The 851,792-nt window shown below is 50.2% G+C and overlaps 2 protein-coding genes across 2 annotated transcripts; one reads left to right on the top strand and one right to left on the bottom strand.

The window, feature by feature from the left end:
- Window positions 1-187,269: 187,269 nt before the first annotated feature.
- Window positions 187,270-258,943, top strand: LOC147729474 (uncharacterized). Its single transcript, XM_086958434.1, has 3 exons — window positions 187,270-187,336; window positions 224,993-226,245; window positions 258,735-258,943. Exons 2-3 carry the CDS (start codon window positions 225,007-225,009, stop codon window positions 258,891-258,893), a joined length of 1,398 nt encoding a protein of 465 aa, XP_086814560.1. The 5' UTR covers window positions 187,270-187,336; window positions 224,993-225,006; the 3' UTR covers window positions 258,894-258,943.
- A 29,402-nt stretch (window positions 258,944-288,345) lies between these two features.
- Window positions 288,346-763,515, bottom strand: SLC4A3 (solute carrier family 4 member 3). The gene is made up of 23 exons (XM_086958435.1): window positions 763,328-763,515; window positions 750,701-750,866; window positions 711,654-711,807; window positions 689,298-689,563; window positions 679,425-679,546; window positions 664,792-664,976; window positions 580,593-580,744; window positions 537,956-538,136; window positions 526,318-526,453; window positions 493,471-493,654; window positions 490,684-490,783; window positions 421,058-421,242; window positions 414,831-415,047; window positions 389,118-389,342; window positions 374,375-374,523; window positions 364,554-364,748; window positions 353,373-353,579; window positions 348,714-348,803; window positions 344,059-344,225; window positions 298,488-298,741; window positions 294,862-295,031; window positions 294,223-294,396; window positions 288,346-288,468 (listed from the first exon to the last, which is right to left on the bottom strand). The coding sequence occupies exons 2-23, from the start codon at window positions 750,755-750,757 to the stop codon at window positions 288,391-288,393; spliced, it is 3,648 nt and encodes a 1,215-aa protein (XP_086814561.1). The 5' UTR covers window positions 750,758-750,866; window positions 763,328-763,515; the 3' UTR covers window positions 288,346-288,390.
- Window positions 763,516-851,792: the final 88,277 nt, after the last annotated feature.

An 851,792-nucleotide genomic window follows, 5' to 3' on the forward strand; every position in this document is an offset into this window, starting at 1 on the left:
TTATGGCTTGAACGATGCGTCAAAGAGACAAAAGGTGGCCCTGGGTTTGCGAACACTTGGATGAAACATCATATGTTTACTGAGGTTCCGTGATTCTGAAACCGTTCAATAAAGGTTGTCGTATCAAGACGATTTTGGTATCAGCGGACCACAAATGACGAGTGCGGTAATGTACGAGTGTTTTCGTTATAATTGATCAATCGAAACACTGTGTATTTAGGGATTTCGTTCGAACCTACGGGTTCCATTTTGTGTACGGCAGCCATTTTGTGGTTGCCGTCACATAGGCCGATGACTGCGGCCGAGCGAATCTTTGGGACACGTACACCTTTAGCTGACTTTTGTGTGACCTGAACGAGCTGACTCCCCTGCCCGAGGATGACCTCATTGAGCCAGTTCCTTGTTAGGCAGCTGGTCAGATAGAGGGTTTAAAGTAGTGGGCGCTACCAAACAAGGAGCCAAAACAAAGGGAGTAGAAATCTTAACTGACAGAAGATTTGCTATCAGTAATCCACGTACCAAATCAGACTCACTAGGGAGGTGGGCCATCACTCAGATTCAACTCCCTAATAACATTTCTTTCACTCTCTGCTCACTATATGGGAGCAATGCTGATGATCCTGGGGTCATTAATCAAGTTTCCAGTGAATTAGCACACTGGCCCACCCCGATAGTGCTATGTGGGGACTTTAACATACACCTACCTGGCAATTGGGATGCTAACACAACCTGGAGATACAAAGGAAGGAAACCCCAAGTCTTTTATGCCCTAACTAAGCTCATACAGACTCACGGACTGATAGATAGCAGGGCGAGTAAAAACCCTTCACTACCTGGGTACACCTTTTACTCGGCCCGCATCAAGTATTGGTTAGATTGGACTACTTTTTTGTTTCTGCATCATTGGCTACCAGTTTTACTATAGATATTGCACCCCATTTTATGTCCGATCATAACCTTCTTATTCTTACCATAAGGGAGCTTGGGCAATCTAGAGAGGCTTCCAGGTGGAGCTTTGAGAAAGCTTTATTGTACGACCCTAGTTATATTACCCACATGCAAGGATGGATTCAGGAGTTCCTGAGGATAAATATTGGTTCCGCTTCCCAAATGACAGTCTGGGACACCTTAAAAGCAGGGATCAGAGGCGAGACCCTTAGGTTCTCCGTCCCAAAAAATAGAGCGGAAAAAAATCAGGTCAAAGATCTCCAAGAAAAATTAAGAAGAATAGAAATAAAGCTAACCCAAGTAACCCATGCAGGGCTAGATTGTCAGCCAGTCCAGCAAGAAACAATTCTGGCCAGGGCGGAAATAGGGGCGGTGTTTACGGGAAAAATCGTGGCTAAGTGGGTAGCGGCAAGGGATAAGACTTACAAGTGCAGCAACAGCATTGGACATCATTTAGCTGTTAGGACGAGACAACAAACTACCTCCAGTGAAATCCACAAAATCAGACTTTCTTCAGGCACAGAGGTTACTGATCCTAGTTGCATTCGGCATGAGTCCAGAAGTTCCATGCTAAGCTATATAAGGAAGAAAGTTGCTTCATGGCCGATGTTCTAGATAGAGAGATCCTTGAATATCTCAGTGAGATCGAACTAAGCCAGCTTAGCTTAGAAGATAGCGAACTATTAGACCTTACCCCTACATGGGAAGAAATCCTGGATGCCCTCAATAGCCTTCCTGATGGGAAGGCTTCTGTCCTTGATGGCAACCCCGTTGAATTTTTTTAAATCTTTGCCAACCAAATCCAGGTCATATTCACAGAGGTAATTACATCCATCTTCAGCGGAGTCTCTTCCCCAGCCTCCTGGTCCAGTGCTAGAATCTCTATTTTCCCCAAAAAGGACAAATCTCCACTAGACATGAGTTCTTACAGACCAATAACTCTTATCAACTGCGATTCCAAAAAAAATTTCCAAGGTATTAGCCTCCAGAATATCCCAAGTAGTGGAACTCCTTGTCTCAAAATGGCAACATGGTTTTATACCCAAGAAAGGGACCACCGAATATGTCAGGAGAGTTATTACTCTGTTTGATGCTGCCCAAGTAGCCGGAGACCCGATGTCACTTATATTACTCGATGCCAGAAAGGCCTTTGACCGGGTCTCATGGCGATTCCTTTGGAGGGTAATGGAAAGTATGGGGTTCGGGGGCAGGTTCATGCAGGCGACGCAAGCACTCTATCACAATCCAACTGCTAGTGTCACCATAAATGGACAACTGACGGAAAATCTCATGAGGCACCAGGCAGGGCTGCCCCTGCTCCCCGTTACTGTTCGCTCTCTACATAGATCCCCTTATCAAGCAAATGGAGAAAAATCATAACATTTCTCCAGTAATATATTTCCAAAAAGCTGTAAAATCTTGGCTTACGCTGAAGATCTCGCCATTACTACATAAATTCAGGAGATTATCTGGGTATGCCCTAAATAAGAACAAAATGCAGATACTAGTAAACAACAAAATCACCTGGACTGACGCCAGAGTGGTACCAAAGGCCAAATACCTAGGCTACTGGTTTCACCTAGACTGGAGGAAATAGTCACAGTTAATCTGGCTCCCCTTGCTGTCCAGACAAAGACTCATTCGATGTGAAATGTGCTCCTTACTAACACCACCGGACACGTCCTCCTGTATTCCTCTTAAGATTTAAATATAAAATCAGGCATTTTCCCTCTTCGGCCTTTTATAATTTTAGGATTATTTGGGATCTTTAATTGACCCTCAATAACAGTAACTTATTCATTTCTTATACAGATCCTTTGCCCCATCCTCCACGCGCCACTGTCCTGATGAAGACCCTCTATCAAGGTCAAAACCACGCCTGCATCTACTTGGGTCGAAACGTTGACACTCCCTCCTATGTTCAGCCTATTCCCAGACATATCATTTGTGATGCATGATTATTTAATTGATTGATGAATTGCTTTCCATTGTGTTTACCGATTATGATTTCTGGTGTACTTAGATCCAATTGATTTGTATCATAATCCCTATGCCTTCACTATCCCATCACTACCCTTCCCTGTCCTACCCTCTAGGGGCATTGTATGTGATTAATTGTTTATCCATTTTACGAATAATTTTACAGGACACGTTGTCATTAAAAACAATGTTGCTATAATTTTCCTTGTATTCATTCAAGTGATTTCGATTGATTAACTTTCTGGGACCACTTTGTTTGCATCGTCCAGACAAAGAAGGCATTAAAACAAATTGATAATGTACATCTAATGCTGGTCGGCAGGTGTAACGTCATCAAAATGACTTATTTCCCCAAGTTACTTTATTTTTTTTCGCTGTATTCCCCTTGAGTTCGGTAAAAAAGACTAACTTAAATTCCAACAAATCTTCACCCAATTTATCTGGGCATACGCTCAGCCCAGACGTGCACTAAAACATCTCACGTTTCCAAAAGACTGAGGGGTGTGGGCTTTTCCTAACATCACCTTATACTATTGGGCGGCAGTCCTTCAATACAGTTCAGTTCTACTAAGAGAACCCACTTCTGGAGCTGAACCGTCTCTACCATCACCCTTCCGGTCCTTGCTAGGGGAACAATACTGGGGCTTTTTAGTCCGAGAAACAGCCTACGGATATTACAATTGCGTTAAATTTAAGACGCTAATGAACTCTTATAAAGTTTTTCACCATGTCCGGAGAATCCTTGGAATTAGTAGTTATAACTTTTACTCCCCTATAACCAATAACAACAGCTTACCTGCTATATTTAGTTCAGCCTACCTGTCTAAATGGCACAGAGCAGGGATAATAAAATTAGGGGATCTTATAACAACTAGGGGGATTGAATCCTTTTCGACCTTACAGACCAGATTTAAACTAAAAAGTCAAGACCTATTTAAATACATGGCCATTTATGACTACCTTTCCAGGAAAGTGGGAGGAGCCAACGGATTTGCTGAGGTTGAGCTCATGAATACTCTCCGGAATATCACCACTGCTCGCATTGGAAGTATTTATCAAATACTAAATAAGGAAACCCCAGACGATTTAGAATCTATTGCTACTAAATGGCATACCAAACTTGATTCCCCTCAAAGTGTTTTTTACAACTCCCTACGGCTATCACAACAAATCCTAATTTCTGCCAAACTACAAGCACAACATTTTAAAACTATATTTTTTCTTTATATGCCACCTAGTAAAATCATCAAATGGGGATCTGGGAGAGGAACATTATGCCCACGCTGCTCTGAGGTAGGGGCGGACTCTATACATATATTTGCAACATGTCCAACTATTGACTCCACCCTACTCAGAATACAGAACTTACTTCGTGAAATAACAAATCAATCAATCCTCCTAAATCCTACGACCATTCTTTTGGGAACACAATCTGACTCTTTAAGAGTAAAGGAGGAAGGGTTGATTTTTATTGCAATGGCAGTGTGGAGGATATGTGTTTCCTCCGGATGGCTAGATTCTGAGTCTCCCTCCTACGCACAATGGTTGGCTAGATTAGTTGCTACATACCATCTAGAAAAATCTGTATATGCCAAGAAAGGACGAAGGAAAAGGAGAACGGGGCTTGAAGTTTGGGGGGCATTCTCCAAATGGATTGATCAACAAGGGCAAGGGGACCAAGAGACATAGTAGGGTCACTAGAAACCTACAATACCTTTTTTAGGTATATTCTTTTGTCACTATATTTTCTATCCCTGTCCTCTGTTTATGCTTTTTTGTACCTGTGCCACTGGCTTTTATTGGCTGTGAAAGGTGGGAGGAGGGTGGGGGGGGATCTTGAATTCTCTTTCTTTTGTTTCTTTGTGCAGCCCTGATCCTACTCGACCTCTCTGCAGCCTTTAACACCGTCTCCCAACGCACACTCACCGCCAGACTCCACAATACTGGCATACAGGACTGCCCTCAACTGGATCCCCTCCTTCCTCACCAGGAGAACCCAAAGAATCAGACTTCCACCCTATCTCTCCGAACCCACGGAAATCAACTGCGAAGTACCCCAAGGATCATCGCCCAGCCCCACACTCTTCAACATCTACATGGCCCCCCTCGTCGCTATTGTCAGACAGCATGGACTCCGCATAGTATCTTATGCTGACGACACCCAGCAAATCTACTCCCTCGCAGGACCCCATCACCACCAGACTCAACTTCCAGGAAGGAATGAAAGACATTGCAACCTGGATGAGCAGCAGCTGCCTGAAGCTCAACTCGGAGAAGACAGAGGTCCTCGTCCTCTGACCCTCCCCCTCTGCATTGGACAACTCCTAGTGGCCCACCGCCCTCGGCAGCCCCTCCACCCCCACGGACCACACCCGAAACATAATTATCATACTCAACTTCTCCCTCTCTATGACCCAACAGGTCAACGCCGTCGCCTCCACCTGCTTCAACACCCTCTGCATCCTCCAAAAGACCTTCAAATGGATCCCCCCCGAATCAAGGAAGACCGTCACAGACGCACTCTTAACCAGCAGACTGGACTACGGAAACGCCCTCTATGCCGGGATCAACAATTCTTTGCTCTGCAAACTCCAAACCATACAGAATACCGAAGCCAGACTCGTCCTCGGCAACCCTCGACACGAAAACATCACCTGTGTAACCTCTACTGGGTCCCCGTCGAGAAAAGAGTAACTTTCAAGATACTCACCCATGCCTACAAATTCCTCCACAAGACTGGACCGCAATATCACAACAACAGAATCTCCTTCCACGTACCCAAGAGGAACCTCCGGTCCGCTGACCGCACCCTCGCCGAACCCCCGCATATCCGCAGAGCAAGAAAGGGGGGAAGAAACTTCGACAACATCACGGCCAAGACCTGGAACAAGCTGCCGATCAACATCAGACACGCCCCCACCCTGCACAGCTTCAGGAAGACCCTCAAGAGATGGCTCTTCGACTGACCGGAGTAGCCCCCCGAACCCCCAGCATCTTGAGACCCTCACAGGTGAATAGCGCTTTTAAAATTCCCTGATTGATTGATTGATTGGTTGATTGATTGATTGAACAGACAGCTGTGCTGCTGAAAAAACTGCCACTGCTGGAATGCTACTTTGCTGATCTCCTGCCTTGCTGTGCTGCCTGCTATTTCCCTGCCTGGGTGAGAAGGACTGGGCCTGCATCACTTGAACCCAGAGTGACTTCAAGGTCTAGCTGGCTTGCCTCCCGATCTGAAGTCAGAGTGACATAAAAGACTTCCAACCCACCTGCTTTGGCATCTGGACTCTGTAATCTGAGTCTATGCTACCAAGTGGTGCCACCCCAGTCCTGGACCCTTGAAATTGGGCATAAGGTGTTTTTCCAGTGGCAGCGACACATCCTCTGCTGAGCACTGCATCCCTGAGCAGAACTGATGCATCGCCTTTAGAACCGCTACAGTGAAACGCTTTTCTCTGCATAAGGTCCTCACATGCCCGTTGACGGCCGCGTCTACGATGACACCAATACTCTGCATTGCAGTTTCCCCACTCATTGGAGCTGACGCATCCTCTCGACTGCAATGCATCCTCGACACTGGTATCCACATCGCAAGCTCTGATGACAGGATCCTAAACAGTGACGCATCAGGATCTTGTACCACAGACTCGCCGCATCTCGCAACTGGTGAATCACTGATGCCGCGTGGCACATTTTCAACCTGAATCCACGCAAGACTCCGCAGCCTTGGATTAAGGTGCTTTTGTTTACGGGCCTAAATGGGCCCTAGTAGCTGACCAGTGCTCCATTGCGGTCAGCCTGTACTTTTGGCTTTGTCCCGGTCCGGTGCGACCAGATATCCCATTTTAGTTCTTTATGCTTCTTAGCACTATTTTTACTTTAAACCTTTAAAAATCAATATCTCAAATTCTACTGATGGGATTTTTGTTGTTTTTCTCTTATTTTATTTATCAAATCGAAGTCTATTTTTCTAACATGATGTGAAATCTTTTTGTTTGGTGTTTCCACTGTTTTACTGTCTGAAGTGTTACACAAATACTTTACACATTGCCTCCTAGTTAAGCCTGACTGCTTGTGCCAAGCTACCAGGGGGTGAGCACCGGTTAATTTGGCTTTGCTTGTGCCTTACCCTGACCAGGACTGTGGGTGCTGTTTACCAGGGCTCCCCCTCAGTCAACCAGTAAGCCAATTTCTTACGACTCGTATCTCCACTCCAATCTACCCACTCCATCCACCCTCTCACACTCAAATCTACCACAATCTCTCCCACTCCACTCCAATCCACCTCTCTCTGCTCCAATCTCCAATTCTTCTGATTGTTTCCACTCCACTCCATTCTACTCCACGCTAATCTACACCACTCCACTCTACCCTAATCTACCCCACTCCACTCCAATCCACCCACTCCAATTCACTCAATCTACTCTACTCTACTCCACTCTACCACACTGCACACCAATCTACCACAGTCCATCCTACCTCAATCTACCACACTCCACTCTACCTCAATCTACCCTACTCCACTCTACCTCAATCTACCCTACTCCACTCTACCTCAATCTACCCTACTCCACTCTACCTCAATCTACCACACTCCATCCTACCTCAATCTACCAGACTCCACTCTACCACAATCTACCACACTCCACTCTACCTCAATCTACCACACTCCACTCTACCTCAATCTACCACACTCCACTCTACCTCAATCTACCACACTCCACTCTACCTCAATGCACCCTACTCCACTCTACCTCAATCTACCCTACTCCACTCTACCACAATATACCACACTCCACTCTACCTCAATCTACCACACTCCACTCTACCTCAATCTACCCTACTCCACTCTACCTCAATCTACCACACTCCACTCTACCTCAATATACCCTACTCCACTCTACCTCAATCTACCACACTCCACTGTACCACAATCTACCACACTCCACTCTACCTCAATCTACCACACTCCACTGTACCACAATCTCCCCTACTCCACTCTCCCTCAATCTACCCTACTCCACTCTACCTCAATCTACCACACTCCATCCTACCTCAATCTACCAGACTCCACTCTACCTCAATCTACCACACTCCACTCTACCTCAATTTACCACACTCCACTCTACCTCAATCTACACTACTCCACTCTACCTCAATCTACCACACACCACTCTACCTCAATATACCCTACTCCACTCTACCTCAATCTACCACACTCCACTGTACCACAATCTACCACACTCCACTCTACCTCAATCTACCACACTCCACTGTACCACAATCTCCCCTACTCCACTCTACCACAATCTACCCTACTCCACTCTACCTCAATCTACCCTACTCCACTCTACCTCAATCTACCACACTCCATCCTACCTCAATCTACCAGACTCCACTCTACCTCAATCTACCCTACTCCACTCTACCTCAATCTACCACACTCCACTCTACCACAATCTACCACACTCCATTCTACTGCACTCTAGTCTACTACACTCCACTCCAATCAAACCCTCTCCACCCTAATCCACTCCAATCTACCCCACCCCACGCCACTGACTTTTAGCCATGCTGAACAGCAGCACACGTCTACAACATGGCTAAAAACACATTGCCAGAGACAATAGCTCTCACATAGGCTAGACCTATTGTCTTCGTCAATGCCTGTTTTTATAGACATGGGGAGATTAAGTGATTCGCCCAGAATCACAGGATGTTCAGCTGACCCCGGGGCTTGAAAAAATCAGCTGCTCTGTGCGTTAAAACACCCGTCTCACATTATGTGATGTCCAGGCAGTTTAAGGCAAGAAATGGAAGCCCCCACCCCACCCCGTGCACCGAGCACCCCAGGCTCGACCCCTGCCTCATCGGAAGCACCGGCATCCCTGAGTGCGCCCTGGCCCTCCCGCTCCCTGCCACCTCTGCTGCTCCCCCCTCCCCCCCCCCCCCCCCCGCCCCCCGCTCCCCCTTCTCCCACCACAAGTCGGTGCCCCGGCCATGCAACTGCACTTATTTGTGCTCCCCTCCCCCATCCCAACTCTCCCCTCTTCTGAGTGCAATAACCTGATTATCAGACGCTCTGCAGCTGCCCTGACAGAAGGTGGGGGCCCTGCGCCCCCCAGGACTAGACACTCTAACCCTCGTTAGGAGGCAATCTTCCAATTTCTGCCAACGAGGACAGATGGCCGGAAGTGAACTGGTGACGTGTTCAATAGTGATTATCACAAACACGGGCTCCTGGGGGGGGGGGGGGGGGGGGGGGGGGGGGGGCTACAGGTCAAACCTATACTTAAAAGATCCAACTTCACATCTCTGTCAGTCCCTCCGCCCCCATCCCACGTGCAGGGCTCGAGGCTCCTGCATTCAGACGTCACCTGTCAGTCACCACCCATGGGTGCCTCGAGGCTGAACGGCGTTCACACTCCTCAATATTGTTCGTAGTTCATTAAAACACAAAATAATAATAATAAAAAAAAATACACATTCAGATTCCAGGCCCTACTGCGAAATTAAAAGCAACTGCCTGACCTAGACATAAGGCAGGCTTAGGTCGCCTGGTGACGTCACTCTTCCAAACTATCAACTGAACATGGATTGTGTCTCAGGAGGCTGCACCATCAACAGAGTGAACCCCAGGTGACAAGAAAACCGCCCTGCACCATCAACAGTGTGAACACCACGTGACAAGACAACTGCCCTGCATCATCAACAGTGTGGACCCCACGTGACAAGACAACTGCCCTGCATCATCAACAGTGTGAACCCCACTTTACAAGACAACTGCCATGTACCATCAACAGTGCGAACCCCACGCGACAAGAAAACTGCCCTTCGCCATCAACAGTTTCAAACCCACGTGACAAGAAAACTGCCCTGCACCATCAACAGAGTGAACCCCAGGTGACAAGAAAACCGCCCTGCACCATCAACAGTGTGAACACCACGTGACAAGAAAACCGCCCTGCACCATCAACAGTGTGAACACCACGTGACAAGAAAACCGCCCTGCACCATCAACAGTGTGAACACCACGTGACAAGAAAACCGCCCTGCACCATCAACAGTGTGAACACCACGTGACAAGAAAACTGCCCTGAACAATCAACAGTGTGAACCCCATGTGACAAGAAAACTGCCCTGCACCATTAACAGTGCAACCCCACGTGAAAAGAGACTGCATTGCACCAGCAACAGTGCAAACTCCACGTGACAAGAAAACCGCCCTGCACCATTAACAGTTTGAAACCCACGTGACAAGAAAATTGCCCTGTACCATCAACAGTGTGAACCCCATGTGACAAGAAAACTGCCCTGCATCATCAACATTGCAAACCCCACGTGACAAGAAAACTGCACTGCACCATCAACAGTGCAAACCCCATGTGACAAGAAACTGCACTGCACCATCAACAGTGCAAACCCCATGTAACAAGAAAACTGCCCTGCACCATCAACAGTTTAAAACCCACGTGACAAGAAAACTGCCTTGCTCCATCAACACTGTGAACCACACATGAAAAGAAAACTGCCCTGCTCCATCAACAGTGTGAACCCCACATGACAAGAAAACTGTACTGCACCATCAACAGCGAGAACCCCAAGTGACAAGAAAACTGCCCTGCACCATCAACAGTGCAAACCCTATGTGACAAGAAATTGCACTGCAGCATCAACAGTGCAAACCCAACATGACAAGAAAACTGCCCTGCACCATCAACAATGTGAAAACCATGTGACAAGAAAACTGCACTGCATCACCAACAGTGGAAACCCCACGTGACAAGAACCATTGCACTGCACGATCTACAGTGAGAACTCCATGTGACAAGAAAACTGCACTGCAACATCAACAGTGTGAACCCACGAGAAAAGACCCACTGCATGGCGCCATCCACACTGGGAACTCATGTGACAAGACCCACTGCACTGCACCATCTACACTGGGAATCCACGTGACAAAAGGCACTGCACTGCGCCATCCACAGTGAGAACCCACTTGACAAGCAGCACTGCATGTAGACAACTGCCCTCCACCATCAACAGTGAGAACCCCAAGTGACAGGAAAACTGCCCTGCACCATCAACAGTGAGAACCCCAAGTGACAGGAAAACTGCGCTGCACCATCAACAGTGTGAAACCCACATGATATGAAAACTGCACTGCACCATCAACAATGTGAAACCCACACGATAAGAAAACTGCACTACAACATCAACAGTGAGAACCCCAAGTGACAGGAAAACTGCGCTGCACCATCAACAGTGTGAAACCTACGTGACAAGACAACTGCACTACACCATCAACAATGGAAACCCATGTGATAAGAAAAAAACTGCACTGCCCATCAACAGTGTGAACCCCACATGACAAGAAAACTGCACTACACCATCAACAATGGAAACCCATGTGATAAGAAAAAAACTGCACTGCCCATCAACAGTGTGAACCCCAAGTGACAAGAAAACTGCACTGCACCATCAACAGTGAGTACCCCAAGTGACAGGAAAACTGCGCTGCACCATCAACAGTGTGAAACCTACGTGACAAGACAACTGCCCTGCACCATCAACAGTGTGAACCCCACATGACAAGAAAACTGCACTGCACCATCAACAATGGAAACCCATGTGATAAGAAAAAAACTGCACTGCCCATCAACAGTGTGAACCCCAAGTGACAAGAAAACTGCACTGCACCATCAACAGTGAGTACCCCAAGTGACAGGAAAACTGCGCTGCACCATCAACCGTGTGAAACCTACGTGACAAGACAACTGCCCTGCACCATCAACAGTGTGAACCCCACATGACAAGAAAACTGCACTGCACCATCAACAATGGAAACCCATATGATAAGAAAAAAACTGCACTGCACCATCAACAATGTGAAACCCACACGATAAGAAAACTGCACTACAACATCAACAGTGAGAACCCCAAGTGACAGGAAAACTGCGCTGCACCATCAACAGTGTGAAACCTACGTGACAAGACAACTGCCCTGCACCATCAACAGTGTGAACCCCACATGACAAGAAAACTGCACTACACCATCAACAATGGAAACCCATGTGATAAGAAAAAAACTGCACTGCCCATCAACAGTGTGAACCCCAAGTGACAAGAAAACTGCACTGCACCATCAACAGTGAGTCCCCCAAGTGACAGGAAAACTGCGCTGCACCATCAACAGTGTGAAACCTACGTGACAAGACAACTGCCCTGCACCATCAACAGTGTGAACCCCACCTGACAAGAAAACTGCACTGCACCATCAACAATGGAAACCCATGTGATAAGAAAAAAACTGCACTGCACCATCAACAATGTGAAACCCACACGATTAGAAAACTGCACTACAACATCAACAGTGAGAACCCCAAGTGACAGGAAAACTGCGCTGCACCATCAACAGTGTGAAACCTACGTGACAAGACAACTGCCCTGCACCATCAACAGTGTGAACCCCACATGACAAGAAAACTGCACTGCACCATCAACAATGGAAACCCATGTGATAAGAAAAAAACTGCACTGCCCATCAACAGTGTGAACCCCAAGTGATAACAAAACTGCACTACCCCATCAACAGTGGAAACCCCACGTGACAAGAACCACTGCCCTGCACCATCAAAAGTGGAAAACCCAGTGAGAAGAAAACTGCACTGCCCCATCAACAGTGTGAACCCCACATGACAAGAGAACTGCCCTGCACCATCCACAGTGAGAACCCCACATGACAAGAAAACTGCACTGCACCTCTGGTTTATTGGCCGAATGCTTCCCTTCTTGACTTGCCCACTCTTTAGCTCAACCACATGGAGGAATGGTCCAAGATTCCTTGTGCGAGGTGGCTTGCTCCATTAATGTGGTCCTCGTCTAGGCATACGTCAGTAGATAGTCTAGTCCTAAAAAGCTCTTGTGTGCCCGCAGTTGTAAATATATTGTTTTTGCTGTGGGTTATGGGCACACCATTGGCTCGTTAATCCTAGGGCCCATAGGAAGCCTGGTAAGGGGCTGTGCATACCTCAGGTCACCCCTCTGGTCTCGCTGTAGCCACTGGGGTAATTGAAGCAGGGCAGAGCTTATTGCTGACATGGCATCTATCTGTAGTTTAGGTGGGAGGTAAATGACGCCTCATGGGAACAGTCCAGCCCAAGCTGCCAATCTGAGTCCTCCCTGGAACGGAAGCAAGCATCCTGGGAACGGTTTTGGGGTAACAACCCTCATCAGCCAGGGTAGCTTGAACCCAGTGGCACAGCGAGCATGGGACCCAGGTCTGGGCATACCCATTCCACTGGGTGTAAAATAGAATGGCCTGGGAAGCAAAAATAATGTTGGATTTAGGCCCTGGTCTCTGCACTGGGGTGAATGTTTGACATTGTTCAACATTCTGTCCGTCAATTGTTCTTTTTGCATTTGTCACCCCGAGAGGGAAGGCTATGACCACACATGGGTCCCGTGCTCTCCATGCCACTGGAATCAAGCTAGCCTGGCTGATGAGGGGGTGAAGTCCCGAAACCGGTCCCAGAATGCTTGTTTCCAGTCCAGGTAGGAACTAGCTTGGCAGTTCCGGCTGGACTGTTCCCATGAGGCACAGGGTCAAGACTGATTTGCATATGGCTGGGTACAAACTGGAATGGCATGGTGAGCAAAAAATGATGGATTTAGGCCCAGGTCTCAGTACTGGGATGAATGTATGACATTGTTCAACATTCTGTCCATCAATTGTTTCTTTTCTTTTGTCGCTCCAAGTGGGAAGGGCATGCCCAGACCTGGGTCCCTTGCTCAGTGTGCCTCTGGAGTCAAACTAGCCTGGCTGATGAGTGGTGAAACTGGTCCTCGGAAGCTTGTTTCCAGTGTAGTGCAGACCTGGCTTGGCAGTTCGGTCTGGACTGTTCCCATGAGGCACAGGGTCACACTGATTTGCATATAGCTGGGTCTGATCTTGGGTGGTGAAGTGAGCTAAAGAACGATGATGCATTCAACCCAGATCTATGACTGGGGGTGAGTGTTTGAAAGGTTTCAGTGCTCCGTCCATCATCCCCTTTGGTTTTTCTTTGTTCGCCCTAAGTTGGCAGGGTATGCCCAGACGTGGGTCCCTTGCTCACTTTGCCACTGGAATCAAGCTAGCCTGGCTGATGAGGAGTGATTCTCCAAAACCGGTCCTAGGATGCTTGTTTCCAGTCCAGGGAGGACCTGGCTTGGCAGTTCGGGCTGGACTGTTCCCATTGGGCGAAGGGTCAAGACTGATTTGCATATGGCTGGGTCCAAACTGGAATGGCATGGTAAGCAAAAAAAACTGATGCATTTAGGCCCAGATCTACACAGTTTGTTTATTCCACAGGTCCAGCTCTAGCAGTGATTTTAGGCAGGCCCCAGACTGGTCCCAGACCTGTTCCAGATTGGTTCAGCCTTGGCCTTTGGCTGACAGAGTCAGCAAAAAGGGGGGGCAGCTGTGAGTCCCCAATCAGCGAAAACTGAAAACAAGGGCACAAAACAGCTGGAGACTTCCCCAGTTACCTACCTCTCAACCATCTGGGGTAACCCTTCCAGGGAAGAATGAAGGGCAGAGGTTTCCCCCTTCGCCATACAGGGACCTTTGTTTTCTCCCCTCCACACCCTCGTGTCTAGCCAGCTATGAAGGAGCCCAGGAAGGCAAGGGACTAGGGCTGTCAAGGGCTGCCTCTAACCTCTATCTTCATAAGGACCTCTCCAGTGCAGAGCATCAAGGTGGCTTCCTCAGTGGCCATGGTTACATGCAGCGCACGCACTGCACGCACACACCATTGCAGTCACGTCAAGCGAGTTTGTGGGGCCGCAAACCAGGCCCACATGTCAGTATGCTTCACTTTTTAATGGGTTAATTTCTTGAATAAACAGGGCAGACCTGCTTAAAGAAAACTGAGGCACGAGCCCTGCACACACGACTGTCACGTGTGCTGAGGCAAATGTCAAAAACAAAAATAAACTGGTTATGGGGTACTCTACGCAGGGGCGCACGCACCTTTTCCTTCACAACAGTATTCTAACATTCGAGAATAACAACAATAAAGCGCTTTCGGCCTCACATTCGAAGCGCTATATAATTAACAATACAATGCCAAACAGCGCGTCTGCTTAGACAGACACTTAAGTCACAGACTGAAATAGGAAACGAATCATTGGGTTTTTAATGGTCTCACTTTCTGGAAGCGGCGGGGCTTTCTTGGGTCAGGGGTGCGGGCAGAGCCCCCTCCCTGCCCTCAGATAGAAATCACCAGTGCCAGAAAGGGGAAATAAAGAGTAGAAAAGGGTTTCAGCCGTGCCCCCTCTTCCTAAATTACACCAGAAAGGAGAAGTGAAAGGCACTCTCTGGCCCAACATGCCCACAGCTGGGTTCCTGGTGCAGCTGCTGAGGGCTCTAGGCGCCTGTACCACTTCCCCCCTCCCCACCCCCTGAAGTTTGACTTGCTCCATTGGTGGCGCCTGTGGGCCGCCTGTCCAAGGAAACCCTGAACCAGTGCGTCTTCCGGTACAGAGCCACCCATGGCTTCTGTGGGAGCCTCGAACACAGACAGCGGATAGCAGTGCAGTTCACCACCTGACCTCCAGGGGGTGCTACAGAGCCACTGATGGCATGTGTGGGAGCCTCGGACACAGGCAGATAGATGCCAGCGGTGCAGTTCACCCCCTGACCTCCAGGGGGTGCTACAGAGCCACCCATGGCTTCTGTGGGAGCCTCGAACACAGACAGAGGATAGCAGTGCAGTTCACCACCTGACCACCAGGGGGTGGTACAGAGCCACTGATGGCATATTGGGTGCCTCGGACACAGACAGCTAGCAGCAGTGCAGTTCACCACCTGACCTCCAGGGGTGGGACAGAGACACCGATGGCTTCTATGGGAGCCTCGAACACAGACAGCTGATAGCAGTGCAGTTCACCCCTGACCTCCAGGGGGTGCTACAGAGCCACTGATGGCTTCTGTGGGCGCCTCGGACACAGGCAGATAGATGCCAGCAGTGCAGTTCACCCCTGACCTCCAGGGGGTGGTACAGAGCCACCCATGGCATATGTGGGTGCCTCGGACACATGCAGATAGATGCCAGCAGTGCAGTTCACCCCTGACCTCCAGGGGGTGCTACAGAGCCACCGATGGCATATGTGGGTGCCTCGGACACAGGCAGATAGATGCCAGCAGTGCAGTTCACCCCTGACCTCTAGGGGGTGCTACAGAGCCACCGATGGCATATGTGGGAGCCTCGAACACAGACAGATAGATGCCAGCAGTGCAGTTCACCCTTGACCTCCAGGGGGTGCTACAGAGCCACCGATGGCATATGTGGGTGCCTCGGACACAGGCAGATAGATGCCAGCAGTGCAGTTCACCCCTGACCTCCAGGGGGTGCTACAGAGCCACCGATGCCTTCTGTGGGAGCCTCGGACACAGACAGCTGGCAGCAGTGCAGTTCACCCCCTGACCTCCAGGAGGCGGTACAGAGTCACCTAAGGCTTCTGTGGGAGCCACGAACACAGACAGCTGGCAACAGTGCAGTTCACCTCCTGGCCTCCAGGGGGTGGTACAGAGCCACTGATGGCTTCTGTGGGCGCCTCGGACACAGACACGGCTGGCAGCAGTGCAATTCACCACCTCAACTCCAGGAGGCGGTACAGAGTCACCTAAAGCTTCTGTGAACACAGACAGCTGGCAGCTGTGCAGCTGTGCAGTTCACCACCTGACCTCTAGGGGGTGGTACAGAGCCACTGATGGCTTCTGTGGGCACCTCGGACACAGACAGCTAGCAGCAGTGCAGTTCACCACGTGACCTCCAGGGGGTGGTGCAGAGCCACTGATGGCATGTGTGGGAGCCTCGGACACAGACAGTGGCAGCACTGCAGTTGACCACATGACCTCCAGGGGGTGGTACAGAGTCACCAATGGCTTCTGTGGGCGCCTCGGACACAGGCAGCAGATACCAGTGCAGTTCACCCCTGACCTCTAGGGGGTGGTACAGAGCCACCGATGGCTTCTGTTGAGCCTCAGACACAGACAGCTGGCAGCAGTGCAGTTCACCCCTGACCTCACGGGGTGGTACAGAGCCACTGATGGCATGTGTGGGTGCCTCGGACACAGGCAGATAGATGCCAGCAGTGCAGTTCACCCCCTGACCTCCGGGGGTGGTACAGAATCAATTATGGCTTCTGTGGGCGCCTCGGACACAGACAGCTGAGAGCAGTGCAGTTCACCCCCTGACCTCCAGGGGTGGGACAGAGACACCGATGGCTTCTATGGGAGCCTCGAACACAGACAGCTGATAGCAGTGCAGTTCACCACCTGACCTCCATAGGAGGCTGCTATTACAATAGAAAGATGGCCCCAGTAGAACAGATAGACCAGCAGGGAAGCAGGGAAAAGGACCACTAAGAAAGGAAACTATGACCTGCCTGGTAAATGGATAGAGGAAATACATCTGTTTTTGGCAAAGCAGGAACAGAGAAAATAGACAATAACGAATCCTTATTTAATGCATAGATGCACTTAATTCGGTGTTTTGCTGTTGATAGAGCCTAGATTATTCCATTCATAGGGCCTGGAATTAATTAAAATTCCTGGTCTTTGAATTCCAAATCAAGGTGCCAGTCCATGTTTCGGTGTGTACCTCACAAGAATCTCAAACCTTCTTCAGCGCACAAAATAGAGGTAACAATAAAACCAGAGGGGAGAATACCTGGAAAGGTCCTCAGGGGGACCAAAGGGAATTAAACAAAATCAGTATGTAATGGGCTATATGGAGCATAAAAAAGCAACGTACATGAATAGTATAGGAGACGTACTAAGACAAAGAGACATTATATAAGAATCCATGAGTCAAGAAAATAAATCATGCAAGGATAGTAAGTTAATGTAGTAAGAGGAACAAATAAAAGAAGAAGATGCCAGAAGCTGATAAAATCACCATTACCACAGCGAGGGAAGGTACCTGGGCCACTGAGGACACGAAGCAGCAGGGTGATTCCTCTGATAGGACAGTGGTGATGATGATATGGAACATGAGAGACGCAGACGTAACAGACCCAAGGCTGTGTTTAAGGTCAATAATTGTGAGGTGTTGCTCATAGTTGACACTGGTTCTAAATACACCTCTGTGCCCAACTATGTATTCACACATTTGTGGGGAGAGACAGTGTTAAAACCCAAGGCCATTACACCCAAAGGTCATCAAGGTGAGACAATTAACATTGTAGGGTTTATGGAATCCAAAATAGAGTATGTGCAAATGTCTGTGCTTGGAGAAGTTTGTGTGTCTGAAGATGGGCCTGCTGTTTTAGGTTGGGCTCATCAATTCGATTTACATTTAATCATTAATCCCAGGCCCCATGCAAGTAATGGTTGTGGAGGAAGAAGCTTTAATGATATTTTGGACTCTATGAAGCATGTTTTTGATGACAAGTTGGGCATGATCTAAGGTTATGTGCACAAGATAATGCTGAAAAAGGTGCAATTCCAGTGCAACATAAACTCAGAAGAGTCCCTGTCATTGTCAAGGAATAAGTGAAAGAATTGCTAGAGGACATGTTACGTGAAGGGATCATCGAAACAGTAGAGGCGAAGTAGTGTGGCTCACTGGTTAGAGGCGGCAGACCCGAGAGCAGAGGACAGCCCGGGACCAGGGTTCGATTCCCGGCGCGGCAGGTTTCTGGACCAGGGTCAGCGGACTCGATAATTCTCTCGCCCCGGTGCCCACTCTGATCAGCGATCGCACTCGGCAACTCTGGGCATTAGCTTGCCTCATCTTCACTAACGGCCCCACCAGACCGCCGGGGATGCCTGGTCTCACCCTGGAGATACCCATTAAGGGACCATCTCTCAGGGAAGCCAGGAAGGGTTTCGCAGCGGTCGAAGCGCCTTGGGACCCTACGGGTAAGTAGTGCGCTATATAAATGCCTATACATACATACATACAGGCTTCTAATTGGGTTACGCCATAGGTCATAACGCTCAAATCTGATGGCTGCTTGAGGTTCTGTGTGGATTTAAGGTCACTCAATCAGAACATTATAGCTGACACCTATCCTCTACCGAATATCAACAAACTTGTACTGATGTTAAAAGGAAGAAGATTATTTTCCAAGTTAGTCCTCAAAATTGCATACCACCAGAAAAAGCTCTACCCAGACTCAATGCCTCTAACAGCCTTTATTACTCTAGCGGGATCTTTTCAATTTGCACGCATGCCATGTGGGCTCTCTTTTGCGGCAAGCATGTTTCAACGTATGATTTCCGTAATATTTAGAGGCATGGATCATGTTATCTACTTTCAGAACAATATCTTAGTCTTTGGCGAGACAGTCCAAGAACACAACTCGATGTTAAAGCAGACCCTACAGAGAAATGCAGATGTGGGGATTACTTTACGTACAGAAAAAGTTTCCGTTCTCACAGAAAGTGTAGAATATTTGGGTTACACACACAGACAGCAAACTATGGCTGCTGCCGAACAGCGACACATTATTGCCCTCCTGCTGCGGAACCAATCTTTAGCAGGGGAAGGCAGGACAATAGGTTTCCTGTCACAGGGTGGTGTGACCACCTCTCAGACAGGTCTTGGTGCACTGGGACAAGGTGGGGTGCTTGCCAGCGCCACTAGACTGCTTGAAGGGCACAGTTGGTGCCCTCCTTGCATACTCCAGTTGAAACCAGTTCAGGGAGCCGTCGGCTCCCGCTCTGGCTTGAAGCTAGACAAATGACATAGAAGTATCCCCCTGACTAACTAGCCAATCATGTGGGAGGGACCCTTGAACCGTCCCAACCCTTTCCTTAGGGTACGTAAGGGCTTACCTGTGGGTGGGTCCCTAGATTTGTCGTGTGACAAGATTCAGATCCGAAACCACTTCAACTTCAACCGTCTGGGCACTCTGGACTTCGCTGTGGGAACTGAGACTGCAACTCGGAAGACTCCTGCTGCTCCTGGTCTCGTTGTCCTGTCAGTCTTCTGCTTCGTCAGTGCCTGTGCTCCATGCAAGTTCTTCTCAAGACCTGTGGACATCCAAGACACCCGAAGGAATCTCCCTTGAAGTGAAGGAGTCTCTTCCCTTCGTCTGCAGGCACCACAACAAAGCGGACCGGTCTGCTGTTCCTGAGCTCTTACGGACTCTGAAAGGTTCAGCAACACAGGTGGTGGTATTGCAACTCCCTCGAGGCCTGCCCTGTCTTCACAGCAGATCCCTCATACAAATATATTGGATTTAAGGTGGAACAAAAAGTTATAAATCACTGCTCACCGCAATGAGGACCAAAACCCAAAACCTCATACATGGCTTTAAACTACTAAAAAAGAAACTAAGTTGACCATCCCACGGCAACCTGCTATCTGTCATGCTCGCTCAGTTAATGGCAACAGTAACCCACGGCACAGAAATAATGAGGGGTCGTGAAATTCCAGCCTTGAAGAAGATACAAACAAAGGTTTACAAAAACGTCTTCCACATCCAGCAAAGTGCATCACCTACCCAAGTGTGCCTTAAATTCGGACTACCAATCCAAATATTCAGGAGTAAAAGTGCATTTATCAACCTATGTTGGAGGCTGCGCGCATCTGAAATCAGATCCATTGAACATTTGTGCTGGAAAGAAATAGATCATCAAAAAGCAAACAACATTCACGGATCCTGGGGCTGCGATCTGAACGAGGCGATAGAGGACCTACGCGCTGAAGACATTTGGAACGCCAGCTTTGGGAAAAAGGCCTTCAACAAAGTAATCAATTCTACAGTAAAACTCCTGTCAACTCAACAGATGAGAATACTTTATTACAAAGATGTCACGCCAGGACGGGGATCAGCTCATATGGCACAAGGAAGCCTCAAGCATATTTATCAGCTTATTTCGCTTTAACCTTAAAATATCAATCTATGAGACTGTATTTCAGCATGTGGGAAACAAAGGACCTCACCCCTCATGGAAAGAACAAAGGCAAAACCGAGACTGCAGACTGTGTGGCTACAAATATGAATCACTTCAAAATATTTTCTGCGCATGCCCAAAGTTACTAAAAGAAAGGAACATTTTATTAAAAGAAATATTTAACTAGATCAACATTCGAACAAGTAGAGAAGCAGTAATATCCTGGCTTGGTGGGCCCTTAATCCCCCTAGTCTGCAGGGGGTAGAACTTTTAAATCTGTATTTAAAGGAAATTGGACAAAATCCTATGGAGTCCCAAACAGATTCTTAGAATTACTGGAACTAAACAAAAAACTTGTAAAGAAAATAAGCTATTTTATATATGGGTTTTTGTAATGACATTGTTTTTTCAATTTTCAATGAATTTTTTAAATTGCACTTTAGACGTTGAACAAAGACTACCTGATTTAAAATTCTATCAAAATTTTTTACTAGTGCTGCAAATGTTGCTGGGTGTAATGTTTTTTTTCAAAGACCGAACACTTAAATAAATAAACTAAAACACAGCAAGTTTAAGCCAGCATCCCTCGTTGGAACCGCTGGAGCAGTACCCCTGTGCACTGCATTGACTTTCCATTGCCAAGGCTTGTTGACTCTCTTCATCAGAGATATTCAGGCTTCAAGAAGCTCCAGCTTCAAGCATCTCCTGCAGCCCGGATCTTCGCCTGCTTTGCATCCTCTGTACCGTGGGCCGTATCCTTTGGTGAGCTGCTTGAGGTCCTCTTGCGACTCCTGTGCCTTCGGGCCATGGGTCCTCTTGAGCATGGGTCATGGGACCTCTTTGGTTCTAGTGGGCTCTCCGCCTTGCATCGAGCCTGTTCTGACTTACCTGCTTGTGGTGAGTCACTTGTACCTTGATGGTCTTAACACTGCACTTTTTGCGACTACTCTGGTGGTTGCCGTTGCCAAGGCTTGTTGGTGCCCTGCCAGACAGTGACCCCTTGGCTCGTGACATCCGACATGGGACAGCTTGTGAATGGCTCCTGGTCTTTCTCTGCGTGGTCTGATCCTCACAGCTGCAACTTCAAGGGCACAGTAAACTCTCCTGCATCTCTGGAATCGGTGGGCATTGGTCTTCCGTGCCTCCTGGTCCCTCTTGACTGGCATAGACTCTGTCCCCTCTGCTTACAGGTACCTCTCATCCTGAACCCACCTTTGGGTTCCACCGGGCACTTTCACCTTTTTCACTGTCGGCATCTTGCTGAAGTCCTCCAGTGGGTTTGACTGTAGTTTCCGACTCCACTTCACACCTCTGCACCCGGCTTCCCTGGTGTAGATATCCGGGCTCCCAGGGTATCCACAGGTGAGGTGACTCTCCAACCTTCCATCTTCAACAGGGTTTCTTCAGGGTCCTTCTTCTTTAAAACCGAAACCACGACTTACCCATTGACTTGCATTGAGCACGCGGTCGTGTTCCTACTCTGCACACGGCCTCCGTCGGGTTCCTGGCTACTTACCTTGTGTGGTTCCTTGGGTCCCCAACTCTTCAACATCTTCTGGGTCCAGTCCCGACTTAAGTCGTGGTTCGCAGTCCATTATTTTAGTATCTAGTTTGGTCTTTCCCCGGAGGCCACAGTGTATTTGTGCTACTTACGTGTTCTAATATCAAAGTATTGTGTGTTCTTTCTTTCCTACACTGTGAAGGAGAAACTGTTAAGTCTGGCTCTGAAGGAAAAGTCACTGCCAGCTTGGGGGGGCTACTTTTAAAAACAGGTCCGTCAGATATTTCCAGGGAGACAGCTGACAGGCAGTGGGAGCTGGGAAAAAGAATGGGAGAACTGAGGTGGCTGGGGCTAATGTGCAACTAAGATTTCCAGTCATCCTCAAGGTCATGAGGCAAAACAAAATTTAAAATTTCCTGGCCGCTGAGAAAGTAGAAGAAATGAATGAGCTAGGAAACGAGATAGCAACCCTCCGTCAGAGCGGAGCTCGAATAAGCTATTTTAAGGCCTAAACATAAGAACGGGGGGGGGGGGGGGGGTCCCAGGGAAGAGCACATGTGGGGGGAGCATGGGGAAAAAAGCAAAAACGAATTCTAGTCCTCAAGTCAGGGTAGAAGGGTAGCACCAAATAGGAGTCGCAACTGGAAAAGAGAACACAAAAAACACGGGGGCATATTATCAAGAGCAGCGTTAAAATTACAGCCTGTTTAGAGGCAGAAAACTGCAGCTAAAGCGGCGATATTGGGCTTGATAATACGCCCTGGAGAATTCCAATAGAAGCCCAGGTTCACACCAGAACATAGACTTCTATTGGAATTCACAAGGGCATATTATCAAGCCCATTATCACCGCTTTAGCAGCAGTTTCCTGCCGCTAAACCGGCGATAATTTTTATCGCAGTCCTTGATAATAGGCCCTGAAGTGATGAGTATAAGAGATAAAAGTGATCTAAAAAAGAAAAGGGGTCTCGAGATTCTTTGTTGGAATGTTAATGGGCGGCGGGTAAAGAAAAGGCAGCGTTTGACACTGCAGCACTTGAAGAAACACAAAGCACAACTAATCATGTTACAAGAAACCCACTCAACAATGCAGGAATGTAGAGAGTTATTGTTAAAGCAAAAGTGGGTGGAGCGTGTTGTAGTCACTAATCAGCCACAATGTACTAAAGGTACAGCCCTGATATGTAAAACGCGACCTGGAGTCGGGCTGACAAGGTACAGAGCGGATGAGGGAGGCCGCTGGATTAAAGCCGAGATCAATATACACCAAAGTCTGTACCATGGCCGAAGATCGACAACACCTCTCATTTGGCGAACCTTTTATCCAGCCTGGTAGATTTAAATGCACCTATTATCTTAGCAGGGGGTCTTCAGCATTCATTTAGACAACAACCTTGATAGATCCTCAGTACGGATTCAGATGAACTCTCCAAAGATTAGAGGTTAATTAGCGGAAATATGGTGGAAAAGGATAACCTATGCAATGCTTTTTGTAACGTAAATGGGGACTGCAGGGACTACACTTACCATAGTAAAAAGAACAGCCACTATTCCAGAATAGATTACTTTTTATGGACAGGAGGGAGGTGGAGAAAGTGGCATGGATGGACCATCTCCCCATTCACCTCTCAGACCAGGCAGCTCTGCTGGTAAAAGTGGAATTGGCAGATTCAAAAGGAGGTGGACATTCAACAGCAGGATCTTACTAAGAGAAGGGATAGTGGCTAAGTTCGCTCTGGGAAGAGAGGAGGTCTTCTCTTGAAATATGACATCAGCTCCCCCGCATATAAATTGGGGTGTGGATAAGGCTGGGTCTAGGGGTATTCTCAAAAGTCTATCGATCAACCGGGCCAGGTGAGAAACAGTGGAATTCTCTGGACTGGAGGAAGATATGGTGAAAGTAGAAAAGCTATTAAAAATGGACGTATTGAGCAAAGAGGAGAGAATGGGGAAAGAGGCAACACTGGAGGAATTACACATAAAATTTAGAGTAAAGTCAGAAGAGAAGGTGTCGCAGCAGTGGGAAGTTAGCAGAGCCAGGGGTATAGTGAATGGTGAATGATGTGGGAGACTGCTGGCATGGAAAGCAAGGCTGGAAAGGAAACAGAACTATATTAAGAAGATCACAGAGAGTATGGTGGAAGAGAGCTCCAAGATCAAACAAGCCTTTAAAGAGTATTTACAGGATTTATACACAGAAGACCTCTTAACAAAGAATGCAGACATAGAGGCAAGGTTACAAGGGAAACACCTCCCTAAGCCATCACGTGAATAACAACAGTTTCTGTCTCAGGAAATAACAGGTAGGGAAATTCTGGCAGCAATTAAAAAAGCAAAAAGAGGAAAGGCTGCTGGCCTCGAAATGATTCCTTGTGAGTTTTATACTGTAAATTCTGATGGGATTACTCCAATTTGGGTCAAACTATTTAACTCTATATTAGTCAAAGGTAAACCCATCCCGGAATCATTGAACGAAGAAGTAATAGTTCTAATCCCAAAGCGGGGTGCCAATCGTATTGTGGAATTTTAATACACGAGCTGAACATCATCTGCGCCAGCTTGTCACCCACGTACAAGATGCACGACAGCCATTTTAGGTATCATGGTATCCCTGTCCACGATCGATCGCCAGCGTGCTCCCCTGACCCTGCGAGCATCCTCCGCGCACCCTGGCTTTCCCCCCCCTCCCTCACATGGGCAAGTCATAAACCTTCTTCTTCTGCATGACTCTGTCCTTGGGAGTCACGCTCGCGCCTGACCAACACTTCCTTTCCTTTTATGAATACCCCTCTGTTGGTAAACTCTCCCTCCACGCTTGATTGTCCACGCGGCATGAATACCTCTCCTTTGATGACCCCTTCCCCCGAGTCCGATTGTCCACACAGGTCCGAGGCCATCGCCTAGCCGGGAGATACAGTTTACTGCCCCTTATTGTATGGAGTCGCTCCTCTTCAAAGGGCCCACTATTGATCCTGGCCTCCCCACCCCCTGGGATACGATCAGGCGCACACATCCTAAGAATCGGCGGAACACTCAGCTGCGTGATAGCCCCCTCTTATTATCAGCAGAGTGAGGACCTCTATTGTGGATACATGTGGGGATGGGTCTGACACGAGGATTACGGGGATGTCTTTTTGTGAGTTCACAGAGTTTTTTTTATGCAATAAAGAATGCTCACACGTCATAAACCAGGGTATAAGAGGCCAGACCTCAGAGAGGCTGTTAGAGCACCTCGAGACGATACCTTGTTGTCTGATCTGATGTGTTCTGATCCGTCGGAATAAAAACTTCTGTTTCCTGCCTTCCAGTCTCCAGCGCCTGCCTCTTTGTTTGGTAACTAGAGTGGTATAGAGGCGGTTAACGCCGGGCAATCTTGAAACAGGCCATCAGCCCTACCCTTTTTCTACAATTGGCGTCCCAAAGCGTGGGGCCCATCAGCGACACGTTGATCCAGTGGGAAAGGTCCCGACAACAGAGTGAACGACTGCAACGATCGGGAGAGCTCCTGTCCGATAGACCCTCGTCTGACAGCCGATCATCCGAACTTCACTAGTTCTGAACAGACCTCTCTCGAGTGATCTACGGTCCTGACTGGGAACCATCAGGAGTGCCGCGAACATCACGAAGAATAGAGGACGATCGGGCGCTGGATTCGGAAGACAGGAAACTGTCCATGCGGTCCGGGTAAGGTTGTGTAAACGCGACAAAATTACGAAATGATTGTTTGATTTGGATAATACTAGTATTACTCTTTTGTTGGTTCTTCTGGAGATTCACCGTCTGCAAACGGAGAAACAACAGGCTCTCCCTTTGCAAGCAGTGAAGGATAGGTAACGCAGACTTTTGTCCCCGTTGTAATCCATCGTACCTATCTTCCTCCCCCACTGTTTTCCCGAACTGTTGTTCGCGGATTGTTGTCTGGAGATTCTCTGTCTGCAAACAGGGAAGAACAAGGTCTCTCTTTGCAGGTAGAGAAAAAGTAGGTAACGCAAACTTTTAACCCGTCGTACCTACTTATTCTCCCCACTGATTGTTTGATTGACCGTACATTAAGTGTTCGGTATTGGTTCTTTTGAGGTATTCACCGCCTGCAAACAACGAAGAATAGAAATATTCTGTCTAGTCTTTGCGCGCAGGGGACAGCGCGGGGACACGCCGTCGGCGTCACCATGCGCTCTACAAATCTCCCTATTATTAGTGATAAGATAGGTAGTGCAGACCTTTGTCCCCGTTGTAACCCGTCATGCCTATCTTCTCCCCACTGATTGATAGCCTGTTTAGCCCGGACCGCTTATTAGAGATGAACCATCCAGCTCCAATGGAGGGCACCCCTAATAAGGACATGTTCACTAAGCATGGACTAGTCACTATAGCTTATAACAAGTTATGGCATAAATATACAAAGAAGAACCCCGAAAGTCAGTGGCCACTGATAGGTTCCTTTGATGATCATAAAATAAAAACATTAGAAATAGCGCTCCAGAAAAATAAGACTACGCCCACTATGCTCGATAGTATCGGCATGTGGCGCAAAGAAACGGAACAACGAAGAAAAAGAGAAGAAGCAAAAATAGGGAAAGAATTACGAAAGGCAGCCCACCTAGCCGCTAAGCAACTAGAAGAAGAAATAAAAGAAAGACAGAAAGCTACACAAAAACAAGAATCAGGGTTGACAGGTCAATGTCCTGTTAGGACCCCCTCTACGCTCTACCCTGAATTGCCCTCCAAACAACGGGCGAACGATGAGTTACTGCTAGGTCCCCGAATCATCTACATGCCCCCTCCGTATGCCCCCTGCCAACAACACCTGCAAGCCCTGAGTGCGAACGAGAGCGACCTTAGCGCTAGTGCACCAGCCCTCACGGCCTCCGCACCAGCCACATCAGCAACACCGCCAGACGACCCCGAGGCTAGCAAGCAACCACCAGCCAGACCAAATAGGTTGAGTAAAGATGAGCGGGATGGGATTGACAAAATAGCAAAGACACTAGTAGAACGGAAGGAGAGCGAAGAATACACAATGAACATGTATAATTCACATGCCGACAGCCACAGACGGCATTTCATTTTACGATTCAGCTACCACACCCTGAACGCATATGAGGATAGGTATCAGAGTAAGGGCCCCGCTAAACTGACAGCGCTATATAGAAAGATTGATGTTGGAGATGGGACTGAACGTGATGCGACGGACCTCTTCATGCAAATGCTTGAGGTCTTCCGCCACCTCACGGAACAGAAACCAGAAGTCAAGGTTACAGTCCCTGAAACAACCGAGTCCTCAGTAGAAGTAGCCAACACTATGATGCCCATCAGAGAGGCGGCCCCTTACTGGGTTCCGCCACGTGGTCAGGGAACAAACGACGATATTAACCATGCAGATGCAAAGAGGAGGGTTGTGTACAATTGGGTTTACCAACCATGGGACCGACAAGATATCTTAACCTTTAGACAAACTCTGCCCGATTTAAGAAAGAACCCGACAGCATTCTATACCGAATTAGGCACAGCCTTGGGTTCGACGATAATGACTTTAGCGGACATTGACTTGTTTTTCGGGTTATGCCTGCCAGCTGACGTGTGGAAGCAAATCCGGAAGGCTGACCACACGGATCTGTTCGGACATACCTGGAATCAACTCAGTGAGCTAGATAGACAGCGCGAGCCCGGAAGGAAACCAGTAAAGGACATATTAGAACTCCCAGACAAATTAGTTCAGAAGTTAAAGACACTGATCCCAGAGAAAAAGGTAGATTGGTCAGTAGTCACGGCCTGTCGTCAGAAACCCCAGGAAGATGTATCAGAATACTTCTCCCGATTCGAGACAGTGTTCTCCGACTACAGTGGCCAAGACATGACCACCGCAACCGGACAACACCTGTTTGTGCAAAATTATGTAAAGGGTCTATCGCAAGAGGTCTCCCAAAAGCTGCAGACGAGTGAGAGTAGTTGGGGGGCCTCCAAACCCCCAGCTATCCTTCAGATGGCTCAGTATTACGAGCACCAGAAGAATGAGAGTGATAGGGCATCCGAGAAAAAGAAGAAAGATTTGAAAGAGAGGGTGATGATAGCCCAGATACAAGGTATAGCGGTCGGACGGGAACCCCACAGGGGGAACTACCAATCGTCCACCCCTAGAAATCCACCTCCCAAAGACCACACCCGACACCCCACATTGGACGTAGAGACATTAGCGGGGACCAGTGTGCCTTCTGCAAAGGATTCGGTTATTGGAAATCCCAGTGTCCGGTTCTGTTAGAGATGAACAGAAATAGGGACCCCAAGGACGTAGCGGGTGGGCCGAGAAATAGGGGACAAGGACGAGGGTACACCAACGACACCAACAATGACAGACCAGGGAGATCGAACACATTTGACCATCCCCGACAGAACCAGTATCAACTATCCGATGGTGAGAATGCCCCCGATTTTGCATAGGACTGCCAGGGGCAAGGGAGGGATCCAGTCGAGCTCTGTGTTGACCAGCAAGGTCCTTACGTCACTGCTAAGGTCCTGGGTACAGAATCTCCATTTTTGGTAGACACTGGGGCGACACGTAGTGTGTTATCGAAACGACTGATTCCAAGGGCACCCTTGTCTGGCTCACACATTACATCGATAGGTTTCGATGGGACGCCCTCCACTAACCCCCTGTCCGTACCTATCTCCTTTGACCTAGATAACAACACCACTGCCACAACATTTTTGCTCTCCTCCAACTCCCCTGACGCCATTATGGGCATTGATTTGCTGAAACATTTTCGAGCTACTATCAGGTGTTCCCCAGATGGAGTCCGAGTCATCCTGCACGACAACCCGAGCGTGCCTAAATCTTGCCCAACACGACACATGTACTCCCTGACTGACTGTGATCTGTCCTTGCTCGACGCCCTGCCCCCGTACCTATGGGCCAAAAATGACTCTGATGTGGGACGAATGATGATTGACCCCATTCATATAACTGTAAGACAGGACGCCATGCTCCCGAAACTCCCACAGTATCGGATATCGCCCGAGGGCGAGAAGGCACTGGTAGCGATCATTCAGTCTCTGGTAGATGCAGGAGTGGTCGAAGAAGTGGTTAGCAATGTCTGCAACAGCCCTATCCTACCCATTGTTAAGAAGCAAGGCGAGGGAGATGAGAAAGCATACCGCTTCATCATCGACCTGCGAGAGATTAACAAAGTGGTTGTACCCCAATACCCCGTAGTCTCAGACATCACCACCATTCTGACCCTCATCCCGTCCACTACCACCACCTTCACTGTTATTGATCTCAAAAATGCGTTTTTCTCTATCCCCATCCATCCAGACAGCCGTTATCTCTTCGGCTTCACCCTAAAATCCCGCTCGTACCGATTTTGTAGAGCTCCCCAGGGGTACACTGAAAGTCCCAGCATTTACAGCCAGGCCCTCAAAAGACAGCTGGACGCCGTCCAGCTACCAGATGGAGTGGTGTTGATCCAATATGTCGATGATATCCTTTTGGCGGCTGACACCACCCCACTTGCAATCACAGCCACTGTCCAACTCCTACACTTTCTCGCAGAAAATGGCCACAAAGTCTCCAAAAAGAAATTACAGTTCTGCCAGCCACAAGTGACATACCTAGGACATCTCCTGTCCAAAGAAGGGAGGAAACTTACGCCCGATCGAATCCAAACCATCCTAGACACCCCAATCCCAAAAACACAAAAGCAAGTCCGCTCTTTGGTTGGCCTTACCTCTTTTTGAAGAAAATGGTTACCAAATTTCAGCCTCATTGTAAAACCTCTACTTGCCTTGCTGACCAAAGATGCCCCCTTCCCGCTTCATTGGACCCCTGAGTGTCAAGCATCCTTTAAGGAGTTACGGGATGCCCTTTGCTCGGCCCCCGTCCTGGGAACACCGGATTACTCCAAGCCCTTTTCCCTCTTCACCCACGAAAGGGAGGGGTGTGCATTGTCTGTCCTAACACAGTCTATCGGTCCTAAGCAGCGCCCTTGTGCCTACTTCTCTGCCACTCTTGACCCTGTAGCCAGAGCTTTGCCTGCCTGCCTTCGAGCAGTAGCTGCCGCTGCTGTCTCTATCCGTCAGAGCGAGGGAATCGTACTTTCAAACTCCCTCACCATGTTAGTACCCCATGCGGTCGACACCCTTTTGAACCAAACCAAGACTCAACACCTGACTAGCGCACGACTGACAGGGTACGAATTGACGCTACTTGCACCCCACATCACACTAAAGAGATGCACGACTTTGAATCCTGCCACACTGTTGCCCCTGCCTGGAAATTACCCCGACGTGCCTCCCATACACGACTGTGTGACCCTCACGGACGAACAGACTAGGAGTAGAGTTGACCTCCGAGGCACTGCTTTTACAGACCCTGATGGAGAGCTATGGGTAGACGGCTCATGCATCAAACTCCCAGATGGCTCCACTTCAGCTGCCTATGCGGTAACGACAGCCCGAACAGTAGTTGAGACAGCCCGCATCACACAACGATCTGCACAGGCGGCAGAGCTGATAGCCCTCACACGAGCATGCATCATAGCAACAGGAACCACCGCGAACATATACACAGACAGCCAGTATGCCTTCCGGGTGGTTCACCATTTTGGGCTCCTGTGGAGGGAAAGGGGATTCCTGACGTCCCACGGCACACCCATCCTTCACGGAGATCTGGTTTCTACTTTGATTGAAGCAGTTCTCCTCTCGAAACGATTAGCGGTGATCAAATGCCAGGCACACAAGAAGGTGACAGACTTAGTCGGACAAGGGAACGCACTGGCCGACATCACTGCACGAACCACAGCTGAGAATAAGACGGTGACACGCATGTATGTGACCAGGTCACAAGCAGAGAAATGGACTGACGCTAGGGAAATGATTAGAGACATCCAGTCGGCCAGCACCCCTCACGAACTGACCGAGTGGGCACGGGTGGGTTTGAAGGACGATGAGGGCTGCTGGCGGACAAAAGATGCAAACAGATGGCTGCTGCCTGACTCATACCTGATCCCGATACTGACTATGGCACATTCCCCCGCACACATAGGATCTGCACCCATGATCGAACTCATTTCCAAAGTCTGGTACAATGACAAAATCCCCGACTCAGCCAAACGCCTGGTCCAGCAGTGCCTTATCTGTTTACAACACAACCCCGGGAAAGGAACTGTGGTGCCCCGGGAAGGGTTTGGGATCCCCGATCACCCCTTTGAGGTCCTCCAGATGGATTACATCCAGCTAGAGCGATGCCAAGGCTTGAAGTATGTACTAGTCATTGTATGTGCCTTCAGCAAATGGGTAGAGGCCTATCCAACCCGTGACAACACTGCCATGACTACTGCCAAAGTACTACTGAAAGAGTTTTTCCCTCGCTATGGCCTTTGTCGAATTTTATGGAGCGACAATGGCCCCCACTTCATAGCTGAGGTTATCCAACTAATCTTGAAAGGGTTGGGGGTGAAGCAGAGATTTCATGCAGTCTTCCACCCCCAATCCGCCGGTTTGGTGGAGCGACATAATGCCACATTGAAGCTGAAACTGTCAAAAATAGTGGCCACCACTGGACTTAAGTGGCCAGATGCCCTCCCACTGGCATTGCTATCGATGCGCTCCACTCCCACCAAACACCATTTGACCCCCTACGAGGTTGTATTCGGGCGACCGATGAACCTCTGGACTGCCCCCAAACCGACCTCCATTCATGACGTCCCGGACGTCCTACTGTCTGATTATTTGGGCAAGTTAACTAAAACGTTGTCTGTCATTCATCAACAGGTGCAGCAGGCCATCCCCGATGCTTCCAGGGGCCCAGGCCACGACATCCAACCGGGTGACTACGTATTAGTCCGGAACTTTCAACGGGCCAAGAGTCTGGAACCCCGGTGGACGGGCCCCTGGCAAGTACTGATCACCACCCGGACGGTGCTTCGAGTGGAGGGGAAGAGGCACTGGCTGCATGCGCACCACTGCAGGAAGGTCTCCCCGACCCTGGCCACGACAGAAAACGTCAACACCCAAGAAGAGCTCCTGAACAAAGACCGGCCAGCATTGAACTGTTATCCCGATAACGAGGCACTTGAACTTGCAAAATTCCCTGATCCCACTGTGCCATCCAGAGAAGGGTATTTCCTGCGTCGAAAGGAGGGAGCTTCGGCTAAGTAGACCACGGACTAAGTTAAGTCTCAGAACGGTGACCTAAGCACAACTAAGGGTTACCCGGAGAGAAGCTAAACGAAGTCTGTGGTTTTGCCCATTACCGAGCACCTTGAAGATGATGGAAGCGCCAGATAAGAAAATGATGGAAGCAACCGGAAATACCCACTATAGAAACCCAAAGACTGACAATTTGCACAAATCAAAGACAATCGCCCTCTTCATTGTCTTCCTCTTCTGCCTCCTCCTCATGACCTCCTTCTGGATTCTGGAGGAAAGCACACCCGCTCATCAGGCATTGCTGCCCACTGCACAACCGACCCCCATGAAAGAGCATCACCTGATCTCCCTGTCGCTTCAGCTCCGAGAAAGGCGCAGGGAATTCTGGAACAATTCCTTCGTGCAACTGTTGCACCAACACAACCTTGCTGCAAATGCCACGAACTGCTGGATCTGCGGGTTGCTCCCGCATGCCACTGGACACTCCATCCCCTTCATCCCTTCTCCTTTCTCAGTTCACGGCTCCTGCCTCGCCTGACTGATCCTCATGCAAGAGAGCCACAAGGACAACGCCTCTTCCGGCCAGACAGTATCACACTTCTACTATGGGTTTTGGCTGAACAAAACCGAAAGGACCTCTGCTCTCCTGTGTCCTGTGCCCTCGGGTGCCGCCTTCCTTATGAACATCCCAGCCAAAGAACGTGTTGAAGTGCAAGTGCGCCACAATCCATCTAGACCCACCTTCTCTCATCTGCAGAAACAGACTGCCGCCACTCTGACTGTGGCCCTGTCCGTTATCAATGTCACAGGTCTTGTGTGCCTCGAAGGCCGGGGAACGCAGCTGGTGGGTCACAGTTCTTGCCGCATCACCAGAACATTGGACTCAGTTGATCCCCCTTCCTTTGTTGCTTCTCCAAATATGTACTTTGTTTGTGGCACCAAAGCTTACACCTGGCTCCCGAAAGGTTGGAAGGGTACCTGCTACATCTCCTTCGTTCTCCCTCCCACATATGTAGCCCCTGCTAACCATCACCGGCAGAGGCGCGCAAATGACATTGGACAAGCCGACTCCACTGGAGCACAGTTCCTGGATGCAGCAAAGAGACTTGTTCCTCTGTGGGGCCCAATGGCCAACAGTCGCGCTATCCGACACCTGACCCAGGCAGTAGAAACAACGATCAACATCACGGCTGGCATCCTCGCTAACAACACGGCTGAACTTCAGGCGGTCCGCCTTGTGGCCCTTCAAAACCGCCTTGTTCTAGATGTGGTTCTAGCCGATCGAGGAGGAGCATGCCGCATCATCGGATCTAGCTGTTGCACCTACGTGCCAGATAACTCGCCCTCAGTCTACAAAGCAATTGAACACCTCCACAGACTTTCCTCGGAGGTTCACCAAGAACAAGAAGGATGGTCGCTTGGGAGCTGGTTCTGGGACACTTTGAAGGACTGGGGTTGGAGGTTGTTTACCTTTTTATTGATACCGATTGTGATACTATGTGTGTGTTACTTAAGTATCCAATGCCTGCCATCCTTGTGTGCACTCGTTACTAACTGTATGTGCTCAAAGACTTTGGACTTCAGAAATGAGCGCATGAGTCCCCTCTATGAAGTAGAAATACGTGGCCTTATGGGGATAAATCCGAACTGACAAGTTGGCGAGACATGTTAAAAGGGAGGACTGTGGAATTTTAATACACGAGCTGAACATCATCTGCGCCAGCTTGTCACCCACGTACAAGATGCACGACAGCCATTTTAGGTATCATGGTCTCCCTGTCCACGATCGATCGCCAGCGTGCTCCCCTGACCCTGCGAGCATCCTCCGCGCACCCTGGCTTTCCCCCCCCTCCCTCACATGGGCAAGTCATAAACCTTCTTCTTCTGCATGACTCTGTCCTTGGGAGTCACGCTCGCGCCTGACCAACACTTCCTTTCCTTTTATGAATACCCCTCTGTTGGTAACCTCTCCCTCCGCTCTTGATTGTCCACGCGGCATGAATACCTCTCCTTTGATGAGACCTTCCCCCGAGTCCGATTGTCCACACAGGTCCGAGGCCATCGCCTAGCCGGGAGATACAGTTTACTGCCCCCTATTGTATGGAGTCGCTCCTCTTCAAAGGGCCCACTATTGATCCTGGCCTCCCCACCCCCTGGGATACGATCAGGCGCACACATCCTAAGAATCGGCGGAACACTCAGCTGCGTGATAGCCCCCTCTTATTATCAGCAGGGTGAGGACCTCTATTGTGGATACATGTGGGGGTGGGTCTGACACGAGGATTACGGGGATGTCTTTTTGTGAGTTCACAGAGTTTTTTTTAAGCAATAAAGAATGCTCACACGTCATAAACCAGGGTATAAGAGGCCAGACCTCAGAGAGGCTGTTAGAGCACCTCGAGACGATACCTTGTTGTCTGATCTGATGTGTTCTGATCTGTCGGAATAAAAACTTCTGTTTCCTGCCTTCCAGTCTCCAGCGCCTGCCTCTTTGTTTGGTAACTAGAGTGGTATAGAGGCGGTTAACGCCGGGCAATCTTGAAACAGGCCATCAGCCCTACCCTTTTTCTACAGTATTGCCCAATTTAATTACTCAATAGTGAATATAAAGTCTTTACCAGTATCTTGGCAGCACATTTAAATAAAGTAGTGGGACACCTAATACATGAGGACCAAAAAGGTTTCTTGCCAGAGAGAAACCTGGGAGAGCTGTTCCACTTGCTGATTGGCTCGATAGACCTAGCTATAACTTCGGGCACCCTGATAGCGGTCATTACCCTGGACGCATCCAAAGCGTTTGATCACGTTGATTGGAAGTATCATACGGCAGTTTTAGATCATTTTGGCATGAGTAAGTCTTTGTTAACTACATTAGGAAAGATTTATTATACTCCCACTGCTCGGGTTTTAGTGACCGACTCTGTCAGCCCCAGTGAAACTAGAAACGGGGACCAGGCAGGGGTGTCCTCTCTCTCCCACTCTCTTCGACCTTTATATTGAGCCACTTGCTCAAAGCTTAAGATTGAACTTGGAAATGAAGGCTTTCGAGGTGGAGTCCTTTTCAAGAAAGATAGCATTATATTCTGACGACTTGATGGTCTTCACTTCAGACGCACACTCGACTTTAACACGACTCTGGCACAGGCAAGGACTTTCGTGGAGCTCTCAGGATATACGATTAATAAGGATAAAACAGAAGTTATGGTGTGGAATCACTCAGCAGGAATTTGTAAGCGTTACAGAGATGAGGCATCTGGGGCTAAAAAGAATTAAAGATACTGGGGAAACTGCTGCAGCTACATTTGAAAAAGTGAGTCAGGAGATAGGAAATTGTTGAAGAGATGGCGGAACCTACCGTTATCTATGTATGGGCGGATCAATTTGGTAAAGATGTTCATCCTACCTATCTCGAACCCTCGGGGCTTGACCACTGCGCTCTGTAGCTGTGGTACATACCCTACTATTAATTTTGTTTACAAACTAAATACACCATTGCTCAAACTAATTAACCCTCTTAGTTTGAAGTGTTTTCCAATTTGAAAAAAAAACATTGCTTGAAAATTCATATTTACTTTGCAATGATTCTTTGAGAAAGTAAAACATCTGAATACATCAAAGCGTAATCTTCCAATAATCATAAATGCATTTAAACAAACAATATATCAATGCAATTGTCTTCTCCAGTTGTCTGTTCCTGGCTCAATGCATTTCGGGCCGAGGATTGGCCCTTCATCAGGAGCCTATTGAATCTTACAAGAACCAGCGTCTGGGAGAGCAACCTCCGAAGCTCAGCCGTGGTGTGTAAACACAAAAGCGTCCCTTGATTTCTAATCTTGTTTGCAACACAAACAACTCCAAGATGAATCTGTATATAAAGACCAAACGCTTATTCAATCTTGTACCCCAACGTTTTCTCCAGTTCGTTCCGACTTGTCGGCAATAGTGTTCATCCTTCCTAAAGTCACTTTTCTGTTTGACAATATCCCCCTAAACTTTGATGAAAAGGGCATTCAAGCCCTGCAGGGGGAAATTACATCTATCATGTGGGGCAACAAAGGTATACGTCTCTCTTGGAAGAAATTAAGGAGAAAGGCTGGAGCAAAGGGGTTGGGGCTTCCAGACTTCCAACTCTATTGCTGGGCCTTTCAGCTCAAGAATAATAGAATGTTACTTTTCAGCCCAGACAAGACCTTAATTGGCGCCATGTACAGAGCAAAGCTATCGGATCTGCCCCAGAAGGGCTTTGCCTATAAGTTTGGGACGCCAAAATACTTTAAGAAGGTCAGACTAACATGTCTTCAAGCAGCAGCAAAAATCTGGTTTGAGGTTAGATCGCTTTTGGGAAGTGCATATGACAGTAAGTTGTCTCCCATATGGGACTCTCCTGGTTATCCGGAGTGCATGCTGGATACCATTTTGGACCCCGTTAAACAGTGTGGGATTAGTAGATGGGAGCAGCTGTTAGACGAGGGGAGGCATCCAACCTGGGAATACTGGAGTAACCGGACTGAGGGGAGAATCTCTGGACTCAAACTCTATCAAGTGAACTCGTGGCTGAAGAGCCAAGATTGGATAGGAATGCAACCAGGTCAAATGGAAATGGACCGCAAAGGCCGCCGGTCTAAGAAAAAGGTAGTGGCGCAGTGGTACAAAAATTTACGTACAGCGACCAATGAGAGCTCCATTTTCGGTATGAGATGGAGACTTTCTGGACGTTGAGCTGGAAGAATCATGCAAGTATTGTTTTCTACCCTCTACTCGATTGTTAAGCCTGCTGCTTGAAGGAAGAGCCACTTCTTTACTCTTTAAAGAATATACTGGACTCCGGAAAGTCTGGCAAAAATAAGGGGTAATGGCGACCCTAAATGTAAACGTTGTGGAAGCAACGAGTCAGACGACATGCGCATGTTCGCCATGTGTGAATAATGGTGTTTTCAATGAGAGTACATAGTTCATATTCCCAGTAGACAATGAAAAATGAAGTTCCACAGATATATTGGTCCAATCTTGAGTCGAGTAGTATATGACAAGTTAGCTATTGCTCGCGCGTACTGTAGTGTGGCCTCGGTTGGTTAAGAGGTAATAAGGTTCCGTGTGGCACCACCTGATAATGACACCCTGACTCAAGATCGGGTCAATGTATCTGTGGAACTTCATTTTTCATTGTCTACTGGGAATATGAACTGTGTACTCTCATTGAAAACACCATTATTCATATGAGGGATATGTTTAGCCTGTGCTGAGTTCGAGCTGACAATTTGTTTTGCCACTACTTACATCATTATATTGCGCTTGATCCTATTGAATGTTTTGGATCCTTGCTATCTACTTTGATTCCGGAGTCTTATGGATACAGTTACAATCGAATGACTAGGGGACAAATGTGCCGTGATACTTCATTTCTTTTAGCCTTGAAAAAGAGTACTTATTAATAGTACGGACGAAACACGTGTTGGCTGTCTTTTTATCAACTGCAAATTTTATGGATCTTCCAATAAAGAATATGATGATATGACCATGAATTCTATCTATTAATCTGTTCTGTCCTGATATTGCAAGCTATAGATTATATTCAGTTCTAATACTGTTATGACTATATAGCCTATTAGTCTTATATGTACAGTTATTCTAGGATTGTGCTCTCTTCGACCTCTTCTTTCTGGTTGTACACTTGTCAATCTTTTGTTTGACATTTTGATCCCTCTTGGTAGTGGGGGATAGTGGTCTATGTAGCACTCCGTCTTTAACAACTAAAAGATTGTGTTGATTTTTCCAGCATTGTTGTCCATCATACTATTATCAGTGTATGTGCGTTTTTTTCCAATTTTGGATACACCACTACCGATCCCTCTATGCACTAACTTCAGAACTGTCTCGAACCTACCTTCTCTGTCCGAAATCCTGGAAAGATGTGTACTTCCTCAACTGACCCAACACTTGGACATCAACCTTCTAGATCCCCATCAATCGGGCTTCAGAAAAGGCTGCAGCACTGAAACCGCAATCCTCAATGTCATACACGATCTAAACAAGTCACTTGACTCGGACCAATGCTGCCTTCTCATCCTCCTCTACCTTTCGGCTGCAGTTGATCACAAACTTCTCATCAAGGTTCTACAAGAAGGGGCTGGTATCGAAGAGACAGTCCTCCATTGATTCTCGTTCTTTCTCCACAACCGCTCACAAAGAATAAAAATAAAAAACTTTGAGTCCGACCTCCCACCTATTAACAGGGGTGTTCCATAAGGGTCAGTGCTCTCCCCTCAGCTTTTCAACATTTACATTGAACCCCTTACCACTCTACTCAGGAAATCCAACATCCCTTTCCACCTGTATGCTGATGACACGCAGTTATAGCTGGGAAACCACCTCCATTGATGACATCCAGAGACTCAACGCCACGCTCAGAGAGGTACAACATTGGCTCTCAAGTAACCACCTAAAACTCAATCAAGAGAAAACAGAAATACTCCTCATCTCCAACAAAGAAGAAAACCCCCAAATTGCAGAATGGCTCAAAGCTATTGACGTCCTCATTAGCAACCTCACCCTGGCGTATTCGATAAAATCTCTAGGTATCACCCTAGACCCGAAACTGGACATGAACAAACACATTACAAGATCCTCTAAAAGTGCCTTCCTCAATTTGAAATTACTGCACAAAATAATACGCTTCCTCCCGCCCAAGGACCTTCAACAAGCCATCCAAGTACTGGTGCTCTCCAGACTCGAATATGGGATAGCAGCCCTAACTGGTACAGCAAAATCCCACCTCGCCCCCTTAAAACAACCTTTAATGCAGCAAGCAGAATTGTCACCGGAACTCGGAAATTCAAACACATCTCGCCTGCACTCAGTGAACTTAAATGGCTCCCAATTGAGATGCTAGCCAGCTTCAGCCTGCGTCACGCACAAAGCCCTGCATACAGGCAAAGAGGAATACCTGGCTGCCAAACTCAAAAGGGCCAGCCAGTCCAGGAACCTTAAGAGCTCCAACACTCTGCTACTCATCCCGCTGAAAACACGCAAGCAAAAAACGGCGGCCAGGTCGTTTGCTGGAAACACCCCCAAAATCTGGAACTCCAGCCCCCCACATCAGAATGATCCCCTTGTTTCCAAAATTTAAAAAAACTGCTCAAAGTCCTCTTCCTCGACTGCTCACTAGCGAACTGATAGAAGCCAAGGAAGTACCTTAGCCGGCACTCCGTCTAACTTTAATTCTGTGCCAGTGACACTGACTCTGATCAAGAAAACTCATCGGATTCTCGTTGTGTTGGGCCTGCACCCTCAGTGTTCCTTCTGTTCGATCACTCCTTTGTTCGATCCATACCCGGCGCAAACCCTTATGTTCTACTATAATCTCTGTTTTGCCTATTTGCATATAAGTTACTTGCTGTGAAGCGTTCTGATACTCTCGGGTCCAGCTAGCGCTATACAAAACTCCTAAAATAAATAAATAAAATAAATAAATAGAGAGCTTTCTAAGGTTGTCTAAGACCACTAAAGTCGCCATAAGGGTGTCTGGATTGGTGCAGGGTGCTACACTTACATAAGTGAGCACCATGTACTAAGACAGCCTCCTACAGATGTCTAGTTTGCATCTCTTCAGATTATTGAACTATTCTGTGAAGTCAGCTCCTCTGGTTCTGATGTTGTTAATGTCTATCCCATTCCAAGTTGGTGCCTGAACTGGTCTTACTGGCGGGCATAATCCTCTGTGGAATCGTAGTCTTTATTTTCGATTGGGTTGGCCACGATACCGTTGGCTCATCAGCGGGCAGGGCAGCTTGGATTAGTCACTGCTGCCTGCCCTTGGATCGCCCGTAAGTTAACCCACCACCTTGGCATACTCCTTGTTTGAAATAAACCTCCAGCAAACCATTATCCATCAAACTTGTCTTGTGTAATTATGTTTTGCAGCGCATGCTGTGTTCATCTTGCAGGGGTTGCCTATATCAGCACTATGCAGTGAGATTACAAGAACAGGAGAGGAACGCGTGAACAGCAGAATGACAAATGTCGGGAATTAACCTTGTATCTCAAGGAGACATCTATTGACTCATGACAGGACATCAGATTGATCGTGAATACGTTACAGCAGCAGAAAGAACCCACATTACTATGCATGAGCACAAAGAGGGCGACGAGGAAGGAAGATGTCTGTGCCTTCTGGAAACAGGAGAGTGCAGCTGCTTAAACCCCCCCTAACTCCACCCTTCAGGGGTACCCCCTGACCCCGCCCTTTAGAGGTACCCCCTGACCATGCCCCTCAGAGGTACCCCTTCGCCCCACCCCCAGTGCAGGCAGGCTCTGATGTCTGCAGGACATGGTATGCAGAGAGGGTGAGGGGGGAAAAGAAGGATTGAAGCACCCCCAGACCCCGCCCTTCAGGGGTACCCCTTGGCCCCGTCCCCAGTGCAGGCAGGCTCTGATGTTGGCGGGACATGGCCTCAAAAGAGGGTGAGGGGGCAGAAAGGATTAAAACAGCCCTTCACACTTCCCTGTAGGTGTCCCCTGTGAGAAGTTTGCCTGGTATATGCTGTCCACTAATTAAAGTGGGCACCTTGTACCAATCCAAACAACCCTTATTGGGGATTAGGTCAAAGACAACCTTTAAAGAAAGCTATCCTTGTGGTAGCTGTGGGGAGCAGCCGTCAGGCTAAGTCTCGAAAAAATGTAAAGCAGCCTGTTTTACCAGATCAGAACCTCCTGAATGATCAAAAATGAAAGGAGAACCACAGAAGTGTTATATAAAATATATAAAATATATGTATTTATTACTAAACAGTCTCTACTAACCTCTTAATGAGACCCTTGACCTTGCCAGGTAAGTCGCTGCCCCCCCGCTGCAGCTCCACCTGCCTTTGCCTTCGGTTGCCCGTTTTGCCTTCTCCACACCCGTGCCCGATGTTGTCCCTGCTCGCCCCCCTCGCCGCTCCCGTCGCCGCATCCTCTGCGGCCCGCCCCCCTCCGTGCCCATTTGCTGCCCCCTGCCACCCACCTCCCGCCTCCCAGCTGCTCCTCCCTCCCACCTCCCCTTAAATGGTGGCCGGAGGCGCGCCTAAGGCAAGCCCGTCTGCGCCCGTCCATGCCTGGACCGTGCGCAGCGCCAGCACCCCTGGCGCCCATACCAGCCTTAAAGACCGCCTCCGATACAACTCCAACACCCTCAATGCTGTCAACCCAGGACGGACTCTCACCTGCTCCAGGGCCGCCCCGGAGGGCACCCATATTCTCTTCGCCTGCCAGAACTGAAGCTTCTCCTGCATCAAAGATGCCAAAGCACCCGCCACAACAGAATGTAACCAGCTCCAATGCATCCTGATCAACACCCCCTCCGCACGCAAATACGCCGTCGAGCTCTGGCACCTACTCGACACCGCATCACCAGACGTCGCTTTCCTGACCGAGACCTGGATGAACAAAGCCTCCTCTCCGGACATCGCCATAGCCATCACCGATGGATACAAGATCACCCGCAGAGACTGCACCAACGGAGTTGGAGGATCGCCATCGTCTACAAGAAGACCATCAGTGTCTCTTCAAACACAGACGTCACTCTCAGCACCACCGAATACATGCACTTCCAGATCCACACTGACCCCAAGACCACTCTCAGAGGCACCCTCGTCTTCAGACCACCCGGACCCCGACCACAATTCTGCGACGCCATCACCGACTTCATCAGCACGCACACACTGACCTCCACCGACTACATCCTCCTTGGAGACCTGAACTTCCATCTGGAGAACAACGACAGCAAGTCCTCCACCCTGATAGACAACTTCGCCAACCTCGGACTGGAACAGCTCGTCACGACGGCGACCCACATCGCCGGACACACGCTCGATACCATCTTCTCCTCAAGCCCCCACGTCTCCTTCAGCCAGACCAAACCCACCTGGACTGACCACCACTGCATCCACTTCACCCATCGGAAACCCATCGCACATCACCGCACCATACAGATCCCCTGTTTCTTGTGTGGCAAAATCACCAAATCACAACTACAGACAAAGCTCGCACTCAACCCACCGACCAACCCCTCCAACCCCGACGATGGTGCGCACACCCTCAGGTGATGGATGGACGAATGGGCCACCAACATAGCCCCGCTGAAAAAGCAAACCCTCAAAGACACCAGCAAGAGAGCCAAATGGTTCACCCCGGAACTCCTAGCGTCAAAGCGCACCTGCCGGAAGGTGGAGAAGATGTGGCACAGCGGGAAGTCGCCGGGCAGCCGCGCAGCCCACAAAGACGCCATCCGCAACCACCACCACCTCATCAGGACCGCCAAGAGGACCTCCTTCAAAGACCACCTTGACAACAATGCACACAACAGCAAAGAGCTCTTCAACGTCATGAAGGAACTCTCCAACCCCAGCTCCAATGCCAACGACATCCCGCCGCCACAAGCCCTGTATGACTCCCTCGCCACCTTCTTCCACCGCAAGATTGCAGACATCCACAACAGCTTCAACCCCCGGATGACCCTAACAGGCTCCAACACGCCGGACTCACCACACCCCACCAACCACGACCCCCTGACAACCTGGGCCAACGTGAGCATTGTTGACACAATCAAGACCATGGGCACAATCCACTCCAGCTCGCCGTCTGACCCTCTTCCACACCACATGTTTAACAAAGCCGGCAGCTCCATCGCACCCCACCTGCCCAACATCATCAACCTCTCCTTTGAAACCGCGACCTTCCCTGAGAGCTGGAAACACGCCGATATAAATGCCCTACTGGAAAAACCCAAGGCGGACCCAAGTGAAGTAAAAAAATTCCGGCCCATCTTCCTGCTTCCGTTCCCAGCTAAGGTCATCGAGAAGATAGTCAACATCCAGCTCACCCGCTACCTCGAAGACAACAGCATCCTGGACAACTCCCAGTCAGGATTCCGCAGTAACCACAGCACCGAGACCGCCCTCATCGCCGCCACAGACGACATCAGGATCCTACTGGACAACGGCGAGACGGCGGCCCTCATCCTTCTGGACCTCACCGCGGCCTTCGACACCGCCTGCCACCGCACACTACGCACACGACTCCATGACGCAGGGATCCAAGACAAGGACCTGGACTGGACCTCCTCCTTCCTCTGTGGCAGAACCCAGAGAGTCTGCCTCCCCCCGTTCCGATCCGAAGCCTCCGAGATCATTTGCGATGTCCCACAAGGATCCTCCCTCAGCCCGACGCTGTTCAATGTCTACATGGCGCCTCTCACACGCATCGCCCGACATCACGACCTCAACATAATCTCCTACGTCGATGACATGCAACTGATCCTCTCCCTCACCAAGGACCCCCTCACCACCAAATCCAACCTCCACCAGGGAATGAAAGCCGTCGCCGACTGGATGGAGGATAGCCACCTTAAGCTGAACAAAGACAAGACGGAGATCCTCATCCTCGGGCCCAATCCCTCAGCTTGGGACGACTCCTGGTGGCCCACATTGCTGGGGACACCCCCCGCACCTACCAACCACGCAAGCAACCTGGGAGTCATCCTCGACTCGAAACTCATCATGCCCAAACAAGTCAACGCTGTCTCCTCCACCTGCTTCAACACCCTCCGTATGCTCTGCAAGATCTACAGATGGATCCCGACAGACACAAGGAAAACAGTCACCCAGGCCCTAGTCAGCAGCAGACTCGACTACGGAAACACTCTCTACGCCGAAGCCCCGACCAAGCTCACCAACAGACTGCAAAGAATCCAGAATGCCTCTGCCCGCCTGATCCTCGACGTCCCACGCCGTGACCACATCACCCCCCACCTTAGGAACCTGCACTGGCTCCACGTCGACAAAAGAATCTCCTTCAAGCTCCTGATCCACGCACACAAGGCACTCCACAAGACCGGCCCAGCCTATCTCAACAGTCGACTCTCCTTCTATGTACCCAACAAGAATCTCTGCTCTGCAGACCTCTCCCTGGCCACCGTCCCAAGCATCCGTAGAACCACAGCCGGAGGCAGATCCTTCTCCCACCGCTCCGCCAGGACCTAGAACACCCTCCCCCTCAACCGACGACAAACCGAAGACCTTGTAACCTTCAAGAGAAAACTCAAGACCTGGCTGTTCGACCAGTAGCAACAGCACCCCCCCCTCTCCCCACCCTCAGGGCCTTGAAACCCATGCGGGTAAGTAGTGCACTTTACACATTTTTTGATTGATTGATTGATTGATTGATTGAAGGCACACAATACTTTTCCAATAGACCGACAGTAAATAGCACAAAACACCATATACTAAAAAAATGGTATACCAACAATGACTTCACTAGACACAGTGCCTAGAGCATGTAGAATCACTGGGACCCCAAGGGACCACCCGAAAGAATGACACAGGGAGCCCACGGCAGACGGGTGGGAAAGTCGCGGTTGGAAAATTACAGTTTAATGACACTTCGGAGAGGACTTCAAGCAAAACCCTTTGGAACATAGAAGGTCCTAAGGACAGCACCCCACTTTTTTGCTAATGTCTCACTGTTTTTGACTTACACTGACTGGGATCCTGCTATTCAGGACCCCGGTCTATCTGCGTTCTCCTCTAAATTGATTGCATGTACTTTAGGTACACTCCAGATTGGATATTGGGGTACCCTTATCAGTCCCTAGTATATGATACACTGTGCACCCAGGGCATAGGTACCCCAGAGGCCACTCAGGGGCTGCAGTATGTATTATGCCACCCCTGGGAGACCTTTCAAAATGACACCACATGTCTGCTACTGCAGCCTGTGTAAGGTTGTGCATGCCCCCCTTACTTAGATATAGGTTACCTATATCTATTCTAAGTAACCCCTATGGCAGGCCTTTTCAATCCTGAAGGCAGGGTGCTTGGTTTTGTATGAGAGGATGCCCCTGCATGAGCAGAGCCCCTCTGCAGCATTTGGAACCTATTCTCCGGGGTTGTCTGTGATGCAGCCAACCATATATATTTAAGTGCATTACAACCTAACGGTAAATGCTAACTTTAAAATGGCTGCTTAGAAACATGTTGTATTTGGTGTCAAACACCTCGGAATCATACCTCCCCACCAGCAACTGGTGGGGGAGGTATGATTACACCCTTCTAGAGGGACTTATGTGAAACACCAGTACACCCATTACCAGCTTTTTCAACCTGGGCATCACAAAATGGATGCTGCCTGCCACAGACACGCTTCTGCCCTCCTGCTGCTGAGCCAAGCTCAAGCAGAAGAAGGCCTGACAATAGGTTTCCTGTCACAAAGAGGTGTAACCACCTCCCAAACAGGTTTTAGTGTATCGGGCTGGGTGGGTGCACTCTGAGAGTGCAGGAAAGTCTGCACTGGGGGCACATTTGGTGTCCCCGTGCATAGTCCAGCTCGAACCGGTTGCAGGAGCCATTTGCTCTGCTCTGGCATGAAACTGGACAAAGGACATGGGTGTAGCCACCGCTCTGTACTGACCCTCCCATACATGGGTCCCCAGAGTTTGTCCAACCCCTTTCGTGGCTATAAAGTAGGAACCGTGACTACAGGACTTTAGATATTACCTGAACTAAACTCTGCAAGCAGAAACCACATACTTCGATGTGCCCTGACTCTCCATTGCTTGGAGAGTCCCCAGGACTTGCTGGTCCTCAACGTAACTTGTTTCCTCCTCCTGTGTGGGCTGAAGTTGCTAAGGCTTGTTGGTGTTCAATCCGGACACCCCCAGCACTTGACATCATTCATGGGAAAACTCACCTCTGGACTTTGGTCATCATCGACGTCTCCTGGTCCCCGTGGCTCCAGAGTCAAGCTTCACCTCTTCTCACCTGAAGCACCCGACATCAGTGGGCATTCATCTACCAAGCCACTGGCCACCCTGAAGGGACCCAGACTCTGTCCCCTCTGCTTTCAGGTTCTTCTCACCTCGGATCCAGGCTTGGATTCCACCGGACACTTTTCATCTTACCCTCAGCAGCACTACTTTGCATCATGCCATTGAAAACAATGAGGGTTTCCCACGCCAATTGACCCCTATGCACCCGGCTCCACTGGGATAGGTAACATGGGTACCTCGGTACTCGCAAGGGTGCTGGCCTTAGAACCTTCTTTGTTCCAGTCCAGAGGGTTTGATTGAAGTCCTCTCCAAAGTGTCCTTAAACTGTAATTTCCCAACTGCGACTTTCCCATCAAATTGCACGGAGCTCGCGCCTGTGTTCTCACACTGCACCCGTCCTCCGTGGGTCCCTGTGTCACTACTTTGGGTGGTTCCTTGGGGTCCCAGTGATTCTACGTGCTCTAGACACTGTTTCTAGTGAAGTCGTTGTTGTTATACCATTTTTTTAGTTTATGGTTTGGTGTCCACCTGGAGTCCGCTGTGTATGCCTCCCTTGCTGGAGTTTCCCCCAGCAGCAGGAGGTCAGACTCGTGTCTGTGGCAGCAGCATCCATTTTGTGATGCTGAGGCTCTGTTTAACTTTAACCGGGTAAAGCAGTAACTACATGTCTTTTCCCTCTAGAAGGGTGGAATGCTACCCCCGCCACCAGAACTGGCGGGGGGGGGTAGTATTCCAAAGTGTTTGACACCTTACACAACATGTTTTGATAAAGCCAAACCAAAGGTAGCATTAACCGTGAGGATTATAATGCACTTAAGAGTATATGGTATGGCTATATCATAGACCAGCTATAAGGAGATGGTTCTGAAAGCTGCAGAGGGGCTCAGCTCATGTTAGGGCACCCTCTCACATAAAACCAAGCACTCTGCATTCAGGATTGTCAAGGCCTGCCTGCCTTATAGGTGTATATGTGTCTATAAATATGGGTAGATATAGGTATACTATAACTAAGTAAGGGGTGATTATACCACCTTACCCAAGCTGAGTGATCAGCCTGTGGTGTCAGTTTGGATGGCCAGCCAGGGGTGGCATAATACATGCTGCAGCCCCTGGTAGGCCTTGGATGCGCCTATGCCCTGGGTACCTGTGGTACACTAAACAGGGGCTCACAAATGTGACCCAATTCCCAATTAGGTATGCACCTAAAGTACATGGTATCAATTTAGAGAGAGAACAGCTGGGCTGTGGATCTGATTAGCAGGGCCACAGCCAGTCTAAAGTCAAAAAAACAGAAAATCACAGCAAAAAGTGGGGGTTACATAGGAAGCAAACCCTTGTCTCCTACATAACCCCCCCCCCCAACGTAGGGACATTCAACTAACCTTGACCAGGTGAGTCTTCATGTTCTAAGTGGAAATATCTGGAGAGTCCATCTGCATTGCCATGGTCAGTTCCAGGTCTATGTTCCACTGTAAAGTCCATCCCCTGTAGGGAAATGGATCACCTGAGCAGTTTGGGGTTTTCACCCTTCATCTGATTTAGCCACAAGAGGGGCTTATGGTCTGTCTGAATCTTGAAGTGAGTATCAAGCATGTATGGCCTCAGCTTCTTCAGGGCCCAAACCGCAGCAAAGGCCTCCCTCTCAATAGCTGACCAACGTTTCTCTCTAGGGGTCAGCCTTCTGCTAATAAAAGCTACTGGCTGGTCTTGACCATCTTTATTCAGTTGTGAAAGAACAGCTCCCACACCCAACTCAGAAGCATCTGTTTGGACAATGAATTCCTTGGAGTAGTCACATGGCCTGCTTCAGGTCATCAAATGCCTTTTGACAGCCTACTGTCCACTGAACTGTCTTTGGCATTTTCTTGGAAGTTAAGTCATTAAGAGGAGTCACAATGGACCCATAACGTTTGACAAACTTCCTGTAGTACCCAGTCAGGCCCAAGAAAGCTCTGACCTGTTTCTGGGTGGTTGGAGGAGCCCAGTCCTTTGTGGTCTGGATCTTGCTCTCCAATGGTTGAACCTGACCTCCACCTACCAGGTGGCCCAGGTACACAACCTTGCTCTACCCTATCTGGCACTTGGTAGCCTTGATAGTGAGGCCTGCCTTTTGCATAGCCTGCAAAACATTCTTCAGGTGGATTAGGTGATCTTCCCAAGTGGAGCTAAAGACAGCAATACCATCTAGATAAGCTACACAGTAGTCATCCAGACCTGGGAGGACTTGGTTCACCAACCTTTGGAATGTGCCAGGTGCATTCTTCAAGACAAAGGGCATTACCACAAATTGGTAATGACCTCCAGGGGTTGATAATGCTGTTTTGGCTTTTGCATCTTCAGCTAGTCTGATCTGCCAGTAGCCAGCTGTCAAGTCAAATGTACTCAAAAACTTGGCAGAAGTCAATCTGTCAATGAGTCCATCTGCCCTTGGTATGGGGTGGGCATCTGTCCTAGTGACAGCATTGAGGCCTCTGTAATCCACGCAAAACCTCATCTCTCTCTTTCCATCTTTTGTGTGAGGTTTTGGCACTAGAACTACAGGACTGGCCCAAGGGCTCTCTGAGGGTTCAATGACTCCCAACTTCAACATCTTTTGGACCTCTGTACTGATACAGTCCCTGACATGATCAGGTTGCCTGTAGATTTTACTCTTGGCAGGCAGACTGTCCCCAGTGTCCACGTCATGAGTGCACCAGGCGGTCTGACTTGGAGTCAGAGAAAACATATGTCTGTAGGACGGTAGAACCTGTCTGCAGTCCTGTTCCCAGCAGCCTCAGCAGCAGCTTGCTGTCTGAGGGGTTCAAGAGAAGGGCTGTGTAACTGTGCCTGCCTCAGATCTGCCCTGGAAGGTCCCCCTGTCCCAAGAAACTCAACATGATCAGGCTCAAGCTCTCTAGGACAGTTCCTTCTTGGGTCTCATTATCAACGTCCTCAAAATGCTGATCCTCACTCTGAGGCAAGGGGGAACGCACTGCCTTGACCCCACTGCTCCTTCTCTTGGTAGGCAACTGGCCCATAGTTTCAGGAGCCAGGGCCTGTTCAGTTTTGCACCTTTTGGCCTGTGACCTGGTCACAACAAGGACATGTGCTGATATACCTAGTATTTCTGCATGAGTCCTATACTCCACTTCAGACCAGACTGAAGATTACAGGTCATTCTAGGAGAGTTGTGGCTCAATGGTTAGAGCGTACAGAATAAGGGGTCCCAGTGAAGGTATCACAAGTACACAAACAAAGCACTTTATATCACACAATATTAAAAAATCACAAACTAATGATTCAGCACACTGTTGTTTATTCACAATGTGCTTGTTCACATTTCTTACAGCAAATTCATAAACAAAATTATTATAGTGCCCCAGGAAAAGGAAGGGTGAGGGACAGTGATTGGGTAGGGAAGGAATGTGCGAGGTAAGTTATTTGTGACAAAAATATCAATATATGGCTATTGAACAATCAATACAGCTGGCTTCAGAGCCCTGAGCCAGTACAATGGACGAGCTGTTAATGCTCAACGTTTAAATAGAAACCATAGTAGCGATGCTACTAATTAATAAGTGAAATGATGGTCGCATCATTATCGTTGCATCCCCTTATTCTGTACCGTAAAGCACCCAGGTCCCTAGTGACTCTATTGGGTAAAACCCCCCTTATTTAATGTCCTGAGCAGGTGCACACCTGCCAGGTTTGAGTAACGCTGGATTAAATCAAGCCATACCATGGTGGAGAACGAATTATTATCCTATACAGAGGATTATATCAATGGACTGATACAGGACCGGGCTAACCAATGTCTTTCAAACACAGTCCCTAACATTGATGTCACCCTAAACGACAAGATCTCACAACTAGAAAGGCTAGAGAAAAAATTAATTAGAACTCGCCTACATGGACATTTATTAACTAGATACCTCCAAGAAAATATTATCCCCGTGGGTTTACAAATTAAAATTGAACCCGCGATAACTGTTGATGTTCCAAAATTCAAGGAGGGATTTCGTTTCGTGGACAATAATTGCTCCCGGCACTGGATGGAGCTGGGTGTGGAGACAGCGGCTGAAAAGGTACAGGTTTTGACCAAAGAGATTGCAGACCTAGGAGCTGAGATCAGTGGGGACGGCACGCTGGTCAATGCCAAAACTGCTTTAGAATCACTGGATGCCACTCTGAAAGACTTTGACATCACAACTCAAACTAAAAAGTTAGAGAAATTGGCTAAGGATTTACGTAACTTTAACAAAAAAAACGTATACCCATATTTACAGCCAGACTATTACAAACAAGATAATCAAGGTCGTTTCGCGAACCGGGGACGGGGCGGTTACAGAGGACGAAGAAATTTTACTACCTTTTCGGACTCATCCTACAGTTCTGGGAGTGAATCAGATCAGGAAGAATCAGGCCCCTCTTACAACTACCAATGCCAGAACTTCAACTACCAACAACCTCCTTTTTAGGCCAGGGCCAGGGCCAATGGAGACCACCAAGAGGCCGAGGCAACTGGGGGAGGGGGCAACAACGAGGCCAACAGTCCAACACTGCGAACTTTCCGACCAGAGAATCACAGGGAAATCTCCACAAGGAGGAAGGTCTACCGTTGGTGAATAATCTGCCAGCCAGTCAGACCTTGGCCAATAATCAAATGACAACAACCAGCACTAATGTGAGGACTGTACCCAACCCTGTCTCGAATATCTCAAAGTACCAACTCACAGATGATGAGAAAAAAGTATTGAGTAGGGGTCTGGAGAACAGTGAGTGACAAGGAGGGCAGTGGGAAGCAAGGAGGGCAGTGGGAAGCAAGGAGGGCAGTGAGTGACAAGGAGGGCAGTGGGAAGCAAGGAGGGCAGTGGGAAGCAAGGAGGGCAGTGAGTGACAAGGAGGGCAGTAGGAAGCAAGGAGGGCAGTGAGTGACAAGGAGGGCAGTGAGTGACAAGGAGGGCAGTAGGAAGCAAGGAGGGCAGTGAGTGACAAGGCAGGCAGTGGGGGTCCAGGAGGGCAGTGAGTGACAAGGCGGGCAGTGGGGGTCAAGGAGGACAGTGAGTGACAAGGCAGGCAGTGGGGGTCCAGGAGGGCAGTGAGTGACAAGGCGGGCAGTGGGGGTCAAGGAGGGCAGTGAGTGACAAGGAGGACAGTGAGTGACAAGGAGGTCAGTGGGGGTCCAGGAGGGCAGTGAGTGACAAGGAGGGCAGTGAGTGACAAGGCAGACAGTGAGTGACAAGGAGGACAGTGGGAGGCAAGGAGGGCAGTGAGTGACAAGTTGGGCAGTGGGGTCAAGGAGGGCAGTGACTGACAAGGAGGGCAGCGGGAAGCAAGGAGGGCAGTGAGCGACGAGGAGGGCGGTAGGAAGCAAGGAGGGCAGTGAGTGACAAGGAGGGCAGTGAGTGACAAGGCGGGCAGTGGGGGTCCAGGAGGGCAGTGAGTGACAAGGAGGACAGTGGGAGGCAAGAAGGGCAGTGAGTGATAAGGCGGGCAGTGGGGGTCAAGGAGGGCAGTGAGTGACAAGGAGGACAGTGGGAGGCAAGGAGGACAGTGGGAGGCAAGGAGGACAGTGAGTGAGAAGGTGGGCAGTGGGGGTCAAGGAGGGCAGTGAGTGCCAAGAAGGGCAGTGGGGGTCCAGGAGGGCAGTGAGTGACAAGGAGGGCAGTGGGGGTCCAGGAGGGCAGTGAGTGACATGGAGGGCAGTGGGTGTCCAGGAGGGCAGTGAGTGACAAGGAGGGCAGTGAGTGACAAGGCGGGCAGTGAGTGACAAGGAGGACAGTGGGAGGCAAGGAGGGCAGTGGGAAGCAAGGAGGGCAGTGAGTGACAAGGAGGGCAGTGGGAAGCAAGGAGGGCAGTGGGAAGCAAGGAGGGCAGTGAGTGACAAGGAGGGCAGTAGGAAGCAAGGAGGGCAGTGAGTGACAAGGAGGGCAGTGAGTGACAAGGAGGGCAGTAGGAAGCAAGGAGGGCAGTGAGTGACAAGGCAGGCAGTGGGGGTCCAGGAGGGCAGTGAGTGACAAGGCGGGCAGTGGGGGTCAAGGAGGACAGTGAGTGACAAGGCAGGCAGTGGGGGTCCAGGAGGGCAGTGAGTGACAAGGCGGGCAGTGGGGGTCAAGGAGGGCAGTGAGTGACAAGGAGGACAGTGAGTGACAAGGAGGTCAGTGGGGGTCCAGGAGGGCAGTGAGTGACAAGGAGGGCAGTGAGTGACAAGGCAGACAGTGAGTGACAAGGAGGACAGTGGGAGGCAAGGAGGGCAGTGAGTGACAAGTTGGGCAGTGGGGTCAAGGAGGGCAGTGACTGACAAGGAGGGCAGCGGGAAGCAAGGAGGGCAGTGAGCGACGAGGAGGGCGGTAGGAAGCAAGGAGGGCAGTGAGTGACAAGGAGGGCAGTGAGTGACAAGGCGGGCAGTGGGGGTCCAGGAGGGCAGTGAGTGACAAGGAGGACAGTGGGAGGCAAGAAGGGCAGTGAGTGATAAGGCGGGCAGTGGGGGTCAAGGAGGGCAGTGAGTGACAAGGAGGACAGTGGGAGGCAAGGAGGACAGTGGGAGGCAAGGAGGACAGTGAGTGAGAAGGTGGGCAGTGGGGGTCAAGGAGGGCAGTGAGTGCCAAGAAGGGCAGTGGGGGTCCAGGAGGGCAGTGAGTGACAAGGAGGGCAGTGGGGGTCCAGGAGGGCAGTGAGTGACATGGAGGGCAGTGGGTGTCCAGGAGGGCAGTGAGTGACAAGGAGGGCAGTGAGTGACAAGGCGGGCAGTGAGTGACAAGGAGGACAGTGGGAGGCAAGGAGGGCAGTGAGTGACAAGGCGGGCAGTGGGGGTCAAAGAGGGCAGTGGGAAGCAAGGAGGGCTGTGGGAAGCAAGGAGGGCAGTGAGTGACAAGGCAGGCAGTGGGGGTCCAGGAGGGCAGTGAGTGACAAGGCGGGCAGTGGGGGTCAAGGAGGGCAGTGAGTGACAAGGAGGGCAGTGAGTGACAAGGAGGGCAGTGGGGGTCCAGGAGGGCAGTGAGTGACAAGGAGGGCAGTGGGGGTCCAGGAGGGCAGTGAGTGACAAGGAGGGTAGTGGGGGTCCAGGAGGGCAGTGAGTGACAAGGAGGGCAGTGAGTGACAAGGCGGGCAGCGAGTGACAAGGAGGACAGTGGGAGGCAAGGAGGGCAGTGAGTGACAAGGCGGGCAGTGGGGGTCAAGGAGGGCAGTGGGAAGCAAGGAGGGCAGTGGGAAGCAAGGAGGGCTGTGGGAAGCAAGGAGGGCAGTGAGTGACAAGGAGGCAGTGGGGGTCCAGGAGGGCAGTGAGTGACAAGGCGGGCAGTGGGGGTCAAGGAGAGCAGTGGGAAGCAAGGAGGGCTGTGGGAAGCAAGGAGGGCAGTGAGTGACAAGGCAGGCAGTGGGGGTCCAGGAGGGCAGTGAGTGACAAGGCGGGCAGTGGGGGTCAAGGAGGGCAGTGAGTGACAAGGAGGGCAGTGAGTGACAAGGAGGGCAGTGAGTGACAAGGAGGGCAGTGGGGGTCCAGGAGGGCAGTGAGTGACAAGAAGGGCAGTGGGGGTCCAGGAGGGCAGTGAGTGACAAGGAGGGTAGTGGGGGTCCAGGAGGGCAGTGAGTGACAAGGAGGGCAGTGAGTGACAAGGCGAGCAGCGAGTGACAAGGAGGACAGTGGGAGGCAAGGAGGGCACTGAGTGACAAGGCGGGCAGTGGGGGTCAAGGAGGGCAGTGGGAAGCAAGGAGGGCAGTGGGAAGCAAGGAGGGCAGTGAGTGACAAGGCAGGCAGTGGGGGTCCAGGAGGGCAGTGAGTGACAAGGCGGGCAGTGGGGGTCAAGGAGGACAGTGAGTGACAAGGCAGGCAGTGGGGGTCCAGGAGGGCAGTGAGTGACAAGGCGGGCAGTGGGGGTCAAGGAGGGCAGTGAGTGACAAGGAGGACAGTGAGTGACAAGGAGGTCAGTGGGGGTCCAGGAGGGCAGTGAGTGACAAGGAGGGCAGTGAGTGACAAGGCAGACAGTGAGTGACAAGGAGGACAGTGGGAGGCAAGGAGGGCAGTGAGTGACAAGTTGGGCAGTGGGGTCAAGGAGGGCAGTGACTGACAAGGAGGGCAGCGGGAAGCAAGGAGGGCAGTGAGCGACGAGGAGGGCGGTAGGAAGCAAGGAGGGCAGTGAGTGACAAGGAGGGCAGTGAGTGACAAGGCGGGCAGTGGGGGTCCAGGAGGGCAGTGAGTGACAAGGAGGACAGTGGGAGGCAAGAAGGGCAGTGAGTGATAAGGCGGGCAGTGGGGGTCAAGGAGGGCAGTGAGTGACAAGGAGGACAGTGGGAGGCAAGGAGGACAGTGGGAGGCAAGGAGGACAGTGAGTGAGAAGGTGGGCAGTGGGGGTCAAGGAGGGCAGTGAGTGCCAAGAAGGGCAGTGGGGGTCCAGGAGGGCAGTGAGTGACAAGGAGGGCAGTGGGGGTCCAGGAGGGCAGTGAGTGACATGGAGGGCAGTGGGTGTCCAGGAGGGCAGTGAGTGACAAGGAGGGCAGTGAGTGACAAGGCGGGCAGTGAGTGACAAGGAGGACAGTGGGAGGCAAGGAGGGCAGTGAGTGACAAGGCGGGCAGTGGGGGTCAAAGAGGGCAGTGGGAAGCAAGGAGGGCTGTGGGAAGCAAGGAGGGCAGTGAGTGACAAGGCAGGCAGTGGGGGTCCAGGAGGGCAGTGAGTGACAAGGCGGGCAGTGGGGGTCAAGGAGGGCAGTGAGTGACAAGGAGGGCAGTGAGTGACAAGGAGGGCAGTGGGGGTCCAGGAGGGCAGTGAGTGACAAGGAGGGCAGTGGGGGTCCAGGAGGGCAGTGAGTGACAAGGAGGGTAGTGGGGGTCCAGGAGGGCAGTGAGTGACAAGGAGGGCAGTGAGTGACAAGGCGGGCAGCGAGTGACAAGGAGGACAGTGGGAGGCAAGGAGGGCAGTGAGTGACAAGGCGGGCAGTGGGGGTCAAGGAGGGCAGTGGGAAGCAAGGAGGGCAGTGGGAAGCAAGGAGGGCTGTGGGAAGCAAGGAGGGCAGTGAGTGACAAGGAGGCAGTGGGGGTCCAGGAGGGCAGTGAGTGACAAGGCGGGCAGTGGGGGTCAAGGAGAGCAGTGGGAAGCAAGGAGGGCTGTGGGAAGCAAGGAGGGCAGTGAGTGACAAGGCAGGCAGTGGGGGTCCAGGAGGGCAGTGAGTGACAAGGCGGGCAGTGGGGGTCAAGGAGGGCAGTGAGTGACAAGGAGGGCAGTGAGTGACAAGGAGGGCAGTGAGTGACAAGGAGGGCAGTGGGGGTCCAGGAGGGCAGTGAGTGACAAGAAGGGCAGTGGGGGTCCAGGAGGGCAGTGAGTGACAAGGAGGGTAGTGGGGGTCCAGGAGGGCAGTGAGTGACAAGGAGGGCAGTGAGTGACAAGGCGAGCAGCGAGTGACAAGGAGGACAGTGGGAGGCAAGGAGGGCACTGAGTGACAAGGCGGGCAGTGGGGGTCAAGGAGGGCAGTGGGAAGCAAGGAGGGCAGTGGGAAGCAAGGAGGGCAGTGAGTGACAAGGCAGGCAGTGGGGGTCCAGGAGGGCAGTGAGTGACAAGGCGGGCAGTGGGGGTCAAGGAGGGCAGTGAGTGACAAGGAGGACAGTGAGTGACAAGGAGGTCAGTGGGGGTCCAGGAGGGCAGTGAGTGACAAGGAGGGCAGTGAGTGACAAGGCAGACAGTGAGTGACAAGGAGGACAGTGGGAGGCAAGGAGGGCAGTGAGTGACAAGTTGGGCAGTGGGGTCAAGGAGGGCAGTGACTGACAAGGAGGGCAGCGGGAAGCAAGGAGGGCAGTGAGCGACGAGGAGGGCGGTAGGAAGCAAGGAGGGCAGTGAGTGACAAGGAGGGCAGTGAGTGACAAGGCGGGCAGTGGGGGTCCAGGAGGGCAGTGAGTGACAAGGAGGACAGTGGGAGGCAAGAAGGGCAGTGAGTGATAAGGCGGGCAGTGGGGGTCAAGGAGGGCAGTGAGTGACAAGGAGGACAGTGGGAGGCAAGGAGGACAGTGGGAGGCAAGGAGGACAGTGAGTGAGAAGGTGGGCAGTGGGGGTCAAGGAGGGCAGTGAGTGCCAAGAAGGGCAGTGGGGGTCCAGGAGGGCAGTGAGTGACAAGGAGGGCAGTGGGGGTCCAGGAGGGCAGTGAGTGACATGGAGGGCAGTGGGTGTCCAGGAGGGCAGTGAGTGACAAGGAGGGCAGTGAGTGACAAGGCGGGCAGTGAGTGACAAGGAGGACAGTGGGAGGCAAGGAGGGCAGTGAGTGACAAGGCGGGCAGTGGGGGTCAAAGAGGGCAGTGGGAAGCAAGGAGGGCTGTGGGAAGCAAGGAGGGCAGTGAGTGACAAGGCAGGCAGTGGGGGTCCAGGAGGGCAGTGAGTGACAAGGCGGGCAGTGGGGGTCAAGGAGGGCAGTGAGTGACAAGGAGGGCAGTGAGTGACAAGGAGGGCAGTGGGGGTCCAGGAGGGCAGTGAGTGACAAGGAGGGCAGTGGGGGTCCAGGAGGGCAGTGAGTGACAAGGAGGGTAGTGGGGGTCCAGGAGGGCAGTGAGTGACAAGGAGGGCAGTGAGTGACAAGGCGGGCAGCGAGTGACAAGGAGGACAGTGGGAGGCAAGGAGGGCAGTGAGTGACAAGGCGGGCAGTGGGGGTCAAGGAGGGCAGTGGGAAGCAAGGAGGGCAGTGGGAAGCAAGGAGGGCTGTGGGAAGCAAGGAGGGCAGTGAGTGACAAGGAGGCAGTGGGGGTCCAGGAGGGCAGTGAGTGACAAGGCGGGCAGTGGGGGTCAAGGAGAGCAGTGGGAAGCAAGGAGGGCTGTGGGAAGCAAGGAGGGCAGTGAGTGACAAGGCAGGCAGTGGGGGTCCAGGAGGGCAGTGAGTGACAAGGCGGGCAGTGGGGGTCAAGGAGGGCAGTGAGTGACAAGGAGGGCAGTGAGTGACAAGGAGGGCAGTGAGTGACAAGGAGGGCAGTGGGGGTCCAGGAGGGCAGTGAGTGACAAGAAGGGCAGTGGGGGTCCAGGAGGGCAGTGAGTGACAAGGAGGGTAGTGGGGGTCCAGGAGGGCAGTGAGTGACAAGGAGGGCAGTGAGTGACAAGGCGAGCAGCGAGTGACAAGGAGGACAGTGGGAGGCAAGGAGGGCACTGAGTGACAAGGCGGGCAGTGGGGGTCAAGGAGGGCAGTGGGAAGCAAGGAGGGCAGTGGGAAGCAAGGAGGGCAGTGAGTGACAAGGCAGGCAGTGGGGGTCCAGGAGGGCAGTGAGTGACAAGGCGGGCAGTGGGGGTCAAGGAGGGCAGTGAGTGACAAGGAGGACAGTGAGTGACAAGGAGGTCAGTGGGGGTCCAGGAGGGCAGTGAGTGACAAGGAGGGCAGTGAGTGACAAGGCAGACAGTGAGTGACAAGGAGGACAGTGGGAGGCAAGGAGGGCAGTGAGTGACAAGTTAGGCAGTGGGGTCAAGGAGGGCAGTGACTGACAAGGAGGGCAGCGGGAAGCAAGGAGGGCAGTGAGCGACGAGGAGGGCGGTAGGAAGCAAGGAGGGCAGTGAGTGACAAGGAGGGCAGTGAGTGACAAGGCGGGCAGTGGGGGTCCAGGAGGGCAGTGAGTGACAAGGAGGACAGTGGGAGGCAAGAAGGGCAGTGAGTGATAAGGCGGGCAGTGGGGGTCAAGGAGGGCAGTGAGTGACAAGGAGGACAGTGGGAGGCAAGGAGGACAGTGGGAGGCAAGGAGGACAGTGAGTGAGAAGGTGGGCAGTGGGGGTCAAGGAGGGCAGTGAGTGCCAAGAAGGGCAGTGGGGGTCCAGGAGGGCAGTGAGTGACAAGGAGGGCAGTGGGGGTCCAGGAGGGCAGTGAGTGACAAGGAGGGCAGTGGGTGTCCAGGAGGGCAGTGAGTGACAAGGAGGGCAGTGAGTGACAAGGCAGGCAGCGAGTGACAAGGAGGACAGTGGGAGGCAAGGAGGGCAGTGAGTGACAAGGCGGGCAGTGGGGGTCAAGGAGGGCAGTGGGAAGCAAGGAGGGCTGTGGGAAGCAAGGAGGGCAAGGGAAGCAAGGAAGGCAGTGAGTGACAAGGCGGGCAGAGGGGGTCCAGGAGGGCAGTGAGTGACAAGGCGGGCAGTGGGGGCCAAGGAGGACAGTGAGTGACAAGGAGGGCAGTGGGGGTCCAGGAGGGCAGTGAGTGACAAGGAGGGCAGTAAGTGACAAGGCAGGCAGTGAGTGACAAGGAGGACAGTGGGAGGCAAGGAGGGCAGTGAGTGACAAGGTGGGCAGTGGGGGCAAGGAGGGCAGTGAGTGACAAGGAGGGCAGTGGGAAGCAAGGGGGGCAGTGAGCTGCCGTGGCCCTCCTTACCGAGAACTTTCATCCTAGCCTGCTGGCGCTGCCGCGGCCCGACCTTGCAGACCCCTAAGCTCGAGGATTGTGAGCTCCCTCTTGCCGCCCCTGTACCAGACCGGTACCAAGACTGTCCCGCTACCCCTTTTCCTACAGAGACTAGAATTGGGAGGATCCTCGTGTCCTGCCCCCACTGTATCGTTGATAACCTTGCCTCAAGAACCTTATATAAAGTGTGTAGATCTCATCCTTGTGTGGTGTCCATCTGTGGGGGGGAAGTTACTTGTCTGTACGATCGCCGGAGACGGCCCTCACCGGAGGCCTCTCCCCCTGTACTCGGCCGACCCTCCGGGTCCCCGTCTAACATTGGTGGCCAGCGGCGCGATCCGAACCAACGCATAATCGTACAGAGAGTAACTCACCCCACGACACAACCACAATGTCAACAAAAGAGAGCGGAACCACGGATAAACTCCAGATGGAAAAACTAGAAGAATACAACTACAGAGAACTAAAACAATTCTGCATAGAACTAGGCATTGCTACCACAGGACTGAGCACGAAAGAGGACTTCAAAAACGCCCTGGAATCATGGGCAGAGACGGGTACGGCCGTACCCCAAAACCAAAGCCTCGAGGCACCCGAAACGAGCACCACACCGACGGAGGAAAGAAGATCGGGTCTCTCCTCAGAGGAGGTCCGAGAACGGGAAAAAAGCAGGCTCCATGAATTGGAACTGGCTCGACTTCGTTTAGATGGAGAACTTAAATTGGCGGAACAAAAAATAACGTTGGAACACTTGCGGCTCCGAGAAGAGCGATAAGAGAAACAAAGACAGAGAGATTTAGAAGAGAAAAAGCTAGCCTACGAACATGAGCGCAACCTAAAAGAACTAGAGATCCGGAAACAGAACAAAGATCTCGGGGTCCCCGAGCGCCCGAACACTCCTGCCACTACAGACCCCAAGGTCCACATCCCCAAGGATGTCGTCGGAGAGTATTACCGGAACGATGATATCCAGCAATGGTTCAAAGCCTACGAGGTAGCCATGACCTCCCACCGGATTCCCCGGAGCGACTGGGGAGCCGGGTTATGGGGGAGGTTTGTCAACGAAGGGCGAGACGCCCTGCTGCAAATCCCGGACCATCAGATGACATCCTACGACCACATGAAAGCCGCCCTCCTCACTCGATACGGACTCACGCCCGAGATGTACCGCCAGCGGTTCCGCGACTGCAAGCGGATCCCGGGTACGACCTGGGTGGAGTACGTGAACTTCTTTAGCCGAGCCTTCGAGGGGTGGATCAAGGGCAGCAAGATGACCACTTACGAGCAACTCTTCGACCTTATTGTGTGGGAGCACCTTTCTAACAACTGCTTCGTCGAGCTCAGGCAGCACCTCCTCGACAGTAAACTGACTGAACCTCGGCAACTCGCCGCCGAAGCTGACCGATGGGAAAGCACCCGAGTTGCCCGAAACGGGCCCAGCGAACAGAACAGAGCCGCCCAAGGACCCCATCGCCCCCGAGGGGGAGGAGGAGGCCAGGGTCGGACCAGAGACACCGTCCCGGTGGCTCCCGCCAGCAACGCCCCGACCCCGGCCGGCAGGGGAAACCTCCCGATGCGTCCAGGTTTCCGAGCCAACGTTACTTGTCACCGATGCCAGTGACCCGGCCACTACGCCAATGACCCCAACTGCCCGAAGAACCAGAACCCTATGCCCCGCCAGGTCGCTGCCGCCGCCCTGGGGGAAGAGCAAACCCAAGAAGACACTGAAGAGTACGAGCCCGACCAGCCCGAGTGGGAACCAGCCGCCATGTCCCTGGTCTGCCTAGGGGAAAGAGACATGATCCCGCGGGCCCCCCTGCCCGCCAACACGCAGAAATACAGCCAGTGGGTCAACATTAATGGGCGCCGGGCTGAAGCCCTCCGCGACACCGGGGCCAGTGTGACCGCAGTCCGCTGTCATCTGGTGACCCCGGACCAGATCTTGCCAAACATCCTTTGCCCCGTACGGTCGGCCGACAACTCAGAAAGCCTGTGTCGGATGGCCTGCGTCCCCTTCGAGTGGGGAGGAGTGTCCGGAATGCTGAAAGTAACTGTCCGCGATGATGCACCCGTGGACTGCCTCCTGGGGAACGACCTCGAAAGTTCCCCCTGGGCAGCCGTCGAAAGAAGAGAGCACCTGGGGATGTTGGGCCTCCCTGAATGGGCCTGCGTAACGACCCGGTCCATGGCCGCCCGCGCCATCCCCAGTCCCGAAGAACGCGAATGGCCAGAGCCTCTTCCCCTGATCGTCCCAGAGGGAGCCACCCTAGAAGCCAGTCCTCCAGAACAAGACGAAGAAGGACTCGATCGGCTCCGGGACCTTCCCGAACTGGCCCAGTGGCGTCAAGAGGGTGGCCCCACCCAGGAACAATTCCGACAAGAGCAGAGGACATGTCCCTCCCTCGAGGGACTCCGGCAGCAAGCCCTCGCCCAGAGCGCAGGAGACACCTCAGGGGCCCACTGGATTTATTGGGACAATGACCTGCTCTACAGTGAGCAAAGGATTGCTGAGCTGGGGGCCAGCCGAGTGCTGGTGGTACCCCTCCGCTTCAGAGACTTCCTCTTGAACTTGGCACACGATGTGCCTCTCGCCAGACACCTGGGGCAAGACAAAACGTACAGCCGCCTGGTGACCCACTTCTACTGGCCCAAAATGCGAAATGATGTCTCCAACCACTGCCGGACCTGCCCCACCTGCCAGGCCAGCGGGAAGAGCGGCCGAAAGACCAAAGCACCCTTGCAACCCTTTCCCGTCGTCACCACCCCGTTCGAACGGGTGGGAATAGACATTGTGGGGCCCCTGGACCCCCGAACGGCACAAGGGCACCGGTTCATCCTGGTCCTGGTGGACCACGCCACCCGCTATCCCGAGGCCATTCCTCTTCGGACTGTGACAGCGCCCGTGGTAGGCCGAGCCCTGATGGGAATCTTCTCTCGGGTGGGCTTCCCCCGGGAAGTCGTTAGCGACAGGGGCACGAACTTTATCTCGAAGTACATGAAGTCTCTCTGGCAACAATGCGGGGTCACCTACAAATTCACGACCCCCTATCACCCGCAAGGAAATGGACTGGTCGAGCGGTTTAACCGCACTATCAAGGGAATGATCATGGGCCTAGAAGAACCCCTACGTCGCCAATGGGACGTGCTGCTCCCGTGCCTCCTGTTCGCCTATCGAGAAGTCCCCCAGAAATCCCTAGGCTTCAGCCCATTTGAGCTCCTGTACGGACACCTCGTCCGGGGTCCCCTCAGCCTGGTCAAGGAAGGATGGGAGATGGCCCCCCAGAAGACTCCTCCAGATATATATAAGTATCTCCTGACCCTTCGCAACCAGACCCGGCGATTCAGGGAGCTCGCCAAAGCCAACCTTGAAGCCAGCCAGGAGGACATGAAGAAATGGTATGATCAGCATGCCTCCTCCATCGAGTTTGAGCCGGGACAACAAGTCTGGGTGATGTCTCCGGTCGAACCCTGTGCCCTACAGGACAAATGGACAGGACCCTTCAAGGTGATAGAGCGCAAGGGTCCCGTCACCTACCTAATCGACATGGAGTCCTCCCGGAACCCCCTACGGGTCCTCCACGCCAACCGACTCAAACCCCACTTCGTACGCTCGGAACTCAGCCTCCTGATGGCTACCGATAGTGGGACAGAGGAAGACTCCGAGCCCCTCCCTGACCTACTGAGGACCCGTGAACAAGATGGCTCAGTGGAAGGGGTCAGACTCTCCGATGCCCTGTCCCCGGAGCAACGCCAAGACTGTCGAGCTCTCCTGCTACAATTTGCAAACCTGTTTTCCCTCACCCCCGGGGTCACCCCCTGGTGCCTTCACGACGTGGACACCGGGGATAGTCCACCTATTTGACACAGGGCGTACCGGGTGCCAGATCGGGTACGCGCCTGCATCCAGAACGAAGTCACCAAAATGCTGGCTCTGGGAGTGATCGAGCCATCTGACAGCCCCTGGGCCAGCCCAGTCGTACTGGTCCCCAAGTCTGCCGCCCCGGGCGTTGCCCCCGAGCTCCGGTTCTGTGTGGACTATCGGGGCCTGAACGCCGTTACCAGAGCCGACGCTCACCCCATCCCCCGGGCGGATGAGCTGATTGACCGCATGGGGGCAGCCCGCTACCTGAGCATCTTCGATCTAACAGCGGGCTACTGGCAAATCGGCCTCACCCCCGGGGCCCAAGAACGATCCGCCTTCTCTACCCCAAATGGCCACTACCACTTCAAGGTGATGCCATTCGGCATGAAAAACGCTCCAGCTACCTTCCAGAGACTAGTGAACCAGGTACTGGCGGGCCTCGAAGAATTCAGCGCCGCCTACATGGCCGATATTGCTGTGTACAGTCGCCACTGGGCAGACCACCTCCACCACCTCCGGGAAGTCCTGCACGCCCTCCGGCAGGCCGGCCTCACCATCAAAGCCAGCAAATGCCAGATCGGCCAGGGGTCTGTGACCTACCTCGGACACCAAGTGGGGAGCGGTCTGGTGGCCCCCCTTCAGCTCAAGATCGCTGCCATCCAGGCCTGGCAACCCCCTACCACCCAAACTGAAGTCCGGGCCTTCCTGGGGCTCACTGGGTATTACCGGCGGTTTGTGAAGGACTATGGCAGCATTGTGGGGCCCCTCACAGAACTCACATCCAAGAAAAACCCCAAAATAATCCACTGGACTCCAGACTGTCAAGCCGCCTTCGAGAAGTTGAAGACCGCCATGTGCACCGCCCCCGTGCTCCAGGCCCCCGACTACAGCCGGGAGTTCATAGTACAGACGGACGCCTCAGATCATGGCGTTGGGGCAGTCCTCTCTCAACTCAACGCCGCAGGAGTCGATCAGCCAGTGGCCTTCATCAGCCGAAGCCTGCTGGCCCGAGAACAGCGCTGGAGCACCATCGAGCGGGAGGCCTTCGCCGTGGTATGGGCCCTCAAGAAACTCCGGCCCTACCTCTTCGGTACCCATTTCCGGGTACAGACAGACCACCGACCCCTGCAATAGCTGATGCAAATGCGGGGGGAAAACCCAAAACTGTTGCGATGGTCCATCTCCTTGCAGGGGATGGACTTCACTGTGGAGCATCGTCCCGGCCAGGACCACGCCAACGCGGACGGCCTGTCACGCTTTTTCCGCCTCGGCGAGGAGAGTACCCAAGAAGATGGGTGACTCTCCCTGCCTTCAGCTGGGGGGGACGCATGTTGGACAGGCCTCGTGGAAGGCCCGCTCCCTCCCCGCATGACGGGGGCCAGACCCCTGCTCTCCCTGTATTCCCGACAAGAACCATCCCGGCAACCCACCGAGGCAACCCGCAACCCGTCCCCAACGGGGCTCCGGCTCCCGAACACCCCAGTATCGGCTGACCCGGGCCCCCGTCAGCACCATTGCCCCGGCCCAGCCGCCATCTTTGGACACTGCATCACAAGGCCGCGTGGCCTCGGCTCGACCCCAACCCTGGGCCTGGCCAGGCCCCGACATCGAGGCACCACCATCCACCCAGGAGGTGAAGAGACCACTTGGCAGGTCAATGGGAGAAGGAGTGTCAATGGCTCTCCTCCGCCAGGTGTCGATCGCCCCCGGCCTCCCCGGGCGCTGGCTCCACCCCCCTGCTGGGTGTTTGGACTCCCTCATCCCGGACCTCCCGACCTCCAAGTGCGAGGGTCCGGACATCAAAGGAGGCCAGACCTATAACTGGGGCAGCTCCAGAGCAGGAAGCCAGTTGTATCCTGGAGTCGAGAGACACCGAGAAGAACTCATCCTTGATGGACTGCTGGCGCTGCCGCAGCCATGCCTTGTGAACCCATCTCTGAAGCCTGCTGGCGCTGCCGCGGCCCACTGCAACGTGCACCTTCGTCTTGGCCTGCTGGCGCTGCCGCGGCCCCTCTGCAACGTGCATCTTCGTCTCGGCCTGCTGGCGCTGCCACGGCCCATCCGTGTGAACCATCGCCTTGGCCTGCTGGCACTGCCGCGGCCCCTCTGCAACGTGAACCATCCTCCTAGCCTGCTGGCGCTGCCGCGGCCCTCCTCGTTGTAAAGCATTCGTCCTGGCCTGCTGGCGCTGCCGCGGCCCTCCTTGCCGAGAACTTTCATCCTAGCCTGCTGGCGCTGCCGCGGCCCTCCTTACCGAGAACTTTCATCCTAGCCTGCTGGCGCTGCCGCAGCCCGACCTTGAAGACCCCTAAGCTCGAGGATTGTGATCTCCCTCTTGCCGCCCCTGTACCAGACCGGTACCAAGACTGTCCCGCTACCCCTTTTCCTACAGAGACTAGAATTGGGAGGATCCTCGTGTCCTGCCCCCACTGTATCGTTGATAACCTTGCCTCAAGAACCTTATATAAAGTGTGTAGACCTCATCCTTGTGTGGTGTCCATCTGTGGGGGGGAAGTTACTTGTCTGTACGATCGCCGGAGACGGCCCTCACCGGAGGCCTCTCCCCCTGTACTCGGCCGACCCTCCGGGTCCCCGTCTAACAGCGGGCAGTGGGGGTCCAGGAGGGCAGTGAGTGACAAGGCGGGCAGTGGGGGTCAAGAAGGGCAGTGAGCGACAAGGAGGACAGTGGGGGTCCAGGAGGGCAGTGAGTGACAAGGAGGGCAGTGGGGGTCCAGGAGGGCAGTGAGTGACAAGGAGGGTAGTGGGTGTCCAGGAGGGCAGTGAGTGACAAGGAGGGCAGTGAGTGACAAGGCAGGCAGTGAGTGACAAGGAGGACAGTGGGAGGCAAGGAAGGCAGTGAGTGACAAGGTGGGCAGTGGGGGTCAAGGAGGGCAGTGAGTGACAAGGAGGGAAGTGGGAAGCAAGGAGGGCAGTGGGAAGCAAGGAGGGCCGTGAGTGACAAGGCGGGCAGTGGGGGTCCAGGAGGGCAGTGAGTGACAAGGCGGGCAGTGGGGGTCAAGGAGGGCTGTGAGTGACAAGGAGGACAGTGAGTGACAAGGAGGGCAGTGGGGGTCCAGGAGGGCAGTGAGTGACAAGGAGGGCAGTGAGTGACAAGGCAGGCAGTGAGTGACAAGGAGGACAGTGGGAGGCAAGGAGGGCAGTGAGTGACAAGGTGGGCAGTGGGGGTCAAGGAGGGCAGTGAGTGACAAGGAGGGCAGTGGGAAGCAAGGATGGCAGTGGGAAGCAAGGAGGGCAGTTAGTGACAAGGCGGGCAGTGGGGGTCCAGGAGGGCAGTGAGTGACAAGGCGGGCAGTGGGGGTCAAGGAGGGCAGTGAGTGACAAGGAGGACAGTGGGAGGCAAGAAGGGCAGTGAGTGACAAGGTGGGCAGTGGGGGTCAAGGAGGGCAGTGAGTGACAAGGAGGACAGTGAGTGACAAGGAGGGCAGTGGGGGTCCAGGAGGGCAGTGAGTGACAAGGAGGGCAGTGAGTGACAAGGCAGGCAGTGAGTGACAAGGAGGACAGTGGGAGGCAAGGAGGGCAGTGAGTGACAAGGTGGGTAGTGGGGGTCAAGGAGGGCAGTGAGTGACAAGGAGGGAAGTGGGAAGCAAGGAGGGCAGTGAGTGACAAGGAGGGCAGTAGGAAGCAAGGAGGGCAGTGAGTGACAAGAAGGGCCGTGAGTGACAAGGCGGGCAGTGGGGGTCCAGGAGGGCAGTGAGTGACAAGGAGGACAGTGGGGGGCAAGAAGGGCAGTGAGTGATAAGGCGGGCAGTGGGGGTCAAGGAGGGCAGTGAGTGACAAGGAGGACAGTGGGAGGCAAGGAGGACAGTGGGAGGCAAGGAGGACAGTGAGTGACAAGGTGGGCAGTGGGGGTCAAGGAGGGCAGTGAGTGACAAGGAGGGCAGTGAGTGACAAGGAGGGCAGTGGGGGTCCAGGAGGGCAGTGAGTGACAAGGAGGGCAGTGGGGGTCTAGGAGGGCAGTGAGTGACAAGGAGGGCAGTGAGTGACAAGGCGGGCAGCGAGTGACAAGGAGGACAGTGAGAGGCAAGGAGGGCAGTGAGTGACAAGGCTGGCAGTGGGGGTCAAGTAGGGCAGTGAGTGACAAGGAGGACAGTGGGAGGCAAGGAGGGCAGTGAGTGACAAGGCTGGCAGTGGGAAGCAAGGAGGGCAGTGGGAAGCAAGGAGGGCAGTGGGGGTCATGGAGGGTAGTGAGTGACAAGGCGGGCAGTGGAGGTCAAGGAGGGCAGTGAGTGAAAAGGTGGGCAGTGGGGATCAAGGAGGGCAGTGAGTCGCAGGGGGACAGAGGAGGCAGGAGAGTAGGAAACACGAAGGAAGCGGGGGCAGCTGTCGGAGGCGCCAAGGGGAGCAGCGGTATCTGGATGACCAGTGAGAGAGCTCAGGGCAGGAGGGACAGAGGAAGAACATGAGGGACAGTGAGGGGCCTGGGGCAGGGCGGGACAGTGTGTGCAGGCCCAGCAGCAGAGGTCTGCAGGAAAGCACCTAACATGGACCTGCCCCAGGGGTACAAGGAGGGGGGTGGGAGAAGAGCCCCAGAGAAACGCAGGGTAGAACCAGTGACCATCTATCCACAGAGAGTCCCTCTCAGGCAGAACCGGACTGGCCGTAGCGGGCACCGGGCAATCCCCCGGTGCGCCGCATGGGTGGGGGCCGGTTTTGGGCCCCTGGGGGCTGTTTTTGTTACAGGGCCGTTTTAGCAAGAAAATCGGCCCTGTAACAAAATCGGCCTAAAACCGGCAAAGAGCTCGGCGGCACCTCCAACCCCCAGCCCCCCTGAGTGTGGAGGGGGGACCGGCCAAGCACTTTGCCAGGGCCTGTTGTGTTTCCCAGTCGGCCCTTTTCCCAGGGGAGGGGGCAGGCCCCAAGCTTCAAGGGGCCCCCTCAGCACAGTACTCGGGCCCCCTGCCCCTTCGGCTACCTTGCAGGGGGCCCTCTCAACTTTCCTTGCTTCGCTCCAGCATCGCTTCTTTTCACTGTGCACAGACCATCATGTGACACGTTTGCTTATAATCACTAAAGATAAAAAGATGAGCGTCTGGGGCCCCTGGATGCTGCCTCGCCTGCTCCCCCTTTCACCGGTGCCCTGGACACACAGTGCGCACCTCCAAAGGGAGCCCTGTTAGAAACGCGTCTTGAACCCTAAGGCGGTCCTGTGCTGCCACCTGCAGGCAGAGGTAGGAAGTGAGGAGTGAAAATCAAGCAACATGTGTGCCCCTATAGAGAGGGCTGAGCAGCGCCACCTGCTGGCATTAAACCAAAGTACAGACCTCTTAGAGATGGATACAACTGACCCAAAGGTGCACATTTACTGGCGACACTGCTGGAAATGAAATTACAAATATATTCCGGGACTCCATAAATTGGGGCTCAAGGTGTGGCATTGGGAAAGGGGTGGAACTTGAAATGCAAAGTTCGACAGTCAATGCATACATCTATCTTTTTGTAAACTGTTGTAAAGAAATTGGCACCAAGGACAAATGTGACAGTAGATCTATTCTATATTACTTAAATGATTACAAGAGGCTTCATTTGAACATTTCTTATGGGGTTAAGACACCTGCTGCAGAGGTCTTTTGTGGGGATAATAATAGTGGTAAGATAACTCTGGAGGTTAACACAGTTCTGGGAGAGTTCTGTGTTTTGACCAGTCACAGTTTTGAGTTATAAAGCCGCATAGAGGGTCAATGTGCCTGCTGCAAAGCACCTTGTGTAAAATGTAGATCACAGGTTTGTATTTTATGTAGATGCATAAGTGAGCTACTGCTTTTGAAACGGAGATCACTTTGTTACTCAGTTTAGGAGTCCTAACTGTACTACTACTAATCTGAGAAAAATCCTAACTTTAAGGGGCAGATTTACAAGCCCCTTGCGCCACGTTTATGCCGCCTTGCGTGACGCAACTACGGCGTATACGTGGGGCATCCCTGCGAGGCATTTACAACGTGACGCATCTAGGGAGATGTGTCACGTTATAAAGCCCAGCGCCACAATCGGGGCATTCCCACGCAGGGTGGGCGTTCCAGCACCTGTGCACCTCGCAAAAGTGCCTGCGTGAAATCTACAAGATTTCACGCAGGCACTTCAGTGACGATGCTACGTCAATTCCTTACGCCTGCTTAAAGCAGGCGTAAGGACTGACGCAGCATGTTAAGTATTGGGCGGCCCTGAGCATTGCTGGAGTTGCGTTGCGCTTGCAAAGCGACTCCAGCGATGCACCGCCCTTACGTCACGATATGCGTCACACATCTGCTTACCCTTGCCCCATGGCGCGCCGCATTGTAAATGCGGCGCATCTGCTGGGACGCAAGGGTAGTTTTGCGTGACGCATTTGTTCTGGCGCATCTCTGCTGATATGCAGAGATGCGCCAGAACTCGTAAATATGTCCTAATGTCTTTTGGTATTCACAGAGGCATTTAGGAGTCCTAAAGTTAGGACTCCTAACTTCTGTGAATACCGACATGAGTAAGTGCCTTCTGCGAATACCAAAATGGTAGTAAGTTTAGTATTTTGTCTTACGTTAGTTCTGTGAATCGGGCCCCTGGTCTTTGCTTTGGTTTGCTTAGTGGCACACACCATCAAGATTTCAGTCTCCAATTAAGAAATAACGGATTTAATTCTTAAAACAGAATATAATGATCTCATTTGTAACATAACCCAGGTTTAGCCATCTAACCCAAGAGGGCTCCATATATGGACTCAGTGCTCTGGCTTGAGCACTTGTCACTTTATACCTCAGGGCTTACATTTATTAAATATTCACTTCTGATGTAAGGATATCATTTTTAGTTTTGCAAAGAAAAAACAAACAGAAACATATTTCATGTAAAACAATATTCTTGAAGCCCTTGTCTCCCCAGGCGAACTCTATCTTTGATAATATGCAATTGTGGTTCGTTGCAAATGCTGTGTTGTGCCTTTGAAACACATTTCTTACCATCCTTACATTTTAAGAATAAAGCCTATTTATACATCATAGCTTGTGGTTCCTGTGTATTCTGGTGCATTCATCTTTTAATATGCTGGAGGGCTGTCTTGTGACTTGTTGACAGGACTCCACTTGTTCTCAAGCGACCCTGGTCTGATACAAGCAGTGTTTTGTGTGGCGAGGGCCTTCATTCAGTGTCTCACAGGCAGTACAGTACAGTGTCTCACAGAGAGTACAGAGTCTCACAGAGAGAACAGTGTCTCACAGGTGGACAGTGCAGAGTCTCACAGACAGTGCAGTGTCTCACAGGCAGTACAGTGTCTCACAGACAGTTCAGTGTCTCACAGACAGTTCAGTGTCTCACAGACGGACAGTACAGTGTCTCACAGACAGTTCAGTATCTGTGATCCTCATTGTAACTGATGCAGAGAAACGTGCAGCCCCTCCAAGCCTTGCTGCACAGCTGCCAGCCCCACTGGGCTTGACACAGAGTGGTGCAAAGCCCTGTGAAGCTCGCCGCACAGCTACTCAGAACAGAAGCCAGACAACACGGAGCCTGACAGAAAAACAGCCCAGTGTCTCACAGACAGTACAGTGTCTCACAGATAGTACAGTGACTTACAGACAGTACAGAGTTTCACAGACTGTACAGTGCCTCACACTCTGTCTCCGACCAGTCTGGAGTGGGTGACACCTGGGATTTGTGCATTCCCCCTAGACATCCACACACAATGGGAGCTTAGGAGTGACTTGATAAGCCACCCTGGGCAGATGGGAGGGAGGAGCGTTCCCCAGCATCACTTACACCTGAATAGGCCGTGACCTGTCCCCACGCAATGGGCTAAATACACCCCTGTAGTATGTCTGGAGCCTTGGCAGGAAGAGTGGACCTCTGTGCACTTCAAAGATGTCTTTGAAGTCTCCCCCTATTCAAAGGTCCAACTCGCTATACGTACTCGACCTCTGACACCATGACCTCAGTACCCTTCTGGACCTGTAGCTTCTCTGCCAGGAAGGAGGATTGCTGTGCTGTGCTGTGCTGCTAAAGGCCTGCACTCTGCTGGACTCTTGCTTTGCTGTGCTGACCTGCTGACCTCTTGCTTGGGTGAGATGGACTGGACCTGCACCTCTCTTGAACCCAGAACCCAGAGTGACTCCAAGGTCTAGTTGGCCCGCCTCCTGATCTGAAGTCTCAGGGACATAACCGACTTCCAATCACCCAGCTTCTGCACCTAGACTCAGCCCCAGTCTTGGACCCATGAAAGTGGGTCCAAGGTGCTCTGCCTTCTCATCGGAACCAATGCAAATAAACTTGAAGCCCCTCAAAGCCTTGCCGCACTGCTGACAGCCTCGCAGGACTGGACACCGAGCAGCGTGAAACCCCGCGACTCCTCGACACACAGCCAATCAGAACTGACAACATGTGAGGCCAAGCACTATACAGTCTTGTTGCACAACCTATCGGAACGGTCGCCGGACGACACAAAGCCTCGCAAAGCAAAGTCACGCAGACTGCACACCATGATTTGAGGAACTGTGTTCATTGAGCCCAAGTGGGTCCGTGCAGGCAGCCTGCGCTCAATCACGGTCGGCTTGAACTTGTGGCTTTGTCCCAACCCGGCACAAACAGATAACCACAGTCGGTGCTCTGCGGTTTGGAGTTCTGGACTTTATTAAGGTCCAGAGGTGTCAGGGACAACACCCGAAGACCCCTGAGTTCTACCTGTCTCGGTGCACAAATAAACAGAAACACGGGCTTCTCGATGGTGGCGTCAATGACCAAAGGTTTATTACTGCAGGGACACAGAAGTCACAGAAACTACACACGGGCAGATTCTAGGAGCCTGTTCGATTTGCACTAAGTGAGTTGCTCCTTAAATAACAAGTTTTTTAGCTGTGGGCAACATTCTTCACATACTAGTACATTTCTTAAACTTTGTATCCTAAACAATAAATATTTGGCGTCAAACAGGAATCGTTAATGAATTTCTGATGTCAAACATTACGAATGAGGGGTTCCCACTGTTCGATCATAATCCCATGTCATCTTCTCATTCAAGAGCCGGGCCGCCTCATCGTAAATTTCGTTACCTCCCCCTAATAAAGGCCCAGAAGGAAAGGAGCAGAGCCAGGTGTAGAAGATAGAAAAACAGGATAAGAGATGTTTGTGGGTCGTAAATGGGCAAGGCTGCCGACTTCGGCCACCTAATCATGATCAGGCCAACGAGCACGAGAACCAGTATAGCAGGACTGGCCTCAGGCAGAGGAGGCAGCTTTTGCCGAGTCATGCGGCCACAGCGTTTCTGACTTAAGGTGCACGTGTCATTAACAGGGTGAATCGCCGGCTAACGCCTACGTGTCCTTTAAGCGAAATGAATTGATCAGAGGTCACTGTTTGTTCATTGACTATGTGAGGGCAAGAATACAAGATGGATACCATATTCTAAAATGGATGCCATCGGCGTACCGGAAATGTGCTCATAACAAGAGTGCTCTTGCTCGTAGCATAGCGAAAACACCAGGATATACTATATGGATCATTTACGGTTCACTGGTACCGAAATTATGGGTTTACGACGATGTCGAAAACACGGGTTCGAATCGTCACGGAACCTCAGACCCTCCTTTTGCCCTTACATAGGCAATTACTCACTCTATGTCAGAGTCTATCTCGATGTTCATTAGGTCAGTGATATGTTGCTGTAGCATTATTCTTTCTCGCACCTTATCTCCCAACACAGGCGGTTTCCTTAAACAGGTTGCAGCACAGAGGCTACACAAGGCAGGACCACACTGGATAACAAGACAGCACGAGAATAGGAACACTAAGACAATACCAACGACCATCAGAACCTTCCATCCCCACGCTGATAGTAGAGTCCCAAGCCATTCCATTAACGACCAATTTCCCTTGTCTACATGAATAGAGTCGGAAATCTTGTGTAGCTTAGAGATCGCTTCGTACACTGTCGGAGCATTATTGGGGATATAAACACAGCAGCTCGATTGGATCATTCTGCATACCCCACCTCGATCTGCAAGTATTACATCAAGAACCATACGGTTCTGTAATGTCATGAAACGATCCGCCTGGAGCTCAGCTGTTAAATTACTAAGGGCACCAGCAGTTTCTGTAATAGTAGACTCAACTACCCGTGTTAGCTGACGTAGATTTCTACTATTGGCCATAGGAACCCAGAATGGAAGGAAACCTTTGAAGAAGTCTCCGGCTTCCTGACCAGCGGTGTCTTCTTTGCTGAAAACACCTCTTACTACTCTGGTTTTGTGATAGTTTGGGGCAGCGGTGTATGTCGGAGGCAACAGTTGAGCAATATAGCATGAACCTGAAAAGTCAGCAGGCAACCATGTATATGCCCTATCTTGACAGATGAAGTAGGACCCTTAGCAGTTAGGAAGGCAGGGGAAGAGTTTGATGGATACACGTAAGTTTCAACACAGTCACTCTTCCCTAGCCGAGCTCTTGGATTTCTCCCATTACCTTGCAAGCAGAATTGACCTCGGTGAGGTACGACCCAAACTGGAGTGGAGCTCTTACGCTTGTTTTCACCCAAACTAATGCTATACTCCGTAGCATTCCAACTCAGATAAACTCGTAGCTCATCTCTAGGGATAAATGGGGAGTTATTGACGTCTTTAATCATGTCAGTTATTCCCTTTAGCAAAGCTTTATTAGCGGAGTTATACTTGGTGGAACGTGGAGGACGCGGGGGATAGGTCTCGAGGGCATAGACAAATACAGTCTGGAAGGCCCGACATGATCCATTATAGCTAAAAGGCAAGACCAGGTAGGGAATGCCTTTATCCATAGTGTGTGGTATCAAACCACACACCCAGCAGTCCATTGTGTTAACTACCAGTTGGTGTTGGTGCAAGAGCTGTACAAAAGTGTTATTTATGAATTCTGAGCGTCGAGCTTGCTCATGTTCAGGGAACGGATGAAAGGAATGAAAAGAAACAACAGTAGGAGAAACAAGATCAGGGGAAGGTACTGTAGTCGTGATCGGTGCAAAAATTAAATGTATACCAAAGGCAATTCCACCCACCAACGTTATTAAAATAATCAAAAACGTAATTGCACATTGCATCAGAAAACATTTGTTATGTAGAATTTTGCATAATCTATTTCTGCGAACATAAATTACATTCTCTCGGTGCAGCCCAGGAAGCTCCATCTTCTACAACCGCTTGTGACCACTGATGATATGTACGTAGTTGAAAATGCCTCTATCAACCCTGGGAGTTCCCAGAACTAACAGAAAGACCGACCTTGTGTCTGGCCCCCGCAGATTCAACTAGGCACAAAGCCACAACCCTACGGCGACCCAGACGGCAAGGTAATAGAAATAACAGAAATAAACAGGGGAATACAAAATATTCAGTAAACTTCCTGGCTGGTGGCAATGTAATAGATCAAATGTGAAAAATGGGCAGTTTCCTGCTTTATTTGTCCTTAGAATGAGAACGGAGGTTGTATCTCAGTTTTCCTGGCGTTGTTTGATCCGGGAATAGTCTGTTTTCAGCAGGAGTAACAATGTTCGAGTTCGCAGAGAGCAAATGTTCGTTTGATGCAGTGTTCTGGTCAGTGATCAAAGAAGCAGCTTCAGGGGGGGAGTCAGAGTTCGGTGAATCAGTTGTCAGTTCTGCATCACTGAAAGGAACATATCTAGGAACAGGTTCTGTATCAGATGCACCAATGCCTTGTCTAACCCAGTTGTCATAAGGGAGTGGAATGGGTACACGCTTAGTGTGAGTAGCGTGAACACAATTTTTCCGGCCAGCCACACGTACAGCAGTCCTTGTCGCCAAGAGCACTTGAAAGGGGCCCACAAATTTCGGTTGGAGGTTCCTGGTCCGTCCGAAATTTCGGATGACGATGAAGTCACCGGGTTTCAGTTGGTGACCTGGACTTTCCGGAGGCTTTGGCAATGCATCGAAAACCTGTTGGTGAATGAGACTCAATTTAGCAGTCAAGTCAAAAAGGTAATCAATTAACATTGGATACTCTAGTTGCTTAAACTCCCGTGGTCTCGGTACCCCCCAGACATTGGCAGGGCGACCGAACACAATCTCATATGGGCTAAGCCCTACTCGAGAATGCACAGTCGCTCTAGTGGATAACAAGGCCAGCGGTAGTGCATCTGGCCAGGACAAACCCGTGGAGGCTTGGATCTTAGCAAGTTTCAGTTTAAGAGTACCATTGTACCCTTCAACTAAACCTGCTGACTGGGGGTGGTTCGCACTGTGAAATTTTTGTTTTATCCCTAAGCCTGCACATACACTCTGCATAACTTTCCCTACGAATTCACTCCCATTGTCTGACCATACAATCCGTGGCATGCCATATCTAGGGAAGTATTCCTTTAGAAGGATTTTAGCAGTGGACAAGGCAGTGTTATCTTTTAGTGGATATGCTTCAATCCACCTTGAAAAAGCACAGACTACCACTAGGACATATTTAAGGTTGTTACATCGATCCATGTGGATGAAATCCAACTGAATCACTTCGAAGGGGCAAGAAGGAGGAGCGAAGTGTCCAGCAGGTGTGGGAGTTCCCTTACCAGGATTATGCATCAGGCATATCATGCAGTTTCTAACCACTCTTTCTGCACATTTACTGATTCCATCATTCTTCCAGACTGGGGCCTACATCTTACAAATCCCTTTAGAACTGATGTGCGCTGCTCCATGCGCCATCGTTACCACCGCAAGCACATACGCATCAGGCAACATCCAATGCTGATGTTCCGACAAGTCAATCCAACATCCACTCGAATCCAATTTACCCGTTTTCTCTTTCCATGCAATCTTTTCCTCTTCAGTCGCTTCTTCCTGAATTGCTTTCACACTTTCCACTGTGTCCTCACACATTCCCGATTCAGCAACCCATCTCGCAGACGTTGCAACATACATCCCACTCATTGTATTCCTAGCTGTCTGTTTAGCTATCTCATCAGCAAAAGCATTTCCACGACCAACATCATCCGTAACCGCTCGATGAGCACTGCACTTCACATTCGCAACTTCAGTTGGTAAGGTTAGAGATTCCAACAAGTCATTGACTAGCTGACCATGCTGGATCTTAGTCCCATGGGACGTAATAAAACCTCTTTCCTTCCACAGTCGACCAAAACTATGCGCTACGCCGAACGCATACTGACTATCTGTGAACACATTCACTCTCTTTCCCTTTGCTAAGACACACGCTCTAGTCAATGCAATTAATTCTGCAGCTTGGGCAGAATTCTGACTCACTCTTGCAGTCTCCACAATCGTACTCAAAGTCGTTACTGCGTAGGCAGCCGTCACATCACCATTCTCCAATTTAAAACAAGACCCGTCAACATATAACGTGCCATCTGGATCTGGTAACGGAGTGTCCTTAAGATCAATCCGTCCTTTTGTCTCCTCCTCGGTTCTAAAACAACAGTCATGGGGTTCAGAATCACTCGACTCCTGGCTAGCCGGCAACAGTGTTGCTGGATTCAGTACATTGCATCTTTTAATCTGAATATGACTCGCTAGCAGTGTCAGCTCATAGCCTGATAATCTAGCACTGGTGAGGTGCTGTGTCTTCGTTCGGTTCATGAGTGTATCCACAGCATGTGGAACCATGACCACCAGCATATTGTTCATGACCAAACCAGCAGATTGTCGAATGGACACTGCAGCTGCTGCTGTAGCTCTCAAGCAACTTGGCAACGCTCTGGCTACCGGGTCTAATGTTGATGAAAAATACGCACAAGGACGTTGTTTATCACCAAATCGTTGCGTCAAAACACTCAACGCACAACCTTCTCTCTCATGAACATAGAGTGTAAATGGCTTACTGTAGTCAGGTGTACCCAACACCGGAGCTGAACACAGTGCATTTCGTAACTCAGAAAAGCTCTTTTGACATTCGGCAGACCATGGCACCGGACTCGGAACACCTTTTCCAGTCAGGGCCACCAATGGTTTTGCCAAGAGAGAAAATTTTGGGATCCATTGCCTGCAGTATGAAGTAATACCTAAAAACGCGCGCATTTCTCTCTGTGTGCTAGGAACATTCATCTGCGTAATTGCTTTTATTCTCTCTGGGGTCAACCTTCTTCCCTCCTTTGACAAGAGATGACCTAGGTAGGTCACTTCTTGGCAACAATATTGCAGTTTGGAAGGTGACACCTTGTGATGTAAATTCGACAAATGATGCAGTAGGGAAATTGTAGCTGTTTTGCAAATTTCCTTGTCATCAGCAGCCACTAGAAGGTCATCCACATACTGCACCAAAGCAGAACCAGTAGGAAGTACAAAAGAATCTAACTGACTTTTCAATGCCTGTAAATGGATGGGCTTTCACAATAGCCTTGTGGAGCGCGTTTAAACCTGAAGCTTCGACCTCCTAGAGAGAAGCCGAAAATATCTCTGCTTTCCTCGGCTATCGGAATGCTGAAGAAGGCATTTTTCAAGTCAATCACTGAAAACCATGTGGCTGTAGCAGGAATCAACGTCAACAATGCAGTAATGTCTGGAACCACAGGAAACTGCGGAATCACAATTTTGTTAACCTCTCTAAGGTCAATTACAAATCTGTAGACTGGAGGTTTTGAAGGATCAGTGCGTTTTAGAATCGGCAGGACAGGACTGTTACAGACATTCCCTCTAGTTTCTTCTATTACGTCTTTCTGGATCAAATCTTGCACTATCAATAAAAGCGCACGTTCGCCTTCGCTAGAGATCTTATATTGTGGGATTCGTGGGAATTTGACATTTGCTTTCAAAGTTACTACGTAAAGAGGAATTTCCAAAAGACCTACATCGTTAGGACCAGTCGCCCAAAGAGTATCAGGGAGAGAACGCAGCTCCAGTGTGAGCACATCCATTGACAAGTACATCGGGGAGATGACTCTCTTACCCAACATAAGCTGTACTCCTGACGGAGAACAGTACAGTGTCGCATACAGGCGTTTTAACAAGTCTAAACCAAGCAGATTTTCATTGCAACCGGTCGTCAAAATCAGGGGTGCTTTTAATTGACGAGGCCCCACAGAAATAGACAAAGGACCAGAAACAGGGTTGTGAACAGGGGCGCCTGAAAAACCTACTGAAAGATTTGTTAAGCCAGACAAAGGTGCGCCAGGGAGTTTCGCATGTATGATAGAACTTTTTGCTGCACCAGTATCCAACAGAAACGGTTTGACTACACCTGATGTAGCTACTGCGACATAAGGCCCACTCTGATCTACTGGAACTGATACTACTCCCTCTCTTTGTCCATGGCTGTCCTAGTACTCATTTTGTTGAAATTCCTCACTAACTTCACAGTAGTCTTCAACGTGATACTGTTGAGATCTAGCTGGCTGTACAGATTGTCCGTTTCGCTGATCAAAATAATTAGAAGGACGATCGTTAGTCTGCGGAGGCATAGCACCTCGTCCTCGACCTCTAGAGGTTTGTGTAAAACCACCACGACCTCTCTGAGCTGGAGCACTATTATTTTGTGCTAGTACTGGACACTCATTCTTATAATGACCTTCCTTTTTGCAATAAGCACACTGATTCCACTGGTACTGCGGTCTCTGAGAACCGTAATCGGTCCTCTGATATGGCCCTTGCTGTGAGTTTGTCTGATTCGTGCGAGGCGGATAGGCTTGCTGTAAAAGGACTTTAGTTTTTAAATCTTTTGTTTTCTTTTCTGACTTTTCTTTCTCTTCTTTATCCCTATTTTCATAGTACTGAGCAGTTGCAAGTATTTGCGCAGTCGTAGAGACAGCCCATGCACTTTCAGAATCTTTTAATTTATTACTAAGCTCTGGTAACAAATTGTGCACAAATTTATCAACAAATAATCTTTGGCCTCCCTCCGTGCTCATATCCTGACCACTGTGATCCACAAAAGTTTCTTCAAATCTAGTGAAGAAGTCGGAGACGCTTTCGTCTTTCTTCTGCTTGCATGCGGACAATTTGTCCCAATTAACGCGCAATGCTGGCATCAAAGTTTTCATTAAATCAATTATCCTACCAGGCAAATTAGCAATTAGAGGTTCGGGCTTAGAACCACCAATTTGTTGACCATCTGCCGCTACTATAGCTGCCCAATCACCACCTAGGGCAACTTGATGATTTTCATTACGAATTTTAGCCCAAATAGGTTGCGGCACTACATTGCCAAATAGCATGTCAATGTCTGCTAAATTCATTACGCAAGCTTGAACTGTCTGAGTCAGCTCTTTATAATATCCGGCGGGATTTTTACGCGGATCTGGCAAGGCCTGTTTTACTGCTAACACTTCAGCTCATTTCCACGGAATGTGTATCCACACTCTCTGGAATTGGGCTGGAGCGGCTAGAATACCATTCACTGCATCAGCTTGAACGGCTTCGCGCCCTATTGGCGGAACTTCTCTCATAGGATATTGACGACCTTGTTTTGTGCTACGTTTCTATAAGTCCCTTGGTGAATGGAGGGAAGGATCAAACCTATAGCCTAAGATCAGTTCCATCGCTTCTTTTACATCTTGGCCTACTATCATACCTGCAGCAAATTTTTGTTGAACATGAATTAATTAATCCGGAACTGATTCAGAGTCGTCCTCCTCCCACTCGTCACGCAAAAGGGAGCACATTACATCGAACGCATAGCGCTGTGTCGGTTCATTCCATTGCATAAATGTATCTAATACATCTTGTACATCATACCTTCCAACTTTCGAAATCCACCTAAGGGCTGTAGAATCTAATATTCCTCGTTCTTCAACACTAGGAAGCTGACTACGTCTCTGAACAGATTCAGAGGCAGGACTCCTAATTAGAGTTTTGTAAAAAGGAGATAGAATATTAGAGACAGATTCAGTGATTCTCCGACGAACAGAAAGCGGAGTCATATAGCTTGCAGAAGTTTTGAGTAGAGTAGAAGTTGGAACAGAAGAAACAGCAAGAGTAGGGGTAGCAGGCAAAGTAACTTGCGAAACAACAGGTATAAGCGGTGCAGGCATAGGCAGAGGAGCGGGCAACCCTGAAAGAGGGGGTGCCGGAGGAATATTGTTAACCACAGGGAGTGCAGGGGCTTGATTCAGGGGAGCAGGAGCAGGCATACCAGGCTGTCCAGCAGCCGGTAACAAAACATTTGGCAAAGGTGGAGCTGTAGCACCCTATGCATACGGTGGAGGTGACCTCAACAAGTAAGACAACAGGGGATCCTTTTCAGGGTCCTCTACTGGCTTAGCAGCACTCGAGGGCAAGGCAGGGTAGCACTTGTCTATCGATAAATTACGTTCTCTATCGGCTATCTCTATCGCTTTCTCAGTTTCATTGAGTTGCAGCTGCCTAGCAGACTGTAATAAGGTCAACTCTTGCTCTTTTTGCTCTCTCTTCAATTTTTTAATTTCTCTTTGTTTAGATTCTTTTCGCCAACAACGGAAAGAATCAAACATTGCCGGCCGGGCTTTCTTCTTAAACAGTTTTATTTCCAAATTATCGAGAATTTCGGGTTCAAAACTACCATGTAGTGGCCAACTAAGGACACCATCCTTCTCCGTGTAACGGACCCACACCTCATTATAAGATATAGGACCCACACCGTGCTTGCAATAAAGTTCATAAAGAGGAGTTCCAATCGGAGGAACCGGACATGAGTCCTCCAACCGGGAATCCCTGTTGCAACCAAAACATGAAAACATACAGTTTTTCCGACTTACCATTTTATAAACCGGAACACAGAACAAACACAAACAAAGGTGCGCACTCGAACTTAGAACTTAGGCCTACCAAATGAACAAATGTATCGATACCCAACAAACCAAAGATTATCGTAACGAGAACAACCAATAATAATCTTACGAAACCAAATCAGACCAGAGAACTAAAAGGATTATCTAAACAGGAGCAACCAATTGATAAATCCTTACGAAGTAACCAAACAACTAGCAACCACTTAATACTTAACTGAGGCACTGAAGACGTCACCAAGGAGAAACCCGTCACGTCTCGCCGTACTAAGGTCTGCACCTCGGGTCCAAGACAGGGCGACAGTCAAGGCAGCGGACCTCTGCAGCCGTCCGAACGGGAACCCTCGTGGAAGAGAATGTCGGGCCACTTTTGCGATATACCGGGATCGATGAAGTGGGGCGCCTCCCTCTGGAATCTTCACACAAAGCTTCTCGAACTCTTCAGGCTTTTGGACCGGTACCGAATGACGTCGCCCCACGTTGGGCGCCAATTGGAGTTCTGGACTTTATTAAGGTCCAGAGGTGTCAGGGACAACACCCGAAGACCCCTGAGTTCTACCTGTCTCGGTGCACAAATAAACAGAAACACGGGCTTCTCGATGGTGGCGTCAATGACCAAAGGTTTATTACTGCAGGGACACAGAAGTCACAGAAACTACACACGGGCAGATTCTAGGAGCCTGTTCGATTTGCACTAAGTGAGTTGCTCCTTAAATACAAGTTTTTTAGCTGTGGGCAACATTCTTCACATACTAGTACATTTCTTAAACTTTGTATCCTAAACAATAAATATTTGGCGTCAAACAGGAATCGTCAATGAATTTCTGATGTCAAACATTACGAATGAGGGGTTCCCACTGTTCGATCATAATCCCATGTCATCTTCTCATTCAAGAGCCGGACCGCCTCATCGTAAATTTCGTTACCTCCCCCTAATAAAGGCCCAGAAGGAAAGGAGCAGAGCCAGGTGTAGAAGATAGAAAAACAGGATAAGAGATGTTTGTGGGTCGTACATGGGCAAGGCTGCCGACTTCGGCCACCTAATCATGATCAGGCCAACGAGCACGAGAACCAGTATAGCAGGACTGGCCTCAGGCAGAGGAGGCAGCTTTTGCCGAGTCATGCGGCCACAGCGTTTCTGACTTAAGGTGCACGTGTCATTAACAGGGTGAATCGCCGGCTAAAGCCTACGTGTCCTTTAAGCGAAATGAATTGATCAGAGGTCACTGTTTGTTCATTGACTATGTGAGGGCAAGAATACAAGATGGATGCCATATTCTAAAATGGATGCCATCGGCGTACCGGAAATGTGCTCATAACAAGAGTGCTCTTGCTCGTAGCATAGCGAAAACACCAGGATATACTATATGGATCATTTACGGTTCACTGGTACAGAAATTATGGGTTTACGACGATGTCGAAAACACGGGTTCGAATCGTCACGGAACCTCAGGTTTATGAGATATTTTCACCCAAATCTTTAAATTGCATATCTCAGGATCTACTGATTGGAATTTTGTTGTTTTGGTTTTGTTCTATTTATTAGATTAAACTCTGTGTTTCTAACCTGGTGTGGTATCTTTTTGTATGGTGTTTTTACTGTTTTACTGTTTGAAGTGTTGCCCAAATACTTTACACATTGCATCTAAGTTAAGCATGACTGCTCTGTGCCATCCTACCAGAGGTTAATTGAGGGTTTGCCTGACACTAACCCTGACTAGGATTGTGGCTGCTGTTTGACTACGGTTCACACCCCAGTCAACCAACAACCCAGTTTCTACCAGATGCAAAACAAGACGTCCACTGGTTGGTGTTTGACCTTCATCTCTGCCACCTCGTGCATCTTTTTTCCACCACCACACACTCCCTGCCCTTTATCTCGCTCCTGCTCCTTTTTTCATCTTTGATTTCTCTCGTTGTCACCGTCTTTCTTTTCCTTCTTCTTTGTGTGTTTTATGCGGTTTATGACAGAACCACACATTGCTAAACCATGCGGTCTCTATTGTGTTCCTGCGGTCTCTGTTTTGCTCTTGCAGTCTCTGTTGTGCTCCTGCTGTCTCTGTTGTGCTCCTGCTTTGCTCTTCCTGTCTCTGCAATGCTCCTGCAATCTCTGCTATGATCCTGTAGACTCTGCTACGCTCCGGCAGTCTCTTCTGTGTTCCTGAAGTCTCTTCTGTGCTCCTGCAGTCTCTGCTTTTCTCCTGCAGTCTCTTCTGTGCTCCTGCAATCTCTGCTATGATCCTGCTGACTCTGCTACACTCCTGCAGTCTCTACTGTGCTCGTGCTGGCCCTACTGTGCTCCTGCTTTGCTCCTGCAGTCTCTTCTAAGATCTTGTAGACTCTGCTATGCTCTTGCAGTCTCTGCTGTGCTCCTGTTTTGTTCTTGCTATCTCTGCTATGCTCCCACAGTCTCTGCTATGCTTCTGCAGACTCTGCTGTGCTCCAGCAGTCTCTGTTATGCTCATGCAGTCTCTGCTGTGCTCCTGCAGTCTCTTCTGTACTATGTTCCAGTAGTTTGTGCTCTGCTTCTCTAGTATTTGCTGTGCGCTTGTGGCCTCTGTTGTGCTCCTGTGTTCTGATCTACTAGTTTGTGCACTGCTTCCCTAGTCCTTTCTTTGCTCTTGCTGTCTCTTCTGTGTGCCTGTTGTCTCTGTTGTACTCTGTAGTTTGTTTTCTGCTTCTTTAGTCTTACTGAGCCCCTGAAGTCTCTTCTGTGCTCCTGCCATCTTTGCTGTGATCTTGCAGTCTCTGCTGTGCTCCTGCAGTCTCTGATGTGCTCCTTCTGCCTCTGCTGTGCTCCTTCTGTCTCTGCTTTGCTCCTTCTGTCTCTGCTGTGCTCCTGCAATCTCTGCTGTGCTCCTGCAGTCTATTCTGTGCTCCTGTAGTCTCTGCTGTGCTCCTGCTGTTTCAGCTTTGCTCCTGTAGTCTCTGCTGTACTCCTTCTGTCTCTGCTGTGCTCCTGCAGTCTCTGCTGTGCTCCTGCAGTCCCTGCTGTGCTCCTGCTGTCTCTGTTGTGCTCCTGCAGTCTCTGCTGAGCTCCTGCTGTCTCTGCTGTGCTCCTGCAGACTCTGCTGTGCTCCTGCAGTCTGTGCAGTGCTACTTCTGTCTCTGCTGTGCTCCTGTGGCCTCTGCTGTGCCCCTGCAGTCTCTGCTGTGCTCCTGTGATCTCTGCTGTGCTCCTTCTGTCTGCAGTCTCTGCTGTGCTCCTGCGGTCTTTGCTGTGCTCCTTCTGTCTCTGCTGTGCTCCTTCTGTCTCTGCTGTGCTCCTGCAGTCTCTGCTGTGCTCCTGCAGTCTATGCTGTGCTCCTGCAGTCTCTGCTGTACTCCTGTAGTCTTTGCTGCCCTCACAGTCTCTGCAGTGCCCCTGCAGTCTCTGTTGTGCTCCTGTAGTCGTTGCTGTCCTCACAGTCTATGCTGTGCTCTTGTAGCCTCTGCTGTGCTCCTGCAGTCCCTGCTGTTCTCCTGCAGTCTCTGCTGTGCTCCTGCAGTCCCTGCTGTTCTCCTGCAGTCCCTGCTGTGCTCTTGCAGTCTTTGATGTGCTCCTGCAGTCTCTGCTGTTCCCCTGCAGTCTTTGCTGTCCTCACAGTCTTTGCTATGCTCCTGGAGTATCTGCTGTGCTCCTGCTGTTTCAGCTTTGCTCCTGCAGTCCGTGATGTGCTCCTGCAGTCTCTGCTGTGCTCCTTCTGTCTCTGTTGTGCTCCTTCTGTCTCTGCTGTGCTCCTGCAGTCTCTGCTGTGCTCCTGCAGTCTTTGCTGCCCTCACAGTCTTTGCAATGCTCGTGCAGTCCCTGCTGTGCTCCTGCAGCCTCTGCTGTGCTCCTTCTGTCTCTGCTGTGCTCCTTCCGCCTTTCCTGTGCTCCTGCGGTTTCAGCTTTGCTCCTGCAGTCCCTGCTGTGCTCCTTCTGTCTCTGCTGTGCTCCTACAGTCTCTGCAGTGCCCCTGTAGTCTATGCTGTGCTCCTGCAGTCTCTTCTGTGCTCCTGCGGTCTCTGTTGTGCTCCTTCTGTCTCTGCTGTGCTCCTGCAGTCTCTGCTGTGCTCCTGCAGTCCATGCTGTGCTCCTGCAGTCTCTGCAGTGCCCCTGCAGTCCCGGCTGTGCTTCTGCAGTCTCTGCTGTGCTCCTTCTGTCTCTGCTGTGCCCCTTCTGTCTCTGCAGTGCCCCTGCAGTCTATGCTGTGCTCCTGCAGTCTCTGCTGTGCTCCTGCTGTTTCAGCTTTGCTCCTGCAGTCCCTGCTGTGCTCCTGCAGTCTCTGCTGTGCTCCTTCTGTCTCTGCTGTGCTCCTGCAGTCCCTGCTGTGCTCCTGCGATCTCTGCTGTGCTCCTGAAGTCTCTGCTGTGCTCCTGCAGTCCCTGCTGTGCTCCTGCGGTCTCTGCTGTGCTCCTTCGGTCTCTGCTGTGCTCCTTCTGTCTCTGCTGTGCTCCTGCGGTCTCTGCTGTGCGCCTTCTGTCTCTGCTGTGCTCCTGTAGCCTCTGCTGTGCTCCTGCTGTCTCTGCTGTGCTCCTGTAGCATCTGCTGTGCTCCTGTAGCCTCTTCTGTGCTCCTGCAGTCTCTGCTGTGCTCCTGTAGCCTCTGCTGTGCTCCTGCAGTCTGTGCTGTGCTCCTGCAGTCTCTGATGTGCTCCTGTAGCCTCTGCTGTGCTCCTGCAGTCTCTGATGTGCTCCTGCTGTATCTGCTGTGCTCCTGTAGCCTCTGCTGTGCTCCTACAGTCTCTGCCGTGCCCCTGCTGTCTCTGCTGTGCTCCTGTAGCCTCTGCTGTGCTCCTGTAGTCTCTGCTGTGCTCCTGTAGCCTCTGCTGTGCTCCTGCAGTCTGGGATGTGCTCCTGCAGTCTCTGTTGTGCTCCTGTAGCCTCTGATGTGCTCCTGCAGTCTCTTCTGTACTCTTGCAGTCCTTGCTGTGCTCCTGCTGTCTCTGCCGTGCTCCTGCAGTCTCTACTGAGCTCCTGCAGTCTCTGCTGTGCTCCTGCTGTCTCTGCTATGCTCCTGCTGTATCTGCTGTGCTCCTGCAGTCTGTGCTGTGCTTCTGCAGTCTCTGCTGTGCTCCTGCTGTCTGTGCTGTGCTCCTGCTGTATCTGCTGTGCTCCTGCAGTCTGTGCTGTGCTCCTGCTGTCTCTGCTGTGCTCCTGCAGTCTCTGCTGTGCTCCAGCAGTCTCTGCTGTGCTCCTGTTGTCTCTGCTGTGCTCCTGCAGTCTGTGCTGTGCTCCTGCAGTCTCTGATGTGCTCCTGTAGCCTCTGCTGTGCTCCTGCAGTCTCTGATGTGCTCCTGCAGTCTCTGCTGTGCTCCTGCAGTCTCTGCTGTGCTCCTGTAGCCTCTTCTGTGCTCCTGCAGTCTGTGCTGTGCTCCTGCAGTCTCTGATGTGCTCCTGTAGCCTCTGCTGTGCTCCTGCAGTCTCTGATGTGCTCCTGCTGTATCTGCTGTGCTCCTGTAGCCTCTGCTGTGCTCCTGCAGTCTCTGCCGTGCCCCTGCTGTCTCTGCTGTGCTCCTGTAGCCTCTGCTGTGCTCCTGCAGTCTGGGGTGTGCTCCTGCAGTCTCTGTTGTGCTCCTGTAGCCTCTGATGTGCTCCTGCAGTCTCTGCTGTGCTCTTGCAGTCCTTGCTGTGCTCCTGCTGTCTCTGCCGTGCTCCTGCAGTCTCTGCTGTGCTCCAGCAGTCTCTGCTGTGCTCCTGTTGTCTCTGCTGTGCTCCTGCTGTATCTGCTGTGCCCCTGCAGTCTGTGCTGTGCTCCTGCAGTCTGTGCTGTGCTCCTGCTGCCTCTGCTGTGCTCCAGCAGTCTCTGCTGTGCTCCTGCTGTCTCTGCTGTGCTCCTGCTGTCTCTGCTGTGCTCCTGCTGTATCTGCTGTGCTCCTGCAGTCTATGCTGTGCTCCTGTAGTCTCTGCTGTGCTCCTGCTGTCTCTGCTGTGCTCCTGCTGTCTCTGCTGTGCTCCCCCTGTCTCTGCTGTGCTCCTGCAGTCTTTGCTGTGCTCCCGCTGTATCTGCTGTGCTCCTGCAGTCTCTGCTGCGCTCCTGCTGTCTCTGCTGTGCTCCTGCAGTCTCTGCTGTGCTCCTGCAGTCTCTGCTGTGCTCCTGCTGTCTTTGCTGTGCTCCTTCTGTCTCTGCTGTGCTCCCCTGTCAGGCAGGGACACACCTAAAGCTGTTGCTACTGAATCCCAACAGTGACAGGAGCTAAAATCAGACAAGAAATGTTTTTTATCATCAACACATGATGCAACCAGGAAGAAAGGAGTGGGATGACATGATGAGCAGCTCTGGGGGCGTGGCTTTAACACATCACCTACGTCATCACGAGGAGACTCGTGGAGAGAGAGAAGTGGGAGGGGCGACGGGGGAGCCATGGATCTGAAGCGGGAAACAAGGTGGCGGCAGAGGATGAGAGGGAGAGACACAGAGAGAGAAGAGTGTGAGGGACTCAGAGGAAAACCAGAAAACACCCAGAGCTCAGGGGCAGGAGGGGAAGGCGCCCCAAAACTCCCCGCCTACTTTAAGGGGTGCATTCTGGTATTTGTAGTTTACATTTTTTAATGATAGTTACAAAACTTCAAGCACCAGCATGAAAAGTAAAGAGGAATGGGTGAGCTGCTCAAACTACAGGTGGGTTCTCTTGAAGTAAGCGCCCCAGTGAGAAGGGGTAAAAGAGGGTGATGGGGCACCCGAGAGGGACATGTGGGGGCAGGAGGGAGGCTGAGGGAGGGAGGGAACTGGAGAGTGATGGAAGGATAAAGTGCGATTCGCACAGTACCGCCCAGGAAGGTGTCCTGGTGCTGAGGAGGTGCGAGTCTGGCCACACCGAAGGTCTAGGGATTCGAGAAGTGGGGAGGCGGCTCCGTTGTGCAGCGGACGGTCGTTCCACGCTGCCGGAGCGATGTAGGAGGCCTGACCGCTGGGGCTTGTTTTCCGTATCCATGGGATTTGTGCAAATAGGAGTCCAGACAAGCAGATGTGATCGTCGAGGTATGCTGTGCTGGTGTTGTGTAGTGCCTTGAAGGTGTGGGCGAGGAGCTTGAATTGTGCTCATTTGTGGAGCTCCCCCAGGTGTGGCGTGATATGAGAGCGGCGTGGGAGGTTGAGAGTGAGTCTGGCTGCCGAGTTCTGGGTGGTCCGCATCCTTCTGGGGAGTTTTTGCTGATCCCGGGACAGAGAGTGTTCCCGCAGTCATGCTTGCTTGTGGCCAGGGTGTGCGTGACTGTTCTCTGGGTGCTGATTGGGACACATTTGAGAATCTTCAAGGTATGGAAGCATGCGGCTGTGACGGTGCTGCATTCACAAGTTCACTTTTTTGAAAGACATTGAGTTTTTTCCTTCGTTGTTGCAAATTTCAGGCCGACTTTGACTTGGCAACAGCCCTTTACAGGCGCAGCTGTCTAAATACATCTGAACTAGGAATGCCTTCTGCCCTTTGCTTACCATTGACATTGTGGGTTGTAACTCGCATTTTCTGCCTTTCTATTTGCTGGCTTTATTTACTTTAGGCTATCCAGGGTGAGTTTTTTCCTCCCGTTGCCCAAATTTGTTTAATGTATTATTCCACGAACTTGCTTTCTGTAATAGGCCTTTATATTTTAAATATTGTTCTTATCTTTTCACAATTACTGTAACTTCAAAGACAGCGGTCAAATGTCAAGCTCTCTCTTCCAGGGAGCTTGGTGTTTATGTTTCTTTCTGTGACCACAAAGAGAGAGAATTTATGTGACAATCCTGCTGAGTATCCGTGTAAGAGGAGAGGGTAGGATGTTTTTGTTTTCTAGAACACAACAAAGGAAATGAGATGAGCTGATGATTCTGAATATATAAGAATTAACACAAATGAAGCGCATTCTTTTGGAGTTCGGAAGAGTGGAGGAAACAAATATTTCAATACTTTCAAAATGTTTAAAAACATGACATTTGTACACATTATTGTTTGAGTTCAGTAAAACTGTATCTCAATGCAAATGTAATCGTCACTTCAATTGAAAATTGGCGGTGAGAAGTTAGCCTGGCATGTGATGTCCACACGTTCTAGTGGCACCTTGCACCAGTCTAATCGACCCTTATTGATGGTGGTTGTAAAGTCAACCTTACAGACAAGCTATCCTAGTGGTAGCATGGATAAAGCAGTCTTAGGCTAAAACTTCAGAGAGCATGTGAATCCAGCTGTTTTACCATATATAATCCCTTGAGTACCAAATGAAAGGACACCACACAAGGTATATATCAAATATATATGTATTTAATCTAAACACAACCCCTCTGCACTCTTTATGAGGTCAGAGATAAAAATACAATACTAGTCACACAATTAATTTACGATAAGTTGCACAGTATACGTTATGCCCTAGGGGCTTCACAAACCATATAATAAAATAGTGGTATAAGAACCACGACAGAAACAGAGAGTAGGCCTAGGGCCTGTGGAATCGCTAGGACTACACTAAACAACCAAAGGTTAAGAAGTAGGAGGCCCACGGGAGACGCGTGCAGTGTCTAAACACAGAGCAAGTTGCCATTGACTTTCTATGGGAAACGTAAAAGTTACAAATATACAATTTAAACACACTTCCGGATGGACTAGGATAGAACCCTTTTAAACTAGGACACTTCGAGAGTCAAGAGCCACGGGAGCACCGGAGTACTCGTGTTACCTCACCCAAGGAAGCAGGGTACATAGGTGTCTTTCTGTGGCGGGTTTCGTTGTCGTTTGCTATGGAGAGCTGCAAAGAAGTGCTGCAGGCAACCAGAGGAAAAGTGTCCGGGTGGATCCAAGGGTGGATCGGAGAGCTGAAGAACCTGAAAGCAGAATAGACAGAGTCTGGGTCACTAGCCAGTGACCAGGAAGGAACCAGGCGATGTTGGGTGATTTCAGTAGAAGAAGTCAAACTTGTCTCTTCAGCCACGAGGTCCAGGAGGCGTCAAAGATGACCAGGCACTGGATTACAGCTGTCCCACAACGGATCTAAGTGACTGCAGTGTCGGTATCTGGATTGGACACAACAAGCCTTGGCAATTGCAACCCACGCAGGATGTTGAGATTGGCTCTGTTGCAGACCAGCAAGGTCTGTGGTGCTTCTCCTTTGCAGGGAAGCTGGAGCAAGCCTGGAGCAACGACGAAAATGAGTTTGTTTCAAAATGGAGTCTTCAGGGGGCTCAATAGCCAACGGGCAGGGAACCAGGAAGGCGCAGTGAGCTCAAATGCAAAAGCAAGGCCCACGGGACACTCGCAGAGTGTGGGGGCCTGGGCTTCTGTGCAAAGGGTATTCAGGGCTGCAGCTTCTCGTACCCAATGCATGACTTACTGAGGCTTCAGGAAAGGAGTGCAGGTAGCAAAATGCAGGGTATCCAGGAGTTCCGGTCCCACGTCTCTCGTGTCCGCCATGGGTCTCAGCTTTGCTGTGGATGTGTGTCGGCATCAGAGAAGTCTGGAAGTCCATGTCCTGTGTCGCTGATTCTTCGGGATCTGACGGGAGCCTTTAAAATGCAAACCGGTAAAGCTGCTGTTGGTGCCTGTTTGCACAGGGTGGTCACTCCTGGACCACAAGGGAGATGTCTTCCATCTGCCAGTCAGAATGGAACGTCGAAGGTCCAGGATATGTCCTTCAAAGATTCGTCCAGGTAATCTAAAGTCCTGGTGACACAACTCCTATACTTATACTAAGGATGGGGGCTGGACTACCTGCTAGGTCCCTCCTATGGGTGGACCTGGGAAGGGGGTGGTTACACCGCTTTCCCCTTTGTCCAGTTTCACCCCAGAGCTGGGGCTGAGTGTCCCAGCAACCGGTTTCAACTGGGCTATGCATGGAGCACCTTGTGTGCCCCAGGCAGTGTCTGGAAAGCATTCACAGAATGCAGCCCTCCCTGCCCCAATACACTACAAGTCTGTCTAGGGAGGTGGTGGCACCTCCCTGGACAGGAAACCTATTGTCCAGGCCTCCCATGCTGGAGTTTCATCCAGCAGCAGGAGGTCAGACTCGTGTCTGTGGCAGCAGCATCCATTTTGTGAGGCTGATGCTCTGTTTAACTTTAACCGGGTAAACCAGTAACTACATGTCTTCTCCCTCGAGAAGGGTGGAATGCGAGGGGGGTAGTATTCCAAAGTGTTTGACACCTTACACAACGTGTTTTGATAAAGCCAAACCAAAGTTAGCATTAACAGCAAGGATTATAATGCACTTAAGAGTATATGGTATGGCTATATCATAGAACAGCTATAAGGAGATGGTTCCGAAATCTGCAGAGGGGCTCAGCTCATGCCAGAGCACCATCTCACATAAAACCAAGTACTGTGCCTTCAGGATTGTCAAGGCCTGCCAAAGGAGTAACTGATAGGTGTATATGTGTCTATATGTATAGGTAGATATAGGTATACTATATCTAAGTAAGGGGTGCTTACACCACCTTATCCAGGGTGTGTGAACAGACCTGTGGTGTTAGTTTGGAAGGCAAACCAGGGGGGGCACAAAACATGCTGCAGCCCCTGGTAGGCCTAAGTTGCATCTATGCCCTGGGTACCTATGGTACACTATACAGGGGCTCACAAGGGTGACCCAGTAACCAGTCTAGTATGTACAAAAAGTACATTGAGTCCATTTTATAGAGAAAGCAGATAGTCTGTGGCCCTGAATAGCAGGGTCCCAGGCCAACTAAGTCGAAAACCAGCAAAACACCAGGAAAAAAGTGGGGGTAACCATATAGTCAGATATACACCTTCCCACATGTGCTACCACACATTGCATACGCCACACTACACCACTCAAGACCTTCCAACTCACTCGGTGCCACCGTGTGACACGCGATATCAGCTTGCATCACACGGGAAAACACGCTCATTTTCCGAGGCTTTGAACTGCTGCTGTGGCCCCCGCCTTAGCAAGATTTTTTGATTCGGAAGGAAGGGGCTTGGGGGCAGGGTGGGGGCAAAAGTGCCTCTCGGGTACTTCTCAGCACGGGTACCCCGCCCCTCCAAAGACCTGCCCTGTTAGACGGGGACCTGGATGGTCGGCCGAGTACAGGGGGAGAGGCCTCTGGGGAGGACCGTCTCCGGCGATCGTACAGACAAGTAACTTCCCCCCCACAAATGGACACCACACAGGGATGCGATCTGCACACTTTATATAAGATTCTTGAGGCAAGGTTATCAACGATACAGTGGGGGCAGGACACGAGGATCCTCCCAATTCTAGTCTCTGTAGGGTAAGTGGTAGCGGGACAGTCTTAGTACCGGTCCGGTACAAGGGCGACCAAAGGGAGCTCACAATCCTCGAGCTCAGGGATCAAAGATGTCGGGCCGCGGCAGCGCCAGCAGGCTAGGATGACAGTTCTCGGCAAGGAGGGCCGCGGCAGCGCCAGCAGGCTAGGATGATGGTTCTCGATAAGGAGGGCCGCGGCAGCGCCAGCAGGCTACGATGATGACTTCTTTGCAGATGGGCCGTGGCAGCGCCAGCAGGCAAGAGCGATAGTTCACAAGGATGGGCCGCGGCAGCGCCAGCAGGTCCGGACGAAGATGCACGTTGCAGAGGGCCGCGGCAGCGCCAGCAGGCTTCGGAGGTGGTTCACAAGGCAAGGCTGCGGCAGCGCCAGCAGTCCGTCAGGGATGAGTTCTTCAAGGTGTCTCTCGACTCCAGGATACAACTGCCTTCCTGCTCTGGAGCTGCCCCAGTTATAGGTCTGGCCTCCTTTGATGTCCGGACCCTCGCGCTTGGAGGTCGGGAGGCCCGGGATGAGGGAGTCCAGACACCCAGCAGGGGGGTGGAGCCAGTGCCCGGGGAGGCCGGGGGCGATCGGCACCTGGCGGGGGAAAGCCATCGACACTCCTTTCTCCCATTGACCTGCCAAGTGGTCTCTTCACCTCCTGGGTGGATGGTGGTGCCTCGATGTCGGGGCCTGGCCAGGCCCAGGGTTGGGGTCGAGCTGAGGCCACGCGGCCTCGTGGTGTAGTGTCCAAGATGGCGGCTGGGCCGGGCAATGGTGCTGATAGAGGCCCGGGTCAGCCGATACTGGGGTGTTCAGGAGCAGGCGTCCCGTTGGGGACGGGTTACGGGTTGCTTCGGTGGGTTGCCGGGATGGTTCTTTCTGGGGACACAGGGAGAGCCGGCGTCCGGGCCTTATCATGCGGGGAGGGAGCGGGCTTTCCACGAGGCCTGTCCAACATGCGTCCCCCCCAGCTGAAGGCAGGGAGAGTCACCCATCCTCTTGGGTACTCTCCTCACCGAGGCGGAAAAAGCGTGACAGGCCGTCTGCGTTGGCGTGGTCCTGGCCAGGACGATGCTCCACCGTGAAGTCCATCCCCTGCAGGGAGATGGACCATCGCAACAGTTTTGGGTTCTCCCCCCGCATCTGCATCAGCCATTGCAGGGGTCGGTGGTCTGTCTGTACCCTGAAATGGGTACCGAAGAGGTAGGGCCGGAGTTTCTTGAGGGCCCATACCACTGCGAAGGCCTCTCGCTCGATGGTGCTCCAGCGCTGTTCTCGAGCCAGCAGGCGTCGGCTGATGAAGGCCCCTGGCTGATCGACTCCCTCGGCGTTGAGTTGAGAGAGGACTGTCCCAACGCCGTGATCTGAGGCATCCGTCTGGACTATGAATTCCCGGCTGTAGTCGGGGTCCTGGAGCACGGGGGCGGTGCACATGGCGGCCTTCAACTTCTCGAAGGCCGCTTGACAGTTCGGAGTCCAGTTGACCGTTTTGGGGTTTTTCTTGGATGTGAGTTCTGTGAGGGGCCCCGCAATGCTGCCTTAGTCCTTTACAAACCGCCGGTAGTATCCGGTGAGCCCCAGGAAGGCTCGGACCTCGGTTTGGGTGACAGGTGGTTGCCAGGACTGGATGGCAGCGATCTTGAGCTGAACGGGGGCCACCAGACCGCTCCCCACTTGGTGCCCGAGGTAGGTCACGGACCCCTGGCCAATCTGGCATTTGCTGGCTTTGATGGTGAGGCCGGCCTGCTGGAGGGCATGCAGGACTTCTCGGAGGTGGTGAAGGTGGTCTGCCCAGTGGCGACTGTAGACAGCAATATCGTCCAGGTAGGCGGCGCTGAATTCTTCGAGGCTCGCCAGTACCTGGTTCACGAGCCGTTGGAAGGTAGCTGGAGCGTTTTTCAGGCCGAATGGCATCACCTTGAAGTGGTAGTGGCCATCCGGGGTAGAGAAGGCGGATCGTTCTTGGGCCCTGGGGGTGAGGCCGATTTGCCAGTAGCCCGCTGTTAGATCGAAGATGCTCAGGTAGCGGGTGTAGGAAGGTACATCCTGACTATGGTTGCCCCCAACTTTTTGCCCTGTGTTTTAGCTGGTTTTGGACATAGTCGACCTGGGACCCTGCCAATCAGGACCCCAGGCCTACTGCTCTCTCTTTAAAATGGATTCCATGTACCCTAGGTGCATTTACCAATTGGTACTGGGCCACCTTATCAGACCCCGTAACGCAGGGCAGAGGTGTACCCAGGGCCGCCAGGGACTGCAGCATGTATTATGCCACCCCTGGCTGGCCTCCTAAATTTGACACAACTGGCTGCATGACAGCTGGGGCGAAGTCGTGTAATCACCCTTTGCTTTAGATATAGTAGTCCTATATCTAACCACAATGGACACCCGAGTTCCTATCAGTCACTCCTATGGCAGGCCTTGACAATCCTGAAGGCAGAGTGCGTGGGCTCGTGTGAACTGTGCTCTGGCCCGAGCCGAGCCCGGTTGCAGCTTGCGGACAAAGAACCCAATGGCTGTTCCATGATAACGCGTGCCATATCGGTAACTTCGGTGTCGCGTTATCAAGACATGTCGAGTAAGGTGTCATACGAATCGGGGTGCTGCCCTCTCACCAACCCTGGCGATGAGGTTAGCATTCCACCCTTCTAGAGGGACACGACATGTACGTAACTGTGAACCCCGGTTAAAGTTAACGAAAGCCTCAGCTCCACAAAATGGATGCTGCCACCACAGACACGAGTCTGACCTCCTGCTGCTGGGAGTCCTTCCAGCGAGGAGCGCTTGGACAAAGGGTTTCCTGTCGAGGGCGGTGTTCGCACCGTCCCAGACAGGGTTTGTGTATTCTGGGTAGGTAGGGCTTTTGCGAGAAGGTGACTGCGGAGTGGCACCCCGGTGCTCACTACGCATCTGCCGGTTAGAACCAGTTCCAGGGGCGACAGCCCTGGCCTGGGGAAAGTCCGGCAGGGGAGAGGGGTGTAACTACCCCCCTTCCTGGTCCCACCCTTAGGGCAGGACCTAGTCATGTTCCCACCCCTTTCTTTAGAATAAAGGCCGGAGCGGGGACCCTTCAAAATTAGATCATCTTTGAATCAAGAATACTTTCTACGAAAGGACTTCAAGACTCTTCTCAAGATTTCTCCCTTGTGACTAAGGAGTAGTCACCCTGCATCAGCGGGCACCATCTAAGAACTCTGCGGTTTGCTGCAAGTCCTTCCTCAAGGAATCCGACGGCCCAGCTCGACGAGAACCGGCTTCCCTGGCACCTCTGACCTCTACCCACGTCATCAGCTCAGCTGTGACCTGTGGGTGCGACGAGACCTCGAGGGACCGGCCATCATCAGAACCTGCACGCTCTTAACCAGCACGACCATCGAGATAACTCTCTGGTGAGTGCTCTGGGGTCCGAGAAGCCCCGACCCTGAGCCGCTCCAGCACCGAAGTGCAGTCTCCCAGCATCTCCACGATCTGCGTGGGGCCCTTCTGCTCGCTGCTCAGCACGTTGTCTGGTCACTAGCCGCTGGCTTGTGCCCTTCTTTGACGACATCCGAGAATCATCACTGCTGGTCTGGTTGCTCCAGACTGGCCCTTGCTTCCATCTTTGCAAGAAGCATCCCGGACCCTTCTGGTCCACTCAAGACGCCATCTTAGGCCCACCACGTGGCCCTGAGACCTGCCAAGGCTTGTTGCCCCATCCTGGGCCCAGCGACGCCGACAGCATCATCCTTCGTGGGACAGCTCGCACCTCCACCGTGGTCGCCGACAACGCCTCCTGGTCCGTGAGACTGCAGAGCCTAGCGTTGCCCACTCACCTAGTCGAGGTGACGGCCAACCGGTGCCTTCCTGGTACCCTCTAACTACTGGCTAGTAGTACGAACTTGGTCCCCTCTGCTTTCAGGTTTTCATCACTCCCCGATCCAGGCTTGGATCTCTACGAACTATTCTTCACTGGTCGCCGGCCAGCAACTCCTTTTCTTCCGGCTCCTGGCTCGTCAGCGAAGACCCCGACGCCTGTAAGACTTGTGCAGCCGCAGCCCTCGTGGCTAGGTAACTCGGCATTTCGGTGCCTGCATAGCCTCCTTACTCTAGGGTCCCGAGTCCCTCGCTTCCGACTTGCCTTAACCTTTCCGTGTCCTCGGACACTTGTCTTAAACTGTGCACTTGAAGTATTTGCTAAAGAGATTTGGTTTGTGCTTAGTACCCTGTCCTCATAAAGAGTACAGGGCTGTTGTGATTCTTAATAAATATACTGTTTATTTTCATAACACTTGTGTGGTGTCCTTTCACTGGGTGTTCAAGGGGTACATGTGTGGTAAACAGCTGGCTTAACGCGCCCTCTCGAGTCTTTAGCCTTAGACTGCTCGTATCCACGCTACTAGGATAGCTGGTCTATAGGTTGACTTACAACCAAACACCATAAGGGTCGTTGGAACGATACATAGCGGTCGCTAGAATAGCGAACGTTGCATATCGGGCCAACTTCTCACATTGGTGAGCAGCGGGTGGGATTTGAGCTTGCTGTTGTTTTACCACACGTATCCTAAGAATATCTTGTTGAAAGATCGCACAAGTACTGTTAGTACATATAACTAAAGCTTAGAATACTCTGAGTTCTACTGAACCAGCTGTTGTAGCTCCTCAAGGCTTAGCACACCTTGGCTACAACTCTTAGCAAGGGAAAAGTAGGTAAACACATAGTGTAGGTAGGTGCATCACTTACACCACACTAGAAACAGTATGTCGGACAAAGGTGGAAACTCCGGGTCTCCCCTTGTGTCAGTTGACCCTCCACAGGTCATCCCGTCAAGATATACTGCGCTTAACTTCCATGAGTTACGACAAGTATGTACCTCTAGGAAAATTAAGCAAGGGGCTAACCCCACCACCTCCTTTCTGATTGGTCTCCTGGAGACTTATGATGCCAGAAAGGCTGAGAAGCTTCTTAGCCCTTCTAATCCAGAAGGAGGCATGCCTCCCCTCGAGGGAACCCGGGACGATCCTGACCTCATTCTCCTCGCAACTGAGAACGAAGATGGGGAGGAGGATGAGGATGAGGATCTCTCTGGGGATGAGGCAGATAAGGGACAGGTAGAAGTCGTCAGACTAACACGGTCCAACTTAAGCAAACACGATAGTGGTACTGGGGGACCCCCGGCGCTACTGTCAGGTGCGCTTAACATTGGGAATGGACGAGTTAGGTCTCTATCAAGAGGCTCTAACAGATCCTTTCGAACCAATGGCTCTCACAACTCTTCTCAAAGAGGGATGACGTCCCCTCAGAGGAGAGTGTACGAAGCTAAGGAAAGGGCGGCTAATCTGCGGATCGAAAGGGAAGAACTTGCCCTGGCCAAAGAGAAGCTTGCCTTTGCTAGAGAGCAACAGTTAAGTGGGGTAGTCCCCACTGGTGGCAGCAATGTACCTAGTAATAGGGAAAAGAGTTTCGATACGAAACACCTTGGGAAGATAGTGCCCCCCTTTAAACAAGGGGACGACATCCACAAATGGATTACTGCTTTGGGGAGGGCCTGCACTGTGTAGGGTGTTCCCCAGAGTCAGTGGGCAGCTATCTTGTGGCTCTCCTTTGAAGGAAAAGGAAGAGACAAGCTCCTCACCACAAGGGTGGAGGATGCTAACAACTACCAAGTCTTGAAGAATACACTCGTTGAAGGGTTCGGCCTAACCACTGAGCAGTACAGGGTGCTGTTCAGGGATACCCAGAAAACGCAGTCTCAAGATTGGTCTGATTTTGTCGATTGTGCCACTAAGGCTTTTGAGGGCTGGTTGCTGGGCAGTAAGGTTACTGATTTTAAAGGATTGTATAATCTGATTATGAGGGAGCAAATCTTAAATAATTGTCAGAACCAGCTATTACATCAGCACCTGGTAGACTCTGAGTTGACCTCTCCACAGGAATTGGGTAAGAGGGCAGACAAATGGGTCAGAACCAGGGTTAGGCCTAAAAACCAGGGTGGTGACCAGAAAAAGGAATCGACCAAGCCTCAAGAGAAGGGTGGGGATAAATCCACAGAGAAGACTTCCCAAGGGCCCCAAAACTCCAACAAGGGTGGTGGGTCCCAGAACACTCCTTCCGAACAGAAGAAACCTTATTGCCATACCTGTAAACAGGTGGGCCATTACAAAAGTGATGCCAAGTGCCCTAAAAATAGCAATAAGGAAAACATACCCCCAAGTAATACTCCTAGACCTCCTGTTACCACTAGTGGTAATCCCCCAGGTGGTGGGAGTGCCCCCAAGAATGTGGTGGGCATTACTTTGGGCAATCAGGAGGACTATGGCTTAGCCAGGTTCCCTGACCACACTCTTGTCTGTGAGACTGGCATGGGGTTTGCCAACTTCACTACTGGGCCCCACATTTTGGGCAAGTATAGGCAAGAAGTTTTAGTGAATGGTCAGAAAGTTGAGGCATTCAGAGACACCGGGGCCAGCCTCACCATGGTGAGTGACCATCTGGTCCCCTCTGCTCAACTGACCCCTGGTTTTACTTATCAGGTGACAGACATTCATGGACTGAAGAGAAGGCATCCCATGGCAGTAGTCAAGCTCAGCTGGGGTAATATCACAGGGCCCATGAGAGTGGCAGTGACAGATAACCTACCTGTAGATTGCTTACTGGGGAATGACCTGGAACTCTCAGCATGGGCTGAGGTGGAGCAAGAAACTCATTCCAGAATGATAGGCCTATCCAGACAGGTTAATGGGGCAGTAATAGCTACAGCCCCAGTCCAAGCACCATTCCTCCCTGAAAAGGTTGGAAGAGCAGTGGTAGCCACTGCCCAGGCTCAGACAGACTTTACCGAACAGGCTAGGAGGGCTGTGACAGTCACAGCCCAAACCCAAACTGAGTGCCCTCCTGAAAAGGTTGGCAAGGCTGAAATGGTCTCAGCCTCTACTCAGACAGATAGTGAGGTTGTGAAGCCTGAAACAATGGATCACTCCACTCAAACAGAGAGCATTGAGGAGGGAGAAGAGTCTTCCCCTTCCCAGACACTAGGTGAGAGCCAGCCTCCTCCGGGAACTGACTCTACCCCTGTTGAAGGAACTGCCCCAGAGGTAGTCAGGCCTAGCCTGGCAGAGCCCCTGATGGCAGTGGACCCTTCCCAGGTGGGACCCAGTCTGGAGCAGGTAACCTGCACCTCTCTACCCTGCCTCAGTCAGCCCAGGGCTGAAGAGGACAGGGAGGCCAGTGGTGGACCCAAAAGGGCCCCCTGTCCAAAAGAACTCCTTAATCAACAGATTAGGATCACTGAAGCTGGTAAACCTAGCCAAGTGAAAATAGAACAGACTCCTGAGGGATCCCCCTTAAAAGTAGTTAGGGAACTCCCACAGCGGGACACTGTTGGGCACAGCCAAACATGGGGCCTAAAAACCCCAGACCTGACCTGTCCCTCCAGTAAGCCAAACAGAGGGACTCAGCCTCCAGCTTTAGGTAGCCAGAGGCTGACCCTGAGAGCTCAGTGCATCTCAGCTAAAGAAAGGAAGGCACGCATGATGGATGGTGATTGGAGGAAGTTGAGCCCAAAGGTAGAGGAGCCTCACTTCAGTACTCCATCCCAGCATCAGCCTTCTTCTTTCCCAAGACACACCAGAGACAGAGATTCCCTATGGTGGAGACCCTCAAATACCCTTAGGGTGAGGGGTTGCCTAGTGGACCATGACACAGGGGGAAACCAAGCCAGAGCTGGTCCTTCCTTATATGGCCACTTAGGTAATAGAGGCTTACCTGGACAAGGATAGCCTTATCTCCTTTCGTTGGGGGGGGGGTTGTGTAGGAAGGTACATCCTGACTATGGTTGCCCCCAACTTTTTTCCCTGTGTTTTAGCTGGTTTTGGACATAGTCGACCTGGGACCCTGCCAATCAGGACCCCAGGCCTACTGCTCTCTCTTTAAAATGGATTCCATGTACCCTAGGTGCATTTACCAATTGGTACTGGGCCACCTTATCAGACCCCGTAACGCAGGGCAGAGGTGTACCCAGGGCCGCCAGGGACTGCAGCATGTATTATGCCACCCCTGGCTGGCCTCCTAAATTTGACACAACTGGCTGCATGACAGCTGGGGCGAAGTCGTGTAATCACCCTTTGCTTTAGATATAGTAGTCCTATATCTAACCACAATGGACACCCGAGTTCCTATCAGTCACTCCTATGGCAGGCCTTGACAATCCTGAAGGCAGAGTGCGTGGGCTCGTGTGAACTGTGCTCTGGCCCGAGCCGAGCCCGGTTGCAGCTTGCGGACAAAGAACCCAATGGCTGTTCCATGATAACGCGTGCCATATCGGTAACTTCGGTGTCGCGTTATCAAGACATGTCGAGTAAGGTGTCATACGAATCGGGGTGCTGCCCTCTCACCAACCCTGGCGATGAGGTTAGCATTCCACCCTTCTAGAGGGACACGACATGTACGTAACTGTGAACCCCGGTTAAAGTTAACGAAAGCCTCAGCTCCACAAAATGGATGCTGCCACCACAGACACGAGTCTCACCTCCTGCTGCTGGGAGTCCTTCCAGCGAGGAGCGCTTGGACAAAGGGTTTCCTGTCGAGGGCGGTGTTCGCACCGTCCCAGACAGGGTTTGTGTATTCTGGGTAGGTAGGGCTTTTGCGAGAAGGTGACTGCGGAGTGGCACCCCGGTGCTCACTACGCATCTGCCGGTTAGAACCAGTTCCAGGGGCGACAGCCCTGGCCTGGGGAAAGTCCGGCAGGGGAGAGGGGTGTAACTACCCCCCTTCCTGGTCCCACCCTTAGGGCAGGACCTAGTCATGTTCCCACCCCTTTCTTTAGAATAAAGGCCGGAGCGGGGACCCTTCAAAATTAGATCATCTTTGAATCAAGAATACTTTCTACGAAAGGACTTCAAGACTCTTCTCAAGATTTCTCCCTTGTGACTAAGGAGTAGTCACCCTGCATCAGCGGGCACCATCTAAGAACTCTGCGGTTTGCTGCAAGTCCTTCCTCAAGGAATCCGACGGCCCAGCTCGACGAGAACCGGCTTCCCTGGCACCTCTGACCTCTACCCACGTCATCAGCTCAGCTGTGACCTGTGGGTGCGACGAGACCTCGAGGGACCGGCCATCATCAGAACCTGCACGCTCTTAACCAGCACGACCATCGAGATAACTCTCTGGTGAGTGCTCTGGGGTCCGAGAAGCCCCGACCCTGAGCCGCTCCAGCACCGAAGTGCAGTCTCCCAGCATCTCCACGATCTGCGTGGGGCCCTTCTGCTCGCTGCTCAGCACGTTGTCTGGTCACTAGCCGCTGGCTTGTGCCCTTCTTTGACGACATCCGAGAATCATCACTGCTGGTCTGGTTGCTCCAGACTGGCCCTTGCTTCCATCTTTGCAAGAAGCATCCCGGACCCTCCTGGTCCACTCAAGACGCCATCTTAGGCCCACCACGTGGCCCTGAGACCTGCCAAGGCTTGTTGCCCCATCCTGGGCCCAGCGACGCCGACAGCATCATCCTTCGTGGGACAGCTCGCACCTCCACTGTGGTCGCCGACAACGCCTCCTGGTCCGTGAGACTGCAGAGCCTAGCGTTGCCCACTCACCTAGTCGAGGTGACGGCCAACCGGTGCCTTCCTGGTACCCTCTAACTACTGGCTAGTAGTACGAACTTGGTCCCCTCTGCTTTCAGGTTTTCATCACTCCCCGATCCAGGCTTGGATCTCTACGAACTATTCTTCACTGGTCGCCGGCCAGCAACTCCTTTTCTTCCGGCTCCTGGCTCGTCAGCGAAGACCCCGACGCCTGTAAGACTTGTGCAGCCGCAGCCCTCGTGGCTAGGTAACTCGGCATTTCGGTGCCTGCATAGCCTCCTTACTCTAGGGTCCCGAGTCCCTCGCTTCCGACTTGCCTTAACCTTTCCGTGTCCTCGGACACTTGTCTTAAACTGTGCACTTGAAGTATTTGCTAAAGAGATTTGGTTTGTGCTTAGTACCCTGTCCTCATAAAGAGTACAGGGCTGTTGTGATTCTTAATAAATATACTGTTTATTTTCATAACACTTGTGTGGTGTCCTTTCACTGGGTGTTCAAGGGGTACATGTGTGGTAAACAGCTGGCTTAACGCGCCCTCTCGAGTCTTTAGCCTTAGACTGCTCGTATCCACGCTACTAGGATAGCTGGTCTATAGGTTGACTTACAACCAAACACCATAAGGGTCGTTGGAACGATACATAGCGGTCGCTAGAATAGCGAACGTTGCATATCGGGCCAACTTCTCACAGCGGGCAGCCCCCATGCGGTCAACCAGCTCATCCGCCCGGGGGATGGGGTGAGCGTCGGTTCTGGTAACAGCGTTCAGACCCCGATAGTCTACACAGAACCGGAGCTCGGGGGCAACACCCGGGGCGGCAGCCTTGGGGACCAGTACGACTGGGCTGGCCCAGGGGCTGTCGGATGGCTCGATCACTCCGAGAGCCAGCATTTTGGTGACTTCGTTCTGGATGCAGGCGCGCACCCGATCAGGCACTCGGTACGCCCTGTGTCGAATGGGGGGACTATCCCCAGTGTCCACGTCGTGAAGGCACCAGGGGGTGACCCCGGGGGTGAGGGAGAACAGGTTTGCAAATTGTAGCAGGAGAGCTCGACAGTCTTGGCGCTGCTCTGGGGACAAGGCATCGGAGAGTCTGACCCCTTCCACTGAGCCATCTTTTTCACGTGTCCTCAGTAGGTCAGGGAGGGGCTCAGAGTCTTCTTCCGCCCCATTATCTGTTGCCATCAGCAGGCTGAGCTCCGAGCGTACGAAGTGGGGTTTGAGTCTGTTGGCGTGGAGGACTCGTAGGGGGTTCCGGGAGGACTCCATGTCTATTAGGTAGGTGACAGGGCGCTTGCGCTCTATCACCTTGAAGGGTCCTGTCCACTTGTCCTGTAGGGCACAGGGTTCGACTGGAGACATCATCCAGACTTGTTGGCCTGGTTCGAACTCGATGGAGGAGGCATGCTGATCGTACCACTTGTTCATGTCCTCCTGACTGGCCTCAAGGTTGGCTTTGGCGAGTTCCCTGAATCGCCGGGTCTGGTTGCGGAGGGTCAGGAGATATTTATATACAACTGGAGGAGTCTTCTGGGGGGCCATCTCCCATCCTTCCTTGACCAGGCTGAGGGGGCCCCGGACGGGGTGTCCGTACAGGAGCTCAAAGGGACTGAAGCCGAGGGATTTCTGGGGAACTTCTCGATAGGCGAAGAGGAGGCACGGGAGCAGCACGCCCCATTGGCGACGTAAGGGTTCTTCTAGGCCCATGATCATTCCCTTGAGAGTGCGGTTAAACCGCTCGACCAGTCCATTTCCTTGTGGGTGATACGGGGTCGTGAACCGGTAGGTGACCCCGCACTGTTGCCAGAGAGACCTCATGTACTTCGAGATAAAGTTCGTGCCCCTGTCGCTGACGACTTCCCGGGGGAAGCCCACTCGAGAGAAGATCCCCATCAGGGCTCGGCCTACCACGGGTGCTGTCACGGTCCGAAGAGGAATGGCCTCGGGATAGCGGGTGGCGTGGTCCACCAGGACTAGGATGAATCGGTGCCCCTGTGCCGTTCGGGGGTCTAGGGGCCCCACAATGTCTATTCCCACCCGTTCGAACGGGGTGGTGACGACGGGAAAGGGTTGTAAGGGTGCTTTGATCTTTCGGCCGCTCTTCCCGCTGGCCTGGCAGGTGGGGCAGGCCCGACAGTGGTTGGAGACATCATTTCACATTTTGGGCCAGTAGAAGTGAGTTACCAGGCGGTTGTACGTTTTGTCTTGCCCCAGGTGCCCAGCCAGGGGGACATCGTGTGCCAAGTTCAAAAGGAAGTCTCTGAAGCGGAGGGGCACCACCAGCACCCGACTGGCCCCCAGCTCAGCAATTCTTTGCTCACTGTAGAGCAGGTCATTGTCCCAATAAATCCAGTGGGCCCCCGAGGTGTCTCCTGCGCTTTGGGCGAGGGCTTGCTGTCGGAGTCCCTCGAGGGAGGGACAGGCCTTCTGCTCTTGTCGGAATTGTTCCTGGGTGGGACCACCCTCTTGACGCCACTGGGCCAGTTCGGGAAGGTCCTGGAGTTGAACGGGCCTTTCTTCGTTCTGCTCTGGGTGATTGGCGCTTAGGGCGGCTCCCTCCGGGACGATCGGGGGAGGAGGTTCTGGCCATTCGGGTTCTTCGGGAGTGGAGATGGCGCGAGCGCCCATGGACCGGGTCGTTATGCAGGCCCATTCAGGGAGGCCCAACATCCCCAGGTGCTCTCTTCTTTCGATGGCTGCCCAGGGGGAACTTTGGAGGTCGTTCCCCAGGAGGCAGTCCACGGGTGCATCATCGCGGACAGTCACCTTCAGCATTCCGGACACTCCTCCCCACTCGAAGGGGACGCAGGCCATCCGACACAGGCTTTCTGAGTTGTCGGCTGACCGGACGGGGCAAAGGACGTTCGGCAAGATCTGATCCGGGGTCACCAGATGACAGCGGACTGCCGTCACACTGGCCCCGGTGTCGCGTAGGGCCTCAGCCCGGCGCCCATTAATGTTGACCCAGTGGCTATATTTCTGCGTGTTGGCGGGTAGGGGGGCCCGCGGGATCATGTCTCTTTCCCCTAGGCAGACCAGGGACATGGCAGCTGGTTCCCACTCGGGCTGGTCGGCCTCGTACTCTTCAGAATCTTCTGGGGTTTGCTCTTCCCCCAGGGCGGCGGCAGCGACCTGGCGGGGCATAGGGTTCTGGTTCTTCGGGCAATTAGGATCATTGGCGTAGTGTCCGGGTCGCTGGCATCGGTGGCAAGTAACGTTGGCATCGGGGGTTTCCCCTGCCGGCCGGGGGCGGGGCGTTGCTGGCGGGAGCCGTCGGGACGGCCTCTCTGCCCCGGCCCTGGCCTCCTCCTCCCCCTCGGGGGCAATGGGGTCCTTGGTTGGTTCTGTTCGGTTCGCTGGGCCCGTTGCGGGCATCTCGGGTGCTTTCCCATCAGTCAGCTTCGGCGGCAAGTTGCGGCGGTTCAGTCAGTTTACTGTCGAGGAGGTGCTGCCTGAGCTCGACGAAGCAATTGTTGGAGAGGTGCTCCCACACAATAAGGTCAAAGAGTTGCTCGTGAGTGGTCACCTTGCTGCCCTTGATCCACCCCTCGAATGCTCTGCTGAAAAAGTTCACGTACTCCACCCAAGTTGTACCCGGGATCCGTTTGCAGTCGCGGAACCGCTGGCGGTACATCTCGGGCGTGAGTCCGTATCGAGTGAGGAGGGCGGCTTTCATGTGGTCGTAGGAGGTCATTTGATGATCCGGTAGTTGTAGCAGGGCGTCTCGCCCTTCGTTGACAAACCTCCCCCATAACCCGGCTCCCCAGTCGCTTCGGGGAATCCGGTGGGAGGTCATGGCTACCTCATAGGCTTTGAACCATTGCTGGATATCGTCGTTCCGGTAATACTCTCTGACGACATCCTTGGGGATGTGGACTTTAGGGTCTGTAGTGGCAGGAGTGTTCGGACGCTCGGGAACCCCGAGATCTTTATTCTGTTTCTGAAGCTCTATTTCTTTTAAGTTTCGCTCATGTTCGTAGGCTAGTTTTTTCTCTTCCAACTCTCTCTGTCTTTGTTTTTCTTCCCGCTCCTCCCGGAGCCGTAAGTGTTCCAATGTTATTTTTTGTTCCGCCAATTTCAGTTCTCCATCCAACCGAAGTCGAGCCAGCTCCAATTCATGGAGCCTGCTTTTTTCCCGTTCTCGGATCTCCTCTGGGGAGAGACCCGATCTTCTTCCTTCCGTCGGAGTGGTGTTCGTTTCCGGTGCCTCGAGGCTTTGGGTTTGGGGTACGGCCGTACCCGTCTCTGCCCAAGATTCTAGGGCCTTTTTGAAGTCTTCTTTCGTGCTCAGTCCTGTGGTAGCAATGCCTAGTTCCATGCAGAATTGCTTTAGTTCTCTGTGGTTATACTCTTCTAGTTTCTCCATCTGGAATTTTTCTGTGGTTCCGCTTTCTTTTGTTGTCATTGTGGTTGTGTCGTGGGGTGAGTTACTCTCTGTACGATTATGCGTTGGTTCGGATCGCGCCGCTGGCCACCAATGTTAGACGGGGACCTGGAGGGTCGGCCGAGTACAGGGGGAGAGGCCTCCGGGGAGGACCGTCTCCGGCGATCGTACAGACAAGTAACTTCCCCCCCACAAATGGACACCACACAGGGATGCGATCTGCACACTTTATATAAGATTCTTGAGGCAAGGTTATCAATGATACAGTGGGGGCAGGACACGAGGATCCTCCCAATTCTAGTCTCTGTAGGGTAAGGGGTAGCGGGACAGTCTTAGTACCGGTCCGGTACAAGGGCGGCCAAAGGGAGCTCACAATCCTCGAGCTCAGGGATCAAAGATGTCGGGCCGCGGCAGCGCCAGCAGGCTAGGATGACAGTTCTCGGCAAGGAGGGCCGCGGCAGCGCCAGCAGGCTAGGATGATGGTTCTCGATAAGGAGGGCCGCGGCAGCGCCAGCAGGCTACGATGATGACTTCTTTGCAGAGGGGCCGCGGCAGCGCCAGCAGGCAAGAGCGATAGTTCACAAGGATGGGCCGCGGCAGCGCCAGCAGGTCCGGACGAAGATGCACATTGCAGAGGGCCGCGGCAGCGCCAGCAGGCTTTGGAGGTGGTTCACAAGGCAAGGCTGCGGCAGCGCCAGCAGTCCGTCAGGGATGAGTTCTTCAAGGTGTCTCTCGACTCCAGGATACAACTGCCTTCCTGCTCTGGAGCTGCCCCAGTTATAGGTCTGGCCTCCTTTGATGTCCGGACCCTCGCGCTTGGAGGTCGGGAGGTCCGGGATGAGGGAGTCCAGACACCCAGCAGGGGGGTGGAGCCAGCGCCCGGGGAGGCCGGGGGCGATCGGCACCTGGCGGGGGAGAGCCATCGACACTCCTTTCTCCCATTGACCTGCCAAGTGGTCTCTTCACCTCCTGGGTGGATGGTGGTGCCTCGATGTCGGGGCCTGGCCAAGCCCAGGGTTGGGGTCGAGCTGAGGCCACGCGGCCTCGTGGTGTAGTGTCCAAGATGGCGGCTGGGCCGGGCAATGGTGCTGATAGAGGCCCGGGTCAGCCGATACTGGGGTGCTCAGGAGCAGGCGTCCCGTTGGGGACGGGTTACGGGTTGCTTCGGTGGGTTGCCGGGATGGTTCTTTCTGGGGACACAGGGAGAGCCGGCGTCCGGGCCTTATCATGCGGGGAGGGAGCGGGCCTTCCACGAGGCCTGTCCAACATGCCCCCTCCTCATACAGTGAGATTTTTGTTCAGATTAGCAGGTATGCTAATCCACTCTTTGCCCTTGCACTCCATGCCACGCTCCTCCATTCTACAACACCCCACTCCACACTATAGCATGCCACTCCACCCTATTCCCCTCCTCTCTAAGACACTCTAAGCCATGTGATTTCAAGGCACTCCAATCTACGTCACTCACCCTACGCCACAACATGACACTCCACTCTATCGGGCACATGCATCACTCCTTTTTGCATTCGCTAACGGTGCAATTCGGCAAAAACGGCCCTTTGCGAATGGAAAATTGAATTTTGGGATGCATCAATGTTAAACTCCATTTCACAAATTTAGGAATCGCAATAGTGTTTGCAATTTCTACGTTTTTTCGCAAAAATAAGGAATCGCAATTTTAGTACCAAAAAGTGCATGCATGAAAAATCGCAATTTGCGATTTTTGTAGAAATCGCAAATTGCAATTCTTATTTTTAGAAGAGGTCTGAGCTGGTGGTATTTTTTTTACAGTGCATCAGGTGAAAGTGATCAGAAAGGCATATAAGGGGAACACCAATGCATCTTGCATCCCTTCACTATGGCTGCAGTCATTGTATTTGACGTAGGATGAGGTTGAGAGCCGCTAGGAGGAGAAGGGTGATTAGTGAAAGAATCTTTAGATTGCGCATAACTTTATTAGGGCAGACTGAGCCAGAGATATATGACAAATATAGGCTCAATGGTGATTCTATTTTAGAGTTGATTGCAGATTTGGACCCAATTTTGCTGAGGCAGACACGTAGGACCCAAGCCATTCCTACCCATGTTCAGGTTCTTTGTTCACTCCTCCTTCTGGCCTCTGGGTCTTTCCATGGTGTCGTTGCCATTGCTGGTGGGGTCTCCCAGAGTTCATTGTCTAGGTTTTTTAATAATTTTCTAGATGCAATGTTGCTTAGGATAAGGCATTACATTAGTTTCCCTACAACTGTGCAGGAATTGCTTCAAACCAAGTTGGACTTCTACAACTTGGCACATTTCCCACTTGTCATAGGCTGCATAGATGGCACACATATTCCTATTTGTCCTCCTTCTGACAATGAGTACATTTTCCGCTATAGGAAATGTTACCATTCCCTCAACATCCAAGCTATATGTAACTCCAAAACTATCGTCACAGATCTAGTTGCTAGCTTCCCTGGGAGTGCCCAGGATTCCTACATTTTTAGACACAGTGCTATACATGGTAGACTGCTGCCTGGAGAATTTGGTGATCTTGGGTCCAGAGTAGTCTCTCGAGCCGCGATCGAATCAGCAGGGCTCACGGTAGCAGGGGAGCCGCGCCAGCATCAGCAGGGCTCGGTGATCTTCTTCTTCTTGGTTGCAAAGGAGCCGCAAACGAATCAGCAGGGCTCAAGTTCTCAAGGTAGCAGGGGAGCCGCCACAGCGTCAGCAGGGCTCGGTGATCTTCTCGGTTACAGAGGAGCCGCGACAGCGTCAGCAGGGCTCAGATGGTTCTTCGGCTAGTAGGAGAGCCGCGACCAATCAGCAGGGCTCGGGGGTCTCTTCTGTTGCAAAGGAGGAGCCGCCACCAGGTCAGCAGGGCTCTCGTAGTCCAGGATACAACTGCCTGATCATTCCAGAGCCGCCCTTGATATAGGACTCCCTTCCTTTAATGTCCGGAGTCCTAGCAGGCAGAGGTCTTAGCACCTGGGGGCTGGTTGTTGGGGGTTCCGCCTCGGCGGCTCCTGTCATCCTTTCAAATTGGGTCTGGAGGGATCCCAGACACTCAGCAGGCCTGGAGCCAGCCCTCAGGGATGCCGGAAGGGTGATCGAAACTCATCTCTCGAGGGGAGGTGGAAGGTGTGACCAAGCTATTCCTCCCTCTCTCGCTCACAGGGAGCACTCTACCCCCTGGCTGGGGATGGCGCCGTCGGCCGAGGTCGGGCTGGGGCCAGGGCGGCCATTTAGGTGCAGGGACATGGGCCTCGGATGCCAGGAAAATGGGGGGCGAGGACAGAAAGCCCAGGGTCGGGGATGTGTATCATGGCGGGAAGGGTCGGGTGGTTCAGGGTCTTGGGAAGCTGTCTGGTTCAGGGGTGACCACGCCACGAGGCTGGGTCCAACACACGTCCCCCCAGCTGAAGGTCAGGGAGAACTACCGATCCTATAGGGGATTATCCTTGCTGAGGCGGAAGAACCTGGAGAGGCCGTCAGCGTTGGAGTGGTCGGTACCAGGGCAGTGTTCTACTGTGAAGTCCATCCCCTGGAGGGAGATTGACCATCGCAGCAGTTTGGGGTTCTCCCCTCCCATCTGCATGAGCCACCGTAAGGGTCGATGATCTGTCTGCACTCGGAAGTGGGTTCCGAATAGGTAGGGTGGGAGTTTCTTGAGGGCCCAGACTACTGCGAACGCTTCTCGTTCGATGGTACTCCATCTCTGTTCTCGGGGCAGTAGCCTTCTGCTGATAAATGCTACGGGCTGATCTATGCCTTCCTCATTGAGCTGGGACAGTACGGCCCCGATGCCATGTTCGGAGGCGTCGGTCTGGACCACATACTCTTTGGAGTGGTCCGGGGCTCGGAGTATGGGGGCAGTACACATTGCGGTTTTCAAGGCGTTGAACGCCTTTTGGCAGGAGGGGGTCCAGTGCATGCGCTTGGGCTGCCTCTTGGATGTCAATTTTTTGAGGGGACCCACTATGCTGCCGTAGTTTTTTATGAACCTCCAGTAGTAGCCGGTGAGGCCCAGTAAGGCTCGGACCTCGTTTTGGGTGGTAGGTGGTTCCCAGGCCAAGATGGCGTCGATCTTCGGTTGGAGTGGGGCGACCTGCCCGCTTCCGACCTGGTGGCCTAGGTAGGTCACTGACCCCTGCCCAATCTGGCACTTGCTGGCTTTCACCGTCAAGCCCACCCGGCGCAGGGCTAGCAGCACCCTCCGGAGGTGCCGGAGGTGGTCACTCCATTGGGAAGTGAACACCGCAATATCGTCCAGATATGCGGCGCTGAACTCTTCCAGCCCAGCCAGGACTCGGTTCACCAGTCTCTGAAAGGTGGCCGGGGCGTTTTTCATCCCGAACGGCATCACTCGGAAGCGATAGTGCCCGTCCGGGGTGGAGAAGGCGGACCGCTCCTTGGCTCCCTCTGTGAGCGCAATTTGCCAGTAGCCGCAGGTCAGGTCAAAGGTACTCAGGTAGCGAGCAGACCCCAGGCGGTCAATGAGCTCGTCCGCACGGGGAATGTGGTGGGCGTCTGCTCGGGTGACTGCGTTGAGCCCCCGGTAGTCCATGCAGAACCAAAGTTCGGGGACAGCTCCAGGGGCCGCGGCTTTCGAGACCAGCACCACTGGGCTGGCCCAGGGGCTGTCGGAGGGCTCGACCACTCCTAGGGCGAGCATTTTCGAGACTTCGGCCTGGATGCAGGTCCGGACTCGGTCAGGCACTCGGTAGGCTCGGTGTCGCACCGGCGGGCTGTCTCCGGTGTCCACATCGTGGACACACCAGTCAGTGATTCTGGGGACTAGGGAGGCCAAATCTGAGACCTGCCCCAAGAGCTGGCGGCAGTCCTCACGCTGCTGAGGAGTGAGGGAGGAAGAGAGGTTCACTCCGTCTACGGAGCCATCTTTCTCTTTGGCACAAAGGAGATCCGGGAGAGGCTCCGTTTCCTCTTCCGCTCCATCGTCGGTGGCCAAGAGCAAGCTCAACTCCGTCCGCATGAAGTGAGGCTTGAGGCGGTTCATGTGGAGGACCCGAAGGGGGTTCCGAGGGGACTGGACGACCACTAAGTAGGTCACTTGGCTCTTCCTCTCCACAACCTTAAAGGGGCCTGTCCATTTGTCTTGGAGGGCGCAGGGTTTCACCGGGGACATCACCCAGACCTGCTGGCCCGGTTGAAGCTCGCCCAGAGTGGCATTCTGGTCATACCAGCGCTTCATTTCCTCCTGACTTGCTTCGAGGTTGGCTTCAGCCAGCGCTCGGAATTTCCGTGTCTGGTTTCGGAGGGTGAGAATGTAGCGGAACACATCGGGGGGAGGTTCCCGGGGGGCTGCTTCCCATTCCTCTTTGACCAGGCTAAGGGGCCCCCGAACGGGATGCCCGTACAGCACCTCAAATGGGCTAAACCCCAGGGACTTCTGGGGGACCTCTCGGTACGCGAACAGGAGGCAGGGAAGGAGGACATCCCATTCGCGCCGGAGGGGTTCTTCTAGGCCCATGATCATCCCCTTCAAGGTTCGGTTAAACCGTTCCACTAGGCCATTGCCCTGGGGATGATACGGGGTGGTGAATTTGTAGGACACTAGTTTAGGAAGAAAGGGGCCCCTGCCTAATTGGATGAACCCTGGCAAGGAAACAGCATATGGGGGTAAGGACAGAACAAAAGTGCACCGGGTTATGTGCCTGGTAGGAAAAAGGGAAGGAAAACTAACTCACTAATGACTGGAAACAGTCTAGTGTTAATTATTTATGATATTTTATTTTTATAACATCTTTTTTTCTTAGCAATTGTTTTTCTTAATTCATTATAAGTACAAATTATTATAGGTAAAAAAGACAATACATGTGCAAATGGTGAGATAATAAACAATTAAATTGATTGTAAAAAAATACAGAAGTGCATTCCTTTTCAACGCGTTTCGGCGTGAGCCTTCTTCAGGAAGTCTGTATTCATGCACCAATATCTTAAATTAAGAAACAAAGATTACATGTCATTAGTCTGATATATCGTTTTCATACCTCACATAATTTTCAAGTACATTTCATTTGATGATGTGTTTGCTGTGAATGGATCTCTCTAGTAACACCCTTTGGTGACAGCTGAACTAAACCCAGAATTCCCTGTGTATGCACGCATATTAAAAATTGACATACATAATCATATAATTTATATACATAAGGTCAAAGATTATCAACAAATTCTCAAATTGAATTCTTTAAAACTCTAAGTGCTATGTACATTATATACATTCTATTAGTGTGTAATTGTAAGCATTCTGGACTCTATATACATTTATATACATTTTGTTTATGTATATTACTACCTCATAGTACAGAAACATTGAACTAATGATTTAAGTTCATTGATGAATACATCCTCTAGTACATATTTGACTAATTTTTACAGAGTGGCTGTATCATCTTGGATGGAAGGGGTAGGAGTGAGAGGCAGGTGAGCCCTAATGGGAAGAGAGGAGAGTGAAAATGCGGATAAGCGTGGGGTATATATGATCGTATGGACCGGACAATTGGGGACCAATAATACTGAAGATGAATGGCATGAGGTGGTCAGAACCATGTTCCATGTCTTAATATGGGGCACCTCTGATAACAGCACAGAAAGAGACTACCTTTTGTCTAGGTCTGGAGTTCAAAGACAAGAAAGTATGTAACTCATGTTATACCTCCTGGTGGATGAAGCACGAGCAGTAGCTTGTATACTGGAGTATAATATGGAAATCAGTCCACCTGCTGGTTTGTAGTTGTCGGGTAAGTATTCTATATGACAGATGTAACAAAACGAATACCGTAATTAGATTAGGAAGGGATACACTACTAAAGGCTAAATCTACTGATGATAAAATAATATACCTGACAATGGTCTATGGATGTGTAGACGATAAGTCCTCCTATGTTCACTGATTATATTGATTGATTAGCGTGATATTCGCTCCACTTGAAAAGACTAAAGGGCCAGGAAAAAACAAAAACTGATGTTTAATGTATCAACTATAGGAGTGAACTTAATAAAGGTTTAGACTGTTCATGCCGAGTATCTTACCTATCATAAGGTATATGGTATCATCATTCAGAAGACGCTGATATTATAAGGGTAGGATGTCAACCCTCATGGATCCAGTGGGGACTCCATCTGCAAATGATTGTAGAGTGTCAGCTTAAGTAAGTATACTGACAAACCAAAGACACTTCGCTGACCTCTATCTAAATATACAATGAACCGATACTGTGGGCCAGGTATACTTCTGTATCTTAACTTATTCTTTAGAAACTCATTGTGTAGCTACATGCTGTTATTATACTGGTAGGCTGTATAATCCCTGTTGAGAGGTGAGTCCTCATATTTATCTATATATAATGCCCTGGATAACAGTAATCTGGTATTCCTTCGAGGCTAAAAAGATATATGCTGCCTAAGACCGAAGGCATGAGCCTCTATGATCCAAGGGCGCTGGTTACATTCTGACTGCTACGAGCAAGAAGCTTGTGCACACGGCTACATAAGCGGGTGCATACACAAGGGGGAGCGCTTACCTATAATTTTCAAAAGCCGTCTGTCGCCCGTTCGTCTGTCAGCAGGGTCCGCCATTGGGAGTAATTGCGGAATGCCGTTCTTTTAAAGTTTGGCGGTATTGCGCACGGCCACAAAGCTCGCGAGAGGATGAGCCAGCCGAGTGTTGGAGCAAGTAGGAACGCCGTGATGGATGGGACTAACTGGAGCGCCATTTTAAGTTGGTTAACTGATCTTATTAAGAGAGCTAATGTATGCTGTTCAAAAATGAAAAACTGAGGAATGATAAAATACCGCGCATGGACAATAATCTAATGGACCTGATATTATTGTGGTTTTGTTATATTGCGATTTGGGAAAAATTTACAACATGCCGATTTTTTTCCATAATATGGTGAAAGCCTTTTATGTGTATTTATCAAACCAAAATACCGCGGTAGCTGTGGATATATTAGCGTTATGGTGTGCAAATGGATACGAGCTCGTGCACGACCTGCAAGGCCTAGTATGTGTGTGTGTGATGTGTGGTATATCTTACTGCCCTGGCTGCCATCTTGGATTGGGAATGAATTACTGTGGAGTTACAGCATCCTAAAATTATTGGTTTTGTGTGACATGAGATCTGGTATGTGTGTGAAGTGGATATGTACGAACTGGGGTATCCTGTATATATAAAGGTCTATCATGAAAATAAGATTTGTAGCATGACATTGAGGTTGACCCAAAGATTGGTGGGGGGCCGAAAATAGTCTCTATTGTGACTCACATGTGTGGGAATCTTGAAAGATGAGAAAGGGGAAATATCATAGGTTCTCTGTAGTCAATATGCATTAGGAATGACACTCATCATTAATAACATGAACATGGTATGTATACACAGTCAAAGACCTAGTTTTTCATATGCTTCATCAATTTCCATTACAAAATGGCCTGTTCCCAAGGTATCTCAGCGTTTAATCCTGTCACTGCTGTTCCCAACACAAAAATCCAATAGACTTCTCTAAGTTTTCTTATTTTATCTGTGTCTATGCCTGTTTTAGGATGTATTCTTTCAAGGATGTACCAAGACATTTGGTCTGGTTCATGATTCTGTGTTAGGTAGTGGGAAACCATGGGAGCTGTGAGTTTTTGTGTCCTAATTGCCGACCTGTGTTCTGTGAGTCTTACATGCAACGCTCGACCTGTTTGTCCCACATAGCCTTTAAGACAGGGACAAATAACTAAGTAGATCACGTTGGAGGTCTTGCAATTATTCAGATCTGTCGGTTTGATTAGTTGTTTGTTGAAGGTCAGAGTTGGGCCTTGTAGTACTGTTGCACAAGATTTACAGTTTGAACATTTAAAGGTACCAGTAACTGGAAGTGTATTCACTATTGATTGTTGTCTACTGGGAGTACCTTGTGCCATACGGGAACGTACTATATGATCTTTTAAAGACTTGTTCCTTTTATAAGCGAACATTGGTTTTGCTAGCTGATTTTCTTTTGGTATGTTCACATTTAATATGGGCCAGTGGGCGCAAACAGTCTGTCGAATACGTTCATTCAGCACTGAGTGTTTAGTGATAAACACCAAGCTGGGGTTAATTTTCTCTTTACTTGGTGCCAATAATAGTTGTCGATCATAGAAGCGGGCCCGCCTATATGAATCGCGAACTATTTTGTTTGGGTACCCTCTTGACAGGAATTTAGACTTCATGATTATAGATTTATTATCATAGTCTGATAGATTTGTACAGTTACGTCGTAACCGGAGGAATTCACCAAACGGAACACTGTTCTTCTGTATGGTGGGATGAGAACTGTCGTAATGCAGTAATGTATTTCTTGCGGTGGGCTTAACAAATAAGTCCACTGCCAGAAGCCCATCCTGATGTTTTATGAGGACATCCAGATATTCAACCTGTGACCGATCTGTGTGATGGGTGAACTTGATATTATTATCACACAGATTTATCCACTGAAAGAATTGATCTAGGTTATCCTCATTGTCTGCCCAAATGAAAAATACATCATCTATGTATCGTGACCAGGAGGTCACAGATTCATAGAATGGTGCAATTTCATTAAAGATGAATTGATTTTCAAAGAGAGACATGTAAATGTTGGCAATTGTCGGAGCGCATGAAGCCCCCATGCTAACTCCTTGCTGTTGCTTGTACAGGTTGCCATTGAATTAGAAAATGTTGTCTTTAAGAACAATCTTGAGACATTCTAGGACGAATACTGTTGGACATGGGACGTTGTATTTTTGTATGAACCAATGGGTTGCTTCCAACGCTCCCATGATGGGGATATTACTGTATAGCGCTTCTATATCCATAGTCACTAACAGTTGCGAGGTGTTACAGAATTGTGTGTCTTCCACTAGGTTGATGATATGTCTAGTGTCTTGTACATATCCCGGGATGCAAGATATGTGAGGGCACAGAATAGCATCAACGTATTTCGCCAAAGGCTCTGTGACTGAGTCTATGGTGGTCACTATAGGTCTCAACGGAGGATCAAGACTATTCTTGTGGATCTTTGGAATTCCATAAATGCTTGCTAGTTTGGGGTTCGTAACATTTAGGAATTCCCATTCCTTTTTACATATTTCTTCATCTTTGAGGGCTTTATCTGTAATTTTTTTGATTTTATTCTTTGTCTGGGTTGTGGTATCTCTAGATATCTGGGCATAGAAGCGGGTATCGCTTAACATGTCTTCCATTTTAGATACATAACTAGGAGTGTCGTAAACTACGATTCCTCCTCCCTTGTCACATGCTTTGACTGTGATATCCTTATCTTCCTTGATATTGTTTAGGGCTTTGTGCTCTGCCACAGTTAAATTGAAAGGTGTTTTGGGAGTATGGCTGGTGATATTCATGAATTTGTCATAGATGATTCGTTCAAAGATGGCAACTTGAGGAGGTAGTTGATCTATATTAGGGGTAAAGGTAGATTTAGTTCGTAATCCTGACCGATTTAGCACCTCAGATGATTCTTCTTGTCCCAGGAAAAACATTTTAAGTCTGATCTTGCGAAAAAAGGACTGTAAGTCTCTGAATAAATCAAACTTTTTCAGACCAGAATGTGGTGCAAATGTTAATCCTTTAGACAAAACAGCAATGGCCAGCATGGTGAGTTTCTTGGCACTCAGATTGAAAATAGGGAGTTGATCTAGTTTCTCCAGTACCGGTTGTTTCTCGTTTCCAGATACTGATTGTATACCATAGGTTGATGTGCTGGGAATTGGCTGTAATCTGGTATCGGGGCACTCTGAAATCGAGGTTGATAGTGTGGTCTCCAATTGCCCCGTCTCATGTGGCGATTGCCTAAAAAGGGGGTCTATTTTGATATCTGGTGTTAGGTCTACCTTGTTGATACGAGTCTTCATAATATGCCCCATCTCCATCAGACCCTGATGATTCTGAAAATGTGTTGACTCTTTTGCCATATCTTGGCTGTTTGTTACCCCAATTATCTGCTTGTCCCTCCGAGTTGGCAAAGTATTGATCAGCTAAATAAGGATAGGTGGTCTCTTTTCTAAAAAAGTGAATGTCCTTTTGTAATTTTTCTGTTTTTCTTTTGATCAAATAATCGGAGTAAGAGTTCACATCTTTTTCTATCTCCTCAAGCTTTTTCTTCACATCTTCAACTATGCCTGAACTTTTGATTTTTTCTTCCAGGTCTGCTATTTCTTTGGCTAGTTCATGTAGAATGCCTTTAGATGTTTCAACAATTAGCATCATGTAGTCCCTGGAACAGCGGTTGGATATCAATGCCCAGCGTTCCAAAAACTCTTTGATATGTACAAAAAGGCCTGGTATATTGCGTACCCTAAGGCCTTGTGGGATGACGCCTGCTTTCAGATACTGGAGCATGAAATGTCCATGTTGTTCTATTCGTTTGAGTTTTTTTCTGAGTCCTAATAAAGTGTTTATATCGTCATTTTTGTTTTGACTTGTAATGGTGGAGTCACTGAAGGAAACTGTACTACCAACCATGTTTGCGAATTGTTCGTCTGAAAAACCAAACGTGGGTAGTTTGGCCATGATGATTAGGATAATTGCGCAGAAATTTAGTAAGAAAACACAATGGATGTACAACAAGGAAGGGGTTTAAAATGGGAACCTGAGCTTAGACACCGACCACACCCAGGTGAACATGAAAAGATCCACTCAATTTAATTATATGTTATTTTACCAGTCCTATAGGATCAGAAGGTTATAATGAAAAAAAGACCCATCAAGGACAGGCCTTGAGTATACTACTTCAGGAAGAAAGGGGCCCCTGCCTAATTGGATGAACCCTGGCAAGGAAACAGCATATGGGGGTAAGGACAGAACAAAAGTGCACCGGGTTATGTGCCTGGTAGGAAAAAGGGAAGGAAAACTAACTCACTAATGACTGGAAACACTCTAGTGTTAATTATTTATGATATTTTATTTTTATAACATCTTTTTTTCTTAGCAATTGTTTTTCTTAATTCATTATAAGTACAAATTATTATAGGTAAAAAAGACAATACATGTGCAAATGGTGAGATAATAAACAATTAAATTGATTGTAAAAAAATACAGAAGTGCATTCCTTTTCAACGCGTTTCGGCGTGAGCCTTCTTCAGGAAGTCTGTATTCATGCACCAATATCTTAAATTAAGAAACAAAGATTACATGTCATTAGTCTGATATATCGTTTTCATACCTCACATAATTTTCAAGTACATTTCATTTGATGATGTGTTTGCTGTGAATGGATCTCTCTAGTAACACCCTTTGGTGACAACTGAACTAAACCCAGAATTCCCTGTGTATGCACGCATATTAAAAATTGACATACATAATCATATAACTTATATACATAAGGTCAAAGATTATCAACAAATTCTCAAATTGAATTCTTTAAAACTCTAAGTGCTATGTACATTATATACATTCTATTAGTGTGTAATTGTAAGCATTGTGGACTCTATATACATTTATATACATTTTGTTTATGTATATTACTACCTCATAGTACAGAAACATTGAACTAATGATTTAAGTTCATTGATGAATACATCCTATAGTACATATTTGACTAATTTTTACAGAGTGGCTGTATCATCTTGGATGGAAGGGGTAGGAGTGAGAGGCAGGTGAGCCCTAATGGGAAGAGAGGAGAGTGAAAATGCGGATAAGCGTGGGGTATATATGATCGTATGGACCGGACAATTGGGGACCAATAATACTGAAGATGAATGGCATGAGGTGGTCAGAACCATGTTCCATGTCTTAATATGGGGCACCTCTGATAACAGCACAGAAAGAGACTACCTTTTGTCTAGGTCTGGAGTTCAAAGACAAGAAAGTATGTAACTCATGTTATACCTCCTGGTGGATGAAGCACGAGCGGTAGCTTGTATACTGGAGTATAATTTGGAAATCAGTCCACCTGCTGGTTTGTAGTTGTCGGGTAAGTAGGACACTCCACATTGTTGCCACAGGGACATCATATACTTTGAGATGAAGTTTGTTCCGCGATCACTCACGACCTCGCGGGGAAGCCTACTCGGGAGAAAATCCCCATCAGTGCCCGGCCCAACACGGGGGCCGTCACGGTGCAGAAGGGAATGGCTTCGGGGTACCTGGTGGCATGGTCCACCAGGACTAGGATGAATCGGCAGGTTCTGGGGTCCAGGGGTCCATACTATGTCGATCCCGACCCGCTCAAAGGGGGTACTGACGACCGGGAGGGTTTGGAGGGGAGCCTTGCGCGCGCCCCCACTCTTTCCTCTGGCCTGGCACTTGGGGCAGGACTTGCAGTGGGTCTCTACATTTGTTCGCATTTTGGGCCAATAAAAGTGAGTGACTAGGTGATCGTAGGTCTTATCTTGGCCCAAGTGTCCCGCCAAGGGGACATCGTGGGCCAGACCCAGGAGGAAGTCTCGGAAGCGTAGGGGTACCACGAGCACCCGGCCCGATCATAGCTCCGCAGACTTCTGCTCACTGTACAGGAGGCCATTCTCCCAGTATAAGGAATGAGTTCCAGTCTGGTGGCCCACAGCTTGGGCCGCGGCCTATCGCCGGGGTCCAACCAGGGACGGGCAAGTGGCTTCCTCCCGGCAGAACTCTTCTTGGGAGGGGCCTCCCTCGTGACTCCACTGCGCCAACTCGGGCAGATCATCTAACTCAGAGAGCTGTGAGGCCTCGGGATGCAAGGTCTTGTTGTCGGTGACTGGCTCTCCTCCTGGGGAGAGGCCGGTGGGCTCAGCTCGGTCTTCCCTATCTTCTTCCACAGGGAGGTGGTTGGGAGGCCCGGCATCGACCGCCCCGATGGGGGGTAGTCGGGCGGACATGGAGCGGGTGGTGGCGCACACCCACTCGGGTAGGCCCATCATGCCCAGGTGTGTCTTGCGTTCTACTTGTCTCCACGGGGAACTTTCCAGGTCGTTGCCCAGGAGATAGTCTACGGGTTGGGAGGCCCTGACAGCGACTCGTAACTCTCCTGTCACTCTCCCCCGTTTGAACGGTACTAGGGCCTTCTTGCATAGACTCTCAGTGTTGTCAGCGGACAATACGGGGCATAGGACATTCGGAATGATCTGGTCCTCCCTGACTAGGTGACTGAGGATACCTGTGATACTTGCCCCGGTGTCGCGAAGAACCTCTACCCGGTGGCCTTTCACCATCACTAGTTGTCTGTACTTATTGGTGTTATTGGGTAGGGGGGCCCCGGGGATCATCTCTCGGTCTCCTAGGGAGACTAGGGCCATGGCGGCGGGTTCCCACTCTTCGGTGTCCTCCATCTCCTCCCCTAGAGCTACATTTGCTACCTGTCTGGTTGGGGGAGGTGCTGCAGAGGGTCGCGGGGCCATGGGACAAAGGGGGTCACCGGCGTAATGCCCGGTTTGTTCGCATCGGTAACAGGAAATAGTGACCCGGTGGCCACGGTTGCCCGGAAGAGCAGGATTGGCTGGGGCGGTGGCTGGTACGGTCTGGGTTTGGCCTCTGGGGGGACTACGCTGGGGTCCTGACTGGGAATCCCTCTGTCTACCTTGGTTCCCCCCACCCCTCTGGCGGGGAGATCCCTGACTGTTTCTGGGGGAGTCTACTACGGGGCCCCGGGGGACCCGGGTATTTACCCAGCGATCCGCCTCCACGGCCAGCTTCCTCGGGTCGGCAAGCTTGCTGTCAAGCAGATGCTGGCGGAGTTCCACAAAACAGTTCACGGACAGATGTTCCCAGAGCATGAGGTCAGTTAGCTCTTCCATGGTGGTCACTTTGCTGCCCTTGACCCACCCGTCGAATGCTCTGCTAAAAAAGTTTACGTACTCCACCCAGGTAGTACCAGGAATCTTTTTGCAGTCACGGAACCGCTGGCGGTACATTTCTGGAGTGAGGCCGTATCTCGTCAGGAGGGCCTCCTTCATGTGGCTGTAGGAAGTCTGCAAAGAGGATGGTAGGTCGAGCAGGGTGTCTCTCCCCTCGCTCAGGAATCGGCCCCACAGCCCAGCTCCCCAATCTTTCTGCGGAACTCGGTGGGAGGTCATGGCGACTTCGTAGGCTTTAAACCATTGCTGGATATCATCGTTCTTATAGTATTCTCTCACCACATCTTTGGGGATGTGGACCTTTGGTTCTATCGGGGGGACTGCTTCCCGGCACCCCAAGGCGCGATTCTCTTCACTCCGGGCCTTGAGCTCGATCTCCTTCAGGCCGCGCTTGTGCTCCAGCTGCAGTCTCTTGTCTTCATGTTCTCGTTGGAGCTTCTTTTCCTCCAGCTCTCCTTGGACTCGTAGTTGTTCCACCACTAGTCTCTTTTCTGCTAGCTTCAGTTCACATTCAATTTTGAGTTTGGCCAATTCAAGTTCATGATTGCGGGTCCTTTCTCTGTCCGCTAGTTCCCCGGGGGAGAGGCCCCTATTCGGGATGCTGCTCCATACTGGAGTGCTGCTGCCTCCTCTTGGGTTGAGTTCGGGGTCGATCGGCTGTTCTGTTCCTCCTCCCGACGGGGGAAGGTTTTCTTCGGACTCGACCCAAGTTTGTAGAGCTTTCTGCATATCTTCTTTCGTATTCAGGCCTGTGGTAGTGATTCCTCGTTCCTTGCAAAATTCCTTCAGTTCTCTGTGCGTGTAATCTTGTAACCGTTCCGGAAGGAACGTGGTGCTTGCATCAGTTTCAGTGGCACCCTTGGTATTTTTCTCTGCCATCTCTGTTCGGTAATGCGTCAGCTGCTTACTGTACGGTTTCAAGATTCACGACTCGGATCCCGTCACTTGCCACCAATTAGATGATCGATCTCAGGAGGGGACAGATTTCGCACCTGACCCCCCTGGGACCCACCTCTCTTAGGAATACAGCCGAGCACTGGCGGAAGACCCTCGGGATGAGGATCTCGAATCTAGAATCGTACGTGCTGCGCTAGCACCACTTCAACAGAGAGACACCACACTGGAGGTTTTAAGAGAACGTATTCTTTATCTCTTCAAATAAAAATGGATCTTTATGATCCGCAGATTTTCAAGTACAGGCGAGCCGGGGCTCGAAGAGTCTTGGTAGGGATAGGGTAGCGGGACAGTCTTAGAGTTCAAGGTATCCGACGCACAGCTCTCAATCCTCGAGCTGGGGGATACTGGATGATCTTGGGTCCAGCCGGACCAGAGTAGTCTCTCGAGCCGCGTTCGAATCAGCAGGGCTCGAGCAAGGAGGTCGTTGTCTTACGGTGTGGGGGAGCCGCGAAGGAATCAGCAGGGCTCAAGTTCTCAAGGTAGCAGGGGAGCCGCGACAGCGTCAGCAGGGCTTGGTGATCTTCTCGGTTACAGAGGAGCTGCGACAGCGTCAGCAAGGCTCAGATGGTTCTTCGGATAGTAGGAGAGCCGCGACGAATCAGCAGGGCTCAGGTGTCTCTTCTGTTGCAAAGGAGGAGCCGCGACCAGGTCAGCAGGGCTCTCGTAGTCCAGGATACAACTGCCTGATCGTTCCAGAGCTACCCTTGATATAGGACTCCCTTCCTTTGATGTCCGGAGTCTTCGCAGGCGGAGGTCTTAGCACCTGGGGGCTGGTTGTTGGGGGTTCCGCCTCAGCGGCTCCTTTCATCCTTTCAAGTTGGGTCTGGAGGGATCCCAGACACTCAGCAGGCCTGGAGTCAGCCCTCAGGGAGGCTGGATGGGTGATCCAAACTCATCTCTTTAGGGGAGGTGGAAGGTGTGACCAAGCTACTCCTCCCTCTCTCGCTCACAGGGAGCACTCTACCCCCTGGCTGGGGATGGCGCCGTCGGCCGAGGTGGGGCTGGGGCCGGGGCGGCCATTTTAGGTGCAGAGACATGGGCCTCGGCCTCGGATGCCAGGAAAATGGGGGGCGAGGACAGGAGGCCCAGGGTCGGGATGTGTATCATGGCGGGAAGGGTCGGGTGGTTCAGGGTCTTGGAAAGCTGTCTGGTTCAGGGGTGACCACGCCACGGGGCCGGGTCCAACAATTCCAAACTACCCCGCTCCAATCTACCACACTCCACTCAAAGTTAACCCACTCCATTCCAATCTAACCCACTCCACCCCTTTAATATACCCACCCCAATTGACCCTACTCACCCCTTCTCAAACTACCCCACCCAAACTACATCTACTCCAATCTACCCTACTCTACCTCAATATTTCCCACACCACCCCGACCCCACTGTAATCTACCCCACTCCAATCCAATTTACCCAACTCCACTCCAGTGACCCCTCTCCAAACTACTCCACTCCAATCTACCCCTCTCCATTCCAGTCCGCCCATCTAAACCCCACTCCAGTTCCACCCACTCCTCTCCACTCATCCCTAATCTATCTCCCTTCACTTCAATCTTTTTTCCACTCCAATCTAACCCACTCCATTTGACCCCAATGTACCCAACTCCAATCTACCCACTCCAATCCACCCTATCTAACCCACTCCACTCTACCTCACCCTACCACACTCTACTTGACTCCAATCTATCACATACCACCCAAATCTACTCCACGCCAGTCCAAACTAACCCACTCCACCCCACTCCAATCTACTTTACCCACTTTAGTCTACCCCACCCTTACCCAATCTACCCCACTCCACTTTACCACAGCGCATGCCAATCTACCACATGTAACACTATGCAACTCCACCCCAATCTACCCCACTCCACACTACACCACTATCTATCTCACTCCAATCCAATCTACCCTGCCATAACCCACCCAGGCCATCCCATTACAATCTGCACCCCTCCATCCTAATCTACCCCACTCATTCCAATCTACTCCTCTGCACTCCTATCTACATTACTCCACCCCAATGTATCCCACTTTAATCTTCCCCACTCCATTCCTGTCTACCCCAATCCACCACACTCCTCTTTCCTACAATCTACCCCACTCCACTCCAATCTACCTAAATATATCTTGCTCCACCTTATCCCGATCTACCCCACTGCAATCTAGCCCACTCGTATCTACCCCACTCCACCCCAATCTACTACTCTACATCCCAACCTGCCCCAATTCAATCTACCTCATCCCCACCCCAATCTACCCACATTAATCCCACTTTACTCTACACAATTCTACCCTACTCCAATCTACTCCATTCAACTGTAATCTACCCAGCCCATCCCAATCTACCCACTCCAATCTACCATAATCCACTGCACTCCTCTTTCCTACCACCTGCCCCACTCCACCCAATCTACTCCTCTTCATTCCAATATACCCCAATTCAATCTACCCCACCCCTACTCCAACCTACCCCATTATATCCCAATCCACTCTACCCCATTTTACCCAACCCCATCCCAATCTATCCACACCACTCCAATCTACCCCACTCCCCCATTCCATGCCAATCTGTCCCACTCCAAACTACCTCAGTCTACCACCACTCCATTCAATTGTGCCCTACTATCATGCACCCAATATACCCAACACCATCTATCCCACTCCACTCCACAGCAATCTACCCCAATCCACTGTTCCCCCAATCTAGCCTACTCTACTCCAATCAACCCCAATATATGCTACTCCACCAAGGCTGTTTTTTTTATTAGAGAGGAGGAGTGAAACCCCCACCCTCCCCACCATGAGATGAACAGCTGGGAACAATAAAAAATAAATAGAACAGATGCATTATCATGGAGGAGGAGTGGTAGGCACTGATGTTGGTCGGCCCTTTTAGGACGGACAAACAGACATGAGCACTGAAGCTGTCTCCAGCCTAAGCTGTGTTGGAGACAGCAGGCACAGGCTCCCGGTCTCACTGGGAGCGCAAATCAAACACGCCCAGGCCAATCCCAGTGCTTCTCTCATGCTGCCTGCAGCATTAGGGCACTGTCTGGATTGGCCGTAGAGGAGTCTGGGAACCTCAGCATGTGCTACAGTGGAGCCAGAAGAGTGTTGAGTTGGCCGGCAGCTGGTACATTTTTTTTTGTGTTGGTCTTGTCCACACCAAAGCGCTGCCCCTTCCACGCTGTTTCCCCTTGCTGCTCCACCCCCGTGCTGCCCACCACCTTTCCCTGACACCGGCTGCGACTGCATTCAACTCTTCCCCAATCTACCCCACTCCTATCGACACCACTCCAATCTACCCCTCTCCAATCTACCGCAATCTGCTCCACTCCAATCTACCTCACTCCTTCCCAAACTATCCCACTTCAATCTACCAAGCTAATTTATTGAACTCTCCCACTCCAGTCTACCCTTCTTCACTCTACTCCAATCTACCCCACTCCACTCTACTGCAACCTAACCCACTCCACACTATTTCAATCCACCCCACTACAATGCACCCAAATCTACCTCACTCCAATATACTCACTCAACTCTCACTCCCCTCTATGCCATCCAACCCTACTCCACTCTATCCCGAATGATCCCACCCCCCTCAACGTCACAGGCGTTTAGCTATGCCCAGGCCAATCCAGTGCTTCTCCCATGCTGCCTGTAGCAATAGGGCACTGTCTGGATTGGCCGTAGAAGAGTCTGGGAACCTCAGCATGTGCTACAGTGGAGCCATAAGAGTGTTGAGTTGGCGGGTGTTAGAGGGGGGAGGTCGCTGGGGAACAGGGGTAAGTACTCCTGGCCTCCTTGGGACCCCTCTCTCCTGGAACATTACCGAGCACTAGAGTCAGGCCTCCCTGAAGGGAGGATTACGCACCTATGGTCATGCACACCGAGACGCCAGCACACTACAAAGGGACACCACACCAGTAGGGTGTAGACAAGTGAATTCTGTATATAGGACTTTGCCGTAGTTCAGGTAGGTTACACCCAGGGGTCAGGGATTAGGTTCCTTTGTGGGATGGTCGGGTCTTCTTGGGAGGGATAAGTAGGAGGTCTGGGTTTCTCTCGAAATATTCACAGCCTTGCTTGAACAGTCTCTAGTCCGGCTCTCAATCCTCGAGCCTCGGGGGGATATTGGGAGGACCACTGCGGGTCCAGTTCAGGAGCTGGGCTCACACCCCGAGGTCGGGGGATGGCTCGTGGTCACGAGCCGATGTTGAAATTTTGCTGGGCTGAAGCTCGGCTCCGGCGTCACTTATGAGTAGGTAGGAATGCTGTGTTGCGCACCGGCGGGTGCGTGTCCGTAGGGTGAATTGTCCTCGCCTTGTACTCCTTCAACTTCGATGGGTCCCAGCGGATGCATGTCCTAGCCTGAGGCGTGTTCTCACGGCTGCCGGAGTACAGGGCGTACTCTGGATACGGTAATCTTCCAACTTCGATGGGCACCAGTGGGTACGTGTCCCACCCGCGAGGCATACTCTTACGGCTACCGGAGTATGGGGCGTATCAGCCAGCGCGGGTCTTTGGGCAAAGCGTACTCGGGATGGCAGGAGTACGGGCGGACAGTGCGGGAAGCGTGGCATATCCTGGAGCACAGTGAGTCTCCTAGCGCTTCCAGGTTCGTGGCGTTCAGTTCCAGCCGCGGGCGCACTCGGGCATGCGGCGGGTCCTCCGGCACCTCTGAGTACGCAGCGTACAGTGGCGGCGTGCAAGGCGTACCCTGTTGCGCAATGGTCCTCTGCGCTTCCAGGTACGTGGCGTGCAGTTACAGTGGCCCTGCATGGCTCGAGCCGCGACTCGGTCAGCAGGGCTCGAGTCGGGGGCAACGACTCATCCTCACGGGGGACGAGAGCCGCGACTTCGTCTGCAGGGCCCCAAGGGGTCTAGTCAGCGTCCCATAGGTTCAGGGGAGCCGCGATCGGATCAGCTGGGCTCGGTGAGTTCTTCGCGGGAGTGCGACGTCCTTCTTCTCTCGGATGGGCCGTGGCACACAACCCCCTCCTCTGGTTCCAGGATCTAACTACCTGCCCCCCTCTCCAGGTCGCAGTTCTATATCTTTCTCCCCTCTCCCCAGTTTCGGCCCCTCCCAGTTGGTCCCGGGGGGCCTGGGCTGACTATCGTGGTCTCTGTCCTTCTGGCACTCATCCCCTTTGAAGTCGGGAGGAGGGGCTTGTGCGCTGTTCGGCAGGGATCGGGGCCAGGCCAGGCCGAAGGTGCCATCGAAACTCCTCCGCCCCCTTTGACTGCGAAAGGGTCCGTTCCCCGCAGCTGGCTAGGGGATGATGGGGCTCTGGTTTCTCTGGTGCTCTGGGGGGTGGGGTGCTGGCTGGCCTTGGCTACTGTCGTCGGACCTGGGCCCTGGGCTTCCTGCTGTGTGGGAGATTGGTGGGAGCTACGCTGGGGAGGCTACTAGTGTTCAGGGAGCAGGGGGGATGTATAGAGGACAGCAGTGTTGTCAGATTTGTTAAGCTTTCTATAGCCCAAAGCCAACCAAAAAGTAGCCTAAAGTAGCCCAATATTGCTACTTCAAGGAAGGAGGATCAGGGACGGCGTCAAGCGGGCGGTGAATGCATTGGGATTGATGTTGCAGTAGGCTGCCAAGTAAATTTTTTTGTAATTAAGCGCTTTAACATACTACGTTGCTGGAGCTCTGTATTTATATTTATAATCTGGCAACTAGCACAAACCAAAGTTTTACCGCACAACTGTGAAAAATATAGCACAATTGTGCATGATCTAGCCCAATCTGACAATACTGCCCGCACCAGTTGATTCCTCTTAGAACTCACGACGGAGCCATGCCCATAGCACCACAGTCATTCTCCACAGCCTCACGCTGGACTGACATACGCCAGGCCAGCCCACTCCGCTTACGGAAAAGGACAGCAATGCTACATGGCCCAGATTTTCATTGTAGTGATCAGCTGGCAACCAGTCTGGCTGTTACTATGCCACACAGTGTTGCCAGATTTTTTAGGCATTCTCTAGCCCAAAGCTAACCAAAAAGTAGCCCGAAGTAGCCCAAAATTGCTACTTTAAGGAAGAAGGGGCAGGGACAGCATCAAGCAGGCGATGAATGCATTGGAATTGATGTTGCAGTAGGCTGCCAAGTAAATCTTTGTCTAGTAAAGCGCTTTAACATACTACTTTGCTGGAGCGCTGTATATCTATTTATAATCTGGCAACTAGCACAAACCAAAATGTTACCGCACAACAGGAAAAAAATATAGCCCAATTGTTTGTGATTTAGCCCAATCTGGCAACACTGGAGGACAGGGGACAGGGTTACCCTGGTGGGGGCCTCGCACAGGTGATGGGGGGGGGGGGGGGCTCAGGATGTACGAAGGGCCGCGCCAAGGAGGACGGGTCTAACAGCGGGCAGCTGGTAAGTTTTTTTTTTTTTCTGTTGGTCTTGTCCACACCAAAGCGCTGCCCCCTCCACGCTGTTTCCCCTTGCTGCTCCACCCCCGTGCTGCCCACCACCTTTCCCTGACACCGGCTGCGACTGCATTCCACTCTTCCCCAATCTACCCCACTCCTATCGACACCACTCCAATCTACCCCTCTCCAATCTACCGCAATCTGCTCCACTCCAGTCTACCCCTCTCCAAACTACCTCTCTCCAATGTACCCCTCTCCAATCTACCCCAATCTACTCCCTTCCAATCTACCCCTCTCCAAACTACCTCTCTCCAATGTACCCCTCTCCAATCTACCCCAATCTACTCCCTTCCAATCTACCCCTCTCCAAACTACCTCTCTCCAACCTACCCCAATCTACTCCCTTCCAATCTACCCTTCTCCAAACTACCTCTCTCCAATCTACTCCACTCCAATCTACCCCTCTCCAAACTACCTCTCTCCAATCTACTCCAATCTACTCCCTTCCAATCTACCCCTCTCCAAACTACCTCTCTCCAATCTACTCCACTCCAATCTACCCCTCTCCAAACTACCTCTCTCCAATCTACTCCACTCCAATCTACCCCTCTCCAAACTACCTCTCTCCAATCTACTCCAATCTACTCCCTTCCAATCTACCCCTCTCCAAACTACCTCTCTCCAATCTACTCCACTGCAATCTACCCCTCTCCAAACTACCTCTCTCCAATCTACTCCACTCCAATCTACCCCACTCCTTCCCAAACTTTCCCACTTGAATCTACCGAGCTAATTTATCGAACTCTCCTACTTCAGTCTACCCCACTCCACTCTACTCCAATCCACCCCACTACAATGCACCCAAATCTACCTCACTCCAATTTACTCACGCTACTCTCACTCCCCTCTATGCCATCCAACCCTACTTCACTCTATCCCGAATGATCCCACTCAACGTCACTGGCGTTTAGCTATGCTGCACAGTAGTCACACTGGTACACATAACGGCTAAAACACATTCCAAATAGAATAGCTTTTACGTAGGCAAGGTTTATTGGTTTTGGCACTGCTTGTTAATAAAGAGGGGTGGGAGCCATTTGTTGAATCTGAAGAGCCTGTAATGAAGCGCGGGTGCGGTACCCTGCTTCAGCTGGGTAAAGATCACACGCACACACCTGAAACAGGTGATATTCACACGGATGAGACAATAACAGACCACAGAGGAACATTTGATTCACCTTTTCAGAAACCGGCTCCAAAGGGCCACAATAGACCCCACAACCAAACTTTAAAACGTGCAGCGGCTCCGACCCCCTGCCCCTTACATGCTCAATGTACAGGAGACCACATCCCGTCATTCAGAAACACATGTGCTTAAAGATGCAAGCATGTGCAATGCAATAGGTCTCGCATTACCACGAGTTTAAGTTAGTAGCATTGTAAATGACGATGCGTTTTATTTATGTTTTAAAAACGAAAACACAAATAAAAGGGATTGAAATTTGCAATGTCAATAGCTTAAACTCGCGTAGTAAATGTAAGACCGATTGCATTGCAAATGCTATTGCTTTTTTTGACCACCAGATGGCAGACACAGCACACACACAACCAACCATTCTGTTCCTAGGTTAAAACGAATGCAAGTGGGATCTGTGCAAAACGCTGTCTTTTGTGCTCACGACCATCGTCCTTTGGAGCCGGACCCTCCCTCCGGCGGCGGTGATACCCGAGGGGCGTGCCACGCGCCTTCCTGCAGGCTCTGCAGACGGACATGCGATGCACATACATGAACTCACATAGAAGCCAGCCTACAGTCCGCGCTATATAAAAACGCATAAAATAAATAAAAGACCATAAACCATCACAGGTGCAACAATTCTGCCTGGCACGTTTCACTACAATAACAAGAACAGCTTTGAGGAAAGAGAGAGTCTGTATTCCGTTACTTTATACGTATGACTTTGAGGCTGAATCCTGTTTTCAAAGTTTCAAAATTCCATTCAAATGACAGAGTTACTCCTACATTCTGTGTGTTATTCCAATTGTCATCATTAATTAGTAGACCCGGCATCAGAAGCTACTGAGGCTTAAATTTGGATCCTTTGCCACACACGGCACCCCCTGTGAAGATATCTTACGCCACAGGAGATTCAACTCCAAATTTAAGCCTCAGTAACTTCTGATGCCGGCTGTACTAATTAATAATGACAATTGGAATAACACACAGAATGTATACATTAATTTGGAATCGCCTTGAGAAAGCCCCGGCACCACTCGCCATATAGGGCGAAACACGTGTCGGCTGTCAATGTTCGAATCTGCTCTAATAAAGCCTTTTTTCTAAACTGGAGTAACTCTGTCATTTGAATGGAATTTTGAATCTTTGAAAACAGGATTCAGCCTCAAAGTAATACATATAAAGTAATGGAATACACACTCTCTCTTTCCTCAAAACTGTAAAAATGTTAAAGCTCGAAAGGTCCAGAGCTTTGGGTGTGTTTCCTTTGCTCTCATAACATTTCGTGAAGACAGATATAGCTCTGGAATCCTGGACCCTTTGCTCTCCACTAGTCAATAACAAGAACAGCGTTTGTCAGGGCCTCCCACTTCCGAAGTGCACACAGGGGTGTGTACTAGGTTATGGTATTTATATTTAATACAGCGCTCAACTCTCGGCGCTGTAACTAGCTCAAGTACCAATGAAGGGGGGAAAGGGTTATCAAAATAGATGGGCTTTAAGTCGTTTCCTGAATTTATAGTAGTTTGTTCAAGTTCGAGCTGCAACAAACAGCATGGCTTGTGTTCAGCTGGCATTGCCGGGTCTCTGCAGCCCTTGGTGAGGGCAGTGCCAGGTGTTTATAGATGGCAGCTTCAAGGCTGCACCCTTGCAGCTGGGCACAGTGGGCTGGAGACAGGTCCACGGGTACGGCGAGCAGTAGTAAAAATAAACACACAACATGTGAATGTAACACCTTATTCGGGTCCCCCTGTGTGTGACTCGGTGTTTGTGTCCCACGAGAGGCTCCTGCTCGCAGGCAGAGCGTGTGACACACAGCATGAGTCTTCAACCACACGTGAGCTCGTACGAACACAAGCTGGCGTCAACGTGGACCATTCCCTTCAAAAACACCGGCTCCAGCCCCAGACATGTCATAGAGAGGGGGCTTCACAAATGCTCACGCTAAGAACAAGTTCGCTTGGTATTTGGATTAAATCTAATACGGTAAAATGAATACATACCATCTTCAGTTTCGCTGCTCTCACGCGCATCTTCTCTCAGAAACCAAAAGCAACACTGAATAAAAAGATGAAACCCCCAACTCCCAACCACTCCACACGGCGAGGGCTGACGTATGGCGAGGCGCGTGACCCCCCCCCCCCCTCCTAGAAACAAAGCACCCCCGGGGGGAGAAACATAGGAAGATCTTGACTTCGACATGGCCTACCATTAATAGCGCATTGTTAGACGGACCGGGAGGGTCGGCCGAGTATAAGGGGAGAGGTCTCCAGGGAGAGCCGTCTCCAGCGATCGTACAGACAAGTAACTTCCCCCCCACAGACGGACACCACACAAGGATAAGGTTAAACGATACTTTATCAGCAATTCTTGGAGTACGGTCAAATGATACAAGGAGGTCTGGACTCAGGGGTCCCCTCGGTTCGGGTCTCTGGTGGGGAAAAGGGGTAGCGGGACAGTCTTGTTACCAATTGGGTGGATGGATAGCTCTCAATCCTCGAGCTCGGCGTTCTAGATGGTCGGGCCGCGGCGGAGCCAGCTGGTCCCGAGATGGTTGAAGGTAGCGACGGTCCGCGGCGGAGCCAGCAGGTCCCGATGAAGATGGTGGTACAAACGGTCCGCGGCCACGCCAGCAGGTCCCGACGACGATGAAGGTTTACGAAGGTTGCGGCAGCGCCAGCAGGCAGGACGATAGTTCACAAGGTAGGGCTACGGCAGCGCCAGTAGTCCGTCAAGGATGAGTTCTTCTCTGCGTCTCTCGACTCCAGGATACAACTGCCTTCCTGCTCTGGAGCTGCCTCAGTTATAGGGCTGTGGCCCTTTGATGTCCGGACCCTCGCACCTGGAGGTCGGGGGGTCCAGGATGAGGGAGTTCAGACACCCAGCAGGGGGGTGGAGCCAGCGCCCGGGGAGGCTGGGGGCGAGCGGTACCTGGCGGGGGAGAGCCATCGACACCTCTTTCTCCCATTGACCTGCCAAGTAGTCCGCTCACCTCCTGTGTGGATGGTGGTGCCGGGATGTCTGAGGCCTGGCCAGGCCCAGGGTTAGGGTCGATCGGAGGCCACGCGGCCTCGTGGTGCATTGTCCAAGATGGCGCCCAGGTCGGGCGCGTGGGCCAGTAGTGGATCGGGCCCAAGAGGTCGAGATGTTCAGAGGCAGGGGTCCCGGAGGGGACGGAGAACGTGAAGTGGTGGTGTGTAACACTTGAGGGACCGGGCTCGGGCCTGGTCGGGCAGAGGGGGAGCGGGCCCTTCATGCGGCCTGTCCAACATGCGTCCCCCCCAGCTGAAGGCGGGGAGAGTCACCCATCCTCTTGGGGACTCTCCTCGTCGAGGCGGAAAAAGCGTGACAGGCCGTCCGCGTTGGCGTGGTCTTGTCCAGGTCGATGTTCCACAGTGAAGTCCATCCCCTGTAGGGAGATGGACCAACGTAGTAGTTTTGGGTTCTCCCCCCGCATCTGCATCAGCCACTGCAGGGGTCGATGGTCGGTCTGTACCCGAAAGTGTGTGCCAAAAAGATAGGGCCGGAGCTTTTTGAGGGCCCATACCACGGCGAAGGCCTCCCTCTCGATGGTGCTCCAGCGTTGCTCTCGAGGCAGGAGTCGCCTGCTGATGAAGGCCACTGGCTGATCAAGGCCTTCGGGGTTCAATTGAGACAGGACCGCCCCAATGCCGTGGTCGGAGGCATCCGTCTGGACGACGAATTCCCGGCTGTAGTCGGGGGCCTGGAGCACAGGGGCGGAGCACATGGCGGTCTTCAGTTGTTCGAAGGCTGTTTGACAGTCTGGGGTCCAGTTGACCTTCTTCGGTTGATTTTTGGACATGAGTTCTGTGAGGGGCCCCACTATGCTACCATAGTCCTTCACGAACCGTCGGTAATAGCCCGTGAGTCCCAGAAAGGCGCGTACCTCGGTCTGGGTGATAGGGGGCTGCCAGGACTGGATGGCGGCGATCTTGAGCTGCAGAGGGGCCACCAGGCCGCTTCCCACCTGGTGTCCGAGGTAGGTCACGGACCCCTGACCAATCTGGCATTTGCTGGCCTTGATCGTGAGGCCAGCTCGCTGGAGGGCCTGTAGCACCTCTCGGAGGTGGTGGAGGTGGTCGGACCAGTGGTGGCTGTATACAGCGATGTCGTCTAGGTAGGCGACACTGAATCCTTCGAGTCCGGCCAAGACCTGATTAACGAGTCGCTGAAACGTTGCTGGGGCATTCTTCATGCCGAAGGGCATGACTTTGAAATGATAATGGCCGTCAGGAGTGGAAAACGCAGATCGTTCTTGGGCCCGGGATGTGAGGCCGATTTGCCAGTAGCCCGCCGTCAGGTCGAAAATGCTGAGGTAGCGGGCAGCTCCCATGCGGTCGATTAGTTCATCTGCCCGGGGGATGGGATGTGCGTCTGTCCTGGTGACCGCATTCAAGCCCCGGTAGTCGACGCAGAACCGGAGTTCCGGTGTGGTGCCGGGGGTGGCTGCTTTGGGGACCAGGACTACTGGGCTGGCCCAGGGGCTGTCTGAGGGCTCAATGACCCCGAGCGTGAGCATCTTGGTTACTTCTTCTTGAATGCAGGCCCGTACCCGATCTGGTACGCGGTAGGCCCGGTGGCGGATAGGGGGGCTGTCCCCCGTGTCCACGTCGTGCACACACCAGGAGGTGACACCTGGGGTGAGGGAGAACAGGCTGGCGAACTGCAGCAGGAGGTCTCGACATTCTTGGCGTTGTTCCAGGGTGAGAGCTTCCGAGAGTCGGACCCCGTCCACGGAGCCGTCTTTCTCCCGAGTCCGTAGGAGGTCAGGGAGGGGTTCGGAGTCTTCCTCGGCTCCATTGTCTGTGGCCATCAGGAGGCTGAGTTCTGAACGCACGAAATGGGGTTTCAGTCTATTAGCGTGGAGGACCCGGAGGGGGTTCCGTGAAGATTCCATGTCGATGAGATAGGTGACAGGGCTCTTGCGCTCAACTACTTTGAAAGGCCCCGTCCACTTGTCTTGCAGGGCGCATGGTTCGGTGGGGGACATCACCCCTACTTGTTGGCCAGGTTCAAATTCGATGGAGGAGGCATTTTGGTCATACCACTTTTTCATGTCCTCTTGACTGGCCTCCAAGTTTGCTTTTGCCAGCTCTCTGAACCGTCGGGTCTGGTTTCGGAGGGTTAGGAGGTATTTGAAGACATCTGGAGGGTTCTTTAGAGGGGGCATTTCCCAGCCTTCCTTGACTAGGCTGAGCGGCCCCCGTACGGGGTGTCCATACAACAGTTCAAACGGGCTGAAGCCGAGGGACTTCTGGGGGACTTCTCGATATGCGAAGAGGAGGCACGGCAGTAGCACATCCCACTGGCGACGGAGGGGCTCTTCCAACCCCCCAATCATCCCTTTGAGCGTGCGGTTGAACCGCTCAACGAGTCCGTTTCCTTGAGGGTGATAGGGGGTCGTGAATCGGTAGGTGACCCCACACTGTTGCCAGAGGGACTTCATATATTTTGAAATAAAGTTCGTGCCTCTGTCGCTGACGACTTCTCGGGGGAAGCCCACACGGGAGAAGATCCCCATCAGGGCCCGGCCGACTACCGGGGCTGTCACAGTTCGCAGGGGAACAGCCTCGGGGTAGCGGGTGGCGTGGTCTACCAGTACCAGGATGAACCGATGTCCTTGTGCTTCGCGGGGGTCCAGGGGCCCCACAATGTCTATCCCGACCCTCTCGAACGGGGTGGTGACCACTGGAAATGGTTGCAGGGGGGCTTTTAGTTTGCGGCCGCTCTTCCCACTGGCTTGGCACGTGGGGCAAGATCGTCAATGCTGGAGTACATCATTCCTCATTTTAGGCCAGAAGAAGTGGGTCACTAGGCGGCTGTAAGTTTTATCCTGACCCAGGTGTCCAGCCAGGGGGACATCGTGGGCCAGATTTAGCAAGAAGTCTCTAAAACGGAGGGGCACTACTAGTACTCGACTGGCCCCCAACTCCGCGATCCTTTGTTCACTGTATAGCAGATCATTGTCCCAATAGACCCAATGTGTTCCGGAGGTATCCCCTGCGTTCTGGGCGAGGGCTTGTTGGCGGAGTCCCTCGAGGGAGGGACAGGTCTTCTGCTCTTGGCGAAACTGCTCCTGTGTGGGCCCCCCCTCTTGATGCCACTGGTCGAGGCCCGAGAGGCCCGGAGGTTGAGCTGGTTCTGGGGGGACGGCACGGTCGGCGTCTTCGACTGGAGCGACCGGGGGAGGAGGCGCCGGCCATTCAGGTTCCTCGGGTCGGAGATTGGCACGGGCGGCCATGGACCGGGTGGTGACGCACGCCCAGTCCGGGATGCCTAACATCCCTTAGGTGTTCTCTTCGTTCTACGGCTGCCCACGGAGAGCTTTCAAGGTCATTCCCCAGGAGGCAGTCTACGGGGGCATCATCTCGGACCGTCACCTTCAACATGCCGGAGACCCCTCCCCATTCGAAGGGGACGCAGGCCATCCGACACAGACTCTCCGAGTTATCGGCTGAACGGACAGGGCAGAGAATATTTGGTAGGAACTGTTCTGGGGTCACCAGGTGACAGCGGACGGCTGTTACACTGGCCCCGGTGTCACGGAGGGCTTCGGCCCGGCGTCCATTGATGCTCACCCATTGGCTGTATTTCCGGGTGTTAGCGGGTAGGGGGACCCGCGGGACCATGTCTTTCCCCCCTAAGCAAGCTAGAGCCATGGCGGCTGGCTCCCATTCTTGATGTTCTTGCTCATATTCTTCTTGTTCCTCGGAGATCTGTTCTTCCCCCATGGCCGCGGCAGCCACCTGGCGGGGTCTCGGGCTCTGGTTCTGTGGGCAATTTGGGTCGTTTGCGTAGTGGCCGACTCGCTGGCATCAGTGACACGTGACATTGGCCCTATATCCCGGTCGGGCCGGGGTGCTGCCCCGGTTGGCCGGGGGAGTGGTGTTGGCAGCGGGGGCGGCCGGAGTGCTGTCTTTTCCTCTTCCTTGGCGGACGGTGCTGACCGTGGTGGTTTCGGTTCTGTTCATAGGACCCATTTCGGCCCACTCTGGTGATTTCCCACCGGTCAGCTTCGGCTGCGAGCTGCCGTGGATCAGTCAATTTGCTGTCGAGGAGGTGCTGCCGGAGTTCGATGAAGCAATTGTTTGACAGATGCTCCCACACCATGAGATTGAAGAGCTGTTCGTAAGTTGTGACATTGCTTCCTTTGATCCAACCCTCGAAGGCTCTGCTGAAATAGTTAACGTACTCCACCCAAGTTGTACCCGGGATGCGGGTGCAGTCTCTGAACCTCTGATGGTACATCTCGGGTGTGAGCCCATAGCGGGTGAGGAGGGCCGCTTTCATGTGGTCATAGGAGGTCATCAGATGGTCCGGGAGCTGTAGCAGGGCATCGCGGCCCTCATTGAGGAATCTCCCCCATAGACCGGCTCCCCAGTCGCTTCGATCGATCCGGTGGGAGGTCATGGCTATTTCGTAGGCCTTGAACCATTGTTGGATGTCGTCCTCTCGGAAGTATTCTCGAACGACATCCTTGGGGATGTGTACCTTCTTATCTGTTGCTCCCGGGGTGCGGGGTTGCTCGATCGCCCCTGATTCCTTGTTCTGCTTGCGTAAGTCTATCTCAGCTAATTTGCGCTCATGTTCATATGCCAGTCTTTTTTCCTCGAGCTCTCTTTGTCTCTGTTTTTCCTCTCTTTCTTCTCGGAGCTTCAGATGTTCTAAGTTCAGTTTCTGTTCGGCCAACTTGAGTTCACCCTCCATTTTGAGCCGGGTCATTTCTAGCTCATGTAGTCTTGTTCTTTCTCGTTCCTGGATCTCGTCTTGCGAGAGACCCGTTCTTCGCTCCTCGGGAGCCGCGGTGTCTACTGCTGCGATATTTTGGTCCGGGGGTCTGACGGCCCCGGTTTCTGCCCAGGACTCCAGGGCCTGTTTGAAATCATCTTTGGTACTTAGACCGGTGGTAGCGATACCTAGATCGATGCAGAATTGTTTTAATTCACGATGGCAGTATTCTCCCAATTTCTCCATCTGAAATTTCTCGGTGGATCCGCTTTCTTTGGTTGTCATCGTGATTTCGTCGTGGGGTGAGCTACTCTCTGTACGATTATGCGGTGATTCGGATCGCGCCGCTGGCCACCAATGTTAGACGGACCGGGAGGGTCGGCCGAGTATAAGGGGAGAGGTCTCCAGGGAGAGCCGTCTCCAGCGATCGTACAGACAAGTAACTTCCCCCCCACAGACGGACACCACACAAGGATAAGGTTAAACGATACTTTATCAGCAATTCTTGGAGTACGGTCAAATGATACAAGGAGGTCTGGACTCAGGGGTCCCCTCGGTTCGGGTCTCTGGTGGGGAAAAGGGGTAGCGGGACAGTCTTGTTACCAATTGGGTGGATGGATAGCTCTCAATCCTCGAGCTTGGCGTTCTAGATGGTCGGGCCGCGGCGGAGCCAGCTGGTCCCGAGATGGTTGAAGGTAGCGACGGTCCGCGGCGGAGCCAGCAGGTCCCGATGAAGATGGTGGTACAAACGGTCCGCGGCCACGCCAGCAGGTCCCAACGACGATGAAGGTTTACGAAGGTTGCGGCAGCGCCAGCAGGCAGGACGATAGTTCACAAGGTAGGGCTACGGCAGCGCCAGTAGTCCGTCAAGGATGAGTTCTTCTCTGCGTCTCTCGACTCCAGGATACAACTGCCTTCCTGCTCTGGAGCTGCCTCAGTTATAGGGCTGTGGCCCTTTGATGTCCGGACCCTCGCACCTGGAGGTCGGGGGGTCCAGGATGAGGGAGTTCAGACACCCAGCAGGGGGGTGGAGCCAGCGCCCGGGGAGGCTGGGGGCGAGCGGTACCTGGCGGGGGAGAGCCATCGACACCTCTTTCTCCCATTGACCTGCCAAGTAGTCCGCTCACCTCCTGTGTGGATGGTGGTGCCGGGATGTCTGAGGCCTGGCCAGGCCCAGGGTTAGGGTCGATCGGAGGCCACGCGGCCTCGTGGTGCATTGTCCAAGATGGCGCCCAGGTCGGGCGCGTGGGCCAGTAGTGGATCGGGCCCAAGAGGTCGAGATGTTCAGAGGCAGGGGTCCCGGAGGGGACGGAGAACGTGAAGTGGTGGTGTGTAACACTTGAGGGACCGGGCTCGGGCCTGGTCGGGCAGAGGGGGAGCGGGCCCTTCATGCGGCCTGTCCAACACGCATGGAGGCAGGGATCAAACAGCGAAGCTGGAGGGGCTGGGGCACGGAACAGGCCCCCGTGAGAACAGCGTCTGCTCAGCACATGTAATTCACATTGAATTTATTGTACAGTTAAATACATTTTTTACAAACCTGCATCCCATGTCGTATTTTCAAAACAACAGTTTCAACAAAATGTGAGCCACTGTTAAAAACACGTTAAAAATGAAATAAAATAAAGACCCCGTACTCCCAGGGGAGTTAATTAGAGGCTTGGATAGAAAAAGTGCAGACAGCCTGTTGTTCCTACTCACGACAGAAAGAGATCGGATCATAGCCCGATGCTGACAACAGGACAAAGTGCTGAGGGTGCAAGGGAACGCGCAAAGTGCAGGACAACCTTTGAGGCTCTACAGGGCTTGTAATGGTTCTCAGGCTGTTCCACGTGGGATTCAATTTCAAACAGACGTTGATCGGCTTCCTGTGGACATGAGCTTAGCAACAGGGCGGGAGGCACAGTCCTCACAAGTCAGATACTCCGCAGCAGAGCAGATAAAGTAGCAGAAAACAAGGGGGCATATTACCAAGCAATAGCGATAATTATCGCTATTGCTTGGTTAGAGACAAACATTTACCGCAGCGCTGCAGCGATTTTTACCGCAAATAAACCTTGGTATTACCAAGGTTTAACGCAAATGCGGTAAAAATCGCCGCAAAGCATGAATATCGCTGAAAAGTCAGCGATATTCATGCATTAGCGAGCTAATGCTCTTAGCCATGTTATCCACCTCCCATTGGATAACATGGCTAAGAACTGCTCAGGGCAGGTGTTAGCTTTTGGAGATATTCCCGCTTAGCGCAAATATCTCCAAAAGTTGGTAATAGGAGATAGCGATGTTAGCGACTGTTTTCAGTCTCTAACATCTTGGCACGCCCACTTTGCATCTCATTAGTGATAAATATCACTGATATGCAAAGTGGGGCCCAAGATGGTCGTTATCTCCTACTAGCTGTCGCTAACTGGTGTTAGCGGCAGCTAGGTAATAGGGAGATAATTTTATCTCCGCTTTCTTGGCTTTTAAAGACAAAAAAGCGGAGATAAACCCCCTTGATAATATGCCCCACAAGGTGCCAGGGGGTGCAAGGAAAAGTGCAAAGTGCAAGAACAGCATTTTAGCCTCTGCAAAGATTCTGATAAATGTCATACATGTTCCGCCTAAGATCCAACAGAAGAAACGTACTGAGTGCAGGACCGCAGAGGGGTGACCCGGCCCCAATCTGCATCAAGCGTCTTCCTTCATCGAGTGATAGTTGCATAAGGTCTTGCGGTAAACTCAAGCAAATGCATTCATTTAAAAATCATTCAATGCTTGGAAGCGACTAATTGTTCTGGATAAAAATAGCTTCTATGGGGCTAGGTCTAGGGTGACCAACTGGCATTGGTGCAAATTCAGGACGGTGAGTGTAAAAATTCAGGACAAAGGGTCAAAATTCAGGACAAAACTTCAGGACAATAGGTACGTTTTACAGACACATCAGAGGCCAAGCAATAGTATATAAGTAAGCCCAGCCATTTCCAAACATATTCAACCATTTGCAAACCTATCCATCATGTATCCATCCATCTATCATTTCACTCATCCATCCCCTCATCCATCCTTTCACTCATCCTCCATTATCCATCCATCCATCCACCCACCCTTTCACCCTATCCATCTGTACACTTATCCATCCACTCTTCATCCCATCCATCCATTCACTCATCCATTCAGCCATTTACCTTTTAACCAATCCAGCCATCCTTTCACTTACTAATCCTTCCACCCATCCACTCTTTTAGTCATCCATCCATCCTCCCTTTCTCTCTCCATCGACCCTTTCACTTAGTCTTCCTTCCATCCATCCATCCACCCACGCATCCATCCATCTACTTATCCACTCATGAATCCATCCATTGCCCCTATCACTCATCCATCTATCATTTCACTCATTCACACATCTATTCATCCTTTTGTCCATCTACCCTCCCTTTCACTCACTCATCCATCCTTACACCCACCCTTTCACTCATATGTCCATTCATTCACCCTTGCACTTATCAATCCATTAATCCATCCATCATTTCACTCACCCACCTACCCCCCACCATCCACCCACCCACCATCCAATCCACTGATCCATCCTTTCACCCACCCACCATCCACCCACCCACTCATCCATCCATCCTTTCACCCACCCACTCATCATCCATCCATCCTTTCACCCACCCACTTATCCATCCATCCATCCTTTCACCCACCCATCATCCATCCATCCATCTGTCCTTCCCCTCATCATCCATCCATCCTTTTCCCTCATCATCCATACATCCTTTTCCCTCATCATCCATACATCCTTTCCCCTCATCATCCATACATCCCTTCCCCTCATCATCCATCCATCCTTCCCCTCATCATCCATCCATCCTTTCACCCACCCCCTCATCATCCATCCATTCCCTCATCATCCATCCATCCATCCTTTCACCCACCCCCTCATCATCCATCCATCCACCCTTCCCCTCATCATCCATCCTTTCACCCACCCCCTCATCATCCATCCATCCATCCCCTCATCATCCATCCATCCTTCCCCTCATCATCCCCTCATCATCCACCCTTTCCCATCATCCATCCATCCTTTCCCATCATCCATCCATCCTTCCCCTCATCCATCCTTCCTTTCATCCATCCTTCCCCTCACCCATCCATCCATCCCATCCATTTATCCTGCCCCTCATCCATCCATCCTTCCCCTCCATCCATCATCCTTCCCCTCATCCATCCTTCCTGTCATCCATCCTTCCCCTCACCCATCCATCCATCCCATCCATTTATCCTTCCCCTCATCCATCCATCCTTCCCCTCATCCATCTTTCCCCTCATCAATCATCCAGCTACTCTTCCACCCATACATCCAGCTATTTACATTTTCTCTCCATCCTTCCCCTCACTCATCAATCCATCTATCCTCTCTCATTATCCATTTATTCAATCTTTCATTCGTCCATTCACCCTGTCACTAATTCATCCAGCCATTCACACATCCCTTCACTTACTTACTCGCCCACCTTTCCATATTAATTTTGAGCTGAGCCTTTCTGAGAAGAGGCCCAACAAGAACTTCACCCTCGCTGCAGGGGCCGTTCCAGGACTGGGACAGAAGCCACCCAGGGCGGAGACAGGATCCACCACAGGGGGGGACAAGAGCCATCACAGGCGGGGGGTGGACTGGAGCCACAACATGGGGGACAGGAGCTATCACAGGCGGGGGGTGGACTGGAGCCACAACATGGGGGGCAGGAGCAGGAGTCATCACAGGAGAGGGAACGTGATCCACCAGGGTGGGCACAGGGGTGGGCATGCAGTATTCTAGTATCATCTTGGGCTTCTCGCACCCTCCTGCACAAGACAACGAGAAGACAGGCTCTCTGTCCAAAATGCCATCCCCCACTGTGATGTACAGTACTTACAGGAGATACTCTAAGAGAACTGATTGAACTGATTGTCCTCCATACTCTGTTAATCAGTGTGGGTGCGATTGTGCCATTTCTTTATTGTATTACATTATGCATGTTTGAAGAACCGAGGTTTGCTTACAATTTAGTGACAGTAATTAAGCTCGGTGAAGAGAAGCAGGTGCTGCCTCGGTGTAATCAGGGGGGTAATCTGGCCGAGTCTCGGATGTTTGGGGCCCTGGGTAGAAATGGAATGTGCGAGCCCCCCTCTAAATAGCAGAGACATGACACATTCAGGGCTGTTTGCATGTGAATGGATGCCCCCTGCTCCTGAACCTGCAGCCCCTCCCTCTGTCACCTTCAAGCACCTCTTAACAGCTCATCAAGGGCTGGAGGTGTGAGGGTTGCCATCCCGCTGTGCCTCTACAGTGCTGCTGGGGGTCTGAGCTTTCATACAGCATCGGAGTCAAGAAGGGAGGTGGGGGCAAGCTGTGCCCGGTTAAAATTACGGACAAATGGCGTCCGTTAAAGAATCCTTCACGGACAACGGACAGACAGCCAAAATTACGGACTGTCCGTGAAATTTACGGACAGTTGGTCACCCTATATGGGGCACTCGATCCAGAGCGGGTGTTTTTTTCGAGCACAGGGCGAGGGTCCCACAACATGGCGCTCCAAGCCCGGTCTGTGGCCCGTTAGAGCGTGGGGAATGATTGATCTGTTTAAAGGGCATGGTGTACCGATGTTTAGTTAAGTTAAGGAAAGAGAGAAGACCCCAGGGAACAGGGTACTAAAGACAATGAAAGTCAATGGAAAATCCCTGGAAAGACTGCTTCACTATTTAGCTAAAGTTACTACCTTCTATTTGTATCCCGTTCATCCAACACACATTGTTCAGAAGATACGTCCAGTTAAAGTTTCCACACTAGAATGTAACGTTTACAATCTTTTATTTAAATGATAGGATGAACAAATATCCTTCACAGGTCAGTTTAAAGTTTCAGAAAAAGGTTCCTGAAAGCATATCTAATAAAACAACAATTTAAAAAACATTGCACATTTCACTTCATGACATTTGAACAAAATTGTCCACAAAATCTCATAAAACTATAGGCACAGTAAAATAAATACATTTGCAAAATCCTGATCATTGAATCAAAACACATTACATTTATCTACAAAAATCCCCTTCAAATGGTAGCTTTAGATGTTTATGCTACACCATTGCCTGATCCAATCGCCTTCTAACTTTTAAATCTGGGAATCACAGTATCAAGAATTCATGAATATCTGATTTTCCCTAGGCTCCACTTGGATTCTATATTGAACCAAATGCGTCGACGCGTTTCGGTATTGACCACCTGGATGCGGGAACACCTTCTTCAGGACAAAGCGGTTGTTTATTGGGGTCACCGTCTTCCAAAATTAGGAACACGTCTGTATGCATAGAAAGATACATTTCAATTAATCTTTATCTTTAGCCTCTATCTCATCATTTTTACAAAACCTTCCCTCTATTGCGTATGAACACACCTACTTTACAGATATTGTGTGACATCTATATTGAGCAATTCATTCGGCCTACTACACATGGTTTCGATGAACTCATATATATGTAGTGGTTCTGATTAGCCCTTGGGACTTGCCCTTCTTTACATAGTGTACATGGGGGAGCTTTCCCATCCCTCCGTTACATTTTAGTGGTCACTTTGGGTGTAAACCATTCATTCAACAAACCATTCTCACAGTTTAGCCATACTGACCTCTGGATAGGAGTGTCAAGAATGTTATTTTGGCACCATAGTATGATCCTTCTTTCTATGCCTACTGGTTTTCTAGTTCGATGGGAACCTAGGTATAAGAGTAAAATACGTTTTTTTTGTTGGTTTTTTCCCTATGTTTACTGTGTCCTTTCCTTCCTTCTATTATAGTGTAATTGCATACCTTTGGATTGTTTGAACAGGTCGGGCAGTATTTATCTTATGGCCTTTCTTGTTCTTCACTGATTCCATTCCATTATAGATGTCTGGTCCTGGAATCTGCTCGAGATGTTAATCATAAGGTGTCACTATTCCCCCTGCCTTTATCCATCACAAATTACTCATCCCACTGCCTCGGATCTTACCTTTTCAAGTTAAAACATCTGTTTCAACGAGGGATAGAAGTGAACTTGAACTCGCTCCACTCTGGTATGTCCCACTTTTTGTGAACCGGATATGTTCTGTGGGTCAATAATATTCACAACATTAAGGGTGGCCTTCCCTCCTTTTTAGTATCACTAACCCTCTATTTTCAACCTGTTTATTCTCGACCCACCCTATTTATTAAATTTCGTCGAGTTGAATTTCCTCTGGTTTTTAATTTGTACATTCTACCCTGGGCTTATGGAGTTGCGCCCCCCTCCTCTTTTATTGCAGTCAACAATGTGTATTATTATTATTTATTATTATTATTTATATTCTTATAAAGCGCCAGACTAGACCCCTGAAGGGGTATCTCCGCGCTATTGCTGCAAACCGAAAAAGTTCTGATTAAATTGCATATCCAAAATAAAGGTGGAAGGCTACAGGGCGTTATTTACTGGGGAACAGGTAGGTTTTTAGAATTTTTCGGAAAGTCAGGTGACTGGAGAGAGATCTTAATTCCGGGGGCAGAGAATTCCAGAGTATTGGTCCGGCATGGGCTAATGCCCGGCCGCCTTGTCTGGTCTTGTTTACTCTGGGTACTTGCAGTAACTGCTGATGAGTAGAGCGCAAGAGGTGCCCTGGAATGTAGGGCTGGAAGATTTTGGTCATGTATTTTGGGCCCTCCCCTATCCTACTCTTATGGATGGTACATAACGTTTTAAACTGGACTCGTTTCTTCACTGGAAGCCAGTGGAGTCTCATCAGCAGGGGACAGGAAGGTGTCCTTGGAGGGGCATTCAGGATAATCTTTGCAGCTGTATTTTGGATTACCTGCAGTTTGTTGAGTTGCTCCTCGTTAGCTCCAAGGAGCAAACCGTTGCAGTAATCAACCCTGCTGATGACAAGAGCCTGTACAAGCGTCTTTCTGTGATGGTCAGGTATGTAGGGGAAGACACGTCTTAGCATACCAATAGCCCGAAAGCAGTTTCCAGCAACTTGATTGACATGGGCTTTAAAGGTAAGTTGCTGATCAAAAAGCACTCCCAAGTTCCTGACTGTGCTCTTTGGAATGGGGACAGGGCCCAGCTCTAAGGGCCACCAGTCAGATGCCCAGTGTGTCGCCGCTTGCCCAAAACACATGACCTCCGTCTTCCCTACATTACACTGCAGACAGTTAGATGACATCCACTCTGCAATGGCTCTCATGCCATCTGCAAAAGATCTTTTTATTGCAGGTGTAAGGGTTTTGAAGGGAAAAAGGAGTTGGGTGTCGTCGGCGTACGACACTGGGGTGAAGCCGAAAGATCTTGCTAAGTTGGCCACATACACATTGAAGAGTGTAGGACTCAGGCACGAGCCTTGTGGCACTCCCTTGTTGAGCTCCCTAAGAGTGGATTTATGGGAGCCCAGCCTAACTTCTTGATAACGACCAGTCAGAAAGCTCCTCATCCATGCCAGAGCCTCTTCCTCTACACCCACCTTGCCTAGGCGGTTGAGGAGCACCGTGTGAGACACCGTATCAAAAGCGGCGGAAAGGTCCAACAGCACGTTACAACTTTTAAATGCCAACTCTATCAGTGCTAGTGTTACGTCGCACTGGTTCCCGCCCCTTACATATTGCGTCTTTTTACTCGGACCATGCTGTTTCTTACACCGGGTGGGCTGTACCGCCTCCCTCCCGATGTATCCTGAGGTCTCCCTACTTGTTCCCATCTCCAGGCTGCTAGTCCCCATGTGGGCTGTCTTTGTCTAGCCTACGCCCGGCTTTCCTAACATCGCTATTTCCTGCCCTCATTCCAGGACACTTACCTCTTGTATCGTGGGTTCTCGCTTCTGCTTCGTTTTCTCGGTTTTGAATGCTATTCACGGAGGTCCTCCTTTTATTTAGTTGTTACATGGTCCTCATTGCTTTCAGCTGTTTATTCGTCCCTTGCACACGCGTCTAGGGAGCTCTTGCCTGAGTCTTTTTGGTCGACATCTTAGAACGGAGCGGTTGCTATGTTTTTATCTCAATAGTTCTCTTTTTATATACTTTCTAGTATTCTAGTTATTCCCTTTTTACTATCTGGGTCATTGTTTCTGATTTGGATTTATATCTAGAAGTATGGCTACAACGTCCCCTGATTTTACATATCATGTTTGTGTTTGAGGCAGTGGCAGTACCTCGGCACAACGCTCGAGAAGGGCGAGCAGATTGCGAGGGCTCTCCTCTGCTTGCAATTACCATCGAATGCATTTGTATTGATTGGAACTGATTTGCTTTTAAAAACTGAAATTTTAAATACTCTTACATTTATTGTGTTCATATTATCTGCTCATTTTAAATCCTACCGCTATTTGACTGTCACTGACTGTGCTCCCCTAAGCCCCGTTCCACCGCGGCTTCACGTGCCGTTTGCTGTGGGGGGCTAGGTCGGCCGCCATCTTTGGTGTGGGTTGGACCCTGCCGGACCTGAGTTAGCGGTCCAGCGGAGGTTGGGGCTTCTGTCTACAATTAGCCATGCCCTTCAGGACGCGCAGCGGCCACGCCCAGCGGGCGCGCCGTCTGCGCGCCGAAGGCGCGCCAAAGGAGGGCCCGTCTGTGCCCGTCCGTGTCCCGGACGTGGCCAGCGCCAGCCCCCCTGCTGCTGCTTCTCCATCCACTGATCGGTCCCGTGTCTCCTACTCCCGTGAGTATCTTACACTCTCCGTGATCTTAAGTCAGGCTGCAAAAAACTTGAAAGACGTTGGAGACAAGCCTATCTCCCTGAGGCTAAGAAAGAACTGAGGATGGCACAAAAGAGGTACTACGCAGCGATTAAATCGGCAAAAAGTCTATACTACGACGGGCGTATAACCAAGGCTAATAACAATAGCAGGGAAATCTTTGCTGTTGTTAAAAGCTTTATTTCTCCCCGTGCCGCTCAACCTCTTTTAACCTCTTCGGTAAAATGGTGTGAAGAACTCTCTGTGTTTTTCGTGGACAAAATTGAAAAAATCCAAGACGATTTGCTCACTGTCTGCAATAATTTCCCATCCTCAATGACTATCCCTTCCCCCATTATGCCTGTCCCTACGGATCAGTTTGCCCTTTTCACTCCAGTGGATAAAACAGATATTGTCAAAATTCTTGCTACTTTACAGTCAGGATCCCCCGCTGACCCTTGCCCTGCCAGAGTCCTTGCGGGCCTGGCTAATACAGTTGGCCAAGAGGTGACACATATTGTCAACCTCTCCTTTTCCACTGCCACTGTCCCGGCATGTTGGAAGCAGGCCAAACTGCTACCACTCCTTAAAAAAAATGGCTTAGACCCGAAGGCCCCCGCTAATTTCCGGCCCATATCATTGCTGCCGGCCCTGGCAAAAATATGTGAAAAAGTCACATTCACACAGCTGGATAAATTTGTTGAAAGCTCTCAGGCTCTTCACCCAGCGCAATCAGGCTTTAGAGCTGCCTTCAGCACAGAGACGGCTTTAGTTGAGGTTTCTGAGGCTATCCGGGAATGTCTGGACGGAGGTGGCAGAGCGGCTCTGATTTTATTGGACCTCTCTGCCGCCTTCGATACGGTTCCTCACTCCCTCTTACTTACCAGACTAGCGGCCATATGCATAACCGGCTCCGCTCTTGGCTGGCTGACATCCTTTTTAGACAACAGGTCCCAGCAAGTGTGGATGCCGCCTTTTTCCTCTTCTCCCAAAAAACTTTCAACTGGTGTCCCACAGGGCTCTACCCTCAGCCCCCTGCTTTTTAATATATATATGACCCCCCTCATTTATCTTGTAGAACAGCTAGGAGCCAAAATTATGGCCTATGCCGATGATACACAGCTTTTGTTCACATGGTCCAAAAACAACTCGGACACGTCGAGAGCTCAATTCTGTTTATCATCGGTTTTTCGCTGGCTGGCTTGTGCCCAACTTAAATGCAATGAGAGTAAATCTGAAATCTTGCTGTATGGTTCCTTTCCCGATAACTTTAGTGACTGTCTCTGGCCCACCGACCTTCCATGCCCCAAATCCATCGGTGGACCTGCAAAAAATCTAGGAGTCTGGTTTAGTAACAACCTCAGATTTGAGGACCATCTGAAAAAACTTACTGGAATTTGTTTTTCCACACTCAAAACCCTGCGCAGATTTCTCCCTTTGCTTCCGAGAGAGGCCAAGGAGACGGTCATTCGGGCTCTTATATTATCCAGACTGGATTATGCGAATGCCCTTTTCTGCGGACTCCCGGCCTATCTGATCCATCGCCTCCAAGTTATCCAAAATGCTGCGGTCCGGCTGTTGTTCAATATACCCAGAAGTTCTAGTGTCCGCAAACCTCTTAGAACTCTCCACTGGCTCCCAGTTGCTCAAAGGATTCTATTCAAGGTCCTCGTGCTAGCATACCGAGCAGTCCATCAAACGGGTCCAACCTATTTGAGGAAGAGATTCTCCCTTTATGTCCCCAACCGCCATCTCAGGTCAATCAATCTCCACCAAATGAATGTGCCAAGGTTTAAATATAGCAGGCTCGGCGGCCAATCCATCTCTGTCAGAGCGGCAAGAGCTTGGAATACTCTTCCTCTCCATTTGAGAACATCCTCATCCATTATGGCGTTTAGGAAAGGCCTAAAAACCCACTTCTTTAATATCACTGCCTAACGGATGTTTCTCCAATCTGGATATATGTGATCTGCTCCCCCTCCCTCGCGCCAGGATACTATTTTTTAGTAACAGAGCGCGCTACAAAAGCCTCTATAATAATCATAAGTCTCCCTCCGATTGGTATCTGTCACTTTGGCCGCCATATTAGAATGGGGACATACCCCCATTCGTGAAGTATGTATCTGTTCCCCTAATCGTGGATGATATAAACAGCTTATACACATTCAGGGCAACTTAATTCAATAATGATTATTTCATATCCTTCTCGTGTCCTTCACAACCTGCCACCCACTCCTTACGTTTATATCGGGCCAGTAGTATTGTTCTAATTTTTTAAACATCATATCTGTCTCTCTTAGCATACATCGTCACCTGTACCCCTAGCACAGTGGTATTGTTATGTTTTTTTGATCTAATTCCAAATAATCGATCCTAGACATTCTTTGTACTCCTTTTCTCTACACTTCCCTCTCTTGGCCAGCTAGATAAGCGTTTCCCAGTTCTCCCTCATATTCAACCCACATTTAATGGTGTTAAATTTAATCATGTACCACTGTTCTTGTTGCTTCCGTCTCTTTTTGCTGTCTCCCATTCTGATCTGTTCCTTTACTTTTTCCAGGACCACCCACCATATGTCTTTCTCACTGTGTTCTTTTTCTTTCCAATGATTTACTAATGGTGCATTTTCTTTTATTTGTCTTGATGGCCGACTTGTGTTCCCTTATTCTTAACCTCAACTCTCTGCCTGTTTTTCCAATGTACCCCATGCCGCAGGGGCACAGGATCAAGTACACAACATTTTTGCTTCTACAGTTATTCAGCGTGTTTATGCTGTGTCTAACCGAGTTGAGAACAACTTCTTTAGTTACTAAGCATGAATCACGTGCTCTGCATGTGCCACACTTGTGGCTACCAACTGCTCTTTCACCTGTTATGGTTCTTTGATTTTCCACTATGTCTTCTCTGTAGAGGTTAGGTGTTTAGCTATACTAAAGTCCTCAGTACGGCGGCAGTGCGGTCAGCGTCTTGTGCAGAGGGGGTCAGGGTACCAAGCTCCGCTCGGCTGCCTCCCCTCTAGCTGCTTGGCTTGTCTTTCAATGCTCAGTTCTGCGGCGGTTCTGAATGTTATCAGGCAGCAGCTAAATTGGGCCTCCTCGCCGGAAAAGCTTGCTAACACCGCTTGTCTGCAGGTCCGAATGTGTTTCTTATTGAAGAGTGGTCTGAGAAGGGTCCGACGTCCCCATTTTAGAATCCTGCATATGGTTCGCAGGTTCACTCTGTCCTCCTCTCCCTCCCTGCAGAGGCGGCAGTTTGCTGGCTTCGGAAGGCGTAGCCACAGTGGCATATAGTATGCGGAAGGTACTATGCCTAGGCGTAGGTTCAAGAGCTTGTCTTTGATGGTTCTAGAGAAGCAAGTGTGGAGATAAGCTTGAGGTGACGCTTTGCTGTAGGACTGTATGGTGAACCAGCCATGAGTCAGAGCAGCTTTGTCCTGTATGAGTGATTCCTTTTTAACAGTGTTGTTTACTATTTTTTAGGTCTTGTCCTATTCCATTCTGCAAGGACATGGGTCACATAGTTTAACATGCTTTTTTCGTGCCTTCTGCTCCTCTGATTGAACTTGTTTTTCTTGCCTTCTGCTCCCCTGATTTCGCTTGTTTTCTTGCCTCTGCCCCCCTGATTGTACTTGTTTTCTTGCCTTCTGCTCCCCCGATTGCCCTCGTTTTCTTGCCTTCTGCTTCCCTGATTGTAACTAGATTTTTCTTTCCTTTGGCTTCCCCACTCCATCCATCCATCCCCCCACTCCATCCATCCATCCCCCCACTCCATCCATCAATCCCCCCACTCCATCCATCAATCCCCCCCACTCCATCCATCAATCCATCCATCCCACTCCATCCATCCATCCCCCACTCCATCCATCCATCCCACTCCATCCATCCACCCCCCACTCCATCCATCCACCCCCCCACTCCATCCATCAATCCATCCATCCCACTCCATCCATCCATCCCCCACTCCATCCATCCATCCCACTCCATCCATCCACCCCCCACTCCATCCATCCATCCATCCATCCATCCATTCACCTAACTCCATCCATGCATCCCCTCCACTCCATCCATCCATCTCACTCCATCCATCCATCTATCCATCCATCCCCCCCACTACATCCATCTCACTCCATCCATCCATCCCCCCACTCCATCCATCCATCCATCCCCCCACTCCATCCATCCATCCATCCACCCCCCCACTCCATCCCTCCATCCATCCACCCCCCCACTCCATCCCTCCACTCCATCCATCCATCCCCCCACTCCTTCCATCCATCCCCCCACTCCATCCATCCATCCCCCCACTCCATCCATCCCTTGCCCGCCCCACACTCCATCCCTCGCCCACACTCCATCCGTCGCCCACACCCCAACCCTTGCCCTGTCGCCCTGCCTCTATCTCTCACCCTGCCTCTATCTCTCGCCCTCCCTCTATCTATCTATCGCCCTCACTATCCATCGCATCACCACAGCATCACTCAGGGGCACCACAGCATCACTATGTGCTACCAGAGCATCACTGGACGCCACAGCATCACTCGTCGCTGCCACAACATCATTCAGAGCCACCACAGCATCAATCTGTGCAACCATTCAACAACAACTGGTTTAAATGTATTCTCTCAATGTTTCAAACTTTATTAAAAATGTCACAAAAAATGTTAATATTTCACTTCTGTTCCTGTATTTTCATCAGAATAAAATACACTAAACATAATCTTCCAAAAAGTTATTGGCAAAAGTGTAAGCTATTGCCATTATAAATTACAATAACTTTTATTTAAGTATTAATTATTGAAAAAAATACAACCCATTGTTATTTTCATTATTAATACATCTAAGTCATGTAAATACAACACATATTACATTACAAATGCTATGGGTGACACGTTTGCAAAAGTTAACACTATTGGCATTGTGAATGACAAAGTTATTAATTTCGCTATTTTCAAAACAAAAAAATAAATACAAAATTTGTCATTTACAATGCTAATACCTCTAACTTTACTAATGCGAGACCTATTGCATTGCAAATGCTTGTTTAAGCTTGCGAAGGTCCCTGATAGCTCCCAAAGGTGCTGCAGCCCCAGATCATCAAGTGAGCTCTCTATGTAGCATTGGGCTGGGCATGTCCTCTTGGCTTGCAGCTCTTTCCACAAGCAGGCATTTACCGGATCTGGCAGCCCCCTTTTGATGTTGTACCAGCTTCTGATGAACGCTCCTTTACGGGCGAGCTCTTGTCTTTGTATCCCAAACTCCAGCCTCAGTTGAGCGGGGGATGTATATCCTGGTAACCCATAAATCCTTTGGATTGCTCTTGCTACAGCGCCATCACGTGTTTCAACGTCCCTCCCCCTCACGGGTTCTCTTCTGTAAGTGAGACGCAGTGTAAGTTTCGCCTGGATCACTCTAGTTAAGGGAAGAACATTTGGGCCAGAGATATTATTTTTAGGTTTCTTAATGCCACAGCCGTTATTATTCCCCTTTTTTATGGCCTTGCCTTGTGCTTTGTAGTTTCCTTTGTTATCGATAACTCCCAGATATTGATAGTTTTCGTCTGCTTCCAGTTTGCATGATGCCAGATGATGCCAGATGATGCCAGATGCCAGCGGTGATTTGACTTTATTTTGCGAATGTTCACGCTCATGATTTTTGTTTTTTGTTAGTTGATGCTGAGTTTGTTCTCCTCCCAGTAACGAGATGTAATGTCGAGCAGGCGCTGTAGACCTACTGGTGTCCTGCTAATAACCCCCTCCGTCATCCGCGTAGAGTAAGTTAGATAACGGAGGCCCCCAGCTTAGGAGTATGTGAGTTGCTTCTATTGAGAGTGGCGACTGCTCCACCATGAAGAGATTCAGGCGTTTTGGGCAAGAACGCAGCCTTGTTTCAGTCCAGAGGTTGTTGGGATCTTCTTCGGGTGTCCCCTGCACCCAGTTTTACTTGCACCCGGGTGCTGATGTGTAAAAGGATGAACTGTTTTAGAAGTAGCGATGGAATATTCTGCCTTTTTAGTTTTTGCCACAATAAGTTTCTGTTTCTAGGGTCGAACGCTGAGCTGCAGTCAATAAAACACAGACGCAGGGTCTGGTTTGTAACAAGTGCAGCATTGAGATGTGGGTGGTAGTCCCCGTATTCTTGAAGACGCCTCTTTGGTTCAGCGGGATTGCCGAAATTTCCGCAGCCCAGGACGTTAGTTCTTGTAGGAGTAATCCTGCATAATATTTGGCTTCATTATCCAATAATGCTATTGCTTTTTTTGTAAATAGGTGAAATGATCGCGCCCCTCCATGATGATTGTATCGGCGATGTTTGCAGGATTGTTTCGAAAGTTGGTTTTGGAGCTGAGGCCCAGTATTCTGGGTCTTGTTTGAACAATATAGGCAGAATCCCCTCTGGTCCTGGGGCTCCCTCGCGTCTACCTTTGGAAATTCTTTTAGAAATTTGGGCGGTCGTGATTGTAAAGAGCTCTTCCAGTATTATATTGGAATCCATTTGAGATGTTGATACTTCCAATTCGGGCGAGAGGTTGTTTATACAGGGCTGGGTTCCTCGATCTTTGTTGAAATGGGTTTGAAGGAAGATTGTCCATGTCTCTTCTGTAACGTGCGCGTTGATGCCTTGGTTCAACGGATTGGCAAGAGTGTTGACCTTTTGCGAAAAGTGCGAGCTGTTATTATTTTTGATGTCATGCAAAAGTTTAGCCCAGAGGGCCTCGTCAGATTCTTTTTTGCGGCGGCAGGTTAGTTTTTTGCGATTAGCTTTGAATTGCCTCAATTCTTGCAAGGCCGTGGGTTCTAGGCCGCCTATCTTCAGTCTCCGAAGCACGCGGTTTATCGGAGCCTTGAGCTTTTTCAGTTGTGTATTATTTCCAGTGTTGGAGCAGGGGCGTTAGATTTGAGGGTCAACTGATCTCTTGTTTAGACGGTTTCCCTTTTTTAACCCTTATTTATTTCCTAGGTTTCTTGTGAATGCCTCCCAGCTTCCTATTCTGTCAGGCTCTGCTGCTTGTGTTTCTTCAAGAAGTTGCTTCGCGAAGGAGAGGAGGCCGCCGGGTCCCTGTCTTCCATTGTATTCTTTTCTCATTAGATGTAGATTCCAGGCAATGTGCGTTGACCGACAATGCTTGGGGTGTGGATGATACTTCTGTTGTAACTTCCTGTGGTAGATGATCGCTGTACTCTGAGGTTCCGATATGGTAGTCCATTACTTTTGGGACCATACAGCGGGAGGTCAATGTATAGTCTGTTGTTGTGCTTACAGCTGCATTATGAATGTTGCTGTCTGTGGGAGGTCTGGTCTCCTGGAAGTCTTCCACTTAGTGCTGGAAAACCCAGCTGCTCCAGGGTCGCTAAGAGCCTCTGAGCTATTTTTGTGTGTCTTCCACCTGAGTTGTCTTGTGTTGCTGCATCCCATGTGCACGGGTCCTCCTCCGTGTGAGTGTCTTCAGCTGGGCTCCTGAACATGTTTAAATTGAGGTCCCCAGTGAGGGTCAAGCTGTTGGTTTGCTCTTCCGTTAGAATGTTCAGTAGTTCTCCTTCAGCGGCTAGCAGCCTTTAATGTTGTCGCGCGGGTGTAAGTAGAGGTTCATAAGTTTTATCTGCTCATTTTTATTCACCCCAGTCAGGTGATTCTAAGCCCTTGCATGGCACGTGGGGTGCTAAATTGTGAGTCATTGACTCCCTTGCATAAATACCCCTTATACAGCTGTAAGTGACAAGGCCTCCCTTACTACGGCCACATTTGGCGTTCTCTATAGCTGGGAGGAAGTGCACCTTGAATCCCTGCAGTGCTGTTGGTGATTCGCACCAAGTTTCTTGGAGTGAGACTATATCAACATTTTGGAGGTAAGATTGTAGTTCCGGGTCCAGAGCCGTATCTCCCATGCCGTTGATGTTCCAGGAGCAAAGTTTCAGGATTCTTTTGATTCAGGTGCAGTGAGCTTAGTATGTCATGGATTTTGGCATTTAGTGTGTGTGGTCCTAGATAACCAGCTCCACTCTTGTGGGACTGTACTTTTGCTTCTATTTGTCTTGTGTGTCCACTGGTCTCTGGAATCTTTGCTCGCGGGACTTTTGCTACGGGTTCCTCGCAGCACTGAGTATGAACGTACACTCGGTTGAACCTGCCCAGATTATTATTTTTTTTTTTTAAATGGCAGTTAAGGTTCCGGTTATCTTGGTTTGGTGAAGGGCCGTAGCTTAATGCCCCAGGCATTGAGTTTAGTATGTTCTTTTAGAGCTTTATCAGCTTGGCCTGGTGTGGCCCACACTGTTTTAGTTGCTTCCACTCGCGGTTAGTCTGGAGATGCAACAAATTCAATTGACTCCAGGTCGTTGGTTTTTAGTTTCTTCAAACTGCTAATGGACCTTAGTAGGCGTAAGATGTTTCCCCTATTTAATATGTCGACCCGTCCCTTTGAATTGTACTCGGGATGAAACACAATTGTCGTAGGGCCCAGATGCGCTGTTTGATCGCTGATGTGCCCTGTTTAGCTATTAATTCATCCGCTGACTCCGTGGATTCGCTTGATGTTGTTATTGCCGGACCGTGTGGGCACTTTTCACATGCCCGATCTGTCTTGGTATGTGTGATAAGTTGGCCTGGCATATGCTGTCCACTATTCTAGTGGGCACCTTGTACCAGTCCAAACGACCACTTATTGATGGTAGGTTTAAAGACAACCTTATAGAAAGCTATCCTAATGGCAGCTGTGGAGAGCAGCCTTCAGGCGAAGTCTTGAAGGAATGTAAAGCAGCTTGTTTTATGAGTCTATAATCCCATGAATGACCAAATGAAAGGAGAACCAAACCAAGTATATACATAAAATATATGTATTTATGCTACTAAACACATTGCTCTAGTCTCTTTATGAGGCTAGAGGCAAAAGTACATTCAGTAAACTTATTTAGCACACAGTAAATATACGTTGAACCATAGGGACGTACCAAACCATATACTAAGAAAGTGGTATAAGAACCATGACTAACATAGACACAAGGCCTAGAGCCTTTAGAACCGCTGGGGCCACCAGGAACCACCCAAGGAAGTGACACAGGGGACCCACGGGGGACGCGTGCAGTGTCTAAACACAGCCGCAAATCACGATTAAATTCTATGGGGAAAGTAGCAGTTGGAAAATTACAGATAAAGGACACTTAGAAAAGGACTTGGAGCAAACCCCTTCAGAACTAGGCAGTTTTAGAGTCAACACCCACGGGAGCAACGGAGTACTGGAGTTACCTCACCCAGGGAAGACGGGTGCATAGGTGTCTTTTCGTGTCGGGTTTCGTCGTGGTTTTCAATGGTGAGCTGCGAGAAAGTGCTGCAGGCGACCAAGTCGAAAGTGTCCGGATGGATCCAAGCCTGGATCGGAGTCGAGAAGAACCTGAAAGCATGGACACTACACGTCTCTCCACACACATAGAAACCAGTCAGAGCTGCCTGTACACTACATTTATATGCCTTTTCACACAGAGAAAGCAGCCACAGCCGCCTGCACTACACGTCTCTCCACACACAGAAAGCAGCCACAGATGCAGGTGGACACTACACATCTCTCCACACAAACAGACACACCATCAATAAGGGTTGTTTGGACTGGTGCAAGGTGCCCACTAGAATAGTGGACAGCATATGCCAGGCCAACTTCTCACATTGGTGTGCATTGTGTGGGAGTCCAGCGTGCCATTGTTTTACAAGATAATCTCAAGTGATTGATCATTTGAAAACCACTAAAGGTACCAGAGGTACATATAATACAAGCTTAAATACAGTAAGTTCTACTGAACTTAGAGTTGTGTGTCAAGGGCCCAGCCCACCCTTTCTACAACTAAAGAGAGTTTGGTAGGTAAACAACTAGATTAGGTAGTGCCTACACCACACCTCACTAGTTAAGTCTTCAAAGCCAGGAACCAGTGGACAGATGTCAGTATGTTATAGACATCCAAGTATGACACATTCCTTTTTTAGAACTAAGGGCTCTGTGTACTGTGAGGAAATTGAAAACGAGCAAAAATGCCACCACCCAACACCTCGGAGAAGTGTTACTGCTGGACGACCATAGGAAGGTTACGGAGCCTGAAAGGGTAGGCAGTGGGGTGGGAACAGCAGGAGAAGACGGTCCCAGTGCTCCAAACCACCAGGACTCAGACTCTGATGTTGACCAGGCAGGTGACAATGACCTAGACCTGGACAATCCAGCTCCTTCTGGAGATGAAGAAGGCCCAAGTGGCCCTCTCTTTGCCCCACCAGGACGAGTTGGGGTGTGCCTAGAAGGCCAAGATCACCTTCAGATGAATCTAACCATTCTGACACAGCTGTAGGGACCTCTGTCTCTTTTCATAGGAGGGGCACCTCCCAGGAGAAGAGAGAGAACCAGTTGAGGTTTGAAGAAGCTCAGCTGAGGATAAGGAATCAAAGAGTAGCCTTAGAAAGGGAGTCCCTAGAGCTTGAAAGAGCTATAAAAAGATGGGACTAGAGTCCCATGGTGGCAGCAACTACCCTAGTAGTAGGGAAAGGTCGTATGACCATAGAAACTTAAACAAGATTGTCCTTCCCTACCAGAGTGAGGATGACATCCACAAATGGATAACTGCACTGGAAAGGGCCTGCATAGTACAGAAGGTCTCCCAGGAGCAGTGGGCAGCAATAGTGTGGCTCTCCTTTGCAGACAAAGGTAGAGACAAGCTCCCCACTGTAAGAGAAGAGGATGCTGATGATTACAAAGTCCCGAAGAGTGCTCTGATAGATGGGCTTACCTAACCACTGAGCAGTATAAAATACAGTTCAGAGACACCCAAAAGACTCAGACTCAGGACTGGGTTGACTTTGTTGATTGTGCTACTAAGGCTCTAGTTTGCTGGTTACTGGGCAGTAAAGTGTGTGATTATACAGGACTGTATAATTTGATTATGAAGGAGCAGATCCTTAATAACTGTCAGAATCAGCTGTTGCATCAGCACCTGGTTGACTCTGATCTGACCTCTCCCCAAGAATTGGGAAAGAAGGCAGATAGATGGGTCAGAACCAGGGTAAAGCAGAAGGTACAGAACCACAGTGGTGACCAGAAGAAGCAAGATCCTAATAAGGGTTGGGAGAAGGGTAAAGACCAGAAGTCTTCACAAGGCCCTCAAAAAGCTTCTATAGAGCGGGATTCCCAATCTTCCACAAAGAAAGGCCAAAAGAAACCATGGTGCAAAATCTGTAAACAGAACAGCCATTAGACTAGTGATTGCAGTAGAAATAAAGAATCAACTCCAGCCACCATTGCCCCTAAGGCAACTGTTCCCCCTAGTTCAGCTTCAGGTAGTGGTACTCAGCAGAAGGGTGTAGTAGTGTTAACCCTGGGATCTGAGGTGGACTCTGGCCTGGTCAGAGTTCTAACTCAGGCTGTACTAGTCTATGATGGAGGCCTCTCCTCTCCTTTGGAGGTTCAGGTTCTAGCGCCGGGACACCCCTTCGGGGGTAGCTGTGCGCTCTACAAACTACATAAAATAAAAAATAAAAAATAAATGGATAAGTCCTACTTTGTGAGTCCCAGTAACGTGGGTAAATAGAGACAACAGCCTTTGATAAATAGAAAAGAGGCTTTGGCCTACAGGGACACAGGGGTAAGTGTCACGATGGTGACACAAGACCTTGTGGACCCTGGACAGATCATACTTGGTGAACTTTACTGTGAGAAGTTAGCCTGGCATATGATGTCCACTGGTTCTAGTGAGCGATTCAGAAAAGGGGGTGGTGATGAACAGAGTGTCTGAATTAAGCAGACCACTCTTACCCAGTCCAAAGATCAGGGCTTGATCCATCACCGTTATTTATCTCACTGCACCATCCCAGCTCAGAACCTGGCTATATGCAAATCAGTCTGTCCCTGGCCCAGTGCATCATGGGAACAGGGCAGACTAAACTACCAAGCCAATTCTTCACCAGAAAGGAGACAAGCTACCGGGGACCGGTTTCTGGCATTTCAGCCGTCTTCGGCCCGGCTTGCTTGAATCCTGATGGTGCAGTGAGAAAGGGACTCATGTCTGAGTATACCCTGCCACACCTATAGTGGCCAAAATCGATTCAGAAAAGGGGGTGGTGATGAACAGAGTGTCTGAATTAGGCAGACCACTTTTACCCAGTCCAAAGATCAGGGCTTGATCCATCACCGTTATTTATCTCACTGCACCATCCCAGCTCAGAACCTGGCTATATGCAAATCAGTCTGTCCCTGGCCCAGTGCATCATGGGAACAGGGCAGACTAAACTACCAAGCCAATTCTTCACCAGAAAGGAGACAAGCTACCGGGGACCGGTTTCTGGCATTTCAGCCGTCTTCGGCCCGGCTTGCTTGAATCCTGATGGTGCAGTGAGAAAGGGACTCATGTCTGAGTATACCCTGCCACACCTATAGTGGCCAAAATCGATTCAGAAAAGGGGGTGGTGATGAACAGAGTGTCTGAATTAAGCAGACCACTCTTACCCAGTCCAAAGATCAGGGCTTGATCCATCACCGTTATTTATCTCACTGCACCATCCCAGCTCAGAACCTGGCTATATGCAAATCAGTCTGTCCCTGGCCCAGTGCATCATGGGAACAGGGCAGACTAAACTACCAAGCCAATTCTTCACCAGAAAGGAGACAAGCTACCGGGGACCAGTTTCTGGCATTTCAGCCGTCTTCGGCCCGGCTTGCTTGAATCCTGATGGTGCAGTGAGAAAGGGACTCATGTCTGAGTATACCCTGCCACACCTATAGTGGCCAAAATCGATTCAGAAAAGGGGGTGGTGATGAACAGAGTGTCTGAATTAAACAGACCACTCTTACCCAGTCCAAAGATCAGGGCTTGATCCATCACCATTATTTATCTCACTGCACCATCCCAGCTCAGAACCTGGCTATATGCAAATCAGTCTGTCCCTGGCCCAGTGCATCATGGGAACAGGGCAGACTAAACTACCAAGCCAATTCTTCACCAGAAAGGAGACAAGCTACCGGGGACCGGTTTCTGGCATTTCAGCCGTCTTCGGCCCGGCTTGCTTGAATCCTGATGGTGCAGTGAGAAAGGGACTCATGTCTGAGTATACCCTGCCACACCTATAGTGGCCAAAATCGATTCAGAAAAGGGGGTGGTGATGAACAGAGTGTCTGAATTAAGCAGACCACTCTTACCCAGTCCAAAGATCAGGGCTTGATCCATCACCGTTATTTATCTCACTGCACCATCCCAGCTCAGAACCTGGCTATATGCAAATCAGTCTGTCCCTGGCCCAGTGCATCATGGGAACAGGGCAGACTAAACTACCAAGCCAATTCTTCACCAGAAAGGAGACAAGCTACCGGGGACCGGTTTCTGGCATTTCAGCCGTCTTCGGCCCGGCTTGCTTGAATCCTGATGGTGCAGTGAGAAAGGGACTCATGTCTGAGTATACCCTGCCACACCTATAGTGGCCAAAATCGATTCGGAAAAGGGGGTGGTGATGAACAGAGTGTCTGAATTAAGCAGACCACTCTTACCCAGTCCAAAGATCAGGGCTTGATCCATCACCGTTATTTATCTCACTGCACCATCCCAGCTCAGAACCTGGCTATATGCAAATCAGTCTGTCCCTGGCCCAGTGCATCATGGGAACAGGGCAGACTAAACTACCAAGCCAATTCTTCACCAGAAAGGAGACAAGCTACCGGGGACCGGTTTCTGGCATTTCAGCCGTCTTCGGCCCGGCTTGCTTGAATCCTGATGGTGCAGTGAGAAAGGGACTCATGTCTGAGTATACCCTGCCACACCTATAGTGGCCAAAATCGATTCAGAAAAGGGGGTGGTGATGAACAGAGTGTCTGAATTAAGCAGACCACTCTTACCCAGTCCAAAGATCAGGGCTTGATCCATCACCGTTATTTATCTCACTGCACCATCCCAGCTCAGAACCTGGCTATATGCAAATCAGTCTGTCCCTGGCCCAGTGCATCATGGGAACAGGGCAGACTAAACTACCAAGCCAATTCTTCACCAGAAAGGAGACAAGCTACCGGGGACCGGTTTCTGGCATTTCAGCCATCTTCGGCCCGGCTTGCTTGAATCCTGATGGTGCAGTGAGAAAGGGACTCATGTCTGAGTATACCCTGCCACACCTATAGTGGCCAAAATCGATTCCACTGGTTCTAGTGAGCACAGTGTACCAGTCTAAACGACCCTTATTGATGGTGGTTGTAAAGTCAACCTTATAGACAAGCTAGCCTAGTGGTAGCATGGAACTGCAGTCATCAGGCTAAGACTTCAGAGAGCATATTAAGCAAGTTGTTTTATCAATTATAATCCCTTGAGTACCAAACGAAAGGACACCACACAAGGTATATATCAAATATATATGTATTTATTCTAAACACAACCCCTCTGCACTCTTTATGAGGTCAGAGGTAAAAGTACATTACAAGTTGCTTAATTAGCATACGATAAGTTGCACAGTATACATTTTGCCCTAGGGGCCTCACAAACCATATACTAAAATAATGGTATAAGAACAACGTGAGAATTAGAAAGCAGGCCTGGGGCCTGTGGAATCGCTGGGGCTACTCTAAACAACCAAAGGTTAGGAAGCAGGAGGCCCAGGGGAGACGCGAGCAGTGTCTAAACACAGCAACGGGTTACCATTGACTTTCTATGGGAAACGAACAAGTTACAATTTTACAGTTTAAAGATACTTCCGGATGGACTACGATGAGACCCTTTTAGACTTAGACACTAGGACGGCCACTACCCTCGAGACTACCAGAGTACTCTTGTTACCTCACCCACGGAAGCCGGGTGCATAGGTGTCTTTTGATGTCGGGTTTCGTCGTCGATTTCAATGGAGAGCTGCAAAGAAGTGCTGCAGGCGTCTATAGGAAAAGTGTCCAGGTAGATCCAAGGGTGGATCGAAGATCTGAAGCACCTGAAAGCAGAAGGGACAGAGGCTGGGTCACTTGCCAGTGACCAGGATGGCGATAGAAAGCTGCCAGCCGCTTTTGGGTGATTTCAGGTAAAAAGGTGAAGTTTGTCTCTTCAGCCACGAGGTCCAGGAGGTGTCGATGACAACCAGGAGCGGGATTCAAGCTGTCCCATTAAGGATCTAGTTGACTGCCGTGTCGGTATTCAGATTGGGCCCAACAAGCCTTGGCCAATGCAGCCCATGCAGGATGTTAAGATTGGGTTGGTTGCAGACCAGCAAGGTCTGTGGCGCTTCTCCTTTGCAGGGAAGCTGGAGCAAGCCTGGAGCAACCAGGAAAGCAAGTTAGATTCAAAATGGAGTCTTCCAGGGGCTTACCAGCCAACAGACTACAAACCGGAAAGACGCGTTAAGCTGAAATGCAAAAGCAGGGCCCACGGGACACACGTGGAGTGTGGGCCTCTGAGCTTCAGTGCAAATGGTGCTCGGGTCTGGGGCTTTGAGCATCCCAATGCACAACTTTGAGTTACCTCGTTAAGTGAATGCAGCTTGCAAAATGCAGGACGTCTCTTGTGTCCGCCATGTGTCTCAGCTTTGGTGTGAGTGACGGTCGTGGTCAGAGATGTCTGGAAGTCTGTGTCCTGTGTCACAGATTCTTTGGGATCCGGTGGGAGCCTCGAAAATGCAGACTGGCAAAGTTGCTGTTGGTGCCTGTTTGAACAGGGTGGTCACTTCTTGACCATAAGGGAGATGTCTTCGGGCTTCCAGTCGAAATGGAATGTCGAAGGTCCTGGATTTATGTTTCAGAGTTTGGTCCAGGGTAATCTAAAGTCCTAGGGACTGGGATCCTATACTTATACTAGGTTTAGGGGCTGGACTACCTTTAAGGTCCCTCCTATGGGTGGACCTGAGAAGGGGGTCGTTACACCCCTTTTCCTTTGTCCAGTTTCACGCCAGAGCTGGAGCAGAGTGCCCCAGCAACCGGTTTGAACTGGGAAATGCAAGGAGCACCTAGTATGCCCCAGGCAGTGTCTTAAAAGCATTTACTGAATGCAGCCCTCCCTGCCCCATTACACAAAAGCCTGTCTGGGGAGGTGCCAGCAACTCCTTGGACAGGAAACCTATTGTCCAGGCCTCCCCTGCCGGAGTTTCGTCCAGCAGCAGGAGGGCAGACTCATGTCTGTGGCAGCAGCATCCATTTTGTGAGGCTGTTTAACTTTAACCGGGTTTACCAGTAACTACATGTCTTCTCCTGTGGAATTTGACTAAAAAGCTCTCTTTTTCTCTGGTGTCCCATCATGCACCCTATCCACTCTGACATCGACCAGGCAAGCCGATCCTCCTACTTCAAGCACAAACCCCGTTGTACCCCCTCTTGCCTGCTCTCTTTTCGTAAAGCTGACACATGCCAAGAATAATGTCCAACTACCATGTAACCTACGGGTTTCCGTCCCGTTCGATGTTTTTTCTTTAGACCAGAACAGAGTCAGTCGGATGGGTGACTCGGAAAAACCCCCCTCCCTAACTCTGTCACCGAACGAGCAGCTCTCGCTCGTCAATGATTTCCTAGTTTGCGAGGACAGCCACGGGTTAGGTTAACAACCAAGGGGAGACATAATCAAGCACACGAGACTGCCACGAAGAAGAATAGTTTACTGCAGCCCATTCTTCCTTTTCCCCGCTGCACACACATACCATTGTGAAACATCACCACCCTTGTGTACGAAGTAAAGAACGCACAATGCCTCGTCCTCTTTACCTTTCCGACAGAAATGACCCTGTAACAATGCCTCGATTCTCTGTCCTCAGATACCAGCGACTCTGTAACTTGCCACCACAATCGCCCCGATGCAATATGTTTGTTTATGTGTAAATGCTATTCAGGTTATTCTTTAAACGAGAACAAGTATGCTATGTCTTCTGTATGATTACATCGTGAAATGATTGAATCAAGTCTAAGGGAAACTCCTTCTTTTTGATTGTACTCGTACTGTATATAAGTGCTGTTATGTTTCAAGTAAAGGAGACTACTCCTGAACCCGCTTGGTGAAGGAGCTCTCCCTTAACTCGAGTTCTGGAATAAAACCCTTTCAACTCGAACACCACGGACTCTGCTCCTCATTTTCTGCTCCTTATTTTATGCATTACCATTTTCTTGGGTAATTATAGAAATTCTGAACGGCGTAAATAACTAGCTTTTTATTTACCACATTAATTGGCGCCTGAACAGGGACGCTCCCTCTTCCCTACGCGCCGGCGATGTAAGTCAGGTCCTTGTCCCTTCCATACTTTTGACGGGCTTCAAGTGCACAACAGCGGGGTGTTCCCGCTAACTCCCTCGAGACGAGGAGGAGGCAGACTGCGACTGATCATCCACACAAGGCGGTGAAGAAGACAGCGGAGCGTCCCAACCCAGAGCCTGACCAGTGACAGTGCCGAGTCTGAGGTCTTTGGAGCCCCGAATTCCTGCGCAAGCGTCAAGAGTCCGATGACCAGGTCTTCAAGTTTTGCTTCTTGGTGAGTACCACTGAGATAGTATAAAGACGGGTTCCATTTTTGGAAAACGGTAAAGACGTGTTTCATTCGTGAAACCGGTATGGTTGCACTATATTCTAGTGTATAAAGTGTTCGTTTTGTTTTTTGTATATTCCAAGTCTTTTAAATCATAATTTGTTGAGTTCAAGAATGCCTCTATTTTCCAAATTACGTACGATTGGCACCAAAAAGAATCTGTTAGAAAAACCAGTTAAAGTTCCACCTAGAGACACTCCTGGATATTTTATGTACAACAAGCATGGATTGAGTGCCATATTGTTTTTAGACCTTTGGGTAGAATATACCGAGAAATTAGAGATGGCGTATAGGTGGCCTGCCACAGGTACATGGGATATAGAATGCATTATGAGAGTGGAGGAAGAGTTATGGAAAAGAAAGGCGAGGCCCTCACAGACAGAAGCCATTGAGTTATGGCGTAAGGAAGCGCATAGGAGGGCCCAGAAAGAACTAGGGAAAGTCGAGAAAAGTAAGAGAATGTCGGAGCAGGCTAAAGAAAAGCAATTACAGGAAGAACTTGAGAAAGTCTTAGCTGAACAAGTAGAGAGAGAGAGAAATGCCCTTGTTACTGGTATTTATCCCGTTTTGTCTGAAGAAATTGTAGTAGAACATCCCAAGTCCCCAGTGAAAGTAATTCCCACTGCTCCCGAAAATTTCCTTCCTGCCTATCTGTCCGAACCACCCCCCGCTTATGTAAACATGCCTAGAACACGCCCGTCCATACGTGCTCCTGAACTAGTAGCCGGTGGTTCTACCTCTGATTTAGCAGTATCCGGGAACAGGGCTGAGGATAAAGACGATGTCCAGCCTCTTGAGTGTCCTTACGACCCCGAACCCGGTAATGGCCCAATGGCCACAATATCAGAGAGATTAAGACTAGCCGTGGGTCAACTCCAAAAGGTCCCCGATATAACGAAGCATTTGGATAGAGTTTACGAATTCATACGGACAGGTGAAGGTCCGGATACTCTGGTCCAGGTCATGAAAAACAGAAAAGTTCCCATCAGAGGACTGCTCCTGCGGTTCATCATAAATTGTCTGATCCGGGAACTAGACCCGGGTAATGGAAACGTAGACTCTGAGTTAATAGATCTTAGCGATCAGATACACCGAGGAGCACACGATCTGGGACATCAGATCGACAAAATAACTAAAAGACTGGTTAAGAAAATTGTCACTATTCACTCTGAGAAAGTCACACAGGAGGACGACTCAGAGGAAGATGATAGTCCGACACTAGATAGAATGAATTTCCGGGGTGTAGCGTGACATTGTCCTGGCTCCAAGTGGCGAACCCCACGAATGTTGCAGAAAATCAAAAGATTAGATCCTTCTTCGGAAGATCTTTTTCAGTCCACAGAAAGAGCCCTAGACGAATGGATGGACAATGAGCCTCCCATTAAACAGCAAGAAAAAGAATTGGCCCGGTCTGCCACCCATTGGATATCACAGCATCGGGTGTATGGCCCAGATATAGTAGCGCAAATGTTTTTGGCTCTCCCCCGAGCAGAACAACGACTAGCAGGTATTTATATGGTCCAACACTTGGCTACCTTATATGAGAATAACTCCCACCGACCAGACAAGCTATACAAATTGTTACAAGAAGTAGTGACAGATAAATGGAGGTCTCGGGGACCGGAATTGATCAACATCATTCTGGACCTGCGCCTCTGTTTCCTGCAACTTACTTTAGCCTCATCAGATCATGAACCTTACGGTATAGGCCAATATCCTTTACGAGAAGTCCACCCCATACCCCAGCCAGATGGTACACTGCAACGAGTACATGTGTATACTCCCCTAACCAAGTTAGAAATAATGGAAATGAAAAAGATGGTGCCCTCTCACGAAAAAGATCCCGGAGGATTTCATAGGGAGTTGAAAGACATCCTCCAAATGGGTAGTTTTACATATCCAGATATCATAATACTCCTTAAAATAATTCTACCTACAGGCGTGTTTGACAAATCGAAGGAAAAATATTGGGAAGTGGGTGATAAAAAGATCACGTGGACTGCCCTAGAACAAGAAGAGACAGCCAGAAAACCAGGTGAAGGTTTAGGTGAGCGCATAAGAGAACTGCCCAGTCTCCTCATACAGGTCTTGCCTCTGTTGTTGACAACGAAAAAGGAAGATTGGGATGCCATTTCTGCCTGTAAACAAAAACCAGACGAGGATACAGGTGATTACTACACCAGATTAGAGAAGTGTTTCTCTATAAATAGTGGTCTCGCACATAGCAGCGAGGCATATCCTCATCTTTTTGTGTCCAAATTGGTGGACAACGCCTTACCCTCCATCAGGAATAGAGTGTTGAAAGTTGAGAGTACCTGGCAAGCAAATAGTCCTTCACAAATGTTACAGATGTTACAGTACCACCAAAACAGAATAAGGGAAGAACAGGAACAGGAAAAGAAGAGGGTAAAAGACACAAAAATGAAGGCACTGGTTGCACAGACGGCACCAGTAAATACGGGCCTCAAAGGTAATGTAGGGGCCAATAGAGGTACCTGTAACTACTGCAAACAGCAGGGCCATTTTGTGAAAGAATGTCCAGTTCTGAAACACAACATAGCGACAGGAAAGACGAAAGAACGCCCACACACTCCTAGACCAGGTAACACTCAGCAGCCTCAAACCATTACGCCGCCACAGGTTCAGAAACCCGCTACTGCTGCCACACAAATGTACCAGTACGCCCAATCAGATTATCCCGAGTTTGAACCGTGTGCATGAGACAGCCTTGAGAGAGAAAGTGACTTGCCCCTTATTCCAATTCCAGTAGATCAGAAAGGTCCATATGTACAAGCCCACTTACTGGGACAAGACAGAAAATTCCTCATAGACACGGGGGCGAGTAGGACTACCATAAGTCATAAGGAAGTCCCAGAGGTTCCTCTCTCTGGCTCACATAATATATCTCTGGGCTTTTCAGGAAAACCGATCATAAACAAAGTATCTGAACAAGTCTCTTTAGGAGTGGGTCCTCTGACACGTACTACTGATTTGGTCCTTACAGAAACGTGCCCAGAGAATTTACTAGGTATCAAGACACTCTGAGAAATAGGAGCCGTAATATGCTGTTCACCGGAAGGAGTAAAATTGTTCCTACGAGATTTCAAAGGACATTTCACAGTCAAAGAATTCGACCCCAGACTAAAAGACATCCCGCAACATTTATGGGCAAAAACTTGACTGATGTCGGTTACATGGACATCACCCCACATCAAGTCACGCTCAAGGAAGGTGTAGTCTTACCCCGTATACGACAATACAAGATTCCACCCGAGGCTGAACAAGCCTTACTGAAAATAATCCAAGAACTCATAGAGCATGGTGTGGTGATCGAGACTGATTCGAATGTTTGCAATTCTCCAGTTCTTCCGGTCCTCAAAAGGACTGACCCTCGGGCACCCCTGGTCTACCGACTGCTGGTTGATCTCAGAGAACTGAACAAATGTGTGATCCCACAATATCCGGTGGTCCCAGATATTTCTTCACTATTAACTGCCATAGATCCCGAAGCTGCATTTTTCACAGTCATCGACTTGAAGAATGCGTTTTTCAGCATTCCAATACATCCCGACAGTCAGTATCTGTTCGGATTCAGTTTAAAAGGACGAAGCTTCAGGTTCACTAGAGCTCCTCAAGGCTATACAGAAAGTCCAAGCATCTACAGCCAAGCACTAAAAAGACAACTTGACAGTATCAATATGCCTGCCAACACAGCGTTGATACAGTACGTAGACGACATCCTCGTCACTGCAAGGACAGAACCAGAATGTGAAAAAGCATCTCTCACAGTCCTACATTTCCTGACAGACAAAGGTCACAAGGTGTCTCCCTCAAAATTACAGTTCTGCGCACAGCAAGTAGCTTACTTAGGACATTTGCTGTCAAAAGAGGGTAGGCAACTAACACAAGAACGAATCCAACTGATTTCGACAATTTCACAGCCAAAGTCAAAGAAAGAAGTTTGTGCATTCATTGGTCTCACTTCATATTGCAGACAATGGATCCCTCAGTATGCCCACATAGTCAAGCCACTCATACAGTTAACCACAGTGGAAGCAGCCACCCATACAACTCTCCCTTGGACATTGGAACACTCCCAAGCATTTGAAGCTCTGAAACTAGCTCTGTGTCAAGTACCAGTTCTGGCCACCCCGAACTATAGCAAACCTTTTACCCTGTTCGTGACAGAACGTGACGGAACAGCACTATCCGTCCTCACCCAAGACCAAGCAGGAAGAAACAGACCCTGTGCTTATTTTTCTAGCACATTGGACCCCGTAGCACAAGCTTTGCCTGCATGCCTGAAATCCGTTGCGGCTACAGCCCTGGCCATAAGACAAAGTGACCCAATAGTGTTAGGACATCCCCTGATAGTACAAGTACCACATGCTGTGGAAGTCCTTCTGAACAGAACGCAGACACAACACCTGACTGTAGCAAGACTGACAGGATACGAACTAACGCTCTTTCAGCCACACATAGAGATCAGACGATGCAACGTGCTGAATCCCGCTACCCTTTTGCCCTCAAGCTCAGATGACATGACACACCATGACTGTGTGAAAATGATCGACGTAGTGACAAAACCAAGACAGGACCTAACAGATTTTGCACTCCCAGATCCTGATGTAACACTCTATGTGGATGGGTCGTGCATGAGAACAAGTGCTGGCGAGTTAGTAGCAGCCTATGCAGTAACAACGGACTGTAAAGTTATAGAGACCCAAAGAATTGACATTCTGTCAGCTCAAGCAGCAGAGCTCATCGCTCTGACACAGGCCTGCATATGGGCAAAACAATTGAAAGTGAACATCTATACCGATTCCCAATACGCATTCGGTGTAGTTCACAATTTTGGAGTGTTGTGGCAGGAACGAGGTTTCCTTACCTCACATGGGGCCAAAATACAACATGGTCCCCTGATTCAAGCCCTACTAGATGCCATACACCTACCTACAGCCATAGCTATTCTGAAATGCAAAGCACATACCAAAGCTACAGACACCATATCCAAAGGAAATGACTTAGCGGACCGAACTGCTAAACAGACAGCCCAGAGTCCAGTGAACACATCAGACTCTCAGGTACTAACACAGACTGTCACTATGGTAGTGAGAGACCCCTTGAAAGATGTGCTAGACATACAGACACATGCCTCAGATGAAATAAAGAAATGGACTGAACAAGGAGGGGTCCAGACAGATGAAGGTTGGATGACTTAAGACCGAACAGTGTGGTTTCTCCCTGATTCCATGGTACAAGTCATAATTGACACGGCCCATAGCCCAGCCCACCTAGGCGAGAAAGGTATGCTGGACAGTTTACGGAATATCTGGTTTAACAAACATCTGAGATCTACAGCCAAACAAAAAGTAAAAACTTGCATGATATGTTGCCAATTTAATCCTGGTAAAGGTGTATCAGTAGAACAAGGTGGATTCCAGCCTCCTGATCATCCCTTCGAAGTCCTCCAAATGGATTATATCCAGATGGACAGATGTAGAGGGTACAAATATGTACTAGTGGTAGTATGTACACTGACACGATGGACTGAAGCATATCCCGTCCCAGACTATGGTGCCCAGACAACAGCTAAACAATTAGTGAGATAATTCTTCCCCAGATACGGGTTACTAAGGGTCATTTATTCAGACAATGGACAGCCTTTCTCCTCCAAATTGATGGAGGCTGTTTCTCTTTTATTGGGATATTCCTGGAGATTTCATTGTGTCGGACACCCTCAAGCAGCCGGCCTAGTCGAACGGCACAACCAGACCTTGAAAACAAAACTAGCCAAAGTATGTGCAGAAAAAGGGATAGACTGGGTCACTGCCCTCCCGGTCGTTCTCTTTTATATGCGAATGGTGGCACATTCCCGGACGGGACTGTCCCCTTTCGAAATAACATTCGGGAGACCTCCTAACATCTGGGGTGTCCCTTCTCCTAGAAAACTGACTGACATTGATTCTAATATGCTGACAGATTACCTGGCTTCCTTGATGTCTGCACTCCAATCTTGTCGTTCACAGGTTACAGCAGCATTTCCAGACCTCACCACGCCTGGAGAACACGCAATCAGGCCCGGGGACTGGATCCTGGTCAGAAAGTTCGATCGTACCAGCCCCCTGGAGAAGAGATGGACAGCTCCTAAACTGGTCCTCCTGACCACGAGGACCGCCGTCAAAGTGGAAGGACGCAAAGGATGGCTCCACGCTAGCCCCTGTCGGAAGTTTTTTGGACCTACACCCACAGACACTGTACCTTGTTCAACAGCTACAAACGCCACGGATATAATTTCACCAATTCCAGAACTCACTCCTCAACAGGAATACCGATTGCGGCTGCGATCCCACCAAAAACAGACTAAAGACATTGCACCTGATCATAACGCACCGGTGGCTAATTAAGCCCAGGAACAAGCTCTTGGTGAAGCGGCTGCTGGGAGACGTTTTGATCTCGTGTCCAGAGACATCTTGATATTGAATCCATAGACATGATGAGGAGAAATGACGCAGTGCGTCAATGGAAAAAGACTAATTATGTAAAATTACTGCATAGCAGGTTCTCGATTTTTCTGTTCACAATGTTACTTGTTTGCTGTGTAGCAGCCTGTCTGGGATGGATCCTATGTACAGTTTTCCCTCCACATTCTTCCACGTTTGTAAAGAATGCCACTATGCATTCCCATGTAGATCTTCCCCCACACCTCAAGGACAGAAGAAAGGAATTTATAAATGATACATTCATTTCCACCCTCCATAAACACCAGCTCATAGTCAACAAGACAAACTGCTGGGTTTGTGGCTTGATGCCACATTCCGTACATAAGGGAATGCCCTTTTTCTCCCTCCCGTTTGGTTATTCAGGATCCACCTATGCCTTAGCCATGATATTCTCTGCCTCCGTCAGAAACATTCCCCCGACCAAATTGAAAAACGAAAGTAATTGGAACGAAGTAAAGACCAAAATAGTAAAGGCTGTTTCTAAAATGGTGGATCTCACTGTTACCTAGGGGAGGGCCGAAGATCACGAAAATATCAGTTACTCTCAGTTCCATGACATTGCTTCAGGGAAATGTTTTCCGTCGATCAAAGACGGACAGATCAAGGAGGTTGGGTAGTACCGCAAAACGGCCGGTTTTGCATAAGGGGGAAAGGAAAAGGGGAAGTAATGGGGAACAGCGAGTGTGATAGGACATACACACTGCCCGCTCCCGATTTTCCGACCATAGTAACTGCCCCAAACACCTATTTCATTTGTGGACCCCATGCACGCACCTGGTTGCCCCAAGGCTGGTCTGCAAAGTGCTATATCGCATTCCTATTACCACCGACTTACACAGCCCTCGCCAATTACCACCTGATTGACCCTCTGACCCAAGTTAGAAGACAACGAAGGGGGGGTCATAGATGCAGAAGATACTACAGGACAAGAAGTAGGAGACTTCTTTAAAGGTTTTCTCCCTTTCTAGGGACCTATGGCAAATAGTCGCCACATCCGGCAACTAACCCGTGTAGTTCAGGCCGCCATAGACGAAACAACTGGCGCCTTAAATAACATTACAGCTGAGGTTGCTGCAGACAGGCTCATGACACTACAGCACCGTATAGTTTTAGATGTCCTGCTAGCCGACCGTGGTGGTGTGTGTAAGGTAATAGGGTCCAGTTGTTGTGTATTTATTCCAGACAACGCCCCATCAGTTTATTCTGCCATCTCCCGCCTTCATGTTCTTTCCGACAAATTGGATATGGACACCGGCACCTGGTCCCTGACCGGCTGGTTTTGGGACCTCCTGTCCACCTGGGGGTGGAAGACACTAACAGTCCTGGGCCTCGTTTTGGCCACTATCTTCACCTGTTGCCTCTGTGTCCAGTGTGGCCCCGCCCTTTGTGGACTGTGTGCCACTTCCTGTACTCCTCGTCCACGAAACAGAGGAAAGAAAAATGAAATGATCATGTTACAGGAACAAGTATACGATCTGATGAACATAGAAATTGATTAAAAATTTCTGTAATAGGGTTTCTATGAGACAAGGAGGGAATGTGGAATTTGACTAAAAAGCTCTCTTTTTCTCTGGTGTCCCATCATGCACCCTATCCACCCTGACATCGACCAGGCAAGCCGATCCTCCTAATTCAAGCACAAACCCCGTTGTACCCCCTCTTGTCTGCTCTCTTTTCGTAAAGCTGACACATGCCAAGAATAATGTCCAACTACCATGTAACCTACGGGTTTCCATCCCGTTCGATGTTTTTTCTTTAGACCAGAACAGAGTCAGTCGGATGGGTGACTCGGAAAAACCCCCCTCCCTAACTCTGTCACCGAACGAGCAGCTCTCGCTCGTCAATGATTTCCTAGTTTGCGAGGACAGCCACGGGTTGGGTTAACAACCAAGGGGAGACATAATCAAGCACACGAGACTGCCACGAAGAAGAATTGTTTACTGCAGCCCATTCTTCCTTTTCCCCGCTGCACACACATACCATTGTGAAACATCACCACCCTTGTGTACGAAGTAAAGAACGCACAATGCCTCGTCCTCTTTACCTTTCCGACAGAAATGACCCTGTAACAATGCCTCGATTCTCTGTCCTCAGATACCAGCGACTCTGTAACTTGCCACCACAATCGCCCCGATGCAATATGTTTGTTTATGTGTAAATGATATTCAGGTCATTCTTTAAACGAGAACAAGTATGCTATGTCTTCTGTATGATTACATCGTGAAATTATTGAATCAAGTCTAAGGGAAACTCCTTCTTTTTGATTGTACTCGTACTGTATATAAGTACTGTTATGTTTCAAGTAAAGTAGACTACTCCTGAACCCGCTTGGTGTAGGAGCTCTCCCTTAACTCGAGTTCTGGAATAAAACCCTTTCAACTCGAAGACCACGGACTCTGCTCCTCATTTTATGCATTACCATTTTCTTGGGTAATTATAGAAATTCCGAACGGCGTAAATAACTAGCTTTTTATTTACCACATTAATTGGCGCCTGAACAGGGACGCTCCCTCTTCCCTACGCGCCGGCGATGTAAGTCGGGTCCTTGTCCCTTCCATACTTTCGACGGACTTCAAGTGCACAACAGCGGGGTGTTCCCGCTAACTCCCTCGAGACGAGGAGGAGGCAGATTGCGACTGATCATCCACACGAGGCGGTGAAGAAGATAGCGGAGCGTCCCAACCCAGAGCCTGACCAGTGAGAGTGCCGAGTCCGAGGTCTTTGGAGCCCCGAATTCCTGCGCAAGCGTCAAGAGTCCGATGACCAGGTCTTCAAGTTTTGCTTCTTGGTGAATACCACTGAGATAGTATAAAGACGGGTTCCATTTTTGGAAAACGGTAAAGGCGTGTTTCATTCGTGAAACCGGTATGGTTGCACTATATTCTAGTGTATAAAGTGTTCGTTTTGTTTTTTGTATATTCCAAGTCTTTTAAATCATAATTTGTTGAGTTCAAGAATGCCTCTATTTTCCAAATTACGTACGATTGGCACCAAAAAGAATCTGTTAGAAAAACCAGTTAAAGTTCCACCTAGAGACACTCCTGGATATTTTATGTACAACAAGCATGGATTGAGTGCCATATTGTTTTTAGACCTTTGGGTAGAATATACCGAGAAATTAGAGATGGCGTATAGGTGGCCTGCCACAGGTACATGGGATATAGAATGCATTATGAGAGTGGAGGAAGAGTTATGGAAAAGAAAGGCGAGGCCCTCACAGACAGAAGCCATTGCGTTATGGCGTAAGGAAGCGCATAGGAGGGCAAAGAAAGAACTAGGGAAAGTCGAGAAAAGTAAGAGAATGTCGGAGCAGGCTAAAGAAAAGCAATTACAGGAAGAAGGTGAGAAAGTCTTAGCTGAACAAGTAGAGAGAGAGAGAAATGCCCTTGTTACTGGTATTTATCCCGTTCTGTCTGAAGAAATTGTAGAAGAACATCCCAAGTCCCCAGTGAAAGTGGTTCTGAAAGCTGCAGAGGGGCTGAGCTCATGCTAGGGCACCCTCTCACATAAAACCAAGCACTCTACCTACAGGATTGTCGAGGTCTGTCTTAGTATATGTGTCTATATAAGTATATAGATATAGGTATACCTTGTCTATGTAAGGGGTGATTACACCATCTTACCCAGGCTGTGTGAAAAGATCTGTGGTGCCAGTTTGGAGGGCCAGCCAGGGGTAGCACAATACATGCTGCAGCCCCTGGTAGTCCTAGGGTGCACCTATGCCCTGGGTACCTAGGGTACACTATACAGGGGCTCACAAGGGTGACCCAGTAACCAATCTGGTATGTACCTAAAGTACATGGTATCAATTTAGAGAGAGAACAGCTGGGCTGTGGGCCTGATTAGCACTAAAGTCGAAAAACCAGAGATTCACAGCAAAAAGTGGGGGTAACCATAGGAAGCAGACCCTACTCTCCTACAAAACCTCTCCCCCCCCCCAACGCAGGGACATTAAACTAACCTTGACCGGTTGAGTCTTCATATTCTAACTGGAAATATCTGGAGAGTCCATCTGCATTGGCATGGTTACTCCCAGGTCTGTGTTCCACTGTATAGTCCATCCCCTCAAAGGAAATGGACCACCTGAGCAATTTGAGATTGTCACCCTTCATCTGTTCTAGCCACAAGAGGGGCTTATGGTCTGCCTGAACTTTGAAGTGAGCCCCAAACAAGTATGGCCTCAGCTTCTTCAGGGCCCAAACCACAGCAAAGGCCTCCCTCTCAAAAGCTGACCAACGTTTCTCTCTAGGGGTCAGCCGTCTGCTAATAAAAGCTACTGGCTGGTCTTGACCATCTTTATTCAATTGTGAAAGCACAGCCCCCACTCCCAACTCAGAAGTATCTGTTTTAACAATGAATCCTTTGGAGTATTCTGGACTTTGCAGAATTGGTGCAGTGCACATGGCCTGCTTCAGGTCATCAAATGCATTTTGACAGCTGACTGTCCACTGAACTTTCTTCGGCATTTTCTTGGAAGTTAAGTCATTAAGGGGTGTCACAATGGAACCATACCCCTTGACAAATTTCCTGTAATACCCAGTCAGGCCCAAGAAAGCTCTGACCGGAGTCTGGGTGGTTGGAGCAGCCCAGTCCATTATGGTCTGGATTTTGGTCTGCAATGGTTGAACCTGGCCTCCACCTACAAGGTGGCCCAGGTATACAACCTGACTCTGCCCTATCTGGCACTTGGTAGCCTTGATAGTTAGGCCTGCTTTTTGCAGGGCCTCCAAAACATTTTTCAGGTGGATCATGTGATCCTCCCAGGTGGAGCTAAAGACTGCAATATCATCTAGATAAGCTGCACAGTAGTCATCCAGGCCTGAGGGGACTTGGTTCACCAACCTTTGGAATGTAGCAGGTGCATTTTTCAGACCAAAGGGCATTACCACCAATTGGTAATATCCACCAGGGGTTGAAAATACTGTCTTTGGCTTTGCATTATCAGTTAGTCTGATCTGCCAGTAGCCAGCTGTCTCGCCAAATGTACTCAAAAACGTAGCAGATGCCACTCTGTCTATGAGCTCATCTGCCCTGGATATTGGGTGGGCATCTGTCCTAGTGATAGCATTGAGACGCCTATAGTCAACACACAACCTCCTCTCTCTTAGCATCTTGGGTGTGAGGTTTAGGTACCATCACTACTGGACTGGCCCAAGGGCTCTCTGAGGGCTTAATGACTTCCAATTCCAACATCTTTTGTACCTCTGTCCTGATACAGTCCCTGGAATGATCAGGGTGCCTGTAAATCATATTTTTAACAGGCAAACTGTCCCCAGTGTCGACTTCATGAGTGCACCAGGTAGCATGACTTGGAGTCAGTGAAAACATATGTCTGTAGGACTGTAGAACTTGTCTGCAGTCCTTCTGCTGTTGGTCAGTGAGGCTGCCTGCCAAGTCTACACCATCAACTGACCCATCATCAGGGTTCTCAGAGAGCAGGTCTGGAAGAGGGTCGCTCTCTTCCTCCTGTCCTTCATCAGTAGCCATGAGCAAGCCCTTGTCTGCCCTGTCAACATATGGTTTCAATCTGCTGACATGAAGCCCCCCGTGGGGGCTCCTGGGAGTTCCAAGATCAACCAAATAGGTGACTTCTCCCTTCTGTTCAACAATAGTGTGGGGTCCACTGCACTTGTCCTGGAGGGCTGCTGGGGATACCCACAATTTCTGTCCTGGCTGGTAAACAGTCAGCGCAGCCTTTTGGTCATGCCAGGCCTTCTGTAATTCCTGGCTTTCCTCAAGGTTTTTAGTTGCCTTTTTCATATACTCAGCCATCCTGGATCGGAGACCAAGTACATAGTCCACTATGTCCTGTTTAGGGGGTTTGAGAGGTAACTCCCAACCAACCTTTACCAGACACAATGGTCCTCTTACAGAATGCCCAAACAGAAGTTCAAAAGGGCTGTAGCCAACCCCTTGCGAGGAACCTCCCTGTATGCACATACGTAGGATGTCTCATCTATGCCTAAGCTTTTCTTGGAGACCCTTAATCATACCATTTAAAGTTTTGTTGAATCTTTCAACTAAACCATTGCATTGTGGCTGATAGGGTGTGGTAAATTTGTAGTTCACTCCACACTCCTTCCACATTGCAGTCAAGTAGCTAGACATACAGACATAAAGTGTGCACCTCTGTCAGATACGACCTCCTTAGGGAAATCCACTCTTGAAAACACTCCCAAGTGTGCTCTTGCCCCAGCAGGTGCTGTGTCCTGAGGGGAATAGCTTCAGGGTACCTAGTGGCATGGTCCACCACCACTAGGATAAACCTGTGCCCTTTTGTTGTCTGAGGATCCATTTGTTCAACAATGTCAATCCCCACCCTCTCAAAGGGAAACCCCACCACAGTAGTGGTATCAGGGGGGTCTTTGTGGTGCCACCTGCCTTACCACTGGATTGACAGATGACACAGGAGCGACAAAACTCCTTTGTATCTTCAGACATGTGGGGCCAATGAAAGTGAGGGACAATTCTGTCCCAAGTCTTATTTTGGCACAGGTGTCCTGCTAAAGGAATATCATGGGCTAGTGTCAATAGGAAGCCCCTGAATTTCTCAGGTATAACCAACCTCCTGGCTGCACCAGGCTTGGGGTCTCTACTCTCAGAATACAGGAATCCATCATCCCAATAAATCTTATGGGTGCCACTAGCATTCCCAGCAGCCTCAGCAGCAGCTTGCTGTCTGAGGGGTTCAAGAGAAGGGCAGCTCGGCTGCTCCTGACTCAGATCTGCCCTGGAGGGCCCCCTGTCCCCAAGAACTCAACATGATCAGGCTCAAGCTCCTCTGGGAGAGTTCCTTCTTCAGGAGCACAATCATCTCCCCAAAGAGACTGATCATCACTCAGAGTCAGGGGGGAAATCACTGCCTTAACCCTACTGCTCCTTTTCTTGGAAGGCACCTGGTCCATTATTCCAGAATCCAGGGCCTGTTCAGTTTTAGACGTTCCGACCTGTGACCTAGTCACAGCAAACACATATGCAGAGATTCCTAACATTTCTGCATGGGTCCTAAACTCCACTTCAGACCAGGTTGAAGTCTCTAAATCATTGCCAGGAAAGCATTCTACAGGGAGGTCTGCACTTACCACAACCATCTTGAGGCCAGTTACCCCTCTCTAGGGGAAATTAACAACTGCCAGGGCATAACTGGTCCTGACATTGCTAGCATTGGTCACTTACTAAATATAGGAGAGTAGGGTCTGCTTCCTTTTACTATTTATTTTATTATCACAGTTCAACGAAAAAGACTTGAAAACACAGCCAAATTCACAAAAATTACATACAGCAAATCAAAGATTTAACATCCTACAGTCGTAAATTCAGAGAAAACTCCCCATATAGATTCTCCTAATTTTCGTATTCTAATGCCTTTTATTGAATACAGACTTATTTCTAAATTTGCTAAATTAAACATTTGAATACGCCTCAGTGCCACAGTCATTGCAACAAATACAAAATACCGCTGTCTGTAAAAAGCATTTCCCATATTGACCCCTTGCCCAACCCCTAAGAGCATTAAAGCTGGTGTAATAACAAATGGTGCTTTGAACATCTTTTTGTGAGAGGGGGCCCTAGCATGAGCTGAGCCACTCTGCAGCTTTCGGAACCATCTCCTTATAGCGGTTCTATGATATAGCCTTACCATACACTCTTAAGTGCATTATAATCCTCGCGGTTAATGCTAACTTTGGTTTGGCTTTATCAAAACATCTTGTGTAAGGTGTCAAACACTTTAGAATACTACCACCCCCTCCCCCCCTCTCTCCCCCCACTAGTTCTGGCGGCGGGGGTAGCATTTCACCCTTCCAGAGGGAGAAGACATGTAGTTACTGGTAAACCTGTTAAAGTTAAAAATAGCCTCAGCATCACAAAATGGATGTGTCTGCCACCTATCAGACCTACTCTCACAGAACTGATGATGGTTCAGTAGAGGGTGTAGCCTTGGCAGGCAGCCTCACTGACCAGCAGCAAACTGAATGCAGACAGGTGCTTAATCAGTTTTGACATATGTTCTCTCTGACTCCAAGTCAGACCACCCGGTGCACGCATGAAGTGGACACTGGGGACAGTCTGCCTGTTAAGCATAAGATTTGCAGGCAACCTGATCATGTCAGGGACTGTATCAGGACTGAAGTCCAGAAAAATTTGTATTTGGGAGTTATTGAACCCTCAGATATCCCTTGGGCTAGTCCAGTGGTCTTGGTACCAACAACTCACTCCCAGGGTGGTAAGAGAGAGATGAGGTTTTGCGTAGACTACAGGGGTCTCAATGCAGTCACTAGGACTGATGCCCATCCAATCCCAAGAGCAGATGAGCTCATAGATACTTTGGCCTCAGCCAAATTTCTGGGCACATTTGATCTTACAGCTGACTACTGGCAGATCAGACTAGCTGGTGAGGCAAAGCCAAAGACAGCATTTTCAACCTCTGGTGGACATTACCAATTTATAGTGATGCCCTTTGGTTTGAAGAATGCTCCTGCCACATTTTAAAGGTTGATGAATAAAGTCCTCACAGGCCTGGGCGACTACTGTGCAGATTATCTAGATGATATTGCTGTCTTTAGCTCCACCTGGGAGGATCACCTGGTCCGCCTGATGAATGTTCTGGAGGCCCTGCAGAAAGCAGGCCTAACTATCAAGACTACCAAGTGCCAGATAGGGCAGAGCAAGGTTGTATACCTGGGCCACCTTGTAGGTGGAGGCCAGGTTCAACATTACAGAGCAACATCCAGACCATCAGGGAATGGGTTGCTCCAACTACCCAGACACAGGTCAGAGCTTTCTTGGGCCTGACTGGGTACTACGGAAGATTTGTCAAGGGGTATGGTTCCATTGTGACTCCCCTGAAAGACTTAACTTCTAAAAGAATGCCTAAGAAAGTTCAGTGGACAGTTAGCTGTCAAAAGGCATTCGATGAAGTAAAGCAGGCCATGTGCACTGCACCTATTCTCAAGAGTCCAGACTACTCCAAAACTTTCATTGTCCAAACAGATGCGTCTGAGTTGGGTGTGGGGGATGGTCTATCTCAACTGAATATTGATGATCATGACCTGCCCATTGCTTTTATAAGTAGAAGGCTGACCCCTACAGAGAAACGTTGGTCAGCTACTGAGAGGGTGGGTTTTGCTGTGGTTTGGGCCCTGACGAAGCTGAGGCCATACTTGTTTGGCACTCACTTCACAATTCAGACAGATCATAAGCCCCTCTTATGGCTAAAACAGATGAAGGGTGAAACCCCCAAACTTTAAAGGTGGTCCATTTTCCTACAGGGGATGGACAATACAGTGGATCACAGACGTGGCAGTAACCATGCCAATGCAGTTGGACCCTCCAAATGTTTCCACCTAGAACATGAAGACTCAACTGGTCATGGTTAGTTTAATGTCCCAGCGTTTGGGAGGGAGGGTTGTGTAGGAGAGTAGGGTCTGCTTCCTATGGTCACCCCACTTTTTGCTGGTGTTTCACTGTTTCTGGACTCTAGTCTGGCTGAGGCCCTGCTATTCAGGAACCCGGCCTAGCTGCTTCCTCTCTAAAATGACTGAATGTACTTTTGCCTTTAGCCTCATAAAGAGTGCAGAGGGGTTGTGTTTAGAATAAATACATATATTTTATATATATACCTGGTGTGGTTCTCCTTTCATTTGGTCATTATATGAGATTATAGACTGGTAAAACAAGCTGCTTTAAATTCCTTCAAGACTTAGCCTGAAGGCTGCTCTCCACAGCTACCACTAGGATAGCTTTTAAATAAGGTTGTCTTTAAACCTACCATCAATAGGGGTCATTTGGACTGGTGCAAGGTGCCCACTAGAATAGTGGACAGCATATGCCAGGCCAACTTCTTACACTCCTGCTTTGAGAAATCTCACCGGGAGGTGATATGGAGTAAGATTTTTCTCGGCCACGCTCCCCAACTTAATGTTGGCAAGCGAGGAAAAAAACTCTGCCTCGCTTGGCGGAGCGGAGTTGTTCGGAACACCGTGCGCTGCGGGGAGCTTGAAGTGGAAAAAATTCTGCAAACTCCATTAGCGGGCGGAGTTTAACGTCAAGGGCTAGCAGTGTGCACAGGCGGCTGTGGCTGGTTTCTGTGTGTGAAGAGGTCTGTAGTGCACAGGAGGCTATGGTTGGTATTTGTGTGTCTGTGGAGAGTTGTGTAGTGCACAGGTGGCTCTGAATTTTGTGTGTGTGTGGAGAGAGGTGTAGTACACAGGTGGCTGTGGCTGGTGTCTGTGTGTGCGTATCGACGTGTAGTGTACAGGCGTCTGTCTGTGATTTTTTTATGTGTGTGGAGAAAGAAGTAGTACACGGGCAGATGTAGTTGTGTTTTTGTGTGTGTGAAGTGGTGTGTAGTTCACCACAGGCTGCTGTGGCTGGTTTCTCTGTGTGAAGAATGAATGAATGAATGAATGTGAAACTATTAAAGCGCGAACTTAGCCCAAGGGCATCAAGGTGCTGAGAGCAGACATCATGCAGGCAAAACCGATTCTCACTCAAGCCGATCCTCGGGGGAACAGCCATGTCTTGAGGGCTTTACGGAACAGTGAGTGTTCCTGTTGCCCGGAGAGAGAGTTCGGAAGAGAATTCCAAGCACCTGCAGCAGCAAATGATAAGGCCCTTCCGCCCCATCTCATCTTTTTAACCCAAGGAACAACAAGAAACTCTTTGTGTCAGACCGCAGATTTCTGGAGGGCACATACTGTTTAAAAATGGTCTTTAAACCCAAAGGGCCCCGGCCATAGTATGCGTGATGGGTAAGGCAAAGAGTTTTGAACATGATTCTACGATCCACCGGGAGCCAGTGTAGTGCCCTAAGGGAGGACGAGACCGAATGACGTTTCGGAATGTCCATCACCAACCTGGCAGCAGCATTTTGCACCAGTTGTGAACGACGCAGCTGGCCTATATTGATGCCTAAATAGAGGGCGTTACAGTAGTCCAGTCTGGACAGTATTAAAGCAACCACCACTTTTTTCCGAGCTTCCAGAGAGAGGAACCATGAGATTTTCCTTATGATCCGGATAAGCCCGAAGCAGGTGGCCACTGTCCTGGAAACCTGCAGATTCACCACAACTCCCAGATTCTTCCCATGTGATACCGGGGCACGGCAGGCACCAAGGACATCGGGCCACCACTCCAGCGACCAGATGTTAGGACTGTCTCCAAAGACCAAAATGTCTGTCTTCCCTCCGTTCAGTTTAAGATAGTTTTGCACCATCCAGGAAGAGACAGCTAACATACAGTTTTTAAAGTTCTGCGCAGAATCCCTAACATTATGCGTAATAGACACCATAATTTGGGTGTCGTACGCATAGGACAGAACTTCCTGTCCAAAGGACTTCACTACCCCTGCCAGTGGGGCCACATAAATATTAAATAAAGTGGTGCTCAGGGAGGAGCCCTGAGGAACCCCACAGACTAAGGGGGAGGACTCCGAGTGGAAGCTTCCCAATGTAACTGTTTGGGACCGCTCCTCCAGGAAAGAGGTAAGGAGATCCAGAGCCAAACCCCCAACCCCTATCTCCCTGAGACGCTCCACCAGTCTCTGGGGAGGCAGGGTATCGAATTCTGCAGTGAGATCAAGTCGGATCAGGAGCGTGGTATAACCTGCATCCACCTGCACTCGGATGTTATCCACCACTGCAGTAAGGGCTGTCTCGGTACTATGAAACCTTCTAAAGCCATGTTGTGAACTCTCCAAAATCTCGTTTTCCCTCAGATAGGCACTCAGGTGAGAATTCAGATGAGCTTCGAGGATTTTTGCTGGGACAGGCAGAAGGGAGATGGGGCGGAAGTTTTTCATGTTTGACGGGTCTAGCGAAGGCTTTTTCAAGAGAGGCCTAACCACAGCCGCCTTCCAACTCAGGGGGTACTGGCCCTGTGAGATGGCTAGGCTCAGGACCACAGTCAGGTGGGGAATAAAAGTCCCCTTGGCTACTTTCAGGACCTTGAGGGGACAGGGGTCCAGGGGCGACCCCGACTTAACTCCCTCAAGTAGTTTCTCAACTAGTTCTAAAGTGAGAATTGGAAAGGCAGAGAGATTTGCTGAAGTCACCTTTCTTGGGCCGTCACCAGCAGAGATTGCTAAAAAACCTTGAGGCCTCTTGTTCGTGTTTAACCCGTTAACCGCGGCGGTAATTCCGCCGCGGTGCGGGCGTTTCCGTGCGCGGGTGGGGCGCCGTCGGCCGATCGTTGACGGCAGCACTCTGCAGGTAGTGCTGCCGTCGGCCAGTGGCCGACGGCAGCAAGGAAAGGGTTAAGGCCTCCAGCTGAACATAAATGTCCGATATCTTGGAGCAGAAAAAGGGGGCTAGCCTGTCGCCAAAGCACCTGGGATGGCTCCGCCGCCTCAGGGACCGTGGGTGCGGCTAGCCTGTCGCCAAAGCACCTGGGATGGCTCCGCTGCCTCGGGAACCGTGGGTGCGGCTAGCCTGTCGCCAAAGCACCTGGGATGGCTCCGCCGCCTCAGGGACCGTGGGTGCGGCTAGCCTGTCGCCAAAGCACCTGGGATGGCTCCGCCGCCTCAGGGACCGTGGGTGCGGCTAGCCTGTCGCCAAAGCACCTGGGATGGCTCCGCCGCCTCAGGGACCGTGGGTGCGGCTAGCCTGTCGCCAAAGCACCTGGGATGGCTCCGCCGCCTCAGGGACCGTGGGTGCGGCTAGCCTGTCGCCAAAGCACCTGGGATGGGTCCGCCGCCTCAGGGACCGTGGGTGCGGCTAGCCTGTCGCCAAAGCACCTGGGATGGGTCCGCCGCCTCAGGGACCGTGGGTGCGGCTAGCCTGTCGCCAAAGCACCTGGGATGGGTCCGCTGCCTCAGGGACCGTGGGTGCGGCTAGCCTGTCGCCAAAGCACCTGGGATGGCTCCGCTGCCTCGGGAACCGTGGGTGCGGCTAGCCTGTCGCCAAAGCACCTGGGATGGCTCCGCTGCCTCGGGAACCGTGGGTGCGGCTAGCCTGTCGCCAAAGCACCTGGGATGGCTCCGCCGCCTCAGGGACCGTGGGTGCGGCTAGCCTGTCGCCAAAGCACCTGGGATGGCTCCGCCGCCTCAGGGACCGTGGGTGCGGCTAGCCTGTCGCCAAAGCCCCTGGGATGGCTCCGCCGCCTCAGGGACCGTGGGTGCGGCTAGCCTGTCGCCAAAGCACCTGGGATGGGTCCGCCGCCTCAGGGACCGTGGGTGCGGCTAGCCTGTCGCCAAAGCACCTGGGATGGGTCCGCCGCCTCAGGGACCGTGGGTGCGGCTAGCCTGTCGCCAAAGCACCTGGGATGGCTCCGCTGCCTCGGGAACCGTGGGTGCGGCTAGCCTGTCGCCAAAGCACCTGGGATGGCTCCGCCGCCTCAGGGACCGTGGGTGCGGCTAGCCTGTCGCCAAAGCACCTGGGATGGCTCCGCCGCCTCAGGGACCGTGGGTGCGGCTAGCCTGTCGCCAAAGCACCTGGGATGGCTCCGCTGCCTCAGGGACCGTGGGTGCGGCTAGCCTGTCGCCAAAGCACCTGGGATGGCTCCGCCGCCTCAGGGACCGTGGGTGCGGCTAGCCTGTCGCCAAAGCACCTGGGATGGCTCCACCGCCTCAGGGACCGTGGGTGCGGCTAGCCTGTCGCCAAAGAACCTGGGATGGCTCCGCTGCCTCGGGAATCGTGGGTGCGGCTAGCCTGTCGCCAAAGCACCTGGGATGGCTCCGCCGCCTCAGGGACCGTGGGTGCGGCTAGCCTGTCGCCAAAGCACCTGGGATGGCTCCGCCGCCTCAGGGACCGTGGGTGCGGCTAGCCTGTCGCCAAAGCCCCTGGGATGGCTCCGCCGCCTCAGGGACCGTGGGTGCGGCTAGCCTGTCGCCAAAGCATCTGGGATGGGTCCGCCGCCTCAGGGACCGTGGGTGCGGCTAGCCTGTCGCCAAAGCACCTGGGATGGGTCCGCCGCCTCAGGGACCGTGGGTGCGGCTAGCCTGTCGCCAAAGCACCTGGGATGGCTCCGCTGCCTCGGGAACCGTGGGTGCGGCTAGCCTGTCGCCAAAGCACCTGGGATGGCTCCGCCGCCTCAGGGACCGTGGGTGCGGCTAGCCTGTCGCCAAAGCACCTGGGATGGCTCCGCCGCCTCAGGGACCGTGGGTGCGGCTAGCCTGTCGCCAAAGCACCTGGGATGGCTCCGCCGCCTCAGGGACCGTGGGTGCGGCTAGCCTGTCGCCAAAGCCCCTGGGATGGCTCCGCCGCCTCAGGGACCGTGGGTGCCGCTAGCCTGTCGCCAAAGCACCTGGGATGGGTCCGCCGCCTCAGGGACCGTGGGTGCGGCTAGCCTGTCGCCAAAGCACCTGGGATGGCTCCGCCGCCTCAGGGACCGTGGGTGCGGCTAGCCTGTCGCCAAAGCACCTGGGATGGCTCCACCGCCTCAGGGACCGTGGGTGCGGCTAGCCTGTCGCCAAAGCACCTGGGATGGGTCCGCCGCCTCAGGGACCGTGGGTGCGGCTAGCCTGTCGCCAAAGCACCTGGGATGGGTCCGCCGCCTCAGGGACCGTGGGTGCGGCTAGCCTGTCGCCAAAGCACCTGGGATGGGTCCGCCGCCTCAGGGACCGTGGGCGCGGCTAGCCTGTCGCCAAAGCCCCTGGGATGGCTCCGCCGCCTCAGGGACCGTGGGTGCGGCTAGCCTGTCGCCAAAGCACCTGGGATGGGTCCGCCGCCTCAGGGACCGTGGGTGCGGCTAGCCTGTCGCCAAAGCACCTGGGATGGCTCCACCGCCTGAGGGACCGTGGGTGCGGCTAGCCTGTCGCCAAAGCACCTGGGATGGGTCCGCCGCCTCAGGGACCGTGGGTGCGGCTAGCCTGTCGCCAAAGCACCTGGGATGGCTCCGCCGCCTCAGGGACCGTGGGTGCGGCTAGCCTGTCGCCAAAGCACCTGGGATGGCTCCACCGCCTCAGGGACCGTGGGTGCGACAATGGAGTTAAATATGTTAAAAAGCTCCTTGGGAGAGGACAGGCTCTCGGATCATTTCGAGTAATAGCTTCCCTTTTCTTCAATGATGGCTGCTCTATAGGCTTTCAGAGCATGCTTGTGCCAATCTCTGCCACAAGGTGTCACATCCCTTCGCCAAAGCCTTTCCTTTCTTCTGCACTCTTGTCTCATCCACCGTAAACGGTCAGAGAACCAGGGTGCAGAGGGCTTCTTTCTTGCCGAGTAATACGTTTTTATAGTGGCCAGGGTGTCCATCACGGCTGAGATCTTAGAGAAGATATCAGCCGCCACAGTAGCACCTAGGTGATCCAAAGACTGAAAGTCAGCGAAAGCGGTGGCCACCTGAAGAAGTGTGTAGGGCGAAGGCGTCTGTGGCTGGTCTCTGTGTGTCTGTGTGTGAAGAGGCGTGTGGTACACAGGCGACTGTGGCTGTTTTCTGCGTGTGAAGAGTTGTGTGGTACACAGGCGACTGTGGCTGGTTTCTGCGTGTGCAGAGGTGTGTGGGGCGAAGGCGTCTGTGGCTGGTCTCTGTGTGTCTGTGTGTGAAGAGGCGTGTGGTACACAGGCGACTGTGGCTGGTCTCTGTGTGTCTGTGTGTGAAGAGGCGTGTGGTACACAGGCGACTGTGGCTGGTTTCTGCGTGTGCAGAGGTGTGTGGGGCGAAGGCGTCTGTGGCTGGTCTCTGTGTGTCTGTGTGTGAAGAGGCGTGTGGTACACAGGCGACTGTGGCTGGTTTCTGCGTGTGCAGAGGTGTGTGGGGCGAAGGCATCTGTGGCTGGTCTCTGTGTGTCTGTGTGTGAAGAGGCATGTGGTACACAGGCGACTGTGGCTGGTTTCTGCGTGTGCAGAGGTGTGTGGGGCGAAGGCGTCTGTGGCTGGTCTCTGTGTGTCTGTGTGTGAAGAGGCGTGTGGTACACAGGCGACTGTGGCTGGTCTCTGTGTGTCTGTGTGTGAAGAGGCGTGTGGTACACAGGCGACTGTGGCTGGTTTCTGCGTGTGCAGAGGTGTGTGGGGCGAAGGCGTCTGTGGCTGGTCTCTGTGTGTCTGTGTGTGAAGAGGCGTGTGGTACACAGGCGACTGTGGCTGGTCTCTGTGTGTCTGTGTGTGAAGAGGCGTGTGGTACACAGGCGACTGTGGCTGGTTTCTGCGTGTGCAGAGGTGTGTAGGGCGAAGTAGTACACAGGCGACTGTGGCTGTTTTCTGCGTGTGAAGAGTTGTGTGGTGCACAGGTGTAGGTGGCTGGTTTCTAGATGTTTGTGTAAAGAGACATGTAGTCCACAGGCAGTTGTGATTGCGTTTTTGTGTGTGTGGAGAGAGAAGTATACAGGTGGCTGTGGCTGGTTTCTATGTGTGAAGAGGCGTGTAGTGCACAAGAGGCTGTGGTTGTGTTTTTGTGTGTGTGAAGAGATGTGTAGTGCAGGCTGCGGTGGCTGGTTTCTGTGTGTGAAGAGGTGTGTAGTACACATGTCCTGTGTTGTGTTTTTGTGTGTGTGAAGAGATGTGTAGTGCAAAAGGAGGCTGTGGTTCATATTTGTGTATCTGTGGAGAGTTGTGTAGTACATAGGCGGCTGTGGTTGTGTTTTTGTGTGTGTGAAGAAAGGAGTAGAATACAGGAGGCTTTGGTTGGTTTCTGTGTGTATGAAGAGACATGAAGTGCACAGGAGGCTATGGTTGGTATTGTTCTGTCTGTGGAGAGACGTGTGGTGAAAAGGCAGCCTTGGTTATGTTTTTGTGTGTGTGGAGACAGGAGTAGTGCACAGGTGGCTGTGGTTGTGTTTTTGTGTCTGTGGAGAGGTGTGTAGTGCAGAGGCGGCCTCGGTTGTGTTCTGTGTGTGGAGAGAGGAGTGTTGCACAGGAGGCTGTGGCGGGTTTCTGTATAAGTGGAGTGTGTAGTTCACCGGCAGCCAGGGACAGTGTGTGTGTGGACAGAGGGGGCAGTGCAGAGGCAGGGTGTGTCTGTTTGTCTGTCTTCGGGCGGTTTGTGTGTGGACAGAGGGGACAGCGCAGAGGCACTGTGTGTCTGTCTGTCTTCGGGCGGTCTGTGTGTAAGTACACGGGGAGCAGCGCAGAGGCTCTGTCTGTCTGTCTGTCTGTCTTCGGCTGTTTGTGTGTGTGTGTGTAGACGGGGAGCAGCGCACAGGCACTGTCTGTCTGTCTTCGGGCGGTCTGTGTGTGTGTAGACGGGGAGCAGCGCAGAGGCAGGGTGTGTCTGTCTGTCTGCAGGCGGTTTGTGTGTGTGCTCTGCGGTCGTCCACACGCTGTTAGCAACAGTTGCTGTGGCGAGGGGAGTGCACAACACCGCAGCACACACGGGTGCCGGGGCCGCAGGAGGAGGGAAGTCTGCAAAGACAGACGGACACCGGGAGTGAGAGGCGAGGGTGACTGCAGGTGAGTGAGGCTAGGCAGTGAGTGACAGACTGCAGGTGAGTGAGGCTAGGCAGTGAGTGACAGACTGCAGGTGAGTGGGGCTGGGAGGCCATGAGGGACAGACTGCAGGTGAGGGAGATGCTGTGAGTGACATACTGCAGTGAAGGGACAGGAGCACCTCCGTGACAGACTGCAGGTGAGTGGGGCAAGGCAGTGAGTGACAGGCTGCAGGTGAGTGGGGCTGGGAGGCCATGAGGGACAGACTGAAGGTAAGTGGGGATAGGCAGTTAGTGACAGACTGCAGGTGAGTGTGGATAGGCAGTGAGTGACAGACTGCAGGTGAGGGAGATGCTGTGAGTGACAGACTGCAGTGACGAGAGGCTGTGAGCGACAGACTGTAGGTAAGTGACTATAGCTCACGAGTGACAGACTGCAGGTGAGGGAGATTCAGTGAGTGACAGACTGAAGGTGCGGGGGCTGGGAGGTTGTGAGGCTGTGAGGGACAGACTGCAGGTGAGCGAGGCTAAGGCAGTTATGACAGACTGCAGGTGAGTGGGGCTGGGTGGCTGTGAGGGACAGACTGTAAGTGAGTGACTAGAGCTCATGAGTGACAGACTGTAGGTGAGGGAGATGCAGTGAGTGAAAGACTGAAGGTGAGTGGGGCTGGGAGGCTGTGAGGGACAGACTGTAGGTGAGTGACTAGAGCTCATGAGTGACAGACTGCAGGTGAGGGAGATGCTGTGAGTGACAGACTGCAGTGAAGGGACAGGAGCACCTCCGTGACAGGCTGCCGGTGAGTGGGGCAAGGCAGTGAGTGACAGACTGCAGGTGAGTGAGTCACGCTCATGAGTGACGGGCGCAGGTGAGTGAGTCTCGCTCATGAGTGACGGGCTGCAGGTGAGTGAGGTGAGCTGGTAGGCGACAAACACCTTGAAAAGATCAACGACCGCAACACCGCCACCCTCTTGGACAACCTCGCCAACCTCGGACTTAAACAACTGGTCACTTCCCCCACCCACATCGCAGGTCACACACTCGACCCCATCTTCACCTCCAGCAATCATGTCTCCTTCAGCCACACTACGAATCTCCTCTGGACTGACCACAGCTGCGTTCACTTCACCTACAACAAGCCGAAACCCACCATCCACCTCCAACCAACTCTACAAAGAAACTGGAACAAAATCACCACGGAGCAGATCTCCACATCACTCCTTCAAACCTCCCCAGCCCTCTCTTCTAACGCCAACGAAGCCGCCTCCAACCTCACCCTCTGGCTATCCAACACCGCCGACACCTTAGCACCACTGAAAAAACGTCAACACAAACCTAGCACCAAGAAGGCCTCATGGTTCAACGATGACCTCAAGAATTCCAAGAAACTGTGCCGCTCCCTTGAAAAGGCCTGGAAAAAAGACCCATCCACCAACACCAAGGACGCCTTCAAAAGCGCCATCCGTACTCACCACCAACTGATCCGAAAAGCCAAGAAAACAGCATTCAAGGATCGACTTGACAACAGCGCCCACAACAGCAAGGAACTTTTCAACATCGTCAAGGAATTTTCCAACCCCTCGGCCAACTCCAACGACATCACCCCCACTCAAACCCTCTGCGATTCCCTAGCCTCTTTTTTCCACAACAAGATTGCTGACATCCACAACAGCTTTGACAACCAACCCGGAAGCCAACCCACCCTACCATCAGCCGACCATCTTCCCCTCGTTAACACCCTTAACGCCTGGAACCCAATCTCCACTGAGGACACCATCCGCCTGATGAATTCCATCCACTCTGGATCCCCCACAGACCCATGCCCTCACCACATCTTCAACAAAGCAGACTCCATCATAGCTCCGCACCTCCGAGACGTCATCAACTGCTCCTTCAACTCCGCTACCTTCCCAGAAGACTGGAAACACGCTGAACTCACCGCCCTTCTGAAAAAACCAACAGCAGACCCCACCGAACTCAAAAACTACCGCCCCATCTCGCTTCTTCCATTCCCGGCCAAAGTCATCGAGAAAGCCGTCAACAACCAGCTCGCAGCCTTCCTCGAAGCCAACAAATCTCTCGACCCCTCACAATCTGGCTTCCGAGCCAAACACAGCACTGAGACCGCCCTCATCGCAGCAACAGACGACATTCGAACTCTACTGGACAATGGAGACACAGTCGCCCTCATCCTCCTCGACCTCTCTGCAGCCTTCGACACAGTCTGCCACAGCACCCTTTTACAACGCCTCAGAAACATCGGAATCCAAGGAAAGGCACTGGAATGGATCACCTCGTTCCTCACCGGAAGAACCCAGAGAGTCCGCCTCCCACCATTCAAGTCCGAGGCCTCTGAAATCATCTGCGGCGTACCACAAGGATCCTCACTCAGTCCCACCCTCTTCAACGTATACATGAGCCCCCTCGCGGCCATCGCCCGCCAACACAACCTCAACATCATCTCTTACGCGGATGACACTCAACTGATCCTTTCTCTCACCAAGGACCCCAGCACCGCCAAAACTAACCTACACGAAGGAATGAAAGAAGTCGCCGAATGGATGAAACAAAGCCGTCTGAAACTGAACTCAGACAAAACAGAAGTCCTCATCTTAGGTAAATCCCCCTCTGCATGGGACAACTCCTGGTGGCCGGAAGCCCTCGGAAATGCACCCATCCCGACAGACCACGCACGGAATCTTGGCGTCATCCTGGATTCTTCACTCTCTATGAACAGACAAGTCAGCGCCGTATCCTCTTCCTGCTTTAACATTCTTCGCATGCTCAGAAAAACTTTTCGCTGGATCCCCACCGAAACAAGGAAAACAGTCACCCATGCCCTGGTCACGAGCCGACTGGACTACGGAAACACCCTCTACGCAGGTACCACCGCTAAACTCCAGAAGAAACTACAACGAATCCAAAACGCCTCAGCCAGGCTCATATTAGACATCCCACGCAACGAACACATCTCTGGTCACCTCAAAGACCTCCACTGGCTACCCGTCAATAAGAGGATTACTTTCCGTCTGCTTACCCACGCACACAAATCACTCTACGACATCGGACCAGATTGCCTCAACTCTCGACTGTCCTTCTACACCCCCTCCCGCCAACTTCGCTCTTCCAACCAAGCCCTCGCCACTGTACCTCGCATCAACAAGACCACCATGGGAGGCAGATCCTTTTCATACCTAGCTGCCACAACATGGAACTCACTCCCCGCTTACCTTCGCCTCACCCAGAATCACCTAGCGTTCAGAAAACAGCTTAAAACGTGGATTTTTGACAAATAATCCTCCTCCCCTTCCTAAGCGCCTTGAAACCCTCTGGGTATGTAGTGCGCTATATAAATTTTATGACTTGACTTGACTTGGTCGGTTCCCCCTTCACCCAAAGACTGCGGCAAACATGTAAAGTTGACTTTACAGCAACGGCCTCTTCGACATTTATACCACTGAAGTGTTCGAGGTTTGAGTGCGAGGAAGTATTTCTGTTCGTTCAAAAAAATAAATGTTTGCATTTAGCGCCCGGCGCTGTAACTAAGATCCACAGACTGAGCTCAGACCCGGAGGTACGGCCACGTGCCCAAGATCACACATTGCAACCCGAGAGATCAATTTACATGTCTCTTGACAGCCACTAACAATGACTGAGTCCCGGCCCCTCCTGCGAGAGATCGAGGCGCCTAGAGGCCGCGAAACTCTGCAGAGCCCAGTAAAACCGCACACGCCAGCACTCTAAAGAAGGGGTTGTGTTATACAGGGCCACCAAACCCCAGGGGCCGCCACGCCAATATATATCCTTAATATAGTAATCCTCTGAGGAAGGATACATATTTGCGTGGCTGCCCCAGTGGCAGGGATTTGGTGGCTTCTGGTTCTGTTCCACTTCCACACACCCTGACCCCCCCCCCTCTTCACTGACCTCCGCGCTCCGCTCCGCCCCGCCCAGGCCCCCTCTTCCAGGGCCCCCTCCCTGCGCTCCCTGCCCAGGGCCGCCATGAGCCTAGAGCCGCCCTGTGTGGATGCGCTGAAAGACTCATCTTTATTTGAAGAAACTGTTGGAGCGCCCCCTCGGGGCCTAAGTGTTGGGGGGGATGGAGGGGGGGGGGGGGGGGGGCACCTGGAGAGCAGCGCTTTAAGGGAGGTGTCAAAAGAGGAATCCTTTTAAGAGGCGTGGCCAGTGTGATTAGGGGCGTGGCCTACAACATTGAAACTAAACTCCTGTGCTTCACAGCGCGCGTAGGCTCAATCAATCAATCAATCGACAAGAGGTTTATAGCTATTCACCTGTGAGGGTCTCAAGGCGCTGGTTGGGGTGTGAGGCAGCTCCGGATCAGGCTGGCCTGTATCTGGTCTCTTCTTTGTGAGTTTTCTGTTATTGCACCCAGACATCTCACACATCCCTGAAACAAGCCAGCCCTACTGGCTTTGCCAGCGCTCGTTAGCGGTATGAGATAAATGAATAACAGCTCAAACATTGCTAAGCGCTGGAAGGAGGGGGGGTCAGAGGGTGACAGACCCTCGTTCTCTCCTTTCACAGCGTTTGATTCCACAGTTTCTCTGTTTCTCGCTGCTTCTCTCGCCTCCATCCGCCCACCTCAGTCTTTCCCACAGTTGTCTTTTACGCAAATGCAACGATCACTCTGTGCACTCAGCAGAGAGGCCCGGGATTGGATGTGCATGTCGTGTGCACTCCTCTATCACCGCTGGCAGCCTCAACCTCAGAGCCCGGAATCGCGGCCCTTCATTCATATGAAGCCACAGTCTGAACTCACGGAGACGCCTGGAGGCCGCTCAGTTCAAAACAGGCACTAGACGAGGGTCATATGATGCAAGAAAAGACACAGAAACAAAACACCTTGAAAAAAGAGAATACAAGATGAAATAAAACGTCATCACTGAGATCAATAACGTAAGGACATTTAAAGTCATTACTGAGAAATCGATCCGTCTTTTGCCGTAAAGTTGTGGACATTAACGTGGAGCCCGAAAAGGCACCGTTTCAATGCCAGTTTAAATTACTGTCGGGGCCTAGACCCGGCAGGACCCGGCCCACCTCAAGCCCTGTGAGAAGGTGCCCTGGGCCCTTCCAGGAGCCAGGTGTCTCCCGCCGGTAATTACGGCCTGGGGCCACCGGATCGGTTTGTCCGGCTGTAGATCTCAACCCAGTGAAACTGTCGGCCTAGACCAGCCCTGCCATCACCTGCCCTGACACCTCCCTCCCCGCTAACCGCGCGACCTCTGACCTCTGACCCCTGACCTCTTTCACCTGCTCTGAGAAGGCAGAAAATCTGTGGATTTCACTCTGAGACGGGGGAAACCCCATGGTGTGGACCAGAGGCGCAACTACTAGAGCCACATTTTGGGGGGGGGGGGGGGGCGAAGAAAACATTTCGGGGGGGCTGAACCTTTAATCAGTAGGCAGAGTGGAGCTGCAGGGGCTCTTAGAAGGGGTGAAACAACTGCAAGACCAAATTACCATTCAAATGGTCTTTTAAAGACCTGTGAAACGTTCAGGTGGGGCTCTGTGTGTGTGCCCGGGATCTGTCTCATCCCGGGCTGACACACACGACGGGGGGGGGGGTGGGGGGGGGGGGGGGTCTGAAGCCCGGGGAGTCCAATGGGTGTTGCTTGCCTGGTGTGGACTACATACACAGGACAGACGTCTCCACATTAACAGCTCACTTGCCACACTGTGTTTTCTTGGGCCATTTCCCTCCCCTGGAACCGTGTTTTGTTCGCTAGTTGGTGGACTCAGGCTACGTGCGCTATGTTTACATGTCTAACAGCCAAGAAGCCGTGACACACCGAGGCTTATTCACCAGGGGCTTTGGGTCACTTGTTATGACGCTCCGGCGGCACAAGCCTCTCTATCATATGTATGAGTCGACGCAGAGCCACCCTGCGTGGTGTTGCAAGGCCTCCTAGATACGGGCCAGATTCAGAAAGGTCTCACGCAGCGCAGCGCCCACAGAGGCTGTGCTGTGTTGCGGGACAGGGAGAGCGCAGGAGAGCGCCATGTTCACAGAGATACGGCTCCCTCCTCCGCTCTCCCGAGCGCCAAAACTGATTTGTGCAGCCATGCGCCATGCGTACACCTTGGTGCCATAGTGCTAGGGGGCGTGCCTGAGTCAACCATAGCTTTTGTACGAGAAGGGTACCCTTCTTAAACAAAATACTATGACTAGATAAGTGTGCAACCTTTTCCTGCTTTCTATGTGTGCCGTACAGTGCAGCGTGCATGCAACAGAGCAGCGTGCATGAAACAGAGCAGCGTGCATGAAACAGAGCAGCGCGCATGAAACAGTGCAGCGCGCATGCAACAGTGCAGCGTGCATGCAACAGTGCAGCGCGCATGCAACAGTGCAGCGCGCATGCAACAGTGCAGCGCGCATGCAAAGCCAGAAAAGAACAGAACAATTAAAGCACCTCTCCGTCTAACGCCTGCTTTTCAGCCGCATTCATTTTTGGCTCTAAGCCCCGTCTACTAGAGTTAGTAGATAGGGTTTAGCGTCAGAAAGCATGGCTGATTGCATGGGAACGCCATGCACCACCCATGTAATGGCCCTTGACGCAAAGTAATGCAAAGCCGCGATTCACACTGTTTTACGTTACCTTCCCTACAAGCCGGCACTAATACTAATTAGCATTGGTTTATCCCCAAATAGGTTTAGTGTCGGGTAAGCATTATAAAAGTTATGCTAACCTCTGGGCCATGGAGTAAGGCGAGGCAGCGCAGGTGGTGTTGGCTTACTCTGCATCAAGGAGGCGCTCCGTGGGCGCTGCGACGGACTTTTGACGTTGCCCCAGATTTACAACATCATGCAGACCTGGGGCAGTGCCAAAACATTACGCCTCCCAGACAAGGCGTAACAGGGAGAAAGATGCGTGTTTCTTCTCGGGTTTTCCTCTTTCCATGTGTACGATGAAAACGCAACAGTTGATAGTTTTTGAGCAGGAATGTGCCCCTTCCTGCACAAATACATTCCTGCCTCCGACAGAGACCCCCTTGCAGCATGATCCACGGGTGTCTCTGTTGCGGCAAGGCTGCTGAAATGGTGCCAGCGCTGGGGGAAAGGACAGAAATGCCTGTAATTGCATGAATACGGTGCGTTCCAGCCCTTTCACGTTGGCGTAGAGCAGTGCGGCTAGAAGCGCTGAGGCGCTCCCTGCGTTAATTTCTCATAAATGAGGCCCTGAGTCCTATGATCATCCGACCTTTTGGCAGGTTCATGTCTGAGAGTCCTTTATGTTGTCTGTGCAGTGGGGGAGGGGCGGTGGAGGGGGCCGGGCTGCTATACTCATTAAGGAACATGGATCTTTCTAAAGTGTCAAGACATTAGAGGCACTACAGAAAGGAAACTCTATGCACAGAGACATCCGCACGCAGCATTTACTCCTCCGCTTGGACGTAAATCTCGGCCGAGATTTAATTCATAACCCCTTCGCTGCGGCGGTTATTCCGCCACTGTGCAGGGGGAGGGGGGTGCGCACAGCGCCCGCATGCTCATGACGAGCTGGGCTCGTCATGAGCTATGGCGCTCCTGTGCTCATGACGAGCTCAGCTCGTCACAGGTGCATTGGCTCCGTGGAACGTTCAGCACAGCGGGGGAATTCTCCCCGCACCTGTGCGTTCCACGGGCCATGACGAGCTGAGCTCGTCATGAGTACCGGAGCGCCGTGGCTCATGACAAGCTCAGCTCGTCATGAGCACCGAGCATGCAAGAGGTCAAGTAATTGGAGCAGATTTACTCTTAGTGGTAGGAATACATGTTCCTGCCCCTTTAAACTAGAGGGTGGGGAGAAGTGTGACTCAAAATGCTACGGTGAAGTTACTACTAGTAACTTTAGGGACTGGTTTTAGGCATAGAATCAGCCGCATGAAGCTCTACATAGCTGAGGTCGTCTCGGCCTTCACCGCCAGGAGCTGTGAAAAGACCTCCATGAAAACCAGGGGTAGAGGCGTCACATCTGAGTTATAATACTACTTACCTTAGAACCATCAGAAGTGGAGGCACTGTACACTTTCCACAACCGGGTTCTGCTCCTTGTGGACTATTGCCTAGAACTGCTAACTGGGAACTGGGGTGCTAGGTGGACAAACATTAGGAATACCAATTTCCAAACTGTGATTCTCTGCAAATTGCAATTAGGAAATCAGTATTCCTAATGTATGAAATTCTTTTAAGTTTCATTAGCAATTCCTAGTAGGTCACATATAGGTCTACCTCATGAATATTAATGAGGTAGGTTGCAGTTTGTGACCCTTTAGGAATCACAGCCATCTCAGGAATTGTGTCCTGCTAGGGTCTCTTTTTTGCTGCACCACTGGGTTCTAACTAGCCTAGCTGAAGAGGGGTGTCACACCGAAGCCACTCCCAGGATGCTTGTTTCCGGTCCAGGGAAGACCTGGCTTGGCAGTTCAGGCTGGATAAGCATGGGCGAATTTTGCGAATCTCGCGTTCGCGAATTTTGCGGATTTGCGAACTCGCAATTCGCAAAATCCGCGAATTCTCGCAAATTTGCGGATTTTTTTTTTATGTTCGCGCGTGTTTCTGCCAGTTCGCGAGGGTTTTGTACAATTTCGCAAAACGCGAACTTACCTGTCGGGTCGCAAGTTTTGCGAACTTGTTGTTTCTACGTGTCCAGCCTGTTTGGGACACTCTTCTTCATCACTGCCACTCTCTGTCACCACTGCCACTCTCTGACTACTCATGCCACCCTCTGGCCCACCCATGCCACCCTCTGTTTCATCACAGCACCCTCTGGTTGTCCAGTCAGTGTACATTATTGTGGCAAAGCAAAGCACACCTTCCCTGCCTCAAGTGACCTGAATTAATTTGGGGCTGATTAATGTGTCACAGAATATTTTTTTAGCTGGCACCTGCTTCCTTAGTGCTTCCTGATTAGTGATCTTTTGCACTTGCTAAGTGCTTTCATTGTTGCAAAATTAGTTACAACACCTGCCCTGCCCCAACTGACAATAATGAATTAGGGGCTGATTAATGGATTTGAACTTCCAGCCTGGCTCCTGCTTGTCTCCCTTAACTGTAATTCAGGACCTTTGTGGCATATGTGTAACTATTCTGAGGTTCAGAGCTGGGTCACATAATAGTTGCAAGTAGGCAACTGAACTCTGGAGGGGCCCCTCAGGAAGCACTACAGGAAATGGCTACTAATGATGAGCCTGAACTTTTGAACCTGGTAAGTAGTTTCAGTTTTGCTAAGATCGTATTTCTGCAATTTAGCGCTTATTCGCGGGGCGCGAAGTTGTACTGGGAAGCCGCGAACTCACGCGAACAGTGCGAGCAAAATCCGCTGCTCGCGGATTTGCGGATTTTGCGGGAGATTCGCGAATCTCGCGGATTGCGAATTTACCGAAAATCCGCAAAATCCGCGAGCGAAACGGATTTTCCGCCCATGCTTAAGGCTGGACTGTTGCCATGAGGCACAGGGTCAAGACTGATTTGCATATGGCTGAGTCTGAACTGAGGTGGCAGAGTGGGCTAAAGAAGGATGATGGATTCAACCCAGATCTGTGACTCAGAATGAGTGGTTGAAATGTTTCTGCACTCCGTCCATCATCTTGTTGTGTTTGCTATGTTCGCCCCAAGGGTATGCCCAGACATGGGTCCTTTGCTCACTGTGCCACTGGATTCAAGCAAGCCTGGCTGATGAGTGGTAATACCACAAAACCAGTCCCAGGAAGCTTGAATCCGGTCCAGGGAGGACCTAGCCTGGCAGTTCAGGCTGGACTGTTCCCATGAGGCACAGGGTCAGACTGACTTGCATATGACTGGGTCCAAACTGGCAGTTCAGGCTGGACTGTTCCCATGAGGCACAGGGTCAGACTGACTTGCATATGACTGGGTCCAAACTGGGGAGGTATAGTGATAAAAAACAATAGATTAAACCCAGATCTCTTGACTGAGGGTGAGTGTTGGAAAAGTTTCAGCGCTTCACCCATCATCTTGTGTTTGCGATCCTCACACAGATTAGAAATCTTAGGAAGCGAGGAAGTCACTTAGTTGAGTGAATCATTATCAGCCTTGGACCTATTGGTGCACCAAAGACATCAGTGGAGCTGTCAGCTCCCCAAGGCTGCATGAAACCAGACAAGGCACTAAGACAGTCCCAGGAGACTGAAGAGGCAGATTGTGAGAGCTACCCTAATAGTACCACATGATAAAAGTAACACACAATCAGTCTATTCATGCGGGATGGGAGCTGAGTGTAGGAGAGTAGGGTCTGCTATGCTATGGTCACCCCAAATTTTTGCTTTTTGCTTCACTGATTTATGACTTAATGTGGCTGTGGGCCTGCTAATCAGACCCACAGCCTGCTGTTCTATCTCTAAATTACTGCCAATGCACTTTAGGTGCATTACGAATTGGAACTGGTTCACCTTATTGGCCCCTGTAACAGTGTACCTTAGGTATCCAGGGCATAGGTGTTTCCAAGGCCTACCAGGGGCTGCAGCATGTATTGTGCCACCCCTGGCCTGGCCTCCATATTTGACACAACTGGCTGATCACTCAGCTGGGGTAAGTTGGTCTAATCACCTCTTACTTAGATATAGTATCCCTATATCTACCCTTAAACTGGACACATATGTTCCTATCAGCCACTCCTATGGAAGGCCTCATCAATCCTGGAGGCAGAGTGCTTGGAAATATGTGAGATGGTGCTCTAGCATGAGCTGAGCCTGTCTGCAGCTGTCGGGAACCACTCCCTAAGCTGTTCTGGGATATTGCCATACCATATACTCTTAAGTGCATTATAATCCTCGCGGTTAAATGCTATCTTTGGTTTGGCTTTATCAAAACATGTCGAGTAAGGTGTCATACGAATTGGAATACTATCCCCTCGACAGTTCTGTCGACGGGGATAGCATTCCACCCTTCTAGAGGGACACGACATGTGTGTAGCCTTAACCCCGGTTAAAGTTAACCAGAGCCTCAGCATCACAAAATAGATGCTGCCACCACAGACACGAGTCTGACCTCCTGCTGCTGGGAGTCCTTCCAGCGAGGGAGGCTTGGACAAAGGGTTTCCTGCCTTGGGAGGTGCGAGCACCACCCCAGACAGGGTTTTGTGTATTGGGTAGGACAGGGCTGAATAGAATCAGACATGCCCGGGGCACACAAGGTGTCCCCGTGCATAAGCCAGTCCAAACCGGTCCTGGGACTTTCCAGACCCAGGCCTGGCGAGGAGCTGGACAAAGGAAAGGGGGTGTAACCGCCCCCCTTCCTGGTTCCTCCCAGAGGAGGGACCTAGTAGGTGATCCACCCCTCAGATTGGGAATAAGAATGGGAGCACTGCCATTGCACAGCAGATCATCCTGAATCAACTTGAAATAAAGAAGAAGACTGGACTCCGACATTCTGCTGCTCAGAAGACTGAAGAGAATCTCCCTTGTGGCCTAGGAGTGGCCACCCTGTGAACACAGGCACCAACCAGCAACTCGACATCTGCTTTGCCGCCGCCTCCCGCCGGAGCCCGAGCCCAGAGCCTGACAAGACCCAGACTCCCAGACCTCTCACAGCCCGATCCACAGTCCCTGCAAAGAAGGGACCCGTGGAGGCACCGAGTGACGTGGGACCGGACCTCTTGGAAGACACTCGAAAAGCTGACTGCGCAGCAACCAAGGCATCCTCGACGTTGTGCTTTAAGGACTGAGAACCCCCACCACCGAGCAGCCCTTGCACCGAAGAAGAGCCCTCCAGCATCTCCACGATCTGCGTGGGGCCCTTTTGCATTGTGCCACTTGACACGCCATCCCGGCCACTAGCCACGTGGTCAGCGGCCATCTTGGCGACGAAACCGACAAACTACACAGCGGGTCTGGTTGCTCCAGACTTACCCAAGCTCCTGTGAAAAGGAGCACTCACTCTGACCTTGCTGGTCCGAGTGTTAAGCATCTTTTGATTCCTGCATGGCTTGCATTAGCCAAGGCCTGTTTGCTCCGATCAGGTTGCCGACACCGCTAACAGCGAGAAGCCTGCGTAGGACAGCTTGTGACTGACTTCTGGACGTCCTCGACCCCCGGTGTCCATGTGGCTGCAGAGAGAAGCTACACCTCAACGCCTGTTTGCACCCGACATTGCCTGGTTCCAATCTGGTTCCACGGTAGTCACTGGCTAGTGACTTTAAACATTGTCCCCTCTGCTTTCAGGTCTTCACATCTTCAGATCCACCCTTGGATCCACCGGAACTCTTCACGTCGAGCCGCCTGCAGCATCTTCAGCTCCAAGCACCATCGACCAGCGTGACGAAACCCGACACTACTTCGACCCTGTGCACCCGCTTCCTGTGGGTGAGGTAACTCAGCTCCGCCGGTGTTCCTACACTGGTACACATCTCAAGGGCCTGTGTCTTAAGTTTCAGCGTTCTAGGTCACTCGGAAGGTTCCGAAATAACTAACTTTGTACTTTTTACGCACCATTGACTTTACATTGGAAAGTGCGTGCACTTTAGACACTGCACCCGAGTCCCGCGGGCCTTTCCCGACTTAATCATTGCTAGTCTCGAATAGCTCCAGCGATTCCCAAGGCCCTAGGCCTGTTCCCGTTCTGATTGGTATCTCTTATACCACTTTCTTAGTATATGGTTTAGGTGGCCCCTAGGGCCCATCCATATTGTGCAACTTTTGTGTATTTTAAACTGTCTTGTGATTTAACGCTTGTGCTTCTCTGCTCATAAAGAGTCCAGGGGATTTTATAGTTAATAAATCAATATATATTTTCAATATATATCTGTGTGGTGTCCTTTCATTTGGTATTCAAGGGGGTTGTGCATGGTAATACAGCTGGCTTCACATGCCTTTCAGAGTTTAGCCTAAGACTGCTTTGTCCACGTTACCACTAGGATAACTGGTCTACAAGGTTGAATTTCAACCAATCATCATAAGGGTTGCTTGGCATGGTACAAAGTGATCACTAGAATTAGTGAGCATTATATACCAGGCCAACTTCTCACATTGGTGGCAGCGGTGGGATCTGAGATTGCTGTTGTTTTACCATTACAATCTTTGAGATTATCATTTGAAAGATCATACAGGTACCTGCTAGGTACATATAAAACAAGACTAGTATACTTAAGTTCTACTGAACTTAGTTGTTGTAGAGCAAAGGGAGTAGCACACCCTGACTACAACTACTAGATAGGTTTAGTAGGTAAACACCAGTGTAGGTAGATTGCAACACATCCACCCACACTAGAGCAATGTCTGGAGCAGAGGGTTCCACTGGGAACATCCCTGATGAGAGTGACCCTCCAAGGGCACCATCCAAATTTGCTATTTTTTCCTTTAAGGAATTAAGACAGCTTTGTGTCTTAAGGGGTCTGAGGACAGGGCCTTCCCCTACCACAGACCACCTTAGAGAGATCTTGGATCAGTCTGAGACTCTAAAGACCTCTAAGGCAGACCCCACAGGGGATGCTGAAGGAGGCCATCCTTCAGAGGATGACACTGTAGACACCCCTGTCCCTATCATCCTGGTAGATGAGGAAGCCCCCATCACTGGAGCTCCTCAGGTAGATGAGGAGGAGGAAGAGGAAGAAGAGACAGAAGGGGGGAGCAGTGAGTCAGATGATGACAGAAATAGTCAGGTGCTGGTCAGTAGACTGAACCAGGCTTACTTAAGCCTATTTGGGACTGAATCAGGTAACAACCCATTCAGACCCCCAGGTGGACTTAACCAGAAGCCTAGGAGGAGAAGGACTCACTCAGGTGACTCTAACAACTCCCATGCTTCTAGAGGTTCTCATGGTCACTCCAGAAGGGAGATAACTAGCCCTCAGAGAAGGGAACATGAGGCCAAAATGAGAGAGCCTGAATTGAGGATCCAGAGACAAGAGTTAGAGGTTGCCCTGGCCCAAGAGAAACTTGCTAGAGCAAGACAGCCTAGAGAGAGTGGGGTAATAGAACCCACTGGTGGCAGCAATATCCACAAGGATAAAGACAGGTCTTTTGATAACAGAAACCTGAGTAAGATTGTGCCCCCCTACAAAGCTGGGGATGATATCCATAAATGGATTACTGCAATGGAGAGAGCCTGCAGAGTACAGCAGATCCCTCAGGAGCAGTGGGCAGCAATCTTGTGGCTCTCCTTTGAAGGTAGAGGCCGAGACAGACTCCTCACAGTTAGTGATGGGGATTCTAGAAACTACCTGGTCCTGAAGAGTGCTCTGATTGATGGGTTAGGCTTAACCACTGAACAGTACAGGTTAATGTTCAGAGATACCCAGAAGACACAGACTCAGGACTGGTCTGAATTTGTTGAGTGTGCCACTAAGGCTCTGGAGGGATGGTTGCTGGGAAGCAAGGTTACAGACTATGAAGGATTGTATAATTTGCTGATGAGAGAACAAATTTTAAATAATTGTCAGAACCAGCAGTTGCATCAACATTTGGTTGACTCAGATTTGACCTCTCCCCAAGAATTGGGAAAGAGGGCAGATAAATGGGTAAGAACCAGAGTTAAGCAAAAGAACCAGAACCAGAACCAGGGTGGTGACCAGAAGAAACAGACCAGAAGGATGGGGAGCAGAAATCTAAAGACCAGAAGTCTTCAACAGGGCCCCAAACTGATACAGAGGGTGGGTCCCAAACTTCCAAGAAAAAGAAGAAAGAAGGTCAAAGAAAACCCTGGTGTAGTACATGTAAAAACACCTCTCACTGGACAAGTGAGTGTAAAAAGGGTGGAGCCCCCAGCACTGCAGCCCCTAAGGCACCTGCACCCACTAGTACAGCTAGCAGTGCTGGTCCACAAGCCAAGGGGGTAGTGGGTATCACCTTGGGAACTGAAGGAGATTCTGACCTAGTCAGAACCCTTACACAGGCTGCTCTGATTTGTGAAGGGGACATAGATTTGACCCCTGACATAAGTCCCAGTAACTTGGGCAAATACAGACAGACACCTTTGATCAACAATAAAGTGGCTCAAGCTTACAGGGACACATGTGCCAGTGTCACTATGGTGACACCTAACTTTGTGGACCCTGGACAATACATGCCAGGCGATGATTACCTAGTGACCAATGCCAGCAATGTCACTACTACACATAGTGTGGCACTTGTTAACTTTTCCTGGGGAGGGGTAACTGGCCTAAAAAGAGTTGTGGTTAGTGCTGATCTCCCAGTTGAATGTTTGTTGGGCAATGACCTGGATAACTCTCTATGGTCAGAAGTTGAGTACAGGACTCATGCAGAGATGTTAGGGATATCATCACATGTCCTTGCTGTGACCAGGTCACAGGCCAAAAAGTGCCTCTCTGAACCTCAGGTCTTGGATCCTGGAACAATGGACCAAGCACCTTCCAAGAAGAAGAACAGGAGGGTTAAGGCTGTGCCTTCCCAACTGCCTGCAAGTGAGGATCAAGCTTCACAGGAAGCTGGTCTTGAGACCCCTGAAGGAACTGTCTCTGAAGAACTTGAACCTGATCAGGTTGAGTTTCTGGGGACAGGGGGACCTTCTAGGGCAGACTTGGGGCAGGCTCAGTTAACCTGTCCTTCCCTTGAACCCCTCAGACAGCAGGCTGCTGGGAATGCTCAAGGTGCCCATAAAGTTTATTGGGATGAAGGACTCCTTTACACAGAGGGTAGAGACCCCAAGCCTGGTGCCACCTGGACTGTGCTTGTAAGGTTGCTGCCGACCCTGCGCTGGATTTTGACCTCTTACCGGGGTGTGCCTGTTCCGCTTGTTCTGCCGCTGCCTCTCGCCGCACCCGCTCCGCGGGTGCCGCTTCGCGGCTTGGAGGCTCGGAGGAGGGAGAGGTGAGGGCTGCACGCCAGGACTGGGAGGCGCCAGGAAGGACCAACTAGCAGGCGCTCGCAGGGACTCAGTAGACCAGGAGTCCCTGCTTCCCCTGCCCTGAGAGCGGACGCGCCCACCTTGAGACACGCCCCCCGCCTGCAACGCCCACTACATAACAAACAGCCTGTCGCTCAGCGGGACGCGAGCGGGACGCCGAGCGAAGCCCGAGCAAAGGGCGGGCAGTCTGTGGCAGTCAGGGGCTGACAAGGCTGGGCTGGGCCACATCCCCTTGCTTTCGCTAAAAGTGAGTACAATCGCCTGGTGTGTTCGCACTAAACCATGTCTACTCGATCTGGGAAACCCCTTAGGAGTGAAATTGAAAAAGGTACAAATGCCGCGAGCCCTGTCATAGGAACAATGGACCGGTTCATCACCAGGGTGGCGGCAGTGATCGAGAAGGAAATTGCCATGTCAGAGCGACGTTTATCCGAGGTTTACCTCCCCTCAAGACGTTCATCTTTGGGGGTTGCTGCCCAGTCGCTTACACCGACCGGTATCCGGGTCCAGGATGTTTCCCCACCGTGCGTGCCTGGTGTTTTCTCAGACCCTCCACAGTTGGCTGGCATAGAGCAAAATATAGATAGGCTGGAAAATCTGGCCGCTCTTCTCCCCGTAGTGTGTGTAGAAGATGGCGTTCTCAGTAGGCTGTCCACTCCATTATCACCCAATCTCCCAAGCGAAGCAATTAGTAATCCTGAGTCCCCATTCCGGCTTCCTCCCTCCATAGTTATATCTGAAGGGGAGTCAGTTAGGGTGTCCCCCACCACTCAAACCCCTGACAATAGGCAGGAGAATAGGCCTTTAAGCAAAAAATTACGGAAACGCAAAAAGGGTAGGCTAGCGAGACAAGCCGCTCTTTACCAAAGAGCAAAAAATAGCTCTGGAGTAGGTGCAAGACACACTAGGGGTACGCCTATAGAGAATGAAAGTGATATAGACAGGGATGTTCAGACCTCTTCCAATGGGCTGCTCCCAGACGATATCATTCCTAATGCCCCTAAGCTCGCTGATTTAGTAACGGTGGAAAACATCCTTGAGAAGGTATACAGTGTTTTGAAACCGCTACTATTGCAAGTCACGGGTTTAGGAGAGAGGATTGATAAATTAGAGCAATCAACCCTTGATGGGTTTCACTCACTCAAGACTACTATTAAGCATATAACCAGAGTGACTGAAAATAAGGACCTGGGCGCAAAGGGGATCGATTTACCAGCTCAGAGAGAGCATAAGCCACCAGTAGGTCAAAAAAAAGTTGTCCCTAATAAGCCTCAAAGTCCAGCTCTTAAATCCCCTCCCCTCCCCAAACCAGGGCAAAACCACAAGGGACCACCAACAAACTCAGAGCCTGACAAAAATAAGACTAAGCCGCCTGTACAAAAGCAGACACAGTCAGTTAGTGATAAAACGGAAGACTCCCAAATACGAGGGGCGCGAAGCATACCACAAGGGCAAGCGACAGGGAAAGCCCCCAGGTCTGTATCCCAACCTACTGCCCCCATTACCCCCCCAACGGTCCTCAGTAATCCAGTGCGACGGATCCCACCAGTAAATCTCCCTCCGGACTGCCAACCTTACGTTGCTGTCATGGTTAACGTGCCTCCTTTAAAGGATGGCCAGGTGGAAAATCATTCGTCACTTAAGAATAAGTGTATTCATTGGCTGAAGGCAAACAAGCCAATCCCGTTGGGTGTGGATGGTATTATTTTAAGTGTCCGAAGAGTGGGTTGGGTAGGACAGGGGAGAAAAACACAGGAGGGGGATTGCATAATTATAAACTTCCAAGACCCAAGAGTAGTCCCATCGATTTGTACCCCTATTAAGAATATGGGGGCCCCGGGGGTTAAGGTGGTAGATCTTTCTTATTTTTACCCCAGGCAAATTGTTAGCCCAATTGAAGCAAGTTTTTGTTCCCCTTTTTTAACTCAAAACTGGGCTGGGGTCTCGGGGGGCACCAGGGAGAACCTATTGTGGACATCGGGGTCTCATTGACTGGAAACTGTTAGCAGAGTAGAGCCAGCAGGAGTACCACTCACTCAAACAAACCCCATAAACGAAATAGATGTTTCCTCCGCCTCCCCAAAAGGTCCCCCACCCCTCCAGATGTCTCCGAGGAGGTCCACAGATAGGGGCAGTATAGCTCCCAACGGCAATCCAGCTGTGACGGACCTAGTCTTTAAGGTTTTCAGCTGGAATGTCGCAGGGATTGCAAGGAAACTTGCCCTCCCGGAAGTTACAGCCTGGGTGGATGAGCATTCCGTGTGCCTTTTCCAAGAAACTTGGAGCCGGGTCCCAGTCCACAGGGTGGGATTTTCTTCCTACTCTGCCCCCGCACAAGTCTCGGAAACAGGGAGAGGGCGACCTTCGGGCGGCCTTCTTATTTGGGTTGCGGCTTCTTTAGACTGTAGGGTAGTGGAGTTCCCTACAGGTTCCCCGGACATCCAAAACATAACCCTAAGAGACCAAAGGGGAAGAACTGTCTTAAATGTTTATAATGTCTATGCCCGGGGAACCAAGGGTGGGAGAAAGTCCCCGGTAATATCTCTCCTTGAGACCTTGCTAAATAATACCCCCCACAAAACACGTACTTTGGTTGCAGGTGACATGAACTGTACGTTCGAGCCCTTGGGCTCGGACGTTTCCCTCGATCAGGATGAGGAGGACTCCAGGATGGGGATACCGGTACTAGAAATCCCACCAATCAGAAGGTGGACAGAAGTGGCGCTCCAGTTATATTCACTGAGCCTCGAATTCAACTTAAGGGCAGTTAATGGGAGGACACCCTCGGATAGGGTGGGTGCCCACACATATAATAGGCCAGGTCACACCTCTAGGCTAGATTATCTACTAATAGATGTACTCTTATGGCCTTGGGTAAGGGATATGCAGGTGGTTCCATCATCTGAAAGTGACCACAATCCACTCTCCCTAACCATGGCTCAGTGGTGGTGCAGTTTAAAAAGGGACAATGTTACCCAGGTAGCCGTACCCTCGGATGAGTCTGAAGTCTCCCCCTGTGGTAGGCGAATAAAATGGGCGAGACTGGTCTTATCCGAGGCAAAGGTAGGGGAAATTCAATCCCTCTTAAACCAAGCAGTAACAACCCTCGGAACCTCCCTGGAAGGGGTGGGTAGAGCTAGTGGGCTTTTCGTCTCCCTGGTAGAAGCCTTAAACAACGTGTTCACTATGCACCCAAACAAGATGGGTAATAAAGTTCTTAAAAAAACAGGAGAGGGTTGGTATACCCAAACTTGTAGGGCCCACAAGACAAGGCTAGTTGAGGCGGTAAAACTTAAGTCCCAAAGTGTGATACAGGAAGCAAGGAAGGCCTATAACAAATCCCTTAAACTTGCTAGAAGGGAGTGGGAAGAAAAATTTTGGGACGACCTGCTCCAGGCTAGTAAAATCAGGGATTCAAGGGCCTTCTGGAACCTCATAAGCACACGTAATAAACCCGATGCACTTGTGAGACCCTGTAACATCCCGCCCCAAAACTGGGTAAAACACTTTGGGGCCCTATACCTCCCTCCTAACGGGGATCTGAACGAGGGATTCGACCTTATACGTGAAATTGAACCTCATGCCTATGACCTCTTCACTCCCCTTGAGATTAAGGGGGTTATAGGCTGGGTAGCGCCCCGTAAGGCGGCGGGCCCGGATGGCCTTCCGGGGGACCTTATGAGAGCTTTCCCTGCGGAGTGGGCGAGGGTTATAGCAGCTCTTTTAAATGATATTATGATGGGAGGGGCAGTGCCAGAATCCTGGAAAGGGGCAGTGGTGGTCCCGATCTACAAAAAAGGGTGTAGGGAAACACCGGGGAATTACCGCCCTATAAGTCTGATAGACTCCACCCAAAAGATAGCTGGTAAAGCTATCCTTGGAAGGATTCTCCACTGGGTGGAGGAGAACAAAATCTTATCAGACTTCCAGGCAGGTTTTCGGGCTGGTATGGGGACAATTGAGCAGGTGTTTAGGCTGGCACTATTGGGGTGGAAGGTGGTGGAACTAGGCAAGGGTAGTCTTTATTTGGCCTTTATAGACCTGAAGACTGCCTTTGACCTGGTTCCCCGGGAAGAGCTTTGGAGGGCACTTTATGAGTTAGGACTACCTCCTTACATTTTATCCCTCCTCATTAGCCTCCATACCCATACCTACGCACAGGTCCGCTGGGGTAAAAACGGAGAGCTCACCGAGAAGATACCAGTCTCCAGGGGCGTAAGACAGGGCTGTGTCTTGGCTCCCACCCTTTTCTCACTATATGTGAACGGGGTGGTAAAACATCTTCAGCAAGAACCAGCCGACGCCCCCTGTTTCGGAGGAGTCCGCATCCCCACCCTACTCTTTGCGGACGACACGCTCCTGATTTCAAAAACCCCACAAGGCCTGCAGAAATTGCTAACACGGTTCCAGGAGTTCTGTACCGCAAAGGGGCTAATAATAAACGTGGACAAAACAAAATACCTAGTCCTAAATCCCCCTAAGAAACTGGGCCGCCCTCCTACCCTTAACTCGATCCCCTTAGAGAAAGTCGCCGAATTCGATTACCTCGGTATTCGGATTACAGATAGGATGTCCTGGGGAAACCACATTGGTAAAATGGTTCTCAACCATAAGAGAGTAGGAGGAGCTCTCATGAGGGAGTTCAGGGCCTCACCCAGGAGATCACTCACCCCAGTAATTGATATCTACAAGGCCAAAGTAGTGTCATCCGCCTTGTATGGGGCAGAACTGTGGGGCCACTGCCGAATGGACGCCCTAGTGACAGCGGAGAGCAAGTTATTGAAATCCATTATCTCCATCCCACTGAGCACCCCATCTGTACCAGTGTGGTTGGACATGGGCTGTAAAAACATCAAAGACCAGGCCCAGCTCCGACCGCTCCTGCTATGGACACGAATTTGGAGGGGTGAAGAACTAAAATCCTATGCTGATGCCCTGGGGGAAATTATGAGTCTGGGGGGTTGGGCCAAGATAAAATGGTTAAGAGAAACCAAAAATCTCCTGGAGAACATCGGGCTAGGGGACTGTTGGTCATCACGTTCAGCCCCTCCAAAAGAAGTCGTTAAGGCCCTTTATTGGAAATGGACTTCGGAGCGTCTAATCACCAACTCTAACCATTGCAAATCTACTGTTGCTTTTTTACAAATTAAAGATTCTGTGGCCTTTGAACCCTACCTGGACATGATTACCATCCCCTTTGACCGAGCACTTTATTTTAAATTCAGAGTTGGATCCCTCCCCGTAGGTGCTGTGGTATCAAAATGGTCATCATTGGCTCGTACTTCCCCCAATTGTGCATGTTGCCCGAACAGGGTTGAGTCTATTGCGCATGTTTTATTTGAATGCCCTGACTATGCAAGGCCCAGGAGTTTTTGGCTAAAACCTCTTTGTCGGAACATGGGCACACGTAACCACCTAGAAGCTCTGCGTATTTTAACTACGGACACTTCCCCCCCAATAGTGTGCGGTATAGCAAAATTTTTAAAACAGTTTTGGCTTATTCGTTGTAAGAGATTGTCAGTAGCCGTTTAATCTATTTTTAGCTAATTTATTGACCTTTTATCCTTTTTAAATAACTTTTTTACTGGCTTCTTGTAGCATTGTTTTTCTGTTTTTGAAATTGTAATGTTTGTATTTTATATGTGCTTACAAGATATCTTGCATATCGAATAAAAGCTTATGACTGACTGGCAACCAGGAAGTTGGTTATACCTCTGCAATTTAGGGGTTTCCTTCTCACCTTGGCCCATGATATCCCTTTAGCAGGACACTTAGGCCAGAATAAGACCTGGGACAGGCTTGTCACTCACTTTCAGTGGCCTCACATGTCTGAAGACACCAAGGAGTTTTGTCGCTCCTCTGAAACCTGCAAGCCAGTGGTAAAGCAGGTGGAACAACGAAGGCCCCCCTGATACCACTACCTGTGGTGGGGGTTCCCTTTGAAAGAGTGGGGATTGATATTGTAGGTCCAATGGATCCCCCTACAGCATCTGGGCACAGATTCATACTGGTGGTGGTGGACCATGCCACCAGGTACCCAGAGGCAATTCCACTTAGGACCACAACAGCTCCTGTTGTGGCCAGGGCCTTACTTGGAGTTTTCTCCAGAGTGGGGTTTCCTAAGGAGGTAATATCTGACAGAGGTGCCAACTTCATGTCAGGATATTTGACAGCTATGTGGAAGGAATGTGGTGTCAACTACAAGTTCACCACTCCTTATCATCCACAATGTAATGGGCTTGTTGAGAGATTTAACAAGACCCTAAAGGGCATGATCAAAGGATTACCTGAAAAGCTCAGGCGAAGATGGGACATCCTACTGCCCTGCCTTTTGTTTGCTTACAGAGAGGTCCCTCAAAAGGGGGTTGGCTTCAGCCCCTTTGAATTGTTGTTTGGGCACCCTGTAAGAGGACCCCTGTGTCTGGTGAAGGAAGGATGGGAGTTACCCCTCAAAAAGCCTAAGCAAGACATAGTGGACTATGTACTTGGTCTCCGCTCCAGGATGGCAGAGTACATGGAAAAGGCATCCAAAAACCTTGAGGCTAGCCAAGAATTACAGAAAGCTTGGCATGACCAAAAGGCTGTCCTTGTTGAGTTTCAGCCTGGACAGAAGGTATGGGTGTTGGAGCCAGTGGCCCCAGCAGCACTCCAAGACAAATGGTCTGGACCCCATACAATTCTGGAAAAGAAGGGAGAGGTTACCTACTTGGTGGACCTAGGAACTCCCAGGAGCCCCCACAGGGTGCTCCATGTCAACAGACTAAAGGCATATGTCAGCAGGGAATACATGGGCTTGCTCATGGCTACGGATGAGGGACAGGAGGATGAGAGTGACCCTCTCCCAGACCTGCTCACTCAGAACCCTGAGGATGGCTCAGTTGATGGTGTGGCCTTAGATGGCAGCCTCACTGAACATCAACAAAATGACTGTAGACAAGTTCTACAGGCATACAGGCGTATGTTCTCATTGACACCCAGTCAGACTAACTGGTGTACCCATGTGGTGGACACTGGTGACAGTCTTCCTGTAAAGAGCAAGATTTACAGGCAACCTGACCACGTCAGGGACTGTATAAAGACTGAGGTGCAAAAGATGCTGGAATTAGGTGTCATTGAGCCTTCAGAGAGCCCCTGGGCTAGCCCAGTGGTTCTGGTCCCCAAACCTCACACCAAAGATGGCAAGAGAGAGATGAGGTTCTGTGTGGATTACAGAGGACTCAATGCTGTCACCAGGACAGATGCACACCCTATTCCAAGGGCAGATGAGCTCATTGACAAGTTGGCTTCTGCCAAATATTTGAGCACATTTGACTTGACAGCTGGCTACTGGCAAATCAGGTTAGCTGAGGAGTCTAAAGCCAAGACAGCATTTTCTACCCCTAGTGGGCATTATCAATTTGTGGTAATGCCCTTTGGTTTGAAAAATGCACCGCCACCTTCCAAAGGTTGGTGAATCAAGTCCTCACTGGGTTGGATGACTTTTGTGCAGCTTATCTGGATGATATTGCTGTCTTTAGCTCCACCTGGGAGGATCACCTGGTCCACCTGAAGGAAGTGCTTGAGGCTCTGCAGAGGGCAGGCCTCACTATCAAGGCAACAAAGTGCCAGATAGGGCAGAGTAAGGTTGTATACCTGGGCCACCTTGTAGGTGGAGGCCAAGTTCAACCACTGGAGAGTAAGATCCAGACCATAAAGGACTGGTCCCCTCCAACTACCCCGACTCAGGTCAGAGCTTTCTTGGGCCTGACTGGGTACTGCAGGAAGTTTGTTAAGAACTATGGGTCCATTGTGACTCCTCTTAATGATCTGACATCCAAGAAGATGCCCAAAAAGGTTCATTGGACAGTAATCTGTCAAAAGGCATTTGATGACCCGAAGAAGGCCATGTGCTCTGCACCTATCCTGAAGAGTCCTGACTACTCAAGAGAGTTCATTGTCCAAACAGATGCTTCTGAGTTGGGAGTGGGAGCAGTGCTTTCACAGCTTAATGTAGATGGCCAGGACCAGCCCATTGCTTTTATTAGCAGAAGGCTGACCCCCAGAGAGAAACGTTGGTCAGCTATTGAGAGGGAGGCCTTTGCTGTGGTGTGGGCCCTGAAGAAGTTGAGACCATACTTATTTGGCACTCACTTCAAGATTCAGACCGACCATACGCCCCTCTTATGGCTTAATCAGATGAAGGGTGAAAACCCCAAACTCCTCAGGTGGTCCATTTCCCTACAGGGGATGGACTTTACAGTGGAGCACCGCCCAGGGACTGACCATGGCAACGCAGATGGTCTCTCCAGGTACTTCCACTTAGAACATGAAGACACAACTGGTCAAGGTTAGTCTAATGTCCCTGCGTTTGGGGGGGGGTTATGTAGGAGAGTAGGGTCTGCTATCCTATGGTCACCCCAAATTTTTGCTTTTTGCTTCACTGATTTATGACTTAATGTGACTGTGGGCCTGCTAATCAGACCCACAGCCTGCTGTTCTCTCTCTAAATTACTGCCAATGCACTTTAGGTGCATTACGAATTGGAACTGGTTCACCTTATTGGCCCCTGTAACAGTGTACCCTAGGTACCCAGGGCATAGGTGTTTCCAAGGCCTACCAGGGGCTGCAGCATGTATTGTGCCACCCTTGGCCTCCATATTTGACACAACTGGCTGATCACTCAGCTGGGGTAAGTTGGTCTAATCACCTCTTACTTAGATATAGTATCCCTATATCTACCCTTAAACTGGACACATATGTTCCTATCAGCCACTCCTATGGAAGGCCTCATCAATCCTGGAGGCAGAGTGCTTGGAAATATGTGAGATGGTGCTCTAGCATGAGCTGAGCCTGTCTGCAGCTGTCGGGAACCACTCCCTAAGCTGTTCCGGGATATTGCCATACCATATACTCTTAAGTGCATTATAATGTTATGTTATGTTATGTTATGTTATGTGATTTTTATTTGGCGCACAGATGCTCCAGCTAAGGAGCGTCCTGGCGCCCGACAAGGCAGCTACACAACACAACTAAATAAAACAGCACAAGCAAATGACTAAGGGAATAAAAATGTTTTCACGGCGCGACGAAAAGAAAGCAAATCGCTCATAGCACGAATTGCCGGGGGTAAGGAGTTCCACAAAGCAGCGGCCCGCACTCGAAATGAGCGTCCACCGGCCCTGCTTCGCATAAAGCGCGGTACCACGGCCAATTCGAGGTCTGCCGATCTTAAGGGTCGTGCTGGGATGTAGTTGGCCATGAGGGTCGTAAGGATCGTCGCGGTTAAATGCTATCTTTGGTTTGGCTTTATCAAAACATGTCGAGTAAGGTGTCATACGAATTGGAATACTATCCCCTCGACAGTTCTGTCGACGGGGATAGCATTCCACCCTTCTAGAGGGACACGACATGTGTGTAGCCTTAACCCCGGTTAAAGTTAACCAGAGCATCAGCATCACAAAATGGATGCTGCCACCACAGACACGAGTCTGACCTCCTGCTGCTGGGAGTCCTTCCAGCGAGGGAGGCTTGGACAAAGGGTTTCCTGCCTTGGGAGGTGCGAGCACCACCCCAGACAGGGTTTTGTGTATTGGGTAGGACAGGGCTGAATAGAATCAGACATGCCCGGGGCACACAAGGTGTCCCCGTGCATAAGCCAGTCCAAACCGGTCCTGGGACTTTCCAGACCCAGGCCTGGCGAGGAGCTGGACAAAGGAAAGGGGGTGTAACCGCCCCCCTTCCTGGTTCCTCCCAGAGGAGGGACCTAGTAGGTGATCCACCCCTCAGATTGGGAATAAGAGTGGGAGCAGTGCCATTGCACAGCAGATCATCCTGATCCAACTTGAAATAAAGAAGAAGACTGGACTTCGACTTTCTGCTGCTCAGAAGACTGAAGAGAATCTCCCTTGTGGCCTAGGAGTGGCCACCCTGTGAACACAGGCACCAACCAGCAACTCGACGTCTGCTTTGCCGCCGCCTCCCGCCGGAGCCCGAGCCCAGAGCCTGACAAGACTCAGACTCCCAGACCTCTCACAGCCCGATCCACAGTCCCTGCAAAGAAGGGACCCGTGGAGGCACCGAGTGACGTGGGACCGGACCTCTTGGAAGACACTCAAAAAGCTGACTGTGCAGCAACCGAGGCATCCTCGACGTTGTGCTTTGGGGACTGAGAACCCCCACCACCGAGCAGCCCTTGCACTGAAGAAGAGCCCTCCAGCATCTCCACGATCTGCGTGGGGCCCTTTTGCATTGTGCCACTCGACGCGCCATCCCGGCCACTAGCCACGTGGTCAGCGGCCATCTTGGCGACGAAACCGACAAACTACACAGCGGGTCTGGTTGCTACAGACTTGCCCAAGCTCCTGTGAAAAGAAGCACTCGCTCTGACCTTGCTGGTCCGAGTGTTAAGCATCTTTCGATTCCTGCGTGGCTTGCATTAGCCAAGGCCTGTTTGCTCCGATCAGGTTGCCGACACAGCCAACAGCGAGAAGCCTGCGTGGGACAGCTCGTGACCGACTCCTGGACGTCCTCGACCCCTGGTGTCCACGTGGCTGCAGAGAGAAGCTACACGATAACGCCTGTTTGCACCCAACATCGCCTGGTTCCAATCTGGTTCCACGGTAGTCACTGGCTAGTGACTTTGAACATTGTCCCCTCTGCTTTCAGGTCTTCACATCTTCAGATCTACCCTTGGATCCACCAGAACTCTTCACGTCGAGCCGCCTGCAGCATCTTCAGCTCCAAGCACCATCGACCAGCATGACGAAACCCGACACTACTTCGACCCTGTGCACCCGCTTCCTGTGGGTGAGGTAACTCAGCTCCGCCGGTGTTCCTACACTGGTACACATCTCAAGGGTCTGTGTCTTAAGTTTCAGCATTCTAGGTCACTCGGAAGGTTCCGAACTAACTTTGTACTTTTTACGCACCATAGACTTTACATTGGAAAGTGCGTGCACTTTAGACACTGCACCCGAGTCCCGCGGGCCTTTCCCGACTTAATCATTGCTAGTCTCGAATAGCTCCAGCGATTCCCAAGGCCCTAGGCCTGTTCCCGTTCTGATTGGTATCTCTTATACCAATTTCTTAGTATATGGTTTAGGTGGCCCCTAGGGCTCATCCATATTGTGCAACTTTTGTGTATTTTAAACTGTCTTGTGATTTAACGCTTGTGCTTCTGTGCTCATAAAGAGTCCAGGGGATTTTATAGTTAATAAATCAATATATATTTTCAATATATATCTGTGTGGTGTCCTTTCATTTGGTATTCAAGGGGGTTGTGTATGGTAATACAGCTGGCTCCACATGCCTTTCAAAGTTTAGCCTAAGACTGCTTTGTCCACGTTACCACTAGGATAACTGGTCTACAAGGTTGAATTACAACCATCATCATAAGGGTTGCTTGGCATGGTACAAAGTGATCACTAGAATTAGTGAGCATTATATACCAGGCCAACTTCTCACACTGAGTACAGGAGAGCAGAGGGGTCTTATAATTAGACCCAAAACAACCCCTTTCCCCGTGAGTTAACGGCAACCATCAGAAACAAAAAGATGTGAAAAAAAGCCTCAAAGTTTGGAGTAATGAGAATGAGTTGCTACAATAATATAGGGGGAAACGGTTATTCTGAACTTGCGTCACACAGCATCGGGATGTGGGGATATGAGGCAGCTCCTTTAGGGGTGGGTACTTATTCACCTTTAATGAGGAATTATTTCCTCTCTGTCGGTCACTCATGCCCCCTCACTCTCAGGATCGCCTCTGACTGGTAGCTGACCTTAAAATAACAGCTGTGACCTAGGGTGCACAGAAGAAGGATTCATTTGGCATTTGTCTGATCTTTGTCTGTGAGACAGCTGCTTGCTGCCTGTCTTCATAACAGATAATTTCTGGGCCTGCAGCAGCCTGTCTTCATAATGGCTGCTGCTTGAGGAACAGAACATATCTGGGCCTACAGCTGCCTGTCTTCATAATGGCTGCTGCTTGAGGAACAGAACATTTCTGGGCCTACAGCTTCCTGTTTTCAAAATGGCTGCTACAGCAGAACTGATTATTTCTGGACCTGCAGATGCCTGTCTTTATATTAGCTGCTGCAGCAGAAAATCATATTTCTGGGCCAGTCACCCCCTGTCTTCATAATGGCTGCTGCTTGCAGAATTGCATATTTCTGGCCCTGTCACTGCCTGACTTCATAATGGCTGCGGCAACCAAAACGACACATTTCTGGGGCTGTAGCTTCGAGGCTTCATAATGGCTTCACATTTGTGTGTCTCCTCTGTCTCTCCATGCTATCTCTGTTGGCTCCTAATCATGTCTCACATTTATTCAGGGAACTTCCTCCTAAGCTGCACCCCCATGTGTGGCCAGTGAGCTCTCGTGTCATCCAGAAACCATCCTTCAATCCTGTTTGTAATGTAAGGGGGAATCCTCCAAATGAGGTGCACACGCTGCGTAGTGGAAAGTAATATATTTACTTAAATGTGCAAGAGAGCGCTGGGAACGTGTCCGGACTGCTCGGCTATCGGCGCTGAATGCGCCTGCAAAATGGCCGTGCGCTCTGCGTCATCGCGTTCTCCTGCAACAACTAGAGTGCAATGCTACATATCTCCCTTCTTTATATTACAATACCAAATGATCAAGGGCCCGATGTAGGTAATTTTATTTTACCACCTCTTAAATACCGAATCATACCGATTCGGTATTTAAGAAGTGGTAAAATATAAGTACCGAGATGTAGGTAAATACAGATGTGCATTTACCGAATCGGTAAAATTCGGTATTTACCGATTCGGTAAATACCGACCGGTAAATGCCCAATCATTCCTATAAGCTTTGAAGCCCATAGGAATGATTGGGCATTTACCGGTCGGTATTTACCGAATCGGTAAATACCGAATTTCACAAGGGTGCAGGGGGTGTCACTTTGACACCCTCTAGCACCCCCAAAACGGGTTCAGGTGCCATGTGGCAGGCATACCTGCCCTAAGGGCAGGTCTGCCTGTCATATGGCACAGGTGTGCATGCACACATGTGCATGCACACCTGAATCGGTATTTTTCCATCAAATAGGATTTGATGGTAAAATACCGATTTTTTAATGCTTGTGGGACTCTGAAGAGTCCCACCTACATACCAAATTTACCGATTCGGTAAAAATACAGATCGGTAAATTGACAGAATCGGTAAATTTACCGACCGGTAAATTTACCGATTCTGTGAACATATGCCCCCTACATCTCCATTTCCATTTACCGGTCGGTAACGGCCGAATTCGGCCGTTACCGACCGGTAAATGCCTACCTACATCGGGCCCCAAGTCTCTATCTCTCGGGTCACAGTTACTTCGTTTCGCCCAGTTCATAGTCTCTATATTTGGCAGGCCTTACTACAGTTCTCCCTGCCCTCGTACGTCTTACCAGAGTGGAGGCGAAACTCTCCGAGTTGCTCCCTGCCTGGCTCACCAGTCTCCTACCAGTTCCCTTAGGACTCTCTCTTTCCGTGGTCTCACCAGTCTTCTCCTGATGTTCCCCTGCGATAGGATTGTCTCTTTTTTCATGCTCAGCTCCTCTTCCTTCTACTTCGGAGTCTTCTTCTCCTGCACGCGGTGACTCGCTGTCTGTGGGTGAACTTTGGCTCTGTTGTGTCTTTGATCCTTCTTCACTGGCCCACTGGAATATCTTGTTGCATTTGGACATATGATCCTGTGACCAGACATTACCGTCGCTAAGCAACGCTGCTCTGTCGTATACCTCTTTTACTTGCATGGGCAGGCTGTATTTGCTGTCCCCTTTCCTTCTCAACTGGTCGAGTTTGACTCTGACCTACTCTCCTCTTTCTAGCGAGGTCTCCTTTGCATTGCGTCTCTTATTGTAGTGCTCAGTGTATATTCTTTGTGCTCTCTCCAAGTTGTGCTGAATCACTGCTGGTGACCATTTACTTGTGACTCTCTTTTCCTTCCACACCAGATTGTCCTTGGTGAAAGGGTCACGTCTTCTTAGAATTTGGAATGGACGATACCCAGTGCCAGTGGGTGTAATTCGGTAGGCCCACAGCATACTCCGCACTTCCTTTTCCCAATCTTTGCCCATTGCTATGGCGGCTTGTATGGAACCCATTATGACAAGATTAAACCTTTCGGCTAGACCATTGCCCGCCGGGTGGTATATGGAGGTGTGTTTTGTCTTGATTCTGTTTCGTCCCATGTATTTGTACCACTTGTCCGATGTGAATTGGGGTCCACTGTCACTCAGAATGGAGCGGGGTATGCCTTCTCTGAGGAAAGTGGCCGTAAGGAATCTGAGGAATGTTTCCGTAGCCATCTCCTCCTGTATGTTTACTTCTGGCCACTTTGAATACCGATCGATGAGTACGCACACATACTTCTGGGTTCCCTGTGCATCTCATACTGGCCCAAGAATGTCTATAGACAACTCCTCCCAAGGGTTAGCAGGGTTGTCAAACTTTCCCAGGGATGGTCGTAGTAGAGTCTGAGATTTGTCTGCTATCTGGCACTGGTCACATTCCCTTACATGCCTTTCAATCTGGATGTCCATTGCCGGCCACCAGTACACCTGTTTGGTTCTCATCTTTGTTTTCACGATACCTAGGTGTCCTTCATGCAATACAGCCAGTAGGTGCGGTACCAACGACGCTGGAGGGACAACTTGGTTCCCTCTAAACAGGAATGTCCCTTGATCTCCAATGGACAACTCCTCACGCACCTTGTAGAATTTCCTGAGTTCTGCTCTGAGATGCTTTTTTCCGGGCCATCCTGGTAGCAGGAAGTTTTTGACGTCTTTGATGTCAGGATCATTTTCATAGGCTTTTTCCCATTCTTGACCACTTATCACTTTCTCCGGGTCCTCTGCAAAAGCCACACAGACTTCATCCTCGTCTGTGCCGGTCGGCGCTTCTTCCATCACTGAGGCCCGACTGAGATAATCAGCTACCTTATTCCTAGTTCCTGGAATGTACTCCACATCATATCTGTAGTCTAACGGCTTCAGAGTCATCTTGGCGATGCGGGGTGTGGCGCTAGCAGGACCGCAGGACGTGAGTACTTTGACCAGGGGCTTATGATCTGTCTTAAGCTGGAACCTCGTGCCCCATAAGAATTGGCAGAATTTCCCCATGGCCCACACGACTGCCTGCATCTCTTTTTCCATCACGCTGAATTTCTGTTCTGTCAGAGATAGGGACCTAGAAGCAAAACTGATGGTCGCCATCTCTCCATTCTTCCTTTCTTGCATAAGGACTGCCCCTAGTCCTTTTTCACTTGCATCTGTAGTCAATATGGACTGTCCCTGTGGATCGTATCCTTGAAGGGGCACTGCTTTGCTGATGTCTTCCTTGATTTTCTGGAAGTCTCCTTGTGCCTCCTCTGTCCATGTATATGTTGTTTTGTCTCGTATGAGCTGCCGAAGATGGTGCGTCTTGGTGGCAAAATGCTGCACAAACTTACTGTAGTATTCGGCCATTCCTAAGAAGGACCGCACTTCCTCTTTGTTCTTCGGTGCTGGTGCTTCACATATCGCTTTGACGTTAGCTTGTTTGGGTGTAATGCCTTGTTCACTAATCTCATGACCTAGGTAGTGACTGACATCATTCCGAACTGGCACTTTTCCCATTCAATCGACAGGCCATTTCCTTCCAAGACTTGCAACACCTTTGCCAGCTTTTTGTCATGGTCGGTTTGATCCTTGCACATCACCAAGATATCATCTTGGAAGTACTGTACTCCCTCTATGTCTTTGAACAATTTGTGCATACGTTTTTGGAATACTGCCGCTGCTGAATGCCAGGCCAAAGGGCATCCAGCGGAACTGGTAGCATCCGAAAGGTGTTATGAAGGATGTTAGTTTCCAGCTCATGTGGTGTAGGGCTATCTGGTGATAGGCTGAAGTAAGATCAATGGTGGAAAACCATCTTATCCCCTTTGTTTTTGCCAGCATTTCTTCTATCTGTGGTAACGGAAACTTCTGCACAATGATGCACTTGTGGGTTCTCCTGTAAACGTGATGGGTCGTATGTCTGGGGGTTCGAGGTGTGCTCCCAGGCTAGGTTTGAAGCCTTCGCTCCACACTGTTCTTACGGGGAACCCGAATCTGCTACCATCTTGATCGGTACACCACCTATAACCATGTCACATTGTGGTTTCTTGGAGCGTCTGCAGTCAATACCTAGCACATGTTCTTCGACACACAGTACATTGTCTTCTTCGTCCACTCCCCCTTCTTCTTCAACTCACATATTTCACTGTTGGTCTCTTCATCTTGAGGCGACACACCTTTTCAAAGTGTCCTACGATTCCACAATACATGCATTTCGCTCTGAATGTAGGACAACGTTTGTTGTACGCCACATGGGACGGACTTCCGCATCTGTAGCACGTGTTTGTTCCCTCTTTGTTCTGTTTCATTGGCTGTGTTGGTCGCGTAGTCCATTTATTTTGTGCTTTTCCTTCCGCTGCCGTCGTTTTGCCTCTCTCTGGTGGTTCTGCTTCTTCGACTTTATTGACCATGGGTCTCATGGTGGTCTCTCTCTTTGCTGCGTCTGCACATCTCTTGGAATGTTCCGCCTTTTTTACCATGGCTATGACTTCCTTCAGGGTAGCGTCTCCGTTTATCCATAGTTTGTCTTGGATTGCTGTGTTCATTGTGTGCATGACTATTTGGTCTTTGATAAACTCATCATGCAAGGCGCCAAATTTGCATGTGATTGCTAGTTTCTTTAATGCTGCTTCATAGTAGTCTATGGATTCGCCCATCGCTTGTTTCCTTTGTTGGAAGTTGTGTCTGTCCATGGACGTGCACACTGCTGGTCTATATGGTTGTTCAGGTCTTCTGTTGCGTGCCGAAACACGTCGTTGTCCGCGGCCTGTCTTGGAGTTGGGACTAGATTCTGGAAGACTCTGATCCCTTCTGGGCCTAAGTTGTGCAGTTATATTCTCTTCCTCCTCTTCCTAGGAAATGCCTCTAGGGCTTCCAAGTAGTTATAAAATATTCTCTCCAGTCTTCCCACTTCATCAAGGGCTCCCCCAGTTTGGGTAGGAATGGAATAGGAGTGAAGATGCCTGCGCAGACATTTCGGCACGTCTTTCTGGCGCTGCCTCTTCTCCCATGGGACTGCCTGGTGCGCTTTCAATTCTGCGGTGTGTTTGGTTCTGCTGTGGCTCCAAGGCACCCTCCTCTCCGTTCTGCACTTGTTCTGCCAGGGCCCTGGATATACAGTAAGTGTTTTAGTGGGTAACAGTGCTTTTGGAGGGGCGTGATGTCTTTCTGCTTCTTCTTCTCTCCCTGTAGTGGTTGGCCCCACTATGTGAGTTTCCTCCCTCTCTGGCGCGCTTCTATGGTGCCTGGTCTTGCTTGTGCTGGCTTATTCCACCCCCGTAGGGTTCTATGTCTGCTCTGCCTGGGTTGGGGCCGCCCTCCTTCCTCTTGTACTATGAGGTGCTCCTGCCCTCTTATCCTTGGTTGCTACTTCTCAGGGTGCTTGCCTGTGTGGTGGTGGTCCTCTGCCACGCTCTCTTGCTGCTTGCACTGCCCTCAGGGTCCTGTTCCACGTGTCCTCCTCATTTTTTTTCTTTGATGGGTTCTGGTGTCTCCTTTCTTCAGGTCCCAGCCTTCGTCTCCACTGTAATGTGAGGGGGAATCCCCCAAATGAGGTGCACACGCTGCGTAGTGGAAAGTAATATATTTATTTAAATGTGCAAGAGAGCGCCGGGAACGCGTCCGGACTGCTCGGCTATCGGCCCTGAATGCACCTGCAAAATGGCCGCCGTGCCCTGCGTCATCGCGTTCTCCCTCGACAACTAGAGCTCGACGCTACACTGTTATGTTCACCTCTCCTGATGGTGAATGTACGCCGGAACAACCAAGTAAGCAAACCAAGACACACTGCAGTAGTTTTCTTCTTATGCTTGTTTGCATGCAGAGCCTCTTTATTCTGCTTCCCCGTGTCACAGTCATGACTATCGGGGCTTACGCCCGGAGGGGGACTTACACAAACACCCCTCAGGCGACTAAATACAATGGTATGCAACACAGGTAACACGGCACACTCCTCCCCAACCCGCAAAAACAATCACAAAAAAACAAACAAGAAAAACCACACAAAACACCACCAGTACTGTGCCAAAACAAACACACAATAAGACAAAAAGTGTCCATTTCATAAAGGGAGTTCAATACGATACAAAGCTCCTCAAATGCGATGACCGCTCCGGGTGAGTAGTGCGCTATATAAATGCTTTGATTGATTGATTGATTGACATTCCCGGACCTGCAGGATAGCTTCATGTAGCTTAGCAGACAAACAGCCTTGTATACTTTGGGCTCGGATCTCATCTACCACAGCAGGCGGCTGCATGTGCCCGCTAAGTCTCTCACTTGCACATATAATGCATCAACAGACTCATCTGCTAGCTGTCTAGTTTGACGTTTCAGGAACTGCTCCTAGTCGGGGTTCGCTAGTGGTTTAAAATGGTCTGTGAGTGCAGCACAGCAGGCCACGCCCCCTAGCAGCGATTGGGCTAGCTGTCCGACTACCAAAGGAGACCCCCAGCGGAGCCAAACCCCACACGAGGAGCGCAGGCCCACACACACACACACAGGCAGACAGGCACACAGACAGGCACACCCGCTTCACCTCTCCTGACGGTGAATGAACACCGGACAAGACAAGTAAGCAAACCAGGACACGCTGCAGTAGTTTTCTCCTTATACTCGTTTGCATGCAGAGCCTCTTTATTGTGCTTCCGCCGCCCCTACGTCACAGTCATGACCATCGAGACATACGACCAGAGGGGGAGTTACACAAACACCCCTAAGGCGACTAAACACACTGGTATGCCTCACAGGTAACAAAGCACAAGTCCTAGGTATCGAGCCTCAGTTCCCTCCACTGCCACCCTAAATTTCCTCCGAGGAGTCAAGTCAAGTCAAGTCAAATGATTTATATAGCGCGCTACATACCCAGAGGGTCTCAAGGCGCTTGAAGAAGGGTGGGGGAATTACTTGTCGAATATCCAAGTTTTAAGTTGCTTTCTGAATGCTAGGTGGTTCTGAGTGAGGCGAAGGTGAGTGGGAAGTGAGTTCCAGGTTTTAGCTGCCAGGTAGGAGAAGGATCTACCTCCCATGGTGGTTTTTTTGATGCGAGGTACAGTAGCAAGGGCTTGGTTGGAGGATCGCAGCTGGCGGGAGGGGGTGTTGAAGGAGAGTCGTGTGTTAAGGCACTCGGGTCCAAGTTCGTAGAGTGCTTTGTGTGCGTGGGTTAGGAGGCGGAAAGTAATCCTTTTATTGACGGGGAGCCAGTGGAGGTTTTTCAGGTGACCAGAGATGTGGTCTTTACGCAGGATGTCTAGTATGAGTCTGGCTGAAGCGTTCTGGATGCGTTGGAGTTTTTTCTGGAGTTTTGCGGTGGTACCGGCGTATAGGGTGTTTCCGTAGTCCAGGCGGCTCGTGACCAGTGCGTGGGTGACCGTTTTTCTAGTTTCGGTGGGGATCCAGCGAAATGTTTTTTTGAGCATGCGAAGAATATTGAAGCAGGATGATGAAACGGCGTTGACTTGTCTGTTCATGGAGAGTGAAGAATCCAGGATGACGCCCAGGTTCCGTGCGTGGTCCGTCGGGATGGGTGTTTTTCCAAGGGTCTCTGGCCACCAAGAGTCATCCCAAGCGGAGGTGGAGGTACCTAGGATAAGGACTTCTGTTTTGTCTGAGTTCAGTTTTAGTCGGCTGTGTTTCATCCACTCGGCTACTTCTTTCATTCCTTCATGTAGGTTGGTTTTGGCAGTGTTAGGGTCTTTGGTGAGTGAGAGGATCAGTTGAGTGTCATCAGCGTAGGAGATGATGTTGAGGTTGTGTTGGCGTGCGATGACCGCGAGGGGGCTCATGTATACGTTGAAGAGGGTGGGGCTGAGTGAAGATCCTTGTGGCACGCCGCAGATGACTTCAGTGGCTTCTGACTTGAATGGTGGGAGGCGGACTCTTTGGGTTCTTCCGGTGAGGAACGAGTTGATCCAATCCAGTGCTTTTCCTTGGATTCCGATGTTTCTGAGGCGCTGTAATAGGGTGCTATGACAGACTGTGTCGAAGGCTGCGGAGAGGTCGAGGAGGATGAGGGCGACTGTGTCTCCATTGTCCAGTAGAGTTGGAATGTCGTCTGTTGCTGCGATGAGGGCGGTCTCAGTGCTGTGTTTGGTTCGGAAGCCGGACTGTGAGGAGTCGAGGGATTTGTTGGTCTCGAGGAATGCGGCGAGCTGGTTGTTGACAGCTTTCTCGATGACTTTGGCCGGGAATGGAAGGAGCGAGATGGGGCGGTAGTTTTTGAGTTCGGTGGGGTCCGCTGTGGGTTTTTTCAGAAGGGCGCTGAGTTCGGCATGTTTCCAGCTTTCCGGGATGGTGGCGGAGTTGAAGGAGCAGTTGATGACGTCTCGGAGGTGTGGTGCTATGATGGAGTCTGCTTTGTTGAAGATGTGGTGAGGGCATGGGTCTGTGGGGGATCCTGAGTGGATGGAGTTCATCAGGCGGATGGTGTCCTCAGTGGAGATTGGGTTCCAGTCATTAAGGATGTTCAAGGGGGGTGAAGGTCCTGCAGAGGGTTGGGTGGGTGGTCTCCGGGTCGGTTGTCGAAGCTGTTGTGGATGTCTGCGATTTTGTTGTGGAAGGATGAGGCTAGGTAGTTGCAGAGGGCTTGAGAGGGGGTGATGTCGTTGGAGTTGGCTGAGGGGTTGGTAAACTCTTTGACGATGTTGAATAATTCCTTGCTGTTGTGGGCGTTGTTATCTAGTCGGTCTTTGAATGCGGCTTTCTTGGCAGACCGGATTAGTTGGTGGTGTATGCGGGTGGCGTTTTGGAAGGCGTCCCTGGTGCTGGTGTTTGGGTCTTTTTTCCAGGTCTTCTCGAGGGAGCGACAGAGTTTCTTAGATTTCTTAAGATTGTCGTTGAACCAGGAGGCGTTTTTGCTGCCTAGTTTGATTTGGCGTTTTTTCAATGGTGCTAGGATGTCGGCGCTGTTGAATAGCCATTGGGTGAGGTTAATGGCTGCTTGGTCGGGGTTTGAGGAGTGGGCAGGGGGGTTTTGAAGAAGCGATGAGGAGATCTGGTCGATGGACCAGCATTAGTGAAAAAGTCCTGAATTCCTCAGTAGCTAAAGGAGATCCATAAAGGCAAAATATGCCCAATTGAGTGTCCCAGCTTCAGCCACCTTCAGATCTCTGAGTGGGTCTCCCCGCCTCTTACAAAACACCCATGAACACTTACATCATCTTGAACTCAAACCAACAGCAGTCCAATTCCCGTGAATACCACAGTTAGCCAGCAGCGCTGAGGACCCTACGGTACCACTCCTGCACCCTATGATGGAAAGATGACGTCAAGGCCATCATCTGGAGATGCGAGAGGTCACCATAGAGAGATGGGTGGTTAGGAGACTCTAGGGGCAGTGTCTTCTGATGAGGTGAAGGACATGCTAAAGCGAGGACCAGGCTCTGTGCATGTGTGGGGATCCCCCAAAGGTGGAAGGTTCAGAGTCCATAGGCCGCACATGCTCTGATTGCGGTATGGGGACCTGCGGAAGAGAAAAGGATGCCTCAGAGCATACCTACCAAGCATTGCCGGATGGTGGTAAACTCTTCCGAATGAGTATGTGAGGTCCCGCCTGAGGGCCAGAGGAGCATTCTTTGATACAAGGCAATCTTTGTTCCCTGCAGAAAACAAAACAATTTCTTTTGCACATAAAAGTGGGTTATATGTGTTGATGTTGATGTATTTTCAGAGGTTAACAGTTTAGTGAAATGCTTTTTGAAGGCAGTAACAAGTTGGGCATGAACAGATCAGGCTACTCCGCTGAGGTCACCATTGATTTTGCCTTTCATATTTTACAGGTTTTCCAGCAGCCATGGAGCCGCTCTACGCTTCCCTGCGAAGCGAGATCCAAACCTTTGAGGAACATGTCCACAGCTGTCAAGCCAAGTTTGACCTCCAGACTCTGTACAACTTGCTTGTGCTACTGACCGAAAACTCCACAAGGGAAGTGGACAGCATGGAGGAGCTGGTGAAGCTTGCAGAGAGTACGAAGGACGTGCCCAGAAGTGATGAGGTGAAGACCACCTTTAAGAACGGCACGTCTAACATTCAAGGCTACGTCTCCTGGTTCATGTCGTATGTGGGCTACCTGAGGTCTTCGAAGGAGATGTTTGATAACAAGATTGTGTTTCCGCTTTGTGAGAACCTCTATGTCAACGAGGACATGGAGTCCGTTGACGCACCGGCCCTTTCTCTAAGCGAGTCCCTGAATTCCATGAGCTCATCCGAATCGGGGCAGTTTGACATGAAGAGACCTCATTCCATGACCTCCATCCCCGAGACCGCCAAGGAGCTGTTTAACCATAGGAGGAAGTGGGCCCTGCTGCTCAAGGGAGGGACCATCAGTGAAAGAAGCTTCACCTACGAGAGCCTGCTGGACATCCATGCTTTTGGGAACGTTGCTTCATTCGCCAAAGTCCTCAGGCTGGTCCCAGATATTTTCTACAAGAGCCTCACCATGGGCAGCCTCGCGAGGCAATGGATAGACCTGCACGAGCGCCGCAGCCAGTCCATTCAACGATTGTCCAAACACGTCCACGGAAGCGGTCAGTCTGCAGTTAGTATGGAGCAGCGACCAAGGATCCCTTCTCGACCTTCAAAGGGAAGTCCATCGACCCTCTCTGGGTCTCACCTGAACTCCTTTGTAAATGGGGACCCCAGCAGTGAGGCTGATGGGTGGTCGGACAGTATTGGTGACCTCAGGGCCAAGTTGAGAGAGAGGCGCGAGGAGTTGATGTTCCTCCTCTGGAGGGCGGAGAGAGCAGAGACTTTTGAAATGCAGGTTCAAGAGACAAATCAAAGGGTTGTCAGCTTGGAGCGGCAGCTGGAGGACAGGAGGAAGGCCTTGGACAATCTCCAGCAGAGACTAGAGCAGGAAGGCCAGGACACCGCACAGGCAAAGACCCTCAACAGCCAGGGCCAGGAACTGCTGCGGCTCATCAACACCCTGGACCGGCAACTTCAGCTGGAGCGCTTTCAGAAGAAGATCCTGCAAAGCGATTGGCTGTTGGAGCTGGCTGTCCGTCCATCTCTCATCCGACAGATTGACACGGTAATTCAAATGCTTGTAGAGGTTTATATCTGATGATGGAAATTGTGAGTATTGGAAAAAGATGGCAAAATCCAGGAATAATCTACTACTGCTATTTCTGGTACCAGTACTATCACTACCAGTAACATTACTAGTTCTAGTAACAGTAGAGGCAGTAGTAATACACCAAGTACTAACACTACTACTAGATCTCCTCATGGAAGCCATCTGGTAGTGGAACATCAGATATTCATGAGAGGTAGACATTAGATATTCATGATATCAGGTCATTAGATATACATGAGATGAAGGCCTCAAACATTCATTAGAGCAGGACATGAGATATTCATGAGATCAAGAGATGAGATATTCATGAAATAAGGACATTAGGTATTCACTGGATCAAGACGTTAGATATTCGTGAGATGAGGACATTAGATACTCACAATACCAGGACATTAGATATTCATGAGATCAAGACATCAAATATTCATGAGAGCAGGACATGAGATATTCATGAGATCAGGACATGAGATATTCATGAGATCAGGAGATGAGATATACATGAGTTTAAGAGATGAGATATTCATGAGATCATGACATTATGAATTCATGGGATCAAAACGTTAGATATTCGTGAGATGAGGACATTAGATATTCCTGAGATGACGGCATCAGATATTCATGAGATCGGGACATTAGATATTCATGAGATCAAGACATCAGATATTGGTGAGAGGTAGACATTAGATATTCATGAGATCAGGACATCCGATATTTATGAGAAGTAAACATTAGATATTTATGAGAGCAGTAGCATATCATATATTCCATTTTATGCATGCAATTTATGCTGTGTGTGCAAATGTTTTCAATGTCATTGAGGTCCCTTGTGATTTAAACAGATTGAAGCTTTATGCGACACACTCATGTATCAATTTGGTGCAGAACAAGCCACTAAAAGCATAACATAACACACTGTGTTACAGACCATGTTATGATCATGAGTTTTTGACCAAAATATTTTGAATGCTGAAACTTGTTGCTCTTCTAGCCAAACATTGCCACAAATCAAGCACTGAAAAAGCCCAGGCTTTATCGTCACATGGAGCTAAATGTGTCGAGTGAAGCTTTAGCGTAGATTTCACAGCACCTTTCCTAGCTGAAATGTCTTTAGTGTGCATTTTTTGCTCTCCTCAGAAGTCATTTGTTTGGATAAGCGGAATTTCAATTACGCAGCGGAATTCATGCAGTTTTGAGAATTTAGCTGTATTTTAGTTTTTTTAAATTCCTGAATTTCCCCCACATTGCATAGTCACACCACACTATTTGGACATTAATAGTGTGGGCGCAATGCAGTGGCGAGTGGCTGTCGTGATATGTTTTTTGTGTGAAATGCATCCTTGCATATGAAGGACCTGAGAATAGAATATATAATACTAAATATAATATAATACTAAATGCGAGATTTCTTTTTTGCTCGAATGTTTGCATAATTACACAAAAGCATATTACACTCACCTCTCTTGTCTTATTGAGTTGGGTCGCGAAGAAGCTTCACTCTATGCTCTTGTCTTATTGAGTTGGGTCGCAGAGAGGTTCACTCTTTGCTCTTGTCTTCTTGAGTTGGGTTATAGAGAGGCATCACTATGCTCTCATTTTTAAGAGTTGAGTCGAGGTTAGGCTTCACTCTATGCTCTCATCTTTAAGAGTTGAGTCGAGGTTAGGCTTCACTCTATGCTGTCATCTTTAAGAGTTGAGTCGAGGTTAGGCTTCACTCTATGCTGTCATCTTTAAGAGTTGAGTCGAGGAGAGGCTTCACTCTTTGCTCTTGTCTTCTTGAGTTGGGTTATAGAGAGGCATCACTATGCTCTCGTCTTCTTGATTTGGGTGGCGGAGAGGCTTCACTCTATGCTTTCATCTTTAAGAGTTGAGCCGAGGTTAAGCTTCACTCTATGCTCGTGTCTTCTTAAGTTGGGTCGTGGAGAGGCTTCAATCTATGCTCTCATTTTCTTGAGTTGGGTTGCGAAGTAACTTCACTCTATATGCTCTCGTCTTATTGAGTTAGGGCATGGAGAGGCTTCACTATGCTCTCATCTTCTGGAGCTGGGTCATGGAGAGGCTACACTCTATGCTCTTGTCTTCTTGAGTTGGGTCGTGGAAAGGGTTCACTCTATTCTCTCTTCTTCTTGAGTTGGGTCACGAAGAAGCTTCACTTTATGCTCTCATCTTCTTGATTCGGGTTGCGGAGAGGCTTCACTCTATGCTCTCATCTTTAAGAGTTGAGCCGAGGTTAAGCTTCACTCTATGCTCGTGTCTTCTTAAGTTGGGTCGTGGAGAGGCTTCAATCTATGCTCTCATTTTCTTGAGTTGGGTTGCGAAGTAACTTCACTCTATATGCTCTCGTCTTATTGAGTTAGGGCATGGAGAGGCTTCACTATGCTCTCATCTTCTGGAGCTGGGTCATGGAGAGGCTACACTCTATGCTCTTGTCTTCTTGAGTTGGGTCGTGGAAAGGGTTCACTCTATTCTCTCTTCTTCTTGAGTTGGGTCACGAAGAAGCTTCACTTTATGCTCTCATCTTCTTGATTCGGGTTGCGGAGAGGCTTCACTCTATGCTCTCATCTTTAAGAGTTGAGCCGAGGTTAAGCTTCACTCTATGCTCGTGTCTTCTTAAGTTGGGTCGTGGAGAGGCTTCAATCTATGCTCTCATTTTCTTGAGTTGGGTTGCGAAGTAACTTCACTCTATATGCTCTCGTCTTATTGAGTTAGGGCATGGAGAGGCTTCACTATGCTCTCATCTTCTGGAGCTGGGTCATGGAGAGGCTACACTCTATGCTCTTGTCTTCTTGAGTTGGGTCGTGGAAAGGGTTCACTCTATTCTCTCTTCTTCTTGAGTTGGGTCACGAAGAAGCTTCACTTTATGCTCTCATCTTCTTAATTTGGGTGGCGGAGAGGCTTCACTCTATGCTCTCATCTTTAAGAGTTGAGTCGAGGTTAGGCTTCACTCTATGCGCCTGTCTTCTTGATTTGGGTCATAGAGAAGCTTCACTCTATGCTCCGGTCTTTCTGAGTTGGGTTCAGGAGAGGGTTCACTCTATGCTCTTGTCTTCTTGCGTTGGGTCGTGGAGAGGCTTCAAGCTAGGCTCTCTTCTTTTTGAGTTGGGTCATGAAGAGGCTTCACTCTATGGTCTCATCTTTAAGAGTTGAGTCAAGGTTAGGCTTCACTCTATGCTCGTGTCTTCTTGAGTCGGGTCACGAAGAGGCTTCACTCTATGCTCTTGTCTTCTTGAGTTGAGGAGAGGCTTCACTCTATGCTCTTGTCTTCTTGAGTGGGGTCATAGACAGGCTTCACTCTATGCTCTCATCTTTAAGAGTTGAGTCAAGGTTAGGCTTCACTCTATGCTCGTGTCTTCTTGAGTTGAGTCGAGGAGAGGCTTCACTCTATGCTCGTGTCTTCTTGAGTTGGGTCGAGGAGAGGCTTCACTCTATGTTGTAATCTCCTGAGTTGGGTCGCGGAGACGCTTCGAGGCTTCACTCTATGCTCTCTTCTTTTGAGTTCGGTCACAAAGAGACTTCACTCTTTGCTCTTGTCTTCTTCGGTTGAGTTGAGGACAGGCTTCACTCTAAGCTCTGGCCTTTTTGAGTTGGTTCGCGAAGAGTAGGTGGCTCCAGTCATTAATTACATCTGTGTGCTTATTTCGGGGAACAGCGTTTACAACACAACTTTTCCCACGCAGTACCTTTACCACGCAACTTTTACAACGCAAGTTGTTACAACGACTTGCACTGGGGGGCGCTGTAGGATAGGGAATAGTTTAATTTACTATCCAAAACCTTCCCTACTATCCACGGGGACTGGAGTTGGAATAGTAAATTAAACTATTCACTATCCAGCGCCCCCCAACGCAAGTCGTTGTAACGACTTGCGTTGTAAAACGTGCGTGGTAAAGGCATGCGTTGTAAAAGCATGCGTAGTAACAACATACTTCCCTGATCGGAGAAGCCTTCACTCTATACTTTTGTCTACTTGAATTGGGTCGAGTAGCTGAAACACGTCATCTTCATGATCTAAAGTACAGGGATCACCAAGATCTGGATATTTGGATTGAGTTGATTTATCGGCTTCATATGCCTGCCAAACTCCCTCTTCCCTTCTTATGGTTGCAGCAGTAGCAACGTATTCTCCTCAGACCCTCAGTATCTTCCCTACTCTTCTAGGGGTGTCAAGGTTCCCTGCCTCTGGTGTCGGTCTTTCTCAACCAGTTCAAAGATGGCCTCAAACTTCTGGATGCGGCAAGCTCCATGTCAGCAGCTTCAAAGGTAATCCGTCACGTGGGTTATGCGCTGCGGGTTGGACAGTAGATAAACTTTCTCCAACCAGGGGGCTGCTGGTGAGCCCTTCCTTCTTGGCAGACTGGAGTAGAGGCAGCCCATCTCTTTCTTGTAGGTGTGAAACTGTGATATATCCTTGGCAACATCTTTGTTTATGTGACTCTTCTCCCGAGCCACAGGCAGACCTTCAGGGACCAGAGGAGGAGAACCAAGGAGAGTCTTCCTGCTCCTTTGAAGTGCTGGTGACTCTAATGCAAGTGCATGCACCTAACTTCAGAAAACATTCTACAAGGAAGGGAGAAAGCGAAGGCTTTGCACCGAGCGATCGCCATGGACGTGTGAGACAGAAGCACAGAATAACCTCAACATTTGATGCACCCTACAGCCTTTGGGGTCACATGCATGCAGAGGTGGACCCCAACCCAGGGGCCCCCTACCTCATGTGTACCGAAGAACTGATCACACAAGAAATGAAATCAGGGGGTCAGCAGGCACAGGGCCTTGCACCCGAGGAGGTGCTCAGATGAAAAGACCGGTACCCCGACTCTAATCCAACCTCAAACTAGACCCCTCCAAATCCAGTAACCCTCTTACCAAATGCTCTGTGAAATCTTGGAAACAACCACTGGCCACATGGATGGGTCCTCGTCCTCATCCTTCAGAGCGAGCGAAACTTTGAGGTGGTCACTGGTGCAGATGCCTCGTTGAGACCCCAGGTCTCTGGGGTCCCCAACTCCAGCTTCTCTCCCCCAAGGATCCCAGTCAGATGGCCTGACTCCTAACTCACTCACCGAGGTGCCGGCTCAGCAATGCCTGGTCTGCTCCCTGGTGTATGTTTGCAGTTCCCCCCCTGCAGCTCTACTCACACAGCAACACTCCACACATTGGCTGCCAGAGGCTTGTGTGATTTAAACAGGCGCGGTTCGTCCGTTGGGGGGTAGCCCCCCTGCCCGAAGCTGCCCGCAGCTCCCTCAGCGTCAATCATGTCAATGAATCAACATGATGTCAGACCGCCCTGCCCCTTCAGAGTCTGAAGGGGTGGGCGGTCTGGCGTCATGTTGATTGATTGACATGATTGTACAGGCGGCAGCACAAGTGCGCATGCGTGGGGACGGAGGGTGAATTATTACCCGTGCCCATGCATGCGCACTTGTGTTTTTGCGACGTTGTGCGTGCCCATTAGGAGCCCTAATGGGCGTGCTGCGGGCGAGAAGGTACCTGTGCCCCTGGCGCCAGGATTGGCCAGGGGCGCTGTGAGCCTGTGACGTGTGGGGAGCAGAGCCCAGAGGTGGCGTGGACCGGGACCGGCAGCAAGGTAAATGTGTGTGTTTTTCTTTTATTTTAAAGTGTTTGGTGCAAGCGTGCGTGTATGCATGAATTTTTGGTGGAGAGTGTTGCGAATGGATGTGTTTGTGTGTATGCGTGTGTGAATACATTTCTTTGAGTGTTGTGTATGGGGAGTATGGGGAGGAGGGTCGGGGGGGGGGGGTCGCCGCCGGCCTGAGTGGCCTGGGGCCCGCACTCGCAAATCAGTTTGCGCCCACCACTTGAAAATTTGACCAGCCGCCCCTGGATTTAAAGCCTCTTGGCGCTAAGTAAGGCTGTTTAAGAATATTTCACTGGCTTCCCTTGTCCATGTTGTTGTCAAAACATTGTATCTGGTGCACTGGGCTTTCCACCTAGCTTCCTAAATATCCGGTTAGAAGGGAACAGAATTGAGGAGAAGAAGCCTGCCACCAGATATTACTCCTGCCATGTCTCGGTCATGGGGATAAGTCACCCAAGATAAAAGGAGTACCACTTTGGGTGGGTTTCTATTACACAGCGAAAAGGAAGAGCAGGAAGTCACGGGGACTCTCTGCCAGGGAGTGTCGACCCTTCAAGAAGGCTGAACATGAGGGTGAAACACTGCTTGTCTGACCTTCCATCACTAACCTGGACGTGAAGGAGACAGCACAACCATGGTGGGAACACAGACCCCTGCAGCTCCCGTGATGCGGGGGAGGGGAGAGGGGGCAGCTCTTTAGGGGGTCCATGACACTTCAAAGGGGCCCCATTCACCCCAGAGCCTATGGTTATCTGTGAGCTATGGGAGATTGGAGGGCCCGCTTCTGTTTCTATTTCTAGGGGCCCCCATCATTGGCCAATGACCATTCTGCATCCGCTTCTAAGGCAGTCAAAACCTCCCACGTGTTTCATGCCTGTAAGGCTGGTTTGAGGCTCGAAGGGGCATATTTACAAGCCGCTATCGCCACCACAAAGTCACTTGTCACAACTTGGTGGCAACAGGGGCTTCACCTTATTCACAAGACAGCAAGCATTGAGCCACTTAATGTCTCTTAATTTCGCCTTTTAAATGAGGCCCCCGTTCACGCTACGCTTAGCGTGAAAGGGGCGTGCAATGGGTGTTCCATCACAACACCAATCGATGTTGATGCGGATCCATATTTACAAGGGTGGCGTAAACAAGGGGCAGCTCCAAAATTAAGACCAGTCTTCAGGCGCAACGAGGAGAAATGTTACATTTCTCCTCGTTTATGCTGTTTCTGTGTGTGCTGCATTGGAAACAGCAATTAGCAGTTAGCCAAGAATCTGGGGATCAAGATCGATAATGGTCTGACGTTGAGATCACAGATCCTGGGCCTAACTGGTACTTGCTTCGGCCTCCTCAGGATGCTCCTCAAGTTTTTGCCTCTGCTCCCGGAGGATCATAGGAAGATCACGGTCCAGGCCATAATTGGCTCGAGAATGGACTACTCTAACGTCCTTTATATCGGCTTACCGGAGTATCTTTTGCAACGGCTGCAGGTGGTCCAGAATTCGGCAGCACGGGCCATTTTTGGCCTGCCCGGGCGAGCTAGAACTTCTGGCCTTCTGCAGTCACTTCATTGGCTGCCCATGCGGAAGCGGATAGTTTTTAAGGCCTTGACCTTGGCCCATAAGGCTCTTCACGCTTCTGGAGCGAAATATCTCCAATAGAGGCTAGCTTTCTATTGCCCTGCCCGTTCCCTGAGATCTGAGTCTCTGTTTCTCGCCGTGGTCCCCCGTGTAAAAAGGGCACGTACTGGGGGGGCGGTCCTTCAGGTTGCTGGCACCACAGCTTTGGAATACTTTGCCAGTGGCATTGCGCAGTACCTCCAATTTGCTGGCTTTCAGGAAGGGCCTGAAAACCTGGCTTTTTACTCTTTAGATATGAGTCTTGGCTTTCTGCTTCGTGGTCTCTTTATTTCCTGCTATTTTCCTTGTTATGTTTTTTGGTACAGGTTTGCAATAAAGCGCCGGGACACTCTTTGGAGTAGCCATGCGCTATAAAAGACAAATATAACATAACATAACATAACATAACATGCCTTTGATTGTTTATGTGCAGGAAGGGGTCCCACTCTGCACATAAACAATCATTAAACAACGATGACGTTTGCAACGTGTAGGTGTGCTGCATTCAGCTGCACATATTGAAGGTTCAAAAGGCCCTTTCAGGTTGGTTATGTGCAGGAAGAGGGACCGTCTTGCACATAAACAAGCTTCCCTCAATGCAAGCACCCTTGCACTATAATGTGCCTATGTTGGCGCTAGGGTGCTAAGTTTAGCGCAAACAGAAGGGGAAACGCAGGGCTGCACCATATTCTAGTAAATACGATGCAGCCTGCGTTTCTAACTTAACAAAGCGTGTTGTTAGCCTTCTTGGCTTTACGACACGCTCCGCCACTCTCCTAGTGAATATGTGTTCTTCTTGCGTGCAGACAGGAGTGCCTGGAAGCCTCTGTTCCTTCCCACAAGCACACGAGGCGCAGATTGTGGTTTTGAAGATCTGTCCTGACCCCCTGGCACACTGTGATGGTGTCAGTGAGTCATGGGCTCTGGGGCAGAGTGACAGGTGGACGTGTCGGGCCAGCAGAGCACGGAGCGCCTTTGTGTCCCTGAGCCCGGGCACTCAGAGCCTGGATTAGAGGTTGTTTATGTACCTGCAGGATGGTCCGCCAAGCATGAAAGCCCCAGCTGGACCTGCGGCACGAGGCAAAGAGGTGCTCCACTGAACAAACTTTCCATGTACTCGTTTATATAGAAACAGGCACGCGCACTCCTTTATCATAGCATAGCGCTTAAAAATAAGCCTCATGTAAACAGTCCTACATTAATCACGGAACTGGAAAGAGAAGAAGGGACGAGAGATGCCACAAACATCTCTGGCCACTCATGAAGGTCCAGGCTGCTCACTGTGAGCAAACATCACCTCCCTCCCTGAAGGATCCACGGAGTGGATTCCAACCCCAGCAAGAGAAGCCCTTCTTTCATCTTCCAGAGGTCCCTCTAGAGGGTTTAAACTCTCGATGTCCAGGAGGGCAGTCCGAGGCTCCAGCAATGGACCACCCCGGCTGGACACACTGGGGGATCTGTCAGCTGTTTCAGCCATCAGGACTGTTGTGGAAGGACAGATGATTACCCCCAACCTTCCCTCCCTCATCTGGAATCATCAAGTGACGAGGCGTGGGCGAAATTCATGTCATTTGCCTTCAAATATTTATGTGAAATATCAGCAAAATTACACAAAATCCAAATCCGTTATTTAGTGCAATGTTTTAGCGCGAAATGACTACTTGCATCAATTTACGACATAATGACACAGCTGTGGTAAAAATTAAGCCTGGAAGGAGTTCACGGAGATCTGATACGCGGAACTCTGCAAAGTGCAAAAACAAACTCTGCCGCACTACGCGGAGCTCCGCAAGTGGCGTAGCGGGTTGGATATATGTTGTTCACAGCGCTTTTCAGCGCCAGGTGTTTGTCCGCACTGTGCAATCATCGTGAACAGCACCATGCACAGCGTAAGTGGGCGCTGCTTCCGCTCTGCCTCTCGTGTAGATTAGTATTCGAGCAGCAGCTTTCTCAACGTGAGCGGATAGTTTCTCAACACGAACCGTCACGATCATACGCGGCCACTCACAATGAGAAATCTAACCGCCTTTGTTGAGAAATCTCACCTGGAAGTTGATTTCCTATGCTCGCACTCACCAACTTGATGTTGATTGACTTTACAGAGACTCTAGGGGTCCGTACCCTTCGGAAGGACACTATTGACCACGGGCGACAGCTTCTTTACAGCGACTCTAGGCGTCTGACCCTTCGGAAGGACACTACTGGACATGGGCGGCAGCTGTTTTACAGAGACTCTAGGGGTCTGAACCCTTCGGAAGGACACTACTGACCACGGGCGACAGCTCTTCACAGAGACTATAGTGGTCTAAAGCATATCTTTCGCTAGACACATTCAAATAGAGAAAACATGGATCTGAACTTTTCCACCATAATGCCCAAGCTGAGTACATGCAAAACTAAGTATTCCATTGTTACAGAGGGGACATACGCATTATTCAATGGAGAAAACACTCCAAGCCCCTACCACTGCCACGAAAGACTGTCAACGAGCAGTAAAAACATGGTTTTTCTAAAACAATGTTCAGAGGCCATCATGAGACGTGGTGGCAGCGATCACAGTGTTATCACAGCTAAAATGGTGTCCCAGCTTTTCAATGTAGTGCAGGGCATTTTATCCAATTCAAAACTAATGATGGGAATACTTCGCGACCCACCGACCACTTTCGATACAGTAGACCACACCACTCTACTGACAGACTCAAGAATACTGGAGTAGATCTCTTAGCCCGGATCAAATACTTTTTGATGGACTAAACTTATTCCATCTGCACTACTTCTACCTTAGACACCACAACCACCATCAAATACCGAGTGCCTCAGGACTCAATCTTAAACCGACTCTTTTCAGTGTGTAGAGGCTTCCCTGGCAGCCTCAGTCGGGTCGTGGCGTTAAAGCTGTTGTGGATATCTGCGATTTTGCGATGACAGAAGGTGTTGAGCGAGTCGCACAGGTCTTGCGAGGGTGGGATGTTATTGGTGTTGGAGCTTGGGTTGGAGAGTTGCTTCATGATGTTGAAGAGCTCTTTGCTGTTGTGTGCGTTGTTGTCTAGTCGGTCTTTGAAGGAGGCCCTTTTGGCTGATCTGATGAGGTGGTGGTGTCTGCGGGTGGCATTTTTGTGGGCTGCGTAGCTGTCCGGTGTTCTTTCACGGAGCCACTTCTTCTCCAGCTTTTGGCAAGTTTGTTTGGAGGCCTGGAGGTCTTCTGTGAACCAGCTGGTTTTCTTGCTGGTGTGATTGTTGGAGGATTTCTTGAGTGGGTGAGGGTGTTGGTGCAGTCGTCGATCCACTGTCTGAGGTTGAGTGCGGCGGCGTTGGTGGGGTCAGCGGGTGGGCTTTGGGTGAGGGTGGTGGTTAGCTGGTCTTCGGTGACTCTGCTCCAGCAGCGGCACAGCATCTGTTGGGTGTGTTGGTGCGTGGTGGGTTTCCGGAAGGTGAAGTGGATGCAGCAATGGTCGGTCCAGTGGAGTTCGTTGGTGTGGTTGAAGGAGACGTGGGGGCTTGTGGAGAAGATGGGGTCGAGCGTGTGGCCGGCAGAGTGAGTGGGTGATGTGATGAGTTGTCTGAGTCCGAGGTTGGCTAGGTTGTCAATCAGGGTGGTGGAGTTGGTGTCGTTGTTGTTCTCGAGGTGGAAGTTCAGGTCCCCGAGGAGGATGTAGTCAGTGGAGGCGAGGGCGTGTGGGCTGACATTGTCGCTGATGGAGTCGCTGAACTGTGGTCGGGGTTCAGGGGGTCTGTAGACGAGGGTTCCTCTGAGGGTGGTGTTGGGGTCGGTGCAGATCTAGAAGTGCATTTGTTCGGCGGTGCTGAGGGTGTCATTGGTGCTGGTCGAGACTCTGAGGGTGTTCCTGTGGACAATGACGATTCCTCCTCCTACTCCATTGGTGTGGTCCCTGCGGGAGATCTTGTAGCCTTCCAGGATGGCTATGGCGATATCAGGTGCCGAGGAGGGGTTCAGCCAGGTCTCCGTCAGGAAGACGACAACTGGGTAGGTTGAGTCGAGAAGGTCTCAGAGTTCAACGGCGTGTTTGCGGGGGGAGCGGGTGTTGAGAAGGATGCAGTTGAGGTAGTTGGGTATGTTCCTGGTCGGTGGGCTGGCGGGTCGTGTGCTGGTGAAGCTGCAGTTCCGACAGGAGAAGGGTCCTTGGATGCGATTCGGGGTGGCCAGGCAGCATGCGTGTTGTTGACCGGTGTTGAGTGCGTGGAGGGTGTTGGCATCCTAGCGGTGTTGGGAGTCACGGGGGCAGGGGTTTTGGTGCTGGGTGTGGGCCAGGCGCGAACAGGCACAGACGGGCTTGCCTTTAAAGCGCCAGCGGTGCAGCCGCGCAGCCGCCACATTAAGAAGGGTAGGTGGGAGGGAGGAGCAGCTGGGAGGTGGGAACAGGCGAATGAGAGAGCGGTGGTAGGGCCGCAGGGGATGCAGCGGCTGGAAACTAAAGGGAAGACGGGCAAGGATACAGAAATAAAGAAAAGGGCACAGTAAGGGGGCACAAGGGCAAAGCACACAGCAAGTAATACAAGAAATACAAATACAAATTATAGTAAATAAAATGAAATAAAAGTACCAGGACATGAGTTCAAGCAGTGAGGGTCTCAAACCCCTGTCAGCATAAGTGGCAGCTGGGCTGAGGCGCGGGCACACCGGCGGTGCTGTGCGGTGTGGGGGTGACCTACCCAGGGTCAAGTGATAGATGGAATGCTTGAATTAATTTCCTCCCCCTAGAGATTATTCGGGGCCTCATTACAGTCCATCGTTTTTTTGCTCACCTTGCCACCTCAGTCTGGACCCAGCCGTATGCAAATCAGCCTTCACTCTGCCCCAATGGGAACAGCCCGGCTTGGACTGCCATTAGCACACAAAACCATCATACTTTGAAACCAATAAAAACTGTAATGCTCACTCACTATCAGATGTTTCAATGATTTATAATCCAAGTACAAACTCAGTTTCTGCTTTAATCACATTCCTGTTTTATTGTAAACTTGCATCCTAAGGGTGTCACAGTTTTATTCTTAACCAGGGTAGAACTCCCTGGAAGGTTGGAAACACGTGACCTGGTCTCCCCCTCAATTCCATGAAATCTGTTTGCTCTCTCTCTCTGTTAGGGGTATACCATAAAAAGTGCCGCTAAGTACTAGTTTTCCTAACAAAACCATGTGCTCTTCTGCTGCTGGAGTTGTTTCTACTGTTCTCACCATGCGAGTGTTTGGGGGTTCCTCCCACTCTTTAATATTATTGACGTGGCATACTCAGGAGGCATCATTCAGCCTGAATGTTCTAATCGATGCGTTGCAGATCCGTCTTCTCAAAGACTTTATAAGGCCAATGCCAATTGGCCAACAACTTATTATCACATGAGGTAAGTAACACTACCGCCTTATCTCCTCCTTCTAAAGACAGGAGGGGACCCTCTGTTTCACTACTCTTGATGTTTATGTGGAACTATCTGAAGATGTTCTGCTGCTCTCTGATGTTACGCAGAAAACCAGTTATTCAAGAGCAATAGTCCAATAAAGGAATAGTCTGTCTTTCCTCCTCTGCCCAGTCCTCTCAATCCAGGTCTGTTACCATTCACGGTTGTCTGCCAAAACTAATTTTAAAGGAGAGAAATCTGTAGACCCTTGTAGAAGCCCCCTGTAGAGTAAACAGTACTAACAGTAACACCGTGTCCCAATCGTTCCCACCTGGCAGCTTTTCTTAACATGACCTTCAGAGTTTTATTTATTAAACCCTTCTACCAGCCCATTGGTCTGCAGGTGATGTGCCAATGTTTTTAAATGGTGAATTTGTCATTCTTAGCAGATTTGGGCAATAAGGGTTGGCAAAAGTTAGTGCCCTGATCAGTAAATATTTTGCTGGCTCAGCTCACTAAAGCGAAATATGGAATCGGGGCTTCACAGATGTGGGCTGCATATTTTTCCTGTAAGACATATGTCTCAGGACAAACCAGTAACAAAATGTGCCAGTACTAAGATCTGTCTGTGTGTCCACTCTGATGGTTTCCATTAGGCCTGGGCTGTGAACTCTGCTCCGTTCATAGAGTTTGCAGTTTTTCATACTCCGGCACCATGGAGCTCGGATAGTTCCAAAAAACTCCGCTCTACGTAGCGGAACAACGTTTTTTCCTCGCTCAGACTCATCAATGGAAAGTGTGAGCGGGGAAAATGCAGCTTTAAACTGCTTCCCAGTGAGATTTCTCAGTGCGGGTGGTCGCGGATCGTCGCTACCGCTCGCGGTGAGAAACCTTCCGTTTGCATTGAGGACGCTGCCGCTCAAGTAGAGCTTCTACTCAAGTGGCAGAAGGAAACAGCATCCCCTTCTGCTGCGTGTGATGCTGTTCCCGCTCATTTTACAGCGCGGGACAATCACACGGCGCTAATAATCAATGCAAACAGGTGGAGATTAAGCACTCCCCTGCTCATCGATCTCTGCATGGCTTGGCAGAGTATTTTCTCAATTTTTTGAGTTTCGGATAGTGGAACTCTGTGAACTCTGCCCAGGCCTAGTTCCAATGGCCCAATTAAATTTATGATTATTCTCTGAAAATACTCCATCTAGATTGGAAATGGAGCCAGTGATAGTGTGTCCAGGGGTTTGCATCTGACACTGGAAGCACTACTTTACTAGCCATGGGCTGGCTTCCCTGTCCCAAGATTTTGGAGGCAACCACAGGGACGGAAGCGACCCCATCCCTGCCCATGTCATTGCAAGGAGTCTCCACTGACTCACTATCCAGCCCTTTGCGTGGGGAATCAACAGGGGAAGAGCGATACAAGGTCCACCGTGGAATCAAATGGTGGAGCAAACTAGGAGACACAGCCAGCCGGGATAGAGGAAAGAAAGGTCAGGCAGCAACCCATCCAGCCTAATAACAGGACTGGGGTACTGGGGGGGAGGGTTTTGGGGAGGGGTCTCATGGCGGATGCCAAAGAGGAGCTTGGAAGTGGCCAATGAAAACCTATGAGCAACAGCTCCTTAATCTCAATACACACCCTTCTTCGCTTCAAGGAGCTGGCTGCTTTCAAACACACTCTCCACAGGGCCCTGGCCCCCAGGCGGAGAGGTAATACAACAGGAGGCGGCCATTCCATCGCTGCCCTCAGGCCAGCCCACAAGCAGAAATCTTGGCAGCACAGACATGACACACATCGAAGCATAGTGGCTCAGAAGTTTGACGCTACAAAAAGACAAGAATAACTCTCACCTGGCAGACCAAAGAGAATGGTTGGGCCGGAAGGGGCTGGGTCAGTCATGTGGAACAGGGATCCTCGAATGACAGGGTGGTGACAGCAGTCCCTTCCTCGCCCCTCCCTGCTCCAGACCCTTGGGTCCAACATGGCCCACCATTGTAGAAGGCACAGTAACAGCCACTATTAAGAACATGAGGAATGCCGGGGCACAGGGCTGAGTGGGATTCCTGCTGCTGTGCTCAACAGTGCAATGCTTCTGGGTGACAGCTCTAGGACACTCTTCAAACACGCTTTCGCCGTGGCAAGAATATCAGCCTCCTGGGGGGGGCTCAATCCTCTTCCCCATTCATAAAAAGGGAGACCCTCTAACCCAGCAAGTTATAGGCTCGTGGCCCTTCACAATCCTGAAGCCAAGGCCTGTGCCCGCATCATTCTAAAGGAGCTGGATAGATGGGCAAAGGAAAAATGGATCCTCCCACCGCATCCACCTGGATTCAGGGCAGATGGTTTAACAATAACAGCATCTTACGCTGGCGCATTCATCCACACAAGGAGTAAGGAGGAAGCAGCCCCCTTTGCTCTGCTGTTTCATCGCTTTTAGTACCGCCTTCAACAGGGTGGACCGGGGAAGGCTATAGGGAAGCTCGTCCTATGGGGGATCACGCACCTGCTCCCTAGGGCGGTCACATCCTTACATCAGGGGACATGGGTCCAGGTAAAATCAAGGCCCACCATGGTGCCCCCCAACAATGGGCTCAAACAGGGCTGCGTGTTGGCCCCCCTCCTTCTCAATCTCTATACCACAGACTTGGGAGCGGCCTTGGAAGGAGCCGGTTCAGTTACACCAAGGCTGGGAAGACCGCGTCTCTCTATCCTGCAGTGTGTAGATGACCCTGCAATCATGGCCCCAACCAGAGGCGGCCTGCAGAGAGCCCTCCCTGTGCTCCACCGCGACAACCAGGAGAACAACTGCAGGTGAATCGGAGCAAAACCAACTTTGTAATTTTCAGCAAATTTCCCCATAAAAATGAATCCATTGTTAGCTGGGAGACCTACAAATACCGACAGCCCCAGCTTATAGCTACCTTGGAGTCTGGTTCTCAGAAAGGGCCCAACCAGCCATCCAACTGAGGCACCTCAGAACTAAGTCTAACAGTGTCACCCATACATTCCAAGCTTATGCTGACAGTTTTTAGAGCAAAACTGATCCCGGCTCTCAACTGCGGCCACTTGGTGCTTCCTGGTGCCCTCGACAAGTTTCCGATGAACTCCCAGATCAAGATGTATAAGAAAGTTTTACTCGCCCTCCCGGCGAGCCGGAAGAACGAGGCTGAGGCTGGATCTGGGCTTGGGAGTCCAGACCTTGGGTGTCAGAGGGTTCTAATAAACTAATATCTGAGGGTCCTGAGAGCCCAAGAGACCTGGCTCAAATAAAATCTGAAAACAATTGTTGACAAAGAGGTATCTCCCTGGCAAACATGGCTAGCAAAGGCAACTAGTACTTTGAAGATGAGGGCAGACAGCCTGCATACATTCCTTTCTTAGCCTGGAAAAAGCCATGAACAGGCAAGTGATATTAACCTCCTTTGAATGGGACGCACAGCAGATGGAGCCTTGATTATTCGCAAATAATCAAGGCTCCACCTGCTGTGCGTCCCATTCAAAGGAGCGACCGCCTGCATCACCCCGTGTTTCGCTCTAAAGGTGTCAGGTGCTGCAGGGTGGCATCAGATCTGTGCTTCTCTGTAAACACGCCACGCACCCTAGCAAGACGAGGTACATTTACAAGCCTTATTCGCCTCTCACTCACCGAAGCCCCTTCAGAGTGACAATAGCTCCTGGCGCACATTACAGGCTCAGCATTTAGCATTCAGCTTTTGGGAGAGCGGTCAACCAGCATTGACACCATCAAGGGCTCTGCATAGCCTTCTCCATGGCCATGCGGCCGCAGTCTGCAAATCACAGCCTTGAAAAGACCATCCTCTGGCACCATCACTGGTGAGGCTCAACTAGCGGCGGACGGGACGTCCAACCAGTTCAGATTAAAAGTAGCTTGAGCCCAAGCAGCATGAAGCCTCACTAGTTTGCACCGTGCACTTGATTCCCCTTTTTCCCTAACTCAGGTCACGTCTCCTCGTGCTCTAAGGTGCTAAACTTAATTGATCTAACTTTACCTTGTTTTAATCATTTCTGTTAACTTGGCTTAGAAGGTCCAATGGCTCTAATCCTGAAATACTTTTGTCTGTATTCTTTTAAAATCTCTGTCAATACTACGCTGGCTATAGTATCTGTTGTTTGATTTTAAGCGTACCAAGTCCTAGATTTTCTGCTCCCGTTCCCAGCGAAGGTACTCGAAAAGACAATCAACAATCAGCTCATGACACACCTGGAGCAGAACCCGCTACTCGACGCCTCCCAATCCAGCTTCAGCAGCGATCACAGCACCAATACCACCCTGATCGCACTCACTTTCGACATCCGAACCCTCCTTGACTGAGAAGAAACCACTGCTTTGATCCTCCGTGACCTCTCGGAAGCCTTTGGCACTGTATCCCACACACACTGTCCAAAAGACTCCACCACACCAGCATCCAAGGGGACGCACTCACCTGAAGAAACAAGACGATACACTTGCCATATTTGACCTCTAAACCCACCTAAGGTGTCCCCCCAGTGCTCACTCCTCAGCCCCACGCTCTTCAGTGCATACATGACCTCGCTGGCCAACATCATCAGATCCCAAGGTCTCAACATAATTTCCTACGCAGATAACACCCAACTCATCCTCTCACTCACCAACGACCCCACCACCACCAGAACCAACATGCACAGAAGCAGGACATACATCGCCGACTGGATGAAGAACAACTGCCTGTAGCTGAACCCAGACAAGACAGAAGTACTGATGTTAGGCAACAGCAGTAACACATGAAACGACTCCTGGTGGCCATCAGACCTAGGACCTGCACCCACTCCTTCCAACTAGGCTAGAAACCTCAGGATCATCACGGACAACAAGCTCACCATGAAATCACAGATCAATGCCGTATTCTCTGTCTGCTTCCTTACTCTGCGCATGCTACGTAAGATCTTCAAGTGGCTACCTGTACAAACAAGACACACCGTGACACAAGCCCTCATCACCATGTGACTGGACTATGGAAATGCCTCTATGTAGGAATCGCTGCACACTTTCAACAGAGACTTTCAGAGCATGCAGTACAACACAGCCAGACTCAACCTCAGCCTTCCTTGATAAACCCACATCACGCCCCACTTCAGGAAACTCCACTGGCTCCCCGTACTGAAGCCATGCAAATTCAAACTGCTGACGCGCTCATACACGGCTCTAAACAACCAAGGACCCGCCTACATTAACCACCGCCTGAACTGCCACCAACCATTCAATCAATCAGGCATTTGTGAAGCGCACTGCACACCAGCGAGGGTCTCAAAGCGCTGGGCGGGGGGAGGGTTACGTGCAGCTTTGCCTCACCCAAAGAGCCAGGTCTAGAGGCTCTTCCTGTATACTGCGCTCCACCTCCCTTTCACTTGCCCATACACCCCGCATCCATCGAAGCAGAAGTGGAGGACGCTCCTTCTCCCACACCGCAGCAAACAACTGGAACAGCCTCCCCACCACGCACCCCGGACCATCACCTCACCCCCAGAATTCCGAATGGCCCTCAAGACCTGGCTGCTCGAATCAGCCTCTGGGACCTGCGAGCGCCTGGATACCCCATCGGGCAATAAGCCGCGCTTTCAAAATCCTGACTGATTGCTGGCTTGAAAGTATGGTCTCGTGGGCACAGGTGTGGAGCCTCCTGTTGGTGAGCTCTTTCTAGGGCATGAGATGATGGGGGATCTGATGCCGTTCCGGTCTAAAAACAAACAGAGTTCAATATTCGAGCCAAGCCAAGGATTCTGATCTGGCTTGCATCCATTGGTGCCAGAAGCTTTTTATTTAGAAATACATAGGCATTTCGGCCCTATTCTCCACACTCAAAGCTTTGGGGACAACCAGAGGGAGGAGACTTCATGGGGTTCTTTTCTCCAGAGTCACCTCTGTCCCTCTTACCTCTGTCTTCTTTCTCTTTTATCCCTATGAACCAGTTCTCCTGCATCCATCGAGCTAGAGTCTCATAGACTCGGGCACATCTTGAATTCTAGGTGCATTTGTTTCCTGATATACCTGGCCTGGCTCCATCGCTTCTGTAAAGGAAGGGACAAGCGCTGTCACGCGACGCTGCCCTACTCAGCACGCTGCTCCCAAAAAGTATTCCTTAATAATTCTTTCCCGAATGCTCTCCTTAGAGAAGAACTCGTTACCTGCCAAGTCCTTCGTTTGGAAATAGAACGGATGAGGTGTTTTTGACGACTTCAGAGGTAGGAGATGGGGAGAGGATGTGGCCTAATGGCTAGGGCAGTCTACCTCAAATCTGGAGAACTGGGTTCAAGTCTCGGCAACGACGCTCAACATCCTGTGATTCTGGGCAAATCACTAAATCTCCCAGTGCCTAAAAAAAATGAATGTGTCCTTGTGTAACAACCCGGTGCTCATGTAAAGCGCTCTGATACCTGATACCTGATACCTGTGGGTCAAGTTCGCGCTAGATAAAAGACCTTGCAATGATTCAGATGAGTTTCCTTTTCAAACCCACAGCTATTCAGCATTTCTTGTTGTCTGGCTTCATAGCTGCTCCTTCCATCAGGATTAGAAGTGTGATGTGAGGCTTGCATTCACCAGTTAGTATGGACGCACTGTAGTGTCCCCACCGCTCCACAGGTCAAGGCGCTTTACTAGCAACCCGCTCAAATATTGTGAAGAAAGGCAGGGTCATCCCTGACTAAGCTTTGGAAGAGGGCGGCCGGTACATTGCGGTGGACCTGTGTATGGCTAGAGCTTCAGTGAGCTGGACCAAGCCTGCCTGATCCTTCTCTTGCACGGCCACCGCCTGGACACATGGGCTGTATGGCCAGTTGGCCAGCATTGAACGGTATCACAGGGTCCTCACCTGCAAAGTATGAGGGTGATTCAATACATCACCCTGGCTTCCAGCACATTGTGTAGACGCTTGCATGGTTAGATCTCTTTAGGGAGGAGGGTGTTCTGGTCACCCCCCCACACCTCCTTCTGTGGTTGGGGATTGGAGAGTGGATGGTTCCTCCCCACCCTGAATCCAGACTCTGATGGTTCATGGATTGACTAGAAGACTGCACTTAAAAAAGACAAGAAGCACAACAACCATGTTTTAGGAGTAGACAGAAGCCCCAGCGACCACTGCCTGCGCCGGAACATGCCATTGTCCACATTCACCGAGGGGGCGGCTCCCTGTGGACCCCTGCCCGCTTGCAAAGAGCGACCCCCTCATTTCAATTGGTGGTAAATATGAATGTTTTATGTCTGAGATTCTATCGAAAAAAACATGAATACATAAATAAGGAGTCGGAATGTGGGATGGATGTCCTGTACACGCCTCTCTCGAATATTGATTCGCAATCTTCTTCATGTGCCATTTTGCATTCACAGAGGCTATGCCCTACCTCCATGGTTCACACTACTATGCGGAGGTGACTCCTAAAGCTGGTGTTCCTGTCCTACCTACACAAGTCACCCTACTATGAGCAGAGGTCACTCCTAAAGCTGGTGCTCCTGACCCATCTGCACAAGTGATCCTACTATGAGCAGAGGTCACTCCTAAAGCTGGTGCTCCTGACCCATCTACACAAGTGACCCTACCATGAGCAGAGGTCACTCCTAAAGCAGGTGCTCCTGACCCATCTACACAAGTGACCCTACTATGCAGAGGTCACTCCTAAAGCTGGTGCTCCTGACCCATCTACACAAGTGACCCTACTATGCAGAGGTCACTCCTAAAGCTGGTGCTCCTGACCCATATACACAAGTCACCCTACTATGAGCAGAGGTCACTCCTAAAGCTGGTGCTCCTGACCCATCTACACAAGTGACCCTACCATGAGCAGAGGCCACTCCTAAAGCAGGTGCTCCTGACCCATCTACACAAGTGACCCTACTATGCAGAGGTCACTCCTAAAGCTGGTGCTCCTGACCCATCTACACAAGTGACCCTACTATGCAGAGGTCACTCCTAAAGCTGGTGCTCCTGACCCATCTACACAAGTGACCCTACTATGCGGAGGTCATTCCTAAAGCAGGTGCTCCTGACCCATCTACACAAGTGACCCTACTATGCAGAGGTCACTCCTAAAGCTGGTGCTCCTGACCCATCTACACAAGTGACCCTACTATGCAGAGGTCACTCCTAAAGCTGGTGCTCCTGACCCATCTACACAAGTGACCCTACTATGCGGAGGTCATTCCTAGAGCTGGCGCTCCTGTCCCATCCGCACAAGTCACCCTACTATGAGCAGAGGTCACTCCTAAAGCTGGTGCTCCTGACCGATCTACACAAGTGACCCTACTATGCAGAGGTCACTCCTAAAGCTGGTGCTCCTGACCCATCTACACAAGTGACCCTACTATGCGGAGGTCATTCCTAGAGCTGGCGCTCCTGTCCCATCCGCACAAGTCACCCTACTATGAGCAGAGGTCACTCCTAAAGCTGGTGCTCCTGACCCATCTACACAAGTGACCCTACTATGCAGAGGTCACTCCTAAAGCTGGTGCTCCTGACCCATCTACACAAGTGACCCTACTATGCGGAGGTCATTCCTAGAGCTGGCGCTCCTGTCCCATCCGCACAAGTCACCCTACTATGAGCAGAGGTCACTCCTAAAGCTGGTGCTCCTGACCCATCTACACAAGTGACCCTACTATGCAGAGGTCACTCCTAAAGCAGGTGCTCCTGACCCATCTACACAAGTGACCCTACTATGCAGAGGTCACTCCTAAAGCTGGTGCTCCTGACCCATCTACACAAGTGACCCTACTATGCAGAGGTCACTCCTAAAGCTGGTGCTCCTGACCCATATACACAAGTCACCCTACTATGAGCAGAGGTCACTCCTAAAGCTGGTGCTCCTGACCCATCTACACAAGTGACCCTACCATGAGCAGAGGCCACTCCTAAAGCAGGTGCTCCTGACCCATCTACACAAGTGACCCTACTATGCAGAGGTCACTCCTAAAGCTGGTGCTCCTGACCCATCTACACAAGTGACCCTACTATGCAGAGGTCACTCCTAAAGCTGGTGCTCCTGACCCATCTACACAAGTGACCCTACTATGCGGAGGTCATTCCTAAAGCAGGTGCTCCTGACCCATCTACACAAGTGACCCTACTATGCAGAGGTCACTCCTAAAGCTGGTGCTCCTGACCCATCTACACAAGTGACCCTACTATGCAGAGGTCACTCCTAAAGCTGGTGCTCCTGACCCATCTACACAAGTGACCCTACTATGCGGAGGTCATTCCTAGAGCTGGCGCTCCTGTCCCATCCGCACAAGTCACCCTACTATGAGCAGAGGTCACTCCTAAAGCTGGTGCTCCTGACCGATCTACACAAGTGACCCTACTATGCAGAGGTCACTCCTAAAGCTGGTGCTCCTGACCCATCTACACAAGTGACCCTACTATGCGGAGGTCATTACTAGAGCTGGCGCTCCTGTCCCATCCGCACAAGTCACCCTACTATGAGCAGAGGTCACTCCTAAAGCTGGTGCTCCTGACCCATCTACACAAGTGACCCTACTATGCAGAGGTCACTCCTAAAGCTGGTGCTCCTGACCCATCTACACAAGTGACCCTACTATGCGGAGGTCATTCCTAGAGCTGGCGCTCCTGTCCCATCCGCACAAGTCACCCTACTATGAGCAGAGGTCACTCCTAAAGCTGGTGCTCCTGACCCATCTACACAAGTGACCCTACTATGCAGAGGTCACTCCTAAAGCAGGTGCTCCTGACCCATCTACACAAGTGACCCTACTATGCAGAGGTCACTCCTAAAGCTGGTGCTCCTGACCCATCTACACAAGTGACCCTACTATGCAGAGGTCACTCCTAAAGCTGGTGCTCCTGACCCATATACACAAGTCACCCTACTATGAGCAGAGGTCACTCCTAAAGCTGGTGCTCCTGACCCATCTACACAAGTGATCCTACTATGCGGAGGTCATTCCTAGAGCTGGCGCTCCTGTCCCATCCGCACAAGTCACCCTACTATGAGCAGAGGTCACTCCTAAAGCTGGTGCTCCTGACCCATCCGCACAAGTGACCCTACTATGCAGAGGTCACTCCTAAAGCTGGTGCTCCTGACCCATCTACACAAGTGACCCTACTATGCGGAGGTCATTCCTAGAGCTGGCGCTCCTGTCCCATCCGCACAAGTCACCCTACTATGAGCAGAGGTCACTCCTAAAGCTGGTGCTCCTGACCCATCTACACAAGTGTCCCTACTATGCAGAGGTCACTCCTAAAGCTGGTGCTCCTGACCCATCTACACAAGTGACCCTACTATGCGGAGGTCATTCCTAGAGCTGGCGCTCCTGTCCCATCCGCACAAGTCACCCTACTATGAGCAGAGGTCACTCCTAAAGCTGGTGCTCCTGACCCATCTACACAAGTGACCCTACTATGCAGAGGTCACTCCTAAAGCTGGTGCTCCTGACCCATCTACACAAGTGACCCTACTATGCGGAGGTCATTCCTAGAGCTGACGCTCCTGTCCCATCCGCACAAGTCACCCTACTATGAGCAGAGGTCACTCCTAAAGCTGGTGCTCCTGACCCATCTACACAAGTGACCCTACTATGCAGAGGTCACTCCTAAAGCAGGTGCTCCTGACCCATCTACACAAGTGACCCTACTATGCAGAGGTCACTCCTAAAGCTGGTGCTCCTGATCCATCTACACAAGTGACCCTACTATGCAGAGGTCACTCCTAAAGCTGGTGCTCCTGACCCATATACACAAGTCACCCTACTATGAGCAGAGGTCACTCCTAAAGCTGGTGCTCCTGACCCATCTACACAAGTGATCCTACTATGCGGAGGTCATTCCTAGAGCTGGCGCTCCTGTCCCATCCGCACAAGTCACCCTACTATGAGCAGAGGTCACTCCTAAAGCTGGTGCTCCTGACCCATCTACACAAGTGACCCTACTATGCAGAGGTCACTCCTAAAGCTGGTGCTCCTGACCCATCTACACAAGTGACCCTACTATGCAGAGGTCACTCCTAAAGCTGGTGCTCCTGACCCATATACACAAGTCACCCTACTATGAGCCGAGGTCACTCCTAAAGCTGGTGGTCCTGACCCATATACACAAGTCACCCTACTATGAGCAGAGGTCACTCCTAAAGCTGGTACTCCTGACCCATCTACACAAGTGACCCTACTATGCAGAGGTCATTCCTAGAGCTGGCGCTCCTGTCCCATCCGCACAAGTCACCCTACTATGAGCAGAGGTCACTCCTAAAGCTGGTGCTCCTGACCCATATACACAAGTGATCCTACTATGAGCAGAGGTCACTCCTAAAGCTGGTGCTCCTGACCCATATACACAAGTCACCCTACTATGAGCAGAGGTCACTCCTAAAGCTGGTGCTCCTGACCCATATACACAAGTCACCCTACTATGAGCAGAGGTCACTCCTAAAGCTGGTACTCCTGACCCATCTACACAAGTGACCCTACTATGCAGAGGTCATTCCTAGAGCTGGCGCTCCTGTCCCATCCGCACAAGTTACCCTTCTATATGCAGAACACAACTCAGCTGCCAGCTGATGGGTGCATGCTTATATCTCACAGAGAAGATGCCTAGTCTAGTGTGTGTTGAGATGGATCCGTCTGGTCTCTGCAGTAACACACTCTGTGCCTTAGAAGATGCCTAGTATAATGTGTTGAGATGGATGTGTCTCACCTCTGCTATAAAGCATTCTTTGGCTTAGAAGATGCCTAGTGTATTGTGTGTTTGAGATGGACGAGGAACACATTCTGTGCCTTAGAAGATGCCTAGTCTACTGTGTGTTGAGATGGATGCATTGTGTCTCTGCGGTAACACACTCTGTGCCTTAGGACATGCCTGGGTCAGTGTGTGTTGAGATGGATGCTCTCGTCTCTGCAGTAACACACTCTGTGCCTTAGAAGATGCGTAAATCAGTGTGTGTTGAGATGGACGTGTCTCACCTCTGGAGGTACACATTCTGTGCCTTAGAAGATACCTAGGTCAGTGTATGTTGAGATGGACGTGTCTCACCTCTGGAGGAACATATTCAGTGCCTTAGAAGATGCCTGGGTCAGTGTGTGTTGAGATGGACGTATCTCACCTCTGGAGGAACACATTCTGTGCCTTAGAAGATGCCTGGGTCAGTGTGTGTTGAGATTGACGTGTCTCACCTCTGGAGGAACACATTCTGTGCCTTAGAAGATGCCTAGGTCAGTGTGTGTTGAGATGGACGTGTCTCACCTCTGGAGGAACACATTCAGTGCCTTAGAATATGCCTAGGTCAGTGTGTGTTGAGATGGACGTGTCTCACCTCTGGAGGAACACATTCTGTGCCTTAGAAGATGCCTAGGTCAGTGTGTGTTGAGATGGACGTATCTCACCTCTGGAGGAACACATTCTGTGCCTTAGAAGATACCTAGGTCAGTGTATGTTGAGATGGACGTGTCTCACCTCTGGAGGAACACATTCTGTGCCTTAGAAGATACCTAGGTCATTGTGTGTTGAGATAGACGTGTCTCACCTCTGGAGGAACACATTCTGTGCCTTAGAAGATACCTGGGTCAGGGGTGTAGGCAAGATGGCCGCTAGTGCATTGTAGGGAGTAGTCGCATTTTACTCCCTCTCCTGTCCCGGGGTTAGAGCAGGATTTCAGTAACGAAAGAGATGTTGTGAAGCTACGTGGCTATGTGGCTAATACACTGGGCAGTTCTGAGGCTCTGGAGAATGGCACAGATTAAACGCTGGAGAGGCGATTGCAGCGGGGAGAAGAGAAGAATGTCGTCGCGTTCAAAGGAGGTCAGCGGGCCGGGGGCCATCCCGAAAGTCCCGCTACCAGGCAGGATAACTGCTCCAGCATTAAGCGCAACTCAGAAGGTGCAGCAACGGAAGATTGAGAGAGAGAAGAAGGCAGAACTGAAGGCACATGCTGGAGCGACACGAAGTGAACCGCTGCAAGGAGAAGCATTAAACTCAGCAGTTGGCAGAGAGAGCAAAGAGAGCACCAAAAATGTCGGCTTATCGAGCAAAGACAAGGACAAGGACGCAGCGCTGAGACAGCCTACCTTGTCAGAAGTGTTTGCTAAGCGATCCATATCGGCTCTGTCTGGCGGACCTGCTGAGGGCACCGGAGCGGGCTCTGCTGACAATACCGAGGAGCAGCGGCTGATAGGAGTAACGGGTGGAGTCGACGGCAGCAGGAAGAGTTCTACCGGAGGGGATGTAGAGCAGACTGCGGAGCGGACTGGCGGACCTCCGGGGAGCAGTGGCGTGTGCTCCGCCGGCAGCAGCGCGGAGCAGGCCGTCCTCGTGGAGAGTAATATCAGGGTTGCCAAGCACCCACAGAGGCTCGCAGGAGAGAGCACGCCCAGCGTGGAGCAGAGCGGAGTGACAAGGAAGACGGATACGGTTGCGGATCGAGCAGCTGAGGCGGCTCCTGATACAGCATCATGCACGGGGGAGAAGAAACCCCAAGAAGTGAAAGAAAATGGAGGGCCAACGCAAAAGGAGTCTAGGACCACCACCACAATAAGCGGCGGAGTTGACACGGAGGTGGAAGGGATGAATAATGCCCTAATGATGGATGCCTTGTTACAGGTAGAAGCTGAGATCAGTAATGATTTGAGGATGAAACCGGACGCGAATTGGGGAAGTCTGGCGAGCCTAGACTTACAGAGGGAACGTGAAGGGGACAAATTCTTCTCAGTTAATGAGGGGACAGACTCATCCAGTGAGGGAGAAGAGTTGGGGACAACAGATTTATCATCGGAGGAGGAGGAAGAAAGCACCGACTCTGGGGCAATAAATGCGCAGAAGAAGAAAAAGTCAGCTGCGAAACGTTGTTCCTTCGCAAAAACAAACAAAAAACTTCTATGGGATTAATCTGCCACAGCAGGTACTTTTCAAGAAGGTATGCAAGGGGCACATGGGAAGGATTTTGCAAGTGAGGAGGATGGGATGGGGAATCACGCTACTCTGGATTTATTAGTCAATATGCTAAAGCAAAAACAGGGAGATGCTAGGGCAGAAAGCCGCAGAGCTAGGCATGATACAAAAAAGATACAAGCCTCCATAAGGAAGATGAACAAGAAGTATGAGGAAGTGGAGGGGAGAGTGGAGCTGGTAGAGGAAAGGACGGGAAGATTGGAGGATGAAGTAACAGACTGGCAAAAATTTAAGATGGAACAGACAAAGATTGTGGAAGATCTGCATAGGAAAGTGGAGGACTTTGAGAACCGTCAGAGACGGAATAACGTGAGGGGCTCGAGGAAGGGGTGGAAGGGCAGGACGCAAGGGGATATGTGATTAGGCTACTAAGGGGCGCCTTTCCGGAGGCTAAGTGGCAATGGGAAGAGGAGGTACAAAGGGCCCACAGGTTTTCATTGACAATTAAAAGAAGGCAAGGAGGGAACCAGGATACTCTGCCCAGGGCGATGCTTGCGTTTTTTGGCAACTTTCTGACAAGGCAGGAGGTGATTGAAAAAGCCAGGTCGGACTCTAAGAGAACAGTTGAGGGGGTTACATTTTTTGCGAGGCCTGACTTTTGTCATGTTACTGTAGAGAGGCGCTGGCGCCTAAGACAATTAATTGCCCCTTTTCGGCAACAAGGCACAGAAGCATATTTGATGTTCCTGGCAAAACTTAAGATCATTAACGGTGGCCGCACGAGGATGTTTTTCTCTGAGGTAAAAGCAGGGGAGTACCTCGAAGAGCTAACGGAGCAACGTAGGGGGAAGTAAGGAAGATTAGTAATGCTGTAGGACTAGAGTAGCCACGTGGAACTGGATAAGGATCATGGTTTATGGACTATCTACTATGGACAACTGGGAGGGAGAGGGAGGGCGACACTACAATGCAAGCAGCCACACATAGGTCAGGATTGACCTATTTGCCTGTGTAAGGGGGGAGGGGTAGTTGTGGGTGGAAGGGGGTGGGGGGGAGGGGGGAGGGGAAGGACTTGGTAAGGCGGGAAAAACAGCACAAAAGGACAAATTGGAAGGAGATGTTGAAGCTTCTAAGATATGTAACAGAACGGAATAAGTGGGCAAAGTGCATGGGAAAAACTTGCAACGGAATATGGCGTTAAAGGTGGCGACAGTGAATATATGTGGGTTAAATGATGGAGGAAAAAGGCAGAAGGCGGCATCCCTGTTCAGATTGCTAAGATTAGATGTGATTTGTCTACAGGAGACGCATATTGTGGGAAAAGAAAAATTTAGACTGGAACAGATGGGATACGAGCTATTGGCTAATACAAGTCAGGATACAAGAACAAAAGGAGTGGCTATCTTAGCGAAGAAAGGGGTTATTAAACTCAGAAGAGAAAAGGAGGACCCTGAGGGGAGATGGATTATAGTGGAGGTGGAAACCAATGCTGGCAATTTAACAATTGTATCTGTATATGGTCCAAATGTTGATAACCCTGAAATGTTTGAATGGCTAGACAGGAACTTGCACTCTGGATAGAGCCGGTAATTTTCTGCGTCAATTTTAATATTAATGGACTGTACGGGCTGGGGAAAATAGGAGGGGGGAGATATGATGGGCAGAAAAGGAAAATGCGTAATGCAGTAAATAATTTGATGCAGAATAATGCTCTGTCAGATGTATGGGCTAAATACAATCCATTTGGGTCAGGGAGCACTTTTTACTCAGCACCACACAGAACGGTTGCTAGGCTAGATTGTGTCCTAGTGTCTAACGATAAACTAAACGGGACCCAGATAGAACGGTTGCCTAGACTGATCTCGGACCACAATATATTGGTACTGACCCTGCCGAGATTGAATAGAGAGAGACCCAATCCCAATATCTGGTCATTTGAGAGAAGATTGCTGAAAGAAGAAGGGTATATCAACAGAATGAACGAATGGATTGTACAGTTTTGGGAAATTAATAGAGGCTCTGCTCCAGCTAACACGGTTTGGGACACATTTAAGGCTGGGATAAGGGGGGAAACCCTGAGCTATACTCTAAAGAGGAGCAAGAGGGAGAGAACAAGGCTGGATAGCTGGATAAAATAAATGGACAGATTAGAAGAGCAACTGAATATAGCAGTGGCAAAACAAAATGCAATAGACATAGAGGGGCTTTTATTGGAGATTGAAGTTAAGAAAGCAGAGGCAGGGGAAGCTTTGGCGGAGAAGGCAGCAGGGAATTATCTTGCTAAGAAGGAAAAGTGCTATGAGTATAGCGAGAGGGTAGGACACCTACTGGCTATCAGAATTAGACAAAACCTGGCAGCAGGCGAAATTAAAGAAATCAGAAACAACGCAGGGGAAATCGTCAATAAAACAGAAGAGGTCCAGGAGGTATTCAGGGAGTTCTACGAGAAACTGTATGACCATAATGTGGATGATATAGGAGTAGAGAGTAGGGATTACTTGGCAGGGATATCACATGAGAAATTGGGCAGTGTAGGAAGAGACAAACTAGATCTACCTTTATCACTGCAGGAGGTTAAAATGGCAGTGACCAATCTACCAGGGGGGAAGGCTACAGGGCCAGACCAAATACCAGCTGCGTTCTATAAAACGTTTTGGGATAGGCTTGGAAAGGATATGTTGGAGACCTTTAGACAGGCCCAGTTACATAGATTAGCACCACAGTCCTGGGGTGGAGCAAATATTATTGTGATTTTGAAAAAAGACAAACCCCGATTAGATCCGGGGTCATACAGACCTATTACTCTCCTGAACGCGGATGCTAAAATATATTCCAAAGCATTAGCACAAAGACTGAGTAGAGTTATTTCTGGGCTAGTTAGTAAGACACAGCATGGCTTTATCCCCGGGAAAGGGACTACCCAGCACACTAGACAGCTCATCACTATAATGGATGCTGCTGAGACCCTGTCGCGGCCATATTCCTCGATGCTGAGAAGGCATTCGACAGGGTCTCCTGGGAGTTCTTGTGGAATGTTATGGAGTGGTTCGGCATAGGCAAAGGGTATATTAGTGCCATACAGGTATTATATGAGCAGCCGACGGCAAGGGTGAAAATAAATAAGACCTCCACTAAACTGGTGCGGATAAGACGCGGAACTAGGCAGGGTTGCCGGTATCACCCCTACTCTTTGCCTTATATTTAGATCCGCTGCTCAAGAGGTTAAATGGTAACAATAATATCTTGCCGGTTACGCTGCAAGATGCAGAATACAAATTATGTGCCTATGCAGACGACGTGGCATTGATAACTATGGAACCAGGGAGGGCTATAAGAGAAATAGAGCAGGAGGCAGCAGATTTCGGGGGTCTGTCAGGGTACTCGATAAATAAGGGGAAAACCCAGATTATCTTGAATAAATATACAGCCTATTCAGATCCCAGAGTGGTGAAGGAGGCAGTGTATCTGGGTGTAAGGGTGACGGCGGACTTGGAGGAATTAGTGAAGATAAACATGGAACCATTATTAGTTAAGGTAAAAAACAACACAGAAAGAATATACAATCTACATTTGACGTTAATGGGGTGCATAAACGTAATTAAAATGGTTAAACTCCCGAAATTTCTTTACATGTTTAGGGCCATCCCTCTTTTCTTTGAACAATTTTGGTTCACTAAGTTAGAAGCAAATCTTAATCGACTGGTGTGGGCACAAGGGAAAACTAGGAGGGCTTACAGGCATATGACACTTACACGAGAAAAAGGGGGTTGGGGTGCACCGGATTTTAAACTTTATTATTGGGCTGCAGCTTTGCAATACTTTTAGGGATTAATAGGTGGTGGGACTGGCTTTACAAATGTGTATAGAACTGCGCTGGGGGAGGCCGCGGTTGACGGGTTTCTGAATACAATAGATTATAGACTTCTTAAACATACTAGGTTTAAAACCCTAAAAGCTGCATATAGGATTTGGAAGGGGGTAGGAAAAAAATTGGGAGTTTGCAGATTTAGCAGATACACTAGATTATTATCTAATGAAACACTCCCGGGGGATATCTTTAGGGATGGAACCATGAGGATATGGAACGCCAGGGGCATCAGGAAAATAAGAGACCTCTTGGATACAGAAGGGAGGGTAATACAATTCGAGGAACTACAAAGGAGATTTGAAATACCCACTAACACTTTTTTTAAGTATTTACAGGTGAGGAGATACCTGAGGGATAAAAAGGGAGGCCCGCTAGGATTTAAACATTGCAGGTTATTGGATTACGTAGAACAAAGTAAACATTGTACGATTCGTCAGCTGTATGCAGAACTGTATGTCTTCAAAAAGGATGATAGAGAAAAATTCTCAAAGAAGTGGGTAGAAAAAGTGGGGACCACCCCGGATGGATTTCAGAAGTCTCTAGACTTAGGAAGATCAGTGTTGTGTTCGGCGATGCTGCAGTCACAGCATTATAAAACACTATTCTGCCTCTACCATACGCCGGCAAGAATAGCGGAGTGGGGCGGGGTGGAAGGTATAACTTGCCCTAAATGTAATACAACTGAAGCTGACATATTACATATGTTTGCACAATGCCCACAACTGTACACCTTGAAAAGGACCATTGAAGACTTTTTGGAGAGCTCATTGGACATTAAGACTAAACTAAGTGATGAATTGATACTGCTGGGGGTTAAGACTGAGGGTGAAGATGGCCCAACAGAGTTTTTGTTTTTGGTGGCAGCTGTATTCCGAATTAGCATTGCACGGACGTGGCTAGATAAGATACCCCCAACATTTCAAACTTGGATTGCAAGGTTACTAGCCTCATATAATCTGGAGAAAGCGATATATGAGAGGAAGGATATTAGGGCGAAAAGATTGGGTGGGGAGATGTGGCAACCCATCACGCGATGGAACGCCGGGCAAATCAGGGAAGGGGTTGGGTAAACAGCAGTACGTGTAGGGGTTGATTTGCAGTGCCATTTTTCTTTTTTTCTACAGTGTTCTGTTGTAAGAATGTATTTGTTTTGTACAGTATTGGTTTATGTAATTTTATTACTTTGTGCTGAAAGTTTGACTGTAATAATTTGGAGGAATAAATTCAGTGCCTTAGAAGATGCCTGGGTCAGTGTGTGTTGAGATGGACGTGTCTCACCTCTGGAGGAACACATTCTGTGCCTTAGAAGATGCCTAGGTCAGTGTGTGTTGAGATGGACGTGTCTCACCTCTGGAGGAACACATTCTGTGCCATAGAAGATGCCTAGGTCAGTGTGTGTTGAGATGGGTATGTGTCACCTCTGGAGGAACACATTATGTGCCTTAGAAGATGCCTAGGTCAGTTTGTGTTGAGATGGGTATGTGTCACCTCTGGAGGAACACATTCTGTGCCTTAGAAGAGGCCTACGTCAGTGTGTGTTGAGATGGGTATGTATCACCTCTGGAGGAACACATTCTGTGCCTTAGAAGATACCTAGGTCAGTGTGTGTTGAGATGGACGTGTCTCACCTCTGGAGGAACACATTCTGTGCCTTAGAAGATGCCTAGGTCAGTGTGTGTTGAGATGGGTATGTGTCACCTCTGGAGGAACACATACTGTGCCTTAGAAGATGCCTAGGTCAGTGTGTGTTGAGATGGATGTGTCTTGCCCTGAGGTTGATGTGTCTTTTCTCTGCAGTAACACATTATTTGCCTTAGAAGATGAGTTGCTCTCACAGAGTCAGGCATCTTATATCACCAGAGAAGCAGTGGACAGAGGCAGGGAAGTTCTTGTCTGCGCTTAAAATATTTGGGAGAGAATGGTCTGTGGCTGTAGAGTGCAGAGACACAGGGTTCTGAACTGCTTATAGTTGGGGTCACCTATCTCAAAGGTTGCAATGAAAGCAGATAAAGCCGCAGAGGATCTGCCAAGGCCCACCTAGTGTCAGAAGATTCTTTGAGGTTCAGTGTGGAGTTGTTTAGGGACAGGATACAGTGCGATGGGTGATGACAACTTGTGAAGTGTCTGAGGTGTCTTGTTCTTCTCACCCACAGGTTCGAGAGAGGTGCTGCCGGCTAGAGTTGGTGCTGAAGCAGCGAGACACTGAGCCATCAGAAGACAGTCTTCGGCCATCGAGTGAGACTGACTCAGAGACCCTGTCTCTCTTCTCGGAGCCCTCCCGTGGCATGTCCAATATCTTTACCAAGGTCTAGTGTCTGTGTCCCTGGAGTCCTGCATGGTTACCAAGAGATTTTCATAGTGGAGGCACCTTTACTGAAAACTAGACACCTGGAGGACAGATGCCTCCAAAAGAAAGCAGAGCTGACGATCACCAGGACCCGGGTCCAACAGCAGGATGACTCTACCGGTGCAAGCCGGAACGCGGTCCGCAGCCATGAATCGTCCACACACTTATCCGTCCAGTGGCCTTCCAGCATGCCCGCGGCCAGCTAGAACATGGCTGCACTCTGTCAACCCGCAGAGGGGGAATCTGGGCAGGCCCTGTGCATTTCACAATGAATACCCATCAGATAATTCTACACACAATGAATAATATTTGTTTACAATAAAAGCCTGCATGGGGGCTTTCTGGAGTCCATCAGTGTCTCTGAAGCTACTCCAAGGACAGGGGGTGCAGATGTTGTTAGTTGCTTCTGGTGAGTGAACTCTTTCTTCCACCCCTCAATTTCTTTTAAACAATGTTAGGTTGAGGGAAACACACGGTGGGCCAGTGAGAAGACAATCTGGCTAGAAAGGATGCCAAGGCAACCAAAAGATTGAAAGGAGTAGCCTTGGTGGTAGCCCTGGCCCATGAGTAGAGATGCCATGATGACAAGACTCCTCTCTCCATCTAATATCTATGGAGTGACGTTGACATGCTACGCTCGGCCATTCACTGCTGATCTTTATTTGTAAAATGCATTCATCCCACACTAGGCTCTGGAGCTGGATTCAATAAAGATGAACTGGAACTGAAGTTCCCACTTAACAGCCCTTAGGTGAAGAGTCAGGAGATCTTTTTTACCTGTTTCTAAATCACTTTGCAGTGCAGCGCTCCATGGTACGGATAGAAGGGCTTCGGAGCGCTTCATGGAGATGAGGTATGAGGATCTACATAGATACACAGAGGCAGATCGCCTCATGCACTGGGGAGGGGTCCATGCCAAGACCCATGGAAACCCCATGGAGGGCAGAGATGGTGGTGAGGCCAGGACAGGTGGAGCCCTGCTGTCCATCCTTCGGGTCTCCTGAGAAGTGGAGCTAAGGCCAGGCTTGAGTCTGCTGCCCGCGAGTTGCATCTAGGAGTAAAAAAGGCAGGAAGTGGGTGGCATGGATGAAAAGAAGCTGCAGGAGGGTTATTCATAAGAGACTTGCGCCGCGTCACCTTTTTTTTGATGCTCTGATGTGCAAGGCCTCTGAATCATATCCATGAGGTGCAGCAAAGTCCCTCTGCCTGGCTTTGAAGGCCCTCATAGACATGGAGTAGGACAGAGCAGTGCAAGTCACTGAGTGCCTTACTCATCATCATAAACTTTATTTGACAGTTACGTCATAAAAGCATTTCATAAACCATTCATCATATACAGAGTAAAACAGTCATAATAAAAATGTATATAAATAGTTAAGATAGAATTAAACTCAATCCAAGAACTATCGAACATAATTGTTAAAAAAACACACGATAAGAGTAATTTTGAGATTGGCATTCTATAAAAAGGAGGTTAAAACCATGTTTCGCCAGTTCATTATATGTGGAGTAGGGAATGGTTCAATAGTCTTGCAATACCATCTACTCAGGCTTTAAGGCCAACTCCATAACGTTTCTAGCAATTAATTTTACTGAAGTAGGGTGGTCAGATAAGGCACTACTCGCTAGACAGTAGCATCTGGTTCGCTCGAATTGTCCAGGCCCATTTCAGGAACTTTGCTACAGCTATGGCAATAGGAGGGTTGGGGTCTGCACATAGAATTCTCTTCTAGTATCCAATAGTCGACAGATTGGTTTTATCCACTTTTGACGAGGTGCAACATACAAAGGACAGAAAAACAAGATGTGGCTTACAGATTCTTGTTGATCCGCACACTTAAAACATCTGTCATTGGTCACTCCAGCCCAATTTGCAGTGAATAGCCTTGTCGGAAGGGTTCCCACCCGGAGTTGGAAATACAGTTTGCGATCAAAAGTCTTCTCTATAACATCCCAATACCTTTCTAGCTCTGGACAAGACTTAAATTCGAGGAATCGTCCAGTGAGATGGGAAGAGAGGCCATTAGAGTATGTTGGTGCGAAAACCATCTCCCAATATCTTTCCTTCAGAAACATTTTTGTGGGGAAAACTGCATTTTGTGGGTCTTCCCACAGTTCAGTCATTCCCAGTCTCCCTAGCAGGGATCTTATTTCCTTCAACCATCTAATTTTGTTGAAGGAATCCTTTTCAATAATATCCTTGAGACCCTGAGCATAGTGCGAGAGTTCTTCGGTTGTCCATATTCTGCGCCAATACAATAGTGGGCGCAGAATAGCCAGATCTTTAACTGCTTTCCTACCAAGGTCCCGAAAATGGGGTAATAATGGGGTACTTTGCGGGACACTGGTAACTTTGCGTAAAAACTCATTTTCCACCAGTGTCAGGCGTTTTAGATTTTCGAACCCCCACAGTTCGGATCCATAAAGGACCGAACTTAGTACATTCATCCCATAAATATCAAGGGCAGGGCTAATTGGTTTGGTTATCGAGGTTTTAATTTTTTTTAGGAGAAGACCTGCCTGCTGTTGGTGCTTTAGGGCAGCCAGATCAAGTTGACTATTCCAGCGCATGTCTCTCTGCAATTTTACACCCAAGTAGGTGAATGCGTCAACCTGCTCTGGAGGACAATTATTCATGTGATAGGCCTATAGTTACCTGCTACAGACTTATCCCCTTTTTTATATTCCGGAACGATTTCTGCCCCCTTCCATGAAAGAGGGACAGATGCTCCTTGAGCTATAGCATTTGCCAAGTGGACAATGTATATTCGCCAGGTTTGTTTGTCATTTAGGAGCACATCGGCAGGGATGCAATCAATCCCGGGGGCTCTTCCCTCAGTTACTGTCTCCAGTGCCCTGTCAACCTCCTCTAAATTAAAAGCAGCTTCTTCATAAAATACAAAACTAGGAAAACCATGGATCTCTTCACTACCACTTTGAGCGTATTGTGGCTTGAAATGGTCGATCCACGAGACTGGAGTGACGTTATTCTGTGGGCGGTCCGGACTACCTCCCCTGTCCCATTTATATGTGTCCCAAAATAATTTCGAATTTCTTGCCGCAAAGGCTTCTTTAAGCTTCTGCCACTTGCACTCGTCCCACTTCTTTTTCGCGTCAATCTGTTCTTTCCTGTAGCAACCCCGTGCCTTTAACCTTAATGGGGTCTCTAGATTTTTGTGCAAGACCCAGCTCAGTCCGTGCTTGTCGACAAGCTACATTGTACCAGCTCTCAGGAATTTTCCTGGACCTATTTCTGCCAGAACTTGGTTTACAAAAGTATGTTTTAAGTTGAGCAAAAAGGGTAGTATGAGCTTCAATGATGAGGGGGTGGAGGTGGCACTAGCCCCCAGATCTGTTAATACCTTATCTACAGATAGTGATAGAACAGAACAAAGAAAAGCACCTACCAAAAACATACCAACAGACAAACCAACAACATCGGAGCCTTTTTTAGACGCAGGCCAAACAGCACTAGAAGACCCAGGAGGGGACGCAACAAAAACAAAAGAAAAAAGTCCGCCCCAAACAAGGAATACTACAACCAGGAAAGAGAGAAAGAAACAGCATTAACCACACAGGAAAATCTAGTACTAAACATTTCAAACCAAAATCTTACAGATATACAAATTAACACCTTGCAAAGAGGATTATCGTTCGTACCAACCAGTCACACCAATCTATTAGAATTGGAAGTCAGTCTTTTCAAGCTCACACGCAAGATGAGATTGAGACATTTCTTTGAAAATGTCATCACAGAAAAAACAACACCAAAAGACGATGAATTGAAGGGGTTGAAAACTTCAAGTAACTACATGCCTCCTATATCGCACAAGATGATAGACCTTTTTGAAAAGTTATGTAAACAGGAAATCAATAAAATCAACACCAACAAGAGGGCAAAGAATCCAAACATGTCCAAAAAAGAATTCGGAGCCATTGAAAGTATATCCAACAACACTCAAATAATCTGCCAGAAGGCAGATAAGGGAGGTGCAACAGTAATTATGGAGAAAGAGTTCTATGAGGCAGTCATGCAAACACACTTAGGAGACACGAACACCTACATGGAAATAAATTATGATCCTACCATGGAAATACGAAAAACGTTACAAGCCATATTGAAACAAGCCACCGAAGATGGAACCATCAATGAAAAAACTAAACAATACCTGACGCAAGAAAATCCAAAGAGTCCTACTATATACCTGGTTCCCAAGGTACATAAAGATCCAAATAAACCCCCGTGCCGACCCATCGTATCCACCAAGATGAGTATCCATGAACCAGTGGGGAAATTCATAGATAGATATTTGCAACCTTTAGTCATCAAGAACCTCTCCTACATAAAAGACACCACAGACTTTTTGGTGAAACTACAAGCAGTCAAAATTGAACCAGATTGCATCATGGCAACCATTGATGTAAAAACATTATACACAGCCATACCCCACAGAGAAGGCCTGGATGCTATTGAGAAAGCATTACTACAGAGTACATATTCACAAGATCAACAACTTTTCTTGCTGAAACTCATGGAATTCACACTTATGAACAGCTACTTCACCTATGAGAAACACTGGTATATCCAACTAAATGGAACCGCCATGGGAAATTGCGCCGCACCGGCGTATGCGAATCTGTTTATGGGAGCATTTGAGGAGGAACACATTTATAATGATCAGGAATGGGCCACACATCTGTTAGCCTACATGAGATTCATTGATGATATGTTCATCATATGGAAAGGAACCCAAGAATCTTTGGAACAACAACTAAAAATATTGGATGAAAAAAACGAGAGGATCAAATTCACATGGAATATCAACGATACCACCATTCAATACCTTGACGTGGAAATCACATTGAAAAATGGAACAATCATGACGAACCTATATCGGAAACCCACCGATAAGAACAACTTACTACATTACTCCAGCCACCATCCTCCTACATTGAAGGCACACCTCCCCTACACACAATTTCTTAGGGTTAAGTGAGTGGTCTCGGAGGATCACGTATGCCAAGAACAACTACAAAACATGGCACACAGATTTGCAAATAGAGGTTATCCAGAAGACATGATCCGAAAATCACAGGCCAGAGCAGAAATGAAAACCAGATCTGAACTACTAACTTACAAGACCAGTACCAAATCACAGAGAATAACATGTGTCAGTAAATACTCAAATGTAAGCTCCCAATTCAAAAGAATCATTTATAGGAATTGGCAAATAGTCAAAATGGAAAGTGATTTCAATGGAATATTTGATCAGGAACCTTTGTTTGCTCACTCAAGAGGCAAAAACTTAAGTGAACTGTTGAAAAAACCCAAACAAACCAAGCCCCATCAGATATACAGAGGAACAGTACCGTGCTTAAATTGCGCCAATTGTCACAACATCATCAAGGGGTCGAATATCAGTCACCCCATGAAAGGACACAAAATACCTCTGAGGGTTAATGCAACTTGCGACACCACGAATGTGGTTTATCTTTTAAAATGCCCATGTGGAAGCGTATATGTGGGACATACTGAAAGAAAACTAAAAGTAAGATTGACAGAACACAAGAGCAATATAAGAACCCACTCCACGAAATCTACAATAGCCATCCATTTTGAAGAAAAACGACACAATTTAAACCAATTGAGAGCCTGTGTTTTGGAAATTGTACCAAAAAAGGAAGGAACATTGAACAAAAAGAATTTGCTGAAACGTGAAAATCACTGGATTTACTATTTGAACAGCCTTAAGCCAAATGGCTTAAATGATCGAACAGAATTTTTATGTTATTTATAACCTAGACTGTGCACTACATACCACACGCATCAGAATGAGATATTAGCATAGCAACACCACACCACATTACGTTTGGAGCGCGTTGATTAACTTCTACCCATTGTAACTAAGCGGAGCACTCATGAGATCTAGTTGGTTAAAGTTATATGAGTTGAAAACTTTATGTTCATCACAAACAGTAGTTGAAAGAAAAAAACACGGTAAACCCCCACACTGCGCATGCGCGACTCACGCAGCGCCAGCGTTATTACCCAGAGTCAGAGAGCTCACTCCGTAACAGACCCACCCGCAGGCAGGAGCGGAAGGACATTATCGAGGTAGCACAAGGTGAGCAAGGGCGAGAGTAAGGATAACCAGAATGGAAGCGAGTTTTATACCGCGTGCATTTCAGCTTTAAAGCCCATTCTTCCTTTTTTTTAAAAACCGCCGCCTAACGGAGAGCTAAACTTTAGCGCATTAGCATCACGGTAACCGATTGCATATTAGCACTAACACGAGTGGTAGGCAAATATTCAGTTTAAACCACACAGATATTTATGTGAGAGATACAAATGTTCTAACATAATGTGAATGTAACTACTGTTCATTTAAGGAAAGTTACAATGTATACTCTTTATTTTGTTTGTAGAAAATCCCTGACGAAGGTGAACCTATTCACCGAAATGCATTGGATTATGTCGCTACAAACGATGAATGAAAAAACATTGTGATAACTATAAACTATGTGAAATACAATTCTTCTTTAAAAAGACATAACGGCTGATTGGAATTTTTTTGAAACAAAACTTTAGCTGGTACAGCAAACACACTGGTGCCATGGGAGATGCACCTATGGATCTATAGGTGTGCAACCGGTTAGAATACCTTATTTACATCATTCGTAATAGAGATCAAGGTATCAGGATGTTCAATCACTTTACTCCTCTGAAGGTGGCGCTCACCATTTGTGAAAGCAATATCAGGAGCTGTTATAACCTGAGTTACTGCTACCACTTCATCTAATCCCGACCTAAATAGTGAGGTAAAAGGGGTTGTGGTCGCTCTCTACTCGCACCTTTACCACCATATCCACAAGACGATGCCACAATTTTAGATGGACAAGCAGATAGTCTATGGAACTAGATCTATGGCCGTTATCGTATGTTCTATTGCCCTGTCTGTCTGATGGCGTTCGGCCATTAGCAAATCTCAACAAAATAAAAGGGGGCCATTAGCAGCCCTTAATTAGTTCCCCACACATAGCCCCTTGAGTTGAATTGCAGCCTCAGTCCAATTTTTTATCGGTTTTGTCTCAAGTTGAGGAATCCCCCATCTTGCGTCTTCCTCCTCAGTTAAACTCTGGTCATCGTAGCCCAACTACTCGAAAGTCATATTGAAGTCTCCCGCGATGAGAGGCAATGTATTACTTGGCAGAGTCTCAATTAGGACCTCTAAGGCTGCTATTACCTCCAACTTTTTCCGTCCCGGGAGTCCCATGCATAGACATTAAAAATATCTATATTTGTACCAGAGGGAAAACTGAGTCTCACTGCAAGGATATCATGGTTTGAGACAGGGAGTAATTGTATATTACAGTTTAAGTTCTGCTTAACCCAGATCACCAATCCTCCTACTGGGCGTCCATTCTTCTTTTTCAGGGCAGGAACATAAAAATTAAGATAGCCCATCCTATATACGGGATCCACTGACCAAGTCTCTTGGAAGAGACAAATAAGAAATGTATTAATGAAATTGGACCAGTCGGGCGAAGATAGTTTCGATCCCAAGCCCGCCAAGTTCCATGATAGCAGAGATATCAAACAATTTGTGTTGGAGGATCTATCAATGCTCTCAGGCCCGTCAATTAGGAGATCTCGCCGATGCACTATACTATATTCGGGTCGGCAGGTGTGGAGAAATTTGTCTCACTCGGAACATGATTGGGTAATACCTCACAACCCTCCAAGTTCGAGACTGAACTCTCTACATTTGATCTATTTCCAGTTACCTTAAGGTCGGGTGTCATCACCTGGGAGCTACCATTACCAATATATGGATTTGTGCTCTTATCTGGGTTGTCCTGGGGGAGAGCCACTGAATTAGGCCTTAGGGAGCATATCGATATTCGCCGTCAGTCGCAATCTTCCAACCCAGACAAGATGTCCTCATACTCCCTATAGTGCCCCAATTCTTTGCCCCCTCCCCCATTTGGTAGAGTATTCCTGGGAGCAACATATGCTGGTGGGTAGAAGTAAGCTAGGGGTAGTGGTTGGATTAAACTATCTGGATCTACTTGGGTCCAGTTGCAGATGTATTCTACAGCCCTTCAATCCCTGAAATTAATAACTATACAATCCCCCACCACATTTTTTGGCCGTATCCCCACCCAATCCACTCTTCTAGCAAACAAGATTTCTGCACATACATAGTTCGGCAATGGCCGGTTAGTGTTAAGCCAATGAATGCACTTATTCTTAAGCTCCATGTACGTCTCCCTTTTGTCCTGATTCAATGAAGGAACCCCCGCCAGAACCACCACATAGGGGGTTGATTCAGGTGGGAGACCTATTCTTGGTAGGCTAGTAGTGGGTTGAACAGGGGGAAGATTACTCATTACTAGCTTTTGAGTTACAGGACTTTTCCACTTGCCGAGTCCTACCACTCTGCAGTGCATGGTTAGCCTTTACTAGATTATTGCTAAGTGTTAGACGGACCGGGAGGGTCGGCCGAGTTTACGGGGAGAGGTCTCCAGGGAGAGCCGTCTCCAACGACTGTACAGATAAGTAACTTCCCCCCCACAGACGGACACCACACAAGATTGAAGGTTAACGAGACTTTATATGCAATTCTCAGGTTACGTTGATATAATACAAGGAGGTCTGGACTCAGGGGTCCCCTCGGTTCTGATCTCTAGTTGAGGAAAAGGGTAGCGGGACAGTCTTAGTTACCAATGAGTTCAATAGCTCTCAATCCTCGAGCTCGGCGTGTTTGCTGATCGGGCCGTGGAGGAGCCAAGCAGGTCCCGAGATGGATGAAAGATGGTCGACGGGCCGTGGAGAAGCCAAGCAGGTCCCGATATGGATGAAGGGTGGTCGACGGGCCGTGGAGAAGCCAAGCAGGTCCCGATGCAGATGACGGTTACAACGGTCCGCGGCCTCGCCAGCAGATCCGGACGACGGTGAAGGATGAAGGTTACGACGGCTGTGGCAGCGCCAACAGGCAGGAGGATGGTGCACAGGACAGAGCTACGGCAGCGCCAGTAGTCCGTCCAGGATGAGTTCTTCTTTCGTCTCTCGACTCCAAGATACAACTGCCTTCCTGTTCTGGAGCTGCCACAGTTATAGGGCTGGCGTGCTTTGATGTCCGGACCCTCGCACTTGGAGGTCGGGAGGTCCGGGATGAGGGAGTCCAGACACCCAGCAGGGGGGTGGAGCCAGCGCCCGGGGATGCGATGGGCGAGCGGCACTGGCCGGGGGAGAACCATCGACACCTCTTTCTCCCATTGACTGGCCAAGTAGCTCGCTCACCTCCTGGGTGGAGGGTGGTGCCGGAATGTCTGAGGCCGGGCTAGGCCCAGGGTTGAGGTCGATCGGGGGCCAGGCGGCCTCGTGGCGAAGTGTCCAAGATGGCGGCCCTGGCTGGGCGCATGGGTCGGCAGTGGATCGGACCCACGAGGTTATCATGCTCGAGGGCAGGTGTCCCTGAGGGGACGTAGGACGTGCAATGGTGGTGTGTGGTGCTTGTGTGACTGGCTCGGGCTTGGTCGAGCCGGGGGAGAGCGGCCCGTCATGTGGCCTGTCCAACATGCGTCCCCCCCAGCTGAAGGCGGGGAGAGTTACCCATCCTCTTGGGGACTCTCTTCGTCGAGGCGGAAAAACCGGGACAGGCCATCCGCGTTGGCGTGGTCGGACCCAGGCCGGTGTTCAACGGTAAAGTCCATACCTTGCAAGGAGATGGACCAGCGTAGCAGTTTTGGGTTTTCCCCCCGCATATGCATCAACCATTGCAGGGGTCGGTGGTCAGTCTGCACCCGAAAGTGGGTGCCAAAAAGGTAGGGTCGGAGCTTCTTGAGGGCCCATACCACAGCGAAGGCTTCCCTCTCTATGGTGCTCCAGCGTTGCTCCCGTGGTAGGAGTCTCCGGCTGATGAAGGCCACCGGTTGATCAAGGCCTTCGGTGTTCACCTGGGACAGGACCGCCCCAATGCCCTGGTCGGAGGCGTCCGTCTGGACGACGAACTCCCGGCTGTAGTCTGGGGCCTGGAGCACCGGAGCGGAACACATGGCGGCCTTTAGCTGTTCGAAGGCCGCTTGACACTCTGGGGTCCAGTTCACCTTCTTGGGCTGATTTTTTGACGTGAGTTCGGTGAGAGGCCCCACGATGGTACCATAGTCTTTCACGAACCTTCGGTAGTAGCCCGTGAGGCCCAGGAAGGCTCGCACCTCAGTTTGAGTGATAGGGGGTTGCCAGTTCTGGATGGCGGCAATTTTCAGTTGTAGAGGGGCCACTAGACCGCTTCCCACCTGGTGTCCGAGGTAGGTCACTGACCCTTGTCCAATTTGACATTTGCTGGCCTTGATCGTGAGGCCAGCTCGCTGAAGGGCTTGCAACACTGCTTGGAGGTGGTGGAGGTGCTCGGTCCAGTGGTGGCTGTACACAGCGATGTCGTCCAGGTAGGCGGCGCTGAACTCTTCGAGCCCCGCCAGGACCTGATTGACGAGCCGTTGGAAAGTCGCTGGGGCATTTTTCATGCCGAAGGGCATGACCGTGAAATGATAGTGGCCATCGGGGGTGGAGAAGGCAGAACGTTCTTGTGCTCGGGGTGTGAGGCCGATCTGCCAATAGCCGGCCGTTAGATCGAAGATGCTGAGGTAGCGGGCAGCGCCCATTCGGTCGACCAGTTCATCTGCCCGGGGGATGGGGTGTGCGTCCGTTCTGGTGACTTCGTTCAGGCCCCGGTAGTCGACACAGAACCGGAGTTCGGGCGTGGTTCCGGGGGCGGCTGCTTTGGGGACCAGTACGACCGGGCTGGCCCATGGACTGTCGGAGGGCTCGATGACCCTGAGCGTGAGCATCTTAGTTACTTCCGCCTGGATGCAGGCCCGTACCCGATCAGGTACGCGGTAGGCCCGGTGGCGGATAGGAGGGCTGTCTCCGGTGTCCACATCGTGCACACACCAGGAAGTGACACCTGGGGTGAGGGAGAACAGGCTGGCAAATCGTGATAGGAGGGCTTGGCACTCTTGGCGTTGTTCCTGGGTGAGGGTCTCCGAGAGTCGGACCCCCTCCACGGAGCCGTCTTGCTCCTGGGTCCGCAAGAGGTCAGGGAGAGGCTCGGAGTCGTCTTCAACCCCGTTGTCTGTGGCCATCAAGAGGCTGAGTTCTGTTCGGGCAAAGTGGGGTTTCAGTCTGTTGGTGTGGAGGACTCGGAGCGGATTCCGGGCGGACTCCATATCGATCAGATAGGTGGCAGGACCCTTGCGCTCGATTACCTTGAAGGGTCCCGTCCATTTGTCTTGGAGAGCGCACGGTTCTGTGGGGGACATTACCCAGACCTGTTGCCCCGGCTCGAATTCAATAGATGAGGCGTTCTGGTCATACCATTTCTTCATGTCCTCTTGACTGGCCTCTAGGTTGGCTTTTGCTAGGTCTCTGAACCGCTGGGACTGGTTGCGGAGGGTGAGGAGGTACCGGAAGACATCTGGAGGACTCTTGGCCGGAGGCATCTCCCAGCCTTCTTTGATCAGGCTGAGTGGCCCCCGTACTGGGTGCCCATAGAGCAGCTCGAATGGGCTGAAGCCTAGGGACTTCTGGGGGACCTCCCGGTAGGCGAAGAGGAGGCACGGCAGCAGCACGTCCCACTGGCGACGGAGGGGTTCTTCCAATCCCCCGATCATCCCTTTTAGTGTGCGATTGAACCGCTCAACAAGTCCGTTTCCTTGGGGGTGATAGGGGGTCGTGAAGCGGTAGGTGACCCCACACTGTTGCCAGAGGGACTTCATATATTTGGAAATAAAGTTCGTGCCTCTGTCACTGACGACTTCTCGGGGGAACCCCACACGGGAGAAGATCCCCATCAGGGCCCTGCCGACCACTGGGGCTGTGACGGTCCGGAGAGGAATAGCCTCAGGGTAGCGGGTGGCGTGGTCCACTAGTACTAGGATGAAGCGATGGCCTTGTCTTGTACGTGGGTCTAGGGGTCCCACAATGTCTATTCCGACCCTCTCAAATGGGGTCGTGACTACGGGAAAGGGTTGCAGGGGGGCCTTTAATTTGCGGCCGCTCTTCCCACTGGCTTGGCACGTGGGGCAAGATCGGCAATGCTGGTGCACATCGTTTCTCATTTTTGGCCAGAAGAAGTGGGTCACTAGGCGGCTGTAGGTTTTATCTTGTCCCAGGTGCCCTGCCAGGGGGACATCGTGGGCCAGATTTAGCAGGAAGTCTCTAAAGCGGAGTGGCACCACTAGTACTCGGTTGGACCCCAGCTCGGCGATTCGTTGCTCGCTGTACAATAGGTCATTGTCCCAGTAGACCCAATGAGTTCCGGAGGTATCCCCTGCGCTTTGGGCGAGCGCTTGTTGTCGGAGTCCCTCAAGGGAGGGACAGGTCTTCTGCTCCTGACGAAATTGTTCTTGTGTGGGCCCCCCTTCTTGAGCCCACTGGTCAAGATTAGCAAGGTCGGAAGGTTGAGCAGGTTCGAGGGGGATGCCCTGGTCGGGGGTCTCGGCGGGGGCGACCGGAGGCGGAGGCGCCGGCCATTCTGGTTCTTCCGGGTGATGGTTGGCACGGGCGGCCATGGACCGGGTGGTGACGCACGCCCAGTCTGGGACGCCCAACATCCCCAAGTGTTCTTTTCGCTCCACGGCTGCCCACGGGGAGCTTTCCAGGTCATTTCCGAGGAGGCAGTCCACGGGGGCGTCGTCTCGGACCGTTACTTTCAACATGCCGGAGACCCCTCCCCACTCAAAGGGGACGCAGGTCATCCGACACAGACTCTCCGAGTTGTCGGCTGATCGCACAGGGCAGAGAATGTTCGGTAGATATTGTTCTGGGGTCACCAGATGACAGCGGACGGCTGTCACACTGGCCCCGGTGTCTCGAAGGGCTTCGGCCCGTTGTCCATTGATGCTCACCCACTGGCTGTACTTCTGGGTGTTAGCGGGTAGGGGGACCCGCGGGACCATGTCTCTTCCCCCTAAGCACGCGAGAGTCATGGCGGCTGGCTCCCACTCTTGATACTCTTGCTCGTCTGTTTCTTGTTCCTCGGAGATCTGTTCTTCCCCTAGTGCCGCGGCGGCCACCTGGCGGGGTCTTGGACTCTGATACTGCGGGCAGCTTGGGTCGTTTGCATAGTGGCCGACTCGTTGGCATCGGTGACATGTAACATTGGCTCTGTATCCCGGTCGCGCCGGGGTGCTGCCCCGGTTGGCCGGGGGGGTGGTGCTGGTAGTGGGGGCGGCCGGAGTGTTGTCTCTTCCTCGTCCTTGGCCCCCTCCTCCTCCTCTGGGTCGGGGGTGACCATTGTTGTTCCTGTTCTGCTCGTAGGACCCATTCCGGCCCACTCGGGTGATCTCCCACCGGTCAGCTTCAGCTGCGAGCTGCCGGGGATCGGTTAACTTGCTGTCGAGGAGGTGTTGGCGTAGTTCAATGAAGCAATTGTTGGACAGATGCTCCCATACCATCAGATTGAACAACTGCTCGTAGGTCGTGACGTTGTTCCCTCTGATCCAGCCTTCGAAGGCTCGGCTAAAGTACGTTACATAGTCCACCCAAGTTGTACCTGGAATGCGTGTGCAGTCTCGGAACCTCTGACGGTACATCTCGGGCGTGAGGCCATAGCGAGTGAGGAGGGCCGCTTTCATATGGTCGTAGGAGGTCATCTGGTGGTCTGGGAGCTGTAACAGAGTATCGCGGCCCTCATTGAGGAATTTGCCCCATAGGCCGGCTCCCCAGTCGGCTCTATCGATCCGGTGCGCAGTCATCGCGATTTCATATGCCTTAAACCATTGCTGGATGTCGTCTTCTCGAAAATATTCTCGGACCACATCTTTGGGGATGTGCACTTTTTTGTCCGTGGTCCCTGGGGTGGACGGTCTGTCGGGCACCCCTAACTCTTTATTCTGTTTGCGCAGGTTGATTTCGGCTAGGTTCCGCTCATGCTCGTACGTTAGTCTTTTTTCCTCGAGCTCCCTTTGCCTCTGTTTCTCCTCTCTTTCTTCTCGGAGGCGAAGGTGCTCTAAGTTTATTTTTTGCTCGGCCAATTTGAGTTCTATGTCCATCTTGAGTCGGGCCATTTCGAGTTCGTGTAGTCGGGCTTTTTCTCTTTCTTGGATCTCGTCTTGCGAGAGACCCGTTCTTTGCTCTTCAGGGGCCGTGTTGGTCTTTTTCGCGGTGCTTTGCTCAGGGGCTTCGACATCCCCGGTCTCTGCCCAAGATTCTAGGGCATGCTTAAAATCGTCCTTGGTACTTAGTCCGGTGGTAGCGATACCTAGTTCGATGCAGAACTGCTTTAGTTCACGATGGCTGTATTCCTCTAGTTTTTCCATTTGGAACTTCTCAGTTGATCCGCTCTCTTTAGTCGACATTGTTGTTCGTTGTGGGGTGAGCTACTCTCTGTACGTTATGCGGTGATTCGGATCGCGCCGCTGGCCACCAATGTTAGACGGACCGGGAGGGTCGGCCGAGTTTACGGGGAGAGGTCTCCAGGGAGAGCCGTCTCCAACGACTGTACAGATAAGTAACTTCCCCCCCACAGACGGACACCACACAAGATTGAAGGTTAACGAGACTTTATATGCAATTCTCAGGTTACGTTGATATAATACAAGGAGGTCTGGACTCAGGGGTCCCCTCGGTTCTGATCTCTAGTTGAGGAAAAGGGTAGCGGGACAGTCTTAGTTACCAATGAGTTCAATAGCTCTCAATCCTCGAGCTCGGCGTGTTTGCTGATCGGGCCGTGGAGGAGCCAAGCAGGTCCCGAGATGGATGAAAGATGGTCGACGGGCCGTGGAGAAGCCAAGCAGGTCCCGATATGGATGAAGGGTGGTCGACGGGCCGTGGAGAAGCCAAGCAGGTCCCGATGCAGATGACGGTTACAACGGTCCGCGGCCTCGCCAGCAGATCCGGACGACGGTGAAGGATGAAGGTTACGACGGCTGTGGCAGCGCCAACAGGCAGGAGGATGGTGCACAGGACAGAGCTACGGCAGCGCCAGTAGTCCGTCCAGGATGAGTTCTTCTTTCGTCTCTCGACTCCAAGATACAACTGCCTTCCTGTTCTGGAGCTGCCACAGTTATAGGGCTGGCGTGCTTTGATGTCCGGACCCTCGCACTTGGAGGTCGGGAGGTCCGGGATGAGGGAGTCCAGACACCCAGCAGGGGGGTGGAGCCAGCGCCCGGGGATGCGATGGGCGAGCGGCACTGGCCGGGGGAGAACCATCGACACCTCTTTCTCCCATTGACTGGCCAAGTAGCTCGCTCACCTCCTGGGTGGAGGGTGGTGCCGGAATGTCTGAGGCCGGGCTAGGCCCAGGGTTGAGGTCGATCGGGGGCCAGGCGGCCTCGTGGCGAAGTGTCCAAGATGGCGGCCCTGGCTGGGCGCATGGGTCGGCAGTGGATCGGACCCACGAGGTTATCATGCTCGAGGGCAGGTGTCCCTGAGGGGACGTAGGACGTGCAATGGTGGTGTGTGGTGCTTGTGTGACTGGCTCGGGCTTGGTCGAGCCGGGGGAGAGCGGCCCGTCATGTGGCCTGTCCAACACTAAGGTAGGTGGAAGATAACACGTGAGGTCCAGCAGGAACAGGACCAACAACTATATGAGTTCTTTTTGAAGGTGCTGTAAGATCAACCACTGCATTTTGTTTATTTTGCCCGGGCATGGGCGTCTGAACACTAATTGCCCCATTGGCCCTGTTTCTTCTATCATATATTGGGAGACACGTTTTTAAAAAAATGTGTTCAAACTTAGTCCAGAAGATCGGACCCAGCTCGGCAGGTACTCCATCCCCCAGGCATGATGATAAATTGTCCCCTTCATCAATGGATTGAGATGTAACAGAATTGTGGGGAGGTGTTGAAGTTGGGTTCTCATTAGCCGAAATGGTTTTCATGATTTTTGCTTTCCTCCCTTTCAATTGTGCTTGGGTCCCATTCCGCTTCCTTTCCGACGTCAGGCCTAGCGTTGGTTGGGATGTCCCCACTTTGGAACTATTAGCTGATCGGGTCTTTAAGCTGGGTGAGAGTGGTCTTCCCAGAGTATTATTGGTGCTAGAGGTAGGTCTTATATCCAGCAAAACGTCGGCATTTGCCGAGGAGCTTGCCGAACACACAGCAGGTTGGACCAGCTGGTTTCCCTCACCCTCATCTTGAAAGTATGCCTTTCTTATATTTTTATTTCCTCAAAACAGATTGTGAACTGCTCTCACGTGGTCGAATCACTCCTGATTTGTATTTTTGCAATTAATAGTGCATTAAATGTGGGTTTCGGCCGGCTCCATGGCGTGGCGTCCTCCGTAGTAACATACGTGAGAGCAGTTCACCATCTGTGTTGAGAAAATAAAAATATAAGAAAGGAATACTGGAATACTGTGGAGAAGTGTGGCTCACTGGTTAGAGCAGGCAGACCCTGAAGCAGAGGTCAGACCCGGGACCAGGGTTCAATTCCGGACGCGGCAGGGTCTTGAGCTCAAATGTCCATGGACTCGATAATTCTCGCTTCGGTGCCTGACCTAATCTTGGGTTCACACTCTGCAACTCTGGGCATTAAGCTTGCTTAATCTCCACAACGGCCCCCCGCGGCGGGATGCCTGGCTTTCACCTTGGGGATGCCCTGTAGGGGCTATCTCACAGGGAAAAGCCAGGACGGGTTCCCAAGGCAAGCGCGGAGATACCCCTTCGGGGGTCGATTCTGGTGCTATATAAGAACCATAATAATAATAATAATAATAAGATATTTATGATCAAGCCGAATCTGATAGAGGAGATACTGAAATTGACATATGACAATGTTATAACACAAGTTCTTTTTTCTGCCCTGAAGAAGTCCGTGAAGGACGAAATGAGTTGGCTACGGCTACAGTCTGTTACTGAAGAATGACTAAAGGATGAACTTCAAACAACAGTACTGATTCGGTTATTAATGATTTATATTTGTACTTAATAATTATGGTTATTTTTGAATAATTGTGACAAAACTAGTGTGCTGGACTAATTTGTGTCAAATCCCAGAGCAGACGTGAAAAGAAATTTTTTTTGTCTCCTCCTTTTTTCCTCTCTCCATGTGTGCTGCATTCTGAAGCACACATAGAAAGAGGAGAATGCCTCTCTTGATTGTTTTTGTGCAAGGAGGCGTCCCTTCTTGTACAAAAACAATCCTGCCTGCAATGGAGGGACCCTTGCAACAAGGTGCACGGGGGATTGCATTGGCACCAGCCTGCTGAAATGGCGCCAGCACAGAGGGAAAGGATAGGAATTAAGTATGGGCGAATTTTGCGAATTCGCGATTCGCAAATTTGTGGATTTGCGAATTCGCGATCCGCAAAATTTGTGAATTTGTGCGAATTTGCGGGGTTTTTTTCCCCCGTGTTCGCGGGGCAAATTGCGTGTTTGCGGGGCGCTTTGCGTGTTCGCGGGGTTTTTTTTTGTGCGAGACCGCTCGTTTTTGTGCCCTTCTGCCCTCTGCCCTACTCGTTTTGTGCCCTTCTGCCCTCTGCCCCACTCGTTTTTGTGCCATTCTGCCCTCTGCCCCACTCGTTGTTGTGCCCTTCTGCCCTCTGCCCCACTTGTTGTTGTGCCCTTCTGCCCTCTGCCCCACTCGTTGTTGTGCCCTTCTGCCCTCTGCCACATTCATTGTTGTGCCCTTCTGCCCTCTGCCCCTCTCCTGTTTTATTTTAGAATGGCCCCGGCAAGCTGCCAGTGCCATTCTAAAATAGTTACTAAGTTAGCTTCATCAGGAAGCACTAATAGATCAAATGAAGCAGGTGCTCGAATTCAGTTAAACTCGAGCACCTGCTTCTATGAGTGCTTCCTGTTGAAGCTAACTTAGTAACTATTTTAGAATGGCGCAGGCAGCTTGCCGGCACCATTCTAAAAAAGTTACAAGCTTGAAGCTTGAACTTTTGCCCCCCGGATCCGTTCCGCTCGCGGATTCGCGGATTTTCGGCAAATCCGCGGGAATTTGCGGATTGCGAATTTACCGAAAATCTGCAAAATCCACGAGTTAGAACGGATTTTGCGCCCATGCTTAATAGGAATGCACTGTATTTCATAAATACTGTTCATTCCTGCCCTTTCACATTATATCTAGTCTGATGCCTGAGGCTAATTCTAAGGTAAGGAATATACAGCTGGACGTCTCTATCAGATACATGGGGCAGTGCCACTTGGAGATTAGTGACCAGGCTTTATTTGAGCTGGCAGTGAGGTTGTAAGACCCTTGCAGTCCTGAAAAATGCATAAAACTTTATGTGGTTGTTTGGCGAGGATCCACCAAAATGCTAGTTAGCTGTAGTGCCACGCCTGCTCTTCGAGCGTCACATATTCATTGCCTTGTGCCAAACCAAGCTTCTCAGGAGAGCATCTTTCCTACAAGCTGCCTGCTGTATTTCCTGCCCTTGATGTCAGAATCACTCAGACCAGGGTGAGGGGGGACCTGCCGGGGGTACCTGCTGACACATCTGGCAACTAATACCTGAGGCCAATCTTGTCACATGATCCCAAATACATTGAATTAAGAGTTCAAGTGGACAGATTTAATGCACAAAATTCAACAATTACATGTGTTTTAGTCCAAGAACTTCTTATTCTTCTAAATAAAGAGGCATTTCTACCACTCTTTGTCAGCTCCAACCACAGCTGTAAACCTCATTGTCTGTGGAGGTAACCTGATGCCCAGTTATTGGTATCTTGCCTTATCTTACCATGATGGCCCCCTAATTGGTGTCTACCCTTACCTTACCATGAAAGTCCCACACCACCTGCAGTCTAGCCTTACTAAGATTGCCCCCTACTAATGGTGTTAGTTAGCCTTCCCCGTTTAGCCGTACCTGAGTGTGATTGCTTTTGGTGTCTAGCCTTACCTTCCCATGATCGCCACCTGCTGGTGGAGTTTAGCCACACCTTACCATGATTGCCCCCTGTTGGTGATGTCTAGCCACACCGTACCATGGTTGCTTCCTTCTGTTGTTGTCTAGCCTTACGTTACCATGATCGCCCCCTGCTGGTGGAGTTTAGCCACACCTTACCATGATTGCCCCCTGTTGGTAGGGTCTAGCCACACCTTACCATGATTGCTTCCTTTTGTTGTTATCTATCTTTACCGTACCATGATTGCCCCCTGCTGGTGGTGTTTATCCTCACATCACTGAGATTTTTAGAATTCCGAAACAATTCCTCGGTGCGGGTCAAGGGAAGGCAAATCATTAAATTCAAACATTTCTCTCTCTTTTCAATAAAGGTTGGCATATTTTGGGAAATTTAAACAGCACATTTATTTGGTACTCTAAAAAAATAAATACTGAGCAATGCTATAATGATTCTTTCAAAAGGTCAATTACAGTGATAAAAATATCAAAATTCAGGGGTGTTAATCAGGAAATGTATGAAAAGCTACACCTTCAAAACATAAAACTCATTGCACACAGTGATCTGGAAATCATCTTTGCTGTAGGCAGTGGGTGAGGGATCCAACAGGTGCCCACACAGGGACCACCAACCGGCTGCAAGCGATCCTTGGCAGAGATGCTACCCCTCACCTTAGCTGCCGGGCCCCTGTCCGAGCACCTGAAGAGCCAAGACCTTATGCCAAAATCGGCATGACTCCACCCTTGGCAGGTGAGCTCCCAGTGCAACTAGATGAGTAGACGTAAGGTACAAATGGTAGGTCCCGTATGCTGCCGGAAGAGGTGTTGTAAGCTACAGAAGGATGGGCACAACATGTTGGCCTCTGGAAGAGCTTGACCTCTCATAGCGATGGACTCCATGTCCTGGTCAGTGGGTCCTCCTCAGGCAGTGGCTAAGGCAGCAAACAAGTGTGTACATGATGACGTACAGAAGATTGGCACACCTGGTACTTGGGGTGAGAAGACAAGCTCCCAGAAAGGACAGCAGGTGCTACTGTGTGCAAATATCTGAGGCACAGGCCTTGTTCCCACACCCTCCTTGGAGAAGACCCTAAGAAGGTTTTATTCATTCTTGCAAACCTGGTGTAAACACTTTGGGCTTGAATAATCTGTCAGCGCAAATGTCCTTCATGGTTGCCACCCCTACTAGTGAGAGACATGTACCACCTACACCAGTATTTAAATATGCAAAAAGTGCAAATCAAGCATGTGAGGTGCTCGTGTTTCTTCCCACCTTTAAAAATGATTCAAGTAGAGGGAGCAGGCACCACTTACTGGGTGCTTAAAGCTATGACTGAGATTGCCTCTGGTGTTACCACGGAAACCTGGGTGCAACCAGGACTGGATCCAAGTGGGGACCAGGACATGGAAGTAACAGTGGCCCTGACAACTCCTGACAATGTCTAAATCCAGAGCAGAGGTTCTTGTCTGGCAAGCCTCTTCTGGTGACACAGATTGTGGAAAGCATCAGTTCAATAAACCCAACTGGCCATTGGAAAACCTGACTCGCCACTGGCCACAGAGGCAATATTGGAAGCCGCGGCACGGTTCTGCTCCATGGTCAATCTCTGGGTGAACATCGGAATCTGCTGGTGATCAATGGCTTTGGAAGCAGGTCCATGAGAAGAAACAATCAGGAAAAAGATTTATACACACAAGAGGCAGATAATGTGCCATCAAGACCCCAGAGTCCATCATTCCCATTGAATGGATAAATCTCTATGTGTATTGCCTCACCTAGAAAGAGTGGGAATGTGGCGAAGGTGGAGGCTCGCATGAGTCAAAATGTCTTGTATAAACCTGGAGGCGAGCCCACCAGCACACACCGCAGGTGATGCACGCCCTTCCAAAGGGCTCAGGGAAAGGCGTAGAATCCCACGACAAGAATAACTTTTGGGGTAATAGCAACATAATCAACAGGTGCCAGAGGAGACAACTTCCGACAGATGTTCGAAGGTGATAAACACATACTCCATTGGAACGGGGAGGAGACCACAATGTCTCACAGATGTCAGAAGGTGATAACCCCATACTGATGGGACTTAAAGGAGACAACAACTTCTGACAAATGCCTGAAGTTGATAACAATGTACTCTCGGAGAGTTGGAGGAGAAAATAAGTCTTCAAAGGTGTCCGAAGGTGATAAGAACATACTAGGTGGGTGCCAGAGGAGACAACAACATCTGGCAGGCAACAAAACACCCAATGGGCGAAGGGAGGCGAAGATCCATTACAAATTGCTTTTTGTAGAAGATGAAATAGGTTTCAAGTCAACTTTGGAGAAAACTCTAGGTCTGATGAAGATCTGTAGAAGATGACAGCACATCCAACGGGTCTTGTTGAAAGAAGTCCCACAACATTCCAAATCAATTTACAGGGATTTGGCCCCTTGTCCAATCAGTCTCGAAGGAGAAGATGCCATAGTTTATTTTTATAAGAGAGTCTACTGTCCTCCTCTTCCACCTTGGTAGAAGAACCAGCCAGCCAGTTCCAGATGGTGTCTCCTACATTCAGTCACTGATGTGTGTTTTGTAATCATCTGATGAACTGATCTGTAATGCCATTCATTGTAGGTATTTCTGAGGAACAGTTCCTGTTGTTGTCAGCTGCTATTTGAATTGTATCAATAGAATTACTTTTGTGTTTCCTTTGACATTTCCAATTCACTTTTCACACACTGGTCAGGGCAGACAGCACATGTGTGTACCCCCAGCTCGATGCTACATTATCTTTGGCGGTCCCTACGTGTCTCAAGGTGAGTGCCACATCTGGGGATGGGCAGGCAGTGTTTGTGTACCCCTGGCTCGATGTTACATCATGTTTGCTGGACCCTATGGTCTAAAGGCGAGTGTTACATCATTGGGGTGGGGGCAGGGCAAACCGCACTTGTGTACCCCTAGCTCGATGTTAAATCATCTTTGGTGGACCCTACGAGCCTGCTTCACAGAAGTAACTTAAGACAGAATCCTAAACTTACAACCTTTGGTATTCACAGAAGGAGTTTGTCTTAAGTCTGTCTTAAGTCTGTCTTAAGTTTGTCTTGAGTCTGTCTTGAGTCTGTCTTGAGTCTTTCTTAAGTCTGTCTTAAGTCTGTCTTAAGTCTGTCTTAAGTTTGTCTTGAGTCTGTCTTGAGTCTGTCTTGAGTCTTTCTTAAGTCTGTCTTAAGTCTGTCTTAAGTTTGTCTTAAGTTTGTCAAAAGTAAGTCAAACTTAAGACAAAATCCTAACTTTACTACTAATAAATGCCTTCTGTTAATACCAAAAGTAGTAAGCTTAGGATTTTGTCTTAAGTTAGTTCTGTGAATCGGCCCCTACGTGTCTCATCTGGGGAAGCGCAGGATGTGCTTGTGTACCCCTACCTCGATGTTACATCATGTTTGGTGGAGACTATGGTCTAAGGCGAGTGTCATATCTGGGGGAGAGGCAGGAAGACTGCACTTTTGTAGCCCTACCTCGATCTTACAATCATGTTTGGAGGAGCCTACGGTCTCAAGTGAGTGTCACATCATTGGGAGGGGGTGCAGGGGGGGGGGGGGGTGCAGCCTCCTCCAGGACACACTAGGCTCTACGCTGAACACTGATACGCAGCAAACTAGATTTTCTGGTGAATCCCCACAGGATCCATCAGGCACTCATGGGAGTCAGTGAAGAGCCCCCCATGTCCAGTGGACGTTGGGAGGAGATGGTGCCACGGCCAAAGAGCGCAGGGGGAGGGCAGCTGCAGTGATGGGTCACAGACTGAGAGTGTACCCCTCCAGTGACTGCAGGGGGCCAGGGCACTGCTTCCAAAGAGCCTCTGGGTGAAACAGTCACATTTCCTCTGGGTCTCAGCAGAAGCACTCCCACTCAAGAGGCATCTTCGGAAAAAGGAAATGATGGGGAAGACCCTTCACAGAGGACGCTCCCTCCAGGTGGAAGCGACATCGGGATAGTGCATCTTTTGTGTCTGTTGCATATATTTATCTATCTCTATCTTTGTGCCTGTCTCATCTACATGGTCCTATTGCTGTTGGTGTGTCTGCTTAGGGTGCTTCAGGTGCATATGACTGTCTCTGTAGATGTGACTGTCTCGTGTGTATGTGACTGCCTCGTGTGTATGTGACTGCCTCGTGTGTATGTGACTCTATCGGTTGGTGTGAGTGCTTCAGGTGGATGAGCTGATCTCTGTCATTGTGGCAGTCTCATGTGTACACGCCTATCTCTGTTGGCGTGGCTGTCTCGTGTATGTGCATGAGTCTATCCCTGTCGTTGTGGTAGGCTCATGTGTACGTGCCTATCTCTGTAGGTGTGGCTGTCTCGTGTGTGTATATGCATGAGTGTATCTCTGTAGGTGTGGCTGTCTCGTGTGTATATGTGTATATGACTCTATCAGTGTGACTATTTCCTGTGTGTATGTGACTATCTTGTGTGTGTATATGGTTGTCTGTGTTGGCGTGCTTGCCTTAGGTGTATACGACTGTCTCTCTCAGTGTAACTGTCTTGTGTGTATATGACTGTCTCATGTGACTGTCTCTGTCAGTGTGACTGTCTCATGTGTATATGCCTGTCTCTGTTGGTGTCCGTGTCTTGTGTTTATATGACTGTAAAACATTGCTTTGACTGTCTCTTGTGTGATTATGACTGTCTCTGTTTATATGCCTGCGTTAAGCGTACATAACTATCTTTGTGACTGTTTCAGGAGCATGTGCCTGTCTCTGTGACTGTCTCAAGTGTACATGCCTATTTGTGGGTGTGAATGTCTCTCGTGTGTATATGACTCTCTCAGTTGGTGTGCCTAACTTAGGTGCATATGACTGTCTCAGTCGGTGTGACTGTCTCTGTCGGTGTGCCTGCCTCAGGTGCATGTGACTCTCTCTGTTGGGTGCATATGACTGTCTCAGTCGGTGTGACTGTCTCTGTCGGTGTGCCTCACTTGGGTGCATGTGGCTGTCTCCGTCAGTGTGCCTGTCTCAGGTGCATGTGACTGTCTACGTCAGTGTGCCTGCCTCAGGTGCATGTGACTGTCTCCGTCAGTGTGCCTGCCTCAGGTGCATGTGACTGTCTCTGTCGGTGTGCCTGCCTCAGGTGCATGTGACTGTCTCTGTCGGTGTGCCTGCCTCAGGTGCATGTGACTGTCTCTGTCGGTGTGCCTGCCTCAGGTGTACGTGACTGTCTCTGTCGGTGTGCCTGCCTCAGGTGCATGTGGCTGTCTCTGTCAGTGTGCCTGCCACAGGTGTCTATGCTGTGTACGTATGTGAGAGTCAAAGGCTGGTCTTCAGCTTCTCGTGGACCTCAAGTATTGAGGAGGAGGCTCTGAGGTGTTGAGGGGGGTCGTTCAATGTCTTGAGTGCGATGTAGGAGAATAAGCGACCTCCAGTTTTGCTTTTGCATCTGTGGGGAATGGGTGCGAGTGAGAGTCAAGTAGAGCGTTGGTGCCTGTGTTTTTGTGAAGGTGTCTCTGTCTGTTCAGTTCTTCTGGTCCTGTGTTGTGTAGGGCTTTGTATGTGTGCGTGAGAAGTTTGAATTGACTGCACGTGTGAATGGGGAGCCAGTAAAGCTTCGCGAGGTGCGATATGATGTGGGTGCAGCAAGGGACGTCAGGTATGAGTCGTGCGGCAGTGTTTTGGAAGGTCTGGAGTCTGTGTAGGAGTTGTTTGCAGATTCTGTTCTATAGCAACTATTTGAAGGTCTTTCCCGGCGTGCATAGGATGTGGAAGCGGGAGGTGCGCGCTGCGTGCACTTGAGCCATCATGTTGAGCTTGTCCTCTTGGAAGATCCCTAGATTTCTTGCGTGGTCTGTGAATATGACTGTCTCTGTCGGTGTGCCTGCCTCAGGTGCATATGACTGTCTCTGTCGGTGTGCCTGCCTCAGGTGCATATGACTGTCTCCGTCGGTGTGCCTGCCTCAGGTGCACATGACTGTCTCCGTTGGTGTGCCTGCCTCAGGTGCCTGTGACTGTCTCCGTCGGTGTGCCTGCCTCAGGTGCATATGACTGTCTCCGTCGGTGTGCCTGCCTCAGGTGCACGTGACTGTCTCCGTTGGTGTGCCTGCCTCAGGTGCCTGTGACTGTCTCCGTCGGTGTGCCTGCCTCAGGTGCATATGACTGTCTCCGTCGGTGTGCCTGCCTCAGGTGCACGTGACTGTCTCTGTCGGTGTGCCTGCCTCAGGTGCACGTGACTGTCTCTGTCGGTGTGCCTGCCTCAGGTGCATATGACTGTCTCTGTCGGTGTGCCTGCCTCAGGTGCATATGACTGTCTCTGTCGGTGTGCCTGCCTCAGGTGCATATGACTGTCTCTGTCGGTGTGCCTGCCTCAGGTGCACGTGACTGTCTCTGTCGGTGTGCCTGCCTCAGGTGCATGTGACTGTCTCTGTTGGTGTGCCTGCCTCAGGTGCATGTGACTGTCTCCGTCGGTGTGCCTGCCTCAGGTGCCCGTGACTGTCTCCGTCGGTGTGCCTGCCTTAGGTGCATATGACTGTCTCCGTCGGTGTGCCTGCCTCAGGTGCATATGACTGTCTCTGTCAGTGTGCCTGCCTCAGGTGCATATGACTGTCTCTGTCGGTGTGCCTGCCTCAGGTGCATGTGACTGTCTTCGTCGGTGTGCCTGCCTCAGGTGCCCGTGACTGTCTCCGTCGGTGTGCCTGCCTTAGGTGCATATGACTGTCTCTGTCGATGTGCCTGCCTCAGGTGCATATGACTGTCTCTGTCGGTGTGCCTGCCTCAGGTGCATATGACTGTCTCTGTCGGTGTGCCTGCCTTAGGCGCATATGACTGTCTCTGTTGCTGTGCCTGCCTCAGGTGCATATGACTGTCTCTGTCGGTGTGCCTGCCTCAGGTGCCTGTGACTGTCTCCGTCGGTGTGCCTGCCTCAGGTGCATATGACTGTCTCTGTCGTTGTGCCTGCCTCAGGTGCATGTGACTGTCTCCGTCGGTGTGCCTGCCTCAGGTGCATATGAATGTCTCTGTCGGTGTGCCTGCCTTAGGTGCATATGACTGTCTCCATCAGTGTGCCTGCCTCAGGTGCATATGACTGTGTCTATCAGTGTGCTTGCCTCAGGTGCATATGACTGTCTCTGTTGCTGTGCCTGCCTCAGGTGCATATGACTGTCTCTGTCGGTGTGCCTGCCTCAGGTGCATATGACTGTGTCTGTCGATGTGCCTGCCTCAGGTGCATATGACTGTCTCTGTACCTGCCTCTGGTGTACATGACTGTCTCTGTTGCTGTACATGCCTCAGGTGTACATGACTGTCTGTCACTATGACTGTCTCTGTCACTATGACTGTCTCTGTTGCTATGATTGTCTTGTGTTTGTGTTTGACTGTCTCTATTAGTGTGCCTGCTTCATGTTTATAGGCCTCTGTCTGTCGATGTGCCTGCCTCAGGTGTATATGACTGTCTGTCACTATGACTGTGTCTGTCACTATGACTGTCTCTGTTGCTCTGACTGCCTCGTGTGTGTGCATGACTGCCTCTATTAGTGTGCCTCCTTCAAATGTTTATGAGTGCATCTGTCAGTGTGCCTGCCTCAGGTGTATATGACTGTCTCTGTCGCTATAACTGCCTCGTGTGTCTGAATGACTGTCTCCATTAGTGTGCCTGCTTCAAGTGTATATGACTGTGTCTGTTCGTGTGCCTGCATCAGGTGCATATGACTGTCTCTGTTGCTATGAATGTCTTGTGTGTGTGTGTGTATGACTGTCTCTATTGGTGTGCCTGCTTCATGTGTATATGACTGTGCCTGTCTGTGTGCCTGCCTCAGGTGCATATCACTGTCTCTGTCGGTGTACCTACCTCTGGTGAAAACGACTGTCTCTGTTGCTGTGCTTGTCTCAGGTGTATATGACTGTCTTTGTCACTGTGACTGTCTGGGTCTCTATGACTGTCTTGTGGGTGTGTATGACTGTCTCTATTAGTGTGCCTGCTTCAGGTTTATATGCCTGTGTCTGTCGGTGTGCCTGCCTCAGGTGTATATGATTGTCTCTGTTGCTATGACTGTCTTGTGTGTCTGAATGACTGTCTCTATTAGTGTGCCTTCTTCAATTGTATATGACTGTGTCTGTTCGTGTGCCTGCATCAGGTGCATATGACTGTCTCTATTGCTGTGCATGCCTCAGGTGCATATGACTGTCTCTGTTCGTGTGCCTGCATCAGGTGCATATGACTGTCTCTGTTGCTGTGCATGACTCAGGTGTATATGACTGTCTCTGTTGCTATGACTGTCTCATGTGTCTGAAGGACTGTCTCTATTAGTGTGCCTGCTTCAAGTGTATATGACGGTGTGTCTGCCTCTGGTGTATATGGCTGTCCCTGTTGGTGTGACTGTCTTGTTTGGATATGAGTGTCTCTGTTGATGTGACTGTCTCATTTGTGTATATGACTGGCTCTATCAATGTGACTGTCTTGCTTGTGTATACGATTGTCTTTGTTAGTGTGCCTGCCTCAGATATATATGAATGTCTCAGTCAGCGTGTCTGCCTCAAGTATATTTGACTGTCTATATCGATGTAACTGTCTTGTGTTTGCATACAACTGTTTCTGTTGGTGTGATTGTCTCATTTGTATACAACTGTCTCTGAGACTGTCTTGTGTGTTTATATGCCTGACTCTGTTGGTGTGACTTTCTCGCTTTTATATGACAGTCTTGGTCGGTATGACTGTCTTGTGTGTGTATGAGAAAGTCTGGGTCGGTGTGACTGTCTTGTGTGTGTCTGTGGCAGTCTCAGTCGATATGACAGTTTCGAGTGTGTATATGACATTCTCGGTCGATGTGACAGTCTCGTGTGTGTATATGCCTATCTCTGTCGATGTGACTCTCCTGTTTGTATATGATTGTGTCTGTCGGTGTAACTGTCTCGTCTGTGCATATGACAGTCTCGGTCGGTGTGACTGTCTTGTGTGTGTATGAGACTGTTTCTGTTGATGTGATTGTCTCATTTGTATACAACTGTTTCTGTCGAAGTGACTGTCTTGTGTGTGTATATGACTGCCTCTATTGGTGTGACTATCTGGTTTGTATATGGCAGTCTCTGTCGAAGAGACTGTCGCATGTGTATGTGACAGTCTCTGTTGATGTGACTGTCTTGTTTGTATATGACATTCTCGGTTGGTGTAACTGTCTTGTGTGTGTCTGAGATAGTCTCTGTGGGTGTGACTGTGTTGTGTGTGTATATGCCTATCTCTGTGGGTGTGACTGTCTTGTTTTTATATGACAGTCTAAGTCGTGTGACTGTATTCTGTGTGTATGCAACTGTTTTTGGTGTGATTGTCTTGTTTATAGATGGCAGTCTATGTCGATGTGACTGTCTCGTGTGTGTATATGCCTATCTCTGTTGGTGTGACAGTCTTGTTTCTGTGTGAAACAGTCACTGTTAGTGTGACTGTCTCATGTGTGTATAAGCTGACCCTGAGTGCTGGACTCCGCTCTATTTTCGGAGATTTCCGCACTCCGCGTTACGCAGAGTTCAGAAAACTCTGCTCTGCATAGCAGAGCTGAGTTTTTTCCCTCACTCCAGTCCGTCAACGTCAAGTTGGCGACCATGGGCGAAGAAAATCAACCTCCTGGCGAGATTTTCCCTCGTTCGCGATCGTCAACATAAAGTTGGCGAACGTGGAAAATGAACATCCTGCGAGATTTCTCAACGCAGGGGTGAGAGGTTTCTCATTAAGAGTGGTTGCATATGCTCGCGACCGTTCGCTTTGAGGAACTGCCCGTTTCACGTTGAGAAAGCTTCAGCTCGAATAAAAGTCTACTCGAGCGGCAGAAAAGGAAAGAAGGGCCTGCTTGCGATGTGCCAGCGACCGTTCACAATGATTGCCCTGTGCGGACAACCATCAGGCACTGTTCAATCACCATGAACGGCATTTTTCTATGGAACTCCGCAGCTTGCGGAGCTCCACGTAGTGCGACAGAGTTTTTTTGCCACTTCGCGGAGTTCGGAATAGTACAATTCTGCGAACTATGCCCAGGGTTAGTATATGCATATCTGTGTCGGTGTGACTGTCTTGCGTTTTTGAGAGACAGTCTCTGTCGTTGTGACCGTCTTGTGTGTATATGCCTATCTCTGTTGGTGTAACTGTCTTGTGTGTGTCTGAGACAGTCTCTGTAGGTGTGACTGTCTTTTGTGTGGATATGCCTATCTCTGTTGGTGTACTCGCAGTCACACACACCATTTCAAGCGCCTTGTGCCTGCTGCACTCTGCCTCGCAGCACTCATAGATCCACACACCTGTCTGCACTGTCAGCTGAGTGTACTAAGCGCCTACACGGGTATTGCAAACCTGGAAGAGTCCATCAGTACTGGAGCCTGACAGTACTGGATCCCTCAAAGCACTGGTCATGTGTGTCCGTCTATCTGTACCTATGTACATGTTCCTTTGCTACAGAAGGCTGTGTGTCAGTATTGTGTGGTGTCTGTGGTATGTCTGTGGCGCCATCTGCCCGTTCCATATGTGTTGATTCTTGACAGAAGGTTCTGAATATAATGTACTGTACATGGCCTTTGACCCTGTCTGTCCATACATGTGCACATGTTCACGTGTCCAGGCGACGCACACGTGTACTCAGCGGTGAAGGGACTCCCTGCTTCGGCCTCACACCGGCATGTGCAGCTCATTGTACTCATCTCGTCCGTCTTCATCAAAGTTTGGGGCAACGTCTTCTGAGTCCAGCTGGAGAGAGAAGAGAGGGGAGTCATGACACTGAGCAGCACTAAACACCACAGTGGCATGCTACGTGACTGGCTACTTGTCTAGGGTGCGCTCCCACAGCGTGCATACTCAACTCTACGACACTCCACTCTGCACCACTCCACCGCACACCACCCCACTCCACTCTACACCATTCACCACAGCGTCACTGCACTCAACTCTACACCACTCCATGCTACGCCACCCCACTCCACTCTACACCGTTCACTACAGCGTCACTGCACTCTACTCTTCACCACTCCATGCTACGCCACCCCACTCCACTCTACACCATTCACCACAGCGTCACTGCACTCGACTCTACACCACTCCATGCTATGCCACCCCACTCCACTCTACACCATTCACCACTGCGTCATGCACTCGACTCTACACCACTCCATGCTATGCCTCTCCACAGCACTCACCGCTGCGTCATGCACTCTACTCTGCACTACTCAACACTACGCCACTCCACACCACTAACCACTTCATCACTGTACTCTACTCTGCACCACCCCACACTATGCCACTCCTCTCCACACCGCTAACCACTTTGTCACTGTACTCTACTCTGCACCACCCCACACTATGCCACTCCTCTCCACACCACTAACCACTTCGTTACTGTACTCTACTCTGCACCACTCCACACTACGCCACTCCACACCACTAACCAATTCATCACTGTACTCTACTCTGAACCACCCCACACTATGCCACTCCTCTCCACTCCACTAACCACGTTATCACTATACTCTACTCTGCACCACCCCACACTATGCCACTCCTCTCCACGCCACTAACCACTTTGTCACTGTACTCTACTCTGCACCACCCCACACTAAGTCACTCCACTCCCCACCAGTCATCACTGTGTCACTGCACTCTACTCTGCACCACTCCAAACTACGCCACTCCACACCACTAACCACTCCATCACTGTACTCTACTCTGCACCACTCCACACTATGCCACTCCTCTCCACACCACTAACCACTTTGTCACTGTACTCTACTCTGCATCACTCCACACAACACCACTCCTCTCCACACTACTAACCACTTTGTCACTGTACTCTACTCTGCACCACCCCACACTATGCCACTCCTCTCCACAACACTAACCACTTTGTCACTGTACTCTACTCTGCACCACTCCACACTACGCCACTCCACACCACTAATCACTTCATCACTGTACTCTACTCTGCACCACTCCACACTATGCCACTCCACACCACTAACCACTTCTTCACTGTACTCTACTCTGCACCACTCCACACTACGCCACTCCACACCACTAACCACTTCATCAATGTACTATACTCTGCAACACTCCACACTATGCCACTCCACTCCACACCACTCATCACTGCGTCACTGCAATCTACTCTGCACCATTCCACACGATGCCACTACACTCCACACCACTCATCATTGCGTCACTGCATTCTACTCTGCACCAATCCACACTAAACCACTCCACACCACTAACCAATTCATCACTGTACTCTACTCTGAACCACCCCACACTATGCCACTCCTCTCCACTCACCACGTTATCACTATACTCTACTCTGCACCACCCCACACTATGCCACTCCTCTCCACGCCACTAACCACTTTGTCACTGTACTCTACTCTGCACCACCCCACACAATGTCACTCCACTCCCCACCAGTCATCACTGTGTCACTGCACTCTACTCTGCACCACTCCAAACTACGCCACTCCACACCACTAACCACTCCATCACTTTACTCTACTCTGCACCACTCCACACTATGCCACTCCTCTCCACACCACTAACCACTTTGTCACTGTACTCTACTCTGCATCACTCCACACAACACCACTCCTCTCCACACCACTAACCACTTTGTCACTGTACTCTACTCTGCACCACCCCACACTATGCCACTCCTCTCCACAACACTAACCACTTTGTCACTGTACTCTACTCTGCACCACTCCACACTACGCCACTCCACACCACTAACCACTTCATCACTGTACTCTACTCTGCACCACTCCACACTACGCCACTCCACACCACTAACCACTTCTTCACTGTACTCTACTCTGCACCACTCCACACTACGCCACTCCACACCACTAACCACTTCATCAATGTACTATACTCTGCAACACTCCACACTATGCCACTCCACTCCACACCACTCATCACTGCGTCACTGCAATCTACTCTGCACCATTCCACACTATGCCACTACACTCCACACCACTCATCATTGCGTCACTGCATTCTACTCTGCACCAATCCACACTACGCCACTCCACACCACTAACCACTTCATCACTGTACTCTACTCTGCACCACTCCACACTATGCCACTCGACTCCACACCATTCATCACTGTGTCACTGCACTCTACTCTGCACCACTCCACACTACACAACTCTACACTACTCACCACTTCATCACTGCACTCTACTCTGCACCATTCAACACTATTCCACTCCACACCACTCGCTACTCATCACTGCATCAACACACTCTACTCTGCACCACTCCACAGTATGCCACTCTACTCCACGCCACTCATCACTGCATCTTTGCACTCAAATCTGCACCACTCCACACTATGCCATTCCACTCCACACCACTCCACTCCACTCTATTCTGCACCACTGCACACTACACTCTCCACCCACCACCACTCTACTCTACACCACTCCACACTATGCCACTCCATTCTGGCCCGCTCATCACTGCATCACTGCACTCTACTCTGCATCACTCCAAACTATGCCACTCCACTTCACACTTCACACCACTCACCAATGCATCACTACACTCTACACTGCACCCCTCCACACTACACCACTCCACACTATGCAATACACTATGCAACTCAATACCACTGCAACACTGCACTCTACTCTGAACCACTTCTCCCTATGTCACACTATGCCACTGCACTCCACACCACTCATCACTACGTCACTGCACTCTACACTGAAACACTCCGCACTCAGCCATTCCACACCACTCACCAATGTGTTACTGTACTCTACTCCTCACCAGTCCAAGCAACGCCTCTCTACTGTACTCTACTCTCTACTCTGTACCGCTGTACTCTATGCCAATGCACTCCACCCACCACTACTCTACTATGCACCACTACCTTCTTTGCAACTGCAACTACACCACTCCACTTTATGCCACTCTACTCTGCAAGACAGAATTCTATGCCACTGTACTCCACGTCAATGCACTCTATTCTGTTCCACTCTACTCTACGCCAGTGCACTCTATGCCAATCCACTCTATGCCACTGTAATCTACTCTGGACTCTACACCACTGTACTCTACACCACTGTAGTCTAATGTGCACCACTCTCCTCTACTCTACCCCACAGCACTCAGCGCCACTGCACTCTGTGCTAATCTACTTCAATCTGCACAATGCACTCTACTTTGCACCACTACCACTGCCCTCTATGCCAATCCACTTTACACCACTTTACTGAAAACCAATGCACTACGCCACTGCCTGGACCCCTGGAGGACGTTATCATTGACTGCTTCGACGTGTCCAAGGTCTGCCTGTGGAAGAAGATCGGGGACTTAATCCCCTACTTCTACAGAGGCACCTTCAAGTCACTCTACAGCGGCACCTTTGCGTCCAGGTGGGAGCGTAGGTGAGCGCTTTATAGTATAGGTTTGTGCATTTCAAATGTTTACATATTAGAACAGAATTAGACATTTCCTAACAAAAAATAGAACAAAAAATATACAATAAATCAACATCAATATTTCAATAAGATTGACAATGCAAGTATAGTTCTAGATGGTATATTCCAGAAGATATATCATCACGTGTGTTTTGGCGAAACAAACAGCCTTCTTCAGGAGAGCCACAACAAGGTTGTTGGACTACCCTCTCAGTACTTGATATACAAAATAGTGGGTAACCAAACCCATCTCAATGAAAGTGAAGCTCAACCAAATAGGGAACTCCAGGATACTAACCTGCTAATTAAGGGGACGGAAAACTAACAGGAAAAATCCTACAAAAAGGGTTCAGATATTCAAAGAACGTAAACTTCTGAAGCGGAAACCCCATGAACCTTCAATGGAGTGGACTTATCAAGCCAGCCGGGAAATGAAACTAGCACAGTCCAACCAAAAGCCCAAATGAAGGAAGAAAATAGATTATTTTCTTAAAAGGTGAAATTCTTCATCAAAGAAAGTCCAACCGGATATCCACAAGGTACCCCGCAGACACGTCATCAGCGTGTCATGTAACTATGTACACAAATCTTCGTTCCCTGCCCAGGAGTGTCTGGACAGGGAATAAAGATTATATTCCAAGCCTGAACTCTCCCAGGCAGGGATCACCAGTTCCCTGAGGAAGGGACCTCCAGAGACTGCACCAGCATCAGGCTCCAGAGGATGGCGTCCCCTGGAACAATCTGTGACCAAGAAAGGGGTAGGATGTCCCTTTCCACAAAGAAAACACTGGCCCCTAGGGATTGATTCTCTAGAGCCTTAACTTAACCCCTTGTATGCTGGTGACGAACCCCAGCCGTCACGCTCCGCGGTGCTCGTGTGCTGATGACGGCTGGGGTTCGTCACGGCCCCACCCTGTTCATTTGTTTACCGCTCAGCGGCGGAAACGGGCCAGCAGCGAAGGGGTTAAAGTGGATTGGGGAGGGGCAGCGCATACCCCCTCGTCTAAAAACAAAAATCAACCCTGGGGATAGGGTCAATAAGTCCTAAAAAGGGTCAGAGAGGAGGTCCTCCCATTTATTAAAAAACAGCACCTGGGGATGTGGTACCTGGGGCCTCATAAAGGCTCAGAGAGGGGGGTGTATGCTGTCCTTCTTCCAAAAAAGATAAAAGGGATGACCCTCTGGGGACTAAGAGTAAAAATGAGCAGGAGCCAGTTTTTAGTATTTCCTTTTTTAATTGGAGGTGCAGATCTACTGCAACAATTGAAAAAATGTTTTATTTGGGTACACAGGGCATCCACCAGGCCAAGGGGGGCAGAGTAACCCTACCCTGTCTAACTAGATTTTTTTTAACAGGACAGCATACCGAGTTCCAAGTCCTATAATGGCACCTGCCACTTCTTTGTTGATGTGGTTGCAAGTGGCAGTCAATCTGATCCAATCTTTTGACCTGTTGGAACTGCAGGTCCTCTATGACATGATATATACATTTATTTTGAACCTTATTTCTCAAAAAATACTGAGCGCATGTAAACTAAATCACACAAAGAATACATCCTGGACTAAGACCTTGCTTTTTGCCAAACTTGGTGTAATTCCATTCAATGGTTTTCGATGTCTCGCTGTTCAATTTACCTGTGGAAAATGGCATAGGGAAAAGTCGTTTGGGCCCCGCCCCCCTTTTGCTCAGCTCCCACTTGACATATCACTTCAAAACTTTCCAGGAGCTAAGGTGGGTAAGACGTTTTTTGGAAGTTATGTGGAAATTATTCTAACATGCCAAAGTTCTAAGCAAACCAAAAAAATCAAAAACTCAATTTCCTATAGAGACGTGGTCCTAACTTTAATTTCGCCAGTTCAAGTATTCTCAGTTCGCAATGCAGGTTCTCAACTTCTCAACCTAATGTACTTCTCCAGCTACACCGTCAGAGTTCAAACTTCAAACTTCAGCAATGTTCTTGTATTATGGATCAGAGCAGGTGCGGTGTTTGGATATAAATATAGAACAGTTGAGAATTTGAAAAAAAAATCTTACAGCTTTAAGCTCCTTCTCTTGGAAGATGTATGGCAGAAGAAAGCGGCGTAGAGGGACAGTCAGGATCAGGACAAATGGAAAGGCCAATGAGGCAACCGTGGATTTAACTACCCACAATACCACAATGCAAGCGAGCTGGATCCCGGTGAAGAGGTTCATCTTCCAGGTCTTCACCTAGGTGGACAAGAGATGAGGGTTACCTTCACTCATCAAGAATCATCACATAATCACTTGTAATTTAAACATAGGTACACTGCCCAAGGTCATGATCTGCAACTATCATTGTAGTGTAAAATGAAAATATGACAATCCAATACAATATTCTAAAATGAATAATATGGATGAACTCTGATAAAATGAGAAAAAACTAGAACGTACATTAATACTCCCTGAAATGTCAAAAAGATAACATCATAAAACCAATAACCTTAAAACCATGCCAAGAGCACTTGGCATTCTGGAACTTGTAGCATCCCTTTTACCATTACCAATCCTGATTAAAAAAATTACAGCAAAACAAACAACAGCAAAGTGCTGCAGACCAATAAGCAAGGGATGCTTGAAGGTGTCACACATGAAATAAGGCCACCTTCCAACACTGATCCCTCCATGATGAGATCAGACAGGTACTCAGTTTACCTTCACCACGTAGGTGTGGTCCGGGTGATGTTTCGAAGGCATCAGCACCAGGAGGATCCTTTCGTACAGCTGAATTCCAGTCAGAGAAGTGACACCCATGTAGAGGAAAATTCCAAAGAGAACCGCAAGCGGGATCTGACGGAGCACGTTCCGCATCACAATGGACATACCTGAGTGGCAACGGAGAAGCGAGTTATCCGTGTGTGCGCCTTACCCGAGAAGAGACCAGCCAGAGCAAGTCTCTGAGAGCACAATCAGTACATACAAGGATTTTCAGGGGCTGAAAAGGTGCGGCAGACATACAAAATTAAGAATGTGGAGCCTGAAGAATGAGAGAACACTCGTGGAAAGGTAACAATAAATATCTTTTATACCATAAAGAGGGTATCTGAGCCATATATACACACAGTTGGGCACACAGGGTGCATGCAAAAAGGCAGGTGAGAAATTACATAAATTAAAATATGAGTGTTTGAGGCCAGTATGTCAGGGGCAGTCAGTGGTTACTGGGCCATGTTTGTGGTGGGTACTTTGGTTTACCACTGATGTCCCAGGGTCACAATACTTGTGCACATCCAAAGGATATCCAAATTTCTACATTGGGCACTTGACTCACATGGGTAGCACAAACAATCACTCATTATTATTCTACAACTTTGCACACCAACCCAATCCCACAGAGCCCACCCACCACCAACCAAGACAGCCACTGACCGAACGGACAATCTTCACCAGAAACGAAACAGCGGCAATCATGCGTACCATCCACTCAGGGGTCCTAATGGACCCATGGCAACCACAAAATCTACAACCTGGGAACATCAGCAATCAGCACCAAGCAAGCACACATCTTTAATACCTCTGTCACGACTGCCATTTTCCAGAATCAATAGAACGTGTACAAATCAACGCCCTCCTCAAGAAGCCCACAGCAAACCTGAATCAAATGAGCCACGTCTGACCTCTGCTTCCCTATCCAACCAAAGCGATTGAGAAGGCCATCAACAAGCTACTAACAACTCACCTCGAACTTCACCATCTTCTAGATAGCTCTCAATCAGGATTTAGAAGGAAACACAGCAGCGAAACTGCACACATCAGGGCCACCAATAACATTCAAATCATCCTCGACCAAGGAGAAAAAGCAGTTCTCAGTCTGCTCAACCTCTATGCAACCTTCAACACTGTCTCCCATAAAACCTCTTCAGAAAACTTCACAAGATTTGCATACAAAGACCAGCTCTCAAATGGATCTGTTCATTCCTCACAGGAAAAAGTTAAAGGGTCAGACAGCCACCATTCACATTAGAGACCAAAACATTGATATGCTGAGTCTCAGAGGGATTGTCCCTCAGCCCCACCGCTTTCAACATATTCATGATACTGCTCACCAACATCATCGGCTCACAAGACATCACCTACATCTCCTACGCCAATGACATGTAACTAATCCTCTCCCTGATGAATAAGACAAACACTGCCAGAACCAACTTCACCAACTGCATGACCACGGTAGCAGACTAGATGCCAACCAACAGCCTGCAGCTCGACTCCGAGAAGATGAACGTACAGGAACAACATGACAGCTCAAGTCAATGCAGTTTGCAACTTCTGCTTTCCTTACACACTATGAAATCTGCATAAAATCATCAAATGGTTGCCTCACAACACAATATGGACCATTATGCAAGCAGCCAACGCCACTAGGCTGGGATAGGACAACTCTCTACACCAGAATGTTCAAACAACGCCCATATAGACTCCAGAACATTCAGAACTCCACTGCAAGGCACATACTCAACCTTCCATGCAGCACTCACATCACACTGCACCTCAGGGAGCTTAACTGGCTCTACATTCACAAGCACAGACAATTCAAACTCCTCACGTACACACACACAAAGCCCTATGCATCACAGGATCAGAATACCTGAACAGCCAGATACACGTTCATCAACTCACCAGACAACTCGATCTGCAACAATGGAGGTCGCTCATTCTCCAAAATTGCACCCAAGACATGTAATGACCTACCTCAACCCCTCAGAGCCTCCTCTTCACTTCTTGAGTTCAGCAAGACACTGAAGGCCTGGCTGCTCATCTAAGCACCTAGGGGAACCATAAACCTACACACCTCTACAGGCACCTGGATACGCTCTTGGGTGACTAGTGTGGGATACAAATCTATATAACATAATATAACGCATGGAGCTAGTAGGGGTTAGGAATTCAGACACAGAATGACACATTAAATAACACTTAATAAACTTAATTTCAAGTTAGACTTCGTCCTTCTGTGAAATATAGATCTCTCTCTACTGTTAACGGGACAAAACAGCAAGAAGATCTCCCAACCAAGATGGGTGGACGTTTTTGTCGCAGGGAATTGCTTTCTCTTCTACTTTCAATCATGAATGATGAGAGGGACAAATTGTTCCATAATAAAGGGAAGGATACACCTACTGATCACAAATGCTGAGGGAGGTATCACTTGTTTCCATGGAAACCTGATGGAAGGGCGGTCTTACTTATGGACCATGAATAATGGAGGAAGACGTCCTTCTGGACCATGAGTAATGAAGGTGGCCTCACCTATGAACACAAATATTATACAGGACATCATCTATGAAGCATAAATGATAGGCGAGGACCGCAAAATGCCACGGGCAAAGGTGGAGGATCCACCTGTAGGGCTGAAATGATGAGGGACGTCTCACTTCTCTACCATGAAACATGGGGGTTGTCTGACCAGTGGACCATGAAAAATGGAGTAGATCTTCCTCATGGGCCACGACCTAAGGATAACATATCACCTCTGATCTACGAATGATGGACAGGGCCACGATATACCACAAATGAAGGAGAAAGACACACCTATGGATTATCAATGCAGGGGAAGGTTTCATTTGTTTACCCTGATTGAGGTGAGATCGCCCTTGTCAATCATGGATAACAGATATAAAGTTATTTCTAAGGGTGGGTGGATGGAGCTGGAGTAGTGCCTCTACGCGTAGCTCCACTGAGTTTGAAAAACACTCCCTGGAGCTGCACATTGCTCCGCTCCACTCCCGCCTCCTCCCAAATGCTTCAAATGTATAAAAAGGAGGCACTTACCTGTGTTTCTGCCGCTTCCCCTGCCTGGCTGCGTCCTCCTCCCTGCTCCTCGCCACATCGCGTCCTCCTGACTCCTCCATTGAAAAAACACTACGTTGGATGTCTTACGAATGTGCATGCGCACTCGCAAGACGTACAATGGAGTGTTTTTTCATTGGAGGAAGCAAGAGGAGCAGGAAGGAGAGCGGCCAGGCAGGGGAGGCAGCAGAAACACAGATTAGTGCCTTTTTATCCTTTTACAGCATTTGAGAGAGAGGAAGGAGCGGCTAACTCTGCTTTGCCACAGAGGCAGACTTTTTGCCCACTCCGCGTTCGGCACGGAGCACTGAGTAGGCAAATCTCTGCAAACTCCGCTGGTCGAGCGGAGTTACCCGCCCAGGGTTAGTTATTAAATATGGACTATGAATAAAGCAGGAACGCTGACTTATGGACCAAAAAATAAATGGAGGATTTTTAGGATATGGAACATAAATGAGGAGGGAGATGCAGACGAGGACTGAGGGAGTTCTCACCTACGAGAAGTGCGATCAGTATTCCTGTGAGTCGTTGCTCCTTCACTTCCTCTATCTTCGGCTTCTCGCCCGGAGCAATGGCTTTGCTCATGACTGTTAAAGAGTTCACATGAGTGACGGAGCGGACAGTGGCGGCTGTTAGCCAAGGGAGCCCGAAGAGGGCACAGATGCCCCCCAGAGTGCCGATGAGGAGAAGGTCCAGGTGGAATCCAGACCCCTTTACCAGCTTCCGCTCCTTCTTACTCACTATCAGACTGTGGAGAAAGAGAGAGGAAAAGAGAGGAAGAGAGTGCTTGTGAGAGAGCACAGTAGAGAGTCATGAGAGAATGTGCTTTTAGGGTGTGAGAGATCCCCAGTTGTGAGAGCAACTGCGAAAGAGTCAGCTTGTGATTTATTACGTGACAGCACTTGCAACAGAGTTTATGTGAAGGTCAGTGAGAGACAGCGTATGAGACAGTGCCTGTAAAACAGCACCTCTGCAAGAATATGAGATCACAAGAGGAGGCTGTTAGATCTGGGGGTCTCTAGTTGGCAATGGTTATCACCTTTGTCCAAATAGGGACCCTTACTTCAGTCTGGGTAAGGGGATTACACTCCATAATAACCCCTGCTCACCCCTTTGGTATCTTGGCACGAGCAGACAGGCTTATCTCAGAGGCAGTGTGTTAAGCATTTGTGAATATACACAGTAATACAGTGGAAACACTACAGAAGGACACAACACAGGTTTTATATAAATAAGTATTTTTAATATAGACTTAAACAAAAGACCACAAACGACAAAAATCCACAATACTACACTTAAGATTGCTTTAAAGATGATAAAAGTTACTTAGTTCAAGTTGATGATAAATGCAAATAAGTTCTCAACAAAGTACCTAGATGCGTAACGCAAAGTAAACAAAAGGCTCGCAAAATGGGAGATGCGTCGGTTCCGTGATCTGGGGGAAATGATGCGTCGGGCCTCAATGCTTGTGCAGAGTAGGGGATGCGTTGTGACCCTTACCGGTGCGGAGGTGATGCGTAGATTCTCGGCCTGCGGGCCCGTTGCGTTGCGCAAGATGGTGCCTTGATGCAATGCAATGATTCGGTTGTGATACAAAAAGATGGAGCCCTTGATGTGATGATGCGATGACGCTGCGATGATGATGCGTAGACCCCTGGCAGCCTTGCGACGACTCTATACTTTGGAGCCTCGACAGGTCCTGCGACAGGCTTCTCCGGTGATGCGATGGCGACTCTCACGATGGCGTCACGCTTCTCGGGTGATGCGACAGCAGGTAGCTTCGATGAACACACGCTTCCAGGGAGATGCGGCGAAGGCTCGATTCTCCGGCGATGCGACGATTTCAGCTGCGGCGGCAACACGCTTCTTCTCGATGCATCGCGATTCCAGCTCCAAGCAACACGCAAATGTCTGGAGTTCAGAATTTCCAGCAAGGAAATTCAGAGGAGAGCTGGAGATGAAGTCTTTTGTCCCTGAGACATCAGCAGGAGGCAAGCACAGTTCAAGCCCTTGGAGAATATTCTGTAAATGATGAAAGTCCTTAAAAAGTTCCTTCTCCTTTCCTTGGCAATGAAGCCACCACTGCAGGCCAACCCAGCAAACAGCACACTGGCAGAGGGGCAGTCCAAACTCCTGCAGCTTCCTTCGTTCTTCTCCCTGGAAAAAGGTTTCTTGTTCCAGAAGTGATCGAATTTCTTGGGATCAGGGTCCCAATACTTATACCCCAAAATACTTTGTTCTCTGAAGGCAGAGAGGCCTCTGCCTAGTCCAAATCAGTTACTGAGCACTTTGTTTACATGACTCTCTCCTTCCTTTCACTGTGCAGGGCAGAGACATCAGCCGCCCCACAGGAGGTGGAGCCAGTACAGGGGAGGGAAGGCACAGCTCTGGAGCACTTTGTTGACAAGATTCCTTCTCTCCTTTCACAGTGCAGGGCAGAGACATCAGACAAGCCACAGGAGGTGGAACCAGCCTTGTAGAGGGAAGGCACAGCCCTATTCAGTTCCCAGGTGCAACTCCTCCCTCCCATCTAAATGCAGATCTCTCTATTCACCACTGGGCTGCCACAGCCTGTCTCCTGGAATCCTCCATCCCTGTCACTCACAAACCCAGACAAGGAATACACAGCCTAACAGAGGCAGGCCTGGACAGTTAGGCAAGAAAATACCTACTTTCTAAAAGTGGTATTTTCAAACACAGAGTATTAAAACCAACTTTACTAAAAGATGTATTTTATTATTCTGAGTTCAGGCATACTAAGTACGAATTTCTACCATGTTCCCCAAGTCAGTTAGGTTTATAAGAATGTAATAATCATCTGCCCATTCTAGCCTATGGAGAACATGAAGCCTTTAATAGTGAAAACGAAAATGGATGTAATTCACTATTAGGACATGCCACACACATCAGAGCATGCCCTACCTTATACTTACAATGCACCCTGCCTTGGGCCTACCATAGGGCCCAAGATAAGGGTGTCTAAAATGAAGCAAAGGCAAGGTTTAGGGACTGGCAAGTTGGTGCGCTTGCCAAGTCGACATGGCAGTCACAGATTGCACACAGGCTCTGCAATGGCAGGCCTGAGACACACTTTACAAGCTGATTCTGTGGGTGGCACAACCAGTACTGCAAGCATTTGATTTACAAGGCCTGGGCACACTTGGTGCACTGTTCTAGGGGCTGACAGATAAATCAAATAACCCAATCATGGAATAACCAATTAGTACATAAATTTAACATAGGGAGCACTGGCACTGTGGCACTGAATTGCAGTGGCACAGTGCCCAAAGCATAAATCCAGCTACCAAACTGTTTGTTCTGCCGGGAAAGGAGCTGAATAGCGGATTGTGTCCTGACTGAGGATTGGGGCAAACTTCTCACCGCACCCGCTCCACGGGTGCCGCTTCGTCGCCTGGTGTTTGCGGGGACTCACCTTATTCAGGATTAAGGAGAGCGGACGTGTGGGGAACTTTGAACCATCGAGCGGGCTCTGGTAGGCGCAAGCAGGGACTCACTCTCCCAGGAGTCCCTGCCATACCGAGTACACCTGGTCACGCCTCCCTTGTCAGCCCCGCCCACAGGACGCCGTTTGACCTACATTTAGCATCCGGGTCACCGCTGCACGGGAGCGTGCGGGAGCGTCCCGGGAGAAGCCCGGGACAAGGGCGGGACCGTCCAAGGCCGTCATAGGCCAGATAAGGCTGGGCTGGGCCACCCCCTTACATCTTGTCCCTTTTGGATTCCTGCTTCGTTTTGCAAACCCAGCCTCATTCACCTACCTTCCTGCTACTGTGGGGGGATGTTTATTCAACTCAGGTGTTTCATTGCCCATGCCCATGACTACTAGATCGGGTAAGGGTAGAAAGGCGGGCGGGGGTGGGAGCATAAATGGGACTTTGGACAATTTTATAACTCGTGCTTTCTCAGTGCTAGAAAAGGAAATTGCAGCCACTGAACGTAAATTGTCTCTTGAACCTCTCTCTCATAAGCGCTCCTCTCTGGGGGCCATAGCACAAATAACATCTCGTGCTAATAATAACATACGTGATGTTGAAACGCAGCAGGCCCCTGAACGCGATAGTATAGGCGCTATCAGGGCTAGCCTGGACAGGCTGAATGGCGTAGTTGTTTCAAGGCTAGAGTCTCCTGCTTCCTCTGAGCCCCCAGAGTCTACTCTGCTATTGGCTCCGCCTTTAGTCCCCATGGCCGACAAAATTATTCCCCCTGTGTCTAGTGTTGCTTGCACCCCTCTCCGAAAAGTGAAATCAGTGGGTGGAGGGGGCCGTAGATTTTGTGCCCTCAAGAGGAAAAGATTTGCCACCAATCCAATGCGGGTGCAGTCTCGGAACCTCTGACGGTACATCTCGGGTGTGAGACCATAGCGGGTAAGGAGGGCCGCTTTCATATGGTCGTAGGAGGTCATCTGGTGGTCCGGGAGCTGTAGTAGGGTGTCGCGGCCCTCATTGAGGAATCTTCCCCAGAGACCGGCTCCCCAGTCGCTTCTATCGATCCGGTGTGCAGTCATAGCGATTTCATAGGCTTTAAACCATTGCTGGATGTCGTCCTCTCTGAAGTATTCTCGGACAACATCCTTGGGGATGTGTACCTTTTTGTCTGTGGCCCCTGGGGTGGGGGGTCGCTCGGGCACCCCTGCTTCTTTATTCTGCTTGCGGAGGTTGATCTCGGCTAGGTTTCGTTCGTGTTCGTACGCTAGTTTTTTTTCCTCGAGCTCCCTTTGTCTCTGTTTCTCCTCTCTTTCTTCTCGGAGACGCAGGTGCTCTAAGTTGATTTTTTGTTCGGCCAACTTAAGTTCAACGTCCATTTTAAGTCGGGCCATTTCTAGTTCGTGTAGTCGGGTCCTTTCTCTTTCCTGGATCTCGCCTTGTGAGAGACCCGTTCTTTGCTCTTCCGGGGCCGTGGTCGTTTTTTCTACGGTGCTTTGATCAGGGGTTCCGGCAGCCCCGGTTTCTGCCCAAGATTCTAGGGCACGCTTAAAATCGTCCTTGGTACTCAGTCCGGTGGTAGCGATACCCAGTTCGATGCAGAATTGTTTAAGTTCACGATGGTTGTACTCCTCCAATTTCTCCATTTGGAATTTCTCGGTTGATCCGCTCTCTTTCGTGGTCATTGTGACTTCGTCGTGGGGTGAGCTACTCTCTGTACGTTTATGCGGTGATTCGGATCGCGCCGCTGGCCACCAATGTTAGACGGACCGGGAGGGTCGGCCGAGGTTACGGGGAGAGGTCTCCAGGGAGAGCCGTCTCCAACGACTGTACAGATAAGTAACTTCCCCCCCACAGACGGACACCACACAAGGTTGAAGGTTAACGAGACTTTATATGCAATTCTTAGGTTACGATGCTGGATACAAGGAGGTCTGGACTCAGGGGTCCCCTCGGTTCTAGTCTCTGGTTTAGGAAAGGGGTAGCGGGACAGTCTTAGTTACCAATGAGTACAAAATAGCTCTCAATCCTCGAGCTCGGCGTTCTAGATGATCGGGCCGTGGAGGAGCCAAGCAGGTCCCGAGATGGATGAAGGAAGGACGACGGTCCGCGGCGGAGCCTGCAGGTCCCGGTGGAAGATGACGGTTACAACGGTCCGCGGCCACGCCAGCAGATCCCGACGACGACGAAGGATGAAGGTTACGACGGCTGTGGCAGCGCCAACAGGCAGGACGATGGTGCACAGGACAGAGCTATGGCAGCGCCAGTAGTCCGTCCAGGATGAGTTCCTCTTTACGTCTCTCGACTCCAAGATACAACTGCCTTCCTGCTCTGGAGCTGCCCCAGTTATAGGGCTGGCGTGCTTTGATGTCCGGACCCTCGCACTTGGAGGTCGGGAGGTCCGGGATGGGGGAGTCCAGACACCCAGCAGGGGGGTGGAGCCAGCGCCCGGGGAGGCGATGGGCGAGCGGCACTTGGTGGGGGAGAGCCATCGGCACCTCTTTCTCCCATTGACTTGCCAAGTAGCCCGCTCACCTCCTGGGTGGAGGGTGGTGCCGGAATGTCTGAGGCCGGGCCAGGCCCAGGGTTGAGGTCGATCGGGGGCCAGGCGGCCTCGTGGTGGAGTGTCCAAGATGGCGCCCCAGGCTGGGCGCGTGGGCCGGCAGTGGATCGGACCCACGAGGTCGGCAGGCTCGAGGGCAGGGGTCCCTGAGGGGACGGAGGTCGTGCAATGGTGGTGTGTGGTACTTGCGGGACTGGGCTCAGGCCTGGTTGGGCCGGGGGAGAGCGGCCCTTCATGTGGCCTGTCCAACAGGTGGGCTGTCTAAACTCTCCAAAAAGTTTAAAGCCAAACATACCAGTGGTGGTGAGGAATTTGCGACGCCGGGGAGGGTACAAACTTTGTTTCCATCTGTAGTAGTTAGTACGACCCCTGTGCAGCCCAATCTAGCCCCTCTCCTGGAGAGTTTAGCAGAGAGCTCTCCTACATCCGATCTGCCCCTGCCCTCTTCCCCTATAGAGCAGATCGAGAAGCTAGTAAGGTCCTTGATTCTCCCCGTACTACAAAGTGTTAAGGATATCGCAGTCCGTTTAGACAGATTTGAGCAGTCATCTCTAGATAATTTTTTCTCTCTCAAATCCTTGATAAAATTGCAGGCTAAAAACAACCAGAGTGAGAGTGAGCAGGTTAGATCTCATGGAGACGTTTTAGCTCCCGAGGTCGCATTGCCTCAACCCACCCAAAAAACGGCCTGTCCTCAGGGGTCTGCGCACCAGGGTGCTGTACAGGCTCTACCAGTTTCTACTCCACCTATCATATTCCCTTCCGATACTAGTGCCTTGACGGATCAGGGTCAACATTTTGTCGGCTCTGCTCCCTCAGTCACAAATCTGAAAGGACCCACTACAACGAGGGCGAAAGCACCGCGCTCAAGGAAAGACCCCAAAGCCCCCTTAGATCAACCTAGCACAAATAGCCTTAAGTCCGCACCTGCCTCTAAGCAGCCTGCCCAGTCTCTCACTGAGGCTGCTAGATCCCTCCCTGTAAACCTCCCACCTGACTGTCAGCCCTATGTTGCTGTCCTTACTAATGTTCCACCACTGAAGGCTGACCAGCATGAATCTTGCCAGGCGCTTAAAAATAAAGCCATGAACTGGTTAAGAGCAAACAGACCATTGCCTAGCAAGCTGGATGGCCAGATTTTAAATGTTAGAAGGGCAGAGTGGGTAGGATATGGACACAAGCATCTCCTGGGGGATTGCGTGGTGGTGAATTTCAAGGATGCTAGGGTTGCCCCATTCATCTGCAACCAGCATCAAGGCTATGGAGGAGAGGGTATTGGTTTAGTAGATTTGAGCTATTTTTATGCTAGGCCGCCAAGCTTTTCAAATGTTAGTTATCAAGGGTGGGGTGGGAGGCATTGTTCTATCCCCCCTGAGTACCACCATTACTCCCTTCCTTACCTACCTCAGCCTTGGTCAACGAACCACTCGAGGGCTTTTGGGTACTGAAATGACACTTGCTCCCGGGACACACCTTTTTGTCTGAGTACGTTCTATGTCCCGGAATCTTCTACTGACAATCTCCAGTCACATCCTGCTAAAGGCAGTTGCTCTGACTCTATTCCCCCACACCTTAGTCGGCCTTCAGACTCGTCATTTGGTATTGCTACTACCTACATTGCGAGGCTTATGAGAGAGGGCTTACCACCAACTATTTCGGGGCGGGCGGCAATACTTGGGCCTGAGTCCCGCACGGAACCGGCTGTGGCGGATCCATTTCTCAGGATTCTCAGCTGGAACGTTGCGGGCATCTCTAGGAAGCTGGACCTTCCCGACTGGAATACCCTCGTGGAGGCCCATTCAATTTGTATCTTCCAAGAAACATGGAGCAGGGAACCCTGCCATAAGGTGGGGTACTCATCGTTCTTCATACCCGCTGTTCCCTCCCCCACAGGGAATGGTCGCCCCTCAGGCGGCCTTCTCATATGGGTTGACGTTTCATTGGGATGCAAAGTTACGCAGCATGCGTCCAACTCCCCCAATCTACTCAGAATTTCACTCAAGAGCCAACGGAGAGGGCTTACTTCCACATTATTAACATCTATGCCAGGGGGCTGAAAGGAGGATTACAGTAACCCACTGTTACAGGCCTGGAGGACGTTCTTAGACAGTGCCCGGCTAGATCTCATGTCCTGGTTGCGGTGGATTTCAACTGCACTTTTGAGCCCTTTGCTGCGGAGGACATTTTGGGCCTTACAGAAGAAGATGCTATGAGAGGAATTCCCACCTTAACTATTCCACCTATCAGGAGGTGGTCCCCAAGGGCCATACAACTTAATTCCCTGACCCTGGAATACGGCCTGAGGGCCGTGAATGGGAGGACGCTCTCGGATCCTCTGGGAGCCCACACCTACAACAGGGCGCATCATACAACGAGGATAGATTATATTCTCCTTGACGTTAACTTGTGGAGCTTTGTGCGGGATATGGTGGTCTCACCCACAGCCGATAGTGACCACAACCCCCTCTCCTTAACTCTTTGCCCTTTGTGGCATGGGGAACTTAGCGTGCACACGCCCTCTAAACCAGCCTTCACCTCAGCAGTACGCCCCACTAATTGTGGGAGGCTCCTGAAGTGGTGCACTGTTGCTATGGACGAGGGCAACCTGCTAGCTATAGGGGCACTCCTAGCAACTGCACAGTCCAAATTGGACTTGTGCACTGAGATACCTAGTGAAGTGACAGCTCTTTTCTGCAATCTAATTAACGCTATGGGCAATTTCTTCCGTCTCCCAGTTAGAGATCCTCCAGCCGGGAATAAGAAGGGACCTAAGAACCAACCAGGCTGGTTTACTAAAAAATGCAGGGAGGACAAATCCGCCTTGATCACTGCTGTTGAAACTAAATCCCCGGCAAAGATCAGGCTTGCTAGGAAAAAGTATACCCAGAGTACGAAAGCAGCAAAGAAAGAGTGGGAGGACATGTACCGGTCCGATCTCAGGGAAGCGAGTGCTGGCAGAGATTCTAGAGGGTTCTGGAATTTAATCAGGAACAGACCAGATAGCACCCTTATTACATGCAACATCCCAGCACTAACTTGGTACAACCACTTTCTCTCCCTTTACACCTCTGATGAGACGAACCCTCAGCTAATCGATAATAGTAGTCTCTATACAGCTGAACATCAGGGGGACACAATAGGAGATTTATTCACCCCTAGAGAAGTGGAGAGCGTAATAAAATCTCTGGTGCCCCTCAAAGCCCCTGGTCCTGATGGGCTACCAGGCGATCTGTTGCGCGCCAACTACAAAGAGTGGGGGAAGGTGGTTTCTTCCTTGCTTAACGCTATCAATAATGGCGCTCCTGTCCCAGAATCGTGGAAAGGGGCGGAGGTCATCCCGATATTCAAAAAGGGGTGTCGGGACGACCCCGCAAACTATACGCCTATAAGCCTTATTGATACAACCCAAAAGGTGGTGGGCAAAGTGATTTTGGGGAGGGTGCTTCAGTGGGTAGACGACAATAACATTCTGTCGGACTACCAAGCTGGCTTTCGCTCCGGAACAGGGACCATAGAACAAGCTTTTAGATTGGTTCTTCTCTACTGGAAGGTGGTGGTGCTGGGCAAAGGCAGTCTTTACTTGGCCTTCATAGACCTGAAGACTGCCTTTGACCTGGTACCCAGGTAGAGGCTATGGAGGGTTTTGTTGGAGATGAGGCTGCCACCGTATATCCTGTCTTTATTGGTGAGGCTCCACACTGACAATTTTGCTCAGGTGCGGTGGGGCACGCACAGTGAAATAACGGACAGGATCCCTATGGGGAGAGGTGTCCGTCAGGGATGTGTGCTGGCTCTCACTCTGTTCTCTCTTTATGTGAACGGAGTGGTCGAGCACCTGTTTAGAACTCCTGCAGATGCACCGTCTCTGGCGGGCAAGCTTATCCCCACTTTACTCTTTGCTGACGACACCCTCCTTATCTCAAAGACTCCTATGGGCCTGCAGAGCCTCCTTAACAGCTTCCAGGAGTTCTGCTCACTTTCGGGCTTGATTATCAACACCAATAAAACTAAATATCTGGTTTTGAACCCCCCCCCCCAAAAAAAATCAGTCGCCCCCCCTGGTGCTGAATTCTGTGCCTTTGGAGAGGGTGGACAAATTCGACTACCTAGGAATCCGCTTAACTGATTCAAAGCACTGGAATTCGCACATCCAAAAAATGATACTTGGCCATAAAAGGGTGGGTGGTGCACTCCTAAAGGAGCAACGCTCCTCCTCAACCAAGCCCATCGCCCCAGTAGTGGAGATCTACAAAGCAAGAGGGGTTAGTGCTGCTTTGTATGGGGCGGAGCTGTGGGGTACGTGCAACCTTGAAGCCCTAGCTAGATCAGAGTGCAAATTTTTTAAGGAACTGATGGCCCTTCCCCAGAGCACCCCTTTTGTATTCGTTTGAATGGATCTGGGTTATGAATCGATCAAGGGCCAAGCCCAACTACGTCCATTGCTACTCTGGGCTCGCTTGAGGCGTGTGTCCGAGTTGGCCTCATATGCAGAAGCTCTGTTAGAGGTGATGCAAATGGAGGGCTGGTCCAAGATCAAGTGGCTGAGGGACGTGAAACGCTTGCTTGGGGTCATCGGTCTCGGCGAAGCGTAGGGGTCCAGGACTGCCCCCCCCCCCAAAGCCGTCCTAAAGAAACTGTACTGGACTTGGATCTCTTGCAAAAACTCTAGACTCTAAACATTGCAAATCTTTTTTAGATTTTATGAATATTAAGGATCTGGTGGTTTATGAACTATATCTAGATATTCTATCCAACCCCCTAGATCGAGCCCTGTATTTTAAATTCAGAATAGGGACGCTTCTTGTAAACTAATTGTTAGCACGGTGGAAAACTCCCTACCATCGTTCTCCTTTTTGTGCGTCATGTCCAACGCGTGTTGAGTCTGTTGCCCACCTTTTTTTTTAATGTCTGGCCTATCTAGCCCCTAGGCGGCGGTGGCTCAAACCACTATGTAGCCACTTGAACACTCGGCAACATAAAGTGGCCTTCCGTATTCTAATGTTTGACACTCGCACTTTGTTTGTTTGCGGTGTATCCAAGTTCCTGAAATGGTCTTGGATAATTCGTTCAAAAAGGCTTGCCCTGTCAATTTAATACTTGTCTTAACTGCTTATACAATGTTTTTATTGTGTAAATTGAATGTGCATGTAAATATTGATTTTAACCCATTGTATCATGCTTTTATGATATTCTTTTATATCGAAATAAAGCCTTCAATCAATCAATCAATAAATCCAGCAAAAACATATCAAACCAGATGAGGCAATCGGTCAAAAATGGAAGGGAGACTCACGCCAATGATGCCAGGTGTAACAGAGACTATGACAGAGATTGCCATGAGGAAAGAGAAGCTGTGAGAAAGAAAGTGAATGTGAATCTGATAGTGATTTTGCAAAAGAGGCTTTCACAGACCTCTTGTGACAGCAATCATGGGAGGGCTTCTGTGAAAGAAATATGTTAAAGTGCTTCAAGAAGTAAAGCACATGAGGAATGGTCTTTTAGAGCACAAGTAAGGTCACTTGGGAGAGAGTATAGGTGGCTGTGAAAAGTTATGAGAGTCCTGTGAGAAATAATATACTAAACTGCAGTGCACAAGTTAATGTGAAAGGGTCTGAGACATTTTTTGTCAGAGCACTTGAGGGCGTGAGGGTGATTCTGGGAAGTGAAGCAGGCCCATGTAAGAGCATAAATACCGAGTGACAGCATCTGAGAGGTAGCATTTGCAGTGGAAAACAATTGTACCTACCAATGTGACTCACTATTAGGAAGGGATTTCCCTTGTCACGCCCCTTCCTAATAGCGACTCACAAATCCTATTTTGCAAGTTGGTGCCGCTCGAGTTGAGGAGACTGTTCTGCTGCTTTGCTCGCCACAGGAGTGGTTGGGAGCCAACGCCCACCTGGGGGAACGTTATTTGCAAAGTCCGGCCGCAGTGGAGGTGAGAGGCGCAGGCGAGCGGGACTGCGAGGACCAGCATTCCATCTGACATCGCCAGCTGGTTCCTCTTCCCGCCGCGCCGCGCCCCCTCCCAGTGCCACGCCCCCCTGCCTGGAAGTGTTCTTTACTCCTCGCGGCCCCCGCTTCGCGGGTGCCGCTCGAGTTGAGGAGACTGTTCTGCTGCTTTGCTCGCCACAGGAGTGGTTGGGAGCCAACGCCCACCTGGGGGAACGTTATTTGCAAAGTCCGGCCGCAGTGGAGGTGAGAGGCGCAGGCGAGCGGGACTGCGAGGACCAGCATTCCATCTGACATCTCCAGCTGGTTCCTCTTCCCGCCGCGCCGCGCCCCCTCCCAGTGCCACGCCCCCCTGCCTGGAAGTGTTCTTTACTCGTCGCGGCCCCCGCTTCGCGGGTGCCGCTCGAGTTGAGGAGACTGTTCTGCTGCTTTGCTCGCCACAGGAGTGGTTTGGAGCCAAAGCCCACCTGGGGGAACGTTATTTGCAAAGTCCGGCCGCAGTGGAGGTGAGAGGCGCAGGCGAGCGGGACTGCGAGGACCAGCATTCCATCTGACATCGCCAGCTGGTTCCTCTTCCCGCCGCGCCGCGCCCCCTCCCAGTGCCACGCCCCCCTGCCTGCAAGTGTTCTTTACTCCTCGCGGCCCCCGCTTCGCGGGTGCCACTCGAGTTGAGGAGACTGTTCTGCTGCTTTGCTCGCCACAGGAGTGGTTGGGAGCCAACGCCCACCTGGGGGAACGTTATTTGCAAAGTCCGGCCGCAGTGGAGGTGAGAGGCGCAGGCGAGCGGGACTGCGAGGACCAGCATTCCATCTGACATCGCCAGCTGGTTCCTCTTCCCGCCGCGCCGCGCCCCCTCCCAGTGCCACGCCCCATTGTCATACTTAGGAGATCCTGCTCACGCGCATCGCGGGACGCGCGCGGGGCGGTCACCGGGGCGAAGACCGGGCAAAGAGCGGGCCGTTTGAGGCCGTTCAAGGACTGAGCGGACTGGACTGGCCCATCCTCTTTCGCCCCGCATAGTACCTTAAGCTCCAATCCAGGACTACAAACCACTGCGTCCCCTTCTCCTTCCCACTCCTAGCGTTACTGGTTTTCTCCTTTCCCCTAAGGTATGAGTTCCAGGATGACTAGGAGCAAAGCCTCCAAAAGTGGCCATCCGATTAGTGGCCCCATGGATGACTTCATTACCCGCACTAACTTCGCTATAGATCAGGAAATATCGAAACTTCAAGCCCGGGTATCCCTAGAGTTGGGCGCTGCTAGAAGACTGTCGGAAATTATTGCTACTTCCAAAAAATCTTCCCTAGGCTCCATAGCTGTAGCTATTACCCCAGAGCGAACTACCATTCCCAGATGTGTAGTCACACAGGTCGAGGTCCATCCGACCCCGCTCCCTCCGACTCACACTCCACCCCCCGCCCAATTACCCAAACCAAACGAAGTGAGTGTACCCGCCACTTCTTGCATTTAGAATGCTATCACTAAATTTCCATCTCCGGTGACATTTAATACCCCTGGCGCAATCTTACCTAAACGGAAACATCGTTCTCGTTCCGCTTACTCGCGGAAGAAGGTGAAGATTGTGGTCTCACATGATTTGGTAAGACTAGATGGCGTAGCCAGCACCACTCAAGGTGTACAGGTCCCTGTGGTACAGCCCGTAATGGAGGGGGGGGGGGGGTTGGGTTAATCACCAAGCCAGCCACTGAGCAGGCCAACTTGATTTCTGAAGATGAGGGCCTACGGGTGGACGGGTTGGCCAATAACGATAGAGAATTCATTGATCTAGTGTGGGAAACTTTAAAAAGACTCCTCTCCCCTCTAGACCTCAGACTCTCACGGATCGAAAATAATTTACTCGAGATGGAAAAGAGCATTATTGCTCTTGCCACTCTCGGCCTGAGAAGTCTTGAGAATAAGGATGTTCCTGGCGCTAACACAGCACCTTTAGTTCCAACACCACAAGCCCATCAACCTCTCCCTATAATCCCTACCGCACGCCCGGTCCCCAAACCAAGGACAGTGCCTGTGGATCAAATTTCAACTGCTACAAACCCCAAGGCCTCTAAACGCTCCCCTACACACCACCCTGCAAATCCCAAACCTGGAGTCACCCCCAAAATTCATCCCGGTGACAAGGGCTACCAGCCTACCCAGGATCCCCCAGTCAAGAGCAACTTTAGAGGGGGTTACATTGACCTCCCACCCGAGGCTAATGATTTTGTGGTTGTCCTGACGGGTGTTCCCCAGATTGGTAACGACCAATATGAGAATCATTGGTCCTTGAAAAACAAAATAATGCATTGGCTTAATGTCAATAGACCAATTCCCAATGGCCATAGAAGCAGAGTCTTGATGGTGCGCAGAACTCCATGGGTGGGTCCAACGAGAAAAAGCAACCCTGGGGATTGTATAGTTGTAACATTTGACGATCCTCACACAGCGCAGCATATATGCTCGTGGCCCTGTAGTGAAGGATCTTCTGTCATCCCCAGGCCATTGTCCTTTTTCTATCCTCCACGCCCTTCATACAACCAATTAAACAACTGGTCATTAGTTAACCACCAAGCTAGGAGAAGCCGCCCTAACAATCGTGTGGATCCCTACTCACACTGGAATGGTACCCTACTTCAAACAGATTTGGAGGCCTTGAGGAAGTAGATTGACTCCCCAGGGACCTGGGTTTCCATACACTGAGGAATGAACAACCACTGAAAGCTGAAGGGCCCTCTGATTCTCCTTGTGGTGGAAGGGATTCCTTAGTTATCGACCTCCCTTCTGACCTGGTCAGAACATCAGGCAGCCCATCCCGGGAGGGTGGGCTGGTAACTACGAGCAAGGTAGTTCCAGCTGATCTGACTCTAGGTGATTTTTGCCCAGGTGGTAGGGAGGTCCAGTTGGCTCCCTCACATATTTCATCTATGCCTCCCACCCAGGCCATTCCAGCACTAAACTATTTGTTGGAGGATACTATGGCCTCTAACATCCTTCAAAATGAGCCCCTAGATAGTCTTCCTTCAGAGGCTGTGTTTTCCACATTCGAACCTGCCCACTCCGCTGTTCATTCTCCTATAGAGGCACCACTGTTAAAGATTGTAAGTTGGAATGTGGCAGGGCTTGTCCGTAACCTTGATAATCCAGAATGGAATGCGTTTCTTGAGCCTTATAACATCTGTATCCTGCAAGAAACATGGACTCAGGAACCAAAACATAGGGTAGGCTTCGCAACCTACTTTGTTCCAGCTCTTCAGCAAAGTGGATTCAAGGGCCGTCCGTCGGGAGGCCTTTTAATATGGGTCAGCATTGCTTTGGGCCTAAAAGTAAGTTCTAGGCCCACTAAATCTTCTGACCTACAGAGAATCTCAATCCACTGCGAAGGGGGAAGGACGTTAGAGGTTTTTAACCTTTACCTGAGAGGCGCCAGGAATGGGTCATCAAATCTACCATCGACAGGCCTAAGTAACGACCTGGCTGTTTGCAAAATTGACTCCTATGTTCTCCTTGCAGGCGATTTCAACTGCTGTGTTGAACCATTGGCAAAGGAGGACATTTTGGAATCTTTCGATGAGGACACAAAAAGAGGAATTCCGATATTGACTCTCGATCCAATCCCAAAATGGACGCAAAGTGCGATAGACATCAATGCACTTTGCATGGAGCACAATTTGCGTTCGACGAATGGTCGTTCCAAATCGGATCCTGGAGGTGCCCATACTTACAATAGGACGGGCCACACCTCCAGAATTGATTTCATCATGCTGAATTACAATCTTTGGCCTCTCCATAAAGACATGGAGGTTATTGTGTCTACTGACAGCGACCACAACCCCCTCTCTCTAACCCTTACTTCCCCGTGGCAGACGAAGAAACAGGATAAGCCCCTTCACATCTGGAAATCATCCTATAATGTTGCACCGACAAACTGTAGCAGGCGCTTGAAGTGGGCTAAAGTCAAAGCAGACGAGGGTAGACTGATGCAAGCTGGGGCCGTTCTGTCTGTGGTGGAGTCCCAGCTTGATGTTTTATGCTTATCCAGCCCAAACGTGTTACCTTTATTTACAGAGACCATAGCAGTGCTGAGCGAGCTGTTTGTTATCCCCCAACCTAAGGTTAGGACTGCTGCTAATAGTGTCCCCAAGGCTAAAGATAAATGGTACTCTGCCAAATGTAGAGCTGCGAAGAGGGAGCTCATCTCTGCAGTAAAAAATAGGGACCCAGCAACTATCAGTTCCGCAAGGAAATCTTATAAAAAAGCGGTGACTGAGGCGAAGGAGATTCATGAAAATCACTTTTGGCGGGAGCTAACTGAGGCAAGTAATAGGAAGGACTCAAAGGGGTTCTGGGATCTCTTGAGAGCAAGAAACAAGCCCATTGATCAGCAGTTAACCTGCAACATTCCCGGCGATGTTTGGTTTGCCCATTTCTCCAAATTATACTCTGTTACACTGGGGGAAACACCTTCTCAAGGCTCCATGATCTGCCCAACAACTATTCCTCTAGTCATCGACGACCCTTTTACCACCCAGGAAGTCGAAAGGGCAATTGGAGGTATTGTTTCTAACAAGGCTCCAGGTCCTGACGGGATTCCCGGTGACCTGCTGAAGTCCCACCCAGCAGTATGGGGCAGATTAATTGCCACACTCTTAAACCAGGTTCTACTGGGAGGCTCCTTTCCTGACTCTTGGAGAGGCGCTGAAGTAGTGCCAATCTTTAAGAAAGGCAGCAGGGATGATCCAGCCAATTATCGCCCCATCAGTTTACTGGATTCAACCCAAAAGGTGGCAGGAAAGGTGGTACTGGGCAGGATTTTGCAGTGGATCGACGAGGAAAAGATTCTGTCTGACTTCCAGGCAGGATTTAGATCAGGGACAGGCACCATCGAGCAGACATTCCGTCTCCTAATGCTATACTGGAAAGTAGTGGTGCTGGGAGGGGGCAGTCTGTATTTAGTCTTTATTGACTTGCGTACTGCCTTCGACCTGGTCCCACGGGCACTACTTTGGAATGTCCTCGATGGTTTAGGCTTACCCCCCTACCTGCTGTTCCTGCTCAGAAAATTCCATGAGGATAATTTCGCCCAGATCAGATGGGGTGTCCAGGGAGAAAAAACATCTCGAATCCCAGTAGACAGGGGCGTCCGCCAGGGATGCGTGCTCCCCCCCACTCTGTTCTCTCTTTATGTCAACGGAGTGGTGGAGCACCTGCTACAACATCCTGCAGATGCACCTACCCTGGCGGGCATAAAGGTTCCCACGCTCCTGTTTGCGGACGACACCCTTCTGATATCCAAATCACCAGCGGGCATCCAGAAACTGCTCACTTCCTTTAAATCCTTCTGCGACTCTAAGGGACTTGCAATAAACATAGGCAAAACAAAATTCCTTGTCCTCAACCCCCCCAAGAAATCCGTTACTCCTCCTGTCTTAGACTCTATCCCTCTGGAAAGAGTCAAAGAATTCGACTACCTAGGAATACGTCTCAGCGATACCATGACCTGGAAAGCACACCACCAGAAGGTATTCCTGACTCACAAAAGGGCTACTGGAGCCTTGCTTAAAGAACAGCGAGCCTCATCTCTAAAACCAATTGGGGCACTGATCGATATCTATAGAGCAAGGGTTGTATGGGGCTGAACTGTGGGGTTTGCAGAGAGTTGATACCCTGGCCCATCTCGAAAACAACTTTCATAAAGATCTGATGAGGCTACCCCGCAGTACCCCCACAATCCCTCTCTTGTTAGATACAGGTACACGTCCAATCTGCGAGCAAGCAAAATTGCGTCCCTTGCTACTCTGGTCTCGGATATGGAATGTCCCTGAACTCTGTAGCTATGCTGATGCCCTAAGAGATCTTCTGTCGCTTCCAGGTTGTAATAAGGTACCCTGGTTGAGGGAAGTCAAACTCCTGCTCTAAGAGCTGGGTTTGGGAGATGCCTGGGTCAACAAAACTGCACCTCCCAAACAGCTACTTAAGAAGGTGTATTGGCTCTGGGTAGATAATAAGCGAATGTTAAACCCCAACCACTGCAAATCTGTCGCCCAGTTCTTGCTAGTTAAGGAGTTACCTTATAGGGAACCCTATCTGGACCAAATTCATAAGTCTGGAGACAGATCGCTGTATTTTAAATTTAGGGTGGGTGTGCTCCCTTTAGGACTGTTTACTTCCTCTTGGAACCCTCCGCTCCAAACGCTTCCTTATTGCCCGTTCTGTGTTACAAAGGCTGAGTCTGTCGCCCACTTTTTGTTTGAGTGTAAAATTTATGCAGCGCCAAGATCGAAATGGCTAAAGCCCTTGTGTAAGACTTTGGGAACAAGATCACATGTTGAAGCCCTACGTATATTGCGCTCAGATGCACGTCCGTTCTTTGCATGTTGCATGGCGAAATTCTTAGGTTGGGCTTGGCGCTTAAGAACCTCAAGGATGTTGCTGCTCCAGTAAAGTGTCCCTTGATAAAACTGAATTTCAAGCTGGTGTATATATGAAGAAGGATATCATTATCTGCACACTTGTTTTTATCGCTTTTATTCTTTGAATCTTAAAGCACTATATTGTATATTCTGTACTGTTTTTTATTGATGTTGTACTGCTTCCAGCATCGGTTGCAGGTACTGTGAGGATCCCTTAGGCTAGTGGATGCGTTGAAGGGGTCGGTTACCGGACTGGTGACCAACAGGCCTTGGCTGCTCCAACTTTGTGTAACAAGGTGAATTGCGTCGACACAGTCCGTGCCAGTCTTCACCCCAGAGGTTTTTACCAGTCGGGAGCCAGAGACTAGTACCACAAGTCCAAAGGGAGGTCCCAGGCAATTTGCGACGCCTGGCAGGGCTATAGGGTTCTTTGAGGCTGCAAAAGTCTCAGGTAGGGACGGAGTCTTTTTGCAGTTGGCAGGGTTTGGTCCCCGTTTCTCCTGCAGCAGAGCTCCGCTCCTGGATCAGCAGCCCGTGTTTTTCCTTTGTCTTCTGTGGAATGTGAATTCAAGGTCTCGGGGAGTCATCTAAATACTGAATGTAGGGGCATTACAATGGGAGACAGGTTGTAGCCAATAGGTACTTACCTTTAGGCTGTCTGCAGTCGCTAGTGCCTAATTCCGACTGGAAGAGGCACTACCCTAGCCCTGATTGGAGGTTTTCTCACCATCTCAGGATGGTGGAATTTCAGGAGAGGGGTTCACCTTGCCTACCCTGCCGTGGCAGTGGTGTAGGCTAAGGGGGGACCCTCCTCCTCATCTAACTAATTTACCTGCTTTGCTCCTGCCATAAATGGAGCAGGAAAGGGAGCTTGGCCGCCCCACTGTCTGGGGGTTCCTGGGTTGGATTTCAAATGCGCCTTTGAAGCTTCCCACGTGGGAAGGCCATCCTGTCCTGAAGGAGGTGTGAAGCACCTCCACCCAGAGCAGGCTTTGTTTCTTGCCTCTGAGAGCCCTGGCTCTCACCGGATGGGGTCAGAAACATGTCTGGCGGTGGAAGGCTGCTGACAACTGGCCAGAGACCCCACTAGTGTTTGGTTAGGTTTCAGGGAACAACCAGCATCAGTGGTGGCTGTAGCTTTCCGGCAGAGTCAGCAGTGGCTGTAGCTTGCCGGCAGAGTCAGCAGTGGCTGTAGCTTGCCGGCAGAGTCAGCGGTGGCTGTAGCTTGCCGGCAGAGTCAGCAGTGGCTGTAGCTTGCCGGCAGAGTCAGCGGTGGCTGTAGCTTGCCGGCAGAGTCAGCGGTGGCTGTAGCTTGCCGGCAGAGTCAGTGGTGGCTGTAGCTTGCCGGCAGAGTCAGCGGTGGCTGTAGCTTGCCGGCAGAGTCAGCGGTGGCTGTGGCTTGCCGGCAGAGTCAGCGGTGGCTGTAGCTTGCCGGCAGAGTCAGCGGTGGCTGCAGCTTGCTAGCAGAGTCAGTGGTGGCAGTAGCTTGCCGGCAGAGTCAGCAGTGGCTGTAGCTTGCCGGCAGAGTCAGCGGTAGCTGCAGCTTGCTAGCAGAGTCAGTGGTGGCAGTAGCTTGCCGGCAGAGTCAGCAGTGGCTGTAGCTTGCCAGCAGAGTCAGTGGTGGCTGTAGCTTGCCGGCAGAGTCAGTGGTGGCTGTAGCTTGCCGGCAGAGTCAGCAGTGGCTGTAGCTTGCCAGCAGAGTCAGCGGTGGCTGTAGCTTGCCGGCAGAGTTAGCGGTGGCTGTAGCTTGCCGGCAGAGTCAGCGGTGGCTGCAGCTTGCTAGCAGAGTCAGTGGTGGCAGTAGCTTGCCGGCAGAGTCAGCAGTGGCTGTAGCTTGCCAGCAGAGTCAGTGGTGGCTGTAGCTTGCCGGCAGTCAGCAGTGGCTGTAGTTTGCAGGCAGAGTCAGGGGTGGCTGTAGCTTGCCGGCAGAGTCAGTGGTGGCTGTATCTTGCCGGCAGAGTCAGTGGTGGCTGTAGCTTGCCGGCAGAGTCAGTGGTGGCTGTAGTCTGTATCCGTGTCAGCGATGGCTGTACTCTGCCCACAGCGTCAGTGGTGGCTGTAGCCTGTGGCAGTGCAAGTGATGGCTGTAGTCATCAGTAGGTTTCAGCGATGGCTGCGGTTAGTGACAACATCAGCGGGGGCTGTAGTCAGCTGGCCGTGTCAGCAGTTCCGATGTGTCTGTAGTCTGCTTGAAGGTTGACCTTGTCTGAGTTCCTACTAGCTAAATTCAAGATATAAAAGCCCTGGGGTCTCCCTCTGTTTCTAGATAAATAATTAAGGGCCAGGTGTATGAAAATGCATGTTTGCGATTTCCAAATAGCGAATTTTAGCAATTCGCTATTAGGAAATTGCAAACTGCAATGTACAACAATGTGTTTGACACTGTTAGTAATTCACAGTGCGTCGTAAATGGACCTGTCTCATCAATATTCATGAGGCAGGTTGAAATGTGTGACCCATTGTCAATGGCTACAATCACAAGGATGGCGGCCTGCAGGGGTCAGCAGACCACCATATTTGTGATTGCCTTTTAATTAAAGCAATTTGTTTTTGTACTGCATCCCATTTTCCTTACAGAAAAACAGGATGCATTTAAGAAATACAAATTAAATGCTACCTTTTCATTTTTTAAGAGTAGGCAGTGGTCCATGGGACACCCACAGAGACAGGCACAGACAGACACACACACTCAGACACACACACACTCAGACACACACACACTCAGACATATGATACAAAATGAACAGGCACTGGGCCGAGACCCAGTAAACATTAAGTCTAGGGATTGGGCAGGCTCGACTGGCCTGGGAGGTGAAACAGTTTAAACTGCCCCCTTTCGCGGTGCAATCTATAGTTAGTGCTACCCCCACTGTCCTGAAGAGCTGTCCTCGATTCAAATATGCCCTGGTTATCTATTGATTACCTGCAGGCTCTTCACACTGGTTAGCTGGGCACGTGAGTATTGACATGAGCTCAATACTGTGACGTTGCAATATGTGATCTGGGAACATTTACCAACGCCACCCTGCCCTGGGAGAAGGAGCTTGTTATAGTATCGATTGGGTGGGTTTAGTTCATTGACAATTCACTGCCCCATCACTGCCCTCGAGCGCGCCTGGAAACATTGATTCTGTGCGCTATCCATTTAGGTGTCGCGCCGTCAGTGAATTTGTCCAGGAAGGTAGGAGTGGTTGGTTGTGGTGCTAGAGATGTATGTTAACATAAAGAGATGTATGTTCCAGTTTGTAAACCTCCAGCAGTGGGTGTGACACTGAAAGGCCTCATGGACAGGTATGGCAAAGCCTTGGAACCAAAACAGACACGAATGTCCATTTTACGTGCAGCCAAACTTCCAGGGAATAGGAAACCCGAACTCCTAGGAGTGAAAACTGATTGGCACGTTTGTTGATGTCACAGGAACTGGTGTTACACAATCTTTGAAATTAAGGACAACATAAGAAGGGACTTCAGTGAAATGGTAAAACGACAAATTAAATGTAAAAAGAATACAATAACTTCACAAATTCTTGATGTAGACTCTCAGTTCACAAATGTAAGGGAGCTCTGATGGGTCCATAGCAGCTCTTCACATTAACTAGAGGGCTGTGAGCAAGTACCTTACCTGTGGAGGGACTGCTTTCGGATGTGCCTATAACTCCCAGAAACTGTTCTATACATAGCACATCTCCAAATAAAGGTGCGTTAAAATTCATCCCGTAGCTCTTCTCCCCAAGTGTGATAGCCGGTTGTGAGTGAGAACTCAACCCAAACTACACATATTTCAGTCGGTGGGGTTACAAAGACTTGAGCCTTTCTCTTCCAATATACATCTCTGATCTCTGGAGCTGGTGACTGACTGATGTGCAAAGGGAGAGTGTGCAATGTGGCTAAATTGGCACAGATGAAGACTTTGTCTAAGATTTGGCAGATAATATCTGATGAATTACTAGTTGATAGGGGCATGATGTTGAGAGGAACAAAATTAATGCCACCCATTGCAAACTAAGGAGAGATTAAGAGCCAGGTTTTGGTGGCCAGGGATGGATTTAGGAATTGAATGAGTAGTTAGAGAATGTGTAAAAATCAAGAACAGTGAAAGAATGTTGACACCACATAGGCGTATGGTTTGTCGTAAGTTACCAGATAGCCCATGGCAAGAGGTGGCCATTTATATTGTTGGTACACTAAGAGGTAAGGACAATACTCCATATGTGATTGTCATGTTAGACTTATACTCCAAGTAGGTGGAGTTCACTGGTGTAAGGGATGTTACTACGGATAGTGTGATAAAATACTTACAAGAAGTGTTTAAAAGACAACATTTTCCCAAATCTCTTTTATCCGATAATAGTCCACAGTATTGTTCAGAACAAATTACAGATTTTTTTAACATCATGTGGTATAGGCACAGGAAGGGCTCTATTTATCACCCTGAGACAAATGGAGCAGTAGAAAGATGTAATAGAGTAATAAAAGAGAATATACAATTATCCAGAGTAAATGTCTTAGATTAGAAAGAGGAGTTGCAGAAATGTATCACAGCTCATCGCATGAGAACACATTCCACAACTCGTAAGTCACTCTTTGAATTGTTTACGGGTAGAGCACCTAATGCTGCGTTATGTCCAGGCTGGATGAATTGGGATAAAGGCATTAAATATAATGGTATTGGCATTTGGAGAAATCGAGAACAGAGGTTGCCGCAAAAGAATAAAGAACATTTTGATGAGAGGACAAGAACCAAGCGGGTTGAAGTAAGTGTAGGAGATTGTGTACAAGTGAAAGCTCTGGTGGGTAACATGTCTTGGTCAAAGTATTCCAGACCTACACAATTGATAAAAAAATGTAAGAATGCCTTTAAGGTGAAGGATGGAAGGATTTGGAATAAGAGTCTGTTTGTGGTACTCAAATCAAATATAGAGGAGAGTGAAAGTATTACTGAGAACAGAATTCAGTGTAATAAAAAGAATTATCAGATTCATGAGGGAGGAAGGTTTACTGTGCTCTATGAAGATTCAAGACCTCAAGCTAGGGAGGCCTTTACAGAAACATCAAAGACCTCAAGCTACGGAGACCTTCATAGATACATCAAAGATCTCAAGCCACGGAGGTCTTTAAAAACACCTCCAAGACCTCAAGACAATTTAAAGAACTCATGCTACGTAGGCCAGTCAGTCAAAATACACTTTATTCGATTTTTGTTAAAATCATAAAAGACAAGAGAAATACATACATTAAAAACATTTCAAGAATACCCACAAATCATTTTGTTTTTACACAATGTCCGTAAAAGAGTCACTTAATTAATCACCATGATATATAAAATGAGGTTTACAGTTAATATATTGGTTTTTAGTTTTAAAACAATACAGTTCTAGGGTTTCTTTTGTTTCTTCCTCTGTATGCGGCTGTTAGAAAACTTGCTACACAAAAAGTGGCGTGTGCATCCGGTAGTCTTTGAAGGTAAAGCAAGGCTGGTCTCACTTGTATAAAGCCAAGATTTTTCAGGAGGGGAATTAGGTATTTTCTCCTCTCCGTGTTATAAAGTGCACAGAAAAACAGAAAATGGAGAGTGTCCTGGTTAGAGAACTGGTCACACTCACAGGGTGGTGCATGCTCTGGTTTACCCCACGTAGGGAAGGTGCCTAGTGAATAGTGGATCAGGTTCATTCTAAATCTGGTTAGCAAAAATCTGTGCAAGGGTTTAGAAACATATTGCAGGTATGGTTCCATCGAGGGGGAAGAGGACAAAACCAAGTGTGCTCTTACTAATGGTTTGTTAACTTCAGTCTCCTCTCTCTCTAAGCGTGTCCTCCCCTGGAATTCCTTCTTAATCCATGCAATATCTGCTTTCCTAATTTTTGACGGTGTTGTATATAGGTCAGGTCTCCCGAGGGCAGTGAATGATGCCTTTATGTATCTCAACCAGGGTATGTTCATTGCCCCCTCCCTTGCAGTCACGTCTTTAAGAATTGTATGGTTTAAAGACAGTTCAGTATTTAACCAGGTATTGGCCCAAAAAAGTAAAGGGGCCAATTTCAATCCATCTATAATATAGGGTAGGCCAACTTCTTCATGTATGGAGTAAGTAGGTGTGGAGTTTGGAACCGACAAGATTCTTCTAATAATCTTATTCTCTACCCTCTGCATACTGTCCAGGTTGGTATAGCCCCACAATGCTGCACCATATGAGGCTATAGAAATGCATTTACTTTTGTAAACTTTTAACACAGCTTCCATTGGTTTAGCCCCTAGTCTTTTAGTGAAATCCATCAGGGCTGCTGTGGACCGGGCTAAAGAAATGTGCTTGGCCTTAATTTGCGGGACCCAGGAGCCCTTCTCATCAAACAGGACCCCTAAGTATGGAAAAACAGGGACCCTGGAGAGAACCTCGCCTTTACAAAGAAAAGTTTTTGTGTGTGACTTATTTTTCTGCGGACCCACGATCATTGTGTGCGATTTGGTCACATTGATTTTTAAATCTAGTTTAGCCATAAAGGAACCAAAAAGCTCCAAAAGGGTCTGTAGACCAATGCCCGTGCGGGCGATGAGAACAGCATCATCCGCATATAGGAGAGCCGGAATCTGCTTCCCACCTACCCGCGGGACATCAGCGTTGCCTGCTAACAAGGACTTTCCTAGATCATTAATATAAATGGTGAATAAAAGTGGGGCCAAAATGCAGCCTTGTCGGACACCCTTATTTGACCTAAAGCTGTCAGAACATCGCCCTTCCCTGGTTACCCGGACCTTCGCAGTGAGTCCTTGGTGCAAACTTGCTATGAGGGCCACCAAGGAATCCTCGATACCAAGCTCACGGAGTATAACCCAGAGCTTGGCCCTATTAACCAAGTCGAAGGCCGAGGAGAGGTCCATAAAGGCTAAATATAGTGAGCCCTCCCCGGCCACCGTGTACTTAGATATTAGGAGATGTAAATTTGAGCATTGCTCTAAGGTTCCCCGTTTTTCCCTAAAGCCATATTGAATCTCTGCGAGGCCCCCACAGAGCTCCAGGTTTGATCTCAATTTAGTCAATAGTACTCTGCCCAAGATCTTAAAGGCAGAGTCTATTAAAGAAATTGGGCGGTAGCATCCCGGATTCTCCCTATCTCCTTTTTTAAAAATGGGTACTATGACAGATGAATTCCAAGTTTCTGGAAAACATCCATCATTTGTTGCCCTAAAAACATTTGTGAGGACTTTAGACCAGGTGGTTGGAGCGTATATAAAAAAGTCTACCGGGACTCCATCTGGTCCCGGAGCCTTATTCTTCGTGGAGTCCATTATAGCTTTATATACCTCCTCCTCGCAGAATTCTACTGCCGCAAGCCCACTGTTCAGTCCTATATCATTTCCATTCACAGAGTCATTACCGCCATATATGTTTTTAAAATGATCAACCCATTTCTCATCACTGATAATGCAGTCCGAGATTGTGTTAATCTCCCCAGAGAAGAATTGGTTATTTATAATGTCCCAGAATCTCTTACTATTACGTAGTATATCCACGTCAAGCAAGTCGTTCCAGGCATTTTTTTTAATTGTGTTTTTTCTATTTTTGATAGCCAACTTATACTCCCGTCTTAATTTAGAGATTAAGGTTTTGTCCCTCGGCTTTGCTTTAAGTGCATTTTTCAGGTCTTTATGGGCTTTAGAACAATTTCTGTCAAACCATTTATGGGGCTTAGGTGGCAAATTGGATTTGGGAACAGTGAGTTCTTTAGCTATTTGTGAGCAAATAGAGTTAAAAGCTAAAACAGTCTCTTTGCTAGTGGCATTTTGGTCTAGACAAATACACATGGGTTCCTCTATCTTTGGGCACAGGGAAGCCATGAAAGTTTCCTGGACCACCTTACCCCACTTAAGCCGCCTGCCCTGGTCACTGGGCACCGTCGATGTGCAAGCCCTAGGAGAACCCAGGTGTTTGCTCCATAAGTCACTCCAGTGAACCTGTGCAGAGACTGGATTGTGGTCACTATGTGGGGAGGCAGTTACCTCATATATCCCCATCTTAGAGGTTAAACCCTGGGAAACAAAAATAAAATCTATCACAGACCCACTTTCAGACCCTTTATAAGTGGGCAAAGATTCGTCACTACCAGTGCTGAGGGGTTCAAACATATTAAGGCTAGCAAGGAAAAATTCAAGCGCCTCCCCCGCTTTGGTGTGAGCAAAGTGCAGATTGGCATTTTCAGTCTGACCCTCCAGGTTGCCTAAATTACATTTTAAAACACATTTTTGAATGTTAAAATCACCTAAAATTATGAGATCGAAATTAGTGCAAGATTTTTGACTGTAATCATTAAGAACATTTTCCAAGTGATCCACATGGGCTGTGTCTGTTTGTCTGACCCAAGAATTATAGAAATTTGAGACCACTAGGACCCGCCCTGGTGAGATAATCCACTCCACCATTAAAATGTTTGGGGAACCAGACTCTAATTGTTTAAACGTCCCTGCCAGTTTAAGTGAAAAGAGGAGAACTAGTCCACCCTTAGCTCTTCCTGCACTACTTGGGGTTGCAGGTATAGCGAAACTTGTGAACCCATCCATCCAGAAAGTTGGCGAGGTGTCCCATGTTTCTTGGAGGGCGATTACGTGGTTATTGGCTATGAAGTCTATCCATGTGGGATCTGGTCTTTTAGCTCTAGTGCCCGCCACGTTCCAGCTAAGGAACCGACATGGAGTGGGTTCCACCTCCCCTAAAGAAGCTAAAGGCGGTGTCTGAGTGTATGATTGTTGGTTATTAACTGCAAGCATAGGATCCTCCGCCCTATCTATTTGGGTTTGCAGGGCCCAATGTCTTTGCCCCTCTAGTGTTTTTGCTGGGCCGCCCTTTTCTGTGATCACCTTAGAGGCCTTATCTGTTTGTCAATCCACCCCCTCTAGGCCGTTTAGACAATTAAACCGATTATAAGTTGGAAGAAAAGGTGCCGGCCTACCCAAAAATGGCCAGGGATGAGAAGCCTGGTGACGCCCACTACTTCTGACTCTCTCCCATCTATCATGATTAGGGGGTGGGTGGTGTGGGCCTGGGGTAATAGGGAAAAAGAAAGACACACGGAGGGTATGGATAGTAGATTCCCTTGATATATTTTCCCCTTGGCATATATGCGACACCGTACCCCTGTCCCTGAAACTCACCAGAACACAGTCCCCTGTGATAGATTTCCGGGTTCTCCCCACCCGTGGAACCCTTCTTACCATTATAATCTCGTTATTAAGGTGTCTCGGGAGGGGTCTATTTTTATTTAGCCACTTAATAACCCTAGTTTTTAGGGCACAAAAATCCTCTATTTCTCCTTCATCAAGTGGCGGGACCCCTGCCATAACTACTGTAAGATCGTTAGTCTCGGGGGGTAAGTTAGGGCGACGGGGTCTTGCAGGGGGCATTTTTTGGTGGTCCGGAATGTTATTGTCTATCGTAAGTGCCTGAGGTACTGATACAAGGGGGGGGATAAGCGTGTTAGTGTGGGGTGAATTGGTAGCTACAGGATTTGATTTTAGGGATTTATGGGGGACTACCCCATTTACAGCCTGAGATGGAACTGGCGCTGGGTTATCAACCCTAGGTTTTGATCCTTGCGAGGCAACAGGGGTGGAGATGGGTGCTAAATCGCTTTCCTGTCGACCACCGCGAGTTTTCAGACTTCCCAATGTGGCCTCCAGTATGGTTAGTCTGATCTCGATCTTTTTTACGCTTTCACTGATCGGGAGTAACAATGACCTTAAGAGAAATTCCAAGTTTCCCAGCGGCACAACAGAGAGGGGGACATTAACACTACTAGTTCCTGCATCTGTGCTCAAGGCGGGAACTATAACTTCCTGCACATTAGATTTAGGGTGTGACTCTGCCAGCGGTTTTACTGTGGATACAGAATGTTTTTGAGATTTGCCAAAGTCTAGGTGTAGAGTCTTGGGTTTGCTACCACCCTGCACTCCCTTTGCCCTTCTTCTGCGTTTTTTTGGGGGTGGTCCCGGGATTACTTGTGTGGTGACTACTTTCAATTTGGGATGCCTATCTTTATGTGCTGTGGGCGGTTGTGAGGTTAAATCCATAATCCCCCTAACGGGACTGGAACTAATTGGTAGAGCTGTGCTCGTAATTTCAACTGGGGAAGTGTTCGTACCCTCCCTTAACAGGAGTGGAATATCCTCAATTCGCGTTAACTCCTCCCTTAATGTAATAGATTGTTCTCCCATGGGGGTGTTTTTCAAGTTGTCCACTGATCGTCTCCGTTCCGCCCTTAACCTTGACAAATTTCCCTCTTTGTCCACCTCCCCCACAGCCCGTGCAAAATAGTTTTCAAGAGTCCCGCTTTTCACTCCACCCGGCTTCTGAGGGGTACTCTCCCTTGTCGGTGAGGGCATGATTAGGCTCCGGGAGGGTCAGTCAGTAATGCCTCCCAGAGCGGGTGCAACAAAATAATAAGTCCTGTAAATACCTGCACAAATGGAAAACCAAGAGAGTGGGCCCAGCCCGGCCTACTCCGGCCGATGACGGCCTTGGACGGTCCCGCCCTTGTCCCGGGCTTCTCCCGGGACGCTCCCGCACGCTCCCGCGTTGCGGGTAGTTACCTTCACTGAAATAGGAAGTCCATCAGATTAAAGGCGGGGCTCGGTGATGGCCAGGGAGAGCGGCCAGCTGGTCAGAGGCGCGGTGAGCAGGGACTTCTGGGATTGGAAGTCCTGCCCCGCTTGCTCGCAGCCCTGGTCTTCACACGCAGATGGATACCGGCTTCCCTTGTCCTCAGGGGCGCAGCGGGACCCGCGAAGCGGGTTCCGCAAGAAGTGGAGTTTTTTCAGGCAGCAACAGGCAGCAAAACGCCAAAGGTTTCCCGCGTCGGATGATCTGATTCCGCCTCTTAAAGAACTAGAGGCGGGGCGCGGTGATGGCCAGGGAGAGCGGCCAGCTGGTCAGAGGCGCGGTGAGCAGGGACTTCTGGGATTGGAAGTCCTGCCCCGCTTGCTCGCAGCCCTGGTCTTCACACGCAGATGGATACCGGCTTCCCTTGTCCTCAGGGGCGCAGCGGGACCCGCGAAGCGGGTTCCGCAAGAAGTGGAGTTTTTTCAGGCAGCAACAGGCAGCAAAACGCCAAAGGTTTCCCGCGTCGGATGATCTGATTCCGCCTCTTAAAGAACTAGAGGCGGGGCGCGGTGATGGCCAGGGAGAGCGGCCAGCTGGTCAGAGGCGCGGTGAGCAGGGACTTCTGGGATTGGAAGTCCTGCCCCGCTTGCTCGCAGCCCTGGTCTTCACACGCAGATGGATACCGGCTTCCCTTGTCCTCAGGGGCGCAGCGGGACCCGCGAAGCGGGTTCCGCAAGAAGTGGAGTTTTTTCAGGCAGCAACAGGCAGCAAAACGCCAAAGGTTTCCCGCGTCGGATGATCTGATTCCGCCTCTTAAAGAACTAGAGGCGGGGCGCGGTGATGGCCAGGGAGAGCGGCCAGCTGGTCAGAGGCGCGGTGAGCAGGGACTTCTGGGATTGGAAGTCCTGCCCCGCTTGCTCGCAGCCCTGGTCTTCACACGCAGATGGATACCGGCTTCCCTTGTCCTCAGGGGCGCAGCGGGACCCGCGAAGCGGGTTCCGCAAGAAGTGGAGTTTTTTCAGGCAGCAACAGGCAGCAAAACGCCAAAGGTTTCCCGCGTCGGATGATCTGATTCCGCCTCTTAAAGAACTAGAGGCGGGGCGCGGTGATGGCCAGGGAGAGCGGCCAGCTGGTCAGAGGCGCGGTGAGCAGGGACTTCTGGGATTGGAAGTCCTGCCCCGCTTGCTCGCAGCCCTGGTCTTCACACGCAGATGGATACCGGCTTCCCTTGTCCTCAGGGGCGCAGCGGGACCCGCGAAGCGGGTTCCGCAAGAAGTGGAGTTTTTTCAGGCAGCAACAGGCAGCAAAACGCCAAAGGTTTCCCGCGTCGGATGATCTGATTCCGCCTCTTAAAGAACTAGAGGCGGGGCGCGGTGATGGCCAGGGAGAGCGGCCAGCTGGTCAGAGGCGCGGTGAGCAGGGACTTCTGGGATTGGAAGTCCTGCCCCGCTTGCTCGCAGCCCTGGTCTTCACACGCAGATGGATACCGGCTTCCCTTGTCCTCAGGGGCGCAGCGGGACCCGCGAAGCGGGTTCCGCAAGAAGTGGAGTTTTTTCAGGCAGCAACAGGCAGCAAAACGCCAAAGGTTTCCCGCGTCGGATGATCTGATTCCGCCTCTTAAAGAACTAGAGGCGGGGCGCGGTGATGGCCAGGGAGAGCGGCCAGCTGGTCAGAGGCGCGGTGAGCAGGGACTTCTGGGATTGGAAGTCCTGCCCCGCTTGCTCGCAGCCCTGGTCTTCACACGCAGATGGATACCGGCTTCCCTTGTCCTCAGGGGCGCAGCGGGACCCGCGAAGCGGGTTCCGCAAGAAGTGGAGTTTTTTCAGGCAGCAACAGGCAGCAAAACGCCAAAGGTTTCGTTACGTAGGCCTTTAAAGAATGTTTAATGGACTCAATCTACAGAGACCGTTAAGATGCCTTAATGGGCTGATGCTATGGAGGCCTTTAAAGATATTTTAATGAACTTAAGCTACAGAGGCCCTTAAAGACATCTTAATGGACTCAAGCTACGGAGGCCTTTGGAGACATCTTAATGAATTTCAGCTACGGAGGCCTTTAAAGACATCTTAATGGACTCAAGCTACAGAGACCTTTTAAGACATTTTTATGGAGGTATTTAGACAAAACATTGAGTTGCAGAAATATCGCAAACAAAATATTGTAAGACATAAATATCATAAAGCAGAAATGTTGTCAAATATCAATTTTTTAGCTAAGCAATATTGGTTTTAATATCTTTGTTGTTAATATTGTTTTAATATTATAGCTTGGGCTTCCAGCTTTCTATTTGTACAGATTTTTACACAATGTGTTTCCTGTCTGTCTTTTAAAAAAGAAAAAGTGGAAAAATGCAGAAAATTGTGTTTCATTTGGGTGACTCTCCATGCTTCTGTGTGATTTCCAGGACAACAGCTGAGCAGATAGAATTGAAAGTTAAAAAACAGGGCAAGATATCCCTAAATACAGGCCTACGTTAACATATATGTGTTTGTTATAATGCTGATATTTACCTGTGGGTGTAGATTTTGGCAATATTTGGCTGCCTAATTTGCTAAAACGCAACAGGTAGAAAAGTATGAGTGTATATTTATCAATAAAATAATTTTGTTGATATACCATTTTATGACTCCATTTATTCTCAAAATACAAAATAAATATGGATAAATACCAAAAAGGTGGCCCAAAAATAAATATTGATAAACACAGATGGAAATGTTAAAAAAATAAATACCATAAAAATAGGAGTGCTAATTATAGTTCACAAGAATGTAATTCTTTAAATTATCTTAATGTGTTTTAGATCATATATTAATTTAATGTGTTATTATTGTTTGAATAATTGTTAGTAATATTTATTAATATAGTTTGTAATTTAAGCGATATATAATATTTAATGAAATTGCTAATAGTAATTTATAGTGTTGTAGCAGTTTGCTGGGTTTGAAGTGGTGTAGGGTGGGTATTTAAATAAGCATAATCAATTAACAATTAATTTGTAATGTATCAATTAATTGTGTAAATTGTGTAATTATTATATTTTTGAACTTCTGTAAAGGGTGTGGGTTGCTGCGTTTGGAGGGGTATATGGTGGCAAGGTAATTAAGTAATAATTAATTCACAATTAATTATTAATATATATTTTAATGATTTCATTCATTATTAATTATGCACATTGTGTATTATTTATATTTTGTAAGTCATGTATTACTTGTGGGCTGCTTGTTTTGTAGGTGTGGTGGGAAGTTAATAAAATAATAATAATCAATTAATTATTAATTTATTTTTCATTATTTAATTGATTATTAATTATGTAACTTGTGTAAATATTATTTTGTTGTTATTTATTAGATGTGGGTTGCTGGGATTGTAAGTGTATAGGGTGGGAAGTTAAATAAGTAATCATTCATAATAATTAATTATTAATTTGTTATTATTCAAGTGATTATTAAATATTTAAATTGTGAAATAATTATATGTTTTATTTATTTATTAGTTGTGGGTTGCTGGGATTGTAGGAGCATTGGGTGGAAAGTTATTAAAGTAATAATTACAACTTAATTATTAATTATTATTAATTATGTGTTGATTGCTAATTTTGTTAATTGTGCTATACATATTTATTACAGCTATATTTTAAGATGGTGCTGCTAGGTTTGAGGGGCATAGTGTGGCAAGATAAATATTTTTTATTGATAATTAATTATGAAATTGTTTTATAATTATGTACAATATTTACTTTTTTAATTTATTTCTATATATCATTTATTTTTGGGACAATTACAAAAAATTCTATTAAAGATTTTATATTTGTAACAGATTGCACTTCATAAATATTATTACCAACATTACACTTCTGGAAAACGTACTTTAAACCAGATAGGCTAGACTTGATTATAAGTATGTTTTATATTTCAAATATCTTTCTAGATCAGGCGTTCTTAACCTGTGATCCGGGGAACCTACTCAGGGGGGGTCTGTGACTGCATAGAAAATTAAATAATATTAACAGATAAATACGGTGTAGATAAATAAAGAAGCAAAATGTACAAATACACATTTTACAATGTTCTGTAAATGTGGAGATGTGAAACTGGATGGTAAAAATGAAGTTAGTGTCCTCAGATTGAGATGCCTATGTAACTCATGTTCCAATTATAGGTATATGTACCGCACTGATTCTGTTAGATGGAACTCTTTTTCCAGTGTAGATGATTACTATTTTTGATTTGATTAGCGACTTTGCTTCAGATTGAATTGAGGGTTGCTCTGAAAGATTGGTCTTTGTCCTGATGATGACCTAAAACATTGTTAAGGTCGAAACGCCGTCAACATTCTCTATGGGAAAACCAAGAGTAAGCATTTGTTGCATTATTGATCTTGTTATAAAACGGACAAACATTTGTATTCTTTTCCTCTGCCATTGTGTGCTTTTTTTATTACACTGTGATTTGCATGAGTATATGTCGGTTATATGTAACCTTGTGAGCACCTATTCTATGTTTGGTTTGGTTTTAGTATTATTAATGCTTTACAAAAAATATTTTCAATAACAAAAAGCACTTTTATAAGTATTTACTGTGGGTACCTCATGATTTAAAAAAAAAATGTTTTCATTTCTTTATTAAGTAATACATTCATTTCACTTCAAGGCTGATATATATGTTTTTGCTTTAAACATTTCTTTCCCTGAACCATTGTATCTGTTATATTACCTTTTGTGTTCTAAGCACATATTGAGAGCTCTAGCAGTGTTTTAAATACCTTCATAGCACACCTGAAGTGTGCAAACACTCCTCCAGCACCTCTTGTGTTCTAAGCACCTGTTCCGGACACTAGCAGTGTTTTAAGTTCCTTCCCAGAACTCCTGCAGTGGTGCAAGCACTGCTCTGGCCCCTGAAGTGGATTGGAGTGGAGATCGATGCTTGGATAGGATGTGAACAGGAGTAGAGATCGATGCTTTGGCTTAGATGTGGATGGGAGTGAAAATCAATACTTTAGATAGGATGTGGACGCGAGTGAGGGTTGATAATTTGGATAGGATATGGATGGGAGTGGAAATCAATGCTTTGGCTTGGATGTGGATGGGAGTGGAGAATGATGCTTTGGACAGGATGTGGATGGGAGTGACGACTGACACTTTGGATATGATATGAATGGGAGTGAGGACCGATAATTTGGACAGGATATGGATGGGGGTGGGGAGCGAGGTTTTGGATAGGATGTTAATGGGAGTGAGGATCGAAGCTTTGGATAGTTGTTGATGGGAGTAGAGATCGATGCTTTGGAGAGGATGTGGACGGGAGTGAGGATCAATGCTTTGGATAGGATATGGATGGGAGTGGAGAGACAGGCTTTGGATAGGATGTGAATGGGAGTAGAGATTGACGCTTTGGATAGGATGTGGATGGGAGTGAGGATTGAAGTTTTGGAAAGAAGTGAATGCGAGTGGCGACTGGAGCTTTGGATTGGATGTGAATGAGAGTGAGAATCAATGCTCTGGATAAGATGTAGATCGGAGTGGGAATCAATGCTTTGGATAGATGTGGAAGGGAGTGGAGATCGATGCTTTGGTTAGGATGTTGAAGGGACTGGAGAGCGATACTTTGTATAGGGTTTGATGCTTTTCGACAGGATGTGAATGGGCGATATGACTGATGCTTTGGATAGGATGTGGATGGAAGTGAGGACAGATGCTTTGGACAGGAAATGGATGGGGATGGGGGTGGGGAGCGAGGTTTTGGATAGGATTTAATGGGAGTGAGGATCGAAGCTTTGGATAGTTGTTGATGGGAGTAGAGATCAATGCTTTGGAGAGGATATGGATAGGAGTGAGTATCAATGCTTTGGAAAGGATGTGGATGTGAGTGGCGATTGAAGCTTTGGATTGGATTGCATGTGGATGGGAGTGAGAATCGAAGATTTGGATAGTTGTGGATGGGAGCAGAGATCAATGCTTTGGAGAGGATGTGGACGGGAGTGAGGATCAATGCTTTGGATAGGATATGGATGGGAGTGGAAAGCGAGGCTTTGGATAGGATGTGAATGGGAGTAGAGATTGACGCTTTTGATAGGATGTGGATGGGAGTGAGGATTGAAGTTTTGGAAAGAAGTGAATGCGAGTGGTGACTGGAGCTTTGGATTGGATGTGAATGAGAGTGAGAATCGATGCTTTGGATAAGATGTAGATCTGAGTGGGAATCAATGCTTTGGATAGATGTGGAAGGGAGTGGAGATCGATGCTTTGGTTAGGATGTTGAAGGGACTGGAGAGCGATACTTTGTACAGGGTATAGATGGGAGGGGAGATCGAAGCTTTGGATAGGATGTGGACGGGAGTGGAGATCGATGCTTTTGATAGGGTGTGGATGGTACTGGAGATCAATGCTTCGGATAGGTTGTGGATGCGAGTAGAAATCGATACTTTGGCTTGGATTTGGATAGGAGTGGGGATTGATGCTTTCGACAGGATGTGAATGGGCGATATGACTGATGCTTTGGATAGGATGTGGATGGAAGTGAGGACAGATGCTCTGGACAGGAAATGGATGGGAGTGGAGAGTGAGGCTTTGGATAGGATGTGAATGGGAGTACAGATTGATGCTTTGGATAGCATGTGAATGGGAGTGAGGATTAATGCTTTGGAAAGGATGTGGATGTGAGTGGCGATCGGAGCTTTGGATTGGATGTGGATGGGAGTGAGGATTGAAGCTTTGGATAGTTGTGGATGGGAGTAGAGATCAATGCTTTGGATATGATATGGATGGGTGTGGAGAGCAAGGTTTTTGGTAGGATGTGAATGAGAGTAGAGATTGATGCTTTAGATAGGATGTGGATGGGAGTGAGGATACAAGTTTTGAAAGGAAGTGAGTATGAGTGGCAATCGGAGTTTTGGATTGGATGTGGGTGGGAGTGAGGATCTATGCTTTGGATAACATGTGAATCAGAGTGGGGATCGATGCTTTGGATAGATGTGGATGGAAGTGGAAATCAATGCTTTGATTAGGATGACGACGGGAGCGTAGAGCAATGTTTTAGATAGGGTGTAGATGGGAGTGGAGATTGAATCTTTGGATAGGATGTGGATGGGGGGGAGATTGAAGCTTTGGATAGTTGTGGATGCTAGTAGAGATCAATGCTTTGGATAGGATATGGATGATACTGGAGATCAATGCTTCGGATAGGATGTAGATGGCAGTAGCGGTTGATGCTTTGGATAGGATGTGGATAAGGATGGGGTACTGGAGTCTAGATAAGGGGTGTGTATCAGAGTCAGAATTAGGATGATGATTGGGGTACTAAAGTCAGAATCAGTACGTGGATGGGAGACTGGTGTCAGGATAAGGATGGGGTACTGAAGTCTGGATAAGGATGGGGTACTGAAGTCAGGATAAGGATGGGGTACTGGACACAGTATCAGGATGTGGAGTGGGTATCGAAGTCAGGATAAGTATGGGATACTAAAATCAGGATAATGACCACAGTTCAGAATAAGCACCTGGATTGGATACTGGAGTTATGATAAGGATGGGATACGGAGACAGAATTAGGATGGGGTACAGGAGACAGGATTAGGATGTGGAGGAGCTATTGGAGTCGGCATCAGAATGTTGATGGAGAACCAAAGTCAGGATAAGAATGGAGTACTGCAGTCAGAACATGTGTATAGATGGGGTACTGGAGTCAGCACCAGGAAGTGGAGGGTGTACTGCAGTCAGGATAAGTATGGGGTACCAGTCAGGAAAACAATGGAGTACCAGGGAGGCGTGGCCAGCCAGCACCCAAGATGGCCGCAGGGGAGTAGAGCTCCGAACGTCGACAATCTAAACCCTAATACCCGTACACTAATTCAGTTTTTGCCCATAATTGATACCTACCCCGTGCTACCTGACTCTTGGGGGAGACTCGGGCTGAAAACTGTGATCTCCCGTCACCATCGGGCGGCATAACGGCAGTGTGGGATTGTCCGCACTGAAGGAAGCGATTAACCCCCAGGGAATGTGAAAGTGGAGGGAGGATTGAGCTACTGAGACAGTTGACAAGCTACCCGCACAGCCCCTCCTAACCTGACTGAGGGTGACCGCCGCCTCTGGGATGTGGTACCAGAATCCAACCGGTACTTCATGAAGGCGTCATCAATGGTGGCTGGTGAGAGAGCTGGGCCTTGCGGTGTCATTCCCGGAGCTCCGGAGCGAGCCTGGCCTTGGGAGTTGGCAGGGGTGCTGAGGGAACTATTGTGGGGAGAGCACAATCCTTTCCCCTGGTGCCCCACCGCCGCGTCTCATAAACTGAAATCTGGACCAGATGGGCAGTTAGCACGAGGCCCAGAGAAGATGAGAGAAGGCCCTCCCGCCTCCCTCCGCCCTAATCACGGAGCAGCATCTACCATCCGATGCTCTGTAATTGGTAGAGAGGAGCTGAATGTAACATCAGCGTGGGCGCTCCCTCCCACCCTCCTGTGCCCACAAAAAGGAAAAAGGACTTGACTCCCAGCACTGGTCAGAACAGTGCAGAGGGTAAGGGGCACAAAATAATAATGTGCTCCAAGAGATGCCTTGAGGTTCTTATACAACGATTGGAGGGACCTAAATTGTGGTAACAGCAACAAGTAAGAAGGGAATTTTGGATGATCTCCCTAGGTGTGACGCACTCCAATAACAATAGTGGGCTGCCATTTTAAGTGCACTGAGCGGAGGGTTTGGACAATCGCTCAGAGTTGGAGATCATTTATTTAGATAGTACTCCCGGAGTTGGGGCCTGCGACGACATTGCAGATGCGCCCGAGTCGTACTCCATCTGTCACAACACATTGAGTCCTGCATGGACATATGCATGGCACAAATAAAGGAGGCAGTCTATACCAGTGATTCTGGCAAAATGTTGATAGCAAGAGGGCCCAAACAAACATATCAAACAAAATTGGATACATTTGCTCAATCTAAAGCGGGAATTACAGAGGAGAAAAAGGAAGGGCAGGGCACGAAGAGGGTGCCCGACCCTAGTGGATATCATGGAGGCCATACAAGGGGTTCGCCCAGCACTTGAACATAAAATAGACACAGTAACAGTGGAGGTGACACTCATGCACGCGGACCTACGAAATTTGGGGGAGGGTGAAAGCTACTGAAGAATCGGTCTCAGTGCTCCAGAACTCTACCAAAACACTGGAAACAACAGTTAAGAGGCTCCAGACGACAACAGCAGATTTGGAGGTGAAACTAGAAGACTATGAGGGGCGTGCAGGTAGGAATATTGTGCGGATTTTGGGTGTGCCGGAGAAAGCGGAGGGACAGGCCACAGACCTGTTCGGAGAGGATTTTATACAGAACCACTTACAGCCCCAAACTCTCTCCCAATACTTTTCAGTGGAGCACGCACACAGAGTGCCCGGAGGACCTCAGAAACCGGGCACACCCCCACGCCCTATCTTGGCCAGAATATTTAACTGTAGATCAGGGACATAATTTTTCAGACAGCATGCACAACCCCACACTCATGCTTGAAAATTCGACAATCACCTTCCCAAACTTCACGGTGAAAATACAAAAGATGTGGCGATCCTTCCTAGAGGTGAGGTGAGCGCTCCGAGAGAAAAATATTAAATATGCGATGCTCTTTCTAGCCAAGCTGCGGGTGATATCAGAGGGAAAGTCCTGGTTCTTTCAGACCCCGGAGGAGACCTGGGAATGGCTAGATGGGTGGAGAACCCCTTGAGCTCAAAGATCTAAATCTCAAAGACGTATACAGTGATATGAGAATCGAAAAGATAGCTCCAGCCCTAAGGAGCTCATTTGAAAGGAACTGGGTACAGATGACTGCACCACTCTTGTTATTACTCACTGTTTTTAACTCTCCTTCCGCCCCGGTCCGTCGCGGCTTTCAGTGACAATTGAACGGAGGGCAAAGAAGGCAGGAGTAGTGCTTCCGGCCTCCACGCTCTGGGCCAGTCAGCGGTCTAGTTGGAGGTGGGAGGGGACTACAAAGGAGCACACCAGGCACAGCTCGCTGCGGCGAAAGGCAGACAGTGGCAGAGTCTGCTGGGACCTGCTTAGTCGCAGTAAAAACTGCGGGGAAGCTCCATATCGCGCTGATTGTTTTAAAGGATAAGCTTTGTGTAACTGCACCACTCTTTTGTTATTACTCACAGTTTTTAACTCTTCTTCCACCCCGGTCCGTCACGGCTTTCAGTGCCGATTGAACGGAGGGCAGAGAAGGCATGAGTAGTGCTTCCGGCCTCCACGCTCCGGGCCAGTCAGCGGTCTAGTTGGAGGTGGGAGGGGACTACAAAGGTGCATGGTGGGAAGGACGCATAGCGGACGCGCGCAGCATGTGCGCCGCTGGCGTGACAAAGGCGCACCTAAGGCAAGCCCGTCTGCGCTCGTCCACGCCTGGGCGACGCCAGACCTGCTGCTGGTCTTGAATCAGGGGGGCTGGCCTATACCAGAGAGCACCTGCTGACCCTTGGCTCACAGTCTAACCCTTGCTGTACGCATCTGGGTGAGGGAATGGAAGGGCCTTTTTGCTGCCGCAATTGTGGCTTTGACTCCTGCCCCAACTATTCTCCTCCACCCCGCCCCAAAAAAACCCACCCTAAGAATCCTTCTACTTAATGCCCGTTCCATGGTGAGACACTACATGGAAATTTACGATCTTATCGAAAATGAAGCTCCCGACGTGCTTTTCATAACAGAATCTTGGCTAACTGACGATACGGTGGCTGAGCCCAGCCTTGCACTTCCCCCTGAGTACAGTATCTTGACTCTAAATAGGGTGAAGAGAGGGGGGGCGTAGCCGTAATTTTTAGGTCTAGTTCCCCTGTTCCTTTGTTAGAGATGTCATAGCTGGGTGTGGGTTTTTTCCCCTAGCACGCACTTCTCCCTCACTGGTCTCTTAGTTTATCACCCCCTAGGACCTGCCGCAGTATTTAAATCTGCCATTGCAGAGGCTGTGAGCTCCGTGGCTTTGACCTCGGCAAATTTCACTCTCCTCAGAGATCTTAATTTACACTTCGATCTCCCTTCAGACCTTGAAATTGGCGGCTTACTTGCCGACCTCGCAGCCTGCCAATTGAGACAGTTGGTGGTGGGGGCTACCCACATTGCTGGACGCCTGCTAGATCCAGTCTTTTCCAATATTCTGGGGCTTACAGCCAAGGCACCCAGCCCAGTATGTTGGTCAGATAATTTTTTAGTTTCTCTTTCCTTGCCGCTTCCTGACATACTCCCCAGAGTTAATCTTAAGTCCACTCTTAGACGTTGTTGGCACAAGCTTAGGTTGGAGGATCTTCTTGCCGCCTTTGAGGCGTGTCCTCTAACGTTAAGCACCGATCCGGAACAAGCATATAAAACATTCTGCAACAGGCTTATACGTGCTCTTGATTCCCTTATTCCGGCAAAGCAGTCCGTCGGTCGCTGCTCTAGCTCCAACCCCTGGTACAATGACTCCTTCGCTAGTTTGCGAAGTACCTGTAAAAAACTTGAACGGGCTTGGAGAAAGAACTATGACCCTGGGGCGAAAAAGCGGTACCAGGATGGATCAAAGGCTACCATAAGGCTATACACCTGGCACGTGCAGCCCATTTCACCAATGAGATTAAGTCCAGCAAAAATCCCGCTAAATGCATTTAAAAAATATTTGGCGACCTTCAAAACAGGAAACCCCCCCCTGCCCTCACATTCACATCGGGCGAGCAGTGTGAAGCACTGGCCAAATTCTTTGTCCAGAAAGTGGAAGCCATCTATAAATCTTTCCCCAGCTGCCCCACGGTTCAGGTAGCCCCTGTTGCTCCTCTTCCTGCTACTACTCTATCAGCAATACATGTCATCACTCAGGATGAGCTCCTCGCTCTAAGCATTAGGGTCAAATCCGGGTCCCCTCTAGACCCCATGCAACCTGATCTCTTTAAGGATTGTCTTCTGGTCCTTCTTGATCCGTTATGCCAATTGATTAATTCCTCCTTCACTTCGGCGGTGGTGCCTCAGGCATGGAAGCTAGCAAGGGTGGTCCCCCTGCTGAAAAAACCCTCCCTCGATCCCAATAAGCCTGAAAACTTCAGACCAATATCCCTCCTTCCCTGGGCCGCCAAAGTGGCGGAGGCCCACTCCAATAACATCCTCTCCAGCTTCCTGAACAGCAACAGTATCCTTGACCATTCTCAGACGGGCTTTCGCCCCGGTCATAGTACCGAGACTGCACTTTTGGCGGTATGTGAACATCTGCGGACCATCCTGGAAGAGGGTCAAACGGCGGCGCTGATCCTGCTCGATCTCAGCGCGGCGTTTGATACCGTCTCCCATCAGATCCCACTGCGCCGCCTAGAGGAGGCCGGGGTAGTTGGTCTGGCCTTGGACTGGTTTCGCTCTTTCTGTTGCGTGTTTATCTAGGTTCCTGATCGATACTGTAACCTTATGCCCCTATTCGGCTATAAATCCATTTATTCCCTATATTGGCATAACCGTTCAAGTGCGATTTTCTGAAAAGTCATCTCTGGCCTCACACGAACAGAGCCACATTCCAGCATAGTTCCCTCTGCCACTTCCTTTGCGACCAATTAGTGCAATGACAGAGCAGTAGTCACTATCTGATATTCCTAGATAACACTCCGAGTTCTTCAACAAGATAAAAACTCAGCAAACCTGGAAATCCCCGCTTGCTATGTTTTGATTAGTAATGGAACTCTAATGAGCAACTGATAACTATCACTTCCTAGTGACATCTTTAATTGACGTCTTATGTCCAGCAAACTTGCGTCAAACCCGGCACCTGTCAGGTAGAAATATTACCAACGTTGCCTTAAGCAATTGCCTGTTGCCTGTTGTACGAGCTACTGAAGCCAGCTGCCTGCACGACCCCGTGTTGGTAAATCTAGCACTCTGTCGCTGCAGCCTGCTATCCTGTGGTGGTGAAGCTGCTGATACCATTATCGCCGCTAAAGCGCGAACTATGGTGCAGTACGCTTAAGGAGCTGAACAGCCGTCCCTCTGCGAAGACATCCAGCAGATTCCAGCTGCCCGCGGACGCTGTCCCCCCTCCTTCCTCGACGCGCTGAAGAGAAGCCGCTGCCTTTCTCGTGCAGAGAAATCCAGTCCCGGCGCTTCCGGTTTACCCTCGCGGGTGACTGGGATATCGAGAGAGACCCCTGAAGGAGATACCAATCCTCCATCATTCTATTCAGAGGTATGGTGTTGACTAAACCCTTAGACGAGAATTCTTGAAACAAACCTTGGCAAAACCAACTTAACTTAAAGCTACTTACTTACTCCCCTTTCACGTGTTAGGCTTAGGTCAGGCACACTGGGGTAGGCTTAGTTAGAAGCACCAGTTGAGTATGTTAGCCTAATGTATATATGACTGTATATATGTTTTATTACTTTTAAACCATTGTATGGCTAAGAAACCATATCAATGCTTTTACAGTTCTATTTCGCAATACTTATCTTACTGTACGTACTTTTTATAATAACAATTATTGCAATTGTGGCAATACATTTCTCTTGTACGAGAAGAAAGACTGTTCAATAAATGTTAACCCTTTATTGACAAACGCCCGTCTCTCTATTCTCTACATCTCGTGAAAGTAAACTGCACTAGACTGACTGAGTGAAATACATGTCTATTGTTTCACACGACCCTAGAGATTGACTCTTGATCTGAGGAGCAAAGTTGTCATGTTGCACGGTTGTTGGAAAGCTGAATCCCTTCTTGTCTGTGCCAAGGAAGCTGATCACTTCCTATGCAGAGAAGAAAGTTTCCAGTGACCTCTGAGCTAGTTGGTAACACAACCCAATTAAGTTTAGCATAGTCAGTGGAGGCCTGGAATATCCGCAGTTCCACGTCGATACTACTGTTTATGTTATTCCAATGCGCAGGGCCTAGTGGGAAACTAGGAACTACACTACATTTCCTTTCAGACAGGGCATTTCAGGTTACAGCTCCCCCCTTCCTCTCCCATGTCCATCTTAGCAAGCAGGGGTCCCCCAGGGCTCTGCCTTAAGTCCCTGCTTGTTCAACCTCTAAGTCCAGCCTCTGGCGAGAGTAGCACATGAGCACGGCCTGACCCTGGTCTCCTACGCCGATGACACGGAACTGGTGGTGACCCTCTCGGACGGCTGTGTCTTAGGCCCTGCGTGGTTCCGAATGGGCTTGAGGCTATCGCACAGTGGATGACCGCTAATTGCTTACAACTTAATGCTAGTAAGTCAGAGGTGCTGTTGGTGGGGAAAAACAAGGAGCTCTGGAGCACTCAGTGGTGGCCGACATCCATTGGTTGTGCCCCAATCCCGAAGCCAGCGGTAAAAAATCTAGGGATCTGGCTCGACTCCACACTTGGGTTCCAGGAGCACACAAAAAATGCGGCAGGCACCTGTTTCGGACTCTTACGCGGTCTAAGGCCCATCTTGGGGTTCTTCGATCCTGCCACACACCAGCTGATCATTCAGGCCACCATTCTGTCACGCATAGACTACGCTAATTCATTGATGTTAGGCGCCAATAAGGCGGAGGTGAACCGCCTGCAGCGAGTCCAAAACGCTGTTGCACGGGTCTTGCTCAGGCTCCCTAGATCCTGCCCCATGTCAGGCGCTACTAGGCAACTCCACTGGCTACCCATACCTAAAAGGATTGAGTTCAAAGCGCTCTGCCTTGCCTTTAAAATCCTTAAATTATCGTCCCCAGAGATTCTATCCAACTTGCTAATTCCATATGTCCCCAACCGCCTATTACGCTCTGCAGAGCAGCTGTTGGCTGTGGTCTCCCGTGTGAAACGGGCTAGAGCCAGGTGAAGGTATTTTTGCTACCTGGCTGCCAAGCTGAGGAACTCCCTTCCCGCACAGACTTGCCGCCTGGATGACCTACTTCTCTTCCGCAAGGCCATTAAAACTCTTCTATTCCCCATGTAATAGTCCTGCTGCCTCTGTCTTTTGCCTCCAGCGCCGGGACGCCCCTTTGCTGGGGCAGCTGTGCGCTCTATAAAATTACCTAACATAACATAACATAACATAACCGCCTTGAGCAGAGGTACTGGTCTCTGGACAATCACTGAAGTGAAACCGGTCCAACAGAGCATGGACGATGATGGATTGCTGGTTGATGAACATGTTGAAGACTGTTAAGCATATAGTTTTGTGGGAACATGGAAAATACAGCTAAGCCGATTGTCCAGCTCTTTGCTCCTAATGGGAAGGTGAGATAGTGAACAGACAATATATAGTTGTGATTATGTACAGACCGTTCCTACAAAATGCCACATTAAGGGCTTAAAAGGCCTTGGTCATGGGGGAATAGTGATTCTTTGACGAGTTCCAGCAGAGCCACGTTCCCCTCCACAAGGTTCAATGGGTGAGGGTATACAGGCACTCTGCATTGATGGGGGTGGGCAGTTTTAAGTCCATGATGCAGGGAGGCAGGGAGGAGGGGTGGTTTGGGGAGTTATGAGTGGGATTGTTACAGGAATGTTTAAATTTCATTGTGTAACTTTGGAAAACGTGTCTGCAGTGCATTGGTGGCGCACGCGGGTCATGCTAGAGGGTCTAGAGGAGTAGGTTTTCCTCTGGGTAATTAATTCTACTTCCAAATCCAGACTGTTACACGTGATACATTGGGGAGGTTTGTGACCTCGTCTCGATATTGGGAAGGCTGGCTGCTCAATATAACGTTGCTCTATGTGCCAGCCAGACTGCACTCCGCTGCAATGGCCGACCTAGTGTCACACTTACTAAATCTACGCGAGGGTGACTTGTTGATAGGGGGAGATTGTAATGCAGCCCTTAATGGAGACCTGGATAGGAACCACCCAAACAGGGAGAAGCGTCTGGGAAGATACTAGCAGACTTTTTGAGACCTATGGGGCGGCTGGATGTTTGGAGAGATTATAATCCTTCATCCCTCCAGTATACCTTTCCCTCAGGAGTACATGGAGCTTGTCTCGGATTGACTATATCTTTGCCAGTGCCGGCCAACTCCCTATGTTTGGGGCAGTGACACATCTCCCTCGGGGCATCTCTGAACATTCCCTGATAGTAGCAAATCATGGAGGCACTCCCTTTGTCACACGCTATGAGATGGCATTTAACCCCTGGTACTTAAAGGTGCCGACAATACGGGAGGAGCTCACGAAGGCTACCAATCACTATTTCAAAGAAAACTACGGGTTGGCAGACTCGGCCACAGTGTTGTGGGAGGCATACAAGACGGTGGTGAGAGGACAGGGTGTTTCTGCGATTGCAGGACATAGGAAGGAAAAAGAAAGCAACTACAAGAAATAGAGGGTTAGATTGACCAACTTGAGCGCGAGATTGAGACTCAAGATGAGACACGGTTACAAGATAGATCAAGGATAGTGTAGACGTTTGCAGACAACCTTAAAAGATTTTATGCGCCTACAGGGTCCTCCACTTACAACGAGGCACATGAACTGTTGGCCACTCTAAAAAAACTGTTCTTGAAAGCATAGATGTTGAGAAGTTAGATTCAGCCTTGACTAATGAGAAAGTGACCAAGGCAATTGGATGATGTGCCATGTCAGAGCAGGATGTCGATGTGGTACTGGAGTCAGGATAGTGTGTGGATGATGAGCCATGTCAGAGCAGGATGTCGATGTGGTACTGGAGTCAGGATAGTGTGTGGATGGTGAGCCATGTCAGAGCAGGATGTCGATGTGGTACTGGAGTCAGGATAGTGTGTGGATGGTGAGCCATGTCAGAGCAGGATGTTGATGGAGCACTGGAGTCAGGATAGTGTGTGGATGATGAGCCATGTCAGAGCAGGATGTCGATGTGGTACTGGAGTCAGGATAGTGTGTGGATGGTGAGCCATGTCAGAGCAGGATGTCGATGTGGTACTGGAGTCAGGATAGTGTGTGGATGGTAAGCAAAGCCAGAGAGGATGTTGACAAAGTACTGGAGTCACGATGAGGTGCTAGATGGGATATTGTGATGAGGAAGTAAATAGGGTTCTGGTACAGGATGGTATGAAGGTTTGGAACCCGGATTAGGATACTGACGTAACTAGGATATGATTAGAATGCGAACGCACTAGGAGGTGACACATGTTCTGTTGCCTGGAGTTCTGAAATTGAATATGTTCATCCACATGATCATGGCATACACACTATACTCACGTTGTGATCTGGGTCTCCATGAAGATGAGGATGAAGACCAGGAGGGCTGGAACAGATGAGCCAAACATCATCCACATGGGGAAAGGTTGCCTGCTGCCCATAGGTGGGATGAACCAGCCACGCTTGTGTGGAGATGTAACCGACAGTCCTGATGGGACATTCAGCTTCTGTGGAACAAGCCCAGAAAACATGGAAGAAAGTGAAACAGGTGTAGGGCTATACCTGCGATGGTGTCAGTTGGGGAGATTGAATGAAGGGTTCATGTGTTCTGTTGCATTTTATTTGATATCTGCTGTCAGTGGTATGTGCTTGATCCGCATAATGCTGAGTAAGAACCAAATTCAATCCTATTCCTTGTACAATCTGAGTTTAGAGCATTTTACAAAGCTGGATCAATCCTATGGGGAGCTGTGAAAACACCGTGAACTTCACTGAAGAGGGAACAGCATTCAGGACACGTCTGCAGCCTTATGCAAAGCAAACCACAGAATTCTTCTGAGAGGCTCGGTCACTGCCTCGACGGCATCAACAAAACAACTAAATGGTTTCACAGGTTCCTCGTTCGCAGATCCCTCCAGATTAAAGAGGATCCTTTATCTACTGAATGCGGACCCTCTCAGGGGCCCGCCCTTTCCTGCTTCACTGTTTAACACATATTCACTTCCTATGTTTGAGCTGACTAGTATACACCAGGCTTCGCTCCAATCACACGCAGATGATACCCAGGTCTACATCAGCTTTCCTCGTGAAGATTAACCTGGTATGGATTTGGAACGGTTGGGTCTGTTCACTCAGAAGATCATCAGCTCACTCAGTCCAAGACTTAGCTGGTTATGTTCGGTATCAAGGGTAGGACTTTCCTAGCCACCCTATGGTTACTGGAGATCTTTGATTACAACCAACCCATCAGATAAGGTAACAAACCTAGGGTTCCTATTTGATGCTGAAACCGACTTTAAGCCCCAAGTGTTCATCATTAACAAAAACTGTGGCTTCCACATCAACAGGCTCGAACCCCCTCTTTCTCTCCTCTCCTTTGAAGAGCCCTGCTCAATGCAGCTCCTGAGTCTGACTACTGGGATGCCTCCTCATGGGGTTCCCCAAAACCTCTCGATCAGCCGCCACGAGCCCCAAAGTCTACTTTTTGGGGTCTTTTTTAGGTAAAAGAGACTACGTTTACAGTTTTGGACCGCCTCTGACAACCAGTCATTGAGGTAGGGGGACGACTGGCACCCCTGACCCCGAAGGTGTGCTACGACTACCGCCATCAGTTTCGGGAACACCCGGGGGAGCTGGTGAATCCAAGGGCGAGCACAGTGAACTGAAAATGCTTCTCTCACAAACTGCATGGCACCGATTGGCTGGCAGGACAGGGATATGGAAATAGGTGTCATGCAGGTCCAATACCACCACCCAGTCTCCAGGGCTAAAAGCCTCGGCCAGGGTGGGAATTCTAAATGTATAAGAGACAGAGGCAGCACAGATCTAGAATAGGCTGAAGACCTCCATCCTTCTGGGCACCAGAAAGTAACAGGAATAACATCCAAGCCCTGCTTCTGGCACCGGTACTTTCACTACAGCCGCTTCGGCACAAAGGGTTTGCACTTCCGGACGCAAACTGGAACCCTGGTTTTCTGTCAGTCACTGGGCTGAAGGTGGAAGATGCAGCGGGGAAGAAAGGATGGTAAGGCATAACCTTTGCAGTACTTCTGCAGGACCTACCTGTATGACGTGATCACATGCCAACCTGAATAGAATTGGTGGATTCTACCTCCCGCCGGCTGTCAGTGACTCTGTAAGGTCAGGCTGAAGATGTTTGGCAGGTGGGCTGTGCACGGGAGGTTGATTGAATGTCATGCTGACCTTGTCTGCCGCATGGTGGGCTTCTTTTGTGAAATTTCTGGATTCTCTGTTGGGGCTGGACAGACTGGTGGTAAGGGATCCCTCAGCCAAAGCCATGAAAGTAACAGTGAAATGGGTGTGGCTGGTGAGACTGGACAGAAAGACCCAGAGAGCAAGATGTAGCCCAGCTCTCCTTGAAATGTTGCCAGGGCAGAGTCAGTCTTGTCTCCAAACTGGCTATTCCCATTAAAGAGCCTGTCCATCAGAGAGGACCAGACGTCATCTGTGAACTTGGCAGTATCATGATCACCTTGAATAGCCTGTGAAAGGACAGAGTGAAGGCCTTTTGGTTCACCAGGGAGGACTTGTGACACAGAGTGCCAGAGAACGCTAATCTAAAGGCCTAACAAACAGGAAGCATTGATCCAACTTAGGCCAAAATGTCTCATGAGATGAGGCACTTTCCAAATGTCTACCATCACTTTGATTCCCTATCAGGGTAAGTAGTAGGGAAACTCGAGTTGTGCTATAACCGGCTGCATAATTGGCCCCAAAGTTGGCCAACTTAGAGAGGATACAGTTGAGGCCACCCATGTGCTTCCTCAGAGGAGTGGAAACGGAGCAAAAGCACGAGCTCCGCTTTGAAATCTGGAGCTTTTTGTGCTTATTGAGGATTTGAAGTTCGCTGAAGGCCAGCGTCTAGAGTGACTCCGGGAGTGGGACCGAACTTGGGAGTGGGACTTGGAGCGGTCTGATGCTGCGTCTTCTTGTGCTTGGTGACAAAGATATGCCTCGTGGTCTCTGACACACTTCAGGTTCATCGTTGCAGGTCTTGCAGTAGTGACCTGACTGGATACATTTTTGAAGAAAGGGTCTCTGAGAGATGAGAGAAGCTCCAGATCCGTGTCTGGTGGCAGGGAAAGACAGGAACTGGCATCAGTGTGCAGGACTGGCACCCACATAGGACCCGCGCATGTGTTGCGGAGAGGACAGCTTCAGTGCAGAACCGCACAGTGTCACCTTTCGGAGGGCAGATGTACTGTGGAAGAGTTTCCGGATCCAGTCTTACAACTGGGAAATATTCAAAAGGTGTGGAATCTGCAGCAGGAGGTCTCTATCAGAATCTCTTCTCTGGCTTGCCAGCAAGAATAACACAGGAAAGGTAAACTCCTGCTTAAGACAGCCATATACAGCCTTGCAACACAGGGGGGCATTCTTTATCAGAAAAGACTAGCTGAAGTGACAACAGTTTTGAATAATGATGTCAAATTCACAGCTTTAAGTGCTTTAGTCTGAATGTGCACACCCTAAATATAGTATTATGACCCACATACATGTGTATATGAGTCAGTGATCACACGTTTGTATATGTGTCAGTGATTACATTTACCTGTGTATATAAATCAGTGATTGCACATTCATGTGTGTATGTGTCAGTGATTTCACATACGTGTGTATATGTGTCAGTGATTTCACATACGTGTGTATATGGGTCAACCATTAACCATACATGTGTATATGTGTCAGTTATTTCACCCACATGTGTATGTGTGTACTGAAGGCTGGATGCTGTTCATTGATGAAATGTATTTACCCTGATGAAGTGCTGCGGCACGAAATGCATTGGGAATGAACATGCACAGACCATTCATTTGAATATTATCACGCATCTACAAGAATTACATGGATAATGTTTGCGATCATCCTGAAGCTGTGATGTAACAGTGAGTCGATTGAATCTGGATGAAAATTAAAAGACATGAACTGTTTGGATTACTCAGATTGACTTATTTGGATTATACCATTTACACAATTGATTACGTTTGTTGAAGACATTCGTCTCATAAAGGAGTGCTGATGGGCACACTGGTACGATTAGCAGTGTCCTAGATTTATCTTTGAGCCTAACTCCCCAAGGTCAGAGGGAGCAACACGCCAGCACCTAAACATTTAAGTATTTCCCACGTGAAACAATTGGAGAAACTGAATAATGAGAATACACTTAGAGTGCCACACACACACTAGATTTTAGTGATTGCACATACTTGTGTCAGTGATGGCATATACCTGTATATATGTGTGTGATTGCGCATACATGTGTATATGTGTCAGTAATTGCACATACATGTGTATGTGTCAGTGATTGCATATACCTGTATATATATGTATGATTGCACACATGTGCATATATGTGTCAGTGATTGCACATACATGTGTATGTGTCCAGGATTTTACATACAGGTATATCTGTGTGTGATTGCACATACGTTTGTATATGTGTCAGTCATTGCACATACATGTGTATATGTGTCCCTGATTTTACATATACGTGTGTATATGGATCAAAAATTGACCATACATGTGTATATGTGTCAGTGATTGCACATACATGTGTATATGTGTCAGTGATTTCACATACATGAGACAAAAATTGACCATACACATGTATATGTGTCAGTGATTGCACATGCATGTGTATGTATCAGTGATTGCACATACCTATATATATATATATATGTGTGTGATTGCACATACGTGTGTATATGTGTATATTTGTCAGTGATTGCACATACATGTGTATGTATAAGTGATTGCACATACCTGTATATATGTGTATTATTTCACATATGTGTGTATATGTGTATATGTGTCAGTGATTACACATGCATGCGTATGTGTCAGTGATTGTACATACCTGTATATCTGTGTGTGATTGCACATATGTGTGTATATGTGTCAGTGATTGCACATATGTGTGTATATGTGTCAGTCATTGTACATACATGTGTATATTTGGCAGTGATTGCACATACCTGGGTATACGTGTCAGTGATTGCATAGTCAACAAGAACCATCAGCAGAATGGATATTGGGATCCCAAAATCTCCAATTATTCGTCGTGCCTGTAAAAGCAACACGTGGAGAGTATGAATTTATTTTGAGAGCTGGCCTCTGACATTAGGTTATTTGCACACATATCTAGTATTACAGAACTATTCACATGTCTGCTTACAGATATATCCATGTCTCAGGACTATTCAGACATTCGTTCATGGATCAGTTCAAAGCAGTGCTTAATTTGTAAAAGAGTAAGTGTCTGGGCCCTTCCCAGGAGGCCACTGCTGCCTGCACCACCCACTGCCCCGCCAGGTCCACCCACTGCCCCGCCAGGTCCACTCACTGCCCCGCTAGGTCCACCCACTGCCCCGCCAGGTCCACCCACTGTCCCGCCAGGTCCACTCACTGCCCCGCTAGGTCCACCCACTGCCCCGCCAGGCCCACCTACTGCCCCGCCAGGCCCACCTACTGCCCCGCCAGGCCCACCCACTGCCCCGTCAGGCCCACCTACTGCCCCGCCAGGCCCACCTACTGCCCCCCAGGCCCACCCACTGCTCCACCAGCACCACCCACTGCCCGCCAGGTCCACCCACTGCCCCGCTAGGTGCACCCACTGCCCCGCCAGGCCCACCCACTGCCCCGCCAGGCCCACCTACTGCCCCCCAGGCCCACCCACTGCTCCACCAGCACCACACACTGCCCGCCAGGCCCACCCACTGTTCCACCAGCCCTACCCGAGCAGTCTTCATTGAACTACTAACCATCACACTCCTACAAGTGTTATAATTCAGCTTATTCCAGGCCATCCAAAGCTGTAATGATGGTGGGAGTGGCAGGTAAGGTTCTTCTTTAATGTATATTGACTTATTAAATTCGGTTGTGCTCCTCTCAAAATCCAGCAGACAGCGCCACCATGTGGTGGACTGCCACTAGAGCAGGTGCTGACAATTAAGCACTGGTGCGGAGCACCAAAAACCACAGGCTCAAATTAAGTACTGGTTCAATGGCACCAGAGCAGCCAGACAACTATTCACAGGTCTGGGGGAGATGTGGCTTAGTGGCTTGAGCTGACGATATTTGTAGCCTCTGGACCCAGACTTGAAGGGCGGCCTCTGTATCTGGCTCAACATCGTGTGATTCAGGGCAACCCACTGAACCTCCCTGTGCCTCAAATGCGTTTGTGTAAAACTCACTTGATGTACACGATCTTGTACATCACCCCCCCCCCCCCCGCTTCCACCGAGGGATTTGTGGTGCCCACTGGGCCACATGTAGAGCTGCCTATCACTACCATCCTAGCTGATGGGACCCAAAGTGCCCTGGCTTGCAGTGATGCCCAGGCTACGTCACGGGTTGCCGACACTAGTGAAAGTATGTCCCCCACACTGAAATGAAATGAAATGAAAAATTATATTCATATAGCGCGTAACTACCCAGAGGCCTCGCAGCGGCCGGTAGGACACACTGACCCCCTCTCCTATGTCGGCCAGCGTCACTTGACCCCTTTCTTTCTCATGCGCTCAAGCCTCGCCCATCCGTCAGCACAAATTACATTAACACCAGTGGTCGAAGTGGGGGGGATCGAAGGGGCACCACGTGCCATACTTCTTTCAAATAGAAAAATGCGTCGCCCTACTTTTTTTAAAAAAACACCAGCGTCCCGGGGCGGTTTTTCCGATATTAAAAGCTTCCGCTGAAGTTTTATTCAGGGAGTCTCCTGTGCTGTGAAACCAAAGGTGGGCACACGGCTAAAGCATAAACCAGCCTTCCTGCCAGGGTGCCAGCTGCCTGAAAGAAAAGCAAATGTGAGCATTCGGGTCATCTGCAAATATATAGGGTGCTTGGGAGCCAAACTCGCTTCAATTGATGGAACCACTTGAAGCTTCCTGGTGACACAGATGTATTCTTTTTGGCTGGTAGGGCTGAGCTGTGAAGAGCTTGCATTTAAGGGACAGGCACATAAAAAATGCATTATGTACAGTGGGTATTACTAAAATCTATATTTGGAAGCCCCATGCAGTATTTTCGATCATTTTGTGTCTGACTATCTTATAGTTTGTGTAATAATGCAGGTTTAAAATAATGGTTTACAAATACACAGCACTACAAATACACAAGTCTCTATTCTCCACTGCACCAACCAAATGTTAACTCTGCGTCTCTCTGGTTACACCTGCACCCCTCCACTGCATTGACTAATAGAGGTTTTATAATGTATTATATAGTGTATTTGTAAGTAACTAACATCATTTATTTTCTTTTGTTTCTCATTTAAGCTGTGTGCTATTTTACATTTAGCTTCCCTAAGGTAAAAGACAAAAAAAAGTACATATTTTTTTTTTTTTTAGCCAATCCTATGACCCCGCCCCCACGCTTACTGATCCTGCCCCATTGCATTCAGCATCGCAGTTCCTATACTTTTTTAGTGCATTTTGACCACTGATTAACACATGCTGTGAGCCTTGTTTTGCTGGCCCGTGCCCTCACCCTGTGTCGCTGGCACACGCCCTCACCCTGGACCGCTGGCCCCGCCCTCTGCCTGTGTCACTGGTCCCTGCCATCCCCCTGTGTTCCTGGCCCTGCCCTCACCCTGTGTCGCTAGCCCCCGCCCTTGCCCCGTGTCACTGATCCACGCCCTTGTCCTGTGTTCCCGGCCATGCCCTCACCCTGTGCCGCTGACCCCGCACTCACCCTATGCCGCTGACCCCCACCCTCACCCAGTGTCGCTGGTCACTCCTCATGCTGTGTCACTTCCCAACACCCTGTGTCACTGGTCCCCCCCATTCTGTGTTACTGGCCCGCCCTGTGTTGCTGGTCCCCACCCTCGCCCTGTGTCACTTCTACCCACTGTGTACCGCTGGTCCACCCTCACCCTGTGTCACTCCCACCCTGCATCGCTGGGTCCAGTCTTCACACTGTGTCGCTGGTCACCCCTCATGCTGTGTCAGTGGTCCCTGCCCTCCCCTGTGTTCCTGTCCTCTGCCCTCACCCTGTGTCGCTGGCCCCACCCTTGCCCTGTGTCACTGCTACCCACCCTAGCCCTGTGTCATAGCCCCCACCCTCACCCTGTGTCACTGCCCCTGCACCCTGTGTCGTGATTTCCCCCCTCGCCCTGTGTCGCTGACCCCCGCCCTTGCCCTGTGTTCCTGTGTCATGATTCGCTCTCTGCATACTCGAGACTCCATCCAGGGGCTCTCCATTGTTCTAATAAGCTCCCACACCCTCCCCTTCATGCATATACTGACTTCCAGTCATTTGGATTCTACTTGCAAATTGTCATCCATTCCCAACCCATGCTGGGGCTTGTGAGAGCCAGCCAGCTCATGCTTGAAGCCAGCCAGCTCATGCTTGAAGCCAGCCAGCTCATGTTTGACACTCCATTACCCAGAATTCCCTGCTCACTGCTTTGTCTCCACCCCTGCAGGCCCTGGGTGGGTGGAGGAATTCAGCCCACCCGTGGCTGGCTGTGAGCTCTGTTAAGCCGCAGCTCCCTTCAGGCCAAGGTTGGTCATTGTAGCTGTGTACCGGTGAGGAGACCAGTCCTTGTTTCCTGAGCTTTTGATATTCCTTGATTCCAGAGCTATAGTTAATCCTTGTTCCTTGATTTCTAAGCTATAGCTATTCCTTCTCCTGAATTAGCCCTGTCTACAGTGCTACCTTGTTCCCTGAGCTCCTGAGCTATAGTTATTCTTTGTTTTTGTTCCTGGGCTTCAGCTATTTCCTGTTCCTGATTTGCACTGTTTGCAGTGCTCTCATGACTCCTTGTTTCCTGAGCTGTAGCTTTTTCCTGTTTCCTTGAACCAGTATTGCCTGCAGTGCTACCATGACTCCTGAAGCTTTGGTAGTTCCCTGTTCCTGAACCGGCACTGCCTGCCGTGCTGCCTTGACTCCTGAGCCTTAGCTCACTTCTTGCTCCTGCCCCAGCACTGCCTTCTATGCTACTTTGTTCCCTTGATTCCTGAACCTGCACTATTCTAGTATACCTTGTAGCCTCCCCTTCTGTATATCCTTTTCCAGTCCCTGCCTTTCTTCCCATTTCATTCTTTCCAGTTCCCAGCTTGCTGTCTTTCTATTCTGCTGGCCCCCGCCCTCGCCCTGTGTCACTGGCCCCGCCCTCACCATGTGTTTCTGGCCCCTGCCCTCATCCTGTGTCACTGGCCACACCCTCATCCTGTGTCACTGGCCACACCCTCATCCTGTGTCACTGCTCCCACTAGTGTTTCTTATCTCTCCCTCACCCTATGTCGTTGGCCCCACTCTCGCCCTGTGTATCTGGTCCCTCCTTCGCCCTATGCCACTGTCCCCCCACCCTGCATCACTGACCCCCCCTTACTCTGTCCACTGGTCCTCGCCCTTGTCCTGTGTCGCTGGTCCCCACCCCTGCCCAGTGTCACTGCCCCCCATCCTGTGTCACCAGTCCTTGCCCTCACCCTGTGTCTCTGGTACCCCACCCTGAGTTGCTGGTCCCCGCTGTGTGTTGCTGACCCCCACTCTTACCCTGTATCGCTGGTCCCCACTCTCACCCTGTGTCGCTGGCCCCACCCTTGTCCTGTGTTCCTGGCCCCCGCCCTGTGTCGCTAGTCCCCCCCTTGCCCTGTGTCGCTGCCCCCCCCACCACACCGCCATGTTCTCACCTTCCCTCCCAGGAAGCGGCTGTTCCTGAACTTGCGCATGAAGAAGGCGATGAAGAAGGTGCCCAGCATGAGGATGAGGGAGAGCAGCGCCGTGTTCGGCTGCATCCGGGTGTCCGCCGCGGAGGGGCTCAGGCCCGGCGTGCTCGAGTTCCGGCTGTGCCTTGGATTGGGGGGGTATGACCTCAGGAGGGGGTGCTCCGTAAACACCTGAGCGGGGGATAAAGTCAGAGGACATTCAGTCAACACATGCAGAGGTGCGGAAGAGTGCAGAGAGCCATGACAACAAGGGCGGAGTCACTAACACAATAACTTCATTTACAGAGAGGTCCAGTTAAAGAACCTCCAGAATGCAAAATGTTCCTTATTGGCTCCGAGTCATCACTGCAAAGGTTTGAGATCAGAGGATGCAGAGGAGGAAGGACTGCAAAAATCACAAAGATCCTACAGAGTTTTATATAGCGCAAACTTGACCCGGAATCGTTACCAGAGCGTTTTACATGAGCACCAGTTGCATTACATGAGGACACATTCATTTTCGTTAGGCACAGTGAGATTAAGTGATTTGCCCAGAATCACAGGATGTTCAGGGTCATTGCAGAGACTCAAACCCGTTTCCCCAGATTCAAGGTCGACCGCCCTAGCCATTAGGCCAACTCCTCTTTGTGTGGTTGTATTTTAGTTGCTTCAAGATATATATACTGTACTACATGCTGATGCAAGGCATGCAGGGAGGTTCTTAACATGTACATGAAGCCATTGAACAATGGGTAATATGCCGCTTTCTCCACTAAGAGGTAACTTTTGGTTCCTCTGTTGTGAAACCTTCGAGTTGGCACAGGAGTGTGGGATTGTGTCGATTGGGAGTTGTTATTTTTTTCTGTGAGAGTCGGACGTACCGACTCATCCTGTTCTCTATATACTCAATAAATGACCTTCTACTTACCATACCGATTCCTTGCAGTGGCGACGAGTTGACCGGGTCAGGAAGAGTCCCCCACGTGGTGTTTCTGATCTTCAGACATCCTGACACATCGCCAAACACATCCTCTGTGTCTGGTGTCACCTTGATGAAAGCCGTTGATGTGCAAGCAATGAGCGTACGCTTACAGAACGCCTCTGCCCGCCTGATCCTCGACATCCCTCGCTCGACACAGCCACATTGCCCCCCACTAGAGAGACCTGCACTGGCTGCCCGTCAGCAAGAGGATCACCTTCAAGCTCCTCGCCAATGCACACAAGGCACTCCACAACACCAGGCCAGCGTACCTCAACAGCCGACTCAGTTTCTACACCCCAAACCGTCAGCTCCGCTCTGGAAACTGCGCCCCCACTACCATCCGAAGAGTGACCTCCGGCAGCTGATCCTTCTCTCACCTCGCCGCCAAGACCTGGAACGCCCTCCCCATCCCCTTACAGCAGACCGAAGACCTACTAACCTTCAGGAGGCTACTCAAAACCTGACTGCATATGCAGTTGCAACATTCCCCACCCCCAGCGCCTTGAGACCCTCATGGGTGAGTAGGTGCTCTACAAATGGACTGATTGATTGATTGATTGGTTTCCGACCGCCTACTGGCCCCTTGGTGGATTTTGATGGTTTTGGTATAAGGCGCTGCCTTAAACCAGCATCAGCCCCTGGAAGATTCACAACCATGAGTACATGGTGGATTTTGACTGCCTTGGGCACAGCGCATTGGCTCGAGCCGGCCCCTGCGTGTGCTTTCTACACCCGACTCCTTTCTTCGCTGTTGGCTGACGTCACCCCCTTAGCGTCATCACGCTACTTGCAGCCATTTTCTGGTTATTGGTCTGAGTCCAAAGCAACCAGAGTCATTCGAGCTGATGCACTTCGCTGTTCTCAAGTACAGCGTACAGCATCATTTTCTATCGCTGATATGCACAGCTGTGTCGTATTGTTATATCAATTAAGGAGTCTCTTACGCTGATGCACTCAGCTATTCTTGAGTGCTACTTTAATCACTGATACGCACAACTTCATTTGCTTCCTGTATTCAATCGCCAGTATTGCGTACAGTGGTCATTATTTGCTGATATGCACAACTGGGTTCTTTTTGTTCTAATTTTTCACGTTCATGTTATCCTTTTACGAGGTGTGCACTGGAAGATGTCTGCGCTGATGCACACAACTTTTACACCATACAAGTAACTTCTTACAACACATGAACATACTGTTTGAGTTCTTCCATCGTCAATGCCTTAAGTCCTTGTTGTTATGATTTAACCTTAATTAATTGTTGCATATAAAAATATAAGAACTCCTTTCACCTTTCCTTAGAACTGTATTTTTGCAACATTATTCGCTTTTCTACGGTGCTGTTTCCTTTACAAAATGCAGCATTCACTAGTTCCTCCACCTACCTTCTCTCCTAATCATACCAATCCCAAATCTGATTGGGAGCAATGGAAGGAAGCTTTTGAGGCATATTTGGATGCATTAGAAGGTGACTCTTTAACTATAGGGAATTTGAGGACAAAATGATCCGTGATCAGCTGGTAGAGAAAACTAACAACAACAAAATTCAAGAGGCCCTATTATCCAAACCTAATGTAGAAATAGCTTCTAGGATTGCGAGCACCACATCCTTCATGAGTCAATTGACGGAGTCAACCGAAAAATCTCACTCTTCTGATGTCTTAGCAGTGAAATCCAAGTATACCAAAGACAAGATCAAGGAGACTTCTGTGAATACATCTGACGCTAGTAAAGCTTAGGACAAGTCATTCAAAAGACTTCCATTCAAACAGTTAGAGTGTTATCGTTGTTGCAGTCCTTCTCATTTAGGAAATGCCATATTTGTCCTGGCAAGGACCACACATCTTCCAATGGGGTCCAACATCAGAAAAAATATTATGGCGTAAGCCCCTGTAATGCTATAGAAGGATGAGCATTTTACCAGTGAGGATGATGGAGTGCTCATGGTCAAGGATGTTTCTGTCTGTCGCATTGGTTTGAATGATTTGGCTAGACCATTTTGCACAGTGAGCATCAATGGCATTGATGTGAAGGTAATGGTGGGCTCTGGTTCACTTTATACCTTGTTGAGTGAGAAAGTTTGGCACAACCATTTTAAAAGTACTCATATGATTGATTCCAAACTGTGTCCTGTGGGGTACGTTGGCAATAGCATTGATATAGTGGGTGAATTCTCCGCCAGTTTGAAGTTCAAACTAATAGCTCTGATGGGGTTGTATATGTTGCCAAGGATGATTTGTGTTTGTTAGGTTGGCACGATCAGAAGAACCTCGGCATATTACTTGAGCCTAATAATTCTGCCCTGGTAGTGTTGAGGAACAGCTATTTACCCATTATGCCTGTTAAACATATATTCAAGTGGGAAATGCAGTTTCCTGAAGTTTTCCAAAAGGATCTAGGTACCCTTAAGGGTTATAACCATAAGATCGAGTTGATTGATGAATCTTACCCATTGGTACACAAAGTTAGAAGAGTTCCGTTAGCCTTGTGTGCCGAATTAAAAGCTGAACTACAGAAACTTTGTGAACTTGGTATTATTAAACCTGTTGAATGTTCTAATTGGGTTGTCCCCATTGTTTTAGCACACAAAGCTAATGGTTCTATTTGCATGTGTGTGGATTTACGTGATCTTAACAAACAAATCTGGATCCATCGTCACCCCTTGCCAAACATCACTAACATACTTTCTACTTTGGAGGGTGGCAAGATTTTTAGCTTCTTAGATAGGACCTCAGCATACCATCAGATCAACCTTCATCCTGATTGTAGACATTTAACATCTTTTATTACCGCTGAGGGTTTATTTCAATTCAAGCGTATGACTTTTGGTTGGCTTTGGCGCCAGCTGTATTGCAAAAGATTCTAGAAGGCATGTTTATGGATATTAAGGGGGTTGTTGCATTTCAAGACAATGTTTTAGTGTTTGGCAATGATCAAGATCAGCAGCATATCAGAATGCATTACGTTTTAACAATTTTGAAGGTGAGAGGTGTAACTATCAGCATTGAGAAATGTAAATTTAGTGTTTCCAACATTGATTACTTAGGTTATAAATTATCTGCCAAGGGTGGGGCGCTAGGTGGCGCAAAATCAGAATGGCTGCACCCGAGTAAGGCTCCTGCGGCTCAGGGAAATGCATCCGCAATTATCCTGCCCTAAATGCCCACGAATAGAAATAAACAAAGTGGGACTATTGAAAAATTAATTGTTGCCACAAACAAGTGTTGTTTTCGGAACAGAAAATTGATCGGAGATGGTGCATCTACGCTGCTTGGAGGTTGAAGGCGGAGCCCCGATCTGAGAATCCAGAATCCCTACGTTTGTTATGAGAGGCCGAGGCTTTCATAACGCGCTGAGGCCCCACAGAAACTGGCGTGCCAGATCGGGAATTTCCAAGCTCCATGCCGGTGAAAAGCGCAAGTGGAGAAGTGCGGCAAAGCCCTCTTGGCTTTTCTATATTCCTTACGATCGCGAGGTGGTGAATGGATCCAGATCATGAGGATCAAGTAAGGAAGCCAAATGGCAGCTAAAGCGGGCATACTATAGCTTGAACTGCTGCAGGATTAAGCATGCTCAATAAAGAGGCAGAAATAGAGATATTGCAACAGCAGCATGTCGGCAAGCACAGCATATTGTTGCGGCCACTTAACTATACACTTCATGCTATTAATGAGATTGAAACAGGATGCAAGGATGATACGTGGACACGAAATGGCGGCATACATGAGAGGAATGTCCCAGTAAGAAAGGGCAGCGGAGTGCTTCAGAGGCGGCTGGGAGAGAATGTAAAATCGACAGAACAGCAAGTTGCCATACACGAGATCCCACATGTGATGGCATAACATTTGCTGGAGTGTAGCCCAAATATACAAAATTGCTAGAAACTCTATGAAGTGACAGGCATAAGGGCTTGCAAATAATCACGTAATAGCTCACGCATTACAAAGAGCTATAAAGGTGTATTTCACATGGAAGGCTGCATAAACAAATTAGGCATCTTGGCCATATTAGCCTGCTAAGGCTGCTTATCTGAATCACAGCAGTGGACAGCAACATAGACCAGTGCACGGCAACTGGCCATATCACTCTGGGTCATGGGAAAAACTGTTGGCAAACAAACAAAAATAAATTGTGAGCCCAAAAATGGAACACGCTCACAACAGGAAGAAGCTGAGCACTCAAACATGGCACCCCCACAAGACTCAATACCTCATCAGGAGGATTAATTAAAAATGTTATTACTGGCTATGCAACAGACCCTTACATCTATAAAGACCAATATGGACTCAATGAATGCCCGAATGGACTCTATAGTAATTAGACTCGACAAGCATGATGAGCGCATCACTGAGGCAGAACGTAGAATCTCTGATACAGAGGACAAAGCAAATGAAATCCATAAACAAATGGTGCAGATGGACAAAGTGCTGAGGGTGATAGCTGAAAAAAATGAGGATTTAGAAGTGCGACCCTGTCGCAATAATATACGAGGCGTGAGAATATCAGAGAGCACAAATGCAAGTCGAATGGAAGATTTCATTGAACGTATGTTATATACAGTGTTTGTCACAGAGACTTTCTCTGCACTTATGGTGGTGGAGAGGGCAAACCGCTCTCTGGGTCCTCAGCCGCCTCCCGGTGCGCCTCTGCAAGACTACTGAATTTCCGTGATAGAGATGTGGCGTAGCGATTAGCAAGAGAGAAAAGAAACCTTAATTTCGAAGGACAGGACTTTACAATATACCCAGATTTTACACCTGCTGTGAAGGAAGCCCGTAGAAAATGTATTCCAGTAAAACGTAAACTAATGGAAGCACAAACCGACTATGCTCTTATGTACCTGGTACGTCTCCGGATTACTCATCAGGGAAAACAACATTTCTTTGTTCAGGCATATAAGGCAGAAGATTTTCTCAAGCGGGTCACTGGGAAAGACAGACAACGGCAACAAAAATTGGGATCAGGAAGTGTGATATGCGATAATATGATGTAAATTATGTTCCGAATCAGTCACTTCGATTAATTGTTACGGAACAAATGCTGATAACCCAGAATTTTATGCATCACAGTGGGGAACGATACAGGATATAGGCACCACACATCTGATCTGGGGAGGGGATTTCAATGTAACACAGATCTAATCCACTCACTCAGCATTACTCCAAAACACAAAACTTAATGCAAAGTATACTGATGGATAATAACCTCTTATATACATGGAGACATATACATCCGGAGAAAAGGGAGGGAATACAAATCTCTTCATTTCACTCGTCCTAGTCCAGGATAGATTATTGGATCATTTTTAAAGGGGTGGGACCTTGGATTACCAAGACGATTCATTTAACCAGGACACATTCGGACCACTCGCCAGTTCAACTAACTTTAGCCCCTCCTCAGTGAACAGTGCCCCATGTAAATTGGAGACTAATGCCACATATGTTACTAGATAAAAGGCACAGTGCCCCCGGTAGCAACAGTATGGGGGGCTTCTAAGGTCACTATTAGAGGGTTTTGTATAGGCAAGGGTTTTGGAGTCCTTCGAGACATACAAACAATGCTTCACAAACTTGAAGTAGAACTAAAACGTATGGAACAAGATCTGAATCATAGAGTAGATGGTAATCTTCAAAAAGAAATGATGGACAAGCTGACAGATTACAAAGAGACAGCAGACAGAGAACGTCGATTTCATAGTAAATATTTTAAGGTCCGTAAAAACAGTGAAGGCGAACAACCTGGGAAAGCTCTAGCTGAAGAGATCAGAAAACCTTGTTTCTCCAGCTCTGTGCTTGAAGTCACAGACCCCAAGGGTAACATCCATAGGGACAATGCTACAATACTCCGAGAATTCAAAACCCATTATTCTAGCTTCTAAACTAGTAAGCAACAGACACATAGACTTGACCTCACACCTCAATGATGTAGCACTGACCTGGCTAGGCAAGGTACAGAGGGAGTTTCTAACCGCCCCATTAGAGGAGGATGACATTTGTGCTGCAATAATGCAGATGAAATCAGGCAAAGCTCCTGGGCTAGATGGCCTCCATATGGATTTTTATAAAACACATATAGATCAAATTGTACTTATATTAAAAAAAGTATATGAGGAGGCATATGAAAGTGAGGTTCTCCCATGTACTATGAGAAAAGCATTGATAACATCACTCTTAAAACCAGGGAAACCAACCGACCAATGTAATTCATACAGGCCGCTGTCCCTTATCAATAACAGCGCTAAATTATTGGCCAAACTCCTAGCTGACAGGCTTACCCTCTTAATGGAAAAATTATTTATGCCAGATCAAGCAGGTTTTATTCCAAGGAGGGTGACATCCTATAATCTTCGCACCTTGTTTTCCATTATGCAAGTACTCAATGAGCATCTCTATGGTATAAAGTGAGAACCGGTGCTCCATGAGCATCTCTATGGTTTGAATGAGAGACTGTCCTCAATGAGCACCTCTATGGTATGGCGTGAGTACCGATGCTCCACGAGCATCTCTATGGTTTGAATGAGAGACTGTACTCAATGAGCATCTCTATGGTATAAAGTGAGAACCGTTGCTCCATGAGCATCTCTATGGTTTGAATGAGAGACTGTACTCAATGAGCATCTCTATGGTATAAAGTGAGAACAGGTGCTCCATGAGCATCTCTATGGTTTGAATGAGAGACTGTGCTCAATGAGCACCTCTATGGTATAGAGTGAGAACCGGTGCTCCGTGAGCATCTCTATGGTTTGAATGAGAGACGATACTTAATGAGCATCTCTATGGTATAAAGTGAGAACCGGTGCTCCATGAGCATCTCTATGGTTTGAATGAGGGACTGTACTCAATGAGCATCTCTATGGTATAAAGTGAGAACCGGTGCTCCACGAGCATCTCTATGGCTTGAATGAGAGACTTACTCAATGAGCATCTCTATGGTATAAAGTGAGAACCGGTGCTCCATGAGCATCTCTATGGTTTGAATGAGAGACTGTACTCAATGAGCATCTCTATGGTATAAAGTGAGAACCGGTGCTCCACGAGCATCTCTATGGCTTGAATGAGAGACTTACTCAATGAGCATCTCTATGGTATAAAGTGAGAACAGGTGCTCCACAAGCATCTCTATGGTTTGAATGAGAGACAGTACTTAATGAGTATCTCTATGGTATAAAGTGAGAACCGGTGCTCAGTGAGCATCTCTATGGTTTGAATGAGAGACTGTCCTCAATGAGCACCTCTATGGTATAAAGTGAGAACCGTTGCTCCATGAGCATCTCTATGGTTTGAATGAGAGACAGTACTCAATGAGCATCTCTATGGTATAAAGTGAGAACCGGTGCTCCATGAGCATCTCTATGGTTTGAATGAGAGACTGTCCTCAATGAGCACCTCTATGGTATGGCGTGAGTACCGATGCTCCACGAGCATCTCTATGGTTTGAATGAGAGACTGTACTCAATGAGCATCTCTATGGTATAAAGTGAGAACCGTTGCTCCATGAGCATCTCTATGGTTTGAATGAGAGACTGTACTCAATGAGCATCTCTATGGTATAAAGTGAGAACAGGTGCTCCATGAGCATCTCTATGGTTTGAATGAGAGACTGTGCTCAATGAGCACCTCTATGGTATAAAGTGAGAACCGGTGCTCCATGAGCATCTCTATGGTATAAAGTGAGAACCGGTGCTCCATGAGCATCTCTATGGTTTGAATGAGAGACTGTGCTCAATGAGCATCTCTATGGTATAAAGTGAGAACCGTTGCTCCATGAGCATCTCTATGGTTTGAATGAGAGACTGTACTCAATGAGCATCTCTATGGTATAAAGTGAGAACAGGTGCTCCATGAGCATCTCTATGGTTTGAATGAGAGACTGTGCTCAATGAGCACCTCTATGGTATAGAGTGAGAACCGGTGCTCCGTGAGCATCTCTATGGTTTGAATGAGAGACGATACTTAATGAGCATCTCTATGGTATAAAGTGAGAACCGGTGCTCCATGAGCATCTCTATGGTTTGAATGAGGGACTGTACTCAATGAGCATCTCTATGGTATAAAGTGAGAACCGGTGCTCCACGAGCATCTCTATGGCTTGAATGAGAGACTTACTCAATGAGCATCTCTATGGTATAAAGTGAGAACCGTTGCTCCATGAGCATCTCTATGGTTTGAATGAGAGACTGTACTCAATGAGCATCTCTATGGTATAAAGTGAGAACCGGTGCTCCACGAGCATCTCTATGGCTTGAATGAGAGACTTACTCAATGAGCATCTCTATGGTATAAAGTGAGAACAGGTGCTCCACAAGCATCTCTATGGTTTGAATGAGAGACAGTACTTAATGAGTATCTCTATGGTATAAAGTGAGAACAGGTGCTCCACAAGCATCTCTATGGTTTGAATGTGAGACTGTGCTTAATGAGCACCTCTATGGTATGGAGTGAGAACCGGTGCTCCGTGAGCATCTCTATGGTTTGAATGAGAGACAGTACTTAATGAGCATCTCTATGGTATAAAGTGAGAACAGGTGCTCCATGAGCATCTCTATGGTTTGAATGAGAGACTGTACTCAATGAGCATCTCTATGGTATAACGTGAGAACAGGTGCTCCATGAGCATCTCTATGGTTTGAATGAGAGACGGTACTTAATGAGCATCTCTATGGTATAAAGTGAGAACCGGTGCTCCATGAGCATCTCTATGGTTTGAATGAGAGACTGTACTCAATGAGCATCTCTATGGTATAAAATGAGAACCGGTGCTCCATGAGCATCTCTATGGTTTGAATGAGAGACGGTACTCAATGAGCATCTCAATGGTATAAAGTGAGAACCGGTGCTCCACAAGCATCTCTATGGCTTGAATGAGAGACTTACTCAATGAGCATCTCTATGGTATAAAGTGAGAACCGGTGCTCCACGAGCATCTCTATGATTTGAATTGTAGACTGTACTCAATGAGCATCTCTATGGTATAAAGTGAGAACCGTTGCTCCATGAGCATCTCTATGGTTTGAATGAGAGACTGTACTCAATGAGCATCTCTATGGTATAAAGTGAGAACAGGTGCTCCATGAGCATCTCTATGGTTTGAATGAGAGACTGTACTCAATGAGCATCTCTATGGTATAAAGTGAGAACAGGTGCTCCATGAGCATCTCTATGGTTTGAATGAGAGACTGTGCTTAATGAGCACCTCTATGGTATGGAGTGAGAACAGGTGCTCCACAAGCATCTCTATGGTTTGAATGAGAAACTGTACTCAATGAGCATCTCTATGGTATAAAGTGAGAACAGGTGCTCCATGAGCATCTCTATGGTTTGAATGAGAGACTGTGCTTAATGAGCACCTCTATGGTATGGAGTGAGAACCGGTGCTCCGTGAGCATCTCTATGGTTTGAATGAGAGACAGTACTTAATGAGCATCTCTATGGTATAAAGTGAGAACAGGGGCTCCATGAGCATCTCTATGGTTTGAATGAGAGACTGTACTCAATGAGCATCTCTATGGTATAAAGTGAGAACAGGTGCTCCATGAGCATCTCTATGGTTTGAATGAGAGACTGTACTCAATGAGCATCTCTATGGTATAAAGTGAGAACAGGTGCTCCATGAGCATCTCTATGGTTTGAATGAGAGACTGTACTCAATGAGCATCTCTATGGTATAAAGTGAGAACAGGTGCTCTATGAGCATCTCTATGGTTTGAATGAGAGACGGTACTTAATGAGCATCTCTATGGTATAAAGTGAGAACCGGTGCTCCACAGCTGAATTGTGTGTTGTGAGTCTCAGTGCAAGTGCCTGCCACAGAAGGGGACCTCGACTCTCACACACAGCAGCTACTTAGATGAACCTTCCCTGACTGTGAATGTGAGGCATATGGAAGCCCAGACGAGTCCTCTCACACAGGACTCTCACGCTATGGGTGAGAGGGAATAACTGTGTTTCTTGAACACCTCACTGGAACAAATACAGGCTCAAGCATGGAAGGAGATTTATCAACATGAATATGGCGAGCAGTGTGTGTTACTGCACCATGAACACCTGCAGAGAGTTGAAAGACAGAAGGCACTCGAAGACCCCGGGCAGCTTGAAGCAGCAGAAGGGGCTCCAGGTACACCTCTATGGGCCCTCCACATTAAGAGGCGCAGACCCTCACTCCCCTCCACCCCCGCCCCTGGCACACACCTTGTAGAGCTTATAGAAGGTCTCGTAGATGAAGATGAAGGAGATGAGGAAGGCAAAGATCTCCTGAGTGAAAGGCGAGATGTACCGCACCAAGAAGCTGCCTTCGGCTGCCACCATGATGAAGATGAAGAAGATGAGCCAGAAGCCGATCCAGACTCGACCTGTCAAGTACTCAATGCCCTGACTTTGGCAGAACTACAGGAGAGAAGAAACAAAGAAGAGAGGAAAGAAATTATCATACATGAAAGAGGAGGCATGGAGGTCGTAGGACATCAATAGAATAGGAGAAAACAGAAGGGAGGGGGTAGAAGTGGGGAAGGGAAATGAGACAACATGAGAGAGAAGGGAGGAATGGCAGAAGGTAAGAGATGAGGGGAAGGAGAATACAGGACAGAGAAGGGAGAAAGTAGAAAACAGGCTATAGAAGAAAGAAAACCAAATGCTCAGTCAGGCGCCTGGTTAGTTGGGTGCTTCCCCATCCTGTACCCCTAGTTCCTTTAGGGTCATCCCTCGCCTGTTACCTTCCCGGGGCCTCTGGGATCATCTTCTTGCACTCCTCCTTTTTGTAACACCTTTCTGGTGACATTGCACTCCCAGGTAACTTAGCAGTCACATTTTTATTTCCACCTTCCTCCAGCTCTATCAAGCTCAATATGGATACACATGTATATACAGCCTTACTTTCTCACTTGGAGCCTTCAGCCCTTAATGTTTATAAAATCATGTATCCTCCCAACTTGTCTAAGAATGCATCAAAAAACGTTAAACATCGACTCCTTAGTTCCCACACAGAAACCCTTATCTCGGATCATTTTTTCCGCATAAAAAGAGGAGCTTTATTCTGTAATCTTATCTTCTTTACCAAAAGATGTCCAATGGAGAAACGCTATATACTCAATATTCCCAATCACCACATCCGAATTAACTCCCCATGGTCTAAGAATCACGGCTTCTCACTCACCAGTTTATAAGTTTGAAGCTACTATCGCCCTTTACGATAATGGAACTATCCTTATCCATCCCTTGCTCGCAAACTTGATTTGTTTGATGACTTTTTTCCCCACCATAAAAAACTCGATGAACAACACAAAATCTGCCCCCTCCTTAACCATCCTTCCCCTTCTGCCAATCCCAAGGTCCCTCACCCCACGTCAATTCCCAACCTAGAAGGTTTTGTTGACCCTTCCGTCTCCATCCCTCACACCTGTTAGGTTTGAAAACCCCATACCTGCTATGCTCTTGTTACATGTTATATTAGGTTAGCAGTGTGTGGTTAAATAGACACCATGTGTATTCACGTTACTATTATTATTATTATTAGGGAGTTCTATAAAGCGCCTGGTTTACGCCCACAGGCGTGTCCCCGCGCTATGATAAGTGGGGTGAGCAGTCCAAGCAGCCATCACAGCCGCCTACCTTCCAAATAGGTGAGTCTTAAGTTTCCTTCTGAACATGGATTCTGAACGCTCCAAACGTAACTCTGATGGCAGGTCATTCCACTTCTTAGCAGCCAGATATCTGAAAGACCTGCCCCCCATACGCGCTTTCTTTATTTTTGGGATTTTCAGAAGTCCTGTGCAGGAGGAGCGCAGATTCCTTGTGGGCTCATAACGGGTAACCAGACTCTGTAACGGGGCAGGGGCTTTGCCACCCAGAATGCGGTGACACATGGCTAGCGCTTTGAATTCCACCCTGCTCCTGACAGGAAGCCAGTGCAAGGCCTGGAGTGCTGCCTTTGAGGATGATCTTCTAGGAATCCTCAAAATAAGGCGAGCGGCTGCATTTTGCAGCACTTGGAGGCGGTTGAAAACCTTTCCCGTGGCCCCCAGATACAGCAAATTGCCGTAATCCAGGCGCGAGGTGACCAGGGCATCACCAGCGTCCGACGAGCTGTAATGGGCAGAAGATCCAAGACCTTCCTCAGAGTTATTAAAACTCCAAAGCATGCCCCCAGCACTCGGCCAATCTGGGGGCCATAGGCAAGGTCGACATCCAACCATACCCCAAAATTGTTTACTTCCTGGCAAGGAACAGGTGTTTCTCCTAGACAGGGTGGCCACCATGCTGACGACCATACAGATGGCCCTCCCCCCACCACGAGCACCTCGGTCTTACTGCCATTAAGTTTCAGGCAGTTGGCGGACATTCAGATTGCCAGTTCTTGCAACCCACTGAGTTATCCCTGTAACGTGCAAGCTTTAGTTAGCAAGTGTGACTCCATTTTGTATTTCGTAATCCCTATTAGGCTCCTTAGGCTGTGCCTGAATTAGGCCTTGTTACTCACATTGCTTGCCTCAGCAGAAAACTGTATTTCATTATTATCTTCTCTTCTGTTCAAGGCTACTTCCCAACTTATTAATGAATAGGCCATTCTGCCCTCACATTCCTACCAGAGTGTGTAGTTCTGCTCTCACGTTAGGAAACGCTGAGACTCAGCGCAGTAATCTTCAGCTACAGATAGCATGTACCCATCTGGCAGGTGGTAGCCCATCCTTCTGTGCCTCCTTTGTTCATGTTCGGCCCAGGCCGGTAACTTTCCACTGTGGGCATGGTTGGAGGCTTCTGGGAGGAATGATTATGTGTTGTGGGCTGTTGGGAGGTTGGTCTCTCGGCAGACATTTTAGGGTGCAGGTCAGATTAGACTCCTCTGCAGAGTATAGCTAATAAAAGCCAGTTTGTTTCTCTACCCATCTGACCGACTCTTCATTACTTGGGAAGGCACAGCAGGTGGTTGTAAGTAACCCGGTGGCCCCTAAGGGCCACTTCTTTCAGTTGGCGCCCGAACAGGTACCCCACAATGTGACCAGACTCACCCGCAATCAGGCTGCAGGGTCGGGGTTGCGTCTGGTCGGTCGGGCGGATCAGGGTACCCCACACGATCGAGCTTAGTTCTCGCAGCTGCCACGCCAATCTGATTGGGTGAGTCCTCTTCTAGTGGTCACCGGCTGGGGCCCTGAGAAGGTGAAACCTTGGAGTTGACTGGTTGGTCCAAAGAGTCAGCAGTGGAGGATAACTTAACTCGACCTGTGTGCACCAGAGTCGGGGTTGCGTCCGGTTGGTCGGTCGGGCGGATCGGGGTACCCCACACGATCGAGCTTAGCTCTTGCAGCTGCCCCGCCCGTCTGATCGGGTGAGTCCTCGTCTAGTGGTCACCGGCTGGGGCCCTGAGAAGGTGAAACCTTGGAGTTGACTGTTTGGTCCAAAGAGTTGGCAGTGGAGAATAACTTAACGCGACCTGTGTGCACCAGGCGAGTGATTTAATTCTAGGAAAAATGGCGCCATTCTTGAATGGCACGAGCCTACGGGCTGTGTCTTGGTACAATCTCCGGACTGTCTTGGTGCAGTTTTCGGACTGCCTTGCTTGAACGGAATGAGCCGACGTGCTGTCTCTTGGTACGGTCTTCGGGCTGGCTTGATTTGGGTAAACGGACAAAATATCGACTAGAAAATATCGAATGGACATAATTCAAATAATATCGAGAACAAAATATAGGCTGGACAGAACATCGAATGGACAGAATATAGACATCAAAAATATTGTTTTGAAGGTAAGTAATGTAATATCGAATTTTATAATACACATAGTCAAAATATCGAAGTACATAATATAGGTTAATAAAAATATCAAACATTTAATAATATCGAATTTTTTATAGTGTATTTTATATGTTAAAAGTGTTTATTTATGTTATAATGTAATTTAATTAATGCATTTAATGTTATTTAAATTTTGCGTAATTTAATTCTGTAGCAGGTTGTGGGTTTAATGGGGAATAGGTTGGGGAGTAATTTAATTACTGAGGGACGACCCCAAAAAACTCAAACAATGTAGGGGTACTAGTAAACTAAAGAGGCAATTAATGCCTCTTTTTACAAATACTATGCAGCGCTACACAAAGCGCGTTTCGCTGATAATCTCCCTCACATTCATAGTTTCTTAACAACAGTGCAGCTCCCGCAGGTCCTCACACCTCAGCATGATTCCTTAGAGGAACCTATTACTGGATGCCATTAAACAGTTAGCGAAGGGCACCAACGGCTGGCCTTCGGAGTGGAACTCCACCTATGCTGGACAACTAGTGCCCCAGTTATCGAGCATGTATGAGGATGCCTATGAAAAGGGAGAGCTCCCAGCTTCCTTGCCAGAGGCACTGTTGGTGGTACTGCCTAAACCCAGAAGGCATCCGCTGCAAATGGCATCATATCGACCCCTGTCATTATTAAATGCCGATTACAAAATACTTGGAAAAGTGCTGGCCAATAGACTACTGAAAATGGCATCCCTCTTGATACACGAGGATAAAAACAGCTTTATCCCGGGGAGAAATACTGGATTGAATTTGCACCGTTTGTTCAGGCTTCTGGACTGGGCCGTACGGAAATCAACACCCCTTGGCCAGCAGCCCTAGATATCAAAAAGGCGTTTGATACCCTAGGGTGGCAATACCTGATATAAGTGCCTGGCAAATTCTTCATCGGTCCTAAGTATTTATGCTGGGTGCTTATGTTATACACAATTCCGCGGGCACGAGTACGCCAGGGCGGGACATACCTCCACAGTCCGTCAATGAGCGAGGCACCAGACAGGGCTGCCCCTTACCGCCTATCTTATTCGCATTCGCCATGGAGCCTTTAGCATGCAAACTCCACCAGCGAGTGTTGGACTGGGGTATCCACACGGACAGCAATGGCACATACTTTCGCTATATGCAGACGACGCACTGGAGTACCTTCGGGGAGATAGCGCTGTGTTACAGGACTTGATGGCGACCCTGGATGCCCACGTTCAGGCCTCAGGCCTTCGAGTTAACTGGCCTGAGTCAGTAGTTTCTCCCATGAAGGTGCTTCCGCTGGATCAAAGGCAGGGTATGCCCCGCACCCTGCTGGAATGGGCATTTGACACATGTAAGTATCTGGGAGTGCAGGTTGATCATTCCAGTGCAGATATCGTAGAAGGAACCTGGGTAGGGCAGTATCCAGAGCACGCGCAGTGATGCCATTCTGGTGCGGCCTTCCCTTGTCTCCTATGCGCAGAGCGACCAGAGCTGAAATACTTTTACTCACGAGGCTCCTCTACTTTTTTGCCGTGCACCCGCATAGGCTTTAAAAGTCTATGTTTAAGGATCTGGAGTCACTCCTAGTTGCGTTGCTATGGGGGGCTCAAGGTCCAGAGTGGCTCTTCGTAAACTGTACCTGCCACTTACAGACGGATGTTTGGGGGCGCCGCATTAGGAGCACTGCTATGCTGCTTCACAGCTCCAGTGGCCAATGAGGTGTCATTAAGAAATACAGCCATAATAGAATGGCTATCGGGCTCCACAAACCCCAACACAAAGGAAACAGGGTGACCTGCTAATGACGGCAGCTAGACGCAGCTGGCTGCGCAATGTGACTCCCAAGAGCCTGGCAATGCCATGTGTGCCTATGCGACCACTCAAGAGTTTACCGGGTCATTCACTTGCCACATCCGACCGCAGCAGGAGGCCTGGGCAGCAGTGGGATTGGATACATGAGGCGATCTATTTACAAATACCCATCTGCAGATCCTAGATGGGCTGATAGAGAACTTTGGTATTGCGCAGGGTACTTTTCTGCTCTATGCGTTATTAACACCTCAGTGCCTCCAAACGTGGTGGAACGTGGAGAAAGAGCCAGACACATCGCAGGCGCCGCAGACTCTGCTCATGCATTGGAAGGGCAGACATACCGTGACTGCACTATACCCTCTCCTAACCCCGGCTCTACTTCCCTACTGGCACCACTTCGGGCATACTTGGTGTAGGAACTGGGTTTGCCAGGTCCCCGGGGGGGGTGTAGCTTGGCTCGAGCAGGTAGGCACCCGAAAGCTTAGGCGTTAAGTGACTACACAGCACTCACATCCACTGAGACAATAAGGGCATGCAAAGACTGAGACCACACCAGTATGGTTGATTCAAATAAATACGTTTTATCTAAGATTCAGCTCAGGGCAATCAAAAATCACAGAAGTTACAACTTATTACTTTTCCCTAAAAGCACATTTCTTGCATTGCTCTGCCATAAATACTTAAATAAATAAATATTAAATATTTAATAACTGTAGGCCTGGCATCAGCCTTGATCCTAGTCAGCACCTGCAAAGAAGTCATGGGAGAGACATTCAAGTAACTTGTCATTAACTCAGAATAGAACATTTCAGCATGTACTGGTAGGCGTTCAGGAACCACTGCACTAGACAGGATTAAAACATGTAATTTAAAATCAAGTAACATTTCATTAGGCAAGATTATAACCTTTCATTAGATAGGGGGAGAACATATCACTCCGCATGACTAGACGTATCATCAAGCAGGAATCAGCATCTCTTCATGTAAAGAGAAACATTTCCTTTAGCAATAATGACCCATTCATCAAGCAAGGATGAGCCTTTCACTGGGCATAGATAAACAATGCATCAGGCCAAAATGAGCATTTCAGAAGGCAACAATAAACAGTTCCCTATTCAGGAATAAACCTCTCTTAAGGCAGGTATCAACTTTCCCTGGAGTAGAGCCTAGACGTTGTCTGTAACAACTAATTTCCCGAACCAGGGGTTACCGGTTCTGAATTGATGCCCCCAAAGGAGTCTGTGGGGCTCTTGCCCAGTTATAGGGGCTGAAGGGTCAATTGGGGCCAACGGGGCCCAAATACAGCTTTCTCCCCAGGGAGGGGCGACTCGGGCCTCCTTCGACCTTCCGCCCTCCTTCCCCAGGGTTACCTTGGTCTTCAGCCCCTTCGGGGCTCTTGCAGCGGTTCAGTTTGCTGGGGGGAGGGCTTGTGCACCTTTGGGAGCCCTCTAGTTTGCCCTGCGCTGCCGTGGGACCGGTACCGGCTCCTCCGGCCTCTGGACTGGTCGGGGACACAGCACGGGCAGCAGCGGCAGCAGGACGGCCCGGGCTTCTCTCTTGGCCTTGCTCGGGCCCCAGAACCAATCACCGGGAGGCCAATGGTAGCGCGACCAGCGGGGGCGTCACAGCCTCCCCTCCAACGGTTGGAAAAGAAGGCTGGGGCACGGCCGATGACACGGCGCACCCCCCGTCATGTGATACCGGGTTGAGGCTTCAGGCCTCGTCGGGCCTAATGGGGCCTAGCGCGGCCTGCAGCGGCGGTCTCCTTAGGGGTCCTTCCTCACAGGGCTTGGCCGCGGCAGTGACTAGAGTTCCCAGGCGCACTGGCGGGCAGCACCTTTCCCGATCGCCTTCCCGGGCCACGACACGGCGGCGGCCCTCTCCTGGCACCGAGGGCCGCCGGGGGCAGATGACACTTCACGGGGCTGCAGCGGTGATTTCCCGCTAACTGAGGAAGCGCTTGGGGAGCAGACTTAGCTGCGGTGAGTGGACCGGCCAGCGCTTTCTTTCCTGCAGCGCTCGCCGGGGGGGGGGGGGAGAAACACGTGGGGACAAGCGGCGCTTCCACACTACCAGTCTCCAGGTCCACAGAGGGTCTCTGCGCCGCAGCGCTTAAGGGGCATATGGCGCTTGGGCCACAGGCAGCAGGTCAGAGTTCTAGCGCTACGGAGAGGGAGCGCTTAAAAGACAGTTCACTTCAGGCCTCAGTTCAAGGTGGGGATAGTGCTCAAAACGAAGCACCCAGCAAGTCAGTTTAGCGAGAGGGATGAGGTCGGACAGCGCTGGGGGCCCTGGTTGAAGCAAGGGGGCGCAGAAGTGACACAGCTCGGTACCTGGTTGATCCCCAGCAGTCCTGGTCAGAGCAGATGAGCTTCTTCTTGGCGCTTATGGATTCTGGCGCCCTTTGGTTGAAGGAGGTTCTTGGTTTCTTGAGGGGGGGGTTGAGTTGGAGGATTTCCTCAGCAGGTCACTTCAGGTGGTCCCTGGGTTCCCCTCCCGCCGGGCCAGATCAGTGGGATAGCTCAGTATTCCTTACTCAGCTGGGTGGGCAGCGCCTAAACCCTGTCACCCCCAGTGGTATAGGTTCCTGAATAGGCCCTACCGCCCAAGTCTCCTGCGTAGGGTCCCCCAGGTCAGTAATGCCCCAACTGACTAGAAAGTTTCCCTCTCTTTTCTTTTATAGTGGCAGTTGGCAGTTGGTGACCACTCCCTTATTCTGGAAGGTTCCAGGAGCTTCCTCACTCTAGCTATGGGCAGGCAGGCAGGCTGGTAATGCAACAATGTGTAAGGGTTCCAGCCAGCTCCTGGCTACTAGAGTGCACCTGAAAAGACCACGATGCAGTAGCAGGGGTCAGTGGCAGGCATGTTAGGGGAGGAAAGCCCCTGCACCTTAGCATTGCGTTTAATAATACACAGGGCATCTCAACCTCACAGGGCCTATACAACTTTATTACGATGGGGGGACATCCTGAATTAGGGGAGCGAAAAGCGACAAATTTCAGGGAAAAGGGCCAAGTCCAACACTGGGACTCTGAGCTGGCAGTCACCATTACTGATGAACAGTGGACGCCGTGCATAGGGTACCCCAAAATAATATCCATGAACGCTAGACTGAAATATACACAGTGTAATGACTTACATCATACATATTTAACCTCCCACAGACTAGCCGGTAGGTACCCCACGTCGGTCGACATATGCCCTCGCTGTTCTGGGACGGATGCAACCTTCCTTCACATGGTCTGGGCGCGCCCTCGCCTAGGGGCATATTGAAGTGAGATCGCGGTCACACTGGGGGGAGCAACTGACACACTTGTACAGGTGCAAGGCCTGCACTTTCTACTTGGCATCACCAAGCGCACTGCAAAGCGGAAAAACCTTAATAAATTCTCAGACCTAGCACTGGCGCGAGCGAAAAGGAGAATAGCTAAGTCTTGAAAATCGAGCGCAGCACCTGATGCGCGTAGCTGGATGCTGGATCTCCGCAAGGCACATGTGGAGGAACACACGACATACACACAGGTAGAACCCCGTAACCCCCCTCAAACTAACCCCATGCATGGGCAAGAATACTTGTCCTTTGTGGAAGGCAGATTGAATACGTCCAGTTCCACGCAGGGCTGAGATTGCCCCTCACCCTTGGCTTCGTTAACAGCACAATAGCATAAAGATACGCATAATTTGTACCCCTCCTCAGGTGGGACGTAACCTAAATAGATGGGTCCTCCAGCCCCCGAGACCAGGCAGGGGGTGGTGCATGCGGCTTTCTAGTTCCTCCTCCGCCCCTCCTCTCACTTCACCCGTTGACTTAAAGAAGCATACACATATGCAAATACCCTAGCTTATGTATGACCCTCATTACTATGTACATGTGGAATATTTTTGCGATTGTATATTTTTTGTTTAATGTTTGTAGCGTACTGGTTGGTGTGAAAATATGGGGTCTTTCTTGCCGCCTCCTTATGGAACTCCTTACCAATGTCACTAAGACAGAGCAACGATCTTCTCTCCTTCAGACAGGCCTTTAAAACCTGGCTTTTTAGACAGGCTTATTTTTAATATAAATTGAAGTGAACATACCTTTGTCCAATCTACCCAAGTGTTATGCTGTATTCTCAAAAATTTCAGTAGCGCCATGAAGCCTACGGGCGTACGTGCGCTGTATAAATAAAATTTAGCATAACATAACATAACAAAGAACACCAGTTGCCCTATTTGCTGAGCATAAAGTGGATAATATACAAAGATATATACATAAAGTTTGTTTCTTTTCCTATAACTAACATGCAATGCAGCCTGGTTCCCACCAAGTGTCAAGTTGGTAAATGCCACTGTATGATATTATATACTAAAGATGGCAACTTGTACTCTGCTTAAACTGTGGAAAAACAATAAAGACAATGACATTTATTTTTAAATCTAACGCCTCCCGAATGATCACATCGGCGATGTTACCTTGTAGAAGGCCTCTTCAAAGACCAGGAGGGGGCCTGAGAAGCCGATGACCAGCAGGGGCTGCGCTGCCAGGAGCGAGAAGATGATTCCCAGAGCAGAGGTGGAGATGATGAGCTCTGAGACCCCCATGAGACCCTCCGTCTTCTCCCCTATGAAGGGCGACAACAAGTTTCAGAGTGGCATCACACAGCGTCCAGCCATACCCAATGGAGACCCGATGAACCCAACCGCATGTGCCTCTGCGACCTACCAGACCCCACGGGCACACTGAGGGCACTACTAGCCCGCAACACAGAGGTGCTCAGGTCTGACCCGCTGGTCTCCTCAACAACTCCTGGATAAACCAAACACACCCATACTAGGCCCATACCTTGCCGACACCAACCGTCCACTGCCACTACCTCATGCCAGCTTTATTACCTGCCAGTCTCCTGTGGATGCCCAAAGTAACTAATGTGCCAGGACACCCAGATAGATTGCCCCTTAAATCACCACTCACCTTCAGGGTACCAGGTCTGCCTGGCGCCTCCTGGATTCCAAAACAAACAAACAAAAAGCAATAACACAAGTCTGGATATGACACTTAGCAGCCATTCTCGCTCCTGGCACCCAGCAGACAGCCTGGCTCCGGGCACTCAGCAGACAGCCTGGCTCCTGATAGACAGCCTGGTTCCTGACACTCAGCAGACCAACTCAATGTTGGAACATAGCAGACAGCCTGGCTCCAGTCACTCAGCGAACAGCCTGGCTCCTGGCACTCAGCAGACAGCCTGGCTCCTAGCACTCAGCAGACAGAAAGGCTCTTAGCATTTAGCAGGCAGTCTGGTTCCTGGCACACAGCAAGAGAGCCTGGCACTTAGCAGACAGCCTGGCTCCTGGCACTCAGCAGACAGCCTGGCTTCTTGCACTCAGCAGACAACCTGGCTTCTGGCACTCAGCAGGCAGCCTGGCTCCTGGCAGTCAGCAGACAGTGTGGCTCCTGTCGTTTAGTAGACAGCCTGACACTCAGCAGACAGACTGGCTCCTGGCACTTCGCAGACTGCCTGGCACTCAGCAGACAGTCTGGATCCTGGCATTCAGCAGACAGCCTGGCTCCTGGCACTCAGCAGACAGCTTGGCATCTGGCACTTAGCAAACAGACTGGCACTCAGTAGACAGCCTGGCTCACTGGCACTCAGCAGATAGCCTGGCTCATGGCACTCAGCAGACAGCCTTGCTCCTGGCACTCAGCAGACAACCTGGCTTTTGGCAGACAGCGTGGCTTTGGCACTCAGCAGACAGCCTGGCTCCTGGCAGTCAGCAGACTGACCGGTTCCTGGCATTTAGTAGACAGCCTGCCACTCAGCAGACCGCCTGACTCACTGCCTCTCAGCAGACAGAATGTCTCCTTGCACTTAGCATATAGCCTGGCTAAAGCCACTCAGCAGGCAGCCTGACTCCTGGCACTCAACAGACAGCTTGGCTCCTGGCACTCAGCAGACAGCCGGGCTCCGGCAGACAGTCTGGCTCCTGACACCCAGATGAAAGTCCGGCTCCTGGCACTTAGTAGACAGCCTGGCACTCAGCAGACAGCCAGGTTCCTGGCACTCAGCAGACAGCCTGAATCCTGGCACTCTGCAGACAGTCTGCCTACTAGCACTCAGCAGCCAAAAAGGCTCCTAGCATTTAGCCGACAGCCTTAGCAGACTGCCTGGCTTCTGGCACTTAGCAGACAGCCTAGCACTCAGCAGACAGCCTGGCTCCTGGCAATCAGCAGACAGCCTGGCGCCTGGTATCCCGCAGACAGCCTGGCTTGTGGCATTCAGCAGCCAGCCTGGATCCTGGCACTCAGCAGACAGCCTAGCTCCTGGCACTCAGCAGACAGCCTGGCACTCAGCAGACAGCTTGGCTCCTGTCAGACAGCCTGGTTTCTAGCACTCAGCAGACAGCTTTGCTCTTGGCTCTCAGCAAGCAGCCTTGCCCCTGGCACTCCACATACAGCCTGGCTCCTATCAGAAAGCCTGGCTCTTGGCCCTCAAAAGAGAGTCTGGCTCCTGGTAGACAGCCTGGTTCCTGGCACTCAGCAGACACCCTGTCTCCTGACATTCAGCAGACAAACTAGCTCCAGGCACTCAGCAGACAGCCTGGCCCTGGCACCCAGCAGATTGTCTGGCTCCTGTTGTTTAGTAGACACCCTGCCACCCAGCAGACAGCTTGGCTCCTTGCACTCAGCAGACAGTCAGGCTCTTGGCAATCAGCAGCCTGGCCTGGCCTGGTATCCTAGCAGATAGCCTGGGTTCTGGCAGACAGCCTGTCTCCTGACACTCAGACAACAGTCTGGCTCCTGGTACTTGGCAAACAGCCTAGCACTCAGCAGACAGCCTGGCTTCTGGCAATCAGCAGACAGCCTGGCGCCTGGTAGTCCGCAGACACGCCTGACTCCTGGCACTAAGCAGCCAGCCTGGATCCTGGCACTCAGCAGACAGCCTGAATCCTGGCGCTCAGCAGACAACCTGGCACTCAGCAGACATCTTGGCTCCTGTCAGACAGCCTGGCTTCTGGCACTCAGCAGACAGCTTTGCTCCTGGCACTCAGCAGACAGCCTTGCTCCTGGCACTCAGCAGACAGCCTTGCTCCTGGCACTCAGCAGACAGCCTGGCTCCAATCAGACACCCTGGCTCTTGGCACTCGGCGGACGGACTGGCTCCTGGCACTCAGCTGACAGCTTGGCTCCTGGCACTCCGCAGACAGCCTGGCTCATGGCCCTCATGAATGAATGAATTTGGGATTTGTATAGCCCATGGCTGCCCGGAAGCGTCCCAGCGCTGTGATTGTAGACCAACAACTGAGGGTAGAGGCTGAGGGGGAAGAGAAAAGGTTATTGTGGGAAAAGGTGAGTTTTGAGAAGTTTTCGGAATTTCATATGATTAGGTTCAGACCGGAGTTGGATTGGGAGAGAGTTCCAGAGGGTTGCGGCGACCACCGAGAATCGGCGACCACCAGTACGAGCTCTTTTAGTTCGGTGGACCTTGGCAAGGTTGCCTTGCGCTGACCGTAAGGGTCTGTTCGGGGTGTATGGGTAGAGCATGGATTTTAGAATTGGGGGTCCTTGGTTTTGCATAGCTCTATGGGTGGTACAAAGGGACTTGAATTTGACCCTTTCGCGTATCGGCAACCAGTGCAATGTCTTAAGGGCAGGTTTGGCTGAGACTCTACGGGGGGTGCCAGTGAGTATCCTTGCAGCGGCATTTTGTGTTCGCTGCAGGACATTGAGCGTGGCTTCAGGGGCACCTAAAAAAGGGCATTGCAATAGTCCAATCTTGATAATATTAGACCTTGCATAAGCATTTTCTGGGAGGTTGCGGGAAGTAGTGGAAGAATCTTCAGAAGAGAGTCTGGCTCCTGGTAGACAGCCTGGTTCCTGGCACTCAGCAGACACCCTGTCTCCTGACATTCAGCAGACAAACTAGCTCCAGGCACTCAGCAGACAGCCTGGCTCCTGGCACCCAGCAGACTGTCTGGCTCCTGGCACTCAGCAGACACCCTAGCTCATGGCACTCAGCAGACAACCTGCAAATCAGCAGACAGCCTGGCTCCTGGCACTTAGCAGATAGCCTGGCTCACTGGCACTCAGCAGACAGCCTAGCTCATGGCACTCAGCAGACAACCTGCAAATCAGCAGACAGCCTGGCTCCTGGCACTTAGCAGACAGCCTGGCACTCAGCAGACAGAATCTCTCCTTGCACTTAGCAGACAGCCTTGCTCCTGGCATTTAGTAGACAGCCTGCCACTCAGCAGACAGCCTGGCATTCAGCAGACATCTTGGCCCCTGTCAGACAGCCTGGCTTCTGGCACTCAGCAGACAGCTTTGCTCCTGGCACTCAGCAGACAGCCTTGCTCCTGGCACTTCGCATACAGCCTGGCTCCTATCAGACAGCCTGGCTCTTGGCACTCAGCAAACAGACGGGCTCCTGGCACTCAGCATACAGCCTGGCTCCTGGCACTCAGCAGACAGCCTGGCTCCTGGCACTCTGCAGACAGCCTTGCTTCTGGGATTTAGTAAACAGCCTTCCACTCAGCAGTCAGTCTGGCTCCTGGTACTTCGCACACAGCCTGGCACTCAGCAAACATCCTGCCTCCTGACACTCAGCAAACAGCCTGGCTCCTGGCACTCAGCAGACAGACCTGGCTCCAGGCACTCAGCAGACAGCCTGGCTCCTGGCACTCAGCAGACAGCCTGACTCCTGGCACTCAGCAGACAGCCTGGCTCCTGGCACTCAGCAGACAGCCTGGCTCCTGGCACTCAGCAAACATCCTGCCTCCTGACACTCAGCAAACAGCCTGGCTCCTGGCACTCAGCAGACAGACCTGGCTCCAGGCACTCAGCAGACAGCCTGGCTCCTGGCACTCAGCAGACAGCCTGACTCCTGGCACTCAGCAGACAGCCTGGCTCCTGGCACTCAGCAGACAGCCTGGCTCATGGCACTCAGCAGACAGCCTGGCTTCTGGCACTCAGCAGACAGCCTGGCTCCTGGAACTCAGCAGACAGACTGGCTCCTGGCACTCAGCAGACAGCCTGGCTCCTGGCACTCAGCAGACAGCCTGACTCCAGGGACTCAGCAGACAGGCTGGCTCCTGGCACTCAGCAGACAGCCTAGCTCATGGCACTCAGCAGACAACCTGCAAATCAGCAGACAGCCTGGCTCCTGGCACTTAGCAGACAGCCTGGCACTCAGCAGACAGAATCTCTCCTTGCACTTAGCAGACAGCCTTGCTCCTGGCATTTAGTAGACAGCCTGCCACTCAGCAGACAGCCTGGCATTCAGCAGACATCTTGGCCCCTGTCAGACAGCCTGGCTTCTGGCACTCAGCAGACAGCTTTGCTCCTGGCACTCAGCAGACAGCCTTGCTCCTGGCACTTCGCATACAGCCTGGCTCCTATCAGACAGCCTGGCTCTTGGCACTCAGCAAACAGACGGGCTCCTGGGACTCAGCATACATCCTGGCTCCTGGCACTCTGCAGACAGCCTTGCTTCTGGGATTTAGTAAACAGCCTTCCACTCAGCAGTCAGTCTGGCTCCTGGTACTTCGCACACAGCCTGGCACTCAGCAAACAGCCTGGCTCCTGGCACTCAGCAGACAGACCTGGCTCCAGGCACTCAGCAGACAGCCTGGCTCCTGGCACTCAGCAGACAGCCTGACTCCTGGCACTCAGCAGACAGCCTGGCTCCTGGAACTCAGCAGACAGACTGGCTCCTGGCACTCAGCAGACAGCCTGGCTCCTGGCACTCAGCAGACAGCCTGACTCCAGGGACTCAGCAGACAGGCTGGCTCCTGGCACTCAGCAGACAGCCTGGCACTCAGCAGACAGCCTGCCTCCTGGCACTCAGCAAACATCCTGGCTCCAGGCATTCAGCAGACAACCTGGCTCCAGGCACTCAGCAGACAGCCTGGCTCTTGGCACTTAGCAGACAGCCTGGCTCACTGGCACTCAGCAGACAGCCTGGCTCATAGCATTCGGCAGACAGCTGGGCTCATGGCACTCAGCAGACAGCCTGGCTCCTGGCACTCAGCAGACAGCCTTTCTTCTGGCATTTAGTAAACAGCCTTCCACTCAGCAGACAGTCTGGCTCCTGACACTCAGCAGACAGTCTGGCTCCTGACACACAGCAGACAGCCTGGCTCCTGGCACTCAGCAGAAAGCCTGGCTCCTGGCACTCAGCAGACAGCCTGGCTTCCGGCACTCAGCAGACAGCCTGGCTCCTGGCACTCAGCAGACAGCCTGGCACCTGGCACTCAGCAGACAGCCTGACTCCAGGGACTCAGCAGACAGGCTGGCTCCTGGCACTCAGCAGACAGCCTGGCACTCAGCAGACCGCCTGCCTCCTGGCACTCAGCAAACATCCTGGCTCCTGGCATTCAGCAGACAACCTGGCTCCAGGCACTCAGCAGACAGCCTGGCTCACTGGCACTCAGCAGACAGCCTGGCTCATAGCATTCGGAAGACAGCTGGGCCCATGGCACTCAGCAGACAGCTTGGCTCCTGTCAGACAGCCTGGTTTCTAGCACTCAGCAGACAGCTTTGCTCTTGGCTCTCAGCAAGCAGCCTTGCCCCTGGCACTCCACATACAGCCTGGCTCCTATCAGAAAGCCTGGCTCTTGGCCCTCAAAAGAGAGTCTGGCTCCTGGTAGACAGCCTGGTTCCTGGCACTCAGCAGACACCCTGTCTCCTGACATTCAGCAGACAAACTAGCTCCAGGCACTCAGCAGACAGCCTGGCCCTGGCACCCAGCAGATTGTCTGGCTCCTGTTGTTTAGTAGACACCCTGCCACCCAGCAGACAGCTTGGCTCCTTGCACTCAGCAGACAGTCAGGCTCTTGGCAATCAGCAGCCTGGCCTGGCCTGGTATCCTAGCAGATAGCCTGGGTTCTGGCAGACAGCCTGTCTCCTGACACTCAGACAACAGTCTGGCTCCTGGTACTTGGCAAACAGCCTAGCACTCAGCAGACAGCCTGGCTTCTGGCAATCAGCAGACAGCCTGGCGCCTGGTAGTCCGCAGACACGCCTGACTCCTGGCACTAAGCAGCCAGCCTGGATCCTGGCACTCAGCAGACAGCCTGAATCCTGGCGCTCAGCAGACAACCTGGCACTCAGCAGACATCTTGGCTCCTGTCAGACAGCCTGGCTTCTGGCACTCAGCAGACAGCTTTGCTCCTGGCACTCAGCAGACAGCCTTGCTCCTGGCACTCAGCAGACAGCCTTGCTCCTGGCACTCAGCAGACAGCCTGGCTCCAATCAGACACCCTGGCTCTTGGCACTCGGCGGACGGACTGGCTCCTGGCACTCAGCTGACAGCTTGGCTCCTGGCACTCCGCAGACAGCCTGGCTCATGGCCCTCATGAATGAATGGATTTGGGATTTGTATAGCCCATGGCTGCCCGGAAGCGTCCCAGCGCTGTGATTGTAGACCAACAACTGAGGGTAGAGGCTGAGGGGGAAGAGAAAAGGTTATTGTGGGAAAAGGTGAGTTTTGAGAAGTTTTCGGAATTTCATATGATTAGGTTCAGACCGGAGTTGGATTGGGAGAGAGTTCCAGAGGGTTGCGGCGACCACCGAGAATCGGCGACCACCAGTACGAGCTCTTTTAGTTCGGTGGACCTTGGCAAGGTTGCCTTGCGCTGACCGTAAGGGTCTGTTCGGGGTGTATGGGTAGAGCATGGATTTTAGAATTGGGGGTCCTTGGTTTTGCATAGCTCTATGGGTGGTACAAAGGGACTTGAATTTGACCCTTTCGCGTATCGGCAACCAGTGCAATGTCTTAAGGGCAGGTTTGGCTGAGACTCTACGGGGGGTGCCAGTGAGTATCCTTGCAGCGGCATTTTGTGTTCGCTGCAGGACATTGAGCGTGGCTTCAGGGGCACCTAAAAAAGGGCATTGCAATAGTCCAATCTTGATAATATTAGACCTTGCATAAGCATTTTCTGGGAGGTTGCGGGAAGTAGTGGAAGAATCTTCAGAAGAGAGTCTGGCTCCTGGTAGACAGCCTGGTTCCTGGCACTCAGCAGACACCCTGTCTCCTGACATTCAGCAGACAAACTAGCTCCAGGCACTCAGCAGACAGCCTGGCTCCTGGCACCCAGCAGACTGTCTGGCTCCTGGCACTCAGCAGACACCCTAGCTCATGGCACTCAGCAGACAACCTGCAAATCAGCAGACAGCCTGGCTCCTGGCACTTAGCAGATAGCCTGGCTCACTGGCACTCAGCAGACAGCCTAGCTCATGGCACTCAGCAGACAACCTGCAAATCAGCAGACAGCCTGGCTCCTGGCACTTAGCAGACAGCCTGGCACTCAGCAGACAGAATCTCTCCTTGCACTTAGCAGACAGCCTTGCTCCTGGCATTTAGTAGACAGCCTGCCACTCAGCAGACAGCCTGGCATTCAGCAGACATCTTGGCCCCTGTCAGACAGCCTGGCTTCTGGCACTCAGCAGACAGCTTTGCTCCTGGCACTCAGCAGACAGCCTTGCTCCTGGCACTTCGCATACAGCCTGGCTCCTATCAGACAGCCTGGCTCTTGGCACTCAGCAAACAGACGGGCTCCTGGCACTCAGCATACAGCCTGGCTCCTGGCACTCAGCAGACAGCCTGGCTCCTGGCACTCTGCAGACAGCCTTGCTTCTGGGATTTAGTAAACAGCCTTCCACTCAGCAGTCAGTCTGGCTCCTGGTACTTCGCACACAGCCTGGCACTCAGCAAACATCCTGCCTCCTGACACTCAGCAAACAGCCTGGCTCCTGGCACTCAGCAGACAGACCTGGCTCCAGGCACTCAGCAGACAGCCTGGCTCCTGGCACTCAGCAGACAGCCTGACTCCTGGCACTCAGCAGACAGCCTGGCTCCTGGCACTCAGCAGACAGCCTGGCTCCTGGCACTCAGCAGACAGCCTGGCTTCTGGCACTCAGCAGACAGCCTGGCTCCTGGAACTCAGCAGACAGACTGGCTCCTGGCACTCAGCAGACAGCCTGGCTCCTGGCACTCAGCAGACAGCCTGACTCCAGGGACTCAGCAGACAGGCTGGCTCCTGGCACTCAGCAGACAGCCTAGCTCATGGCACTCAGCAGACAACCTGCAAATCAGCAGACAGCCTGGCTCCTGGCACTTAGCAGACAGCCTGGCACTCAGCAGACAGAATCTCTCCTTGCACTTAGCAGACAGCCTTGCTCCTGGCATTTAGTAGACAGCCTGCCACTCAGCAGACAGCCTGGCATTCAGCAGACATCTTGGCCCCTGTCAGACAGCCTGGCTTCTGGCACTCAGCAGACAGCTTTGCTCCTGGCACTCAGCAGACAGCCTTGCTCCTGGCACTTCGCATACAGCCTGGCTCCTATCAGACAGCCTGGCTCTTGGCACTCAGCAAACAGACGGGCTCCTGGCACTCAGCATACATCCTGGCTCCTGGCACTCTGCAGACAGCCTTGCTTCTGGGATTTAGTAAACAGCCTTCCACTCAGCAGTCAGTCTGGCTCCTGGTACTTCGCACACAGCCTGGCACTCAGCAAACATCCTGCCTCCTGACACTCAGCAAACAGCCTGGCTCCTGGCACTCAGCAGACAGACCTGGCTCCAGGCACTCAGCAGACAGCCTGGCTCCTGGCACTCAGCAGACAGCCTGACTCCTGGCACTCAGCAGACAGCCTGGCTCCTGGAACTCAGCAGACAGACTGGCTCCTGGCACTCAGCAGACAGCCTGGCTCCTGGCACGCAGCAGACAGCCTGACTCCAGGGACTCAGCAGACAGGCTGGCTCCTGGCACTCAGCAGACAGCCTGGCACTCAGCAGACAGCCTGCCTCCTGGCACTCAGCAAACATCCTGGCTCCAGGCATTCAGCAGACAACCTGGCTCCAGGCACTCAGCAGACAGCCTGGCTCTTGGCACTTAGCAGACAGCCTGGCTCACTGGCACTCAGCAGACAGCCTGGCTCATAGCATTCGGCAGACAGCTGGGCTCATGGCACTCAGCAGACAGCCTGGCTCCTGGCACTCAGCAGACAGCCTTTCTTCTGGCATTTAGTAAACAGCCTTCCACTCAGCAGACAGTCTGGCTCCTGACACTCAGCAGACAGTCTGGCTCCTGACACACAGCAGACAGCCTGGCTCCTGGCACTCAGCAGACAGCCTGGCTCCTGGCACTCAGCAGACAGCCTGGCTTCCGGCACTCAGCAGACAGCCTGGCTCCTGGCACTCAGCAGACAGCCTGGCACCTGGCACCCAGCAGACAGCCTGACTCCAGGGACTCAGCAGACAGGCTGGCTCCTGGCACTCAGCAGACAGCCTGGCACTCAGCAAACATCCTGGCTCCTGGCATTCAGCAGACAACCTGGCTCCAGGCACTCAGCAGACAGCCTGGCTCACTGGCACTCAGCAGACAGCCTGGCTCATAGCATTCGGAAGACAGCTGGGCCCATGGCACTCAGCAGACAGCCTTGCTCCTGGCACTTCGCATACAGCCTGGCTCCTATCAGACAGCCTGGCTCTTGGCACTCAGCAAACAGACGGGCTCCTGGCACTCAGCATACAGCCTGGCTCCTGGCACTCAGCAGACAGCCTGGCTCCTGGCACTCTGCAGACAGCCTTGCTTCTGGGATTTAGTAAACAGCCTTCCACTCAGCAGTCAGTCTGGCTCCTGGTACTTCGCACACAGCCTGGCACTCAGCAAACATCCTGCCTCCTGACACTCAGCAAACAGCCTGGCTCCTGGCACTCAGCAGACAGACCTGGCTCCAGGCACTCAGCAGACAGCCTGGCTCCTGGCACTCAGCAGACAGCCTGACTCCTGGCACTCAGCAGACAGCCTGGCTCCTGGCACTCAGCAGACAGCCTGGCTCCTGGCACTCAGCAGACAGCCTGGCTTCTGGCACTCAGCAGACAGCCTGGCTCCTGGAACTCAGCAGACAGACTGGCTCCTGGCACTCAGCAGACAGCCTGGCTCCTGGCACTCAGCAGACAGCCTGACTCCAGGGACTCAGCAGACAGGCTGGCTCCTGGCACTCAGCAGACAGCCTAGCTCATGGCACTCAGCAGACAACCTGCAAATCAGCAGACAGCCTGGCTCCTGGCACTTAGCAGACAGCCTGGCACTCAGCAGACAGAATCTCTCCTTGCACTTAGCAGACAGCCTTGCTCCTGGCATTTAGTAGACAGCCTGCCACTCAGCAGACAGCCTGGCATTCAGCAGACATCTTGGCCCCTGTCAGACAGCCTGGCTTCTGGCACTCAGCAGACAGCTTTGGTCCTGGCACTCAGCAGACAGCCTTGCTCCTGGCACTTCGCATACAGCCTGGCTCCTATCAGACAGCCTGGCTCTTGGCACTCAGCAAACAGACGGGCTCCTGGCACTCAGCATACAGCCTGGCTCCTGGCACTCTGCAGACAGCCTTGCTTCTGGGATTTAGTAAACAGCCTTCCACTCAGCAGTCAGTCTGGCTCCTGGTACTTCGCACACAGCCTGGCACTCAGCAAACATCCTGCCTCCTGACACTCAGCAAACAGCCTGGCTCCTGGCACTCAGCAGACAGACCTGGCTCCAGGCACTCAGCAGACAGCCTGGCTCCTGGCACTCAGCAGACAGCCTGACTCCTGGCACTCAGCAGACAGCCTGGCTCCTGGAACTCAGCAGACAGACTGGCTCCTGGCACTCAGCAGACAGCCTGGCTCCTGGCACTCAGCAGACAGCCTGACTCCAGGGACTCAGCAGACAGGCTGGCTCCTGGCACTCAGCAGACAGCCTGGCACTCAGCAGACAGCCTGCCTCCTGGCACTCAGCAAACATCCTGGCTCCAGGCATTCAGCAGACAACCTGGCTCCAGGCACTCAGCAGACAGCCTGGCTCTTGGCACTTAGCAGACAGCCTGGCTCACTGGCACTCAGCAGACAGCCTGGCTCATAGCATTCGGCAGACAGCTGGGCTCATGGCACTCAGCAGACAGCCTGGCTCCTGGCACTCAGCAGACAGCCTTTCTTCTGGCATTTAGTAAACAGCCTTCCACTCAGCAGACAGTCTGGCTCCTGACACTCAGCAGACAGTCTGGCTCCTGACACACAGCAGACAGCCTGGCTCCTGGCACTCAGCAGACAGCCTGGCTCCTGGCACTCAGCAGACAGCCTGGCTTCCGGCACTCAGCAGACAGCCTGGCTCCTGGCACTCAGCAGACAGCCTGGCACCTGGCACTCAGCAGACAGCCTGACTCCAGGGACTCAGCAGACAGGCTGGCTCCTGGCACTCAGCAGACAGCCTGGCACTCAGCAGACCGCCTGCCTCCTGGCACTCAGCAAACATCCTGGCTCCTGGCATTCAGCAGACAACCTGGCTCCAGGCACTCAGCAGACAGCCTGGCTCACTGGCACTCAGCAGACAGCCTGGCTCATAGCATTCGGAAGACAGCTGGGCCCATGGCACTCAGCAGACAGCCTGGCTCCTGGCACTCAGCAGACAGTCTGGCTCCTGGCATTTCGCACACAGACAGTCATGGCAGTTAGCAGACAACCTGCCTCAACCGCTTTGTGACTCACTTAATGTCTACTTTATTGACAAAATACTGGACATCAAAGCCAGTATCCCTCAACCGGTGTCCCCCCTCACGTCCGGCATGTCTATCAAGATTAACCACAACATCCTTAGTACCTTCCCACCTATTACCCAGGACCAATTTCGGGAATTGCAATCTAGAGTAAAATCCGGTGCACCCTCGGACAGTTGCCCACCTCACATCTTAAAAGAGTGCTTCCTGACACACTCAGCCCCTGCCATTTCCCTCCTGAATAACTCCCTGTCTCTTGGCACAGTTCCCGCAGCGTTTAAAGAGGCCATAGTCATCCCGCTGCTAAAAAAACCTGGGGCAGACCCAGCTTGCAAAGCCAACTTTCGACCCATCTCGCTGCTGCCCTATTTGGCAAAAGTTCTAGAGGCGCACGTGGCCAAGTGCCTCTCTAACTTTCTTGAGGAATCCTCCTGCTTCGACCCCCACCAGGCAGGCTTTCGGCCTGCACACTCCACTGAAGCAGTAGTCACGACAGTCTTGGACACCCTGCGTGACTGCGCCGACAGACGCTCCCCACAGGCCCTGGTGCTCCTGGACCTTTCGGCCGCTTTTGACACGGTCGATCACAACATCTTGGTCGACCGTGTCGAACAGGCCGGCGTCCGGGACCTAGCAGCCTGTTGGTTGAGATCCTTCTTGACAGACCGCAACCAAACACTACGCCTTGGTGATCTAATGGGTGCCAAACAGGCCATCACCTGCGGAGTGCCACAAGGTTCCTCCCTGTCACCTCACCTATTTAATCTTTACATACTTCCCCTGATTCAGACCCTAAGAGACAAACAGGTGAGAGTCTTCAACTACGCAGACGACTTACAACTGCTCTTTACCATCGACAACACTGAAGACTCCATACTGCACTTTCAGACCACCATGAGTTTCATTAAAACTTGGATGGACCAGAACCAGCTCAAACTAAACCCGGGGAAAACCGAGTTAGTTTTGACCGGCGACAGCACCAAGTACTGGGGCCTCCACTATTGGCCTTCTGAATTAGGACCGCGACCTATCACTGAAAGCGCAAGTAGGTCAGGTGGTCTCCAAGTGCTTTTTCCAACTAAAAAAAATTCGGAAGGTACGCCGTCTGCTTACTTCAGAGGCAATCACCCAGGTTGTGATCTCAACTGTACTGTCCCATCTGGACTACGCGAACGCCATCTACCTAGGTCTTCCCAACTACCTAGTTAAGCGACTCCAGATGGTACAGAACCATGCCTCAAGGCTAATCCTGAACCAACCTAGGCGACACGCAGCTACCCCTCTACTAAAGAAACTACACTGGCTCCCAGTAACCCAGCGCTGTGCCTTTAAAACTGGTTGTATAATCTTCAAGTCCCTCTATTGTAAAAGCCCCTCATTCATTAACCAACTGATTTCCAGATATACTCCATCCCGCAACCTACGCTCACTCCATTTGAGCCTCCTGCAGACGCCCTCCTTCAAACTTAAGCGCGCAGGAGGCCGTAGGTTTGCGACCCTTGCTTCCTGCTTGTGGAATTCCTTCCCCCTGGAGATCCGGAATTGTCAAGACCTCCTCTCTTTCCGGAAAGCCTTGAAGACCTGGCTCTTCAGACAAGCATTTCAATAACGCAACTCCCCCCCTTTGTTCATGTTACTGCTGATCACAGCGCCAAGAAACCAATCGGTGAAATGCGCGCTTTAGAAATATTTTAATAACAATAACATAACCTGCCAATCAGTAGGCAGCCTAGCTCCTGGCCCTCAACAGACAGCCTGAATTCTGGCGCTCAGCAGACAGGCTGGCACTCAGCAGACAGCTTGGCTCTTGTCAGACAGCCTGGCTTCTGGCACTCAGCAGACAGCTTTGCTCCTGGCACTTAGCAGACAGCCTGGCTCTTGGCACTCAGCAGACAGACGGGCTCCTGGCACTCAGCAGACAGACGGGCTCCTGGCACTCAGAAGACAGCCTTGCTTCTGGAATTTAGTAGACAGCCTTCCACTCAGCAGACAGCCTTGCTCCTGGCACTTCGCACACAGCCTAGCACTCAGCAAACAGCCTGGCTCCTGGCACCCAACAGACTGTCTGGCTCCTGGCACTTCGCACACAGCCTAGCACTCAGCAAACAGCCTGGCTCCTGGCACCCAACAGACTGTCTGGCTCCTGTTATTTAGTAGACATCCTGCCACTCGGCAGACAGCCTGGCTCATGGCATTCAGCAGACAGCTGGGCTCATGGCGCTCAGCAGACAGTCATGTCAGTCAGCAGACAACCTGCCAATCAGCAGACAGCCTAGCTCCTGGCCTTCAGAAGACAGCCCCGCTCCTGGCACTCAGCAGACAGCCTCGCTTGTGCACTCAGCAGCCAGTCTGGATCCTGGCACTCAGCAGACAGCTTGGCTCCTGTCAGGCAGCCTGGCTTCTGGCACTCAGCAGACAGCCTGGCTCCTGGAACTCAGCAGAAAGCCTGGCTCCTGGCACTCAGCAGACAGCCTGGCTCCTGGCACTCAGCAGACAGCCTGGCACTCAGCAGACAGCCTGGCTCCTGGCACTCAGCAGACAGCCTGGCTCCTGACACTCGGCAGACAGCTCTCACAGGACACTACTTTGTGAGCTCAGAGCAGAGACAAGAGGATCTGGACAAAGTTTTCTGTCACATGTCCTCACACGGCGCAATCTAGGGGCACAATCTGTCGGCCGGCTTACCCAGCAGCCCCCCAAAGGTGATGGCGGGAGACAGTGCCGCGAAGTAGATGAAGCACACGGCTGCGAGGCACTGGCTGTTCAGGGCGTCTGTGATGTCGCTCAGGTATTTGGGATATCGTCGCCTGATGTCCTTCACCAGACCCCCAAAGATGATGCCGGTGCGCTTGAGAGGGTCCCCTTCAGCCTCGCGCTCCTCCTCTTCCTCGGCCTTCACTGTGGATGGCTCTGGGGGACAATGAAGGGGTGCAGCTCAGTTAGCATACCTCATCATCAGCAGGGCACTGGAGAGGCAAGGGTTCATCCAGGGTACTCCCAGCATTGACATGAATTTGCCACATTTACCATTAAATCCTTTATTTGCATAATAATTTTCAAATGTTACAAAAATCAATAAAATGGCTCAACAGGAAGTGAAAGTGCTCCACAGAGGGCACCGTGCCATGCCAGATGCTCCATTCAATTTAGCTGGTTATCTTTAGATATTGATTGCTGTATGTTAGTCCTGGCACCATTGGCGTGGGGCTCCCTTCCATTTTTTGCTGTTGCCTCATGTGTTTTTGCTGGTGTTAGATGCTTTGGGCACTGTGCCACTTTTATTCAGTGCCACAGTGCAAGTGCTCCCTTTTGTAAATTGATGTATGGTTTAGTGATTCCATGTTTGGCTATTTTGGTTAACTTGTCAGACCCTAGTCTAGTGCATTGAGTGTGCCCAGGGCGTGTAATCCACAGCTCTCCACTCGCTTCTCTGCAGCCCTGTGCTAGCTGCCTGCCTTGCCTGCCCGGATTCCTGCTGACTGCCCTCCTGCTACAGCGCTTGCAGCATCTTACTGCGCCTGGTATCGTTTATGCCCGCATTGCTTTTCCGACCTCATTTCATAAAGTTAAAGCGCCTATTAGCGTTTAGGCTCGCACTGCTACATTGTATCTATTTGTATTAAACGGCGATTGTGCTTGTCGGGGGAACGTCTCTTTATTACTTACTTAGAAGAATCTCTGTTTGAAGCTCCGGCTATGCCCCACTTTCGATTTCATTTTAGGCGGCCATTTCGACTTGTTTGGGGTTTCTCCCGTGTCTCCTCCCAGACCCCGCCTCCCAGCTGACCCTCCCACGCTCCGCCCCCTCCACACTTCATTTATGCCTGATGCTCCAACGCGCAGCGTCCACGCGCTACGGCCACGCCGAAGGTGCGCCAAAGGTAAGCCCGTCTACGCCCGTCCGCGCCTGGACCGCGCCCAGCGCCATACCCCCTGGTCCTCGCATTGCCCAGCCCTCCCGCATTACCTACGATGCCACCACCCTCCTAGCCCTTAACCCCGGCCGCTCCCCCAACTGCGTCCAAGCCGCTCCTGGACACACCCATGGACCTTTCTCATGCTACTCCTGCAAATTCATCGGTACCGTCACCAACTCCGCTACGATCACACCTCAGATTCCCGACACCAACCACCTACAATGCATCCTTCTCAACACCCGATCGGTCCACAGGCACGCCATTGACCTATGGAATCTACTAGACACCATCTCTCCAGACGTCGCCTTCCTAACAGAAACATGGATGAACGCTTCCTCCGCCCCAGACATCACCATTGCCATCCCTGAAGAATATAAGATCACACGCAAGGACCGTACCGGCCACACAGGAGGAGGAATCGCTATCGTCCATAAAAAATCAATCCACATCTCAACCAGCTCTGACGTCAATATCGCCAACTCTGAACACCTTCACTTCCAGATCCACATCGACCCCAAGACCACACTCAGAGGCACCCTCCTCTACAGACCACCAGGACCCCGCGCAAAATTCAGTGAAGACATCACGGACTTCATCACTCCACACGCGCTCCCCTCCAAAGATTACATCCTTCTGGGAGACCTCAACTTTCACCTTGAAAAGAACAACGACCGCAACACCACCACCCTCTTGGACAACCTCGCCAACCTCGGACTTAAACAACTGGTCACTTCCCCCACCCACATCGCAGGTCACACACTCTACCCTATCTTCACCTCCAGCAATCATGTCGCCTTCAGCCACACTACGGATCTCCTCTGGACTGACCACAGCTGCGTTCACTTCACCTACAACAAGCCGAAACCCATCAACCACCCCCAACCAACTCTGCAAAGAAACTGGAACAAAATCACCATCGACCAGATCTCCTCATCGCTCCTTCTAAACACCCCAGCCCACTCCTCTAACCCACACCAAGCCGCCACCAACTTCATCCTATGGTTATCCAACACCGCCGACATCCTAGCACAACTGAAAAAACGTCAACGCAAACCTGGCAGCAAGAAGGCCTCATGGTTCAATGATGATCTTAAGAAGTCCAAGAAACTCTGCCGCTCCCTTGAAAAGGCCTGGAAAAAAGACCCAACCACTAGCTCCAAGGACGCCTTCAAAATCGCCACCCGCACACACCACCAACTAATCCGAAAGGCCAAGAAAACAGCATTCAAGGATCGACTAGACAACAACGCCCACAACAGCAAGGAACTTTTCAACATCGTCAAGGAATTTACCAATCCCTCGGCCAACTCCAATGACATCACCCCCTCTCAAGCCCTCTGCGACTCCCTGGCTTTATTCTCCCACAACAAAATTGCAGACATCCACAACAGCTTCGACAACCAACCCGGAGACCAACCCACCCAACCATATGCTGAACATTCTCCCCCCTTGAACACCCTTAACGACTGGAACCCAATCTCCACTGAGGACACCATCCGCCTGATGAACTCCATCCACTCAGGATCCCCCACAGACCCATGTCCTCACCACATCTTCAACAAAGCAGACTCCGCCATAGCACCGCACCTCGGAGACGTCATCAACTGCTCCTTCAACTCCGCCACCTTCCCGGAAAGCTGGAAACACGCTGGACTCACCGCCCTTCTGAAAAAACCCACAGCGGACCCCACCGAACTCAAAAATTACCGCCCCATCTCGCTCCTTCCTTTCCCGGCCAAAGTCATCGAGAAAGCTGTCAACAACCAGCTCGCCGCCTTCCTCGAAGCCAACAAATCCCTCGACTCCTCACAGTCCGGCTTCCGAGCAAAACACAGCACTGAGACCGCCCTCATCGCAGCAACAGACGACATTCGAACTCTACTGGACAATGGAGACACAGTCGCCCTCATCCTCCTCGACCTCTCTGCAGCCTTCGACACAGTCTGCCACAGCACCCTTTTACAACGCCTCAGAAACATCGGAATACAAGGAAAAGCACTTGAATGGATCACCTCGTTCCTCACCGGAAGAACCCAGAGAGTCCGCCTTTCACCATTCAAGTCCGAGGCCACTGAAGTCATCTGTGGCGTTCCACAAGGATCCTCACTCAGTCCCACCCTCTTCAACGTATACATGAGCCCCCTCGCGGCCATCGCCCGCCAACACAACCTCAACATCATCTCTTACGCGGATGACACGCAACTGATCCTTTCTCTCACCAATGACCCCAGCACCGCCAAAACTAACCTACACGAAGGAATGAAAGAAGTTGCCGAATGGATGAAACACAGCCGTCTGAAACTGAACTCAGATAAAACAGAAGTCCTCATCTTAGGTACATCCCCCCTCTGCATGGGACGACTCTTGGTGGCCGGAAGCCCTTGGAAAAGCACCCATTCCGACAGACCACGCACGGAACCTAGGCGTTATCCTGGATTCTTCACTTTCAATGAACAGACAAGTCAGCGCCGTCTCCTCATCCTGCTTCAACATTCTTCGCATGCTCAAAAAAACATTTCGCTGGATCCCCACCGAAACCAGAAAAACAGTCACCCATGCTCTGGTCACGAGCCGACTGGACTACGGAAACACCCTCTACGCAGGTACTACCGCTAAACTCCAGAAGAAACTCCAACGAATCCAAAACGCCTCAGCCAGGATCATATTAGACATCCCGCGTAACGAACACATCTCTAGTCACCTGAAAGACCTCCACTGGCTACCCGTCAATAAGAGGATCACTTTCCGACTGCTAACCCACGCACACAAATCACTCTACGACATCGGACCAGAATGCCTCAACTCACGACTGTCCTTCTACACCCCCTCCCGCCAACTACGTTCTTCCAGCCAAGCCCTCGCCACTGTACCTCGCATCAACAAGACCACCATGGGAGGCAGATCCTTCTCATACCTGGCAGCTAAAACATGGAACTCACTCCCCACTTACCTTCGCCTTACCCAGAACCACCTAGCATTCAGAAAGCAACTTAAAACGTGGATATTTGACAAGTAATCCTCCTCCCCTTCCTAAGCGCCTTGAGACCCTCTGGGTATGTAGTGCGCTATATAAATTCTTTGACTTGACTTGACTTGACTTGTTGTGCCGCCCACAGAAGCAGCCCTGTAAAATGTGTCTAAGGTCTGCCATTGCAGAGCCTGTGTGCAGTCTGGTACTGTCATGCTGACTGGGCAAGTGCACCCACTTCCTAGTCCCTAAACCTTCCCTTTTCCTCATATCAGTCACCCCTATGGTAGGCCCAAGGGCAGGGTGCATTCTAAGTATAAGGTAGGACAATCCCTGATGTGTGTGGCATGTCCTAATTGTGAATTACAGCCATTTTCGTTTTTCACTATTGCAAGGCTACCTGTTCTTCATAGGCCAGAATCGGCTGTTAGAATTGTTACATTTTATAATACTAACAGGCTCAGAGAACATTGTAGAAATTCAAGTTTAGTATGCCTGAACTCAGAATAATAAAATACATATTTTAGTAAAGTTTATTTTAATATTCTGTGTTTGCAAATACCACTTTTAGAAAGTAGGTATTTGCTTGTCCAACCATTCAAACCTGCATCTGCTAGTTTGTGTATTCCTATGTCTGGTTTCTGTGAGTGACAGGGCTGGGGAATTCCAGGAGACAGGCTGAGTCACCCAGTGGTGAATAGAGAGATCTGCATCTAGATGGGAGTGAGGAGTTGCACCTGAACCTTGAATAGGGCTGTGTCTGCCTTCCACAATGCTGGCTCTACCCCCTGGGGAGCGGCTGATGTCTCTGCCCTACACACTGAAAGAAGAGAAGGAGTCCTGTAAACAAAGTGCTCCAGGACTGTACTTGCCTTCCACAATGCTGGCTCCACCTCCTGTGGGGCGTCTGATGTTTCTGCTCTGCATTGTGAAAGGAAAGAAGAGGTCTGGTAAACAGAGTGCTTCAGAACTGGTTTGGACTGGGCAAAGGCCCCTCTCCCCTCTCCCCTCAGAGAACAAAGGATTTTAGGGTATAAATATTGGGACCCTGCTCCCATCGTTAAACTGCAAACTAGAGTGTCCCTTGACTTGGAAGCGGCCAGGAAGCTGTCACTCGATTTTGCCTCCCATAAGAAATCCTCTCTCGGTCACATAGCTACTGCTATTTCCCCTAATCGCATTTGCATGCGGGAGGGTGTTATAGCGGTGGTTGATGTCCACGATATGCCTGTTCTGCCCACTCCCCCTCCACTTCTAGGTCTACCTGCTCTGCCTGACGGCCCGCTCATTGTTGAGGATAGCCCTCTTGTTCCCCCTATTTCTTCCCCACAATCACTTGATATATCTCTGGCCTCCACCTCATATGGCGGTCTCGATAACATTCCGGTGAATTCCAATAAGAGAAAACGTTCTCCCAGTCCAACTTCCCCCCGTAAAAAACTGCCAATGCAGGGTGCCAATCTGCCCACCAGTGATAACACAATAGCTGATGCCAGTCCGGCTATGTCTTTCCTCTCCCCATTGGTTCCTTGTGGTGAAAATATCGTGGGGCAAGTCCCTCTAGTTTCTGGAGGCACCCCACCACCTGAGAGATCAGACCCGGGTTGGACTAATCAAGAAGGGAGGGAGAGGGAATTTATAGGAGTGGTTTGGGAGTCTCTAAAAAATCTCCTATCTCCCCTGGATTTAAGGCTTTCTCGTATAGAGAACAATCTCCTTGAGATGGAGAAAAGCATTATCGCCTTGGCCACTCTTGGCCTGAGAGGCCTTGAACGCCAGGGTTTGATCGATAGTAATATGGTTACACAGGCTCCTACCCCACCTCCTACAGCTATCCCTGGTTTGCCCCTTAATCCCACTCTGCCCTGTCCTACCCATCCTATCCCCAAACCCCGCACCAAGAGTCTCATTCCTGCAAACCTGCCCCCCCAGGCCAGGGCTAACACCCTAAATGCTCCAGCACCACAATCGCTTATTGGCACTACATTAGCTGCACCTAGAGCCCAGAACTCAACTAGCTCTAGCTCCCGCCCTACCCAGGCCCCCCGGAACAACACCACACCAGCCGCACTGAGAGTTCAGAACCCAGCTAGCTCTAGTTCCCGTCCCGCCCAGGCCCCCCGGAATAAACCCCCTACTCATTCTGCTAGGGGTCCTCATACCAGGAGCAATTTTCGAGGAGGTTATATCGACCTTCCTCCTGAAGCAAATGATTATATGGTGGTTTTGACGGGTGTCCCGGAATTGGAGAATGGCCAATACGAAGACCAGCATTCCCTACGCAATAAAGTTATGCATTGGCTTAACACTTATAGACCTATCCCCAATGGTAGGAGGAGTAGAGTCCTAACGACACGAAGAGTTCCATGGGTGGGCACCACGAGGAAATCGACCCCCGGTGACTGTATAGTCGTAACTTTTGATGATGTGTATACGGCCAGGCACATCTGGTCTCCTGGGAACCAAGATTGGGGTTCCTCTATTGCCCCGAGGCCTTTGTCATTCTTCTATCCCCCCCGTGCTGTATGTCCGCAGGGGGGTTCTTGGCCTACAGCCCCCCAACAGCCTAGTTGGGGATACTTCCCCACTGCGTTTAACCCAAACAGTGGTTGGCCTGGAGATGTAACCTCAGATAGGTTTGGCAGCCTGGAGGATGTCGATTGACTCCTAACGCTTCCAGCAACAGCACTACTAAGCAACCCCAATGGTCTCGTATTGGAGACGGGGAGATCATCCTTGGCGGCTACCGTGGGTGTGATTAGTACTTCCCCTCCTACCCGGTCCTTAATCCAGGCCCCCCTTACACAGGATCTGGTGCACCCTTCCTCAGCTGTTTGTCCTCCTACTTCTACCCTAGCCTTAAACCTGATTGCCCCCGATGTCTCGCCACCTGCAGCTTCTCTCCAATCTCCCAGGGTCGATGATATCCATGTCATCTCTCCAGTTTCTGAGCCACAGTCTGGTAAGACCTTGACAGGTGTTCCCCAGCTTAAAATCTTAAGCTGGAATGTGGCAGGGCTTGCCCGGAATTTTGACAATCCTGATTGGATCTCCTTTATGGAGCCTTTTGGGATCTGCCTTTTACAAGAAACTTGGTGCCTGGAGCCCGTGCACAGGGTCGGCTTTACCACCTACTCTGTGCCGGCCTCCAGGTCCAAAGGCAGTAAAGGCCGTCCTTCTGGCGGCCTTCTCATCTGGGTTAGTGTATCGCTGGGGCTTACAGTAAAACACATAAATTCACCATCCCCAGATCTTTTGAGACTCACTATTCAATGCCCGGGGGGCAAGACCCTAGAGCTTTTCAATCTATACTTAAGGGGGGCCAGGGCGGGGAACTCGAGCCCCCTGTCTTTAACTGGAGTTGAAGAGGAGCTAACTGGCTGCAACATTGACTCCTTCACTATCCTGGCCGGGGATTTTAATTGTTGTTTCGAGCCTCTGGCCAGTGATGACATTTTGGACACATGGGAGGACGATGCCAAGAGAGGCATTCCCTTGCTTGCTCTCGACCCCATCAAGAAATGGACACAGAATGCCATTGATATTAACGCACTTTGCTTGGAAAACGCCCTCAGAGCCACCAATGGCCGTTGCAAGTCTGATACTGGGGGTGCACACACATTTAACAGGACTGGACACACCTCCAGAATCGACTACGTGCTGCTAAACTACAACCTGTGGGAATATGTCCTTGATATGGTTGTCCAACAATCCACGGATAGCGACCACAATCCTTTGATCCTCTCGCTTGCTCTCCCGTGGGATCTAGGGGCCACAGCATTATCCCGGCCAACCTGGAAATCATCCCACGAAGTTGTTCCATCTAATTGCGGGAGGCGACTGAAGTGGGCTAAGGTTGCTTCTGATGTTACAAGAATGGCCCAAGTACAGTCCTTAATGATGGAAGCTAAGTGTATCGCTGGCACGCAGGACTCTGACACTCCTATCCTCGTGCCATTTGTGGAGACTATTGTATCGCTTAGCAATCTTTTTCTGGTTCCTCAGGGGAGGGGGGGGTCCAAGTGGAGAAACGAGACTAGGGGTAGAGATCAATGGTACACCCACGCTTGCCGCCAAGCAAAAAGTGAGCTAATCGTGGCGGTCAGTGCCAAAGACCCGGCTTTGATTTCACTAGCTAGAAAAAACTACAAGAAGACTCAAGTTGCGGCAAAGGTCACTCACGAAACTAACTTCTGGAGTGATTTAATGGAGGCTGGCTCTAGAAAGGACTCAAGGGCCTTCTGGGCTCTGATTAGAGGTAGGGACAGGCCTGTTGACTCCCTGCTTACATGTAATATCACAGGGGAGGTTTGGTTGGCCCACTTTTCTAAACTCTACTCTAACTCCTTGGGGGTATTGGGTCCAAGTGGGAGTACTAGTTATATAGTGTCAGCTGATAGCTCTCATCCTGGCCCCACTTTTTCAGCTAGGGAGGTGGAGATAGCAATCAAGTGCATCGTCCCCAACAAGGCGGCAGGCTCAGATGGAGTTCCCGGTGACTTGCTTCGTAGCAACGTAGAGGTTTGGAGCCTATACATTGCTAAACTCCTGAATGAGGCAATGGTGGGTGGCGGTTTCCCGGATTCTTGGAGGGGTGCGGAAGTTGTCCCCATTTTTAAAAAGGGCTGCAGGGACGATCCGGCCAACTACCGACCCATAAGTCTGCTTGATTCCACCCAGAAGGCAGCAGGGAAGGTTGTTTTGGGTAGGATCTTGCAGTGGGCCGAGGAAATGAAGGTTTTGTCTGACTTTCAGGCCGGCTTCAGATCTGGAGCCGGCACGATTGAGCAGACATTCCGTTTCCTAATGCTTTATTGGAAAGTGGTCAAACTGGGCAAGGGCAGTCTGTATCTCGCTTTTATCGATTTACGGACTGCCTTTGACCTTGTTCCACGCAACCAACTGTGGGCTGTACTTGAGGGTATGGGCATGCCCGCGTATTTGTTAGCCCTAACTATCAAATTCCACGAAAGCAATTTTGCCCAAATTAGATGGGGTCAGCAGGGCCAAAAAACATCCCGGATTCCTGTTGACAGGGGCGTCCGCCAGGGGTGTGTGCTAGCTCCCACTCTGTTTTCTCTATATCTAAACGGAGTGGTAGAGCACCTTCTCCAACTATCAGCAGATGCTCCCTCCCTGGCGGGCAGAAAGATACCAACGCTCCTGTTCGCAGACGACACCCTGTTGATCTCGAAATCCCCGAAGGGCCTCCAAACTTTGTTAACGAGGTTCCAGGGCTTCTGTGACGCAAGGGGCTTGGCTATTAACATCAATAAAACCAAGTTCCTTGTGCTGAATCCCCCCAGGAAGACAGTCTACCCGCCATCTATAGACGCAGTACCTTTAGAAAGGGTCAGGGAATTCGATTATTTAGGAATCAGACTTTGTGATACCATGTCTTGGAAGGCGCATCATCAAAAATCCATCTTGACATACAGGAGGGTTACGGGCGCTCTCCTAAAAGAGCATCGCGCCTCACCCCTTAAGCCAATCGGGGTGATACTCGACATCTACAAGGCAAAGGCTGTGAGTGCGGCATTATATGGGGCTGAATTGTGGGGCACCCAGAAATCTGATACTCTATCCCATCTGGAGAATAAGTTCCACAAAGATTTAATGCGGCTCCCCCATAGCTCTCCCACTTTACCCCTTCTACTCGATACAGGAACACGATCCATAGCCGATCAGGCCAAGCTACGTCCCCTCCTTCTGTGGGCCCGTATATGGAATGTCCCTGAACTTTCAAGCTATGCGGATGCACTAAGTGAACTTCTTTCAACCCCGGGCTGGCATAAGATCGGTTGGCTCCTTGGTGTAAAGCGCCTCCTTTGTGACTTAGGCCTGGATGATGCGTGGGCCAGTAGATCTTCGCCACCCAAACAGCTCTTAAAGAAAATATTCTGGTTGTGGGTGGATAACGAGAGAGTGACCCAACCGAATCTGTGCAGATCAGCTGAGGAGTTTTTGGCTACCAAATCCCGCCCCTTCAGAGAACCCTACCTTGATGTGATTTTGAATCCATCAGATAGGGCGTTGTATTTCAAATTTAGGGCCGGGGTTTTGCCCTTAGGCACAAGGACAGCTAAATGGAAACCACCATGGCAAACCGTGGAAACTTGCCCTTTCTGTACAACTAGGGATGAATCTATTCCCCATCTGTTGTTCGAATGCCCAGCCTATGCTGCTCCCCGTCGCAGATGGTTGAAACCGCTCTGCGCGAGGCTGGGCACTCGGTCACATTTGGAGGCCTTACAGTTGTTAAGATCAGACCCTCATCCACTGTTTGCTTGTGGCCTGGCAAAATTTCTGGGGTGGGCTTGGAGGATAAGAACCGCGAGGAGAAAGATCCTCCAGTAAGGATACCAATCTACATTCCAGTGGCCTGACTGCTTTTTGTATGTGTCCCTTCACCACTATTCCTATCAGAAATTGATAATTTTATACTTGCATAAATGTTTTTAGAAAGGTTGTTATCTACTAGGTCGTATATTTTTAGTACCCTTTCCGAGATTTTGTCAGTTTTGATGTATAACTGTTTTTATGCTCACTTTGATTTTTACTGTAATGCTTTTATGAAATGAAATATTTCGAAATAAAGCTATACAACAACAACAACAAAAGAAATTAGATCACTTTTGGACTACAAGAAGAAACCTTTACTGAGGAGAGGAACCTGAAGAAACTGAGGAGAGACTATTCCCAAGCTAAAGTGCTGCTTGGGGGATTGGCATGCAGTGGTAGTCTTACTGCCAAACGAAGGAGAAAGGAACTTTGTAACTTTGCTTTCAACTTGTAAAGGATCTCCAAGGGCTTGGATAAGAGCTTGCCTCCTGCTGAAGTCTCAGGAGAACAGACTTCTCCCCCCAGCTCCCCAGAGTTCTTTAGGAAGTGCCTGCTGCTGTTTTGGCCTTCTGAGGAACTGCGTGTCGCAAGGAGCTGGAAGCGCGACTCAACGAGAAGAAGCATGTCGCAAGGAGCTGGGCCTGCCATCGCAACTCCGGAGAAAGGTGGGTGTTGCCGCTGGAACTGTTGCACTGCACCGCATCGGAGAGAAGCGTGCCACAACGAATAGGAAGCGTGTCGCCGTTGCTGCTGCTGCCGTCGCAACTCTGAAGAAGGAGGGTGTCGCCGCTGGAGCTGTCGCACTGCACCGCATCAGGAGAAGAATCTCGCAACGAGGTCGGAGCGTGTCGCCGCCGCTGTGCCTGCCTTCGCAACTCTGAAGGAAGGTGTCGCCGCTGGAACTGCCGCATTGACCAAGAGCACCTCGCATCCCCGAGAAGCGCGCCGCCGTCGGAGCTGGTGCCGTTTCATCTTGGATGCCACCGCTGTAGTTGTTGCATTGAGCTGAAGCTTCACGCATCGTGGAGAAGAGCGTCGCCGCTGAAGCTGTTGCCGTCGCAGCGTAAGGGTGTCGCCGCTGCAGTCCACGCATCGAACCGAGGACTTCTCGCATCCCCGAGAAGCGTGCCGCAAATGGAAGGTCTTCACGTCTTTATTTCTTTGTATCTGAACTTTGCCGCATTTCCCATCGTTGCGACATTAGACAATAAACAAAAGGTAGGAGGCGAACTCAAAAGGATCAAGGAGGCAATGTTATTTTTCCAAAAGTTCTCTTATTTATTTTGGTAACTATACCAATTAAAACAGCCAACGCGTTTCGTTACAGTATGTAACTTCGTCAGGGCATGTATTCAAACACGGCCCATAAGGAACCAGTGTATAGAAGATCATACAGGTAGGATTTCAAATCCAAAATGCCATATGCAGATTAACAACGAGACATACTTAAGAATAATCCTAGTCCACTGAAGGATAGCATGCGATGTGGCATCAGTATCGGTTTGTAAGTGCTGTTTGTCTATGTTGATGATCTCATATAGATATAGCTCCAAGTAGCGAGTGAGTTATCCCCGTTATCATGCAGGGACGCTGATGCCGCTACCGGATTTCGTTGTTTTTCACAGTTAGAAGGTGTTATACAAGACCTCGGGGTCCTTTGAACTCACTCGCTACTTGGAGCTATAGCTATATGAGATCATCAACATAAATCTGCATATGGCATTTTGGATTTGAAATTCTACCTGTATGATCTTCTATACACTGGTTCCTTATGGGCCGTGTTTGAATACATGCCCTGACGAAGTTACATACTGTAACGAAACGCGTTGGCTGTTTTATCTGGTATAATTACAGAAATAAAGAAGAGAACTTTTGGAATAATAACATTGCCTCCTTGATCCTTTTGAGTGCGCCTCCTACCTTTTGTTTATTGTCTAGTGTTCGGACTTGTGCCTTAGGACAACAGGCACCTGGTGTGTGCAGCGCCACAATTACATTTTTGATAAACACTTTTTTTTTGGTTGTGCTTAACCTTGGTCAGGTTGTCCTGTTCTTTATGCTTATCATCGCTGCGACATTGCTTGTCGTGGAAGCGCAACGCAAGTTAAGGTACATTGATGCAGAGTGTTGCATCAAGAACTGAACTGAACTAAGCTTAATGTACCATCTTACAGTAATTATAGTATGTATTTTTGTTGTTTATGGTCTTGTGGTAACTCTATATAAAGTCCACTTTTTTATATAAAACCTGTGTGGTGTCCATTTGTAGTGTTGTCACTGGGTTACTGTATGTGGTCACAACTGCTTAACTTACAACGCCTCTGCAATAAGCCTTGACTGCTCGTGCCACGCAACCTAGAGGGTGAGAAGGGGTTATTTTAGGTGTGTAATCCCCTTGTCCTGACTAGAGGAGAGGGTCACTACTTGTCACAAGTACCTACCTGTGCCAACTAGAGACCCCCAAATCTAACACTGTAATTAGTCAACTTGTGTCAGGGACTGTCCGGGACTATGTGGGGAACACAGTCAGGGACTTGGACAAGGACTGGGAACTGGGTAGAAGACGTACACAGAAAGGAGGAGTACAGAGCTGCCCAGGATCATACAGGGAGACAGAGGAGAAAAAGGGACCCAAAGGGGAAGCCTGTACAAGTGAACAAGATGGGTAAGACTCAGAAAGGAAGGGCACTCACAGGGCAATTTAGCATTCAGACTAAATACACCCAGGACGGACGTGCAAGACATATATATAATACAACATTAACAATAAAGGGGGTGTGGGGTAAAGCACTCAGGAGCTCCACATGGTAAGACTGAAGCTCAGTAAGTTTCTTACCCGCAATTGCTGTTACAGATACTGACTGCAAATACCCACTTGTACGATATGCATGCAAAGGCAGGGCCTGTGGAGCTTATACCTATGGTGATGTTATAAATGTAACTCAAAGACAAAACTCACAGTGAACAAGAAACACCACCTAGGTAGTCAGTTGAGCCCACGGATCCTGGCGATCAAACAGGAACGCACAAGGCAGTAACAGCAAAGAGGTAGAACTAAACACAAGCACAATAGACAAGGAGCTAGCAAGGAGGAGTGCTTAACAGGAAAGGAAGGAAATGACAGGGCACACTTGGCAGACAGCAGGTAACAAACATACAAGGTAACAGAAGTAAGACAGCAGAATAGAAAGGCAGCAGACTAAACTGGAACCAAGGAAATGGGAAGCAAGGCAGGGACTGGAAACGGATAAACAGAAGGGGAGGCTACAAGGTTATACTAGAATAGTGCAGGTTAAGGAATCAAGAAAACAAAGTAGCATAGAAGGCAGTGCTGGAGCAGGAACAAGAAGTGAGCTAAGGCTCAGGAGTCAAGGCAGCTGTCACATTTCTCTCGCGGATGTTACGCAAGGGAGGAATATCTGGGAATGAAAGTTGAACTACATCGCCCAGAATGCTTAGGGGCGATGTCCTTTCTCTCTGTTTACTACTTTCCTTCTAATACTCCTCCTCTTCCTTTGTCCGGTGCTTGTCACCTGAACCACAGAGTCAGTTTCAGCCGGAATCATCGCAAGTCCAGTGAAGCCGCCGCGATGATTTCCAACCCGTTTTTACTGTTTCCCTGTTGCTTGCAATGCCGGATTCGCTCATTGCCGTCTGTGTGGGTCCGTGCGGCGCTTTCCCCGATCGCGCATTGAACGCGCTGAGATCGGGAAGGAGCGCGGCACGGCTAATCAGTACCAGCTGAGAAACTCGTTATTGCAATCTCCATTAGTAGGTAAGGCGCCTGTGGCGCAACCCAGTTTTAGAACATCGTGAAAGAGCAGCTGCTCTATTATTTCAGAAAACTCGAGTGAAGCAAAGAACTTCGAGTAGTTATTGAAGGGTGAAATCAACGTTGACGGTTAACCCTGTATCACGCTTAATCCTTCTTGGACATTGTTGTTTTCTCAGTCACTTCTGAATCAGCTGTATGACTATAATACAACCGAGTGACAGGAGGAGTAATATATAATTCTGGCATTTTCTTATAAACTCAACATACGATAGCACAGGACTGCAGTAAGGTGCTAACGTGTAATGAAAATAATATGGTCTATGTTTAGCCAACCTGGATGCCAGTATCAGAGGATTTTAGTGACTATTTATGCTCTATGAATTAACCCTTTCGATGCTGATGACGAGCTCAGCTCGTCATCACCCACGGATGTCGTGTGCTGATGACGAGCTGAGCTCGTCATGGAAACAGCAAAATGGTAATTCCCAGCACAGGAGGGGGAAAACGCCTAGCAGCCAAGGTGTTAATGAGTGGCACATACTTCAGGAAATCGCAAAGTGCTGCTACTTGAAGGAATAGAGTCTTTTTTTTATGATTTATTTTTCTCTTTTTTGTGTTTTCTATGGAGAGCACGTGGCAGCTTAATATTGTAAGTTACTTTACACACATAGGATATTGATCTTGCTAATGGTTCCGTGTATGTGTGTGTGACTTCCTCTCTCTCTCTCACTACAGGAACTCCAGTCTGATACCAGTGAGGTTCCTTCTTCATACACGTATCCGAAGGCACCTATCAGATTATTTGAGCTGCTGCAACTTTATTGTTTCCTTTGTCCCTTTTTTCCCCTTCCCTGGTGTTGTTACACTTTGTACAGTTTATCTATATGCTCACAGGTTGTGACATCGCTAGAGGATAGGGAGAATTAGCAACATTCATCGCTCCCGTTGTACCCGGCTGAACAGGTTAGTGGTAACCTACTTGAGATCACGACAGCAGCACTGCAGGCAATACTGGTTCACCGAAACAGGACATAGCTACAGCTCAGGAAACAAGGAGTCAAGAGAGCACTGCAAGCAGTGCAAATCAGGAACAAGAAATAGCTGAAGCCCAGGAACAAAGAATAGGAACAGGAACTCAGGAAACAAGGTAGCACTGAAGGCAGTGCTAATTCAGGAGAAGGGAAACTGCTGCAGTTTAGGAACAAGGCATACTAAGGCTATGGGGTCATGATAGCACTGCAGGCAGTGCTAATTCAGGAACAGGGAAAACAGCAGCAGCAGGTCAAGGACAAGGCATAATTAAAGCTCAGGTAACACTGGAAACAAGAAAAGCAAAAGCTCAGGGAACTTTGGAACCAAGGATTGGTCTCACCGGTAAACAGCTACAATGACCAACCTTGGCCTGAAGGATGCTGGGGCTTAAAAGAGCTCACAGTAATCACATGCAGCTGGTGTGAGCAGGCTAGCAGCAGCCAGCCACAGGTGAGCTGAATTCCTCCACCCATCCTTGGCCTGCAGGGGTGGAGACAAAGCAGTGAGCAGGGAATTCTGGGTAATGGAGTTTCAGGCATGAGTAGGCTGGCTTTAAGTCTAAGTAGGCTGGCTTTCACAAAACCCAGCAAGGATTGGGAATGGATGTCAATTCCCAAATAGTGTCCAAATGGCTGGAAGTCAAGATATGCATTCAGGGGAGTGTCAGGAAGCATATTAGAACACTGGAGAGTCCCACAGTTCAGCCCCCTGGTGGTGGACACGAAAACATAGGGAGCGAATCGTGACAACTAGAGAGGTAAGAATATACCCAGAAAGTGTAAATATCATCATTTGATGTAATGTAAATGTAAATGTAAATTGATACTTGTATAGCGCACTACTCGCCCGCAAGGGTCTCAAGGTGCTTGTACGAATACCGCTGTGGAACCCGTCCTGGCTTTCCCTGTGAGGCGTCCACTCCTGGGCATCCCCAGGGTGAAGGCCAGGCATCCTTAGCGTTGTGGGGGCCATTGTGGAGATTAAGCAAGCTATTGCCCAGAGTTGCAGAGTGGGACTCTATGATCGGAATAGGCACCGAGGCGAGAATTATCAGGTCTGTAGAATTTTGAGCCCAAGACCCACCGAGGCAGGGAATTGAACCCTAGTCCCGGGCTAGACCTCTGCATCAGGGTCTGCCGCTCTAACCATTGATTCAGAAAAGGGGGTGGTGATGAACAGAGTGTCTGAATTAAGCAGACCACTCTTACCCAGTCCAAAGATCAGGGCTTGATCCATCACCGTTTTTTAGCTCACTGCACCATCCCAGCTCAGAACTTGGCTATATGCAAATTAGTCTGACACTGGCCCAGTGCATCATTGGAACAGGGCAGACCAAACTACTCAGACATGAGTCCCTTTCTCACTGCACTATCAGGATTCAAGCAAGCCGGGCCGAAGACGGCTGAAATGCCAGAAACCGGTCCCCGGTAGCTTGTCTCCTTTCTGGTGAAGAATTGGCTTGGTAGTTTAGTCTGCCCTGTTCCCATGATGCACTGGGCCAGGGACAGACTGATTTGCATATAGCCAGGTTCTGAGCTGGGATGGTGCAGTGAGATAAATAACGGTGATGGATCAAGCCCTGACCTTTGGACTGGGTAAGAGTGGTCTGCTTAATTCAGACACTCTGTTCATCACCACCCCCTTTTCTGAATCGTTTTTGGCCACTATAGGTGTGGCAGGGTATACTCAGACATGAGTCCCTTTCTCACTGCACCATCAGGATTCAAGCAAGCCGGGCCGAAGACGGCTGAAATGCCAGAAACCGGTCCCCGGTAGCTTGTCTCCTTTCTGGTGAAGAATTGGCTTGGTAGTTTAGTCTGCCCTGTTCCCATGATGCACTGGGCCAGGGACAGACTGATTTGCATATAGCCAGGTTCTGAGCTGGGATGGTGCAGTGAGATAAATAACGGTGATGGATCAAGCCCTGATCTTTGACTGGGTAAGAGTGGTCTGCTTAATTCAGACACTCTGTTCATCACCTCCCCCTTTTCTGAATCGTTTTTGGCCACTATAGGTGTGGCAGGGTATACTCAGACATGAGTCCCTTTCTCACTGCACCATCAGGATTCAAGCAAGCCGGGCCAAAGACGGCTGAAATGCCAGAAACCGGTCCCCGGTAGCTTGTCTCCTTTCTGGTGAAGAATTGGCTTGGTAGTTTAGTCTGCCCTGTTCCCATGATGCACTGGGCCAGGGACAGACTGATTTGCATATAGCCAGGTTCTGAGCTGGGATGGTGCAGTGAGATAAATAACGGTGATGGATCAAGCCCTGATCTTTGGACTGGGTAAGAGTGGTCTGCTTAATTCAGACACTCTGTTCATCACCACCCCCTTTTCTGAATCGTTTTTGGCCACTATAGGTGTGGCAGGGTATACTCAGACATGAGTCCCTTTCTCACTGCACCATCAGGATTCAAGAAAGCCGGGCCGAAGACGGCTGAAATGCCAGAAACCGGTCCCCGGTAGCTTGTCAACTTTCTGGTGAAGAATTGGCTTGGTAGTTTAGTCTGCCCTGTTCCCATGATGCACTGGGCCAGGGACAGACTGATTTGCATATAGCCAGGTTCTGAGCTGGGATGGTGCAGTGAGATAAATATCGGTGATGGATCAAGCCCTGATCTTTGGACTGGGTAAGAGTGGTCTGCTTAATTCAGACACTCTGTTCATCACCACCCCCTTTTCTGAATCGTTTTTGGCCACTATAGGTGTGGCAGGGTATACTCAGACATGAGTCCCTTTCTCACTGCACCATCAGGATTCAAGCAAGCCGGGCCGAAGACGGCTGAAATGCCAGAAACCGGTCCCCGGTAGCTTGTCTCCTTTCTGGTGAAGAATTGGCTTGGTAGTTTAGTCTGCCCTGTTCCCATGATGCACTGGGTCTGGGACAGACTGATTTGCATATAGCCAGGTTCTGAGCTGGGATGGTGCAGTGAGATAAATAACGGTGATGGATCAAGCCCTGATCTTTGGACTGGGTAAGAGTGGTCTGCTTAATTCAGACACTCTGTTCATCACCACCCCCTTTTCTGAATCGCTCTAACCATTGAGCCACACTTCTCCAGGAAGCAACTCGTCTATGCAGAGACAGGGGGTCCCCGCATTTCAGGGGGACTTGTAAAACCTGATACTCTTCCAGACACCACTGCAGATCTGGCTGTCCCTTTGTATTCCTGTTATAAGTTTAATTTGTTCATTCATTCCTTCATTCATGCATTCATTACCCATAGTTTTTCCCTGGGAACTACGTTGAAGGCAGACTTCAGGTCGACAAAAATGAGATAGAGGCTGCCATCCTCTATACTCACTGTCTTCCAGTAAAGCACCTGAAGTCTAAATATCTGGTCAACGGTTGACGTACTCGACCTGAAGCCTGCCTGATATGGACTTAGTATCTCCATCTCCTCTATCCAGCCCTGAATTCTATCCAAGATGACCCGTCCCATAAGTTTCTGGGAAGTATCTATTAGGCTGATAGGCCTGTAGTTTGAGGGCAGGAGAGGGCAACCTTCTTTATGTAGATGGGGACTATCTCTGCCCCAGGCCAGGTATCCGGGGGATCCATCCCCTTTAAGATGGCATTAAAAAGGGCACACAGATATGGGGCCCACATTTTCGGTTCCGTCCGATAGAGATCCCCAGGTAACTTATCTAGACCAGGTGCTTTATTGGGTTGCACTTTATCAATAGCACGTTCTACTTCACCTAATGTTATCTCCCAAGCACCCTCCAATCGATTCTCATGGGAGGGCTTTCTGGAGACGGCAGGATTACCCACTGCGATGAAACCATCATATAATGCCCCAAAGTGTGCTTCCCAAACTGCAGATGCTATGTTCGGTTCTAGGGCGGGTCGCCCTTCCCTTCCCCCCGAACTTACTATTGCCCAAAATGTCCTCAAATCTTTATCATTGAGGGCAGTCCTAAGTTCATCCCACTTTTCTGCTTCACAGTTTTTCTTTTCTGTTTCAGTAGTCAACTTATACTTTGCCCTACACTGCTTAGTTGCTGACCTGTCCTTTGCCCGCCCTGATTTTAACAGGTCCGGTTTGGCTTTGCGGCAACTTGCATTGAACCAGTGGTGCTTATAATCATACTTTGCCCTCGGCTTTCCCACCGGGTAAAATGCGTCGAGGAGTTTTGTTATTAGTTGCTCATGAATTTTTAGGGGCCTGTCCTGTTCTCCTAATTGGAGGTCAGCTCCTCCTACCTCCCCCATTTCAATTAATAGTGGTAGAGCCTGGTTATATTTATTGGCCAGTTTAAATTGAGATTCCTGAATATGACACCACCCTAATCTCCACGTGTTGTTTGAGAGTGTTAATGTATTTTGCTCCCTGTTAATCGCTGGTAGGGAGTTAGATAGGCCCAGACTCCCTGCTTTCATAGTCATAACTAGTGCATTGTGATCGCTGTCTAGCCTCTTATGGACCTGGAAGCCGAGGACCCTGTCCCAAGTTCTAGTCTCAACCAGGATATAATCAAGCAGCGAGTTCTGGCCCGCTCTATTGAACGTAAGGTGGCCCGGTCTATCCGATTTGGTCCTCCCATTGCATGCCCTCAGTGACAGTGTCAGGGTAAAGGAGTTTAGTTGCAAGACCAGCAGCGACCAGGCTTTAACTGGTGGAATCCGTGGATCGAGTAGGCCCATCTGAAGTTGGGTCAACAAGAGGCTCGAACTGGCAATTGAAGTCGCCTCCCACTATCAATACAGCTGCTGGATCCAGGGCTGGTATAAAGTGTCCCCGTTCCTCTATAGCACCCGATTCTTGCCCATTCTTTACTGGTCTAGAGTAAACATTAAGTAGGGCTATGTGTACCTTTGTGGCAAGTGTTTAAAGGACACATTGCACATCATCAGTATTGGATAAAATCTGCTCAGCTTTAGCGCCGAGGTGTGTGCCAAGATATTAAAAGAAGCAAAACCTGCTCTCTGGTATTCCACCCGGACCCAGGTCTTCTGGAACAGGCAGACATCGTAATTGTCTACAAAGCATCCCCAGTCTGGACAGGGTAGTTTGTTCTTCATTCCGGCCAAGTTCCAGGACAGGATTCTAATATTATCGCCCAGTACTCTGGCTGTCTGCTGTACCACTTTGCCCCTATCATTTGGAGCTAACAAATCATCAGGAAAGAGTCCACCAGAATTGCCATCTACCGTGGCCAGTTCTTCAGGGGGGACCATCTGGCCTGCTAGTAGTGGTACATCCGGGGCTCCCTCTACCTGTGTCGTCGTTGGTGGAATACCACAGGGTGGGCCGTCATCCATGCAACTCAGCCCGACTGGGTGCGGTCCCTCTGGCTCTGAGTCTGGCAAAAAGCTTCCTCATCATGGCCGACACTGGTCTCAGCACTGGTCTCAAGGTGAATAGCAACTATCCCATTAAAATTCTCTATTGATACCAAATCATTGCCCAACTTCACAGGATAATCTGGAACCGCAACTTCCTGTTGCCTTTGAACTTCTACGGCTGCCTTGGGATAAGGAAGTGGATGCCCCACACTGAATCGCATTAGTCTTATTCCTCACCCTGCTGGGCCGTATACAGACTTTATCAGTCGATCCATTAGAGGGTTCTTCACTCACCGATACCCTGCTTTGCATCAACGTCTGATCAGGGGCCACAACTCCCTCGCCAACAAAATGTGAGCCTAGCCATTGGGCCATAGGAAAAAGATAATGGCTACTGGTGGTTAGTCAATCTACCTGATCTAGGACACTAAATCTATTACTAACAGGGAAGACAACTGGTATATTGGTGTCATATGTGCAACGCCCGTTGAATACACTTCCTGCCTGCACTCTTGAGTCCCTTCTTTCCCAATTTTCCCATGACCTGCCCCTCCCTCTAAAGATGATTAAAAGGGAATGGCAGAATAGATATAGGTTAAGGGGAGGGACTGTATCTGGGTTGATGGCCGTGTCAGGTGCCAATGACATATGTGTTCTGCTGCCCGCCTGTCCCTAAAATTGATCAAGATACGATCGCCCGCACTATGTTTCTTCCTTTGCCCCACCCAGTTGACTCTACGGGCAAACAAAATTTCACTGTATACCTGCGGTGGGAGTGGCCTGTTAGTATTTAACCAATGGGTACATTTATTTTTTAGGTCAGGGTACGACTCCTCTTTACCATAATCCAACGCAGGGACCCCGGCTAGTACTACAACATATGGGATTAATGCAGGTGGTAAATCTATACTCTGCAGGCTTGGCTTTATTACACCATGACTCAGAGTACTCCTGTGGGGGGCATGAGTTTTATCTTTTCTCGGGGGTTCGGGCACAAAACCACCCCACCCCACAATCGGTATCACTAAGTTCATATTCTCAGTAATTTCTACCGCCCCCCCGTGTGACACTCTCCCAGAGTTCACAATAGTAGGAGCCTCAACATTCCTACTACAAGAAGGTAAAGGTAAATCAGACGAAAGTGGAAAAGATGAGCTAGAGGGGGTAGAAGGAATACACAATACATTTGCTGTTGTTTCAAAAAGGCCAATGTCACCCCTCGTTGGGTTATTGTTGTTAGCGTGTTTAGGTGCAGACAAAGATTCAAAGTGCAAAAGTCTTTCCTCTAATGAAGAGAGTCTTTCCAGGAGAGGTAGGAATGATTTAGTAAGTACAGCTTCCATTCTAGCCCAAAAGTCCACTCCAATTTGGGACATATGGGCAACACCCGTAGTTGGAATAGTCATACCCTCCAATGGAGACGATGAGCAATTTTCAGGTATTGTTAACACTTCTGAAGTTTCCGTTGTTCCGGCCCTTATAGATTTTTGAATTTTAGCATTTTTATTTCTCTCGGGACCTCCACCCCGCTTTCTCTTTGTTGCCGATTCTCGCGATTGAACCGCCGCTTGTGTCGAGGAACTACAACCAGACCTCGTTAAAGCTCGGGGAAATGCACTCCTAGCAGGCTCTTTATTTGCAGGATCGATATGCGAGATCGTTGTTGTAGATTCCAAAGAAAAGGAAGTATTTACTGGATTCACTAGGTCCTGCGATAGCTTGTTAGCTCCTCCTGCAGAAGCAAGGAGATCAATAACTGAGACTAAAGGTTGCTTGGGTGACCTTGCACGTGTTAACCCGCCCAAAGAGGAGCGTTTAGATAGCATAGGGTCCAGGGATAAACGCCGCTCAGTTAGTTGAATTTCGTGCTCCAATACCGATGTAGCTCTAATTAGAAACAGGTCCAGTGTCCCCACCACTGACCCACCCATGGTTGTATTCCTCCCATTTCCTTCTCTGGTAGACAACCCCCTTTTCTTTAACCCAACCTAGAACTAATCCAAACTTCATAAACGCCAGATGAGGAAGATAGCACAGGTTATACAAACAATCTTGTGAACACTAACCTTAGGGTGTAAGGTTCAGAGGGGGGGCCCGGCCCGTCCTCTACCCAGGCCCGGCTCCAGGAGTTTTTGTTTGGGTGGGCCAAGGGCGCATTTGGGTGGGCCACTGCGGGTTCAATATGTCGCTTCCGGAGGTAGCCTACACATAGAAAAAACTGTACTCCTGCGTGTGATAGAAGGGGATAACAGGAGATTCAGGGCCCCCGCTAGAACCGGGCCTGCCTCTACCGTTCTCGGAGAGCCTGGGCTTTGCGACGCGGGAGCCCGGTATCCCTCGTAAGAGCCTCCTAGTGCTGGTGGTGGCGGTGGCGGCTTGCGCGTCGCAGGTGCTGCCGGTCAATGTAGTTGCGCCAGGCGGACGGAACAGTGGCGGCAATGCAGGTGAGCAAGGCAGGGCAGTGATTGCTACAGGGCTCCCGCTCCACCGGAGCCCTGTATCCCTCTTAAGCGCCTCCTGGCGCTGATGGTCGTGGTGGCGGCGTGCACGCCGAGGGTGTGAGAGATGATGGGGGAACCAGTCGAATGAAATTTGTGGGGGGATGTTTGTTGCCAGTACGGTTGACATTGGGTCGTAGGGAATATGAGGTTGCCCCGATCCGAGGATACATGCGGGGCAGAAGTTTACTGGGATATGTCAGGTCTGGCGTTATCCTGGGATGCTTGGCTGGGGATGTGTTTTAAGTGAACGGAGCATGGGGCATCCTGGTCACGCACATGGTTTGTGCTTGGTAGAGGACGGGTTGGGGATCCAGCCCATGGTGCACTGTTGATGAGACTGTTTGAAGTGAAATTGAGGGGGGTCTTTTTTCAAGGGGGGACCTGTCACGGTCCAAGAATGGTCGGGGACAGTTACTCACTTACATTAGGACACAGGGCAGGTGGTGGATGGTTGTCCACGGGGGGCGCCTCTCATGGACGAAGTTTGGCCTGAGAACGTTCTGTGTACGGGATGCAGGCCCGGGTGGTGAATAGTCGTTCACTGCGTGTGGTGGGATCCAAAGGTAAATATCCAAAGCACAAAGATATAAGAGGCAAATTAAAGATTTAGCACTGTTGGTTAGCGCCATGAAACCCTCGGGTGTACGTGCGCTGTACAAATTCTGGTTGAGATAAGAGAAGATAAGAAAGATTAACATGCAGAAGTTTGATTTTTAACAAAGACCAAAGTTTGTTCCCATTGCAATCCTAAGATCATCTGAAGTTCACCACACGCTCTACAATACTTCTGTGTCATCAGGAACTTCTAAGGTTCAACATTCCTCAAAGATGCGATGCAATTAAATATAGAAGGGAAGCAAACTTACATGCTACACAGCCTTGGGTAGGCACCTTTTTATGGACAAAGAGCGGTCTAAAATCTTATTGTTTATCAAGGGACGCAAAGGACGGATGTACAAGGGGTGGATGGTCATTCACCTTGAAAGGGGGGGGGGCACCTTGGGTGACCAATAGATTGGTCCGGAAAGGTTGCTTGTTTAGCTGAGCACAGGTACGAGTGGTGGATGGTTGTTCGCCGCGAGGGGGGCAATTGTCTCTGGTTCGAGGATTGGGCTCGACAAAGGTTGCATGTATATGGGACACAGGTCCAGGTGGTGACTGGTTGTTCACGGCGAGGGAGGTGTCTGTTTGTGGACAGGGATTGGCCCTGCAGGGTTACCAGTTCCACGGGATGCAGGCCAGGTGGTGGATGGCCGTTCACCTCGAGAGGCACCTTTTTTCAGTCAAATGATTGGGCCCGGTCATGTTACTGGTTTTTACGGGCATTGGTCCAGATGGAGGATGATCGTTCACCGCATTGGGGGGCGGCGTTTACGGCAGAGAGTGGCCCCATGGGATGTTATTTGATTAACCAGCACGCAGGGACAGGTGGGGTGATGGACTATCACCGCGTTGAGAGCATCTTTCTTGTCGGTGTTTGTCCCGGGAACGTTCCTGACTCGCATGTTTAGGTGGATGGTCGTTCACCAGGTGCTGCAGAGTGGGGCAGCCCTTAGGTGCACAGGACTGAGGGGCACTTGGGCCCGCTTTGGATGGGCACCTTTTCGCGATTCACGTTTGTACCAAGAATACTTTGCTGCAGGACACAGAGTGAGGTGGTGGATGGTCGTCCACTAGGAGGCTGTAGGGTCGGCTGGCAGGATGCGAAAGGTGCACAGGACAGTGGGGGGAGGGGGGTAACCGTCCTACGGGGGATCCCTGGTTGGCGGTACTTAGGAGGAGTGGGGAGTCACATACGAGCGGATCCACCACTCGGGTGGGGGGAGAACGGTACACAGGTGACTGATAGCGGGGCATGGGAGGCAATGAGCAATGAAGGCAAAGTCAACAGAGGATGCTTGGAGGGCAAGTGAAGGTGAGAATGGGGAAAGGAAATAGGTTATCGAGTGAATGGGGAAGAGTCAAACAGGTGAGATGGTTTTGAAAAGGCAGAATAGAGAATGCGTGGGTATGGGATGGGAACTTATATTTCTTGCATTGATGTACTGTTAATAAGTCTAAATGATTGCAACCTTGTCCTAATATAATGGCCTTTTACGCTTAAAGTAACAGCGTGGAGTGTATTTATTGCGCGACTACCTTGTTCTCTATTTATAACTTAGAAAAGTTTTACATTTTTAGGAAACACGATCACGGCGGATTGTGACCCACTCATCGATAGTACATTATGGTGTAACGCCAGGGGGTCTCTCTGAGGACCTCCAACCAAGCCAGACTCCTTCTGCAGGTCCAAGCACACCTCGAGGTGCAGAGTTTATCCACTAGCTTTACTCACAGGAGAGTTTAAAATACTTTTGCATCAAATAGTCAGGGATGTCAAGAGAATGTGCAGTGACCCTTGGGTAGTGAACGGCTTAAGAGGCCCCACCTGCAGGGGGCTCCAGTGCATGAGGTGTTAAAGCAGCACCTAACAAGGAAGCAGAGGGTTTTATGAGCACCAGCTATTCCTGAAGCGCCTAGAAGCGATTCAAGGTGCGGTGGGCGCTTCATGAGCAGCCCTGCCCTTCGCCCTACCTTTGGCCTCCGGGAGGATGCCCATCTTCACGGACCTGCGGGTTTCGCGCTCCTTCCTCTTCCGCAGCAGATCCTTCTGGAAGGAGGCGATGGACTTCAGCAGGTCCTTCCCCTCCACTTCGGAGGGCGGGATGACGATGCTGCAGTCCAGGAACTCGTTGATGGCGTTCAGCAGGTCCTGGCGGTCGTCGGCCATGTAGGCGACCTCGTGGAAGAGCTGGGGGGAGGACACTCGGGTTAGAGAAAGGGTGAGGCACCGACATACTTAACACAATGATGATAGTGCAAGCTCTGTTAGAGAGTGAGAGACAAATGCACTTTACTCAATGATAGTGCAGGCTAGGATAGAGAGTGAGGCCCAATCACACTTTACACAATGATAGTGCAAGCTCTGTTAAAGCGTGAGGCCAAATGCACTTTACTCAATGATAGTGCAAAGTCTGTTAGAGGGTGTGGCACAAACACACATTACACAGTCTTGATAGTGCAGGCTTGAATACAGGGTGAGGCACAAAAACACATGACACAATGATAGTGCAAGCTCTGTTAAAGCGTGAGGCCAAATGCACTTTACTCAATGATAGTGTAGGCTAGGATAGAGAGTGAGGCCCAATCACACTTTACACAATGATAGTGCAAGCTCTGTTAGAGGGTGAGACCCAAACACACTTTACTCAATGATAGTGCAGGCTAAATTGGAGAGTTAAGGACAAACACACTTTACACAATGATAGTGCAGCCTAGAGTAGAGAGTGAGGCACAAAAACACATGACACAATGATAGTGCAAACTCTGTTAGAGGGTGAGACCCAAACACACTTTATTTTGTTTATTTATTTTTTGTACTTTTTTATTGAGCAAAGCAGAGAGCAATGAAAAACATTTATATAAAAAAAATACCATTACAGGGTTTTTTGTAAACATCGAGCGAAATCAAGTAAAATCCAACAGTTCATCATAATTTCATCACATTCATTTATAATCATCACTATACATTTTTTATACAAAACAGAAAAATATGTCGCCTAAAAAGTGCCAAGTGCCTTCTATTTCCTATCACAATTTCACAGTCACAAAACTCACGTGCACATAGTTCAAACCATTGTAATCTGGCCAGAGCTACTTGTACGAGATCTGGCACAAGACAAGATGTTAACATGTCAGGCCTAGACTATTAGTATTCATAAAGTGTCTTGTGCTAAAGTGTTTAAGTGCTAAAGTGCCACAGTACTGTGAAAAAGTAAAAAAATACAATGTACGCATTTCAAAGGTATATCTTAAAACAAACCATTTCATTCGGAGGGGACAAGACCAAAGAACATGCGTCCTGAGCAGAGTGGATAATACATCTGATAAATACTGGTTTTATAAACACTCGCCTGGCACTTTGCAGCTTTGAACATACAAATAGGACATGACTTAGATCTTGGATTTGCAACTGGCACAATTCACTAATTATCTTTTATCTGGTGTTTTATCCCAGATGCTAGTAAGGTCTCTTAAAGGCAGCTCCTAACAAGAAATCACAATAACTTGGTACAGCTCATTGTGCACAATCAAATTCACCTGGAACAGCTCCTCACAAGAAATCATAATCACCTGGTACAGCTCATTGTGCACAATCAGAATCACCTGGAACAGCTCATTCTGCACAATCAGAATCACCTGGAATAGCTCATTGTGCACAATCAGAATCACCAGGTACAGCTCATTCTGCACAATCAGAATCACCTGGTACAGCTCATTGTGCACAATCAGAATCACCTGGTACAGCTCATTGTGCACAATCAGAATCACCTGGAACAGCTCCTCACAAGAAATCACAATCACCTGGTACAGCTCATTGTGCACAATCAGAATCACCTGGAACAGCTCATTCTGCACAATCAGAATCACCTGGAATAGCTCATTCTGCACAATCAGAATCACCAGGTACAGCTCATTGTGTACAATCAGAATCACCTGGAACAGCTCATTCTGCACAATCAGAATCACCTGGAATAGCTCATTGTGCACAATCAGAATCGCCAGGTACAGCTCATTCTGCACAATCAGAATCACCTGGAATAGCTTATTGTGCTCAATCAGAATCACCAGGTACAGCTCATTCTGCACAATCAGAATCACCTGGAACAGCTCATTCTGCACAATCAGAATCACCTGGAATAGCTCATTCTGCACAATCAGAATCACCAGGTACAGCTCATTGTGCACAATCAGAATCACCTGGAACAGCTCATTCTGCACAATCAGAATCACCAGGTACAGCTCATTGTGCACAATCAGAATCACCTGGAACAGCTCATTCTGCACAATCAGAATCACCTGGAATAGCTCATTGTGCACAATCAGAATCACCAGGTACAGCTCATTCTGCACAATCAGAATCACCTGGTACAGCTCATTCTGCACAATCAGAATCACCTGGTACAGCTCATTCTGCACAATCAGAATCACCTGGAACAGCTCCTCACAAGAAATCACAATCACCTGGTACAGCTCATTGTGCACAATCAGAATCACCTGGTACAGCTCATTGTGCACAATCAGAATCACCTGGAACAGCTCCTCACAAGAAATCACAATCACCTGGTACAGCTCATTGTGCACAATCAGAATCACCTGAATCAGCCCCCCCATCCTGGTTGATTCAGACGCCTGCTCCACCAGCCCGCGGCTGTCCTCCTTTAGAGGAGTCTCCCTCGATGAGGTTACCACCACGCTGGCCAAAATGAGAAGTGGATCCCCCCAGGACCCGGCACCCGTCAGATTCTTAAAAACCGTTTCTCCCAGTACCTCACCTACCATTAGGGATCTGATTAACACATCTCTTGCCCAAGGCATAGTGCCCTCCTCGTGGAAGAGCGCAGTTGTCAAGGCCTTGCTGAAAAAGCCCAACCTGAACCCGGACGATATGGCCAACTATAGACCCATCTCGCTCCTTCCCTGCATCAGCAAGGTGGCTGAGAAATTAGTCAACGTGCAACTCTCCCAATTCCTCGAGACGAATAAAATACTACGACAGTCACAAACCGGGTTCCGGACGGGCCACGGCACAGACACCGCACTCCTCTCCGTCATCGAGGAGGCTAGGTGTATCCTGGATTCAGGAGGATCAGTGGCAGTGATCCTCCTGGACCTCAGTGCCTCATTCGACACGGTGCACCACCGTGTCCTCCTCCATCGCCTGGCCAAGGCAGGAATTGTGGGAACCGCACATGCTTGGATCAAATCCTTCCTCTCGGGTCGCTCATTTCAGGTGTGGGACGGCAACTCCCGCTCAGACCCCCTTCCGCTCACATGTGGTGTGCCCCAGGGGTCCTCGCTTAGTCCCACCCTGTTTAATGTCTACATGGCCCCGTTAGAGGATGTGGTTACCCCCTATGGGATAAAAATAGTCAACTATGCCGACGACACCCAACTCGTCGTCTCTCTTTCCCAGCTGGACAATAACCCTGAAATCCTACTTAACTGCCTGCAAGACATACATACCTGGATGTGCGAATCCTCGCTGAAGCTGAACGGGACAAAAACAGAAATCATGCTTCTGGGCAACAAATGGTCCTCCGTCCCTCCTTCAGTCTGGCCGGATTCCTTCGGTGACATCCCTACGCCTAAGACAGAAATTAAAACACTGGGCTTCTGGTTGGAGCAGGACCTCTCCTTGAAGACCCAGGCAGTCAAGACCGCGGGGACCTGCTTTGGCCTTCTCCGTTCAATTCGCAAGATCCTCCCCCTCCTGCCCCCCCTGTCCAGGAAACTTCTAGTTCAAGGGCTCATACTAGCACGTCTGGACTACGGCAACGCCGCATACCTCGGCGCTCCTGAAACCACCCTGGCCAAACTCCAGCGTGCACAAAACGCCGCGGCGAGACTCATTCTCAACCTTCCTCCCAGAGCCCCTACCACACCGGCCCTTAAATCTCTGCACTGGCTTCCGGTCCGCCAGCGAGTGGAGTTTAAGGCCATGTGCATCACGCACAAACTCATCAATGGGGCTGGACCTGCCGCCCTCAAAGATATGATTACACCTTATAAAGCCCACAGAAACCTTCGCTCGGACAACGAACATCTGGCCACAGTCCCAAGATTCAAGAAGTCGCGTACCGGTGGCCGCCGCTTCTCGGTCAAGGCCGCCTCTAAATGGAACGCTCTTCCTCGCCTGCTGCGCCTGGAACCTAGCCACGCACTTTTCCGCAAAAAACTCAAAACCCTCCTCTTCCCCAAATAGTTCCTGGTTTCCGCCGGTCCTGGATTTTACATTCTTATAGAGCGGGGATGCCCTCGAGTCACCAGGCGCTCTATAAATCTCAAAAAAGAAAAAAAAGAAAAATAATTGTGCACAATCAGAATCACCTGGAATAGCTCATTCTGCACAATCAGAATCACCAGGTACAGCTCATTGTGCACAATCAGAATCACCTGGAACAGCTCATTCTGCACAATCAGAATCACCAGGTACAGCTCATTGTGCACAATCAGAATCACCTGGAACAGCTCATTCTGCACAATCAGAATCACCTGGAATAGCTCATTGTGGCACAATCAGAATCACCAGGTACAGCTCATTCTGCACAATCAGAATCACCTGGAATAGCTTATTGTGCACAATCAGAATCACCAGGTACAGCTCATTCTGCACAATCAGAATCACCTGGAACAGCTCATTCTGCACAATCAGAATCACCAGGTACAGCTCATTGTGCACAATCAGAATCACCTGGAACAGCTCATTCTGCACAATCAGAATCACCTGGAACAGCTCATTCTGCACAATCAGAATCACCTGGAATAGCTTATTGTGCTCAATCAGAATCACCAGGTACAGCTCATTCTGCACAATTAGAATCACCTGGAACAGCTCATTCTGCACAATCAGAATCACCTGGAATAGCTCATTCTGCATAATCAGAATCACCAGGTACAGCTCATTGTGCACAATCAGAATCACCTGGAACAGCTCATTCTGCACAATCAGAATCACCTGGAATAGCTCATTCTGCACAATCAGAATCACCAGGTACAGCTCATTGTGCACAATCAGAATCACCCGGAACAGCTCATTCTGCACAATCAGAATCACCTGGAATAGCTCATTGTGCACAATCAGAATCACCAGGTACAGCTCATTCTGCACAATAAGAATCACCTGGTACAGCTCATTGTGCACAATCAGAATCACCTGGAACAGCTCCTCACAAGAAATCACAATCACCTGGTACAGCTCATTGTGCACAATCAGAATCACCTGGTACAGCTCATTGTGCACAATCAGAATCACCTGGAACAGCTCCTCACAAGAAATCACAATCACCTGGTACAGCTCATTGTGCACAATCAGAATCACCTGGAACAGCTCATTCTGCACAATCAGAATCACCTGGAATAGCTCATTCTGCACAATCAGAATCACCAGGTACAGCTCATTGTGCACAATCAGAATCACCTGGAACAGCTCATTCTGCACAATCAGAATCACCTGGAATAGCTCATTGTGCACAATCAGAATCACCACGTACAGCTCATTCTGCACAATCAGAATCACCTGGAATAGCTTATTGTGCACAATCAGAATCACCAGGTACAGCTCATTCTGCACAATCAGAATCACCTGGAACAGCTTATTCTGCACAATCAGAATCACCAGGTACAGCTCATTGTGCACAATCAGAATCACCTGGAACAGCTCATTCTGCACAATCAGAATCACCTGGAATAGCTCATTGTGCACAATCAGAATCACCAGGTACAGCTCATTCTGCACAATCAGAATCACCTGGAATAGCTTATTGTGCACAATCAGAATCACCAGGTACAGCTCATTCTGCACAATCAGAATCACCTGGAACAGCTCATTCTGCACAATCAGAATCACCAGGTACAGCTCATTGTGCACAATCAGAATCACCTGGAACAGCTCATTCTGCACAATCAGAATCACCTGGAATAGCTCATTGTGCACAATCAGAATCACCAGGTACAGCTCATTCTGCACAATCAGAATCACCTGGAATAGCTTATTGTGCACAATCAGAATCACCAGGTACAGCTCATTCTGCACAATCAGAATCACCTGGAACAGCTCATTCTGCACAATCAGAATCACCTTGAATAGCTCCTTGTGTGCACTCATCATGGCCTGATTCACTTGTGTGAACCTCAATAAGTTTCTCACTCTTGGTGGGTCCATGGAAGAAGCCCGCCCAGTGGACCCTGAGAAGCCTTACCTTGTCGGACATGAGGGTGGCGATGGAGCGGCCTATCTCGTGGTAGTCCATGTTGCTCTGTCGCGGTCCCAGCAGGATGAAGAGGAAGCGCACGGGGATGGGAACCTCCAGGACAGACTCCAAGAACACCGACTCGTTGAGCCGGACAAAGGCCATGGTGGGCTGCTCCAGGAACTCCACGCAACCTGCACAAGAGGCAAAGCACACGCATGACGCGTTGGCCTGGTGCAAAGCGCGCGCCGCTTGAGCAACGCACTGGAGCTAGTGTTTCCTACAGAGAATACATGTTTAGTTTTAATTAAAAACTTTACAACATTCACAAAACAACTGATCAAGAACTGAACCCTCACATGGCATAGACTGCTTAATTCAAGCTTGAGAACTTTGAAAATTTTATTGTAATTGTGACATATGGTGCTGCATTGTGCATAACAAAAACAGGGCATGCCTACTACAACTTTCAATTGCGCTAACTCTGATTTCAATGAAGGTGCACTGACATGGCTCCCCTTGAGCTGAGCTTTGCATGTGATTAATAAACAACATCAAAAGGTTCTTATAGTCGTTGTAGAGTCTTCCTAGCAATATTGGACACAGACTCTCGAATTCTTTGGAGGGCTTTATTCTCTCGACTGTTTCCTTCTTGTCCCTACTACTCTCTGCTTCTTCCCTTGCTAGCCACCTCCCTTTCCTGTCCTGCCCACGTCTCCGCCCCTCCGCCACTAGTGTGCTAACTTGCATTATCACATCTCCCCTCTTCTTTAACAAATGCAAAAGTCACTTGTACTGGCAACTGCCTGTTACCTTGAAGATAACATTAACATATTTACAGTTCTTCAATCAACCTTACTGGTCTTCGGATGGTTCGTCGTGGTCTCAGATGAGCTTCTGGACTCTCACTTTCCAGTTCATCGGGACGTACGGGCCCTGATTGAGTTCTGCCGGCTGCTGCATCTTCACTAGCCATGGCTGTCACTGGAGCGGTGTGAGCATCTTTGACAGCAGAAGGACATTTCTGAAAGTGTGACACATTTCTTGTGATCCTCTTGTTCTCGGATTCCGCGGTGATCATAGTTCCTTTTTGCTGAGTGACTATTAACGGCTCAGCTCGATATCGGCAGTCCAATTTTCTCTGTTGCTCTTGTTTGACCAGTACCCATGGATAGACGGAGTTCTGGCTCTCCTCCGAGTGTCCGCGTATGACTTCATCTTTTCTTTGTTCTTCCGATCAGTTATGGCAAGATCGTCATGATCACGTTCATGTGTGTTAGACTGGAGGGCCTCATCCAGAGTGGGTATCCTGGTCCTTAAAGATCGTCCCAACATGAGGGTGGCAGGGCACTTGCCAGTGGTAGCATGTGGGGTTGTTCGATATGCTCGTAAGACTTCATTTAAAGCCGCTTGTGGATCCCGCTTGTCAAGTGCCGCTTGTTGGAGTGTCTGTTTCAGGGTGGCCATAAATCTTTCGACCATTCCATTGGCATGCGGCCATAGGGGAGTAATCTTACGATGTTTGAAATTAAGATGTTTGGCAAGCTCCCCAAACTCCTGCCCGTTGAATGGCGGCCCATTATCTGTTTTAATTGTCTTCGGTATGCCCCAGGTGGCAGAGACTTTGTTGAGGATAGCTATGGTGTTAGTAGCCTTCATTGATGAGACGAACTGGGCGATGGGAAACCTGGAGTATTCATCCATGAGGACTAGGATGTATTTCCCTGATTGAAGAGGACCAAAGAAGTCCAAGGCAATGTCTTGCCAGACACCACTGGCTAGAGCGGACATCTGAAGGGGAGCAGGAGGCTCTCCTTGGCTCACTAGTTGACATTGTGGGCAGTCTTTTAGAGTCAGTTCTACCATCTGATCCAATAACGGGAACCACACTCTCTCTCTGAGAGCTCTCTTGGTCGCCACCACTCCACGGTGTCCATTATGCGCCAAGTTGATGACACCTTGGTGAAGTTGCATGGGGATGACAATTCTCTGGTCTCGGAGCACAAGTCCATCCGTAGCAATATATAGTTCATCTTTCACATGTTTGAATGCATTCAGTTCTTGCCTTGCACTCGGTTCCTTTGGCTCATCTTCATCTGAGTGCCGCCAGCTGTTTGTTCGAATGCAATGTCTCACCTGCTGCAGAAGAGCGTCTTGGTTCGTGGCATCCCGAATGGCTTCTAGTGGAACCGCAGGTGGCCTGGCATGGTCAACCACAAAGTGTATGTATCTTCTGCTAGGGAGGGCCCAGACGTGATTGTGGCCTTAAGATGCCTTGACATATAGTCGGCGGGATTGGTAGCCTTCCCGGGCTTGTGTATTATGGTGTATGTGTACTCTTGGAGATGGAGGCCTCAACGTTCTATCCTGGGGGAAATTTTAGCTCGTGGGTTGCCAAAGATGGTGACTAAGGCTTGGTGGTCCGTTACCAATGTGAAGTGTTTGCCATACACGAAGATGTGAAAGTGTTCGCATGCCCATACAACGGCTAGGCTCTCCTTCTCGGGCTGAGAATAAGCTCTTTCTGTGTCTATAAGACTTCTGCTGGTGTATGCAACAATGTGTCGTTGGTCAGTGTCATGGTCAAATTGGGCCAGTATGGCTCCTAAGCCAACGGGGCTGGCATCCACCGTGATTTCTGTTTTCTTCTTAGGATTAAAGTAGGCCAAGTTGTTGGCAGATTCAACCGCCCTTTTGATCTCCTGAAAGGCTGTTTCACATTGCGTTGTCCATTGGAACGGCTGCCCTTGTTTTGTGAGTTTACGCAATGGATAGCTGATGGTGGCATAGTCTCGTATGTGCCTGGCACAGTAGCTCGCCATTCCTAGAAAAGATCGCACATCTCCTACATCCTGAGGGTTCATGGTGTCGTTCAAGGCTGCTACTTTTTCAGGATCAGGCTTCATTCCTGCGCCTGAGAAAATGTGTCCAAAGAATTTCAGTGTGGACCTATGAAATTCGCATTTGTCTTTGTTTAGAGTAAGATTTGCATCCAACAGGGCACGACAAACCCTGTCTAGTGCCGTTGAGGTTCCGTGACGATTGTAAGTGGTGTTTTCGACTCGCACGAATATAGTCGAGTCTGGTATCTATGAACCGCAAATGACGAGTTTAGTGGGTGTACGCAGTTTCGCTGTGCTAACCTAAACCGTTCGTCTGCTACGTGGGTTTTTCTATCTGTACCCACGGGTTCCATCTTAGATACGGCATCCATTTTGTCTCTTGCCCTCAAGTAGCCAGCGAACGGACGTTGTCCGCTTCGCGACCCTGGGACTCCCAAGATATTTGCGGAAGACACATGTCCTTTGAAGGTGTCTTTATGATGAGGGGGATGATACTGTAAGGCAGATGGCCCCGCTCGAGGCTCATCTCGCCGTGCCGGTTTATTGTCTCAGCCGTGCATCTCATTAGGCACGTCCCCTTTGATGCCTGTAGCTCGTGTTTCCCGATACCTCCCCTTTTACACCCTTTCCAATCTCCCCACTGTTTCCATCTTCCTCTGCACCTGTCCCTGTTCCTTCTTCGATCTGTTTTACTGCTGATTGGAATGTACTAATGGTGGGAAGATGGGTTTTTACAGTTGGGAACCGCCAAATGTTTCCGCACTTATGTTCCGGACCTTGAATGTATCAAAGGGACCAAAGCGACCCCTCTGGGGGATAATCATGGGAACCGAGTCGTAAACCTTTGTGTACCATGTAAACCTATGGGTGAATTATGTATAAAAGGAGCGATCCACAGAACCAATTTGAAGCAGTCTCCCCGAACTACACTCGTTGTACTTCCTGTGACTTCTGTGTTTCCCTGCAGTAAATAAACCTTGAATCTTTGACGCCGAAGGAAGTGTCCCGTGTCTCTGTGATTCGTACGCCGGAGCAGGTTACCCACGAAGGTTTCAGGTGTTGTCCCCTGGCACCGCTGGGTCTTAAATAACCCAGTCCTTCAGTTGGCGCCCAACGTGGGGCTGCATCAGTGGTACCGGTCCAAGCCCGACGATCGTGAGGAACTTCGTATGAAATCTCCGAGGGAAGGTGCACTCCGCTTCATCGATCCTGTTGTCGAAACAAGTGGCCCGAAGACTTTTCCCGCGAAGATTCCCGCCTCCTGACGGCTGCGACGGACTGCTGCCCTGACTGTAGACCTGTTTTGGCGCCTGGCGTAGACCTTGGTATAGCGAGACGATTGACGGGCCTTCCTGGTGACGCCATCGATCTTTGAGTTAAGTATTTGTGGGTCGCTCCCAGAGTCTTGGTTGTGGTTGCTTAGTTGTTGCATGGTTCCATTGCATTTGTGGTTCTTGGTACTTTGTTGTGTTATTTGACGACTGCAGCCGCCAAAAACCGAGGGTTTTTGCTCTTTGCAGGGACTTGGTAAATCCCGTAACCCTTGACGTTTGTGAAAATCGGCTAGTGTGCAAGATGCCTGGTTGTAGTACTCTGTTTAGTTGTTTCAGACGTTGTGGCACGGATTCCGGACTGGAGGACCCGTGTCCGATACCTCCGGTTGGAACTCCAACTTATGAGCTGTACAGCAAACACGGGCTAGGCCCGATTACCTTTAATGATTATTGGATTCGCTACACTAAAAAAGACGGTGTCCTTAGTTGGCCACCTCATGGTAGCTTTGAGACCCCGATCTTAAATAATCTAGAGGCTAAATTGTTTGAGAAAAAGTCAAGGCCGGCCATGTTTGATGCCTTTCGGTTGTGGCGTAAAGAAGCCCGACAGAAAGAGATCAGACAGACTAAACGTAATCAGAGAGATGGTGTTGCTGCCATTGTAAAGAAAGCAGAGCAGTTTCAGCGTGATAAGGAGGTTAAGGAAAAGGAAGTGTTTGATAGGCTACAGCGTATGACTATAGATAAATGCTATCCTGCTTTGCCTACGGAGTCGGATAAGAAGGAAGAATCAGTTGAGGATCCCTTAATGTCTTATCTTATGAAGTCGCCACCTCCGTATGTACAGGGTACCGCAGTCCCTGTGGTTCCCCCTGTACCTGCTCCTCCACCTATTCCTCAACCTGTTCCTCAACCTGCACCCGTTCTTCCGACTGTTCCTGCTCCTTTGCCTGTCGCTATTCCTACTGCTCCTCCACTTCCACATACTCCTGTTCCCGCTACTGCTCCTGCTCTGTTAACTCCTGTTGTTGCTTCTGTCTCTACTCCTTCTCTTGTTAGTCCCTTGTGCTATACTTCTCCATCTACTCGTAGTCGTACTTCTCCTATTGCGGCTAGCTTCTTTCATTCTCTCGGACCTGTTCTTGGGTCCGCTGGTTCAGATGGTCCTCAGAGACGTAGTCAGCTTCCTGGTAACAGGGAACGTGCTTCGCTATATAATATGGCGATGGGTTGGATGTCGCATCCTCTTAGAAATCCTCCACGCGCTGTACTTGACACGTTTTGTCAATTTAATGTACCGACACAAAGGTACGTGTTCGAAGAAATGTGTAAGGTTCTGCGCGATCAAATATCAGCCGATGCACCTGACGAGGTGCTGACCGCTTTGTCTGATCTACAGCTTCAGTTCTCGAATGGACTGATAGTGGATACTAACGTTCAACGTGCTGTTGAGCGATTGCTATCTTTTCGCCCCACTCCTATACCTCAAGCCCTGTTTGTTGAGGATGTTGAGAGGCAGTTAGATGCGTCTGGTCAGTTTCCCATGCGTGAGGTTCCACCAGTGTGGATGCCAGGCGATCCTAATGCTAACCCCATTATTCCACCATACTTCCAGAGAGTGTGGATACATCTCCCGTGGAAGCGATCGGAAGTGTTGCAGGTGAAACAATCTTTGCCTGACCCTCGCAAAAATCCTGCAGGGTACTATAAAGAATTGTCGCAGCTTGTAGACGCTACGGTAATGAATCTTGCCGATATCGATATGCTGTTTGGCAATGTCGTACCGCAACCGGTGTGGGCTAAGATTCGTCAGGAACATCATCCAAATGAACTGGGCGGCGATTGGGCTGCCATTATAGCAGCGGATGGGTTGCAAACTGGTGGTGCCAAACCCGAACAGTTGATTGCTGCTCTCCCTCAGAGAATAATTACACTAATGAAAACGCTTATGCCAGCTATGAGGGTGAACTGGGACAAATTGTCAGCTTGTAGGCAAAAGAAGGACGAGAGTGTCTCCGACTTCTTTACGAGATTCGAGGAGGCATTCATCGACCATAGTGGTCAGGATATGGGCACTGAGGGTGGTCAACGGTTGTTCGTGGACAAATTTGTCTCTAACTTATTGCCCGATTTGAGCAATAAATTGAAAAATTCTGAAAGTGCGTGGGCCGTTTCTACTTCGGCTCAAATATTGGCTACGGCACAGTATTATGAGAACAGAGAGAAAGAGGAGAACGACCGCGCTGATAAAAAGACGAAAGAGCTTAAAACTAAAGTGTTGTTACAGCAAGCGTATCCTCCGCGTTCGAATCAGAATGCTTCGCAGCAAAATAGATCGCAGTCGCAATCTAATCGATCACAATCTCGAAATGACTCCTCTTCCCAAAGATCTTCGTTAGGGTATAATCAATGTGCCTATTGTAGACAGGAGGGTCATTTAAAATGTAATTGTCCTGTTCTAAACGATCGTAATAGTGGTAACTCATCTAGAGGGGGTCGTGGTGGTTCTCAGCAGACATCACGCGGTAGGGGTCGTGGTGCTCAAAATGACCGCTCAGATAACTCATCAAATTCCAATAACTGTTTCGATCAACGTGGATCATCGCAAGGACGATCTGCGCAGTACAATGTAGACGATTATTACGTCGATCAGGGAACTGACGACAGTAATTACTAGGACAGCCATAGACAAGGAGAGGGAGTGGTATCAGTTCCGGTTGATCAGAGAGGGCCTTACGTCGCAGTTGCTACATCGGGCGTCGTTGAGCCTTTTCTGTTGGACACTGGTGCAGCGAAAAGTTCCATAATGCATTCGAAACTCCCTGGCGCACCTTTGTCTGGCTTAACAAATGTTTCCGTTGGATTCTCTGGCGCCCCCGTTAGCAATCCAGTTTCACGCCCTTTGCCCCTTACAATTGGGCCTCGTGAGCTGCAAGCTCCGTTGATTTTGACTACGGGTTGTGGTGAAAATCTTTTGGGTCTGGATTTGCTTAAACGTTTGTATGCCACTTTGTATTGTTCTCCTGCGGGTGTAAAGCTTACGTTGGGAGAGAGGGTTGTCTCTCCTATGTACTTGTCTCTCGATAAGCTTCCACCGGAATTGAGTTCTCTTCCTGCATCTTTGTGGGCAACAGGCCCCAATGATGTGGGCCTGCTTGATATCTCCCCTTATGTTGTTCAGCTGAAATCTAATGTGCGATTGCCACGTATTCCCCAGTATCGTATTTCTCTTGATGGTGAACGAGCACTGTTAGCGATCATCTATGATCTGATCGAGAAAGACGTTATTGAGGAAACACGGGGAAACGTGTGCAACAGCCCTGTACTGCCCATTCTAAAACATACTGATCCTTCGAAACCACCTGTTTATCGTTTTGTTATCGATTTACGGGAGGTAAATAAAATAGTGATTCCTCAGTTCCCCTTTGTGCCTGACATCACGGCACTACTGACTCTGATTCCAGCTTCTGCATCCTGGTTTTCGGTGATTGATTTGAAGAATGCGTTCTTCAGCATCCCGATCGCAGAAGAGAGCAGAGACCTTTTCGGTTTCTCTCTTGGTGGACGCAGCTTCCGGTTTAAACGCGCTCCTCAGGGCTACTGTGAAAGTCCATCTATTTACAGTCAAGCCTTGAAGGGTCAACTGGATGCGTTTACGTTGCCGGCTGGTGCGGCCTTAATCCAATACGTCGATGACTTATTGGTAGCTGCGGATACTCAGGACATTTGCAAAATTGCTACGGTGTCGTTGCTGCAACATCTCTGCGATTTACATCACAAGGTGTCACCTTCTAAACTCCAATATTGTTGTCAAGAAGTAACCTATTTAGGTCACTTATTGTCAAAGGAGGGAAGGCGGTTGACCCCAGAGAGAATTGCAGAAATTGCGCGAATGGCTGTGCCAAGAACCCAAAGAGATGTGCGTGCCTTTCTAGGTATCACGTCGTAACCTATTTAGGTCACTTATTGTCAAAGGAGGGAAGGCGGTTGACCCCAGAGAGAATTGCAGCAATTGCGCGAATGGCTGTGCCAAGAACCCAAAGAGATGTGCGTGCCTTTCTAGGTATCACGTCGTACTGCAGGCAATGGATTCCAAATTTTTCATTGCTAGCGAAACCATTGGTGGCTCTTACGTGCAAGGATGTTTCAACTCCTTTACCATGGACGGAAGAATGTCAGAAAAGTTTTTCTGAATTGCGTGATTCATTGTGTTCGGCCCCTGTGTTAGGTACTCCTGACTACAGTAAGCCGTTCACATTATATGTTCACGAGAGGGAAGGTTGTGCGTTGAGTGTCTTAACGCAACCTTTTGGTGGTAAGCAACGTCCATGTGCATATTTTTCCTCGACCTTGGACCCGGTAGCTAGAGCATTGCCGAGTTGTTTGAGAGCAACAGCGGCAGCCGCGGTGTCCATCCGACAATCAGCAGGATTGGTCATGGATAATATGCTTACGGTGATGGTTCCACATGCAGTCGACACTCTTTTAAATCGTACGAAAACTCAGCACTTGACGAGTGCGAGATTGTCTGGGTACGAGTTGACGTTGCTGGCAAGTCATATTCAGATAAAACGTTGTAATGTTCTGAATCCGGCAACTTTGTTACCAACTAGTTCAGAGTCAGATGAAATAGCAGAACACGACTGTTATTTGAGAACCGAAGAGGAAACAAAAGGTCGAGTGGACCTTAAAAACACTCCTTTGGAAGATCCAGATGGAACGCTGTATGTGGATGGTTCATGTTTTAAATTGCCGAATGGCGATGTGACTACTGCATATGCTGTTGTAACGTTGAATACTGTTGTTGAGGCTGCGAGATTAAATCAGAATTCTGCCCAAGCTGCAGAACTGATCGCTCTCACTAGAGCGTGTGTGTTAGCGAAAGGAAAACGTGTGAATGTGTTTACCAACAGCCAATATGCTTTTGGTGTCGCCCATAGCTTTGGACGGTTGTGGAGAGAGAGAGGTTTTCTGACATCGCATGGTACGAAGATTCAGCATGGTCAGCTTGTGAATGATCTTTTGGATGCACTTACGCTGCCTAAGCAGGTAGCGATTGTTAAATGTAGTGCGCATCGTAAGGTGACGGATGATGTTGGATGTGGTAATGCGTTTGCGGATGAGACTGCTAAGGAGACTGCCCGGAACCTTAGCACTCGAATGTATGTGACGAGTTCGGTTAGGTGGCCTACAGAGTCGAGTATGTGTGAAGACACTATCGAGAGTGTGAAAGCAATTCAAAATGAGGCCACCGAGACTGAAAAGACGAAGTGGAGAGAAAGTACGGGAAAGTTGGATGCGAATGGTTGTTGGGTTGATTTGTCAGAACAGAAGAGATGGATGTTGCCGGATGCGTATGTGCTGGCTGTTGTGACAATGGCACATGGGTTAGCACATATTAGCGTGAAAGGTATTTGTAAGTTGTTGTCTCCTGTGTGGAAGAATGATGGTATCACGAAATGTGCTGAACGCTTGGTTAAGAATTGTATGGTATGTATGTTGTACAATCCTGGGAAGGGAACCCCAACTCCTCCTGGTAGTTTTGCTCCCCCTTCATGTCCCTTTGAGGTGATCCAACTAGACTTCATCCATATGGAGCGATGCAATAACTTGAAATACGTTTTAGTTGTAGTTTGCGCATTCTCCCGATGGATCGAAGCCTATCCTCTCAAAGACAACACTGCTCTATCAACTGCGAAAATCCTACTGAAGGAATACTTTCCTCGGTACGGAATGCCTCGGATTGTGTGGTCGGATAACGGAAGTGAGTTTGTGGGGAGTGTGATGAAGAGTGTGTGTAAGGGCCTTGGAATTAATCAAAAATTCCATAGCGCCAATCATCCCCAGTCAGCTGGTTTGGTTGAAGGGTATAATGGCACCCTTAAACTGAAGCTAGCGAAGATTCAGGCTACGACTGGTCTCTCGTGGCCTGACGCTTTACCCTTAGCTTTACTGTCAACAAGGGCAACCGTACACTCCCGAGTAGGGCTCAGTCCCTATGAAATAGTGTTCGGTCGTCCTGCGAATGTTTGGGGGGTCCCTAGACCGGGTGTGTTCTGTGTTCTTGAGTATCCAATGTTGATTGATTACCTTCATGATCTGACTGCTAAACTGAGGTTAATTCACCAACAGGTTCACGAAGCATTGCCGACGCAGACGGAGGGTCCAGGCCACCAGCTCCAGCCCGGAGACTGGGTGGTGACGCGCAACTTTACGCGTAAGAAGAATTTGGAGCCCAGATTCACTGGACCCTACCAGGTCCTCCTTGCCACAAGGACTGCTGTTCGTCTAGAGGGTCGGAAAAACTGGGTGCATGCCACCCATACGAAGAAAGTCCCTATTCCGTTGCCGGCAGACTCGTGGGTGAGGAGAGGCATTGCTTCAACTGAATCCGAAGGATTGCCGGCGTTTGTACCTTTTAGCGACGCACAACCTGTTGGAGAATCCTCAGTCCAGCAGAAAGACACTGTTGAACATTTGTCATCAAAAGACTCAAGACCAGAACATTCGACTGATCACCAGAACGCTGTCTCTTCAACGGATCCTTTGTTTGACGAACAGACACGTCCTGGGAAAACTCGATACTTTTTGCGATCCAGCACTAAGGACTAATAAAAGATTTCGTTCTGTCCCTTGACAACTGCATTATCCCGTTTTCCACGATCAGTTTGAACACTCGTATCATTGTAATTATTTTGTATATATATATATTGAGTTTCGTTCCTCATATCTTTTTGCTTCCACAGCTGAGAGACATTTTGCATATACATAATTGTAAATAAAGGCCGTAGGGCCGCGCTTGTACTTCCTTCTGGTTAGTAGGTCTTGACACTAGGTTAAAGACCGTCGGTTCCTGGGAACTCCTGGGGATTGACTACTGCTACACAGAACGAAGTGCGTCAAGAAACGTTGCGGACGGTCATAGGGGATGGCGTTTTCAAAGCTGATGGACTTGGAAGAAGCTCAGGCGCAAAGGTTCAAGTTACAACAACTTAGTCGTACCAAATGTTTTATGTTTCAAATATTCGTACTGCTTTTGACTGTTTCTGCACTATTGGCGGGTGGGGTGTATTACACGATGTCTTACTTCTTACCTCCTGCCATACCTACTCCTACTTCTGACCCTAAACTTACCTCCACTGCATCTCCCCATTCCTTCCATATCTTACCTGACACGAGCAGGCTAGACGTGCAGAATTCCGCAATAATTCCTTTATTCAGCTCCTTCACCAGCACCAGTTAGTGGTTAACACTACTAATTGTTGGGTGTGTGGGTTGATGCCACATACCACGGATAAGGGAATTCCATATCTGGTGTTACCGTATAGTTCCCAGGGGTCCGCTCGAGCATTTCAAACAATGTTTCGAAGCGCACTAGATTCTTACCCCAGTCGAGAGCCACGTTCTCCCTACTTTGGCCTTGGCTCGTATCACAAGCCTTTGTCTATAGCGATAGAAGATTTAGATAGAGATATCTATGAGCCGTCGCTCATCCCAGAGGAAGAGGTACAAGCCTATAGGGTCCTGAGTAAGGTTGAGTATAGTGCGCTCACGAGTGATAAACAGCTTAAAAGCTCGCCTCCGATATGGGTCGTACCCCACATTGGTAATTTTTGTCTAATGGGTCGTGGCCGAAGATCGAAAGCCCGACTTGGAGAGAGTGCTTGCACTGAAAATTACATTCTGCCGATGGTCTCGTCCCCTGTGTTTCTGGCTGCCAAGGGTACATACTTTGTCTGCCATGATCGTGCGTATGCATGGTTGCCCTCCGACTTTGTGGGCTCATGTTTTATCGCAAATCTGTTGCCTCCGACGTTCACTGTAGACGCAGACTATCACAAGACCAGAGTTGTGAGAGGCGTAATTAGCGAAGAGGACACTGCCGGTCAAGAGGCAGGAGACTTTTTCAAGGGTTTCCTCCCGTTTTGGGGACCTATGGTTAATAGTAGGAACCTGAGACAGTTGACTCGAGTGGTAGAATCGACAGCTAATATTACTGCCAGTGCCCTTGGTAATATCACCACAGAACTTCAGGCGGATAGACTTATGACGTTACAAAACCGTATGGTTTTAGACGTGATCTTAGCAGATCGAGGTGGGGTATGTAAGGTGATACATTCGAGCTGCTGTATTTTCATTCCAGATAATGCTCCGACTGTCTATCAAGCCATCTCAAAGTTGCATAAGATCTCTGAATCCATGCACGTGGATGTAGGGGATTGGACGCTACTTGGGTGGTTTTGGGACCTGATGTCGACTTGGGGTTGGAAGATTCTGATGATTATCGGAGTTGTTGTGGCGTTCCTGTTCACGTGTTGCCTTTGTGTGCAGTGTGGTCCTGCCTTATGTGGCCTCTGTGCTACAACGTGTATAAGACAGCCGCCTGTTACCAAAAGAGCTCGGTTGGACAGAGCTATGCTACAGCAACATCTAGATGGTCTGATGAATATCGAGTATGATTCCGACTAGTGCTTGCCTACATGAGGGCAAAAGGAGCGTCTGAGGTTCCGTGACGATTGTAAGTGGTGTTTTCGACTCGCACAAATATAGTCGAGTCTGGTATCTATGAACCGCAAATGACGAGTTTAGTGGGTGTACGCAGTTTCGCTGTGCTAACCTAAACCGTTCGTCTGCTACGTGGGTTTTTCTATCTGTACCCACGGGTTCCATCTTAGATACGGCATCCATTTTGTCTCTTGCCCTCAAGTAGCCAGCGAACGGACGTTGTCCGCTTCGCGACCCTGGGACTCCCAAGATATTTGCGGAAGACACATGTCCTTTGAAGGTGTCTTTATGATGAGGGGGATGATACTGTAAGGCAGATGGCCCGCTCGAGGCTCATCTCGCCGTGCCGGTTTATTGTCTCAGCCGTGCATCTCATTAGGCACGTCCCCTTTGATGCCTGTAGCTCGTGTTTCCCGATACCTCCCCTTTTACACCCTTTCCAATCTCCCCACTGTTTCCATCTTCCTCTGCACCTGTCCCTGTTCCTTCTTCGATCTGTTTTACTGCTGATTGGAATGTACTAATGGTGGGAAGATGGGTTTTTACAGTTGGGAACCGCCAAATGTTTCCGCACTTATGTTCCGGACCTTGAATGTATCAAAGGGACCAAAGCGACCCCTCTGGGGGATAATCATGGGAACCGAGTCGTAAACCTTTGTGTACCATGTAAACCTATGGGTGAATTATGTATAAAAGGAGCGATCCACAGAACCAATTTGAAGCAGTCTCCCCGAACTACACTCATTGTACTTCCTGTGCCTTCTGTGTTTCCCTGCAGTAAATAAACCTTGAATCTTTGACGCCGAAGGAAGTGTCCCGTGTCTCTGTGATTCGTACGCCGGAGCAGGTTACCCACGAAGGTTTCAGGTGTTGTCCCCTGGCACCGCTGGGTCTTAAATAACCCAGTCCTTCACCGTGTCATGTTCCTGCACTGTTGCACCATAAACCAGGATGTCGTCGCTGTAATTTAGGGCATTTGGAATGTGGTGGATTGTCTTTCTTATGGCTTCTTGAAAGATCTGGGCTGGCGAAGAGACCCCAAAGCTAAGCCGCTTATATCTGAAAAGTCCGAGATGAGTGGCAAATGTGGTGATGTACCGTGATTTTTCATGTAATTCAAGTTGATGGTGCCCTTTGCTGAGATCCAACTTGGAAAAGACTTGATCTCCATTAAGGGATGCAATAATGTCACTCAGATGCGGCCCAGGATGTCGCTCTCGCTCGATGGCGGTATTGGGTACCCTCATGTCAACAAAGAGGTGCACTTTGTCTGAGGTACCCTTTTCGGCACGATCACCACTGGAGAAACCCATGGGGTGGGTCCATCTGTTTGTTCGATGATGTCGGCTTGCAGTAGTTCTTGTAATTCCTCTTCAACAGCCCTTTGGAGATGAAATGGGACTCTTCTGTGATGCTGCACTACAGGAGTTACCTGTTCATTGATATGTAGCCGCACTTGACAGCGAGCCATTTTGCTGAGTCCTCTGAATAGTTTGGGAAATTTGTGGATGATGTCTGGGTCATCATTGACACTGTAGAGGATCTCTACCAGTCGGAGTCGTTCAGCTGTGGGAAGGCTGAGGAGGCAATCTGCTTCTGGTCCCTCGATCACATGTATGTGAGCGGGCACAGTGTGATCCTTGTGAGTGAGAGTGGTTGCAAACTTTTCTAGGCAAGAAAGTGGTTTTCTTGACATCCAAGTGTACACTCTCACTTGTGCCGGGCTCAGTGGAGGGGTTGGATTCATCCTGCGATATTCGGTCACTGGAATGTAGTTTAGGGAGGCGCCACTGTCAAGTACAAACTGCCACCATACAGATGTATGGATTGGTGTCACTACAACGCATGCTTTTACATCGCATGCCTTTACAACGCGGTTTTTAGCACGCAGTCCATTACAACGCATAATGCTTTTAGGCGCTGGATAGTGAATTATTTAATTTACTATTCCAACTCCAGTCCCCGTGGATAGCAGGGAAGGTGTTGGATAGTAAATTAAATATATTCCCTATCCTAGAGCGCCCCCCAGCGCAATGCGTTGTAATGGTATGCGTTGTAATGGTTGCGATGTAATGGTAGTGCGTTGTAAAAAATGCGTTGTAAGTGATGTTCCCCCAGATGTATTTGTCGCTGTCCTATAACACAGGCGATGGCGACCTCGATTCTTGTGACGGCGATCTCCTGGACCAGTATGATTTGCGTGATACCCCACTTGATTGTGAGGATACAGTGGATGATCTTCGGCGATCTTGTACCGCTTTGGCGTGATGGCGCATAGTCGTTGGACGAGATGACCCGCTATGTTCCCTTTGCTTGTCTCTTCGGTATTCTCCATAGACATTTTCAAAATGGTTGTCTCTCCCACATTTCCGGCACTGTTGTCCAAGGGCGGGACATGCATCAGCGTGAGGGAAGTCGTATCCGCATCGATAACACTTGAGCTGACGTTCCCGTCTCTTGTCCATTTTGCTTGAGCTGTGACGTCTGCGACCCGTGTGTTGATGATGAATTTTAGGTCTAGACGATCTTTGTCTACCATGAGAGGATCTGCGGGTGGTCCGAGATTGAAGTCGGAAGGCTTGTTCATGCTTTTCCGTACGCCCTGCTTCCATCTTCTTGGCGTGCTCTTCTGCCTGGTCATGAACTCTGGTCATCTCTTCAATTTCATCAAACGTGACTCCGATTGACAGCCTTCTATAATGTGTAGTCTGAGAGCATGTTCAGTGGAGAACGTGTCAAATTTGCAATATCGAGCCAACCGTCGAACCCGTGTGATGAACGTGCTCATGGGTTCTTCCTTCTCTTGTGAGGCTAGGTTGAAAGTGTACCTTTCATAGTCATCATTCCTTATGTGTAGAAACTTCCTGTTTAGTGCGTCGCACACTTTGGCGTATGACCCAGCATCCCTCGCAGGCAGTTCTTTTATGAGTTGACCAACCTCCTTCCCTAAGAGGTTACGTAAAGCGATTAATTTCTGATCTTCCTCCGTCACGTGAGACCCTTGCATGAAGTCTTCGAAGTCCCCAAGCCATTCCTCCTCCAGCTACTAGAGCGAGCGGTTAGGGTGGGCATAGGAAGGAAACACCCATCATGCCTGGTCGGCTGGTGCCGGTTGGGGTTTGGGCTTGAGTTAGGCGTGACGGTGATCCTGACATCCTTTGGATGGTTTCGGGACGTAGTAGTATACTCAGGAAGTCACTGCCACTCTTGCCTGCGAAGGCCCATTCCTCCTCCAGCTACTAGAGCGAGCGGTTAGGGTGGGCGTAGGAAGGAAACACCCATCATGCCTGGTCGGCTGGTGTCGGTTGGGGTTTGGGCTTGAGTTAGGCGTGACGGTGATCCTGACATCCTTTGGATGGTTTCGGGACGTAGTAGTATACTTAGGAAGTCACTTGCGGGGGTATCTATTTCGCTCAATCACGCACTTGATGGCATCACAGGATATGTTGCTGCATATGTCCACTGTAAGGATCATGCGCTTGTGGACTGCCTGTCCTCTTTCTCTCTTTTGGTGTCACAACACTCTTTCCGCAAGATTGTGCCACTCAATATCCGTTTTCAGGCTTGCATTTGCCTGTGCTTGATTGCAGAATCACTGCTGCCTGACTCTAAGATGGCCGCCGGCTATCCTTGACAGGGGATAGATGCAGATGCATGCCTGACTTGAAGATGGCCACCGCTGTCGAAATCTCGCTTCCCGCGAGATTTGGCCCAGCTCTACACACACCGGGGACCTCGGCATGCACAGGAAGGCACTCACCGGTCCGACGATCGCATCGATGCAGGGATGCAGCACGGCAAATCGGGGTAGGCTCCTGACATCAACCCAAGACTCCAGGCGCCAGGTAAGACCGGGGTGGGCTCCCGGCGCGAGGCAGCACGTCTTGGGCAGCACTTGCGGCTGGGGTGGGCACCCAGATCGCAGAGCTCGTACGCGAACGCAATCAGCACTCCCACGGCTCATGAGCCAGGGAATCAGGAACCACAGCAAGCGACACAGCTGGGGGGGAACACCCAGATGACAGCGCACACCGCGGCGGCAACACCACGCCCACGGCGTCACGGGAAACTAGTCATCCGCGGGATTCCGGCCATGCGCTGACTCACCACCCTCGTCGCCAGTTGTAGAGTCTTCCCAGCAATAATAGACACGGACTCTTGAATTCTTTGGAGGACTTTATTCTCTCGACTGTTTCCTTCTTGTCCCTACTACTCTCTGCTTCTTCCCTTGCTAGCCACCTCCCTTTCCTGTCCGGCCCACGTCTCCGCCCCTCCGTCACTAGTATGCTAACTTGCATTATCACAGTCTCCTTATCGTAATAGGAGTTATTGATCAGCCTGGTTAGGAGTGAATGGTGAGCCAGATTAAGACGTATCTAACGCTACTTAACGAGGGAAGAAGTTTGTGCTTTCTGGCCAAGTGTTCATCTCCCCAACTACAATCAACTCCTCGCGGCCCCCGCTTCGCGGGAGCCGCTCGAGGCTCAAGACTCTAAGGACTCCCTGAGTACAAGAGGAGCCGCCCACAGACGCTGTTTTCCCCTGCGGGACTGCGAGGACCAGCGGGCGCTGTGCTGAAGACTCGCCGCAGCTGGTCCTCTTCCCGCCCCCCTCCCGCCTGGATTAAAGAGCAGAGCGCTGGGAGCTCTGTGCATCGCGCTACCTAACGCTACCTAACGAGGGAAGAAGTTTGTGCTTTCTGGCCAAGTGTTCATCTCCCCAACTCCAATCAACTCCTCGCGGCCCCCGCTTCGCGGAAGCCGCTTGAGGCTCAAGACTCTAAGGACTCCCTGAGTACAAGAGGAGCCGCCCAAAGACGCTGTTTTCCCCTGCAGGACTGCGAGGACCAGCGGGCGCTGCGCTGAAGACTCGCCGCAGCTGGTCCTCTTCCCGCCCCCCTCCTGTTATATACAGATAGCGCCTGACGCGCAAGCGGGACGCGCGCGGGACAAAGCGCGGAGCTAAGCCCGGGCAAAGGGCGGGCCGTTTGAGGCCGTTCGAGGACCGGAGAGACCGGGCCCGGGCCACCCCCCCTGGCCGGACCTACACCATCGTTCTACTTCCCACGGACTTGGCCCATTAAGATTTTGTGATGAGCACCCGGGAAACAAGAAGTAAATCCGCACAGGCCGGAGCTGGAGTTCCAAAAGGTACTATTGATAACTATTTTGTTAAAGCTGGCTCATTGTAGATAGACGAAATCTCCGTTCTTGAAAGACGTATCTCCCAAGAGATTGACTGGGTGAGGAGATCATCAATGGGGCCAATGGCTCTGGCTAAGACCCCTGAAGGAAGGCCAGAACCTCACAGTACCACTCAGAAGGGCTGAGAGATAAACCAGTCAGCCACCAACCCAGATCTCACTATGGAGGGCTTAAATGACCTTGAGGATATGAGCCTCATGAACTTACCAACGATACAAACAACATCTGTCCCACTATCAACCCCTAGTAGAGACCTGGTTACTCCCTGCACTAGCGAGAACCCCCCTGATTCGCAGAGGGGAGTAAGGGAGGGTGCTATTCGAAAGGGGGGCAAACCAAAGGTGGTAGCAAGTTAAAAACATCTGAGCTTAAGCCTGTGAGCGATGCTGCTAGCTCTGGCGGTAACATTCTGGGGCAACCACCTATTAATTTTATGGATACCCAAACAACTGCCACTCTTACTGCAGATATCCCCAACTACCCTACTAATACTTCCATAGACCTCACGAACGAGGACATTACTCTTGCAGATATAGGCTCTCTGATTAGGTCACTCCTAAGCCCCTTGGAAGCCCGGCTGATAAAGATCGAAGCAAGGCTGGTCAATATAGAAAAATCAACAGTCCAGCTGGCAGACAGTCTTAAGTCAGAAACCAAGGGCTCCAAAGGAGGGTCAGACAGTATGCCTAAAAAGAGTACAGATCATATAACTCTAACGAATAAAACTGGTATATCCACTTCCCAAAACGCTAAAGCAAAACCCAATCATAATAAGATCATCCAAACCCATTCTACTGTAAATAAAACCATACCGCCCATACAAACCAAATCACCCACACAAATTCAGGCATCCATACCTACACCATCAATTACATTCATTAAACCCACAGATAAACCTGATCCTCTAGACAAAGCCAAGAGCGTCACGAGGCCCTCTGATAACACCCAGATTAATTCTCGGAAAATCAAACCTGTAAACTTACCACCTGAGTCGTCACCCTATACAGTGATCTTGGTGGGTGTGCCTGAACTATCTCCCAATTCCATTGAGACGACAGCCTCTCTCAAGAACAAAGTTATCAATTGGCTGTCCATATACAGACCCCTCCCGCAATGAACAACTGGCGATGTACTCATGGTGAGACGCGTCGCCTGGGTGGGCAACCTGAGAACGACAACTGGGGGTGATTGCATTGTGGTCAGTTTTAGGGAACCAAAGATAGCCTCGTACATTTGTAGTTGGGCCCCCGACGATCAAGGGAACTTAATCCAGACTCTCCCTCTCTCATCCTTCTACCCATCAAGTATCTATCTATCAGAAGATCCAAGATGGGGGCACCATCAGGAGTTATTGGGAGAGTGGGAGAGCAATAGTGCAGGAAGGAGGGAGCCTTACTACCATAGGAACATGCTGCCTGAATATCCACCGTCATATGGAGAGGGGGAGGGTTGGGAGTACAGCACTAGAAGGAGGGGGGGATGGGGAGGTAGACCGAGAGGAGTCCCTGGCCCACATAGAATGCACCACCCAGTCTACTTTCCAACCTCGAACAGGTATAGCAGCCTTGAAATGGTCGACTGACTGGTTGACTGCAATGCCAGGGTAGTAGATCAGCTTGCTATAAGAGATCATAGTGAGGATAGATCCATCGCCTGGGATCAAACCCAGTTACAAACAGAATTAAAAACTGCTCCCAACATATTCAACCACTCCCAAGATCCTGCTAACTGCACAGTTGTTGTAGGGGATAATATTACCAACCTAGAGGATGAACAGGGTGAATTGTCACGAAGCTTAAATCCTAATCCTGCCCCCACAGATAACAACCTTTCTAACACCGAGCTACCACCTCCAAGACCTGCTGCGCTTAACATAATTTCATGGAACGTACCTGGCCTGGGAAATAAAATAGAATGCCCAGAGTGGCTGTCATTTATCAGCTCAAAAAGCATTTGCCTCTTTCAGGAAACCTGGGCAAGAGAGGAGTTCACAAGCCCAGGTTTTGAAGTCTTTTTAAAAAAAGCAAAATGGGGGGGAAGGGGACGCCCGTCAGGAGGGTTGGCAACATTGATTGCCTCCCACCTGGGCTGTAAGGCTAGGTGTTTAGCTGAGGATTCTGAGGATATATTACCCGTCCAGCTAGAGTGGCCAAACATGGCCAAATTGTTGGTCATAAATGTCTATTCGAGACCCGCGGCTACATCAGGCGAATCAAAACGATTGAAGATCTCTCAGCCTTTCTGAGCGATATCCCAAGGGACCTCCCACATATGGTAGCAGGAGACCTCAATTCCCACTATGAGCCACTCCCTGGCCTGCTTGATGGACCTTCCCTAGAGGAGGATGCTAGTTGGCTGATACCAGACACTGTGGCTCCCCCACCAAGAGCCTGGACACCCCTTGCATTACAGATAACAGCATTGACCCTTAACTACGGTCTAAGAGCATGCAATGGGCGCACAAAATCAGACAACCCAAGTAAATGCACTTTTAACAAACCAGGTAGTGAATCCAGACTCGATTATGTTTTAGTTCAATTATCATGCTGGTCACGTATAATTGATTTTAGGGTATTGAGTAGAGAGGATAATCAGAAGGTAGGGAGGAGGATAGAGGGTCCATTCATTACCCCAGTAACAGTAATCTAGTAATCAAGGAGAATGGACACTTGATACTGCTTAACCATTGGTTAAGATGGAACACTCTCATAAACGCGGTGTTGTTCGTGCGGTGTATATCTTTCTTCCGCCCCTCACACACGTTAAGGCATTTGTCATTGAGTGTTCCAAAGACGTGCTATATGCCAAGCCTCACCCAGAGGCAACCTCTGGTCTAAGTAGCAGTGTCCAGAGATAAAAAGGGGGAGGGGGGCACCCAAAGAAAAAAGAATTTTGTAAAAAACAAATACTGGACCAAAAAATTTTTTAATGAGAAGGTGGAGTATAGTTATTAAAAGTGGGGGGTTGCGGTATCACTGGAGGTCGAGTTAATGAATCTCCTTATACCTTGGTATTTACAGCGTCAACATGTTTCTGCTCCATATCGCCCAGCCGGGTCTACGGAGCATTCGTCAGGACAATACAAAAAACACATAACAAAAATATTACTTGCACAATTTGTGTAGTAATGTTGTTCCAAATGTAGTTTATTAGGAAATTTTCTAAGGGAAAAACAGAGAACATTTTCTGCATATATAGCACTGACATAGATTCTCAACTTTGTGGAGATTTTTATGAAAGGATTAAGTGCAAAAAACAAAAACTTGGATTGCATCTTTTTGGACAAACGTTTTCAAAGAGCTTCACTGTTATGGGTCTGTGTCTGCGAACTAGCTCAGGGGTGACTTAGTCTATCTAATTCGCATATGGTAACTTATAGGTAGGTTGATAGTAAATGAATATGGCTTGTATATTCTCTAGTACAAAGAACATGAGGAAATATGTTTATTAAATGCAAATTTTACGCCCGAAATATATTTTTTTATTCGGAGTATAACCCTGAATCACCGTCTTTTAAGATTTAACGTAAAGTCTGTTTTCCAGCTCTATTTTTTCCAACTAAATAGCAACAGGAAACCAGCTCCCAACCTCCAGGGGCAGGGACAGCACAAGTCGCGGGAACTCCCCTCGTGCTGGTAAGAATGGCGGACGACTTCTCTAACTAGCGTTCCACATTACCGGGTAAGACAAGCGCCTCCATACCTACCTGTACCATTTCCTTTTCATTCCAGTCTGGGACCAGAGAGTCCTGTTGCCGCCTGTTGAAGCTAAACTTTATTACTTCAAGAGGTAAGAACAACGAGAGAGAAACCTTTCTCCTTAAAGACACGAAATGTTAATGTTATTTTTAACTTCAGTGTAGCCATGAAAATGCCATTTGAGCTGTAAATAAGATCGGTTAAACTTCAGAACGTTTCATGAAGCCCCAATCTTACATTCGTAAAATTTGCATTTAATAAACATATTTCCTCATGTTCTTTGTACTAGAGAATATACAAGCCATATTCATTTACTATCAACCTACCTATAAGTTACCATATGCGAATTAGATAGACTAAGTCACCCCTGAGCTAGTTCGCAGACACAGACCCATAACAGTGAAGCTCTTTGAAAACGTTTGTCCAAAAAGATGCAATCCAAGTTTTTGTTTTTTGCACTTAATCCTTTCATAAAAATCTCCACAAAGTTGAGAATCTATGTCAGTGCTATATATGCACCCTAAACAGAAAATGTTCTCTGTTTTTCCCTTAGAAAATTTCCGAATAAACTACATTTGGAACAACATTACTACACAAATTGTGAAGTAATATTTTTGTTATGTGTTTTTTGTATTGTCCTGACCAATGCTCCGTAGACCCGGCTGGGCGATATGGAGCAGAAACATGTTGACGCTGTAAATACCAAGGTATAAGGAGATTCATTAACTCGACCTCCAGTGATACCGCAACCCCCCACTTTTAATAACTATACTCCACCTTCTCATTAAAAACATTTTTGGTGCAGTATTTGTTTTTTACAAAATTCTTTTTTCTTTGGGTGCCCCCCCCCCCTCCCCCCTTTTATCTCTGGACACTGCTACTTAGACCAGAGGTTGCCTCAGTCTGGGTGAGGCTTGGCATATAGCACGTCTTTGGAACACGCAATGACAAATGCCTTAACGCGTGTGAGGGGCGGAAGAAAGATATACACCGCACGAACAACACCGCGTTTATGAGAGTGTTCCATCTTAACCAATGGTTAAGCAGTATCAAGTGTCCATTCTCCTTGATTACTAGAATATTGAGTAGAGAGGACAGTGACCATAATGCCCTCGAACTCGAATATGCTATTCCAGGCATCGAGGATATGGGTTTGAATAATGAAAATGCAACTACTGGGTTACTCTTAGAGAACAATAGGAGGAGAGTGAGGTGGGGGAAGCTGGCCACTAATGGCGTAAAACTACCCAGGCTCTACGCCAGAATTACTCCAGTGCTTGAAAAGGCATTTGGTCTTGCCGATAAATTAGATGATCGAGCGAATATAGAACTATTGGGGCAAACCCACAAAGAATTATTAAATACACTAGAGCTAGACCTATTTTCTAAAGCACCAGCTAAAGCCAATGGGTTAAACAAAAAATCTTGGTATAATGCCACATGCCGGGATTCAAAATGAGAACTCCTATCTGCAATAAAGGCGCGCGAATGCCGCGAGTTAATACAAGGGAAAAGACGGGCATATAGGAAATTGCTGGCAAATGCTAAGGCCGAATGGGACCAAAAACACTGGGAAGATCTCTCCGGGGCACTAGCCAATAAAGACTCACGTAAATTCTGGCGATTGGTTAACCATGGGACAGAAGATCTCCCCTCGGCTATTGAACCTAATATTGCCCCTGGCTATGGCAGGAGCACTATCAATCCCTATACGCAATGGAGGATGCGTCTCAAAGCAATACTAATTGCATTATTCTGAGTAGTCAGGAGGGTGAACCTTTCACCGAAAAAGAAGTCCGTGCTGCAATTGCGGGGCTGGCAGGAGGAAAAGCACCAGGGCTGGATGGGGTCCCTAGAGATCTCTTCAAGCAGGAACCAGAGATATGGGCACCGTATCTCCTGCTGATATTTAATGCGGTTCTTAGGGGTATGGAGGTTCCCGATACTTGGCTGGGCGCAGAGGTGGTCCCAATATTTAAAAAGGGATCCCCTCTGCTCCCAGCCAACTACCGCCCCATAAGCCTCATCGATGTCTCACAGAAGCTTTTTGGTAGATTAATATTGGATCGCTTGCAGAACTGGCTGGAGGAAACGGACACTCTCAGCCCGTATCAGGCAGGATTTAGGAGGGGTGTCTCCACAATTGACCAAATATTTAGATTAAATCTTATATATTGGAGGACAGCACTCATCGAGGGCGGCACCTTGTACACGGTCTTTGTGGACCTACGTGCCGCCTTCGATTTAGTGCCAAGAGCAAAATTGTGGGAGGTAATGGCAGAACTAGGCGTCCTGAAAGACATCCTTGCAATTTTGATCAAATTACACCACAACAACTTCACAAGGGTCAGATGTGGGAGGAGTGGGAAACTAACTGACAGATTCCCCGTTCGCAGAGGGGTGAGGCAGGGTTGTGTGCTTGCACCTACCCTGTTCTGCCTCTTTGTGAACGGGGTAATCGCACACCTGACCGGGATTGCCAACAATGATGCCCCAAAATTGAATGGCAGCAGGGTGCCCGCTATTATGTTCGCGGACGACACCTTGCTGCTATCTAAAACTCCGATGGGCATACAGAGAGTGCTTGATGGCTTCCTAGATTTCTGCACAGAAAGGGGCCTCGAAATTAACCCCCAAAAAAACAAATTTATGATCCTAAATCCCAAGTTTACAAAGCGTCCAAATCCCCTACTTGGTTCAGTACGTTTGGAAAGGGTTTATACCATTGAGTATTTGGGGATAACCCTAAACCAAAACCTGACCTGGGGGGCTCACCAGATTAAAGCTAATATGAAGCTGGCCCAGAAGGTGGGGGGCATTATGAGAATAGCCTCCAAGTCAATTTTTCGCCCCCTGACCCCCACTATCCAAATTTATAAAACGCAGGCGCGGGGTGGTGTAATCTACCGGGGAGAGATGTGGGGTTATACCTCATCCTCTAACCTGAAGGTGACGGAAAATAAATTCATAAGGCAGCTGACCGCCCTCCCACCAAGCACCCCACTCCTCCCTCTGAGACTGGACTTGGCTTTGAGGCCCATCACAGAAGAACTAGGGCTCAAACCCCTAACATTCTGGCGCCGCATTTGGAGCAGCCAAGACCTTATCTCCTATCAAGCTGAGCTGCAGGAATTTTTAACATTACCCAATGCCACCAAGATTCCTTGGTTCAACTATATTAAGACAACAAGCGAGACCCTCGGAATACCAGAACTGTGGTCACACCCAGAAAGCACGAGTACCAGGATCCCAAGGAAAGCGCTCTCCAGAGCATACTATGAAAAAATGCTTACCCGAGTCCTGGCCAGTGCGCGAGAGGGTTCTCTGACATATCGTTTCACTGTAATTAAAGACTCATATAACTTTGAAAGCGTCTTAGATGGAATGGCTCCTGCTTTAACAAGGAAACTATTCCTGCAATGGAGGTACGGAACTCTCCCTCTAAAGACTTTCACCAAAACATGGGCTGGTCAGTCTTCTACTGAGATATGCCCTGCTTGTGCTCATACTAAGGAGAATGAAGTACATGTCATCTTTTTCTGTCAAGCCTACCATAAAAGCAGACAACATTAGCTGGTCCCACTGCTCAAAAATCTGGGTTTTAGAACATTCCTTCCGGCATTCAGAGTTTTAAAGACAGACTTATCCCCGCCAGCGGTGTTCGCTCTGGCTAAATTTCTAACAGCGATGTGGCACGCCAGATCCCGGTACGCAAAGTTGGCAGGAGACTCCGGAAAATCCCTCGTTTTGATATATTGTTATTCTTGTTTTAATACCTTTTTGTAAAAATTTTAAATGATGTGTTCATTGTATATCTTTTATGATCAATCGATCGAAATAAAGATTTGAAATTTGAATTTGCTTAACATGATTATGAACAGACCCCGGACAAATGTAGTTGTCCTTGGCCTGATTCATGAAATTTCAGGAATTTCGAGTTACGAGAGTTATGAGAAATTCCCCAAATTCCCTTGCGGCTTTTGCTCGCGCTACTTGTGTGTTCGCACTATCTTTTCTTTTTTACAGGAAATGGCGTTCTTAAATTTGAAAAAAACTTGAGGACACATTTTGCCCTAGCTACGCATACATTTCCTCAAATCTGGCATAATGACGCAAAACCGAATTGCTAATCCCAAATGAGCAATAACGCCCCCTTCCCAGCATCCGGGGGCATCCGTCAGCACAGATCCACCGGGGCGAGAGGATGGAGGCCCGCAGTCACATTCCCAAATCTAGGATTCTACTGGTGTATCAGGGAATTTCATCAGGGTTACTGTAGTCCTTCTTCTCTTCCATGTATAAGTGGTGACTCTTTGAAGCTAAATGGGACAATTTTTCATGTTTATTCCTGAATGATATAATTTCAGTCCTTTTTAATGCATCCAGGACGTTGTTTTTTTACCGTAAACAAACAGATGGGTGTACAAAATGTAGAAGGCGCTACAAGAGGGGTGAGGAAGCCTCTGACGTCACACAGAGGGACACAACACAAACTTGGCAGGAACACCGGGGCCTTTGCAGTAAATGGAAGGGACTCAGCAGAGCAAGGAGACAAGAACCACGAGGAGACCGTGACTGGAGGTCTGCTGCCGCCGCCCCTACACGTGCCATTTGAGGTCGGAGTGCAACATTCCCATCCTTTGCTTTTGTGTCATTAGGGAAAATGGCTGCAAAATTACGCAAAATGACACTTAATTACATGAAATGCAAATCTGTCATTTGCACTCTATGTTAGTGTGGAATACGCCAGTGGCGGCGGTTCTGCTAGGGCGCAGGAGCGTCGCCCACTCCCTTGATGCAGCAAAAGAAAGGAAAATATAACATGATAATAACTAATGTTATCCTCATTTTATTTTGTCCTCCTGCTGAGGCAGCTTGCATGAGGGGGCGGGGCTGCAGAGCAGAGGGGGAATGGTACAACCCTCCGAAGTGCGCAATGACTGGACGGCCCTCTCGGGCCCGACCGATACAGTCATGCGCATTTTCCCTGTTTTCCATGCAGGTTGCATTACAGCCTGCGTGGAGATCATGCCACCCCTCCAGCCCCTGGCTGAGGCGCCATGTCACGGCACTCAGATCACTCACAACGCTGCATTGCAGCATTGTGATTGGCTGCAGGGAGCGTGGGAGCCCTGGTGCTTCCTGTTTCTCCCAAGAAGGAAGAGAACGCAAGAGAGGCGGTGGCAGCCTGGAGGTAAGTGATTTTTTTCCCCAACCCTAGATCCTGCCCCTTTCTCCCCCCTCCTGCCTCACCATGGGTGGGATGTAGCAGCCGCGACTACAATACAGCCTTGTGGCACTATTTGGTGCAAGGTGCATTTAAACAAGCGCCGCAAACAGCTGCTGCTCGGATTCTGTTATTCTTGTGGTATTGCTGTAATGACTTGCTCATGGTACATTTTACACAAATGGTGCATAATTACATGAAGTGGGGTAATGCCATACGTTTAGGAATTTTGCATTACACGCGATCAAAAAGTTCACAAAATAATGCAAATTATGCTGGTGTAACTTAAAGTGCCAGCATGACTAATTCTCCAGATGTGTTCTAGTTCCCTTTGAATTAGTTCAATGGCGCAGCTCAATGTACTGCTACCCGGGGTGGCCTCTTACTTTGCCGACCGATGCAGGTAAGCGCAGGGGGGGTTGGCGGCAGATGGACGACTTGTTCCCTGGTTGTGGCTGAGGGACGACTTGTTGTCAGGTGGATGGTGGTAGTCGACAGACACCATTTGCTCACCTTCACCGCCCCTAAAAAGAGTGCCGGCGGGGTAGAGCAAACCCCCCTCAGCTACGCCACTGAATGAGCTCCCCTGGGATGGGTAGGTTTATCCCTGAGAAGGGGACATGTCAGTAACATGAAGACCTACTAACTCAAGCATTTGCAATGCAATAGGTCTCACATTTCCCCAAGTTTAAGCTATTGGCATTGTAAACGACAATGTCTTTTATTTATGTTTTAAAAACAAAAACATAAATAAAAGTTATTGTCGTTTACAATGCAAATAGCTCAAGCGTGCATAAATGCGAGACCTTTTGCATTGCAAATGCTTGTTTTACCTAGCCATGTTGAAGGGTGCGGAACCCTATGTGGCCAAAAGAGGTCGCATGGGACGACTTTTGGCCACATAATGTATTGTATTGTAATTGCGTTTATATAGCGCTTACTACCCCTGCATGCAGGACAGTACCACAAGTACATCCAACTAGCTATGTCCATATATAACATTAGTAGCTTTGAAATGTGACAAAATAATTGTTATATTAATTCCGGATTAGGCTCTATACTGCGTGGAGCTGATGAAGGCAAATTAGTAGACGGTCTCATATAAATGTGAGATGTTCTTGTGAGGGAAGTAAGCACTGCCAGCCGTGCTTAGGACCAAGTGAGTGTCCGACCTGACGCCTTTTGAGAAAATAGTGCCTTGATGCTGTAATTAAGACCTAGGGAGTAACAACACATGTAACAGGGGATGTCCTCAAGGGAGGTTACAAGAAGAGACAAGGAGGTACTAAGGTGGTACTACGAAGCCTATTGACCAATGAAAAGCCATCATGTACAAAGGACAGGGTCCAATTGAAAAGATGGGTGGAGAGTGGGCGGAGCTTTTTGCACGTATCCTGAATACAGCATGTCTCGAAGAGACAGCGCAACCGCTGCCTAGGCGAGACCTAAAAACAACATTGTGACTACAGGAAGCTTAGCACCAAAAGCTAGTGCTGGTGAACCCATCAAATACATCACACATATTCACTTCAGGCATGGCAGAGGCTGATTGGTACACAAGCCTGAAAGCATGGCAGAGGGGGCTGGCAAACATTAAAACACCAAGGTAAAACTGTCATCCAATGAGTGCAGTGCACTATGAACTAATGTCGTTCAGTTACGGTCTCACACAAGATTCTCACAATGCAGCTATATGTGCATCACTTCCACTGCTCTCTGCCACACGTGCATCGCAACCTCCGCTCTCTGGTGCATGTGCACTGCATCCACTGCTCTCTGGTGCATGTGCACTGCATCCACTGCTCTCTGGTGCATGCACACTGCATCCACTGCTCTCTGGTGCATGCACACTGCATCAACTGCTCTCTGGTGCATGCACACTGCATCCTCTGCTCTCTGGTGCATGCACACTGCATCCACTGCTCTCTGGTGCACATGCACCACATTCACTGCTCTGTGCCACACGTGCACTACATCCACTGCTCTCTGCCACACATGCATCGCAACATCCGCCCTCTGGTGCATGCACACTGCATCCAATCAATCAATCAATCAGAGTACTTGTAAAGCGCGCTACTTACCCGTGAAGATCCCAAGGCGCTGAGGGGAGGGGGGTGCCGCTACTGCTCGAAGAGCCAGGTCTTGAGCAGTCTTCTGAAGGCGAGTAGGTCTTGGGTCTGCCATAGGTGGGCAGGGAGGGTGTTCCAGGTCTTGGCGGCGAGGTAGGAGAAGGATCTGCCGCAAGAGGTCGTTCGTTGGATGCGGGGGACAGCGGCGAGGGCGAGGCTGCCGGAGCGGAGCTGGCGGGTGGGGGTGTAGAAGGGGAGTCTGCTGTTCAGGTAGGTTGGTCCGGTGTTGTGGAGTGCTTTGTGTGCGTGGGTGAGGAGCTTGAAGGTGATCCTCTTGTCGACGGCGAGCCAGTGTAGGTCTCTCAGGTAGAGGGTGATGTGGCTGCGGCGGGGGACGTTGACGATCAGTTGGGCGGAGGTGTTTTGGATGCGTTGTAGTCGTCGTAGGTGTTTGTCTGGGATTCCTGCGTAGAGTGTGTTGCCGTAGTCTAGTCTGCTGCTGACGAGGGCCTGTGTCACCGTTCTTCTTATTTCGGTCGGGATCCACTTGTAGATCCTGCGGAGCGTGCGGAGGGTGTTGTAGCAGGAGGAGGAGAAGGCGTTGACCTGCCTAGGTATGGAGAGGGAAGAGTCGAGGATGAATCCAAGGTTGTGTGCATGGTCGGTGGGTGTCGGTGCTGCTCCCAGTGTGGCCGGCCAACAGGAGTCGTCCCAGGCTGAGGGGGTGGGTCTGAGGATGAGGACATCCGTCTTGTTCGAGTTCAGCTTCAGATGGCTGTGCCTCATCCAATCGGTGACGGCCTTCATTCCCTCGTGGAGGTTGGTTTTGGCGGTGTGTAGGTCCTTGGTGAGGGAGAGGATGAGCTGGGTGTCGTCAGCGTAGGAGATGATGTTGAGGTCATGATGGTGGGTCACTTATGCGAGGGGGGCCATGTAGACGTTGAACAGTGTTGGGCTGAGGGATGAGCCCTGGGGGACGCCGCAGATGATGTTGTTGGCTTTGGATCGGAAGGGTGGGAGGCGGACGCTCTGGGTTCTGCCGGAGAGGAAGGAGGTGGTCCAGTCAAGAGCCTTAGCTTGGATTCCGGCTTCTAGGGGGCGTGTCTTTAGAGTGCGATGGCAGACCATGTCGAAGGTCGCTGACAGGTCCAGGAGGATGAGGGCTGATGTTTCGCCATTGTCAAGTTGGCACCTGATGTCGTCTGTGGCGGCGATGAGGGCTGTCTTGGTGCTGTGGTTTCGTCTGAATCCGGACTGGATTCAGATGAAATCACAGCACTGCTCTCTGGTGCGCGTGCACCACATCCACTGCTCTGTGCCACACGTGCATGCTTCTACTGCTCCCTGGCACACGTGCATTGCATCCACTGCACTGTGCCACATATGTACTGCATCCACTGCTCTCTGCCAAACGTGCATCACAACCTCCGCTCTCTGGTGCATGCACACTGCATCCAATGCTCTCTGATATATGTGCTCTGCATCTTCTGCTCTCTGGTGCATGTGCACCACATCCACTGCTCTGTACCACACGTGCACTGCATCCACTTCTCTCTGCCACACATGCATCACAACCTCCGCTCTCTGGTGCATGCACACTGCATCCACTGCTCTCTGGTGCATGGGCACCACATTCACTGCTTTGTGCCACACGTGCACTGCATCCACTTCTCTCTGCCACACATGCATTGCAACCTCCGCTCTCTGGTGCATGCACACTGCATCCACTGCTCTCTGATATATGTGCACTACATCTACTTCTCTCTGCCACACATGCATCGCAACCTCCGCTCTCTGGTGCATGCACACTGCATCCACTGCTCTCTAATATATTTGCCCTGCATCCACTGCTCTCTAGTGCACATGCACCACATCCACAGCTCTTTGCCATACATGCATCGCATCCACAGCTCTCTGGTGCATGTGCACTGTTTCCACTGCTTTATGCCATATGTGCACTGCATCTCTATCTTCTGTTCTATGCTGTATGCACTGTCATGCGTACACTGCATCTACTGCTCTTTGGCAAACATGCACTGCATATCTGCACTGCATCCACTGACCTCTACCATACGTACAGCCACGCGGACACTCCATCAACTATTCTCTGCCGTATGCACTGCCATGTGTGCACTTTATCGACCGCTCTCTGCCATACATACTGGCATATATTGCACTGCATCCACTGCTCTGTTCCATACGTGCACTGCATCCACAGCTCTTTGCCACACGTGCACTGCATCCACAGCTCTTTGCCATATGTTCTCTGCATTCACTGCTCTGTTCCATACGTGCACTGCATCCACTGCTCTCTGCCACACGTGCACTGCATCCACAGCTCTGTGCCACACGTGCACTGCATCCACAGCTCTCTGCCACTTGTGTACTGCATCCACTGCTCTCTGCCACACGTGCACTGCATCCACAGCTCTGTGCCATATGTTCTCTGCAACCACAGCTCTCTTCCACTCGTGCACTGCATCCACTGCTCTGTTCCATACGTGCACTGCATCCACAGCTCTGTGCCATATGTTCTCTGCAACCACAGCTCTCTTCCACTCGTGCACTGCATCCACTGCTCTTTGCCACACGTGCACTGCATCCACAGCTCTTTGCCATATGTTCTCTGCATTCACTGCTCTGTTCCATACGTGCACTGCATCCACTGCTCTCTGCCACACGTGCACTGCATCCACAGCTCTGTGCCACACGTGCACTGCATCCACAGCTCTCTGCCACTTGTGTACTGCATCCACTGCTCTCTGCCACACGTGCACTGCATCCACAGCTCTGTGCCATATGTTCTCTGCAACCACAGCTCTCTTCCACTCGTGCACTGCATCCACTGCTCTCTGCCACACGTGCACTGCATCCACTGCTCTCTGCCACACGTGCACTGCATCCACTGCTCTCTGCCACACGTGCACTGCATCCACAGCTCTTTGCCATATGTTCTCTGCAGTCACAGCGGCCTCTCATAGGCATCCACCGTCCTCTGCCGGACACGCCCTCCACGTTGGAGCACTGGCCATGAGCACTGCTATACCTGCATTTCATGCAACCCTAAGAGGGAAGGTGTCTCTCCTGCTGGGCTCTCCCCTCAGTGTAAAGCTTTGTCTTGGACACTTTTTCATTTCTTACTGTACTTTTGCTGAAGTTTGATTCTATGCTGACAACTTTTAGGCCGGGATTTAACCCCAGGTCTCCCTATGTTTAAGTCCTCAGATTCCCACCAGGTCAGATCTCTTGCCAGTAACTGGTGATGAACCTTCTGAGCACCCCCTGCTGGTGAAACCTTGTCATAGTTGATCCGACTTCCAGCTGTTCCCTCGTGTACTTTGAAACGTGACTTCAATTGATGGATGGCCTTTCACATCTCTTACAGATGTTCATTTAATATTCTCAATGTCTTTGTATTTTTCACCGTTTATCAATCTTTATTCCAGGTCTATTGCTCCTTGATCCCATGCGTTGTACAGCGCTTGAAACCTGTATGGGCGAGGCAAGCGCTATATAAAATAAAATATACAATAAAAAGTGAACTGGTGAATACTTCACAGTGAGTAGAAACAGAGCAGCCTTTGAGTATCCCTGTGACGCACGGACTGCGGCCTTCATGGCTCACATTCCAGTGGAGCCCTGAGTGCCCTGACTGTACTTGTGCAAACACCTGGAGCACCACAGCCCTGCACAAGGAAGCTTGTTCGTGGAGCGTGCATTCCCCGTTGCTCAGAGCAACACAGCAGGGGGCCTCGGAACCACTTGCGTGGAACAATGCTTGTTTTGTTTTATAGATCTCTTTATTGCTTGTCAGGTGATGTAACAATGACAGGAAGCAATAATTTTTGCAGGAAGTCCAACCGTCTTCAGACTCCTGGTGTCCCCACCCAGACCCCAATAATTCACGGTGCGACCTTTGAACCCTGGCATTCATTGCCCCGGAGACCCTGCCTGGCCACTGCAGAGGGGTGCACGGTCCACTGCAGAGGGGTGCACGGTTCACTGCAGAGGGGCGCACGGTTCACTGCAGAGGGGTGCACGGTCCACTGCAGAGGGGTGCACGGCTCACTGCAGAGGGGTGCACGGCTCACTGCAGAGGGGTGCACGGTTCACTGCAGAGAGGTGCACGGTTCACTGCAGAGGGGTGCACGGCTCACTGCAGAGGGGTGCACGGCTCACTGCAGAGGGGTGCACGGTTCACTGCAGAGGGGTGCACGGTCCACTGCAGAGGGGTGCACGGTTCACCGCAGAGGGGTGCACGGTCCACTGCAGAGGGGTGCACGGTTCACTGCAGAGGGGTGCACAGCTCACTGCAGAGGGGCGCACGGTTCACTGCAGATGGGTGCACGGTTCACTGCAGAGGGGTGCACAGCTCACTGCAGAGGGGCGCACGGTTCACTGCAGAGGGGTGCACGGTTCACTGCAGAGGGGTGCACGGTCCACTGCAGAGGGGTGCACGGTTCACCGCAGAGGGGTGCACGGTTCACTGCAGAGGGGTGCACGGCTCACTGTAGAGCGGTGCACGGTTCACTGCAGAGGGGCGCACGGCTCACTGTAGAGCGGTGCACGGTTCACCGCAGAGGGGTGCACGGTTCACTGCAGAGGGGTGCACGGTTCACTGCAGAGGGGTGCACGGCTCACTATAGAGGGGTGCACGGCTCACTGCAGAGGGGTGCACGGCTCACTGCAGAGGGGTGCACGGTTCACTGCGGAGGGGAGCATGGTTCACTGCCGAGGGGTGCATGGCTCACTGAAGAGGGGTGCACGGTTCACTGCAGAGGGGTGCATGGCTCACTGCAGAGGGGTGCACGGTTCACTGCAGAGGGGCGCACGGTTCACTGCAGAGGGGTGCACGGTCCACTGCAGAGGGGTGCACGGCTCACTGCAGAGGGGTGCACGGCTCACTGCAGAGGGGTGCACGGTTCACTGCAGAGAGGTGCACGGTTCACTGCAGAGGGGTGCACGGCTCACTGCAGAGGGGTGCACGGCTCACTGCAGAGGGGTGCACGGTTCACTGCAGAGGGGTGCACGGTCCACTGCAGAGGGGTGCACGGTTCACCGCAGAGGGGTGCACGGTCCACTGCAGAGGGGTGCACGGTTCACTGCAGAGGGGTGCACAGCTCACTGCAGAGGGGCGCACGGTTCACTGCAGATGGGTGCACGGTTCACTGCAGAGGGGTGCACAGCTCACTGCAGAGGGGCGCACGGTTCACTGCAGAGGGGTGCACGGTTCACTGCAGAGGGGTGCACGGTCCACTGCAGAGGGGTGCACGGTTCACCGCAGAGGGGTGCACGGTTCACTGCAGAGGGGTGCACGGCTCACTGTAGAGCGGTGCACGGTTCACTGCAGAGGGGCGCACGGCTCACTGTAGAGCGGTGCACGGTTCACCGCAGAGGGGTGCACGGTTCACTGCAGAGGGGTGCACAGCTCACTGCAGAGGGGTGCACGGTTCATTGCAGAGGGGTGCACGGTTCACCGCAGAGGGGTGCACGGTTCACTGCAGAGGGGTGCACAGCTCACTGCAGAGGGGCGCACGGTTCACTGCAGAGGGGTGCACGGCTCAGTGCAGAGGGGTGCACGGTTCATTGCAGAGGGGTGCACGGTTCACTGCAGAGGGGTGCACAGCTCACTGCAGAGGGGCGCACGGTTCACTGCAGAGGGGTGCACAGCTCACTGCAGAGGGGTGCACGGTTCATTGCAGAGGGGTGCACGGTTCACCGCAGAGGGGTGCACGGTTCACTGCAGAGGGGTGCACAGCTCACTGCAGAGGGGCGCACGGTTCACTGCAGAGGGGTGCACGGCTCACTGCAGAGAGGTGCACGGTCTACCGCAGAGGGGTGCACGTTTCTCTGCAGAGAGGTGCACGGTTCACTGCAGAGGGGTGCACGGTTCACCGCAGAGGGGTGCACGGTTCACTGCAGAGGGGTGCACGGTTCACCGCAGAGGGGTGCACGGTTCACTGCAGAGGGGTGCACAGCTCACTGCAGAGGGGCGCACGGTTCACTGCAGAGGGGTGCACGTTTCTCTGCAGAGAGGTGCACGGTTCACTGCAGAGGGGTGCACGTTTCTCTGCAGAGAGGTGCACGGTTCACTGCAGAGGGGTGCACGGTTCACCGCAGAGGGGTGCACGGTTCACTGCAGAGGGGTGCACAGCTCACTGCAGAGGGGCGCACGGTTCACTGCAGAGAGGTGCACGGTCTACCGCAGAGGGGTGCACGTTTCTCTGCAGAGAGGTGCACGGTTCACTGCAGAGGGGTGCACGGCTCACTATAGAGGGGTGCACGGCTCACTGCAGAGAGGTGCACGGTTCACTGTAGAGGGCTGCACGGTTCACTGCAGAGGGATGCATGGTTCACTGCAGAGGGGTGCATGGTTCAGTGCAGAGAGGTGCATGGTTCACTGCAGAGGGGTGCACGGTTCACTGCAGAGGGGTGCACGGTTCACTGCAGAGGGGTGCATGGCTCACTGCAGAGGGGTGCACGGTTCACTGCAGAGGGGTGCACGGTTCACTGCAGAGGGGTGCACGGTTCACTGCAGAGGAGTGCATGGCTCACTGCAGAGGGGTGCACGGTTCACTGCAGAGGGGTGCACGGTTCACTGCAGAGGGATGCACGGTTCACTGCAGAGGGGTGCTCAGCTCACTATAGAGGGGTGCATGGCTCACTGCAGAGAGGTGCACGGTTCACTGCAGAGGGGTGCACGGTTCACTGCAGAGGGATGCATGGTTCACTGCAGAGGTGTGCATGGCTCACTGAAGAGGGGTGCATGGTTCACTGCAGAGAGGTGCACGGTTCACTGCAGAGGGGTGCACGGTTCACTGCAGAGGGGTGCACGGTTCACTGCAGAGGGGTGCACGGTTCACTGCAGAGGGGTGCACGGCTCACTATAGAGGGGTGCACGGCTCACTGCAGAGGGGTGCACGGCTCACTGCAGAGGGGTGCACGGTTCACTGCGGAGGGGAGCATGGTTCACTGCCGAGGGGTGCATGGCTCACTGAAGAGGGGTGCACGGTTCACTGCAGAGGGGTGCATGGCTCACTGCAGAGGGGTGCACGGTTCACTACAGAGGGGTGCACGGTTCACTGCAGAGGGATGCACGGTTCACTGCAGAGGGGTGCATGGCTCACTGAAGTGGGGTGCATGGTTCACTGCAGAGAGGTGCACGGCTCACTGAAGAGGGGTGCACGGTTCACTGCAGAGGGGTGCACGGTTCACTGCAGAGGGGTGCACGGCTCACTATAGAGGGGTGCACTGCTCACTGCAGAGGGGTGCACGGCTCACTGCAGTGGGGTGCACGGTTCACTGCGGAGGGGAGCATGGTTCACTATAGAGGGGTGCACGGCTCTCTGCAGAGGGGTGCACGGCTCACTGCAGAGAGGTGCACGGCTCTCTGCAGAGGGGTGCACGGCTCACTGCAGAGAGGTGCACGGTTCACTGCAGAGGGGTGCATGGTTGACTGCAGAGGGGTGCACGGTTCACTGCAGAGAGGTGCACGGTTCACTGCAGAGGAGTGCATGGTTCATTGCAGAGGGGTGCACGGTTCACTGCAGAGGGGTGCACAGCTCACTGCAGAGGGGTGCACGGTCTACCGTAGAGGGGTGCACGGTCCACTGCAGAGGGGTGCACGGTTAACTGCAGAGGGGTGCATGGTTCACTACAGAGGGGTGCACGATTCACTGCAGAGGGGTGCACGGCTCACTATAGAGGGGTGCACGGCTCACTGCAGAGGGGTGTACGGTTAACTGCAGAGGGGTGCACGGTTCACTGCAGAAGGGTGCACGGTTTACTGCAGCGGGGTGCAGGGTTCACTGCAGAAGGGTGCATGGTCCACTGCAGAGGGGTGCACGTCTCACTGCAGAGGGGTGCACGGTTCACTGCAGAGGGGTGCACGGTCCACTGCAGAGGGGTGCACGTCTCACTGCAGAGGGGTGCACGGTTCATTGCAGAGGGGTGCACGGTTCACTGCAGAGGGGTGCACAGCTCACTGCAGAGGGGTGCACGGTCTACCGTAGAGGGGTGCACGGCTCACTGCAGAGGGGTGCACGTCTCACTGCAGAGGGGTGCACGGTTCACTGCAGAGGGGTGCACGGTCCACTGCAGAGGGGTGCACAGCTCACTGCAGAGGGGTGCACGGTTCATTGCAGAGGGGTGCACGGTTCACTGCAGAGGGGTGCACGGTTCACTGCAGAGGGGTGCACAGCTCACTGCAGAGGGGTGCACGGTCTACCGTAGAGGGGTGCACGGCTCACTGCAGAGGGGTGCACGTCTCACTGCAGAGGGGTGCACGGTTCACTGCAGAGGGGTGCACGGTCCACTGCAGAGGGGTGCACGTCTCACTGCAGAGGGGTGCACGGTTCATTGCAGAGGGGTGCACGGTTCACTGCAGAGGGGTGCACAGCTCACTGCAGAGGGGTGCACGGTCTACCGTAGAGGGGTGCACGGTCCACTGCAGAGGGGTGCACGGTTAACTGCAGAGGGGTGCATGGTTCACTACAGAGGGGTGCACGATTCACTGCAGAGGGGTGCACGGCTCACTATAGAGGGGTGCACGGCTCACTGCAGAGGGGGGCACGGTCCACTGCAGAGGGGTGCACGGTTTACTGCAGTGGGGTGCACGATTCACTGCAGAGGGGTGCACGGTTCATTGCAGAGGGGTGCACGGTTCACTGCAGAGGGGAGCACGGTTCACTACAAAGGGGTGTACGGTTAACTGCAGAGGGGTGCACGGTTTACTGCAGCGGGGTGCAGGGTTCACTGCAGAGGGGTGCAGGGTTCACTGAGGAGGGGTGCACAGCTCACCCCAGTAGTTACTTTATTTTCCCCATATGTTATTGCATTTGTTAGGGCGACCCTGCTTTCATAAAGCCCTCTCTACGCCAGCATGCACCATTCCTTGTCACGCTCCCCGTCACTCAGCGGAGGCGCCATCTCAGCCCTCACATCCTGGCGATGTTGCACTTTGCCACCATCAGACCCAGCACCACCCATATCCGGTCCCTTCTGGTGAGGTCAGGCTCCCCCCACACATTCGACAGACACCCCCTCGCAGCAGCGTCTGTGCAGCTTCTGCAAATATAATTTAAGCAAAATACCTCTGACTATCAGAGGCGTTGAATCACCGGGCAATTCTAAGGCATATATAAGGACCTCGCCCTGCTCATCCGTACCATCACAGCGCATGCGCAGTAACAACTGTGCAGTATCTTTAGCTGGATCTTATAGCCACCTCGCTAAGGGACACCAGGGCATGAGGCCATGAATCCTCTTTTAACCCCCGAGACCTCGCTCTCTCTCTTCCCTCTGCAGATTTATTCAACAATGTCCGACAGGTGAGGGCCCAGGGGCGGATTGGCAAAGCGGGCATTCGGGAATGGGCCGAAGGGCCGGTGCCTCAGTGCCCTCTGTGGGCCGTTTTTTTTCTCCCCTGTCCCAGTCCACAGAGAGTGGACCAGGAAAGGGGAGAAAAAAAACGGCCCACAGAGTGCACGGAGACAGAGACTGAGAAAATGAAAGCAGCCTCGCTGTGCGGCCAGACAGCGATTGTCAGCTGTGGCCTCTCCTTCACCCCTTTCCTATCAAGCTGAGGCTGGGCTGGGGAGGGGTGATTGTTTGCAATAATCGGCCACCCTGGGGGCCAGGTGTTTCTCAGGCCTTTGAGCCATTTGCACCTCGGCCCCCTGGGGCCCATGCAGCCCTTCAGATTCAAGGTATAGTGGGCGAGGAAGAATGGGTCTTGCTGCGGGGGCTTGGTGATATTTGGAATTTTTTTGTTTTATTTATTTATTTATGCGATTTTATATAGCGCGGACTTTACCCGAAGGTGTCAGAGCGCTTCACACAAGGAACAGCAATAATACATGAGGAGAAAATTATAAGTGGACAAATTACAAAAGCAAACGTTAAATTACATGAATCAAAAGTGACAATAGTGAGCAACCAAAATACAAGAGCAGCAAACAATACATTACAGGAGGAAAAAGAGATATGTGTGCAGGTTACAAAAGCGTACAAAATACATGTAGAGGTATAATACTGCAATTAATGGCAGACACTCCAGCACAAGAACAAACGTTACGTAGGCAATGGTGGCACTTGTGCAAGTATCTAAAGCAAACAAAAGTGAAAGGTAGCGAACAGTGTGTTACAAGAGAAAAGTGACGTGTGCAAGTTACAAAAGGGTACCATACACTGGTAAAAGGGTAATACTACAGTAAATGGTAAATACTCAAACTGCCAGAACACACTGGGAAGGCACTTCCCATGCACCAGCTTCACCTCAGCCCCCCCCCTGGCTACCTGGCTACCTTGGATGACCCAGAAATCTGTGTTTTGTGCTCCCCTGCCAGGACATTTTCCCAAGGCCTGGAGGGTTGATTAATTTACTAATTGCAGGGGCCTTACCTCTGTTCATGTGCTCCTGAGCTGAAGGTCTGGGGAGGGCTGAATAAGTTAGTAATAGCAGGGGCTTTGCTGCTTTTCAGGTGCTCCTGTGCTGGAGGGCTGGAATAATTTTGTGACAAAAAGGGGCCTTGCTATTTTTTTTAGTTGCTCAGCATGTAGGCCATTGTCACCTTGGCCCTGTGTCCTGTGCAAGAACAGTTTCCTCCCACTTTCATTCCTTGTCTGTGCAAATGGTGTTTCATGAAAGGGCACGCCCCTTGAATGTGAGCCAAGCCCCTTAAATATGGGCCACGCCTCTTGAATGTGGGCCACTTTTTTCGTCAGTGCCCGGGCCGAATTGTGATCCCAATCCGACCCTGGGTGAGGGCCATGGCTTTTTATGGCATATGGTCATCCAGTGACCTGTCTTTGAGCAGCGATGGGTCGGTGACTCCCTGCCCCTCAGCGATGCCCCCTGCAGTGCACGTTTCATTTGTGAGTACTGGTAGGTTTCGGCCGGTGCTTGGCACTGTAGGTCAGTGAGCGGGAACAGTCCTCTCTGACGCTACGTCTCCCACCGAGAGATTCCTATCAGGTCCCATTTATCAAACCTCTTTGTGTAGCTAGTGTGCCCGATTGAGCAGTGTCGCACAAAGGCGTGGCTTTCGTGCTCCTACCCCGCCAGCCCGAGCACCCCGGGATGTGTCCGCGAGTGCCCTTTGTGTAGAGAGCCCTAAGACAGCCTCCTGGTGGCATGTTCAGTCTCTACACTCGATAGGCGGGCTCCTCCTCCAGGGGGTGCACCCACGGGTTGATGGTGGCGAGCTGTGCTGCCCAGTAATTGTTTTATATGTCAGTTTGCGCGATCCCGCCGTTGTGCCATCCTCTTGTCAGTATTTTGAACTCTATTCTAGCAGGTCCTCCATCCCAAAGCAGAGCACAGGTTTCACTTTCAATCACCCGAGAGTAGGAAGGCGGAACTGCGTAGGGCGTGCATTGGACAACAAAGAGGAAACGGGGCAGCGCCATCATTTTGAACAGGACAGCTTTGAGCAGTGGCAGTGATCGGGCCCGTGAACGCTGAACGTCCTTCCGAGTGCGGGAAAGCGACGGCTCCAAGTTGTGAGTGTGAAAGGAGCCGGGGTCTCTAGTAATGTAGATCCTTACATAGCGGAATCCGTCGGAGGCAATGCGAGCTGCTCACTCGTTGGGCAGTTTTGGTGCCGGTCCACATAGGAGACAGATCAGGGATTTACTCCAGTTGACAGTGTAACCTGAATAGCGACTAAACATCGTCAATATATGTAATATTCTGTCCAATGAATGGACCGGGTCAGAAACATATAGTAAAATGTCTACCAGCTTAGCCCTAACAATTCTTATTTTAAACCTCCCTGTGCAGCAAGTCCCTTCACACTGTAGACTGGAAACTTACGGTGTTTGATGTCAAGAGCCCACGGGTCAAAGACCTTTAAAACTTCTCACACCTGAAACAGAAGTTGCCTGCACTGACTATGAGAATTAGAAGCAGGGTTCCTGTAATTATGCGGCAGGAAAGGGCCAATTTATACGACAGGTTTGAGTAAATTATGCAGCAAGAAAAGGCAAAATATAAGGGATATTGTAGCACTATTTGTAATAGTATTGCTTCATTATTAAGGGCCAGATGTAGGTAAATATAATTTACTGATTCTAAAATACCGAATTTTACCGATTCAGTATTTTAGAATCGGCAAATGACATGTAGATAATGATTCGGTAAATTTTATCGAATCAGTAAAATTCGGTAAATACCAATTCGGTATTTACCGAATCAGTATTCCCCATTCATTCCCATGGGCCTGGAGGCCCATAGGAATGAATGAGAATTACCGATTCGGTGAATACCGAATCGGTAAGAGGGGGTAGACCTACAAGGGTGGCAGGGTGTCACATTGACACCCTGTTGCACCCCTGTATAGTGCATGGGTGCACATGTGGCAGACATACATGCCCTATGTGGCAGACATACATGCCCTATGGGCCCTATAGGCATGTATGTCTGCCACATAGCCCTGAATAAAAAGCTAAAAATTGCTTTTTGAAAGGTATTCGGAATTTACCACCAACTAATAGTTGGTGGTACATAACGAATCCTTAAATGCAAAAAGCACTCGCTTGAGTACTCTCTACATTAAGGATTCGGTAATTTACCAAATCGGTATGTTAAGAATTCGGTAATTTACCGATTCCTTAAGTTACCGATTCGGTAAATTACCGAATCCTACAATTTGGCCACCTACATCTCAAAAGCCTAATTCCAGTCGGTAACGGACGAAATTCGTTAATTTCGGCCATTACCGACCGGAATTAGGCCTCCTACATCTGGCCCTAAGTCATTTATTAACTTGGTTACACTGTCTGGGCCTTTGTTACACCTCATCAGTACCAGTTTAACACTCTAATACAGCAATAAGCAACAGAAATGTGACCAGTCCAGCTTTGCAAAGGGCCTTCCAGCACACAGCGATAATTGTTGCTGCATTTTAAATAATTCTTGAGCTAGAATATTTTTTTTTAAATCTGCAAGTTATGAAGGATTATGTGGCAAATGTGGTAAATCACATAACTATGCGTAAATCGCCACACCCGCACAATCGCGTAATTCCAGTGGCCCTGGTTTAAGGAAGCAGTGAATGCACGCGAGGCCAGGGCTGAAGGACCGCCAGGGGACTCACACATTGTAGTAAAGATGCCAGAAGCAAACCAGGTGATGGTCAGTAGATTACACTGTTCATCACTGGAGGGCTTGCTCAGACTTGCACATTTGAACAAGATTGCCTGGGACTGGTGTTGTGCATGCAGAGATTTATGCACAAGAAGGAGGAAAGGTTCATGGCATCTTAACTAAAGAACAACCTAGAATGTAGCCACTGTTTATTCCGCGGAGACTGATACGTAGACCACGTCAGCATGGGTACCTATGGGTAAGCATTGGGCCCCGGGGTGCAGGACTCACAGGGAAGATGGGTGCTACAGGAAGCAGGGTGCAGGAACCGCAGGGGAGATGGGTGCTATAAGAACCGGGTGTAGGACCCACAAGGAAGATGGGTGCTACAGGTACCAGGGACAGGGCCCGCAGGGAAGATGGGTGCTACAGGAACCGGGGTGCAGGACCCCCAAAGGAGATGACTGCTACCGGAAAGGGTGACCAATAATTGGACGTACCCAACCTTGACTGATGAGAAAGCAAGGATTTAAATCTATCCCCCCACACCACTGCCCCCTGGACTGATCTCACCACTGTCAAAGCTTCTTCAAGGCTTTATTGAAGTAATTAAAGTTATGTTTCTTTAGGCAGATGCCACTCAACACACCATAAAATGTGAAGTTACCACAAATGTATACAGCGACCCAGCACCATCATACTGAATCCTTGGAGTAGCTGCTTCAACCTATAGTTTTAAAAAAAATAAATTAAAGGCTGCAATAAGACTGTGTGTCACTTTAAGGAGTTTTCAAGATCCCAAGTAAGTGCAAAAATGGATTTTACCAGAGTTTCCTACCAGATGAAATCAAGAAAGAGTTTTGGTTCTTTAAAGAGTATGTTGTGATACTCAATCAATCAAACAGCATTTGTAAAGACAACACTATACCCAGGGGTATCTGGGTGATGTGTCTCTGTCGATGAGTCAGGTTTTGAGTCTCTTTCTGAAGTCTACCAGCGAGGGGGCCGTACAGAGCTGGAGGAGGAGATCGTTCCTGTCCTTGGCAGTGATGTAGGAGAAGGAGCGGCCACCGCTGCAGCTGTGACAGATGTGGGGGGGCGAAGGCAAGTGAAGTGGAGCACAGGTATCTGGAGCACAGGTATCTGGAGGGTTAAAGAAGTTCAGTCGATGGTTGATGTAGGAGGGTCTGAGCTCATAGAAGTCTTTGTAGGCATGCATGAGGATTTGAACTGGCATCTCTTCTGGATGGGGAGCCAGTGGAGGTGTCTCAGGTAGGGGTGACGTTGGATCATCTGGGGAGGTCCAGGATGAGTCTGGCTGCAGTGTTCTGTAATTCTGAAGTCTTTTGAGGAGTTGGGTGGAGATGCCAGTGTAGTCATGGTGGCTGGTAATGAGGGCCTGAGTGACGGTCTTTCTGGTGTTGGTTGGGATCCATCTCAAGAGTCTGTGGAGGAAGCAAAGTGTGTGCAAGCAGTAGGAGGTTACTGCGTTGAGGAGTTATTTTATGGTCATTTGTCTGTCGAGGATGATGCAGAGGTTACGTGCATGGTCTGACAGTGTGGATGTAGAGCCGAGTACTGCAGGCCACCAGCTGCAGTCCCATGCAGATCCATGCGGAGATGTTCTTCCTAAAGATCAGTACTTACGTTTTGTCAGAGTAGAGTTGGAGGCAGTTGTCTCTCATCCATTCAGCTCCGTTGGTCATAGCATTGCAGAAGTTGGTTTTGGTGTTGGAGGGGTGCTCAGTGAGCGAGAGCATCAGTTGAGTATCATCTGTGTAGAAGAGTATGTTGAGTCAGTGACATCTGACGGCGTCTGCGAGGGGGCCATGTAGATATTGTACTGGGTGGCACTGAGGGATGATCCTTGTGGTACGCCACACATGATGTCTTTTGGTACGGAGGTGAAGAGAGGCAGTCGGATGCTCTGTGTGCGTACTGTGAGGATGGAGGCAATCCACTTGAGGGCGTTTTCCTCTGTGCCTGTACTGCTGAGTCTGTTGATCAGGGTGATGTGGGAGACAGTGTTGAACGCTGTGGAGAGGTTGAGGGAGGAGCAGGGCCACAGTTTCTCTGTGGTCGAAGAGTGTTCTGATGTCAACTGACTTAAAGAACTTAAAGATTCTGATACTGGCTTCAAGAATGGTTCAAGTACTGTGGGTAACAAGGTCAAAGCAGGACTGTGACCAATAAGGTCAAACTGAGATGACATTACCTTTAAACGGGATGCTATAATAAAGTTGATTCACCTGGATATATGAACTGTTTTCATTATGTAAAAATGTGCTTAATGTCCATTTTATTTTCCCACTGTAGAGTGCGCATGTTGGAAATGGCCATTTTTGCAGGGTTATCCCCAAACTATTTGCTTCTTCCTCCTTTATTTATCCTGACCCGTGGTTGTTGGCAATAGGACTCTGGGCACTTTACCGCTGCTAATCAGTGCTAAAGTTCATATGCTCTCTGAGTAATTTGTAATTGTAATCCATGATTGGCATATTTGTATTACCCACTGTTGGACTTGGCCCTTCTGGCAGGTTCACCCCTGAACTTTTTGCCTGGTGTTATTAAATAATTATAGTGATGTCTTGGTTTCTGCGCACTTTCACTGTGTCCCAGTGGAAAGTGCGTGTGCACCCTGAGTGCGTGGAGTAAGGTTGGCCTGCTCTCCTATAGGAATGCATGGGGAATGTCTGTGTCCCTGGTAGTTCCTGATGCGTGAGGTGTGCAGGCTCGAGTCTGGTATGTGCGGACTCGTGTGATTGAATGCTGTGCAATGATATATGCGGCATGGTTGTGTCTAGTGTGGAAGTGCCACTTCTAGAAGTTGGCATGGTTGTGCAATTTGTGTCTGGCTTGTGATTGGCTGGAGCTGGCTGGTGAGCCTGGCTCCAGGAGTCTGGATGGGTCTGCCCGGTGGTGAGTGTTGAGATTAGCATGCTGATGACTGGGGAGGAGTGCACCTGGGTCCTGAATAGGGCTGGGCTTTCCCCACACAATACTGGCTCCACCCCCTGTGGTGCTTCTAATGTCCCTAGTCCTTCTAGTGAATAGAGTGAGGGGCTGAGCACATCAAGGGTGCTCCCAGACCAGCTGTGGAACTTGAAGAAATTGATGTACATAAACAGCATTCATTTCCCTTCTTCACCCACCCCTCTCCCCGTGAGCACCATGAATACTGTCAATTATTGACCGTATCACTCTGCCAGTAAGAGCCCGTACCCATATGCATATGTACAGCCATTCTCGGCACCATGGCCTTCTACCCATTGGAATCCCCGGCTTCCCTCCTGCGCGTATCTCATGCATAGACCATGAAACCCTCTCCCTCTGCGCGACCCTGCTGCGAAAGGCAACTCTCCTGCTTGACCCGCACAAAACCCCCCCATTCCCTCTTGAAGAGGCATCCTTCGCCTTAGCTGACCTAGCCCTCCCCAGCTGCACCTGACTGCCCCCGCTCTCTCATGTACGGGTCATAAGATCTCTCTCTCTCTCTATGTGACTCTGTCCCTGTGTCCACCCTGGCTGCCCCTCCCTTCTCCTCACATGGGCAAGCCGTAAACCTTCTTCTTCTGCAAGACCCTGTCCTTGGGAACCACGGCCGCGCCTGACCAACACCTCCTTTCCTTCCATGAATGCCCCTCTGTTGACAAGCCTTCCCTCCGCGCTCGATTGTCCACGCGGCATGAATACCACTCCTTTGATGACCCCTTCCCCCGAGTCCGGCTGACCACACATGTCCGAGGCCATCGCCTGAGCCAGGAGATACCATTTACTGCCCTTATTGTATGAAGTCACTCCTCTTCAAAGGACCCACTATTGATCCTGGCCACCCCACCCCCTGGCTATGATCAGGCGCACACATCCTAAACTGTTGACGGAACACTCAGCTGCGTGATTGCCCTCCCCTCTTATCAGCAGGTCAAGGGTCCCTATTGTGAACACATGTGGGGTAGGATTGACACGAGGATTATAGGGATGTCTTTTCCTTTGCGTCACGCTGTCCTGATTGTACTATCAAGTGTTTTGTAAGGTATAAAAGAAGGAGTCTCAGCTCACTTGTTAGAGCACCTCCTGAAAGACACCGTGTTTCGTGTCCGAAATGACTGGCTCTCCTCATGAGAATTAAAACTCTGTTCTTGATTCCTGCTTCCAGCGCCCGTCTCTTTATTTGGTAACTATTCAACATGGGAACTAAGAGGCGGTTTGCGCCAGCGGCCTGGGCATCGATAGAATTATGGGCTCCTGTTTCACAATTGGCGTCCCAACGCGGGGTCCATCAGTGACATAAGGTCCGGTAAGAGAGATCCAGACGAAGAAGTGAACATCTAAAATGATCGGAGTATACCTGCCTTGAGAGGGCCCTAGCCCGGCTGCCGATCGAAAGAACTTCACCAATTCTGAACGGACCTCTCTTGAGTGACCTATTGTCCTGACTGGAATCCCACAGGAATGCTACATGGAGTAAGAGAACGATCGGGCGCTGGAAGAGGAAGACGAAGAACTGTCTGTATGGTCCGGTCCGGGTAAGATTAAGTAGGGTGTTTCTACGCCTGATTGGTAGGGTGGTTCTATCCACCTGATTGATTGATTGTTTGTATTGGAATCGGTATTTGTATACTGATATTGTTGGTATTGGTTCATTTAGCTTTGAATACTACTTGACATATTGGTTCTCTTCTGGAGAACGAGACATTCTCTGTTTGCAAACAGTGATGAATAGGAACGTTCGTCCCTCTTTGCAGATAGAGAAGGGTAGGTAATGCAGACTTTTGTCCCCGTTGTAATCCGTCATGCCTACTTTTCTCCCCACTGATTGTTTGAAATCGATTAATAATCGATTATTGCTCTTTGAGATCTTCCCTGTCTACAAACTGAGACGAGTAGAAATATTCTGTCTTCCTTTCTGGATAGCGAAGGGCAGGTAATGCAGACGTTTGTCCCCGTTGTAATCCGTCATGCCTGTTTTTCTCCCCACTGATTGGTTGGTTGCCTGGACATTGTTGTTCCAGGAATTGTTTCGTTTGAGGTATTTTCTGCCTGCAAACAACGTGGAATAGAAATATTCTATCTAGTCTTTGCAAGTAGTAAAGGGTAGGTTATGCCCCTTTGTGAATTCGTCAGTCCTACCCACTCCCCACTGTTTGGTTATTTGGGGGGTAGCTCGCATGGTCCGCCCAGGAGACTACCCTTATGGAGGACATATGTTCCCCGCTCATGGGCCATTTAGTGGAAGTAGACCATCTGGTCCGTCCAGGAGGCTACCCTAGTAAGTGGAAGTACATCGCTCGGTCTGTCCAGGATGATACCCTAATGAAGGAATATATGTTCCCCTTTTGATCGATAATCTCGTTCCACCCCGGACCATTTACTGGAAGGAACTCGTCTGGTCCGGCCAGAAGTTCCCCCCTAGTGAAAAGGACGCATAAAAATATGAAGTGATCACCGTTCCCTACTAACAGAAAACTTTAGCTCGAAACAGGCTAAGGAAGAAAAATAAAAATAAAAAGAAATCAGGCTAAGTCAGTAACCCCCTGATGAGCTTTTGACTTCACTAAAAATAAGAAACATTAGAAATAGTTCGTAATAAGAAATATAAAATGGCGAAAAGTTTGACAGCAAAAAATAGCCACGAGGTAGCTAGGCTCCACTGCCTATTCCTGCTCCCAACATGTCTGCCTCATTGCCCGCCACGCCCAAATAACGGTCACATGAAATAGAAACAATTCAATAGGTACCTACCCCCCATTCCGGAAGCTCCCGAAGTGCAACAGGTCCGCGGTTACGCCCATCCGGAAGGCGAGGCCTCGAGGCACGAGGGGCTAGCCTGGCCGCGGTCAGTAGGAGATGATGTTGGGCAGGCGGTCCAAAGAATGACAGGGACCTCTCCATCCCTCCTCTTCTGCCGCCCTGCAGGCCACGGGGAGAGAGGGGGCTGTCTTGCCTCGGCCACCGACCACCCCTCTCTCTCACCCGATCCGGCTTTCGTTGAAGGGCGAAGCCAAAGCGAGGATGGCGGCATTTCTTTGTGCTATAATGGCCGCAACTACACCCAACGCCTGACAGTTGCAGGTAGTCCCGCCACATGCCATCGCCTGGATAGTTACAGGTAGTCCCGCCACATGCCGACGTCTGGACAAGCGCAAGTAGCCCCGCCACATGTCCACTCCTGGAGAGTTGGAGGTAGTCCCGCCACCTGTCAAAAAGGAAGGGGGGGGCTGTCTTGCCTCAGCCGCCGACCACCCCCCCCCCATCTTCAATAGCCAGCACGGCCAATATCGAAGCGACGGAGCCGAGGAACGGCGCGGGGTCGCTGGAAGGGGGAGGTGACGCGAACGAGCCTCCCCCACCTCCCTCCAGGTGGAGGCTTCCAGCGACACCCCAATGCTCTTTGCTTAAAGAGGGTCAACATCGAAAAGCGGTCTTTTGCCCAGGACGGGCACACACCCCATGCCTCCTCTCCTCAACCTTGAAGATTCTATAAGAGCCGGGGGGCACCCCGATCCCTCCGCATGGGCGCCCCCACCCCCCTCACTGGGAACCACGACATCGGTGCAACTCCTGCCGGCGCCAGCCTCGGATTGGAAATGGCTAAAATGCAGCCACGGCACAGACTTGTTCAGTTCCGATGGAACACCAGAATGACCCGGTAGGAAAATTGTTGCCGCCCTTCCCACTCTTTGACTAATGGTCCATATTGTTAGACTGTTAATCACATAGCACAAACTTTTTGAACTGCCAACGGAAGGTTCTGGTCCAACCATACGAGACTGGAGACATTCTGACTATGCTGGAACCAGCCTGACCCCACCCAAAATGGCGCCGGCACAAAATGAGACTTTTTGAATAAACTTTGTTGCACCCTGACCGCGCAGCTTTTTGTCCTGAGATATGTATGTAGTTTTTTGGATAATGAAAGTAGATATGAAGGATATTGAGTATGTGCTTGGACAATGAACTGACTTAGGGTGGGTACTGATTATGATTTGGAAAATGAATTGGTGTAACTTAGATAAAGAATGAGCATTGGATAATGAATTTATGAATTAATTAAAAATGAATTACCGACATGCATCATGCTTGCTCTGTAGGGAAGATTAATACGATTTTATTGCACTGCTGCACTTTATGCAATGAACTGCCACCAACTTCGTTCTTCTTGTGTACAGTCTCAATCTGCTCCGTGGCCGGTCCACTGGGTTGTAGGCCTGTATTTATACATCAACACTTTTTATTAAAAATATTTTGAAAAAGAAAGCATAGTTGTAGCGGTTGCATTAATGAGTTTTGGATGTTTTTCTACTATGAGCGAAGAATAAGTATGATGAAAGATGAAGGTTAAAAAGGACCAGATATTTAGCAGCTACATTTTGTGTCACAGGCAGCCGGAAAAAGTGTTTTAGACGCCCTTGAAAGAACACCACCGAAATGCCACCTGGCCGCCACCCTTGCACCCAACAAAAGGGGTTGCGACCAAGTAACTCATGTAGATACGCAGATCGTCAAATGATTATCTATCTGACATCATTGGTCCATCTGGGCCTAAACGCCGAGATGGTAACGAAATGCAGTACGTGGAGATAGGTCGAGTAAATGGTGGGTAAAAACATTTTCGGACTACTGCATGCTAATGTGTTTTGAATGCTGCCCCCCCCCACCCCTTCTTTCTCCCCCCTTCTGCAGGTCACGTCAGAACGTCGGCTGAAGTGTGGGAGAGCGATGGTCGGACCACCGACGAAAAGGGAAAGAGGGAATATGTGTGTAGTCGTTATAAACAATAAGTTTTTAAAAGACGTAGACTTAAACATGACTGTTCCTCCTTAGAACATAGCGACTGGGAGGATGGACTGACATAGAAAATTTGACGGGTACTGTATGACGAAAATTGACTCGAAATGACACGTTAGATAATGTAACTAGACGTTTGACTAGATAGGGAAAGGACAAAGAAAAATGTGTGGGTAAGGGTTACCACGGCACCACCGGTCTGGGAAGTTAGAAATGTTGCTGATGTTCAAAATGCACTGCCCCCCCTTTTCTCACACTCTTATAGATGTAGCCAAGCTGTCCGACTGTTCTCCCGATCAATACTTGCCGTTGCCTCAGCCTGAAGAACTTCCCACCAAAGGAAGGAACTGAAAAATGGTTTAAGATCCAACCATGGGTAAATAGCGCGACCAGGTTAATTTCTGATCGACTAACCGAGGTGTAAGTATTGGCAATTGAGAACGCTCGCAGACATAACAAGCGAGAAGGAAAAGGAGGGAAGGGTAGAAAGAGCTAAGCACATAGATAAATAGGATAGTAAAGATACGTAGGATATAATATGGATTTTGTTGGCCACCTGTTGTTTTCTGTTTTGTCGTGAATGTCTTATATATATGTAATACATGTGCTGTCTTCCTTGTCTGAGTTTGTGTGTATGTAATGTACGGATTTATGTCTTCCCTCTGTCTGTATTTGCGTGTTACCTGACCTTTGCTGTTCTGTGTTGTGAGCGCACTAAATGATCTATTTTCGTACACGTCTCTCTCTCTCTCTCTCTCTCTCTCTCTCTCTCTCTCTCTCTCTCTCTCTCTCTCTCTCTCTCTCTCTCTCTCTCTCTCTATCTCACTCTCTCTCTCTCCCTCTACATGTCATACGTGTACCGAATGGCTCGTTTAGATTGCGGACGACTCTCACTCTCTATGAGAGTCTCCCTATTTTCTCTCCCTCTTTGTGGTAAAATTGTGCCCCACCGGCACCAGTCTGATTGGATACTTATTGAACGCGAAGGTGTTCAGCGAAAATTGACCGAAACTAAAATAATTGTATCTCGCCATATTACTACCTCTCCTTTCTGCAAAATGAATGAACTTGAATTGGCTGAGAAGGAAAGGACAGGTAAGACGACTAAGGTCCCCCAAATCTGGCCATTTATAGGGGAACTGTATGTCAATGGCACCTCATTTCTGTTCTTCAGAGACGAACGCCAACGTCTAGATTGACCCCCGAACGCCCAGATTGCCCTACCCCCTTCTTCACCCAAGCGCGAGCACCCGATGCATCCCCGCCCCATTTTTGATCGACCCCCAGCTACTGTCCCGGATGTAAACATAATGACCATGCGCAACTGTTGTCCCTCGAAAAAGGAAAAACTGTTTTACCCTGACTCTCGATGATAGCGCCCCCGCCCTGTTTGAAAAGGTTAGCCAGCCTTGGAGGGAAATGTTAGACTGTTACGGCTCAGGTTAGAAAGACGAGTCTCCCTGGAGGCTCCAAAATGTAGAGTTTGATGAAATACACAGTTGATAAGAGTCTGACTTTCCTCCATATGTGACCTGTGTAGACAATGAATAAAACTTGGCATGAACTCAGTAGGAACGCCGACATATGCACTGCTTGGTAAATGAACCTCTGACTGTGACCAATGAGCGTATCTCCCAAGTGCGTTAGAGTGAGGGAGGAATTCACATGCACAAATGTCTTCCCCTGACCAGTTCTCTAAAGCTTGTTTTGTACCTATTCAAAGATTCACGATCACCGAAGGAGAAGGGTCAGATGTGACATACAGCCTGGCTGCAGATCTTGAGACACGTGTGACGTCGACCAAAGGTGGAGCTGCAGAGCAACAAGATACGGGACGAGACCGCAATTTCAACGTGGAAAATGAAAAATGATGGGCCGCCTTGAAGCCCTTCGTCTGCTAACCCACGTGTGCCTGGAGTCTCTGCCCCCCTTCTTTTGGGCCCGATTGATGGGCCTGCCTGCTTGTTATCCTTTGCTCCCTTGGTCCCTTTTGTGTGTCCCAGGAACTCTGACCCAACTCCGCCCTCTCTCCTATCGACTATTTGAACCACCCTCACCCTCTTTTCCACGTGACTTTTTGCCAAAAGGAAGAACTGCATTCATATGGGAATAGGGTGTTGCCACGGAAAATATAGGTGCCGAGCATAAGGCGCCACCAAACGGATTGTTTAGGGAACAGGACTGTGGTCTAACAGCAGAGGACTGACCGCACCCTGCAACGCGTAAGGATAGAACCGAGCTGGACCTATAGCTCCACCGCCGGTGCTCAACAGCGCCAACGAAAGTACACGGACTAGAGCCTACCAGTGATGGCTCACTGATAAAAAGACACTGTGACGAAGAAATCTTGTGTATTGAACTGAATTCCGCTCTCAACTGCTTGGTCAAAACTGTTCATTGGTCACATTTTTTAAATCAGAAACATTTATGCTATGTAGTGCGCTTAATTGTTAGGAACTCAACGAAATGCAATTTCCTATGTGCCGCATTCCGCCCATCACCTCAACTGTCTATGATTGTATGCCAAATGCTAGTATCAGCAAATGCTAATTCTTCAGCGATGCCTGTATATCTGTAACCCAACCAATTGCAAAAATGAACGCTGTAATGTAAAAAGGGGCGACTGTGGAACTTGAAGAAATTGATGTACATAAACAGCATTCATTTCCCTTCTTCACCCACCCCTCTCCCCGTGAGCACCATGAATACCGTCAATTATTGACCGTATCACTCTGCCAGTAAGAGCCCGTACCCATATGCATATGTACAGCCATTCTCGGCACCATGGCCTTCTACCCATTGGAATCCCCGGCTTCCCTCCTGCGCGTATCTCATGCATAGACCATGAAACCCTCTCCCTCTGCGCGACCCTGCTGCGAAAGGCAACTCTCCTGCTTGACCCGCACAAAACCCCCCCCCATTCCCTCTTGAAGAGGCATCCTTCGCCTTAGCTGACCTAGCCCTCCCCAGCTGCACCTGACTGCCCCCGCTCTCTCATGTACGGGTCATAAGATCTCTCTCTCTCTCTATGTGACTCTGTCCCTGTGTCCACCCTGGCTGCCCCTCCCTTCTCCTCATATGGGCAAGCCGTAAACCTTCTTCTTCTGCAAGACCCTGTCCTTGGGAACCACGGCCGTGCCTGACCAACACCTCCTTTCCTTCCATGAATGCCCCTCTGTTGACAAGCCTTCCCTCCGCGCTCGATTGTCCACGCGGCATGAATACCACTCCTTTGATGACCCCTTCCCCCGAGTCCGGCTGACCACACATGTCCGAGGCCATCGCCTGAGCCAGGAGATACCATTTACTGCCCTTATTGTATGAAGTCACTCCTCTTCAAAGGACCCACTATTGATCCTGGCCACCCCACCCCCTGGCTATGATCAGGCGCACACATCCTAAACTGTTGACGGAACACTCAGCTGCGTGATTGCCCTCCCCTCTTATCAGCAGGTCAAGGGTCCCTATTGTGAACACATGTGGGGTAGGATTGACACGAGGATTATAGGGATGTCTTTTCCTTTGCGTCACGCTGTCCTGATTGTACTATCAAGTGTTTTGTAAGGTATAAAAGAAGGAGTCTCAGCTCACTTGTTAGAGCACCTCCTGAAAGACACCGTGTTTCGTGTCCGAAATGACTGGCTCTCCTCATGAGAATTAAAACTCTGTTCTTGATTCCTGCTTCCAGCGCCCGTCTCTTTATTTGGTAACTATTCAACATGGGAACTAAGAGGCGGTTTGCGCCAGCGGCCTGGGCATCGATAGAATTATGGGCTCCTGTTTCACACAGCTGTGACTGGTTCTTCCCCCACCCGGCACCTTTAGACAAAGAATTTCTCTTTATAAAAAAAGGCTGTGACCTCTTGTCAAATGTTCTTGTTCCCAACTCGAATCTACCAGGGTCATGCTGCAGCTGGGGCCCAGGGAAGGCTTGCCTCCCTGGGCCCTGCCCATCCCCTGGACTGCTGATGTCCACCTCCTGAAGGACTTTGTTGCTTTTTGTGCGCCCTAGCACTGGAGATCACTTTATTTCGCACTAGATCTTTGGATCGTTTTTATTTTGCCCTCCTGGTCTGCCTAGCGCTTGGGAGCGCTGTTGCTCTCAGCCGGTGCCCACCCGGCATTTGCCCCGTTTTAATTGCTGATTTTTGGGCCCCCAAGCGAGTGCCCACCTCGCTGCATTACCGAGGGAGCCTACCCCTCGTTGTATCCCCAAGCTCACTGCCACAGGCCCGGGACCCCTCCTGACATTCTCCCCGGAACGCGCTGGGATTGGCTGCCTCCCCGGGATACACACTTGATGTCTTTCCCCGGGCCGCGCTGTGATTGGCTGCCGGCCCGAGGAGATCTCAAAGTCCCGCCCCCGCCGCGGAGCGGGACGGAGGCAGGAAGTGGTGAGAGCGTTGCGGGGGTCCCGTGACCAGGAGGGAGCCCCGGATAATGATTTGCCCAGGAGCCTTTGTAGCTCCACCCTAAGTCCCGGTCCCGAGATAGGGGACCGGGTGAAGGCCTGGCGAAGCGGGCGCATGAGGAAGGCAGGCTCCCATGAGGAGAGAGAGCCCCGCCGAGCCCAACTCCGCTCGAAGAAGAGACAGCCTTCCCCCGCCGAAGAGCCGGTAAGTTAAGACGGCTGGGGCGGGGGGAAGGCCACACGAGTCACAGGGGCCGCAGTGGCAGCATCCGAGCGGCCCCGGTTGGCAGCGGGCCGCTCCCCTGTGACTGCCTCATTGCTTCTCTTTTTCTTCAAGTCCCCCAGAGAGGGGACTCCAGCTTTCGGGGCCCGGGTGTTCAGAGCCCACAAGGCTCCCCGCCCGCATTAGTGTTTCTTGAGCCATGAGGCTCCAAGGGCGCAGTTTGTGTTCAGAGCCCATGAGGCTCCCCGCCCGCATTAGTGTTTCTTGAGCCATGAGGCTCCAAGGGGGCAGTTTGGATTTAGAGCCTGCGAGGCTCCCCCGAGGCCCGCGTCCCCAGAGCCAGATGGCTCAGTTTGGTACCGTGGTTGTCCCAGAGGGCTGATGAGAGCCCTGGCGCAGTTTTACTGATCAGCAACTATTATGTATTTCTAGCCATGTCTTTTTGATTAATATTAACTATTTTTGTATCTTTGTACCTTTTGGACTTATTTATGAACTATATATATATATATACTGAAATGTATTGTGACGTATAAATATTACTTAATGTACAGTTTGAGATTCATTGCTGGATCTAAATCAATGAATGTTTAAAAAAAAAATTAGATTCTTAACAATATTATTAAATAAAGCATCATTTTTAACCATATAATATAATGTGTATTGTTAATCCATAGTCAGTACTTCCTGTTGTCAGTTTTGTCCATTTGAAATCTATGTTCCTAAATTCTTGTCCTTTCAAATGATGCAGTTTTACTGATCTACAGCTGCCCAGCAAGTAGTGGGCAGCTGCTTCGTTTAGGTTTTGCTTTCTAGGGACATGACTTTGGACTAGGAGTGAGACGCACTCCTTCATCCCTACCCTGGCCTTCCCCAGCTGCACAGCACTTAGTGCCAGCTGCAGCGTTTAGGCCCTGTTCTGTCCCTGTCCTCAGCTGCCCAGCAAGTAGTGGGTAGCTGCTACGTTTAGGTTTTGGCGCAGTGGCGCAACCTGGACTTGATGTAAGTTGTGTGCCAATGTGATTTCTGTGAATTTTTATTTGCTGCACCTCTGAATGTGTTTTTGATGCATCATGTGCCTTGTTCTTACACCTCTGAATGTGTTGTTTATGCATCATGTGTTTTCCTGTGTTACACCTCTGAATGTGTTTTAGATGCATCACGTGCCTTGTTCTTACACCTCTGAATGTGTTGTTTATGCATCATGTGTTCTCCAGTGCTGCACCTCTGAATGTGTTTTAGATGCGTCATGTGCCTTGTTCCTTACACCGCTGAATGTATGTTTATGCATCATGTGTTTCTCCTGCACCTCTGAATGTGTTTTGATGCATCATGTGCCTTGTTCCTTACACCTCTGAATGTGTTGTTTATGCATCATGTGTTCTCCTGTGCTGCACCTCTGAATGTGTTTTGATGCATCATGTGCCTTGTTCCTTACACCTCTGAATGTGTTGTTTATGCATCATGTGTTTCTCCTGCACCTCTGAATGTGTTTTGATGTGTCATGTGCCTTGTTCCTTACACCGCTGAATGTATGTTTGTAGGAAGGTGGATATCTGACTATGGTTACCCCCAAACTTTTTGCCTGGTGTTTAGCTGGTTTTTGACTTAGTTGGCCTGGGATCCTGCTATTCAGGGCCCCAGGCTGATTGCTCTCTCCTTAAAATGGACTCCATGTACCTTAGGTGCATAACACAATTGGAATTGGTTCACCTTATAGGCCCCTGTAACAGTGTACCATAGGTACCCAGGGCAAAGGTGTAGCCAAGGCCTACCAGGGGCTGCAGCATGAATTGTGCCACCCCTGGCCTGGCCTCCATATTTGACACAACTGGCTGATCACTCAGCTGGGGTAAGTTGGTGTAATCACCTCTTGCTTAGATATAGTATCCCTATATCTAACCCTAAACTGGACACATATGTTCCTATCAGCCACTCCTATGGAAGGCCTCATCAATCCTGGAGGCAGAGTGCTTGGAAATATGTGAGATGGTGCTCTAGCGTGAGCTGAGCCTGTCTGCAGCTGTCGGGAACCACTCCCTAAGCTGTTCAGGGATATTGCCATACCATATACTCTTAAGTGCATTATAATCCTCGCGGTTATATGCTATCTTTGGTTTGGCTTTATCAAAACATGTCGAGTAAGGTGTCATACGAATTGGAATACTATCCCCTCGACAATTCTGGCGACGGGGATAGCATTCCACCCTTCTAGAGGGACACGACATGTGTGTAGCCTTAACCCCGGTTAAAGTTAACCAGAGCCTCAGCATCACAAAATGGATGCTGCCACCACAGACACATGTCTGACCTCCTGCTGCTGGGAGTCCTTCCAGCGAGGAGGGCCTGGACAAAGGGTTTCCTGCCTGGGGAGGTGCGAGCACCACCCCAGACAGGGTTTTGTGTCTTGGGTAGGACAGGGCTGAATAGATTGAGACATGCCTGGGGCACACAAGGTGTCCCTGTGCATAAGCCAGCCCAAACCGGTTCTGGGGCTTTCCAGCCCCAGTCCTGGCGGGGAGCTGGACAAAGGAAAGGGGGTGTAACCACCCCCCTTCCTGGTCCCACCCAAAGGGGAGGGACCTAGCAGGAGATCCACCCCTCAGATTGGAATAAGAGTGGGAGCAGTGCCAATGCAACTCAGATCATCCTGATCCAACTTTAAACAAAGAAGAAGACTGGACTTCGACATTCTGCTGCTCAGAAGACTGAAGAGAATCTCCCTTGTGGCCTAGGAGGGGCCACCCTGTGAACACAGGCATCACCCAGCACCTCGACGTCTGCTTTGCTGCCGCCTCCCACCTAAGCCCGAGTGCAGAGCCTGACAAGACCCAGCTTCCCAGACTTCTCCTAGCCCGATCCACAGTCCCTGCAAAGAAGGGACCCGTGGAGGCACCGAGAGACGTGGGAGCGGACATCTTGAAAGACCCCCGAGACGCTGACTGCGCAGCACCCGAGGCACCCTTGACTCTGTGCTTTGGGGTTTAAGAAGCCCCACAACCGAGCAGCATTTGCACCAAAGATCAGCCCTCCAGCATCTCCACAATCTGCGTGGGGCCCTTTTGCTTTGTGCCACTCGACTCGCCATCCCGGCCGCTTGCCACGTGATCAGCGGCCATCTTGGCGACGAAACCTACGATTTACACTGTGGGTTTGGTTGCTCCAGACCTGCCCTCGCTCCTGTAGAGAGGAGTACCCGCTCTGACCTTGCTGGTCCGAGTAATAACCATTTTTCACTTTCCCCGTGGCTTGCATTAGCCAAGGCTTGTTTGCTTCAATCGAGTTGCCATCAGCTAGAACCTTTGAGGGGCAGCGCGTGATCGACTCCTGGACGTCCTTGACCTCTTCGTGTCCACGTGGCTGCAGAGAGAAGCAACACCTCATTACCTGTTTGCACCCGACTTTGCCTGGTTCCAATCTGGTTCCACGGTGGTCACTGGTCTGTGACTTTGAACATTGTCCCCTCTGCTTTCAGGTCTTCACCACTTCAGATCCACCCTTGGATCCAACGGACACTTCTCCTTCACATCGCCTGCAGCATCTTCAGCTTCAAGCGCCAAGAACCTGCGTGTCAAAACCCGACGCCACTTCGACCCTGTGCACCCACTTCCTGTGGGTGAGGTAATATTGCAACGCCGGTGTCCCTACACTGGTACACACCTCTAGGGTCTGTGTCTTAAGTTTTGTTCCTCTAGGATCAGCGGAAGTGCCCTTAAACTAACTTTGTGTAACTTTTACGCACCATAGACTTTACATTGGAAAGTGCGTGCACTTTGAACACTGCACCCGAGTCCCGCGGGCCTTTCCCGACTTAGTCACTGCTAGTCTCGAGTAGCTCCAGTGATTCCCAAGGCCCTAGGCCTGTTCCCTTTCCTATTGGTATCTCTTATACCACTTTCTTAGTATATGGTTTAGGTGGCCCCTAGGGCTCATCTATATTGTGCAACTTTTGTGTATTTTAAACTGTCTTGTGATATAACGCTTGTGCTTCTGTGCTCATAAAGAGTCCAGGGGATTTTATAGTTAATAAATCAATATATATTTTCAATATATATCTGTGTGGTGTTCCTTTCATTTGGTATTCAAGGGGGTTGTGTATGGTATAACAGCTGGCTTCACATGCCTTTCAGAGTTTAGCCTAAGACTGCTTTGTCCACGTTACCACTAGGATAACTGGTCTACAAGGTTGAATTACAACCAATCATCATAAGGGTTGCTTGGCATGGGACAAAGTGATAAGGATCTGAGCTTGCTGTTGTTTTACCATTACAATCTTTGAGATTATCATTTGAAAGATCATACATGTACCTGCTAGGTACATATAAAACAAGACTAGTATACTTAAGTTCTACTGAACTTAGTTGTTGTAGAGCAAAGGGAGTAGCACACCCTAGCTACAACTACTAGATAGGTTTAGTAGGTAAACACCAGTGTAGGTAGATTGCAACACATCCACCCACACTAGAGTAATGTCTGGAGCAGAGGGGTCCAGTGGACTTACTCCTGTTGAGAGTGACCCTCCAAGGGCACCATCCAAATTTGCTATTTTTTCCTTTAAGGAATTAAGACAGCTTTGTGTCTTAAGGGGTCTTAAGACAGGGCCTTCCCCTACTACAGACCACCTAAGAGAGCTCTTAGACCAGTCTGAGACTCTAAAGCCCTCTAAAGCAAACCCCACAGGGAATGCTGAAGGAGGCCATCCTTCAGAGGATGACACTGTAGACACCCCTGCCCCTATCATCCTGGTAGATGAGGAAGCCTCCACCACTGGAGCTCCTCAGGTAGATGAAGAGGAAGAGGAAGAGGAAGAGGTGGAAAGCAGTGAGTCAGATGATGACAGAAATAGTCAGGTGCTGGTCAGTAGGCTGAACCAGGCTAACTTAAGTTTACTTGGGAATGAATCAGGTAACAACCCATTCAGACCCCCAGGTGGACTTAACCAGAAGGCTAGGAGGAGAAGGACTCACTCAGGTGACTCTGACAACTCCCATGCTTCTAGAGGCTCTCATGGTCACTCCAGAAAGGAGATGACTAGCCCTCAGAGAAGGGAACATGAGGCCAAGATGAGAGAGGCTGAGCTTAGGATCCAGAAGCAAGAGTTAGAGGTTGCCCTGGCCAAGGAGAAACTTGCTAGAGCAAGACAGCCTAGAGAGAGTGGATTAGGGTCCACTGGTGGCAGCAATATCCAGAAGGATAAAGACAGGTCCTTTGATACAAGAAACCTGAGTAAGATTGTGCCCCCCTACAAAGCTGGGGATGATATCCACAAATGGATGACTGCACTTGAGAGAGCCTGCATGGTACAGCAGATCCCTCAGGAGCAGTGGGCAGCAATCGTGTGGCTCTCCTTTGAAGGTAGAGGCAGAGACAGACTCCTCACAGTTAGTGATGAGGATTCTAGAAACTACATGGTCCTGAAGAGTGCTCTGATTGATGGGTTAGGCTTAACCACTGAACAGTACAGGTTAATGTTCAGAGATACCCAGAAGACACAGACTCAGGCTGGTCTGAATTTGTTGAATGTGCCACTAAGGCTCTGGAGGGCTGGTTGCTGGGAAGTAAGGTTACTGACTATACAGGATTGTATAATTTAATTATGAGAGAGCAAATCTTAAGTAATTGTCAAAATCAGCTTCTACATCAGCACCTGGTTGACTCTGATCTGACCTCCCCACAAGAATTGGGTAGGAGGGCAGACAAATGGGTCAGAACCAGGATCAGGCCTAAGAACCAAGGTGGTGACCAAAAGAAAGAGACTACCAAGCCTCAAGAGAAGGGTGGGGATAAAAGTAAGGAAAAGACTTCCCCAGGGCCCCAAACCTCCAAGAATGGGGGTGGGTCCCAAGACACGTCTACATCCCAGAAAAAGCCGTATTGTCATACCTGTAAACAGGTGGGGCATTACAAAACAGATAGCTGTTGTCCCAAGAATGGCAATAAGGAGAACATACCTCCAGGTAAGGCTCCAACACCTCCTGTCACTGTTAGCAGTGGTCCCCCAGGTGGTGGGAGCACCCCCAAGAATTTGGGTGGGTTTACTTTTGGAGGACAGGTGGACTCTGGCCTATCCAGGTCCCCTAACTCAGATACTCTTGTCTATGAGACTGGCATGGGGTTTGCCAATTTTACAGCTTGCCCAAACACTTTGAGCAAGTATAGACAGGAGCCCCTCATCAATGGCTTGAAAGTTGAGGCCTTCAGAGACACAGGGGCTAGCATCACCATGGTGGCTGAATGTCTAGTCCCCTCAAGGCAACTTTTACCTGATGCCAGATATCAGGTGACAAACATTGATGGCATAGAAACCAATCATCCCATGGCAGTAGTCAATCTTAGCTGGGGAGGTGTCACTGGCCCAAAGAGAGTGGCAGTGTCAGCAAACTTGCCTGTAGATTGCCTACTGGGTAATGATTTGGAAATCTCAGCCTGGGCTGAGGTTGAACAGCAAACCCATTCTAGAATGGTAAATCTCCATGGAAAGGTTAGTGGGGCTGTAATGGCTACAGCCCCAATTCAAGATGTCCTTCCTGAAAAGGTTGGGAGGGCTGAGCAAACCTCAGCCCCATCTTTAGATAACTTCCCTCCTGGAAAGAGTAGCAGGCCTGTACTAGTAACAGCCCATACCCAAACTGAGTCTCCTCCTGAAAAGGTTGGTGGGGCTGTGATGGCCACAGCCCAAACTCAAACTGATACATGGGTAGTGAAGCCTGAAATGATGGATCACTCCACCCAAACAGAGAGCATTGAGGAGGAAGAGAAATCTCCCCCCCACCAGACTTTAGGAAAGGATCAGCCTCCTCAGGGAACTGATCTTACCCCTGATGAAGGAACTGTCCCAGAGGTTGTTAGGCCTGGCCTGACAGAGCCTCGGAGGGCAGTGGACCCTTCTCAGGTGGGACCCAGTCTGGAGCAGGTAACCTGCCCCTCTCTACCTTGCCTTACTCAGCCCAGGGCTGCAGAGGACAAGAAGGACAGTGAGACCCAAAGGGCCCCCTGTCAAATAAAGCACCCCCATCAGCAGATTAGGGGCACCGAAACTAGTAGCCCTAGTGAGGTGCAAGCTTTAAAAACTCCTGAGGGATCCCCCTTAAAAGTAGTTAGGGACCTCCCCCAGATGGATATTGTTGGGCACAGCCAAACCTGGGACCCTAAGGGCCCAAACCTGAACTGTCCCTCCAGTAAGTCAAACAGAGGGACTCAGCCTCCAGCTTTAGGTAGCCAGAGGTTGACCGTGAGAGCACAGTGCAACTCAGTCAAAGAAAGAAAGGCACACATGGTGGAGAGTGATTGGAGGAAGCTGAGCCCTACAGAGGAGACTCACTTCAGTACTCCATCTCAACACCAGCCTTTGACTTTGCAAAGACACACCACAGGTAGAGATTCCCTATGGTGGAGACCCTCAGATACCCTTAGGGTGAGGGATTGCTTAGTGGACCATGAGACAGGGGGTTACCAAGCCAGAGCTGGTACTTCCTTATATGGCCACTTAGGCAATATAGGCTTACCTGGTCAAGGATAGCCTTATCTCCTTTCGTTTGGGGGGGGGGGGTTATGTAGGAAGGTGGATATCTGACTATGGTTACCCCCAAACTTTTTGCCTGGTGTTTAGCTGGTTTTTTACTTAGTTGGCCTGGGATCCTGCTATTCAGGGCCCCAGGCTGATTGCTCTCTCCTTAAAATGGACTCCATGTACCTTAGGTGCATAACACAATTGGAATTGGTTCACCTTATAGGCCCCTGTAACAGTGTACCATAGGTACCCAGGGCATAGGTGTAGCCAAGGCCTACCAGGGGCTGCAGCATGAATTGTGCCACCCCTGGCCTGGCCTCCATATTTGACACAACTGGCTGATCACTCAGCTGGGGTAAGTTGGTGTAATCACCTCTTGCTTAGATATAGTATCCCTATATCTAACCCTAAACTGGACGCATATGTTCCTATCAGCCACTCCTATGGAAGGCCTCATCAATCCTGGAGGCAGAGTGCTTGGAAATATGTGAGATGGTGCTCTAGCGTGAGCTGAGCCTGTCTGCAGCTGTCGGAAACCACTCCCTAAGCTGTTCTGGGATATTGCCATACCATATACTCTTAAGTGCATTATAATCCTCGCGGTTATATGCTATCTTTGGTTTGGCTCTATCAAAACATGTCGAGTAAGGTGTCATACGAATTGGAATACTATCCCCTCGACAATTCTGGCGACGGGGATAGCATTCCACCCTTCTAGAGGGACACGACATGTGTGTAGCCTTAACCCCGGTTAAAGTTAACCAGAGCCTCAGCATCACAAAATGGATGCTGCCACCACAGACACATGTCTGACCTCCTGCTGCTGGGAGTCCTTCCAGCGAGGAGGGCCTGGACAAAGGGTTTCCTGCCTGGGGAGGTGCGAGCACCACCCCAGACAGGGTTTTGTGTATTGGGTAGGACAGGGCTGAATAGATTGAGACATGCCTGGGGCACACAAGGTGTCCCTGTGCATAAGCCAGCCCAAACCGGTTCTGGGGCTTTCCAGCCCCAGTCCTGGCGAGGAGCTGGACAAAGGAAAGGGGGTGTAACCACCCCCCTTCCTGGTCCCACCCAAAGGGGAGGGACCTAGCAGGAGATCCACCCCTCAGATTGGAATAAGAGTGGGAGCAGTGCCAATGCAACTCAGATCATCCTGAATCAACTTTAAACAAAGAAGAAGACTGGACTTCGACATTCTGCTGCTCAGAAGACTGAAGAGAATCTCCCTTGTGGCCTAGGAGGGGCCACCCTGTGAACACAGGCATCACCCAGCACCTCGACGTCTGCTTTGCTGCCGCCTCCCGCCTAAGCCCGAGTGCAGAGCCTGACAAGACCCAGCTTTCCAGACTTCTCCTAGCCCGATCCACAGTCTCTGCAAAGAAGGGACCCGTGGAGGCACCGAGAGACGTGGGAGCGGACATCTTGAAAGACCCCCGAGACGCTGACTGCGCAGCACCCGAGGCACCCTTGACTCTGTGCTTTGGGGTTTAAGAAGCCCCACAACCGAGCAGCATTTGCACTAAAGATCAGCCCTCCAGCATCTCCACAATCTGCGTGAGGCCCTTTTGCTTTGTGCCACTCGACTCGCCATCCCGGCCGCTTGTCACGTGATCAGCGGCCATCTTGGTGACGAAACCTACGATTTACACTGTGGGTCTGGTTGCTCCAGACCTGCCCTCGCTCCTGTAGAGAGGAGTACCCGCTCTGACCTTGCTGGTCAGAGTAATAAGCCTTTTTCACTTTCCCCGTGGCTTGCATTAGCCAAGGCTTGTTTGCTTCAATCGAGTTGCCGACACCGCCATCAGCTAGAACCTTTGAGGGGCAGCTCGTGATCGACTCCTGGACGTCCTTGACCTCTTCGTGTCCACGTGGCTGCAGAGAGAAGCAACACCTCATCACCTGTTTGCACCCGACTTTGCCTGGTTCCAATCTGGTTCCTCGGTGGTCACTGGTCAGTGACTTTGAACATTGTCCCCTCTGCTTTCAGGTCTTCACCACTTCAGATCCACCCTTGGATCCACCGGACACTTCCCCTTCACATCGCCTGCAGCATCTTCAGCTTCAAGCGCCAAGAACCTGCGTGTCAAAACCCGACGCCACTTCGACCCTGTGCACCCACTTCCTGTGGGTGAGGTAATATTGCAACGCCGGTGTCCCTACACTGGTACACACCTCTAGGGTCTGTGTCTTAAGTTTTGTTCCTCTAGGTTCAGCGGAAGTGCCCTTAAACTAACTTTGTGTAACTTTTACGCACCATAGACTTTACATTGGAAAGTGCGTGCACTTTGAACACTGCACCCGAGTCCCGCGGGCCTTTCCCGACTTAGTCACTGCTAGTCTCGAATAGCTCCAGCGATTCCTAAGGCCCTAGGCCTGTTCCCTTTCCTATTGGTATCTCTTATACCACTTTCTTAGTATATGGTTTAGGTGGCCCCTAGGGCTCATCTATATTGTGCAACTTTTGTGTATTTTAAACTGTCTTGTGATATAACGCTTGTGCTTCTGTGCTCATAAAGAGTCCAGGGGATTTTATAGTTAATAAATCAATATATATTTTCAATATATATCTGTGTGGTGTCCCTTTCATTTGGTATTTAAGGGGGTTGTGTATGGTATAACAGCTGGCTTCACATGCCTTTCAGAGTTTAGCCTAAGACTGCTTTGTCCACGTTACCACTAGGATAACTGGTCTACAAGGTTGAATTACAACCATCATCATAAGGGTTGCTTGGCATGGTACAAAGTGATCACTAAGAATTAGTGAGCATTATATACCAGGCCAACTTCTCACATTGTTTATACATCATGTGTCTTTCCTACACCTCTGAATGTTCAATACATCATGTGTGAAGCTTCTGATTGTTATACGTTCTAAGTGCTAGTTCTACTAAGTGCATATTCCTGACAGTGGTGCCTGTGGCTCTGTCCTGTACATAATCCCCTGTAAATTCTGCCCGTGCCTGTTGGCACATTGTAAAGTATGTGTTTCTATCTAATGTTTTTTGCAATACAAAGGCTATTTTTGCATATACCTTGTGTGGAGTTCCTTTTGTGGTGGGCCTTGGTTGTTTTTGCTGGTGGGTGCGTGCTCAAATGCTTTACACATCGCCTCTGAGATAAGCCTGACTGCTCGTGCCAAGCTACCAAGAGGGTGAGCAGGGGTTATCTTGGCGGGTGACTTCCTTACCCTAACTTAGGAATGGTGGTTTCTGCCTGGCTTTGGTGCAAGCCTTAGTCAACCAGAAATACCCATTTCTAACAGCCACCCACATGAGTAGCCCTAAAATGGTGTCTCAGGCCTGCCACCGCAGTGCCTGTGTGCGATCTGTGAACTGCTATGTCTTCCTGGTCAGTGACCCACTAACCAGGCCTAACCCATCCCTTTCTGTGCACATTGGACACCCCTATGGAAGGCCCAAGGTACCCACTTTGGCAGGGTGCAGTCTATGTGAAAGGTAGAGCATATACTAGTGCATGTGACATGCTCTGGTAGCCATTTTTGTTTTTCACTTTTGTAAGGCTACCTCGCCCATAGGCTATCATGGGGAATGCTGGCTACAGTGGTTACCTGCATATCTTCCCATAGAAGCAAGATAGGACATAAAAGTCTGGTATCCCTGAACTCAGAATTTAATAGCACATCTTTTAGGAAAGATGGTTTTTAAATCCTGTGTTTGAGAACAGCACTTTTAGAAAGTGGCTGTTCTCTTGTCTCACCGTTCTGTGTGTGTTGGCCTGTTTGTGAATTGACTGTCTGGTTTGTGAGTGGCAGGGGATGAGTGGCTCCCAGAGGCTGAGTGGGCCATCCCTGGGCTGAATAGCTCCATCTACATCTTGAGAGGTGGGAGGAGATAGCACCTGGGCCTGAAAAGGGCGGTGCCTGCCTTCCACAATGCTGGCTCCACCTCCTGCTGGGCAGCTGACGACCCTGCCCCTCACTCTGAAAGGAAAGGAGAAGCCAGGAAAACAAAGTGCTCAAGGAACACCCAGAACTGGTTTAGACCGGGCTCAGAGGCCTCCTGCACAAAAGTAACAAAGACTTTTAGGGGTATAAGTACAGGACCCCTGACTACAGAAAATTAGATCATCCTGGAATCAAGAAGGAACCTCTGCCAAGGAAAAACATGGAAGACTGAAGAGGAAGGACTACCCTGCTGTGTGTTTGTGGGCTGACCTGTAATTGCTTTGCTGCCAAGGAAGGGGAAGGACTTTGTTGGTGCTTAGTCCCCTTGCTTGAAGAGATCTCCAAGGGCCTGAGTAGAGCTGGCTCCCTGTTAAGAAGTCCCAGGAACAAAAGGACTTCACCCCCTGCTTCCCACTGAGCTCTACTGAGAGAGGTCTGTCCTGAGTAGAGTGCTTGGGCCAGTTGTGGTGCCTATGGAAGTTGTACCTGTTGTTGGGAAGCTGAACAAGAAGAAACTAAAGACATTCTGCAAAATTTCACGCATCGCTCGCTTGCGGAGTGCATACCCGACAGTGCGAGGAAATTCCCACCTCTGCGAAGGCTAAGATCGTCCGGTGCGGGAAGATTACCGTCTCTGCGAGTATCGTCACAGAACCTGTCGTCGCTGGGTGAGATCGTCGCACCGCTTGCTTGAGGACCGCATCACGTCGCTGCGAGAGTCGTTGCAGAGCCATTGCAACAAGGGGCCGCGAGAGGAGGAGATCGATGCTGCGCTGCGCATCGCAACTGCACCAGAGATCGTCGCCGTCCCGAAGATCGTGGCATCGTACCTTTGCGAGACGCTTCCGATGAAACCTGCGCACCGGAATCCACCCAAGGTACTGCATCCCTCCCCATACAGACCATTATCGCAACACCTCCGCTGCGTCCAAGGGGTTGTCGCAGAGCCTCCCCAGGGTTTCAGGAGTGACGCATCGCTTGTTTTTCAACGCTGCAGCTTTCACTTGGAACTTTTGTCGCATCTAAAGGTACTTTTGGTTAAAACGTGACGCAACTGTGGATTATTTTAACGAAATCTTAAGAACTCTTTTGAAACCATATTCTTGAACTGTGTATGTTAGATTTTTGTCGTTTTGGTATTGTTTAGTTTAGAATAAATACTTTTATTTTCTAAACTGGTGTGGAGTCCATTTGTGGTGTTTTCACTGTGCTACTGTGAGTGTTGGTACAAATACTTTACACATTGCCTTGGATAAGCCTGACTGCTCGTGCCAAGCTACCAAGGGGGTGAGCAGGGGTTATCTAAGCGTATCCTCCATACCCTGACTAGAGGCCAGGGTCCTTTTTTGTCACAAGTGCCAACCTGTGCCAAATAGAGACCCCGAAATCTAACAGCGTACTTTACCCGAACTGTTTTATTGCAGCACTTCCTTGAACTATTATGTATTTATAATTTTATGTCATTGATGAGGATGATATGAATGTAAAGAAAATATATTATTTTGTCCTCGTATTGGATGCATGGAGGCTCCTTTTTGTGCTCCTGATTGCACAGTTGTTGCCATTAAAAAGAACGAGACTGTTTTTTATTTGTGAACCCTGGGACCAGATGTTGCATTATGTACACCAAAAGATAATAAGAACATATAGCAGCTTATCCAAAACACATACAGTAAGGGGGACCCATGGGCAGTTTAATGACCAGCTCCGAATACAAGCCCAACTAACAGTATTCACAACAGAGTACCAGAGGGTCAGTAAAACGACAGGCTAGTTAAGAAAGACAGAACAGGTGTAGCGCTCCCACTATCCATATGATTTCGGGGCAAATGCTAAAGAATATATATATATATGTATGTATATATCTCTATGCCAGATCAAAATCAGTATCTGGTCTCTGGCTCCCATCAGTCACCACTCGGAACCGCCCTTCATCATTTGGGGCCCCGAGGACCAACACTGTACCAGATCTCGGTATATTGACAGAAAGAGAAAATCTTCCTGTAAGTCTGTGTGTGTTGGTATTATGGTCAAAACCATATATGTTGGTGAAGTGGCTGATGGGGTTAGAGAGAAATCTACAGTGCAGTGCAAGAAAAACCAGGAAAAGAATAAGGGTGAATAAAATTGGTTTAAGGAGCAAAAGATAATTTATTAGGGTTTAACTCCTAGCACCAATGTTAAAAAATAGCTCAGACAGGGTGAAATTATAACCTGCCTAGTGGTGTGACGTGGTCGACATGTTTCAGCAAACCTGGCTATTAGCCTTGCTTTCTTCAGGACCTATTAATTACAGCTACTGCAAACAAAAAACCCAACGTGACAAGTAAGTAAAAGGGTAAAAGGTAGTGTGGTAACGACACAGAAAAGTCACCTGAACCTCCAGGTTGTGTCTGTTCCAGACCTCTTCTTACACTCAGCGGCGGGCTGATCAGTAAGAGATATACACCTCTCCGTCGGTACTTCCTTGCGGCATCTGTGCCGTCTGGGGAGGACCTCCCCAGACGGCACAGATGCCGCAAGGAAGTACCGACGGATAGAGCGGTGCTTCACCAGTCCTGAGCCGCAGCCAGGCGAGGTGAGGTGTATATCTCTTACTGATCAGCCCGCCGCTGGTGCTAGGAGTTAAACCCTAATAAATTATCTTTTGCTCCTTAAACCAATTTTATTCACCCTTATTCTTTTCCTGGTTTTTCTTGCACTGCACTGTAGATTTCTCTCTAACCCCATCAGCCACTTCACCAACATATATGGTTTTGACCATAATACCAACACACACAGACTTACAGGAAGATTTTCTCTTTCTGTCAATATACCGAGATCTGGTACAGTGTTGGTCCTCGGGGCCCCAAATGATGAAGGGCGGTTCCGAGTGGTGACTGATGGGAGCCAGAGACCAGATACTGATTTTGATCTGGCATAGAGATATATACATACATATATATATATATTCTTTAGCATTTGCCCCGAAATCATATGGATAGTGGGAGCGCTACACCTGTTCTGTCTTTCTTAACTAGCCTGTCGTTTTACTGACCCTCTGGTACTCTGTTGTGAATACATATAGCAGCTTATACATGAAATGATATTACTGAGGTCATTTCAAGGCTCAGGCAGAAAATGACATTCCGCTCAAGGAATTGGCAGAGTTTGGTGACTCTCCATTACTCTTGTAATGCAAAATTCCAGCCAAATTCTGCCACTTACGACCAGCAAGATTTTTTCTCGCGCGAAGCTCCAGATATGCGAGCTGGTGAGCGCGTGAGATTTGTCATCAGCATGCACGATTTGTGGTCGCTAGGAGGACCTTCGCATTTTTTTAAAGCAGGCGGTCAAGAGCAGCGCCACAGAAGGGCGGCTTTGCAAGTAGATTTTCCTCCAGAGCGGCAGCAAGATCAACCCGAGCGGCTGCACACTCTTGCGCGCCGCGTGGCGCGGTTAAGATAGATTTTTCAGCACAGAGCGCGCTACCAGTGCTAAACCGCAGGTCAACCTGCATATTTCTTCCCATTGACAGAACTCAGCGGGATCTCTCTGGGCTTTTATGTAACTCCGCAGAATTCCACAGAGTCAAATTCTGGGAGTTCCGCCCACCCCTCGTCATTTTATGAGCCCTTTTGCCTTTCTTCGTATTTCTGGGAATGAAAGCAGGATGAAGAGCGTTCCCTTCTCCCAGGTCTAAGATGAAGTGTCTCAAATGATCACATTAACAGATGTGGCCGCATATTCTGCTGCATCCAAGAAGTGATGTCACACACCTGCACACACGTCCTGATGATTAAAAATGACCTCTGCTTCAGGGATCCAGAAGGCCACATGAAGCCTACACACCTAGGTACAGGTCGCAACAAGGCGAAGGGCTCCAAAGGGTTTGTGGTGTCTCTACACTCACCCACAAGGACCACCGCGGCTTCGGCATCATCCGGGATCTTCTCCAGCAGCTTGCTTGACTTGTTCCGGTGTCCGTCCACCCCGTGGAAATGAAGCGTCTTCTGTTAAAATGAGAATCCTCATGGTTAGTATTAATCTCTCATCAATGTGTACCTCACGGGTTGACATTTCTACCTACGACCACAGATTTACTGGTACATAAAGGTGTAAGATACTATTGTTATGTTCTGCCCTACCAATAGCTCACCCAGCTTGGTGTATATTTAAAGGACACCTTAGGAGTGATCACCGCACAGTTATACAAGAAGATGATTGAGCCTTCGGGCTACTAAATAGACAATAACTAGAGAAGAACACTGGGGCGGGGGCGGTTTTGGCCACAACGTTTCCCACTACAGAGACTCTGTGTGCGCTCTCATAGATGTAGGCTAGCGCCTTTACGGTGTACAAAAATGTTTCCTGGCCACACTTAGAACCCTGAGTGGGTGACAGATTTCATGGAGTAGACCTGGGACACTCACCGCCTGCCTCTGGAGTGGGACTGAGTGATGCACTAGGTTACACCATCCTGCAGCAACATTACGAAAGAGTGAATGTGTTAACGAGCGCACTGCCTCCTTTTGTTAATATCCTGCACTTGTGAATTCAGATGCTTCTCAGTATAACTTGAACTCTTATACACAAGTGTCTTAGTGAACCAGGACCCTTGTGTTCATCCAAAGGGGCAGAAAGGCAGGTTGTTTCACTGGGAAGGTGGTGGTGCAGGGTCCAAAAAAAGAATGAGATGGGGGAGGGAGCAGGTACTTCTCATTTACACATAATGATGGAGTCAGATCATGAAGGGCTGAAGGTTCTCACAGAATCTCCTGCTGGCTCTCACCTGAACCCCGCCACACATGCTGGCTCTCACCTGAACCCCGCCACACCTGCTGGCTCTCACCTGATCCCCGCCACACCTGCTGGCTCTCACCTGAACCCCACCAAACCTGCTGGCTCTCTCACCTGAAACACACCTGCTGGCAGTCTACCTGAACCGCACCACACCTGCTAGCTCTCTCACCTGAACCCCATCACACCTGCTAGCTCTCTCACCTGAACCCCACCACGCCCGCTGGCTCTCTCACCTAAACCCTAACACACCTGCTGGCTGTCTACATGAACCCCACCACACCTGCTGGCTCTCTCACCTGAACCACACCACGCCTGCAGTCTCGCTCACTAAACCCCAACACACCTGCTGGTTCCACCAGAACCCCACCACACCTGCTGGCTCTCTCATCTGAACCCCACCATGCCTGCTGGTTTGCTCACCTAAACCCCAACATACCTGCTGGATCTCACCTGAATGCTACTTCACTTGCTGGATCTCACCTGAACCCTACTTCACCTGCTGGATCTCACCTGAACCCTACTTCACCCGCTGGCGCTCACCTGAACCCCAACATATCTGCTGGATCTCACCTGAATGCTACTTCACCTGCTGGATCTCACCTGAACCCTACTTCACCTTACTGGATCTCACCTGAACCCTACTTCACCTGCTGGATCTCACCTGAACCCTACTTCACCTGCTGGCGCTCACCTGAACCCCAACATACCTGCTGGATCTCACCTGAATGCTACTTCACCTGCTGGATCTCACCTGAACCCTACTTCACCTGCTGGATCTCACCTGAACCCTACTTCACCTGCTGAATCTCACATGAACCCTACTTCACCCGCTGGCGCTCACCTGAACCCCAACATACCTGCTGGATCTCACCTGAATGCTACTTCACCTGCTGGATCTCACCTGAACCCTACTTCACCTGCTGAATCTCACATGAACCATACTTCACCTGCTGGATCTCACCTGAACCCTACTTCACCCGCTGGCGCTCACCTGAACCCCAACATACCTGCTGGATCTCACCTAAATGCTACTTCACCTGCTGGATCTCACCTGAACCCTACTTCACCTGCTGGATCTCACCTGAACCCTACTTCACCCGCTGGCGCTCACCTGAACCCCAACATACCTGCTGGATCTCACCTGAATGCTACTTCACCTGCTGGATCTCACCTGAACCCTACTTCACCTGCTGGATCTCACATGAACCATACTTCACCTGCTGGATCTCACCTGAACCCTACTTCACCCGCTGGCGCTCACCTGAATCCCAACATACCTGCTGGATCTCACCTGAACCCTACTTCACCCTCTGGCGCTCACCTGAGCACCACCATACCTGCTGGCGCTCACCTGAACCCCACCATACCTGCTGGCTCTCTCATCTGTACCCCACCATACCTGCTGGCTCTCACCTAATCCCCACCACACCTGCTTGCTCTTACCTGAACCCCACCACACCTGCTGGCTCTCACCTGATCCACACCACACCTGCTGGCTCTCACCTAATCCCCACTACACCTGCTTGTTCTTACCTGAACCCCACCACACCTGCTTGCTCTCACCTGAACCCCACCACACCTGCTTGCTCTTACCTGAACCCCACCACACCTGCTGGCTCTCTTACCTGAACCCCACCACACCTGATGGCTCTCACCTGAGCCCCACCACACCTGCGGGTTCTCACCTGAACCCCGCCACACCTGCTTGCTCTTACCTGAACCCCACCACACCTGCTGGCTCTCACCTGAACCCCACCACACCTGCTGGCTCTCACCTGAACCCCACCACACCTGCTGGCTCTCACCTGAACCCCGCCACACCTGCTGGCTCTTACCTCAACCCCACCACACCTGCTGGCTCTCACCTGAACCCCACCACACCTGCTGGTTCTCTCACCTCTTTGCCGTCAAGTTCATGAAGTTTGGAGTCAAAGATCTCAAAGGTCTCCTGTCCCATCAGGGGGATGCAGGTGTCCACAGCGTGGTTATGGTTCAGGACGTGGTTCCCCACCGCCGCGGAGTTCATGCTGTTGCTGGAGTGGTTCCGCGGGAAGAAGCCGTCCTTCTCGTCATTGGGGTGGCTAAGAGGGGACACAGTGAGACGACATTAGAAACAAGCATTTGCAATGCAATAGGTCTCGCATTAGGAAAGTTTGAGCTATTGGTATTGTAAATGACACATTTTTTATTTATGTGTTGGTTTTGAAAATAGCGAACTTAATAGCTTTGTCATTTACAATGCTAATAGTTTTAACTTTCTCAAATGTGACACCTATAGCATTTATAATGCAATATGAGTTTTATTTACGTGATTTAGATGTATTGATATTACAAAGAACAATGGCTTTTACATTTTTTAAAAATTAATACTTAAATAAAAGTTATTGTAATTTATAATGGCAATAGCTTAAACTTTTAAAATAATTTTTGTGAAGATTATGTTAATTGTATTTTATTGTGATGAAAATCCAAGAACAGAAGTGAAATATTAACATCTTTTTGTGACATTTGTATTAAAGCTTGAAAAATTGAGAGAACATATTTGAACTAAGCATGGGCGGAAAATCCGTTTCGCTCGCGGATTTTGCGGATTTTCGGGAAATTGGCAATCCGCGAGATTCGCGAATCTCCCGCAAAATCCGCAAATCCGCGAGCAGCGGATTTTGCTCGCACTGCTCGCGTGAGTTCGCGGCTTCCCAGTACAACTTCGCGCCCCGCGAATAAGTGCTAAATTGCAGAAATACGATCTTAGCAAAACTGAAACTACTTACCAGGTTCAAAAGTTCAGGCTCATCATTAGTAGCCATTTCCTGTAGTGCTTCCTGAGGGGCCCCTCCAGAGTTCAGTTGCCAGTTGCAACTATTATGTGACCCTGCTCTGAACCTCAGAATAGTTACACATATGCCACAAAGGTCCTGAATTACAGCTAAGGGAGACAAGCAGGAGCCAGGCTGGAAGTTAAAATCCATTAATCAGCCCCTAATTCATTATTGTCAGTTGGGGCAAGGCAGGTGTTGTAACTAATTTTGCAACAATGAAAGCACTTAGCAAGTGCAAAAGATCACTAATCAGGGCGCACTAAGGAAGCAGGTGCCAGCTAAAAAAATATTCTGTGACACATTAATCAGCCCCAAATTAATTCAGGTCACTTGAGGCAGGGAAGGTGTGCTTTGCTTTGCCGAAAATAATGTACACTGGACAACCAGAGGGTGTGGTGATGAAACAGAGGGTGGCATGGGTGGGCCAGAGGGTGGCATGAGTAGTCAGAGAGTGGCAGTGGTGACAGAGAGTGGCAGTGATGAAGAAGAGTGTCCCAAACAGGCTGGACACGTAGAAACAACAAGTTCGCAAAACTTGCGGCCCGACAGGTAAGTTCGCAAATTGCGAAATTGTAAAAACCCTCGCGAACTGGCAGAAACACGGGCGAACACAAAAAAAAAAATCCGCAAATTCGCGGGAATTCGCGGATTTTGCGGATTGCGAATTCGCAAATCCGCAAAATTCGCGAACGCGAGATTCGCAAAATTCGCCCATGCTTAATTTGAACCAGTTGTTGAATGGTTGCACAGATTGATTGTGTGGAGGCGCTGAGTGATGTGGTGGCGACGAGAGATGCTGTGGCGTTCAGTGATGCTGTGGTAGCGCATAGTGATGTTGGTTTTTTGCCATGAGTGATGCTGTGGTGGTGCTGAGTGATGCTGTGGTGAAGCAATAGATAGATAGAGTGAGGGAGATAGATAGATAGATAGATAGATAGATAGATAGATAGATAGATAGATAGATAGATAGATAGATAGATAGATAGATAGATAGATAGATAGATAGATAGATAGATAGATAGATAGATAGAGGCAGGGCAAAAGATAGATGGACAGATAGAGTGATGGCGATAAATAGAGTGAGTGCGATAGATAGAGTGTATTTATGTTGCATTGAGTAGTGTAAGTATGAGGTGTGTAATTATATGGCACTGAGTGGCAATATGGGGAGTGCATGTTGTATTCAGTAGAGTAATTATGTGGCACTGAGTGGTATTTGGAGTGTATGTTGCATTGAGTGCAGTGTAATTATGTAGCATATCATAATGTGAAACTGAGTGGTATTGTGTGGAGTGTGTTTTACATTCATTAGAGTAATTATATGGTGTGTAATGATGTGGCACTGAGTGGTATTGTTTGGAGTGTATGTTGCACTGAGTGCAGTGTAATTATGCGGCGTGTAAATATGTGGCACTGAGTGGTATCTGAAGTGCATGTTGCATTGAGCGCAGTGTAATTATGTAGAATGTAATGATGTGGCACTGAGTGGTATTGTTTGGAGTGTATGTTGCATTGAGTGCAGTGTAATTATTTAGCATGTAATTATGTGGCACTGAGTGGTATTGTGTGGAGTGTATGTTGTATTCAGTAGAGTGTTGTTAGACGGACCGGGAGGGTCGGCCGAGGATAAGGGGAGAGGTCTCCGGGGAGAGCCGTCTCCAGCGATCGTACAGACAAGTAACTTCCCCCCCACAGACGTACACCACACCAGGGTAAGGTTCAACGACACTTTATAAGCAATTCTTTAAGTACGGTAAAATGATACAAGGAGGTCTGGACTCAGGGGTCCCCTCGATTCTGGTCTCTGGATTGGGAAAAGGGTAGCGGGACAGTCTTGTTACCAATAGATGAAATAGCTCTCAATCCTCGAGCTCGGCGTTCTTAGATGGACGGGCCGCGGCGGAGCCAGCAGGTCCCGAGATGGATGAAGGAAGCGACGGTCCGCGGCGGAGCCAGCAGGTCCCGATGAAGATGGTAGTTACAAACGGTCCGCGGCCACGCCAGCAGGTCCCGACGACGATGAAGGTTACGAAGGTTGCGGCAGCGCCAGCAGGCAGGACGATAGTTCGCAAGGCAGGGCTACGGCAGCGCCAGTAGTCCGTCCAGGATGAGTGCTCCCATTGACCTGCCAAGTAGTCCGCTCACCTCCTGGGTGGATGGTGGTGCCGGGATGTCTGAGGCCTGGCCAGGCCCAGGGTTAGGGTCGATCGGAGGCCACGCGGCCTCGTGGTGCAGTGTCCAAGATGGCGCCTGGGTCGGGCGCGCGGGCCAGTGGTGGATCGGGCCCACGAGGTCGAGATGTTCAGAGGCAGGGGTCCCGGAGGGGACGGGAAACGTGAAGTGGTGGTGTATAACACTTGAGGGACCGGGCTCGGGCCTGGTCGGGCAGAGGGGGAGCGGGCCCTTCCTGTGGCCTGTCCAACAAGTGTAATTGTGTGGCGTGTAATTTTGTGGCACTGAGTGGTATTGTTTGGAGTGTATGTTGCATTGAGTGCAGTGTAATTATGTAGCATATAATTATGTGGCACTGAGTGGTATTGTGTGGAGTGTGTGTTGCATTCAGTAGAGTGTAATTATGTTGCATATAACTATGTGGCACTGAGTGGTATTTGGAGTGTATGTTGCATTGATAGCTGTGCAATTATGTGGCAGTGCAGTGTGTGTGAGGCAGCCAGTGTGTGTGTGTGTGTGTGTGAGGCAGCGCAGTGTGGGTGTGTGTGAGGCAGCGCAGTGTGTGTGGCAGCGCAGTGTGTGTGTGTGAGGCAGCACTGTGTGTGTGTGAGGCAGCGCAGTGTGTGTGTGTGTGTGAGGCACTGCAGTGTGTGTGTGTGTGTGAGGCAGCGCAGTGTGTGCGTGTGTGAGGCAGCGCAGTGTGTGAGGCAGCGCAATGTGTGTGTGTGTGAGGCAGCTCAGTGTGTGTGTGAGGCAGCGCAGTGTGGGTGTGAGGCATCACAGTGGGTGTGAGGCAGCACAGTGTGGGTGTGAGGCATTGCAGTGTGTGTGTATGATGCAGCGCAGTGTATGTGTGTGTGAAGCAGCGCAGTGTGTGTGTGAAGCAGCGCAGTGTGTGTGTGAGGCAGGGCATTGTGTGTGTGAGGCAGGGCAGTGTGTGTGTGTGTGTGAGGCAAGGCTGTGTGTGTGAGGCAAGGCAGTGTGTGAGGCAGCACAGTGTGTATCATGGCAGTGTGTGTGTGATGCAGCGCAGTGTGTGTGTGAGGCAGTGCAGTGTGTGTGTGATGCAGCGCAGTGTGTGTGAAGCAGCGCAGTGTGTGTGTGTTGAGGCAGCGCAGTGTGTGTGTGAGGCAGCGCAATGTGTGTGAGGCAGCGCAGTGTGTGTGTGTGAGGCAGCGCAGTGTGTGTGTGAGGCAGCGCAGTGAGTGTGTGTGTGACTAATGACTCTGACATTAAAATAGTGTACAGTGGTGAGCTTGCTCGCCATATGTTTAATTCTACATTTTTGTCTGTTTGGATTGCGATTAGGAGTATGCAAAATATATGTAATTTGCATTTTTTTTTAATTATTCACAATTTTACAGAAATTTTGCATACTTATGTGTCTCTTGGGAGGCAGCCATGTGCTTCTTAAATTGTATTGTATTGTATTGTAAATGCAAAATCGGTGCTATACTGAACTGCTATATGCGTGGATGTATTCCGTGCTAAAATATAAAAACACAAGCACTGCAAACAGCAGTTTCTTGCATTCTGTTCTTTCCCGTTGTTCCCAGGCACTCACGATAAATGTTTGCCAAGAGCACTTAATTACGCAATTTCAGGAATTTCACATCAAAACCATATCACGAAATGACCGAAATTATGCGCGGGCAGAACAGAAATTTCACCGATGCCTAGATGGGATTTCTAGAGCACAAACTAATAGCTGGGAAGGAACTGCATGTATCACTCCAGTGAATGTCAGTCGAAATGACCCAGTGCCGACGCATCCTCCCCCGAGATCCATACGCCTGCTTCAGTCCCAAGGATAGGTCGGGGCCTAAAAGGTTCTTCGTTTCTTCCGCTTTAATGAGCGTCATTGATTCTTCTGTGCTAAACTGTCCTGAAAATTGAAAGCGTTTATTTGTGTAGCGTTTTCCTCTTGTAAGAGCACGGTTGTACTCCCATCTGCCTCGCTGCCTCGGGACCACTGACGCCTTATAACACTACAAAAGAACACAATCTCATCTTGGGACATTGAAACGGATGCTTTTCCAAATAGATGTGGTAACAGAAAATAATAAAATAAAAACTAGTCCTGCGCTACCATCAGCTTTTCGCCGGCCTGTGAGGAGTGGGAGGGCGGGGGCTGCCTGCGCATGCGCGCCACTCTTCAGTTTCTATTTTTTTGATTTAATAAATTTTTTATTGATAAAAAAAATAAAATAAATATAAGTGGAATATACATTAGGCATTTCTCGTATACAGAACACTGTGCTCGCTTTCCCTTGGCTTCCCAGAGGGGAGAGAGAAAGAAGAGAAAAAGAAAGAAAGAGGGGGGGGGGGTTTATTGCGTTTTCTTCAGGTGCTCGTCGAGTGGGCCCCACATGTGTACTTTGGCGTAATGCTCCTTAGAGAAGTTGCCTGTGATGTTGTCTGCTCCTCTCAGGAAGGTGACCCAGTTGATCCATGTTTTAAAGTTTGCTTTGGTAGTGTTCTTCCAGTTCGTCAGGATTATCTTTAGGGCTCAATTTCAGGTCGGAGCGCGAACCCAGAGAAGAGAAGTGCCGCATGAAGTCCCGGGTCCCAGGAAGGGGCCCAGGTGAAGACCAGCGGGGAGACTGCGAGGCCCCCATGCCTATGGGGAGAGCTCCGCTTTTTGATAGAGTGCCAGAGGAGCTCGAGTGCTCTGCGGGGCTCCCTTAACAGATGGTGCGAGCCCGAGTCCGACTCCAGTGAGTTAAAGGGAGGAGAGGGGAGGGGGGGGGGGGGGGCTGTGTGCCGTGTGCCTGTATGTGTGCTGTGTGCCGTGTGCCTGCGTGTGCATGCGTGCGCCTGTGTGTGTGCGTGCATGCAGAGGGGTGGGGGCTGCCTGTGTCTGTGTGTGAGCAAGGCCCCCCCCCCCTACTGCCCACTGCCCTTCTTTTACTAGTTTCTATTAACACGCTTTATATTACTACACAACAAGCCTGCCCCTCTCTCCTCCCACCTCGTACTTTCTACACGCCAAGCTGCGCACATCAAAATAACTGCGCAAATACGTTTAAATTATTGCATTGGCATAATAGATTATTAGTATATAAAGCAAAATGCACTTACAATTGTATGCGACACCAGCCTTTTAGACAGCACCCATAACTTCTGCAAACACCCTCGCATTTGTTCAAACAAAACAATAACTCTACAATAGTGAAGGCCTCATCCCTGTCCGGTCCATATACACTTGCAAAGCATTATCTACAGCTTTCCTTGCACTTCGCTCTCCGCTTCCAGCTACCATCACCTAGCCCCCCACCCCCCCTTCTGCTACCGCCCCCTGTCCGCTCCAAATTCACGCATTATCTACCGCTATTCTTGCACTTGCTTTCTGCTTCCAGCTACTATCAACTAGTGCACGCATTGCACGCAAACAGGCATGACATTATTTAAAGGAGTATGTATTTCATTTTCAGTTAACGCTGCAGGCATGCTTCCAATACTGAATAGAACGATAAATCAGCCTTTACTGTAACTAGCATTATTCAGTAGTCATATGCTGAACTGTAATCACATTGCCAGCAGTTGTAGTGCGGCCATAAGGTTAAGCGTGCCATAGTGCTGTTGCGTCAGCACCACTCTTTCCCTGTACTACTTTCTGATTTCTTAGACCTTCCCTACAGCCTTTACTGGAAGCAGCATAAATAAATAATGAGCATGTTAATAACGAGGCAGCTTGCAAATAAATATTGAAAGCCTACCCGCCTACTTCGTGCTGATAACGCACATGCATTGCACGCAAACAGGCATGACAATATTTAAAGGAGTATGTATTTCATTTTCAGTTAACGCTGCCGTCAGGCTTCCGATACTGGTTAGAACACTAAATCAGCCTTTACTGTAACCAGCATTATTGAGTAGTTACATGCTGAACTGTAATCACATTGCCAGCAGTAGTAGTGCGGCCACAAGATAGCGTGCCCGGTAATGTCGCCTGAAGTCTTGAGTACTGATTACATGTTACGCTGTCTTTCAAGCCAGTGCTTTAATGATGTCTGTTTGTGCTCGAAGGGAAGAATAGGGCAACAGGAACTCTGACCTGATGTTAAATGTAACTTATAAACATGGCACTTGGGAAATGGCTTTGGAGTTTTCGCCTTCAGTGTTTTCACTGCATTGATTGTGTTGTTGCTCCTAAGAATCAAAAATACAAGCAGTTTGACCCATTGATAGCTTTAAAATAAGACCACTGCAAAGAAGTGTTTTCAAAGGGATAGACGCATAGTGCTCAGCAGAAATCCATGACGCCACAAAAATAATGAAAAGACAGCTTCATAAAAAATAATGAGCATGTTCATTACGAGGCAGCCTGCAAATAATAATTTAAAGCCTGCTTCAAAAATGATGCTAACAGCGAGCATGTTATTCAAAAGCCAGAATTACAGATAATGCCAGCCTCTCGGGAAAACGAAACTGATGAAAAGCGAAACTGACACTGACACTGCACACACAGCAAGCAGCGCGCTCCCGAGGTGAAATCTGACAATGGAAAGGCGCGCGTCTGATTGCTGTCCACTTTCACAAATACGGGTAACATTAGTTGTCGAGCTGACAGCATTCATGCTTTCGCATGAATGCCACGTCAGCTCGACCTAAAGAGAGGGACGTCTCCTCGGAGTGTGAGGTCCTTCCTTGGGGTTTCTGGATACTCAGACATTACAGTAACCATTCTTTTGGTTTACCACTGGTGCCTCAAGGCCACAGACACGTCGCACCTGAACTGAACAGCCAAGGGATACATTTTAGCATACAATGTAATTGTAATTGGTATTTACATAGCGCTTACTACCCCTGACGAGGTTAAAACACTTCATGGTGAGTAGCAGGTCACTCCAGGACCTAAGATTAGAAGTTAATAATGAGTAGATTAGTCATACTTTGTTTTCTTTTTCTGCATTAGTTGTGTTAGGTTTGAGTTCTTGTGTGTTTAGTAGAGTTTAGAGTAAGTATAGGAAGATGGAAATGGGTTTGAAAAAGGAAGTAGTAAGTTGTTTTTGTAAGAAGTGGTTGTGTGTGCCTGTTAGTTGGGTGTCATGGCTAAAAAAAGGAGAGGAAAGTTTGGGGGTTCATAGTACTCTGAAAGGTTCGGGATGAGTCAGAGAGAGGGGGGATGGAACAAAGGTTGAAAGGAGGATTTCTTACGTAACAGCAAAGCAATGGCATTATATTGTATATACATATATCCACATCACACTTGGCAGGTCTTATTGGCTGGAGAAAACCCCTCTATTTAAATATCCATATGTGCATAGAGGTAGCAATATTTACATGGCCTGATGTGCACTTTTATCTTATGGTGAAGTATGCAAATGTGTTCATGACCTTTCTTAAAGTTTTGATAGCAGGCTTAAAGTCCTCTATATGTGCACCTATAGGTACATAGAAGTAGCAATTATGGCATTGTCTTATATACACATGTATCTTGTAGTGTGATATACATCGTCTCTCCTTATATAAATGGACCTTCTTATAACAGGAAGCATAGGTCAATTTAGAATGACACCTGTACAATGACAACTTGAGAAGCACAGTTTGTCATGTCTGAGTGTACAGCTGTGGCAGACTGTTGTGTTGTGAATATAGTTGTCATGTGGGGAAGAGCCAGCTCTTGACTAATCTTCTGAAGCGGAGATGGTTGTCTGTGGATCTTGTGTGTGGGCAGTGATTTCCGTACTCTGGCTGCTTGAACAGAGAGCGGTGTTCCGCCCGTGTTTTTTTCCTTGTATGTAGGAACGTTGAGGTGAGCAGCCATGCAGGATAGTGGGGTCGAATAGTCAAGGATTGCTCCGGGAGGTCAAGTCAAGTCAAGTCAGAAATTTGTATAGCGCGCTACTCACCCAGAGGGTCTCAAGGCGCTTAAGGGAAAGGGGATTGTTACTGATCGAATAACCAAGTCTTAAGTTGCTTCCTGAATGAGAGATGGTTCTGGGTGAGACGGAGGTGAGAGGGGAGGGAATTCCAGGTCTTGGCCGCCAGGTAAAAGACGGATCTTCCTCCCATGGTGGCTTTTCGGATGCGTGGGATCACGGCGAGGGCTAGGTTGGCCGAACGTAGTTGGCGGGTGGGGGTGTAGAAGGATAGGCGATTGTTGAGGTAGCTGGGTCCTAGGTTGTGGAGGGCCTTGTGTGCGTGAGTGAGAAGACGGAACGTTATTCTCTTGCTGATAGGGAGCCAGTGGAGATCTCTCAGGTGTTCTGATTTCTGGTTGTGTCTGGGTATGTCCAGGATGAGTCGGGCGGAGGCGTTTTGAATGCGTTGAAGTCTTTTTTGCAGTTTGGCTGTGGTTCCGGTGTAGAGGGTGTTTCCGTAGTCTAGTCGGCTGGTGACAAGTGCATGGGTGACCATTTTCCAAGTTACGGTGGGGATCCATCGGAAGATCTTTTGGAGCATGCGTAGGATGTTAAAACATGATGATGAAACGGTGTTGACTTGTTTGGGTATGGATAAGGAGGAGTCTAGGATGAATCCTAAGTTGCGAGCATGGTCCGTTGGTATGGGTGCGCTGCCTAGTGCCGGGGGCCACCATGAGTCATCCCAGGTAGAGGGGGATGTTCCTAGGATGAGGACTTCCGTCTTGTCCGAGTTTAGTTTTAGGCGGCTGTTCTTCATCCATTCGGCTACGTCTTTCATCCCTTCGTGTAAGTTCGTTTTGGCAGTGGTTGGGTCTTTGGTGAGGGAGAGGATCAGTTGAGTGTCGTCAGCGTAGGAGATGATGTTTAGGTTGTGTTGGCGTGCGATGGATGCGAGGGGGCTCATGTAGACGTTGAAGAGGGTGGGGCTGAGCGAAGATCCTTGTGGTACGCCGCAGATGACTTTGGTGGCCTCTGATCTAAAAGGGGGGAGACGGACTCTTTGGGTTCTTCCGGCGAGAAACGATATGATCCAGTCCAATGCCTTATCTTGTAGTCCGACGTTCCTGAGGCGATGTACTAGGGTGTGGTGGCATACCGTGTTGAAAGCTGCGGAAAGATCCAGGAGGATGAGGGCCACTGTTTCCCCGTTGTCGAGTAGTGTTCGGATGTCATCTGTAGCTGCAATGAGCGCGGTCTCGGTGCTGTGGTTAGCTCGGAAACCGGACTGTGAGGGGTTAAGGGAGCCGTTAGACTTGAGGAAGGCGGCGAGCTGGCTGTTGACGGTCTTCTCAATGACTTTGGCGGGGAACGGGAGGAGCGAGATGGGACGGTAGTTCTTAAGTTCGGTGGGGTCTGCTGTAGGTTTCTTCAGGAGGGCGCTGAGTTCGGCATGCTTCCAGCTTTCCGGGAAGGTAGCGGTGTTGAACGAGCAGTTGATGATATCTCGGAGTTGGGGTGCGATGACGGAGTCGGCCTTATTGAAGATGTGGTGGGGACATGGGTCGGTTGGAGAACCGGAATGGATGGAGTTCATCATGCGTATGGTTTGTTCGGTGTTGATTGGGGTCCAGGTGCGGAGGGTGGTGGTAGGGGGCTTCAGTTCGAAGGTAGGGGGAGAGGACAGGTCGCTGAAGCTGTTATGTATGTCTGCGATCTTGCTGTGGAAGAACGAGGCTAGTGAGTCGCATAAATCTTGAGAGGGAGTGATGTCGTTGTTGCCGGCGCTGGGGTTGTAGAGCTCATTGACGATGTTGAAGAGTTCTTTGCTGTGTGGGCGTTGTTGTCTAGTCGGTTTTTAAATGCTGGCTTCTTGGTGGTGTTTGCGGGTGGCGTTCTTGAAGGCGGTCATGTTGTCTGCGGTTGGGTTTTTTCTCCAGATTTTCTCAAGGGTGCGGCAATTCTTTTTGGAGTTCTTAAGGTTGTCATTGAACCAGGAGGCTCTTTTGCCTTCTGGTTTGATGGGACGGTTTTTCAGGGGTGCTAGTTCGTCAGCGCAGTGGGTGATCCATTGTGCAAGGTTAAAGGCTGCTTGATTTGGGTCCGTAGATCTGGCGGGAGGGTTTTGGTTCAGTGATGTGGTGAGTTGGTCGAGGGTAATTTTGTTCCAGTTTCTGCGGGGAACCTGTTGTGGGTGGTGGTGGGTCGTTTTCTTTCTGAAGCTGAAGTGGACGCAGCTGTGGTCCGTCCAGTGGAGTCCTGTGGTGTGATTAAAGGAGATGTGTTTGCTGGAGGAGAAGATTGGGTCGAGCGTGTGTCCGGCGTAGTGGGTGGGGGTGTTCACCAGCTGTTTGAGTCCGAAATTGGCGAGGTTATCAAGCAGGGTGGTGGTGTTGTTGTCGTTGTTATTCTCCAGGTGAAAGTTGAGGTCTCCTAGAAGAATGTAGTCCTCGGAAGGGAGGGCGTGTGGGCTGACAAGGTCGGCAATGTCTTTGCAAAATTGTGTACGAGGTCCAGGGGGTCTGTATATGAGGGTGCCTCTGAGTGTTGCCTTGGGGTCGTAGTGTATCTGGAAGTGGAGGTGTTCGGTGTCTCTGAGGGTGTCATTGGAGTAGGTCGAGATGCGGATGGTGTTCCTGTGGACAATCGCGATGCCTCCTCCTGTTTTGTTGATGCGGTCTCTTCGGATGATCTTGTATCCGTCCGGGATGGCTATGGCGATGTCGGGTGCAGATGAGGCGTTCATCCAGGTTTGCGTGAGGAGGGCGACTTTAATGTACAGACAATGTCTTACAACTAACCCCAAACACTACAGTAGCCTCTTAACACTAGGAGCTATAAAACAGTGTAAAGTTGAGCCCTATGTGGCATTATTCTCATGAGTCTGAGTTTTCTCAGAAGAGTTTGGTCTTACTTTTTATCAAAGCATTCTTAGCCAAGACGTGAACGGAAGCATCTCGCAGGTCCTTTGGTTCTGTGCATGCAGTGACTTGGTTTGCTTTGCAGAAACTGTAAGGATTGGAATTTGCTCAGGAAAGCTCACTGTGTGCCTGCCTTGATTTTTTATGTTTGCACAAAAATTTCACCAGCTTATGAACAGAGAGCACACTCCTCACATTTTTGAAATAGAAAACTGTATGGGAAGCATAAAATATAACAAAATATAACATAAAATAATGTAACGTATCATAACATAACATAACCTAACCTAACTTTAAATAACCTAACACAGCATAACATAACGTAACATAACGCAATGCAAGGCAACACAACATAAGAGCAAAACCTACAGCAATGTAGCGTAACATAACATAACTGTAGGAAACCACCTCTCTGTACAGGGTACTAAAATGAAGTACACTATGTAGAGAGTGCGAGAGGTCTCCAGCAGGCAGGTAGAGGTAAACGTAGATAAAACTAACTCTCTTTTTGTGGTAGCATGGGAGAGCAGTTAGGCTTATCCGAAGGCAGCTTTAAGCTACTCCCAGAGGCAAAAAAAGAGACACTCACTCAAGAATAAATCTGAGACCTATTTGTAAAAAATAATCTTGATTTTTATATCTATTTTAAGACCAGGATCACAGTTCTAAGTTAAGCTCTTTCGGAGATATGATTTTGCAAAGTTTGATAAATATATCATTTCTGTGCATAATTACGCACCAAAGGAAACAATGGGATAAAAGCAGAAAAATGCATAGATAATCAGGAAATGCCTTCATGAACTTTATCTTCTCGTTTTATGTCAATGTTGGGACCAGTCCAAAGTTCCAGCAGGAGAAGTTCAGAAGCATCCCGGATCGTCAGGGAGCAGAGGTGCTGAGGTCTTGAAAGCTGGTGCACAAAGACGAAGGGGACCACTTAAAAAAGAAGTGCCCAGAGGGACTTACAGGTAAGCCCAGTGGGTCTCCTTGGAGAGAGTAGGTTGCAAGGGCATGGGGAGCATAAGAGCAGAGCTGGTTGGTGGGTGCTGATGCCAGTGGAGCCGGGTGCAGAGCGAACAGGTCAGAGTCATGCTTCTTGAGGACCTTTCATCAGGAGCAGCCATCTTGGAGAGGCCACCCCGGGGCAGCTGGGCCACTCAGGAAGTGGATCTTGGGTGTTTCAACGTCCCTCAATGGGTGCTTGCTTCTGGTTCTCCAGGAGTCCGGAGTGGACTCTTCTTCTCTGTGTTTGCCGTTGCGGGACCGTAGCGCAGGTATTGGTACATCGTGGCACTGGTAGGTCATGGTGGCTCTAAACTTGGTGGGGAGCCAGATCTGACCCTCAGGAGCTGTTGTACCTTTTCTTGCTTCAATGCTGCGTTAAGGTCGTTGAGGAGCAGTAAGTCGACAGCCAGACTTTCACGGGATCGGTACCTGTGGTGTGCAGGGGAGTGACACCTTCACTCCAAAGGAGCTTCATGGTGATTTTTCGAAGGCTGTAGGTGCTCCACGGTTCTTGGAGTCCTTTCAGGTTTCTGGGCAAAACAGCAGCAGTGATTGTCGAGTCCTGGGAGCAGCTGGCAGGGTTTGGCCTCTTTGTATTCTGCAGCAGGGCTTCAGTTCGTGAGCTGTGGGTCTTTTGTGTTCTTGTCTTCTCTTGTCCGTTGAATATGATGTTCAGGTCTTGAGGTGGCGCCTAAGTACAGAATTTAGGGGTGTTACTAGGGGAGACAGGTAGTAGCCAATGGACCACCTTCCTTTAGGGTGTCTACACCCTCTAGTGACCACTTCCAGTGGGAAGAGGCACTACCCTAGGGATGTACGACATTACAACGCATGCTTTTACATCGCATGCTTTTACAACGCGGGTTTTACAGCGCATACCATTACAACACATAGTGCTTTGGGGCGCTGGATAGTGAATAGTTTAATTTACTATTCCAACTCCAGTCCCCGTGGATAGTAGGGAAGGTGTTGGACAGTAAATTAAACCTATTCCCTATCCTAGAGCACCCCCAGCGCAATGCGTTGTAATGGTTTGCGTTGTAGAAGTTGCGTCGTAAAGGCACTGCGTGGTAAAAGTTGCTTGTAAGTGATGTTTCGCCTACCCTAGCCTTGATATCAAGCTCTCTCACCATATCAAGATGGTGGAATTTCAGGAGAGGGGTTCACCTCGTCTGCCCCACCCTAGGGGTGGTGTGGGCTAAGTGGGGACCCTCATCCTAATCTGACAAATTTTCCTACCTTTCCTCCTCCCAAAAGTGGAACAGGAAAGGGAGCTTGGCTTCCCCCACTATCTGGAGGTTCCTGGGTTGGATTTCAAAGGCGGCATCGCCTTTGACTCTTCCAGCCTAGAAAGGCCTTCCTGTCCTGGAGGACGTGAGAAGCACCTTCACCCAGATCTGGCTTTGTCTCTGTCCTCTGAGAGCGCTGACTCTCACCCCATGAGGTCAGAAACATGTCTGGTAGGGGAAGGCTGGTGGAAATAAGTCAGGAATCACACCAGTGCTTGGTAGGTTTTCAGGGGACCCTATAAAAGGGTCTCCTGTGTGAACTTATTAACCCTTTCGATGCTGATGACGAGCTCAGCTCGTCATGAACAATGGGAAAGAGGTGCCTGCAGCACAGGAGGGGAAAACACCTAGCAGCCAAGGTGTTAATTAATCCACCACTGGCATGAGTGAGGATTTATTAAAAACAAGATGTTTGGTACCAAACACCTCAGTTTAGCAATCATGGAGCTAGGAAACCCATATTGACGAGTATCCAGCCCTGGTACTCTTTAGGGCTTCCCTGTTCACTTACAACATCACAGAATAGACTGGATATTGTGGGGCATGTCTGCTCATGCTGATGATCTCACATAGGATATTGTGCACCCCGCCTTAGGGTTAAAGGTCTGCAGTAGGGGTGACTTGCCTGTACCTTGTGCAGTGTATGTGAGGCCTGGCACACAGGGCTGTGCCATGTCGACTCTTCAGATTTCTCTGCCCCAAGACACGCAGCCTGCAGTGGCAGAGTGCAAAGTCCTGGTGATGGGTCCCCGTGGTAGCACAACCAGTTCTACAGCCCCAGAGAACTCTCTTCAGTACCCATAACCTAGGTACCAGGGTTATCATTTACTAGGGACTTACAGGGGGGGGGGGGGAAGTTGTGCCAATCGTGGTACAGGTTTTGGGAAAGAGATCTGACACTGGGAACCTGGTTAGCAGGGGCCAAGTGCAGTTCAAACTCATAAAAAGACAGAAAGTGGGGTTAACCATCTCAAAAGAGGCACTTTCCAAAATAATGCAATACAGACAACACAACACACCGTAACATAACAAAACTGTACTTCTGCTAAATTTCCTCGTGTTGCTTTTTTGTTGAAATTGCAGTAGGTCTTTTTCAACATGTTAGTCTTCATCTTAATCTTCCATAAGATCACATGTAGAGCGTGAGATAACCTCCAGATCGTCGCCAAAATGTAGTGGGCTAGCCCCACGTGTTCAGGAGACATAGTAGACGTAGCCGGGTTGAGTTTGATGTCGTTTATTAAGTCTATAAGTAGAACTTGCTGTAACTTCTATAAGTAGAAGTTACAGCAAGCCCCACCAGGAGCAGCCTCCTAGCTGCTCAGCCCATCTTCCAGCTGCCAACACTCACACCAGGCACCCAAGCATTCCACCCATGTCACTCACGCCAACATTCTAACCGTACCACTCACACTGGCTGAGCAGCGAGGGACAAGGTGAAAGGGAACATCACAGCAAAACATGAGAATACTACATATCCTCTCCTTTTTATATGGAAAAATAAATAGAACCACAATAAAATTGAAGCAATGTAACGAGGTGGGGGCGCCCACCTCGCGTGACTGGTGGAACCCTCACCATGCTGACCATCCGCCGACTCCTTCTTTTCAGTCAGAACGATGGAACGAAGGACGACGCGAGCCGGAAGACGACGACAACAACAGCGGCTCCTTTAACTGGGCGTTCTCCACTGAAGAGGAGGACACGCCCCCGAAGGACGTCAGAGCGACTGGATTGGTGAAAAGCAGGGAAGTGATGTTCGTTGGGTGTGCGAGTACCCCGGAGGAGGAGAGACAGGCGGAAGCAAGCGGAACGGAGGACGGAAGCGAAACCGAAGAGAGCGTGGAGAGAGTCAGCCCGGAGGAACATCACGGAGGAGACGGAGAGACGGAAGTCGGAGGGAAGCCAGGAGGCCAACGACCCTGCAGACCGCCGTGCCACGCTCCCGAGGGAGGAGTGTGGCTTTCACAGGTACGGCGGCGTTGGGCAGCCTTTTGGGGAGGCGAAGCGATAGCGTGTGAATAGTGTAGATAGTCCCTGTTCGTTCCTACCCTGTGTTGTTCTCCCGTCCCATCCACTCTCCTATTCCCTTCCCTGTTCCTACCTTTCTTCCCCACCTCACTTGCACCAAGCACTGTAAAAATACGAAGGCACGATACACTGGGTTTCCCTCACTTACCCCGGACCCCCTTGTGCAACCCCATTGGGGACTGAACACTAACGGCTCCCTTTCTGTTGGTCTCTTGCATGCACCCGAGCCCGAGCCTGAGGCAGCGGAGAGAACACCCTATCCAGGAGGCGCCTGGGAGACCCGCCGTTCTACACCCCTCTGAAGGAAGGAGAAGACCACCGCCACGGACCCCAGCGTGTTTGCCCGAGAGAGACTGACACTTAGAAACAGAAAGACGTTGATGTCTAAACCTGCTAGAGCCATAAAAATAAAACCGTCTTTAACCCCACTACTTGGTGTCACGGTCGTCCCTACTCCCACGCCCACACGCAACTATACACATCAATATACAAATGATGAAAGCAGTCCATAAACCCTGGGATGAACGGTAAAACTACACCGCAAGAGGGAAAACAGACAAACAAAGGAGAAAAGAAGGATGAAAGAATAGAAACACATACTAACACCACCCTCCTCCTTTAATACTACACAAAGAAAAGGTAAATAGCGTGATAATAGCTGACATAATAGTTGAGCAAGACACTTGTGAAAAGAGTAGAGGCAAAAATGTACCCCAAGACTCCACACAATGGATGGACGACACCCAACGAAGTAGTCCTTAACTAAAGAGAGTAGGGCCAAAACGCCACCCCCCATGTAAGGGACCAGGCTAAGGTGGGACAACTCATAAGCTCCACAATATTGGCCAGGGGTGACATTTATATAGTAAAAAGGGTAGGGCTGAGAGCCAAACCCTGAGGAACGCCACCATTTAAAGGCTTCGCTGCAGATGCAAAAGGAGGTGTGTGCTTGCAGATAAAGGACTTAAGACAAGACATGTTCAGTAATACCCATGCCTTTTAGTCTTTCGAGCAAGAAAGTATGAGAGGCTGTATCAAAAGCTGCCGAAGATCCAGCAGAATTAATATCACTGGAGAAGTTCAGTCAAGATTGATTTAATATGCTCAGAAACCTTCAGAAGAGCGGTCTCAGTGCGGTAACCAGGCCGAAAATCTGATTGGCAGTCACGCAGCAGGTTTTCCTCTAAGAAAAAAGAGAGCTGTCTGTTGACATTTATTTCCACCACCTTTGCCATGGTAGGCACATGAGATATAGATTACAGTTATAAAGATCAGTGGCCGATGTTTCAAGGGAAATGGGAGAAAAACAGGACCAAAATGGAGCAGACGAAAGAGCGACAGGACCTCAGGAGGCTGTGGAAGGATGAGGGAAAGAGTCGTAAATAGCCTGATTTTTATTTTGAAAAGCATCTGAAAGTTCTGCACAGAATTCCATTGAAGAAGCAAGCATATTTACCGTCACCAATGGGGAAAGAAAGGTGTTCACCACCTTAAAGAGTTCTTTGGGGGAGATATCTGCTTCCAAGATTGAGAGGGCAATAAAAGCTTCATGTGTGGTATTTCTTAAGGGCGTCCTGATAAGTTGCCTTGGCCTCTGCATCATAATTAGTTCTCCAAAGTCTCTCTAGCCTCTTACAGCTGGATTTAAGAAGTTTAAAGAGTCAGAGAAGCAAGGGGCTGAAGGACTGACTCTATGGGCAGCATGAACCTTCTTAGGAGCAGTGGTGTCAATAGCCTTCTCACCCAAACATTAAAGAGCGCTTCATCTTGCTCTAACACTCTGGTCTGATCAACACAGCCACTGATTGTCGGGAGTCAGCCAAAAGGAGGCCATTAACCTTATGCCATGGCCTGGGGATCTCCTTGAGTGTGCGGGGTGGGTCGTGCAGAGTGGGACTTAATATCTCAAGAGGAATTAAGACATGATCCGACCATGTAAGATGAACAACCGGGAGAACTTTGATCAAGAGAGCATCAGACAAAATAAACTCTTGGGTATGGCCTGCTGCATGGGTAGGTTCCTTTAAAGGAGTACCAGATAAAAACGTTACAGAGCGCCCACAAATTGTTGTGCCAGTCTGTTGTTCGTGTCGTCTTCATGGAGTTTAAATTCTCCAAGTACCATCAAATTAGCTCGTAGTGGATAGAGTTGGCCTAGTGTATGAAAATTGCACTTGGAATTTGTACTTACAAGTGCAGTAAATACAGTTAGATGAACCTTTATCCCACGCATGCTTCTGACGGCACCCCGAGAGGCTTATACCTCAACAAACAACTACTACTACTTTCAGATAGGACTTCTGCTTAGCTCAAATTTTTTTTTTTATGGAACCCGTAGGCTAAGTTACTCCAGTATCAATCCTTCCTTGATATTGTAGCTTTTAAGCACACTCACAAGTATTCACTTCTGACTTTTGACCACAATGTTCGGCGAGCAGTACTGATGCTTGAACTGGCGATCCTACCTCTGAAAACTTACCAAGGACAGTGGTCTAGTACCGGTAATTCCCATAGTACACACGATCGTTGGCATGGTCTAGATCTGGTAATTCCGGTAGTACATGCGATCGTTGGCATGGTCTAGTACAGAGAATTCCGATACTACACGCAATCGTTGGCATGGTCTAGTACCGGTAATTCTGATAGTACACGCGATCTTTGGCATGGTCTAGTACCGGTAATTCCGATACTGCACGCGATCGTAGGCATGGTTTAGTACCTGTAATTCCGATAGTACACAAGATCATTGGCATGGTCTAGTACAGGTAGTTCCGATTGTACACATGACCCTTGACCCTTCCAGGTAGGTCGCTCCCCCTCCGCACAGCACCGCCTGTGCCCGTTCTTTTCCTTGCTGCCCCCGTGTCTCTCTGCCCGGTTTCCTTCTGCTCCCCTCGCGGCCCCCATGTCTCTCTGCCCGTTTTTGCCTTCTGTTGCTTAGCTGCCCCTGCATTTCTGTGACCTTTCTGCCTTCTGTGTAACTCGTTTCCCCCCGTTTTTTGTGACCTTTCTGCCCTTTCTTGTGACCTTTCTGCCTCTGTGCCACTCATTTCCCCCCGTTTTTTGTGACCTTTTCTGCTCTTTCTTGGGACCTTTGTGCCTCTATGCCACTCTTTTCCCACGTTTTTTGTGACCTTATCTGCCCTTTCTTGGGATCTTTTCTGGCGACGGGCAAGCCCGTCTGCACGCGCGCCTGGACCGCGCCCAGCGCCAGAACCCCTGGCACCCGCCACCACTACGACGCCAGCACTCTGCACGCTCTCAACCCCGGACGGACCCACAACTGATTCAAGGCCGCCCCGAAACGCACACACAGTCCCTTCACCTGCCGAAACTGCAGCTACACCAGCCACAGAGCCGACAAACCACCCACCAAGAAAGACCTCAACTACCTCCAATGCATACTACTGAACACCCGCTCCGCACGCAAACACGCCGTTGAGCTCTGGGACCTGCTCAACACAACCTCCCCAGACGTCGCCTTCCTGACAGAGACCTGGTTGAACAACTCCTCCGCACCTGACATCGCCATAGCCATCCCAGACGGCTACAAGATCACCCGCAGAGACCGCACCAACGGAGTCGGAGGACTGTCCACAAGAACAGCATCAGGGTCTCGACTAGCACCGACGACGCACTCAGCACTGCCGAACACATGCAATCCCAGATTCACACAGACCCAACTCCACCCTCAGAGGCACCCTCATCTACCGACCCCCCGGAACCCTCCCCCACTTTAGGTAATCCATCGCCGACTTCATCAGCACACACGCCCTGACCTCCACCAACTACATCCTCCTCGGAGACCTGAACTTTCACCTTGAGAACAACAATGACAATAACTCCACAACCCTGATCGATAACCTCGCCAACCTCGGACTGAGACAACTCGTCACAATGCCCACCCACTCCGCCAGCCACACGCTCGACCCCGCCTTTTACTCAAGCCCACACGTCTCCGTAAGCCACACCACCGAATTCCTCTGGATTGACCACTGCTGCATCCACATCACCTTCCAGAAAACCACCACACACCACCGCACCCAACAGATCCCTTGCCGCTGCTGGAGCAAAATCACCGAAGACCAACTCCATGCAAACCTTGCTCTCAGCCCACCCACCGAACCCTCAAAAACCGACATTGCTGCCCACAACCTCAGACGCTGGATCGAGGACTGCGCCAACACCCTCGCCCCGCTGAAGAAACCCCCCCACAGAGACACCAGCAAGAGGACCAGCTGGTTCACCCAGGAACTCCTAGGTTCCAAGCAAGCCTGCCGGAAACTAGAGAAGAAATGGCACAGTGAACAAACTCTGGACAGCCACGCAGCACACAAGGACACTGTCCGCAACCACCACCACCTCATCAGGGCTGCCAAGAGGACCTCCTTCAAAGACCGCCTCGACAACAATGCAAACGACAGAAGGAGCTCTTCAACATTGTGAAGGAACTCTCCAACCCCAGCTCCAACACCAATGACATCCCGCCGTCGTAAGCCCTGTGTGACTCCCTCGCCACCTTCTTCCATTGTAAGATAGCAGACATCCATGACAGCTTCAACACCCAGACAGCCCCAACAGACAGCAACACAACAGACCCTCCGCACACCATCGACCACATACCCTTGCTAGCCTGGACCAGCGTGAGCGTCAATGACACCATCAAGACCATGAGCACAATCCACTCCGGCTCACCGTCAGACCCATTCCTGCATCACGTCTTCAACAAAGCAAGCAGCTCCATCGCACCCCACCTACGCATCGTCATCAATCCCTCCCTTGAGACTGCGACCTTCCCAGAGAGCTGGAAACACGCCGAGATCAACGCCCTACTCAAAAAACTCAAGGCAGACCCAAGAGACCTCAAGAACTTCCAACCCATCTCTCTGCTCCCCTTCCCGGCCTAGGTCATCGAGAAAACTGCTAACAGGCAGCTAACCTGATACCTCGAAGAGAACAGAATCCTGGACCCTTCCCAGTCAGGGTTCCGCAGCAACCACAGCACCGAGACCGCCCTCATCTCCGCCGCAGTCGACATCAGGAACCTGCTAGACAAGGGGGAGACCGCAGCACTCATCCTCCTAGACCTCTCCGCCGCCTTCGACACCGTCTGCCACCGCACACTACTCGCACGCCTCCAAGCCGCAGGGATCTGAGACAAGGCCTTGGAATGGACCACCTCCCTCCTCTCCGGCAGAACCCAGAGCGTCTGCCTCCCCCCGTTCCATTCTGAAGCCTCTGAGATCATCTGCGGCGTACCTCAAGGATCCTCCCTCAGCCCGACACTGTTCAACATTTACATGGCCCCGCTCGCACACGTCGCCCGACAGCACAACCTCAACATAATCTCCTATGCCGACGGCACTCAACTGATCCTCTCCACCACCAAGGACCCCATCACCGCCAAAGCCAAGCTCCATGAAGGAATGAAGGCAGTTGCCGACTGGATGAAGATCAGCTGTCTGAAGCTGAACTCGGACAAGACGGAGGTCCTCATCCTCGGCTCCAACCCGTCAGCCTGGGACGACTCCTGGTGGCCAACGGCACTTGGGGCAGCCCTAACCCCCACCGACCACGCACGCAACCTGGGAATCATCCTCGACTCAACGCTCTCAATGACCAAGCAAGTCAACGCCATCTTCTCCTCCTGCTTCAACACCCCCTGCATGCTCTGCAAGATCTACAGATGGATCCCGACAGATACAAGAAAGACAGTCACCCAGGCCCTCGTCAGCAGCAGACTCGACTACGGAAACGCCCTCTATGCGAGAGCCCCGACCAAGCTCATCAATCGACTACAACGCATCTAAAACGCCTCGGCACAACTGATCCTCGATGTACTACGACACCGCCACATCACCCCCCACCTGAGATACCTACACTGGCTCCCCCTCAACAAGAGGATATCCTTCAAGCTCCTCATCCACGCACACAAGGGACTCCACAAGACCGGCCCAGCCTACCTCAACAGACGTCTCTCCTTCTACACCCCCAACCGCCAGCTACGCTCTGCCGACCTCTCACTCGCCACCTTCCAGCGCATCCAAAGAACAACCACCGGCGGGAGATCCTTCTCCCACCTCACCGCCAAGACATCCTCCCACTTGGCCTACAACAGACCCAAGACCTGCGGACCTTCAGGAGGATACTCAAGACCTGGCTGTTCGATCAGTAGACCCCCCAGCGCCTTGAGACCCTCGCGATTATGTAGTGCGCTTGACAAATGACTGATTGATCGATTGATCGTTGGCATTGTCTAGTACCGGTAATTCCGATAGTACACTCGATCGTTGGCATGGTCTAGTACCGGTAATTCCGATAGTACACACGATCATTGGCATGGTTTAGTACCGGTAATTCCGATAGTACACGCAATCATTGGCATGGTTTAGTACCGGTAATTCTGATAGTACACAAGATCATTGGCATGTCTAGTACCGGTAATTTCGATAGTACACAAGATCATTGGCATGGTGGGTGCAAGACCTAAGGCACTTTATATCTGGTCAAGTGTGGCCATAGTTGAACCAAGGAAACAAAATCTATTCCGATTGTATTTAAAATGTAATATATCTGAAGTTGATGTGCTGATGTTTTCCGGTAATGAGTTTGTATGCTACAATCTTTATAAAATGTTTAAATCTTTTATAAGACTCTTTCAAATTCTTACAGTGAGGAGCAAGAACCAAGGCGTGCTCTTCATCTCTGTCCTCGTGTGCTTGTTGTAGTAGCACAGAAATGTTATATCTTTCCATTGCATATAAAATGCAATATAACACAAGTTGAAAAATTATTAATTTAGAAATGTTTTCACTAATGATTTGTTGTGCTATAATCTTTTTAAATTAATTAAATCTTTCTAAAACTATTTTAAGGTCTTACCTACGATGTAATGCAATTAATAAATAGATCTAAAGTCCTTTGTTATCTCACTTTGTTGATCTCAGTTGACATCTAAATCAATAAACTTGAATTGAACTGAAGTCCTGCCTCCATTATTGTATATGAGAGGGTGTTGCAGTACCAGTGGTTGGCCATGTGTGGTGCTGGACTTACTCCAGTTCCGAGCTGAGGACATTTACATCTGAAGTAGTTCTAGATGTGCAGTTACTGCATTGCAATGGTCTTGCCCTTTTGTGGGCAGGGGTTGTCCCTGCCAACACTCCTCCTTTCTCCCCCATAAGCCCCTCCCATTTTGTAGTAAGTATTCCCCATTTTTCAACCCCCTCCTGTCCCCCCAACATTCACTCCTAAACCATAGGCTTTCATGTGCGGAGATCTCCACATAGAAAGGACAAGAGAAGGTAGCCCGGGTCTCTGAATGTAGGTTTGTGGATTGCATGTTTTAGTACGAGTACTACTACTGCAGCTCTACTAAACAAACAACTGAATGCAGTTGTGAATAGCCCTGTAGACTCTACACCTGCAGATCAGCTTCTTCTAAGCACCACATCAGCGCCTAACCAGCTACCATGTGATTTTATGCAAAAAAAGTTGATGGACAAAATGCAGAACAATGTCATACATTCACCCCAGTACAGAGATCTGGGCTTAAATCCAATGTTTTTTGGTCACCATGCCATTCCAGTTTGAACCCAGCCATATGCAAATCAGTCTTGACCCTGCGTCCAATGGGAACAGTCCAGCCCGAACTGCCAGGCCTGGTACTCCCCGGACTGGAAACAAGCTTCCGAGGACCGGTTTCAGGCTTTCGCCCTCATGGCATAAATTAGACGGCCCCCGTTTCGACTCCAGACTTAAATCCTCTCGCCCCGACTGGCCTAGCAATCTGGAGGATACAGATAAAGACTACAGGGGGTGGATCAATAAGTCCTTAGATCACTTTATCCCTAAGAAAATGTCCCGGCCTAAACGCAAACAGTCGCATTTATGGTACTCCGAGTCACTAGCAATAGAAAAAAAGCACTGCAAGACTCTCGAGCGTACCTGGAGACGTTCTTATGACCCTCTTGCAAAGATCAGCTATAGATCTGCCACCAAAGCTTACCACAGACTCATAAAAAAAACAAAAGCCGCCTACTACACCAATTTGATTAACTCTAGCCCCAATCCCTCTAAAACCATTTTCTCCCTGATTAAAGATATGACCAAAGCACCTGAGGGAACGAACAGCACAATAGTCTCCGACTCGCAATGCGAAGATCTGGCCTGCTTTTTTTATCAACAAAGTAGAAGGGATCTATAATTCGTTAAACACCAGTAGGCCGGCTACGACCCTCAGCCAGGTTACAGGCCCACCTGACCTCCCCTACTCTCTTCAAACTCTTCCACTCCTCTCCCAGGCAGATCTCGAACTTCTGGCCTTAAAAGTAAAGTGTGGGTCGCCAGATGACCCGGTAAAACCTGAAACGTTCAGACTATTCCAGGACTCCATCCTGCTTGAGGGACGGGAGCTGATCGATAGATCGCTCCAGTCAGCTACAGTCCTCAGCTCTTGGAAACACGCCAAGGTCGTCCCCCTGTTGAAAAAACCCACCCTGGATCCCTCTCGGCCAGAAAATTTCTGACCCATCTCCCTTCTGCGTATCTGGCCAAGGTGACGGAAGCGTATGTGAACTCCACCCTGACCAGATACCTGGAAACCAATGGGATCCTGGACGAATCTCAAAATGGCTTCCGGGCTAACACAGCATGGAGTCTGCCCTCTTGGCAGTCACGGAACAACTGAGGGCCTCACAAGATCTGGGCAACACCTCAGTATTGATCCTACTGGATTTGAGCGCGGCATTTGACACGGTCTCCCATAAGATCCTGCTCAAACGACTCGGGGAGATCGGGGTCTGTGGCGGAGCTCTGGATTGGTTCGTGTCATTCCTATCTGACCGTTCGTTCCAGTTCCATGCCCCACCGTACTCATCCAGTAGGTTTCCTCTTAGCTGCGGTGTCCCTCGGGGTCTGCTCTCAACCCCACGCTGTTTAATGTGTACGTCCGCCCCTTGGCCCTGTTGGCCAGGGAACGGAAGATTAAATTAATCTCGTACGCAGACGACACGCAGCTTATCTTTTCCTTCTCTAATAATACAAATTTCAAGAAGATGTCCTAGCCATCTCAAGTTGGACGACAGAGAACTGTCTCCAACTCAACTCTTCTAAAACAGAGGTGCTCATGATCGGCCGTGACCCACAGAATAGGGATGACCACTGGTGGCCCCCTCTGTTGGGCTCATCCCCTATCCCGAAGAAGGAAGTCAAAAATTTGGGGGTCCTCATGGACAACTCACTCTCCTTTGGATCCCACACAAAAAAAAAGTGGGGGGCACTTGCTACGGCCGCCTTTGCTCCTTTAAGCCCATTCTGGGCTTCTTCAAGCCACCTACACGCCTGGTATTAGTCCAGTCCCTGGTCCTATCCCATCTGGACTATTGTAATGGCCTTATGCTTGGCACAAACCTGACGGTTACTAAAAGACTTCAAAGGGCTCAAAACGCAGCTGCCCACACTCTCTTTGCCTTGCCTAAACACTGTCATACCTCACACCTTTTACGACGTCTACACTGGTTGCCCATAAAACAAAGAATCCAATTTAAAACCCTCTGTCTAACTCATAAAATTCTACATGGCCATGGCCCTCAAATACTGCAGGGACTCTGTACCTTCTAGATCCCCACTCGTGCTCTTCCCTCCTCAGACCTCCATCTCGCCCTCACCATTAGGGTTCGCAGGAGCAAAGCAGGGATTCGATCGTTCAAGTCAATGGCTCCGTTGCTCTGGAACTCCATCCCCCCAGAGGTACGCGCCACAAAGGACCATCAGCTCTCCCGGAAACAAATTAAAACCAGGCTGTTCTCCTCCATTTAAGGATACCCAGCACTCCGGATGCCGGCCACACTGTTACTTTATGTCCTCCGCTGTGCTCTGTCGTCTGGCCTGTCTGCAAGCGCTGGGACGCCCTGTAGCTGGGGTAGCCATACGCTATATAAACATACTTAACATAACATAACATAACATAACATCAGCCAGGATAGCTTGATTCCAGCGGCATGGAGAGCACGGGACTCACGTGTGAGCATACCCGTCCCACTCGGGGTGACAAATGCAAAAACAACAGTTGATGGACAGAATGCAGAACAATGTCTTACACTCACCCCAGTACAGAGATCTGGGCCTAGATCCATCGTTTTTTTGCTCACCATGCCATTCCAGTTTGGACCCAGCCATATGCAAATCAGTCTTGACCCTGTGCCCCATGGGAACAGTCCAGCCTGAACTGCCAGGCCAGGTCCTCCCTGGACTGGAAACAAGCATCCTAGGACCGGTTTCGGGGTTTAAGCCTTTGTCTCCGTGTGCATTATGTGGTATTCCATGACTTGATGTCATTTGGAATTTATTCATGTCATTTAGAATTAGTCCTGGTCATTTAGAATGTTTTGGCTTGATTTTACTGCTGTTACTGAGAGGTCGATCCTGGGAGAACATCATCTCCTACCTGTGGTTGTTAAGCTGTCTTTCTTGATAATAAATCTCCTGGAACCTACATCTTGTGTGTTTGGATTTACCACACATTTAATGGCGACGATTGGGAGGAGATTTAAGAAGACAGCGTTCACACGTTTTTTTTTTTTAAGCTAAACTAAGCTTATATTTCTTCTTCAACTAAAGAAAAGCTCATCTGCGGCATACTTTGGGTATTTGTCAAATGAACTTGTCCGATTTGCCTCCACAAACGTAAGTTTGTTTTTCTTTCAACTAACTGATTGTGGATTTGTATTAAACCCTGCTCCTGCACAATGTTTTAATATTTCATCGTTTTGACGACCGCACTCATCCAGTGATGTTTCCTGCCATTGATTTGGGATTATTTCGCTGGATTTATCGGTCAAATACGCTTTCCGAAGCTGTTTTTTTTCAAAATACTTTAAGAAGTTTACCTCGAGCTCCTATGCTCCCAGAATTCGTTTGTTGCTCGGACTTCTTGCAGTGCATTCTGGGATACCGACGTCATCGCGCACTACTAAACGTTCACGGCGGCCATCTTTGTGAAGTCTGAAGTAGTTTTGATGCAAAAGTTTCATGTCCATTGAAAACTTATCGAGGAAAGAAACGTTTTTCTTCTAATTTATACAACGTTGTTATTTTCCTTTAAAACGCTTTGCTGCAAACATCCACGGTGATTTGCACACCTCTTCCCAGATCTTCAATTTAAAAAAAAAAGAAATTCTATATTAGCAAATCCACAACTACGGTGATTTGCACACCAATACTGTTATTACCATTTTTTTCTTCTATTTTTTTATCTTTATTTATTCACTTATATCGTTTCAAAATCAGTTTTTATTTTCAGAATGTCAAATATTTCTGCACCTCCTCATTTTCTTCAAGTTGCAGGTGATCCTAACATAGAATGGGATCTTTGCTACCCTATGTTTATTGCATATGTAGAGGTTTTAGAAAAAGATGGTTGTTCTGCAAAAAGGAAACTTGCTCTTTTGAGACATTGTCTTGGGGGTGCTGGGATTAAAGAATTTGATAATTTACCACCTTTAGAGGATGCTGGTGACATGGATGTTTTTGATAAAGCCGCTAAGCAAATGAAAATTCGCTTTGGTAGAAGAATAAATACTGTAATGGAAAGGTTCAAATGTTATTCTCGTGAGCAGAAAGCTGACGAAACTATTGAAGATTACGTTGCAGCATTACGTTCACTTGCTTGTACTTGTTCTTTTGAAACTATACCATACGAGCAAGTTCTTAGGGATCAAATTATGATGAAGACTAAAAGCAAAAAGATCCAAGAAAGTGGAGAAGTGTGGCTCAATGGTTAGAGCGGCAGACCCTGATGCAGAGGCCTAGCCTGGGACCAGGGTTCAATTCCCCGCCTCGGCGGATCTTGGGCTCAAAATTCCACTGACCTGATAATTCTCGCCTCTGTGCCTATTCCAATCATGGAGTCCCACTCTGCAACTCTGGGCAATAGCTTGCTTAATCTCCACAACTGCCCCCACAACGCTAAGGATGCCTGGCCTCCACCTTGGGGGTGCCCAGGAGTGGACACCTCACAGCAAAGCCAGGATGAGTAGTGCGCTATACAAGTATCAATTTGCAAGAAAGACTTTGGTTGGGAACCGAGACTACATTAGCTGCAGTAGTGAATATAGCAAAAGGTATAGAACATTCTGAAATATTTGTGTCTGAAATTAGAGGAAAAAATCAGAAGACACATGTTCCTGACGTAGAAGTAGCTCTTGTTAAAAGTCAATCTACTTCGAGTGTTTCAAGTAGTAAAACTATTTTCAAAAAGGAATATGTAAGAAATGCTAATGATAATAGATGTTTTGTGAAGAAGGGTACAATACTTTACTATAGATGTGGAAGTTCCAACCATGTGGGGAATTACAGAGGTTGTCCTGCTTGGGACAAAATCTGCGTAAAGTGTAAAAAAAAAGGGCATTTTGGTAATGTATGCAGATCAGGACAGAAAATCAATTACATATCTCCTGAAGAAGTAGAGGTTCTTAATAGTTTGAACTGTATACTCTCCGTTGATGAGTGTGTTCAAAAGAATTTTCCTTCTTGTACAATCTTTATGGATGATAAACCCGTTGAAATTTTTGTTGTTTCTTGTGCATGGTACACCATTATTAGCAAGAACATTTTGGAACAATTGTGGTACCAAAGAGAATTACTAAGTCCAGACATATATCCTGGTGGGTACACGGGACAAAAGATTGCTCTTGAGGGTTTTTTCTGGGCCAAGCTAACTTTCAAGTATTGGGACATCAGGGCAAAGGTTTATGTTGCTACTAAAGGGGTATCTATTCTTGGTTGGCCTCATCAGCGTGGTTTAGGAATTAAATTGGACCCTAATGCAGATCCTCCAGTTTATGTTGATGAGCCCCGTGTTGAAAAGTCAACAACTGATTCTATGGTGAATTTAACTCTAGATGTATCTAACAGTGTTAGTTTCACTAAGATGGTACTGGGAAAGTTTCCTGAAATTTTTAACGAGAAATTAGGAAAATATGTTGATTTTAAACACAAAATCATTTTGAACGATAACGCTGTTCCTGTTAGGCATAGAGTAAAAAATGTTCCTTTAGCTTATAGGCCTAAATTAAAGGAAATGTTGGATGATTTGGTCAAAAGGAACATAATTGAGCCAATCGAATCATCCCCTTGGGTTTCGCCTATTGTGATATCACTTAAGAGCTCAGGCGAATTTCGTTTATGTGCGGATCTTCGCAGTCTTAACAAAGAAATTTGGATAGATAAACACCCCTTACCAAATATACATGAGTTAATTGCTGCATGATCTGGCGCTACTGTCTTTTCTTCCATTGATTTAGCCAGTGCCTACCACCAAGTGGAGTTACATGAGGACTCCAGGAAGTTGACTGCATTTGTCACTCCAGAAGGGATGTTCCAATATTTACGTATGCCTTTTGGTTTGGCGAGTGCAGCCTCTGTTTTCCAGCGTCTTATGAAAGAGTTATTGATGGAATGCAAAGGGGCTATAGCTTTCCAAGATGACATTTTGATTTTTGGGAAAGACAACATTGAACATGATGAGAACTTAATTTCTGTCTTAGAAAAAGTTAGATCTAGGGGTCTTACGTTGAAACTTACTAAATGCAAGTTTAGACAAGACAAAGTTAAGTACTTAGGCCATGAAATTTCTAAGAATGGTATCAAACCGAAGGTTAACCATGTTCAGAATATTGTCAATGCTTCTGCACCTAAATCAAAAGAACAATTACTTTCTTTTAAAGGTTTGACTGAATTTTATGGTAAATTTGTAAAACATTACTCAGACATAGTACATCCATTGAGAACCTTACTAAAAAAAATGTTAAATTTGATTGGGGCAAGGAACAACAGGAATCTTTTGAAATTCTGAAGCGCAAAATTGTTGAGGCTCCATTTTTGAAGCCATATTCTGTGGGTAAGGAGTGCATTGTCTATGTTGATGCAAGCAATGTTGGCTTAGGTGCCGTGTTAATGCAAAAAGATAGATCTGGTGAGTTTGTTGTGTCGTATGCTTCTAGAGCCCTACGTGATGCTGAAAAGAATTACTCAACTTTTGAAAGAGAGTTACTTGCCTGTACTTGGGCATCTCAGCACTTTAGACAATTTTTGTGGGGAACAAAATGTTCTTTGAGAACTGATCACAAACCTTTGATCACTATGTTGTCTGCAGGTGGTGGAAGAGTAGTTACTGCTCGTTTAGCAAGGTTAGCAGCCAAATTACAAGAATATCTTTGTGAGGTTTTGTATGTCCCAGGACGGTTGAATGTCCATGCGGATTGTATGTCACGTTTTCCTGAGAGTGTAACCGTTGGTAAAAGTGTTGATTGTGATGGCGCATACTCGTTTGCAGATGTGAATGTGATTTTAAGTCAAGAGGGTTCTCTGGTCTTTTCCGAGAAAGATTGTTTAGAAGCTATGAAAAATGATGATGTTTTGAACCAGGTTAAGCAGTTCTTGATTAAGGGTTGGCCTGAGGAAAGGAAACTTTCCGGTGAATTAGTGTCATTCTACAAAGTCAGGAATGAATTGATGTTGAGTCAGAACATTATTGTCAGATCTGATAAAATTATCCCTCCTTTGAAGCTAAGGGAAACGATTTGCAAGTTAGCACATGAAGGACACATGGGTATGTCTACTACTAAAAGGAGAATTAGGGAACACTACTGGTGGCCTGGTGTTGATGCTATGGTGGATAATTGGGTCAGGAATTGTTCTCCTTGTTTGTTGAGTGACAAGTCTGTGAAGAGTGTTACCGTTGATATGACTCCCATTGAATATGCCAATGGTCCTTGGCGGAGACTAGCTATTGACATTATTGGACCTTTCAATTATCAATCTGGAAAAGAGTTGTTTGCTTTGGTCCTAATTGACTACTTCTCAAAATGGCCCGAGTTGAAAATTGTTGAAAGAACTTCTTCTGAGCATGTGATTGAATTTCTTGATGAAATATTTGCAAGGGAAGGTTTACCGGAGGTACTTATTTCGGACAATGGTCCACAGTTCATCAGTAACGAATTTGAAGATTTTCTTAGCAATTGTGGAATTGTACATAAAAGAACTTCAAACTACTTTCCACAAGCCAACGGCCAAGTTGAGAGGTTTAACAGGGTCATCAAGAAATCTTGCCAGTTGGCTGTGAAGAGTGATTTGAAGTGGAAGAAAGCTCTTCAAGCGACGTTGTTGACCTATCGTTTGTCTCCTAATTCGGTGACTGGTTTGTCTCCATTTGAGTTGTTACGTGGGAGGAAACCAGGTTCTCGACTTTTACCTTGGTGGTTGAAAGGTAATTCTTCTTATGAGGTGGATTTTAAAGAGTTGAAGGATAAAATCGGAAAATACCAGGAGAGGATGGTTCAACATACTTCCAAGAAGAAGTATAATTCTTGCAGAATAAAGGTTGGTGATCTTGTTCGTGTAAAATTGGGCGGATTATTACACAGGAAAGTATCTAGATGGTCTGATCCTGTCAAGGTCATTGAGGTTTTTAGCAAAGTTGTCAGAGTGGAAGGAGGGAAAATATGGAATTTGAGAAGGATCTCCTTATGTAAGACTACTGTTGTTCCTTTCACTCAAAAAACCACTTTGCCAGAAAAGTTTGTTTCAGATCACAATTCTGATGGCTTTTCTGGTACACATGAGGTATATGACAACTTAGAAAATAAGTTTGTAAATAATTCCGATGTTGTGATCAATTCTGATGCTAGACCTGATCCTTGTATTGAAGTTGACAACCGTTTATCGAATGTAGACTGTGAAGAAATGTCTTTAAGGCGCAGCGAGCGTGTAAAATGTGTTCCTTCAAAGTTTAAGGATTATTTTAGAACTTAACTCTTTACTTTTTTTTTTTTTCCACTTGGGGTTTTGTTTTTTTGTTGTTGTTTTTTTTTAAAAGGGGGGAGGTGTGTGTTATTCCATGACTTGATGTCATTTGGAATTTATTCATGTCATTTAGAATTAATCCTGGTCATTTAGAATGTTTTGGCTTGATTTTACTACTGTTACTGAGAACATCACCTCCTACCTGTGGTTGTTAAGCTGTCTTTCTTGAAAATAAATCTACCTGGAACCTACATCTTGTGTGTTTGGATTTACCACACATTACAATGTAAAATGTCAAATATCCCATCCCTTAAAATCTATTGCTTCATATGGAGAGCCCTGAGTTTCTCACAGAGATACGGAGAGGACTGAGTCTCTCAAATGCGCCATGGCAGCAGGGCGTCTCGCACAGCTACAGGGCTGCTGAGAAGCAATCAGCCTCTCAAACGGGGCGAGCAGTAGTTTTCTCACATACGGAGTCATGACACTTTCACAAACTGAAAGAAAGCCTGGTCTGCACGGTCCACACAGAGTCTTACAGTCAAAGGATTTTACCAGGAACACAGAGAGGCTGAGCCACTCTCAATGCTCAGAAGTGGTGGTATAGACTGATTAAATTATGTAAACAAAGAAAAGACTCTATGTCAGCTTTGATAGACTCCTATATTCAAGGAAAAGCCCCAGAATCAAATGCAGCAATGGGTAATAAAACGCAGCCTGGGAGAGGGAAAAACTCCCAGAAGTAGAAAAACTAACACCACAGAAGTGTAGTGTGACATACGCAAGAGAGAGAGCAGCATGCTGGGAGTTCTGGGAGGTTAACATTCTAGTTAGAAAGCCTTCCATCTACAGTCTCCCCTCGATCCCACATCTGGCCAGCTGTTGGACTGCCTCACCTGTGCTTCAGCAGCAGGGCTCGCAGGACGTTGGCCCTGTCCTCAGCTTGGATCTGGTCTGAGATCACCATGGTCTCCACCACCAGATGAAGGATCCCTTGAAGGGTGGTCTGCTCCAGGTCTAGAAGAACAGCCCCTGTGGAGGAGAAGAGAGAGGGACAGAAGGCTGAAGTAGAGGCTGATTGAGAGACCAACATGCGACAAGAAGAACCCGAGCAGCTGTTAGCACAAGGTATGTTCCCCTGGACTGTATGTAACAACCTGCAGAACCACAGTACACACCCAGGGCACATGTTTGAATCTGTACTCCTATTCCACTGTGTGATGTCTATCTTCATTACTCAGGCATGACGTCAGACCCTATGGAATATAGAACTTAGGATGTGAACAACGCTGAAGTCTTTCTGGCAGCTGCTGACCACGTTCTGATGGTTGAGGGTCTTATCATAACCCTCTTCTTGGGCCACATTTCTATGTAGGACCTCTTTATTACATGGATCTTTTACACTTGTTTACTTACCAGTGACAGGATGTCTGGGACCTTGACTCCTGCACCCTCTGGGCCCAGTATTGGTCCACAGTGACACCGGAGAGGCTCCGTTGAGCTTTGAGAAATGGTGATCTGTCTTTGGACCACAATGTAAACAAAGCCAGCATCCAATCGGACAGATGGCTAATAGAAGCTCGTGGCCAAAATGTTCCTTTCATCAAAAAAGCCACATGGACTTTGGGTGGTGAAAAAGCAATTCAAGAGGCTCGAGGGTCTCTGGCAAAAAAAACAATGCCCCCGGCTGTAAAATGAATTATAAGATGGCGCTCTAAGCTGATCACCAGTTTATCGCTCAATCTACACGTACTTACTTTACTCTGAGAATCGCCGCTGCTAATACATCGTCACGTGAAACTTTCCAAATTGTTAAGGCTCTCACGTCGCTATCTTCGGTCTCACCCAGGCCTCAGCCTCCAGAGATAGCTGCAATGCGCTGGCGTCCTTTATTGCTGAAAAATTAGAGATAATCCACAGTACCTTCCCCATGGAAGCAAGGTATCAGTCTCACTCAGAGATATGGCTTGACTCTGAGATGACCAGGGTCAAGCTGCAGCAACCCGGCCTCTTTCCACTGCTGCGTTGACCTCCCTTGGCTCTCCTGTTCAATCCGGTGCTTCGTGGATCTCACTTCCCCACCATCTTGGAGCCGGGATGCGAGGTCATCCAACCTGTTGTCGGTAAGTGATCACTCTCTCCCTGACCTCCGACTGCGTACTCAACACTGGAAACACGCCATGGGGGTCCCCTTACTAAAAAAGCCAATATTAGATCCATGAACACCTGAAAGTTACATCTCATTTCATTATGGCCCCTTTTTGGTAAATTGGTGGAAAAACATGTAAACAAACAGCTCTCTGGCCTTTTTGGAGGATAATGGGATCCTACAAGGAGCGCTGTCAGGTGTCCGCCCTTCCTCTAGCACAGAGGCTGCCATGCTGCTCGCCCCAGAATAAGGTAGATGGATTATGGACGAGGGCAACACCGCGGCCACTCTTATGCTCGATCTCAGTGCCGCCTTTGACACTGTTTCCCAGAATATCTTGATCAGGCGACTCTGTAATAAAGGCGTTAGTGGCAAAGCTTTGCGCTGGCTGGCCTCTTTCCTGCAGGGACGTGCTTTTCAAGTATCACAAAAACCGTCTCGGTCGTCAGTCTGCCCCTTGCGTCAAGGAGTGCCCGGCGCTCTGCATGGATGACTCCTCCCTTAGGATGGACCCGGGCTCTGCCTGGATGACTCCTCCCTTTGGATGGACCCGGGTCAGCGATGAATGACTCCTCCCTTAGGATGGACCCGCGCTCTGCATGGATGACTCCTCCCTTAAGATGGACCCGGGCTCTGCCTGGATGACTCCTCCCTTAGGATGGACCCGGGTCAGCGATGAATGACTCCTCCCTTAGGATGGACCCGGGCTCTGCGATGGATGACTCCTCCCTTAAGATGGACACGGGCTCTTCCTGGATGACTCCTCCCTTAGGATGGACCCGGGCTCTGCGATGGATGACTCCTCCCTTAAGATGGACCCGGGCTCTGCGATGGATGACTCCTCCCTTAGGATGGACCCGGGCTCTGCGATGGATGAATCCTCCCTTAGGATGGACCCGGGCTCTGCGATGGATGACTCCTCCCTTAGGATGGACCCGGGCTCTGCGATGGATGACTCCTCCCTTTGGATGGACCCGGGCTCTGCGATGGATGACTCCTCCCTTAGGATGGACCCGGGCTCTGCGATGGATGACTCCTCCCTTTGGATGGACCCGGGTCTGCGATGGATGACTCCTCCCTTAAGATGGACCCGGGTCTGCGATGGATGACTCCTCCCTTAAGATGGACCCGGGCTCTGCGATGGATGAATCCTCCCTTAGGATGGACCCGGGCTCTGCGATGGATGACTCCTCCCTTAAGATGGACCCGGGCTCTGCGATGGATGAATCCTCACTTAGGATGGACCCGGGCTCTGCGATGGATGACTCCTCCCTTAGGATGGACCCGGGCTCTGCGATGGATGACTCCTCCCTTAAGATGGACCCAGGCTCTGCGATGGATGACTCCTCCCTTAGGATGGACCCGGGCTCTTCGATGGATGTCTCCTCCCTTAGGATGGACCCGGGCTCTGCGATGGATGAATCCTTCCTGAGGATGGACCTGGGCTCTGCAATGGATGACTCCTCCCTTAGGATGGACCCGGGTTCTGCCTGGATGACTCCTCCCTTAGGAAGGACCCGGGCTCTTCCTGGATGACTCCTCCCTTAGGTTGGACCCGGGTCTGCGATGGATGACTCCTCCCTTAAGATGGACCCGGGCTCTGCGATGGATGAATCCTTCCTTAGGGTGGACCTGGGCTCTGCGATGGATGACTCCTCCCTTAGGATGGACCCGGGCTCTGCGATGGATGACTCCTCCCTTGGGAAGGACCTGGGCTCTGCGATGGATGACTCCTCCCTTAGGATGGACCTGGGCTCTGCGATGGATGACTCCTCCCTTAGGATGGACCCGGGCTCTGCGATGGATGACTCCTCCCTTAGGATGGGCCTGGGCTCTGCGATGAATGACTCCTCCCTTAGGATGGACCCGGGCTCTGCGATGGATGACTCCTCCCTTAGGAAGGACCCGGGCTCTGCGATGGATGACTCCTCCCTTAGGATGGACCCGGGCTCTGCCTGGATGACTCCTCCTTTAGGATGGACGAGGGCTCTGCCTGGATGACTCCTCCCTTTGGATGGGCCCGGGTCAGCGATGAATGACTCCTCCCTTAGGATGGACCCGGGCTCTGCGATGGATGACTCCTCCCTGAGGATGGACCCGGGCTCTGCGATTGATGACTCCTCCCTGAGGATGGACCCGGGCTCTGCGATGGATGACTCCTCCCTTAAGATTGACCCGGGCTCTGCGATGGATGACTCCTCCCTTAAGATGGACCCGGGCTCTGCGATGGATGACTCCTCCCTTAAGATGGACACGGGTCTGCGATGGATGACTCCTCCCTTAGGAAGGACCCGGGTTCTGCCTGGATGACTCCTCCCTTTGGATGGACCCGGGCTCTGCGATGGATGAATCCTCCCTCAGGATGGACCGGGGCTCTGCATGGATGACTCCTCCCTTAGGATGGACCCGGGTCTGCGATGGATGACTCCTGCCTTTGGATGGACCCGGGTCAGCGATGAATGACTCCTCCCTTAGGATGGACCCGGGCTCTGCGATGGATGACTCCTCCCTTAAGATGGACCTGGGCTCTGCGATGGATGACTCCTCCCTTAAGATGGACCCGGGCTCTGCGATGGATGACTCCTCCCTTAGGAAGGACCCGGGCTCTGCCTGGATGACTCCTCCCTCAGGATGGACCCGGGCTCTGCATGGATGACTCCTCCCTTAGGATGGACCCGGGCTCTGCCTGGATGACTCCTCCCTTTGGATGGACCCGGGTCAGCGATGAATGACTCCTCCCTTAGGATGGACCCGGGCTCTGCGATGGATGACTCCTCCCTTAAGATGGACACGGACTCTTCCTGGATGACTCCTCCCTTAAGATGGACCCGGGCTCTGCGATGGATGACTCCTCCCTTAAGATGGACCCGGGCTCTGCGATGGATGACTCCTCCCTTAGGATGGACCCGGGCTCTGCGATGGATGAATCCTCCCTTAGGATGGACCCGGGCTCTGCGATGGATGACTCCTCCCTTAGGATGGACCCGGGCTCTGCGATGGATGAATCCTCCCTTAGGATGGACCCGGGCTCTGCGATGGATGAATCCTCCCTTAGGATGGACCCGGGCTCTGCGATGGATGACTCCTCCCTTTGGATGGACCCGGGCTCTGCGATGGATGAATCCTCCCTTAGGATGGACCCGGGCTCTGCGATGGATGACTCCTCCCTTTGGATGGACCCGGGTCTGCGATGGATGACTCCTCCCTTAAGATGGACCCGGGTCTGCGATGGATGACTCCTCCCTTAAGATGGACCCGGGCTCTGCAATGGATGAATCCTCCCTTAGGATGGACCCGGGCTCTGCGATGGATGACTCCTCCCTTAAGATAGACCTGGGCTCTGCCTGGATGACTCCTCGCTTTGGATGGCCCGGGCTCTGCGATGGATGAATCCTCCCTTAGAATGGACCCTGGCTCTGCGATGGATGAATAATCCCTTAGGATGGACCCGGGCACTGCGATGGATGAATCATTCCTTAGGATGGACCTGGGCTCTGCGATGGATGACTCCTCCCTTAGGAAGGACCCGGGATGGATGACTCCTCCCTTAGGAAGGACCCAGGCTCTTCCTGGATGACTCCTCCCTTAGGATGGACACGGGCTCTGCGATGAATGACTCCTCCCTTAGGATGGACCCGGGCTCTGCCTGAATGACTCCTCCCTTTGGATGGACCCGGGTCTGCGATGGATGACTCCTCCCTTAGGATGGACCCGGGCTCTGCGATGGATGACTCCTCCCTTTGGATGGACCTGGGTCTGCGATGGATGACTCCTCCGTTAGGATGGACCCGGGCTCTGCGATGGATGACTCCTCCCTTAGGATGGACCCGAGCTCTGCGATGGATGACTCCTCCCTTAGGATGGACCCGGGCTCTGCGATGGATGAATCCTCCCTTAGGATGGACCCGGGCTCTGCGATGGATGAATCCTCCCTTAGGATGGACCCGGGCTGTGCGATGGATGACTCCTCCCTTAAGATGGACCCGGGTTCTGCGATGGATGACTTCTCTCTTAGGATGGACCCGGGCTCTGCGATGGATGACTCCTCCCTTAGGCTGGACCCGGGCTCTGCGATGGATGACTCATCCCTTAGGGTGGACCCGGGTTCTGCGATGTATGACTCCTCCCTTAGGATGGACCCGGGCTCTGCGATGGATGACTCCTCCCTTAGGATGGACCCGGGCTCTGCGATGGATGACTCCTCCCTTAAGATGGACACGGGTCTGCGATAGATGACTCCTCCCTTAAGATGGACCCGGGCTCTGCGATGGATGACTCCTCCCTTAGGATGGACCCGGGCTCTGCGATGGATGACTCCTCCCTTAAGATGGACACGGGTCTGCGATGGATGCCTCCTCCCTTAGGATGGGCCCGGGTTCTGCCTGGATGACTCCTCCCTTTGGATGGACCCGGGCTCTGCGATGGATGACTCCTCCCTTAAGATGGACCCGGGCTCTGCGATGGATGACTCCTCCCTTAGGATGGACCCGGGCTCTGCGATGTATGACTCCTCCCTGAGGATGGACCCGGGCTCTGCGATGGATGACTCCTCCCTTAGGATGGACCCGGGCTCTGCGATGGATGACTACTCCCTTAAGATGGACCCGGGCTCTGCGATGGATCACTCCTCCCTTAGGATGGACCCGGGCTCTGCGATGGATGACTCCTCCCTTAGGATGGACCCGGGCTCTGCGATGGATGACTCCTCCCTTAGGATGGACCCGGGCTCTGCGATGGATGACTCCTCCCTTAAGATGGACCCGGGCTCTGCGATGGATGACTCCTCCCTTAAGAGGGACACGGGTCTGCGATGGATGACTCCTCCCTTAGGATGGACCCGGGTTCTGCCTGGATGACTCCTCCCTTCGGATGGACCTGGGCTCTGCGATGGATGACTCCTCCCTTAGGATGGACCCGCGCTCTGCGATGGATGACTCCTCCATTAGGATGGACCCGGGTTCTGCCTGGATGACTCCTCCCTTTGGATGGACCCGGGCTCTGCGATGGATGACTCCTCCCTTAGGATGGACCCGGGCTCTGCGATGGATGACTCCTCCCTTAGGATGGACCCGGGTTCTGCCTGGATGACTCCTCGCTTAGGATGAACCCTGGCTCTGCCTGGATGACTCCTCCCTTTGGATGGACCTGGGCTCTGCCTGGATGACTCCTCCCTTAGGATGGACCCGGGTTCTGCCTGGATGACTCCTCTCTTTGGATGGACCCGGGCTCTGCGATGGATGACTCCTCCCTTAGGATGGACCCGGGCTCTGTGATGAATGACTCCTCCTTTAGGATGGACCCGGGCTCTGCGATGGATGACTCCTCCCTTAAGATGGACACGAGTCTGCGATGGATGACTCCTCCCTTAAGATGGACCCGGGCTCTGCGATGGATGACTCCTCCCTCAGGATGGACTCGGGCTCTGCGATGGATGAATCCTCCCTTAGGATGGACCCGGGCTCTGCGATGGATGAATTCTCCCTTAGGATGGACCCGGGCTCTGCGATGGATGACTACTCCTGAGGATGGACCCGGGCTCTGCGATGGATGACTCCTCCCTTAGGATGGACCCGGGCTCTGCGATGGATGACACCTCCCTTAGGATGGACCCGGGCTCTGCGATGGATGACTCCTCCCTTAGGATGGACCCGGGCTCTGCGATGGATGACTCCTCCCTGAGGATGGACCCGGGCTCTGGAATGGATGACTCCTCCCTTAGGATGGACCCGGGCTCTGCGATGGATGACTCCTCCCTTTGAATGGACCCGGGCTCTGCGATGGATGACTCCTCCCTTAGGATGGACCCGGGCTCTGCGATGGATGACACCTCCCTTAGGATGGACCCGGGCTCTGCGATGGATGACTCCTCCCTTAGGGTGGACCCGGGCTATGCAAAGGATGACTCCTCCCTGAGGATGGACCCGGGCTCTGGAATGGATGACTCCTCCCTTAGGATGGACCCGGGCTCTGCGAAGGATGACTCCTCCCTTAGGATGGACCCGGGCTCTGCGATGGATGACTCCTCCCTTAGGATGGACCCGGGCTCTGCGATGGATGACACCTCCCTTAGGATGGACCCGGGCTCTGCGATGGATGACTCCTCCCTTAGGGTGGACCCGGGCTCTGCGATGGATGACTCCTCCCTTAGGATGGACCCGGGCTCTGCGATGGATGACTCCTCCCTTTGGATGGACCCGGGCTCTGCGATGGATGACTCCTCCCTTAGGATGGACTCGGGCTCTGCGATGGATGACTCCTCCCTTAAGATGGACCCGGGCTCTGCGATGGATGACTCCTCCCTCAGGATGGACCCGGGCTCTGCGATGGATGACTCCTCCCTTAGGATGGACCCGGGCTCTGCGATGGATGACTCCTCCCTTCGGATGGACCCGGGCTCTGCGATGGATGACTCCTCCCTTTGGATGGACCCGGGCTCTGCGATGGATGACTACTCCTGAGGATGGACCCGGGCTCTGCGATGGATGACTCCTCCCTTAGGATGGACCCGGGCTCTGCGATGGATGACTCCTTCCTTAGGATGGACCCAGGCTCTGCGATGGATGACTCCTCCCTTAGGATGGACCCGGGCTCTGCGATGGATGACTCCTCCCTTAGGATGGACCCGGGCTCTGCGATGGATGAATCATTCCTTAGGATGGACCTGGGCTCTGCGATGGATGACTCCTCCCTTAGGATGGACCCAGGTTCTGCCTGGATGACTCCTCCCTTAGGAAGGACCCGGGCTCTTCCTGGATGACTCCTCCCTTAGGTTGGACCCGGGTCTGCGATGGATGACTCCTCCCTTAAGATGGACCCGGGCTCTGCGATGGATGAATCCTTCCTTAGGATGGACCTGGGCTCTGCGATGGATGACTCCTCCCTTAGGATGGACCTGGGCTCTGCGATGGATGACTCCTCCCTTAGGATGGACCTGGGCTCTGCGATGGATGACTCCTCCCTTAGGAAGGACCTGGGATCTGCGATGGATGACTCCTCCCTTAGGCTGGACCCGGGTCTGCGATGGATGACTCCTCCCTTAGGATGGACCCGGGCTCTGCGATGGATGACTCCTCCCTTAGGATGGACCCGGGCTCTGCGATGGATGACTCCTCCCTTAGGTTGGACCCGGGCTCTGCGATGGATGACTCCTCCCTTAGGATGGACTCGGGCTCTGCGATGGATGACTCCTCCCTTAAGATGGACCCGGGCTCTGCGATGGATGACTCCTCCCTCAGGATGGACCCGGGCTCTGCGATGGATGACTCCTCCCTTAGGATGGACCCGGGCTCTGCGATGGATGACTCCTCCCTTCGGATGGACCCGGGCTCTGCGATGGATGATTCCTCCCTTAGGATGGACCCGGGCTCTGCGATGGATGACTACTCCTGAGGATGGACCCGGGCTCTGCGATGGATGACTCCTCCCTTAGGATGGACCCGGGCTCTGCGATGGATGAATCCTCACTTAGGATGGACCCGGGCTCTGCGATGGATGACTCCTCCCTTAGGATGGACCCGGGCTCTGCGATGGATGACTACTCCTGAGGATGGACCCGGGCTCTGCGATGGATGACTCCTCCCTTAGGATGGACCCGGGCTCTGCAATGGATGAATCCTTCCTTAGGATGGACCTGGGCTCTGCGATGGATGACTCCTCCCTTAGGATGGACCCGGGCTCTGCAATGGATGAATCCTCGCTTAGGATGGACCCGGGCTCTACGATGGATGACTACTCCTGAGGATGGACCCGGGCTCTGCGATGGATGACTCCTCCCCTAGGATGGACCCGGGCTCTGCGATGGATGACTCCTCCCTTAGGATGGACCCGGGCTCTGCGATGGATAACTCCTCCCTTAGGATGGACCCGGGCTCTGCAATGGATGAATCCTTCCTTAGGATGGACCTGGGCTCTGCGATGGATGACTCCTCCCTTAGGATGGACCCGGGCTCTGCAATGGATGAATCCTCACTTAGGATGGACCCGGGCTCTGCGATGGATGACTACTCCTGAGGATGGACCCGGGCTCTGCGATGGATGACTACTCCTGAGGATGGACCCGGGCTCTGCGATGGATGACTCCTCCCTTAGGATGGACCCGGGCTCTGCAATGGATGAATCCTCGCTTAGGATGGACCCGGGCTCTGCGATGGAGGACTCCTCCCTTAAGATGGACCCGGGGTCTGCCTGGATGACTCCTCCCTTAGGATGGAACCGGGCTCTGCGATGGATGACTCCTCCCTTAGGATGGAACCAGGCTCCGCGATGGATGACTCCTCCCTTAGGATGGACCCGGGCTCTGCGATGGATGACTCCTCCCTTAGGATGGACCCGGGCTCTGCCTGGACCACTAAACATGTTTCTATCATGTTGGCAACAAGGGTAGAGAGAGGAGAGATGCTGTTTATCTTCAACCTTAGGGTCAAGACTTTTATTTTGAGATGAGTTTCACTAGTAGGGAGAACACTACACAAAGGACAGAGGGGCCTGGGCAGCGTGAGCTCTTGCTTCCTGTGCCGGGGGACAGAGCTTGGCTGGATCATGGGTTCCAGTTGTGCCATTGGGCCTCGGTGGGGCTGGGGCTAATGATGGCCATCACTGTTGATGCGTTCGGACCCGCTCTGCTCTGGCCAAGGTGCTCAGGATGCGGTCTGAGCATGAAGGGCGAAGGAGAGAGCTCTGGCTTCAGGGTCCCATGACCTGCTGGTGACCAGTGAGGACTGGAGGAACCAGAGAGGATCTGCATCGGACGTACGCAGCTGAGGGTGAGCATCGAGCACTGGTATTAGAAGCCCTTTTGTCCACCATGGACAACCATGGAAGACCTCCTGCAACTCCTCGTTCAGTGAAGGGAGCTCTGGGGAGTGGCCCACAAACTGCTACTTACATCTCCTGCGCAGCGCAAGTTGGGACGAGTGGCCTGCGCTGCAGAACAGGGCAGTGCTGCTCACCATGCCACAACCTCAAAGCTTGCCCCTCCAGGTAAGGGCCTGGCCCAGAGGCTCGTGCAGACAGTGTTGGCATCAGCTTTTCACCCATGGATGAGAGCATGAGTCAGTGCTTCTGCCCTCATTGAGTCTTCGTGCCAGCGGGAGGGGGCAGCGCTTTTAAGGGTGGGCGTGATGCCCATCACTGGGATCTGCCCTTGGTCTCCTGGGACATTGGCATACCAATAGCCCTGCGGTGCTGGGGCCCCAAGCTCCAGGGGCCCCCTCCAGCCCTGTACATGGGCCCCTGGCCTGAGAGCTCCAGACTGGCTCCAGAGCATGGGGGCCCCTCCATGTACTTTGAACGGGGCCCCTTCAAGTTACAGCACTGTCCATGGATGGATTGGTTTCCGACCTTCGGACAGTGGAAATAGAATGAAATAAAGGAGTTTTGTGACCTTCGGCCTGTGTTGTTCTCCTCCTGTGAGCCTCAGAGCAGCCTTCAGTCTGGTCTGTGAGGCCCAGAAAAGCCTGCGTTGAACCCTCAAACGTCTGCAGCAAGGGGCGCTCAAAGAGGAAGACATTTCTCTGTCCAGTAGGGGATGGGACCAGCCCTGGGAGGAAAACCCTACAGAGGCAGGACCGGGGAGTGCAGGGCACCCCAGATCCTACACACTCTGCAGATGACTTCCTGAAGAAATGTGACTGCAACACAATACACTCTTCCCTTACCTCTGGCCTTAAGAAGTGACGTCTCCTCAAATCCCAGCTGAGAGAGTTTATTAACTAGGAATGCCCTTTAACAGTAATTTACCTCCAATAACATGTGGTCTCCAAACCTGCGCTCCTCATCTACAGCTACTGACTGAGGTTCTTCAGTTCCTCCTCTGCTTTCACAAGCTCTCACTCTTCCTGCTCTGGCTGTGCCCGGCCTGGAATACGCCACTCGTTTATAAGCTGACCTTTCTAATGGAAACTTTTTCAAAACTTCAGCGAGTTCAAAACTATGCAGTGATCCTGCTTTGGGTTTCAAACAACATAAGCATTCCACACCGACCCTGGAATCCCTGCAGTCTACCCTGGAGGACAGGGTCTGCTTCCAGGAGCCGATGAAGAGATGTGAGTGTGTCTCCCAAGGACTCGCTGCACTGAGAGGCTGATAACTCATCATGGATGGTGTTAGAGAAGTTCATGTTAATGCCCGAGATCTGACTGACAGCGCCACCCATCTGGAATGGCTGCCCAACAACGTTGACAATCAGCAATCTGGAAAAGGTTACACCCCAGGCAATGTCCACACAATGTCTCTGGATTATAGTACGAAAGGAAAGAACACAAACTGGCAAAACTACACAGTAGAAGCCATGTAAAGACATGCAGGGTCTGTGAGGCTGGATCAAGGCATGTCCTGCAGAACAGAAGCTGTGTCCCACATCCGAGGTACCTGTTGGAATCACTCACCATGGGTGATGGTTTTCCGCAGCTCCAGCAGACTGCGGAAGGACAATGAGGCCACATGAGGTTTGCCCCAGCGGGACGTGTCTTCCTCCACATCTTCTTCAAACTTGATCCATCTGGCTGTCTCCCTCCATTGCATCTCCTGGTTCTTATCGTAAATCAGCTCGTTCAGCTCAACGAACACCTGAGGGAGACGTAGAGAGCATTGAAAACCTCTGAGGCTTCTACACGACCTTCACGTATGAGCTCAACCTTCTCCATCTCCAAACCATCATCCTATCAGCCTCCGCAACTAACTGAGCCCCTCACCAACCTGAGCCTCTCCATGTGGGCTCACGCTACTCTCTATAACTCCCACCACCCACAAACCAAGCCACCTCCACGGATACAAGACAACATTCCATGACATACATGAACTGTCACAGACCAAAGCATTGTAATGGATAGCACCCCTGCTCTTCCCACCTTCCACAATTCACACCTGGGATCAAACTTCACATAACCACATAATGTAGAATGAATATGTTTAGCAAAATCACTTTTTTAAGTGTGTTACATTTTTTTAAGCATGATGCAATTCTATGACATTGACAGGTAAGTGAGGAAGGCCAGTACAACCTGCGGGGTCACTGTATGTAGACCCACTCTCACAAAACAGACTCTTGGGTGATCGGCTGACTGGACGGTGTGACGCCAAGGGACTAAATAAGGGAAACGAGCTCCAGGCTCCGTCTCTGGCATTTACCTTGATTTGCTGCATATCCAGAGGAGGCGAGAGAGCTGGTGACACTCACCTGTAATGAACATTGAAACATACAGAGCTGCTCAGTGCGAGACCCCCACCTACGCCCAGAGAATAAATATGAAATACAAACGTAAGCTACTTAGGTTCCCATTTGAACACTTTATATAGGAAATTGCAAAAACAAGGTGCTCTGTCGGCGTCAGGAGATCCGGTCTTAAACTTCATAGACCCACAGGACAGGATGGCTCAACGAGCTCATCGCTCGCCACTGCGATGTGTGGTGATCAGCCTGTCTCAAGTTTGGACCCACCACAGCTGGCTCACCCTTCTAAAGTCCATAAATATGGATAAAATGAACTCTTGTTATATGCAGTGTTTAGAAGAGCACTAAAAACTACAAATATGAAACGTTTCATATTAGGAGGCACTATGGCTTGTCAATGAGGTATTAGACACAGGGTTCATGCAGGCCGTAATCGGCACGCACATCGTTGTTTGTTCAGGTGGTCCAGCTGTTACCACACTCCCCCTCTGGTTTATTTGGAGATTTTCAATAGAAAAGACCTTAAAACAGACATTTTGCTTACAAATATTTACAAATCTCTTTCTATACTCACAGATCCACTTATTTGAGGACACTTTGCACTCTCAAACCCTCTCATACATCACATCTTTCTATACTAACAGATCCCCTCATAGGCTGCTTGTTTCTTTACACTGAGACGTCCTCATTCAAACCCTTTTTGTTTCCTACCAGATAATTTCATACAGCCATCAATCAATACTCTCAGATCCCCTCATACAAACCAACTTTCTTCTTCTTTCTGATGTTCTCTCATGAATTCTTTCAATACGATCCCATCCCCTCACACAACTCTCTTTTTAGACTGTAAGACACACTCATGCGCTTCATATCGTCTCAAGTCTCCTCATACATATCCTCTTCCAATATGTCTTATCCCCTCATACAACCCTCTTTTTATACTGTCACACCTGCTCAAGGACTTCCTCTTTGTAAACTCTCAACTTTCCTCATAAAACCCTCTTTCTGTTCTTTTAGAGTTCAATTTTGCTATGTACCTTTCTCTACTCTCAGATCTCCTCATACTTCTTCACTTTCTTTTTTCTTAAGATTCACTCATACAGTCCCTGTTTCTATACTCTCAGATTCCCTCCTAAAACCTCTTTCAAAGTCCTTACCCCCATATGCGCACCCTCATTTCATACTATTAGATGCCCTTGTAGAACCCCCTCTGTCTCTACTCTCGGATGCACCTCCTACACAACCCATATTTCCATACTATAAAATGTTAGCCTCCTCTTGCATCCCTTTGCTATACTTTTAGACCCCTCCTTTTACCTGCATAATAGTTATTTACTATTAGTATTATTAGGTTTTTATTAACCGCACATATCTTTACACAACCCCACTTTCTGTACTCTGGGGCACCTGTTTCTGTAGGATGAGATCCCCATACATTAACTCTTCACACATCCTTAGATCCTCTCATTAAACCCTAGATTCAATACTCCCAGATTCCTTGATACACCGTATCTTTCTAGAAACTCAGACACCCTAGTACAACCCGCCTTTATATACTCCAACAGCTCCTCTTGTGACCCTCTTTTCACTCTAATATCCCATATTTCTTTCTACACTATCAGGTATCAGAGAACACCCTTCTTTCTATTCCCCAATACCCACATCTCCTGGCACCCTCAGATCCTCTTAAGCAACTAAGCGTTCTACACTGTCACAATGCTTTGTCTAACCCTCTTTCTATACTCTTAGTTTCCCTCATGCAAAACATCTTTCCATACTCTTGTGCTCACAGATACCTCCCACTTTTTGACTCCCTCTTACAACATCCCTTTCTTAACTTCAGCTTTATGCGCCCCCAAATTCTATACTCTAAGATCTCCTCACACAACACGCGTATATTCTAGGAGGCCCTCTTCTGCATTGTCAGATCCCCTCATACAACTTCTTTTTGTGATTCACTCTCTGCTTTCTTATATTTCCTTACACATATTTTCCCCCTTTTGTTTCCTTTCAGGGGTCTACTGCTCTGAGAGAGTGACTAGACAGTGTTTTCAGTGCAGAGAGCTTAAATGCATCAAACATGGCTCATGGGCCCAGCATGGCCTGAATGATGCCATCAAGAGCCCCCAACCCCACACTGAGCCCTACCAGTCAAAAGACAAAGGGAGGAAAGTTCTATTTCACTGCAAACATAAGATTGATCATTCATTAGTGCAGGCTCAGGAGGTTGCATATCCTGTAGTGTAGGTCTACGAAGGCTAAGCTCATGAAATATTTTTTTTATTTTTATGCCAAGCATATGCCACAAAAACTAAAAAAAGAAAACATGCCACAGCCTAAAAATTGGAGGCAATATGCGTGTAGCTTTAAATAAATGTGAAAACCAATTCAAAAGCAATCAGCCCCCGGCTCTACCACTGGCCAGGGACTTTGTCTCTGGGCAGGGGGAGATGAATGCAGCCCCAGACACGGCTCCCAGTCGAGGGCTCTGTCTAGTGTTTGAGGGTGGGCTGTCTGTCATCAGTGATGTCATGAGTGATGTCACTGACCATGTAATGAGTGATGTCATATGCAAGGTCATAAGCAGTGCATTGTGGGGGCACGAGTTATAATTAGCTCAGTTAACTATAACTGCTGAATTTCACTGGTTTTGTACGAGTGAAACCTGAGTTTAACTATACAATCCCTGTAATCTTGCGTTTTTTCAGTGAATTTATGTTTAAAAAAAAAATATTTCCTAACTTTAATCTCCCTGTAACCTTTGTTTTTTTCAGTGAATATCTAGGGTTTTAAATTCTATTTCCTAACTAGTGGAGAAAGGAGGTGGGACTCACAAGCTCTCAGCGATCCTGCTGGGTGGACTTACTTGAGGTAACAAGAGGGGTTGTTGTCCCCCAAGGGCCCTCAGCATCCAAGGGGGCTGCATCCCTCAACAACTAATGTGCCGGGATCACGTTTGCAGAGTGTTCGAGAAAGGGGCATGACCTCCTACGAACACTCAGCCATTCCGCTGTGTAGCACTTACTGCAAGTAACAGGAGGGGTTGTTGGCCTCCAAGGACTCTCAGTATCCAAGGGGACGTCATCCCCCAACTAATGGTGTGCCAGGAGGCAAGTTTGCAGAGTGGTGGAGTAAGGGGGTAGGGCCTCTAGTGATTTCTCGAGGGTGGTGTTTCTTTTTTTTTAATACTTATTTTTGTAATGTGAGATGGGGTTTGCATGGCCCCATGCCCCAGGGTCTGGCCTTTTTCATCTCATATAGATTTATAAGGAGAGAGGGGCCTTTAAAAAAATATTTTATTAGGAGAGGGGGCCAAGTATGGCCCTGGGGTTCCTATACTCCAGTTCCCGGCCTTTGTATTCTAGGTGCTCCTATGGCACCCAATGACCTGTGTTGGGAAATGACAGGGGAGCCTCAGGGCGCCCACTGTCACTGTCAGCTCCCCGCTTCCTGCAGGAGCCAGCATTGTTGTGACAGACAGGGGCCTGCTGAAATGCAGCACCCTATCTGTCACGGCAATGCTTTCATCTGGTTTTCTGCACGCATATTTGCGTGCAGAGAAAAAGAAGAAATCTCTGCTTTATGCAAGCCGGAGCTGTTTGACAGCTCCGGCGTGCAGAAATCAAAGTTATCTTTGCTTTTTCTTGAAGCAAAAGCAAACAGATATCTACAGAGGAAGTGCACCCGAGACATAGAGGGAGCCAACCCTGGGGAGTGGCAGTCCCCAAGGCCATCCAAGGCTCCACAAGCGGGGTCACTTGGCCCTCCCTTCAACATATAAGTTAGTCCTGTGGAGGTGGTGGTCCCTGGGGTCTGCAACGGGAAACAGCCTTTTCAACGCAACCGTTACAACACATGCAATTACATTGCATGCCATTGCAACGCAAGAGGTGTGCAGCAGTGGGTAGAAGTTGTAGGATTTAACTCCAACACCTTCCCCACTGTTGCACACACTGGAGTTGGAATCGAAAATGAATCTATTCCAACTTCCAGCGCTTCCCCGACAGAAAGTCGGGGTAAAGTTTTGCATTGAAACGGCATGCGATGTAATGGCATGCTTTGCAACGTCACATATTCGTCTGCAACGGACCCCCTATATTTATGTATTTCAGCCACAGGGAGGCGCCTTTTATTTTTGATAAATTGCCGCAGAGAAGTGGCGGTCCCTGGGGCTGTGGAGGGGCGTCATGGGCCCTCTCATTCACTTTATATGTAGCTGTGGGGAAGTGGCGGTCGCCAGTGCTGGGCGGGAGGCAGTACTGCCCCTGCAATGATTTTAAGTTTAGCCGCCTGGAAGTGGTGGTCTCGTGGGCTGTATTGGAGGGGCCACTCGCAAACATATTTTTAAGTGACCCAGGCAGGGTGCCCAAATTAGTTATAAACATTTTGTCTTGGGGAGGTGGCGGTCGCCGGGGCACAGAGGGTACTGCGTCCACATATCCTGCATACAAAAAAACAAATGCCCCAAGGAGTTGGCAGTCCCTGGAGCTTTGATAAGCCCTCGGAGAGGTGCCCACTGCACCCCCTCCTATTTTATAAACCCGGGTCAGGCAGTACAGTGTACGCAAACCATGATCACCTGGGTCACCAAGTGCAGTGTACGCAAACCAAGATCCCTTGGGTCAGCCAGTACCATGTACCAAACCAAGATCACCTGAGTCAGCCAGTACAGTGTACTCAAACTAAGATCCCCTGGGTCAGCCAGTACTGTAGTGAGGTCATAGCATTAACTGCAGACATTGCTAAGTTAGCATTAGTTAGTATATGCTTGGCAGCCATCTTGTCTTTTTTGCTCACGTTACTACATGGTTTTATTCCCATAGATAGGCTGTTGGTGCATTCTCACATGAGAACTGTCGCATTTGTACACTTCAGCTGAACTGTAGTTTTCCTCTGTTGATAAAATCTTGACACCTGTCCAGATGGCGATCCTGAAGGAATGCGCTTTGGCACAGGGGAAGGCCATTTTGGTTGTCACACCACATCCTGCCCTGGAAGCAGTGACGAAGGCAGGTGTACCAAACTCAAAAGCTTTGCATCCACGTTGGATACAATAAGCGACTTCATTGACATCTTCAGATGTCACCTTCATCTTCAGCTCCTCTCTGCAAACACAGGAGTTTTTACAGTATGAATTTGTTCATCCTCCTCCTATGTCTATGCGTCCGTTGGAGGAGTACCATTGTATCATTTACACAGACGGTTCAGCGCAACTGGCAACTGGGTCAAAGCATTCTTAATCTGCAGCATGCGCAATTGTGGCAGGTGCCATAGTGAACGGAGAGTTCAAGTCAAGTGCTCTACACACTCAGGCACTAGGAGACTGTACCGCCCCGTTAGCTGAGCTGCGCGCTCTGGTGCTCGCCCTTTAGTTTGCAGATCCAAATGTGACTACTCTCATTGTAAGTGATTCTTATTACTGTGTTCAGTCTTTCAATGACAACTAACACTTTTGGTCTCAAGATGGCTATCATAATTCTGAAGGCAGCGCATTTAAGCATAAAATGCTTTGGTTTCGAGTCACAGATCTTAAAGAATGTCTGCTTCTCACACATGTAATTCATACTCTGGGCCACAAGCGTGTAGGAATACATACGGTTGGAAATAGTTTAGCTGAGAAGCAGTTAAATCTGCATTAGCCACGTTTTCAGTTTGCAGCGGTTACAAGATCCATGAATAAGATTGATAATGACATCTTGGCAGCTATTGCTGCTAAAGAGAAGGGGCGGCAAATACCGCAGGGTTTCCCTTCAAGATACTCTAAGTCCCGAAGGAGTTCCTTATGTGAGGATTAATGATGTTGGTGACAGGTTAATTCCCAAAGCGGACCACAGACTTTCACAGATAACAGCCGCACACGAAGGCTTAGCTTCGGCCCATGCTGGAGTGTCTGCGACTGTTTCAATCTTACAGCAGCGTTACTGGTGGCATGGTTTATATAAACAAACATGTAATTATGTACTTTCATGTGACATTTCCCAACAGATAAAGCTGTTTACGGTAGGACGTCCACCACAAACAACGCTGTGTATTTCTAACAGACCTTTTGGATGTGTTTTTTTAGATCACTGGGGTCCATTTTCTTCAGATACTGCCTATAAATTCAATTTAGTTGCAGTTGATTTGTACACATATTTTCTTTGGGTGTGGCCACAATGAAGTGCTGACGCTCGAACTGTCATCAGGGATTTGCATGTCTCTGTGGGAATTTTTGCATGTGGCACTTTCCATTCAGACCAGAGTCCTGCATTCGCCTCTAAGGCGTACAAGGAGTCCATGGGATCTTTGTGAGTGCAGGTCAAAATTTCATCTCCAAACAGACCTATTACACATATTGCACCTTAGCGAGTGCAACATATAGTGGGTCATACACATCATACTTTGACCCCCCCCCCCCCCCACCGTTTTAAATCAATTCACATACACCCTAAATGTCCTGAAAAAAGCGAGATCATAATCAAGGCCTAGCTGAAACATTTTAACCACACAGGATGTGGGAGACCATAGATAACCCCACAACACATCCACTGCCTTGTTTTTAACACTGCCAGGGCCTGCTAATTAAATTACCCACAAGAGGATTTGGGACCGATGGACAGTTTTAACCTACACTCACATGCTATCATTGCACACTCACTCACCAAAACCAGCTCCAATTTAAACAGCCGTGGAAGCACACCTGGGACACATTTGGTGTCACCGGGTGATGTCCGACGATGAAGCATGCCACCAACTAGGTTGTTGGGGGAGGGTTTTCAAAAGAAATAATATTTTTTCTCCATGCACAACACAGACTATATTCATGCCCCTTATGGCTAGTTCCTATTGATAATAGATATATCTCAGGGGGAGTAAACTATCCCAGCTGTTCCTCTCTCTCCCTTTGATTACTAATAATTCCCTACATTGTGACAGTCTCACAACATGTGGTTTGCTGTAAAAATGTACTATTTCCAACCCCACACGGGAGACTCGATAACTCAGTCTGGCCTTCCATTTCGACCTTGAGGGCAGACTTCGATAAGTTGAGCAGAATTAGAGCATTGTTGTCCCGGCCTGGCACATTTTTTTAAAGTTGTGGGCTCTGGCCTTGTGTCTTCTTTCCAACTATTTTTGGTGTGATACCGGCATTTATTCATTCTATTTTTTCCAGCGTCTTCGGTGGGTTGCCACTATTACTTGCCTTGGCTACTGGAGTTGCTGCTGCTGATTTCCCTACTGCGCAATGGCTGCTTTTCCTGCGGCCCTACACAGCCTAGACCGGCTGCAGATGCTTTGTAGCCATAAGCTTAAATGCTATGGTACTCTGCCCATGGCCACTCTCAGCGTGGCTTACGGATTGTCCTTTCGATTTGCATACTACACTTGCGTGCAACCTGTTTTACCTGCCTGGAATATTGATTTGAACGGGCCTTACACCTTTGCCTCTCCAACATGGTGTCTCCTGCACTGGATTTTGATCTGCAGATGAGTCACTTAGTGTCCCATGAGTGAGAGTGTCCCGGTATTGGGATCCTTGCCTGCGCGGCTGCGCTAGGAGTTTTGTCACAGTGGGATATCTGTACAGCAGCACAGGATTTCGTACAACAAAGTTACATCGAGCATCATGCAAGTTGCCCTTTGATGGTGCTGGAGGCACCCCTTGTTGAAGAACAAGTTTGTTCTTTCAGTTTGCTTGACTGGATGGTGTCTCTTTTCTCTGACGATAACAATGACTTCCTCTGGGAGACTGTTGCACCTTACTGCCCTTACACGTTGATGGATGAACCTGGCTGGCAACGACCATCTGCAAGATTTTTCTTTCGTCTTTTGTTGGCTTTTTTGTATACGTCAACCTTGTTGAAGGACGGAATATATATTTTTTTCCTTTCCTGCCCAAAATTGAGAAACTGATTTTGAAATCACCCACCATTCCCGGATTACCAAAAAAACACTTAAAAATCAATGCTCAAACTTTTGAGTCAGACTTCTTGAACTCTGTGTTCTGCTTAAACGCTTGTCCGATGGACTGACCAGGGAAGGGTGTAGTGAGGTCATAAAATGCAGACATTGCTAAGTTAGCATTAGGTAGTATATGCTTGGCAGCCATGTTGCCGCTGTTGCTCACGTTACTTCATGGTTTTATTCTCATGGATAGGCTGCTGGTGCATTCTCACATGAGAACTATCAGCTTTTCACACATTTATCTGTACACTGTGCTCCTCGTCTGCACAACGTGTTCAAGGTCAAAAAACAATGTATGCTGTTGATTCAGTTTGTCAGTCCCACGCCCATAGACACAACATCGAACACAGGTACACTACTAAAAGTCGAGTGCTTTTAATATGGCATTGCATGCATGAAAAGGCACTTGGAGAGATTCATTTCAATGACGAAGAGCTGTGCTTGTCCTAAGATGTATCTAAACTTGGAGGTATGGGGTCCCCATGATAAAGCCTAGAGGTCTTCTATACATATAATAAACTGGATACTAGCACTGGGAGGATGGTAAGGCGCTGTAGTCCTGTTTCCACTGTTGTTATAATATGATTTCCCCTTTTATGCTTTATGGAATTATAACCATGCTGATTATATTAATATTATGTATTTTGCTGCTAGTATTGGCTCGTGTACAGCATTATAGAGCACGTTAGTTAAAATAAATATTTTAAACTATAGCGTGTCTCTGTTTACTCTTGTTGTGGACAAGTATGAGTGTTTGAACAAAAGAGTGTTCTTCTTCCCGCGATTCCTGAGAGGGATGGAGTGGCATAATCTAGGATGTCTAATCATTGGTAGCTTTGCTGTAGTACTGAGAACAAATGAGACACTATAGCTAGTCGGATTGAGGTTCTGGGGACCAAGGTGGGTTTTCTGGTACACCACTACACACCGAGGTCGTGGTTTCCTGTGCATAGTTCTTTGTATGTGCAGAATCCCTGCAACAGTACAGTGTATGCAAACCAAGATCAACTGCGTCAGCTAGTACAGCGTACGCAAATCAAGATCACCTGGGTCAGCCAGTACAGTGTATGAAAACGAAGATCCCCTGAGTCAGCCAGTACAGTGTACGCAAACCAAGATCCCCTGTGTCAACCAGTACAGTGTACGCAAACCAAGATTCCCTGGGTTAATCAATACAGTGTACGCAAACCAAGATCACCTGGGTCAGCCAGTACAGTGTACGCAAACCAAGATCCCCTGTGTCAACCAGTACAGTGTGCGCAAACCAAGATCCCCTGGGTTAATCAATACAGTGTACGCAAACCAAGATCTCCTGGGTCAACCAGTACAGTGTACACAAACCAAGATCTCCTGGGTCAACCAGTACAGTGTACACAAACCAAGATCACATGGGTCAACCAGTACAGTGTACGCAAACCAAGATCCCTTGGGTTAATCAATACAGTGTACGCAAACCAAGATCTCCTGGGTCAACCAGTACAGTGTACACAAACCAAGATCTCCTGGGTCAACCAGTACAGTGTACACAAACCAAGATCACATGGGTCAACCAGTACAGTGTACGCAAACCAAGATCCCTTGGGTTAACCAGTACAGTCGACGCAAACCAAGATCCCCTGGGTCAACAAGTACAGTGTAAGCAAACCAAGGTCACTCGGGTTAACCAGTACAGTGTACGCAAACCAAGATCACCTTGGTCAGCCAGTACAGTGTACGCAAACCAATATCACCTTGGTCAGTCAGTACAGTGTACGCAAACCAAGATCACCTTGGTTAGCCAGTACAGTGTACGCTAACCAAGATCCCTTGGGTTAACCAGTACAGTCAACGCAAACCAAGATCCCCTGGGTCAACGAGTACAGTGTAAGCAAACCAAGGTCATTTGGGTCAAGCAGTACAGTGTACACAAATCAAGATCACCTGGGTCAGCTTGTAGAGTGTACACAAAGCAAAATCACCTGGGTCAGCCAGTAGTGTGTACTCCAACCAAGATCACCTGGGTCTGCCAGTACAGTGTACGCAAACCAAGATCACCTGGGTCCGCCAGTACAGTGTATGCAAAGCAAGATCACTTTGGTTAACGAGTACAGTGTGCACAAACTAAGGTCACTCATAAAATAATTATTTTTAAAACTTATTCTCAACTTTTTGTGATCTTTACTTTAGCTTTCCCTACTTCAAATGTATGTTAACTTGTTAAAAAAATATACCACAAACAAAACTAAAACTGCCCCAGTCTGCCTTGTTACACATGCATGTGTCATTAGTTTTCATCAAAAGCCAGGCCTACTGCCTTTGTCATTGCTGGTGTTTTATGTTTTCTTTTTGGAGTCGCTTAGCCCCTGAAGAAGGCCCGCCCCTAAAGCTGAAGGTGATTGGCTGCAGAGTGTGATCAGGGATAACTGCGGCTCCACAACCAAAGATGTCACACTTCTCTGAAATGCACATTCGTTTCATGCTGTGTGTTATTGTGCGTCCTTTCTTAGTTGTTGCTGTGTTTTACATTTTGCACAGTCTTAATGTATACATGAAATAAAAAAAAGTATAGAAAGATTAGAACAAAATTAACTTTTCGACTTTGCAGCTGCCCGCGGCCCCCGCAGGGGGCTACCTCGGAGGGCGGCCAACCCTTAGTGGCATTTAGGCTTCTCCCCACCCCCACTCGTTTCTGAGGGACTCCAGGAGGAGTCCCCTTACAGGGCCCGCTGGACACGTAATGTCCGGCGGGCGGGGTATGGGGAGGGGTATTTAGGCCTCCCCCCGCCATTGTTGTTCCTCTTTGCTGCCCGACACGCCGTCTGGAGGGTCGTGTTCTGCTTGTCGTCTCGTCTCCACTGTCCACGGGCCCGAGAGTACCTTGTGCGGGACTTGGCGGGGCGAGCAAACACGGGGGCAGGGGATGGCCGGTCCAGGCCACAGAGGGCCGCTCATTAGCATCAGTTTTGAGTGTCCTGTGGGAGATGCTGATCGGCCGCTTCAGGCGCTGGCCTCCGAGCCAGCCGCATCTTCCATCAGCGGCCTGGGCAAAGCTGCAGTAGGGGCGATTGTGGGTGTGTGCGAGCTCCCAGCGGGCATTTTCAGGGGTAGAGAGACCAAACGACCCAGCATCAGCACCGAGGGTCAGGGTACCTTAGCGTGGCCAGGCGGGGGGTTGCCGAGTTGGCCTGAAAGCCGTGCTACCCCCCACTAGGGAGCAATAGCATCTCCCCCCATCAGCTGGCTAGGGGCGGGGACTGCAATATGCGGAGGAAGAGGGAGAAAGTCAAGCCTTGCTGCTCCGCATCCCCTGGTAAGGCAGGAACGTGTGGGTGGGGTGGCAAAATCCCGCCTGCGTGGCACTTGGGGAACACTGCGTTTGGGCAGTCCAACTGCCGTCACGGTTTTAGGAGAGTGGATGCAGCCTGCCCTGTTGCATGGTCTTACCCCTTGTCCAGCTTTCAGGGGCTGGCGGTGTGGCCTCGTGCAGCGTGGTAGCCACATGCACCTTATCGCCAGCCTGGCCTAGCCCACAACTTGGTGTCCTGTTTTTTCATTCCCACCTTTCTCACATGGTGGACCATGGTCAGTCTGGTGTGGTGGAGTGCACAGGTCCGGGGAGAGGCTGCATGCCCTGCAGCAATAATCTGACGGTCCCTGTAGGGTTCGGGGCGGCCGTGCGTTGCGTTGCCCATGGCCTCCTTTGCCCCCACTGTGGAGGGCTGTGTCCCTGGGGGGTTGCGTGGGGGGGGGGGGGGTCGTTTGCCGTTGCGGGTAAGGCCTCCCGGAGACACAGGCTGTCCAAGCCAGGAGGGGGTGCAAGGGAAGGACCCCCCACCAACCACCCCCTTCCCGAATTTCCAATTAGATTTCCCGTTGCAGGCCACGGAGCAGGGTGTATCCTGATCGATGTAGCGTTTGTGGTTGGGCTAGCGCTTGCATAAGCGGCCTCGCTACGCTAATGAGGACAGGAGCCGGTATTGCGGTTTACACGTGGCTCCGACTGCCTCGCCGTGGCCACGCCTCTTTATTTATACTCCCTGGTGTCTGACGTCACGCGTCAGTGCAGGGACGCTCTGTTATGGTAGATTACAAAAAAACGATGGATCTGTTAACAGTCTGCCAGTGTTCATTCAGGACGTCACTACACCAGGTAGTCAGCTAGCTGGGAGGAGGGCGCAGGATTCTTCCGCAGTCCATATCTGGACAGTCCTCCTCTGGGCATTGCCATCTCTGGTGTCCCCGGGATTGGGGTGCTGTTTCCTCCGGCCGGTGAAGGTAAGCTTGACGCCCTGCCTTCTGGTGTGGCTCGAAGCTGCGAAGTCTCTTGTTCCCTCTGTTCCCTCTGGTCTTCCCATTCTGAGAAGTACTGATCAGTCCCGGATTCCTCACCTCTCGGCGGACTCGGGCTGGACTGTTCTGGGCCAGGTGAGGTGCTTTGGTGTGCTTTCTTAAAGAACGAGATTTCTTTGGTAACTGTTTCGGCTCCTCTCTGGGCAGTCACCATGGTGCCGGTCCGGCGAGTGACAGTCCACAGTTGGTGTTCGAACGGGAGTCGGAACTTGCTTCCTGGGTAGTGATCTTTGACGTACACCTGGTCTTGTGGTTGTATAGTGGATTCACGGGCTCCTCGTCATTTGCTGGCTTGATCATTGGAGCGAGTTCGGTTCGCTAAGGCCTTCTCTTTACTGGCTCGTTCAGGAACCCACGTTGAGTTGTTCGGGAGTGTGTCTTTCAGTGTTCGGCCCATGGTTGACGCACCTGGTGCACCCTCCACTGTGACGTGTGGGGTCATACGATATTCTCTCAGTAAGCTGTAAATGGCTTTCTCTAGTGGTAATCCATCTGCGAGGGCTATGCGGATGGTCTTGTTGAGTGTGCGCATGAACCTCTCTACTTCCCCGTTGGCTTGGGGCCAGCGATGGGTTATTTTGCGGTGATGGATGCCCCAGCTCTTTAGGTATTCTGCGAACTGTTGACCATGGAAGGGTGGACCATTGTCTGTCTTGACCACTTCAAAGATGCCATGAGTGGCAATCGTCTTCTCAAATTTGGCGATGACTTCCGTGGCCGTTTGGCTTCCTATGACCTCTACCTCTGGATATTTGGTGAAATCCTCAATGATCACTAGTGCGTATCGTCCATCAGGGAGGTGTCCAAAATCGGCACTCACACATTCCCACAGCCTCTGAGGGTTATCTTCGGTCACGACTTGGTGGGAGCGGTCTGGCTGCCCCGCTGCTTGACACCAGTTGCATGCTCTGACAGTTTGTTCCACCATCGTGTCCATCCCCGGGAACCACACCTTGGCTCTCAGTCTGCTCTTGGTTTTTACCATGCTTTGGTGTCCTCTGTGCACTAGTTCTACCGCCTGAAGGGTTAGGCTGGCCGGCATGACTAGTCGCAGGCATCCTTGGCTGTCGAGGGACAGTTCTTCTTTGTTTCGCAGGATGGATTCCAGAGTCGCTTTAGCCTGTGGTGTTCCTTTGCTCAGGGAGACTTGGATGGGGCGCCAGTTCCCTGACCGGACTACGTTTGCGACCAGTTGGAGACATTCATCGTTCTGGGAAGCTTCAATGATGGAGTCTAGGCTCATGGGTAATGGTCGGGATCTTTCTGTCACCAATCGGACATACTCCTCTGTGTCCTCTGCTTCTTCCCTCTCTTTCAGGGTGGCCTCTCGGGGGTGCCTTGACAGATAGTACGCGGGGTTCGTTTACCCTGGTTTATATTCCACTCGGTAGCCGTATCCTTGTAGTTGGAGTATCCACTTCTCGATTCTCGGAGGTGGTTTTGACACTGAGCCCCGGAACAGGGGTATGAGGGGTTTGTGGTCCGTGGTCACCGTGAAGGAGTGGCCGTACACGTAGACATGAAAGTGTCGGCAGGCCCAATGAATGGCTATGGCCTCTCTCTCTATCTGCGAGTACCTCTGCTCCGTATCAGTCAATGAGCGGCTGGCATAGGCCATGGGTGCCCATTCCCCATTACTCTGAAGCTGCGTCAGCACTGCCCCTAAGCCGTAGGAGCTGGCGTCCACGGCCACATTGGTGGGCTTGGAGGGATCAAAGTATGAGAGAGTGGTGTCCGCTGACAAGGCTGCCTTCGTGTCTTGGAAAGCTTTCTCTTGTTCTGGGCCCCACTACAACGTGGTGGCTGATTTGGTCAGTTCCCTGAGTGGCTTGGTGAGATTGGAGAGATCGGGGATAAAGCGCCCACAGAAGTTCACCATACCCAAGAAGCTTCTCGCTTCAGAGACGTTCGTTGGGGTGGGGCCTCTTGGACGTCCTTTACTTTGTCTGGATCCTGCGCCACTCCTTGGTTCGAGAAGGTGTATCTGAAGAAACTGATTTTGTTCTGCAGGAACTGGCACTTTTCCCTGTGCAGGGTTAGGCTGGACTCTTTGATTCTTTGGAGAACTCCTCGCAGTCTTTGGTGGTGTTCTTCGATTGACGACGCGTAGATGAGCAGGTCATTGCTCACGTTTAGAACTCCTTGGGAGTCCACTGAGAAACTCGCGGATTGTGTTCTGGAATACTTCTGCTGCACTTGATATTCCGAAGTTGAGGCGCCGATATCGTCTGAGTCCTACATGAGTGGAGAAGGTGGTTATGTACCTTGAATCGGGGTGGAGCGGTAGCTGGTGATATCCTGATCGAAGATCTACCTTGGAGAACCATTTCGCACCATTGAGTTCCCCTAGGATATCGTCTATTGTGGGGGTTAGGTGCCGCTCTCTCTTTACCGCTGCGTTCGGCAGACGCATATCCACACATATGCGGACCTGTCCGGATTGCTTGGGTTTTCGGGCCACTACGATCGGAGATACCCATGGGGTGGGTCCATTGACCTTTTCTATGACCCCTTGTTTCTCTAGTGTTTCCAGTTCTTCTTCGACTTTCTTTCTTAGGTTGAACGCAATGCGCCGATGCCTCAGCGCGACCGGTTGGACCGACGGGTTAATGTCAAATGCCTTTGAACACATCCTCAGAGTCCTCCATGATGGTGTCTAATTCCTCTTCTAGTACTGCCATGGCGAAGGATATGAGTTTCAGATCTTCTGCCGACTGTCCGCTTAGCAGCATGCCACTGCCTTCTTTCGTGACATATATCGTTGTGGGTACTTTTGCCTCTTGGTGTTGCAGTTCTGTTTTGAAGCACCCGATCAGTGGAATGGGCGTCTTCTGGCCATATGCAAATACTCTGATTTTTGCTTCATGTAGGGGAGGCCTTGCACGCAGTTGGTTGTACACATTTGCAGCCATCAGTTCAATAGACGCTATTGTATCAATGGTCGCTCTCACCTCTTGCTGGTGAATCTTGATGCGGCACTTCGGAAGGCAGCGTTTCTTCCTTTGTGGCTGATCGATAGCCTACACGTAGTGGACTGGGTAATCCTCTGCGTCATCCTCCATGTCTTCACTGTCCCTTTCTTCTCTCACCGCGTGTGCAGCCTCCCTCCTTGTGGGCCTCTCACTAGACAGTCTTGCATGAGGTGGGGCTGGCCTCCGCAATAGCCACACTCCTTCTTCTTGTCTGGCTGCCTTCTCCCACCAGTTTGTCTCCCCTTGGGTCTTACCACGTTCACCTTCTCTGCCGTGTTAACTTGTTCAATCTTGACTGGTCGGTGTAGGGCTGTTTCCATGTGGGAGGCCCTCGCCTGAAACAATTCTTTGGAGTGGCCTAGTTTGAGTATGTCTGCAAGGAGTTTGTCATCTTCCTGGAGGATGGCAACTCGGAGTTTGGATGAGAAACAGCCTTGGATGATCTGCCCTCGGATCTCCTCCTGTTCGTCCCGGAATCTGCAAGAACTGGCTAGTTCTTTTAACCTGCTGTGAAATGTGTCTAATGACTCGTCAGCCTCCTGCTTCGCTTGGCGGAAGATAAACCGTTCATAATCCTTACTCGTCATAGGTTCAAAGTAGGCGCTCAGCGCCGTGAGAAGTGTTTGGTACGTTTTCGGTGTTGCTTCTGTCAAAGTTTTGTAGATGCAGTGTATGTCCTTACCCCCTAGGTATAGTAGTAGGGCTCTGCGCCTCTCTCTGGAAATTCCAGCTCCCTCGAAATAGATTTGGAGGTGGTCAGTCCAGTCTCTCCAGCGTTGGGCAAGGGATGATGGAGCTCCATCGACCACAAATGGTTCGAGGGCGGGGATAGACGCCATTTTAGCACGTGCTCTGCGTGCTGCGCTGTTCCTCTGATGTTCCTCCTTGCTGCGAGGTGGTAGTGGCCCGGGGAATGACGATTGTCCCTGATTTGGGCTATTTGCACAGTCCCCCTTGGCACTGGGCGCGCTCTCAAGACCTGGCTCCGGGGCCTAGGCAGTGATGCGTGTATTTGGCCTGTGGGCTGACTCTTGGCGTGGGGTGGCGCCGTGGTGCGCTGTTCCTACCCGCTCTTTTGTCATGTGTAGCGCCGTTCCAGCTCGTCGGCCGTTGCCTCAGCTTCCTCTCCACGTTCTCCTGCGAGCAAGGCCTCTGTGGGTTGCTCTGGGCCTGAGTGTCCGTTTTTGTCTTTTTATGTGTATTTCCGCTCAGAGATGTGGCAGGGCAGCAGGGGACGTCGTGCTAGTTGTGAGGTGGGTTCTACAAGACCCTCGTCGCCAGTGTAGAGTTTGTGGTTGGGCTAGCGCTTGCATAAGCGGCCTCTCTACGCTAATGAGCACAGGATCCGGTATTGCGGTTTACACGTGGCTCCGACTGCCTCGCCGTACCCACGCCTCTTTATTTATACTCCCCGGCGTCTGACGTCACGCATCAGCGCAGGGGCGCTCCAGCGGCGCGAGTCCGCTAGACCGCTGCCTCACGCCCCGGAACACTACAATCGAGTCGGGACTGCTGCGCGAGAGCTGTTGTGGCCATGAGGGCCGTACGAAAGCCCGCTGCATATGGCAGATGTGTCATGGGTCCGGCTTGCGAGGGTTTCAGTGTATGAGCCCCAGTTATGCAGCTCAGTAGGTTAATGCACCATCTGCATTTAACCAGCGGCTTATGGGTTCAGATTCTGGTGGGATCGGCTCAGGTGTCTTCTTTCCAAGGTTAACAGATGAGACAGTGTTGAATTACAAATAAGACACCTGTTCACAGCGGAGAACCATGCAACAGCATTACATGGAAAGAAAACCACGATCTGCTGGGATGTTTGAGAAGATGTGGTCCGTCGGCTAGAATGCCAACTTTGGTGCTGGAAACCAGGGTTTGAGCCTTGGGGTCGCGTCCAAATGCAGTGAATCTGGGAAAATCACTTAATCTCCCCGTGCCTGAACGTGTAAATAACCGGTGCTCATGTAAAGCGCTCCAATACCTTTGGGTCGAGTTTGCGCTTTATAAATATGCAATACACAGTTACACTGCGCACACACACACACACGAGGGGGATAGCCAAACCACAAGAGTGCGGCAGCGGGCAAGGTCGGGGTGAGCTTGGGCCGCAGCTGGCGGGGCCTGTGTGAGCCCGCTCGGGCGTTTACAGTCCAAGCAACAGCAGGCACACGTGGATAGCGCATTGCACACTCTCGGGCACAACACGCAAGCGCCTTTCGTGATTCTTCCTCAATCTGTCCAACAGATTGTACTGGAACCTTCAGGTTTTAAGACGCTGAAATGTTCTATATTTTAAGGGAATGTGTCAAGTAAGTAGTACCCCATTGATTGCCTCCACCACAGTTAAACGATCAAGAAACTAATGCAAGGGTGGGAACGCAACCAGTGTTGGATGGCATTACATATGGGATCAGACTTCAAGGGTTCTTTCTCGAAGAGGTATACGCGTGCAAGCAGGGCAAGACAAGCGGGAGGGAGGGCCTATTGCAATACCTCATGTTGCTGAGGAAGGTGTTTTAGGCAGTGCACCATAAACTCCCCCAACCCCCACCCACGGCAAGCCCAGGGGTGGGACACGGCAGCTTACGGAGGTCTCGTGCGCACACCACCTGAATTCATATGTCAGCACGTTTACTGTGGTGCTGCCTTGCGGTGTATGCTGCTGGAAATGTCCAGGAGGCTGCAAATACGACTAACTTATACTGCCTTTACCACCCTCAGAATTCTCGTTAAGGCGGCAAGAGCAGGCCCTCAGCGGAAGGCAAGACAAGCAGCAGGACAGGGCAGCAGATTCGCAGAGGTATCCCGGGGTGACAAGCATCGTGGGGTGTGCACTTTGGGGAGAGGGGTACCATAAGTTATCAGGGGCATGGTGATGAACTAATTCAGGGGTAAGCTAGAAAGGAAGGATGACTTAGGCGACACCTCTTAGGGGTCATAACCATTGTTATTCTATCGCCACGATTTTACAGAGCTATCGCCAGGTCCGCAAGAACCGACCTGGGGGAGTGACCTGGGAGGTACCGCTGGTGGCTAAAGAAGATATCTGACATTAGGAAAATGGTGGGAAGGACGAAGACAAGAAGGTCAAATTCCAGACTTGGCCAGAGAAGACAATTAAGAACTGGGGGGATGCCTTCGCAATATTGGCAGCAGTGGTGTCTGAGAAATTTCCAGAGTAGGATCCCGCTATGTGGCAGTGTTCTCGCGTAATCCATGATGAGGCCAAAAAAACAGGGGGCATTGGGTGGTACAACTACGATCACGAATTCCGCAAGAGACTGGCAATGTGTCCAGACTTGAGCTGGGACCAAAAGGAGATCCAGCCTTGGGTGGAGCACATGGGAAAGTTTACAGCAGATGTCAAGGGTGCCACAAAAATCAAAAGGGGCAAGGAAATGACAAGGGTCAGAAATATGTGGCGAAGCGTCCTTTCTGACAGACCTGTCGTGGAGGCCGGGGAGGCGGCCATTAGGGAAGGGGGGGGGGAAACGATTCAATTTGAATTCTTGTAGACTGTACAACGCAGGGTCCTGCTCATAGGGCTCATTTGCAGCAGGTGTGGGGCCGGTCACCCAGCAGCATCATGCAGCAATAAGCCAGCTGTCAGTAAGCCAGACAAGTAACAAGAGTAATAGAGCGGTCCTCTCCCATCCCCCTACCTCCTCCAGCCCCTCCCGGCACCAATGGCCCAGTTCCCCCCTCACCTCCAGCCACTACTCCGTTTGAGGTTTCCTCAGGAAAAGGGCCCCTCACCTATTCGCATTGACACCCTCATCCCCATGCTCAGGGCGTACCCCAACACAAAGGACAGCGGGATTCTGGCTGAGGGCTTCATAGTTGGTTTCAAGATCCCATACCAAGGGCCACTAGTGTGCAGGGATGCAGACAACCTGAGGTCAGCCAGGGAACTTCCGCATGTGGGGCATGAAAAGATCATAAAGGAGAAGGTTTTGGGGAGGGTAGCAGGGCCATTTGACACCCCCCCTGGAAAACTTCCTGGTCTCTCCGCTAGGGGTGGTCCCCAAAAAACAACCAAGGTCTTTCCGCCTCATTCATCACTTGTCCTACCCAGAAGGCAATTCAGTTAATCACTATCTGGAGGACGGAACATGCTCCGTGTCGTACTGTTCTTTTGACATGGCTGTGGGCATGGTCAGGGGAGAAGGGAAGGGGGCATGGCTGGCCAAGACGGACATAGAGTCAGCCTTCCGCCTGCTCCGAGTACACCCTGAGAGTCACCATCTTCTTGGCTTCAAGTGGCAGAGCAAATTTTACTTTGACAAGTGCATGCTGATGTGCTGCGCGGTTTCCTGCGCTTACTTTGAGGAGTTTAGCAGCTTTTTACAGTGGGCACTCATCTGGTCATACAAGACAGGTGGAGTCACGCATTGCCTGGACGATTTTCTCTTCATAGGGGAAGCAGGGACCCAGGACTACAGCATAGCACTGCATCACTTTCAGGAGCTGGCAGGGCACTTGGGGGTGCCTTTGGCGCCGGGGAAAACCGAGGGTCTGGCGTAGGTCCTCACTTTTCTGGGAATCGAGATGGACACGGTCAAGGGCGTGTCCAGGCTCCCGACTAAGAAGGTGCAGGCATTGCAGCGGGATATCCAGTCACTCCTAAGCAAGGACAAAGCCCCCCTCAATGTCATTCAGAGCCTCTTGGGGAAGCTGAATTTTGCAGCCAGGGTAGTTCCAGCGGGCAGAGTCTTCGCAAGGAGACTAGCAAGGGCCACAGCCAACCTGCATGGAAAGCATCACATGGTGAGATTATCGAAAGGTTTAAAAGAGGACCTTCTCATGTGGCATGAGTTTCTGCTGAGCTTTAATGGCATAGTCATCTGGAGATACCCCTGGGCTGGCAGCCCAGATATTTGCCTCTTCACGGATGCGTCGGGCAGGGAGGACTTTGGCGCGATAATGGGCTGCAAGTGATGCGCGCAAAAGTGGCCCAATGCTTGGCGAAAAAAAGAACATAACTGCAAATATAACAGTACTAGAACTGTTCACCATCGTCATCGCACTTCACTTATGCCCAGAAGCGCTGTCAGCCAGGAGGGTGGTATTCTGGTCTGACAACATGGCGGTGGTACGAGTCATCAATGGGCAGACAGCCAAATGTCCTCTGGTGCTGTACCTGTTAAGGGAGCTGATCAGGGTCTGCATGCGCTGCAATGTCGAATTTAGACACATCAAGGGAGTCAAGAATGTAGCAGCTGACGCTCTCTCTTGATTTCAGTGGCTCCGTTTCTGGGAAGCCTGGACGCGAGCGAGAGCGACGATGACCCCCTTCCCTGCGCAGCTTTGGCTTCTTCTACAATGGAGCAAGAACTAAGAGCAATGGGCGAACGTTCTCTTGCACCAGGGACCAGGAGAAGATACAGGAATCAGCTCGCCACTTTCCAGAGGATGTCTCTGACTCTGGGCCAAGCAGCGCATCTTTTAGAGCAACGGATGCAGGGCTTCGTACTATTGGCTAAAAAACAGGCAAAGAGTCTTTCATAGGTGTGAGGTCATTTGTCTGCAGTTACCCATGACGCCAGGTTGCGTGGAGAGCAGGATCCCACTAACTCTTTTTTGATAAGGGCGGCTTTAAAAGGGTGGTCCAGGGAAGAAGTTAGAGGTCCAGATACCAGGGCTCCCATTGAGTTTCACACACTCCAGGCCATGCTCGACGTTTTAGAACAGGTTACCCTCTCACAGTTTGAGGCTCGACTCTTTGTGGCGGCTTTCTGCCTCGCATTCTTCGGGGCATTCAGAATTAGCGAACTCATGGCTAGGGCAAAAACTGACCAGTCGGGAGGCGCATTATGCAGCCACGATGTGAAAGCGTCAGACAGGCTTGTGATTCAACTCAGAAGGTCTAAAATGACCAAGCTGGGAAGGAGATGGACAAAGTACTAATGCCACTGGGGGACCACAGATACTGCCCGTCGCCAGAGTCAAAGATTACTTGGCGATCCGCCCCAATGTCCCGGGTTACTTGCTCATACATGTGGATCAGGTGCCGCTCTCTAAATTTCAAATAGAAAAGGTCATGGGTGCTTGCCTCAGGCGTGCAGGCCGTGCCAGCCCTGACAAGAAGTTTTCAAGTCACTCATTTAGGATCAGGGCGGCCACAACAGCATTTAAGGCGGGCCTGGGGCAGGAAAGCATCAAGAAAGTGGGACTCTGGGAAGCCCCCTGCTTTAAGCGCTACATTCGTCCTTGAGTGGGACGGGTAGTATGTCTTGAATTGGCGTTCTCCTCATGGCTACAAGGGGCAATTGTAAATACTTTGTGCGCAAAGTAATTCAGTGACTTGGCCAGGCATCATGTGTATAATAAGTGTGCAGTGAAGCAGAACAGAATAACATGTAGTGCATTTTACAAGCACAAAAAACTATTAAAATTTGTGTGTGAAAACGGCATCTGTTTATTTTACCAGGATTCCAAGTGGGGGTGATCGGCTACTCGTTCGTCGCCAGACTGGCCAAGTGGGCTGCACACAGGAAGTGGATGCAAAAGTTCCCACACACCAAGTTTGTCTGGTGGGGTTTCCCCGGCATGAGATGGGCCGGCCTATTGAACAGACTCGAACAGGGCATGGCTGGGCAGGAAGGTTTTCCCAACTTCTTGATCATCCACTTGGGAGGCAACGATCTCACTACAATGGGCAGGGGCACTCTCCTACAGGCAATGAAGACTGGCTTGGGGGAGATCAGCAAGCGCATTGGCCAATGCGAGCTTTTTTGGTCTGAAATAGTGCCACGCTTGTCTTGGCACGGGGACAAGTCTAATAAAGCAGTGGAGCATTCACGCAAAAGGGTTAACAGCGCAATGCGCAAGTTCACAGACAAAGAGGTTTTGGTTTTATCAGACATGAGCTGATACAAATGAAGGTGAGAGGCTATTTCGATTGCCGATAAGGTTCACTTGTCACAGATTGGAATGGACCTGATCCTCTTAGACATGCAAGAGACACTGGAAGGAGCCGGTTGCAAGTGAGTTAAGTGCTGTTTGGTTAGTGGGGGGCTCAGTAGGCGATGGGGGCTGCCTCCAGAACTGTGGCGGAGTTACAGGGCGATCTGGAAGTAGACTGGGTACAGAAGGATACCTCGGCAAGTGCACAATAGGGGTGCTAGAGCCAAAACACAGGAGACTCAGGGGAGGGTCCTGGAACAATGACGTTGGTGCCCCGTCAAGTCAAAGGATTTATATAGCGCACTACATACCCAGAGGGTCTCAAGGCGCTTAAGAGGGGGTGGGGAGTTACTTGTCAAATATCCACGTTTTAAGTTGCTTTCTGAATGCTAGGTGGTTCTGGGTAAGGCGAAGGTAAGTGGGAAGAGAGTTCCAGGTTTTAGCTGCCAGGTAGGAGAAGGATCTACCTCCCATGGTGGTCTTGTTGATGCGAGGTACAGTGGCAAGGGCTTGGTTGGAAGATCGAAGCTGGCCGGAGGGGGTGTAGAAGGACAGTCGTGTGTTGAGGCATTCTGGTCCGATTTCGTAGAGTGCTTTGTGTGCGTGGGTTAGGAGCCGGAAAGTGATCCTCTTATTGACGGGAAGCCAGTGGAGGTTTTTCAGGTGACCAGAGATATGTTCTTTACGCGGGATGTCTAATATGAGCCTGGCAGAGGCGTTTTGGATTCGTTGGAGTTTTTTCTGGAGTTTAGCGGTAGTCCCGGCGTATAGGGTGTTTCCGTAGTCCAGGCGGCTCGTGACCATTGCGTGGGTGACCGTTTTCCTAGTTTCGGTGGGGATCCAACGAAATGTTTTTTTGAGCATGCGAAGAATGTTGAAGCAGGATGAGGAGACGGCGTTGACTTGTCTGTTCATTGAAAGTGAGGAATCCAGGATGACGCCCAGGTTCCGTGCGTGGTCTGTCGGGATGGGTGCTTTTCCAAGGGCTTCTGGCCACCAAGAGTCGTCCCATGCGGATGGGGAGGAACCTAAGATGAGGACTTCTGTTTTATCAGAGTTCAGTTTCAGACGGCTGTGTTTCATCCATTCGGCTACTTCTTTCATTCCTTCATGTAGGTTGGTTTTGGCGGTGCTAGGGTCATTGGTGAGTGATAGGATCAGTTGAGTGTCATTCGCGTAGGAGATGATGTTTAGGTTGTATTGGCGGGCGATGGCCGCGAGGGGGCTCATGTATACGTTGAAAAGGGTGGGGCTGAGTGAAGATCCTTGTGGTACGCCGCAGATGACTTCAGTGGCCTCTGACTTGAATGGTGGGAGGCGGACTTTCTGGGTTCTTCCGGTGAGGAACGAGGTGATCCATTCCAGTGCTTTTCCTTGGATTCCGATGCTTCTGAGTCGCTGTAGAAGGGTGCTATGGCAGACTGTGTCAAAGGCTGCGGAGAGGTCGAGGAGGATGAGGGCGACTGTGTCTCCATTGTCCAGTAGGGTTCGAATGTCGTCTGTTGCTGCGATGAGGGCGGTCTCAGTGCTGTGTTTTGCTCGGAAGCCGGACTGTGAGGAGTCGAGGGATTTGTTGGCTTCGAGGAAGGCGGCGAGCTGGTTGTTGACAGCTTTCTCGATGACTTTGGCCGGGAATGGAAGGAGCGAGATAGGGCGGTAGTTTTTGAGTTCGGTGGGGTCAGCTGTGGGTTTCTTCAGGAGGGCGCAGAGTTCAGCGTGTTTCCAGCTTTCCGGGAAGGTGGCGGATTTGAAGGAGCAGTTGATGACGTCTCGGAGGTGCGGTGCTATGATGGAGTCTGCTTTGTTGAAGATGTGGTGAGGGCATGGGTCTGTGGGGGAACCTGAGTGGATGGAGTTCATCAGGCGGATGGTATCCTCAGTGGAGATTGTGTTCCAGTCATTAAGGATGTTTGAGGGGGGTGAAGGTCCAGCAGATGGTTGGGTGGGTTGGTCTCCGGGTTGGTTGTAGAAGCTGTTGTGGATGTCTGCAATTTTGTTGTGGAAGAATGAGGCTAGGGAGTCGCAGAGGGCTTGAGAGGGGGTGATGTCGTTAGAGTTGGCCGAGGGATTGGTAAATTCCTTGACGATGTTGAAAAGTTCCTTGCTGTTGTGGGCGTTGTTATCTAGTCGTTCCTTGAAGGTGGTTTTCTTGGCCTTTCGGATCAGTTGATGGTGTATGCGGGTGGCGTTTTTGAAGGCGTCCTTGGTGCTGGTGGTTGGGTCTTTTTTCCAGGCCTTCTCAAGGGAGCGGCAGAGTTTCTTGGATTTCTTAAGATCATCGTTGAACCATGAGGCCTTCTTGCTGCCAAGTTTGCTTTGTCGTTTTTTCAGTGGTGCTAGGATGTCGGCACTGTTGGATAGCCAAAGGGTGAGGTTGGTGGCGGCTTGGTCGGGGTTTGATGAATGGGCTGGGGGGTTTAGCAGAAGCGATGAGGAGATCTGGTCGATGGTGATTTTGTTCCAGTTTCTTTGCAGAGTTGGTTGGGGGTGGTTGTTGGGTTTGGGCTTGTTGTAGGTGAAGTGAACGCAGCTGTGGTCAGTCCAAAGGAGCTTCGTGGTGTGGCTGAAGGAGACATGATTGCTGGAGGTGAAGATAGGGTCGAGGGTGTGACCTGCGATGTGGGTGGGGGAAGTGACCAGTTGTTTAAGTCCGAGGTTGGCGAGGTTGTCCAGCAGGGTGGTGGAGTTGCGGTCGTTGTTCTTTTCAAGGTGAAAGTTGAGGTCTCCTAGAAGGATGTAATCTTTGGAGGGGAGCGCGTGTGGAGTGATGAAGTCCGTGATGTCCTCACTAAATTGTGCGCGGGGTCCTGGAGGCCTGTAAAGGAGGGTGCCTCTGAGTGTGGTCTTGGGGTCGATGTGGATCTGGAAGTGAAGGTGTTCAGAGTTGGCGAGATTGACGTCAGAGCTGGTTGAGATATGGATGGATTTCTTATGGACGATAGCGATTCCTCCTCCTGTGTGGCCGGTACGGTCCTTGCGTATGATCTTATAATCTTCTGGGATGGCAATGGTGATGTCTGGGGCGGAGGAGGCGTTCATCCATGTTTCAGTAAGGAAGGCGACGTCCGGAGAGATGGTGTCTAGTAGATTCCATAGGTCAATGGCGTGCCTGTGGACCGATCGGGTGTTGAGCAAGATGCATTGTAGGTGGTTGGTGTCGGGAATCTGAGGTGTGATCGTAGTGGAGTGGTTGACGTTGCAGAGGAATTTGCAGGAGTATCATGAGAAAGGTCCATGGGTGTGCCCAGGAGCGGCTTGGACGCAGTTTGGGGAACGGCCGGGGTTAAGGGCTAGGAGGGTGGTGGCATCGTAGGTAATGCGGGAGGGATGGGAAATGCGAGGGCCAGGGGGTCTGGCGCTGGGCGCGGTCCAGGTGCGGACGGGCATAGACGGGCTTACCTTTGGCTCACCTTCGGCGCGGATTGGGCGCGGTCGCTGCGCGTGAACGCTGCACGCGGGAACTACTGACATATATGGATAGTGGAGGGGGAGGGGCGAGGGCGGCTCAGCTGGGAGGCGGGGCGGGCTCAGGAAGCACAACAACAACAACAGGGACAAAATGGAGGGGGGAGCAGAGCAGGGCGCCGGGGGATATCGCGCAAACAAACCAACTACAATACAGAAATGGTACAAGCAAGCGAGGCAAACACAATTTAACTTGCAGGCGAAAAACAATGGCACAGTTATATGCAATGCAGCACAGCTTCTACGATACCGTGTCTCGGCAGAGAGACAGGGGAGCGAACCACCGTTAGTCCTTTAGGGCGGTTGTGGGCCTGAACAACCGGGGGGTTGCCTTGCTACGCTCCGCCCTGAAAGGGGCGCGAGTAAACAGATCACGTGATCCAGTAAAGGGATCACCCCGATAAGGGTCGCACTGATTGGGTTTCCACGGTGCTTGGCTCATCAGGCGGGCAGGGTAGCATAGATCAGTACAGCTACCGGCCCTTGGATCGCCCGTAAGATAACCCACTATAACTTGTATAGTTTTGTATGGAATAAACCTGCAGCCATATTTTTTCCAAACAAAAAGTGTTGTGTATTTATTCCTCCATGCCTTTTCTACTTTGGTGCGGGTGGGACCTTGTGCCGATAATGGAACTATGTGGCTGCCCGCGGCCCCCGCAGGGGGCCACCTCGGAGGGCGGCCAACCCTTAGTGGCATTTAGGTGCCTCCCCACCCCCACTCGTTTCTGAGGGACTCCAGGAGGAGTCCCCTTACAGGGCACGTCATGTCCGGCGCACCGGGGGATGGGGAGGGGTATTTAGGCCTCCCCCGCCATTGTTGTTCCTCTTTGCTGCCCGACCCGCCGTCTCCCACCTAATCCCTATCCCTTCAATTTTAAAGGACAATTTAGAACATTTGGGGTAACAAATCAAAACAGAAGCGATCTGGTCATGACACAAACAGCACACCCCCTCTTATGAGAGGCTAAAGTGGACCTTGTTCCATCAACGCGGGAGCGTGACACTGACTGGAGGACGCTGGATCAATCGGTCTCAGAAGAGATCGAACTCACCAGATGGATCCCAGTAGATCCTGTTATTTATAAACAGGAGAGTGCAAGACAGAGCCACACCCATCCTGCAGCTGCCAAACTCCCTCTGAAGATGGAGCGGTGACGCCTTCTAAGAGCTGGGGTGGGTCATTCCATGCAAAGAAGCTTCTGGAAGGAAGAACCAAGGGGCTCAATCCATTCTCTATGTTTGCACTGGAATGAGGGGGCAGGCGGTGAGAGGTTTAGGACAGATCAGGTCTGACACAAGAGAGACACCTTAGATTCTAGGGTCAGATTTACAAGCTCCATGCGCCACTTTTGCGTCACTTTTCGCGTGTTAAAAGTCATGCAAAAGTGGCACAATGGGCTTGTAAATCTGCCACCTATTGTTAAAAGCTACAATCCGATGCGCTGGGAGGACATCATCACGACTCTGATATATCATTCAGATCGTCTTCAATAGTTCCGGGTCAGAGGGGCAGAGGGGCATATTATCAAGCCCGGGCGATAAAATTATCGATAAAATTATCGCCACTTTATAGGCAGGAAAATGCAGATAAAGTGGCGATAAGGGGCTTGATAATATGCTCTCTGGAATTCCAATCGAAGCCCATGTTAGATGTCTATCACATTTAACATGAGCTTCGATTGGAATTCCATAGAACATATTATCAAGCCCATTATCGCCGTTTTAGTGGCTGTTTTCTGCTGCTAAAGCGGCGATAATTTTAACGCCCAGGCTTGATAATATGCCCCAGAGTCCGGGGATAACAGCCCTTTAATGGAAAGAAGGCATCGATCTGTGGTCAGCGCCAGTATTGTTTAAAATCGTGCAGGACGATACCACTGTTGAGAACAGGATGAACCCATATAGACTGTGTTGGAATCAGGACACAGTGTTACCGCCAGCTGGGGGCGCACGCGCTGCAGTCCGTGTGCACACACACAGGAGAGCACAGCACAGCCGCACCCACCCGAAGCAGCACGGAAGTGATGCTTATGGCACCACCCTGCCAGCTCTGCCTGAGGTACCAGGCTCTGACAGACACATAATCCCTCCTTTGTTACACCCTGGCACTTGGCACGAACAGCTGACTTAAAGCCACTTGATATGTTGTAATTCAGTTGGCAAATGAATGACTTCCGCTCAAAAGCCATAAATCATGGTAAATAAGAGGGTTTGCAGATACTAAAACCCTTTTTGTTTATACTAAACACACTTGGCGATTCGATGAAGTGTTTCTGAATCGCTAAACTTGTTTAAGAATGGATGGCGAGTTAGTATTTGCAAGGTGCCTGTTGTAGGCGTCCTGGTATTTGCAAGGGATCAATGACATAATATCGAATTCACAAATATAGAATTAACAAAATATCGAAGAAAAACTATCGTTCTAAAAAATATACTTAGTCAAAATATCGATTTTTTTTAAATGTTTCAAAAGTAATTTAAAATTAATGAAATAATAAATATAACATTTACTATTACCACTCCAGTGAGTGCAACAGTAGGGAAAGCGTTGGATAGCGTAGGGGTAAAAATTACTATTCTCACTCCAGAGAGTGGAACAGTAGGGAAAGCGTTGGATAGCGTAGGGGTAAAGATTACTATTCCCACTCCAGTGAGTGCAACAGTAGGGAAAGCGTTGGATAGCGTAGGGGAAAAATTACTATTCCCACTCCAGTGAGTGCAACAGTAGGGAAAGCGTTGGATAGCGTAGGGGAAAAATTACTATTCCCACTCCAGAGAGTGAAACAGTAGGGAAAGTGTTGGATAGCGTAGGGGTATAAATTACTATTCCCACTCCAGAGAGTGGAACAGTAGGGAAAGCGTTGGATAGAGTAGGGGTAAAGATTACTATCCCCACTCCAGAGAGTGGAACAGTAGGGAAAGTGTTGGATAGCGTAGGGGTAAAGATTACTATTCCCACTCCAGTGAGTGCAACAGTAGGGAAAGCGTTGGATAGCGTAGGGGAAAAATTACTATTCCCACTCCAGAGAGTGCAACAGTTGGGAAAGTGTTGGATAGCGTAGGGGTATAAATTACTATTCCCACTCCAGAGAGTGCAACAGTAGGGAAAGCGTTGGATAGCGTAGGGGAAAAATTACTATTCCCACTCCAGAGAGTGAAACAGTAGGGAAAGTGTTGGATAGCGTAGGGGTATAAATTACTATTCCCACTCCAGAGAGTGGAACAGTAGGGAAAGCGTTGGATAGCGTAGGGGTAAAGATTACTATCCCCACTCCAGAGAGTGGAACAGTAGGGAAAGTGTTGGATAGCGTAGGGGTAAAGATTACTATTCCCACTCCAGTGAGTGCAACAGTAGGGAAAGCATTGGATAGCGTAGGGGTAAAGATTACTATTCGATATTAAATTACTTACCTTCAATTCGATATTTTTCACCACTATATTCTGACCATTCTATATTTTGTCCATTCTATATTTTGACTTCGATATTTTGTCTTGCTACCATTTGCAAGGTGCCTGTTGTAGGCGTCCTGGTATTTGCAAGGGGCGTGTTGTGGGCGTCCTGGTATTTGCAAGGGGCCTGTTGTAGGCGTCCTGGTATTTGCAAGGGGCGTGTTGTAGGCGTCCTGGTATTTGCAAGGGGCGTGTTGTAGGTGTCCTGGTATTTGCAAGGGGTGTGTTGTAGGCGCCTGGTATTTGCAAGGGGCGTGTTGTAGTCGTCCTGGTATTTGCAAGGTGCCTGTTGTAGGCGTCCTGGTATTTGCAAGGGGCGTGTTGTGGGCGTCCTGGTATTTGCAAGGGGCCTGTTGTAGGCGTCCTGGTATTTGCAAGGGGCGTGTTGTAGGCGTCCTGGTATTTGCAAGGGGCGTGTTGTAGGTGTCCTGGTATTTGCAAGGGGTGTGTTGTAGGCGCCTGGTATTTGCAAGGGGCGTGTTGTAGTCGTCCTGGTATTTGCAAGGTGCCTGTTGTAGGCGTCCTGGTAATTGCAAGGGGTGTGTTGTAGGCGCCTGGTATTTGCAAGGGGTGTGTTGTAGGCGCCTGGTATTTGCAAGGTGCCTGTTGTAGGCGTCCTGGTAATTGCAAGGGGTGTGTTGTAGGCGCCTGGTATTTGCAAGGTGCCTGTTGTAGGCGTCCTGGTAATTGCAAGGGGTGTGTTGTAGGCGCCTGGTATTTGCAAGGGGCGTGTTGTAGGCGTCCTGGTATTTGCAAGGTGCCTGTTGTAGGCGTCCTGGTAATTGCAAGGGGTGTGTTGTAGGCGCCTGGTATTTGCAAGGGGCGTGTTGTAGGCGCCTGGTATTTGCATGGGGCATGTTGTAGGCGCCTGGTATTTGCAAGGGGCGTGTTGTAGGCGTCCTGGTATTTGCAAGGTGCCTGTTGTAGGTGTCCTGGTAATTGCAAGGGGTGTGTTGTAGGCGCCTGGTATTTGCAAGGGGCGTGTTGTAGGCGTCCTGGTAATTGCAAGGGGTGTGTTGTAGGCGCCTGGTATTTGCAAGGTGCCTGTTGTAGGCGTCCTGGTAATTGCAAGGGGTGTGTTGTAGGCGCCTGGTATTTGCAAGGGGCGTGTTGTAGGCGTCCTGGTATTTGCAAGGTGCCTGTTGTAGGCGTCCTGGTAATTGCAAGGGGTGTGTTGTAGGCGCCTGGTATTTGCAAGGGGCGTGTTGTAGGCGCCTGGTATTTGCAAGGTGCCTGTTGTAGGTGTCCTGGTATTTGCTAGGTGCCTGTTGTAGGCGCCTGGTATTTGCAAGGGGCGTGTTGTAGGAGTCCTGGTATTTGCAAGGGGCGTTTTATAGGCATCCTGGTATTTGCAAGGGGTGTGTTGTAGGCGCCTGGTATTTGCAAGGGGTGTGTTGTAGGCGTCCTGGTATTTGCAAGGTGCCTGTTGTAGGCATCCTGGTATTTGCAAGGTGCCTGTTGTAGGCGTCCTGGTATTTGCAAGGGGCGTGTTGTAGGTGTCCTGGTATTTGCTAGGTGCCTGTTGTAGGCGCCTGGTATTTACAAGGGGCGTGTTGTAGGCGTCCTGGTATTTGCAAGGGGCGTGTTGTAGGCGTCCTGGTATTTGCAAGGGGCGTGTTGTAGGCGTCCTGGTATTTGCAAGGGGTGTGTTGTAGGCGCCTGGTATTTGCAAGGGGCGTGTTGTAGGCGTCCTGGTATTTGCAAGGGGCGTGTTGTAGGCGTCCTGGTATTTGCAAGGGGCGTGTTGTAGGCGTCCTGGTATTTGCAAGGTGCCTGTTGTAGGCATCCTGGTATTTGCAAGGTGCCTGTTGTAGGCGTCCTGGTAATTGCAAGGGGTGTGTTGTAGGCGTCCTGGTATTTGCAAGGGGCGTGTTGTAGGTGTCCTGGTATTTGCAAGGGGCGTGTTGTAGGTGTCCTGGTATTTGCAAGGTGCCTGTTGTAGGCGTCCTGGTATTTGCAAGGGGCGTGTTGTAGGTGTCCTGGTATTTGCAAGGGGCGTGTTGTAGGCGTCCTGGTTTTTGCAAGGTGCCTGTTGTAGGCGTCCTGGTATTTGCAAGGGGCGTGTTGTAGGTGTCCTGGTATTTGCAAGGGGCCTGTTGTAGGCGTCCTGGTATTTGCAAGGGGCGTGTTGTAGGCGTCCTGGTATTTGCAAGGTGACTGTTGTAGGCGTCCTGGTATTTGCAAGGGGCGTGTTGTAGGTGTCCTTGGCGAGGGTGATTAAATCCTATGGAATTGCCCTCACTACTTACGCCGATGATACACAACTTGTACTATCGGTGCATAATAATGGAACATCCATCGCAGCCAACTTCCAGGAGGGAATGAAGGCGATAGGCTCCTGGATGTCATCAAACTGCCTCAAACTTAACTCCGATAAAACGGAGGTGATGACATTCGGGAGCTTGCGCCCAGCATGGTCCCCTCAATGGTGGCCACCTCACATGGGGCCTCCACCTCAGCCGGTGGCAAAGGTTCGCAACTTGGGAGTCATTTTTGACGACAAGCTGACGTTTCACCACCATGCCAACGCCATTGTTTCTTCTGCTTTCTACACTCTCAAAAAAATAAAAAAACTGCTTCCTTACCTCCCTCAATCAGCAGGAAAAACGCTCATTAGTACATTAGTGTTCTCGAGAACCGATTATTGCAATTCACTGCTTTTGAATGCGCAAGAAGGAGTTCTCAATAAATTACAAACAGTACAAAATGCTGCTACCAGAAAGCTACTGTCTATTCCCAAATTCTCATCTGTGTCCCTGCACATCAGAAAACTACACTGGCTCCCAATCAGGAGCCGAATCAAATTTAAAGCTTTGTGTATAGCTTATAAGACCCTGAACAACATAGGACCACAGTTTTTAAAAGAAGCTCTCCGTCCAGTTGAACAACAAAGGGTTTTACGATCCTCTTCAGCCTTTCTGCTGAAAGTCCATCGTACAAAGAGGGTCAACTGGGGAGATAGACGCTTCACCATTGCCACGGCCAAACTGTGGAACACTCTACCGCTCTACATCAAAGCTGCTCCCACGCTTCTAAAATTTCGTAAAAGCCTTAAGTCATGGCTATTCTCCTCCTCCTAACTCAGACATGGCTATCTTACGCCAATCCCCCCGACATCTCCTAGTGAGTTCTATGAATTTAGCGCCGAGACACCCTCACGGGTATTTGTTTGCGCTTTAAAAATTGCTAAAATAAATAAATAAATAAATAAATTTGCAAGGGGCGTGTTGTAGGCGTCCTGGTATTTGCAAGGGACGTGTTGTAGGCGTCCTGGTATTTGCAAGGGGCGTGTTGTAGGCGTCCTGGTATTTGCAAGGGGCATGTTGTAGGCATCCTGGTATTTGCAAGGGGCGTGTTGTAGGCGTCCTGGTATTTGCAAGGGGCGTGTTGTAGGGATCCTGGTATTTGCAGGGGGCGTGTTGTAGGCGTCCCTTCCACATATGGTACGCTATATTCAATGTTTTGAGACTAAAACCCAGTTGCATAACATTAACATTTCACAGACATTTCACAGGAAGTGCTAACCCACCCTCGAAAGGGAAGGGGTCTCCTCGGGGCCCCTTCCCCCTGTGTGACGTTTGGTTTAAGAGGAGGTAGAGTCCTAATCTCCACTGCCTCCTCTGATACAAACAAACAAACAAAAATAAACTTTTCTTTGTAAATGCATTCCATTTACCTTTAACCCCTTCCATGCGGTGGACGGAATGGATCCGTTCACCCCCATGGTGGGCGTGTAAGTAGGACGGAATGGTTCCATCCACCCCCACTGTGAGCGTGTAAGGAGGACAGAATGGTTCCATCCACCCCCACGTTGGGCATGTAAGGAGGATGGAATGGTTCCATCCACCACCACGGTGAGCCTGTAAGGAGGATGGAATGGTTCTATCCACCCCCACGGTCAGCGTGTAAGGAGGACAGAATGGTTCACATGTTTACAACAGAGGGATTTCATTTTTATTTTCATCCTCCAGAACAGGGAAAGAGTGTCCCCTGCTGCCCAAGGAATTCTTATTATTATTTTTGAAATGAAATGAGCTGATCGGCTTATTGGACAAAGGGGTCCATTTTCGGTATTTTGCATTTTGGCTCTATTGTTGTCGGGGGCACTAGGCCAACCCACACAAGTGAGGTACCATTTTTATTGAGAGACTTTTCGAGAATGCTCGGTGGAAGGAAGTTTGTGAATCCTCGCAGATTCCAGAACTTTCCATTACAGAAACATGAGGAAAATGTGCTTTATTAGTCAAAGTTTGAGCTTTGCAAGAAATTCTGGACAATTCAACATGGTGAGAGCCACATAAGTCAGCCCACCCTTGATAGCCCTAGGTGTCTAGTTTTCAAACGTGTACAGGTTGGCTAGGTTTCCATAGGTGCCACCTGAGCTGGGATCCAAAATCATGGGGAACACAGAATAGTAGAACAAGTTTCATTCCCAATTGTCTTTCTTTGCATCTCTGCCTTCCAAATGTAAGACAGTGGGTAAGAAAGAAGTCGTTTTGAGAAATGGCCTCTAATTCACTTGCAAGTATGAGTACCCGAAAATTAAGAGCTGAGCAAATAACCACTGCTTATAGTCTACTCGACCTTGCTGTAATGTTCTTGACCTGTAAACTGGTTTCACATTGTTTTATCTTTGTCAACTCACCAGGACAGTCAAGTAGGCCCTAAATATAGCTCGACTCCACAAAATATGCCTCACCATAGCCAGTGGGCAAGTACATTTTTAAAGGTCTGCTTCTGGCTGGCTGCCCCCGAAAAGCCCAGGGCGGGGGGATTAGGGGAGTAACGGAGGATGTCCTTTGGGAGGCTTCCCTTGATTGGTCGGGATCAGAAGCTCTGACTGGGTCTCTTGTGGGCCATGGGGTGGGAGCCCCATCCTGGGTTCCATCCTGTGGCCTGCCAAATGGCCAAGTCCCCAGGACGGGGTCTTGTGGGACTAGGGAGGCTTTCCCTGCGAGACTGGGTTCAGAAGCTCTGACCGGGCCCCGCAGGGACTTGGAGAGGGCACCTCCACCCTGGGCTTTGTCCTCCATCTGGCTGCACCGCGAAGGGCCCGGGAGAGGAGATTCATCGAGAAGGGAAGGCTTCCCCTGCTTGGTGGGTTTCAGAAGCTCTGACCAGGCCCCCAGCGGTGCCTGGGCGGGAGCCCCCATTTTGGGCTCGGTCCCCCAGCCGGCCGTACCAAGAAGGGCCAGGGACAGGGGTCCATCGGGACTAGGGTGGCTTTTCCTGCTTGGCCGGGTTCAGAAGATCTGACTGGAGCCCCGGCGGGCCCTGAGGTCAGGGCATCCGATCCTGGGCTCCATCTTCAGGCCTGCCGCATGGCAAAGCACCTAGGACAAGTTCCTGCGGGCCAAGGGATGCCTCCCCTGCGCAGCTGGGTCCAGGAGCTCTGACTAGGCTCCAGGGCCGCGCTGGGCTTCGAGTGGACGCTACCACCCTGTGCTCTGTCCTCTGACCTGCTGCACCACAAAGGGCTTGGGACGGGGGTCCATCGGGCTCAGGGAGGATACCCCTGCTTGGCTAGGTTCTGAAGCTACGATCGGGGGCCCGTCAGGCTCTGGAGTGGGGCACCCCGTTCTGGCCTCTGTACTTGGGCCTGCTGCATGGCAAAGTGCTGGGACAGGATCCAGCGGGCCAGAGGAACCCTTCCCTGTGTGACAAGGTGCAAGAGCTCTGACTGGGCCCCAGCACAGGTGCTCCTGACCTGGGCTCCGTCCACAAAGCCTGCTGCACTGCCAAGGGCCTGGGACGGGGCTCCATTGGTAGCTGAGAATGTTCAATGCTGTATGACTACGGTGGCAGAATGGATGTCTGGTAATTCCTTAGGACTGAATGGGGATAAGACGGAGGCGATGGTCTTTGGCCCAGGGGCAACCAACTGGAATAGCAGCTGTTGGCCTCATTCTTTAGGAATGTGTCCTACTCCAGGGAACGAGGCCAAGGACTTCTGATGGACCCAGACCTCAATTTTAACCCCAAACAAACCGCACTGTCTCCCCCTGCACCTGGATCTTAAGGATAACCCAAAACAACAGTCCCTTGCACAGGCTGACAGTATATGTTATATATCATTGACCATAATTAAAAACAATCTTGTTCCTCCGTGGAACAGTCACTTCAGTTCAATCTTGAGATCCTTAGCCAACACATGTTTCGTTGCGCTTAATTGTCGTGCGCAGCGACTTCTTCAGGGCTCTAATCTCTTGGTATGGATCCTCAGTTCCAGTTATATTTCCGACCCGGAATGGGTTCTAGTGCTCCAGTGGTATTTGCACAGTAAAGGGCAACTGTGATTACTGTGTCCAAGATTTAGTGTATTTCAGAATTCTTTTCTTAAGAGTGGATCTTGTGTGTATAAGTCACAAATACATCATGAAGAATGACGATTGTGCCAGTACGTAATGATGTCGGCGGGCACGGTGAAGGCGGTCACTTGCCTCTATGGCAGGCTGATTACTGAGGGGTTGGTTCCTCTCACCACACTGAAGTCCCGCTGGGAAGAAGACATTGGTAGGGAGATACCGGAGACGACCTGGTCCCAGTTGGTGAGGCGCGCCTGGAAGGGTACACGTAGTGCCCGTTTCCAACTGGTCCACTATTATGTCCTCCATAGAGCGTACCTGACCCCGGTAAAGATCAGGCGTTATTTTGCCACGGCTTCAGCGGAATGCCCTAGGTGCCCGGCTCAGGAGGCGGACCTCCTACACATGCTATGGGCCTGTCCTGGACTGACGTCCTACTGGCAGGAGGTGGAGACGACTTTGGAGGAGGTGACAGGGAGGCACTTATCATTCGATGTATGACGTTACAACGCATACTTTTACCACGCAAGCCTTTACAACGCCTTATTTACAACGAATACCTTTACAACGCATAGTGCTTTGGGGTGCTGGATAGTGAATAGTTTAATTTACTATTCCAACTCCAGTCCCCGTAGACACTGGATTCCCTATCCTAGAGCGCCCCCCAGCGCAATGCGTTGTAATGGTTTTTGTTGTAAATACCGCGTTGTAAAGGCACTGCGTTGTAAAAGTTGCATCATAAAGGATGTTTCCCAAGTCAGACACCTGCTCAAGAAGCCCTCAGCAGACCCCACCGACCTCAAGAACTACCGACCCATCTCCCTCCTTTCCTTTGCATCCAAAGTCACAGAGAAGACATCAATGCACAACTAACCAAATTTATCGAAGAAAACGTCATCCTCGACCCCTCCCAATCCAGATTCTGCAGCCCACAGCACCAAAAACGCCCTACTCGCTGCCACAGACGACATCCGCACCCTCCTAGACCAAGGACACACCGTGGCCCTGATCCTATGCGACCTCTCTGCAGCGTTCAACATTGTCTCCCACCGCACACTCACTGCCAGACTCCACGACACCAGCATACAAGGAACCGCCCTCGACTGAATCCGCTCGTTCCTCACTGGCAGAACCCAAAGAATCAGACTACCTTGCTTAAAACAAGTTCACACGTTATATCAACATAGCTGTTCTTATGAACTCCATATTGTTGCTTTCAATATATAAATAAGATTGTGTTTTTTTCCTGTTTCCTTTGAAGTTTGATCTTTTATGGATATGAACAATGAAAATTCTTTTTCTTCTGGCATTATTTGCAGCCTTGAAAAAGTTTCCATGAAATGAAACACGTGTCGGCTGCCCGTTCAACGCTTAGAAGGAGGATTTTTACATCAAGCTGTATACTCTTGGATTATAATGTCACTGCTTTTTAAATTTGTGATTCAAGACTCTGTTATATATTCATTTGAATTGATACAGCAAGAACTAAATGTATGTCCTGCTGGTACTTTAAATTGACTTGTTTAAACAACTGTATGAATTAATATTAAATTGAACAAGAGTGTCGAGGTTTATATATCTGTTTAACGTTTTCACTGGGTCCAATTGGGCCTCGGTGATTTGGCACCTTGGGTAGTGGGGTGTAGTCTTCTTAACCTCGAGGGGCACCAATACTTGGATACTTACATTTAATGCACAAAGAGAATATATGTGCCACCAATTAGACCACCACTGACGTCTGTAAATATTGTCACGTGGAAGAACCTTCTCCTACATTGCAGCCAAGACCTGGAACGAGCTCCCGCTCAACATCAGACGCGCCCCCTGTGAGAAGTTGGCCTGGCATATGCTGTCCACTATTCTAGTGGGCACCTTGCACCAGTCCAAACAACCCTTATTGATGGTAGGTTTAAAGACAACCTTTATAGAAAGCTATCCTAGTGGTAGCTGTGGAGAGCAGCCTTCAGGCTAAGTCTTGAAGGAATGTAAAGCAGCTTGTTTTAGCAGTCTATAATCTCATGAATGACCAAATGAAAGGAGAACCACACCAGGTATATATAAAATATATGTATTTTATCTAAACACATCCCTCTAGTCTCTTTATGAGGCTAGAGGCAAAAGTACATACAGGAAACTTATTTAGCTCACAGTAAATTAGCACAATATATGATTAGCCATAGGGGCGTGACAAACCATATCCTAAGAAAGTGGTACAAGAACCACGACTGACATAGATATAAGGCCTAGAGCCTTTAGAACCGCTGGGGCCACCATGAACCACCCAAGAAAGTGACACAGGGGACCCAAGGGGGACGCGCGCAATGTCTAAACACAGCCCCGAATCACCATTAGCAACTATGGGGAAAGTTGCGGTTGGAAAGTTTCAGATTAAGGACACTTAGGAATGGACTAGGAACAAACCCCTTCAGTACTTGACATTTTGAGAGTCTAGACCCACAGGAGCACTGGAGTACTCATGTTACCTCACCCAGGGAAGCCGGGTGAATAGATGTCTTTTCGTGTCGGGTTTTGTTGTCGTTTCCAATGGCGAGCTGCGCAGAAGTGCTGCAGGTGACCAAATGGAAAGTGTCCGGGTGGATTCAAGGGTGGATCGGAGATCTGAAGAACCTGAGAGCAGAGGGGCCAGATTCTAGGTCACTAGCCAGTGACCAGGAAGGCAAGGAGACGATGCCAACCTATGTCGGGTAATTTCAGGTGAAGAAGGTGAAGCTTGACTCTTCAGCCACGAGGACCAGGAGGTGTTGAGGAAGACGAGGAGCCGGGTTAGAGCTGTCCCACAAAGGTTGACAAGTGCTGCAGTGTCGGTTTACGGATTGGACCCAACAAGCCTTGGCAACAGCAACCCACGCAGAAAGCAAAGATTGGCTTTGTGTGGAAATAAAATTGACAATTGTGAATAAAGCTGCAGACCACTCCTGTACCCGCTTGGTGCTGGAGCTCTCCCCTTAACTCGAGTTACTGGACCCTTTTTTTTGTACTCGAGAACCACAGACTCCTCTCCTTGCTTTGACTGAAATTATGATTATTAAGTATAGAAATTCTGAGATGAGGTAATATTGAATTAATTTACCACATTAATTGGCGCCCGAACAGGAACGTTCGCTTTTCCCTACGCGCCGGCGATATTGGACCCGGTACTGGGATGGCAACTGCTGTCAGCAGCAGGTATAATATTCCTGATAATAACTGGATGCTGCCTTTGCATCCAATGTGGTCCTGCCCTGTGCGGTCTATGCGCTGCAAACTGCATTCCTAAACCACTTGTCCAGCAGAGAGAAAGGGAAAGAATTATGCTACAAGAATGTATAGATGATCTCATGCAAATTGAAATATAATGTAGGTACACTCTGGGGCAAGGAGGGAATGTGGAAATAAAATTGACAATTGTGCCCCATCATTTCCCTGTTTCTGCCTGACAGCCATTTATTTATTCAGACAACCACACATTTTGTGTGACATCCATTTTGTCTTCAGACCAACAAGCAAGACACCCTGCCTCTGGCACCCCCGTTCATTGACCACACATTTCTGTGGTTCTGCCAATTCTGGGAACCAGCAGCAGATGGTTCCTGTTTTCTTAACTGTAAGACACCCTGCACCTGGCATCTTAGTTCATTGATCACCCCTTCCTGTGCTTCAGCCAATTCCAAGAACCAGCAGACAGTTCCTGTCTTAAGAAATAGTTCCTGTCCTTGACTGCAAGCCAGAGAGCAGATGGTCTCTATTTTACACAAGATAGTTCCTCTTTTTGACTTTTGTGGTTCAGCCAATTCCCAGAACCAGCAAGATAGTTCCTGTTTTACGCAAGATGGTTCCTGTTCTTGACTCTAAGCCAGAGATAAACCCCCGAATGAGTAAGGGGCTTCAACTGAAAGAGAACACATTTCCACACATCACATGCCCTCTCACAAGACACAAGACACGCCCCTACCTTGACACATCTGTTGGAAATTACTGCTTGTCACTTCCCTTTTTCTTGTCACTTCTCTTTTCTTCTTTTGCCTATTGACTGGAAACTGTATAAATATTCTGATGTGTGAATAAAGCTGCAGACCTCTCCTGTACCCGCTTGGTGCTGGAGCTCTCCCCTTAACTCGAGTTACTGGACCCTTTTTTTTGTACTCGAGCACCACAGACTCCTCTCCTTGCTTTGACTGAAATTATGATTATTAAGTATAGAAATTTTGAGATGAGGTAATATTGAATTAATTTACCACATTTGGTGCAGACCAGCAAGGTCTGAGGGACTCACTCTTTGGAGAGAAGTCAGGGCACTTCTTGAGCAACCTGGAAAGCCCAAGAAACAGAAGAGTTACCTTCGTGGGGACCCACCAGTCAATGGATCAGGGATTGCGAAGGAGCCCCAAGCGGAAATGCTAAAAGCGGGCCCACGGAACACTCGTGGAGTGTAGGCTCACAATCTTCAGTGCAAATGGAGCTCTGGGCTTGGACTACAAGTAGCCCAATGCACAACTTCGGGAAAGCTTGGGAAGTTGATGCACTAGCAAATGTGCATGATGTCTAGGACTTCCGGTTCCACATCTCTCGTGATGGCTGTGGGTCTCAGCTTTGCTGTGATCTCGTGTCGGCCTGGGAGATGTCTGGAAGTCTGGGTCCTGTGTCACAAATCCTTCGGGATCCGGCGGGATCCTCGGAAATGCAGACACGCAAGATGCTTCTTTGGTGCCTGTTTGAACAGGGGTGTCACTCCTTGACCCCAAGGGAGATTCTTCTATCTTCTAGTCAGAATAGAATGTTGAAGGTCTAGGATATATGTTGCAGAGTTTTGTCCAGGGTAATCTAAAGTCTTAAGGACTGGGTTCCTATACTTATACTTAGTTTAGGGGTTGAACTTACTCTAGGGTCCCATCTATGTGAGGACCCAGGGTGGGGGTGGTTACACCGCTTCCCTTTGTCCAGTTTCATGCCAGAGCAGGGGCTGATTGCCCCTGCAACCGGTTTGAACTGGGGTATGTACAGGGACACCAAGTGTGCCCCCAGCACTGTCTGAAAAGCATTCTCTGAATGCACCGACCCAGCCCCAATACACTAAAGCCTGTCTGGGGAGGTGTTTACACCTTCCAGTGACAGGAAACCTATTGTACAGGCCTCCCCTGCCAGAGTTTCGTCCAGCAGCAGGAGATCAGACTTGTGTCTTTGGCTGCAGCATCCATTTTGTGATGCCAGGGCTCTTTAAAACTATTACCGGTTAAGTAAGTATGTACATGTCTTCTCCCTCTAGAAGGGTGGAATTCTACCCCCGCCACCAGAACTACAAAGGGTAGGATTCCAAAGTGTTTGACACCAAACACAACATGTTTCCATGCAGCCATTCCAAAGTTAGCATTAACCGCGAGGTTATAATGCACTTAAGAGTATATGGTCTGGCTGCATCACAGAACAGCCTCAGAGAAGTGATTCCAAAAGCTGAAGAGGGGTCCTTCACATGCATGGGCACCCTCTCACACAAAACCAAGCACTCTGCCTTCAGGATTGTCAAGGCCTGCCATAGGATTGACTGATAGGTTTATATGTGTCAGTGATATGAGGTAGATATAGGTAACCTATATCTCAGTAAGGGGTGTATGCACCAACTTACCCAGGCTGCAGTAGCAGACTTGTGGTGCTATTTTGGAAGGCTTCACAGGGGTGGCATAATACATGCTTCAGCCCCTGGTAGGCTTCTGGGGTACCTATGCCCTTTGTACCTAAGGTAACATATACTAGGGACTCACAAGCATAACCCAGTAACCAATCTGGTGTGTACCTAATGCCCGTGTAATCAATTTATAGAGGAAAGCAGATAAGCTGGGGCCCTGATTAGCAGGGATCCCAGCCAAACTAATTCAAAAACCATCAAAACACCAGAAAAAAATGGGGCCAACCATGTAGTCAGATTCCACCTTCCTACACCCCCTCCCTGAATATCTTCAGGAAGACGCTCAAGACCAGGCTCTTCAACTGAACGGAGCTGCTTACCCTCCCCCCAGAGCCTTGAGACCCTCACGGGTGAGTAACACGCGTGCAATTCCCTTGATTGATTGATTGATTGATTGACTCACCTGCCCCTTGCCAGACATTAGTCAATCTTCTGTTTGCTAACCGGCTCATCACACGCTCCCCCCGAGGAGTCAAACTCTGAGCCTCTAACCTTACACAATATGCTAGATAGTGTCCAGGATCGACCTTTGCCCCGTGCTAGATTCTAGGGGCCTTTTTAAGTATCATGCCCATAGACCCACACATGCACAAGAGCTCATGCATTGTATTCAGAACTACCCCACATTACCACGTCTCCTCTTTCTGCAGAGACTGGGTGATTGTTGACCTTACAACCTCCTGTTATTAAAGGAATGCTGGTGGGGTTCTTCTTTTTGATCCAGTACCTATCAGGGTGAGGGTGCCAGGAGTAAGGCTGCAATCACCTACAATCACAGGTGTGGGGTCAGATATAGTGTACCTCATGAGGTCTTCTGTCCAGCTTCTTTTTCTTCTTTTTCTTCTTCAGCGAAGTCGTCACCAACATTTTCTTGCTGGCGGTGGTGATCTGATTCCTGGACGGCTTCTTCACCAAGTGTCTCCTCATTCCAGGGTTGTCTTCAAAGCGGTGACCTGGAACAGTAACCAAGAGGGTCAGACACTACTCAAGCACTTAGACATAAAGAGGAAGGGGTGTCTGTCTAAACACCACCCCTGTTGTTTACCACCTTCATCATTTAGCACCAATATTGTGTACAAGCCCATACCATTAATCTCCAGTCACAGAATCAGTGTCTATCAGTCACTGAGAGTCTGTGTCATTCCACATCATCTAACTACCTTTGCTTCCTATAATAACTATCACTAACATCGTCTTCTCTCACTATATCATCTTCTGTCACTTCAACTGCCTTCAACGACATCTCCTACCAAACTCTACCATCACATCGTATCTCAACTACCATCCTTTCCCATCACTGTATCAGCTGCTGTCCATGACACTCATCACCTATCATCATTGTCTACCACTCTCATCATTTACCATATCACGTACAGTCTACCACTCTCGTCATTTACAATATCACATACCGTCTACCACTCTCGTCATATACCATATCACGTGCCGTCTACCTCTCTCATCATTTACCATATCACGTACTGTCTACCACTCTCGTCATTTACCATATCACGTACCATCTACCATTCTCGTAATTCACCATATCACGTACTGTCTACCACTCTCGTCATTTACAATATCACATACCGTCTACCACTCTCGTCATTTACCATATCACGTGCCGTCTACCACTCTCGTCATTTATCATATCACGTACCGTCTACCACTCTCGTCATATATCATATCACGTGCCGTCTACCACTCTCGTCATTTATCATATCACGTACCGTCTACCACTCTCGTCATATACCATATCACGCACCGTCTCCCACTCTCGTCATTTACCATATCACGTGCCGTCTACCACTCTCGTCATTTATCATATCACGTACCGTCTACCACTCTCGTCATTTATCATATCACGTACCGTCTACCACTCTTGTCATATACCATATCTCGCACCGTCTCCCACTCTCGTCATTTACCATGTCACGTGCCGTCTACCACTCTCGTCATTTACCATATCACGTGCCGTCTACCACTCTCGTCATATATCATATCACGCACCGTCTACCACTCTCGTCATATATCATATCACGTGCCGTCTACCACTCTCGTCATTTATCATATCACGTACCGTCTACCACTCTCGTCATATACCATATCACGCACCGTCTCCCACTCTCGTCATTTACCATATCACGTGCCGTCTACCACTCTCGTCATTCACCATATCACGTGCCGTCTACCACTCTCGTCATATATCATATCACGTGCCGTCTACCACTCTCGTCATTTATCATATCACGTACCGTCTACCACTCTCGTCATATACCATATCACGCACCGTCTCCCACTCTCGTCATTTACCATATCACTCACCGTCTCCCACTGTCGTCATTTCCAATATCACGTACCGTCTACCACCATCACCATTTGCCATCACTAAATCACCTAATGTATAGGACACTCATCACCTATCATCATCATCCTCATCATATTAGCTGCCTTCAACTCCTGCCATACTCTACCCTCATCTGCTGTCTCAACTACCATCATTTACCATTGCTGTATCATCTAATGTATAGGACAAGCGTCTTATATCATCACCTCTCACCTGTTAGTACTTCTATCACCTGCCATTTTTTATTGGTTTTATTAGAGTTTTATATAGTGCAAACAGGACCCAAAACTGTATCAGAGTGCTTACATATATGCAGCAGAGCAAACCTATCAATCAGAACAATAATAAACCGTGCAACAATCAGAATAAAAGTACAGGAAGCCGTGGGAAGTAGATGGGAATGAAGGGCTGCGGGGGCCCATTCACACGTTACAAAGAAAGAAGAAGCAGGCCATAATAAACAATAATTTTGATCATCACGATAATTCCAGATGAGGCTGTACCCAGGTGGGGTGAAGAAATCCCACTAGAGCAATCAACAGAGTTGGCAAAGTGTGAGGTACACACAAGCCTTCTGTCAGCATCATTGCTGACCACCACTGTCTTATGTCGTCCATCAGCGGCTGTTACCACCGCTGATGAACGGCCCCATCATCTACCACAAGAGTGTCACCTACCGGCTACGACTATACCTGGCTCCCATGACCCTCTCGCTGCCTCTGTAAATACGCCCCAATGGCTACACTTTCAAGACGTCATCATTATGCCCCTGTGATGGGAACCCCCCTACGCAAATATGCTAATTACTACCTCTCCTGAGGCACAGCCGGGAGCCACGATCTTTAGTTATCTTAAAAAACTGTATTTTTTCCGTGTTTCTAAACATTGTATACTTACCTGCTCCTGACTTAGGATTTCCCTTGGCTCTACAACACCCCTGAACAGCGGATTTAGCGCTGCAGCGGGCGAGGTTGCTTTGATTACAATTGCCGCCATTCACGCGTTGTGCAGGCCACGCCCACCTACTTAGGCCACGCCCCTTTCGCCAAGCGTATTTAAAGCGCTGAGAACTAGCGCCGCCTGACTCACTACTTCTCCTGAGGCACAGCCGGGAGCCACGATCTTTAGTTATCTTAAAAAACTGTACTGTTTCTGTGTTTTTAAACATTGTATACTTACCTGCTCCTGACTTAGGATTTCTCTTGGCTCTACAACACCCCTGAACAGCGGATTTAGCGCTGCAGCGGGCGAGGTTGGCTTTGATTACAATTGCCACCATTCACGCGTTGTGCAGGCCACGCCCACCTACTTAGGCCACGCCCCTTCCCAACCCCCTCCCCCAATTGTATATAGGATGTGTCCCTACCGGAAGCGCAGCGGACGAGCGCAGCGGGCGCGACGATTGCGCGCCGAAGGCGCGCCTAAGGCAAGCCCGTCTGCGCCCGTCCGCGGCCGGTCGGGGCCTGGGGCCTGTCATTCTGCCCAACTCACCTCCTTTGCTCCTGGGGACCTGATTACTTTACACTCACTCCGGTCGCTTGAATCTACCAGCTATTCAAGACTGCAACAACTAGGTATTTATCAAGCCCGCAGTATTTTTCCTGAGTTTCGGACCCTCCCGTCTCTCCTCACTTCTGAGCCCACAGTCCCCTTCCCTCCTTCTAATCCCCTGCCTGCTCAGGCATCCTCTAATATGGAATTAGCAATTACATACCTCAATACTCGATCACTAGTCAGTCACCAACTTGACATCTTCCGCCTCCTGGACTCAGACCGACCCGACGTTCTTCTCCTAACCGAGATCTGGCTGAATGAGGATTCCATCTTGGCAGCCATTCCTCCGGGGTATTACATACTTCAAGCCAATCGGCCAGCCGGTAAACCGGGAGGTGGCGTAGCCGCTATTATCAAACTCTCCCTCAGGTTCACTTCCCTTTCTTTACTCACCATCCCCTAGGTGGACTGCCTGGCAATTAGATTTGAATCCTCGGTGTCCCCTCTTACCTGTATCCTGGTATACCGCCCCCCTCAATCCATGCCTAACTTCCCTTCTCACTTTGGTGATTTGCTTTCTCAGCTCACAATTAATAATTCCAAACTCCTGGTCCTGGGAGATTTCAACTACTGGCCGTCAGACGCCCACGAAAGCCCTCAATCCTTGGCTTTTACTGATCTATTAACTGGGCTCAATGGCCTTCAACACGTTCACTTACCCACTCACTCCAAGGGCCATATCCTAGACCAGGTGTGGACCTACAATCTTGAAATCAAGTCACTTACAATCCTACCTTGCCACTGGTCAGACCATCATTTAATTTCCTTTCTCCTCCTGATCCCTCCTCCGCCCCCCCGTAGCCGAGGCCCTAGCCTTCTGGCTCGTAATTGGAACAAAGCAGACCTTGACCTATTTCTTACCTCTTTAACATCTTCAGTTCTGCACAGTTCTGGCCCTATAGACTCCCAAGAAGCTGCACTTGTCAAATGGCTAGAGTCCGCCAGCAACAAGGTCGCCCCCCTTAAGTTAATTAGAACTAAGCGCCCCCACGACGCACATCGATGGTTCTCTGATAGCCTTAAATCCTTAAAACTAGGTCTCCGCCAAGCCGAGTGCCGTTGCCGTAGAAGCTATGATCCCTCAGAGAAACTACACTTTCTAAAATTATCGGGAGAATACAAACTGGCAATTTCAGCCGCCAAAACCGCCTACTTCTCCACAAAAATCCTTAACTCCGCGCAAAAATCTAAAGACATTTTCGCCATTGTGGAGGAGCTCTCACATCGGGATAGGGTGACCATCAAACCCCTTCCATCTCAGGCACTCTGCGATTCCCTCAACTGCTTTTTCATAGAAAAAATTAGCAAAATCAAAAATAGTATTTCCTCCACACCCCCGGCTATACCCCTCGATGAGGCTGCTCCCCCTATTAACCCTCATTCCCTGACTCAGTTCCCCCCATATCAGAAGAAGATTTCCTCGCCCTGCTCAACAAAGTTTCCTCTGGCTCCCCCACAGACTGCTGCCCCCCGCGATTCTCCGGGCTGCTTTTTCAGCCTGCCCCGTCCTTCCGCTGGCCCTCCTGAACAGCTCCCTTCTGCTCGGTGAGGTCCCCAGCCAGTTTAGGAACGCGGAGGTAGTCCCCATATTAAAGAAACCCAACGCCGACCCCACGGTTATGGGCAACTTCTGTCCCATTTCCCTCCTTCCTTACCTAAGCAAAGTACTTGAGACATATGTAACCAGCGTCCTCAGTTCCTTTATTGAAGATTCCAACTTCCTAGACTAGGTTTAGACCCGCCCAGTCGACAGAGGCGGTCATCCTCTCTGTAATGGAGAAACTCCGTAGAAGCGCTGATTCCAACATCAGCCAAGCCTTGATTCTCTTGGATCTGTCGGTGGCCTTTGACACGGTCGACCACACCATCCTGGTTGACCGTGTCAAAGAGGCGGGCATCAGAGGGACGGCCCTTAATTGGGTCCGTTCCTTCCTGACGAACCGCCACCAATCTGTCCTACTCTCCCAATTTTCGGCGGACAGGATGAAGCTCACCTGCGGTGTGCCGCAGGGGTCGTCCTTGTCCCCACTCCTTTTTAATCTGTACCTCACCCCCCTGATCCGCTCCCTCCGGAGAAGGAATGTCACTGCATTTAATTATGCAGATGACATTCAGCTCATTTTCAATCTTGACTCCTCGGATGAAGCAGCCCAGGACTTTCAGTCTACCCTCTGCCATATCAGTAACTGGATGGGCGCTCACCATCTCAAACTTAATCCCGACAAGACGGAGCTTGTTCTTGTCGGAGGCCCATCCAACCCCTGGAATTCCACCTTCTGGCCCCTTTCCCTTGGCCCCTTTCCTTGTCCTGCTAACAAGGTAAAAAGCCTGGGGGTCTACATTTAACATGATCTCTCCATGAAACATCAGGTCAGTGCCACAGTGTCCTCCTGCTTCCTCCAGCTTAGGTAAATTCGTAAAATAGCCCATTTTTTGACCACCGAAGCTCTCACCCTGGTGTTGCTGGCATTACTCATCTCTCGGTTCGACTATGCCAACGCCCTGTACGCAGGTATCCCACAATATCAAATTAAAAGACTACAGCTGATACAGAATCAGGCAGCCCGCCTGATTTACCATCACCCAAAACATCATCACGTTCGTCCTCTGCTCAAAGCCCTTCATTGGCTTCCTGTATCGGAGCGTTGTAAGTTCAAACTAGGCTGTTTGACCCACAAATCCTTGGCCAACATCGGTCCCTCCTTTATTTCCTCTCTTCTGCATCCCTATGCCCCCCCAGACACCTCCGATCTTCTCACCATGCGCTCCTTCAGACACCTAGGTTTAGGCGCAAAAAACACGGAGGTCTCAGATTCTCTTTTCTGGCCCCCTCACTCTGGAACTCTCTTCCGCTGGAACTTAGACTTTCCTCTTCTTCCCCTCACTTTAGGTCTCTCCTTAAAACCCACCTTTTCCGCAGTGTCTACACATAAGCTTCCTTCACCTCCCCTCTTTGCCTCCTATTGAATTAGTGAACAGCGCCAAGAAACCGTCCGGTGTAAGTTGCGCTTTATAAGTCTTTTTTACATTACATTACATTACATAATGCATCCCACTCCATGACCACTGGACCTACACTGACACTGCAACACTAACCCCCTTCCCCCCCAAATGCACAGACACACCCACCCACATTCTGTCCCCCCTCTGTACACACCCCCCATGTTATGGTTTAGATGCTTATTGACGCGCTGGTTCTGTTTCTTGACCAGGTTCTCTCAATTTTGTTAACAAAGACATTGTACGCGTTGCACAAATAACTTTAGACACCATATTCTAGCCGACATGTCAGGCCCCCTCCTTCCCAGCGTCAATAAAACACAGCAACATTAGAACCCGGCCGGAGGGGAATGACTACCACACGCACTACTTGAGGACGGGCAGATGGATCCGGGTTGTGTTTCACACCACCGGTTATCTCGCTCGAACCACCGCTACTGAGAGACGCCACATACACAGGACCACTAAGAGTGACAGCCATGACCATGGCGGTTCCTGCCGGAAGCTGCCGCCAACACGAGCCTCTCATCCTAGGCATTGTAAGCTGCATAGATGCTCATCCATTAACGCACTTGCGGTATTACATAGATCTACTCTTCAATTTCAATGCCCTGCATCCCCATGGGAAAAGAAACTTATTAACACACTCACCCATAATATTCACTCATGGGAGCGGGCTGTTATCCAAATGACGACGATGTCGAAACACCACCGTTGCTCCACAAACAAACAAAACTCTACAGGCCTGTTTACTTATTGAGATATGTGATTTACTGAATGTAAGTGCTGGAAAAAACTTTACGCCGCCGAACCTCAGGGTTGTCGGCCATACGGCTGTGTTCACCGGACAATGTTCTATATGGTTATTGATCCACGTGGCTGGCCCTGAGGGGTTGTAAGCTGTAAGCTGTGTCAGACGCATTTTGTACAATAAAGGTCTTTAAAAAAAAAAAATGACCCTCCCTGCTGCCTCTGACCTACAAAAGGATGTACTATCACCGGATGACCTCCCATGACCCTCCCCGCTGCCTCTATCCTAAGGAAGAATATACTATCATCAGATGACCTCCCATGACCCTCCCCGCTGCTTCTATCCTAAGGAAGAATATACTATCATCAGGTGACCTCCCATGACCCTCCCTGCTGCCTCTGTCCTAAGGAAGGATAAACTATCACCAAATGAACTCCCATGACCCTCGACGCTGCATCTGTCCTAAGGAAGTATGTACTATCACCAAATGAACTCCCATGACCCTCCCGCTGATCCTGTACTAAGGAAGAATGTACTATCACCAGATGACCTCACGTGACCCTCCCGCTGCTTCTGTCCTAAGGAAGGATGTACTATCACCAGATGACCTCCCTTGACCCTCCCCGCTGCCTCTGTCCTTAAGAAGGATGTACTATCACCAGATGACCTCCCTTGACCCTCCCCGCTGCCTCTGTCCTCAGGAAGGATGTACTATCACCAGATGACCTCCCATGACCCTCCCCGCTGCCCCTGTCCTGAGGAAGGATGTACTGTCACCAGATGACCTCCCATGACCCTCCCCGCTGCCACTGTCCTGTGGAAGGATGTCCTGTCACCAGATGACCTCCCATGACCCTCCCCGCTGCTACTGTCCTGAGGAAGGATGTACTATCACCAGATGACCTCCCATGACCATCCCCCTATGCCTCTGTCCTAAGGAAGGATGTACTGTCACCAGATGACCTCCCATGACCCTCCCCGCTGCCTCTGTCCTCAGGAAGGATGTACTGTCACCAGATGACCTCCCATGACCCTCCCCGCTGCCTCTGTCCTCAGGAAGGATGTACTGTCACCAGATGACCTCCCATGAGCCTCCCCGCTGCCTCTGTCCTCAGGAAGGATGTACTGTCACCAGATGAACTCCTGTGACCCTCCCCCTGCTTCTGTCCTCAGGAAGGATGTACTATCACCAAATGACTTCCCATGACCTCCCATGACCTCTCTGCTGCCTCTGACCTACGGAAGGATATACTGTCACCAGAAGACCTCCCATGATCCTCTCCGCTGCCTCTGACCTACGGAAGGATGTACTATCACCAGATGACCTCCCATGAACCTTCCCGCGGCCTCTGTCCTCAGGAAGTATGTACTGTCACCAGATGAACTCCGTTGACCCTCCCTGCTGCCTCTGTCCTTAGGAAGGATGTACTTTCACCAGATTACCTCCCATGACCCTCCCCCCTGCCTCTGTCCTCAGGAAGGATGTACTGTCACCAGATGACCTCCCATGATCCTTCCCGCTGCCTCTGTCCTAAGGAAGGATGTACAGTCACCAGATGAACTCCTGTGACCCTCCCCCCTGCCTCTGTCCTAAGGAAGGATGTATTGTCACCAGATGACCTCCCATGATCCTTTCCGCTGCCTCTGTCCTCAGGAAGGATGTACTTTCACCAGATGAACTCCCGTGACCCCCCCCCTGCTTCTGTCCTCAGGAAGGATGTACTTTCACCAGATGACTTCCCATGACCTCCCCGCTGCCTCTGTCCTAAGGAAGGATGTACTATCAGCAGATGACCTCGCATGACCATCCCCCTCTCCCTCTGTACTAAGGAAGAATGTACTATCACCAGATGAACTCCCGTGACCCTTCCGCTGCTTCTGTCCTAAGGAAGGATGTACTATCACCAGATGACCTCCCATGACCCCCACTGCCTCTGTCCTAATGAAGGATGTATTATCACCAGACGACCTCCCATGAGACTGCTGCTGCCTCTGTCCAAAGGGAGGATGAACTATCACCAGATGACCTCCCTTGACCCTCCTGCTGCCTCTGTCCAAAGGGAGGATGAACCATCACCAGATGACCTCCCATGACCCTCCCCGCTGCCTCTGTCCTAAGGAAGGATGAACTATCACCAGAAGACCTCCCATGACCCTCTACGCTTTCTCTGTCCTAAGGAAGGATGAACTATCACCAGATGACCTCCCATGACTCTCCCCGCTGCCTCTGTCCTCAGGAAGGATGAATTATCACCAGATGACCTCCCATGACTCTCCCCGCTGCCTCTGTCCTCAGGAAGGATGTACTATCACCAGATGACCTCCCATGACTCTCCCCGCTGCCTCTGTCCTCAGGAAGGATGTACTATCACCAGATGACCTCCCATGACTCTCCCCGCTGCCTCTGTCCTCAGGAAGGATGTACTATCAACAGATGACCTCCCATGATCCTTCCCGCTGCCTCTGTCCTAAGGAAGGATGTACTGTCACCAGATGACCTCCTATGACCCTCCCTGCTGCCTCTGTCCTAAGGAAGGATGAACTATCACCAGATGACCTCCCATGACTCTCCCCGCTGCCTCTGTCCTCAGGAAGGGTGAACTATCACCAGATGACCTCCCATGACTCTCCCCACTGCCTCTGTCCTCAGGAAGGATGTACTATCAACAGATAACCTCCCATGACCATCCCCGCTGCCACTGTCCTAAGGAAAGATGTACTATCACTAGATGACCTCCCATGACTCTCCCCGCTGCCTCTGTCCTCAGGAAGGATGAACTATCACCAGATGACCTCCCATGAATCTCCCCGCTGCCTCCCTCCTCAGGAAGGATGTACTATCACCAGATGACCTCCCATGACTCTCCCCGCTGCCTCAATCATCAGGAAGGATGTACTATCACCAGATGACCTCCTTTGACCCCCGCTGCCTCTGTCCTCAGGAAGGATGTACTATCAACAGATGACCTCCCATGACCATCCCCGCTGCCTCTGTCCTAAGGAAGGATGTACTATCACCAGATGACCTCCCATGAGCATCCCCCTCTGCCTCTGTCCTAAGGAACAATAAACTATCACTAGATGACCTCCAATGTCCCTCCACGCTGCCTCGGTCCTAAGGAAGGATGTATTATCACCAGACGACCTCCCATGACCCTCCTGCTGCCTCTGTCCAAATGGAGGATGAACTATCACCAGATGACCTCCCATGACTCTCCCCGCTGCCTCTGTCCTCAGGAAGGATGTACTATCACCAGATGACCTCCCATGATCCTCCCCGCTGCCTCTGTCCTAAGGATGGATGAACTATCACCAGAAGACCTCCCATGACCCTCCCCCCTGCCTCTGTCCTCAGGAAGGATGTACTATCACCAGATGACCTCCCATGATCCTACCCGCTGCCTCTGTCCTAAGGAAGGATGTATTGTCACCAGATGAACTCCGTTGACCCTCCCTGCTGCCTCTGTCCTCAGGAAGGATGTACTATCACCAGAAGACCTCCCATGACCCTCCCCCCTGCCTCTGTCCTCAGGAAGGATGTACTATCACCAGATGACCTCCCATGATCCTACCCGCTGCCTCTGTCCTAAGGAAGGATGTATTGTCACCAGATGAACTCCGTTGACCCTCCCTGCTGCCTCTGTCCTAAGGAAGGATGTACTGTCACCAGATGAACTCCGTTGACCCTCCCTGCTGCCTCTGTCCTTAGGAAGGATGTACTGTCACCAGATGAACTCCCGTGACCCTCCCCCTGCTTCTGTCCTCAGGAAGGATGTACTTCCACCAGATGACTTCCCATGACCTCCCCGCTGCCTCTGTCCTAAGGAACGATGTACTATCACCAGATGACCTCGCATGACCATCCCCCTCTGCCTCTGTACTAAGGAAGAATGTACTATCACCAGATGACCTCCCGTGACCCTTCCGCTGCTTCTGTCCTAAGGAAGGATGTACAATCACTAGATGACCTCCAATGTCCCTCCACGCTGCCTCGGTCCTAAGGAAGGATGTACTATCACCAGATGACCTCGCATGAGCATCCCCCTCTGCCTCTGTACTAAGGAACAATAAACTATCACCAGATGACCTCCCATGACCCTCCCACCCTGCCTCTGTCCTCAGGAAGGATGTACAATCACTAGATGACCTCCAATGTCCCTCCACGCTGCCTCGGTCCTAAGGAAGGATGTACTGTCACCAGATGACCTCCCATGACAATCCCCTTCTTCCTCTGTCCTAAGGATGGATGTACTGTCACCAGATGACCTCCCATGAGCCTCCCCGCTGCCTCAGTCCTCAGGAAAGACGTACTGTCACCAGATGAACTCCCGTGACCCTCCTCCTGCTTCTGTCCTCAGGAGGGATGTACTATCACCAGATGACTTCCCATGACCTCCCCGCTGCCTCTGACCTACGGAAGGATGTACTATCACCGGAAGACCTCCCATGACCCTCTACGCTTTCTCTGTCCTAAGGAAGGATGTACAATCACCAGACGACCTCCCATGACCCTCCTGCTGCCTCTGTCCAAAGGGAGGATGAACCATCACCAGATGACCTCCCATGACCCTCCCCGCTGCCTCTGTCCTAAGGAAGGATGAACTATCACCAGAAGACCTCCCGTGACCCTCTACGCTTTCTCTGTCCTAAGGAAGGATGTACAATCACCAGATGAACTCCGTTGAACCTCCCCGCTGTCTCTGTCCCAAGGAAGGATGAACTATCACCAGATGACCTCCCTTGACCCTCCTGCTGCCTCTGTCCAAAGGGAGGATGATCTTTATTCATTGATACCCTTGAGGAATTCTTAGAGTGGTTAAACTTGGGAGATGAGAACCTCCGATTCTCAGCAGTATACGATAGAGACTCAGTTAACTTCCTGGACATTACCATAAAGAACAAAGAAGGTAGGTTAGAGGTGGAATTATATTCCAAACCTACTGATAAAAACGCCTTACTGCATTACAGCAGTTATCACCCTCGCTCCCAAAGAGACAATGTCCCATTTGGACAGTTCCTCCGACTCAGGAGGAACTGCACAAATATGGAGGATTACCTGAAACATGCAAACAAACTGAGTGAGAAACTACAGGATAGAGGATATCCCAAAAACGCTTACATGGCCCCCCTTGAGGATGTTGTAAAGCCGTATGGCATTAAATCAATAATGTATGCTGATGACACCCAGCTGATCGTCTCCCTTAACCAGGCTGACAATGCCCTGTCCAACCTGAGCAGCTGTCTAGAGGGGGTGCATCAATGGATGTGCGAATCAAGGCGAAAATTAAACGGGGAAAAATCGGAAATTCTCCTTTTAGGGACCTCCAACAAAATTCCCACTTCCTTTCCTTGGCCACCGTGCATGGGAACACCACCCATCCCCAAGCCCGAAGTCAAGAGCCTAGGGATTTGGCTTGATCAGGATCTAAGCTTCAAAACTCAGGCGAGAAAAACGGCGGGAACCTGCTTCGGCCTGATAAAGATGGCTCGGAAGATCTTACATTTACTGCCACTCCAGTCCAGAAAACTCTTGCTACAGGGGTTCGTGAACTCCAGACTGGACTACGGAAACGTCCTGTATCTGGGAGCCCCAGCATCGGTGACCCACAGACTTCAATGCGCTCAGAACGCGGCGGCGAGAATCCTCACAGGAACTTCAACGAGGAACTCAGCTAAACCAGCTCTCAGAAGTCTGCACTGGCTGCCAGTGAAGGAGAGGGTAAATTTTAAGACCCTGTGCATCACCCACAGAATTCTGCACAATGAGGGCCCTCCCATACTCAGGACACTGGTGACTCAACAACAGTCAAGTCGCCATCTGAGGTCTAACTCTCTTTCCCTCGCCAATGTCCCCAGAATCAGGAAGGCCAGATCAGGCGGTCGCCTGTTCTCCTATAATGCTCCTAGATTGTGGAACGCCCTCCCCCTTTCCCTGAGGCAAGAACACAACTACCTCAGGTTTAGGAAATGCCTAAAAACTTTACTGTTCCCCTGAGTTCACCTCCTGACCCTTCCTTCCCTCAGTTCCGTAGTCTTTTTCAGCGCCGGGATGCCCCAGGGTAGCTGCGCGCTCAAGAAAACATAAAATCAAATCAAATCAAATCAAATCAAAAAACTCATTAGGAATTCATGCAAAAGGGCACGATTCTACAATAGAGACAGTATGATACATCCAGATTCTGTCTCAAAAAAACAACCCGCGACCAACTCCAAATTAGTTTTTGTGAGCCAGTTTTCAAACATTAGCAATAAATTAAAAAATGTAATCCACTTGAGTTGGCACATCTTAAACGATGGTAAAGAGGTCAAACTCTCGAAACCCATTTTTGCATTTAGGCGGAATGAAAACATTCGGCAGAATCTTGTCCACACATATAGAGAACAGAATCAAATCAACGAGCTTACAATCAACGGTACCAAAGCAGTAGGAAACCATAAGTGCAGTAACTGCTCAATATGCGAAAACTGCATCGTTGGAAAAACTCTGACCTATAACAATTACACTATGACTTCGAAAACATTGAATAATTGCAGAAGCAGCAATCTTGTATATATAATATTGTGCCCCTGCAAACTAGCTTATGTAGGAGAGACTGGCAGAGAGATAAGATTGCGCCTCCTGGAACATAGATCCGCACTCAAAACAAAAAAAGAGAATGCCCCTATGGTCGAACATTTCGACAAATTGCAACACAAACATACAGAATTTTCGTGGTTTGTAATAGAGAGGATTACAGCTTCAAAAAGAGGAGGAAACCTCGATACAAAAAGGAAAAATAGAGAACAGTGGTATATTTCCAAGCTAGACACAGTTAACCGTGGTCTCAACACTAAAGAAGACTGGATGAGGATAGTAGTATAAGACTGTCTATAAGCACAAACAGATACAGCACCAGAACACATAATTTGAAAAAACTGGTATGCATCATATAGACTCCGCGCCCCTATCAAATGCCCTCTAACTACTAATTTAGAGTACGCTAAGATTTAAAATTTAACTTGTAATGCTGTACTCTTCTTAACTATATATAGGACCGTGGGAGTCCGCGAACCTTATAGGCGGCCACCACAGGAATACTACGCATTCAGTAGATTTCTCCATACAACGCAACTGTAATGGTCAGTAACAACGAAATGTAATATGACTGGTGTATGAATGATTTGAATGAGTGTGGGTAGGATGTGGACAACACTAACCAGAGGGTGTTAGACTTAAGCACTATGTTTCCAGAACAATGTGAAAATTGCCAATAGCTATAGGTAGTAAATTAGATATGTACGGTTTTTTAGCATCTGCAATATGTTTTTTTAGAAATGAAATGTGTAATATAACTTACATCCCCTAAAAAAGCAAAATGGCTATATGAAACAGTATGATGCTGACTTGAGGTGTTTAAGATGTTGGCATCTGGAGAAACGTGTCAATACAAAGGACCTGTGATTATACATAGGCCCTCTATGATTAGAAATAGGCCCCTTGTTGATAGACAATTGTGTTTTATATAGATTTATGTTTATAGAGAATTGTGTGTCTCCATACAGATTTGAGTATATGCTTCAATATGTAAGGGTTAAGTTCAGTATGGCCACCTTGATTAAATCACATTCAAACATGTGCAGATAGCAATTATAAAATTAGAAGCTAATAGCCATATTTTATTTGTGCATTAGGTATGATACAACTCAGTGGAGAAAACATATAGAGACTGTCCTGAAGAAGGAAGCCATTATCAACTTAAGCTTCCGAAACGCGTCGACGCATTTTCATCAAGTCATATTCAGCGTTGCCAACAAATAACCTGGTTTAAAGGAATATTATTCCCCCAATGTTGACAAACGAGGGCCCGAAATGACATAACTAAGACAGATAGTAGTGTCTTTTTCAAAAAAAAATTCTCCACATCCACATTAGGTGGTTTTATTTGTGTACTTTATGTTTTTAACTTAGAATTCATATGTTTTTATTTATAATAAATTGTATACTTTTCTAAAAAATAGACTGTTTGTGTTCCTTTCTGGTAAGTGTTCTCCCATCCAACAAAATGCAAGATATATGAATGTGTGAATTGAGTTTGTCGTTTTGAGTCCTGATTTAGAAGCAGGAAATATTATCTCCCATAGGGAAAACCTTTTGGTTTTACTTTACAAAGGGAGGATGAACCATCACCAGATGACCTCCCATGACCCTCCCCGCTGCCTCTGTCCAAAGGAAGGATGAACTATCACCAGAAGACCTCCCATGACCCTCTACGCTTTCTCTGTCCTAAGGAAGGATGTACAATCACCAGATGAACTCCGTTGAACCTCCCCGCTGCCTCTGTCCCAAGGAAGGATGAACTATCACCAGATGACCTCCCATGACCCTCCCCCCTGCCTCTGTCCTCAGGAAGGATGTACTGTCACCAGATGAACTCCCGTGACCCTCCTCCCTGCCTCTGTCCTAAGGAAGGATGTACTGTCACCAGATGACCTCCTGTGACCCTCCCCGCTGCCTCTGATCTACAGAAGGATGTACTATCACCAGATGACCTCCCATGACCCTCCCCGCTGCCTCTGTCTAAAGGAAGGATGTACTATCACCAGATGACCTCCCATGACCCTCCCCGCTGCCTCTGTCCTAAGGAAGGTTGAACTAACACCATATGACCTCCCATGACCCTCCCCGCTGCCTCTGTCCTAAGGAAGCATGAACTAACACCAGATGACCATGACCCTCCCCGCTGTCTCTGTCCTAAGAAAGGATGTACTGTCACCAGATGACATCCCATGACCCTCTGCGCTGCCTCTGTCCTAAGGAAGGATGAACTAACACCAGAAGACCTCTCATGACCTCCCCACTGCCTCTGTCCTAAGGAACGATGAACTAACACCAGATGACCTCCCATGACCTCCCCACTGCCTCTGTCCTAAGGAAGGATGAACTAACACCAGAAGACCTCTCATGACCTCCCCACTGCCTCTGTCCTAAGGAACGATGAACTAACACCAGATGACCTCCCATGACCTCCCCACTGCCTCTGTCCTAAGGAAGGATGAACTAACACCAGATGACCTCCCATGACCTCCCCACTGCCTCTGTCCTAAGGAAGGTTGTACTATCACCAGATGACCTCCCGTGACCTCTGACTTCACCGTACTCTGTTTTCTTAACCCTCTGACATCACTGTGCTGTGTTTACTTTCCCCCTAACATCACCATGCACTTCTGGGTATCCATCACTTCGACACCTTGAAACTCTTTTTCTTTACTTGCCCTCTACATAAATCCACATTTGTAAAGCGCACAATCATCCGTAAGGGTCTCTAGGCGCTGAGGGCCGTTGGGAAGATTAAGCGAGCTATTGCCCAGAGTCACATGGTGCTGGCCTAATCTGCCGCCGGTGCCGGGGATCGAACCGTGATCACCAGATTCCGGAGTCAGTCGCCCTAGCCGCCACACCTCTTCCCTCTACATAGCAGTGCTCTATTTTACATTTTCAGGAACTATTTGCTTTTGAACAAGACATCAGTCCTTGTGCACACTGTCCTTGCCCACAGCATGGCGCCCTATACCCTACACGTCACAGGGCCACTATCGGTGCCTGGCGCTATCCGTCGCGGAGCCTGGCACTATACGGACGGTGCACAATATATGAGATAAAGCACACACTTCCCAACGCAGACAGTAACTCTGCAGTTGACGCCTGCACTGAGACAGCTCACTAGAGAGGGACAGAGCCGTGGGATGAGGTTGGGGTTCCATCTTTACTTCTTGCAGACTCGGCCTCATTAAGTAGAGTGACCTGGGATTCCCCGCGCCCCACAGGAGAGTGCAGTGAGTGACAGCACCGGCCTGCACGGGATGTCTGGGACCCCAATGCCCCACTCCCCTTTTCTTTTGTTTACTGATGCACCGTTGCAATCGGTTTACTGCTGTAATATGGCTGGGGTGCAAGGGTTCCATAGTGCAAGGGTGCAGGGGTGCAGGGGTGCAAGGGGGCAAAAGTGCAGGGGTGCACGGGTGCAAGGGGTGCAAGGGGTGCAGGGGTGCAAGGGTGCAGGGGTGCAAGGGTTGCAGGGATGCAAGGGTGCAGGGGTGCAAGGGTGCAGGGGTGCAGGGGTGCAAAGGTGCAGGGGTGCAAGGGGTGCAGGGGTGCAAGGGGTGCAGGGATGCAAGGGTGCAGGGGTGCAAGGGTGCAAGGGTTGCAGGGATGCAAGGGTGCAGGGGTGCAGGGGTGCAAGGGTGCAGGGGTGCAGGGGTGCAAGGGTGCAGGGGTGCAAGGGTGCAAGGGTGCAGGGGTGCAGGGGTGCAGGGGTGCAGGGGTGCAAGGGGTGCAGGGGTGCAAGGGTGCAAGGGTGCAAGGGTGCAGGGGTGCAAGGGTGCAATTGTGCAGGGGAGCAGGAGTGCAAATGTGCAGGGGTGCAAGGGTGCAGAGATATCGGGATGCAGGAGTGCAGGGGTGCAGGCGTGCAAGTGTGCAGGGGTGCAATTGTGCAGTGGTGCAGGGGTGCAGGGATGCAAGGGTGCAGGAGTAACCGCATTCCCTCGTATACATATAGCCAGTAAGATCCATATTACAGAACCAACACACAAGTGCCGGCAGCCCCTTCTGTCGCACTAATATGTAATGTAATGTGAATGTAATTCATAAAGCGCAAACCCATGCCTAGGGGTGTCTGGGGCGTAAAAAGAGGTGCAAAGACCTGTTGCACCCCGGGGTCCTTTCTGTAATACAGCGCCTGATGTCCTGCTCTGTGCAGCTTGTTCACAGGGTCCCACAACAGAGGAAGGCAGCAGCCAGGCACCACGTGTTTATTTACCTGGAAATACTCCTGGCACAAACTGATTGCGTTTTTTTACTGAAACAATATATTTCATTTGCAACGGGCATCGACTACAGTGTACCAGTGACCTTAGGGTTCCTTGGCACTTAAATGCCAGTCAGGGGTGGTTTATCCATTAGGACTCTGGGGTTGGCCTCCTCTGAAATTCCTACTCATTTAAATAAAAAAATATTAACTAGATTGATTTATTTAGTGATTCGATCGATCGCATCGCTAAACAAGTCCTTGGGCCTCATTTATGAAACTGTGCGTCACTTTTACGCCGCCGGTGCGTCACTATTCGTGACACACTAGCACCGTAAAAAATGTGCCTTGTTGCACCATATTTACAAAGTGACACATCTAGGTAGATGCGTCACTTTGTAAACCCCTGCACTACATTATACCTGCGCCAGGTATAATGTATGCAGGGGGGCGTTCTGACGCAAGAAAGGGTCCTAAAAGTGACGCATTGAACTCTACGAGATTTCACTGCGTCACTTCTAGGACGCAAATGCGTCATTTTCTTACGCCTGCCTCACAGCAGGCCTAAGATTGACGCAGGCCCTTTCACATGGGGCTTGCCCCATGTGAAAGGACGCATTGCTGGAGTTGCGTCACTTTTGTGATACACCCAGCAATGCGTCACTTTTGCACCTACGGATACGTCAGAAATACTGACGTACCTGTAACTCTTTGCGTCATGATGCGTCATACTGTAAATATGACGCATCATTGGTGTTGCAAGGAGGGCGCAAAGAAAAGTGACGCATCGCTGTTTTCACGCAGTGATGCGTCACTTTTCATAAATGAGGCCCATGTATTTAAGTCTGGGCTACCTGTCAGTGGCTGCCTTCCCCACCTCACTGAGCGTGAGACGGAAGCCGGCAGTAAATCAACTTTCTGAACTCTGACGCACAACACGGGGCTTTCCTTCTACAGCCCTTCATTGCCATTGTGATCTCAGGTGGTGTCCATCACAGTCCAGTGATGCTGTCAGCGTCACGACTTTGTGCGTCGTAGCCTCCATCCCTGCGCGCTGCCAGACGCCTGTCAATCACAGGCATAGATCCCAACCTTCCTCATCCGTCACACACAGGAGGGGATGAAAGCACGTGTGATTGGGTGCCTTGTCCTTGGTCATGCATGGATGGTGTTATAAGGCTAATAAAGTCTTATGTATACTGTGCTGAGACCCCTGCTCCCACGGTGACTCCCCAGGCCCTGGCTGAGCGCAGTGTATGCTGGGGGGAGGGGTGAAATGAAGGAGATGAGAGAAAGTGCATTCGGGGGGGAGTGAAAGAGGGTGCCGAAGAGGAAAGAGAGGTGGGCGAAGAGGAAAGAGAGGTGGCCGAAGAGGAAAGAGAGGTGGGCGAAGAGGAAAGAGAGGTGGCCGAAGAGGAAAGAGAGGTGGCCGAAGAGGAAAGAGAGGTGGCCGAAGAGGAAAGAGGGTGCCGAAGATGAAAGAGAGGTGGCCGAAGAGAAAAGAGAGGTGGCCGAAGAGAAAAGAGAGGTGGCCGAAGAGGAAAGAGGGTGCTGAATAGGAAAGAGAGGTGGCCGAAGAGAAAAGAGAGGTGGCCGAAGAGGAAAGAGGGTGCTGAATAGGAAAGAGAGGCGGCCGAAGAGAAAAGAGAGGTGGCCGAAGAGGAAAGAGAGGTGGCTGAAGAGGAAAGAGAGGTGGCTGAAGAGGAAAGAGAGGTGGCTGAAGATGTGCAGATGGATGAAACATGCAGAGAAAAAGAGCACAGATATCTAACATAAGGCGCGCAGACCCGAAGGCCGACACTCCTCCCACAGGCCTCATTAATATGTCATTCATATTTTCAATGTTCATTATTTATAACAAATCATTGTTGTTACTCATTTATTTTAAACAGCTAAGATGCACTGATAATGCCAATAGTACTGGCAGGTTTCAGGTGTATGTCCGCTGTTGTATTATATATCTAGATGCAATTACATCCCAGAAAGTCGGTGGCACACTATGGGATCAAATAAATGTATTTTATATTCCCTTCCATAGAGCCCCCGCTGTAAAGGCCTGTCGGCACATAGTCCTTTGTGACTGATTGCAGCCAGCAGCTGGGGGTGCTTCCCGAAGCCTGGTTAGAGCAGTTTCTTCTAAAGTTGATGGCACATCAGCTGGGCATGCACACATTTTAAAGGGCTTGGAGTTGCCAAGCTGTGTAATTTGCACATTAAAGTAACTGTTGAAAATATTAATGCAGTGAGATATGGGGCAGATTTTATTGTTTTCAATATTTCAAGACTATACATTCCCACTGCTTTATAAAGTTTTCTTTCTCACGAAACTCATTTGCTTCCAATTGCACCATTTGTCAATCTTTTTTAAAAAAATTCCCAGGAGGAGGACACACCCTGGGCCCACCCTGGACCTACCCAGGACCCACCCTGGACCCACCCAGGACCCACCCTGGACCCACCCAGGACCCACCCTGGACCCACCCTGGAGCCACGCTGGACCCACCCTGGACCTACCCTTGGCCCTCCCTGGAGCCCACGTTTGTCTATTAAGCTTGCTTGTTTTGCTCGCTGCATAAAATTCATACCCAACTTTTATGCCCACCCACTTTCAAATGTCACCAGCCGCCACAGCCTCTTTACGCTATCCGGGACTACGCGAGGGCAATGCAGAGCCATGCTTCCCAGGGCACTCTGACCATTTTCCCCCATCATACAAGTAGAGGGGACCCCTGCATCCCCGGACCAAGAGAGCGCCCAGAAATCTTTGATCTTAGCCTGTGTCTTCCTCTGCCTTCCCTCACCATGGGGGCATATCTAGTCCATGCACACTAGCCTGCAGCTTTACTGTCTATGGGTTATAGGGTTCCCTGCATCCTAGTCCAGTAAGGTCACTTCTCCCACAACATACACAGCGGAAGGGACCCCTGCATCCCTGGACCAAGAGAGCGCCCAGAAGTCTCCAATGATGCAGGTATTTGCTTCAAGCTCTTCTGAGAGGGCACCTCTGGGGGCACCAGACCTGGCCCTGTCTTTCCCCTTCTGTGACTGAGATTCTGCCTCTTGGGCAGGGGGTCAGCGCTCCATCTTCCTTCACAAGTCTCCACCCTTGGGTCCCCCACCAACGCTCTCTCAGAGTGTCTGCAACCTCTGTGCTGTGCTCCATGCTCGGAAGCCACTGGCCTTTGGAGCGAGTGTCTCTACAAACTCTTTCCACCGTCTTTGAGCACTTTAACCCATCCTGCCTTGACTGCCTCTACCTCACGGGCCCCGTCCAGAGGCTGCGGTGACCATCTCAGGATAGATCCTAATATCGATGGACTGATGAAACCTTGGCCACACCACGGAGTCTGGAGCGATGCTGCTCGCGTCCGCAGCCGGATGCTCATTGACCACATCGCGCCCACTCTCATGAGGATTCTCCAGCGGATCTCAAGAGCCTAAGCCTTGCGCTCCAGGCCTTCTTGACCGAGCTTCCATCCACCTCACCAATCGGCAATCTCCAAAGTGATCGACCATTGGCCTATGATCTTTTCTGGCTACCATACCGACCAAAAAGGTGCCTGTGGTCAGCTCTGTTACTGTACTGACTGACCGGAGGCCTGGGGATGCCATACCAGCCAATGAGAACTCCTGAAGCCAGTTGGTGCTACCATACCAGCCAATGAGAACTCCTGAAGCCATTTGGTGTTACCATACCAACCAATGAGAACTCCTGAAGCTAGTTGGTGTTACCATACCAGCCAATGAGAACTCCTGAAGCCAGTTGGTATTACCTTACCAGCCAATGAGAACTCCTGAAGCCAGTTGGTGTTACCATACCAGCCAATGAGAACTCCTGAAGCAGAGTTGGTATTATCATACCAACCAATGAGAACTCCTAAAGCCAGTTGGTGTTACCATACCAGCCAATGAGAACTTCTGAAGCCAGTTGGTGTTACCATACCAACCAATGAGAACTCCTGAAGCTAGTTGGTGTTACCATACCAGCCAATGAGAACTCCTGAAGCCAGTTGGTATTACCTTACCAGCCAATGAGAACTCCTGAAGCCAGTTGGTGTTACCATACCAGCCAATGAGAACTCCTGAAGCAGAGTTGGTATTATCATACCAGCCAATGAGAACTCCTGAATCCAGTTGGTGTTACCATACCAGCCAACGAGATGTCTAAGATCAGATTTTGTTACTGTACCGAAGGTCTGGAGGCATAGGGTCACCTGGAGATACCATACCAGCCAATGAACACTCCTGAAGCCTGTTGGTGCGACAATACCATCAATGACACGCCTATGGTCAGATGCTGCTACCATGCTATTCAACAAGACACCTAAGGTGAGCTGGAGCCACCACACCAACGAGCAAGACACACAAGGTCAGATTCTGCCACCGTACCAACCAACCAGACAACTAAGGTCAATTGAAGCGACAGTACCAACCGCTGAGAAAAGCCATACCTGTCAACGAAATGTCTAAGGTCAACTGAAGCTACTATACCAACGGATGACAGCTCCTACAGCCAGTTGGTGCTACCACACCAGCCAACGAGATGTCTAAGATCAGCTCTTGTTACTGTACCGATGGACTGGAGGCCTTGGGTCACCTGGAGATGCATGCCAACTAATGAGAACTTCTAAAGTCAGCTGGTGCTACCATACCAACAATGATATGCCTACGGTGAGATGCTGCTACCACGCCAACCAACCGGAAACCAAATATGACCTGGGGCCACCACACCAACGAACAAGACACACAAGGTCAGATTCTGCTACCATACCAACCGACCAGACACCTACGGTCAGCTGAGCCTACCACACCAGCCAATGAGAACTCCTGAAGCCAGTTGGTGCTACCATACCAACCAATGAGAACTCATAAAGTCAGCTGGTGCTACCATACCAACCAATGAGAACTCCTGAAGCCAGTTGGTGCTACCATACCAACCAATGAGAACTCATAAAGTCAGCTGGTGCTACCATACCAGCCAATGAGAACTCCTGAAGCCAGTTGGTGCTACCATACCAGCCAATGAGAACTCCTGAAGCCAGTTGGTGCTACCATACCAACCAATGAGAACTCATAAAGTCAGCTGGTGCTACCACACTAACAATGGCACGCCTACGGTCAGATGCCGCTATCATACCAACAGACGAGACACCTGAGTGGCGTCTCCAGTGATACTGCAGCTTTGGGGCCAACTCCTGTTCTCCTACCTGTGGCGACTCATTACCCTGCAGCGGCCTCCAGAACTGAACCCATGGGCACACTCTGAAGGTGAGGATGTCCCAGCACCATTCTAAAAAAGTCACATATATTAATAAATACTTGTGGGGCAGACTCTGGTACTCACGAGAGGGGTCGTCGTTCTGGCACTGCAGGTGGTTCTCGATGGTCTCCCAAAGGTCGTAGTCTTCGAAGTCAAGGACGAACTCCTCGAAGTCTTCGTGGCCCAAGGAGTCCCGGATGTCGCGCATGTGGGAGTCCTGAAGTTCTCTTCTGGCGTTCTCAGGACTATCCCGTCCCCTGGCACTCTCAGGGCAGTCCCCTCTCTCTGCACTCTCGTCACCTTCCTGAATGGTCTTCATGGTGCCTGGTAGAGCACCGTGTCACGTGACTCCACAGGAGCGCAGGTGTCCCCTGACGATGCTGCGTGACCAGGAGATGGGCAAGGCTGACCAGGGGTCGTGTTGGCACACACCCCGGGGATGGATCAGGGCAGGCACTTGGGGGGGCAGAGAGGACCAGGAGCAGTCGACGGCTGACCAGGGGTCGTGTAGAGACACACACCCCGGGGATGGATCAGGGCAGACCACCAGTGGTGCAGAGCGGACCAGGAGCATGCGACGGCTGACCAGCAGTCGCGCAGAGAGACGCGCTCCAAGGGCGCTTCAGGAGGACTCCGCCACCGCAAGTCAGGCCCTGGGCAGTTCCGAGTGGACCTGGTGCCACCAGGAACAGTTCTGAAGATTGGTGGCCTCCGAGGTCCTGGAGAGGCCACGCCGCTTGTCAGAAGTCTGCATCCATCGCCCCTGTCTGATGACGGCTGGACAGGCAGTCACAGGAGGATGTGGGGGTAAGCCAGGCGTCCATCGGGAGAAACTTCGGAAACAGCACACAAAATGGCGGATGAGGACTGTGGTCAGAGGCCACCCACAACCAAGCAAGGCCAACAACAACTGCCCAACTGGAAACGTCAAGAACACAGTCTAAAGAGAGGGACCGCTCCTGGCAGGCTCCAGGGTCCTCTCTGTTCCCCTTTGTACTGTCTCTCTGGCTCCCTCTGTCTCTTCCTGTCTATGCTGTCTCGATTTCTCTCTTTCTCTCTCTCTATCTCTTCTCCTCTGAGCTGTCTCTTTGACCCCTGTCCCTCTTTCTCCCTGTGCTGTCTCTCAGGTTCCTGTCAAACTCTACTTCTCTTTCTCTTTCTTCCTCTCCGTGCTATCTTTGTGGCTCCTTCTTTCTCTTTCACTCTGGCTGTCTCTGCTTCTCCTCTGTGCTGTCTCTCTGGCTCACTCTCTCTTCCTTTTGTGCTGCTGCCTCTCTGGCTCCCTCTTTCTTCCTCTCTATGCTGTCTCTGTGGCTCCCTCTCTCTTCTCCTCAGTGCTGTCTCTCTCTTCCCCTCTGTGCTGTCTCTGTGGCTCCCTCTCTCTTCTCCTCTGTGCTGTCTCTCTGGCTCCCTCTCTGCTTCTCCTCTGTGCTGTCTCTCTGTCTCTCTCTTCTCCTCTGTGCTGTCTCTCAGTCTCTCTCTTCTCCTCTGTGCTGTCTCTGTGGCTCCCTCTCTCTTCTCCTCTGTGCTGTCTCTCTGGCTCCCTCTCTGCTTCTCCTCTGTGCTGTCTCTCTGTCTCTCTCTTCTCCTCTGTGCTGTCTCTCTGTCTCTCTCTTCTCCTCTGTGCTGTCTCTCTGGCTCCCTCTCTGCTTCTCCTCTGTGCTGCCTCTCTGTCTCTCTCTTCTCCTCTGTGCTGCCTCTCTGGCTCTCTCGTCTGCTCAGTGCTGTCTCTCCGGCTGCCAGTCAGCCTCTGACTCTCCATCCGTCGCTGCCCCTGCTCTCCAGTTGGTATTGACTCTTCGGCGCCCTGGGGTGCCATCCTGGGTTTCCATGACGTCGACGTGCCTCTTATGGAGGCATAGATGGCGGCACAGCAGTGTAATGGAATGGAAACAAACCCATAGCGCTTCTCTTACCCCCTGATCCCCCCCCCGCCATCACTACAGGATGGGATGCCCCAGGGCTGGCTGTCCATCACTGCACACTACATCCATCCTTTACCTCAACACTCGCTCCTTAGTGAAACATCAGTTAGACCTACTCAACCTTCTGCATACACATCATCCGGACATCCAACTTTTAACAGAAACGTGACTTTAGCAGAACTCTGCCCCAGACACCCTAGCAGCCCTTCCCAATAATTACAATATCCTACAGGCAAATCGCACATCAGGAAATCTAACACAGGGCTATGCACCAAGAGCTTTCAAAGAGGCAACAGTTGTCCCCCTGCTAAAAAAAAAAACAGGAGCAGACCCTGGGACATTGACTAACTATTGCCCCATTTCCCTGCTTTATTATCTGCCCAAAATATTGGAATCTCATGTGGCCAAATGTCTATGCACATTCATTGAACGGTTGGATTACCTCGACCCTAACCAAGCAGGGTTTCAACCGGCCCATTCCACGAGACAGTAATATCCCCTGTACTGGACACGCTGCGAAAGGAAGCTGATAAGGGCTCCCCTCAGGCTTTGCTGCTGCTGGATCTGTCCGCGGCATTTGACACGGTCGTTCATGGGATCCTGATCGACCGTGTCAGGACGGCCGGTCTTAAGGGGGTGGCATCCAGTTGGGTCGAGTCTTTCCTTGAGGAACAACAGTCCGTGCGTCTCTCCCAGTTCTCCGCACCCAAAATGGCAACAACATGTGGAGTACCCCAGGGTTCTTCGTCGTCCCCCCATTTATTCAATCTTTACCTTCTTCCCTTACTCCACGCCCTGAAAAATAGGAAGGTCTGCACGTATAATTATGCGGATGACCTGCAATTGGTGTTCTCTATTGACAATTCCTCGGGTTTGTTATCTGAATTCCAGGCAACGATGCTACACATCAATGACTGGATGAATAATAATTAAATCCAGACAAAACTGAAGTGATTCTGATAGGTCGATCCCTGAACCCCTGAAACACTCAGTTTTGGCCAAATGAACTAGGTTCCCCACCCAACCCTTCTTCCTCAGCTAAAAGGGTGTAATCAATAATAGAGATCTCACTATGAAATCCCAGATAGGAGCAGTAATATCTACTTTCAGCTGAGGAAGATAAGGAAGAACAGAAAACGTACTCACAAAGCCTTCATCCAGGTGGTTCTAGCTATGGTGATGTCACATCTGGACTATGCCAACTCTCTATAGTTTGGCATCCCGCTCTATCTTAGCAATAGATTGCAGATGGAACAGAACCAGGCAGCCAGATTGATATCCCAACAACCTAGGTGGGAACACATCTCTCCCACCGTGAAGGAGCTACACCGGCTTCCCGTCCAACAAAGATGTGCATTTAAAGTTGGCTGCCTTATTTTTAAAACTCTGCTAGGTGCTAGTCCAAACTTTTTAACGAAACTTATCCAGAAATATTTACCTGCGTGTAGTCTGCGCTCTGCCCACAAGAACCTTTTAAGAATCCCTCCCTACAAACGGAAAAGACTCGGGTGCTGCAGATTTGCTGTACTGGCACCCCGCTTTTGGAATACTCTACCTTTAGATATAAGAACCTGCACTGAATCTCCTAGATTCCAGAGGCTTCTTAAGACTTGGCTATTTATCCAAGTCAATAACTAGACTTTGCAAACATCTAAAATACACAGGGCCCCAGCAATACCTCAAGTTTAGCGCCAAGAAACTAATCGGTGTATGTGCGCTTTATAAGAAATTTTAACATAACATAACATCCATGCACAGCCTATGACCCCGAAACCGGTCCCAGGATGCTTGTTTCTGGTCCAGGGAAGACATGGCTTGGCAGTTCGGGCTGGACTGTTCCCATGAGGCACAGGGTCAGACTGATTTGCATATGGTCATGTCTGAACTGGGGTGGCAGGGTGAGCTAAAGAATGGTGATGGATTAAACCCAGATCAGTTGACTGGGGGTGAGTGTTTGATTTGCTCAAGCGCTCCGTCCACCATCCCCTTTGGTATCCCTATGACTGTAAACTCAGCACACACTAATGAAACAGTGACCTCTCTTGCAGATACAGGGCCACTCCAACACCAATCCCACCAACAACAGCAACTCCACCCAACTGCTGCTACACTAATCGGCCACTCCACCCAATTCTCAGCCAATTTAGCACTGTTGCAAGGATCCCGCTCATACACAGAACTGTGCACAGAGACCTAGGACATCAGTGAATTGTGGTGTACCAGAAACTCACCTCAGTACCTAGAAAAACCCCAACCAGCTAGCATCAGTGTCGCATTAGCTCTTTGTCCTATAGCAAAGCAACCAATGATTAGACAACCTAGAACATGCGACTTAGGACCAAACTCAGGAATGGTGGGAAGTGAGAACACTCTTTTGTTATACTCTCATACCAGTCCACAACTGGAGTAAATAGAGACACGGTAAGGTTAAAATATTTATTTTAACGACGTGATCTCATGTGCAGTATCTTAGCCAACATAAGCAGACTTATGATTAAAAATAATATGGTCAGCATGGTTACAATTCCATAAAATACAAAAGGAGAAATCATATTACATTGATGGTAAAAGCAGGTCTTATAGCGCCTAGTTTTAACACCCTCCCTATATAGGAACTATGTATTATAAACTAAAGAAAGTCTCTTAGGCTTCTTTGGGTGACCCCATTACCTTTCCGCTCAGTAAGAGTAAATCACATCAGGACCAGCGAAAGCTCTCTGCATCCCTGAAAACGGAAAATCTTCCAAGTGTGTGAAATCATGGCAAGTGTGCAAGTAAATAGGGCGCAAGAGTCTTAGTTGTCTCACAGCTGCTAAATTGCTGTGTCTAGAAAGCGTTACTCGATCAAGTCGAACCACAGCTACCATGTTATGATAACCTTGACGGCTTCAGCACTCACTGTGCAGACTAGGGGCACGATGTAAGCCTAGAGATGTCGAAAACAAACCTTTCCTCATGTGTAGACCTTCACAAAAGCCTAACTTACAAAAACAGCTATGCAGTGTTGTGTGCAAAAGCAGCAAAAGGTAAAATGGCGTTTAAACTTCTAATAAGCCATGCTAACATAACATGCGTGCAAGGCAGGCTTTATGCCGGAACTACAGCACCACTACCACCCAACTATGACCACTCCAACATCAATCCCACCCAACAAAACCCAACTGCAGCCCCTCCCATCAACTACTCCACCCAGTTGTCAGCCAAACCAACACCAATATCACCGTACTACAGTCCTTCTGACACCAATCCCACCCAACAACAGCAATCCACCCAACTCCAGCCACTCCAGTACCAACACCACCTAACGCCAGACATCCAGTACCAACCCCACCAAACTCAAGCCACTCCAGCAACAATCCCACCGAACTCCAGCCACTCCAGTACCAATCCCACCAGACTGCAGTCACTCCAACAGCAATCCCACCCAAATGTGGCCACTCCAGTGCCACTATCACCCAACCACAGCCACTCCAACACCAATCACAACCAACAACAGCCACTCCACCCAACTACAGTTGGTACACTCCAATACCAATAGCACTAACACCAAACTACAGCCATTCCAACAACTATCCCACCAAACTACAGCCACTCTAGTACCAATTCTTCCCAACTACAGCCATCCCAACACCATTCCCACCAAACTACAGCCACAACATCAATCTCACAGAACTTTAGCCACTCCAGCACCAATCGCACAGAACTACAATTACTCCAGCACCAATCCTCCTGAACTACAGCCATGCTATTACCAATCCCACCCGACTTCAGCCACTCCAACACCATTCCCACTGAACTACAGCCACTCCAACTTCAATCCCACCGAACTACGGCCACTCCAGCACCAATCCCACCAAACTACAGTCACTCCAGCACCAATAACACCGAACTACAACCACTCCAACAACAATCCCACCTAACTACAACCACTCCAAGACCACCAAAGTACAGCCACTGCAACATCAATCTCACTAAACTGCACTCACTCCAGCACCCAATCCAACTACGGCAACTTTAGTACCATTCCCACCAAACTACAGCCTCTCCAGCACCAACACCACCAACATACAGTCACTGCAACATCAATCTCACTGAACTACAGTCACTCCAGCACCAATAACACTGGCCTACAGCCACTCCAACAACAGTCCCACCTAACTACAGCCACTCTAGTATCAATCGTACCCAACTACAGCCTCCCCAACACAATTCCCACCAAACTACAACCACTCCAGCACCAATACCACCAACATACAGTCATTCCAGCACCAACACCACCAACATACAGTCACTGTAACATCAATCTCACTGAACTACAGTCACTCCAGCACCCAATCCAACTGAACTACAGCCACTTTAGTACCAATCCCACCAAACTACAGTCAGTCCAGCGCCACTATCACTGGACTACAACCACTCCAATACCAATCCACTTGGCCAGGAGTAACCATTCCAAGCACCATCAATCACCATGAGCTGAGGTGGAGGAAACCTGTGGACCCCGGATGCCCCATGGATGCCCCGTGGATGCCCCATGGATGCCCCGTGGATGCCCTATGGATGCCTCGTGGATGCCCTGTGGATGCACCATGGATGCCCTGTGGATGCCCATTGGATGCCCCACGGATGCCCCATGGATGCCCATGGATGCCCTACAGATGCCCCGTGGATGCCCTGTGGATGCCTCATGGATACCCCATGGATGCCCTGTGGATGCCCCATGGATGCCCCATGGATGCCCCATGGATCCCCACGATGCCCTGTGGATGCCCCGTGGATGCCCCATGGATGCCCCACAGATGCCCCGTGGATGCCCCATGGATGCCCCATGGATCCCCACGGATGCCCTGTGGATGCCCCATGGATGCCCCGTGGATGCCCCATGGATGCCCCGCGGATGCCCCATGGATGCCTTGTGGATGCCCCGTGGATGCCCAGTGGATGCCCCGTGGATGCTCCATGATGCCCCATGGATGCCCCTTGGATAGCCCATGGATGCCCCATGGATGCCCCACGGATGCCCTGTGGATGCCCTGTGGATGCCCCGTGGATGCCCCATGGATGCCCCATGGATGCCCCATGGATGCCCCGTGGATGCCCCGTGGATGCCCCATGGATGTAACATGGATGCCCCGTGGATGCCCCACAGATGCCCCGCGGATGCCCCATGGATGCCTCATGGAAGCCCTGTGGATGCCCCATGGATGCCCTGTGGATGCCCCATGGATGTCCCATGGATGCCCCGTGGATGCCCCATGGATGCCCCATGGATGCCCCGTGGATGCCCTGTGGATGCCCCGTGGATGCCCCATGGATGCCCCACGGATGCCCCGTGGATGCCCCGTGGATGCCCCATGGATGCCCCGTGGATGCCCCGTGGATGCCCCATGGATGCCCCATGGATGCCCCATGGATCCCCTGTGGATGCCCTGTGGATGCCCCGTGGATGCCCCGTGGATGCCCCATGGATGCCCCATGGATGCCCCACAGATGCCCCACGGATGCCCCATGGATGCCCCACAGATGCCCCACAGATGCCCCATGGATGCCCCAGGGATCCCCACGGATGCCCTGTGGATGCCCCGTGGATGCCCCATGGATGCCCCGTGGGTGTCCCGTGATGCCCCATGGATGCCTCGTGGATGCCCCGTGGATGCCCCATGGATGCCCCGTGGATGCCCCGTGGATGCCCTGTGGATGCCCCGTGGATGCCCCATGGATGCCCTGTGGATGCCCCGTGGATGCCCTGTGGATGCCCTGTGGATGCCCCACAGATGCCCCGTGGATGCCCCATGGATCCCCACGGATGCCCTGTGGATGCCCCATGGATGCCCCGTGGATGCCCCGTGGATGCCCCAAGGATGCCCCGTGGATGCCCCATGGATGCCCCGTGGATGCCCCATGGATGCCCCACGGATGCCCCGTGAATGCCCTGTGGATGCCCCGTGGATGCCCTGTGGATGCCCCGTGGATGCCCCGTGGACCATGGATGCCCCAAGGATGCCCCGTGGATGCCCCAAGGATGCCCCGTGGATGCCCCGTGGATGCCCCATGGATGCCCCATGGATGCCCCATGGATGCCCCATGGATCCCCACGGATGCCCTGTGGATGCCCCGTGGATGCCCCGTGGATGCCCCATGGATGCCCCATGGATGCCCCACAGATGCCTAGTGGATGCCCCATGGATGCCCCGTGGATGCCCCGTGGACCATGGATGCCCCATGGATGCCCCATGGATGCCCCGTGGATGCCCTGTGGATGCCCCATGGATGCCCCATGGATGCCCCGTGGATGCCCAATGGATGCCCAGTGGACCATGGATGCCCCAAGGATGCCCCGTGGACCATGGATGCCCCAAGGATGCCCCGTGGATGCCCCATGGATGCCCCATGGATGCCCCGTGGACCATGGATGCCCCAAGGATGCCCCATGGATACCCCGTGGATGCCCTGTGGATGCCCCGTGGATGCCCCGTGGATGCCCCGTGGATGCCCTGTGGATGACGTATCTCAATATATCTTAGCCAAACGACTCGTCGCTGCCCCTGATTGCTGTGGTACACAGTGCCTCCTTACTTGTGCGCCTCTGGTGGGGCTTGGCACGGCCTTATCTATTTGAAAGTTTATGAGTGACAACTAGCGCAGTCTTTTTATGAATGGACCTATTTGAGTATCTATCATAGGGGGTGAAATTTGGGTAATTTGCTTTTTCGTTATTATATGAAATGTGATGGCAATGACGTGAAATTATGCACAATGATCCAAAATGCAAACCTGACAGTGGTATATTTTACCACAAAACGAGCCCTCAATTTTTGATGCAAGGACATGTTTAGCGCAAAAAGAACGCTAAAAACACAGGGGCAGATTTACAAGCCCCTTGCGCCACTTTTACGTCATTTTGTAACATGGGAAAAATGACGCAAAAGTGGCCCCACAATTGCCACAAATAACAAGCGCTCCACGTCGTTCCTGCCTCGTAATTCCATGACCTGGTGTAGTGGCGTCATTTCAAGAGGTTACCTCTCCCCAGGGCTGGGGTTAAAGAGGGGGACCCCCGCAAGGGCAGCGCGCGCTTCACAGAACATGTTGGAGTGATCCGGGAGGCGCAGAGGATCACAGGGCTGAGACTAGGGGGCGCCGGGACAGCTGCTCCCAGAGATGGAGGACAGGACCGGAGGCACGCTTGGAAGGGATGAACCCCGAGGTCTGTCCTGAAGCACAGCAGGTGTGAGTCCACTCTGAGGGGACCGGGGGTGGAGGCCGCCCTCTGGGGGCAGGAGGAGGCCTGCTGGGGGGTCTTCTTTACTTATTTATTTATTTATTTATTTATAAAGTTTTATATAGCGCGAACTTGATCCCGAAGGATATCAGAGCGCTTTACAATCTGGAGCAAACGTAACATATCAGAACATTGAAAGTATTGACACACTTATACTTGTACAACAACTTCGACATTACACACCAACTTCTGTACTTGATTTAGGGTTTTCGAGCTGGAGGTGGGGTTTTCCTCTTTTAGATGTTTCGTCGCCAGATGTTTGGAGGTAAAAGAGGTCAGCCACCCCCCACCCCGGCGTCCCCCCTCCCCCCCATACTCCCTCCCCCCACCTACCCACGGACCCCTCCTCACAGCGGGCCTCTTCCTGCCCGCTCTATATTTATCCCTCAATGACCATGATTGATCCCAGGGGAGGAGCGCGCAGGCCTCGGCGGGCAGTTATCGATTAATGGCCCGTTGTGTGTAATCGGAAGCGGCGATGCGGACACGCACTCACTCTGTGACCTAAGAGTGCGTGAGCGCCCGGGCCAAAGTCAGGGGGGGAGAGGGGCTGGTCAAAGTCAGGAGGGGGGGGGGGCAGTAAGGGGGGGCCTGAGACGGTGTGAGCACCCTGGTCAAAGTCAGGGGGCCTGGGGGGGCTGAGAGAGTGTGAGCACCCTGGTCAAAGTCAGGGGGGGGGGCGGGACTGGGACGGTGTGAGCACTCTGGTCAAAGTCACGGGGGGCGGGGCTGGGACGGTGTGAGCACCCTTGTCAAAGTCACGTGGGGAGGGGGGGCTGAGAGAGTGTGAGCACCCTGGTCAAAGTCAGGGGGGGACTGAGAGGGTGTGAGTACCCTGGTCAAAGTCAGGGGGGGGCTGAGAGGGTGTGAGCACCCTGGTCAAAGTCAGGGGGGCGGGACTGGGACGGTGTGAGCACCCTTGTCAAAGTCACGGGGGGGGGGCTGAGACGGTGTGAGCACCCTGGTCAAAGTCAGGGGGGGGCGGGGCTGGGACGGTGTGAGCACCCTTGTCAAAGTCACGTGGGGGGGGGGGGCTGAGAGAGTGTGAGCACCCTGGTCAAAGTCAGGGGGGACTGAGAGGGTGTGAGTACCCTGGTCAAAGTCAGGGGGGGACTGAGAGGGTGTGAGCACCCTGGTCAAAGTCACGTGGGGGGGGGGGGGCTGAGAGAGTGTGAGCACCCTGGTCAAAGTCAGGAGGGGGACTGAGAGGATGTGAGTACCCTGGTCAAAGTCAGGGGGGGACTGAGAGGGTGTGAGCACCCTGGTCAAAGTCACGTGGGGGGGGGGGGGCTGAGAGAGTGTGAGCACCCTGGTCAAAGTCAGGGGGGGACTGAGAGGATGTGAGTACCCTGGTCAAAGTCAGGGGGGGACTGAGAGGGTGTGAGCACCCTGGTCAAAGTCACGTGGGGGGGGGGGGGGCTGAGAGAGTGTGAGCACCCTGGTCAAAGTCAGGAGGGGGACTGAGAGGATGTGAGTACCCTGGTCAAAGTCAGGGGGGGACTGAGAGGGTGTGAGCACCCTGGTCAAAGTCACGTGGGGGGGGGGGGCTGAGAGAGTGTGAGCACCCTGGTCAAAGTCAGGAGGGGGTACTGAGAGGGTGTGAGTACCCTGGTCAAAGTCAGGGGGGATGTGGGGTGGACTGAGGGTGCGTGAGCAGTGCACCCTACTCAAAGTCTGGAGGGGGGCAGTGGGGTGGACTGAGGATGTGCTGCTGAGCTGTTCCCAACAGTATCAGATAGAGAGAGACGAGAGCTGCAGCACAGACTGATGACAGGATGCCAGATCTGTCTTGCCACCCTCCTCCGAGTGCCTCCCATCACCTGCCCCTTCCAGATCTCTCCCTCCACCCTCCTCCGAGTGCCTCCCATCAACTGCCCCTTCCAGATCTCTCCCTCCACCCTCCTCCGAGTGCCTCCCATCAACTGCCCCTTCCAGATCTCTCCCACCACCCTCCTCAGTGTGCCACCCATCACCTGCCCCTTCCAGATCTCTCCCTCCACCCTCCTCCGAGTGCCTCCCATCAACTGCCCCTTCCAGATCTCTCCCTCCACCCTCCTCCGAGTGCCTCCCATCAACTGCCCCTTCCAGATCTCTTCCACCACCCTCCTCTGTGTGCCACCCATCAACTGCCCCTTCCAGATCTCTCCCTCCACCCTCCTCCGAGTGCCTCCCATCAACTGCCCCTTCCAGATCTCTCCCACCACCCTCCTCAGTGTGCCACCCATCAACTGCCCCTTCCAGATCTCTCCCACCACCCTCCTCAGTGTGCCACCCATCAACTGCCCCTTCCAGATCTCTCCCTCCACCCTCCTCCGAGTGCCTCCCATCAGCTGCCCCTTCCAGATCTCTCCCTCCACCCTCCTCTGTGTGCCACCCATCAGCTGCCCCTTCCAGATCTCTCCCTCCACCCTCCTCTGTGTGCCACCCATCAACTGCCCCTACCAGATCTCTCCCACCACCCTCCTCAGTGTGCCACCCATCAACTGCCCCTTCCAGATCTCTCCCTCCACCCTCCTCCGAGTGCCTCCCATCAGCTGCCCCTTCCAGATCTCTCCCTCCACCCTCCTCTGTCTGCCACCCATCAGCTGCCCCTTCCAGATCTCTCCCTCCACCCTCCTCTGTGTGCCACCCATCAACTGCCCCTACCAGATCTCTCCCGCCACCCACTCTAAAAAATCATGTCCAACAAATCCCAAACTCCTGTAACCGTTGTTGTGGGGCCCTCTTGCACGCGCTTTGGTTCTCCTTTTTTAATTTACATTTTACATTTTTTTAATTGTTTTTATTGACACAACAGAAAATAAAAGGGGGAGCAGTTATACAGAGAAATGAAAGTATATGCATTGAATGGACCATGTGAGCAAAACAGGCTTATCTGTTACACAAAGTATCTATACAGAATACATTAGTGGACACACCAAAAAAACACATAATCTCCACATGTCTATACATTATTAGTCCGAGTCACTATCATTTCCTCTGGTATCTGGGGGCTCACAAATATTACCACGAAACTTATTCCAAGCCCCCCAAATTTTCTCCCAATTCTTGGGGCCCCCCGGTGCAGGAATACCGCCTTCTCCGTTGCCATCATTTCGTCCATGTCTTTGCACTGGATGTATGACGTTACAACGCATACTTTTACCACGCATACCATTACAACGCGGTATGTACAACGCATACCGTTACAACGCATAGCGCTTAGAGGTGCTGGCTTGTGGTAAGTATAATTTTATATTACAACTCCAGTCCCCATGGACACTAGGGAAGGTGTTGGATATAAAATTATACTTATTCCCTATCCTAGAGCGCCCCCCAGGGCAATGCGTTGGAATGGTATGCGTAGTAATGCCTGCGTTGTAATGGTAGTGCGTGGTAAAAACTTTGTTGTAACAGTTGTATACCCTTTGCACCACTTACGGAGGGTAGGCAGTGTCTCTGAGCCCCAAAGTAAGGCGATGTTACGTTTTGCCACCATCAGGCCCAACATGACCCAATCCTGCTGACGGTGATTTGAGTCGTTTGGCTCCTACACATCCAGCGACGAGGCTCGGGCAAAAGGGAGACATCCATAGCCTGGGAAATTGTACGCATGACTGCCGTCCAGTATGCTGCTATGTGCTTGCAGTCCCATATGGTGTGATAAAACGTCCCCTCAACCCCACAATGTCGTAAGCAATATTTATGTGAGGTTGATCCTATCTTGAATAATGTTGTTCTTGTATAATATGTACGGTGTAATATTTTGAGTTGGACCAGTTGTAACCTCGAAGGGATGGCTGTTTCCTAGGGGGACAACAGGGCTTCCTGCCACTCAGACTCATCAAATTCACCTACGTCACCGGACCAATGCAGCCGCAGTGTGGACGTCACCTCAGGAAGGTTGTTTATCAATTTCCGGTAAGTCAGGGAAGTGGCTCTATCTGGCATGTGTCCCGTCAGAAGCCTATCTTCTAGGGGGGAGGATTCCTGTAACTCAGTATTAGCCGGTATAACTGACTGGAGTGCATGTCTAATTTGGAGGTATCTAAGGGCCATATGTATGAACACATTTTCCCGTAGACACAGAATGGGCGAAACCCTTTGATACATATGGCCCTAAATTTCTCGTTCTGAGTCATGGCGTACTGTGTTTGTAGATCGGAGAAGTCTACTATCTTGCCTCTCTTCCTAAGGTCGCCCACCACTGATAAGCCTATGTTGCCCCAGTTGCGGAATCCCGTGCTGCTGCAAAGGGAGCCCAACCTGTAGGAGTCCCATAGCGGTGTCAGCAGTGTGATAGTCCCTTCGCAGTGGAGGCGCCTTATACCATAGTTGTACCGAGTGTCGCGTGGGCTCAAATAGGTCTGGGGGCATGCGGAGGCTATAGAGGTTACCCAGCAACCCTCTGCTCTCCAAGCATTGTCTGTCAGCTAAGTAAGCTCGTTCAGTCTGTGGGGTGTAATTTATCTGCTTAAGATGGGCCGCCCAGTAATATAATTCTACATTGGGAAGCGCTATACCCCCCATCATACCAGCTCTTTGTTAATTTAGCTTGCGCAATACGTGGCGGTCTTCCATTCCACCACAGATTAGAGACAGTAGAGGCGATAGCTCTAAAATACGAGTCAGGAAGCAGAGATGGTGTATTTTCGAGGACATATAGAAAGCGCGGGAGCGCCATCATTTTGCATAATGCCGCCTTGCCCAGAAGTGTAAGAGGGAGAGTCCCCCATACCTTAACGTCTCTAACTGGGGATTAAGATTTAAAGCCAAAAATTTGTTTGGGTCTGAAGTATTTAAATGCCTTCGTTGTAGCGTGAAGGGGGCAACTCGCAGGTAGAATGGGAGGAGGGCCAGTCAGAACATGGAGAACTGACTTGGACCAGTTAATTTTGTAACCAGACACTCTTCCAAACTTCTCACATACGTTCAACAATTCTAAGATGGATTTCTTGGGGGAAGTGACGTATAACAAGATGTCATCTGCATATAGGGATATGCGGTCTTCCCACGTGTTGGTCCAAGAAAGGCCCTTGATGGAGGGTTCCAATCTGATCCAAATTGCGAGAGGCTCTAGAATCAACGTAAATAGCAGCAGGAACAATGGGCAACCCTGCCGCGTACCCCTACCAAGTGGAAAATCACGGGAGACATGCCCATTGGCCGAAACATGTGCCAAAGGCTTGTTGTAGAGGAGGCGAACTCAGGCACAGAATTTCGGACCGAAGCCCATATGGCGAAGTACAGCAAACAAGTAAGGCCATTCCACAGTGTCAAACGCCATGGTGGCGTCCAATGAGAGAATGACCGCAGGTTCACGGATGTACGACTGACGTGCAAGGACCGCGTAAAGCCTGCGCAGGTTGAGCGCCATGCTTCGGTGTAGCATAAAGCCAGACTGGTCCGGGTGCACTAAAGAGGAGAGGTGGGGAGTCAACCGCAGTGCCAGAAGTTTGGTAAGGATCTTGGGCTCCGCGTTTGTCAAGGAGATGGGGCGATAGGACGAACAGTCCGTCGCTGGTCTGCCTGGTTTATGGATCGCAACGATCGTGGCGAGCCGTTGATCTCTCGGCAGTTCTCCTGCTTCAAGACTGTCGAGAAACATCTCGAGCAGGAAGGGAGCAGAGGTCTGCGCTGTCTTTTTATATAGTTTCCAGACGCTAGTGAGTAAGTTGCAGTCTGTAACTCCTCTGTGATGATATCTGCCTCTAGCAGGGGCGTTGCCTCAGGGGAAAGTCGGAGAATTGTCAAATCTCTGATGTAGTCGTATGCTTCCTCAGATGTAAACGTCGCCGGAGGGGCATATAATTGCTCATAATGGTCAGCCAGTATGTCCACTATACCATCCGGGTCAGAGGTCACGGAACCACTGGGGGAAGTCAGTTGCGCTATGACCCTGTTTGCCCTTTCCTTCCTATCCAGCCAGGCCAGCATCTTTCCCGCTTTATCTCCCAGTTCATACACTCTATGCCTAGTTGCTTGGAGGCGAGTCATCACTGCCTCCCTTTAATATGCCACATACGCCGCCTGTTTAAGCTGTACCTCTAGGGTGGCTGCGGGGGATGGGTGCCTCGCATGATCTGTCATTGCGGCAGCTAATTCTTCCTCAAGATTGTCTAACTCCGAATTCTTTGCCCGCTTATGACCTGTGATCGAGGCTATTGCTTGCTCACGGAGGACTACCTTATAGGCCTCCCAGAGCGTGTTAGGGGAATCCACTGTGCCCACGTTCTCTTGAAAGAATAGTTTGGTGGTGTCTGTGAGGTGCTTTATAATGGGGCGCACATGTAGAAATCCTGCATAAATCGGGAACATACGCTTTCTGGGAGCTTGATGATGTGTGTACTTGAGCAGCAACGGAGAGTGGTCTGATATACCCCTTGGGCGAATGAGTGCCTCTTCTATTCCCATCAAGCCGTCTGCTGAAGTTAGGAAATAATCAATGCGGGTGTGGCAGTTATGGACCCCGGAGTAAAAGGTGTACTGGCGCTTGTCAGGGTGTTTATATCGCCAACTATCCGTAAGTCCCATAGCTTCCGTGAAACCTAGGAGACGTTGTCCACCCTCTTTCCCTGATCTAGTGGGAAATCTGTCTATTTCACCATCTATTATATCATTAAAGTCGCCCCCTATAAGCAGTGTGCAACCGGTAGTGCTAGGAGGAAGGCTGTGAGGGCAGAGTGGGTTTGTGCATGTAGGGCCGGGGGGACATATACAGAAACCAGATTGAATAAGCGCCCTTCCCATTGACATGTTAGTGTCGCGAAGCGGCCCTGGTCGTCAGTTCGTTTCTGCTGTATTTTTAGCGGGAAATTTTTTCTGATAAGTATCCCCATGCCTCTAGAACCGGAAGAAAACTCAGCGTTTGCCACCATATGGTATCCCCATCTATCCATGGCTTTAACAGCAGAGCTCATTAAGTGCGTTTCTTGTAGGAGCGCCACTGCGGGCCCACAACGTTTCAAATGCTGGAGTACCAAACCCCTCTTTACTTTACCTCCTAACCCTCAGACATTACATGACAGTACTGTTAAAGCTGAGTGGGGAGACCTAGACTCTTGTGAAACCTGTTCCGCCATTAGTCGTGTCAAAGTGTGTCAAGCATGTAAAGCCACAAATGCTACACATAGATCCATCGTGAAAGGAGAGTACTGCCCCAAGAACATTGCATTTAACAAAAAAACAAACATGTGTTCCCTTACCCAAACTCCCATCCCCCTCCCTGCCTCCCTGTCTAGCAAGCCTAAAACTGCCCGCCACCCCAACTCAGCAGAGTGCTTAAGCCCACCCAGAATCGCAATACTTGCGTATTGGGGGTAGTGAGTTCCGTGAGGCTCCAGCCCTTCTTAAGACTCCAAGGCCAGCCTCAGTCCATAGCCCAAAAACGCCACATTCCGGAAAAAAGTCACCTCGCAACACAGTTTGGTCCGGAACGTCAGTGCATCTGCAAAGTCTATTCTTCCTCCAATGGTGTCACCTGGCTCGATCCACGGCCACTGCGAGCCTGTTTCTCCATATCTTGTTCCTCCTCTCCGCAGCGATGGGAGCCATTTCCTCGCCCAGCTCGGCTTGTCAGACACCACCCCTCAATCCAGTCCATAGCCACCTCTGGCGTATCAAAGAACCAGGTCCGGTCCCTAGGCACCACTCTAAGCTTTGCTGGGAAAAGCATTGAATATGGTATTTCCTTTTCGCGAATACGTTTTTTAGCTTCAAAGAAGCTTCGCCTACGCCTTGAAACAGCTGCAGTGTAATCAGGGAAGAAGTTCACAGTAGAGTTCAAAATGCGTATTGGAGGTGAAATGCGTGCCGCTTGCAAAATTGTATTCCTGTCTCTAAAATTAAAGAGTCTGGCCAGTACCGGCCGAGGGGGTGCCCCCGGTTTTGGTCTCCCTCCCGGTACCCTGTGGGCACGTTCCACCGAGAAGAAATGTGATAGTCCCTTGGGTTGTAGTTTAGTTTTAATCAGCTCCTCCACGTATAAGTCCATCGCCTGGGCGCCTTCCGATTCTGGAATACCTGTAATTCGAACGTTATTCCGTCTTGCGCGTCCTTCTTGATCATCAAGCTTGTCAGCAAAGAGTTTGTTCTGTTTTTCAAGGTGGGCAACCGCAACCTGGAGCTCTGAAGTATCTACTACCAACGATTTGGTCACCCTCTCTACCTCTTTCACTCTGTCCGCCATTTTGTGGAGGTCTGCACGTAGCAGGGATACATCAGTGGATATTGTGCCAACAGTAGTCTGGACGTTAGCAAGAGCTCGCATAATGTCCTCGAGCGTGATTTTTGAGGCTCCCTCTGCATCTGGCGTCTTATTTTGAGTGGAGCGTCCTTCTGGCACGGTGGGAGAGTTTTTACCATAAGCATATTTGTCCAATTTTTGTTGCGCGGTCTGGTTTCTGGGACCCTTTCCCGCCATGGCACAGTCAATCGGGGGTAGTTCCTGAGGCCTAAGACCGCCCGTAGCAAATGGTACAAATGGGCTGGAGGAATGTATCGTCCTATAAAAGTATGGCAATATGGCACTGCGCCACTCATCAGGAAACGAAAGCTGGTTAAGGGCTTGTACTGTGAAGACAGCAGTATGGCTGCAGGGCTTCGTTCCCTGTCTGCGTAATTAGGACCCTCCTGGATAGGCCCTGGAGCAGCACCAGGCCATGTGGGGGACCGGGTATTGCATCCACCCGGGCCGCAAGTCTACCGGACCCAATCCCGGGTATAAACGGAGAGCAGAATATATCAACGCACCTCTCCAAGTCGCCTGTTCGAAGCTGTGGGGGTGCAGGATAAGCCGGATCCTCTGGGGGCCGGTAGGAGATGATAGTCTGAGAAGGGTGCAGCAGCCGCAGCCAGGCCCGGGTCTCAAAATGGCCCCTCTCCGGTCGGTAGTGAAGTCGAGCGGCCCTAGGCAATAATGACGTAGGGTCCGTGAAGAGAGTCCGGAGGTGAGAGGTCCTTGGGTGGAGGAGGAGGTGCATCCAGAGTTGATAGCGTGGTGGGGTTTGTGCTCGGATCACAGCCGTGCAGTGCAACGCGTCAGGGCGTCCTCTACGTTGGGCGTCAGCAGAACTAGAGGCCCCGGTCCAGTCGTCGCACCCAGGCCGTTCCTCTGCAGAGGGCGATTGCAGTCGTTAGGAAGAACAGATTTTCACCGGAGTACCTCCGGGTGTCGCCGCTCAGGTTCAGACGTCAGCTCCAGCCGTCGGAGCCCTTTAGTTGCAGGATATGTTTGCGGATAGCTGTGAAGGACAAGGATAGCCTCGGAACTCAAGAACTAAGCGGCCATCTTAATCGGCCATCAGCCACGCCCCCCCATTTTACTTTTTTTAGCAGACTTCGTTTTAGCCCTGTTACTTTTTTCATACTTTACTTACACAATATTATTTTAAGAAACGCTGTACATGCCGCTTGTTTTTGAAAAGCCTTTTCATGTGACATAATTCGTACACTTCGTTCAAGGCTAAGGAACAGAACAAGATATCCTTGTGTCTGCTTTGCTAGCTCATATACAACTTCTTGCATCTGGACACATTATTGCATCAGAGCAGTCCCTCCAACACTGTAGGATGATTCTATAAACAGTGCCCTGTCCCTTAATGGGTCAGAGGGGCGCTCCAGCCACGATAGTCCTGGAACGAATGCCGTATTTGAAATGCAGCTCTGCTGACACGGATCTTCCATCCGGATCCTGCAGAGAAAGGATTGACAATCCTACTCCAGACCAAGTGACCCTGGTCTGGGGTCTGAGGCTCTCCTAAGAGACCGGGCAGAGGGTGCATCCACTATGTTTTCAGCGTCAGGCAGTGCAGGGCCGGACTGGCCATAGCGGGCACCGGGCATTTTCCCGGTAGGCCGCTAGGGTGGGGGGCGGTTTTGGGCCCCTGGGGGGCCGTTTCTGTTACCGGGGTCGGCAATGTCAGCCCTCGGTAACAAAATCGTCCGAAACCGGCCGTCGCAAGCTGCTCACCTGCACTCCCCCTGACCCCAGGGGGGGCCAGCTGAGCAGTTTGCCAGGGCCAGTTTCTGTTCTCAGTCCGGCCCTGGGGCAGTGCTAGGTAAGAATATATAAATATATATAGAAATCAGACTGTCATGGTTGGACAGTTTATTCTTTTCACCATGTTCATCGTGCTGGTTACTTTGCTTTGCTTTATCTCCTAATAGTCACAGTGCATACTTTCGGTGCAAGATTACGATTGTTTCAATAAATGTATTGAAAACTTCCTCTGTGTCTTTCTTATGTTTACCGAGGGAATTCATGAGTAAATGACGAAGGGGGTAAGATGTATAGCCACGATTCCCTTAGGGATCAGAGTGTCATGTTCGAGGGTGCCTCCATCACTTCCTGCCCCAGAAGGGTTAGGGGTTTGGGTGCGATGCTGTAGCTAGCTAAGATTTGGGCCAACAGTCTCTGATGAAGTCCCTGGACTCAGTCCCAGCACTCACATACGCAGTCCTACACTTTCAAGTGGGAACTACAGAGGAGCCTTTAAATGACGACCACGCTCACCAGCGGCATCCCGTACCTTTGGCGCACGCTGTCTCTCTCGCCCTGTAATTGTGCATGACTCAGACTCCCGTCCCTCCTCTTCTTGTTATGCACCAAGTATGAACTCCAGAAGCCACCTTCCTCCTTTCAAGAGTTGTACAACGCATTTGTTCCACGTTTAATACTTTGAGCTTCAGACACTACACCACCTCTGGTTCTGTGTCCCTCTGCTGTTCCTACGGGGGCTGTGTAAGGCCCCAACAGCTTATCCATAAAAGTGCGTATCCCTAAACTAGTCTCCACACTACTATCCATTGACGGCCACCACAACTACTATCTCACAAGTCTTTTGAAGAGGAAGTTCTGGAACGCCCCGCTTGGGCCTTGATTTAGATCTCAGCGGATGGGTCAATTTGTCACAACGGTGACAGGCATCCCGTCCATCAAAATATAAATCCCTTAGAACATAATGCCCGGTTACTCACTGGTAATATTCATTACTCCGAGTCCTGGTCTTCCCGTCCCATTCCTGTGCCTTTCCCTCCCTCCCTGGGGTTTTGTTTGTGGTGATTGTTTTTTGGTTTCTGGGTTTCTTTGGTATTCTCAGGATGTGTGGTTACGCACTTCCCCCTTCATCCTCACTGGATTGGTGGCGCTATATCCTGGGAAGTGCTGAAAAGCTCTCCTAGGTTTTAGATTTCTGGGGAGCAGACGAGCTGCTCACTGTTCAGGAGTGGGATGGGAAGACAGGATGAGGACGTAATGGGATTCATATTCCAGCAGACGGGTTATCGTCACCGCTGTGATGGAGTCACCCATCCACCGACATCAAAGTCAGACCCTTCACCCTTCTTCTCACTGTCATTGGCAGGACAAGAGTTCTGCTTGTTCGTGTTGTCCCCCTGCTCCTGTCAACGTTTTTTTTACCCAAACTGAACTATATTTTAAATATGCGACATGGCATAATGATAGAATCTCAGGCTTTTTGAAAAACAAGCAGAGGGTAAAACGGCAGAAAGTTTGCAGGATTCCGTCTATGCAATAGAAATGCCACCCTGGCCCAGAGATTATCTGGTGAGTTGCAGTTTTATGCACTGCGTGTTTTGTGGCCTGTCCGCCTGCGCCACTGTCCCTCTTGCACAAAGCTCCATGCTGTGGGTGCCCATCAGGCGAGAGGCGATGCTCTTGAATAAAGGAACTCACCCTTCAAAGGTTTCATTCATTTGTGCTCAGTTTGGTGCACAGGGGGGCTGTTTTGGGATTTGTTCCAGTTGCAGCCCTGCTCTCTGGCCATGGTCCAGGACGGTGAGTGCCAGATGTGGTCTGTGGCTAGAGTCTAGCTTCGTCTCACAGGGTGGGCTGTGCTTCCAGGTCCATGCGGTGTTGTTCCTCTGCTGACTCCCAGGTGTGAAGCAGGCGGTGCAGAGTTCAGCTTCTGGTTGGTGTCTGTTGAGTTTTAGAGTTTGTGGCCGCCGGTCAGAGGGATTCTCTCACTCATGCGGTCTTGAGGCTGTGGGCCCATGCAGTGGTCTCCAGTGGACAGTGCTGTGGACTCTCAAGAGTGGACAGTGTGAGGTATGAGACTGACTGCTGGGACAGGGCTTGCTTCCATCAGACGCGCAACGCCCATAGGGCTAAAATGACTTTTGGCCCCCTCCACTTTGTGCGTCTCAGGCCGGTCGGCTGCAACGTGCGCAGCTGGGGGCGCGGCTGGGGGCTCGGCTGGGCAGTGTCTGGAGTCCTATCTCCCCCACGCCCCCGTTTTTCACAGGTCTTTAAAAGGTAATGTACATCTCTTTGGCACTGGTTAATGAGGTTTTGTTAGTCCCCACTTATGCCTGCAAAGGCCTCCGCTGGACACTAAAAAGGGCTGTAAATAACAGACTCTTCTGTCTTTGTTTCCTTTAATAATTAGTCATGGATCATTTATTTATTTATTTATTTATTTATTTATTGTAGAGTTTTATATAGCGCGAACAAGACCCGTGGGTATCAGAGCGCTTGACATCAGAATAGGTTAACTAACATACGTGATGACATTATAATAAACAACAGATGTCTGAGGTAGATAATAGAATGAATATGAATGTGTGAGACGATATAAATGCAGATAAAAAACACAAGTAAAATTCGCATTAATAGGTTAACTAACATAAATGTTGACATTACAAGAAATTAACAGATATGAGGTAGATAATAGAATGACAATGATTGTGTGAAACAAAGTATATGCAAACAGAAACACAAGTGCAATTCGCATTAAGAGGTGGGGTAAGGCTAAGCTTATATCATATGCCATGTGTACCGCCCAAGTGAGGTAGGCGATGGTAAGGTTTAGGTTTAGAAAAATGTTAATCTTTCTAAGACCAAAGCCGTTAAGAGGTAGATAGTAGTGTGGCTATGACTAGTGTGAGACAGTGTATATGAGAAACACAAGTCACCATGCAGTTCGCGTTAAATTGTCCATTCGTGGGGTAAGGCTAAGCTGATATCATAAACCACATACCCCCACAAAAACTGAGGTAGGAGAGGGTAAGGCTTCGGCTGTGAGATAAGATAAATTATTGGGTTTAGGCTGTGAGATACAGATATGTTATCACATTGCCCATCTGGGCATTAGGAGAGGGTATATCTGCGTCTTATATAAAGCGCCAGTCTTGAGTCAAATTAGCTTTCATCTTATTCCAGTTGGTGCTTATCCTTCTGAGAGCAGCCCTAGATCCCGAAAGTGTATCTATGCAAGGTATTTGCACATCATGTGGCTCTTCACTTCCCTCTTGAATGATGCAATGTTGCGGATCTTCCTAATGTTTGGGGGAAGAGAATTCCAGATTCTAGGGGCAGCTCCAGAGAACGCTCTGTTGTAAGTCTTTTTCTTTCGGAACCTGGCTGGCCGCAATAGCAATTCAGCGGCACTCCGACTTGGTCTGTCACCTCCCGATATCTTAATTTTCTTGGCTAGATATCTAGGAGTGTTGAAGTGTATCGCTTTATGGGTGATACATGCTAACTTCATTTGGATTCTGGCTTCATAAGGTAGCCAGTTTAAAGCTTTCAAGTGAGGGGATATATGATCAAATTTCCTTGATCCTGTGATAAGTCTTGCCGCTGCGTTGAGGCAGGCTTTTAGCAGAGCTGTAGACATTTTTGGTAATCCTGTTAAGGTGGAGCATCCGTATTCGATCCTGGAGATAACAAGAGATTGGATTGCTAATTTTAGGTCAGCTTCAAGGATGAAAGGTTTCATTTTCCTTAAGTAGTTAAGGTGGAAGCAGGCACTTTTAGCCATTGCCTTAATGTGTGCTTTCATGTCGAGGTTCTCGTCTAGGGTGATTCCAAGCGATTTAGCTGATTCGACTAGTGTTGGGGTGCAGTTTAGAGCAGTCACTAGTTTGGTCCATTCCCTACTTTCCGTGTGGCACCTTGGTGGTGAAATTAGTAGGAACTCTGTTTTGTGAGCATTTAGCTTCAAGTGATTGGTGGATAACCATTGCAGTGCCTTTCCTAAGGACTCGTTCATCCGATCAATGTCTTCAACGGAGGCGACCTTTATGTAAATTTGCGTATCATCCGCATACATGTGGTAGGATATCTGTGATTCTCGGAGAATTTCTGTGAGTGGTTCGACATACAAGTTAAACAGGTCTGGAGAAAGTGTCGATCCTTGCGGGACTCCTATTGAGTTGGGACATGGAGTTGAGGTAGAATGATTGACCAGGAATCTTTGTGTCCTGTTCCGAAGGAAAGAGCCAAACCACTTCAGCACATTTCCAGTTAGACCCATCCTATCTCGAAGTCTGGCCAGTAAGGCTTCGTGATTTACCGTGTCAAATGCAGATGACAGGTCTAGGAGAATCAGTAGGCAGGTACGATTTTGGTCTAGGGCTTGTAGCGCGTCGTCCACAATATGCAATATAGCCGTTTCCGTGCTATGTCCTGCTCTGAATCCTGATTGGCAGTCGTCTAGTAGGGAGAACTTGGTGATGTGTTGGCTTAGTTGACCCTGCACACATTTCTCGATTAGTTTGGCCAGTAGAGGGATGTTTGTCACTGGACGAAAGTTATTCGGATCTGTTGCATCCGCTGTCGGTTTTTTGACTATGGGAATCACTTGCCCTGTTTTCAGGCAATCAGGGAGGATCCCTTGCGATAGTGATGCATTGATTATTTTGGTCCATATTGGGACCAGAGTGTGGCTGATATCTCTTAAACATTTTCCGGGTAGAGGGTCTTGGTAGTGGTTGTTAGGTTTAATTTCCGACAGCGTTTTGGCGATCTTATATTGATCGTATAGTTTGAATGTGTCCCAGTTTGCTTCGTTTTTTGTCATGGTACATTCTAATGGCTGAATGTCATCGTTCGGGGGCAAAGAATGTATAGTGAGGTTAGTCGCCGCATTTGTGAGCTCTTCTTCCAGCGCTTTTGCCTTCTCTGTAAAAAATGTGGAGAATTCTTCACAGCCTAACGGAGTAATAGTGTTCTCTTGGGAGGATTTGGCTAGTCTATTTGATTGTTGTTTAAGAATTTCAAAGAGTTTTCGTGGTCTGTTTTTTGCATTGTCCAGCTCTGATCGGATAAATTCCTTTTTGGAATTGATGATCTTCTTGTTATACTGGCTCCTGATTTTTCTGAGAGCATTCAGCTCCGGGGATGAGGGGTGTTGTCTCCATTTCCTCTCGGCCATTCTCAGTTTCCTTCTGTCATCATTCAGTGATCCACTAAACCAAGGATTTTTTGTTTTCTCTGTGACTCTTTTCAGTTTTAGTGGCAAGGTGTCGTTGACGATATTTTCGATTGATGTAAGGTAGTGATCTGTAAGCTCATTTACATTCTGTAGATGGTTCGGTGGCTTTAAGTCTCTCTCACATCTTTCAACCAGTCGCTCAATATTAGCCTCTTTCGTGTCGCGAATCAATTTTTTGAACTTGAAGGGTTGCACAGTCGTGCCCTTTCTCACTGTGGGTATCACAAATGAAATTGCATGATGATCAGACCAATCACAAGGGTCTATAGAGAGGATCGATGCATTTTTGTCTCTTGCAATAATCCAGTCTAAGGTCGATCCTTTCAGGTGTGTAGGTTGGGTGCATGCTTGAGTTAGGTTTAGCTCGTGAAGGAAATCTTTAAGCTTATTCACTAGATTGTCATTCTGGTCATCCCAATGTAGGTTGAAATCACCCAGGAATATGTTATTGACATCAGTATTGGGGTAGGCAGTTATGATCTCCATTAACTGCTCTGTGAACTTTGCGTTGTCACCTGGTGGATGGTAAAACGCATGCAAGTTGCATGTTTGATTGCTTGCCGTTTTTATATTAAGCCCTAGGTATTCACATGATTCTAAGGGGTCAGCTTGAATTTCTTTGACCTCAATCTCCGATCGGTGAATGCAGGCTATACCTCCTCCTGTTTTTATTGGTCTGTCTCGTCTCACAATGTTATATTGTGGTGGTACTAAAAGATCCATTGTTGGCGAAGATGATTCTGTTAACCAAGTTTCAGTCAGGATTGCCAGATCTATTTCCCTATTGATGATGAGGGCTGCTATATCTGATGCATGATTTGTTGCCGAACGACAATTGAGTAGAAGGCAGGTCATGGGTTTCCCTGATTTACTGGAGTCTCTATCAGTGGATTCAGTTGTTGTTAACTGTATTTGTTGTAGATTGAGGAGGTTAGGTTTTCTGTTACTCTTTTTGGATGTTCTGTTGGAATCGATTTCTACTGTTTTTATTATCTCCTCCTCACTCCCGGGGTCAGGTGGTTCATAAGTTTGGAGTAAAGCAAGTATTTCCTCTTGTGCCAATGATTTCGTCCTATGTGGTCGATTCAAATTGTTAGCTAGTGTCAAGGCCCTCCCATTAATCGATATGTTTGAGTAGTGTAATATATTCTGGATATTCGTGACCTTAGAGTGGGTGCTTGCCGTTATCTCCCGGATTTCTCTAATTGCTTGGGATGTGTTAATAGCTTCTAGTGCTAGGTTGCTAACTAGCTTCTGGAGCTCTTTAATATCTTTCTGGTTTCGGGCAGATATCTTAGTCAGGTTTGGACTGAGTATCCGGGGTTTGCATTCTGTACTTCTCTGTTTTAGATCTGTACTCCGAGCCGCATTCCTTTTCTTTTTCTCCCTTGATATATTGTTAGTTCCGAAATTATTTGGGATGACAAGGGTGGTATTCGGTTTATGTGAAGCCAGTGGTGATGCTTTTGTTGGAGAGAGTCTACAAACCTCCAGTGTTGGGCTTGAGGTATGTGGCAGTGTGTTGGTTTCTTCTGTTTCCTTCAATTCCCGGTTCTCATTGAGTGAATCATTCTGGGTCAGCGGACGCTCTAGATGTGATGTCTTATCTTTTGGTGGTGATGTTTGTTCTTCCCTTCGGCGCTGCTATTTATATTTGCTGTTGCACAAATAACTGCTAAAGATAGAGGTTTTAGGTGATTTTAGTTATTGTTTTACTGGCTGAGACATCAAAAAACATACTGGTGTGTTGTGTGTCTATTTAGATACCGTATATAGATTTCCCGATTCATGCCCTTATATAGGTACAATTCACATTGCCCTTATTTAGGCATAGAAATCCAGCCCTTACCAGCCCTTATTTAGGCATTGCTCATGCTAACCAAATGCAGGCATGGTGACTAACTTCCGTCTATCCACGTCACAACGAGTTCTTGGAAACCAGACTCTTAAGCCTTTAGGACCTCCCCTTGCCTGGATATTGATATCTCCAAGAACTCATTTATTATGCATGAACTTCTATTCCTTAGGGGTTCATCCATGATGTTCTTATGCCCGACTTCTACGTCAATACTGGCATTCCTAAACACCTTCAAGGAATAAATATACCTTCACTTGCTTTGGCAAAGCACGGTACGGTTCGGCTTCCTACTTGCATGACGTGGCTCGCCATGGCAAGTTCCGAAGGTAGTCATGTCCCCAACAGCGAACCGACCAGACGCTGTCATCCTCCTCACAGAGAATCCAGCTCCAGTGTTTCTGACTCCCCTTGCGGGGTGTTGGGAAATCAAGTCCCGGGAAAGAGATGCCAACCTCACTCATTCTAAGGTATGGAGCGGACTACAACCTAGAGAAATTTTTGGCCACTCTTGTCTAAACTATAGCTAAACAGCACCTACTTCTTCCCTCGTACTACACTTAGGGTAGGTACACTGGGGTAGGAATATTTTAGAAGCACCAGATGAGTATTTTAGCCTGTGTTATTTATGTATGTATTTTTATGAATATATGTCATAGCTACAAACCATGCTATTGCAGTATTATTTTATCTTACTGCTATTACTGTAAGTATTATACTTCGCATTCTGTCTTATGATTGTAACAGTTGGCATCTCTTGCACGAGAAATAAGACTGTTCAATAAACCCTTTTTATTGAAACGCCCGTCTCCCTATTTCTGTGCAAACTCTGTAGAAACGAAGCATGCACGATTGACTGAGTGAAACTGTTATCTATTGTTTCCTCGATTCTGAGATTGTTCCGATTCTAAGGGAAACAAAGTTGTCAAGTTTATGCAGTTGTTAGAAACTAATTCCTTCTGGTTCATTCAAGAAGTTTCTAGTGACCTCTGAGTTAGCTGGCACACACAAGTAATTACGTTTAATGTACTCGATAGAGACATACAGACCTCAGTCGTATGTCAAAACTATAGTGTATATTATTCCAATGTGCAGAGCCTATCAGGGATATAGGAACTACACTACAGGTGGTGCGGATAGAAATCCGTCAGCTGGCAACTCTGATCAGAAGACTGAACATTTTTTGCAGCATCGGCACATTATTTGTTTCTTCCACCCTCAATCCCTGAATAATGCCATAATATGAATACTTTAATTTATTTCTGCAACCATACGCCACCGTCAATAACATGCTGAGTTACTTCAGGTGTCTGGGACTGCACCCTGCATTCAGACAACTCACACCTCATTCTCTCCGCTCAACCTTCGCTTTCATGTTAACCCTGCCTTGACAGCAATCACACTGCACTCACACTGCTCACCATGCACTCACAGGGATCACACTGCACTCACGCCGCTCTCCCTTCTCTTACCCTGCACTCACATGAGCACACCGCCCACCTTGCACTCCCAGCAATCGTACTGCACTCATGCCCCTCGGCATGAACTCACACCTTTCTCCCTCCACTTACCCTGCCGTCACAGGAGCACACCGCTCACCCTGCACTCAAAGTGATCAGCATGCACTCACACCATTCTCCCTTCTCTTACCCTGCACTCACCATGCACTCATGCCATTCACCCTCCTCTTACCCTGCACTCACAGTGATCACACTGCACTCACCATGCACTCATGCTTGACAGCTGGCTAGAATTAGCCAGCGATAAGGCCGTCCCCTGAAAGAAAATTAAAACCAAACGCTCCCACGATGCTCAGCGATGGTTCTCTGAGGAACTAAAAAAGGAAAAATTGGCCCTCCGGCAGGCTGAACGCCGTTGGCGGCGTGTGTATACCCCTGAGGAGAAAACTGCTTATGTAACCTTATTAAAACATTATAAAAACTCTATTCTCCAGACCAAAACTGCATGTTTTTCCCAAAAAATAATTAATTCATCTTCTAAGTCCAAGGACATTTTTTCTATCGTCAATGAGCTCACACAACCTGACCGGGTACTGGCTAAGCATGTCCCCTCACAGACTCTGTGTGACTCACTGAATGCTTTTTTTCAATAAAATCATTACTATTAAAAATAATATCTCTCCCCTTACCCCGTCTGCTGCTCCTACCACCACCTGTAAAAACTCAGCTGTGTTGGACCACATTCCCTTGATTTCCAAGGCAGAGTTTTTGACTCTCTTGAATAAAGTAGGTTCTGGCTCTCCGAACGATTGCTGCCCTCCCATATCCTGAAAGAAGCTTTCCTCGCCTGCCCTGATCCCCCACTTTCACTCCTCAACAACTCTCTAGCTACAGGCATCGTCCCGGACACCTTTGAATGTGCCGCAGTAGTGCCTATCCTGAAAAAACCTAATGCTGACCCCTTGGTGCTGAGCAATTTCCGTCCCATCTCTCTGCTCCCTTACCTCAGTAAAATCTTAGAGGCTCATGTGACTAATTGTCTTAGCTCATTTATTGAGCTTTCCCAATTTTTGGACCCCCAGCAGGCAGGTTTCAGGCCGGCACATTATACTGAATCGGTCATTGTGGCTGTGATGGATGAGCTTAGGAGGGGAGCCAATAATAACATCACCCAGGCACTGGTGCTTTTGGATCTATCGGCGGCCTTCGACACGGTCGATCATGATCTCTTGATCGACCGTGTCAACAATGCTGGCATACAAGGTTTAGCACTCAAGTGGATTAGATCTTTTTTACATTGTCGCTCCCAGGCTGTTCCCTTGTCCACCTTCTCAGTTACTCCAATGAAACTGACCTACGCTGTCCCCCAGGGCTCCGCCCTATCGCCTCTTCTATTTAATCTTTACATGCAACCTTTGATCTGCTCACTACGCAATAGCCCGGTCACCATTTTCAACTACGCTGATGACCTTCTACTGGTTTTTAATCTCGACTCCACCCCTGCATCCATCACCAATTTTCAATCCATCATGCTCTCTATCGGCGAATGGATGTGTCAAAGCCAATTGAAACTTAACCCTGACAAAACAGAGCTTGTTCTAACTGGAGGGCCCATCAATCCTTGGAACCCCAGTGTTTGGCCATCTTCCTGGGGCTCCCCCCCCCCCCCGCAGACTCTGTGAAGAGTCTAGGGGTGATCATCAGCAAGGATATTTCCTTAAAACCTCAAATTAACGCAGTAACTTCCTCATGCTTTTTCCATCTTCGGAGAATCCGGAAAATCTGCAGGTTCCTGTCCACTGAGGCCACTTGTCATCATGGACCTGGTTACCTCTCGCCTCGATTATGCCAATGTTCTTTACGTTGGCATCCCGGCATATCAGCTCCACCAATTACAACTGGTTTAGAACCAAGCAGCGAGACAGATTTTCCATCAACATAAACATCAACATGTCTCCCCCTTGTTGAAGAACCTTCATTGGCTCCCGGTGACCAAACGCTGTATTTTCAAACTTGGCTGCAGCATCTTTAAGTCACTATCTGGTCAGAGCCCTGCCTTTATCACTTCCAGGATTCATTGGTATGTTCCCTGCCGTAACCTTCACTCTTCCCACCATAACCTTCTTTCCGTCCCCTCTTTCAAATGGAAAAAACATGGTAGCCTTAGGTTCTCATTTCTGGCACCCGGGCTATGGAATCTCCTCCCACATGAACTTAGGTCAACTTCCAGTTATACCCATCATCGCCCTTCCGCTCCTAGCGACATGAAACCACTTGGTGTCCGTGCGCTGTATAAACATTTTTTACATTACATGCTATTCACCCTCCTCTTACCCTGCACTCACATGAGCACACCGCCCACCTTGCACTCCCAGCAACCGTACTACCCTCATGTCCCTCAGCATGAACTCACATCTTCCTCCCTAGACTTACCCTGCGGTCACAAGAGCACACTGCTCACCCTGCACTCACAGTGATCACACTGCACTCACCATGCACTCACGCTTTTCACCCTCCACTTAAATGAGCACACTTCTCACCCTGCACTCAGGCGACACTTCACTCACCTGTCCCCCTCACTGCTCACTTTTCAGTCTCTCTCAAACAAGCACAAAACTCCCCATGCCCTCATTCCTCCCACTCTGCAGTTTCACCTTTACCAGAACTGGTATGTCATATCACCCCTGTAGGAGAGTAGGGTCTGCAATCCTATGATCACCCAGATTTTTTGCTTTTGTTTCACTGGTTTACGACTTTCTCTGGCTGTGGGCCTGCCAACCAGACCCACAGCCTGGCTGTTCTCTTTCTAAATTACGAGATGTACCCTAGGTGCATTTACCAATTGGTACTGGGCCACCTTATCGGACCCTGTAACTCAGGGCATAGGTGTACCCAGGGCCGCCAGGGGCTGCAGCATGTATTATGCCACCCCTGGCTGGCCTCCTAAATTTGACACAACTGGCTGCATGACAGCTGGGGCGAAGTCGTGTAATCACCCTTTGCTATAGATATAGTAGCCCTATATCTAACCCCCAAATGGACACCCGAGTTCCTATCAGTCACTCCTATGGCAGGCCTTGACAATCCTGAAGGCAGAGTGCATGGGCTCGTGTGAACTAAGCTCAGGCCCGAGCCGAGCCCGGTTGCAGCTTGCGGAATCAAGACCCAATGGCTGTTCCATGATAACGCGTACCACATCGGTAACTTCGGTGTCGCGTTATCAAGACATGTCGAGTAAGGTGTCATACGAATCGGGATGCTGCCCTCTCACCAACTCTGGCGACGAGGTTAGCATTCCGCCCTTCTAGAGGGACACGACATGTACGTAACTGTGAACCCCAGTTAAAGTTAACGAAAGCCTCAGCTCCACAAAATGGATGCTGCCACCACAGACACGAGTCTGACCTCCTGCTGCTGGGAGTCCTTCCAGCGAGGAGCACTTGGACAAAGGGTTTCCTGTCGAGGGCGGTGTTCGCACCGTCCCAGACAGGGTTTGTGTATTCTGGGTAGGTAGGGCTTTTGCGAGAAGGTGACTGCGGAGTGGCACCCCGGTGCTCACTACGCATCTGCCGGTTAGAACCAGTTCCAGGGGCGACAGCCCTGGCCTGGGGAAAGTCCGGCAGGGGAGAGGGGTGTAACTACCCCCCTTCCTGGTCCCACCCTTAGGGCAGGACCTAGTCATGTACCCACCCCTTTCTTTAGAATAAAGACCGGAGCGGGGACCCTTCCAAATTAGATCATCTTTGAATCAAGAATACTTTCTACGAAAGGACTTCAAGACTCTTCTCAAGATTTCTCCCTTGTGACTAAGGAGTAGTCACCCTGCATCAGCGGGCACCATCTAAGAACTCTGCGGTTTGCTGTAAGTCCTTCCTCAAGGAATCCGACGGCCCAGCTCGACGAGAAACCGGCTTCCCTGGCACCTCTGACCTCTACCCACGTCATCAGCTCAGCTGTGATCTGTGGGTGCGACGAGACCTCGAGGGACCGGCCATCATCAGAACCTGCACGCTCTTAAAAACCAGCACGACCATCGAGGTAACTCTCTGGTGAGTGCTCTGGGGTCCGAGAAGCCCCGACCCTGAGCCGCTCCAGCACCGAAGTGCAGTCTCCCAGCATCTCCACGATCTGCGTGGGGCCCTTCTGCTCGCTGCTCAGCACGTTGTCTGGTCACTTGCCGCTGGCTTGTGCCCTTCTGTGACGACATCCGAGAATCAACACTGCCGGTCTGGTTGCTCCAGACTGGCCCTTGCTTCCATCCTTTTGAGAAGCACCCCGGACCCTCCTGGTCCACTCAAGACGCCGACAGCGACATCCGTCGTGGGACAGCTCGCACCTCCACCGTGGTCGCCGACAACGCCTCCTGGTCCGTGAGACTGCAGAGCCTAGCGTCGCCCACTCACCTGGTCGAGGTGACGGCCAACTGGTGCCTTCCTGGTACCCTCTGACTACTGGCTAGTAGTACGAACTTGGTCCCCTCTGCTTTCAGGTTTCATCAATCTCCGATCCAGGCTTGGATCCCTACGAACTATTCATCACTGGTCGCCGGCCAGCAACTCCTTTTCTTCCGGCTCCTGGCTCGTCAGCGAAGACCCCGACGCCTGTAAGACTTGTGCAGCCGCAGCCCTCGTGGCTAGGTAACTCGGCATTTCAGTGCCTGCATAGCCTCCTTACTCTAGGGTCCCGAGTCCCTCGCTTCCGACTTGCCTTAACCTTTCCGTGTCCCCGGACACTTGTTTTAAACTGTGCACTTGAAGTATTTGCTAAAGAGATTTGGTTTGTGCTTAGTACCCTGTCCTCATAAAGAGTACAGGGCTGTTGTGATTCTTAATAAATATACTGTTTATTTTCATAACACTTGTGTGGTGTCCTTTCACTGGGTGTTCAAGGGGTACATGTGTGGTAAACAGCTGGCTTAACACGCCCTCTCGAGTCTTTAGCCTTAGACTGCTCGTATCCACGCTACTAGGATAGCTGGTCTATAGGTTGACTTACAACCAAACACCATAAGGGTCGTTGGAACGATACATAGCGGTCGCTAGAATAGCGAACGTTGCATATCGGCCAACTTCCACAACCCCCCCCCTGCAGTCACTCCTCTCACCCTACTCTCACACTGTCACATCGCTCGCTGTGCACTCACATGGGCGCTGCTGTCACTCACACATCTTACGCTTCACTCACATCTTCACTCACATGGGTTTTGTGGGCTCGTTAAATAAAAAAAGTCCATGAGATCCATATTGTACCGAGAACAGAAACTTTATGGAGAGAAGTCTGCAGACAACGAGCTCCTAATGCTGCACCTATAGTGCACCTATAGATTTTGTTAAACAGTGGCAGGGACTGGATGCAGAAAGAGGGGCTAAGAAAGCCCAAAAGGCGCGGTAAACAAGGACGTCATCCAGACTGCCCCAAGACTTGGACCCCAAGAGCTCCCCAGCATCCGTGTCCTGGTGAAGACCCAGGAGCCTCTGGGCCATTGGCCGAAACACGGCCTCTGGTCAGCATTGGTCGGATTGTGGTGCCTGGAACCCGTCGGGATCTGGAAGGCCCGAGCCTGTCCTAGCGCCGCCCCAGCTGCGCTTGTGCTTCTGCGCAGATATCGTCCGGCAATCAATATCCCCCGCGCTGCAGCTGGAGGCGCGCACAACTTTCATATTCTGGAATCGCTTCTAAGCAGTGATTTTTATATTGCTACAGTCATATATGTGTTTAAACTTGTTTCACTGCTTTATAAACATGTTGCAAATACTGTTAGTCTGTGGCTGTTATTCTGCTGTCAGTGATTGCGCTCGTTTCACGGCTTCTTTGATTCGTACAACATTTCACAATACAGTTTGCAATCAACGCTTCTGTTTCACGCTGTACTTAACATAGAAGGTGGATAAAACATTACTAATGGAACATTGAGGCGGATGGAAGGTGCGCGAACAACGGGCCGCGTGCGCCACCGTGAGGCCACTTCTGAGACTGCGGCTACAGAGCAAGTTGTTAGTAGCGCAGCGTTCCCTCAGACCTCGCGGATAGTAGTATGCATGTATCATGTACGTATGATAATGTGTATGTATGTATGTATGTATTTATTTATGAATGTATGCAGGGCTTTAAGTGGGCCGGGTCTCATCAGTGCTGAGCACTGGCAGTTTTTTAAAGGGGCCTCGAAACGGGTCTCTATTGGGCTCTGTTTTGTGCCCTGGCACAGGGGCTCGGTCCTGCAGTGACAGCAGCACATGGATGTGCGCTGCTCACACTGCTCACTTCTCACTAGTGGAGAAGCTACGGCATGACGTCATGTTAGGTGAGCGTTGTGGGGGAGGGAAATCCTGTAAAGAGTCATTATCTCTCTATCTTTCTCTTCTCTTTTTGAGACTGAGGAGCAGCAACGTTGTCCTGGTGCCGCCAGGGCTTTACGTGGAAGCTTTTTCAATATTACATACAATGAGCCAAAGATGGTGCTTTTTTTATCTTATGCAACTAACAACCACTGACAAAGCCAATAGTCCTGAGTTTTTGTAGTCATGATGTTACTTGTTGTATCATATATCTGGATGCAGGGGCGGATTGGCACTGCGGGCATGGGCCGAATGGCCAGTGTCTAAGTGCCCTCTGTGGACCATTTCTCCCCCTTTCCCAGTCCACAGAGAGCACGGACAGGGAGAGGCAAGCAGCTTCGTTGTGTCGCTGTTCAGCGATGACCAGCTGTGCCCGCTCCTCACCCCCTGCCCTGCTATGCAATCAGGCTGATGCTGGGCTGCGGAGGGGTGAGTGTGTGCCAGAATCGGCCTCCCAGGGGGCTAACTGTTGCTCAAGCCATTGAGCCATTTTCACTTCGGCCCCCCTGGGGCCGACGCAACCCTGAAACAGTGCTTGCATTTGTCCTTGCCCACAGCCCTTCTCATTCAGGGCATAGTGGGCGAGGAAGAATGGGTCTCGCTGTGGGGGCCAGGTGATGTTGGCAACTCGTACTATCTTCATCTTAACCCCCCCCCCCCCCCACCCCCCTCATTCTAATGGATGGCCCAGCAGCTGTGTCTTTTGATTTATCCCCTCTCCTGCTAGGCCAGTGCCCTGAGGCAGTGAAGGGCTGAGTAATTTACAAATAGCTGGGGCCTCGCTATGTTTCAGGTGCTCCTACGCTGGAGGGCTGGGGAATAACATTTTAATAGAAAGGGGCCTCACTGTTTTTCAGATGCTCCTGCACTGGAGGGCTGGGGAATAACTTTTTAATAGAAGGGGGACTCACTGTTTTCAGATGCTCCTGCGGTGACGGGCTGGGGAATAACATTTTAATAGAAAGGTGCCACGCTGTTTTAGATGCTCCTGCGCTGGAGGGTTGGGGAATAACATTTTAATAGAAAGGGGCCTCGCTGTTTTCAGATGCTCCTGCGCTGGAGAGCTGGGGAATAACATTTTATTAGAAGGGGGCCTCACTCTTTTTAGGTGCTCCTGCGCTGGAGGGCTGGGGAATAACATTTCAATAGAAAGGGGCCGCGCTGTTTTCAGATGCTCCTGCGCTGGAGGGCTGGGGAATAACATTTCAATAGAAAGGGGCGTCACTGTTTCTCAGGTGCTCCTACGCTGGAGGGCTGGGGACCAATTTTGTAATAGAAAGGGGCCGCGCTGTTTTCAGATGCTCTAGCGCTGGACGGCTGGGGAATAACATTTTAATAGAAGGGGGCCTCACTCTTTTCAGATGCTCCTGCGCTGGAGGGCTGGGGAATAACATTTTAATGGAAAGGGGAGTCGCTGTTTTCAGATGCACCTGCGCTGGCCGGCTGGGGAATAATTTTGTAGTAGAAGGGGGCCTCACTCTTTTCAGGTACTCCTGCGCTGGAGGGCTGGGGAATTAACATTTTAATAGAAAGGGGCCTCGCTGTTTTCAGATGCTCCTGCGCCGGAGGGCTGGGGAATAACATTTTAATAGAAAGAAGCCACGCTGTTCTTCAGGTGCTCCTGCCCTGGAGGGCTAGGGAATAACATTTTATTAGAAAGGGGCCTCGCTGTTTTCAGATTCTCCTGCACTGGAGGGCTGGGGAATAACATTTTAATAGAAAGGGGCCTCGCTGTTTTCAAATGCTCCTGCGCTGGAGGGCTGGGGAATAACATTTTAATAGAAAGGGGCCTCGCTGTTTTCAGATGCTCCTGCGATGAAGGGCTGGGGAATAACATTTTAATAGAAAGAAGCCACGCTGTTTTCAGATGCTCCTGCCCTGGAGGGCTGGGGAATAATTTTGTAGTAGAAAGGGGCCACACTGTTTTAGATGCTTCTGCGCTGGAGGGCTGGGGAATAACATTTTAATAGAAAGGAGCCTCACTGTTTTACGTGCTCCTGCGCTGGAGGGCTGGGGAATAACATTTTAATAGAAGGGGGCCTCAGTGTTTTTCAGGTACTCCTGCGCTGGAGGGCTGGGGAATAACATTTTAATAGAAAGGGGCCACGCTGTTTTCAGATGCACCTGCGCTGGAGGGCTGGGGAATAATTTTGTAGTAGAAAGGGGCCACGCTGTTTTTAGATGCACCTGCGCTGGAGGGCTGGGGAATAACATTTTAATAGAAAGGGGCCTCACTGTTTTTCAGGTGCTCCTGCGCTGGAGGGCTGGCGAGTAATTTTATAGTAGAAAGAAGCCTCACTGTTTTTCAGGTGCTCATGTGTTGGAGGGCTGGGGAATAACATTTTAATAGAAAGGGGCCTCGCTGTTTTCAGATGCTCCTGCGCTGGAGGGCTGGGGAATAACATTTTAATAGAAAGGGGCCATGCTGTTTTCAGATGCTCCTGCGCTGGAGGGCTGGGGAATAATTTTGTAGTAGAAAGGGGCCACGCTGTTTTTAGATGCTCCTGCGCTGAAGGGCTGGGGAATAACATTTTAATAGAAAGGGGCGTATATGTTTTCAGGTGCTCCTGCGCTGGAGGGCTGGGGAATAACATTTTAATAGAAAGGGGCCTCACTGTTTTCAGATGTTCCTGCGCTGGAGGGCTGGGGAATAACATTTTAATAGAAAGGGGCCTCGTTGTTTTCAGGTGCTCCTGCGCTGGAGGTCTGGGGAATAACATTTTAATAGAAGGCGGCCTCACTCTTTTCAGGTACTCCTGCACAGGAGGGCTGGGGAATAACATTTTAATAGAAAGGGGCCTCACTGTTTTTAGATGCTCCTGCGCTGGAGGGCTGGGGAATCATTTGGTAGTAGGAAGGGTCCTCGCTGTTTTTCAGTTGCTCAGCTTGTAGAACATTGTCACATTGGCCCTGTATCCTTCCCAAGAACAATATCCTCCCTCTTACATTCCTTGTGCGTTTCATGAAAGGGCATGCCTGCAAATGTGGGCCACGTCCGCGAATGTGGGCCACGCCCCGTGAATGTGGGCCATGCCCTGTGAATATGGGCCATACCCCACAAATGTGGGCCACGCCCCGTGAATGTGGGCACGCCCGCGAATGTGGGCCACTTTTTTCGCCAGTGCCCGGGCCAAATTGTGATCCCAATCCGACCCTGTACGGATGTAATGACAGAAACAGCTAAGCACAGATTTTTAGCATATGTGTTTTCGAGCCACACCCTTAATTCTATTGGCCACGCCCCTTTGAGAGATCCACCACAGCCCTGTATGTATGTATGTAGGTATGTATGCATGAATGTATGTATGTATTTATCAAGTTAACATTTTTATATGACACACCTTAGCCCAAGCAGGGCCTCAGTGCACTTTGCAAGTGAAGTGACTTTGTTGTTGTGCAAGTGAAGTCAAGCAGGGTACCGTAGCCCTGTATTTCATAGCTCTTTTGTCACCAGTTAATGGTGTTTTAAAAAGGAGTAAGTTCCACCCCACTACCCTCATTATTCTCAAAGCTGACCAACTGCATTTTTGTTCTCAATTGCAGTGTTCCGACAAAGCAAGCGATATCATCTAGACATGGTGGAAGCTACAAAAAGGATAAAATGTGTCCATAACTAATGAACATCTTTGAGAGAGAGGAGCTTGTCTTCGTAAACTGCTCCCAACTACCATAAATAGGCGATATGGCCGAATCTGTGGTTAGTGTCAGGAGGGCTGGCTTCTGGCCCTCCTCCTCTACCAGCAGCCTTACGGTACATGTATGCATAGCGCATATTCTGAAATGATCTCACGCAGCAGCGCTATGCATGAACAAACCCGTGACTATGAGCCTTCCCACACCAACCGCAGCTAGGGGCAGGGCCGGGTCTAGAATTATCTGGGCCCTGGGCAGAAAGGGAACGTGGCACATTCAGGGCTCCTGAAGCTGCTTTGTGCAGACTCCTCCTGGGCCTCAGCTCCTCCTCTCAGCCACCTACGAGCGAATATGTCTCTTTACTACGCATGTGAAACATTGCATACCATTACAACATGGCCGTTACAGCGACCGCGTTGTTACATCGTGAACCATTACATCGCAAGTCATTTCAACGACTTGCTGTAGGGGCGCGCTGGACTTAGGAATAGTATAATTTACTATTCCTACTCCAATTTGTGCAACAGCAGGGAAGGTGTTGGATTCGAAATCCAACACTAGCGCGCCCCCTACAGCAATTCATTGTAAGGACTTGCAATGTAACAACGCAGTCGTTGTAACAACCGCGTTGTAATGGCATGCGATGTATCACATACGATCTAAACGCCATTTCCCCACACAAACCCCCTCTTTTACAGCTCCTATGGAGCAGGAAAGTAGCAACTAATGCAGGTTTTTGGATTTCATATACGCCACTTAATGATAATTTATTTTTCTCTGCTTTTTACCTCGAATGCTAATGATCTGGTTTTAGCTCTTTGGACTTGATGATAGAGCAAGGGTGGCGGCACAAGCCACATGAACGTGTGGCTCGCTATGGGCTCGAAGATCAACGGGACCACGAACTGAGTCAGAGCCAGGCTTCCGGCTGTCAGCGGCTCGCCCATCTCTACACTTTCATGAGGGGCAACACCTCTCATAAAATAATTTATAAAGTAACAATTATTTGTACAAAAAATAGTGAGAAGCCCACTTAAAATGACGTCTTTTCCTCAATTATCCTATCAAATGTTAAATGGCGTTGGCTTGGTGCACAGGGGAGTAAGAGCATTTGCTGGAGGAAATATAGCAAAAAAAAATTTGATGGTGCTTCAAAATGAAACATTATAAATAAATGCATTATTATAAAAAGCTGCATGTACTGCACACCTCCCTTCCAAGACCGCTGCAACAAACTCAGCCCCTTCCTCCACCACAAGATCGGACAGATCTACAACAGCTTCAACATCTAGACTCTGCCACTAAGCCCGCCACTACCATATGTAACCACGCCACACCCTAATGGACCATGCCCTGCTAGACCTTGCTCACAACAGAGGACACACTCAAGACCATGAAGAGCATCCACTCAGGAGCCCCGTCGGATCCCTGCCCATACCACATCTTCCACAGCGCACCCGCCGCCATCATCCCCCAGCTTCCCCGCACCATCAACTGCTCCATCGAAACCACCACCTTCGCCAACGACAGGAAACACACCAAGATCAACCCTCTGCTCAAGAAGCCGTCCTCAGACCCAGCTGACCTCAAGAACTACAGACCCATCTCCCTCCTCTCCTTCCCAGGAAAAATCATTGAGAAGGCGGTCAACGCTCAACTCTCTGCATTCATATAAGTGACCCACATCCTGGACACCTCAAAATCCAGCTTCCGAAGCAACCTCAGCACAGAGACCGCACTCATCACCGCCACCAACAACATTCACTCCCTCCTAGACCAGGATGAGACCACTGCCCTCATCCTTCTTGACCTATAGTCCACCTTCAACACCGTCTCCCACCTCACCCTAATCATGAGACTCCACGACGCCAGCATCCACGACAAGGCACTCAACGGGATCCCCTCCTTCCTTACCGACTGGATTCAGAGAGTCAGACTACCGCCGTTCCTCTCGGAACCTACAGAGACCAGCTGTGGGGTGCCCCAGGATACCTCCATGAGCCCCACCCTCTTCAATGTTGTAGGAAGGTAGGATCCTTCTGCCTGGTTACCCCCACGTTTTGCCGGGTGCTAAGCTGTTGTTGACTAATCTGAGTGGGTTCCTGCTAATCTGGACCCCAGACTGTCCTTTCTCCCCTAATTGGTAATGGCAAGTAATTAGCTACATCCCAGATTGGATACTGAGGCACCCTTGCAATAATAAACTGTGTGAGCGGTATGATTCCAAGCACTGGAACGAGCCTCTGTTGGGCTCTCAGTGCTCCCGGTACCAGTCTTCTAGGCCCGGACCGCACAATATGGTTGCTGCCGACCAAACATACGATTCTACCCTCCTGCTGCTGAGACAAGCTGGAGCAGGGGAAGGCAGAACAATAGGTATCCTGTCACAGGAAGGTGTGACCACCTCCCAGACAGGATTTAGAGTATTGGGGCCGGGTGGGTGCCCTTGCCAGCACCACTCAGTCTGCTTGAGGGGCACATTTGGTGTCCCCATGCATAGTCCAGTTCAAACCAGCTCTGGGAGCCGTTGGCTCCCGCTCCGGCACGAAACTGGACAAAGGACATGGGAGTATCCTCCCCACTGTCCAGACCCTCCCCTGGGAGGGAGCCCTGAATCGTCCCAACCCTTTACTTAGGGTACTTAAGAGCTTACCTGGGTGTAGGTCCCTAGATTCATCGTGTGACAAGATTCAGATCACATACCACTTCTTCTTCGACTGTCAGGGCACTCTAGATTTCACTGGATTTATTTTGGGCTTGACTTCGTCTCCCTTCCAATCTGCTGCATTGTCTGTGCCTGTGCATCATTCAGGAACCTTCCAAGGCCTGTGAAGCGTCAAAGATACCTGAAGGAATCTCCCTTGGAGTGAGGGAGTCACTTCGCTGCATCTGCAGGCACCACAACGAAGCTCCCCCGGACCCCAAAAGGCTCAGCAACACAGGTAGTGGTTCTCCACATCTCTCAAGGCCTGCCCTGCCCTCTTACCGAAGTTTGAGGCCAGTATCCCTCTTAGGACCTGCAGGAAGCGAACTCCTGTGCACTGCATCGGCTTGCTGTTGCAAAGGTTTGTTGACTTCCTTCCGCCAAGATCTTTGGGCTCCAGGTAGCCCCAACCTCAAGCATCTCCAGTGACCAGAATCTTTGTCCTCCACACATCGTTTGCATTGTGGCCTGCATCTTTTGGTGAGCTGCTCGAGGTACTCTTGAGACACCAGTGCCTCTTACCTGTGGGTCCTGTTGAGGGTCAACATTTTTTCTTTTGGGCTCCTGTTAGACGGACCGGGAGGGTCGGCCGAGGACAAGGGGAGAGGTCTCCGGGGAGAGCCGTCTCCAGCGATCGTACAGACAAGTAACTTCCCCCCCACAGATGTACACCACACAAGGATAAGGTTCAACGTTACTTTATAAGCAATTCTTTAAGTACGGTGAAATGGTACAAGGAGGTCTGGACTCAGGGGTCCCCTCTATTCTAGTCTCTTGGTTGGGTAAGGGAGTAGCGGGACAGTCTTGTTACCAATCTGGTGGATATGGTGGTAGATGAAATAGCTCACAATCCTCGAGCTCGGTGTTCTAGATGATCGGGCCGCGGCGGAGCCAGCAGGTCCCGGGATGGTTGAAGGTAGCGACGGTCCGCGGCGGAGCCAGCAGGTCCCGATGAAGGTGGTGGTTACAAACGGTCTGCGGCCACGCCAGCAGGTCCCGACGACGATGAAGGTTTCAGAAGGTTGCGGCAGCGCCAGCAGGCAGGTCGATAGTTTGCAAGGCAGGGCTACGGCAGCGCCAGTAGTCCGTCAAGGATGAGTTCTTCACTGCGTCTCTCGACTCCAGGATACAACTGCCTTCCTGCTCTGGAGCTGCCCCAGTTATAGGTCTGGCGCCCTTTGATGTCCGGACCCTCGCACTTGGAGGTCGGGAGGTCCAGGATGAGGGAGTCCAGACACCCAGCAGGGGGGTGAAGCCAGCGCCTGGTGGAGATGGAGGCGATCGGCACCTGGCGGGGGAGAGCCATCGACACCTCTTTCTCCCATTGACCTGCCAAGTAGTCCGCTCACCTCCTGGGTGGATGGTGGTGCCGGGATGTCGGGGCCTGGCCAGGCCCAGGGTTAGGGTCGATCGGAGGCCACGCGGCCTCGTGGTGCTGTGTCCAAGATGGCGCCCAGGCCGGGCGAGAGGGCCGGTAGGGAATCGGGCCCATGATGTGGAGATGTTCAGGGGCAGGGGTCCCATATGAGACGGGAAACGGGTGGTTGTTGCGTGTAACACTTGAAGACCCGGGCTCGGGCCTGGTCGTGCGGGGAGGGAGCAAGCCTTACACGTGGCCTGTCCAACATGCGTCCCCCCCAGCTGAAGGCGGGGAGAGTCACCCATCCTCTTGGGGACTTTCTTCGTCGAGGCGGAAAAAGCGTGACAGGCCATCTGCGTTGGCGTGGTCTTGCCCGGGTCGATGTTCCACAGTGAAGTCCATCCCCTGCAGGGAGATGGACCAACGCAGTAGTTTCGGGTTTTCCCCCCGCATCTGCATTAGCCACTGCAGGGGCCGATGATCGGTCTGTACCTGGAAGTGGGTGCCGAAGAGATAAGGCCGGAGCTTTTTGAGGGCCCACACCACGGCGAAGGCCTCCCTCTCGATGGTGCTCCAGCGTTGTTCTCGGGCCAGGAGCCGTCTGCTGATGAAAGCCACTGGCTGGTCAAGTCCTTCGGGGTTCAGCTGGGAAAGGACTGCCCCAATGCCATGGTCGGAGGCATCCGTTTGGACGATAAATTCCCGACTGTAGTCGGGGGCCTGGAGCACAGGGGCGGAGCACATGGCGGCCTTCAGCTTCTCGAAGGCCGCTTGACAGTCTGGGGTCCAGTTGACCTTCTTTGGTTGGTTTTTGGATGTGAGTTCCGTGAGGGGCCCCACAATGCTGCCATAGTCCCTCACGAACCGCCTGTAGTAGCCTGTGAGTCCCAAGAAGGCGCGGACCTCGGTCTGGGTGATAGGGGGCTGCCAAGACTGGATGGCAGCGATCTTGAGTTGCAGAGGGGCCACCAGACCGCTTCCCACCTGGTGCCCGAGATAGGTCACGGACCCCTGGCCAATTTGGCATTTGCTGGCCTTGATCGTGAGGCCAGCTCGTTGGAGGGCCTGTAGCACCTCTCGGAGGTGGTGGAGGTGGTCGGACCAGTGGCGGCTGTACACAACGATATCGTCCAGGTAGGCGGCGCTGAATTCTTCGAGTCCCGCCAGGACCTGGTTTACTAGCCGCTGAAATGTTGCTGGGGCATTCTTCATGCCGAATGGCATGACCTTGAAGTGGTAGTGGCCATCAGGGGTGGAGAAGGCAGATCGTTCTTGGGCCCGGGGTGTGAGACCGATCTGCCAGTAGCCCGCTGTCAGGTCGAAGATGCTGAGGTAGCGGGCAGCTCCCATGCGGTCGATTAGTTCATCTGCTCGGGGAATGGGGTGTGCGTCTGTTCTGGTGACCGCATTCAAGCCCCGGTAGTCGACGCAGAACCGGAGCTCAGGCGTGGTGCCGGGGGCGGCCGCTTTGGGGACCAGTACCACTGGGCTGGCCCAGGGGCTGTCTGAGGGCTCGATGACCCCGAGCGTGAGCATCTTGGCCACCTCCTCTTGGATGCAGGCCCGTACCCGATCTGGTACGCGGTAGGCCCGATGGCGGATAGGGGGACTGTCTCCAGTGTCCACGTCGTGTAAGCACCAGGGGGTGACCCCTGGGGTGAGGGAGAACAGGGTGGCGAACTGCAGCAGGAGGTCTCGGCAGCCTTGGCGCTGTTCCAGGGTGAGGGCCTCCGAGAGTCGGACCCCGTCCACGGAACCGTCCTTCTCCCGAGTCCGTAGGAGGTCAGGGAGGGGTTCGGAGTCCTCCTCGGCTCCATTGTCTGTTGCCATCAGGAGGCTGAGCTCTGAGCGCACAAAGTGGGGTTTCAGTCTATTGGCGTGGAGGACCCGGAGAGGGTTCCGTGAAGATTCCATATCGATGAGATAGGTGACAGGGCTCTTGCGCTCGACTACTTTGAAGGGCCCCGTCCACTTGTCTTGCAGGGCGCACGGTTCGGTGGGAGACATGACCCACACTTGTTGGCCGGGTTCAAATTCGATGGAGGAGGCATTTTGATCGTACCACCTTTTCATGTCTTCCTGACTGGCCTCCAAGTTTGCTTTTGCCATCTCTCTGAACCGTCTGGTCTGGTTGCGGAGGGTTAGGAGGTACTTGAAAACATCTGGAGGGTTCTTTAGAGGGGGCATTTCCCAGCCTTCTTTGACTAGGCTGAGCGGCCCTCGCACAGGGTGTCCATACAAGAGTTCGAACGGGCTGAAGCCGAGGGACTTCTGGGGGACTTCTCGGTAGGCAAAGAGGAGGCACGGCAGTAGCACATCCCACTGGCGACGGAGGGGCTCTTCCAACCCCCCAATCATCCCTTTGAGCGTGCGGTTGAACCGCTCAACTAGTCCGTTTCCTTGAGGGTGATAGGGGGTCGTGAATCGGTAGGTGACCCCACACTGTTGCCAAAGGGACTTCATGTATTTTGAAATAAAGTTTGTGCCCCGGTCGCTGACGACTTCTCGGGGGAAGCCCACCCGGGAGAAGATCCCCATCAAGGCCCGGCCGACTACCGGGGCTGTCACAGTTCGCAGGGGAACAGCCTCGGGATAGCGGGTGGCGTGGTCCAGGATGAACCGATGTCCTTGTGCTGTACGGGGGTCCAGGGGCCCCACAATGTCTATCCCCACCCTCTCGAACGGGGTGGTGACCACTGGAAAAGGTTGCAGAGGTGCTTTGAGCTTGCGGCCGCTCTTCCCGCTGGCCTGGCACGTGGGGCAAGATCGGCAGTGCTGCAGTACGTCGTTCCTCATCTTGGGCCAGAAAAAGTGGGTCACCAGGCGACTGTAGGTTTTGTCCTGACCCAGGTGGCCAGCCAGGGGGACATCGTGGGCCAGGTTTAGCAAGAAGTCTCTAAAGCGGAGGGGCACCACTAGCACTCGACTGGCCCCTAACTCTGTGATTCTCTGCTCGCTGTACAACAGGTCATTGTCCCAATAGACCCAATGGGTTCCGGAGGTATCCCCTGCACTCTGGGCGAGGGCTTGTTGGCGGAGTCCCTCGAGGGAGGGACAGGTCTTCTGCTCGTGGCGAAACTGTTCCTGGGTGGGCCCCCCCCTCCTGACGCCACTGAGCCAGGTCGGGAAGGTCCTGAGGCTGAACGAGCCCCTCGGGAGTTTGCTCTGGGGGGACGGCCCGGTCGGTGTCTTCTACTGGAGCGACCGGGGGAGGAGGTGCCGGCCATTCAGGTTCTTCAGGTCGGGGGATGGCACGGGCAGCCATGGACCGGGTGGTTACGCACGCCCAGTCCGGGATGCCCAACATCCCCAGGTGCTCTCTTCTCTCTACGGTGGCCCACGGGGAACTCTCAAGATCATTTCCCAGGAGACAGTCTACGGGGGCATCATCTCGGACCGTCACTTTCAACATGCCGGAGACTCCTCCCCACTCGAAGGGGACGCAGGCCATCCGACATAGACTCTCTGAATTGTCGGCTGAACGGACAGGGCAGAGAACGTTCGGCAGGATCTGTTCTGGGGTCACCAGGTGACAGCGGACGGCCGTTACACTGGCCCCAGTGTCACGTAGGGCTTCGGCCCGGCGTCCATTAATGTTCACCCACTGACTGTACTTCCGGGTGTTGGCGGGCAGGGGGACCCGCGGGACCATGTCTTTTCCCCCTAGGCACGCTAGAACCATGGCGGCTGGTTCCCACTCTTGGTGTTCTTGCTCGCACTCCTCTTGTTCTTCGGAGATTTGTTCTTCCCCCAGGGCGGCGGCAGCCATCTGGCGGGGTCTCGGAGTCTGGCTCTGTGGACAATTCGGGTCGTTTGCGTAGTGGCCGACTCGCTGGCATCGGTGACACGTGACATTGGCTCTGTATCCCGGCCGCGCCGGGGTGTTGCCCCGGTTGGCTGGGGGTGGGGTGCTGGTAGCGGGAGCGGCCGGGGCGTTGTCTCTTCCTCGTCCCTGGCCCCCTCCTCCTCCTCGGGGACGGTGCTGACCGTGGCTGTTCCGGTTCTGTTCATGTGACCCATTTCGGCCCACTCGGGTAATTTCCCACCGGTCAGCCTCGGCGGTGAGCTGCCGTGGATCAGTCAATTTACTGTCGAGGAGGTGCTGCCTGAGCTCGACGAAGCAGTTGTTTGATAGATGCTCCCATACCATGAGATTGAAGAGTTGCTCGTAGGTCGTTACGTTGCTTCCCTTGATCCAACCCTCGAAGGCTCTGCTGAAATAGTTCACGTATTCCACCCAAGTTGTACCCGGGATCCGGGTGCAGTCTCGGAACCTCTGGCGGTACATTTCGGGTGTGAGCCCATAGCGGGTGAGGAGGGTAGCTTTCATGTGGTCATAGGAGGTCATCAGATGGTCTGGGAGCTGTAGCAGGGCATCGCGGCCCTCATTGACGAACCTCCCCCATAGACCGGCTCCCCAGTCGTTTCGATCGATCCGGTGGGAGGTCATAGCGATCTCTTAGGCCTTGAACCATTGCTGTATGTCGTCATCTCGGAAATATTCTCGAACGACATCCTTGGGGATGTGTACCTTCTTTTCTGTTGCCCCCGGGGTGCGCGGTTGCTCGGGCACCCCTAATTCTTTGTTCTGCTTGAGTAAGTCTATCTCAGCTAGTTTGCGCTCGTGTTCATACGCCACTCTCTTTTCTCTTCGAGCTCTCTTTGTCTCTGTTTCTCTTCCCGTTCTTCTCGGAGCCGCAGATGTTCCAGGTTCAGTTTTTGTTCGGCTAATTTGAGTTCGCCATCCATTTTGAGCCGGGCCATTTCTAGTTCATGTAGTCGGTTTCTTTCTCGTTCTTGGATCTCATCTTGCGAGAGACCTGTTCTTCGCTCCTCGGGAGCCGTGGTGTCTTTCTCTGCTGCTGCGACATTTTGGTCCGGGGGTCTGACGGCCCCGGTTTCTGCCCATGACTCAATGGCGTGCTTGAAATCGTCTTTAGTACTCAGACCGGTGGTAGCGATACCTAGTTCAATGCAGAATTGTTTCAACTCACGATGGCTGTATTCTTCCAATTTCTCCATCTGGAATTTTTCGGTGGATCCGCTTTCTTTGGCTGACATTGTGGTTTTGTCGTGGGGTGAGCTACTCTCTGTACGATTACGCGTTGATCCGGATCGCGCCGCTGGCCACCAATGTTAGACGGACCGGGAGGGTCGGCCGAGGACAAGGGGAGAGGTCTCCGGGGAGAGCCGTCTCCAGCGATCGTACAGACAAGTAACTTCCCCCCCACAGATGTACACCACACAAGGATAAGGTTCAACGTTACTTTATAAGCAATTCTTTAAGTACGGTGAAATGGTACAAGGAGGTCTGGACTCAGGGGTCCCCTCTATTCCAGTCTCTTGGTTGGGTAAGGGGGTAGCGGGACAGTCTTGTTACCAATCTGGTGGATATGGTGGTAGATGAAATAGCTCACAATCCTCGAGCTCGGCGTTCTAGATGATCGGGCCGCGGCGGAGCCAGCAGGTCCCGGGATGGTTGAAGGTAGCGACGGTCCGCGGCAGAGCCAGCAGGTCCCGATGAAGGTGGTGGTTACAAACGGTCCGCGGCCACGCCAGCAGGTCCCGACGACGATGAAGGTTTCAGAAGGTTGCGGCAGCGCCAGCAGGCAGGTCGATAGTTCGCAAGGCAGGGCTACGGCAGCGCCAGTAGTCCGTCAAGGATGAGTTCTTCACTGCGTCTCTCGACTCCAGGATACAACTGCCTTCCTGCTCTGGAGCTGCCCCAGTTATAGGTCTGGCGCCCTTTGATGTCCGGACCCTCGCACTTGGAGGTCGGGAGGTCCGGGATGAGGGAGTCCAGACACCCAGCAGGGGGGTGGAGCCAGCGCCTGGGGGAGCTGGGGGCGATCGGCACCTGGCGGGGGAGAGCCATCGACACCTCTTTCTCCCATTGACCTGCCAAGTAGTCCGCTCACCTCCTGGGTGGATGGTGGTGCCGGGATGTCGGGGCCTGGCCAGGCCCAGGGTTAGGGTCGATCGGAGGCCACGCGGCCTCGTGGTGCTGTGTCCAAGATGGCGCCCAGGCCGGGCGAGAGGGCCGGTAGGGAATCGGGCCCATGATGTGGAGATGTTCAGGGGCAGGGGTCCCATATGAGACGGGAAACGGGTGGTTGTTGCGTGTAACACTTGAAGAGCCGGGCTCGGGCCTGGTCGTGCGGGGAAGGAGCAAGCCTTACACGTGGCCTGTCCAACAGCTCCCCTGATTGCTTGGGGCCTTCCCTGACTCCCCTGATGCGGTGAGTCCCCTGGAACTTGCTGGTCCAGACATTGCACCTTCTTCGACTTCCACATTGTTTGCTGTTGCCAAGGCCTGTTGGTGGTTACGACGGACACCAACCCCTCAACTCTCAACAACCGATGTGGGACAGCACGTGCATGGCTCCTGGTCTTCCTCAGCATCGCCTCATCCTCACAGCTGCAGTGTCATGGTCGCGTCAACTCTCCTGCAACACGCGACATCAGACGGCATTCGTCTTCCAAGTCTCCTGGACACTCGCAAGTGACATATACTCGATCACCTCTGCTTGCAGGTACCTCTCAACTTGAATCCACCTTCGGATTCCACTGGACGCTTTTTCCTTCTCCAGCAGCGGCGCTTTCCTGAAGTTCTCCATTGAATTCGATGGCGTTTCCGACACCACTTCAAAACTATGCACCCGGCTTCCCTGGTGTAGGTAACGTGGGTACTAGGATATTCACAGGGGGGTGTCTCTCCAACTTTCTGTCTTTCACTGGGTTTCTTCAGGGTCCACTGGGAAGGGTTGTTTTTCTTTAAAATTGCATCCACAACTTACACATTGATTTGTATGGAGAATGCAATCGTGTTCCCAGACTGCACCTGATCTCCGTGGGACTTCTAGTCACTCACCTTTGGTGGTTCCTTGGGTAACCGGCACTTCTACGTCCTCTGGACATTGTCTTGATATGAGTCGTGGTTCTTATACCACTTTCTTGATATATGGTTTTGTCCCCCCCTAGGGTTCATTGAGTGTTCTGTGCTATTTGCATAATTTCTATTCAAAGAATTGTGTGCCTTGTGCATATCTCTGAGTAGGAGGTATCTAAACATATTATTGAGTATTATATAATCAATGCATATTTTTTATAAATTCCTTGTGTGGTTTTTTTGCATTTAATTTATTCCTATAAGATTGCAATCTGGTAAACCAAGCTGCTTTACACTCCTTCTGGACTAAGCCTGAAGGCTGCTCTCCACAGCTACCACTTACAGAGCTTTCTAAGGGTGTCTAAGACCTCTTAAATCATCATAAGGGTTGTCTGGAATAGTGCAGGGTATCCACTTGCATAAGTGTACATCATATACCAGACCAGCCTCTCACAAACGTCTACATACACCCCTTGCAGCCATTGTCAGAAGCCACAGACTCAACATTGTCTCCTATGCCAATGACACCCACCTGACCCTCTCCCTCACCAACAAACCACCAGACCCAACTTCCACAGCGGAATGAAGGCCGTTGCCACCTGGATGAAAGACAGCTGCCTCAAGCTCAACTTGGACAAGACTGGAGTACTTATCCTGAGACCCTCCCCTTCAGCCTCAGATGACTCTTGGGGCCAGCCGCTCTGGGACCACCCAAGTCCTGACGGACCACGCATCATACTGGACTCATCGCTTTACATAGCACCAGTTGCGTTACACAAGGACACATTCATTTTTGTGAGGCACAGGGAGATTAAGTGATTTGCCCAGAATCACAGGATGTTGAGCGTCGTTGCCGAGACTCAAACCTGGCTCCCCAGATTTGAGGTTGACCGCATTAGCCATTAGGCCCTTCCTCTGTATCTGTATTATTATTTCTTCCTTGATATGCCTCTTTGTCTTTTCTCGTGTTTGTATGACCTGTTCACTATATGTACAGCGCTCTGATACCCCGAAGGGTCACTTTCGCACTATATAAAACTCAGTAAATAAAACAAAATACAATTAATTAAATAAAACGATAGTTTATGGTTTGACATCTCTGCTGCAGAGATGTGGTCAGTCCATGGGTCACAGCTCCAGGGGTCAGGTTCCAGTGTACTCATGAAGTTTAATCTTAACTCTTTTCATTAGCCACTTGAATGTATTTTTGTTTTGATATTTACATAAATCACTTTGAATGTGTTGTGCAAACAGTGTCTTGTTTTATCTGCACAAGCACTGCATAGAAAAAGGTAAACAAACACTTCAAAATCATCCAAGCGTGGAGGGCGCTGTGTGTTGTATGAAAAGAGCCTGAGAGAAGCTGGCAAGAAATCATTACACAGGGGAGAGAGAGAGAGAGAGAGAAAGAAGGAGAGAGAGAGAGAGAGAGAAAGAGAGAGAGAGAGAGAGAGACAGAGAGAGGCGAAAGAGGGAGAGAGAGAAAGGTAGGAGAGAGGAGAAGTAAGAGAGAGAGAGAGAGAGAGAGAGGGGGGAAGAGGAAGAGAGAGAGAGAGGGAGCAAGGGCTAAGGTGAGAGAAACAGAGAGAGTGAGAGAGAGAGAGAGTGAAGAGAGAGAGGGCGAGAGAGAGAGAGAGAAGGAGAGAGAGACAGAGAGAGAGGCGAGAGAGAGGAGAGAAGAAAGAGAGAGAAAGAAAGAAAAAGAGAGGGAGAGAGCGATAGAAGAGAGAAGCGAACGGGAGAAAGAGAGAAAGAAAGAGCTGGAGAGAGAGTGAGGAGAGAAGAGAGAGGGGAAAGAAAGAAGAGATAGAGATAGAAACATGGGGAGAAAGGGAGAGAGAGAGAAAGAGAGAGAGAGAAAGAAGGAGAGAGAGGGAGAGACAGAGAGAGGCGAAAGAGGGAGAGAGAGAGAAGATAGGAGAGAGGAGAAGTGAGAGAGAGAGAGAGAGGGAAAGAGAGGAAGAGAGAGAGAGAGAGGGAGCAAGGGATAAGGCGAGAGAAACAGAGAGAGTGAGAGAGAGAGTGAGAGAGAGAGAAGAGAGAGAGGGAAAGAGAGAGGGAGAGAAGGGGAGAGATACAGAGAGAGAGGTGAGAGAGAAGAGAGAAGCAAGAGAGAGAAAGAAAAAGAGAGGGAGAGAGCGATAGAAGAGAGAAGCGAGCGGGAGAAAGAGAGTAAGAAAGAGCTGGAGAAAGAGTGAGGAGAGAAGAGAGAGGGGAGAGAAAGAAGAGAGAGAGATAGAAATATGGGGAGAAAGGGTGAGAGAGAGAGAAAGAGACATAGAGAGTGACAGAGAGAGGAGCAAGAGAGAAAGAGAGAGAGGGAGAAAGAGAAATAAAGAGACAGGAAGAGACGAGAGACAGAGAGAAAGCTATGGAGAGGGGCAGAGAGATAGAGAGACAGAGAGAGAGAGAGGGGGAGAGAGAGATAGAGAAAGAAAGAGCAGGAGAGAGAGAGAAAGAGAGAAGGAGAGAGAGGGAGAGACTGAGACAGAGAGAGGAGAAAGAGGGAGAGAAAGAGAAGATAGGAGAGAGAGAGAGAGAGAGAGAGAGAGAGGAGAGAGAGAGGGTGAGAGAGAGGTAGTGAGAGAGGTAGCAAGGGCTAAGGAGAGAGGGAGAGAGAAACAGAGAGAGAAGAGAGGGAGAGGGAGAGAGAAATGGAGAGAGAAAGGGAGAGAGAGACAGAGAGAGAGGGTAAAAGAGAGAAGGGAGAGAGAGAAAGAAAAAGAGTACGAGAGTAATAGAAGAGAGTAGCGAGAGAGAAAGAGAAAGAGAAAAAGAGAAATGGAGAAAGAGAGACAGAGAGAGGGCCAAAGACAGTAGAAAGACCAGAGAAGCACAACAGAGAGAGAGATAAAAAGAAAGATGGGGAGCGAGAGAGACATAGACAGAGACACAGAGACTGATAGAGAGACAGAGAGAGAAGAGAGAAGTGAGAGAGAAAGAGAGAGAGGGAAAGAGAGATAGAGAGAAGGAGAGAGACAAAGAGAGGAAAGAGACAGAGCGAGAGCTAGGGAGAGTGGCAGAGAGAGAGGGAGACAGAGAGAGAGAGACAGAGATGGAGAGAGAGAGAGAAAGATAGAGATGAAGAGAGAGAGAGAGAGAGAGCGAGAGAGAGAGACAGACAGAGAGTGAGAGAGAGAGGGAGATAGAAGTGAGAGGGAGGAAGAGAAAAGTAAGAGAGCAGGAGAGAGAAGTGAGAAAGAGAGAGTGAGTCAGAGAAACAGAGAGCGATGGAGAGAGAGAGAGATAGAGAGATGGATAGAAAGGGAGAGAGAGAAAGAAGAGAGAGAGAGAGAAGGAAATAGAGAGAGAGAGAGAGAGAGAGAGACAGAGAGAGAGAGAGAGAAAGAGAGAGCAGGAGAGAGAAGCAGAGAGAGAGGAGGAGAAAGAGGGAGAGACTCAGACAGAGAGAGGAGAAAGAGGGGGTGAGAGAGACGATAGGAGAGAGGAGAAGTTAGAGAGAGAAGGAGAGAGAGAGGGTGAGAGAGAGGGTCAGGGAGAGGGAGAGAGAGAGAGAGAGAGAGAGAGAGCGAGGGAGCAAGGGCTAAGGAGAGAAGGAGAAAGAAACAGAGAGAGAGGAGAGAGAGGTAGAGCGAGACGAAGAGAGAGAGCTGGAGAGAGAGACAGAGAGAGAGGGGAAAAGAGAAAAAGAGAGGGCGAGAGCGATAGAAGAGAGAAGAGAGAAGCGAGAGAGAGATGGATAGAGAGAGAGAGACAGAGAGAGGGTCAGAGAAAGAAGAAAGACGAGAGAAGCATGAGAGAGAGAGAGAGAAAGAGAAAGATGGGGAGAGAAAGTGAGAGAGGGAGAGAGATATAGAGAGAAGGAGAGAGACAGCAAGAGGAGAGAGACAGAGAGCGAGAGCTAGGGAGAAAGGCAGAGAGAGAGAGAGAGAGACAGAGACAGAGAGAAAGATAGAGATGAAGAGAGAGAGAAAGACAGACAGAAAGTGAGAGGGAAGAAGAGAGAGGTAAGATAGCAGGAGAGAAGTGAGAAAAGAGCGAGTGAGTCAGAGAAAGACAGAGCGATGGATAGAGAGAGATAGAGAGATGGATAGAGAGGGAGAGAGAGAAAGAAGAGAGAGAGTAGGAGGCAAAGGGAAAGAGGGAGAGAGAAGTAAGAGAGAGAGAGAAGAGAGAGATGGAGAGAGAGAGAGCGAGAGAGAGTGAGAGAGAGTGAGAGACAGGGAGCCAGAGAGAGAGAGACAGACAGAGGGATGGAAGGTGAGCCAGAGAAGTGTGAGGGAGGAAGAGAGAAGTAAGAGAGTGGGAGAGAGAAGTGAGAGAGAGAGTTAAAGAAACAATGAGAGGGAGAGAGAGATGGAAAGAGAGAGACAGAGAGAGAGGCAGAGAGAGAGCAAAAGAGAGACAGAATAGAGAGAGAGAAAGGGGTAGAGACGTGAGAGAGAGGGAGAGAGAAGTGAAAGTGAGAGAAAGTTACAGAGAGAGTTACAGAGAGAGTGGAACATACATCAGATAGAATGTAACATGCAGGGGAGGAGATAGGGAGAGAGAGAGAGAGAGCGAGAGAGAGAGAGAGTGAAAGAAAGTAGAGTGACAGCATATGGAAAATATGTCAGGGAGATTGTGACATGCACGTTACTGTTACTAATCACAATGACATGTCTCAGCCTCAGGCAAGTTTCTACACCTTCTAAAAGAGAGAGTAAGACAGAGATGCATAGAGAGAGAGAGGAGAGAAAAGAGTTAAAGAGGGAGAGAGACAGAGAGACAGAGAAGAGAAAGAGAAAGAGAAGAAACAGAAGAGAGAGACAGAAACAGAGATAGACAGATATAGAAGAGAGGAGATCGAAGAAAGAGAGAGAATGTGAGTGTGTGTGTGTGTGTGTGTGTGTGAGTGAGTATGTGCGTGTCTGTGAGTCTGTGTGTGTCTGTGTGTGTGTGTGTGCGTGTGTGTGTGTGTGAGTGTGCTTTTGTGTGTGGGGGATTGTGTGCGTGAGAGGGGAGAGAGAGGTAGAATGGGCATCTTTGACTCTGTATGTGCGTGTGAGAAAGAATGTGTGCGTGTATATGAGTGTGTGAGAGAGTAAGCACGTGTGTGTGTTCATGAGTGTTATGTTGTGTGGGTGTGTGTGTGAGAGAGCGAGTGCGTGTGGGTGTGTGTGTGCGCAAGAGAGAGTGTATGTGTAGAAATGAGTGAGCCACTGAAAGCGTGAGCAAGATTCAAGCCTGACGCCCGGCCCTGGCTCAGCTCGAGGTCCTCTTGTAACCTCGAACCTGTAACGAGCTGAGCTTTCACATGGCTTCTACCCGCCTGCCTTCCTCTACCCAGGATGTGGCGCTACAGCCAGAGCAGCAAATCAGGTTCGAGTTCCGGCGTTGGCTCAACATCTTGTGTTTCCAGGCAAATCACTGAATCTCCCTGTTAGACCTACAAACATTGCAGTTGTCTTCTTCTAGCTTTTTCGCCTTCAGCCCTCCTGTTTTTGTTGACTTCGTTTTTGCTGGCCTTAGGATTCTGCACGCTTTACCAGTGCCAGTCAGTGTTAAAGTGCTTGTGCTCTTTCCTTAAAACATGATAACATCGGTTTATACCCAATTGGCATACTTAATTTACTTTTCTGTCCGTAGTGAAGTGCACTACATGTGCCCGGGGCCTGTACATAAAATGCTACTAGTGGGTCTGTTGCACTGATTTTGCCATTTAAACATGTCTTAGGCCTGCCATTGCAGCCTGTGTGTGTGCGCCATTCCGACCTGGCAATATACACCTGTGGCCAAGCCAAACCTTCCTTTTTAATACAAATAAGTCGACCGTAGGGTAGGGCCAGGGGAGCCCAGAGGGCAGGGAGTTTTATATGTCCTGGTATTGAAAAACTCTTATATTCTTTTTTCTCTAATGTAAGGCCTACCTCTCCTATAGGATAACATTAGCATTACATTATTACATTTTATAAGTGTTATTTTCGAATGGGAACAGGTCACCAGTTAATTAGTGTCTCTGGAATTGGAATATAAAATCCTAACTTATGGTAAAGTGAGATTTTAAATTACAATTTTGAAAATGCCACTTTTAGAAAGTTGGCAATTTCAAGCCTTAGCCATTTTGTGCTTGCAGCTCGTCTCTGGGTCACGTGATTGGATGTAGCTGACAGTTGGGATTTGTGTATTCCTCCTGAGCAGCCACACACAATGGAGGCCTTAAGTGTGACTGGATGGAACATCACTTGCAGGATGTGAGGGAGGAGTTGTGCACAGCCCCACGTACACTTGAATAGGCTGTATCTTGTCTCCACACAAAAGGCTGTGTCTTGTAAACCTTGTAGTTAGTCTGGAGCCAGCGCCATGAAGACAGGGCATCTGTTCACTTCAAAGGCATGCCTCTAGAATCTTCTCCCCACTTCAAAGGCACAACTGTGTATAAATGCTGGACTCCAGACACCACCACTTCAGTACACTTCTGGACCTGTGGATACTCTGCAAGGATGAAGGGCTGCGGGGCTGCTATAAGGACTGCCACTGTGCCGAACTGCTGCTCTGAAGTAACTGCTGCCCTGCTGTGCTGACCTGCTGCCATCTTGCCTGGGGAAGAAGTACTGGTCTGACAACTTCATCTTAAACCCAGGAACCAGAGTTACTCCAATGGCTAGTCTGCTATCCTATCGGTCTGAGCCTCAGAAACATAAAAGGCTCCCCAAACAGCTCCTGGACCCAGCTGCAGTGAGCTTCTGACCCCTAAGTGGTGCCTCTCAGGTCCTGGACCATTGGTATGGATCAAGGGTGCACAAATCAAGCTTTTGGGACTTTAGCGACTGCAAACGAACATGTTCAATTCGAGGCCACACCGATCCCACCGAAAACCAGTGCAAGGCGCTGTCAGCCCGTCTCTTCATACTGCAGCATTGACCACTCTCGGGGAAAGCCAATGCAAAGCTCCGGCTAGCCATTCCGCAATGCCTGCCCTGCTATTCACACCACAATGACAGCTTCCTGTGATGCACTCCTTGCTCCCCGTAGCCCTCTCCAACGCTAACAGGACTCTTAGAAAAAAACTTGTGAAAGTAAAACTTCAGCAGGACTAATCTAGGACTGTACCTCATCTGCGCTCCATCGTGGTTAGCCTGGAATTTTGACTTTAACCAGGTCCAGCATAACCAGACAGCCGCCGTTGGCACTTTGTGATTTTTGGCACTATTTTACACTTTATTCTTTAAAAATTCATAACTTTGATAAGATTGAGCACTTGGGGCTTCTGCATATTTATTTCGAAGCCTGAGACCTGGCTAAAGGCCTCCAGATCATCCACTATCGCTGGTGGTGAAGTAAGGGGGTGCCACCGAGAAAATGAAATTGTCAGCGTAAAGGCTGATGAGATGGCGATCTGACCCAGACGGGACACCGTGCTTGGATGGGTTGTCTCGGAGTCGTTGAGCGAAATACTCTATATCCAAAGCGAAAAGTAAGAGGGAGAGAGGGCAGCCCTGCCTGGTCTCCCTCCCCACCGGGAAAGTGCTTGAGAGCAAGCCGTTGGCCCTGGCCGCCGCCGAAGGAGCGCTATATATGCTCGCCACCCACTTTCGGAACCTAGCCCCTAGTCCAAAGCGTTTGATAGTGGCAAAGAGGTATGGCCAGTGCACACGGTCGAACCCCTTCTCAGCATCGACCGCCAAGAGTAGAGCCTCTTCCTTAGAGCGTTGCACGTTGTCAATCAAGTGACAAATCCGTTTAGTATTGTCCCTGCATTGCGGACGCGGGATGAGGCTAGACTGATCTGGATCGATCAAATCAGGCACGAGAGGGTTCAGTCTATGGGCCAGGATGCTGGAGAATAGCTGGTCTCTGCTGACCTGACTGCGGTAGCCCTGGCACCCTCCTTAACATGCTGTGGAACTGTCCAAAGCTTACGAGATACTGGGAGAGAATGCTAGATGATATAGATAGGGCCTTTGACCGCTTCCCGCGTATACAGTCTTAGGACTGCCCAACACCCTGACCTTCCCCTTGAGATCTATCAGAGGTAAACAGATGGCGCTTGCGCTGAATGCTGCACACCGAGCACTGTTAGCCGGGTGGAAATCAGACAGGATCCCGGAGCATTTGCAATGGCTGCATCAATTATGGTATTTTTTAGGTACGGAGAGGCTGTCAATGGCTACCCTTGGGAATAAATCAGAATATGCAAAGATCTGGGCCCCCTTTATTTCCATTCTACCAGCATACCTCAACGACCGTCTCAGCTTCTAGACCCCCACCCGCAGCCTCCGCTCTGCCAACCTCGCCCTCGCCACAGTCCCTCTCTTCTGGAAAACCACCGCCGGCAGCAGATCCTTCTCCTACCTCGCCGCCAAGACCTGGAGCACCCTCCCTGCCCACCTACGGCAGACCTAAGACCTGCTGACCTTCCGGAGACTTCTCAAGACCTGGCTCTTCGAGCAGTAGCAGCCGCCCTCCCCCCACCCCAGCGCCTTGAGACCCTCACGGGTATGTAGCGCACTTTACAAATGGAATGATTGATTGATTGATTCTATCCACTGAATTCTGGGAGTTGTCCTGTCCTAATTATCTGTGGATTTTGAAACTGATCCCCGAGGGTGGAGTCGACCCGTAGTGCAATATATCTTTGAGGGACCTCATGACCCCTCCTGGCACTGTCGGTTATCATATCCATTAGTTCCAGGCCAGGTTGTATTTTCTTTGCTTTGCTCACCGGAGAGGGACGGTTGGGGGTGGAGGGTGGGTGTGAGGGGGGTTCTTTTTCTTTATGTTCTTTTGTTTTTCTCTTTAAATGCAGACTCAATAGCACTTGACGGTTTGTTGCAAGCTCTGGTAGGTTGCTGCATACACTCCCCACAGTACACTGGACTCTGCTACTATCCGCTCATGGTGGAACTTTCTTTACCAACGCGGTTGGGTTGTAGGCGTCACGCTGTGTATTTCCCTGACAGGGGGAGTCTTGATCTCACTGACTGCCCTCCTAGATTGACTATGTCTCTGCCGGCCCGCTGGGTTGTAGGCGACACTGTATTGTATTTTCACATTAAGTGTTCTACTAATAAAAAACGATTTAATACAAAAAATTCATAACTCTGGTGTGGGGCCCTTTTTTCTGGTATTTCCACTGTTTTCTTTTTTGAAGTGTTTAACAAGCACTTTACACTTTACACATTGCCTCTAAGTTAAGCCTGACAGCTCTGTGCCCAGTGACCAGGGGGTTGTGCACAGGTTAATTTGGGGCGTTATTGTGCCTCGCCCTGACAAGGACTGCGGTTGCTGCCTGGCCACGCTGTGATTGGATGTACACTACCATCCCATATCTATGAACAATTCCAGTGTACATTGTCCTCGATTGCCTTCTTTTATGTTTCTTTCAAATTCTTCCCCTGACTGTTGTGTCTGAAGCCACACCTGCAAGGATGGAATTTAAAGGGGCCAGCAAGATCTGCAGGGAGATGGGACTTCCTGCAAAGAACACCTCCAGGAGGGTGGAGTTGTGAAATGTGGGGCCGCTTGTGCCTTACCCTGACAAGGATTGTGATTGCTGCTTGACCAGGCCTTACATCCAAGTCAACCCCCACCCAATGCTTCACTCTCCCTCTGCAGAAAAACAATGGATGTGAAAGTGTAATGTGACTAATGCTCATGTGTCTAATACCTTTGGGTTGAGTTCCTCGTATATACAAACTGCAGAAAATGCACAAAGACGTAAAAAATAAAGCTGTAACATAAGGAAAGGCAAATAAATACCCATTTCCTGGCTGATTTGTAAAAAGTGAAATCAGAAAACCCGGATAAATTGTGACTTTCCCGCCTAAATTCTGTGATCTTAGGCAAATATTTTATTTCAACCAAACTCTTTTTTCTTCAGTGCTGCGTATGAAAGCCCTTTCAACAATATGAGTGCAGAATACCAGTTGTACACACACCTACTGCGCTTGATTCAATCGTCTGTATTTTGTTCTGTAATGATCTGGGCCATGTACTGTGTTTGCAGGATAATTGTCTTACCTTTTAATGCACTAATGGTTCATGTTTAAAAACTTGTGCACGGGGTCTAAGATCTGAGCTAGACAACTGTCTCGGCTCTGCGCTCCCTGTAAATCTATTGACTCGCCCACCTCTGTGTGTGTGCATGTGTGTGTGTGTATGTGTGTGTGAGTGTATGTGTGTATGCATGTGTGTGTGTGTGTATGTGTGTGTGTATGTGTGTGTGAGTGTATGTGTGTGTGCATGTGTGTGTGTGTGTGTGTATGTGTGTGTGCATGTGTGTGTGTGTATGTGTGTGTGCAGGTGTGTATATGTGAGAGAGAGTGAGTGGGGGGTGCATGTGTGTGTGTGTCTGCATGTGTGTGAGAGCGTATGTGTGTGTGTAAGAGAGTGTTGGTGCTTGAGTATGTGCATACATGTGTGCATGTGTGTTTGTGTGTGTGAGTGTGGGTGTATGTGTGTGCATCAGTGATTGTAGTGGACAGGATCTGAGGAGCACAACATGACCATACTTTTTAAAAGTTCGTAAAATAGTTCCCCTACTGTTTAGGAAAAGAAACCATCCCAGGATGGTTAATTCCTAGAGTTGAAAGGGTTCAGCTGAAAGGTAAGGCAGGGAGTCCCCTGTGCTGTGAAACAGAGGCTGGGACAGACAGCTAAACAAGTTACCAGCTGAGCTGTGAAGTGTGTGCTTTTAAAGGACAGTTATAGATACACGCACTGCACACATTGTGGGTATTACTAAAATCTGTATTTTCAAAGCCCTTTTTAGGTCTCGCGCCTAGCGTGGCAGTGCGCGTCACTGTCGCGCAACGAGAGGTCTCTTGAAGGGGGTATGAAAACTGCCCTAGGAATCGCACACGCTTGTGCCTGTGCTTTTCCTTTTGGGCCACGCTATTGACCTTTGCATGCGCCGCCCATGGCCTATTGGTGTCTATTACGCGCACCGCTGCCATGTGGTTCGCTTATTGTGCTCAGACACTGGCGCAATAATTGAAACCACATGGCTCGCTGTGGCGCGCGCGCGCTCTCGCACCTAGCGTTATTTTTCATTTCCAATTGTCATTATTTCTACACTCTCTTGTCTTATACAGTCCCAAGTTACAACGCAAGGGTAAAGGGAGAGACAGTTGCTATAAATCGATTTGCAAATTCTATACTTTTTTCGAAATACATTGGAGTTACAGGTCCTGAAAGAGTAGGATTGTGCTCTCTTCCATTACACATGACTGTGTTTTTCAAGGACGTGCAGCCGTGAAAATATTCTCCGCTGGGTGTCAGATGTCGCAGTGTACAGAGATGAATTTGGCAGTGGCGTAGCTAGCCCCCTGGCCGCTCGTAGCAGTCCCAGCGTGTGCTGCCCCGCAGCGGCCGCAGTGAAGAGCAGTTGGCGGGTGGTGGGGCTGGGGGTGCTGGTGAGAGATGCACTTCTCTGTTTTCTGCCGCAAACGCATTAGAGGGGGGGGGGGTTGCTAATACCGCCCGAGACGGTAGGTAAGAGCTGTTGGAGGCCGCCGCCCTCAAAACTCATGCCGCCTGGGGCAGACCACCCCCTTTCTTAGCTACGCCACTGGCATTTGGCGCTACCAGGTGGTTACTAGTACCGCTGCACGTGTTCCGGCACACATTTTTCTCTGGACCACTACCGAATGAAGCGACAGAGAGCAGGATGGGTTTTCCACACAACCTTCCTTGCTGCTCACTCACTTTGAAACTTGCAGGCGTAGCTGGCGTTAAAAGTGAAGTCATGCGAATGTGACGGCATCCTGTTGTTGGCTCACATCGGCAACGCAGCGTCCTTTGATAGTAGTCTTTTTGAGGTAGGTATTACATTCCAACAGGCTGATTAAACTCTTCCTACAATCTCCACCCTCACAATTGTCTTGTTTTGAAGAGCTGTAAATATGATTGCAATGCCGCGGACTGCAGCTGGGTACACTGCATGACATCACCGCGCTGCATTCCACAATACCTTCACAGCAGTGAAACCAGCCCGTTAGGCTAATTTATTTCTCCACATATCCCGCACACTCACCCTAGTCACACAAACATTTACAATGCAATAGGTCTCGCATTACTAAAAATTTGAGCTGTTGGTGTTGCAAATCATAATGCAACCCCAATAGCTCAGAATTTCGGTAATGCGAGACCTATTGCATTGCAAATGCTTATTTATCTCGAACAATTTTGTGTTTTTTGCAGCAACCTTTCTTATAGTGTGAGTAATGGAAGTTTAAAATAATGACTTGCATATTCACAGTGCTTTCTGTCACAGACTGGGACCTTGTAGCACTAAAGGTATACAAGCCACTGTTCTCCACTGCACCAGCTAGGATTCAGTTCTATGGCTCTCTGGTGCAGTATATTAACTATTAGATGGTACATAATGTACAATAGGACATTTCCCACTGATGAACTTAACTTGTATTTATTTTTCATTTAAGCTGTGTGTTATTTTATATGTACTTACATGAAGGTAAAAGGCCCAAAAAAGTTACAGAACATTTTGTCTGTTTAGGCCCGGCTTTGATCCCGCGCCCACGCTCACTCACCTCGCCTCCGATGAGCATAGTATCACAGTTCACAGACTTTTTTCAATGCACTTCAACCACTGATGTGCATGTGTGTATATGTATGTGTATATGCATGGTAAGTAAGTTCAAGTGTGTGTGTGTTTAAGCACATGTGACTTCGGCCGGTCTCTTACTTTTCATGTCGTCCAGGTCGGCGCTGACTAGCATCTGCGCCTCGGCCTCGTCGGTGGGCACGCGTTGGTACACCGGGCTCTCCAGGGCCAGCATGCTGCCCACGCAGACCCTCTCCTTCAGGTCATACCTGACCGCGCGGCTCGAGGTCTTCCGCTGGTCCCACCCTCCTTGGGTGTCATCTGGACTGGAGACAAAGATCCAGTGCATGAGAGGCATTGTACAAAACATACTAGCACACATGCTAATCACATGCAAGTGTACAAATCATACCTACATGTGTGCAGTGAAAGAACACACCTGTCACCACAATCACACTCTTAAAGCCACGACCTCTGCACCCAGTGTCTTGTATAGGGTGGGAACCCTCAGCAGTTCTCCAATAGTGTCTGCATGGGAAGGGCACTTCCAGCAGTCTCCCATAGTATCGGTATGCGGTGGGCACTCCCAGTGGTGCTCCCATAGTGTATGCATGTGGTGTACCCCCATATTGGCAGCACGGAATGTGCACCCCCCATTATCCTCCCATAGTGGCTGAAGCGGGTGAGCACCCTCAGCAGTTCCCCCATAGTGTCTGCCTGGGGTGTGAACCCTCAGATGTCCCCCATAGAGTCTTCATAGGGAGTGGACCGCCAGCGGTACTCCATAGTGAGTGCGGAGTCGTGAAGCACACAGCCAAACGGTGAGAAGAGTTCACCCCCTCGGATTACTCAACCCCAGAGGGTCTAGTAGTGAGGCCGGTGTCCTGAGCACACTGCCCGTCTGAGGGATAACTGACCAACCTTTGTTCAAGGACTCCCTGCCTCTGATACGCTCTACGCGTGGATGTAACACATTCTCAGGGGGAAAATAGGGTGCATGCAATTAAGGTTTATCAATTTATGGGATCATTCTGTATAATATTCCACGGTGGTATGTAGGTCATTGCCAGAATTACCAGAATAAATTGAATAGCCAGAATTTAAACTATTGTTCTCTTCCTCAAAGGCCGGCGAGCGGAATCCAGGGCAGACGTTACTTTATGACCAAAGCTGGTGGAACCAACAGTCTTTAATACAATGAAGACCTGTGTGGACGTAAACCACACAGACACCAGGTCACCTAACTGGTACCCAGTGAGCCCAGAGGGCCACTGAAGGAGGGATGAAGCAGACTCACAAGGAAGAACTATGGGGTACATTATCAAGAATGGAGTTAAGATTATTGCCGCTTTAGCGGCAGGAAACTGCCGCTAAAGCTGCGATAATGGGCTTGATAATATGCCGTAGAGAATTCCAATAGAAGCCCATGTTCACACCAGAACATGGGCTTCTACGGGAATTCACAAGGGCATATTATCAAGCCCATTATCGCCGTTTTAGCGGCAGTTTCCGGGCGCTAACGCGGCGATAATTTTAACGCCGTTTCTTGATAATATGCCCCTATGGCTTTTCGGTGCCGCGGGTACCCAGCAGGTCCATCGATAGCACCCTGCAGACTCCATGGCCCCAACTTCTCTCCACCCTCTAGTTCGCCCCGATTGTTCAATACCCCGGTTGGAAGACAATCAGCTCCACCTCCCGATACTAGGCCGCACACAGCCAAAGTTACACCTAGTCTGGGTCCTCGGAAAGCAGGTGGCAATATTTAACAAGTTTTAATTCGGGGGTAGAAGTAAACAAGAGGAGTTTAGCACCCACTCGGTAAGATCACCCATAAAACACAATGGTGTGACGCAACTTCTTGACCCGCTTCCAAACTGTCTCAGAAGTGCTACTTCAAAACAGTCAAGCTCTCTTGCTACTACCTGGCACCAATATGTCTTTAGGAGGGCCAGGTGTGGTGAGGTCAGTTTGTCCATCACAATGTGGGTCAGAAGGGAACAACCGATGAATGGGGAGTAGCAAAGGGGAGCCTCTCCATGGGAGGAGGCACCCTGTCAGGTACACATAGTTCAGGGCTCTTCACAGGCAATCCGGACACAGCGTCTGGTGCGTGTTGGAATGGGTCACACCAGACACTTCCAGTCTCTAACATGAAGAGTTGCAAATTCCGTAGATCCCTGAAAATGAGGCACAATGACCATTGCACATTGAGATGGGTTTCACCAGGCTATTCTGGTCATACACAGCAAAGAGTTGCAAATTCTGTACCTCAAGTTCAAGTTCAAGTTCGGGCATTTGTATAGCACACTACTCACCCAGTGGGTCTCACGCTGGCGGAAGGGGTACATTATTTGTCGAATAGCCAGGTTTTAAGTTCTTTTCTGAAGGAGATGTGGTTTTGAGTAAGGCGGAGGTGAGTGGGGAGTGAGTTCCAGGTCTTGGCAGCAAGGAAAGAGAAAGATCTGCCACCCATGGTGGATTTTCGGATGCGCGGGACTGCGGCGAGGGCTTGATTGGACGATCTAAGTTGGCGGGTGGGTTTGTAGAAGGACAGTCGAGTGTTGAGGCATTCGGGTCCTAGATTGTAGAGGGCTTTGTGTGCGTGGGTGAGAAGGCGGAAAGTAATTATTTTGTTGACGGGAATCCAGTGGAGGTCTTTTAAGTGTCCGGTGATGTGATCTAGGCGAGGGATGTCTAATATGAGTCTCGCTGATGCGTTTTGGATGCGTTGGAGTTTTTTCTGTAATTTTGTTGTGATTCCGGCGTAGAGGGTGTTTCCATAATCCAGTCGACTCGTGACCAGTGCGTGGGTGACAGTCTTTCTTGACTCGAGGGGGATCCAGCGGAAGATCTTTTTGAGAATGCGAAGTACCTTGAAGCAGGAGGATGAGATTGCGTTGACTTGTCTGGACATCGAGAGAGAGGAGTCTAGGATGAAGCCAAGGTTACGTGCGTGGTCTGTGGGAGTGGGTGCTGTGCCCAAAGCGGAGGGCCACCAAGAGTCGTCCCAGGCAGAGGGGGAAGATCCTAGGATGAGGACCTCGGTTTTGTCTGAGTTGAGTTTTAGGCGGCTATGTTTCATCTATTCGGCTACTTCTTTCATGCCTTCGTGAAGATTGGTTTTGGCGGTGTTGGGGTCTTTGGTGAGGGAAAAGATTAACTGGGTGTCGTCGGCGTAAGAGATGATGTTGAGGTTGTGTTGACGTGAGATGGGGGCGAGAGGACTCATGTAAACGTTGAAGAGGGTGGGACTGAGTGAAGATCCTTGTGGTACGCCACAGATGACTTCAGTGGCCTCAGAGTTGAATGGGGGAAGTCGAACTCTTTGAGTTCTCCCAGCGAGGAATGAGATGATCCAGTCCAAGGCTTTTCCTTGTATGCCGATGTTGCTGAGGTGTTGTATAAGGGTGCTGTGGCAGACTGTGTCGAAAGCGGCGGAGAGGTCTAGTACAATGAGGGCCACTGTTTCTCCATTGTCCAGTAGTGTTCGGATGTCGTCGGTCGCTGCGATGAGGGCGGTTTCGGTGCTGTGTTTAGCTCGAAACCCAGATTGAGATGGATCAAGGGAGTTGTTGGATTCAAGGAAGGCGGCGAATGGGCCGTGGGTACGTCCTGGGATGGTTTTGCAGCATTGTGGTGTGCGTCCGGGGTTGAGGGCGAGGAGAGTTGCGGCACCATATGTGATTTTAGTGGGTTGAGAACGGCGGGGACCAGGGGGACAGGCGCTGGGCGCGGTCCAGGCGTGGACAGGCGTAGACGGGCTTACCTTTGGCGCACTTTTGGCGCGACTGGGGCGCAATCGTCGCGCGTGAACGCTGCGCGTAGGTCTTTCTGACATAAATGGAGAAGTGGAGGGGGGCAGAGCGTGGGAGGGGGAGGCGGGAGCGTAGGGGGAGGGACGGGCTGCAGGCACAATAAAATGGACGAGACAATAACAGGAGAACAGAACGCTGTGATGCGAGCTGGCGGTGGAACACACGGGCACAATTTACAATAAATAAAATATTAAAGCAATCACAAGTGAAATATGTTCAACAGGCAAAGCAATGCGGAGCGTTCAAAGTTTAAGAACTAAATAGACACAAAGCAATGCGGAGCGCTACGCAACAGAGCGGGTGCCAATTCAATTGAAATAAATTTAAAGAGTGGCAGTGGTGGAGGAGCAGCGCTACGATACCAGTCACAGCGCTATGGGATTCGGGAGGAAGGGTGGAGCGACCGCTTCACACGGAGTCAGGCTGGTCACAGAGGTTCCTCAGCCGGGCCGTTCCTGGTGATTCGTGGGTGGGAGGGGGAGCTGGGAGGCGGGAGCGTAAGGGGAGGGACGGGCTGCAGGCACAACAAAATGGACGAGACAATAACAGGAGAACAGGACGCTGTGATGCGAGCTGGCGGTGGAACACATGGGCACAATTTACAATAAATAAAATATTAAAGCAATCACAACTGAAATATGTTCAACAGGCAAAGCAATGCGGAGCGTTCACAGTTTAAGAACTAAATAGACACAAAGCAATGCGGAGCGCTACGTAACAGAGCGGGTGCCAATTCAATTGAAATAAATTTAAAGAGTGGCAGTGGTGGAGGAGCAGCGCTACAATACCAGTCACAGCGCTATGGGATTCAGGAGGAAGGGTGGAGCGACCGCTTCACACGGAGTCAGGCAGGCTCCATGGAAATGAGGCACAATGTATGGTGCTCAATGAGACAGGTTGCATCAGACCAGTCCAGTCACACAAACGCCGATGCATGTTCAGCAGAGCCACATAGGATATAATTAGGTAATACTCTGGGTACACCCCGAAATCCGAGGGTTGCACCCTATGAAGCGGACACCACACGCAATGAGCATGCAGTTTGCATGTCGCACAATAGAAGGCGTATAAGAAACAATTTCCAACAGGTATCAATTTAAGGCAGTTCAATGATGCATGCAGTCAGCATTACATATGAAAGAAACAAGGAGATTCGTGCGGTTTAAGAGCTTGTAATTCACCAATTCATAAGGGGCGTTCCACATGGAAATACAGTTAAGCAGCACTGTACAGAGGGAATCATGTGACAACCCGAAGGCACTCGGTGAATAGTGATATATACAATTGGTGAAAGGTGATGATGCAAGTGCTGAACGTGAACAGCGTGCGCGGCGCAAGGTGATAAAGAAATACACAGTGTTGGCTCAGCAAGACTTAGTTTTAGTCACTTTAGTCGTAATTTCAACATTTTTCAGGAGCCAAAAACGTTAGATGCGCCATAGATTTGCGCTGTGATGTCGACGGCGTTTCGATCCCCATGAGTCGGGATCCTCTGCAGGACAGGGTTGTTGGGTTCAGGAAGTGCTTGTATATATAAAGCCGGGCTGCTGAGTCGTCTAGGCGAGTGGCCGGAATTGCAGCGAGTCCCGTCTGTGTTATAAGCAGACCGATGACCGCGATGTTCCTGGGTCCATGGGTGAGGCTTGCGAAGGCGGGGGCGGGTTGGGAAGGACAGTGCCTGAGTAAATCTAAGCGGCTGAGCTGCCCCCATTCACTGCGAGCCGTCCAGCCACACCGAGCCTTTGTTGCACCCAGCCGCTTAGATTTACTCAGGCGCTGTCCTTCCATACCCCCCCCGCCTTTCGCAAGCCTCTTTCCAGATCACTCTTTAGCTGCCCTCGGCCAAGCACTTCCTGAACCCAACAACCCTTTCCTGAAGATGATCCCGACTCACGGGGATCGAAACGCCGTCGGCATCACAGCGCAACTCTATGGCGCATCTACCGTTGGGAATTGTTTCTAATACACATTCTACACCCATCCCGACGTAGTTTATGGGTTTTACTTCTGTTGTTCTTTCACAAGAGGGTCCGCAACCAGTGAATCCGTTCGCCACCACTAGATGCTTAAGAGTGCCACGGTCCCTGCAACACGGAAACAACACGCCTCACAAGATTTCTGGGGCTCCGTACTAGGCAATCCGGTTCACACCATGGTACCAGTTTGGATCCAGTAGCCAAGGTGTGCACTTGAGAGGGCAACCCTCTCCAGATGGCACAGGAAGATGGTGTAGGTACCCCAGGGGAGATAATGTCTGTTCCAGAGATCACACTTCAGCAGGTCCTCGGCCCAGGCCAGCATCTATTTCAACAGTAATCCTCCATGTGCACACGGAGTCCTCTGACAATGTGCACCGTACCGTCCCGGTTCTCAGGTCCATGTCCCCACAAGCGTATCCCACCCTTAACTGGCGAAAGGCCTCATAGATGTACTGTTGTGTGTCTTTGAAGTCGGGATGTTTTAGGGGGTTTTCCCTTTGAACCACAGATGTCTTCCCTAAATTGTAGGCCTCACTGCCATAGGTCTTGGATGCAGATCTTAATTTTTAGTGGAGCCATGATCCGGCCCCTAGAAGCTAAGTGTCACAACCTCTATTTTTCATCTGTCCCATTCGACCCTCAAAAGGCAGAAGTCACAATTCCTGTGAGATATCCATGTGTCATGGCTGTTGGCTGGGGGCACAGATGTGCTCCCCCGATCCCTGGTGTCCACTGAAGCCAGGCACCACAGTTCCAAGACTCTTGGAGCACAGAAATGTCAGTATTCTATACACGGGAGTAAATAAAGAAGAAGGCTCCTGGCTGTATAGAATCACCTTCACAAGAACAGACCCCCCGAGGAGGCGGCCGGTGACCTGACTTAAAGACTCCAGATAAAAACTGTTGGATGGTCCCTGCTAAATACACACCAAGGTGCAACCTTCACGTAGGACCCCATGATTAAACAGGTGTCTGCAACAAGAAGCCAGTCAGATGCTTCTAGCAAGGCATTTATGAAGCAGCTGGCCCAACTCTAAGTCCCCCTGATAAAGTCACAAAAGCATGTGGAACTCAGTCCACACATTTTCAAGTTAGGACATTTAAGGAAATACAACAGACAGAAACTGTTTTTCTTAACATCCACATAGTGTCCATAAACTCAACAACCCTGAAGAAGACCTTCCAGAAAAACACTAAAGGCCCAACCTGAAGGTCGAAACGCGTAGGAACACTCATAAACAGGGCCAAGAGCTACCATAAACTGGTTCATTCTGTGCACAAATTTGTGCACTATGATATATGGAAACTAGGATCTCATCCTGTTATTAACTCATGTTCTGACCCCCACCACAAAAAGGCCAAGTAGCATTGTCTAGCACTATATGTAAGAGTACTGAAGCGGCAAAGGTCCCAAAGATAATAAAATGTGGAACACTAGACATGCAACTTCATGTGTTTTGCTGTATGTTTTTTTAATGTAGTCTTTACAAGTATTTAAGAAGTGTTGTCTTTCTTTTTTTTTGCTTTCTATAAGTCTTGTCCCAGATGAATCCTCTGCATGTATTCAATAAGTGTTGTTATGCAATTTTTGCTTTGCACAAGTCTTGTCCCTTGTCATTATGTCCGTAAGTGTATACTATGTTCTCTTAAAAAATCTTGTATTAAAAAAAGCAAAGAAAAAATGCTATGATTTAAGAAGAAGGATTACTGCTTTATTCTATGGAAAATTACTAAAAACAACATACATCAGCGTGATATACCTGAGTGTACACCCCTGTTGAAAAAATAACAGGTCAAATCAAATACAACATAAGGAACTATACTTTGGTTTCTTCTTGTTGGACTTGGCCCTTTTTGCAGGTTCATCCCTAAACGTTATACCTTTCTCCTAGCAATTTCTCTGACATGGTGTTGATGGTTTTAGGCCTCTGGGAACTTTAGCACGGCTGTCCAGTGTAAAGTGTGTGTACTCTCTGTGTTACATTTGGTAAGATTGGTGTACACCTGTTTGGCCTACTTAATTTACCTGTCAGTCCCTTGTAAAGTGGTATCTCATATACCCAGGGTTGGTAACCTAAATGCTACTGGTGACCTTGCAGCGTTGATTGCGCCACCCACCAAATAAGCCTTTCAAACCTACCTCTGGCCTCTGCCATCGCAGGGCTTGTGCGTACAGTGTTACTCTGCTGTGATGTGGCACCTAAAGTGTGTGCCATGCCTGTGACCCCCCTTTCTTCTACCTGTCAGTCACCCCTAAGATAGGCCCTAGCTAGCCATATGGGCAGGGTGCATTATAGGTAAAAGATAGGACATGTACCTTAAGTCTGTGACATGTCCTGGTAGTGGCAAACAGCAAATGTGGTTTCTCACTACTGTGGGGCTGCCCTCCCATAGCAATGCATTGTGAATTCCCTGATAAGTGTTTCAGTGGTAATTCCTGATATGAAAGGAGCAGAGTCGTCATGTTTAGAATATTTTGAATGGTCATAATAAATGCTGCACAATGGTGTGCGCAGATTTATAATAACTATTTTTGAAATGCCACTTTTAGAAGTTGGCATTTCTCTGTGCTATGTGGCTGCCTGATGTGAATTGCACGTCTGGCTTTTGAGTGACAGGGGCTGGAGAGGTGTGTGTGGCTCTAGGAGGGGCAGAGTGAGTCAGCACTGGGCTGAATGGGACATCTACATTTGGAGAAGTGGAAGGAGAAGTCCCTGGTCCCTGAATAGGTCTGTGTCTAGCCTGTACAATGCTGGCTCCGCCCACTGTGGTGTGTCTGATCCCCGAGCCCCCACCTGACAAATGGAAAGAGGAGCCTAGTAAGAAAGTGCTCCAATTCCTCCCTGAACCAGTTGCATCTGGTTCCCCCAAGACCTGCACTGCAGACAAAGGAGAATCTGGGTATAAGTATAGGGGCTGTGACCCCATGTTTGGTGTGCTGTTCCTGACTTGGGTGCATGCTGCTGCTGGGGCCCAACAAGAACCGCCATGGGCGCTTGACCCCTGCTTGAGGGCCCTGTGTGCTGGCCTCCCTGGGCCCAGCTATGCCCCATGGACCTAAAAGAACTTTTTGCTTGGACCTTATTCTTTTTAGGTCCAGGATTGTAGCGCCTCGTGAGCGATTTGCTATGTGCTTCTGGAGGGAGCTGGTCTCTGCAGCACTGGGCTGCATCGTGAGCGCCGGGGAAATCCTGGCAAAGGGATCCCCCGCATTTTTTGATTAAGTGGGAGCCTACCCCGCATTGATGCTTACTTCAGCCGCTGGTTCCCACCCCGCGTTTACCTTTATTTTCGCGGGTACCCACCCCACCTTGATGAGCATATATTTGCCTCGCGGGTGCCCACCCCGCTTATTTGTCTTGTGGGTGCCCACCACACATTGAGGAGTTTATATTGGCCTTGCGGGGGTCCTCCCCACTTATTTACTTTGCGGGTGCCCACCTCGTATTTGAAAATCTCCAACCGGGCCGCCCGATCGAGCGCGGTAACCCAGAAGCCAGGCAAACTGCCTGGTGGGTGGCAGGGCCTGCCGCATGTCGCCGGACGTGAGATGGGCTCCTGTGAGTTAAGGGAACCTCCATGCGCGCCACAGAGGATCCTCGGTGCCTGTCGCCAGTCCAGGGGAGGCCAGAGAAGATCTGAGTTCGGGACCAGCAAAGTCAGGCGAGAGTCCCTGAGGAGTGGAGGCTCTCCAGTGCATGCTGCCTGAGACCAGAGGAGCCCAGAGAGTCCTAGTGAGTGGGGGCGACATGTGCACATTGTTAGTGCCTGAGTGATATCGCCGTTGCGGGCCGCTCCAACAAAGGGGGCATTTTCTTTCACATGGCACACGGAGGAGCCGGTCAACAGGGCTCCCCCATACCCAATAGTGCCAGTGCCTCTTTAGCTCACAGCTGCACCGCACCAGCGTGGGCAGCTGAAACACTGGCCTTATTTGTTTATAGAGTCCCAGTCGGGCTCTCAGGGCACAGTCAGTGCCAGTGCCCATGTCTTACTTCACAGCTGCACGGCCATTAGCGACAGCTGCAACGTTTAGGCCATCATTTCTTTGGGGGCATTTTTGATGAGACTGGAGTGAGATACACTCCTCTGCCCCAGCGCAATTGCTCACTTGTGAATTCTGCGGCATTGGCAGCCCAAGCGCTGACATTATGGACATAGGACATTTGAGCCCAGTGAGAAGGCCAGTTGACCAGGGGGACTGTGTTAGGTTGATAGGGCACCAGGCCCTAACGTGATTTATGTGATGCGCAGGAAATGTGATTATGCACCCTGATTGATGCCTCTACTGTGTTTATGATTATGAGGTTTTGCATAATGTGTTTATGCTTGTGAGGTTATTTTCTACTATGATTTATGCCCCTAATGTGATTTATGATTAGGAGGTTAAGGTCTAATATGTTTAGGCTTATGAGGTTGGCGCATAATGTATTTTACGCCTGATGTGATGCTGATTGCATAGTATGATTTATGTTACAGGATATAATGCTGAGTACGGTGTTTTGCCAGTAATTACTGGTTGTGTTCTACAATTACTATTTTCACTTTGTGATGGTTCCGACAGTGGTCCCATTGGCCCTGTCATGTGCATATATTCCCCTGTAAATATTGCCTAGCGCCAGTTGGCTCAGTGTATATTGTGTGATTACTATTCTAATATGTTTTATGATAATACAAAGGCTATTTTCATACATAACCTTGTGTGGAGTTCCTTTTGTGGTGTGCCAAGTATGTTGCTGCTGAGTGTGTGTTCCGCCAAAGCTTTACACCTCCGGGATAAGCCTGACTGCTCGTGCCAAGCTACCAAGGGGGTGAGCAGGGGTTATCTTCAGCGTGTAACTCCCTTGCCCAGACTAGAGTGGTGGTTTCTGCCTGGCTTATGCGCATGTCCTAGCCAACCAGAGATCCCATTTCTAACACTTCCCTTAAACAGAAATGTGATTGATGGTCTGGGAGGCACGCCTTTTTTAATTCTCCGTGTATTGATTCTAGCCTTCACAGTCCACAACTGAATCACTCCCCCGTAAGATACATAAAGTATTCTATAAGTGGCATTCCTAAGCGAGTTATGCAAAAAAAAACTTTATCAATGGAAAGAGTTTGGCATGGTGAATCCATTGATATGAAACGTTATGAGGCTGCCCCACTGCAATCCACCACTGCAGTGCAAAGTATTGTCAATCACAGGCAACATAGGTGTGGGTGCCCACTCACAGTGGCCGACACTGGCTACCCTCAAGTGATACCAATGCACACCCACCGGTCTGCAATGACAGATATGCCCATGTTTCTGAACATGGAATCAACACCATTTCTCAACACGGATAGGAAGGGAGCATGCACTTTCACACCGTAATTGTGGTGGGAAAGGGTCCAAATCTCAGAGGCCACATAAGAAAATCAGCAAAACCTAGGTGGAAAAAGCAGAAACATTCCGGGAACCTCTACCAGACGAGTATCAGGTCCAACATGGCCCCTCCTCACTCCCTCCCCCCAGCCGACAGTGAAAAGGTTCTATCCGGCTTCGCGGTAGTCCTGCTAACAGGGCCATCTGCATTGGAGTGGTTGACCACCTCAACAGTTTTGGATTCTCACCCCTCATCTCCATTAGCCACCTGAGGGGTTGATTGTCTATTTGAACCAAGAAGTGTGTGTCTCAAACAAATACAGCTGCAACTTATTCTGGGCCCAGACAAAGGTGTAGGCTTCGGTGCTCCACCACCTCTCCTGTGGGAGTAACTTCCAGGAGATGAAGGCTACCGGCTGGTCTAAGCCCTCCTTGTTCAGTTGAGAAAGTACCACCCCGATACCATGTTCAGTGGTATCCGTCCGAACAATGAACTCCCGGGGGATGTCCGGGGCCAGGAGCACAGGCACTCTACATATGGACTGTTTGACGGAGTCAAATGCCGTTTGGCAGGCCTGCGTCCAGATTTCATTGCTGGACTGCTTATTTGAAGTCAGCTCCGACAAGGGGGTCGTGCTGGTGTCATATCCCTTGATAAACCTCCAGTATTACCCAGCAAGGTCCAAGAAGTCCATGATGCCCATTGGGGATTTGGTGGACTACCAGGCCAGGATAGCTTCAACCTTGGCCTGCAGGGGTTGCACCTTACTCCAGCCCACCCGGTTTGCCAAGTACACCACTGACTCCTGCCCTATCTGGCACTTACTGGCCTTGATAGCCAGGCCTGCTTGCTGCAGAGCCTGAAATACTTCCTGGAGTTAAAAGAGATGATCCTCCCAACTGTTACTGAAGACAGCAAAGTCGTCCAGATAAGCACCTGAGAAGACCTCCCTCACAGCAAGGACCTGGTTCACCAGGTTCTTGAAGGTGGTGGGGGCATTCTTGAACCCAAAGGGCATGACCCTGAATTGGTAATGCCCTTCCGGAGTGGAGTAGGCAGTTTTTTCCCGGGCTCCCTTGGTGAGGCTGATCTGTCAATACCTGGAGATGAGGTCGAAAGTACTGAAATACTGTTGATCAACTCATCTGCCGGCGGAATCGGACGGGCATCCATCCGGGTCACTGAGTTCAGACCTCAATAGTCCACAGAGAACCTTTGTTCAGGAGTGGTGCCCACCGAGGTGGTTTTTGGCACCAGTACCAGCTGACTGGGCCAGAGTCTGTTGGAGGGTTCTATGGCCCCCAACTCAAGCATTGTAGACACTTCCGCCTTGATCACCTTATCCGACAACCAGTAAGATTTGCGCTTGATGTTGAGGTTGTCGCACGTGTCCACGTCATGGGTGCACAGGTAGGTCGTCCCCAGGGTAAGGGAGAACAGAGAGGGTAGCTGTCCAAACACTTGCTGGCAGTCACTCTGCTGGTCAAGAGTTAGGGTGGGGGGGGCGGGAATACTCCTTCCATCGACCCATTTGGCTCCTTGGAGTCTAGGAGATCAGGGGGAGGCTCACGCTTCTCTTCCTCTGTTCCATCTGTTGCCAGTAGCATGATAACCTCAGACCTCTTAAAAAGTGTGGGTTGAAGCGATTGACGTGCACTACCCATCTGGGTTATATTGGGGTCTGGAGATCCACCAAGTAGGTCTAGATCCTCCATCACCCACACTTTCTGTCCTGCTGTCAATTCCACGGAAGTGGCGTTCTTGTCGTACCACTCCTTCATGAGGGACCTCATGACATTGTGGGAGGTTTACTTCCACAACCTGCCTATTTGGCTCCTGAACACCAGCATGTGGCTTAGTACATCCCAGGGGGTTCTCTTGGGAGACTGCTCCCAGCCTTCCTTGACCAAACTCAGAGGTTCCGGACTGGATGCCCAAACAGGAGTTCAAAGTTATTAGACCCCACTCCCTTCTGAGGGACCTCCCAATAGGCAAACAACATAACATAACATGTACATTTGTAAAGCGCACATATCACCTAAAGGTCTCAAGTAGCTGAATAACAGATATATATTGTTACCCAACTCTAAGGTACTCATTTTATCGACCTCAGAAGGATGAAAGGCTGAGTGGACCCGCCAGGATTTGAACCTGTGACCATGAGGTCGAACACAGGCCCATACAGTGGATGGATTAGTCCACTGTGCCACCGGACCCAGCATACAGACATGGCAGGAGCACTTCCCACTTTTTCCCTTGGTGTTCACCAGAGCTGCGATGGAAGGTTGGACACATAGTGCCCAGAACCAGGGGTACAAGTGCACCCACTCTAGACTAGACATGTGCTTACTAATACAAGTGTCAATGTGATGGCAGGCGGCACTTGCAATAACGTGCGCCAGCAGTACGGGTGTGCACCTTTGGCTGACTGAAATGGCAGGCTGCTCAGGAGCGTAATCACATTAGATGCCAGTGCACATCCAACGGTCAGCAGTGACAGACTGGCACATGTTTCAGAACATTGAGTCAGAGCCACTTCCCAACACGGGTAGGAAGGGTGCTTGCACTATCAGTGTATTTACAGTGGGAAAGTGCCCGGAGGCCGCACAAGAGAATCAGCAAAACCCATGCGGAAAATGCAAACAAATTAGGGAAATCCGTCCTGACAAGTATCTGGTCCAACAGTATGTATGTGTGTATGTATGTATGCATGTATGTAAGTGTGCATGGTATGTATATATGTATATATGTATGCATGCATATGTGTATGTATGCATGCATGTGTGCATGTATATGTATACAAGTATGTGTGCATGTATGCATGCATGCATGTATGTGTACATGTATGCATGCATGTTTGTATGTATGCATGCATGCATGTATCTATGTATGTATGTATATGTGCATGCACGCATGTATGTAAATGTACATGTATGCATGTGTGTATGTATGCGTATATATGCATGCATGCATGTATGTATGTATGCATGTGTGCATGTGTAAAGTGATATTTGTAGAGCGCAAACCCAGCTATAGATCAAGATTCATTGCAGTGAACAGAACCTTAGAACATTTTATATCAACATTGTGGACCTGGTTTCTTTTTACATTTATGTGGACCTCATAACTTTGAATTTAACACCATTGCCACTATCGGATAAAGAGTTCAATTTATTCAAATTTTTTATTTAAATAATGTTGCTGATATGGTCACTTTTTCTTTAATTGATTTAAGTCAAATGACTATTCGCAGACCACCTAGGATGAACACTGGGCCCCTGCACACACACGGCTGGCGCTGTCGTGTGCTGCTCACCGTCTTCTGATTAGTTTAGCCCCACTCACTCACTCACTCACTCACTCACTCACTCACTCACTCACTCACTCACTCACTCACTCACTCACTCACTCACTCACTCACTCACTCACTCACTCACTCACTCACTCACTTACTCACTCACTCACTCACTCGCTCGCTCACTCACTCACTCACCCACTCACTCACTCACTCACTCACCCACTCACTCACTCACTCACTCACTCAATCAGTCACTCACTCACTCAATGCTTGACTAGTCTGACTGCAGACCAGCTTCAGGCTGTGGGTGGGAGAGGGATGAAGAACATACCTTCCTTCTGGGTCCTGTGGACTGGAATCAACTGGTGGATGTTCTGAAGTCTCACATTCTGGCCGATGAAGACTGTCCGACGGTGGGAACGTCAACGACTCTTCGTCACTTCCAATGGAAAACTAGAGGATCCAAGAAGAATCAGTTAGATGAAAGCCACCCTGCTGGAGAACCCACCTCTCCTGCTCCCACCCTAGCGCTTTGAGTACACAAGAGTCACTTCATTGAGAAACCAAGACTTGCCCAACCAATGCACATGACGTCACACTGTTTACCCAAGCCTACACCATACAGCTCACCCAGCATCATCTGCATTCATGAATGTCAACACCAGTGCGTGCAACCCAACAGTGTTCACCACACGGACACACTCATGACATTACAAAGGTTGACAGTCTCTCACTCCACACACAGGTCACCACTCACGATGGCCAACACAAGGACAGGGTCATGACCCTACAAAGATTGGCAGCCTCTCACACCACACATAGGTCGCCACTCACGATGGCCAACACAAGGACAGGCTCATGGCCCTACAAAGATTGGCAGCCTCTCACACCACACATAGGTTGCCACTCACGATGGCCAACACAAGGACAGGGTCCTAAAAGCTTGTCAGCCTCTCACACCACGTACAGGTCACCGCTCATAGTGGCCACCATAGGGACATGCTTATGACCCTACGTAGGCTTGCAGGCTCTCACATCATGCACAGGTCCCGATGATGTTAGCCCCCACAAGGACAGGCAAATCATCTCACAAAGGTTGGTAGACTCTCACACCGCACAAAAGTCGTCGCTCACAGTGGCCACCACAAAGACAAGCTCATGACTCAAAAAGTTGGCAGCCGCTCATACCACACACAGGCCACAACTCCTGGGGATCATCACAAGGACACGCTCATGACCCTACATAGATTGTCAGCCTCTCACACCGCACATAGGTCGCCGCTCACAGTGGCTACCACAAGGACACGCTCATGACCCTACATAGATTGGCAGCCTCTCACACCGCGCACAGGTCACCCCTCATGTTGGCTACCACAAGGACATGCTCATGACCCTACATAGATTGGTAGCCTCTCACACCACACATAGGTCGCTGCTCACAATGGCCACCACAAGGACACGCTCATGACCCTACAAAGGTTGGTAGCCTCTCACACTGCACATAGGTCGCCACTCACGGTGGCTACCACAAGGACACACTCATGACCCTACAAAGGTTGGCAGCCTCTCACACTGCACATAGGTCGCCACTCACGGTGGCTACCACAAGGACACACTCATGACCCTACAAAGGTTGGCAGCCTCTCACACTGCACATAGGTCGCCACTCACGGTGGCTACCACAAGGACACACTCATGACCCTACAAAGGTTGGCAGCCTCTCACACTGCACATAGGTCGCCACTCACGGTGGCCACCACAAGGACACACTCATGACCCTACAAAGGTTGGTAGCCTCTCACACTGCACATAGGTCGCTGCTCACGATGGCCACCACAAGGACACGCTCATGACCCTACAAAGGTTGGTAGCCTCTCACACTGCACATAGGTCGCCGCTCATAGTGACTACCACAAGGACACGCTCATGACCCTACAAAGGTTGGCAGCCTCCGACACTGCACATAGGTCACTGCTCACGGTGGCCACCACAAGTACAGGCTCATGACCCTACAAAGGTTGGCAGCCTCTGACACCGCACATAGGTCGCCGCTCACGGTGGCCACCACAAGTATAGGCTCATGACCCTACAAAGGTTGGCAGCCTCTCACAACGCACATAGGTCGCCGCTCATGGTGGCCACCACAAGGACATGCTCATGACCCTACAAAGGTTAGTAGCCTCTCACACCACACATAGTTCACCGCTCACAGTAGCTACCACAAGGACACGCTCATGACCCCACAAAGGTTGGCAGCCTCTCACAACGCACATAGGTCACCACTCACGGTGGCCACCACAAGGACACGCTCATGTCCCTACAAAGGTTGGCAGCCTCTCACAACGCACATAGGGCGCCACTCACGGTGGCCACCACAAGGACACGCTCATGTCCCTACAAAGGTTGGCAGCCTCTCACAACGCACATAGGTCGCCGCTCACGGTGGCCACCACAAGGACATGCTCATGACCCTACAAAGGTTGGTAGCCTCTCACACTGCACATAGGTCACCGCTCACAGTGGTTACCACAAGGATACGATCATGACCCCACAAAGTTTGGCAGCCTGTCACGCCACACACAGGTCGCCGCTCACGGTGGCCACCACAAGGACATGCTCATGACCCTACAAAGGTTGGCAGCCTCTCACAACGAACATAGGTCGCCGCTCACGGTGGCCACCACAAGGACATGCTCATGACCCTACAAAGGTTAGTAGCCTCTCACACCACACATAGTTCACCGCTCACAGTGGCTACCACAAGGATATGCTCAAGACCCTACAAAGCTTGGCAGCCTCTCACACCGCACATAGGTCGCCGCACACAGTGGCTACCACAAAGACACCCTCATGACCCTACAAAGGTTGGCAGCCTCTCACACCGCACATAGGTCGCCGCACACAGTGGCTACCACAAGGACACGCTCATGACCCTACAAAGGCTGGCAGGCCCCCCACCGCACATAGGTTGCTGCTCATGGTGGCCACCACAAGGACACGCTCATGACCCTACAAAGGTTGGCAGCCTCTCACAACGCACATAGGTTGCCACTCACGGTGGCCACCACAAGGACACGCTCATGACCCCACAAAGGTTGGCAGCCTCTCACAACGCACATAGGTCGCCACTCACGGTGGCCACCACAAGGACACGCTCATGTCCCTACAAAGGTTGGCAGCCTCTCACACCGCACATAGGTCGCCACTCACGGTGGCCACCACAAGGACACGCTCATGACCCCACAAAGGTTGGTAGCCTCTCACACCGCACATAGGTCGCCGCACACAGTGGCTACCACAAGGACACGCTCATGACCCCACAAAGTTTGGCAGCCTCTCACACCGCACACAGGTCATCACTCACGGTGGCCACCACAAGGACACGCTCATGACCCTACAAAGGTTGGCAGCCTCTCACACTGCACATAGGCCGCCGCTCACGGTGGCCACCACTTAGGACACACTCATGACCCTACAAAGGTTGGCAGCCTCTCACACTGCACATAGGTCGCCACTCACGGTGGCTACCACAAGGACACACTCATGACCCTACAAAGGTTGGAAGCCTCTCACACTGCACATAGGTCGCCACTCACGGTGGCTACCACAAGGACACACTCATGACCCTACAAAGGTTGGCAGCCTCTCACACTGCACATAGGTCGCCACTCACGGTGGCTACCACAAGGACACACTCATGACCCTACAAAGGTTGGCAGCCTCTCACACTGCACATAGGTCGCCACTCACGGTGGCTACCACAAGGACACACTCATGACCCTACAAAGGTTGGCAGCCTCTCACACTGCACATAGGTCGCCACTCACGGTGGCCACCACAAGGACACACTCATGACCCTACAAAGGTTGGCAATGTCTCACACTGCACATAGGTCGCCACTCACGGTGGCCACCACAAGGACACACTCATGACCCTACAAAGGTTGGCAATGTCTCACACTGCACATAGGTCGCCACTCACGGTGGCCACCACAAGGACACACTCATGACCCTACAAAGGTTGGCAGCCTCTCACACTGCACATAGGTCGCCACTCACGGTGGCTACCACAAGGACACACTCATGACCCTACAAAGGTTGGCAGCCTCTCACACTGCACATAGGTCGCCACTCACGGTGGCCACCACAAGGACACACTCATGACCCTACAAAGGTTGGCAGCCTCTCACACAGCACATAGGTCGCCACTCACGGTGGCTACCACAAGGACACACTCATGACCCTACAAAGGTTGGCAGCCTCTCACACCGCACACAGGTCATCACTCACGGTGGCCACCACAAGGACACGCTCATGACCCTACAAAGGTTGGCAGCCTCTCACACTGCACATAGGTCGCCACTCACGGTGGCTACGACAAGGACACACTCATGACCCTACAAAGGTTGGCAGCCTCTCACACTGCACATAGGTCGCCACTCACGGTGGCCACCACAAGGACACGCTCATGACCCTACAAAGGTTGGCAGCCTCTCACACCACACACAGGTCATCACTCACGGTGGCCACCACAAGGACACGCTCATGACCCTACAAAGGTTGGCAGCCTCTCACACGCACATAGGTCGCCGCTCACGGTGGCCACCACAAGTATAGGCTCATGACCCTACAAAGGTTGGCAGCCTCTCACACCGCACATAGGTCACCGCTCATGGTGGCCACCACAAGTACAGGCTCATGACCCTACAAAGGTCGGCAGCCTCTCACACCGCACATAGATCGCCGCTCACGTTGGACAGCACATCCAAGTCATTTTTAACCTTTACCGACTTTACCCAAGAATCCAAAAGGACCTTCAAACCTCAATTAATGGTCACTTCTCAAGAACACAGGAAGCATAAGGCCTCCCCTCCTTGCAGCCACCACCCTAAGACCAGAGAAAAGCAGTTCCAGGCTGGGGACACCAGAGCAACTGTGAGCTTCATGATGTTCAATGACAGGGAGTTGTAGCAGCTCCAGAGAGCTGGGGACGCAGCAGCTGTTTGATAGTCATAGGGGGTTGGAAAATATATTGTGGTTATTGCTGTTCGCATTGCTATCTTTGGGTCCAGGGGGACAAAGACTGACCAGAGGCGACAGGATCTGTGCATAAGCTGACCAAAGTACATAGTCTGTCCAATGACCTTTCTTCAAAGGTGAAGATTGTGCAAAGTGGGGTAGAGGCCATAGAGACTGGGACCTGGGCATCACCAAAGGGCTTGTGTATCATGACTGAGACCAAACTTAGTTGGGTAGTATCCAAAGGGACCGGGACCTGGGCATGGCCAAAGGGCACCCCCATCATGCCTGAGACAGTGCACAGTGGGGTGGGGGCCATACAGACTCGGACCAGGGCATGGCATAAGGTTAGACGCATCAGTGTTGAGACCGTGCACGGTGTGGTAGGGTCCACAGAGACTGCGACCTTGGCATGGCTAAAGGGCACCCCATCATGGCTGAGACAGTGCATGGTGGAGTGGGGGCCAAAGTGACTAAGACCTGCGCACGTATCCAGTGTGCTGTACATGGCTGAGACCATGCGCAGTCGGGTCAGTGCATGACAAATAAGCAGGGGATGTATGAAAAGGCAGGGTACAAGCCATGGACCTACCCATGCCCAGTGGGGACTGGATTTGGGGCATGGCTGATGAGCGGGCCTGTGCACAGCAGCTGCTGCATACAGCCAATGGCTGCGCTTAGTGTCTTATCTCTGATGATGGGGGCACTTGATGCAAGGGTTCAAAGACCATGCCTACGCCTGATGCGCACAGCCAGCGGATATACCTAAGGGTGAACTCAATGGGCACAGATGGACAGAGTGCAGGGCCGATGACCACGTCATGCTTCCAGGACCCACTGGGTAAGGCCAAAGTCAACGGATAGAGGTCTGTGTAGGGTAACCGGGGGCACTGCATGCATGGCATGGGCAGAAAGGTACGCCCTTTATCCAAGTCACTTGTGCTTGGCCTAGAGTCCTGCAAGGTGGGTATGGAAGGAGCAGGGACCATGTGCTGTTTCCATCTGAAGATAGGACACACTGAAATGTACAGTATTAAAACAAATAGCGTTAGACCTCTCAACCTTATGGAGGTCTCCTCCAAACGTTTTGACCTACGCATCCATTTTTTTCACTGATCTAATTTTTTTGGCCTTAGGACTATTAGGACTCTGGGCACTTTACAACTGCTGACCAGTGCTAAAGTGCATGAGGTCTCTCCTTTGAAGATGGTGGAATTGACTTACATTCAATTGGCACATTTAATTTACTGATAAATTCATAGTAAAGTGGTACCACATGTACACAGGATCCTTAAATCAAATGTGGAAGCAGAACTAATTGTACCACCCACTTAAGTAGCCTTTTAAACATGTCTCAGGCCTTCCACTCCAGTGTGTGTGTGCAGTTTGAAACTTTTATTTCAGCCTGCTAAGCCAAATCCCTTACAAGGCCAAACCTCCTTTTTTATACATATACACCACCCCTAGAGTAGGCCCTACACATTCCCAAGGGCAGGTTGCAGTGTATTTAAAAAGTTGGACATCTACTTTTTTACATAGACTGCGGCCATATTACAGAAAATGCTGTGGGGGCGCAAGGGACATTTGTGCCTTCTTTGCGTGCCCCGGGGGCACTTTGGTATTATAGAAAGGGCCTTCCTTCATTTGCATGGGCAGTGGCCCATGTAAAGGAGGGAATCCCTTTGCCTGCGTCAAATTACCGAGCGCCGAGGCAATCATGCCCTTAGGAGGCGTAATAACGGTGCACCACCAAAAGGTGGTGCACCGTCAGTGTGCCCCCTGAGGACAGCCCTCTTGAGGGATAAAAGGGGGTTTCATGGCGCCCCACACATCTCCCTGCAGGTGGGTGCAGTCACTCACTACACCCTCCGGTAATGGGATCTCTGATCCCTTTTGAAAGTGCAGGTGGTTACTGTCTGCACTGTGAAACATGGTGCAGCTTTCAAACAGCGATTCCACATTTCTCTTGAATACGCTGCCCGGGGCGCAGCACGAGTTTGCCGCTGCACTGAGCACAGTGCATTCTTCATAGTAGGGCGCACTTTCCCTCTTTGCACCCAGCGCACCAGAGCAGCTGAGAGCACCTGCTGAAAGGTGAACCATGGTGCAAACAGGGAAAGTCACCCTTTCAGTAATACGCATCCTGGAAGTGAGAAACTCTTACATTCGTTGTTCACTACTGGGAGGCCTACATCTCTCACAGGATAATTGCGAGCAAGTTAGAAGTCGAATGTGGTACCTGCAGACTTTTATTTTAAAACCCTCTTTAATGGGGAAGTCGGATTTTAAGTCACAATTCTGAAACTGTCACTTTTAGAAAGTTTGCATTTTCTTGTCCCAACCATTTGATGCCTGAAGCCTGTATCCCAGGGCCCATCGCTAGCTGTAGCCGGCAGTTGGCCTTTGTATATTGCTCCCAGACAGTGAGACAAAGGGGGAATAGGTGTTTGCAGGATGGACCATCTCTGACTTGATCGAGGGGGGTTTGGTCACCTGCCACACTTGCACATGCTGGGGCACACTCACAAAGGGTTTGACACTAGTCTTTTGTGACCCCAGAAAACAAAGGCCAGGCAGGGAGGTAGGAACTTGGATGGAATCCTCAAGAACCTGCTCCTTCTTCAAAGCTGGCACCAAGTATCAATAATGGGCCCTCAGTGCCACCTCTACAGTACACCTCTGGACCTGTGGAAACCTCAGAAGGACTGCAAAAAGGACTGTGAGGGAACTGCATCTCTGTACGTACACTAAAATGAAGTACACGATGTACAGAGTGTGAGAAATCCCCAAAGTGCAGGCAGAGGTTAAAGCAGATAATATTAACTCTCTTTTGCTGATAGGCGCACACATAGAATGTAGTGAGCCCTGTCTTACGGCTAAAGGCCTGCAGTACGGGTGACTTACCTATACCTTATGCAGTGTATGGGAAGCATGACACACAGGGCTGTGCATCAAAACACGCAGCCTGCAATGGCAGAGAGCATGGCCTTGGTGAAGGGGCCCTGGGGTGGCACAACCAGTGCTGCAGCCCCAGAGGACACTCTTTAGTGGCCATGCCCTCAGCACCAGGGGTAACTTTTACTAGGGACCTACAGGGGTAAACGAAGTTGTGTAAATCATAGTATAGTTTTGGGGAAAGAGTTCTGGCACGGGGAACCGGGTTAGCAGGAACTCAGTCCATTTCCAGTTCGAAATTACATCAGACATCAGGCAAAAAGTGGAGGCTACGAATGTGAAAAGAGGCCTTTTCCTACAGAATGCTACTCTTTTGCCCTCCTGCCCTGCTGCCCCGCAAGAAAGACTAGACCTGCAACTTGATCCCAGGAACAAGAGAGTGATTCCAAGGGCTAGTTGGCTGGCGTCCTGATCAGAGCCTCAGGGACAAAAAAAGGCTCACTCAACCTTGAACCCAGCCCCTGGACTCTGTAAATCTTGCCCCCCAGGTGGTACCACCCAAGTCCTAGACCCTTCGAAGTGGGCCTGAAGGTGCTCTGCCAGCACAGCTGTTTTCCTGTGGGCAGAAATGAAGCATTTCCTCACAGCTCCACTCCAGAACCGCCGCTGCACAACGTATCCCTGATGCAGGACCTCGCATCGCAGCCCTTAGCTTCCTTGGACCCGCCGCTGCACGGTGCCTACTCGACACAGGCCTTCCCATCAAAGCCCCTCATCAAGGCCATCTTGGACAATGATGCAGGACTTCGAATTTCAGCCCCACAGCTTTTTCCGAATCACTGCTGCGCAACATATCTTCAGTGATGGACTTCACATCGCAAGCCCCTTGTCGATGACATTATCGACACCGCAGGACTCTGCGTTGCAACCCCACAGCCCCTTGGAACTGCCATCGAGTGGTGCATCCTCGATACCGGATCTTGCAAGGCTCTGCAACCAGGTTTCAAGGTACTCTCTTCAGCGGGCCTAACTTGGTCCCTGTATCCGGCCCGTGCTCCATCGCGGTCAGCTTGAAACTGTGACTTTGTCACTGTCTGGCTTCGACCAGATAACTGCAGTTGGCACTTTGTGCCTCTAGGCACTATTTACACTTAAAACTTTAAAATTGCATAGCTCCGGTTCTGCTGACTGGATTTTTATTGGTTTGGGTTATTGTGTTTTCACTTAATTACTGTTGGAAGTGCTGCATACATACTTTACAAATTACCTCAGAGTTGAGCCTGACTGCTTCGTGCCAAGCTACCAGGCGGTTTCACACAGGTTAGTTTGAGTTTGCTTGTGACTTCACCCTGACAAGATCTGTGCCACCCCCCTCAACCAGTCACCCAATTCCCAACAAATAGCAAGTCGTGACGTCATGAGCAGTCTATGTCGGGCGGTAGCTGCGACTGTGTAACCTCCTTAGCTGGCACATTTCAATGCTTTTTAGATGTTGTGTTTTTGACACTATTGCACAATAGCTGTGGTTTTTGTTGGATAACGTTGTCCAACTGCTTCTAACATAACTCTAAATGATTATTAAATACGGTATGGAATTAATTATTTTTTTGGTTACTTGTGTGGTTGCCCTTTAACAGTAAGGACTACACACACGCATATGTTGTGGCTCAGGAACACAACCGACATATGGCAGGTTCTGTAAAGCGTACAACAAACCTCTTCCTGTACATCCTTCCCCCATCGCTTACCCAACATCTGCAACATCTGGAGGCTCACACCCACCAACCACTTCACGCCTGCAATCCTGCAACTAAACCTCTTCAGCAGATACATGCCACCTCTGCATACCTGTGCTACCAGTGATGCACCACCAGATTCAACATGCCAGCTGCCAAACCCACCAACAATCAACATGTATGTCCATGAAGCAATACCTCTCAAGGTTGGCACTCACAGCCTCCTTGCCCTCGTCTCTCTTAACTCCTCGTATGAGAGGCTGCATGACCTTTGAGATGTCCTGAATGTACTGCTAGGGTCATCTCCCAGCAGCGCCTAAGGTACCTTCATCGTGAGCTCTGTTCATGCACCAACGCTCTTCTTACCGCACTATCATCTCTGTGCCCAAACATATCCAATGGTAAACAACGTCAAGTTCCACTCTTGGACCCCACTTGTGTGTCCCCCCACACCCTTCCATGGTCTCTTCCTCTGGTGAACAAACTGCCCCCCACTGGTGGGATATGTGTGGTTTCTCTGGTCAGCTGACTACACTGTATCCAGATTGGACCCACCTTTGGTTTAGCGGGGACTTCTTCCTCTGGGGTCGCCACATACTCTGGTGTCTCTGCTTCGGACACTCCATCTTCCTCTTCCTCCTCCTCCTCGTTCTCTTCCCGGATGCTTGGCGTGGAGCCCACAGATGGCAGTACACTCTTTTCTTTCTTTCTCTTCTTCTTGCGGATCTCCTCGCGTCGAGGCGCTTTCCTCCTGAACTTCATGGAGGCCGGCAGGTGGGAGGACAAGGGGTGGTGGATGTGGTGGGAGGTGTGCCGGTGACCTGAAGAAGAAGAGGGGGCAGGTGAGGCGCAAGAGAAGAAGGCCCAGGCTAGGTGCATCACCAGCAGCGCTGGCACAAACAGGAAGTTACATCATCTAAAATGAGGGCATTAAAGGGGATGGCTGGCAGCGTTTAAAGACCCCAAGGGTGTCAATACAGTGGGGAAGTTACCACAAAAGAGAATTCGTACAAACAATTACATTTACTTTAAACTTAGAAACACAGAAGAAGAGGAGAGAAAGATATTGTTAAGCATTTGGAAAACTCAGGTTTAAACACAACAGACACAGTGAGTGTTAAATACAGAAGTCCGTAAAAGCAGTGAGGAGGAAACATCTTCCAGAGAAAATAAGCAGAAAATGAGGAACACAAGAAACATTAAGATAATTCTTCACAAAACAAGGACAGATGTTGGGCGTTGCACAAAACTGTGTTTTTGTTGCAGTAACCTCCCCACTTTTGCCTAGTATTTGACACAACTTTGACTGTAAGTGTGCTGGGTTCCCGCTAACCAGGTGCCCAGCATCAGTATTCTTTCCCTAAACTGTACCCTTGCTGCACAGTTGGAACCCCTTTAGGCTCGATGTAAGTCCCTAGTAAATGATACCCTGGTACCCTATAATTGAAACTAAAGAGGGTATCTAAGGGCTGCAGCATGAACTGTGCCGCCCTAAGGGACCCCTCACCAAGCTCGTGCAGCCTGCTATTGCAGCCTGTGTGTTTTGGTGCAGAGAACAAGGAGGGGTCGACATGGCACACTCCCCTGTGTGCTATGCAGGTAAAATACTACATGTGCCCTAGGTAGGGCACCCCCACAGCAGGCCTTACAGCCCTAAGGCCGGAGGCACTATACCCCATGCGTGGGCATATCTGCAAGAGTGGATGTGTTTCTGTGATATCCAAGTCAATTCTTAGATACCACAAGCGCACAGGGAAGCCGTAGCAAGCACATGGCCTGGTCACTCATGATTAGGAGTGCCCTCGCTACGTGATGGCTTCGCTGTACCCCCAGAAGTTTCTTACCAAACATCTTGTCTTAATAAACCCAAACTAATGCAAGTGTTGGATTTATTAATAAATGCACCCAGAGGGCACCTCAGCGGTGTCCCCTCAAAACCTTCTGACTACTAGTGAGTTGACTGACTGGTCTGGACCAACTAGCCACCACAATCGAGTTTGTGGCCCCGTGAGGTGACAGCCTTTGCGCTCAGAGGCCTGGAACACAGCCGGCTCTGGGTGGAGGTGTTTACACCTCCTCCATGCAGGATCTGCATTCCAGGGCAGGAAGCTTCAAAGGCCTTGACGCCCTCGTTATGCAACCCTGGCCTCTCCAGATAGTGGAGATGCCCCCACTTTTTGGCGGCAAGAGAGGTGAGAAAATTAGTAAGATTAGGAGGTGTGCCCACACCGAGCCAGCAAGGCACCTAAGGTGGACCAGCTGACGTGGACAAGACTATTTCAAAGTCCTGCACCTAGTTTTGGATATAATTAGCCTCTTAGGGTCAGGGTTATGCCCACTTCCCACAGGAAGTGGGCATATAGAAGGTGTAGACACCTTTGGCTACTACCTGTCACTCCCCTTTAAAACAATTGAGTATTTAGGAGGCCCCCTGAGCCCCCCTGAACCCAAGAACTCAGATTCAACAGATCAATAAAGTAGGATGAAGAGTCACTGTCTGGTGTGCAATCCTGCCTGCCCGCAACTTTCTCGACAACCGGAACAGAGTGACTTGTCCTGCAAACTGGAGAACTACCACAGCCTTGGGCAGCCTGCCAGCGCCTCGAAAATCGCCTACAGTTTCCCTTGGAGTGGAGGAGCTCCTCCCCTAAAGTCCACAGGCACCGAAGAGCAGAGTCCAGCCTATCACCTTGCAGCTCCCCTGCCAGACCGACCACCACCACAGATGACCAGGATGAGGTACCGGTGCTCTGGAGGGTCAGATCTGTCTCCCCACTCAGTGTGAAGACACCAGGACGCACCGGAGCCGTGCAGCACCAATCCCCAGGGTACAGGCCGCCTTGCACCAAACACCAACAGTGAGAGTACAGGCCGGATTCCCACTGAACCACAACGAGCAGCCATTGAGGGATGTCAGCTTCACTGAGACCCACTTCATGAGTGGCCCAGCTGTCCTGATTTTGCCCCTGCCAACTGTTGGCTCCTAACCACGAAGATCAACTTTGCACATCCAGTCTGGCCGAGCTAACCTCTCTGCACCCGGTCTGGGTACCGAAGAGCCGGCTGGCCCCCTTGCTCTAAGACCCCTTGTGACCCGGGCTCTCATTTGGGAGTTCCCTGACTTGTCCCTAAGTCCCCCTGTGCAGCCTGTTTGCAGGTCGACCCTTTTTCGTAGCGCACCGGTACCACCCTCAACAGCACCCTGCTCCCGGTGAAACCGGTGACATTGGTGAAACCAACGTGAGCGGCAGTGCCCTGGTGCAACCGTCCGTGTCTCCGTGAGGTCATCTGGAGTAAGAGTATCCTTGCTCCCCAACTTAACAGTGGAGTTTTTCTGAACTCCGCGCTCTACACGATGCACAGGGTTAGGAAAAACTCAGCCAACTCTGGAAGTGGGGCATCATTTCACGTCCATGCCTACTTTTAATTATTACCTCAGTGATACATCAAATGGTCTGCACTACCCTCAGAAAAGCCTAACTGCTCGCCCACACGACCACAAAACAGAGCGTTAGTGTTATCTACTTTAGCCTTGGTGAGCCAATTGGGGGTCCACTGGACTCTACACAGTGTACTTCTTTTTAGTGCAGTGTATAGAGAGCCAGGAGTGTCTTTGGAGAGGGAGTGGAAATACATCACCCTCGGATAGGATGACAACCGAGAGAGACATGAAGGGTCACCTCACCAAAGCTGAGTTGCTGGCCAGGCGTCCAGCCAGACTGCGTCCGGGTCCTGGTGTAGTTGCTAACCTCACCGACGTAGGAAGGACCGGTCGGCTTCCGGGCAGTGCTGCCAGTCTGACCATCCACCACACATTGGCTACAGACACAGGTACACAGTGAAGTTTTCACGGTTGCTCTACCCCCACTAACAGTGTCATTTTAGGGAATCTAGGGGCCCTGGTACAAGACATATTTTGGGCCCCTTGTTTGGAGCAATTTCGATATGTTACTTGCTTTCAGATAATTGAAGCTCTGATGAGCTCAAACTATATTGAATTGAACATTAAACTTTCAGAAATGAGAGAACACAAAAAATAGCCAACAGGTGAAGCTGTCTGCATCTACCAGCCACATAATGCCAAATAAAAACGTGAACAAATGTGGACAGCCAAACTTCCTTTTGCTCTTGGGTCCAGATTTTTATTTTCTTGCAAAACCAATATTTTACATGGAAATCTGTCCCCACTCTTTAATATTAAAATAAGGCAGATAGCAATTGTAGATTTAATTACTAACATTTGCAATCACAAAGAAATCCCTCTCCTTGCGTGTCATTCTTGCAGCAACAAAACTGCTCCAAGGATCCCACTGGGTGAACTGGTCAAGTGGTGCTCAGTTCTCTTCTCTTGCCTTGTGCTCCCTCTTCTCCTTCTGTGTGTACACTGCTATAGCTTTAAGCCTTGAATCTGCTAATTAAGAAGATGCAGAGGGCTTCAGGGGCCACAAAAGGACAGGGTGATAAAGAGAACGGGATACAATGATACCCAAAGCAGACAGAAAAGAGAGGTAGGGGCAGAGGTGAAGCAGAGGGATAGCTAAGGTAAGGTAAGGGGGATATATAATGTAAGAAAGAAAGGGGTGATGCCCAAAAAGAAAGCGTTGGAAACGGTAGTGTCTGGTTGGCTGAACGGATGCCCCCAGCCAGGCAGAACCCACTGCTCCCTACGAGGGCAGGTGATTACACTCGCTGTATTACCCATGCCCAACCTGGGTAACTTGGCACTGAGCAGTCAGGCATACTACAAAGCAGTGAACACAGCAAAGACACAGCACTCACTCGTGATACATACACTGCGCGTCACAAAAGACACTTCACACAGGATGTTTGTATAAACGTTTATATTAGACACACTTATGCCATCATCATAACATGACCTCATATACTTTTGGGCATAAAACACATTCAAGTTCAAGTTCAAGTTCCAAAATTTGTATAACGCACTACTCACCCAGAGGGTCTCAAGGCGCTTGAGGGAGGTTTTTTAGTTGCTTTCTGAAGGAGAGGTGGTTCTGTGTAAGGCAGAGGTGGGTGGGGAGAGAGTTCCAGGTTTTGGCCGCTAAGTAGGAGAAGGATCTTCCTCCCATGGTGGATCTGTGAATTCCCGGAATTGCGGCGAGGGCTTGATTGGACGATCGTAGCTGGCGGGAGGGGGTGTAGAAGGACAGTCGTGTGTTGAGGCATTCGGGACCTAGGTCGTAGAGGGCTTTGTGTGCGTGGGTGAGGAGACAGAACGTTATTCTCTTGTTGACAGGGAGCCAATGGAGATCCTTCATGTGGCCGGAAATGTGAGTTTGTCGAGGGATGTCCAGTATGAGTCTGGCTGAGGCGTTTTGGATGCGTTGGAGTTTTTTCTGTAGTTTGGCTGTGGTCCCGGCATAAAGGGTATTTCCGTAGTCCAATCGGCTTGTGACCAGTGCGTGAGTGACCATCTTTCTTGTTTCGGTGGGGATCCATCGGAAGATTTTTTTAAGCATGCGTAGGATGTTGAAGCATGATGATGAGACGGCGTTGACTTGTCTGGTCATCGAGAGGGAGGAGTCCAGATTAAGCCCAGGTTATGTGCGTGGTCCGTAGGTATGGGTGCGGTTCCCAGGGCCGGTGGCCATCATGAGTTGTCCCAGGCAGAGGGGGATGACCCTAAGATGAGGACTTCCGTTTTGTCCGAGTTGAGTTTTAAACGACTATTCTTCATCCACTCGGCTACTTCTTTCATTCCTTGGTGTAAGTTGGTTTTGGCGGTGTTTGGGTCTTTGGTGAGGGAGAGGATCAGCTGAGTGTCGTCTGCGTAGGAGATGATGTTGAGGTTGTGTTGGCGTGCGATGGATGCGAGGGGACTCATGTATACGTTGAAGAGGGTGGGGCTGAGTGATGATCCTTGTGGTACGCCGCATATGACTTCAGTGGCCTCTGATTTGAAGGGGGGGAGGCGGACTCTCTGGGTTCTTCCGGCCAGGAACGATATGATCCATTCCAATGCTTTTCCTTGTTTTCCGACGTTGATGAGTCGTTGTATGAGGGTGCTATGAGAGACTGTGTCGAAGGCTGCGGAGAGGTCAAGTAAGATGAGGGCAACTGTTTCTCCGTTGTCCAGTAGTGTTCGGATGTCGTGTGTTGCTGCGATGAGGTCGGTTTCGGTGCTGTGTTTGGCTCGGAAGCCGGATTGTGAGGGGTCGAGGGATTTGTTGGATTCGAGGAAGGCGGCGAGCTGACTGTTGACGGCTTTCTCAATGACTTTGGCGGGGAATGGGAGGAGCGAGATCGGGCGGTAGTTCTTAAGTTCGGTGGGGTCTGCTCTGGGTTTCTATAGAAGGGCGCTGAGTTCGGCATGTTTCCAGATTTCCGGGAAGGTTGCGGAGTTGAAGGAGCAGTTGATGACATCGCGGAGATGGGGTGCGATGATGGAGCTTGCTTTGTTGAAAATGTGGTGTGGACATGGGTCGGTTGGCGATCCTGAGTGGATGGAGTTCATCAGGTGGATGGTGTCTTCGGTGGTGATGGGGTTCCAGGCGCAAAGGTTGTTAGAGGGCGGTGTTGGTTCGGAAATGGGTGGAGTGGACATATCTTCGGACTGGTTTTCAAAGCTGTTGTGTATTTCGGCGATTTTGTTGTGGAAGAATGAGGATAGAGAATCGCAGAGGTCTTGGGAGGGAGAAATGTCGTTGGTGCCGGCGGTGGGGTTAGCAAATTCTTTGACGATGTTGAATAGTTCCTTGCTGTTTTGGGCATTGTTGTCAAGTCGATCCTTGAATGCTGATTTCTTGGTGGATCGGATTAGTTGGTGGTGTTTGCGGGTGGCGTTCTTGAAGGTGTCTAGGTTCTCAGTGGTTGGGTTTTTTCTCCAGGTTTTCTCGAGAGTACGACAGAGATTCTTGGATTTCTTAAGGTCATCGTTGAACCAGGGGGCTTTTTTGCTACCTTGCTTGATTCGATAGTTTTTCCAAAGTGCAAGTTCGTCGGCGCTATGGGTGATCCATTGGGTGAGGTTAGTGGCTGCTTGGTTTGGGTCCGATGATTTGGTTGGGGGGTTTTGGTGAAGCGATGTGAAGAGTTGGTCGGTGGTGATTTTGTTCCAGTTTCTTCGAGGAATAGGTTGTGGGGGGTTGTGGGTCGTGGACTTTTTGTAGTTGAAGTGAACGCAGCTGTGGTCCGTCCAATGGAGAGCTGTGGTGTGATCAAAGGAGATGTGCTTGCTGGAGGTGAAGATAGGGTCGAGTGCATGTCCGGCGTAGTGGGTGGGGATGTCAACAAGTTGATTGAGTCCTAGATTGGCCAGGTTATCCAGGAGGGTAGTGGTGTTGTTGTCGTTTTTCTTTTCCAGGTGGAAGTTGAAGTCTCCCAGTAGAATGTAGTTCTCGGAGGGGAGGGCATGTGGGCTGATGAAGTCAGCGATGTCTTCGCTGAATTGTGTGCGGGGTCCTGGTGGTCTGTAGATGAGGGTGCCTCTGAGTGTGGTTTTGGGGTCGGTGTGAATTTGGAAGTGAAGGTGTTCGGCGGAAGCGAGGTTATCATCGGAACTGGTCGTGATGCGGATGGTGTTCTTATGGATGATGGCGATGCCTCCTCCTGTTTGGTTGGTGCGATCTTTTCGGATGATCTTGTAGGTGTCTGGGATGGCTATGGCGATGTCAGGAGCTGATGAGACGTTCATCCATGTCCGGCGATGTAGTGTCGAGTAGGTTCCAGAGTTCGATTGAGTGTCTGTGGACTGAGCGGGTGTTGAGCAGGAAGCACTTTAGTTGGTTAGTGTCGGGGCTCTGTTTGGAGTTTGTGGATTTGGTGTGGGTCCTGATGCAGTCGAACTTGCAGGAGTGGCAGGTGAAGGGTCCATGGGTATGTCCTGGGGCGGCTTGGTAGCAGTTAGGTGGTCGGCCGGGGTTGAGGGCTGAGAGGGTTGCGGCGTCATATGTTATGCGGGTGGAATGGGAATTGCGGGGGCCAGGGGGTATGGCGCTGGGCTCGGTCCAGGCGCGGACGGGCGCAGACAGGCTTACCTTTGGCGCACCTTCGGCGCTCATGGGGCGCTACCGCTGCGCGTGAACGCTGCGCGCGAATGCATCTGTCATATGCGGATAGTGGAGGGGAGGGGCGAGGGAGGAGCAGCTGGGAGGCGGGAGCGGGGTGGAGAGCCGGGCAGGGAGGCACAACAACAACAACAAAAACAAAATGGCAGCAGGCCAAAAGCGAAACAGGATTGGGGCACAATATGTAAGAAACGCGATGTGAATGGCAGTGGAACCGGCACAAGGCACAATCAGGCACAAAACCAAGATACAGGCAGCACAGTACAATTGAGCAGAACGTTGCCGCGCACTTTGGCAGACTAGCGCTACGATAATATGCAAATTAGCGATATGGAAATAGACAAGGCAGCGCAGCACAATTGAGCAGATATTTAAAGCGCAATAAGGCGATCTAGTGCTACGAAAGTATTCAATTAGTGATCAAAGCAGGCAGTAGTCTGGCAGTAGGCGCTACGATACCGAGGGCAGGGAGCAGCGTGATGCGCGACCACTTCTGAAGAAATCAGGACGGTCACATTTGGTAATATTACCAGCAGTGCCATGTCCACTTGTATTTTTATGATATTCATAGTATGCACACTGTGTGTGCTCCTAATCCACCCCACCCACACAGAGAAAGAGCACCCTTGTGTGGTGTGACATGCTATCCACCCCAGGCCCACCCAAGGAGTCCTGATAATATAGTCTCACACGGTTATAGGGTACACTGCGGGTCACAACAATATCAAAGATATGTACATTCACGAACTCAGAACACTTTTAAGCAGCAACGCGGACTGGAGCCACGCAGGAAAACCCAATGTCAAAAGATAGTGTGCTTTTGGCAACAATCAACATATAATGAGGCACCACTGGCCAGTGTCGTGAATCACAGGCGGTCCACACACAATCACTCCCACACACACATACTCACTACACGGGACTCGTCCAGCCAGTCCATACGGCACACTCTTGCACACACATACATACTCAACACCCTAATGTAGTGTCACTGGTACCCAGCAGGTCAATAGTTCGCCCTCTACAGACTCCGAAGCCCACGCCTCCCATCACCTTCTAGTTCCCCTCGCTTGTCCTGTACCTCTGGATGGAAGATAATAAGACCCGCCTTCCGGACACTGTGCCGCGCGTGGCCAAAGGCACACTTAGTCTGAGTCCAGAGGAAGGAGGTGGGAATATCTAACAGCTTTAATTAGGAGGCAGATGTAAACAAGGAAGAGGTTAGCAGCCACTCGGGAGGCTCACCAGTAGGTCTAACAAAACAAAGGAGTCAAGCAGTCTCTTGACCCACTTCCGAACTGACTCGGAAGCATTTTTTCAACCCAGTCAATCGCTCTTGCTACTACCTGGTGCCAAGATGTCTTTAGGAGGGGCCAGGTGTGGAGAGGGCAGTTGGTCCACTGCGATGAGGTTCAACAAGGGAACAACAGATGAATGAGGAGTAACACAGGGGAGCCTCTCTTTAGGATGAGGCGCCCCGATCAGTATGCGATGATCCTGGTCGTGCCCAGGCAATCCGAGCACAGCACTTGGTGTGCATTTGTTCAAGTCGCATCAAGCACTTCAGATTTCAAACATGATGAGTTGCAAATTCCGCGCCTCCTGGGGAAGGAGGCACAGTGACTTTTGCACGTTGAGATGGATTGCACCAGGCAATTCCGCTCACACACAGCGAGAGATGCGAGTTCATACTTCTGTAGAAAGGAGGCGCCACGTCCAGTGCAAGAGGACGCAGCTGCACCAGACCAGTCTTCTGGTCACACACACAGGCACAAGTTCAGCAGGGCCACATGAGGTAGAGAGGCACTTCTCCGGGTTCACCCCCACCTCAGAGGGTCGCACCCTGTGAATCAGACACTGCACACAATGAGCATGCAGTTGGCGTGTCGCACGAGAGGGATGTGGCATAATCAACAAAACGGGCCACACAGTGTCACACAACTGGTGAATCCGCTCACCACCAACCAGACGCTTATTAGTGTCAAGCTCCCCATAATAGAGGAACCACACGTCTTAGATGTGGTCGATATTCCTGGGCTCCGCACAAGATAATCTGGTGTCCAGACACACGTCTGGGTTCCACGCTCACACCAGTTGAGCTTCAGTAGCTGAGATGGTGTAGGTTCCTTGCAGGAGATCTTTGATGTTCCTGAGACCTCCAAGAGAACATGAGACCCGCGGTCGGGCACTAGGTGAGCACACTTCAAGGTGATACCCTTCAGCAGGTCCTCGGCTCAAGCCAGCCTGTATTCGGATAGTTATCCTCCATGTTTCACAATAGGGTCCTCTGACAATGTGCACCACGCAGTCTGGATTCTCGGTCCCACGTCTCCACAAGCGTATCCCGCCCTTTGCTGAATCATGGCACCCGTAGTTATACTGTCATGTGTCTTTGTGTGGTATAGAGGTTGTCTCTTTGAACCACAGATGTCCCTCCTAAGTTGGAGGTCTGTCTGCCATGGGGCCTTGGAAGACAGATCTTGATCTTTAGTGGGGCCATGATCCGGCTCCTAGAGGTCAAGTGTCACAACCTCTATCTCCAATCTATCCCAGGCAGCCCTCAAATGGCAGAGCCTGCGGTTCCTATGGGATGCCCATAGTTTATGGCTGTTGATTGGGGAATGTACAGATGTGCCCCCACCCCCGACCCCTTCTGTCCACTGCAGCCAAACACCACCTTCCCTGAGCCTCTTGGAGCAAAGAAATGTCCATGTTCTATGAGTAAAAACAAGAGCCAGTTCTGCTGCTGCTTCTCACGAACATTATTTCATGTTTCTGGCCATGGAGCTCACTCAGCTCAGCCATCATTTATTTCAGAATTCTTTCTACGCCAGATCCTTATTCGAGGTTTTGGGAGCTGTAATAGACGTAGGCACGGACAAACGACAATATTTAGTTTGAAAGAACACTAGTTATAGCCTATGCATAATGCAAACAACACATTACATTGGACGATTTCAAAATAATGGCGCCCGATGTAATGGCAAACATGGGGATGGAAGCAACAAAGAGTCACCAAAGACGGACAGCGGGGGCCATGAAACTGCACACTGTTCCTATATATTGTGCCCTGTGCCCTGCAAACCCTTTTGCTTTTGGCTGAACCCCCCTGGCGTGTTCTGCTGTCCATTAGCTTCGAACCCGGAGCCAGTGATGGCTTCTCCTCAGGACTGAGCACTGCTAACAGATGGCTTCAATCACATGTGGTCAGGCCTTCTTTCTGATGCAAATCTATTCTGCAGGAGTTTGTGGTGGTTGTTTGGGTGTGAGCATGAAGCAGGCTGAGAATAATTCCATTTGAGAGCTGTTTCATGTCATTACCGAGCCTGTCGATGTCTCCAACCATCGTTTCAGAAGCTTTCAGTGGGTCAGGCAGAAGGAAGGGTCGCCCCCTTAGAGTCCCTGTAAAGTGGCCTAGCCTTGCTGACATGAAATTGGCCCCGCCCCCTGTTTGCTTTGTAATTCATATTCTATAAGTGGCACTTCTGAGCAGATCGTGCCCAAACCCCTCTTAGCAATGGAAAGGGTTTGTGGCTGCAAGACCTTTGATATGAAACATTATGAGGCCGCTCCACTGCAACGCACTATTGCAGTCTGAAGTAATGTCAACCTCTTCCCCATGTCAACCCATGGGCAGGACAGACCTCAGAGGTGATAAAAACACACAAAGGTATTCCTCACTAACTGGGTAACGTGCGCTAATGCGCACACCGACCTGCAATGGCAGGAGGGTACAGAGTTCCCAGCACCAGTGGTGCGAGTGTGCCCGTCCACGTCTGCACAGCAGACTGGAGACTGGTGTCTGTATGCACGCACCAGCCTGCATTGGAACACGCAATCATGGGCACCGTGGGTACAGGCTCGTGCTCACAGACGCCTACAATGGCACGCTCCCTATGAGTTCACTTACAATAGATACCAGTGCGCACCCACCGGTCTGCAATTACAGATCGGCCCATGTTTCAGAACACAGAATCAACACCAGTTCCCAACATGAATAGGGAGGGTGCACGCACTTTCACGTGGGATGGACAGGCCGGCCACATCACTTACACATCCCATTGCACCTTTGGTGCAGGGCACAAACACCACCATGCACGGATCCGCCAGACATGGGTGGATCCTCTTTCGGGTGCCATTGTGCACTCCTGGCCAGTGACAGCACACCAGGGGCGACATGCATCAAGCTGTTTAGGAAGTGCAAACGGTGCGATTCAGTAAAATCGGCCGTTTGCGATTCCTAAATACCTTTTTATTATGCCTCTATCAGCCTTATTCATGAAGGGGCCGTTTTGCGAGCCCCTAATAGCGAATCATAGCGATTCGCTATTAAGGACTCGCAAAACGGTAATCATGTAGGAATCGCATAATAAAATGCGATTCCTACTGATTCCTTATTTGCGATTAGCAAATTGCTAATCGCAAATAAGGAATAACTCGCCATTCATTCCTATGGGCCAAGAGGCCCATAGGAATGAATGGGGAGTATTCCTTATTTGAGATTAGCAATTTGCTAATCGCAAATAAGATTGCGATTTGAAGGGTGCCAGGGGTGTCCACAGGACACCCTGTAGCACCCCTCAAATGATCTGTGACACAGGTGTTGCACACACACATGTCCAAAGGACATGTGTGTGTGTAACATGCAACTCAGAAAAATGCATTTAAATGCATTTTTCTGAGTTTTCGCAATTTACCGCGAGGTCTGACCTCGCGGTAAATTGCGCCTAGAAATAACGAAATCGCAAATTGTAATAGGATGTTGAATAGCATTTAAGGAATCTCAAATAGAGATTCCTTAAATGTCATTTCCTCGCACATTTGCGACATCGCAATTAGCGATTTTTGCTTTTGGGATGCTGAATCCCAAAAGCAAAAATCGCACTCGCAAAGGGCCGGATTCTCAGAATCCGGCCCTTTGCGAGCCGATTTAGCCTTCATGAATAAGGCTGCAAGCATTTTTGGAAAAATCGCTATTTTTAGCGAATTCCAAAAATGCGATTGCTCTTAAGGAATCACAAATTTGCGATTCCTTAAAAGCAATGCATGATTAATTTTAAAATTTGCGAATTCGCACTTAGGGGGGGCAAATTACCACGAGGGTGAACCTCGTGGTAATTTGCGTAAAAGGTTGAAAATGCTCAAATTAGCATTTTGAACACTGTCATGTTACAGACACACATGTCCTTAGGACATGTGTGTGTGAAACATCCATTTAAAAATACATTTCAGGGGTGCAGGGAGGGGTCCTTTGGACCCCCCCTGCACCCATGGAATGCATTAACATTTTGCGAATTCCAATTTGCGAATTCGCAATTCCCATTGATTCCTATGGGCCTTTTGGCCCATAGAAATCAATGGGAATTGCGAAATCGCAAATTGGAATTTGCATAATATTTGCGATTCGGTAAAAAATGCGATTTTTACCAAATCGCAAAAATTATGCGATTAAATTGATGCATCCCATTTTGCGATTCCTTATTTGCGATTCCCTATTTTTCGCAAATAAGGAATCGCAAAACCTTACATTGATGCATGTGGCCCCAGGTACCTTGCCGATAGGACCATGGATGCAAGGGTGCAGACACAGGCCTGCACCGATAGGCCTAATCTGGAGGTTGGAACACTGTAATTGCAGGTATACACTCATCAGCCCAAGATGGAAGGCCCGGGCATATACCCAAAATGGTTTCTCACTACCTGGGCAGGGAACAACTACTTTTTCAGGGGTCCCTCTAGGAGGTGTGGTTCCTGGCTAGTTCCCAATTTGGATGGAATGTGGTCCCGAGCGATGGTCAGTGGCTGAGATTAATTCAAACATTCCATCCACCATCTTTCTGTTTTTGCAATTTGCTACTTTGCCCATGCCTTAAAACGGTTCTTCCATCCATGACCAATCAGTGTCATCCCCCAGCCAACCTCTATACCCCCTCAGGCCACACACTGCCTTCCACAAGCACAGATCCTCACAGCACACAATCACAAGACCTGGCAAAACCAATGCCACTGCAGATAACTGGACACTGGGCAGGCACTGGCCACTGGGCAGGATCTGGCATTAAATAGACAATGGGCACAAGTTAGGCACTGGACACTAGGTAGGCACTGGGTACTAGGCAGGCACTGGACACTGGGAGGGCAGTGGCACTGAGTAGGCAATAATTCACTAATTCACTAATTCACTAAATCGGGCCTCATCAGGACACGGGCAAAAGGAAAAAACAACCTCAAAGTACCATATTGTATAAGAATCATCTCTAGGATGTTGCTTAAACAATTGCATAATTCCTGTATGTGTTGTAATGCACATAAATGAACTGCGTAAAGGTGTAAGGAAGAAAAGAAGAAAGGAGCCAACGGATCATTGTAGATACACGCTTCTTTGGACTGCATGGATGGATGATTCACCCTCTCCAGTCTGTATTGGACTACCTCTTATTCAGATTGCCTGAATATATTTGTTTGGGTTTAGCAACCGTCTTTTTAGAAAGAATAGGTAGGAAGGAATTGTGAATGTATAGATTTATATATATTCTGAGTACGGTTGTTCTCTTTGTGTTGAAAAAACAATAAAGAATTGCTCTAAATCCTATTTGGAGTGCGCATGTGACTGCAGAAATAAGTGTAAATAGTCATGAGGCACTGAATACCCATCTTTAAGAACTGATTTGTGTTTTTCAAACAGGAACTTTTGTGTTATTTATTCCTCCGCATCATCTTGTTCTTTGCCCGAGTTTGGCTCTTCAGCAGGAGGACAGAATCGTGTCTCTGTTCGGCAGCATCATCGACGTGCTATCCGGGTCTGGAAGACGGGTACCGGGAGCACTGAGGGTTTCCCGGAGGAGCTTTACAGTGCAGGGAATCAAACCTCTCACACCGTTTACGGTGCAGGGAATCAAACCTCTCACACCGTTTACGCCAATGCGGTTGTAGCGCCATTTAATGAGGGGGACACTCCCCAGCTCATTAAATGGCACTACAACCGCATTGGCTCGAAAGAAATGTTTCAAGAATTATGAAAAGTGCATAATTACATGAGCCACTTGCCTCTCCGACTCACGGTATATAATTGCACTATTACACTTCACGCGCCGTCCTAGCTGGTTCTAATTGTCACTTGCGTCGCTACATGTATGTCACCTTCACATACAACTGATACAACTGTTCTGGCTTCAAATACGTTTGAATACATGATGCTATAAGCACTTATATCAAATAATTGCGAGTCTCCTTATTGCTTTTCGTTCAATGCTTTTGCATATCATTGTAACTGTCACCTAATAATACCAGTGGGGTCTTTGTTGATTATTTACATATTTCGTTACCCTGTCCTTATCTGGTATAAGGGTTGGTGCTCCTGTAGCCTTATACAAGGATTTAAAATCCAACACATTCCCTGGTGTTGCGCGCCACCTAGCGCAAGTCGTAGAAACGTCTTGCGATGTAAAGGCACACGTGGTACCAATGCGGTCATTGTTATGTGCCTGCGTGGTATTCTCAGCGTTGCAAACGCTGTTTCCCGCAGATACAGGACAGGCGGGTGCGGGAAGTGAAGGATGAACAGCTGGTACTGCGTAGATGACAGGACTCACGGGGAGGCTTATGGGCTGGTTGGCAACGTACAGAGGCACAGCCAGCAGGTGAGAAGGATCGGGTGTCTTAGGAGGGGCCGGTGGGCCCAGGTGGCGGAGTCATACCCGAGAGGAGGAGGGGGGGGGGCACAGCACATCTCTGACTCTGTATCAATGAGTGAATCAGGATTGTCTGGGGCGGCGGCGCCCGGGGCAGCACAGACCTTTGTCATTAGAGCAGGGTTTCAACAAGAACCAGCGCCTGCTGTCCCTGTGCCGGGCTGGGAAGTAATTAACACATCCATTATGGGGGCGCCTAATCAGATTGTGTTTGTACAATTGAATCCAGTGTCCTGAGCTCAGAAGGGCTGGAGGGGACCTCAGTGGTGGTCAGGTACGTGGTCCTGCTCTGGACACAGTGTGAGCCCAGCAGACACTCATGGGTGGGGCGGTCTGTAGGGTTAGAGCCCGGGGGAGGGCTTGTGGGGGCAAAGACCGTTGAATGAGCACAGGTCCACAGGTTTCACAGACCTGGACAGCAGGGAGTGAAAAGGGGCTGGCATGAGCTTGTCCTATCATGACAGAGGGGCTGGACTGCATGGGAGGCTTCACGACTCGACTGTCACGATACCAGGACCACGGCAGGGTTTGGCGACAAAAGAGGGCTTCGAGTGCGTGGCCCGGAGAGCAAGGGAGCCCCGCGGATAGTCAGCCATTCAACAACACAAGGCGGGCTGGTGGAGTCCTGTCCGGGCTGCGTCGTATACGTGAAAAGATGGAAGGTTCCAGCCCATCGAGGCCGGATGGGGACGTGTCAGCCCACCTTCAGGGGTCAAAGGGCAGACAGGGGCTGCTGAGCCCCAACTTTACTGCTTGAGGTTGTTTGCCACTAGCGTCCTCAGGCCCCTCTGTGTCTCTGCAGACGGGGCCCACTGGCCCCTACTGTGGTCGTTGAGGTTGTTTGCCACTAGCGTCCTCGGGCCCCTCTGTGTCTCTGCAGACGGGGCCTACTGGCCCCTACTGTGGTCGTTGAGGTTGTTTGCCACTAGCGTCCTCGGGCCCCTCTGTGGCTATGCAGAAGGGGGCCCACTGGCCCCTACTGTGGTGGTTGAGGTTGTTTGCCACTAGCGTCCTCGGGCCCCTCTGTGGCTCTGCAGACGGGGCCCACTGGCCCCTACTGTGGTCGTTGAGGTTGTTTGCCACTAGCGTCCTCGGGCCCCTCTGTGGCTATGCAGAAGGGGGCCCACTGGCCCCTACTGTGGTGGTTGAGGTTGTTTGCCACTAGCGTCCTCAGGCCCCTCTGTGGCTCTGCAGACGGGGCCCACTGGCCCCTACTGTGGTCGTTGAGGTTGTTTGCCACTAGCGTCCTCAGGCCCCTCTGTGTCTCTGCAGACGGGGCCCACTGGCCCCTACTGTGGTCGTTGAGGTTGTTTGCCACTAGCGTCCTCGGGCCCCTCTGTGTCTCTGCAGACGGGGCCTACTGGCCCCTACTGTGGTCGTTGAAGTTGTTTGCCACTAGCGTCCTCGGGCCCCTCTGTGGCTATGCAGAAGGGGGCCCACTGGCCCCTTCTGTGGTGGTTGAGGTTGTTTGCCACTAGCGTCCTCAGGCCCCTCTGTGGCTCTGCAGACGGGGCCTACTGGCCCCTACTGTGGTGGTTGAGGTTGTTTGCCACTAGCGTCCTCGGGCCCCTCTGTGGCTCTGCAGACGGGGCCCACTGGCCCCTACTGTGGTCGTTGAGGTTGTATGCCACTAGCGTCCTCGGGCCCCTCTGTGGCTCTGCAGACGGGGCCCACTGGCCCCTACTGTGGTCGTTGAGGTTGTTTACCACTAGCGTCCTCGGGCCCCTCTGTGGCTCTGCAGACGGGGCCCACTGGCCCCTACTGTGGTGGTTGAGGTTGTTTGCCACTAGCGTCCTCGGGCCCCTCTATGTCTCTGCAGACGGGGCCCACTGGCCCCTACTGTGGTGGTTGAGGTTGTTTGCCACTAGCGTCCTCGGGCCCCTCTGTGGCTCTGCAGACGGGGCCCACTGGCCCCTACTGTGGTCGTTGAGGTTGTTTGCCACTAGCGTCCTCGGGCTCCTCTGTGGCTCTGCAGACGGGGCCCACTGGCCCCTACTGTGGTCGTTGAGGTTGTTTGCCGCTAGAGTGCTCAGGCCCCTCTGTGACTCTGCAGACGGGGCCCACTGGCCCCTACTGTGGTCGTTGAGGTTGTTTGCCACTAGCGTCCTCCGGGCCCCTCTGTGGCTCTGCAGACGGGGCCCACTGGCCCCTAGTGTGGTCGTTGAGGTTGTTTGCCACTAGCGTCCTCCGGGCTCCTCTGTGGCTCTGCAGACGGGGCCCACTGGCCCCTACTGTGGTGGTTGAGGTTGTTTGCCACTAGCGTCCTCGGGCCCCTCTGTGGCTCTGCAGACGGGGCCCACTGGCCCCTAGTGTGGTCGTTGAGGTTGTTGGCCACTAGCGTCCTCGGGCCCCTCTGTGGCTATGCAGAAGGGGGCCCACTGGCCCCTACTGTGGTCGTTGAGGTTGTTTGCCACTAGCGTCCTCGGGCTCCTCTGTGGCTCTGCAGACGGGGCCCACTGGCCCCTACTGTGGTCGTTGAGGTTGTTTGCCACTAGAGTGCTCAGGCCCCTCTGTGACTCTGCAGACGGGGCCCACTGGCCCCTACTGTGGTCGTTGAGGTTGTTTGCCACTAGCGTCCTCCGGGCCCCTCTGTGGCTCTGCAGACGGGGCCCACTGGCCCCTAGTGTGGTCGTTGAGGTTGTTTGCCACTAGCGTCCTCCGGGCTCCTCTGTGGCTCTGCAGATGGGGCCCACTGGCCCCTACTGTGGTCGTTGAGGTTGTTTGCCACTAGAGTGCTCAGGCCCCTCTGTGGCTCTGCAGACGGGGCCCACTGGCCCCTACTGTGGTCGTTGAGGTTGTTTGCCACTATAGTGCTCGGGCCCCTCTGTGACTCTGCAGACGGGGCCCACTGGCCCCTACTGTGGTCGTTGAGGTTGTTTGCCACTAGAGTGCTCGGGCCCCTCTGTGACTCTGCAGACGGGGCCCACTGGCTCCTACTGTGGTCGTTGAGGTTGTTTGCCACTAGAGTGCTCGGGCCCCTCTGTGGCTCTGCAGACGGGGCTTACTGGCCCCTACTGTGGTCGTTGAGGTTGTTTGCCACTAGAGTGCTCGGGCCCCTCTGTGACTCTGCAGACGGGGCCCACTGGCCCCTACTGTGGTCGTTGAGGTTGTTGGCCACTAGCGTCCTCGGGCCCCTCTGTGGCTATGCAGAAGGGGGCCCACTGGCCCCTACTGTGGTCGTTGAGGTTGTTTGCCACTAGAGTGCTCGGGCCCCTCTGTGACTCTGCAGACGGGGCCCACTGGCCCCTACTGTGGTTGTTGAGGTTGTTGGCCACTAGCGTCCTCGGGCCCCTCTGTGGCTATGCAGAAGGGGGCCCACTGGCCCCTAGTGTGGTCGTTGAGGTTGTTTGCCACTAGCGTCCTCGGGCCCCTCTGTGGCTATGCAGAAGGGGGCCCACTGGCCCCTACTGTGGTCGTTGAGGTTGTTTGCCACTAGCGTCCTCGGGCCCCTCTGTGGCTCTGCAGACGGGGCCCACTGGCTCCTACTGTGGTCGTTGAGGTTGTTTGCCACTAGCGTCCTCAGGCCCCTCTGTGGCTCTGCAGACGGGGCCCACTGGCCCCTACTGTGGTCGTTGAGGTTGTTTGCCACTAGAGTGCTCGGGCCCCTCTGTGACTCTGCAGACGGGGCCCACTGGCCCCTACTGTGGTCGTTGAGGTTGTTTGCCACTAGGGTCCTCGGGCTCCTCTGTGGCTCTGCAGACGGGGCCCACTGGCTCCTACTGTGGTCGTTGAGGTTGTTTGCCACTAGCGTCCTCGGGCCCCTCTATGTCTCTGCAGACGGGGCCCACTGGCCCCTACTGTGGTGGTTGAGGTTGTTTGCCACTAGCATCCTCGGGCCCCTCTGTGGCTCTGCAGACGGGGCCCACTGGCCCCTAGTGTGATCGTTGAGGTTGTTTGCCACTAGCGTCCTCGGGCCCCACTGTGGCTCTGCAGACGGGGCCCACTGGCCCCTACTGTGGTCGTTGAGGTTGTTTGCCACTAGCGTCCTCGGGCCCCTCTGTGGCTCTGCAGACGGGGCCCACTGGCCCCTAGTGTGGTCGTTGAGGTTGTTTGCCACTAGCGTCCTCGGGCCCCTCTGTGGCTCTGCAGACGGGGCCCACTGGCCCCTACTGTGGTCGTTGAGGTTGTTTGCCACTAGCGTTCTCGGGCCCCTCTGTGGCTCTGCAGACGGGGCCCACTGGCCCCTACTGTGGTCGTTGAGGTTGTTTGCCACTAGCGTCCTCGGGCCCCTCTGTGGCTCTGCAGACGGGGCCCACTGGCCCCTACTGTGGTCGTTGAGGTTGTTTGCCACTAGCGTCCTCGGGCCCCTCTGTGACTCTGCAGACACGGTCGGGCGAAACCCTTCCATACTTGCCTCTCCAGATAGCCGGGCCGAGCACTCACAGACCCCTCAGGGAGGTAATGTGGGGTCACAAGCTGAGAACTCACCAGTGAAACGGATGCAATAATGAACTGTCAAACCTATTGATTGTCTTAGAAACAATAAAGTTATTTAATAACACAGCAACATGCAATATCACACAATTCAATGGGGTTCAGCTCCGGGGTTGTGAATTCAGCTACAATTCCCAGGTAAATGTTTACACCCTTTATGGCCCTCTTCCCATTCTAGAAGTTTCTGTGGTGTCCAGAGGACTTCAAGTGCAGGCATAGTTTAGCCACAGGGTCTCTGCTCATGCCAGCACCTCTGTGTTCATTGCAGCAGTTCATAATCACAATGGGATTGTTTCACTATCCATCAGTGTCCAGCTGCAGGACGTGATCTGCACGTCCAGCTGAGTCTTTCGCGTGTGAAGCCGCGCCCTGCTCGCGTTGTTGCGGTCGAGCGGTGCTCGCAGTCACTCTCCTGGCCGGTGCCTTCAGTGGTGACTCCTCTGATCTAGGATCTCAACGACAGCTTCACTCAGGACATGGCCTGCGACTTGCTACTTGGATGTCCATCCTGCCAGATGGGCCCATGGGCCTGGATCCACTGGGGGCTCACTGGGATCAATTATGGCCTGCGGGTTGGGATCCCATGGGGAGATCCTCTGGACGATGCAGCCTCAGGGCCGCGAGAGGGCCTCTGCTTCAGCGGTGACAGCAGCTTCTTCACTCCATTCCCTTTGAGTTGTCCAGCAGCAGGAACAGGCCTTTGGCATTGTAGCGGGGCCGGACATGAGGTGATTACTTCTCAGGTTTGATTGTTGAACATGGTCCGCTGCGAGGCCGCCATGACAAGGTAAGGCCCAGCCTTCAGGTCCCAAGGTAGTCAGCATCTTCTGGATGTTCTGCCTCTTTGAGCCGCGCTGTTGTCTCTTCCTGGACAGTCGGCGCTGCTGCAGCGCCAGGCACTCTTCCTATCTATCTGAGCAGGCAGGTCGGCTTCGATGTGCGAGGCTGACCTTCAGCCGGCTGTGCAGACTTCAGGTGATGCTCCTCCATCCTGGCGATCATGCGTGTCCACTGAGGGTCTCCCTGCTGACATGCATCGAGTTCCGAGAGCTTAGCTCTGAGACTGAGGGGTGGCATGCATATGCTCTCTCTTCCCAGGTGGTGGCAGACTGACAGTGGTGGTAGAAATAAATCTATAGTTATGGATACTTTATCCATGTATTCTAATAAGGGTGGGCTACTCGTCCCCCTCCTGATCCAGTCTGTGCAGTCTCTCATGCCTGTGGTCCTGTTGCCTATGTCTACCTGGTGTGTGTTTGAGAGCCCATGGGGGTCCTGGGGAAGGATGGTGAGTTGAGCTTCTGTGTGTAATGTGCGCCTCTCTGCTGGGCATTCCAGCTCCCCATGCCCCTCACTATTCCTTGGTGAAGTCTGGTGGGCTTGGGTTAGACACTCAGTCTTATCTGTGTTTAGCTGCACTAACTCTGCTAGGAGGGACCACTTCTGTTTGCTGATGGTCAGGCCCCCCAGTTCTGGAGTTACTTAAAATTCCTCTTTGATGAATACTCGCAGCTGATACTGGGGAAGACAGTCGGACATCCTTTGCATGCTTTGGACAATGTGCCTTGTGATTGGAGGGGCATCCAGGATTCAAAAGTATCAAACCCTCTGATTGGATCAACCTATAAATCAGAGGGGATGAAAGTCTGGCCTTAGCGGTCAGTTGCGGTTCAAGCATGGTCTGAGATTTTAAAGAGGGGACCGAAGGGGTCCGTATGAGGAAGCCATTTACAGCCTGCAGCGTGAAGGCAAGATAAGAGGTCTGCGCACCCCTGGGTGGGGGTTAACTTGAGGACGTTTTGCCTGTAACTGATGGATTACGCTGGAACGGGATTTGCCAATTCAATAAGAGGCGAGAGCATCGGTGAGAAGATCAGCTGTCGTGTGAGACTTGTAGGTGTCAGTAGACGCTCCCTTCCTTGATAGTGGTTCCATGCCTGCTCTACGGGCACCCTTGGTCCACGCCCGTCCCTGGTCACAGAATACATTTGGTACCTCTTGTTACTAGCCACAGGCCTGCACCTCTGTACACATGCTAGACTATCCCGATGCCAAAGTACAAGCCAAGATGCCAGATACATTCGGGCTCTCACAGTAGAAGTGCACATGCCTATTTATGATGCAGGAGACATTCCCATTCCAACAGGACATGTCTGAGAATGTCTCCAAGATCTCCTCCAATGAGATCCAATCTCTACCGCAATCAAACAAACCATGAACAAGTATGGGAGGTATAGGTTTAGTTGCCGCTCTTGTAAAGTATCATGAGGTCTTGTGAAGTTGCCCTCAGTCGTTGCTACAAATCTAATATTTTTGATAATGGTGGTTGGTGTAATGAATGAAGGATTGGATGCCGCTGGAGTGGTTAAGTTGCGTGACTGGTGCCAGAAGTCATGTATTGATTGCGGTAGTGCAATGCGATTGTGGCTGTTGTGGCTGAGTCACAACACTGGTGTTATGAGCCATGAATTTGTTGCTGTGGTTGACAAGTGATGGATTGTTTGTGACTGATGTATGAGTTAGTGACTAGTTGTGGCTGTTGGGGTTTGTTCTTAAGTGGTTGTCAGCTGTACAAAGGGATGTCCTGTAGTTCATAGAGCTTGGTGGGCAGTTGGTGGGTAGTTTGTGAGGCATATATCAACATTGTGGACTTATCAGCAGTTTGCGATGACTTAAACCTGGGCTCTCGATGTTACGTTACGGTACTTATAGCACGCAATCCTGTGAAATGTGTTGTACATGGGCACGTTTATGCAACTTACATTCAAAGTCCTTCTCACTGTAGCTGCGTCGCTGCTGCTCGAGATCTCGTGAAGAAGACTTGCTTATCAGTTCCCCAAATGTGCTGATGGACAGGGTCTTGTCCAGATCCTCCTCCTCCGGCTCCGGAGAACACTCCTCCGCACCAAGGTCCGCCTAGAAAGAAACCAAGAGCATTGGAGGTTTGTGCATATGTCAGCTCCAACATATCTTGGTGAGGACTCAGAAGGTCACACTTCTCCAATGACACCCACGTCTACCTAATCCCTGAAGACCCATGGTTGGGTCTTCAGGGATTAGGGTCAACACAGATTGTGGTCCCCAGACTTGCTTCTCCACCTGTGAGTATCTATCCCAGTTCACACCCCTTAATCAGTGGTGTGGATTGTGGACAGAAGACACAGACACACCGTCCAGGAATTTATTAATACAGGAAAGAAGACTCCTGGTAGGACCATCCAGAGTCCAATATCTAAACCTATGAGTAGCCTGTTAGCAGTACTGCCCCTGCAGTTACATTTAAAAGATACCTCCACCCATTGACGTCTTAGCTTGACTCACCTGGAGGGTGTTTTAAATTATTTGTCACAAATGAATTGCTTTTAAAATAATTCTCCAGTAATGCTAAAAGTCACTTGTGTGTTCACTTGGTCGTGTGTTGACGCAGGACTCCATGTCTGTGCTGTTGTGTAATGTGTTTAGTATACTTACACCTTGTAGGACATACAGCTACCCCAGAAGAGGGGGTGATGGGTTCCCCATACTGAATGGAGGGGTCCCAATCAGATCTTCAGTGGCCTTAGATGCAATCAACCACTGGTCACTTCCACTCATCGTTGAGGGGTCAGTGGGACAAACGGGGTACTGTTATTGACAGTTTTGTATCTTTCATGTCTACGTGGTCTCCGTTTATCCATAAGCTTTTTGTCAATGTCCCACTGCAATCTTACAAATAGCATGCAGGCGTCACAAAATATCTTCAATCTCTGCATGGAACCACTAGGGAACCTTGTGTCTAGTCAAGTCAAAATACTTTATTCGGCTTTACAGATAAAACCCTAAAAGTTACACAGCACCATAAAACAGTATAAAAATATAGTTCATAACAATAAAAAGTGGTGTTGAATCCAGTAAAACACAATAGGGTTTATATATCTATACTACTATTATAAAGGAAGAACTTTGCACCTTTGAGGCGGGTAAACTCGGGAACCACAGCGCCAATCCACACACCCGATACATCATTGTAATCGTCAGGGCGTGCAGATGGACATAGGCTATATAAAGTATAAAAATATGCGTTATTTAAAAAATGAACATTAAAAAAAAAGTAGTTCCTTCGAAGTAGCGCCGGCCGCGACCTGCGTGCTGACGTCAGGAGCGCGCGGAGGAGCGGCGTCCAGGAACGCGAGGAGGAGCGGCGGACATGGCGCAGGGCAGTAGCGGTGATGAACGGCGGAATAGCGGTGAGGACCGGCGGACAGGAGGGAGGAGGGGTAAGCGGCGAGGAGCGGTGAAATGAGGAGAGCGGGGGAGGAGCGGCGGCTGAGGTAAGGCTCAGGGCAGGCGGGGGTCGGGAGAGGCGGGGGTCGGGACAGGCGGGGGTCGGGGCGGGCAGGGGCCCTGGCTGCTTGACAATGTCGGGGCGGGCGGGGGGCCGGGCTGCTGCACAATGTGCGGTGACATGAGGAGCGCGGGGGAGGAGCAGCAGCTGAGGTAAGGATCCGGGCAGGCGGGGGTCAGGGCAGGCGGGGGCCCGGCCTGCTTGACTATGTCGGGGCGGGCGGGGGGCCGGGCTGCTGCACAATGTCGGGGCGGGCAGGGGTCGGGGAAGCCTGATTGCTCCCGGACAAGGTCGGGACGGGCTGCTAGTATACATCTAAAACAGAAGTGTCATGCCAAAAGGGGTCTATTAGTTGTCCATAAAGACCTGATACAAATGGTATACATTCTGGTTTCAACAGTTGCAGGTAAAATAGGTAAAATCGGACAGGGCGGACCTGGGTAAAATTCAACTTCTGTAAGAGTGGAATTAAAAAATATCTGCGAGGAACATTGTAATAATTACAAAAAAACATAAAGTGCATCAAATCCTGTAGAGACACTCTGTCGCAGCCACAGGATGCTAACACTTGTCCTCTACAGCTCTCCTTTGGTACAGCTAAAAGCAAGTGAAAGTAATCCAATCGAAACCTGACCAATAAAAAACGCTCATGGGCCACAGAAGATACGGTTCCGTAGAGGGAATAGTTTTGAGAATCACAAATTTACGGAGGCTATGTTTTCCCTTTCAAGGTAATCTCTTTCAAGCTTTTTTAATGTCATAAAAGTCTTCTTGACAAAACCCACATCCTCTACAGTAATAAGATCGGTATTTAAAAAATGGTCCGGCCGCCCCAGCTCTTCAAAGCAACCCTTGATGTATTTTAACCATGGAATGCATAGCATGAAGCCGAGACTTAAAATATCCCTTAAAATCTGGTGGTTAACAACTAAATCTTTGTTCAGCCAATAATTGAGCCAAAACAACAGGGGGCGCATAGCCAAGATATCACAGATTGAAGGCAACCCCACTTCTTCGTGAACCATCAGGTTAGATGTCCCCTTTGGCACTCCAAGGAGACGTTTTAAAAAAGTGTTCTCCACCACCCGTATGGCATAAATTGCTGCATAACCCCATATTTCATTCCCATCATTTGCGATGGCAACACTTTGTGCCTGGTATATCTTCAACATTGCCACAATAGGGCGCTTACCCATTTTAGTGGCAAAGTTGAAGATTGCTGGGTTCGTCCGTGTAACCTCCCCCTTGCTTCTCTTAAGAAGTGGCCCCCTATTCAGGTAGTCGTCTAATAAAACACCCAGATAGGAAAATGTCGCGGTCAGTGGCACCTTTTCGTTGCCCACTTTGAAGGGATACTGCTTCTTCGGGCGAGTCCCGACCTGTATAATATAAGATATAGAATTTTAAATTGCTAGGTCTCGGTCATCCATGAAGCTCTGAAAGGTGTTAAGCAGGGTCTGCGGGTCCCTTGCTGTCCTGGCGATGAGGACACCATTGTCCGCATAAAGCAGACAGGCAAACCTCGACGACCCTCGTAAGGAAAGTCAGCCCCTGTTTTTACAAGGGTCTTGTGTAGGTCGTTAATATATAGATTCAATCAAAATGGGGCCAAAATGCATCCCTGCCGTACATCCCTCCTAATATTAAAATCCCTTGAAACACAGAGATCCTCTGCATATCTGATGTTAGCCTTGGTGTCCCTATGCAGATCGTCAAGGAAGCCAACCAAATTAACCTCCACCCCCATGGCCCTCATGGAGTGACACAGTTTCCCGCAGGTGACACAGTCAAAAGCGGAGGAAAGATCGATGAAGGCCATGTAGATCGTACCTTGGCGGGTGATTGTAATCATTCCCCAAGATCAAATATAAATTAAGGCATTGGGCTAAAGTGGAATGCCCTGGGCGAAACCCATATTGAATGTCCGCAACAATCGCATTCTCCTACACCCAGAAGGTTAATCTTTTCAGAAATGCCCCACCTACAACCTTGACCACGGAATCAAGAAGGGAGATCGGTCTATAGCACAAAGTGCTATTACGATCGCCCTTCTTGAAAACCCGTACAATTGTTGAGGTGCTCCAAGACTCCGGGCAACCAACCCTGGCCGCTGCATTAAGCACGGCCACCAGGACTGGAGCCCAAAAAAGTGGGTTTGATTCAAAAAGGTCTGGAGGGATACCAACGGGGCCTCGGGCCTTGTTGCACGACAACCCTGTGATGCCCGTCTCCACCTCTTTCTGCTCAAATATTACTGGGACACGCGTGTTAGCCTTAGCTTGGGGGTGTTCAGATGCCATCTCGCCTTTAAAAATAGATGTAAAATGTGCCACCCATTCGTCCTCAGTTATAGTTGTGCCCATTTCTCCGTCCCTTGCCCTCTCGAATAGGGGACGATTAATAATACCCCAGAACCTAGAGCTACTTGCTAGTGTACTGGCTCCAATAGTTCTCTCCAGGTTTCCTCCTTCAATTCGCCCTTCCTGGATGCCAGTGTCTGCTTGTATATGAGACGATGGGCACTAATCAAAGATTGGTCTCTGTGGATAGTTTTTAAGGCTTCCTTTAAGAGTCTCGCAGCTCTGGAACTAGGGCGTCAAACCAACTGGGCTCAGAAGGCAGTGATCTATGAGAAAGGGCACTTAACAGAGTCCCTACCTTAGAGATAACATCATCAAAGTGCTTGAGGACACCCACAGGACGGGTGCCCGGAGACACACAGGATGCAATCTCAGATGCGCATTTGACTTCCACCTCGTTATAGAATAAGTCCGGGGTAACCTGAGACCACTTTAGGCGCCGCCTTCCATCCGTAGATCTCATCTTGCCTGGCATCAACACCCTATCCTGGCTAGTCCACACCCCCCCAAACCCCCAAATGTACACAGATGGGATTATGATCACTGAATGCACTGTCCATAATTGCGAACCCTCTTATTTTGTTCTGTAGACCAGCTGAGATCAGGATATGATCAATAAAACAGCCCTTAAATCAACCTTTAAACAAGGGTACAGACTGTTTACTAGGCGGAGCAGAGCAGGCCATTGGGGGAAGCAGATCGAATAAGTTGAGCAAATTATTAAGGGCATCCCGCTGAGCAGAATGCTCAAAGTGAAAGCCCTGTATCCTTGCACACCCCAGATCTCTCCTACAAGCAGTTGCCGGGTCACCATAAGGGTGGATATTAAAATCTCCCATTACCATAAGGCTGTTAGCAACAGAACCACACAACTTCCTTATGAGGCTACTTAATTGGGCAATCTTACAGTCGTCCTGGGCAGGCGTGACATTATAAAAATGAATAATTCCCAGGATAGCCTTTCCTCTTTTCAGGATGATAGCTTGAAGATCTTTATTATCGAAAGGGAGTTGTTGGATCCTGCTTTTTCCTGCTTCTTGCTTCACCGTGCTAGTCCAGGGGAGGACTAGAGCGCCCAGCCTGCCCTGCCTCCCTGTTTGACGCCCATCCAATATGTCACCTGCTACAGCACCTGGAGGTGCTTTAAAAACAGCACGGATTCCCGCATCTGTGGGTCCCACTTTTTCCTGCTTCACTGCGCTAGTCCAGGTGAGGACTACAGCGCCCAGCCTGCCCTGCCTCCCTGTTTGACGCCCATCCAACGAGTCACCTGCTACAGCGCCTGGAGGCGCTTTAAAAACAGCGCAGGTTCCCGCATCTGGAGGTCCCGCTTTTTCCTGCTTCTTGCTTCACCGCGCTAGTCCAGGGGAGGACTACAGCACCCAGCCTGCCCTGCCTCCCCGTTTGACGCCCATCCAATGCGTCACCGGCTACAGCACCTGGAGGCGCTTTAAAAACAGCACGGGTTCCCGCAGCGCGGGACGTGAGAGGGCTATGCCCGGGCCAAGGGCGGGCCCATCTGAGCCCGTCAGAGCCAGGAAGAGACAGGACAGGGCCAAACCCCTCGGTTTTCAAAACGGAAAAAGCCCTATAGTCAGCTGGCCAATGGCGACATCATGGAAATCAGGGGGAGGCAAGCCCAATACACCAAAGACACTGGTGAGTTCAACACTCGATGGTTATTTACTTAGGGCATCAAAGGCGATAGAAAAACAAATTGAAACGGCAGAAAGAAGGTTATCAGTTGGAGGGGGAAGTGTGAGAGACAACACACAAGGGGAAACAGGTTCTGTTGATATAATTGAGACTGCCACTAACGGTGAATCCTGCAACATATGCCTTATGGACCCAGAGTCAATATATGGACACGAGATCCCGGAGCAGTTGGTTGTCTTGTCACCTGCTCCATCAAAAAGTAAAATGCAGATTATAAAAAAGAGGAAGAGTAAACATATGAATCCACCTCGCTCTATGCACACTAGGGCTAAGAAAAGGACACTAGGCCCAGTATCGGTCATTGATGAAGGGATCCAGGCTTCAATTACCGTCTCTGATGTAACAAATAACACAGAGCTTCCCCTCTCCAATCTTGCAGAGACAATAACACTCTGTATTGAGGAATCGTCGAAGAGAAGCCTATGTCCAATAATTCTGAGACTGGACAAACTAGAGACAAATATAGAATTGTTGTTAGACTGTGTTGAGGGAAATAAGACAGGAAAAAAGTGGAGGGGGAGTGGCAAGCTGGGGCTGGGAGGAGAATTGGTGAAGAGGTAGGCTCATCCATACAGCTTGGTGACCCGGAAGGGGGGAAAGGAGTAAGGGATAAAAATAGGCGGTCACCGGAACAGCTTACTGATACCCCCGTTAAGAGTAGAAATTGAACCAGCAGTGAGGGAAATCCTAGAAGTTGAAGTTGAAACTAGAATAGACAGAAACAATTTAAATTCAGTCATCACAAAAGAGAGAGTGGGTTTAGCACTGCAACTCCAGGGAAATCCCCAACACCTCACGCAAGAACTGGTATGGTTGAAAGAGAGGATAAAATCACACTGCATCTCCCACCCGAATGTTCCCCGTATGTAGCCGTTCTAACGAATGTATCACCACTTGCAGAAAAGTACAAGGAATCATATTCGGGGCTCAAAAATAAGGTATGCCATTGGTTGTCTCAAAATGTGGATCTCTCAAATATCTATTTCCGAGACATTTTGCGCGTAAGAAGGGTGAGCTGGATTGGTCCAATGGATAAGATGTCCAAGGGGGGCTGTATTGTGATAAACTGCAGGTACCGATCATTAGCAAATTGGCTGGTTGACCAGGGTCTGCGACTAGTAAATCAAAGGCCAGGATATAGCCTCAAACTATTGCCGCTGGCCCACTTTTAGAGAAACCTAGCACCTAATGCAGGAGCCTCTGGGATGGGTAGGTATGGGTCTTTTAATGAAATCACCCATAGTGTTCATCCGTCTATTGAGTTAAGAAATAGATACCAGCCACTTGTAAACCTAGATGACCTAGATTAACTAAATAGAGACCCGAGCACGATACAAGGTGTAACTGAGGGAGTGATAAAAACAGATGGGGGACAATTAGTAGAATTGCCAAGAGAGAATAAAAATTGTATCTCCCCAAATACCCAGTCAAGTATAGGCTCAAATAATGTGGGAATACAACAGAGCACACTAGTGGCGCACAATTATATACATTATGTTGGACTTGGCCCTTCTGGCAGGTTCACCCCTGAACTTTTTGCTTTTAATGGTGACCTGGTGATGGTGATTTTTTGGGTTCTGCGCACTTTCACTGTGTCCTAGTGGAAAGTGTGTGCGCACACTGAGTGCATGTGGTTAAATAGGCCTGCCCTCCCATAGGAATGCATGGGGAATGTATGTGTCCCTGGTAGTTCATGATGCGTGGGGTGTACGGGTTCGAGTCTGGTATGTGCGGACTCGTGTGATTGAATGCTGCGAGATGATGTATGCGGCATGTATGTGTCTAGTGTGGAAGTGCCACTTCTAGACATGGGTGTGCGGGTGCAGTGAGTGTACTGGCGTGTGATTGGCTGGAGCTGGCTGGTGAGCCTGGCTCCAGGAAGTCTGCATGGGTCTGCCCAGGAGTGAGTGGAGAGATCAGCATGAGTGATGTGAGGGAGGGCTGCACCTGGTTCCTGAATGGGGCTGGGCTTTCCCCACACAATGCTGGCTCCGCCCCCTGTGGTGCGTCTAACGACCCTAGCCTCCCTAGTGAATGAAAGGGGTGGTTGAGCCATCAAGGGTGCTCCAAAACCAGCTGCGACTGGTTTCTCCCCCACCCTGCACCTACAGACAAAGGTTTGTACAGTATAAGAAGGGGCTGTGTCCCCATGAATGTTGTTCTCTTCCAGGATCCTGAGGGGGCTGCTGATGTTGCTGGGCAGGAGGACCGCCACTTGGATTGCCTCCCTGCCTGGAGGCCCAGTGAGCTGGCTCTGGGCCCAGCCTTGCCCCCCCACCTACTGAAGGACTGTTGCTACCCTTTGGGGCATCCTTGCGCTGGGGAGCGCTTTGCCCTGGCCCCTGGAACCAACTAGTGCTTGGAAGCGCTTTATTTTGGTCCCCAGCGCTTAATAGCGCTGTACCTCGCTCCTAGCGCCTGGAAGCGCTTTCGTTGCTGTTAAAGCGCGTGGGAGCTCTTTCCTCATTCCCTTACAGCGCTTGGGAGCGCTTTATTTTCTGTTACACGCCTGGGGGCGCTTTATCTCCCACAGCCGGTGCCCACCCGGCATTGCCCCGGGAAAGTGCTGCATTTTGCCGTACCAAGTATCGCCGCCGCCGCCCGGCCGGAAGTCAGGCAGGCCAGGGGCGGGACATCGAGACAACCGGAAGCGGACGGGAGCCCACCCCGCGCTCCGGTGAGAGGAGAAGCCGGCGTCTTTTCTTCCCCCCCGGGCTCCCAAAGCGAGGGAGAGCCCCGGAGAGAGAGAGGGAGGAGAAGCAGAGAGAGCCCTGAGGAGCGGGAGCTCTCGTGAAGCCGCACCAGAGAGAAGACCGAAGCGAGGAGAGAAGATTCCCCCCCCCCACGGAAGCCAGTGAGTCAAAGTCGGCTGGGGGGGGAGAAGGAGGGAAGTGGCGCTCTGCTGGTACCTTCACCCCGAGCGGCCCCACTTGACAGCGGTGCGCTCCCACGGTTGCTGGGCATTTTTGTTTCACGAGCCCCGAGAAGCTCAACCCGCCCATATGTATTGACGAGCCTGCGAGGCTCAGGCTGCATTCTGTTTCGAGCCCCGAGGCTCTTCGGGCATTTGCATATTCCGAGTCCCCCAGAGAGGGACCCCAACGTCGGGCCAGATTTGTAATTAGGAGCCCCGAGGTTCCAGGGCCCCGTTGTTGTTTTCAGAGCCCAGAGAGGCTCGGGGGCATTTCTGTCTTTAGAGCCACGGAGGCTCAGAGGGGGCATTTTGTTATGCAAAGAGCCCAGCGAGGCTCAAAGGGGCTAGTCATTTGGTTAGAGCCCTGAGAGGCTCTGGGAGACATTTTACTTCTTCAGAGCCCAGCGAGGCTCCTGAAGGCCCAGTCATTTGTGCAGAGCCTGTGAGGCTCCACATTGGCCCCCCATTGTCTTCACAGCTGCCCAGCACTTCGTGGGCAGCTGCCACGTTTAGGCCCATGACACTGGGACACAGGGCGTCCTAGCCCCAACTAGGCCAGTTGGCCTAGGGACTGCCACAGGTGGTGGCTAATGTGATTTTTGCGCAGTTGTGTTCTTTGATACACATCGGAATGTGTTGGTTATGCATCATGTGTTCTCCTGTGCTGCACCTCTGAATGTGTTTTTATGCGTCATGTGCCTTGTTCTCACGCCGCTGAATGTGTTGTGATGCATCATGTGTAATGTGCTTATACCCCTACAGGTATTGTGATACTTAGGTGGTTGTTTTTCTCCTAGTACAGGTGTTGCTAGTGAGGTCCTGGTCCCCTGGGTGACATTTTCCTAAGGTGGTTAGGGTTGCGTAGTTGGTACTTACCCGTTACCAGTGATTACTGGTTGTGTGCTTTATGTTCTATTTTGTGCTACAGTGATTTATACTCTATGTTCTAAGTGCTAATTCTACCCAGTGCTAAGTTCTAAAAAGTGCTGATTCCTGACAGTGGTCCAGGTGGCCCTGTCTTGTATATAATCCCTTGTAAATATTGCCCGTGCCAGTTGGCACAATGTAAAACCTGTGATTATGATTCTAATGTGTTTTGCACTACAAAGGATATTTTTACATATACCTTGTGTGGAGTTTCCTTTGTGGTGGGCCTTGGGTGTTGTTGCTGGGGTGCGTGCGCAAATACTTAACTCACATCGCCTCCAAGTTTAGCCTTGCTGCTCGCGCCACGTTACCTAGAGGGTGAGTAGGGGTTATCTTGTTATGTTATGTTATCCCTTTGTTAAAGCGCTAACAGCTGCCCCAGCAACGGAGCGTCCCGGCGCTAACCTAACCAGTACCTGAGGAGTGGGTGGGATAACCAACAAGACTAGATGACAGAAAAGAGGTGGGTTTTGAGTTCCCTCCGGAAGACGGTCAGATTGGTTAGGGTGCGGATGTGTAGAGGCAGCGAGTTCCAGAGTCTTGCACCTAAGACTTTGAATGAGCGTCCGCCCATTCTACAGAGCTTGGTTCGGGGGACCGTTACGAGGTGCTGACCTAGTGAGCACAAGGTGCGCTGGGGGGTGTAGGGTACTAGGAGCGGGCGTAAAAGTTCAGGGCAGTCGTCAGAATTAAGAATTTTGAATGCCATTGTAAGGGTTTTGAAGTGAATTCGGGATTCAATTGGCAGCCAGTGAAGGTTACGAATGGTGGCTCTGGCAGAGCACCTGCGTGGGAGACCAACCACAGCTCTGGCAGCCGAGTTTTGAATGCGCTGCAGTCTTGCTAGTTCTGCTTTGTTTGCCCCCAAGAATAGGACATTGGCATAGTCCAGCCGGGCAAGGATCATGGATTGGATGATTAGCTGGCGGGTTCTGGAGTCAAAAAAGCTGAGTATCGGGCTAAGGCTCCTCATTAGCCCCACACACGTAGCTGCCACTTTCTTTGTGTGGGACTGGAAGTTAAGTGATGAGTCAAGCCACACGCCTAGGTTCTTGACAACATTTTTTGGGACGGGGGTGGGGCCAAGCAGAGAGGGCCACCAATGATCGCTCCAGTGGCTAGGGTTTTTGCCAAGGAGAAGCACCTCCGTTTTCCCGGCGTTTAGCTGCAGGCAGTTGCGCGTCATCCACTGTGCAACTGCCGCTAGGCCATCCCTGAATTTAGTAGCCGAGGGTGATGGGCCTTCAGAGAGTGTGATGACCAGCTGTGTGTCGTCGGCGTACGACACCAGCGTAAGGTCCCACTCTTTAGCCACTACTGCAAGAGGCTGGACGTATAGATTAAAAAGGGATGGGCTTAACGCCGATCCCTGGGGGACTCCCTGCTCGATGGAGTGGGATTGGGAGATGAAAGGTGGGGCTGAGACTCGAAAGGACCTGTCCTTTAGAAAGGACCGGAACCATTCAAGGGCTAGTCCACTGATCCCTATGGCCTCGAGTCGTTTCAACAGGATATTGTGTGAGACCGTGTCGAAGGCCGCGCTGAGATCCAGCAGGATCAGCGCGGGACTTTGACCAGCGTCCAGGACGCCTCGAAGGTGTTCGGTGGTGGTTAGTAGGGCCGACTCGGTGCTGTGTCCTGGCCTGAAGCCGTTTTGGGAGGGGTCCAGGACTAGGTTTTGCAGCATGTGATGGGATAGCACTTTGTTTACATGGGCTTCAGCTAGCTTAGACGTCCAGGGGAGCAGTGAAATGGGACGGAAATTTTCTGGCTTAGTGGGATCTAGAGTGGGCTTTTTAATAATAGGTGAAACCCATGCAGACTTCCAACAGCTGGGGACCACAGCTGAGGAGAAAGAAAGGTTGAGTAGGCTGGCAAGCGGGGGAAGGAAGAAATCAAGAGAGTCCAGGAATTTAGTAGGTCTCATGGGGTCTGTAGGGGAACCAGACTTAACCTGTCTACACAGTTTAGTAAGGTCGTCGATAGATATGTCGGGTATTCTTGACAGTTCCGACGTTTTTGCCGCTGCGTTGGACATGTTGATGGGTGCAGGGTCATCTTGCGGGAAGGAAGTATAGATCTTCCTTACTTTTTCAATGAAGAAGGTGGCACGTTCTTCGCACTGTGTCGAGGAGGAAATGCAGGATCCTGGGTTGGAGACTTTGTGGAGGCTTTGAACTAAACTGGTGTGTAACTCCCTTGCCCTGACTTGGGAGTGGTGGTCTCTGACTGACTTTGGCGCAAGCCCTGGCCAGCCAGGGATCCCATTTCTAACACATTAAAAGATAGGGATCTAGAAATTTTGTCTTGGAATGTGGCAGGTATTAATTCAAAACTCACTGATCCGGACTGGTGTAGTTTTATTGATAAATATCACATATGCTCCTTGCAGGAGACTTGGGCTACGGAGAAAGCGTATAAAGTAGACTTCACCACTTTTAGTATCGAGGCAAAGAAGGGATCAATGGGACGTCCGGTAGGGGGCCTCCTGAGATTGGTCAAAAATTCGTTAGTAGGAAAAATTAAAAAGCTCAGCCTTGATTCTGAAGATGTACTGGGGCTAAAATTATGTTTGGCTTTAGGGAGTTCCCCGCTGAGAATCCTCAATATATATAACCGGTTTGGTAGTCCACATAGGCCATCCGAGACGCTCACCATTCTTGGGCGATATCTTGATTTAGAAAGGGGGAGACAACGGTTGATAATTGCTGGCGACTTAAATGTCACCTTTGAGTCTGTAGATTACATTCAGGAACTCATTGGAGAGGGGGGTGAAGCAAGAGGAATACCGAAGTTAGAAATTTAATCTATAAAAAAGTGCACAAGGGTTGCGCGACAAGTTAACTCTTTGACTGCTGATCACGGGCCACGAGCCTGTAACGGCAGAACTGACTCTGATAGGACAGCTGGGGTTACCTTCAAGAGAGGGGCAAGTAAATCTAGAATCGACTACCTCCTAGTCGATATCGAAATTTGGGCAAACATAAAAGACATGGTGGTCCTGGATAGGAGGGATAGCGACCATAATGCCCTAGCATTATCAGTGACTAATATGATAGACTGGTAAGGCCCCACAACATTAAAGAGTGTACCAGTAATCACCAGCAATAACGAGAGGAGGGTAAAGTGACCAATGATTTTGTCAGACCAAATGTCCCTCCTTAAGATCTATAAAAGGGTAGAGCTAGCCTTGACGGAATTGGCCCAAACAAACAAGGATACTGTTGACACCCAGACTATTTTTAGTCAACTAAATTATGCTCTTAGACCATTTGTAAAGTAAATGGCAATATTCCCATCGGCAAGCGTACCAACGCATGGTACAATCAATCATGCAAACAAGCTAAGGCAAATCTAACGGGAGCGGTAAAAGCCAAATCCCCTGAGGATATCAGTGCATGCAGGAAACGTTACCTACTCGCACAAAAGAATGCTAGAAGAGACTGGGAGGATGAGAAATGGAGAGTGCTTGTGGAAGCCTCTAAACAGAGGAATAACCAAGCATTCTGGCATATAATGGCCAAGGGGTCTATTGGCCCAAAAGCGGAAACTAGTTTTTATTTGCAGCCCCAGATTTGGGAGAATTATTTTGGGAATCTTTTCGCAGTGCTGAGTGGAGAGGTCGAAATAGATCATTTGATAATGTCCCTCCCTATGCCCCAAAGAGAAGATATTGCCATTACGGTTAGGGAGACCATCTTGGCTATAACTTCAATTCAGAAAGGGAAGGCCCCGGGTTTGGATAAACTGCCACGAGACCTCTATAGGTCTGAGCCGGAAATCTGGGGGGCAATACTCACTAAGGTCTTCAACGCTATTCTAGAGGGGGGTGAGGTTCTATTGCCATGGATAGGCGGTGAGATTATCCCCATTTTAAAGAAGGGTGACAAGGGCTCCCCAGAAAATTATAGACCAATCAGTCTCATAGACGTCTCACAAATTCTTTTTGGTAAAGTTATATTAGCCAGAATCCAGCAGTGGATTGAGGAAATTAATAAACTCTCCGAACTCCAGGCGAGCTTCAGGGAGTCCACGAGCACAACGGACCAGGTCCTAGGATTCCTAATGTTAATTTGGAAAGAAGTCACCATCAATAGAGGTCCCCTGTAGGTTGTGTTCGTGGACCTCAAAACAGCTTTTGACTCTATTAATAGAACTCAACTGTGGTTTGCTTTGAGAGACATGGGTCTACCAACATATTTACTTAACATCTTGGTTCGCCTGCATTCTAACAACTTTGCAAAAGTTAGATGGAATTCTGATGGTGGCCTTACAGGTAATATCCCAATCCAAAAAGGCTTTCGACAAGGGTGAACCCCGGCCCCTACCCTATTCACACTCTTTGTTAATGGAATTATAGAGGAACTTTTTAATTGCGGTGTAGATCCTCCCGAATTGGCAGGCAGTACTATCCCCTGCCTGCTATTTGCGGGCAACACTCTACTAATTGCAAGAACCCAAGGGTTTGCAGAATCTTCTTAATAGATTTGAGGGGGCATATCATGTTAGGGGGCTTGAAATAAATTACAACAAGACCAAATATATGGTCTTTAACCCCTAAAAACACCTTCAGGTAAAGCTGGTCCTTAATTCCCAAAGCTTAGAAGGGGTGAAAGCATTTGATTACTTAGGGGTGCGAATTAGTGAGAGCCTTGCTTGGTCCAGTCAAATTGAAAAGAGCACTCTAACTCTCCAGCATGTGGACTGTGCGATAAACCAGAAAGTTATAGGCTCCTCATATAGATCAATATCTCCACTGATAGAACCACACAGAGCAAAAGGGCTAGGTGCGGCGCTATATGGGGCAGAACTTTGGGGCCTTGAAAACCTAAAGGGCCTAGACTTAGCTGAAAATAGGTTTATCAGGGCAATCTTGAATCCCCCCAAAATACTCACTTACTAGCCCTGAGATTAGATCTTGATCTTAGATCTGTTGGTCATTTTGATATTCTTAGAGTTCTGTTTTTTTTTGGATCAGGATCTGGGTCAGTAATACTCAAGTACCTCTCAGAAGTGGACTAGCTGAGGTAATTAGCTTGTATAAACTGAATGGGAGTATTAAATGGCTGAGTGGGATTAGAGATTGGTTCATTAAATTTAAGATGGAAACTCTTTGGGACAACCCAGATCAGATTAAAAAGGAGATGATACCTATATTGAAAAAAGGTTTTGGCACTATCAAGATCAGTGTAACACAAATATGGATTCACGTGGTATTTTAACTGTAGCTTTCTTAAATATTAAATCTAGCTATAGCTTTGAACTATTCTTGGATGATGTTGAACCATCTCAAGCTAGAGTGTTGTTCCTACAATTCAGGTATGGCACCTTGCCTCTCAATTCTGTCAAGAGCAACTGGGGAAATGAACCATCTTTATCGCTGTGCCCTATGTGTCACTCTGCTCCAAAGACCAGCAACCACTTTATTTTCTATTGTACAGCTTATGCAGATCATGGCAGAAATTGGAGCGCTCCAATTTGCTGTTTGCTGTCATGCCGACAGCCAGCACATGCAATGAGAATTTTTAGGTCTGACAAAACCAGATGGTTGGTCTTTGCGCTCTCAAGATTTTTGTTATTTGCTCGGTGGAAGAGGACTAAAAGTGCTAAAAGTATCTTGGGGAGCAAATTGTGATTATGAGCTTGGTTGGCAAAAATGGGGATCAGATAAATGAGTTGCGACTATTACTCTAAGAATTGTAGTTTTTGAGTTTACATATATTATGTGGTTGATGTTTTAACAGTTTTTAAAGTTTTAACCCCTTGCACGCTGATGACGGAACCGCTCCGTCATCAGCTGCGGGTGCGCTGTGCTGATGACGGAGCAGTTCTGTCATGGCCCGCTCGCCGCTCATGCGCGGCGCGAATTTTGCGCCTGCGCTGAACGTTCTATTGAGCGGGGCGGGCCATGACGGAACCGCTCCATCATCAGCACAGCTCAACCGAGGCTGGTGACGGAGTGGTTCCGTCACCAGCATGCGGCCGCCACGTGGCCGCCCCGCCCCCTTAGCGCTGCGGCGGAATAGCCGCCGCAGCGAAGGGGTTAAAGAGTTACCCTTTTTAAAATGGGAGAAAAAATGTGTACATATATATATATTCACTGAAAAAAACATAGGTTTAACACTCATTATAGTTAAGAATTAGCATTTAAAAAACCTTTGAAATTCACTGAAAAAAACATAGGTTTAACACCAGTTATATTTAGCTGGACATTTTACTCATACAAAACCACTTAAATTCCCACGTTATAGTTAGTTGGACTCACTATAACTTGCGCGCCCGCAATCCACTGCTGATGATGTCACATATTACATCATTCATGACATGGTCAGTCACATCAATGATGACATCACTGATGACATCTCAAATGACATCACTGATGACATCACTGATGACATCATCCAGTGAATGTGTGTTTCTATAAAGTTAAAATATGTTTTACATATTGAAGAATGAGTGGATGTATAAGTGTCTGGATGAAGGATTTAGTAGGTGCATGACTGACTGTATGAGTGAGTGATTAAATGTGTCTTACTGAATGCATAGGTTAGTGACTAAACTGTCTGAATGTGTGCATCATTATGTCTGTTGTTGTGTAAGCTGCTGCATGTGTTGATTAGTAGCTTTATGAGTGGCTATCTGGGTTATTGATTGGTTGCCCAAGTATTTGTATATGAGGGTGAGTGTGTGTGGGGGTGGCTGGGAGGTGTGTGACTCTGTGCATAGATGTGTGAGCAGTTGATTCACTTGGTGTATGGGTTCAAGAGTGCCTGTGGAAACAGCTGTATGGGCGGTTGACTGTGTGCATGGGTGTGTTGGTGAGTGAATGGATATCTCAGTGCTACATGTCCAAGTAAGTACATATGTAAACCCCAGTGTATGTGAGAGTTGGCATATATTAATGACTGTACATGAGAGCCTGTGATTGCGTAAGTGACTGTATAAATCAATGTGTACTTGTATCAGTGATTGTAAAAGAGTGGAAGTATGTGTTAGTATATGTTTGAATAAGTAAGGTTATGTGTGTATAACTGTATAGATGTGGAAATGGAAGTGTGATTGATTCTTTGCATGACTGACTAGGAGTGTGAGTAACTCCATGGATGAGTGGCAGTGTGTGAGTATCTCTATAGGTGTATGAGTGCATATGATAGTGTTGTATTGATGAGTGACTGTATGTATGAGTGATTGCATGGGTGAATGAGTGGATGTGTGTGTACACTTAGGAATCAGTGAGTGCGTATGTAGTAACTGGTATTGGTGTGTCAATGGTTTCTGGAATGGTAGTCTGTATTTAACACTGGATATATCAAAAGTTAGATTAGAGCAGAGGTATTCAAACTTTTCCAGGTTGAGCCCCCCCAGCTGAATTCCCCCAGATGTTGGGCCCCCCCACCACCCGACCGAAACCTCGGGAATCCGGCACACCACATGATCGACTGCAACGCGCACACCACGGGCCATATCCGGCAAACAATGCTCAACACAACAATAGTGCCTAGCAAACTGCAGGCCTGTGAGTGGGTGTGGCGAAACGACAGAGGTGTACCACACAGCTCAAAACACAATCCTCCAAGGCAAAGGAAGTCATCACAACCCTCCCCATCCATCATGTACACCTTGTCATCCACCAACTCCCCCACCATTCATTCCTTCCCTCCATCTGTGCCCCATCCACATCCAAACCCCTTCAACCATTTGCAAACACATCCACCATCCATCCCTCCATCCATCATCTCACCCATCCATCCCTCCATCCACCCCCTCACCCATCCATCCATCATCCATCCATCCCTTCACCCAATCCATCCCCTCACCAATCCATACACTCTTCCACCCATCCATCCACCCACTCATCCATCCAACCACTCCCCCCTTTACCCAAGCAATCCTCCCACTCATCCATCCACTCCTCCATTCATTCATCCATCCACTCCTCCATTCATCCATCCATCCACTCCTCCATTCATCCATCCACTCTTCCACCCATCCATCCACCCACTCTTCCACCCATCCATCCACCCACTCATCCATCCAACCACTCACCCCTTCACCCAAGCTATCCTCCCACTCATCCATCCACTCCTCCATTCATTCATCCATCCACTCCTCCATTCATCCATCCATCCACTCCTCCATTCATCAATCCATTCTTCCACCCATCCACTCACTCACTCATCCAACCACCCACCCTCTCACCCATCCAGCCATCCCCCCACCCACTCATCCATCCACCCAGTCACTCATCCGTCCACCCACTCAACCCCCCACTCATCCATCCACCCACCCATCCATCCCTCCCGCTCTCCACCCTCCCCCCACTCATGCATGCACTCTCTGACCCATCCATCTCCATGTTCCTCTCCTCACCCATCTATGCACACACCTGCCCATCCACTCTGCCAATCATTCATCCATGTCCTCACTCATCCATCCATCCATCCTCCCCCTCTCTCTCCATTCCCCCCTCACCCAGCCACCCATCCCTCCATCCACCCTTCAGCCATCCACCCACTCATCCATCCACTCATCCACTCATGAATCCATCCATTGACCTCTCACCCACCCCTTCACTCCTCCATCCATCCCCCCGTCCATCCACCCTCCTCAATCACCCATCCATCCCCACATCCACCCCTTCACTCATCCATCCATCCATTCATTCACCCCTTCACCCATCAATACATCAATACATCCATCCATCACCTCTCTCATCCATCCACCCACCGACTCGTCCACCATCCACCCCCCATCGATCAATTCACCATTTCACTGATCCATCCATCCCTCCACCCATCCAGCTACCCTTCCAACCATACACACATCCATCCATTCCCATCCATCCCTCCACTCATGCATCCATCCTCTCTCCCACCATCCATCCACCCCTTCACCTATCCATCCATCCCCTCACTCATCCATCCACCCCCCCACCCATACATCCACCATGTCACCCACACATCCACCATTCCACCCATCACTCCACCCATACATCCACCACTCCACCCATACATCTATTCACCCACATGGCAACATAACGGACGTCTGGTGGCCGGCTCCACCCGACATCCCTCGCTCTCCCTCTAGCTGCCTCTATCTCCCTCGCTCTCCTTATGTCTCCCTCGCTATGCCTCCCTCGCTCTCCCTCTGTTTCCCACGCTCTCCCTCTGTCTCCCTCGCTCTCTCTCACTCTGCCTCCCTTGCTCTCCCTCTGTCTACCTCGCTCTCCCTCACTCTGCCTCCCTCGCTCTCCCTCTGTCTGCCTGTCTCCCTCCCTCACTCTCCCTCTGTCTGCCTGTCTCCCTCCCTCACTCTCCCTCGCTCTCCCTGTCTGCCTCTGTCTCGCTCGCTCTCCCTCTGTCTGCCTGTCTCCCTCCCTCGCTCTCCCTCTGTCTGCCTGTCTCCCTCCCTTGCTCTCCCTCTGTCTGCCTGTCTCCCTCCCTCTCCCTCTAGCTGCCTCTGTCTCCCTCGCTCTCCCTATCTCTGCATCGCCATGCCTCCCTCGCTCTCCCTCTGTCTCCCTCGCTCTCACTCTGTCTCCCTCTGTCTCCCTCGCTCTCTCTCACTCTGTCTCCCTCTGTCTCCCTCGCTCTCCCTCGCTCTCCCTCACTCTGCCTCCCTCGCTCTCCCTCTGTCTGCCTGTCTCCCTCCCTCGCTCTCCCTCGCTCTCCCTCTGTCTCCCTCGCTCTCCCTGTCTGCCTCAGTCTCCCTCGATCTCCCTTGCGCTGACTCCCTCGCTCTCGCTCTGTCAGCCTCTGTCTCCCCTCGCTCCCCCTCACTCTGCCTCCCTCGCTCTCCCTCTGTCTGCCTGTCTCCCTCCCTCGCTCTCCCTCTGTCTGCCTGTCTCCCTCCCTCGCTCTCCCTCTGTCTGTCTGTCTCTGTCTCCTTCCTCCCTCCCTCTCTTCATCTCACCATGCCTGTGTGTGCCCGGGCTGACACAGCTTCTGGGCACACACACACTCAGCCAGGCAGCCGCACCCGAGCACTTCACACCTCTTTAAGAGACCATTCGCATGCTAATGAGCTTTGTTCAGCTCTTAGGCCCCTGCAGCCCCACTCTGACGGAAATCGCCCGCCCTCACAGAGAGTCTCTACATCACGCTGCACAAAGGGAAGATCGGAGTGGAGCTCGCGCCCCCCCCTGGGATGGTGCCACGCCCCCCCAGGGGGGCGCGCCCCACAGTTTGAAGAACCCTGGATTAGAGTGTGAGGAGGTGCATCGTATTATCACATGAATGATGTCATCAGTGATGTCATCAGTGATGTCATTTGAGATGTCATCAGTGATGTCATTTGAGATGTCATCAGTGATGTCATCAGTGATGTCACTGACCATGTCATGAATGATGTAATATGTGACATCATCAGCAGTGGATTGCGGGCGCGCAAGTTATAGTGAGTCCAACTAACACTTCAGATCAGGGCCCCAGTGGCACAGGAGATCAGGGAAAAATCCAGCAACTTGGCAGGGAAAGCAGGGGAGAGTCCAATGATCCTGGGACTCTGTTCAGGGGGCAAGCTAAGTTCCAAGCCCGTGGAGATTGTTTTAAAGCACAAGTTCTGCAAAGTCTTTCTCAGTCTTTTCCTCTCCTTTCTTCAGCAAGGCACCTACTGCAGGCCAGTCCCACAGGTCAGGGACAGTACTCCTCCTTCAGTTTCTCCAGGTCCTTCTAGACGGGCAGAGGTTCTTCGTGGTCAAACAGGATCTGATTTCTTAGGAGTAGTGCTCCTACTTTTATACACAAAATCCTTTGTTCTTTCAGGCCAGGGGGGCCTTTGCCTAATCCAGTTCAGTCCTTGAGCACTTTGTTTTGCAGACTCTGGCTTCTCCTTTCAGTGTGCAGGGCAGGGACATCAGACGCTCCGCAGGAGGTGGAGCCAGCATTGTGGTGACAAGTACAGTCCAGGAGTACTCTGTTGACAGTCTTCCCCTCTCTCTTCACAAGGTGCAGGGCAGAGTCATCAACTGCTCCCCAGGGGGCGGAGCCAGCATTGAGGTGGCAGAGCACAGCTCTATTCAGAGTCAAGGGGCACTCCCCTCACCCATCCTGGTGTAATCTCCCTATTCACCAGCTGTCAGCCCCAGCCTGCCTCCTGGAATTCCCCAGCCCTGTCACACCCAGAAACCAGACAGCAGATACACATCCTAGCAGAGGTGGGCTGAAATGGTTAGGCAAGCAAATACTAGCTTTCTAAAAGTAGTATTTGCAAACACAGGATATTAAAATAAACTTTACTAAAAGATGTCTTTTATTATTCTGAGTTCTGGCATACTAAACTTTACTTTCTACCATGTTCCCTGAGCCTGCTGGGATTATAGGGTGTAATAATTCCAGCAGCCCATTCTGGCCTATGAGAACAGGTAGCCTCACAATAGTGAAAAACGAAAATGGCTTTAATTCACTATTAGGACATGCCACACACATCAGGGCTTGTCCTACCTTATGCTTACAATGCACCCTGCCCTTGGGGCCAACCTTCGGGGTGACTCACATGAAGTAAAGGGAAGGTTTAGGGGCTGGCAAGTGTGTGCACTTGCCCAGCCAGCATGACAGTACCAGACTGCACGCAGGGTCTGCAATGGCAGACCTTAGACACATTTTACAAGGCTGCTTCTGTGGGTGGCACAACCAGCGCTGCAGGCTCACTAGCAGCATTTGTATTTACAAGCCCTGGCACTCCTGGTGCACTTTACTGGGGTCTGACAGTAAACAAAATGAGCCAATCATGGAAATCAATCACATATACACTTTTCATAGGGAGCACTTGCACTGTGGCACTGATTGGCCGTGACGCAGTGCCCTGAGCAGCTTACACCAGCAAAACACATGAGGCACAACAGCAAAAAGTGGAAGGGAGACTCACGCCAAGGTGCCAGGTCTAACACTCCTGCTGCTGGGATAAATCTCTTACTGCCTCAGGATTCAGATGTAGTCAGCTACACTCATCCAGCCTTGAAAGGGCTAAAAATCTAACTGGGGAGCCGACTGGTGTCCAACTGGTCGCAGCACTCCTCCCCCCGAGGGATTGAGAGTGACCCGCCCCCAACACCTCAGAGGATCTTTGAGTCCGCCCATTGTAGATCAAATTTGGATTCAATCGAATTCTGGGGTCGGTCTTATAGAAAAAACCCTGGGGGAGGGCCTTTATACCATAGTCCCTGTGGGTGGAAATAAGGTACACATCCTGGAGGATTCTATCCACAATGAAGCTACTGCTAAAGTTCACGATGATACGGTCACCCCCTTCAGGTTTCCTCGAACTCCCTATCTACCCCATACGGCGCACCATAATAATATTACGTTCCACCGTTGGACCCATGGAGGTATTACTTGCTAACCAATAAGTTACCTTATCTCTAAGTTGGGAAAAATTCTCCTACAATCCTTGGGGAAGTGGAGGAACGTTTGCCAAAATTACTACCAGGGGCTTGGATTGGGGTGGGAGATCGATAACTGCTAAATTCTGGGTGTCAGAAATCAGGGATCCCTGTGGATCGGCCAAGGCTCTTCCTGATCTCTGGGGAACCTCTACCTGTCCAATTATGGGTGGGTCCTCAATAAATACCGGTCTTACACTTGTTCTGCCAACCAGCCCACCTAAGTCATTATCAACCACGTTCACACTGCAGTGTTGGGCACTATTGGGAGGCCGACATTCTGCTACTTCCATGGTAGGGAAATAGAACTTGGCGCCGTAGTAGTTGTATTCAGGTTTGAGGACACTCATTTTGGAGAATGAGAGGACTCTAAAAGTTTATTTTGTTCTACCTGGATTTTCTCTATGTGGTTTAGTTTGTCTAAAATGAGACTCAACTTGCCATCCAACATACAACTTGTGGTAGATATAAAAGCTTCCAACATATCCTGATTGACTGTGTTAACCATGGGCGGAGCAGCTACCTTGGTTTTGGGAACAGGTTTAGGGGGTACATTTAGTCTAATTTTACACTCCCACTGGACTTAGGGGCCCCCCTGAGGTTTTGTAAAGGGCCAGCGTTACCAGGCGTTTCCAGTGGCACATGGACCAAGATACCACCAGACCCATCAGTCCCAAACATGGGAGCGGGGGCACCACTCTCCTTGTTCGCAATGATCACAGTGGGAGACAGTACTCTGCAGGGTGCCAGACGGGGAGAACCCTGCGTAAGTGATAAAACTTTGGTAAACTGAGAGGTATCATCCAACCCAGGGGATGCGAGAATACTCAGGGATTCAGTAGTGATTTCCCTTGATGGATTGATGGGCCTCCCGAAAAAGAGAATAGGCCTTTTGAGGGAGACCTAGAAAGAGGCCTATTCACGAGTTCAATTTCCCTACCAATGACAGAGACAGCTCTTATTAGAAAGTCATCCATAGTTGTGACATTAGCCCTCGTGGCAACCCTCACCCCCTCTTGACATGCTTGAGTCTTCCTTCTCCACATGGTGCACACCCAAGATAAACCCCAGTACACCTACTATACGATAACAGCCCAAATATCTGCACAGTACCTAAGGCCCTGTTTTAAGTAGACTTCCACAATATATATAGAAGGAACAATAAGAGGAAAACCCCTTAGGTGTGTTTCTATTTCCACAAAATGGGGCTATATATCAGCATAAGTTTCAAGTTTCAAGTTTAACATTTGTATAGCGCACTACTCACCCAGAGGATCTCAAGGCGCTTGAGGGAGGTGCTTTATTTATCGAATATCCAAGTTTTTAGTTGTTTTCTGAAGGAGAGGTGGTTCTGTGTGAGACGGAGGTGGGTGGGGAGAGAATTCCAGGTTTTGGCCGCTAAGTAGGAGAAGGATCTTCCCCCCATGGTGGATCTATGGATGCGCAGAATTGCGGCGAGGGCTTGATTGGACGATCGTAGTTGGCGGGTGGGGGTGTAAAAGGACAGACGCGAGTTGAGGCATTCGGGTCCTAGGTCGTAGAGGGCTTTGTGTGCGTGGGTGAGGAGACGGAACGTTATTCTCTTGTTGACGGGGAGCCAGTGGAGGTCTTTCAGGTGACCGGAAATGTGAGCTTGGCGGGGGATGTCTAGTATGAGTCTGGCTGAGGCGTTTTGGATGCGTTGGAGTTTTTTCTGGAGTTTGGCTGTGGTTCCAGCGTAAAGGGTGTTTCCGTAATCCAGTCGACTTGTGACCAGTGCATGGGTGACCGTCTTTCTTGTTTCGGTGGGGATCCAACGGAAGATTTTTTTGAGCATACGTAGGGTGTTGAAGCATGATGATGAGACGGCGTTGACTTGTCTGGTCATCGAGAGGGAGGAGTCCAGGATGAAGCCCAGGTTACGTGCATGGTCCGTGGGTATGGGTGCGTTTCCCAGGGCCGGTGGCCACTATGAGTCGTCCCAGGCGGAGGGGGATGAACCTAAGATGAGGACTTCCGTTTTGTCCGAGTTCAGTTTTAATCGGCTGTTCTTCATCCACTCGGCTACTTCTTTCATCCCTTCGTGTAGGTTGGTTTTGGCGGTGTTTGGGCCTTTGGTGAGGGAGAGGATCAGCTGGGTGTCGTCTGCCTAGGAGATGATGTTGAGGTTGTGTTGGCGCGCGATGGATGCGAGGGGACTCATGTATACGTTGAAGAGGGTGGGACTGAGTGATGATCCTTGTGGTACGCCGCAGATGACTTTGGTGGCCTCTGATCTAAAAGGGGGGAGGCGGACTCTCTGGGTTCTTCCGGCGAGGAATGAAATGATCCAGTCCAGTGCTTTTCCTTGAATTCCGACGTTGCTGAGGCGTTGTATAAGGGTGCTATGACAGACTGTGTCGAAGCCTGCGGAGAGGTCAAGTAGGATGAGGGCAGCTGTCTCTCTGTTGTCCAGTAGTGTTCGAATGTCATCTGTTGCTGCGATGAGGGCGGTCTCGGTGCTGTGTTTGGCTCAGAAGCCGGACTGTGAAGGGTCGAGGGATTTGTTGGATTCGAGGAAGGCGGCGAGCTGATTGTTGACGGCTTTCTCAATGACTTTGGCAGGTAATGGGAGGAGCGAGATGGGGCGGTAGTTTATAAGTTTAGTGGGATCTGCTGTGGGTTTCTTCAGAAGGGCGCTGAGTTCGGCATGTTTCCAGCTTTCTGGGAAAGTAGCGGAGTTGAGGGAGCAGTTGATGACGTCTCGGAGATGGGGTGCGATAATAGAGTCAGCTTTGTTGAAGATGTGGTGGGGACATGGGTCGGTTGGCGATCCTGAGTGGATGGAGTTCATCAGGCGGATGGTGTCTTCAGTGGTGATTGGGTTCCAGGCGCAAAGGTTTTTGGAGGGGGATTTTAGTTCGGAGGTGGGTAGGGTGGAATGGACTCCCCGGACTGGTTTTCAAAGCTGTTGTGTATGTCAGCGATTTTGTGGAAGAATGAGGCTAGGGAGTCGCAGAGGTCTTGGGAGGGAGTGATGTCGTTGGTGCCTGCGGTGGGGTTGGTAAATTCTTTGACGATGTTGAATAGTTCCTTGCTGTTGTGGGCGTTGTTGTAAAGACGATCCTTGAATGCTGATTTCTTGGTGGATCGGATCAGTTGGTGGTGTTTGCTGGTGGCGTTCTTGAAGGAGGCCAGGTTGTCAGTGGTTGGGTTTTTTCTCCAGGCTTTCTCGAGGGTGCGACAGCACTTCTTGGATTTCTTAAGGTCATCGTTGAACCAGGGGGCTTTTTTGCTACCTTGTTTGATTTTACGTTTTTTCAAGGGTGCTAATTCGTCAGCGCTGTGGGTGATCCATTGTGCGAGTTTTGTGGCTGCAAGGTTTGGGTCCGATGATTTTGCAGGAGGGTTTTGGTGAAGCGATATGAAGATTTGGTCGGTGGTAATTTTGTTCCAGTTTCTGCGGGGAATTGGTTGTGGGTGGTTGTGGGTCGTAGTCTTTTTGTAGTTGAAGTGAACGCAGCTGTGGTCCGTACAATGGAGAGCTGTGGTGTGATTGAAGGAGATGTGCTTGCTGGAGGTGAAGATTGGGTCGAGCGTGTGTCCGGCATAGTGGGTGGGGGTGTCAACAAGTTGTTTAAGTCCGAGATTGGCGAGGTTGTCCAGAACGGTGGTGTTGCTGTTGTTGTTCTTTTCCAGGTGGAAGTTGAGGTGTCCCAGTAGAATGTAGTCCTCAGAGGGGAGGGCGTGTGGGCTGATTAAGTCAGTGATGTCTTCACTGAATTGTGTGCGGGGTCCTGGTGGCCTGTAGATGAGGGTGCCTCTGAGTGTGGTCTTGGGGTCGGTGTGGATTTGGAAGTGAAGGTGTTCGGCGGCTGCGAGGTAATCGTCGGAATTGGTCGTGATGCGGATGGTGTTCTTATGGACGATGGCGATGCCTCCTCCAGTTTGGTTGAGGCGGTCCTTTCGGATGATCTTGTAGCCGTCCGGGATGGCTATGGCGATGTCGGGCGCTGATGAGGCATTCATCCAGGTTTCTGTAAGAAAGGCGACGTCCGGCGATGTGGTGTCGAGTAGGTTCCAAAGGTCACTGGTGTGTCTGTGGACCGAGCGGGTGTTGAGCAGGATGCACTTCAGGTGGTTAGTGTCGGAGCTCTGTTTGGAGTTTGTGGGTTTGGTGTGGGTCATGATGCAGTCGAATTTGCAGGAGTGGCAGGTGAAGGGTCCATGGGTGTGTCCTGGGGCGGCTTGGTGGCAGTTTGGTGGTCGGCGGGGGTTAAGGGCTGAGAGGGTTGCGGCGTCGTACGTTACGCGGGTGGAGTGGATGTTGCGCTGGGCGCGGTCCAGGCGCGGACGGGCGTAGACGGGCTTACCTTTGGCGCACCTTCGGCGCGCGTCCGCTGCGCGTGAACACTGCGCGCAGGTGTGACTGTCATAAGTGGAGAGTGGGGGGGGGCGGAGCGAGGGAGGAGCAGCTGGGAGGCGGGAGCGGGGTGGAGAGCCGGGCTGGGAAGCACAACAAACAACAAAATGGCAGCGAAATGAAAAGTGAAACACGACGAGACTGGGGCACAACCTGGCAATCGCAAAGTAAAGAGCAGTGGCACCAGTACAAACAGGCACAACAATTCAAGTGGCAAAGCGATTATTGGTCTAACAGTACAGCGCTACGATCAATATGCACAATGAATAGCCCTACGATCAATATGCACAATGAATTGCAGCAGTGAACAGTCTAATGGTACGATCAATATGCAAATAATTGCAGAAAGCAGTGCGATGAGCAGTCTGGCAGTGTAGCGCTACGATACCGCTTCAAACAGCTCAACAGATACAATAACCCGGTCTCAGGAAAATTGCTCCACAGATTATAACTAAGGGTGGGTGTAGTTCACGAAGTAGCGCTACGTGAAGCTACGCAAAGTGCACTTCACACTACGCAAACTTAACGTAGCACTACACGAGCTGCGTAGTAGCATGTTCGCACTGTGCAAGATGCGTTTTCAATGATTGTACAGTGCGGACAAGCATCTGGCACTGTGCAATCATTGAAAACTGCATCTTGCACAGTGCGAGCTGTAGTTTTCTGCTGCTCGAGTAGACTTTTACTCGAGCGGCAGCTTTCTCAGCGCGAACTGATAGTTTCTCATTGCGAGCGGTCGCGAGCATGCGTAACCACTCACAATGAGAAACCTGACCTCCCCGCGTTGAGAATCTCGCTGGGATGTCATTTTGCTTGCTCGCGGTCGCGAACATGACGTTGAGGACCGCGAACAAGTAAAAAATGACCGCTGCACTACGCTACGCTGCACTACGCGTGTTCGCACTGTGCTATGTGCAGCTCGCGTAGTGCGAAGTTGCGCAAACTTCGCAAACTACGCGAGCGTAGCGTAGAGCTTCACCCAGGGTTAATTATAACAACAACAAAAAAACAAGAGAGAGGGCCCGGCCCGGCCTTATCCGGCCCCTGACGGGCTCAGACGGGCGGGCTTGTGCACGTCCAGCGAGGCGGGAATCGTGGGTCGCCTCCTTGGCGCTCAACAATGCAGTGCACGGCGTGCGTGCCGCAAAGGATCTTGGGGTATATAGTCCCCTGGGGGCAGCAGCTCTCTAGTGCGACCCAACAGCGCTCGTATGTGTCCCCCATAGCAGTGTCTCAGGCTCAACCAGCAGGCAAAAAGTGTCAAGTCATAAAAGCTCCATTCACCAGTGGGCTCAGAAAATATAGGTGCATTTTTAGATGCTGTTATCTATCTCTCTATCTATCGAAAAAATAAGCCCGTGAAACCCACATTTAAATTATATTCCAAAGAAATAACATTATTTCATTCATGAAACTTCTTGTAGCGTATTCTTCTTTGAGATAAAACTGGGGTTGAAAATATTGCAATACATAAATATCATAGCAAGGATGCAGAAGATAAAAATATCAACATTACATCCTTCCTATATAGGATATAATAATATTGACCAAAAGAATATCATAGAAAAACATATTGGACTTTACTGTACGTAGAACCCTAATTCAGCCTTTGATCATTGGTCGCCTGGACTATTGTAATGCATTATTGGCAACCGCGAAAAGTCTTCTCTTAGCAGACTGCAGATCGTGTAGAATGTGGCCGCACGCATAGCTCTCAATAAACCACCCCGCACCTCCCCCAGGCCAGTACTGAAATCTCTCCATTGGCTTCCAGTCCGCCAGAGAATAAAGTTTAAGCTCTGCTGTTTCGCTCACAGAGCTGTTTATTGCACATGCCCGAGCTATATGGCGGATAAGTTCAAAGTGTCCTGCCTGAACCGGTGTCTCAGTTCAGAAGGCAAAGGGTTGCTGGTGGTTCCTCGTTTTAAGAAAAAACAATCAGGAGGCAAAATCTATGACTATCTGGCCCTAAAATATTGGAATTCTCTGCCAGTGGATTTACGTAAATGTCCTAGTCTCGCTTGCTTCAGAAAACTGCTGAAGACGGAATCATGCAAGGCTTGAGCTATGGGAGTCTGTGCCTGTCTGACCTGTTCTTCTATGTTAGTTCAGAGATACCTCTTTGCGGGTGATTCCTGCGCTCGATAAATTCCCTACATACATACATACATACATACATACATACTTCCTACAGAGTCGTCGGAGTATAAAGAACATTACAGCCAGACTCTTCCTCAGCCTCCCCTGTCGAACTCACATCACACCCCACCTCAGGCAACTCCACTGGCTCCCAATACAGAAGAGATGCCAATTCAAGCTGCGGACCCACGCACACAAGACTCTACACAACCAAGGACCCACCTACATTAACCACCACCCGAACTTCAATCAACCATCGGGAAGACTATGCTCCACCTCCCTTTCACTTACCCATACCATACCCCGGCATCTACCAAAGCAGAAGTGGAGGAGGCTCCTTCTCCCACATCATAGCAAAGACCTGGAACAGCGCCCCCATGCACCTCCGGACCATCACTTCGCTTCCGGAGGTCCGACTAGCCCTCAAGATCTGTCTGTTCGAATAAGCCTCAGGTGCCTGGATACTAAAGGGTGATTAGTCTCATTTTATAAATCCCGATTGATTGATTGGAATCTGATTGAATTGGGTTTGTGACTTTCCAAATCTTTTAATAAATTTTTATGGTTTTGAAAGATAATCCCTCTTTCCTCTTCCCTTTTGAGCCAAATATGCTTCACGTTACTGAAATGTTTGTATTGATTTTGACGGTTAGTCTCAGTCGAAACCTTCAGAGGGCGCAGTACAGCCTGAATTTGCACTGTAATTTGCATGAAGCAAAGTCCCCATCACAGCCATTGAGTACTGGTAGGAAGATGACTTAAGGAGCCGGGGGAGCACGCCATGGATGGAGAAGAGCTGCGGTCGAGTGTGAGGCACGCCATGGAGGGAGGAGGGCTGCGGTCGAGTGTGAGGCACGCCATGGATGGAGAAGAGCTGCGGTCGAGTGTGAGGGACGCCATGGATGGAGAAGAGCTGCGGTCGAGTGTGAGGCACGCCATGGAGGGAGGAGGGCTGCGGTCGAGTGTGAGGGACGCCATGGAGGGAGGAGAGCTGCGGTCGAGTGTGAGGCACGCCATGGATGGAGGAGAGCTGCGGTCGAGTGTGAGGGACGCCATGGATGGAGGAGAGCTACGGTCGAGTGTGAGGCACGCCGTGGATGGAGGAGAGCTGCGGTCGAGTGTGAGGCACGCCATGGAGGGAGGAGAGCTGCGGTCGAGTGTGAGGCCCGCCATGGATGGAGGAGAGCTACGGTCGAGTGTGAGGCACGCCGTGGAGGCAGGAGAGCGACGGTCGAGTGTGAGGCACGCCATGGATGGAGGAGAGCTGCGGTTGAGTGTGAGGGACGCCATGGATGGAGGAGAGCTACGGTCGAGTGTGAGGCACGCCGTGGATGGAGGAGAGCTGCGGTCGAGTGTGAGGCACGCCATGGATGGAGGAGAGCTACGGTCGAGTGTGAGGCACGCCGTGGAGGCAGGAGAGCGACGGTCGAGTGTGAGGCACGCCATGGATGAAGGAGAGCTACGGTCGAGTGTGAGGCACGCCGTGGATGGAGGAGAGCTGCGGTCGAGTGTGAGGCACGCCATGGATGGAGGAGAGCTACGGTCGAGTGTGAGGCACGCCGTGGAGGCAGGAGAGCGACGGTCGAGTGTGAGGCACGCCATGGATGAAGGAGAGATGCGGTCGAGTGTGAGGCACGCCATGGAGGGAGGAGAGCTGCGGTCGAGTGTGAAGCACGCCATGGAGGGAGGAGAGCTACGGTCGAGTGTGAGGCACGTCATGGATGGAGGAGAGCTACGGTCTAGTGTGAGGCACGCCATGGATGGAGGAGAGCTGCGGTCGAGTGTGAGGCACGCCATGGAGGGAGGAGAGCTGCGGTCGAGTGTGAGGCACGCCATGGAGGGAGGAGAGCTGCGGTCAAGTGTGAGGCACGCCATGGATGGAGGAGAGGTGCGGTCGAGTGTGAGGCACGCCACGGATGGAGGAGAGCTGCGGTTGAGTGTGAGGCACGCCACGGAGGGAGGAGAGCTGCAGTCGAGTGTGAGGCACGCCACGGATGGAGGAGAGCTGCGGTCGAGTGTGAGGCACGCCATGGAGGGAGGAGAGCTGCGGTCGAGTGTGAGGCACGCCACGGATGGAGGAGAGCTGCGGTCGAGTGTGAGGCGCGCCACGGATGGAGGAGAGCTGCGGTCGAGTGTGAGGCACGCCACGGAGGGAGGAGAGCTGCGGTCGAGTGTGAGGCACGCCACAAATGGAGGAGAGCTGCGGTCGAGTGTGAGGCACGCCATGGATGGAGGAGAGCTGCGGTCGAGTGTGAGGCACGCCATGGAGGGAGGAGAGCTGCGGTCGAGTGGTAGGCACGCCATGGATGGCGGAGAGCTACGGTCGAGTGTGAGGGATGGGACAGCTGTGGGAGGGAGTGCTGGGAGTTTCACCAGTGTGGCTTGGGGGTGTCTGACATTAGCGGGTACCGAGGACAACGGACACGTCTAACACAGGGGTCTAGCAGCCAGGCTGCCCTGCAGGGATTAGCAAGAGGGGGTTGTGGCCGTTCTGCAAAAGCATAGCTCTTGGATCCTCCTGCTCCCTGTTTACTAAATGAGAGATCAATGGAAAACGAATTGCAGAGTCGCAGTGCACTGTTCATGTGAGGCAATTCTTGAATCATGAGGACACGTGCGAGAGCTGTTTTTGCATCCCCATAAAAATATTTATGGTTTAACTCTTTTTATTGAAAGCCGTACAGAGAGAAAAACATAATACACAACAATCACCTTCTAGTCATATGCTTGTAAAGTGACATAAAAGCAAATGGGGCGTAGTGTAATTATGGCGCGGTCTCCAGAATACAGCCTGATAGAACCCCTAGCCCCTGAAATGCTTAGATAGGTTATAACAACAACTTGAAGAACTTCCCGATCCATTCCCTCCCCCATCCCTCCCTCCCCTCCCCCCCTCCGTCCAGTGCTCATAACCACCCCACTTCCCTCCGCTACTCCCGTCCAATGTGTCTCCCCATCAACTTCTGCCTTAAGGATCAGCCTAGTTTGGTTCCGTGAGCCTCAACAGCCTAAGGTATCTGGGACAAGGGATTTCTCTGAATTCGATGATTAAGAGTGATCGAAATGGTTGCCAAAGCTCCTCATATTGATCTCCTTCCCCCGTCATAGTGAGCGATAATTTTTCCATGCCCAATACATGCCACAGCCTGTGCAGCCAACCAGTAATGGTGGGGATTGTAGCGGTGCGCCAGTGTGCGAGGATGTTTTGCACCGTGGAACCCAGTGCAATGGCTATTTGGCGTCCCCTGCGGGAGCGTAAGGGGTACGTTAATGGGTTAGGAAGCCCTAATAATACATATGCTGGGTAACGTGGGAGCTCTGTTTGGAAGTGTTGTCCACATCGTCTAGCACCTGTGTCCAGTAAGATTAGAGATGGGCACATTCCCACAAAAGGAGCACCAGGTTGCCAGCTTGGCCACAGCCCCGCCAACAGGATTTCTCCTTACTATGATCCATCTTGTGCAAACGTTCTGACGTGTAATACCAATATGTTGTTATTTTCGTGAGTGTCTGTGTCAGCCCAATGTGGTATGCAGAGTGACGTGCTCTGTAGGATATCTTCTCCCTTTCTTTATGGCTAAGAACCCTACCCAGTTCTCTTTACCATCGTTCCTTGCCTGGGTTATAGATATGTGTCTGTGATGTCTGCAATATCTTATAAAGGTCAGATATGAGTTTAGAGTTTGAGGTGCGGGATAGAAGTCATCGTTCGTACGGTAGGAATCGTCTGTCTGCGTCTGTCCTCACTTGTGATTGGAGCGTCCAGTGTCTGACTTGAAGGTAACGCATCCGTTCTGTCTCCGTGAAGCCATGCTCTTGTTTGAAATGTGTGAAGGGGATCACTCCCTCTGGGCTATAAATGTGATATAAGAAACGACAAACCGCAGGTCTCCAGTGTGTGAAAGTCAGTCTCCCTGTGCCTGGGTAAAGTCTGGGTTATCTACCAGCGGGGTAAGCGGGGATGGGAATGTCGTAAGGCCATGGGTAATATTAGTGGTGTCCCACATCTCCAATGGGACTCTTGTGTTGTACGAGGCATATAAGTTGGGAGGCCTGTGGGCCTTCCAGAGGAATGGGATTTCCTGTAATGGGCAGCCTGCAACGGCTTGGTCTTGAAAGAGCATGTGTTTCTCCAACTCCCATTTGCTCCATTCCACCAGGTAGCGCAATTGCGCCGCCTGATAGTATTTGTGCAAGTCTGGTATCCCCAGGCCCCCAGATTCCGGGGCTAGTGTGCCCAAGGCCCTCCGCATCCTAGGTTTCCGGCCCTGCCAGATAAATTGGGCAAGTTCAGCTTGTGTTTGCCGTATCCATCCGACAGGGGGTCGCAAGGGTAGGGCCCGCAAAAGATAGAGGATTTGGGGTAAGATGGTCATCTTGACCGCTGCAATCCTGCCTAACCAGGAGAGCGGGAAGTGTCGCCAGCGACCTATTTCCTGCCTGATCTTTTCACGGAGTGACGTGTAGTTAGCCTCTGCCATGACAGTGAATGAGGGGGCCAGTTGGATCCCAGATATGAACCGTGCCCGATGTCCACTGAATGGGAAAGAGTCCCTGTAAATAAGCTCTTGTAGTTGAAGATAGCGATAAGTCTAAGGCCAGCGACTTGTCCGTGTTCATTTTGAACCCGGCCACTTTGGCGAATGCATCCAGTTCCACCACACAGCCTGGTAGGGCTGTTCGTGGGTTTTCTACAGAGATCAGTATGTCGTCTGCATAGAGACTGATAGTATGTGTGAAGCCACCGAACCGTATCCCTGTAGCCGCCTGGTTTTGACGTATTCTCTGGGCTAAAGGCTCCATATATAGGGCAAATAAGAGGGGTGAGGGTGGGCATCCCTGCCTCGTGCCCCTCTCAATGATAAAACTGGCTGAGCTATATCCATTCACCAGGACTACTGCTGTGAGGGATGTGTAACAGTTAAAGATGAAGTTACGAAATTTCTCCCCAATCCCCACTTTGGCCATAACCAGTTCTAAATAGGGCCAATGGACTCGGTCAAATGCCTTTTCGGCGTCAACTGCTATCATCATCCTCTGTCCCTGCACTCTATAAGCTTTTTCTATCAGGTGAGTGATGGGTTTAGTGTTATCTACTGTCTGGAGCTCAGGGATAAAGCCTGCCTTGTCCGGGTCTATGAAGCCAGGTAGGTGGGGGGTTAATCGGGCTGCTAGGATCCCTATGAATAGTTTGAGATCTACATTTAACAACGATATTGGCCGGTAGGCCCCACATCTTGTCCTGTCTTTCCCCGGTTTGGGAATGACCGTTATTGAGGCCCGTAGAAGGTAGGGCGGTATCGCTCCGGGTTTAGCCTACGTGTTAAACAGGCGGGTGAGGATTGGAGCGAGCGCGGTGCAGAATTTTTTATAGAAGATGGCTGGAAAGCCATCCAGCCCCGGTGCCTTCCCGAGTTTGAGCCTAGAGATAGCGGCAATTACTTCCTCTACGCGAATTTCCCGCTCGATATGTTCTGCTTGTGGTGCGGATAAAGAGGGGAGCGAGACCGTATCCAGAAAGGCAGTAGCCTCTAAGCCATTCGGCGGGTCGCCCATGTAGAGGGTGGTATAAAAGTCACGGAAGGCGCCCGCAAAGTCGGCGTCCTCCGAGACACAGATCCAGTCGGATCGAGTAATCTCTTTAACTTTTTGTTGTTGGTGTGCCACTTGCAGCCTGTTGGGCAACAGACGGCCACACCTGCCGCCTCCGGTATAGTAGGCATGCTGCAACCTCAATGCCGCAAATTTCGCTCGGTCCATGTCTAAGGCTGACAACTGGTGTCGCATGGCCTTGAGCTGTTTTGAGATTCGTGGGGCTCCTGTCCTCTGGTGCATTTGCGTTGCGTGAGTTTGACGCGTTTACGCTGACTGTCCTTGTTTTCAGCAGATGAAAGGGCTATAAATTCCCCGCGAAGGACCGCCTTCAGAGCTGCCCATTGTGTCGAAAGGTATGTGTCGGAATTGGAATTGCGGGAAAGGTTGTTTTTGATTGCGTCTTGAATGTGTTTCAGTACGTTCCTTCTATGTAATAACGTATCTTTAAGGCGCCATAGTCTAGGGGGGTAAGATGTAGGCGGCAGAGTGAGCGTGGCGGTGACTGGTGCATGGTCTGAGAGAGAAATTACTCCTATTTCTGTCGAGATCGTTAATGTGCATACCGGGCCTGAGGCTAAAAGGTGATCTAATCTGGCATACGTTTTGTGTGCATTAGAATAGTAAGAGTATTCTGTGTCTTGAGGGTGGTGTCTGCGCCAGAGGTCGTGGAGGTCTCGGTCCCTCAATCGGTCAATGCTGCTAGTGGAGAGCGCCCCAACCTGGTGAGTGCGTTGGCCTGACCTATCTAAGAGGTTATCAAATACTAGGTTCAGATCGCCCCCTAGGATAATGTGTCTATATGGCGTGGCCGTGACTTCGGTGATGGCCGAATGCAGGAACTGTTCTTGGCCCTCATTGGGGGCGTAAAGCGACCCCACTGTGAACGTGAGACTCCCCAAGGTGAAGCGATATGCCAGCAGCATCCCTCTAAGTTTTGCACTTTTATGTAATACCTCCCCTTTGAAGTGTCGTGTCACCGAAATCGCTACTCGCGCTGTCTTAGTGGGGCTAGAAGAGAAGAGCTGTGTTGGAAATTTACGAGAGCGCAGCCGATGGCAATCTCGCGCCAGTAAGTGAGTCTCTTGTAATAAGCATATGTCCGCTTGCGTGTTTTCTAGGCAGGACAAAATCGCTCGTCGCTTGACTGGATTGTTAAGACCCCTCACATTGAGGGTCAGTACTTTACGGGTGGTGGGAGGCATAGGCTGCCTGGGATCCCGTCACGCTAGTGTCTGAGGCCCGGCGGGGCGCATCATAAGTGTGAGTGGTTGCATGATGAGGAGGGAACCCACCGTCCTGCGCGGGCATAGAATCTGGGAGCTGTAGTCGAGTATTGAGCACTGGACACCCTTCCCCCCCTTCCCCAACGCCCCCCAAGAACTCCCCCACCCCACCTCTCTTCCCACCCTTTCCCTCTCCCCTCCCCCCCTCCCTGACCCTCCCTACCCCCAACAAAGAACTCCCGCAATCGGTCCATAGTCCCAGACCGTTTAACCCTCAGTTCTGGCCTTTGGTAAGCAAACAGTGTCCCAGTCCTCCCAAACCGGCACAGGACTGTGGTATTAGTACTTAGTGAAGCAGTCTCCTGTGGCGACCTCCGTGGCCCCCCGCCCGCATCCCCAGGCTTAAAATGCTTTTGTGCTGCGTCGTCCCCCCCACGTTAATCACTCATTCGGAGGATGATGTTTCTCTGGCGACCTCCCGGATGGCTGTGGCCCTTTCTTGTGTGATGATGTGGGCCTCTGGTTTCGTGTGCACAACTGGGGAGCATCTTCGGCCGACCCTCTGCCATCCTCCCTGGGACGGGCCCTGGGATAGCTTTGGTGGCGTTGAGTCCTCCGTCAGTTCTATGTTCAGCAGTGCACAGGTGTCTTTGAGCGATCTCAGCTGCTGCAGAGCTCCGTTCCATTTAAATATCAGGCGGAATGGATGGCCCCAGGAGTAGGGAATCTCCTTTGTGCGCAGGAAGTCCGTGACTACCTTGAATGCTTTGCGCTTTTGAAGGGTAACGGAGGGGAGGTCCTGATAGAGGGCTACAGCATGGCCCGGGAATCGGAGGGGCTGCCTCCTCCGAGCTTCTCTGAGGATCCGTTCTTTGAGCAGAAAGTCGGGCAGGAAGGCCAGGATGTCTGGGGAGGGGGGCAGGTGAGCATCTTGGAAGCCCCACTCTGTGAGCCCTGTCTATTCTGATCTCAAAGTCTGTTGATTCTTCCAGGATGTCTCGAAACAGGGCCTGTAGGTAGCCAGTGATGTCCGCCCCTCCTCCTTGAGAGGGACCCCCCGAACCCGGATGTTGTTCCGGCGGGACCGGTTTTCCAAGTCCTCTGCGTGTGCCTGCAGGTCAAGTTGCTGGTCCTTCAGACGTATGACCTCTTGCTGCAACTGTTCAATCTCGTCGCTCCTGGCCTGATCTGCTTCCTCAATTGAGACCACGCGCTCTCCTAGGCCATCCACTTCCCGCCTTATCTCCCTGACCTCCCCGGCCACTTCTTGTTTCAGCGTCCGGAAATCTTCACGGAGGGAGTTAAACAAGGACTCCAGGAAGGACTTGGTAATGGGCACTTCGTCCCCTGTGGTGTCCGTGTCTGGTTTTGTGACCCCGGGGGAGGGCGGCCCTTTGTCGCTTTTTGGTGGGCCCTTAGTGAGCATCTCAATGAGGGTAGGGTCCCCCTTCTTCCTTAGGCCGGCCATTTTGTGCTCACCAGCTTCTTGGCTTTGACCCGTATTTCAGCCCTAGTATGCCCGGGTCACTCTCATGAACTGGCGCTGTCGTCAATCTCAGGTCCTTCCTTGTGATCCGGGGGGGTCGTGTCACTTCTCTGGCCCAGGGAACCCCGCTGCAACCCCTTCCTTTTTTTCTACTATCTGGGACCTGGCTGCTCGTCCGTCTTCTGTCGCGCGGTGAGGTCTGTGAGCCCCGTGGGCAGCTCTGCTCGGACCCCCTAGCTGGACCCCGGCGGGGAAGCCACCCCTGGTGGACCCCCTCGAGTCTCGCCGACCACCTGTCCTGCTGTGCCTCTGCAACCCCTACTTCTACTGCTCCTGTCATCCCTGCGCTGGTGTGTCTATGACCCTTCAGGTGCTTGCGCTGTCTGGACTTGGTGGAGGCCTGTCAAATGTCCGCGGGGCTCCTAGCGATGACACCTGACCACCAGAGTCTGTTGTAGGCTCAGGGCCCTCCCGGGCTCTCCCCCGGTCCTGTTCCGTACCTTACCCACAAAATGGCGGCGTTCGCGGTATCCGGGGTCTCCTCCCTTCTGCTAGTGCCCCCGCCGCTCCTCACCTTTTCTCTGGCGTCACCGTACCGCCTTGTCAGTGTGCTGTAGTCCATGGTTGGGCCGGCGGGGGAGGGGCATCTCTGGTGTAGGCCTCTCGACCCCGCGCTTGCTTGGACCGTTCACTGCCTCAACGCTGGGGGTGTGCTATAGTCCGTGGTTGGGCCGGCGGGGGAGGGGCGCCTCTGGTGTGGGCCTCTCAACCAAACGCTTGCCTGGCCCGTTCGCTGCCTCGGTGCTGGGGGTGTGCTGTAGCCCGTGGTTTGAATCGGCGTGGGAGGGGCGCCTCTGGTGTAGGCCACTCGACCCGGAGCTATCCTGGGTCGTTCGCTGCCTCTTTGGTGGGGGGGAGGGAGAGGGTGTGCGTCCCCCCAAGTGCAGCCCTGGGCCCTCCCGATTTCTTCTGCGGGGGCACAAGGGCTACTCTCTGCCCGCCGTCTCTGGGGCTGTGATTAGCTTGCCCTGGGCACTCGCGGCGAGTCGTCTCCGCAGCCCGCGCGCCTTAGGTCTCACCGCACTGTCTGGCTCTGCAGGTCGTTTCGCTCGCTGTAGGTGTCGGACCGGTCCTTCTCAGGGACCGCCTAGTCCCCGCTATCTCAGCTGCTCTCCCGGTCTCTGTAATGCCCCTTGGGGGGGGGGGGGGGGGGGGAACACTGTACTTAAAACCTGCCCCGGGAGGTGACGGGTCGGGGAGGTCACGGGACTTGCGACCGGCTAAACCGCCATCTTGGCCACGGCCCCCAATAAAAATATTTAAACAAAAAAAGTTTCTGCACAAAAATAATTTCAGAATTGTGAAATGCCACATTATTAAATCAATGTTTTCCATTATTGCGTTATTGATGAGGTATTGCTTTGCCAATGTAACAGATCCCCGCCTTCCCACTCAGAACTCCAAGAAGGTGACTCCCTACACCTCTTTGTTTTGGTAACTCGAGAACTATGCCATGGAGTTGTTATACTTGTAAGAAGATCGCCTCTACCCTAAAATGTTTACACTAGGGGTGAGAAAAGAATTCTGCTCTGCTGGCGGAGTTCGAGCAGTTTTTCCCAATCCGCGCAGAGCGCAGAGTTCTGAAAAACTTCACAATGTGACGCTCTAGAGGTTCGCCATCTGTAAGTTGGTGAGTGCTTGTGTGAAAAAAACTCGCTCTAGACCTCCTCCTGGTGAGATTTCTCATTGCTGGTGGTCGCAGCAGGTCTAGTCTGCTCACGTTGAGAAAGCTGTCATTCCCGTTGAATGTCTACTCGAGCCGTCAGAAAGCGACGCATCCTCTGGCGCGACACGTGGTCCCATTCGCGCTGATTTTAAAGAGAGGGAAAAACTCGGTGCTAAAAATCAGTGCGAGCAGCGCAAAGCTCCGCAAACTCCGCCCAGGCCAAGTTAACACCCTTTAACATCAGAAGACAGTCACTCCAGCATTTGCACTCCCCAAGCCTTCGCTAACGATCACATCTAACCCTTTCAGTTCAATCTACCCCAAGAAACGGGTGCGAAGACATGGGGTGGTCTCCTGAGCACACACGAGTCTGATCCCAATAACCAATAATCACTGAATAAACTACTCACCCTGGGTCCCAATTCAGTCTGCTGCATAGCATGGAGAGCTTCAATGCCTTGCCAGATTAGTAAGCACTTTACACATGCAATTACAGTATGATACCATGCCTGGGGCCTGGACTCTTTCCCAGCAGATTCTGAGCCTCTGAAAGGCGACCTGTCCTGAAACTAATGTGGGGTGTTTGCTGTTCCCACAGCTCAAGAAACAGGGATCCATATTCCCTCTAAGACCACATACCTGTTCCATGTTGATGAAGACACTGCCCAAGTGAAGGGGGGCGTCTCTGGCGGCCATGATGGAATGGGATGGCTGGCTGTTAAACCAGCCCACACAGCCAGGGGGCGCTGTCAGCCCTTCTCTTTAACCGGCATTGAGCCAGAAAGTGTGTAGAGCAGCATAAAACCTAGAGAGAGGGACGAAGGTGAAAAAATAGAAAGTTATTTTTTTTATTGCTTATGCCACTGCGAACCGTTTATGAAGCACTCGCCTCAACGAAATGTCATATTATATTGTGGTCTGAATGACAAATGAACTAGATGAACAAGATGCCAATCGGAAAGATCCTTTCCATTCTATTTGTAAAGCCCTGATGAAGTTAGAGATGTTAAAACATTGTTTTCTGACGAAACGCGTTGGCTCGATTTGAGGCTACATTTGAAGAGATGAACATTTAAAGTTGAAACTGAAGAAACTTGAAGAAAATAAATCTGTGCGAATAATCGACGGAACTGGACATTAATTTTCTCCACACGTTGGTGCTCGGGAATTGTGTTTATTGCTTTTGGATTGGGTTTTCCCTATCCATTACTGTGGGCCTAGTGGCGGCCACTGCCTTGGAGCACCTACTTTTGTAATTTCCTTTATGTACATGAGCAAACAAGCAACTGGTTTGCGCAAGTAAGCCTGGCACATTATCTTGTCACAATTGTATATTTTTCGTTGTATAGCACAGTGCAGGCCAGTGGATGACAGTACGGAACACAGGATTACTACTTATTTTTTTTTTATAATACTTTACAGGTGTCCAAACAGGACAGCATTTTTAAGCAGAGAGTAAAAACATTGCATGAGGAAATTAAAGTAAACAGAGAAGTGTGGCTCAATGGTTAGAGCGGCAGACCCTGATGCAGAGGTCTAACCCGTCGCCTCGGCGGGTCTTGGGCTCAAAATTCCAAGACCTGATAATTCTCGCCTCAGTGCCTATTCCAATCATGGAGTCCCACTCTGCAACTCTGGGCAATAGTTCGCTTAATCTCCACAGCGGCCCCCACAACGCTAAGGATGCCTGGCCTCCACCTTGGGGGTGCCCAGGAGTGGACGCCTCACAGGGATAGCCAGGACGGGTTCCACAGCGGTATTCGTACAAGCGCCTTGAGACCCTTGCGGGTAAGTAGTGGGCTATACAAGTATCAATTTTAAACATGATTACAAATGATAAAGTCAATATTGAAATTAAATGTGGGTCAAATGCACAGCTATGGATAATCTGAGTTATTCCAAATGTTTTTAATGAGTTTATAGGTGCTCAAAAGGTGGCGTCGAGGGTCCCACGACGTCAAGTAACATGGCATAACAGTGGGGCTAGTGGATCACTAGTTCCATCCCTTTTGGCACACAGTAATTCGTCTTTTTACCCTGAGAAGACTTTCAAACCTTGGTTTCGTAAGTTCATATCGTTTATGCTTATTGTACTTAGTAAATTCTCTGTATCTTGTTTTCAATCACAATGTTCAATTCATGGTAACATGTTTTACTTCAGACAATGTCTTGTAACAAGTTTTAATGCATTTCGGGCATTAGGTAGTGGCGTTTGGTTACGCAAGCTTCTTTCCTGACGCCGGCGCAGAATGAAGCTTGCGTAACGAAACGCCACGATTACCATCCAAAGATTGTCAATTTCAACTTTATGAAAGACATTGTCTTCTCCCTGATGAAGGGCATCTACCTAATGCCCGAAATGCATTGGAACTTGTTACAAGACATTGTCTGAAGTAAAACATGTTACCATGAATTGAACATTGTGATTGAAAACAAGATACAGAGAATTTACTAAGTACAATAAACATAAACGATATGAACTTACGAAACCAAGGTTTGAAAGTCAATATTGAGACACAGTGAGAAATGTGTGAGGTGGACAGGCAGTGAAATCTCCTTTAGTAGTCAAGGTTAAACATTGGAAGGGTGGGGGCCAGTGACACATTTCTGCGATGGCTGCAGGTGTGGGGGTGACAGCCATTTCTGGGGGCCAGAGCTTATTTGTAATGGCCTCTATGATCCAGAGAAAAATGGAGAAAGGTGCAGAGAAATAAGAAGAGACAGTCCTAACTATACTACTCCTAAACTGAGAAAAATCCTAACTTTAAGACTTTTGGTATTCACAGAAGACTTTTAGGAGTCCTGAAGTTAGAACTCCTAACTTTAGGACTCCTAAAATGCCTTCTGTGAATACGGAAATGAGTAAGGGACATATGTAGGTAATTTTCATTTTGCGATTCTCAAATTGCGATTTTTAGGGACTCGCAATTAGAGAATCGCAAAACGAAATGTAGGTAGGATTAGCACATTTTATTGCGAATCCCACCTATTCCTTATTTGCGAATCGCAAATTCCGATTCGCAAATAAGGAATACCTTCTCATTCATTCCTATGGGCTAGAAGGCCCATAGGAATGAGTGAGAAGACATTCTCAATTTGCGATTCTCAATTAGAGAATCGTGAATTGAGAATGCAATTTCAGGGTTGTAAGGGTGTCTATAGGACACCCTTTTGCACCCCTCCTGAAATTGACATGTGTGCACATGTGGCGCACATACATGCCCTAAGGGCATGTATGTGATCCACATGGCACTTTGAAAAATACCAAAAAGTGCATTTTTCAAAGAAATCGCAAAATACCACCAACCTGAAGTTGGTGGTATTTTGCGATTCCTTAAGCCAAAAGTCGCACAACTTGGGTGCTTCCTATATTGCATTTAAGGAATCGCAATTTGCGATTCCTTAAACCAGTGGCACTACTCCAAGCCAAAATGTGGCACCTATTGCAAGATGGCACGGGGTCAAATGGGTTCAGATGGATAAAAAAGGGCCCAGAACCAAACTGCCGCTATTGTTAAATGGAGCGGGGAATGGATCAGATATTTTGAGAAGAACACAGTTGGAGTAAACCTAGCGATAGGCGATGTCAAAAGTCTGCTAAGTAGTCTCACTTGAGCTCAGATCAACATGGTGTTCACATCCAAGCAGTCACCTGACAAAAACCATCAAAACACCAGGAAAAAAGTGGGGGCAACCATGCAGTCAGATTCCACCTTCCGACACCGCCCTCCCTAAAAATATCCTTTTCTGTTTCAGATAAAAAAAACAAAGGTAACTCGGAAATGTGCTTTTATCCATCATATTTAAGAACAGCTGTGGGAGCACTGACGGATGAGATACAAAAAGTAAAGTAAAGTAAAGGATAGGCCTGGGGGCTGACACGGTAGTCTCCAACAATTTACCTTTTGTAGCTAAACGGAATGCAACCACGGGCGAGGAAGCCGACCCAGATATGGGGCATGGGGCAGATATGGGGCAGGGTGCTCTCATACTAATGTTGAGCATAATCTGTCAAATATCCCCCAAAGCAGGCAAAGAGGTGGGATCTGTGAGCGGGGACTGACATGGCACTCTACATCCGGGCGTACCCAGTCCTGATACGGATAGATCGAGGAAAGATGCAGATTGGCAGAAACTAACCCCAAACATGTGGAAGCGCACCCTTTGCTAGATAACCCAACCCCGCTTGGGCATAGAAAAACACCTATAGAGAGGACTGCCAGTAGATATAGGGTACATTTACCCCCTGAGGCTATTCCCCTGGAAGGAATTTTAACCCCCGCTTAAAGAAAAAACGACTGAATCTACTATAGAGCTAATTTGTAAAACAAAAATGTTAGTAAAAAAAATGATCAGATCATGGGGCTCAAGCGTCCTCACAGATCATTATGGCCAAAAGGGGGGGATGGGAAGGTTGGAGGGGGGGCTGGGGGGGACTGTATAAGCATCAATCTTGATCAGATTGATATTGCAGGGTGGTGTTGAAATCAAGCCAGGGGTATTATAGCACGGCCTCTTGTCTTTTATCCCCCTATAGAGGAGAACCAGGCTAAAGACCCTAGGGATATAAGGAGATCAGTTTCTGTACCAGAAGGTGGGGGGTCAGTTAACAGATCAGGAAATAGGGTTGGGCTTCCTCCCATGTCTGGACCCTCAACCTTTTCTATATCCCTCCCAAGATCTGCAGAGACAAACAGGGGGTGGGCTGATAATACCAGTATCAAAACTACTAATAGATTCTTTCCACTCAGTCATCTGGATACCAACAACTGACTTCTAATACCCCCCCCCCCCGCCCCCCCCACACCTAAGACAGGGCAAGGTTAACCTAAGAACCATGACTCCATGTTCCACTAAAGGGAACAAGGGATTTGTTTGTAGGATTAAATTTTGTTATTAAAGTTGTTTCGTTTCGGGCAAACTTTCATGATATGTTTGCAAAGGAATGACTTTTAGTTTCATTTATCAATAAAGCAACTCTTATATTTTTGGGTTTCCTTTACATATGGAAACGTCAGCTTTTGTCAGAAAAAAACGATATACAACAAACTAGGCAACTATTAATAATATTTCTAAACACGGGTGTATAGTAGAAAAATACATGTGATCGTATTGAAAAATCAAGGGGTACTGGAAGCTGTCAAGCACATTGGATTTAAGTGTTTTTTTTTCAAAATCTCACTCTATGATTATGGGCCTTAGACCCAAAAAACTTGAAACGTATCTCTGTGAAGGAAATGAAATATCGAGGGAGACCACATTTTCGTACCCAGGGGTATTGTTTGATGAAAGGGGCGCATGGGTACCAAAAAAGAAAGCGAAAAGAAATGCTGAGGCAAGATCAACAGTAGCGGTTCCTGATTTTGCCCTTAGGTTAGGGGGCCAAGCAGGTTCAAGCCGTGTTAAACATATACAGAGCCAAATGTATTGCTATCTCTAATTATGGGTCTAAAATTTGGGGATATAAGTAGAATAGTAGAGAATACGTTTCTAAGAAATTTGCTTGAAGTCCCGCAATGAACACCTTCCTATATCATTCATCAAGAATTATGTATTGGTTTTGTGTCAGATCTGATTGGAGCGGCCCAACTTCTGCGATGGATAATGATCTGGACTGAGCCAGAATTAGAGCTGAAGCCTGAGATTGCCCGGTATTGTTTATCCCTGGACAGAGCAAGTAGTATTTCTTTGCTAGGTTAGGTTAAGAATTTAACAAAGAAATTAGGGAGCCCGAGTAATTTGATTTTCCAAACAAGCTGTTGAAGGAAGTTATTGTGGGTCAAAAAAGACTTCTTCTGTATGATGCGAATATAGAAAGAGAGGCCAAAGGGATAATGAAACCAATGGTTCGAGCCCACTTACTCCTCAAAACCAACCCAGCGATAGAACCCAATCTAAGTGAAATAACAAAGCCCTACCACCGCTTTCTTTTAACAAGATTTAGATTTAAATACTTGCATCTTTTATTGGTAGGACCTCAAGGTGGTAAAATGTGAAGGATTTGGGCCCCTGCTCCAGTTACAATTTTTCTACACAAGACACTTTGCATTTTACTATGTTCTGTGACTATTATCGTCATATTCAGAAACGTTTTTTAGTACCTATACTAAAGGGTAGATGCTTTATGCAGGTGTGGCCTGCGTTAGTATATCTACATACGTTGAATGATGCACATGAACGTTTTAATATCGCTAGTATTCTAGTTGCGGCAGTCAGGAAAAGGAAAAGATGGGACCTTATGATTTGATATATTTTAGTTCTTCGATAACTATAATGAAATTATTCTTTATCTGGATTTTTTGGCATGAGAATATTTTTTAAAGGAATTGGCACAAGGTTCATTTTTCATATTATAAAGATGGGGATGATTCTATTTTGATATTTTATGGTGTATAAGAATATGCTGAATTCATTTTGTATAAGTTTCATTGTTGATTCTAAAAGATTTTTGTAGTATACTTTTATGGTTTTAATTACCATAATAAAGCGATTTAGACTGACTGGCCTTTTCTATCATGGTGAGTGAGGAAAACCAATGAGCCATAAATAAAAATTAAGGTGACCAGCGAATAATCATCCGCTGTTTTTAAAAAACAAAATAGATACCCCGATATGGGCCACCTTCCAGTGCCCCACTAAAATTACACAAATTAATGGAAAAAGCCCACTCATAAAAATAGGCACAGGAACCCCCAAGAATGTCTGGTGACAAAATTAAGAATGCAAATGTTTTCTGAACTAACCAACAAACAAACAGCTCTTATACACCAAGTCTGCAACAGATCCACCAAAGTGCACCACCTTCACAGCTGCCCACCACCTCTTTGTTGAACGTTTCCGTAACCACAACAAGGCCCAAGTGTGTGAGTCAAAGACCATGAACTTTTTCCACAACTTTTTTTAAAACTCTTCCAAAAGTAAAGAAATCCCTGATCACCAAAGGATTACAGACGGCTCCCCTGGAAGTCATCCCAAGATCTGCACTAATCAATAAGTTATGTATTGTTGTACAATTGTATACCCTCTATTTATTATGGGTGTGGCCACATCAATATGTTGCCAAAGATCTGCCTATTCAAATGGATCCACCCACACATTTCCACAGGACTTGCGTAGGGACCTCTCCCATGTCACTTATAATTACACTGGACCTAACACTATCATCTCACACGCACTACACAGTGCACTCTTACACAACACATGGTATCAGCACATGACAGCTGTGGGTGTCCAGACATCAGCCAGGTAATGTTACATTTGTTTGCTGATATGACATACAGTAGGCACAGGCAGGCTTCATTTGTCCCAAGAAGTAGCCCCTGAAAAAGCAAAATGCCTCCTTCATCTGTACCTGTGTAAGATTAGGGTCAAAATCCAACCCAACTAAGTAGAACCCCATAGAGTAGGAGTGAATGTGACCTGGTACAAGACCAGTCCCACAGCACTGTACCTTTTACCAATCCGAGTGATATTCAAACAGACCTAGACAGGATGAGCAGGAGGGGCAGCATTGGGTAGGATACTGTTTGGCCCTGAGACTTTCCAGAAAAGAGATTCTTGGAGGTAGCAAACCCACTGCATCAGTGCACAAACACATCTGCTCCCGCTTTCATCTGTGTCCCCAGGGAGTACCTTGACATGTCTAGGGCAGTCTTTTTTAATAACAAATGGACCCCAGACACGGAGTTCCAGTGTAGGGCCATCCACCTCGATGATACGATGGGGAATGAGTCTTGTAGGGGAAGAGTGAACACCAGCATAGACACCTCCTGTCAGGAAATCTGGAATACTGAGATAGATAGGTGCACGTGGTTAGAAGGGAAGGAGGAACCTCTAATTGTACAGAAACTTACACTGTATTCCTTGTGTTTCAGAGGTAACGGAAGAATACCACTCAGCACGAACGAGAACTGGGGCAAAACTACACATACCAGACATGTAATGAGGCATCCCCACGCTGATGGATACCTAGTGGCAGTGCTGCTAATTTGCCTACATCCAACTTGTGCCCTTATAGTCGTCCTCTGCTCCATTCTCACCATACACACCCAACCCTGGTCATCCCTGAAGAAGATCTCTCAGAGTTGTACCAACAACTGCTACAGAAGAAGACAACTCTGTTGCATCAGGCTCGAGGAAAAGACTGCTGCTTATTTTGGCTGGGCTCAGTACAGGACATTCCGAAAGGATTCAGACTGTTTTCCGACACACAAGTAAATGCCCTTCTTCACCATGTAGACAAAAGCCAATGCCTGCTAGTTGCAAATAACCAGATTGGAAATAACCATGATGAACAGTACAGAGTTCGGCCTTCATATGATCAAGGAAGAACTATGAGCCATTCGCTTCATAGTAATGCAACATCGATATGTTTTGGACTTGATGACCGAAATGGAGGGAGCGTTCTGTGCCAAGGTCGGTGCGTCCTGCTGCAGGCTTATCCCACTCTTACCATCCAACCACTGCACCATTTACAAACAGACATGTATAAGGAGGAGGTGCCCCTGAGCAGCAATGGTATGCCAATTTGTTTTCCTGGCTCTCCCGCTGGTTGACTGGTCTGTGTACGTCATTGATGCCTGTTCTCACATTCATATCGTTTTTGTGTGGTTTCCTACAATTGGGAGTTTCCTGGTGTAAAAATGCAGTCCTCCAATATGGTAGGATGCAGGAAACTAGGGAAGTAGCAATAGTAAAAACTGAAGCACAACAATCCCCTAATAATGTGACTGTCAGGAAGTATGGATTAAAAGATGTAGCTGAAAAATCAACTAGAGGGGGGAACGATACAGAAAAAATCAATGTCAATGTACTCAAAGATACTTGTGCATATAAAAACGAAATTGCTTCGCTGTTGTCGATTTCATTCAACGTGACTCCTCCATCAACACTGAGTTAGAAGCTAGTGGTCAGGCAGGCCTTGCGACCTAGGACTAAGGTAACTGATTGACAGATCACAGGTGGGGCAACACATAGCCAGCAGAACAAACGCACAAACAGATCAAACACAGATCGATCCTACAAATTGGAAGCAACAACACAATGGTTCAGGGAGATTGGCCCTAATAAAGCACATATGGCCTGAGGGGTTCACGCATTCCTAAAACAGCATAAAGTAGATGCCACATGAAGGGACATATCATCAAGGCTGCGCGATAAAATTATCGCCGCTTTAGCACCTGTTTTTGGGCAAAAAGCGGCGATAATTTTATCGCACTATCAGCAAGGAACGCTAATGCGTGTTCATATGCCTCAGCGCCGCTTTCCCTAACGACCTACTTTGCATTGCCAATGAGATGCAAAACGGGTGTACCATGCTAAAGTAACGTGGAGAATGTCGCTAACAAACATTTCTCCAATCACCAAGACAATCGCTAACCTGTGTAGCGACGGGAAATGTAGCGCTAACCCCGCTTATCGCAGGTTTGCTTACGCCTGCTTTGAAACTGACTAAGCAATTATGGTCTATGGGTGGTGGTTCATAATGCTGAGACCACTCTGCCCAATAATCAACCTATCGCCTATCGCTGTACGATTATAGCTGGATTTCCAGTGATAATCGCACATTTTGCAGCTATCTCTTGGATTTTTATCACTTTGGAGATAAGCATCGCTAATAGCGTGCTATCTCTGCGATAAAATTCAGCGATGGCCGCTGATATTTATCCTTGTGCAAGCGCACTTGGCGATAATTATCGCCGGCTGTTGCTGATCTGGCCGGAAGTTAGGAGCACTCAGCAAATCGGAGCACAGCACAAGCGGTGACCACGCACTCCCCATGCTGGGCATGTTACCCATTGGCCCTCATTGCGTCCACGCCAGGATGAGGCCCACCTGCATTTGTGATCAGGTGGGATTCATTTATAACTCCAAGACAAGGCTCAATTCTCTTCCTAAAAAGGGTCTCTGAATTGACGCTCCAAGAACTGATTCTCATGGTGCTCAGATCAATTGGACTTTAAGAAAGTCCACAGACCCTGACTGTCTCCCTGTGGAAGAGTTCAATTAAACCAACATTTCCTGTTTTTGCCAAATGCTCCTTGTCTTTTGTTTTTTCAAGGTAAATTCACATTTGAGCAACACATGTAAAGACACACTCCAGCTTCAGACACGGCTGATACACACTCCGTGTTTAGTGGTTGGTGTCACATCCACAGACACTGGTTTCAGCACCAGCGTCACACTCCTAGGCACTGCTGTTGTGGGCCCTTCGTGTTTAGTGCTTGCTGCCACATCCATAGACAACACCAGCTTCAGACACCGCCATCACACTCACACACACACACTGGTTTCAGGCACCGCCATCACACTCACACACACACTGCAGCTATAAAACAACATTGTGTTTAAGTATTGCTGTCACAAGCCCAGACACACCAGTTTCAGACACCTAGACTCAAATAGACTGCTATTATTGGCACTCCGTCTTTAGAGATTGCTGTCATATCCACAAACACCTGCTTCAGACACCGCCATCACACTCACACAAATTGCTGGAATAAACACACATCCTGTTGAGTGATTTCTCTCAAATGCACAGACACTCTGCTTCAGGGACTGCTGTCTGATCCTCACACACCAGCTTCAGACACCTTCCTCACACTCGCAGACGCTGCTGCTGGACACACGCCGTGTTCAGTGATAGCTGTCAAATCCATGGACACACTGGTTCCAGACACCACTGTCACACTCAGACACAGCAGGTGTGCACACGCACGGTGTTTAGTGCTTGCTGTGCCTCCGGCTTCAGACATGGTTCACAGTCACAGACACACTCCTGCTTCAGACATGGGTCACAGTCACAGAAACACTCCTGCTTCAGACATGGGTCGGAGCCACAGACACACTCCGGCTTCAGAGATGGGTCACAGCCACAGACACACTCCGGCTTCAGACATGGGTCACAGTCACAGACACACTCCGGCTTCAGAGATGGGTCACAGCCACAGACACACTCCGGCTTCAGACATGGGTCACAGTCACAGACACACTCCGGCTTCAGAGATGGGTCACAGCCACAGACACACTCCGGCTTCAGAGATGGGTCACAGTCACAGACACACTCCGGCTTCAGACATGGGTCACAGTCACAGGCACACTCCTGCTTCAGACAAGGGTCACAGTCACAGACACACTCCTGCTTCGGAGATGGGTCACAGTCACAGACACACTCCTGCTTCAGACATGGGTCACAGTCACGGACACACTCCTGCTTCAGACATGGGTCACAGCCACAGACACACACACTCCTGCTTCAGACATGGGTCACAGTCACAGACACACTCCTGCTTCAAACATGGGTCACAGCCACAGACACACTCCTGCTTCAGACATGGGTCACAGTCACAGACACACTCCGGCTTCAGACATGGGTCACAGTCACAGACACACTCTTGGTTCAGACATGGGTCACAGTCACAGACACACTCTTGGTTCAGACATGGGTCACAGCCACAGACACACTCCTGCTTCAGACATGGGTCACAGCCACAGACACACTCCTGCTTCAGACATGGGTCACAGCCACAGACACACTCCTGCTTCAGACATGGGTCACAGCCACAGACACACTCCTGGTTCAGACATGGGTCACAGTCACAGACACACTCCTGGTTCAGACATGGGTCACAGTCACAGACACACTCCGGCTTCAGACATGGGTCACAGACACAGACACACTCCGGCCTCAGACATGGGTCACAGTCACAGACACACTCCTGGTTCAGACATGGGTCACAGTCACAGACACACTCCTGGTTCAGACATGGGTCACAGTCACAGACTCACTCCGGCTTCAGACATGGGTCACAGTCACAGACACACTCCTGGTTCAGACATGGGTCACAGTCACAGACACACTCCGGCTTCAGACATGGGCCACGTCACAGTCACAGACACACTCCTGCTTCAGACATGGGTCACAGCCACAGACACACTCCTGCTTCAGACATGGGTCACAGCCACAGACACACTCCGGCTTCAGACATGGGTCACAGCCACAGACACACTCCTGCTTCAGACATGGGTCACAGCCACAGACACACTCCTGGTTCAGACATGGGTCACAGTCACAGACACACTCCTGGTTCAGACATGGGTCACAGTCACAGACACACTCCGGCTTCAGACATGGGTCACAGACACAGACACACTCCTGGTTCAGACATGGGTCACAGTCACAGACACACTCCTGGTTCAGACATGGGTCACAGTCACAGACACACTCCGGCTTCAGACATGGGTCACAGACACAGACACACTCCGGCTTCAGACATGGGTCACAGTCACAGACACACTCCTGGTTCAGATATGGGTCACAGTCACAGACACACTCCGGCTTCAGACATGGGTCACAGTCACAGACACACTCCGGCTTCAGACATGGGTCACAGTCACAGACACACTCCTGCTTCAGACATGGGTCACAGTCACAGACACACTCCGGCTTCAGACATGGGCCACGTCACAGTCACAGACACACTCCTGCTTCAGACATGGGTCACAGCCACAGACACACTCCTGGTTCAGACATGGGTCACAGTCACAGACACACTCCTGCTTCAGACATGGGTCACAGCCACAGACACACTCCGGCTTCAGACATGGGTCACAGTCACAGACACACTCCTGGTTCAGACATGGGTCACAGTCACAGACACACACCGGCTTCAGACATGGGTCACAGTCACAGACACACTCCTGCTTCAGACATGGGTCACAGTCACAGACACACTCACCTTCAGGCGCCGCCGTCACACTCAGACACTGCAGCTGCACACACACCTTGTGAGTGATAGCTGTCACATCCATGCACACACTGGTCCCAGACACCCCTGCCACACTCAGACACTGCTGCAATGCACGCGACATTTTAGTGATTGCTGGCGCATCCACGGACAAACACTGGTTTCAGACACCGCCGACGAAACACACTCACGGACACTGCTGCAATGCACACATGGTTAGTGATTGCGGTCTCACCGGCTTCAGACACCGGGTCACACTCACAGACATCGGGTCACAGACACCCACCGGCTTCAGACATCGGGTCACACTCACAGACATCGGGTCACACTCACAGACATCGGGTCACAGACACCCACCGGCTCCAAACATCGGGTCACACTCACAGACATCGGGTCACACTCACAGACACCCACCGGCTCCAAACAACGGGTCACACTCACAGACACACTGTGTAGTGATTGTCGCCAGACTGAAGGACACACACGGCCGTGTCACACAAAGACGCACCCGGACCCTTACCGGAAGCTGGCTCAGCTCGCCGCAGAGGTGGGGGCCCGGAGCAGGCGGCAGACACCCCCGGGGTGGGGGTAGTGAGGGGGGCGGAGTAGGCGTCAGACACCACCAGGTGGGGGCTCCGGGTCGCAGCTGCTGCCGGTGTCTGTCTGCTGCGCTGAGAGCAGCAGATGCCAGCCCCCACCCTGCCCATGCGTCATCAGTCCCTGCGCCCCCACCCCCACGGTCTGCCACCCACCTGCCCCCTGCACGTGCACGGGTTCACCCGTGCACCCCTACACACTGCCTGCCAGCCTAACCCCTGCACCCCCGCATCCTGCACACGCAGTGCCCACATACCACTACCCTCACGGCACTGCCCCCCACCACACCCCTACACCCTCACCTATCTCCCCCACCCGCATTTGCCCCCTTCACCTCCCTCCTCCTCATCCCTCATTCCCTCCTTTCACTTCCCTCCGCCCCCTCTTGTCCCACAGACCAGTGTCTTGTCCCTGCCCCTCCTGTCCGCAGCCCTCCCCACCCCACCCATAGCTCAGACTTTTCTCGCCGCAGCCGCTCCCTCCCGGCTCCACCCCTCTCCCGCCGTGACCTTGCGCACCGCGACCCCACTTCAAGTTCTACTAATCTGAGTTTCATGGGAGAGGAATGGGACAGAAGAGAGAGACGCTGAGAGGGAAGGATAGAGAGAGAGGAAGAGAGAGACACTGAGAGAGGAGGATAGAGAGAGAGAGGAAGAGAGAGACACTAAGAGAGGAGGATAGAGAGAGAGAGAGGATGAGAGAGACACTAAGAGAGGAGGATAGAGAGAGAGAGGAAGCGAGAGACACGAAGAGAGAAGGATAGAGAGAGAGAGTAAGAGAGAGACACTAAGAGAGGAGGATAGATAGAGAGAGAGGAAGAGAGAGACACTAAGAGAGGAGGATAGAGAGAGGAAGAGAGAGATACTAAGAGAGGAGGGTAGAGAGAGAGAGAGAGGAAGAGAGAGACACTAAGAGAGGAGGGTAGAGAGAGAGAGGAAGAGAGAGACACTAAGAGAGAAGGATAGAGAGAGAGAGGAAGAGAGAGACACTAAGAGAGGAGGATAGAGAGAGAGAGAGAGAGAGAGAGAGAGAGAGAGAGAGAGAGAGAAAGAGAGAGACACGAAGAGAGGAGGATGGAGAGAGAAAGGAAGAGAGAGACACTAAGAGAGCCGGATAGAGAGAGGAAGAGAGAGACACTAAGAGAGGAGGATAGAGAGAGAGGAAGAGAGAGACACTAAGAGAGGAGGATAGAGAGAGAGAGGAAGAGAGAGACACTAAGAGAGGAGGATAGAGAGAGAGAGGAAGAGAGAGGCACTAAGAGAGGAGGATAGAGAGAGAGAGACACTAAGAGAGGAGGATAGAGAGAGAGAAAGAGAAAGACACAAAGAGAGGAGGATAGAGAGAGAGAGGAAGAGAGAGACACTAAGAGAGGAGGATAGAGAGAGAGAGGAAGAGGGAGACACTAAGAGAGGAGGATAGAGAGAGAGAGGAAGAGAGAGACAGTAAGAGAGAAGGATAGAGAGAGAGAGAGGAAGAGAGAGACAGTAAGAGAGGAGGCTAGAGAGAGAGGAAGAGAGAGACACTAAGAGAGGAGGATAGAGAGAGAGAGAGGAAGAGAGAGACACTAAGAGAGGAGGATGGAGAGAGAGAGGAAGAGAGAGACACTAAGAGAGGAGGATAGAGAGAGAGACACTAAGAGAGGAGGATAGAGAGAGAGAGGAAGAGAGAGACACTAAGAGAGGAGGATGGAGAGAGAGAGGAAGAGAGAGACACTAAGAGAGGAGGACAGAGAGAGAGGAAGAGAAAGACACTAAGAGAGGAGGATAGAGAGAGAGAGGAAGAGAGAGACACTAAGAGAGGAGGATAGAGAGAGAGAGGAAGAGAGAGACAGTAAGAGAGAAGGATAGAGAGAGAGAGAGGAAGAGAGAGACAGTAAGAGAGGAGGCTAGAGAGAGAGGAAGAGAGAGACACTAAGAGAGGAGGATAGAGAGAGAGAGAGGAAGAGAGAGACACTAAGAGAGGAGGATGGAGAGAGAGAGGAAGAGAGAGACACTAAGAGAGGAGGATAGAGAGAGAGACACTAAGAGAGGAGGATAGAGAGAGAGAGGAAGAGAGAGACACTAAGAGAGGAGGATGGAGAGAGAGAGGAAGAGAGAGACACTAAGAGAGGAGGACAGAGAGAGAGGAAGAGAAAGACACTAAGAGAGGAGGATAGAGAGAGAGAGGAAGAGAGAGACACTAAGAGAGGAGGGTAAAGAGAGAGAGACACTAAGAGAGAAGGATAGAGAGAGAGAGAGGAAGAGAGAGACACGAAGAGAAGAGGATAGAGAGAGAGAGACACTAAGAGAGGAGGGTAGAGAGAAAGAAAGAGAGAGGCAGCCAGGAAGAAACAGAAGGAGGAAGATAGACATCCAGGAGGACAATGGGGGAGAGGCAGCTAGGCTAGGAAGACAGAGCGAGAGAGAGAGACAGTCAGGTGAGACACTAAGAGATAAGGATGGAGGGAGGGGCACGGTGAGAGGGGGAGAGGAGGACACAAAGGGAAGACAGACAGCCAGCCAGGAGGAGGACTGTAGTAAGTTGCCAGGAGTCAAGTAGTTGAATGAAGGTTCTTTATTTTCTGAAATCGCTGCACCCACGACGGACGCTCACGCCACATACCAGGACCTCCGACAGCTGACTAAGGTTTTTAGAATCCTGGCATGACGCGTTCTGCACCAGATCGTGGAAGGAAGGACAAATAATGCACCGTGTTGCTGAACATCCTCGTGACAGGTTTGCAGCACGAGGATGTTTACACACAGGATGTATTACAAGGACACAGGGGGAGGAAGATGCAGACAGGAGGACACAGGGAGGAGGAGAGACTGCCAAGAGGATACAGAGAGGGGAGAGACAATCAGGAGAACACAGAGGGGAGAGTTAGGAGGACACAGAGAAGGAAGAGACAGGAGGACACAGAGAAGGAAGAGGCAGGTGGACACAAAGAAGGGAGAGACAGGAGGACACAGAGAGGGGAGGACACAGAGAAGGAAGAGACAGGAGGACACAGAGAGGGAAGAGACAGGAGGACACAGAGAGGGGAGAGACAGGAGGACACAGAGAAAGAAGAGACAGGAGGACACAGAGAAGGAAGAGACAGATGGACACAGAGAAGGGGGATACAGGAGGACACTGAGAGGGGAGAGACAGGAGGACACAAAGAAGGGAGAGACAGAAGGACACAGAGAAGGGAGAGACAGTCAGGAGGACACATAGAGGGAAGAGACAGGAGGACACAGAGAAGGGAGACACAGGAGGACACAGAGAAGATAGAGACAGATGGACACAGAGAAGGGGGATACAGGAGGACAATGAGAGGGAAGAGACAGGAGGACACAAAGAAGGGAGAGACAGAAGGACACAGAGAAGGGAGAGACAGGAGGACACAGAGAGGGGAGAGACAGGAGGACAGAGAGAAGGGAGAGACAGTCAGGAGGACACAGAGAGGGGAGAGTCGGGAGGATACAGAGAGGGGAGAGACAGGAGGACACAGAGAAGGGAGAGACAGTCAGAAGGACACAGAGAGGGAAGAGACCGGAGGACTCAGAGAGGGGAGAGACAGAAGGACACAGAGAAGGAAGAGACAGGAGGACACCGAGAGGGAAGAGACAGGAGGACACAGAGAAGGGAGAGACAGGAGGACACAGAGAGGGAGAGACAGTCAGGAGGACACAGAGAGGGGAGAGTCGGGAGGACACAGAGAGGGGAGAGACAGGAGGACAGGGAGAAGGGAGAGACAGTCAGGAGGACACAGAGAGGGGAGAGTCGGGAGGATACAGAGAGGGGAGAGACAGGAGGACACAGAGAAGGGAGAGACAGTCAGAAGGACACAGAGAGGGAAGAGACCGGAGGACTCAGAGAGGGGAGAGACAGAAGGACACAGAGAAGGAAGAGACAGGAGGACACCGAGAGGGAAGAGACAGGAGGACACAGAGAAGGGAGAGACAGGAGGACACAGAGAGGGAAGAGACAAGAGGACACAGAGAAGGGAGAGACAGTCAGGAGGACACAGAGAGGGGAGAGTCGGGAGGACACAGAGAGGGGAGAGACAGGAGGACAGAGAGAAGGGAGAGACAGTCAGGAAGACACAGAGAGGGGAGAGACAGGAGGACACAGAGAGGGGAGAGACAGAAGGACACAGAGAAGGAAGAGACAGGAGGACACGGAGAAGGGAGAGACAGGAGGACACAGAGAGGGAAGAGACAGGAGGACACAGAGAAGGGAGAGACAGTCAGGAGGATACAGAGAGGGGAGTGACAGGAGGACACAGAGAGGGGAGAGACAGGAGGACACAGAGAGGGAAGAGAGAGGAGGACACAGAGAAGGAAGAGACAGGAGGACACAGAGAGGGGAGAGACAGGAGGACAGAGAGAAGGGAGAGACAGTCAGGAGGACACAGAGAGGGGAGAGTCGGGAGGATACAGAGAGGGGAGAGACAGGAGGACACAGAGAGGGGAGAGACAGGAGGACACAGAGAGGGAAGAGAGAGGAGGACACAGAGAAGGGAGAGACAGGAGGACACAGAGAGGGAAGAGACAGGAGGACACAGAGAAGGGAGAGACAGTCAGGAGGGTAGGGTGTTAAAATATCGATTACAAAAATATAGCTGACATAAATATCGTTGTAAAAATATTGTTTACAAAAATATCGACACCCTATACTTAAACAGGTAAGTACATAAATATCGACTCCAAAATATCGTTGTAATTAATATAGATGTAAAAAATATCGACTTTTTAAAATAATTAAAATTACATTAAATAATAAATAAATATAAGTACTATTAACAAAATACATTACATTACTTTTATTTTTTAACTATTTCCAAAAAATTTACTACACTTTTAAATTATAAACTTAATAAATGTGGACATATAAATTGATTTTACACATTACTTTATATAACAACAATAATACATACATATAATTAAAATACCCCTTTACCCAAAAACCCCAAACTGACCCTGAACCCTAAAAATACCCCTTTACCCAAAAACTGAAAACTGACCCTGAACCCTAAAAATACCCCTTTACCCAAAAACTGAAAACTGACCCTGAACCCTAAAAATACCCCTTTACCCAAAAACCCAAAACTGACCCTGAACCCTAAAAATACCCCTTTACCCAAAAACTGAAAACTGACCCTGAACCCTAAAAATACCCCTTTACCCAAGAACTGAAAACTGTCCCTGAACCCTAAAAATACCCCTTTACCCAAAAACTGAAAACTGACCCTGAACCCTAAAAATACCACTTTACACAAAAACTGAAAACTGACCCTGAACCCTAAAAATACCCCTTTACCCAAAAACTGAAAACTGACCCTGAACCCTAAAAATACCCCTTTACCCAAAAACTGAAAACTGACCCTGAACCCTAAAAATACCCCTTTACCCAAAAACATTTCCACTAAAAAAATCCTGTACACACACCTAAAATTAATAAAAAAAATTACATAATTAATTACACAATTATTATTCAATTAACTAATTGAAATTAATTAACTATTATTTATTACAGTATTTATATTCATTTAAAACATTAATTAATGTATTATTTCATTATATTTAAATTACTTCCCACCCTAATCCCCTATAAACCCACAACCCGCTACGGAACTATTAATACTAAATTCAACTGAAAATACATTATTAAATAATAATATACTACTAAAAATACTACTTTGACTACAAATATTCATTAAAAACACTACATTACTTATAATTATTTAAAAAACGATATTATTGTAAACTATGTTTTTGTAAACGATATTTATTACAACTATATTAATGTTAACGATATTACTTACCTGTCTGTCGATATTGTGGTCAGACGATATTTTTGTCATCGATATTTCTTCCTGTAGATATTTTTGCAGCGATATTTAGGTTAGTCGATATTTTTACGACGATATTCCTGCTCTGTACCGTCAGGAGGATACAGAGAGGGGAGTGACAGGAGGACACAGAGAGGGGAGAGACAGGAGGACACAGAGAGGGAAGAGAGAGGAGGACACAGAGAAGGAAGAGACAGGAGGACACAGAGAGGGGAGAGACAGGAGGACAGAGAGAAGGGAGAGACAGTCAGGAGGACACAGAGAGGGGAGAGTCGGGAGGACACAGAGAGGGGAGAGACAGGAGGACAGAGAGAAGGGAGAGACAGTCAGGAGGACACAGAGAGGGGAGAGACACTGAGAAAGAAGGATGGAGGAACACAAACAATTGACAGTGGATGAAACACAAACAAATTCAGCACCAATGACAAAAATCACCAATGTCTTTGGAGTATTGAACTATCCTGTGTGCAGGCTTCCAAAAGTAAACCCTGTCCAAGAGTACTTCCCTTCCGTAGGGGAAATTAGACAAACAAGCTAGATCAGAGCTGCACCACTGTAGAATGAATAAGTCCAAATAGATAAGCATTGCTCAGTGAAGCGCAGAATGAGGTATTTACTTCTTTATGTTTTCATTCATAAAGAGCAACAGCCAATGCGTTTCGTCCTACAACATAGGACTTCTTCAGGGCAGTGTCAATTCGGGGCCAAACCCGGACGGTAATTCGCTGCGGCTATTATACCACGCTTCCTATTATTTACATTCACTACTATTGGATCTTGGAGTACGTGGAATCATATTTCTTCCTTATTGGGGATCGTTTATTTCTACACACAGACCAGAGGACAGGGATCTACTTCTGCTCAGAATATCTTAGAGAAGGATGGAGGGAGGGGCACAGTGAAGAGAGGGAGAGAGAGGAGGACACAGAGGGAAGACGTCCAGCCAGGAGGGGGAGGCAGAGGGAGGAAGAGAGACAGCCAGAAGGACATAAAGGGGAGAGAGACAGCCAAGAGGACACAGAGAGGGGCGATACAATCAGGAGGACACAGAGAGGGGAGAGCCAGGATGACACAGAGAGGAGAGAGACTGTCAAGAGGACACAGAGGGGTGAGCCACTAAGAGATAGGGATGGAGGGAGAGGCACAGTGAGAGAGGGGGAGAGGAGGACACAGAAAGAAGACAGCCCGCCAGCCAGGAGGAGGACACAGAGAGGAGAGAGACAGTCAGGAGGACACAGAGGGGAGAGAGACAGACAGGAGGACACAGAGGGGTGAGCCACTAAGAGATAGGGATGGAGGGAGAGGCACAGTGAGAGAGGGGGAGAGGAGGACACAGAAAGAAGACAGTCAGCCAGCCAGGAGGAGGACACAGAGGGAGGAAGAAGGACAGCACTGAGGTCACACAGGGAGGGGGAGAAACAGTCAGGGGGATACAGAAGGAAGGCAGACAACCAGAAGGACATAGAAGGAAGACAGACAGCCAGGAGGACACAGAGGGAAGGGAGACAGTCAGGTGGGCACAGAGGGAGGGAGAGAGACAGCTAGCTTCAAGGAGAGACATAGGCAGGAAAAGAGAGGGTAGAATAGAGACAGCTTACGGACACAGAGGCAAGACAGCCAGCCAGGAGGACACAGAAGGAAGACGGACAGCCTGGAGGCCACAGAAGAAAGAAAGACAGCCAGGAGGACACAGAGGGAAGGGAGACAGGCAGGTGGGCACAGAGAGAGAAAGAGAGTCAGCTAGCTTCAAGGAGAGACAGAGTCAGGAAGCGAGAGGGTAGAAGAGAGAGACAGCTGATTTGCACAGAGGCAATATAGACAGCCAGGAGGACACAGAGCAAATGGAGACAGCCAGGAGGACACAGAGCGATAGAGATGACCCCCGAGGGACCCCACAGAGGGAAGAGTCTCAGGGCGGTGAAGGTTCCAAGACTGACTGATTGCATCCGGTCAGTGATGAAGGACCCTATCCATCTAGGTGCGGGTCCCCTGAGGCCAGCCTGCTCGACACGCTTCAACAGTATGTTATGGTCGGCCGTGTCGAACGCGGCCGGCAGATCCAGGAGCACCAGGGACTGGTGGTTGCCCCTGTCAGCGTTTGCTCTAAGAGTATCCTGAACTGCGAGGATCACCGCTTCCATTGATTGTGCCGGGCGGAATCCGGCTTGATTAGGTTCGAGGTAGACAGAGTCTTCGATGAAATTCGAAAGACATCTCGACACGTGAGCTTCCAGTATTTTGGCCATGAAGGGAAGAAGGGAAATGGGACGATAATTGGATGGGTCCGTGGGTTCTGCCCCAGGTTTTTTTATAAGGGGAACGACCGTTGCGTTTTTAAAGGGGCAGAGGACCTTGCCTTGCGCTAGAGATTCATTAAGGAAGGGGAGTATGCTTTGGGGTAGGGCCGGGAAGACATCATTCATAATGTGTGGTGGGCAGCTATCGTTAGTCGACCCGGAGTTGACCCGGGACAAAAGCTCCAAGAATGTTTTAGGGTCGATTGGAGGAAGGACATCAAGAGTAAGGTGATTATTACAGATGTCATCCAGTGGTTCCTGACTGGCGGGATTAGGGTTGCTGTTTTTAATAGCAGAGATTTTATCTATGAAGAAATTTTTCACCGAGTTACAGGGCTTCTGTGTAGGGGTCTGGATGGGTGCAGTTCTCTCACTATTACATAGATCATTCACTATTTTAAAAATATCTTTAGATTTTAGTATTTAGGAGACAAATATACCGCTATACTATTCAGAATAGTTTTTTTATATTCCCTACAAGCTGTGGAGAATTTCTCCTTGTCTTTCATGGTGTAATTTAATCTCCATTTCCTTTCTTTTTGGCGCAATTCAAGTTTTAGCTTTTTACGGTCAGGGGTGAACCATTTGTGGGTGTCCACACAACGTTTGCGGGAAAATTTGACAGGAGGGGCTTGAGTATCACTAGCCGCTAATAGCCACTCCGTGATTTTTCCTTCCATAGTGTCGACATCGAGGATAGGTAAGGTATTCTTCAAACTGTCGACAAAAGCCGGTGGGATTTCCACTTCCCAGTCACCCCTCCCACCCGGGGCAGGGACTTAGTGTAGCCATTAATAGTGGTTGTGAACTGGATCAAGTAATGGTCAGACCATATAGAGGGCGCGATGGGAGGCGTCGAGAGGGAAAGATTATGGGACCAGACTTGGTCCAGGGTGTGTCCCTTTTCGCGAGTGGGGGAATGTGTATGTTGGACCAAGTTCAGGTTCAGAAGGAGCTCAGAGAGTTCGACCGCCTGGGGAACACCTGCAGCGTTATTGAACCAGTAATTCAGGTCACCAATTAGGAGAACTTTAGCAAAGTTTACCACTAAAGAGGCCATCTGCTCTCCCAGGGAGATAGGGAATGTGGGCATAACTTGAGGGGGACGATAGATCAGCACGAGTGCCAGCGAGCCTGTATCCGCTGTATTCAAGTTTAATGACTAGATTCTCAACCTCCGGCAGGACAAGGGGGGATAAGGCAACAAACTGCATGGTTTTTGTGAATAATTACTGCCACCCTGCCTCCCAGTTTGCCCGGGGGGCGGTTGGCCGATAGGATGTAATAATCTGAGGGAAGTGCTGCTAGGATATCCGGTAGTGAGTCCTGGGTTAACCATGTTTCTGTGATTAATAAAATATCAGGTTTGTCCGAGGCGGGTAGCATAAAGATGTCAAGTTGATGTTTTACCAAAGAGCGTGTATTGAGGTATAAACAATGAAGATCCAGTTGCGGGTTCGTGGTGGGGTTGGCAACAACGGGGGAATCAGGACTGGATTTGGCGGGAAAGTGCTCTGGTTGAAGCATAGAATTACCATTGATGGAGATACGGTGATGGGTGTTAAAGTCCAGAGGTGGGCAGAGGTGTATCGGAGGCCTTAGTAGTTTTAGTTCCCTAGATGAGTAGACGGCACGGACGGGCATAGACGGGCTTGCCTTTGGCGCGCCTTTGGCGCTTGCTGTGCATTAGCGCCATGGTGCAATTTATAAAGCATGCTACTGATGGAGCACTAGAGCGTCACCCTGCCACAATGGCTGCTCTAACGTGCTCAGCAGGAAGTGGAAACTAATGTGCCTCCCTCCATACAAACAGCACAAAATTGCTGTGGTGGACCGGGGAAAGCAACAGAGCAAAAGCCAAGCAGGTAAAATGCAGATTAGTTAGGTGCCGTATTTTTAAAAAGTTACAATACAAGATAGCATTAAATTCACGGTGCGGAGCTAGCGCAAGGTGATTTTAGCTTACTGTCCTCAGCGCCACGGCCCCGGACTGAGCTAGTAGATCTGAGACTTCAGCAGGAGGCAAGCAAAAGTTCAAGCCCTTGGAGAAATATTCTGCAAGATGATGAAAGTTCCTTTACTTGGCAATAAAGAAACCACTGCAGGTCACCCCAGCAAAACAGCACACTGGCAGCGGGGCAGACCAAACTCCTGCAGCTTCCTTGGTTCTTCTCCTTGGCCCCTAGTCCAAACCAGTTCTGGGTGTTTTCTGCCAGTGCACACCTTCTTCCTTTGTCAGTGTGGGCCAGGGTCATCAGACCCACCCCAGGAGGTGGAGCCAGCATTGTGAAAGGCAGGCACAGCCCTATTCAGGCCCAGGTGCTACTCCTCCCACCACTCCCAAATGCAGATAGGTCTATTCAGCCTAGTGCTGACTCACCCTGTCTCCTGGAGTCCCCCAGCCCCTGCAACTCACAAAACCAGGCATATAATACACAAGCTAGCAGAGGCAGGCTGGATGGTTAGGCAAGAAAATACCTACTTTCTAAAAGTGGTATTTTCAAACACAGAATGTTAATAATAATAATAATAGGGACATTTGTAAAGCGCTGAGTTACGCGCACCGGCGTGTCCATCACCTTCACTAAAATATGTATTTTATCATTCTGAGTTCAGGCATACTAAACTCAAATTTCCACCATGTTCCCTGGGTCAGTTAGGATTATAAGATGTTATAATCAAACTGCCCATTCTGGCCTATGGAGACAGGTAGCCTTGCAATAGTGTAAAACGAACCAGGCTGTAATTCACTATTAGGACATGCCACACACATTAGGGCTTGACCTACCTTTTACATACAATGCACCCTGCTTCAGGGCCTACCTCAGGGTGTCTGATATGTAGAAAAGGGAAGGCGTAGGGACTGGCAAGTGGATGCACTTGCTCAGTCAACATTGCAGTACCAGACTGCACACAGGCTTTGCAATGGCAGGCCTGAGACACACTTTTACAGGCTGCTTCTGTGGGTGGCACAACCCGTGCTGCAAGCCCACCAGCAGCATTGGATTTACAAGCCCTGGGCACACACAGTGCACTAGACTAGGGGCTGACAAGTAAATCAAATAACCCAATCATGGAGTCACGAATCAATACTTCAATTTATCCTAGGGAACACTTGCACTGTGGCGCTGAATAGCAGTGGCCCACTGCCCTAAGCATCTAAACCAGCAAAACATATCAAAAACAGAAGAGGCACCAACGAAAAATGGAATGGAGACCAACGCCAGTGGTGCCAGGTCTAACAGGTACCAATGGCATAATAATGTCCTGACACAATGGAAGTAGTTTTAGACATAACGAGGCTCATTCATTCACTCACTCTTGCTCATTCCTAGATCACGTATGAAATAAATGGGTTAAACTCTAACCGGTAGATGCATCAAAGTTGTCATTTGCGATTCCTTATTTGCGAAAAATAAGGAATCGCAAATAAGGAATCGCAAATGGCAATGCATCAATAATTTCGCAATTTTATTGAGATTCGGTAAAAATCGCAATTTTTACCGAATCCCAATAAAATTGCGAGTTTCAAATAGCGAATTCGCAATTCCCATTCATTCCTATTGGCTGAAATGCCCATAGGAATGAATGGGAATTGCGAATTCGCAATTTGAAATCGGAATGCAACAAAGCCTTTCAAGGGTGGAGAGGGGGGTCCAAAGGACCCCCCCCTGCACCCATGAAATGCACTTTTACATGTGAGTTACATACACACATGTCCTAAGGACATGTGTGTCTGTAACGTAGACGTTTAAAAAATGCATTTTTATGCGTTTTTACACATTTTTGCAAATTACCACGAAGTTCAACTTCGTGGTAATTTGCATTTGCAATTTGTAAAATCGCAAATGTTGTGAGGATGATGCATAACTGAGAATAGCAAGGACCCCCTGGGTAGTGACAATCTATAGACTCCTAGGGCAGGGTAGCAACAGATGCGAAAAAATCCTAGGACGTCTAGGTATATAAGTGTACAGATAAGACAGGCCAGTTGTCAAGAAGGAGCAGTAGGAGAGGATTAGCAAAGTTGTATAAAAAGTATATTTTTATTTAGTATATTTAAAAATCATATTAGAAATGACCGAAGGTCAAAACAATATGATAGGTATTAAAATATCTTTGTCAAAATTACATACAATAATCATAAAGAATTAACATGAAATTCATAATACATAAAATAAAGGAATATATTAACAAAAGCATACAGATAATCACAACAATAATAAAACAAGCATAAGAACTCGACGCGCGTTTCGGCAGGGAACCGCCTTCTTCAGGAGACACAATTTTAATTCAATGGTAGAAATCTATCCATGCAGCAAAAACACCCAAGGGGAATCTTCATGCAAAAGAGATGCGTTTAAGGAATAGTATTTGATAGAGGGAATCCTTATATTTCCATATACGATGTGTGAATGTTGCTGACGAATTTATTCTTTATATAGACATTTGATGACCATATTGAAGATGTCCCAGAACAATGGGTACCGTAAATACACTATTACGTGAAGCTACATTAGATGGTAGACTTGACGCTTGAAGCAAGGTCGCTATTGATGGCACCTTATCTCATAGATAATTTAACAGGCTCTTGGTGTTTAAGTGAAGTGGCGCCTGTGTTCGACACAACTCTGAAAGGTGGCCTTGGAATAACGCCTTGTAATATTGAATTAAAAAGTCCACTCGCAATACGACTCGATACTGGCGGACAGCAAGATGTAGCTGCTTCGTCTTCCGGCGTGTGGGGACTCGTCCTCCTTAAAGATACAATGTCATGAGGATGATGCATTGCATTTAAGGAATCGCAAATTTGCGATTCCTTAAAAGCAATCGCATTTTTGGAACTCGCAAAAAATAGCGAATTTCCAAAAATGCTTGATGCATCCCAGAAACCAATTTAGGAAGTGCAAACGGCCGATTTTTGCGAATCGCACCGTTTGCACTTCCTAAAAAGGTTGATGCATCTAGGCATTAGAAACAACAGGTTTGTTGGCCTGGCTCCCCATGAAAGGATTTGAATAATCAGAAAGCACCCTTTTAGTAAATGTACGTGAAAGTTATGTTTTAAAATCCACAATTTCATCGCATATCATTTTCAAATTTTTCACATGAGGAAAACCAATGAGAAGAGACCTGGCGCACTCGCTTTGTTCGCTCACTACAACTCAGAGCGCGTGTTACGCACTAGAACTTTCAAAGATCAGGTCAGCGCTGTGAGAAGTTGGCCCGATATGCAACGTTCGCTATTCTAGCGACCGCTATGTATCGTTGCAACGACCCTTATGGTGTTTGGTTGTAAGTCAACCTATAGACCAGCTATCCTAGTAGCGTGGATACGAGCAGTCTAAGGCTAAAGACTCGAGAGGGCGTGTTAAGCCAGCTGTTTACCACACATGTACCCCTTGAACACCCAGTGAAAGGACACCACACAAGTGTTATGAAAATAAACAGTATATTTATTAAGAATCACAACAGCCCTGTACTCTTTATGAGGACAGGGTACTTAGCACAAACCAAATCTCTTTAGCAAATACTTTAAGTGCACAGTTAAAACAAGTGTCCGAGGACACGGAAAGGTTAAGGCAAGTCGGAAGCGAGGGACTCGGGACCCTAGAGTAAGGAGGCTATGCAGGCACTGAAATGCCGAGTTACCTAGCCACGAGGGCTGCGGCTGCACAAGTCTTACAGGCGTCGGGGTCTTCGCTGACGAGCCAGGAGCCGGAAGAAAAGGAGTTGCTGGCCGGCGACCAGTGCTGAATAGTTCGTAGAGATCCAAGCCTGGATCGGAGATTGATGAAACCTGAAAGCAGAGGGGACCAAGTTCGTACTACTAGCCAGTAGTCAGAGGGTACCAGGAATGCACCGGTTGGCCGTCACCTCGACCAGGTGAGTGGGCGACGCTAGGCTCTGCAGTCTCACGGACCAGGAGGCGTTGTCGGCGACCACGGTGGAGGTGCGAGCTGTCCCACGACGGATGTCGCTGTCGGCGTCTTGAGTGGACCAGGAGGGTCCGGGGTGCTTCTCGAAAAGATGGAAGCAAGGGCCAGTCTGGAGCAACCAGACCGGCAGTGATGATTCTCGGATGTCGTCACAGAAGGGCACAAGCCAGCGGCTAGTGACCAGGCGACGGGCTGAGCTGCGAGCAGAAGGGCCCCACGCAGATCGTGGAGATGCTGGGGGACTGCACTTCGGAGCTGGAGCGGCTCAGGGTCGGGGCTTCTCGGACCCCAGAGCACTCACCAGAGAGTTACCTCGATGGTCGTGCTGGGTTTAAGAGCGTGCAGGTTCTGATGATGGCCGGTCCCTCGAGGTCTCGTCGCACCCACAGATCACAGCTGAGCTGATGACGTGGGTAGAGGTCAGAGGTGCCAGGGAAGCCGGTTCTCGTCGAGCTGGGCCGTCGGATTCCTTGAGGAAGGACTTACAGCAAACCGCAGAGTTCTTAGATGGTGCCCGCTGATGCAGGGTGACTACTCCTTAGCCACAAGGGAGAAATCTTGAGAAGAGTCTTGAAGTCCTTTCGTAGGAAGTATTCTTGATTCAAAGATGATCTAGTTTGGAAGGGTCCCCGCTCCGGCCTTTATCCTAAAGAAAGGGGTGGGTACATGACTAGGTCCTGCCCTAAGGGTGGGACCAGGAAGGGGGGTAGTTACACCCCTCTCCCCTGCCGGACTTTCCCCAGGCCAGGGCTGTCGCCCCTGGAACTGGTTCCAACCGGCAGATGCGTAGTGAGCACCGGGGTGCCACTCCGCAGTCACCTTCTCGCAAAAGCCCTACCTACCCAGAATACACAAACCCTGTCTGGGACGGTGCGAACACCGCCCTCGACAGGAAACCCTTTGTCCAAGTGCTCCTCGCTGGAAGGACTCCCAGCAGCAGGAGGTCAGACTCGTGTCTGTGGTGGCAGCGTCCATTTGGTGGAGCTGAGGCTTTCGTTAACTTTAACCGGGGTTCACAGTTACGTACATGTCGTGTCCCTCTAGAAGGGCGGAATGCTAACCTCGTCGCCAGAGTTGGTGAGAGGGCAGCATCCCGATTCGTATGACACCTTACTCGACATGTCTTGATAACGCGACACCGAAGTTACCGATGTGGCACGCGTTATCATGGAACAGCCATTGGGTCTTTTCTCCGCAAGCTGCAACCGGCTCGGCTCGGGCCAGAACACAGTTCACGCGAGCCCATGCACTCTGCCTTCAGGATTGTCAAGGCCTGCCATAGGAGTGACTGATAGGGACTCGGGTGTCCATTGTATGGTTAGATATAGAGCTACTATATCTAAAGCAAAGGGTGATTACACGACTTCGCCCCAGCTGTCATGCAGCCAGTTGTGTCAAATTTAGGAGGCCAGCCAGGGGTGGCATAATACATGCTGCAGCCCCTGGCGGCCCTGGGTACACCTATGCCCTGAGTTACAGGGTCTGATAAGGTGGCCCAGTACCAATTGGTAAATGCACCTAGGGTACATGTTGTAATTTAGAAAGAGAACAGCCAGGCTGTGGGTCTGATTGCAGGCCCACAGCCAGAGAAAGTCGTAAACCAGTGAAACAAAAGCAAAAAATCTGGGTGATCATAGGATTGCAGACCCTACTCTCCTACATGACCCCCCCCCCAAACGTCGGAACAACTAGCTAACCTTGACCAGGTAAGTCTTCTTGTTCTAAGTGGAAATATCTGGAGAGCCCATCGGCATTGCCATGATCAGTACCAGGTCTATGTTCCACTGTGAAGTCCATCCCCTGTAGGGAAATGGACCACCTAAGCAGTTTGGGGTTTTCACCCTTCATCTGATTTAGCCACAAGAGGGGCTTATGGTCGGTCTGAATCTTGAAGTGAGTGCCAAACAAGTATGGCCTCAGCTTCTTCAGGGCCCAAACCACAGCAAAGGCCTCCCTCTCAATAGCTGACCAATTCTTCTCTCTAGGGGTCAGCCTTCTGCTTATAAAAGCAATGGGCTGGTCTTGACCATCAAAATTCAGTTGAGAAAGAACAGCTCCCACACCCAACTCAGAAGCATCTGTTTGGACAATGAATGGTTTGGAGTAGTCCGGACTCTTGAGGATAGGCGCCGTGCACATGGCCTGCTTTAGGTCATCGAATGCTTTTTGACAGCTCGCTGTCCACTGAACCTTTTTTGGCATTTTCTTACTTGTCAGTTCATTTAATGGTGTCACGATGGAACCATAGTTCCTGACAAACTTCCTATAGTAACCAGTCAGGCCCAAGAAAGCTCGAACCTGAGTCTGGGTTGTTGGAGGAGCCCAGTCCCTGATTGACTGTATCTTGCTCTCCAGTGGCTGAACCTGACCTCCACCTACAAGGTGGCCCAGGTATACAACCTGTGTCTGCCCTATCTGGCACTTGTTGGCCTTGATAGTGAGGCCTGCTGCTTGCAGCGCCTCCAATGTCTTCCGCAGGTGGACCAGGTGATCCTCCCAGGTGGAGCTAAAGACAGCAATATCGTCAAGATACGCCGCACAGAAGTCATCCATCCCAGTAAGGACGTGATTCACCAACCGTTGGAAGGTGGCAGGTGCATTTTTCAGACCAAAGGGCATCACCACGAACTGATAGTGCCCACCAGGGGTTGAAAATGCTGTTTTAGGCTTGGCGTCCTCAGCTAACCTGATTTGCCAATACCCAGCTGTCAGGTCAAACGTACTTAAGTAGTTGGCCGAAGCCAGCCTATCAATAAGCTTGTCTGCCCTTGGTATTGGGTGGGCGTCAGTCTTAGTGACTGCATTGAGACCCCTGTAGTCTACGCAGAACCTCATCTCTCTCTTACCACCCTGGGTGTGAGGTTTCGGCACTAGAACTACGGGACTAGCCCAAGGGCTATCCGAGGGTTCAATGACTCCCAGCTCCAACATTTTCTGCACTTCACTTTTGATGCAGTCTCTAACGTGATCAGGCTGCCTGTAGATTTTACTCTTTACGGGCAAGCTGTCACCAGTGTCGACCTCATGGGTGCACCAATCGGTCTGACTGGGTGTCAGAGAAAACAGATGTCGGAACGACTGAAGAACCTGTTTACAGTCGCTCTGTTGATGTTCGGAGAGGCTGCCACAAAAGACAACACCGTCTACCGAGCCATCGTCAGGATTCTGAGTGAGCAGGTCGGGGAGAGGGTCACTCTCCTCTTCCTGTCCCTCATCTAGGGCCATGAGCAAACTCATGTCCTTCCTGTCGACATATGCTTTTAGCCTGTTGACATGAAGCACCCTATGGGGGCTCCGGGGAGTTCCCAGGTCGACCAGGTAGGTGACCTCTCCCTTCTTCTCCAGGATGGTGTGGGGCCCGGACCATTTGTCCTTGAGTGCTGCTGGGGCCACTGGCTCCAACACCCACACCTTCTGTCCGGGCTGGTAAACAGTCAAGACAGCCTTTTGGTCATGCCAAGTTTTTTGGAGTTCTTGGCTGGCCTTAAGGTTTTCGGATGCCTTCTCCATGTATTCAGCCATCCGCGAGCGGAGGCCGAGCACATAGTCCACTATGTTGGTTGCCGGCTTTTTGAGAGGTCTCTCCCATCCTTCCTTCACCAAACACAGGGGTCCCCTTACAGGATGCCCGTACAAAAGTTCAAAAGGGCTGTAGCCAACCCCCTTCTGTGGGACTTCTCTGTAGGCGAACAAGAGGCAGGGGATCAGGACGTCCCATCTACGCCGAAGCTTTTCCGGTAGTCCATGAATCATCCCTTTTAGGGTCCTGTTGAATCTCTCAACAAGCCCATTGCATTGTGGATGATAGGGTGTAGTGAACTTGTAGTTGACACCACATTCCTTCCACATAGCAGTTAAGTAGCTCGACATAAAGTTTGCACCTCTGTCGGAGACGACCTCCTTAGGGAAGCCCACTCTGGAGAATACTCCAACCAGGGCTCTTGCCACAACAGGTGCTGTAGTGGTCCTAAGGGGAATAGCTTCAGGGTACCTGGTGGCATGATCCACTACCACCAGTATAAACTTGTGCCCTGATGCTGTTGGTGGTTCCATGGGACCGACGATGTCGATCCCCACCCGTTCAAAGGGCACCCCCACCACAGGCATTGGTATAAGGGGGGCCTTTGTCGTGCCACCTGACTTACCACTGGCTTGGCAAGTGACACAGGAGCGGCAAAACTCCTTGGTATCTTCATTCATGTGAGGCCAGTGAAAGTGCGAGACAAGCCTGTCCCACGTTTTCGTCTGGCCTAAGTGACCTGCTAAGGGAATCTCGTGGGCCAAGGTAAGTAGGAAACCACGCTGAGACAAGGGGACGACCAGCCTCCTGGTCATGCCAGGCTTGGGGTCTCTTGACTCAGTGTACAGGAGTCCATCTTCCCAGTATACCTTGTGGGTACCTGTGGCGTTCCCAGCAGCCTCAGCAGCAGCCTGCTGTCTGAGGGGTTCAAGAGAAGGGCAGTCTAACTGGTCCTTCCCCAGGTCTTCCCTTGAGGGTCCCCCTGAGCCCAAGAATTCAACTTGATCAAGTTCGAACTCCCGAGGCTCAGTTTCCCTCAATTCCTGTAGGTCAGCCTCCTCTAAGACTTGATCCTCGACCTGGGGCAAGGGGGAAGGCGCAGCCTTAACCCTACTGCTCTTTTTCTTGGGAGGTGTCTGGTCCGTTGTCCCAGGATCCAGCACCTGTTCAGTGGGGCATTTCCTGACCTGTGACCTAGTCACAGCGAACACATGTGCTGGCAAACCTAACATTTCCATGTGAGTCCGGTGCTCCACTTCTGACCATTGTGACGACTCCAAATCATTGCCCAACAAACAATCCACTGGGAGGTCTGGACTAACTACAACCTTCTTTTGGCCAGTTACCCCTCCCCAGGAGAAAGCTACAATTGCCATACTGTGATTGGTAGTGACATTGCTTGCATTGGTCACCAGGAATTCTGTACCTGGCATGATCTGTCCAGGGTCCACAAAGTTAGGCGTCACCATGGTGACGCTGGCACAAGTGTCCCTATAGGCCTGAGCCATCTTTCCATTTATGAAAGGCGTCTGTCGGTATTTGCCCAGCGTATTGGGACTTATGTCAGGGGACACGTCTGCGTCCCCCGTACTGACAAGGACAGCCTGAGTGAGTGTGCCAACTAAGTTGTCACGCCCCTCAGAACCCAGGGTTAACCCTACTAAACCCTTGGGAGGCGCACTACCACTGCTGACTGTACTAGGGGGCACAGGTGCCTTAGGGGCTGCAGTGGCAGGAGTCTGCCCTCCTCCTTTCTTGGTGCACTCACTAAACCAGTGAGATTTACTTTTACAGTACTGGCACCATCTTTTGGATTGGCCTTCTTTCTTCTTTTGGGGAGCCTGACCCCCACCCTCTTTGGGTTGTTGGGGACCTGTCGAAGACTTCTGGTCATTTTGTTCCCCCTTAGAATCTTTACCCTTCTGGTCTGCTTTCTTCTGACCACCTTGATTCTGGCCCTGGTTCTGTTTAACTCTCGTACGAACCCATTTGTCTGCCTTCTGCCCCAATTCTTGGGGAGAGGTCAGATCCGAGTCGACAAGATGCTGATGCAACAACTGGTTCTGACAATTGTTTAAAATTTGTTCTCTCATCATCAAATTATACAATCCTTTGTAATCAGTAACCTTACTGCCCAGCAACCAGCCCTCAAAAGCCTTAGTGGCACAATCGACAAAATCAGACCAATCTTGAGACTGCGTTTTCTGGGTATCCCTGAACAGCACCCTGTACTGCTCAGTGGTTAGGCCGAACCCTTCAACGAGTGTATTCTTCAAGACTTGGTAATTATTAGCGTCCTCTACCCTTGTGGTGAGGAGCTTGTCTCTTCCTTTTCCTTCAAAGGAGAGCCACAAGATAGCTGCCCACTGACTCTGGGGAACGCCTTGCACAGTGCAGGCCCTCTCCAAAGCAGTAATCCATTTGTGGATGTCGTCCCCTTGTTTAAAGGGGGGCACTATCTTCCCAAGGTGTTTCGTATCGAAACTCTTTTCCCTATTACTAGGTACATTGCTGCCACCAGTGGGGATTGCCCCACTTAACTGTTGCTCTCTAGCGAAAGCAAGCTTTTCCTTGGCCAGGGCAAGTTCTTCCCTTTCGATCCTTAGATTAGCTGCCCTTTCCTTCGCTTCGTACACTCTCCTCTGAGGGGACGTCATCCCTCTTTGAGAAGAGTTGCGAGAGCCGTTGGTATGAAGGGATCTGCCAGAGTCTCTTGACAGAGATCGGGCTCGTCCATTCCCCAGGTTAAGCGGAACCGACAGCAGCGCCGGGGTTCCCCCAGTACCACTATCGTGTCTGCTTAAGTTGGACCGTGTTAGTCTGACGACTTCTACCTGTCCCTTATCTGCCTCGTCCCCAGAGAGATCCTCATCCTCATCCTCCTCCACATCCTCGTTCTCGGTTGCGAGGTGAATGAGGTCAGGATCATCCCGGGTTCCCTCGAGGGGAGGCATGTCTCCTTCTGGATTAGAAGAGCTACGAAGTTTCTCAGCTCTCCTGGCATCATAAGTCTTCAAGAGACCAATCAGAAAGGACGTTGTGGGGTTAGACCCCTGCTGAATCTTCCGGGAGTGACACAGTCGTCTTAACTCCTTGAAGCTCAGCACAGTATATCCTGAAGGGATGACCTGTGGAGGGTCAACTGACACAAGGGGAGACTCAGAGTTTCCTCCTTGGCCCGACATACTGTTTCTAGTGTGGTGTAAGTGATGCACCTACCTACACTATGTGTTTTCCTACTGATCCCTTGCTAAGAGTTGTAGCCAAGGTGTGCTAAGCCTTGAGGAGCTACAACACCTGGTTCAGTAGAACTCAGAGTATTCTAAGCTTTAGTTATATGTACTAACAGTACTTGCGCGATCTTTCAACAAGATATTCTTAGGATACGTGTGGTAAAACAACAGCAAGCTCAAATCCCAACCGCTGCTCACCAATGTGAGAAGTTGGCCCGATATGCAACGTTCGCTATTCTAGCGACCGCTATGTATCGTTCCAACGACCCTTATGGTGTTTGGTTGTAAGTCAACCTATAGACCAGCTATCCTAGTAGCGTGGATACGAGCATTCTAAGGCTAAAGACTCGAGAGGGCGTGTTAAGCCAGCTGTTTACCACACATGTACCCCTTGAACACCCAGTGAAAGGACACCACACAAGTGTTATGAAAATAAACAGTATATTTATTAAGAATCACAACAGCCCTGTACTCTTTATGAGGACAGGGTACTTAGCACAAACCAAATCTCTTTAGCAAATACTTTAAGTGCACAGTTAAAACAAGTGTCCGAGGACACGGAAAGGTTAAGGCAAGTCGGAAGCGAGGGACTCGGGACCCTAGAGTAAGGAGGCTATGCAGGCACTGAAATGCCGAGTTACCTAGCCACGAGGGCTGCGGCTGCACAAGTCTTACAGGCGTCGGGGTCTTCGCTGACGAGCCAGGAGCCGGAAGAAAAGGAGTTGCTGGCCGGCGACCAGTGCTGAATAGTTCGTAGAGATCCAAGCCTGGATCGGAGATTGATGAAACCTGAAAGCAGAGGGGACCAAGTTCGTACTACTAGCCAGTAGTCAGAGGGTACCAGGAAGGCACCGGTTGGCCGTCACCTCGACCAGGTGAGTGGGCGACGCTAGGCTCTGCAGTCTCACGGACCAGGAGGCGTTGTCGGCGACCACGGTGGAGGTGCGAGCTGTCCCACGACGGATGTCGCTGTCGGCGTCTTGAGTGGACCAGGAGGGTCCGGGGTGCTTCTCGAAAAGATGGAAGCAAGGGCCAGTCTGGAGCAACCAGACCGGCAGTGATGATTCTCGGATGTCGTCACAGAAGGGCACAAGCCAGCGGCTAGTGACCAGGCGACGGGCTGAGCTGCGAGCAGAAGGGCCCCACGCAGATCGTGGAGATGCTGGGGGACTGCACTTCGGAGCTGGAGCGGCTCAGGGTCGGGGCTTCTCGGACCCCAGAGCACTCACCAGAGAGTTACCTCGATGGTCGTGCTGGGTTTAAGAGCGTGCAGGTTCTGATGATGGCCGGTCCCTCGAGGTCTCGTCGCACCCACAGATCACAGCTGAGCTGATGACGTGGGTAGAGGTCAGAGGTGCCAGGGAAGCCGGTTCTCGTCGAGCTGGGCCGTCGGATTCCTTGAGGAAGGACTTACAGCAAACCGCAGAGTTCTTAGATGGTGCCCGCTGATGCAGGGTGACTACTCCTTAGCCACAAGGGAGAAATCTTGAGAAGAGTCTTGAAGTCCTTTCGTAGAAAGTATTCTTGATTCAAAGATGATCTAGTTTGGAAGGGTCCCCGCTCCGGCCTTTATCCTAAAGAAAGGGGTGGGTACATGACTAGGTCCTGCCCTAAGGGTGGGACCAGGAAGGGGGGTAGTTACACCCCTCTCCCCTGCCGGACTTTCCCCAGGCCAGGGCTGTCGCCCCTGGAACTGGTTCCAACCGGCAGATGCGTAGTGAGCACCGGGGTGCCACTCCGCAGTCACCTTCTCGCAAAAGCCCTACCTACCCAGAATACACAAACCCTGTCTGGGACGGTGCGAACACCGCCCTCGACAGGAAACCCTTTGTCCAAGTGCTCCTCGCTGGAAGGACTCCCAGCAGCAGGAGGTCAGACTCGTGTCTGTGGTGGCAGCGTCCATTTGGTGGAGCTGAGGCTTTCGTTAACTTTAACCGGGGTTCACAGTTACGTACATGTTGTGTCCCTCTAGAAGGGCGGAATGCTAACCTCGTCGCCAGAGTTGGTGAGAGGGCAGCATCCCGATTCGTATGACACCTTACTCGACATGTCTTGATAACGCGACACCGAAGTTACCGATGTGGCACGCGTTATCATGGAACAGCCATTGGGTCTTTTCTCCGCAAGCTGCAACCGGCTCGGCTCGGGCCAGAACACAGTTCACGTGAGCCCATGCACTCTGCCTTCAGGATTGTCAAGGCCTGCCATAGGAGTGACTGATAGGGACTCGGGTGTCCATTGTATGGTTAGATATAGAGCTACTATATCTAAAGCAAAGGGTGATTACACGACTTCGCCCCAGCTGTCATGCAGCCAGTTGTGTCAAATTTAGGAGGCCAGCCAGGGGTGGCATAATACATGCTGCAGCCCCTGGCGGCCCTGGGTACACCTATGCCCTGAGTTACAGGGTCTGATAAGGTGGCCCAGTACCAATTGGTAAATGCACCTAGGGTACATGTTGTAATTTAGAAAGAGAACAGCCAGGCTGTGGGTCTGATTGGCAGGCCCACAGCCAGAGAAAGTCGTAAACCAGTGAAACAAAAGCAAAAAATCTGGGTGATCATAGGATTGCAGACCCTACTCTCCTACAAGCGCCACAACAAAGGTGGCGTCTGACACAGACCTGTGTCTGTCTCAGGCTGTTACACTAATTATGCCGTTATGGAACTTCAGCAATGTCAATTAATGTGATGTTAGGGTCATGTGACATGCCTCCCAGGAACAATCTTAATTGTGTATCATATGATGTCACTTCCTGTGATGTCACTTCCTGTGATGTCCTTAAGGTCAAAGGGAATATGATGTAATTTCCGTAACAATGGCCCAATCCTTTTCAGGCAACGCAGTGAGAATCTGGAACTCGTTTCCGCCTCAGCTCCAGACCACCGCCTCCTCCCAGGCCTTCAAAAGGGACCTCAAAGTTCTCCTCCTCCAGAGACACCTCCAAAAGTAATTCACGTCCTCTCTTTTATCTAAAGGAAGACCTCCCACTACTGATATTTTCTACTTTCCATGACCATGGGAGTGCCTTCCCAGTGTTTTCCTGTGGTGGGAGTGTCTGCCTTTTTGCAGTATTCTCCATGTACTTGTGTTCGGTGCCCTTTTGTAACATGCACACAACACTTTGCCCTTATAACACACGGTTGCTACCTCTCACATGTTTTTACCTTTGATACTTGCACAAGTGCCACCTTGCCCACGCAACGCCTGTTCTTGTGCCAGCACTTATTGCAGTATTATACCTCAAATTATACTCTGTTTTCTCTTTTAACTGCACACTTGTCACTTTTCCTCTTGTGCACTTTTGACTACCTCATGTATTTTTTTTTTGTTCACAATTTTTACTACCTCAAGTATTTTGTTTGCTCACAATTGTCACTATTACCTTTACTACCTCATGTATTTTTGGTTGCTCACAATTTTTACTACCTCAAGTATTTTGTTTGCTCACGATTGTCACTATTACCTTTACTACCTCATGTATTTTTGGTTGCTCACAATTGTCACTATTACCTTATGTAACGTAACGTATGCTTTTGTAATCTGCTCTTTTGTAATGTTTCTCATTATGTTTCATTTCTGTTCCTAGTGTGAAGCGCTCTGACGCCCTCGGGTAAAGTCCACGCTATATAAAAATGCATAAATAAATAAATAAATAAATAAACCCCATCCATTTTGGTGAATCAACGCCCCTTGAGGATCCCCCTCCGCGAGGCCTTCATTGCACAGAGCCTCGAGCAGCAGGAAAGTATCCGAAGAATGTAGGTGGCGTCTAAGAGGGGGGGTGGAGGGGTGGGGGCTGCACCAGGGCTGATGGCGGCTATTTTGGTGGTGTGTGGGGCTGGGTCTCTTGAAGAAGCAGGGATTGGGAGCTGCTGGGAGACTTCTGCAGGGGTGGATCGAGGTTGGCTGGGGTTAGAGAGGATTGTTGCACCAAACGCTCAGGTGCGAGCTACCAACGGTGCAGCAGGGGCAGCGCACCGGGGCACACACATGGGAGAGGATGCTGGAAGTAGGTGTGCAGGCGATGCGGGGGTCTGCATCACCCTTCAAAATAACCAGCTTGAGTTCTAAAAGATGTTACATTTTGTTTGTATCTTGAACCATCACTGGCCGTTCAAAGACAGAAATCAAATGTCAGTCTAGTCTTCAAACAAATTCTCCCTTCTGTAAATGCCGAGTGAGTCATCCGGCCTGGCCACTGCCGCCAGCAGAGGTCAAACCAGAGGTTGTGCACGTGCTGCGGCTGTGCGGCTGCTGAAGACAGGACAGTCACAGTGAGGCGGCCAATGAAAGGACATACAGCCTGATTCATCATTTAGAGGTTTTGCGAGTCTGATAATAGCGAATCATAAGGAATCGCTATTCCAGACTAGCAAAACGGGATTCATGTAGGAATAGCAACTTTTTTTGCGATTCCTACTGATTCCTTATTTGCGATTAGCAAATTGCTAATCGCAAATAAGGAATAACTCCCCATTCATTCCTATGGGCCAAAAGGCCCATAGGAATGAATGGGGAGTATTCCTTATTTGTGATTAGCAATTAGCTAATCGCAAATAAGATAGCGATTTGAAGGGTGCCAGGGGTATCCAGAGGACACCCTGTAGCACCCCTTAAATGCTAATTTAAACAGGTGTTGCGCACACACATGTCCAAAGGGCATGTGTGTGTGCAACATGCAACTCAGAAAAATGCTTTTAAAAGCATTTTTCTGAGTTTTCGCTATTTACCACAAGGTTTGACCTCGCCGTAAATAGCGGGCCGAAATTGCGAATTCGCAAATTTTAAATGGATGATGAATTGCATTTAAGGAATCTCAAATAGAGATTCCTTAAATGTAATTCATCGCAAAATAGCGAAATCACTATTACCGATTTTTGCATTTGGGATGATGAATCTCAAATGCAAAAATACCGCTCGCAAAGGGCCAGCAGCCTGATTCATCAAGCTGATTTGCGCTTGCAAAGGGCCAGAATCTGAGAATCTGGCCCTTTGCGAGTGCGATTTCGGCTTGATGAATCAGGCTGATAGGGTCACATGTATCAAGCGATTTTGGAGTCGCAAACGGTGCGAATCGCAAAATTCGGCCGTTTGCGATTCCAAAATCACTTTTTGGGATGCATGAAACAATTCTGTGAAAATCGCAATTTTTTGCAATTTCTAAAAATGCGATTGTATTTAAGGAATCGCATTTTTGCGATTCCTTAAATGCAATGCATGAATGTTTTAAAAATTGTGAATTCGCAAATAGGGGGAGCAAATTAGCACGAGGGTGAACCTCGTGTTAATTTGCAAAATCTTTCAAATATACTCAAAAAAGCATTTTTGAAAGTGTCATGTTACACACACACATGTCCTTTCGACATGTGTGTGTGAATCTTGTACTTAAAATACAATTTCAAGGGTGCAGGGGGGGTCCTTTGGACCCCCCTCAGCACCCTTGAAATGCATTAACAAATTGCGATTCGCAAAATGAAAATCGCAAAATGTTAATGCCTTCCCTTTTGGCCCATAGGAATCAATGGGAAGGTTTTCCTTAATTGCGATTCGCAAAATGTGAATCGCAATTAAGGAAAATTAAGAATTCGCATAAATATTTGCGATTTAATCATGCATTGAATTTTGCGATTCCAAAATTTCGATTCCTTAATATTCGCAATTTAGGAATCGCAAACGGGTGCGATGATGCATGTGCCCCATAGACTTACTTAGTTTTTGAAAAAACATGGGGACCCCTACTAAACAAATGAAATTGCTATACGTAGGGATAGAAAACAATTCAGGTAAAACGGCAATAGCAAACATATATGTTCAATTAAACATACATCTGTAATTTGGGTGCAAATACAAATACTTTACTGCATGATGTAGAAAAATATATATTTATTTTATTTTCATTTCTTTCTTATATATTAAATCACGATATAACTCATTCTTTTCATCTTCAACTGTGTGAGTATATCACATATATTCATTTATGCATGTATAGGCTTACTTAGGACAGAGCGCTGGGACTGGGAAAGGGGAGTATTTGAGACTTGTGTCCTTCATTTCATGAAGAGGTAACTTTAAAACAACTTCTTGGGGTTACTAAAGCACAATTCTTTCTTGTTAAACCCAGAAATAGGAATAGTTATCCTGAGACCTGTAGAAACCAGCCAGAATCTCTGAAAATAAGATGTTGCTCTTCAGGGGGAGGTACTGACACTGGGGGAACTTAAGTAACTGTTACACACAGTACAGTAGTAAAGGTGTGCGAGACAAGGAACCAACAGGGAGAGCCGAGGGAAGGGCCTCTCCTGGCGCCAGCGTTCCGGCTCGGCTCGAAAAGCCCAGGACGAGCCGAGCCGTGGGGGCATTTGAGGTGGAAATCATGGAACACATAGTATGAAAAAATATACTACAATGTGTTCAGAATTCCAAAATGTATATTTATTTAACAAGTATTTTAGCTTAGTACATCCGATTTTATCACTGCATTGAGAGGAATTCATGGCTTTTAAACACTTACATAGTCACATCAGGGCCACAAGAACCCCCCGCCCCACAATGCCCAAACCCGCAAATAACACACAGACACAAGTGTTAAGTGTTAGACGGAGACCCAGAGGGTCGGCAGAGTACAGGGGGAGAGGCCTCTGGTGAGGGCCGTCTCCAGCGATCGTACAGACAAGTAACTTCCCCCCCCACAAATGGACACCACACAAGGATGAGATCTGCACACTTTATATAGGGTTCTTGAGGCAAGGTTATCAACGATACAGTGAGGGCAGGACACGAGGATCCTCCCAATTCTAGTCTCTGTAGGGTAAGGGGTAGCGGGACAGTCTTGGTACCGGTCCGGTACGGGGGCGGCCAGAAGGAGCTCACAATCCTCGAGCTCAGGGGTCTGCAAGGTCGGGCCGCGGCAGCGCCAGCAGGCTAGGATGATAGTTCTCGGCAAGGAGGGCCGCGGCAGCGCCAGCAGGCTACGATGATAGTTCTCGGCAAGGAGGGCCGCGGCAGCGCCAGCAGGCCAGGATGAAGGCTTTACGACGAGAAGGGCCGCGGCAGCGCCAGCAGGCTAGGATGAGGGTTTCACGTTGCAGAGGGGCCGCTGCAGCGCCAGCAGGCCGGAGCGATGGTTCACAAGGATGGGCCGCGGCAGCGCCAGCAGGCCAAGGTGAAGGTGCACGTTGCAGAGGGCCGCGGCAGCGCCAGCAGGCTTCAGAGGTGGTTCACAAGGCAAGGCTGCGGCAGCGCCAGCAGTCCGTCAGGGATGAGTTCTTCAAGGTGTCTCTCGACTCCAGGATACAACTGCCTTCCTGCTCTGGAGTGGCCCCAGTTATAGGTCTGGTCTCCTTTGATGTCCGGACCCTCGCGCTTGGAGGTCGGGAGGTCCGGGATGAGGGAGTCCAGACACCCAGCAGGGGGGTGGAGCCAGCGCCCGGGGAGGCCGGGGGCGGTCGGCACCTGGCGGGCGAGAGCCATCGACACTCCTTTCTCCCATTGACCTGCCAAGTGGTCTCTTCACCTCCTGGGTGGATGGTGGTGCCTCGATGTCGGGGCCTGGCCAGGCCCAGGGTTGGGGTCGAGCTGAGGCCACGCGGCCTCGTGGTGCAGTGTCCAAGATGGCGGCTGGGCCGGGGCAATGGTGCTGATGGAGGCCCGGGCCAGCCGATACTGGGTTGTTCGGCAGCAGGCGTCCCGTTGGGGACGGGTTGCGGGTTGCCTCGGTGGGTTGCCGGGATGGTCCTTTCTGGGGATACAGGGAGAGCCGGCGTCCGGGCTTTATCATGCGGGGAGGGAGCGGGCCCTTCACGAGGCCTGTCCAACATGCGTCCCCCCCAGCTGAAGGCAGGGAGAGTCACCCATCCTCTTGGGTACTCTCCTCGCCGAGGCCGAAAAAGCGCGACAGGTCGTCCGCGTTGGCGTGGTCCTGGCCAGGACGATGCTCCACAGTGAAGTCCATCCCCTGCAAGAAGATGGACCATCGCAACAGTTTTGGGTTCTCCCCCCGCATTTGCATCAGCCACTGCAGGGGTCGGTGGTCTGTCTGTACCCTGAAATTTTATTTATTTATTTATTTATTTAATTTGTATGGCGCGTTATAACCACAGGGGTCTCTAAGCGCTTGGGGTACCGAAGAGGTAGGGACGGAGTTTCTTGAGGGCCCATACCACTGCAAAGGCCTCCCGCTCGATGGTGCTCCAGCGCTGTTGTCGAGCCAGCAGGCGTCGGCTGATGAAGGACACTGGCTGATCGACTCCCTCGGCGTTGAGTTGAGAGAGGACTGCCCAAACACCATGATCTGAGGCGTCCGTCCGGACTATGAATTCCCGGCTGTAGTCGGGGGCCTGGAGTACGGGGGCGGTGCACATGGCGGTCTTCAACTTCTCGAAGGCCGCTTGACAGTCCGGAGTCCATTTGACTGTTTTGGGGTTTTTCTTGGAAGTGAGTTCTGTGAGGGGCCCCACAATGCTGCCATAGTCCTTTACAAACCGCCGGTAGTATCCGCTGAGCCCCAGGAAGGCTCGGACCTCGGTTTGGGTGACAGGTGTTTGCCAGGACTGGATGGCAGCGATCTTGGGCTGAAGGGGGGCCACCAGACCGCTCCCCACTTGGTGTCCGAGGTAGGTCACGGACCCCTGGCCAATCTGGCATTTGCTGGCTTTGATGGTGAGGCCAGCCTGCTGGAGGGCGTGCAGGACTTCTCGGAGGTGGTGGAGGTGGTCTGCCCAGTGGCGACTGTACACAGCAATATCGTCCAGGTAGGCGGGGCTGAATTCTTCGAGGCCCGCCAGTACCTGGTTCACGAGTCGTTGGAAGGTAGCTGGAGCGTTTTTCATGCCGAATGGCATCACTTTGAAGTGGTAGTGGCCATCCGGGGTAGAGAAGGCGGAACGTTCTTGGGCCCTGGGGGTGAGGCCGATTTGCCAGTAGCCCGCTGTTAGATCGAAGATGCTCAGGTAGCGGGCGGCCCCCATGCGGTCAACTAGCTCATCTGCCCGGGGGATAGGGTGAGCGTCCATTCTGGTAACGGCGTTCAGGCCCCGATAGTCCACACAGAACCGGAGCTCGGGGGCAACGCCCGGGGCGGCAGCCTTGGGGACCAGTACGACTGGGCTGGCCCAGGGGCTGTCGGATGGCTCGATCACTCCTAGAGCCAGCATTTTGGTGACTTCGTTCTGGATGCAGGCGCGCACCCGATCTGGCACCCGGTACGCCCTGTGTCGAATAGGTGGACTATCTCCGGTGTCCACGTCGTGAAGGCACCAGGGGGTGACCCCGGGGGTGAGGGAGAACAGGTTTGCAAATTGTAGCAGGAGAGCTCGACAGTCTTGGCGTTGTTCCGGGGACAAAGCGTCGGAGAGTCTGAACCCTTCCACTGAGCCATCCTGTTCGCGGGTCCTCAGTAGGTCAGGGAGGGGCTCGGAGTCTTCCTCCGTCCCACTATCTGTCGACATCAGTAGGCTGAGTTCCGAGCGTACGAAGTGGGGTTTGAGTCTGTTGGCGTGGAGGACTCGTAGGGGGTTCCGGGAGGACTCCATGTCGATTAGGTAGGTGACGGGGCCCTTGCGCTCTATCACCATGAAGGGTCCTGTCCATTTGTCCTGCAGGGCACAGGGTTCGACCGGAGACATCACCCAGACTTGTTGTCCCGGTTCGAACTCGATGGAGGAGGCATGCTGATCATACCATTTCTTCATGTCCTCCTGGCTGGCCTCAAGGTTGGCTTTGGCGAGCTCCCTGAATCGCCGGGTCTGGTTGCGGAGGGTCAGGAGATACTTATACACATCTGGAGGAGTCTTCTGGGGGGCCATCTCCCATCCTTCCTTGACCAGGCTGAGGGGACCCCGGACAGGGTGTCCGTACAGGAGCTCAAAGGGGCTGAAGCCGAGGGATTTCTGGGGGACATCTCGATAGGCGAATAGGAGGCACGGGAGCAGCACGTCCCATTGGCGACGTAGGGGTTCTTCTAGGCCCATGATCATTCACTTGAGAGTGCGGTTAAACCGCTCGACCAGTCCATTTCCTTGCGGGTGATAAGGGGTCGTGAATTTGTAGGTGACCCCGCACTGTTGCCAGAGAGACCTCATGTACTTCGAGATAAAGTTTGTGCCCCTGTCGCTGACGACTTCCCGGGGGAAGCCCACTCGAGAGAAGATCCCCATCAGGGCTCGGCCTACCACGGGCGCTGTCACGGTCCGAAGAGGAATGGCCTCGGGATAGCGGGTGGCGTGGTCCACCAGGACCAGGATGAACCGGTGCCCCTGTGTCGTTCGGGGGTCCAGGGGCCCCACAATGTCTATTCCCACCCGTTCAAACGGGGTGGTGACGACGGGAAAGGGTTGCAAGGGTGCTTTGATCTTTCGGCCGCTCTTCCCGCTGGCCTGGCAGGTTGGGCAGGCCCGGCAGTGGTTGGAGACATCATTTCGCATTTTGGGCCAGTAGAAGTGGGTTACCAGGCGGTTGTACGTTTTGTCTTGCCCCAGGTGCCCAGCGAGGGGGACATCGTGTGCCAAGTTCAAAAGGAAGTCTCTGAAGCGGAGGGGTAACACCAGCACCCGACTGGCCCCCAGCTCAGCAATTCTTTGCTCACTGTAGAGCAGGTCATTGTCCCAATAAATCCAGTGGGCCCCTGAGGTGTCTCCTGCGCTCTGGGCGAGGGCTTGCTGCCGGAGTCCCTCGAGGGAGGGACATGTTCTCTGCTCCTGTCAGAATTGTTCCTGGGTGGGACCACCCTCTTGACGCCACTGGGCCAGTTCGGGAAGGTCCTGGAGCCGAACGGGCCCTTCTTCGTTTTGTTCTGGAGGACTGGCTCTTAGGGCGGTTCCCTCTGGGACGATCGGGGGAGGAGGCTCTGGCCATTCGGGTTCTTCGGGACTGGGGATGGCGCGTGCGGCCATGGACCGGGTCGTTACGCAGGCCCATTCAGGGAGGCCCAACATCCCCAGGTGCTCTCTTCTTTCGACGGCTGCCCAGGGGGAACTTTCGAGGTCGTTCCCCAGGAGGCAGTCCATGGGTGCATCATCGCGGACAGTCACTTTCAGCATTCCGGACACCCCTCCCCACTCGAAGGGGACGCAGGCCATCCGACACAGGCTTTCTGAGTTGTCGGCTGACCAGACGGGGCAAAGGATGTTTGGCAAGATCTGATCCGGGGTCACCAGATGACAGTGGACTGCGGTCACACTGGCCCCGGTGTCGCGGAGGGCTTCAGCCCGGCGCCCATTAATGTTGACCCACTGGCTGTATTTCTGCGTGTTGGCGGGTAGGGGGGCCCGCGGGATCATGTCTCTTTCCCCTAGGCAGACCAGGGACATGGCGGCTGGTTCCCACTCGGGCTGGTCGGCCTCCTACTCCTCAGGGTCTTCTGGGGTTTGCTCTTCCCCCAGGGCGGCGGCAGCGACCTGGCGGGGCATAGGGTTCTGGTTCTTCGGGCAATTAGGATCATTGGCGTAGTGGCCGGGTCGCTGGCATCGGTGGCAAGTAACGTTGGCCCGGAAACCTGGACGCATTGGGGGGTTTCCCCTGCCGGCCGGGGGCGGAGCGTTGCTGGCGGGAGCCACCGGGACGGTGTCTCTGCCCCGACCCTGGCCTCCTCCTCCCCCTCGGGGGCGATGGGGTCCTTGGTTGGTTCTGTTCGGTTCGCTGGGGTGAGTTACTCTCTGTACGATTACGGGTTGGTTCGGATCGCGCCGCTGGCCACCAATGTTAGACGGAGACCCAGAGGGTCGGCCGAGTACAGGGGGAGAGGCCTCCGGTGAGGGCCGTCTCCGGCGATCGTACAGACAAGTAACTTCCCCCCCCACAAATGGACACCACACAAGGATGAGATCTGCACACTTTATATAGGGTTCTTGAGGCAAGGTTATCAACGATACAGTGGGGGCAGGACACGAGGATCCTCCCAATTCTAGTCTCTGTAGGGTAAGGGGTAGCAGGACAGTCTTGGTACCGGTCCGGTACGGGGGCGGCCAGAAGGAGCTCACAATCCTCGAGCTCAGGGGTCTGCAAGGTCGGGCCGCGGCAGCGCCAGCAGGCTAGGATGATAGTTCTCGGCAAGGAGGGCCGCGGCAGCGCCAGCAGGCTACGATGATAGTTCTCGGCAAGGAGGGCCGCGGCAGCGCCAGCAGGCCAGGATGAAGGCTTTACGACGAGAAGGGCCGCGGCAGCGCCAGCAGGCTAGGATGAGGGTTTCACGTTGCAGAGGGGCCGCGGCAGCGCCAGCAGGCCGGAGCGATGGTTCACAAGGATGGGCCGCGGCAGCGCCAGCAGGCCAAGGCGAAGGTGCACGTTGCAGAGGGCCGCGGCAGCGCCAGCAGGCTTCAGAGGTGGTTCACAAGGCAAGGCTGCGGCAGCGGCAGCAGTCCGTCAGGGATGAGTTCTTCAAGGTGTCTTTCGACTCCAGGATACAACTGCCTTCCTGCTCTGGAGCGGCCCCAGTTATAGGTCTGGTCTCCTTTGATGTCCGGACCCTCCCGCTTGGAGGTCGGGAGGTCTGGGATGAGGGAGTCCAGACACCCAGCAGGGGGGTGGATCCAGCGCCCGGGGAGGCCGGGGGCGGTCGGCACCTGGCGGGGGAGAGCCATCGACACTCCTTTCTCCCATTGACCTGCCAAGTGGTCTCTTCACCTCCTGGGTGGATGGTGGTGCCTCGATGTCGGGGCCTGGCCAGGCCCAGGGATGGGGTCGAGCTGAGGCCACGCGGCCTCGTGGTGCAGTGTCCAAGATGGCGGCTGGGCCGGGGCAATGGTGCTGATGGAGGCCCGGGCCAGCCGATACTGGGGTGTTCGGGAGCAGACGTCCCGTTGGGGACGGGTTGCGGGTTGCCTCGGTGGGTTGCCGGGATGGTCCTTTCTGGGGATACAGGGAGAGCCGGCGTCCGGGCTTTATCATGCGGGGAGGGAGCGGGCCCTTCACGAGGCCTGTCCAACATTAAGTTTGGGAAAAGTTGCTGCAGGTTTATTCCATACAACATATGTAATGATGGTGGGTTAACTTACGGGCGATCCAAGGGCAGGCTGCATTCTCGCCACCTGCCCGCCTGTTGAGCCAAACAGCACAGTGGCGAACCACCCAACTGCTGCACAATTATTATAATTATACTACTCATGCCCCTTGCGTGCGACGTCCAGAGCGGCAAAGAGGCCTCCACAATGGTGCAAGGGAGTAATGTACCCCCTGAGGCTCCTCCCAGCCGCCCCGGACATGCGTCAGCGACCCGCCTTCCTCATACCGGGCGATGCCTGCCCTGGTGAGGAGTGGCTGGCCACAAGGTGGGCGGGGGCAGCCCTCTGCGACTAGGGGACAGCCCTCCTTATGGCCACTGCGTGGCTTTGGGCAAGCACACAGAACCGTGAATACTCCCACCCCTACGACAATAGCATCAGTGAAGTAAGACGTAACTCGGTAGTCACGTGCGCCATACATGTGAGCTATAGAGCTATATTCATATTTTATAAGGAGCCACAACAATGTCCATTACCTAACAAAGGAAACGCCTCCACACTTTACTACTTCGCTCTGGGTATCTTTGCCCAGACTACACTCGGATGCTCCTGCCAGTCTGACATGCAAGGGCATCTTAGCTTACACTGCTGCGGACCGCCTTGTACCAAGGAACCTACACTGCTGTGAAATGCTACAGAGAGTGGTGCGCGTGCTCACACACAGACTTGGACTGCTGCTGTCAATGGTGTCCATGTCCTGTACATGCACAGGAAGCTTGCATCGCCTCTGGCCACAGGAAGCTTGCATCGCCTCTGCCCACAGAAAGCTTGCATCGCCTCTGGCCACAGGAAGCTTGCATCGCCTCTGGCCACAGGAAGCTTGCATCGCCTCTGGCCACAGGAAGCTTGCATCGCCTCTGCCCACAGAAAGCTTGCATCGCCTCTGCCCACAGGAAGCTTGCATCGCCTCTGGCCACAGGAAGCTTGCATCGCCTCTGGCCACAGGAAGCTTGCATCGCCTCTGGCCACAGGAAGCTTGCATTGCCTCTGGCCACAGGAACTTTACATCGCCTCTGGCCAGAGGAACCTTGCATCGCCTCTGGCAACAGGAAGCTTGCATCGCCTCTGGCCACAGGAAGCTTGCATCGCCTCTGGCCACAGGAAGCTTGCATCGCCTCTGCCCACAGAAAGCTTGCATCGCCTCTGCCCACAGGAAGCTTGCATCGCCTCTGCCCACAGGAAGCTTGCATCGCATCTGGCCACAAGAAGCTTGCATCGCCTCTGGCCTGGTCTATGTGGTCCATGTCCCCCAGTGGGTGTGGGGGAGTGTTCCTGCCTGGTACTGCACCTGTTTGGTGTTTGAAAATCTTCATATACATGTGAGTCAAGCTTACACTTATGCACCCAGTGCTGTTCCTTACTCTTGTACCAACTCTGAAATGCTGCTTGTTCGTTGTATTTAAGAGAAGCATTAAATGGCACTGCCCTGTGCCACACTTGTTCTATGTCATTGAGGGGAGCTAGCACCAGCCCTCCAGTGCCACACTTGTTCCATGTCCTTGAAGGAAGCTTGCACTAGCCCTCCAGTGCCACACTTGTTCTATGTCATTGAGGGGAGCTAGCACCAGCCCTCCAGTGCCACACTTGTTCCATGTCCTTGAAGGAAGCTTGCACTAGCCCTCCAGTGCCACACTTGATACAGGGCTTTGAAGGAAGCTTGCATTAGCCCTGCAGTGCCACACTTGTTCCATGTCCATGAAGGAAGCTTGCACTGGCCCTCCAGTGCCACACTTGTTCCATGTCCTTGAAGGAAGCTTGCACTGGCCCTCCAGTGCCACACTTGTTCCATGTCCTTGAAGGAAGCTTGCACTAACCCTCCAGTGCCACATTTGTTACAGGGCTTTGAAGGAAGCTTGCACTGGCCCTGCAGTGCCACACTTGTTCCATGTCCTTGAAGGAAGCTTGCACTAGCCCTGCAGTGCCGCACTTGTTCCATGTCCTTGAAGAAGGCTTGCACTAGCCCTCCAGTGCCACACTTGTTACAGGGCTTTGAAGGAAGCTTGCACTAGCCCTCCAGTGCCACACTTGTTACAGGGCTTTGAAGGAAGCTTGCACTGGCCCTCCAGTGCAACACTTGTTAAATGTCCTTGAAGAAGGCTTGCACTAGCCCTCCAGTGCCACACTTGTTACAGGGCTTTGAAGGAAGCTTGCATTAGCCCTCCAGTGCCGCACTTGTTACAGGGCTTTGAAGGAAGCTTGCACTGGGCCTCCAGTGCCACACTTGTTCCATGTCCTTGAAGGAAGCTTGCACTGGCCCTCCAGTGCCGCACTTGTTACAGGGCTTTGAAGGAAGCTTGCACTGGCCCTCCAGTGCCACACTTGTTCCATGTCCTTGAAGGAAGCTTGCACTGGCCCTCCAGTGCCACACTTGTTCCATGTCCTTGAAGGAAGCTTGCACTAGCCCTCCAGTGCCACACTTGTTCCATGTCCTTGAAGGAAGCTTGCACTGGCCCTCCAGTGCCGCACTTGTTACAGGGCTTTGGACGAAGCTTGCACTAACCCTCCAGTGCCGCACTTGTTCCATGTCCTTGAAGGAAGCTTGCACTAACCCTCCAGTACCACACTTGTTACAGGGCTTTGAAGGAAGCTTGCAGTGTCCCTCCAGTGCCACACTTGTTCCATGTCCTTGAAGGAAGCTTGCACTAACCCTCCAGTGCCGCACTTGTTACAGGGCTTTGAAGGAAGCTTGCAGTGTCCCTCCAGTGCCGCACTTGTTCCATGTCCTTGACAGAAGCTTGCACTAACCCTCCAGTGCCGCACTTGTTACAGGGCTTTGAAGGAAGCTTGCAGTGTCCCTCCAGTGCCACACTTGTTCCATGTCCTTGAAGGAAGCTTGCACTAACCCTCCAGTGCTGCACTTGTTACAGGGCTTTGAAGGAAGCTTGCGCTGGCCCTCCAGTGCCGCACTTGATACAGGGCTTTGAAGGAAGCTTGCACTGGCCCTGCAGTGCCACACTTGTTCCATGTCCGTGAAGGAAGCTTGCACTGGCGCTGCAGTGCCACACTTGTTACAGGGCTTTGAAGGAAGCTTGCACTGGCCCTGCAGTGCCACACTTGTTAAATGTCATTGAAGGAAGTTTGCACTGGCCCTGCAGTGCCGCACTTGTTCCATGTCCTTGTAGGAAGCTTGCACTGGCCCTCCAGTGCCGCACTTGTTACTGGGCTTTGAAGGAAGCTTGCACTGGCCCTGCAGTGCCGCACTTGTTCCATGTCCTTGAAGGAAGCTTGCACTGGCCCTCAAGTGCCACACTTGTTACAAGGCTTTGAAGGAAGCTTGCACTGGCCCTCCAGTGTCACACTTGTTCCATGTCCTTGAAGGAAGCTTGCACTAGCCCTCCAGTGCCGCATTTGTTACAGGGCTTTGAAGGAAGCTTGCACTGGCCCTCCAGTGCCGCACTTGTTACAGGGCTTTGAAGGAAGCTTGCAGTGGCCCTCCACTGCCGCACTTGTTCCATGTCCTTGACAGAAGCTTGCACTGGCCCTGCAGTGCCGCACTTGTTTCAAGGCTTTGAAGGAAGCTTGCACTAGCCCTCCAGTGCCACACTTGATACAGGGCTTTAAAGGAAGCTTGCACTGGCCCTGCAGTGCCACACTTGTTCAATGTCCTTGAAGGAAGCTTGCACTGGCCCTGCAGTGCCGCACTTGTTCCATGTCCTTGAAGGAAGCTTGCACTAGCCCTCCAGTGCCACACTTGTTACAGGGCTTTGAAGGAAGCTTGCACTGGCCCTCCAGTGCCGCACTAGTTACAGGGCTTTGAAGGAAGCTTGCAGTGGCCCTCCAGTGCCGCAGTTGTTCCATGTCCTTGACAGACGCTTGCACTAGCCCTCCAGTGCCGCACTTGTTTCAAGGCTCTGAAGGAAGCTTGCACTGGCCCTCCAGTGCCGCACTTGTTACAGGGCTTTAAAGGAAGCTTGCACTGGCCCTCCAGTGCCGCACTTGTTTCATGTCCTTGAAGGAAGCGTGCACTGGCTCTGCAGTGCCGCACTTGTTCCATGTCCTTGAAGGACGTTTGCACCGGCCCTGCAAAGACTCACTTGTTCCATGTCCTTGAAGGAAGCGTGCCCTAGCCCTCCAGTGCCGCACTTGTTACAGGGCTTTGAAGGAAGCTTGCACTGGCCCTCCAGTGCAACACATGTTCCATGTCCTTGAAGGAAGCTTGCACTGGCCCTCCAGTGCCGCACTTGTTACAGGGCTTTTGAAGGAAGCTTGCACTGGCCCTGCAGTGCCGCACTTGTTACAGGGCTTTGAAAGAAGCTTGCACTGGCCCTGCAGTGCCACACTTGTTCCATGTCCTTGAAGGAAGCTTGCACTGGCCCTCCAGTGCCGCACTTGTTCCATGTCCTTGAAGGAAGCTTGCACAGGCCCTCCAGTACCACACTTGTTTCAAGGCTTTGAAAGAAGCTTGCACTGGCCCTCCAGTGCCGCAGTTGTTACATGGCTTTGAAGGAAGCTTGCACTGGCCCTGCAGTGCCGCACTTGTTACAGGGCTTTGAAGGAAGCTTGCACTAGCCCTGCAGTGTGCACACTTGTTACATGTCCATGAAGGAAGCTTGCACTGGCCCTCCAGTGCCGCACTTGCTACAGGGCTTTGAAGGAAGCTTGCACTTGCCCTCCAGTGCCGCACTTTTTTTCAATGTCCTTAAAGGACGTTTGCACCAGCCCTGCAAAGACTCACTTGTTCCATGTCCTTGAAGGAAACTTGCACTGGCCCTGCAGTGCCGCACTTGTTACAGGGCTTTGAAGGAAGCTTGCACTAGCCCTCCAGTGCCGCACTTGTTCCATGTCCTTGAAGGAAGCTTGCACTGGCCCTCCAGTGCCACACTTGTTCCATGTCCTTGAAGGAAGCTTGCACTGGCCCTGCAGTGCCAAACTTGTTACAGGGCTTTGTAGGAAGCTTGCACTGGCCCTCCAGTGCCGCACTTGTTCCATGTCCTTGAAGGAAGCTTGCACTGGCCCTCCAGTGCCGCACTTGTTACAGGGCTTTGAAGGAAGCTTTCTCTGGCCCTGCAGTGCCACACTTGTTCCATGTCCTTGAAGGAAGCTTGCACTGGCCCTGCAGTGCCACACTTGTTACAGGGCTTTGAAGGAAGCTTGCACTGGCCCTGCAGTGCCGCACTTGTTCCATGTCCTTGAAGGAAGCTTGCACTAGCCCTCCAGTGCCACACTTGTTCCATGTCCTTGAACAGACCTTTCACTAACCCTCCAGTGCCGCACTTGTTCCATGTCCTTGAAGGAAGCTTGCACTGGCCCTCCAGTGCCGCACTTGTTACAGGGCTTTGAAGGAAGCTTACACTGGCCCTCCAGTGCCGCACTTGTTCCATGTCCTTGAACAGACCTTTCACTAACCCTCCAGTGCCGCACTTGTTCCATGCCCTTGAAGGAAGCTTGCACTGGCCCTGCAGTGCCACACTTGTTCCAGGGCTTTGAAGGAAGCTTGCACTGGCCCTGCAGTGCCGCACTAGTTACAGGGCTTTGAAGGAAGCTTACACTGGCCCTGCAGTGTCGCACTTGTTACAGGGCTTTGAAGGAAGCTTGCACTGGCCCTGCAGTACCACACTTATTCCATGTCCTTGAACAGACCTTTCACTAACCCTCCAGTGCCGCACTTGTTCCATGTCCTTGAAGGAAGCTTGCACTGGCCCTCCAGTGCCGCACTTGTTACTGGGCTTTGAAGGAAGCTTGCACTGGCCCTCCAGTGCCGCACTTGTTCCATGTCCATGAAGGAAGCTTGCACTGGCCCTCCAGTGCCGCACTTGTTACAGGGCTTTGAAGGAAGCTTGCACTGGCCCTGCAGTGGGCATACTTGTTACATGTCCATGAAGGAAGCTTGCACTGGCCCTCCAGTGCCGCACTTGTTCCATGTCCATGAAGGAAGCTTGCACTGGCACTGCAGTGTCACACTTGTTCCATGTCCTTGAAGGAAGCTTGCACTGGCCCTGCAGTGCCGCACTTGTTACAGGGCTTTGAAGGACGTTTGCACCGGCCCCGCAGTGCCGCACTTGTTACAGGGCTTTGAAGGAAGCTTTCACTGGCCCTGCAGTGCGGCACTTGTTACAGGGCTTTGAAGGAAGCTTGCACTGGCCCTGCAGTGCGGCACTTGTTCCATGTCCATGACAGAAGCTTGCACTGGCACTGCAGTGCAGCACTTGTTCCATGTCCTTGAAGGAAGCTTGCACCGGCCCTGCAATGCCGCACTTGTTACAGGTCTTTGAAGGAAGCTTGCACTGGCACTGCAGTGCGGCACTTGTTCCATGTCCATGACAGAAGCTTGCACTGGCACTGCAGTGCGGCACTTGTTCCATGTCCTTGAAAGAAGTTTGCACTGGCCCTCCAGTGCCATACTATTTCCATGTCCTTCAAAGAAGTTTGCGCTAGCCCTCCAGTGCCGCACTTGTTCCATGTCCTTGAAGGAAGCTTGTACTAGCCCTCCAGTGCCGCACTTGTTACAGGGCTTTGAAGGAAGCTTACACTGGCCCTCCAGTGCCACACTTGTTACAGGGCTTTGAAGGAAGTTTTCACTGGCCCTGCAGTGCCACACTTGTTCCATGTCCTTGAAGGAAGCTTGCACTAGCCCTCCAGTGCCGCACTTGTTCCATGTCCTTGAAGGAAGCTTGCACTAGCCCTCCAGTGCCACACTTGTTACAGGGCTTTGAAGGAAGTTTTCACTGGCCCTGCAGTGCCACACTTGTTTCAAGGCTTTGAAGGAAGCTTGCACTGGCCCTGCAGTGCCACACTTGTTTCAAGGCTTTGAAGGAAGCTTGCACTGGCCCTGCAGTGCCACACTTGTTCCATGTCCATGACAGAAGCTTGCACTAGCCCTGCAGTGCCGCACTTGTTCCATGTCCTTGAAGGAAGCTTGCACTGGCCCTGCAGTGCCACACTTGTTCCATGTCCTTGAAGGAAGCTTGCACTGGCCCTGCAGTGCCACACTTGTTCCATGTCCTTGAAGGAAGCTTGCACTGGGCCTGCAGTGCCGCACTTGTTACAGGGCTTTGAAGGAAGCTTGTACTGGCCCTCCAGTGCCGCACTTGTTACAGGGCTTTGAAGGAAGCTTGCATTAGCCCTCCAGTGCCACACTTGTTACAGGGCTTTGAAGGAAGCTTGCACTGGCCCTGCAGTACCACACTTGTTCCATGTCCTTGAAGGAAGCTTGCACTGGCCCGGTACACAGTAAAAATATCGAGTTGTAAATATCGACCTACCATAATATCGAGTCTGAAATATCGAAGGTGCATAATATCGAAGGCAAGAATATCGTAGGACAGAATATCGACCCAAGGTAAGTAATATCGAAATACTTAATATCGATGTAAGTAATATCGAAGTAAGTAATATCGATAGCATATATATCGATGTTACTAATTTCGATGACACTAATATCGATATTTGTATTATTGTATAGTTTTTTATTATGTATGTGTTATATGTTTAATTTAAGTATTTAAAATAATTACTATTATATGTGTATAAATTTTATATAATAATAAATAATTTTATAAGTAAATTTTATGTTTTTGTACCGGAGCGGGGTTTGGGTTTATAGGGGAATAGGGTGGGAAGTAATTTAATTATGGTAAATTGTTTAGTAATTAGTAGGATTTATTAATAAATTATAATTAATTGGTAATTATGTGAAAATAATCGGAAAATAATTTGAATTAATTTATTAATTGATATATATATGTTCTGTAGCGGGTTGTGGGTTTATAGGGGAATAGGGTGGGAAGTAATTTAATTATGGTAAGTTGATTAATAATTAGTAGGATTAATTATTAATTATAATTAATTGCTAATTAATATTGATTAATTGGGAAAAAAATTAATTGATTAATTGATATATATTTTCTGTAGCGGGATGTGGGTTTATAGGGGAATGGGGTGGGGAGTAAGTAAATAATAATTAATTAATTAATATATGTTTTTATAAATTTATATTTAATTTATTGGGAAATAATTAATATTAATTAGTTAATTAATTATTATTATTTTGTACATATTTAACATTATTAATAATTGGTAATTGAATAATATTAATTAGTTACATTAATTAGAGTAATTTATTGATATATAATTTTTAATTACTGTTAATTAATTAATTGGGAAAAAATAATATTAATTATTAAATTATAATAATTACAGCTAATTTGCTAATATATTTACTTTATTTGTTATTGTTCATTAATAATTAATTGCTAATTAAATATTATTAATTAATTTTGGGTAAAGGAGTATTTTTAGTGTTTAGGGTCAGTTTTGAGTTTTTGGGTAAAGGGTTTTTTTTAGGGTTTAGGGTCAGTTTTCAGTTCTTGGGTAAAGGAGTATTTTTTGGTTTCAGGGTCAGTTTTCAGTTTATGGGTAAAGGGGTATTTTTAGGGTTCAGGGTCAGTTTTCAGTTTTTGGGTAAGGGGGTATTTTTTGGTTTCAGGGTCAGTTTTCAGTTTATGGGTAAAGGGGTATTTTTAGGGTTCAGGGTCAGTTTTCAGTTTTTGGGTAAGGGGGTATTTTTTGGTTCAGGGTCAGTTTTCAGTTCTTGGGTAAAGGGGTATTTTTTGTGTTCAGGGTCAGTTTTCAGTTTTTGGGTAAAGGGGTATTTTTAGGGTTCAGGGTCAGTTTTCAGTTTTTGGGTAAAGGGGTATTTTTTGGGTTCAGGGTCAGTTTTCAGTTCTTGGGTAAAGGGGTATTTTTTGGGTTCAGGGTCAGTTTTCAGTTTTTGGGTAAAGGGGTATTTTTTGGGTTCAGGGTCAGTTTTCAGTTCTTGGGTAAAGGGGTATTTTTAGGGTTCAGGGTCAGTTTTCAGTTCTTGGGTAAAAGGGTATTTTTAGGGTTCAGGGTCAGTTTTCAGTTTTTGGGTAAGGGGGTATTTTTTGAGTTCAGGGTCAGTTTTCAGTTCTTGGGTAAAGGGGTATTTTTTGGGTTCAGGGTCAGTTTTCAGTTCTTGGGTAAAGGGGTATTTTTAGGGTTCAGGGTCAGTTGTCAGTTTTTGGGTAAGGGGGTATTTTTTGGGTTCAGGGTCAGTTTTCAGTTCTTGGGTAAAGGGGTATTTTTTGGGTTCAGGGTCAGTTTTCAGTTTTTGGGTAAAGGGGTATTTTTAGGGTTCAGGGTCAGTTTCAGTTCTTGGGTAAAGGGGTGTTTTTTGAGTTCAGGGTCAGTTTTCCCTACTGTTGTACTCTCTGGAGTAGGAATAGAAATTTTTAGCCTTACGCTATCCAACGTTTTATTTAATTAATTTTTAAAATATCAAATATTTATTTTATTTTATTACTTACATTTTATTTATGTTACTCTTTTATGTTTGTAAATGTGTTAGTAAATTAGAATATATTTCATTAATTTATAAATTCGTAAAATAATTATTAATACTTATTGTTCAGTGTATATATATTACATATTTACTGTATATATTTAATGAATGTATTCTTAATATATGTATTATTTATTACTTTTAAATATTATTAGATACTTTTAAATATGTTTCTTTTATTTATTAGTCTTATAGACTTAATTTTACATTTATATATTAAAAAAGAAAAACGATATTTTTAACATCGATATTTTTTACATCGATATTTTTTTTCCGATATTTTTGTACTTACCATGTTGTAGATAGGATGTCGATATTTTTGCCCTCGATATTGTTGACTCGATATTCTTGTAGGTCGATATTTTTGTAGTCGAAATTCTGTCAGTGATTCCACTGGCCCTGCAGTGCCGCACTTGTTACAGGGCTTTGAAGGAAGCTTGCACTGGCCCTCCAGTGCCGCACTTGTTCCATGTCCTTGAAGGAAGCTTGCACTGGCCCTGCCTTGCCGCACTTGTTACAGGGCTTTGAAGGAAGCTTGCACTGGCCCTGCAGTGCCACACTTGTTCCATGTCCTTGAAAGAAGCTTGCACTGGCCATGCAGTGCCGCACTTGTTACAGGGCTTTGAAGGAAGCTTGCACTGGCCCTGCAGTGCCACACTTGTTCCATGTCCTTGAAGGAAGCTTGCAGTGGCCCTCCAGTACCACACTTGTTCCATGTCCTTGAAGGAAGCTTGCACTGGCCCTCCAGTACCACACTTGTTCCATGTCTTTGAAGGAAGCTTGCACTGGCCCTCCAGTGCCGCACTTGTTACAGGGCTTTGACGGAAGCTTGTTCTGGCCCTCCAGTGCCGCACTTGTTACAGGGCTTTGAAGGAAGCTTGCACTGGGCCTCCAGTGCCACACTTGTTCCATGTCCTTGAAGGAAGCTTGCAGTGGCCCTCCAGTACCACACTTGATACAGGGCTTTGAAGGAAGCTTGCATTGGCCCTCCAGTACCACACTTGTTACAGGGCTTTGACGGAAGCTTGCACTGGCCCTCCAGTGCCACACTTGTTACAGGGCTTTGAAGGAAGCTTGCACTGGCCCTGCAGTGCCACCCTTGTGTACAGACAGGCTTTTGGCCATAGCTGGCAGTGATATAGGCTTTAATCTTGCTCACATCTAGGATACGTATTCCTAGCTTGTGTTCGCCCTTTTAAGCCCTTTCTTCCAGACCTAGAAGAGGCCATCTATTGCCTATTGGCTTTGGCCTGTCATTATTGCTTATAGTAGAGGTTGGATCCTGTGGTCCTGACTTTATATCACACATTGGTATGGTTTATGTAGGTACTCTGACAGAGCTAAGGGTTATTTCATCCTTCTCAGGCGTACAGGCCCAGAACTAGAGGGACTCCATTTTGATGGAGCTGAGAGGCTTCAAGGGAAAAGGTAATATTTTGGTTTTGAGCTGTTGTTCGCCCTAAGCGAACCGGAGAGAACCGGCCAGAGCTGAATCTAATCAGGAAGTGTCTCTGGGCTCAGGTCTCTAGACGAAACAAGCAGCTGGTCACTGTGGGAACGTCTAGCGCAAGGAGCCTGGTGCATGGGATTGGTGGGAGGAAGCTGCTGGCTGGAACTTTCCATGAGGAGACAGCATTCTATATCAGTGAAGTGCAGAGGCGGAGTCAGTGAGTTGTTGGAGTTGCAGAGAGAGAGTTCGAGCTAGAGAGAGCTGAGCTGAAGTTAGTGAGTTGAATTGGAGGAGCAGAGAGAGAGAGAGTTGAATTGGAGGAGCAGAGAGAGAGAGAGTTGAATTGGAGGAGCAGAGAGTGTTGGTAGAGTTGGAGGAGTGGAATTGCAAGAGGAGAAGAGACAGAAGATGCTTGGAACAGAGAGAAGACAAACAGACAGTCAGTGAGCTGGAACTGAAGGAAGCAATCAGAAGCAGTTACTTATCAGGAGGAGTTGTGAATAGCTGGAGTCTGAAGTATTGCCTTTTAGAAGAGACTGAAGTTATATCGTGGATTAACCTGTGGGAGCAGCTGGAGTTAATTGGACATTGGCACAGAGACTATACCCAGAGTGAACAAGCTAGTGGAATGAACAGTTATCAGAGCGGCAGAAACCATTAGACTGAAGCTGGAAGGTGGAGACAGTCCGTGGGGGAGAGAAATCCAGTGCAAAGTGATCAGCGCAGATGTGTATCCAAGAGTGCAGGAGAGAGAGAGTCTGAGATGAGCCAAGACACAGACGAGAGAGGAGCCCAGATGACAGCTAGAGCAAGACTTCACACTCCCAAGGTGACCTCGCTCCTTTATAATTACACCTTAATCTTGTCCTTATTCCCTAGGCTATTGTATGTCTAATCCTTTTCTTTCAGCGGTGTGTTAAAGTTCCTGTTAGTCATAGAGACCCCGCAGATCTGTGTATGTTTATTTCATCATTGTTAAAATAAAACACCCCAGTTCTTAGTGAACTGACATGTGCCTTGTATTCTTGTTCAATCAGGGTAACCTTGTCTTCTAGTCAAACATTGTTTGCATGAGCGGATGCGAATCCCGATCAGGTAAGAGATGATTGAGTAATGAGGAAGGAAGGGAACATTTGATGTCAGGAGCAGAAGGTACATATTGCAATTTGGAAAGCTGTTCTAACTCCTAATATTGTAGTAGCGGGCCCTTAGTGAATAGAGAGAGAGACTTACCAACATAGAGAGACAGAGAGCTGAAGGTATTCATAGGAAAGTGGTCGTCATTGGTAAGTGGCGTTAGTGAGAGCACTGATTGTGGTCAGTGTGTAGGTCTGCCGGATTGCGGACCGTGTGTGAATGAGAGCACCTAAGACAGAGGGGTGTGTAGGTCTGCCGGATTGCGGACCGTGTGTGAATGAGAGCACCTAAGACAGAGGGGTGTGTAGGTCTGCCGGATTGCGGACCGTGTGTGAATGAGAGCACCTAAGACAGAGGGGTGTGTAGGTCTGCCGGATTGCGGACCGTGTGTAAATGAGAGCACTGGGACTGCAGGCCCATGTGTGTAGACACGCTGGATTGCGTGTCGAGTGAGCACTGAGGGTAATCAGTGTGTAATGGTAGATAATCAGAACTGCCCCAGGGTAGATTAGTCTGGACCCATGAGGTCGCGAGACTATGAGGTATGAGTGTGGTGTAGGGCATGGATGTCCTTAGTAATCAGTGAGTATTCTTAGTATCCCTATAGATTTAGTGGTGTTTCTGATGATATGAGCTTGTATATTGCGAGTTCCCCATCCTCAGGTAGGTACCCAGGTGCCTGGATAGATGGTCCTGAGGAGGGAGGTGGTTACGTTCCGGCTGGGTTAGAGGGGCTCTCAGGAGCTGATCCCATCTGGTCCGAAAATCCTGTCGGTACAACTTGTTACAGGGCTTTGAAGGAAGCTTGCACTGGCCCTCCAGTGCCACACTTGTTCCATGTCCTTGAAGGAAGCTTGCAATAGCCCTCCAGTGCCACACTTGATACAGGGCTTTGAAGGAAGCTTGCACTGGCCCTCCAGTGCCACACTTGTTCCATGTCCTTGAAGGAAGCTTGCAATAGCCCTCCAGTGCCACACTTGTTACAGGGCTTTGAAGGAAGCTTGCACCGGCCCTCCAGTGCCGCCCTTGTTACAGGGCTTTGAAGGAAGCTTGCACTGGCCCTGCAGTACCACACTTGTTCCATGTCCTTGAAGGAAGATTGCACTGGCCCTCCAGTGCCGCACTTGTTACAGGGCTTTGAAGGAAGCTTGCACTGGCCCTCCAGTGCCACACTTGTTCCATGTCCTTGAAGGAAGCTTGCAATAGCCCTCCAGTGCCACACTTGTTACAGGGCTTTGAAGGAAGCTTGCACCGGCCCTCCAGTGCCGCCCTTGTTACAGGGCTTTGAAGGAAGCTTGCACTGGCCCTGCAGTACCACACTTGTTCCATGTCCTTGAAGGAAGATTGCACTGGCCCTCCAGTGCCGCACTTGTTACAGGGCTTTGAAGGACGTTTGCACCGGCCCTGCAGTGCCACACATGTTACAGGGTTTTGAAGGAAGCTTGCACTGGCCCTGCAGTGCCACACTTATTCCATGTCCTGGAAGGGAGCTTGCACTAGCCCTCCAGTGCCGCCCTTGTTACAGGGCTTTGAAGGAAGCTTGCACTGGCCCTGCAGTGCCACACTTATTCCATGTCCTGGAAGGGAGCTTGCACTAGCCCTCCAGTGCCGCCCTTGATACAGGGCTTTGAAGGAAGCTTGCACTGGCCCTGCAGTGCCACACTTGTTCCATGTCCTTGAAGGAAGCTTGCACCGGCCCTGCAGTGCCACACTTGTTACAGGGCTTTGAAGGAAGCTTGCACTGGCCCTGCAGTGCCACACTTGTTACAGGGCTTTGAAGGAAGCTTGCACTGGCCCTGCAGTGCCACACTTATTCCATGTCTTTGAAGGGACCTTGCACTAGCGCTCCAGTGCCGCAGTTGTTACATGGCTTTGAAGGAAGCTTGCACCGGCCCTCCAGTGCCGCAGTTGTTACAGGGCTTTGAAGGAAGCTTGCACTGGCCATGCAGTGCCACACTTGTTCCATGTCCTTGAAGGAAGCTTGCACTGGCCCTGCAGTGCCGCACTTGTTACAGGGCTTTGAAGGACGTTTGCACCGGCCCTCCAGTGCCGCACTTGTTACAGGGCTTTGAAGGAAGCTTGCACTGGCCCTCCAGTGCCACACTTATTCCATGTCCTTGAAAGAAGCTTGTACTAGCCCTCCAGTGCCACACTTGTTACAGGGCTTTGAAGGAAGCTTGCACTGGCCCTCCAGTGCCACACTTGTTACAGGGCTTTGAAGGAAGCTTACACTGGCCCTGCAGTGCCACACTTGTTCTATGTCCATGAAAGAAGCTTGCACTGTTCCTCCAGTGCCACACTTATTCCATGTCCTTGAAGGAAGCTTGCACTAGCCCTGCAGTGCCGCACTTGTTACAGGGCTTTGAAGGTAGCTTGCCCTCGCACACCAGTGCCGCACTTGTTACAGGGCTTTGAGGGAAGCTTGCACTAGCCCTCCAGTACCACATTTGTTACATGTCCTTGAAGGAAGCTTGCACTAGCCCTCCAGTACCACATTTGTTCCATGTCCTTGAAGGAAGCTTGCACTGGCCCTGCAGTGCCACACTTGTTCCATGTCCTTGAAGGAAGCTTGCACTGGCCCTGCAGTGCCACACTTGTTACAGGGCTTTGAAGGAAGCTTGCACTGGCCTGCAGTGCCACACTTGTTCCATGTCCTTGAAGGAAGCTTGCATCGGCCCTGCAGTGCCGCACTTGTTACAGGGCTTTGAAGGACGTTTGCACCGGCCCTGCAGTGCCGCACTTGTTACAGGGCTTTGAAGGAAGCTTGCACTGGCCCTCCAGTACCACACTTGTTACAGGGCTTTGAAGGAAGCTTGCACTGGCCCTGCAGTGCCACACTTGTTCCATGTCCTTGAAGGAAGCTTGCATTGGCCCTGCAGTGCCGCACTTGTTACAGGGCTTTGAAGGAAGCTTACACTGGCCCTGCAGTGCCGCACTTGTTACAGGGCTTTGAAGGACGCTTTCTCTGGCCCTGCAGTGCCACACTTGTTCCATGTCCTTGAAGGAAGCTTGCACTGGCCCTGCAGTGCCGCACTTGTTACAGGGCTTTGAAGTAAGCTTACACTGGCCCTGCAGTGCCGCACTAGTTACAGGGCTTTGAAGGAAGCTTACACTGGCCCTGCAGTGTCGCACTTGTTACAGGGCTTTGAAGGAAGCTTGCACAGGCCCTCCAGTACCACACTTGTTTTAAGGCTTTGAAAGAAACTTGCACTGGCCCTGCAGTGCCACACTTGTTACAGGGCTTTGAAGGAAGCTTGCACTGGCCTGCAGTGCCACACTTGTTCCATGTCCTTGAAGGAAGCTTGCATCGGCCCTGCAGTGCCGCACTTGTTACAGGGCTTTGAAGGACGTTTGCACCGGCCCTGCAGTGCCGCACTTGTTACAGGGCTTTGAAGGAAGCTTGCACTGGCCCTCCAGTACCACACTTGTTACAGGGCTTTGAAGGAAGCTTGCACTGGCCCTGCAGTGCCACACTTGTTCCATGTCCTTGAAGGAAGCTTGCATTGGCCCTGCAGTGCCGCACTTGTTACAGGGCTTTGAAGGAAGCTTACACTGGCCCTGCAGTGCCGCACTTGTTACAGGGCTTTGAAGGACGCTTTCTCTGGCCCTGCAGTGCCACACTTGTTCCATGTCCTTGAAGGAAGCTTGCACTGGCCCTGCAGTGCCGCACTTGTTACAGGGCTTTGAAGTAAGCTTACACTGGCCCTGCAGTGCCGCACTAGTTACAGGGCTTTGAAGGAAGCTTACACTGGCCCTGCAGTGTCGCACTTGTTACAGGGCTTTGAAGGAAGCTTGCACAGGCCCTCCAGTACCACACTTGTTTTAAGGCTTTGAAAGAAACTTGCACTGGCCCTCCAGTGCCGCACTTGTTACAGGGCTTTGAAGAAAGCTTTCACTGGCCCTGCAGTGCCACACTTGTTCCATGTCCTTGAAGGAAGCTTGCACTGGCCCTGCAGTGCCACACTTGTTACAGGGCTTTGAAGGAAGCTTGCACTGGCCCTCCAGTGCCGCACTTGTTACAGGGCTTTGAAGGAAGCTTTCACTGGCCCTGCAGTGCCACACTTGTTCCATGTCCTTGAAGGAAGCTTGCAGTGGCCCTCCAGTGCCGCACTTGTTACAGGGCTTTGAAGGAAGCTTTCACTGGCCCTGCAGTGCCACACTTGTTCCATGTCCTTGAAGGAAGCTTGCAGTGGCCCTCCAGTGCCACACTTGTTCCATGTCCTTGAAGGAAGCTTGCACTGGCCCTCCAGTGCCACACTTGTTCAATGTCCTTGAAGGAAGCTTGCACTAGCCCTCCAGTGCAGCACTTGATACAGGGCTTTGAAGGAAGCTTGCACTGGCCCTCCAGTGCCGCACTTGATACAGGGCTTTGAAGGAAGCTTGCACTGGCCCTCCAGTGCCGCACTTGATACAGGGCTTTGAAGGAAGCTTGCACTGGCCCTGCAGTGCCACACTTGTTCCATGTCCGTGAAGGAAGCTTGCACTGGCGCTGCAGTGCCACACTTGTTACAGGGCTTTGAAGGAAGCTTGCACTGGCCCTGCAGTGCCACACTTGTTCCATGTCCGTGAAGGAAGCTTGCACTGGCGCTGCAGTGCCACACTTGTTACAGGGCTTTAAAGGAAGCTTGCACTGGCCCTCCAGTGCTGCACTTGTTACAGGGCTTTGAAGGAAGCTTGCACTGGCCCTGCAGTGCCACACTTGTTCCATGTCCTTGAAGGAAGCTTGCACTGGCGCTCCAGTGCCACACTTGTTCCATGTCCTTGAAAGAAGCTTGCACTAGCCCTGCAGTGCCGCACTTGTTACAGGGCTTTGAAGGAAGCTTGCACTGGCCCTCCAGTGCCGCACTTGTTACAGGGCTTTGAAGGAAGCTTGCACTGGCCCTCCAGTGCCGCACTTGTTACAGGACTTTGAAGGAAGCTTGCACTAGCCCTCCAGTGCCACACTTGTTACAGGGCTTTGAAGGAAGCTTGCACTGGCGCTGCAGTGCCACACTTGTTACAGGGCTTTGAAGGAAGCTTGCACTGGCCCTGCAGTGCCACACTTGTTCTATGTCCTTGAAGGAAGCTTGCACTGGCCCTCCAGTGCCACACTTGTTACAGGGCTTTTAAGGAAGCTTGCACTGGCCCTCCAGTGCCGCACTTGTTACAGGGCTTTGAAGGAAGCTTGCACTGGCCCTGCAGTGCCACACTTGTTCCATGTCCTTGAAAGAAGCTTGCACTGTCCCTGCAGTGCCGCACTTGTTACAGGGCTTTGAAGGAAGCTTGCACTGGCCCTCCAGTGCCGCACTTGTTACAGGGCTTTGAAGGAAGCTTGCACTGGCCTTCCAGTGCCGCACTTGTTACAGGGCTTTGAAGGAAGCTTGCACTGGCCCTCCAGTGCCGCACTTTTTACAGGGCTTTGAAGGAAGCTTGCACTGGCCCTCCAGTGCCGCACTTGTTACAGGTCTTTGAAGGAAGCTTGCACTGGCCCTGCAGTGCCACACTTGTTACAGGTCTTTGAAGGAAGCTTGCACTGGTTCTGTAGTGCCGCACTTGTTACAGGTCTTTGAAGGAAGCTTGCACTGGCCCTGCATTGCCGCGTTAGTTCCATGTCTTTGAAGGAGTCTTGCATTGACGGGTTTTCTATGCACTGTTCCATTTCTTCCCATTCATTCATATGATGCGTTATTGCACACAAATGTGATATATTTTCCGAACACTTCAAAAATTGTACCTCAAAAAGTACTTACATAAGAACTGTGTTCATTGTTTCTAAAAATACATAAATATTTATTCTTGGCTATGTGTGTCATTTATCGCCTCTGTGTGTGATATCAAAGGCTTAGCACTACCCTCTGATAAGCCTAACTTCTCCACCACGCTACCACAAAAAGAACATTAGAATGATCTAAAAATACATAAATATTTATTCTTGGCTATGTGTGTCATTTATCGCCTCTGTGTGGGACATCAAATACATAGCACTACCCTCTGCTCCACCACACTACCACAAAAAGAACATTAGAATGATCTGCTTTTACCTCTGCTTACCTATAAGGGATTCACTGGACTCTCTGCACAGTGGACTTCTTCGTAGGACACTATATAGAAGCCAGGCCTTTTACATTTAGAGGTTCGTTGGTGGATAGAAGACTTCGCATTTGCTGGAGTCACTTTGTCAATAAGTGACCTCATGAGTAAATCCACATTTTTTATTCAGGGAACCAATTTTTGTGATTGATCTATTTTTCCAACTTTCTAAAATTAACTGCTAGGGCCTTGGTTAAGTCCCTGAAACTAAGTAGTTAGATATTTAAAAAAAAAAACAGCACTGTAGTTAGGACAAATTATTTAGGGTGTAGTTATTTTTGTAACTTCATAAAAAGATCCAAACTTTATGAAAATGTTGCCTGACACCGATAACCAAGCTGTGGAGCTCAAACTAACCCCTAAGATGGGCCTGAGCCCCACTCAATGTAGGCCCTCTGTATGGGGCTCTGGTATCAGAACAGGCAACAGTCCTAAAAATAATATCTCAGACAATTGATAGCTCAGTTTGAGAAAGATCACCGAGAACTGATAGCGCAGTCTGAGGAGGATGAGAATGTCAACAAAGATAATATTATGAATGCACATGAGTCAGTCCTCTCAGATCCCCATGAGACCCCCCTCAGAGAAGGGCATCATTCTAAAAAGATTGACCAGGAGACGGAGCTCAGACGCTCAGCTCCTGGACATAGAAAGGCAAAGAAAAGAGATGGGCCTAGGACCTGTATCTGGTGGCAGCATACAAATACGCGGGAGAGTGAAGTTTGTAATGACTCAAAACTCCCCAAAGGGATTGTCCCCAACTATTCAGAAGGTGATGACATCACTAAATGGTTCACTGCGTTTGAGAGCGCCTGTGTAGGGAGAAAAGAAGCTCGAAAAATAGGGCTCCTTCTTGTGGTAACTATTCTCTGGGAAATGCGGGGAGAGACTCCTGACATTGCCTGAAAAATATGCTGAATTGTATGACCTCATGAAGGGTGCCCTGATCGAGGGCTTTGGATCTACCACTCAGCAGTATAGGATACGATTCAGGGAGACTCGGAAAACCCAGAGTCAGTCATGGGTGGAATTCATTGACTATTCACTGGAAACACTAGAGGGTTGGTTAACAGGTAAGACTGTGGATGATTATGAAGGAGCATCTTTTATGTTTAAAGTACTTTATTGAATGAGTACAGAGAAAGAAAAATTACACTTACAAGCAAAAATGATTGCGCAATGCGCCGGGGGGCTTTCCCAGATGAGTGCGTCATGCACGAAGTCCGTGTAGCATAGCCTCCTTCAGCTCAGATTCAGAAAGCTCCATTATAATACAAAACAAAGATAGTGCAATCCCTCTGTACTCTTTCCTATTTTGTAGAACTACCCCCCCAACTCCCTCGCCCTCCCCAGTCCCTCCCATCCCTTACCCACCCCATCCAGAGCATGTCCTGCCTCTTACGTCATGTCCATAACGCTGCCCATCTGTGCCAACCGTGCCCAAATAGTGTGTCCTTAAGCAGTGTGGGCCAATGGCGAAGTGAGTCTCAGCAATCGGAGGTACCTTGGACATGTGAGCTCTCTAAGTTCCGCGGTTAGTAGTGCATGGAATGGTTGCCACAGTTCCTCAAATCGTTCCACCTCCCCAGCCACCATAAGTGATAGTTTTTCCATACCCAGGACATGCCACAATCTATAAAGCCAACCCGTGGTGGAGGGGATGACAGTCGAGCGCCAGTGTATTAAGATGTTCTGCACCGCTGATCCCAACGCTATTGCAATTTGTCTTCCCCTACGGGACTTCAGGGGGTACATCAGTCCATTTGGGAGTCCCAACAGAGTGTAAGCTGGGAAGCGGGGGAGCTCTATCCCAAAGTGTGTGTCGATCTCGTCAATCACCTCTTTCCAGTAGGAGTCTAGCAGGGGGCAGTCCCATAACACATGTGTCAAGGTGCCTAACTGTCCGCACTCCCGCCAACAGGCGTTCTCAACATTATGGTTCATCTCGTGTAATCTTTCTGGGGTATAATACCAATAAGTCGATACTTTGGTGAACGTTTCGGTGAGCCCTATATGGTATGCAGAGTGCCTAGCCCAATACGAGATCTGGTCCCATTCCTTATGGCTCAGCGTTCTGCCCAGTTCTCGATTCCACCGCTCCCTGCCTGGGTTGTGAAAGTGGAAGGGTGGCGGCTGCAACATTTTGTAAAGATCAGTGATGTGTTTAGTGTCGGATTTGTGCATGATCAGCCATTTTTCGTACGGTAACAACTTCCTGTCAGCCAACTCCCTCACCTGTGGCTGGGACGCCCAATGCCTCACCTGCCAATAACGCATCCTGTCCGATTCAGACAGCCGGTAATCCTCTTTAAGTCTCCGAAAAGGAAGGACCCCATCCGTGTCATACAATTGTGAGAGCGCCCTACATCCGGCTGTGCGCCAATGCGTAAAGGCTCCTGGTTCCATTCCTGGTGTAAAGTCCTAGTTGTCCACTATCGGCGTAAACGGGGAGGGGAACGTAGTGAGCTCGTGGACCTTATTGGTGGCGTCCCAAACTTTCAGTGGGACCCGCGTAACAAAGGACGCATAAAGATTAGGAGGGCGGTGAGCCCTACGCAGAAAGGGCACCTCCTGTAGTGGGCGACCAGCGACCGCCTGGTCCTGGAAGAGCCAGGGTTTGTCCGACTCCCACCTACTCCACTCCACCAGATACCGCAATTGCGCCGCTTGAAAATACTTGCGCAGATCCGGGACACCCAGTCCCCCCGACTCCGGAGCCATCATCGCGAGAACTCTTTTAAGTCGTGGCTTGCGGCCCTGCCAAATGAAACGGGCCAGGTCCGCCTGAGTCTGCTGGATCCACCCCTTAGGTGGCTGGAGAGGCAGTGCCCGGAACAGGTATAGAACCTGGGGGAGGATTGTCATTTTGACCGCCGCCACTCTGCCAAGCCAGGATATCATACCCTTGCCCCATCTTCCCAGTTCCTCCCTGATCTTCTTACTTAAAGCCTCATAATTAGCTGTGACCGTGGCCGGCAACGTGGGTGCCAACAGTATACCTAAGTACTGTACTTGGTGCGACGACCAGTGCATAGGGAAGAGCCCCTGCAGCTCCGATCGAGTGGCAGCCGTTAGGGAGAGATCTAATGCCACCGACTTCCCCATGTTCATTCGGAAGCCGGCCACCGACAAAAATGCCTCTAGTTCGCTAATACACGCAGGGAGAGCTAATCTCGGATTGTCCAGGGAGAATATCACGTCATCTGCATGTAGACTGACCGTATGGACGTATCCACCCATTTTTACGCCTGTCGCGCCCGGGTTCTGGCGTATCCTCTGGGCGAACGGTTCCATATACAAGGCGAAGAGAAGCGGGGAAAGCGGGCAGTCCTGTCTGGTGCCCCTCTCGATGTTAAATCCTTGGGAGTTACAGCCGTTCACCCGACCCACCGCAGTTGGGAGCCTATAGCAATTGAATACCATAGTGCGGAACTTTTCTCCAATCCCCATTTTCTCCAACACACTTTCTAAGTAAGGCCAGTGCACCTGGTCAAACGCTTTCTCAGCGTCGACAGATAACAGCATTCGCTCCCCCGGAATTCTGGAGGCTTTCTCCAAGATGTACACTATCCGTTTGGTGTTATCCACCGTCTGCCTCCCCGGTATAAAGCCCGCCTGGTCCGACTCCACCAGTCCCGGCAAATGGAGCGCCAACCTAGCGGCAAGGATCCCCGTATATAATTTGAGATCAACGTTGAGGAGAGAGATCGGCCGATATGAGCTGCATTTGGTCCGATCCTTTCCTGGTTTGGGAATGACTGACACCGTTGCCTGTAGGAGATCGGATGGAATAGCACCCGAGGTGGAGAACGAATTAAAGAGTCTGGTTAGAATGGGCACTAGCACGGCACTGAACGTTTTATAGAAGAGCGTGGAGTACCCGTCAGGGCCCGGGGCCTTGCCATGCTTGAGTCTGGAGATGGCTGTGATCACCTCCTCGACCCGGATTTCTCTCTCCAAATACTCCGCCTGTGCCGGTGCCAAAGATGGGAGGGTGATCGTATCCAAGTAATCCTCCGCGTTTCCCTCCCCCAGGAGGTCCTCCGTATATAACTCGGCATAGAATCGCCGGAAGGCCTCGGCTATCTGAGCATCGTCCGAAACCGTCACTCCGTCTCCAACCTCAATCTCTTTCACTCTTCGACATTGGTGTGACTCTCTTAATTTATTCACTAGTAGTCGGCCACACCTGTCCCCTCCTGTATAATACGCATGCCGCAACCTCAGCGCCCCATATTCGGCCCTATCCATGTCCAACGCTGACAGGAGTTTCCTCGCTGCCTTCAACTACCTCCAGATTCTGGGGGCCCCCGTACGGTGATGCACCTGTTCATGTTCCCGGACCTTTCGCGTCAGCTCGTCACGTTTTTGACGCCGTTCCTTGTTCTCTGCAGAGGAAATAGCAATGAATTCACCTCTCAAGACCGCCTTAAGTGCTGCCCATTGAGTTGCTAGCGAGGTATCCCCATTGTCATTATGAGACTGGTATTCTTTGATCGACTCCGTTATGCGTGTCACCACTGGTTTCTTATGCAAGAGAGTATCCCTGAGTCGCCACACACCGCGAGGAGCCTGCGTCGACGGCAGCGTGAAAACCCCCGAGACCAGTGCATGATCTGACAGAGAGAGGACCCCAATTTCAGAAGCTGTGGCCAAGTCATGGACTGGTCCAGTGACTATAATGTGGTCTAGCCTTGCGTACGTTTTGTGTGCATGTGAGTAGTAGGAGTAGTCCCTGTCTGTAGGGTGAAATCGGCGCCACAGATCGTGAAGATCGAGGTCCGCCAATTGGGCCTTTCCAGTTTGCGACAGTTCCCCTGTCTGTGGGTAACGTTGTATTGATCTGTCCATAGAGGAATCGAGCACCATGTTCAGGTCCCCCCCTATAATGATGTGTCTGTCTGGGGACGCTGTTATGTCCACCAGTGCAGAGTGAAGGAAGCGCTCCTGATGGTCATTTGGGCTGTATACTGTCCCTATAGTGAACGTCAGTGACCCCAGTTTGAACCTGTACGCCAAAAGTCTCCCTTTCTGCTCCGCGAGTTTGTGGAGCACCTCCCCCTGAAAGGACCCAGACACTAAGATTGCCACCCCTGCCGTTTTGGAGTTGTTCGAGGAAAAGAACTGTGTGGGGAACTTGCGTGAGCGCATCCTATGACAATCACGCGCCAGTAAATGAGTCTCCTGCAGAAGACAGATATCCGCCTGTGTACCCTCTAATAGAGACAGGACCGCTCATCTTTTAACCGGATTGTTGAGCCCCTTAACATTCAGGGTCACCACCTTAAGGGACGCCATACGTAATCAAACCAAGGCGGGAAGAGCAAATGACAAATATCTGTAAGTGGCAGAGCTTGGGCCAGAGTAGCCCGGGAGCCCACTTCCGGGCAGCATGTGCGCACCAAAAGCACTGGATGTACCCCCCCTTCCCTACCCACAACCACCTCCCATTCCCAACTCTCCTACCCTGAGCCCCTAACCCCTCCAAAAACTCCCCAACAGCCTCCCACCTCCCCCTCCCCCGCAAATCACAACCAACCCAACCCCAACAGCTCCCTTCTTCCCCCCCTCCTCTCCCAGTCGGGCCCGAGGACCCATTGTCCCAGTCCGGTCCAGAACGGACAAGTCTGCGGAAAGGTATTCAAGTGGACGTCCGGCCACTACCCACTCACCTGCCACCCCCCCTCCCCTGGACCCCCAAACCTGCTACTCCAGTAATGCTTTATCGATCTCCCCCCGGAGTTCTTCTAGGCTGTCAAAGCGACCTCGCCAGCTGCAGTGGACCTGTCCACCTCCTGGATTGCCTCGACCATGTCCGCTCTGACGGTGGGTGAGTCCGGTCGCGCCGAGGACACAGAGGGGCGCCTCCGCGTCACTGATTGCCAACCATCCCTGGTGGTGCGACGTCTACGCGGAGTGGGCACTGCGTTGTCCGTCGCGGTGATCCCCAAGACGCTACAAGTATCCTGCAAAGAGCGAAGTTGGTGGAGTGTCCCATTCCACCTGAAGATGAGCCGGAAAGGGTGGCCCCAGGAATATTGCGTATTATGGTCCCTCAAGAAATCTGTTGCAATTTTGAAAGTCTTGTGCTTCTGAAGCGTGATCACCGAGAGGTCCTGAAAAATGGCAACCCGGTGTCCCCGGAAACTTAGGGACTGCTGCCGTCGTGCTTCACGGAGGATCCGCTCTTTCAAGGGGTAGTCCGGCAGGAAGGCCAAGATATCCGGGGGAGGGGCCGAGGCTCGGCACGGCGGTCCCACCCTGTGCGCTCTGTCTATCCTAATGGCAAAGTCTGTCGGCTCCCCCAAAATCTCTCAGAAGAGGTCCTGCAGATAACCAGTCGCTCTCCTCTCTCTCTTCTCCGGATGGAACGCCGCGGACTCTGATATTGTTGCGGCGAGAACGGTTTTCAAGATCCTCATTGTGTGCTTGGAGGTCAAGCTGCTGGTCCTGCAGGGGTAGCACCACCTGCTGCAGTTCGTGATCTCCTCATCCCGGGTGTGTCCCGTCGCCTCTGCAGTGGCCACTCTCTCGCCCAAACCATCGACTTCTCTGCGCACTTCCCGCACCTCTCCTGCCACCTCTTGTTTTAGTGAGTGGAAATCGTCCCTGAGCGAGCTAAAAAGAGATTCCAGGAAAGACCTGGTCACTGGGGGCTCGCCTCCCACAGCCCCCTGGGAGCTGCTCGCGGGACTTGCTGATTGCTGTCCCCTATCCTGCCTCGCTGGGCCTCTGGTAAGCATGTCTTGCAGAGTCCGGTCCCCCTTCTTATTTCATCTGTTGCCGGCCATGACGCCCCCAAAAGTGCTCACCAGGGGCAGCTCCGAGAAAGAAGGTGATAGTTCCAGGCCAGCCCAGGCCAGCCCAGCCCAGTCCTGCAGGGAACTCAAAGCTGCCGCTTCCCTCTCCTTTGTCCCGGTAAGCCGCTCTCCCCGGCCCGGGGATCTGAAGTGTATCCCAATGGTTCAGTGCTAGGGCGTCGGGATCAGGCAACACGGGCCCGCACCCCGCAGACCAAACTGGCTACACTGAAGGAGGCACCAGCCCAGCAGGAAGGCACTCGGGGCAAGCAGCGCCTTGCAGGAGAGTGCAGTAGTGTCCTGTCCACTCACCGGGCTCCGGTTCCTCCGCCTTGCTTGTCCGCCACCTCTCCACCGACTCAAGGCCCACTATCGGTGATCTCTCTTCCCCTGCAGAGACAGGTGTGTGCTCTCAGGCCTCCGCCCGTTGGCTGGGCGCGGAAGGTGCCCCGCTGCTAGGCCACAGTCCCAGTGCTACCCCCGGATCCACCCAGGTCCCCTCTCCTCACTCCTCTAGTGGGACCGATCTGCTCCGGCGGCGGCTCCGCCGTCGTCCGGCTCTCGTGCAGAGCCGCAGGCCACGACCGCGCACCACCAGTCCTGCTCCCCGGCCAAGTATGACGTGCCGTTGGTGAGATCCAGGTCGCCGAGACGGCAGCCGGTTTCCGCCGACGTCCCCGAACCCTCCGGGCCTCTTTTCTGCTATGGCCCTCTTTGGCAGCCCGTTCGTGGCGGGGCTGCGTGTGTTGGGCATACAGGCCGCGATCTCAGGTCTGCGCACCTGTTCTTCCGCCATTTGCGTTGCGAGAGCTCCGCCAGTCACCTCCCGGCCGCCTGCAGCTCACAATCCGGACCCGGACCCCGAGGCTCACTGGGGCCCTCCCACCATCCATCGACGGCTACAGTCGCAGCCCAGCAGTCCGGCCCACAGAAACGGTCAGGAGAAACCTCGGGCTAGGCCGCGTCCCCGGCCTCTCGTAGTTAGGTCAGCGTGCAGGGACTCCGCCTCTCTCCTCTCACGCGGACGCTCCCAGCACCACGCGGAGCATCAACACACTTCTGGGTTCCACTCGCGGTCACCCCTCTGGGCCGCTCAGGAATTTCGCCACTTCGTCTGGGGTAGAGCACTGCGGTGCCTCGGTCGACCGCCAGGTAGGCCGCAAAGATGGCCGACCCCCGACTTCACCTCCCTCGAAGACTCCGAAAGGCAGCCCCAGGCCGCTCAGGGGGTCAGTCTGGGTCCGCCGCCACCCCAGCGCCAAACGGGGGGAGATCAGCAGCTTTTTCACGCTCTAGGGCTCCGAGGTCGGAGGAGCTCGCGGAGAGTGCATCCGCTCACCGAAGGAGCATCTTTTAAGTTTTTGTTACCATGAGAGGTTGCATCATCATTTGGTAGTCCTAGGTCCAGTGTCTCTTCTAAAGTTGGGAAGAAGGCAGATGACTGGGTCAAAACAAGTGTGACTAAAGCTACCAGTGCTGGGGGTGACCAGAAGAAAGAGGCCAAAAAGACCCTCTTCCCCACAGGGAAAGGTTGTGACCAGAAAGATAAAAACAAAATGACTCTTCTTCAGGCACCCAAACACCTGCTCAGGAGGGAGGGCCCAGAAACCATTCACAGTCCAAGGGTGGGTACAAGGGTAAGAACTGGGATCCCAAGAAGGCTTGGTGTTTTGACTGTAGGCAACTGGACACTGAACTGGGGACCCTAGCTGTAAAAACAAACATAATGCCCTCCGCACACCAGCAGCAAATGCACTTGACTTGTGAGTCTCCAGATTGGCCCAAAGGTTATCCCTAGCCATGTCAAGGTGCTCACTGAGGCAACTCTGGTCGCAGGGGGAGGGGTGGATGTAGTTACCCTGGCTGTCTGGTCCAGTAACCTGTAGAGATACTGGCAATAGCCAAATATTATAGTGGGGTTAGAGTGGAAGCCCTGAGGGGCACTGGTGGCAGCACCGCCATGGTGGCTGAGCCACTGGTGTCCCCAGATCAATATCTCCTTGGGCAGACCTATTCAGTCCTTAACAGTGACAATCAAGCTAAGGAACATCCAATGTCCTAGTGACCTTAGATTGGGGATTGAGGGGTTAGTGGCCTCAAAAGGGTAGTGGTGTCCCCTGCTCTCCCTGTACAGTGTCTGCTTGGAAATGATTTGGAGTAATCAGCGTGGACTGGGGTAGAGAAGCAAACCCATGCAGCAACGCTGGGAATACCTGAATGGGTGTGTAAACACCAGAGCACGAAGCAAAATCTGTGGTGAAAAAGAAGTGTCAGAGCCTTACATTATGGACCAGGCTCCCAAGAGAAGGGACGTTGTGTGGAGCAAATGTCTAGTGGAGAGTAAAAGGTACTCTGGTAGCCAGGGCTACTAAGGATTTAAGGGCAGTATTAGTCAGAGGAAGTAATGCAAAAAAGTCCCAGTGGGACTTGGATACTCAATATATGTAAGGGTACAAGGTTGTGTGGAATGACAACACATTTATTATCAGCATAAATGGAATATCATATACGTAGGTAATAGTTCTAGTGCTCACATAGAAAGTGACAGTGCAGGAAGTGGGGAAGTGCTGGTGACATTTCAAAATTTGGGTGTTAAATATAGTTCTTGCTGGTTTAGAAGCCTATAGTGCAGCCTATCTTGGTGATATTGCTGTCTTTAGCTCACCTGGCAGGATCATCTGATCCACCTCCAAAAGGTCCTGGAGGCTCTGCAAAATGGAGGCCTCACAATTAAAGAGAGGAGTTGGCCTAATGGCTAGGGTAGTCGACCTCGAATCTCGGGAACTGGGTTTGAGTTTCGGCAACGACACTGACCATCCTGTGATTCTGGACAAATCACCTAATCTCCCGTGCCTAACAAAAATTAATGTGTTCTCATGTAATGTAACTGGTGTTCTGTAAAGTGCTCTGATACCCGATTCGGGTCAAGTTCGGCTACATAAAACTCTGTAAAAAAAAAAAAGAGTCAAGCAAGGGCCAGATAGGGCAGGGCAAAGTTGTATACTTGGGCCACCTTGTGGGTGGAGGCCAAGTTCAAGCCTTACAGTCTAAAATCCAGACCATTCTGAATTGGGAAGGGCCAACCACCCAGACACAAGTCAGGGCCTTCCTTGGCTTGAACGGGTACTACAGGAGGTTTGTGCAGGGATATGAGTCCATGGTGGCCCCCGATAACTTCTGACTTCTGTGTGGTTATGTGCGGGTCTCTGGCAGCCTGACCCGGCCTAAGGACTCACTCACACTATGTCTGAGAGCATGGCTTCCTTCCTCAAGCTCTGACGTTATGTGCAGGTCTTTGGCAGCCTGCCTTGGCCTGTGCACTCACTCATGCCATGTCTGACAGCACGAATGCCCGCCACATCCTCTGACTCCTGTGGACTATGTGCGGATATGTGGCGGCCCCCCCGGACTGTGCCCTCACTCATGCCATGTCTGACAGCAACGATGCCCCCGCAACCTCTGGCTCCACCGTGTGGATCAGTGGCAGCCTGCCCTGGACTGTATTGTATTGTATATAATGCTTATAAAGCGCACTGTAACCCAACGGGCATCCTGGCGCTGGGATACAAAGGTGTTATCAACGGCGAATGCTGAAAATATTATAATCTGGGGAAAAGCCAGGTCTTGGTTTTTTTGCGAAACAGCATCAGATCCTGGACCTGACGTAGTTCACAGGGGAGGGTGTTCCAGAGGCACGCGGCAGCTACGCCAAACGCTCTTTCCCCCATGGTTACTTTACTTTCTTTGTGTTGGGTGTAGTTACCAGATTGGCTGATGAGGAGCGGAGGCTGCCAGGGGGAGCATACCATCCAAACCTGCTTTGTAATGGTTTGGGCCCCGTTCCATGTAGAGCCTTGAACGCGATGCACAGCGATTTAAACTGTACTCTTTGAGCCACCAGGAGCCAGTGCAACTCACTCACTCCACGTCTGAGAGCACGGCTGCACCCCACAACCGCTGACTCCCTGTGTGGATCTGAGCAGCCTGCCATGGACCGTGCACTCACTCGCTCACTCACTCACTCCACGTCTGAGAGCACGGCTGCACCCCATAACCGCTGACTCCCTGTGTGGATCTGAGCAGCCTGCCATGGACTGTGCACTCACTCACTCACTCACTCATGCCACGTCTGAGAGCACGGCTGCACCCCATAACCGCTGACTCCCTGTGTGGATCGGAGCAGCCTGCCATGGACTGTGCACTCACTCGCTCACTCACTCACTCCATGTCTGAGAGCACGGCTGCACCCCACAACCGCTGACTCCCTGTGTGGATCTGAGCAGCCTGCCATGGACCGTGCACTCACTCGCTCACTCACTCACTCCACGTCTGAGAGCACGGCTGCACCCCATAACCGCTGACTCCCTGTGTGGATCGGAGCAGCCTGCCATGGACTGTGCACTCACTCGCTCACTCACTCACTCCATGTCTGAGAGCACGGCTGCACCCCACAACCGCTGACTCCCTGTGTGGATCTGAGCAGCCTGCCATGGACTGTGCACTCACTCACTCACTCACTCACTCACTCCACGTCTGAGAGCACGGCTGCACCCCACAACCGCTGACTCCCTGTGTGGATCTGAGCAGCCTGCCATGGACTGTGCACTCACTCACTCACTCACTCACTCCATGTCTGAGAGCACGGCTGCACCCCACAACCGCTGACTCCCTGTGTGGATCTGAGCAGCCTGCCATGGACTGTGCACTTACTCACTCACACACTCACTCACTCCATGTCTGAGAGCACGGCTGCACCCCACAACCGCTGACTCCCTGTGTGGATCTGAGCAGCCTGCCATGGACTGTGCACTCACTCACTCACTCACTCACTCCATGTCTGAGAGCACGGCTGCACCCCACAACCACTGACTCCCTGTGTTGATCTGAGCAGCCTGCCATGGACTGTGCACTCACTCACTCACTCCACGTCTGAGAGCACGGCTGCACCCCACAACCACTGACTCCCTGTGTGGATCTGAGCAGCCTGCCATGGACTGTGCACTTACTCACTCACACACTCACTCACTCCATGTCTGAGAGCACGGCTGCACCCCACAACCGCTGACTCCCTGTGTGGATCTGAGCAGCCTGCCATGGACCGTGCACTCACTCGCTCACTCACTCACTCCACGTCTGACAGCACGGCTGCACCCCATAACCGCTGACTCCCTGTGTGGATCTGAGCAGCCTGCCATGGACCGTGCACTCACTCGCTCACTCACTCACTCCACGTCTGAGAGCACGGCTGCACCCCATAACCGCTGACTCCCTGTGTGGATCTGAGCAGCCTGCCATGGACCGTGCACTCACTCGCTCACTCACTCACTCCACGTCTGAGAGCACGGCTGCACCCCATAACCGCTGACTCCCTGTGTGGATCTGAGCAGCCTGCCATGGACTGTGCACTCACTCGCTCACTCACTCACTCCACGTCTGAGAGCACGGCTGCACCCCACAACCGCTGACTCCCTGTGTGGATCTGAGCAGCCTGCCATGGACTGTGCACTCACTCACTCACTCACTCACTCACTCACTCCACGTCTGAGAGCACGGCTGCACCCCATAACCGCTGACTCCCTGTGTGGATCGGAGCAGCCTGCCATGGACTGTGCACTCACTCGCTCACTCACTCACTCCATGTCTGAGAGCACGGCTGCACCCCACAACCGCTGACTCCCTGTGTGGATCTGAGCAGCCTGCCATGGACCGTGCACTCACTCGCTCACTCACTCACTCCACGTCTGAGAGCACGGCTGCACCCCATAACCGCTGACTCCCTGTGTGGATCGGAGCAGCCTGCCATGGACTGTGCACTCACTCGCTCACTCACTCACTCCATGTCTGAGAGCACGGCTGCACCCCACAACCGCTGACTCCCTGTGTGGATCTGAGCAGCCTGCCATGGACTGTGCACTCACTCACTCACTCACTCACTCACTCCACGTCTGAGAGCACGGCTGCACCCCACAACCGCTGACTCCCTGTGTGGATCTGAGCAGCCTGCCATGGACTGTGCACTCACTCACTCACTCACTCACTCCATGTCTGAGAGCACGGCTGCACCCCACAACCGCTGACTCCCTGTGTGGATCTGAGCAGCCTGCCATGGACTGTGCACTTACTCACTCACACACTCACTCACTCCATGTCTGAGAGCACGGCTGCACCCCACAACCGCTGACTCCCTGTGTGGATCTGAGCAGCCTGCCATGGACTGTGCACTCACTCACTCACTCACTCACTCCATGTCTGAGAGCACGGCTGCACCCCACAACCACTGACTCCCTGTGTTGATCTGAGCAGCCTGCCATGGACTGTGCACTCACTCACTCACTCCACGTCTGAGAGCACGGCTGCACCCCACAACCACTGACTCCCTGTGTGGATCTGAGCAGCCTGCCATGGACTGTGCACTTACTCACTCACACACTCACTCACTCCATGTCTGAGAGCACGGCTGCACCCCACAACCGCTGACTCCCTGTGTGGATCTGAGCAGCCTGCCATGGACTGTGCACTCACTCACTCACTCACTCACTCCATGTCTGAGAGCACGGCTGCACCCCACAACCGCTGACTCCCTGTGTGGATCTGAGCAGCCTGCCATGGACCGTGCACTCACTCACTCACTCACTCACTCTGTTAGACGGACCGGGAGGGTCGGCCGAGGATAGAGGGAGAGGTCTCCGGGGAGAGCCGTCTCCAGCGATCGTACAGACAAGTAACTTTCCCCCCACAGACGTACACCACACAGGATAAGGTTCAACGATACTTTATAAGCAATTCTTTAAGTACGGTAAAATGGTACAAGGAGGTCTAGACTCAGGGGTCCCCTCGGTTCTGGTCTCTGGGTTGGGAAAAGGGTAGCGGGACAGTCTTGTTACCAATCTGGTAGATGAAATAGCTCACAATCCTCGAGCTCGGCGTTCAGATGATCGGGCCGCGGCGGAGCCAGCAGGTCCCGATGAAGGTGGTGATTACAAACGGTCCGCGGCCACGCCAGCAGGTCCCGACGACGATGAAGGTTTCAGAAGGTTGCGGCAGCTCCAGCAGGCAGGACGATGGTTCGCAGGGCAGGGCTACGGCAGCGCCAGTAGTCCGTCAAGGATGAGTTCTTCACTGCGTCTCTCGACTCCAGGATACAACTGCCTTCCTGCTCTGGAGCTGCCCCAGTTATAGGTCTGGCGCCCTTTGATGTCCGGACCCTCGCACTTGGAGGTCGGGAGGTCCTGGATGAGGGAGTCCAGACACCCAGCAGGGGGGTGGAGCCAGCGCCTGGGGGAGCTGGGGGCGATCGGCACTTGGCGGGGGAGAGCCATCGACACCTCTCTCTCCCATTGACCTGCCAAGTAGTCCGCTCACCTCCTGGGTGGATGGTGGTGCCGGGATGTCGGGGCCTGGCCAGGCCCAGGGTTAGGGTCGATCGGAGGCCATGCGGCCTCGTGGTGCTGTGTCCAAGATGGCGCCCAGGCCGGGCGAGAGTGCTGGTAGGGGATCGGGCCCATGAGGTGGAGATGTTCAGGGGCAGGGGTCCCATAGGAGACGGGAAACGGGTAGTGGTTGCGTGTAACACCTGAGGAGCCGGGCTCGGGCCTGGTCGTGCGGGGAGGGAGCAAGCCCTTCATGTGGCCTGTCCAACATGCGTCCCCCCCAGCTGAAGGCGGGGAGAGTCACCCATCCTCTTGGGGACTCTCCTCGTCGAGGCGGAAAAAGCGTGACAGACCATCTGCGTTGGCGTGGTCTTGCCCGGGTCGATGTTCCACAGTGAAGTCCATCCCCTGCAGGGAGATGGACCAACGTAGTAGTTTCGGGTTTTCCCCCCGCATCTGCATTAGCCACTGCAGGGGCCGATGATCGGTCTGTACCCGGAAGTGGGTGCCGAAGAGATAGGGCCGGAGCTTTTTGAGGGCCCACACCACGGCGAAGGCCTCCCTCTCGATGGTGCTCCAGCGTTGTTCTCGGGCCAGGAGTCGCCTGCTGATGAAAGCCACTGGCTGGTCAAGTCCTTCGGGGTTCAACTGGGAAAGGACTGCCCCAATGCCATGGTCGGAGGCATCCGTCTGGACGATAAATTCCCGACTGTAGTCGGGGGCCTGGAGCACAGGGGCGGAGTACATGGCGGCCTTCAGCTTCTCGAAGGCCGCTTGACAGTCTGGGGTCCAGTTGACCTTCTTTGGTTGGTTTTTGGATGTGAGTTCCGTGAGGGGCCCCACAATGCTGCCATAGTCTCGCACGAACCGCCGGTAGTAGCCTGTGAGTCCCAAAAAGGCGCGGACCTCGGTCTGGGTGATGGGGGGCTGCCAAGACTGGATGGCAGCGATCTTGAGTTGCAGAGGGGCCACCAGACCGCTTCCCACCTGGTGCCCGAGATAGGTCACGGACCCCTGGCCAATTTGGCATTTGCTGGCCTTGATCGTGAGGCCAGCTCGTTGGAGGGCCTGTAGCACCTCTCGGAGGTGGTGGAGGTGGTCGGACCAGTGGTGGCTGTACACAGCGATATCGTCCAGGTAGGCGGCACTGAATTCTTCAAGCCCCGCCAGGACCTGGTTAACTAGCCGCTGAAACGTTGCTGGGGCATTCTTCATGCCGAATGGCATGACCTTGAAGTGATAGTGGCCATCAGGGGTGGAGAATGCAGATCGTTCTTGGGCCCGGGGTGTGAGACCGATCTGCCAGTAGCCCGCCGTCAGGTCGAAGATACTGAGGTAGCGGGCAGCTCCCATGCGGTCGATTAGTTCATCTGCCCGGGGGATGGGATGTGCGTCTGTTCTGGTGACCGCATTCAAGCCCCGGTAGTCGACGCAGAACCGGAGTTCCGGCGTGGCGCCGGGGGCGGCCGCTTTGGGGACCAGTACTACTGGGCTGGCCCAGGGGCTGTCGGAGGGCTCGATGACCCCGAGCGTGAGCATCCTGGCCACCTCCTCTTGGATGCAGGCCCGTACCCGATCTGGTACGCGGTAGGCCTGGTGGCGGATAGGGGGACTGTCTCCAGTGTCCACGTCGTGTACGCACCAGGGGGTGACCCCTGGGGTGAGGGAGAACAGGGTGGCGAACTGCAGCAGGAGGTCTCGGCATCCTTGGCGCTGTTCCAGGGTGAGGGCCTCCGAGAGTCGGACCCCGTCCACGGAGCCGTCCTTCTCCCGAGTCCGTAGGAGGTCAGGGAGGGGTTCGGAGTCCTCCTCGGCTCCATTGTCTGTTGCCATCAGGAGGCTGAGTTCTGAACGCACAAAATGGGGTTTCAGCCTATTAGCGTGGAGGACCCGGAGAGGGTTCCGTGAAGATTCCATATCAATGAGATAGGTGACAGGGCTCTTGCGCTCGATTACTTTGAAGGGCCCCGTCCACTTGTCTTGCAGGGCGCATGGTTCGGTGGGGGACATTACCCACACTTGTTGGCCGGGTTCAAATTCGATGGAGGAGGCATTTTGATCGTACCACCTTTTCATGTCCTCCTGACTGGCCTCCAAGTTTGCTTTTGCCATCTCTCTGAATCGTCGGGTCTGGTTGCGGAGGGTTAGGAGGTACTTGAAAACATCTGGAGGGTTCTTTAGAGGGGGCATTTCCCAGCCTTCTTTGACTAGGCTGAGCGGCCCTCGTACCAGGTGTCCATACAAGAGTTCAAACGGGCTGAAGCCGAGGGACTTCTGGGGAACTTCTCGGTAGGCAAAGAGGAGGCACGGTAGTAGCACATCCCACTGGCGACGGAGGGGCTCTTCCAACCCCCAATCATCCCTTTGAGCGTGCGGTTGAACCGCTCAACGAGTCGGTTTCCTTGAGGGTGATAGGGGGTCGTGAATCGGTAGGTGACCCCACACTGTTGCCAGAGGGACTTCATGTATTTTGAAATAAAGTTTGTGCCCCGGTCGCTGACGACTTCTCGGGGGAAGCCCACATGGGAGAAGATCCCCATCAGGGCCCGGCCGACTACCGGGGCTGTCACAGTTCGCAGGGGAACAGCCTCAGGGTAGCGGGTGGCGTGGTCCACCAGTACCAGGATGAACCGATGTCCTTGTGCTGTACGGGGGTCTAGGGGCCCCACAATGTCTATCCCCACCCTCTCGAACGGGGTGGTGACCACTGGAAAAGGTTGCAGGGGGGCTTTCAGCTTGCGTCCGCTCTTCCCACTGGCTTGGCACGTGGGGCAAGATCGGCAGTGCTGGAGTACATCATTCCTCATCTTGGGCCAGAAAAAGTGGGTCACCAGGCGACTGTAGGTTTTATCCTGACCCAGGTGGCCAGCCAGGGGGACATCGTGGGCCAGGTTTAGCAAGAAGTCTCTAAAGCGGAGGGGCACCACTAGCACTCGACTGGCCCCTAACTCCGCGATTCTCTGTTCGCTGTACAACAGGTCATTGTCCCAATAGACCCAATGGGTTCCGGAGGTATCCCCTGCGCTCTGAGCGAGGGCTTGTTGGCGGAGTCCCTCGAGGGAGGGACAGGTCTTCTGCTCTTGGCGAAACTGTTCCTGGGTGGGCCCCCCCTCTTGACGCCACTGATCCAGGCCGGGAAGGTCCGGAGGCTGAACGAGCCCCTCGGGAGTTTGTTCTGGGGGGACGGCACGGTCGGTGTCTTCTACTGGAGCGACCGGGGGAGGAGGTGCCGGCCATTCAGGTTCTTCGGGTCGGGGGATGGCACGGGCGGCCATGGACCGGGTGGTTACGCACGCCCAGTCCGGGATGCCCAACATCCCCAGGTGCTCTCTCCTTTCTACGGCGGCCCACGGGGAACTCTCAAGGTCATTCCCCAGGAGACAGTCTACGGGGGCGTCATCTCGGACCGTCACTTTCAACATGCCGGAGACTCCTCCCCACTCGAAGGGGACGCAGGCCATCCGACATAGACTCTCCGAATTGTCGGCTGAACGGACAGGGCAGAGGATGTTCGGCAGGATCTGTTCTGGGGTCACCAGGTGACAGCGGACGGCTGTTACACTGGCCCCGGTGTCACGTAGGGCTTCAGCCCGGCGTCCATTAATGTTCACCCATTGACTGTACTTCCGGGTGTTGGCGGGTAGGGGGACCCGCGGGACCATGTCTCTTCCCCCTAGGCATGCTAGAACCATGGCGGCTGGCTCCCATTCTTGGTGTTCTTGCTCACATTCTTCATGTTCTTCGGAGATTTGTTCTTCCCCCAGGGCGGCGGCAGCCATCTGGCGGGGTCTCGGAGTCTGGCTCTGTGGACAATTTGGGTCGTTTGCGTAGTGGCCGACTCGCTGGCATCGGTGACACGTGACATTGGCTCTGTATCCCGGCCGCGCCGGGGTGTTGCCCCGGTTGGCCGGGGGTGGGGTTCTGGTAGCGGGGGCGGCCGGAGCGTTGTCTCTTCCTCGTCCTTGGCCCCCTCCTCCTCCTCGGGGACGGTGCTGACCGTGGTGGTTCCGGTTCTGTTCATAGGACCCATTTCGGCCCACTCGGGTGATTTCCCACCGGTCAGCCTCGGCGGCGAGCTGCCGTGGATCAGTCAATTTACTGTCGAGGAGGTGCTGCCTGAGCTCGACGAAGCAGTTGTTTGATAGATGCTCCCATACCATGAGATTGAAGAGTTGTTCGTAAGTCGTTACGTTGCTTCCCTTGATCCAACCCTCGAAGGCCCGGCTGAAATAGTTCACGTATTCCACCCAAGTCGTACCCGGGATCCGGGTGCAGTCTCGGAACCTCTGGCGGTACATTTCGGGTGTGAGCCCATAGCGGGTGAGGAGGGCAGCTTTCATGTGGTCATAGGAGGTCATCAGATGGTCTGGGAGCTGTAGCAGGGCATCGCGGCCCTCATTGAGGAACCTCCCCCATAGACTGGCTCCCCAGTCGCTTCGATCGATCCGGTGGGAGGTCATAGCGATCTCGTAGGCCTTGAACCATTGCTGTATGTCGTCCTCTCGGAAATATTCTCGAACGACATCCTTGGGGATGTGTACCTTTTTTTCTGTTGCCCCTGGGGTGCGCGGTTGCTCGGGCACCCCTAATTCTTTGTTCTGCTTGCGTAAGTCTATCTCAGCTAGTTTGCGCTCATGTTCATACGCCAGTCTCTTCTCCTCGAGCTCTCTTTGTCTCTGTTTCTCTTCCCGTTCTTCTCGGAGCCGCAGATGTTCCAGGTTCAGTTTTTGTTCGGCTAACTTAAGTTCGCCATCCATTTTGAGCCGGGCCATTTCTAGTTCATGTAGTCGGGTTCTTTCTCGTTCTTGGATCTCGTCTTGCGAGAGACCCGTTCTTCGCTCCTCGGGAGCCGTGGTGTCTTTTTCTGCTGCTGCGACATTTTGGTCCGGGGGTCTGACGGCCCCGGTTTCTGCCCAAGACTCAATGGCGTGCTTGAAATCGTCTTTAGTACTTAGACCGGTGGTAGCGATACCTAGTTCAATGCAGAATTGTTTCAACTCACGATGGCTGTATTCTTCCAATTTCTCCATCTGGAATTTCTCGGTGGATCCGCTTTCTTTGGTTGTCATTGTGATTTCGTCGTGGGGTGAGCTACTCTCTGTACGATTATGCGGTGATTCGGATCGCGCCGCTGGCCACCAATGTTAGACGGACCGGGAGGGTCGGCCGAGGATAGAGGGAGAGGTCTCCGGGGAGAGCCGTCTCCAGCGATCGTACAGACAAGTAACTTCCCCCCCACAGACGTACACCACACAGGATAAGGTTCAACGATACTTTATAAGCAATTCTTTAAGTACGGTAAAATGGTACAAGGAGGTCTGGACTCAGGGGTCCCCTCGGTTCTGGTCTCTGGGTTGGGAAAAGGGTAGCGGGACAGTCTTGTTACCAATCTGGTAGATGAAATAGCTCACAATCCTCTAGCTCGGCGTTCAGATGATCGGGCCGCGGCGGAGCCAGCAGGTCCCGATGAAGGTGGTGATTACAAACGGTCCGCGGCCACGCCAGCAGGTCCCGACGACGATGAAGGTTTCAGAAGGTTGCGGCAGCTCCAGCAGGCAGGACGATGGTTCGCAGGGCAGGGCTACGGCAGCGCCAGTAGTCCGTCAAGGATGAGTTCTTCACTGCGTCTCTCGACTCCAGGATACAACTGCCTTCCTGCTCTGGAGCTGCCCCAGTTATAGGTCTGGCGCCCTTTGATGTCCGGACCCTCGCACTTGGAGGTCGGGAGGTCCGGGATGAGGGAGTCCAGACACCCAGCAGGGGGGTGGAGCCAGCGCCTGGGGGAGCTGGGGGCGATCGGCACTTGGCGGGGGAGAGCCATCGACACCTCTCTCTCCCATTGACCTGCCAAGTAGTCCGCTCACCTCCTGGGTGGATGGTGGTGCCGGGATGTCGGGGCCTGGCCAGGCCCAGGGTTAGGGTCGATCGGAGGCCACGCGGCCTCGTGGTGCTGTGTCCAAGATGGCGCCCAGGCCGGGCGAGAGGGCCGGTAGGGGATCGGGCCCATGAGGTGGAGATGTTCAGGGGCAGGGGTCCCATAGGAGACGGGAAACGGGTAGTGGTTGCGTGTAACACCTGAGGAGCCGGGCTCGGGCCTGGTCGTGCGGGGAGGGAGCAAGCCTTTCACGTGGCCTGTCCAACACACTCCATGTCTGAGAGCACGGCTGCACCCCACAACCGCTGACTCCCTGTGTGGATCTGAGCAGCCCGCCATGGACTGTGCACTCACTCACTCACTCACTCCATGTCTGAGAGCACGGCTGCACCCCACAACCGCTGACTCCCTGTGTGGATCTGAGCAGCCTGCCATGGACTGTGCACTCACTCGCTCACTCACTCACTCCATGTCTGAGAGCACGGCTGCACCCCACAACCGCTGACTCCCTGTGTGGATCTGAGCAGCCTGCCATGGACTGTGCACTCACTCACTCCAGGTCTGAGAGCACGGCTGCACCCCACAACCGCTGACTCCCTGTGCGGATCTGAGCAGCCAGCCCTGGACTGTGCACTCACTCACTCACTCACTCACTCCATGTCTGAGAGCACGGCTGCACCCCACAACCGCTGACTCCCTGTGTGGATCTGAGCAGCCTGCCATGGACTGTGCACTCACTCGCTCACTCACTCACTCCATGTCTGAGAGCACGGCTGCACCCCACAACCGCTGACTCCCTGTGTGGATCTGAGCAGCCTGCCATGGACTGTGCACTCACTCACTCACTCCACGTCTGAGAGCACGGCTGCACCCCACAACCACTGACTCCCTGTGTGGATCTGAGCAGCCTGCCATGGACTGTGCACTTACTCACTCACACACTCACTCACTCCATGTCTGAGAGCACGGCTGCACCCCACAACCGCTGACTCCCTGTGTGGATCTGAGCAGCCAGCCCTGGACTGTGCACTCACTCGCTCACTCACTCACTCCATGTCTGAGAGCACGGCTGCACCCCACAACCGCTGACTCCCTGTGTGGATCTGAGCAGCCTGCCCTGGACTGTGCACTCACTCACTCACTCACTCCATGTCTGAGAGCACAGCTGCACCCCACAACCGCTGACTCCCTGTGTGGATCTGAGCAGCCAGCCATGGACTGTGCACTCACTCACTCACTCCATGTCTGAGAGCACGGCTGCACCCCACAACCGCTGACTCCCTGTGTGGATCTGAGCAGCCTGCCATGGACTGTGCACTCACTCGCTCACTCACTCACTCCATGTCTGAGAGCACGGCTGCACCCCACAACCGCTGACTCCCTGTGTGGATCTGAGCAGCCTGCCCTGGACTGTGCACTCACTCACTCACTCACTCCATGTCTGAGAGCACGGCTGCACCCCACAACCACTGACTCCCTGTGTGGATCTGAGCAGCCTGCCATGGACTGTGCACTCACTCACTCACTCACTCACTCCACGTCTGAGAGCACGGCTGCACCCCACAACTGCTGACTCCCTGTGTGGATCTGAGCAGCCAGCCATGGACTGTGCACTCACTCGCTCACTCACTCACTCCATGTCTGAGAGCACGGCTGCACCCCACAACCACTGACTCCCTGTGTGGATCTGAGCAGCCTGCCATGGACTGTGCACTCACTCACTCACTCACTCACTCCATGTCTGAGAGCACGGCTGCACCCCACAACCACTGACTCCCTGTGTGGATCTGAGCAGCCAGCCATGGACTGTGCACTCACTCGCTCACTCACTCACTCCATGTCTGAGAGCACGGCTGCACCCCACAACCACTGACTCCCTGTGTGGATCTGAGCAGCCAGCCATGGACTGTGCACTCACTCGCTCACTCACTCACTCCATGTCTGAGAGCACGGCTGCACCCCACAACCGCTGACTCCCTGTGTGGATCTGAGCAGCCTGCCCTGGACTGTGCACTCACTCACTCACTCACTCCATGTCTGAGAGCACGGCTGCACCCCACAACCGCTGACTCCCTGTGTGGATCTGAGCAGACTGCCATGGACTGTGCACTCACTCACTCACTCACTCACTCACTCCATGTCTGAGAGCACGGCTGCACCCCACAACCGCTGACTCCCTGTGTGGATCTGAGCAGCCTGCCATGGACTGTGCACTCACTCACTCACTCACTCATGCCATGTCTGACAGCTGCATCATAATCTCCTTTTTGGAGATATTTATGTGACTGGGGTAGTTTGTGGTGGTGCTAAAAATAGCCTGGCTTGGAAGGAACAGCTGCCAAGGCTGACAGGCTCTGCGTGGTCATGAACTGCTATGAGCGGAGATTAGGGGAGCAGGGTTCCAGTGTGGGCCTCACATCGCAGCCGCAATCCCGACATCACACACAAAGCCCATGTAGAAGTGGCCTGGGGTGACCTGCACAGGGCCGAGGCCTAGGGTCCCTGGTCACAACAACAGAACAGGCCTTAGCGGGCCCAGCTGGCCACACAAACAGCCTCAGGGTCACCCTGTGTAGTCAGCAAAGATATCTCTTCAACAAGCATTGGCAAAACACATAGTTCTGGTGCTGGCTGCCAGCCTTTCGGCCAGGTCAATGCCTCTTTTGTCTTGTTATGGATTCTGTAAAACGTCATCATTGAGGACGCTGCTGGACCCTCACTGATAAAGTCAAATAAAGATAATGGCTAAAACTGACATTTTGGGGGTCTCAAAGACCACATGTATATGCTCCTTGTGAAGTGTGCATGTGTGCGTTTTGTCTCACAGTGAAGTTAGCCAATGGCTGAAGAGGGCTGCTGAAAGCTCCGAGAAGAGTGTGTGTTAGTTATGTGAAACTTCTGTGATAATGTAACACTTTAAACAAAAAACTCTGAAATTCACCAGTTGTAGTTATCTCAAGTAACCGTAACTCGGGCCCTAAAGTAACCACACCTCGCGCCCCGCCATGGACGGTGTTGGCATCAATGATGTCATTCATTACAAATGTTGCAGTCATGCTATCAATGATGTCATAGAACTTGTCATAAGTGATGTAATATGTGACATAATTAGCTGTGCATTGTAGGAGGGTGGATACCTGACTATGGTTGCCCCCAACTTTTTGCCTGGTGTTTTGCTGGTTTTCCGACTTAGTTGACCTGGGACCCTGCCAATCAGGACCCCAGGCCTACTGCTCTCTCTCTAAAATGGATTCCATGTACCTTAGGTACATTTCCAATTGGTACTGGGCCACCCTATCAGACCCTGTAACTCAGGGCATAGGTGTACCCAGGGCCTACTAGGGGCTGCAGCATGTATTATGCCACCCCTGGATGGCCACCTAAATCTGCCACACAACTGGCTGCACAACAGCTGGGGCAAGGTGGTGTAATCACCCTTTGCTTTAGATATAGTATACCTATATCTAACCCTACAAATGGACACATGTATTCCTATCAGTCACTCCTATGGCAGGCCTTAACAATCCTGAAGGCAGAGTGCTTGGAATTATGTGAGATGGTGCTTTGGCATGAGCTGAGCCCGTCTGCAGCTTGCGGAACCAAGTCCTAATAGCTGTTCAATGATAGCGCATACCATATACTCTTAAGTGCCTTATAATCCTCGCGGTTATTTGCCAACTTTGGTATTGCTTTATCAAAACATGTCGAGTAAGGTGTCATACGAATTGGAATACTAACCCCTCGCCAATTCTGGCGACGGGGTTAGCATTCCACCCTTCTAGAGGGACACGACATGTATGTAACTGTGAACCCCGGTTAAAGTTAACTCGAGCCTCAGCATCACAAAATGGATGCTGCCACCACAGACATGAGTCTGACCTCCTGCTGCTGGGAGTCCTTCCAGCGAGGAGAGCTTGGACAAAGGGTTTCCTGTCAGGGGCGGTGCTAGCACCATCCCAGACAGGGTTTTGTGTATCCTAGGTAGGCAGGGCTGAATAGGAAGGTGACTGCAAGTGGCACCCCGGTGCTCACTACGCATCTGCCGGCTAGAACCAGTTCCAGGGGCACACCAGCCCCTGGCCTGGGGAAAGTCCGGCATGGAAGAGGGGTGTAACCACCCCCCTTCCTGGTCCCACCCATGGGCAGGACCTAGTCCCGTACCAGCCCCTTTCTTCAGTATAAAGGTGGGAGCGGGGACCCTTCCAAATTAGATAATTCCGAATCTTGATGACTTTCCACGAAAGAACTCTTGAACCTTTCAGAAGACTCTCCCTTGTGGCTAAGGAGTAGCCACCCTATACCCGCAGGCACTATCCAAGCATTGCGGTTTGCTGTAAGTCTCTCCCCCGGATCAAGACTGCCCAGCTCGACGAGACCCAGCTTCCGTGGCCCCTGGCTCAGTGGTTAGAGGCGGCAGACCCGAGAGCAGAGGACGGCCCGGGACCAGGGTTCGATTCCCGGCGCGGCAGGTTTCTGGACCAGGGTCAGCGGACTCGATAATTCTCTCGCCTCGGTGCCCACTCTGATCAGCGATCACACTCGGCAACTCTGGGCATTAGCTTGCCTCATCTTCACTAACGGCCCCACCAGACCGCCGGGGATGCCTGGTCTCACCCTGGAGATACCCATTAAGGGACCATCTCTCAGGGAAGCCAGGAAGGGTTTCGCAGCGGTCGAAGCGCCTTGGGACCCTACGGGTAAGTAGTGCGCTATATAAATGCCTATACATTTACATTTACATTTACCTGCATCATCAGACCAGCTGAGATTCGTGGGTGTGAGGAGACCTCGAGGGACCGGCCATCTTCAAGACTGCACGACGCTTGCCCAGCACGACCGCCGAGGGATCCTCGAGTGAGTGCTCTGGGGTTTGTGAAGCCCTAACCCTGAGCAGCTCCAGCACCGAAGTCCAGCCCCCCAGCATCCACCAGAACTGCGTGGGGCCCTTCTGCTCTTTGCTGCTCACCGCGTTGTCCGGCTACTAGCCTGCTGGCTTGTGGCCCTCCTGACGATGAACAACGACATTTCCAATGCTGGTGTGGTTGCTCCAGACTGGCCCTTGCTCCCCTCCAACAGAGGAGCACCCCAGACCCTCCTGGTCCACTCCAGACGCCATTTTGAGTCCACCGCGTGGGCTTGCATTTGCCAAGAGTTGTTGCCCCAATCCTGGGTCCAGCGACTTCGACAGCAGATACCTTCGTGGGACAGCTCGCACCTCCATCCTGGTCGCCGACAACGCCTCCTGGTCCAAGAGGCTGCAGAGCCCAGCGTCGCCCACTCACCTGGTCGCGGTGACTTCGTCCTGTGCCATCCTGGTGCCCATATAATCACTGGCTAGTGACTCAGAACTTGGTCCCCTCTGCTTACAGGTATCCTCCATCACCGATCCAGGCTTGGATCACATCGAACTTCATCACTGGTCGCCTGCTAGCAACTTCTTCTTTCAGGCTCCATAGACTGCAACGAGGATTCCCGACGTCTTTTCAGCCCTATGCAGCCGCAGCCCCTGGGCTAGGTAACCTGAGCATTTCGGTGCTCCAGCATAGCTTTGCTATCCAAGGGTCCAGATCCTTTTTCGTTTCAGCTCTACCTAGTGGGATTCATCTCCGATAACACTAACTTTACGAAATCTAGCATCCATAGACTTTGTCCCGCATCCCGCGTGAGAGTGCACACTCTGCACCTGATCTCCCTAGGCCTCCTGCTTGTAATCTGAAGGTTCAGTAGTCAAGTCCTAGCGATCCTAAAGCCTTTGAGACTAGTTACTTACCTGCTAGTATTTCGCATTCCACTTTTAGAATATATGGTTTTTCGTGCCCCTCGGGCATTTGTGTAAATTGTGCGACTTAAAGTATTTTCATAAGAGCTTTGTATTGTGCTTAGTGCCCTGTCCTCATAAAGAGTCCAGGGCTGTTGTGTTCTAAATAAATATCCTTTTATTTTCATAACAACTTGTGTGGTGTCCTTTCACTTGGTGTTCAAGGGGTATATGTGATGGTATAACAGCTGGCTTAACACGCCCTCTAGAGTTTAGCCTAAAGACTGCTCTTGTCCATGCTACTAGGATAGCTGGTCTATAAGGTTGACTTACAACCAATCATCAATAAGGGTCATTTGGACTGATACATAGTGATCACTAGAATAGTGAGCACTGCATATCAGGCCAATTTCTCATATGCATGGCGAGGGTGCAAGTTACTTGAGGGATCATGAAAAAAAACAATGTTATTTTAATCCTGGTCTAGGAGGGGCTCGGTCAGTAGGGGGGCAGGGTATCCCTTCCCTGCCCCTTATATCTTTGTATTTCAATATTGTTATAACAGAGAAGTAAGTCTCTGGTGTCCTGTATTGTCTGCTGCAACATTTTCTTTCATGTTGCAGCCAGCCAATCAGAGTGCTTGCTGCCACAGCAGTACACTTACATGGGAGTGGGGAGGCCCAAGGGAAAAAGCCCCCCATTGCTAATCAGAATGCCCTATTTTTTTAAGTTGATTTGTGAAACTCTCTCAAGAGTCCTCTGAACCTAACCTAACGTTCTATTTATACAAATATTTTTGACCTTACTTTCTCAAAAACTACTGAATGGATTCACAGGAAATCACAAAAAAGCCTTTGGACCAAGACCTGGCTTCCTGCCAAATGTAATGTGTAATACCTTTTCATAAAAGTCTATGAAAAATGCATGGGGATTTTTGCATTTTACGATCCCTCCATTTTGACTGCCCCCGCCTGACAGATTACCCCGAAACTTTCCATGCACAAACTAGGCAAAAACGAGGAGATTTCTGCTACGTTTCTTGAAGATTAGTCAAAGTACGCCAAAGTTATTAGCAAAGCAAAAAGGCGCTTCCTATGGAAATGAAGACCTAGCTAAACTACCCAGTGGCTGCTGCCTCGGGGCAATATACACAGTTACATTAAGGGCTGATTACGAGCTCAGTAAACGGGTTCAGTTCAGTTCAGTAGCGCTTTATTCGATTCGGACAGACAACCATAAAAGCACACAAATGATACCAGGCAATAAAAACAATTCAGTATACAACCATTTCCTGAGGGGAAAGTATTAAACATCTCGTGAAAAATACAAATTACTTTCAACAACTGCGGGATTATATCGTGATAGGCAGGGTAAAGTGCAGTATGCTTAATAAAAACAAGTGACACATAGCAGCTATAATGTTACAACAGAGGATACAAGGATTTTGAAAGTGCATTAACTCTTAGCAGCTATACAGTTACATCTTAATGAATAAGATGGATAATTAAAGTGCAATGTGCCGGATGTAAACAGTAGACACTAGTCATCTATAGAATTGCATCAAGTAATACGGAGATTGTAAAAGTGCAGAGTGCTCAATGTAAACAATAGACATATTGCATATTAAAAGTTACATATAAAATATCCCGACTTATTTTGCCCTGCAGTGAAAAGGAAATTCACACTGCCCAACCTTCTTGTAACTATATGAAGGAATAAAATGCCTTTAAAAACAGAACATTAAAATTCCATATTTTTTCTGGCCTTGATTGAACTAAGGATAAAAGAGGCAGTAAAAAAACAGACCCCTGGTTCTTCCAAGGCCATCAATAAGGACATAGCAGCTTTGATGGAGTTTACCTCATATTTAAAAAAAAAGTGGTTTAAGGTACTTGGGGCTAGATGTAGGTAATTCCCATTTACAGACTCTTAAATACCGAATATTACCGAATCAGTATTTAAGAGTCTGTAAATGGTAAGGGGGCAGATTTAGGTCATTCCGAATTTAGGAATACCGAATCTGTAAGATTCGGTATTTACAGATTCATTAAATACTGAATCTGTATTGCCCATTGATTCCTATGGGCCTTGAAGCCCATAGGAATCAATGGGAAATACTGATTCGGTATTTACTGAATCGGTAAATACCAAATCCTGCAAGGGTGCAGGGGGTGTCACTTTGACACCCTCTAGCACCCCAAGTACAGGCTTGTGTGTCATGTGGCACACATACATGCCCTAAGGGCATGTCTGTGTGTCACATGGCACAGGTGTGCATACACAGATGTGCATGCACACCTGAATTAGGTCTTTTACCACACAATAGGATTGTGTGGTAAAATACCGACTCTTAAGGGCCTGTGGCACTCTTAGGAGTGTCAGCTACATATGGATTTACCGATTCGGTAAATATACCGATTCGGTATTTTACCGAATCAGTATATTTACCGAATCGGTAAAATTACCGATTCGGTAGGCCCCCTACATCTGAAAAGCCTAATACCGTTCGGAAACGGCTGAAATCGGCCGTTTCCGAACGGTATTAGGGCTCCTACATCTGGCCCTCGATTCTGAATGCCAAAAACAAATTACATAAAAGTAAGAAGTGCGTGGTACTCTGCTTTGTGGATCCATCACACGGACACGGGTAGGAAGAATGTTTTTTCATAGTGGGGAATGCTATCAAATGGTGCACTAATCCAAGCCGCATTCTGGTTAAAACAAAACGGTGGGAACTTCTGGTAACAAATTTAAGATATCCTTGGAGACCCATTGTAAAAGTATACATATGATAAAATTGTTTCCTGATGGATTCTTGCCTTTTTTTAATCCTATAGGTCAGGAAAGTACCTTTCACTTCCTGTTTAGATAGTGATGGAAAGTTACTATGGTTCCCTGTAATCGATAAATCAAAAATGTCACCAAAGGATTTAATTAAGTATTTAAGCCATGGTATCCGTTTAGCATTATCCAACCTTAGACAATCGTTTATAATTGCCTTAGTGAAAAGGGTCTCTTCCTTAGACCAGATGGATCTTCACAGCTGCAGCGGTCGCATGGCTACCAGGCCCAACAAACAATTTAGACCGACTTCGCTGTGGATGAGTTCTGTAGAGGCAGAGGTTGGAAGGCATAAACGTTTCTTTAAAAAAGTGTTCTATTCGGTTTGTAAAATCCCACATGTTTGGTGTCCCCAAATTCCCGCACCATAAAGTGCCACTGATGTGCATCTGGCTTTATAGATATCAATCATTTCTTTAGCCCGCCGGTTACCTAAATTAGTGGCAAATTTAAAAACGCCATAGATATTTTTTCTGAGTTTCGCCTCGACCATTGACTTCTCATTGTTCCATTCCCCATCTGATGAGAATGAGATGCCTAAATAACAGAAGGAGTTCACATTAATTATTTTGTTGCCCTCTATTATAAAAGGTCTCTGTTTTCTATATTTCTCACCACACACCATAGTAAATGTTTTAGTTTTATTTATCAACAGCATCCTATTATTGATAAAATTGGCAAACCCATCAATTAGCTTCTGGAGCCCCACCGGTGTTCTCGATATCAAAACGGCATCATCTGCATAAAGCAGAACTGGTATCTCTTTGCCGTCCACCAGTGGGGAGTTTGCAGGGATTTTTTTAAGAGCCTCATCCTCTTAATTAATAAATAGGGTAAAAAGGAGAGGGGCCAACACACAACCTTGACAGATACCTCGTTTTACTTTAAAATTAGCGGTACATTCTCCCGGACCTTTGCTGATAAATTTTCGTGCAGTCTGGCTAAAAAATGGATAATAGCTTTGGGTGCACCAAGGTTAAGTAAAACGGGCCATAAAACACCATGATTCACCAAATCAAAAGCACTGCTTAAATCTACAAAACATAAAAAAAGCCGTCCCTGTTTGGCTTTGGTGTATTTTCCTATGAGGAGCTCCAAATTAATGCTCTGTTCCAGAGTACCCAACCCTTTTATAAAGCCGTACTGGGATTGAGCTAAAATGTTATTATCCGATACCCACTCCTCCAATCTGATCAGTAGGACTCTGCTCATAATTTTGACTGAGGAGTCAAGTAAAAAAATGGGCCTATAATTTTTTGCCTCAGATTTATTACCCTTTTTGGGGATCGGTATAATAACGGATTCCCCCCAAGTGGGGGGACAACCCTCAGTTACTGAGGCATTGAAGACCAATGTGAGTATTGGCCCCCATAACAAAGGTAGTCATTTATATACATCAATGGGGATTATAATGCACTTAAGAGTATATGGTATGGCTATATCATAGAACAGCTATAAGGTGATGGTTCCGAAAGCTGCAGAGGGGCTCAGCTCATGCCAGGGCACCCTCTCACACAAAACCAAGCACTCTGCCTTCAGTATTGTCAAGGCCTGCCATAGGAGTGACTTATAGGTGTATATGTGTCTAAATGTAAAGGTAGATATAGGTATACTATATCTAAGTAAGGTGTGATTACACCATCTTACCCAGGCTGTGTGAACAGACCTGTGGTGTCCGTTTGGAAGGCAAACCAGGGGTGGCACAATACATGCTGCAGCCCCTAGTAGGCGTAGGGTGCACCTATGCCTTGGGTACCTATGGTACACTATACAGGGGCTTACAAGGGTGACCCAGTAACCAATCTGGTATGCACCTAAAGTACATGGTATCAATTTAAAGAGCGAACAGCTGGGCTGTGGGCCTGATTAGCAGGCCCACAGCCACACTCAAGTCGAAAAACCAGAGAATCACAGCAAAAAGTGGGGGTAACCATAGGAAACAGACACTACTCTCCTACACCCGCTATCACCAGTCAAGCCCCTGTGCCCACCCCACCACTCCTCTTGAGCTGCCTGTTTATTTATCTGGTGCTCCGCAGCCTCGGAAGGACACTGACGCCTTCATTATCTTCCAGGGCACCCTTCAGATGCTGGTGTTTAATGTTAATTACCTGCTTCTGTTTGTATCAATGACATCTGCCCTTCTACGTAGCTCAAGTTGCTGTTATATTAGGTGCGTCAAAGATGCAAACAATGCATTTGACTTTCAAAGTGAATTTATTTGGGGGTGGGGGATAAGTCCCCTTTTTGCAGTTTCATTGCACAAAGTCTACCCAAAGGTGTCCGAGTGCTTTACATGACTACCAGTTGCATCACAGATGGACACATTCCTTTTTGGGTACAGGGAGTAGAAGTGATCTGCCAGAATCCTGAGTGTGTTTGAGCCTCCTGCCAGACTCTAATCTTTCCATAACAGCCCATTGCATTCTGGGACTCGCAGTTTTATGTGAAATGCTGTATACCCGGGCAGCGGCCACAGTCTCCACATTACTGTGGACTGGACTGGAGGGGTCAGACATCAGCTGCCGCTGTGCTGCCTTCAGCTCCCAGAAGCCTGTACCAGGGCTGCAGTGAGCAGACTCCCCAAAAACCCGGAGGAACTGCCAGACTGGCGCTGGTATATTGTGTTCATTTGCTGTTCAACATGTTAGTAACGCCTGTACATTATAAACACCCCACGTTACATTAGGAAACAACTGAAAGCCTTTCTGTTCTAACACTTTTTGCTTGATTTATCTGTACCTCCTCACTCAGTAGTATTCTGCCTAGTTAGCGCTGTGAGGCCCCAGGGTGATTTGAGCGCTCTATAAAAACCTTAACATAATATGCTGTTTAATAGATCAAAAACCAACACAGCATGACTAATGTGCATTTAAGTTTAGTTATATATCGTTCTACAAGTTGTTTCTTTTCATAGACGTTCTGCATTTCTTTTTGCAGTGCTGGCTTTAGGGTGGTGCGACCTGTGCAGTCGCACTGGGTCCAAAGATGAAGAAGGAGGGGGGCTCACAAACTAAAGCGCCAACACTGTATGGTTTTAATGAATCGTCTCGTCATAGACAGTTAGATTACAGTCTTCAATTAAATTAGGGCTGAATCTAGTACTCTCGAATATAGGTTACTCGCAGTTCTTTCGGAATATCACTTACATGAACACGGTTGCAAGAATTGGGTGAATATTCTGTTCTGTAATGCACAATCGGTTTACGTGCTATCGACAGTGAACTAAGAAGCGCAGGGCATTGTAGCCCGATATCTCTTTAGTTTATGTTATCTCCGCCCCACATGTCATGCCTTATAGATTTTCTTGACTGCCAAATAAGTGCTCAGCTGCTTGCAGATGTTCAAAGTCGTAGCCATGTTAACGTCAGGTAAGTTATGTTCGCTCTTAATAAGATGCTGGGATCAACATCTGCCCGGTGAGCCAAACGCCTGACTCTAAAATGGTGGCCTCAGGCTCAGAGTGCGTTAGTCCGCGCCTGCGCAGCTGCTGCTAATGGTCTGATGCCACTGGCTCCATGTGTAAAGTTACTCTAAGAAATCTGCCCCAGTAACTTTAATCGAAAAGTAAATATTTGGATGCAATATATTTCTGAAGATTTGCTCAAATATTGAGTTTGGATGTTGTTGAAGCATAGCTTGATATTGAACGAAATTCTCTTCAACAACATATATTAGTATAGTATATGTTATGTTATGTTATTTTGCTTTTATAAGGTGCACAGCTACCCAGGGGTTTCCCGGCGCCGCCTGAATGCGCCCAGAGGGGGTTAATAAGACCTATTGATTAAATAGCCAGTTTTTTAAAGTTCTGCGGAAATGAGCAAGGCTGGTCTCAGTCCTCAATAATAGAGGAAGCGAATTCCACAAGGTGGGGCCCAGGTATGAAAAAGAGCAGCCGCCCACCCTGGCCAGTCTATGCCTAAGGACAAAAACTTTTGTTTGATTTGCTGACCGGAGAGAATGAGAAGGGACGTAGGGTTTGGCAACAGAATTCAAATATTGAGGGGCCTTGCCTGTTTTGATCTTAAACATATACATTAGAGTCTTAAATTTGATGCGGTTTTCCACTTTCAAACAGTGGAGTTCACGCAGGGAACTTGAGACCGGGAATGTTTTTGGGATCCGGCAAAGCAAACGAGCAGCAGCATTATGCAGTCAAGTCAAGTTTTGACTTCGTGAGCTTCGATCTGTAAACCACACAATTGTCCTGAATTAGAAATACAGTGTTCCTCTAGTGGGGCTGCATACATTTTAGAGAAATGAGTCTCCCATGCATCGCTTGTAATAATACAACTGATTTGGTTAAGCTTCTTGCCTATTTCTCTCGTTTTTCTAACGGCGACCCAAAAGGGGCCGCTGCCACCCAAATTTGCGCTAGTCACCAATAATTGCCACTGTTCAGATAGCAGATTAGCCTTTCTTTCAGATATTTTAGCTTTATAATGTTTCCTGGCTGCTTGAACGGTCACTTTGCACCTAGGTTTAGCAGAAAGTGCCTTTCTTAGCTCCCTGTTTGCCAAGGAACAGGCTGAATCGAACCACCTTGGCTCTTTGCCTTCCTTGGGTAGTGGGACTGACAAGAGAGTTTTTATGGTGGAACACAGTACTTCAAAATCAGCGATTATCTTGTCTTGGTTACTGCTTGGGGACAGACAAGACTCGATCAGCTGCAGATGTGACGTTTGTACTTTATCTAAAATTGCCCCACAGTCCACTCCCCTCCATTTTAATCGTAGACCATCAATTGATGGTGTGATGTCCCTTGCACCATTTAAATTCATAAAAGTAGGGCTCGGTGCGAGATTCAAGATTACAGTTAGTGGATTGTGGTCACTGAAAGATGTCACCACCACAGAAGTTTTTACTATACAATCTGTTAACAGGGGTGACATAAATATATAATCAATAATGGAGCTGCTGTCCCTACTTATAAACGTGGGGGCGTGAGGGGAACTAGGACTGTACCCTGCTCTCATAGCGTCAGCAAGGTCGAATTCAGTTAATATATTAGATAATTCAGTACCCCTGCGTTCAGCTTGATCTTGGCAAGTCCCGTTCTCAGACCCATATCTCTTTGTTAATTTAGCATGGAAATCACCCCCTATTAGAATCCCTGATTCTGTGTCTGATAATAAAAAACATTCCAATTTACTTAAGGCTTTTGACAATGCCAGAAAGTTCTTATTCGGTACATGATAAAAATCATTGTTGTAAAAATTGATTAAATAAATCGTGGTCTTTGACTTTAGCTTAAATTCTAGGATTTGGATATTAGGATTATCGCTAGGCAGGTCTCTAATTGAACCACCTGTCAGGATCTTAATCCCAATGAACAAACCACCCACTGCTCTACCAAAGCTAGGTTTGGGTGATGTTACACTGAAGCAGTGATAGCCCTCTATGTATAAATTCCCTTCAGCCCACGTTTCTTGAAACATAAGAATATCCATGTCGTCAATTATCTCTGCCCATGCGAGGTCCAGAAGCTTAGATTCCAGTCCTGCCACATTCCAGCTGAGAATTGATAGGCCATGGGTACTACGACACTTACTAGGCTTGGCCTTGATACTCCCCGTGTTATCCTTGATGATGTTAACAGCAACAGATAATGTACTGTTAGTAATCGTGTTATTTGCAGGGGTGTTCTGGACTGGACGTTCTTCAGCTAGTACTGGCTGGTCCACAAGACTGTTATTTGTAACTTGGCTAATGGTATTACTTTTAGCCATTTTGTCCAGTCAGTCCTGCTCATCTAAATTGGAGAAGTATTCGAACCGATTATGAGTAGGGATGTTAAAGAATGGCCTGGCTTCAGTTATTGGTTTGAATAAATTTGAGGTAATAACTGGGTAAGGCCTTTCTCTATAATCGTGCTGGGGCATTGTTTGAAATTGCGGATAATGCATAGGATAGTGAGGAGGTATTGGCATTTGGGCCTGATGTCGCCATGTGTGTCCATTTGAGTAATTAAAATCTTGATTTTGAGAAAAAAGCGGTGATTTGATCCTAGCTCCAAAGTTCAAATCCTGCTGTTGGATGGTAAAATTATTTACCATATTTTGTTTGGGAGATATCAAATGCCTATAAAAATAGCCTAGTGGAAGGAGAGTAGTATTAAATTCCCATGGTGAGGGTAATGGGGCACTAGCAAGTGTTTTCTCAGCCCATTGGGGATTTTTGAAACTTATTGTTACGCAGTCTCCCTCAACGTTTTTCCTCAGTGGGCCTATCCAGCCCACTCTCTGAGTGTGGTTGATCTCCCTTGCCCCTTCTATAGGAAAATTACAGTTTGCAATCAACCAGTGTAGGGTTTTATTTTTAAGGGATATAGGAGTTTCTTCTTGGTCCTTCCTTAATTTCGAAACGTTAACTAGGAAAAACACGTATGCCCCGCACTCAGGTGGTAAGTTGATACGTGAGGGAACCTGACTTGTGGTTTTTTGGGGAGGTTGGACCATGGGTGAACTATTCGAAGGGTTATTAGGTTGAGTCGTAGAGATCCCCTTCCGCTGTTTAGTATTTTGATCCTTCCTTGAATCTGAGGCTACTTTAATAATATTGGGGTTCGGTGCTAACTGGTCAGTAGTAGTCCCTTTAGCTGGAACCTGCAGAGGTTTATGTACTATGTTTATGGTTGGCGCTTGGGGATTACTTGGTTTAGTGCCAGCAGGCTTAGTAGAACTTGATTTGATTGATGCACCATTAGGGGCGCCTTCTCTAGATAAGTTATTAATGGGAATACTTAGTTCGGCTAGTTGCTTTTCTATGCGGGTAAGCCTACTTTCTATAGGGGACAGATAAAGGCTAAGTAGCTCACCCAGTCTTTCTAGCATATGATCATTTACAGTATTGGCATCAAGTTTGCCATCCTTATCTTCCATCCCCCCTTGGTGCTCTTCGCTATCTTCTTCCTCGATAGTCTCCTTTGTCCTACTCGTACTTAGGCAAGAGTTGGCTCCTTTCCTAGTCTTTCTTTTGGTCAACCCTTGTTTCCTGACCTTAGGAATACAGGACTTTGATGCATGTGGTATTTGTTTCTGGATGGCACCCTCCCGTCTACCTCTTAATTGCCTTGTGCTATCTACTGATGTTGCTTCTGGGGTAGGATTAATATTCAGATCAGGGGTTTTCTCCAAGTCCATGCTTATATCTGTATCGGAGTCTATCAATGGTATTGAGGCAGATAGATTTACCTCATTTGGAATAGTATGTATATCTGCGCAAATGTCAATTAGGGGTCTGATATTACTGGACGTAGCCTGGTTGGGTGTGGTGGCAGATGCAATAAGTCCAAGGGATGAACGTTTAGCTTGAACTAGGTCTTGTGAGACCCTGCGTTCCAGAAGTAAAATACCCTGGTCTATAGCATCATTGGCCCTGATTATAAAGTTGTCTATAGGGCCAGTCACTGAACCTCCCCCGGCTGCAGTTCTACTGCGGCTGCCCCTTGGAGACATTTTAGAGTTAGATATTAGTATACTAACCCAGCCCCAGAATACAATCAGATGGCAGTTCTATTCTGGCGGGTCGGTGAGCAATTGATTAGTTAATGCCAAAGATGCAATGAGCCACACACAGTGCAGAGAAGAAGCAACTAAATACAATAAAGTATAAGTCACTATGTTGGCGCTCCCAGCGTGTATACGAAACAATAGTGTCAATATTCCACAGTTCATCTGCAAAATCAGACACTCAAGGGGGGATAATGTACCTTAGTTCAAGATGTTAGAGGGGTACGCCCGCCCCGACCTCCTCCGGCCTCCTCCGGCCACAGACGGCCCGCCCTTGTCCCGGGATTCTCCCTGGCGCCTCCCGTGCGCGACTCGCGGGGCGAGAGGGCACGTCTGCTTTTCAAGCGCCTCCGTGCGCTTGCCTTGCATCACGGGCGCCCCTTAGGCTGCTGGGGGTTGTAGTCTTCAGGAGGGAATCTCCCGGCGCTCCCTTTCTGCCACAGTACTGCCGTTTCCCACATGGCTCTG

Source organism: Lissotriton vulgaris, chromosome 2_1 (assembly GCF_964263255.1).
Source record: "Lissotriton vulgaris chromosome 2_1, aLisVul1.2, whole genome shotgun sequence".
In the NCBI taxonomy this organism is placed as follows: Eukaryota; Metazoa; Chordata; class Amphibia; order Caudata; family Salamandridae; genus Lissotriton; species Lissotriton vulgaris.

Bases quoted from the DNA above. Each gene is read 5' to 3' on its own strand.
- LOC147729474 (XM_086958434.1), top strand. From the start codon at position 225,007: ATGGAGCCGCTCTACGCTTCCCTGCGAAGCGAGATCCAAACCTTTGAG. The intron at 226,246-258,734 runs GTAATTCAAATG...TCTCACCCACAG, and splicing joins TCATCCGACAGATTGACACG to GTTCGAGAGAGGTGCTGCCG.
- SLC4A3 (XM_086958435.1), bottom strand. From the start codon at position 750,757: ATGGCCGCCAGAGACGCCCCCCTTCACTTGGGCAGTGTCTTCATCAAC. The intron at 353,580-364,553 runs GTGTGTGCCAGG...TCCCCCGCTCAG, and splicing joins CCTTCTATAAGCTCTACAAG to GTGTTTACGGAGCACCCCCT. The intron at 295,032-298,487 runs GTGAGAACTCCC...GTTGCCACTCAG, and splicing joins ACTGATCGCACTTCTCGTAG to GTATGTCCATTGTGATGCGG.